The 1,000,995-nt window shown below is 40.0% G+C and overlaps 9 protein-coding genes and 6 long non-coding RNA genes across 61 annotated transcripts; 9 read left to right on the forward strand and 6 right to left on the reverse strand.

Annotated features, from left to right (window-relative positions):
* Nucleotides 1–22,162: 22,162 nt before the first annotated feature.
* Nucleotides 22,163–63,535, reverse strand: USP38 (ubiquitin specific peptidase 38). Of its 7 annotated transcripts, none has more exons than XR_005933117.1 (11): nt 62,751–63,533; nt 61,599–61,734; nt 55,536–55,665; nt 55,180–55,281; nt 52,185–52,343; nt 50,806–50,999; nt 50,149–50,242; nt 49,237–49,343; nt 46,748–48,098; nt 25,682–38,288; nt 22,163–24,686 (listed from the first exon to the last, which is right to left on the reverse strand). XR_005933117.1 is itself a non-coding variant. In XM_030028651.2 (10 exons), the coding sequence occupies exons 1-10, from the start codon at nt 63,433–63,435 to the stop codon at nt 38,127–38,129; spliced, it is 3,120 nt and encodes a 1,039-aa protein (XP_029884511.1). In that variant the 5' UTR covers nt 63,436–63,533; the 3' UTR covers nt 22,163–38,126. The 7 variants fall into 7 exon arrangements, 5 of the variants coding, with proteins under 5 accessions (XP_029884511.1, XP_029884686.1, XP_029884603.1 ...); XR_005933118.1 differs by lacking the exon at nt 22,163–24,686 and adding an exon at nt 42,780–42,929 and having other exon boundaries at nt 38,203–38,288; nt 62,751–63,535; XM_030028651.2 differs by having other exon boundaries at nt 22,163–38,288.
* Nucleotides 63,536–63,803: 268 nt separating this feature from the next.
* On the forward strand, nt 63,804–68,232 carry LOC115346767. The gene is made up of 2 exons (XR_003925245.2): nt 63,804–64,731; nt 65,299–68,232. It is a non-coding gene; the product is annotated as an uncharacterized LOC115346767 (long non-coding RNA).
* A 63,411-nt stretch (nt 68,233–131,643) lies between these two features.
* On the forward strand, nt 131,644–522,710 carry INPP4B (inositol polyphosphate-4-phosphatase type II B). Of its 14 annotated transcripts, XM_041123453.1 has the most exons (30): nt 131,646–132,919; nt 143,436–143,584; nt 181,413–181,638; nt 184,369–184,427; nt 260,308–260,392; nt 272,275–272,499; nt 274,246–274,290; nt 298,319–298,437; nt 300,294–300,410; nt 344,543–344,593; nt 347,932–348,011; nt 357,446–357,557; nt 360,015–360,087; nt 367,032–367,179; nt 378,590–378,720; nt 385,914–386,018; nt 392,241–392,349; nt 401,334–401,511; nt 406,937–407,149; nt 413,240–413,384; nt 424,007–424,179; nt 425,177–425,300; nt 426,355–426,472; nt 431,190–431,330; nt 434,363–434,460; nt 438,696–438,808; nt 443,393–443,547; nt 514,305–514,341; nt 518,810–518,932; nt 522,610–522,710. In XM_041123453.1, the coding sequence occupies exons 3-29, from the start codon at nt 181,527–181,529 to the stop codon at nt 518,882–518,884; spliced, it is 3,141 nt and encodes a 1,046-aa protein (XP_040979387.1). In that variant the 5' UTR covers nt 131,646–132,919; nt 143,436–143,584; nt 181,413–181,526; the 3' UTR covers nt 518,885–518,932; nt 522,610–522,710. The 14 variants fall into 14 exon arrangements, with proteins under 14 accessions (XP_029872254.1, XP_029872246.1, XP_040979387.1 ...); XM_030016394.2 differs by lacking the exons at nt 514,305–514,341; nt 518,810–518,932; nt 522,610–522,710 and adding an exon at nt 473,700–479,000 and having other exon boundaries at nt 131,644–132,919; XM_030016386.2 differs by lacking the exons at nt 514,305–514,341; nt 518,810–518,932; nt 522,610–522,710 and adding an exon at nt 472,287–473,657 and having other exon boundaries at nt 131,644–132,919; nt 413,240–413,381.
* LOC121233303 lies at nt 356,945–371,857 on the reverse strand. The gene is made up of 3 exons (XR_005932376.1): nt 371,406–371,857; nt 369,158–369,222; nt 356,945–357,259 (listed from the first exon to the last, which is right to left on the reverse strand). It is a non-coding gene; the product is annotated as an uncharacterized LOC121233303 (long non-coding RNA).
* Nucleotides 522,711–538,400: 15,690 nt separating the features above from the next.
* On the reverse strand, nt 538,401–626,183 carry IL15 (interleukin 15). Of its 11 annotated transcripts, XM_041123313.1 has the most exons (8): nt 585,544–585,611; nt 574,045–575,454; nt 573,298–573,427; nt 547,183–547,292; nt 545,912–545,993; nt 545,380–545,421; nt 543,608–543,751; nt 538,401–543,023 (listed from the first exon to the last, which is right to left on the reverse strand). In XM_041123313.1, exons 3-8 carry the CDS (start codon nt 573,358–573,360, stop codon nt 542,910–542,912), a joined length of 555 nt encoding a protein of 184 aa, XP_040979247.1. In that variant the 5' UTR covers nt 573,361–573,427; nt 574,045–575,454; nt 585,544–585,611; the 3' UTR covers nt 538,401–542,909. The 11 variants fall into 11 exon arrangements, with proteins under 11 accessions (XP_040979247.1, XP_040979257.1, XP_040979252.1 ...); XM_041123323.1 differs by lacking the exons at nt 574,045–575,454; nt 585,544–585,611 and adding an exon at nt 591,950–591,968; XM_041123318.1 differs by lacking the exons at nt 574,045–575,454; nt 585,544–585,611 and adding an exon at nt 586,524–586,705.
* Nucleotides 566,833–576,376, forward strand: LOC121233291. The gene is made up of 4 exons (XR_005932341.1): nt 566,833–567,168; nt 568,250–568,342; nt 574,288–574,366; nt 575,410–576,376. It is a non-coding gene; the product is annotated as an uncharacterized LOC121233291 (long non-coding RNA).
* LOC115343157 lies at nt 578,490–643,193 on the forward strand. Of its 2 annotated transcripts, XR_005932336.1 has the most exons (5): nt 578,490–578,685; nt 586,072–586,200; nt 589,240–589,411; nt 594,095–594,180; nt 642,818–643,193. It is a non-coding gene; the product is annotated as an uncharacterized LOC115343157 (long non-coding RNA). The 2 variants fall into 2 exon arrangements; XR_003924011.2 differs by lacking the exon at nt 594,095–594,180 and having other exon boundaries at nt 578,493–578,685.
* Nucleotides 643,194–665,972: 22,779 nt separating this feature from the next.
* Nucleotides 665,973–681,632, reverse strand: ZNF330 (zinc finger protein 330). Of its 9 annotated transcripts, none has more exons than XM_030013135.1 (11): nt 681,493–681,632; nt 679,578–679,828; nt 676,308–676,437; nt 676,014–676,033; nt 675,822–675,892; nt 673,560–673,639; nt 672,095–672,221; nt 671,232–671,336; nt 668,627–668,673; nt 667,390–667,507; nt 665,973–666,712 (listed from the first exon to the last, which is right to left on the reverse strand). In XM_030013135.1, the coding sequence occupies exons 3-11, from the start codon at nt 676,425–676,427 to the stop codon at nt 666,435–666,437; spliced, it is 966 nt and encodes a 321-aa protein (XP_029868995.1). In that variant the 5' UTR covers nt 676,428–676,437; nt 679,578–679,828; nt 681,493–681,632; the 3' UTR covers nt 665,973–666,434. The 9 variants fall into 9 exon arrangements, with proteins under 9 accessions (XP_029868995.1, XP_040979062.1, XP_029868967.1 ...); XM_041123128.1 differs by having other exon boundaries at nt 679,609–679,828; nt 681,457–681,627; XM_030013107.2 differs by having other exon boundaries at nt 681,457–681,627.
* Nucleotides 681,028–686,942, forward strand: LOC115343996. The gene is made up of 4 exons (XM_030020688.1): nt 681,028–681,159; nt 681,461–681,815; nt 681,970–682,084; nt 686,686–686,942. Exons 1-4 carry the CDS (start codon nt 681,028–681,030, stop codon nt 686,762–686,764), a joined length of 681 nt encoding a protein of 226 aa, XP_029876548.1. The 3' UTR covers nt 686,765–686,942.
* A 21,823-nt stretch (nt 686,943–708,765) lies between these two features.
* Nucleotides 708,766–836,110, forward strand: RNF150 (ring finger protein 150). Its single transcript, XM_030015576.2, has 7 exons — nt 708,766–709,731; nt 780,337–780,587; nt 787,814–787,885; nt 788,307–788,389; nt 795,008–795,104; nt 802,468–802,678; nt 828,090–836,110. The coding sequence occupies exons 1-7, from the start codon at nt 709,266–709,268 to the stop codon at nt 828,206–828,208; spliced, it is 1,299 nt and encodes a 432-aa protein (XP_029871436.1). The 5' UTR covers nt 708,766–709,265; the 3' UTR covers nt 828,209–836,110.
* On the reverse strand, nt 723,366–725,428 carry LOC121233389. Its single transcript, XR_005932701.1, has 3 exons — nt 725,296–725,428; nt 723,826–724,115; nt 723,366–723,593 (listed from the first exon to the last, which is right to left on the reverse strand). It is a non-coding gene; the product is annotated as an uncharacterized LOC121233389 (long non-coding RNA).
* Nucleotides 836,111–869,518: 33,408 nt separating the features above from the next.
* On the forward strand, nt 869,519–931,473 carry TBC1D9 (TBC1 domain family member 9). 2 transcript variants are annotated; one of them, XM_030021110.2, is made up of 22 exons: nt 869,968–870,046; nt 871,228–871,379; nt 892,379–892,489; nt 899,317–899,435; nt 901,135–901,363; nt 902,428–902,689; nt 903,822–904,029; nt 905,768–905,974; nt 907,734–907,904; nt 908,352–908,502; nt 910,091–910,305; nt 912,260–912,377; nt 913,333–913,618; nt 914,792–914,921; nt 918,483–918,581; nt 918,702–918,770; nt 920,118–920,358; nt 925,605–925,670; nt 926,910–926,996; nt 927,909–927,983; nt 928,123–928,223; nt 929,177–931,473. In XM_030021110.2, exons 5-22 carry the CDS (start codon nt 901,234–901,236, stop codon nt 929,900–929,902), a joined length of 3,342 nt encoding a protein of 1,113 aa, XP_029876970.1. In that variant the 5' UTR covers nt 869,968–870,046; nt 871,228–871,379; nt 892,379–892,489; nt 899,317–899,435; nt 901,135–901,233; the 3' UTR covers nt 929,903–931,473. The 2 variants fall into 2 exon arrangements, with proteins under 2 accessions (XP_029876960.1, XP_029876970.1); XM_030021100.2 differs by lacking the exon at nt 871,228–871,379 and having other exon boundaries at nt 869,519–870,046.
* Nucleotides 931,474–932,487: 1,014 nt separating this feature from the next.
* On the forward strand, nt 932,488–939,008 carry LOC115342677. Its single transcript, XR_003923865.2, has 2 exons — nt 932,488–932,870; nt 933,826–939,008. It is a non-coding gene; the product is annotated as an uncharacterized LOC115342677 (long non-coding RNA).
* ELMOD2 (ELMO domain containing 2) lies at nt 936,636–948,516 on the reverse strand. 5 transcript variants are annotated; one of them, XM_030017301.2, is made up of 10 exons: nt 948,438–948,485; nt 948,387–948,396; nt 947,898–948,045; nt 947,046–947,074; nt 945,570–945,664; nt 944,605–944,734; nt 943,538–943,671; nt 942,824–942,892; nt 941,478–941,611; nt 936,636–941,055 (listed from the first exon to the last, which is right to left on the reverse strand). In XM_030017301.2, the coding sequence occupies exons 3-10, from the start codon at nt 948,040–948,042 to the stop codon at nt 940,898–940,900; spliced, it is 894 nt and encodes a 297-aa protein (XP_029873161.1). In that variant the 5' UTR covers nt 948,043–948,045; nt 948,387–948,396; nt 948,438–948,485; the 3' UTR covers nt 936,636–940,897. The 5 variants fall into 5 exon arrangements, 4 of the variants coding, with proteins under 4 accessions (XP_029873161.1, XP_029873151.1, XP_029873142.1 ...); XR_005932642.1 differs by lacking the exons at nt 948,387–948,396; nt 948,438–948,485 and having other exon boundaries at nt 936,636–937,505; nt 940,551–941,055; XM_030017291.2 differs by lacking the exon at nt 948,387–948,396 and having other exon boundaries at nt 948,426–948,516.
* Nucleotides 948,517–954,526: 6,010 nt separating this feature from the next.
* MGAT4D (MGAT4 family member D) lies at nt 954,527–996,043 on the forward strand. Of its 4 annotated transcripts, none has more exons than XM_030024357.2 (15): nt 954,550–954,698; nt 966,581–966,742; nt 970,321–970,461; nt 972,369–972,502; nt 974,706–974,752; nt 977,200–977,313; nt 978,526–978,601; nt 983,709–983,820; nt 984,740–984,870; nt 988,502–988,609; nt 989,501–989,694; nt 991,805–991,883; nt 992,004–992,082; nt 994,543–994,655; nt 995,200–996,043. In XM_030024357.2, the coding sequence occupies exons 1-15, from the start codon at nt 954,608–954,610 to the stop codon at nt 995,224–995,226; spliced, it is 1,608 nt and encodes a 535-aa protein (XP_029880217.1). In that variant the 5' UTR covers nt 954,550–954,607; the 3' UTR covers nt 995,227–996,043. The 4 variants fall into 4 exon arrangements, 3 of the variants coding, with proteins under 3 accessions (XP_040980878.1, XP_029880217.1, XP_029880227.1); XM_030024367.2 differs by lacking the exon at nt 954,550–954,698 and adding an exon at nt 961,270–961,303; XM_041124944.1 differs by lacking the exons at nt 994,543–994,655; nt 995,200–996,043 and adding an exon at nt 993,715–994,536 and having other exon boundaries at nt 954,527–954,698.
* Nucleotides 996,044–1,000,995: the final 4,952 nt, after the last annotated feature.

Raw genomic sequence — 1,000,995 nt, forward strand, 5'->3', positions numbered from 1 at the left:
TGTTTAAAACACACAACTGAAGAAGTAGCAATCCCTTCTAAAGCCCTACCTGACATTTCTCTGCTACTAACATTACCTGCTTCTCACTTCAAAAATTGCATAGTGGTAAGCTTTCTATGAGCTTTTTAGGTATATTCTCCCCAGATAAGTTTGCTGAAATACAATGGACAGTCTCCCCATTTAACCTGGGGAACAGGAGCAGATCAGTGCATCTCCTACTCCCAAGCTAACCTGAAGCTGGGCTGCATTTATGTAGAGCAGCCCCAGGGCTGCCCCGTGCATCGCTGCACTCTTGCATGTCCCAGGGAGCAAAAAAGGGTGTAGGGGATCACAGAGAAACGGACTGTGTTGAGCTCTTCACTCTTCCATGCACGAGAGCAAGCGACGGCAGCGACAAGCAGTATTGTTGCAAAGAAAATCTCAGCAGAAAATGCTTTAGTAGTAATAATAATAATAATAATAATAATAATAATAATAATAATAGTTTTTTTCAGTCAAACAACCTGAGGTTCTGCAAAGTGATCATAAAACTGTGTCAGCTGCAGTTTTCTTTACCCAAAGCTTTTCCATTTCTCTGTCAGCTGTTTATACGTGAATGCTTTGCTATAAGAAGCCACGGGAAGAAGGTGACTTGTACATTAGATGAAACCTGGAGCAGTAGCTTGCAACAACGTGTCACATGAGACATCTTTGGGGTATGATAAACTTTTTGACTTTTATTTCTTGATAAGAGTTGGGAAGAGGCAGTACAGATTCTGCTGTAGGAAGAGTTGCAAAGCAACTACTTTGCCATTTGCTTCCCACCCCCCTCCTTCTGCTCAGCATTCCCGATCCCTGCGAAGGTGTACCTAACAACAATAGTAGTAAAAAAACCAACAATAAATAGAAACTCCTTTACACACAACCCTGTGAAATTACAGAAAGCGAGCCAAAGCTTTAGAGGACAGAAAAAACCAAGGACAGAATAAAAAGCAGATGGGAATGCGGTTAATGGAGAGAAATATGTTTTTGATATGGGAAGGCAGCCTTGCTAAATTTTTGATCAAACATATCTGCACTTTCAATAGAGACCAAAGTTAGGGTGTGAACCCTGAGGCAATGTGTTCACATGAAAACGTATTTTGCTTAGGTAGTTCCCAAAGCCTAAATATGCTGACCGCTGATAATCCTTCGCAGTTGCTTCTGCACCTCTAACGTTATTGCCTGTAAGAAATGTTTGTAATAACTTGATAGTTTTAATTTCCATTAAGGGAACAATAAATCATGTCATAGGTTTCTGAATTCACACGCATAGAGAAGGAATGACTTTTCCCGGATTATTTTCTACTTCTTTCCCTGCATATGCAAGTCTGGCCAGTTCCAGTAATGAGCATGGAAGCTGAAAAACAGTGTTTGTTGCCTAATCTCATACTTCTGTGTTCTTACGCAGCCCATGCTTCCAGAGACATGTCAACATGGGGGCATATGAGAGCCCCAGCTTCCACTCTTCTCTAAAAAGGTCTGAGATTTCCTGGTTGCAGGCAAAAGTTTGGAAAGATGAATCCTAAGTCCCATATGGATCTACAATTTATCATTCAATCCGTCTCATGATTTTGGAATACTTCCAATTAGCAAAACTATTTTTCCCACCCATTTTTTTGCCTCCTTTTTCATAATAGGGAGGAAAGGAGGATAGGGAAGAAGGCACAGACTGAAATTTTATTTTACTTCTGTGTGAGCTGTGCGAGGAAAAAAAGCTGGTAACTTAGACTCCTTCCTCCTCATTGCCCTCACACACATAAGGGCCAGGCTCAGTTTGGCTCCTAAGGCAGAACCAATCATGGTAGCAATTTACTGAAAAACATGATGAAATAAGATCCTTAAAGCTTACAGTCCCTGGTGTTCGGAATTAATTAAAATGTATTTTAATTCATCCAATAGCATGAACTAGACTGCTCTCCCTTCCTCAAAAACACAAAAATAATAGGAGGCAGCTTCCCGTCAGCCGGAGCAAAAGATACTTCATGCCTTTGGACCTCAGTTCCAGGCACCAGCACATTCCAGATTCTACCGGTTTTTGGCCCATGTTACATGGACTCTGTATTGCTTGAGTTAATCTACTAGCTGGATTAAATCCTTGTTTTTAAATCTGAGAGCAAAATGGACAAAGAGAAATCCAAGAAGAAATTGAGCAAAACATGACACGGAGGTGAAATCTTGTTTTCCACGTATAGGGCCAAATGTGAAGTCAGTGGAGTAACTTTGAATGTACAGTGGTGGAGCTGAAGGCAGGATTTGGCCCTTGAAGCTGTGGATTACTAGGTTTGGAAGAGAATGCCGGTCGCTCCATTGCAGCTTGGCTCTGACAAAATATGACTGCTGGACATAGTCCCAACAAGACGGGAATTATTTAAAACAATAATCGTTTTGTTTGCATAGCATAGGATTTCACTCAGTTATAAACACATCTTTTAAATTAAATTTCCCTTGAAAAACAATGATTTAAGGAACAAAGTGGTTAGTTAAACTCAGGGTATTCTCAGTGAAATCTAGAACTTGGGGTGGGGGTCTATTGGAAGCCCAAACCACTGCTTAGTTTTTGCCATGACCACAAGAATAGGATGTTCAATCTGAAGCAGAAAGTAAGTCGGCCTCATGGTTTCCTTTGCCTTTCCTGTAACAGGACAAAAAATTCACAGGCAGCAATGGCACAGGGGTTTTGTTTTTTTTCTCTCTCTCTACACTCAGTGAGGACAGGCAAACCATAGCTTTCAAAACACTTCATCTGGGGACCACACACAGCCTGAGGTTAACGCTATTATTGCTCCTTTGTCAGGCCTTTTTTGTCTGCTCTGCCAAATGAATTGCTTGTTTCTTTATTAAATAGGACTCTTTTCCAGTAGCTGTCTCCCTTAACCTCAAAATAAACCCCTTCCCCAGAAGAGAAAGGTTTGCTGTGTACTCTTGTCCCCTTGGTGAAGTGGCAGAGAAAACATTTCACCAAGGGAAGTTATGGAGTGTTCCCTGAACCTCTTACAGAAAAGGCAAAGCGAACAAAAACTAAACATATTTTTCCTCTCGCTTTGGGGCTGAAGAGTAAGTATATGGTACTCAGGTTGAACTCTGTTTACTCCAACTTCTTTAACTCATTTGAAAGACAACTGACCCTTCAGAAAGTAAAACTCAACTTGAAATAAGACTTCTTTACAAAATATTAATTACCTTTTAAATTAATACCTACCTATGAGATATAAGAAACTCTATCTAGAAAGCCTTTCTGCTTTCTAGGATTTGTCAAGGAACGAGCAGGATGGTTATCTAAAAGAAAGATTTCTGCCTGTGTGTTCAGAGTAGCTATCACTTAATGTATCTTTGGTCATTGTCAGCATTTCAAAGACTTCAGAAGGTTCGCTAAAATATCTACAGGACTCTACCATTATCTTCCCTTGTTCGGTTTTCAGTTCACTGCTCTTACATTCATATTGACTCTCCTCATTTTCCTAGGGCTATGAAAAGAAGTTCTGCATCTAGGGGTCCAACTTTCTCTTTTTATTCTCTGTACAGTAAATTTCCTTCTGGTGCAATTTTTTTTTTACCCTTCCCTTTGTCCTTCTGTTTACTCTCACCAGTTTTGTTTTCCTAATTGCATATAAACCCCTCACTTGTTCATCTGCCCCATGATGTATTTGATTTCATCTTCACTCTCTGCTGTTTGCCCTCATGATCAGCCGGTGCCTAACTTTCTGCCTCTGTGTCATGTAGCGTTCCTGGTCGTGCTGTGCCGTCTGCTTAGGGAGTCCTGTTTGCTCTCACGCTGGGAGCAGAGCACCCTCCAGAATGGGGTGGTATGGCTCGGTGTGAACCCCAGGGCTAAGGGATCCCAGGTATCACCCCGTCTCTGTCCCTATGCTTAGTAGCTCTGCCCAGAAGGACTGGGCTAATAAGTGCACAGTCATGACCTAATCTGATCAAGAACTGATTTCTTCTTCTGTTGGCTGGCAGGTGACAGTTAAATCTTTCCTTTCAGGCTCACTCAAGGATGTGGGAAATATTTTGATTTCTTCCATCTGGGATTTGTATTATACGAAAAAGATAATTTCCTATTTTTCAGAGGGTATGCCATCTGGAAGCATGGTGTATTCCCAAGAAAGGCTACTTTTGCAGGGTTTTTTTCCCCCAGAAAGAACAACCAACATGCCAAATTTGGTTGGAAATCCTCTGATCAAATCCAAACTAAGTCAATTTCTTTACTTATTCTGGCTAATTATGCTGTGCTTTGAAGTCTGCTCTGTTCTGGGAAAAGGGGAAGCAAGGGCAGCTGTGAAGTGAACCTGCTGGCTCTACAGCCACAGAAAGGGCCACCCGCACTGGTCCACCCTCTTCTTACTCCTCTACCCCTTTTCGTGCTGTCTGTGTTCCTGGCAGAACGTGAGCGTTTCTTCGCCACGCTGATTTAGGGGGGGCAGAGAGAGAGACTCAGCCCCTCAGTCCACAGGATGGAGATGGGCTATTTAGCATCTCTGCCCTTGCATCGGTGTGAGGGAAGCTTATATTTATAGATGTTAGATGTATAGATGTAGAGCAGAAGAGCTGTACGGAATAGTGGGAGTTTCTTCTATTCAGTTAGCAGATATGCAGAGGACCACCACAAGAGCAACAGAAGGGGAAAAAAAAAAAAAAAAAAGGGCCTCTTTTCCAGACCCAACTGGAAATCACAGTATGTTTCTGATAAGAACCCAGCCGGTGTTAAAATCCTATTGGAGATTTGGAGGTACTGCAGAGATGTCGTTTTGCCCACCTCAGCGGAACTGTTCGTCGTATGGGAGGCCAGAAGAGAAAGTATGGAGCTGAAGGCCAGACACCTGCCTCTTGAAGGAGGAAGGAAGCACGGGGCTTGCGAGCCTGCCGTTAGCCGGGCCTGATGCGAACCGCACCCTGCGGATCACCCCGCCGACGGCTTGTAGCGGCTGGGTCCCCGGCAGGAGCACAGCTGGACCCAGCCTTGTGAGCCACCAAACTGACGGGAGGAAGTGGTATCTTCCGAAAAGGGAGCCTGGGAAAGCACCAGGCAGAGAGAATATACCAAAAAAGTTTGTTGTGAAAAGCAATCGGCGAACAAAATACCAATCTCTCCTGGCCCTGTGTGGCTGGCTGCGTAGGTGTCTGGGAACCGGCTAGCCGGCTGGATGAAAGGAGCTGCTCTCCCCGAGGAGATACAAGCACGGGAGTTGTAATAACTGTATGATTTCCTCGACACTGCATGCAAATCATTTCTGTTCAGCAGAGCGAACTGCATCCAGGACGTAGTGAAGGGAACAACAGAACCCAAACTGTCATCCCTAGGTACGACCGAGTGCCTGCTAGGAAATCGCAAGTGAGTCACCGAAAAGGGCAGGGAGCGCTTTTGAGGAGAAGTTTCCCTAAGAGGTCCGAAGTAAGCTGTGTTCAGTACTGTCCACGGAAATCACTGGCAGGCACAATCTGCAAGTGTCTCACTGAGCTCATCACAAGCCTCCGCTATCAGCAGCTGCCGAGGGGGCAAGTTAGGAAATCAAAATGGCACGCTATTCTTTTTGTCAGTCACTGGCACAAGGCAACAAATACTTGAGTCAATAAAGTCGGATAGCGAGGAGCCATCACCAAATGCAGTAAAAACGAAATTCAAATGAGTTATTCTAAACAAAAGTAGAAGGCAAGCAAAAAGTCACTATGAATACCAGATTCAGCTACCTTGGAATCATGTATGGCCAGCCAAGGAGGACATTCCAAAGAAACTGGGGAAAACTGGGAACAGCATGTTCAGCTTGTTTCCCTTCCAAAAATTAGAGTTAAAATAAAAACATGACATCTCAAACTGTCTGACAAAAGGCTTGCTTTTCCCACAGGGCCTTGTGAATGTGAATTACAAGAACTTAATGTTGTTGAAAGGAAGAAAATTGGATAATCTGAAATGTGGTGCTGGCAAATATCTTTGTGTGCCTTCTGGTTAGAAAAAAAAGAAGAGCGCTGATGTTAGCACCACTGCTTGAAAAAGGTAGACTCTGATTCCGGACCTGAGCAGCCACGGACATACACTTCAATTGTATCAGACATAGCGATGGAAATAACTATAAAAAGCTGATCATAGCAAGGTGGGAGGGGACAACCAGTAGAGAAGTGAAAGCAATTAATTTCATAAAGGTTATTATCAGAAATCTTTGTGCAGCTCACATAGCAAAGTACTACAGAAAGAGCATAAAGAAAGTCTGAGGGATACAAGAGGAAAAACAATCCCTTATGAAAAATCTATTTGAATGTGAACATAGAGAATAGAATGAATTTCCAGTTATCAGAGAGGAAGGTATTATATTATTACAATATTTTATCACCAGACTCATCTCGGGTTGACATGTAAGCAGGGGTCATGGCATCAAGAGAAGTACATCGGAGCAAAGGCTGTCAAATTCACATCAAGTGTGTTTAATTTTTATAATTTTAGAAAGGTTGGGGTTTTTTTCCCCTTCAGTAGCCAGTTAATCTAACAAAGTTTGCTTAACAATATGTTAGCTTCCATTCACATGGATGGTCTTGTAGGATCTGAGGGATCAGCTTAGTAATATTTTGTGTAACAGCCATTCTGCAGTCCGGTAACTGCTGGCAATCTCGAAATGTATAGCTCTGTATAAGCAAACTGAATATATACATGTATATTCTTAGTGGACAAAAGTTGCTGGCAGCCATCAAGTAAAGGGAAACTTACTGGCTGTAAAAATTGACGAGGCTAGCATTTTTTAATTTCTCACTTCTCAGAGATCTTTTCCAAAGGACTAAGTACAACTTTTCCAAGCAGTGGAATGCAGCTTAAAATGCAGTGTTGCAATAAGCGTCTATCTAGTCCGGGAAAACAGGTTATGTTTTTAGACATATTAGCAAAAACTGTCTTAATTAACCCATTTTAAAATATCGTTTAGCCTCCTGCATGAATGGTGAGAGGAACAAATTTAAAATATTAGCCCTATGAATAGCTAACATATTTTCTAATGCCCTGACTGTAAGGGGAGCTGAATTTTACCTTAAAACACATTAAACCAGGTACTGATGGATTAAAAAAATACTTTTCTTTCTGTCTCCAGATAAAGTTGTCATAGCTGGCATTGTTTCATCAGTGCTGAATTATAATTCTTGTGACAATACTGTGACACAAAGCCCAAAATGTAGACATTTCTGTATCCCATGGAGTTTTCAAGCTGAAAGACAAACCAGATAAGCCAGGACACAAGGAAGGATTAATTCAGAAAATTCCAAGTTTGTTTCTGTTTCTCCCTCCTCCCTTTCTGTGGCTTGATGGTGGTCTGCAATCCTCTCAGCCCATATCTCCTACTGATGCTAATGCAGTGGTGATGGACTCCTCCCGTACTGGCAGGAAATCAACCTCAAAGGGCTTCCAGTTTGCATCTTGTAGAACTGGCTTTGTCACTACGAAAAGATGAGTTTACTGGAAGGCAAAATCCTAAATTAAATAAAAACTAATGCTTGTGATTAAGAAATCTTGATATAACTTTTGCAGTGCAGAAGTATAATCAGTATATCAACCACATCTGGAAGGTGCTTTGGTTTATTCAGGAGACACTGGAATGTGAATGTGGGCTAGGCTGGGCCATTATAAACTCGAAGAATGTAGGTCAGGCACATTGCAAATCTGTTATCACATCTTTTTTCCAGAAACAAGATGAGAACATTTGAAAAATAAAAGCCAAACAAAACCTTAGGGTCAATTATTGATGTTACACCGTGGTTGAATTTGACTCAAAGATCAAAGTCCATCATTTACAAGTAAATGATCTTTTATTTATGTAGTTAGGTGTTGATCAGTATTTCCCTTCTGATGTCTTTACCAGCAGTTTCTTATTTTCCTTAATCCTCTTCCTTCTGCACTGCATATCATAGAAGAAATTATCTTATAAAAAAAATCTGCTGTTTTCTCTGACTGTAACGAAGGTTGGAAGTAGAGAAATGGTGGACAATCCTGATTGCTGGTGCTGTGGCAGTGTCTAGAAATGGAGTTTCTTAGGTAGAAACTTGTAATGGTATTTCCATAGATAATTGCTTTTCCTCATGAGTTTGTCTCGGTGATTCCTTGAGCAGGACCCTTCTCTCTGGCCCTTCCTGCAGTCAGGTGCACTTTCAGCAGCTGTGAAATTAAAGTTCTTTTTTTCCCAGAGCACAGGTGGCAATTTTCCTACCAGACCTCATCTCTGAAGTTGTTAGGCAGGTGGGAATGGACCAGTTAGATATCTTTGGATAATTATATTATAGTTATATCAGTCTAGCCTGTTTTCTGCTCTCGGTGGGTATGCCAAGGATTGAGGAAGCTAAAGTCCCCTACAGACCCATGAGACAGAGAGATATCTCACTGATCCTTCCATTCACAGTTCATGGTGCTGCTTCTCAGGTCTCTCATCCCAACCTCATCAAGCTTGGACGTTGCCTTCAGCATTACCTCTCTCGGAGTAGAAGTCCTAAGAATGACAAGACTGGTTCTTGTCCAAGATCTAAGAGCAGTGTGAGTGACAACAGCCACTGAGAGATGTCAGTTCTCCAGAACATTTATTTTCAGATTTATGGGCAGATTTGTGAGGCCCAGATCACCAGGGCATTGTGCAGATTCAAGGAACCAGTTTCTCCTAAAGCACCAACCAGTAACACCAAGTCTTCTGAACCAAGAGGTTATGTACCCCCAGATTTCTGCAGGCTCCAGAATCACAGGAATTATAGGTGTGCAAGCCTGATTCCTCAGGTTCCCTATCGAAAGCTTGACTTTCTTGTTGTGCAGAAGTAGATAATGAGGTGATATTTTAGTTTAGCAAAAATTTTGTGTGCTGATAGCTTTTGTCCTGTATTTTTCCTTCCCGAGATGGTAAACATCACAGTAATAATTATAGCAGTAGAGTGGATATTACTCTTGTCTGCAAAGTGTTTAAGTACTGAAAAATATACCTGAGACATTAGGAAGTAAAAGAGGGTGTAGTCTATTTTCAAAGGCAGTTATCCAGTTCCAGGTGGTTGGAGGGCAAGATCAGAGCATTCATTCATGATGTGGGTGGTCTGGACTGAGAGCGGAACGCTGTGCAAGGGAGTGGACTGCACAGTGGGAGAAAGAAAGGTTGAATTTATTACTTTTTTACTTTATTCTGTTAAGTAGAAGTTATTCATGGAACATCCGTAAAGGCAAAGTTGTTGGTAGAGCTGGCAATACTTAGTTTTAATTTACTAAAGATATTTAAGAAGACCTTGGGAGGAAAAAAAAAGAGGAGATTAATTTTCAAATTAAAAGTGGCTGTGGGGTAAGTGCTCAGCTCTAAAACAATTCTGAATTTTGGAAAACCTGGGTCCAAATCTCTTGGGCCATGGCAAGCTCTATTTCTTTTTAAAAATCTTTATTTTATATCCCCAGGGGTCTCCCTGTGCTCGTTCCATTTATAGACCATAAGGGCTTTTTCAGGAGGGCAGGGTAGGTGTCTTCCTCTGGTGATGGAATAACAGGACCCTCATCATAAGGAGGGTTTTGGAAGTGCTACAGTGGTGTAAATTACCAAAATCAGCTTTCTGGCCAATAGGTATGGATTCCAATCCATTACTCATAGGCAAAATACTCCATAATCATATTACCAGTTTTACAAGCACAGCTTTTGCAACCACATTTTAATCTGGTAGGCATTTGTCTGTCAAAGAGAGGAAATGCTTTTCTTGTTTTAATTAAAAAAAAAAAAAATTGTACTTCTGCACTCCATGGAACATTTACGCCCGAGTTTGTGATGCACCGAAGATGGGAGCAGGTGCATGACTTCTGCAGCACTGCTGGGAAACGCTGGACCAAAGCCTCTGTCAAGATCACTGAAAAGAGACCTATTATTAGTGGCATTAATCCCATGTATGACAGCACAGAGTTTGGCCCATTATACTCTCAAGGTCACTAAAGCAAGGTCACTAAAGACAGCAAATAGAGAAAATGGAGAAAAAATTATTCTAGAGCAGTTCAATTGGAGCAAGTGAATAAGGAAGCAACTTTACCATCCATTTTGCATGTAATATACCCTTTCAAAGTCAGCTATAATTGGTCCAAAAGGTTTAACCTATTTGAGGCAAGTTTAAGGTTGGAATTTTGTTTAGGGAAACAGAAATTAATGTTGCCTAAATTCCTGGAAAAACAGCATGTTCGAGTGTGTTCTATTTAACTCTTGTTATGAGCTATTCCCAAACAAAATTGTAGAGGGACCAGAGAGGATGTGCAGTCTCCATCCCTGGAGGTATCAAAACCCACGGGCACGGCCGACCCTGCTTTGAGCAGGGAGTTGGAGAAGACCACCTCTGGAGGTGACTGCCAGCCTTAGCGGTTCTGTGATCCTGGGACTGTATCCCATCCTGTTTTAAACAGTATCTGGAGAACATTGCTTCCTGGGACTCTCGAGTGGTTTAGAATTGCACCCAGCCAGGAGTTTAATTCTGTTATCCTTTTGTTGTGGATGAACCCCAGTAGGCACCTGAGCCCTCACTCACCCCTCCTCAGGCGGGACAGGGCGGGAGAACGGGAAGGGCAAAAGTGAGAACACTCATGGGTTGAGATAAAGACAGTTTAATAGATAAAGCAAAAGCCGTGCGTGTGAGCAAAGCAAAACAAGGAATCCATTCGCTACTTCCCACCGGCAGGCAGGTGTTCAGCCATCTCCAGGAAAGCAGGGCTCCATCACGCCTAACAGTTACTTGGGAAGACAAACACCTTATCCCCAAAGTCCCCCCTTCCTCCTCCTTTCCCCAAGGTTTTATTGCTGAGCACAATGTCGTGTGTCCCAGCTGCGTCCCCTCCCAACTCCCAGTGCCCCCCCAGCGTACTCACTGGTGGGGCAGCATGAGAAACAGAAAGCCTCAACGCTGTGCTCAGCAATAGCTGAAACATGGGTGTGTTATCAACACTGGTTTGGTCACAGATCCAAAACATAGCACCATACAAGCTACCACAAAGTAAATTGACTCTATCCCAGCCAAAAGCAGTATACCAGTTCTTTTTATTACCGTAGTGCTTATTTTCCTCAACTATCTCCTATGGTCACTTCACATGCAGTCAGCAAAACCAGTATTTTATACTTATTCCAACATTTTTACTTTGTTTAAACAGCAATTCCAACAAGCTAGTTCCATAATTTTTTTAAAAAAGAAATTCTGTGCATCAGATGTATTCAGCAACTCTGTAGTTGTAAAAGTCTTTGCCAAAAGAAACCCCGTAGCCGACTGGCGTCACGCGTAACAGCTCCAGGAAGAGGAGCTCTTAGCTACTGGCTCATTTCCATTCTCCTTTGCATCCCTATAAATCAGGACTCAGTTACTTCAGACTCAAAGGGCGTAAGCGGGAACTGAAACTGGGTTTAGGCTTCCCTACTTCGCACTGCTATCAGACTGTTGTGCTGCGGGCAGCCACGAGCTACCAGATGTCCCAAAGCCACATCGCCTGCAGCTTTCTAAAGCCGTTGTAGCTTACAAACTCACAGCGGTCACCTGGAGGGAAGACATCTGCGTCCCACACGTTTTTTACTCGTTAAGCTAACTAGAAGAAGTACTGATTAAAAAAAGAACAGAAAATTAGAAGGCACTCAATGGAGAACAGAGAAAAGGCGATTGGGACTGACTCGACAATGAGCTGGAGGAGAAAAAAAAACATTAACACGAGAGACTATTAGTTATTGCATGTAGCAGTGGAAGGCTGTTGGATGGCTGAAGGCAACCGGAACACCCCAAAGAGAGAAATCTAGTGATTACCAGCCTCCTCCTGTGGTTTATTGCCTGGTGTATAATGTCCCGAATACATTAGATATTACAGGCTCATTCATCACAAATGCGCTTTAATGGAACCAAAGGTCAGGGTGGTAAAATTAATGCTGGGGAGAAGGAATGGCCTAAGTGTATGTGGAAGTGGGGAGATGGTTATTTCTATTTTAGTTTAAGTTAAAAGATTGCTGTGTATTTGCGTATACAAAGCTTTTCACTAATAGCTACTGAAAGGCCACAAAAGCAAGCAAAGAGTACAGAATTGCTGGGCTTAGGAGCATACAGATGATGGTTATTATAAAGCTCAATTACAAAATCCTAGATACACTAGGTAAACATTAAAAGACGGTTTTAAACTAACAAAAACAAAAAATAAAGATGCTAGAACGCACAATCTATCCCTGTTGTGAGAATGCTATAACAGCCACAAAAAAGGGGACTTAAGCACGCAATAGGAGCTTTATCCCAAGCTATTTCATTTTGCTTTGCCAATTTAGTTCAGATTTTTAATGTACCTTTCTGACAGTCTTGGGAAAATTGTATGTAGAAGAGTTAGCAAGAGACTCTCTTGCAGTTGGGACTTTATGAGATGTCAGAGAAATAAATGTGGCAAAGACTTCAGAGATCACTAGGGTCTCCAGCTGAGTCACTGAAGAAACTGTAAGCAAATACTATGGGAACCAGTAAGTCCCATTAGAGGCTGTATGCACATTTCTAACTTGCTCTGCACGCAAAAGCAGCTCAGAAAAAAAATTCCATATTTATGAAATCTGAATTCACTTCAGAATATTTTAATAACAATAATAGCTTGATTAAGATCTAAGTGAAACTATGAAGCTCTAAAATGAGTTATTTTAATAGTACATAATTTTCCCTTTTGAAGCTTTGCCTAGAAAGGAGTTAATCCTCATGGACTAAGGAACAGAACACACATAGGAAAGACCTTTTGAATGGTTATTCATTTCTGTAATGTTAATGACACACAAGCAATTGTGCAGGCCCCACCCACACAATTAAGATGGCAAAATCAAGCTCTCTTAAACCCAAGTATTGCCAAAACTTAAGATTGCCTATACAATTGCTGTTCAGCCCCCTTCCATGTGAGCTTTGTGATAACGTCGTTAGTTTTATGGGTAAAAACTGCTTTTTTACACCGGAGTCTGCCTTTAAGTACAGAATTGACTGTTCAAAGAGCTCGATAGCTGTAAGATATTTAGCCTTCACAATTCAGCTAGTGACCTACTTATTACCCACCATCTGAAGCCCTCACAGAATCTTTAATTTCTGTGTGTGAAGGGAAGCTGCAGGAAAGATAATGATGAGATCATGCCACTGAAGAAGGTACCATAATGCATACAACACAAGAGGACTAAATTAGGGATGCTCACAACAACCTCAAGAGTTGCGTTTTCAAGCATTTCAGCACTTCCTAAATATATTGCATCTAATGATCTGATTTCTGAATGTTATTTCCTGGGTTTTTTTTTATGTCTGAAGACCCAGCAATAAGACACCATCAAGAACAGGGCTGAATTCTGATATGCACTACTGCCATGTAATTGAACAATTAATAACAGGACAAGATTTGTGATAGGGGTTATTCTTTCCCCAACATAAATTCTGTGACAAAATGATGAAGTAGAAGAAATTGCCAAGGATATCCAGCCCAAATCTCTCTACCCATGTCCCTTGAGAAGATGCGTGTTCTCACAGCTCCGACCTGAGTAAACACTGTTGTCTAGGTCTGGCTTGGGAGCACTACTTCCCAAAAAGCTAAGCCGAACCAAAGTTTCACAGCCACTGAAAAGGAGAATTTGCCCATCCATCCTCCTGCTTGCACGATGCTACTTCTTTCCTTGCGCTGGCTGTCCTGCTTGCTGGATCTTTCCTTGAACCGAATCAGCTTGTTCACCGTCAGAGTTCTTCTTGTAGCAGTAGTTTTCCGCCAAATTAGTGAATTCAGGAGCAGCACGAAGGTGCTGGTGTTGGCACAAACTGAACTGGTGGAAGAGTACAGCCAGCCAGGAGTGGAAAGAAGGGGAGAGGCAACAGAAGACCTTCCTCTTTCTCAGCCGTTTGCTGTTCAGTCAGGTCATTCTCCCTGGTTAACCTGGAGCCTCTGACTCTGCCATTTTACCAAGGGTGCAAGAGACAGCATTTTAAGCTGAGCTTAAACCAGCGTGTGCCTCAGCCGCACCCGAGCGGAACGGTGCGAGGGACAGAAGAGACGCTCCTCTGGCTCCAAGGTGCTCTCTCTGCTCGAGTTTCAGCGGCTTCTCATATGCAAAGGAAGAACTATGGCTTTCCCAGATAGGTCAAAAGACGTTTTGACAGAGGGAAGCATTTGGCGATCCAAATGCAGGGAGGGTTGCTCCCTGCTCGCCCTATGATGCCTTGCCCAGACGGCAGTGTTTCATTCAGCCCCCCACACCACAATGCGAAACTCTGCGAAGCCTTAAGATGTTCCATTTCCACGAGGCACCTAGCTAAACTGATGGCACTGTATTGACATTGCAAACTCAGTCAACGCTGCCTGTGACATCAGTGTATGACATCACTTCAGGAAGTACGAAAATAACGAGTTGCAGCTCATAGCTTCCGGGACATTTCTATGTCCCCAGCTCTGAGCGTGGAAAGGATGAACAGGTCTTCCGTTTCTATCACGCGCATGTCTAAACATCCCATCTCTGATGGGTACCTTGCAATTAGATCGGGGCCTGGCGTAACGCTGTGTAGGGTTCTGTTTTGGCTGTCCTCCTGATGGGCAATGGGGGGGCATGTCTCCGCATTTCAGGCAACGACTTGTGCGAGACGTGATATTATCTCATCACTGGTGTCACATAAGCTTGTATTTATAGGGATTTATTTCCTGGCCATCTCAGAAGGAAATGATCTAATTACAGACTAATATAGTAGGATTATTATGATGTTAGCTGCCCAAGCCTTCTCATTATAAGACCCCTTTTTGCATTGTCTGTAATTTTGAAGTTTTAACTCTTTGACCTGATTTCCTTCATCCCATGAGGCTTCTTCAGTCTTTTTTTTAAATAAAATTTTCTGCCAAAACCCATACTAATTTCCAAGAATGCAGCTCAAAAGAGAGATGCTATTTTCCTGACGCTAAATCTTCCATATGAAAACTCTAGCCTACACGTAGCTTTGAGCAGGGACTAGAAATTCAGGGCGCGGGGGGAGTTAAGGGATTGTCCTTTGAAAGTCGAATGAAATTTAGTGATGTAGCAAATGTCTGGAAAAACTGCAGTTTGCACATGTTCAGTACAGACTTGCCAGAAGTTCATAATGTAACTCTTCAGAGATGCTGTCTGCAACAAGGACACTAGACTTCATAAGGCTTTTCTGTGGCAGGAAGGTTTAAAACCTAATACCACTAATAATTGCTCCTTCAGATCAAGTTGCAGGTCTGTGCAGCAGATTTAAAGTTTCTTGCCTGCTGATAAATCCTGTTGTTGTCAGTACAATTACACAGTTGAATTTTCCTTGTTTGCATCTTTCATAAGCTTAAGGAATCTGGCATAAAAACTTTCCTTAAAAAAACTCCGAAACAACAGTATAAAAACCATGCAAAGTGAGTATTATTATCCCCATTATACAGATTTGCATCGGGGATATGTGAAGTTTAAAGCCAAATGTATCCATTCATTTTTGGGTATCCAAGAAGTAAATTTAAAAAAAAAAATTTTTTTTTTTTTTTAATTTTTCTGAGCACATGGCTTGACACAGCTGTAGCTGTCTGTTCTCAGATTCCTGCAAATCTATTTCAGGTCTCAGAGTCAGACACTCGGAGAATAGGGAATGTACAAGATAAAGACTACCTGTGAAAAACATGGAAATGAAAAAGCGATCTCACACAGCCCACATCTGAATTTGTATTACATCGGGCAGTACAGCTAAGAAGGGAAAGAGACTTCCTGACTGAGGACTGACTTACAGTAATATGCTTTCAAAACAGTATTTCTATAAAGTTACCCACCAAGATTAAACTTTATATGATGTAAACAGGCACATTCATTTCCCCAAAAGTATTTGGTCAGACCAAAGTATCAGCTTAAGTCTTTCTGTGGGTTTTCTCTCTTGTTTGTTTATATGAACAAAAATAGCATGAAATTATTAGTATATTTTATCTTGAAAAAGTATAACCACTGTTTGCACAATAATTATGGCAAATATTTGTATAGCAAAGATGTTACATAGATATCAAGATAATAATGATTTCATTGTAAGGTTAAACCTTTCATTGTGATGTATTACACAACAATACCTTTTATTTCAGGAAAACTGAAGTCTAGCTACAGTAATCACTATTACACTGTGAACTCGGGCACTGGAAAAAGTTGATGACAACTGGATGTAGCGTTAGTCACGCAGTATCAAAAAATAAGCGGAAGAAATAAAATACATAATATTTTCTTTAAAACTGTTGAGCCATTCTAACAAACACACAGAACCACTTGTAATTAAGATAAACACAACATCCTCTTACCACTGCTGTGCTTACAGCTCTTTCAAATAGCACATATGGTTTGTACTTTAATCGAATGTGCTTAGACCCTTTTCTCCTAATGAACGATTGTATGTGTTGTAGTTGGGAAGCAAAACAAGACTAAGTTAAATACGCTCTAGCTGCCTTAACTCAATTTCCTTGTATTTATGGATTTATATTAAATCCCTAAGGTTATTTTAAAATTGTTTTCAGTGTTATTTTATCATTAATCTTATTATCATCCAAAAAAACTGGCTGCAAATGATAGCTTTGAGGATTGGCAAACACATTTGTACAGCTTGAAACAATTTATTGAAAACATGTTGCTTACATAAGAGAACATGCTGTTTTTAAATGCTGTTGGTAAGAAATGTTCATTTCTTGAATTTCCATTCTATTTATGGACTCTGAAGACAGGAGAAATACAATTTAAAGCGCACCTACAGGTTGCGTACCTTTTTAACCTCAAGCGAAGGGATCTTGTCTCGCTGTGACTTTGCAATGGGCTCCTCAGCGGTGGCATACAGCAGCACACAAGCCAAGGTAACATGCCTTTTTGAAATACTTGATCTTTTCTCCAAAGGAGAAACCTGTAACCAGCCATGTTGTAAACTAGTGAACACTGGTTTAATAATGAGAAGGATTTTAGTTTCAATTCAACAGAACAATCATCTGTGGCCAAATGTACTTCTGTGGGCATAGGAGATACAATAAATAAAGATTTACCGTAAATGCGTTTCCTTACTTTTTTCCCCCCATATATTTGCCACATCTATAATTCTTCAGTCATTTGTGCATTTACGTGACTCCCTAAGATGAAATATAATTATCTTTGCTATTTCATAGCTGGTGAAAATGAGGTACAGCCAGAGTTACACAGAGCATACCTAGAAGAGCAAAAGTATGACACCCACCCCCCCACCCCAAAGGGTGAGTCCCAGTTCAAACAAGAGGAGATTTCCTCTTTCACGTGTGCGATGTAAGCTCTAGGGGCCAGATGTAGTCACTGACAATTATTAGCATGCGAGCTCCACGCTTCCCCCCCCGCCCCCAGCACGCCAATAACCATCTCCCTCTCTGGGACAGACGGTGGGTGTCCTGCCGGGGGGGGGGGGACGGATGGGACAATCCAGGACTTTCCTCGATTGTCAGCTAAAGCAGCAAACCAAACCGTTCCGTCCGTTCTAAATTTTTAAGAAATGCAGCTTTTTTTCAGATGCCATTTTTTTTCAGCTCATTTTCCAGAAAGCAGCTTATTTCAGATGCCATTTTTAGCTGACACCTGATTCTTAATAATTTACGTTGCCCTTTATGAAGGTTTTGAGATGATTATGTGATTGCCTTCTGCAGTTGTAAATCCCGTTACTTCTGCTGTCTACGTAAGCAGCACATACAGAGTTTTTCCCCTCTTTCTGCTTTCCTGGTTTTCCACTGATCAAGTACCTTGTCATCTGCTTTTCCGAAGAACACAGAAGCCCAGAGCTTCTCATCATGAATAGTTTCTTATGCTTTCATTAACTTGGGAAGGGGAAGAAAGGAATAAAAGGAAACTCTGGAGTTTGCAATGTGTGCAAGTGTCATAAAATCGCAAACCTTTTAACAGAAGTTCAGCCCTCAGAGCATCTTCCAGAGGGACAAAAGAAATCTATTGACTTTCAATGGCAAAATTTTGCTACAATACTTCTAGGTCAAGATTTTTAAAAAAGTAATCTCAATTTCTGTAAATCCATCTACTTGGTTAGATATGAAGTTCTGCCTGCATATCTGTTTGCACTTAAACTTCATACAAGCCCAGCAGTCCAACTTGACTCTACTATATTTTTTTTTTTTTTAATATCCAATTTTGAATTAAGAGAGTGACATATGTGCTTAGGCATTCAGAATAGCTTCCTTTTAAAATTAAATATAGCTGTCTTTTAAAAAATTGAGCTTTGGAAACATGCTAGATAGAAAGATTCCCCCAACCACAAGTATGCATAACTTACAATCACAGCCAGACTTCAAAGATTCTGCCTTTACACCCACACCAGGGTCTTTTTTATTGCAATTCTTTTCTAAACAACTAATTGCCTGCTAAGCGTTAAATAAGCAATTTACATTTTCCCCTTTATTCTTCACGGGGCAGTTGACATAATGCTGAGAGCACAACTACCAGCTTAACAGACAGCAACACAATTTTGGTCAGGTCACTCCACCCTGGTTTCCCAGGGATGTGAGGTGTGTATAATGACTTCTCTCCTGTTTCATCGTGCTGCAAAGGTTAGTCAAGTAACTTTTACCATGTTCTACTTAAGGTCTAATTCAGAATCTCCTGCCAAGTAACTATGCCTTGCTTAAATTGATCACAGATAGTTTAGCAACGGTTTTGTCACTGCTTTGACTCCAGAAAGCTCATTTTTTGTACAGAAACTGCTCAACCACTGGCAAAAATTCTGCAGCTCGACTTGCACATTGAACTTATGTGTCGCCTCTGGTTACTCTGTAAGACACAAGCGCCTGTATGTTTGTTTGCCTGAGTGCCTTAAAACAAAGGTCAGCTTTTGGAGTTGTATTTGTGCTCTGCTGGAATCTCCTTTCTTCCCGACCTGAGCAGCACGTCTCTTTCCAGAGCTGCTGCCAAGGGAGGGGGCTGCACAGTCCCAGCCACCTCCTGTCACCGCGCTCTGAAATGATGCCGAGTTAAATGCTACGGGTGCCACAGCTTAGCATCCAGATTGATCCAGACAGGTAAGAGATTTCTGAAAGACAACACCAGGTTTGTACTTCTGGCACTTTTTCCCCCTTCGTCTCTTCTACTGAACTTCTCACTAAAAAAAGAATCCAGAAAACTATTATCGAAACCTAAGAAAACCTTCAGTCATTTGTTATTAAGCTACTCACGTAAAGACAACGAGAGACAGATTATGATAACAAGATCATCAAAAAGCGAATGTTTACTGGCACTTGCAGTAGATCATGCTTATCTTGAGATATTCCAAGGGCATTTTCTTATATATTGAGTAACGTTTCAAGATCAGTGGTCAGGTTTTCACAGCTATAAGATGTTATGTCAGGATCAACGGCCTGCTTTTTATTTAGACACAACTGACTTCGCAGCATATTTTTGTTTGGCAACATATAAACTAGTCGCACAAAACCAACCAATCCCAATGACTACCAGGTAAGTAGAGAGTTTACTTTCTAATCACCTCATTAGGTCAGCACTATTCACTGACATACAATCACATTGATACAGGCACTAAAAATAGTTCACCTACATTTTTCTTTAAGGTCAAGCCTGGAAACTTACGGTAGCTGTTTCAGTTTTTATGAGCTTTAGATCTTCCTGGAAAGCCACTGGCCCAGCCCTCCTTCCACCAGCTGTGGAAGAAGTCTGGGGAATGTGACCTCCTCTGTCGGTGGTCTAAATTAGGCAAAGTGAGTACTTTTGCTCTCTTCACATTCCCAGTTTCTGTTTCAAGGTTACAGTAACTTACAACTCCTGTACAAAGCCTATCTGTTGGTATAAATGCTCAAAATGAAAAGAAACGGAACCAATTATGTCCTGTTGACCAAAGGTTATTTTAATCTGCATTAAGTGCTCCCGCAAGTTATTTTATGAAGTGTTTTCAAATAGGCGTATTTTGTAAGTTTTACAAATTTACCTTATTTTCTTAAGACGTTATGGTTTTGTTGTTTATTTTTAATTCTTCCTGACTTCCGTATGTATATCCAGGAGCGTACAATTATCATGGGCAACTTTCCCAAAGTGTTACGCAAGGTGATTTGGGTTTCTGCTCCAGCAGCTTCACCCATGTATCTAACTATCTTCCTTCTCAACAGTCGATTCCTTCTATCCCATATCTGGTCCATGCCAAGTCCTCTTTCTCCTTTCCCTGGGAGCCTGTGTTAACTCAATCCCCGCACTAAGTTTGCAATATAAGGATCCATCGCTGTTAGCTTTATTCCTCTCATGGTTACAGTTGTCTTGCTTAGATTTTATACTTTGTATGCATTTTATGCATATAAATTTTATGCATTATATGGAGATGTTTATTCTCACCTTCTCCCACAATAGTCCAACAAAAGGAAAGGAGAAGTCCAGAAGGATATCACACTCAGCACACGGTTTCTAAAAATCCTGTTAGAAGCTCGGATGGGGGCAAGAGTGCACATGTGGAATAAAAGCCTACTATGCTGAAGGACGTACCAGTCCTCCTGGTAGATCCTAGGAAGGGACTGAGAACCAAACCAAAATGGCTAGGCTTTCCTGGGCTGAATGCAGTAAAGCATTTCAAGCCAACCACGAGCAAGCAATCTTAAGCTTTTCTACTACCTAGATAGCTGACAGGCAGGCAGACTGAAATGTCCAAGGAAAGGAAACACCTTAAATAGACTGAAATGTTCAAGTATTTTTGCTGAATTAGAAGTACTGCCTGGAGGACACTGTCCTTACTAGCAGCTCTGGCTTGGTTTTGGTTACCATATAAAGAATCCCCAAGGGCTCAGTACGGTTTCAGGAACTCGCATGCTATACAAACGTGCAGTCTCCTTCCCTGAAGCCACGTCACCAGGCACTGGAGATGAGCAGCCCAAAAATAATATTTTGGAAAGAGCACTGCCAATCCACTCTTCATGTGAACAGTTTTCTCACTGGCTCGCCTTGAGGTATTAAAAGTTATGATACAGAAGCCCTCCAGGCAATCTTTCCCTCCTGGTACTGTTAGCTTGGTTTTTTGCTCATTTTAGTCTGCTGTGATGAGCTCTATCACTTACCAAGCAGAGTTTTGGTTTTGATTAGTGCATTTAGCCTTCTTACTCCTGGGCTACAGTCTTTTCTAAATCTGCAGTTTCCTTCTCGCACCCTTTCAGAACAGGCTATTCTATTTCTTGTTTTCTCCCCCCAAAATGTATCTGTTTGGCAAAAAATATTTCCCTTCCCCACGTCAATCACTTCTAACTGGGTGCTTCCTCTTTTCTTTGTTGTTTCCATAAGGCATGGTCCAGAGGAGAAATGCTGCTTCCTGTTCGCAGAAAAAAACCCAACAAAACCAAACCCAAAGCCGCTGTTTGTCCTCCCTCTCCTCACGCCCTGCTAGCCACCACACCATGAGGCCATTTTCTGTTTGTCTGCTGACAGCCATGAAAAACACCTCCTTGTGTGTTTGGCAGCAGGCAGCTCTCATGCTCCTACTCCAGAGGCAAATCCTGCACTAGGTGTGGGGACCCTCCTGTAGCAGCTACTGCACGCTCATGGAGGAAAGATGGGAGGCTGAGGGCACTAGTTGAGGCCATATAGTACTTTTTGCAAAGGAGAAGTAAAACCCATCATTTCTACGCTTTTAACAGAGCATGCCCCAAGAAACACGTTAAGTGTTAGACCTGGTTGGGTAGGTGAAAGTACCTCAGATCAGAGTCAAAGCTCCAGGCTGCAGCTCCAGGCAGACGTACTGGAACAGGTATGTGGCCGAAGCGGTGTGTGTTACCCCTGAGTAGGTGAGCTAAAATAACCTTCAGCTCCGATGGTGCTGAGTGGGAAGAGGACTGCTGAACTCGCAGTGCTGGGAAAAACATAACTGCTGGGACATCGAATGCAAAGCAGGACAGAGTAACGTTAGAGAGACAAGTTTTCATCTTTAAATGCAGAATTCCCTTACTGTGAAAACATCCAGAAAAACCTTCGTCCACCACTATTTGGAACAGCAAGACCCAAGCGATGCAGGATGCCAAGCTTTCCCAGAGCATCTCAGACTGCCCGCATGCAGCCTCTTAATGCTATATGAGCATCACAAACTCACGTCCTTTCAAACTAATACTACTGGCAGTACAAGTCTGGTATATCCTTAATCTCAAAAAAAAACCCAAAACCCAACCCCACAAAAAACCAAAATACAGTAAGAGGGGGAGGGAGAAAGAGCTTTATTACATGTGTACACAGATCAAAACAATTTTCTATGCCTATAGGGGTTTGAGAAAAAATACAACAAAACATAACTTTCAATGAGATGTAATTGATGAATGATTTATGGGCCATTTGTGTAGAAGTACTAAGCATGATAAAGTCTCATCTTGATAAATCAGCTCAAATTCCACTAGTGCCATTAATAAATCAAGAGCAGGTCAGCTCCATTCTTAATGTTATTATTATGGTGCCTTCTGTCTGCTAATGCAAGTTTTAACATCTTCTTCACACATTAGTATGAGACAGAGATATATATATCTCCTTAGTGAATTAATTAGCAGGATTTTGCATCCTTCATTTAACAGGCAGAACATCTCCCCACTCTCTTCCTTGCTCTCCTTTAGCTTTCTGAAGGGGACGTCTATAATACATGGAAGGACAAGTATACACAACTATGAGAAAACTGAGCCAAATTAACATGCCAGCCCTTCTAGAAACGGAAGGCTTCCCTCTCCCCTTCTGCAATACCCTCTTCTCAACCCATTCCCTTCACTCCCCAGCTGTGCAGGTCCCCCCCTCCCTTATGCTGACACCAGCACTTGTCCAATTGCAAAGTAGGGTGGTGCAATTTACTATCCCAGCAGAACTTAAAAAAACCCAACAAAAAAACAACAACAAAAACCCCAACACCCCACCCCACACTGTTTTGAAAGCGAGCCAGAATATCTGTGGGAACGTTCAGCAGAATAGAAAGGCATTTAAGTGCTTTAAATTGATTTAAATACAGTCACGAACACCAAAGCCAGCTCAAGGTAAGAGGAGAGGATAGGATGATTTCTCTCCCTTCTGATAGCTGCCAGTTGCTTATTTAGGTCATCCACCTATGAAACTTTATCTTGAGACTCTAGGACACATTTGTGGGCTTAAGAATCATTAAAACTATCGATTAGTCTGATTTCTAATTTAAGGTAGTGTAATTAGTTCCTACACACAAGTAATTCTCCGCATGTCTTCACTGTGCTGGTCAACGCTCATCTGCAGAAAGGGTTGGGCATTGTATTACGTTTAATATCTATTATTACATATCTTAAAAACTTTAAACTTCTACTTGTAGTATGAAGCATCTTTAAGATGACACAAGAATTACATTTTTTTCATAATGTCTTGATGAGCTTACATCCTCTGAAACAGAAGCAGGTTCTGAGCAGCGTGCAAACCCCATTCCTTGTAGCTTATTTCTAAGGATATGTGACAGAGAGAGACACAGTACAGATAAAGACTGAGGAGAAATAGCTTCTACAGACTCTTAGAGATCATTTGGAAGAAAAGGGGGACTGAGGAACATACCAAAAGATACACTGTGGAATTTAGAAATCTTAATACAAGTACTGGCATGCTAGTCTGAGTGGCTTTTTCTGTTTTAAAAAACCCCAGCAGAGTAGTTTCAACAATAACAACCCCCCCCCCCCCAAAACCCAAAACAAAATCAAAACCAGTTTCTACAAGGCTATGAACTACTATTTAGTACTAATTTTTCCAATAACATGATTTTATGCACAGAAAGTTAAGATCTAAAAACTATGCATAAAGCTGTATTGGCCAGACACTACCATACACATGGTCCCTGCTCTGCAGTTTACAAAGAGCTCATGAGGCACTCCCCCCAAAATCAAACAACTTTCTATGTAAACAGCATATTTCAGCCCCAAATTTAAAAGTGCTTATTAAACTGAACATTCACCAACTTCCTATCTCTGCATTAATCAAATATTATGTATTCTCAGGAATGAGATGATGTAGTATGAAGCTTTATTCCCACATGTTTAATCTTCCCAGAGAATTCACAAATGGTTGGGGCATGACCAAGATTTGCAGGTGTTTATAGGCTTAGGTTCTCACTTGGCAGTCACTGCCGCAGCCTCCGAGCACCTTGCAAGAGCTAAAAACAACACCATCAATCACCTCTCCTTCCTTCCTTCCAGTAGGTAGGCGTAAATTACCTGACTTGGATGACTGGGCTGGAGGGGAGGGAAACAGAAGCAGGGCAACCGAGGAAAGCTCACTGGAGGAGTTGAACGCTTCACGCCAAACGTTCAGAGCCTGTGGTCGTTCTTGTACCTCTCCTGCCACACAGCTCCAAAGCCAACGTCCAACTCGCACTTAAGTCCTGGCTCCTACATGCAAGTCTTCTACCTTTACTGCCCAGGTCTGTGGCCACAGTGAAACACACCTGCTGCAGAAGGCCATACACCCAAAAGGACAACCATCTCAGACTGGCAGGGCTAATCCTGCAGAGGGCTCGAAACAGCAAGACAGCCAGTGTAGGGGAAGAGGACCTCGGCAGCATATGGGACATCAGTGTGATGATCTTACAGTGACCTGTGTTGCTCAGCAGGCAATCTACAGCAGGTTTGGGCCAGATGGGGCTTTCCAGGGTGTGATCTTGGTTCTTGCTAATGGAAATAATCACGCCTGGCTGTCTCAAGTGCACAGATCACTGTGAAGGGTAGGATGAGACGCAAACTCCTAACCAGAAGCAGATGGAAACGTTTATTATTGTGGCTCTTCTGCACTCACAGAGCAGTGGGGGTCTAAAGGGTCTGAATGCCGGAGGCTGACAACATCCCTCTGCAGTGGGGGATGTTACAGAGCAGGCAAGTTATCTCAAGCTCACTCTTCTTTTCCGGCAAGAAATCAAGCTCAGCTTTTGTCCACTGCTGCTATATCGCGAGCTCCCAGTTAAACAGCAATTACATTTAAACAGTTTTTGTCACATATTAGTCTTCCTTGGGAAGACAGCAGGAAAAAAGGGTATTATCTTACTCCTACTACTTTATTTCCTTGCCATTACTGCTCACAAAAATTTACTCCATGTTTTGCGACACAAAACCCTGTACAGCTTCGTCTTGTGACTATATAATATGAGCCGGGCATTTTAGTAATTATCTCTGGCAGCCTTCCTCCCTCATTTACCGCTCCTCCCCAAAAGAGATTCAAAACAGGAAAGATCTTATTTTGTATCTGAACATGGGATAAAATGCTCACCAACTGTTAGTAAAGAACAAAGATAAAATCATGAGATTATTATATAGACTACACATTCTTCAGTGGCTGTGGAAATCACTTAACACTTCTTTACTCAATTATAAAGAGTGTTAATCTCTTTCACCCTTGCAAAGATTTCTGTTATTATTGAATGGAAGCTATCAGTAAAAACAATGCAATGGGAAAATACCAGGCTCAGTAGGAGTTGGCGAGCACCAGACATAACTGTGGGAGTGACTCCCACAGTGGGTTCTGGCTAAGATATGCCAGTTATGTGTTCTTATTTTATCTTTGTTGTAAACTAGGTTTTTGACAAACACCCTCCCCCCCATACAAGGTTATTGAACTGATGAAGTGCATGAGGTACTTTGCAACTGAAAAAACAAAAAAGATTGGCACGGGAGGTTTTTCTTACCGTTCTTCTAAGCTAATCAGTAAGGGCTAATCTTATTTTGTATCTTTAGACCAATGCTTACCCTGGGAAATGAGAACTCAACTGCGTTATACATACAAAGGCACCCTCCCTCGCCACAGGTGCCTGGGTGGTGAGCCCATTTCAGGGAGAGGCGATGGTCTAGAGAAGGAAGAGCACCACGTCAGCAGCTGAAGTGGAAGCCCAGCGCACCCGCCCGGTCCCCCCTCTCCTTTAGCCGTGCCTCCGCTCACCCCCTCCCTAGCCCCTCGCAAAGCAGCGGTGCTGGCTTGGTCAGCTCGCTCTCAACAGCAGAAGTAATAAATCCTTGTTTAGTTTATAGCTGTGTTTTTAAAAATCCAGCACAATGTTTCTGACTCATCAGAAACTGTAATCGCTATAAGCATCCCAAGCGAATCGAATCACACCTGAGACCGATCTGGCCTCACTTCTTCACTTGCTGTAACAGAGATGGATTGAAATGAACAAGTTTAGCTCCCTAACATCTGCTCGGCAAATGCTCACATAAATCAGGATGCAGAATATAGTATATTTGCCACACCCTGAATAGCAATAGTCAAGCAAGATGAAGAGCAGAGTGAAATCCTGGACTTGCTGAAGTCCATGGCAAGACTCCCATCAATTTCAGGCAGGCCAGTATTTTAATGCAGATTGTTACCAGATGGTAGATTTTAGGACCAATTGACAAATGCAATTAAAAGCAAAAAAGAATTAACTGATGTGGTAGCTGTATTAATTACTTGCATTCATATTATCAAAAACCAATACACAAAATCTGTGTATCTCCCAGCAACAACTATGACTGCCCTTGTAAAAATACCCATTTTCACTTTGAAAAACCTGAAATTCTTCTAACCAGTAAACATTCTCCCCCAAGCGAGCAGATTTTCCATACTGATTTGACTTCTAAACATAGAAAGATGCTATTTTTTAATGATGTAAGTCACATAGTTTATTTAGATAAACACATTATCTTGCCCATGCTTAGATCTTTTCCCCCACACGCTGAATAGAATCTTTTCTCTTACAGGTAAAGTAGCAAGGATAAAAATTGAGAGTTGTTTCCGAGATAATACTGCGGTCTCCTAAACCAAATTCAAACCAAACATTAGCTAATACAATAAGCCTAGAGGTAATACTACAAGTTCATGCTCAGCTTCACAGTGTCACTGTTGCTTTTTAAGTCCTTGCAAATAATGTAATAAAGATATTGCCTCCAGACAGTTATTCTTAAATTCATCCAAGACTGAGATGAATTACTATAACTCACGCTTCTCTCAGCATGATTGTTTCAGATTGCCTGTATATTTAGGAAGATTAATTTACACTGGTCACATTATTAAAATTCTTCTATAACCCTAAGGGAAAATTAAAACACCTTTTTCTCCTACAGGCAGCATCTCCATGCTCCAGAAGTAAGGTTAACAGTTCACTGAGCTTTTATGAGCAAGTGCAGTTGGACTGCTGGGCAGCATGGTGAGAGACATTTTACTCAGGACACAAATTTGAGATACTCTCCCAAAGTTATTTTGAAACACTCTTTATGGGTCTGTTTATATTTTCTCATTGGCTCCATCTGATTTTCTCAAACTCAGTAAAGGGACTGTTATTTTTAAACCGCTGGCCACAAACTCCATTTGACATCTCAAAGACAAGTCAGTCTTTCTCACTCATGCTACATCATCCCCGAGAACTCTAGAATTTCAGCTTCAGTCAAGTATCTCATGTCCAGCTTCGCTGTCTTGGCTCTGAAGCAAAGACAGACGCTAAAAGATTATTAATAAAAATGCTTTTTTAGCTACTGCTGGTAAGATTTTGCCTACATACAAAGAGGCAGGAACCACCTTGATTATGCCATTGACTTCCCTGAGACCTTAAGATACTTGTAGCCCCAGCAGTCAGCCATTTATCCCGACAGTCAGGACACCAACTGCTCAAAGAAGGATGCTGATAAACTTCCACATTCAAGGCCTTCACTTTGCTATTCAATGCAAAGGAGAGACTGGAGTATTGCTGCGACTCCAAACAATGGGTAAACGTTAGTTTAACATTTCCTGCAGATGCCTGCTTTACAGTTTCCCCCCCAAAACTATTTATAGCAGAGCTTCAGTCATGCACTGATTTAGAGAAAAACTACAGTCCCAACCCCAGCCCTATGCTCCATAGCACAAAATTGTAAGACAACACTGAATAATTTTATGGGAATGTCAACTAAAAGATAGCAGTGTCATTAGTGCTCTCTACTGGATAAACACATAATTACTCCAAAATGAATATAGCACATCAGGGACCTCAGTAACAAAGTGGTGTAAAATCACTTGTATTTACATTATAATACTTGGACTATATTAATAAAAGTTTATGTTACTCAAAGCAAGTTAAAACCTTAAGTTGGGATGCAACAAAGGATGTACAGAAGTCCTTGAAAAGAAAACACAGCTGAAGTTGCAACTCTGATATCTGAAGTAGGTCAATTAGAGAAAAAACAGGCAAGACTGTACAAGCATACTTGAGTCGAGGTAGTTTTAATCAGAAATATTCCTTCCCATTCCTCGCATACTATATCCATATGCACAGATTAATTTACAGCTAACAACTGTGAAATTCAATTTCAGAAATTCTTCTGCCCTCAAAAGTAGTAATGCATTTGGAAGTCACAAAACAATTTTCTTCATCACTTTTCATACCCTGCAAATACAGGGCAAACTTCTACTTGTCAGTCAGACTAAGTGGTGTCACTTAGTTTTCTTCACCTGGAAGTCACAGTGAACTAAGTCAACATTTCCATTACCCCACCACCATGACCAAAGGTGCCTATGGCTCCATCTGAATGAAGAGCACCGTAATTTGCCATTCCCTCCAGCCAACACTGAATCGCCAAGCCCCACCACCAGCAGAATGGTTGTACTGCCCTGTAGTTCAGCATCATTCAGAGCCAAACATATAATACTTAATTTGGCATCCAAGTGTTGATGGTTCAAGCACCTGCAACCACAAGCCTCTGCATAAAAATGAGTAGTGATTGGCCTTTGTGAGAACCTCTTAATAATGCAATTCCCTACCAATAACTGAAGCACACCGACCACTACGCTACCTCCTTCTACCAGTGGGCATACAGGTTTCTTAGCAGGAATTCTTAAAGGGTTGAAGAAACACAAAACTGTTTTTACTGTTAACTGCTACTTGTCTGAATTTTTACAAGCAAAACAGAGGCTTTACAGAAAGTCATGTCAGGTTATGTAGATGCAATAGTTCATTTTAAGTTTTTTATTGCATTTTTGTTATCCTATGTTTGATACATTTAGGAATTAAGTTTATCACAGTAGCATTTAAAAGCCAACTGTGAAACACTATTACGTACAGCCCTGTACCGACATGCATGCAATGTAGAAGATACAGTCTGTGTCCTGGAGAGGTTAGCATCAGAGTCAACAAGGCAGCTGCAAGGGACATGAGGAGGGGGAGAGTGGATGTGAAGAGGGAAAACACCACAACACTGATGAAGCCATAGCAGGAAACATTTCATACGTATCATGATAATTTATTCCACTGAATTTGTTTAGGGGAGAATAAGATAAAAGAAAGAGTTGCCAGATGGACAGTGCAGAACTGGTGAAAACCACTACTAAACACAGAGCTGCTGAGAAAGCTGTCCACATTTCAGTTTTTCCTGCTTAGGGATACTGCAGTTTCTCTTACCCAGTGAGTCTCCAGCTGCATCCCCTCAGTTTTTCATGAAGGCACTTAAGGAGGGGAGTAAAGAGAATAATCTTGCTGGGTCCCAGTGATCTGAAGGAAAACACCTATCCTAAAAAATTCTGGTATCAAGGAAGTTTCAAGGATGAGGCTATCTACGACCTATAACATCAGATTGGACTAATTCTTATTATACACACCCCCTCACACCTTTTTATGCAAGAAAGTGTGCATCATCCTTTTAAAAAGTGGGGAGAATATTCAGGCAGAAGAAGTATTTGGAAAAAATTAAATAGCTATTTCCAAATGAGATTAAGTCAAAAAGACAAAACCCAAAATATTTATTTTGTCCAAAAAAATTTGCTTGAATACACCGCAGACAGACAGGAGGCTGGGTATTAGTTTAGCTCAAATAATAATGAAAACACAAATAGGTACAATTACCTTGACCAAATGATTGCTACACTTTTTCCCACATGGTTTTTCTTTATGTATACGTGACATGTGAAGTTAGTAGGGTTTTGCTTAAACATCTTCTCTTTGGTCTCAAAAAGAGTAGGAAATCCACAGCTTTGCATACCCCCACACTCTGAAGCTCTTGCTCACATTCCTTTCCAGCTTCTCCCTCCCCTTCTTTAAAAGCCTCTAGTTGTTTTCCTTTCATCAAATCCTCTCCAAAGCTGAGCATTCATGCCCATTCCCAGAAGGTGAGCTGGGGAATGTGAAAGAGCTGCTACTCTATAGTTCATCCTGGTCTCTCCCACTCAACACATTTTTAGCACCAAAGGGGACCACGTAAGATGGAGATAAGCAGCCTTATCAAATAAGCAGTTACAAACGTACTCAGTTGAAGTTTCTCCCAACTTGTGGCTTATGCTACGCATTCACAACTGGAGAAGAAATATTGACCACAATGTACAAACTCTGTATTGGATTTGCTCCCAGGAAAATGAGAAATTTCAGAAAGAGATACTCTGCTCCTCCATAGCTGCAAAGAAAGGAAATGTTCTTCATCTATGACTACACTTAAGTCTGTGGTCTACGAACAGACGGTGCATTTCAGGCCTAGTGTACCAGTAACATTTTAGTCCTTCTGTACATGCCTTCCACCTTAACACACCCTTGTGAAAGCATGGGAGCAGCAGTACTCTTGTAGGCTGCCATGCAAGATCACACTGACACTACCTAGCATCCAATTCCAAGAACCGATCCTCCTTCCGCAGAAATGTTAGTAACTGCTTTTAAGAAATTAACCACTTGAGGCCTGTTTGCTTTTCTATTCCACATCCTCAGATTCATATTACTTATTATCCTCACAAATGTCTTCATTCACATCAATCCCCAAATGCAAAATACAGCAGACAAACCCAAGTGATGAAATCATCCACCTAGCTGCTTGTTTATACTGCAGCCAATTCCCTTCCCCAATGAATTCTGCGTAGCTGCTGTTTTCATGGTCTCACCAGTAGGAAATACTTCTTGCAGCCCTGCCATTTTAAAGCACAGCAGAGAACTAGCAAGCTCCTACTGGAGCCAAAGCATTTAATTTTTTTTTTTTTTAAATTATGATTAGGTCCTTTATTATGTTAAAGCCTGATCTGTCCTTTACCTTGGCAGTTAGCAGGTTCAAGTTACTTAAAGCAAAACTGAACCAGCTCAGGTCAAGAATAATTCTTCAATTACCCTGAATAGGTCTTGGATGAAGGGGAGGTTCCCACGATTTTATCCTCACCGGCAGTACCAAGCTTAATCCTGAGACCACATAAAGGCAGCTGTTTCTAATGCCAGAGGGAGGTGTGGGCAGCCAGCTAGAGGAGACTCAACTTCAGACTACACATTCTAAGGGCAACCTAAACCTTTCCCTTCCCTCTCACACAATTCACCACCCAGGAGTAATTTACAGATTATTAACTGGCTTGTTAATTGTTTGAGTTTCCTAGGTATTCTTGTAGTCAAGAAAAACAACCAAACCCAAAAACCTCCTTTCAACTTGTAGTCTGGAGAAACTTGAGGAGAAATACACAGAAGTTTAAAACGGCCTTTGAGAACCTTGTCTTTATTTACAGGAGGCCTGAATGTTTCTGTGCCATAACTTCCATGTTCATTGAGAACTACTGCATTTTAACCAATGATGATGTTCTTTATTAATTTATCAAGTTGAAGGTCATTTCATCTTCTTTGAAGATTTAAGTAACACCAGTTGAGAAGACAACTCAAATGAAACATTGTCATATCACTGCAACTGAAATACACATGAAATTCAGCTACTGCCTACACTTGGTCCTCTGGATCTGTTCTGACTTATTTTCCATGTTTTTGTGTGAGATCCTTCAAGCCGGGATTTAAAGATATAATTTACAATTCCAAAAAAAACCCCACCACTGTTATATTTTACTAGAACATCTATCCTTCAACTCAAGTCAAACACATAAAAACTTAGGTACTTTCAGACACCTTCCAAGGCATTTAAAAATATATGTTTTGACTTCTTTATGCAGCCCAACAAGAGTACAGTAAAACACTCATTCGTCCCATCCATTTTTAAAAACTGATGTGAAATACTATTAAACATCTATGCCAGTTTACAACAACATGATTTAAGAAGAGGCATACTGCAAAAATTATTTCAACTGTAGTTCAGTAGAACAAACACCATGAAAGATACAGCAAGAACATTAAATAACTTCCTTGTAAGGAGTTGAGCACTAAATATTGTAATTCTTTAGAGAACACTTGAGAAAGGGCAAGTCAGTTGAAAAATGGTACTAACCTTTAAAGCCAAGTACTAACACATTCCTGCGTTTGGCAAGGGATATGCCTTCCCCTCAGAACGGGAATGGCTTTGCATCTCTGCAAACCACTTAAGGCTGACACCTTTTTTTTGTCATTTAACACACACTGTAGGAAAACAAATGGCGAAACAGTTCACAGCCCCTGCATCAAATTTTCTAAGAACTCAGAATAAACACAGCTCTAAAACATTCTCATGCAGCATAAAGTAATGACAAGTCTATATTCACTGAGTAAAAGAAACCATTATTTTGAACAGGTCAATTTCGATACCTGTTCCCATCAAGTTAAAACTCTTCAAGACTATAGCCCAGAGAAGTGGTCTCCAAAGTGAGGTGCGTGCACCCCACAGGGTGCGCAAGACAATCCATTTGGGTGCAAGAAGAAAGTATTTTTTGTACGATTAACAAACAAAATTTTAAATAACTTAAAAATAGTGTTTATTTCATCTTTATCTCATACTTTTTCAATTTCTACTCTTGTGTATGTACATAAAATATTAGGACAGTAGTACATATATAGTTTATAAATAAATAAATATACATATTTTGGGTGCACACTTAAAGTTTTTACTGATGGGGCATGCAATCAAAAAAAGTTTGGAGACCACTGGCCTCGAGGATGCTGTATGATACTACAGCTGCTAGCCCAATCACATATCCTGTTGCTGAATTAATTTTTTAGTATCAGTCTGAAATACTCTCCTCAGCAGCATATTTTCAATACGCCTATTGAGAGTTTTTTCCCTTCACGCACACTGATATAATAGAGATCCTAGAAGGATTAGGCTTGGATAACAAAGCATTGTTGACAGAGTATCCTTTGGTGGAATTCCACTAAAGTTACAACTTTATAGCAGGTACAAGTGAAATTATAATTAAAACATACGCAACTTCCAAATCAGATTAGAGCCATCCTTTCCTTTTTTGCAGTTCGGCAGTCTCGTTTTAGTCTCGCGCCGGCACTTCTCCTTCACCATCCCCCTGCCCCTCCTTCCCACACGCCGACTCCACGCGCAACCACCCGACCTTTGCGTGCCGCTTGCCACAAGTGCCGGTCTCCGTCAGCACTGCAACGGGGGTCCCCGCGTTACCTGCCCTGGGCCTGGAGGTATCGCAGAGGGGGCTGGGGACCGTGCCCTACTTGAGCTAGCACCTGAACAGCACAGCTGGCTCTTACACCTCAGACTCCTCTCGCGGCCCCCTCTGCAGAGACGCATGCTGGAGGCAGCGCCCCAGGGTGGCCGCGTCTGGCCACCCACAGATGCAGATGATGGTGAAGGTCCCAAATGGCCACCCAGCAAGGCACAGTTCACAGGCAGCAGCTGCTCTTCCCAGTTAGTGTGTGGGGAAGCCAGCCAGCAAGTATCCCAGCATTTCAGTGCATGTGGTAGCACGCTGTTTCCCAAGGCGGCAGTGGCAGGTTGTGCATTTTGACATGCCTATTCCAGCACTTTTACAACTGATGCCTAAAAACATTACCCACACTGGAAAAAAAAGGAACAAGAAATGTGTATCCTGAATCCACATACCTGCCTTAGAATCCAGCAGACTTAGAAAAAAACCCAACCTTCTGTTTTAAATAAGAAACCGGCATAGTGTATTTAAAAATGTTCATCTCTGCTTCACTCTGGCTAGTTTTAAGTTTGCTTTCCCTTTGATCTGGATATTTTCATTCAAGCAAAAGCAAGACTCACAATGAATGGGGGGGGATGGGGGGGGGGAATGCGTGTGCATTTAAAGAAAATAAAAAGCGTGTGTGGTAAGCCAGTGCTACACTACACATCACAGCTGGCATACTGATCACAGCCAGAGCTCAACTCACAGGCAAAGTCTCTTTAACCCACTTGCTGAAACAGGGATACTCGCTAGTTAAGTCCATGCAGAACACTGCATTGTACACAAGCCAAACAGTGTCACACGATTTTCGGTTCTCAGCTGTTACATTTGACCTGACACCTATGTGATTTAAGAGCATATTACTCACAGCTATGGATTCAGATTAAGGTAGACCTATGATGACTGGCTGTAGGGAACATGAAAGTTTTTAGGATCATCTGTTCTGATCTCTTGTTTAGATCATAGATCATTTGCTCACCCATTGAAAAAGTCCAATAATTTACATTTGATTACAGCCTACTGAGGACGTCAACTGCTACAACCCATTAGACCCCACAGTAGGCTGTTAACCAGGAAATTGCCCTTGTATTATAAACTGAGCACATTTCTTTGGATCACACATCTGCCTAACTTCCACTTTCCACCACTTCATAATTTTTATGCCTAACTCCCCTAAATCAGAGACCACCACCACCCAAAACTGAGCAGTCAGTCTTTGTTGTTATGTCATAGTTTAGTATTCCCTTCATTTACACTTTATTCTTTGAGACTTAAAAACAAAACTGGCAATATGTCAAGATGGGAAGCCCAACAGAAGAGCAAAACTCTAGGAAGGGACTAGAAGGGACCTCTGGTTTATCAAGTCTAGTTGCCTACTGTTCAGACGCCACTTTGCATTTATTTTCTTTCATAGCTATATTTGGCTCTTCCTTCAAAGCAGGTCTCTGCCTGGAAGGCGGTTCCAGAATTAGTTCTAGTAATTAGGAACTTGGTTTCTAATCTCAATCTTATTTACAGAAAGTTTATACCCACTTGCTTTTGTTCTAACACTCCTTTAGCTCACAGTGCTTCTGCCCTTCACCTGTCATTCGTACAATAAAAAGTAGTATTCTGACTCCATAAACCACCTTACTGCTAGAGATAAAAAAAAAAAAAAAAAAAAAAAAAAAAGGCTTACCCATGAAATAAAACTTCCAGAGCATACAGAAGATAAAATATTTAACTTTACAGAGTAGGGACCAAGGCGGGGAGAGGGAGGGGGAGGGAGGAAAAAGAGCTAGCCAGAAGGTGTGGATTGTTTAGTTAGCCAAAGAAGCCTTTTCTCTCCTCATCCTGGATAAATGGGCTTGTATATATTGTAATCACTTGTTATGGGGGTGACATTCACAGCAATCCACTGTAATGCTCCACATGAAAAAACTGTACAAAATGAACTGTATGGAATAAAGTTAACACAACTCCACTGACCATTAAAACAAAGACCAAAACACAATCCGTCTTGTTAAAAGAAAATATGATTTTAAAAGACATACCATCCTTGAGTTTGGTACAATACTATATCCTTCATGAAAGGAAACAACAAAAAAACCTAAGCTTCAGAAACAGTATTATGTATTTAGTATCTTTCTACTGATTCAACTTAGATAGAAACCAAATTAAGAATGGAGCCAAAAAGGTCAATAAACAAACCAGGCAGCATTCATTCACAGGCAACAGAAATCGAAGTACCCTATGTACATTGTTCTCTCATATTATGTCCAGAAGATAGTCGCATGCAACACCATTACTGTAAACAATGAAGAAAGGTGTACATTTTAGAGTGTGAAATACTTCTCCACTTTCACTAGTTTTATTGAAACCTTCCAAGTTCGGTATGAATGGTCCTACGACGGTTGTCACGTCAGCAAGCAGACTTGCAAATAGGTATTCTGAGTTTTAAAATCTATTTGTAAAACCCAAAGTAACTGCGTCAACAGAAGTCAACAAGAGGAAAGAAAGAAGTTATTTTCAATTTGAGACATATCATCATTTTATACCTAAGGAGATCCAACCCTATTGGCATTACTCTCGTATAAAATTTCCGTATTTAACACCTAATTTAGAATAGGCAAACAAGGGTGTAGAAAGCCTTCTAAGAGCTCATGAAATAAATATAGTACAATAGGTATACAAAACTCCTACTGCACGTTATTTTTAGGTAGGCTACATAATTTGTATTTTTACTGTGAAAACATGAAAACAAAACTGACCTTTACAAAATTATGATTTCATATAGAGTAAAACCACTTGCCTCTGCTTCTACTTACTAATGTTCTAAAATGAACAGTAAATTGATACAGAGAGACAAAATACTCCCGTTGTAATGCAAACAGTAGACAGCTTCTTAGTGCGTCCTCATGATTTGGGAGAGAAAAGCCAAATTAACCTCACAATCATACAAAACACTTTAAAACCAGAGCTAACTGGCAGAGAAGCCTAAAAAGAAATAAAAAACCCTCTTGGACTGAAAGTTACAGAATTTCAAGGCAAAGTGAGCTTTCAAGAAAACCTCGTCCAAGCACAACGAAATGAGAACGTTCCTCACACTAGTCTCATAACATTCCACGTTTCCACAGCTGAACTCCTGGTTCAGAAACCTACAACTGAGATAGCAATAAAAGCGTAGGTCAAAGCCGAGGTACTACAAACTGTCAAAACAAAACTTGGAAACTTAAAAAATGAAAGTGAGCTGCTCTAGCTTTCTTGAGCAGTAACATATGAACCTATAGCAGAGCAAATAGCATAGTTTTAGTGATAATATAAAAATAGCTTGCAAGCTAAGCTACCTTTTAGACTAAACTCCATTTTTTTGATATCGTATGAACAAGGTTTAGTATTACCAACTTAATTTATGCTTTTCAAAGGCATTTTATAAGAAACTTGTTTATTTTGTACAGTTAAGCTAACACCTGCCAGGTTTGCATGCTTTTTAAGGATGCACTTTGTCACCTAGTAGAATATAAAACCACAATAAAACAGTGCAGAATTTTGTAAAAATATTTTAAATAAATTTACACTTCACTATAAGATTATTCAAGTTAAGAATTAATCACCAGATTCAACAGTGTAACTCCTTCACTTCTGTTATTCTCATTGCACATCAAAACCAAAGTTGCTATTTCTGCCAAGACTAAAAGAGTGGATCCTCAACCTCTGCTGGCCTAACAAGCAAGCAAACACTGCTCCACAGACAGTGTCATTTTGGTCTTCTGCAGACAGTTGAAACCTGAACTCACCAGAAATTTCTCACTACAAGCAATATCAGAAGGCAAAACTTCAAAGGACTCTTAGAAGCATAGATCCTCAGCAAAGATCAATACAGGTAGCCTCTCTGTGATTTCACAAACATAGCTCAGTATTATGACCAGCTTTTTCTTAGCAATGCAGGCCACAAAAAGTTATAGATCACTAGGTATGTATTTTTTTTAACAAAAAAATACTGGGCAACACACTTACTGCATTTCAGACTACCAGATTTTTACTTCTGGAAACCTAATAGCTTTCTACAAATGTACTGATTTCTAATACTGACAAAAAAAATTGACTACTAACATTTTTCCCCTTTTCTGCAGCCTCAGAAAGTTTAAGTTACAGTACTGCAAGGCACATACAGAATCTCTTCCTCTCCAATACACAGCAGATATATTCCCTGAAATAATTTTAAAATCCTCAAAACAATTAGAAATGCTACAAAGTTAACAATTTCTATTTAAAAACATTGTTCCTACAGAACATGCACTTTTTTGGAAAACAACTTAGCAAATATTTATAAATTATTTTTTCTTCTTTACATTTACACTGCAAATATATTCAATAATTTTTAATCTGGAAAGTACTGTATCATGTCACATGTAAGTTATTGCCTTCATTATAAATTGCATCATCTCTGGAAATCCATAAAAGGTAGTGGATTTGAAAATAAGGTGGGGGTGAGAGACTATGTATGCAGTTTAGCCCATCCGAAAGGATTTCCACATAAAGCAATACCGTCAGAGTAAAAAATGAACTCTCTTCATTCAGTGGATGAGGACAATAGAAACTGATGTAAGTGCGTTTGTTCAGTTTAATGCAGTGTCATTAGCAACTACTTAAAAATCTCCATTTTCTGTCTTTTGGGCAAGCATATCTTACTATAAAAGCAACTGAATATTTAAGAGGTAGTTTTTTTCCATTATGCGCTTATTTATTTCAAATAAAACATAACCAAAAAACCCCCAACATTTGCTTTTGAACAAGGATCAAGTCTCAAAACTTGATACAATATCTGACAAAGTTCAATATTTTAGTTGTCCTCAGCAGGACTGGGCTGCTTTGGAACCAGTGTATTCCAGGTTGTCTTCATAGTCAAAAGACTAATCTACCAACAGTACTGAACCCACCCCCTCCTCCTCCACCTGTCGGTCCACAACTTCCCGGGGGGTCGTTGTCATCAAATCCATTGGGTCGGAAAGAGCATGAGGCTGAGGCAGCTTGAAGTGCTTGTGTTCGAGCACTAAGCTCTTGCTCCTGAAATGAAAGCATAAAGACAACTCAAAAAAAACAACCTCAAGTCCTTGAAGCGGCTTCTTTCTAGTAAATTCTGAAACAGCTTTTAAAGCAACATTAATAACTGGACTCCTAAGTCTGAACGGCTTTGTTGAACTTCAAGTTGAACATCCACAGCCAATCCGAAACGTACAATTCTGTTGAGTATCAGTAAGTATATGTGAATCATAAATAAATCCCTTTAAGTTTATGCTAAAATTGTATTTTATAGCAACATGGGATGTTACTGAAGAATTAGACTGCTGATCAAAAGCTAACAAAACATTAGGTTTTTATATATGAACGTTCATCCTAGCAATTTTGTGATGCCCTCATTCTTGGCTGCCAAATAGAAAGGTAAGACCATTGTATCAATGTTAATTATTTAAAAGACACTTTTATTCCACTCAATCAACTGCATAGAGTAACAACGTACTCAGATAAAAGGCAAAAAGATGGACAAGATATTTAGTTTCCATTCAGTGCAGCTTTTTAACTTTCAAGTGTTACTGGTATGCTAACTCTGTTTTAACATTAGTAAGTCTCAGGAACTCTAATGCACTGCGTAAAATCAGAGTCAGCTGCTGGAGAAAGTAGCTGCACAAGTAGCAGGAACAAGAAAGTATAGCCTCCTGTCAGCTACTTTTTCAGCTGAATGCCCCTGTGGCTTTTTAGACATGTACGAAGGGGATGAGCACAGGCTTTTCCCTCATTACAGATATCATACACTATTTTGTCTATGGCCAACTAGTTTCCTAAAACTTGCAGCAACTTCTTGCCTTTAGTATCCCTTTCTTAAATTGGCCAAGAGCTTCAAAAGTTGAGGGAGGGAAGGCAGATGTTGGGCTCTGGAAGACTGACGCAAAAAAGACAGCAGACCTGTACAAGCTTTATTTCTTTAGGGTAACAAAACAGAAGTACTGATGTGCTAAGGCTCACACTGATAGCCTCCTTCACATGACACTTCATCACTACATACCTCCCTAAAGGCAGTGGGAGGAAATTTTAACAGGGTCTTAGTAATTACATGGGTCACCTTGAATTGTTCCTTTTCTACTCCACCTCCTGGTGAAAGCAAGGAACAGAGCCAAGAACCTGTAAGCCTGTATTATACTACCATGAAAGCACTAAAAACTTAAGTCTGTCCATGTACTTTCACAGGTGCTAAAAATAGTACTTGTGGGTTTAAATTACTCTGCCCTTTTAGAAAAACACAGCCTAAGTTTAAAACTATTTTACACTACTAAGGACTGAAATGCATACTCATTTCCAAAATTATATAAAAGATATTTGGAGGACATTGCCTACACAGATATGCTGGCCATATTCCTGAAAGACAGTATTATACTATGTCCAGCAGTACATGGATTCTTATATATCTGCGAACTATAAGACACATCAAAAACTGAGTAAATTTACTAGGAATAACAAGGGAATATTAAGAACTCACTTCTAGTACCAGAAGTCAACAGAAAATTTTGATTAAAATAGCAGGCCTTGTACAAATAGCCTGTTTAGTTGAAAAACTACACTGCAAAACTGTTTAACTTAGAACATAATTTCTTCTCAAAACCAAACTGTGAGAGACTCGCTACACTGTACCTGGGGTGGTTTTTCTTTTTTTTGGTAAAATATTTCAGAAAAATGTTTGGTTTAATGCAGCACAGTACCAAACAAAAAATGGCATTTTCCTTACTCCCTCCTCCACTTTTATCCCTCCAGAGAACTGTTTTCTGGCAACTTTGTACCTCTTAAACCCCAGTAGTGAGTTTTACCTAACAAACTGTACTACAAAAGAATATAAGCATCAACAATAGGTTTGCTGATAGTGCTAAATAAAAAAAATCTTAAAATTGTAGACAAAAAGAACACTAGAGTCTTACAGCTAAGAATTTTTTTGCCAGATTTAGCTAGAAACACAATTTATTTTAATTTGCCTTACTGCACTTAACCGGATAGCATGAGGTTTTGGCATACCTATACAGCTAAATTACTTTTTGTATGTCTTCCATTACATACCTTTCACAACACCATTAGCAACAGTAGGATTGTTCTACTGTCACTAGGCTTCCTTATAGAGAGGGGACAAGCCAAGAGGAGAAGCACTACTATGAACAGCAACAACAGTATGCTGCACATGGCTTAAGTGATGACTCTCACAGCTCTGGAGACGGGCAACACATTTGTTACAGAGTGTAAGTGAGCTGCAAGCACAGCTTTTGTCAACCACTTACAAATACTGTTCAGAAGCAGCCATAACACACTGAGAATAGGATCAGCCTCAGTTGTGATCTTAGCTTCATTGCTACCATGTACAAAACATTTTCTATAAAGGATGGAAGGTATCTCTCTACATATGCACACACACACAAGAGAAATATGGAACAGTGATCAAATTATCAATTATTGAAGTTTCTTGACAGAGTATTAGTACTAAAAACCACGCACTATTTGTGTCTTAAATGCTAGAAGTGAAATTTAGCAGTTTAAGATCTTTCATGCTTTATTCCTGTTCAGTAGTTTGTGCTAACTGAGCACATTTCTTCTCTCAGGGCACATATTGACTTGATTAATATTAACCTACATTAAGTTGTTCTAGTATAGCATACAGCACTGGCATTTTTGCAAGAAATATCCTTGTTTCTAAAAAAAGTGTTGAATGTTTTCAGGCCGATTATATTTATCCCAACAAATACTAAATCAGGTAAGTAAAACTTGATAGTCAATACAGTTCCTTGGACTGAGAATAACGCAGAGCATCCTCCCCTCCCCCCACTTTCTACTTGTTCCCAGAATGTTTTTTTTAAATTTGTTTTAACTGGAGTAGGAGCTACCCATATTGCAGTTTTTGTTATTTAAAACGAAAACATTTTAGTTTACCATGTGGTAAACTGGTATGCAATAGAACAAAAGCAGTAAGCTAAAGATTTTTTGGAACGTTTCTTCTAAAAAGTAAAGGCTTTCTCAGGACAGAAAAGTATACTCTTAACTTAGCAGGAAAATACTAGTTTAGAACTCTGAACAACAATGAAATGCAACTTCTCAAAACTACAATAACCTAATTCAGTGAATCACAATATTAGTATTAATTTGAGAAAAACAATAACTGAGCATTTCTAATCAGCCTCATTTAAATTGAGAAAAGGACAGGATCTCAACAACTCTGAGATTAGTAGACCACTACACAAAGAAAGCCAATACTGAAGAATCCAAAATTGAAAGGTGGGTAAAAGATCATAAGCTTAAAGAAACCAAAACTAAAACCCAAACAAGCATTATATACTTGGAAAACATACATTTTTTCATTTTGAGGATACTATTTTTTTTTTTTTTTTTAATTGGAAAGGAAAGGTTTTCAAGAAACTACTAACTTGGCTTTCACTTGTAAGCTGTACGAGAAAATGACTGCACACTTTATCTAACTTCAGCTACATGTTCTGTAGAGAAAGCTTTAGTCTGGAAGATTATCAAAAAACAATTTTTGTGCATATGCACCAAGTGACTTTAACTTTTATAAAATCACATTGTTTTTTCACTGATCCTAGGTGTACAGCAGTATTCAAAAAGCTTAACATAACTAACTTCTTAGCATATTCCAGAAGTTTCATCAAAATGGTCTTGAAAACATTAATTCAGAGAAACATATTTAAGAATAACTCCATTATTTGACAAATCAATTTCCAAATATCCTGATAATGTTGTTGTTTCATACGGCTAAAGCATCTCTTCAGATCTGAAGAAAGCCTCTGTTATGCATACTCAGGTAATCACCTATCTAACACGGAAATGTGTGACTGCAACCATTGGATTCAACAGGAAAATACGCAAATAAGAATAGTAACTAGGATTTAATATTTCATGTGGATGACACTGTTCCTCCTTTAAATGTTTGGCTTCATACAAAAAAGATTACAATATCACTGCCTTTTCTTCAGGCTGTGTTATTAAAATGGAGGTGGGGGGCGGGGGTGTTCCATTACTCAGTTACCTAGGTGCTGCTGTAATTATATACATAAATTAAAAAATAATCCAGCTTTGAGCTTGACATTTCACAATTAAAGCATTCATGCATCAATAGAAGTCACAGCAATTCTGACTGCCGTTTTCTTGGATGCAAGTCCATGCTCCAGGCAGCAGGCAAACCCCCTCCTTGCCCACCTCGCCTTCCCAGGTGCCTCTGTACAACAGGTATGAGGCTCTGGATGTAGGCCAGTCAATGGATGATGCGGATGACAGTCTATCTACACCAGAGGTGTTGCCAAGATCAGAAAGGCCTAGCCCCTGTATCATGACCACCTCCACAAGGAAGAAAAAAACCTCGTTATAGTTGTAGGCAACCCCCTTCTGAGGGGAACAGAGGGTCCAATATGCCGGACAGACCCTCCTCTTAGGGAAGTCCGCTGCCTCCCTGGAGCCCACGTTAAGGACATCACCGGGAAGCTCCCTAGCCTGGTACAGCCCTCGCACTATTACCCATTACTGCTCTTCTGTGTGGGCAGTGATGAAGCTGCAACACGTAGTCCAAGGGTGATCAAAGAGACTTCAGGGCCTTGGGAGGGTTGGCAAGGGGATCTGGAGCACAGGTTATTTTTTCCTCTCTCGTTCCAGTTGCAGGCAGCAACACTGGAAGAAACAGACGGACCCAGTCTGTTAATGCATGGCTCCGTGGATGGTGTCACCACCACAATTGTGGGGTTTTCGATAATGAGATGGCCTACACAGCACCAGGCCTGCTGCTGTCAGATGGGATTCACCCTTCTCAAAGGGGGGAGAGGGTCTTTGCTCAGGAGCTAGCGGGGCTCATTGACAGAGCTTTAAACTGGACTTGAAGAGGGAAGGGGATAATATCAGGCTTGCCCGTGACAAGCTGCGGGATGACACGCCAAGGTTAGAGGGATGGGGCTACCGAGGGCCCTCAGCCTGTTGCTCTGAGCCGTGCTGGGTACACTGGAGCACACTTGAAGTCTTACGGAGGTGAGCCAAGGGCTCCTGAGGTAATAGGAGCCAAGAGGGAAACACCAGTGAAATACCTCAAAGGAACTACGGAGTCTTCCTCTAAGAAGGTGACATGGCCGACAGCCCAGCTGAAGTGCCTCTACACCAATGCACGCAGCATGGGCAACAAACAGGAGGAGTTGGAAGCCACCACGCTGCTAGAAAGCTACGACCTAGTTGCCATTACTGAAACTTGGTGGGACAAATTCCATGACTGGAGTACGGCTATCAATGGCTACAGGCTATTCAGAAGGGCCAGGCGAGGAAGGAGGGGTTGCTCTCTACATCAAGAAATGGGTAGCATGAAGAGCTGTCTCTGAAGAATAGCTGCGAGCAGGTTGAAAGCTTATGGGTAAGAATTAGAGACCAAGGCAACAAAGGGAACCTTGTGATTAGTGTTGTCTACAGGCTGCCTGATCAAGGGGAGCCTACTGACAAAGCCTTCTTACTCCAGCTACAGGAGGCATCGTGCTCGCAGGCTCTCGTCCTGCTGGGGCACTTCAAACACCCCAACATCTGCTGGAAAAGTAGCACGGCAAGCTGTAGGCAATTCAGGACACTCCTGGAATGCACTGAGGATAACTTCTTAAGCCAGGTAATAGACAGCCTTACCAGAGGGGATGCAATGCTGGACCTACTGGTCACCAACACAAGTGAGCTAATTGGTGACATCAAGATTGGAGGCAGCCTGGGCTGCAGTGACCATGCACTCGTGGAGTTCGCAATCCTGAGGGATATGGGTCAGGTGAAGAGTAAAGTCAGGACCCTGAATTTTAGGAAAGCAAACTTCCACCTCTTCAAGGAGTCAGTCAATAGGACCCTGTGGGAAACTGTCCTCAAGGACAAGGAAGCAGGACAGAGCTGGCAGATCTTTAAGGACACTTTCCATAGAGTACAAGAGCTCCCGATCCCCAGGTGTAAGAAACCAGGAAAGGAAGGCAAGAGACCAGCATGGCTGAGTGGAGACCTGCTGGTCAAACTAAAAGGCAAGAAAGAAATGCACAGGCAGTGGAAGCAGGGACAGGTATCCTGGGAAGAGCATAGGGACGCTGCCCAGCTGTGTAGGGATGGGGTCAGGAAGGTCAAGGCGCAGCTAGAGCTGAACTTGGCAAGGCATGCAAAGAATAATAATAAGGGCTTCTACAGGTATAGCAGCCAGCAAAGGAAGGTCAAAGAAAGCACACACCCCTGATGAACAAGACTGGCAAACTGGTTAACAACAGACAAGGAGATCGCTGAGGTACTCAACAAATCTTTTACCTCAGTCTTCACCGGCAACCTCTCTTCCCACACCTCTCGAGTGGATGGACCGCAAGACGGGAACTGGGGAAGCAAAGCCTCCCACTGTAAGAGAAGATCAGGTTCATGACCCCCTGAGGAACCTGAACATACAAGTCTATGGGACCTGATGAGAAGCATCCCAGAGTCCTGAGTGAATTGGCTGATGTAGTTGCCAAGCCACTCTCCATGATACTTGAAAAGTCATGGCAGTCAGGTGAAGTCCCTGGTGACTGGAAAAAGGGAAACATTGCACCCATTTTTAAAAAGGGTAGAAAGGAAGACCCTGAGAACTACCGACCTGTCAGCCTCACCTCTATGCCTGGGAAGATCATGGAACAGATCCTCCTAGAAGCTATGCTAAGGCACATGGAGGACAGGGAGGTGATTTGAGACAGCCAGCATGGCTTCGCCAAGGGCAAGTCCTGCCTGACCAACCTAGCGGCCTTCTATGATGGAGTGACTACGTCAGTGAACAAGGGAAGAGCTACGGGTGTCATCTATCTGGACTGCTGTAAAGCCTTTGACACAGTCCCCTACAACATCCTTCTCTCTAAATTGGAGAGATACGGATTTGATGGGTGGACTGTTCAGTGGATGAGGAAGTGGTTGGATGGTCATATCCAGAGGGTAGTGGTCAACAGCTCAATGTCTGGATGGAGATCAGTGATGAGTGGTGTCTCTCAGGGACACCAATATTGGGACTAATACTGTTTAGTATCTGCATCAGTGACATAGACAGTGGGATCAAGTACACCCTCAGCAAATTTGCAGACAACACCAAGCTGAGTGGTGCAGCTGACACGCCTGAGGGACAGGATGACATCCAGACAGACCTGGACAAGCTCAAGAAGTGGGCCCATGTGAACCTCATGAGGTTCAACAAGTGCAAGGTCCTGCACCTGGGATGGGGCAGCCCCCCCAGTATCAATACAGGCTGGGCGATGAAGGGACTGAGAGTAGCCCTGCCAAGAAGGACTTCCCGGTACTGGTGGATGAAAAGCTGGACATGAGCCGGCAATGTGCACTTGCAGCCCAGAAAGCCAACCGTATCCTGAGTTGCATAAAAAGCAGCAAGGCCAGCAGGTTGGGGGAAGTGATTCTGCCCCTCTACTCCGCTCTGGTGAGACCCCACCTGGAGTACTGCATCCAGCTCTTGAGCACAGTCTTGAGCACAGGAAAGACATGGACCTGTTGGAGAGGGTCCAGAGGAGGGCCACAAAAATGATCAGAGGGATGGAACACCTCTCCTGTGAGGACAGATTGAGACAGTTGGGGTTGTTCAGCCTGGAAAAGAAGGCTCCAGGGAGATCTTATTGCAGCCTTTCAGTACTTAAAGGGGGCTTATAAGAAAGATGGGGACAAACTTTTTAGCAGGGCCTGTTGCAATAGCAAAAGGGGTAATGGCTTTAAACTAAAAGAGGGTAGATTTAGACTAGATATAAGGAAGAAATTTTTTACCATGGGGGTGGTGAAACACTAGAACAGGCAGCCCAGAATGGTGGTAGATGCCCTGTCCCTGGAAACATTCAACATCAGGTTGGACGGGGCTCTGAGCAACCTGATCTAGTTGAAGATGTCCCTGCTCATTGCAGGGAAGTTGGACTAGATGACCTTTAAAAGGTGCCTTCCATTCCATGAATCTAACATCTGAGATTGCTGCTAAAGAAGCCATGTTTTATGTTACCCTATGCAGTCGAGAGGAGAGCTGGCATATAAACAAAGATGGTTAGGACACAAATGCTTTAACCACACAGTCTGAAAATAGCAGCAGAGCTGCAATTTAAACTCTCAGTTCTCTTGTTTATGTTTGTAAAATACCTGTCAAAATAACTTCTTAGGTACTCTTGTAATTTATTAAAGGCAATGAAAATCAGAACTGTTTGAAAAGCCTCTCCTGCATAGAATTACAAGTGATTAAACAACCTATGCGAGCATCTTCACTAAAAATTTAAACTGAAATGAGTTTAAGCCATTTTCCTTGAGGCTTCCCATCCAATGGTGATAGCCTTACTATGAAACCTGTCTAGCAACACCAAGATGGAAGCAAGATTGGTGACTTATAAAGTTAATAAACCGGAATATTTAAAAGTTAAGTTTTTCTTTCTATTAGACTGTCTCTTGTGAGTTTTAAGGAGACCACTCTTCATATACAATTTCCATCTTACCTGCAAGTACAGTTTGTTATCTTTCATAATTGCATCCATGAGGTCTTTTTGTAGGGGAGGGTCTCCATTTACCCAGAGTCCATTTGCCGAATTGGTGTTGAAGCCACAGGTGCTATTTTGTTTTTTGTAAAACAGAACATAAGCAGTGTCCTTTGGAAATCTACTGGTAATTTTCTGGACTGACTGAAATGAGGTAAATGTCACTCTGCTGTCATTGAACAGAAACCATTCTCTTGGCATCTCAGCGTCCAGCTCATTTTCTACAACAGTACAAGGACTCTCCTCTGTCAACAACTTATCCTGAGGAGAAACTAAAGAAAGAGCTGTAGACTGATGGCAGAGTCCTGAAGGTCCTGACCCAGTAACATTTCTAGCATATGAATAATAATGTCCACTTTCAGAGGATACACCAGAATGCACCACCACAGAGCTTAACATGTAGGGCACCAATTGTGGGCAGGTCACTTCATCAGCACCTGAGGGCTTCAGTTTTTTAGCAAGATTTTCTCCAATATCAGAAATCTCAACACCAACAGACCAACCTCCTGAAACTACAGCTAGTGGCGATGTTGCTCTTCTGACTGGCAGTTCCAAAACAAGTGGCAGAGACACATTGTCCAAGATTTTGCGCCTTATATGACACTTTGGATCATATGAAAATCTCAAGAGAGTGAGAATGAGGTATTCGGGTTCCTCAATGATTTGCATAGTTTTCTCAGCATTCTGTAGAGAGGCACACTTTTCACAATAATACTTATTGTCTCCACTGAGGATCTCGGGTGCCAGAAAATAATTCAGTAAGTCTGTAACTGACAGGGTGTTTTTACCTACTAGCCTCTGAGACATATCCCTATTATCTTGAACTTTGTTGAGTTCAGAACTTGCAGTATTCTCAGAGTTTGGCTCAATAGAAAAATCTTTTATGGTTCCTTCATTCATTATTGTGTCACATCCACCATTTACTTCCAAATTATTCAAAGGCGTTCCTCCAGCAGGACTAGTTGCTGAAGTATTAGTTTGCAGCACGTAGTCATCTTTCACTTCAGAACGTTCCATACATTTTGGGCCAACGTTCTCCAAGGAAGTTGGAGGACAGAAAGCCAGAGAGAGATCTGTGAAAGCTTCTTCCTTTTGAGACATACTTTTGCAGTTCAAACAGCATATAGTAGTCTTCAATTTTCCTCCAAACATCTTCTCTATCAGAGTTCTTTCTTCACTTCCCATACAAGGTGCTTCAGCAAATATTTGCGCTTTATGGACAGTTTCTTGTGTCTGGGAATCTTCATTCATTATACTTTCAGAAGCCTTTGCTGAAGACAGCGCTTTCAAGGTTCTCTCTTCTTCATGCAGCCTGAAGGCAAAGAAAAATAAATCCAAGTAGCTGTGCTATTTTGCAAACAAATACTGCTGCACCATTTCAGACTTTTTTTCTAGTTATGCTAAAAAATATAGATGGTTAAGCGGCTAGAAGTGTCCTATATTAAAAAAGCCATTTGTTATTTTTTATATAAGCAAGCTGAACCATACAGGTCAGTACTATCCAAAACAGAGTATGAGAGAAGCACAAATACATTTAATGTGGTTTTCATTACATATAACAGAACACAATAGATATACTGAGAGCACTGGCAAGTATTAAAAAAACCTAACAAACAACAATTTTATTATTTACCATTACATTATCTTTAATAAATCAGTTCTCTAGTTGACTGGTTCTGTATGTCAGATTTTGTAAGAGAACAACTAGCTATTTATCTAGTGCCAGACTATTTCCAAAGAAAAGAAAAGGTCAGGATTTTGTAGCCAAAAAAGTTAATAAACTACAGCAAGAAAAACCAAACCAAAAAAGAAACTCAAGATGGGGGAGGGGGGAAGGGGAAAAAAAAAAAAAAAAAAAAAAAAGAACATTATTTCACTATTGAGATAAACTTCTGGAAAAGTGGAATGTGTCATAAAGCAATATCGCTAAGCCACATCTCAGCAAGCCAAAATTAAAGAGAGCTACTAGTAAATTTAGATATTTTTGTTTTATGTGTGCCACAGTTAATTTGCTTGTTTATTAAACTGGTTATAAATGCATGTACATCTCTTCATGACTTATCTGACCTGTATGAAATATAGCTGTCTCCACCAACAGGAAATTCCAGATCCACGACTAAACTGCTTTCAGCAACCGCATTAATTTTTACAACAGGACCATGACTCTAACATAACACCCAAGTTTAGATTTGTAAAAATGGAATGTTACTACCACTATAACCTGCTTTAAATGCTGTGGATACAAGATAGTATCCAGACTTTACCACAGATTAAACCCATGAAGAAAAGTGTTTTATAGACCATACAGAAAACCAGAGACAGACAAGAATGAGGCCCAAAATTCCTGGTCCCCACTCACACAGTGGAATTGGTACATGACTGCTCCTAGGAGTCCAACATTATGTGATAAGACTGTAGATTCATTCCCATTAATGGGACAATAACCGTACCTGTCTAGCAGGAATCTGAGATATTCTGAGCAATCCTGCTGGGATCGAGGGGTGAACCATGGTGGTCTGGAAGCCTCAAAGAAAATTCTAGGAGCATATGCCTCCCTCTGTTCGCATAAGAGAGGGACAGACAAGGTTACATAAAAAGTTGTTGTATTATTTTGATATTGAGCACTGAACTTTGGACTACATTAGAGGAACTGTATGAAACATGGTACACAAACATTTAAACCACTTAATCACAGGAAGAGAGCACAATTAATTTTGCAGTAATCGCCTCTAGTACAAAGATAAAAGTAGTGGATCCTGCAGGCAAATATTAAGTGTGTAGTGAGTGTAAACCAGATGTTATGTGTAATAGCAGTTACTGTTCTTGCTGGCAAGCTTAAAATGTTTTCTTTTTTCAGAAGAACACCAGTACTTCATAAGTACCAATTTATTTTTAAGGTGATCCAGCCTCATCCCCTTCACAAGTTTATTGTTATTAATCAAAAAGAACAAAAGTATGTCTTTCTAGCACTAGCAAAATGTTCTGAACATTTAATAAAGTTCACTTTAGAATTTGAACTACAATAAAATTTAGTGTAAAAATCACTGCAGAAAGTCACAGTTTACCCTGACTTGTATATCAAGTCAGGTTTTATTTGGATTTTTTCATTTTGGCTTCTCAAAGAAGGCATTACTGCCCATTTATAAAAACAACACAATGCCAAGATGTTCCACTTATGAAATATAGATTTCTCTAAGTCCATCCACACCATCTGAACATTTGGAGGCAGACTCATTCCCCTATAAATCTATCATATTTATATTTTCAATATACTCAGGACAACTCCTCCCATGGCATGTTTGTTGCTTTATTTTGGTATATACATCTAGGCTGAAAAAACAGCAGATGAAATACTGACATACCTGGGTATGGGCCAAAAACGCAAAAAGATGCTGTAATTTTCTCATTAGTGAATTACACCCATTTAGATTCAGAGATAAAACATGTCTTCTGAAACTGGGGAGGAAAAAAAAAAAAATACACATGAGCTTCCTTGCTAGATTTCTAACAACAATGCAGTTATCATTCCAGCTCAGATAATTACTTCAATTTGAAAGAAAGCAAACCATGTAACACTTCCCTTCAATACCTGGATTCTGCTCTAGTGCAGATGCAAAACTACTGTACAGGAGGAACTAACACTGCAAAAAACCCATTTCTTTAAACATTTCAATGTGTAAGAATGAGCTATAGACAGACAATTTTTTTTTTCCCAACAGCTTCCAGATTATACCAAAAGCATCACCATAAACTTTTACAATACCAGAGGGAGCAAGGACAGTGAGGAAAAAGGGACTTGTCTTTTGACACTGGACAGAAGGATCAGGATTTTTAAAGGCTAAAATTGCTGTTTCACAGAGCTGGACTTTAGCAAAGCAATCAGTAACTGAGTACAAAGAAACCCACTCAGCTCTAGCAAGCTGAGAGACCCCAGGACTTGTTAATATTTGGTGAAAAGCAAGAACGCAACAACTGCAATAGTTAATTTGCAATGAAAAGAGCCATTAAAAAGGACTTACTCTGTAGCCATAAAAAGTGCCTGAATAACACTGTTCATGTAGCAAGTATTTCCTAGATTAATTAGGCCTGTCTTCCCAGTTTCAGATTTTCCAGAAAGTCTAGATAAACAAGACGGCAAAGAACTGGATTGAGAAGTCCAGGCACTCTGACTGAGAATCAACTTAATCTTCTCTTCCGTGGGTTTGGGCATATCCTACAAGAGAAATGTTTAACACAATCAGGTTTTTTGTTTGTTTTTATAGTAGGTCCTGCCATTCAGCAGTCTTATATCTTCACTTGCTCCAGAATTCTCCTTCAGGGTCTTGCTATCCCTGATAGCCTAGAAGATCTAACACAATCCCCCCTTCCCCCCCACAAGTCCTCTTCTTCAAAGCTTTCTTTGCTCAACTCTCAAATGGCTCAAATTGCAGGAATAAGGGGCTGGTGGTCACCTTTGACCTGCATATTCAAAGAATCCTTTCTGCCACCAAAAACTACCTCTCAAATTTCAAGTTGTAACAGACCCCTAAAGCATCCTCTGTTCTGCTAGAAATACATTCCTGCTCTGTCAAATCAAAATTTAAGAATGAAAGAATGAAGTCCAGAATACTTGGAATTAAGTTGATAGGTGCCTTTTAAGCTTCAAAACATTTAACTGCAATACTACTGCTATAAAATCAGGCAGTAACACCTGAGTGGGGTTTTGTGGTTTTTTTGTTTTGTTTTGTTTTGGTGGGTTTTGGTGTTTGTTTGGCATTTTTTGGGGGGTGGGGGTGGAGGTTTTTTTTTCCAATTTTATTTCATTTTATTTGTTTTGGGGTTTTTTTAAATTTACTTTTTATTTTAAGTGCATCATGCACTTAAATATTTATCTAAAAAAAGCTGAATTTTGCTTTGAAACAGCATAGGTGAGTATCCTTTACCCACAGAGGCATGCAATACTGACTGCTGTATTAAGATGTAGTGCTTAATAATGGTGTTTTGAAGCTAGTCAAAGATTAGCACCACACCAAGTACTTCTCAGGACCTATTTCTCTTCAATATTATCAGTACTCTGAACTTATATTTGAAGAGTTGCAGTTTCTAACTTGGGTTGAAATGAAATGCCTAGAATAAACCACACAAAAGTATATTAATAAGAAGGCTTAAGAAATGAGATTGTACTTTAAGAAAAGCCTGAAATGAGATCCTATATTAAAAGGCTGCTATAATCATATCATGGACACTCAGGACAGTTTCTCTAGCATATTCCAAACACACTTAGAAATGACATTATATTATATGGTTAGCTCTTTTCTCCTAGTGAAAGTTCTAAAGAATTTAGATCTATAGGATTATAACCATTATATTTGGGAAAACAAAACAAAAATATTCCACCCTCTTAATCTTCCTAATATACCTTAACAGCTTCCAAAATGGGTTCATAGAGCTCTGGAAATCCTGAATAATGATACATCATACAGTGTATCAACTCAGTCAACTGCATCAAAAAGGCTGTACTGGAAGGTAAGCCATCTCTTTTGAAGGAGTGAACCAAACTGACCACATGCGGGACAATCTGAATGGGAAAAGAAAGAAACAACAAAAAAGCGTGTTAATTGCATTTTTCCAGTTTTTTGTTCTACAAACAACTTTAGTGTTTTACACATGCCAAGTGACAGGGGACCTTTTGTTCTTAAGTGGTTGAGAAACAAATTACTTGAAAAACATGCATTATTCTTTACTTGTGACAATTTTCAAACAGCAAAATTAATTATTCAATGTTCTCTTTCGCTCACATATCAAGTTTTGGAACTTTATGACCTTAGAAAATGCATGTTAAGATTTTAAACAGTCAGTGTCCAAAGTACTCATCTTATTAAGGATACTAACAGCAAACATTTTGCCACCACTAACAGTGCAGTATCCTGTTCTAATTTCATGGATATAGTTTTCAAAACAAACCCCTCAACTTTCCTTAAACAGAATCTAGTGCTTGGAATCTGAAGCCAATTAATATATTCATGCTACTTCAGTTTACAAGATGGAAACTGGCTCACAGCTCCACCTAGTGAGCGAACTAGGCTCAATAAACCAAGACAGTAATTTACTATGAGCTGAAAAAGCTTACCACAGATACAGTAATCTATTTGAGGATTAGTTCACATTCATTACTATTTTAAATTGCATATAAATCAGAAATGTTTACTCCACCTCCTTCCCCTTCTTCAGCGCAGTTCTGTCTGTATTTTTAAATCCATGAGACTTTTTTTTAGTATGAGTCTTAAAACATCAAGTAGAGTTATTTCAATGCAGTCCCAAAGAGTAGGGACTTCTCACTGTGAACCAAAATACTTTAGACACCTCTGTCAGTTTCCAAGTAATCAAAATAGATTAGCTGTGAAAGAAGTGGATTGAATGACTTCTCATCACAAATCAGTTTACAAATTGTTTGGTAGTGAAGACATGAAATACAGAAGAGAAATTGTAAGAATATCATAATTTTAGGAAAGCATACCAGTTAAAAGAATTAATATACTCCAGAACACCAAAGTAAAAGGGGCCAGGTGCACAATACTCATGTGCCACTTTTTCAAACACCAGTTGTTCTCTAAGCATAAAGAATATTTTACATCTTGGAGAAACAAAACCCACTCTTTTGGCAAGCAAGATATCCACTGTTTAAAAACAAAAATACCAAGATTAAGTGTTCAATGTACTACAGAGTCAACAGTGAAAGTTGCAATGAAATATTTCCCTCTTTCACTTTATAAGTGTGGGTACATATCAATGAGAAAGCAACTATTAAGCTCCAAGTATGAGATTTGTAAAGTAGATCCGAGATACGATAATTTTGCACAGAAAAAGCACATGGGAAGAACAGAAAAAGTACAGGTTCTCAGCTATCTCAAATTGAGAGCCAAATTCTTACTTGCTATATGCTGCATAATACTGAAAGTTACACTTTGAGTACATACAGAAGTACAACTTCCAGCTTAAGGTTGAATTAAAATTTTATAGGTCAGTAGATTTTAGAATTCCATAGCACACATCATGGTAAGTTCTACATCATAAGTGCAAGACAGAGTGTTTTTCTTCTATAAAAATCCCAAGTCATTTATGCTAGTGATGCTCAAGCATAGGGAAGGGGAATGTTAACTCAGATGCATTGCAAAATAAATTAATTCATATTTATCAAGTGTGCATTTAACCATTTTTCATTCAGGCCATTTATTATAAAAAAGTAAACAAGTAGTTTAAGCGCTGGAAAATATTACAGGATACTAAGTGACAGCAGTAGCTCAAAAAATGATAGTGAAGAAGGTTGTTTAAAATGGAGGGAAAACAGTCACAATGAAGTCCTTAAGACAGATGTTTATGTAGTACTGCATGCAGCCTATGGTAGAAATTCTCCTTGTTAAAGCAAACACCTATTTCCAGAGTAAAGTCGTCTCACATTTTGTTTTTCTCATGAATGTTTTGTTTCTCTCAGGAACAAAGAAGAAAAGCAAATATGAAATATTTACATTTTCAGCATACTCAAGGCTACTTGGTTCTTTCGTTTGTTACTCAAATTTCTATCCTTGGACAAGATTAGCACAGTGGAGGGAAGAAAGAGCAACTTCAGACTTCTATCATTAAAAAACAGTGTAAGAGGCATAAGGCAATTACTCTGACATTAATCAAAGGGTTTGTGATCGCTTCGGGCCAAAGAGGCTTGGGGACAGCTTAGAGAAACAGTGTGCGAGGCTGTTACTATGATTAACTCTGAAAGACCCATATTTCACTTAAACTTTAAGCTAAGCACTGAATATGAGAAGAAGGCAGGCACTAGGCATCTTGCTATACTAATACAAACAGTCATCATCATACCCTAGTATCTACCGCTTTAACTTGTGAACTGCATTTTGAAGAGTGGCTATTAAAAATAGCATCCTTCAGTTTGCCCATATGTCCATTGAAACATAAATAGCGTAGCTTTCTTAAAGTGAAGTACTTCTTGGTCTCATGCACCTATCCAGGGTGACTAACTTATATATAGCAGATAACTGGTTATCTGTTTTCTCCAGATAGTTGGGCTTGAAAGTCTACTTGCAGCCCAACTTCACCAGTAGACTTCACACCACATGGATTTCCAGAAGTATACAGTCAAAGATAGAATGCGGTGCCCAGATACTACTGACAGAAATACGTACATACCAGGAAGAACAATGCTCGTTTCCAGTTACAGATCAAGTGGTTGAACCTGGAAGTTAGAAAGCCTAGTGGTCTCTGAACCACAGAAATCTGAGTCTGGAACCTTGAAACAAAGAGGAAATCCAAGCATATCAATTCTGTTACTCTTTACACCCACTTTAGAAATCACATGTGAATGACATTTCAAAGAATTGAAAACCATTTGTTTAGTAACTTACCAAATGAAAAGCTTCTGGAGAATGCTGAAAACTAAGTAACATGTGGGAGAGGACAGCAAGGGCACCAGGCCTCACTAGAGGAAACCAAAGTCGATTAAAGACCTAAAAAAACCCACATTTATTTCAGTAAATCTAGAAAGTGAAACTTCAGTAAAAACGTAAACAGATCTTCAAATCCACAACCATTTGAAATAGACAGAATCATTACACACAAACTGAAAGCTACAGATACATTTACATCATCTTTGAGAATAATAAGATAATATCTGTTGCAACACAAAAGATGCCACACAATTGCATAGCTGATACAAATTCCTTTCCCTCTCCTTCAATTTGAATGTTCTTTTCCAACATACCAATTCGATCTTAAGCAGAGTGACATCAATGAGGATGGTAAATTTCTGGACTGCAGCCAGTCCTTTCAGCAGTGCAATCACCCATGTTTCCACATGCTGAGCCAGAGGCCAGGACAACCAATCAATCATTCTGAAAGATTAATGAAAGAAAAAAATAAAACAAAAAACCCCCCCAAATCCATATGCCACTAATTTTAATCTCAACAAAAAGAATTCTGTATATTACCCAGATAGTTACACAGTAACACAAGAGACTCACAAGAAGTAATGCAAGAAAGTTAGGCAAGTAGTAAAATAATTTTGATTATATCTCAAGTCATTTAAGTCTGTAATTAATAATGATCTACTTAATACATTAAAAGTAAATACAACCCCCCCCGAAATACATATGCATATAAAATTAAATATTAGGGATATTATAGTTACTTGTTATTTATGAATATGAACCCTGGTTTTATAGACATTAAGCTAATGTTTTTATTTCGTGGCAAAAACTTACTACTGAAGGTGAAAAAGTGCCTGTACCTGAGACCCTCCCCTCCTATACCTTTTACCCCAAACCAGTTCAAACCTGACTATTAAGTTTAAATTTGAAAAGAAACCCTCTTCAACTTAGAATTACATTCCTGGAAGCCAACTTTCAGTTAAAAAGGTAAAATCTAGTGATTTTAAATACATTGCAGCAGGTGTTAGAAGGATCTTATGATAGCTATCAGCAGCCTGGGTCTACCTGCACCCCAAAAGGAAGAATTTCACTACAGCTAAGAAAAAGGAAAAGTGAAGGGACTTCATCTGTGCCTAGAAAACACAGTGAAATATCAGCAACGGAAAATAGGGTATTCTATCCTTCTAAATTAATAGACAATTTACACTGATACTTAAGGAAGACAGGCAGATCAGTTGAAGCAATTCTAAGATACAGACAATATCATAAGGCAGTACCAGCTAAAACATGAAATTTAGGCTTTGTTCTTCTGAGATTTTACTTGACAATATTTTGGATTTTCTTCAACTGTCCACAAGATCCCCTTCTTCAAACCAGATGAGGCACCACTAATTAAGTGGAAGGAAAAATTTTTCACCATGAGGGTGGTCAGACATTAAAACAAGTTATACAGTAAGGCTGAGGCACCTCCATCCTTGCAGAAAGCTAACTCGATTGGACAAGGCCCTGAGCAACAGTGTCTGCCTTTGAAGCTTGTCCCGCTTCGAGCAGGATTGGACCAGATGACTTCCAAAGGCTCCACTCAATCTACATAACACTATGATTCTATTCTATAATTCAATGAAAACAGGAAGTTAGAAGTATATTTCTTTACTTCTTTTCCGAAAAAGCTCCTCATAAAGATTAATTATTTTAAGAGGCTGAATTCTAGCACAGAACTGAACAGGTTAGAAGCAACCAGTCTAATAAACAGTCACTATCAGTACATATAGGCATAGTTAGTGATTATCAACCTGAAACAAAACTATCAGCCCCTATGTTCTTCCTGGATATTAAAAGAGCTCCAAACATATTGAAATCAGGATTTCAGTCCTCGGATTCCAAACTAAAAAGCAAGCCACAGACATGCATCTGGGCAGTTGTATTACCATAAACAACATAAAATTTACATAGAGTTTACAATTTGGATCTGAAAAATGTATAGTATACATTCTAAAATTAATATATCTTGGAATTATGTACTACCTGCACATATAACATTCAAAAGTTTCTCTAAAATAAGGAATCATTAGGACTGCCTTTTTAACAACTAAGCTCAGATCTTACTGGGTTTCTTCCATGTTACTACAAAAAAAACTTGGGAAAAAACATGGCAATGGCAACATCATAATCATTGCTCTGAATTTACACAAAGGTCTCATTTCCTTAAGATGTTAAATTCAAATATGTTGATTCTGAGCACCCTTTCCATATACTTTCCAAAACGGGGAACCAAAAAAGTAGACCAAAACTGCTTTTGCCTCCAAAAAGTTAACCTTAACCTAAAAATAGGCCCCAAACCTCATAGTCCTATCCCCTTCAACTCCCCCCCCCGCAGTTTGTAGGCTTGATATTCTTCAGCTGTGCAGGTGTTTGTACCACTGTTAATTTAAGCCTAATGACAATATATTTGGTTTTCTTAATTAATTTTTTAGCCAAGTAAAGAGTATTCTGTAGAGTCCTGCATTAGAACCACTGTTCTAAAAATAGCTGATTATTATCTTTATACTATGTGCACTTTCAACCACACCAACTCACAACTCCAAATGAAAAACAGTGCTCTTGGGTGGGAGCTGGGGCTCCCCATGTTCCATCCCATTGCTCTGGTTATGTGATGGGCCATCCTGTGTCATCTCTAGTCAGTATAATTAACTACCGAACTACTCCAGACTGTTACTAATAGGACAATGCCTATCATTTCAGTATGATTAACTTGTAAAGAGAAACCTCAATCTCTGTATAAGTGATAGAATTCCCATCCTTAAAATCTGTTTCTGCTCCTAAAAGCAGAGTCAATGGTCTTAAAAGCAGAGACAAAAGCCAGAAGAGGAAACAGAAGTAAACTTGCAGACATGCTTCAGACTGTCCTAAAAAGCACCAAATCTGAGATCTGGTAGGTGAAGATTAGACATTTTGGTTACTAAATCCTCTCTGCATTGCATTTACTTGGCTCCTGCTCTGTTGCAATCAATGACTGCATTTTTAATACAAAGGCAGATATTAATATGGGACATGACTGATCATGAATAAAAACACAGAGGATGTTTTTTATCTTTGACAAGATTAAAAGACCCTTAAAGGCCTCGAGAGGACCTTCTGCCTCTTATCCCTAAAATGAGGTCTGCTATCCATATATGTGCCTAAAAAGGACAGTATTTCTGATAACTCTGGAGAGAAAAAAAATTATCTCTGCAACCTCAGACAGTAATTTCTTTCACAAAAATATCTTCTTAGCCACATCAGACAGAATCTGGCAGCTCAGATGCAAATCCCTCAGATTACGAAAAAAACCAAAACAACAACAGAAGATCCTCAGACTACTAGGCCCCACCCAAAACAATTTAACATCTTCTACAATATTTTACATTTTTACCAACAGGGCAAAGGGCCTGATCTTAGCAAAATTTTCAGTTTCTCTTAACGAAGATACTCGGGTTAAAGTGTAAACAAGCATTATATTTGTCAGGATACTCAGTATAGGCAGTCAACTTCCTCCAAGACCTCTGAAGTAGAGTCTTAAAGTAGTCATATACCCCAGAAGAGATTCAGCAATTTTCTGCTTTTCCTCACTGATGTTTCAGGTAAGGTTTCATGAGACAGCTGAGCCAATTAAGAACAACTCAATGATGCGAAAAAGCAAACACCCTTTCTTATATGAACCTGTGCCTAATATAAACCCCCACTGAACAGATTCATTAGTCTTCTAATTACAGATTATTTACTAATCTGTGTTCAACTTTAGACAGTCTCTGCAGTGTCATGAAAGTTATCCTTAGGAAGTGAGCAACAAGGTCTCTAATTCGCAGTCACCAAAGCTCCGCTGACTCTCATCAGGAGACCTTATTGTGCCTGGAGTTCTGCATCTCCTGGGAATGATGCAAGCCTGATGACAACATTGTCATTTGGTGCTCCAGACATTCCAGCTTCATTATCCTCTTTAAACTACTCCTCTAAGCCAGAAGAGAGTAATTACTGCAAAGGGTTGCCAGAGGCAGAAAAAGAAACTGGATACAGTGTTGACATGAGACTATCCACAAACAAAAATAACAAGGGGTTCCTAAAAAGTTAGTTCCATGGAACAGAACTAGAGGGTCTTAAAATCAAGTATTCTAAGAATGAAAAAGGCAAGTAAGATTGCACTGCCCTTTTGTCCTGGTTTCAGCTGGGATAGTTAATTGCCTTCCTAGTAGCTGGTATAGTGCTATGTTTCGGGTTCAGTATGAGAAGAATGTTGATAACACACTGATGTTTTCAGTTGTTGCTAAGTAGTGTTTAGACTAATGTCAAGGATTTTTCAGCTTCTCATGCCCAGCCAGCAAGAAGGCTGGAGGGGCACAAGAAGTTGGGAGGGGACACAGCCAGGGCAGCTGACCCAAACTGGCCAAAGGGATGTTCCACACCATGTGATGTCATGCCCAGTATATAAAATGAGGAGAGTGGGGCTGGGGGTAATCACCGCTCAGGAACTAACTGGGTGTCAGTCGACAGGTGGTGAGCAATTGCACTGTGCATCACTTGTATATTCAAATCCTTTTATTATTATTATTGTCATTTTATTATTGTTATTATTATCATTATTAGCGTCTTCCTTTCTGTTCTAGCAAACTGTTCTTATCTCAACCCTCAAGTTTTACTTTTTTTTTTTTTTCCCCATGATTCTCTCCCCCACCCACTGCGGGGGCTGGGGGGGAGAAGGAGTCAGGGAGCAGAGCTGCATGGTGCTTAGTTGCTGGCTGAGGTTAAATCACAACACCATTCAAAAACAAGAGGAAAAAAACCCACCACACGGCTAGTATTAAGAAAAAGCCCTTGATAGCAACAGCTCCTACTCTACCCAAAGCTCAGCACTGCATTACATCCCTGAGCAGAGGCATACAGAGAAGCCATTCTAATGCTACAGTTACACGATCACATCATGTTGAAGCAGGTAATACAACATAAATGTTAAAATTACACTAACATGAAAATTAATCACCAGCACATTGCTGGCAAATTATTAACATGCACAAATCCTTCTGAAACTCCCAGCTTTGAATTTTAGACTGGGCACGCAGCTTTGTCAAAGATCTGTTCAGTCAAGCAGATTCTTTTGACGTCCCTAAACAATATGTCTTACCCCAAATTACAATATTAATGCTGCTTCTTCTCATTAATTATGTTTTCAAATGAAATACGGCTTCTCAAATTAATGTAAATACAAGGAATGTTTTCAGTGGGAAAAAAACCTCAGTATTTCACCAAGATATGCAAGTGCTATGCTACATGAATGTGTAAGTATTACACTACACTCAAACGGATGTAGTTAAAAAAATAGTATAGCAGACATTAAATTCTTTTAGTTGAAAGACTTTTAAAAATTTTTTTTAAACAATACAAATGTCTAACAGCCTCCTGTTTAACTGCTTTATTCATTTTTCTACCCTTCAGTGCTCAATAACAGATTCTTCCATAAACCTTAAAAAAAATAATTCCAAGAACTTCAAGAAGGTCTTAATCTTTCTCCCAGTGTCATCTTTCTGCATCACTATTATTCAAGCATCTGAAGATACTAACCAAGATTGCCATCTGAATCACAGTCTGTTAACAGTACTACTAATCTCAACGTTTACTCATGTTTAGATAAGTGACAAGCAGCATAATATGCAATTGTTTTAACATCATTCCTATTCTTCTATTATTCAAAGAACATCCAAAAAAACCTCTGGAGGCTTGAGTGAAGATGGAAATAGAGGCTGTCCCCTGTGAATCCTACTAAAAAGTCATGAAGCTATCTAAGCAGAAACAAACCTCAAAGCTAAGCAGTAAAACTCATCTCTAACCATCTCTTTTCTTCAGAGGAGGAGATGATGGACACAACAATCATGTGAGAGCCACTCTGCTTCTTGGAAGAGCAGAAAGGTTGATCTTCAGAAACCAAGAAACCAAGGCCTGGTTTCTCAGCTTGCCTGTAAACCCCGTGAATTTTACTATTTATGCCATCTCCCATAAGGTGGGAGATCGAAACATAAGATGTCATCTAAAAGGAACACAGCTGCCTTCCTCTTAGTTTCTGTTTAGCCCTATTCTTCATCTACCCTAGCAAAGCATGAGAACAAAGCCACATTAGCAATGAAGGCAGCAACCTGAAACTGAAACCATGCCAGTAACCTCCACAGCGTTATAAATAATATATATTACCTTAACATGCTGAACAGCGCAACTTAGAATACCATTTTAAAAGTTTGGGGGCATTGAGGGGGAAGGGGGGTACATTTTTTGCTTGGTTGGTTTTTAATGGAACCTAAGCAACAAATAATTTAAAAAAAGGCAAGAATAAGAAAAAAAGAGACTTTTCCCCCCTTTACAATGAAATACAGTACCTGCACAGAGCTTGAGTCATACTTGCATCTTTCACATTTGGATCTGTAGTAAGGCTCCTGATGAGTACTGTAATCATCTGTAATGGTATGTGCTGCACAAGACTTGCCAGTGCAACAGAAGGTTCGAATGAAGTATCTGTAATAGTTGAACATGACATCATGTAAGAAACTAAAAAGATGACCCCACAGAAAAAATATGCTTTACCTTCTATCCTACAACTTCATTGTAGTTGTAAAGGTTTGAGACAATGAGTCTATCTTACATCTAACATTCTATCACCACAAACCAAAGCAAAATTTAAAAGTTTCAGTGGATTAAGGACAACGATTAGCACTGAAATACAAAGTCCTTTTGTTCGTCTAATATCTGTGCAAGAAAGTGACAATCTGCCAACTTCCTCCTCCACCCTCAATGGAACTGAGAAGTGAGTTGGTTTTTTTTCTCTAAAAAGTAGCACCATACAACTGTTTATCACTCTTGATGCTAAGCCTAGGGATTGGCTGCAGCTGATGCTTCCCATGACCTATCTCAACAACTGTCTGCTAACCATCAGTTATGGCAAAACATAACGTTATAACGTTAAGTTTCCCGGGTGCCTCAACAGCAAAGGCACATTCCAATGCAAGCTAACACAGTGCTTCATAGAATTCTGAGGTCAGAAAGGACCTATTTAGAGTCGCATCTACGTCACTCAGGCAGTGAATCCTTCCTGCGACACCCAAGTTTCATACACCTTATGTACCCCCCGGTTGTGTAGATGAAACGGTTCCCAGACCTAAGGCACGCCTCTGGAGAGAGCAAGAAGGAAGAGTAGCTTTTGATGCTGCGAGTTTTAGTTTTTCCCAACAGGACACCCGAAACTCTGTCGCGGTGCACCATTTAAAGCACTGCAACAGGAGCTCTTCCAAAGAGCAAGCCGCTCTGCAGCTGAATAAATCACCACCTGCCCTCTAACTCTTCTTCGGGGGTGGGGGCGGGGAGGCTCTGCCTTTTTGGCAGCGGCCAAAAGGCTGCACCTTCGTTATCAGGGCGAGGAAGCGACAGTTGTCCAAGGTGACCGACGCCGGCGGCAGGGCTTTTCCTTCCCGTTGGCACACCTGCTGCTCCCCTCCAGACACCCCGCCGCCCACCCAGACACGCTCCCCGCTCACCGGCGGCGGAGATGACAGCGAAGAGCTCCTGCAGGGAGGGCAGCAGGGTGTCGGGCTCGGCCTTCCAGACGCTGCGCAGCAGCCCGCTGACCTGCGTCACCTGCGAGACGTAGAGGCGCAGCTCGGCCTCCCGGCTGCCCTGGCTCTGGAAGTGGGCGATGCTGCGCACCAGCTGCTGGCAGAAGGCGAGGGAGAGCTTCCTGCCGCGGGGCAGGCACTGCGGGAAGTCGCCCAGCAGCTGGCAGAGGCGGGCGCAGAGCGGCGGCGCCGGCCGCTCGCACACCAGCCGCAGCGCTTCCACCTGCAGCAGTTCGAAGAGCTCCAGCACCGAGGGGCAGCTCATGATGAGGCGCAGCCCCGCCTGGATGTAGTCGAGGATGGCGGGGTCGCGGTTGCTCAGCTCGCCGTAGCCGCGCTGCAGGAGGCCGAGGACGAGCCCGCGGTTGAAGAAGGCCTCGAACTCGGCGCGGTGGTAGCGGCCGTAGGCCTCCAGCACCTGCCGCCCCACCTGCCGCTGGAAGGGGTCGGGGCCCTGCAGCACCAGCCGGGTGCTGAGGGCGAACATGGCGCGGCACTGCGCCTGGCTCAGCGGCGTCTCCGCCGACTCCACCACCCGCCGCACGATCACCCGCTTCAGCGGCAGCGGGTGCGACGAGCTCACCAGCCCCTCCAGGATCTTGTCCATGGCGGGCGCTCCGGGCGCATCGGCCGAGCGGCGGCGGCGGCGGGCCGGCCCAGGCCTCGGCGGAGGCCGCCGCCGCCGCCGCCTCCTCCCCGCGGCGCTCCCCCCGCCCCGCCGCGCTATGCCGCCCCGGCGGCGGCGGCCGCTGCTCCCGCGACCCTCCCTCCCGCCGGCCCCTGGCCCGGCCGGCGGCGGCGGCCCCGCTCCTCCGCCCCCGGCTAAGGCAGCGCCGCGGCCCCAGCGGCCACCGCCGAACGCTCGCCCGCCGACCCGGAAGCGGAGCGGCGCAAACAGGAAGCGGGGACGCCGGGACGGCCGGTCACCGCACATGCGCTAACCGCCGCCGGCGGGCGGGCAGGGAGGGAGGCCGCCCGGCCGGCCCCCGGGCTGCTGCGGTGTGGTGAGGCGAGGGCGGGACGGGAGGCAGGCGGGCAGGCGGGTCGCAGCGGCCCGGTCAGCGCGAAGGGTGCCCGGCAGCCGCGCTTTTTAAAGCCGGCGTGCGCCGTGCGGCTTTTACTTGCTCCCCTGCGCACGGTAGGGTCCCGCCGGCTCCCTGGCCGCTCGGTCTAGCGGTCGCGGCCATCCCCCCGGTGTGGTGAGGCGGTGGCCGGGCCTGTCCCGCCTCCGGTCTGCGTGCACAGCCCGTCTTCTCCTCCTGGGACTAGGATCTCTGGCTTTGTCGATCCCTCATTCTTGCCTGTAAGCGTACCTGCAACCAGCAGCGCTTCCTTAGAGAAGCCTTCGCTGTTCAACAGCGGTTTAACCGAGTAGCGGTTACTGCCGACGTATGCGTGCGTGCCGTCAGAGTGTTCCCATCTTTATTTAAGGGTGCTTATCCCTCATTTTGACCCAGTTTAGCTCCGGTTCCCAACGCTCAGAGTTTGTTAGTCTACCTTGCTTTTTCGTACCTGTAGTATGTTGCCAGCATGAGGAAAAAAAAGAGTTCTGCCGTTTCCAAGGACCAAATAACATCTGTTGAGAACTAGGTCACAAGAAAGGTCAGAAAATTGAATTTAAACCATCGTCAGGCAAACCGGAAACAAAACTCCACTTCCTTAGTCAAATAAAATCCTTTAGGCCCAGCTCACTGGTCACATAATCTGGGTGCGCTGGCAAAGCCCTCCCCTTGGTTCTCTGTTTCTCAATACAAACAACTTCGTGCTATGTGGTTGACTAATACCTGTAATTCAGCATCAGGAAAGGATGGAAAATGAGCCTAATTAATCCCTGGTAATATTTGCTGTGTAACAGGTGCAGAATCTGACCTGGACTTTAGGTTGCCAACAGATGCTGTTAAGGGTAACAAAGACAACCCACAAACCCTACAGGGACAGCTGTAAGATGCTACAGCTGTCAAAAAGCAAAACGTGAAACCACAAAGTTCAGGCTTAACGTGAAAACTGAGTCTTCTGTTTATAAAATATTTCAAATATTCAGTTAAACTGCTCAGATAACTTTAACTTTGCTCCTCCATGCTCCAGTTTGCTGTTTGCTCCTCACAGATTTAAAGTCCAGTTCTAGAAATCACTGTGCACCAAAAAAACCTGCTGAGTCATTACATTCCAGTATAAATTGTGTTGATCGAAGGCTTTTTTCTGAGAACTTTACAAAGGTCAGAGACTGTTGCCACCAATATCTTAATTACCCAAATTGTCTTGGAATGATATCTAAATTAACTTTTTTTTTTTTCAAAAGGACTTTGTGGTTAATATCCATCAAAAAAATAACCTTGAAGAAGGTGCTGCATTATATAGCTTGTATACCAGTGGAGCTTAAAGCTTTGCCTTTTGTGATCTGTACCAGGAATGTTTTAATTTTCTTAAGCTCACTAGTACAAACTCTCTTTTTTTTAATTATTTTTTCTAGCACTGTTCATGGTGTCTTCTGAAGCCAGAAGGGGAAAGGAGTCCACTCAGGAGCCCAACCAGAACTCTGAAAGTAAGGGGAAGGACTGAAATCAAGATGCCAGAGACACATATATGGAAAGGGGTGAAGTGAGACCTTATCTGGAGAGAGGATCATGTGGAGAATGGAGGAAGAAAGAAAGTTTGGAGGTGTCAGAAGCTGCAAAGGTGCTCAGATACGTCAGGGTGTATGAGAAAGAGAATAAAGGGGGAGAAATGGAGAAAGGCAGGTGGTATGGCAGGCTCATGGGCTGTACAATGGAGTAGGAAAAACAGGAGTGACAAGAGGAGCGGTTGCCATGAATAGCAGAGAAGCAAATGTGAGAGAGCTGGAATGGTCACCTGAAAAGCTGAAGACCTACAGATGGCTTGCAGGCACATGAAGACACAGGGAATGGAGAGAGCATGAGCAGCTGCAGATTAGCAGGATCAGGGGCTCCTGTGAGCTAGGAGATCGAAGGTCTGAGCAGGTTTTCAGTGCTTTATCCTTTGTTTACATAGCATTGTGGAAGGGAGAGGAGGCAGTGCTCGCTGCTTGGGATGAGAGGACAGTCTTCCCGACAGTCCGGGAGCATCTGCCTAGCAGCCCAGTCACAGTGATCACTGCGTAGATGAGGCAGTTTCTCCAAAAAAGCCACAGAAAGGTCTGAAAATCTACAGACCCAAGAAAAACTAAAACTGATAGTTGGAGCTGTATAGTTGGAGGGAGGGTAAGGTACTTCTAGCATAGGAGCTTGGAAATAGTATTCTTATTTGCATGCAGATGACCAAGTGTGCGTACTCCTTATTTAATGAACTTATTTCAAGTAATAGACCTAGCAATCAAAACAAAGTGGTTAAGAGTTAGGATGGTTGGTTGAGTCACTGAGTATGCTTATGACCTCAGAGCTAAGAATAATCTGAGCTGTGGGCATGATCCTAATTACCACCCTACTATTAGATATGCAGTTATGTATACTTATGAGCTAAATTTTGGAACACAGACTGTTCCTCCGTTTTCAGTGAAGTCTAACTCCTATATATAAATATATTACTAAGTTGTGACAAAATGAAAAATAAGCGAATTCTTCAGTGAATAAAATATATCTTAAAATATTTTCCCTGAAAAAAGTAAGAAAAAACCCCAGTCATGTTTCATCTAAAACAAAGATTATTGGCAAACCTGAGCAAAAATTAGTCTTGCTGTGAAACAGTACAAATAGCAGCAGAAGGTTAACAATGGTGGCATCTCCTTAATGACTCAAAAATCTTAAAGGCAGTAAGGCAGAAAGGAAACTTTTTACTAAGAACCCTGGATTCAAGATATCCTGTTTGCCTACAGACATTTTATACCTTATACACGGGATGACTGCTTTCTAGAAGAACATTTGGTAGGAAAGGGGGTCATCCTGCAGGGCTGTCATAAGGGCTGGTGAGGCTCTAGTTGCAACATCTGCCCATTCCTTATGCCACCCACATGAACAAGTCTAACATGCTGGACTTCCTGCTGATGTTCAGAGATATCCACGTTGCGTGTACAGTGAATTCAGTCTCCTGGAGAGGTAGAATCCCCACATATCTGCAGTAGGTTCAGGGCATCTGACATTGAGCGTCATGTGGCTTGGCGGTATAATTGCATGACTGCTAAATCTAGTGCAAGACGGGCAACAGGAGCCAGGGTGAGATGGCAAGCAGGCCTCCCTTTTCAGTCACAGCTTGCTGTGAGATCAGTTTCACCGTAATATGAAACTGCACCATGAGTCAGGAGCTTCTGAGCGCTCATCATGGCTCTGATCTCAACAACATTGGTGGCTGCAAGCAGCTTTTTTAACTGCAAGGTTGGTGTCTGTCAAGTATGAATAGTAGCAGCTAGGTACTTGAGAGCACTGTAAGGTTCAATTAGATAATGTTTACCAAGTATTAATTAAGTATTTTAATTTTCAAAGTGCGGATTAAAAATGCCTGAATGTTGAGTCATCATTCTAGTTGTACACTGTCACATGTCCCAAAGGTTTATTCATCCAATAAACATCAGGGCAGAGGTTTATTTATCCAGAAATCAAGACAGCACAGCATGTGGCCCCAGTGTCTTACCGAAACCTGTTATCATGATGCAATTATTTATTTTTGAGGAGAGAAGCTTTGATTTGAAAGAATTGTTTTGTCTCCTGCAGATACAATCTGTCGTGATTCAGTTTTGCCTATATAATATATATATATTTGCTGTGTCAAGGAGCGACATCTGACTGAATGTGACTTTATTACTAATTCTGTATTAGTTTTCCTCTGTTGTAAGAGAAAGACATTGCAGAGATTGCATTTGGTATTCAGAAAACCTGTTTAGTAATTGCCTTGAAAACAAGGGGCATGCCTAGCTTCAACCAAGTTACTGACTATTAATTACTGTGATTAAAGGCTGCAGTCCAGCAATGGTGGGGGATCTAGGTAGCTCCTCAGCATTCATGTGGCAATAATCTGCCTGGGTATTAGGTTGAGACACTAAAAAGTTTAAGGAGACTCAGGCCTCTGTTGGGATTAAAAGACATGCAGTATGGACTGCAGGGCCAGAAAGTTGATGTCTTAAAAGGCAGGCACATCCACATGAGATAAACTGATAGACCATATCTGCCACTGGAAATTTTCAGGAATACGAAGCATCTCTGTGGTTCAGCATGGGTCAGATTTAGTTTGGCTGAAATACTGTGTATTTCAAAATAGACTCAGGCCTCTCTGCTACATACATCTGCCTCCTTTACTGAGTAAGTACTCTGTTGCGGTAAGGGGTTCAGCTGGTCCACTGTCATGAGTGTATTTTGTATTTTGTCCTTTTACTCAAAAGCATAACTGGCAAATCTTTGTACAATGTGTTTCTCTCAGGTCTCCATTACATGAATAAACAAAATTGCTTGTTACCAAATATACTATTCTCACTGATGTCTATCTCATTGCACACCCTAAAGAAAGTGAATGTACTAGCCATTGGGAAATGATGGTGGTTAGATTGATATTTGGACAATTGGAAACTTAGCTGTGCATTAGAGTCTCCTTGATGGTTCTTCACTTATGTCTTTCCGAAATTTAGAATTATGTCAGTGAAGTCCCGCAGAGGTCAGGAAGGTTTAAAGTACCTAGACATTCACAGCAACTACCTGGAGGCAATGTATATGCCAACAGCTTATGTTTCACCGGTAAGATGTACATAACTTTTCAAAGCCCTAACAGTCTAAAAAGTGAACTTTGGGGAGCTCCATATCTCTTCCTTCTTTTGCACTGCACAAAATGTTCACAGTAAATGTCCCAGGTTTTAAAGTTGACATAAACTGCATTATGTTTGGGATGTGTAAGGCTAAATGTTTAAATATGGAGAATCAGACTAAGTTATGCCAAAACCCCTTGAATTTGTGCAATCCTTTATCTATTTTCCTTGTGCAAATGTCTATTTTGCATGCATACATTTGCAATACAAATGCAACTTGAGTGTGTTCATATGAAAATGTGGCATTATGTAGGAATTTATATGCAATGATACATACTATTTTCAGGGAAAAAAATGTAATGGTGATCGTCCCTTTCAAGTACAGACTGCTCTTAAAACAAGAAAAGGCGTGCCTATATGAAGAGCTTACTTTGATGAATGATATATTTGATAAAATTCAGATACCTGCTGAGGAAATAGCCTGTTTATAGAAATAGAGTTATACATCAGCCCACCTGTCTGACAGAAAGTAATAAAAGCAGATTGCCTGCAAGGTCATCTGTGACTCAGAAATTAGACAGAATATGGACTGTGGAAGTCAACTGTGAGGCTACGGCAGAGAACAACGCATACTTCATTGAATCTGCCCCAAAAGGTGTCTCAAATATCACACCTTTCTCAAGGAAGAAAAGATTCAGTAGGTGAAGAAAATATTAAGCATTGTACTTCACTGCATATTATGTGCAACTGACTTAGCAGTTTTTCACTACATGATATTTCTAAAATTGTAGTGAAATGTTCAGTAGTTGCACATGCATCTACATAGATATATATTCTAATTTGTAAAAATATGACAGCATACTTCATTAGGAAAAGTAGCAGGTTTAGCTTAAGTTTAGACTGCTGTTTCTTTTGTCAGTTTTTAATGAGACACTAGGCAGAACTAGTGCTGAAATCCTTACAGCCATTGGCTGACACTTACAATGTCTGCTGCTTAATGAAGGAGTAAATTGTATCATAAATCTCCTATTTTTATTGCCATTTATTCATATAAGGAGTGCAAATCACCTTTCAAACTTAGGGGTTTCTGCTGTCTTCTTCTTCATATATTATCCATGTGTATTGTAAAGGATGGTATAAAAGAATGTAATTTGTCCAAGACCAAATATCAAATATGTTCATGCTGTCAGATCTTCTGGATATATATTTTATGGATGACATTTGAAGGAATAACTGAGGACCAAATGCACATTATCATTAAAAACAAATCCAAAAATACCTGGGGAATCGAGAAAAAAGAAGTAGGAAGTTAACTTTCACAGAACAAAAAGTTTATCCCTGAGAGATATGACCATTGCTTGATTGGTGTGTACCTTAAAAGAGGTGCTTCACCTTATTAGAGCCTGGGGCTTTGCCAGTATTAAAAGACATATACATCCTGTGAGGAATCAGGCATCTCTGTGCACCTTTTGTAGCTGTTACCTTACATTTATAACACTTTTTTCACTAACCCAGCATTTTGGCTTGTATGAAATCCTTTGCCCTGAGCTAACAAAACAAAATGTTTCATTATATGCCTGATGATGTGGCAGAAAAGAAGTCTCATTGGTTTCAGTGGGACTACTGTAATCCTCAACTGGTCGTCACTGCCTGGGACTTTTCTGCTCTACTGACATGTGCAGACCCCTCCTAAGTGAAGTAATCCACTGTGTTTTGCATCTTGGTTTGTGTCGCGTTTTGCCTTGCGTTTGCTACAGTGTATAGGATCTATGCACCATTTTTAAACTCTGAGGTCTTGGTGCTTTTCTTCTCTCAGTTTTTATGGGGGGGTTGTTGTTTGGGTTTTTTTATACCATACATAGAGTCTAAATTTTCTCTTACTTCCATAGTGCTGTCATCACTGCTGGTCAGGCTTCGTACATTTCATGGACTGTATGACTTCCTTTGTTCTAATTATTTGCCAAAGATGAAGCACTGGTTTTCCCAGGGTCTGAGAATTTTGTCCCAGGTCATAACCATGATTTTTCTTTCTCCACTTAAGCCATCAAAAATCCAAGATGGGTTTGTCAGTTGTAAACCAGTCACAAACTTCTCTTTCAGCATCTTTTTTTTGGTCTCTGATTTAAAATATGCTTCTTGGACCTTAAGGCAAATTTCAGATGTCTACAGTTTCATCATTAGCTCCCTTCTGACTCTTGACTCTTTCCTGACAGCTAGTTGCTTACAGTTGTGAAGCAAGTCATTGTTTAATTTATTCATGTTTCATTTTTAAAAGAGTGTCAGTGCTGAGAAGCCCCAACTCAATATTTCCTTGGCTATGCTCACAATACTCTGAATTATTCAGTAAACACTCTGTGTCAGAAATGTCTGACAGAGGTCCCTTTCATCCTCAGTCATCATCTGACTGCATCTAACCTACATTGCATGGTGGAGATACCCAGCGTAGTTCCAGCCTGAGCAGGTATGTCTGCACCCTGCCTCAAATAATAAGCAATGCAATCTTTTCATTCATAGGGGCACAGCTGGGCGGCTGCTGCTTCTGACACTGGAGTCTGGTTGCCACCAGTTTAAGTATCTCTGCACTATGCTTTGTTGTGGGGTAGATAGGTCCTTCATTGCCCAAAGAAAGTCTGTTTGATGGGGTCAAATTGGCTTTCAGAGCCCACCCGCAGTGTCAAAGCATTACATTTCTGAAATCTCAACCTGCTGTCAAATACAAATGAAGTCAGCCCTTTTATTCTAACGCTTATGATAAGCAGGAGGAGGGCAGACACATGGATGTGACCACATACACCTTGTTTCCTTGCAACACTAAGCAAAGGTGTTTGACTTCCAGCTCAAGGAATCCTGAAAAACTACAGAGATCAAACACATTGTGTACACTGAATAAGTTCACCCAGCAATGAAGTACTGTGGAACAAGGAACACGGTAGCTCTGGACAATAACAAGGGACAGAAAATAAAGAGTATTTTATGCAAACATGCAAGCATGTTTAATGAAACAGAAGTCAGATGCAGACCCAGCATAGATCCTTCAAAATCAGGGACAGCATAAGAAGTGCATTATGTTGGTCTTGTACAGACATCCTTGAAGATTTCACACTTACGTGAGCAGATCACAAAGAGTAATTTAGCCCTAAGATACAGTGTAGTCACACTGGTAATCAGAACGTACAATTACTTTCTATCTTCTGCCAGAAATGTCAATGCAGTTTAATGATTTTTTTGAAGAGTTTGCACAGCTGCTATTTCATTTACCTATTAGATTGTGGGTTTTTTTTCTTTTTTAAATTCAGCTCCAATATTCAAATCCCCAAAAGAATTCTTAGCAACAAACTAATATATCTAATTCAGATTATTTTGGTTTGGAATCTGTGATAGTCTTCCAAAATAAGCCAGCCTGTCCATATTTTGACACTTTCTGTGGTGTTGCATGCACTAATTCAAATGCATAACAGCAAAAGGAATTGTAACCATTTTTTGGTTTCAATAGCTGAATTCTTTAGTAAAAATTTGCATCACCAAGAACATTTTCTGTACCTCAAGCTTACTTAAGATTCATGAAAAAAAGAATTTTGAGCTATAGAAAAACAATGCAGGGTCAGATGTGTACTCTGAAATGTGAAATTGTGTAAACACATTTTTGTTTGGATTCCATTTTAAATTTCAGCACGGATGGAGCCTGTGATAATTCAATAGTGGAGGTATTTTGTCTTCATCTTAAACCAGGATCTGACATGTCCTTCACTTACAGTAGCTGCTGAGAGGAGCTTAGGTTAATGTGTAAAATAATTGGTTGTATGATCAGTTGGGCAGAGTCTCAGTCAGTTTCAGTTTCAGTATCAGATTTCTTTTAATCAGAGGGAAGTACAGTCTTTTTCTGATGCTCTGTATGCATTGAAACTGCTCAGAAAGAAGATGCTTTGAACAGTGCAGCATAGCAGCAGATGTTCAATGTTATAAATAACGTATGATTAGACAAATATACTAAGCTTATAGAGCTTATTTCTGTTGAATCATGTGTCAGGGTGTACTATGGACTTTTCGGCCCTGATTTCAATGATCTCACTCTTCTTGGAGAGGACGTATTTAAAGTAAAAGTTCATCTCATGCAAAGCATAAATACATCTAGAAAAATAATTATTATTCTTTATTGAAGACAAAATTCCCTACTACCTATTATCTACAATAAGAAAAAATGAAAACTCATTACTCGTGGCCCAAAACATTTAAAAAAATGAGGCAGATCCAGGCCCATCTTTTTAAAAATTACATGGTGTATACTGGCAGCTTGATATAGAACTTACTTACCCAAATAAAAAGAAGAGAGAAACTTTTTTTCCTGTAGCTGTTACATGTGTTTGAGTATCTTCATTTTCCTAGAATGATTTAAAGGCAATGAGAGAATCCCAGAAGGTTTATAGTGTTATAAACTACTGTAGGAGACTTTGGATAACAGAGGAAAATTAATTTTTAGTTAAATGGCTATAAATTGCTTTTGGTTTGTTAATGCTTGTTCAGCTTAATGTAAATCAGACACCTAACATACACAGAGCATTCTTTCTGATAAAAAGAATTGCCATTTCAGTTTTTCAGCAAAGATCTGGCTTAGGTCGGTCCCCTGGGGGAGGGCTCAAAGGTACTTGCTACCCTTGTTGTCCCCTTAGGCCTGTGACTTTCCAGTCTGGCCGCTCACCAGTGAGAACTTCAGTTCTGACAGAAGGATTTTTGTCTCATGTTGTTTCTTGCACTGCTTGTTATCACTGTGAGAGTAACAGCTTCCTTAGCTCATGCTCGCTTCCTGAGTTTGCTGCTAGTATTTACCTGCTGTGCATCTGTATTTCTGCCAGGGCTGGAGAAGTATCTTCCTCTCAGAGTAGATCAAGGCAGGTTGGAAGGGATTGCCAAAAAACCTGTGCCTCTGAGGGCAATGTCTGATTGCACAGAGCACTCAAATTCTTGTTTCCTATCAGTATTAGGCAGGATCCCTTAAAAAATGAACCATGACCGATGAACATCCTCTCGTCCTGCAACCCACCATGATAAGGGGATGGTTAAGGCAGCTGACACCCGTGTTCAAGCAGCGCTGCCAAATGAGACATTCCTGCCTGAAAGTGCTCTGTTGGGTACTTGTGAGTCCTGCTTTCTACCAATACTCTACAAATACCAGTGCTTTTGAAGGTAAAAGAATGCTTCTTTTAATGCTTGGTCATTTAAAGTTTGTCTTTCCTACTGTCTCACAGAACCCTTGCAAAAGATTAATTGTGGCCCACAACTTGCTTGTGAAAGAGACATCGCTGTAGACAGTCTAAATGATTCACCAAAGGCCACAAAATGGTTTTACAGCACCTGGGACTCTCAGAGAATTATGCTTGACATTATCTGGTAAAGCAATTTGGTTTTGTTTATATTGTAATTTATCTGTATTTTAAAAGTGGATCAGGAGGACAAGAAATTACAGCCTGCACTTTCAAAGTGCTTTATGAGTATCAGCCTTACTAAAAGCCAATAGGGTGCATGTTCTAAAATGACTTAGATGCTTTTGAAAGTCCTCCTCTGTAAACACCTTAACATTTTTCTTGATGAAGCTCCATCTCACATATCCTCATAAAAATCTGCAAAACCACCTCATTCTCTTTTCGTGACTCTCTGTCAAACTACCTCTTGATGTGATACCTACAGAAGAGCTCCGGTTTGCTTTCTGTGATCGTTCCTTGTTTTACTGGCCTTGATTGTCTTGTTATTACCTCCAAGCTCCATCTATTTGTTATCTTCCCTCTTGGCTCCTATTTATATTGGCAGTGTTCAAGAACTGGACTACTCTTTCCATTTTGTGCTTTTACAGCGTGTACTAGGGCATGGCTTGCTTCACAGCGAACATTTCCAGCCATAAATAATAATGCACCAATTTTGCACGGCAGGGAAAAAGGAAGTGAATATTACATGAACATAGGTGCATCTGATAACATGTAAGTAAGGGAATCCCACCCACACAGGGACTGTTTGCCACTGTGGTGCGAAGAAGAGCTTCAGAATGGTGTGGAGATTACCAAAGTCTTGTTCATAGTTCTGCCTTAGTATGCAGGCTTATGTCCTGACAGTAAGATTGCAGAGGACATACCATGAAAAGATGTTTCATTACAGTGGAATAGTGTAGCATTGGAAATAAGTATAAATAGGGATTTTTAAATAAAAGGAGTTGGGATTCATCTGAAAAGAATGAAATGGAACTGATTTTTGCTTCATTTGGATAGTTAAAATAGGAAAAAGATAACCATTATAGTGCCAGTGACACACTTGCTAGCACAATAGAAATAATCAGGATTCCAGTTTAATGAGATATTGTAGAACGTGAGAATATTTTGAAGTGCTAATGAAAAAGAAAAGAAGTGTTATGCGCAGTAGAAAATGGTAATTGTTAGTAACACTTTTAAGGAATAGTGACAGTTTCATATGAAAAAGCATTGTAAGAATGTTGATTAGCTTAACTGGGGCAGGAAAGATTTACAGAAAGAAGGGATTCAAAAGAAGAGTAGACTTACTCCTGTCCTTGCAAAGCATTGATTAGTATTAATTAAAACTGAGACAGGACAAAGCTTAGGGCACGCATAATAGCATAACTCCTTTGATGTGCAACTTAATTCCTTTCATGTCCATGCAGCCACAAAATATCTTCTGAACAGCATTGACCAGCACAGGTGAGTGCTAGGTGAGCGTAATATTGCAGAACATTTGCAGGAATTACTAATTGCAGAGCACTTTGCATTGTACCTAAGAGGTTGCACGGGTAAAGTGTTCCTATCCCAGCTGTTGGTTTACATTGTCCTCTCTGCATGGTAGGTGACATGGGGCAGGAGCGCACTGCCCACAGGACATGTACATTCAGTTCTCATTTTGTGCAAACGCTAGCGTAATATTTAAGCCCTCTATAATGTCCTGGGTTCAGCTGGGATAGAGTTAATTTTTACAGGAACCTGGGAGGTGGGGGGGCATAGCCGGGGCAGCTGACCTGAACTAGCCAAGGAGCTATTCCATACCATGTGACATCATGCTCAGTATATACATGGGGAGTGGGCCGGGGGGGAGGGCTCTCCTGCTCTCGACTTTCGGTGGGGGAAGTGGTGGAGCGTCGGGTCCCTGGTGGTGAGCAGTTGCACTGTGCATCACTCTTTTCTGTATACTCTTTCATTAGTACCGTCGTTGTTGTTGTAACTTTTTTTGCGTTGTCCCAGTAAACTGCCCTTATCCCAGCCCTCGAGGTTCCAGTTTTTTTTCTTTTCTCTCCTCCGTCTCCCCCCTATCCCACCGGAGGGGGCGGGAGGAGTGAGCGAGCGGCTGCGTGGTCCTTTGTTACCGGCTGGGCTGAAACCACGACAATACCTTAGTTTTTCTCGTGAAACTGAGAATTATGTAATATGACGCTTCTGGCATGGCTTTGTGCATCGTATTTATCTAGATAATGAGACAGTCCTACTGGCAGGAGCTTTCAGTAACTAAAACAACTGGATCCTAGTCTGGGCTGATTGAATGCGATCCAGGTCTCAAACTGCCTGTTACAACCTGCCCTCTGCTCTGAGCGGCTGCCGTGCCTTTCCCAGTTTCAGCTGGATTAAATTAACGTGTTTCTTATGTGAGCTCTACAATCCCACTTCTGGATCTGGAGCAATAGCAATAATCTGCTTTCTCAACAGGCCCCAAACAAATATACCAACAACCATGAAACCATCTTTACCTTTCGGGGACGACAGTAAGAATCCAGCCATCCTGGCTTTAGATGCAAAACAGGGAAACAGCAAGTGATAGATAACCTCAGCTTCTGTCTGGGTGTATTTAGTAAGATCTTTCTTGTTCACACTAATCACTGGCAAAATTCATACCATCTTCAGGAAGCAGAATTAGATCCACCTTTTCCTTTAATGTCCACAGGCTTCTCCATTAATGTGACAAATTTGTAGTTCTGCAGATTCTGGGACTGCAACTTTACTATGAATTTTGTGCCCCTAATTGCTTTCAGCTAAGTAGGAATTCAATTTAATCTCAAAATACTCTACTACCAATTCAAGTCTGTGCAATGAAACCTTTTCTTTTATTTGGTTTTTAATTTACCTTACTTATTCATGATACTGAAAATACTTTTTAGAAAAACCTTTAACATAACAAGAAGATTTTTTATTCAGAACCATCTAATGCCTTTGTCCAAATACCTTATCTTGCTTGTCATTAACATAATTAATCTCTTAAAACTGTAATAAATTACCAGATTCATCCTAATCATTACTCTCTGATTTGTCAGCTGAAGTTAGACCACATTTAATGGTAATGCTATGTAAAATCTGACATGCTGGGAATATATAACGTATTTCTGAAGGGCATGATGATAATCAGATTTGTCTAGACATGTAAAACACATTTTTGATGCTGTGAATTCCTCCAATTAATTTCATCAGTTTTTGAGACTCATGATAATTTAACTCAGATGTAGTGTGGGAATTAGAAATTGTAATAGTCACAAAGTTTTTAGCAGAAAAGCCGCTGCCATCTTAAAATAATAATGCCACATCACCACATGTTGTAAATAATTTTAGTGTGTTATTTCCAGTATTTAATGTGTTCACTAAGCTTTTTACTTAATGCAGGTATACTTGTCTGTCTGAGGAGGAATAAATTTAGACGTTAGCCAATATAGCATATCAACTTGTTACTTAATGGCATATTTTCTTCCCCTGATACCCATGCAGCTGTGAGCTTTTGCAGTTTGTTACACTTCTCTCATTCCGACGCTGCACATGCTGGCTGCAGCGGGAACCGGCACTTACATGCAATCCCTCCCCAATGTGGCTGAGTAGTAGCGGAACAGGTCAGGATATCCATGATTTTCCGTTGCAGGTCTGTTCGGTAGGAAGATAACGTTGTCCAAAACAGCACCGGTAAGCTGGTCACATGTTTTAAAGTTGCAAAATGAGAGATTTTTAAGCTGTTTTTAAGCAGTTTTTAAGCTGGTCAGTGGTGTGGCCAGCCCTGTGGTCAGATGCCCGCATGTTGCCACCACTTCAAAGCCATGGAAAAAACACGATTTTTCATATCTGTCTCTTCAGTTCCCCTTGCTTTCCCCAAAGTCTGGTGTACAAGCAGCTGGCAGAAACACGCCTGTGCTGATGAATGTATTCATCTGAAGCACTGATGACATTTCATTTGTCAAGCTGAGCCTGTTCCCATCCCGGTTGCAGTTTGGAGTAAGGATTCTCCATACCTCATTTCCCCAAGTGGAAAGAGAGGTTTGTTCTTCTCTCTTTCTTCCCCTTTGCAGACTGTCCACAGACAATATAACAACACGTGAGCTAGCACGGGATCCCCGGGTGTGCTTAGCGTGGTCGCGGGGGGCTGAGGGCAGCCTGTCTCCACTGTCAGCTTCCACAGGAGCAGTGGCTGACTGAGAAAGATGGGCTGTTTCATGGAAAGGACAGCCCCTGCTCCAGTAACACCCCAGCTGGGCTGGTCTCCAGCCCCCCTAGGGTGGTGGGACGGGCCCTGGCTGCCAGACCCTGCCCTGACGGACCCCCAGTGGGTAGCCCCTCCTGTCCCCAGCTCCCATTCCTAAGGGAGCAGCCAGCTCTTGCTGCACTCAAAAAGAGCCACCTGGAGAATAACGGCTTGGAAATCACGGTGACTTTTAAAACACAAATATCCCTCACTGAAAGATATACTCATGTCAGGAGAAACTTATAACAACCTGGTTATTCAGCTTGACTGTATTAATGTAACTGCTCTTTACTGCTAATAATAGTTACAGGGAGAGATTACATAAAGAAAATGAAATTTGTCTTCCTTTTAAAGGTGTGGTGTGGTGTGTGATATCCAGTTCTAGCTGGGAGCTCTCTGACTTCTCTGAGTGAAATAAGCCCGTCGTGGAAGTGTGGTTAAAAATCAGGAGCTAAAAGTGTCACCTAGAAGCCATAGGGGAGACAACACAGGAATTAACTGGAGAAAGCTCCAAATGGTTTAATCTGCTGGGGGTGACCATAGGAAGGGTTTTCCAGGAGGCTCATCTGCTTGGCAGGGTCATCACCAGGAGACCTCTGTAGGGGTCGAAATGCCAGCCTGTCAAGCCAGAGTGCATGAGCAGGAAAGACAAGGCAGGAGGTGAAGAGGTTCCCACTGTTTTTTCCCAGTTAAAAAGTAAACTGTACGAATGGGGCGATTCATTTCTTGTAGAAAGGTAAACTATCTCCATAGGATAAGGAAGCCAAGAATCTTTTAGGCAAGACTGGAATGATTGTTTCTCAAAGAACAGATGAAAATCCTGAATAATGGTGGAAAACATAATCGGAGGCTTTGACAGTCTGGGCTTGAGCACTTACAGTGCGCTGTGGGATAAATGAGGCTCCGAGACTCTGTGGACAGTCTCCGAGTATCTGCAAGACAGTTTGTTCTCTGCAGGAATGGAGGAGAGAGGGAGTGTTCCCACTGCATCTGGGGTTTCTCAGCATAGGGTCTAGCTGTACCTCTGCTTAGAAAAGATAGTAGAAGAACCAGCATAGCCAAGGCTAAGGCACACAACACGTCTTCCCCTTCCACCCCCGTGTCCACGCATAGGTGTCAGTGCCATTGCACGTGGGGTAAAAAAGCCTTGAAAACCTCACTTGTCAACTGCCTACCTTCAGCAGTACCTTGGTTTGTTCGCCTACCTGGCTGCTTGCTTGTGGGGGGCTGCTAAAAATGGTAGTCCCATCTCCTCTGACGAATGTTTCAGCACAGAAGGTTTGAAGATTTTTTATTGTGAAGTTAGCATCTGCCAGCTTGAATGTATGGTGCCAAAATAGCAGTTCCCCACATCAGACACCATATGTGAGCCCTATTCTGAGAGTGGGGGTTAGAGGAGGGTGCAAATACTTTTTCCTCAGTTGACAGGAAAACTTGGAGGTTTGAGGTAGCTCCCCAGGGGAGCTGAATATCATTCCCCGGGGAATACTGGTGGACCTTAGCATCATCATCAAAATCCTTAAAAGTTGTTCCGCCTCTCCCAAGATTAGTCTGAAATGTGGGACTTAGCAGATCACTGAAAAAGTTTTCCTTGTTTTGTAGGAGGTCCTGAACTATGATATTCTTCATACTTGCTGGAAGCAGAATCATCTCTGCGGTATAAAAAGAAATTAGGTTCCTTTTCCTTCAATTATATTGTTAGAACGCCTTACTCTGGTGTTCACACAGGAATATATTAGTAATGGGAAGTACAATTATAAAAACTCTTGAGTTGGTGCACGAATAAAGCTGTCAAATAAGACAAAGTGCTAATAAAATCTTGCACAACTTAGGGAATATTACTGTAATAACACTGAATGAAGAATAAGTCATACATAACAAAAATACAGTAATACAATAAAAATAATGTAACTATAGTTAAGTGTTACTTAATTAAAACCCTTTCCCTTAATGTCATTTGATTATGCTCCCATTCCACCAGGGGTCAAATTCATCCCTGGTGTGACTTCAAAAGAGTGCTAACAGCTGGATTTTTGCCTTTGATTAGGGCTACTCAGAAGTTTATGTCACGCTGCTTGCGCAGAAGTTCAGAGCACCCTCTTTTGTCGTTTGTGTAAACCTGAGCTACAGTTTTTCAGGCTTCTTAACGTCATGTCCCTGCACGTCCCTGCTCCTTGTGCTCCTGTCCTTGAGTATCTTTGAATGATACCCGCACTCCTACAGAAACAGAAGTGTTTGCTTAAACCCAGGTAGCAGAGTCGTCCTGTTATCTAGGGAATACTCGCATCAGTAGATGGGGCTGTACCGCGCAACAGGAGCTCATTTGGATACACTGGCTACATCCACGTTAGCAGAAGCATTACGTTAGTACAGATCAGGGGAGAGCATTTGAAGAAAATCTCCTGCCAGTTGTCCCTGCACACTGTACTGGGGTCAACACCACAGAGCGGAGGGGAGAGCAGTCCTGTGTGATCCTGAAGGGACAGGACCTTTCTACTGGCAGAGCAGAGCGTTACGTTAAGGAGCCACTAGCAAGAAAGACTGCTTGCTGAGTGCGCTTGAGACAAAACTGATGAGAGGTTGATCAGAAATCAATAAGTCATTCTTTGTTTAAATACCGCCTTTGTCTCCTACTAATCAGCTTGCTGACTATTTCATAACTATGAAATTGAGCATTTTCAGTGCTGCCCCAGGATATATTAGCTACAGTCAGAGGTCTGCATGTGAAGATTACTTTTTTATTAGATGTGTTTTCTGCCTTCTCACCAAAATAAACAAACCATCACTTGCACTCATTGAATTCATTTTATGTTTGTTTTGGTTACTTGGTAATTTATTCTGTATGACTGCTGGTGTTTGAATGGAATAGCTGTCTGAGTTCATTAGTTGAACAACGAGTAGGCTACCTGGAGCTATCTCCCCTAGCTTGTAAATGTCTTGCTAGCATTAAAACTTTATTTCTATCGGTTTTACTAGTCCCTTTCACAATTTTCAGTTCTGTTAGGCCACGCTGAAGTCTTCTTTTTTCATATGAGTGTATCTCCAGCTGCACAGAATTGCCTTATGGTGTTGAGACCTGATATTATTTTTATTGCTTTAGTAGCTCTCAAAAAGCATGGTGCCCCATACGGCAAGCAGTGGGACTTGCACACTACATCCTGTAAGCTCTCTTGTTTTTATTCTGATCTCACAGCAGAACATGTAGAAACACAGTATTTCATTTGCCTCCTTCTTTATTGCATTTATGTGCTGGACAGATGGATGTTTCAATGATTCTTCTACTATAACTGCAAAATCCTTTCTCTGTTCACTTTGCTGGATGATTGCTCTATTTAGCACATTCTTGAGCTTGATTCGTCACTTCCAGGCTAATTATTTTACAAGGTGCAATGGCTAATCTAAACTGTTATGTCAAACTGTCAACCTAGAAGCCATTTTTTTTCCCTTAGAGAAACAGCAAACGAAACATTCAACAGAAAAAAAAGAATGTAGAGGACAACTCTCATTCAGCTGTCATTCATATTGCTGTGTAAACCACAAAAATGATGAAGATCAGAGACCAATGAAGTAGCACACTGCGTGTCCCACATCTTTTTGAGTTTTCCTTGACTCTTCCACTTAATTATCTAAGTGCCTCTTTGCCACAGTAACATCTAAGAAATCTATACTTACCCACTTTCAGCTGTAATCTCAGTTATATGGAACACTGCTTCAGCAATGTTTTCTTTTAAAAACAGCTATTCGCTTTTGCTGCCATTCCATATTCTCCCTTGGGCTATACAAGCTTTATGCAAAAAATAACTTAGCATCTTTCAACCAGTGTTTTTTCTCCTCGTTTTCCGAGAGAGGCATTAACTTCTTTCAAGAACTTCTTTCCAGGGACTTCAGGCTGATTAAGATATCTTAATCTTCTCTTTGCTAAAACATTCAGGCTAAATGATGTAGATCTCAGTATTAGCAATGAAAACTTGTTTCCCTGCCAACCAGGTATGTGTCTTGCAGTAGGCTGATCAAAGATGCCAGTATGCAATCATGAAGTCTATGTGTCAGCAAAGCCTCAGGTGACTTAAAGCCCTTAAGATTAGGTACTTGCAAAATATATTTTGGAAGAAATTCTGGATGCAAGTGGCAAAGACTATTGCAATGCCACGGTTGTCTAAAGCAACAAAAGCGGTTGTACCCAGTTTTTGCCTCAGTCACTGTTAAAGGGAGCCAAAAGAATGGCTCAAGGACTCAAGAAAGGCACAACTTACAGCAAGGGAAATTCCACATAGACTAGGGAAAAAACGAGGTTGGACAATCATTGAATCAGGCTGCCCGGGAAGGTTGTAGAATCTCCATCCTTAGAGATATTCAATACTAGACTGGACGTGACCCTCAGTAACTTGGTCTAGTTTTGAAGCTGGATCTGACTTTGAAGTTGGTGATGCTTCGTGCAGTGGACCAAATGACCTCCAGAGGTCCCTTCTAACCTACATTATTCTGATCCTGCGGTTGTAAAACGTCTATTGAGTTGGGATGAGAAAGTAGAAATTGGGAGGGTGAAGGGGAAAAGATAATGGTAGTTTTGCTGCCTATGCTGCCTACTGTAAACATTTTTCTTATTTTTTTATCCTGTCTTGGGCTATTACGAAAAGTTTAAGAAAATGATGCTATGTCCAGATGACTCAGATACACAATGCTTACAGTAGTACAATGGCAGCACATTTCGAAAGAAGAAGTTTTTGTTTAAGTATTTGCTCTTCTTAGCATGCATTTTCTTGAATCTCATTGAATTTAGCACCATTAAGAGCTAAATCTGTAGCAATACAATCTTGAAATGTAGCAGGAATATGCATAAAGATAGACCATTTAGAATCTATCTTCCAAAGAGAGTTATATGTAAAACAACATCAAATGTACTAATTAAGATATCTGCTTTTGGCATGGTTGAATCTTTTCTGTGGAAGGAAAATTAGACGGGATTTTCAGTATCTTTGGTATCCAGCTTATCACTGGTGACTATATCCATTCCTATTGATTTTTACATCCATCCATCGATCAGTTGTTTTGTAACTGAATCTGCAAATAGTTTCTGGCTTAAAACTCTAAATTTTGGAACAGAATAGTGCTTTAAATGGAAAGTTGCTGCTCAGAGCAGAAGAGGAAGTCAGAAAGTACTGTGGTGATTATGCTGATTTCTCATGTATGATTGTCTCCTTTATTTCTGGGTCTTTGAAAACAGTGCTTAAAATCCTTGGGCAAGGATGGTAGGATGGTGGTCAGTGATCTAAAAATAGCAATGAGAACATGCGCAGATTTAGCAGTGACAGTGGTGATTCACGATTTATCTGATTCTTCCACTTCAAAAAATATTTTCTTGCGTCTCTGCATGGCATCGTCTTACATCTTCTCTCCAAGATCTGCTGCATTAAAAAATCAGTAGAGCATAAAGTCGTTCCATTTTCAATGTAAGAGGAATCCAGGTTTTTCTGGATTTCTTGTTTTTAGGGACTCTGAATGAGATCCCTGGCTTATATTGTACATTTGTAACATTTAATTTTCCTTTCTACAATACTCTTATGCTGAAGTAAGAGAGGCTATGTGAAAAGACCTGTAGTAGTAAAAATTGAAATTATTTATGCTCCAATCAGTATTTTTCCTCAGAAATGCTGTGCAAACATAGCAGCACATTACAGCCTTTCACATACACACAAAGAATATATTGTCATTCAGTGATCAGTGTAAGGGAAACTCGCTGAAGTGACATTTCAGTGTGAATTTATGATTTATTAAAATGTTTGAAATGCTCTGCTAAATCACTTTCGTCTTTCCTTTCCCTTGTGCCTTCACTATCTTATTCATGTATAATTCCTTTCTTCCTTATATGAAAACTCTCTACACCATACAAACTGTGAAAGCATTACCATCAACGCGGTTACTACTTCTCTAATCCTGAATGAGGGACGAAGGCATTGAAAGCAATGGGAAATGACTACTGAGAAGTAATTTTAATCTACTTAATTGAACACAGCCAAACAACAGTTACTAAAATGAAACTCCAGTGTAGTATTTCCAGCCGATATTTATGTTAATGGTTCTGTGTCTGTGTTTATGGTTTAGTGGTTAAACCAGTAAATACCACCATCTCTGTAGAGGCAGTAAAACTGAGCTGTCTTTTTGATTCCGCGGGGTGATGTCCTATTTCCATTACCAGCAGAAGAGTTTCTGAAAGGAAGGTGAGAGATCACTGTGCTGTTGATCTTCCTGTGGGATGTAAAGGATGCTCCAGGGCAATCCTCCCCAGCCAGTACTCCCAGCTGGGCTGGGCTGGGCTGGACACATGCTGAAGGAAAGGCCCTGAGTGTCATGCAGAAACATTTCTTTCCAAGATTTTGCGCAGGAACCGAGGCTCCATTTTTGTTTGAGTAAGGATATTGGTGGCCGACTCATGGCGAGTCAAAAGCAAGTCAAGAGCTGTCCTGATTATTACATTTTCAAAGTTGAATGGTCGGCTTCTGATCATCCTAAGACCAAATATTGAGGTTTGTGGTCAAAAGTTAAACCCTGATCCCATCAAAGACAGTGAGAGTTCTGCTGAGTATAGGAGGACTGAGATTTTACACATAATGGCAAATATTTCCTCTCACCTGACTAACCAACTGACAGGAGAGTAAAGGGATTAGGGCCTAGGGGTGGGAAGGTTGGCTGTAGCTCTGTAACTTCTTTCATTATCCCCGAGTTTGTTAATTAAGGGAATTCTGGAGGCTAAGAAGCTGTTAAATGAAGAGCTGCTACGGCTACTCTCCCTCTGGAGTTCCCTCTTGCTGAAGAGCGCTCCCTCCTCCCTCGCTGCTGAAGATCATTTTAGGAAGGCCCTGCAGTCCTCTACTGTAATTGTTAGCTTATGCAGTGAAGTTCTTACATAGTGTTTTTAGAAGTTATTAAAATGCGTGCATGTATAGCCCTGGAGCCCTTATCCCCATCTTTGCATTTACAGGAGCGGCTGTGTTTAATTAACAGCTACGACTGGCACACAGAAAAATAATACATAAAATCAGAGGTCAATCAGCGTACTTTCATCCTGAGTCTGTGTGGAGAAGTAGCCTTTATACCTCATTAACAAAGTCTCTACTGCATATATCTCTGCTTGATAACAAATGACAGCCAGAGACGTAAAGTCTCTAACGAGTGACACTCGGGCACTACTAAGCAGCCTGCACTGCTGCTGACATGAGCTGGGAACGCAGGGCGCTCAGCTCCCTACAGGCGCCGCTCTTTAGTATTTCATTTAACAATGTATCAGACTTCTGTCCTTGGATTCCAGAGCGTGTGCTCTTACCTGTTACAGCTCTAGAGTCTGACATGAAGAAAACTTGCTTCTATCACTAAAATTCAGCAGATGTGACTGATCACACTTCAGGAGTGGATTTGTTGCTGAAGTAGGAAGTGGTTTTGTAATCACATTTCCAGAGAACCAAGCTAGAAATTATTTAACATTGGCAAAGTAGACATTTTTATGGTGGGAAGGAGCTCGTGTTTCTATGGTTCTTGGTGATAACAACCCAAAGATACCGGTTTTGTATATCTGATATAAAAAATGAATTCCCTGTAGCATATCCCTGCAAGTGAGCGCTGAATAAAATCAAAAGGGAATTTGTGCATTTTTATAAATACATGGATCAGATGGTATTGTATCTTCCATTAAAAGGAAATTAGATCAAACACTGCTTACGGCGTCATCTGTTTCTAAGAGTGCCAATGACATAGTATTTGAATCTCAGTAGGAAAAAGTGCAGTGCACCTGTTTCTCCCAGTTCAGTCAGCTTTCCGTGAAATGTGAGTTGGCCTTCAAAGCCCATGTACGGTCGTGGTGCATAAGAAGATAACCTAGCTAAAGTTTCATAATCCTGTCCAAAGGGTCTGTAATTCGGGTGGCAGGAGAGAAGGGGAGGTAGAGGAGGAGAAATATTTTTAATTTATAAACTCACACATCTGCTACAAATCTTTTTGAGACAATAAGCTGGGTTGCTGTTGAAATCAGCTGGAGCTGCACATGTTTCAGAGGCTCTTGTGGGTAATGCCTTGTTGAACCTGTCTTGAGGGCCTCCTTTATGCTACAGAGTAGCTGGGTGCTGATGTATTTAACTTTCAGTGTGTCATTTCAAATGGTTCCTGCTAACTTGGGCCCTGAGGTGATGCTTTATGACAGCGAGGTTCCCAGGTAACAGAACACAAGACAGGGATGGAAAGTTGTAGAGAAAGAAATTTTTTTTTTTTTTTTTTTAAATATAGGGTTCTGGGTTTTTTTTCCTTAAAAAATAGTAAGTGAAGCCCTGTTGTTTATGAAATCCAGATACAATGTACCTAGTTACAAAGGGAAAATACCTTGGTCGCACTAACCTCTGCTCCAACAAGAAAATCCTGACCCTACATCAGAAGCCTCCAAGCCTTTACTACCCGGCCCAGCAGCAAGGTTGTGGGCTGAGACAGGGACTACTTTTTGTTCAGTTGTTGTAAACATCTAGCAGAATTATGTCATAATCCTGCAGCAGTTTGATATTACCACATGATGTTGATAGAGTGCTCAGTGGCAAATAACATACAGATGGAACAAATCATCTGTGATGCATTTTTTTATCACCACAATCATTTTTGTGTGATGTGGTTAGGTTTTTGTATATGAAGGCTCATTTTTATGACCTTTTGCTTTTTTTAAATTTTGTGCCTACTTATTTTTTCCTTATCTCTCATGATCAAACATTGTATTAATATTATATAAACATTTTAAATGATAGTAATTTGGATGATTTTATTACAAATGTAACGTGTAGTTTCCCTTGTTCTTTCTATTTATATGTCGGATGAAGGTCTATAGTAGAAGACTGATTTACCAAATGTGTCTGAGGATTATACAATGCTTATTAATCAACGTCCCATGTTGTTGTTTTACCAGCAAAATATGAAGTACTGAAATTCAGTATAAGGAAATATATTGAAATTTCCTTAAATCATATGGAACATAGCTATACTAATCATAACAGATGATTGCATAGATGGATGAAATAAGCTGAGTTTATCTGCCAGCAGGCGCAAGTCAATTAATCAAGAAAGTACGTTTGCCATATTTCTATTTCTGCTATCCAGAAATGAAAACCCCAGAAGGAAAAAACCCACATATCTAATAAGAAAATGCTTCTTTTTATAGGCATTTTATTTCCCCTTTCAGAAATCTCTGTAATCCTCTTCAGTGGTGTGTGTAGGTGTTTACAAATACTCTGAAGGAGCATCTCCTGGAAGAGCTTCTGGCAGCTGGGAATCGGCTCCGGTGCACACAGCAATGCTATCAGTGCTGTAGGTTTAACTGCAGTACTTCATGCTTTCAGACAGCAATAGTCAAACGACTTGTCAGGATAAACTTTGTATTATGCATTAGCTGTTAGAATAGCTGGTACTGGAGCGAGAATGCAGTCTCCATACAAATATCCCTTTCTCCCTTTCCTGGCCTTCTCAAAAGGGTGGAGACAGAAATATTTGCACTTTTCTCCACAGATTTCAAGGGGTGAGAGGCTGCAGCAAAAACTCACTTTTTCTTCTTGTCCTTCTTACATTTTTGAGTGTAGTGAAGACAGTGACTCTAAAAATCCTTAAAATAATAATAAATAATAAAACACATAATAAATAATATATAATAAACATAATTACCATTATATTAAAATATGTAATAAATAATAAAAGTTTTATGAGGTCGTTTGTAAACCTTCAAGTATTACTGGATCAAATCTACTATTTTTGGATTCTACCAGTAATTCTTAGTCCATGACCCATACAGTCCAGCTTAGCTGCAGTTGCCTACAGACGCATCTTCCTGCTTCCAATTTAGGCAACTAAAACCCTACTGACTGCTTCCCTAGGAACCTTCCTTCACACAACCAGCTGCTGCTGCTGCTGTGACCACCTTTATGCGATGACTGTAGGATTACAGCACACGCAGGACAGATGTGTGCCTACAGCCCCACCTTTTGGAGTTGTACAGTGAGATAAAGTTGTCAACGTTCACTTAGGAAATGTTAATGGATACATGTAACCCTTGTGAATACAAAGAATAGCTCTGAAGACACAACTGGAGTGTGACGCATGAATATAGTGACCTGAGGACGTGGAAAGGTGGCTTCAGGTGGTACCAGTTGTCCCTTTCATCGTAACTGGCTTGCCCTACTATGTTAAAGGAAGGGCAGGAGCAGGTATGCGTAATGGCCCTAATGTGGGACTGTGCAGGGAGAAACGCTTTACAGATTCCGTACAGGGCCCAGAACGACATAATTTTTGCTCTGGAAACACTTCAAGTACAACATGGAGATGTTCTGAGAAAGGCTTTGCTTGCAGGCTGCTGAGGCAGAATTGGTGGGCTGAGGGCTGGTAATGGAAGAGATAGCTGGAATAATATGAAACCCTAAAGTACAGTAACAGGATGTATTTTCTAATGTAAAAATTTTATGATGGCTGTTTTTTGGAGTAGGATGAAATCCCGACTGAATTGCAATTGGCAGTTTGTTACAGCAGCTCGTCCTGAATTTCTCATAAACTGAGACAGGGTTGTTTTGGTTGAGGGTAAACAGTCCCCCAAAGGGAAGAATGGTACTAACACGCTCCTAGCTCTAAATCAGAAAGAATTGCCCGTTGTCCTTCTTTAACTGGAATTTTATTCTAATATCATTCCCTCCTTCTGACTACCATCTTTTTTCTCCAGATAATTTTAAAGAAGCACGTGTACTCAAAGCTAATAAAAAATGTTTTACTGAAACAGTTTTTATAAAGAAACAAATTTCTGTCTGGTAGTTCTTCTCCCCTCTGCCTTGTATCTTTTACTTTGAAGAAACTTTATTTTAAAGTGAGGAGAATTATTTTGGAAAACATTTAAGTGTCTTGTTGAACAGCTGCAGAATGAAGTGTCTTGGGTTTAGCTCTTATTTAAAATGTCTTTGCATAAATTAACAGAACGGAAACATTTATAATTTATTGACATGTTTTGACTGTGAACAAGTGTTACAAAAATTTTGATTAATTGAAAAAAATCACAATAATTTGCCTTTTTCTCCCAGCTTGGAATTAAACCATTTCATTTTGCAGTAACCACTAGGTACTCTTACTTTCAAAAGAAGAAATATGGAAATAGGTATGCATAACAGCCACTGAAATTCTCTGTGATGCGTCTTTAAACTTATTTCCTTTTCCATAGTTTCCATCAATTGTTGTTACATTTGCTTTTATTGTGCTTTGGGACAAAGGGCGTACTTGATCATGGCAGCTCGCTATTTTACACCACCAACAGCAAAATGTCAACTATCACAAAATTAGACCAAAGCCCACAACATTAAATGATAATAATCTCTGTCTTTTTTGTCTGTCTGCTGCTCTGTGCACTCCCACCAGCCTGGCCCTAGGAGATGATCATAATTTTGCCCGCCTTTCCAAATTCAGACCAGATCGGTTGCAGCCCCCCACGGCCGGTTGACTACTGGGAGTTTTCTGAGGGAATCCGCACGCTCTTGTGCTTGGCACTGCACAAACACACAGCGAGAGTTTGTGCCTGACCTAAAAAGCTACCTCAAAGCTGCGCCGGCAAATACGTGAAGCAGAAGCTGGAGCTGAGACTAATTAATCTAGTGCGGTGACTCCAAACATCAATTAGCCGGGAATAAATTTTAATCCCTGCTTGAGCCGGGCAGGATTTCATTTGGTATCAAGAGGTGACAGGCTGTATCGTTCATTTGCCACACTTTGTGTTCTGGGAAGAGGCTTATTATATTAAGTCCTAATCTTTTTGGATTTTGCACAGACCCAGTCACCTTGTTTCTGGGAATACAGGCGAAGCTGCCTAGGACAAAGGGGGCTCAATGTTATTTCTTTGTTTTTGTTGGGTGCCACCCTTGTCAGGAGCACCACTCTGCACCCCAGTTTGTGTACCGGTTTGAGGTGGTTGGCCTTCCACCACTGGAGTGCACGCTGCAGCCTGAGAAGCACAGTGCCAGCAAAGCCTGGAGGCTGCCGCAGCTCGTCCTTAAAGGGCTGGATGCTGCTAGGCAAAGTAACAAACGTACAGCGATAAAAGATATATTAACACAAATTTGGAAGTCATATGCTAGTTCAATATATAGGAAGCAAATTATTCTAGAAGCATCTGATTTGACTTCTCCTCAGTTTGTACGAGAGCCCTTACTGGCCTGTCAGTCCTGGTTTCAATGCCGTCCTAATCACTTTTAGACTTCCTTTTTCTGCAAAACTGGGGAATAATAGTTACTGTGGAATTGAATGCAATGTCTTGGGTTGTGAAGGGCAGAAAAATATTAACCACAGTTGGCAGAACAGCTGGGACTTGAACAATTAGCCTTTAGACATGTAGATAAAGCTCTCTTCCTCAAAGCCGTAAGACATTTTGAGGGGGATTAGTTCCTTATTCTCATTTTGCTTAGCAAAAATTGTGTGAAAGTTCCAAGGTTATATATAGCGACAAAACAGCCTATAGCAGTGACCAGAATTATGTTACCTGTGATTAATAAAAAATGACAACACTGCCTGTATGTGGCCTATTTCAGCACGAGGAATCCAAAAGTTGCAAACACAGAGTCTAATCTCCATCCCACTGATATCTATGGTGAAGGAGTCATCACTTCAGCTAATGTAGGAACAGGCTGCTCGCAGTTCTAGTGTACAAGCTATGCGCTTGACACAATTAATCTTCCACTGTACTGTAGCCGCTACCTGTTTGAAAAACTGTAAAATCCAACAGTCCATGTCCTCACTGCATAACTGTGCAAGACAGAGGTGAGGAGCACCACAGCCACTTCAGCCTGCAGAGGGAACAGGCGGGCCAGCTACAGCCCCACCAGGGTACCTGTGCTAGGCTGCTTACCCTTAATAAAATCTCTGTAAAATAATGAATAGTAGTTGGTTCAAGACCTTGGGACAGATGTTTTCTCTTCCTTTGGTTACTATATGACCCATCGGGGCCAGAGGAGCCAGCTGCGAATACAATTTGTGGGGCATGGGCACAAGCTCAGTGACCCGGAGGAGCTTCGCCGTCAGCACCTGCGTGCCGAGGGAGTCACAAGGAGGTGGAGTAGAGTAAATGTAAAGCCCTTGTGCGTGGCTCTGCGGGGTTTCTGAGGTGTACAGTAGTCTGCAGGTCATATGGGATGATCTTCGGGAGTTGGAGTAGTTGATAATTTGCCCTCATTTATTCTAGGTTTAATTCTTAACCTCCAAAATGGTCTAAACTTTGTAGGGCAAAAAATAAAAGCAACTATTAGCCATACAGATTCCTGTATCTTTTGTTTTTCTGGGTCCTCTCCAGCAAGTACAGCATAGCATCGTGTCTCTTAGTTGGTTTCTTTTGAAATCGGGCACCTTCAGCAACTCGATGACCCTTTCTCACGGCACCGAGGAAGTGATTCATTACTGACTGGGAGAGAGGACACTGTGCAATTGGTATCTGTTATGACTTGATTTCTCTGTGCTGTTTTATTTGCTATTTTTCTAAATAAGAAGAACTCCTGTGAAGTGGGAGTGGTGTCAGTTTTGTGATCAGATGTAGCCTGCAGCAAAATAAACATGGAAATGATAAGGAAGACCTTATATTTACTCTCTGAAGCTTTTTGTTCAGTATAAGATAAAGGTCATTCTGGAGAAACATGTCAAGAATTCTAGGGAGGCTGGCAGACATCTAACATAACCAGAGAGCCAGGAGGTTTAAAAAGGATTTAAAACAGTAAGGGGAAAAAAATATTCTAAAAATATTTTTAGAAATCTTAGAGTTTGCTATTTGAATGTAAGGACAATCATCTGGGTCACATCTTCTGAACTGGGCAGTACACACGCTGCAGAAAGCTTCAGATGTAAAATGATCTTTCCCGTTACTGTTTAGAGATGCAGCAGTACGAATCCCTCCCTTGTGTTTTCCAACCCTGTCGGTAAAGTGAGATGATACTTAGCAGACACTTATATGCTAGATTGCAAAACCAAACATATAGCTGACAGAACAAGCCTTAACAGATACAAGTGATAATACCAATTTCTGAATCACTTCCTGAAACCTCCTTTGCCTTTGAGGTGTCTCATTCCTGCTGAAACTGGAACAACTGGAATGTAAGTTATTACGGAGGTCACTGTAATCAGGAAGTGTAAATTTAAACATTGACAGGAGTGTGTAACATGTGCTTTTCATTCACCCCTCCCCGCCCTTTTGTCTGATTCAGAATGACATTGGTTGTCTTCTTTGGTAGTCAAGGTTTCAGAGTTTGGGTGCTAACAGGTAAACAAAGTACGAGGGCGAAGGAAGCTCTGATTTTGAAGCTGCTGGCTTCTTATCAGGTAGGCAGATATGCAGGATCAAAAATCCTCTGGGTTTGGAGAGCTAAATGGATGAGGACTGGAGATACAGCAGCATTTTCATCTGATTGACAGAGAATCTGGTGAGAAGTTGGCCTTGGTCATCAGCCTAAATCAAACTAGTAGCTTAAAAGTCTCTTTCCTGTTCTGATTGTATCACAAAGAGCTCCACCATGAATGTCGCTCGTTGCTACTCTTTCTCACTGTGCAAAGGTGAAGGCTAAAATGACAACGCGGGGTGCCCTTTTGGGGGGCAGCGGCCTGGCTAGGAGGATTGGCTGAACTATTACTGGCATTTACTTCTTTTTTAAATGCAGAAGTAAGCGTGATCTGCCTCACCAGCTGGTCTAAAGGCCTTCCACGAGCAAAGCGGACAAAGAACATGTAAGAATTGGGCTTGGCACTTCCAGAGGATGCCTCTGACATTTGAAACTGGGTGATGCAGTTCAGAAAGGGTGTTTACAAGCTGGTCGTAATACAGCTCATGTCAGCTCAGGTCAGGCTTGCATTGCCTGCCTTGTAGCAGTTTATCCATTTATAATCTGACAACTTTGAAAAACCTATAATGGTATGGTAGTATTTCTGAATAAGCAGATAATGACAAATTTAACTGTCAAATTTACTTCATTCATTTTTGAGATGAGCTCCTAAAATCAAACTTGCTTTTAGGGTCTGCTGGAAAAACACAAGCTTGTGTCAGACATTTCCCGATGCAATGGGTACTCTGCACCCTGGCCGCTGGGGTACGCCCTCCTTCCCCCGATGGCAAACTACAATATTCCAAGTGTTAGTAATTTCTTAGGGAAGAGCTAAAGCAACTGAGCTTCCCCAGCTAGCTGCTAGGTCAGCTTTGGGCTCTTTCTCTTCCACCGGTACGTCCACCAGCCCTCGGGTGCCGGGGCACAGCGTGGCAGCCCCCACCGCCACAGCAGTGCCATGCATCTGCCACGGCCGTGTTGCCACGCGGGCTTTTGCACCCATGCCCCTCACTTCATAGCTTGTCGGTTCTGGCTGATCCTGCCAATACTGTGAAGGTGGTGCTACTTAGCTTTTAATTTTTATTAGGGCAGGGGAGAGAGCTGAGAGGGGTGCAAAGGCAATCCATTTGGGTTCAGTGTATTGAAATTAAGCTGTAAAATTATTATATTTGTATGCTAGATCCCACATCATGGGCACAATCATGGGCATCTATATAGGAGATGACTCCTCCATTGTATAGGACAGGTAATGTAGCTTCACTGCCACTTCTAGGACTCTAGGAGTGCAGCTGGGTGCGGGATGGCACAGCTAAGACTATCAGGGCATGCCTGTCCTCGTTCCTGGAGATGCTCTCGGTTGCAAGTTGATGCTAGGACAGTCTGAAAACTGCTCTAAAAGATGACTCACAAATGTGTGACATGGCTGGCCTAAGAAGAAAGAATAAAAGAGTAGGAAACTGCACATGCACGCACTGAAAATTGGGACCATAGTGCCTGAATGTGTCAGTAGGCAATGGTTTCCATGCCTTTTTTCTATTTCAGATTGATAAACATTGTCTTCAGTTATTCAGCAAAGTTAATAAAAGATGCTGGTAGCAGGCTTTGGGACTGAATTCCTTTATTCATGGAAGATATTCAGCAGAGGCAGTGACAATGTTCACTTCCCCTAGACAGTTCTTTCAAAGTGCCTTTATGCTCAGTCACCATCTCTTGAGACGTTAAAGGGCAGTTCAGTCACAATGTTTATTGAATCCTTGCCCTTTCTACTTAAATTGCCTACAGGGAAGGCAACTAATTCTGGCTTTTGGGATGTAAACACTAAGGACTGTTTTTTGAGCACCCTCTTTTTCACCTCCAAAAATTCTAACTATGATTTATAATAAGGTTTTTCATTTTACTTAAAACTTTTTTTACTACAGTAATGTCCATATTACGCTGAAGTGTAGACTGTCATGACCAAATACTCTTCGCTATTTTACAGAGGTGTTTTTATTAAGAATAGCTCCTAAGTGGGCCATGGGACTGCCTCCCTTGCACAGAGGCAAGAAATGAGGAGCTTCTGCTTACTTCCAACCTTGCACCCAGCATCCTCAAGCACAGAATGATGAGGAGTAGAGCTTCATCCCTTCAACGTGCTGACTCATTTACCTCTGCTCAGTTGGTATGAAAGTCAGTAGCATTTACCTTCTCTGTGAAGCATAAAAATCCTTTTTTTATAGCTCACAGGCAACAATATTTCTCCTGCAACTGGTCGTGTACCTAGAACAGAATCACATTCTTAGCAGTTAATTTTAGGAAGGAGAATAAATAGTGGGCTGTCAAGATTATCTGTATATTTAGCATCTTGGTATACTTCAGTTTTGTTCTCAAGTGTTCATTATTTGGCAATGGTAGATAAATGCTTTTTTTTGCCCTGTTAAGTAACAAGACTTTCATTTGAAGAGCTTATTGCTCTTAAGAAAGTGACTGTAGAGAAAAATCGCTCAGAATTCAGGGAGGGCTAGCCTGTTTCTGGCTAGATTTCACTTTCCATGGTGGGTTTATATGTTTTATGCAGTTAGTCTGGGGCCAAGCAGGCATTAAGCAGAAGGGATCTTCCCTTCTTTATATTAATTACTGAAATAGCCTTGTGCAGAGCACATTGTAGGAGGAGATATGTGCCAAGTAGCAGTTCCTATGCCACAAATTGTAGGATTTTAGAGAACTTGAAAAAATAAATACAAACATAGAATGTTGAGGGCTTGTTATTAGCTGAAATCTTCTGAGGGATCTTAGGTAAATGAAGTCAGTTACATGCCCTGCAGTCTGTGTGGAGGAAAAGTCAGGAAAGATCCAGGTCACCTTTGCTCAACTCTTTTTATTCATAGGGCAAAGAAGGTATTAAAAGATACCATTTAGATTGAATAGCTTTTTGTATTTGCTCAGCACCAGTTTAGCATTAGTGCAAACGGACGTACTTCTTGTTTTCTGAAAGTGGCAGAGGCTGTGGCATTTTGCCTGCTTCCTCTTTGGTGTTGCTTTCCTTTTATGTTCACAGCCGTAGTTCAGTACAGATTTGACTCCCCCTCAATGTTGAACCCTAAGGCAGCCTAACTAAAAGGAAACACGTTACCACAGTAAATATGAGGCAGAAATCACCTTTCTATTGAGGGAAATCAACTATTCCAGGAAAACCAGCAAACCAAAGAGAGCACTGAGGCAGCAGTTCTGGGAGGATGGTGGCCAGCACCTGCCACCACAAGGAGCTCCATGTTGTGCCATAGAGCAAGCACCTGGCCTGGGCCTGCCACATTAATGTGGATCTGTGGCTTCCAGGATGGAGCTGGGCTGCACCCCATTAGCTGGAAGTATGGGCAGATGTGCTGGGACTGGCCTAAACATGCATGAGGAGACTTACCCCGAATCCTCCTTATTCTGTTATGGAGAGCTGCACTAGGGGTCTCCATAAGGAAATGGTCCTTCGTCCCACCCCAAACACCACACAGGACACCTGAAACCTCAGACTGGCCCATTTCATGCCTACCTGCTGCTCAGAGTCTTTCCTTCATCCTGGGATCACCAGGCAGGGATCCCACCCAGCCGCTCTCCCTGAAGTCCCTCCAGCATCCCTGCAAGACTTGCCTTGAGGATCAGGCTTACCACCTACACGAAGAGGGATGTAAGGCAGACCGCTCTTCACCTAGAGCTCTCCTTAAACATCCAGTGCTCAGCCTGTTATGCCAGATAAACCTTTTCCTTCTTTTTATCTACACTGTAGTATTACACGGATTAAAAAAAAAAGAGAGGGAAAAAAAGCTTTCTCTTGCTGCTTTGTGGCAATTTAACCTGCTCTTACATATTCTAACACCAGTAGTTCCTGATCAAGGAGTTGAAACCTTGTGTTTTGTTTTCAGTATTCTGTGAGCAAAGGAGTGAGTCTGACTGGTACTGAAATAAAGAGGAGTCTGCTTACCAAGACCAAAATAGTTTATCATCCTCTGCCCTTCTCAGTATGTTCTCAGCTTTTAGCTGTTCTCTTCTTAAGGGCTGCTGTGCATAACTGGTTTGTTTTTTACATGCAGAGATGCAATTGTCAGGGTGGTTAAGGGGTTCTGGTCTTATATCCATTTTTGACCTATATTTACTACTGCCTACTTTCTTTTCTTAGATATCTAATTGCCATTCCCAGTTTGCGCTGTCATTGATTCCCTGTGCCTTTTACCTGGTGCTGCTGTGAACTCACTGCAGCAGTGATTTCGGAGCTCTCTTACTTACCTGAAGTTTTGTGGAAGAAATCAAGATACGTCCCTGTCTGCAAGGCTTGCGGATCGCCATGCTTGCAGTTGCATGAGAGAGGAGCAGGTATTGACAAGCATCCAAAGTATAAGTGCCCCAGAAACTGCTGGAAGACACAACAGTTAGACTCTCAGATACTAGAGGAATAATATTTTTGGGGCTAGACAGAAGACCTGATAAAAGGAGAGCTGAATGAGTTTTGACCTCTGACTTGTCAGGTTTCGTCCTTCAGTTAAGACCTCCACAGAAGGGCATTTTTCCAGAGCAAACTCACCGACAGGGAGAAAAGAGAGATTGCTGTAAAAAGAAAAGATTAAAAGGTAAATAAATAAATGGAGAAAATAATGATCTTTTCCCTTTGAACCTGCCACCAAATCCTTTGATCTGTTTCTGGAGTTGTGGTCTCTCTGCTGAGGAAGATGAAGCAATGTCCCTTACAAATCTTTGCAGAGGTATCTGTTACTTGGTTTGTTTATACCAGACAGCCAAATGCGTTATCTCTTTTTGCTCCATCAATATACTAGATCTGGGGAAAAGGGGAAAGACTAGCAGTCGTTATGCTAATACAGCTTGATTAGTGTGTGAAACCAAAGCTTAAAATCAAGTGCATCCTATCATTTTGACAGTTGGCCCAGCTACTATAATGAAATCCTTTTCCTGCTCTACGGCATGATGCTAAAAAATATTGTCAATTGCTTAGATTTCGGCTCAGGATTATGTTTTCATTCCTATTTATGTGATAGCTGTTAAACAATGTTATGAGATTTTACAAGGACCAAATCCTCCACATGAGTAGCCCCACTGAGCTGGATTTCAGCTCAGTAATACAGGGTTAAATGCAGATTAGCTCCTTCAAAGGCAATGGAATAAATCCAGATTTATGGTGGTGTAACCAGGTCACTAACATTATTATGACTATTTCTGTGGAAAAAAAAAAAGACAAGCAGACATTTGCTTAAACTCTCCTGAGAGAGTCTGGCAGAAATTGTGTTCAGGTTATCAGACGTGATGGTTCAGGAGGAAGAAAAAACTGACTGAGAAGGTTTTGAACCAACACTCGTTAATGAAGTAAAATTCCCAGAGACCCCAACGGGGAGTTTGGTGAAGAGTGAAGGATCTCAGTGCTATACGTATGTCTGTTGTGAGAACACTAACGGAGTAATTGCACAGGGAAAGAGGGTGACTGCTGTGAGCAAATTCACAAATTGTTTAGGAGAAACAGTACACTTAATAGGTAGGAAATGCTGACTTTAAAGCACTGGTTTTTACTTTGCATTTTAAGTTAGCTTACAACCCAGCCTAGCATTTAGATCACAACACACTAGCCTGAGAAACTACTGCCTGGGAAGACAGCCAAGAGCTAAGAAAATTAGTGAAGGGAGAAAATATGTTCTGTAAATGTTGAGCTTCAAAGAAGGTATGCTCTAGCTTGATATTTTTACAATTTCCTTGGGACTGATATTCATATCCTTAAAGCAGTACGCTTTTATGTGAACAACAGTTACTTCTTTTTGATGAGAAGTGAAAGGTTTTGCACTTCTTGTTCCTTTCTCTTTATTTCCTCCTGTGCTCAATTCTCTTCTCCCCATCCCAGTAACAACTTACACCAACTGTTTTACAGCAGCCTAAGACTACTGAATTCAAGTTAAAAGTGACGAGTCCTCCCTTCTATTTTGTCATTGACTGCAACTTTAAAAAGGAAATGTAGATTGGGTGGTCTGCAGTACTGTTTATTACTAAGCTATTCTCTAATTGTAGAGAATACTGTACAATTAGGTTAGTAATAAACAGAACTGTAGTCCACTAAATACTGTAAAATTAAAAAATTCTAGAGGTTTTTAGTTCTGTACCTTCTTAGCCTGCCAAGATGAATAGTTGTATGCATTTTTTAAATAACAACACATGCCATTACAAGAGTAGAGCTTGGACAGAAAAAAATCCCTTCAACTATATTGCACAAAAATGACTCAGAAGGGTGTAGTGTCCTCTGAAGATGCAACGCTGTATTACATGGAGCTTATGCAGATGGCTACAGGAGAATTCCACTTTGGATAGCAAACATATTTTTAGGAACGGAGTTATAGGATAAAGCATAGGGCTGCTAAGTAAGAATGTTTGCATTGTTTAGTATCCTCTAATAAAATAGGGGAAATGAACTGGAATAACATGGCTGATCTAATTTGAACTTACTGCCCAGACATGTTCATAGATCTTACCTGTAATGTAAATCAAATAATGCCATAAATCAAGGACTATAAAAGGTCAATAAAAGGACTCTAGGTCACACATCAGTGTTTTGTGAAGTATGTGAGCTCCAAGTTGCTTCTTAAAGAGAAACTTCTGAAATATTACCTCAGTTGAATTAACTGAAAGTGTCTCTAAAGCAGTGTAGCATTAAATTTGCTTTTACTCTCCTAAATTGAGGGGTTTATGCATTAAATCTGAGCACATCCCAATAGTTTGGCCAATGAAGTAGTCCTAGGGTATTAGGAAATTGAGATATTTTACAGCTAAAGGAAGGTATATGCAAAATGCCTGAAACTTCAGAATGTGAAAGGAAAGGGATAACTCTTGCAAACTTACCAGAACTGGCAAATTACTCCACCACTGGCACTAAAAGATTGTGCCAGCATGACCAGTGATGAGTAAAGCTTTCTGAAATTGAAAATAATAAAACCTATTCCCATTCCTGCATGGGTCGCAAGAAGTTGAACACATTAGATGCTCAAACACAGCAGAAAGTTGTCTTTTCTTAAATGATAAATTGCTTTGCAGCAGAGAAACCTCACAAAAAGTGATTTTATACTCCTATTTTCTATAAAATGTGTGATTGGTTTTATGATCATTTTACTTTATTTTATTGCTTTCATATGGATTCTTGTAATAAATTTTCAGCATTATTTTTACCAGTAGAGTAGTAAAAAATAATAATAGAGTTACATGGTTGCTGAAATGATGTATGTTTGCATATTATATATTATATATTTTGCCACTCAAAGTCATTATTAATTTATCACCTTAAATAGAAGGCTGCTGAAGCAATAAATAGAAACCCTATCCGAATGGCTTTATCACTTTTTAAAAAGCCCTGAACACAAAAATGACCAATCAAGGACATTTACAGAAACACACCCTTTCTCCAATAAAAACAATTATAAAAATATAATAAAATAATACAATTACAATAAAATATAATTATTGTAAAGAAATAACCATAATGATTACTATAATAATTATATTTTTATATAATTACCAACAACAATGACATAAGAAAATGAACCCAGAAAACTAGGCAGCACTGTTTTTTCTGGCTGACCGTCATTCTTTCTGTCCACAGGATGCAGGACCAGTTTCAGGTATAAACCAGAAACAGTTCTGCTCATGTCTAATGCCAGGGAGGTTCTTCTGGCCCCATCCCACCTTTCCCTGCCTTCCATACTGATATTGTGCTGTAGGTCCGCTGCGGTACCTTTATGCCTGCTGAAGGCTGCCTAGGGTGAGATTCTTCTCTAGAGGAGTCGGTCCATTTTTCAGTGTCTGTTCTTTGCAGGAGCCCAAAGGCGATGGAGCAGGCCAGAGTCCGGATTATAATTTTAGACACTTCAATAAGAAAGAGGCGCATGAAGTTCCTGCTATGATATACAGCAGGGATCCCAGATTTAAGCGGCCAGATGTTTTGACAGCTGTGACAGATTACAATTTAAACCTGGTTCTTTTCCATATGCGCAACTTCAGGAGCCAGAGACAAGAAAAGAGCTTTCCCCACGGGTGAAACCTTGCTGCGCAGTTAGGTGGGCGCCTTTCCCAGGGCTTCTCTGCTGCCTGCGGCGGGCCCTGACCACACACTTTCGAGGAACCGCCTGGTTTTGCGAATGCTGTTAGAAACAAAGCCCTGTACTGACCTCCCACCTAAGGGTTTCTTCTCATCAGCTGTCATACGTGCCAAACCGATGGAAAAAACCCCAAGGCTGGGCTCCGTAGGCTGGCTAGGTGTGTCCAGCGGTGTCATTTCAGTGGACTAGTGGACCCAGCTGTGGAGAAGGAGCCTCTGTACTCAGTGTCTCCCCCTGCCCTAGCAATCTGTGTGGCCAGCAGCCATCGATCTACCCTTGATGCCAACGCTTTTAGGCTGTAGCACAATGTCTGCAAGAAAGAAGTGTTCCTGTGAAAGGGATATTCCATTACATTATACAACCTATCACTTTTCTTCTTCTTTCTTATATCCCACAGTGGAAACTATCTACTACGAATTTGTTACAGAATTCAAAAACTTCTTGCTAACCGGAATCCTGGCTTACTGTGTAGGAATGAGAGCAGAGAGGAACCTGTTGCAAACCACTGTCAGGGAGGGGTTTTCTATCTTCACTTTTTTGGCCAACTCACCGTGCATATTTGACGCATTATCAGTCACATTTGACATGACAATCTTCTTCAGATAAATCTTTCTTTCCTACAAAGGACGGGGTTTGATACCTTCAGACATTCAGGTTTTTTTATCCTTCACAGGAGACAGTTAGGAATTCACAGCTTCAAGTGATGGCATAAGAGTCTACAGTAAGAGTCTGGTAGATATGAAGATATGTGCCCTTTGCCTTCAACCACTTTTTTTTTACATTAAAATGAAAACTGGATTACTATTGTGTGGTCTTGTAATTTAATTTCTTTCAATATGCTGTGCATTTTACAGTCTCTCTAATATTCATTGTACCTTGCAGAGCCCAGAAAATTAGCTGTTTCATGCTCAGGCAATCACTTTTATGGTAGAGGTGGATCTAAATAAAGACTCATATCTGAATCACACACACTTATACTCTCTTCTTCTTGTATACTGGTCAGATTTTATTGCATTTAAACTTAGTTGCTGATGACTATAGTCAGAACGGGCAAAACAAACCCTGTGGCTCTTGACTTGCTAGAAAACAGCATTCAGCAGTGCTGTGCTGCACTGGCTGGCTGAACTTGTGCTCTCTTACAGTAATTGAACTCCAGTGAGGGGAAAGGCACTTGCCGTAAAGGCGAGTAGACCCCCCCCCTGCAAGGTGGCCATCATCATTCGTTGGTCCTTTGCACCCCAAAAGATCAAGCCTGAAAGTATACTTTCTTCTTTTCTTATAAACTGAGCGCAGTACAAGAAAAGCATCCGATTGTTTGGCAAGTATGCCAGCTGTGCGGGTATCTGGCACTAACATACATGTCAGAACTTGTTAAACTGTTTGCCTGCTTAATACATAAAGAAAATCTCCTAAGGAAAACATCATAGTTTCTACCTGTGATTTGAATTACCACTGAGCTCAGTCCTGTCGTCTTTTCCTTCTTTGCTGAGAAGAAACTCGTGTTTAATTCCAACCTAATTTGGTGGGCATTTGATCTGTTTAATCAATCTGAATAAGGAAGGTAGGATTTGTTCCAGTGACTTTAAAGGATAAAAGACTCCTAAAATCTGTAACCAATTCTGGAAACCAATTGCCTGTAGATCTCAGAATAGACCAACAAGTATGATATTTTGTTTCAGCTTTGGGACACCAGTGGGTTTTCTTACTTCATGAAAGCAAGGGTTAGAGCATCTGAAGTGAAATGGTGCAAAGAAGCAGTGCTATTCTTCATAGCCCCAGTACAACTATTGCATTAGCAAACTTTCCAATTAACCTATGATCCACAGCTTGATGATGCAGTGATCACTCAAAGATGTTGCAGCTGTCCCGGAGGAATCTAAAGTGTCTAAAGTGCTAGATGCATTTATCACAGAGTCTACTTTCTGCCATGCCAGATACCGCCGTAAGTTCATTCTCCATCTGCATTAATGGCTGGTTTAACTAAAATGCATAGTCAAGCTGAGTGGTCTCTAGAAAATCTGGCGATAAGTGAAGACAGCCTCTATGATGTGGGGTGCAAATGCACACATAGCAGCAGCTTTAGTTCAGAAATAGCTCAGGCAGAAATTGATATACAAGTGAGGCAGAAGGTAGGTGCCAGACAAGATGAATAATCTTGTTCACCTGCCTGTACCCCAACCCAAAATCACTAACACACTTGGCTGCCACTCTTGCATCTGTTTTTAAAAGATTTTGATGCATCGTTAAGCAATCCTCACGTGTGACCTACCAGCTTAAGTCAGTTTTTGTTTGAAAAATAAAACCAGGCTGCTGGGCTCCACTTAGGCATTTTTGTACTCCAGAAACTGCAGCAAACATGGGTAAAACCCTGTATTCGTGTCTTCAATCCTAGGTTGCTCTTAAAGGAAGCACGTAAGGACTGATGTACAGCACAAGAAAACGGGATGTTCCCGTTTGGCACTGCTGGGCCGGGTAGGGAGCAGAGGCAGCCCGCAGTAACCCTCTTCTGTCTGGCACTGCCGTCGACGGCCAGCCCGGCCGGCGTGATGGCAAGGTACCCACCGGTGTCTCAGAGGGAGCTGAAGCAGCGCTGTGTGCCCAGGGACGAGTGCATGCACTGCCGCTGTGTGCCCACCTCGCTCCCCACCCACCAAAGGATGGCAGGGAGAGGTTTACCCCCAAAAGCAAGCAGTCCAGCTTCTCAGTTTTAGCTGAGTGAAACAAATGAAACACTTCTAGACCAGGTAGTCTCTGACATTGGATAAGCAGACAAGCATCAGATCCTTACCGGTGTAACAGTATGTCGTGGTTTATCCCAGCCAGCAACTAAGCACCACGCAGCCGCTCACTCACTCCTCCCCCACCCAGTGGGATGGGGGAGAAAATCGGGAAAAAGAAGCAAAACCCATGGGTTGAGATAAGAACAGTTTAATAGAACAGAAAAGAAGAAACGAATAATGATAATGATAACACTAATAAAATGACAACAGCAATAATGAAAGGATTGGAATGTACAAATGATGCGCAGTGTAATTGCTCACCACCCACCAACCGGCACCCAGCTAGTCCCCGAGCGGCGATTCCCCGCCCCCACTTCCCAGTTCCTATACTGGATGTGACGTCCCATGGTATGGAATACCCTGTTGGCCAGTTTGGGTCAGCTGCCCTGGCTGTGTCCTGTGCCAACTTCCTGTGCCCCTCCAGCTTTCTCGCTGGCTGGGCATGAGAAGCTGAAAAATCCTTGACATTAGTCTAAACACTACTAGCAGCAACTGAAAACATCAGTGTTATCAACATTCTTCTCATACTGAACTCAAAACATAGCACCGTACCAGCTACTAGGAAGACAGTTACCTCTATCCCAGCTGAAACTAGGACACAGTATATCAGATCTGGGATGTTCTGTTCTTAAATTTTTGTTTAATACTTACCTTCTGACTAAACCATTTGACTAAACCCAGAAAAATTTGAAATATTCAGGATCAACTTAATTTTCTTAATATTTGTTTTTTGTGGTGAGGCAGGCACAATCAGCCATTGCTATGTTAAAACCTGCTGTTTCTCTGATATTTGATAATCGGTCCTTGAATTATCTGATCTGCCCAGGAAAATTCCTCCAGTATTTAAAATCTAACATTGCAAATGTATCAGGTCACAAAGATAACAGCCACCCTAACTGGAAATCACCTTTTTTATTGATTTTTTTAGTAGGGATCATATTATATCAGCTTTTTAATAAGAAATTTAAGGAGTATTATGATTATATCAGCTTTTTAATAAGAAATTTAAGGAGTATTATTCTCAGACCGGTGAGTTGCATATTGAGTAACATTTATAAATAATTTTACCTTGTTCCCTTTTTGAAACTAAATTTGACTGTACAGAAGTATCAAGCACATATTTTTTAATAGGTCTAGCCTTATGCAGTGTTTTTGGATTTAGGAACCTAGAAACTGCAGAATACTATGAGCCCAGTTATCCCTAGTGCAATTCAACTGAAGTAATCAGAATTGCACTGGAGGTTAACTTGGAGCTAGTTTTGATATCACATATTTCTGCAGCAAAAGGTAACCTATTTGGATATTTTTAAATTATTGAAGTTACTGCAGAGCATCTGCTAAAGATTATTTTTCTTTTTTTGCTATTATATTATTTTTACAAATACTACAAATACTGTTGTTTTCTTATTAACACATACAGCATGCACGGAAGTCATATCCACTGTGAATCTGCATTGGGTGAATTTTGGACCTTAAAGACAGAACTTTTAAAAAATAATTTAGTTGAGGGATTCTATGATGCTAAAGACATGAGCTTTGAAGACTTAAAGCTAAAATAGCAATGTGGTAATGCATTCTTAATTCTCACCAAAAAGACCAGCAAATTTAAATCACTTTTTGCCTTCTTGAAATTCAGCATCTTTTTGTCAAAGAAGCTACCAGGGGAAACTAAGCAAGTGTCTTGGAATGCACTGAGTAGTTTAAAGTTCATCAGGTTTTCTCAAGACAAAATTATTTCCTTACTTCACTGGAGAGTTTACAAGCAGCTAAGAGGTAGGTCTTTTTGAGTTCATAAGATACTTCAGAGAAGGGAGAGACTTCTGTTAAAGAGTGAAAAAAATTAGTTTGCCTTTTCTGTTTTGAATATGATGACATAGTAGAAATGGCTACAAACTAAAAGTTGTGAGGTGAACATGGACATCATAGGAGCATGGACAAGGTAGTTAAACCATTGTAGTTCTCATCAGTGTCTGTTCCATTAATTCCCATGTAATAATTTGTCATTTAGTTTTAAAGCAGCACCTCTTCTGGCTAAATGCCTAGATCTAACAAAGAGGACAAAGCTCACGAGCGAGCTAGTAGATTACATAAATGTAGAGTATACTTGTAGCGTATAACTGCCCTCCATTAAATAATTTCACTGTTCTTGGCTGATAAGCTGTGTGCTCCTTCCTGGAAGCCCCTGTGGGGCATGGAGGGAGGAGATGAAGTAGGGGCAAGGTGAGACAGCAATGACTTCTCTAAGCACTGAAACTAATGAAGTCTGGTTTTCAATCATAATTGGTTGATTTTAGCACGGATTTTAGAAGGTGTAAATTTATTGAGATGTGTTCCCCATTGTAGTGTTATTCGAAAGTGTCTCTGTCTCTCTGTCCCTCTGTCCCCCACGTAGATTCTCCAGTGTCTAATAATGTGCGAGTGCATGTTGTTGCCTTTCCCTCAGTCCAGGCTCTGAGTACGGTTTCCTTCCTACTTGACTGTCTATATTAACAAAACTTGTAGAAACCAAATTATTTTGGGGATTCCTTATTCATATTAGATTAAATGTGGCCAGGATATAAAAACAGTATCGAAGCAATGGAATGGAAATACACACACAAGTACATATACACAGCTTGAACTTGAAGGCCAGTTGCCACATAAACCAATCTAACGTGCAAAAAATGTAAATAAAAGATAAGTTTCAGCCTGTGGGTTGGGTACAAGGGATGGTACAAGGAAGCGAGAAAGAGTAATGTCAATAGTTCATGCACCATAGCACGTCTGCACAGACTACACCCAAAACCTGGTACGTGTGGTGGGACCTTGTAACACAAACAGCTTTATCAAGACTGCGAGGAATTATGCACATTGAGAAATCCCGATTGCTCAGGTGCCTAAATTAGGGACATAGCTGAAGTATAACAGTTATAACAGTTCTTCCCTTTGGCTCAGGTGCCTGAGTTTCATTCCCCAAAACCCTGGATGCAGCAAGGGATCTTGGGCTTAACGGAGCCAGAGCCCAGCAAAGAGGAATCAGGATGTGGCTGGGACATGAGCACCCGTGGGAGGCACATCCAAGTCCTCAGGTTAGACATAGTTTAGCAGCATATTTTCCCTGTAAAAAGGGAATAATCCCCAAAGGAACAACATACATCACAGTAGGATACGAAACCTGTTGCAGTTTTTTTTTGTATTATGTAAAATGAAAGTTGCCTGCCTACCGTAAGTCAAACTTTAGCTACTGTTGGTTTATTGAAAATTCTCTTTGGTTTGACTTTGAAAGAGACCTCCAACTTGCTTTTTTATATTTTAAAGCAATACTTTTTTTTTGAGCTAGTTATTTTGCAGTCTGAGTTAATGATGATTCATTCAGTTTGCATTTCTAGAGCATTTTGTGCTGAAATTATCACCAAGGTAATTAAATGTTTGTTATCAGGCAATAATAAGACATAATAACCTCTAGCAATTATGAAGGCCTTAGAACCTGAGGTTCAGATCAGCTAGGAAAAGAAAAGGTTGAATTTAAAGAGTAACACATTTTCTTGAAATACATTCTTGCCTCTGTGCCCTATTTTAGTAATTACATTTTGGCTAAAACCTCTTTTTCGTGACAGCAATATTGTCAATATTTTTAGGTTGAGTTCCTTTACTATAAATTTAATACCTTATTTAATATTCCAGCTTCACTACCTTTGGACTGTTTTATTGTATATTGTATTGCATGCTTTAGAGAGATTTCTGTGACTGTTATGACAGATCTGCTTTGAAAGATCAATGATTCTTTTATGATTCTGCGGAAAGCACAATGTTCCATGTTCATGCTTTGCCAAATAATTTTTTTCTATTTAAATAGTGAATTATCTTAACAAACAGTATATACAGTATATACAAATAATTTCAAAGTATTATATTTACGTAAAATTCTAAATAATTGTTAACTATATATATGATACATAGTTATACGTTATATATAGTATATACAATAGAGAGAATATATACTGTAGTATACTATAACATACTAGATCTGTTATATATAATATACTCATGTAATATGTACTATATATGGCATGTGTATATATGTATACTATGTAACTATCTAAATAGTTAAGAGAAGTATCTACAATTAAAAGTTAGGATATATTTTAGTATGTATATTAATTTGAATTGGAATAGAATTTTTCTTGTTGAAGGGAGCATAGGCAGACAAGCATGTTTTGTTAAGATGCTCCCAAATTTTTAGTAAAAATTTAGTAAATTTAGTAAAATGGAAAAAATTGAGAGCACGTTGGATAACTGGGTAATATATTTCCTTCAGAGCAACCAGGTGGATTTCAGCAAAAGATTGGATCCAGTAAGCGATGATGCAGTATTTTGCTGGTCCCACCTGAAGACCAGCAAGTGCTGCCAGAGTCTTCCTTCTAGACTGCAGTGAAAGGGGACATCTGCCTGTGCGCTCAACCCGGTTTAGTCCACCACTGACTCATTGCGACTGTGCTGAGAGCTAAAAGGTCCATCCTTTGAACTGGGTCTCCACTGATGGCAATTTGTTCAATCTTTTGTTATATGCTGGATGTGTATTTGACAAGGATGAGATCATACAATATCTTCCCTAAACAACAGGATGGTTCTCCTGCTGCTGGCAATGGGAGGTGGTGGTGTATCTCGGCACCAGAGATACCTGCGGTGCCTCTCAGGACAGTCCCTGAGTTTTCTGTCCCTCCAGACTGTCCCAGTGCCCTCCTGACACAGGCTGCCGTAGCGATCTGCTATCTGCTCTCTGGGTAGCTACCCATCCCCACCGGCACAAACCTCCTCACTGGACTTTTTGCCACAGGCAGGGAGTTGAACCAGTTAATGTTGCAGTTCCTCATGGTAAAGGTACAACTGTGACTGAATTTGTTCTGGTTCATATCTGATTGCAGTTTGACTCGGAAACTGGTTCAGATTCATTCCTATTTTGAGGCAAAAAAAAGATGGTCCAGAGCACTTTGAGACTTGGGCTTCCTTCAACTCCCTTATCAGAGGCTCTCCAACAGTTTCCACCATCTCTGAATAGGGAATAAATCTGATCCTATTTCTCTGGCATTGCTGTATCAACATCTGATCCTCTACTGGGAAAAATCAAAGTCTGTGGAGCTATGACACTTTACGTTAGCAGGGAATCTTCATTTTTCTCCTTCAGCTACAAGGAAAGAGGGAGAGGGAAAAGGGGGAGTCAAGCAATTCAGTGGCATATGCTTGGGAGAAGGGCTACTGGGGAGGCTGGGAAGGTAGTGATTTCAGATGTCTCGCTCAGCTCCCTTTGGATGCCAGCAGCAAATGAAGGGGTACTTTGGATTAATCTGGACTACTGTTTTTTGGTTTTTTTTTCCCTTAAAATGCATATTTTCTTCCAGTCAGGAGTCCTACCTCCCATGAGGGCCCTAGCTGCAGGAGAGCACCTCTCCCACCGCCCTGCCTGCCGTGTACTCTGACAGCAAACCTCTACCTCTGCCTTCGCCTCTGTCCCTGCCCCTGCCTGCGCAGACGGGCTGCTCCCTCCTGGCAGACCCTGCTCCCGGGGCCGGCAGCGCTGCAAGTGAGAGTGCCGGTGGATCCAGGAGAAAACCCTCATGACAGCCCCTCTCAAGCATGAACTGCAACAACTCTTACTCTTGAAAGTCAGCGTGACTCCCATAATTTATTCATCCCAAGATGTATTCATCCATCCATTATTTATTTGCGTTTGTTTTACTACTGTCATTACAATTTCATAAAGAGCGGCACAGAGAAAGAGATGGGAAGTTAAAGACAGAGGTAGCTGCTGGACAAAGGCCCTGGGCTTGCTTCTCCCCAGCTACTGACTGCTTCCAGGTTTTGTGTAAAGGCAAAGCACAGAACAAGCAAAACTTCTCCTCTCTCCCTTCCCTTCGCTAGGTTGGTGGAAATCCTTCGTTCCACCTAAATTCCTCTCCACAGTCATTTATATTCTGTTAATGTGACGAGGACGCCGGCGCGTACCGAAGTGGTGGGGAAGGCTGCCATGTGCAGAAGAAGCCAAGAGGAAGGCAGGGGTGGATGGGGAAGGGGTGTCGATGCCGCGGGTCCACCGTCTCCCCTCCCCGGCTCCTTCTGGGGGCGCAGGTTTCCGTGAGCAGGAGGAATGAACCGGTTTAAGGTCTACTTGTACAATGAATAGATTTAGATTTGCTACTTCTGGCCGTAATCTGGTGTGGGGATTACAAGGGAAATGGGGGATTGTCTTGAAAGGGGTGGGAGGCAAATCCTGTGCAGAACGTCACCTCACCGGCCATCCTTCCTCCGCAAGCTCGACTACCTCCGCAGGCTGCGGAGAGATGATTCAGAGTGATTGGTTTCCCGTGGCTCGGCCGTGGCAGCTGACTGTCCCTACGTGCTCCTCGCTAATCAATTGGAAGGGAGTAAGTGTTGGCTTAAACCGCCTTCATGATTGTGGTGTGGAGAGAGAAGTTCAAATATCAGGTACATTAAGGCACAGGATTAAAGACCACTGGGTTTCCCATTAGGGAACGCGAGCCGTTCTGCAGCACAGGGCTTTTTGCAACATGTTATTGACTTTATAAAAGCCATAGCAGCTTTGTTCTGCGTACTGCCCTCTAGACCTCCTTCTTTCAAACAATATACAGCTCTATTGTAAATCAATGTCCAAAACCACTGCAGCAATACTACTTTAATCTGGAGGGACCATTTTGTAGAAAAGGGATGTTTCTTTAAAAAAAAAAAAAAGGTATACAGAATTTCCTAAGGAATCATTTTGAGCCTTTTCAATCAGCCAGATTATTCACTTCATAGTACAGAAACACAGATTTGTTATTCAGTTTAAGAAAGAAAGAAAAAAAAAGATTGCTACTTTACTCCTATATAGAAGGAAAAATAAATTGCCACGGAATTAGATGGTGTCATATAAACCTTTCATGTAAATCAGGAGAAGAGGTTAAGTAGTTGTAAAAAAGCCTTTAGACCTGGGAAACATGAAAAGTGGACTGTTTCAGACTATATGGGTTCTGGATTTTTAAAAGGACAACTTATCTGTAGCTTTGTTTAGAACAACTGGGGGTTTTGAAATACATGAATGCAGCAAAATGAAATCAGGGTCTTAGAGATGAAAATTTAATCAGGAAAAAAAAAAGGCCTAAATAATATACGGAAATGTCATGGATATTTGAACATTTTGTTGCACAATATATGGTACATAGGATTGTTTCTTACAACACAAGAAGGTTATACTCTGTGTGGTTTTTTTCTGAGCATAAGCACAAGTGAGAAGAACAGCTGTGAGATGGAGGAACAGAAGTTAGCATCCCCTGTTCTCTCCTCAGTAACTGTAGAAACTGTGTTTTGCTGATTGTCCTTGCTAGGCATGAATGAACACATAGGCTCTAGGTCCAGCAGATCTGGGGCATGGTCTATGTATTTAAATGTTTAAATTAAAATTTAAAGCAACCAAGGAGTTTTTAGACACTATTCTCTTACTTGGGCATCCTTACTAATACCTTTTCTACTAGATTTTAAGGAGTCCCTGGCTAGCTCTGGCTGCAATAATCAGCTTATATCCCCATTATTTTCAAACAAAAGTACTGATAGTACCCCTTAAGGTGAGGTAAAAGCTATGGCCAAAGATGTGCCATTAGATAGCAAGACTAGTAAGTGGCAACAGTTTCCTTATTTCTGTACCTGGAGGATGCAGAGGAAATGTACACATTTGCCATTTGGTTTAGAAATGCTATCCCAAACCAGAGTTCTCTCTCTGGGTATTGTGCATGTATTGGAACTGTATGGTATTTGTTAAGCACCTGCATCACATAACTCTGCATTGAAACAGTGTAAATTTGGGTCAGTTTCACTCATACATCATAACACAGCATGTAGAGTGATTTAAAATATTTATAGTATTGTGCTGTATGATATCTTAATGCAATCCCTGCATTTACATTTCATTTAGCTGTTATCCTGCCCTTAGGGAAATCTCTTTTGCCCAAGAATTCACACCCTCTGTAACAAATAGGATCACAAAACCTAAAAAAAAAATGAACAGTAATAATATTTATAGAAGTCAGTTCACCATTGTGAAGAATATTGACCTAGAGAAGCATTTTTGCACCCGATTAAAACAGTTATTAGGCACTTGGACAGAATATTTATTACATAGCGTGATCCCTTGTTGAAACTTTCTGTAAATCGAAGGTGTATGATGTGTCCACAACAATAACTCAAGGCACCTGATCCTCTGCGGTTTAGATCCCCATTAGAAGTTCTCTGATCATCTCCTGTGTGGAAAGACTCAAGCAGTTAAGGGAATCCGGACCATTTTATAGTTCTTCACTAACCTCAGAAGGTGAATGGCAGTTTCCAGTGGTCCAGGAAAAAGAAACCAAAATAAACTCTAGGGAAATAAGTGTTTCTGATAGACTCGCAGTTAAAAATGAAGGAAGCTTTGTCCAAAATGGAATTTCAACAGAAACTCCAAGCCAGGTGACTCGAAAGCAAATCAAAGGTGGAAGAATAGTCCTTTGATCAAGGCAGTGACCCGAGAGCAAGCACAGGTTCATGTCTTTGCTCTGCTGCAGACTTCCTGCCTTTACATGTGCTGTCTCTGTGCTGCGCTTTGTTTTCTGTGTACTGACACTGACAGCATCTAAACTGCACCCTGCTTGGGATGGGGCTGTCTTTGTCTTCTGCAGAGAAGCGCCTAGTTCAGCGAAGGCTCGACCCTGCCGTATCGTGGCGCAACGGTAATGCTGCACAGGTTGGCAGAAGCACATCTCACGCAAAACATTTCTGAATTCGGCATGCTTTTGCAATGGTGAGCCATAGTTTCACTGCACAATACCACTGCTCAGAAGTTTTTCAGACAAAGATTTTTCCATTGGAAAGAGCTGACTGAAGTGGATTAAAACATTTCAGGAGAATATATCAACCTCATCATGTTCCTTAAGGTGCTTTATGAAAACATTTTGCTGTGGAAGGGACAAGAGGATTTCCTTCAAATTTACCACTTATTCTTTTGCACCCTTAAAAAGAAGTTTGAGCCTTATCAGCTCTAAGTATTTTATAATAAGTTGGTTCATGAAAAATTGGGAGCTTTCTGACATTTTGCCTTGACTTGTGATTAAAACAAATGTAAAAAATCTTTGAATTTCCTCTCCAACATATGTCCTACTTTTCAACCAGTGCTATTGCATAGTGTCCACTGAGATCACCATTTTAATAAAAATGCCTTCAAAGCATTAATTCCACTGTTATTAATTCAAAAAACCTCTCAGAAGTTCAGTATTCATAAAAGAAAAATCTTCTTTGGCTCGCCAATATATAAATGTAATCCTTCTAATACGGCAGCACTGAATAATAAGGAGCCAAAAGCTACAAATCTAATTACTGGGCATCACTGGCTCAGGAGTCATAAAAACCTTGACTCTGAATAAACAACCCAGACTTCTATTGTTAAAGTATAACAATTACTTCTTGTAGCAAACAATCCCTGTATCTTCTTATGATAAAAAATGCATCTTTATGAAAAGATTAAATCATCTGATTATGTAGTGGCCTAAAAATGTCCAACCAGAACCAGTCCTGCTATCATTAATCTTTACACTGAATTCTAATCAGGGTATGGTAAAGAGAAAGGAGAAGAGAGCTGTCCGTCAATGCAATTTGAAAGACAGGGCTTGCTGACTTTCCTCCAGGGAAAGGAAATGTCAGAAATTTTATTATGCCCAGATCCACCACTGTCTGTCTGAGAAAAAGACGTGTAGGGCGGTGTTTTCAAAAGTGCTCATCAGCTGGCTGATTTCAGCAGACTCAGCTCTTTCAGTGGGAACTGAGCTGGACCACTGACAAGAGCTTTCTGAAGTCCTTCCCCCCTCTGCTGTCCGTGGACCAAATCACTCCTCCCCATGGCAGAATGAAAAAAGAAACTATTACAGGAAGGAAATCTCCAGACCGCTCCTTCGCATTGCTTTTTGTCATTTCCAAATTGTAACATGCAGGAAAAGAGTTTGCGTCATTAACCTAAGAAGCAAATGACTGAAGTTGTGTTTTCACTCAAAACCAGTGGTGGAGGCTGGGGAGCAGGGTGAGAGCACAGACCGAAAGGGGGGTGTGTTGAAGGCTTTGCATCGTCTTGGGCATCCTCGTTCAAGTGCCTGGCACCTCAGCTGCCCTTGGAGCCCTCTACGACGGGGGTTTTCTAGCCTCCAAGGAGCACCACAGGAAAGGTAAAGGGCGTTTGATCTTACGAGCTTTTCTGGTCCTCTCTGTTCCTAGGCAGCTTCCTTTTTCCAAATGCATTCCCGGACTTTCACAAAGCCTACCACTGATTAACGAGAAGACAGCAAGATAATTGTGGGAATACCTTGCCTTGAGGTGGTGCATAGAGCAATAGCTTTCCGTGCCTGCACACTGTTACTTACATTCGTTTGAGGGCCATGAGCAGATTCCGTGTAAATCCTTAGATTTCTGCCGTGTGAATTAAAATGAATACCGTTTACTTATTTCTCGAAAAGAAAGCTGATTTCCTAATTACAGAGATATCTGTCACTGAGAAATTAAAAAGAAAGGAAATAAACCTACTAAAAATGAGAGTAGTCATTTCCAGGCTCTGTTTGGTTTGGGTATTTACAAACATTGGGTCTGTGCAGGCACAGAAGAAATAGCGGTTGTAACACAAACACAGGCACCCTGGAATCAGAAGACTGTAGACATCAGAAGAACAGAGAGTCAGGCTTGCAACGCATGCTGATTTAAGCGGTAGAGCAGAGAACAGTGGAACAGGTATAGATGTGGCAGGACTGGATTTCAAATGAGGCTATGCATCAGGACCACAGGAGGTAAAACATCAGGAGTGAGTAAGTTAAGTACATCTTAAATTAAGGCTGTTTTCCATTCAGATTGAATGAATCCACTAGTAGTTGCACAAAGCGGTAAAGATTATAATCTGGGAAAAAACACATGAAGAGCACTCAGCCGTTGTGATAATAGGAGGCAAGAATTCATTTGGTCCTTGTTATATGAAATCAAGTGGCTAAAATCACCTTTACTTCAACGGTGCTGAATTCAGCCCAATGTGAACAACAGACAACGGCTATGACAGGATATTCAAAGTGCCCTAATCCTGTAGGCATGTCTGAACAACCTACTACTACAGCAGAGGAGATTTACAAAAGAAATAAGCAATAAAAGACTAATAATTAAAATATAGCCATCCCATTGTATTCGTAATGGGAAAAATTAAAGCAGATCAGATTAGATTAGAGAAACTAGCGACTAGTGAGGAGCTGTAAGAGAAATGGTGGAGAAATATAGTAGCCTGGTGAGGAGCTGAATCCCTCTTGTAAGGAGAAGCCATGTCTCACAAGCCCTTTGGAGTTGTCTAAACATTCAGTTTAGGGTGATTGAATTGATGTAGTCCACCTGGATTTCCAGAAGATTTTGTGTTAGCTATGAAGTCTTTTAATGAAACCTTGCAACAATGGCATAAGGGGAGAGATATTTGCCTGGATAAAAAATTGTTAATTGACTGTTATCAGAGGATAGAAGTCAGTGAATAATGTGGCAGTGGAGAGAGCCAGCGGAGAGTTCTGCAGGATCAATTCTAGGATCTATGCTGTGCAATATATTCATAAACAATCTGGGAAAGGTGATGAGCAGTGAGATGAAAAACTTTGCTCATAATACTAACTGATGCAGGAGAGTAAAAACATCCAGTTAAGAAATATTGGCAAAAGATCCCGTGATCTTAGTAATAACACAATGGCAATTGAAATTCAATATAACTCAAGTGTGAAAGGAAAAAAACCCCTGAAGTTTACATGAATTCTGCATTTACTAGTGACACTAGGGAATGAGATCTTAAGTTTGTAATAGACAGTTTTATGAAAATTTCTGGTCAGTGCCCAACTGCAGTCAAGAAAGTTAATCTAGGTTTAGAAATTGTGAGGAAAAGAACAGAGAACACAACAGAGAACCATTTCCCACCTTTGAATACTGCACACTGTTCTGGTCCCTGCATTTCAAAGGATGTAGGAGAACTGGAAAGGTTCAGAAAATGGCAACAGGCTCGTCAAAGTTATTGGAACAACTCCAGTTGAAGGCCAGATTAAATAGACAGGAATCCTTCAGACTGGAAAAAGAGATGCCTGAGGGGTGTAAACCAATGAGTGACATGACAGAGTGGATCGTGATTGATTGTTCAATTTCTTCCACTACAAGAACAAAAAGACGTCAAATAGAGCTAACAGAAGCCAAATTCAAATAAAGGAGATGGTTTCCATGCACTTGGTTACAGACCTGATACCACAGGATGTTGTGAACGCCCACAGTTTAGAGGCATTTGGGTGAAGATGGCATGAATTTACGTAAGGGAAATCTGCAGAGGGATGCTCAGTGCCCAGAAACCAAGTCTGGTTCAGGAATCCCCTGAGCTGCAAAAGGTTGAAGGGTGGGAGAGACTCAGGGGAGGACCACGTATGTTCATCCTGTTCCTCAGGCATCTGCATTTCACCATCGTCGGAAACAGAATACTAGGTTAACTGGATCTTTTGTCCAATCATGTATGGTTTACTTATGTTCTTCTGTAACATTATTATTAGTAACAGGACAAAGCAATTTCTAGTTGTAGGACATGCTATGTTCGGAGGTTCAAGGCAAACCTATACTGAGAACAATATCAATCACAAAGTCTTTGTGAAGCTCCTCTGGCTAAAATATATATCCAGAGCAGTTCACAGAGAAATCTTTGTCTAGCAAACAAAGCAAATAAACCCTGGCATCTCATCTTGTGCCCTGGAGAGTTGTCTGACAGACCGATATTGAATTAAAATGCTTAGCCGCAATTTGCTAAACAAAGTTTCTGCATGCTTTGACCCCACATGAGTATAATAGGTACAGATAATACTGTAGAGACTGCGCTGTAATTTGTAAATCTTCTTATGTTTTGGCAACAGGACCAAATATCCCAAGTTATAGATTTGTAGCAATACCGTGCATGCAATAAAATTGTAACAGTTAACATTTAGGTCTGGATTGTTGGTTACTCTGAAGCTGCTTTATACATCACCAGCAATATAACAGGAGAATTAAAGCGAGTGTAAGTTACCCTTTTACACCCATTTAAGTCTCTTTTATGCTGCCAGAGCAATGTAAAATGGTCTTAGATTAGTGAGCAGCAGGCTGTTCCAGTTTAAATCTGCCGTTGTTCGAGAGAGGTAGTCCCTGCCCATTTTCTTTCAGACAGGAAAAAAGTATGAGGGAAATGGTAGGAGAATAAACTTGTCACCGAGGCAGCCCATAAATGCATGCTGCAGAGCTACTTCCTTGATTTTAGGTGACAAAGAAGAACAAGTTGAAACAAATGACACAGAAAAATGTTCTGTAGATTTGAGCTGTTTCAACAATAATTTGTTGTCCATCAGACTCATGAGGCTTAACTAATGCTTTGTGAACTATATCAACTACGATATCCTTTTTCTTCAAATATCTTTTCCAGTTGATTAGCCTGTAACGAAAATGTCTCTTGGGTAAACTACAAATTCTAGAAGCCCTAATAAACTGACTAACCAGTAATCTGTTCCCACTGCCACGCTGCTTTCAATTCTGTAATTTGGGGGTGTTATTCCTGTCAGTATAATTTTTGTATAAAAAGAGTTGATTATTCTCCACCAGCTCTGTATTTGACCTCACACTTCATGATGTAAATTTTAAAATTAGTGTGGTACTACATGTATCAGCTGAATTCTGCATTTAAAGCCAGGCCTCCCCTTTTAATGACTCCACCAGGCCAGCATCATAGAGGTAACCAGTAGAGTTGCTTTTTACAGATTTTGGCTGGTTTTAATTTTTGGGTATATGTTGTTTAAAGATATCCATTAGCTAAAAAATATAAAACATCTTTTTTACTATGACGTAGGTGTGCAGTACCATTTTTTGTGGGCTTGTGGGACAGCAAATAAGAACTCACCTCTAACTGCAGTAGACTATCAACATAAAAATCAAGCCTTATGTTAGCAGCTCTTCATCTTAGCATGGTGTGCAACAATAGGCAAAGCTTTTAGCCTGCAGAGACTAAGGGAAAAGTAATTCTAATATATAAGACACGGGTGCTTTCATTATCATTAGCAAGCATGCTGGATTATTCATGAAAGCCCCACTTAAGATCTAAGCAGGCATTTGCCATTTATTCCTTAGTGTAATTTAACTCAACACATCACTTTTTATGTTAACCTTGTGGAAGGTATTTTGATCTTAATTGGGTTTTTTATTAACACACTACTAAAACTCTGTATCCATTTGCACCTACCCATCTAGCGCTGGGTTGCAGAGCCATCCATCGTGGACAATATATATGCCTACGTTATGGGAAATCTTGCAAGGATTACCTAAATGAGGAGTCTGGATTTAGCTGGAAGTGTGTTGGGAGGACAGGCTCTGTCGGGCCACCTCCCTTCAGCAGAGAGTAGGGAGACTGTGACACCCAGCTTGCAAACAGTGCTCCAGACAAAAGAGCTGAACTGGCTGAAAAAGAGTGTTTTATAGGAAAGGAAGTGTTACTGTCAGGCGCCGTTCCTTCCCAGGCTCCTCCTTCCACAGAGCTCCTCTCCCTTCTTCCTTGGGACTCCTTGGGAAGTCACAGCGCAGAGCTGTGTCCTGCCACTGCTGCTCCTGGTCATTGCTCCTCTGTACCGTGTCACTGATCCCCTGCACGTCCCGGGGAGGATGAGCAAGGTGAGGCACTACTTAGCATGGCTAGGGATGGCAAAATTTGCCTCCCTGTGCTATGATCTCATCTCCAAAGAAAAGGTTGAATGAACTGGTCTTTGTGCAGTCATTTCTACGGTTCTGATTAGGCACGCTCGAGTTACAACATACTGGTTTGTGTTTAGCTGAAGAGCAAATAAAAGGAATACTTCATAGAAAACTTAGCTTGTTTATTTGGATGGGACCGGGAAGGAACAGAGATGTTAGAGGAAAATGATTTGCCTAGTTTTTATGCTAAAGAGGCAAAAATGTATTTACATACAGCTACCTCTTCAAATTATGGTCAGTGAGGTAGTGTTGAAATGAAGTGTTGTCTATACTTGTAATCAGGTGTTTTGCAATAAGGCAGGCAGAAGTGGGTAATTTCTGTTCTGCCAAACTAGAGGAAGGCTCACTCCACTGACTTGCTTTTTTCCTTGACTACACAATTGCATGTAGTTATGTGTCTGGTTTTTTCATATTCATAATATGTAATGGTAGCTCAAATCAAACAAAACGCACTAAAAAGTTTACACTGTTAAAGTGATAATAATCCACTTAAAATGATCTGCTTAGCACCTTTAATGGGTATATACTTCAGGATGGTTGGCTGTATATTTTTTTCAGTTTTATTTCTTCATTACTGAAAAATAACTTCATTTCTAAAGAAATGAAAGAGAATGTCCTAGAAATTGCTCTAACAAAACATTTATTCCTACTAAAAAGTCATGTTATTTCTATGAGATTTTTGACTTGTATTATACACTACAATTCTCTATTAAACTGTACATTGTGTATAAAAATAATACCCCAGGGACTTTTTTAATAGTTTATTATCCCATGGACCTTTTCCATAAAATGCTTCATTTTTTACACACTTCCTCTCACCTCTCCTCTTCTTCATTGTTCTGCCTACTCCCATATACCTTCACTATTCTAATAAACAACAGTCATATCAAAAAGCCAGATAAATCAATGAAATCATCGATTTAGAGCAGAACAAAAAATGGTGCTGTAGAAATACCCCTCAAGAAGAGGCAGTGAAGGTTTGACTAGGTTGTGGCAAAGGCAAAAGCAGCTTCTCGGAGGTGGATCTTCATCTGTTAACTAGAATGATCTCTGTATAACAGCCTTATTTTCTTCAGTTCGTATTCTTCCCTGTCTTGGCTCCTACGCTGAAACTGTTATTGTGGCAATAACAGACATTTATGCTGTTTACGCTATCATCTAAATGTGTGACATGATTAGCGTGCTTGCAACATGACAATATTACAATGTTGTTTATGGCAACTGCTGGCTGGGAAAGAGTATAGAAGGGAGGGACACCCCACACTACATTAGAGCTCACACTGAAGCTGAACAAGCTGTTGTGTTCCTCCCTCATGAGGAACAGATCAGTTGCTTTCTCTTTCAGCTTGTATCTCTCTCAGATTCTTTTTGGATTTTGTTTGAAAATCCAATGAGGAGAAAACACAAATAGTTGAAGTGGCATATATAATAATTGCATTTCATCTTAAAATGGTAAATTCTGCATGCTTGAATGTGAAGCAATAAACACTCCCAGCCTGAACATTTTGATAGACCTGCATTACACAGTGATGCAGGGAAACCAAGGCATGTTTCATGTTATTTCAAATTTTTTAAAGGAATTATAGATATTTCCCATTTTACTACCATTTTATATGGGCCAAAATTGGGCCATCATTAAAGGTAACATTTCTGTTCAGTTATGAGTGTTTAAATCCCTGACAATATTTCTGAACATCCACAAATATAATTAAAATATGTATTTCAGTCCAGCTACCAGATGCAGGAGATTTTTCCTAAATCCACCATCCTCATCTAAAAAAAAAATATTATTGTCTTTCTTTACAAGCCGGTCTTGCTTTAATGCTGCATATCAGAGATTTTAGACTACTACTTTCATAGAATCATAGAATGGCTTGGGTTGGAAAGGACCTTAAAGATCATCTAGTTCCAATCCCCCTGCTATGGGCAGGGACACATTCCACTAGATCAGGCTGCTCAAAGTCGCATCCAGCCTGGCCTTTGCCTGGAGATGGTTTGTTTTTCTTTCGTTTTCAGTTTTGCTTGATCAGTAAACAAAGGAAATTCAGGAATATATTTCTTATTTTATTGAAATGTACACAGACATTTGATTGCCTGTACGTAGTGCACCACAGAATGCAATAAATATTTTTCATATGCATACTACCTGATCTCACAGACTGGAAAATGGCATAAACAAAATGTCAGGCGAGAAAAATGTTAGATTCTGCATATGCGATCAGCAACTACAGGTTTAATTTTAAAGAAACATTTTGACATATTTCCTGACATTTTAACCTTTTTATTATTACACTATTACCTTTGTTAACAGCACTGTAGTGGCATGTGGATTTATCCAAGTACCATTTCCAAACGACGGACTTGTTTACTACTCTTCTATATGCCATTTCTTCTAGAAATCCTAAAGTAAGGGGAATAAATGCCTCAGTGTTGATCAGAGTAGATTACATCTGTGCCAAAATGCATAAACTTGATATCTAAATCAACACTACCCTGTTTTGATACTATCTCATGTTATGATAGCTTTTTGTGTTCTCTTTTCCAAAAAACGTATTTACAGAAATTGTAGTCAGAGATTTAAAGCATCCTATTACATTTTATACAAAGTATAACAGCACAGTAACTATCAGCCTATAGTCTGAGGGAGGAACTCCTTGATAAGACTATGGTCATTGTTTTAATCTTCCATCTCCTTTGTTTAGAACAAGTTTTGTGACAAGGAAAATATCATGCACCAGAATGCACCTGGCAGGAAAGTGAAGATGCTATTGCCAATAGCTTTGAGGTAATAAACGTCAATGCTAAATGAAGGACTGCAACACCTTGAAGAGCATCAGATCTTACCGTGCTTCTCAGTCCTTGCTCAGATTTTTGCTGGATTATCTCTGCAGTCAAATCAGTTTCCCAAATTTTGTATGATTGTCTTAATGTCAGTTATATGAAGAAAAGTTTCCATGTACAAGAAAAATAAACGTCTGAACAGTGAATGGCAAGAAGCCCTGACATACTTCTGCCTTCCTTCATGAAATCTGTTGTCCTATACTTGCTTAGAAAGCAGCTCCCCTTGCTTTCTAAGATTTAATATGAAAATGAGTATGAAAAGAAACCCATTTCTGCAGGTATATTCAAGAGAGATGGCATTCAGAAGTTTCTTCAGAAAGTAAAGCGCTAGTGAAAGCACTCGATAGACTCAAGCTCTTGGAGACTCATTACTAGCAGCAGTTTCACAGTCTTTTTCCTTGTACACTGCCGTCCTACTCTCACCTCTAATTGTGAAATGCTTGTTCATTCTCCATGTTTTAACCCCTGCCCTCATTAAGGAGAGGAAAATGAATGGCTAACTTAGAAGTACTGTTGTGATATAAACGTTATCCAGTATATATGTTTCCTCTCTAGCCAGTTTCACATGCAGGTTAATTTCGTTCTTCCAGCCACAAGGGACATATGTTCACCCTGTCTTGTGCAGGCAAGTTGGAGCTCATTCTGCATGTCCTCTGAGCATGGCAGAGGTGAACCAGCTCTGACTCAAGGACTCCGTTTAATCTATACCCATTATTTCTTACATCCAATAAATGTTTGGAAAAAACGTCTCCTCTGGGGGGATTATTTCCACTTAAAGGAGAATTTGCCTCCAAAAATGTAATATACAAACCCAGAATTCCATACTTGTCCACATAGTTTTTTCTTTGCCATTGTTTCTTCTCCATTTTTTTTTCTCTCTTCATTTAAAGTAAATTGCAAGCAACCTCCTCAGGCAGACCACTATATGGACACAAAAGGCAGGAAAGGTAAAACATATGTGTATTCTGGAATGAGATTTTCCAGAAATCCTAAAGAAAATCAGTACTTGCCCCAATATACATTGCAGTAGGAATATAACATTTCTACAAGAACCTGAATTTCTTTTCACAGCAGAAGGAAGCATCCCCCAGATTCCCTTGGCAAAGGTTGCTGGACAGTAACCCTGTGGAAGCCAGAATTTCCTGCACCTCTTCTAGTCTCACCTTTTGTTCCCCACAAAACATTTTGAGGTTAATTTGAAGGATTATTGTCTCTCCACAAAACAGCCCCTGTGCCATGTACAGCACAGGGTTTCCTCCTCCTTTGTCCCCAACATCCTAGCAACATCAAACCTTCTAATGGTGGCTGCTGCTCATATAAGCTCTGAGTAACACTAGAGAAAAGACAAGGTAGCCGCAACACACGTTGTCACACTGGCCCGAGGGTGGAGAAGCATCTGCAGCATTTGGCTCTGACTTGCTGTCCACCCCCATCCTTCCTTCTCAGCTCATCTCTCACTCCCTCCCCAGCCCACACCACAGAGTTAGGCTACCTGGTTCACATTTCCTGAGGTTCTGCTGTGTAATTTTAACAAGAAATGTTAAAGGTGCAAGGTAAATCCTACCTGTGGTTGGTTGGCAGGCAGTTACATATACATCTCTTGCAGACTGAATGAATCGTGTTCTTAGTCAGATGCTGTAGTTTCAGAACAGTTCAGCTGGATTCAACAGAGTTTCTCTGAATTTGTCACAGGAAAAAAAAAGTAAACATACTCTGACCCAATGTACAAAATGTAGATAACTTCATACTTCTATAAGAAGCTGTATTTTGCATTTCTTTTCTTGCTTGACTTACAAGCAATATATGTGCACACCAGTTGATCTCACTTTGTCCCTAAAAATAACAGGGAGGAAGTGGTTACAGTTATTTTGCTTATTAACACCATCTACACTTGCTAAAATATTTTTCCAGGAGCATGTGTTTTTATAACTCTAAGGTAAACAACAACTTAGCAGCTAATGTTAGTTAACTAGTAAAAGAGACAAAAAAAATAAAGCATGTATGCAAACATTGTATTGTAATGGATTTATACTTTGGATGTGGAAGAAAGTTACCTTTTATTAAGTAGTCTTTACAAAAATAGTGGCAGTCACATAGGTTAATTAACCCTGAAATAGCTGAAATAGTATTTACTCTGAAGACATTTATCTGTAGGCAGTCAACCAAGCAAATTAACATACTCTGGAGTTACTGTTACATACCTGCCAAATACATATATTTTTGAGAATGAACAAAGAAAAATGATTCTCTCTAACTAGATGTGCTATATCTATATAGCTATCTGCTCTATGTGGTTCTGTTCCAGGACACAGAATCCTTTATTTTTCATGACAGCAGCAAGATATTAGAATGTTTGCAGACAAATACATAAAGCATAGAGCTAAATATTCTTACTGCTGAGCTGCAGAAAGAGGTCCTAAAGCTTCATGAGAGTAACTCGGTTAAATTCAGTGGAATATTTGCATGTATCAGGATGACCTAGATAAAACTCAGGAAGGAGCAGGGGATAGTTCTTGAAACTGATCTACTGCTAAGCAGAGAAGCTGAGAGATATTAACTCCTGATAAAAATGGGCTTGACTTCTCATATGACCTGACACGACTGAAATTATTTTAAGTATGTTCCTCTTAAAATGAATAATAATACTTTGCTCTTGTGTAGAGTCTGTTGGTTGAGGATTTTAACTTGTGCTAAATGCCTCAATTAATTAAAGGCCAGTCTGTCCTAGACATGGAGAGTGAAGCAGGCAATAGTCCGAGAAAGACTCAAAGAAAGTATGGTTCCTTCCTAGGCTTTATGACCCTTTTTAGGCCAACAATTTAATATGATTACACTTTCTCCCAGGCTGTTTGAGGCAATCTACTGCCCTATGGCACACAAAGGAAAGAGTTTCCCCTGATGCTTCCCCCAAATTAATTAATTTTTCTTGTTCAAAATAAGGCACATATATAGGGCAAAATTCTTTTTTACACCCTGAATGGCACATAAGTGCTGAAATTCCAGTCATAGCCAGGGCCCAAATCTAACAGTACCTTGTGAGGTCAGTGAGGGCGATTATAGCTATTTTACAAGTGGGTCAGATACATACAAATCAAGCAAAACTCTCAAAATTATGCAACAGGTCAGTGACAAAGCTGGAGCTAAAACCCACTGTCCTCACCATCAATCACCACGTACTAATTATTTCCATTTATTTAATTTACTTCACAATGCAAGGCAGCTGCTCATTCCAAACACAGCGGAAGAAACAGACCTCGGCCAGCAGAACATACAGTCCACTTTAAGCGGTGAACATCATTAGCTCTTAGCTAGTTGATTCATGTTACAAGTTTCTACAGGACAGACAGGGTCAAAATCCAAAGTACATCAAAGATCAGGAGATGAGAAGTGAGGGACATAATCAGCTAGGCATATATCAAGCTCTCCAAAATATTCTTGGCATTACTGTTTTAAATTGCAGTACAGGGAAAAGAATACACCATTAAGCGGTGATGATTTTAGATTAAGCATTTACCCCAAGACAGGCTGCAACATCATACACAGACAAGAGACTGCTATTTCTGAATGGCATCAAATTGTGAATTGAAGCACAGTGGGTAAGAAAATGCTGCGAAGGGTTTTGCAAGTGATTGCTCATCTGTGTAGTAAAATATATCCATTTTAAAGTCCTGCTGTGACCGGTATAAAATGATCAGGGGTGAGAGTCTGCATGTGGTCTGCCGACGTGTAGGAAACAGAAGGAAAATCATTGTCCAACATAGGCCTGGGTACATTACAGGTACATGAATAAGCCAATACAAAATGATGATAGAAAGTTATCTTACAAGTAAAACTTCTCTGAGATCAAGGCGGCTGTGATTTAAAGCATTAGCTGATTAGAACAGGGGCTAGCAAATTTTCAAACAAGGGGTGTCAGAACTGTATTTTTCTTTCTTAAATTAGAGGGAAAGGATGACAGCAGGAGCTCAGCAAGAGCAAGAAGATGTTTCCCCCTCAAGAGGCGAGATGTTGCCAATTAGCTGGCTGGTGGCATCTTACCTCTGCAGCAGGCAGACAGGAGCTCCCCGCTTCTGCTGCTTCTGGTCTTCACATGGAGCTGTGAGGCAGCCCCTTCTTCAGATGCCTCCCTTGAGGTGCTATACATGCAACAGCCCGCCACATGCTATTCAAACCTTCTTGCTTCCTCACTTGAGCACGGGCTGTGTCTTCTGAGTCTTTGATTTTGCCAGTCGGTATTTGATGTGATTAATCTAATTTTGTTGTCAGTGACATTCCCGTTGATGCATGGATGAAATACGGTGAGAGAAAACTGTGCGCTGGAAGCTTTACGTTAGTAAAATGAGCGAGTTCCCCAGCAGTTACTGTGCAGGGACAGGAGAGGGCTGGAGTGTCATGGCACAGGGCACCAGGTTTGCCGCCAGCTCTAAAGTTTTGTTAGCATACATGTCAGAAATCCACCCATGAGCTGTGAAATTTACCGTCCCAGGCTTTATTTATATGCACCATGCCCTGGGAAAACTGTCTAGGTCTAAGGGAAAGGCAAAAATTGCTTCAGAAATCTGCTGCTTAACACAGTAATGGACTTGCACAAAGCACTCCCTCAGTTATCAGCTCCACCTGCCACACAGGCCTGAACCCCCTTCAAGTGCAAGAGGGAATGGCCAGTAAATGGAAGAAAATGCAACTTCTAAAGATTATTTTTCTATTTGGATTCACACCTTATTTCTGAATATTCTTTTCAAGCTCTAAAAACCTACTTTGACCTGGAAGACAGTATCTGTTAAAGCTTCAGCTTAAATTATTTTCTTTAGTTTTCAGGTGTTTAGTTTTCTTCAGACAAGTGTGGTATCTTGTTGGACGCTTCTTGCTATGAATTTGCAGGGTAAGCATCAGAGGATATATGTATGCAGCTGTAAAGGGAAATACATATTAAATGAGAATGGCGTTCACATAATCATTTCATCAAGCTACAAATGATAAGGTATCCTGCCATCTTGCTACTTCAATCTGGCAGGCATTTGTGAGTTTTCAGTTTTTGAGATGTTGCTTTTCTTCAACCAGTTGCCACAAATGGAGCCAAAATCTATTTCAAAGGAGGGTGTGAACTACTGTGCGAACTACTCCACCAAAAGCACTAGAAAGCTCTAAGGGCTCGGTTTGCTATAGCATCAAACCTTTTAATTTTCACCAACCAAAATAAAATAAAAAAAAAAAGCTATCATAGTTCGAGAGAAAGTTGTCTTCGATATAATACGATATAAATAACTACACCAGTGGAGGGCAGTGCAAATGTGAACTCAGCTGCTTTCTGCCAATTCGTCCCTTTGGAAAATGAGAGAATTGGGAACAGCTGGCCATTGGCAGGGACACTCTTTTTGTAGGCATTGCTATGCCAGAGGATGGTTTTGCCTCTGAATGGTGAGGCAATGGGAACATGGGATTAAATTTAGGACAAAAACAGATTCTCTTGAGTTTTTGGCAGAGTTTTAAAGGGAGAAAATTGATAATATTCTTTTTGTAAGTAGGGAATGGTTACAGTTCTAACTTCTGAGAATGAAACTGGAAGTCTGAATTCTAATTTGAGGGGATGGTTGTGGGGGAAGAAAAAGTGCCGTGAAAGTGCACTTAAAGCTGTGGAAATGGGGTTGAGTTTTAGTTTTTGAGGTTTTGGGTTTTGGTGTTTTTTTCTCTTTTTTTTTAAAAATTTCTTGACAGCTATTTTTTTTTTTCTGGCGGACATCAACACAATGCTTTAAAACAGGTCTGTTCTGGCATCGTACAAACCTTCCTTGAAATTCAGCCTATGTAGGGAATGTGAAAAAAGCAATGGCAAAATTTTGTCAGCAAGTAGGGAATCATGTATTCCTTCCATTTCAGCTTGTCTGATGACTTTATTGTTTTAGACAGTAAACTAACTTCTGGCTTGGCCTTTCACCTTCTGTCCCAAACAAGTATTGCCGAAAGATACTGAAGTATTTTTGCCTTCTGAGATAAAATAGATCAGTGTGATTTTTTGGCAGAGGTTAAGTGTCCAACATCCAGTAACAGGGCGTTTGGCCTGAAAGATGGCATACAATACTAGTAGATCTAATAAAAACTATGGCTTCTGCCCTGTGTGTAGGTCAGTAAAAAGACCTCTAAAGTCTACAGAGTTTGTACTAGTGGAACTGGACCAATAATTTAATCACCGATCTTGATTCTTTAAAGCCTTGAATGCTGTATAGTCATTTATGTTGGTGCAAAGTGAGCAGAAAATAAAATTAAAACTCTCCTTTTATTTTCCTTCTTTTTGGTTTTGGTGGGGTTTTTTTTGTTGTTGGATTTTTTTTTTTTTTTTTGTAAGGCTGCAGCCCCCACAGTCTTTAATACAAGATCTGCATATGTCTTGCTTGCCTGGCAAATGTGACCAGATTAGGCCTGGGCACAAAACCGCATTATTGTCAAAGCGGCCAGAGCACATGATCCAGTGGTTATGCAAGCTTTCATAGAGGCTACCTGACATAGAGGCTATGACATTAAAGTCATTCTATTATCATGTTTTGAACAGTAGAGTAGGCTTGTGTTGTTCAGCATTTTGTGTTGTATGAATACGATATTTCCAAGGTTATATTAGTGGTAAAATCACTTTTGCTGTCCTTTGGAATGCCGCTTGTTGTTTCTTGGCTTTATACAAAACTTTGCACAGCAACAAATGACAAAACTCAGAGAAACTGCTATTGAAAAAGAGAACAATAATAGTGCAATAGTGCTTTGTCTGGGTTTTCTAAGACTGACTTTTTCCTGACAGTGGGGCAAGAAGTGAAATTACTGTTGGGATTGGTGTTGATGATAAATATTTGCATGATGTATCCAATGCACAGAAAAACATTTGAGTTGGGTCACTTTGTTACAATCATTCCCTACTCGTACAGCAAACACAATAAATATTGCCGAAGTGTAAAGGAAGGAAATCTATCTGTCTTTCAGCAAGAGTTGCAATCTACTCAGCACAAGACTTCAATTTGGTTTGGCGTTTTTTATTATTTGCACTACCACCCATCTCTCATTTGGTACACGGTATGATACTATCTCTGCAGTCGTTTTCTCCAGCTATTCTGTATTGTTTTTCCTCATTGCCTTTTGATGAAAAGTCTGTGATCATTTCAGATAACTGAGGAAGTGTTTTCCCTTGACATTGCTTTCTTCGGTGTTTGGTAGTAAGATATTTGTCTCAATTTCAGTTTCACCTCCATTATATCAGTTATACAGCTCTTCCTCTGGTGGGTGTTGATCCTGCAAGTTGTTTTGTGTTGGCAGTGGCCTGCACAGGCCTCGCTGGAGCCACTGGCACAATCGATTGCCCACACAGAACAACCTGTTAACCTGTTAAGTCAAGACCTTGATTTGTTCAGTAACGCGTGGTTTTCAGTTCCCTTGCAGAACCTAGTTCACCATCTTCTTGCTTCTTTTGCAATCATCCTGTAGCTGCATTGTAGTATGTATATTGGGTATAAATCACGATTAAATTAGCAGGGTGACTTTTTGCACACATTCATCATCAGTGTAAGTAACAAGGTGCAAGGCACCGAGAGCCAAACTAGTTCACGGTCACTGATTCTGTTTGTTAAGAGCCTGACATAGTTCACAGACTTCTATTTTGTGCAGTAATCTGCAGTGACACTGTTATGCAGGAAGCTGTACCACTCAAGTCCAGTCCTGCTTAGGATGTGTTTTTGCTGGTTTTCATTTGGTGCTTTAGGTTTTGGTTCAGTGCCAGAAGCATCCTTTGGTTTCAGGCAGGGTTGTTGGTTCCACCGTGAGGAGGACAGTGGCTTCAAGGGTTGGGAGCGATCAGCCACTGATACTGGAAGGGCTTATGCTTTCATTAGGATTTAATTTTTGATTCCCTACTTCTTTGCAGTTAAAAGCAGGTGTAAAGTCAATATTCTTTGCTGTATTGTGGTTAGTATGAAGAAGCAATGCAATTATGCTATGCAGTCACTGATACTAACTGTCCGGAGAACAAGCAGTCCTGGATTTTCACCCCAGCTGTGCCTTCAACGATGTTTCAGTGCTCAGGAATACAGAATGCTTTAGATCCTCTTCAGTCTCCCTTTGATTCTGAGCCTAAATTTAACTACTCTGGCTGACACAGCCCTGCTTTCTAACAAGGTTAGCGTGACAGACCCAGTTGGGTTTGGTGTACATTAACTCCTTTCCCTTGGTAAACTGTTATACAGAATGCTGATAGAAGATAACACAAAAAGAGCTTCTTGAAAACAAACCATTTCTATCTGTTGAAATGTACTCTGAGCAAAGGCCTATAATAATAAAGATTTGCATTTCCTTTTGTTCAGACCTTTGCCTTTCCTTGAAAGTTTAGTAAATTCCTATCAAACCTGTTATTTCCCCCTGTGTGCTGAGAGACTCAGATTGCTTGCTAGAGCTTCTCCAGCAGAGAGGCTCTACTCCAGCTGCTGACAGGCCATTAAATCCTACTTCTTTTTCTCATCCTGAAGTTTTTTAATGATTTAGTATTCTCTTTGATCCCAGGCCTTGGCCTGGAAATAGTAAACCTAGCTAGCCAGGTTGGATGTGGCTAGTGGAGCAGGGATATTCTCCAACAGCTCCACACACTGTTCCCTTGGGCAGTCTTAAGTCTGTTACAGTTTAATTTCTTGTTTGCTCCCTCCCTCACCTTCTTATCCTCACCTTTTTCACTAAGTAAGTGACTCTTGATTTGACTTGACAGTCAAACAGAATAGTATCAGATCAGGAAGCTTATATATACTTTATAAGGTAGAATATAGGAGGTCATACATAGGAGTTGGGGAGATAGCAGAAAGGGAGATTTTAAAGTAAGCAGCACGTTGATTTGGAAAATGTTGGGAAATACCAGTAAGTAAGTAATAGGAAAAACCTGCCCCAATAGGTGTTTCATTTTAATTTTTCTACCGCTACTACAGTTGTGTTACAGACTGGGCTTCAGATGCTACTTTCCATATACCAGAATGAGTTGAATTATACAGCCAAGTACTTTGTCAGGTTGGTGTCTCATCTTCTAATGGCTGAAGTCTGCATTGCTTTTTTGAGAATGTTTTTATAGCTTGTCTGAAGCCTTCTGATACATTTATTATGAAGCACAGGTATATGTAGGCTAAAATTTTCAAGCCTGAGTGGATGCAGTTAGACACACTAAATCCGTATCTAGGCACTTAAGGAAATGTGATTTTCAGAGGTAGGGAGCATTGAAACACATTTGAAATCATTTTGAGCTCAGTACTTTTGAACATCAGATGACATTTTTTATACTTAAGCGTAATTTCAAGCTCTGAAAATTTTGACTGTATGGTGAAAGAGAGCTTTAGACTATATATCCATTTTAAAATATTTCAGAGGGGGATAAAACTCTGATTATCTTATCTTTTTTCCATACTGACATATGGTAGGTTTCTGAACAGGCATCTTCCGGTAACATCTTGCATCTTGACAGAAGAGTAATCTAAAAATCAGCCTTTTTCCTTCCTGTGGTCTGCAGTATGATTGGCTGGCTGTACAACAAAGCCTTGCCCAAGAAAAAGTGTACTTTAAGACCATTCTTTTGATAACTGCCCCTTGTATGTTCAGTTCTATATGTGTTTAAGGTTTCATTATTGAAATAAGTAAGCAGGCGCTCTCATAGCAATTCCTTCCAAATCTAACAGGACATCAATTTTGCAGACTTTGTCCTCAGTTCTGAACACATCTAAGAGCTTGGGATTGCTTTCATTTGAAAAGTAAACGGCAGACTAAACCTGAGTAGTAGTCAGTTCCTAAGGGAGCACAGAGACAGAAACACCCTATGCTACTGAATTACATGTAGCTAAGTTTCGTGAGTTCTGTGTTCACAAGCTGGATTTTCATTGGTGGCACTATGAATCTGCTGGTACCGATTCCCATGCTGGCAGGATGTTTTCTGCTATGTGTTATGCTACGGAACACTAAAAATTGAACAAGAAGGAAGACTATGAAGAAATTCCTGTTGTGAGAAGCAAAATATTGTTTGCAAGAGGTACTCGAGAGATTAATCTCTGAATGTAGAAGGCAGTTTCACTTCGTTACAGTGATTTGTTCAATACGAGCCTGATCTGCAAACATTTATGCATGAGTAGGTTTACCTAAACGGGTAGTTCCGTCAAGCTAGGTTTTTGTGTATTCCTTCTTGTGTTCAAGTGTTTGGACAAGGCCAAACCTCTCTCTCTTGTGCCTTCTCAGGGTTTTCCTTTCAATTTTTACGTCACTTATAACGCAAGTATTCAGTTAGCTCCCCTCTGCTCCCAACTTTGTCTCTCTGTATAACTTTGTTTTCACCTCAAGCTCTTGAGGCTAAATCAGTCTTGCTTTGCACAGATCATTGTCAGGCTTTGTCCTGCTACCTTGCAGATGACTGCTATTACAAGATCGGAAACGCCCAAATCCAACCCTGTAACAAATGCTATTGAGTAGGCTAAAGTAGCTATCTAATCTGTATTAACTTCAGTTGTTTTGTGCGTGATGGTGTAGGAGTTGCTTACGCAGCTCAAATCCCAGGCCGTGTCCTGCTATATCACACAAGTAGTCTCAATAGGATTAACTGAAGTTTGAAATACCGGAATTTATTTAACTACAAGAGAAATAAAAAACTGCATTATATGAAGATTATTATCAAGCGAGTAAGATGCATTAGAAATTACTTTTCTTAATTCCTCTGTTGCCTTACACACTAAACCAATTTTCAGACGACGTTCCAGAGACGCGGCGTTTCCTAGCTGAGCTTCGCGTGGGCTGGAGGGGTCAGCTCCGCCATCAGGGCCTCCTGAGGTGGCTTGTCGTGAGGAAGTCGGATTGACCAGGCAAAGCCCGGCATAGCTTCGATGCAAGGTCATCTACTGACAAGGAGCAGAGCGCTGAAAGCGTCCCCGCACCTCGCCTCACCGCCGTCTGTCCCCGGGCGCCGGCGAGTGCCCGCGGTGCTCCCACGGAGCTGGAACGAGGGGGCTGCGGCTCCCGGCGGGTCAAAGGCCCGGTTTTTGGAGGCCATCGGCACTTTCTGGAGCGGCGGCGCCGGCCGGAGGCTAGGTGAAGCCCTCCCACCCCCCTCGCTGACAGGAAGGGGCTTCCCTCATCGCCCACTCCCGAACTTTCGAAGCTCGAAGGAACCCAGCCCGGCGGGGCCGAGAAGCCGATCGCTCGCCTCCTAGGGAGCCCCTGTTTCCAGCTCACAGAGGGGGACGTGACTAATAATGTCCCCCCCGGTCATGCTGCGTTCCCCTGAGTGACCGTGCCCAGGGTTTTCCAGCTCGGGGGAGGAGATGCCGGTCAGGAGCCTGTCAGCCCGGGCTCAGCGTCGACCCCACCGGGAGGGACACCCCCCGCCCCCCCCCCCCCCCCCGCCTCATCCGACCGTCCCCTCGGGCCGGGCGGGCTCCCGCCGCCGCCTCTCAGCCCCCGGCACTCGGCAGAGGCGGCCGCGGAGGCCGGGCTCCCTCTGGGCGGCAGGAGGTGAATGGCAAGCGGCGGCTTCTCCCTCCCACACCCCAGTGTCGGTCTCGCCTCCTCCAGCAGCAGCAGTAGCGGGTCACCTCTGCGCGGCTGAACCGAGCCGAGCCGCGCTGCCTGCCGGCCGCAGGGCTGCCAGAGAGGCGGAGGAGGCAGCTCGCAGCTCCCGCCACTCCGCCTCGCCGCGGGCTCAGGGGCGCTACCTGCGGGGCCGCCGCCGAGCCGGGGAGCCGCCGCCGGGCTGCGGTGACATTGGGAGGAGACTCGTCCGAGGGCGGCGCCGGCGGGCGTGGGGGGGGCAGGAGCGCCGGTGCCCGCGGCGAGCGCCAGCCGCAACTCGCCCTCCCTGGGGCGGCGGGCGGGCAGGCTCGGCTCTGGCTGCCCGGCGCGCTCAGCCCTTTATTTCCTCTCGCCGTCGCGCTGCTGGAGGCTCCGGACTATAAATAGCAGGCTCGCCAGCCACCCAACCGCACACGCACGCAGCCGAGGAAAGTGCTGCGCCGGTCGCCCCGCCGGGCGGTCGGTCGGTCGGTCGGTCGCCCGCCCAGCTGCCAGGCAGGTAACCGCCGCTCGGGGCGGGCGGGGCGCGGGGGGCTCATTGCGCTGGCGAGGGTTTTGTTTCCTTGTTTCCCCACCGGCTCCGGCGCGTCAGGAGAGATTAAAAGCCGGGAATCGGTGCCGCCGAAGTCCCTCCCTTTTATTCCCTTATCAAGTTTCTTAAGGTTACAGCCCGCAAGGCGTGCGCAGCCCCGGCAGAAGGCTAAGGCGCTCTTGTCGGGGGCCGCCGCAGCCCGGCGATCCGGCCGGGAGGTCCGCTGAGGGGCGGCTGCCGCTCTCCCGCCTCCGGGGCGGGCGCCGCGCCCCCCCTCAGGGCCGGGGCTGAGGGAAGGGAGGCGGCCCGGCCGCCCCAGGGACCCCGGCCCGCCGCCGCCGCCGCTCTCCGTGGATCGCGGAGGGACCCGGGCTGCCGAAGCAACTTCCAGCTAAGACCCGCTGGGGATTTCTCCTACTTTCTCCCGTCGGGGTCGGCGGCGTTGTCCGCCGGGAAGCCTCGGTGCCGCCTTGGCCGCGGCGCGGCGGCTGGCCGCCCCCCGCGCAGCTGCAGCCGTTCCTCCTCTGAAGGGGCGGTGGGGGGGGGGGGGGGGGAGCTTGAGGACCTGATTTGTAGCGGGTTTCTGTCACGTTCGAAAGTTGGGGGTACTTGGCTGATGCGGGTAGCGGGTAGCAGGCTCCGTAGATGCCGCGAAGGGGTTAATTTGGTAGAGTAATTGAGCTCTAGGACACCCATCCCCATCTTGCAAATAACAGCGTCTGCCGAAATGTGATGGAAACCACAAGAAAGGTATTACATATAGATAAGTTGAGCGGAGTTGTAACTTGAAATTGTATCGGCCAGAAAAGCGGGGGATGGGGGATGATATTTCATTTCTGGACTGTGATCAAGCGGAGCTCTATTTTCTTTTCCCCAAAATGACATACAGATTTTGAAGCGTGGATGGCAGAGCTTGTGCTGTCCGCTAGCCTGGTCCCCGAAGCTAACCCGGTGCCTTATCTGAAATAAAAATTATAGGATGAAGTCTTTGTGGAGCTATGTTTTCATCTGATGCGTAATTATGTTTCCATTTCTCTTGCTCGTCAGAAGAAATTTGCTTGTTTATTTACCCATTAATGATGTGTTAAAATAGATATACTGAAATCAGGCCATGTATATGCCATTTAAATCTGGCTTTGAATCTCAAAAGCAAGACTAATTTTCAGTCTTCACTGGTTTACGGGCACCCTCTATATTTAAATGTCGTCTACATAGCAAGAACGATGGGGGAAAATGTTTCTCAGTCTGTATCAAGGCAAGAGTTTATATAAATAATTGGTTACTAACAAAACTTCTTATATTTGGGTAAGTATTTACAAGTTTGATAGTAGTCTTTAAAAAGGCAGTGTTCCAGTCATTTATTATTTTTTTAAATGTTATTTTTATTTTACCTGATTAAATTTGAACCAGCTTTAAAGTCCTGCATTATCTTAGTTGTTTTGTTGGTTTTGGTTTTTTTTGTTCTGTGAACCTGTATATTTGATGGGGTTTGTGCATGTAAGTCCTCATTACTGTAACTATCCATGCAGGACTGAATGCTGTTTACTTCACACATTCTGATAATTCCACTAAGATTAAGATACAAGTCACAAGATTAATATGAGCAGAAATTAGTCCTGTGAGATTTTTACAGCTCTGATGACATTAGTGGGAGCATGTGGCAGTGTTACTACTTCAGAGCCCTATTTTTGCTTTTTTTCTTCTGCTTTCTGAGAGAGTTTCTGCAGTGCTTAAGATAAGATTAAATCTTTCTTTAAAAGAAAGCTTTTCTTTTACTGGATCTCTTGGACTACCTAAAGCTTCAAGTTCCAGTTCTCCATGGGTTCCTCAAACCTTGCAAGTGCTGCTGATCTTTCTTTTGCTCTGGTTTCTCTGGAGAGACTTATCCAGGAGGCTGCCTTAGCTCTTTTTGATCAAAGAATTCTGTCTTCCTCAGGCTAAGGTATATCAGTTTGAGCAGGTGTATCCAGGTGCCTCCTAACAGATCCTCCTTTATGACCATCTCTTTATCTTCTGATCTGACCTGAAGATTTCACAACATTAGGTGAAGGTTTTGTGAATCAAAATGCATGATTAATACTGTGCTTAGCACCTGCAAGTCTACTGTACTGCAAGAAGGCCACCACCACCCCCCCCCAGCCCCCCCCCCCCCCCCCCCCCAAAAAAAAAAAACAAAACCAACAAACAACCACAAAACCAACCAACAAAAAAACCCAGGAGCAGAAGATCTGCCTGGAGCATCGAAGTCAGCCTGTGGAGGACAGCGCTGCTAGTTGACAGTAAGATGTGGAGGTTGTGAGACAGTCTGCAGGTGAAGTAATTGTTCGAATAGGCCTAGGCTTAAATTCACTGTGAATTTTGAGGAAAAAGTAGTGGGATTGATATGTCTGCTGAATTATTTAGCTTGTTAAGGATATATATTTTTAGCATATGACTTCTGCAGAGAAATATGAAAACAATACTTCTTGGATTTATGTAACAGATTTACAGGAGAAAGTAAGATAGTTTGCTAAGAGGCAAACTGAAAGGCGGAAAATTACTCCCAACACTAACGGTTCTTTAAAATTTATGATAACTTGAACTAGCTTTCTTAAACAGTTGGGCAGTTAGCTACATTTCTTTCCCTAATTTATATTTTCATAACCTTTCCTGTATGCCAAATGCTCTGATTGATGGAAATCTTTAGGAAGGGCTAGTTTTGTTTTGCTTATTAAATCTTTTGTATTACATTATATTGTTACCGTTGATGAACAGCGAATATTATTTATCACACTTTCAAGGAAGGCTTCCTTCTTCCAAAGTAATCTTGACTGATATAAATCAAATTCTATGAAATACTTTTCCTTGGCTTTTTAAAATAACTTGGGAATTTAACTTCACCTGTCAAAACACCAGGTGGATGGAAGGCTGAAATGTTATTTGGGGAGGCTTGGCAGTCCTGGCCTCACCAAGCCTTTGGTCTTGACTACTACTTACCCTGGGTTTAGGAGCCCTCCCCGTGCTTCCTGATTTCGCCGGCGAACCTGGCAATCTTGCTACAGTTTTGTCCCAGATTCTCCATCTTGTTCTTTAGGAGTAGCCCTTAAGAATTTTTTTTTTTTTTTTTAAGGAATGCTTAATTCTTCTTTAACTCTGCCAGATAAGGATCTGTTCACTTAGCTTATCAGGCTCTCCTGTCATGAATAGTTGATCTGTTACAGAAAACCTGAGACAAACCTTGAAAGGCCAGCTGGATTGCGCAAGGTTTGAGTGGGGTGCTGGACTTTAGCTCATAGATGTCTTCATAGTGATAGAGGATTTTAATTAAAAAGACTTGCTCGTCTTGATACAAAATCCATGCTGGCAATTCTAAAAAGGAGTTGAGGTTTGTGAATTTCAGTTTCCTGCTGTTTGGAAGACTGTATTAACTGCTTGCCAGCTGAATATTAAGAAGAGGAAAAAAAAAAATTAATGATGGAGGATTCTTTAGTTTATTTTCCCCATAATCTGCAAAGGTAGGTTCAGTTAATATGTCCAGGTCAGTAGCAGATCATTTCAGGGAAGAGTTTTTTTTCCCATTTCTCATGTTATCATAAGTTAACTAAAGATGGGCAGAATCTGAAACAGCAAATCGGATTTATACAATGCATTCTACTATGAAAATTGCTTCCAGGAGACAGGATACATTGTCTGTCTTCCAAGTCTTGTGTACCTTTTTGGCAAGGTATACTGAGATAACATACTGAAAAGGAAGTGGACATCTTACGCTGTACATGGTACGTTTATTAATTTGTCTTTTAAGAGGGAATGAATAGAACAAATTGTATTCGCTTACTCTATAGATTTTTCAAGTTTATTATAAAGTTTGCTTACGTGTTTCAGCAATGGGTTTTAAATTGTTTGATGTCAGTATCTTTAGCGGGGCTATTTAAAAATGTAGAATTATTTCTGCTTCTAAGGTGTTTTAGATCCAAGTTCTGTAGAACTTACCACCCTTCTGAACCCAGAAGAGACTGAGCAGGACAGTTCTTCTGTTTACAGTAGTTTCAACTCTGTAGCTGCACAGGAGGTTTAATACTGCTTTTCATAGGTTAGGATGCTAATAGGCTTTTTGCCTCAGCTTGACAAACTAAGCTGCTTCTTCCTGTTTGTCAGTGAATTTGCCCTGTAGGTTCCTTTAGATTGTTTTTAATGTTGAAGAATGCTCTATTTAATGAAAATACGGAAGTCAACGCAAGCTAAAGGTGCTTACTTGACATAGTACGGTGTCAAAGTTGTTAAATGTGATGCTGTTTATCAAGTTCATTTCTTTGACAGGCTGAGTTTGTGCTTTGTTAACTATGTGCCATGGCATTAAAAATCAAATCCATCGGTGGTTTTTTTGGTGGATGTTTTTCCTTTCATTGTGTATCCTGTTTCTGTGAAATTTTACCCTATACTGTGACCTCAGTGAAAACTTACCCAGAGTACAGTAGTAAAGTCAACCTGGGCTAAGTCTGTCTGGGGAGCATTTTCTCTTAAACTTACCATATATATGTAACTAAAACACTTTCATTTGTATCAATTTCTTTAATTCTGTTAGCTGTATACTTGTCAATAGGACTTCCTTGCTTGCTGCAAAAACACTAATTTGGCAAATAGAGTGAAATCTTTTAATATGAGGCACTAAAAAGACTCCTTTTCTATTGTAATTGTAAGAGGTGGATGTGTAATGCACAATTAAGAGGGAGAAAGTCTTGTGGGAAATAAGCTTTTATTGTATTCTGACAGTTTTTCATGTACCATCAGGTTTTTGTATTGTTTGTTTATTTATAAACCATGATCTTAGCGTATTATAGCAATGCTAGTAAGATGCACTGAACCTAGGGTGCACATTTCTGTTACAAAAATGACTCAAACGCATGAAAATGGGTATAAAAGTCTAGGTGCTAAATGGGACTTGGTATCTTGTATATTTACTGCTGTGCAAACGGATCATTAAGCAGAATGCATCAACACTTTGGTATTGTACAGTGTTTCTATTACAGCAGTAACATCACTGCTCTGCCTGGATTTTGTTTGCTTTGTGTATGTGTAAATGGCTAAAGAAAACAGGTATTAGTAGAACTGAGTTTTATAGGATGAAATTACTTTCACTGCTATAGTGACATAATTTTGGAATAAATCTCTTTAATGGGTTATTCCAGTTTATCCTGTAAATGAGAACAGAATTTGGTACACAGAGTAGGAGATACTGCATTTGACATTCAGAATAACGTCAGTCTGCTATTTTTATAGTTTTAAAAATATACTTTAAATTGATGAGAAGATCTTTATTTTTTCAAATTAATAATCTAAAAGTTGGACTGTGTATGAAAAGTGCTTTATTGCTTTAGCCAAGTAAGTGTGTGGGGTTGGTTTTCTTGTTTGTTTGTTTGTTTGCTCCCCTCCTCCAAAAGGCAGCTATAGAGCTACACTATATATGGAATTTCTGTGTTACTGTCTGTTGTAACACACAATTCGCATGGCTTTTGTGGAACGGCCATGTGGCGTAGCCTCACTGTGTTAGCTGGAAATGATAAAGATGACAATGTTGCCTCTGTGGGTGAAGTCGATCGTAAAGCAAACTTTCCTGGAGACCTGCACAACAGCTCTTTCCACAGGAGCAGTGTGATCAGGCTTATCAGGTGGTGATCCAGTGATTATACCTTGGAATAAAGATAAGAGCATGTAATTGATGAAGAAACACCGGGTTTAAAAAAAAAATACATTGAAATAAGCATTCTCAGTTTAGACCTGCCATTGAGGAATAGTTTAATTTGACTTGTAGTTTCTATACAAGCAGATGCTTAGCCTGCTTTAATTACGTTTTCACTTGGTGAATCTACATTAAACATTTTTCCAAATGAATCATATCTGATGATTGTTTAGCCACTGAGTTAAAAATATATGTATAACATTCTTAATTGTTGTATCTAGGAATTTTTTTTTGGCTTTCCCACTGTTGGTGTCAGATAGCTTTAAGTTTTGGTATTTTGTTTCAGCTGGCTAGTGTAGTCTTTTCCTTCTAGGAATTGATAGCTTCCAAGTAATACAAACAGAAGTGGTGGCTGCTATTCTTATGGAGGTTTTTTTGGTTTTGGGTACCTCAGGTGCTGATAGTTGGAAGCTTGGAATGTATGAGTATAGCCTACACTAGATGGCAGTGTAAAATATGAAGAAGCCTTAAGACATTTGGAATTCTTAGCAAACCCAGTAGAAGCTGCCACACTTATGGCTCAGTTCATAGACAAGCATATTTTTACTGTATGTACTCCTGTTAAGTATGAGGTCCCTTATTTTTCATGATCTAATTTTGTCTTGAGTTTACATTGTTTGAGTAAGAGAGTATGTTTGGGCAGTTACTGTAAGATAGCTGGCATACTGTAAATTCAGCCTACAGTTTAATCTTGGTTAGCTTGTGTTTGTAGTTATTTATTGGTTAGGAAAACCACATGTATTTTTGAAAATGTTATTTGAGATATATATTTTAAAACTGTAGCACAAAAGCTATCAACTGATAAAACAACAATGGGTGAGATGTCATTTTAATATATTATAGCTGTATGATGGCCATTTATCATTTACATAGGATGATCTGGTACGTATATGTTGGTTTTTTTAAAATAAAATAAGTTAAACTGTACATAATCTCTAGGGCAAATTACTGATGTTAAATTGCATGTACTGTTACAGTTTATTGTCTGTCCCTTACAGAAGGTGTCTGTGTGTGTGAAGTGATATATATAAATCCAGTTGCTGTGATGTCACTCTTTTTAAAGACGGTATGATGTATGAGCTTCATAAAGCTCAAACACATCTTAATGTATTCAAGCACTGCAAGGGTGCTTCAGTGAGAATGGGAGTTAGGATGGCTGTTTGTGAGCAAAGTACATCCTTTGTTAGTATACCTTGGAGTGCTTTCAAAGTTTTGCTTTAGCAGTGTCTGATTATACAAAAATTCTGATTAAGGTGGAGAAAATAACATTTACAAGAAACCTTTAAATCAGTTTCTGTACCATCAGGATGCGATAGTCTAGAGATAGATTTCCCTACTAAAGCATAAAAAGCAAGAGGGCTTAGAGGACCCAGCCTATAAAGGTTGTGCATGTAGTTGTTGAACTGCTTTGTTATATATTTGCAAGTGAAATTAGAAAGCAGTTTGATGTAACACCGTGAAAGCTTTAAGTTTTTATAAATTGGATTTTCTTTCTCTGACAAAAATGAAAAGCCTGGTCACAATAGCTTCTTTGGAGCTGCATATTGGAAAAAGCAAAGCTATCCACATGCTGGGATTATTAAATGTACTCAGGCTGTCGAAATATACATGTAAATATATGTAGTACTTTGCACTAAAATTGATCAGTAATCAATCTGGTGGTAAATTAGGAAGACTGTACATGCTTAAGATATACGTCATGACATGCGGAATTTGTTTGAGGAAAGAATATTGCACAAAATCCCAACTTCTGGTAATGTCTCCTTTTAAGCAGAAGATACAAAAGTACTATAAAACAGTAGGAGTGTTTAGCGAGGAAGTAACACTTCCCTTTCTTTGCTTTTCTGCTACTACTAGAATGCTTTTCACAGAAGAAAATGTTAGGTACCATTGATACCTGTAATATCAGTATTTTGAAGATAATGTGAAAGATTTAACAGCAGAAAATGTAGATGTCCCAGTAAACCTATGCTTGGAGACATACTGGATGTGTGTATATGGCTGTTTGAGGGACACAGTAAGTAGTGTCCCTCTATGTTTATGTAGTCTTTTGAAAATTCAGCTTTAACTTCTATCACTCATAGATAGCAGCAATGGAAACCTTGTGTAAATTCTCCTTGGCAGCTCAGAATCTTAGTTGTTGCTTGAACTCCAAGTGTAAATTCAGATACCACGTCTCAGTTCAGATCTTTTTGGTTCGGCATTCACACATAATTTTTTTTGTTTGTTTTGTTTTGATTAGCATTCTTAATTGAATGGCAAACTGTGGTAACCTTGCACAAAAGAAAAAACATGTTAAACACCAGTTTATTCAAAAAAATGATTGTGGATGCCCATATTAATGTGAATAGGGGTTGTCCTACAATTTGCAGCTGAAGACTGATCTAAAGATGTGTGGGAAAGTGACAGAGCAGGTCTCTGACAAAAATGTACTGTGAGAAGTGACTGACTGACTCACAGGGTGAAAGGACCGAGGCAAGATTAAATGGCAGTTTATTTTAGACCCATATAAAAAGTATTCCGGAAATAAACTGTCTGATCTGGTGTCCAATGCTCTCGCTTCCAATCATGATCATGGGGCAACTGAAATCCCTTTGCCCTATTTGGGACTGTGTTTCATAAAGGCTGAAGAGCCTTGATCTGTGCAGATGTGACGATATCAGTCTTATTTTCTTTTCTTCCCACCCTCACCCCCCAACCTGGAGGTTGGTCACCCAATTTCTTGATATTTATGTTCTGGGCTAGCACGTGGCTATCGTTTGAGGTCTACCAGCTTGTTCTCTGAAACTTTACTCCCGAGAATGGGTCTTGTGGCTGTCTAAGTGTTTGGGATGCTCCTGAGTATATCATGCCCACAGTAGGCTGCGTCATCAAAGATGCAATTAGACTACCAAAGTAACCCTCTATGCTTACCGTTCTTGGTAATACGATGTTACAAGGAAGGTAAAAACTTTATTTACTTTTTTGCACATGTAGGAGAAAAATTCCTCTGTTTCTGTTACCACAGGTCGTTCAGTTGCCAGTTGCAGATACAGCTTTCTTGTCTGTTACCTGTGGTCATGGGTGCAAATTGGAGGAATTACTGATGCTGATCTTGGGTCCCAGATTAAGCAAATCAGGGAGAGCCTCCATAGCTCCTGGGAACAAGTGACTTCTTACCTGAACAGTGGGGACAAAGGGAAGCTAACCCTTCTGGAGTCACCTACTTTTCTAGTACAGCCAAACCTTGCAGTCTTCTTCCAGGTGGTAGCATTTGTTGCCTATCATATTTAAATAAATCTGATGTTCCACTAAAAACCATGCTACAATTGTTTCCATGTTACTATAGGAAGTATAATTCCATTTATAATAATTATTTAAAATACCTAATTCAGCACTTGCTCAACTTGTTGAACAGCTTGCTAATGAGGTGTCCTAGAGTTATCTATGAATATTTATGAAGATCTATATCAACAAGAGAACACAGAAAAACTGTACTCTTTTTCAAAAGAAAAATTATGGTTATTCATTTTCAGTGCACTAAAATTACCTTAGTAATCAATTTTGGTATGTTACAATAGAATGACATGCTTCGGCATTTTGCCTGAAGCAGTGATCTATTTTTTTTCTCCTCTGTCTGATCTAGTTCATCAAAACAACATAGTGCAGGTAAAGTGGAATTTTACCTGAGGTTTGTGGCTACCTCTTTTTGTAAATACAAAAATAATGAATAGCTTTGTCCTCATGAACTGTTCCAGTTGCGGGGGGTGGGGGTGGTGGAACCAAAACACCCCAAAACATATGCACCTTTTGCCTATTTTACGTAAAATACGGTGAAGATCTAGCCCACGTCTGTGGGAATTGTGTTCTTGTCAGATACTTCCTAAGTACTGAAAAACATCAGCTTTGAGAATCTATTTTTGTGTTCTGAAAGAGCAATGTCTCCCACTATAGTTTGAAGGTTAAGGTAGAAATATTTTTATGAAAATTGAATTACGAAGTGCAAGAATGTTGAAAACATAGCAGAAGATATATCTACAAGCAATTTTATAAGACAATACCAGCCTGTCAGTTATGACTCTAGTTTTTCATTTCTGTATTTGGAGCAGTGTTGCAGCTTTACATCCAGATGATTTGTTAGTTCAGCTGTAGTAAATAATTCAAAAGAGCCTTTGTTGGATAGTCAGCAATGTCACATGTCTCTTACCTCTCCTAAATGATGGGAGCAGATTCTGACCCCATTTGCAGTGCTGTAAGTTTACTGAAGCTCAAGGAAGCGTTCTGTAAGATCTTGGGTTTTATTTTCTAAAAAAGTTTTCTTTGCTTAATTTATAAACTACATGTTAAAAATTATTAGTAACATAGCCCCTCTTGTGTTGATTCTGGAAATGAATGGAAGGGACAGGATAGTCAGAGACACAGAAGTGCTGGCATCTTGGAAGGAAGTATAGGTCCCATCTTGAAAGCACTCATTGGGCAGAGGCTAAGACATGGATTTTGATCAAATGTACTGATACCTTGAACAAGCAAGGTAAGATGTGCCTCTGTTAGAATGGCAGTGAGAAACTGGAGGAGAGCTAGTGTCTGCAGAGCAGGGAACCTCTGGGGAGTCATAAAAACATCAGGCCTAGTAGAAATTTTCCTAGCAGATGGGAAGTGAAGGAATATGCCATGAACAGTCTCAGTGTTGCAGCTTTCCTGAATCATTTAACAATGAAGTTAAGTCTTTGTGTGCTTGGCCACTTTCCATCTTACCTCAAAGGTTGTTTTGTCCCTGTTTATGTTTAGAGAACTTCTGTGTATATGAGGAGACGACGAGTTGACTCCCTCCTTAATGTTCGCATGTGAGACTGACTCCCTTTATGAGGCAGGAATGCAACAGGGTGCGTTTGGGTCCCAGAGAACATCAGAATCTTCAGTGTCTTTAATTTGGATTTGTAAGTATCTTGATGAAACATTTCTGGTTCTCTTTTACTATTTGTATTAGCCACGATAATGTGCCCTGTTCTTTGTCTTCTGTGTTGTTCATGCAATGCGAAGCATAGAAGTCAGACTTTCCTATCTATTTCCTGGTTTCCTTTTTCTTTTGCCTGCCTGGCATGATGTCCTGGCCTCGCAAGGTCTCTAATGCCTCCTTTCTAGACATCCTATGGTAAGCTTCAGATCTAGACAACCTATGGTAAGCTTTTACCATCTGCAGGGACCTTGTCAGGCTTGAGAAAAGTGGGCCAGTGGGAACCTCATGGGGTTCAAAGAGACCAGGTACTGCACCCAACTCAGGGCGCAATTACTGATATCAGTACAGACTGGGTGATGAACTGATTGAGAGCAGCCCTGCTGAGAAGGACACGGGGATACTGCTGGATGAAAAATGAGAAATGAGCTGGGAATATGCATTTGCAGCCCAAAAAGCAGGTTGTATTCTGGTCTGCATCAAAAGCAGCAAGGCCAGCAGGTCATGGGAGGTGATTCTCTGCCTCTACTTCACTCTCGTGAGACTCCACCTGGAGTACTGCATCCAGTTCTGGAGTCCTCAGAACAGGAAAGACGTGGACCTGTTGGAGCGGGTCCAGAGGATGGCCACAAAAATGATCAGAGGGATGGAATACCTCTTCTGTGAGGACAGGCTGAAAGAGTTGGGGTTGTTCTGCCTGGAGAAGGCTCCAGGGAGACCTTATTGCAGCCTTTCAACACTTAGAAGAAGGGGGCTTATAACAAAGATGGAGACAGACTTTTTACCAGGGCCTGTAGTGACAGGACAAGGGGTAGTGTCTTTAAACTGAAAGAGGGTAGATGTAGATTGGACATAAGGAAGAAATTATGTACAATGAGGGTGGTGGGAGACTGGAACAGGTTGCCCAGAGAAGTTGTGTGGATGCCCCATCATTCAAAATGTTCAAGGCCAGATTGGACAGGATTTTGACCAACCTGATCTAGTGAAAGATGTCCCTGCCCATGGTAGGGGATTTGGAACTAGATGATTTTTAAAGGTCCCTTCCAACCCAAACCATTTGGTAATTCAGTGATCAGGATTTGCCTTTCAAACTGTCCCATAGTGTTAGTCTTGATGGTTATTTGGGAGATAAAAAGATTTGAGTTTTTTCTAATTTGCTTATAATAACAAGTTTAGTTGTTTCAATTCTTAACAAAGATGTAATTTAAGCTTTGTATGTAGAACTACTGTTGGTCAAGCAGACTTTGAGCTAAAGTAAATTCTGTTCTCACATACTGTTAAGCAGTCAGTTTTTTGTTTTTTTTAATGAAAGGTGCATATAGTTTTTTTTGGAACTTAATGAGAAGTGTTCAGTATGCCTGCATTCATTAGTGAAGAAAACTTGTAAAGTCTCTGACATACTAGAGTTAACTTGTCCTTTTATTACAGTCAGGGATACTGTTTTTTTGCTCTTTCTTCATCCATGGTTATCTTTCAGCTTGTTCTATTTCTGTCCAGATAGTGGTGTTCCCATCCTAGCCCTGTGAAGGATATTCATAGCTTTCAGACCTAATTCTTATCGTACCCAGACTACTAACAGAATTGGACAGTGTAAGCCAGGACCTAACATTGAGGTGGGAGATGCATGTAACTTGCCATGTTCTTCTCACTAGAGTTTTCTGCATCTGACAGATGATGCAACCAAACGAGTAAACAAAATTCAGATCTTGTAATATCTGTAGGTAGCAGGTGTCTGTATAGGACATGGACTGCAGCGGCTCAGGTAACTGAAAATAAATAAAATAATTTATACTACATTTAAAATAAACACTGCCTTTGTCCATCAACTTAAGTCATTGTATGTGAAGAAGGGGACACAAAGTGTAAGTAAGTTCATAAGATTGAACAGAGAAAGATAGACAGAGACTTTTTGTTTGCTATGCCACACACACAAAAAAGAAATGCCTTAAAAGAATTACCAGGCAAGGAGGAGATAATTAAACCATCAAACACAGGGAATTTCACGGCCATTGTGGGTAAACAACTCTGGCTGCTCCAGGCAAGGGACCAACTTAATTAAAAAAAAAAAAAAAAATCTAATTTAGTTAACCCATTTATCAAAGAAATATGTTGGAAAACCATTAGTTTTTCTACAGACATTAACACTTTGCCTATAAGTGCAACATTTTAGAAAGGGAACTTTCTAGATTTTCTTTGGCATTACTTTAAAAATGGACAAATAGCATGGTGTGCAAAAGTTGGGTTTTTTTATCCTAACTACCTGATATTTCATTCCTTTTTTATCATAAAATATTTAATTTTCATTTTCTAAATAAGGAGAAAGCTGAGATCTGTAGCAGGAATTGCATTTTCTTCTGTTTATTGGAAGATAAATACCCGATGACCTTTCTGCTAGTATTTACTGTGTACTCCACAGGTATAAAACTACTTCTTAGTTGGTCTTGATGATACATAGCTAATTAAAGTTTGTTTTTTCTCACTTCTACCAATGAATCTGATATGGCTTTTTCTTTGAGAAAAATGTATTTTATCTCATTTATGGATAATGGTAGTTTTAATGATACATGGACTATTAGAAAATATGCTTAGGTATTTAAAAATCAAGGAAAAAAACCCAACACAAAACTCTTTTGTATTAGTTTCTTTATCTAGTAACAGCAGCCGGTGGAGATTTTTTTATAATTTTTTAATTACTCAAAAAATTCATTCAAAGAATGAATAGTAAGCAAGCCAACATACAGTCTGGAAAAGTATTAAAAAAAAAAAAAGTGTTGGTCCATAATAAAGATATAAATAACTTTACGATTGACATAATAAAGGCAGATAGACATTTGAGAATCACAAAGTTAACTTATATTAGCATAACAGAGCAAATTCCAAATCACACAGAACATCCATTGTTGTTTAAGAAGCATTACATAACCAGCAGCGCCATATTGGAGTAGGGGATGAATTTAGACAACTGTGAAGCCAACAATTTTGAAGCTTGAAGAAGCTCTGGTTTGTATTCCTTGTCATTTGGAATGAATGGCTCTTCAGTGTTAGGCAATGTAAGAAAGAAAAGACCAATTATTTTTTGAAGGGAGGAAATGTGGAGAGGTTTTTTAATCTACAATACAAAAATCTGAGAATATTTTTTTGCTGTGTTTCCCCTCGGTTACTGTGTTGAGAGAGACTTCTTCTCCCAAAGGTGAAAGTGTTACAAAATTAGCGTGAATCCAATTTGTTCTGCCAACTCCTGTGGCATCCGGTCTCCTCAAAACTGTACTGGGAATAGGAGCTTTAATCAGCAGATAAGTTAACCTGGACAGCATTACTATGATTTTTATTCCTTAATTTATCCAGGGATTTGGCTAGGGGATTCAGAATGGTCTGTTAAATACCTGTCATCCTTGTCGTTACCAGTCTGCATGTCATAACCAGATATAATAATACTGTATGTGGTTGGGGTAACAGTATCAAGCCAGACATCCTCCTCCTCTAATTTACTATTCCAAGTAAGTAAGGTTGAGGAATAAGAAGTGAGTGGATGAGAGCATCAATTGGGAAAATTGGTGCTCATGTGTTTTTTAAGGACAGGAAAGATCAGGGAGAAGAGGCAGGTGAGATCTCGAAGCTCTGTATACAGAGTGTAGTATCAGTAGGTATGATTCCAGGTCCAGGACTTCAACGTTTTCAAAATATTCAAAGAAATTCATAGATAGATTATTAAAAATAATGTTTTGGTTTGGCCAATCATCACTCATCTCAGGGTGAGCTTCAGCAGTACATCATCTGTGCAATCAAGCGAACACTATTTGCACTAGGTTGGGCAGCTTATGGTGGTGTGGATGCCATCTTCGCCTGCGCCTCGTCTGTCTTGTCTGTTACTGCACCATTGTGGCTACAGCATTACCAGCGGAACATTCTCATGAGCACATGGGAAGTGTATGGAAATGGTAATGGCTGGATTGCCCAGGGAAGGACTCAATTGCTCAAGTAAAGATGAGTGTTTATGTGAGCTGGACCGTAACTAGAGCTGCCAAATCTAAAACTTTTAAATCACCGTTAACTGAAAAATTCAGAATGAATCAATGTAATACTTCCAAACTTCAGTTTGAAATAACATTTTTACTTGTACTTGGTTTCCTAAATTGTTACAGAGTACGTGATGTGGTATTTGCAAATAGCATTACTTCACAAATTACTGGCATTCTTACTGGTCTGTGTAGATGCATTAGTCACTGACTGTTTTACTGCAGTTGGGGAAAAAGCTAGAACTGAGTGCTCATGTGTAAATGTGTGAATGAATATAAAGCTCAGTGCCAGCAGGACAGCAAGGGAGAAAACATAGGCATGCCAGAGGTACCTGTGAAACCAAAAAGGAAGAAATCAGCATTCTCATAAGAAGCTTCTGCTGCTGTGCTTACACTAAATTAACAGTATGTAACAAGTTTTCCTGTTGTGTCTAGTTGTACTACCACCTTGTGCCTCTCTGACATCATCTTGGAAATGTTTTGAGTCAGAGCGTGTGCATGTGTATCTGTTCTAGCTCAGTGGGGCAGTGATTCTTGATAATAGCAACTAGATTCAACTTCAAAGTCCTATTATTACATGGCATAGTTAACACATTTTTTGCAAGTAATTTTACAATCTTACTTTTAGTTGTGGATTTAATATTTAAAATGTGAGGATTCTTAATGTTAAGAGTAATATTAAGGAACATTAATATTTAATTTGGTGTCATAAGAAATAGCTTACAGTCATCTTTTCAGATGAGATAGGTAAGATATCTCTCATAGTTCCTTTGGAATTTTGGTGTTTATTAATTGCTCTTTGCTTAAGGGATAAGGCATAAAATCTTCCTTAGTAAGTGTCTGCCAGAAGTTACATTACATTGTAACTAAATAAACACTAAGTTGGAAGGAATTTAGATTAAGATCCATATTTGTAGATTTTTAAATTACCTTAATGCTGAGACACAAAGCTGAAAGTTCTTATCTGTGTCAGCACTACAGTAAACTCTAGGTTTGCACAATTCATGCTTCTGTGTTGGTCTGTCCCTGGCACTTGGTATTTTACAGCTCTTGTCTTTAGTCACAGAAGGGCATAAGAAGAAGTAGGACGTAGTGGAAAAGTTGTCTCCCTGGATGTATGCTCATAAGAATTTTCACTCTGCAGGGCAGTTTGCTCTTCATAGTTGATGACTTACCTGGAACAGAAGGTTCAGATCAGACCAAGAAATTAACCTTGATTAAGGTGTTCAGTTTTCAGTCTGCATCCATATTAAAAACAGAACACATTGGTGGTTTTATTAAAAGTCTTGCTGTGAGTTATGGTTTGAATTTGGTTTTTTTTTTGAAGAAGAATTTTTGGCAAGATTTCTTCAGGTTCCCCTGTGCCTCTGCCCCCTGAGGTGCAGGGGCACTTTTGTTTGTGCTCTTAGCTGCTTACTAGCCCAGTTTCCTATTCTTCAGCTTAGTTGTAATGTGATATCATTAAGAATTATTTAATGATCTAGTTAGAACTATGTATTGCTGTATACTGAAATGATATGTTCAACATTTCTTCTCTTTGTTCTTTGTGTCTTTAAAAGTGGTAGTTTTCTGTCTTAACCTAAAATGTAATGTTATTCTTCACACTGAATGCAGGAGGTTTAATTCTTTTCTTTTCAACACAAAAGTATAGAGTTTCTGGCTGGAAATTTTTTTTTTTTTTGTTAGTGAAATACATAAAACTCTTTAAGAGCATTTTAGGTACATCCTTAGGTAGAGAATTTCTGCCTCTATATGGAAAAAAATTACTGTGTTTATCAGGGAAAGATTTGGGAATAGAGTGGTTTTTCTAGAGAAAGCTTATGTTGGAAATGGTGGAAATCTAGCTTTGTGGGAAGACAGACTATGTAGTTCCTTTAATGAGAGCCAGGGATAATTGAAGTAAGAGGGTAGGTATGAAGGATCAGAATGAGAATATTTTAGTAAGGATGAAAAGGATGGGCACTGGTAGCCTGGAAAGCTGGAAGTGAAGTGACAGTCCTTTTGTTCATTTTGCTGTCTTCATTGTTTTCTTCCTCAGTTTTTGAGGCTGTTTTCCTGACAAATTCTATTAATTCAGTGATGAGAAAAAGAAGATGAAAGTTTGAAGTGTCGTTGTGTGTGTTGTTTTAGGAAATCAAATGAAAAGTAACAAAGTTTAGATGAACTGTCTCATTATATGTCTTGTCTCCTGGTTTTGGTGGTGATAGCAGGGCAGCTGCAAGTTGATTGCACAAACCTTTGGGCAGTTTCAGAAACTCTTAGACCAGAAAAATGAGAAATGACAGAAATGCTGGGAGAACAAGGGAAAAGATGACATTTCTGTATTTCTCCTAGTTTCTGCCTTTGTTTTTCTTTATAAAACTTAAGTGCAGCTTACTTCAGGGCATGACAGATAGCTGTTGTCTCTTTTTTTTTTTTTTTTCTTTTTTTAAAAAAAAGCCCAAACAAAAAACCTTCTCAATTGCATGTCAAAAGTAGTCCTTTGTTTTCAAATTACATTCCTATGCCTCTATAGATATGACATTCAACTATAAAATAAAACATTTTAATATAGTGTATCAATAAAATGCAATTCATTTTGGATAGTCTACAAATAAATTACCTTGTGACTATCAAAAATCTTGTGCAGGCCATAATCAAAATCCTAATTATAAAAAAAAAAAAGAATCCAGTCACCCTTTTCCATTTTAAGAGAATGGGGAGTGATTGTAATTTTTCAATCCAACACGGGAATAAGTAATCTTAATAAAGCAATCTTAATCTGTAAAACTAAGACTGATTTCTTGTCCTACTGGGACAGGATGACTGGTTACGAGGCGCTTGGATAGTAGTAATGTTTAGGGGTATATAATTTGTTAGATGGAGAGAAAGCTTTATTCTATAAACAGATGAAAATTTGATTGTCAGAATATCAGAAGACTGGGAAATCTGTGTTGTAGATAGGCATGAAATAAAAGATAATCTAATGATAATGACTAACTTGCACTTTTTTTGCTAAAGTGAATATCTTCTTAAATGAAGGTTGGTTGCCATGTTTTCCCCCACTCTAGGTGGACCTTACTGGAAGGTGGACCGTACTGGATCCACCTAGTCTGGGTCCAGTAACCCAGTGCCACGAGAAGGTGATAACAAATTCTTATTTGTGATAGTTGCTCTTCTTTTGGCACTTCTTATCACTGACAGAAAAAGAAAGACAGAAGAGCATGCAAAGCCTTTCCAGGTAGTGTTGAGTTCCACCATATGAAATAAGAGTGATAGGAGTATTCTGTAATCAGTTGATACAGGACAGCAGTGTATTTATTGCACTGGATGACTTGTTACCCGATACAGTTTCCTTAATGCTGTAACTGAAATGCATGATTTGATTAAAAAAAAACAAAAACAAACCATAGTTAAATTTATCTCAAGTGCAGTGCTGAGTGGGAATCTGTATGTATCTGCGAGCAGCCACTGGTGAACTGGTAGTCTTCACTCCTTGAAGCATAATTTAGCAGACCCAACAAAGGAAGGGGGCAGAATTGGTACCATGGGATTGAATCCCCTGATGACATAAAAAGAGGCAAATTATACTTTTCTGGGCCAATGATCTAGGGATCAAAACTTACTGTTGTTTTTTTTTTAACCTCTTTACTATGGTTTTCTTCCTTTACTTTTAATATGCAAATTACTAGTCAAATCTATTAATTGTTTTATCAGCATCCATGGAAATGAAATAAAATGGGAGAGAATGCAGCTGTCAGTGGGAGCTGTGCTTGTTTAATGACTGTAAAATTTGACCTCAAGCTAGGCCTCCTTTTATTTCCTTTCCTACGGATAAGGGATTGATGGAAGCATTTTGGTATGATAGCATTTCAAAATTTTGACATATATTTAAATAGATATGGACTGTGTGCTTGAATCTGTACTTAGCCTTTCACTTAACCTGAAGACTTATAAATGCAAACAAAATAAATGAACAAACCATTCAGTAAAATCATCTTGAGTGATGCCTGCCATGTAAGAAAAACAACAAACTGACTGCCAGACAGTATCAGACCTAAAGGAGACAACCTCAGGTCTGGCCAGGTATGTCAAAGAGTTGTAGTAAAACATGGTTACTGCAAGGTAGGCATTAGGACATAAGCTATCCTTTCTGTATTTTTGTATTTTAAATGCTCTGGTTTAGAATAAATGGATAGCATAAATGCTGCTGATATGTCTTAAGATGTATGAAATGTCCTAGAACAATGTCCCCCCACCTCTGATACATGGCAGCTGGTGACACAGCTGTCTTCTGTGACAAGTCAGTCTGGCACTGCTGTAGGCAGAGCAGGGTTACTGAGAAACCTGAGATATGTTTTGTCTTCAGGGCTTTTTTTTCAGTTAACTAAATAGATGTCCCAGCACTGATCATCATTTCCAGAGTGCAAGATCTGAAGTACAGTACTGGATTTTGGGACAGTGGAAGATTAAACTTACATTTCTGTCTTCAGGCTCAATTGGGATTGCTCTAATTTATGTCAGTTTTGAGCTGATGCCTCACAGTCTCTGTGCTGTTCAGATTAGTCCAAGCATAAGGTGCTTTGGGTAAATTGCTTCCCTCATGCTCAGATTGGCTTCCAGCACCTCTCTCCCTGGGGTGAAGGGGGATTGTTGTGGTTTAACCCCAGCCAGCAACTAAGCACCATGCAGCTGCTCACTCACTTCCCCCCACCCCTCCAGTGGGATAGGGGAGAAAATCAGGGAAAGAAAAAAAAGTAAAACTCGTGAGTTGAGATAAGAACAGTTTAATAGGACAGAAAGGAAGAAAATAATAATTATAATAATAACCATAATAAAATGCCAATAATAAAAAAAAGATTGGAATATACAAAAGACATGATGCACAATGCAATTGCTCACCACTCGCCGACAGATTCCCAGTTAGTTCCCAAGCAGCGATCCCCCCCAGGCCAACTTTCCCCAGTTTATATACTGGACATGATGTTAAATGGTATGGAATATCCCTTTGGCCAGTTTGGGTCAGCTGTCCTGGCTGTGTCTCCTCCCAACTTCTTGTGCCCCTCCAGCCTTCTTGCTGGCTGGGCATGAGAAGCTGAAAAATCCTTGACTTTGTATAGATTGTACTTAGCAACAACTGAAAACGTCAGTGTGTTATCAACATTCTTCTCATACTGAACCCAAAACACAGCACTATACCAGCTACTAGGAAGAAAATTAATTCTATCCCAGCTGAAACCAGGACAGGGATGTAGAACCATTTTGTTGCTGAGGAGGTGAAGGTTTAGTTTACTACCAGCCACATTATGGCTTCTTTTAAGGATTAGCCCAGAATAGAGGAGGGAAATATTCAATTTAGATACTAATGCCCTCCTTTCCCCTTCTTTTCAAAATGGTTCCAAACACTTTGCAACCAGATACTTGAGCTATATGTTGGTAGGTGTCAGTTTTTCTGTTGCTGGATTTCTGTTTATTTATCTTTACTATGTTGGGGTGGAATGCAGCAGACATGAAGCACAACTAAGTAGCCACCATTAAGGACAAAGGGAAGAATAGTATCTATCTGAAACTGCGTAAGAAATTCTAGGTATGTACCTTGGAGTTAGTCAGATTTTGCCCAGGATGCCATAATTAATGCCCTTAATGAAAGGCAATTCTTCATTGCTTAGACTCTTAACACCAGTTGTCATGCGTATGTTCATCCCAGTGTCAGAGGGTGCTGTACCACTATGAAACTATCAGTTTTTCACCTTTTCTTTTGAGCTGTAGGTACCCAGAAGCCCTTTCTACCTTGGCACAGTGATGAGTCCATGAAAGCTCTTTGACTGCGTGCATTGTGTGTATGTATTTTTAACCTCCTTACTGCTGAGAATACATAATACACAATTCAATATGCTCCCCAGATTTTGCTGCAGCAGTGGAAGAATACTTAACTCATAATTTTAGTTTTAATTATTTTTTGAAATGTAAGTGAAATTGTAGCTCACCTCAGCATGAATATTCTATTCAGAATGTGAATTTAACTAGGAAATGTTCTCAAAATTAAACTTCCACTTTTCCTTTAGATGGAATCTTTTAATAAAATTTGACTGATTCTCCACAGTGGTTTTTTTGTGTTCTCTGTCAATAATACTTAGATATAAGATTTTTTTCCTGAAGAAAATTTCAGCAAGTTGATCAGTTGTTGCTTTCTGCTCCATTATCCATTCAGCTTAGCTTGATTTGTCTTGGTAGCAGCAGCAGAATGTGAGGAGCAGAAAAATAAATTGCTGGTTCTGCATGTCTCCTGACCAGAAGTGTTTGTTAGTTAGCTATTCCATTCTTCTTATCCCTCCAGTCAGGGCAGTCTGTACAGAAATGAATTTCTTCATCAAAGTGAGAGAACATACCACTTATAGTGCCATTTTCATTCTGGAAATGGAAAATTACTTTTCCTCTGGAAGGCACGAGCATTCAGACACATCTAATGTCTTTGCGACTCTTTAAGAAAATGAATAAATCAAGCTGTCAGGCCTATAATCTCTGTCCAAGAACTGTGATTCTTCCAAGGCTCAATGTGTAGAACCAGAATTTTGTCCCTTTGAAATGAAAGTCCTGTGAGTAAGCAGAGGTCACTGTTTCACAATTCGTTAAGTGTATCATACACCTGTCTAATATGTCTGAAACATTTGCTCTACAAATGCACCGTGCAGTGGCTGATTGAATGCGAAGACTGAGGTAGGATTTAAGGTTTTTTTTTTCTTTATTTTCCTAGTTAACCAAACTGTGTACGGTGGAAAACTATGGTGTAAGAGAAGCGAAAGTGGATTGAAGTTGTACAGTCATTGATCAAGTGACCAGTCATTGAAAGGCAAAGCATTTGCAGGATCACAGCACTAAAGTCCATCTATCTGTGATTTCCAGGGCCTGTTTTATCTACCAAGGTTTTGAGGAATACAGAGCCACCTTGTAAAGACCTCTGGTGAGGAATGACTTATTTCATTGTCAACAGGATGACACCAGTCTATAGTTAGCCATGTCTAGTCTGTAATCAGACTCAGTGGGACAGATTATGTGCTCTCACAAAAGGAACATGACTGGAGAAGATTGGCAGGAGAAGACAGCATAGATACTGAAGCAGCTAGATTTAGATAATCAGTACTCCAGGTGGGCAGAGAGGTTGGTTTGTTTCTGAATGCTTTGCTTAAATTTTAGGCTAAGAAATAAAACTGTGCCATTCTCTAGATATAGAACTGAGTCCTTTCAGATGTTAGGAAATTGTTTATTTGCATACATTTATCTGCTTGATTATGTGGGGTTTTTTTATTTGCTTAATGGTAGTGATCAACTATGCTATTACAAGAATTAATCCCATCAGGAGCAGTCTTGCAAGTATGGAAAACCATAACCTTCAGGGATTATGATTCATCCATGTTTAAAAGGAACATTCAGGCATTAAACCCAAGTTTTATTACTGAACATCCTGAGATCCCTGCCCCCTGACTTAGTACAGGGGAATGGGAAATAAGAGTAGAAAGCAGATGATGAGCTCTGCTGTATCTTGCTGAAGTGGCTGGGGAAGTTATTGTCCTTACTGCTTTGTTGTGTTGTTAGTGCTGGGCAGCAGAAGCAAATGATGTTCCAGCTTTTCAGCTGTCACTAGTCTCAGCCAGGTGTTCTAGTTTGTGTTGATACCAGTGCTCATTTGTGTTGATAGCAGATGTTGAGGATTAGCATATCCTTATTTTTGTCCCTCTTGCTGTGGGGGTGGTGCCTTCTGCAAGGAGGGAGGAGTGGCAACTAGGAGTACTACAATTTAACATTGTTACTGCTGAATTCAATAAAGCCTTTTTGAGGGGGAGAGAGTAAGCTTTGTAGAAAATAAAAATCTCAGGGAAGAGGAAAAAAGCAGAAGCAGTCAACACAAGTTTCTTGAAGTCAGTGTCTTGACACACTAAGCTCAGGTAAGGTAGTTAGGTATAATTGTTTTCCATTTAAAAGTAATTCTTGACTATTATGTTTTGAGTCACACTACTGCTCTTTATGAGCCAGGACCAGTCTGAGTACAAAAAGGGGAAGCTTTGAGAGGTATCTAAAAGCTGTTTGGCTGTATTGAGCAATCATCCTTGAAATATAGGCTTTATATCATGTAGCAGCCTAAAGAGAACTATGGCAAATATGTGCTGTCTGTATCGGTCTGGTCTCCTATTGCATGAAAAATCTGCTGGTTTAGTTGAAGCTAGCTCTAAAAAGACTGTTAATAGTGTTAATGTTAATTCTTCATCAGTAGAAATCCTTTTAAATAACTGTAGGTGTCCACTGCAGCATCATGTCGGATTTTTGTTAGATGTTTCTGGTCACATAGTGCCTGGTAGCTTTGTGTTTCCCCCATGCCTTTTTTTTTTTTTCTCCTTATTGCACACAAACCATAAAGCCCAACAACAGTAACCCCCACAATATGCAGGTTTTGGTCCTATCTACATCTACAGAGATCTGCTGTGAAGGAAATCTTGAGTTATCTATACCTTACTTATTGATGAGTCTCCTAAGTTAGAAAGTATGGATTTGTACTTTGTATATTTGTAAATACCTCCTCCATTATCTCTATTCTTTTATTTTTCCTAGCAGCTCTTTGGTTTTGTGACCCTATGAGAGTACTGAATTAATATCTTTCCTTACCTATTATTTTATTTTGGGACTAGCTTGTCGTCTTCTCTTCAATAGCAGAACTTGATACCTTAGTATTTCCTGTCCTCTGAGGATATACCATTCTCTTATCCTCTATAGGCTGCAGTAGAAATTACTGTAATACATACAAAACCTGCTAAAGTGATTAGGAAGTCTAAAGGTTTTACCAGTAATCCTCATTAGTTTCCATTTAAGGATACACATCTAGACTCCAGACTTTCTCCCGTTGGCACAAGGGCCATTTGTGGTTGAATAGGTTGCTCAGTGTTTTTTAAAATTTATAAAATTTGTAATAAGCAAGTTGTACATTGGTACAAGTTGGTTCCTATTGTGTTTGAAAAAATACAGATGCAATCAGGCATACTGAGAGTTACCTGCTGTCTAATCCCAGGCTAAATCCAGAATGATTTTTCAGTCATTCATCTAATACTACCCAGAAGTCCTATCAGTGAGTTGGTCTCTTAATCCCAGATGGATTAATTTAGATATCGCATGTGTTTATATATCCTGCTAATCCTTTATATGATCAATCCTATTTTAGGTTTTCAGTAAATATTTTTTCCTTTAACCCCATCAATTCATGCATGTAGCTTCTTTACTGGCTGTCATTTGACTGTTTTGTACGTGCATCAGTGAACTAGATCTGAGTATGTGACAGCTCTGGATAGAGAACTAGTAGCAGTTTGAGCATAATGTCGGAGTGGAACTTCCATCTTTTTATCATTTTTGTGAAGTACAGGTTGCCAAGTTTGTCTTCAAAGTAATCCCAAAGTTGCAAATAGATTAGAAAAAAAGTTAATTGAAAACTAAAAAAAGTAATCAATAAGAAAGAAAAGATAGTAAAAGACCAGAATTTTGCTGACCTGTGTATTATAAATATAGCCAGTATGTGGGCTATCAAGCTGCATTTAATACTGAGATGCTTAATAATGACAAGAAGCAAGATTGCTAGTAAGAAGTTAGGTAAGCATATATATACATGTGTGTGTGTTCAAGCAGATGTGGCAAGTCTAACCAAGCTTTGTCATTTGCTGAAAAATAATTTGGAAACCAAATGTAAATTATTTACAGTGGAATTATTATTTTAGCTTTAAAAAAAGTCTAGCGTGCATCAAAGCAGTTCTTCGTGTTTTACTAGACTTGTCTGATTATATGTTATAGGCAAGTTATTCAGACTTTGTCAGGGTGAAGTACCTTACATGTGGCTTACATTATGCCTGAAATTAAATAACTGCTAGAAAATTAAGGTTGAGTAGACAAGAAATCGGGTTAGGTTGATGCTTGCAGTATGGCCAGACTTCCTTGAGGGAGTGAGCTGATGGCCATGCAATGCCCTGGCAGGATTTATGTTGTGCCCTTTCAGCAGATGTGGTAGAAGCTGTGTTCCCTCTTGTGTTTGTAGCAGTTACTGCGTTTCTGTATTGCTGATGAGTGAAGGGGTGACAGAGCTGCATTTCAAATTTATAAAGATGACTGGCTTTTCTTTTTCTTTCTGTAAAATGGGTGAGGTTCTGTTCTGTGAATAGTTGGGTAGCTCTTAGATGCTATGAAGTAAGTGGAGATAATACACATTGTCATTTTTAGTACTTCAAAAGATGCAGTTGTAACTTTGGTTTTAGGGTTTTAAGCTTCTGTGATACAGCCTGGACCCAGAGAGCAGGCTCAGTATTTTAAATAACCTGGCTCAAAGCTTTTTGATAAAGGTATCTGCATATATTTAGCTTTCCAGCAAGAATATGGGGCTTAATCTGGGGGAATGCTAAAGTAATTCAGTATACATAAACTTTGGATTCAGTACCAGAATACATTTGGTATTGAATTCATATGGTGTTTTGGTAGTATTCCTGTTTGCATCTTCTCTGTATATAAAGCCAAGTGCTGGTAAAACCAAACTTGTACTGTTACGGTTATGTGCAACCGCATCTTTACTTGCCCTCCCCCATTTTTTTAACAAATCATATAGCAGTAGACAAAAGAAAAGTATACCAATTACTGCTCTGTCTGTTCTTCCACAGTGATAATACGATAAGGAGTTTAAGGGAAAAGATTCCAAGGAGAGATGCTGTTTTTCTTTAAAAGTCATATATTGTTATTACAAACTAAGTTACTGAGATTGAGAGGGGCATGTAAAATGAGGAAAAATATTCATATTTACTTCAAGTATGTGTGAATAACATTTATTCTTCTTAATGAAAACATGAAGACTAAATATCTTCAGAAAATACATGCTAAAAAGTTTTGCTGTTCTTTTCATAGAAGAAAGTACTATCATTTCACAAAGAGGCCCAGTAAAATTAGTGTTCCATCATAACTTTCTGAACTTTAAGCAAAGCATCTTGTAAATAGTATAATCTCAAAGAATTTTTAGTGTTACATGGACTGGTTAGAAATCTGTCTTAAGGATCCAGAACAGAGTTGTTACATTAACTTTTTCTGTTCTATGCCATGAGAAACTGTAACTTTTTGTCTTTGCTGCTTATATTCTGCATGTTTTTTCATTTCACATTCTTTTTCAGTAGAGTAGAGCTTGTTTTTTCTATCAATATCTCCTAGTGACAGACATAGTGCTATCTATTGTTTTTTTATTCTAAATTGCTTCTGACTTCATTTTACATGTGGGGAGTATGGAAGTACAGATTTGTGGCTACTGCTTTCACGCTTTGTCATTATTTTCTTTATTGTTGCTTAAGAAAAGTGACAAGCTGCCATTTGAGATTTCGAGCTTTCTTACTATGGTAGTACCATTGCAGCTCTAAGTTAAGACTGCATTGTTTTGCTGTGAATATAGAACTAAAGTGTCTCATACTTTTCAGTGACTAAAGCCCATTTCCAGTTTGAATGTTTTCTAACTTCAGATTCTAGTAGGATACTTGGATTTTTGATACCTAGAGGAGTATGTTTAGTAACTTCTAAAAAAAGAATATTTAGAAGTAAACCTGCCTTGTATTTTCCTGTGAGATTTTTTTTTTTTTTTTCTCCTTAATAATGGTTAGAAAATGAGTCACTAGAAGCCCCAGGTAACCCATAGTGGTGAAGGTAATAACCTATTTTACTTTGGGAGGTGGGGAGGGTGAAAGAACTGTTAAGTTGCAATGAGCCTCTTTTCCAAGCCTGCTAACCTATTTGTTTAATGCCTTGCTTTGTCATGGGTAGACCAGAAGCATACAGGCTGGAGGTAATATAAGACTTTGACGTATTGGAGGAATGGAGAAATGGGGATACGTACAAATGTAAGTTTAGGGATGTGCTGGACAAAATGCTAAATCCACTTCAGTAAAGCATGTCTATTCAGTATACCAGTAGAAGCTTGTAGCTCTAAAAAATAAGGCTGAAGAGAAATCTGCCTAATGGAGGATAATTAGATATATATGTTTGTGACTCTGCAGACAGTAGAACTAATGAAGGTTTCTTTTGGAAGTCTGGTGGGCTGGAGAAGCTGCTTGATTGTGTGGAGGCTCACTTGGCACTGAAGAGAATTCTCCCAGGTGTTGGAAGGAGATGTAGCAGGATAACAAAGTCATGGATTACTCAAGACGTGGTCCTACAGAAAGGTTTTGGAAACTTTGACCATTTAAAATGCATCTACTGGAAGAGGAATCTTTTAAAAGATGAGCTCAAACTGTAATCCCCAGAGAAACAGCTTGCTGGCACTGAGAATTTGTGCCATTGCTGAAGAAGTAGTTCAGAGTGAGAAATGTGATAGATTTGCATAATGCCTATGATTTTTTTTTTTCTGTAAAGCATATGTGAAAAGAGGTAGGAAACCCAGGATATCACAGCTGATAAAGCAGTGTAACTGTACAGAACAGTGGACAATTATTAGAATAAAAGTGCAATAAGTATTTCTGAGAATAGTAAAGTAATGTAACTAGTGGTTATGACTATGCCAGCTTTGAATGCAGTTAAGGTTGTATTAGCTGGAGTGCAAACAAAGCTGAAAGACTTCTGTGCAAATGCTAGAAGGTTGGGGTATAAAATGGAATAAATTGAATTGCAGAATATTAAACTGGCTATCACAGCCATAAGATAGTAGCATAGCAGTTTTGACAAAACATGAATATTGTAGGATACAACCTTTTCAGAAAAGCTAGAAATAGAGGTTATTGAATAGTACTGTAATACATGATGCCTTGCTCTGATAATTTAGAGACAATGTAGGTGAAACAGAAGCCACTTAGATTGATGTCAGTTTACTGAAAGGTGGTAGGAGAATCTGCTGGGGTGTTGGTAGATTTCTGAAGTAGATGCAGTGCAGTATCTAGAAACAAGTAATGGTAATAGTGTAAAGATTAAAATTACTGGACATGTGAGAAACTACCTTCATGCATATCACCTGGAGAGCAAGTGTTTCTGATAATGGTGGGTAGGGCCATGGTATTGTGGTTGAGAGGTCTAACAATTTTTTTAATTTGAAAATAAATCATGGGGCCAAGAATAGATGAGGCTGTTTTTGAGTACTGTAGTTTCAACTCAGACTTTGTCTATCTTGAGTATTTATGGTTTTGGTCTTGCATGTTTTCCTGAGAGATGGGTTCAGGGAAGGATTGTGAGGACTGGAAAGTATTCCCTACAGGGGAAGAATTTAAAAAAAAAAAAAAAAAAAAGAGAGAGAGAGAGAAAGAAAACTTGGCTTGCTTTGACACTTCCAGTAAAGGAAAGAAGAGAACATAAATGTAAGGTAAAGGTCAGTGTTGGCATAATAATGTGGATAATTTGGACATTAAGACATTTAGTCTGGAAATTACACGAGGTTCTTGCCATTAAACCAGTCAGGTGCTGGAACAACATTCCTTTGGGGATATCGAGACAAAGCTGTCTAGCTGCTTTTGGGTTTGAGTTCAATAATGTATGTTGTGAAAAGGATTGGATTCTGATGTTGCATGTAATAGCAGGTTCGATAACTTGGAGGTCTCTTTCTGTTTGGTTTTTAATGTGGTTGGACCAATCCTGTGTGTCCAGCATGTGCTCTCTGGGTGGTGTCTGGTAGAAACTGTAAGTAACTGGTTGTAGTCAGTTTCTTTTGTATTATCTCTACAAGATTTACAAGGAGTAACTTTTTGTTACAGTTTCTTTTGAGGATTAAATCCAATTAAGTTGAAAAGCCACTACAGCACTTATAAAAAGAGTTGCCCTAAACCTTTCTTTTCCATGTCAAGAGATATGTTTTATAGGACTTCAGGCCTTTAAAACAGATGATGTTATAACTGACAAGTCTCTGACCCTTGGTAATTTTTTTTGTGTTTGAAAGGTAATTATAGGAACAGTCTTTCATTCTCACACATTTCAAAAGCAGCAGCACACACACACAAAAAAAGGGGAAACAATAATAATACCCCTCCTTCACCTGTTACCCCTCCAGACTTCACACCTCTGTCATCCACCTGCAGAAAAAGTCTGGTGTGACTCATCTTGCTGCTTGTGCTAATGGCAAGGGAGTTGCCTATGCATCTTCCTACATAGCGATTTTAAGTTAATGTTATACTATTTTGCTAGAGCAAAATAAAGGTTGAATCTTTGTATTTTGGTAGAGCAGGAGAAATCAGTTAATGTATCCATAGACTAATTAAATTTAGCAAAGTGGTTTTTTGGGGAAGCAAATAAACAGTAAATGGCTTAATAAAGAAGTCTTCTGCGTCTGTGTTACTGCTTGGGGTGGGGGGGATATAATACTTTAAAACCAAAGAGAAATGTTGGGCAGAAGTTAAAGCTTTGGTCATATTTACCTAGAATGTACAAAGAAAGTGCCAACTTGGTGGCATTCCAAAAAAAAAAAAAAAAGGCAAAATTTCAGGCTGACTTTTATTTATTTCAAAAATCTGTATGCTGGGAAGGGAAGGAGACAGTTAAGTTTGAGAAACAACCAGAGAAACTTGGCACGGTGTGTATCCTCCAACTAACATACTCCTAATTGCCTGACTGCCTTGAGGAAGTTAAGGAAGAAATCAGTTTTTGATCATTTGTGGCTATGTTTTTTGTCTCCCTTGTAGGGTACTGATACACCATAGTGAATTGCTCTGTGTGTGTGAGTCACAACAACCTATGCTGGGTAAATTGAGCAGAACACTTTCGTAAAATACTGTCCCATGTGCGTGTGTGTGCTTGCAATCTGCAAATTTTAAGATGTTCTCAGGCAAAGGCAACAGCTATTTACCAGCAGAATTTAAGTTTCTTGAACTTCTTTGTCTAAACTCCTGCACAAGTTGCTTTTCTGCCTTGAAGCAAGATGGACAACATCGTTTAGACTAGTATCTGAAAATTCCAGAACGGGGCGGGGGGGGGGGAATCCTGAAGTCATTGATGTTCTACTTGAAATAACAGTTTTAAGGCTGTTATGCATCAGTTGAGGAAAGTACTCCCCTCCAACAGCTGCAGCAGAGCTGCAGGTCCACAGCACAGCCACCTTACTCGGGGTTGTTTTAGAGAGTAGGAAGAAGCTGTGGGTGGATCATAAAACTGACTCTCTTTTGGCCTGGACCCTGAGGTTTGAGTGTGCTGCTTTCTTACCTCTCTGTTACCCTTCTAGATCTGCCAGCAGGTCCCACACAGGGTTCTCTTTCCACAATCCTTCGCATATGTTCTCTCCTTTCTGTTGCCACCAACTCTAATTACTCTTCCCAGGCCAGACCCAATCACTGTTTCAGCTCTGAACATCGACCCTGGTGCTTCTCCTTGTCACCTTTAAAGTGCTTTGGCGTATTTGGTCCTTTCTTTCAATGTGCCCAAACATTCCTTTTCTTTGTGGTGTCCTAGTACAGTTGTTACTCTCTGGTGGCTCTTTCCACAAAGTCTGCAGTCTTGAAGCAGACTTTGAGAATTATGTCCTTGAACGGCATTTCTTAGAAAACGCTTTTGCCTTGCTTTCTTGAGAAACGTTTTGTTTCGTAAGTTACCTAATATTCCTGATTATTTTATACAAAAGAAAGCATTCATTCTGAAAGATTTAAATCTTAAGAGATTCAGATCCATTAATGTATGCAAATACAGTTAAGATCAAAATAACTGCAAGTCTGCAGTAATGCAATGAAATTGTATTAGAATGATGCAGTGAGGAGGAGGAAGATAGTTCATTATGGTATTATTCAAAGTTATTTTTGTGTCGAATTAATTGTACTGTTATATAGTCACTCTATTGGTATGGGTATATTCTTCTCCAATCTCTGGCTGTATGTCACTAGTAAAGATTGATAACTGCTCCAGTGCTGACTGGGATTGAGTTTAGTCCAGCCACTATTTTTACTTGGAAGGCATCTTCCTCAGACGCTGCTCATTGTCTGAAGCCCCTCAGCATAGGTTGCGACACCTTACTGCTGCATCACTGTCTGCTGCAAATATGTGTCAAAAGCTTACTACTACCCAGTTTGGTGAGAGGAACTTACTCAAAGGTCTGGCCAGGCCGTAGGTGTTCTGCTTTGCCTCTGTGATAGGATGACAGGAAAGCAAAGAATGCAAGTATGACCAAGGAATGCACAGCTTTGCAAGCTGAAGTTCTGAGGGATATTCTTCCTGCCCCCTTCCCCCCCGCCCAGCCTTTTTAGAGTCAGATTTTGGGGGGCTTTGGGTTTGTTGGTCCCCTTCTGAGTTCTGTTTCTCTGATTCAGGCTTGTTTCCCCATTTATTCTTGCCCAGAGGGTCTTTTAGAACCTGAGAATCCTTCAAAGTATCTAGGCCTGATTAAAATGTAGGTGATAATCCTTCAGTTAATTGTTGAGCAGCTTTTCCAGGCTGGGCAATCAGGTGCGATTTTACTAGGGATGGAAAAGAGGCTGTTACCAACCATTGACATCCTGAGGCAAGCTCAGTTTCTGTGTCGAGGGGTTTGGCTCGTACTACTGTGCACCTTCCGTTTTCATCACGGAAGCACTCAGCCCTGGACTGCCTCTAGCAAAAATCATAGTTATGTTTCATGTTTAATACAAAGTCATTCATTTAATTCAGACATACCTGGTTTGTAATAATTGTATCATACCCCTGAAGTCATGGGCTCTTTACCCAAATAATACTGTACCTAAGGAACATGAATATCTTATGAAACCATCTCTTGAATTTTGTATTTTGTGTGTAACTGTAACAGCCTTATTTTTCTCTAAGTTATTGCTCTGAACTTTTTATCCTTGCATGAGGTGTTTAATCTGAAAAACATGTCTTTTTGGTGGGTTTTATGTAGCTGGGCTATTTGTCAGTTCCAACTTCTTAGACTAAAGTTGTTTAAAAAAATATTTGTAAAACATTTGCCATGACCTCTTACAGCTGATGAGAGTAGGGTGTTATATGTTACAGAGTAGATAACTGTATGCAGAAATGCAGTTAAATATATGGCTCTGTTGCCCAATTGATAACTTATGAAATAAGATTTAATTTATTTTCCAGGATTTTTAAAGTTTCCTCAGTGTTTCCAGCTAGTGAAAAGTTGCATATTAGCGAAAACAGGTAGTGTGATGATGGATATTGAAGAATAGGAAATTCAAGTTTACTGGAGTGAAGTGTTACTTCCTGAATTGCCTGTCTGCATGGGAAGGCGTTAGTAGGCTTTGACTTTCCACACATGGTGTCTGTGTTGCTTACAGGTTGCAATAGTGAGAAATTCTGCAGCTGCAAAATCGGCAATCACATAGGTCACTGTGGAATAAGCCAAGGAAGAGAGCCTTTGTACTTGCAAATATGCAGGCTGAGCAGTCCTAATCTTAATTGAAATAGGTATGTGGGGAGAGCTTGATCGTCTTCAGTATTGTCCTTTGGCCTTGGATTTAAGTTGTGGTTCTTAAGTATCACCTCTTACTTTCTTCTAATCTTTTTTCACTTTGGATGGATTTAGGGAGATTTCATCAGCAGCTTGGTTTAAAAAATTGTGAAGCTTGTAAATCTTCTTGAGATGTCTTATTCATTCTTTAAAATACATAAACTTTGTTCCTATCTAACTGAGGATATGTCATTGATCTTGAGGCAAAAGGTCAATAAATGACTTGTTATTGCTGTAGCTGCCATATCAGTATAAAGCAGTAACATTCTTAGTGATTTTCATGTTCCGTGAGTTTTGTTGCATTTCATCCCCCCATAACTTTGTTTTGCATCGATCTCTGAATATTCCCTTCCCCAGATGACATAATAGTTTCTGCTGAACTGAGACTTCCATTGCATAATAGAAATTGAATAATAATTATTGAGACAGTTAAAATGATTTATTGTTCTTCTTTAATATAACAGCACTAAGTCACCATTTCTTAGATTTATTTCTCAGCAATTATGTTCTTAACAGTGGTACTAGCTTTTTAATTAGAAATATGGGTAACCGGATACTTGTGAACTTTCAGGAGCAGTATATTTATGTAGGGAATGCACTTCATGTAAAGATTTTCTTTTTTTTTCTGGTATTTTGGTTTACTTTTAATTATTCAAATTAAATATCATCATCAAATATTAACTCCCTTACTTTTCCATGCTTTCCTTCTGTCAGTTTAGAGGTAACTGAGGGAAATCCAGTAATCTCTTTCCTTGGAAAGTGCGGGAGCAGGAGAGCTCATGGTCTCTCCCTAACTGTGCAACAGTAAAATCGAAGCCTTTGCTGGGTCTTCACAGGTGTGTTAAAGAGTTTCTGTGAGGAAAAACACTTCTGTTATTTTCTTGAAGACTGTGTGGGGAGAAGAAAGCCAAAGCAGAATTGATACTATTAAGAGATGTGGGAGGAGTTCCTTCCCTTTAATATCAGAAGAGGAATGGTGGTGAACTTCAGAGCAGTCTGAAACTTAGTGAAGGGATTTCATTTCAAGTACTTTATATCTCTAATCTTAAAATATGATATTATGTTGTATTTTACTTTATATGGGTGACTTGAGTCAGTTGTCTTCTAGCTAAAATCTTTTTAGAGCTCAAAGGAACCACAAATCTCTCAAATTTGCTGTTAAAAATCTTTTTAATGTTTATAGCTTAGATAAACCCCAGATGTTACAAATTTGGAGGATGGGGAGCAGTAGAGAGAAGCTCTCACTGCTGTGTTTTTCTCAGCAATGTGGTAATCTTTTTTTTTTTTTTTTTTTTTTCCCCCCCCCCGTAATATAGACACCAAGACTGTTGAAGTTGTTTGGTTCTAGGATATGATGTGAAGCAAAAAAGGTTAAGAAATTCAAAGTTGTTTGTGGACTGCAAACTTTTTAAGGTTAAAAAAAAAAAAAAAAAATCCTGTATCTTACAGAGTACAAGCTGCAGGTTTAGTACAGTAATTTGTCTGTTATAGTAAAAATGACAAGTAAAATTGATGTCATAGCAATGTTGTATTTTAAGTTTGCCTCTACCTTTTGCATCTTCATAGATACTGGAACAGAGAGGAAATAAGTCTTCTAGAGGGAAAATCTTCAGTTATTGCCACTCAGATACAGTATCTTGCAGAATGGAGCACACTGCCTTTTTCAATATAGTGTAATATTTTTTTTTTAAACTGGTTACTGTGTCCTTCCCTTGTCCCTTTCTGCATGGGATCAGTGGTCCCAGCACACTACCTCCTCCAGACTGGTTTGCCTACTGTCATGTGTATGGGAGCTCCTCATGAATTGAGCTATTCTATACTTGGGTTTGCTTTAGGTTTTTGTTTTTGTTTGAAATGGCGCATTACAAAAGGTTTGTGTGTTTACATTCCTGGAGACTAGAGAAAGAAATCTGCTGTGTAAATAAATTTCTAACTAAGTAGTGACTGAAATGCTAATGTTTAGCTGGAGATCACCTGCTCTGAAACCACGGTGTCATAGTAGTGGCTGAACTCGTATTAACAGTCATTTGTGTGTAGTTGATGTCTTTGAAACATTAATTAGTGCAGTCACCTCTGAATAACATTTTGGAAGAGTGACTTAATCTTCCGGTATTTGTTTTCAAGTGTTGGTTTTAAAGGGGATAACTTCCATAATCCAGCTTTCTTGCTGGCCCAAGAGAAAGTTATAGCCAGTGCAGCTGTGTTCTTCAGCAGTGGAAGGAAGGCAGTGTGGCTGGGCAGGCAGTCACCTCAGCAGATGTGGGAGAAAGAGGAATTTAAGGCAGTGTTGCCTGAAAGTATAGTTGGAGATTTGGGAAAAGCTCATGGATTAAATTGGATTTGCCAGGAATCTTGTTGAGTAAGGACTATGTTTGAAGTCCTTTGTATGTGAATTTTGTCCTAAGGCTGCAGTTATACCATCATGCTGTCCTGGTTTCAGCTGGAATAGAGTTAACTGTCTTCCTAGTAGCTGGTACGGTGCTATGTTTTGAGTTCAGTATGAGAAGAATGTTGATAACACCGATGTTTTCAGTTGCTGCTAGTAGTGTTTAGACTAATGTCAAGGATTTTTCAGCTTCTCATGCCCAGCCAGCGAGAAAGCTGGAGGGGCACAGGAAGTTGGCACAGGACACAGCCAGGGCACCTGACCCAGACTGGCCAACAGGGTTTTCCATACCATGTGACGTCCCATCCAGTATAGGAACTGGGAAGTGGGGGCGGGGAATCGCCGCTCGGGGACTAGCTGGGTGCCGGTTGGTGGGTGGTGAGCAATTACACTGCGCATCATTTGTACATTCCAATCCTTTCATTATTGCTGTTGTCATTTTATTAGTGTTATCATTATCATTATTCGTTTCTTCTTTTCTGTTCTATTAAACTGTTCTTATCTCAACCCGTGGATTTGCTTCTTTTCCCGATTTTCTCCCCCATCCCACTGTGTGGGGGGGAGTGAGTGAGCGGCTGCGTGGTGCTTAGTTGCTGGCTGGGGTTAAACCACGACAGTCCATTTTGGCGCCCAACGTGGGGCACGAAGGGTTGAGATAACGACAAACCTGACCAGAGCTCGTTAAAACAAAATTGTTATAAGCATTCATTATATTGGTCTAATAGTCGCTGGTCATTATGTTGATTTATGTGTTAGAGTTGTTGCTCTGGTTTTTAAAGTTCTGTTATGTATCACCTCGCTTGCTGTATGTAGTCCCTCTTCTGCTGCTTATCATCCGTGGGAGGTGGATTAAGGTTTTCGCTTTGATGTGTTGTATAACACTGGTTTATGGTATGATAAAGTCATCAGTTGTGGAATTAATCCGGTATTTGCACTCAGCATTGTCACCTTTATACGGCGGGAGCCATCTGTGGGAAACTATTAATAATTATACCATTTACCTTTCCTCCTTGGAAAACCAGTCTATGAGTGGGATACCTTTCTTCCCCTCTCCTTTCTCCTTCAGTCCAGTTACAATGGTGTTTGGGAATTTTGAAAAATTTGAATACTCTTGGGATGTTGATACCAGCACGGTCCTAGCCCTATTGCTGGGAATTAGCATGCTCCTGAATGTGGTTCAGCTCTTGTTTAAGGTTAAACAACTATTTAAGAAGATCACCCAGAGGTGAGTGGCAGGGTGTGTGGGGTAGTATGGGCAAGTACTTAGAAAAGTGGGCACCTCCAATGTTTTGGAAATTCACCCCTGAACAAGTGCAGAATCCAGAAGAACTAGTAAAATATTTGGAAAAGGTATGCTGTCACCCCGGCAGCTCCAGAGAGATACAAATCACTGCAACGTGCTGGGGCCTGGCCCATGCCTATCGAGCCCTGTTCGACACAACTCAGCACCCTCAAGGGGAAGAGAAGGTCTCTGGACCTAACAACAAAATGATGAGCATTGTGGCCACCCAGACCTTGGTGACAGGCACCGTGACCCCTCCAGCCCTGGCAACGAGAACTGTGGCTACCCAAACATCAGCAACAGGCACTGCAGCCCCTCCAGCTGCGGCAACGAGCACTGCTGCTGCCCAAACCTTGGCGACAGACGCTGCGGTTATCCACAACCCGGCGAGCGATACTGCAACTGAACCAGCGGATCAACCTGCACCAGTATCGGTTGCCCCCGTACAGAAAAAGAAATATACAAAAAAATCAGCTCGCTTAGCAAAGGATGAAGGTGAACCAGGGCCATCACGGGAACAGGAGGAAGAGGCAGAACCAGAGGTAATAACCCGGTCCCTATCCTTGAGTGAGCTGCGAGATATGCGAAAAGATTTTGGCCGCCGTATAGGTGAGCATATTATCACCTGGCTTCTCCGATGCTGGGACAATGGGGCTAATAGCTTGGAATTAGAAGGTAGGGAAGCCAAGCAGCTGGGATCGCTTGCCAGGGAAGGTGGCATTGACAAGGCAATTGGAAGAGGAACACAAGCCATCAGCCTCTGGAGGCGACTCTTGTCAAGTGTGAAGGAAAGGTACCCCTTTAAGGAAGATGTTATATGTCAATCAAGCAAGTGGACCACCATGGAAAAAGGTATCCAATATCTGAGGGAATTAGCTGTGCTAGAGACGATTCATCATGACCCGGACAACCCACAATTACCCAAAGATCCAGACGAAGTCCAATGCACACGACCCATGTGGCGGAAATTTGTACGGAGCGCACCATCGTCCTATGCCAACTCACTGGCAATAATGACCTGGAAAGACGAAGAGGCACCGACAGTGGATGAAGTGGCTCGCCAACTCCGTCAATACGAAGAAAATCTCTCCTCCTCCCTACAAGCCTGCATTTCGGCTGTGGAGAAGCTGTCCGAGGATTTCCAACAATTCAGAGAGGATATGTCCTATTGCCCACCTGTAAGGACCAATGTCTCAGCTATTAGGAGTGAGCGCTCCTCTGCCCAAGAGAGAGAATATAGAAGGTACACACCGCGAGGTGCCCTGTGGTTTTACCTATGTGATCATGGAGAGGACATGAGGAAATGGGATGGAAAACCTACCTCGGTCCTAAATGCACGGGTACGTGAGCTGCGAGGAAAAACCACCACAAAAGGGGATTCTACTAGGAAAAATGCCGCTCCAGTTTCCAAACAGAGCAGAAGGGCTGATCTTATTTCTGATCCTCTTGAAGGGACTTCTGAGCCAATTTTACGAGAAGTGAATACCGGATACTCTGGCCAGAATTAGAGGGGCCCTGCCTCCAGCCAGGTGGAGGAAAGGGATAACCGGGTCTATTGGACTGTGTGGATTCGATGGCCTGGCACGTTAGACCCACAGGAGTATAAGGCTCTAGTAGACACCGGCGCACAGTGCACTCTAATGCCATCAAGTTATAAAGGGGCAGAACCCATCTGTATTTCTGGTGTGACAGGGGGATCCCAAGAGTTAACTGTATTGGAAGCTGAAGTAAGCCTAACTGGGAATGAATGGCAGAAACACCCCATTGTGACTGGTCCGGAGGCTCCGTGTATCCTTGGCATAGACTATCTCAGGAGAGGGTATTTTAAGGATCCGAAGGGGTATCGATGGGCTTTTGGTATAGCTGCCTTGGAGACGGAGGGCACTGAACAGCTGTCTACCCTGCCTGGTCTCTCTCAAGACCCTTCGATTGTGGGGTTGCTGAGGGTTGAAGAACAACAAGTGCCAATTGCTACCACGACGGTGCACCGGCGGCAATATCGCACCAACCGAGACTCTCTGATTCCCATCCACAAGTTGATTCGCCAACTGGAGAGCCAAGGAGTGATCAGCAAAACTCGCTCACCCTTTAATAGTCCCATATGGCCAGTGCGAAAGTCTAACGGGGAGTGGAGACTAACAGTTGACTATCGTGGCCTGAATGAAGTTACGCCACCGCTGAGTGCTGCCGTTCCAGATATGCTAGAACTTCAATACGAACTAGAGTCAAAGGCAGCCAAGTGGTATGCCACAATTGACATTGCTAATGCGTTTTTCTCAATCCCTCTGGCAGCAGAGTGTCGTCCACAGTTTGCCTTTACTTGGAGGGGTGTCCAGTACACTTGGAATCGATTGCCCCAGGGGTGGAAACACAGCCCCACCATTTGCCATGGACTGATCCAGGCTGCACTGGAAAAAGGTGAAGCTCCGGAACATCTGCAATACATTGATGACATCATTGTATGGGGCAACACGGCAGAAGAAGTCTTTGAGAAAGGGAAGAAAATAATCCAAATCCTTCTGAAAGCCGGTTTTGCCATAAAAGAAAGTAAGGTCAAGGGACCCGCACAGGAGATCCAGTTTTTAGGAATAAAATGGCAAAATGGACGTCGTCAGATCCCAATGGATGTGATCAACAAAATAGCAGCTATGTCTCCACCGACTAATAAAAAAGAAACACAGGCTTTCTTAGGTGTTGTGGGTTTTTGGAGAATGCATATTCCAAATTACAGTCTGATTGTAAGCCCTCTCTATCAAGTGACCCGGAAGAAGAATGATTTTAAATGGGGCCCTGAGCAACAGCAAGCCTTTGAACAAATGAAACGGGAGATTGTTCATGCAGTAGCCCTTGGACCAGTCCGGGCAGGACAAGATGTTAAAAATGTGCTCTATACTGCAGCCGGGGAGAATGGACCTACCTGGAGCCTCTGGCAGAAAGCACCCGGGGAGACCCGAGGTCGACCCCTGGGGTTTTGGAGTCGAGGATACAGAGGATCCGAGGCTCGCTATACTCCAACTGAAAAAGAGATATTGGCAGCATATGAAGGAGTTCGAGCTGCCTCAGAAGTGGTTGGTACTGAAACACAGCTCCTCTTAGCACCCCGACTGCCAGTGCTGGGCTGGATGTTCAAAGGGAGGGTCTCCTCTACACATCACACGACTGATGCCACGTGGAGTAAGTGGCTTGCACTGATCACACAACGGGCTCGCATAGGAAACCCCAGTCGCCCAGGAATTTTAGAAGTGATCACGGACTGGCCAGAAGGCAAAGATTTTGGAATGTCGCCAGAGGAGGAGGTAACGCGTGCTGAAGAAGCCCCGCTGTATAATAAACTGCCAGAAAATGAGAGGCAATATGCTCTGTTCACTGATGGGTCCTGTCGCATTGTGGGAAAGCATCGGAGGTGGAAGGCTGCTGTATGGAGTCCTACACGACAAGTCGCAGAAACTGCTGAAGGAGAAGGTGAATCGAGTCAGTTTGCAGAGGTGAAAGCCATCCAGCTAGCGTTAGACATTGCTGAAAGAGAAAAGTGGCCAGTGCTCTATCTCTATACTGACTCATGGATGGTGGCAAATGCCCTGTGGGGGTGGTTACAGCAATGGAAGCAGAGCAACTGGCAGCGCAGAGGTAAACCCATTTGGGCTGCCACACTGTGGCAAGATATCGCGTCCCGGCTAGAGAATCTGGTTGTAAAAGTACGTCATGTAGATGCTCACATACCCAAGAGTCGAGCCACTGAAGATCAAAATAACCAACAGGTGGATCAGGCTGCCAAGATTGAAGTAGCTCAGGTGGATCTGGACTGGCAACATAAGGGTGAGCTATTTATGGCTCGATGGGCCCATGATGCTTCAGGCCATCAGGGAAGAGATGCAACATATAGATGGGCTCGTGACCGAGGGGTGGACTTGACCATGGACACTATTGCACAGGTTATCCATGAATGTGAAACATGTGCTGCAATTAAGCAAGCCAAACGGTTAAAGCCCCTGTGGTATGGAGGACGATGGCTGAAATATAAATTTGGGGAAGCCTGGCAGATTGACTATATCACACTCCCACAAACTCGCCAAGGCAAGCGCTATGTGCTCACAATGGTGGAAACAACCACCGGATGGCTGGAAACATATTCTGTACCCCATGCCACCGCCCGGAACACTATCTTGGGCCTTGAAAAGCAGGTCTTGTGGCGACATGGCACCCCAGAGAGAATTGAGTCAGACAACGGGACTCATTTCCGAAACAACCTCATAGACACCTGGGCCAAAGAGCATGGCATTGAGTGGGTGTATCACATCCCCTATCATGCACCAGCCTCTGGGAAAGTTGAGCGATACAATGGACTGTTAAAGACTACATTGAGAGCAATGGGGGGTGGAACTTTCAAACATTGGGATACACATTTAGCAAAAGCCACCTGGTTAGTCAACACCAGAGGATCTGCCAATCGGGGTGGCCCTGCCCAGTCAGAATTTTTACGTACTGTAGAAGGGGATAAAGTCCCTGTAGTGCACACAAAAAATATGTTAGGGAAGACAGTCTGGGTTACTCCTGCCTCAGGCAAAGGTAAACCCATTCGTGGGATTGCTTTTGCTCAAGGGCCTGGGTGCACTTGGTGGGTGATGCGAAAAGATGGGGAAGTTCGATGTGTGCCTCAAGGGGATTTAATTTTAGGTGAGAATAGCCAGAATTAACCTGTATGATATTAGTTGCTATATAACCCTGCTACTGTATGTTATCATTACTATAATTGTTATATGCTATATCCATAGTACTATAGTAAGAATCACTTAGATCAAACAAGAAAAACTGTGATAAAACTGAATGAAACGCAGTAGTGATGGAACCAGAACTGACTCCAGCATGCAACAATCCAATGGTGCACACCATCCTCCTGCTGCGTCCAATGTCAACTGCTCGTCACACTGCACTGAAGCCCAACTCTGCTCTACCGACTGAGAGGACTTTGCACCATTCCTCCTGCCCAGAAAGACTGGTATGACAGATGGAGCCTAGAGTCAGGAACTAAATAAACTCAACGAACATTTAATGAACATAACACATAAACTAAAGGGATGATATCTCTGTGTATGTATACATATATATATATATCATTGTTCATATGTCTCAAAGGGATGGAAAAGCTGATAATGACTGACCAGGATGTAACTAAAGGTATGGGAACTGAGCATGACGTCAATGGTATAGAATAAGGGGTGGATACTGTCCTGGTTTCAGCTGGGATAGAGTTAACTGTCTTCCTAGTAGCTGGTACGGTGCTATGTTTTGAGTTCAGTATGAGAAGAATGTTGATAACACCGATGTTTTCAGTTGCTGCTAGTAGTGTTTAGACTAATGTCAAGGATTTTTCAGCTTCTCATGCCCAGCCAGCGAGAAAGCTGGAGGGGCACAGGAAGTTGGCACAGGACACAGCCAGGGCACCTGACCCAGACTGGCCAACAGGGTATTCCATACCATGTGACGTCCCATCCAGTATAGGAACTGGGAAGTGGGGGTGGGGAATCGCCGCTCGGGGATTAGCTGGGTGCCGGTCGGTGGGTGGTGAGCAATTACACTGCGCATCATTTGTACATTCCAATCCTTTCATTATTGCTGTTGTCATTTTATTAGTGTTATCATTATCATTATTCGTTTCTTCTTTTCTGTTCTATTAAACTGTTCTTATCTCAACCCGTGGATTTGCTTCTTTTCCCGATTTTCTCCCCCATCCCACTGGGTGGGGGGGGAGTGAGTGAGCGGCTGCGTGGTGCTTAGTTGCTGGCTGGGGTTAAACCACGACACATGCTAAGATCACACATCTGTGGACATCTGCAGAAAGATTACCCGTGGGTGCACATGTTTGTCCTCTGTGTTGGGCTGGCACTGGCATTTCTGCAGCCAGGTAGCCGGTCTGATTGGGGAACAGCTTGGTTAGGTTGCTTGCCATGAAGGTAAGTTCATTAAGCTGACTTTGTGGCTACATCAGCACTAGTGCTGCTGGTGGGAAGACGGTCTCTGTTTCACTGGGAGCCTGCACCTGTGTCAGGTCAGTGGCTGCTCCAGCACAGCCTGAGGGAAGTTGCAGTTTGAACACTGAGTCATGGTAAGGTGGCCGTGCTGGTGAAAGCAGCAGTCTCATTCTTGTGCAGTCCTCTGCCTTGCGCAGTACAGTTTGTTAGGCCGTGAACTCCATGGGGCAACTCCCACAAGTAATAAATGACTTTTTTCACAGAGCTGGTTTTCAGCTGGATCAGTATCAGTAGCTAGAAGTACATGGTTCAGTGGGTGTGCCAGGTTATACCTGTTTGCAGTAAGTGTTTATTTGTATTATCCTTTCTAGGGGAAGCAAAATGCAAGAATATGGTTTTTTTTTTCTGAAAGGTCACATCTGAACTCTGGGAAACTACATGAGTCATTTAGGAATTTGCTTGACTGGGGAATCTGTCAGCTGAAGGGAAGACAAAGCTATTCTGTGTGTTTTTTTTTTTTTTCAGCTGAAGGGAGTACCTTCAAGCCAAGCCAGCATTTTATTTTCCATTATCTGTCTCCAAATAGAATAGCTCACCTCTTGCAGCTTTTTTCAATAGATTCTTTGCTTTTAAAGTCTTGTTCATTTTAAGACTTTAAAAGGGACTTGCAGACAGTAGTGATACTGATACAAGGGTGCTGGTTGGTTTATGTGATGCTGTATTATGCCATTGCAAGGTCATGCCTCCCTTGGAAGAAGGCTGGCCCTGGTTAGGGAGAGTCTTGTCAGCTGGAGCTCCTATGTTATTTTTTAGGGCACTGTGAGGTAAGGGTGACAGAACTGAGAACTTAAGGAGAATAAAGGCATAAAAGTTGTTATAATACGGTATGTGTGTGTTTCAGCATAAAATACAACTGAAATGACCACTGGTACTATTGGGGAAAAACAGATAACTATTTAAAGTTTCTGTTACCTTCCCTCTATAGAAAAAAAAAATTTTCAAAATTGTTTTTCTAGGTTACTGTTGTTTCATGCAAACTAGGAAGGATCAGTTAAGGGTGTCCTAGGAAGTGACATGACTCACTAACTCGCTGAATATCACAGCCCTGTCATTTTGTATTCTAATTTTTTTTTTTTTTGGAAGGCCACAATGGCTGTGATAAATGGTAGGAAGCAACGTTTGAATTAGTTTAAGATGGTAATCTGTTCAAATAGATTACAATAGTACTGGCAGCCTACCAAAGTATAAGTGAAAATTACAAACTATATATGGTCAGCCTAGCTTTGATCTTGATAGTAGGAAATAAGATAGCCAGGAGACAGAAGTGAAGAGATGGAAAAGTTAGAAATAAACTGAAATTTTCCATGGGTACAATCAGCTAGCTTGACTGCATGCAGCCAGCTGATATGCATCTTTAACTTCATATAGAAAGAAATAACTTCGTATTGCCAGTAGATACCTTCTGTAGATAACCTAGCATTTAGTGACACTTGGTATATAGATCTTGGCTCTCTTACCTCAGTGGGGGGAAAAGAAAAATACTAAAAGGAAGATTCCGTTATAAGACAAATATTCCCCTACTGTTTTATCCCTTTTAAGGTTGCCATCCACAGATCCCCTGAAACCTTCTTTGCAATACGGTCTCTGAATTTATGTTAAGCCAGGACAGTTTTCTTCCCTAATCAGCTGATCACCTGTTAATGATTTTCAAGGTAAAACTTAAATACAGTTTAGATTTTCAAACTTTTAATTTAGTTATATCAATATATCTGCATATTTGAAACTCCTGTCATATTGTAATTTTTTGCTGACTCTGCATTGTACTCTTATTTCCTCAATCCAAGACAGAAAACCTAGTGTTTTGTTTGACTTCAGGGATCAGCGATAGAATGGAGAATTTCAATGGGGGGTCATAATGTGTCTTATTTATATTTTATGGCCTAATAATTACTTTATGGGTGAAATAGAGACAGTATGTGGAATTAGCAATAACTGTTTGCTTAAAAAGAATATCATGCTTGAAGACAAAATTGTGGACTAATTTTGCAGCTTTCCTTTTGACGGCTGTTTCCTATGCTGTGTGTATTCCAAAGATTAAAGAAGTTCTTAATACAAAATGATGTGAACTAAAAATATTGCACCTTTTCGAAGGAAGAGAAGGGAAATTTAGAATGTATTTAGCAAAATCTCTGAGGACTTGCAGACATGAGTTCTAGTGGTTTTCTTTTTGAAATTGTTAAACTAGTGAAATTGGGCAGCCAGTTTTATTGACTTTGTTTTAGAGGTTTAAGAGATCGCATCATTAGAAAGCTTGTGTTTTAACGCTTTACCAAAATGTCTAGAATTAAATGCAGTACTAATGAAAGCTGCAAGGTATCATGTGCTGATTTCTTTAATGTTGAGCTGTGCTTAAGATACATAAGAAAACTTGGAAGCTAAAAGATAGTACTGAAATTGTTGTTTCAGGGTAGCGTATGCAGCCATGAAGGTGGCTACTGTCTTTGGTATTGGCACTAGTGACCTCCTGCACTTGCTGCTTTGAACAGCTAGAGCTTGGTGGTTATCTGAAACTAATAAAATGCGTCTTGGTAGCTGTCCTGCAGGGTGCAAGAGTTGGAGATGAGTTGCAAATTATTTCAATGTGTAGCTTTTTTTCACGCTAGTCTTACATCCTGAAGTCAATTTTGTGCAGGTCTTGCATGATAAAACTTCCTTGTAATTTAAGATTACTTGAACACACCACTAGTTTTGATTGACTTCTAATGTTTATGTATAGTGTAAGACGTGGGTTTACATCTCTTCAAGTGATCAAAAATGTACATTTCTCGCGTGATAATAAAAAATGTGGAACTGTATGGCTGGTGCTTAACAGTTACAATATGTCTCAGTTGTTTTTGTGTGTCATGTGAATCAAATAGGTCTGGTTGTTCCATGTCCATAGAAAGTGATCATGAAAGCTATAATTGCAAATGTGGGGGGACAGGGGACATCTAACATAAACTTCATAAATTTTGTGGTCTGTGAGCTGTCAAAACTGTCATCTGTTCTAAAATTATTGCTTCCAAGGACGTAGACTCCTCCACCTCTTTCTCTCCTGGCCACTTGCAAAATAATTGACTGGTCTGGTTTCCTTGTAAATTATGGTTGTGGTGATTGTGTGTGGGGAAAATGTTGAGAAGGACTTTAGATTCAGCATGCCTGCCTCTCTAACCATAAGTATTAAATAATGCCTGTCTCTTGAATCACCAGTATTAAATAACTGAAGATAATATCTTTCCTATCTGAGTTCCTGTTAGGAAAGAGATTAGCTAGGAGAAACATTTAAAGGCACTATATGACTAAGTAGTTTCCCTGACTGACAGCTTTATTCCAAAATGGAGACAGAAGGGAAGTGGATTATTGAGTTGAAAAGTCTTTTTGCTCCTTCAAGGAGACCCAGTACTGAAGCCAAAGACAGACATTTCTGTTGGGGGAGGAGGGGGTTTACCTTTTAATTGTATTGTTGTGTCAACACTGGCTGTGATAGCCTTTGGATGGTCATTGAGTTTCTAGGTCAAACCCAGGTTTGAATCCCATGATCTCTTATGCCTTTTAGGTCTGAATAATATTCAGATGTTGTCAGATTAGTTTAGCTTCTCTGGCAAATTTCCAGGGAACAGGTGCCTTGATTATTATCATTGTGGAATTCTGCTGGCCCAGCTGCCTTGCATTTCAAGACTAGTACTGTCTTACATGTACTGGAGCATGCTGTCTCAAGGGTTTTAACTGCTGTTGTACCACTCTTACTGTCCCACGTGATTTACCTGTTGTGGCTCATATGCAGAGCAAGTGACGCACAGATGCGATAAAAGGAATTTCTAGACCATTACCGCTTTACTGATAGATGAGTGCAAGAGATATACCGTCTCCCTTGGGGGGGTGGGGAGGTGGGGGGCATAACAAAATCAATATGCACATCTCCTCCTGGAGTTTCTTTATTCCTTTTAATAGCCTTTCCAGGCACCCATAATGTTCTATTTACCTGGCTCTGTTTTTTCCTTTGCTGGAAAGCAAAAACTTCCTTAAATAGCAGTTTACAACTTCTCATCTCCTGGTCTTCTGTGTTTTGCAGTTCTATCTGGAGTACAGATGTCCATGCATTACAGTAATTACTGCATTTAAGCATAATTAGAGTTTAGCCAGTAGCCTTCATTGCTTTGATAGCATCGGTTTTATTCAGTTATTGATGGTTTTCAATGGCTCTTCCATCTGGGACCAGAGTCATAAGGTCTGACTTCCTCCATGCTACTCAAAAAGATTGACGCAATCTAAAGTAACTATGTAGCTGAAGATGCTCTTTAGAGTAGATTTATAAGGTGTTTATAAAATGGACTGGAACTGATTGGTTCATAAACCAATAACTAAGTACGTTGCAGTTGAATTTCTGGAACTGTGTTCTCTAAAACAAGAAAGTTACCAATGAACTATGTGAAAGATGTGCAAGATACCTGCCTGAGAGGGGACCATCCAGTAACAAAACAGTGCACAGTTGGACATCACAAAAATTATTTACCTTACCAAGCTTTTTTTTCTTTTTTTGAAAAACAAATAGGTCTATTGCAAACACTATGCTCTGTTGTTAAAATACAGTCTGTGGCTGTAAAACAAAACCAACAATTAATTCTGCTCAGCATACAGAGGCTAGTAGGAACATATATGTTGCCAGTCCTGAAGTCCCTGTGTGCCCTCGTAAGCCTTTTGCAAGGGTCATGGTGGCGGGGTTTTGTGTATCGTGTGGCTGAGACAGCATCTTCCCCTGCCCCCGGATGGATTTGGTCTTCAATGCTGAATATGCTTGTAGTATTAGATTACAGTGTATAATAAATATCCTTTTTGTAAGTACTGTATGACTCAGCTTTCCACAGTTGTAGTCTATCAATTTACAAAACTTAGGCAGCCAGCTGCACCTGCATGGAGCCTCTGTTGGAGTCAGTAGCTCATTTTGGGCACAGTGGTGTTCTTGTATGTTGTAAATTGCAGGTCAGGTTCTGTGATGACCATAAAGTTTTGAGGTTATAATTTCAACAAGATTATGAAATGGCAGTCAGAGGCATGAAGATGGGCTTAAAAAGAGAAGTATAGCTGCTGATCCTAAAGGGAAAACAAGAAAGAAGGTGTATATGATGGAATGAATGGAGAAGTTGAAGCTGCAAACTTCTGTTACTTAGATATGTGTTGGGACTGCTTGCACGTATTCTGTTTCTTGCTTGCAAGGGTATTTGATTATGAAAGAGAAACTTTAAAGAGCTTTTAGCTTTATGGCAGTTCTCCACAGAATTTTAGAACCTTCCTAGGAGGAAAAAATTACTTGGAGATTTGTTTTCTGAATGTCATATTTACGGCCCAGCTATATTTCATATGTACAAATTAATAGTTAAGCTTGGTCTGCTTTCACTGTTGTAGTGCTATTGGAATTGGCTGTGGTTTGATGATTGGAAACTAAAGGATGCAGCAGCAGTCATTGATTGAGGGATAAACTTGAGCAAAGAAAGTGAATATAAAGGGAAAAGTAGGAATGAAAGGGCCCACAGAAAGATACAGTGCAGATGTAACTTGTCCTTCAGCTCAACAGTTGAGAGGAACTTGATCAGGAATTGATAAGAGTTGTGGTTCTCCATCAGATAAATATGTCAGTGCAGTCCTCTGAAGAAAAAAAGCTTCTGATTTAGAGACAGAAACTGGTTTCTGAAGCCCACGTGCTGAGGATTGGGTTTGTTTGGGTTTTTTTTTTTTGTAAGTTTATAGGAGTATTAAAAGCCATCTGACGAACTTCTGTTACTTGATTGTACAAGGATGATACCAAGAATTTTTTTTTTGAGAAAGGCCTTTACAAAAGGGTTGGATATTAAGAGCATAGAATATTTAGGGGATTAAAAAGAAGATCTATTTAGAACTACTTTTCTGGCCTTATTTTCTCCTCCTTGCAGCAGTGTGAAATGGTGCTGTGTTAACTGCAATTTGAACAAAAATATTTGTTTCCAAACTTCCACTGGTCAAAACTACAGCTACTGAACCTAATATGAAAATAATTTCAGATAAACATAGGAGGGGCTCTGAGAGAAACAAAGATCTCATATATATGTGTTAGGTATAATTTTTTTCACTAAATTCAGTAGATGTAGTTCTAATAAATGAAAACTGGTTTTTGCGGCGGGAGGCACAACTTGTTTTCTGAAAACACAGAATAAAATGTTCCAAAAGAATTGAAAACTGTTAGAATATACCGTGAGCAAAAACGGTTAGAATATACCGTGAAACACTCAGTGTCCTAATCAGTGTCAGTATAGCAAAACATGAATACTTGAGTATGTGGTGAACTTCTGTAGTTAACACTTCATATTTTATTAGTTATTGTTCCTGTGAAGGAGATGGAAGTACAAGGCAATCTTCCCTCCTCCCCCTGCCCCATGGATGCATATTTGAGCTTTCTAGTTATTTATATGCCTATAGCCAGAATATATTTTTAGCAGTATTGATAAACTGTGGAAATACTGTGTAAAATTACAGCTTCTGCTTGAGATTTTAGAGACACTGGAAAGCAAAGCTACATTTTTCTTCCTTAAAAAGTGTGTGGGGAGAAGATGTCACCTATGTAACCTTGGGGTTTTTTCTATTACTTACACTGCTCCCATACTATGAAAGAAAGTACATTGTTTGGAGTGCACAACAGAGTGGAAATCACAATAAACAGCAGCATCTCGTTTTTTTTTTTTTTGTTTTGTTTTTAATATTTCAGTTGACCTTCATATCTGCTGCCACCTAGATTTTGTTCAGCTTCAACAAACTAACTAGCATCATCATTGTCCTCTTCCATCTCTTACTCATCTTCATCCTCTTCCCTGGCACCCCCATGAGATTCAATGCTAAAGATCTGGCTTTGCTGGCCAGGCAACCATCAGGTTGTTTTGACAAGGAAGGAAAACTGAAGATTTGCAGAGTGGTTGGGGATGAAAAATTAATAGGTAAAAATGACTTGCACTGATAACTACCTGTGGTTGATGCGCATGTCTTCTGCAATTGTCAGCTTACGATTTCACTAATCACATACACCTTCAGAGTTTTCAGTTTTCTTCATTACTGATGCTTGAGTGGTGTTAAATACCTTACTAAATAAAGAAGTTTAAAGCCAGCTCTTGCCGAGATTTTCATGTTTCCTTTGTCATGTACCTGAGAAACAGTAGTCAGTCCTTAACGTTATTATTATTTTTTCCTGTCAAGAAAGATAGTTTTTTCCTGCTTGTGATTGCTAGTCACCAGTCATTAGTTGCCATGTTTTAAAGTTTAGATATCCAGTTGCTCAGGACACGCCCCTCCCACCCACAAAACCTGTGTTCTTTTGTCATTACAGATTTTCCATGGCTCACTTCCCACCTCCTTTGCAGGTTTCTTCAGGCTTTTATGATCATATTTTAAATGTCTTTCAATTTCCAGTAAGCTTGAATAAATGTCTGTTCCCTTGGTAGCTGTTAGGAAATAGCTCCTGTTTAGCTGTGAAATCAGTTCTAATACAATAATTTCAGCAACGACAAATGTTTTGTTTTCACTTGTCTCAGCTGATCTTCATTGTGATTATATTTACTTTTATTTTATTAGAAAAAAACAGACTCAAAACCAGCACAGTTATGATAAGGGGCTGAGAAAATTTTGTGCCACATGTTCAGAATATTTTATACATTTTCTAATGACAAATAGCCAAAGCTTCCTGTGGAGGATGCAGCAAACTTCCTGGACAGAGTACTAGTGAGCATCCACTTCTGGCTGCTTTGGTGTCCTTCAACAGGATTCGCTCCCTGTGGTCTCATCGTAGGTAGCATATCAAGCTCTGTTCAGTGAATAACTGATGTTTATGAGGATGTTTTGAATTTTTCTTCATTTATGAATATGTTAAGTGCCAATATTGCTGCTAAAAGCCTTAGGTTGACCATAGACAGACCAAACATTCGTCTTGCCCAGTCTCGTGGGCTACCTGTGCCATGGTCAGTGGTGGTAGATTCTAGGAAAGTGTTTAAGAAACTATGTATGTATAGAATGTTCCTATTGCCCAGTAAATCCTTCTGGCTCCCAGCAATCAGATTATGACCCCTTGAGAGAAGGGTGATTTCTCTCGAGGCATTTTGGTCACTGCATATACTATCCACTGATAGACTTGTCATCATTAGCCTGACTAATCTTTGGACTTGCTTATTTTTCACAGTTACGAGGTAGTGACTTTCCCAATCCTATGTAAAAATATCTTTTATTAGAAAAAGCTGCAGTGTGAATGTGATAGGATTCCTTCCTTCTGATGCCCACAGGGTTCTGGAGGATGGAATTTAGTCATAGCAGAGTCCTGTACTTGTACTGTAAAACAACATGCTTGGATCTGATAACTGTGTTTAGATTTTTTTAGTTGGTGGATGTGCATCAATTACATTACATTCTTTTCTGTATTGTTCTTGCACATTAGGAGGTCTGGAAAAATCCAGGAACTTCAATTCCTTTTCTAAAAAAACCAAAACAAAACAAAAAACCAAAAAACAAACCCAACACCCAGGTTATAACTAAAACCAGTTATTTTAAGTCCTAGTGCCTGTGAGTGTAAACCTTCCACTTTCTTGTGGGGGAAAAGCTATTCTAATTTTCAAACGTTGCCCATTGAAACATCATAATTGAAATTATCAAGAGGAAAAGAGAATTGTATTTATTGGTTTACTATAGCAAGACATCCCCTGGTCAATATTATGTCTCTAGTGGTGGCCAGCTTTGAGGGAAGTACAAGAGTTCCACAGAGGCAGCTGTGGAATAACATGACCTTAGGGTACAGCTGTACTTCCAGCTCCCTAGCAATTCAAGCTTGGCTGCTGTCTGTTGACATGGGGTTTCATGTGCCCTCTCAAAAATAAAAAAGAATACATCTTGCGTAAAAATGTTCCTTCCTCTCTTAAGAAGTGGTATAGGGTTTGTCTAAAGAGATCACATTTGTGAGATCTATATCTGTACATGTATCTATCTGTACCTACAGATACATATACAAGTGCTTTTTTAAAAAGAAAAATGATGCAATTTTAAAAATGGCTAGTTTAGGAAGAATAACTTTTAAAAGTTTTTTCGACCCACTCACCAACCCTAAAGTTCTGAAACATTCCCCATTCTTAAAAGTTTGATTGCATGCCTGCATGTGTGTATAAACACAAATATGTTGTTATTCTCATTGGTTAAGCACTTTTAAAAAGTGTAGTAAAATAGTTATAGCAAGGTGACTAAATATTTAGGTCTCATTTGCTCATGTTTTTATCTTCTGAAAATTGTAAATTTAGATTAGCATGTTCAAATCTAAGTGGAATAGCAACTGTTGTTGTGTCTTAACAAGGATTATATTTCATCTTGTGAAATGATGGAAGCAAAAGCCGTTCCATGCTAACGTGGCTGTTTCTGCTCCCATGTGAGGAAAAGGGAGAAAAGCAGAGAAAACACTGTTGAGTGTATGCCGCAGTCACCAATTCTGTCAGCTGCAGAGTAGAAGAAACCTTCTGGGAAGTTATTTGGCATTTAACAGCATGTTGTACATAGGCAGCTGCTGAGTGAAGCTGGCTTTTTTGGTTGTTAATGATTTTCTTCTCCGACCTTTATAACTAATGCATCTTCTTTAAGAAGCATTTAAAGTGTGAAGACAAAAGGTTGTTTTTATTAATCTCTTACTTCTTTGCATACAGAACCGAGAGAGAGATGGTGCCGACTGAAAGGAAATCTGCTTTTTCTAATGAAAAATAAGGTAATCCATTTTCCTACTGCTTTTCTTGATGTGTTAGTCTAATCTGTGAGAACTTGAGTAATCCTTTTTCATGATAGCTATTGGCGTTGTGCTTTAGGAACAAAAAAAGAAAATAAATCACTATTATTAGAATAGTGGAGATCAAAAAAAAGCCCAAACATTGTTTGCCTTCTATAACACTAGGTATTCTTTATGATATCAACATCCTTTCGCTGAATCATAAGTAGTCTATGGCCAGGTTCTGCTCATAACATACACAGGTCTAAATCCAGAATTACCCACCAAATCTACTGGAATAATGAAAGCAAAATCTTACAGCTGAATGAGGTATTGTGGTAATGTTCAAGATGGAATTTCAGACCCCTACTACAATTTTTTAGTGTGGTTTTGTAACTAAATTTGTTGTGAAGAGTGGTGTTATTTTCTCTTTCTTTGTTGTAAAGAGCAATTATATGCCTAAAATGAATGGCCTATTAAAATAGGGTCTGGTTCTGACATGCCATGGAAGTCTTGCAGGAGCTGCTGAGTGCTCTCATTTGCCATGGGCTTTACTAGGAGTTTATGCCACTCATCCTCTGGAAGGAACAAGCACTTAAATGTGGAATTCCTCTTTTTCTTACCCTTTTTGTCTGATATTATGAACACTGCTTCTGTAGTTGCCTGAAAATAGCACTGGATTGTAAAGAATTAGGGAGTTGTATGAAGCTTGAGATGCTTGCCTGTTAACAATAAGTATTTTATAATTGGCTCCTAGGATATTTTTATACTGTATGGACCAGCAGTTGGAAGGAAATGATAGTACTGCTCGACAGATTGTATATTCTGTTTGAAAGATTTCTCAATGTGATATAGTGGATTATTTTAATATAGTGATGAATGTGCACATATGGTATACTTTCAAAGCAGTATTTGCTTTCAAAGCACTATTCAGGAGCATGTAATAGAATTCTGTATGTATGCAAACAAAATGAGACAGTATGATGTAAAGGTTTCTCTGGCTTGAGTTTCATATGGCTGCATTTCCCTGGGTGGTAAAAAGACCAAGTTTTAGGTAGGTGAAAGCAAGCTCATGGCCACCCTTTTGTTCCACCCTCATACATTATTGTTCTGTTGTATGACTTGCAGAAACTATTTTTAGTAAAGGGCTTGAAGTGTCAAACTACTCTCTTCTACTCCATGTTCCTCCAAGCGTTCTATTTTCATGGATTTTCTCTGGCATTTTGTAAAACAGTTTCAGGAAATATTTTGATCAACTTTGCGGCTGTGAAGAGAGAAGTAGGAAAGTTTTGTTGAAACAAAATGTAGCTATCAGTTTGACTCTGGAAATTTAGAGAATTAATGCTATTGTACTTAAAGGGTTTAGTGTGGATTGGTACTCAGGTTCATATGGGGTGTGTGGTGGTTTTTTGTGTGGGTTGTGATTTTTTTTTTTTTTTTTAATGTGTAGATGAGGTACAGGTGGATGGAATGAGGCAATCTCAGTTGGACCTGCAAATCGACCAATATGCTAGGTCCACTCAGGCTGTTCAAATGCAAAGCTGTATTTTGAGGAACTTGGAGGATGAGACACAAATTAAAGGCTTGTTACTGAAAAGATTTAGGCATGCAGTAAATAAATGGGAATTCCCCTTGAAATGCTGCGGTTTGACTGAACCAGTTAAGTAGACAGGTGATTTTTTTTATCTCTGTCTAGGTCAGTGCTAGAAAACTGCATCTCATTCTGGTTTCCTTGTTTAAAGAAGTTTTTAAAATATGCAGAAGTTATGGAAAGAACCAGGAGATTTGACAATTTTAGCTTATCAAAAAGACTGGTGACTTGATTAATGTCAAAGTGTTTTCAAAAGGTGATTTTTATCAGGTACTTTCTTTAATTAAGGGTGTCATGATAAGAGGAAAAACTTGGAAATTGAAGTCAGACAAATTCAAATGATCACAGGATGATTGTCCACTGAAACCAAGTGTGGTGAGATATTGTGGGTTTTAAAATGTCACAACTTACTAGGCTCAGTACAGAGACCACTGAGTGATTAAAGGGCAGTATCTTAGAACAGATCAAACTAAATGATGTAGCACTTCCTAGTCAGTTTATATCCTAGGAATTTGTAAAACGGTCATTTTCAGAGGCTTCATCTGTTGGGTGCTGTAAAGGATAGCTTCTCTGACAAAGACAAATCTCTCTTGAATGTCAAATCCCTGTTCCAAAGGGAGTAATTCAGAGGTGTACTAAGTAAAACCAAAGCAATTTGTGTGCTGTTAGGACAGAAGGGAGTATACCCCGTATTTCTTTTCCTCCCCTCCCCCCCGGTTCTTGCCTGTTCATTTCTAGAATGAGATATCTGAAGCGTATTCTTGACACAGGAAACCATAGTTTGAATTTTGGGAGTGTAGTTTAGTAGTATGTAATAGTTTAGTAGTATAATAACCAAAACCAGTCTTATCATAGAAGTTATTAAGCATAGTTGCCAATTTTCTGCTTTTTAACGTCCTACTGAAACCTTTGCTAATTCAAGTAATGTAGTGTGTGAAAGATGTGCCCAGAACAGCACTGATGAAGCCGTGTTCCTATTTTTGTTGCTGGAACCTGACTTGGCTTATGGCTTGACACGGAAGAAAAGTAACCGATGTTTTAGAATCTCATCTGAATGCTGAACAGTTATCTCCAGAAGACACTGTCATGAAATGAAAACTGATTTGCTGCTATTCATTAATTGCTGTCAGAGGCACGTGCATGTCTGCATATACAAATGCTTATAGTTTAATGACAGACTCTCATTCTAGTTCAAATCTACATAAATTATACTACTTGTATAAGAAGAATCTTCTCTATGAAATTGCAAAGGATGCTTCCCGATGTATCTGTGTTGTAAATCTTAAGTAGCGTGGCAGTACATTTTCAGTGTACGGAAAAAATGTGGTTTATTCCTCCACTTTATCATATTTGGATGCAGCAGAGTAACCTATTAGGCATCTTAAGGACATTTATCCTTGGTCTAGCAGTGGAGTTGGTTATTTTGGACTTTGAGTGGGCTAAGAAGCAGACCTACTTGTAGGCCTGAGGCATAATCCAGCATCTGCTAGTGTTAGTGAAACTTTTTTCCTTTGTAGACTTCATTGTGGTGTGTGTGTGGTTTTGTGTGGTGTGGGTAGGTGGGTGGGTTTTGGGTTTGGGGTTTTGGGGGTGGTGGTGCTTTTTTTGTTTGTGTTGTTTTGGTTTTTCTTCCAGATTGGTTCCCTACCATACTGTATTGGTTGTAGGTGGCAAAGTTATGGCAGTGAGGGGTCTGCAGGGGTGGCCTCTGAGAAGAGGTCAGGGGCTCTGCAACAGACCCACCACAGGACACAGCTGTGCCCATCAGCAAAGCAAGTGGCACCTCTGGGAAAATGTATTTCAGAAAGGGCAAGATGCTGCACAGCAGTGAGGAAGTGTGAGAAACAGCCCTGCAAACACCAAGGTCAGAGAAGGAGAGAAAGGATCTGCTCATCTCCTCCAGGAACAGATATTCCCCTGCAGCCTGTGGAGGAGACCATGCCAGAGCACGTGGATATGGTCTGAATGATCTGCAGCCCACGGCCAGCCCACGCCAGAGCAGATTTTCCTGGGAGGAACTGTAACCTATGGAGAGGACCCATGCTGGCGCAGGTCTTCAGTGTCTGCGACCTATGGGAGGGACCCCATGCTGGAGCAGGGAAAAAGTGTGAGGAAGAAGGAGTGAGTGGTAAAGAGGAACTGTTATGGACTGACTACAACCCCATGCCCCATCCCCCCTGTTTCACTTGGAGGGTGGGGAGGAGGAGGTAGAGGAATTGAGAATGAAGGAGTGAAGTTGAGCCTTGGGAAAAAGGGGGCTGGGAGGAAGCTGCTTTAGTTCTTGTCTTTGTTTCTCATCATCCAGGTCTATTTTAATTGGCAATAAACTAGCCTAATCTTACCTGGGTTGAGTCTGTTTTGCCTGTGATGGTAACTGGTAAGTGATGTCTCTGTCTTCATCTTGACCCATGAGCTTTTAAATTTTATTTTCTCCACTAATCCTGTTAAGAAGGGGGAGTTAGAGAGCAGCTGGGTGGGTGGCTAGCAGCTTGCCAAGGTCAACCAGCTGCAGATACAATCCCCTATGGGAACTGTATGTTGTTAATACCTTCCTGTGTGAAGTCCTAAAACCTCAAGTTTACACGTGTAGGTTTTCTGTCCGCTTCTCAGGAAGTGGCAGATGTGTGCATTTGTATCCTATGAAACACAGTCAGTATACGATGCTTTTGAAGGCAGAAGTTTTGAAACTGTGTTCCCTAAAGCCATGGTTAGCAGTGTGACTGAGCTGGGGAACCTAGTGCGTGACAGGGCTTCCAGAGAAAAGTTTGACATAATGCTAATTTTGGAGCAATTTTTATGGATCCTAGTCCAAAATACTTTAAAACACTATCTAATAACACTGGTTTTAACACAGTTAAGATTTGGAACTAGAAAGTTATGTGCCTCACCTAAAGTATGTGGTATGTGGGTTATTTACTTATTTACTTAGGTTCTACCCTATTCCAGCCTGGGAGGTACTTTCTTCCAGAGCTCATGTGAGTGGGAAACAGGGAGGAAATTTCTGGGCAACAGTTGCTAAAGCGTATATTAAGTATTATATACTTAGGTGTCTTTTTTCATTGGCATAGGAGGGGACTTCTAATCAAAAGTTTCACATCTCTTTGGGGATTGCAGTATTGTGTACTGGTTTTGTTTTTAATTACAGATCAGAACTTATAGCAATGGTTTTCTCCTGGTGTGGTGGTTTGTGTGGTTTTTTTTTTTTTTTTTTTTTTTTTAAAAAGAACAGTGCATGTTTTTATATGAAATGTCATGCTATGTCATTTCCTTGTTGTTTTCCATTCATAGGTCTTTCAAAATAATTTTCTGCTGTGGGTTTTTTTTGTTTGTTTGTGTTTTCCCAAGAAAGAAGTAAACCGATTACTTCAACCTTTCTCAATCTCTTTTAATCCTCATGCCAGTTCAGGGCTGGATTACTTCTGCCCCCCGCATCACACCTGTGGTTAAAAAAACCAAAGCTGCTGTTTGCTATATACGTGTGAATTTGGAGTGATTGCTACTAAAGCATAGAAAGAAGCTACCTAACCCATCTATGGTTCATTTTCCCATATATTAATATTCCTAAATGGTAATGCTGATTCTTAGCCAGTTTTGTAAATTACTTTGCAGTCTACACATAAAAAGATACACTAAAAAATACAATTATGTTTTTGCATCTCAATAATAGCTTCAGAGGGCCCATTATGTTTCATTGAGTAAACATTTTGACATTCCTACTTATTTTTGAATATGTATTTAGGAATTTATTTAAAAATGGATTTTTGATCAATAGTCTGTAGTAGATTCTCTAGGAGAGTCATTAGTGTCTATTGCGTAAATCTTTCTTTGTTTGTGGTTTAATGATCCTGTAGAGGTAACCATTCCAATCTATTAGGTCAGTTTGTCCATGCACTGGCTCAATAAACTCATGCTGCTTTTGTGTGTGAAAGGTTGCCTTTTAAGACTTTCATGATGTATTGATTTTTAAAAATTATCCTGTACAAGGAAAGAATTTTAGTTATACAGATGACCATATTTAAAATAAAAGCTGTTATGAGTGCTGAAAGTATCTTAAATTAGCAGTCATATTTCACACACAAAATTATAAACCTGTCTTTTTTTTTTTTCTAATCTAAACAATGTTGTAGTAGGAAACTTGTATGGCATGTTCATATTGTAGTGAATCCATATGCTTGTTTTCTAACCCCATGAACCGAAGGGATTTATACTGAAGAAATTATAGACTTACACCTGTGTAGTTTATTGGAATGCTATAATACACCTAATGCCAGAGAGAATTAAGTAAAAGGTGGTGAATATTTTGAGACTTCTCTTGTAATGAATTACCTTTCTTTAAACCAAATGCATTGTTGGGCTTAAGATTTTGTAGACAAGATTAATGAGCAAATCTAAATGGTTGTGCTGTCAGTAGTCGCAAGCTTTCTTGCAATGTTTGCAAAAGCTTAACATAAATTACACTGTTACAGCATTTATCACAAGTGTAATGTATTATTAACAGTTGGCAAAAAAGCCTTGAAGTAAGATTTCAGATGGACTCATAAATCAATAACCAGAGAACCACGTACAAGGTAGAAATAATAGAATAATGACATACTTCTGAGGTTCTGATGTGAATTACATTGTAATACAGCTGTGAAAATGTTATTCAGGTTTTCATGGCATAGTTGTATGTAAGTTCTGCAATAAAAATGTGAGAATATATCAATGAATCTTCTCTGCAGTCAGGCAGGCATACACAATGTAGTTTCAACATTTCAGCATAGCTGTATAGCTTTAGTATTTTCCTTTCCAATTTGATATCTTTTAAATATTCTTACAGAGTGAGATTGCTTTATTTATGTTGCAGCTGTGGAGCCTTTTCTGGTCTGTTGGACTATGGGGTTTTCTCTGTGTGGTTTATCAGTGATCTCTCCAGGGCATCTTGAAATAAAAGTGTCTCTTCTGGCTAAGGATGTACTTTTTATAAACCATTTTTCAGCAGTGATTTCAATTTTCTAGAGCATTCACTGTGTCAGTTTAAGTGTTAAGGTCTGAACAGCCAGACTAAGTGTTTGCTGCACTGTAGCATTGCTTTGGGATTGAATGTCATTGCTGATGTGGTTTTTGGCTAAATACTACATGTGTGATATTGGTTATGATCATGTTTTGCAATGTCTGTAAGCTAGGAAGCAGGTAAGTGAATCTATGTAATACAATGTCCCTTCAGTAAGTTTCAGTGAAATATGTTGTTGCTGTGTTGCTAAGATTTTGATTTACAGTAGGAAGTGTGCTAAATAGAGAAGGCAGCAGAAAATTACAAAACTGTAGCATAGACAGATCTGCAAGCTGTATCACCCCTTACATGGCTCAAACACCTTAGTGTGTTTCTGAGCATTCTCAGCCCCAACCTTGTGTGTAGTTCTGCCTGCACTTGAGATGTGGGTTGTCCTCTTGCTGTTGGAATGAGGTTTTTATATGTATATAACAATATTTACATGTGCATGTACTTAAGTATCAGGCAATGTTTAGTTAAGAACTCGAATTTGGTTGTGTTGAGAGAAGGGATGTTGCCATGTGGGCTTTTTTAACCTGCTGTTGTGGTTTAACCCCAGCCAGCAACTAAGCATCACGCAGCCGCTTACTCACTCCCCCCCCACCCAGTGGGATGGGGGAGAAAATCGGGAAGAAGAAGCAAAACCCACGGGTTGAGATAAGAACAGTTTAATAGAACAGAAAAGAAGAAATGAATAATGATAATGATAACACTAATAAAATGACAACAGTAATAATGAAAGGATTGGAATGTACAAATGATGCACAATGCAATTGCTCACCACCCGCCGACCGGCACCCAGCTAGTCCCCGAGCGGCGATTCCCCGCCCCCACTTCCCAGTTCCTATACTGGATGGGACGTCACATGGTATGGAATACCCTGTTGGCCAGTCTGGGTCAGGTGCCCTGGCTGTGTCCTGTGCCAACTTCTTGTGCCCCTCCAGCTTTCTCGCTGGCTGGGCATGAGAAGCTGAAAAATCCTTGACATTAGTCTAAACACTACTTAGCAACAACTGAAAACATCAGTGTTATCAACATTCTTCACATACTGAACTCAAAACATAGCACCGTACCAGCTACTAGGAAGACAGTTACCTCTATCCCAGCTGAAACTAGGACACCTGCCTTTTTTGTAAGGTTTTGTGTCCTGTTACTGTAGTCATACACTCAACTCAGTGAGATATCTTGTATATGTTTAAAGTCCCTTACTTAGGCTGGGCCTATTTTTAAATAACTAGCTGTGTTGCCCTTTATGTTATAATGTAAAGGCATTTTAGAATGCTTATTTTTTTGCATGCCTTAATTTAAATAGTAGATTTTTCTGTCAAGATTTCTTGATGTTTTTAGCCATATCGCATTGGAAGAATGCTATGCAGAGAACTCTATGCTAGTTGAATGCTGTAAACTCTAGCCTTAAAACCCCACTAAGCACAATGTACATAAAGCCAGCGTAGCGTTGGGAGGGAGGAGGCTGCTGTCTTCACACTGCTCATGAAGAGATAATGTGGGGAGCATAAAGTTGTCTGGAGTGGTTGGGGCAGAATAGTAAGTAGACAAGCATAACCCTTGATTTCCTTAGTAGCTGTTCCTCCAAAGCAGTTGTAGTGCTGACCCAGACCCATATTATTTTAGGAGTCCTGTGGACCACTGCAAGCCCAGTGACACCAGAATGCCATGTCTCCTTGGGGTAGCAAGGGCACACTGAGCTTTTGTTACTGAGAATCTGTGCAGTACCACCAAGGTATATGTGCTGACTGTTGTTGCAGTCTACTTTCTAACAGTTCTTGAAAAATACAGTTTATAACCATAAAGGAATTTGCTCCTATTTTTATTATGAGCTGAAAGACTTTATATCTCTTTTTTCCAGCTTAACGGGATCCTGGCAAGCCCTACTGCCTTCTTGCCATCTTTGATCCCCTCATTTACCTTCCTGCTTCTCCTTCCTGCCTCCAGATGTTACTGACTTGCTCTCCAGATAGTGAAGCCCTTTCTTCCCTTCCAATGCTGTCTGAGGCAGACCTTTCTTATAACCTGTGCTTGCTTTGGTAACTCCGTTCTGTCTCTTGGTTTTCTTCTGTGTCTACTTGCATCCCTTGCTTAACTTGTTCCATAATGTCTTGCTTTCCTTTAGCTTTTTTGTGGCATAAGAATGCTTTAATCCTTCCTTTTTCATGCCTACCTGTCCTTGATCTGCCTGCTTCCCCGGCTGTGCTCATTACTCTCTTTGATAGCTGAAGTCTATTACTACTTTGATTACAACATCACCCATTGCATTTCCATCCCAATATTCTCCCTGGTCTGATTACTATCCCTTGCACTCTGCAGAACAGTCTTACTAATCTGCTCTCAATAACATCTTCCAAACAAGAGCTAAGAAGCATCTCTCTTGCTCATGCTGCTGTCTACCACTTCCAACGCTAGCTCACCCTCTCACTGAGACTCCATTTTCTGCTGGTCGTTCTCAACTTCTTCCTTTGACTTTATTCTTTTGGGGGATTCATGATGTGCTGTACCTAGAGTTGAAGCATATATGAGAAAAATGTAACTTAAAACCGTGTATTCTTCAGTACTAAATTGCATCTAGATCTGCCTCAATACCTGTTCGTCCAAACTATGCTTTCATCTTCCCTTTCAGAGACCACTTCCTGTGCATGTAGCCATGAATTCAATTTCAGCAGGAATCAAACAGCTGCTTAATCTTTCCTGTCAAGTTCTTCCTCCCATTGCTTTTGATGGCTGAAGCAAACATCACTTCTTTTCCTGCTACTTATACCATTTTTAGCATTGCTTTCAACAGGAATGTGTTTCTGAGTATTCATGTTCTGGTTATGTCTGTGTTTTGCAGATTCTTTTTAAGATACACAACTCTTTCCATTTTTCTATCACCTAAAACTCTGGACTGGGATAATCTTATTTTGTGTTTTCATTTACTGAAATATCCTTCTCCTGATCTTGGGAAAGATGAGGTTTGGTTATATCCATTAGTGCTCATGCAAAAATAATTTTCCTAGGCTCTTTTGGACTGTTACTCTTTTTCCCTTGCATCAGACTCTTGTGTCCTTTTTGTAAGCTCTTTGTTTTCACTGTGAAGATTTTTCCCCATCTCCAGTACCCTACCTGTTCTTCATTTAAAGTTTTTCTGATTCTGATCTGTGTCCAGCACGCAGTGCCTGCTTTCATAGATCTGTGAAACCAACAAGGAAGCACTAAAACAAGACACTTAGTGTAATCTCATTATCTTCCTTTAAGTTCTGCTTTTACAAATCTTCTTTGCTATGATGCTTACAAGAAGTTCACAGTGATAATGCCTTTTTTTTTTTTTTAAATGTTCATCAGCTTTCATGTAGACTGACACGGCCTTGCATGTCTGTGGTGTATAAAATCCCTGGCTTTCTTGTGGTTTAACATCTATGTTCTGTATCTATACAGTGGATAATATCATAGGGTCCTGTGGTCCTTGATCTGCGTTCGTAAATGGTCTGGTTATATATATATATATAAATAAAAGCTTCATCTGAGCAAATCACTGAATTTTTAGGCATTATCTAATGGAATTAGCTAGGTTGTATTTTTTCAGTTGTTTGTGTTCTCCACTACTCCTGCAGCAATTGGTATGTAATAATTGCATAATATATGGAATTGTATATGTTACAACTACATAATTGGCAGTAATCAAGCACCAAGTCTGTTTAGAATAGATGATTGTATAGATAACTGTATTTAACAAAAGGTTATAGGGCATCCCCATGCAGTTCTGTCTTGGTTCACTGGCTTTTGCTGTATTTGGTGCTGCAGTGAACCCTGTGGTGGTTCTAAAAGTATGGGGTCTGGCAGATGTTTTTGTTGAGCAGCTTCACGCATGGTTGCAGAGAGAGTCCTGGGGCTGAGCAGGCATTCACTATTTGAGATAAGTTTGCAAGATCAAGACTCTATTAGCTTCCATAGCTATTTTGGGAGACTTGGGTGACAATTTTCATGATGCAAGCTACGGTTTTTAGAGACGACTCTTAACAGCTGTCTGCTTTTGGTGAAAGAAGACCTGATAGCTGTACTGGAAACAAGACAGACCTTGAAACTCTGTGGAAGTGCTGAGCGGACAATGTGTAGCAGTCTCTAGCTGAGTAGACTACAACTAAAATACTTGGCAGTTATGTCATTGAATATTAGCTCTTAACACATGAAAGAAACCTAGGGATGGAGGAAAACTAATAATATCAGTGGATTAACGTGTGACACTGAGACAACTCCTCTTGCAGTCTGTGAATCTGCACTGAAGGGAATCATGGAAATGTTTTGGTTTGTGTTTTGAAGTTAGTATCGACTGTAGCTGGAAGAGCTGCTTAGCCTATGAAACTGTTTCACTTCACAATGCATTCCAGTGAGGAGCCCCTTAGGAAGATAAAACTGTATGAAACCAAGCACAGAACTGGCACTTTTGATTATGTTAATCTGAACTGTGATAATACTCCTAAGAGAAAATGTTGTGAAAGAAAGTCAAAGATTGATCTTTGAAATAGTATACCTACATTTCTTTAGTGCTGAGTGATTAGTAGTCAAAGGAAGAACCCCCCCACCTTTTATTTAAAAAACCAAACCAGACAAAAAAAGACACACCCCCAAAAACAATGGGTTGCATCACTCTTCTGTATAAGGCAGTAAACCAGTTTGTCAGGATACTGTTGCTATAAACTCCTCCTTCACGGGAAGGGGTCTGTGCCTGATATGAAGTACTATTCATGCTTCATTATCCTGCTGGATAGATAATGTAGCCTGGCTGCCAGTTTGTGCATGCTGGGCTTTTCTATTACATCAGTTTGTCCATTTTAGAATATAACCTTTGTTTAAGTTGCTTTATATTTTGTTTATAATGGAAGTTGTCAGTAGATGGCAGCAGCAATCTCTTCAGATAACAGTTTTAGGTTACCAGCCAAACGAACATCTTATGCTAATGTTAACTAATCCTAAGAAAAAACAGTCTACTGAAGTAATTCACTGAGGGCAAAACTTGCTTTTATTTTTGGCCTAAAGCAGGATTTTGATGCCAGGGGCTGCTGATTAACCTCAGTTTATACTTTTATGAGCAGGATGATGAGAGAAGGGAAGCCAGAGGAGTACATGTACAGCTAGAGTCATCTTGCAGCTGCAGAGTGATTGATGCCAGCCAGCCCAAGGAATTCATGGGTAGAGCCCCTTGTACCATCAAAGAAGATCTTCTGGCTAGTCTGTGCTTGCCTCACCATATACTCATTAGTGAAGGCTGTATTTAGCAGAAGGGGGGAGAGGAGCTGTGCATATATATATACATCCATCAGGGTGCTGCTTTTTAAATTGCATCCCAGGTGACTCTAGCTCTTTTTTTTTTTTTTTTTTTTTCCTAGTGCTTGCCACTGCTGTGGCTCTCAAGTTTGAGAGCAGCCTGATCTATGCTGTACTCTCTGCCCCTTAAGACTTGAAGCATAAAGGGTTGTTTTGTTCTGTCCTACTGAGCAGGGTTGGCTTAGGAGGATGTGCTATGGTTGCTGAAAAGTGCTTCAGACAGGGGCTGTTTTCCTCCTCTTGAGGGCCTAACTGTAACCCAGCTGTCATGACTTGGTTGTGGTAGGGATGAGGGGTGATTTCTGTGTGTCATCTTAGTATCAGCACGGGGATGAGCATGGTGAGGACAAGGTCCTGGTCACACTGGGACCAGAACATGTTTTAGGATGGTGGTGGGAAAGGGAGGGAAAGAGGAGGTCAGCTAGATGGTGGTGAAGGGTAGCCATGCTTCCATAGGCTCCTGGCTGTGCCAAGAAGAAAAATGCTGGGTTTTATACCCATTTTTCGCTCTGAGATTTAATGAGATTTTCTTTTTCCCTGAATAAGTTGAGTGCCTCTAATTTATAAGAGAGGCTGTAGCGCTATTCAACCTTAACGTTTGGTTTGTCAGCAGCTGCTAATGACTGTTAAGGACAAAACAGTGCCTTCTCCTTCAGTATCTTCACTAAGCACTACTATTTACTATTCCCTTTCTTTTTCTGACCAACCCTGAGAACCGAGCTGATTTCTCCACAGTGCCACCAGAACTTATTTGCTGAGTGATGACAGCTAATTTTAAGTCCAATGTTATAAAAGTGGTTATGTATTTTGCCAAATGTGTACACTTACCGGCACTGAGTTTTATTTAATATTTTATCACTTGGTTGGTGAGGATACCAAGAGCCTATAGCTTTGCCTTTAGTTTTAGGTTTGAGGTTCTTTTGCTGGCATTAGCAAATGTTACCACCTCACTATACACATCCTTCTTCCTGGGCATCTATGAATGCAAGGCATCTGCTCTTTATGACTTTGCAGTGTAATTTTTCCAAGCAGTTGAAGGATCTTGTGAAACTTTTTTAACAAAAAGTTAATGTATGCTACGCCAATGCTTCTGATAACTCTAACACGTTTGTGACATGTGACTTCCACAAAACCTGTTAACTGTTTACCTTCCTATTATTATTTTATTTTTATGACTGTCTCTTATTTTATTCTGTATTATAATTTCTACCCATTTGTGCAGTACAGAGGAGTTTTTAATAGAAAGATTTGAAATCTACTATTATGTACCTGCTTGTAGAAGATTGGTAATGCTAATCACAGGCAAGGATTGGTGAGGATATTAACCTAGCCTTAGTTTTTTAGGCTAAGTTAAACGCTTTTTTTAAAACTGAAAATGTTACCTAGATTAATAAAGAACTTGCATGTGATGATACTTAGAGCTTTATTGTAGCTACCTAATAGAAGACTAGAAGAAGTAAAAGGTGGGGAACACAATCTGTAGCTGAAGTTATGCATAATCCGTTTTCTTTTGTAGAAAGAAGGAAACAATGGCAGATCTAATAATAAATTAAAAAGAATTGTTACATTTGGGAGAGTCTGGTTGTGTGGTTTTGTGGGTGGGATTCCCCCCCCCCCCCCTTTTAAAAATTTTTTTCTTAGCTGGAATTTTTATTGAGAGTTGACACCTTGGTAGTTGTTGGTGTGTTTTTGTTTTGTGTGTTGTTTGTTTGTGGTTTTCTTAATCACACGCATTTGGCCTTTAGTTTGTACTAGGCTTACTCAAGTTCTTAGACTTTGGCTTGGCTTGTCTTGACTATTTGAAAAGTCTGCCTGATATTGATTGTATCTGTAGACTTTTGCCATTGACCTTTCCTTTAGAGCAATATTTATAAAGAATAGAACAGATGTGGAACGCAAAAGCTCGTGAAACAAAAATGGATATCTGTGTACTGTTTCAGAAGGCTATAAAAGCTTTCCTAATGTAAAAATGTTCTGAAGTATTCCCATGAGAGAAGATAAGCCTCAGCTTTACCAGTGATGTCGTCTTTTTATCACAGCCTAACATGCTAGTGCTAATGGATCAACTCTTTAGAGGATGACAATTAATTCTATTTCTGTTAAGTGCATTGCAGATACCACCGCACCATGGTACCTGAGTGACAAGCTCTTATGTCCTACCAGCTTCAGGTGGTTTGATTTCATTGGAGTAGGGATTACTAGATGCAGCACTACTACTTTGTTGAACAGATTTACCAGTGATTATGAAGAATCTGCAGCTGTTCACTTGGTCTCCTTTTTTGCAGGAGTTATTTTGATGGTGGTGGCTTGTTGATGTGCTACAAAGTTGAAGTGGAAGGAGAAAAAAAAAAAAAAAGTCATTCGTTCCTTTAAAGAAAAGAATACAAAAATCTCCTGCTTCTCTTAAAATAGCCAGGAATGCACCACCACTTCAAAATTAGTAGGTGGAACTGCTTTCTGCTGACACAGTCTTTGATTTTATGGATATCTACTAGTTACATAGAAAGGTTAAATAGACTTAAACTCTAATGGGAGGTTTTGAGGATTAATGTCAACGTAGTCCAAGGGCATAAGGGGATTCAGTAAGAGGCCGACATTTGGCATTTTAGAATGGATTTTAGGGAAATAAATACAGTGTACGATCAGTTTTTACTGATGAGATTTTCTGTGTTTAAGGAGCAAGACTTTTTTTTTATCAATGATCTGGTAAGTAATCAGTGTTATTTGCTCTGGGTTTTATCAAAGCTTTGATAGATTCTGCCCTGCTTAACACTATTTTAATAGCCATGTATGGCCATCTCGAGCAACTCCAAATTTATTAACAAGCTGATTAATTCTTTGAGATATTTGCAGCAATAAGGAAATGTAATTTTTTTTCTTTCTTTTAAAGTGAAAATAGCTGAAGAGAGAGAACAAAATGGGGAGGAAGAAGCGTAAGGGTGGTATAGGTTTTCCTGGATGTGTCCTTCCTCCTTTTGTATGTATTGACCCTGTTGTTTTTTTCTTTTGGGAAATTTTATACAGACTTTAAGGAGTTAGGACTTATGTCTGGAATGCTGGACACATGGCAGCTACCAGAAGCCAAGTTATTGTTTAGAATATTTCTGACTTCCTCTGCATTTCTCTTTAATGAACATGGCAACTTTTGGCAGGCTCATGGGAAGTACTGCTGCATTCCCTGAGGTTTTTTTCTACCACTCATTCTTTTCTGATGCATGGTGTGGACATACATGGAGGCAAAGTCTTCTAACTGATCCTGCAAATCTCACTGAACAGTTTAAAGATCCATCTTACATTTTAAAAATGGTTTTAATGTATTGGTGCTTGCTGTGTTTTGTCTTGGAACCTTCCTTTTTGTGGTCACCAGTGATCACAGTATGATGGTGTTAAAAAAGCAGGATCTGAGACTTTTTCTGGTGCTGGTTGGAACAAGCTGTGTTGCACTTCTTTCTCAGTTTCAGTTAACTTGCATGTGGGGAAAAAATTAAACCAACTCCGTTCTATAAGTTAAAATATTAATGTTTTGAAGTAATTTTAGGGTTGAGAAGCTGTGCTGAGAAACTAGGATGCAAACAGAATTCCTGTGGCGAAAAAATAGTTAACGCTTGAACAGTTGCTATTAAAACTTAGGTTGTTCTCTAGCCTTTTGAAAAAGATGTGAATTGAAGGAACAAGGGTAAGTTTTATATGTGTTAACGCTAAAAACTTTAAAGAATTATTTGAAATGCTAAATAAACTAGAGTGGGGAGAATGGTGGGTGGGAAGTGATAGGCCGAGAGGAAATGGCCTCAAGTTGTGCAGCGGGGGTTTAGATTGGATACTGGGAAAAATTTCTTCACCAAAATGGTTATTAAGCATTGGAACAGGCTCCCCAGGGAAGTGGTTGAATCACCATCCCTGGAGGTATTTAAAAGATGAGTAGATGTGGCACATAAGGATATGGTGTAGTAATGGACTTTGTAGTGCTAGGTTAACAGTTGGACTTGATGATCTTAAAGGTCTTTTCCAACCTAAATGCTTCTATGATTCTGTATGTGAACAAAAGCCTGAAAAACTGTGATGCTCTGTCTATGCTGCAATCCTAAGGTACGTATTTAGCTTTTGTGAACTTAAGTGTAGCTGACTGGCTTGACGTAGTGGCAGCATAGCTGTAGCAGCCTGGTCTTCAGCTACCAGGTGTTCACCCAGGGTCCTGGGCAAGCTTGCGGCCTCTTAGTGGAAAGCCAGCTGAGCTTTCCACCTGGACTGCTGCACAATGTGTCCTGTGTGGCACTGTGAGTTAATGCTGTTACATTATAGAAAAGGCACCGTGGGCTAAGTCATAGGCTATTAATAATAATCAGAGGGTTTAAATACCACTGAAGTTTGACCTATGTAAAGAAGCTTGATAGCCTCTGCTAGAAAACTTATGCAGTCTGTGGCCTGGAGAGAAGCGATTTTTTTTATTTGACATGTTGCTTGGTTCTGAAAAAAAAAAATTTTTTTTTAAACTATTCTCTGCAGAGGAAGAAAGATTGATCTTAGGAAAGGTAATACAAATAAATATGCTAAGTTTTATCTGGCAGATTTTTAAACCAGGAAGAAAATACATTTTCTCTCATCTCCCTAATGAAGTGTAAAGCTTCTGCTTGATTTTTGGTTTTGGTTTTTTTGTTTGTTTGTTTTACTTCCCCCCTCCCCACCCCAAGCCAAAAATAGTGGATATAGGCTTTTGATTGGCAAAATCCTACCCATTTTAAAATTGATGATCTTGAAATTACAAGAAATATCCAGATAGTGTTATAGACTCAGAAATGCAAGACCTGGCAGGAAGTTCAGAATTTCTCTTCCTTCTATGTTATGGAACATGTGAAGACCCAGTCCTCTACCCTCTCTATTCTGACATGAGCTATGTCAGTATAGCTTTCTACCACTTCTGGAAACTCTGAAGCTGGGGGAGGAGATAAAAGCATCAGGGGCAGGCTTCTGCTTCCTGGAATCTGCAGAGATGCAGGGCTTTGCTGGGTTCTTTTGGGGGGTGGGAGGGTGGTGGTGGCCAGGGGATGTCAGGGTTTGGGTTTTTAAATTTTTTTTTTTATTTTAGTGTTCATGTGGACAAGTGGTAGAGCAAAAATCTTCATGCATAGTTGTCCTCTAATTAGCTAGCTGCCTGTCTTAGGCAGGTTGCCTTCATGGCCTAGACTCCCATGGCTGCAGCCAGAGCTCGTGGATTTAGCTTGTAGTCTTTGATCCAGTCTGGGCAACACAATTCATATCGCTGTTTCCTGATATAACAGACTTTCCTTTTGAGTTTCAGCCTGATGCTTATTCACACTTTGCACACTTATAAACTGCTTCATTGTAACTAATTTTACTTAAAGTTGAGCTACTACTGTTCCGTTGTTTTTAAAAAATAATTATTTTCATCCATTGATTTTTTTTTTCTTTTGGGACACTCTTCAGATAAATATACTACAGTTAACAGAACGAATAGTTTATTTTCTAGGATAAAAGAATAAAGGTTTTCAATCCTAATAGAGAAAAATGGGGGGAAAAAAAATCATTGAGACATTGTTTGTGCATGCTTATCATAAAATGAATGCATGACTGTTAAGTATTCCAAAAACTTTAATAAAAACTATTGATTAGCTAATGGAGTTGAGTAAAGCTTTCTGGATACAGCAGTGAGCACCCAAACTGTGTATTTATCCTATAGAGGTGCATTTTAATTGCACCTGTTCCCATTCTGGTTGCCTGGTGTATTGTATTTCTTTCCTTATTGATAGTTTTAGTCTGACTACTTTTCTGTTACATTGGGTCACATGCTGGTCTTTTAAGTAAGTTCACACCTGAAATGTTATGAATTTCTCTGTTGGGAAGAGCAGGTCTCTCTACCTTGTGGAAGAATCGATCACGTTCCCCTCTGCCTGCCCCTCTCCTGCCCCTGATAAAATTGCTAGCAAAAAGGTAGGATGAATTTCATGCCTTATTCAATAATGTGTCCTTGTTTATACAGTGGTACATTATTTTGGTGTTCAGCCATGTTATGTGAACATGAAGACCTCTTACACTTAAAGCAGCATGAGACCAGGAACAAATGTGTCATGGACAGGAATGAACTATTTGCCTTTTATTTTTTATTTTATTTTATTCATGGATTCTCTGATTTTTCAGTGTCTGTGTTCCCCCACACCCCTGATCCATAGCAGATGCAAATATCTTTTGTCTAAATCTGCAAACCATCTATGCTTTTAGCCTCTATATCACTGTTTTTGCATTTGAAAACTTCATTCAGACTGACGTTTAGAGAGAAATTTCTTCAGTTTCTTTCTGCTTGGTGCTGGAAGTATGTTAGATATGTGTCTGACCTGCTGATGCTAACAATTTTGTCATCTTCCAAAACTCGAAAGAATCTGGGAATATTCTTCAGAGTGGTTTCTTTAGCTGTCACTTAAATAACAGGGAATCTAAATCTTCTTTGCATACATACAAGCTAATTTGAAGGTTTTCAACCCCATTCTACGGTATTCTATACATGCTTTTCTGCTGAGTGGAGGAATAGTCTTCTAATTCTTTTTCAGAAGAGGTTTTGAGTACATGTTTTAATTTATACAAAGTAGATAAATTGAGGATGAGGTGGAACTATAATTAATTTGTTACTTGATTTCTTAATTGCTTACTCTGTTCTTTGATTATATGCCTTATTCCCCACCTTCCTTTTAGAAGGCATTTATTTTTGAGTGTAAAGCTCAAGGTTGAGAGAATCTTCATAGTCATCATTTCACTGCTCAGCTGTATTCCTAAACCAGACATTTGTAGTTGTACATTTTAAAACATTCTTCTCTGCTCACTGTGTAGAAAAATGTAACCTGAAAGCAAGGTCTTACCTTTTGTGAAGAAAGCAGCATGACTTGAATGTAAACATTACAGGGTAAAATAAGTTATCAACAGAAGTGAGCTTATGTATTCCAGAAATTCTGATTTAAGGAAGTGTGAACTGTGTTTCCATGATCTTCTAGTAGATCCTTTCTGGTCTTTACTTCATCTCTCCCTGCTTATAATGAATCAGGATTGTCTAGGTGACCCTGCTACAATGGGTTTATTGCTTCATGTGCCTCCACAGTCTCCCTGCCTCATGGAAGAGGCCACTAAAACCAAGGCAGTTGTGCACTGAATTCTGCATTTCACCCCTTTAAGGTTATTATTCCTACCTGTGCCCTTCTTGTTTCTTGTCAGCAAGGAGTTCCCATCCCTGAAAGATGGTTATAGGTTTTTTCCTGGTGCTAGACGCTATCTAAATTGTGACTGCTGTCTTCTAGGACAGTCCTGAAGATAGACACTGAAACTTGCCAACAATGTCAAAATACTCTTTTGGGGGAATGATGGAATCTTGCTGATGACAGCTTAAGATCTCTGAATTTTACTTGCTATACCTCTTTCTGTTTTCATGGGAAAACTAAAATATCACCATCCACTTTTAAAATATATGAAAACTTTGCCTATTTAAAAATAGGAGCATATTCTGTTAAAGTTAGAAGAGATTTTGAGCTGTGCAGCTTAAAACCAAAAAAAAAGCCTGGTATAGAGTCTTGTATGTCATCTTTGTTTATTGGTTAAAGAAGTTTCCCTGAAGGGGAATCTCTAATTATTTATTGTTTTTCAAAAAAGCAGGTTATTTTTTTTTTTTCTCCTTAGAACAACCAGTGAAATATGGAATGGTGTGAAATATCTTCTCAATGAAGTATTGTTCTAAAACGTTGCTGGCTCCTTCTCCTTTCTTTCCAGTCATGCAGGAGTTCCAAAACTGTAAATATTCAAATGTTCTACTTGTACAGCAATATGTTTTCCTACCCAAAGTGAATAGAAGACTGTTGAAGGAAGCCAGCTCTTGCCTATTAAGTAATATTGTTGTGGCTTGTAAAATAGGGGAATGGAATATCTGAAACTGCAGCTTTCATTTTGATGCATTGCTGGCTGTTATGCCTTTCAGAATTATGAGAGACATACTTAAGTATCAATTGGAGAATAATGTCAGGGGAAAAAAAATTTTACTTTTTGACAGTGGTTTAAAATAAATTAAACTTTAGAAAAGTTCAGAGTCACGTGGTCCCATTTTGGTTCATTCCCTTGCATTAATATATCCCCAGCATTTTGTGTCGTGAATGACCTTTTCCATTTCAAATTTAAAAAAAAAAAAAAAAAAAAAAAAAAGACTGAAATTAGAGGGGCAAGGCTTTTTTTTTTTTTTTTCCTCCCATGCTGAAATAGGAACATTTTCTAGTCCAATAAGTAAGCAAACATTTACAAATGGGGAAGGAGTAAAATTTTAGTGACATGTTCCGTAAAACTGGAGCAAACACAGAATTTTCAATTAACTGGTAACAGAAGGAAAAAATTGGATGTGGCTTTTTTTTTTTTTTTTGAAAGATTCAGGAGTGTGTGTGTAGGTGGTGTTTGTGGCATGTGTGTGTGTTTTGGGGGTTTTTGTTTGTGGGGGTTTTTTTTGTTATGGTTTTGTGGTTTTTTTTTTTCTTTTTTTTTTTTTTTTTTTTTTTTTTCCTGGGCAGCTCTCTCCACATTACTGCCTGTTTTTTCAATTGTGAGATCTGAAGGCCATAGATATTGCTGGCCTTAGGCCAGGCCACCTTTCAGGACCCATGGAAGCCATGGAGTCTGGCTAGAACTTGCCAGACTGTCACCATGAGGTGTTTTGCTTTCCCTGGAGCAGCAGGTTGTAACAAAGACTTAATTCTGATTAGCTCTGCTGAAGAGTATCCTAACAGACTTGTACTTCTAGAAGGAGATTAAGGTAAACTGCTTTCTAACAATTTCCAACCTCCTCAACATACCAGTGTAAAAAGTGAGTAGCGTGATGGCCATTTACTGTATATTTGTGGGCATCTGTGCAAACGTACATTAGAAATTGGAAGGAAGGTTGAGACTGTTCTCTCAACTTCTGTTGCAACAGTTCTGTGTGATTTGCCATCTTTGTGAGATCTTCTGTATCTGCATTCCTCCATTTAATTAAAAAAAAAAAAAAAAAGGGCCAAAAAAAAAAAAAGCTCTAAATAAGATGTCAGCAAGGGCGAAGGGTGGTGTTGATATTATATACAGCAAGAATTGGTAGTGGTAATTTCTGAATTTTTGAGAAGAGCTTTGTGTGTCAGATAAGTGGTTGCAGACCTGGTCATCTTTAATGCAGAAACGCTGTATGAATGCTGATGTCTTTAGAGTAACGAGCTGATCATAAGAGACTGCTATTTTTAATTTCATCCGAAGGAGGGTGGCACTTATTCTGCAATATTTTAGTACTTTAACTCGGCATTGCTGCTGAATATGTTTGTGATTGTGCAAAGATGCATAGATAAACTTAACAAATATGATGGATATGATGTATTCATTGTTTAAATATTAAAATATTACCACTAATTAATCTTACTCATTTTCCTCTGTTATGACAAAAATAGAATAGACTATTTCAGCTGGAAGGGACCTAAAACGATCATCCAGTCCAACTGCCTGACCAATTCAGGGCTGACCAAAAGTTAAAGCGTGTTATTTAGGGCATTGTCCAAATGCTTCTTAAACGCTGACAGGCACGGGGCATCAACCACCTCTCCAAGAAGCCTGTTCCAGTGTTTGACCACCCTTTTGGTAAAGAAATGCTTCTTGATGTGCAGTCTAAACTTGCCCTGGTGCAGCTTTGAACCATTCCCACACATCCCATCACTGCATACCAGGGAGAAGAGATCAGCAGATCCCTCTCCACTTCCCTTCCTCAGGAAGCTGTAGAGATCAAGGAGGTCGTTGCTCAGCCTCCTTTTCTCCAAGCTAGACAAACCCAAAGTCCTTAGCCGCTCCTCATAGGATGTGCCTTCCAGTGCTGTCGCCAGCTTTGTTGCCCTCCTCTGGACATAGTCAAGGACCTTCACATCCTTCTTAAATTGTGGGACCCAGAACTGCATGTAGTACTCAAGGTGAGGCTGCACCAATGCTGAATAGAGTGGAATAATCCCCTCTTTTGACTGGTTATACTGTGCTCGATGCACCCCAGGATGGGTTTTGCCACCTTGGCTGCCGGGGCACGCTGCTGACTCGCATTGAGTCTGCCGTCAACCGGCACCCCCAGATCCCTTTCTGCAGGGCTGCTCCCCAACCACTCCTCTTCCAATTTATGCTTGCGCCTGGCATTACCCTGTCCTAGGTGCAGAATCTGGCATTTCGACTTGTTAAATAAATTGAACCCTGAGGAACACTGTTGGTGACTGGTTGCCAGCCAGGTGTAGCCCCATTCACTACAGCCCCTTGAGCTCTGCCCTTCAGCCAGTTCTTCACCCAGCACTGTTAACCCACTTATCCCACAGTTAGACAACTTGTCCAGAAGGATGATTTGAGAAACAGTATTAAAAGTCTTACTAAAATCCAGCAAAACTACATCCACTGCCTTCCCTTCATCAACTAGGCGGGTGACCTTATCGTAGAAGGATATCAAATTAGTTAAACAGGATTTTCCCTTTGTGAACCTATGTTGGCTGTGCCTGATGACTGCATTATTCTATAAATGCTTTTCAATAGTAGCCAGTATAATCTCCATAATTTTTCCAGGAACTGAGATTAGACTAACAGGTCTAATGGAAGAGTAGGGGAGAAAGTGTATATTGACTGCTTTTGAAGTAAAAGTCAAGTATGTTAATTCCAGAAGTAAGTGTGGATTTTCTTCTGGGGATTTTTTGTGAGTTTAACTGTATCATATCTTGTGCAGGTGAAGGGGGTAAGAGAAGAGCAAGTGACCAGGGTGTGAAAAAAGGGAACAGAGTTTGACCCTTCCTTATGCCATTTCCCCCCAACTCATTCACACTAGATATTGCTTGACCTACAGCACTCTAAATGCAATATGTCTTGTCAAGTACTAGCTAGCCATGTAAATTAACTTTCTTATCTTGAATTTAATAATTGAGTCCCCTACAACAGGACTGCAGTTTATGCTCCAGAGCAGACACCTCAATAAACTTCCTTAAACTCCTTTTGGGTTCTCAGCAAAGGAAGACAATGACATGTTCCTCCAATTCAATAAGCACTTTGAGATTTTATTACTTTGTTGGCCAGGATGCCTCTGAAAGCTGGCTGAGAACAGTATCTGGAAACGTCCCCATAACTGGTAAACCCTTAGATGCTGAGAGTAGGTGGAGTGAGATTCAAAAGTCCATAGGTATAAAGAAGAGAAATTTTTCTGTGGTAACCGAACAGTCTTTCAAAAAGTATCCTTCAGTATACTTCACATAAGACTTATCTTTTAAAAAACCAAAAAAAGTATATGCATTTTTTATTTCTTATTTAAAGAATGAGTATATTTTTGGAATTCTATAATACTGACTGTTTTGGTAGGCTGTATTATGCAAAAGAGTGTATTATATTATAATTAAAAGCTAACATAGGTTAAGCAAACTTTGAATTTTCCAAGTTTATTTCTATTTAACTTTCCATTGAGCAAATGTTTGTGTTTAAGCAAAGCTCTCCAAAGGCATAATTTAGGCATCTTTATCTTGCGATCAGTGTCAATATACATTTTTCTCTGAGAATTTTAAAAGAAATAGTGTATGTTAGTGTCATTCTTTCAAATTGTAGAGCTGAATGATAATCAAGTTCAGCAAATGTAGCCCATGCACTTTATTATGAACTTTATTTGGAATAGTGCATGGTGCCAAAAATTACGTTCCCTCACGTTGTTACAGATGACTCTATCATATGCGTCAGACTATCTTGTGCTTCTTGTCCTTTTTGGTGACATCAGATTTTGTGGTTAAGATGTATATTAATGTGCAGTTATGTTTGCTTGTAGTCTTAGATGAAAGTTTTGTAGTACAGTCCAACTTGCTTTATTAGTTAAAATTCTATACCAAAGAAAATCTGTTTATTTTTATTTAGTAACTTGATGTCAGCAATATATCAGCTTACACTTTGTCTGTAATTTTGTATTTGTCTACCAGTAATAGAGGTTACAATAGCTGAGAGGCAGATAAGGTATAAGGTGCTCCAAACTATTCCCATAGGTCGTTTATTTTGACTTCACTGAGAGTACTGTGGGCTTAAGGTTTTTAGGGTTATGCTCTTAGTATATGAAACACTTGAGATCAGATAAGTCAAATTTAAACTCATATTGCTGTATAAGTGTTACATTGATTTCTTAGATGAGTGAGATGTGCACATACTGTATGCAAACTAATTACGTTAAATATTCTCTCCAGTGGGAAAAATGGCCAAATCATGTTAAAATTATAGAGTGAACTAACTGGATGAAAGACAGTTTTCCACATCATTAAAACACTTGTTTCCAAATGTCATAAAACTGATAAAATAATGGAATTGAGGTTATTTCTTCAAGGATAAGATTAAATTATAAAGCAGTGGAAAATAGAAAACAAAGTATGTGCTGAATGTATTTATAAAGATTAAAAATACATACTGAACAGAAAGATAAAATTCAGTGTGCTTTATTACATCGAGTATATCAAGGATAAATGAGAAAGATGGCTAATCAAAATAAGCCAAGAAGAACATGAATATTGAAATTATTAAAAGGATGTTTTTCTGTGTCTTAAGCTAGGAATCTGGTATCTTTGGCTGGATAGATTAGGATTGTCTGAGGGCTATTGATAAATTTTCAGAACAAGTTTTTAGGCTTATGAATGACATTAGTGGTAAATTCTGTTGTGCCCCCCACCCCCCCCTTTTTGGGGGAAAAACTTATTTGTAAAAGCACTGAAAATCCTCCTTTATGATCTCACTAGCTTGAAAAAAGATCTTCCATTGCTATCTACCAATAGCAAGGTAGAGCAGCATCCTTCAGGAGAAGGAACAAGTGTAAAATAGAACAGAGCTTAAAATTGCATAATTGTGATGGTTACAACAATACTAATGTAAGTAATATTTCAGATGCTTGTTTCTGCACAGATATTGGTTACGGGTTAATTAAGGATTACCACAGTACAGGAATGTAATACTGTTCTGTAGTAGGTCTTGTTTTGTGCTTTGCAGACCTCAGGAAGGTAGTAACTTGACTGAGCCTTTTCAGGTCTTGAAATCACCTTCATTTTGTTCTTCCTTGTTACTAATACACTCAGCTGTACTATGTGTACTTCTACTTTGCTGCTGCAACTGACTGAAAGCCAAAAAACAGAATAGGTTTATTTTTTAGGAACTGAATGCTGATATTCATCCCTCTTCCATGCTTTTCATAGGCTGATACAGAGACAGTATCTGTCACAGTAGAAGCAGTTGATGAGAAAGTGCTCTTTCAGTGGCTGAGATTCCCAAATGGGAGATGAATATGCTGTTAAATCATGGTCCAGCAGTCATGACTGTTGGATATCTTAGAAAATATTTTGTTTGTGGGTATGAACATGAATGGAATAGCATTGGTTAATGTAAAACGTAGGGTAAGAGGATCAGTAAGGTTCAGTGAAGAAAAGCACCTAGAGAAACAGCAACTTTAAAGGTGATGAATATAAAAGAAAACATCTAAATCCTTTTTATGGATTCTTTTCTTGCTGAGTTGGAATTTGAATATATGTGGAATTATGTCTTAAAGGGTGCTTTTTCAAAATGTACAGAATGTGCTTTACCTTCCGTGTTTCTTTTCCCTCACTGATAGCAGGGCAGCGTGCTGTCTATTGTAATAGCATTGCCCTCTGCATACTGACTTTTCTCGGTCGAAGTGAGTGATCTTTCGTTCTTAAGGAACTGCAGAAAAGGCAGTTGAGTTGGGTTTGATTTGGTGAATGGGTCATGTTCTCTGCACCAGTTTGATCCTGCTGTCCAGAATTTGATGATCAGACCTTTAGAGCAATGACTGCTGTAATTTAATTCTTCACTGTAATGTTCCTTTAGGTGGGTCTCTAAAAAAAAAAAACAAAAACAAAACAAAAACCAAACCAAAAAACAAACACCCCCCCCCCCCCCCCAAAAAAAAAAAAAAAAAAACAACCCAAAACAAAACAATTGGAATTTTGGCAGATACTGTATATTGTTGTGTCTCAATTTCTTCCTGATTTCTGTGAGAGCTGGAAATGCAGTTTGCTATGTGTGGGCTTGCTTTCATTAAATGGACTGAGAGGAAGAGATACTTAAGTGTCATGTTCCAGACCCTGCATCCAAGGTGCTAAGCCTGAAGAGCTCCTAAGGGAATGTGTGTTCTATGTGGTAAGCACTTGGCCGTACATGCAATGTTGGGCTGATGGGCCTTTTTTTCAGATGCCAGGGTTGTTTGTTTCCTGAACACTTCAAACTGGATTTTTCTACCCTAGTATGTAAGTTATTTAGCCCCTTCCTTGGGCTTCATTCTTGTCAAATTGTTGAAGGGATATTAGCTGTTTTAGCTGTTCTTTTAATCTAGTTGCCTCATCTGGGACTTGATGTAGTTTAGTTTAGTCAAGTCTTTTTGTTTCTTCCATTTTCCTTCTTTTAATCTCTCTGTTGGCTTTTCTCTCCCTACTTCTTGAAGAAGAGGTTCTTCTTCCAGTTTTGTGTGAAATCCCCAGTTTTCCATCTGCCTCCTAGTTTTAATTTCCCCTACAGCTCTTTTTGTCCTTCCATTTTGTCCGGTGTCTCCATTTTTATCCCAGCATCCTTTTATACATTAGCTATTTTCTTTTCTCACTTTGTACTGGCATTTTTTTCTTATTTTTCATGTGATCCATGTTTCAGATGCTACATAATTTCAGTGTTAGTAGCCATATCAATATTATGTTGCAATTTTTAAGAAGCCATTAAATTTGACATATTTTGTGACTCTTACTATTGTATGTTATAATAGTTATCCTGAACTATTGATCAAGACAGAAAGACTAGTAATTAATATAATGAACTAATCCTTTGCCACATTATTAAACTAAATTATTTACTTTGTGAGGAATACTTTACGTATGTTAGAAAGGATGTTGTAAGGATGGAAAGCATTAAAATAGTTCAGTTAACAAACTGTGATTGCTTTTTTTGTCTACTGAAGAGTCTAGTTGTTCAAGAGGTTGAATGACTTCAACACCCACTCATCGTTCACCATGCAATAAGAAATACTGTGCCTCCTAAATCAAATTTTAACAATCTGCTCCCAATTTAATACCCATTTAACCTTTTGAGCCTAATTATTTTTCAGTAAACCAGCTAAATCAGTAACCTATCTTATAATGCCGATCAATTTTCACCTCCAAGTAGAGTGTTTCTTAATATTTGGAATTGAAGATACATTGGGCTACAACTGCAAGACTACTGCAGTTTTTCTTGCTGCTAAAAGAATGCAAATTTGTTGCCTATAATTCTATGTGCATTGACAGTGACCTTACTGCTAGAACTTGCTGTGACTTGTGTTGGCTTAACGACAGCAAGTTCTTGAGCTTCCTTCAGTTTAAATACAGGGTATGGAATTAAATCTGCACTACTTAATAATAACTGAAAAGCTGATGGACCTCAAATTTAGTGGACTCCTAAATTTAATTTTCAATGAAGGAAACTTGTTCTAAAATTTAAAGCTATTGCTATTTTAAAACAAATAACAACATTGTGTTAAAATTCTGCTCATATTAGCCACAAAGTTCAAGGTGCTGAAGTTTTCTGCAGTATAAATGCAATTGCATTATGCTTGTCCTATGTTGTGCTAATTTGTTTTACTGCTATGGAGGCTGGGTGAAAATCACAGAAGAGGGCTATAATTATGCTTTGTTTATGACCAGAAGGCAAGGACTGCAGAGAGAAAGTGTGGGTTTTTTCCTTTCTGCTTTTGGTTTGGTTTGGTTTTATTTCCCCTGGCTCCCCAAACCAAAAATTTAAAGATGCATGTAGTACCAGCCTTGCCCCTCTTAATAAATTAGTCCCATAATTTAGAGAAGTGGTATCCGAAAGGTCTTTTTGGACCAAGACTAAGCCAAGCATATGCAGGAGGAGTATTGTTTGGCTTTTGCTGCCTGGGAGAAAGGCAAATGTTTGCTTTGAGCTCATCCCTTGAGTTGGATTGTGCTCTGGATGCCTGAGGTTTCCCTGGGGTGGGGCAGGGCTGGATGTGTGCAGGGCAGATGGGAGGCCTCAGCTGTACCAGCCCTCCTGAGCACCTCTGGAAGACCTGCCCTTGCTCTGGAGCCAGGTGCTGTTTCCCTGAAGTAGGAAGCCTGTGGAAATGGAATCTCTTAGTTACATGAAGGCTCCGTGTTGACCTGTTGGAATTTCGAGGATTACACTGAGACTAACTTGTCCTCCTCTCTGGAGCTTATGCCTCTGCTGAAGCGTGAGTTTTCTTGTCTTGATCAGTTCTCTTTCAGTACCCTTTGAAAGAAATACAGTAAATAAGTTTTTCTTTTCAGATAAACATTAGAAATATCACGATGCAAATCAGCTGTCATGTAAATACCTGTCAAAATAATAAATTCGTTGCAAAAACTCTCCAACTGCTCACAAACCCATGAATCAGAGTCATAAATTGATCTGTTTTGGGAACTGGCAGTTAGTATGTTGCCATGGATGGCTAGGAAGGTAACAGGGTGCAGCTTCCACAGATGAGCTATATGTTGCAGAAGAAACTCCAGGAAAAACAAAACCAAACCAATTCTCCCCAACAATTCTGTTACTAGGAATTGTGTACAAATTTAATGAATGAAAAATGCTGCTGCATGTGTGTTACCCAACTTCTCCTTCTGTTTGTGGGTAGGTTTTTTTGTTTTGTTCTTTTTGTTTTCTAAAAGCCCCTTTCTGTGTTTTGTCTGATCCGTCTAGGATGGAAGCATTAGTTGTTTGCAATACGGAAAATTTGGCAACTGCTATAAGTAATCATTTCGTAGCTTAGGTCTCTTGAACTGTACTTATTTTTGGTTTTGTTGTCTAATTTGATGTACGAAGTAATTTGGGAATCTTCTGTGGGAAGCCAAATTCATACTCTAATCTGGCCATGAATAATTAGATGATTGTTTTATTTATCAGTGACAAAGTTACATATAACAAACTTTAGTTATTAGTATGCAGTTTATAAATGTATGGATGTGAAAGAATATAAAGATGGGAGGAAAACCCAATAAACAAAACATGCTGCTGTTTGTGAATACAGGAGAAACTCCTTACTTGAAGAAAAAAAAGATTTGGAATGGAAAACTGCATCTACTTAGTGTATTTCATATAGAAAAATAATAGTGAAAGATTAAAGCAAAAGGTCAACTCCTGGATTGCCAGCGGTATTTTGCACAGTTGGTGTATTGAACAGCAGGTTTGGTGCAAATACATTGATATGACAGGTTGGGCTTTTCTTGAAGGTCAGCTGCTGTACCAGGTGAAAATTGCTTGCTCAGTCAGGTGACACTTTTACTAGTGATAGTATATTTAACAAATGAATTAATTTATTTTGCTATAGATTCTAAAAAACTTTCTAATATTTTGAGCTTTATTAGTTTTGGTTTTAATTTTATTATTTTGTAGACTTAGCAGTAATATAATGATGCCCTCCATCTTGTTATTTTAAGCACCCTCCTCCAAAAGGCTTAAATGCTCAAAAAGTGGCAGGGGACCAAAAGGCAGCTGAACCTTGACTGGTTTTAAATTAGTTCAGTTTGACTTCAGCCAGCAGATCTGAATCTGTTAATGCCACATGAGGCTCTGGCATAATAGGCAAAGGCCACTGATGTTGTAACTGTAGTATGTCAGTCTTCATAGACTAACGTGAAAGTGTATCAGCTTTCTCTCTCTCTCTTTTTAGTTCCTATTCTGTTGACAGCTTCCCCAGCTCTCCTCTTTGAAATCTGTCATTTCCACATGTTTCTAATTTGGGCAGTAATACAAGAAAGAAGAAAATATTTGAATTAACCTGGGGGTGATGGGGATAGGTGAGGTTGTTAATTTTTTTTCTTTGAGTACTTTTTGAGGTGATAGTCTCAAGCTTTTGTATACAAGTGTTTTGTGCAGGACAGAGATGGGAATGAAGATAGCTTTTATATTATCATATATAGTATCCTTAGTATCATGAGCAAGTGAAACTAACCTTACAATTTTGCACAGTCTCTGTTCTGCTGTGTTGTACCTTCTAATTTATATCCCCAAAGAGTTCCTCTAGATCTACCCTGTCTTTAGATTGTAGTGTTGTTCCTCTCTGCTCCATTGCACAGCGATCTACAGCTGCAAAGAAGCAGGATGTAGAGATTGAAAACACGGAAAATCTCTAGATATCTAATTAAGCCATGTCTTTTGTCTTCATCTCATACTTCCTAATATAAGCAAATGCATATAAGTTTAATCTTCATGGTAGCTGGATTTTAGAAGTGAAAAAATCAGTCTTAAATATCCCAAGAATCTGAAAAAAGCAATTTGAAATTTTTTCTCAGAACTCAGTCTTTTTTTTTTTTTTTTTTTTTTTTTTTTTTTTTTTTTTTTTTTGAGAAATCTTTGTTTTAGATTGAAATGGCGATTCGGGTATACACTACTCTGGAAAAGGTTTGTCTGTTCTGCTGCAAGTACCACAGTAAATTTGTGCTCTAAGCAGCATGCTGATTACATTAGAGAGAGAATCATTGTCTTTGCTCTAAGTGATTTGAGATTATTTTCCCTAGATCAGCTAGTCCATGAGGTTTGGTAAGCACACAGCAGACTGCTTTCCCTTTATGTGCTAAATGGTTGCCTGAAAAAATAAATGTGGCATCTCAGTGTGTTGCTTTTTCAAGTCAGATATTTGAATTCACGTGTATATGCATGCAAGTGCATGCATGTGTATACCAATAAGAATGTGATATGAGGGAAGCAGTGATAAACACTTGAGAAAGCACCACAGACTGCACATTCAAAACTTCCAAAATTATTGTGAGTAAATCATCTTGCTACAGGAAAACAATATATAGCGCCACAATGCATAGCACAAAGTTGTTTCTATTCTCTTTAGGTACGCGAGAAATGCCTCAGAGTTCCTCATTTACTGTTTTCTGTCTGAGTGACAGAACTGGGATCCAGCATGTAAGCTTGAGGGGGTGGTTGAAAAGCACGCTAGCCTAGCATGTATCTCATCCTACACCAGCTAGTATTTTACTGTTTTTCAAAACATGTTCTAAAAAGCAATTTACTGGTTTTTTTTTTTCTTTACTCCAAATTCATAAATGGCTTAAAATAATCTGATTAAGGTCAAGGATGTTAACATGTGCTACAAGCTGTGAGAATTTTTACACTCCAGTACAAATTTTTTAAAGTTTATTTTGTTTACACATTCCTCAAGGTGCTGTGCAGTTAAACTACAGTCATTGTAGTTTTCAGGGCATTGTGAAACAGGGGATTCTATTGGTCTGCTGAGGCTTCTAAAATGATGATGGCAAGTGCTGCTTAGAGACAGTTTTTTTAAAAAATCTGTTATTTGTAATTGACTGAGAGCAGAGTAGTGGGTTTTTTTTTTTGTTTTGTTTTTTTTAAAGCATTTTTAGTTTGCCCTATTTTTTGGTGCACCCTCATAATTTACTGGCAAAGTTAGTTGCTTTAACCCTAATAGTTATCCTGCCTCTTTCTCCTTCTTAGTACTGGCAGTTAACTGAAAATCTCAAATTTGTGCTGCTAAGTGTACATTTTAACATGAATATTTCCCCCTGTAAACTAGCTGAAGTATTTATGTAAACAAAATATCTAAATGTTTTGGGCCATGCTGAATACCAGATGTGTATGCTGTTCAAGTAATTGTTCATTTCTTGAAATAATGTATAGTCCTTATAGTGCTTTGCCTTCTGATGGAGGACACGGGTTCTAGCTGTATCACAGCAGTGGTGTTTCCCTTGCACTAATGACAATACTTCTGGATATAAAGAAATTCACTTGTCCTAAAAAAACCCCTGTATCAGCCTTTCTTCCTTCAGGTAAATGAGGTGATATACTGGGGAGTGAAGGAGTGATTTGTGTCAAGGGTAGGGCTTTGGTCTCGTACCAACTCACTGTCCCATTTTATATAGCAATGTTTAACTTTCAGTGGAGCTGAGTAGCTCAGATCAAGAGGATGCTACCAGCTCTCTGCTATACAGACCTCATCAATGGAAAGTATAGCTTGCCTAGTGTTCCTCTACACCTTCATGCCCAAATACTTTCTGTGCTATACTGGCATGGTACCAAAGTAACTTCTATGACTTCAGTGAAGCTAGGGAGTTTCACTTTAAAATGCATGTGTGTGATGATGGTGTCCTGTATTTTTTTTCAGAGTCTTATCCTCTTTCTTACAGTAGAGTAAGTGAACAGAAGAGATGTGTTGAGTAAAGAATCAGCCTGTTTGTGAGGGCTGTGGGAAGGACTGAGGAGAGGTGGTTAAGGATTCTGCAAATACACGTATATATGTGAATGTTTTCTGTAATGTTCACTGGACTGTAAAATGGAAGCATATTAACCACGAATTTTATAGTAGCTAGGTTATTTTGAAGCCTGGTAAATTTTACCTTCAGAGATTTTTTTTTTTTCTTCTTCTTCTTGAGGCAATCTGTTTTAGAAGTAAAGGGAGATTCCTAAAAATGACTGGATGGAAATGGAAAAAATGCCCAGGTAGCAGTTTCCCAGGCACAGATTAGGTATCCCAATCTCTTCTTGGGGGTTTATTCTCTAAACTTTCAGATAGCACCAAAATATTAAAAGAGGGATGGTCTACTTTCATTTGTTAAGGTCGAGCTCTTAATGTGCAAGTGGGCTTGTTTTCTTCAGGATACTTTAAAAGGGTATTGAATAATTACATCTGTGGGCTTTGCATGTGAAAAATAGATGAATACATTTAAAAAAGAAATGGAGAGCAGTGCTAGTAGTTACAGATTTAGCTAGGATGCAATAAGATATTTTTTCTTTGTAAAGAGATAATAGAAATAATATAGCTAGTGTTTGGAATCAGCTCTTTGCATGATTTGGCTGTCTGAAATAATAAGAATATTGCTATGCTAATAGACCTACACTGTAGTGAAGAAAGATGGTTTCTAATGGCCTTGACAATAGCTGGGAAATCACCCCTGGAAATCTACATATATGAATCAAATAATACATTGGCACGTAGAAATGAATTGCTGATCCCAGGGCCATTTCTTTCAGATTTAATAATAAACCAGCAAAACCTGGTGCAGTGAAAAGACTTCTGCCCAAATGTGTGCCCCAATGTAATAGCAGTCCTTCCTTCCCCCGCTGTGCTCTCCCTGTGGCACTCAGCTGAGCTACGCCCCTTTTGTGGATAAGTATTACTAATAATTCTAAATGTAATGAAAATGTGCAGTAGCCCTAACTTTTGTGATAAGTTCCAGCCAAGTCACCAATAATGCAGTAATTATGAATGCTTTTACTGTCTGTTATGTACTTGACGTTTTTAATTAAGTCGCCCAACCCCCCCAAATCTCTCTTTCTTCTATTCCTCTAATTAAGCCTCTGCTAAAGTGAGAGAATAAATAATTTTAGGAGAATGAAAGCTATATTCTAGTAGAAAAAAATGCTGTGTTTCAAAATTACTTGTCCAACGGGGGTACGAGTTGCACTTTGTTCCAAGTTCAGGCCAGAGAAGGATGTAGGGTTTTCTCCTTTGTTTTAAGATAGTGCAAACTATTGTTTTATCTTAAATTGCATCACAAGTTTTGCTTTCAAGGGTAAACTGCTGATCTGCCTTGTGTCTGGCAATCCTGCATTAACTGACTGAGAACTTTCTAAAATCCAAAACTGTAACTTTGAAAATATTTTTTTCTTTTCCTCAATTTTCCATGTAAACGTAGTATGTGGGACTGAGCTTTGAATAAGACTGTCCAAGCTGAAAAGAGTAGGGAAACAGCTATTTGAGTAGATCTGGAGCTAGACTGAGCAGAGCAAGTGGGAGGAATCACTTGCATTCTCTAACTGTGCTAGCTGTCTAGGAGTCTGCAGCTGGAAGATGTCCTTCATTTTTGCTCTAAGGTTATACACACTGACCTGTTCTGTAAGGTTCTTTCCTTCCAGTACCATCACTCTGGATGGTTTTGTTTGTACAACTGCAGTTGTTGCTTGTTAGGTGAGGAACTTGGAGTTTCTCCTAATTTGTGTGACTAATTTGCCCAAGGGTGCAAACTCTGCAGGCTGTCTTTAAATAGCGTATCTTTATAATGTTTTCTTGTAGAATCATAAAAATTCATATGGTACTTATTTAAATGAGTCTTATTTAGCATAGGGTTGGTCTTGGAACTAGCAAATGGAAGCCTTAATCAAATTATTTGATCTAAGCAATTCATTCAAAATTCAGGTTTATACATCTAAGAGCAACAATTTGAAGAAAAGGGTAATATTCTTTTTTCAGCATATGCAGAGTTGGTACCTCATGAGCCAAGACTGACTCCAGAAGAGGGAAGGGTGGGCATGGCTGGAAGACAACCTATTTCAGGCGAGTAGATGGGAGTGGTTTCTTTATTTTGATTTTTAAATTTTTTTTTTCCCTCTGTATGTAAGGGAAATATAAAAGGTAATTTTATTGCATTCAGCAGCACTGGGCCTTAAGGGGAGTCCAAGTGAAATAAATGAGCTTTGGTTCATTTTGTATAACTTCTGTGAATATGACAGTACTTTTTCATTGTATGCAGTCCCAAAATAGTGTTTTCCCTCTTGTCTTTGGTAGCCTTCCAAAATGGGAACCATTACAGTAAGTCCGTTTAATTTTTCTGACATGGATCAGAGAAGTGTTCTCATCTATCTTGTGAAGAATTGTGAATTGCATGGATTTTTCTTTCAGAAATTATGAATTTCTCACAGTTAGTTTATGTGTGTACCTCCATTTTAAAGAAAGGATTCCCTTGTGTATAAAATACTGTTTCTTTCTACCTCTGTTAGTGGAGAGTTCAATAGAGTAACTCCAGTATAAAGAAGCTTTTATTTGTTTCCTTATAATCTTTAAAAATTCTGATATATTTGTCTATCCTAGTGTTAAGTGGTGAAACTCTTCTGTTATCTTTCGGTTAGATGTCACTTCACATACGTACCCCACTGGTGGTCTTAGGGCTGAAAAGAACAGACTAGATGCTGCTTTCAGCGTTGCTCTTCACAAAGCCCTATTTAATGTCAAGAGAAGCAGAAGTAGAGGATTTCTAACTCATCTTGTAGTTGAGCCCTGAAAAATTGTTTGGGACACTGAGGCTTCTCACAAGGCTTGGTTGGAAGAAACTGTGTTTAATTTAGGTTTTAACTTTCTGATGTACATCTGATGTGCATCTATTGTGCATCTGAGTTAGAGACTTGAAAGAGTTTTGAGTCTTGAACAATACATATGTGGCTTTGCTACTGAGACCAAGAACCATCGAAACTCTTGTGATCAAGCTCAGGGGTCTCTGGTATGATTTAAACACCAGTAACATATTAAATTGTTGTCATAAACTGTGCGTTTCTTTTATGATAGTTGTTATTTTAAATTATATTATTTGTTTTTAAATCAATGTAGCACATTGTAATTTTGAAGTCAGTTAGTATATGGAGTTGCTTACTGAAAGTTAGTCTCTGTTTTCAACCTCTGCTGGCTAAATAAATGTGTAGTTGCCTAATGTATCTTAAGTATTGCTTTTGGGAATCTAGATGTGACTGCCTGTGATCTAAACAGTATGTCCCTGATGCCAGACACTGATATCTGCAATTTCAGCTTTTCTGTGATGCAGTTTTGTGCAATGCTTGAAAATTATGGTGGAAATGAAATAACAGAAGTGAAAATTAGAATTGCTATACAGAAGAGAGCAAAATGTAAAGTACTTGATAATAATGTCAACTTCCCTATTATTAAAGAAACTAATAAAAAAACTCCCCAAAAGCTCTACAAAAACACATGGCAGATGACTGAGACTGTTATTAAAGAATGTTTTTGTAGTCTATAGCTACATTTATGTTATGATTATGTTATTCCCCAGATCAAAGTTACAAAATAGAGGACTAGAAAGAAGAGCTTCAGCTGTCTGAGAGCTTTAAAAGACAGACAGACAGGCAGTCACTGCTTTTGAGAAATTTCACTCATTAAACACAGTAGGAATATAATATTCCAAATGAGATAAGAAATTTAAATTATTTAATGGTGGAATAATGCCAAATTGCTCGTAGGTTTTTTTTTATATCATGAGTGGTTTTAAGGCTATTACTGGTTGAATGTATTTCAGGTTTTTAACTACAGCGGAACTGCTATTTCAAGTCCTTTTGTTCTGCTGGGGCTCTTGTTCTGAAGACCAACACCTTCAGTCAGGAGAGTCTTAAAAACTCTGAGCAAGGTTTCTGTTGGCAGAGGCAACTGTTGATTTAGTCCCTCTGTGTGTCTGCTCCGTTTTGAGGAAATCACCTGGCTTCAGTCTGTTGGGATTCACAAATACGCTGAAGTGTAGATTTTGAGGAAGCTCCAGAACAGAATGTGGTGGGGGAGAAAAAGCTTGACTGTGCTGCCACATGAATATGCAAGAGTTGAATTAGGGGACATACCAGATATGTTCCTGAATCCACACCCCACCAACAGTATAGCCATAACTAGGATAATAATTTTCTTTGACTTTTCAGAGATGGTGAGCTAATGAGAAGCAGAAGCTTGGGGAGAAATTGTGGCCATTGATTTAGACCAAATCTTTTTCCACTTTCCTCTGTCACCAGGCAATTCTTAAGGTCAGACTTCACATGAGCTAATCAAGTGCAAGATTAAATCATTAGAAACAGTGGCAGAGGCTGTGAGAGAAATGAGTCTTTCTGTTTCTATGTAACTTCAAGTTCACTGTGAAATTGTACACAAGGACTTTGCTGATTTGAAAGAGGTGATACTTGTCAATAACCTGTTCATTTGGCAGTAGCTCTAGTGTTCTGCTTGTCAGGCAGAAGCTGAATGAAGTTGTTGAGTGCGAATGAGTACCGTGATGGCCGTTGAAATGCAGTATGTATAGTATCAATGCATGCTTCGGTAATTGTTTTTCTGAAGCTGTTGATTCTGTTTTGATTGCAGATTCCTCTGCACTGTTGGCAACATCCCACATTCAAGTAGTATGTCCTTTGAACTGTATCAGTTTTTAAAATCTTTAAATAAAAAAAAAAAAAAATCCGCTTTTTATAGTATTTATTTGCTTAGGTATTAAAATTGAAATGCTTAACGTACAGGAGTGTTAAATTTTACTAGTAACCCTCCATTGATGGGTTGAGGGTTTTTTTTTTTTGTTGACCATAACATGAATAATTAAGGTAAAATGGCCATAGAATTTGCAATTATGTGAATTAAGAATTCCTGTAATGAGGTGATTAATGTGGTGGTTGCGCCTGCATGTGACAGGGTTGGCCAGCTGTTTAATAGCTAATTTAAACTATTCTTGTTGAAAAGTTCTAAAATACTGTTGTCTGTTGTACGTGTGAATGAATGAGAGAGATCTTTTAAAATAAAGAGAAATTATTCAGAAAGACAAAAACAGTAGATCAGAGCTGTATGTTTTAAGAAACTCAACTAACAAAACAAACATCCTCCCCCCCCCCCAAAAAAAAACCTGCAAACAAACCCAAACCCAAGATATTTGGACTGTGATGGAATGTAGGGTATTCTCATGCAAAACAGTGGGAATAGATTCCCAACATCAAATGGAAATATTGCCTACTAGAAAGTGGGATTCCACCCCCTCCCCCCCCTTTTTGGAAGATGTAGCATAAACTTGTGTCAAAACATGTGAAGTCTTGTAAGCTTTAAAGCTAAGACGGATCATTGGAATTTAGAGATGTTTTGAAACAGCTAAGGTTAACAATTACCCTTCATGGTTAATCGGAGGTACCACAATTTTTGTCTGTAACATGTGACTGGTCATGCTGATGAAATATTAGTGGTTTGGAAAGGTTTTGGTGGCACTGCTTTTAGTGATACAGAAGCAGGGTGAAAGGCTGGAGTTCTCCATGTGTAGATAATTAAGTTCTTTACCACCTGCTGTTTGACTTCATTGAGGCCTATGAAATGTCTTCTCTTCACTGCTGCTGTTTGCTCAGATGACATAGAAGTATTGCAAGGAATAAGGATCTGTATTTTATACTTGCTAGCTGCTCTGTGTTATGGTATTTTTGTTGTTGGCTGTGGGAATTAAAAATGGACCCCTATGTGCCATTCAGAACTGGACGCAGGAAATGTGGCAGTATGGAGACTGAAAACTGCATGCTGAGGTAGAGTTGCTCAAATTCTTTTATTAGTATTTAAGCCTAGATTTTTGGAACTGGAAACTTTCTTTTGAGGTAAGTCACTAAGATAGCCTTTTAGATTTGGCTACAGTTTTTAATGAGGGTTGAGGATGTCAGATCCATTTTAAGACTTCCATTAAACTATCTCTACTGGAAAATTGTGTATTAGTGGAAATCTGTATGGTAGTAACTTGGTTAAAATTTTGTTAAAAAACAACCAACCAACACCCCTCATCCCCCCAAGAAAAAGCCTTCCCTGAAGCTTGTTGGTTGCCTAAGATTCTTCTGTTCAACTGGTAGAAGTAGTTATCTTTATTATGGTGCCAGCTTGTACTGTGCTGTATTGTCACATTCTGAAATGTTCTATTTAGATTTGAAGTCATAGCCAAAGGGAGCCTAAATTATGTAAATCTTGTCAGAACTGCTCTTCAAACCTCTAGAGGAAATACTGCTTGGTTCCTGTCCATAAATACAATTTAAAATGTAGGGCTCTAAAGAACAGAGAGACTGACTGTGTAAGAGCCATTTCTTTTTTTTTGCAATTTTTCTTCTGGATAGACATAGCTGATACAGAGAGAGAAATCCTGTTATTCCAAGTCTCAATTCAACTTTTTCGACTGTTTTATTTCCTCTTTTTACGTGTTTTTTTTATGCTTCCAAGAAAACTCTTCTTTTCCTGTTTTAATGTTGGAGATGAATATTTTTTTATTTGACTATGTGAAGAAAGTAAAGGTGTTCTGTATTTAATGGCTTCATGTGTAAATTTAATTGGGTAATGATTTTGTCTTGATGGGTAAAGCTAGACATCGCCACCTTCTCCAGGAAAAGGCAGCAGAAGGTATGTGGGCCTGCTTTATACAGGCTGCTCATAACCGTAGAGGGGCAGAAATTGGATACTGTACATGGAAAATACAAAGCCACAGGATGGACTTCATTTGATTCTGATATTATCAAGTTTTGTAGATTCAAATTGGCTTCCACAGCTGGAAGGATGCAAACATTGTGCTGGTGTCTTGCTGGATGGGGTGACAGTTATCCTGTAATAAGGGATATATATTACAGGCAATTTACTGAGGTGGAGTAGTTTATTTTGATAGGTGGTGTACATAGCCTTAAAAAAGTTTACTGGCTTAGTTTTCAGAACTTAGTGACTTTCATGTAAGTCTAGTAGAAATCTTTGTTGGCAAGAAGGGGTTCTGTTAATAGCTATGCTTTTATATCAACTGAAGTTATAAAAGGAAGAAAATTGTTTTATGTATTGTAAAATGTAGACTAGCTAATGGTATTGTAAGATTATCTTGTCTGTCTCCATCGTAGAAGAATTTTTACAACAAAATAGCAGTCTGTGTTGTAACAGTGATTCTACTGAATGCACAGATTGTAACTTGATCCAAAATTTGAACTCTGAAATTGAATTCATACTTAGTGTAATTCTTGAGTCACTGAAGAATTGCAGGGGATATATTTGACCCACGGATGTTTGTATACTATATACTGGTCTCTTGTGACAGAAGCGAGTATGGAGTCGTCAGCTGAAAAACCTGGCTAGGTTGAGGAGAAAAACATAGTATTTCTCAGTATGTCTTAAGGTTCTGTGCTGCTTAATGCATCCTCTTTGGATTTTTTTTTTTTTAAGCATTTTCAAAGCTCAATGTCAGTGTAAAATTAGGCCTAGTAGGCACTGTTTGTCATTTCATCAGTGAGTTTATAAGCAGTATAACTGTATAAATACAGGTTTTTAATGCACAAGAGAAATAATTTATATTCTCAAGCAAATGTAGTCTAAAACCATGTTTTGGAACAAGTCATTACAGAAGTGTTGAAACTGACGTTCTTCTTTTTATTTCCCTTTTTCTTGTCTCTCTGAATGCAGCCTTCATGAGAGACATGAAAAATGAAGGTTTGATTTCCTATTTTTAAGTGCAGCAGAGCTGTATGGGAGTCCAGCCAATACATTTAAGTAGAGAAGCAGACATGCAGATTTTCCAGAGTTATGGGCACCTGGGAAGACTTGAAATAACTGTTTTGAACTTTTTCTTTTTAGGCTTGTTTCTCAAAGTAGCTTTGAAGCTTTTTAATGGGTATCATTTCAATCTAGTAAAAGCAAAACCTGGGGCCAGGGGGGAGGTGATGCCATCCTAAGAAAAGTGAAGAAGATTTCAAGATGGTTCATTTATCTACAGTCACACCTCTTCTAGCATTTATGGTTTTCAAAAGTTTTCTGCTCTTTGAAGTGATTTTTTTGTTGCAAGGCTGGCTCTTGTATTACAATGTGACAGCAGTGGCATGGCACCAGGAATTTGAAGCTTTTTGGAACCATACAGTGAACTGTACTTGCTGCTGGAACAATTCTCTTCATCAGTTAGTACTTTGCATGCAGAAATCTTTCTTTAAATGGGAGAGAATTACAAAACTTGAGTCTCTAGTCAGATATGTTCTTTCCCTTTTAGTTTCTTGTTCTTAATCTTTAGATTCTTTTGTATGTGTGCCAAGCATCTTTTAGCAAAGTACTTTACCTTTAATTGGATTTTTTTTTGTAAGTGTCATGCTGTATATTTCAGTAGGTCTGATTATTTTCCACTTTTGAAGGTGGGGGGGGGGAAGCCTGCTCACCCAGAACTTAGGGCTGATTTTTTCCAGTTATGTCTTCAGAAAAGAAAAGGAAATTTGCTTGGTGTGGCAATAAATATTTAATGATACTATGATGAAAGTGGAGGCTCATATAGCCCAATGTCACTAAATTTTAAATACATCTTATGTTTAGGGTTTTTTCAAGATAAAAAGAGGATCTTTAAAGAGTAGCTTAAAATCTGTCATATCAGGTGGTGAATATGTTTTTAATATAACTTAAAAGACTGTATGAAAAAGGATGGAAAAAGTCAGTTAAATAGCTCAAGGATATTTTAGATGTAATTTTCAGATAATTTCTGAACGGTTTCTATAATAATTCAATATAAAATACTTCAGTATAGTTACACGACGAGTTTTTTTCCCTACGGTAAATATCTGGTCATAAAGTTTAAATGCTTCAGAAAGATTGTAACTTTTCTTTTACATTTTTTTAATTTGGCTTTTCTGTCTGATTATACTCCTGTGAATTGCTGGATAACCATCTACATTTCATTCATGGATATTCTATTTACTTCTCCTTTATTGTTGTCTTACTGAAGGTCGTGATGATTTTCAAAGTAATTCCTGTCTTGGCTCTGATGGGCTGATCTTTTAAGAGAAAGTGTGTATCCCTTGAAGGAAAGAACAGTATATTTTGGACCGGGAGAAGAGGGAGATAAAGTGAAAAGATCCTGTTTAATAGTAGAAGGAGAGCAGTAAAATGAATAAAACTGAACATTTTATGAATGGTTGAAAATGATTTCTCCAGGGCAGAGAACTGTTTTAAGGGGCATGAAAGGAAACTTGTACTGTTGTTACAGCCCCGAAGTCCTAAATGTCCCATTTACCTGTCACACAAATCATTCAGCTTCCATAGTAGTGCAGTGCACTTAATACATGTATTTGAATTTCTGTCATTATTCATAATCTTTAAGCAATAGTTCTTACTAAGTACATTCATATTTTGGGCTCTTTTCCCACAGGTGTGTTTTCCTATGTGTATTCAAGCTGGATTTCATTTTATTTCTGGTCCATGCGTCTTATCCCTTTAATTTCCACTGAACTTTGGTTCTCAGCCTCTTTCTTATATTGGCAATAGTGGTCCCGCCAGTATTCTGTAATAGCTCTCTTATGGTTATGAATGAAATAAATATTTCTTTAATGTCTGTCAAAGTTTCTTCACTTCAGAGCTGAAAACTTTGCAAGTCCCATTATTATCTTTGTATCCCAAGGTAAGCTTATCTGCAGAGGTGAGATTTTAACTTGAAATGATAAAGAAATTGATAAGTTAGGCGTTGACAATGGAGGAAAATAAAGGGAGGAGAAGGTGGGGCACAGCAAAAATGATTAAACGTGATGTCGCTGTTAATACTGAGAACACTTAAGTTATATTTTTCTTTATTAAGGGTGGTAGTATTTTGGAGGACCAGGGTGACAAAAAAGGCCATTTGTGTGTGAGCACACGATGTATCTTTCTTTGTATTTTGTATGTTATATTCTTCAGCTCTTTTCACCAAATGGCACCATCAGAGTATTAACAGCTTCTAGGCCTGTATCTTCATACACAAACAGCAGTCCTCTGCTTAGCAAATCTGTGTGACCCCGCACTGCATGTGTAAGAGAGAATTTAGGTAATGCTTTACAAAGTAGCTTTAGCACTAACATAGCAACTTGGGTAGAATTTGATTGCCTGTTTTTCTGCCCTCGGTGCAAAGGAATGATCTTCCTGCCTCAACCCAGGAGGAGCAATAGCAGGCAGGGTTCCACTCAGGAGCAGAGCTCAGCAGAGCCTCTCCTGTAACCTAAATTTCAGGTTGAAGTTGCTTCTCTTAGCAATAGGATTCATCACAGCAAATCCCCAAATGTGATAATCATGGTAATGCAGTTCTGAAATTTGATTGCAGAACTAGGGAAGGTGTCATCTCCCTGCAGTATGTTCACAATAGCGGATAAAACTTAATTGCTTTAGTAGAGTGCAATGGTAATATTCATCTTGTCATACTATGTAGGAAGCTTGATAGCCATAGTGTCACAGCAGGCTAGTGGCAGAATTAAGTCAAGTTCTCAGTGTTTGACTCTTCAGGGACTTCATACACATGGTGTCCAGACCTTTGGCTGACAGTGTAGAAAATGACAATTTTTAGTAACAAAACACCACCACAACAGTTTAGGTTTTTCTTTGTTTGTTGTGTTTCATTTGGTTTTAAGATGAGCGACAAGATAGTTTCACAGTTTACCTACTTCATGTGTGCACCCATGGTCTGATTCAGGAAAAAAGCCCTAGAACAGTACTTTTAATATATGTATGTGTCTCAGTTGTTTTCTTGTTCAAGTTCAATATGAATTAATTGGTAGGATATAATAATAGTTGCTTGCATAACGAATGCAGGATTATGATATGCTTTTAGAATGGATTTGCTAGCTATTTGTTGGGTTAAATCTTTGTTTCCTATGTTAATCTGTGACTGCAGTTGAGTATAGTCCTAGATCAGTACAGTTTCTCTGAACTGTAGGTCTATCTAGAGATTATCCATTTCTCAAAACTTGGTATTATATTCATGTCTGTACTATTTGTTGTCACATTCTCCTGCAAGATGTGAAGATTTGGCTAGATATCACAGAAAACTCTATGTATTATGTTACATAAAACTAGTTGAACAATTCTTCTATAACCCTCCCCAAACCTAAAAGGTACTACTAGGTTCTTTCATAGTGTTTTCATCTGAAGAAGGGTCTGGAAGTAGTTTACAACAACAGATGAGTAGTCTTTCCTACCAGTTTTTGCAGATAAGAGAGCTGTAATGGATTTCAATTTATGATACCCAAGCAATGTAAACAGCATTTTATCTGATGAAGCAGGCAGCGAAAGGAAAAACCGTGAGAGTTAAGGTAGTATTATGAGATAACTGGATCTATTATTGGTAAGATACAAGGCTAACTTCTTTGTGTTCTAGATAAATGGATATAATTACTCATTCTTTTTTATTACAGTTAAAACTTTGTTAATTGTTTGAGTCTTGACTACTTTTCATCAGTTATGTCTGTGAAGAGGAAAAACTGAAGTCCTGTCTTGGAAGGTGGAATGTTGTAACACAAAACCATGAAACAAGTTGGCTAAACCGTCATGAAAGACTATTAGGCAGAGCAGACCTTAGGACTGAGTGTCTGAAGGTATATTTTCACAGCCAGTTTGTTTTAGGATTAACTTCTTAATTTTGAATTGTGGAAGTCTACCATGTTTGTTCTTTTTTTCAAAATTTCATGTTCATCTGAGAAACCTTATGCTTCCTCGAAGATAGAAACCAGATTGGCTGGCTTCACATGTTTTGCTCAGGATTATAGGATATACTTTAGAGAAGCCTCTCAGTTGATGCTGAACTGAGCATAAAAGTATTTTATTCAGTTGTTAAGCTGGGACATTGGGAAACATTAGATATTTATTTACAAAAGTAGGTCATATTTCCTTGTTTTTTTCAGGCCCGTTTTCAGTGATGTTTTCTTAGCATTACCATCAGCTTCCATATGCTTCATGTTGGCTGAGGTCACACTGAAACTGGGAAAGGATTTTCTCTCTTTTTATTAGACTCATAGGCTATTTTTTTGCTATAGTTCACACAGGCATCACTTTCAGTCACTTGAAAGACTGAGATCAAGTGTAAGAAAGAAAAGCAGCAGCGTTTTTAATCCTTTTTCCCCCCCGTTTGCTTATCGCAAGTAAGGTGAACTGTCATGCGTATGCTTCTCATTCAGAACTAGATGTATCCTTAGTTTTGCAGTTTCCTGCCTGGGGAGCACGAGAATATCCATAGTGGAGCTGAACTAAATTTGCGAACTAATGAGACACCTGCAGTTCGTTCAGTTTTGCTTTCCTGTGTGCATGTTGTGGGCTACTATTGCCTAGTATTGTTCAAATATTCTGTATTTTGGAGTGCTCTCCTTACAGCTGTGCTCCATGAATTTTTTGAAGTGTGCAATATTTGCAAAAATTAATCAAACTATCAGCCTAAACCTCAATAGATTATGTGGGACCCATAGTGGCTTGTAGAGAGACTTCCTCTTATGTGAAAACAACAGCCCAGTTTGTGGGAGGATTAGGTATCATTGCTTTGAGCTGAAGAGCAGTTGTATCAAGAAACTGAAACCAGGTTGTTGTTCTTTCCAAAGCACCAGCTGGATTTTTAAAATAAATCTCGCTTTTTGAATTCTAAAAAGAGATACTGTTTTTCTAAATATTGCTTTCTGCTGTGAACTTGACTTGTACATGGAATTTTTTCCCCACTTGTGAATGTATCAAAATAATAATTAAAAAGAAAAAAGAACCAGATCTATGTTTCTGCAGAGTAGTTGGATTTTTTGATTTTTTTTTTTTATTTTTTTGGGTGTGTGTGAACAGTGCAGGCCTTTCTGAAGTTTGTATCTTAGCCTCAGACTAAGTGACTTCATTGTGAATTGCTGATTTTTTTTGATTTTTGTTTTTTTAAAGTGTATTTAGAAAGGAAGTTAACAGCTGTAGTTCCTCTTGGCCTTTGACTCTAAGTCTTAAAATGTGCTGTGCAATTCTGTATCTTTACATTACACATCATCAAGTGAAGCGAGTATTATCTTTGCTTTAAAAAGTTCACAATGGTCATGTAGCAAAGTAATGGTATCACTTAAAAAAACCCCCAAATGTATGGCCAAATAGGGGTGGAATAGAGGAAAGCAGTTAGTCATCAATACACATCAGATGGTAGGACATACAGAGAGATTGATAGGAAGGCAAAACACTTCAGCGATGCAGGGTTGATAAGGCTGATGAGAATGTAACAGGAGACAAAGCAGGCTTAACTATTGTACCTGTTTCACTTGGAATAGTTATTTCATGTTACCTCTATGACTTTTTTTTTTTAAGGACTAATCTGACAGAATTTAGTCAGTATTTAGTCAATAGGATTGAAGGATACTCAGTTCATGAATTAATGATAAATGGCTTGTCAGACTCTGTGGGGTTGGTGGTTGGGATTTTTGGTTTGTTTTTTGTTTATTTGGGGTTTTTGGTTTTTTTTGAAGAGGCTACAGTTTTATTCAGTAAAACTGTAAGTTTTGGGGGGTTTGTACTTAAGTCCTCTTTTTTTTCTTAGAAATCGTAGACAGTCTTAAAGATTATAGTGAAAAAACCCAAACACCCTGACAGATTTGAACATAACTGGGCTTAAAACAGCTGAATGACACCTCTAAAAGCTAATATTAGTTGAGTGATCATAGAACGGAGATTTTGCTAATGGGAGTCTGCCGGTTTCACTGAGAATAAGGCTTAATAGTAATCAGTTGTTCTAGATAAGTTCTTCCCTGCTTGCTTGACTGGATTTGGATATGTGAATTATGAACCTTGCTCAAGGGTGGATGTTCCCAGATGGAGTGCCTGATCTCAACTTCTCAAATAACAGATCCTGCCCCTGTGGTTTTCAAGTTCTTAAGGGTTTCAAAGGCATCCTCCAGATTTTAATCTATTTTATATTGGTCTAAGTCTCTCTAGAAGGAGAGCTGCTCACTTTCACTTCAGGCCTATTGTGGGATATCACTTGGATCTCTCCATAGCAGTGATTCTGCTCTGTGATTTTGAACAAGCAGAAGGACATTCTTGTCTCCTCTCATCCTTAGATAACAGTGAAAGTATTTTAATATTGTAGATAAAGCTTTCTTAGGCAGAGGGGCACACAGGTGCTGGTTTAGATGGAAAATTTATTGAGGTTTTAGTCATACTAAATGAATGTAGATCTGTAATGTATCTGAGCTAATTGGGAGAAAGATTGGCGGTACGGCAAGTCTGTATGACTGAAACCCTAATAGTCTCCGATTTGATGGCTTTATGGAAGCTGAGTCGTGAAAGACATGAGGTGCTTAATGAGCTTGCAACTGGTTGGTGTTACATAATTGCAGCATTATAGCAGCATGCTTGTTAGGTGGGAGATACCACATGAAAAAACTTTGAAAATATTTGGAGACCTCTCTCTATATTTTCAGACAGAGCTGGATTCTGCTGTCCTCACAGCCTAGCATGTGGCTGTGATTTCACATCCAGTGAAAAGTTGTTTGAATGAGATCTGAAACATCATTATAGCAGTTACTGTGCTGAAACACTGCTGTCACTAGCTACTTAACTTACCTGAACTGTGGTGATGATACTGCTTGTAGTGATTGCTGTCTCAAGGGCTTAAGTTGTGAAGTATTTAAGAAGAAAACCTTTAGGTATTGTGAAAATTAGCTAGCATCTCTAACTGGTTATCTAGTAAAGTGTAGCCTTGTTACTTAAGTAGTTCACTCAGAGCATCTGCTTAACACCTTCTTGGACTCTAGAAAAGGTTGTTCATAATCTCAATAGCTGATCTCATGAAATAATAGGATAACCTGAATTATTTTTATATTGGTTTGGGTAAGGACTCTGGCTTCTGTTTGTTGCAATTCTATTATGTTAAGCTGCCTCTTCATTTTTGGACATCATCAGTTGTGTGGTCACAGTTCCAGAAGGCAATCTCTAAATTGAAATGAGGTTATAGTTACCACTGCGTTCTTTGAGACTGAGCTTGGATTTGAATGCTCTCTATTGATTATACCATTCAAAGCATTGTGGATTTTTTTCATTTGAAGATACTGGTTTTATTCTGCTATCTAAAAATTAAGTGAAATAAAATGTTATGTTTGTTTTTTCTATTTTTCTATAAAAATTAAAGAACTTTGGTTTCTATATTGTGGGAAACTTCTAAACGGGAGTAAAGCAGAGCTAGCCTTGGAGGATTTGGAGAGTTGTCATTCCAAATATTACATGGAAAATTATTTTAAATTATTATAAAAATCAATTAAGTGCTTCACCAGTGTAGGCAGCATTTGAATGTACTATCTGGGATTTAGTCCTACTACTAAGACTTCCCTGTGATCTTTATCTTTAATGATATGTGTCTTTTTTCATGTCTCAATCAAAGTCTTACCATTGCAACATAGTGGCATCATATAATTGTCAAGTTTAGCATTGGCATGTGCGTTCTCTTAAAGCTAATTGTTGTTTTATGCAAATGTTTTGGCAATTCATAGTGTTAATATGGTGATTATTTCCTGAAGAGAAACAGGTGAAGCCAAAAGCAGATTGCAAGCTCACATTACCTTGCACCAAAATGAAACCGTATATCTGTTCAGCTAGCAGTGAGGCAGATGTTCTTTGGATTTACAATGACATCTCACAGCCATCAGGATTAAGTAGTACTTTTTTTTTTTTTGCAGGGCCTCAAATGTCACTGAAGCAGCTGACTGCATTGTGTATTCAGAAACTGCTGGCAGCTGTGGTGGAATAGAGGTAGTGGTTATTCCAGCAAGGAGTACAAGGTGTTGGTCAAGGGTTTATGTCTGTTACTGGGCTTCTGTTTTGTTTGTTGTCTCTCATTTAATTTTTTTATTCATTTGCCCAGAAAAGTTTGCTCAAACTAGTTCGAGGACTTTAGTTAATTGATGGTGGTCTTTTAATAGGATATTTTGATCTTTACTGAACTTGAAATGCGTAGCTTTAAAGCCTACCATATCTAAGTTGAAAAGACACATTTTACTGGAATACCAAATTGAAATTTTAATGGGAAAGAAACCAGGAAATTAAGAACTAATGTTCTGCTATGGATTAAATTGAGAATCCTGTATGCTCTGTGTCTGTGCAGTGCTTTTCATTAAGGAATCCTCTTGTTTATTCTTTGCTGAAAAACCATGTTCCTCAACTTGTCTTTTCATTTCAAAATACAGACATTTCTAAGACGTGAGAAAACCATTAAGATACGAACGGACAATATAAGTAATTTTTTTTTTCCTAACCCTATAGTAAGCTTGAAATAATACTGATTTGTTATCATTGGGTCATTTTAACTAGTGGTTTAAATCTGTAGGTGAAGCTGTGCAGCGTAGGCGAGCGGATCGACAATGTGTTGCTATTAAAGGCAAGTCATCACGCTGCTTGGATTCTCCCTTGGTCCCAGGAGTATGGTTCTATGCCCATCACTGTGTTTCTTCTGATGGTTCTTGAATTGATTCGGTTCACTAAGCTAGCAGAAAAATATTTACATTTATGTCTGGATGGGTTACTCATCTTCAGGCTAATACTTGATACTGCTTATGGAGAATCTCATAGAGCAAATACCAGAACAATCACAGGGAGTGTGTGGCGGTGAAGATGGCAGTACAGGGGGAGTAGACTACTATTTGGGAGGACAAAACCCCCTAGATTCTGTGATACAACTGCGTATGGATGGTAACTAGACCAGCCCGGCTATGTTGCTTTCTTCACCCCGAATTTCTTGGATTTTGTGGCAGAATGCTCCAAAATCCCTCATTCCAAATAAATGTCTGGCTTCCCTAGTTCAAGAGCCTGTAGGTCATGCTAGGGGTTCTTTTAGATGTTTAATAGCGAGAGCTTTGCAGAAATGAAATGTGAAAATAGATCATGTAATAAAGAATAAATTGCGTAATGGAGTAACCAAACTTGCTTGTAGTGGTGTTAATCACAATTTAACTGTGTTTTTCTGTATTTGTATGTTGTGTATGCGTGGTTTTTGGGGGTGAATGTGGTTGGTTGGGGGTTTTTTGTTTTTTGGGGGGTTTTGGTGTTGTGTTTTGTTTTGTTTTTTTCTTTGTTTGGTTTTATTTATTTGGTCCTGGACTATGCTGGATACTGTCAGATGAAGCTGGGAGTTTTGGCACTCTTACAGGTATAGGCTGGAGTTTTGGCTCTGGAAGAATTATGTAATGGTTGCTTTTGGTGCTGTGGTAAAATAACTAATAAAAGCAAAAATGACTTGGTAGAACAACTAACAGCGTTGAGAATGAAGGCTTCAAGGGTTGTTACCACTTTCTTTCAAAAAAATGCCCAATAATCAGAGAAACAAATTTGTAGGTAGTATTGTATTATTGTGAAATGTGTGTGTTTAAATGTTCGTGCTTAGAGGAACTTGATGTGCTGTAGCTTGAGTTTTCTTTTTGCATCTTCCCTGTTTTAATAGAATAATTTTTCTCCAAGCATAACATACTAGGCATCAGCCCTCTTGCTCTCTGTACCAAGTTTTTTGTAGTTCAGAGGGTTCTTGTGAAGACCAAAGCAGTCTCCTGCTGATGATACGTGTTCTGTGGTGGTGTGCAGTAGTTTTCATGGAGAATAATGCAGTAGAAGTTAAAACAGCAAAATGTGCTTCTTAGCTGCAGCAAAACTGGTGGACATTGTAATGTTTTTGAAGTCCCAGAAAAACTTTTCCCTTATTATCCCATCTTCTGCATATGGGAAGACTGAGTGCATGGGTTGAAGGACTATCTCTGTATGCTCAGGCTACATTCCTGATCCACACAATTTGGGGATCAGGACCTCAGACTGTGTACTTGCCGCTAAGTCTGAAGTCAGCCTGACAGAGCAAGTAGTCTGTCTAGTATGAGCTTTTATGGAGGTGTTGTCAAACTGGCAGTAGTTTAGGCTGGGCTGATCTGGGAAGTGCCCAAGTTTAACCTCCAAATCCTTGAGGACTGTTGCTCCTGGGTATGTGTTCAACTGTTTCTGCATGAAGTAAATGTCTCCTAGAGCTTGGATGTTGGCCTTTACAGTCTTTGCTTCCTGCTGCAGCTTACTTGCCCAACATAAAGGAGCAGGAGTGGGAACAAGAGACTTATTCTAGAAATGTTTGTCTGTCACCACTCTGTACTGAAATGTAGCATGGCTGATTTCTTCTTAATTTGAAAACCAGAGTGAGCTTATTTTTTGATCTTTTATGTGATTTTTTTTCTTTTTTCTTTTTTTTTTTTTTCCCCTCCACAAAACAGGATGTTTGGGGATTTGTGTTTAATGAGGCCAGAATTGGGTCAAAATTAACACCTAGAATGGAGGGAGCCTAAAGGCTGAACGGGTGTGTTTACCCAGTGATGCAGAAGCAGAGTGCTCTCAATATGACAGAACTTTATTATACTTGCCAAGTCATATCAGGTTGTTTAACTCAGACTGGAAATACCAAATGGGACCTCTTATCTTTTCACGTTTTTGGCATAGTTGGTCTTTGATAATTGCTTAACAGCAGCAAATTCTATCATGCATCTTTGATTCAGATGTTTTTATTCCTAACAACTTTTTATTGGTATATAAAACTTACAGAAGGTGATAACACATGATTTTCAGTCTGTTTTCTTACCACCTTCTTGTATTATAGTGTTACCTATAATAAATAATTTTTCAGCATGACACTGTCTTTTTATGGCCTTTGCAAACTAGCAAAACTGTTTCAGTTGTTATAGCCGTGACAGTGATGATAATTTTAGTAACTTAAGATTAAGTCTTTGTTTTGGGTAGTTTGTTTCAGTTTATGTACTGAAGAAAAGTGATTTCACAATGCAATTAGTCTGTAAAACACACCATTTTTTCCTGGCAAAGTGAAAAAATTATAATATATCCATGTATCAAGTAACCTACAGCCATTAGGTCAAAGTGTGGGGCTTATGTAGGTCAGCATAGCTTTAGTTAAGGCTGAAATTTTGGCACACCCAAAGAATTAGTAATGAATGACCTCTTGAAGTTTAAATAGCGCTTGGCACAGCTCTCAGGAGGGTTTATCAGCAATGGCATTCGTGCAGAGCTGAGGGAGCAGCTGGAAGGAGCCCAGCACAGCTGTTTGCAGTTGCTTGGGCGCGACAGCCTGTCGTCAGTTGTGGTGCAAAGTTCCATCTCTGTACTGAGAACTTGGGAAACTTAAAATACGTAGGCTATTTAAATCAGGGAGAATTGCAGGCGTTGAGCACTGGCTAGTAATTGTAATAGAAAACAGTACCACATACGCTTCCTGTTACGTTCAGCTGTCTGTAATGCTACTGTGCTGCTCTGGAGCTTTGTGTGAAAGAAGACCCTAATTCAGGAAAGTACTAAAGCAATTTGTCTCATGCTGTGTTTTCTGCCCTCATCTGCCATTAAGGGTGCGGCTCCATGTACTTTTTCCTCAGAAGTGGTGCTGCTAGTACAGATCCCTGCCCTTTGCTGGTGTTCACTGCCTCATTAGTTGTACTGATGGTGCTGGTTGTAGGGCTACCCTATACTTACTGTAGATCTGATTAGCCACAAAGTTAGTGAGGTGCTGGAGGGAATTTGTTCCTTCTCACATAGAATGACTTCAGCTGAGGATCTGGAGTATGTGCGCTTTCATTTGCGTTAGGACATGTCCATAATGTGCATCTTCCATGGGGCTATTTGTACTTGGACTTATCCATGCCTTATTATCAGATCACCTCTGCCTGTGCTCTAGTGTCACTGCTCGGACACTGCTGCTTGAGACTGTGCTTTCTGCTGAGCGTAGGGTGTGCATCGCGTGGCCAGTGATGTTTAGCAGGGTGGCTCTGCTGTACTCGCAGAGGTGGAGGCAGGGATTTCCCCTTGGTGTTACGGGGTTATGATGCTTTAGCACTGTACTGTGAAGTTGCTGTGGCTTTTGCAGTTACTCTTGTAATTTATATTGTGGTTGCCTGTCATGAGAGATTCTTCAGCTGTGTCCAAAGAGTCTGTTGCCTGCATTATTCATCGGTTTAAAACAAAAGTCTGCAAAAGCAGCTCAGAGGTAAAACACCTGTCTCCAGCCTTCACTCTCATATACTTGCATAAGAGATGTTTTCATTTTAAATGTAAAATGTGGGTGGGTGTATGTTTTCATGATGAGTTTGTTGTAGGAATTGCATTTCACAACAACTACTGTACTTTCAGTTATTAAGTTAACTTTTCAAGCAATTTTGATGCCTTCACAAATGGCAAGATGGTAAGATTTACATTCTGCATTAAACACTTTACATCAAGGCCAAATGGGGCAAGTCATTACATAACTGTTGTCTGTGGTTAATAAAGGGAGCCCAAATTAAATATTGTATAAATGAATGTGTGGGGGTTTGTGGGGGTGTTTTTACCAACTTGATGCATTGGAAGTTTGTCAGGCTCAAATGAAAGTGGCATTGATACTAAGCTAGGCTGTTACAGAATAGCAGCAGTTGCTGGGGAATATGTGAACCACCAGGCTTTCTGCTCCTTTCCCGTAGTGCAAGTGAGCCTGCACTTGGTAGCAGCCCAGGGGGAGAGGAGGATGCCGCAACCTCTCTGCTTGTGGGAGGCGTTGGAAGCACTGTCATATAGCAAGCTCATATTCTTCTCTTGTATTTCCTTTCTCTGTGGCCTTCATGGGCGTCTCCTTCAGCAGAGCATAGGAACTGAAATTGTGATAGGAGTTGTAAATATCTGGGATGCTTCTTGGTCCTTCCACTGTGCTTTATGTACCCCTGTATCCTTATACCTTTGTGTTACCATCCAGTAGCTAGTATGAAGGGGGACCCCCCCCCAAAAAAAAAAAAACCAAAACCCAAACCCCCAAAACAAACAAACAAAAACAAAACAAAAAACCCCAGCCCTTCCATATTTGTCTACTACAGTGTGCTTGCTGGGAAAGCTAATTTAACGATAATTACAGTATAATTTCAATATATTCCTTCACTAATATAGTATGCTTTTCAGAAGATGAAAATGCAAACAGGAAATTAAATAGAGCCAAACCAGCCAAACCTTGAATCTAGCCTTTATATCTTCAGAACCTAGTATGGTATTGCATTAACATTACTTGGTGTTAGTGATTTGTGTTTGTAGAAATACTTATTTGTAAAAATTGTCAGGCTTTTCTGGCAACCTTGAGTTAAAGCATGAGATAGATAGTCAATGTGAGAATGTATGGCTGGAGGATCCCGTCATGCAAAGAGGCTGTTAACATCAATGGCGTTCTGGACTTAAGTTGGCCTTTACCATTGCCTCTGACAGAGTTCAGCTGGTTTAAGGTCTAAAGACATGATGGATGGTAGGGCCTGAAGACAAGTAAGCTATGTGAAACTCTCTTGCAGAGTGCTACATTGCGACAGCAAACCCAAAATTTCAAAAAACTAAGTACGTTGGTTTAGGCACTCCCTTGAAAAAAAAAAAAAGGTAATGAGGTAGAATCAAAGCATATTACAGAGTTTAATTCCAGATAATACATATTCAAAAACTGATGCAAGAAGCTTTAAATTGGTATGAGAAACAATAACTTGGCAATAATTTAATTACTCCTGAATTTATTTGGGGTAATTATTATTATGACATAGCCAGGAAGTACTAGCAAAACATTTTAAATGGTGTGTATGCAAGAAAACTATTGTTTTTGAGATTCTAGTAAAAAAAAAGACAGTCCAGTACATTAATATGACTATTGAAAAGTTTATTTACATATGCATTTTTTTAGTTGTGGAAAATGAGAAATGTCTTAATGGGAAAAGTTGTTGTCTCCTGTAGCAGTACTTTGTCTTTTCTGCTGTGTTGCTTGTAGAGGGGCTGTGCTCTGAGAGAACATGTCAACAGCTGTGCTGAAGAGAATACATGGACTTTGAGCACAAAAACATTGCATTTTCTCCTGAAAGCAAATTTCCAGCTTAAGCACTGTGATTAAAAACGAAAAAAAAACCCCAAACACACAAAACCCCACAAAACCCCAAAACCTTAAAAAAAAAAAAAAAAAGTCATTTTAAGATCTGTATCTTTCTTGTAAATCACACATGGTTCCAGTGGTTTTCTTGGTTCTTCTTCAGTGTTGGGATAGCGACACTGTTCTTATTGACAAAAGAGCATAAGAGAGTCAGCCTTGTCTGTAAACTTATGGATATGATACTGCTGCTTAATATTCCTAGCCACTTGCCTGGATTGAACTCTTAACTGCCTTCAAGAAAGTGCTCAGTGTGTGTCAATTTAGATGCAGCAAAAGAGGTTGAATGTTAAGTGAAGTTCTCGCCTTTATTGCATTGGATAAGATGTTCTTGAAAGTTCATTCTCTTTTACTTGAAGACTTCTTGCTTGTATGAGAAACTTCTCTCAAGAGATGTTCTGTGGTAAAGAATTAACAAAGACTGATCGTGCATATCCCTGGCAACAGTGAGAAAGATTAGGCGGAATGAGCCTAATTTCATTCTTTTTTTTTTTCTCAGAAATTACTGCAGTTATATGGGATCCTTAGAACAGAGTAATTATAGCTACAAGCTTAAAAATGCTTAAAGTCCTACGTTTGGTTTCTCTGGTTTATTAATATTTTTAGAAAAATGAAACAAAAAAGCCCCTCAGAAGTGCCTCATTGTCTCTGGAAATGACACTTAGAGCCAGATCTTTTAAGTCATCTTCTGTATAATTTAGTTCTGCACATGGGATTCTTTTATTACTCTTAAGGTACATATTTAGTAGTAATTAATTCAGATTGTAAAGAGCAAAAAAAGTAAGCAGGTAAAAATGTTCTTTGATCCCATGTTGCTTGATCTTTCTTTTTCCATTTTTATACATTGTTTCATGTTTACCAGCTTGAAGGGTTTTTTTCTAAAGTACATAGACTGATGTGGTTTAATGGTGAACAGGCATGTGCAGACACTCACTCCCTCTCTCCACCCCTGACTACAAATACTACTATCAGCCACAGCACCAGTGCTCAATTTTGAAATAGTTTACTGAGCTTTCTCCTTATTGCTTTTATTTCCATTCCCTCCTCTCTTCCTGGTCTCTTCATGAATGTCTATGCCCAGGATTGTTGTCTGTGGGTCTTATATGCTGAGGTAGTCAAAATTTAGTTTGATTGCATGCTCTTATCACCTCATCTTTCTGCAGCACTGGTACAATGACTTGCTGTGCATTTGTCCAGAGCGATGCTAAGCTTGTTTTGTGCGAGAAGATAGGACTCGTGACTATCAAGTCATTCTTTTGCTTCTTACAGGCAATAAGTACTAATAACAAGACTTGTGCAGGAGGAAGACTATAAGAGATGAGAGCAACTGAACAGAATTACAGATATCTCCTTTTTTATTTTTAGACGTTTTTACCAAATGTCAAATGTGGTTATCTAATTTTTTTGATGGTTTAATTTGGATTTGAGTCCATGGTGATGTGACACGGACAAGAATCAGCTTAGTCAAAGTTGTTACTTCCTACAAAATTTTTTGAGTTGAGGACTTCATTGGTAACGTCAACACAGCTCAGCTTTATCCACCCTTGTGCCCCAAACTCTGGAGAGATGCGGGTGGCAGAGGGGCCAGGACCCGTGGCCTGTGAAGACTTGTGGAAACAGGGCTCCAGAGCTAATGTGCTCAGTGGGTAAAGAGAGAGCTGGTGGCTGCAGGCTTCACCCAAACCAGGAATTTGCAAGAAATATGTGTTGGTTTTTTTTTTTTTTTTCCTTTAAAATTCCAAAAGAGAAGGAAATAGTTCGTATTCCCACTCTGAGTAGAGTTCCAGGAGGCAATATCAGACCACGGTTGGGCATTGTATTCCTTTGGTCCCCTGGCAATACAGACATGAGAGCATTCATCTCTGGGTCTTCGTTGGTGGGGATTTAGTGGTTTTTGACCAAGAGAACTGAAAATGCATGTGCAGCAATGTTGCTGTGCCTACCATATCATTTTACCAGGGTGTTTGCAAGCTCCTAATATCCTAAAGTGTAGCTGGGGTGGACACGATCAAACAAAATGGTTTCCTTAATTGACTATATTCCCTTTTAAATGTTCAGCTGGCAATTCTCCTCATCCCTCATCAAATGTGATTACAGCATCTTAGTATGATAAACATATACCTTCTGTAACACTTTTTGAAAAGTCACTGTTAGCTGCTTTGACGTTTAAATTAGTAGTAATATGATGGACACATAGGGTACTGAAGTCAATGTTGTAAGTAGTTTCGCAGGGCTTCTATGCAACTGAGTATAAACGTTGTTCTAGTTCTTTAATGTGCTGATATTTTATTATACCCTAGATGGTTGGTTGTCCTTCATGCTATGTCATTTTGATCAGTTTCCAGGGGAATATCTAATATTTCACTCAATATTTAAGGCACAGTGGTTACAGTGAGATAGTATATGAAGCAATAAATGGCTTTGAGAGTGGTTAAATGCCAAAGCAGTGATAAGGCTGTTAAATGAAAGAACTGTTTGTAAGAGTTTTTTTGGAAAACATTTTTCTCATTCGCTCTAGAAAGAAAATGAAACTAGTAAGTGGAAACATGAAAAATAACATTAAACTTATTTTATATTGAGAGTGTTTCACTTTGCTGCTTGCTAAGTGTCTCTACTTTGCATGTGAACTGCTCGTGAAAGTCTGTCTTGAAGGATTTGGCAGCATGGCAAAGGAGCAATCTTATTAAAACCACAAAGGGTGAAATATGTAACGCTATGTGTTAGCATTGTATATAGATCTATTTGCAGGTGGATACTTTGCATGTGTAGTTTGTGGACATATTTCATTGTGTCTGCACACAACTGAAAGCTATACATAGATTTGAAACAGCTTTTTGAAATGGGATTACCACTTATTTCAATGTCTGTAAGGAAAACAGTGTTGCATGTGGCTTTTCGAGAGGTTTTGGTGTTTTGTTTTTTTGAGGGGGCCGGTACTGTGGCTGAAACTGCACATAGGCATTTATAGCATACATTGGAAAGTTTTTGATTTTCTGTTTGAGATCCGTACTAAAACTATGACATCTAGGGATTTTTTTTTTTTTCCCCTCCCCTTTTTAAGACCAGTAATTACAGCTTCAAGTCAGCATGTGCAGCCCAGATGAAGGCTGAACTTTCTTCTGAAAAGTGTTTCTGGGCTGTTATGTTGCAATAAGCATTGACATTTCCAGAGCACTGTACAGCTTTATCATCTTTAATCCTGTGCTTTCAGCTGCACCTTTCTTTTAATAACAGCCATGAATGTATTTTAATTTTGTTCTGAAAATACTTTGGGGAAAGTTAATTACTGTTATCTGTACTCAAGTATTTGAAATAATTGTTTCAGAAACTTGAAGCTGTCTTTTTATGACCAAAGAAGGAAAATGCAGAAGGGCAAGATAAGGGCTATTATATCCTATGCTTGCTCAGTAAGCATGCAATAAAATCATTGTTGGTTGCCAGTGAGCTTTTAGAATATTTTATGTGAAGACCTGCAAGTGCAATATGAACCAACAACTAAAGGAAAAAAAAAAGGGGGGGGGGGGGGGGGGGAAGCAAACCTTTTTAGCAAGTCTCTGCTATGCTGCAACGTAAAAATTGTTGCTTTGTTTCTTTTTCCCAGGGAGCAAATGCATTTGTGATTAATCTTAAAAACAATTCTCATTTGTGGTAAGATAAGTTTAACCTAATTCTGCATAGTATGTCATCAAATTTACAAAGAACGTTTGTTTATATATGGTTTTGCAAGCAAACTGTAGCTTCTTATTTGGACTGTTCAAATGCACAGGCTCTTTTGACACCGTGTATCGGTACATTGTACACGAAGCTAAGTTTTCCTTGACCATGATCTGCTGTAAAGTCTGCTAGAATTGGTCTCTCCAAATGAGGTTGCACAGCATTACTTAGCAAATGTGCCACAGGTTTAAAACATTTACTGCAAATTAGGATAGGATTCTTGCAAAAGTTTGCTTCATGTTTTGTAGCCGAGCTCAACTTTTCAGAGGTAAAAATGAAAGGAATCTCTGTGGTTTCTTGGTAGTAACTCTTTAGTCATCTGTATTGTCCTTTTGTGTGCATTAAATGTACTTGTAAACATGCAGAAAGCATAGAACACAAATGTTTTCAAACACAGTTTTACCGGGGATTTTATTTTTGTTTTCTTTGGTAGTTGTTGTGGGAGTACAGCAACCTAGAAGAATGGCTTTTGTAGAAGGTTATTTAAAATAAAATCACAGGTAATGTGAGAAAAAAATGGAGCAAATCGTAATAAAATGCAGCAGAAGGGGACACATTGGCAAATGTCATTTTAGAGAAGCATGATGATGTGCTTGCCCAGTTCTTAAAGAATCCCCTATTTCTTTGCCGTTGCCATCATAGATGCATACTGTGCTATGTGGGCTGTTGTGCAGATGCAACAACTATTGTGTAGTTTATTTATTTAAGCATTTTTAAAATTTTGAGCTATGCTGTGATGTAAATGTTGTTCTTTTACTGTCAAAGTAATCTGGCTAAGAAATTAACAGTTTGAATTTTTGTAAGATACTGACATAATTGGGGTAATAAGCAATATTGTTTCCCTGGAAGACAGATAAGAATTCAAAATATTTTTATTTTTGCCTGTTTTTTTTACTAGGCAGCATTTTTGGTATAATATATGTACAATTTGAACAAATTTAGAAGCAAAGTGAGACAATTATCTCAGTGATAGTAAAATCTGACATTCACTTCATAATTAGTAGCCGAAGATAACCTTGTAAAATAGCCTTACTTTTTTCTCAACTCCATATGGTGGAAGTTAAAGAAAACAGGTGTTTGGTTTTTTTTAATGCAACTTTCTAAAGCAACTTTGTAAAAAGCCATGTCTACTTTCAAAGAGCAAGCATTTCTTTGTCTTTTGAGTCTACGTGTTAACTTTTACCTCTGTGACTCCTTTCTGTGTTTCTTCTTTCATATACTTTGCTGGGGAAGATTTTTCCACCTCTGTCAATTACTTTTATTTAAGAATGTTCAGTAAAAGCGGCCTTTAAACAGACTGATGAAAACAGACTCGAGAGAAGACTGATGGTCTGTTTTCACCTATGTGCAGGATGAACTACTCTAAATTGTCTTATTAATGTTTAAAATAAAAATAACCAGGTCAGTTTTCCAACATCTGCTTAGTGTGCACAAGTATCTACATGTATCTTGTGTTTTTAAAATTTTCATTAATAGCCTTTAAGGGAATCTTCTGAATATCTGAAATGACACTTTCATTTCAGAATACTAGTCTGGAAATAAGTTGGTATGTTTCTAGCAGAAGGTGTGGACAACTCTGAGTTGAACTAGTGGATCTACTGGATTTTCTGGAAAATCTCTTTTTTTTTTTTTTTTTTTTGTTTTGTTTTGTTTTACTATTTTTAAATAATTTTTTTTCCATTTAGTTTACTAAGGTGTTGTGTGAAGTTTTTTGTTTGTTGTTTTGGTGGGTGGGGTGGTTTTTTCTTTTCTTTTTTTTTTTAAATCTAGGTTTTTTTCTGTAGGAGCCACAATGTTTTTCCTTAAAACCATAACTCTGCAAGTAATGTTAGTTTAGGAAATGGAATAGTTCTTTGCAACTTGAAACTTAAATTTGTTTGTGTCAGTACAAATGTACTACTAAATAACTTTACATGGAAACTGCTTCACAGCCTTGTAATGAAGTCATTTATAACACCACAAACTTAAGTGTGTCTGTTGGAAGTAAAAGCACTAATTGTTTAGCTGTCTTCCCAATGAGTATAAAAACCTGAATTACTTTAATTAGTAGATTGTTTTAACAAAGCCTTCATGTTTAAAGCAGAGTGCTTGAAGAAGATGGAAGTCGTAATTTAGTTTTTTGTTAAGATTATGGATACCTGTGTGTTGAATCTGTGGTTTGAATATTTTTATTATGATTCCATGAAGGATATTTGTTTTAAGGCGTGTTAGAGCTTGTCACATACCGTTAATTTCAGTGCCAGCACGTGGTACTGTAGACCCCAGTTTCTACACTGTATCAAGGCACGTAAAATGTATTGAAATAGTATTTAGACGTAAATAAAGAGATATTTAGGGCTTGTTGATGCTGTAATCAACAGACAGTTTCTGGATAATTGCATTTGAGTAAAGTAACTTTATAATGCTTCTATTTGTTTTTGCTTCTGCTTTGAGTGTAGAACATGACAAATATTTGAGAATCTGGAAGACTGATAGTAGTTTCTGCAGGTGGATGTTTTTGTTCTTCGTGCTCTTGGCTTCAAATAGTGATTGCATAGTGGAGTTTGCAGTCATGGGCTGGGGCTGAATTTAGTGGTTTTCTTTTTAAATATATTTTGATTTTTGTAAAGTGTAGAAAGAAAAGATTGCATTTGCAGAGAGAAGGTGGATAGGTCTAAGTACAGATAAAAGTTTGTTTTAATGTATTTACTCATCATTATTTAAAAAAGAATTTCTGGTGAATAGGTTAGAAACCCCAGTGCTACTCTTTGATAGGTATCTTTGAGAACTTTATTTGTACTGCACATCAAGTCACTAAATTTAGTTTGAATTTAAACGTGCTATGTTATGCCTGCTCAAAAATTCAGGTACCCTTCTTGCTCACACATAGTTACCTATTGATCTTTCTTTCCTGTTAAAAATACCTTTCCTAAAATTTCTTTCTGTGGGCTCGTTACTCCCATTTTCTTTTTGTGCATATTACTCTGAACAACGTTAGTGGTGCCGTATCTGTGATGATGTGAGAACGTAATCAAGATCAGTAGTTAGAGGCTATGGAGTTTATTAGACCAAGTGACACAGCTGAGAAGCGACCAGCTCTTGATCACAAATGCCTTTGTTAAGGTCTGAAATCAAAACATCACTATTCAGAGCTAAATAGAAGGTGAAGACCGTTGCTCAGAGTTCAATTAAATATGGATCAATTTTACCATCTTGGAAAGGAAAGGTAGCTCCTAGGAGGGGAGGCAAGAGAAAAGTAGACACAGTGCTCTTGGTGGAGGGAAGAGAAGAGAAAGCAGTTACCTCCTAAGGGGAAGAGACAGGCAGTTTATAGCTGGTGGAATGTGAGGAGTTGGCTGTGGAGGGAGAGATCATACTGAGCCCATAATTTTTATTTTATGGCTCATTGTGGATGTATTTGGTATCTAGCAGAGTTATGAATTTTAGCTGTTATGTCAGTTTAGTTGCCTGTAAAACTGCATCCTCCATTCCAAAGCTCATATTTGAGAAGTGGTGTGTAGGTTTCCCTTGAGGATGGCCTGAGAGATTAGAGATGAAGCAACTGTTTTATAAGAAGTGTCCTTCTGCTGGTATCTGTCTTTGTCCTGAATCAATTGTCTGCATGAATGTACTTTTTAAAAAATATTTGTTCATGCTTAGTTACTGTTCTTACAAATATCCTAAACCGGGAATACGTGATGTTCTACTAAAGCAAGAAACGTGTTTTTGAGCCGAGGTATTTGTTTTTTCAAAATCTCTATACAAAACTTGCTTATTAAGAATAAAGTGGGTATGGGCTTAGTATTTGTGAGATGCCACCATTTCCTTTGGTATTTAACTGGCTAAAAATTATTCTTGCTGCTTACAAAGTTTGTCTTCTAATTTCCAAGCATGTAACTTCTACAATTTGTCACCTGAATACTTTACTAGGTCCTGTTTAGTGAGAGAATTCCTCAGGTGTAATACTGAAGATCAGAAAGTCAGTACCATGTCTGAAATAAAATAATGTTGTAAATCAGAGGGAAGGGAGGTGTTTTTCTTTTTTAAACTAAAATTGATGAGGTTTAGTAAGTATCTCTCATTTCACAGAGTACGATGTAAGCTTTCTAAATCGAGAGCTTATAACCTAGATGGTTTTTCTCTGGGTACCCACACATGAATTGCTCACTCTGCCTTTTATGTCCAGTGACTTATTGACTGTAAGGAAATATGAGAAGAAAAGTTTCCCTGGGAGAAAAAATCTCCTCATCTTTCTTTCCATGGCTGTAACAGGTTTGGTTTTCGATGTGGTCTGGGTTTTTTTTTTTTTGTCCTGTTTTGGTTTTCCTCAAACATAAAATATAGCAGATATGCATGTAGAATATCAAGGGCCTAATTTTGCTGCTCTTACAAAGAACACAGACATGCCTGGTCCTGGCATGTATGCTCGGGCAGGTTAAAGGCAGAGCTGTACTCTGGCATACCTTGTTACACCCCTTTGAGCTTGGGAGTGATTTGGAGGGTTGCCATTCCTTTAGCTGCAAAAAGGAGAGGAGAGCACAAACAAATGCTGGAGGAGGAGTGAGGAAGTTAAAATGAAGAAGCTAAAAAAAGAATTAAAAGGCTTTTCTTATTCAGTTCTCTGTTTAGAAGTTGGAATTTATTGACGTTGGGCAAGGGCTAACTGGAGACAATTTACAGGTCTGCTAGGAATTCTTTTGATCCTCTTAGGAGCTATAGCTAATCACACAACATCCATCTCTTAGCACACTGAGTCTCGAGCATCTTGAAAAATATTCTGTTTGCTTCTTTCAAAAGCACTGTCCAGAAGATTGAAGCTTGGGGAGGAGAAATCATAGCTTGCTTTCAAATAAAAGTGAACATCACTATGGGCAGTCCAAGGAATCAGAAGAGCAGGAGTTATCTTTGCAATACATACAGTGAATATATTAGCGCTTACAGTTTATAATTAAAAATATTCAAACCACTTAATTTTTGTGATGTTTTTATTCCTTTTTTTTTTATTTATTTTAAGGTTGTGGGAAAAGTTGATAGCATATAGTGAATTCTGGATTGATTTTTCACTTTGGGAAAACCTTTGGGGAAAACATAAGACTTACATTGAAAAGAAAGGTACTATGAAGAAAGGTGTTTTGTTATGAAGGGTTGAAAGTCCTTCCTGAGGCCGTCTCTTTGGAGTTCTGTGGATCATGAAACTAAGTCTTGAATAAAGCATGTTTCTCTGCAACAGTATTTTGCACAACATATTACTTGTTGGAGGCCAGTGGAATGCCATTTGGTCTTGTTTTTCTCTGTGCTTGAAATATTTTTTAAATACCATGTTTTTGCTGCAATTTGTGTTGTCATTTATGATGTTCATATTTTAAATAGAGTCATAGAATGGTTTGGGTTGGAAGGGACCTTAAAGATCATCTTGTTCCAACCTCCCTGCTATGGGCAGGGACACCTTCCACTAGACCCGGTTGCTCAAAGCCCCATCCACCCTGGCCCTGAACACTTCCAGGGATGGGGCAGCCACAGCCTCTCTGGGCAACCTGTTCCAGTGCCTCACCGCCCTCACAGTGAAGAAATGTATTTGAATAACTGCACATGCCATTTGTGCATCATTTAAATCAATGATCCTGAAACGATCCCTGGAACCGTCTTTCACTTCCAAGAGGGCATGCAAAATGATTATATAAGCAACTGTATTTGTTTACTTTGTATACACTTACATTCTTCATTTGCCTCTCAATGAAGTTTTTTTCACCTTCTGATACAAATAATGCTGATCACTACATTGTAATAGGGGAGGGGAAGTCTAACATGGATAACTAGTTGAATAAAATATAAGGTCTAGGAACTATGACTACTTGGCCAGTTCTTACAGTGGAGTGCATCAGCACAGATATGTGTTGAGGCTGGTACTGTCACGTGCATAAATGGCAAGAAGAAGGTAAGCAATGAGGCAAGAAAGTATGGTGATACTAACCTACTGAATAGTGAAGTTGGGGGGTCAAGTATGAGTAATTGCAGAATGACCGTAGAAGTCTAAATCATTAGACAATAAAGTGGCAGATAAAATTCAACATGGATAAATGTGAAGTTACACATGTGAAGAAAAATAATAAAATTTCCCATTGAAACAATGGGCTTTGCGCTAATTTCCTGCCCCCGCCCTGCGAGTGAGATCTGTAGAGAGTTACAGTTGCATGAAAAGATCAGATGGATGATCAGTTGTGGTCAAAAAGTAAATTGAATGTTAGGAGTTGTTGGGAAAGGAGAGAACAAAGCAGAGAACTCTGTCTGTAAAGATCCACCTGTCTGTAAAGATCCACCGTGCAGTTCAGTTCCCCTCATTTTACAGGATATAGAGGAGCTCTGAAGGTTTTGGAGAAAGGGCTGTTAGAGTCATCAGGACAAGGAATGAAGAAGATAAAACTCTTCAGCCTGGAAAAGAGATGATGACTAAGGTGGTCTCTGACGTCAATCTGCAAAATCATGATTGGCTTGAAGAAGGAGACGGGGATTTAACAGTTCATTGTCTCTTCCAGTGCAAGAGCTCAGGGTGTTAAATGAAGCCGGCGGGAACCGGATTACAAATAAACAAAAGAAGGTGGTTTTTCATGGAACAAGTAGTGGAAATACTGGAGTTGCTTGCCATAAGATGCTGTAGGTGCTAAAAGTAGGCCTGTATTTGAAAAAAATACTAGGTGCTCTCAAAGATGAGCATCATTGAGAGTTAGTGAATGGAACGGGCATCTGAGGAAAAACCCTGATGTGAAAACAGCTGGAGGCTGAGAGTGTACTGCATGTGGTTGCCCTGTTTTTCCTCTCCTTGGACACTTATTTATGGCACTTGTAGGCAGAATAATGGCTCTTTGGTCTGATGTAGCTGTTCTCTTGGAGATATTGCATGTCAGTTTTATGTCAAGTATGCATAGGCTCAGACATACCAGGATTCACAGGATTACTGTGATCTGTCTGGGGGCAAATCTGTTGACATGCAGAAACGGACTCCACAATCAGTGAGATTGTAAAGTAGGTATGTTTATTCAGCACTGGGCAGCACGGGGGGTAGTCCCACCAAAGTCGTGCATGCCCGACTCGGCAGTTCGCTTCAAGTTTATACAGTCAAGTGTTACATATTCACACTACGCCTATACGTATGCATGACCTGTCCCCGCTTCATATTAAAATGAGCTTCGAGAGGTCATTTCCATAGTCTCCTCTCAACTGCGCTTGCGCAGTGCCTCTTTATGGTGGTCATCTGGTGGTCGCAGAGATGAAGATAGATGACTCCTCTTTGTCACCACTAGTAACCTCTTTTCTTGCACAGGCTCAGTGATTTCTTGGTATTCACCCAAGCCGCAAGACCAGTCTTAGGTGGCTCTTGGGGCCAGCTCCTGCTTCTTATCAGGAACTGTCTCTACCTTATTGGCTGGTTCTTAGGACTAGCTCTTCTTATCAAGGATTGTCTCTGTCAGCTAATTTCAACAATGTAAGCGCTAAACATCATCTTTCATCCCCCTTTATTATGTCTACTGAGATTCTTTTGACTCCCCTTGTCTCACTGTGGTCAGGGCATCTTGACATTGAAATCTAGAGGTGATAGGTTTTTGAGGGGGTCTCTTCATAGCTAGTAGTTGTGTTATATAGTCAACTTAATGGTAGAGAGGTTGTTTAACTCACAGTACTGATTTAGCTGTTAAATGGTGATATGATACTGTGCTGGTTAAAATACGGTTTTACTGCAATTCCAGTTTATTGTATTCTGAAACATAAGTGATCTGTCTTTAAAAAAAAGAGAGAAACTGTGCAGCGCTGCTGACAGTTCAATCATTTGCCATACTAAAAGCTACTACATAAAGTACACTAAAATCATAGTAGTCATGTAAGTCATGAAATCATTTAAACTATGAAATTGTTACAGTATAAGAAATGTCCAGTTCTGGGCTTGATGTCCACTTCTGGCCTTTTCAGTACAAGAGACATGGACATACTGGAGAGAGTACAGCAAAGGGCCACAAAGATTAAGGGACTAGAGCATCTCGCATATGAGGAAGGGCTGAAAGAGCTGGGACTGTTCAGCCTGGAGAAGAGAAGGCTCAGGGAGGATCTTAACAATGTGTGTAAATACCTGAAGGGAGGCTGCAAAGAAAACTGAGCCAGGCTTTTATTCAGTGGTGCCCCGTGGCAGGACCAGGGGCAGTGGGCACACACTGAAACACAGGAGGTTCCTGCTGAATATCAGGAAACACTTTTTCACTGTGCAAGTGACTGAGCCCTAGGACAGGTTGCTCAGAGAAGCCATGGAGTCTCCATCCTTGGAGATATTCAAAACCTGTCTGGACGTGGTCCTGGGCAGCTGGCTGTAGGTGTCCCTGCTTGAGCAGGGCAGTTGGACCAGATACACTCCAGAGGTCCCTTCCAGCCTCAGCCATTCTGTGATTCTGTGACAAACTTCAGCCAAACATGGAGAAAACTGCTATTGCTTATAAGTAAAAGTATTAGACTACATGCAATTGTTTTGATTGTTTGCGAATTGGTTTTCTGATGGGGAGAGTCACTGTAAAAGAAAATTATTGTCTTTTATTTATCTTCAATAATAAAGATAAAAAGCTGTAACTGATTGCTCTATTCAACACTGTCTGTGTTTATGTGCATTGGTAACACATTATCCAGAAGTACAGAGCCTTCATCAGAGCTGCTGATAGCTTGAGCCACTTGTAATGTTATGTCTTCATAAAGTTCTAGATAGCCTGGTTTTTTAAGTTGATATATTTTGACCATCAGTCAGAGACTGGCAGAAGAAACAGTGTTGGTCTATATCTTGAAATGTGAATTATGGCAAAGAGTTCTTATTTAAGGCTTATGTTTCACAAGAGCAGTCAAGTTATACAGTGGTAAGTAAGTTTGGATGGAATTCATTGCATGCCTGCCACTCACGTGACCCAAATTCAGAATAGAGAGTAGGTAATAAAGCCACAAGAAACTGCTTTTTTTAATTCATTAGGGAAATTAATAACTTAATTAAATTATGGTAATGGAAAGATGATTGTTTTACAACGGGGGGGTGTTGAGTTACCAAAAAAAAGTACATATTTCCCCTTCTCCATTTCCTTTTTCTTCATTTTGTCTATCAATTTGGATAATCTCTTGTTTAAACACTTTCTGACAAATAGGTAACCTGTTTTGGAATTAAATCAGAATTAAACATCTGAACTGCAAAAAGATTTCAAATCTGTGAGGAAAACATTAAACTAGCTTAGGTAAAGGCAGTGCCCCACAATTTCTGAATTTCTTCATGTTGGGATGCATTGGTCAGGCACATGGTGTAACTCTCCCCTCCCTGATACAGTTTAGTGGCCAGCATCCTCTAGCTTTTCAGCAAGTGGCTTCAGAGACATGAAGACCTTAGGCTATCCTAATTTAGCTGGAACTGCTAGGGAGTCAAGGAAATTGTTATGACTGTGGGCTAAATGTATTATACCCAGCATGTACTCCTTTCCCTCTTTTCCTTACTCATGAGCTCTCTGTATCACTCTTCCATGCCTGTCGTATTTTGGGGATTGCCGACACCAACCATTTCAGCTTGCTAGGAGTCTTTTTTTAGACACTCTTGTAGCTAAATTAATTTCAGCATGGGTTTAATAGTGTGGGACGCAGTGCAACCCAGAAAACGTGTTTGTTTCTCACCTTCTTTATTGCCAGGGCTGTACAGCCCACATTCAGACCCTGTGTCAGGGAACCATTGTTCCCAGTTGTCTACCCAGCTCCTGGGATTTTGTCCACTTCCTTCTTGCTTGCATACTGAAATATACTCATATTCATGACAGTGGTCTTCCCCCCCTGCTCCCCACAGTCATAAGCAGGACTTTGTATTGCCTATTGGTCCCATTCCAATGGTTCCCTGGTGCCCTCATTCTAGGAGTCCTCTGTCACGTTTGTTCTTTTCAATACCAAGGGGAATATCATAGCAATGGAGTGCAATGGTTGTCATCATACCCTGGTTCTTCAATCCTTTGGCAATCGGAGCTGGTACAATCTTGCTCAGCAGAGTTTGCCAGAATAATAACAGATCTCTATGTGCGTCCCCTTTCCACTGAGATCATTTTGGGCCTGGCTATTGGTGCTTGAAATGCTCCTATTTTTGCACTTTCTCGCATGTTAAAGGCAAATAGCCAGAACTGTCCTAGCGCTAAATATGATGTTCCTTTTAACTGAGTCTCACCAGCACAATATTGTTTGGCCTGAAATTGGTACTGAATAGAAATGACCAAAAACCACTTGTTAACAGTTCAGGTAGGACTTTTGTTCTCATGTAGGGAGTGCAATGAGTACATCCATTTATTTACTCTTTTAATGGTGTACTCACAACTGGAAATTGTTACTTAAAAGGAAATCATAATATGGTGGCTACCAATAAACTTATTTTATGCATCTGAAGTACCAAGAGAAACTCATCACCTGTTGTTAGTCAACTGTATCAAAACCAGTAAAATGTTTCTTGAACTCCTCAGTGAAATCTCTTTGTCTTCCTCTAGCAGAAAATAAAATTGCATTCTTCTGAATCTTTCTGCAAGCTAGATTATACCTTGCAGAGGTATGTATACCTCCCTGCATCCGTGAGACATAATGAACTTGGCAGAGAATTTGTCCCCAGCGAGAGACTGGTGGTCTTCCCATTGTTCTCACTCCTTGGGCTTCCTGAAGGAAGAGGCTAATTTTATATAATTAGTTGTTTCATCTGAACCTTTTTCTTTTTAATGGGATAGATGTAAGCTCTTGTGACAAATTAACTTCAGCAAGGAAATTTATCTCTTTCACAAGGGTGGTATTGCTACCTCAAGGTTTAAGAAGTTATGACACTGAAAAATTAGGAGTTTGGCTTAAAAATCATGCACATCTTTTAAAAAGCAACAAAAAGATCTTTGGAAAGCTTGTGATATTGTGGTTCCAGGAACTGAGAGTTACTGAAAGTTATGCCAGATGTTGTGGGACTTGCAATAAAATTGGCAGAATTCTTACCAGGTAAGAAACATCCTTCATTGTCCACCTTTAAATATCCAAAGATAATGCATTTTACAAACACGCAATACTTGTAGCAATAATGTTTTTGTATTCTGCCGTCCTTACTTTCCTGGTACTGCTGAAACTGGTAAAAGCTGTAATTAAGCTGTCATACCTAATTTTAAAATACAGTTAACATTTAATTCTTATTTTAAGCTAGTTTTGAAGTAAAAAGGCAATATATTGGGAACTGAGCCAGAGCTTAAGAACACATTTTTTTAAATGACATCTGAAAAATGTATTACAAAGTGGGAGAATTTTTTTTTTTAAAGTGTATTATCTGAGGTATGTGTTGTGATACAGCACTGGAGTCTTGCACCAAAATATAACTTTGAAAAACTTAACTAATTCATATCTGAACTGTATATAATTAACTTTTTAGGTAGGAAGGGTAATTTGAGATTGTTTCAAGCTGTGTGTAGAACGTAGAAAGTGTTTAATTTTCTTTTTTTAATTATACTCATGCATAATAAACTGAGTGAATGTGGGGTGTGAATTAAGAGAATGTGTATTTGTACATTATTATTATTACTACTAATGTATTTTGAAACTGAAAAGAAAATTACTATTGGTTAGGTATTCACATTTGTTAAGGGTAATAGTCTATTAAAAGTACTTGTCTGTTCTGCAGGACTTGTTCAGTGACGTAAGTCAACATTTTCCAGAGTAAATGCAGATCAGCAGTATTATATTGTCAGCTTGAAGTTGGTATCTGGTAGCGTTCCATGATGGATTAATCGCAGTGGGTAAGGCATTTTTTGAAAAAGATGATTTGAGTATACTTCAGTGAGCTGACAGTTTGTAAAGGTGGTTGCAATGAACTACCAGGTTACAGCCTGTCTGGAATAATTGAAGCACCTCATCAGGGGCCCAGGAAGCATATTTTTCTTTATCACACAGCTTTGGTCGCAGGCTTTGCATTACTTAATAGACACAGAGTGGGAATATTAATATGGCAGAAGAATATATAATATTAAAGGAGATTTCAGATTATTGAATACTGCTTGCCAACACTTAAAGGGGCGTTTTCAATTCTGCAAATTATACGCTTGCGTATGTCAGGCAGTCACTTGTTAATACCTCAAAATTAGAACAGTGTATTTTGCTCTATTTAGTAATGGACATATTGCTGTAAAAATACATTGAAATAAATTTAAGACTACTAGCTTTTCTATTTGTGAATGAAATTACCCTGACAAATGGTGCTGCTTTTTTCTTGTGCATATATATAAAAAAGCTGTGCTTTAACTGCAGAGTGATGAACCTTATCTGTGCTAACACTGAAATAGCAAATGTAGGTGGTAATGTTTATAGTGTAGTCAAAAGCACGACCTGAGCACATGCATACATTATTGAGCTAGTATCAATCTGACTAGCTCATTTGCCAGTACCGGTGAAATTGTAAAAAATCAGGATCATGGGCAAATTGTACAGCTTGTGCCAATTTTGATGCCATTAGAACTTTGCTGCTATTGGTGTCGGAGCTAGTTAGGTTAACACTAGGCTATCGTTAATACGATTATATGTTGCGTATGTGTTGCACACGTTTGGTCACGCTGTAGGCATGCCAAGAGATAGTGGCCATATCATCACACATATTCACTGTCTTCTAGCTCTCCTCCTGGAAAGCCACCCTCCGGGAGGAGAATGACAACACCGAGATTTTCTGAGCCAGGTTTATGCAGTCGGGATGTACCTATATGGTGGAACTAGGGAAGAGTCCCTAATGAGGAGTAGGCGCTTCGCTTTGCTTTCCATTCTTGTAAGTTAGGTACTTAGCCCATCCCTGGAGGTATTCAAAAAGCGCGTAGACAAGGCGCTTCAGGACATGGTTTAGTGTGGGCATGGTTGATGGTTGGACTCGATGATCTTAAAGGTCTTTTCCAACCTGAACGATTCTATGATTCTGTATTACTGAAAGCAGCCTTGTATGTGCCCAAATACCTGGTCTTTCAGGTTTCCTCAGTCACCAGCTTTTCTTCTAAGGCTTCCAGTGAAGGCACTAGGTACGTCTTCTGGTAAGTGGTGGACAGTGATGACTTTGCAGTTTGGGGGAGAGAAGATATGGGTTCAAAATAATTTGATAAACTTTGCCTGCTTTTACTAGTCCCTTCAGGCAAACTCCTCTATTGCAAATATTTTCTTTAATAGCAAGCAAGAACTGAAACCAACTCTTATCATTTGCATTTTGAAGGTATTTTCATTTTTTTGTTCCCTAGCATAGTCTTTTGTGTTACTTATGTGTGATTATAATTTTCTCCATTTTAGTTATGTTTTGTTATTTTTCTGTAAAATTTCTGTCTTTAACTTGTTTTTAGCATAGGAATACTTATAAATGCAGGCAGAAAATAACTGATTTGGAAAGCATGACAAGTAGATCGGTGTATGTATCATTCCTACTCTATAAGGCTTTCGGTTTAATTATTTCAAGTTTGCAAAAATAAGCTTTTAAAAAAATAAACTGTGAAATACATGGTTGGCTGTGGAGGCTTTTTATAATGTCTTATTAGAAGAAGTTTTACTTTCTGTAGTGTTTGCTTTTTCTACAGTACTATAGCTTTACTTTTATACTTACTGTTTTAACACAGAGGAATTGCTTGGAATGTCACTTCTAATTTTAACTGCCAGTTTGGTTCTTGACTTGATACAGCTAACAGTAGATTTATTCCCACCCCCCCCCACCCCGCCTACAGCAACAAATCTCCTATTGTAAAACCCTTTCATAATGACACATTTCCTCCTCCCCACAATGGTACATCAAGTCAGATTTACAGGAATGCAAAAATAGCTCAAACATGCCACTCTGTCTGACAGTTTTAAAAGTTTCTCAGTGCTTTCATTTTTTGAAACCTTTTTTTTTTTTTTTTCCCTACCCAGTCTGAAGAAAAACAGCAGGCTGGAGTCTGCAATAACGTAGTTACAAATTCCAGTTACAATGCAAGTTACGAATTCACTGCAGATAGTTAGAACAACTGAAAAAACGTACCAATGTAATTTCAAATACTGTGTGCTTCCCTCACTGCTGTAGAATGTGTTTTCAGTCTTTATGCTTTCTAATTGCAAAAATGTTATTTTTTACTCTATCAGAGAACTTCTCTATGCAATGTATACTTCAGATTGCTCGTGAATCTGGAGCTAGCTACTTGAGTGACAGTTGCTGGTTTAATATCATTAAGCTTCCTTTACAGAGGAGCTGTGTACAGTTATGTAGGTATGAATATGCAGTTAGCAGACACCTGCTCATGTGTTTTGGTATGGCTATCTCTTATTTCAGTTTTAGGCGTGGACTCCACAGAAACAGGGATGTTGTCACTACTCTGAGGTGAAACTGATGACAGTTACAATGGACAGTAGTGGATTTAGTAGTACGGTAGTACTTTGGATTTATAACAGCATGCTGATAGCAAAGCTTGGCCAATCATTTGGCAAAGTCAATTGAAAGCGTTTCTGCTAATTGTAGGTCTTGGGCACTCTTCTACGTTAGCAGTTTTACTAGGATATTTAAGAAAAATCTAATGAATCATTTAATGTCCTCCTCAAATCAGTGTTTTAAAACAATTTCCTGATCTGGGAGGTGATGGGGTGCTTGTAGACTTCATCAGTATTTTGAGAAAGATGTAATAGTTCAAGGCCTAGTTGCTGTTTGGCATTTCGATTGATCCAGTAAGGTTTTTTTATAACAATTATCCAAAATAACCAATGGTAGGAAGAAAAAAACCAATATTTTGGATTGTAACACATTACTATAGATCTGATTTTGATCCTATTTGCCATGAATAAAGACCAAATCATTAGAAGTTACCCTTTTATTAAAATCAAACCCAGAAAAAGAAAATAAAAGCTAGTCAAAATAAGCTCATATTATGCACTTAAAGTAAGAGAGAAATTTTGGATCTCTTCAGATACTGAAAACCAAAGCTGATCTCTATCAGATACGCATAATGGTTCCCTTGATTACAATTTTGTCATTTCATTTATAAATAAATTTCTTGTTAGTTTTTTGTGTGACAGACAGAGCATAGCTCATCTAAATGATGAAAAGTCTGCAATAATAATAATACTGAAGGTCTTTGGTTTTGTGTAAGGATGTGGGAGATGTTTTGCAGCAACATGTATTTTCTTTTCTGGCAGCCTTATGCTCTTTCATCTTTTTTTCTTGTTTGTCTTCTTGTTCCCTCTCGCATACAGAAAAAGTAAATGCGTATCCTCTGATCACTGTACTTGATTGTGTATCTTGGAAAAGCATTCAGATTCATCTGAAGTTGCAGCATTGTTTTATTCCAGCTTCCACTGGTGTAGGGAGTGGAGTAACTTGTCTCTAAAGAGGCTCTTGTGCTGCAGCATCTGCTGTTTTAAAATGCAGAAAGCTTGAAATACTCTGAACCATGCTCTCTCGTGTTTGTAGTTATGTTGTATGTCAACTGCATTGTGTGACAAACCTTACTAATACAAATTCTTGTTAATGATTTGATAAGGTTTTTTGCTAACCACTTGCCAATTTGTTTGTATTATATGGATGCCTTTCATATACAAATCCAAATGTGAAGCCTTTAAGTCTTGGCAAGTATAGCAAAGTACATGGAAGCTGTGATTCTTCACTCCTGGTCTTCCTGAATACCTGACTTGTCTGAAAGCCATGCAACAGGGTGTTGCTTCTCTTTATATCCTGACAGGCTTCCCCTTACTGCAGATGTATGTGTTGGAGGAAATCTTAAATCTAGGGAGTTGCTATATTTGCATGTTTCATCTGTGGGGCATGAATATCAGCAGAGGAACTATTTTCTGTAGGGATGAAAAGAGGAAAAGTTGTTGGAATTGATTGAGTATTTTTTGGACAGAGGCTGGAGTCTTTCATGTACTCAGAGCTGAGTGTTAAATTGTCTCAGACCTTTGTTAACTTCTGAAATAAACCCCTTCATTTGATCATATCTTTTCTGAAAGATTGCCAGCTCTTGAAGGAATCAGGTTGCACTTGTTCACTTTTCAAGTGAGGGTTATCTGGGAGACTATATTGGTGTTGATATCTTACTTCAAAATTTAAGGAATCAAAATAGTTATCAGCATCATTGTGGTGGAGAACTCTTCCGAATTAGTCTGCTGTTTGTTTTTTGAACTATTATTGCCTATGTTCCCAAGCTGACTTTAGCTGTTGCTTATAAAAACTTCTATTTTACTTTACCTGGTAGAACCTCAAAGAGTCCCTCACTCGATAGCACCTGAGAATCGCTTCTGGGTTACCATGTATGCTCGACTTGCTGAATTCTATAAATAAAACAGCTCCCAATGTAGCACTTGTATATCTCCCAAAACTCACTGTGCTTTTTCACTACTTTCCCGTTTTTTAAACCATCAATTAGCTGCTTTTCAGTCTACAGGACAATACATCCCTTTTAGACCAGCCCAGACTGAATAATATTTCAAAGAGTTCAATGTACAAGTGGTTTCTAGAGAAGTCTGGTTGCTTTTTCTTAGTCTATTAAGCCTTCTTTCTTGACTTCAGACATATTTCAGTATAACATCATGTGCTTTTTCCCTGCTCCTCTCTTTTATTTTAACCTTCTGTCACCTTTGGATTTTGATTTGTGCTTTGATAACTGTGTTTGGAGTATTCATTTAATAAGTCGTAAAAGGTGGGAAGGAGGGACTAAATATAGACTTTCTCAAGGAAATCCTTGTTAGACTTTCTGAAACGTCACCTGTTTGTTACTCCTCAGTCTTACCATAGTCTTACAGTCTTACTGTATTAAATTTTCTCTTTTGTGCTCATGGAAGACAATGGTATTACCAGGTAAGTAAAGGGTCTTTTTGTGAGAAAATGCAGGATCAAGCCATCCATTTAAAAGTGAACATGAAAGTCTTGGCAAAAAGTTTTGAGTCTGATTCTGGCAGACTAAATAACACGGTATAAATGCAGAGAAAGAGATAGACAAGAAAACTTGTGTATATTAAGCAGGTGTTATAAATATGAACATTTTAATGAAGTTATTCATTAAGTGTCAAATATGTGGAACTAAAGCTCAGGCTTTTGATAAAACTGGTTTACAATATGAAGAAGTTTTCATCTTTAGGATCACTTGGAATAAAGAAGTACTGGAGGAAGGAATGTTGAAATAAGAATTTACATTAATCCGTGCAGAATCTCACTGAAGTAGAGAATGAGCTCTGCAACATTCATGTCGGGAACCTGCAATGAGGAAGTGTATGCATGCATGTTCTAAGGGTTATTTGTTACCAGATAGGTGTTAAGGATAAAAAATGGATAATAGAAGTTTTAAGGGAAAAAAGATTAATTCTGAGGGAGTGATTGATAGCTTCACTCTTCTGAAAAATGAGTCACACTTACTAAACTAGAAGAAGAGACTGCATCTTCTCTGCAGAGTGCTCACAAAAAATGATAGTGGTAATTTGTATCATATTGCACTCTGCAATATGTCCATATCACTTAATATCATTTGAATTGCATAGCCAGAGACAATGTTCAAAGTTTCAAGTGATGATAAAGAAATCCCTTTTAAATAAAAATTGAAGAGAAATGCCTCCTGTAAGATTGCATGTTATTTTGTTCACTTGAAAGTGTCCTACTCTTGAATAGAATCTGACATTTGATTCAGCCTTATTAGTAAATATGGAAGGTGGAATGAGCTGGGCTTGCCTGGTTTGCTTAAGAATGAGGTGGCATCTAAACTTTTGAATACCTGCAATATGAAAAAACCCTAACTACTGAGTTCCTTTTTTTCTTAGTTTCCTGCGTGGTCTTTTCTAACAGTTTATTCCCATTACAGCTCATTGAGCTGAAGTAGGATGACACAGATCTGTAATTAAAGAATGTCTGTATCCTTCTGCCTAGTGACTATTATGCTTTGTTGTCTTTATATCTACATGTTGCGTTGGCTGTGAACAGCCAAACAGAAGGACTTCCCAGTCAGGTTCCAGATCCTCATGTTTTGTCATCTTTATGTCTTGCAGAGTTCTGAAGCCTCGGAAGTGGTAATCCTGGAGCGCTGCTGGATTGTGGAGTTCAGGAGTAAAACAGATGTTTCAATAGTTCTCAGTAAGTAAGACATAGCTCAGTGTGTTCAGTGTGAATTTTTTATTTCTGTCAACAAAAATGACAACAAAAAACCCCAACCACCCAGGCATTGAAACTTTGCTAAAAACTTAGCTAAAAATACATCCTGTTGTCTGTTACATGCATACATCTAAATACTGCTTGTCTCTGAATTCATGCCTAAAAAGAAAATCCTAAAAGCTGCTGTTTTACTTATTCTAAAATCAAGTGAAAGTCATATGTCATCTTCTTCCTCTGACAATAAATAGAAGTTTGAGGTTCTGTTTTGTTAGGTATTATGTACAATATGGGGTTTGTGTTGTTGCATAGCCAATTCATCTTATTCTTGAATGATTAATCATTGCTAACCTCCCTATTAAATGAGGGGTTTCCTGTTTTAGTCACCTTCTATCAATTCTTCATTAATAAAATTGTTAAAAGCAGTAGAAAAAAATCAGTTATTTCATAGAAATCAGAATCATTATTTTAGTGGAAAGATTTTATTTGGAGAAAATGCTGACATAGTTTCCTCTGTAGGAACAACTCAAGTAGCCATTGTGTTAGAAATTTTTTGTGATGTGGATTCTTTCTGATACCACTGCAGATTTTTGAAGTCCTTAGATCAATTTGCCATTTTCTGTTAGCTGTAATGGTCTAAGAGCAGTTTTGGTAGGCTACTAAAACTAGCTACAGGGGAAAAAAGGTTATGCTGCATTTGTGGGCTTGATGGTCAGCTTTACGTCTGGTAGAAGTTCCTACCTTCTTTTTTCTATACTCACCAAAATCTCCAGTCCACTTCAAGGGAAATGTTGTATTAATTATACTAACTTCTGTCCTCCGCTGCTGAAATGATTGTTAGTGTTTGTTCACATCTGAGAAGGTAGTGACTTAAGATGTATTCATTGTGGGTTTTATCCTTTCCTGGGTGGTGTTCTGGGGAATAGCTCAAATCCTGCATCTTTAGTAGTGGAATTAAATTTTATGTCTTGTGCCTGATGTTGAGGCACTGCATCAAAAAGGACTTATTTCTGGATTTGGAAGCATTGCTTTTCCTAACTATAACAGCTGAATGATTACCGTTGACTCTCACACTGAGACTTTTCTAATTATGTTCTTATTGAGTCTAATTCATTGATTGGAATCATCAGCTTTATGAGGTGGTGATGTTACAGTTTGAGTATACAGTCATCTCAGTTCCCTTCTGGCACTTCTTTTACAATGCTTGGACATAATGCAACTGAACTGAACCAAGAATACAATTGTAATCGCTGACAGGACTCTTTCAATTAGCTTTGAAGACTGCAAGCAGGACAGTTTCTGTGGCAGTGAGACTGGCAGGTTTTAAGTCCAAATGCTGGGGAAGTAGACAACAATGAATACTGAGTAAGCACTTCAGGCTGCCTGTGGAGAGAAAGAGGCTGTTAACATGTATGGAGAAAGAAATACGCTTGCATAGTTAGGAACAGAAATTGCTAGCTGAGAGACAGACTTTCCAAAACAAAGTTTTTGAGGGTCAGTAGTGTGGTTAGAGGTAAGGGTGGCATTCTGACCAGCCTCTAAAAATATATTAAAGGAGAAAAGATGAAACGGTACAGAAGACTCTAGGTATGCAGAGCCAACAAATGATGATGAGTAGTTGGGGCACGACCAAAGAAATACAACAGAAGATAGAGGAAGAGACAGACAGGTAGAGCAGAAATGGATTTCAAACTTGGCAATTTCCTGTGCCAGAGAAAAAGGACAACAGCCTGGCTGATGATTTGTTGGTGTATTGGGTTTGTGTGGTGGGGTTTTGGTAGAGGGGGAGGGGCCGCAGGGGTGGCTCCTGTGAGAAGCTGCTAGAAGCTTCCCCAGCTCCAAGTCAGACCTGCCTCTGGCCAAGGCTGACCCAGTCGGCGATGGTGATAGTGCCTCTGGGATAACTGATTTGAGAAGGGAAACCTGCAGCGGAAAGGGGTGAGTGGAATGTGAGAGAAACCCCTCTGCAGACAGCAAGGTCAGTGAAGAAGGAGGAAGAGGAGGTGTACTGGAGGAGGGGATGCCCCTGCAGCCCGTGGTGAGACGGCAGGCTGTCCCCCTGCAGCCCATGGAGGTGAGTAGGGGAGCAGATGCCCACCTGCAGCCCGGGGAGGTGCCCACACTAGAGCAGGGGGATGCCCCTGAAGATGGCTGTGACTCTGCAGGAAAGCCCGTGCTGGAGCAGTCTGTGCCTGAAGGACTGCAGCCTGTGGAAAGGACCCATGCTGGGAGCAGTTCATGAAGAGCTGCAGCCTGTGGGAGGGACCCCACGCTGGAGCAGGGGAGCAGTGAGGAGTCCTGCCCCTGAGGAGGAAGGAGCGGCAGAGACAACGTGTGACGAACTGACCCCAATCCCTATTCCCTGTCCCCCTGTGCTTTTGGGGGGAAGAGGCAGAGGAAACTGGGAGTGGAGTTGAGCCCAGGAAGAAGGGAAGAGTGGAGGAGGAAGGTGTTTTAAGATTTAGTTTTACTTCTCATTATCCTGTTTTGATTTGATTTGTAGTAAATTAAATTGGTTTTGTTTTTCCACAAGTTGAGTCTTTTTTTTTTTTTTTTTTTGCCCATGACCATAATTGGTGAGTGATCCCTCCCTGTCCTTGTCTCAACCCACAAGCTTTTCTTTATATTTTCTCCTGCCCATCCCACCAGGGAGGAGGAGCGAGCAAGCGGCCTTGTGGTGCTTTGTTGATGTCTGGGCTTAAACCGTGACAGTTGGATGGGAAAAGAAAAAGAAAGCCAGACTACTATGAGGTATTAGAACAAAACTGAAGACAAATGACGATCATACAGCATCTACTGAGTGAGGATAAAATACCAAAAGAAGTGAAATAATAATCCATGTACTGTAGGGGAGAACAAAATTCAGAAGACAAAACAGGAGAAAAGCAAAACTCAGGAACTAAGAAGAGAGATCTTTGTCAGTGGGGGCTTCGATCATGAAAAACTAGCTGCATTGTCACAAGAATATATCTATTGGCCATCAGGAGCCGAAAAAAGCCCTAAAATGTTTATCTGGGCCTTTAAAGGATTCAGGTGGAAGCAGGTTGGAAGGACATACCTGCTCACAATGTCAAATTCCTTGTGGAAGAGGGAGGAGAGCTGTTCCAGAACACAGCAGAAGCTCCAAGGAAGGAGGCAGAGTTGATCTGTGAGATTTAACTTGTGGTGTGGCTGGGAAGGGACATTTTTGTTATCTTGCAGGCTGCAAGATGAAGAAAATCGGCTAGGGGTTCAACTTGGAACCATGAGGAGGGTTTTTGGAGTGAGCTTTTGGCCAGTTGTCTCCATCTTTCTCTGAGTGGTGGGCTGAATCCTAGGAGACGTGAGTAAGAGTGAGAAATGGAGACTAACTGGGATATCTATGAAGATAAAGTAATAAAGGGCAGTGGAGTAAACATGGAGGGGAAAAACAAGGATGTTTTCATGCAACATCTAGTGATATTGTGGAGCTGATCATTGCCTCAGGGTAGTGTGGGCACTGAAACATGAGGGGAGTACAGAAGAGGTCAGGCAGTTGCAGAAGATAATCCTGTCAGTGCTTCAAGTGCAGTGCTCCCAAAGCAGCCTAGCTCAAAAGGTTTCTAAGCGGACCGTGAAAGGCAACAGAAGGAATTGTTAGGTGAACTATCATTCAGTGTGTGGCTGGTTGCTTGCATGCCCTCGTAACATGAACTATTAGCGGAACAGATCAGACACTGGTGTGAGATGGATCAGATTGAATGTGGCAGTTCACACGAGTGTGATTCATTCCTGAAATCCTGGAAGGTGTGATACAGAGAGCATTTCAACCCTTTTGTCCAAAAAGATCTTAAACCTGGAAACAGCTGCTGTGCAGTGAAATGTTTGAGCGATGCAACGTTAACTGCCTTGCCTTGGATTCTCCTCAGGAACAACCACCTTGTTCGCGCCATCTAAGCTTGCACCTTGTACAATACAGGCAGGCGTTGTAGCCTCAGTCACAGAAATATATAATCGTAGCTATTTAGAGAATAGCTGCATCTCTGCTGGACCTTGGAAACCCTGTAAAAGGTGGTTACTCTGCTGGGTTTATGTGCCCGGGTGCTGGCACAGGGGGCTGCAGGGCGGCCTCTGTGAGGAACGGCTGGGGCTGCCCCGTGCTGGACTCAGCCAGCTCCAAGCGACCCACCACCGGGCACGGCTCAGCCCCTCGGCCCTGCTGCTGGCACCTCGAGGAAAGCATATTTCAGAAAGTGTAAAACACTGCCCAGCAGTGAGGAGTGAGGGGAAAAAAGTGTGAGAAACAGCCCTGCGAGCACCAGAGTGTGAGCAGATGGAGGCAAGGAAGGGGTGATCTGGGTGCCTGAGCAGAGATTGCCCTGCAGCTCCTGGGGAGACCCCAGTGGAGCAGGTATTTCCCTGCAGCCTGTGGAGGGACCACGCTGCAGCCAGGGGTAAAGTGTTGAGGAGGAAGGAACAGCAGAGAGGAGCTGTTACAGACTGACCATAGCCATGCCGCTTGGGATGTGGGGAAGGTAGAGGAGTCAGAAGTGAAGTTGAGCCTGAGAAGAAGGGGGGAGTGGAGGGGGGGAAAGGCTCTTTGTTTCTCCCTAGTCAGCACTCTTTCAATTTGCAATAAATTAAATTATTTGTCCCATAAGATGAGTCTGGTTTGTCCGTGATGGTAATTGCTAAGTGATCTCCCTGACTTTATCTCGACCCATGAGCTGCTGCTGCTTTTCTCCCCCAGCCCTTGAAGAGGGGGAGTAAGCGAGCAGCTGGGCGGGTGGCTGTTGGCCAGCCAAGGTCAACACACCACGGTTAATTTGCATCCCGTGTTTTTCTTTAAGTGTTTTGTCCACTTCCAGATGTGTCAGTCTTTGAGCAGAAGATGCAGAAAGAGGCAACCAGGAACAAAAAGCTGTGTTAATGTTGGCAGTTTTTGGTTACTGTTAAGTTTCTCTGGAAGAGGTCAGTTAGAGCTGTGTGGCTAGATATTTGAACTTCTCCCAAGAGCAATCTGAAGTTGACCACTGTGTTGTATAGAGCCTCATGTGGGTGAGAGCAACGAACTCTGCCTGCCTCCTTTCCTCCACATGTTGTTGTACAACACAAAATTGGGACTGAACCCAAGAGATACAGGCACAATGAAATGAAATCAGATGTGAGAGACAGCATTCAAGGACTGCCTTCTCTGCATCTGTAAATCTCTCCTCTTTCAGGAAAAGAGATTCCTTTAAGAGACTGTATTAAGTGCATTACTGTGTGTGGTCCCACAGTGAGAACTAGGGAGGTGAGAGCTCTAACATCCAGGTAGGGCTAGTGAGGCAGGAGGAGGAAAGGAGAGAACAGAGCAAGAAGACAGAGCTTTTGATGCAAGGCCACAGTCATCTAAAACATTGCAGTGTATCAGGCAAAGAAAAGGTCTGCATATAGGAATACCCTTAAGAGGGCAAGCATTCCCTTTTGCCGTTTGTAGTGCGTAAGCCACTTAACTTGGAGCTTTTAGTTTCCTTCAATAGTAGTGGCTTGGAAAGGCAGGTCAGTATCGCTCCCTGTTTCAGAGGTGAAATAACTGAGGCATATGTTAAGGTTACTCTTGCAGACCTAGGCAGAGAATCAAGACCTCCGAATCCTGCCTTTTTTAAGGTAGACTGATGGTTCAGCCAGCGATGTGATGGTACTTCCTTTCAGCAAAAGCAGTCTACTGCTTTGCAAAGGCCACACTTAGTACTTTTGGTGAATGCTGCAGTATTTCTGTTCAGTGATCTTGAGATACCATTGTGGTATTTAAATATTTGTGTGGCCTGCCTTGCTTACAGCATAGGTGTGGTATTTAATGAAAGGGGAGAAGCAACGTGGTGTGTGTGGAAGCCTGCAGGTATTAAAAGAAACAAAGTATTACACTGCAGTAGTCAACCTGGGATATCACGCTATATTAATTTCAAATACCTCAGGCTCTTTATGAGCTTCTGTGGGGACTTAAATGGAGATTATAATGGTAACTTATATAAGTTTATTCCAGCATTGCAAAATAAGAAAAAAACAACACTGAAGATAAAATTTTTAATTAAATTCTTTATCTTTAATTGAAAATTTCACTTCCAAAGGAAGATTAACATAGCATCATGAGTAACCATGGGATGATTTCATCACTACTAATTTGAACATGAAATGCATCAGCATATAGAATTCAGGCAGCTTTGTGAATTAAAAGCCTCTGATGTCTGTATTAGAAATATCCTGCGGATATAATTTACGTATCAAAGCTTCTATTCTACTTTTGTTACAGCATATGGTGGTTAGCTGTGATGGTGCTTTATATTTTAGAGTGGCAGTTGCTCATTGATATTCTCAACCATTTTCCACTGCTGAGGTAGCAACTGAGAACTACTTTTTGCTAGTGTGTATGAAAAGAGAGAGACAACCTTTTAGCCTTTTTGAACTCTCTTACTTTGCATATTGGCATAGGAGGAAAAATAGCGATCCTCTAGAAAAGGAGAGGCTGTCGTCTTGGACATTGACCATGTGCTTTGTACAAGTTTTTATTTAAATCCTGCCAGTAATTTCTTTTTTACCCTATTCAACATGATTTTATGCTTATAACTCTCATTAATAAAAATAAAGCAAGCCATAGAGTATCAGTCTTCCTGTCACTGTTACATGTTTAGTAAAATAAAACAATAAAGCCGCCTTAAGAAAAAAAAGAAAATTAATAACAAAGGAAACAGCTTTAAAATCAAAGTGTTTTCCCCCTACCTTTGGAAATGTGATTGTTTTATTATTTTATATTTTAAAAGCTTTTCCATTAAACTGCAGTCTTTTGAAAGATAAAGGGTCAAGTCCAATAACTGCCTACGCTTTTTTTGGTGACTCAATTAATTATTTCTGACTTCACAGAAACCCAGGTTTCTGTGTAAGACATTATGATTAAAGTTACCATCAAGTACACTTTAAAAATTAAGAGGGACATCATTAAGACATTTTTAACAAGAAATTTGTTTTCATTTTTTAAAACAACTGAAATATCAAAGTACTTGCAGAGTAAAGAGGCAGTTGCTATCGTTAAATTGATAAACTTGGGAAATTTAAGTATTACTACAAAATAATGGGAACAAAAAAAGTTATCTGAGGATGATGGAACTAACACCAAAACACACTTCTGACTTTAAACAGTTGAGTTAGAGTAGAAAAGGCTTTCCAGTGCTACTGGGGATATCTCAGCTTCTCTTTGTGCTGTTTCCTTATTTGACAGCACTCCTGTTTGAGCAAGGGGGTTGAATTCTTTGAGCTGCAAAAGTCCTATGGGACTGTAACTTTCTATGCTGGCTTCTGTGGGAGAAAGTCTTGTTGAGATCACACTTCAGTAAAAGAGTTGTTGGCGAACAGAGTCCTGATCAGAAAAGGCTCTATGAACACACATGTTTGCTTTCCACTATCTGCGTCCTCAGCTCTTGCCTCCAGTTGAGTCTCTGATACTGAAATAAGGAAAAGTAGCAAGGTGGGCAAGCTGCTGGAAGGGCCGCTAAGCACCTGCTAGTGAGGTATCTCCACTTAAGAAGGTGCCTGAAGCAGTATAGCCACTGGACCACATTAGCTTTCCATAATGTCATCGTAAGTGATGTCTCTATTTCTGCCCACTTTATGTGTCAAGGGACAGGACGTCAAGGGTTTGAACATAGTTTTACACACTGTGGAAGTTGGGCAGTTTCTAGACTGCAAAACTTTCCTTCACAATGCGTGTATAGCAACACTACTGGCCAAGTGGATGTGAGTTTGTATAGTCCCGAGTGCTACACCTACCTGCTGTAGAGCAAACACAGAACGCTCTGCTACAGAATCTGTTCCCACAGATTTTACCAATGATGCCTCGGTCTTAGCTTGTTTTTGCAGCATTATCCAAGTGTCAGGTGCATTATGGAAGTGTCAGTGCTAACTTTTAGAGACCACTTCATGCATTAGAATTAGTAATATTTGGCCTTTTTTTTTTTGGTCTTTTTTCCCCCCTCCTGAGGCTAGTAGCTGTTACCGTTAATTTATTTTCAACTGGAAAGTTCAAAACTGAACTAACAGCGTAGGAGAAACAAGAAGAAACATTTTGATAGCTGACTATTTATTGCAATTGCAGACTACTGTTTAATGGCAAATATGAACAGTACTTTTGCTTTTAAGCACTCTGCTAGGTTCCAGGAAACAAATGAGATATGTTGGGAAAAGCTGAGGACAAAGGTTTGTAAAATGTTGATTTAGATAGATAGTGATTTCAGTTAGGTATATACAAATCTATTGTCAGGACAAACAGTATCAGGAAACTGTAGTTTACAGAATCAATATCGCAGTGTCTGATCTCAGAATCTCTCCCTCTCTCTCTGTTTTTTGAGTTTATGCAAGCTATCAAAAGGACCTATGTTGGTTCTTGTAGCTATGTAGACCTTCTTCAGTTCAAGAAGAAAAAGAGATAAAGATAGAACTATATACCATTTTGCTTTGAATTTAGGGCTAGTAAATTGAATGTTTGTTTTGCAAAGAAAACCATTGTGTTTAACTGCGTGAATGTCTTCCCTGGGTTTATGCTACTGAACTTGAAACCCCACTGGGGATGTCCAGCACTAAGATGAAAATTATTGTTCTGCTATTGCAGATTCCCAAGCAGATAGGAAAATTTTCTTAGTATTGTGTGTTCTTAAATCTTACATGTCCTCTTAATCAAAAATTATATCACAACAGTAAAACTAGGAATGCACACCAGACCAAGCATGGGTCTTGTTGAAGTCAATAGTAAATGTACTCAAAAGGTCAGGATTTTTTTCCAAAACTAACTCGTGGTAACTCATGTCAGCAATAACAGCATGACAAAGGATGCTTGTGTACTTGTATTTTCTACAGTAACTCCTTAGTTGTAAACTATAAAGTACTTTTGTCCATCCGTGAAATACTCCTGCGTTTAAGATGGTTCAATACAAATATAATTCTGCTGATATGTCTGCCACTCATTTGAGGCCTTAATTACATTTGTGGATCTGTTAGTTGTATTTTCAGAAAGATTAATTTCAGCTAAGTTTTGTCTCCCTACTGAAACTTGGAATTAAGTGTCTGAGCTTGTTAGAGTTTACTGTATGCAGCTGATTTAAAGTAATAGTCAACATAACAATCTGGGAGAGAAGAGCAAAGAGATGATGAACTTTATTATATAAATAAACCTGTGTGCTCCTTTATTGCAACAGACATTTTTGCCAATGTGTATTTTGGACATCATTTGTGTTTCTTCTAGTATGTTAACTTGTATGTAAACATGCATTGAAAGAGTACGGGAAATACATAAGTCACCAACTGCTTGATCTGCAGAATAAAACTTTCTACATTTGTAGTGAAGAATATTTTTCAGGTATTTTCATATGGTTTTCAGAATTTAACTTAGCTGTCAGAGTACTCCAAAGACCTAAATATAGCAGACTGTAGTGTTCTGAAGTGATAGTTTAGAATGAATTTCCAGATCTTAAAACTAGCACCTCTTAGATCAGAATAAAGTCGATTATGCCCACTCCTACTGCATTTCACTATCCATTTCTGGTTCCCTGCATATTAAGGGTGATTCAGTATGCTTTTTGTGCTTGGCAGTCTGATTTCCACAGCTAAGAGGTAAATATAAATAGCATGATTTCAATTGCAAAACACTGATTTCCTCCCAAAGCAGATGTTTTTTATCTAGCTAGTAGTAGGATATTTCAAGACAAGATCACTGTTCCTATTTACATTTTAAAATAAAGAGTAAAAAGAAAAGAACACCTTGATATGTTTGTGTTTTCATTGTTAAGTGTTGGCTTGTTTGTCTGACATTCTTTCCTTAGCTAAGGTATCCTAACTGCTTTTATTAAAATTGTCTGTGGTTTTGAAGACTGAATGGTATATGAAGGTGTTTTGCATGCCTGTAAATACATACATATATACATTCTTTTTTTTTTTTTTTTTAATTAGAATGACTGCTGGTTAATGTTGGTCTTGATGCTAGTTGACTACATGCCTTTTTTTTTTTTTTTCCTTTCCTTTTTCCGCTGGTAGCTCCAAAATACTATGAAATAAAAACAAACTTCAGAATCATCGAGGTTAGTGACAGAAGGGAGTAGACCACTGTGCTGTTGCAGATCTTACCAGAGCAGCAGAAAAGTTATTAGCTCTTCTAATTACTAATTTTTTTGAAGATTCCTGCCCTTATGGCTCAGATGCAGTAGCAGATCACACAAGAGCTTACAGCTGAAAGTTCTATGTCTCTAAAGTCATCTTTGACAAACAGTAAAGCTCAGCTTGTTCAGGTTTGGTCAGTCAAGTACGTATTTTGTGTGTAAACAAGGATGTGATTAACAACTGCAGCTCCCTCAGATTTTGAATATTCTTGTCTCAAGAACAGAATACCTTGTTTTCTGACTGAGCCAGGGCTAGAAGCAAGAGTTTGAAACCTTATTAGCACTTCTTAAATTGCTTGTGAAGCCAGAAAGATGTTCCCCCACTTTCTGCTGCTCTTTCCGGTCTTTCCTCATGAATTCTATAGTCCAGCTGGTATGTGAAATCTTATCCAGCATTCTTAGCAGCTCCTGCAGCCACACATTTAGATTTCCTTAGATCCACCCCCAGACAAAACACTTGTCCCACCTCTACCGGGATTTGTGCCAGCACAGTTTTAAGAGGCTTCCAGACTTGAGGTTTGCATCTTTTGTTCCCCCCATAACAATAAAAGGAGAGTTAATTGTAAGTGTCAGATGCTCAGTTTATGAAGTGCAAACGGGCTTAGAATAACATGTTGGTAAGTGCCCAAGGTTAGATACTCAAGTTAGTAAAAGGGAATTTAAGTTCACTTTGTGTTGAAAAAACTTTTCTATGTTACTTGGATTTTCAAACTAAGTATGAAAACATTTAAGTGTTCTGTTTCATTCAGTAATATGGCCTACAGCTTATTTAGGTCAAAATGATTTTGATGTCCAACCAAATACTTCAGTCCTTATTAATACAATAGCACAGGTGTTTTATAGAGTTTTATGTTTCTAAATCAGTTGGTAACTTCTTTTAAAGAAGCATTGATTTTTCTTTCTTTCCCAGTTTGTTCTTCTCAGTGTGTGTCACACTAAATGTCACACTGAATTTGCGACACTGTGAAGCCATCTATACCGCAGAATTTTAAATGCCTAAGAGGTGCTTTTTCTTCCTGTTCTAATCATAATCAAACAACAGACCCTTGCTAGTTACCTGGATTCATTGGGAGCTTCATCTTCTCCCCGCACACCCTCTCCCCACCACCTTTTTCTTTTGTTCTTAGAAAATTTGATCATTAAACAATTAGACTTCAGGCAGAAAAGCAAATGACACATGGATAGTAATGAGGTCAGAAGCTCCCACGTACAACCTGTTGAGTCTTCACAGAGGAGCTATGTCATGCTAAATTATCTGCATGTGTTGGTGAGCAGTATTCTGGCAAGGATGAATGAAAGGCTGAGCATAAAAGAAAGCTCTAATAAATGAAATGATGGACGCATTCATTCTGGTGAATCCCACTATCTGTCAGAACCATGTCTGCTGCCCCTGCTAAATCAAATCGTTTTTCAGGTTAGCAGCTCTGATAGCTACCTGCTAAGCTGCAAAATCTGTGCTAAAAAAGGATTTCCCTTTTTGGTTTGATTCTGCCACCTAGTTTAGTAATATGTTGATTGCTTTTGGAACCACTCTGTGGATAGACTTAGTACTGCACTGAGTATGAAAGAACTGGGGTTTGATTCATGAGGTGGATGGGATGCATGGTTCTGTGACCATGAAAAGAAACGTGTGTGTGGTGGTTTTAATTGTGTGTGATGTCAATATTTTCATGATCCCACTTTTGAATCGGAGTTCCTAAAAACTGTGCTTATGTTTTCTGAGTGCAGAGTTTCAGAGCGGAGAACCAGATCTTTACATTGAAGCTGCATCAAAGCCAGATTGCGAATCTTGGGCTGTGGCACTGGGAGAGGCAAACTCGGAAGGTTTGCAGAATAAAATTCAGCAGCTCCGGAGGTTGATCATGGAAATCAAAGAGGAGAGATCATCAGATGAAGCGCGACAGTTTCTCCCTTCATCCCAAATAGACAGTCTAGGAGAGCCACAGTTTACGAGTAAGCGCATATGCTCATTTTATTGAGTGGTGCAATAAAAATGGTCCATTCTCTGTAGCAGTACAGATACTGAAACAACCAGGGTACATAGTGCTGTTTAACCTGTTGCTTGACAAAGCGCAGTTGTAGAGGAAGTAAACTGAAGATTATCTTTAAATATCACTAACTGATATATTTTGATTTATGCAGATAAGCTTCAGGGGAACAAATGTGTGACTACTGTGTTTCTGACTTTTTCTCTCTAATCTGTTTCCTTCATGAGACTTAGAAATTGTGTAGTTAGCAATATTCTTTTCCTTTTTTGTGTCCTATATGAACATATGGACTACTATTTAAAATATAGCCTGATAACTTTGATAAATGTATAAAGCTTTAGTGATACTTAAATTAGTATCATAGATTTGTTCTTTGTGATATAAAAGCACTCTAGGTGTTTGAAAGCACGTAGCCATATGTTAAGTCATGTTTGGTGCACTGGAGTCTGGGCACTGTATTTCAGTTGCCCAGTTACTTAATCAAGTCTGTATCGTATTCATAAAGGTGTTCCAGACCAATGTGTTCCATGCTGACTCTGCTAGTGGCAGAATTCAACTTGGAAATTCATTATAACTCCATTAACAGAAAAAAAATAAAAATTAAAAACCCCCACTTATTTGTTATTTCTTACTGACCAAGCCTTTCTAAGCTCTGCAGCTGTAATTTTTCTTGCGTAGGCTTGAATGATTAGCTATAGTAATGAGAACAGTGTGAAACTAGTCCTATTTAGCAACATCAAGTTTTCATGGAGCAAGAACAGCTATAAGTTTTGATGGGGGTTTTTTTTTGGGTTGGTTTTTTTTTTAATTATTTTTAATTTTTAACAAAAATCTTGCTTTCTAGTTCCTGTACCAACTATCTATCTGACCAGTTTCTTCAATACTGGCAAATACTTAATAATGCTCACTGGAGGCAATACATAAATGTCAACAAGAGGCAGTTTAATTTCTACAAGGTTCATTGATACTGTACATGTGATCCAATTACTTCCTGCAGAGGGTGAATAACTCAGTGTTATTTAACTATCCTTCCTACATTTCTCTTGTTGCAGCTCTGTGGTTCACTCCTTTATCCTAGCGCAATAAGAAAATATTGTCCTTTGCAGTAAAATATGCACTAGAACATGATTCCTCAATGGAGGGAATTAAAATGTTCTTATTGTCCTTGGTATATGAGAAAAGGAATTCACGTGCTATTTTCCAACAAGAAGTTGGCTTTGTTGCTTTACAATTTATACGTAGGTCAATAACAGGATGATATATTTTACTATATTAACCTGATTTACATACATTCACAGAACATGTTTTTTGTTTCCATTTTAATGGGATGACATACCTACTTAAAAATGGGCCATTAGGTTTAATATTTTTCCAACAGATATATAGTCAGTTGTTATGACTGAACATCTTACCAGTACCCATCCGTGAAAGGCTGGTGGGTTTTTTTCCTTAGTTTCCTTTCCCAGCAATAGTAAGTTTCTATTAAAAAGAAAGAAGTGGTCTTCAAAAGTAGTCTTTTTTTTCAGGCAAGTATTTTATACAAAGGTCTTTCTTCCTGTAAGTTTATAACATAAAATGTGGTGTCTGGTGGCAATGGCAGGTAGTTCGATGTATGAATTAGGCATGCTAAAAGTTTTACTATGTATTAAAAAGCTAGGTATTGAAATAAAATTATTTCTAATAATTTTTTTCTTTTTCTTAACCTTGAAAGGTATTCAGAGAATTGCAAATGAGCCAAAGCTGGAGTTCAGTCTTGGTAAGATACAGTTTTGACTTCTTGGAATTGCAATGGCCTGTGTGCGTGAAGAGTTTATATCTATAGTGTTATATGATGTAACATGTTACTTGTTTTAAAAAAGTAGAACAACCCTGGTTCCTGTCGGTAGGAGATGTGCCTGTGCGTGTCTGAAATGCTGAATTTAGATTCTTGATTGGTTGAAATGGCTAAAGATCTATTGAATTCTCTAATGCTATGCTGCTCTACCAAGCTGAAAATCTGTCAAATAGCTTTGCGAATGTTGTTTATGAAATATTACGTATTTGGGACAAGACATTTAAGATGGAGTTTTTAAAAAGCTATTTTATTCAGGTAAAAGTACTGTCCCTTTAGAAGAAACTTTTATTTAAAAGTGTTGATTATTACTTTGTAGAGAAGAGTCAATATAAACATTCACCTGATTTTCTCTTTTTATACTTAATATAATTAGTATATGAGAACTGTATATTAGTATAGTATATAATAGAACTTTGTTTCAGGAGATGTTCTGTCAGCTCAAGCCTCCCTCTCTATTCAGAGGTATACAGCCTGATTAAGATTGCTCAGTAAGTCAAGAAAGTGAATTGAATGATCATGTATTTGTAATACAAGATAAAGATGCACAATATTTGCAGCCCAAACTGTGCCATTTGGAAAGGAAAATTCTCAACTTTGTCATTGCTCCTTTGGTGCAAAAACTTTGAAGCTTTTGAAATAGTGAAATAATTATTTGCTGTAGAAGCACTAAATACAATAATTCCATACCAGAAATCAGAATAATAGCTAGGTTTAGTTGATTAACGGTTGGACTCAGTGATCTCTTAAGGGTCTTTTTTAACCTAAATGATTCTATGAATATTCCCAGCTTCTGTATGCGGTAAAATAACACAGTTGCAAATAACGTATCTTTTGAAATATCTGATGCTATATGCTGCGTATATTCTGAAATGACTAAAACTTGTCCAATTTTTTATGATTTTTGCATTCATATAACCTGCTAATATGCATCTCATGTTGTATAGCTGTACACTGAGAAAGTTTTACTCAGTGCTATTCAATATCTGTTATATTTACTCCCATAGAAACACTTTAAAACATCTATTGCAAAAGTGTGTGTGTGTACGTGAGAGGGAGGGAGAGGGAAATGGCGACATTTGTAAGCAGGTTATTATATAAAAATCAATCAAACTCCACTATTTGTAGAAATTAAATTATCTACAAACAGATCTCCCTCAGAACCCTCCCCAACACAGCAAACGGGATGGCATCAGTGAACACACCTGCAGATTCTCGCCTTGCTCATTCCACCATGGTAGGCTGTTTCCTGGCCCTTTCCTTTGAACTGGGTTACAGTTGGCTTGGGCACTGCTCTAACTATGCTGATTTAAAAGCTGATACCCTAATGCTGTGCGCTTTGGGGCAGATGCAGTTATGCCTGATACAATAATTTTTAGATTCCCTTAACTATATGTGGGTAGCTTTGCCTGTATGCCTTCTAAAATCTAGACAGTTATAGCATTACAAAAACTTCGTCGAGCAGTTTTTTTTCTGTAGGGACTATTTTTGCTGAAATTGTTAAATGTTGGCACGGAAGAAAGGCCTAGTTCTCTGCTGGGGAATTACCATGCTATAATAATTGTTAAGAGCAATTTTAACTTTTCTGTGCCTTTCTATACACGTTTTATAGGTGATGTGACTGTACTATTTGGGCATAGCTAGTACTTGCTGTGCTTCAGTGATAACAAACTCCCAGAATGACCCTGGTGTGGCGTAGGAGAGGGAGGAAGGCGCTACAGGCAGTGACTGCAAATTAGATGAGCTGTACTTCAGGAGAAGTTGCTTTCGGTGATAAATGTGCCCCAGCAGGCAGGAGTGTAAAAACAATGTAAAGCCATTTTCAGACTTGTTTGGGCTTATGCTGGACGGAGGTCTATTTGTGTTTTGCATTTGGCTGTTTCTAGTAGGAATTTGTGTTCCGTGGTTTGTTCTGCAGCATTATTGATTGAGTCATTGCAGCTCTGTGAGCTATCTTATACATTGACTTCTGCTGCTGCTCAGGTAACAAGAGCAACAGTGTAAACCTCTTGTATTTCACTGCTATTCCTTGCCAATGTTGTAAGTCAGGGATATTTGGCAGCGTAGGCAGCTATGCAAAGCTGATTCTTGGCGTCTTAATCCTAAAATAATACTAAATATTTAAGCATAACACGTTTGCATTAGGGGAATCCACTTCCAGTGGCTGAGTTGGTCCATGGAAGACTTCAATTTTATCACAACAGTTATCCTTCTTACTGGAGTTTCAACACACCCATGCCAACACTTCCTAGCTGCAGCCACCCCACTCACCACCACCGTGCTGCTCATGTGTACAAACATACACGCATGCAGCAGATGCCTCTTGCTGATAAGAGAGGAACAGTGTAGCTGGGAAGGATGCATGTGCTGTTTGGCCCACCCAGCCAGTTAAAATACGTCTCGCAAGGGTGGCCAGTCAAGGCGCCTTCTGTGCTGTTCACCTGGTTATTGATAGGGCTGGAAGGGACTCTCGCTCGGGCAGGCTGGTGCGCGCCTCTGGGAAGCGTGCGCTGCCTTGCCCTGCCAGCCGAGCCAGATAGCTGCCCCTTGGCCGCTGGCAGGCCAAGGGCACTGCTCGGCTGATCTCACCTTTTCAAAGTTTGGTTCTGTCGTGGTTTAACCCCAGCCAGCAACTAAGCACCACGCAGCCGCTCACTCACCGCCCCCACACACAGTGGGATGGGGGAGAAAATTGGGAAAAGAAGCAAATCCACGGGTTGAGATAAGAACAGTTTAATAGAACAGAAAAGAAGAAACGAATAATGATAATGATAACACTAATAAAATGACAACAGCAATAATGAAAGGATTGGAATGTACAAATGATGCGCAGTGCAATTGCTCACCACCCGCCGACCGGCACCCAGCTAATCCCCGAGCGGCGATTCCCCGCCCCCACTTCCCAGTTCCTATACTGGATGGGACGTCACATGGTATGGAATACCCTGTTGGCCAGTTTGGGTCAGGTGCCCTGGCTGTGTCCTGTGCCAACTTCCTGTGCCCCTCCAGCTTTCTCGCTGGCTGGGCATGAGAAGCTGAAAAATCCTTGACATTAGTCTAAACACTACTAGCAGCAACTGAAAACATCAGTGTTATCAACATTCTTCACGTACTGAACTCAAAACATAGCACCGTACCAGCTACTAGGAAGACAGTTAACTCTATCCCAGCTGAAACTAGGACAGGTTCATGTCGAGTTAAAGACTTGGCATGAGCTTTAGCCAAGACCCCTCTGTGAGGTGAACCAAAGCATTGGTAAGCAGGGGTGAAGGGAGCGAGGTTTGCTGCAAAGCGAGCGCACTGCTGTGATGTGTGCGTAACTTAGGTAACCAAATCTTAGGGCTCAGTAGAGGTGTTTCAGCTTGATTAGACTGGTCTTTGTCATTTAGAATTTGGAAGGCAAATCTAACGGTTAACCACCTATACAACTGGTCTCTAGACTTGAAAGAAAGGCTGATATCTATAATTTTATTCACGTGCATTATATAAACAATATTGTATTAGTTAAGTAGCGTATATATGTGTGCAAATAGACATTTGCTTATATCAGTTAATACATACACGTTTTTAACTATATTAAAAAAAATTGTCAGTTACCACATAGTTGTAATTTGTAACTCTTCTGCCACTAGTTGGTCAATAAATAAGATTCAGAAATGGAACTCTCCAGTAACTAAAACAGAATATAGCTTTTTAATAATATTTGGGTGCTGCCTAATATGTGAGTTTTATTTAGGGACAGTATATCTAAATACTGTTCTTCAATGTTAGAAGTTCTAACTACATTTTGAAACAATGTTATTAGTCATGCTAGGGGCTTGTATTCTGTTGTGGTAGCTAATTTGCTGCATTCTATATCCATAACACTCTGGAAAGTGTTCTCTTTATAAAATGTCCAAAATATTGCCACCGCCTTATTTTATTTTAAAGTTCAGTAAAGTTGTTTGTTGGTTTGTGTTTTTTTTGTTTTTTTTTTTTTTTTTCCTGAGGTTAAGGCAAACGATAAAACTCTTATGAATTACAGCTTTCCACTGCAATACACTTGGCATTTTCGGGAGTGTACCTGATCTTGTAACACTCCTTATTTTGGAGCCAGAGCTTCCTTTAGACTTAGATTGTTGATTTTTATATTCCTGAGGACTCTTTGGAAATATGGCTGGTTTTTTGAACCTTGTAACTGTTGGGAAGTTTTAATTTTCAAACTTTATCTTGTTTGGCTTTTCCAGTGATTCTGTTCTGCATGCTGCTTTATGAAGCACTAGGAGGTAGCACATGTCAGTCTGTGCAGGGTGCTGAGTAGAGAGGAGGAACAGAGCAAAAGGAATGAAACCAGATCCTGGGCCTAAATAACAAACCAATCTAATAAACAGTGAAGCTGCTAAGAATCTTTCCCATGATTTTGAAGTGCACCGGATTAGTTCTTTTACAGATGTTTATTTTGGGGTTATTGGTTTTGGTTGCTTTTTAAAAATATCCTAGCCCTTGAGTCCCAGATCTAACTAAATATGGTGTAGGTTCCTGACTTCACATTGATTTCAGCATAGCTACTTTGTGATATGTGAACTTAGCTGAAGTATTATGTAATAGTTATGGGAAATAAATTATATTATGCATATTGGTGAACACTGTTGTGAAGTTTTTAAGAGCTTGTATCTCTAAAAGTATTTGTGTTTACTTGATTGTGAACTGACAAAGCAGCACAAGAAAACTCAATAATCAGAAAAATGAGGGAGCAGGTCAGAAGGCACAGTTGGTAGTCAGAGTGCTCAAACATGAACTCAGTAATGAACATGATAATATGGAGAAATACACTTAAAAAATAGTCTAAAAGGAAAGTTTGTTATTCCCTCAATGACCGGTAGAATTAATTTGACATGTTTCAGTGTTTTTGAATTTGTCTAATTGATTAGAGTTGTGAAGAGAGAGCAAAGGATATTGCAGTTTTGGATGTAGTATAATAATCTAGATAACTGTATAGAAAGGAATGTCTCTGCACATGTTGTAGGCATATTCAGGTACTAATTTTAATGAGAGCACCTGTCTAGCATCTCAAAAAGCTTTCAGTTTCTTGGGAAGTATGTTAGGGCAGTGAAGTTTGATGGACTGTCCTACTGTTGCATAAGCTCTAGGTACTTTTCAAGGTATAGAATAATGTAAATCTCACTGTTATGTTCTTCTACAAAATCTCATTAAATAGTGCACAATTCACAGAAAACTTCAGCAAGTAGTTGAAAGAATTAAAAATTAAAATTTTTAGTGTATTTATTTTTTCATTTTACCAAATAATGGGTTGATACAAGAGCTGTCTACATGTAAATGCAGAAGTGTTTATTCTTCACTGTTGTATTTTTCCCAGAGTAGTATTGTGAAGGCATTCCTTGGAAAAGGTCTTGAAGCAGATTTAACTTTGCATACTGAACCTAAATGGTACATCAGTGCTGCTCAAAGACCACGACTAAGTGATTTTTCCAATTCTGAAACATAATCTGGAGCTTTTTCAGCATCAGCTATTCCTAGAAGAGTGATAAGCAGGAATACTATTTTTATCCATACCACAAACTTGGAGTCAGAGTCCTGATCCTAGCAGAATTTTCCCATCTAACTCAGTTATCCTTCTGTTTCATCATGTTGCAAGTTAGTGAATAACTGATACTTTGTTGTGTTAGCCAAATTAAAAAAAAAAAAAAAAGTCATCCTCACACTTTTGAGTAAATGTAAAAAGTGATCGCTTCTCTGTGAATCAAACTGAAAGTGTCGCTTTATGCTGAAGGGTGTTCATCCCTCAAAAAAAGTTAAGTGTTAGCCATGTTAGGAACAATATTAGCAAAAATATAAAAGTGAAGGGTGGGTTTGTGCTTTTTTAAATTTTGTTTTATTCTTATAATTTCACCCTTTTTTGTTGAAACAGTTTGCTGAATTTTACACTAATTTGTTCTGGTCCCACACAAATTTCATCTTAACCAAACTAGCTAGTTAGGTTTTTTCCTAGTTTTACTGATGTATATTAGATGTTGTTTCTTCCCAACAGCAACAAAAAATAGATAAAAGACAAGTTAAATTGGGCAGAAGAAATTAAGTAGAAAAGGTATCATGTGATTGGAAAGAATGCTCTTTTGTCCTCTGGGAACTACTTATTGGGCTGCTGCCTGTTTTGAGACTTTTGCACTACAGCATAAGATGCTGTACATGCATTTTATTCTTAGCAAATCAGTGTTGCTAGGATGAACTTTTTTTTGACAGAAGGGATCCTCGCAAAGAGGTGGCAATTTCAAGCCCAGTCTAATAGACTGTGTTGGCATGTTTTGAGTAGTTTTGACTTAGGACTTGTGCTTTTGAACTAACTCCTATAGGAGTTTCCTTTTTCTTCCACCTTATGCAGGTGAGCTTGAGCCAACTTTCAGTCGGTTTTAAGTGCAGTTAAAGCAACAAGTGAAACTATCTTCCACAAATGTTCTAAGGTCATCTATCACCTTTCATGTCATATTGTCACCTCTCTTTTGGCAGCGTTTGGTGATGGAACAGGATAACTTGTATCGAGCAAACTGGGAAGTGGGATCACCTAGAGTTGAGTGATGTTGAATTAGTGACCCCTGAGGAGAGTAAGCTCTCCTTACTGTGCTTCTGCATTCTGGGGCACTCATAGTAAGCTTTCTTTATTATATGCAGACATTATATGTACACCGCTGAAAAGTGATTTGAGGATGTATCTGCCAAGACTCCACATCCTTCTTTATCCACCTCTCCTCCCACAGTACTTTGTTAGCTTTTGAGAAGGCTTTTGGGATTCTGTCATAGCCCTTGCCAAACTAAATGTAACTGTTTTTCTAGACAGCTTTCTGAAGGTCTGCTCCTTTGGCATTGTGCACCTCTTTAAAAGTAAAGCATCGCTCCTGAATTTTGCATGCTGCATACCCTGTCAGAGAAAAGGACTGTCTTTTTCAGTGGTATTGCCAAAACTGTCTGGATATTACCATTATGATGTTGTAATTTTAGGCCATTTTGTTGTAATGAAGTAGTCATAATGCCACTAGTGAAGTAACTAAAAGTACAAAGGGAATGTATGGGTGTGTTTTCCCTTTAAAATCTTGCCATCTTTTAGTCTTGCATGACTCTTGTTTTGAGCATATTCGGCCTCCTTCTTGCAGAAGGTTGTCCCATTCCATTTGGCCGTGTCAGCCTGCATTCTCTATTTGTCTTTCAAATTTCATTCATTATATTCAGCCTCACTTTATGCATAATTTATTATACCATCATGGTTTGCTAACCTACAATGTTCCCTGTATTAAAACCTCTTTTAAGAATGTGTTATGTATACAGGGAAAAAATTTTGAAAAAAACAAATCCAGAAAATGGAGGGAAAACCACCAAAAAGCTCAAAACCATAGTGCTTTCAAAAATTCATATCCTTGTTCAGTTTTTCCAGATATGTTGGGTTTGAGACCTAGAAAATTAGGCCAGATTTTCAAATCTGTATCTATAGGCACTACTGTAATTTTAGAAATCTATCCTTCAATCCCTTTAGGGCAGGGATTGTCTTCATTTGCATTGCAGCTAGAGAAGCAGCATGCTGTCATGAACCTTAAATATTAATCTGTATTAATTGTATCGCTGAATATGCAAGGACTCAAAAATCCTCAGTAATGAAACTTGGGAAGATGTTCCATTAGTGTTCTGCCTGCTTCTCGCACACTGAGAGGATCTGAAAAATTCTTTCTATAATGTAATATACTTTACAGATAAATATATTTTTGTAGAATATCTATATATCCATATACAGAGTTATATAGATATCTATTCTATATATGTAGTTAATATATATGAAAATTTGTTTCATTGCTGACAACCCATTATATCTAGTATAGCATTACTCGTTTTTGTTAACTGAGTTATCTACTTAGTTTCAGTGTCAGTAAGAAGTAATTTGTGATAGAAGTAGTCACAGAAATATTTTTAACTTGTCAGCATCCACTGCTACTTAATGATACTTATTAAACAGCTATGACTTGTGTAAATTCAATTTCTGTGTAGGTTATGCTATGTAGCAATGAGTCACCACAGAGGGCTCATTAAATGCAGGGATATTTATTTGCTCTGAAGTGGGTCAGAGCACATGATCAACCAGCCATGAGGGACTAAATCATTACTGATTGAGCATATTCCACTATGATGGAGTAGAGGAATCCACTGATGTACTGATGTGAGTAGTAAGTAGCACGAGGATATTTTGGGGTATCAGTATTAGTAAACCCCGGTGCAAACTGGGTTTCGGGCAGTTTTCTTCTATTCTGTTCTATGAAATTTAAGTATCTTCTGTTTCTGGAAGCTTTTGCTTTTAAGAAAAAGATTGGAGTTGAACTACCAGGAGAAAGTGGATGACAGCCTTGTAAATACAAATGTGTATAAATCAGGGCTGCAACTAAGGGAAACTTTTAAATCTAATAGAATAAAGATTCTCACAGCAACTCTCACATGTTTTGATATAAACACTTATCTAGAGATAAATTTTGAATAGCTATGGCTAATCTCTTTAGAGAGGAGTTTGTAGATACCTGAATTTGAAAAGCTATTTAACAGTTGGAAGGTTTTTTTGGAATTTAACAGTTCTGAGAGACAGGGTTTTATCATCTTAGTTCTCGAGTGATGCAGCAGATAATAGGATTAAATTCTGTCAGAAATGTACAAATTCTGAACTCTTGTCAGAGTTAGCAAACTGCTGCGTCTACAAGGCCAGGGAAAAAGGAGGATAAGACTAGGAAGAACCTTTCTTTTTCAAATCTTAAACAAAATTGGTAGGCTTCTTAGTAAAATCAGTTTCTTCTTGATATTGAAAATGATACTTTTGTGTCTACTTCACATTTTTCTCATAGACTTTGTAAATGTTGTCTCATGTCTGCAAAATTCCTTCTATGCAAAATTTCAAAGGGATAAGGTTGTGTCTATGTTGAAAACTGTAATGTTTTTTGTGAGCTTGGGTGCTAGTTCAGTGCCCCAGTGAGGTTGGGTACTGGAAGCAGATTAATTACAACAGCTCAGTCTTACTTAGCATGACAAACTTTTAAATTATTCTGATGAAACTGAAAACTTGTGTTTCTAGGGTATTTTTAAGCTAGTTCATAGGAATGTAGGATTAAAGATCATTAAGTTAGAGAGAAGTTATTTTTGGCACATACTGCTGCTCTTTTTCCTCATTATTTTTCTCTTCCTGCTTCTCCCCAAAAATATACCGCCTACTGTGCATACTTTCTCCTGTTTGTCTTGCCAAACTGTACTCTTTCCAGTTCAATTTTTGAACCTCATTCTCTCAAATGAGTCTCTTCAGATTCCCTAGCATGCCTCCCATGTAGAGGGAGACTTGATTTGTGTGTGTGGGGGGTGTTTGTGTGTACGCATGCACGTAGCCTATTACACCTTTTGTCTTTAGGGTGTCAGAGTGGTGGAATAGAGTGAGTGGCAGAGGTATGTGTGAGTTCAGTGGCTGAGCTGGGAAGGGGAGAACAATGGCTTACCTAGTAGTTCTTTGCTATGGAAGGAGTTTTTGTGGGCAGCATCTTCCTAGATGAGACTGGCACTGAGCCCACTCTCCCATTGCATGACCAACACGTCCACAGGTACAGCTCTTATACGACCTGATGGCTTTGTGCTTACCTGATACATAATGAGTCCATGACTGATGCCTCTGTGGATCCAGGAAACTGGTCTGAATGCAGAGGACTATTTAGATCCTTATTGAGAGTAATTTCTATTGCAGGCATTTATACACAGACAGCAACAAGCCAAATAAGGATGAGTTATTCCTTTGTTCTTATAGAAAGCTCTGTAAGACTTCCTTACCTACAACAGAGATTTGGATGGCAGTCTTGGCACTTCTGCCTTCTTCCAACCTTTCCCTACCTCCAAGGAAGCTGACATTTTAACTATTCAGGATGTGATTGATTTTTTTATTATTTTTTTTTTTTTTAATTCCTTGACCATGGTATTGTCGGGGAGGCTTAGAAGGCATACAGTGTTTGCAGAATATTTTCAGCGATAGACGTTAGTCTACTCCACAGTTTCGTTACTAAGAATGAACTACATTTTCATAAATCCTTTGAAACTACACTGCTTCTCCCAATAGAGGGGCTTTTTTTTGTCAAACTGCAATGTCTGGTAGCATTAAATTTTTAAACTTTATTTCTACTTAAAAAAAAAATTGTATATCCCACTAAATTTGCTTAAGAGCCATTATCAGCATTCCTGGTTTTGTGCTTCAGTGGCTGAAATCTTGATTTTCTCTGCTGCTGTCCAATGTCCCTTACAGTCCTGGGATTTCTTCTAGCAGGTACAAGAAATAACTTGTATTTTGGAATTCTTGGACAGGTTCAGTTGGGATGCCAAAAGTAACATTTATGATTAAGGGACTGGAGATTATTAAGAAACTGAAGTATCCTTCATATGAGGAGAGGCTGAGAGACCTTGGACTGCTCAGCCTGGAGAAGAGAAGGCTCGTGGGGATCTTATCCAAGTGTCTAAATACCTGGTGGTAGAGATTGAAGGCGAGGGAGCCAGACTCTTCTCAGTTATGCCCAAGCGAAAGAATGAGAGACTATGGACTGAAGTTAAGCACACAGGAATTTCAATCAGAACATCCCCCCCACCCCACTCCAACTTTTTTACTGTGAGGTTGGTCAAACACTGGCACAGATGACCTGTGAAGGGAGGTTGTGAAGTCTCCATCCTTGGGGATGGTCGAAACCCAATGGGACGCAGTGCTGGGTAACCTGCTGTAGCTGACCCTAATTGGGCATGAGGGTTTGAGTAGGTAAGCTCAAGACTGATTCTGTGATCTACGTGGCAGGGATTTGTCATGTAACTTTCCAATAGGATTTTTGAGGCTTCTTAGAGCTTGCTGTTAGTGATTGGTTTGCAATGGATTCTTGTCACATTCTGTACCGTATGTTGCCTTGATCTAGAAATTCTTCAGGATCTCTAAATAATCCCTCATAATTATGTTGAAAGTAGACTGTTTAAAATTGTTGCTGTCTATGTGGACTCAAGCAGTTTTAGGTAACTTCCACTCTTGCATTGTTATTAAATCCTTTAGATTGTGTTTAATGTGCCTCACATAAGGATGTAACAGCAGGCTGAATTGCCTTGCTTTTTGGGCAAAGAATTGGAAAGAGTTGAGCAAATGTGGAATTAAAGTTTTGTGAATGCTCTTGGCCTGGGATAATATCTTATTGGTTCTCATTTTTATGGATTTTTGTGTACATTTGCATGGAAAGTTTTGTTTATTTTTTCTGTATATTCTCACAGGGAAGACTTACTAGTGGAATGCTTGCAAAATGCAAGCTTAAAGTAGAATGTTTACTGAATGTGTATTTGCAGCAGTGGTGTTGGCCAGGAATAAAATTGAAATGGACGTTTTTGCTCTGAGATGAAACTCTTTCCCCTTTCTCCACAAATAAAAGAATTTTGGGTCACAGACAAAATAAGCTGAGGATGGCTGTTAAGTGATTAGTGCCCTTTTTCCAGTGGGGTGGACCTGAGTTCTGGAGTCACCATAGACAGTGACCCGAATTCAGTGACAGTTGAATGTAAAATATTGTATGTAAAATATTGATATTACTTTTCAAATTACCTTTTGCCCCCTCTACACCTGCTGCCAGTAAGTCTTCCTCTTTTTAAATCAAGGTGGGACAGCTTCAAGAGGAAGACTTGTGTGTCTGCTTGTATGCACTCTCTTATGTGCTAATTGGCAACTTTTTGTGGTTTGTAGCTGCTATGTTAGAGGTGGGCAGAATGATAAACCTGTGAATGTGCCCTGTATCTGACCTCTTTCTGGTTCAGTGCTCTGTTGAATTAAAAGGGGCACTGGCACCATTTCTCCTTCGGCCTCCCGCTGGGTCTGTTGTGAAGGAAATCAGCAGTGATTTCTTTGCAGAGCGTGGACTAGCAGCTGTGCCCTGCCACTGCCTGCCAGCCTGAGGCTGTCAAGGTAGGTGTGTGGTTTGGAAATCCTGACAGGGCTAGAGATAGGCTCGGAGCTGCTCAGCGTTGTCAAGGCAGAGGCATCGGGATGTGCCCAGAAGCCAACCTGCAGGCATGTAGGGACCTCTTACAGTTGAAAGCTTAAATACCTGGAGACTTTAAATACCTCCAAAGATAGGTAGCAGGTGTGTGGAGGCTTAGAGTGTTCTGTTTAAAACCCACTTGTGGACATCTCTGTCTTTTTGTGAGTTCACGCTCGACTTTTTGCTGTCACTTTTTGCAGCTGGTCTTTTCTAACCTTTAGCCCAGTCTGTAAAACACTTCATGAAGAATTGTCTAGAGAATTCTGTGCATCTCTTTCCTTGTGTGTCTTTCTCCTTGAAGATGAAGTCACCTTAAAATTCTAAGAGCATAGATCATTTGGGAGACAAAAAGCAAGCAAATTATTTACAGATTACAGTAGTCATGTAGCTCATGCTTAATGTTGTACAGAATGGTAATGACTAAACAGACATGAAACAATTATATTTTGTTAGGCCAATAATATGTTAACTGAAACATTTTTAAGTAATTCAAAGCATGGTAGCTCTTGACTTTTTTGACTCCAATGGCACTGCACTGCGTTAACTGAACATTTGTCTTTCAAATGGCAGTTGTTAAATACATCTCTAAATGTGCATATAGAAATAATTGCAGTAATACTTTCATGTTATAAAATGTTTCCCAATGGACTTTATTTTTAATACTCATATGTGGAAACAGAAGTTCCATAAAAAGCAAAACATCTAATTAATAGAGGACTGAAGTCATCCTCTCTTTTTGAACACATTAGTTATAGATGTACTTATTTTAGGAAGTTTTGAAATGCATGTCCTGCAGTGAAATTTGACTTGAAAATGAGGTTCCCCTGCAGGCCCTGAAAAAAATGGAATTCTCCTAAATGCAGCACCACAAAATCCCACACAACAGTGGATGCAGTATGACAAGCAGACCAACCTAAGGTGCTTGGAAGGGCTTTGCTGAAAACAAAATGCTCAGGAATGCTTTTTTTCATTGTTTTAGTCCCACCTCCTGTGGATAATAAAGTTTCTAGTACAGTTATGGATACTTTAATTACTGTGGTTAACCATATTTTTAGTGTGGTTTTTTCCCTGTTATGTGGAATATGAAACTGAAATTAAATACATTGAACTAAATTTTAAAAAAAAGTCTATCTATCTTGTGAAATATATGTTCCAATGTTCAAAACAAGTTAAAGCTGACACTTCAATCTGAAAGCCTGTTGCATATAAGATTGATTTCTGAGGGATTGAATGTGTACAGAATTTCATTATGATGAGTTAAGAAGAATTTGGTCTTGGCATTCTTTGAAGACCAGACTTCTTCACACTGAAGAAGCTGAGGATTGTTGACTGTAGGATTGTAAACGAGCTGCTTTAAAAACTAAAATGGGCTAGTACTGTTTTCAACTTTGAGATCTGAATGTGCTCACATTGAGATGAAGAGCAGAAATACCTAGGTCATTCTGGATTTAAATCTCAAATCTGCCAGGGAGTCTCTCTACAAAATGAAGGATTTTTTTTTTTTTTCTCCTTTTAATTTTTTACTAATATTTCTTTGTACAAAGGAGTTGACATAATTTAAAATTATTTCTCTGGGAAGAAGTCAGCTATGTCTTTACGTATGTCAACACATCAAAACCAAGGCAGTTTCAAGCATAGTATTGTAATGTGTAAACAGCAGTTTTTCATCTTTGAGGAAACTCCTGCTGGAATGACAGTCAATTTACAGTATAAGGGGCCAACTTTCTGGTATAGCATGCAGTATGCTGGGCTAATCGTTAATGTCTCCCCCTTTTAGATATGTCTCAAAATACAAGCTGCAGACATTTTGTAAATCTATGAGTTAACAATTTAGAGCAATAATTACAGGCCAGTATTTTGAGAGACGAGCTCAGTGTTGATTTTGAAGAAAATGGAAATACAAATGTATATGCTGCTTTAAACATGTTACTTTAAAATGACATCTAAGTGTGTCAAAACAGCTACAGTCAGTATGGTATTTGTTACCCTCTACTTTTTTAAAGGCTGTTTGTCTGTACCAACGGAGTTCTCATGGCTGAGACGTACATTTTGGAGAAGTTTAGGAGTAAAGGTTATTTCTTCAGGATATGTGAGTAAACTACTCCAAAATGTTCATGGGAGGTAGATTCCTTGAAACTTGTCCTCTGACACAACCCTTGATCTGTGAACTTTTCTTATTTCTGGACTCTGTCATTTATGTGAAAATCCACAAATATATATGTATTTAATTTCTTATGAAGGGGGTTATACTTTCTATCTCATGCAGGTCCCATGCTATTAAAGTAATCCTAATTTGTTTGTCAGAATGGCTGTTTCAAAAATCCCCTGAGGACTAAAGCATTGTCTCTTACTTGGATCTCTAATTTAGGTATTAATCCAGAATTGCCACCTTTTCAGACAAGTCTTACTTATATTAGAACATCTTCTCCCTTTAACTACAGCTTGCATGCAGATTACTTAGCATTTATCATGCATTTCCTGACTAGGAAATTTAATCATTACAGGGCTAAAAGTGATTGTTCTGGATTGCAGAAATCTATTTTCTCCTTTGATTAAAAGTGTGTCTTGCTCTTATTGCCTTGCCTTTGAAGTACATTTTAGTCTGATTTCCTCTTAGACATGTCAAAGAGCGTGGGTTTTGTTTTGCTAAAAGATGGCCTCTGGTATATTGGAGGGAGGAGTGCTTTGCTTCCTCTTTTCTGTAGAGGACTCTTTTTAGACAGACACTCACTAGTCGTTTTCAACATTTGACAGGCACCTATGCAACGGGAACCAATTGTGAATCAGGCTAGTGTTTAGTATCCTAATGGGGTATCCTAATAGGGTATCCCCTAATGGGGGTGGGGGATAAAAAAAAAACCCCCAACAGTACAATCATGCATCTCATTAATACCCTGCCTACTTCTTTTAAAGGCCATGTTCTGCCTCATTTGAGCACTACACATGGAGAGTACTACAGTGCTCAAACCTTTCTGCCATGCTTCCTTGGGTATTGGTTTTTTTAGGAATCTTTGTGAAATTGATCAACACTACATCGCTTCCTCATCCTTCACTGGAGGCTCCATCCTTGGCATATGTAAAGGAAGGGAATACAAATCTTTTCAGAAAAATGAGTCTTAAAGGATGTTCGGTTAGACAGTAGAGCAATAGCTTTGCTTGCATGTCTAACTATTGACAGTCTTTTCTTTTGTGAGTAACTATTGTTAATATAACTCCCTACTGCATCTTGTCCTGGCACCTTCATCATGATTGCCTTTACTATGTAACATTTTCACTTAAAAAAGAAATGAATAGTTTTATTCACTAGCAGTGTCTCATGGGCAACAGGGCTATGGCCACGTAGTCAATTAGCTTATAATTAATTAGAGAGCTGGCTCCAGAGAAGTTGGTGAAAGGGACTTCCTTAATGCAGCCTCTAAAACTGCACTATTGTTTAGATGTACTTGGTTAACATCAACTAGCTTGGGTGGTAATAGCAACATAGTTGTGGGACCCTGAAGTCTTGTCCGGGCTGTATGACTTGCCAAAGAAGCGGGGTGGATCACTCCCTACTGAGGACTGGGCTCCTGTAGCTGGACTTCTAACCAGAATCCAGAGTAGCTCACTTACAGCTGCTCAAAGCAGCTGTACTGCAGTGAAGAAGCATCCTAAAAGATTTCAGGTTGTGTAGAGTTCCTTCTGAAGTTTGTTGTGTGCTGTAGTTGCTGGACTGTGTTGCCTGATTGCTTTCCTTTATTTTGCAAGGGAAGCTTCTTTCCTCACCAAGCCTGAAAGTATGTTGTAAAGTTGTACGTGATGACACGGATTTGGAGTAAGGCTAAGCAACAGCTGAATTTTCTTTACATATTGGAGAAAAGGACTGTCTCTTCAGTGTTGTAAAGTAATACTGCACACTGAGGATCAAAACCGCATAATGCTTCACTTGACAACTGGTATGGCGGTGTATAAATGCTTATGTCAAAGGAAGCAATGTATGCTGTTGTAATAAAAACAGATGTGGCAGACTGAAAACTTTGAATTGGCACTTTTGTTTCATCTTCTTGTGGTATTGCTGACATATTTTTGTACATTTATTTTATTTCTGAAGGACGGACAAAGTTAGGAATCAGCAGAATATATTTTATTTTTCCAATCTGAAAAAAATTTTTACAGGTTCTAGATGTTTGCTATGAGCTTATAGTATAAAGAAACTCATAGTTAAAAGAAAAAGGGAAGTCTGTGTACCATTTGCTATTCCTCTAATTCTTCAGCTGGTACTTAAACTTGTAACCACTGTATTCTCAGGATAGTGAGAAATCTTTGAAAGAAATTACAGCAAGTTTACTTCTTTATTAGATACTTGATCTGACAACATTGGGGAAAAGTGAAGGGGGAAATAGTATTTAGCTGTTTCCAGGAGATATAAACCCTTTTGTGGTATTCTAAAATAGCAACAATACGAAAATAAATTACAGCCTTGGAATAACAGTATCAAAATCCATTTTGATATGAATATATTTTGGAGTGTAGTAATATATAACAAGTTTTTGTAAGACTTCAAGCATGTGTATATATATATCTTTTTTTTCTTTCCTCATTTTTCTCACCAGAGAACTGAAGTCACATTCTGGTCAGAGCATAAATACCATTAATAGGCGGTGCCATGAGCAGAATAATTTTGGACAGAAGGTAAAGAGGCTAATTGAGAATCTAGAGCAACAGCAAGCTCTCTGCTTTGCTCTCACTAGACTACTGCAGCATCTCAGAAAAACAGAGTTCTCTGTGCTGGTAGAGGCACAGCGTGCTCAGTAAAGAAATGCAGTCTTTTTTGGAAGAAATAAATTTTTATAACTAAATATAGCACTACATGAAAAAGATACAGAGAGACGCTTACATTCTCAGTTATAGTTTCAAAAATTAAAGGAGTTTAAAAATATTGATCAAGAGCAGTTTGTTTCATAACTTAAGGAGCCAGCTGTTCTGAGCAAAGCTAGAAATTAATTTCCATGACCTCGTTGCCATTGTGTAGCTTAAGTCTAGAGCACAGAGGTGGCAGAAGTCACTTATACACAATTGTAAATAAAGCTGGAGGAGCATGAGCATTAGCAGTGAATGTGCTGGAACAGATCGTCTAACATTAGCAATGGATTAATGCACTACCAAAATGTAAATTGCACTGAATGGATGGTTAACACATGTAACCGTGCATTCACTTCTGCAGTGGAAATATGCCTGTGAGCTGTACGCTAATCCAGTCAGCCCCTTTCCTGAGACTCTTGCATCTATCATACTTAAACTCCATAAATAACTGGGGTTGTCCAGGCTGAATAGCAAAGCTGCAATATGAAATAGGTCTATTCTAACACATCAGAAGAATTGAAACCCATGCTCAGGAAATGGCTATTATTGCTGCTGGTAATGGCAATGCAAAGTCACAGTCTAAACCTTTTGCATTTATTTTACCTTCTTGGAGAAAGAAGGATGCAGTTTGAAAGTGCTCTGCTTAATGCTCTAGTCCAGCATGAGACTTTCAGTAAAACACAGAAGACACAAACCCTAAAATTTCTTTAGTACTGCAAAACCCAGGGAGGGCAGAACTTATTCTGAAATAGATCACTTCTGATTTTCACAGTGGTAATTCTAACCAGATTTATCACTTCATATGCAAATAGGATGATGAGTGCAGCTGGCATCTCAACTCCTGGGTATGATCGTTTATCCCTACCCTTGATCAGCATACACCATTGTCCCCCAGCAGCACTCGTCGTATCTTACTTCAATGACTCCTAAATATTTGTGGTGTTTTAGCTGCAAATTAAGTGGGCAATGATTGATGTTTTTCTGGACAACATATTGATATGTTACTTACAGTGAGTACTGCTAATATTGGTGGTGTTTGTAGGGGTTTTTTTTCCCAAACCTGTATTTGTAGAGATGTCATAAACATATCTTTATGCTTAATCTGATAATACTTCCCTGTCATCTCTTTCTCCTTGGACTGTTGGTAGAAGTTTTCTTCCCTCTGTTAATTACAGGCATCCCCTGAAGGATAGTAATTGTATTATGTATGTGCATTTCCTTGAGATATAACTAGGGTACTTTAGCAACCAGCTGTACGTTCCAGAGAACAGATATGTATTTATTTTTATACAAGCCTCTCATCTCCAGAGACAGGAACAGTGATCTTGGACCTTTTCTTAGGTAAAAATCAGTGGATCTTTACTTATTTGTATATGTGGTCCAAAAGTAGTCTTCTATTCTGTAGAGATTCTTTTCATTGCAGAGTTTACCCAAGTCTGAGCATCTCTTTTAGTTACCAATGTTAATGAGTGTCCCTCCTAATACATACCTGTTTCATGACTATGTAACTGCGCCCTCATTTTGCGATAACGTGGATATTGTAATTTCTATGGCTTCATCCTGTGATATTTAGTGTTGTACAGTGAATTTTACTGCGAGTCTGCATTGCAAATTGTTGTGGGAGTAACTTCTCTGTTCTTTTGGTCCCTAGGTAGAGGTGTTCTTTACACACCAGCAAACTGAAGCATTCCTGCTGACACATGAATGGGACAACTAATTAGTAGTATTTATGATAAACCAATTAATAATATTTATTATGGAGCACTAGCTGGATAGGTGCTCATTAACACCATTCTGTGCTAATACCAATCCCCAAACATTTGTCTCATTTGCTTTCAGACATGTTTTGCGATGCAGAGAATACATTGCTGTCCTGTTCTCATTCCTCTCACAGTTGCATTTATGCTTCTAATTCAAAAGTATGACCAAAGCTTTCCTGTATGTTCTGAAGTTGGATTATTCCTAAGCCTTTATGTGTGCCTGACTGAAGGTATTCTTTTCAGCAAGCTTGGTTAGTGCTGTGTGTTCAGCAGAGGCAGAAGCAGCGGTGATGTGCACTTTCTTCTCTTACGCCTCCCTACCCTCCTCAACATTCCCCCGGGATGGAGGAAAGAAAACCGTGTACTGTTTAGTGTTCTGCATGTAGCGCAGCTCTGAATGTGGTGTTCTCTTATTTAATCTGTCCTTTTGCCCACTAAGGAATAGCTGCACCTCAGCTAATTAGTCTATCAAGACAGACTGTACATTATTATTTATAAACTAAGTTGCTTTGGGATAATAATGCTGCTGCAATGCCAATGAAATGAAAAAAAATTTTGAACATTATGTTCACATATGTGTGTGAGACGCACAGGCTTCTCCTATGCCTCTTGTCTTCAGATACTACTAATTTTCTGTTCTGTTTTGACAGCATACAAAATAGTGTGCCCTGGAGACAACAGGGCTATGCTGGTTAATTCCTGTCCCTTGCCAGCCCCTTGGAATCTGTTTTGGTTTGGAAAATGGGAGGGAATGAGGCTGTGGGAAATGTCATTTCTGTCACTGGTTAGAGAAAAAGCTACCTCGCAAATTGCCATGTAGGTTAATACATGCATTGTGTGAATTCCTAGTCTGGGAAGACATTCACCAATGTGCTGTAATTTCCCCCACTAACAAAAATAAACATTATTAATTTCAATGCCATTTCCCAATTCTTGGGCTAGTCCTTGGCTTCCTTCCCAAACAACTCTGTGAACTCTGAGCTGGGGATGTCTTTCAGTCCCTCTGCCCCTGTCGTTTGTTCCAGGTACTGGATCTTTTTCAGTTCTGGGACATGCTGCATCTCCCCATTTCTCTGCCAGATTATTTTCTTCTGGCTCCAGTGGGCTTAGTGCTTGGAGCAGTGCTGAACACCTGGTCAGAATTGTTGCAGTTTCTGGGAAGGTAGATGATGAATTTCCAGACTATATCTGCCTTGGTTTTTGTTTTATTTGTTTTCTCCCTTGTTATTGTTATATAGTCATTGGATTTTTTTAGTCTTTCTCTCTGCGCTCTGTTCTTCCATTCAGGTAACATTTTTAGAAAATTCTCCCTGATCCCATGAATTGGTCACTGAAACCGTGAAGCAAGATTCTACTGTGTTTACAGCATAGCCCAGTTTTGAGGAAGCAGTAACCAGTCTTTCTTTTCTGTTGTCTTTACGTGTGCACACATGCACACGGAAGGATGAAGGGCACAGCCAGCATGTTAGTGCAGCGTAGAGAACAGTGAAATATTGAATGTGGCAGCACTTCAGAATCAAACATCTACTCGTGCTGTTTGCATTTACAGCACACATGGGGTGTGTGCATAGTAGTGGTACTGGAATGTACAGGACAATGTATGGGCATGACTGATAGAAAAGGAGCACTTGTTTACTGTGATTCATGGAAGAACAATATTATAGTTTTAATAGTAGAACAACAACAGTAGAGGAAATGAAACAATATTCTCTTTGCTTCTTTAGAAAATAAGTGTTGAAGGATAACATTGATTAAATGTTATCTGTTTTAAGGCATTTTAAATAGTAAGACAGTTTTAAATGTAGACCACAGAACTTTGCAAAATACATAAGTATTTGTAAATGTATTCTAGAGCAGTTTTTTTTCCTTGCAGCCTTTCATCTTGCTCTACACATAGTGATAACTTTGCTGTCTTTCTTTCCTTCTTTTTCTTTGCTTAGTATGTAGAGGAGTTGTTTCTTCCTGCCATCTTAACTTTTTTCTTTGTTGATATAAAAGCATAAATTATTCCTAATGCAGTTCTTCCTTAAACATTCATTGCACACTGATAGGCTTAGCAGAGATGGGATCACCAGGGGAATGGATGACTCAGGCTTTTACACACTGAGTCAACAGTCACAATGAGTAGATTCATATACTTTTGGCATGTAAGTACAAGCTGTCACTTCATTTCACTGAGTTTTGTTGATGAGTTTTTCCAGAATTAATTCAAGCATAGTGAAGTATTGAAAAGTAATGTGACTTATGTATATGGTCTGCTTGGGCATAGGTTATGATGGAAAGTGCATTGATGTTGTCACCTGCTTTCACTGTGTTACATTTGCAGTTAAGAAAACAGCCGTAACATGCCTTTCATGTTTGTATTTTCATCAGTTTCTTTTTGAGTAGTCTGTCAATAATGCCCAACAGATGTGTTTAAATATATAACATATAGCTGGTATTTCCCTTTCACAGCCATGTAATGTTTCACTTTGTCCAAAGAGTGTTGAGAAGACCTAAGATTTTCAGAGATACTGCTAGTACAGTAGTTCAAAGGGCAATAATGCAGTGTGGGGCTGTGGAACTTGCCAGGCTGTGAACAGGGTGTAACAAACTTCTGTTCTTCGGCATCAGCTTAAAAGTAGCCCTTACGTTTTGTTAAGCATTTCAGCTGGGCTGTTTTTAAGGGAAGTGATGCACTGTGGCTCAAACTGACAAATTCTGTGTCACACCAAATCTTCAGTTCTCTGCCAGTGACAACCTTATTGAATATCCTCTCTGACTGAAAGGGTAGCTGTGAACAGCAGTAGCCCAATGTCACAATACAGACAAATAACTCTGTCATCAAAGTACATGCAGGTTCCATTTTATTTCATTTATCCTTCTTCATTGGGATCTCCCAAAGAGTTCTGATACTTTATGCTGATCCTCCCCATTGGAGATATGCAGATGATTTATCTTCATGTCAACTCTAGCCAATGAAATTCAAGATCATGTTGCTAAGCTGCCTTTTACAGGAATATGAGCTAATGACTGGATTGCCCTACTATCACAGAAATTAATTGTCTCCTATGCTCAGATATCATCAAGGTGGTGACCACTTAGTGCAGATCTTCTTCCTATTGTTAAAGATTTATCAATAGGATAAAAGCCTGTGCTCTTGGCTGCTAAAAGAATTAGTCACATCTAATTAATGTATTTGAGATATCCCACAAGTAAATCAAACCATTATTTATGGGGGATTTACCTCCATTCATCACGCACTAGTACTTTTTACAAAAGTTCAGCTGTAGGGTTCCTGCCAGAGTCACTGGTGGGGTTTCGGGGGGATTTATTTTTGTTTTTCCTAAGTTTCTGTCTCTTTCTGTTTTTCCCTTCTGGTATATCCCGCTCATCTTTGGAGGTCCATTGAATTGTGAGCTGGCTAGCCTTTGTGGTGGGTATGAAAAACTTGACTATATCTGTCAGTGTTCCAACTCCTGGTAGTGAACATGAGCCCTCTTGCCATTCCTCTGAAACTGTGCTTTACTGTGCTATATGCTAAAAACATGATTATAGAGTGGAACATTTAAGGATTGGGTGGTGGCATAAGATAAGGGTTTGTGGGGGGAAATGGCTGTATCTGGAAATTTCAATGATCTGATACTGCATCTGTGGTCAGCTTTAGAGAGGATATAGTTCAAATAGGTAGGTGTCTGCCCAATATTTTGTGCTTTACTAACTGCTTTTCAGTAAATCTACTCATATAATTCTTCAGGTCATATCAAGTAGTGCTAATATTTAGAGTCATTTCAATAACATGGTGAGCCTTAGTAGCAAGGAATTGCTGACTTGCGATTTGAGTCTGGCGCTGTTGTATCAGCTGTTACATAAAGACTTCATCATGCACAAACTTTATTCTTACCCCACTTTTACCAGCAAATTATGATAGAGTAAGTTTGAGACTGTCTACTAAGAGATTTCATTGGCAATTTGGGCTAACGCAAAAACTTCAAAATATTCTGTGAGGGTTAGATTGAATTGTTTCCTTGTTCCCTTTTAACTGTTACGGAAGAGTGGTAAAAAAGCTTCAGCCAGTTTTCCTTTTATTTCCTCAAGCAGCAGGTCCAAACCCAAAGAAAAAGAAGTATAAACCAAGCTGAGTTTGCCTTTTGTATGTATCAGAGCTTTCCTTGCCTTGGCTTCTCATCAGACCAGGTTTGCTTGCTGTGAGGATAATCTGACTCACCTTTTAAAATGTTAAAGGTCAGCTGCACTTGAGGAAGCTCCCAGTTGGCAGTGACAGCTAGAAAATGTCCTCAGCTCTTTCTTGACAATTAGCCTCTCCAAAACCATAGGTTTTCCTTTTCTTCCCTCAGGCTTCTAAGATCCCAGTGCAGTTTGATGCACTGCAGAAAAGGCTGGGTAGATCCTATCACAGTATTCACTGTTGCATATTCCTTATTGAAGAACGTAAGGTGGATGGGATTTGCATTTGAGCCAATGCATGCCCCATTAGTCCACATCCCTTCTGCAGAGCAGCTAATGGTGCACTGTTTCTTTCCTCCTCCTTTTCTTTTTTCTTTGGTGCTTTCATCCTTTTGGTTAGAAGGCATGAGGTGTGTTATTCTAAAGAGTGAACTCAGTCACCTGCATGACTCTGAGCCCAGGATAAAAATGAATTATTAAACAAGAACTGAATTTCTCTGTATTTATTAGGTTGAATGAGTTTTAATAATGATGTCATATAGCCAGAATACAATTATTCTTCTCATTTATATGCCAGTCACTGACAAAAGAATTGGTTATTTTGCTGTCTGCTTTTAGGTATGTAGATTTTTACTCGATTATTAATTCTACTAAAAAGTTCATAATGTAGTATCAGACTATATAAACTAACCTAATCACTGATAGCATTTAACTGGCTTAGAATGTGTTTAAAATGGTCGTGTACTGTGAAAATTGTCAGACGAGGTGATCAAATTAGGCTGCTACGAGAGATTTCGTGGCAAATGAAATGAGTGCTTATGTAAAATTACCTACTATTGCAGTGTGTGTGTGCGCATATGCGCACGCACATTCATATACTGGAGCTGATGAGCCTCTGGCAGGGAGGTTTGCAGAAGCTGCAAGTATTTTTAGTGGAAACGAAATCTCAGTTCAGTTCTGCAGCATGTGACTTCCTATTTCTGTAAGTTACTTCCAAGGGACTTCCTGTGTTAAATCGGCTTGTCTCTAGAGATTTAATCTGGAGCCGGAGTGTAGTCTGCTTTGTCCTGTGCCTGTGACAGCCTCTTCCCAGAGTTTTCTTTTGAGTATTTTATTTTTATTTTGTACTGTCTCCAGCATGCAAGGATCTAGTGGCTGCTACCCGTGATCGGAAGCTGAATACGTTTATACAAGTCTCGGTGGTACATCCAGCAGAGCACATTTTGACGAGGTATTCAAGCACTGAAATCGTGGAGGTGAGAGTCTCTTATTCAATTAACATGTTGACTAATGAATTGCTCATTTCTTCCTTAGCAAGTGAATGAGAAATAAAACAAGTTAGTGCACAGTCTTAGGTAAGACAAGCACACTCTGGCAGTTAGTAAAGCATACCTTAGAGTGTTCTGTAGTTCTTGGCATTTAACCAGGATAAACAGTTAGAAATGAACTTGGCTTTTCATGAAAGCTCTGTTGTTCCAAGTAGAGGCATAGAGAATACTCTGGTTCTCCAAACGTAGGTCTAGGATGAAACAGGGAATAGTTGCTCTCCTGAAAGGACGAGGCAATGCAAAGTAAAACTAAATTAAGAGTACAGTGAGTTTATAAAGTATTTTTAAATTACAGAAGAACATAGGTGTATTATATGGTCTGTTATCCTATTTGTTTCTTGTTCTATTTTTCCCACTGGAGAGCTGACGCTTTTGCAATTTGAAAAATATTAGCCTATTTCTATAATTAGGGAAAAGAGTGTGTGTATGAAACATCTGTGACTTTATATGAAATAATTAGTAACTTGCATCACATATTACAGCAAAAGTTGTCTGAGGCTGCTTTGCTAGTCTTCGCCTTGCCCTGTAAGCATCAGTGTCAGAAACAGCAAAAGTGGTTCACAGAGAAAATTAAGTGTGAGCAGGCAGCGTAGGTGTAACTTTCTTAACTTATGGAGAGACTCATTAAGAAACAGGGAAGTCTTATTGTAAACACACACACGATTTTGCCAAAGACTTGCTTTAACTGTTAAATACAATGAGAATATTTCATGAGCTCTTTGTGTGATCAGTTTCAGCCAACTACTAATCAGATTGTTATGGTTTCAGCCATCAACCATCCTGAAACTGCTTAATTCAAATACCTCGTATCTGATCAGGATGTTTCATTGCAGACTGTCTGGAATGATGTCATGCAGAAGATGGAATATATATATATGTATTTTCTTTTTCATAGAAGTTGATGCATTTCCTAACACAATGTCCCAGATCTGAATAAATCTCTGAATTTGTTGTGTCAAGGCTCTCAGCTTCATAGTCAAGCTTTGGGGGAGGGGGAGGCAGGGGCACAGAAAAGTTATTTTCTTCAAGAGAAATTACATTTATTATGCAAAATCCTTTATTTAATAGAAAATTTAAGGATACTAGCCTGGTAATCTTTGGAAATTAAATATAATTAAACATTAAGAAATTACAAACAACCTTTTATATAATTCATTTAGTTGTATGTCTGAAGCCATGATATAGTTACTTCTGTGTACAGCTTTTAGATATAATCATAATGTTACAAAGCACAGGAATGTTATCTTACTCCACTGCTGCCTCAAGAGGGGTATTGGAATCCCCTCCCCACAAATCAGTATCCCTAATGTAATACAGGGAGTCTCTATAGCATTTCTATAGACATTTTATTGCGACCTAATGAAGATCTCTTTTGTGTGTGCGTGTGTGTGTGTTATATCTTTAGTTCATTTAAATTAATATGAAATTGCAGTACTTTCAGAAAGTATCGTGGGATAAAGAAAGGGATTATTTATTACAGGTTGTATTCCAGGTACTGGTACCTGGTGGCTGAGCTGTTCAAAAGCATGTTGTTAGGCTCTGTTTCAGAAGAACTTAATATCTTTTCCAGTTAAAAAACTTTCCAGAAAGTTTTTTGAAATTTTCCTGACAAAGTTTTAAAGTTGTCCAGTTTTCTTACTGATTAGTTAATACTTAGCTGTTCACATATCTCTGCTGTAGAAAGCTAACTTCTTTTAAAGAGCCCACGGTTTCTGTACATCCATAACGGCATACTACACGTTGCACAGCTGTTACCTTACTGAATGTTTACTCGTGTTACACAGGGTACAAGAGATCCACTGTTTTTGACTGGTGTGACATTCCCACCGGAATACCCCATCTATGAGGAGACTAAAATAAAACTAACAGTCTATGATGTCAAAGATAAATCTCAAGACACGGTAAGTGCTTTGCTTCATTTCTTGCATAAATCATACCAAGGATTAAGTTTCTCACCATGTTCTTCTTTGGCTCTCTTTAGCAAGTTTACAAATTGGGGAAACACGTTTGTGTAGAATCAGTTTTGCTCTTCTCTTATGCCTAAAATGTACTTTATTTTTTGTTGTTATATTAGACTATAGAGAAAGAGAACCATGCACTTAAGATGGACCCTTTGCTATTGTTTAATTAGTTATATGAATCAGCACAGGTATTCCTGGCAAATTAAAGATTACTCTTGTGTGCTTTTTGATAGCAGAGAACATATGGAATAGACTGAGATAACATCACTGTGAATAATTTTTCAGAAATATGTTTCTGATAATATTTTATTTATATGCCCAAACCACGATGATGATAGAGCCTGTAACCTGATGTTTGAGAGAGATAATAACATTTTATTTTAAACTCTTGCGTGGTGATACACGCAGCTCTCCTGTGGCTGCTACTATTATCGATTTGTAAGGGTCCAAGATCTTCTGTGTCACTGCTAAAAGTGAATCATTTTGGGTTCTAATGTTGTACACTTTTGGTTACACTGTCAGCTTTTTACGCTGAGAAACAGTTACTCACTTGAGATGATATATGGAGGTCAGTGGGACTCTTTGAGTGATTTAACTGCCAAATATAGATGGTGAGTGCCATTTTATGTGCTCCAGGTGATCTAAGACAGCCTTACAGAGCTAGAAGATATCATAGGACCTATGGGAGATCTGTGTTTTTCTTCTGTGGCAGCTGAAGTCCAGCTGAGAGTTTTCTCTTGGGCATCAAAAATGGCCCTTCACGCCTGTATTTAATTAGCTGAATTGCTCTTTACATATCTGTAGTTGGCCCCTGGTATGCTTAAAGACCGTGTAAGCTCATGTCATGACTGTATATGTGTTCATTATCCATAAGAAGGAAATTAAAAGCATACCTTACAACTTGAAAATGTCTTTGAACTGCTTACATGAGTAAAGTTATATGTTTAGAAGACTTCTAATTTTTTTTTTTTTTTTCAGGTAGAAAATAGTTGATATGTTTGGTTAAATTTTGGACCTTTGTGAGCAAACAGGTTGGATCTGTCTCCTCACTGTGCCCTTTAACAGGAATGTATTTTAGACATAGAATCTGGATTTCTTTCAGTTTATAGACTAAGGTATTTTTTTTCTGTTTAAGAATAACTGGGAAAGAGGCATGTATGCACATTTTCACAATGTGTATGTTTTAATTTTTGGTTATGGTTTAGACTACAGGGACTTAAAATGGGATCTGCTGTTTATTCAGTAGACTTGCCACCCATGCACAGATACAGGAATTGTATGAAAGGAGTTTGACTTCGTCCGTTCCCTTCCAGTTTTTCTTGTGACTGACAGATGATGGAAAATAATATCCTATCTGTAAGCAAAAAAAGTGGACTTGATTCATAGAGCTGTCCCTGTACTACTACTCTTCTACTTGCAGACCTCTGTACTGCCTCTTATACAGGACAAGATCTAGCCTAGAGAATGAATGTAACTTGATAAGTTTTTTTGCAAAATTTTAAGAACTTTTTATAAAGGTTCCTTACAATTGTAGTACAGGACTAGAGTGTCTCCTAGAGAATCCCATTAAGGTAGCTGATAAGTCACAAGAGAATACCTTTCTCTTTTGTCATACCAGTTGTGTAGTTCCTATGTAAAACATTCTAGATCTATAGTTTATAGTACCTTTTTGTAGGGGAAAATGTTAATCTCATCTCTGGTTTACATGTATTTAGTCTTTTGTAATACTCAGCTGTTTTAAAACTGAATGTAGGTAAGAAAAAATGAAATAAGCTGTAAGATTTAAATCAAGGTAGACTGCAGCACATGTGAATTACTCCAGTCCACCAAGGTTGCGACTTCATTTGTGGCAGTATTTGGACTTCTGTTTATATCCTAGAGTATCAGCAATGATAAAACAAATGGCTTGAGTTTCTTTTCTCTAGTTGGAAGCTATCACACTTTTCTATTAATTCAGGTGACTTCTTTGAGTCTGGAGGTGTATATAGTTCATAAAAGTCAGGTTTAAATGAGCTATAGCTTGATACCATTACCAGCATAGCTGCAGCGGCACAGACTTCAATGCTTGCTTCATTACCCAAGAAGTGGCATGTGTCCCTTTGGCAGTAAGCCTGTTCCAAGTGCTGTGGCTTCACAGTTCTGATTATCCAGGCTACAACAAAGCTGGCTTTCTTTTTCCTCAAAAACTGCCACAACAGGTAGCCCTACCGTTCCTCCAAGCAGACAGGTAATCCATTTGGGGGTGGAGGGGAATCCAAGGCTGTTAGGTATGCTCTGCTCTTCTAGGCTGTGCTTCCAGGCCACTCACCAGCTCATACAAGTGAGCATTTGTGGCAGAATAAACCCTGGACCTGACTGCAAAATATTTCGCAGAAATTGGGAAAAAAACTACAGTAATAAGAATTCCTACACCATCAGGGCTATACTACTCCTGGTTACTTCAGTTAACCAATTCAGAGTAGCTAATATCTCGTCACAAATATATACTTAATCTTTTCTCATTTCTCTTGTAATTAAAATGAAACTAAAGGAAGTGAATTCTGTGCATTAATTAAACTCAGCAGGATTTTACTGCTACAAATAGAAGACTGTAGAGAAGGTGGGGAAAGGGCAGTGGGTACGTCACAGGGTAAAGCATTTTCTTGTTTTTTGCATAAACCTGCCTCTGTTGATACAAGATAATTAGGTCTCATTTTCAAACCCAATGGATTTTTAATGTAATACAAAAATAATTAAATACTGCTTCCTTTGTGCACACAGGTCATAATGCTAAAGTGAAAGGGGATCCTCACCAGTGAGAGACAACCAAAATTTTTTTTGGCACTGCTGACATGCTACTTGTGCTGCTCTTTTTTAAAAAGATTTAAAAATAACCTTGCAATGCTTGCATTCCTGTACCAGAAAGCAGATAGTTAACTTCACTCTTGCCTGTCATTTAACTTACATTATATAAGAAGTGCAGTTTAATTATATTAAAGTGCTGTGCAGCTGGTATCACATTCACTGTGCTTGACACACTGAATGTTCTAACTGCACTTTTCACTTTTTATACATCTCTGTCTGATGTTGATTATAATTATATCTTGGCTGTGTCAGGCTTTCTGTAATTGAGGCTTTTTAATATAATGAAACACTTTTTTTTTTTTGGTGTTTTTTTTTTTTTTGTTTTGGCTAGTCTTCCTAAGTTAGGGTGATTGGTTACTGTAATTTTTCATGTAAATAGAAACTTCTAATAAAGACTGTGCTATTCCTACTTTACTTTGATATATTTGGAATAAAGAAGTTAATAGAGTGTGTTTATGAAATGTAATTTAAATATATCCAGTGAAGCCACACATACAAAGCAGTGGGTAATGCCATATTCTGAAAAACATACAGTGACATCTGTTTCTACATCGCAAAGATTTTCTTCCAATATTACCATGAGCAAATTTATGTTTCATTGGCTTGAGCTGCACTGTCTTTAAGATTTTTAGATAGTTGGGTTTTGTTGTAATGGTGGGGCTGCACCTGTTCTTTAAATCATTGTCCAGGACCATCAGAATTAGTGGTTCATTTGCTGTTAAAATATTACCTCTGTACCCCTTTTGCACAGGCATCCTCTTCTTATCTTATAAGCATGCAGGTTTGCCCAGTTTGGTCTAGCAAGTTCTAAAGCTGAAGCTGGATTCATTCTCTTTCAAAATACTGCTTAGCACAAGTCAGGTACCACTGCCACATGACAGACCTGCAGAAAATATAAAATAGATGAGTTTGTGTTACATTAAGAGGCCAGAATACCTAGTGACTAAGTTGGGAGGCAGCAGTCTTTCTGTGTTCTGTGTTTAGAATATATGTACTTGTGTCCTGCAGCAAGTGTTCTGAACTTCATTGTGTAGAGCAGCGTGGCTATATTTTTAGGCAAGTACCATAATATTTAGCTATGGTGAGGCTTTTGTTTGCTTGTTTTCCAAGACTGGTTCTTCTGTTGCTGCATCTACATCTGACTTGTGTTCGTTTAATGCAGTTACACTTAGAGCTTAAAGTCTGACTACACCAACTTTTCTGTCTGTAAAGTGGGTTTGAAAATGTTTGCACCTTGTATGATGGGATTGTGTTTATTTTAATCTGACAAGATCTTGAGGTAAACAGTATTGTAACGTGCTGGTAAGACACACAGTGAGTTAGGCTGCCTCCTTTAGATCCACACATGGAGAAGTGCTGGAAGCAGAGGACTCTGAGCAACTCTCTGTATCTGGTGACAACTTTATCTGGTCTCTGCATCACCCTTTCACAGATTCCCCTTATTTGTAGAAGGAGATGGAAACCAGGAAGCCTGAGAAGAAGCTTCAAAAGCAGAGACTTCATATACCAGCTAGGGCTAGAGATTTAACAGATGTTTTTGCTGTTTATCTTAAAGACCAGCAGGTAGATATAATCTCCTTTGGATGGATATAACTACTGGAATTCACATGTGATATTGAAGATATAAACAGCCACTCTAATGCTATCTCCTGAGAGAAAAGAGAACCTGGACATATACAAGGCAGTTGAAATATTACACATTCTGCAGTCTGGTCTTGCATTGGTTACGTCCCGATTTTTCTCTGAATTACTGAGAATAAGATTAGATAAATTAGATAATTTTAAGAGTAGTAGGGATAGAAGTCCAGTTTTTGATATGGGAGCAAGCATTATAGTGACAGTTTTGGATTGTTTAGGCTTCAGATTACGTATCTTTTAACTGTTGAGGTTTGCATCACCTATTAAACTTGCTCACTATGAATGAAAATTTGCAAAATGTTTTTCTTTGTGTGTTTCTTGATATTGCAAGTATCCCTGTTAAAACTGCATTATACTGGGGTAAGTGAGAAATAAAGACTGTCTGTCACGAAAGAGGCATTTTGAGTTCAGTTGTGAAGCCAAATCTGAAGTGACAGCGTTCTGCATTCCCTTGTGGGCATCGATCTGTATCACAAAACCACCATGCAGTTTAGTGTGGTTTGCCATCTCTGCTGAAGAGGCCCATGGCTTGAACAGCAGGAATGCTGCAGAGCAGTATGTGAAATGTATTAGCAGAGATAAATGTGAAAGCTTGCACATCACCTACTTGCACTCTGCCTGTACCAGAGTGCTTAGTCCTTCACTCTTGTGAACACTAAAACTGCTGAAGCTGTTTGGTTTTTTTCTTTAAAACTTGAAGCAGTGTTGGAAGTACTCTACTGTGTTTAAAGAAAGAGCACTTCAAATTCTTCCTTTTCTCAGTTCTGTTCACTGTCATCTCTGCAGGATTTGTAGAGAAATATTGCCTTAAATTAGAAACTCTTATTATCTCATTCTTCTTAATAGAGCAGTATGGTACAGTACCACGGTCCTACCCACAGAAATACTTGCAACAAAGCTTTAGATATTCGTGTTTCTTTTCAAAATCATGTGATTTTTTTTTCACAAATATATACTTGATGCTAGATTTAGTTTTCCTTTTGCATCAAACTATATATTCTTACTAAATGCCATTATTAAAGATATTGGGGTGAGGAATGTTTTTTATTCTTCTGGGCATGTGCATGTGGAATCCACCTAAAGCGTTATTGTCAGTCTTTCTCAGTATTTTTAAAAGTCTGGATACATAAAGGGAAATTCAAACTGCTGACTTTCATTTGGGTTTATATTGAAATAAAATCTTTCTTTGAAGTGGCTGAGGGTATAATAAGGTTTCATATATCTTAGTGTATCAGTAAAAGAATTGGGGATAAGTGTCAAGGCCAGGAAAGTTACAGGTATAGACTTAAAGTCCATTTGTAGCCTTACTGCTCTTTGCGCCTAGCCCTTGAAAATTCAATGGGAGGATTTGCTTAGCAAAAATCTTTCTCTCTTTGAAAGCATCCTACTTTTCTTCTTAGCTTTCCTCCTACCCCCCCCCCCCTTTTTTTTTTTTTTTTTCCTAATTGAGGCAAACTCCTCCCTATTGCTGTATCTTCAGGGAAAGTTGTAGTCGACTGTTCGTTAATTTTCCATTTTCTTTTCCTTTTCTACCTACTCTGTCAATCAAATGCTACTGCTGCCTCGCATCAGGCAAAGGTTTGCTCTAAGAGCTGACTTTTTGGAAAACTGTTGTAAAACTACATAGTGATGAGACCAATTGTGTTCTGTAAAATGTAAAGGGTTGCCTTGGAAATTGCTTAGAAATAAGGGAACCAAATAGTAAACGTTAACACTTTCCTGTAGATTTTATTTTAACCAGCTAAGGATTTCAGTAACATAGGCATGATTGTTTCAATCTCTGTAGCACTGTCCAAAAAGCTCACAGATGTATCATTCTTCCCTAAGTACTTTGTATACGCATATTCATAGATATCCTTCATTGCTCCATCCTGCGCTAGACCAGCACTGAGCACACCAGAATAGTCAAACAAATCCAAGGTGCCCTATCATTTTTAATGACGACTTTTAGGATTCAAGGGGCACGTGCCTAGTACAGAAGGCTGGGATGTTTTCCTCTGAAATATGCACGCTGCAGTGAATAGAGGAAGAAGGGCATGGCACAATGCTTGCTTTCTTTAGTCAGTGTGGAGCAACCTAGCTGTGAAAACATGATCTCAGGTTGAAGAATATGCTTCTGTCCTTTCAAAGGGTTGATCTGCTTTCTCTCCCAGTGCCTTTGACCCAGGCATCCCCTGGACGAGGCACTGGGGGAACAGCTCCTCAGGAGGGGCGGCCGGCGCTCCCGGCAGGCCGGGTACTGCAGCCCTCGCAGGCAGCCCAGGCACTGCAAGCATGAAGCATTTCCTTGTACTAAATGCAGCAACATGGGAATACTTGAATGACTCAAAGGATAAGATTTGGCTGTTCTCATACGTGATTTTCCTTTTTTGTCAGGTGAATGATCAGTTAGTCCCATCGCACCAGCACAAGCTCTAAAATGTACAAAAGGGGAACTGACGTTCAAGAAAATAGTGATGTGTTTGCCTTTAGCTGTAGCTGCTTAAGATGATTATACACACAACAGTTGACATGTTTATCTATGGTCGATGGGTAGTTTATAAATGAGAAACACTTCCTGCAGGTGAAAAAAAAGCTGAAGACTTAAGAAAATGTTTTTTTCCAGTATGAAACTGGAAAAAACCTATTTTTGCCTATTGAACTCATTTTTGATAGTTTCTTTACCTGGAAAATAATCCCCCAAATGGATGCCTCTCTTGCTGAGGTAGAAGTACTTCTAACTTTAAGTGGATACATGGAACTCCTTGAAAAATCACAGCTGTGAACTTGTGTTTACTTTTTCATGTTTTCGTGTGCTTTTGTCAAATAAGGCTTTAGAATGTTCTTTCTATTACAAGCAATTATACTGCAGGAAAAAGATGTTCATGCCTCCTTCTTTACTTTCAGCCAAAATTGTACATTAATAGAAATGAGTTACCTCTAGAAACTGTATTAAATATTGAAAAAAAAGAAAAATAAATGCTGATAGTGTAGCTTCTGCCTCTTAATCCTCACTAAGGAATTTCCATTTTTCTCAAAGCCCGGTTCAGTACCAATGGAAATAATTCAGTGACTTCCTGAAATGATATTGATTTTTATTTTATAATATTTTTTATCTTAATTTTTTAGCATCTTGAAAATCAAACATATTTCATCTTATATTCTCAACCACCTCCCTTCATAGAAAGACACTTCCGAATATTAACGTAAAATACAAAGTACAGTGTATTTAAAATCTAGTCCTTCAGTGCCAAAATATTTCTTCATAATATTTAATATATTTAGATGCCATGAGAATTGAAAGGATAAAAAGAAATGTATATGGAACAGTGGTAAGTCTGCTCTTGCTTTTGTGTTGTGTAAGCAGGCACTCAAAACCAGTTTGGAAACAGATTTTTCTTCTAAAGTTTTGGGGTGTGTATTCTGGGAAATTGAATTTGTTCTGTTTTCAATCTATTAGAACAGATTTTTCTCCCTCTACCATGTGTCTCATAAAAGTGTTCTTTACAGTTATGGATATGCTTGTACCAGTAAATGTTTGCATTTTAAATTTTGTACTTATAAAGCTGAGCAAATAATTCTATTTAAAAATCAAGTAAGAATTGTGTGCGTTGGATGTAATGTGAGAATTTATCTTCTTGAGCAAGTTTTTGTTAGAAGATCATAGTAAATTGCTCTGAAAGTAAACTAGTTAAGTGTTTTGTATTATGCTGTATTTTAAATATTTGATGAATAAACATGAAAGGCTTGTGTAATCATTTAAGAATTCCAATGACATTAGAAATGCATGTATCATTGAATTTTACAGTAATCAAAGCCTCTTTATGTAATCACTGTGCAGTATATTACGGAAACAAATTCCCATGTGGCTGAAATTCTCCATGCTTAGCTTTCTTCATGCCAGAAATGAGGATTCTGTTTTCATCTGTTCTTTGTTTTGTCCTGTTCACCATGGATTGCATGATCATGAAGGGAGGGAAAAATACCTGCTTTCTAACATGTAGTTTTTTAAGAAACTGTTTGCAGCTTGCTAAGTGATGGCTGGAAAGCCAGGAGAACGAAGGACAAATATAGTCTGTAGCGTGGTCAAAGTTTAGTGTAAAATTTACTGCTGTCAAAATCTCAACAGCATAAATGTGAATGAATATTATGAACATCAGTGACTGGACTCAAGGTTTCAGTGTACAAGGCAGTTACTATGTTGAACAGACTATCAGCTGTTTTGTAGCATTATGGCACTTTGTGGTGAATGAGGGAGATTTCACTGAGGAGTAAACTGACTTCCCTCACCTTGAATTTATTACTTATTGATGAGGTTGTGGATCATTACCAAGGAGTCACTGGCACAGTGACATTAGGTATGATTATATTTAGTCTTTTTGGTAGTCTTTTTTCAGCATTCTGGAGTGTTGAGAATTCGGTGGATTTTTTCTTTCCCTGGAGTTCTTTTCATCACAGTCATGGTATTTTTAAAGCAAGAATAGTTGAAGATTTTTATAGTACCATGCAGCTGTTGATGTTTATTCTTGCAGTCTTATCCTTAAATCCTTTGTCATATATGCTGTCTCACTAATGTGAAATGAAAAAGCTGCAAGTCACAATTATCCGAACCACTTCAATAAGATTTCATTTTTTTCTTTTCTTTTTTTTTTTTTTCCCCTCCAATTCGGAGTAGGAAACTTTATGGCTTTCTATTTTATTTATAGTTCCTTCTCCTGGTTTTGTTTTTCTTCCCCAGCTTTCTCTGCAGGCTTCAGCATATTTAAGTAAGGCATGGCATTTAAAACATAACCACTGTAATGGTTCATAGAGCTATCAAGGTAACTTAGTTTAGAGCAAAACCAAAAATACCAATTAGCAAAGACTGTTCTGTCAGTTTTGACTGTAAAACTTAAACCTGAGCCATCTTCAAGTGAAATTCAGAGGACTCTCACTGGAGAGAAATTAGACAAATGTATTTTGTCTACAAGTTGATAAACAGGCATGTTGTCGTACACACCAAGGAGTAGTATGTTTGCACCAATTCAAGTGTATGTATTCTTGTGAGACAAGATGAAATTTTTTGAAGAATTTATGTATTACATTGGTCTGTCTCGATATGTACAATTATTTCTGGTGGAGGCTGAAGTCTTCTTACTTTGTGTGTCTCACTGTTACATACGGTTGTCTACATCGCTCAGGTTTTTGATTCCATGGTAAGACTGTGGGCATTTGTCACTGTATTGTTGTTAGGCGATAGAAAGAAAATCACTGGATCTCTGTAGAGTAGAAGTAAGAGCGGAGTGTACTACCGTATCTCTCTTGGATCTATTAGCACAAAATTATGCAGGTGTTACTATCTAGCAATTTTATATCTGTACTACTTCCACCAAAATATGGAGCAGGATCAGAGGCAGCACTGGATTGCAGCTCCTCAGTTTTATGTTCCCTGCTTTCCCCTTCTGAAGTTTTACTGGGAGCGTCAGAAGTGGCCAAGAGTACTAAACTTTTTTCTGTATGCCTTGAGAGGTAAAAATTAATTGCTTTGATTGCAACAGCATTTGTACCATGAGCGGCTGTATGGATCCGTTTTGTCTTAAAATGCAGATCCACAAGTTTGGGTTGGGAGAAGACCATTTCTCTGTTGAGATTACTTCAGACAGAATTGTCTGCTTCCTGACAGAAAATCTGTGTCGTGGGACAAATGGGATTTATTTCCTGTAGAAGGCAGCAGTCAGTATGTTTTTGAGATGCTTGGAAGGCTTGGATTTTGACACACAGCTGCCTTAGTGAAATCGAGCATGGAGGTCCTTGATTTGTTATAGCTATAGATTCTCACTGCCTCTGTTCCTGGGGAATAACTTGGCAGCTTTTCAAAAAGAAGTAATTGCAAGGCTCTTGCTCAAGAAATTATCTCTGAATGTGGAAGCTCTGGACAGTTACTGCCCAATTATAGCTACCCTGTTCTGAAATAACATCACCCCTGGGACAAGGAAGTTTCTGAATAATTAACTGTGCCCAAATGGCTTTCAGGCTTGGGTATGACAGAAGAAAGACTGTCCTTGCAGTATAAATTAAAGTATAGGTACATTTACCCTGTTCCACTGAGAGGTTTCCTGACTTTTTCTGTGTATGTGCAATACTGTGTGAGACTTGTGTCCAGAGTTTCATTGTCCATTAAGACAACCTTGGCCTTATCAGTTAGCAATCCTCCTGGTGGATAAATCTGTCTTGATTTAGAATTAGCCCTAGTATGGAGTATTTTGTAGTAGTACAGTGGTGGATTCCTTTTCCCTGCTCCTTTCTTAGTGTGTTCCTCAGGTAGTAGGTCACTGGCCCCGAGAACAGACTCCTGTAGGAACGACCAGAGGGCTTAAAGTTTTCATGTCTGTTTTTAGACATGTGAAACATCATAATCAGCAGTACATTCAGTACAAAGAAGACAAAAAGCCTGTTGACTCCAGGTACATTAAGCTCCACAGCATTTTTAGCATCTATCTTAAATATTGTCCCCCAAACCCCACAAGCTATGTATTGAAGGAGTTAGAGAAACAGTAACAAGAAGTGAAGGTGACATCATCTAGTTTGAAAAAGCAAACTATTATTTGCCTTGGTTTTGGTTTGTTTCCCCCCTACTCCTGCCAGTTCACTTTTTTCCAGATCTGCAATTTAGTTTTCCGTTAGGTGTGCAGCCTGTTTTGTATGCCTGAGACAGACCATGCTGTTTTCTTAGTGTTTCTGAAACTCTTAGATGGAACTGTTTCTCAAGTTTCCTGAATTTTTTTTTTCACCTTTAGTTAGGCATACTGGACATATCCATTGAAATACTATTGAATAGGAGTAATCTGTCCTTTACACAGGAAAAACTGGAAATTCAGGTTATTTACACAAAGTAGTTCATACCTCTCATGATCTGAACACTTAGCTAAAATAACATAAGACATTCTGCATTGTCAATCTCCTTTATAAGAGAAATTGTCATGAAATTTGTATTTACTATATTTGCATCTGTGATACAATCGTAGTGAATCTTACGATGCTGTGTAGGTTAGACAACCCTTTTGATTAGGTTATAATTGTTGATGTGTTTTAATTATTATAAATGTAAGGGGCAATAAATTCTTTGCTTCTTTAGCAAGTGGCTGTCATTTATAGCAGTTGATTAAGATGCTGTAAGTTAACCTGCACAGCATTACACTTCACATTTGATTAAAATGGAAGTGATTGGTTCTGACTTTGGGAGTTCAGCACTGGAGATCCTGGCTGTTTAAGACCAGATGTTTTGTATCCTGACTCCTTGGCACTTTCCACAACTCAGGTTGCGCTGTCTGAAATCAGTTGCAATAGATACTTTATATAGCAATGGCAACTAGTTGAATATGGGTCTAGGGATTGGGAAAAAGTTCTAGCTTTGAAACTAATTGCATAGCTTTATTAGAGATAAAAAACAAAGCTTTATTTTATAAAGAAAAGCAAACAGGTATTATCAAATGGTTTTAACATTTATTATGAATTCTAGTTGAGAGACGATAAAAGTAAGCATATGTGGTTTGGGAGCGTGTAGATGTTTTTCTCTACCATTTTCACCACCAAGTGACCAAAGGACAAGAATTTGCCCTGGAAATAAGTAAACTTTATTTTGAAAATGAGCTTCTGAGGCAACCTCTGAACTGTGGATCAGATATGCTTTGCAGTAACATCCTGTAGTCCTTCTGCACTGACATCTAGCCCTGGAAACCTGGGAGAAGAGATGTGAGTGTCTGACCAACATCCCAACACAAAGTGCATATTGGGAGGCAGGTGCTAGGAAGAGTCTCGGGGTCTCAGTTTTAGATGTGGTCTGGAGGACCAATCTAATACCACGTACAAGGTAGTCCCATCATTGTTATCTCAGATGACACACCACACTGAGGTAATTTGTTTTGGGCACGTGATGGGTGGGAGACGGGAAGTAGCTGGCCAAGCAAAAAGATTAGTAGGGATGTGACAGGAAGAAAGTGTCGGGGAGGAGGGAAACTCATATGCAGAGGCAGAAAGATTGAAGTAGAAAGTATGGCCAAACTTTGGTATGTTAGGAACTTAAATAGACCATCCCTTTCTATCTCAGGTTTGCATACAGTTAGAGCTGGATTTGTTTGCTTACCAATAGAGCTGGATCTCTGAAGTGGGCTTTAACTCCTAATTCCGTTGATATTAGCTGTTGGAAAGAGTAATGACTCATGTAAGGCCATGGAACGAGTTATTGGAGAAATAACCATCAATACGGTGGAGCCTCAAGATGGAACAGTTTGTAGTCCAAAATACAAAATTAGCTAAAATGTGAATAATACAAAGACTAAGAAGTTGTGTGATAGAAGTACAAAGCTCAGGTAAAATGAAGGAGACCGTGTTTCCGTACAATTGCTTTGCTAATCCAGAGTTCATGTAATTACACTGTATACCTGCACACTCTTGTCTTCTGTGCCTAAGGCTTTCAGGTTAAGTGGTGGTGTTAGTGTAATTTGCTTCCACGGTCACTAATGTAGTAACATTGAATATAATAAATTGTAATGGGTTTTTTGTGTGCAATGCTGAGTATGAAAGTTGGGGGAGTGGAAACAAATTCAGTTTCAGCCTCTATAAACATGGAACTTAGAGCATTAGTAGCTAAAACTCTAAGTAAAGTGTTAGTTTTATTTTCCATGAAAAATGCAACCAATATATATTGGTATTACTAGAAAGCGCAATATGATGAGTTATGCAAGTGTATTTCTTACTATCTTTTAAAAAAAATCATATTCAGAAAATATTGAATTATGTGTACTTTGCTTACCTGCACCAAAGTTGTTATTTCAAGTAAACTTATTTCATTTTATTTGTGGTTTCTCATTTATGTGATTTATTCATGGCTCATTTGGATTTAGTCCTTCAAACTATGAGAGAAAGCCTGTAATACTTTATTAAAACCACTTAGTTTTTCAATGAAATATTTAAATTGCCTTTTTCAGAGAGGGAAACATTTTAATTACAATTGAATTGATGTTATAATACTACATTATTATTAGCACTTATTTTAAGCAGATAAACACTTTCTCCCAAATTAGCCTATGCTGATGCTATAAGACCATTCACCTGTAACAATACCTCACCTTCCTGAAGTATATAGTGGTTTTGGGGGGACATTTGATTTTTCTCAAATTGTTAAAGTTAATTTTTTTTTGCTTGTCTTCCATGAAATTAAACCTGTTTTAAAAGGTGATATTAGATAAAGCAGCCTTTATGTGTTTGGAAAAAAAGGCCCAAGAATGTTCACCTTGTATGGTTGATTTCTCTTGAAGTGGTTTTGTCTTGGTTTGGTTTTGTTGGGGGGATGCTTTTAGGGGGAAAGGGACTGTTCCTAGTAAGATCCTTGGCCTGATGGTACTTTAAACTTGCCAGGTCTCGCTATCTGGGCGAGTCAAAATTTCCACGTGGCATAATTTCTGGAGCTTGGCCTGGCAGGGAGTCTGAGGGTGGGGTGCTGCTTGCAACCTGGAGTATAGGTTAGTATCTGAGCAATAATAGTGTTTGTAAGAGAGACGGTTGAAATTCTGAAAGGTGCATGTGTTTACATGAAGTTTTTTGAATTTATTTTTAGAAGAGGGCTTAAGTTGTTCATTTTTAATCTCTTCCTCCTTCTCCCAGTTTTCAGATCACTGAGGAGATCGCATTTAAGTGGTTTATTTTATAAGCTGGGTTAAGTGATTGGAGTTTGTCCCCCGTGGTGAGCTGTATGTGCTGTTTAGTGCTCTGACTTTTTTCAGTATGTTGTTTGTAGAGTCAATAGTAACAAAATCCTAAGGAAAATGAAAACAGTCTGTATTGAAATTCTGAATAGCACTGAAGGTCTACTACATGTTAATAGAACAGTTCCTATGTATACAGAAGGAACTTGTATACATGTATTTACAGTCACGCAGTCTTTTAGAAAAGGTGCTACTTTTCGAGGCATAGTTTCTTCAGGATGTTTAAAGAAAAAAGCTGAAATGTGGGCTACTATATCACGTATCTTTGTTTACTTACTTATTTGTTAGTGCTTTTTTCTATTTCTAAATCTATATGGTCCTTGTAACCACTAATTAACTGTCTTTCCTCCACCTTTCCATTTTTAGAGCAGAAAATTGAGGTAGGGCTTTTGTTGTTACATCTCGTTAGCTTCATATGCTGAGTTGGAATTTTACCAGTTTTGTTAATCAATCCTTTTCTCTAATGTCTGTATCTGAAAGTGGAGGTGGTGTGTGAGTGCAGTATTTCTCTGGTGGTAATGGTTCAAACACAGAGTTGTTTGCAGCACGTACTGAGTGCTCCCACTTGTCTCTTGTGGGGTTCTGTGAAAGTGTTACTGTGTTCAGAATATTTTGATGCTGAATATTAACTTGCAGCAATTTATTGAATGGAAAATATTTGTGCAGAGAAGGACAGTGACTGCCCTGTTAGTCTGCAGAAATCCGCATGCATGCTTTCCTATTTTTAAAATAAAAGCCTCATGGCAGCAGGTACTTGTTTTAATGTTGAAGATATAACTGTTATCTGTAATTTTGGTTGTTCTTATGACACTGTATCTTGTGTGTAGCGCCATTGCAAAGTTTTGCCAAGAGGGCAGTCTCTGTGTGTGCCTCTTGACGGCAAGCTTTCTGTACACATTTTTGTGTAAATCCTTATATATAATATGTAGGCTGGAAGAGAATGAAATGTCTCTGGAGTAAGCTGGAGGATGCTGAACCCGTGATCCGCATGGCCCTTCAGCTCCTGCCCACACTGCTTCTAACAGTGAAGCTCTAACTCAGGCTTAAAGTGGGAGTGCTACACAGAAATTACTCAGTGTGGGGGGTGTCTGGAGAAAAGGCCATAGTGCTTTTCTCTTCATGCTTGATCTGTTTGGACAGCTTCGGAGCTTGGACAAGCCTGTCTGTAGTATGGGTTAGCGTGCTTACACTGTGGAAAGCAGGTGAGTCCACTAGAATTTCTGTTGAAGAGACCTAGCCACATCAGTACACATATCAGTAAATCAGATTTATGTGCAGTGCTTGTTATTATTAGGAAAACTCTCAGAAGTATTTTGCAAACTGCGACATTGTCTTTGGTGTGCTGTCAGACCTCCAGCAGAAGGTGCGTCCGCGTGATGGTATTGCACCAGGGAGACGGACCCTCTTGCCATGTGTGAACGTAGTTTCTATATATAGAGAGGAGTACGATTAAAATTAAGTTAAATGTACTCACCTCTTGAGTTAACAACTGTTTGACTAAGAGGTGGCAACACTCTGCATTGCTTGAAGATAAAAGCTGAAGTCATACCTTACTGAAGGTACTGGGAGGCTTTTGACAGGGAGGTACAGCTGTTTGAATCAAGAACGTGGCCAGAACACAGGGAACTGGACTTCTCTTTTGGGAGTAAATCCTCATGATGAGCAAGGATTTACTGAAGTAAAATGCTTCCAGAATGAGCAATGACATTCTCTTTAACTGAATTCTCCTGGCAGTCTTAAAGATAACAGTAATTGCAGTAGCTTTTATGACGGAAAATGACATTTGCAGTATGTTAGTACAAGTTGCATTCCCTCCCTCCTCGGAGCTGTTAGTATTTTTATAGGGTTTGAATTGAACTCTGGATGTAATTTAAGTCTGAAAATTTCTTCTTAATGAAAAATTTCTGTACTGTAGGTGTATACGAAAATTTACCTAATTATGTCTCCAGAAATAATATTTGAATCCAGTATTTTCAGAAATAACAGGATACTTAATCAGCAGTCTGTCCTTACTTGGAACTGAAAGGGAATTTGTTGACAAAAGCAAAGAGAAAAAGAAGGATGGATGCCTCATTGATCTTCATGGAAATGAAGATGAAATTGTTAAATTCCTTCTGAATTTTTGATATGCTCATGTTGCTTGCTGTTGGAGTTCCTGTCTTTCAGTTTCAGAAACTTGGAGAGTTAGCTCAATAGTGAATCAAACCTGATTTGCCATGGCCTCCCCAGCACCTTCTGGTGGTACAGGGGCCCTTTTCGACTAGTGCAGCTTGCACTGGGGCAACCAGCATGGCAGGAAGCTGGCGGTGCAGAAGCAGCAGCTCTAAAGACTTGACAGAGGAGCTAAAAACTTCACAGAAGGATTTTAGTGAGCTTTATCTGGTCTGCTGGCAAATGTCTAGATTTCTGAGAAGTGCTTTAAAAATAACAATTTCTTTTCAGTGGCTTTATAGTTTGTGGCAGTCTCTGTTTATGGTCCTACCTTGTTAGGTTGTCTTTTAAAGCACAAGACATGTTACCCTTGAACAAAAAGAACTTTTTGGCGTGGATTTCATTGAATATTTTTTGTTCACTTGGCAGCTGCAAAGACTGAGAGAGTTGATTCTTATTTAATTTTTGTTCACCTTTAGAGTTAGATTTGTGTAATTTGTGACAGGCTCTGTTTCATGTCACTTTATCTGTTACTTTTTGTATTTTAGCGTAGCTACTCCACATTGGGGTGGGAGCGCAGTTTTCCTGTATGACAAAGTTATTCCCTTAACAGAGAATGCAGCTAACCTACTTAGCCTGTTGCTACTCATATACTATAGTAGTCATTGAGGAAATCATAGCTTAGATGCTGGGCTAGAAAAAATCTGAAAGGTCTGGAATGGTACTGCATTATCTTAGGTGCTTTTTAGGAATCAAACATGAGTTTTAATTTTTTTCTTTTTTTTCTCCATATTAGAATTTACACTGTAGCTGAAGATTATGTTAAGACTTATGGGTTGAATTTATAAAGATATTCACGCTGGAGGTATTTATATACCTAAAGATGCCAGTGGGCTGCTGTATGGATTCTAATCAAGTTAGGCATCCAATTTTCCATTTTTCAGCTACTTTTGAGGTACTTTTAGTCTCCCTGTACCTACTTAGACACTTTTAAAGCTGCCTGAAGAAATCTGTCAGCACCTTTTTCAGACTCTATGTATATTTGAGAAATGTGACCCTAACTTTTCCAGGTTGGTGTCCACTATAGCATCTCTGTTAGAGTACAGATGTCCACATGCCAACACAAAAGCGATATGCTCCATAAACTTTCAAGAGGGAGGTCAAGTACCTTTTCAAGAGTTAATTGACCAGTGGTCTGGATGGAACACCTTCCTGGCTATCAGACCACTTCTCAGACCTGTTCCTAGCAGTTGTCTTTGGTGGGAAAATGGATTACAGCTCTTCTACAATCAGATGGGGGGTGGCGGATATATTGGCCTACAGAACGATACGTGTTTTCAGGGAATCTTTGGGCAGACTTGGGGAGAGGGGTGTCTCAGGATCCAGTCCTTGCCTTGGTGATTATTTTACAAAATCAAGTTGAAGAAATTCAGTTATATGGTTGATAGGCCCTGAAAAAAAGGGGGAGTGAGCCAGGTTTTAATGCAGTTATACCAGTACAGTATATATATACATGTACAGTGAGACAAATACTGTGATGATTGAAGATCAGGTAGGAGCACCTTTGGAATATAGAACCTGGAAACCCATGTTTGGCAGGTTTATAGACAATCAGCAACATGGCTTCAAGATAAATTATTTTCAGAAAAAAGCTGCCATAACTGTAATGAAGTAGTAATTAATCAGAACAGACTGTTTCCATTGAAGCATTTTGGACTGAATTCCAAAATATGACTAATGTGATATGCAGCTTCCCTCACATTTCTGTTGGGAAACTGGGTATGTATCACTGTGTCTAGTCTCAGTCGTTCTAAAATTCTGTTTACCTTTCTTTGTACTTGAACACACAGCTGGTTACTATAACATAATTTTCTCTTATACGACTGGAGAGAAGTGTATTGTTGAATTTGATTCTAACTTCACAACTAGAAATTACATAATGTCTTCTGTACTTTGTAAATGGACTGTTCAGTTCAAAAGCTTGCTTTTTTTTTTTTTACTATACTGTGTAAAATTTATGTATTCACACTGTGTTTGGTTTTGTTTTCTAGAGGGGATGAAGATTCATGTTGGGTAGTTCAGTGGGTTAAAACCATCTTAAAACTGAAGTTGAACTGACTGTTCAAAACAGTGAGAACAGGTGCAGTGAAACTGAATGACTTTTCAGTCTTGGAAAAAGAATGAAGATTTTTGTTTTGAGAGGTGAAGCAAAAGTAAATGTGTGACAAAGGGGATTTTAATAAATGAAAGGGTTAAAGACAATTAGTAAATTTGGATTCAACCTGTGCCCTTGTTTTTTAATGAACAATTTAGTAGTTAAACTTTTGAACTGAGATACAAATACTGTCTTCATTACTCCTGTTCTTAGAGTCACAGGAAAGCCTGTGAAGGCTGTGGTCCTTTGCTTCTAAATCTTTGTTATACAGGACCACTGGAAGGGAAATTAAGTGTTTAATACAGCAGTGAGAATGCATTTGTGAAAGTTCAGCTCTGTCAGCGTGTCCTTTCTAAATTCCTGTTTTCTGAGTTTTGTTGGGCATAAAAACTGGCTTCAGGCTAAATATATAAAGATTTAAGACTAAACTCTTACAAGTATATGGGGATTTTGATGCAGGAATCGCTTATTATGACAGTGTGAATATATGTCATAATTTTTTTTTATTTAATGAATTTTAAAAATGGGTAGACATTTTTAGGTGTTTGAGTGTAATGGTTTGGTTTTGTGTGGGGATTCTTGGGGGGTTTGGTGGTTGGGGTTTTTTTGTTTAGTTTTACTTTCCATTTAAAGTAATTAGACAGGGCAAATAGGCTGATAAGAAGAAATGAGGAAAATGGTATGTGGGGTAAAATACTGATCCTGTGCTCATATGGATGTATGTAATTAGCACAACAATACTCTATGACAAGCAGGACAATACTTGTACTCATTCATGCACCTCAGGACCAAACAGAATTTGGATTTGTCTGAATCTATCCCACTGAATATTGCATGTACACAGGCTAGGTGGTATAGCAGGGTATCTCTGCTCTGGTCCAAAATAGCAGTCATAGCTCTCAGGGCAATGCAAGCATAACAGCAATCAAGCAGTGCCCAAAAGAATTCAAGAGGAGTAAAGCTCAAAGGGGATTTACAATTTTTCAATTACGTTAAAAAATATGGTCTCTCGGAGGGGAGTGTTCAGCTAAGTTGAAAATAAATCTTTTCCTGAAAGAGAAAGAATTATGCTGAGTCATGAGGTGATCTATCATTGAATGGTTTTGGTATTATCCAGTGTCCAGACAGTGAGTTTTTTATCAGCATATGCTAAGAATGTCTTTTGTGTCAAATATAAGTGAGAACATGAATTTGGAAGGTCCATTGCCCTTCTCTATCTAATTTCCAACAGCCCTGGTTTTAAATTCTGGGGAATGCTGCCTTAGTTTAAATAGCTCTTCTCCTTCCTTTGATGTTAATGCACAGTTGCATTAATTTAAAATAATCATACCTCCTTTTAGCTCTTGTTTTCTAATGCTAAATAAATTTGAACTATTTTACTCTTCTTACCTAAAATAGGTTCTCCATTCTTACCAGCACCCTTAGTCCTGTTTCTTGAATATGAGTGGCAAGTGTACACAGTATTGCTGATAAAGTGGAAATACCTTTCCTGATATATCTGAAAAGCATATTTGCTTTTTTCAAAGTTGTGTTTTCTGAGCTAACGTGCTTCTAGCTTGTAGAGGAAGTGCTAGTTGTTACTAATTGAATGTATTCCCTTGTGCTTAATATGGTTATGTTTCTGTTACTCACATCTTCCATGTGTAATTCTTTCTGTATCCCATTGCAGTTTTACTTGTTATAGATTTTGCCTTTTAAATTTCATTATAATGCTTCTACATTTTTTGCTGTAGTGTTCAGTGAAAATCTGAAATAAAATTAGCCCTGCCACTGAGTCTCAAGGAACTCTCATTACTGTTTCAACCCTACCATTTCCTGATTAGCCAGTCTGTTAATCTCTCTAATTTCTTTCCAACTGACTAATAATTTTTGAAAAGGCACTATATCAAATGCTTTACTGAAGTCCAGAAGATAAGAGCTACTGCATTTCCTTTGTCTAGACAATCAGTTATCTTACTGGCAGAAAATAAGAAGTCAGTCTGCTTGATCTCCGTTTAATGAACACATGTATTTTTCTAGTAAGAAATACGTATGTATGTATAAATATTGTGACAACCATCAGTAATACAGTTGGCCAGTCAGTGGGAATGCAAAATCATGACTAAACCTTAAATTACTGTAAAGGTCTAGAATAACTTGCAGCTTTTAAGAAGGATGCCAACTAGACTATCCACTATCCTTGTCAGCCTACTGATGTTGGCGAAGTCTAACTATGAAGAGCATGAAACACTGTGAACTGATGGGACTTGAGGAAAAAGAAGATCCAGAACTGCATTAACAAAGATCTGAATCATAACTAGTGGGGTTCTGGAGTGGCGGGTGTTTGGTTTTTTTATTTTCTCCTTTAGCATATTTGAGAGGATTTACATCTGTGAGATCTTTCTGAGATCTAAAGTTGAGTTTTTAATCTTAAGAGTCTAACATGCAGGGTTAGCTTCTGGTTTCATTATTTTATATTAAATGGTGGTTTATATTCCTGAATACTTTCCAGGTTAAACATGCCACTCATTCTTTTGGTTTTCTTTTTACATTGGGCAATGTAGCTGTATTTCCCTTTAGTACCTACCTCAGTTTATTTGTAAAGTGTTTCTGACAGCAACTTTAAATCTGTTTGGATCTCAGCCTATTGGTGTGTTCCAAATGGCAGCAGGTGGCTCACAGTTGACCAAAACAATGAGGTGGTGTCATGGTTTCAGCTGGAATAGAGTTAATTGTCTTCCTAGTAGCTGGTACCGTGCTATGTTTTGAGTTCAGTATGAGAAGAATGTTGATAACACTGATGTTTTCAGTTGTTGCTAAGTAGTGTTTAGTCTGAAGTCAAGGATTTTTCAGCTTCTCATGCCCAGCCAGCGGAAAAGCTGGAGGGGCACAAGAAGTTGGCACAGGACAGAGCCAGGGCAGCCGACCCAAACTGGCCAAGGGGGTATTCCATACCATGGGACGTCTCATCTAGTATATAAACTGGGGGGAGGAGGGGACCTGGGGAATCGCTGCTTGGGGACTAGCTGGGCATCGATCAGCGGGTGGTGAGCAATTGCATTGTGCATCATTTGTATATTCCAATCCTTTTATCATTACTGCTGTCATTTTGTTAGTGTTATCATTATCATTATTAGTTTCTTCTTTTCCGTTCTATTAAACCGTTCTTATCTCAACCCACGAGTTTTACTTCTTTTCCCGATTTTCTCCCCCATCCCACTGGGTGGGGGGGGGAGTGAGTGAGCGGCTGCGTGGTGCTTAGTTGCTGGCTGAGGTTAAACCATGACAGGTGGTTTTACATGCTGCTGCATATCAGTGTTGTTCAGTCTTTAGCTTTTTCCCCTTCTCAGTTTTCTGATTCTTTAGGCAGCTTTAGCGTTAACACTGAAGTAGAGCAACATGTCGGAAAGTAAAGCAGATTTCTTTAAAACACAGAATTGCATTCATTTTGCTGAAAGTCTAGTCAAGTGATAGAAAATCTCCTTTGGACAGTCCTAGCTTTAAATTGTCTTCATGAAATAAACTATTATGGTCAAATTTAATTTATGTACATTTGAAACACCGTTCTCTCATGAGCATTTTAAACTTGGGCAGCAATAAACTTTTTAATAAGCTCAGGAAGTACCTCAGTATCTGCAGAAAAATGCATTTTATGGAGTCTCAGTTCATTGCATAATTTTCTCTTGTTTAACAAGTAATTGATCTTCTATGGAGAAAATAGGGGTTTCAAGCTTTAGGTAGATTTCTGGTGTGAAGCATTTCTCTGCAGTTTTGGAGTTGACAAAGACAAAGATTCTGCTCTTTAAATAAAAGGAAAGAATGGGTCAGTTTTTTTCAGAGGTACACCCATCTGCTAAGAAAACAGACTCCTGTATTTTTATCGTGGGTCCTCAGAATATGTCCTCTCCTTTGCCTGCTCAGTGAGAGAATCTTTCTCATGTAAGAAACAGCATTGAAGTAACAAAACTTTTAAGCTGAGGTTGAAAACACAGACCAACAATTCATTGTATTAATTTTTGTCGTGGTGTGGCATTGTACACTTAATCTGCAGTAGATGTACCGGGTATTGCAATAAAACTAAATTCCATTTTTTTCCCTTAATTTTGTTAAGACATTTTTAGCCAGGTAAATACCACTTTTTTTCCAGCTATTAAAATAAAAATTTATTATTTAGTTTAATTTCAGTGAAGTTCCTTTTTTACACTAGATTCTCTTTTGTAGACCCGAAGCCACTGGTTTTGTAGTGGTGTTACTTCGGTGACCTGGGTTTGCTTCTAATTCACAAGGAGCTGCCCTTAATTGTTTTAAGCAGTATCTGTTTTACAAAAAGTGTGAGGTATTTGTATTCATGTTTAGAAAATACCTGTTAAACAGCACATTTTTCATTATACTTATTGACGATTTCCCTGTTAAGAATAATTTTTGTTCAGACTGTACTTTCCCTACTAAATTGCTGCCATCCAGCATTTCGCTGAATCCATTTTCCCGTGCGGTGTCTTGGTGAAAGGGCTATTCTGATTAAGTGTATCACAGGTAATTAAAATGATACTGTAATTTCCTTCTTTTTTGTTGTGGTCTAGAAATTCTGAAGTTTCGACATCAATTTCTTGCTCCTTTTATACTTTTTCCCTTGTTTTGCTGGCTTTGAAGAAAATAGCCATTAGCAGCTTAGACATTGTTAGGGCAGAAATTATGCCAGTATATTGGTGTTCCTAGAATGGAAATCATTGTGGAAACCCTGTGTTCCCTTAGCAGTAAAGTAACTGCAGTTGCACAGTTTGTTTCAATGACAGTGGTATTACTGCATTGTTTGGTGTTTGGTTTTGAGTTTGCGGAAGTGGGAGGTTGAAGTGAAATTGTATTAACAAGATCTGAGGTTATAAAAGAAAGGTGGTTAAGCAACCATGGCTCTTTAAATAATTTCATATGTAGTCCGTCTTCTGTCCTAAGTCAGCACCCAATTCTTCTTCAGAATAAGAACATGCTTGTAGCTCTGAAAGGCCTGTTGTGTTGCTAACAGTGTTTCTAAATCCTCTAAGGAGATAAATCACATGCTGGATGAGAGACAGTATGGGAGTTATACATCAGAAGTCTCTGAATAGCCTGGCTTTTAAAGTAGCTCTGCCCAGCTGGATTGTATGGCTGAGACACGTGGGGTTTGGGGATGGTTTCGATTAGGTCTTCAGCTTTGAAGAGGTATTAAAATAGTACAGTGGTTGGAGTACTTAAATGTGTTCGTTAGGGGGATACCCCCAACTGTGAACAGAGGAAGGAAGCTGAGTAATCCTGTGGTATGCGGAATGGGAGACGAGAACCTATGTTCTTCATTTTGCCCCAGGCTTACTATATTGTCACAGGCAAGTCACAAATATTTTCTTTCTTTTCTGCAGAGGCTTTGATTTTTATGGAATTATCCCCAGTGCATGAGATTAAATATGTTTGTGTACATTGCTAGGATCAGTGTGTCAGATAACCAAGCTTAATGTCTGAAGATGCTAAGCACCAATACAGTGGTTAGGTGAAGAGGAGCTTCTGCCTCAGTAAAACAGGGAAAATACCTAGGTGTTTTACAGAGAGATGCATTGGATGTTATATAGTTAACTTTCCCTTTTAACAGAAGGTATTGTAAACAATGCCAAGCTTCTTCCATCCACGTACCCTTTTTCATTTTCTAACAATACCTGGTTGCAAGGAACCTCTCGTCGAACAAAATTCTGTCATTTTTATTGTCATTAATAATTTTAAATAGAGGAATGCTGAGAAGCTTAGAACAGTTTGGAGTCTTTAATACACTACTTCTTGCCTTGTTTGGTTGTTCCCACATGCAGCTGTTGCATGAAGTCTCGGATGTTTCAAAAGCTTCAGCTCGAGTCCTTTGTTCTTGGTTAAAGGATATCCCTGCTTTTAGATAATGCTGATAGCTACTCTGATATTAAAGATCTGCATTCTAACTGAGTGGAAAAATTAAGTCTTTCTTATTTCTTCCTCGGGATGCCAGTGGGCTACCAGTGGCATTAGAATTGAGTTCTCATCCTGGTGTGACAACTTATTTGCACTTGGCTGGGCGTGCTTCTTTCACCTCCTCTTAAATGCAGTGTGCGTACTACTGCCAAAAGGCGGCTTTCTGACTGCATTGACCAGGGAGGAGTTTTGAAATGGCACCATCCGTGTTCCTTGTGAAAGTATCAGTCACAGAGAGGAATATTTTTGCTCTTCTATAGCTAAACTCCCCGTAAGTAAGTAATTTGTCATATCTCTGGCAGTCTTGGGGTGTGTGGAAAGTTACCGATTTTCCCCCACCCCTTCTATGTGCAGAGCACTGACCAGGATGGAGCAAGAATGCTATAATTTAAAAACAGTTTCTCAATAGCTAAACCAAGTAACAGGACTGTAACATGTTTCTTTTACTGCCTCAAAAGTTTAAAAGCGCGTAATCGCAAAGGTAGTATAAGCAGAATTTTTCTTTTAATGCTTTTGTGGCTAGAGTGCATCCGTCTACCTGAAATGAACTGGGATCTGTCACAGAGAATTGGTACCCGAAGCATTGCCATAGCTTCCAGGTTTATTAACACTTTGTTGCAAGAAGGGATATATTGGGGTGGGAGTTCCACAGGTTATTACTATGGATGATGAATAGGAACATGATTTGAGCTGGCATTTAATATAGCTACCTAATTGAGCTACCTTTAATTTAAATGTTACTGTGCATAACCTTCACTGAAATATTTTCTGTTGTCCTGCTTTGCTGCCAGTTAGCCCCTGGGGACTTCACCTTGATTATTTACTGCAGCTTGTTTTCTCTCTTTTTGAGTGTGGTGGTGTTGTTCATTTTAATGTGCAAACATGTAGTGAAGCTTTTTCTTTTTTTTTTAAACTTCAATCGTGGGTGTCAGACTCTCCTGATCTATTGTACAGGAATTCCTGTGATTTGCAGGAGCACAAAGCCGTTTGTGAGAATTTTTTTTTTCATACATGGAGAGAACAGATCTTATCCTCTGTAAGTAAAAAGCAGGAAAGTCAGGACTAGATTACAGAACAATTGCTTAACTCAGATTGGTGTGTGTGTGTGTTTTTTCATGGAAAATGACATATATAGTGTAAGTACAGCAATTAAATATTTGTACAACAAAGAATTTCTATGGAACCCTATTATAAATGCTGGTATATAACACCCAGGAATATGTCTGGCCACATGCTGTGTTGAGTATTAAAAGAAAGCTGAAAGGCATATTTGTGAACTTCTATCATTTTGAATTTGAAACTCTGCAGATCCAGCCTGCAAAGGCTTTAAATAGAAAAAGGCTGCGAATGTGCAAGTTTAGAAGAGCAGAGAGGACTTTCCTTTCTGACATGAACTTGATGACCACAAACTTGCTGCTATGAGTCAAGCACAGAGCCTAGTTCAATTTCTGACTACCAAAAAAGAAAAAAAAAAATGCAGAAAGGAGTAGAGCTCTTTTCTGAGAAGGGGTTCAGTGTAACCATGCTGACTCCTAGTGTCTCAAGAGCAAGTAATATGTGCTATATTGGCCCTGTGCCACAGGGCAACCTTTAGCTGTGCCCTGCACACAAGAGGAATTATCTTGCCAGATGATTCATGGGTTGCCAGCAGAGAAGGATTTATAAAGAATGTGTTGGGACTGTTTGTTATCAGTGGAGGATGTGGGAAATTTGGGGGAGAAAAAAGTGAGAGGAAAAAATATTGCTGTTAATACAATTGAACTGCGTAACTGGAAGCAGCTTTTGTTGTTGCTCTTCTATATGCAGGCACTGCTGGAAACAAACTGAGCCTGTGCTCAGGAAGTGTGGTTTTCTTAAATGATATCCATTAGGTACTGGTGCTTATCTTTATAGAGAAATGTTTTCAAGACAAAATGATGGTTAGTCTGCAGATTTTCTTTTTCTTGGAAAGAATAGCTCTACTGAGATGACACTGTCTCTATTTCTTAGATGAAATGAAACAAGAATAGTAGCTCTGCTCTCGAGAGATCTTTAGCATCTGTAACACAGTAGATTAACAAAAGGTTAAAAACATGAATAATTCTTTGTCATTTTAAAGGGCGTTTTTTAGCAGGGAAAAAAAATCTTCAAGACTTAACTTTTTGAACCCTTTTTTTCTGAAGTTTATTTTATTTGGTTGTTGATGGTAGCTGTAGTACTGGCAGGAGATCTCTTGAGTGTAGGTACTTGTCAAGTGAAGTGCATGACTATAAAATGATCTTCAATCCACACAGGAACACAGAATGATTAATAGGAGGTCTTTGGCCACAGAACTAATGATGCTAATGGTGATGTTGACGCTTCCAGCTGCTGCTTCTTAACATTGTCTTTGGAAGAACTAAGTTTGTTTGAATATAAATTATGGAGTACTAGTATTTTTAAGTAGAAACTGAAGTTAGAAGTAAAATAGGCTCTGTCATTTGGATAATCCATGGCAGTAACAAACTGATGCACCAAAAAGTAGTCCTGATGTGTCCTTCAGCAGCAGTGGGTCTTTTCCAAAGGCTTCTACCAGCTGTGTTTACAAATAAAACTACAAAAGGGGAAAAGGTAATATTTTTTTATGAAGGGATTTCTTTACATATGTTTCCTTTTTTTATGCCTACAATATAAAATAGGGTAATACGTTTTTCTTTTGTTTTACACGTCAGTTGTAAAACTTCATAATAAACTATGTGAAAAGAAAACTTCTGCAGCAAACTTCAGTGTTAAATTCTTGGTAGTGAAGAATGGGAAAGAGTGGAAGTTTGGCATAGCGGCTCAGGAAACTTTCTGTTCGGGGGAGTGCATAAATCCTGGCAAATTGCTTCTGGTGTGTGATCCTTACTGGTACTGTCAAGGCTGAGATCTAAGTATCAGCTTCCCTCTGCAGGGGCTTGCAGCTCTCTGTGCTTATCTCACTGTTGAGGGAAGGAAAATCATTCTCTCTTCTAGGGGAAAAAGACCCCAGGAAGTAGATACACTGCAGTTGGCATATGAGTTTTGAAGAAAAGCAGGGTCTGGGTGTTTTCTGGGTATCATGGAATCTGAATTGATTGTCTCTTGACAGAGGCTGAAAGTACCATTCTTTGTGTCGTCTTGTGAGCGATGGTGAGATATTAAGTGAGCTGCTGTTTCAGGAACTGCATGTTTCACTGTGTGCTAGCATTTCCTGTACACAGTTGTCATGGCAAGAAATTGTTAAGTGCTGGGAACAAAGATGCTATGTAGGAAAAGACATTAACAGCTGAATTAAATCGTGATGGTAGAAACAAATATCATCATGACAGAAATGAAAGGACATGGGGAGCAGAGTAGTGGCATCTGGGATTTACGGTATGGACTCCAGTAGCCTAGGTCCTCAGTTCTGGAGGGCAAGAGTGTTTAGTTTTGAATAGGTGTTAGATGGCTTTCCGGAGATGAATGTAGATCAGAAAAGAATTTCCATGAGGTCACAGATAAAAGGCTTCTACGTCTTACATACTTGCTATTTCACACGATGAGTGGGCTTCCCCTCTCCTCACAGAGGTCTGGAATTTTTTCACTCATGTTTGTTAGACATTCTTCATTAATTTCATTCAAGGGGTCTTTGTTTCTTCTCTCGTATACAAGGAAGATGGCAAGTATTATTAACTCAGAGCAACCTTGAGATTTCTTGGGATTTTGGGGGACCTTCATAAGCCCTTAAACTGTCCCTCTTGAGATATATGCAGTTGTGGATTGCTCACAGGTTTATGGAGTGATGATGATGTAGACAGTGGTGCATAATTCACTGCCTTTCTGTGCCATGATCTCTGTGTTAGGAGGATGAGAATTTTAAGCTGCAGTGTTTAAATCAGACCTGTCACGCACATTTTGTTAATCCAAATATTATCTTGAGCTGAAGCCTCACATGCGATTTGAATCAATGCTGGGCTTTCCTTATAAAAGAATATTCAGCTATTATTTTTAAATATGGACTTTCAAGTAAGTCCAAGTATGTTTTAGTTTTTGCAGGGAGTGATGTACTGAAGATCTTTAATGTTGGTTTTATTCCACTCTGATCTTCTCAAAAACAAGAGATATGGAATTTAATAAAGTGCTTTTTATTAACTGCTCTGCGATGATGCTTATGCTGACAAGTTTGGAGTTTAGGTTCTTGCAACAGTATTAAAATCAGTATTATTTCAAGATCTTTAGGGCTTAAAACTGAGCAGAGTGACTTCGTGAAATCACAGAATGCAATAGCAAGAAATTAACCTCTTTTAGACTGTCCACTGGAGGTGTATAAATAAACAATTTGTATACTCTGCTTCAACCTCTCATTTTCATTCTTGTACCTCTGAGTAAAGACAATTTCTTATGATGCTTACATTTATGTGCAAATAAAAGAAACTGTAGTAAATTTTAGCAAATATGAATGGGAATATTTATTTTGCTTTTGCTGATTTTTTTCTTCAGTTAAATTCTTAGCCCATTGGATTTTTAAAATATTTTTGCATTAATGAAGTTTAGTTATTCAAAATACTGAAAAGCATTTTGACTCCTTTTATTCTTTCTTTAGAGAAATTCACTGTGTATAAACGATATAATAAATCTAGGCATGCTTTATGAGCGGTTTTAAGATGGGGAGAAGTTTCAGTATTCATTTTAAACAAGTTCTGATGATATTGGTACGGTGCAAAATAATCACCAAGTTGGGGAATACATGTGAAGATGGGATTTTTCAGTCTTCAAAAAATGTAATAACCTGTTATATAGGCAGTTTCAAATCATATTTATAAAATGTCTGTTTCCCCCCCTTAAGTTATACTCGCTTTCTGTTACATTATGTATATTCTCATAAAGTATCATTTATCATTAAGCTAGTTTTTTTTCCTTCAGACTAATCCACTGCCTGTAAAACTGAAAAATGCTTTCCTGAATCTGGACCTTTCTCTCCTCTCCTTTTTATCCCATTTCTCAGGTTCCTCAACTTTAGTTTGGAATACAAATAGCTTTTTGTGCCCTATTTCTCTAGTAAATTTACCAATCCTATATCCACATTTCTTTGTGGTCTTTAGTTAAAAAATTGTTTTGGGAATTGTTGGGAAAAAGCCATTGACTAATACAATATTTAACACAACCCATAATATAACACAATTAAGTATTTGTTCTTGCATTCTAGTAATTCATTAGTAATTTAAAATGATCTGACATGAGCAATAAATAAAATGGAGTATTATTCAAAAATACCATATCACTTGGTGAGACCGACTAAATTTGTAATATCAAAATAAGCTAGTCCCATGCATACATACGCATTTCAAGTAGTTGATGCTAGAAGAGCAAGTATGACACACAAGTCTTATAACTACTCTAACTTGACTGATTCTGAATTTAATTTTCTATGTATCCACTTTCTTGTCAACTGTTTTATCCTCTTCTCATTTGTTCCACTCATATGTGGAATAAATTACAGACATGAAGCAGAGTTCATCCCAATACCTCCAGTATTCATTGCCCTCATTACATTCTCGTATTCTTTTTCTGTCATTTGTAAATGTAGCTGCTATTGTTCTAGATAAGCATCCTGACTGCTTCCCTGTAGCATAAGAAATAAAAGTAATAAATTTGGGGGAGGGGGTGTTTGTGGGTGGTTTTGGTTTGGGCTTTTGGGGTTTTATTTTGGGGGTTTGCTTCCAAATGAAATTGTACAATTCAGTTGCTGGATTTTTTAACATTGGAAATTGCATGGGCTTTATTAGAAAACTAGGCACATGAGCCTTGACATTCATGCTAAATTAGTTCATGTCTTGATATGCTTACTAGAATCAGTTAGATAAAGATTCATGCATTTTATCCAGTGGGGTTTTGTATTGCTTCTAATTTTTGTTTAAAGGGCCCATCTGCAAGATGACTGAGTTTGGGCAACTACTATAATAATCACGTTGGATGCAGAGGGTCTGTAATCATTTATACAGAATTTATTGTATAAGTTGGAAGATGCTCTATGAATACAACATTATTTCACTTATAAGCTGTTCTTTGGTGCATATATCTTTTTCACTTTCAGATATGAGTTGTGGAAGAGGAAACCTCTAAACATTAATTTTCTAGAACTACCACCATCCTGTCAGCATATAGGACGCTGTGCAATTCAGGGCACTATATCACAACCTGTCCTCTAGCTGAAGAGATTACCATACTTTTACATGTATAACTACCATCCATATAATTCATCTTATATTAAAATGCTTTTCTTTTATAAATAATTATTCCCTGTGTCAGGGGACAAGATACTACTTGAGTGTTGGGGGGAAGGAGTGAGGAGAAATTGTAGGCTGCTCTATACTTGGATAAAGCAAAAATGGACACCACTTCACTATGCTAAAGCCTGTATTTGCTAAGCTTTGCTGTATTACTTGTGCTTGAGTGTAACTAGTGCCATTCCTGTGAAGCTGATGAATTAAAATTATTTTGATATGTAAGGCTACTAATGTAGCCTTTTTGGAAGTATAGCCTATGTGCTGTTTATTAAGTAGATAGAATCTCCTACTTGTTTTCAAAAGTCCTTCTCAAGATGTTGCAGTATCTGTAGTCAGCCATTAAGTTATGCAAATTTACATCATCTATGGCAAGATATATCTGTTCCTTTGATTTATTTAGACAGAAATCAAATCTATGTCATAGAATCTACCTGACATAAAATCATTCCTGCTAAAATGTGCATGTGCTTTTTTTATCCCCTACTCTTGTTGTATACTCACTTTCTAGTGAATTTCTAATATTAAATTTGATCTCTCTGAGAACTATTAATGATTTAAAATGCAGGTATATTCTGTAAGCTAGTTTACCTAGACCTGGACCCAAATTCAATAGAATCTCTGTCCTGGTTTTGCCTGGGATATGGTTAATTTTCTTTCTTGTAGCTGTGTATAGTGTTATGTTTTGGGTTCAGTATGGGAAGAATGTTGATAACACACTGACGTACACCTCCCCAGACCAACTTGACTTGTAATGAGTTGACTGGTTTTGGAAGAAGACTAGCTAAGGGCGTTTACTGACAGAGTATTTTTAAAACTGGAGTTTCTGTTCAGTGGCACTGAAATACATGACTTCTTGAAATTTCCAATTCCCATTCCTGGTGTCAATTTGTATGTATCCTGAGATATGATACTGACTGTAAATCTCTGCATCCTACAGTATTTCATGTCATTTGCTGAGGAAGTGAAGGGTGAGTCAGCAAGCACTGTCATCTTAGCAGAGCACTGTTGGAACCAACAAAGGATGCGATAGTGAAAAATTATGCTGTGCATCAGAAGGGAAAGAGCAGCGTGTAAAATATGAAAGGGGGGAAAGCTGTCACTGGAGTTTGTGCTATAACTTTCCTATCTCCTGGTTGTGGCAACTTCATTTAATAAGCTTTGGTGTTGTGGCTGACATTTGGGTATCTCACAGAAAATATGTCTGGTGGGCTAGAATGGAGATGGCTTGGCTTTGAAACATCAGAAAAGATCACAGAAAGAGTGTCTGTTTTCTTACATAATTTATGGCAAATTGGGGGTGGTCTAAGGGTCTATAGGAGTAGGTAGCCTTCTGTTAGACAAGCAGATATGATGGAGGAAACAAGTTTTCAGGAGCACAAGCTTTCCTGAGTTCCTGAAGGAGACTTCATGTGCCAAAAAAAGTTGTCTGGTTTTTTCCATCCCATACCAGCTTATCTAATAACAGATACAGTCTTTCCCAGAAAACATTACCTTGCTGAATTTCCAAATAAGAAGTTGCAAGATAAAAGCAAGAAAGAATCTATAAATGACTTCTAGAAACAGAAGCATAGTCAAATTTCAGATCTAAATGTCTCTGCTAAGAATACTGCTCCTAATATTTTCTGTTTATTTGCTGATAAAGCATGATAGAAACAATCTCAGAAAATTAACTTTTTCTAAAACTGAAAAGCGGTAATCTATTATCTTTTTTTTTTATGTAGTGAAAATATTTAAATATATTTGGTGTTTAATCTGAGCCTTGGGATCTTTTTGCATCATCAGTATGTAAATTCTGAAAGAAACAAGTAATTACTTAAAAATATTTACCTAATGTCTTTATTCACACTTTGTGATTCATAAGAATCAGAATTTAATTACTTACCACAGGCAGCCATGACTATCAAGTTTCCTGACCCTACTTACCAGTCCATAGCTTATTTGGTTTTAACTGAGAGTTCTGCAAGAGCTTGATCATGCTTATAGAAAAGGATTACCATGTCTTGAAGATTGCAGTTATGCTTTAAAAAAAAAAAAAAAAAGGCAAGGTAATGGATAAAAACAGGGTTTATCTTAATATGGCAATTAAGCACAGTGACACATAGTCAGGTAAGGAAAGCCAGTCTTTCTGTAAAATGGTTTTGAGATCAAAGTCATGTGCATTTTATATGGAAGTGACTATGAATATAATTTCACTGGTAAAACAATGAAATACTCTTAACATAAACTTGTCTCTGTTACAACTTTGAGAAGTAAAGGAACAGTGTGATGTCTGCTTTTTGCCTTGTCTTGTAGGTACAAAACTACGTTTAGGTTGCTGTGGAGTAAAATAGGCCCACGGTATTACATGCTGCGAGTGATACCTACTTCTTGCCTTTAAAGCAGAAACTAATTTAGATAGTGAGAGGGACATCTGTCTTGAAATCACTTCTGAAGGCAGCAGTGAATTTCTTTAATAAATAAATAAATAAAAACCCTTTCAGTTTCTCATCTCAGAAGAGAGAGACCTTGTGCAAAGGTCAGAGCACTATCAAAGATTGTCTGTTTGTTTAAAGATGGCTGACCGGTAGGTTACTTGTTTGAGTATTTATGTACTTAAGAACTTAATTCCAGTTATGGAGGTTTAACTGTTTTAGTCCAAGAACAAAATGCTTTCTCAAATGAAAAAATGAATTTGTACATCTTTTTTTTGTAGATAGTTTTGGAAATGTTTATATTTGGACAGTTGGGGATGTTTATATTTGGACAGTTGGGAATGTTTATTTTCCCACGAACTTCCGGAGGTTCCTGTGAGAAAATTCCTTGCCCTCCTCAAGCATGGATTTTTAGCAATACGGATGAAGCATGTGGGAGCCTTGGACACAATAGTCATTCTCATGATAGTACTGCAGTTCTACAGGTTGGAAGGGCCATTATCTAGGGAAGTACAGCTATAAGCTTGCTAAAACAGACTTCTATTAATAGATAGATCCTGTCTACTAAGGCAAAGAAAATAGAGCTCATAGCATGCCCGAAAAAAATTATGTACTCCCTCTCATCTGTCTAACCTATATTTATGCCTTCTACCACAGTAAATCTGATGAGCAATTTTGCCCAGATTTCCCCAAACCAGAAGTGAATTACCATCTGTTAGGTAATACCACCACCAGACCTTAGCCTCCAATATTTTTTTAAACGTTATCACAAACTGTCATAAGAACAAAAGAAAAATCCTTATTGACAAATCTTATTTTCCCTGCTTTTCTGGAAATATATGTAAGAGTCCTTCAAGCTTCCACTTACTGGGGAAAACTTCGGTGTGTGCAGAAAGCTCCCAATCTCCTAAGGGAAAAGGGGTTGCCAGCTGAGAGAATTCTTTAACCATGGAGCAGCTTCAAGGCACTCAGTCTGGAATAATAGAAATGGGATGAAAACCAGTAGCCTCCAAGTGCATGACCCTATATTTTCTACTAACGTGAACTTTTTGGATGAACTAAGACTTCATGCATTGGAAACAAAATACATGAAGGGCAACGCAGGCAAATTAGTTGATCAAAGGGTGACTGAGCAGCAGATCTAATACAGCGGAGAAAGGCAAACAGGATTCCCAGACGAATCCAGGGAACTACATTTGAGTATACACAAGTTAGGCCTTTTCTGGAAAGCTGTCAGTAATGTAATCATTCATTTTCAAGAAAGATGAATTAGGACTGGAACAGGCAGGGTGATCTGGGGAATGGAGAGCCTATTGTATGACAGTGTATTGGAAAAGCTTGGCTTATTATTCTCAGAAAATGAAGTACGAGAGGGCATATGATTCCTTTCTTATGAATACATCAGGAGACCAGTATGAGGAACAGAAAATAATTACTTAGCTAAAAGACCATGTTGGCAGAAGAGCAAATGAGTATAAACTCTCCATGAATAATGCTGGGCTGCAAATTAGAAAATGACTCTGAACTATTATAGCAATCATTTTTTGGAATGACCTTCCAGTCAGAAGGATGGGAGAAGAAATTCAAATAATTTCAAGGTGTAGTTCAAAAATGCGTGAAGAGGGTTTGATTATGTGGTGTGTGTGACAGTAAAATATTGAAACAAATGATCTGGAGGTTCTTACAGCCCTGTGTTGCTAATACTTCTTTTTATTAAAATATCAGGCTCTTGATTGCTTTTCAAACTTTTGTGACCACTTTTGAGGGGAGTGGGGTTAGTCAGAAAATGTGTACTCTACACATATTCTTTCCTATGGTAGAGCTGAAGCAGCTTTCTCTGCTTCTTTCAACATGTCCTACAAATGTCCAGAATACTGACGGATGGGCACTGCTTGTAAATGTGGCACAGACTTTAGGGAAACGATGTTATTAATTTTAAGTCGTCACAGAAGTTCTTTCTGGTGGTGGTACTGCTGCAGCTGTGTGTAGCAGTAACTGCGGGGAAAATCCACTGCTGGAATTCCCTGAGGGGGACACCCATTGGGAAATGAAGAAGGTCAAGACTGACTGGCTGAGCAGAATTGCTCTGAAGTATTCACTTTAAAATTTAAAAACTCATTTAAAAAAGTTACCTTAAAACAAGGCAGGGGGGGGGGGGGACATGGACGGATGGTAAAATCTTTAACTTTCTTTTTGGGTAATCTTAAGTGAGTGAGTGGCTGCGTGGTGCTTAGTTGCTGGCTGGTTGCTTAGTTGCTGGCTGGGGTTCAACCATGACATTATGACAATTTTTTGCATCGATGGGAGCTGATAGTTGGTTAGTGCTATACCTCACATAAAAAATAACTGATTCAAAATACTGAACTTAAGGCCCCCAGCAGGCAATGCATTCAGGTATTGGCAGAGGCATAATATCAGCTTCTAGAGGGAACTTAGGTGGGGGGGGGTGTACTGGGGAAACGGCTGCTCCAGGTGCAGAGAGTTTTAAATTCTGAGTTCTCATTTTCAGCTGCTCCTGTGAGTCAGAAGGCTGAGGGATATTTTGTATGGAGTATTGAATGGTTTGGACTTGTTTAAGGAAGCAAGATTTTTTTTCCTGTGTTTAATATGTGAATAACCTTCTGCCATTTGATATCTGAATAACTTTCTGCCATTTGAGTAAATGTTGCAATCTGTCGAGGAGGTGGGAGTGTTGGAAATACCTATACTGGATGCAAATATAAACTTTGTTTCTTGTAAGTAACTGCCTCATCAGTGTAAATGGTGTCATGTTTAATTTACAGTAAGATTTCTGAAGAACTTAATGCAATTTTTATGGCAATAGATACAAGTTATGAAATGCAGATTTTAGCATACTCAAAAATAGACTGTTTATTCAGTAAAGAAAAAATGAGAATTTAAATTCATTTTGTCAAATATTCAGAGACAGTGCCACTTTTACTCAAGTTTTGATGCAGAAGATTGTGTTCTGGTAATTATATATTGCTGTTGAGCTCATCATGTGATCGGTCCAGCAATATTTGCCTTAATTTACGTTGTGCGTCATATACTGAAGTGAGACTGTGTTGACTGGCTGTTCATCAGACAACTGTATGTGCTTTTCACCACCCTTGGCTTGTATCCTCTCAAGTGTCCCCTGAAATAACTGGTTAGAGTACAAGTTCTTTCCTTGGCTTCTCTAGCATGGTTTTTTGGCACAGGTTCTCTGATTGTCCTATGGAAATGAGATTCCCCTCCCCATCCAGCTGCCTCAGGCCCTGTGAGCAGTGCTGAATACTTCATTTTAGGAAGGCATTTTTCCCTGAAATTCCAGCTTGAACTGCTGCTTCAGGGGAGCAAGATCCTCAAACAGGCAGACTGAGACGTTGCCAGATCAGTCATGTTTTGCTCAAGCTATAGGAACAGCTAGATGGTGGGGAGGGGGAAGTGTGAGAGAAAAGCCTGTATATTTCTTTCTACATCCTATTTTCTTAATCATTCTGGAGTGAGTATTCTTTGGGATGTAATTTGTCAGAACATCTGGGTTTCCCTGGCTGCAGTTAACTGCTTTTTTTGGTTTGTGGAGTCTGTCTCAATGACCTTTGGATAGTGGAATTGTACTAACCAGCCTGAGGTATTCAGATTTGAGCAAGTAACAACTCCCCATTGGCTGGCCCATATAAATGAATAGCCAAAAACATTTAGGAATGCTCCATCAGTAGCTTGCTGACAGAAGCTAGAATTTGCCTTTTGTGACTTTTATTTCACAGTGAAAGCAAGCAGGGAAGAGCAGGCTTCACAAGCACTTTGAAGGGGATTTTTACTCTTCAGATTTTGTGGATAGTTCCTAGTATGCAACAGACTTTAAAGGGGTGATTCTCAGAAATTACGATGGGGGTGGGGGGGAAGAGCAACCAGCCTGTTGGCTGATTGTAGTGACTAAGGACTTCATTACATTATATAAAAATTATAACTGAGGAAATGCCTAGCATATTCAATAGCTATTTAAGACTACAGAAGGTTTCTTCACATGGTTGGGCTTTGTTCAAAAGAACTGAGAGATGGAGGAAAAAGCCTGTGTTTCATTATTTCACTACCAGTGGTCATTATAATGATTGCAAACGCTTGACCTCTGAAAAAAACAGGTTGACTAATAAGCAACCAACCAACCTGTAATGTGATGCTGCCTCTGTCAGTCAGCACTTACCACTGTGGGGGACTCTGAGCGGGTGAGCGATGCGTCGCTTCCCTGTCGCGGCTAGATGTGTTGCAGCTGAGAACGGATGGTCTTTCAGACCATGCAATGCTTGAACCATCACTGGTAGGTGTTTCTTCATGGGTGCAACCTGCGTGCACTGGAACCGCGGTGCAAAGGTCATCTTTTGCTAGCAGCTGTTCACAAAGGGAGTGACGATGATCTCGTCGTGCAAAACAGCAATGCTTTGCAGCATAGGTCTGCATTAACTCTTAGCCGAGAGTTGACTGGGTGCAGCAATACACGGCTTTTTCTTCTCCCTGCAAAGCAATGTGCTGCAGCAACTGATACTGACATAGTATCTGTACCCCGAGTTTCAGTAAAGAGCAAATTAATTACTAGTAGCAGAAGAGCATCTATTTTTAATGATGCTAAGCCTCAAATGTTAATTATCTCTAATTTATAAAGACCATTTTTCTTTGTCACTTTTAATCTCTCACATAACGTTACAGTTGACAGATCTTTCTCAGTGGAGGAAAAAAGCTGTTTCAAATAGGTTAAAAAAATTGAATCTAGTGCTCCTGCTGTGTACTACATTAACAAGGTAAACAGTTTCTTCCTTCCATTTTTTTCATTGCATACGCTGAAAACATATTAAAGATTATTTAGATTTATATGGATAGATTTGACAGCTTTTTCATATTTACGTTGACTCCAAGAGATAAATCAAGCTTAGGATTTTGCCTTCAAGGATTAGTTATTTATCATATGAATAGCTGTGGAAGAGAATAGACCTAGATATGAGGAGGCTGTTATAACTGTGTTTCAAATGTGTGATTTTTCAGCTCTGCATGTTTCATTCTTGGAGCATACTGGGGAAGAAGCTGTGTATGTGACCTTAGTGCTTTGTGGGGGAAAGACCATTAACAGGAGCTGCCTTTTTTCCTCCTAGCACATCTTCAGTATGGTCAGTTCTTGGTTATGTTTGGTAATTTGCAGACTGAGTGTCAGCAGCTGAAGCTGTGAGCCGTGCTGAGTCAGGCCTTGTACCCAAGCTGTAACCTGCTCCTGGAATCTGAGCTGCAGTGGGCCATTGTATGGATACGGTTGGTATCGTTTTGTGTAGAGGCACAGTGCAAGGTAGTACAGCTCTCGTATGGCTGGCAATTATGCTGAGTTAATAAGCCTTGCTGGATCTGATCTGACCCTCTGTAGCATGTTCCAAAGCACTCATAATGTATAGATTTTTCTGTTACTTGGTCTATTCCAGCTTCCGTTTGGATGTTGCAGAGAGATGGCATGTTTTTTTGTGATGCACTCGACACAGAGTGAGTTCCTAAGTAATGTGTTATTTCTGAACTGTGGGTTTGAGTTTTTTTGAAGGCAATTCTGATCATATGCCCAAGCTGTAAAAATAAACAAACAAAACTGTAGTTGTAATCAAATACTCGAGGCTTTTGTGTTTTTCTGCTCATTATTCATACACTTAGTTATGTACCTACATAAGCTGTTAAATTCTGTTAACCTCAGTCTTTGCTCAGGGGGATCTCTTAGTGCTTATCTTGTACCATGAGTTGGTACTCTTTTCTAGAAAGTGTACGAAGATGCAGCCTGCACAGAGGAGAGAAAGATATTCAGTTGTAGAGAAGTTGGAAAGAAAAACAGTTTGTGATGATTCTTAGAGACTGAGAAGTTCCTATTTTCTGTTATCCTCATATTATTTCTTGAAAAGTGTTGCCCGGAGGTAGTAGATAGTCTCAGTGCTGCACAAACGAATGATTCTGACTCCACACTCTGCTAGAGAGTCACAATCAAACACTGCCTGTAAAAAGTATCCAGCCGTACGCAGATACGCCTGCCCTTCTGTTTGACCCTTTCAGATAAGTAAACAGCTGAAACTGTCACTTGGTATACAGCAAATAATAGGGGCATACATATAGTAGGGAAAGTCCCACTTTCCCTACTGTAGATAGGGAAATATATATATATATATAAATATTTTAGAATTTTTGTTTTATATTTTATTGATATATTGTATAGTAAACATTATATATGTTATAGCACTGCAAAAGCGTTGCAGTAAAGTTGATGTAGCTTATGTTCCCTTTACTTGTTTTCATCTTTAATTTAATTTTATCATTTGTTACTGTCTCTGCATAACAACTTTCCCAGTGGAACTGTAAGCCCTGCAATACCATATGCGTGCCTATCAGGAAAAGATTTTCTTTTTTGCTTTATATGGACTCATAGAAATAATTATGCACTGAAGGGTGGAAAATGACTGTATTGGCATTGTCCTTCATCCAATAAGCAGGTATCCAACAAAGTATTGATGGAAGTGTTTTACTTTGCTGACTATGCTATGTTGATTGAACTATTTAGCAAATTGTTAATCTATACGATGAAAATAAATAGCTGGTAAATGTACAGCGTCTCATCAATATCTTCTTTTAAAAATGAATTTGCTGCATGTACTGGAATGGGATCTATCCTATAAAAGCTGATCGATGTTGTTGCAGAACCCAGTAACAATTTCAGCATTTTCAGCTCGTCCACCACGTATACGTGAGGGCACAACTTTTTTGACTGGAAAGTTACATGAAATATAGTTACTCCCCAAGTCTGATGGGTGGTGCTGTGTGGCTGGCAGGCAGGCGGTGGTGGTGAGGATGAGGACTGACTGTCCATAGCAGCTGTCTGTGGAATTGTGGTGGTTGTGTTAGCAGAGGTCAGTGCTTCTTTCCTGTGCAAAAGGGCCTGGGGGGGGACAGAAAGGTGCACATGGTCACTGTGCCAGAGCGCCTCCAGGTAACGTAAAGGTAAAACTGTCTGCATCTCTTGTGTTCTTACACCGCTGCCAGAATTATACTGAGGGAGTGAAATTGTGAATGCCTTCCTAGAAGGTGCTATATTGAAAGAGTATAAGTCAATTTTTCAGTGACTACTTTCAGTAGTTTTTCTTATCATATGCTTTGCCTGATGTGGTGTGTACCTAGGTATTGTGAGATGCCGGGAGCGTATAGCAGTGGTGACAGAATAGTGCATTTGAGCAGCTGACAGCAATAAGTACTGGGAAGTCGTTGGAAGCCACTAGTGATTTGATGAGGTAAATCTAGAGTAACTGAGAAAAGGATCTAGCATTATTTCTTTGCAAAAGTTAAGTGCTTTCCGAACATGGCCTTTGATCATAAACTGAAATGCAAACGCTTTAATTAAGGGCAAGCACAAAAGTTTCAGTGATGGTAATGATTCAGTCTTCTGAACTTTGACCATGTGTGTGGATGTGGCTTAGACTGCCATGAATGACTGAAAGAAATGTTCTTTTTAATCATATAAAGCTGCCTTATACTAAAGGACAGTTAATTAAAGCTGAATTTAGCATTTATGCCTAGAGAAATTTGACACTTGGATATGTCTGTGATAAATGCACTAGAAAGTGTAAGGATAGTTACTCATTGCATATTCTTCTGTATGAAATTTAAAGAAAACAAAATGTATCATGAGTATCCACTCCAGTGCACTAGTGTTCTTCCTGGTACAACAAGCTGTGGTGTATACAAGATAGCTGTATTATTTTACAAACTAAATCGCTGGAATGAATACTCATCATAAACATTTTTGCATTTGACCTAGGTTACAAGCTGTCTGTCTTTCTTACTTTTCTGATCTCTTCATACATCTCTTGTCTGGGAAGGTAAGGCTGTAATGTGTGTTACTCCAGGGAAGTTCAGCCTTACCCCAATTCTGAATAAACTCACCATTCAGAGGTTTGCATTTTGCTCAGGAAAACTTAGAGCAAATAGTGAGAAAACTGAAATTCTAACAGAATAATGGATGCTTGAGGTTAAAATCTGCCTTTTTGCTTGCATTTATGTTTTGTAGTTGTTTTAGAATACTACTGGGGCCATTAGGCAAAAGTTGGTTTATGATAAGGTTTTAGAAAGTACAGCAGTTTGTTTAATCAGGTAATGTACTGGGAGAATATTTGCTCTTTCAAATGCTTTGTATTTCTCTTTTTTTTTATTTCCTTTTTTTTTCCCCTCTTTCATTTTGTGGATTGGGACTAGAGCTGAGTTCTTGTGTTTTATATTTGGTTGTGAACTGTCTGACTTTGTAATGATGCTTGCCTGGGCCTATGTGGACATCTGATAATGGGACTGATAATTGCAGTATTCTGAGAGTTTAAGCATGTTTGGGAACTCAACCAATAGACAGCATGAAAGGGACCAGACTACAGCTCGCATATATGCATGTACATACACATATACAACTTCTCTTTTTAATCAATATTTTAAAACTGTTTCTAAAAAAAAAAAAAAAAAAAAATTGCACACACTTGCATCAAAAAATCCAGTTTCCTTTCAAAAGAAATATATTTCAGAGAGAAGAGAGGCACAGTCTAATGCCAGTCCCAGTGAATGCAGTATTTATATACATTTGGCTGCATGACTACTGGTTATAAAGTGGTTAAAACCAAATGAAAACAAACAAACAAAAAAATATGTAGCTGAATAAAAAAGTATTTTAGAGCTGAAAACTGAAGTCTGTGGATACTTCTTCTCCTTTCATTGTGACACTAATGAAATTGAACTTGGAACTGCAAACAAGCAACAGAATTCTTTTCCTTATTTAACTCCATTTGGAATTACAAATTGTGTTTTTGTTACATGGAAGGCTTGTACTGTAGGTTTGTCAGGTTTTGGCATCCCTTTCCACTTTGCTGCTGGGTCAGAAAAACAGAAATATGTTCTCCTGAATTGAGACTTTATCCAGCAAAAAAAGGAATGAATATTCTATGATTCTAAGTGTATGTTTGATTCCATTGATTTCAATAATCATAAAAGATACTTGGGCTTCCTCTTGCTTTAAAGCACAGCTTAGTATCATGGAAAAACAATTACACGTGTTTTTAAAATACTTGCTGAACTGCTTCTGGGTTACAAATGCATCTTCCTATAAATCAATGATGAAGAGGAAGGGTAATTCTTAAATTATGTTCATGTTTCTTGAATAAATATCCATAATAATTTAGAAAATGTCAATACCTTACTTCCATGTTGGGCCAGATGTTACCTGTTTGAGGCTAGCATATAGACCAGCTTTTTAGCATCTTAAAATGACATTGAATTTTTGGCCTGGCATCGATACCCCTTCTTTCTGTTAAGAAACAGATCTGCTGTAAGTTATTTCCCCCATTTCCCCAGCCCCCAAAAGGGTAAGACAGGTATCACCAACAAGGAAATATCAGTAATTTTATTTTCATTTGTGACTTGAAGTATTTACAGATAAACTCTAGATATGAATTTTGTGTTAAAAATTTTGTACTAGTATTCTGTAGAAAGCCAAATGCCTCAGAGTTGCTATTGCTCTATTAGTGGAAAAAATCCAAATGTAAAATTACATCCAAATTAGGAGTCCCACAGATTTCTAAAGTATGTTGGCCTTCATTAAATTAATTATAGTATTTCTTTCCTGTAGTCAGGCTTTTGTGGAAAAAAAATTGTTCTCGCTGTAGAGAATCAAGGGATAAGAGCTGACTGAGAAAAGCTGTGGTTCTACTTTGTCATGTCTCTGTGGTAGATTTTTGGTTGGCCCATTCTAAAACATGTTGTATTTAGCATAACAGACAAGTAACATTCTCTTTGTTTTAAAGGAGGGTTTTCTTTTTGTATAGTAAGTTGCAGCTAGAATAGAAGAATTGAGGGACACATTTGAGGGACACATTTGAGGGCATGGGACAAAATGAGTCTTTTGCTGACAGATTTGCAAAGTAAGTTGGGAGTTTTACTTTGAAATCAAGCCAAAAAATTGTCCTTAGGGGGCCGTGCTGTAAATGGATCTGTTATTTAGGCTAGGTAATCGAACAGATGTGAATGCTCAGTACATGCCTCCCTCGTGCGTTGCTGAAGCTGGCATCCTTTTCCCAGCAAGGTGATCCGATGGGCTGTTTTGGTTCAGGCAGACCATGTTAGAGGGGTGTTACAGAGGTTTTCTTACACTTTTTCTGTCTCATTTTTACTCTTTAATCAGTTCTCTGTTCTCAACCAACATTCAACAATAAATTATATAGACACTAAATCGTTCCTCCCCCCCCCGCCCCAACCTGTACTGTATTGTGGGAAATATAGAAGTAAGAGGAAGTCAGGTTGTCCCATACTTTTTCTTGTGAAATGAAAGTAGTTGTGTGTAACAGCAGGTCCACCCTACAGAAAACACAGGGACAACTAGAGGTCCCATGTAGGGGAGAATACAGGGACTTCCCTTCTGTGAATGCCTACAAATATCTGTCACCTCAAAGGTGCTCAGGAAGTGGTAGGAGACAGGGCCATACGTTGTGTGAGATTGGGGATCAGGATGTCCGCTACGGATCAGCTGGCAAAGGCAAATACTTATTTGGAGAAAATACTTTTTAATGTGCTGTGTTCTTTCATTTGTGGTTGAAAAGTTTGGTCCCAGATAACAGCTCTAGATGAAGAATTCTGGCATTCAAGTTAGAGCCAAAGAGTCTGATTTTAGGAAACGAACAACTGAGCACAGCCTTTCCCCCTTTAGAGAATCAGGAAAGTTCAGAATGATAAATGGGTAGTGGTGAGAGACTTTCTCCACAGGAACCAGAAGATGTTGTGCTTAAGTTATTAGTTGTTATTAAATTATATAGATCTCCCTTTAAATTTATCTCCAACATGTAGAAAGTATGAGGAAAAAAAGCATGACCACTTCTCCCATTCTTTTTGGAAATTAACAACAAAAAAAGTAATGTTTCTTTTCCTTTTTTTTTTCTTTCTCTCTCAGGTCCGCACCAGTGTCCTACCTGATCACAAGGAACCAAGAGCAGATGTTGGAGTAAGCAATTTTTATTCATTAATTGATTTTTTTTTTTCACCTCATCAGCAGACACAGACATCCAATGAAGAGAAATGGTGTTCTGCCTAACTGCTAAACAGGAGCTGGGTTAAATGAATAAAAAATCAAGGCAGGAGTAATAGTCTCAGTGACTGATGTAATCCTATTCACATATTTCTTGAAAATCCTTTTCAACTGAAATTATCCTGAGGCAAGCACAACTATCTAGACTTCCTGCTACTGCCATACAAGCAGTCTGGATGAGATTGAGAGCTTGGAATCGTACTGCCTCAATGAGCCTGGGCAGTCGCCTTCTGGTTTTCCTGTGCAGAGCATAAAAAGTTCTGCTGTAGGATTTGCCTTTGGGTTCACTTTAAGAAATTACACTGGTGACAAATGGAGGACTTATTTTTCTGTGTTGGTCTATAGAACTTTTGGCAAAGATACTGGGATGTCATTTCTGGGTGTGAGAAGGCTAGAATCTCCCAGATAATACGGACACCTCATGGGAGTGGGAAACGTTGGTCCTGCTAGAGCTGAATAAAAGACCAAACACCATGTGGTGCAGGTACCAGACCTATGTATGCAAACATTTAAAATAACTGGATTTTAAAATTTTTAGCCTAAAGTGTTGACTTTCCTGCATTACCAGGGCTTCCTTGGCATAGTTTCCAGGACTTTAGCTAGTGTTTGAAAAAATCTGTAGTTTGGCAGCAAATTCAGTCTTAGTGAAATAATTGATGTGTTTCAACTTTTCATATGGCTATTATAGAGACTTTTCTCTTTGCCTAGCTGAGATTATTTATCGAACTACTCAACACACATATCTTAAGATTTATAATCGTAAGTAGCCCACTAGCAAAATTACAGAGGGATATTACTCTATAATTAGCATTACAGCAGCAGTTCTGTTTAAAGCCTACTTTTCAAGCCTCTCCAAGTCACGTGCAAAGTTAGATTGGTTTGCAGACTGCCACTTCAGGTGCCAGGGTAGACTATTTGTATCTAAATCAGTACGAAAAAAGTATTCTGCAGCACTGTTTGAAATTAGACCCCCTGAACATTAGCATAACTTTCTTCATTTGGGTCATGGGACCTTCCACAATTTTATTTAATTTTACAAATAACTCTGAACTGCATTGTCAGGCAAAGAAAATCTTACTCTAAATAAGTATAAAAATATGAAAAAGACAAATAAGTAGAATTTTTTAAGCCCATAAAATTATTCACCTTTAATTTCATGACCCTGGAGAACTAGATATGACACTCAGAGGTGGTTAGTGGGTACAATGACCAAAGCTCCTAGATTGTATAAGAGAGCAGTGTGATTGCTTCTTAGCCCTGATCATGAGGACTCTGACTTAACGGTTCTTAAATGGATTTATAGTTTTATTGTGCTGCAGAAAGAAGCACCAAGTGACCCAACCTATATCAGTTTCATTCTAAATATCCCTCTCCCTCTTTCCAAATGGTAAGGATGCAAATACAAGCGCTCAAATGCCATGAAATGCCAGAATAAAGGCTGCTATATAGATGTTGTGCTGTGGAATGTGTTCTTATTGTACCAAGAAAGATATGGTCTTGTAGGAAGATAAATAATCTGAGCTAACCATGCCACCACAGAGTTTTAGTGAATAAACACTGTCATGTTGACTGATCTCAAGGAAGACAGAACTGTCAGTGTGTTCACTCTAGCAAGGCTGTGCATCACCCTGTGTCACACCTGTACGTATTTCCTTGTGAAAGTACATGTTTCATTTTGGCATTGAAAACTAACCATGATCTTTGCTTGTATGGCCGCGGTATTTTTTCTCTATATATTTCCTACAGGCCTTTTTTCTTCCTTATTTCCTGTTCAGCACTTCCCAAATCCACTGTTTCCCTAGCCTTCCCTAGGCTCTCAGCTTGCGTCTTTTTTCCTCTGCTGCTTAAGTGCCAACGAAAGCACAGGAAATCTAAGCCTGTGTCATTGATAGGAATAACCAATGACTTAGTTTACCAAATTGGAGATCAGTGTTGTTGCTTACCTAAATTGAGAATTGTGAGTTGAACTGTACATTTTATATGCAAGAAAACCTATCTTATTGTAGAGCTTTATTGTTAGTGTTCAAACACTCACTATCCAGCTGGTCTTCCTGAAAGAGCACAGGCTGCACAGTTGTTTTTTTTTACCAGAGGAAGTTACACTTCTCAGCAGCAACAAATTCTCTCCTCTTTTTCCACGAACAGTAAAGTCGCTCTCTGCATGCAGCCTGTGTTGACTCAGAGCAACTTGATTCTACTTTAATGTGTATATCCGAGAACATATATAATTTAGCCTGGAGTTTTACTTTGCCATTCCAACAGTAGAGTAAAATTAGTATAATGTAATAAAAACAAACTTTGTGTACTTAATGTTTTCTTGCAAAAATTTAACATAATCTTATGATCTCATTATAATTTATTCAGAGCAAGAGATATTGAGTTGTATATTTGGAAGATAAATGGATAGATGATGGCTGTAGTCCATTGTTCCCACGGCAAGAATACTACTGTTGGCCAAGTTGGCCAAATGAGATTTTAGCAATGCGCGGCAGAATATGAGCAGAGGTTAAAAAAATAACCAAAATGCAAAAGATGCGTTTATTTTCCTCTGCACTATTTTCTTCATGATGTGTGAAGGTGATTTTGATAGAAGGAAAAGATACAGTGGCATAGCTGAATTTAACTTTAGACGTTCTAGTTTCATTAGCATGTTTCTCTGCACTTGTACTGCAATAAATAAGGCCACCTTACAATGAAAATAAAGGAAACAAGTACTTACAAACACTGCCGTAAACTAGAGGAATATAACATTTCCATTAATAAAATTGTGCTGAACTCAGTGTAGAAATACCTTCTTAGAAAGTACATTCATATTTGGAATACATAGATAATAGTGCCTAAGGCTTGGGGAAAAACCATAGCAACAACAACTTTTCTAAAACACTGAAAACTTAGCATTTCTCGTAATCTAGAAATTGTAAATATAGGAAGAAGATGCAAATGCTTGTACTGCACAAAAATTTTCCTTGTGGGTGTACATTTTACAACCTGTTATTTTGTCGGGTTGTCAGACTGCTCTTAATGAAAAAGAGAGAGGTTCCTGCCTGTAAAACCAGAGGTTAATAATTTACTGATAATCATGCTACAGGTGCATAAAAAATTTCTACTGGATAGTGTGTCGAACTAGTATACTGGAATGTAATATTTTTCTAGGTACCAAAGAAAGATTTCCAAGTGTGCGACCAAAAAAAGTAACAATTAAAACTTAAAAAATTAATAGAGATGTTATCTTCTCTTTCTGCTTTGTTTTGTAGCGAAGCTTCCTGGGCTGTACAACTTTTAGAGTAGGAGACTTGGTAAAGTCAAAGGAGCAACAGTTGACCCTTACCCTCAGGTAAGTGTTTTCCTCTGTTGTAAACCATGTTGAATTAATAACCCACAGCATTTCGTGTCCAAAGAAGTGCAGCAAAGCTGGTGAAGTGTCTAGAGAACAAGTCCTGTGAAGAGCAGCTGAGGGAACTGGAGTTGTTTAGCCTGGAGAAAAGGAGGCTGAGGGAAGACCTTATCACTCTCTACAGCTACCTGAAAGGAGGTTGTAGTGAGGTGGGGGTCGGTCTCCTCTCCCAAGTAACAAGCAATAGGATGAGATGAAATGGCCTCAAGTTGTGCCAGGGGAGGTTTAGCCTGGATATTAGGAAAAAATTTTTCACTGAAAAGGTTGTCAAGCACTGGAACAGGCTGCTCCGGGAAGGGGTTGAGTCACCATCCGTGGAGGTATTTAAAAGACGTTTAGATGTGGTGCTTAGGGACATGGTTTAGTGGTGGACTTGGCAGTGTTAGGTTTACAGTTGGACTCCGATCTTAAAGGTCTTTTCCAACCTAAGTGATTCTATGATTTTATGATTGCTGCTTGACTGTGTTTGAAACTCTGTATTACTTCAGGTATATTAGATGTCAACTTGAAGTGCTTCTATTTCTACCATGCACAAAGTCAAAATGAAATACCAATTCTTTAAGCTGGAGCTTGCCATGTGTCAGATTAGGAAAGTTCAGTGATTTTTTGGTATGATAACCTATGGAAGAATTTCAGGGAACTTGAAGTAAGGGATGTTCTTCAAAGTTTCCTTTAAGAAGGAGCATAAGGTTCTCAGTTTCATTTGGTGTGTGTGGTTTAAAGAATTAACACTGTGTAGTTTGCTGGTTTGGTTACTAGGCTTATTTAAAGGTGGTGGACCTAATGACTCGAGGCTTCTGTCATGTGAAATTGGTTGCAGTCTCCTAAACTCATTGTTACAGGCAGCCAAACTCAAATGGCGGTGGGAGAGTGATGTACAACTCTAATTAGTGACACAGGGTACAGATCTGCAGGATAGTCAGAGCCAGTGTTCAAAAACTAGGGCTGGGCTGAACAGATATTTCTTAAAGCTGTGCACTGAAGAAAAAATTCACCCTTGATCCTGACTTGCATGGCTTAAGATGAATCAAGATACAAATCAAAACTTTTTGAAGGTTAGGGGGAAGCCTTTTAGGTGGTGATTTTCAGAATGAATTCATGGGACGTTACATAGCACAGGGATTTTGTTGAGCTGATTTTTGCAAGCACAATGGAGGCTTATTTGGGATTAGTGGGGTAGGTACAGGTAAACTTCACAAAGCAACTGCCCAAACTCACCATGTTTCTACATAGGCAAAATTTGGGGAGGAAAGAAGCTGTGACTAGGAAAACTGAGACATTGGTGTATGTTCTGCCTGCGATACTGTGTATAGGTGCTGTAGAAAAGTTGTGTTACATTCTTTATGCTGTGCATGTGAAGCCAGCCTTGATTTGGCTGAAGGCCCAAATTACGACCCATTCAGCGATGCTGTGGTACTGTCACTATGTCAAGGACGCTGCATTTTTTTGGAACGGAAAATTCTTGAAGTATTTTGGTTTTATTACTGCACCTGCCTTCCTATTATAACAACAGTAGTTACATATGTGTGTGTAGTTTACAGCGCAAAGTTAACAAAATGCCTTGATTTTAATTTCTCGCAAACACAGAAAATGCCATGCCTAACAAGCAGATAACTTTGTTTTCTAACAAGCAAAACAGATCAGATAAAATGTGAACTGACTGTTCTTTATGGAAATGTATGGCTAGATAAACAAATACCAACTTAGTATTTGTAAGAGTCTGTTCTTACAGAATTTCAAGTTGTCTCAAGTTCTTTGGGACAAACCTTGTCTCTCTGATTGACGTATTGAAAACTTGATCTGAAAGAATGCCTCTGACAGGTGCCATAATAATTGGTAGAATGTAAATTTTCAGAAAACTGTGAAAAGAATAATTGCTTTGTATCTAATCCATCTAATTTGTAAACAAAAAGTTCAGATGGATAACTAATAAGGAATAGATGACAGATTGCCAGGTTAGTTTCAGCTGAACCTCTAAACCTTTTCAGATTTGCTTTTAATTAATATTTTTAGTCTTGTATGTCCTCTTTGCGCAGCTAACACTAGAAGACAAATATTATACCAATTCAAATGAATTTGCAGATACATTAAATGGTAGGTTGTAGTTGGTTGGGTTTTATTTTTTTTTTTTAAAGAAAAAAATCCTAACCTTTTAAATGTGGGATTGTTTCCTGATTATGGATATTCAGCTGCACAAAATCAGTAGAAATTCTCCACATTTCTTCAATGGCAGTTTAACCAGAACAGTCTAGTAATCTAAACTTACTTTCCTCTAATTGCCCTATTATATTAGTATCCCTCAGGAGGATAGGGGATATACCAAGGGCCCTGACAGAGCATGCAATTCTATTTAATTCTTGTTGATACACTTTGGGTGGAAGTTTACCAGGGAGTGCCTGTGATTGAGATACTCCATTGTTAGATCTGAAGTAGAGATTAAAGGATCCAGAAATAGCTCTGTGGTGTGCCCTGTAAATATTGGAGTAATTATAGAATCTGGTTACTTTTTCACTTTTTTTTTTTTCAGTTGTTATGTCTTGTAATTGTCTTTCTTAGGTACAATGTAACAATATAAAGTGTTCTTAAAGGAATATACTAGTATTCTTCTCAGTTGTGGAGGGCTGGCATACATCTACAATTCCTTACTGTTGACAAACTATGCTCTATTTTTTCCCTTTCCCCACCATTATACCTTTAATAGTGATTAGGGACACAAGTTACAAAACCTCTGCAAAAGAAGTTTTTATTTTGATTGTCCTTTCTTCTCTATAAAGGTCCCCTGAACTGATGGCTGAGTGTTTACTGTTCATATGTGCACCTATATCTAATCATCAAAACCTGAACGGGTCAATTTGTAGAATTGCTTCAATGCTGACCAAGTACACAGCTGATGTTGGCAGAGGAATTTAGTAACTAGAGACTTGGGATTGCAGTTTCCAATATGAAATTTATAAAAATAGAAATTCCTTCTATAGGCTTGAATGTTTCATTTTGTAATGGTAATGCAATGCCACTTGCTTCCAGCTTTCTCATAGGGTTGTGATGATGAACAGGATAAAATGGACTATTGAATAAAACAAAAGCCATATTCAGTAGCAGAATGTTTCTTAATATTGACTATATGTTGCAGTGTATCCAATTTAAAAAAAAACAAACAAGCATACATCCTTTTTTCTTTGTAAATAAGAGTTAGGTATGCTGATTGCTGTTTTAGTAATTAATGCTGATTTTTTTTTTTTTTTTTTTTTTTTTTTTAGTTTATTTACATTTTAAGTTCAGTCTAGAGGATCTTTTTGCCATGCCTTTCTTTTAAGAACAGCGTAATGTGTTTCTTTGCTTGGTTGAGGTCTTATGGCCATTTGTAAAGGGCTAGCAATTAGTACTTCCATTAGCTGTTTGCCCTGTTTTCAGGAAGGTCCTCTTTAGCTTGGGTGATTTTGGTATGATTTCCAGTAAGTTACACTTAAGAAGCAGCAAAGGAAAAAGATAATAGTGCTCTTTTGTGCTCTCTGTGAAAATAAGGTCCATCTGTCTGAGATGCTCCTTTTAGTAGGCAGTACAAAAGTGTAAGTAGGCTACTTCAATATGAAACTAGGGTAATATCAATACCACTCGGATCCTTTGGCCCCTGTGAGCAGGAACTTTGTAGTGATGGAGCTAACCACACAAAAACAAGAGCTAGGATGTAGTGCATAAATTATACAGATTATCTGAGAGAATGTGCCTGTGGATGTCTGTCAGTCAGGTACTATACAGAATTTCTTTAAACATGTGGCTGTATTTGACCTCTAGGACAATATCTATCAATCTGCTTGTTTTAGCTGTCTTATTTTCATTAATCTTGGGCAGGACTGAACCTATTTCCTTTAAATAAAGGAAATAAACCATAGTTATTTTGGAAAGTTCAAAAAAATAACTCCAAGACTCCATTAAAGAAATGGAAGTCTCCCAGCTTCCCTCCCTCCTAACACTGTCCTCCAAGCATCTTGTTCAGTGGGCCAGAAGACACGTAACTGCACTTCAGTAATAGTTACATTCCCATTGTTTAACTAACTACAGAGAATTTGAAAGTGGCACACTAATTTTTGCAGTCATTTATGTACATATAACTTCTTTAGAAAATGATGACTATAAAATACTATATATTTAGCTGCTTTTCCCTATTAGAATTCAGTAAAATTCAGTAAAAAAGTCTGCCCTCAACTAGTTTTACTTGGTCTCCATCCTGAAATTGTTTCTTGGCTGCTTCATGTCATGTCATCCACCCCAGGAAGCAGGTGAACAACATCCTGGCTTTATAAGCCAGGCAAACCTCCTCTACAGTTGAGGTGAAACTTGTTTTCACGTGAAGCTTAATCAACAGTACATTGAAATAATGAAAACTGAGAAGGAATTGAACAGTGCAAAACTTTGTTTATTTACCTTAGAATGTTATTTATCACTGGACTTGTTTAAAAATGGTATTAGTTGCAATAGGCTCCACTGTGAATTCACAGAGTAAATATTTCTATGCAAGTACAATAGTTTTGTGCTTGCATATTTCAAAATATATTGCAGCAGTGGAGAAAATGATTTTATGACAATATGTATGTTAGTCTGTACTAATGGCATTTATTGTGTATTATGCATTGGAGAAAGGGGCTGCCCGCTAGACTGAAAGTCATGCGGTTTGCTTTTCAGGCAGGCAGTTACTTTGTCATTTATAATTAACATAGCTATGCAAATACACACTCTGCTTCTCTTTCTTTGTGTTCTTGAGTCTTTTTTTTTTTTTTTGGAAGAAAGGTATGGCCATGGGAACCAATTAGTGGGCCTAAATTTGCATATTCAACACGCAGCAATGAAACTTGATGAGAACAGCATTGGAGGCAAATGGCTGCTATTCTCAGTCCATCTAGCTCACTTGCTTTTCCACTGCTAGCTTGTTACCTTCTTTCTCTCTGGATGCCTGGGTCAACCTTTTATCACCAGAAGTATTAAGGCGGGCACATATTCCTGCTGCTCAGGATGGTGCTGACTAGCTCCTTCCCTCTTTCCATTTGAGGGAACTTATACTGACCTGGTGATCCTTAAGGACTTGGGATGGTAAGGAAATGCATACGTATAATAAACTTTAAATCAATATTAGAAGCATTAGTAAGTAATTGTGGTTTTAAACCTGAGCAGATTTCATGACTGCTTCAAAAGTCTCTGGGGTTGGCTCAGTGAGTAGAACAATATTGCTTTTAACGCTGATAGAAGGATTTTTTTTTTTTTTTTTTTTTTTTTTTTTAATTTCAAAACATACTGTTTCACTCAGAATCACCTCCACAAGGTTCATCAGAAGATGGGTCATTGGTGACTCCAGCTTAAGTGAATGCAGACTGTCACAGGATTATGGCTGTGGTAGGTGGAGTAAGCACCGCAGTATGTAGTCACGTTGGACTAAATGGTTAGGGATAGACCGAAACATTGCCAGCTTTGCTGCTGAAGCCTGCATCCTATGACACTGGATTCTAAATCTGGTTTAGAAATCACTCTTCTAACACTTTGTCTCCTTTTCATTGGTCGTATTGCAAATGCAGATGCTCTGTGGACAGATAGGTGATTGGTGCTCCTTGTCCCAGGCTGCTAAAAAAAAAAAAAATCAGCAATTTTCCAACTCCATAAGCCAGCTAGAGTTTGAGCCTTATGTGGGCTTCTTCACATCGACACTTTTTTTGTTGTTGTTCTTGGTGTATTCGCCATGCCCACTGTCCCTATGCAGGTTTGTCAAGGTGCAATCCTTTGTCCTGTGGGTCTACAGTATCTCTTGTCTCGTGACTGCAAGCAATTTGATGCAGGGACAGTCTTCACTGCACCATGTGAGTGCAGAGTGCACTTTTCAGCTTTATTAAACTACAGCAAATAAGCAGATTCTATCCTAATGCATTATGAAGTACCCTAAAACCAATTAATTATTCTCCTGACGCTCTGTTGAACAGTGTGTATGTGTGAGATTGTCTCTTCCTGTCTGTCCAGGCAAATGGCGTGAAGTGTGTACATACGTGTGTGTGTGCACAATACTGTTTCTGTTAGTGCAAAGTAAAATAATGTAGATTTTTATTTTCTTTAAGTGTGATTGCTAGGGTTTTTTTTTATTTTTCCCACTGCATCACTTCTGTTTCTCACTTTTAATTTTCTTTCAAACGAAATTTTAATCTCATGATGTTGCTTGAAAGTTTTAAATGCATGACATGTCTGTTGTTTGAAGACTCTCATGCACCAGTGGTATTTTAAATTCACGGTGTCTGACACAGCTAATGACAGTTTCTCCCTGGACATTTGTAGTGCTCATTGTTGATTTATGTGCCTGTAACATTCAAAAGAAACTGGGTTTTTTTGTTTTTTAAATTGTGTTTTCATATTTCCATGTGGAAAGGAGTACAACTACGATGCAGCAGTCACACTGTTTAGTTTTATTCTTTTGCATTACCTTCTCTTGCAGATACTGCATGTTTCAAGTTGTAATATTACATATGTATTAGATCAGAAGAGGAGTGATTTTGAGAAGAAAATAATTGAAAAAAAATTGATATAAAGTGAAATTAGATTAGTCATATTTTTTAAATGTGTATGGAGGAAGCTTCCAAATACATACTGCTACTTGTGCAGGCAAGCAATGCAGTGATCACTGCCATATTGAGGCCAAGCCTCTACTAACAGCAATGAGGAGGAATATTGAGTGTTCTAAAGAAAGGGAGACAAGGACTGAGAAAATGTAACTGGCATTTCCATTTTTATTTTGTTTGCCTTGTTGGCTTGTATCAGTTCACTTGCAAATTGAGCTCTGTTTTGCTCAATGTTTGTTTACACTTTTAATTTACCCTGATGTAATTTGAAATCAGATCTGTTTTATGCAAGTCTGTCTCAGACTTGAGGGTCTCTTTGGCCTTAGAAAAATGTGTTCACTGAAAAAAGGGTGGGCAGGATTTTGCTTCTGGAAGTCAAATGAATGCAACGTTTTCCTTTCAGACCAGGATAACAGCAAAGTGCTGTCGCATATTTAAGCCAGCCCAGTAACGAGGTCATCCACTTGACATTTTGATCGGGACATGTTAACCTGTTGAAAAATTTTCAGTCTTACAGCCGCACGTTTACTCTGATTTTTAAAGGTATATGTGATTTGCTAATATCTGTTGTATTCCCCTTCTCCTTGGAAATGCTGCAGTCCTTTTGTTGAGGTAGGCTGGTTTGCTTGCTCATTTGACACAGGAAGGAGAAAACAAATGAAGTCAAACCACTAAGCTGTAGCAACGCAGGGGAATCTTCTTCATTCAGAGAAGACACTTAAGTTGTTCTCATGCATTTCAAAATTATTATGTATTTTTGCTCATAAACACCCTTTGGACATCGAACCCGTCTTCCTCATTACTTTTCTTTTGTATTCTTTTTTAATTAGCGTAAGCTTCTTTGATTGCAAGGCTATCTGGAATTGGTTCATTTTAAATTGTTCCTTTATTGTCAGTAATGAGTTTGGCTTAGAGCAAATGAAGTAGTGACACATGTAAAATATGAAGAATTGCGTGTATTTTGCAGGGTTTTATATGAGAACATATTTAATTTATATAGTTGCAAGATGAGTGTATTCTACTGAGTCACGTATTCAAGCATAATGGTTCGCAACCAAAATAATTATTTAAATTTGAGGCTTGGGGGTAGCTATATTTTGAGACTTTACTGTAAAAAATGGTAGTTTTGATTTAGCATGGTAAATAAGTATCCATGCCCGAAAAGACTAAATGTACGTGCTTAACTATAGTCAGTGTAAAGAGCTGGCATGCTCTGGCTTAATTAAGGCCTTATACTGCATGCAGAAATACAGATGATGAAAAATTGTGGGAGCTCAAGGCAGAGACAGGGCACTCCAGCCTGGGGCACGAGCAAGCGCTCTGGGGAAGCCTGCGCGCGGCAGAAGGCAGCAAGGCAAAGCTGAGCTGGGGCTGCCCTGCCCGAGAGCGGGAGACCACGTGCGTGATGCTGCCCGGGGGCTCTCAGCACCTGAGAGGCAGCGGGAATCGGCACACAGAGCGGTACCTCCGCGTGGTACCGCGCTGGGCACGCGGGTAGACCAGCCAGCCGGTGATCGGGCTGCAGTCTTTCTCCTGGTTGGTGAAATCCCTCTGGTTTGGGGTGCAGGGGGCGGGTTTCCTTCCTTTACTAATATAATGTGAGGACTATTTTTTTGAAGTTCTGGAAGGGTGTCTGTGTTGAAGGGGCTTTTGATGTTTTCCCATGTCGAGGATTGCCTTGAGAAAATGGCAGTTTTTAATGGAAACGCTTTTTTTCTAATATTACTGTTTCTGAAAGTAATTTTTTCTTTTTTTATTGCCAGCCCTCTAGTCCCTCTTCTATGTATTCCTTTGTCCTGCCTCATCACTTTTCGTCTTCACTTCTGAGATTATACACAGGATTGCCCCAGACCTGTTTGTTTTCATTCTTCTTCCTCTCTGTGCTTTTGCAATTCTGCTAAACTTATTCTCGTCATTTCCTTTTGCCGACTTTTGCTTGGTGGCTGCTGTTATGCTTTCCTTATTATTATTAAATGATCTGTTACCCTTCTTTCCTTCCTTTCAAAAAATCCAGCTGTTCAGAATAAGCCAGGGGAGATTAGACTGTGTGGTGAATCTTGGTGTTTTGCTACCAGTGAAAGCTGAAAAAAGCATTCAGTGTCTTTTTGGAGTTTAAACCCTTGTTTCTTTCAAAAGCTAGTGAGCAATACTCTTTGTTTGGAGAGTAAATCTGAATTGCTATTTATCTTGCTTAATTGGAAGTAAACTATTTGCAGAGATGATAATAAAGGAATTCACCTGGAACTGTTATCTTCTCCTATATAGTTAAAGAAATGGGGCTGATTCTGAATAATTACTTTGCAAAGGGACTACAAAAGGAAAAGTGAAGTTCAGATTAGTTTCATTATTTTGGGTTAGCAGGAGGTTTATTAATATACTGAGCATGTCCTTTCTTCATATATTATGTTAGGAAACAAAGGAGTGTACTGTGCAGTGAGATTGCGGGTCATAAGTGGGGTATTGGTGCGATGTTACAGCCCTTCTCTGACGGTCCACAGACAGAATAATGTCTAGAATGAAAACTTGCCAGTGTTCATGGATTCTTCTGCCATTTATAGCACTTACCCATCCTCAGTTTTGTGATGAAAACTTTCATTGCTATAAAGAATTTGGAGAAATTACAATATGCATTATTGTTAACATTTGCTTTATGATTGTAAATAACAAGTTCAATACAGGTGACTAGCTATACAGAATGGAGAAGGGACTAGATGTTTACTGACAGTATTTTTACTGAAGGACTGTGATGCTGCAAATGACCTGATGTCATGGGGTTTTTTCCAGGACTTCTGATGGTGGAAAGACAGTTGGTACCATTGAAGTCAATCTTGTGAAGATGGGAGAGCTAGAGGATGGGGAAACGGACCACATCACAACAGATGGCCAGGATCAAAAGGTAGAAACTCAGTTCATTGCACAAGGTTAATTGGAATGATCAGCTGTACCAAATGCCTAAATTACTAATTCCAAATTGGGTTAAGGGCTTAATCAAAAATTTCTGGAATAAAGTATTACGTACACTTAATCTCCCTAAACTAAAAATAGTTTTTCATGAAAATGTACAGAATAATACTCTATCCTCAGTTTCCTAGTCCCTCCCCTTCTTTAGGAAAAAAAGAGCTGATTTTGACCTCAACTGACCATATTTAATCATTCCTGATCAAAAAGCTGTCCATAGAGACGCCATAAATCTGACTTCTTTTTCCCTTGGACAGTTCCTCTGTTTTCTGCCCTTGAAGTCCCGTTCACGTGGATTTTTGTGTGCAACCTGTGCCCACAATACTGAAAACTTGGAAAGAATGACAGACAGGCAAGCCGAAGAAGAGGTGAATCCCCTTGCAAAGGGGCAGGTTCAGCTGCATTTCATGGGAGCACACAGTGGCTGGGGATAATCAACGGGAGGGATGGCGCAGCAATGGTGCCTCAGAGTGCTAGCAGAGGACAGTGTTGACCAGAGTGCATGTAGGGATTCTGAGTTGGGGTGCTCATGGTGTGGGACAAGAGGAAGGACAGAAGGGCTCAGAAAGAGCAAAAATGCTTTTAAGTAGGCAGGTTGTTATAGGCAAAAGCAGTGGAGACCGAAGCTGGAGATGATATGGGGGGAGTGGATTTGAGAGGAACGGAGAACCAAAGGAGGGAGGGTGGAAAGGATGGGGTGTGTCTATGATGACAAGAGATTTGGGCTTGGGAGAAATTCAGAAGTGACTGCTCAGAGCGAGGAAATCTGGGTTTGAATGATTTGCAGTTAATAAAAAAAGATCTCTCTAACTGGGTCCCTGGCTGATGGCAACTGACATACCTGTACAGAGTTGCCTCCTGCTGGCATCTCTGCCTCTGCAGTCCCATTCTCACTGACAGAATTTTTGCAGCCCTTATACTATGGTGTGCTACTATACACTGTGGTATATTCTGTTCTTCATGAAAAAAACTAATTTTAGATAACGCTACAGGGAACATGAAGTTAAGGACTGCATTTTTTTGTTTGGAAGTAACATATAAGAATATACTTTCAGAGAAAAGGGCATTGCTCTGAATACCTTTTCTGCTCAGCCAAAACAGTCTGCTTTTGGGCCAAACTCTGAGGATAGATTTTACACCTTTTTTTTTTTTTTTTTTCACCACTCTTCCCAAAAGACTTCAGTGCCCTTTTAAAACAATGGACCAGTGGGACCAGTTCTAAAGAAGCTAACAAACACTGTGAAATTTTTCTGGCTTTGTACTATAAAACTTCCACAAGATATGCAACATGAACTGTTTTTTCAGCCTTCTCTTTCATTTTGCTTTTCTTCCATTTCAAAATGTGGAATGAACTTCTCACAATTATTTGAGATGTAATTAATGAGCTGTGTCTAGCTTGGGGGAGCCAGAATTCTTTTTAGAGCATTTTTCTAGAGGCTTCTAATACTTGTCAAGAAAGAACAGCCTTGTGACAGCTGTGTTTTCTGTGGTCTTTGAAGGAGTCCTTAGTTTTTATGGATTAGTTGCATCATGGAGTCTTGGTTTATACATTCATAGTGAGGATGCAATTGTGGGAATGCAGAGTTACTGAATTACTTCAAAGAAATAAATTCTGAATTAGGTTTGCTAACTCATTAGATAAACTATGTGCAGGGAATTCCTCATGGAAGAGTAGGGTGACAGTTAAATTCAATCTGAGATATCAACTGGTAGAGAGTACGTCATGTCTTGCTCTTTGCTTCAAGCTCTGCAACAGAACATCTAGAAACTGGGGAAGCCGTGGAAACATACCTCCTTATCACCTTTAGAGGCTATCTGTGGGTTTTTTTTCTGACTGGGGGGAGGAGGAGTATTAAAAATATACTTCCTAGTACATTTAACATAGGTTTACACTAGTTGATTTTTCCATAAATGTTTTATACTTTTATTTTATACACTAAGCTTATAAAAGAAATCTTCCGATTCACTTGTATAACAAATGACTTTAATCACAAACTGCGAGCATATTTTAAAGACTTTTTGTGGTTTCTGCTTTTCCCTTGTTTAAAAATTCATTGAGTGCTTTCTGACACTGTGCATGTGAAAACTGCCTTGTCAAAAGAAACCTCTCCGAAAGCACAGAACTTGTCAAAAATTATTTTAACCTCTGCCATTGTACTGGTAGGAAAACTTTCTGTTTTATTATGGAATAGCTGATCATATTTTGCCATTTTCTCTGCTATAATTCTGATTGTGTTACAGCATATTGGAACAGAAATATAAAGAGAAAACTGTAAATTATAATTAAGGGTTGGGAAGTTATATTATCAGTTTTTCAGTGTGCCGTTTATAAACTGCTATGAATTTCCTTCTAACACCTGAATGTGTTACATTTGTGGTTGCGTTTTTTCTGTAGTGTGCATTGGTTCGTGAATGTACAACCGCTGAAGGCATAAGTGGTAAAGACAACTTGCCTTCATTAAATGCAGGTAAGTATTCTAACATCTGTAAAAGATGGCTGTTGCAATGCTATGTCAGAAACTGAAGAAAAAAAAAAAAAGATTCGGGGCAGAGCTCTTAAAAGGCTCTTCAAATGATGCACAAATTTTTAAATTTAATATTTTAAAGTTTTATACATATTTGACAGTATCATTTTACTGAGAAATGTGAGGAAAACTTTCAGAAATGTATGTCAATTATGCTTTCTGAAACACTGCTAAAATCTCCCACTCCTGCATCTTTACCGTTCAATGATTTTCAAGACTGTCAGTGGCTTCGGTGGGCATGGAATTAACCTCATAAATTTTTGTCATGTCATTGCATGACATTCTGTTAAAGTAATTATGCGTTATTTGTAATTGAATACCCTGGAGAATTAATCTGTCTCATAGCTGATGAAGTGGCAATTTCAGTTTGATCTGGAAGCTATATGTCCTAAAATGAAGGAAGCTGTTGGCAAGGCATTCTCAATTCTAGGTCAACTCTGGGCTTGAGTGTACAGTGTTGAACTAGATCTATTTCTCTTTCATTATATTGAGAAATATTACATGCTGATATGCTGCACCATAAAAGTTTTATTAGCCCAAGTTTATGAATCTCCATTACTCTGCAGTAACAATGTCACAAATATGTTGCATGGGTCATCTGAAACTACAGCACTGTCAAGAATTCTGTGTATTTGCTGCAAAGAGTTGAGGAGAAATGTTGCTGAAGTTTTAAAACCTTTACTGAAACTTTTTCATATGACTTCACTGATAGGACAGACTTATTAGACTAGTTTTGCAGTCTCAAGGAAGCACTAGAGACCTTGAAAAAATAGTTTTTTCTGTGTATGTATGAATGCTGTAATTTTTTTTTCTGTGATTTGTTGACACTAGATCAGAAACAGGGAAAAAATTTTTCTTCAGAACTGCCATTTCTTCTCATCAGTTCAGTGTGAGGCTAGGTATGTTTGTGGAAAAGATATTAATTGAAAATTACTAGATGTACAGGAATGACATCTGGCTCCAGAAATTCCTGAACTGAAAATAGCTGGAGGCAGGGAGAGTATCTTGCATGTCCAGGTATCTATTTATGGCTCTTCTTGGAGAAAAGATACAGAGCCAGTCAAATGATTTGGTCTAACTCAGTGCAGCCGTTCTTTGATTCTGATTCTGTATGTCATCCAGATAAGTGGGTCTTAAAGCAATGATGTTTCTGTTCAGAGAAAAAGTTACTGATTCACAACTGATTTTTTTCAATTTGCTACCTCCGTTGCATGGGTTTGATTGGGGTTTTCTGCTGAGTTTTTTGGGATGGGGAAATGCTCTAGTTTGGAGAATGTATTTTGTTCAAAGTGTTGGAACTTCCAAGGTAGATGTCAGTTTTATGAATAATGAAATCTAGATCACTTTGTCAAGAGTACTTGCACATGATTCTACAGTATATCTAGACAGTGCTTAACATTTCTATGTTTATAGTTCTCATATATACAAACACACAAAAACCAAAACCCCCATGCCACCCAACATGGCTAGGGCTTATAAAGTTAAACATACCATGCAGTTTTTTTGTCTTTTTTTTTTTTTTTTTTTTTTTTTTTAATTTTAAGTCTTGAGGGGAAAGAGCAGAACTGCAGATGCATATGCAAGAAATGACAGCATGCAGGATATTGGAAAGAGTTTATAGTCACAGGAAGTTTGTTCTAATAAATACTTATTCGTCAGTCTGTTTCCTGTACTTGTGACTTCCTCTTCTCACCTCAGTGTTGCCTCCACTTCCCTGCTGACACCTGGCACTAGTTCAAGGTTTTGTCAATCCCACTCTTTTATTGAATTGTCAATTTCTTTTTTTAGAAAATTTTAGCCCTCCTTTTAAACTCTCAGCCTCTTTGCCCAACCAGCCAGACTTCTTCCCCAGCATGCCTCCATGACTGGGCTTTGTGTGGATCAAAGCTCTCTGTGTTGCCTGGAGACTGGCTTTCTCATATGGGCGCCAGTGCTGCCCTTAAGCGTATTGTACCACACAGTAGCTCTGCCCAAAAACATATTCATCCACTCTGTACGAATGACGTGCATGGTCTTGTTGATATTAGAAGCTGGGAAGGATGCAAGAATTTTCAATAAAGGTAGACCCTTGGTGCATGTATGATGTGTTAAGTTCAAGTTTTGTGTTTTTACATACCGAGATTTCTTTCCCAAGGCTTAAGTCATTGTCAGATCTGGGTGGATTGCCATGTGCATGGTAAAATGCACATCTCTGTTAAAGATTTACCGTCAGAATTCAAGTTTATAAAGCACAGAACTTTCTGTTGCAGATTTCTGGCCTCATTCTGTGCAGCTGGACCACCTTAACTGAAAATTTAAAAAAAATGATCAGTTTAAGCCAGACAAATTTCAGTGTGGCAAAAGTAGAGGCAATAAAAAAAAAAGGACTGAAGGAACAATATCAGTAATGTGGTAGAAGTATATTGCAGGCAACCTGATAACATCAACGTTGCCTGCACTACTTTCCCTGCTGCGTACTTACAGAACTATCTACAGTACAGTATATATTCCATATATATATATGTATTTAGTACATGTGTATACTGTTGTAAAGATTTCTGGTTCTTTCTGTCTCATGTTGTTTATCAGGCCTTCAAAACTATGAAACTGAAAAAATACCCCTATGTGAATCTTTAAGCCTGCAGGCATAGATGCACATTGGCATTCTTCTGAAATTTAAATCTTAATATAAGGAACTCAGAGCCCTCAAGTGAGTTATGAGCCACTTATTGAGTGAGTGGGAATGAGTATCATATTTCACAGAGGCTTATCGCTATTCCATTTATACCTCAAGAGATTGAATTTATATGTCTCAAAATTCAGTTATTTATAACACTAGAGAGTTTGCCAATTGTTTGCATGTAAACATATTGCACTTTACAATAAAAAAAGAGAATGAAAGTAATTGAAATTAAGCAAAAAATTAAGAAAGTTTAAATTATTCTTCCTGAGATTATATGCATAATAACGTATGCTACAAAGGAAGATATAAAAAGAAACACTGTTAGTAAATTAGTATATGTCAGTGGTATGCTTTGATCTATGTTTGATCGGGAACAAAAATGAAAACGAAGTATTCAATCTTTTATTAATTTTTTATTTTACTTGCAGGCAAACCAGTGTGAAGGATATCGCATGGAATAAAAAGCACAGAGGTCTTTAAATTTAAAAATGAGAACGTCCAAAAATATGGATGGTTAAATATATGGCATTGGCTTTCAGGCTTCATGCTATAGAGAAAGGCTTTTAAAATAGTTTTTTCTCTTTTTAACCACTGCAGTTCATCTGGAGGGTTTGGTTTTTTTTTTTCAGTGCCTTTCATGATCACTGTCTAAATACAGGAAGGATTACCTTTATGAAACTTTCATTCATTTTAATAACTACTTTTTATAAAAGCTAAATCTAGTCTTGCCATTCTTACTATTTGGGTGAGTTTACATGCCTTCTTGATTTCTTTTTTTAGACAACTTGTAATTAAAAAGCAATTGTTGCAATTGGAAAGGAAAATACACCTGAGATTTTTGGGACTCACGTGACTTCAGTAGTTCTGTTTATCAGAAAAAGAGAAAGTATTGTGCAGCTCTTATTGACACTCTCAAGCTTTAGCAAGACTGCAAATGGGAATTAATTGGATTCCTTGTGAAAACAAAATTCCCGGGCTTTTTTCTGAGTTTGTAAATGAAATGTTCTTCATAAACCCATGGAGACATATTTTGGCCTTTTTTAAAAACTTGCAACACACTTGAGATTATCCCCATCTGAAAATTCAGTCTCAGAGGTAGTACCTGAAGAGTAGTTTAATAATTCTAATAATGGTAAAAGTCACAACTTTGGATCCACGTCTTCAAAGTGATTCTTAGTCTTCATTGCTATCATGCTGCAGTCGTGTTGGTTTTTTTGTTTGGTTTTGGTTTTTTTCCCGTGATGGTGGTGGTGTGGCGTGGTTTAACCTCAGCTGGCAACTAAGCACCACGCAGCCGCTCACTCACTTCCCTCACAGTGGGATGGGGGGGAGAATCGGAAGGGTAAAAGTGAGAAAACTCATGGGCTGAGATAAAGACAGTTTGATAGGTAAAGCAAAAGCTGTGCACACAAGCAAAGCAAAACAAGGAATTCATTCACCACTTCCCATCGGCAGGCAGGTGTTCAGCCGTCTCCAGGAAAGCAGGGCTCCATCACGGTTACTTGGGAAGACAAACGCCACCACTCCAAACATGTCCCCCCAATTCCTCCTCCTTCCCCCAGCTTTGTATGCTGAGCATGACATCATATGGTCTGGAACATCCCTTTGCCCAGTTAGGGTCAGCTGTCCCGGCTGTGTCCCCTCCCAACTCCTTGTGCCCCCCCCCAGCTGACTCGCTGGTGATGTGGGGTGAGGAGCAGAAAAGCCCTTGGCTCTGTGTGAGCACTGCTCAGCAGTAACTAAAACATCCCTGGGTTATCAGCACTGTTTCCAGCACAAATCCAAAACACAGCCCCATACTAGCTACTATGAAGAAAAGTAACTCTACCCCAGCCAAAACCAGCACATTGTGATAGTGGGGAGATGGGAGGAAAGAGATTGTGGAGATATGTGTGTGCATTAGGTTCTCACAGACAAATGTGAATTTTTGGATGCAATAGATTGAGTGCAAATTTAAGCACTGTTCTCGGAAAACCATCCTTTGATAATTTCTTAGGAAGTAGATATGAAAAGGTAAAATAGAGAGAAGAGCCTTTTGCATCTGGGGCATCATCTTTTGAAATGTCCCGGTAAAAAGTATCAGCCTGCTTCCTAGTGAACAGGGGGCACTACAAAAAAAAAAAAAAAAAAAAAAACAAACAAAAAAAACCCACCCCCAAACCAAACAAAAAACCCAAACAACCCCAAATGATCATCTGTTTTGGCAGGTTTCTGTTTAAGAGCAGACCTGAATTAGCCCTTAATTTCTTTAGCTCTCCCTGACATCTGAAGATTGTAATTTCCTGTCTTGTTAATGGAAGATGATTGGTGCCATGTATCTACTTTGTGGATGTCAGAGGCTGTCAATATTATTGACAAAACCGATTTCATTAATTAGAACAATCTCAGCAAAAGAGGAGGAAAATAGGAAAGCATTCCAACATATTTTAATCAAGTAATATAATAAAGCCCAGAGACTGGGTATAAGTTGATCATAGGCACCGGACTTGGAGATGCTTTTTTTTGTAGTGGACAACAGTTAAGTCTGTGTGGTGAGAATTCTCAAGCTGAAAAATATGTGTAAAGGTGCTTGAACATTGAGGTATTTTGGGTGTTAGTAGTAAAGAAAAATTGCTGTTATTTATATGCCATAGCTACCAAGCATCTATTAAGTTTATTTCATAACAGTAAGTCAGAATTTAGTTTTTGTAAGTAAAATCACAAATAAATGCAAAATGACTCTAAAAAGGCTTCCAGTTTCTTACTGAAGACTAATGATTAAAGAGATCTCAGTAGGGTGATGGGAATAGAAAACAATACATCTGCAATTACTTAAACATGATTATTTACAACATTCCTTTCTTTATGAGTTGCCAACAACTGTTTTATTGCAGATATCTTTGAATCTGTGGTCTTGTTTTAGGCCTTTCCTAAAGGACTTCTGTTAAAAAACAGTTTGATTAGATAGACAAGATAGTTTGTGTATCTTCAATAACTTCATCCGTGTTTTTCATTCTCTATAAACGAGCCTACATAGGCAATAATTGTGGCAGTGAGTTGTGAAGCTGAAATTTCTATTAGTAGATATCGTTTTGACAGCAACAGTTTCCTTGCAGCACACATGGGAAATGCATTCCTTTGAGTTATAGACCATTCAGTGGCGGATCAATGGGAGCCTGCTCTAAGGCAGCTTTATCCAGAAGGCTGATAGAAAGCTACTGTTGGAGGATTTGGATGGCTGTTCAAAGTCATTCTGAGTTAGGAAGCAGTAGATGTGTGTGTTAAATGACAATCATTTGTCGCCAAGTGAGCTTACCAAAGTAGTCAAACAAAACTTTTCTTTCTCAGCTTTTTTCCCCATTTGCGCTTTCTGGAAAATTAGTTGAGTAGGGGAAACAAGAAAAAAAAAAAAAAAAAAAAAAAGAGGGAAAGGAGAGAGTGGAAATTTCCCAGCTGTATTATAGGACATTATTGTAACATCTGAATGGAAACATAGCCAACATGTGAGAGCTTTAAGATAAAAATCATGGTGGGTTTTAAGCATAACTTTCCAAGACACCAAGTAACGTGATTTTCCGATGTGAAGTTACAATAGTGATCTGAGAACAGTGCGTGTAACATATTTACCTGATTGTTATGTTTATTTCTATGTAGTGGCAGTCTCTTGACCATGTCAATGATCTAGTTGACTGTAAAATGGCGTCGTCTTGACCATGTCAATGGTCAAGTTCCTTTTAATGTACGTGCACACCATCTATTTGTACTAATGACTTCTGTGTGTGCATATCATGGAGAAGATGCATCAGATATAGCTAAATTCTGAGGCGTGCTTCACTTGTCCCATGCAATTTATTAGCAATGTGAGCGATTCTAAGATGGTAAGCGATGGTGTTGACTGTGAGTTCATTGTTGATTTGTGCATTATGTTTTTCCTAACTGTATCTTAAGTGGAAGAATAGAGAGCATAATTTACATTCTCAGTACACTGAAATGCTAAATTCACAGGATACCTACTGTGAGGGTAAAATGTGATTTATCTACTATACTAGTAATACTTTGTCATCCACATGCTGCTATAATAAATTAAACAAAAATTGGATGTTTTTAATAGAATTTTAATGGTTCTAAACTTAATTCTGGAAGCAAGGGGGGAAATAACGTATTATTTTTGGATGAAACTGTTGTCATAAATTTTCAGAGTCATATAACCACAGTAAAGCAATGATATAATTTTTCCTCTCTGCAGTGTTAAAAAACCCAATCTGTAAGTTGTATAGATTCCCTACTTCTGACAACAAGTGGATGCGGATCCGGGAACAGATGGCTGAGACTACCCTCTCTTTCCATGTTCCTAAAGAACTGATCAATCTGCACATAAAGGAGGATATGAGAAGGTAAGGAAGAAGAAGTAGCAATAGTAAATACTAAATTTTATTTTTCTGAGTTGGAATAATGTGATGAGCTAAAAATATTAATTTGTAGTATGAAATAGGCAAAATATAGCGATCTTTTGGGCTGCTAACAATTTACAGCTGTAACTGAACAACAGAATTGATTGCTCAGAATTTTTAGGACTCCAGTGACTTCATAAGTTCTGAGCAATGAACTGTGCTAGAGTGCAGTCATGACTTTAAATGTGTAAGCGTCCACATTTGGTTAACAATATAAATATTCTGAAAAGTTCATATTTTATAAAGGAAGAATATGTGACAAGGGTGTGAGCTACATTGTAGTGTGTTTGGCTTTGTGTCTGGGCAGTGCTAATATTGCAGACAAACATGATGCAAGCAGTGGAAAATGACATGTTTGTAGTTAATAAAGAAGCAATGAGAAAATAAATCACATTCCTCTAACTAATGTAAATTAGTTGGCATAAGAAAAGGAACCCTTTGTTCATGTTTGGCCTTGTAACCAGGAGGGACATCTGAGGATCTTTACAATATGGATGGCCTGGGGAAAAAGAGGATAGGGAGCACAAGTGTCCCCAAGTCCTTTGTGTGTCCAAATTCCCACTGCAGCGACTGAAGTGGCAGCCTGCCCTTGAATACTTGTGAGCTGTGCTGATACAACTGTGGAAAAAAGCAATATTTTAAGCAGTCCCAGGCTTCCCTGAAAGCATACCTTCTTTTTCCAATGATAATGGATCGTGCAGAAGAAGATACTGCCTCTTTCCCCATGAAAGTTGCCTCACACATGGGTGGGCATCTGGTCTCATGTAAGAGTAACACTGTGAGCTAGCGCTGCATCCCAAAGCCGTCCTGTGCACTTTCAGGCAACTCTCTCCATCGGCGGGGGTTGCCTGTGGTTGTTTACAGTGGTTGTTTGTCCTGCAATAGGAGCTTCTTTTCTTTTTTCATTCACCCCATCTGCTGCTTCTGTATGATTTTTTTTTATGCCAATAGAACAGCATGTGGGAGACCAGAATCTTGCTTTTAATAAAGTCAATGGACTGATACATACTTATGCATGGTGATGATGGGTTATAAAAATCATATGAATTGTTATAATACTTTATTTTATTCATTTAATACTGTGTTTAGGCATTTATGGCCTGATCCTGTTTGAGAATACTAATGTGTGAGGTTTTTTTAGTAAGCAATAAAAATAGATTATGCTGACTTGCACAGTTCATCCACTTCCCAGATTTTCATTTGCCCCATGGACAAATGCCTTTTAAATGTTAGAGGATTACTTTAACCACTTTTACTACTACTGCATGATTCTCTGCAAAGGCATAATGCAAGTAATAGCGCTTGCTGTTATTTCATATTATAGCATTCACCTCCTTGGATAAAGTCATAGTAAAGAATCACCATGGATTGGTTTTTTTAACAATTATTCGTTACTTACCAAAATAAAGAAAAGCTTTAAGGAAGAAACAGAAGTAAAAGTTGCTCAAAGATTGAGGAAAGTGGTTCTGATTTTCCTGACTGCCAACGTGGTTAGCTGTTCAAGCCTAGTAGAAAGTGTGGGTGTGAGAGAAAGAGAAACAAAGTGATTGTATCAATCTGAGGGAGGGGGGTAAGACCAACCAAGAGGAGTAACAACTTGTGGTAGAATACTAGCAGATGGTGGGAATGGGGCATCTGTGTCACCTGTCATCATCATATAAGCGTGTGGGTTGGAGCTTCAGCTTTGTATGGGCTTTGCTTTTTGAAATAATTGCAAAGATGTGTGCTCTTGTGGACTCTTTACATTTGTAAACTAGCAAAACGATGTTAGGAGTATATTGTTACGTTAGTTTTTGAACTCGTACAAAATTTACACTGTACCATCTTTAGGCTATTCTCTTCTGAAGTATTCTTCTCTGCATCTTTTTTGCCCAGTTAGTATAAAAGAATAAACATTTTTGTCTTGGAGGCCACTTCTTACTATCCTCAGCCTGTTTCATTTTATTCCTATTGTGGCTTCAGTATAGTCGGGTCTGAAGCAATTACCTATACAAAATATCCAAGTGAAGTGTTAATCCCATTCAGTATTGTATTTTAAATTATAATTTAAATTCCCTTTTCTCATAGCTCTTAAAGATTATTTCTCTCTTGATAAAACTACAGTGTTCATTGTTAAACAAACTTTTTCATTTACTGACATGATACTCTGAAATATGTAACCTCTAAGGATGTTTAACTTTGTTTTTCAGTGTGAAATAATGTTTTTAAAGATATGTATACATTAAAGATTTTATCCTTCAAGCCTCCCTGGAAGAAGTTTAATAGGAGCTATATGGTCATTTTTATTGTTCTAATAAGGGTCATACAGTCTGCTTTGCTGGTTTTTATTAAGAAATTATTTCTGTTTCCTTCTTGAGGAAGGACTTCCAATAAGTCCTTTCCCCTGTTTTCAATATTGCTTTACACAAATCTTGTCCAGATATTTTGCAACTATCGTGTAAGATTAGCCAAGTAGTTTTTCGAACCTAATGATTACAAAAAAGACTTAGTAGTTTACAATAATGGTTCCGAAAGTTGGTTGACCCATATAATCTAAGCTTGCAGTTGTAAATGTGACTTGTGGTGCACTAGATCAGCACAGCAAGAGAATTAGGAGACTCTAGTAGAAGCTGTGGTACACATGTCTTTCAGATTTGCCAGTAAAGCTCTTTTGAATCCCCTGGAACCAAACTCGGCTTTGGCTGAAAGAAAATTCCACCTACTTATGGCTGAATTTGGCGCATGGCATTTGTGGTCACAACCCATAAACAAATTTCAAGGACAGATTGCTGAACTTTCCTTGAACCCTCTCTCCAGACTACAAAGCACGCTCAAGCTTTCCTCCTGCATCAGGAATGGCTGACCTGTCCCAACTCCAGTAGCCTTTTCTTTTGAAAAATCTATGCTGTTTGTCTGTTTTCTAATTTCTTTCTCATAACATTACAGAATGAGGACAAAGTTCAGACTGTCTGAAAGATGTATGTTTTTCTACTACCTTTTAATACACAACTTCTAGAGAGAAATGGAGACTCAGGCAGAAATGCCATGTGTTGGGAGTAGGCATTGATTTTTCTGGACCTTTGCATGTTATTTTTAACATGACTTATTTTTGAGCACTGCAGAAACATCGTATTGGTAAGAGGTAATAACATTAAAAAAGTTACTCTGAGTAAACTTACCATGACTTTTGAAGCTAGCTGAACCAACCACATTTAGATGGGCACTGTTAATATGCTATCCACTTAAGGATTTTTAAAACCTTACTTCAAGTAACTACCTAGCATAAATGTTCAAAGTAGTAATTTTTTCAACACTTAAAAAATCCCCAAATGTGTCAGTAAAATGTAGCTGAAATACAGGCATATGCAAAATTTACCCCATTGTGCATCAGACAAGATGTAAAACCGTTATATTCTTATTCTCCATCAGTTACTGCATAGAGAAATACAAGTATATGAATGTAAGTGCAACTTGATTTTTGTGAGTAGTGTTTAGACAATTGCCCTCCTCAAACACGATCAGTGTATTAACCATTAATTTATAAACTAAAGGATAAAATATGTTGTTAATGTATGAATACTACATAATTCTTTGTCCTCTTGATTTCACTGTTCATAGCTAATTTTGGAAAAGATGGCCTCGCTGAAAGTCTAACGGGAGTTTTCATATCAGACTTAATGAAGTAAAATTTGTTGGACTTCACTTTGTTATTGGGTGTTTAAAGTTGTAGTGCATTGGAATGGAGTAACATTACCTGCTTTGTTTTCTGATAGTTACCTCTACATAAAATTACATATTATTCAGCAGTGCTGAAAGCTGTAAAATGTTAACTTACATTCTGACTGTCCTGTCAAAGAGGGTTTTTTGTTGTTTTCTGCAAAATCCACCCATGTTTTAAGACTCCAGAAAATCATGCTGTACCAGTCAGCAATGCTTCTCAGAGACTGGCTGCTAAAATTTCCAGATGTTATATTTGTGCATGGCGTGCCCCAGTCTTAAAGAAGTCCACATTGAGCAAATGATATAACTTGTAGGTCTTATCAGAGCCCCCCACATTATAGTGAGGGACAATACAAAACCAAAGCAAAAAATAATCTTTCTCCCAAGCTTATAATTATTTTAACACACTCAAATTCTGTCATCACAAAAAGCATTTGAATTTTTACGTTAACTAGAGATTTTGCACTTACCAGTACTTATCTGTGGTTCTAATAGCACTAAGTTGGGTGTATTTTGTCGGTTCATGTCAGTGGGGGTGCAGAGAGTATAAATTAGAGGCGTAAAGGCATTAAAGTGATTAAAAAAGCTTTGTACAGTTTTATTATGTTGCTCGTGTCATAAAGCTTCTCACTGTTTATTTTGAATGAGGCACTCTGATTAATAAATTGGGGAAGAAAGAAAACAGAAACCCACAAAACTGTTTAAATGCTTGAGTAATCATGCAGTTAATAATGTGATTAATCTTGCCACGTATATGATTCCAAGGTGAAAGAAAGAAATGAAGTTATAAACTATGAGAATAAAATGTTTTTGCTTATATCATAGAGCTGAAGCAACATTGTCTTAAGCTGGTGCCAGCGTTTCCTGATGAAACAGTAAAATTTAAAAACCAAACAAACAAAAAAACATGTAAAACAATTCTATAAACCATTGCTAGTTACTAAAATATAATTTAGGATTAAAATGTAAATTCCACAGATGCCATTCTGAGTATTACTGAATTTGAATTTCTTTGCAATCATGTGATGTGGGAGAATTCTCCTGTGCTATTAAATGCGAATCATAGAATTAATCTCAAATGATCATGCTGTTTGAAGATCTTGAGTCTTTCAGAGATAAACCCAGGTAATAAAATACCCAAGGAAGGGAAAGAGTCTTAAGGCAGGAAGGAAGATACGAGTTTAATTTAGCTTATATATTGTCTACAGTTTTGGTTAGTAAAAGGGAATGGTGGTGGATAGAAATGCAAAAGGAACTTAAAAAACCTCCAGCTCTCAGGAACAGTATAAAATATTCTCAAGCCTTTGCAAATCCCAGTCTGTTCTCCACATATGCATAGAAGAAACAGGTTTTAAAATATTTTTAATGTGTTTAGTGGCTTGGTTTTTGGGGGTGGTTTGTTTGGTTTTGTTTGGTTGGGTTTTTTAAACAAATGTTTAAGGCATTGTCGTGGTTTAACGCCAGCCAGTAACGAAGCCCCACACAGCCACTTCACTCCTCCCCAAGTGGGATGGGGGAGAGAATCGGAAGGGTAAGGGTGAAAGTGAAAAAACTCAAGGGCTGAGATAAAGACAGTTTGATAGGTAAAGCAAAAACCACACACGCAAGCAAAGCAAACCAAGGAATTCATTCACCACTTCCCATCAGCAGGCAGGTGTTCAGCCGTCTCCAGGAAAGCAGGGCTCCATCACGGTTACTTGGGAAGACAAACGCCACCACTCCAAACATGTCCCCCCAATTCCTCCTTCTTCCCCCAGCTTTGTATGCTGAGCATGACATCATACGGTCTGGAACATCGCTCTGGCCAGTTGGGGTCAGCTGTCCCGGCTGTGTCCCCTCCCTACTCCTTGTGCCCCCCCAGCCACTGGCTGGTGGGGTGGGGTGAGGAGCAGAAAAGCCCTTGGCTCTGTGTAAGCACTGCTCAGCAGTTAGGAAAACATCTTGGCATTATCAACACTGTTTTCAGCACAAATGCAAAACACAGCACCATACTAGCAACTGTGAAGAAAATTAACTCTATCCCAGCCAAAACCAGCACAGGCAGGCAAAAGGTAGGCACAACCTACATTTTAGTTTTTAGTTACCTGTCAGGTCAGGCTTAGCAGAACCTGTGATAATTCTTGGAAGTTCTGTGAGAAGAGAAAAATGGCACCTGTTTTCAAGAGGTTCTAAATGAAAACTGTTAGGAAAGAAAGAAAAATATCCTTTTATTAATTTTTGTGGTAGCTTCCCCAGAAGGGATTAAATCCTCCTTAGTAATTATTTGTCTGTTTTAGAAACAACATAGTGAAAAGGCTATGATTCTTTTATTTCTGGAGAGTATGTTTTGTTGTTCTGATGGGTTATTGCCTGTATATCACAGGGCCATAACTTGTAAAGAAAAATGAGGTAATTTTATTTGCTTCTATTCTACAAAAAAGGATGAAATGGTTATCCATAAACATGTACATTTTACAGTAAAATTTGTTAGGAAAAATAATTCCTGTGCTCCTTTCCTTAGAAGGAAACTTCTAATCTTCCTTTACTTATGAGTGATAGAGTCATGCCCCAAAGCTTATGGTGTATATTTACTCCAAAGCTCCTGTTTGATAAATATTCAGAACTTTGTCGCCTTTATAATATTATAAAACTTTTGCAAATATAATCTGCAGAAGTGTCTCATCCTGTTTTGAATCCCGCTAAGCACTTTGCTTCTGACGTTTTGTGAAAGTGGATTTCAGAAGCTAATTTTTCTTGGTGGCGGCAAAAATCACTTCTGTTTTTTGGTTTTGAATTTGTCATATTTGCTTCACTGGGAATTGCATCACTGGATTATTGAAGCTGAATGAATCAAAAATTACTACTTTGTCTTCATACAGCATTTGTGGTTTATGTGCTTCTATCATATGTCCTCTTAATTATCTCTTCTTCATATAATTACTCTGACCTTTTCAACTTCATCTTTCAATTTGTGAAGATTTGTGCTGTGTCCTTAATGATGTAAATGGCTATTCCTGCTGTTCCCTTTTCTGAGACAGAATAATCAGATCCAAAAAGGTTCTTTGAGGGAATGTCCCCTTCTGACTCATCTTGCTCATCTTAATATCTTGCTGCTGGTTTTTGGTTTATTTTGATTTTATTGTCACTGACCACAGGTTTTCACTGTGCTTTCCACAATGGTGTCTGGACTGTTGCAGCTAGTGGTATTTTTGCAAAAACAAGTTCATTGGTAACCTGACTTCAGTATTAGGGCTTTCTTCAAATAATTTTTGAACATGATGCATACCACTCGTTCAAAGTACTCCTTACAGAATTCAGTATTTTGCATTTTCAGCATTCGATATGTTTCCTTTACACTTCTAAGCTGTTCCTATATCCTCATATCCAAAGTGATGAGTCTTTTTCTCTTACTATGGTCGTTAGAGTGCATGGCACAAAGCAGGAACTGTTTAAGTAGAAATTATCAACGTGAATAACACAGGAAATTCTTTGTGCATCTTTCAGGTACTTCTAGTAGTTTACTATAATCATGCACCTAAGCTGTTCTTAAAAAAAAAAAAAAAAAAAAAAAAAGCATGAATTGGTAAATGAAAAGGCAGAATATTAATCTGAGCCTTGGGTGCTCAACCATCATTTGATAATGGGCCTCACTGAACAGTTTCTTGGAACAAAAAATTTGCATGTAGTTTTACTTTGAGTCTAATGGCAACAGTATTTAACTGCTAGTAATGTCAGAAATTTATCCAGTCATGTAGTGCTTACAGATCTCTGGTTGCCCTGATGTAGTTGTTCATAAAGAAATTCAGTCCAGGCACAGATCCTCCTAAACCACCCTGCATATCAGTGTAACAGCTTGCACAATGACCGTACTTTCCATCAGCAGGGGAAGGCTGGGTAAATCTCAAGCCCCTATAGGGCAAAGTGCCCATGAATTGTAGCTGTGTAAATCAGTAAGTCATTCTGAGAAAAAGTTGTTGTTGGGTTTTAAGTAGGAGCCTGAAATGAAGGTTGATGACATTTCTAATGGTGCTTTGGGATCCTGAGGAGTCTCATAACTTATTCTTGGGATTTTCCATCTCTTTAAAATTGTGTTGTGTTAGCACCAATGATCATTAATCTTTATACTAACTAACAATCAGCGTGGTATACAGTATTTTCAGCAGATCAGGATCCAATATTGAATTTTTCTGCCATAATGGCATAAAAGGGTTTTGAAGAAAGAGTAACAGGTAAATTTTAGATTTTTTTAGTGGGGAACTGCTTCCAACCATAATGGGAAGTGCTCAGTGAAAGCTGGCGCAATTAGTCTACTAAAGGAAAGAATGGATGTGAAAAACAGGAAGTACCTGAGAAAGGCTTAAAAATGAGCTAATGAGCTAACATTTAAGTGGAGGAGGAGGGATGGGGCAGACTGTTTACATCTACATTCTGGTTAGATACAAATGGGGCAAGATTATATCAAGGCCACCAAGGAAGATATTGAAGTACTTAAGGCAGGAGACAATGAAAGTTGAGACGCTCCTGGGTGAGAGTTTCCATTGTGCATTGACAGAAACGACTATCCAGGAGACAGTTTGAGGAGGTGAACAGCAAGATGTGGTCAAAGCTTGGATTTGATTCTGTAAGGAGAGTTGAAGTTGATGCTGAGCACAGTATCTGTCATGGCAATGAGTGCAGTTACCTGGAAAAGACATTGAAAGGGGATTTGGAGTCTGGGAAGAAGATGATAAATAGCTCTATTATAATAATATTGAGTTTGCTCTGAGCTTGCTGCTCTGTTGACAAGCGATTCAGAATTCCATGGCTGCATTGAGAAGGTGAATCAGTAACCAGTTTGCCCTCTGTAGAACTAATATATATTATAAATAATAATTTTCTTTTATAGCCCAATTGTTGTTTGACACAATTACTGGTTGAAGTGTGTTGTTAACATTATTCAATGAAATAAGTTCTGGTATAAGTATTATAGTATTATTAAAACAAATTAAAAATTTATTTTTTAAAGAATATTGTTTTGGGTATTAGTACGAACTATAAATTTCCAAATTTGAAAAATATTATGTTTCTCAATCTGTTTGTTTGCTTTGGGGAGGGGCCCTTCACAATAATGATAATATATGTTGGTACTATGGAATATTGTTGATGGAGCTTAGATGTAGAACAGAGAATTCTTTTTCCAGCCATAACTTGGAGTTGTACTGAGTCAACAACAGCAGTGACAAATAGTAAGAAATCATAAGACACAACTAATATCTAAATCCTATGCCTTATATTTTTGCATTTGAAAAAAAGATACAAAATGTGCAAGGAGGCTATTTTTGGAGGAATAGTGTCTATGCCATAAAATCCTGTTATCTCATTTTGATTTTACTGTATTTTTAAATAAAAATAAATTTAGAAAAGGTCATATTTAAAGTTTCCATGCTATATAGGCTCTAGATTACTATAAAATTGCACACTTACATTATTAAAACATTGCAGATAAGATGCGTCTTCTTATGACATACTAGTGGCTGTATTTTGACATCAGTGATGCTTATGTGTTTCTGAGATGAAACAAATACAAGCCTTGTCGACAGCAATAAGAGCAGAATTTGACATTCCTTGAAAATATGTTAAAGTTAATATGGTGGGATTTGAGCTTTCCCTTCTTGTTGCTGTTGGTGTCAATGGAGTTAACTCATAGTCAGCCAGTTAAACCAGTTTTGGGTTTTGGTTAGATATTTTAGTCTGAGATAAGGGGTTTCTACTCCTGCTGTTGCTTGGCTTGAGCATGGGACCAACAGCTCCAGGAGTGGGCTTAGATAGAGGTGGGGGAGCAGAGCCCCAACAGTAGGTTTTCCATGGGATAGAGGGCTCTGAATGTGGTGTATTGATGTGCTCACCTCTCACTGTGTAGTATTTCTCCAATTGCTGCAGAATACTATATTCCTGTATAGGAGGAGCAGTAAAGTTTTGCAGCTCAGCCAGGTCCAAACATTGTTCCTAAATAAGACAACATAAATATTAAGGGCCAAAGTATCTTCACTGCAAATAAATAAAATTTTATACCCTGCCAAATCTTATGAGCTGTTCTTAGGAGGAAGCCCTGAGATTTTAATTTAATGGGATGTCTCATTTTAAGCTGCTAAAAACTTGTAAGGAAAATGGTGATTGAAAATGGTGGGTTTGTCCTCTTACTGCTGATGATTCTTATGCATTGCCAGTTTGTATTGATGGAGGAAAGTTGAACTGTTTTATCTACTTCTGTTCTTCAGGTTGAATGAAATGGAAAAAAATAATCATATGTCATTACTAAACTCCCAACGAGTTCATGTATTGTAATCTTCATTTCCATTTTGATACTTTTAAGGACATGTATAAACAAAACGCCTTATTTCTGCTTCCAGTGCAATCTGTTTGATTTTGGTGGTTGTATTAACCAGGAGCAGAATTATGCCTATATAGCTTATTCTAATACTGTTCACTCTAATGCAAAGCTAATAATGATGGGGAAAATATCAGTGTATCAGCGTTTAAGAAATAATTCTAAGACTTTTTGGCTAGTGATCAGAACTGTTGCAGTAAGCGTAGCTCTATGTTCCTGTGCTCCAGCCTCGTTGGTCTTTTTCTCCCCCTTTCTGCCCCCTCTTGCCCTGTTTTTCCTTTTTTTTTCAGTAATTTTCCTATATGCAAGAGTTGTCGCCTGGAAGTTGAATTGCAGTGAAACAGTCTGCTTGATACTTTGAGGAAAATGAGGAAAGCTAGTTGGTTGCGTTGCACAAGTTTTCTCCTAAACAATTCCAAGCGTTTGAAGACTTGAGATCTTTCATTTTCAGTTTCTTTAAAAGCAGGTCCCCCAACGTGGCTCTGGGATAGGTATAGGACAAACTTACTTTGCAAGTGGGGAAAACAAACAGAAAGCCCAGTGTACTGTAACTATGCTTGTTTGTGTAGGAAATTAAAGTGATCTCTATTTCACTCAGGTCAGCTCTCAAGAGTGTACAGGAAAACTGATAATTTGCTAAAGGATTTCCTTTTGGATTTTCAGTGACATGTTTGGTTACCATAACACTGCTGTTTTGACCTCATGAACACAGCTGTAAGGCTGAAGATTATGTTTTAGGGGACTGGTGGTTTTTTTGGTTTGCGTTTTGTTTTGTTTTGAACACCAAAGAAATGTGGTGAGGGCTTGTGTGTTGGTTAAACTGACATTTGTAGAAATGCCGCTAGAATGGTATTTGATGTGTATGAAAGTATCCAAAGAATAGCGTGTATGAAAACAGCTATGCTGTGAGTGTTGGAAAAGGAGCAAACTTTGTATTCTTTACAATAGTGTTTAATACTGCCTCAGAAAAAGTTACTTGCTCTGAACACAGCTCTCTGGAGCCTGGAAGCCTTCTTGCTTCCAGGGAAGAAATAATATTTCAATTTGCATGCCATTGCATTTGTACCAGATGAGTTTCGAACACAAATTACTGTATTATTCACTGATTTGACTTTCTTTATTGTGTGGCTGAACAACAGAGCGAAATCAGCAGATTTTACAAGTGTCAAGAAAACAGATTTTATTCCAGTTAGGAAGTGCTTTTCATGTTTTCTAACAAACTGGTTTTGGATTAATTGAATTAATTTGGATGAATGTTAATGGATTAATGAGTTAATTAGTGCCTTCTCTTTTTGCCTTTCGATATAGGAATCAGGAACTTAAAGACTTGGGAGAACTTGCTCCTCACTGGGACAATATGCGCAAAAGTGTTATTGCTCACTGTGATCAGATGTTGAGCATGTACCAGGATACTCTTGCAGAGCTTGGGAAGCATACAGGTATGAAAGTAGCCTCTCCTCTTCTGGAGCAGTTAAGAATTAAATAGATTGATTTTTATTAAATACTGGCGTATTCAGCAGAAGTAAAACACATAAAAATGAAATATTTGTAATCATATTTCTGAAATACTCAGAGGTGCCCTGTTTCCTCTTCTAAACTTTTTTCATGCGTTCCATCAGTTTTTCCCAGGTAACATGGTACATGGTTACATAGCAGCCAAAAAAAAATTGGAAAAGTGGGTGTGTGTATTTTAATTGCACGTTCCATTGAATATACTGCTCTGCTGGTATTGAATACCACCTGCCCATTGAAACCAGCCTTAAAGGTAGTTTTGTCAGATTTTCTTGAAACCTAACTTAAGTTACATTTAACAGTCTACAGGATAACAGTAACATCTAGCTATGCCTTGCATATCCTTAGTGTAGTAGTTGTCATTGCCCACGTTGTGCTAGAAAAGTACAGAATTAATATGGGATTGGCAGTCTGTCATCAGTCCAGAAATAGCAGCATGTGCTGCCTTGGTTTTTTTTCTTGTGGCGACAGTGGTCTTATGTTCTGATGTGCACTGGGTGCTTGTTCAGTTGCGATCTGCCAGCGTCCTGTGGTCAGGGACTATAACGTATCGTAGCATCTGCATGCCAGTGGAATAAGCCAGCGTCAGTGACAACTGTGCAGAAAAGGCAGCTGGTCTTTTCCTCCTGTACTAATTCTTGCTCATACAAAGAACAAGAAAAGACTGTAGAACAAATTATTTCTTCTTTTGAATTTCTTTTCTTTTGATTGTTCACAAATCATTCAAGGAACTTAGGATAATTCTTTTCTATTTTGTGAGGCTACCAGAATTATTTCCTGAAAAACACTGTATTTTGAGCGAACAAAGATTTCTGTCTGTTTATAGCATGCCTTTCTGCCTCTTCCTGCTGGTGCAGCCCCCGCCCAGTTTTTGAGATCTTCTTGAAGGAAATGGGCACATTTGTTCTGAATTACTACAAAGGTCTTGTTGTTGTTGCTGCTTTCTTGCTGGTGTCAGATTTCTAACGCCAGTCCTCACAATCACCGTCTCAAATACGTGTTTTCGATGACCGTGCTGCCGTTATTGCTTGCATACGCTGTTTCGCTCTATATTCTCACCAGGACATGTTCCCATTGCGGCCTTACTCCCACAGTTGTGCGTGTGTGCGTGGGTAGGCATAGCAGCGCGTGTCAGAGGTAAACACCGTGCACTGTGTTCCATATACATAAGTTTGCAACCTAGAATATTTCTGAAAAAGGGATACATTATGGTTCTGAATATTTGTAAAAAATAGAGGTATAAATGATGATAACATCTTTTGAGATATCTGATACATATTTGGGGAGAATTTGCAGTATTTTCTTAATTATTTCTAGCTGTCTACATAGACCAAACAAAACATTTTTTTTGTGTACTGAGTAATGGAGCAATCAGGTTTTAGTTCAATATACAACTAAAATGCATAGCAGAATAATTTCTTCTTATAGAGAACTGGGTGCATTTACTTTTATTATAATGAATCTGCTGCATTTAGTAGGTGAGGCACAAACCATTCCCTTCCAAAATAGGCGTTAAACCTGTACTTCTATCGTTCATCCATCATCTTCTAATACAGGACTGAGCATGGTCTTTCTCATTCCAGATTGCTCTGGGATAGCTTTCTTGGTCACAGGAAAAGATAAATCCTGTTTTAGTGTATGAACAAAAACCAGTCTCTAACTGCAACTAAGCATTTTGGGAGCAGTTGATCACCTGCTTAAATGTGTGTAGGGGAAAAAAGCTCATCTGTTAACACTAAATGTTGTATAAAAATTTGCATTTTGGTTGCAAAAGTGTAGTTTCTTGTGTTTATGATTGTTTACCATCGTCAGAATATTCCAGTTCTGATTTTGGCAGACTACTTGCTGATCCAGTATGACACTTCCGATGTTTCTGTGTTTTAAATACTATATATATATATTTTTAATGCTTTGCTAATTACATTTTGAAAGCACTCCATAAAGTATCATATGCAAGGTAATAAATACAGATTACGAAGGAATCGACGTAATAATTGTCACTCACAGGAAAATATTGAAATGACCTTTTGAGCTTAAAAAAACCCAAAAAACCAAATAGACAGTGTAATCTATTAAGCAAAAATCCTGCAAGGCCTATATTGTGCTAAGGGAATTTGAAAAGAGTTGGTGATGTTAAATGATCTGTCTTAACTGTGGTTTGAGAGAACTGCGGTGGACCAGGGAACCTGGGATTATTGAGGACCAACAGAACCAGCACATGTAAAAAAGAGTAGGAACATTTCTCTGAAAACAAAACAAAGCAGAAAACCAAAGCAACCTAATAATTGTAGTGAAGATAAGAAATAAGGAGGAGGTGTTAATTTGGAGGCCAACGCTCGGGTGCATACCTGAATCTCATTTCTTCAACAACCCTTTTTTCCCCTCTTACTAATACAGTGCCAGTAAAATACTTGTTTATACTTGGAAACTCCCTGATTTTGCATCTTGTGTGAAAAGTTACTTTAACATTTGAAAACTTTATTGTGATCAGGGGAATACGTGCACATTCTAAAGTCAAATAATAGCCCAGTCCTTCTAATGAAGACAATATTTACTTTTAACCCTGCACTATAGTATTTTTATTCTTACTAAATCACAAATTAAATTAGATGATAAATCCTGAGTGGTGAGTGTCCCTTTAAAGTTGTTCCATTGAGGTCTAACGTTCTTAAATTATAAATATTGGGGGGGGGGCAGGGTGGGACTTATTTTGTATACTTATGTAGAGCTAGGCTAAAACCTCAAATCTGCATTTTGATCCTAGAAGCAATGTAGGATTTGGCTGCCCAAAAGTTAAACAAAATCTAGAACAGATTCTTATATGCTTCTGCTGTCCATTACTTACCTTTACCAGATTTTTTCTGCCTAGACCATTTGCAGTAAGTAATGGCAATTCTCTGTGAAAAAGAGATTAATCTCCCTGCATACAGTTTTCAGAAGTTTGTCCCTACTGCTTTTTTTTTGAAAGGAATAAGGTGGATGTGGATGAAATTCACTGCATGTTTTAAGATGTCCCAATTCTTCTTCCATACCCATTTGGGATGGTTCTTCTCCATAAACAGTACACATTATAACTTTAAAAACCAAGATTATAGAGTTTGATAAGAAAAGCAAGACACATATTTGACTTCATACTGTAGTTGCACAAAAAATAATGCCGAGAGAACATTGTAGACTGGAAATTTAAGTACTCACAAGGTAGAAAATGCTAAGATTAGAGATGTGAATACAACTTTAATTCAGACTTCTCAGGTCAACATATTTCAACACAGTCTTTACTTTCTTATTGTCAGAGATTCATGCCAAAAAAGATTTTGCTTTACAGGTCGGCTTGTATAGGCTTCTTTCTTTATCTTAGTCATCGCAGTGCCTGAGGTTGGGTTGAAGTAGTTCTCTCCATTCTGAAAGAGCTTGAAAATTGCAGTGCTCTGGCGTACCTGCGCGTTTGCGCTGGAGATCGAGATCTGCTTGGAAACAGGCACCCATCCTAGTAGGGGTAGTTTGCAATCAGCCATACTTCTACTTAAGAACTCAACAAGGTTAGTTTTCTAAACTAGATCAAGCTTCTGTTATCTGGCTTCAGATGCAAAATTCCTGAGTCGGGTTGTTATTTTGGGAAGCCTTATTTTAAGACAAGGCCAACTGGCCACATTCCTCTGGGAAAGCCGTGGAGTGCTTTTGCCTCTGCCTTTGTTTCACTACCGTGTTGGCAGCCAGAGATATGTGGACGCACTAACTCACTGACACTCTTCTCCCTCCTCGATACATCAAAAGCAGGGTTAATGTTAACGTGTTTAGCGTTTTTGCTTTGTTACTCAGTGAACAATTGCTTTCCTTTAACAAGGGGCTTTTTACATGTATCTTATCACAAACAGTTCTGAAGGACCAACTCCATGTAAGTCATCTAGGTGCACCTATCTCCAATCTCCTTTTGTATCAGCGCTAGGGAAGACTGTTCACTCAGTGTAGAGAGGGGGAGGTAGCATCTGCAAATAAAATTTGTCCAAAATATTCCCACATTCCTCCTATATGATCACATGTTGGGTTTTCTGAGAGACGCCTACTTCATGCTCAACTGAGCTATTTGTGGAATTTAATGGAGAAGGCTATTGTTAGTAGACCACTTACTTTCACTGCAATCTCTCACTTTTAAAAAGAAATTATCAGGAGACTGCATTAGTGTTAGACAGCAATTTTGGTTTAGCAGCATGTTTACTGAAAATGGAGGTTTAAGGAAGTTAAGACTATTTCAAATTTGAGTTGTTTTGACAAACACTTTTATCCTCAAAAATGGCGGAGAATTTTAGAGAATGCCCTGTATTTTTGTTTCAAGGAAACAAAATAACAGGAATCTAAGAGGGTTAGGTAACATGAAAACAAATAGTTTCAGGTTAATCTAAAAGATTTGGTGATTTTGGGAGGGAGTAGAACTTTGAAACTTGTTTGTTTTAGTTTGACCTGAAATGATCCCTCCCCCCATTTTCTTTTTTTCCATTTCTGTCATCAAACTGACAATTCTATTATTCATCCAGCCCTCGAAGGAGAAGAAAAGACAATCGAGGTTAAGGCAATTGCTGGAGAATTGGACACTATCCCTGCCTCTGTCACAAAGTTCCTATGTGACACTAGGCAAGTCAGACTTCAGAAGTGGTTAGTGTGTGTTGTTCTTTTTTGGAAGCCTGGCAATAGACACAAGCTGTTTTGCAGAAGTACTCAGTACTTATGGATGTAATTCAGCTCAGTGGGAGCTGTGCTTCCAAAATGGAATGTGATGCTGCATTATAATGCGTGCTCTGCAGAATGAGATCCTCAGTATCTCATATTGATGCATTGTTTCTTAAATGCTTTGACCTTAAGTTATTCTCTGCCATTAGAATGGATAAAATTATAACCCTTTTACTCAGCCAGTTAAAATTATTCTGTAAATATTTGTAAAGCCCTTAGAAACTGTAGTGATGCATGCAGCAGACAGGTTTGAGGCAGTTAATAATTTGTGGGAAGCTTGGGCAATATATTTGAATCCAGATACCGAAGTAAAAGTTGGAAACAAAATACTGAATCGCTGCTTCTAAAATGAGCAGCAAAGACCCAAAACATTCAATGAGCTGGAAGAAGCTAGTATGTGCTATGTCATTGAATTCTGTTTCACAGTTCCCCTTCAGATGGATATCAGATGAAGGTTGCATCTATGGTCTGGTATTTCCTAACTTTGAAGAGTTTAATCTTGCAACAGTAATAACTATTTTAATAGAGGGAATGTAGTTTTCTTGGTCCTTAAATACAACTTACCAAGTTATTTAAAAACAAACAGACAAACTACACTGAAAATTAGTTTTATTATATGGATGGTACTGGCAAATGCAGATTGAGATATTAATTCCACTGCACGGACCTTTTATACCTGAGTAAACAGAATAACTGATAGCAGTGGGTGGTTATTATCCCATATGTTTCTGACACTGGATGGGAAGAGATTCTTGCTTCACAGGTATTCCCTGAGAAGAGGAATAACGAGACTCAGCAATGCTGCACGTGTTCTACTCCAGCTCAGGGTAGAAGTGTAGTCCAGGGAGAGCAGGCTCTTCTCTTCTCCCTGCTACTCTTCTTTTGCCTGTCCCTTTTAATCTGCTGTCATCTTATTTTCCTCTTAGTCTGCCTGTGTTTCCTTATCTTAGGTCCAGTTATCATTCCTTAAGCTTTGATCTTGGTCTCAGCTGAATTCTCATAAATTATCTGCCTGCTTTCTGTTTTCTTTCCTAATGATTTATAATCTCCTCACCTGCACCATTCCCATTTTTTTTCTGGGATAGTTCAAGTTCCCTTCACTGCTCCCATAATTTTGTATTTCTGTGCTTCCCAGATGCAGGTTTCCCACTGCTGTTCCTCATCCTCAATGACTCCTGGTTTCAGTCTGCATTCCCAGGTTCAAATCTGAATCTTTGACTCCTGACAATTGCTTTTCTTGCTACCTTTGCTCTTAATCTTTGTTAAATTATTATTTTAAGTTACTAAGCTTAGGTAGCAGCCTAAGCAGGCTTGGTTGGTCTGGAGCATCATTGGTGCCCTCTGGCAATGTGATTAAGCATTGAGCCTCCCAATGCAAGTCATGTTGGAAACTATGGCAGTTTCAACAGATAACCTCTAGCAAATCTTGATTGAGCAAGTCAAGAAGAATAATTTCAAATATTTCCTTTTTTTTTTTTTTTTTCTTCAAGAAAAGGTTGAACCTTTCCAAAGTTGTTTTGGTTTGGTTTTTTTTTGGGGGGGGGGTTATTTGTTTGTTTGGTTTGTTTGTTTTTGGGTTTTTTTTACATCCTATCTGAATCAGAGGAATTTTAGTCCAAATGATTAATAGTTGGCAAAATGATAGGGTGCAGAAAAAACAGTCAAAGTAAATGTTGGGCTGCCTGAGTGAGAAGATAGGATCACCTCTCTTTCCTAATCTACACCCTTTTATTTTATATAAATGCTGTATCAAATATCTCCAGGTAAATTACGTTTTCGTACTGTCAGGTTTTAATTATATTCCTTTATACCACCATAGAGTTACTCATAATCTCATGCTTTTGAAGTATGCAACCAGATTTTAATTTTTTTTCCCAGAGCATTGTGCTTCTCGTGATTCTGGCTTTTTAGAAAGAAAACCAATTTATAGCATTTCTTAAGCTAGTTTATGTTTCTTTATTTGAACTTTCTAGGAACAATGCATAGCCTAGTCAATGTAATACTTTTGTTTGAAGAAAAAAATGTTACTTGGTGATAATGTAATACCATCATAGCTCTGTACCCCCGTGCTTTTAGCACAGAATAAACATAATGAACATTAACTGTGACATTGTTTCCAGCAGACTGCAGACTGATTTCAGACAGCAGGAAAAAATGTCTATCACCTAGAATAAAAAATTAGATTGTTCTGTGAATTAAAAGCTGTTTTGTTGCTTCCAATATGGATACATGCTGAGACTCGGTTAGTGAACCATTCTTCTCCTAATATACAATTACACATTAAAAGTAAATTAAAGAAGACTCCTAATATACAAGTATTGTCCTCACATTAAAAAGACGACAAAACATCTGCTGGGTGATTAAGATAATGATTCTTTAAACTTTTGTTTTTCAGGTTCTTCCTTCAAATCAAGCTGTAGCAAAGGAGAAAAAACATTAGAATTCATCCCAATAAATCTTCATCTGCAAAGAATGCACGTGCATAGTCCTCGATTGAAAGGTAAAGTATGTTCTGTGGAGGTAATCCCCAAGTATGACAAAGTATGCTTCGAAATAAAATTAAACTTGCAACCAAGAGGTATGGTTTCCACTTTAGCCCTTTTTAAGATGTAATTATCCTAATTTATATATCCAGTTTGAAGGATGAACATTAGGTGGACATGCTTTCAGATGAACCCTTAAAACCACAATAGAACTGAAAGGTATGCTGTTTAGAGAGTTGAATCTCGGTCATTTTGAATTTTTCACTTAAGGGTAGGATACTGGCAACAGTCTTGTTAAACTTTGTAGGTGGGACATAAAGATGCTACAGATAAAAAGCATGGAAAGTAATAGTATTAATTTTTTTTTTTTTTTTTTAGTAAAATTATGTGCAATTTGGGGTTACATGGATTTGGAGTAATGCTGAGGAGAAAAGAATATCACAAGAAATACAGGGACTTTTAAAGAAAATTCTGAGATTTATTTCAGGTTGCATGTGTTTTGCCAATAAGTGAAGTTTGTACAGTATTAGCTTGTTTGTAATATTCATGCAGTATGGCTTGATACAGAAGGTTTCTTGTATGATGAGATTGTTGCTTGTTTTTTGGGTTGGTTTGGTGGTTGTTTTGGTTTTTTAATAAAAAATCAAGCTTCCAAATTCATTATTTAAAAGTCTGTACTGCTGTACAGGCTTAAAGTGTTTAATTTTTTACTTTGTTTAATAGGGTCTAGAAACTTTCTGTGTAGTTATTTCCTAATTATCTTTGTGTACGTATCTGGAACATGCTTGTCTTCCTGAAGGGTTTGGTTTCATTCTCTCGGGCTTATGCATTTGCCTCTAAAACCAAAGCTTTCGGGTTTGATGTTGTTTGGAATATTTCTAGAGCAACTGAGTATGTACTGTCCGCAGAGGACCACAATTAAGTAAATCATGAGATCAAAGAAGTGGCCATCTTGCCCATCCTCCACATTTCTTTACAAATTCTGAAACCTGCATCCAGACATACTGCCACTGAGATTGATCAGAAGTCCTGAGTCTGTGCTGAAGCTTAGGAATCAGGTCCAAAGTTAAAGCTATGCAAGGGATTTCTCTGCCTCATTTTCTGAAGCCACAAGTTTTGGATACTGACTGCAGATCTTGGAAAACTAAGGAGTGGTTAACTAAATTTCTTTTAAGTTCTTTTTTTAAAATAAATTCCAGGGGCATTGTGCTCATTTTGTTTCTATGACACTTCAGACAAATAAGTAAATGCAGAATATCTGTTCACTGATATGTATTGGTAACCTATGCGTGGTTAAAAATATTCTGTTGTAGCAGTGCAGAACTAATACTGTCATGATTCATACTGACACACTGCACAATGTTCAGTAAGATTCACGTCCTTCTAGGGCATTGGCTTAATTTTTCATTGTGATTCGTAATGTCAGTGTAGTGTAAAAGCCAGTCTTACCTGTCTTGTTTCTAAGGTGAGGTTTTTTTCCCCACTCTGCCACCAGAGATAGTGGCATCCCAGAGACTGCTGGGATGAACTCACCAGCCTAAGTGATGCAACTTGCATGGTTCCATTAAGGACAGTGTTACTTCTAAACTTCATATATCCTATTTCTTAGGAAGCCTTAATGAGCCCAGTGCTGCTTGTGCCTAAATCTGCTTATTCAGTGCTACCCCGTGCCAAGTAAGCATTTCTTAGTGTTAAGTGAAAGTATCTCACTGATTATGCTGAAAATGCTGTGAACTTCTAATACCTTCTGGAAAGGGGGGATAATTTTCCATAAAGTTGTCTGTGACTCTGTTTAGTACAGTGTTCTGTTGCTGCTGCTTGCATATAATTTTAGCAGCGTCCTTTACACATAAAAGATTGTATTGATACATGCATATGAGCAAATCATAGTACAGTGAATAATTTGTTGATAAATTGAGATCTATTAAATTTGCTGTCACTGTAGAAACACGGAAATTACACTCTGTAAGGTTTTTGGCTTATAAATACACTCTGCATCTAAGCAGATTGTAAAACAGTAAATACAAACAATAATTATAGGAGTTTTATACTGTGTACTGCTGATGTTCATCCATTTCCAAGTTGGAACGTGGGGACTGCTGATTGTCTGTTAGATACTGTGATTGTCTGTTAGATACTGTATTGGTTCAATATTTCATTATTTCTTTAACTAACAACGGTGCCTCCAAACATTTTAACAAGATGGCGATTTATAGTGACAGAATATGACAGCACAAATTTTAATTTAGCTAATGTTTTGAGGTTAATTAATTAAGTCAAAAGCATTTTTAGATTAGTAATGACTACAGGTGGCCAGAACCTTAGTTTTATGCCTTTTCATTGTATGTTTATTTGCTAAATAAAAACGTGGAAGGAAATACGCCACTTACTTAATCACCCACAACTTCTACCCTACTTGAGTTTTGTTTTGTTTTGTTTTGTTTTTCATTAATTTTCTCCTTTCTCCTCCACAACCACTTTGCTTGTGGCAAATGGTTAATCCATATTTGAAAAGGCTACAGAAAGAGATAAATGTCAGAATCATCTTCTAAATTTAGACCTTTAACTTATAAAACTCTCCCTTTTTTCTTTAGTTACTGTTCACTCCACTGACATGAGAATTAGATAACACTGTTCTTGTTACACTCAAGTTTTTAGAGATTGCGAAACATATAAATAAAAAATAAAAGAAATTGTGTTAAAATTGGGGAATTTTTGCTTACATGTATTTTTGGAAGACTGACGCCTTAGTTATGGGGAGCCATTTTTATTTCTCTATATACAAATGGGTTCCTCAATATCTTTAGGATATTTTAGTAGCACTACAGTGTAAATATTACAAAAAGTAAATGAAGATTATTATTATATTTGCCTTTGGTTGGATAAATGATTTCTGTATCTATTACATAGCCACTGTCCCATCTGTTTAGTTCACTGAAATAAGTTTCACTTTATAAGCACTAAAGAGCTCTGTCTTGTATTAGATATAGATAGTTTGAACAGTTTGTAGCAATTGCTAGTCACTGTGCAGTAAGCAGCACTTTGGCATCAAGTTGGTCTTTCTCATCTCGTGCTTTGCTTGGCATATATCAAAGGGCACATGGAATATAACCAGGAGACTGACAGAACTAAAAAAAGAAAGCATGTAAACATTCACAGAGGTGGTGATTAAACAAGCTGATGAGCCATAAAGCTTTCATTAACCCTTACACTGTCAGATGTCTTAATATTGGGAATGCAAGATAGGTTTTAATCCCATCTATCATGTGTATGCCCATGGATATGTGCTTTTTTGTTCAACATGTTCAATAACAGATTTACTTTTACTGAACTTTGATTAGGTTTGTTATTGGGTACTGACATGGAATAGAAAACACCTGTGTGTTTAAACTTCCAGTAGCTTTGAGAAAAATGCTATTGGAAATGCTATTTCATTACGGGATAACTGTATCCCTATCCATTTGATAAACACCACATTTTGCTCTGTTCATCATACTACAGAAGTTAAATTTATATGTTGCCATAGCTTTCCTTTTGTCCCTGTTTATACACTAAGTGTGCTTGTTTTAAATAAATTTGGTGGACTGAAGAGATTTTTAATTTGCTTCTGGCCAGTGTGAGACACTGACTGCCTCCTGTGAAGGCAAGCAGGTTGCTTCAAATTTGAGACTGAGCTGTGCTTGACATTAAAATTTCTCAGCTCTTTAAACTGGTCTGATAAAGCTTAGGTTTATGGAACTTCGACCATGTTGCTGTGTTTGTCACCATGTTGCAAAACCTCTGTGTTTTAGTCAGGAAGGAGTGATGAGCAGGTAATTTATATTTCTGCATGGTGAAGGAATTGTTCTTTTTGGTGAGTGTGTAACTGGTGTTAAGTGTTTCACTTATGTATAAGTAGGAGGTGAGTGTATCTTTGAGTCAGAATAATCAGTATGAAATGATGACTGATTTAAAGCTCAACTTCCTTGCACCCTAATCTTTTGCATTTCCTTCCTTCAAATTCTGAAGCAAGTATTTGAGGAAGGGTTGAGGGGTTTTTTAACACCTATTAATTAATAATTTGGGGGGAGCGTGCTGACAATATGATACAGCTCCTACGACACTTTGCTGCACTTTAAGCTTTGTCTCCACTGTAGAGAGTTGTCAGCAGTAGTCTGTACTTGAAGAGGATGGTGATTGTGAGTTACTGGAGCATTCCTGTACCAGTGCACTCATGCTGACACTGTGTGTCCTTCACAAGGAGCTGCACTGCTGTGTAACTGGGGCACATCACAAGGCATTCCTCTGAGGTCTTGCAGCACTTTCTGGTGTTCTGTGCTCTGGAAAGTGGGATTGAGATGGCCCTGTGCCCGTCACCAGGGTTGTAGGTGTTTTCTTCTTTGCCATCCTCACTCTCCCACATTTGCTTGCATGGGGTAGGTGCTCAGCTGTTCTGGGTGTGTTTGTGTCTCAAACAGCTGCTCCTTGACCATGCTGAAAAGAGGCCACAGGGTGAATGAAAGCTTCCTTCTGGGTAAATCCCCCCAAAGTAGCTATAAGCAGGGTCACTATTTTTAAAACAGAGTTGGAAAAAAGCACCAGGGTTTAGTCTTCTAAATGTTTTCCTGTAGTTTCGTAAGTTATCTGTAAACTTATTCAGAAGCCGTTATCCTGTTAACCTGATGGGTTCATCTCTTGTTTTGGTTTCAAGCCACTGTTGTTTTAAGCAATAGAACTATTTATTGTCAAGTACCAATGGAGCTCTAATAGCCCAAGATCATGTATTATGGATAAATCTCTATGAAGACCTGAAAGAATGGGCTATTTAAGAGTCCTGAAGCTCACCTTAGGCTAATGAAATTATGTCACTTCTCCTTTTATTGAAGAGTCACCAATTCATTAGAGTTCAAATCAATTTGAGTGAATATGCTTTGAGATTCAGTTCTGGAAGTAAAACATAGTTCATTAACTGTGAATAATTTGTACAGTGTTCTTGCTTCTAGGGATATTTATCATCAGAATGAAAGAAAAGTTCTATTTTAGGAGAGGTTTAGATTTTAATTTACATGGAAAGCTTCCTTGATGAATAAAATAGTTCACAAAAAAAATTATTCTAATACTTCCTTTAGAAATACATTTTAAGAATGAGGTATGCTGACCTGTATTTTTATACCTCCAGTATGCTTGGGCTCAAAACAGGTACTGCTTAGTGCAAATGTAAATTCTGCAAACGTAAAATTAAACTTTGAAGGAGTAATTATTGTGGTTTGGGATGTAATTGAATCTTCATCCGCACTGACAATCAATCACAGGCACAAAATGAGAGACTGTTTTTGAAAAGATGTTCCATCTCCAGTTCTGTAAGCATACATCCATAGAAAAAGTTCATCCCGTATGTCACCAGACATCAGGTACATACAGAGAGTAACAAAAGTTTGTTGTCTTGGCAAGAATTTCAATAGTATAGTTTATTTCCCATTCTGGTAGCTTTTCAGCTGAAAACAACTGACTTGTTACGTATTTATAAGCATATATAAAAAGTAAGTATATGTCATAGAACAGGGCTCTTCAATTTAGCATTAAACAGGTAATTATTTCTGAAAGTGGAAGCTAAACAAATTCAAACTAGAAAAGAAGTGGATATTTTTACTAGTCAGATTGATTGATTAATCATTGGAGCAACTTCTCTGGGAGTGCAGTGAATTCATTGTCACGTGAAGTCTTTAAATCAAGATTAGATGTCAGGTTTTTTGTTTGGTTTTGTTTTGTTTTTTAAAGGAGATGCCTTCACTCAACCAGAAGACATAAGCTTGATGCAGGAATCATTAGCTGTAATTCTGTAGCCTGTATTATTCAGGCAGTCAGACTACTCAATCATAATGGTCTCTTTTGACTCTAAAATGCATGAATCTGTGCATCTCAACATGACTACAAGTTAAATAATGGAAGGGGTAATAAAGTAAAATACACAAAGGGCCAATTTACTTGGCAGCTTTGTAAACTGCAGAGCTAGAATATTGTTCTACACTGTGGCATATAATTTAGATGTAGCAATAAATCAGATAAAACCTTCTAAGGTGTGCAGGTGGCTGTATGGAAAGATTGATTAGCTCTTGGGCCTCCTTGAGACACAGATTCTCGATTATTCCTTGGAAATAATATAGACTTGTCCTCACGTCTCGTAGAGTAACTATCATAGTGTTGCCATACCTTGGGCATAGGCGCATGCAAATCTCTGTTCTTGTCTGTTCCTGTTCTAGATGCTCTGTATGATGTCATCACTGTCGGAGCCCCGGCAGCGCATTTCCAAGGATTTAAGAATGGTGGTCTCCGAAAACTGCTGAGTAAATTTGAGGCAGAAAGACGAAAGTAAGTATTTTTGTAAGGAAAATTTTTGCTAGGAAAATATCATTAAAGTTGCATTAAAATGTTATGAGCTCACCAAGTAACAAAACAGTTTAACCTGCTGAATGCATGGAACACTAAAATCCAGTGGACTGGACAGGGACGCATTCATAAAATATTTCCTTTGTCTTCCCTGCTTTGTTTGGACTGCAAAATTGTAGCACAGTTTACTTTTAGTGTCAAGACTTATTTTGAACACAAACTCAAAATTGGGAGATTTTCTTCCCATATTTCAGGAAGCTTGAGGAATATCAGCGCTTGAAAACATGCTGTTCAGAATGAGATATCTCTTTGGTAATTCTTGTGCAAAGTGGAAAGTAGCTAGAGACAGTTTTTCAATAAAGAAACGGAAGCTTAAGGTAGCATCTTCATTTCTGACAGCCCTGGGCATACGTGAACAAAAAATATTTTTAGCACGCCTGTGAAGTAAGAAAGAAACTACTCTTTTTCTTATTCTTCAGAAAGCCAAAATGAGACTAGCAAAGATAAAGGCCTTAACTAGAGTTTCAGTTTATTGCTGTACTGAAATGCTTTGTTAACCACTGAACTTGTACAGAAGAATTGGTTGTCTGTTTTGCTAACTAAGAATTGGACGTATTTGTGTTTGTTGCTATGGCTGTGGAGAAGTTTTGAGCAGCCACAGCTGTCACAGGCAGCACCCATAGTTGTGACTGCTCAACACTTCAACTAACTGCGCCAACCCCATGCAATCAGTGGCACAGGATTGGAAAGGGAATGCAGGAAGTACTGTATGTATGCTAATCTAAATCATTATGACGCTCCATAGAAAATGAATTCCGTTATATTCAATGCTCAAAAAAGTTGCATAGGTACAATATCATAAAGAATAAAAGGAGGAATAATAAAAATCTACTGCTGACTTCTAGGTTGACTAGAAGTTGGCATCAGTGCTAAAGCTAAACAAAAACCAGCGTATATATTTGCTTTGAAAACTGTATTATTATTTTTTTCTGTTTGCACTGCATGACAAAAACCCTATTAAATCTTCTAAAATCTTTCATTTCGCTGGCCACCTCTGGTGACAAAGCTTCCCAATGAAACATGAATATTATTGATCACATGAGACCCACGAATGGACTTTGTGTTAACAGCAGGTACCTATTCTGCTGTCAGCAGACTGGTATAGGCAGCCTTATCCCCATTATATGAAGGTCTATGAAGTACATGTTTCCTGATGAAGAAAATGTCTAAAGACATTTCTTAAAGCATCTGCTACTTAACTATATGATTAATATAGTTACAGTAGTATTTAGTGGGGTTTTATTATATTTCATAAGAAGAAATTCAAGTCCTAAGTGTTATAAAGAACTTTGCAGTTCCAGTCCTCACAGTGTTCAGCTTTCAGAAAATGAACCGTTTCTTGCTTGCACGGTCCTGCAGCATATCCACACTGGCAGAATGTGATTTCCCAGAACAGAGGATAGCTGTGAGGCAAACTTGAAATTATTATCTGTGATTTCTGTTCATTGGAGAAAAAAAGGGAAAATGCCTTATAGGGAAGAGACCTAGTCTTTCTTGAGTTCTTCCTGGGAGAACACATACTGCAGTATCTCACAGGAATGAATTGACAATGCCCTTGTTTCTCAGTTGCCCATAACAGGGGAAAGCAGAAGATGATGGGCTAGGCTCCTTTCTTTGGATCCTGTGCAATATTACATGTCAAAAGGCTAGGATGGCAAAGGATACTCAGTGCAGCACAGCCTTTCTCATTTTTGTTCACTCCTATTTCACCGACTCAACAATGTAGAACTTTAAGTTGATAGAGGATTCTGTTCAGGAGTACTGGGTAAAGCTTTGTGCAGGTTTTATCAAGGCATTTCATACCTATTTCAAAATGCCTACGCATCACCTTATGCATCCCTCAGAAGCACCTGTATTTTGGTGACTTTCAAGGACAGGATACTGGACCTTTACTCTGATAGTGCAATTTTCTTTGTGTTTCTTTGTTCCCCTGGAAGAGCAAGAGCCTGTCTTTAGGATGACATAACTAGGGTAACTATGTTACTATCCTGTCAGACTCTTCCTAAAAAAAAGAGCCTGAGTCCGGCTAACAAACTTAAGTTTGAGCACTGAAAACAGGGGACTGCAATATCACTTACCAGACCTGAAGAAATGGTCACTTAGTGTATGAATTCCCACGAAGTAGAAAGGACGGAACCTCCAAAATTCATCTTCCCTTCTGTCTTTGAGGGCAGCTTGGAGAAAACTCCATGGCTGGTTTTTTTTTTTTTCTTCAGCTAGAAGGACTTAGGTGAGTTGAAAGGCCGGAGCAAGCAAGCTCTGAGTCTGATCTCACTTACTTGAATATTCAAGAGTGGGTCTACTTTAAATAGATACATGAAAGAACCATTCTCATTCTTACCACAGAGAAGTTTCTTTATTGTGGCAATGACAACTTTATTTTGTATGCACCTGTTTGCTTAACTGCATGAGGGTGCTTTGAGGACACATAGCATTTCCAGGGGCAGCTTTTACAGTTTAGATTTTCTGTTTTACAATGGGAGCAGCTTTTCTGAAGATTTGGTTGAAGGAAGTAGTGACACCTTGAGATATCAGTCAGAATATAAAATGAACAGAAAGAAATGCAGATTTAGCAGCTGTTTCCTCTAGGTTAACTGAGCTGGAGACCCAGAGGAAGATGTGAGAAGAGGTTATTTCTCAAGCCAATCCCAGTAGCTTTAGAGACGTTGTTAGTGCACCTGACAGAATGCCTTGAATGCCTTTGACCTTCAGGCTGATTATTAGAACAGTTTATTGAAATACTCAACAATGTCAGCATATCACAAAATATTCCATGCTCAAACCAATACTTGTGGAACTAACAGACAAGAGGAACTGTTAACTGGTAGCAAGGTTATATCCCTCTTTGCAAGAGTGTAATTGCATTTGCAATTGCCAAACCAAAACAAGAGTGAAACATGTTTCATGAAAATTTATCAAACAGAAGAATGTGGAAAATGTGTATCTGAAGATAGGTCTGGCATATTTTCTGTTACATAGAATATACATTTTTGTGCAGGCAAAAGAGGGGAAGGTATTACGTAAGAATATTTATAAAAAATGCAGTATTTTTCCAATTCTTCTCTCACTTGTTACCACCAAGTAAGTCATATTAAAAGAAAAAAGAAAGTTAAATTTCTAAAAATATGGTCTCCAATAAGAGAAGGAAAAGTTTTTCTTTCAGGTGAAAAACAAGACTTAGTGGTATGTGATCTGAAGCCAGGTACATTGCTTTATAACCCCTTCGCAATCTGTACTGTTTTTTGTCTGCAACAGAGAGACAGATAAAAGGCTTTACCACTACAAACATCAGGCATGTCTGTAAGGCATGACTCTAGTATGTCTGTCCCTTTAGTAGCTAGTAGTGAACTTCATAAGACCAGTAAGAACAATGGATGCTTTTTTTTTTAATCTTGTTTAGGCATGATAGCATTTAAATTCAAATAATTGAAGTGTGATGATTAAGGTATGCTAAATCATTGCAGAATATTAATTATCTGTGTATGATGTACATTTATTTTAGAATTTTTTTTATGATGCTGTATTGGTTTGTTCTTTTTAGCTTTTCCTTCCTTATTTCTAGCTAAAAGAGAAAGTCGGTCAGTTGTTCAGATTCAGTCTTCTGTTGGCCTGCTAGTGTAGATTACTTCTCCTTGCAGCAAATGGAAGGGCTTGTCTTCTCATCAGTCTCGATGGCACAGGAAATTACTACTTTTAGAGCTCAGTTGTGCAGGAACATTTAAGGCAGACATTCTGTAAGTTATACCTATGTAATGTCCCACTGCTTGAATTGTTCATAAATCACTTTCAAGGTACACCAAGGACTACTTCTCTTATTTAAAATCTAATTTGATGATCTCTGTTTCAGCCAAAACACATAGACTTATGATTACAAGATTTTTAATGCCCCAGTGCTAACCATCAAGAAAAACAGAGGTGTCCCACAAGCTGCATTAGGTGCTGTGATTCACTATGGTTTTGTCACCATCTCTAGCAGGTTATTTAGAAATGATCCTGCTTTAGATTAGCACAAGCTTAAAGCTGGAATAGTACTGAAAAGGGTTTTCTGTTGATTTTTTTTTTTTTTGGAAAGCCATAGTAATTTAATTTGCGTTTGAACTGTCCAGAAAGACACTTTTTTGTTTGATGAGGCCTGGATTTTTTGTCAAGGTGTGAGGTCTGCTCCTTCACTAACATAATCGTTACCAGAGATTTTTTTAACGCTGAGATCTTCAGGGTTCCTATTACCTGAGTTTCATAACCTTCAACCCATTTCCATTTTCTGAGGAACCTGAAATGGTACTGTTTCACAGAAAATCCCAGAGATGTTAAAATAATAATGATTTGTGTTTGATCTAATTGTAACCTTTACTCTCAAAGGGAAACAACAGCCTGTCATGCATAGCATTTTTCACAGAGACATTCTTTGGCTCACGTTTCCTCTTTTTTTGTGTGTGTATGTATACCTATGTGTGTGTGAAAAGGAGAGATTAGACTTCATGGAGATGAATATTTTTTCACTGACCATAAAATCAGTGTATTAAGGTTGTTGGAAGTTTTGCTGAGAAGCTGCCAAAGTTTGTGCTATTCATTGATGTATAAAAATCTCATCACAGTATTTTCCAGCAGCTAGCCTCTCTGGACAGAATTGCCTGAATCATTTCCTTAAGCAGGTGTAAAAGAAAGGGGACTGGGGCTGGAAAAAGAAGGGAAGGAGGAGTTGGGGGAGCTTTGCATGCGAAGGTTAGAAAGGATCATGTGTTTTGGAGGGGAAGAAACTGTTCCATCTACGTGGACTCTAGGAGTGACAGGAGGAGAGTGGATCCATGACTTTGCCATCGTTTCATGTAACGCGCACTTCAGCAGGCTGCCAGGAAAAGGCTCTGCTGAAAGGCACCGTTTAGCCTCAGGCTTGTGGTGAGGCACAATACCTTTTTTCTTCTGACAAGAACCATGTTCAATCACCCAGCATAAGATTCTCGTCTATGTTAAAGCCTACTTGCATCTTTTCAGCAGTGTGAAGATACTCTAAAATTAAATTGAAGAATTGTGGAAGGCTTTCCCTAGGCATTCAACCTTCCTGGAGTGAGTCATCCTAGGAAGATTTGCTGTGAGATTCACCTATGTCACTGTGGCATCTGTCCTACTTAGGTCTCTAGAGGGCTGATGAAGGGCATCTTGACCTTTCTTTTCACTGAAACTCATGTCCCATTACCAGCTGAAGGCATTGATGTAGAGTTATTCCAAGAGTCAGTTAGGAATGAAAAGGAGATAGAAGAGCAGCAAGAGAAGCTCTGTGCATACAGCCTTAGCCGTTGCTTCAAGATAAGGATTCGTGGAGATTTGGACTTCATAAGTAAAGATAGATTAGACGGAACTAATAACAATTTCATTTTCCTCAGTATTCAAAATCAGAATTTCCAAGTTTGCAAGGGAATCTTAAGGAAATAAGAAAAACATAATTTGAAATTCTGATCTCTCTCAGGTCTGTTTTCAAAACCTCAACACTGATCATATGGTTTAGTTTTATTTCCTAAGGCAGTGAATTGTCCTGAGTTTTTTTAGGTAGCAATTTATTTTTTATCATAACTTCCCACTTTAGACAGAATACAGGTGATGCGTAATTAAGCCACTGAATTGGTATCTTCAATAATGTACCTAAGCTTGAGGTTATCTGGGGGTGGATGTTCTTGCTGTGTATGCTTTAACTGTATTCTTGATGTGAATGTCTGTGGTGTTGACTGTGAAAAATGTGAGGTCAAATGTTCATTGTTGAAAGATTTTTTAACCCAGTCCCAGATGGTGACAATTTAACTCAGTCACACAAATTACCCAGTTAACAGCAGGAGTGGAGTAACTCGGAGTGTCATTAAAAATTAGACATTTAGCATACTGCAGTATTTATTCTCAGGCAAAAACTTAGTTAATTTAGAGTTAAAATTGCAGATGTAGTCAATGTAATCTTTATTCAAATTACACGACAATGTCATTAAAGCAATTTTTAAACTGAAATGACCACTGACAGTCATGTGCACATAGTTAACGATGGTGCCAATATATGGAAATGATTGTGTGATTTTATGTGTTTAGTGAAAGCTTTGAAACTCAACCCAGAAGACTTTATTATAGAGTTTTTCAAAAGGTACATGACTAGTAATATATTTTACATATCAAAGGTAGGTTTTCGTAGTGCTGCTGATTTTCCGTACTGGACCTACCCATATGGCCTTTGCCCTAACACAAAAGTTCCTTATTACTTGTAATTCCCTTCATCTACATCAACATCTGCATTAGGACACCTGTGAAAAGTTTCTCTGTATGTTCTATTGGCAGCTGCTTCTTTTAAGTAATACTACTTATATACCATAGCTATATGTGGCAGCAAGCTCTAAAAGTAGTTATTTATAATGAAACTAATTTCAGTGAAATGAAAGTAGTAATGTCTTTTCATGAACGATGAGGCCACAGAAAGTCTCAGGCTGGTCTTAGATGCAACAGTGTTGAGACACAACAATTAGAAACTTCATATACTCCCAAACATGTTGTTTCTGAAAAATAATTACGCACTTTCTTGGGGGGAGGGGGGAAGTTGCCCTCACATTCTGAAAGAAACTGAATATTTGGAGTTGTCTCATGCTTTCTGGCATTCAGGAAGTGTTAAAATTAGCCAACTAATGAGGTCTGATAGAACACTTCATTCTGAAGAAGGAGTCATTCTCTCTTCACTATTTCCTTTATTTAAAAGCTATGATTGACTTTATTAGAATGAGAACTACCCACAGATTCAGTATCTCTCTTCCCTCTTTATTTTCTTATAGCATTGTCTGTAGCTTTTCTGCTGCAGTATTCAGTGAAGCTTAGAGCTGTGGGAGACCAGTGAAAATGATCTGGGAATTAAAGGCTGAGGGGAATCCCAGAAAGGAGTATGTGCATGGTGAGCTTGATAACTGTTAGCCAGATTCAGCCTGTAAAAAGGCTATTTGATAAAGGGAGGGAGAAGCCTGAAGGGGAATTAGAGAAGATTATTCAGCGCTATGAAGTATCAAGACTTTTAAGACTATGTCTTCACTACAATTAACATAGACTATTACTCTTTGTCCCTGCCCTGTCTACTGAGTGTGACAGCCTGAGAGTTGCAGTGAATGTAGAAATAGAGCTGACTTTGGAAGTTCATTTCGCTACCAGTGTTGCCACCTTGAAGGCAGAGCTGTGGCTGTTTCCTCATTTCTCAGAGGGGCAGGGATTTTTTTGCCCAATTCATTAGGAGAGACAGTTTATGCGATTCATCTTGTTGAAATATTCAGAATTCTGTCCTTTGCGCTCAGCAGTCTAGCAACTCATGTAGTGGACTGTGAAGTGGAGACACATAGTAATTCTGATGTGGCTGGTAGCATGACTGATCATGGCAAAGCTTCACTGACTCAGATGCTGTTCTTCCTGACTGCCTCTACAAAGAATTCTATCTAAAAATGGAGACATAGGTGAAAGACAGAAAAATAGGATGAGGTATTGTGGAATTTGGGACCGTAATTCTGCAAAGTATCTAAGCAAGAGGCTTAATTTTAAGTTTGCTTGAATCCATCCTTACTTGCCAGAAGACTTAAGCCTTTTAAGTTTTATGGAAGTGACTTCATTTGGACTTCTGAATGTGCATTGAGCATGTCCTTTATTGAATTAAATTTAATTTCTAATTAGTAGAAAACTAATGAGGAGGAACTGGAAGGGACGCTAGAAGACACAAAAGGGAAATGGGGGAGTGAAGAAATCTGCAATAAGACTGAAATGAAAAGCAATGTGTAAAGTTCAAAGGATTGCACAAGTGTCAAAGTTCAGGTCTTAATGTGTGAAATTAAGAAAGAAATTAAATCAGTGGGGAAAGGGTGGAAGAGACTGAAGGATGTATGATGAAAATACACAAGAGGAAAGAAGGGAGATACATATAGAACCAATTGGGGAGTAGTATGTACATTGCTCTGGCATTGGTAATGTTCCAGGAGCTGCTTGGTTACATTTTTTTCCTGTGTTAACATTACAGGTTAATCTGAAACTGCAAAAAATTTTGGTTAGTTTCTCCGAAAGACTGAAGCAGGACTTTGTAAAGGGAAGGATTATGTACAAGAGTTTTAGGTAGGGAGATGTATACTACAGCAAAGAACCAGTAGGTGTGTGTGCGTGCTTTCTAAAATGGTATTTTGGAATAATGGTAAAAAAGGATATTGCATAATTAGTAAATGTTGGGTTAAAAAACGAGGGATAGGAAAAGAAGTCATGCAAAAGAATTGCAATAGTTTGTGAACAGTTAAATGGAAAGTAGGAAGTTTGCAGTATGCATTTGTGTGGTTTTGTACTAATTAACTCCCATACCCCATTTCTGTGTCTTTTTTTGCAAATTAGACACATGGTTTGTATTGGAGATAACTCTGGTTATCACCACTTCCTGGACGTCACTGATGCTAATCAAAACATAGTGTGGGCCACTGATCAATTAAACATTAATGGCTCATTTTGAAAGACTTAGTGAGGTAGTTAATAATGCGATGGGGATTTCAACTGGAAAAATAAGGCGCCTTATGCTCTTTGTGATTATTACCTGACTTGGTCAAACCTTTCATTTCTCCAGAATTACGTTTTTTAAAATAAATAAATAAAAATCTGGGGTTTTTAATGTTAAGATCAATCACGCAAAAGGATGATTAGGTTAAACAGTACTACTTGGAGCGTTTGGTGGTGGGCAGTCTGTTGTCCTCTACTGTTCAAGCAAGGATTTGCTTTTACCCTTAAAGGAAGGAGCATTTCAATGACATCTGTGACATTCAGGTATCTGTCATTTTTTGCAAAACTAGTGGTAAGATTTTTAGCACATTAAGCATTGTTATTAATAGCAGAAATTATTTTGACATTATGTGACCCTTTCTCTGTTATTACAGTACTGGATACCAGTGTATTTACTATTCACCTGAAAACACAGCCAAGGCAAAAGAAGTTCTCAGCAACATCAATCATCTACAACCTCTCATATCAAGCCATGCAGACCTGCTGCTTAATTCTGCAAGTCAGCATTCTCCAGACAGCTTGAAGAACTCTTTAAAGATGCTTTCAGAAAAAGTAAGATTCAAATCTTCACTGCAATGGAAAATGGAATAACCAAGTCTCTAACTGCTGGGGTTTTTTTCTGCATAAATTGACTTTCAGAGCATCAGGAAATGTTAAATAAGCTCTGCTAAAATAAGCTTCAGAATGTTGCTATCAGAAAAAGAATATTATTTAGCATTTCTGTAGGCTTTCCATGTAGAAAATTAATGAAATCTATAAAGGTTGTCTTTATTTGAAAGTATAATTAATTTAATTTCATTTTTCTTTGTTATCGCCTAGTGGCCATATGCTGGGGTTTATCAAAAATAGATGATTGTAAATAATTTTGTGGCATGATAAACGGTTATTTTAGTTCTCTCTGTGATACTTCAAACTGCTGCTTGTGGGAGGTAGGTCAAGCCAGGTTTGTGTGTAAGGTTTAGAATAATAGCATGATCAGAAATGGTGATGCAGTCTGGAAGGAGAAGCTAGGAAGTTGGCACCAGGAGGTCTCAAATTTTAATAATCTTTCTCCTATTGTATTCCCCTGTAGCTGTAGACTCTTCCTCATCTTAGTTTCTTTAGCAATAAGTTAAGGAAGATAATATTTTCCACCTATCTCGCAGAGTGATGTTGGAGATTAGCTGAAGTCTGAAGTACTTTTAAGCATATGTTATGCTATAAAAGTATTAAGCACTATAGCTATGACCAGAGGGGTTGGAAAAAGTTTCCCATCGCTTCATGGGCCATACCTTCTGTAACGTGATCTCAATATGGCTTAATAACACTATCAATAACCATTTCAATATATCTTCAGCTATTGGGAAGTGGCAACCCCTGTGGTCTGTTGAGCACTATTATCCCAGCAGTACATCGTTCAATGGGAGAGTTTCAAATCTGAATATTGAGCTCAGCTACATACTGCGAAGGCATTGCATTGGAGCCACGGGGGGGATAAACATTGCTCTCAGTTACAGATGTGTAAATCCACAGTAACTCTGAGAACACTGGAGTCGCTGTGGATTTCAGGGATAATATAGGAAAGTAGAACTCAGCCTGGGAAAGAAAGGGAGGAATTTAGGGTTTTTTTGTGGCAATTATAGCATACCTTTCCATGTAGTACTGAAGGAGGCCATCTTTAGCTGCACATAGAAAAAGTGGAGCTGCTCTGTTAGTGGTTAGTTCAAAGAAGTATGCATGCACAAGTAAAGCAAATCAAACAAAGAAGTGTTTGTTCTGAAGACTCAAGACCTGGTTGCTAAGGAATTTGTATGTTTTGCTATAGCCATTTGCTTTGGCCTTCCCACCTGCGCCTGTCTGGATAGGAGGAGTGGACGATTTCAGAGTGGCTGCAGGCAGCTGTGATCCTAACCCACTGTTTGAACCATGGGCTATTGGAGAGTCTGACTACAGAAAAGTGCCAAAACAGACAATCTGTTTGGTTTGGAAAAGTCACAGATATTTTAAATTTATAGCTGGTGATTTAGTTGTATACGTTCATATCAACTTTTCAGGGCCAGGATTAAATTGCTGGGTAGTATATGAGGATTAAATTGCTGGGTAGTATATGAGCACAGGTTCCCAGAAGTGGAATGAGGAGTCTCACCCAACGTAGTTCACCTGACAGCCTATAGTTTCTATCTAGCCTCCACCTTTTGCTTGGAAGAGGTGAATCGAGTTGTCCGAACAACCGCTGCATGAATGGTTGAATACCTGCTTCCCTGTCTATTCCCAAATATACTCTGAGGAGAAGATGATAACTGAGAAAGAGCATGAGACCATTGCTGAGGAAGCTAGTGTGGAGGGACAGCTGCTTGCAAAGGAGGGAAGAGAGCTGGGGAGGAAAGACCAAGAAACAACTTCAGGGAAGGGTGGTACTAAGTTTCAAAACCCCAAATTGGGTGAACCCCCACACTGCTGCACTTAGATAGCTCATGGTTAATTCAAAGCATCATCTCGATATCCTAAGATAACCGATCTATAGAATCTGGTATAGTATGAGAGAACCAAGACTAACAGAGTGTCCCTGGTTATATTTAAGATAGGTTGGCATGCTCTTCTGAATAGAATTACGTGATGCCTACCTGTATTCTTGAGGCATATGAGATTCTTCTGCCCTCCCACCTTTTATATACTTTTTATATATAAAAAAGAAATATTCTCGTACATTTTAACTTGATAGAAATTTAGAAATTAAACAGCCATTTGAAGAAGTCATAAAAATGATTTGCCTGGTGATTAAATTCCTGAAGTTTATTAAAAAGCATATCACTTTTTATTTTAAGATAATGTTAAGCTTGATATATAGAATAATTCTTTCTAAAAACATTAGATAGCAGTGAGTATATTTGAGCTATAAATAATGTGAATTACAGTTAAGTGTTTACGTTAGAAATGGAAGGACTGGCTGCATGCATTGAAAGTGGAAAATTAAATCAAATAATTCCACTGCTGCTGCTTAAATTGAGCTTATTTTCTCATATTAAGCATGCTTTTACTTTTTCATATATGATTTGCAATTTCCTGTAGTGTTTTCCTGAGACTAACCTTTTATCAACACTTTCTGTTAATTGATTAAGGAAGCCTTTAGCTGTTGACAAGTGTATCAGCATTTGCAGCTTGCAGAAGGCTTGATAAATTCATTTTCCAGCTATGCCTATCTTTGTTTGCAGAAATATTCTTTAGTCAAGTATCTAAAAGAATTTGCAAAGTTTTCATTTCTTTGTATAGACTTGTTTTGTGATTTCAATACAATTTTATAAATAGTGATGTTCTGCACATTTAGCTATGCTTAGCTGTAAGAAAATGCAGTTAAAACGTAGGCTGTTGTTAAAACAATGGTATCCCTGAACGGAATTTAATTACAGAAGCATTTTAGTCTCTATATGAAAAAAATGAAGGTTTGCTTCCATGCCAGTTTGCTTTTTAAAATGAATTTTCCCTATAAAATAGTTATATTAAATTACTTAAACTTTTCTGATAGTTACCTAATATACATGTCTGTCATAGTGGGCATTCCTTCCTTTAAGTTGTCCAATACTTACAATTTTCTGAAATTTAAAGCTTTTTTGAGTCTGCCATACCTGAGGCAGAGACCTGGAATGATCTCAAGCAGACTTTGAGGTGGAGGAGAGGTACAAAACCTCAGCAAAACCATGATGATGTCATTTCTAAGGACAGACAAGTAAAGTAGTTTGGACTGTCTTGATGTGGAACTGCAGAACAGTCTTGAAGAGGAGTTCTGCTGTTGCCATGCAAGAAAATACAACTCTGCAAGTCTTACTTTACAGAAGATTGGTAGGGTTTGTTAGCGATGTTCCCCAAAGACTATGTATCTCTGAACATGCACCATGTGGGGGCTGGAAATGTAGAAAATTGAAATTGTCCTATAGTGCAGTTCAGGACTACCATGAGGCTGTCCTGAAGGGCTACATACAAGAAAACTGTCTCTAAGCACCCTTTCCCTCAGACACTGAGTTAGTAAGGGGGAGGCAGAATGGGTGTGGTAAAATTGCCGGGGAGATGAATAGTGTTGCAGAGCCTAATCACAAAAAATCCCAAATCAGGTCTGAAAGAAGTCCTGATGTTGGTTTAAAAAAGCATAACTTAGATAAGATATCCCTAAGGTTCTTATTTTTAAGACTTTGGAGTTTTATTTGCAGTGAACTTTCAGCCTTTCTATGTACAACCATTAGGGATCAAAAATATCTTTTTCCTGAACATCGTGAAAATGGCAAAAAGCAGAAACTTCTCAAGCAGGTACCTAACCCAGCAGCTGGAGCTTTAAGAAAACCATCAATTATTTAGAGCAGTGTGGTCTAAATGTCAGTAAACTTTTGAGGGGGTATTGAGGCAGGAAAGCAAGAAAAATCAGTCGAGGAGGAGTAGAGGCGTACAAAAGGGGAGCAAGTACTGGCAAAAAGGGATGGGAGAAGAATAGAAGTAGTGCAGAAACTGGGAGAAAGATTTCCAGGAAGACAGATGCTGACACTTGAAACTTGTTTGGTTTGGGGTTTTTTGCTACTTCTCCTCCAGGTTTTGCATAAGAAGCATGAAAGGGCTGAATGAAGCTTGGCTGGGCAACCTTTATTTCTAGTATTTCCTAGCTTTGTGTGTCTGCTTGTTCAGGCTGGTTGCTCTGACTCTTACCGACATACTTTTCCACATGCCTGTTCAATTAAGATTACGTGCACAAAGGCAGTTCAGCATCTGAATCTGCACATTACAATCCACTATGTTCTGGGTAAACAGGAAGGCAACAAAATCCCACTGACCTGAGATAAATAAATTCAGGTAATTGTGCTGTGAAAGAAATGCGAAACTGTTTCATCGCCACCTGTGAACCAGGGCCTCTGGCTGGGGAGAGGAGCTCCGGCAGCCTGGGTGGGATGTGGTGGATGGGGTCCAGTGGCAGGGTGCATGCTTTCCCCACTCTGACGGATGAAGCCTCTTGAATGTTGTTGAAGTAACCAGCTGCCTGTCTGTCACTGTGGCCGTGATAACCGCCCTGTAGGGAAAGGAAACATGTCCTTGCACCTCTACCTTCTGTTTAGTAAGTTGTGTCAGCTGATGGAGTAAATAGGCCGGCCGCCTAAGTAAGAGGAGTAGCGGAGATAGGGCAACATGTTGTGTGTGACTGCAGGAGACGACGGGCATGCGTGACAGACTGGTGGCAACAGCGAGTGCTGTTACGTGGAGACAGTCTAGACATGCTAAAGACCATATGCAGAAAGCATTTTCCTTTTCTTGTTGGGGTGGAAGGCAGATAAATAATGCAGGGAGGTTGGAGGCTTTTAAAAATATGGTAAACTTCCAGCTGCCACGGTCAACAAGAAGCATTTAGAAGAATGATACAGTGATTGAATAACATCTTCAGAGAGCCTAGAAAAACTACTTCAAGGTTTCCTTTCTTTAAAAATAAATAAAATAAAGCTAGAAATCAGGTGTTATCACCTGCCCTGATATCTGGGTTGATGCCTACAGGTACCAAAATTTCTCTCTGGAAACACTGCTTTTGCAGATACTGCAATCTCAGCGGTGTAGAGTGGTGTGTTTTTATTTAAGAAGATCCTTACATTTGTTAATCACGTTTTATCTGAGTCTTATTTGGAAATTATTGAGCAGTGGTTGGTTACTCTTGGAACTGGTTCTCGTAGAGGCTCATTTCTGCAGGCAAAATTTGGAACTTGAATAAAATAGGGTTGTGTGAAAAGATGATGATCTCTACGACACTGTACTTTTGTGTTAATCCTTAGAACACTGGGATTGTAGAATGTGATGATGTCCCTAAACCCCTTGAATTGTTCCTCACTGTTTGTTGGTCTACTATGCTTTCTGCCTCTCAGCCAGGCCTGAAACAAATATCCACTCTGCCTAAGGGTAATTCAGTGTTATAATACCTGTGTTGCATTATTGCATTCTTTGGTCTAACCTTTTCATTCATTTACTTTTTTTCTAGACAGAGTTATTTGTGCATGCATTTAAGGATCAGCTGGTCAGAAGTGCCCTTTTAGCACTATACACAGCCCGGCCTGGCTGTGTCCTCAAGAAACCAGCTGGGCCTAGAAACAGTGCAGAAGAAGGGGGTGATTTACAGCATCAGGATCATCCTTCTCAGATTAAAAGACAGGACTCTATACCCCACCATTCTGAGTATGATGAGGAAGAGTGGGTAAGTAGTCAGAAACTCTTGGTTGATATTCAATCCTAAACGCTACAAACAAGCATAAACAAATAAAAGCCCTAAGTGTCTTTGTCACATCTAACTGGAGGGGGGAAGGAGGAAAGGAGTGCAAAACCATGAAATAATATTTTTCAGATGCATTGTATATTTTGAAACTAACTTGGAAGACTTTTCTGAAGTACAGTGTGCTTCTGTGTGACTGCTTGGTTGTGCATGTAACAGTGGGGATGATGATTATCTTCTTGCCTAGACAGGAAAATAGTCTTTCTTTTGCTCTTACTTGAGTTCCTTTTGCTAGTTAGGCAGATTTAAGGAGACTGGAACAGCATATGCTATCCCCCCCCGCCCCCTGGCTGAATATAAATAGTTTAAATACACATGAATTAACCTGCAGCAAAACAGAGCTGTTTTCCCTTAGACTCTGTTCTTAGAGGATGTCTGAGATTGCATAAAAGAATGAAACATGGCTTTTAGGTTTTAACATTCTTAGCATATATTTCAAAGATTTGTATTATTTATATGGCTGAGATTTTGTAAATTAATTATTTTGATGGATGAGTTCATAATAGATCTGCTTCTTTGTTACATACACCCTGAACTGAAACTATTTTTATTCAGTTCAGGCTCATACTTTCAGTTCATCACTGTATTCTCATAAATGTAAAGGATGCCAGTATATTAATCTCTATTGTAAATAATTAATATCTTGTGTGAGCTGCACTACTTACACCTGAACTGTAATTTTTATTACTACCACAAATAAGGGAAGAAGAATATATTTCTTCTAGAGAAAAGACAATTATCTCCAACCCCATGCATTAAGTAGTCATGAGATTTAAACAATAAATAAGTCAGTCAGTCTTTTATTTGTCTTCTGGTTTTAGAGCCTTGACTTAACTTCATGTTTTCTCAACAACCTGAGGGGCTAGAATGGTTCTTCTTTCCTGAAATGAAAGCCAAAATGTTTGTTTCCAGCTGTTGAAACATTCAGAAAAATAAATGTCACAATAGATTTGATAAAAGGGAGAAATTTTGCATTGGAAAAATGGCATTTTTGTCCAAGTTGTAGTTTAATTTAGTACTTCTGTCCCTGCAGAGAAGCTAGCTTTACTGTATTTCATTATTGATTTTTTTTTTTTAATTTATTCTGCTAGGTGCTTGGTCCTCATCTATTAAAACATATAAGCACATTAGTTTAAAGTGTATCTATTTTTTTTTCTGCTGAATTAGTAACATTACCTGCTTGATTAAAATTAAGTATATATTTAAGTATTTTCTGAGTTAAACTGAGCCAGTCACTGTCAAACTTGAGAGTATAAATCTTAGAGAAATTTTGGTTTTTTCTAAATTTGAAAGATTAGGCTTCTGTTATTTTTCAGTTCCTTCTGTCAATGGAGATAATGAATAATGCAAGTTTTAATGATCAAATTGTCATTAGCATGATGAAAAGAGAAAGATTAAAATTTGAAAAAAATGCTTAATCTACTCTGAAAGCCAACTATAAAGGAAAAAAACTTTGAGGTACATTGCTTTTTATGCACAGTACTATATCCTTCTTTGTTGCTTTTTTGCTTCCCCCACTATTATCAAGCACTAGAGTTGCATTTTACAATTAGAATTTCAATTTTAGTTTTGCCTGAAATCTAAATCAGTGACATCCAGCAACTCTTTAAGCTGACCCTGTTCCATCAACTTCCAACGACTGCATTACCTTACGACCATCATGAAAGTGAATTCAAGGCAGTGTTTAAAAACTAGGTGAGATCCACTCCCTTCCCTGGCATCCAAATTTATCTTTAAGGAATAACTCCCAATTTCTTAACTGTGCAGGTTGCCCTTTCACTGAGTGACCAGTGTTTTCCAAAAAGCCGCCTTCTCAACAGCAATACTATGTTGCACCTCTCTTCTTTGATATCAAGTACAAATATTCATCCCAGAGTAACTGACGGTGGTATGGATTGAGCTATTTATATTGGTGCACTACATGTAGGCAGTAGTAAAGCATTACTGTTGAAGGAAAAATATTTAACTTCAGAGTCTTAGATTGCCTCTGGGTAGATATTCTCTTCTCTTGCCAGCTGCTTCTGCTATCCTAGAACCTCCCTGCAGGAGGGAACAAAGCATGTTGTCATGTATAATACAAGAAAAGGTGGGCACATTGCCACTTGGAGCTGTTTCTGCTCTACATTTCTGACTGACTACTTAGCGTGGTTGGAGCTACAAAGAACAGATAAAATGGCATTTCCAATAAGTTATGTACAAATACTGATATGGTACTCAGACACAGGTCTGAAATAATGAGCTGTGTGTGATATGTATTCCGTTCCAAAGCACTGTCACATCGCAAGAGGATGTTAATCATCCACATTAGTGAAGATAATTGCTTTATCTATGCTCATCTCTCAAAAGCGCCTTAAGGTAATATATGGCTATCAGCCCACGTGAAGGAGACACAGTATCTTCAGAGCACTGGGGAATGCAGTTGCTGTGTCATACTTGGCACAAGTATAGCACGCAATGGTAGTGGTATATACAGAAGGACAAGAGGTGACTGAGGAGCTCTGCACTGAATTTAGAAAGCCTGAGAATCCTTTAAAAACAAAAAGGCAGCCTCTGGGACTCCACTGGCCAGCAGTGCTTAGGAGGAGGACATCCAGTCAGGTACAATGACAGAAAAATAGTTTCTACTCCTGCTCTCTGAAATGAGGGAGTTGAATTGCCTTTTAATGATACTTTCAGAGTGGATGGAAATTAATTACTTTTTTTTTTTAATTGGGTGGATGAAAAAGAATTATTTTACAGGTTCATTTTTAAATGTCCTAAGAAAAGTGCCCAGCTTTCTGTGATGCCAAGGCCTAGCTTTTCATGGAGATCATTATAAGTATGCATGCATGCCTGCCAGTGCCACAGCAGAAGCAGCAAGAGAAGTGCAGCTATGGCCATTTCTAACTAGGAACACCTAGCCACATGTGCTGGGACTCCTTGATGTCCTAAATGGCTTCTGAAATTTGGAAGAAGTAGATGTCAGTGTGTCATTGCCTTGTCCCAGTCTGACTTGTCCCAGCGGAGTCAAGCTCTGTTACAGGTTTCCACCTTCCCTGTCATTGCTTGACTTTCGAGCTTAAAGAAGCAGTAATGAGAGGGAGCCAGAGGCCTTGTTTCTCTTATTTCGCACCACAGTAGTAAACTTACCATCCAATTAGCTCCACAGCAACTGCTGGGAAAACTGGTATTGGGGAGAAGCATCCTGCTTAGGAATCTAGGGTCTTAGTACTTCAGTATATCAAGAAATAAGACTTAATTTCTTCTGATCCCTCACTTCACACAGAGGGCTTATAAGAATGCTTACTGGGTGTATTGTGTCCTTTAACCTGGCACATGCTGCAAAATGATCACTTGTGAGGTAGTTCTTATGCAAATTGAAAATAGACTGTTTAAGAAGGTGAAAGGTGGGTGGAAAATGTGCTAGGCTACAGGAAAACGTTATGGGAATAGTAAGGGATGACAAAGAATGTGAAATGGATGGATTTCTTCTCATGGAGCGTAATAGGGAGTCACTTGATTTTCATTGACTGGAAACTGCATTTTTACTCAAGAATTGTTCTTACCAAGCTGCAGAATTTCAGCAGCCCTCTTGGAAAAGTGTGGCCATCTTTGGTGCAGACAGAATAACGTTGCAATGGACAATAGATACATCTATTTTTTCTCTCTGCCTATAATGATAGCTTCTAATCCCAAGAACCTCCTGTGTGGAGAAAAAGAGCTGTGGGACAGGCCCTTGCTCCCTCTCACTTGCCCATAGGTAAAAAGCCAGATATGTGATAATAAGAGTGAGCTTCTTGTCAACAGATGTTTTTGAATTTTGCTTCTAAACCCTCGGGGAATGTTTATGTGAATATTGTATAGACATCATCTCAAAGCTGGGTTAATAGTTGGTTTGAAAAGAGGAAAGTATTCTTTCCTAAATGAAACAAGGGATCATATTTGTGTTGCTTGTGCAATAACTCCAGATGCTCCTTAAGAGTTTAACAATCTGTGTTGGGATTAAACTCCTCCAGCAGAGGGAGGAAAGGGAAATTAGGTTGCTGCAGCCACGCTGAGAAACTTGAGTTCATATACCTCAGCAACTTCGGTGACTAGAAGGCCTGAAGTTCCCTGCTACTCTGTAGTAAAACTTGCAGCTATTTGGGGCCAAAATTTTTACTGTTTGTAGTATTTCATTGCTCTTCATAGAATCCTTTTCCCAAAAATGCTTGTGGGTGGTGGAAATCAGTCATTTCACCCATATTCTACATGGTTTTCAGGAACGCTTGAGGTACATGCAGGATGAAACTTTTGAAGGAATCTATACCTGTCCTCTGTTTTTGGCTTTAAATTGTTTCTACGCATGTGGCTATCAGAGTCAGTCATGTGTCTAATGTTTTGTTTCACACATAGAGGTGCAGATATTTCCACTTGTTGCATTGTACATGCAGCACTTCAAAAAATAATTTGGGGATTAAATCCAGTTCTGCATGAGAGTGACCAGCTTCTTGCCTCTTGTAAATCAACAATACCTTTTTTATAGTATGGTTAAGGCATGGGTTTACCTAGGGAGAACATCAAACCATAGTTTCTACATCCGCATATAACGCTAGATACTCACTTGTCCTTGAGGCAGCCCTACAAGATCTTTCCAGGAATCAGGTTTGGGGAGCTGGAGGAGAGGATCTGTGTTGCCGTCCAGACGGAGCAATTACATGCTGCTGTCTGCAGGCCCGTGTCATGTCCTTCAGGGCAGGATGCCCACTTGTCACAGGGTGTGCCCTCAAGTGGAGGGAACAGGGAAAGATCGGATCCCGCTAGTCAGGATAGCGGCCTAAGAAGTGTGGCATGTAATTAAAAATAAATCTTACATTAAATGTTTGCCTTACTAGTAGTTCTAACTTTGCCTTCACCCAACTTCCAAGTGTTACCGTTTATATGGAACTGTGGTATTTCTCTGAGTTTTCAGTGTTCTTCAAGCTTCCCTCTTGTCTTTTGCAACTCCATTTTTACGCCTCAAGGCCTGATGTATACGTAGTGCTTCTGGCTATTATATCATGAAGTAGAAAGAAGAGCAGTGATATTATTTTCCCATTTTTAACACTCAAGCAAACTCTGGTTGCTCTGCATTAGTTTCAGAATGACTCAGCAATTAAAACATGTACATGGGGTTTTTTGGTGGGTTTGTTATGTTTTGGTTTTAGTCTGCTTGCTAGCCTTGTGTACAGCCTCACTTCTTGTGTGGCTCGGCTTTTTCCTTTTTCTTATTCACCCCCACAATAGTAGGTGCAAGAGCTTTGATTTCTGCAGCATCCAGCACCTGAAGGACCCTTCCTGTAGCTCTGTTCCATAACACCTCTTTCCTTCACTCCCCATTATCTTTTTTGTTCTCTGCTTGTGCAGAATTTCTTCTATCACTCTATTACTTCTAATTCTCATATTTATTATAAACTCAGTTAAGTGCGGTGGTTGCTGTTTGTGTAAGAGGTGAAGAACGAATCTGAAATTGTTACCTAATAAACATCTCATGACAGCAAGTTTCTAGTTCTAGTCCTTTAATTTTACATTTGCTTTAACAGAGTAACTGATGTAATAAAATAGAGGGTATGTTAAATTATCAAAAAGAGGTTGTGAAGTACTGTGGCAAACTGGCAGTTGCACACAAGATTTGATTTGGCAAGGCTTTGAATGTCTATGTTCTTACTGTATTATTTCAAATAGACAAACCACTTATTTCCTTGTGATTGGACCTGAAACTTCGCATGCATTTTCATGTAGAGTTTGAAGCACACGTGTTTTCCAGTGTCTAAAAACCCAAACAGTTTTAGTTCAGTCATTTACACTGCAAGAAAAAAACTCTATGAAAAAAGCTTAAGTTGGTAGTAGGCTGAAAATGGTAATATGCTGACACCTAATATGTCTAGTAATATTTCTAGCAATTTGCATGTCTCTGTCTCCTCTTTAAGATGTTAATAAGAATTTAGGGGGTTTTTTTGTTGGTGGGTTTTTTTTTCGTTCTTCAGAAACGTGCAGTGATAATTATGCTCTTTTCAGGACAGGGTGTGGGCCAATGTGGGAAAGAGTTTAAACTGCGTCATTGCCATGGTGGACAGACTGCTTGAAAAAGACAGTGTCAGCAACATTAAAGAAGGTGAAAACGACCCTTCAGCAGCAGATTGCAATGTGTTGCATACAGGTGGTAAGCAACGTTGCTTTTTTTTTTTTTTTTTAATCATTGACTAGAGTAAATAAAAATAAAAATGGAAAAAGTCACAGAAAAATCATATACAGAAGAGTTAATATTATCTTTGATGAGAGTGCTGATAGCAAGGTTTTGCACAGTTGTAGCCTTGAATGATGGAAGGCTATTTATCAAATTACAGCTCCACTGTGTGCTCAAACTGCTTGCCGTGCTCAATGTTTTGTGCTACAATGAAAACCTTTTGAAACCACAATGTTATCCTGGCTGATGTAGTTTAATTTATTTTAAATTTTACTTGAATATACCACTTTGACAAAAAAAAAAGAGGAGTGTGTTTTACTCCATAGGAAACTTGTAATGAAAGGTGAACATTCTGTTTCAGTGTCATTCTCCTGTAAATCCCTCCACTTTTCTGAAGTGATATACTAAGTTTTGTTTTCTGACTTGCTAAAATTCATTTTCCCCTGAATACAGTTGTCAAACTGTGTCAATACTGAAGGAGAAGTAGAGTGATTCCATGAGATGATGCGACGAAAACTGTCCACAGCAGGTCCTTGTCACCAAATCTTCTGATCTCCTATGGCTACATTCATTGTTGCTTTTGCTAAGCGTAGATTATATCTGCTTCATAAGTCTGACAAGAGTTTCTGATGTGCAAGTGTGTTGCAACAAATGAAACAGCTTGTTAGTGATAGTGGTAGTAGTGCAAATATAAGTAAATCAGAACCAACCCTTGTGCCACTCTTCAGTTAAACAAACAAACAAAAACCCACAAAACAACAAAACCACCACAAACACTTTATGGAGCTTTGTATAATTATGTTGGGGTTTTTTTTAATTGTGTATTTTATCCTATATTTTCCCTTACATGTTCTTACCTTCCCCCAGGTTTTAATGATATGATTTTATATCGAGGGTTTTAAAGTTATTAGAACTCATTTGTAATTTCTTAAGAAATTTATTTGTAATTTCTTTAATTTAAGAATTAAAACTATTTTTTCAGCTGTATATCATTTGTGTAGTACTGGTGAGTTTCATGCAACAGATTTTGGTTGTAGTATTGATTTTTAATGCAGCTGCAATGTCAGCATTTTTACCAGTATGAGAGATTTGTGCTGGCATCCTGGAATACTTGTTTTCAGTGCCAGATGTGTTGGACTTGTTTTTGTATGAATAGTCCAGAGACCAGAGTATTTCTTATTTGTTTGCCTCTCTGAGTTTCTGTCTACCAGGCAAGTATCCCTATAATGTTAGAGAGATAGATGGTATCATCTTTGTTCTCTAGTGAAGGCTTGCAGGTGCAAAGTATCAACACAATTAGCTTTCTACATTTTTCAGACCTTTTTCGGATAAGAAGGTACAAATATGCAACAGTGAGGTAGGTGTACTTGTCAGCTTGAAAGAATCTTTAGAAAGTGAACCAAAGCATACTGATTTTGATTAAAAGATAAAATTGAATATTTTTTCTTGTGCCTGATGCCCGTCTCTTCCCCCTGGTGCTAACAAGCTTTTCTGCTATTGTTAGCAGAAATACAGTATGTCTATTAGAAATGTTTTGCAGGTAAAATAGTAGTACACTTTCACCCAAACTTCCCCCCGGTTACTGCAGTGCATTTGTGTGTGTGTACACAGACATGCATGTACTAGTTTTTATCTGTATTCCATAGTTATGGAACAAAACTTCACATTTCCCCCTCCCTCCCCAGTCTGAAGAAAGTAATGATTTAGGATAATTCTTTTTGGATGCTTTCTGACATGCTTAGCAACATGAATGTTTACAGATTTTCCTTCACTCTCTTCAACCCCCTGAACATGTCCTCTATTACTCTGTATAAGCCATGAAATGTATTTAACCAGTCCATTTGAGTCTTTCATGGTAGTTATAAAAAAGTGTGCTCTTAGCTTTGTTTCAGGCTCACACCCTACACAGGAAAATGAAATATTGGTTAGAGCTTTTAGCTCACAAAGCCAATAAAACTTAAAAGTTACTTTCTTTTAAGTACTGTAATAAGCGATCATCAAATAGAATGAAAGGTACCTCTTGCTAAACAATAATGATAATTGTAATGGTTAGAAAATTATAGATGTGTTTCATTTAGCTGAGGAGTTGTCTTCTGGAGCTGACAGGCCAAGGACACAAAAAATATCAAGATGTTATGACACTGGAATGAATTCTTCTCTCTCCCTCATTTAGGGCCTTCCTTATTTCCCTTGAATAAGTACAAGTTCCTTTCTGTGAGAGCAGTCAGTCCTTCTGTTGAGTTGTGCTGAGTGTTCTGCAATACCCCATCACATGGAAATGGCAGGAGATTTGTGGGGCAGATCACTTTGTTTTCACATCCTACTTTTTGAGGAAGACATCATTTCCTGATGATGTTTTCATGAGAGCATCATGCAGTGCCTTTGACAGCTTATAGGACTTTCAAGGTCATGTAGAAATGAGACCTTTTAAAATTGCTTTCTTTTATAGGACTAACTTAAAAGATGGAGCTTTCTGAAGAACCATCCAGGTGTGTGCCAGAGTTGGTTGCCTAATGGTTTTTAAAACCATTGCCTTTGGGGCCAGAATTTTTCATGCTTGACTTCACTATGAGAGTATGGTTTTATATGTTTGTTTTTCTCTGCAACTCCCTCTCTGAAGTTTGACATGAAGCCCTGAGAATGACCGTGAAGCACCTACATAGAGGTTGAGATTCTAAGTATAGGCTTATAAATTCTGCCTTAATTCTGCTCCATTTTATATTTGAAGCCTGGTTGTATGGGTTCATAACTTTTTCCTAGATATAAAATCATACAGTGTTTACACCCATAGATACATTTCTAAACTTACAGAATGTTATGCTACATACAATTCACAAACCTTGCATATGTGAAAAGCTTGCTGTATCTTGCGATTATATATTATGCCATAATTTGAGCATAACATGTTTCATTAACACTGCAAATGTATGGGCTCAGATAGATCTTTGAGGCTAGCTGAAGCTCCAGCTTCAGCGCTGGAGTTGATCCTAAGAAAAGTTGTGCTGCTGTTTGTAAGAAAAATGGGGAATACCCAGGGTTTTGACCAAAACATTAAAAAGTATGCCTTAAAGTATGGAATGAAATGTTTGCTTATATTAGTGAACCTGACTGGCTTAATGCAATTTTTTTCCTAGCATATAACAATGAAGAAGATGTCAAAGAATGCACGCACGTTTTTTTTTTGATGGTAGAAAATGTTACAACAATAATTTGATGCAATAGCATATTCCTATAACTATAGATGTTGTCGTAACATATATTCAGAGCTTTCCAAGATAGGTTTATATTTGCAGTCTCGGTGTTGACATTGTGTGATCTTATTCTTCATGCTTACATTTATTGTATGGAATCTTTGTAATCAGAAATCTCGGTGGCACTCTTTTCTTGTACTTACCTTTCAACATGAATTATACCCTCTTAAGCCTAACTTTTCATGCAGTCTGACCTTTGAGTGTATTCTTAAGACTGAATTTGAGTTATCAGTTACCAAGGTAACATGCTATGGTTTCATCAGTTGCAGGATTATGATTTCTCTGCAGGATAAATCAGGAAGAGTAGACGGATTTTAAAGGAGAGGGGGTTTTTTTATTCTTTTAACTCGAGGCTGGTTTGCCTTGGAGAACTACTTGACAACATTAAATTCTTTTTATTTTTGCCTTTTCATTTTCCATGGGAGACAGAATGTGAAAGCCTGTCCTGCAGCATTAGAGGTGCCAGTGAAACACAGTAGTTTGCTTTTATGCTTACACGGCCCCTGACAGATCTCCATGCTTAGCTGTGCTGCTAAAAGAAGCTGTTGTTTTCATCTGCTCCTTGTACCACACCATCAGAACTATCACCCAGCCATTCCTCTGCTGGCTCTGTGTGAGTACTCCCTAATTTGCTACATACAAAATCCACCACGTTATTTCAAGAAAATTTAAGTTGGCAGTGTGATTGTACCTGGATTTTGCCTGAAGTGAATTACGGAACTGTAAACTGTGCTGCTGGGCAGATGAATTGGCCAATGGTAACCTTCAGCGTAGGTGGCAAAGAGCACCTGGGGAATGGTGCCATGTTTCCTAGCTGGAATGAAGGAAAACCTCTATTCATAGCCACATTGCTACAGGCATATGTGGGTTAATTTTTCTCAAATAATCTGATACCTGATGGGGACTCCATAAGTATAGATTAAACCCGTCTTTCAGTGCCCTAGGGATGGGCACTGCATCCTTTCAGTGCATCCCTCCCAATGCAATACTGATAGAAATGTGAACTAAAACCGTGTTCTGGTTTTGTTTGCATCTTCAGGAGAAGAGCTTTTACTGTAAGTTATCATTTAGTCAGGAAGATGAAAAATTCTCCCTTGGTCATTGTTCGCTTGAGTAGCAGATGTTTTTTATTTTGAGGAAACAAAAACAGTTCTGAAAACCTTTTTGTTCCCTTCCTTTTCCTCACATTTTTCTTTCCTGTTCTCTTAAGCTTATTTTTGCATCAGCTCTGTTTCTGCACATTTTTTCTTTTTCCTCTCACTTTTGTATCATCCTTCTCTTTTTGGTAGGGTCCTTAACTGGGCTGTATGTAGCACAGCATATAAGACAACCCCTTCAGTAGTACTTTCTCTAAGTAGTTCAGCTATTGACGGAAGCTTAAAAATGTGTAATGGAAAGGAAGACTATTTAACTAAATCAACAAACTATTTTTTAAACAAGACATCAGAATATTTAGTTGCACAACACTTCTAGAGCAAGGTTTATCCATTACTCCTATGTTTTGAGTATATTAGATTTCATTAGCTTCATGTCTGTTATTGCCATTGCCGCCGCCTTCTGTTTCCATTGTGACTAAAGCTGCTGAGACACTTGTATATGTATGATTAGATGGTTTCCATTTTCACTCTTAATCCATGTGACAGTGTAGAAAATCTCAGATGGCTACAATGGAATAATAAATCCCCAAGAATTCAAAATTGTTCTTCTGGACACCCAAACTGTGCTAAGTAGACTGCTATTATATTAACTGCAGAAATACCAGGAAGACTTAAGCAGGTTTTTGGTGTTCCTGTGAGAAATGCTGCAGAGTTATGAACATAAAACCTCATCCTTTCTCAAAGAGCCTAGCCCTCATACTAGAGTTAAACTGAGCTCCAAGAGCTGAGCGGCAAGATGAAGAAGTAGGAAGCTGACCTTTTTATGGTACACAGTTGAATACATGAACTCTACTAAGTCAGTTTTTAAACCTCCCTTAAAAAAAAATAAATCAGAAGAATGTTCCTATCCTAGCTGAGTAAATTCAGACTCTGTGGGTTAATTGTTTCGTGCTGTTTGCGCTACCTGTTTTTGAGGGGTTTGCTACTGTTTTGTGTTGGTTGGTTTGTTTTGCTTGCCTTTTTCCTTAAGACAGAGTTTGTCTAATGTTCAATTTTTGATATCAAGACAACTCATTTACAGTGTTTAACTTTTATTATTTCAGTCATATCGTGGATTATTTGTATGTTCAGGTAATAAGGGAATAAGTGGTTAGCTACAGCGAAAAGTTAAGTCGTGGGTAGCTGCTATTACATTCATTACCATACATCTGTAGGGCCCTCTGTTCCTTTAAGAGTATGACATTATGCTTCCTTCTTGCTTTTAATTCCATGTTTAGTTTTTAACTTCAAACCATTTCAGTTTTGAGGTGACTTGAAGCCATCAGAGATTTCCACTGATTTTTAGGTGGTGCAGACAGCGGTGACAGAATTGGCTTTTTCCTATGTTACCAGGGCAAAAGGAGATAGAAGTGCTATTCCAAAGCCTTAGGGCTTTTCCTGTTTGATTACCAGCACATTTTAATAAGCACTTCAATGGGCCTGACTTTGAAAAGAGCAGGAGCTTGCTTTTCTGCCAAGCTTTATCAAATTTAACATGCAGTTTGACATATTGCAACTCGAATATTAGCATGTAGAAATGACTAGTTGGGTGCTAAGCAGGTCATTTGCCTGTGCAGACGTGTTGATTAAGAGAACATGGGACTGAAGGGCATTTTCCAGCAACCAAAGGGCAAATCCTGTCATAAACTGAACTTCCACAACTCTCTGTTAGCAATGGAAGTGGAGTATTTACTCAGTGCTTTGCTGCACAGTCTGTTGTTTTAATCTTGCACTAACTGCATAGTAGTGATGCTACTTCTTTTAATTTCATCCTTCCATTTTCCATTTTAATGTGTTTGGCTTTTATGCCTTGTTTTAGTTTCCTTTCCAACAGCTGACGAGCACAATTTTTTAATTGAGTTTCCTTGCTTAATCAGGAGGCTTTGACTCTTGTTTGGATGCTAAACATTCCACACAGGACAGGCTACCCTTGTCATTTTAGCCACCTGACAGTCATCCTGTAGTCTCCTTGTTGCTTCTGTTCTTGTTCCTAATGTCTTCTCTGAGATGTTTGCTCATTCAGTTAATTCTTCAGTCTTTTTCAAAGGATTTTCCGCTGCGTTGAGGATGCAAATCTTGCAATTTTAACTTAAAAGAAATTTGACACCTGAAGTGTCAACGTGTGTAAATCCTTGAATGTGTTAAACACAAAAGCAATAATTTGTACTATTCCCTTCCCTAAGTGATTCTACAAAGCTATCATCGGTCTCTGTAGGAGCAGAGGTCCTGAGCCGCGGTTGGCCCCCCGCATCTTCTCTACAGCAACAACTGATTCTGAGCTTACTGCCAGTTTTCTCATGAGGGAGGAGTTGTAGGGCATCTTGCACCTCTCTCCAAACTCTTTTAGATGTGTAAGCAGTAGCTCGTAACCAAGCAGTATCCTCACATGTCACCAATGTTGTGGCAAGTTAGATCAGGATAATCTAAACCTGAATTTAGAGCAGGATTTTAAAGCTCCCTTTAAAAATAATATCTTTTTATGGATTTTCTTAATATTCTATATTTATCCCTTGCATACAAGACAATTTTATTTTCCACATTCTACTGAATTTACTTGTAAGCTTCAAAATACAATGCTTTTTTTTGTTTCATAAACTTCAGTTTCACAGTGCTTCTCAGTTTCAAGGAGCAACTTAAAAGCTGCAGTATTTGCTGTAAGTGCTTCTGATGGATATTTGGAGCTTTGTGCATTGTTAATGAATGACCCTGATTTATATTCTTGCTGGAGTATTTGCAACAGGACATCCTGTATAACAAGTGACATATAGCGATTTTAACAGACCAAAGATTGAGCAGCTATATAGACTTTTTTTTTTCTAGCGTTGTCTTTTCTGAGACCTCAGTCTGTGATACTCGTCTTATTTTCATCTTAACACACTAAACTTGCTTTAAAATAAAAGGATAAACATGAGAATATACTAGTCCATTCATAAATACTTTGTTTTCAAGAAACAATGCAATACCTCTCCTAGATTTGCTAACTAGCTCCACCTTCTGGGGACTGAACATCCTTACTAATTGTGAACAAGAATTTTCAGTGTGAGCAAGGAGTAGATGATTGTTATTGATAACTTAATCACACAAGGGTATAGTCTTATCTTCTTTCCTTTTGGCAAGTACAATTCTATTTATATTCTACAATAAAATAATTTATCCTTCCTCAGTCATTAGGGTAAGGTTTCCTACAAACTTACAATTTTTATTTTTTTCTACAAAGCAAAATACATATGTAAGTAAAGCTCTGTATTCTTTGGGACATTAAATACTCAGTAGGATTTATTTTTAATGTATTTAGCATGAATGTCCTTTAATGAAAAAATGGCCTTCACAGTTTCAAATCTTTGAATTCCTTCTTAATGCAACTATTACTGAAAAAAATTACTCATGTTAGTAAGTTAGTATTCCAAACATGTAGTCTCCCCCAAAAAATCCTTGTGAGAAAATGATCTTGAAGCTGCTGCAAGGTATGTGCAAAATAATTTGGAAAATCATAATGGAAGGTAGTTATCAGTTGTTTACTGCCAACCTGGAAGGCTGCATGAAGTACCATCCACTTACATTTGTTCTGGGTCCAGTATTATTCAATATTTTTATTACTGACTTGGCTTATGAAATATGTATGATGCTTATAAAATTTGCAGATGCTTAAAGCTGGGAGAGGTTTTAAGCACCATGGGAGCAGGATTAGAATGGATCTTGATGAAATGGAGCACTGAAATATTAGGATGCCGTTCAATAAGGACAAAAACAAAGTTAAGTTTCTAAAGAAGCAGAAATACACAGTGCAGGTTGACTGGTTAAGTGGCAGCTGAGTAGAAACAGATCTAAGTGTTATGTGACTTGTGGCGAGTATGTGACCCCCTCTTCGATGAAAAAGCGTTAAGTAAAGCTCTTTAGCCCTGTCCACAGAACCTGAAATTGTAATAGCAGGGTCGCAAAGTGTGGCTAGTTCTAGAAATTCAGCTCTTTCTCTCTTGCCCTGGCTGTCAGTGTACTTGCAAGATCCTTGGCTGTGTCTGTATCCAGCTTTGCTTTCCCGTGAACGTGGAAGAGAAGTCTATTAGCTGTACCTTCAGGTCTACTTTCAAGTGGCCAGGTATGATCTTTTTCATTATTTGCTCAAGTCAAAAGCAGACAACAAGCTCTGTTCTTATCACACACAGCCCTGTTCGCTGGTTCAGTGTGCATTACATCTTTTGATCTTATTCTGCTGCAGTTGCTTTCCTTGGCATTTACTTATCGATTAATTTAATAAATTACTGTAATTTAAGACTTGAAAGGAGAGTTAAATTGTCTGGTCTGTCTAGTCTGACTGCCAGTATGTCACACCTTGTTGTCTACCTTATTTCTAAATTTGCCTGTGTCTCACAGCAGCCTCCAGCCTTTGGTTGTTCTTGTGCTTTTATTCCCTAGAATAAACATGCCCGTTAGTACTTGTTATTTTCTCCTCATGAAGAAGTTGCTGCTCAGCCTTTTTCATAGGCTTAAGGAGATTAAACTCTAAATCTTGGTAGCTCTCCTCTGCAAGCTCTCCATTTTTTCAGCAGTCTCTTTAAACTGTGTACACCAGACCTTGGCACGCAGTGTGTCAGTACTCTCTTAGTCAATGGCATGTATAAAATCGCTTCTTTTTGCTGGAGCATGAAACTGGGGGATGGCTTATGTTCTGTTTTGTTCACAATGCCTCTAACTTCATAACTGCTGTTTTCCAGGGAATGGTTCTTCTGTCTGTATTACTCACACTTAAATATGTATGACTGTGTTAAAACACACGTTGTCTGAACACAAAGACATTATTTGCAAAGGAACCCAAGTTGTTCTCTGTGACTGCTCTGTCCTTGTTCCTATTTCCTCTTTTCTGTGCCTTATTTTTTTGCTGTTTCTCCTGGCGTTCAAAGTTCTCACCAGTGTACTTGGCTACAGTTTTATTCATTTACATATTTTTCAGGTGCATAGCCAAATTGACTTTGCAACAGGCATCTATGTCTTCCCGTCTAAAGAATGTCTTCAGTACTAATGAGTCTTTCGTTGGCCTGACTCAGAATGTTACCTGAAACAATGTGCAGTTATCTTCCACCTAATTACAATTTAAATGGAACAGATTTTAATTATCACTGATTCTTAATTACACTAATCTACAGAAAATATGAGTCAGTGATGGAGTGTATTAAGTCAGTTACACTCCCTATTTTTATATAGATTCTTCCGGAGTGTTGATTTCTCTTTCATTTTAAACTATAACAATGAAACTGAGATGTAGATTCTGAAGGAGGGTGATTTTTTTTTTTTTCTATTATTATTATTTGCTCAACTTAAAGGGATAGGCAAAACCATATGCAACTACAGTGCAGGTCTGATTTTATTAAATCCTGAAAAATTCAGGAACAGCTTGGGTAATTGGGCAAGTTTGAGTAAGCTGTTCTGATTTTCCTCCATTCCTAGTTATCAGTTTGTTTCATTTGTAATGTATTAAGGAGTCCCATTTTTCAAGCATTTCACTAGCTTGTTTTTTTCTGATATTCCTCCAATATATTTTAACAGAGCAAAACATATTACAAAATAGTTCTAAATCTCTCTGCTCGAAGTAGCTAAAAAAATAATGAGTTCAATATCTCTAAATATTTAAAGAGAACACTATAGAGAAGCTAAAAAGGAATGTGACCTGAAGGTTAGTATTTTTCCAGCCTATACATTAAACAGATAATATCCTTCCAGATATCTATTTGTTCTTCTCTCTTGCCTTCCAGCACCCACTTTTTCTTAAATATAAGATCTTCCCACTTTTTTTTTTTTTTGATGGTACTTCACTTGTTTAGATAGGAATTTGTCAGTACTGGAAAGAACAGGAGATCTTCATCTCCACTGTATTCATCTTGTGCTTAATGAGTTTTCACATGTAATCCTATATGCTCTGTTTATTACACTTTAATGCAAGTTTTACAGAGCAGTTAGGTCTGTTAAAAAGTCATTGTTTCAGGATATAGTTGGATTCAGGCCAAGGATTTAGCCCCAGTCTCGGTGGTAAGCTGGAGTCCTACCTCTAAGCATATTCTCCGGTGGTATTTGCTGTACCACAATGGTTAGGATAGAGCTGCTGGGTCATTTTATTGTGTAGGGTGATCTACACAGCCACTGCAGCCCTCTTCCCATTCTGAAAAGGATTTTCATTGCAAGTTTTCCGTCTTGGAACAGATGATCTGTCTTGTTCTAGGTGACTGGTATGAACAGCTTTACCCCCTGGTGATTACGCTGAAGGACTGCATGGGAGAAGTGGTGACCAGGGCGAAGCAATCAATGGCATTTGTTCTGCTCCAGGAACTTGCCTGTGGTTTGCCACAATGTTTGATGCTGACGCTAAGAAGAGACATCGTCTTCAGTCAAGCAGTAGGTTGTCTTGTGTCACTTATCTCCTACTGTTGCTATAATTAAGCATACTATTCATGCCAATGTTTGGGGTTTTCTTTTTTGTTGGTTTTTTTTTTTTTTCAATTTAGCACAATATTTTCATATATTTTCCATTACATCCCCTTAAATATTTTATAATGTGATAGAGAAATTAAGAGCAAATGGAAACCCATAATAACTGTATCACCGAGTCAGAGAAGTATGTCTGCAATGGACTGGAAAAGGTTACCTAATCTTCCTTTTGCGCAAAGAAGGATCCATAAAGCTATTTTTAGTCTTCCTAGATTATATGCCAGTATCCTCACCTGTAGGTGAAGTTCCCAAGTCTATCCTTTGAATATTCCTTGCTGCTATTCAAGCTAGGTGTTTTTTTCTCCTGGTCACCTTGGAAATGAGGAACAGATTATTTGGTTTCAGTTTGTAGCAGATTTTACGTGTTTGAAGACTATTAGCATGTCTCTTCTCAGACTTGTCTTCTCTTGGTAAATAACTGAAGTTCTTTTGATCTTCTCCTGTAGATCATGTTTTCCAGATAGATTTTTCTCAAAATTATTAGTCTAATTTCTCCCTTAAGTTATATGTTTTTCCTAACATAATTAAGGAGTTAGGGTGCAACTGCCGAGGAGATTCAGTTGCATTAAGAGCCTAACTGCTTTCAAATCCATCATAATTCATAGCCTTATGTGTTTATAGCCTGCCAATGGAGGTTCTGGTCTCACTTATGTCTGTGTAAATAACACACAACCCCACAAAATAAATGAAGCTTATCTAATGTAAAATAAGGGAATACTTCACTGCTTTTTATACCAAAAAATGCCTCAGTAATACATCAATATGAAATTATGTATGTAGTCACTAAACAGAAATATCTATGCTGTTTTCTCAAATATTTAAATATTACTTCTGTTTTAGCCTCATTTTAACTGTGTTATAACAGTACATCTGTTAATTTCACATTTTTTCATTGTCTTTATAGCTTGCTGGATTGGTTTGTGGGTTTGTAATCAAATTGCACACAGGTTTACGTGATCAAGGATTTTTACAACAGCTTCATAGTGTTGGATTGCTTGTGCAATATGAAGGACTCCTTAGTACGTATAGTAAGTATTGTTCTTGGACAAAGTTCCTTATGCATCCAGACCAGAAGTTTACGCAGGAGGCTCTTATTTTAACCTCTGTTCTGCTTCCAGTAATTTGGCTTATTGAATCAACAAATATTACCCTTGGGAGACAGTAGGCTTCCATATAATAGCACAGGTGAAGTCATTGATACTGTGTTGTCAATTCTGCATCAAAAATTACTTGTTTATTTTGTTCTCAATTTCTCTCAGAACACTAGTTGCCAGTTATTCCATGCAGAGTGAACTACATTGTCTTAAATACAGGAGACTCCTTCCTCAGTACAGCAAGTGGAACTTTTGGTTTTAATAAAACTGTCTTTATTTGTATAGGTATTTGGCCTGACACAAAGTAGCAGATTTATAAGGCTAACCCAGACAGCAGATTTAAACAGTTACTGACTCCTATCAGCCTCTGCCCTGGCCACACCACTACAGGTGATGTGAAGATAGCCTGAAAACTGTTTAATTCCTAGCTTGTTACAGATGCCATCATTTGATAGCTATTTAAAAGGACATTTGGAGGGAGAAACTGCTGTACGTTTCAAAATGCTATGAACTAGATGTATTGGAATCCTTTCCCAAATTAGAGATTTTGACCAAAGTAGAGGGATTTAGCATTTGTGCAGCTCTTTAATGCACAGGCAATTGCAGATCCTCACTTGGAGATTGCTGTCAGGCTCCCTTTTGCAAGATACTCGTTATTCCCAAAACCTTTGTCCTCCATCAGCAGGACAGACTTTAAAAACACTCTCAGAATAGACAAAAATGGCTTTTCTAAGGTTATTCTATGCACATAGAGAGCAGGATGATTTTCAGAGGTGCTTAATACTCATAGTTATCATTTAGGCCACAGAGAATTGTCAGCAGTTCTAAAAATCAGTCTGGTTTTATGTAGGTTACTTTAATGTGGATTTAGGGCTGTGATTTTTAGATGCACAGACTGGAAAATATAATCCCTATATTGCTTTACTCTAACCTATTCAGTGACTGGTCTGTCTACTCTGTTAATAACTTCTGTAATCTTTCCATATAGGTGAAGAAGCGGGGATGCTAGAAGACATGGCTGTGGGAATTTCAGATTTGCAGAAAGTAATGTTCAAAGTCATTGAAGCCAAATCAGAAGATTTTTTGCCTATTATAACTGGAAGGCGGTAAGAACTTTGTTTCCTGGAGCCCATGGCATGTAGTTTTAATCTGTAGCACATGAAAACCCAGATGATGGTTTTCTTGTTGATGAATTCTATTATGTGGAAAGTGCAGTAGTTTTAATTTTCACGAGGTGAATGTAGATGTAATGACATAGTAGGGATTTGTAAAGCTAGTACCAATGTGGGCTCTGGGTTACTTTCCTGATGAAAAGCTGAAAGTTCCAATTATTAATACAAATTAATCAAAACAGTGTCTCGGTTTGCAGAGCTTCTGTTGCATTTTTCGTATATAGATACTGAATCAAAGAGAAGTGACAAGGTCAATATTCTAACTGAAGAAACCTTGGGTTTGAGTTGTCCAGAACTTGTATTTCAGTGTGACAAATGAAATTACATTTCTAAGAGTTAAGCCTTGATTGTCTTAAGATGGAAACTGAAAAACTCAGATGCCAAAACTTAGTTGTCACTTTTGAAAAATGAAGCCTGTCTTAGTTGCTGAAGATCACACAGGACATACGCAACCCTGGAAATCCTTGCATAAAGCCACTAAGATATTATGCATCTCACATAAGCACTGCTGAATAACAGGACATAAGCTGAAATACTTCGTTAATTGTGGCTATAAGAGGGTTAACAAGATTGTTGTACAGGAGGAATGGGTTTTTCATCACCATTATTATTCTAGTCTGAAGCTCCAAATGTTTTTACTTTTGCAGAAATCACTTCGTTAATAGTATCATTATTCTTAAGATGAATGTAAATTAAATTCAGCGAAAAGCAGCAACTTTTAGAAAAGATATGTTTCCTCTGAAGGGGGCTTTCACCACTGATTTACTTAATTATTCTGGATGATTCTCTCTCATCCTATGGGCCTTCCGAGAAAGGATTGAAATAAATAGAAGGAAGGCCAGAGTATGATAGGCAACATATCAGGAATAATTAAGAATAATTATGGTATGTAGATAAAACAGAAGAAATACATCCTTTGAAAATCACAGCAGGCAAAAATCTTGAAAAATCCAGCAGCTACATTTACTGGCTTGCTGCCATTACTGCGGTACACTGAACTGTCACGCTAGGAGGTCCTCAGTTTGAAAGAGACTCAAGCTTTAAGCTGCCTCAGGCATTCTGGATTGATGGAGTAGTCAGTCTTTAGAAAGAAGAGTTACTGCCTGTGATTGCTGTACTGTACGTACTGGCAGGTAGTCACTGGATGGAATCTGTATCAGACAAAAAAAAAAAAAAAAAAAAATCTTTAAGGCTTATGTGGAGGAGCCCCATGCCTGTTAGAGCTGTGATGAGACAGCTCCTATCAGATGGCATTGGAAGTCAACCATAAAAAGAAAAGACAGTAGAAAACCTAGTTATTTCCTAATTAATGTTTAAAACCCCGACAATTTTTAGATCATTTTGGTTGTAATATGGTGTGGCTCGATAAAATGAGACTAAAAGACTGTAGAAATGCAAGACAGAAAATTAAGCTACAAATTCTTGTCTTGCAGAGTCAGAGTATTCACTCGTAATTGTTTTTCTAGGAAAGTGCTTAAGACTGAGATTCTATGTAGACAAACAAATCCTTCCAAAGAGCGTGGCATTGACTAGCAGTGTGCTAACCTGCTGAGGTGGGTGGCTGACCCCGACCATCCAGGTGAAGTGAAGTTCTGTTCAGGCACTCAGGTTCTTTTATTATAGGCAAAAGTAGTTAGCATTTCCTTTTATAAAATTCTGTGATAGAATGTATTTGATTGTGCACATGAATTTTGAGGCATCACAGGGTTTGATGTCATGTTTTCAACGAAGCCCACGATTGGACTAGCGCTTACAGCCACATTGAAGTGATCTAAAAAGTTGTCACTTAGCTGAAGGAAGATCTCGGTAAAGTATCTCCCGGCTGAGATGCAGTGACTGACCATGTGTGTATTTTCTTTTCTGTTACAAAGCAAAGGTGCATGTAAATGACTTGGTTTGTGTTTATTGCAATGAACTAAGCGTGTGCGATTTCAACCAACTGCAAGTAGCTGCAGGGTCTGTGGCCCGCAGCTGCATGCGGGTAATTTTCAGAAGCCTTCTAACAGGACTGCAAGTGTTTGTCTGTCTTCATATGTGATGATAACAAATATTAGAGAATAAGGCGAATAAAGTCAAAGAAAAGGATAATCTTAAGCAGTCCTGTTTAAATGAAATCATACACATTTAAATACTTAATACCTAAATTTACACAATTCGTTCTGAAAGAGATGGTGATTTATTATTTACTCTCTGAAACATGCTGGATTTCTCCACCCTGTTTCCCTGAGAGATTGTTAAATGTTTAAAATTATGTACTGAATTTTCCTTCTCGCTGGAAAATGTGGTAGCCACCTTATCCATCTCGTGCCAAAATCACCTGGTGTCTCTGCACTGACTGTAGCCGTAAAAGAGAGACACCACATGGTGATAAAATTTACTGCTGTATTACTGTTTCTTGTATAAGTAGAAGCATAGGACCTGTAAGATTTTTGGAAAATTAATGTCAAAAAAGTCCTCCATATTCAGTACTTCGAATTCTTTTTCCTGTCTTCCCCACCCCCCCCCCCCCCCCCCCCACCTGACCAGTACCATTCCTGGACTTTCCAGACAGCTCTCTGTCACAGCTTGATAGCTTCTCCTTACATGATCGGAAGCGGGTTATTTTCATTGTGCAATTACTTACAGATTTTTAAAAGTTATCAATAATTATCTCTGAGACTTCAAAAAATGTTTTGAAAAAGAAAAAAAAAATGGACAATGGGAAGTTCTCAAATGGTACTGATGTTAATTTGTCATGCCTAAAGGTCAGCATTTCTCAATGTCCTTTCACACACTAAAGGATTTGTAGTGATTTTTGGGGGTGTGAAATGTAGCAATGCAGTCATTTGGTGGCATTTTGGTTCAGTAGCGTACGCTCTTTGAATTAGACTAAACCAACATTTTTTCTCAACCTCATGAAAGCACTTCATCACAGAAAAATATTCTGGTAGCACTTGATATCAGCTAGGAGTGCTCACATGCAGGCTGAGAATGAATGCTGCTACGCAAAGATCATTTGTACGGAGTTCTTTACTGTCGTCCTTGCTAACTCCCCATTTCCTTCACGTGGGTTACTTCATTAAAGAAAACACAAACCAAACAGACTTATCTGGGGAATAGACCTATTTCTTCCCCACTCCCCCCCCGCCTTTTTTTTTTCCCCTCTGAGACCTGTATCCTCCATTCAAAACTGATAACCCCCCTCAGTAGGGAGCATCTGGCATTTGCTCAAAGATCACACACTAGTTCTAGCCTGTACCAAAGCATACGCTGTTGTCCTAGCTGAATGTAGTTACATTTCAGTCACAAGTCTGCACTGGATCCATTTTATTTTGTTCTCAGATACATGGGCAGGATAGAGGTTCAAACGCAACCACTAGCTCTTCTAAGCTGAAGCTGTTTATCCAAACGCCTGCTCTGAGATAGTGCCACTCATCCCTCCAGCTTGCCAAGGGTGTCAGAGCTACTGCAGAAACTACCCTTTTTCTTCAAGGTTTTCTGCCTTTTCTCCCCCAAATTCTACACATGGGTAATCCAGACTGTATTTCAATTCTTTAGCAAGCACATGATTGATTACAATATGAGTTGGAGGGACTTCATGATAGATTATTTTAAAAGGTTTTTAATCCTTATTAAAGGATTATTTTTAAAGGTTTTAAGTTTTCCATCTTAAGTTTACATGCAAAAGTTGTGTGACTTCCTAGGCCTGGTTTCTGTAGGTAGGGTATAGATCCTCCTTCCCTCCTGTTGCTGTAATACTCTTCCTTCTTGGTGGGATACCAAATGTGCAGGAGAGAAAATTTCAATCTTCATTATCAGTTGGCCCTCTTTGAATGATTAAAATGCCAAATCCTGGAGACAAATGGATTTGCTTCTAGTCTGTTCTTTTATTAGACTGATTGCTCTAATAATGGAAAGAAAGCTAATAAGAACTAAGTTAACAGCATGCCGTTGTTTCTATTGTGGGGTCAGGCATCAACCCTCAAAGACAGGTGAAATTCAACTTGAGGGTGTCACATGATCAGAATTTGGACCGGCAGCAAAAGTAACATGTTTTCTCATAAAGTCAGACCAAGCACAAACAAAACACCAGAACTGCTATATATCATATCCCTTCTCCTAAAATAGGATTCATGTTTGTGTAATGAGCCTTCAATTATTATCTTCACAGAGGCAATTTTGTTATTGGTGATGCTTTCTATTCCCAGAGAGAAAATCCAGCCGCTGAAGAAAATGGGAATTTTGCTTTGGGTTTTTGGTGAAAGGTTTTTGCTCATATTACATTTAGAGTGGATACAGGATCAAGTTGTGACTTCTGAAAGGAAGTTATTTTTGTAACTCAGCAAGATGCATTTTAAGAGTTGAGGTGTTCTCAGTGATATTTTGGTAGCAGAAGACTTTTTACTGCTTTCATCTTTAGTCCTATTTTCACTTCAGTAAAAAAGCCAGTATCAAGAGTGTATAATTATATATACCTGCCTTTTTCCATGTAGCTTGGTTACGTTCTTAAAACAAGCAAGCTGAATCGTCATATTTTATTGTTCAATACAATTAAGGGGAAAGGGGGCGAACTGATTTATAAGTCTACATGTTCTCTATAATTTAGGAAGGTTATAATTTCAAGCAAACCAATCAATATTCCTATCCTTATTCTTCTTTTTATTTTTCCTAGTGAACATTACATTATAGAGGTCCAGCTTCCGGCAAAGATGTTTGAGTTGCTGCCACAAGAGATTAAAGAAGGAAAGCTACTTCGCATGTATCCAGTACTCTTTAATGTTGGAATCAATGAACAGCAAACACTTGCAGAGAGGTAAGAAAAAAATCGTGTTTCATTTTCTGTCCAACTATGCCGTGCTCATGCAGGATATCTCTCAGGACTAAAAATAAATCTTTTTTGTTATTTGCTCTTGGACCACCTCACATTTGACTCAGTGTGTATTTTTAAAAGTATTAAAGGAAATAAGAGCAAGCTATGAAGTAATGCAAAATAATGAAAAAGTCCAAGTGAAGATATGACCATATGCAGGACTATTTCACACAGTCAACACCAAATTTCCTTTGGATACAGATATAAAATGGATTTCTATTTTACGGATGTAGAAGTTTGTTCATATACAGTACTTTGGCCTTCTCAAACATGAGTTTGAAAATTTGAAATTCTTATTATCTTAAAGGAGGGGTTGAAGATGCTGGACAAGTCATAAGCTAGAAAGAGATCGTTTTTCTCAGCTTTTAGGGCTTTTTTCCAGGGTTGAGGAGTGGTAGTTAATAATAGGGAATGCGTTAGTAATATGTTTGTAGAAACAGGAAGGCTGATGTTAAAGTTCTGATGTGTTAATATTACTCTTCTGAAAAGATTGCTGGAAACTAATTAAGTAGTACAATAATAGTCAAGGTTTCACCAACCTCTTAATTTTCTCTTCCAAGAGAAGGGTATCTGTCAGTCATGTTAAAATACCAAGTTTGTGCAATGCTAAAACTGCAAGGTAGACATCAACACTGAGACAACTACTTTTTTTTTTTTTTTTTTTTTTTAAACTGGTTTTCTTAACAGAGCATCCAAGAGACATAATACATATCTTTAGATTGCATTCACTACAAACTCAAAACCAAAAGCACAAGCATGACTGGGGAAATAGAGGGAGACAGTGAAAACCCATTAACCTGTACAACAGGCGAGAAGTTAAGCACAACAGAATTTCGTGTCCTGTTCTTTGTAGACAGCAGAGTAAAAGCAGTCTTTTAAGGAAGACTTCTAAGGAATGCCATCAGGTAGCTTTGTGGATGTTTATGGGAGACTTCTCCGAGTTATGAGTGGTGATGTGTGAGAAAATTTAGGTAGAAAATTGAAGTGGGAGACATAGGCTGAATCAGAAGGCAGTAAAAACTGACATTTTACTGATGAAGGAGTTGAGTAGTTGGTTAGAGAACTTGAAACAGTATTGAAAATGAAAATAGCTTATTCTTGATGCCATAAAGAAGGGAAAAGTGATGCTATGAGAGGAGTGACATGGCCAAAGTGATAACACACAAACCCAACAAAATCAGTCATGACAATTGTGACTAGGACACATCATGTTTTTCCAAAATCAGAGAAAAGGAATATGCAGTAACCAAGAAGCAAGTTTGTGAGAGCTTAAATGGGTGGGGCAGGCAGGAAGGACTGTATGTTACAAATGTCCTGAAGAAATATTTGACAAGATTTAGAAACAGCCTGGATATATGGGGACTTGATAGATATCTATCTATATATCTATCTATATATCTTAATATCTATATCTATCAAGCAAATCAAGTTGGATTATTCCATGCAGAAACAGCTTTTCTGCATGCACTTATAGGTGTAAACATCAGACATAATTCAAAATATTGCTTAACTCCTAAAGCTGCACATTTGTCTTTGAGATTGGAAACACTGCACGTGCTTTTTGGTAAATAATATTTCTTTTGTGGGGAAATGAACATGAGAATAGAAATAAAGTTTTGTGATAAATTTCTAGAAAATGTTACTTTGTTAGATGCAAACATCTCTTCTTTCAATGAAGCCCAGTTGAGAATATATCTGATTTAAAAGAAATATTCCCATGTGACAGTGCAGCAGTGGCTACTGAGGAAGTAGCCAAGTCTTCTTGCTCTTTGGCTTATTTAAATATTTGATTCCCTTCTGCATGATGTAGCAGTACATTTGGTATCATCTGATTTATGTCCCCTTTTCTTTACCTGAATTTCTCACTCACCTGTCCATGCCTCTCTTTCTGTACTCCTCCTTTTCTTTTTCTGTCTTCATTTTCTTCATTTCAAGGCTATTCTAAAGATGAGTTGCAAAAACTTGGCCCTAACTGCCTAAGGGACTTTCCCATCTTTACGTTCATATCTCATAGCAGAGGTACCCGGTGTTTTTTGAGGGTTGGGGGGGGTGGTTTTGTTTTTTTTAGCCTGTGTGAAACTTGCCTGTTGTAGAAATTTTGGTCTCAGAGAGAAAGATATTTGCCTATATAGCTATAGTCAGTTTGTGGGTAAGTGTAATGGCATCCTGATGTTGTCTGGGTTCTCTGTGAGGTGCAGGATAATGAGGATTTGGGTGATGTGTTCCCAGTAGACTTGACTGCTGCAAGAGACCCCAGCACATGCTCCTGAGCCAGCTGCAGCACTGTAGAGCGACTGCTGAGGTCTGTGTGCTGCAGCAAGCTTAGAGGCAGGTGACTGAAGCCAGCTAGCCTGTGGGTCATAACTCTGTGAAGCTTAATGGTGAAATCACTGCTCAACAGCAGAGAAATGGTTCTCTCATTAGTTTCAGATACAAGAAACCAAGATAACTAACAGCTCAGGAGCAGCGTAGGGCAGAAAGGGCCCAGAGAAGTAATCAATTTGACTATTTATAGCAACTGTTCTCAGATCAGAGCAGAAATTAGTTCTTCAGAAGGTTTTCCACCTGACACTTACATCTTTTCCGTCTTGTGTGGCTTCAGTATTGTCCAGCTCTGGTAGAAATTAATACAGCTAAGCAACAGCAGCAGTAAGAGATGTAGGAGTCGGTGTTCTCTGCCTGTGGTGCCGTTTGAAATTCCCACAAAGAGCCCTTGCATTTATTCAGGATTTGTGAAGGCAAAAAGAATATGTGCTTTATTGAATGTTTGTCTGTAAATGGATTACTTTGTCCTTAAGTTTTTGGAAGAATTATCCATGAGTGATGACCTCATTCCCAAATATTAGTTCCAAAGCACATGAGAGATTAGCAACTGTACATTTGACAAAATCTAGTACATTCAACACTAGCAATCATTCTGAAGGATAATTTAGCTTTGGCCATTTTTTTCATCATTTTATTGTGCTTTTTTATAGGTTTGGAGATACCACTTTGCAGGAAAACATTAACCAGGAAAACTTAGAACTCCTAAAAGAATATTACAAGCTATTTACAGAAAAAATGCCTCCTGATTGTGAGTACAAAACAATGCAATATCCAAATGGCTTTGAAAAGGTTTGATAGGTGAAAGATTATAAGAAAGTAATATTAGCACAACATTAGCGTACAGCTTTTGGATTTAGGCCTCAATCCCATAACTTGTTCCATAAAGTTAAACACTTTGTGCCTGTACACAGCCCTGCTGAAGTCAGTAGTGACTGCAGGCCCAACACCACAGCAGAAACTACAGGGAGAGTGAAACAGAGTACTGAAGAACTGAACAGCTCTTTTAAATTATTAATATAATATGCTTTTTAATATTTTAAGTAGAGTACAATCTGTACCTACTACATTTGTGCAGAAATACTTGGTGGGAATTTTCATCAGTTACAGCCATTCCCTCCATTCTTATTTTGAAAATGTATTAAGGTATGGCAAACCACTGAGAAATCTGCGGTGCAAATACACGCCATGAGCCACATCCTAATGTCACTGATATGAATAACATGGTTCCATTAGAATAGGCCCTATATTCCAATTTTATAGAAATTTGGTATCATAAACATTACTGTTCTGTTACTCTGATTGTTGAAAGCAAACACTGAAGAGACCATTTGTATCAATCTAATCCTGTTAAAGTAGTCTTAAGGCCTAAACTGTATTCCCAAATGTTGCAGATTTTACAGACTGATTTTCAATAGCTTGGATTTAGGTCTCTGCTCCTTCCCCTTGGGTAAGGGTGGGGGTGTGTGTGTATCTTTTGAATCTAAAGATCTGTCACCCTTGAGGACACGTGTGACTCCTGGTGAATACTGCTGGTTAAAATCTCGTGCAAAGCTTCTGTTCTCTTACAGAACACCTTGTATTGATTACTTTCGCAAATTATCCATTAAGTGTATGTACTTGTAGTTATACCTAATGTGTCACTGTATATGTGTACATATTTATCTTATATATTGGGATGATTTTCATTTGTTGATAATTTTGACAGAAGTGAAAGCTCTGTTCCGAAACGGTGGGCACTATGCCCATCCATCCACTCGCATCTCTAGGATTTCTACCGAGAAACTCATACAAAAAGTTAGTAATTACTTTAGGGGGATCCTGCCAAGAAAGCATCCTGAAAAATTAACCTCATCTGGGGTTAGGTCTAACGTAGATCTGCTACCTCATAAATGGATCTGATTATATAAAAGCAAAAATTTGCATGCAGATCGTATTGGCTGCTTTTCATTAACAGAAACTAACCTTGTACTGTCTTCCTGCAGAAGGATTATTAGTGAGCCGCACGGTCTTCCTGGACTTCTTCCAGACTGTGCAGGCTTTTGAGAACTACGCTTGTCTAATTCATCATGTCTTTTCTGGTTATTATTACCTTCTTGCTTTTTCTCTACCTCTAAGATCTGAGTCTGTTCTTTGTCCAAATTTTTACAGAGCACAAAGCACCTTCTGGTTCCATTGCCCTTCCCAGTAGCTCCCTGCCATTACATGGAATCACTCTTTTGGCTTGGAGGAATGTGCCTTTTAAACCAGCTCCCTAGAAAAAAAAGTTAAGCTCTCCAAGTTGTTCCGCTGGGGGAGGACTTCAGTTCCTCCCCTGTTCCCCCAGCTCTGTGCTCAAGTTCTCAGGAAGATAAATCTCCATCCAAGCTGGCAGCATCTCTGGCGCTGTAGCTAAGTGAGAGCCGTTCAGTACTGATGGCTCCTTGATGGTTTTGTCACACCTTTCCAGATAGTTTCATGTAGTGCCAAATCTGTGCTACAAAATAAATGCAGGACTCTGTTCACAAAGCTGTTAGTTACAAATAGTGGTCATAAAGCCAGACAGAATTTGAGGACTCACAGCCCTGTTGGCCAGGCTGTTGCATCCACCATCCTTAGGCAGGTGAGGCTGCTGCTTCATTCGTATATTCCATTTCAAAGAATTCAATTTTCCGCTCCCATAAACGTATTGCCACCTTTGCTATTAGTTTTCCTCTCATCTCTATAATTCCCATTGCCAATAATATTCTAGCTATCTCTCTATTCCCTATTATTGAAAGTCTTCAGCTGCATGTAACTGCATATGCCAAACACTGACTTACTATCTTCTTTTAGATGAATATGCACTCTGTCACTCACCTGTTTCTTAGTCTCTTTAATTGTCTAACTGGAAACTCTGAAAACAATAAACAACAACGTGCTCCCAGAAAGATTCCTACAAAAATGCCAACCAAGTGTAGTTCTGGTTTATGCACCAAAATAGTACTATTTTTATAGAATAGTTAATGATGGTAAGGGTACACAAATGTATGATTGTTGTTTAGTAGTACATAATTAATTGAAAAGAATGGCTTAGAACGCAATTTAAAGAGCTGAAAGCATAAAATCAGAGAAACCTATGTCGCGAGTGATATTCGGTGTTGCTGGTTTGATACCTAACAGCCATAGCAACATCAGTGTTGCAAAGTATTGTCCCACATGAGAAGAGGGATGCATGCAAGGTTTAGAAATCCTGCAAGCAAATAAAGATTTTTCTTCCATAGCATCATAATGCATGTAGCAGTACATGCATTTTCAACATAAAGTCTAGGAGTCTGTTTTGTACTTCCAGGCTTCTCCCCTTATAATGCATGAGAATTATTTGATGGCTTAGTACTGCTTTGTGACACAAGGAATTTAGGCAATCGATCACATCCAGTCAAGATGCAGCTCATTTGGCAATACTATAAATTAGGAGAATCTTGCTTTACCTATGGTGAAGTCATCTCTGAGATGATGCATTTTCTGCTGTGAACCAAAGGAAAACTGCTTTGGAGCAATAAAATGTTTACCTAGTGATACATTCTCATAATCTGGAAGCATCTTTTTAGAGTACTCATTGTATGCTATGTATTTTAAAGAAACAGATGTAGGATGAGTATAATAGTCTAGCAGGTTGTGATGTATTTTTATATGCTCTGCATTATCTAATTGTATGATCAGGAATTGTAATACACAGATAAAACAGTCCTCATTAAGACTATTATAAAACTAGATTGAATGTACTTTTTCTGCATTTTTTTTTCTTTTTGGCAGCACAGTATGAGGTAAGGCAACTTAGACATTTTTAGAATAGTTCTTTTTGAGTATATTTAAATTACTTCTTACTATGAATCATGGATAAGGGAAACTACAGAATTCATTAGGGAGAAAAGGTAAAAGCCTGTTGATAAGAGGGATCATTCCAGCTGTGATCAGGTTAGGAGAATGGATTTTGACCTGCATTAGTAGTTGCCTCATTTTTACTCTTTGAATTGAATATAAATCTTAGGGTTTTGGTTTGGGTTGTTGGGGTTTTTTTTCCCTCTGGATGGCACATCCTACTTTTTCTTGTTGAAAAAATGTATCTATTTATCAATTTGGTTTAATTTTGTTTCAACTGGTTCTGAGCCTTTCTTTGGTGATAACGATTATTAATTTTTTTTTTACTTCATTACCATAAGAAGAAATAATTTCAAAAAACAGATTTTGGTGTTTCTACTGGTTTTCAAAACTAATGAAGATAAAGGTAACATTAAAACAAAACCCTCCTGTATATACACACAAAACAGAAGAGCAAATTAAGTTGCCTACTCTTGAATTCCACCTAGACATCTATGATTAATAAAACTTCAGCTCAGCTGCCATAGCCAGGGCAAGTAGGTAAAATTTCAGACTTTAAGTAAACCTGAAATTATTTGGTATTTCAAAATTAAAGTCCCATTTAATTTCAGACTGAGAAATATCCTTTGTTAGAAATTTGGGGGCAGGGGGGCACAGATATATTTAGTGCTATTTAACACTCCTGTCATGTTATATTAGGAACTAAAGTATCATTTTAAAAGAAAAATGAAATGTTCCATTTTTAAAACAAAAGCAAAATATTTTGACTTAAAAAATAAAAGAATCATCCCATCAAAGTGGGTTTTAATACACGCAGTTATTTCTCTACTTATTTCCATTGAATGTCTATAATAGTGGATGAACAGAACTACAGCAGAGATTTGAATGTTTTCACCGTCTGTTTATAAGATAAAAGTTGAAGACACTTTAATTTTCCATGGTGAAGATCTTAGGGAGGACAACCCAATACTTTGAAAGAAATAAGGTTTGCTTATTCCCTAAATATTTAGCTGGTACTTTCCATCCTGTGTTCCCAAATAAGGCTGTAAATAATAGACCTGTTCTTTACTATGGGCGTTCTTTAGTGACCACAAACATATCATCAACCTTATCAAAATGAGCAACCTTATCATCCTTTTTTTCCAGGTCTACCACATTTTCAAGAACAAAATGATTTAAAGGGATTGCTAGAAAATCTCCATCAAAATATCCAGGCCAAAAAGAGAAAGAATGTAGAAATCATGTGGCTGGCTGCAACGGTAAGCTTTCTTTTTTCATGTATGTTCACATGATGAACTAATTTTTACATGCCTGCTGATATTGTAAGTGCAATGGATTTTAAGGATATGATTGGAAAACTCAGTGATTAAAGTAGATAGATATGCTGAAATGGCTCTCTAACATTTCCATTCTGATGGTCTCTCATCCCACTCATGAATATATCTCTTCTTCCTACACTTAAATTACAGATATTTTCTTTTTCTCATTTTCTTTACTGGAAGAACTGGCTAGAATTCAAAGCGAGAGATGGTCTTGGACACTTGTTGTCCCTTACATCCTCCAGGCCCTTTTCTGCAGAGCTTCTCCTAACCAGGCAGTCCGTGGCCTGTCCTTGGGGTTCTTTTGTCCCAGATGCAGGATTTTTAATTTATCTCAGTGAGTTCTCTAACAGGGTAAAGAGGTTTGCTTTTTGTTTGGGGCTTGTTTTTTCTTTAACTAACTGAGCCTGTTTTTAGGCAGAGGAATCCCTTCATCCCCAGTATGGGCAGAATTAATTCCTTGAATGATCATGCATAGCTGTAAATATATCACCATACAAGAGTGACAATACAGTATTCAGCTACAATATCTACCTTTTTTTATTGTTGTTTAAAATCATATCAGTTGTTTGAAAACATAAAATTTGGGTGTTCAAAATATCTTGCTTTTATTGTTTAGTGTCCATAAGCCTTGAGGTATGATGCAGGACATGATTACTTGCTCTGGTTTTTGTTTAATATTGCTGCAGTCAACTTTTGATTTTCTGTAATTAAGGTACTTATGTTTTATAAATAAGTGTTTATCAATACAACTTCTAGTCAATCACATTTTATGGGTTTTTTAACCAGTGTCACCATGACAGCCACAACTAGCAACACAAAACAAGCTAGATATGCAAAGGGCAGATGCTCACACACAGGGAGAACACAAAGAAAAATGTTTATCAAACAATGAATAATACTTGCTTTGCTTTATTCACATAATTCCTTTTTGTTTCCCAATTCTATGGTTTTTGCATGTACATGTTAAAAAAAACCCAAAAACCAGCAAAACAACCCTTAGATGTTTATAAAGAGATCAAGCTTTTCAGGAATGTGAAATTCAACCAGGTAATTGTCTTAGATTTAGAAAAGTACCCTTGGTGTCTCTGCCCATTTATACGAGCAGAGACTTGAGTCTTTGGTATCTACTGAAATTGAAGGCAAGGCCTTGTGTTTTGGGGAACTTTCAAATACCCATACCCTTCAAGGCAAATAAGTATTTGATACAAAATATTAATAAAATTTTCCATGACTTTTCATTAACACCAAGAACAAGACAGTATTAACTATGTCTTTCTATTAATAACACTGCTGTGATTTTTTATATTGCTAATAATGATTTGTCTTGTCATTAATAAATATTATCACATGCTATTGCAGTATAAATCTGTTGTGAGTAAAAATATAAGCTTTTCTTGCAGTACCAGTTCTGCAATTACTATGAAACATTGCTTTCTAAAGAAGTAAAAGATAAATCAGTACAGGATAGTGTAAAATGAGCTACAAAGAATATGACAGAATTTACTTAATCTTTGGATATAGAAAGTTGTCTTCTACCATCTATTGAGGACTCCCCGAAAATAATTTCATGGGTAAAAAGCAGTTTTTGGACATACAAACTGTTTCAGATTTTTCCTTCATTGTATTCTATTTCACTTCACGTTACCTTACTGCAACCTTCTGAAATTAGTATTTCTGGACCCATTGATCTACACACTGTTATAGTATGTTACATTTATTTATTGAAAAGGATGTAAGGATATCACTTTGTTATTCAGTAGATGTATGAGATTCTACACGGATATGCATATGTATCTGCACCTGCATGCAATGCCTGTTGTAAGGGGACTGTGAGAACACATCTGCATTTTAAAAGTCAGCTTTTGCAAATTGGTATCACAAACATTTCTTATTCTAAATATAATGGGACAGAGTTTTAAATGTTACACATTTTTATTTCTTAAGCTGCACCCTTCATCTTCTGTCTTCTATCAGGAGAAATAATCAGAGTATTGATTTATCCTTGTTTTAATCTTCATGGTTTTATAAGCTTTTATCATTTGCTCTTTAAACTTAATCACAATCCTAATCATTTAAATCTGTGTTTAAGGGAGACTCTCTAAAGTTCTAATAAAAGTTAAGTCTATTTTTCTTCCTCCTATATCTTCAATATATTTGGGGAAGAAGTGTGCAAAATTGAGGATAAAATTCAGGCTGGCACTAATCATAAGCTGTGTGTTCTGATATAATGATATTACTATATATTTGGTATTGTCCCTTATTAGATTTCTAGAGCATTAGATCATTGTGTTTGCCCATTTTAATTATTTACTTTGTTTAACTGCTGCTGCTTAGTGAACTGAGTCATTCTGAGGATTTATCTGGGCCAGCCTATCAGGTTAACGTACATTTCTCCTTAAATCAGACTCTAGGGAGCTTTTAATTTGTTTATTTAAATTAACAAATTGTTTTCTATTTAATCCACTTTAGAATGATTGAGACATTTGTACTGAACTTCAATGCAAAATAAACTTGTGGTTATGGTCATTTGCTTGTTGTGCCTAGAATGCTTCTCAGTTCAAAATTGACTCTCACTAACCAGCACTTTATATGTATGCTGTCAACCCAGATTTGAGATTTAATCTCCCTTGCCTGCATCAGAGGCCATCACTCATCCAGAATAATTACCTGGGTGTTTTTTCTTATGACTCATTCACTTCGAAGTCACAATGACTCATGGACTTCAAAAGAGACTCATGTAAAGAGAATTAATCTCTTCAATTAAGCAGTTAACTTCTTTCACAGCATTATTGAAAAAACATATCTTCTAGTATTTTATTTAAAACCCAATGTAACTTTCCAAATTTTTAAACAGATATAAGTTTTAAAATTTTGAATTATAGGAGGGAAGAAACACTCGCAGGTTCTCCTTTACTAGCCTTTGGGTTCAAAGTTAGTTTCAATTAACTTCTGAGATTGCCCTCACCACTCAAAGACCTTAAAGAATGCAAGTATTTTCTGGGCCATTGATTTCAACAGAGTTTCTGCGAATGCAATTAACAGATAAAAATACGCTTATTTGCTGAAGTGAGATTATGAAGATCACATTCCAGTTTCATCTTGCAAGATCCCAAGTAAACGCTTGATAGCCCAGCTGGGAAGTTCCTTACGATGAAGCCGAACTGCTGTAATTTATTGCCTTGCCCTATTCTCATAACTATTTCCTTTTTTGATACTGTTATAGCTATGATTGTCCAGGGATAGCAGCAAGCAAAGTCAAGTATTACCTTTTCTTAGGACAAATCATATCAGGGGAAGTCTAGATCCACTCTTGGGCACACCAGCTGTCCTTCAAGTTTTTTCTTTTTCTAGTAAAACATTGTTTGAACCCAAAGTATAAACTTAATGCGCTGCTACAACCACAGATTGATTCTTAAGGTGAGAAATTATCCTTAAAAATACGTCATGTTTCCCTTATCCCTTATAATTTTGTCATAATGTACAGTGAAAGTAGATAATCCATGGCAGTCATTTGTGTTAAGATTTAATTGTTCTGGGTCACGCATTGAACAGTTTGCCTGTTGAAAATGAGGACTACATTTAAATTCAGATGTGTCTGAATCCATACCCTCATGAGAAGTTAGTCCTCTACATTCATGAGTCTGAGTTAAGACTCGTCAAAGTTTTTCTTCATTTTTTCAACATTCAATAGGTGTTCAGACAATTAAGCTTTAATTGAATAGGGTGGTTGTCCCAGTGAGGAATAAATGAAGCAACTTTTCCTTTTATAGTCTAGGCTAACACAAATACTTTTGATTTCAAGTTCAGGAAATTGGATGGTTTGGTAAGCTGTAGTACGTGTAGACATTTCAGTGGCTTGCTTAAAATGCTTAGGACTAAGAACAGTAGATTATTTTCTTTTGTTGGGTCCACCATCAGTTTCTTGCTTCCCTTGCAGTGGGGGCATGTTAGGGGGTAGGCAGGAGGGAGACTTCATTGCAACTGCAGTACAAGATTGTGTGCAGCTCTCTTAAAATCAGTAAGGGCTCCTTTTTCTTCAGTGGGCAGGTTATTTGTAGGCTTGTCCTGCTAATGAAAGCCCTCAAGATCTGCTTTTAAAATGTGTCATTTGGACAAATTGGAAATGGGCTATAGACCAGTAGCTATAATCTTTTGGTGCTATTTTTGTAGAGTGTTAATGCTGCAAATTTATACACAAAAGATAAATTTGCAGTTCTTTTCAGCACAACATTTTCACCTTTTGTGGCACTGTGTCAGGCCAGCATGGGCATAATCCTTAGAATACGAAAATCCTCAAGGCAGCGCCAATAACTGATTTAACTGGAGAGACACACATGAGCAGCCGTATGATTCAGGTTGGAGTTACTACCTTTTAGTAGCTATTTTCTTCTTGAGAAATACTGTAGTTCTCTGTATTCGTTGTCTGTGATTGCAAAATTGTGGGAGTTTCACAGTCTGCCTAGTGTGTCGAGAACGCAAGGTGTGAAAAGGGCAATCCTTTGACGTTTGCCTGTGTTTCAGATTTGCCGTAAGCTGAATGGAGTCCGTTTCACCTGTTGCAAAAGTGCCAAAGACCGGACATCCATGTCCGTGACGCTGGAGCAGTGCTCCATCCTGAGGGACGAGCATCAGCTTCACAAAGACTTCTTTATTCGGGCGCTGGATTGTATGAGAAGGTATGTGGAGGTTTTTGCACGTCCCTTGCATTTTGAGCTATGCCAGGAACTCTGGTACAGAACGGTCTAAAGCCGGTTGCAAATGCGTGGTAGGCCCCAGTCCTGGTTTAGCAGAGAACTGACCAGCAGCATGCCAGCTGGTAAGTCACTTGTGCATGCACGGTCTTTGCAACAGCGTGCTTTATCGCTAATTAACAGTCTCTGAGATAGATATGTGAAACCTTGTAAGTGCCACTTCACTGACTGTAGAATTTGACCAAGGTAAATAGCAGTTATTTTAACAACATCCTATGACTGTATAAAAAAAAAAAAGTTATTATCTGTTCTAAGAATATTTTTTTAACTGTTTACACACTCTTTAAATTATTTGTATGAAATTTAGACAAATAGTGTGAAAGCAGAATAATAATTTGTTACAGATGGCAATTCTTATTAGCTCATGTTATTAAAAATAAAAGAAACACCCAAGCAGGTTTGGACTAATGGTGGTTGCCACTAATATCTGATAAAATCTTTACTTTGCTTAAAAAAAATAAATTAAAAAGTGTTTTATTCTAAATTACAACTATGCAGAAATTGAGGCTGATGTTATCAGGAATTTGTAATTAAAAGATGTAAAGATTTCCGATTATCTCAATCTTTGATGAATAAAAAAAAACATTGAGCAAAAGCAAACAAGTTTTGATCATAAAATGAATCCAGATGTTATATTCTCTAAAGAATGTTTCATTATTGGCTTTAATGAGTATTGCATTGTATTTTCTATAAGAGTTTAAAAAATGTATCCACAACATTCAAATAATATATAACAAAGGTTACTGCAAAACTAATTGAAAATATTCTGGTCAGCCTGCAAAGAAGTAACTGAATCATATCTTGCACTTACGTGAAACACAAATTCTTTGTATGTTGGATTTGCAAAGATCATACTAAGTAAACGACCATGTTTAAAGTCTGTAATTGATACTTCTTGACCTTAATGTTTAGTATTGTTAGATTAAGTGCTTAATGTCTAGATTAATACTGTAGGTTTAAACATGTAGGGTCCTTTTGTCTTTTGGCAAAGAAAGATATTCTAAAGAAAAAAGGTAATGTTTACAAAGAGTAATTGAGCAGAGGACTGAGATGGCTTAGATGTAGAGTTGGTTTGCAAGGTGCTAGTGTAGTTTGAGGTATTAAGCTGAGGTGTATTGTTTTGTATGTATCATTAGCTTGCATAAATCCCTTAGTCTCTGCAGTATTTCAGTGAATGAATGACCTGTGTGCAGTCTTTCATAACTACATGTTTTACCATTAATGAAAAATTTCTGAGTTCTCTGTGTTAAATTTCATTTGTGTTGGCATTTCAAATATGTTTTTTTCTTTTATGTCTCCAATAAATACAAAAGTGTGTAAGCTACAGTAAGTTACCAGATACAGGCAAACTAATTATATAAAATCATTATTATGATAGAATAGCATTGAGTAGAAGATTGGAAAAGTTTCACAGATATAAACCTGATTTAAAAAAAAAAAAAAAAAAAAAAAGCCCTGATATTTATACAAACTAACTTGTTAGTACAAAAGTGTTGTAGGTTTTTGTAGACTAAAATGTAAGTGACTTTGAGTGCTTTTATGTCTCATAACTGATTTGAAAGGTGAGAATGTTAGCATGTAAGTTATATTTGCAGATAACAATAAATTGGAGTCACAAAAGAATGGTGAAAAGCCCAGAAAATCGGAGAAAACTTAAAAAATAAATGAACAGATGGGTATATGAGGTTGAAGCACCATCACAAACATGTTAATTCTATGTTTTTGCTGTAGTTTTAAACAGAGAAAAGCTTTATCCTGCTAATATCCTGTAAATGAATTTGAAACAGCCTTGAACTGAAGTAGATGCTATGTGGGATGGAAGGTAATAATTTTGACTTGGGTGGTAGGATTATCTGGGACTTAAAGCAAGGGCCTAGCAAGAAGTGGCAGTAGCATACAAAATAACCTGCACCACCGGGATAATAAATAAATAGATCTTTTACCTATGCTAGTTTCTGTCTGTATAACGCTGTTCACACAACTGGAGGTTAAAAAAAAAAAAAATGAGCAAGCAACTTTTTTTTTTCCTTATGAGCTTGTGACTGAAAGCCCCAAAATTCGGAACAGAAGAATAAAAATGTCAAATGGGGACACGTAGTACTTAACTCTATGGTACTCTCACTGAGAGTTGGTCAGACAGTTTTAAGAGCTGTCTTTGGGTGCTTTTTTTTGTTATCTTTGGTGCTACAGACGTTCAGCAGGGACTGCATCTCCCTCCCCACCGCCCGTCGTGCTGGAGGTGCTGATGGAGCAGTGCTGGAGGTGACGCAGGCTTTCCTCCCTCTCCGCCACTGACGAGGTGGTGTGGCAAGGAGCCTCCAGCGGGGCTCTCTTCTTGTAGGCAGATGGAGAAAGGTAAATTGCAGAGAAAGGCAATTTGAGAGAGCAAGCTGGGAAGGAAAGAACAGCCAGGCAAAAAAGAGGGGGGGAAGAAAAGTCATAATTTCCACAGGAAGAGATACAATGGCGTTTCAACTAAATCTCCTGTATTTTACTTGAGGGAAGTTTGGCAGCTACTTTTTTGAGGCTTGTGTGAATGAGGTCAACAGACTTGTTTGGTAGTCATTGTGTTGCTTGCCCTTTTATCCTTTCTTTTTATTTGATTACTACTGCAGAGTGTTATTTGAAAGATTACGCTGTGCATTTCTAAGCTTTTCATTGACTACTTGTAGAAGCTTTTAGAATGATTTTCACATCTAAAAGAATCATTTTGTTTTAAGAGCAGACAGAGAAAAACTCTGTTTGCAGTTTAATTTATAATTTCAGCAATTTTCCCCTGATGAATCTTCTCTCTAGATCACTTAGTTAAACTCTGTCAATCAAATCCCTTTATGCTGATTGCCACAAATCACTTTTAAACCTTTAAAAAGAACAAGTAGACAGGAAAAATTCAATTTTAACATCCAGAATCCTAACAGACTGGATTGATCTTTGAAAGGCCTCTTTCAAGAGTTAACAGTAGGAGATAGAGTACTGTGAAACAAAGTGAGTTGTAAAAGTAAAAGGTGATTCAAAAGCAGCCTTTATTGGAAATGCCATAATTTTGAGATATGAAATTATAAAGGTGCCTGTGTAGCTGTAAAGCTTTTTCTTTTCCTGCCAGTGCTGACACAGCTTTGCTGGCTGTTGTAAAAGGGAAGCACGTGCTTATGGGTTTGTGCTTCCTTGCCACCAGAATTTTGGAGATGCTGGACTTCTGTGTGCTGCTGCTTTTCAGCTTCTCTGATGTGGCTAGAATTTTGAGCAAACCAGAGGCAATTTCAGATGTTTCAGTGTGTTTGCTTCGATGTACATTGCACAATACTGTTTTGGAAAATACTGCCAGTAGCTGTTATTTAATGACTTAGTTTGTAAGTGGAATCAGTGTCTTGTAGTGACAAGCTATATGATGTTTATCCCATCCTAAAAAAAAGAAAAGCTGTACAAAAATCTTTCCATTAGTTGTCCCTTCAGCTTATGAAAAATGTGGTGAAACAATGATAGGAATTCAAGCTTTATCACCTACAATGTGTAATATATGGTTTTGTCTTCTGGGTGTAACTTTAGCCATTATGATGCTGCAATTGATGTGTATGTGAAGTGGCTATTCCATAAATAATCCTACATATTATAGTTTCCTTGGTATATGTATGTGACTTCCATTGATTTTAGTGACATGCATAGTGCAGAATGAGGAAAATCAATATATTATCCCCTCTATATCAAGTGCTTGCAATTCACATCATATTAAAATCATATTTATAATGTTGCTGCCACTTTCAAATCATCACTTTTTGCAATCATCAATATTCTTTTCTTATTTTTCCCTTCACCAATATGTGAATATTTCCTATCGTTCAATGTTAACTATATTCCAAGAGACAGTAGAGAGACAAAACTGATTTACCCAAGTTTATTGCAGTATCTGTCACACGATTCTACTCTTCATCTTTAGAGCTGGCCGCTGCTTAAGGGAGGTTGGACCCTGGTAGGCAGCACACTATGAAGCAGCTCTGTAAAACTCATTTGATTTCTTTTTTTTTTTTTTTTTTTTCTTTTCTGAACCTATTTAATTTTAATGTTTTGGTGACAGGGCTCCTTTTGGAGGCCTTGGGTAGTGAGTAACCTCAGAATCTCCTGTTTTTTGAGCATGTTTCCAATAAAGCCTCAAAAGTAAAAACAAGCAAATGAAATGACAAATCCACTGCCTATGGTGAAGCCTCCAGGCTTTCAGCCTTATCATCATTCTTAGCAGGGCACAATACCTGTCAGGCATTTCAGACATCGAATATGAAATTTGACTCAATGTAGGACACACTGTCAAGGATATTTCAGATTATTTTAGATAAATTGCCTATCAAAAATCTGATTGAAGCACCAATACAAAGAATGAATGGTGGGCAACAAGGTATGGGCTTTTGATAGCCCAATTATGAAACAAATAGTTCCTTTTTAAAGAGCTGTTTGAGGGCATCTTTTCTTAAAGATCATCTTAAAGATGTGCGAGTTGAGAAGGAGGGATAGCTGTAATAGCTCTTTAATCAGGGACTTTCAGATGTTCTGGGCAGAATCTGTACGTCCAGGCTGAGATGGACCTTGGCCATGGAAGGGACTGCACCAAACAACACAGTGTTGTGATTGCTACACAGACTGAGAAGCAGGAGCAAAGGGACAGGATGAGAGACTGTGATCCATGTGCGGAGCTTCCTCTGCCTTTCTCCCATCTCCCAGCTTTCACCCTGCCCCTGTGAGCTCGTGGCAATAGATGCAGCGCCTGAGGGGTCACACAGAAGAGGACGCACATGTTCTCCTCTAACCTTTTCTTTTTCCAGCCCATCTGATCTTCTCCATCTTTTTTTTCCTGAGAGTATTAGCACAGCGTAAACAAAACTTAAAAGGGACAGCCTGGCTTCCAACATAGATTTTTCCATCATTAGATGGTTCTTTAGAAACTTAACATTTATATTTTGAGGTACAAACTGTAGATGGAAAGATTTTCATTACCTAATGTGTTGAAAGAGGCCTGGCATTAAGTAACAGCAAGGTCCAATTTTGGGGCATTGAACCACTATCAATTTTGTTTTCTAAAACTAAATTACTACTTTTTAAAATAGCAACAGTGTGCAGAGGAAAAGAAAATAAAATGGAGAGAGATGCTTACAAGATGCGATAGGTATCAATGCAATTGGCACCTTGTTGGGGTCTTCTAGAATAAAGGTCTTTTACTGAGCATCCTTCTGGAAGGAGGAGGAGAATTACAGACAACCATTGTGGACAAAGTACCAAACGGTAGCTTGAAAAGGCTGTGTTAGATCTAAGGTTTTCTAATATAAGTACTCAATTTCACAGAATTGATCTTTATAATGTGTCTTTAAAGCAATTCTCTGGTTTTTAAGACTTAAAAAATTTTTTAAAAAGCTCCAATAAAAAAAAAGAAGAAAGGAAACCCAAACATACTTTATTTACACCACAACAGTCTCAGGAGGGTCATTGGTGAGGTTCAGGCTTCTACGTGGGCAAAGTAAATAAGTAAAATTGGCAGTTGTTTTGTAATATAGTCTCACACGTTTTGTCTGTTTCACTAGGGTCAGATGTTCAAGTCCATGTTTAACAGGGGAATGTTCTCTAGCTGACTACATTCAGAAGTTTCATTTCTCCTGTACCTCGCTTCTCCAACTTCTTCCCAAGTACAGATTTCAGACTTCTTTCTGATCAACACCCCAGTCATTCCTGAGAACTCTCTCATGAGAACTTTCTCATCTTCCTCTTTTTCACCAGACTGTTGCTTGAATATTTCCCTCTGGTTTCTCCTTCTTCCTCTGCAATGCGTGTGGCTGCCTTTGTCTTCCTTCTCATCTTCAGAGCTTGGGCACTGGCCTCAGTAACAATAGAGAGAGGAGAGCAGAGACAGTCCCCCTGCCTCATTGCTTTTGCTTCATATTGCAGTGGTCATCATCTGCCAGGGAGAACAGCAGCAAGGAAAAGTCTCGTCTAACCCCTTGACCTGGCAGACGTTCAGCATAGATTGAATCCTCAAAGCATGTACCTGCTGAATTTTAACAAGTCTTTGTTAGGAAGAGGTGATTTGAGATTCTTGCCGGAGCAGGCTCTTACAATAGTTACATCTCTCATACCTTTATTACCTTGGTGCAGAATATCAAATCTTGCTCTTTAGCATGGAGGTACTAGTATCATCTCAAAAAAAAAAAAAAGGAGCTGTATTTTTTTTCTACTTTAAATAACATTGTAAGTTTGAGTTTTATCTATGCAAAATGAAAGAACAATTGAAAGTAGAATCTTAATGGAAAGCATTGTGTAAGTTTAATTATAGTTGCCCTTCCCCTGGAACCTGTAATAATATTCGTGGCCTAATCACTGAGGAGGAAGGAAGTGTTCAAGGGAAAACAGTAAAAACCTTTGCCCCTCTTTGCAAGGAATATTTAGAGATGTGACCCAGGCTACATCACCAAAACACTTAACTTTTTAGCAGGCAGTAAACAAGCATTTCTAAAGTAAACGCTTAGTTTTCCTGTCAGTCCATGGGGGGAAGGTAGAACCATAAGCAATCTGTATTGTCTCTAAATTTTGACACCAGTCTTAGGTGAGCGAGTCCTTGAAATGTACCTGCTTCTTCTTCCTACCCACGTAGGAAAGGTGGGTACTTCAACAGGACTCAGAACCTGACAGTAATTTTAACTACCGAGTAGTAAAACAGACTAATATATCAATTGCAGTGTATTACAGAAAAAAATGTTCCTTTTCCATTGAAAAAGAAAATGCTTGGCCATGTTTGGGTTTTAGCTTTGTGACAACAAGAAAGAAACATTGATTCCCTGTGATATTTTTGCTGAAGGAAGTCCTTGCTCTTTGACTTAAGGACGTATATGACACAGTTCTCCAAAGGAGAACTAGATTTAATGGAATTAAATTTGTGCCCAAGCACAAATACAGGCTGGGAGATGAGTGGATTGAGAGCAGCCCAGAGTTGAAGGACATGGGGGTGTTGGTTGACAAGAAGCTTAACGTGACCCAGCAATGTGCGCTCACGGCCCGGAAAGCCAACCATATCCTGGGCTGCATCAAAAGAAGTGTGACCAGCAGGGCCAGGGAGGTGATTCTGCCCCTCTGCTCTCGTGAGACCCCACCTGGAGTACTGTGTTCAGCTCTGAGGCCCCCAACATAAGAAGGACGTGGACCTGTTGGAGCGAGTCCAGAGGAGGGCCACAAAGAAGATCAGAAGGCTGGAGCACCTCCTCTATGAAGACAGGCTGAGAGAATTGGGGTTGTTCAGCCTGGAGAAGAGAAGGGTCCGGGGAGACCTTATAGCAGCCTTCCAGTACCTAGAGGGGGCCTACAAGAAAGCTGGAGAGGGACTTTTTACAAGGGCGTGTAGTGATAGGACCAGGGGTAATGGCTTTAAACTGAAAGAGGGTAGACTTAGAATAGATGTAAGGAAGATGTTCTTCACTGTGAGGGTGGTGAGGCACTGGAACAGGTTTCCCAGAGAGGTTGTGGCTGCCCCATCCCTGGCAGTGTTCAAGGCCAGCCTGGGCTTTGAGCAACCTGGTCTAGTGGAAGGTGTCCCTGCCCATGGCAGGGGGGTTGGAACTAGATGCTCTTTAAGGTCCCTTCCAACCCAAACCATGCTATGATTCTATGAATTCTGATCAAAACCTCACCCTACTCCGAGTTCTTCTGCTCTGATTTGTACTTCTTATTTCTCACTGAGATATCGACAGGGTAAATGATCTGTTAACTAGTGCATATTAGTATTTGCCATATCGACCCAAATGAGAGTATAGGGAATTGAGCTATGCTTTCCCTCTCAGTGACTGTTTTAATTATTTAGTATAGACAGTGAGAAAAGCGTGTAATTAATTACCAGGTGCACACTATGATCACTTAGTTTTTGAAACCAGCCAAATGAAAAAACCTTATCCAATAAATTTGCTTTCCTATTCAGTACCACAGTCTGTGTTTGGATCCTTAATAGTGGAGCAGTGAAAGTAAACACTGCATTTTGATTAATTAAAAAAGGAAAAGGAAAGTGCTTACACTATTTGCACTCCTAAAAAAGCTCTTCTAATGTAAAGTGTTTCTGTCACTTTTGTCATACATGGATTACAGGACCATAGTTTTCCTGGACTTCACCTGCCATGGTTAGGCAAATCTAGCATGCAAGCAGTCAGATTTTGTGAAAATATTGTTTGGTGTTCACTTTTGAGATTCTTCTAGTCATCCATAGAAGACTTCAATAATTGCCTCATTCATTTGGTGCTTTAGTGCTTATATGCTAGTGCTTATTCAGAACTTCCATGAAAGACTAGGTCTTACCTGAAATCAGAAACTAGATGCATTATACTCACCAGAGTGAGTAATACTAGGCTTGTTCCTATTCTATTTCTCTTCTATTAAGATTTTGTGGGAGAGTGTGTGGGAAAAGTCCTGTATGTATATTTATTATCTGTTAAAACTCCATGCACCACAGCTGAATTACCATGGCTTTGACCATGTACAGCTAAATCTCTCAGGAAAAGCAACACTGCCAAGTCTAAAATTTAGATAAGAAAGGAACGGGAAATTAGAATAAGCGAGTAGTAATAGCATACAATAGCTGGTTAAAATTATCACAGATCCAATCTCTTAATGAATTTATCTGCCTCTAAAACAGTATTTTTCTCAGAATAATGTAACATGGGCAGGGAGAGCTTGTAACTTCCTTCCTGCAGTCCCAGCCATGTACAGAGTGTGGATAAATTGGAAGGGACACAGAAAAAGAGTAGCAACTAGCTGCTATTCTGGAAAGGTTGTTTTGTAATAGAAGATTCTGCATTTATTCAGGAGAAAGATGATGCAGTGTTGGGCTACAGCTTTAGTTGGCTTATGTAGAAAGCAGGTAACAGACACTTCTAGGTCTTTTTTTGCTCTCGTTTTAGGCTTCCTTAATCCCTTTATCCAACGTAGTTTCTTTTGTAGGAATACTCCCTGCTCAGATAATCATCATCTCTTCTGATCCAGCATCCCTGTTCTAGTTTTCTTCCATAAGCTCCCTGCTTTTTTTTTCCCCCCTTTGGTCTGCTGCTCTATTTCCTCTTCCCAGTGAGCGTTTCCCTGTTTCTTTCTCTCCTGCAGTATCACCTTGGTGTGTGATATTTTGAAGAACTCCTTTGAAAGTAGCCTTGCTCAGCTCAGTTCAGGAGTGAGTTTTAGTCGTGGTTTCTAGTTGTTACTCTCTGTGGCGGCTCTGATTTGGTGAGTGACATTTCATAAACGTGTCCTTATTGTTACAGCAACCACTGGCAGACTTTCACTGGCGCAGCTAGCAGCAACAAGTTGTTTCTCAGTGTTTCCTTGCAGTACAAGTCCTGGTAGCTGTTTGTAGTGGAGTGACCAAAGGAGTTTCCTTTTGGACTCTTATGGACTTATTATGGATTTCCTACTTCCATGATGTTATCTGTAGTTGGCTGGAACTACACCCAATAACAGAGCCAGCAGCACTATATTGCTATCTTGTTCTCTGGATCATTCAGAGATAAATCTGGGAGATAATTTTGGGAACTTGCATTCTTAATAGCCTAAGCCTCTACTATAATCTGTATGAATAGGAAGCATGTGTTTATAAGGAAGTTAATGCAAAGGAAAGGTTGGAGTCGTCCCAAAATGCACAGCCAAATCACTCCACAGTTGACTCCTACTGTTATAACAGTTAAAGTGGTTTCTGCAACCCTGGGACTTAGTGGTGCTGTAGTTGCATTGTGACTCTAAACATACTTAATGCCAAAATCACTGGGCACTGGTCTGGCTGTGCATTTGCAGTGCTGGTTTTGTTCCCTGCTGTGGACTTACTTCCCTGCCAGCTTATCTTTTCTCCCCACCCTGGATGTTGCCACGTGCATATTGTCTTCCAGCAGCGGGAAAAGCACTTGAATTTTCTCCTCTGTTGGAGATGCTCCTAATGCCCCAGGAAGGTTCCAGAGCAGAGTTTCTACCTGTGCAGAGTCCTGGGATTCCAGGCAAGGCTTAGCCAAAGTTAAAATCCCATAGACCAGGGAGGTCAGAAGGTGGGAAGGGAATCACTGGCCCCTGTAACTTCTGTCATGAGATTAAATATTTTGGGTATGTGACCCAGCGTCCTAGTTAGATTACCTGTAGTGAGGCAGGAGATACCTCTGCCTGTGGTACTTGGAAGCTTCACTTACCCCTGAGTAAAAGATTTCATAGTATTGTTGTATTAGGGGTATCATTGTTCTTGTTTTGAATCAGTAATTTGTAGCCTTTCGGTTTTTATTCCTTAAAGGAGAAAATAGCACTTTTGGGGGTTAATTTGATAACTCCTGAAATATTCCCAACATCTGTAATTTTAATATAAATACTGTTTCTGACAGGACTAAAGCTTACCATATTGATACAGTTAGCTTAGTGAAGGAGTATGAGGTCAGGTTTGTGTCTCTTTAGGGTGGTTAGAAGTTTCCTGTACCTTTTCATGGCTTATAGACTTTCTTAGGGAATGATTCTCTGAGGCCCAACTGAAGTTTTCCCACAGTTGGGCATTTATAAGAAATCTCCTTCTCTTTCTACTCCTCTCATTCATCATATGGGTTTCCTGATGTATAAGCAGCTTCAATTTCATGATACAGCCTCCCCCTTTGACCGTGCCTCTCTGCAGCTTGACTGTGTATTTCCTTACACTGGAGAGAACATAGTAATCTTTGAGGTTTCTTACCCCTCATTTGAATTTAGCTGAACTCGGTCAATGTGCCCAAAGGTTGCAAGGATACACAGATGCATTGTCCTTCCCCTCACACTGAGCACTAATGTGTAACTTTTGCTTCTACAGGAAGACAGACTAAAAAGGCAGCAGCTAATTATTATCAGCAGTAGATCAATGAGCTGCGTCTTCCTTTAAGAAAATAAATATTTTCTGCTCAGCCACAGACCCACCCCAGTCGACAGTCAGCATTGTCAGATATGAGGAACTTGTTTAGATTACTAAAAAAAAAGTAAGGATTAAGGAGCAATCTCGTCACATAGTCATATATTTATAAGACTTTGCTCTAGGATCATCTGATTAACAGTTTTTGTCTTGGGTAAACTGGCAAGTCTGATGAAAATGTATCATTCATGTCAAAATAATGGTGTTTTTTATATGCATTTTGCAAAAATCACTCCTCACTGCTCCAAAGCTGTTGATTTTTTTATTTAAATCCATTTATAACTCATTCATATCTGTTGACAGTGGAACATCTACAGAATACAAAGTAATCAGCAACAGAAAGGTTTGCTGAGCAACTTCCAGCAAACTGCCTTGTGGTGGTGTGATAAGCAGAAGATGGGAGTGTTTGCAGTAGGTTGTTGTAGAATGTTTTTCATAATACATTTCAGCCAGGAAATAAAAATCAACACCTTTAGTCTGGTTTGGTTGGGGGTTTTGTTTCTTTTGTTTTTTATTTTTTTTAGCTCACTTAGTTAAACCAAGACTGGCATGATCTCTGTTCTAGGTTTATTTCAGCTAATAAAATGGCTGTTACATTGAATGCCTCAGGAAAGCTAATAAAAATGGCTAAATGGCACTCTGTCAAAGGCATTATTGGCTGGTTTTGAAACAATCAAAGTAGCACCAGGCAAAGACAAGCAGTTACAATAATATCTCATTCTCAAAGGTCCGCGAATTGATTCTGAAATTCCAGAAGACTCTGCTTTGGTAATGTCAGTTATAACTGGCTAGAATATTTGTTCACGAGTTTTTAAGTCTCTTACGTGTTCAATGTTTGCTGTTTCACCTTTTGTTGTCATCAGTGTGCACTTAGAATATGCTCTATACTAGTTACATGTTGCTACTTGTTTATGTAGCTAGGTATTTCTAACATATCTTATCTCTCATTTAAGATCTTATAATTAAAAAATGTGACATGAATTTGTTTCCTGAAGAAAATGTGAAATTTTTGAATACCTTATCGTTTCTTATTTGTATTGTATTCTTCACTTTCTCACCCGTGTAGCAACTGCTGATGTGGTAAACTGCATATGTACTAAATGCCTTTCATTTAATAATCACTAGTTAAATGTATTAGAAGTAGGTCAAGAGCTAAGATTTGAGCAGATGTGCAAACACTTCTTGATGTCAAATGTTCTTGACTCAAAAAGCTTATAATTGACAAGCAAAGGTTGAGATAAAGAAGTACACTTGAATCTTTTTCACTTTTCAATGGGAGAAAGATGGCGTAAAGATGTCAAGTCACTTACTTATGACCACACAATCCTCTCCTTTGTTGGAAATTGAATTTGGATCTACTTTTTCTTGAACAGAGACTTTTCTCGTTGTCTGGTTTATTTTAAATAAAAGCTGTGTTGCTGTACTTGAATGTGCAATAGCAGTGCTTATAAATACAGTTCATTGCTTTGCTGACATTCACTATGCTGCGCATTAATAATTCTCTTTTTCCACTCCTTTTTGCTACTTGGGCTTCATGCTGACATACTGCATGCAGCAGTGCTGGCTGCACAGTTAAAGCCTCTTTCCCTCCTGGACACTGCTGACCTGGTGTGTAAACTGCCTGAGTGTCAGTGGATAGCCCTCCCTCAATATCATTCTGAATAAAGTCCTCTTTCACTTTCTTAACTGCCTTGCTGCCTAGGGGAGAAGGTTGCTCCCTACGTCCTCTTTCTCTGTAAAAATTTGCTGCTACAGTGGTATTATCAGCAAATTTGTAGACAATTGCTTTAAATATAGTTTGACATTTCTGTTACACAGATTAACATCATTTGCCATGTGAAGATGCTACTTAAAGTCATTCTTAAAGTGAGCTAGTACATGTCAGACCGCTACCGTGCTGTTTATTTTCCCCGTTGTGCAGTGGAAGTGGCCCAAGAGCTGCTGCCAAGTGGAGGGGTATTCATTTTACTTCTGTAGGATTGGTTTCCCCCCATTAACCTGCCTTGCTGCATTCTGTAAGATACTGTCTTGTGTTCTCATTGCAACTTACTTCTTTCTGCTTTGTATTCTCATTGCAACTTACTTCTTTCTGCTCTTTCTTGAAGGGAAAATTATGCTGTTTCATGAAGCCCTTAGGGTGGATATGGCCTTACGCTTCATGCTTACTTTGCTCTACAGAAGTATTAGAGTATTTTTTGTGACCAAGGTTATTGTCTGGCTGGCTGTAATTTGCATGATTTTAATCTGGTAGATTAAAAGTCAGTAAAATATTTTTCTGGCTGAAGAGGATTGAAGTCACCTTTTGGTGGTGTCTTGTCAAGGCAACATGGCATACAGCAAAGTTTTGCCTCCTAAGTATGTTGGTCTGTGTGGTACAGCACATAACATGCACACACACGCACGTAATTATAGTAGAAAAAAATGTAGAAGTGTAGGAATTGGTGCGTTTTGTTTTGTCACATGTTGCTGTTTTATTATGTGACTTAATGAAATGAATTTTAAAAAATAGCTTACAAACTTTACCAATATTTTTCCAAGACAAGAAACAGGTTTTGGAGTACTTTATTTCTGTATCACTGTAGTTTCTGATTTATTTGCATGCTTTGACTGGCAATTAAAATTTAGTTAAAAGGCTTGAGACCTTCATGTCCTGTGTTGCCCTGTAGGTTTACTATCTACTTGTTTGTAGATGAAGATTTTACTGAGGTAGAAGTGCTGGGAAAATTTGGTCACCTCATATAATGTGATAGAGCTATTGTTCTTGGTGTTTCAGGGAGGGTAGTGAAACTTGAGTGTACTCGCATTTTTCAAATCAGACACTTTTTCTCACTTTCAGACAACAGGTATTCACTGGTAAGAAGAAGCTGAGCAAACACATAGCACGGTAGTCTAGAAAGGTATTTGTAGTCTTAGCTGATTTTTTAAAAATTATTTTGTGACAGAGGTGTGTCAAATACTATGTTTTTAGTCCCAAAGGCAATCATTCTTCCTGCTGTCACGAAGAATCTTCCTCTGTGCAGCACAATGGGGATAACAAAACTCATTTCAGTCTCAATTTAAGTTTAATTCCAAGGTAAAACTTGAAATGAGGTGGTAATGAACTTGAACTCACGGTTTTGATTATGTCCTGCATGCTTATACAAGTGCTCAGACACAGTACGGGTATTTTCCAGACATGGTTCTGTTCTGAGAGTGTTTGTCTCTTGAGCAGATTAGAGACTGAAATTTTCTGCTTTGCTTGCTTTTACTGTTAATATAGTAAGAACATTTGGAATTCAGCTCTTAGGTTTGAATCAGACCTACCTAAATACATATCCGAAAGAAGAAAAGATAATCGTTGTGACTATCATGGTGTGATAATTCTAAGAAATAATGAGTTAGTAAGACAAAGAGACTGATTCTCTGAAACAGAGAATGATCAAACCAATTAAAGCCATTTGGAAAGCAAAACTCACAAACGTGTTTCACAGTCCCAGCTGTGCAGTCCAGTGGGTACTGTGGTGATAACAGCCACTGTCTCCCTCAAATTCTTTCAATTTGGACATGTATGTTTTTTCTAAAATACTGCTTTGTGCCCCATACGTTTAATATACTCATTGACAAACAGCCTTTACCTGAAATAAAACTGGAATAGCTCTAGCAAAGTTAAAGGAACTACACCAACAAACTCTGGCTAGAAATTTGCCATCAGAGGTCTCTGGTGAGCCCTGTCCTGTGCCTCGGTCTAAGCAGCCGCACCAGCCATATCACAAGCACAGAAGGGAATGCAGATCTTTATGATGTTGTGATCGGTCCTTTCTGGCCGGTCTGTTCTCCACTAACAGTCCACACAATTAGCTAAACTGAAAAGCATCCTTTCCTCATGCATTTGGCTTTTCTAGGCACAGATGAGATAACAAACCTTCCCAAATGTGTGGTGTGGACTTCACTGATCTCTATGATAATATATAACCAGATGGAATAATGAGCCCACACTGGGCTAGCAGAAGTGAAAATACCTTTTGCCAGACAGGACCAACACCTGCTATTACGGTGGGCTGTTTTATGCAAATGCTGCCACTTTGTTATTACTGCATTATAAAATGCATTAAGCATCCCATTTCTTTTGTAAATGAAGCAATGTATTACCTCAATAGCTACTTTTGAAGCTATCTGCAACTTAAAACACAGATGTTAAAGCTAATGGAACTAAATGAACCCCCTCTGAATTGTAATCCTTGAATAGACAAGTGGTTTTAGTAGGGGTTTTTTAATTATAAAGTTTATTAAATGAAATACATATTACAATGGAGAGGAAAAAGTCAAATGTTCTTTTATGGCAAAAATAAAAACTTTAACTTGCTATCCATACTCCATTGGGTATGGAATGCCAAAAGAGAAATAAAAAGACGTTTAATCTTCTGCAAAGCTTAATGTTCTGTACCACATTGTAACATAGCCCAAACCAGACAATTGCTTGCTCATAAATCTTTTTTTTTTTCTTCACATTAAAGAGAAAAATCAAGACTGTCCTTTAAAAAGAGTCTGTAGTCAAGTAGGCTTGAAAGTTTATGTTGTTAGCCATCATGTTCGACCATATTTATGGTGCTGGAAAGAAAATCTGAGGCTTGTGTGGTTCATTTTGTAAGCGATGCAGTGGTAGCGCAAGTATGGGCTGGAGATCATAAAGCTCTCTAAAGATGGGGGGGGGAAACCACTGGGCAATTAACCATTGGAGAATTTTTTCCCAAAGCCCATTGAATTCAGCGCAACGCTCATAATCAAGCTGTTTCTATCATAAAACTTTAGATACCTATTGTATGAATGTCTAGGTTAAGAATTCGTGTTCCCAGTACACACCTTGGAGGATGGTTAACTACCTGATTTAGGGGCTCTGAATCATCCTGTGGATGTTCTGTAGACGTATGGGAAGTCCAAGGTGTTAAATATGGCACCTAAAGACTTGCCGCTCCGGGTTAGGGTGTATACGATGTTGCCTTCTGAAGGATTTGGATCAGATCTTGGAAGTGTATTTTGCACTTATCCTAGTAAACAACTGAAGGTAAAATAAAGGTAGGAGGGCAAAACTTGGCATGGGGGAGACTTTGCTGGCATCAGCACACCATCCGCTGTGTTTTAAACATAAATTTGTCACTAGACACCAATTTATTTATTATCGTGGGGTCAGGGAAGCCAGAAGTTATTTTTAAAAAAAACAAGGTAAAAAGTTAAAAGTGCACTGTTAAATTGCTGTTTAAACTTCAGCTGCTACAATATTTGGGCTGCTTCGTTTGTTTATCCGCTTAGTTCCTATGATAAAATAACTACTTCGTGCTTTGGTATTTTGGGGGTAAAAGTTCACTTTTGTTAGTTTCCTTGTTTATATAGAGACTAGTAGCCATTAAGCAATGTACTTAAAGTGCCATTGTCCTAAATTGTTGTTTATATGTATTATTATATATAAACTTTTTAATTTGATAGCTCTTTTGGACACAAAGTTACTTTAGCTTACATAATTTTGGGAACACTATGAATTCTGCAAATATTTAGCCATTTTAAGTAGATAGGTGTGTAGAAGTTGTTTTTTCAAAACCTTTTTCAGTGCTTCAGTAAATATTGTTCCAATTTTCCTACTGTTGTGATCTGATGTAATTTTTTTCTTTTAAAGGACCTTATTTATAGCTGGTATTCCTTAGTAAAAATATGCATCTAATCATTCAAATGAATGGGAGGGAGAAGAAGCTTTCTAAATAAAGTATCTCCTCTTTAGGGAAGCAAATGCTTGGTAGATAACTCTTTCCTTGCTCTCAGGTTGTCGGTTACTTCTTTAGTTGTTAGTTATTCTGAACTCAAAAGAACATTATTGGGCCAATGTAAAACTGTCATTTTTCCACTGGAATTTCCATTAGCTGTGAGTAATTCCAGTTTAGGATGGATTATCATGTTTTAATTTCTACAGTGTTCTGCATGTATTTCATTACTATGTACCGTACTTGGGAAAATGTCATTTATTATTTCATGCACCAAAATATTCTCTCTGCATTTATGTACGTACTTGTCTGACAAGTGCAATTGCTGGCCTGCACTCATATGCCTTTAGCTTTGTTTGAATCTCCTACCTGCATCATTAAGTATTCATGCAAAGAGCAAAAGTGAACAAAAATAGTCTAGAGCATTTCTGCTACTTGTTTGCTTAAAAAAGGTGTAAGAGAATAGAAAGGATATTATGAACCTAGTGGTACGTAAACAGTGCACAAGCCAACTCTGCCCCCTGTGTATATTAATGAGATATAACGAGACACCTGTAGCTTGGCAGTGATAATGTTTAAAAATTACTTTTGCTGTTTAATTGCAGCTTTTTTGTTTTATTGATTTTATTTAAGCTGTCAGTAGCAGCGCATTAATAGCACATTACAGAATTTACTTTTAACTAACACAGAATTAAATACTGATAAAATGAGACAAGCATGATTCCAGCATCCTTTCCATGTGTAGGCTGGGCTCCGGTGAGATGATGTGAAGCTGATTTAGTTTTTAGTAAAGGTTAATTCAGAGTAAAACTATGAGAGTGGTTGAGATCTTTTAAAAAAGAACATTGCATATCTGTCCTGATATATATTTGTGTTCATGGCAGAGGATAATTTAAGCCCTTTAAAAGCCATGGTCTTTGCTGTGTTCTTACCAGTGTGGTAAATGTATGCTAAAAAGGGAAATTGTTTAGTTACTGGAAGCCTGTAAGTGCTGTCCAACAGCCACAGAAATGCAGTCTTAACCAAAAGACAAGGAGAGTAGCAGCCCGCTCAGGCTAGAGTAGGCGGCTGCATTTTTTTCGTAGTTCATTGGCCATGAGCAAGTGCTAGAGAGGACTGTGAATGCTGACACATCTCACCGAGCAGAAAGGCAGTATCATTCCCAGTGAGGTTAATGTGGGATATGTTACAAGATAATTGAAGGGCATTAGCGCTTATTAGAAATTAAAAGGGAAGCAGAATTCCTTAAGGCCTGCCATCGTAATGGGCATTTTGGGGAGGATTAAGTGTTTCTAATTAACAACCTATGTGCTTTTTGGCGGCACTGCAGATTTTTCTGTTTGACCACCTGGCCTCTAGCTCACAGTTACTCAAGCCAAACAGTTTAAGCATGTGAATAAGTGTTACTGTTTTCCTTAGTGTTTAAAGGAAAACATGACCAGAAATGTGAGCAATACCAGGATTAATGTCTCTCAGATTTGACTGGGTTGAGAACTGCATTCTTATAAAGAGAGTGTAAAATAGGAGGTCCTGAAATTGCCCCCAGCACAATCTCATTCAACGTCGTGTTCCAGGGACACTAAAGTTATTTCAAAAGACAGTTTTTTTCTGGAAAATTGGTGCAGTGTTTATCTGAAGTGGGAGCACCATGAGATGATGTCTTAGTGAAATGTTTCTTAAACTGTTTTCCTTTCAGCATGCAAAATAACCAGCATACATAACAGTAGAAAAAACACACTGTAGACAGAGATAACTCTCCACTGTCTCAGTGAGGGAAGATTTATACCCTCTTGCTACCTTCTGTGTCCCATCCTGGGGAAGAAAGGAAGGAAATACTCAAACATTGCTACTGGCTTGCTGCTTCTGCAGAAGAAAATAATAATAGATTGTAGGTGGATAAGTTTTCCACAAAATCTTCCACAAAGTGTTTCCAATTTTATGTTACATGTTTGGGAATTTTCATAGCAAAACACCCTCTTTTCCCTAGTTGTAAGCATGTTTTAAAATAGTTGTACATTCTGCTTACTTGTAAGTGATGGCAATTACCACCATTAGTGGAAAGCCCCACTGCTGTACTGTTTTGCACTTCCACATGCAGCTTGCTGCAGATGTGCTTGGGGTCGTTCATTCTTAAAATATCTCTATCCCAGAGACTCCAAAGTTGCAGGAATTGGTGGATTTCTGTAGCTTTTTGCAAGCTGCAGTTCACAAGACGTTGTAGTGATAACTCTGGTGAGAATGTTTCCTTACTACTGGTTGTGTGTTTGACGGAATACAGTCTGCGATACAGGAAAAAAAAAAAATATTAAGAAAAAAATAGTATGTATCTGATAGTTTAATCCAGGTCAAGAAGTACATTGGCATTTTTTTTCCACCTGTCAGTGACTTACCTCATCATTAAGTGATACTGCCAGTGTAGTGAACTCTTCTTTTTCTGTTCAGGGAGTCCTGTACGTAGTTCATAGAGCATATCCTGAGAGCTGCATCTTTGATCTTTGGCAAACTGTGAATTACTGTGACTGCACTGAACCAAACCATGTCCTTCGTTTCTTTGTAACAGTAAGGAAAATGTAGCTTTATTATAGAGAGGAAGATATTTGCCCTTGTATTGTAATTTGTTTGTTTACTCCTTGCTGCTAGCAAAGGCTTAGGGATGCAGGAGGTAAATACCCTGCTTATCGAATCTTTAGTCTATAGTTATCTCAAATCTTCAAAAGATCATTTTTTCTGGAAATTGTAGGAGCAAAACTGTATGGGTTTCCATTTCTTCATTCTCCCCATCGGTGCAGTGCTATTTTTGCTTAAAAAATGATGGTCTATGCTAATAGTCACTTTTTGAGATATGATGAAGGGAGCTGGAAGACTATGTCTGAAACTTACTGAGAAACCTGCAGCAGCATTTGACATAATTTCCTTACAAACCTGAGCAGTGACATCAAAGAGAAAAAGCTTATGAAATATACAAATACATTGTTTAGAAGATTTCAGCTTCAATCCTCCTCCTTGGTACTTGGGAAGAAAAGTATTTCCTTCTGAGAACAGGCTCCAAAAAACTTTGGCTGTCTTCTAAATAGATGCTAAAACAAAACAAGAGACAACAGTCACATCCATTCTCTTAATTTCCCATAGAAAGGGTTTGTTCTTCAAACTCTCCATGTATTACCTATTACCAGAAAGGACAACAAATGCTTTCAAGGCACTTCATGAGAATTTAATCACAGAATCATAGAATCATTTAGGTTGGAAAAGACCTTTAAGATCATCGAGTCCAACCGCTCAGTCCAGCCCTGTCATTTGCTCTGAAGGAAGTGGGTGGAAAACTTAGTGCATTTGAGGTTCAAGTAGGATGTTGCTTGCATTTTTTAAAACTCTTAGTTATGACTAAAATCAACCTGCTCAAGAAAAGAGAATAGGACTGTTGGGGTCCAATCTACAAATTGCTACAATCTGCACCCCAGCCTCTGCATTTTTGGGTAGGTCATTTTGGTTAACCACCTACCTAGCTTGCTTTGCTGCATTTAGTACTCCTGAACCAGCACTTGTCCACCAGATAAAACCAGCTTTTGGTGCATTTTTCATGATTGGGGAATCTACATGTGCACTAACTCCCCTTGCATAAATACACCCACCTACTGTGTGTGGTACTAGTGCTCAAAGAATGGCTGGGATCAGAACAGATCAGATCTCAAACTGTTAATTTGTTTTAAAAAAAACAGTATTGGTATATAGGTTGAGAGTAATTAATGAACTGGCGTTATTTACTTGAAATGGAAGAATAGTTTTCAGATCTTTCCTGTGATTTATTTTATGACTCACACATTGGTTAATCCCGTGAAGGGATTATGTGAATTGGTGTCATTAATCAGAAGCAGTCACATTCCTCCTTTCGTATATCTCAAACTGAAGTTGCAGGTATAAAAGGCTAACTTACAATATTCAAATTTATACTTACTGCTTTTCAACACCCTCCTCACTTAAAATGACCTGAAATTACAAATGCAACATAGATTAAGTGATCCTCTGTTTACACCAACAGTTCTCTCTGACCTTAATTTTGTCATCCTATCCATAGATTTGAGCACCTAGAAATTAATGTGAGTTTTTAAGCATCATTCTTCATGCATGACTGTTTAGCTGTACAGCAAGCCTTTTCTGCCTCTTAAATCGGCTTTGCCACTTGTCCTCACCATGGGGAAAAAAAGGCTAAAAAAAATCTTTGCCAAAAGAAAAGGGATGATTCATGAAGATTTTTCATGGTCAACAGAAAGTATTTAAAACCTGATTAGACATATGAAAGAGAGAATTTATCATGCGTTTATGTTTCACTGGGCTATGTGAGCTAAATGTATAATCACATTCTCAGTAAAAATCCCTTGCTATGACAGAAACAGACTGGAAATAAGTGTGACTCATGAGCCAATTATACTAGTGCCGTAACCTTATGGAAGGGACATGTCTTGTATGTTCAGAATTTACCTGCAGGATGTAGTCGTCATCATTTCACACATGCTCAGATCACTAAGAAACCTGCGATTTGGCTTATGGGTTGGCTGTGGTTTTTTGTTTGGTTTTTTTCCTGCATGAATACATAGATCACATTTGCTTTAATATTGGTTGCACGTTGGATTGAATTTCAAACTTTGCAAGAGAAGTTTGTCAGGAAAGATTTTGCAATTTTGTCCTGAGAATTTCCCATATATGTAGTCCTAATACTTTATAGAAGAGTGTCCGGGAAGATTATTAGAATCCTATTTTTTTGATAAAAAGAGAAACCTTTGTAGAATTGATGTGTAATACTGCACAGCAGTATTGGTAAATAGCAGAATGAAATAGCAAATCCTTTGCTTGGAGTATAATAGAGGTGAAAATCATGTTTCAAAAACCACTCGGCTGTCTTGACAGGTAAAGAAGAATCTCTCCTGCAAACCCATCACTTTTCAGTTCTGAAGCTAATCTCTCACACAGTTACCAGAATGCCTTTGCAGGACTTGAAGCCTCTGCCCGTACTTGTAAACTAGAAACCACTGGGGAATGTTTCTGGGACATGATCTCAGGGATTTTATACAGTGAAATTATTAAATGTTTCCTGGCACAATTTCGGCTGATTTTAGCACTCTCCTAGGTAGTTCCTGGGCAGTTTGGGAGTTGGCACAACCAAGGGACTGTTCCAACATGGTGGCCTCTGGTCTGCAATCTCTTTTGGCAGATGAGGGGCCATAGGCACATAACATGAACTTGGTTTTGCTGTTCAGCTGCAGCGGTGGGGAACTGCTGAGGGTGCGCTTAAACTGCTAATGTAGGTGTCTTAAATGCAGCAGTGAGGAAAATGGTTGTGATTCTAACTGGAATGTTTTGTTTATTTTTATTATATTTTCACTGTATGAATTTTGTCAGTGTTACTATTTTACCACGTAGTTACTCTTTAATGTTGGGGGGAAAAAACCATTCTTGCGGGTGTTCTGTCTCAGTCACAAAGGAAAATACTAATTCTTTTGCAATCAGCAGAGATTTCTGAAGTGCTGGGATTAACTCTAATGGAGATGTATATTACCAAATAGCATATGTTTTGTGCATATTAGATATAAAGCTTGAAGCTGCCCTTTCGTCTATTCTTCAGAGTTAATGGTATGTTAAAAGTAAACAAGGACAAACAGTAGGGGGTTTGCTTTTTGGCGAGCCAACGTTGGGACAGAATGAACCAAACTGGAAATCTTTCTGTTTTTCAGATCTGTTTGAAATGCTGCATAAACAAGCTAAAAGTGTTTACCCTAGCATTTAATATTTCAGCATTTTCTCTTTGACTTTCTCTAATGTAGGCCCATATTGAAACAAAAATTGCATTCATAAACAAGAAGTCAAAATATTTCTCTTAGACCTTCTGCCTTCTTGGGCTGAAACTGTCAGGTACAGTCTGATGTCAAGAATAGGTCTCAGTTAACCTGTACTGTATTTTCAGGAAATTTATTATATGCCAAACAATAATCGAGCTCTAGCTATATTCTCTAATTTTGGTAAATAACAAAATACCTAACTTGGGAACTAATTTTGTTGTTGTTAAACTGTAATCATGTGAACAAACAAATGGTGTTCTGATGTTTTATCATTGCACACTAATAAACAATAGATAAGCATGTGCTTTTGTGCTTTTTATTTTTTTTAAAGTATGGATATTTTCCTAAATTCTATCTCAGAATTAACTTAATGTCTTCCTCTTAATCTAGAGAGGACATACGATCAGATAATAAATTGTGAATACCTGGTTCAATCTGTAAGACTCCACATCTTTCATGAAGGGTGCTGCAGAGCAGGATTGCAGGGAGATGTTTCCATAGTGCAAAGCAGGAGTGAGTTGTGCTGGTTTATTACCTGCAGGTATGGGGTGTGCCTCTCTTTCACTTGCCCCAGGAAATTAAAAAACAGCTAAGCTGATAAAACTTGGTGGGAAATTTGGACATTTATAATTAGTTTGACTTTAATGAGAACACGTACGCAGCAGAGGGAAAGAGAGCAACTGTGTAAATTGAATTTTGCCTTCACTATTTCTTCCAAAGAATCCGTGTCTGTCAATGTGATCCCACAAAACAATAGGGTTTTCCAGGATGTGGTTGTGTGCACAGAAACCAAATGTCTCCTTCCCTCTTATTAAGGAAGACTACTGCAAGACAGTGTGTTGATTAATCTGGTGCTCTACTGAGCCATTATGGCCTGTCCATAATGGTGTTTAAGATCCATACTGTTGACCATAGCTGAGCCTCCAGCACCCTGCTATTCCTGGCCAGCTCCTCAAAATGGAATCTTTTTCTCTGGACAGACCAAGAACCCATAGTAAGAATGCTGTAGTTTTGAGGGCAAAAAACTGAATTACTGTATATTAACTGCTTTTCAAGATCCAGGTGTCTTGTCATGACTACATCATGAATCTGCTGCTTGGTCAAACTCAGTGGACAAGCCTCATGTTATATGATGTGCTCTCCTTTTTACTTAATAACGCCATTAGAAAAGTGATGTGTTATAACCAAACAAGGGAGAGAAGAAAGGAGAAGAGAAATAGAGGATGCTGGCAAAAGCAAAAATAATAGGGAAAAAAAGCTGCAGTACAAAAGGTAAAGCAAAATGAGGGGGGGTTAGTGTGACAATTTGATAAACATGTTAGATTGTTTGTATTGTTGGTGTATGTTTAAATAGCAGCTGTCTCCAAATCACTGACTGAATTAATCGTTACTCTTAGATCTGAGACTACTCGTCGATTTCAGTAATGCCAGTTGTTTGTTTTGAACCAGAGTAGAGATTACAGGATCATGTAGGCAGCAAAAATTGATTTCTAGCATCTTTTACTTTATTTAATACCATCTAGATTTGAGGAAAAATTTGTCAGTTGACAGCAATATGCATCAGACAAATAATTATTGTAAAGATCATTGATACAGAAAATGTCTCTGATGGTTCCCTTCCTATATCTTCCATTTTGAAACAACACAGAAATATTTTTTATTTTTTACAAATTGTTGGAGGTTTTATTGTATGAACTTTATCTTTCAACATAAAGGGTTGTTGTCTGGTATTCCTTTGTATGCTTTATCTGAGTTCTGCTCTGATTCAGTAATCCTCCAGACCTAGGCTGAGTTCTATTTATTTCCTTCTGAATCATGTTTTGTTCTTCTAGATGTTGTAGTGCAGCATCTTCATCATGGCCAGGAGATGTTCACAAGAATCCCATCCTTCCCCTTTGAAAAAGTTAAGGCTGCCTTCCAGAACTGTAGTGCTGCATGTTGAAACAGTTGATTTTTCTCTGAAGCATTTCAGTGAATCACAGTAACATGTATAATGGAGAAATTAAGCTGCTTTCACTTCACAAACTTTTTTTTTTTTTTTAAGGCAAGCAGACAGTATTCTGTTATAAATCTTTGAGAGGGCTGAAAACACTCTTTAGAGAAGCTGCTTCTTAAAAGTTCTGGATTGTGATAGTCTTAAATAAAAAGAGCAGGTAAGTAAGCAAAATTGTGTAAGATCGAGAACTGTTAGCAATCCCTTCTATTTGAAGAAACGTCTGTGCTGCTGTTGTTGGATGGGATTAAAGAGAAGCATCTCATTTTTGCCATTTTTCTGTGTCAGCACTGGAGTTTGACAAGAAAAACCCAGCAGGCCCAGAAACTGCTTGCTTGAGTCTGTCTGCAAAAGAGGAAAATTCCCCCAAAGTACGCATGCTGTAAGACATGAATTCAGACTGAAGTCACTGCTAGCATGCGGGATCCTTGGGTTGATAGAAAGCTGCCTATCTATTCTACCTGAAGCACTGCTTTAGGACAATTTAGCATTTCCAGTATCATTAATAGCTGGAGCTGGAAAAGTTCTAACAAGAGAAGCATATATCCCAAAGTGTTAAAATGTGTCTCCTCCAAAAACCTTGCACAGGGATGTCAGTGTGACTGATAATCAAAAGCCAGAGTGTGCCCTCATATGTGGGCCTGACTTTATAAGGACTCTTGAGAGGCTTCTTTTTTCCTCACGCCATTTTCGTTGTCTCTGCTCCACTGCTTAGAGGTTCAAACAATTTATCTTCTGAATTTAAAAACAACAGAAAATACCTGCTGTTCTGCCTTTGTCTCATTTGATAGGCATGCAGCATTATCCCAATAGGAGTTTAAGATGATAAAACACCAAGTGAGATAGAAGACAGACTGAAATGGTTATATCATCATTAAACTTACAGCACCCTTGGCTGTTATGATGTATTTGTGCTATGTCGTAAGCCTCAAATGAACAATTTGAAAGTAAATGAATAAAAATAGTTTTATAGGTTAGAGAGGTGTTCGTGACCCAGACATTATGGATTTAGAAGCTTTCACTATTCATTTTAAAATTGTGTGTGTGAAATAAAAACTTGCTGGGTATTTTGAGAGTTGTCTTCTTTCCCTTCAGTGTGAGTTCAGAGCTGTTAGAGTATGGTTTGTGATGGAGAGAACATCCAAAACTATGGTTATACCTTCACACCATAATAGGGTCAGATATCACTCTGTTCTGGTTGTGCTGAGTGTCAGTCAGAAGCCAAATAAATCCAGCTGACATGGCACCAGCTGGATTCATGCTGTTTGCAGTAAAACTTCTACAGGTTTTGATGAGCCAGGGGAAGCAGTGCTGTCATGCTGCTGACAGCTGGGTGTAAGGCCTCGCTTTGTTTAACTAGATACATTAGTCACTGCGGAGAACACTTTAAGATGTGTTAGAAGACATTGTCACTGCAGTGCATTGAAAAGTATTAGCAGAGCTTAGCAAGGCATCTGACCATGATCAAATATTCCTCTTAAATTAAAAGCGTGTTTAGGTATTCCACTCAGCCTGTTCTTAGGTAGCTAATAATGGAGTTGGATCCTCTTGCTCTGTTTTGAGGATGTCTTACTGAATCATGCATAGAATGATGTGACTAATTTGTGGAACATAAGTCCCTGTGCATCAGCTGTTCACTGTGGTTTTCCTGGGGGGAAGATAGGACTTTTTATGTTGAAAGGCACTGATCATTCTTTTCAGCATATCAAAGAACAAATGTACTGTAGGCTTTTCTATTGAAAAAAAATAATATAACAAATGGCTTTTATCTGTATTTCCATCGTTACATCTGCATAAATCTCACTGATGCTAATGGGACTTGTAGCATCATAGATAAGACAGTCACGCTCGCTGTCAATGAGATATGGAGCAAAACAGAACAAGGCACACCACAGAAGTAGGAGGGTTCATCCCCGTAGGGACAACCTGCAAGCATGTAACTCGGCCTGCTTAGAATAAACTATCGGCATGCAAAGATAAGGCTCTCCAGAATGAAGTTCCTAACAGTGGCTAATGCAGTGGCTATGCAAACTTACTGAACGCTGAACTTTCTTGCTGCCTAGATGGATCTTTTCAGGGAGAAAAGAGTTTGGTCTCTATATCTTCCCTTCCATTTTCACGCATGTGAAGTCTGTGATGGAAGACACCCAGAGGGACAGTCCAAAAGCACCTGGGCTCTGCGACTGGGAGGGAATAGATGGAACTATGAGGGTTGAGCTAGAGCTCTCGATTTTGGGGATAATAGGGGTAAGCTGAAACCAGCAGGCTCACCTCAAGGAGCAGAAAAGGAGTGAGGGGTCAGTGCAGAAGGGTCAAAAAGGTATACTTGTGGGATCCTGTAGATCCTGTAGAGATTGAGATAGGAAAAGGAAAAACAGCAAGCGGCATGTTTTTAAAAGTATGTAGAAATACATGATAAAGGAGAAAATTAACAGAGCAATACACTTAGTCCTCACAACTGACCACAAACGGTAACGTTATCACTGTGAGCAGAAGAGGAAGGAAGTTCTGGGGGTGGACGCTAGGACAAAGGCATTAACCAGAGTGGTCTGATACAGAACATAGAATTATTTATTTCAGTGCAAGCCACGGTGTTGACAAAGTCAGCATAACAAACAGTTAGCTTCATTCCTTGACAGTTTGAGAGGATTTCATCTAAAATACTGTTTGAGTTCTGTCCAGGTTCTATTCACAGACACTTGAAAACTGTAGACCAAAAGCAGCAAACACGCTGGCACCAGTAATTGCTTTGACCTAGATTCAAATATTAGGGATTTTATTTTTTATCTTTTATTTTGCTATTTAAGATAGTATGGGTTGTCCTCTTTATTAGTGTAACGTACAGATTGAATGTTCAAAGCAAAGAAAGAAATTAAGAACTTATGATGGAAGGCCTCTTTAAAAGGTAAGTTGTGCAAGGAATGGTTTTGATCAGCCCCTTTCCTAGGATCCCACCTGTAAATGAAGTTCTTGCACGTCTTGCTATACAACCTCAAGAAACTCAGCATTGCCTTTTAACACATTAGTCAGAAAGGCAGCCTTTCTGTAAGATGAAGTGACTGCTGCTGTCTTTGATGTACCCTCCTCATTTTACCTGGGGTTGTGTAATACTACTTTTACTGTCCTACAGCCTCTTTATGGTCTGCCAGCTTTTTCTTTTTTGAAAAAACAGCATACTTGGGACATGTGCTTCTGAAAAAGTACTGTGTTTTAATCTGATGTATTTGGATATTCTTAAGTCCACAGAGAAAAATGGCGAGTTATCTTTTCATCCCAGAATATTCATAGTAAATAGAAAAATAAAAATCTTAGCAGTCCTTACTGCCCAAAGGAAGTCCATAAGCAGGACTCCTGAGTGTATGCAAATAAAGTTAAGTTCAGAGGGATTGAAGAGGTATAGTTGAAGTTTGCATAATTCTACTTGTAGAGAAGCTACCAAGACTACAATGGAAAAGATTGGCAGTGATTTGAAAGTATCCCTGCTGCTCTGGTAGGAAAGTGACCGCGCAACTTGCGGTGATTCAGTAGAACTTCACTGTAAGCAGATTAGTTCCTAGCTGAGTTGACTGAACAAGGTACAGGTAATTTTCTTACAGGAATGTAGGTGTGAGGCTTTAAATAAAAAGAACTGCTGTTGACTTCAAAACTGAGTCACCAGCACTTAATGAATTTTTGAAGAAGTCAATTTACCAGCTTTTAAAACTATTATAGAATAGTTGTTAATTCTTTCAAAAAAGAGCATGTGCCCTTTCTATTTCTGCCTATATATTTCCTAATACATAGTGAAGCAGGACTGAAAGGCCTGCAAACACCATGGAGACACTATTTTTTCAGTGTTGCATTGTGACATATTCGTGATCTTTTTTCTTTGCTTAATTTTTTTTTTTAACTTCCTTATTTCATTTCCGTTCGGTGTGTGTGTTCATTTTAGTGATAGTAGAGTTCATCTCATAAGTTATTTAATGTTAACTTCTGAATACTACTCCAAGGCACCTAGCAGGCTTAACAACATATTAGCCACCTAGTCATTGTGCTTCCCATGTCAGCCGTAGAACACAATAAATATATTGGAAGTACTTAGCATAAATCTATTTCATCGAAATGGCTATATAGTTTCACTTTGTCAAAATACCTACCTGTTGGCTTTCTTTGCTGTTTAAATGCTGTTCTATTTGTTCCTAACTTCCCCTGTTTAACAGCAGACAAACCCAGGGAGCACTGAATGAATCGGATGATCCCGAAACAGGCTGTCTAACTGATAACAAGCCAACTTCTCGACACTTCTATCCTGTCGCCTTGCTGCTTGTCAGCTCACACTTGCTGGTTGTGTGGCTTATTTTAAGTCTTGCTTTGCTATTAGCCAAATATCAATAAACTTCACTTGTGTTCCTTTCTTTTCTACAAACAGCAACAAATTAACTTTAGAAAAAAGGAATTATGCTGTAATATTTCTACAATCTCAGACCCCAAGGATTCATCTTTAAGATACAAATGTCTGAAATGTACTATGTTTTCGTTATTTTTTTCCTGAACTCTAAGAAGTATACTATGCATTGAGTGAATTGATTTGCTCTTTCTGTTCATGGTAAAGCTTTCCCACTGTAATTAGCTCAAAGAAAGCCCACTTACAATGCTGTCACTGTATACAAGAAGATGTGGAATCCTGAATGCTTGAACCCCTCTTTCCAGAGTAATTAGTCTGAAAAAAAAAAAAAAAAATTAAAAATGAATTTGCACAACACAAACTAACCCCTAGACAAATATTACAGGGCGGTGGTTTGTGAGACTTAACTTTCATTGTGGTATTTTCATTGTTACTAGCTGATGGGATCTTTTTTTGTTTAACAAATGGTTATTACTTTGCTACAACTAACCCTTTTCTGTCAAGTAACTGAATGGAATAGAGTAAGTTCTGTTTTGTAATGAAATTAACCTGTTTGTAATTGTTGCTTTAGTTGCTTTTGCTTTCAAGACACTTTTATATTCTTTTTAACAAAGTCCTGTTTATGTCTTGATGCACCACTTTGGCACTTGTGACTTTTGTACTGTATGTGAACAAACATCCTTCCTTTATAAAGCAGAGAGTTGGATCGGGCTGTTTGAAAAGCCATTCTCTCTTTTTTTTCATTGCAAAGCCAAACATATGAGAAATGAAGCAGAGATGAAACTTTCCTTCACAAATCTCTAGGGCCAGACTTAATAAAATGCCTTATTCCTATAATACGCATTTTTAGGGCAACGTGTACTCTCACGTATATAGCAAACAATTTGAAAAATTATGAGAAGGTTTAAAAGGCAAATATATTTCTGGAATTAGAACAAAATGTATCATTAAAGCGTTTAAATTTTTTTTACTAAACTTTAAACCTCAAGGGCAAATATATTGTGGGGGGGAGGAAATCTTATCACCTATTTCTGAGGGCAATAACTGTACTGGGCCTGGCCTTGGATTTAATCTTGTAAGATGTATCATCACATGTGGAAAACAAAAATGTAGAATTGAATCTTTGTTATTTTTACTTCAACTGTTGCTGAAACTCTGCAATGAACAAATAAAGCATATTTATTTATTCTGTGTTTCATGAAGTTGTACTTTTTCCCCCTTTCACTAGAGAAGGATGCCGCATAGAGAATGTACTGAAGAATGTCAAATGCAGAAAGTATGCATTCAACATGATACAGCTGATGGCTTTCCCAAAGTACTACAGACCTCCAGAAGGGACATATGGAAAAGCTGACACCTAAGTTTAACAAAAGTGTAATCAGGAACATACATCACGCTAATTAGTGAATATAAAAAATTGCTGTTTTTTATATTGGGAATGTGTAACCAGTTGAGGTGTTATTTTTATCAGGTTTTATCATTTTACATTAAAATGACTCCAGTTAGCAGTTATGAAATAAAATATCATGAAAAAGCAATGGACTGAATATTCTCAAAACCAAATATATTCAACTTTTCTTTGTGAAGCTGAAGCTTAGTATGACTCATAAGCCAGCTGGAATTAGTTTTTTGGGTCGCTTGATTGAAGATTAAAAAGGGAGATGTCGTTTGCTATAGGAACTGAGGTTAGCAATCTGGAAGGTGGCATTCTGACTCTGAACCAAAACCTGAGATTTGATTTAAGGGGTCTTTTACTGCTGGAAATAGTGTTTTCTGGAACGAGCATAGCACCGAGGTCTTGATCACTAATGATTAAATCCTTTACAGAAGTGTTTATGAAAGATGCTAATGTTAATACCTGGGCTAATATAATTTTGATAATTACATTTAGCTTCTTTACATAAGCATGGTAACTTCATAATATGTTTTTAGTAATTACAGCCTGTAATTTCAGTAATTCCATTCTGATTCCTTGCAGTTCATTTGGATGTATCATTCTTGGCTTTCTGACCCACAGCCAAATACCACTTATTTCACTTTCACATAAATCATGTTGAAATCTGGGGGGATTCATTCTTCAAGTAAGGTGATCTGAATTTGACCTGTCATGTTCCCATTTACTGTAAACCCTTAAAATTAAATTTTCTTTAGTGGTAGGGGAAATGAGTTGTATATACAGGAGTTACTGTATCTTTAGGCTATAAAAACATGTATGTTTTTACAGAGCCTAAGACAAATGTTATAATTATGAGTAACCTGCTGTATTAGGACTGGTTAGCCACTGCAGCTGATTTATATCAAATTTGTAACGCTGCATGTAGACACTTTAGGATGAAGAACTATCAACTTTAAAATGAATGTTAATGCTTCTGCCAGCTTGTGTTAGTCCTGAAATTTATCTTGCAAAGAACATTTGTGTTTTCTAATTGTATCTATTTATTGCCTCCTTCTGCCTCGCAGAGAGAAATACAATTAAAAAACCCCAAGTATTCACTGGTTACTGACCTTTATGTAATGCATTCATTTTGAGAAAAAAATATCTAGAGCAGAAGTGTGAGAATTTTATCCTAATGAAACTGCACTGGGAATTTGAGCATCTGTAGGAAATTGTAATTGCCATGGATAAAGAATTAATGTTTGCTTGCTCCTATGGAAGTCAAAGAAATCTTGATGCACCGTGAGTTATAATTTGTTCTTTTTAATCCAATAATGCCCATTATTGGGTATAAATCTGTAACTATACTAGTAAAAATACATATTTAAGAGCCTGATTCTGCAAACTCTAATTGGATGATTACATGGAAATTATCTATCGTGAATAAAATTAAATCCATCTTGTGTATTTGCAAGATCAGGCTTTGGGGCTTGTAGGAGAACATCAGCAAGAGATCCTTGTTCCAATATTCATTGACTTCAGTGAAGCTAGGAATTCACCTGTAAAATATATTTACCTAACTAATTGGAACTTCAAAGCAAAGGAGGTCATTTAAGTAGTGTTTTGGTGCATTTGTTGTTTATTTCTATTATTTAGTGTGTTATTATGAATGACTTCTTTGTTATTCTGGAATGTATTACTGCAACAGTAGATGTCAGAAGAGTTGGCATTGCATCATGGATAACCTCAGGCAGATAATTTTTTTCCTGTCGTGTACCAATAGAAGTGGGCACTACTCATTGGGTGGGTGGACACGTGGATAAATTTGTGTTTGGGTCTTACTATAGCATAGTTGATCTGTACACAACTTTTTTGTGGATTTATGGAACATAAATCTTCCTAGCAAAGTAATGTTTTGTTCTGTTCAGACTGCCGCACTAGCCCTCGCTATCTGCCATGTTTATTATTAGCTTAAAAACCCCCACATGTACAGTTTAGAAATAATGATAAATTCCTCATGCTCCTCTGAAATAATCCCACAGATGTACAATAGAGAATGCTGGTCTTCCTACAGTAATTCTGAAACAATCTGTAAAAGTCTATGTGGGGATGGTATTCACTGGTGGATACTATAGGTTCCTATAGTTCTTTATTAGTCCCATGGGCATTCAGTCAAGTTCAAAATATGAAATCCTACAGATTTTCTTCTTATCAGAAAAATAGTCTTTCAAGATCTTGCCTCAGCATTTTAATCCCACTTGGGTTCTAAATTGCCATTGTCATTATCATGTTACTTTTTTATTGAAGACGTTTTCCACATGCCACGTTTGTGGAGGGGAAAGAAAAGGCATTGGATTACTGTCCTTTTTATTTTAACAGCCGCTCCCAGCACGTTCTTGTGAAATTAAATAATCTGTTATTTGTTAAAGGTAAGTAAGAAAAAAAACCCCAAAACCCACATCAGTGAGCTGCAGTGAAACTTCACTGGGCTTGGGCCATTACAGAAGAGTAGGCTGGGTTTTGTGCTAAATAAGGATGAACTTTTTCAAGCCATTTTTTTGATTGGAACATCTTTTTGTAGGTCACGAGACTCTGGTAAAACCCACTGATGTAGTTCCAAGTCTCCTAGAAGAGCAATGTTGCTTCAGTACTGGAACAGGCTCAAATGTGTCCTTGGTTGGTCATTGCCTGCTGTGGGCTACTGCAGTCCATGTAGGCAAAGGCTGTGTCATCACAGCTGAGTTGTCAGCTAAGCAGGGATTCAGAACTAGTGCTTTTTCTGGTTTGCCCTTTATGAAGAAACAAAGGGGGGTTTGCTGCAGGTTGATAGTTGGTTACTTGGAGTACGTTTACTCTTTGTAGAAGCTGCTTCAAGCGCTGTGCATTGTTTGAATGCCTAACAGAGGAGTTAAATCATCCCTGAGGTCTTGCACGTATCCTTGTAGTTCACTGTGAATATCAAAGGAGTAAAATTAAGCAAATGAATTTTCATGAGCAAGCTACACCATTTGTTTTGCAAAGGGTTAAGGGAAGCATACTGATTTTGGTGGCAGAGTCACAGAAAATGTTCCATATCTGCTCTCTTAAAACTTTTGCAAGGTATAAAATAATCTGCTTTGAGGTGAGGGCAGTTCTCAAGGGCTAGAAGATGAACGTTCAAAAATATATCTGGTATCTAAAGCCAAATCCTGTCTTACTCATGGAAGATATTTTTTGTAGAAATAAGGTCATCAGGATCTGTCTCAAGGAATCCTGAAATAAGGGCTTCTAGCTTTGAATATTTGTACAGTGCATTACATGCTTATATGGGGTTTTTGTACCACGGACTAGTGTGTAACTAGAGAGCTAGTATAAAATGCCTAAAAAAATAAGGAAAGGAAAGTTAAAGTAACTTTTTCTCAGAGATGATTGTAATACTGTTATAATACATGACTTGCATAGGCCTGACATTGTTAAGCAGGCAGGTCTTTTTTTCTGAAGTCTTCTTTTGGGGAATTTAAAATACGTTCTTATTAGTGTTTATACTTTGGCTTTTATGGAGCAATTAGGAAACAAACTTTTAATTATGTTATCTGATTTTTGTCTATGTGAAGCTGTGTATTTTGATGGAATACTAGCAATGTATGTGTTATAAAGAACAAATAATGCAGGAGGACAGCTGAAACAAAGTATTAACTGAGAAAGAGCCTTAATGAAGTCCTTTTCAGTGTTAATTTTTTGTACTGTCTGAATTTTGGCATTACGTAAATGAAATAAGGAAATTAACAAACACCTTCTGTGTCTAAATCAATCAGTCCTCATGAGAATCCACTTATTTGCAGTGAAATAAATTGTAATGGTATTCTAAATCATCATGAGTAATTTAGGTGTAAAGAAGTGCAACATATCATTTTGAAGCCCACTGTATAATATGCCTATTAAGAGCTTCAGAAAATAAGCTTATTTTTCCTTCTAGTTTAAATACAAGTTCCAGGAAGTCCTGTGGTCCACTCACAAAAATCAGAAAATGCACTGAACATCAACCTCTGTAATACAGAAAGAAATTGCATTAAAAACTATGCAGCAAAATTACTTGCGTGAATTAATGTATGTAATCAGTTAACAGTCTTAAACGTATATTGTGTCAGTTGGCTATGTTGTAAACTTGAAACCATTGATATCTATATTTATGCTTTTTTTTATTGTAGAGAAGTGTGCTGTACAGGCAATGCCATGAGACATGAATTTGCATCTTGCTTTTCACTTATTTGCAGCTTAAAAGCAGATGTTTACAATCAAAGTGCTTTAAAATAATTTACTGTTCTTCAAAACACAAAATTGCCTTGTAAATTGCATGTTTAAAAAAAAAAAATCACACAAATGCTTTTTTTCCTTAGTCACGCAACACATCGACTGTTGTATTGCCAGAGCATGCAGCTTACACTCTGCAGCACTCAAACATTTATTTGCTCTTTCTCTCATAGCATCTGCTGAATAAGTAATATAACAACAATGAATTTCAGCATGATACTCGTGATCCAAGATTAAAAACTTGCATTTGCTCAAATAAACAGGAAACTTAATACTTCAGAATAAATAAAATAGAGGACACTTGTGAACCAACGTATCCATATTCTAAAGAGCTGAAACATAAAGCATGGGGTTTGTGTGCTGACAGGGAGAAAGAGTTATGGTAGAATCTGACTGTGATAATAGAGCACCCTGGATCTGTGGGGTTTGGAGTGGTGAGATTCGGACCATGCTGTTCTTACTTAGATCTCTGACTATTGGCAGTGGTGTTCCGTACTCTTTCCAGGCATGCAAAGTACTTTAAAAGTTCTCAGCACTTCTGCTTTGTTTATGAATGGTCTGACTTTAAAATTTCTAAAATCCCAAATTACTTTGGTACTTGCTTTCATTTTGTGTAGCTGTTCCTTGTAATGTTCCTGTCTCACACTCTGGAGCACATGGGGCTATGTATAAGTAACATTAACAGGACTTCAGTCCATAGTGTGTGTGTGTGTGCGTGTTCAGAGAAATGAAGCACAACTATAGCAATTCAACTCTTTCTATATTTCAGGATTTAGCATTTTGGTTTCATTGCTGTCTGTAAGCCATGTCCATTGTACACTGTGTGTATATTTTTATTTAAATAAATGTGATGTTTATTTTTTATGTTTCTGACTTTTTTGTTTGTTATTCATTTTTCATTTTCATTACAGTGTTGTTGCCCAGAGGGCAGATTGTGCATGATGCTGAGAGTGGGTTCCCTCCTAAAGGAGTCAGTGGAAGCCCACCCACAGGTCTTGTCACTGCTAGGAGCGAGTAATTAAGGAAAGCTCTAATACAACAGTAAAAAGCCTGCAATGGCCATAAATTAATTGTTCCTAGTCTTACTACAACTTTCATCTCAGAACCAGGGGGGTCCTGGATTTTCTAATTAAAAACAAAACATTCGCATACCTGTAAGGAAACTCCTTTCACATAACTATTGATCTGTAGAGAGTTATTCAGTGTAACAGAGGTGGAATCAACATCTTTCATAATGAACACTGTTAAAAAGGTGATGTGGCATGCTTTGGCTGGTATTTTGTCTTCACCATCTTAATGCTGGACACTAGACCTGGGAAAATAAGTAAGGGTTGCTTCTGTGCTGGTTTTTTGAGCTGCTGTAGATGACTGGATTTATTATATGATCTGTCATCACAATGAAAGGTAAGTTCTTCATGGTTGGCTGAAATGTAGCAAATAGACCTTCTTTTGGTGTATATGATAAAATGTGGTTCACTTTCTGTATTATTAGTACTATGATTAGAAGCTTGTTGCATAATTTACTTTCTCTGTTTGTATGTTAGTATGTTTAGTTGTTTTACTGTGAGATGTTAATTACCTGCAAGGTTCTTGATAACCTTTAGAAAGCACGAGGAACTAACGGTTATTATGGAAATAAGTTAAAAAGCTGTTAGCATTCAGCGTAGGACTCTCTTATCTTACTAATAAAAGTGACAGTCTTTAAAAATATTTTGTCTCACTTTGCATGCTTACGGATTTTATCTTCCATGTCAACTGGGAACCAATTTTTTCTCATGACAATGTAAGAGAGAAAAGGAGAAAAAAACCTACAACTGTAATGAGATGACAGAGTCGTATGATAGCAGAAATATGCTTTCACCAATTCCCTTTCCAAAGTTACTGTGGGGCATGTTTGAGCAGAAGTATGACCTGATGTTTCTGAACCATAGTCTGCAGTGGGCTGTCCATTGTTGGCACTGAGAATACATGTACATGAATGCTGCTTCTGCTAGGCAAGTCAGTGAGAGCTCTCCTGTGCACTTAGTGTTGAATCTTGTATGGATCGCAGCCTTTAGTAGTTCTGTGACAGCTGTTGTTAATGGAATTAAGGGCAATAAGGTTCTAGGTGCAAACTGGACTGTGTGCTGCTTGCTTTGCCAAAAATAAATAGACCCTATGCATTTCTGTGTAGGCTGTCCCTCTGCTGCAGGGAAGATTTTTGGCATTGTTAGTGAAGATGTAAACTGCTTCTAAATAAACTGGGATAAGAAGTAGAATTCAAAGAGTAGCTGAGATTTTTTTCATATGCGTGTATATATATGTATACACATGCATAATATATATACATTTGCATATTCCTGATATACTGTAGGATGTGAAAATTGGTTAATTTTAAGTTATATAAGATCAGTTTAAAAATTGAACTTGTTATATTTCTAGCAGTTGAATACAGTTTTACTATTGGAAATGTTGCACAGAAGTTAAGTTCACATGAACAAAGCTTTAGCAGGGCCTGTAGTATGCCTGGTGGCATATGTTGCCTCTAATGGTAGAAGTTACTTCTGGGGATGGGGGCGGCGGGATGGAGAGAGAGAAAAGGGAAAGGGAAGATGTTTCCCAGCAGCTCTCCTTGGGGGGCGTTTCCCAGACTGAGTCTGCCATTCCTGTCAGGAGCCCTAAGAGCTCAAGCCTTGGCTGGTTGCTCCTGCTCATAACGCTGTCGGCACTGACCAAAGTGGGCCTCGATCAGGGCAGTTCTGTCTGCTGACGGGTTGTGAGGCTTTGTGCATGTGTGTCTTTGAGTATCTAATGAAAACCAAAGGCTACAACCAAGGGGCAGGAGAGGGGGAAGGAAGGGGCAAATTCTGTGCCAGTGGGAATCGGTTCCCCTAAGGGCCTGCCCTAACGGTACCGCGCTGCAGGTGTAAGGCTGTGAGAACAGCAGCGTAAGAACAAGGGGGAAAATACTGCTGTGTTCATTTTTTCTTTCCCCAGCAAAGTCCACGTGGATATCCATTTTTCTTGCAAGAATAATTTGTGTTTGCTGTAATTTACAGGACAAAGCAGTTTAAACTGCTGACTTGAACAGAATTAGAACAACTGTCATACATAAGCACTGATTGCCACAGCAGAATTCGCCCCTTGGGTGAGATCACTCCTTAGAGGTTTTATTTCAGTGTAACATATTTTGAAACAGAGAAAAGTTTAAGGTCTGATCCTGAAGTCATTATTCACAAGCAACAGATCAGAAATGGGGTGCTTCAGGTGAGAAATTAACTCCAAGGACCAGATTTTGAGAGAGGACTCAGAAGCATTCACATTCCTGGACTTTGGTTCAGAACTGTGAATGGCAAAAACATTTTGTTTGTACAGGGCCCCAAACAAGAAGAGCTTGTTCATGGTCATGGTCTGTGAATACTCTTTTAGTACGCATAAAAGTTGATGGCAGTTTCTTGTAAATAATTGTAATAAATAGCTAACTCTGTAATGAATTTGCACACAGAAGCAAGTACATGCTTTTGTCACAGTCTCTTTAGAAGTTATATGTGCAGTAAAATATTCAAAAGCATCTGAATGGGGTCTGGTTTTGTTAGTAAGACATAGGTTTCCAACTTGTTTGGGAGCTTATCAAAGGAAAAAATACATTGCATAAATAACAGCTTAATTTTGTTTTCCCTGGTGCTACTTAAATCAGAGTAGATTCTCAATGCTTTCTATTTGAATTTAGTTTCTCTCTGGTATGGTGGGTAGTAAGGGAAAGGCTAGAGTAGCTCAAGTTAACGAAATATCATACTCTGGCTCTTAGTATTTTTCAAACGAGACCGGAATATCAGGGAATAGTGACAAGGGTGTGTCAGAAGGATGTTCATAAATTAGGTCATCTGACTTGGTTCTGTTTCCAGATGGAGACTTAAAGTCTTTGTGACAAAGATGAGATTGATCTTAATGCGTGACACACACAGGACCGGTTGCCAGCAGCCAAATTCTGCTGCCTGCTCTGTAATATGGCAGCTCTCAGCCAGGCTCAACTGGGGCTCAGTAATCCCAAAAGAAACTTCTCAATAAATCCCAGCCTTCTCACCACTCAGTTCTGTGCACAGTGTTTCAGTGTTGGGGAGCAACGGGCAAGCACAACCTCCCCCCCGCCCTGATACTGCACCATGGCACCTGGATTCTCATTAAGTATAGCAGCTGTATGACTAGATGGTTATGTGATGGAACCCAGAGTTAAGTTTATGGGATGTATATCAAACACCCAGCAGATAAACAGGTGTAATAAAATCAGGGAGCAAGAGATCTCTGACTAGTCAAGGACAGGTAAGGAAGGTCACGTCTTAACCTAAGCTCTGCATTTCAGATTGCGTTCAACTTTTTTCTTCACCTCAGATACTCTTGGAGTTGGAATACTTTGTTGCTTCGTGACTGCGGTAACAGCTACAATGGAAACAGACTACCGGTTTATCAACATAAATATGAAAAATGTCCTTGAACAAATGCCAGGATTGTTTAAGAGCCGTGGCTGCTCGGCCAAGCAGGTATCATGCGCATACATTCTCATACAGGCAAAATGATTTTGCAGAAAAATGGTCATACCACTTCAAACGCTCTCGCAAAAGCAAGGGACCAAGGCAGTAGTTAACTGAGAAGGTAAGAAGTGGGTGCAAGAATGCATCAAGGCAATCTTTTTTTATGATTGATAAGCATTGTGTCTTTGGATTTCACATCCAAAGATTAAAAGATCTAGAGGTTGATTACAAGACCCAATATAAACAGAAAGTACTTGCTTCTTTAGATAAGTTAATTATTTACACTGTTCCACAGGAACTTTTGATACAAACCAAGCTAACTTTCACCCTGAAAAAAACCCCAAACCCACAAAATACCATCAAGTAATATTAAACAGTACTTTTAACAGCTATCTTTACTTTCTTATGATACACCACCTCCACGCTTTGTTGAAACAGAGGGTTATTAAAACAATTTTTATAAAATCAGGGCTTTTACTTTTTAAATATCGATATGGGAAAAAGAAGTGAGCATTTCATATGAGTGGAAAGTAGCAGCTGTTAGCAGTTTTTCTGTGTGAATCCAGTTAGTGTGCTTAGCTATAAAATGCTGATAAGAGTTAGTTAAAAAAAAAAAAGTGAAGCACCCAGTTTATATTTATGTATTCATGGGCATAGTTAATGGATATCAGCAGGGAAGATGTGCTCCCGCACTTTTTAAAAATCAACAGGAAAGCAGTGCACACAATGCAATTCCCTTTTGCATTAAACTTATTAAGTCAAATCAGTTTTTATGAGCACATAGGCCAGAGCTCTGGCACTTAATTCCTTTTGATCTTCTGCCTGCTAAATTTGGTTTCCCACTGTGCTACCATGCAGTTTATTTTTAACAGATAATTTGTTTGGACATCACTAAAAAGAAAATACTACAACTTCTAGCAGTACTAAAGCACTAAAATGCCTGTCAAGTTATTAACTGTCTGCATACACATACACAAAACCATTCACACAAAGGGGAATTTTAGAGTTAAGAAAAATGCCCAATTGTTCTGTTTGAGAGCATGAAGCAGACTACGTACCTGATACTGATTTATGCAAAGCTAGCATTGCAGATAACTCTCACTAATTTCTGTGCTCAAAGTGCAACTTCCAGTTACCATGGCTGTTAAGTGTCTGGAGAAAGAGACTGCTATGAAGTGACAGGTTTTGAAGGGAAGCTCCTGTGACTGAGTCAATGGATTTGTTTTGTAATTACAACGTTGCTAACTCAGAACTACCCTTTACTAGGATTAGTGCCCTGAAAGGCACATTTCCTAATTATGGATTCTTTTTCTAGCTGCCTACTACTTAGAGTTGGTATAGAGTGTCTTCTATACATATAATGCACATCTTTGGGACTGGGTTTTTCATGCTGCTCACATTTTTGTGTGATGAGAATCATAAAATATTTTAAATATTTCAATTATCAATCGTGCTGTGCTTATACTTTAGTAGTGGGGTTTTTTTAGTTAGAAAACTAGTAGTTCAATGCTATTTAGTGATGGGCCAATGAGCAGATCTTTGTTCTCTTAGATGTGCTCCACTTGCAGCAGCCAGATTCACATCTGGATCCTTGCATCAGTTTGAGCACCAAGGGTTTAAATACCCCCAAAGGCTGATGGATTGCATAAGGCCCTCGAGCCACTGATGTCATGGAGCCTCAGCAGTGGCAGTAAACAAGATCATGTGCTCAAACACAGATTAACTAATTGCTCTACATGCCTATTTCAGGGAGGTAGGTCTGGGAGAAGGGTGGTGGCGTATGAGCTGGGCCTGGAACTGTGTAGATCAAATAATCTTTGAATATTTTCACAGTTTGTGGTTGCACCTCCATGGGTTATAAAATCTGTCATAATCCTGTGGTCTGCTAAATATCCTGACCTTTTTGTCTTGCTCTACCTGCTCTTGGCTTCTTTTTAATTAATGAATAATGATCTACTCAAGCAGATATGAGTTCATGTTCTCAGAAAGGATGGTATTACAACAGATAACCAGATACATAAGTGCCTTCTTTGAATAGATACTGTGGTCTGAATCTGAATCTGAATCAACCATCTTTCAATAAAACCCAAGCACTATCAGCAATATAGAGATATGACGGCACTTGAACCTTCTTGTACCTAGTTTTCCTCTGCCAGAATTTTTTATAACCTAGCTTCCTGCCTTTGTTTCTTGTTTGTGTAATAACTTGGGAACCTGGATGGAGAACTGGGTTAGGAGAACCTTTGTACAAGCTTTGCCCTTTGAGCACTTGCAGAACTGCTCAATAGAGTGCTTTTTAAAAGTTAAGTAAATGTGGGCTGAGCGAATATTATGTACAAGTCATGCTACTTGATGACACCTGCAAAGCAGGGATCAGATTCACCAAGAGAAAATTCTGCATAACAGCTTTGCTTTTGATATGCCTAGCCAATTGCAAATATAGGGAACTTTAGTAAAATGTAGGCTCTCTGAATCAATTCAGATTTTATTACACAGTAGGGATAATATGGCATATTAGCCTTTTCAGATATAGGCTATGTTAAGTAGAACACCTACTTCTTCAAGGCCTGAAAAATTTATGTTTTAAAATGAGTTTTCATTAAACTTTGTTAAGAAGGCAAAGTTATGATGTGGATTCCAGCGAGAGAACCAAAGCATGGAACCTGTAACAAAATTATTCTAAACATGAGCCAAAAAGATCAGAAACTACCCACCTAATCTTCTGCAGGATAATCAAATGCAGTTCAGGAAATGTCAGGTATAATTGCCACTTACCTTCTTCAAAATGCACATTTGTTTTATCTATCGGGTATAGAGCACATTTTGTTCTGACTTTTGTTCCATTTCTTTAACTCTGGTTTACATCTTGCATCCAAGGCAGGATGAACATAGATAAACTTCACGTTTGTGGGTGCACACTTCGTTTAGCCTTTAGTAGAAAATTATCTGGTCTTCAAATAAAGTTTTGAAGTAACACATGCTGTAAGAATAAAGTGTGCACCCATAAACATGAAGTTAATCTATGCTTTTGGAACACAAATAGAACAATAAATATGACAACAGGAAAACAAAAAATGTGCTTTGTAAATAACGTTCTTACAAAGTTATTTGTAACACAACACAACCCAGGATTTTGGTGAAGTCTTTATGTAAATTTTAAAATCAGTTAATCAAGCAAATAATTGATTAATTGGAACACAAGGTATGTCACTCTTCAGTATTCTACTTTTATCCTAAATTTCATTTTGGAAGGCATGGTTGGTTTGGGGGAGGGGGTGCAGGTGAGGGACGACTGTTATGGTTTTTCTGGTAGACTCCTTATTTTCAGTTTGTGATAGGGCCACAGGTCAGTGGAGAATTTATACCTAATGTACTACTTACTTGGGGAAAAAAAACACTTCTCATTCCATCTGAGATCAGATACTAAGCAAATGAAAAAAAAGTTGGGAAAATTAGCCAAATCTATCCGGAAAACTTTAAATATCCTGGGTGTTGGTATTTTTGATCAGCATGCTTAGAACTTAAAAACTAGAATAGCAAGCTCAGCCCTTTTGCATGGTAGTAAAGACTTTTTTTTTCCACTTCAACAGTTTCCTCAATCATTTTCTCCCAGTGCACTGCTCAGTACATGACTATGTTTGACAAGGAAATGTGTCATAATATCTGCTATTAATGTAATGTATTATTGAAACACCAAAATGAAGATGAATAGCAATTAAGGCAACTTAAACTGTAGTTCAGCACACAAGGCAGATAGAAGTGTGTTATATCTCTTCCTATTTTAAGCAGCTGGATGTTCGTACTTACACACCTCTGCTTTCCTAAAGCAATCTGTGTCACAGGAGCTTGATCTTGGAATGGCAGCGGTATGTGAAACTCCGTTACTTTGGTATTTGCTACAGTTTTTATTGGCTGATAATTTTCATCCTCTTCCACTGTCTAGAACAGGACATAAAGCAAAAGGGCAAAAAGTATAAGGGGATGAGTGTAGTGCACAGTAATATATATTTTTCTTCATAACTATTTATATATATTATATTGTGCAGCAGTGGGAATACAGAGACATCACATTTTTCTCTGTGCCTTATTCTACAGCAAATTACCGTCGTTGCGATGATATATTCTTGAGGTTGAGACGTAGACTTCATCAGTGAAAATGCTACTGATCACAGTTTTCCAAGTTGCTAACTGTATTGAGATTTTGCAAATGATACAAGATCTAATACATTGCCATCGCAGTTCTGAGACTGCAATCTAAATCTAATGCTGCTTTATTTTGTTTGATCAGCTGAAGAAATTGTGATGAATTCCATACATTGATATATGTTTTCCCAAAGAAAATTAAATGTTTGCATTTCTTTCATTGTTAAATTAGGTATCATTAAGACTATCACATTTTTAAAATGATGTGGTTTCTTTAAGATGGATCTTTTCTTTATTATACTTCCATATTTTATTAGTTATATTTGTAGGTAGGTGATAACTCATTCGCTGTTTCTTTACCCTGCAGAGAGTTTTATAACAGGTTATTTATATCTGAACTTATCACAACAAAGAGAACAAGACAAACAATAGTCCAAATAGATGGTTATGGGAAAAAAAGTTATGCGCTTGTTCTATGTCATGTCGGATCCTATGACAACTGATAGAAGAACATAAATTAAAAGCAAAGGATTTAATTTTACATGTGTATCCAGGTAACTTAGGCAAAACCGGCTGTTTCCTATTATGTTCAGAAATGGGGAAGGTCAAAGTGAATGCTTGTAATCCAACCATACCTGTCTGGAAGGAGATAGTTATTATAACGCAATGATAAAATCAAGAAAACATATTTCTGAAGGTATTCTACTGTTGTAATTACACTAAACTGTAAACAATACCATGATCAAACCACTTGCACAATAAACTTGTTACTGGACTGAAGCTGAATTATAAAATTAATTGAATCACTGAATTAATCATAATGTCCCTAAACGCTAAAGAATTTGGTTGTCTGAGTACAAAATCCCACTCAAGAAAATCAGCTTTATTCTATAGAGTTTCCTAGGGCTTGAGGCCAGAAGGGATGATGAACTCCTCCATGCTTTATATTATGAGATATAAAGTACTTCTACTTCAAACCCAAATATTTTAGTTAGACTAAAGGACTTTACTCTTAAGAAATATAAAATTAATTGCTTGCAAAACCCAGCGATTATTCTAAGTGCCTTGGGTCCTTGTTGTGGTCTGTCATGGATCAGGTAAAATGTGCCCAGATAATCCCTTATCTGATCGTGAACGAGACTCCATGCATGCATAAAGACTCGTTAGTGGGATATGTGAGAAGCACCTGTGAGCCTTCTCAGAGCATAGGTCTTATATACTGTTCTTCACCAGCCATGGTTATTTTATTCAGTGTTGACCTCTGAATCCAAACCATTTAGCATGAGAAATACAAGCTGAAGCTTGACCATCTTTGGATAAAGGAAGGAGCATTGTGCAGCCTAGTTCAGATCAGGTTCATGTGAGGTAATCCTTAGTTTTAGAATAGGCAATTCAAAACCAGCAAGTTGAAATATATAGTCAGGGGTTTTATGCTGAAGTGGAAACTGAGGCATGGGTTTATGTCACCTAACTTTTGTTGTCTAATTTTAGTCTAGTTGTCATTTACATTCCCAGGAGAGAAATAGCCACAGCCAGAAACATCTTAAATCCAGCTCCTTGAGGAATGTGTGAACTGTCCTCTACAGATGCTGACTTCTCTCTAGTTAGGCAGGGACTAGATGGGGAGTTCTGAAAAATAGTTTAGATTAGACACCTACAGTTAAAGTTAGGCTGTCTGAATCCTAGCCACAGCAGCTGCCAGCTGTCAGTGTTGTTCAGCTGTGAAAAAAAAAACCCAACACCCTGCTGTTAAAAAAGCAAGGAGGAGGCTAAGATGTATTAGAATAGGTATTTTCAAGAATCCTCAAGGTATGGAAAAGCAAGATAAAAACTGTTTTAAGGAAGTGATCATGGGGTTGTCTGGATAAGTCTGCATTATGTCGCCAGTCTGCAAAAATTGGGTACCAAAAATCCTTTTTAATAATCAGGAAGCACTTCTTGCGTTTAGCCAGCAACAACATTCACTCTGGAGTGACATTAAAAATAAGTAATTTATGACTGTAGTCCTTAATCCATCTGAAGACAAGACAGTAATATTTAAAGTTGGTTATTGGTCAAACTGCTTATCTACTTTAAATTTTTACTCAGTGAAAGGAAGTTTCAAAATGAAAGGTAAATAAAATATGTGCTTCTCAATTTCACGTAGGGACTCTTTTGGCTCCTTTTCCGTGTGCTAATTCAATAGCAAAGCCTGTGCTGAGCTGCAGTGCCAAGCTTTTTAACCTGTAAGGGTTAAAAATCATTGTTATTGAAAGCTACACAGACAGCACAGCAGGTAAGGCCATCAGTCGGACACCTGCCAGCCCCATGACCCTGAGCAGCAATGGGAGGGAATTCAAGACCACCATTTTAAGAGAAAGAACAAACAGCCACATTGCTTTAAACATCCAGATTGTGAGATTAAACTGTCACATAAAGCAGCAGCATGAATACCATATACTGAATTCCTCTCCTCAGGGACCTACTTCTCTGAGTCTTGAGGAAGCATAAGAAGTTGCCTAGACTTGCACTGAAATTACAGAATATTTACAGCAGTGCCGACAAGAAATTTGTTGGCATTTTTCACATCTGCACGGCCATAAAAAGCAATGGCATTCAAATATACAGCAGCAGGTTGGCTGCCCCAAATCTCCCCTGGCCTGCCCCCTGCCAAAATGGCGTCCTTTCATGTTGAAGGAAGAAAGATAAAGGAGGAGATTCACTCTTCAGAGGTTGCTGCCTGTCAGTGAAATAGTGAATATTCAGCACTTCTGAGGAACCTCTTCTAATGACCTCTACTTCTCAGTCATTTAAACGCTAAGAACTGGAACAGCAGTGGAATAGCTACTTAAACGGAGGGTTTTAGCAACCAACCCAAACAAAATCAGTTCCCCCTAGGAATATTAAACATCTTGGGATTGAACACAGAAGGGTTGTTTTTTGTTGGGGTGGGGTTTGTTTGTTTGTTTGTTTCTCAGCCCTTCCAGATATATTTCAAATGTGGGGGAAATGAAAGCAGCCTTGAGTTTAATCCCTCCGATGGCAAGCGGAGCAGAGCACATTGGGTCCAGCGCCAGAGGAAGCGGCACAGCGGAGGAAAACCATCGATCCAGGCGCTTTCCTCAGTGCCTCGCAGAGAGCCACTTCATCATAGACAGCGTATGTAGGCAGGCAGGAACGTCGTTAATATCTAGAGAACTGGTGTCTTGCGATATACCTTGGTAAATTAATTTGTAGCTTGGGAGGCAGAAGGAAAAAGCTCCCGGCGAGAGCCGACTTCTCGCCTTCCTCTGCACCGCCACCACTCGGCACATGGCTGCCATCACGTAGGGAGCTCTGTGACCCACCTTCCTCAAAGACAGACCCTCTGTGTGTTAGGGACTGACTGAGAGGGTTTCCCAAAGCTCCATCTTACTCTTCTTTGCCGGGGGGGGGGGGGGGGGGCCCAGCTAGCTGTGACCCCCTTGCTGAAGCTCCTCGGGGCTGTTTTGCTGCAGGGGCGGGAGAACCTTCTGGAAGGCGTGGGGAGGTGGGGGGGAACCTTCGGGAAGCTCTGCAGTGTGTTTGGGGGGGGGGGGGGGGCAGGCAGGTCCTCTGAATGAGGTCGAAGGCTCAGGGGGGCTGCAGGAGGCCTGGGGACAGAGAGCCGGAGCCTCTGAGGCCGTGACAGAAACAAGGCTTCTCCCGAGAGGGGCCGGGAGGGCTGTGTGGTATTCCCGCCCAGGGAACCGCCACCCCTTGGTGAGCTGAGAAGAGCCCGGAAGGAAAAGTTCCATCTTGTCAGGACGGACGAGGCAGGAAGGGGAGATCCATTTTCAACATTGTTTCCCCCTTTTGCCTTAAAAATCAGAGCTCTAAGTACTCTCTATTTTAAAAAAATACCGGCTTTTTCTAGTGAAACTTGTGGCACAAGGTCTTTCTGCTGCTGCTGTGGTGTGTTTGTTTTGAGGGAAGGCGGAGGCGGCTCCCCTTCAGAGTCATGGCGGGGTCAGGGGGGCTGGTTGTGGGGTGGGGTGTGCAGGGGCTGCTCTCCCTGTGGGGAACGTGCCTTCCCCATGGTGTCAGAGGACGGGTCATTTTAGCAGGGCATTAGCTTTCCAAGGGGGACTGCATCAAACCCGCTTGTGCAGCTTGGGTATGGATGGCATGCTGCGAGGAAAACTTAGGAGCTTCACAACTTCAGAGTCCTTCATTTTGTAACCTGACAGCATGTAAAAGTGAGTACCTTTAAGGCTCTTTCCTTTTTAAAAATCCTTTCAGAGAGTGAAAAAGAACAACTGAGAACAATCTGCCTGCACTAGATTCAAGGATATATATAGGTGGATAGTTGTTTTCGCTACAAACCCAGTAGCATTTAAGTTCCTTGAATTGCTGAAATACCACTGTTGCAAGGTCACAGGCTTTGCTTGCTCTTGCAGCAGAATCTGTTGGCTTGTTCTTCCGGAGTCTGTGGGCTCTTTTCCTACAAACATGCTACATCAGGAAGTCAAAACTGAAAATGTTGCATTCTTGGCATTGTCTGCACCCTGATTTTTAAATATTTGCTTTACCCAACAAATATTAGACACAATAAGGCAAAAGAAACTATTGTTAAGAGTTAATGAGTGCTTAAAACTCTATAGATTTATAACTTTTTTTCCACCCTGATTTCATAGTCTTGGAGTTTCTAGAGTTCATGGGAGCACTTACTGTGGGTGTTATCTGGATGAACCAGTTTTTCTTTGAGTGCGATGGTGGGGGTTCACTTAGCATTTACACATCAAGGCAAGGAAAAGTTAACATTGGGTAAAGACTTTTCTGGATCAGACTGTTGTGTATTTTCTTTTCTTGCTGTTCGTAACCGCTTGTTTTGTAGCCTAACAATAGGGCATCATGTACAGCAAGCACCATAGAGGACAATGTTACCTTATTGCCGCTTTCCTGATACCTCTTCTTCAGGAACCAAATCAGGGCCCTTTGGCACGTGGGATTTGTGGGATTTAAATAGCCGTATCTGTCTCTTCAGGCAACAGTGGTCCTCAAATTTCAGTTCCTTGTAAGCCTGGTTACAGAATTAATGATGCCTGACAAGGTATGTGGATTTTGAACAGTATTATGCTGTTTTTTCACATTTCCTGGACATATTGCCTCTGGTGAATACTCATGTGACATACCAAATGTAAAACTTACATAAAATGTTTATTCAGGCACTAGAATTCAGTAAACGCTTTCCTCTGTGTAGCAGTGCCTTTTCTTTCACATATACAGTCTAATAAATAACTGTATGACATACAAGCTGTAATGACCTGACGTATATGGGATCTAAAACAAATACTTAAGGCTTAATTTTTGTTTTCTTGAAATAAGATGAATTTTTGCCAGGGCTAGAGGCCAGACTTTGTATTGTAGTGCACAATATAGCAATGCACTGAAAGTTTCTTACGCTGCCTATTGATTCTTGTTATTCACAGGCCATGAGTCACATCTGCCTAAGAGCAAATAATTCACTGTAGTTAGACAGCAGTTACCGTACAAGTTTGGCACCCTCACAGGTTAAGATTCTTGTGTTTCAAATCATTGTTGGGCTATGTGATAAAAATGAATTTGCAATGTGATGGTATAATCAACAGAATGGTGCTATCTATCCTTTTCTTCTCCCTTGAAATGACTGTAAACCATGGCTGATTTGGAAGCAATCTTGTCATAATTTTGTTCCTAGGACTTTGATGTAATGAAGACTTTGGGTACTCCTTTGTGGTAGCAGCTGAGGAATTTGAGGCCGCATAGAGAACAGAAGTGCTTGAAAATCTCCTGTTCTGCAGTTAGCTAGGATCAACTGATGTGTGACACTACTTTTGGGCCAAGATTCTGAAATGGCTTTTAGTCATAGGGACTATTGGGGCTCTGCTGATGTCACTAGAGCTCACCAGAGAATGAGGATTCCTCAGGTGCCCTGGGCCTGAGAACTCTGTATCAAACACCATGACTTTTCGTGGGAATGAAATAGTCTCATAATGCCAAAGTTAAGGCATTTTAGGGTTAGTATTTGTGAATTTTGAACCATACTGTGACATGTGTAGCCAACGTATCAGATAAAGCAATTTTATTACATACGTGCAATGAACACAGGTGCCGAAAACGCGTGACTTGCTGTGCGTGCCTGTACTTACATAGTGAAGGTGAGCTGTAGAAATGCAGGTCTTTAAAGTGTGTAAAGCTCTTGATGCTGTGTCCAACATTAATAGACATATGCACAATTACAGTACAGCACTGGCACTGTAGCATCAGGATTTTTGATTGAGGATAGAGCAGTCTCAGGTCCAGAGATGCAAACGAAACACAGAAATTTACGATGGACAATACTTTCAAGTAGAAATACAGACATTTCAGGGAAAGGGGAAGTGCATATTAACATTGTCTATGCGCTGAATTCCAGAAGCGGCCTCTGTGACGTTGCTTCCACAAAATATATCGTATGTGTTGGTGCAGCCTTGTTTTTTGTGCACTCTCCATGCACAGAATACCTTGAGACTACACAGCTAGAAATTCATTGAGCCTGTGCAGAGATCTGTTAAAACATCCTATTGAGTCTAGCAGTGCAAGAATATTTTCTGAAGCTGCAGTGTGTCCTGAGGGGCCACTTTAACTGTTTTTCTCATAGCTTTTAAAAATCTTTTCTACTTTTCTCAGAAGAGTTCTTGGTTCTACTTGTCTGTACAAACAAAGCAAAATTGACTCTCATTTAATTCAATTATGGATCAATATGCATTGCTGTACTTAACAGACAATAGTGTGGAGATGTTTGTTTCAATTATCAAGTATAAGAAATGAAGAATTTGCTCTTAGCCATGGAGGAGAGAGAAATTAAGAAGCAGTCACCTGAGTCATGAAATTTAACTGTTACGTTGTATAAAAAGACAGTGAAATCTGGGGAAAAATGCGTAGTGAGCACAGACAGGTCTGTTTGCTGAGGAAAGCATCTGGCAAAAATTTGTTTGTAACCCTTTAAAAGGTGTATGTAGTGACACATATGGGACAATTAAGCAGGTAATTGACACATAGTGTAGTTTGGTATTGACTATTCCTCCTTAGAGTGAGCTATTATTAAGGCAGTGATTTTCCTGCCTTCATTTTTATGTACAGAGGTGGACATGTCGTTAGCAGTTACGGTCGTTATGTTTTTTGCTCCCACTAGCTTGAAGTTTTCCATCACCTGGTGCTATGGAGCTTATATCCTTGATCACTGCGTATAAGAGACAATTAATTTTGTCTAGAACTTTTACTTTCTCCTTTGTTCGATGGCTGCAATCTAGCAGCTAATTTCACACCAAGGACCTAATTACTTTACCTTTCCTGGCATTTCTCCTCTGCTTAAAGCATTCATAAAGACTGTGTAACTGTTTCTGAAGTCCTCATTAGAGTTGAGAAAAACTTGCCTGGCAAGGAAATACTTCAAGAGATAAATGTGAACGTGTGTGTATTTTAAATGCTATTGAGCTCTTTAGCCTACTGAAATTGTATAGTGCTATTTTAAAACAGAAAAACCATTGCCAGTGCTCTGTCACACACTTCTCTAGCGCTGAAGCAGAAGTGGGCATAATTAATAACAACTGACCAATAGTGAGCTCCACAGAGCTGTCTCTCTCTTAGCTGAGATTGCTTTATATTGGGAAAAAATTAGATGGAGATGTAATTTTTTAAAGGTATTTCTATCTTTTGTATATTCCAGTGTCTTTCCCACTGTATTAGCCAAGAACAAAGTCTGGAGTCTCCTAAAATCTGAATTTGGCATCCTTAACTCCAGTAGAGTCAGGATTTTCATGCCTGTCACCTGCTTTACACACCTCTGTCCCCCCATGTCAGTGAAGATTCCAGTGTTGTATAAACTAAGCAAATTTCTTGTAGGAAACCAGTGAAGTGTGGCAGCATTGATGTTGTGCCACTACATAAAGTACTGCAGCTCTAAATTTCTAAGCAATATGCAATGGCACTTGCAGCCAGTGTTACCAGGATACCCATTTCTTGTCCCTGCTTTTCACTGCCTCTCTCCTCTCTGCCTCTTCCTTGACTACTTCCCTTTCAGAGGAGGGCAATGCTGCTTGTCTGTCTTCTCCTCTTCAGCAGAGGATTCGTAAGGGGGCTTCTGGTGGGTTGTGTTCCACCTTTGCTCTTCTGCCATCTGAAAGCACACCCCACTTTTTCCACCAAGTGCTGGAGCAGAGCAGAGGTGCAGAGTGGGTCTGCATGTTGCAGAGAGGGAGTGGGGTGGGAGAAAGATTTTTCCTATGACTGTTTCCCATATGACCGTTTCCCATATGACCTTATGCTGCTGTCTCCAGCAGGAGAAGTTGGAGGGGGACAACTCCACCCTTCCAGTGAGATCAAATCATCCGGGGAATAGACAGTAATGGGAGGAGGTAAAGATAAATTCCTCTTGCTTTTCCTGACCAACTGGCAGAAATGACACTGAACCCTTGTCCAGTGTCTTAATAATAGCAAAATACTTGGTGATACTCTGATACTTCGGGAGGTATCACTGTGGTGGAAGATTCAAATGGAACTGCTCTGCACAAGACTGTAAATGAGCATTCAAGTATAATAGAAACACAGTAAAGTTTAATTTAAGTGTTAAAATATGTGTTAAAACTTCCAAAAGATGGAAGAGGAGAACATATTCCTGTATCTTTCCTCCCCACTTTCTCCTACTCCTAATCAGATCTCAGCTAGTGTGGCATACCCAACCTGAGTCAAACTTCCATCTTTCAGTTCCAAATGATTCCGTATCAAAAGGTAAATAAGAATCTGTTTCAAGTAAACCCACAAACTAAAGCATGTCAAAATAACTCACTTCATCACATATTTATAATTGTCACCTGAAAAAAACTGCAACACTTATTTCTTCATAGATTTTGCAGGTGCTAGACTATGTAGGTTGCTGCAGCTTCTCTGTCTTTTAGAAGTGCACGTAATGTGGACAAAAATAAGGCTTTTCACTCAGATTTTGGGTGCATTCGCTCCCTTCAAAACAAAGTTATGGTTACGCGTCTGACTACGTCAGTGGCATATTTCTTCATCTGACATAAAAGCAAGACAGGAGTGAGAAGGGAAATCAGAACATCTTCAGCAAGAGATGTCTATTAATGCCAAAATACACCGACAGTGAATTTTCCGAACAGTTTCAGCCTCGCTCACTTGCTGTAAGCAGGAACCCAGCTGGGTGATTTTGTTTTGGCATTAAACTCCTGAGTTTTGTACAACTCAAAAGTCAGCACTGAATGCTGAGCTGATGTAATCTGAGACAAAGTTAATTTGGAATGTCAGGTGCTTTCTGATGAGGAAAGATTTTAACTGAAACCATGATCTGATCTGTCTCCCAAATATGATAAAGTTCAAATCCAAAAAGTTTGACTCTCCCTTGAAACACATGCTGCAAAAACATGTAACGTTAATTATTTATCTTTAGGTTACTAAGCTTTAGGTTACCAACTTTAGGTTGCTAATGATAAATACACAATGAAAGTATAATCATGATTAAGGTACTTGCAGTTAGACTATGTTGCCTTATACATGACTTTTTATTTTTTTAATTTAAAGAAAATTCAGCTTGTGGAAATGCAGGGTATTCTGGACCTATGGCTTTGTTTAAAAATCTCTTCTTTCCCTTGCAGTCAAATAGGTTTTACATTTCATCATCCTAACATCAGCATTGAAAGATTTGGAACCTGCTGTCATGCTAACTGATTGCTAATAAATCTTTATTAAAAACTATAACAGTGAGATAATTAAAGTTTATTCTTCTCTTGTACTTAGTGATAGTGCTTAGAATTAGTTTTATACTCCTCAATAGTTTTCCTTTAAGTGAAGGGTATGACTAAAGAAGCATATTTTGCACTGGTTTTATGCATTCTGGGGTATGTTAAATTAATCAGCTGGTTTTACAGGCAAAGTACTGGCTGAAATATAAGAGGAATTATTGCTTAATTATCTCAGCTTTATGAATAAACCAGCATAGATTTTGTAGCCTTGTCAGAACAGAGCCCTCATCATCCTTGACTGTATTTCGTAGTCCACTGGAATAACTAAGCCTGGGATAGAGTTTGCAGATGCCAACTTCTTGCTCTCGCACTGGATTCACCTCATGCAGATTTCCAGTTCTCGTGTACTTTGAGCATCCTTTCACATTGTAATGGCAGAAACCCAGCAAGAATGGACCTTGTCCAGTTCTAGATGTGAATTTTGCCATTTTGACTGTTGCATTAAGTCGATTGGACTGAAGACAGTTGAGGGCCCCTAGGTAGTAGCACAGTTTATCCACCCATCTTCAGCCTCTTTGTCCAGCAATGTTCAGATGTTCTGCTTGGCACTGCCTTGGAGCCCACCAGTGTGAGTGCAGAACATTATATTTGTCAAAACTGTTATGGAGGAAGCGTTCTTGAAAAATATTTTGTCATACCGATTGTGTTTTCTTGCATCTAAATTACTATTTCGTGCACTTCGGGGGGAAGGAGGCAGAAGCGTTATAATAAAATTGCTGCCTCTGCTGGATCAGGTTTCACTTGAAGAGCCTCTGTGAGGCTGGTTAAGACATGGCTGTACTTGAATTTTTGCTGAACAAGGTGATTTATGGGCTTCCCCACATAGAGGAAGTCTGCCTAACATTTTTCCTGACATACAGTTCCCGTATGAAGAGATTATGTAGTGCATTAGGGAACGCGTCATTTGTAGTCTCTTAAAAGAATGTTCCTGGAAAGGTGAGAGAGAATCCAGTACTTCCGAAGGTGTGTTTAAAGCTTCTGCCAAGAAGATCATCTCAAAAATTAGGTACGGGTATACTTAGTCATTTTGCATCCAGTGCTGCTGACTTTCCTAAGCAAGAGGCTGATAATAAACTTATTTAGGAACGGGTTCATCCTGTAGGCAAATACCCATGGTGCAGAAATAAGAACAAAGCATAGCAAATCTCCTTCGGCTGCATGCTGGAGTCTCTGCAAAGACAAGTTGCAGCATCCTGGCAAGAAGACTGCTTACAGCTAAAAGGCTGAGTTTTGGGCATAGATTTTCCTCAAGTGGTCAATGGTTGACGTGTCTCAGCAAGAGCCCATAAATGCAGAGGGGCTGGCAGGGGCACTGGGTCTGGCTGCCTGCCCTGTCTGTGGCCTGAGCTCCCTGTGACTGGGCTGTCTTAATTGTGTGTGATGCAGCTGAACCCCTGCAGTTTGTAGCTCAGTGTATTAAAGGTAAAACTGCACTGGTGCTAGGCTACTTCAATATACTTAAATAAACCTCTTCACACCATAGACACAGTAGTCTCCGCAGAAGAAAAAGACAGTGCGGAGGACAGGCTTGTGGCAGGCTTTAGTACTCCTGTTCTTGTGAGTCAACATTTCTCATGTCAGCTGCGGTTTAGATTTCCTGGTGTAAAGAACCTTTTTAACTTCAACAGAGATCAGATGCTTTTTTTTCTTCTTCATCTTTTTCTTAATCCTGAGTTGCCAACAGCCCTTGTAGAAATAAAAAATTCCGTCTGGTTCTGCAGATGAATGCCTGACTTTTAATTAACCCAGTGAACGCATATAGATCAAATTTGCTATATCCATTCATCTGTACTTGAATTAAGGAAAGGGATGTGTTCAGTGCTATAATGTAGTAAAGTTTATTTTTAATTAACCTGATTTGCACTTGTAAGTTAAAGCTAACTAGTACAGCTCATTCATCGTTTATATCTAGGGCCACTGGGAATGGTTTGATTTTCTATCTACTTGATTCTAGGCCATAAAAATATGTCCATTACCTGCAATTTTCAGGTTTTTCATTGAACTGATACTAGTATTTGTAGGACTTAATATTATATAACAACAAAGTTTTCTTAGGGCTGGGTCCCTGAATCCAGATTTCTGAATCTTTGTCCACTTCAGCTTTTGCAGTATGTAAATTATGGATCTGAGTTTTGCAGATTGGACCTATTTTTATTCTTCCTAAGCAGCTGTGAATCGTCCTTGAATAACTTCTCATTTTGATGGGACAGCATAGTGAATCATAAAAAACTGGGGCTGACAGAGCCCGTCTCCCTCCCTGTTTCACTCCTGAGTGGTGTTTTACTTGCTGGCATACCGCTGAGATTCCAGAATGAAGGAAAAATGATCCACCCTCTCTCCGCCATTTATCCCAGTGACTTCCTATCTTTAATCTTGGAAAGGTTTTCCTAATGTTCACATGAATCTTTCTGGAATGCTGCAGGTAGTGAATCTTTCAGGAAACAAATGAGCTGCAGCAGAAATGGCCTGGGAAGGATGTTTGGAGGGAAAATGTAGCACAGGAAGTCATATTCCATGTTGCCGCTCAGCTGCCACAAGCTAAAACAAGTATGTTGCAAGAAAGTTCACTCTAGTTTCAGGGGTGTTAAAAGGAGAGAAGACTGGGACAGGATGCATTCTGAGCTTACTGGTTCCCTTAACGGAATAAATAATGGCAACAAAAATATCCCTGATATTCTATAGCTGCTGTCAACTGGAGCCAGTTAAAAGATATTTGCTAATGGTGTATATAGTTAAGTATTTTCTTTCCTGACAGTTTTTCCTGAAAAAAACAGTTTACGTTAGGTTTCTTTGCACTAACTAAACTACCTAAATGTGGTCCAACATTATTCTATATATACTTTTTATTACTCCTCAGTGCATAAGCCCTAATAACCAGCTAATGGTAATGTTTCCTTGTAAAATGCATATATAACTTTTTTTATGGGAGCACCTGATTCCCTTTCCCTGCTAGCCTACGCTAAGGGAGATTGATGTACAAGCTTCCTAGCATGGCACAAAGCAATCAAGTCAATTTTAGGACCTAAGTAGGTCAGAGATAAAAATCAGATTCCAGGATAGGACAAAATAGGAGCCTACCAGATAGTCAGAGAGTGGTGAGTTGTTGGCAGAACTAAACCTCCTTCCTGAGTTATGTTGTTGTTGTCAGTGTGGGCTTAAACATGCTCACAGATGGAACCAGGCAGGTTCCTGATGTTGCTGAAATTGTGTAGCCAATACATTCTTTTCCTCAGGTGCTACACGCACTTTCAAATAGGACATTTCCCAAATACGCTACAGCTCTCCTGAGCATTTATTCCTGCACAGATTGTGTTGCTCAACATGAGCTGTGCTTCAACCAATACAGACAAGCATTCATAAAAGACTGCGTGGACCCTCTTTCATCTTAAACCACACTTATTTTGGCTTCAGATCCATAAGTAAAACCAGGTAGGGGCAAAATTAGAACAGTTTTCAATGAAGTAGGAGTTTCTATACAGTGATTCCTCTGTTTTATTTAATTCTTGTTTCAGATTTTTTTCTTCTGCACATATGTATAGGTGTCTTTCTTGAATAAAGTCTGAATAAAAATTTACTAAGGGCATCAGGATTTGACCTTTTAAAGCTTAAATGTAAATTTATCATGGCTTTTAATGAGTTATCTTGTGAGTAAGGATGTAAAGATTTGACCAGCAGAAGTAGAACCACACAATAAGCAAAGCGGTTAAGCATTATTTTAGTTAAGAACAAACACTATCTTTGAAGGTTCTCTGTGCTTTGACAATGTGGTAGGTTGACCCTGGCTGGACACCAGGAGCCCACCAAAGCCACTCTATCACTCCCCCCCTCAGCTAGACAGGGGAGAGAAAAGATAACAAAAGGCTTGTGGGTTGAGATAAAGACAGGGGGAGATCACTCAACCAATTACCGTTACGGGCAAAACAGACTCGACTTAGGGAAATTAATTTAATTTATTGCCAATCAAACCAGAGTAGGGTATTGAGAAATAAAACGAAATCTGAAAACATCTTCCCCCCACCCTTCCCTTCTTCCCGGGCACAGCTTCACTCCCAAATTCTCTACCTCCTCCCCCCTCAGCGGTGCAGGGGGATGGGGAATGGGGGTTGCGGTCAGTTCATCACACGTTGTCTCTGCCGCTCCTTCCTCTTCAGGGGGAGGACTCCTCACTCGTCCCCTGCTCCAACGTGGGTCCCTCCCATGGGCTGCAGTTCTTCACGAACTGCTCCAGCGTGGGTCCATTCCACGGGGTGCAGTCCTTCAGGCACAGTCTGCTCCAGTGGGGGTCCCCCATGGGGTCACAAGTCCTGCCAGAAAACCTGCTCCAGCGTGGGCTCCTCTCTCCACAGGTCCGCAGGTCCTGCCAGGAGCCTGCTCCATCGCGGGCTTCCCACGCGGGCTTCACAGCCTCCTTCGGGCATCCCCCTGCTCCGGCGTGGGGTCCTCCCCGGGCTGCAGGTGGATATCTGCTCCACCGTGGACCTCCCTGGGCTGCAGGGGGACAGCCTGCCTCACCATGGTCTTCCCCACGGGCTGCAGGGGAATCTCTGCTCCAGTGCCTGGAGCACCTCCTCCCCCTCCTTCTTCACTGACCTGGGGGTCTGCAGGGCTGTTTCTCTCACAAGTTCTCACTCCTCTCTCCCAGCTGCAGTTGTGCAGTTTTCTTTTTCCCCTTCTTAAATCTGTTCTCCCAGAGGCACTACCACTGTCGCTGATGGGCTCGGCCTTGGCCGTCGGCGGGTTCGTCTTGGAGCCGGCTGGCATTGGCTCTGTCGGACATAGGGGAAGCTTCCAGCAGCTTCTTACAGAAACCTCCCCTGTAGCCCCCCAGCTACCAAAACCTTGCCATGCAGACCTGATACAGACAATCAAGAGTTTTAATGGTCTGTATGAGACAGATAGTATTAGCAAAGGCTTTGTGGAGAACTGTAAGCAGACAGCATTTTAGAATGGGAATACATTAAACTGTTTGACAAAGTAGAACCAATGAATGTTTTTGTTGTAGTGCTGCCATTATTGGAACAGAGAGAAATGTTCTTTTATATAAATATTCTCCAAGGGTAGAAAAGTAAGGTAAGAACGCATACGACTAGTATATTCTCTCGAATGTATTATTCCTGCCTTCCACCCCCCTGATGATTTAGCAGAGTTCTAGTAAGAGGGAGGGGGAGACTGAAGGAAAAAAAGGAGATTGGAAAAGAAAGCTGTCCTTATGAGATGATAACGTGTTCTTCAGGAAGTCACCTGTCAACAGGGAAAGTTATTCACTTTAGCAACTACTGTCTTTGTGCAGTGAAGCTGCTGCATTTTGACAGTCTGTAATGTGAGTGCTATCTTTGGGTTCTTTTACTCCACTTTGTTTCCCAGAGTCTCTAGCATTCTGTATCAACTGCTGCGTCCCTTCAGGGCAGCATTTTCTGATAGTTTATTCTTAACTGTAAAACCTGGCTCTTCATTTCCCATATAGAATTTTCTCTTTAATTTATTTTTCTGGGTCTAGGATTTTTATTTACAGTATGGTGTAATTTCTCAGGAGTCAAATATGTAAATTCAGGATTCCCAGAACCTGTGGGCATAGAGGTTCTGCTAATATAAGCCATACTCATAAAACCTCTAGAGCTGCGTGGATGTTAAACTGGCTACGTGTCAGCCAGCTAAGTCTGATATAAGTGTCTGTTGAATCCACATAAGGGGACTATTAAAAAAAGCCCTCTATTTGTAGCCATGTCCAAGCAGTATGGTTCTGAGTTTCAGATGTGCCAGCATTAAATAAAACATAACTAAATCATCAAGTGAACTCCAGATGAATATGCCACCATTCTTCCCCCAAGATAATTCAGCCGCCTTTATTTGTATTGTGATAACTCCTACTGAACCTGCTCAGAAATTAAGATCATTCTTTGCCTACCACTTTAAACTTATGTATAGTGAAGAGAGAGACCTTGTACCAAAAAGCCTGCAGAAATGATGCTAAAACAAACTGGAATGCGAGGCAGGTTCTAAGTGACTTAACTGGTCATAGTGTCCAGGACTGGGATGAAGTTTTCCTCTCGTTCAGTCTATGTTGATGTTTTATGATAGAAGGAAGTATTGTAGTTCTTTTGTTGGTTGTGAAGCATTTATTTTGAAACTGATACATAACGATTTTAACCTCTAAAAACTACTTCCTTAGCTCTGAGTTGTTAAAAGCATTGGTTTTTTATAGCTATACACTTGATAATGAATAATACGAAGACCCATCACCCTGCCTGTGTATGACTTTCTGTTTAGCCACAAACCAAACCAAGTGCCAGTGGTTTGACAGGCACTGTTTTGGTATTACAGTCCTCTTCACTTCTTTTTTAACCATATGTAGGATGGATTTCCATGGTGAAGAGACTGACCAGATGTAATAACTCCCAGAAGGAGTGTAACTAAACCAAATAAATGGGATTGCTGAATCTCCCCCCTTGCCCCCCCCCCCCCAAAAAAAAAAAAAAAAGAAAGTATCAGAGAAAGCTGAAGGTAGCATCTTACCTAGAAGGGGTGTGACACAAGTACCAGATTCAGGACTCCTTTCATCAAAGTGCCATGATGACTTTTCTGTTCCTCGCAGGGCAGCGTGTTTGTAGGATGATTTGAGACTCTCTCCACAAAGAGCATGAAACTGCATAGAACAGGTACGGTCTGTGGGCAGCTGAGCACAGTTCTACCGATCTGACTTTCCTTCTATATTTAAGGTGGCTTTTTTTTTTTAAGACCAAGCATAATGAGTTCTTGCAATTGAGCATGACTTGTGTTCTAGTTAGTGCTTTTCTGTCAAGCTGTTTCCTTAATTTCTCAACATTCATGAAAGTAAGTTTGTATTCACTTCCTCTCAGATTATATTATACTAATGGAAAGGAATCACTGTACACCATAAAATAGAGTGAATATGAAGTTTCTGTATGGAGCATTCAAAGGTTACATAGAAGAATTAACATGGCAAATATGTTGTGCTAAAATTGATATACTCATTTAAAAGTTAGGGGAATGAAGGTTGAAAAGTTCATATAGCTGTAGGCTTTTACCAAATGTCTTGTAGCATTGTCCAGAAGCTTGTATGAGAATTTACAGTTTCCATATGGAATATTGATTAATAAATATATATTATGCTGAATTTGCAAACCTTGGAGTACCTTTTCAGTACTTGAATGTAAGAGCAGATGGGGATGGTATTTGAATTTTATGGATAAGGAGTTTTTTTCACAAGTCCTGAATTTTAACAGGAAGGGAAGAGAGTAAACTGTAAATCTCATGAAATGGTTCAGTCAATGTCTTATGAACTTTGGTTGCATAAGACCATTTTCTCATCTCAATCTACTTGGCCGTGTTTCATAACCAGGTTTGTACTGTGCCTGGTGGTGGAAGGCATGAAACGGGACTGCATTCCTCTAGTCCTCTGCCAGTAAATCCATAGCTGTCAGATGTAACTTGCACCAACTATAATACCCAGACTGAGAGAACTGTACTTATAAATTAACCCTGTATTTAATAGTTTCCCTGGTGCTAATGTATGTTGGAGACTCTAGAAAAGAACCCCAGAATTTAATTGTTGTTAGTATCACGCTGGTTTATGTTCTGATATAAACTAAATTTGTATCATGTACTCCCAATAGTATATGGATTTCCTATTATTGTGTTATTTGTTTATTGTGGTATTCTCTGGACCTTTGAGATGGAGACTTAATAAAAATAATTAAGTGGTGCTGTCCATAGCAGCAACAATAGTAATAAAGAATCTGACTAATCCACAAACAGAAACTCAGCATACTGAAAAGGAAGATTATCTAAGGAGTAATCACAATGTTAATACTAATACCAAGCTAATCCTCTTGAAATAATAAGCTTGTTCAAACCCCAGCACTGGGCATGAAAACTCAGTGCCTGAGTGCAGCTCAAGTCCTTTCTTGAGATCTGAGGAGCACGTGCAGGGGTTACAGGCTTCGAGAGTGTCAGAGGTCAAATTTCACAGGGCTGGACATTGCCCCATGTCTAGCTGACAGTAAGTGGTGTCGGAGCTGGCCTACACTGGAGCAAAACTGCCCTTCCACGGAGGTTATGAAATAATGATTGCTTTTCCTCTGCATGAATGATGCCAGAGGAAAGGACTTGATGGTTTATCAAAATATCATGCTTAACTTCCAGCTCAGGATATTTCAGCTTTTGAAATAAGTTCAAAGGTGAATGTGCATTTAAGAATCTTATAAAACAGCTGAATGCTTGCATAGGACTTCTTAATTAACCCCTCTCAATTGCTCTGTGGATTCAATTGTACTTTAAAAGGTAGGAGGATTAAGAGACCTTTCCAAAGAATTGCTTGCAAGCCATAATGTGTGAGGGACAGAGCAGTGAATGAATCCATGGGTCCTTTATTAACTGGTGTAAACTGGCAGCTGTTTCCCTGATGTCTGGTATTTGGAAATACTGAGCAACTTGAGTCTAGCTCTACCTTCATAGACTGAACTTTTTCTGAGAAGAAAGAAGTCATGCCTCTGATGTTGGACAAGGAAAATCTTGTGCTTTCAGAATGGTAATGCTGGGAGTGGATCTGTCCCAAACTTGCATTGAGCTATTCGGGATTTTTCCCTTATTTTGTATGCTTTGTTCCTCCTTTGGAAGCTGCTCCATAATGCATAACTCTACTATTTCACCTCTTGCTGTTGTGGCATTTAAAAAATATATTCCAAAAAGCTGCTCAGGTAAATGAAGATTCCTGGGATGATATGTTCCATCTTCTTGGACAAAATGGGACTGGCAGTTGAGTAATTGCTGTAAGCAGTGGCATTTTTTACCCAATCACGCAGTTGTAAAAGCAGCAGTCTTATCTTCTTTGCAGCACTGGAAAAAGCAACAGTCTTTCTTTCTTTCCAGCAGTGGGAATTATTTTTCTAATGAGATAAATGGGGAGAGGACTTTCAAGGATTTGCTTTGCACTTTGGAAACTCTTCAGTACCCTAATGCTCTGTTTGACACACAAATATTCTGCCTCTTTAACAAGAGCCAGCTGAGAAACTATCTCCTTGAAGATCTACATAACAATCTTGAAAGCCCATCTGTGAAACTCCTTGTATAGTTTCCTCCATCTCTATGCAGCCTGTCTAAACTGAAAGGGAAGCAGAGCTTCAAGGGGTAAGGATAGAAAAGGTGGATTTTTCCTTATGAGAAATGTAGCACTTTGGACTTCCTGGCTGGCACCTCTGTGTAAAATAACAAGCCGAGGCTAATATTATGAGCAAGTGTTTTCTCTAAATGAAATATCTGGAGAGATTCAGTGTTGGTCAGGCTGTATTTAAGTCTAGACATTTTATATTCCTTTTGACTTTCTGACATTGTCATTCCCTCAGGCAAACTGATTTTTTTGGCAGTGTCCACTCAGCAGCTTATCCTTTTTATGGCTCGTAGTTGGTTCATACGAAAGCTCTTGTTCCTTGTTGGACCCTTATGATGAGAAACAACATAACAGCAGATACAATTATTTCTGTTTTCATTCACTTGGTTTGATGAAAAATCTGTGGAGAGAGTGATAAGGAAGGAGGCTGGAACCTCTGAGAAGCAGATGTCCATTGCAGGTAATTAATGCATGGAACTGGCATACCCAAGAGTTTTATAAGGGATCTGACACACGTCAGGATACAGCTGACTGCTTTCCCTGAAGCTCCTTTTCTGTCAAGCATACTTACCTTTTGACGTATCTGTAACTACCTCTGGGTACAGAGGTCTCAAAGTAGGAGTCAGATAACTCTTTCCTTGATTTATGGTGAGAGGGATGAGAAAGGATGTAATGCTCTTCAGGTGAACAGTTTGCCTTTTCCTCCCATTTATGCCTAAGCATGGTTTGATCCAAATGACATCCCCAAAATGAGCAGGAATCTTTCAGGTTTCTGTCACTGTTAAATTTCTTACAGAATTCACAACAGATTAATCAGGACATTTGTTTGCAAGTATCCGTGGAGATGTTGCTGGAGAAAGCAACAATGATTGTGCTTGTAGTAGACTTTCTACACAGCAAGTCTTGAACAAACTCTTATGCTATTTTCTGATTGGAATAACACTTCTGTGGCTTAAATGTAAAACAGGAAATCCCTTAACTAATTCTGCAAATTGAAGGTTCTTCAAAGTAGCTAACAAGTAAGTGCATTTTTCAATGGTTTGAGGTTCAAGATTAGTATTTTTCTGAGATTTTTGGAATGCCAATCCTTCCCTTCCACTGCATATTGTCTAGAACTTCTTGGGAGCTGCCTATATCACTGACATGCTTACCCTAGTTGCTTAATGTTTGAAACTGTATTTTGAATTCAGGACTTCACACATTCAACAGACAACCCTACCAGATTATTTTGGGGGCTCATCTACCAGATCAGCTGAACACTTAAGGAGAAAACAGCCTTCCTCAATGCAGGCTGGAGAACTTGGGCATGCAACATTGTTGGTCATTGGTCTTTTTTTTTTTTTTCTGATCCTCCTGCTTTGTTACCCATTTTTCCAAGTAACCTGTTATCAAATCATTTAATATAGGATCATCTTTCTCAGTGACTGCCTGTCAATTTACAACTGTATTTCATACAGTAGACTGCAGTTTTTGATCTCAGAAATCTACCCTGGAATATGACCAGCCACCAAAAGTGACTTCTGGAATTACTGGAATTCTGGAATTCCTCAAGCTGACCAGTTAACGACTAGCTCTGCTTTTCCAGTCTGCAGCACGAACACATGCAGCTAGGAATAACAGGATCTATTTTGTATTTTCTTTTGTGTATGCTACTTCTGTCTACTAAGTCTTTGCTCACAAATGATCAATTTTTGTCAAGTACTGTGGGAGAATATTTGACTTCTTAGCATTGCAAAACAAAACTCTGGTTGATTTGATCTCATTTTCAGGGTTTTCTTTGGGAAACAGGTGTTCACCAAATAACCTCATACTTTTAAGACTAATTATTTTCTTTTTTTTTTTAACATTGAAGTTTTTAATGAAATGAAGCAATTGCCTATCAAATACCTTTCAATTTAAAAAAATGACAGGCTAATTACTTGTCCATTTTGCATTACTGAGAGACAAAACTTTGGCTGTGAAATGGAATTACAATTTCTAGTATAAGCTATATTTAATGCTTTTAGTTAGAAGTGATTGTACTGACAGCATGTATTCTGCAAGGGTCAGAATGTCTTTAAGAATCTTCCTTTTCAGATTAACTTTTGAGGTTTTTTTCTTGTCTGGGGATGTGAGGTACTCAGAGTACCCTAACTCCCCACCCCCCTTTCCCTTTTAGAGTATAGCATCTAAGAGATCTCTCTCTACCTCCTTCCTGGGAACTTGCTCATGTGTGCACTGATGCTGATAGGGAGTGCTGTACTGGAAGATTCAGCAGCTGAGGGTAATTGGCCCATGGTTGCTTCAACTGTACACAATTTAACGATGCCATTCAGTCTCCCTAGAGTAATCCAGTATAGCTGGAAAGCACCATGGCTTGTCAGAGCAAGCAGGCAGCTGGCAGCCAGGAGGTTCCAAATTCTCGCTCTGCTTCCGCTATCCACTCTCTGTAGGGTCTGTCTCATCACCTTCCAGCCTTGGTTCAACACCTGCGCTGCCTCACTGCACGATGAGGGTAATGCCTGTTTACCCACCAGCATCGCACAGCCATTTTGATTACTAACTTGTTAAAGCCTCGCTCATTGCCCTCAACGCATGCATTGTTATAAAAAGATGCTCTCCAACACAAAATATAGCAGAGGAAGCAACTGGGGAAGAAAGCACACATATAATGAGCAAAGACCATTCCTGAGGAAGTGAAAATTTCTCAAACATTGTAAAAAGCTGCAAAGGAACAAAAGAGTTTGGTCCACCACAGCTGATGCTGGGAAGCTGATGCTCAATAGACTAGAGGAGACAGGAAAGAAATCAAGATCTTAAAACATTATACAAAAAGTTAGACTGTATACAAACATTTGCTAGTCAGTGATGCAAATGGTTAAGAAACGCTTCCTGTGAATACTAAAGGAGTTGCTATTTTGACAAAGAGCAAGATTTTTCTGTGAGGTGAAGGGTAATGAGTGCTGTGCAGCTAGATGAACAGAGCAGTCTGTGCACAGAACAGCTGCCAATACTGCTCCACTGTCAGAAGAAAGAATAGAAAGAGCAAGGGAGAAGTTAAAACAGGAGAACAAAATAGCTGAATTGTTAAAAGCCAATTAGGTAAACATTAGCAAAGCATTGGATCATATGTACCTGCTTGTGTATTTGTTTTTAATCCTTCTCCTCAAAACTCACTGCTTTCTGTGATGAAACCAGAAGCCCAAATTATCTCTGCCTGACGGAAGTTGATGAATCTTTTAATGCAAGAATGGAACCTCACTACTAGATTATAGGGAGCATAAAGCCTTTGAAAAAAAAAGTGTAAAGGATTCAAGCAATAAAAAAGGTAAAGATCAGGAAGTGGTAGTGGGTGGCTAGATAAAGGCAACTTTTGTACCAACTGTGCGGAAAGTGTTTCTGCTGATACAAATTATACAGGCGACTATCTTTATAGTTCAGTATTAATATTGCAAAAAAAGTTATGAAAGTTATTATCAAGGAATTATGATGTGTTTTATAGAATGGGGCAGGTGTAGAGACAAGGCAGCATCATGATTTGAATGGGATTAAAAGTGCGAATTAAGATTAAGGTGTTTGCTATCTTCAGTGTTTGGATGCACTTCAAGTCAAGAGGGGTATGTTATAGAAATAACAAAGCAATAGGATGTTTTCTGCATAAGATCACTACTGCTATTAAAAAAACTATAAGAAATAACTGCAGGGGCACTAGAACCACAAAGGGGAAAATAACTAACAGCTGAAAAGTTTGGTGTGATACAATGTAATCTGATGTGATATTAGGACCTGGATTTTCACTGTACTCTTCAAGTGCATAGAGAGGAATGTGAGTGAGTTAGAGAATGCGGCACTGGATAAGCTTATAGAGAAACGTTAAACTCAGATTGCATAGACGTTCTTTTCACTGGCAACAGAAGCAGCTGTTGTTTCTTGTAGTTAGTGGACGCGTGTACTCTCTCATTTTCTAAACCAAAATATATAACTCTGTATTGTACCACATTCTCACTCCCTCACTGCATGAAATCCCTCCACCAGCTAGGAATCGGCTTATACTTTCCTTTCTTTCTAGCCTTCTATTCCAGTTATCAAAGCTGGACAATCCCTGAGTATAAGTGGAAGACACATTTAATTGATTGTGATAATTCTTAGGAAACTGTATTCAACTTGGACAGTAAATCCATGTAGTTGGACTACTATACTTACTATAAGTGTAAAGAAGATCAAGTGGTTGCAACTAGGAACATATATAGAATATTGAAATACCTTAGCCAAGAAATCAAAGAATAAGACAGACCCATGGAGGCACTCAGGGGGCTTGATAAGCTCTGATGGTTCAGCCAACACTGAGATTAAAAAGGGATACCTCTTAACTGTTAAGTGCTGCAGAGAAATTGACAAAATTACAGTATAATAAAACATTGCATTTGATAACAAAGTGAAGCTTTATCCAGACAGTGCACTAATAGTATTACTCTCTGGAGTGGAAGGTGATGCATAAAATAAAACAGACATGAGAAGGCTGTAGGCAGCACAGGTGAGAATTCTTTAAAAGATGTCAAGTGCCAAGTGGAACATTTTAAAATCAAATGTGGGTGTTAGAAAAAGATTAAGGTCTGAAATCATGGGACAGGAATAGCTACAGAGAGACTAAGAACAGGCCTAGAAAAAGTTAAGGGAAGGCCAGCCCTGGAGTAATCACTGGCAGGAGGGCAGGACGCTATATGAGAAACATGCTCGCGATGCTCTGAACAGTGCAGTAAGCCCTAGCCAAGCACGAATGGATACACTGTACTGACACACTGAGACAAAAAAGTTGAGAGTTCATCACAGTACGCTTCCCAGGTGACAGTCCTCATAGCAGTAGTCAGCTGAGTGCAGGAAGGCATTCCTGTGCCCTTGAGTCCATTAACCTCTCCTTAACAAGTCATGGCAGTGACTCTGACTACTTACCTGGCTCACACCTCTGCTAGGAGGAAAGCGAAAGAAGATGACTTTCAGGTCCTCTAAAATATAAGTCATCAGATATGATAAGTTTATACAAAAGTTATGAATACTTATTATAACTATTCCTTTTACACCACAGCACTTGTCATTTAATAGTATGCTGTCAAACTGAGATGTCACAAAAGATATACAACAAATACTTTGGTATAAAACTGAATTTGCATCAATTACATCTGACAAAGAATGGAATGAGCAATGTATTTTTGGCAGGCAAGTAATTAGTGAGAAGTGGTTTTGACAAAAGGACTGTTCTACAGCTCAGACAATTAAACTATTCAGTGTTGCTCTAACTGAGCTGAAAGGAACGACCTTTTCACATGTCTTGCCTCCAAAGCTATAAGAAATCTACAGCAGAACAGCGTTACCGTCCATACACAACCATTCAGTTCACACACCTGGAGTGCTGTTGTACAGACTGTGCCTTGATTTTCTTATTTTCTTGCCTCTGCTACTATGTCCTGCTACTGTGGCCCCACCTTGTGTGTTAGGTTCAAATTTTTTGTTCCTATTTGCAAGCTTATGCCACATAGCCTTTTCTGTGCCAGCATTCCCATTGGCATGACTCTTCTGTTACTCTCAGAGTGATTTTAAGATGAAAGCTCTTGGGGTGGGGGAACTCTCAGATACTGACATAATAAATGGTATATAAGTAGTTGGGATAGATTCCAAACCAGAGGAATGCAAGTTAAGAAAATATTACAAACTTTTTGGGTATAAAGATGAAACCTTTGGCACATTTTCCCCTTTCACCACTCAATGCCAACACAAAGTACTTAACATCTTTTCCATTCATTTAATTTCATTTCAATACATTGTCTTCTTGAAAGCACACATCCTAGAAAGATTCATTTCAGTATAACGCATAGCAGAATAAAGTTCAGATTCTCCAATGCAGTGGGACTTTGACTCTGGTAAGTGCTGTAAAGATGATGGTATTTCATAACTGAAAATCAGGTCTGTTGGCTTGGAGGGGGACCTGGTGATAATGAACGGATTGATACTGGGAGGCATGCTTTGTGGAGGTTTGAATCTTGCTTCAGTTTGTTATTTACTTATCGTGACTTGCATTGTTCTCAAGTCATGGACTTGAGAAGGGCTTGTCTGAACAAGAATGTGCTACGTGAATTACTTGAATCAGTTTATAAACCTGCAGTGTTAAACTGTACAAAAGGGTGTGTGGGAACACTTCGTTTGGTTTTTGGTTACAGACATTGTAGCAGACACCAAGGAATCCATCCAAGAGATACATTCCTCCCAAAATCTTTAGAGCCACAATCCATGGAGCTACTCATTTGCTCTTGGCTTTTATACGGTATCTTTTCTGGGATTATCTTGGTATATCTCAAGTAAATTCCTAATCTTGCAAGGCTTTCAGGTCTCATCTTTCCTGTTGTCTACCAACAGCATGGCCAGTGCTTCTTTTTAAGGACTAACGTTCTTGCTTTAACTGGAAGCTTTAAATGTGTTATGGGTCATTTCTGTAATATGTAATTCACTGGCATGTGAAGGGGTTGGGTCTGATGATCTGGCATTGTCCTCAGGCTGTATTTAATTTGAAGCAAAAGCTCTCCTATGCAGTTTACCCTGGCTCTGCACCATTGGTTATACAATGGAACTTTCTCATGTAGTTAACAAGGCCTGTTCTTAGAGTAACATCTGTCTTGTGATCCTGAAGTACAATAACATAAAAATCTATTTTCCCAATGAAAAAGGAGGTCTGGATTTATCAGGATTTTTTTTTTTTTTTCAAACAGAAATTTCTCTATCATGTCTCAAAGATTGCAGTACTTAAAAGAAGAAAGTACGATATTCTAGTAAGGTTTGGATCTATCAAGGCAAATTCCCTAATGGTAGCTAAAAACATCACTTAGTACCATGTCTACAACCGAGGGGACAAAATAACTGTGAAAGTCATACAAGGTGCTGCTTTTGATCATAAAATGAAAACTAATCAGCTGAGAAGCTATGATCTTTATGTGCAAAACCAAAGTAAAAAGAAGCAGCTCCATATAAAATCTTTGTCCTGTTCACCGACTGTGAGTGTTCCACTAGCTTTTCAACCCAGTTTTCGAATTTACTCCCTGACCCTATTTTATTTGAAACACATTAATTTTACTCATTCACCTTTTTTCTGCAGCACACTCTATGATGGCAATTTTGGTTATTTGAACGACTATTTTAAAAATATATATTATGTTAATTGCTCTGTGAATGCTACCATTTATCTTTCTGGATGAAATTAATCAATTTGGTTATTATGGCTTTCTAGACTGATAACTTTTGAATCTCCCAGCAAAAACATCTCTTTTCACAAAACATGCCAAGCTGATACAGAACACCTAATTTTCACTGTTTAGAAAATATTATTTTCTTTTTAGAAAAGAATATGGGTGAGAAAATGTCAGTAAATGTGTTTCAGAAAATCAGCACCTAACGCGTTACATCAATTCTTCTCTGGATCCTAGTAAGACTAGTAAGTCGTTCAACCTTGGTTCACTGACAAAACAAATCATTGTCCATTCATTTACACATTAACTTCAAAATCAGTGCAATGAAATGTCATACCAAACCTACCATATACATTCTTAGGAGAAAATCAATATAACACATGGGCTACAAAAGCTACTAATGTAATAGAAAAAAGAACATGTGATCCTGTCACTAGAGAAATCCTGGTAACAATTTTTAATGACAAATATCTGAAAAATGCTGTATTTCTCCTTACTAATTAATAAGGACTCAAAGTGGAGTAGCATTCAGTGTTTTAATCTTTTCTCTGCTTGCTAGCCCTGGGACTCCATTTTGATAGTAAATCTGTGCATTTCTCTGACACCCACTGATTTTAGAAAGGATTCCATGTATATGGTGTAAAAATCCATCTTCATTTACCTATGGTAATACATAAAAGATTTTTATCTTATGGATAGCCTCTTTTCCCTGCATGTTTTCACCAAAGATTTCCAAGAGTAGCTATGACTGACCAGTGCACAAGAATTTCTGCTGGTGGCCCCTCAGAGTAAAACAAGAACTGTCTAAACTGGGTTAATAGATAAGTTTGGCAATCCATAAAAGAATAACAAAGAAAACATTTTCCTTTCAATTTGTAATATGTGTTTCAGGGTTTAGTGTCTGTTTTCTGTGGGGTTTGGGATTTTTCAGTTTCATCTAACATTTTCATATAGAAACTAGGATTACAGAGAAAAGAAATATTTTAGTACAAACACCTTGTTGAAGGCACTGACAAACAGTTTTGGATTTTCCCCAACTCTGATAATTATTCTAAAAAGAAATACACATTCTTGAAAAGGATTAAAGCAAAGAGGGCTGCCCATATCCCACACAAATGTACAACCATGCTTCCTCTATATATGGTAGTGCCTCTGACACATGAGAAGCTGACAACCGGAAAAGGAGTGTCACACAAATAACTTCATCAGAAAAGAATAGCCTGCACTAGCATTCCTTTCAAGTTATGTGCCTGTCGAAAAGTGAAAAAAAAAAGGTTCACTGAAGATTCATTTTAGTTTTTTGTAACTGTCAACAGAGGTCTGCTCTTCCCTATGATCTTAAGCGTACCTGATTCTGAAAAGGGATGGCTGAATGAGGTCTTACCCTATATTCGTTTTCCATGTAGGTGCCAGCAGGTCATCAAACAAAGATTTTCAGTTAAGGTAAGCAAGGGTGAATAATAATTCACCACAGAAATTGTTCCCAGTTCTGCATGATGTGTGCACCTTTGCTTCTGCAAAACACTAACTCCATGTGAAGTGGTAACACCAAGAATTCCTTTACAAGAACTGACACAGGCATCTCAAAGCGTTCAGCTGTGCCCTTGTGCTGGCTCCACAGATTTTCTATGTAGGTCACCATGTAGTGTTTTACTGGCTCCACAGACCACTTTATGTCAGAAAGTGACAATGACTGCTCCAGTTAGAACTTTAAATGGGGAGGTACGAAGTTAGAAGTTGAGACCACCCAAAAGAGAAGAGACTTGCCACAAATGACAGGAAAATGGTACTAGGCTTTTAGCTATGTGTTGGGGTAAAGTTTTCTTAGAATTGGCCAAGAGGATGAGACGGGATGTAGTCAGGTTGCATGTTGCAGCTCTGTTAATGTTTGCTTAATTTGTAAATAGAATGGAAAAAAGCCCACAAACCTTGATCTTTTCTGGAAGCCTAACACAGCCAGCTGTAATATAAATTAATTAGCAGTTGATTCTTACTGAGGTTTTTTTGTAAAGAAAAAAAGTCATAGTGCCAATATCCCTTTTATATGATTGGTGCTTCTGATATATGACAGATTGTTAACTTTTTTATTCTTACATCACTCTGCCATCTAGGTAGGAAAGCAATCCCACAGTGCTTCCAGCAGGGTCTTCAGGAGACTTGAATTTCAGCTCATAGCACTGTAATTAAGACTTGGAGTTGGGAGTTTGCCTTTTACTTGATTCTGCCTTTAACTGACAGATTAAGTTGTTGTTAAATTTCTTTCCTAGATTTTAGAGCTCAGAAGAATTTTCTTCAAGTACAGTGAAGGGATCTCTGGTGCAGGTTCAGACTTATCCAGCTTTCCATTGTTGGCCACATAACTCCTGAAACTGTAAGAAATTTTGAAAAAAAAACACCACTTGCGGACAAGAGAGGAACAGATACCAAGTATCTTTTAGAAAGTCTGCCCCTTGCCTTCTGAAATTTCAAGGACTAAATGGAAATATTTTCTTCCAAGGAGAGCATGGAATCCTCCATCCTCCTCCAGCATGGAATATGGGCAGCCATCTTGGCTTCAGTGGTCTTCAGGAATGCGTGTCCCTTCTTAAAATCTTCATCAGACCTGGGGACTACCCCATAAAAGCAGCAGAAAGCAGATTGTTTTAATATGTTGTTGTGGAGTACCAACTATATTTTATGTTAGATCAAGCAGGTTGGGGAACAGACAGATAAGAGTGGAACAATCCCAAGCTGGGGGAGTGGTGGGGAAGCAGGGAGTAAGTACTTTTGAAATATTTCCCTTTGCATTCCCAGCTGAGTGTTTTGGAGATGGGGTGACTGATGTTATCTGGCTGTGTGGGTCACAGTACTGAGGCAGCATCTAGCAGCTGAGCATGACAAGAACAAACACACCTAGCCTAAGTCCTTCTTGCTTCCTGTACAGACTAGTCACAGCTCAGGACAGAAAAGCCATTGTTACAGTTGAAAGAATACATTAAAGGAAAAAAAAAGAAAAAAACAGGATTCCTGTTAAGAGGTGTAACATCTGTTCCTTCTAGTGAGAGCAAAAAAAATCTCACTAGAGATCAAAAAAAATTGATCAACACAGTAATTGTTCTCTTTGTCATGGCTTCACATAGGAGATTTGTGAAGTGCATATTTAATACTAAAAGAAAAACAACGCTCAATCACATTTATAATACCTGTATGGTCATTATGTTAGGAAAGGATCTGACCGGTGTAGGTTAAAACTGAGCTCCTTTAAAGAATGACTTGAGTGAGAGCTTAATGCCATTCTGCCTGAGGCCTTCTGGGAGTGAAACTCCCAGAGTTTTCATGTCCTCAGGGTATCATGGTTTTTACTTTTCTGAAAAGGAAAAGATAACTTGGAAAGCATTAGATCAGGTTTCTGAAGGGCAGTTCTGGTACAGTATCTGTCTTGCTGAGATCTATATACTTGTTATCCTGATTCTGTTAATTAAGCTCTGCAAATATGCTTATCTATTTGAAGCAAATGCTGTGACAGAGGATTTTGTGAGAAAAATTGATATTGTAGAAGATAAAACACAACAGGACTCTGAAACTCACAGGAAGGAGTAATTCTGAGAAGAAGGAATGGAGAGAGAAGTGTAAGAATCTCAAGATCTGCACTAAAATGGTAAAAATTAAGATTATTAAGATTATTCCAGAGAATAACACAATGCCCTTTTAACCTTTCTTTTTAAAGACCTCCTTCACTTTCATGACAATAGTCTTTTTTTATACAAGGCAGCTTAAACTTTCATCATTAAATGACTTTTCTATAATATACTACAGAAATACGGTTCAAAGCCAATAGTGTCAGAGGGCATTACATCTATGCGTAAAGCAGAAATGAAGAGAAACTGGTGTTATTTAAGAAATGTCCCCTATTTCCCTCAGCTATTATATTTGATGTGTATTAATTTTTAGAAGACAACTCCAGGAGAACTATTTTCTTAAAAATAAAATTGATGCATAAACTTGTGACTCTTGTCTTTACTGCTGTCTAAAATCCTCTGAGGTTTTCACCGGAGGGAACAGATACTTTGCAATTAGCAAGAACTCAGTTGAACAAAGAAGAAAAAAAATCTATACCCAAAACCCAGTCTCTTCATAGGAAAATATATTAAGCAGTGAAATAACAAAGAAAATTATAGCTAATTTAGACTGACAGTGTTTTCCAACTAGGCAGAATGAAGTGAACTTTTTAGACAAGTTGTTGGGCTAGATTGTCAGAGGATGTAAATAAGCATAATCATTTTCTTCTTTAGGAGATAAAGTCAATAATTTTATTTTTAAAGGCAGTTAAAAGAGGCAGGGCTTCCAATTCTCAGAAGCACAAAAGATCAATGTAAGAAGGATAGAGTAGTGTCTGAGGCTGGAGAGGTCTCAATCCTACTATCTTTATCTTAGAAACTTGCAGATAAAACTGGCCTGCAAATAATTCAAATCATCCCAATTGTTCTATGAGGGGTTTTGATATTCATTCAGGGACCATGAAAGTACATTATTTCTGGAATGTCATCACTCATCTCCTTGAAGGGTAGCACAGAATCAGCACAGTCATCATTAGAAGTGGAGAATATATTTAGAGAGTTATTTTATGACCTGTAACAGTCTGCTGTACCGCATCAAACTTCTCTGTAATGTGATATGCTTTGCAGCCTCTGGACAAGGAAGAGTCAAAGGATTCACCAAGTTTGAGAACCTTAACCTAGAACACATTGTGATCTTCAAGACAGAGCATAAAGAACAGCAGTTTCTGGGAGCAAAATGGAGAGTCCTCTAGACCCTGTATTCTGCTTTCTCCTTACCGAGAGAGAACAGGCATTTCAATTAATATTGTAGGAGTAAGATGTTTAGATGAATATTACCTGTCTGCCTGAAGACAGATTTCCTGCTGTGGGGGGAAAGAAAGTAAGAGACTGATTTGCTGGAAACCTTCTTGATCCTCTCTGGTACAGAGTTTATACAGCTGGCACCAGACTTCAAAGGATTGCCTTTCTTCAAGGGATTTAATGTAGTCCATGTAAACTGCCTTCTCTGAATACAGACCTTGCTGAACTGACCTTACTTCTTCCACAGAGTATATTCATGAACGCGTCACCCTTGAAAACATAGCTAAGGCAACACACATAAACAGAGAGTAGGAACATAGAGCAGTAATACTGTTCACAGAGTATCACTTGCCAGGATGTCTGAGCTTGTGTCAGTAAAATACTGTGTGTGAACTTAAATCTCTAGCATCAGTCTGCCAGTGCCCAGGTGTGAGATGATGTGGACCTTAATTGTAGTTACAGGTTCATCACAAGAACTTGCAGCATTGACATACACTCCACCCGGCCCCTTCACATGTCCATGTGAAGGTCCCCTCTGGATAATTTGCAGCTGGCAGATGTTAGGAAGCTGTTTCCTACTGTTTATCAGCTACTAGACATTGCTTCCTGACACATCTGTTGTCTGAAGGTCTTCATACCAAAGAATAGTGTAAGAGGACAGCATCATTCACGTTCAGCTAACCTCTTTAGTTTTGTCCTAAAGGGAGCTATGACATCATTGTCTATTGTCATGGAAGGGTAGTTTAACTGCTCCTCAAGTAAAAGTTACTGCTTCTCCTCTCACATTTGATACCTGACTAACAATAGTGCTGGACTTACCATTCACTAATTTGTCAGATGTGGGTGAAAAGTTTACATTTTAGCAGGCATCCAGTGAACGAACTTGATCGAGGTCTCAGTCAGAGAGGCATGTAGACCAAAGTCTGTGGAAACTTCAGAGATCAGATAGCCAGTCTGTTTCCAGCAGCATTTGGCAACAGCTCAGAGAGATAATTACTGTTTCATAAAAGAACGCAAGATAAATAAATATGCTTTTTTACTAACGTATAATATGTTCTTTGTCATTTCCTTAGGGATATAAGGCTGCTTCTTACTACCTGTTTCATTTCAATAAAAATAAGAGGAAATACAGGATTAATGTAGTTTAAAGCTCACTTTTTCAGACTACAGATATCCTGATACACAGTTGCAGCCAGGTAAGTACTATTATCACAAGAGAAACTACCAGTTCAGGGATAATGGGAGCTAATTCAGCATCCTCTGCTCATACATTTACGTGGGGGGGTTTGTGGGTTTTGGTTTTGTGGTTGTTTTTTTTAAAAACATCAGTGAAAGTCAGATTTGTTCTAGAAGCAGAGGAATTTGAGTAATACTAAACTGTTAGGGAAAAAAGTTTACATTTTTATTATAAAAAAAAAAATGTGAGTTGTCTCCATAGTATATAAATGCAATGCAAAAACTTCTGTTATGATTTTATAAATATCAATAAGAATGAGTCAATTAATGTGTAATTGTGCCTACAAGGGCTCTACTTGTAAAGTGTACAATGTATAAAGAACAAAATGAGGGCTTCTGTTCAGTCAAGGAACAATTGAAATTAGGCTGTGTTTTGAGTTGTCCATGTCAGAAAATAAATCCTTCCTTCCATTCCAAGAAGAAAAATTTCAGGTTTTTTTATGTTTGAGCAACTAAACCATCTCATAGTTCTACAGTATGTGAGATCTGGTTGAAGCCTCATTGAAATAGATTGGAACAGATCCACTACTTTCAGTGAGTCTTGAAGCAGACTCTGTCACATTAAAGATTTGAGCAACAAAAAAACCTGTTTTGAATGGAGTTAGATGACAAAATACTAAATACCAATGTTGATTTCATTTAATAAATTCCAGTGATGTATGGTCCTGACGTATGTGTGTTTTCAGGTTTTCATTTAAAGCATTCGAAGTTCAGTTGCATAATGTGATTTCATACATTGAAAGATTGTAAACAAGTTGAAAAAAACGACCCACACAAACATTTTTCCCAAAAGATTTTTTTTGGTGAAAAATATAGCGTTAAGTGTATTTTTGACAAAATAAGTTTTGTTTGACAACTTGAACCAGATCTAAAGTTTCAAATGTCAGCTTAAAAAATTCTCAAACTGAGACTACTCTGTGAGCCTTCAGTTTGTTCTTGCTCAGTTTATGAAAAAAATGCTATAAGAAACCAAGGGTTACCCACATGCCTTTACATGCACTTCTTTGTGGTCATGTTTTTACTGTTCTAAAACCATGAACAGCGTCTATGACCTATCTGCTATTTCTGTTACGAATAATTGCAGTAGCTTCTGCTCTAAATCATGTTCTGGGTGCTGAAGAAAGAAGGAAACAACAGCTGTGCTTGAGGTAGACACTTTGTCTGCATTGTCCCATCAGCTTGAGATCCTAAGCATTTGGAGGACAGGCAAAAGCCAACTTTTGAACATATGCCTTTTGCTGTAGCTGGGTTCTTTAGGTTCTCTCCTTAGGAAAGTTGGAAGTGATTTAAATCACTTCCTGCTTACTTTATCTCTGCTTTTGCACTTGCTTACTTGATTGACCAATGATGCAATTTTTAATCATAATCTTTTTTTGCCGTAATAAAATTTAATGGCAAAATTCCCAAGAAGGTGCTCTGCTGGTCTTTCAGCTTTATTCAGAGGACTGCTCTTCACCTTAAAATACTTTGCCTCTTTCCCCAACAGACAGGGCATGGGATAACAGGGCCTTGACGTATACTGCTGAGTAAAAAATATCCATTTACCTCCAATATGAGCTTTCTCACTTTCATAATTAGGTCCATCCCACATGAATATTTTTTGTTCCTGTTTTGTACTTCCCCATTAGGGGTAGGACTGCAAGAAAAGCAAAGGTAAATTTATGGTCCAGAAGAAGCTGCCAGCCTGAATTCAGAGCTGACCTAACATAGGCTGTCTAGTTAGGTGTGGATGTGGGTCCCAAAAGGGGTTTTGATAGGGTTAAGGATGCTATTAGCATTGAGATTAGTATTGACACTAGTAGCTACTGGTAAACACTGACTGGAGATGGAGAGAGACAGGAAGAATCAACAGGTTCTGCCTAAACCTGGTGGTGTTATGATACACTTTTCCAAGTCTGATAAAACCTTCTGGACAGACAGGGTATGATTAAAGTTAGGCCCTGCAAGGGCCAGTGAGCTAAATTAGAAATACTTTTTGTTAGATTAAGTGGGTTAAGGGTTACTAAGAACAGCTCTTTCTCATTGGTTCAGTGACTTAAGCCTTCTAAAAATAATAGTGAACTGCTAACTATGCTTTCTTTTAGCACATTGTTAGTTTTTGTAATTCCATTTTCTGCTCTTTTAGGTATGTTCTTAGGACTTTGTGAGTTTGGGGGGGAACATTTGAAGAAATAGGAGTCATAATGGAATAAGTGTTCCAGTTTTTATGTGTTCTTGCTATTCGACCCATATGCAGGTCTTTTTGCATATTTTAGACTTTTGTCTGTGATTTTGTGTTTTTAGAAGAAAAGTTCAGGATTAATGCCCAGTACTTTAAAACATTGCACTGATAAACATGGTTTGCTGTCTACCTATCCATGCTATTATATATGCTTTATATATATAGACACACATGTTTTTATGCACATTATAATATGTAGGTAGTAACATACAGACATACACAATTAATATACTTTATAGACTACTTTTAAAAACTCCATTCTTTACAAACTACTAACAAAACCCCAAACCATGACATAACATGACATAGGAAACAATTTCTCTGAAAACATTTATTTGTTTTTTTTCTGGATTACAGAAGAGGATTTATTAAGTAAGTATAGTGTTTCAAACACAGAAGACAGTACACTTTCATTAATTGATTTAAGTTATTAGTGACAGAAAAAAAGTAACACGTGTTCTAAAACAACCAACACACACCAAAAAATTGCTATACGGTTCAACACCATTTCATAGGACTTCCAGATAATAACAAATATTTTCTGCAAGATTGTTCTTTTAGAATTTGTTCTACAAGCTTTAATTAACACATTTAGCAGTGGAGGAGAGAGACCTGTGGGTCTCTTATATTCCAATTTAAAATATTTTGTTTTGTTTTGTTTTCCTTCAAAATGTGAATGCATTGAAAAATCATGGTAGCTTTTTGCTTCAGATGAGAACATTCCATATTAGATGAGTATAACATGTTTTGTTTTGGTAATTTCATTTTTGGTTTTGACTATATAACTTTCTTCCAGTTTGTCTTGCTGAGAAATCTTAGGTTAAACTTAAGTTAAACCATCCCCTAATTTTCTCATGCACTGCTTTTTCAAAAGGGTTAAATTAAAGATTTGATGTTGGATTTGACCCAGCTGTGTTTGATGACATAAATGAGGGCAGAGGCTAAGCCTGACTCTGAAATTGGGACCTTCTAAAGAATTCAGCTGGGGGCACATGAAAAGCAAAGCAATGCAGCTTATTCACAGCCTCATTGCTCTTTTGAATTTGATGTCTTTGATATGATGATGATTTTATATCATTAAAATAGTCAAACATTTTAAAATAAAGGTGGCAACTGAGGTTGAGAGATAAAACCGTACAAATTGCAAAGTTTTCATCTTTCACTTGTTTCACAAAATGCATACTGCCCCAGACTAATATAGGGATATCTGTAACTGTTACCCTTAAATGGTGACTAAGCTGTGTGTAGGTAACAGAAGCAGATAAGTCAGAGAAAGAGAACCTTATTCCTCAGTAAAGACTTGGACCATCTGAGATAAAACAATATCTGTAGAAAAATAAATTTGATTTAATAGAGAGTGATAAAATTGATAGAAAATTCTGTTTTTGAAAGTCTGAAGGTTACTACTTTCTTTAGGTTTCTACAGTAACTATGGAAATGATGTGGTCACTATTCAGTTCAAGAAGTGAGAAGAGGAATAACAGAGTGGGAGGATATCATCACCAACAGAAAACTCCTGAGAGAGTAAGTTTGTAATTAAGTCATTATGGATGCTGAGTTAGGAACTGAGAGAAATCACTGTTTCAGGTTTGTACAGCATTTAAGGAGATATTAGCAGATCCAGTGGTGAGGAGCGAAAAGCATCAGAAATCACGTGTGCATTGGATTTATTCCTGCTGGGCTCACCAATGTCAGTGGCAAAGTTCCCACTGACCATAAAGTCGCATGCTCAGGCCCAACTGCTCACATTGATGTTTGCTTTTTGTTCATGATGAAAACACTGAGATATGAAATGGGCAAAAAATAGTTTCATTGGGGTAATTGTGATCTTTGAGAAGTCTAACAACATAGTAATCTGATTGCAGCTGCAGTATTGGCCATTTTCCTTTACACATGACACATTGACTAAACTCCCTGTACAAAAAAAAAATCTGACCTTTCTCTGTACTTCAAACAAAACATGGCCTTTATTGTACTAGCAGTGCTGCTTATAACAGGGGTAACAGAAAAGGGATAGAAAACTTCTTTTTACAGATGTAAGTGGGTTGATGAGACTAGCAATGTTCCTTTTGGCTTGACTTTGTCTCTCTTTAGGACAGGGATGTGTGAAATGGGCGATTAACTTTTTCATGTTGGGCCTCTTCTAGGCTGCTAAACCTGGAAAGCATGAAATGTGACTGATGGTGTTAAACAAGTTATTTTAAGCACAGCTCCCAGGTATTCACTACTGAATAGAAGCTGGAAGATAGAGTAACTGTTCTGTATGTGAAACAGCATTTTTCCTAATAGGTGTTGACTGGGGGTTAAAGTTTAGGATTTGTTGGATTACCAAAAATTACTTCATTTGTGTTAGTGATTTGAAGTATTTCTTCATCAATTAAAATAAGTTAGGTGAGGTATACCGTCATCCTGTACCAATAAATCCAGGAGGAGAATCATAGTACTCAATATCAATTACTCCTAACCTTAGTAAATTCCTGAGACTGTAATCTCTTCAGGGCAGTCTCTATCTACTATGTTGCGTTTGAACAATGCATAGCATAACGTGCCTCTACTTTTGGTTGCCTTCCCAGTCCTATCTGAATACAAAATAAGTAACATCATTATCATTCCACCATATTTCCTTCTTGTAATCAGTTTTGCCACAATTCACAAAATAACATCACCAAGGCTCAGAATTATCATGCCACAGCCATAATATGAGAACTGACAGCAACAAGAAGCACTATTCTTTCTTCTGAAAGGGAGTCCCCTAGTAAAAGTAAAATTTAAGACCTTTGAAAGGCCATTTACTATTTATAATTGATGTGGCTCTGTGGCAGGTAGTGCAGTCTTAAAATAGAGGAGAGTAATGTCTAACATTTATATCACTTAGGTGAGTAAAATGAGTTGTGGGCATTTGCAGACCGGGTAATGAACCATGACTTCTACTGATACTGAAGTTTAGAAGGTTATTGTGGAAGCCTGGACACAAATATGTTTGAAATAAGCCTACTAGCTTAAAATAGATATATCAGCACTATAAATTTTGAATTCTAAATTCATGAACATGCTTGCATAATTATAGCAGTAAGAGCAGCAATAATAACAATAAATAATGTGTAATCATTACTACATAGGCGTACATTTCTCTATTCAAGTAGTCTTGTCGGTACTGTGGTGAGGAAATTCACAGGAGACTGATATGAAATCAAGAATCAGACCATTATTTGTAGACATTCAGAATTTGACTCTCAAATTTTAAGATTAGTCTGCAAACCACATTCCCATTACTTGTTTTTGTGCTTGTGATTTTTTTTAATCCACATCATAAATGCATAAAGTATAAAGTATATCGCATTTTAAATATTCAAAGTACAGTAGAGGCATTACTGTTAATTATGTCTTTCTTATTCCCCCACAAAAAGAATAATTTCTTGCTCCTCACCATCTTTTTTTCCCCTTCAGTGAAGTGTTATATTCAGTGCTAAATATTGAGAATTTGCAGGGCCTCCCAAGTTAGATGCCTGATTAACTCCTGCTTCAGGTTTGATGAGATCTTTCTCTGCCTGTCCTGAAACTGTGCTTGGACAGACTGGAGAATGGCATGTTATGAAGCACAGCTGTAAGTGCTGGAGACAGGAGGGCAAGATTCACATTTGAAGAGATGGGAAACAAGGTCTGAGAGAATTAGGAGCAAAAGTGCTAAACCTACACATCCTCCTGAAACCAACTTCTCCAACTTGTCTGTTAATTGTCTTGCTATGTTGCAGTAATCTTTATCCTAATTAAATAGCAAACCAAAGAAATCTGAAATTGCCCTAACGGGAATCATGCTTTCTTCACATCCCAGGAGGTGCTTTAGCAGCCACTACAGAGTATTTTCAAAATACTAAGAGAGAAGTTTGATATTGTTAAGTGTTTGTGAGCGAGAGAGGAAAACATCCAAACTTAGCTTCGGAAACCCTGTTCAGTGCAATACAGAAACATCGTTACTGAAGTGAATGGTGTAGCTCCATCTTTCAGTCACTAAAGTGCAGTGATACACTTTGCAGGAAAGGGACTTGACAGTGATGTTGAGGCAACACTTCTGCTATCATGTAGACTTGTGTCTCAGGTCACAGCCTCTTTGCCATTTCTACCATTTGCATGTTAGCCCCATCTCTAGCTCTTGTTTGGGGTGAATCAGCTGATTCCCTAGGTAGGAAGACTTAGGAACAGGGCAAAAACTGACTCAGAGGTAGGATTCACCTGGAGCTCTCTGCACCTGTGACTTCAGGTTCAGACACATGCCCAGATATCAAAGGGAATACCCAGGAAAATCCAGGGCAAAGATCCTTGAAGGCTGGCAAAGCAAAGTGAGTAACACAGATTGGACTTCAAGCCTTAAGAATCTGTGTTTGCCAAGGATACTTATCATGAGCATATATGATTGTCTATGATTGTTAGTGGTTTTTAATGTCCCTTATTTATTTCTGATGAAGCAAATATGACATCTGTCAGTATCTGTCTTAGGTGAACTTTCTATGATAACACTCCTATAATAATAACAGCACTCATATGCATACTTGCCTTCAAGGCCTGAAATGTGATATAGCTGCTATCAAATTTCCATGCACTACTGCTTTTCAACAGTCAGCCTCTTCCAAGATAAAATTACGACAGTTAACAGTATTTCAGGATGAAAACAAAATCTTGCATGTAAGTACAGCTTGCCCAAGCAAGGATATATTATCATTTTTCTATAATGTGACTCTGTGGGGTGCTGCAAGCTGCGTGTTTAGCTTGTGCCTGAGTTGGCAAAGATGGACTGCTATAGTCTGAACAATCCATCCTTACCTCACCTGCTGCTGCTTAGAGAGGGTCAGCTTATGTGAGGATGAGGAAGAGAATGGCAGGCCATGTAAGTAGCCCCAGTCCAAAGCAGACATTGTCCCTACAACCACAGCTGCCTCAGGCCTTCCAGGAAAGGGTCAGAAAGCTTCACTCCCTGGGATCTCCAGATCCTTTGGGTTCTGCTTCTGGTCCTGTCTTGTCTTCAGCCCATACTATCGAGAGCATGTCTTTGCACTTCCTTTGTTAGGGAAGCTGCTGGGAAGGAAAACTAGTTTATCTGAGGTAGGCAATGGGAGGTGGATGTTAATGTAAGAAGATGCCTTTGGAGGTGGGGAGGAGGGTGGAGTTCTGTGTCTTAGATGGGTTGGAGGGTATGGGATGAGGTAGAGTGGAGGGAGAACATGCCAGAAGAGGGGCAGGCTGAAGAAGGGGGAAAGGAAATGTTGCTGTCCCTCTCTGCACCGTTCAAAGTGTCCCTCAGGCACAAGACCTAAGCCTCCATTTTTACATATAGTCTTTCGCCATATATGACTGCTTGCTCCCAGGCCTGCTCAGTTGAATCTGAGTACCCTTTTAATACTCTTCTGACTTCTCCCAGCCTTTTCTCTTCCCCAGCTTCCTGTGCCATCTCTTCTGCCCCTGAAAAATACAATCCTTTTTCTTCCTTAAGACAGCAACATTCAATTTTCCTTTCATAGCTATGCAGCTTTGAGTCTTCTCTGCTACAAGGCAGTCCAATAGTTTAAGTGGCGAATCATCATGTTGTTAATATGTATGATACTTAAAAAACTCCTCCAACTTCTTTCCTACTATAAGAAACATTCTGATAGAAGAAAAGAAGGAGTCACAAACTGGCTTCAGGCTAGAAAACAATTATAATCATAGTGAAAGTAGCTAATTGACTTTCCTTTAATGCTGAAATTCTAAATAGGGAACTTGAAAAAATACTTTAATGCTGCACAGACCTGCCCATTCCATCAACATTCTTTAAATCAGACTTCAGGGAGATAGAGTGCTAGCAAAGGGTAAGGGCTTTTCTTGTTTGTTCAGTAAGTGTTTGCTGAACAACAAATATTTTTTTATTAGGGTGTGACTGGAAAGCAACTTTATGATGAAATGTGCTCAAGTATTTTCAAGTACAGCTTGTTCAAAGGAAAGTACTTGAAAAAAGGGAGTGGTCTTAAATGTGATCCCAAAGGAAGCTCTTGCCAAGTGCCTAGCTAGAGGAACATATGCCAAGGTGAAATATGCCATTATCAGGTATAAAGTATCAACTGTTGGTTGGTTACATTCTAGTAATGAACCATCATGGAATTATAGATCAATCTGTCTTTGATTCCTACGCTGTGTTTTAATGCACAGTGAGCTATTTTCTCTGTACTATTCCATTTTGCTTAATTGTCCATATTGTTGTTAAGCACCTAGAGAGTAAAGGGGTTTTGGCTGAATCTGGAAAGAGTACACTAAGCTATTAAATGGAGAATTTCTAATCTACCCTTACATTTAAAATGTTATAGTCTTCTATCAAAATATTAATCCAGGTGTGACCATTAAAATCTGAAATTCTTTATACCAGCTTTTATTGACCATCAAGCAGATGTGCAATCTAGTTAAAATGCATAGGATATGATATGAAAAAAATTAGTTCCCTTTAAAACCATTCCTTAAGATTGAGAACACATATCATATATATATATATATACACACACACACACACACACATATTATCATGTCTGCAGTCATAGTAATGTTGGCATAATATTCTTAGGCTAAGTTAAAAGACCACAATGAGTCAAATTTTACACAAAGTGTAACTATTTGTTTTCCTGTCCTGCATGAAGAGAATCATTTCTTGGTGATCACCACAGAACAAAACCAGGACACCACCCACTAGCAGCTCTAATTATTTCTTAGCTCTAGTTAAAGAAAACTGATATTCAAAAGCCAACTGGACATGGTTATGGCCAACCTCCTCTAGATGACTCTGCTTGAGCAGCGGGGTTGGACCAGATGACCTCTAGAGGTCCCTTCAATCTCAACCATTCTGTGATTCCTAAAACAGAGTTTATGAAGATGAAGCCTTTCCTAAATGGAATTCAAAGGCAAATGTTTGTTATGCTTGAAGGCTAACAGACAAATGCTTAATGGCATTTTCAAACTCTTTACTGAAGATGTAAATCTTCCCTGTCCAATCCCATGATAGTTATCTGCTTCCTTTGCATACTTTATTAGATAGACGCTATCTTTATATGCTTCTTTACAGACAAAAAAACCCTTCTCAACTCTGGGGTTTACTTACAGCTGCAGAACTATAAGGCTTGTATCTTGCTAAAGAATTATTGCAACTACATTGTCTGCCCAATACAACGGAAAAAAAATAAAATCTGTATTTTTATTAACTTTAATTAAAATTTGCTAGAAAAATATAGTTATAAAGTTCTTTATTATCTTAAATGAGTTTTCATTAGAACTTTGGTCCAGCAGAAATCCAATCTAGTATTGAAACTTTTTAAGTATACTTCTACTAAGTACAGCACTACATACACCTTTGGGTATTCATCACTCATCACAGAGTATCTGAAGCATATGCTAAAAATGGGTTAGTAGGAAAGGATGAAGTGTGTGAACACTGAAACACAAGGGTTATTTTCAGTCTTTGACTTATAGCTGTAAGTTTAAGGAGAATTTTGAACCCTTTGTTGAAATCCAGAACAAGTGCTAAGACAGTTTACTCATCAGGCACAGATTCTGTGGGAAGATCAAGACAAAGTTCTACTTCAGAAAGTGACAATTCTTGTTTGGGATCCCTATATTGGATCTAGATGTTGTTAGAAGAAGTTTAGTCTGATAAGCTTAAAGGGACAGAGCAGATATTTTTGAGATAATCATATTAAAGAAAATGCAACTTTGTGCTGAAAAAGCTCTGATTTTCATTTGCTAACTAATTGAATTATTGCTGTATGTATGTAAAATGGGTTTTCAAGTGTATGTAATTATGGAACTGCCAATGCTGTCTCTGGGATAAGAGAGACCTATTAGTGATGAATGTGCCAGTAAGTTTCCCACTTCTCTTTTCATAAATTTCTTCAGGGACAAACATATCTAACATGTGGTGTTGTGATTTGCAGAACATCTGCATCATTAGGAAGTCAAACTGTGCTCCGAAAAATATACGTTGAGGTTCACTTCATTATCAGAAGCTTTTCCTCTAGAAATATTCACGAACTGCTGTAGTAAGTCGCAGCCAAGTCCAACAGAGAAGGTAACACTGTAGTGTATTTCTGAATAGAAGATTGGGCAATAAACAGGACTATGGTTATAAGTCATATAAATGTCATGAGGCAGTAAAGCAGAGAATTTAAAAGAAAAATGGCTATTACTGCTGACTGAAAATTACTGCTGACTGATAATTTATCTTTTAATCTAATTTTCTGTGAGCAAAGATATACCAATTGTATTGAGTTTGCATGGCAAGGTTTTGGTAGCAGGGGGGCTACAGGGGTGGCTTCTGTGAGAAGCTGCTAGAAGCTTCCTCCATGTCCAACAGAGCCCATGCCAGCCGGCTCCAAGTCGGACCTGCCGCTGGCCAAGGCCAAGCCCATCAGCGACAGTGGTAGTGCCTCTGGGAGAACAGATTTAAGAAGGGGAAAAAGAAAACTGCACAACTGCAGCTGGGAGAGAGGAGTGAGAACTTGTGAGAGAAACAGCCCTGCAGACCCCCAGGTCAGTGAAGAAGGAGGGGGAGGAGGTGCTCCAGGCACTGGAGCAGAGATTCCCCTGCAGCCCGTGGGGAAGACCATGGTGAGGCAGGCTGTCGCCCTGCAGCCCAGGGAGGTCCACGGTGGAGCAGATATCCACCTGCAGCCCGGGGAGGACCCCACGCCAGAGCAGGTGGGTGCCCGAAGGAGGCTGTGACCCCGTGGGAAGCCCGCGCTGGAGCAGGCTCCTGGCAGGACCTGCGGACCCATGGAGAGAGGAGCGCACGCTGGAGCAGGTTTTCTGTTCCCCCTGTGGGGGACAAGCAGGGTGCTCCTGAAGGACTGCATGCCGTGGAAAGGACCCACACTGGAGCAGTTTGTGAAGGACTGCAGCCTGTGGGAAGGACTCACGCTGGAGAAGTTCATGGAGGACTGTCTCCTGTGGGAGGGACCCCACGCTGCAGCAGGGGAAGAGCGTGAGGAGTCCTCGCCCTGAAGAGGATGAAGCGGCAGAGACAACGTGTGATGAACTGACCCCAACCCCCATTCCCCATTCCCCTGTGCTGTTGAGGGGAGGAGGTAGAGAAAATCAGGAGTAAAGTTAAGCCCAGGAAGGAGGGAGGGGTGAGGGGAAGGTGTTTTAAGCTTTGGTTTTATTTCTCATTATCTTACTCTGATTTGATTGGTAATAAATTAAATTAATTTTCCCCAAGTCGAGTCTGTTTTGCCCATGACAGTAATTGTTGAGTGATCTCTCCCTGTCCTTATCTCAACCCACAAGTCTTTTGTTATATTTTTCTCTCCCCTGTCCAGCTGAGGGGGGGAGCAATCAAGTGGCTTTGGTGGGCACCTGGTGTCCAGCCAGGGTCAACCCACCACAACCAATACCTCTGAAAATTGCTCGCCACAATATTTGGTGCTTACCACTCTGTCACAAGCTCTAAGTATTACTTCAGCACTTAATTTAATTTCAGTTACACTGTACCACCTCTGCTTAATAATATGTCTTCTTCTGCAGTGCCTACCCTGTAGATTTCCTCTGTCTGGGAAGCTATAGCCCATAAAGATCACAATACCACATCTTTTTCCAAGAAAAACTTAACAATGCTGAAGAGACAGTGTCCTAGCCCACAATTCAGAGTACAGTATCAGTTTGTCTGTGTCAAAAGCAGAAATGTTCCTCAGCCCAAAAAAAAAGGTGTTTAGTTTAGCTTTTAAAAATCAGATTTTGTTTAACGTGGCATGAATCATAGGCTTGATTAAAGTTCAAGAACTGAACTGAAAAAGGAAGAAAAGGTTTTTCCGTAAAAGACAGTGGCAAATGCAAGCATGTTACGATTTTCAGAGGATGCCTGTCACAGCCCTGTTGACACCTGAACCATAGGAAAATATGAAACTCTGATTATATGCCCCCAAATCTTTTTTAGAAGGTAAGCAGGTGGTAGCTACTTCTCTTTTACGCACCTATTTTGTATATTTACAGCTGATGATTCCAGGCTGGGGGGGCTGGCGGGAATGGTTTTCCTTTGGTGACTGCTGATTTCTCTGTTTGGTCTCTCTCCTGGAAGAGAAGCCTAAGAAATTCCTCTGTTTAGCTTGGGCTTAGAGTATGAAATTATCCTAAACACAAGGATTATGAGCCCTTTCATCTCTGTCCTGTGATGTGGTAAAAATGTCTGTCTTCTCTGACAGATCATCTTAAACTCTCCCTTTTGATGAAATCTTTGACATAACATGGGTGCAGCGTTTGCTGGTAATACTCTTTTTCCTAGTTTGCTATGCACCCATGAGAGAGAAGCAAGTGGGTGAGGTCTTGCAGTCTTGAACTACCCTAGATTTAAACATGTATTTGAGGTGGGTCATTTGTGAAAAGATACTAAGCATATTGGATAAAAATAATGCACCTTCCAGCTATCTTTCATCATGTGTTACAATAGTCTAGCATTAAACATTTATTTGTTTGATAGGTACTAGCATTGATTTTAAGTTGTAAATAAATTTTCAGATAATATTCTATTCAACATAAAATGGGCCTTTATACTTGATTGGTAAGTCACTGAGCTGAAATTTGGTCTTGGCTGTGTTGGTGTAAATGCCTATCAACAACACACTAATGCAGAATTTGACCCTTTTGCACAGGAGGACTCAGTAGATCTGCATATGAAGATTTCTTGTCGTAAAATACAATAGGGAAGTATTAGTCACTGTTTGCAATCAAGCAATTATCTGGCTGATATTGCCCCTGTTGTATATGTGGTTAAAATTGATTCCTAATGAATTATTTCAAGACTTTTCAATCCTCAGAAATAATTTTTCAATACAAATACAGAGATAATTTTAATACAAATTTTGTGTTTGGCTTCTGTGGTCATAATTTAGATATTTGATTGTGGGATGCTTCAGGATCTCAACATGTAGGAATTTTTTTTATTTCCCATTAGTATTTGTCTGCTTGCAAGAATCTGTTTTCTTACACAATTATGGCATATGCCCTGATATTCAAAGGACTTACATTTTAAGGACTAAGGATTGTTATTGGAATTATTTTTTTTTAAGTTTGTGCTCTTGAGGTCTAGCCAAATTTAGATAGCAACTTTTTAAGATTAGAAAACAAGAAGCTGCAAGACTATCCCATTTGATCTCTGTTTATACATAACAGTTCCACAGAGATTTTTGCCTGTGCTCGTCCATTTCCCCCCTTCTGACCAACAGCACACCTCCCTCCAAATCAGCCTGGCACTTATGAGCTGGCTCTTTTGCAAGCTCACTAGAAACAATACTTCTGAAAGATAGATTTATATTACTTGTTTCTTCAGTCCATCCTATTCCTAGATCAGGAACCCAGTCATGCCTTCTTGTTTGTTTTTATTTTTGTTAGTGCTACTTATTATTTCATCTTTTTAAAATACAGATACTCTAATAATTGTATTATGGATGCCTCAGGTTTAAAGAGAGATACTGTTATGATTCAGGCTAATAGTTATAATTTATCATCTGCTGCCTGTTCCATGAAAGATGTTGCACAACTGCATGTGTTGCAGGAAGGTTTTGTTAATAAACTTGGTATCACTTGAACGCTTACAAGAGATTATATTAGTTCACTGAGCTAGGCTGTGATTCTATTTGCTGTTACTGTTAATTTGGCCTATCCCCTTTGAGATCCTAAAAGTTACTTGGGAAATCCTCCAGCACATGAAGGGCCAGAATGTGGCACAGTATTTCACTGTTGTTTTTTTTTAACTGTTCTAGTAAAATATTAAATTCTAATGTGCAACTTCTTAAGCCTCAAATACTGTTGAGAGCTAGAACAGACTAATCTTTCAGAGTAGGTTTTCTTTTGATAATCAGATGACATTCACGGTCATAACTCATTTGTGTTTTCTTCTGTGCTAGTGTGATGGCTCTGTAGGGAGGAAAGGTCTGCACATATTTGTTCATTAACCCTGGTTCTCTGGCTATGGTAAGAAACCCTCTTTGGGACTGCATGCACATGGAAATGGGGGCACAGGGGAATCCATATTCAGTTTTTTAACCTAGTACTAAAACCTACAAATTACTTCTGGCCAGGCAGTTTGGATAGCTATTTGAATGCATGCTTTGCCTGCATGGAACTGCAGCATTGCTAAATTGGTATTTTCCCCTTGGTTACTTGGTTGAAAAGTTCAGTTTGTCACAGCTAATCTTTAATCCACAGCAACTCCCAAGTGTATTTAGTGCACTGAATATATTGAGTAGTACATGTCAAAGATGGAATAATAAATTAAAAGGTTATTTGTGTGCTGCTAAGTATGATTAAGGATCTCTGTAATTTGTAGACCTCTGAGATCAGATACCTACTGGCAAGAGTTCTATACTGAAAGTGCATAGCACGGGTATGGTGGGTTAACCTCGGCTAAGGGCCGAATTCCCTCCCATCTTCTTGCTCACTCGCCCTCCTCAGCAGGGCAGGGACAGAAAATAGGATGGGAAAGCTTGTGGCTCAAGATAAAGATAGGCAGATTGCGTACTAATTACTGTGGAGGGTAAAACAGGCTCAAATTGGGGAAAACTAATTTATTGCCAATTAAAATAGATTTGGGTGTTAGAACCAAATACAAACTTTAAAACACCTTTCCTCCCCCCTTTACCATGCTCAACTTCATTCCATCACTCCAGATTCCTCCACACCCACCCCTGAGTAGCAGCGGGGAAGGTATCAGGAGGGTAGGATTGTCAGTACATCGTGGTTTCCCTCTGCCATTCCTTCCCTCTCACACTGTTCCCCTACTCTGGCATGGACTCTTCCCACGGGCTGCAGTCCTTCAGGAAAAAACCTGCTCCAGTATGGGCTCTCTATGGGCCACAGTTCCTTCAGGAAACCTCCGACTGCTCCAGTGTGGGGTCCTCCATGAACTGCAGGGGATATGTGCTCCAGTGCCATAGAGCACCTCCTCGTCCTTCTCTGAACTTGGTGTTCCCTCTGCTGTTTCTCATTCTTTTCGTTCCTACCTCTCCCCTCTGTCTGGCTTTTTTTTTTGCCTTTTCTTAAATATGTTTTCAAAAAGGTGCCACATGCTTGGCTGATGGGGTCAGCCTGTGGTGGGTCTGTTGCAGAGAGGTAGAAGAAACCTCTATAAATTGAATGCTTGTGCTGCTGGTGTAACCAAAGTTGTGTGCAATCTGCATACCTAGTTTGCCTTGCCATTTTGTAGGTGCATGGGAGGAGATAGCAAAGGGAGGCTATAACTGTAGTTATAACTCATCTATTTGATACACTGTAGTTCATTAACAGAAAACTTTGACACAGAGTTAGGGTTGCCTGGAGGTATAATCATGCCCTTCTGGAATGGCTTGTTCAACAAAAGTCACTCTGATGACCAAGAATACACAGACAACATTAAACACTACAGATTTCACAGCCAAAGGGGATTTGCCTGCATCGAAGCTGTATTCACTGTCTTAGCCATAGCTACTGTGAATATTGGAGGGCCTAATTAAAGCAGCTTGGCAGTGAGAGAATGATGCAGTCTGGAAGGACTCAACTGTGATGGAATTGAGTGAAACTTTTTTCTTGCATGGGGATGCACATGGCACAAAGGGAGGAGTGGATATGCATCTCAAGAGATTTAATATGTCTCTTGTTCAGTACTGCTTCAGCTGCAGAACCTAGGGTGGTCTTGCTATTGACAGCAATTAGGTTGGAGATGAGCGTAGCCTGGGTGTTTAATGAGAGGAAAATAAAAATGTAACATCCTTAAGGAGAAGAGGGCTGTAAAATGAAGCACACACAACATTTTTTACCATGAAACAAGAAAGCGTTTTAGCAGTAAAGGCAGATCTTGTTTTATATTGTTTGTAAACAGAGGTATTCATGGCATGGGTTGCTGTTGCAAACAGTGTCTGAATGCATATGCTAGTTAATTCTTACTCCCTACTTGTCAGAACCTTGAGATTTGCTAGTCTCAGCATTCATGGACATGATACTCAGCCAAGGAAATAACTGTGTGTTATTCTTTTACCTCTCAGTTTCCCAGGGTTTTGTTGATTGTGGTGGTTACAGAGTACCTTTAGGTGTTAGACATCACCGATACCAAGATGGTTTGTACTTGAAATGCTACTTGTAGCTAGGCAGGGAGAAAGGAGGTTCTGGTTTCAACACACAGTACACCTTGAGTTGGTCATGATTTGCAGGCGTGGAAGATGTAGCTAACAGCTTAGTGAGAGGAGTCACAGATACCTGTGTGTCTAAGGTTCAAATTTTGTCAGCTTTAATTTTTAGTGGTTACAATTGCTTGAAGGACCAGAGGAAAAAAAAAATTACTTTCTATGCCTTCACCCCTTCCTTGTGACTCTTTATAGCATATTTGTCAGCAGTGCTATCCTTTTTGTCCTGTCGCTCTGTGTCACTGCAGCTTAAAAATATTCCTTGCTTTCTGGCACTAGATGCAGATTCATTCATTCATGTGGTCACTACCAAATAAGCTGTGCTGTGCCAGCTGGCCTTGGGGCCAAGGAATAATTCCTCACTCTTTGTTTTCATTTGTATAGGCATAGAGGCCTATGATAAAGTCATGAGAACAGGACTTTGGAATTGTTATTTTAAAGCAGCTTGTGTAGAAGAAAATTATTAACGTAAACCCCATGTTCTATGATAGCGTCATAGCTATCATCACCATCCTACTCAGTTGCTAATGGGACTTCTGTAGAAGCTCCACTGCACAGAGTCAGAATTTATGACTTCCAAAGAAGCCGTTGGCTTCCAGGAGCCATTGGCGATTGTGTCCTTTTCCTGTGCATTGAGGAGGACAAGGCACCTTTTCCATGGCTTGGTCTTACTGTCAGTCACCAGACAATGGAGATCATGTACAAGCATGTACCTGGAAAAGCTTATGTCCCACCTGCTGACACCATTGATGCCTGCTTTGTGGAAGTTTATCTGCTTGAGACTCCTTCACAAATGCTGAAACAAAACATAGGCTATCCAGAGTTATCAGTGCTTTCAGAAGATCCCAGAAGATCGTGAGGGGAAAAAAGGGGACATTAAACTGACAAAAAACCCTTTAGGTCTTTAAGTCAATAGTTAACATCTGCACCTTATCTGTCATAGCTGGAGAACTTAAAACTTACAAACTTTAGAAATTCAATGAATTCTCTCTAAGTTGTCCCAGGTAGATCTTCATTATTATTGATACAAAATACTAGAGGATGAGGTCCTAAAAAGGAATTATGCCAAGTGATAAAAATACAGTACAGGTAAGGGATTTTGGATAAGTTACCTTATCCAAATGCCTGATACCCACAGCTAGGAAGATTGTCTAGGGTAAAATGAAGCCCAGTCACTGTCCTGCAGTAGGCAGTTTAAAAAAGAGAAATGTTGTCTGAAGACATCAGAAAAAGTGTAGAATATCGAGTGATGCATGAAAGCAGGAAGCTTGTTACAGAACAAAGTTGCAGAAATTATTCATAATGATCTAATTTTCTTTGAATTAGTTGTAGTGAGCTTGCCAAAGGAATAACCAAAGGAAATACAGATTAATGTCTCATTTGTTATCTTGTGACTAAAAGAAGAAAAAAAAGATTCTTGCAAATGTGATGTAAAAAGTCACAATTAAGGTTAATGAGGAGAAGAAATTCCCAGCTGTCATAACTGATGATTATGAATAACTGCTATTCAGTATTGCTGCCTTAGAGGATTGGGGAGTTCTATGTACTACTAACTGGATAAATATTAAGTGACTTGAATGCTTTGAGATTGACCAAAAGCATGGTTTGACTACTCAGTACTCCATGCAAAAACAGTAGACTCTGTCAATTACAAGAAATATTGGGATGGTTTTTTTGGTGGGAGAGAAAATTTTGGCTCATTGGGAAACTGATGGCTCAAAAGATCCCAAGCTGGAATTACTAATACGTCCTATGTTACTGCAAGACTATAGATTTCAAGCTAACTGAAGGAAGTATATAAGTCTCAGAAGAGCTGGGAAAGGCAGCCTTTAAATAGAGCAGTTTCTCAGTTTTACCTATGGTAGAGATAGCACACTGCTACAATACAATGTTATCACTGTTTGTGCCATATTAGAAATGTTGTAATGACATAAGCATATTTTAAATTTCTCTTAAATTCTGTTTTGTTGGTTTAACAAGGTCTGTCATTTGTGGTAGAAGTTGTGTAATGATTACTGACGTGCAGTATTTCATTTTGAAAAGCTCAGTAGTGTTGCTTCCTGAAAGGCATTGAATAAAAAAAGGTGCAAGCTGATGGCTTCTGTTCATCTCACAACAAAAATGCTGTATTTGGGTCTAATGCAGGTTCCTTCAGCAATACTGTCCCTGTATTTTTAAATTTGATTTCAAGAAAGCAACTTGACACATAAAAAGTTAGTGGCAATTCTTCGTTTTCCTCAACTACAACTTGTGAAAAAAATGCATTAGAAACCATTCTCAGAGTACTTACAATGTTTTTATTTTTACTGGAGGCAGTCCTTAGAACGATGGGTTTTTTCATGCTTTTTTATTCTGATGATCATTTAACATTTTCCAATGGACAATAGCGGGGGGGTTATTCATTACATTTTGCTTAGGTGCCCTGCTGACCAAAAGCTGAAAACCTATTGATTTGGGCGTATGGTAGTCAACCCAGTACACACACGTACACACACGCACACGTAAAATAAGCAGTAGTATATGAATAAGCTCACCTGTTTGATGTAGGAAAGTGGATAAGCTCTAAGCTGTTCCAGTTAGAAGTAGATAAATTCTGATTGCTCCTGAAGACTCCAGTGAATGTTACATAATGCCCCTGCCTTGAAGTGCTTGGAATGCAAGATATGAGTGGGTAAATACAGCAAATATACTAGAAATAGGTGTATTTGAACCTGTAGATGTCTACTGGTAAATCCATATGTGCTAGAAGTCTAGAACACTCAGTGTAAATAATTTGCAATAGTTTGAAAACCAAACCAAACCATCTTTTAATTTTGCTTGTTTAACTTTTCATAGTCAGTCCTTGATCCACAAAGCAATACCTGATTTTTTTTGTGAAATGTAGATATAAATTAAAAGAACTCTCTATTACAAGTGGTAGATGCAACATTTTACCTTGCCTATATCACAACAATTATAACATCCGGATTTTTTATGTGGCTAGTGCTCATACTATGTACCTGCCAACATGGATCAAATGTGCAGTGCAAACCACAAAAAAAATTGCATTGGTTGAATAAGCAGAGTTAGGAATTTTATTGATCATAAACAGTATGGGAATGAACACATAAAGCAGTGTGATTATATTGTATTAAAGCAACATTATTTTATTATTAGATTATGATTATATTGTGTGTCATAAACTCATAAACAATATGGTTATGTATTATTATATTATTATTATTTTATTACTATATTCTAACATTACCACAGTTCTCATCATTTAATATGTTCTGGCGTAGACCATATCTCATAATTGAGTTTGACCAGTGTCTATTCAAAAGCAACATTATTAATGTATCATCATATAAAACAGCTGCACATATTTGTTCATAAATATAACTTAGAAAAAAAAAAATTCTTTCTACTAGAAAAAAAAATCAGCACAGGTTACTTAATGGTAAATTTACCATCTGGACAGAGCAAACAAAACACCAGAAAATACAGATTCATAGGAAGATTGAATAATCAAAACATAAAATAGAGTGTATCTATAGATATGCTTTTTAACATATATAAAACTGTATTTTTATTTTTATATATATATGTGCTGCATGTTGACCCCCTGAGCATCAGATAGTTTTCCATATCATATATTATGCACATTTATTTAATCTGAAAGGCACGGCCACTTACAGAAAGATATAGAAAGTTTTGGCACTGAACAAACTTTGGCTATTCTCAGGTCCATTTCATCAGGTTTAAAGAAAGCAGTATTTTGTGTAAAACTGTAATCACAAAGTAGGAAGTCAGAATTACTGAACCTCTTTTTATGCTAAAGAAGCTAATGGCACCGGGAGAAGTGATGTAAGGCAGAAGAGTTTCAGTCAGCTGCAAACTTTGTTAAAGCCTGTAACTTTGACGAATACTCTTCTGCTCAAAAGAAAGTGCAGATAATCCTTTTTATGCTGTAAAAGTGGTTGATGTGAGACATATGAAAGGAAAGTGAGGTTGCTGGAGGATATATTAAGCCACGTAGCAGGTTGGTTTATCTGGGTTACTACCGAGTTTCTGTAATTGTACATGGAGATTGAACTCTGGTCTGTATGTATTGAAGTGGAAAGCTTGCAGGAGTATTGAGTCTCACTAGGAAAAGAAACAAAGGGGCAAAGTTTCAGGACTTCATGGAATTACAGTCTGGGAGTGAAACCATGCTGTTGTTTTTTCTTGCCTGGGGAATTTGAATATGATGAAAGACTAGCTGTATTAGAAGATAAATCTTAAGTAAATACTTGGTTTTGGAAATTTGCAAGAACTGTGGAGACATCCCGTTGGAATATAAACCTGGTTATGTTCCCCAGGGAAATCAGATTTTGAAGGAATTGCACGAAAGATTAAATTCTTTTCTTGGGTGACATAGCATTAGAGTCACAGTTGATAGGAACTCTGTCATGAACCATTTCTCTTGGCCATATGTTTTTACAAATGGATTCTAATAAATTAGTTGAGGATGAAGGTATTTACATCAATTCATTTCTTTTGTCCACAAAGACATGTTCTAAAGATTATGCCTCATACATGAGATAACTCCTGACATTTCTTCAACTGCTTCACTCCCCATTCACCATCTGGCTGAGACTTTGAAGCTTTTACCCAATAATTAGTCACCACTCATCTCTGAGAAAATCTGATTCAGACTCAGAAGGAAGAGAACCAAGATAAGATATTCATTTGTATGCTAAAGTTAAAATAAGGTTCTTTAGCCTTATGTATTTCTCAAGAAATTTCCCAGAAATCTCCCTGATTTCTGTTTATTTTCTAACTTCATTCCTTTTTTTCCCTATTTTTTCACTTTTAGAGGTAGTGACCTACCTATGCCATGGTACAGATAAGCCAGTCATTTAAACAGATATTTCATTCTTTATTGTATGTGCCCATCTTCTCCCCCATTTTTACAAATCCAATTGATTCCTGATCAGCTTGACTTGACCAAGAAAATACCACCTCTAATAAGCATTCAGAAGAGGGTGAGGTTTTGGAAGATTTTTATTTCTTTATGTCTGTCTTTAAGGTGTTGATTATTGGTCTAATTAAGCCTTTTGATGAGGAGATGAGAATTCTCCAACATTTCCAGGTTTTGGAGGAAAATAGTTGGAAGGAAACAGCTTAGAGATGCTGATTTGATCTTCTTATTGCAAAATACATAACCTACTCATTTATGGCTTTCTTTTCCTCCTTAAGTGCATGTAATATTCCATAGAGAGCATAGCAGCAAAGTTTAATTGCTCTTTCTCTGCCTCTCGAGAAGGTGTAGCTCTTTACACACTACAGAATAGTTTCCTTTTAAGTATGGCTTAGTGTCATGTTGATCAGTCTTCTGATGTACAGAAATTCTGGTATGCAATGCTGTTTCCGTTGTTAGTAAGGTACACCTTCATATAGATGAGCTGCAAGTGAAGGCCACTTTGGATAAAAATTAATACTATTTCTATTCTCAAGAATACCAATACTGACTTGAGGATACAATGAAGTTTGTGTCTCTTGCTTTTGCTTCATCCACTTGTTCTCAGCAGCTAGTTCATTCTCACATTCTTAATCCTCCTGCCAAGACATCCCATCATGACCTTGGCTCAGTGACTCAGGATGGGAATTTCCAAAGTTTTCCAAAAGCCCCCTTTGATGCCTGTTAGGGGAAAGTCATGAATGATTTGACTGCAGTTGTGGGAAATACTCTTTGAAATTTACTGTTTAACTTCGAAATTGCAGGCATATCCTTATTTCCATCCAGCCCCTTGCCAAATTCTGCTACTTAGAAAGAACTGATGCAGTAGATTCACAGTGAGTTGCAATAATTTTGATTTCACTGTTATTATTTAAGGTGGCTCTCACTTCTTTTTCCTTCCTCCTGTTTTCTTTCAGTCCTGTAGTGGATGTTTCATTTTTCCTGTCTTCCCAATACTACAAGGAAGAGGTTGGCAGCTCAGTCATCTTTAAGTATAACTGTGAGAAAAGCAAATCTTATGATATTGGCTGTGTCCCCTCCCAACAACTTGTGCCCCCCCAGCCTGCTCGCTGGTGGGGTGGGGTAAGGAGCAGAAAAGCCCTTGGCTCTGTGTAAGCAATAACTAAAACATGCCTGTGTTATCAGCACTGTTTCCAGCACAAATCCAAAACATAGCCCCATACTAGCTATTATGAAGAAAAGTAACTCTATCCCAGCCGAAACCAGCACACAAATGAAGATGGAGAAATGGAGGGGCCTGGAGGAAAGAATTACTTATTATGGATAGCAGTTGGTATGACGTGGTTATGAATCGTGAAGAAAGCAGTTACTTTAGAAAGAGCTGAAAGAAGACTATGTAACATTTCAGAACTAACAGGGGACAGGTGAGGCATTGAGTCTTAGAAATACGGTTATCATGGTTTCCAATAACTGGTCAAAAGTGATTCCTGCCTTCAAAGTTCTTGCCCCAAAAGGAGACCAAAGTTACAAACTCTCCTACGTAGGAAAGATTTCTACCTAAGAAATGTGTAAGAGATGTGGTGTGTGTAAGAGATTTGGTCACCTCCTTTATTCAGAGAATGAAATTTACGCTGCTTTTCTTTGGTTGAAATTTAGATTGAAATCTTTGGTAATTGCTAAAGGAACTGTAGTAATTACCATAATGACTAAGGTAGTGTCTGCGTCAGAGGTAGCAAATGAAGTAACAAAGCATGTTCTGTCATTGGACAATGGAACCAAGCACCAGCATTACCTTCTGTTGAGAAGACTGGAGGTAACTTTTAATGCCCTTATGCTACCATTGTACAAAAGGGAAAAAATGTAAGGAAGAATCTTTAAAGAAATATTCTAACTTTTGACTTTAAATTCTTAGGTAAAAGAAGTAATTGGGTTTACCTGAAAACCATAGTAGAAATAAATATATTAAGAGATAGCCAATAGACCTTTGAGACAAATAGGCCTCAGCTTGTGGTTTGACATTAGTTCGTTGAAGGAATGTTAATAAGAAAAAAAAATTGCAAGGAAAACTGTCAGACATGACTAACAACAGAAGTGAGAGATGAGCTAGGATCTTCTAGGAGCACAGATGGTAAAGGGACAGTTTTCAGATAACAAAAATAGCTATAGCCAAATGCTTTAAAAGGTTATGATAATTTTATATTAATAATAATAAAAGAAGAGCTTTTCTCTGAAACCCCATTCAGTTAGCCCTGAACTGATGTTCATGAGGAGGTTCCTACTGCAGATACCCTGAGATCTTCTTAGAGAATTTTGTGAAAGGTTGGTAAATTAGGCAGGATTTCTTTTCTGGTGGACTTACCAAAAGACTTACTTTAAGTCAAGAAGAAGCTTTAAACACTGTTAAACTCCTGTCATTTATATTTCCTAAGTATTATCATTTGTATGTATTCAGTTATGAACACATTGTGAATTACAGTGATTTTATTATTCTTTGTTTACGTGTTATGCTATGTAAGTAGGATTGTAAGTGATGTTCTTTCCAGTTTATTGTTGGTGATAATCTAATTTCTCTGAGGGTGTTTGTGGAAGAATCTTGGTTCCCAGCTTGTGTCATTTGGTCAGTGTTTGCATTCCTTCTGTATAACCTTTACAAAACTCTGTATAAATTCTGTAAAATTTTTTTCTTCATACTCTTCACATTCTTTGCATTTTGCTGATGTTTTGGAATTCAACTGAAAAACAAAATGCAATAGTAAAGCAGGGTACTGATCTATTTGTTCTGATAGAGAACTAACCGTTGTTTGTCCTGTCTTTGTGAATAACTCCAATGCAGTCAATGGCTACAGAAAGCATTGCTGGAGGCTTCCATGGTACTTATGGTCTATGCAGCTCCTGGCTTGCTTTCCAAGTAGAATCAGCTTTCAAAGATACAGCACTTCAGTGAAAGATGCAATTGGCTGTCCCTTTGAAAATTAGGATACTTTTCTGTATGTGTCTGAGCATACCTGACTTTAGATACTGAAGTTATAAACTGTTATTTATACATAAACATTCAAATGCCCTGACACACGTATCCATGCACAGTCAGAAGTATTTGCTTTGATAGGAATCCTGAAAGTGTTTTTCTGAAAAGCACTAAATTCTGCTTTTTTCATTGTTGTATGTGTAGCTTTTTCATTGTTATATGTACAGGTTACTGGATCCCATTTGCTTTCATCTGTACCATCCCACCTTTTATATAACAAAAGAGGTACTTCTGCTACTGAAGAAACACTTTTGATTTGCCTTTTTTCCACAGACCATTGGTGTTACTTACCTTGTTATTTTCTAAGCTTGCGTTTCCATTTTTCCATATGTTCCATACATCCTGTGTTTTACTACAATTTTTGATAAGACATTCTTGAAGTATCACTTCCGTCTCTAAGAAAAAGCATCTCATTACAGGTTCTTGACATTCTTTCTGAAAAAAATGAAGTTGTAATAGTTTTACGATTAAAAAGGAATAAGTGAATGTAAGATATAATTTACCACGAAGTAGCTGATTTTTATTTACCGGCTATCTCTTCTTACTAGTCAAATACTTTTAAATATCTGCAAAGATTGGCTGTGACAGCTAGCAACATAAAGGCCAGCCAATTTGCTAAAATGAGGTGAAACAGTGTCTTAGTGAAGAACATAGGAAAATAATTAATTAGGATAGAAATTTGGGATATAATTAGACATAGTGGCATTAAAATAGTCTTATTCTTAGTAGTTCTAGCACTTTCATTCAGAGATCTGAATTCAGAATAGGTAGGGGACAAGAGAAAGTAGATATTACCTGTATTTCACAAATTAAAGAAAAAGAAGCAGAGGTACTAATTTCTCCATCAAGTCAACAATAAAGCCAAGAATAAGTCCTAGGTTGTCTGACTTTCATATCAGACTGTCCCACTTCAATAAAATCCTGCTGACATTACGAGGTATTAAATCAGCCATTAAAATGGATTAACCTCTCTGGCTCAGTTCAGTTAAGAGAATATGTGTGTGGATGTGGACGTGCGTGTCTTGTGACCTTTTTTCCTGTCATGTACAAGGCTAACTGTACAGACACATCAGACTCTGTGCTTTCTCAGGCTTGCCAGATCCACTGAATACATCAACATTGCTGTATTCTGCATGCATGCTGAGACTATTCTGCACTGAGGTAGTCAGTCCATCGTTTCTAGGAAATCTTTCATTAACTCTTTATGTACAGGATTCATGTATCATCTGTGTTTGGCACAATCCTTGTGTGAATGTTTATGTTGTCAGGAAAGCAATGTCTCAGAAGCAGGCTACTACTGCAGCGATGAATCCAGCCAATTCCACCTGGGCTGTACCAAGATGACTGGTAGGAGTGGGGTATTGGCTGGATTCATTTTCTTGGTGGGATGCATGTGTCCCATGGAGTGCAGACTGAGGTCCACAGCAACAGATTATGAAAAAGTCTCTTCAGGAATGAATTTATGGAAACTGCATTTAAGATGATCATATTTTACATAAGTTTCTATGATTGTATTCAGAATTATATTGACAAATTAACATAATTCATCCCTTGCAGGATAAAATATAATCTGCAACTATTAGAAATCTAAATCCTTGAGAGTACCTAGGTATTTGCTGCTAAGCTAAGGAGTGGCAAAAGCAGAGAAATGCACAGGTAGATGCTGACAGTTACTCTCCATATTCCACTTCTCTGGTATTTTATTCCATTAAATAATGCATGGTGTTAAATAATTGTCTTTGGAAGTTTCTTTGACACTTTTTTCCTCCCTCAAATTACAAACAAATACCAACATTATTTTAGTAGTGTTTGCTTTGATAAGATCATTTTGGATCATCTGTTTTAATTTATTAATTTTAATAGCAGGTGATTCAATAAAATTAATACCTGCTTACATAATTTATCATAGGTACTTTAACTAACAGAACTGTTCCTTCCAAGGCAAATTATTTGATTTGAAACTTTTCTCAAATTAGACCAAGGCTGCCTTAGGAGAAAGTTGCTAGTAAAGAAATGAAGCTACCATATTAGACCAGTTGTGGTCAAATTTTAAGTTTACTTACACCCTCATCTGTGTTTGCAGTATATAAACTGACATCAATGTCCTAAAAGAAAACAAGAGTTAGAATTATGAACATTAACTAACAGATTTAGAGATAATAAAGCTAACTCTGCAAGACATGGATTAGCTCCAAGTTGAAAGGCCCAATCCCTCCAGGTACTGGGAGCCAGCAAGACAGGGGATCTTAAAGTCACTTAGTAACCCGCAGGATGGGCTTCACTATGAGGAGGACTCATCAGAATCGAGTCCCACCATACTTCCTCCGAAGGACCTAACTCCCAAGCCCACTGCCCCTTTTCTTAGGAAAAGTGAGAAAGAAAATAATGTTTAGTTCTAGAGTCCGCAGTATTTGGTCAATTCTAATTCCCTTTAACCTTCTATTGCTTTGCTTCCACCCATGAAACGGCATTATACCAACACCATCCTTTTTCCTGCTCCCTGTCACTGACACTTCTTAGCTGAGTACAGTGCTAAATATTTAATTATGTCTGCTCCTATGATTATATGAAATGCTGACTTTTTCATGAACTTACTTTGGATGTCTTGATCTGCTCCAAATCTTTCAGAACTTCCGCCCACTTGCAATGACCTGCTGCTGTCTTTGGTACATAAGCACTAGAACAGAAGAAAACCAGTGACCATTAGGCTAAACAGCAGGTATACATAAGGTTTATGCTGAAAAAAGTCAGAGATTATTAAGATACTATAGATACATTGTTTGTATGTATATATACATATGGTAAATGTGTGGGGCAAGTATATTTGACAAATCATAAAATCATATAGATACATAAAAACTGTGTCTCAGAGTCACACACTGTATAAACAGATAATGTGTTTTTTAAAAAAGACGGTTTTATAGCATGTAATGGCAAGAGAAAGGTTCAACTACTTAATGTAAAATAGCCAAAATTCTTTCGAAGTATACAAAAAAATCACCAATTTCAAAGTCTCTTATACTGAAATTTTCTACCCGCCCCCGCTACTGTGGATTTTCTACCTTAAGCCCTGTAGAAATATTATTTGTCATGTTAGATGTAATTTTTTGCGTACAGGAAATCTTCCTCCTGCTACAGATAAGATTTTGCTCAAAGTGAACCACTAAAGGGTAGAAGGAGGATTTCCTTCTCCTTGAAAGATTTTTGGAATGTGAATTGTGGTTTTAATGTGTCCCTACTTGGATCTTTAATTTTGATGCCTTTCAGTGCTGCTGTACTATAAATAATATACAACAATGTAGGGAAAGACAGACCAGTTGTTTTGGGAAGTTGGTTTAAAACAAGCAGTTGTTAAACATTTAATCCTTAACCAAAGGCTTGAATATTACAAGATTTTTGGGAAAGGAAAAAGAGACGGGTTTATAACAAGAATCAGAAGACACTTGCCATGTTTTTGCCAGGGGGAGAGAGAGAGAGAGGGAGAAGAAATGTCAGACCTTAGCAAAGACTGAAGGGGCACAAGAAGAAAACAAGTGGGGCATGTAGACCCTAGAAGCAGGGCCAGTTTTCTAAGACAGGAAACTGGAGTGAGAATGGAAGGAGGCATCTCATAGGCATAATTCAGCATACATATTTAAAAATGCTCACATGTGGTAGTTTTTTCATTGCAAAGACATATGGCAATTGATGGAGGTCTTTAACTGCAACAATTCCAGCAATTTGAGGGTTATCAGAGAGATTAGGGCCAAGATGCATTCTTGACCAGACTGAGCATAGTCAAAGACAGGATAAAGTAAGGGACCATGGCTTACAAAGCAATGGGGAACTGCACATCACTGTCTAATTAACATTGACTTTGTAGTTACCATAGGAAGAAGATGATTAGTCCCATCTCATTCTTTAAAAGGCAAAAGAAATGGCTGTTCAGAAGAAGATACAGCTGATATTGCAGACAAATACTTTTCAGATGTGTTTTCTGAAAGACACAACCAAGACAATAGCTTGTCACAATCTGATTTCACACAATTTTGCTTTAGTACTGACTTAATTAACCAATTTGACAAGACATCCAATCAAGACAAGACTACCTGTTGTGTGTAGATTGAAAGACCAACTGATTTGTAGCTTGCAGAAATATATAATCACTTTACAAAACAGTTGGTGGAAAATCAGGTGCTGAAGACACACTGCCAAAATCCGAACTCATCCTAGGCTCCCTATTTATTTATCTGTTCATAATGCAGACTGCAATTTAATGCAGGGACAATATTAAAGAACTTTGTTTTGTTTTCCATCCTGGAGATCTTTCCCCTGGCTACCTTTTGCCACCCAAATTCTATGAATTACCTACACCTAAAACATTAACTACAATATTGTGATTGCATATATATGAAACTCTGCAGCAAATACATCAAATGCTATAGTTATATGTATAGTTCTTAAATATAATATTTAGATACAGTATATATTTATACTTCTTTACACAATGTACATCTAATAGTGGAAAGTGAGGCATTTAAGAACTCTGTCAGTGGAGTCTGGCAGCTGAAAATAAGGAGGAGGTGTGAGCTGTGCGTTGGCCATCAGCAAACGTTTCACTGTGCACAGCCTCAGAACCTTTGTTCCAAAGTCACAAGCCCTTTGATTTAAGCTGATACAGTTTCTTCATAGAGCTAGGTTAATTATCTGCAACTGTGCTTTTGATCCAAGGTTTTATTTCTTATTATATGTGCAACACTTTTATATTAACTGATTCAAACAATGTTTCTTTAGCAGTGGTTTATTTACATACTAAATTACAAGTGAATATTTAAAAATGGACCAGAGAACATAATAAAACAAGAGCTAGCACTGTGCAGTGGTAAAAATATCAAAATGGGAGATCTATCCATACATTGTCAGGTTTGCAGCTTACTTGCTGAAAGTCACCTTATTAAAGCACCTATTGGCAAAGCCAGAAGAGTAATACTTACATGTCACAGGGGACTTCTGAAGAGTATTTGTAACAAACATTTGTTACTCTCTTAAATAGAAAATGTTTTAAATATATTGCAATTATTTTGTTTCCAAAACCCACAGAAAGAGCTGAAATAGCATAATAATCTAATCACTACATAAGTTTCCACACTCAATAATGGAAAGCAGTGCCAGACCCTTTTATCACCTGTGTGTGTCCAAAACCTGTTAAATAAGAAGTATGTAAATGAATGATAAATAGATAATCTAAATTACAGTAAGGCTAGAGCACGTAATATCTCATCCATCTTCTGAACTATTTCAGTATGGAACATGCTGTGTTATTGTTACCCAAATTATGTCTAAAACCAAGGCTCAATCTGTTACTGTTTCCACAACAAATTGTCGTGGTTTAACCCCAGCCAGCAGCTAAGCACCACGCAGCTGCTCACTCACTTCCCCCCCCACCCAGTGGGATGGGGGAGAAAATTGGGAAAAAGAAGCAAAACCCATGGGTTGAGATAAGAACAGTTTAATAGAACAGAAAAGAAGAAACGAATAATGATAAGGATAACACTAATAAAATGACAACAGCAATAATGAAAGGATTGGAATGTACAAATGATGCGCAGTGCAATTGCTCACCACCCGCCGACTGACACCCAGCTAGTCCCTGAGCGGCGATTCCCCCCCCCGCCCCACTTCCCAGTTCCTATACTGGATGGGACGTCCCATGGTATGGAATACCCTGTTGGCCAGTTTGGGTCAGGTGCCCTGGCTGTGTCCTGTGCCAACTTCTTGTGCCCCTCCAGCTTTCTCGCTGGCTGGGCATGAGAAGCTGAAAAATCCTTGACATTAGTCTAAACACTACTTAGCAACAACTGAAAACATCAGTGTTATCAACATTCGTCCCATACTGAACTCAAAACATAGCACCGTACCAGCTACTAGGAAGACAGTTACCTCTATCCCAGCTGAAACTAGGACACAAATGCAAATTGAAAATATGTGAGTATTAAAACCAAAATATTAAGTATATATAAATATATATTTTCCAAACATACAAGAATGTAATGCAAAAGAAATATTAACTGCTTGGCTATGGTCAAAAGAGCTAAATCATTTTGTTATAATATGACAGAAAGGCTGTAACCTTTCCACAGTTAATATTGTTTGATCTCAAATTTGTCATGGTGTTGGTTTGGGGTTTTTTGTTGTGTTTTGTTGGTTTTTTTTTTAAATCTGCATACTAACTGTTTTGATTTGATTTGCCAATCCTTAAAAAATATCCTATTTTAGGTTTTGGCGCTTTTTTTATTTATTTAATTGAAGTTCAAAAGTAGCCTTATGGGGAAACTCGAAGTACATTTAGAGACATTTAAAATCTGATTTGTTGGATACAGCTGAAGAAAACATGTTTTAATCCCATGTTTAAATTTTTTAAAACTTGTTTTAACAAAATTACTTAAAATGTATCAGAAATATTTTACAATAGGTAAACATTTTGATCATTTTACAAGCCAGTTTCTATCAAACGAGAGGAGGTGGCTACAAATTAAAATATGAAAGACTTATGTTGGGTCCATAAGCACTTACCAGCTTTGTGTTTCATAATTAGTATTATGGGGCCTTAAAAAGCTGATTTGAGAGGGAGTTCCAGTCCAAATGCATTGTCAAATTTATGCTGTAGAACAAAGTGTTCAAGGTGAGGAAAATAATACATTATAGTACCTAATGAATAATGGGCAAGGGTTATCATTAGTTTGTCATTTGTTTCCTTTTTTTAATAATTGTTCACTGTGATGACAATGGAACACTGGGTTCTTAATAATTAACGTAGTTGTCTTGATTTTGGTTTTCTTAAATATGGTAGGTAACTGGTTTACCATAATGAAATAATCATTGCTAATTTAAAACAAAAGCTTAGTTTTTAGGAGTAATAGAGAACTTGTACTGATTGTAAAATATATAAAAAAATATACTACATGCATACTCTAAAGGGTATTCCATTTGTTTATAGAAAAAGAGCTTCTTAACATCAAGTAGATCACCTAACACATTCCTTTCAACAATTCAGGGCCATTTCCTACCTGAATTTCTTAATTATTTCATCCAAACTATTATTCAACAACATCAGGATTGTTACCTCACTTACATGCTTTGACAAATTATTCTCCTGCCTTGAACACACTTTGTTGTAATGTAAAATTTTCTTTGGCCAGTGTCACTTTTTCATTTCTTACTCTGTTTAATCATTGACCAATTCCGCTCTGTCTTCATTATGCCTCTGATACTTACCCTTGTTTTATGGAAGCTTGAACTTTGGACAAGGGAGCAGCTCATATTTAAATACATACCTATTTTTATCTGTAGCTTGTGTCCTGATAACCTGCCAACTCTAGGTTAAGGTAATATTAAATCCTTTGTAAGTGAATATATGTTATTCCAAAATGCAACTGAGAGTTATGATATACACAATAATCTGTTTGGAAAATGAATGCTGTCTTTTTTAATAATCGAGTTAAAATGAAGCACTTAAAAGAGCAGTTACCACTGAGTAAAATCTAAGCCAATCTCAGCCACAGTAGTACTGTTTTCTCTTTAAAGCAGCAAACATATATGCAAATGACAAAACTTTTCTTTAACAAGGCAGAAACAGTTGCTGATTTTGCTGTTTGGGCTGTCACAGAAATAATAATTTAGTCCAAAGAAAATATCCATAGCTCTACAATATTTAAGTTACAACATTAAGTTACATTAAGTTACAATATTTAAGTTACATAACTTACCAATGTTTTAGCTATTGCTGAACAGTGCTTGCAAGGCCACCTCTTTCTCTCACTCTGCTCTCCCCTACCACCACCAGTGAGTGAGCTGGCGGGAGGGGCACAAGAGGTTGAAAGGCAACATGGCCAGGAGAGCTTACCCAAACTGAGCAAACAGGTACATCATACCATATAACATCATACTCAGCATTAAAGGAGGGCGGGAGTTTTTCAAAGGTAACCATTCCTTGGAGACTAGCTGGGCATTGGTCTGCTGGTGGGAGGTGGCAAGTGATTGATTTTGCATTACTTGGGTTTTTTTTCTTTTTCTTTACTATTAAACTGTCTTTATCTCAATCCCTGAGTTTTTCTCACTTTTACTCTTCCAGTTCTCCCTCCTGGCTGGCTGGGGCGGGGAGTGAGCAAGCGACTGGGTGGCAGCTTAGCTGGCAGCCGGGGTCAACCCACTGCAACTATACAATGCAGTCTCTTGAAGACACTTGCCTCCATTTCTGTGATCTTCCTAGCAATCGTCATCTGCCTCGTTGTTCTTGAAAACAAGTGACCAGAAGCATACAACATACTGAGATCTCATGAAGGATTTAGAAACTGTTGCTAATATTTTCACGTTCCGTGGGAAGTAGGGAACTGGCTAGTGCCAGTGTTTTCTTCATGACTGTATCACACTGGCAGCTCATACTTCAGTAATATGTTCCCCTGCCAGAACTTTATGTCCAGTTCTTTCAGAATCCTGGAATGTCTCAAGAATCTTTCACTATTTGCACACCCCCCCCCCCCGCCCAACTCCCCCCAAAAAAATAAAGTCTAACCTGCTTAATTTTTGGTTACTCTCAATTTTTCCCTAACTTCTTGACCTCTAGCACACAGCTTTTTTCTTGATCAGTCCTCTCTCCCTTTGCCTTTGGGCTTTCTGGCTAGTCTTAGTGGTGCTGATGGGTGTCACTAGTCCTTCCATTCCTTACTCCTGTAAGCAAATCATCCTCCTCAGACATTCTCTCTTGTAACAACCTGTATTCCATTTTTGTTCATCCTTGGTTTCTTGGTTTCCCTTTTTTCTGTGTACGATGTTGTTTTTGCCCATTTCTCATCTTCATTCTCTAGTGCAATAGACCTCTTCTTGCACATTATTTATCCTATTTTAGTCAGTCTCTACTTCTGCCCTGTTCTACAGATATGTGTCCTCAACACTTTCTCTTTGACTTCTTGTGCAACAAAGGGCTGTAAATCTTCTCTTTTCTCTGTTACTGCTGCGAATTTCCCTCTAAAATCGTACCATCACCTCCAGCCCTCTCTAGTACTTGGATGTTTTATTGAGCAACATCTCAGGCATAAAGTGTTTTTTTCAGATCCATATTCAAGTACTGTCTACATCGTGCAGAGCTGAGCTCTGCACCCATTCATTTGCATTGTCTCTGGAATTCTCCTTCAGTGTCTCCTTTGCCACAATAATTATAGCCTCCTTTAGAGAACTCTGGCTCTTCCCCCAACCAAATCTCATCCTGTGGCTCTTGTTCTACTGGTTTTTGTTGGCTCCACTAATTAATTGTTCTGTCCTCTTGTGCTAGGGTAATCCCTTTTCAGGGGACAAAGTGCCAAGTAGTTGCACAACTAGAGTGCTGTGTCTATTTAAGGTTGTGTATTGTGCATAATATTTGAGCTCCTTCTCTATGCTCAGAAGCATAGAGAGCATTTTTAATGTCAGAATCTATGAGGTTAGGAAGAAAATCAGATGTTTTTCCTATTTGTATCCTAGTCTTGTAAAAAAGAAGCGTTTTGGGGGGGCGGGTTTAAGATTTTTTTTTTTTTCAGGAGAGAAGCCATGGAAAGTAAAAATTTCATAAACTAATGGAAGTGACTAAAAAAGGAATGGAGCCCATAAAGAAAGCAATACTTCTGAACTAGATAGATGTTTCAGTATTGAGCCCTTAAATAAGTAATTTTGAAATCAATTTTTCATGGATCATGAGTAAATTTTAGAGGAAAGACATGTTCTTAGTGCCTTGTTATGGAGTAAATGCTGGAAAACACTGCAACTCAAAGGAGCAGACTCACCGAAGGATCTCTCTGCTCTCTCATTCCTAAGTTCCTCTAGACAGTTTAAAGGGAACAAACAAACAAACAAACAAGAAAACCCCCTGAATATGAATTAGTGTCAGAATGTATTTATTCTGATAGGATAGAATTAAGAGATAAAAACAGAGCGCCACATTATTGTACTCTGAGACAATAAGATACTCCGTAGCAGATGCTACCTATAGGTGCAGCCCTTAGAACACATCTTGAGAGTAATTTCATTTGTGTGTTACCAATATCAACAGAAAGTAGTATTTTCCTATGAATGGACCTAGTACCAGGGACTTAAATCCTTTTCCAGTTTCTACAGCCTAGTCCCATCTATCGAAGAAACTTAGTTTACAGCTCTGCTAAGTTCTGTTCTGAACACCATTTGATGCAGCAACCATTAAAAAGTTGTGTCTTTGCTATCATGGTGCCTGAATCTGTTGTGTTTCCACAGCCATTTTGGTTCCTCTTCTCCCTTCCTACCCATCTTTGCATAGAAGCCTAGGAAACTAGCCCTCAAGCTCTACCAGGTGTTACCAGCAGCATTCCTTCTCAAGGTTTGAAGGCAAAGAGCAAGATTTCCACATTTCTGTCTAGCTTGTACTTACTGATCCAGAAAGGAAGTCAGTGGAATTACTGAGTGTTAAACTGAATCACAGGCTTGAATGCTTGTCTGGATGACAGCCAAAACATGCCTTAGATTGTTACGTCTTCAAGCCTTTATTTCACAAAGCTAAAGTGCTTTCTTAGAAGTTTTGTATTTAGCTAGTTAGGCAGGCTAAAGCCTTTTTGCAGCTGCCATTTTAAAACTGGGCATTCTTTAAATATTATTCCTATTTGATTACTTCCCTTTCACCCCCCTCCACCCAAGGGTTACTTTCCTTGTTTTTATTGTATAGTGGCAACTCTCCTGTGGAGTACTATCCTACCTAGCTTATTCTGCTTGTTATGTGAGTACTGTTGACCTTCAAAAGAGTATTCTCAGTAATCAGCATGGCAGGAAACTCTTCCACTTTAGTCACTTATGCTTTTATGTGTTCTTTGTTTGCTTAAATACTTGTTGATTTGCTTTTGACAGTCATCCAGTAGGACTTCCTTCTCCTATATGCTCTTGCTAATTGGCATTTATGCCAGAAAGTAAAGTTTGCAATGCCTGCTTGAAAATTTTGCCAAAAGGTCACAGAATCATTGCTATTCCACTCAATACCTTCAACATCAGAATTTGAAATGTAAGAAGTTAAATGTTTCTTTTGACCTTTTTTTTGCAAAACATGCTTGAGGCCGGGGCTCATACCTTATGAAGATGTGTCCTATACTTGGCTATAGGCCTGAGAGGAAGTTTTTCCTTGGTGCAGAGAATGATGTTACACCTTTCTAAAGAACCTTACAGTCACAGTAGCAGTGAAACCCAACAGAAGTGCTGCAGTATTTAGGGATAAATATTAACTAGTTGAATATGAATATTATAAATTAAGAGCTTTCCTTTTAGTCTGTCTGCTTTCACTGATTTGTCGGTCACAGTCTCAGAACAATGCATACTCCATGACCACAGGCCTCTTCCATTAAAAGTTCTGCTTGAAATAGGGGTGCCAGATCCCTTATTTACATGACTGAGAGACCAGGACATCAAACATGTTGCTTACTCCATAGGTTAGACTTACCCCTTGCCTGTCAATTCAGGATCCCTCTTAAGCATTTTTTTGCCAGCTGGCAAAGTCCAGCCAGAAAAGAAAGCTAATACATGCTTCTTTCTTTTTACATCCTTCCATGTAATGTCAGTCTTTTCAAGGTATCAATCACTTAGTAAATTATGAAAGATCCACTTAATGTTGTCCTGATACAAGCATATGTGACAATAATGCTAGGTTTGCTTGACAAACACTCTGATTGATAAATGGAGAAGCCCCAAGTTTTGGTAGTGGCAAAATTAATGAGCTGAGGAAGTACACAAAAAAAACCTCATTTTTAAGGCACAGATTGTTAGCTTTGACCATTTATCCCCAAATGACCCCCCTCAGGATGCAATATGCAATAATTAGTGAAAAGGCCTTTCAGAGTATACTCTCCCAGATTAGCAAGCAGTTGAATCACAGGAGATTTGAAATGTAAAGGACATTAATAAAACACACACAAAAAAAAGAGCCAGAACTAGTCAGCGCTGAAGTTTGTTTAGCAAAATGTGTCCTGATCTATATATGCTGTTAGGTGCTCCCTGTAAATATTATTTGTGATGTTTTTATGCCATGGCAACAAATATCCAACAGGGAACAAAAATACAATTGGGGACAAAATTTTTGTGTGTTTAGTAGTAGGATGATAACATCTAAAACCGTGCCAAACACAGAAACTTAAGCAGTAAAAAATATAAAGGATGTCATACTGATGCATAGAAGTTGGAAATCCTGAGACCATAAAATAGTTATCACAGGAGCAACTGCTGGACAACTAATATCTCAGTCTTAGCAAAATACTCAGCTCAGAGACTGTGAATAATATGATATGCTAATAGAGGTCTGTAACACACTTGTAATAGATAGAAGACTAAAAATAACAAATACAGTTCTCAAAACGGTAAAGTAAGGCAGTATTTTCAGAGCTTTTTAAAAAAAGGAAAACTGTAATCTGTGACCCTCTCTCACAGCGATAGTTTCACTGGAATTTACTGGATCCTGAAGTAAACAGGCAGGATGTAGTTTGAAATACTCAAAATAGAGTGCTTGTGTAGAGCTTCTTGTGCTTTTATTCTTCTTTAAAGCGCAGAATGAAATCCTAATGTGTGTCAATTGCCATAGCTTTCCTCAAACCAATGAAGTTGTTTCCATTTCCAGAGTTGTTTAGAATTTGACCAAAATGTTAACCTGGGAAAAACAGGTTTATTAAACAACCGAGGAAACCAGAACACAAACTTCCAAAAGAAAGATTGTAAACAGATCAACAGGCAGAAAAAAATTAGTATCAGGATTCAAAGAAAGAAGAACAAAATATCTCTACTATAGATTTGTTTCATATTTCTGCATAGGAAAGGCAAACAAATTTGGAAAGGAAATTATTTCTGCTTTATAGTATTCTAAATCACTTATAAATAACAATGCAGTAAGACTTACAGCAACTGAACAATCATCCTTAGTTTCTTGCCTTAGGTTACAAGAAAATTGATTATCGGAAAAGCTCTAGTGTGTGCTACAGAAGCCTCCCCCTTTCATGTAAATTTTGAATGTATTTTTGTAGAATGTAACAAATTATGAGATTGCACGCTGAACCACTTTTTCTATATGTATGCAAGTGGTGAGTGCAATACAGTAGTTGTCATTATTTGAGGTTTCTTCAGTTTGTATGGGTGATGGTTTTCCTTCATTTCCTGGCAGCCAAACCCAGAATGTATAGAGGAATGGAAGAGGTTGTGTGTGTGCTAACTAATGAGAGCTGAAGCAATACTAAATTATATTAAGCTGGTTTCTGTTACCGTAGGTCTTAAAAAAGAATAAATGGTGTCATAGTTCATAACAGTGCAGCACAGCACTCATCCAGAAAACTTCAGGTTTTCTTTCAGACAGGGTAAGATGAGTCTACTTGCGAGTACGTTCATTTAGACAAAAGTGTTTTTAAAAAGATTGAAAAAAGTACTTCACAAGGGATGTTAAAAGCAGTTGTATATAAAATAATTGGCAATACTGCAAAGCACAAATAAATCCCTGTGTGCCTCTATGTTATAAAGCTGTGTGGAACAATATTATTGAAAAGGAGTAAACTCTTGGATAAAATTACAGGTCTGCATTCTGGCATTGCTTACTTCATTGATTTAACATACAAGATGTTAAGCCAAAAGCAACTCACTTTGATGACAGTAATTAAGTGATAATAAATAAAAAAAAAAATCAATTAAAAAAAAATTAGTCTCATTTTCAAAACAGGCTGATGTCAGCAGCTCCCACTGAAATAAATGCCTGATTCAGCTGTAGGTAACTGGTTTAGTAAATGTGCCATATCTACCTTGTGGGAAGGCATAAGAGGAGGATAAGCTAAAGATAATATTTCCCCATAGTCTTTTTTTCAAGCAAGTTTTTTCATCACTTTGGAACAGTAAAGCTAAAAACTAGTTCTATGTCATTCTAAGTAAGGGCTGATACAGTGTTTTATCTGCCTCACAATCATAGTCTCTCTTTAAAAAAAAAATTATATAAATTACCAAAGATATTAATAACTGTGTGTCATACTGTTTGCCTGAACAATACTTGGTTTGCTGAAGGCAATATAGCCCTGCTGTCTTATATAGGCTTTTCTTTGCTCTCCCACCAGGACTGCTTACTACTTGCTTGCCACCAAAGGAAGGTATCTATTTGTCCTGAATGGAAGCACAAGATTGCAAACTAATTTACTTAGTTGTCTTTCTAAGAACAGCTAACGAAGTTTGGTTTTGGCAGATATTCACCCAAATGCCATGTAAGGTCCACAGGATTGGTAAAGGTAGAATCAAATTTAGAAGTCACCAAAAATATGGCCATTCACATACAGCCTGGCACCTTTTGGTCTTAAAGCCAAAATAGGCATCATGCATAGTGCACATAGAGACACGTGGCAGAATGCAACTGAAATGAAAGCAGTAAGGAAAATTCACGTGAATTATTACAGATGAGTCCCAAGCTGCCACCTGGCTTCTGAAACTTCCCTGACTAAATGTTTGAAGACCTTAAGACTTAGCTTTATACCAAAGTCTTAAGACTGCATTCTCTATGATTCAGGTTATTAATAATAAATCTCTGGGCATTTCAGTGTGGGACCTCAAGAGGCCAAGGAACCAGCTGACTCTGTCCATATAAGCATTCCTCTTTGGGTTCTTTTTGAAAACTTAACTGATAACATTGGGTGCCTATTTCCACATGGGAACAAAATCAGAACAAAATGAGGTTGTGTTACACCTATCTCAGGTCAGAATGAACACACCAGCACACTTCTTCTACTTCCAAAGATTACAGCAACTCCCAAACCAAAACCAGAGTTGTCATCAGTGCAAACACTTATTCTAAGGATCAAGATAGCGCAATAGGCTCTTTCACCAATGTTCCTGGTGCCCTCTCAATAAGACCTGCAAACTAGATAATCAGCATAGCAGAGAGTATGGCTGAAATGTGTATGCTGAAGAATTTTACACTTTCCTTCCCTAAACCCAGGAACTTCCATATGTCTAACTGAGCTCACTGATTTTTGCTCCAACTCTCTGCTTCAGAAGTTGAACTTCTGAACTACTGAATTAGACTCCTCCTCCTGAGAGCACACACCTAGAAGTTTTCAACACTCCTGCAAGAACAGGTCCAACAGCATTTCAGTCTCAGAAAACAAAACTTTCTTCTTAATTTTTTTCAAAATTTTACATCTGTTTGATTTTTTCCCAAGCGACTTATCCATTCCTGCCACTCTACAGTACCCCTGCCATATGCCACCTCAGAAAGTCTTTCCTCCAAATTGATTAGGTCAGATTTAATACTATTATTTGTTTTATACTTGGATATTTGAGCCTGCAAGTTGCTGTGTCTGCTCTTTTTCCACTGGGTTTTCTACCTTTCGCTTTCAGAGCCTGACATTACTGATCTTTGTCTTAGACCTGTATAGGCAGCCAGTAACAGTTTTGCATCAGAGTAGCCATGCAGGGGTTGTCTTGTTGAAAACCTGTTTTATATTAAAGCTTCTTTACACACCTTCTGTACACTCAAAGGCCTGCAGAAAATCCTGTTGTAAGAAGTATGTCACACATAATGACTCTTCATTAGCCCCTGCTGGTCTCCAGGTAGTATGTACCTTATGGGTAAGATGTAATAGGCAGATGAGAAAGGGTTGTAGTCCTTACAGGTTAAAAATTAGGTACGCGTCCCTGATATGAATTAGAAAAGCACACTGAATTTAGGAATAGCAGAGCTGACTGTAAGCAGAAGTCCTCTAGGCCTGATGTCTCCAACCCCAGCCAGTTGTGAATGCCAAGGGAAGACCATGCTGATACCACCCTGATATATCCTCCAATTTCCAGCAAAGGAGAATGCATATAAAGTTTGTCAGATTTGGGGCTAGTGATTTCAAGTTTATAAATTCTCTAGCCATTTTTTCCTGCTGTTTATCAGCATAGATAAATATTTGCTTTTTAATGGATTTTTTAGAATTTTATGTAGCAGTTTCTTCTAAGTAAATATTTTTTTCAGCTTATGTTTCAAATTTTGACAGGCAATGTTAAGTTCTAAACTTTATATATGATGGTAAGTAATTTAAAAATGCAAAATGTTACATAAATGAGGCCTCTTCATAATGTAATTTTCTAAAGAGTACTGCTTTTACAAACAGGTATAACCTAAGGGAACATATCTTGCATTTTTTAAGTCAGCTTCAGTTTTCTAAAAGTCACAATGTCACTACCTTGAGTAAACATACGTATTATTTTCAGACATTACAATGGAACAAATGCTGGTATTTACTCTTTTCCTGAGAACAAGTATTTCATTTCTTTGTGATTTCAATCTATTTATTTTTGTTTCAGTTCACCAGACACTATGAGAACATTTTCATCATTGGCAATAGCTATTTCAAAACTGAGCAACCTAGTTGAAAAAAGAGAAAACGAACTTTCTTCTCTCTTAGTTGCAAACTATGAATAAAAAAATGCATGGAAGGGCTATCATTTACTAATTCTAAATACCTGGGACAAAGTACCATACTTTCAAGATTACTTTTGGCACCAAGGCAGGCATGTACAGAATTCTTCAGAGCACATAGCAAAGTTGCATCCCATAGACCGAAGCTTGTGGTCAGCTGAGGGGATGATAAATATTAGTTTATTCTATTGGTTTCAGTAAGAGGGAGGCATTTATACTACTCAAATGCCTACCATATTTCTTCCAAAGATGCTTCCCTGTCATTCAGAAAATCTGAGGGATACTGAGCAAGAAGAATAACCTATTACTTTGAGAATGGTCCTTTTTTCTTCTGTATTAGAAATAGTTTAGCTACTCACATCTAACTCATACAAGACAAGATTCAAATATTCTTTGAGCGTGTTACTTCCATTCCCATTTCTTTGGAATGAAGACTGACAAAAGTTGTAAGCAAATTAAAGAACAAACTAGCAAGCAAAAAAGTCATCACTCACAATCTTATAGGATAAAAACATTGTAACAGTTAAGAATCTGAGTGTATAACTTTCCTGGTTTCGGCTGGGATAGAGTTAATTTTCTTTCTAGTAGCTGGTATAGTGTTATGTTTTGGATCTAGTCTGAGAATAATGTTGGTAACACACTGATGTTTTTAGTTGTTGCTAAGCAGTGTTTATAGTAAGTCAAGGATCTCAGGCCCAGTATATAAACTGGGGGGGGAGTTGGCCAGTGGGGGGCGCGGATCGCTGCTCAGGAACTAACTGAGCGTTGATGGGCATCGAGTGGAGCAATTGCATTGTGCATCACTTGTTTTGTATATTCCAATTCTTTTTTTTTCCCTTCCTTTCAGCCCTATTAAACTGTCTTTATCTCAAGCCACGAGTTTTGCTTTTTTTTTATTCTCTCTCCCATGCCACTGGGTGGGGGGACAGTGAGCGAGAGGCTGCATGGTGCTTAGCTGCCAGCTGGGGTTAAACCACGACAATAACTTGCAAAATTGCTTAAGAAATATGGCACCTTATGTTTTTTTCTGGTTAGAAATACTAAGTAGTACATTTAAAGTAATGGTTTCTTTCATTTGCAAAAATTTTTAGTGGTTATGTGAACTAGAGAAAATTACCCTTTCTTTAGAAGTATAAACAGAAATCAAAATTAAGATCCATGATTTAAATGAACAGGTTTTTGTTTGCTGGTATTTAAGTCAGGACAAAACAGGTGTCTTAAATTCCTTTGAGATAAATCAGTCTGTCCCAGTTCTTGAATGCTACCATACATTCAATATGGTATGAGCACTGAGCTGTTAGGAAAGGTATTGGCAAAAACCTTCAGATACTAGAAAGCACAGAGGATCAGTACTAGCCCTCCATCTTGCTGGATCACCTTATTGTTGAAAAGTCACTTTTACTAAGTGTAATACAGAGCTTGAGTTGGCCTTCTCGACATTTATATATCAGGTTGCTTTCAATACCATATCTTACTCAGTGGTAGTCAAATTATCTGTTAGTTTCTTGTTAAAAATTGTCACATAGGCACAGCATATAAATTTGCATTATTGTCAGGTCATTCATCTTTAGCTGGGTGAAAACTACTAGAAAACTACTTTGTCCTCACTATGACCCGTGTATCTTGAAATCACACGCAGTTCAAAATGAGACCTGAAATATTCATGTGTCATTTAAATTATGCAAAATAATCTACAGGCATGCATAAAATCTTATGAATCTGAGAGATATTTTCAGTTACATGAGGGCAGGAGATGAGTGGGGGTTTTGTCCTTCAAAAAAAAAAAAAAGGGAAGATAGAAGAAAGAAGGAATTGTTTCAAAAGTAGAACATGAGAAAATGTTTCACAAACATTCCCTTGGAAAAAGAAGTCCCATAGATACTTGAAGAGCGAATCTATCAGTAGTGTACATGCTCTAGACATTTCTATTGTATCACCATACATTTATAATATGTTCAGATACTGTTAGATAACCCCTAACTGAGAAAACAAATGTTAGTTGCATAGGGGTTTTTGAGTACAATGCACAAGTCACGTGTATTTGAGTGTGGAATAATAGAAAAGAGAGAGTAGGAAAGCCAGTAAAGCTGCTTGGATTATAGGTATCCAACTGCTGAAGACTGTTTTCTCAAAACTCAAGATAAATTTGAATACTAGAAAGGAGAGCTACACTTTATGTTCTGATCAGCTAGAGAGAGTGCAAATGGTAATAGCAGGTACCCATAGCAGAATTTTCAACTGGGTTTATGCCCATGGGGAATTCAGAGCCAGTGCATCATAGCTCTTCTCTAGGGTTTTCCTATATTCTCTCTAGCTCCCAGCTCCTTGCTTCTACCTGGTAAGGAAATGAAAGTAAACGGATTGATTTGAAACTACTGGCTCCTACAGGGAGAAATGATGGCATCAGCAAAAGGAATGTGTATAAAATCAATGTCTCTAGTGATGACCCAACTGTTTTCCATTCCCAAAGTATTTTTGACTAATCAAGGTAGGTGTCCATTCAGTTACAGAACAGATGTGGAAATCACATTCACACCAGAACATGGGGTAGGTTCAGTCTATGAAGATTACCTTCTAGCTCCTGGTGCTGTTTTCACATTTCTCAGCACCACTGAAGTCATGGTGCTGAACAAAACCTCTAGAAGGTCCCCTTCATCCTCAAGCTGGTAATCAGAAGTATTCTATACTAAATTACATGATAATGACTTACAGAGACAACATAGATGTTTCAAGAGTCCTCCACTTGAAACTGAGACAAGAATCATGTAAATACAGCAACTTGACATATGTTTTCCTTAGCAAATTTCTCTCAAACCAAGATGCTTTGTCCCACAGCTAAGCTCTGAAGCATCCTCTTATACAGAGCTCACTATTGAGAACAGTCCTCAATTCTCCTCTTTCTCCCTCTGGTCTTTGTCAGCTCCAGCTTGCACATCACTCTTCCTCCAACACATATGTATACGCTGTGTTTCTGGCTACAGGAATAAGCCAATTCCCCTCATAAATCAGGATTGCAAGGGCAGACTCTTATCACATCTCTCTCGTCGTTCAGGAGTACTAGACCCCAAAAACTTCATCACATCCTGAAAAACTTTACATTGAAAAATTCCAGCCTTTATTAAAGGCTGGGGGTATTTCTGAGATAAAGTTGTCAAGGGAATTGTCTCCCAAAAATCAGACCAAATTTAATATCTTCACTGTATTTTCTTCAAGTTTTACCATACAAATTAAATAAGTGTGTGATAAGCTTTTGTTTCAACTTTTACAGAAAATGAATGCTGGACTGACTTACTGAAGTCTTTTTTAATCTCAAAGTTAACCTACACAGAGTCTTCATAAAGGTACGTGTCTCTCTGAAATAGACTCTTTCTGTATGATATTGCTAACTCTTGTATATTTGAATTCTATTTTTAGAAAGGTTGAATGCAATAACATTTTAACCATGTAATTTAGCAGAAATAGAACCAAGCACTTTGCTTCATGCACCAATCAAAGCAGAATAGCTTAATGCATCTCTTTAATAATCTAAAGCCTTGCAGTTTTTATAGAGCTGTGAGATCCATTTAGATGTTTTCTAGCAATGCTTTGGGTCTGGTATAAATTTTCTTCAATAGTCATATTCTGACCTGATAACAGCATACCGTATATCAGAATCTCAGTAGTATATGAATGGTTTTGAAGATTTTTGGGAAAAAAAAAATTTGCCCATTCCTCCTAACCATCTCTGATGTGACGTGGCAGTTGTACATTTTTCTAAATTTCCTACCTGCTTTTAATTGTCCTCCATAGGTCTGCAGGAGCTAAGCAGAAGTGAGCAAAGCCAAGCACAGGAGAACAAAATCATTGGAAAAAAATACCGGGAAGCTTCAGCAGTTTTCCTGAAGCTGTGTTTGTTTACTTTAATTGTAATGATCTCGTAATGGTGTGAATTTCTCAATTCACAGCATATTCATATTCCTTTTGTTCTACAGTTGCAGAAGATAACTGATAAGCATTCAGTCAGAGGATTAACTCAGTTAAAGATACTTATTGAGTCATTTCCAAATTGTGGTTAAAATTTCACTAACAAAATTTCACTAATACACAGCCAACTCTGTGTGTCTGATTTTTGTCTTTTTTAAAGTAGAGTGAAGAGGAATTAATTTCAATAATTTTATATGCTACTTAGTTACTTGAATATCAGCGTGATTACTATCAGAAAAAGATAATAGCTTCGCTGAAAAAAACTGATTGTATTTGCCTCTGAACTAATTTTTTTAGAAAAAAAAAAAAGTGGATATCACCTGCATCTTTGAAAGACTGAACTTGTTTTGAGAACTCATACTTTATGTGTAATGCTATACTACTTTTTGTCTAATGGTAGCAACTGAAAACATCCACTAAGATGGAACCTAGTGTGATATACTCTAAACTATGTAAACCTGTAATTAAGGCTAATGTTTTCCAAAAGATATTACAAAACATCTCAACAAGTCAGACAAAATGCAAAAAGGAAGGAGTTGTAATGTCATTTTTTATTGCTGGAGAACTGAGACACAATAATATTGCTTTAATGGCCCCTGGTCAAGCATAGAATTTGTGGAGATTTCAGAAACTGAACTGAATTCTCCTGAATGCCAGTGTGGATTTTCAGGTGAACAAGCATCCTGCTCCTTAGAAATTACATTAGTTTCTCCTCTGGGTTTACACAGTGGAATTATTCTTGAGAGATTGGCTACTAAACCAAACACTTTGCAGTTAAAATCTCAGTGACACCTAGGCCAGGTTTCAATGGGCTTGAGACACTACACTGGTTTATTATGCAGTATCATAGTACTAATATCACAGACTAGAAGAGGCTTCTAGGGAGTCCAGTTCCTAGTTCCAAGACAAAACCAAATGCTGATCTCTCTCTCTCTTTTTTTTTTTTTTTTTTTTTTGAGAAAGAGCTCTTTGCCTAGTACCTAACACTTCTAGAGAAGATTCTTCAGTATTCTTGGGGAGCTATTTGTCTCATAACAAATATGACAACTGCGTATCACAGCTTAATGTCTTGTAGTAAGACCATGTGGACTCTTGCTTCTTAAAATGGAAAAGGATATGAAAAAGAAGATGAAAAACTTTCAAGGACATCTAACTTTTGCCTGTTGCCAGAATAATCATAAGAACCCCTTAAAGGGGAGCTGCTGGGCAGAATGGGTAAGTAAAAGATACCGCTGAATTTGGATTATGCCTGACCTTGCTACTGCTTGTATCAATTGTTTTCTGCTGACTAAACAAAAATTTAGTCCTAATTTATTTGGCCCTTTGAGGATTTTTTTTGTTGAAGACTGGTAGATAAAATGGCCAAACTTAAACTTACAGCCCAGAGAGTGTACTCTTTTCTCCTGCTTCTTTGTCTGCCATTGCTGCAGTCATCTCCTGTAATTTACAGAGCCTGTTGGCTACTTCACCTGATGCTCCCAGGTGGCAGTGTGAATGGGATTTGAGGAGCAGAGAAAAGGAAAAAACATCTGTTGGGGCTCACTAAATGTGAGGAAGATAATGTGGTATTTCCTGATATGAGATATAGGATTTGAGGCCGACAAACAGGCTATCCTGTGCGGTAGGGTCACCTGTTGACTATGCTAAGGAGGGGACATAATATTGAAAGCTGAGAAAAAGAGTCATGAGATATCTACAGTGGAAAAAAAACTCACATCTCAGATCTTCATGTTTGAAAAAAGAATGGTAGCTGGGAAGGGGAAGCACAAATTATTTCTAATTAATTAAGTAATTATATTAAGTGAAGTGAAAGGCACATTCTGCTGTAAGGCAAATAAAGACAGGAAGAAATTACTTAAGTCTAAAATGCCATAGCATACCTCTCAAATTACATTGACAAATCTATCCGCAAAATCAACAGCAGATGAGATGAGAAGCATTGTGGATGATTAATATGACTCAGGATCTTCATTTTGACATATTATTTGGTCATCTCTCCTTCGCATTAGTATCATGATGCAAAATGAAATTCACGTTATTTATTACAGAGAACTTTAATATCAGACTTCTTTATTAGCACAGAGAGTTGTATCTTGGAAGGACTAAATCCACCAAAATATGCTGGGAAAGTCTAAGATCAGCTAAATTATGGCACAACCATTCAGCATTCTGAATTCTGAATAGAAGCAAGAGAGCAGGACAGTGGCGCAATTCTCTAACTATGTGGAACAGGATAATGAGGTGAGAAATATCTTTTCTGTATGAAACAAAATGAGTGTAACTGCAAGCTCAAAGCTGTATTCCATTAAATAATGTGTTTGTCTGGACATGTTAAAAAAAAATTTTTAAAAAGTAAAATCATGTAGTTATCCAGAGAGCTTTTGTAGGAAATTGGAAGTCACAGGAGATATCTCACTATTTTTATGTAGCTAGCTATTTCTGGGGAAGACAAACAACTGATTAAATAAGCAAATTTTCAGAGCAATTAAGGACACAAAAGTGTACAAAGCATACAAATCAAGGTTTTCTGTCTTTGCTGAAAAGGTTGCTTGAAGGTGTGATAAGGACACATGAAGAAACACATACTTGGGATTCAAGAGAGAAGAAAGCTACTCACCCACATAAGAATTTAGCCAAGACATAAAGGCCACCAATTCTACTTTTGCAAAGAGTATCATGAGACATAAATAGTCTAGTGCCTCGTGTTATGGTGCAGTAGAAACAATTACTTTCATAGCAGCCTGAGCTTTATGAGTTTAGTTGGAAATTGTCTGATAGCGTAGACAAGAGAAGTGACTGTTAATATCTGCATGGCAAATATCTTTTTAATATATAGCTGTATTTATTTTTTTATAATTAACAGAATTCATTTGAAGTAACTGTTATTTCCATAGCTGTTTTTCTTTAAATCCGTACATACAAATGGCACTGTGAGGTCTTTTCCTCCCTCCCCATCCCCCCAACCCCTCTGCAGGATATCTGTTAGAAACCACTGGGGGTTTGTGATTGTAGTCAATCCAACAAAATCACATGTTCCCTCCAGAAGGACTTAATGAATCACCTGTCTTGAGCTGAAGTGAAACTTCTAGACTGTATTTAGGAAGGGAGATTTTTTTCTTCAAAAAAAGAAGTGCTAATACACTTCCACTTGAAGCTGCTTTCATTTGAAAGTAAGTTGCCATGCTGACATTTTCGTCTCTTTTCTCCAGCAAAAAAGCTGTGAATAAACTTTTCCTGGAGCAACTTCATTCAGGAGAGCATTATTTCTTGGCTCAGGAAACCACCAGTGGACATTGGGAAAGAATGGTGATTCACAACAAGGCTGTTCTGGATAGTGATATGATAGTGAAATGACTACATGGCGTGGAAATGAAGCTTATTATCATAAAAATCCACTCAGAGACAATCTAGAAGTTGAAACAGTATACTAAGGAGATAGTTCCACCTCAAGGTATAGTTTACTACTACTAATCCCTAGCTCACCACTTTGATGAGGACAGATCAAACAAACAAGGCTTACAAAATTTTGCAATGCATGGATGACAGATAGTTTTGCACAGTTTGGATTGCCAAACTACATCAAGACTGTTAGGACTCCTGTCTGCACAGCCCTTCAGGTCTTGCAGTCCATCTGTATAATATTCCAAGGCTCAAGCATTTACTACAGCCCACTACCCTGCCCGTGATCCAGTCGCCAGACAAAATGGATAGGGGGAGGATCTCAAGAAGCCGTAGAATGACGAAGAAGTTTTCTGCTGGGAGGTAGAAAAGGAGTTCGCAATGGTTAATGATGAGGCTAATTAGTAACATATAAACGGTCTCTGCCTCAAGTGCCTGAAAAACTTTCTCTATTTGACTCAATACCAGCAAAAACAGGGGAGCGGACTTCTGCAATGGCTGGGAAGCAAAACTGCTGAGACAACTTGTTCATGCAATGTAATCCCTCCTGCCAGCTGAGCACAGCATCAAGGTAGTCTGCAAGGAAGCTAGAAGTTGAAGGTTTTATGCAGGTCTTCCTTTAAAAATCACGTTATGATGCTGCATTAAGCCTTTGTTAAACATAAACGTTTTTTACCAGAAAAAAAAAAAAACACCACCACCAATGCACATTTTTACATCATGAATTCAGTCTGTAAGAATAAAAATTTCAGACTTCACTGAACGTAACAATGCAGATGTAGCGGGCATGCCTGCAAGTACTGATGCCACAGGTTTGAGTTAGTCTATGCTACAATAAACATAGTATTTCTGTCTGCTGTCCTTGACATATGCACACAAAGGCAAGTAGCAGAAAAAGAGGTGTTGTCAGTGATTCATCATCTTACAGCCTGAGTTGTGGGAGAAGCGCATGGTTGTTCTCAGCATGTCATTAATTTTAGGCTGTGGGGCTTTTCTGGACTGGAGTTTTAATTGGAATGTTCTCCAGCAGGGCCAACCATTTCTGCAGTTATTCCAGCAGCTGTTTCTGGATGTTCCTGTGTTTCTCAGTACTGTCTTCTGACAATTTTCTATGCCTCTCCCTTTTTTCATAGAGGCTCCTCTCTTCTTTCTGTTGTCTGATCCCTCTTCAGGATATGATAATTGAATTGATCTTACTCTACAGGCATGGATGGTGAGCAAAGCAGGTAAAAAAAGGAAAATTAATCTGTGTATAGAGATTTGTCTGTTGTTCTGAAATGGAAAATGGTCCTCTCTATGGAAGACACTTTGTTCGTTATCCTCACTCAGGAACTAGGGAACAGAATATTTTAATATTACATCAATTTCTCCTTGGCAACAATGAGGGAAGTTGTATTTTTGATCAGGTTTGGAATGAATGTCTGTTCCGTGGTTTTTCCCTTTGTTCCCACCACCATCTGGAAAGCTTGGAGAGACAACACATCTTCATTCAGCTTTGTAAAAAAGGCCTGATTCAGGCTTAGGCTGTTGAGTTGGCTGAAGAGCTGCAGATGTTGGAGCAAGGACAGAACAAGGCAAGTCTGCAGCCTACCCTAATACCAAAGGAAAGCTGTAACTTAGAGGCACGTCTCCAACAGGCAACTTTTTCAGAAAGCAAATAGAGCAACACTCCCATAGGTTGCTTTTGCTTTTCTTGGAAGTTTCTCACATAGTGAGAATGGCTACCCAGCCTAACTATCTCACTTCCCAAGATGATATAATTAAAAACTTGTTATGCAGTAATTCATAGAAATGCCCATTGAAGTTGAACCCTAATTTCCATGCTCACCTCTAGTTTCTTTCTTTTTAGGACTTTGATAAATTTTAACTGTTATACTGAAGAGTTATATGGTTGGTATTTGTCCTAAAAATAACTTTGAGGGGAAATAAGGGGAGTGAATATGCCTGGAGCTTTTTTAGAGGCTTTTATTTGCCCAGCAACCTTGGTAGACTTACAGTACAGTAGAGTAAATCTAGTTTACAACTGGTTAGATGATTACAAAGATGTAACAAAATACGGCACGTGAAACTTCATTCAAATGTGAGTACAAATTAGCTAATAAAAGCATTGAAATTATGTTCCAGTTATAGACCTAAAGTTGATTGTGTTAAAAAAAAAAGTGCTTAAAGTATTGATGATGGAAAGGGAGACAGAAGAGAATAGTGGAAACTGAAAAGGCTGCACTCTCAATGGCATTGTGTTGTCCTTCACAGAACTGCATATCCTGAACACCAGAAAACAAGGGTTGTGTGCCGTGAGTTTTATTCCTTCCTTAGATAAACAGGCCCAACACTTACTTTAAACTGGCACAGAGTTTCATTGACTCAGCTGTGTAAGGAACAGATATTTTAACCTTTCAGAGAAAAGAAACTAACCACCAAGATCAGGGCTGATTTATTTCATTTTCATGAGTGAGTGAATGAATTATATGTACTGGTGGCATTTCAGTGATCTTTTTAAAAGTAAATTTTGATATAATTAGAATGCAAAGAAAATAGGAAGATAAAGTAAATGCATGTGTAACTCTGCAAACATACTGGACAATACATTTTAATGAAATTACTAAACCACTTCCTTTTCTCTGAAGGACATAGAAAATTAAAAAATATGAAATTTTCCTCAGGTGCCCTGATGTGAGGGAGGGAATCCTCTAATCAGAGCCTTTGAACTTTCAAATTCAGCTGGAGAACCTGACATTAGGAATAATGAATCAGCTAATGTGTAATTTAATCTAAACTTGTAGTTTCAAGTCATATGGTAAACTATTGCAGAAACTTTTGAGAGAACAAAAAATTCTGCTTGTACTAGTAGCTGTTAGAATCAGTGGAGCAAGCCACTGGGTGAAATGTACATCTCTCCCCCTTTAATTACTTTGTTCTTATTTTTATGTTAATGTAACTGTTTATAGTAAAGATTAATGTCAGGAATAAATTCTTATTCAGCAAACTCCTTAACAACAGCCTTCTAGAATACCACTTAAGAGCATCACACAGCCCACAGTCTAGCACTGGACAGGAGCTAGTTCAGTGCATGCAGAAGCACCTTTGGGTACACTAAGGATAGGTAATTATTTGAGAGCCTGTAGATTAATATCTTCTTTGACTGCTTCCCCGTCAAGTTCCCAAGGACCAGCTACTTTATTCTAACTTTTTCTTTATGGTATCTTTTCCTCTGGCATATAGAGATAACTCATAGCAAAGTGGCCAACAGACAGAGATTCAGTTAGTCAAAGTCATTTTGGTAATGGAAGGCTGATATGATTTCTGGAAAACAGACTGGGAACCTTGGTTCCTAAATTTCTGGTAATGTTGTAACTACCTGTCTGTTCTGAAGTGAGTGATACCTGTTTGAGCTGATCCCTGGAAACTGATCTGAAACTTCTATACTGTATTATCAGAATATTCTTAGCTTTTGTGCAGTAGTTTCGAAGATAGTATTTTATAGAAATAATCTCTGTTAAAAATAAGCAAGAAGATAGCTCAACTACAAAAGCATCATCCAGTTCAAATCTTTATTGATCACTAAAGATTTAAAGGAAAAAAAATCTTTACAAAACTATTACAGAGTGCATAATAATATATTCTCAGTGGATGGAATCCACTCAGTTTTTTTCCTCATAGTAGACTATTCTACCATGATTTACTATTTTCAACTTATCTGCACCTTTTTTTTTTTTATTTTAACAGGCATAACGTAGATGTTAATGGCTATATGTTACATCTGGTTTTAGATACTAAGCCCTATTGGGAAGGATGTTGTCTTTTTGTTTGTACCTTCATAGCTACATCATTCACTGTGTATAAAAAGCATAAAATGATTAATTTAAGAGATGATAAAGTAGCATAAATGCCAGATGAATAAACTTGCACATACATTTAAAAGGGTAGCGGTACAATTGTATTTAAAAATGTTCACTGGCTTTGGAAGCAAACAGAATTGCTTCCAGAAGACATGAGACTTCTTTTAAGTTATCATGAAGGATGAAAGAGATTAAACAGGTAAGTTGTAACAGAGGCAACATTACTATGACCAAAGGGCAAAATAAGCTTTCTTACTGAGATAGTCACACAATCCTGTGTCTGCATCTTGCTACATGAGTAATGGCTTTTTATATTCTTTAAGAGCAGTGGGGGAAATACTACAGTCAAAACAACACTGGCTGTATTTTTATTTGAAATGCTCAGCATAAATAGAAACCTATTTGCTTGTGATGCATTTGATATTTTTACAGGCTTAGAAGAGTAAATAACCTTAACTTGACACACATGTGCTACAGGTGATCATTGTGGAAGAATTAGCATGCAGGAACTTGTACCTGCTCAAGACAGTAGCTCATGATCTGCTCTGTCATTATCATATATCACATTTTCAGAACCATCTGATAAGTGCCAGGACATGCTTTTTTATATAAAAACATGTGCAGGAGACTGAAAATGTAGGGACAAAGGCTCAGGGAGTTATAGCCTGGTGTGGAGAGATGGAATATGATGCAGGAGATGGTAGAAGTGTAGACCAGAAAGAAGGTGTAGAAGTGGGAGCACTATAACAAGGTGTAATTTGAAAGGCCTGTGACAAGTAGGTCCATGCAGTAGTCTAGATCACAGTACTAGCAGACACCTGAAGCCAGCCAACAAGCAGAAGATACTATGATCTCCTAAAAGTGATCTTTTATCTTTTACCCCAGTCTCCCAACAGAATACAAACAGTAGAATGATAAGGAATTAGATAAAAACAAGAAACAAACCTTGTAACAAGTGACTCAATATGTGAGAGAGATTTGGGTCTGTGACTTAGCTATGCTATATTCTTCACCTGTCCCATAAGCAGGTGCTGTCTGCTCTAATCCTCCCAACCTTCGATAGGCTACATTGGTGGGGTCTGAGTTCCAAATTTTTCTCCATAATCAGGAGGCCTATATTTTTCCTGCTTTTAATAAAAGCTAAGATTCTGATGTAATCAGTCTGGCACTTTGCATGAAGTCATATGAAGCTATTTGGTAATCAATTATTACCTCAGTTTTGAGCTGATTCATTGTTTCTATGGCTTCTGCAGAAAAGCAGCTATAGTTTCAAGTATGAGCAATTACACATTTAGCTAAAGAAGCTTTGATCAAAATTCATTGTAGAAAAAATCCACCCTGTCCTAAGCAACAACTTCACTACCATAACTAGCAGGAAGACCATTCAGACAATTCCTGTTTGGCTCTTCCCCCCTACCTGCATATTTAGGCAGACTGGCTTTGCACAGGAACCTATCCATCCACAGTCCAGCACGTTGGCATGGAAGGCCGGGTGGGATGGGGCTGCGGAAGCATCGTGGAGGTGCCACGGTGGCAGGGCTATACGCATGGTGCCTGCCTTGGAGACCCACTGCAGCCCTTGCGCGGGTGAGGGCCCACAGCCAGGGCACTCTGTCTTTTCCTCCATTCCAAGGTACCATGCAGGCAGCTCTCTGCTCTGCTTGTTCCCATGGGACAATCAAGTGTTTGAAAGTGGGAGAATCCTGCCTCAGGCTGCCAGGTCCCCCAGCAATAGGCTCCACTGCTCAGGAAAGGAGCCTACCTGGAGGAAGGGAAGGATGGCCTGCCAGTGCAGAGCTGTGTGCAAGCCTGGGGCGTCCTGAGTGCCATATGCTAATGGCTTTTGGGTTATAATGAAGTCACCCGGCCACACTGCGTACTGGAAACGCAACTGATACAGAATCATCTAGAAAGCGTGTTGAGGAGCTCTGAGGAGTGCTGCAGAGGCTGGATATGTGCAAGCATTTCCCTCCTGTATTAAACACTCTTTTGAGGGTCAGCGGTTATGGCCTTGCATGTTGCAAAAGGTCAGCTAGACATGGGCATTAAGTCCAAGCAAAAGGCAAAGTCTGCTAGAAGTTGCTGTGCTGCAAATAAATTGTGAAAAACACGAATGTGAAAAAATGCAGACCTATTTACTATGTAATTCTCGTACAAGTGAACAAGGAGTGGAAAAAACAAAGCAGAAAATTATAGGGTGCTAGTGACCTCATCTAAAATACTGGAAATGTTTCCAAGCCTTACATTTGATGTATTACCTCATTTTCTTGTTGGGCTGTAAAATAACATTTAAAGCTTTGCTGAAATTTCCTAAAATGCCATACTGTTTAAGTAACACTTACCTGACTGTCCAGCCTGCTCAATGCTCCAGCAGGGTTTTGTGTTGGGCGCCCCATCCCCAGCATCCTGCCTGCTGGAACATTACTCAGAGCAGAAGCGTGGAATCTGAATCAGGAAAGTACACTGTGGGACCTAGACATGGAAAAAATATGTATGTTGCAATGGAGTTCTGAGTGGCTCTCAGCCCATCTATTAAGAGCATTCAAAGCTGAAATTTCACAAGTAACTTTTGCAAGACGCATTTAAATCTTCTAAATTAATGGAAATCACAAGACACAGACTTTTTAAAAGGGTTATTTTTATCTAGGTAAAAGACCCATTTTTGAATGCTGTAATGTAAGGGGGGTTCCCCCTGGAAAACGTGTATTGTCATCAAAGGACAATTTATTATCACTTCTGATAACAATCACAAGAGATGTTGTAGCCCAGTTAGCTAGTATTAAAGTCATTAACATCAGTATAATTCTGTTTTTTATAAAGGGCTGGAAGAGTTCCCCTAATTACTACAACACAGCATGACAATTCCTTTTAATACTTGCCTTTTACATAGACACAGTACAGTCCAGCTATGCGATTTTACTTTTGTTCTCCCCTATATTATAAAATAAATTAGAAGAGAATAAATGAGGCAAACCACACCAAACCAAGGTCAGGTCAGCAGCAATCCACTATACCACCTCCATTTAAGCAGTGTTTTCATAGTAAGGATCATGGCAACTGTCTAACCAGCTCATTCCCCTTTTTATTACCTTTTTACAGATGACACAATAAAACCTAATTGGAATGTTTCCCATCTCTTTCAGAAACTTTTTTTTTTCCTAGATTCACTTTCAAATCTTGCAAGTGTTGGAGTTGGAGAAACAAGTACATTTTTGTTGAAATAACTGGTTTTGTATTCACAGCAAGACCTTGAAGAGATACAGCAGAAAATGATGAAGATATGTTGACAGAACAGTTTATTTGCACATTAATATTAGTATTTTTTATAAAAGGAGTCCCAAGGCAATCTGCAAGAAAATAAGTTTGTGAAGGAGGCTGCCTACAGAAGTTGTGGACACTCCATCCTCAGAGGTATTAAAAAAATCAACGAAGCCTGGAGCAACCTGCTCTAATGTTGAAGTTAGCCCTGCTTTAGGTGGGAGGCTGGAAAAGGTGACGTGTAGATGCTGCTTCCAATGTAAATTATTCAATGAAATTAAGCCTTGAATTAAAAAATGTGATGGAGAAGGGAGGCAGAAATATGCAAACACACAGATGTGTGATTGCATAAACATTATTTTCTTAGAAAATTAAACATTGATAATTTCAAAGATATGGGCTGGGAACACAGTCCTATTTCTATATATGTAAAGTGGCTATTGCCTACAGTTTTGTTAGGGCTTTCTGCAGCTGGGTCTCAAACAATAAGACTCAGTTTCAGTTGCTTTTAGTTTGGCCAAGCTGAAATTGTTAGAGCTGAAATTTCCTACACTGACTTCCTTATTCAGGCTAGTGATTTTCTTTTAAGTTCCATCAAGAGTAGTTCCGTCATTTCCAAAAACAAATTAGCAGAAATACACATTTCTTTCATATTAAGAAAATGTTTATAACCATTTAATTAAAGCTGTGCTTTTTAGTAATGTGTTCAAGTTTGGCAGCCTAGAAAACGTGCACAAACTTGGCCAAGTCATGAGTGGCTTAGCTTACATAGTTGCAGAAGAGATTTGTTGGCACTGTGTAGCTGGTCTCCAGCAGTCTCTTCACAATGAACATCCTCCACCTCAGAGCTTCAGAGGCAAACAGAACTCTGTATAAAAAACAAGGCTCCCTGCAGGAACAGTGTGGTGAAGGCTGAGGAACAGAAATCCGTGATGCTGCTGGTACACAGCAGTGGCATTTGAATAGCATGACCGAATGGAGAGCACAGCAAAGAATTAAGACAGGGTGGAGTGGAAAGGAAGGAGGAAAGGTTGGGTGTAGCAGAAGTGGGAGGATTTATGAACAATAAAGCATATTCTTCCTGAGAACTTGAAACTCAATCCCATGCTCACTGCCTTCCCATGAATTCATAATTTTAAAAAGGTACTAAATCTTTAATCACAGTATGATGTAATGATTTCCTTTTTCTCTCACAGGATTTATGAACAAAATAGATTCTGTTCACAAAATGGATCAAGCTCCTGAAAAAAAAAACAACTGTATAAATGTCCTTATTTGAAGAAGGAAGATGTGTTGAAAAGGATGCAGAAGATCACAGAAAAAGAAGCATGGGTTCAATGACAAAGGCAGCTGAATGCAGCCCTGAGTAAGAGACCCCTGTCCCTGCCTTCATCTCACCATCTCCCTGTGATTTGGGCAAGTTCCTTAACCCAGATTTTTCACAAGCGACAATCATTTTCTGAGTTCCCTCCTACAAGAAATCTTGACTTTAAGTTGCTTTGTATATCTGCCCTTAGGATGAAATGCTTCATGCTCCCCAGTCATATATTTCTAGTTGTTATAGTCAGCTAGCTCAGATGCAGGTTTCTCCAGTGCAGAGGCTACAGTCTGAGGAAATAAGTGCCCTCTACAGAGCTTAGTTCAAAGAAAGCATTGAATTCTCACAGCTGTCTGTGTTGACATATAGCACCCAGAACAAACTGGGTGCTAGATGTGGAAACAGACAATCCTAGGGAATGCTAAACAATCTCTTAAAAAAAAAAAAAATCCATCTCCAGGTATCACATACAGGACCCAATATCATTAGGTTATTCCAATCTTTTTCCATTTGTAAAGCAAAATTCCCATTTTCTTATCCTTCTGGACTTTTGAGAAAAATGAACTAATTCTTGTTCAAGAAGCAATTGGATACTATACTGATAAGTGCCATAAAGGGAGGGGAAAAAAAGATAAAATTAATTATTCTGGATTTACAACATGGTGCAAGGAATGTGCAGCAAATCAGACATGGGGCCACACAAAAGAAGAATACATGAAATACAGAATATCTGCTTTTCCTGGTTTTTCTGTTTTCTATTTAAATGTATATATATTCTAGCCAGTGTAAAATCACAGTTCTTGTGCCTATGTAACTAATTACTATAAGATACAGTGTAACTAAGGCTGTAGACCTTTTTTTATTAAATAAAGAAGATTTAAAATTAAATAAAATTAATGAAAGAAAGCTGTAAGCAGAGAGGCAGCATGTAAACCCCAATCTGATGACTTTTGCCATCACCAGCATCCAGTGTTGGTCACTGCAGGGCAGGTTGACACCTGGAATCCCCAGGCTGAGAACAGGAACCGGTGAAATCCCAGGTGGGCTCCCAGTGCCACTCTCTTTCCCATCCCCTCTGCTGCCTGGCAGTGATCTACACTATATGTGGCAGCCCTGAGTACAACTGATCACATTAACTCTAGTATCAGAACTAATCTAGCCTCAGGAATGTGAAGCACTGTTTGATCTATTTACCCTGCCAAGAAGCAGCACAAAGGAGAACTCCACCTAGCAATTATACCATTACCAATGTACACTAGCAGGGAAACAAACCATACTTTTTGTTTTTCTGCCACAGGCTACAATATATGAGCCTGCGAGAGTTACTGTGACTCCCATTCCCGTATTCTTAAAAACATGCTACATGCACTTGGCTTTAACAGGTATGCAGATGTCTGTTATTTTAATGACATTCAAACTGGGGCTACATGACTAAGGAGAGAGCCAGTATGGCTTATACAAATAGATATAATTAGTTATTTTTGAACAAGTGTGCTTATGTTCATACCTGTTACAAGCAGGTTGGTGGCAGTAACCAGCTGCAGCTTTCAGATGTCAGGTGCATAGATTTCCATGTTCCTGCAATACCTCTCCTTAGTCATGAAAGGTTCCTACTTCCCCTTGCAGGAAGACAGACAGTGACACTTTGTCATGTGCCGGAGATACAAGCAGGCACCACTGGTACAAGTGTCATAATTCTTGGCCAATGCAGCTTCAAAGAGGCCACAGAGTTCATGCCTCATTTTCCATCACATTGGTTACAGAATTGATATTATGTTAATAATAGTTAACAACATATTAACAGTTAAGATATGTGGACTGAAACCTTATCTGTGGTGTTATTCCTTTACCTAAAATGGGTCTTCTGCTGCATGAGTTGTTGAGAAGATTATTAGCTCAACAACTGCATTGTCATATTTTGTATCTGCACAAACAGGATCTGTGGCAGACAGTGACCTGACATCGCCGATGAGCTCAAGTCCTTTCTCCAGCAGAGGCAATAAACTTCTCCACGCTGTCCTTATTTATAGCTTAAACTCTAGGGAAGAAAATTACGAAGTACTTGACACTCACAGCCTTCTGGCAGAGACTGCAGCTAGGGAGAGGTGCAGTGGGAACCATTTTTGGCTAGCGGTTTAGAATATGGTGATCCCTCTACTCAAAAATAAATTACAGCCAGTAAATTTGCTTCACTTGTATTTTTGTTTACAAAAAGGCACCCTGAAACATTTGATAGATTCTAGTCATGGGTGGGCTGGTTTAGCAACTTCAGCATAAGATTTTTTTAACTGTCACAGAGTGCAACCCTTAAAGTCTACAGGTATTTTTATAAAACTGGCTTTTAAAAACAGTTCCTCCGTAGGCGAAAAAATCAGCCATTTTTTGGTAAAGAATTTTTAAGCATTGGCACTAGAGTTAATTGATAAACTATTAAACTGTTAAGCTGTGATTTATAGCAGCTATAATGGCAACAATGTCTGAGTGATCACCCTATGCTGTCACTGAAGACATATCTCATCTGTTATAGCATGAAATACTGTAAGATGGTTTGTAATGATGCATATATCTTGTTACCTGCTGATAATAACCTATCAAAGGACAACAGTTTAATTATATAGTACATCTCCTGCTGGCTTCCAAATATTTCTGCTGCTCTTCAGTAATTTCTTAGCTAAAAAAGAATCAGTCTCCTTATTTTACACTAGTATGTTAATTTATGAATGGAAGACAGAAAGCTTTTATTAGCTGCCGAGGTGCCTGAATTCTTTGTGTTGTCATCATGATATAAAAAATCTAGCCCCCGCTGCCCATAAATCCTGACAGATAGTGGAGAACAGGCCCCAGATTGGCTAAAGGATGTGAAGAAAATCCCAGACTAGACCTCTCACAGAGATGTGCAGAATATTATCTCAAAGGTGGCACTCAGCCCTGGCCAAGTGGGATCTCTGCTTACACTGATGCAGTACAGGCAGCTTGGATGAAATGTCCGTCTCCTACTGTCCTTCCTTCAGCTTCATTCTGAGCATGGGATCATAGCACCCACCTTGGGAACAGCACTGGCCCAGCAAGAGCAGAGGAGCCTTCAGTACACGGGAACCTTTGAGGTGGGCACCAGTGGCTAAGGTTCAGTGTTTGGCACAGAAGCAGTGAGAAGGTAAGTTGATCTGGGATTAATGATACAAAATTGGAAGTCCTTTTGTCTGTGAAAGAATAATCTGTGTGTCTTGATACTGGGGACCTCCAACATAGTCCTATGCCTTTGAACTCCTGCTCAAAAAGGAGTTTTAGGCATATATTCCCATGAGGACCTATTAATAGTGCTTTCTACCAGAGTTTGGTCTTTGCAGAGACAAATATATCAGCTTGTTTGTTAATATGTCAGTATTTATTCCTGGAGTGAACTCCTGTCCTATCAAAGCCTGTAAAATGGGAATGAGAAATCTGGGTGGAGTGAGAAGAATGTCTTTAAATTTGGGAAAAAAATAAGATTTGCTTCTTACACATTTCTCTGAGTCATAAGTAGCCAATAATAAATAACTGATAGTAGGGATTTCCCCCCTCCGTTACTGAGCAATTACTTTTGAAATAATTTTGAAAATTAGAAATATTTTAGCATGCATGCACAGCAAAGGGACATGTTTGAGATGCTCTTGCTATGCCTAACACACCATAATTTGGTGTAGAGAATTGGAAGTTTATTATAATGAGAATTGGCAGTGCATTACAGTCCTGTAGTTAAAACAACCTTTAAAGTCACTACCTTCCATTATGAGTTTTTAAGTGCACAGAAAGACCTCATGAAAAACATGAATGCAAGGGTATTCACCCTCCCAGGTTTTAGCTCCTATTGATGGTGCAGTGATGAAATAGAGGATATAGCAACAAGACCATGACATGTAAAAAACAAGAGGAATAAAATATGTACTTCTGTGCAGACTAACAAGTTTGTTCCAACAGCTGAGGTTGGGCTGCTATGCTTTACCGATCCCTGCAAGCAATAACACTGTGCTGGCCTGCAGAACAGTGATGTACTTCACACCACAAAACACGTTATTTTGATAGAACAACATGTCTCACAGAGGGGTTGTTCCAGACTGTACTTCTCCCTGCTGTGCTGGCTGCAGGAGGCGGAACTCCCTGAGTACAGAAAAGGGAAATACTTGGCTTACAGAACCCTGCATCTGGCATTGGAAGATTTGTGTCAAATGTGTTACTGGTCATGGCCTGGAAGAGACTGCAAGCTGAAGTGAGGAGGAACTTTTAGCTCTTCAGAAAAAATCTAGCATTTTGTTGTCCATACTACCCTATTACTCCACATCAGCCTGTACCTCTGTCCCCTGTGATCCCTCTTTATTTTCAGTGAAGATCTAGGAAGCCTCAGAATGGATCTGACCATAATATTCTTTTTCCCAGAGAATTCAAACATTCTTAAAGACAGCAGGGTATCATAGAATAATTTAGGTTGGAAAAGACCTTCAAGATTATCGAGTCCAACCGTTAACCTAATACTGCCAAGTCCACCACTAAACCATGTCCCTAAGCACCACATCTACACATCTTTTAAATACCTCCAGGGATGGCGACTGAACCACTTCCCTGGACAGCCTGTTCCAATGCCTGACAACCCTTTCAGTGAAGAAATTTTTCCTAATATCCAATCTAAACCTCCCCTGGCACAACTTGAGGCCATTTCATCTCATCCTATTGCTTGATCCTTGGGAGAAGAGACCAACCCCCACCTCACTACAACCTCCTTTCAGGTAGTTGTAGAGAGCAATGAGGTCTCCCCTCAGCCTCCTTTTCTCCAGGCTAAACAACCCCAATTCCCTCAGCCTTTCCTCATAAAACTTGTGCTCTAGACCCTTCACCAGCTTCATTGCCCTTCTTTGGACACGCTCCAGCACCTCAACATCTTTCTTGTGGTGAGGGGCCCAAAACTGAACACAGCGTTCAAGGTGCAGCCTTACCAGTGCCGAGTACAGGGGAACAATCACTTCCCTAGTCCTGCTGGCCACACTATTTCTGATACAGGCCAGGGTGCTATTGGCCTTCTTGGCCACCTGGGCACACTGCCGGCTCATATTCAGCCAGCCGTTGACCAACACCCCCAGGTCCTTTTCTGCCAGGCAGCTTTCCAGCCACTCTTCCCCCAGCCTGTAGCATTGCATGGGGTTGCTGTGACCCAAGTGCAGGACCCAGCACTTAGCCTTGTTGAACTTCATACAATTGGCCTCGGCCCATCGATCCAGAGCCCTCTGTAGAGCCTTTCTACCCTCAAGCAGATCGACACTCCTACCCAACTTGGTGTTGTCTGCAAAATTACTGACGGTGCCCTCGATCCCCTTGTCCAGATCACTGATAAAGATATTAAACAGATCTGGCCCCAATATTGAGCCCTGGGGAACACCACTTGTGACCGGCCAGCCACCAGCTGGATTTAACTCCATTCACCACAACTCTTTGGGTCCAGCCGTCCAGACAATTTTTTTACCCAGCGAAGAATATACCCATCCAAGCCACGAGCAGCCAGTTTCTCCAGGGGAATGCTGCGGGAAATGGTGTCAAAGGCTTTACTAAAGTCCAGGTAAACAACATCCACAGCCTTTCCCTCATCCACTAAGCGGGTCACCTTGTCATAGAAGGAGCTCAGGTTAGTCAAGCAGGACCTGCCTTTCATAAACCCATGCTGACTGGGCCTGATCACTTGGTTGTCCTGTATGTGCCATGTGATGGCACTCAAGATGATCTGCTCCATAACCTTACCCAGCACCAAGGTCAGGCTGACAGGCCTGTAGTTCCTCGGATCCTCCTTCTAGCCCTTCTTGTAGATGGGTGTCACATTTGCTAACCTCGAGCCAGCTGGGACCTTCCTGGTTAGCCAGGACTGCTGATAAGTGATTGAAAGTGGCTTGGTGAGCATTTCCATCAGCTCCCTCAGTACCCTTGGGTGGATCATATCTGGCCCCATAGACTTATGTGTGTCTGAGTGGTGTAGCAGGTCGCTAACCATTTCCCCTTGGATTATGAGGCCTTCATTCTGTTCCCCGTCCCTGTCTTCTAGCTCAGGGGGCTGAGTGCCTGGAGAACAACTCGTCTTACTATTAAAGACTGACGCAAAGAAGGCATTAAGTACCTCAGCCTTTTCCTCATCCTTTGTCACTACTTTTCTCCTCACAGGGAATCCAGGAAAGGATGGAGATCATCCTTAGCCCTCCTTTTGTTGCTAATGTATTTATAGAAACTTTCTGAATTGTTTTTTACAGCAGTAGCCAGATTAAGTTCTAGTTGGGCTTTGGCCCTTCTAATTGTCTCCCTGCATAACTTCACAAAATCCTTGCAGTCCTCCTGAGTTGCCTGTCCCTTCTTCGAAAGGTCATAAACTCTCCTTTTTTTCCTGAGTTCCAGCCAAAGCTCTCTGTTCAGCCAGGCCGGTCTTCTTCCCTGCTGGCTCATCTTTCGGCACATGGGGACAGCCTGCTCCTGCACCTTCTTGAAGAATGTCCAGCCTTCCTGGACTCCTTTGCCCTTCAGGACTGTCTCCCAAGGGACTCTGTCAACCAGGCTCCTAAACAGGCCAAAGTCCACCCTCTGGAAGTCCAAGGAGCAGTTCTGCTGACCCCACCTCCTTACTTCTCCAAGAATCAAAAACTCTATCATTTTGTGATCGCTATGCCCAAGATGGCCTCCAACCATCACGTCACCCACAAGTCCTTCTCTGTTTGCAAACAACAGGTCCAGTGGGGCGCCTTCCCTCACTGGCTCACTCACCAGCTGTGTCAGGAAGTTATCTTCCACACACTCCAGGAACCTCCTAGACTGTTTCCTCTCTGCTGTATTGTATTTCCAGCAGACATCTGGTAAGTTGAAGTCCCCCACGATAACAAGGGCTAGCGATCGTGAGGCTTCTCCCAGCTGCTTATAGAGTATTTTGTCTGCCTCTTCATCCTGGTTGGGTGGTCTATAACAGAATCCCACTGTGATATCTGCCTTGTCGGCCTTCCCCCTGATTTTTACCCATGAACACTCAACCCTATCGTCACCATCATTAAGCTCTAGACAATCAAAACACTCCCTAACATACAGGGCTACCCCACCGCCTCTCCTTCCTCCCCTATCCCTTCTAAAGTGTTTATAGCCATCCATTGCAGCATTCTAGTTGTGCAAGTCATCCCACCATGTTTCCATGATGGCAACCATGTCATAGTTTTCCCGCTGCACAACGGCTTCCAGCTCCTCCTGTTTGTTGCCCATGCTGCACGCTTTGGTGTAGATGCACTTCAGTCGGGCTATTGATCCCGCCACCTTTTTGGGGGGAGAAGCCCTAATTCCTATGTGACCATTCTTGGGCGCTTCCGTGGTTTCTAACACGTCAATAACCCTTGCCTCTTTGCTGCTGCATGGATCTCCATCCCCTACCTCCACTGAGACAGCACACTGAAGGACCACGCTAGCACACCATCCCTCAAACATTGGCGTGCCGCCCCCAGGCTTATCTCTAGTGAGCCTGGTTATATCCCTTTTCCCCTTCAAGTCTAGTTTAAAGCTCTTTCAATGAGCCCCGCTAACCCCTGTGCGAAGATCCTTTTCCCCCTTTGGGACAGGTGTACCCCGTCTGTTGCCAGCTGGCCTGGTGCCATGTAAACTGACCCATGATCAAAAAAACACAAATTCTGCCAGTGACACCAGGCTCGGAGCCAGGTATTGATCTGCTGGCTCTTCCTGTTCCTTCCCTCATCATTCCCTGCAACTGGAAGGATAGAGGAGAACACTGCTTGTGCTCCTGATCCCTTAGCCCAGCGTCCTGGAAGTCTCTCTTGATTGCCCTCGCGCTTCTTGTCGCAACGTCATCGCTGCCTACATGAAGAACCAATAACGGATAATAATCTGAGGGCCATACCAGGGTAGGAAGTTTCCTCGTCATGTCTTTAACCTGGGCGCCAGTGGGGCAGCAGACTTCCCTAAGAAGTGGGTCCGGTCTGCAGGTTGGGCCTTCTGTTCCCTTCAGAAGGGAGTCTCCTCTGACAGCGACCCGCCTTCTTTCCTTTATGGAAGCGGTTCTGACGCAGGGCGTAGGCCGGCCTGGCCTCAGCGACGCCTGCATGCGAGACGAACCGCCGTCCTCCTCACCGCTCGGCTCCGCTTGCAGAGCCTCGTGCCTGTTACGCCAGGGCGCCCGGGAAGGTGGGGCAGCCACGGAGGAGGACCTTGTCGCCATTGCCCCCCACCCCTTAAGTCTCTGCGTTCAGCCAGGCGGGGAGAGGGTCGGGAGTCCTCCGCGTCGCGGGCGCTGCCTGCCTCGGGCCCGTCTCGGGGAAGGTGGGGTGAGGTTCCAGCAGTCCTCTCGCACTCCCCGGTGCTCCTCAACCCCCTCGCCTCCTCAGAGGAGTGCCCCTGCCTGGGCGCACCCCCCCAGCTGTGCTCCCCGCAGCCGCCCCACACCGGCGCAAGGGCAGGCCACGGCCTGAGGCCCGGCGCCGGGCTGGCAGCGCCCGGAGCTCTTGTCTGGGCGGCTGCAGCTCTTAGCGAGGCCACGGCTTTGCGCCGGCTGGACACCGCTGCCCCCCCCCCCCCCCCGCCGCTGGGGCTGACAGGGCTTCAGCGCCCCTCCCGCCCGCCCTTCCGCGCCAACCGCCGCGCCGCGCCCCGCTCGCTGCCGCTCCCTGGGGGATCCCTGTGGCGGCGGCGGCGGCGGCGGCGGGGCCGGCCCGCCATGGCTCCTGTCCCCGCCCAGCTGCCGTCCGTCCGCCGCTGTGGCGGGAGGTGCGGGCTGCCGGCGGGTCTCTGCGCTGCCCGGAGGTCGTCCCGGTTCGGGACCCCCGTCCCCCGTGTCCCCCCGCCCCGGAGCCGCTCCCTTCCTTACAGCGTTACACTCTAAAGAGCTGGCAAAGCTGACCTTTCTTGTTCGAGTTCGCGGAGCTAAAACGATTGCGAGAGGCTGTGAAGCCACGCTGCCCCTTCTCAGAGTTCAGAACGGACCAGCGGGCTCCCAGAGGATGGATTGGGTACCGCTGTTGATCTATACGGACCGCTTGTCGATACTAAGTCGATCTGCAGCTCAGTACCTCCTTCCGAGGTAAAACAACCCGGCGATACCTTTCCGTTTATTTCGTACGTGTCAAATAAATTGCTAACCGTAAATAGAAATAAACACGTGCATAACGGGCAAAGGAAGTGCTGTGCTATTGGCTGTCTGGAAAGTACAGCAAAAAAATATTGTGGTAATTATAATCAGGAATTTGTTCTGCAAGGTCAGACGCTTTTAAAAGCAGAGCAGCACCAATGTACCTGCTGTATACAGAAGGAATCACAAGGTAGTGGCTGTGAGCGGTAAGGAGAATTCCCTATTACTGGCTTTTACAAAGGTAATTTCGCAGGTTTTGACGATACGGTCCTTCACGAGTTTCTGCCCCACACATCTTTTTCCTTCTACCTTTTGGTTTCCTTAGGTGGAAAGTGGTATTTTTAACAACAGACTCGTAAATGCTTTTGCTTACTCGGGTTTACTACTAGCTAATGCCTCCCCATTATACCGCTATCGGCTACAGGATCTCTGTATCACTGTTTTCAGCATGACTCCACTTGACTGCAGATTTTCAGTTCCCTGCCTGCATTTAATGCTCTTTCAAGGGTATACACTAAGATGGTAAATAGCTTTTCTCCCAGCTTTATATCTCTGTCCTTGCTATGTTAACTAGGCTCACAGCAGTATCTTTGTTTTTCACCTCATTTTTGCTGTGCGAATTTGTTAGAAAACAATGACAAATTTTCACCGGCTAGCACCAATTCTCCCTACTTGCTGATGTCTCTCACACAGCAGAAACAGAGAAACAGGTGCCAGGTACAAGGTTAAATACAATACTTAAAACTCTGTCTTTTATATTTATAACAAATCTTACAGGACAATTTTAAAAAACATTAAATAATTGGAAGCTAAGCAGTATGAGTTCCCTCATCTTTTCAATACGAGAAAGAGAGAAAAACAAGAGGATATTAAAAGTTGTAAAATACTCACAAGTCTTGGAAAAGCTGTGCAGCAAGTTGGCACAGAAGAAGTTAGGATAAAGTTTGCACTAGTGACAGCAGCAAATGCTCCACCCCCCTCCTCTGTTCTGTTTTACTTTCATTTGTTACATAATAATAATGTAGGACTATGTTTGTACCTAATACAATGTGGAAATTATTCCCACCACAAATAACAGATCGTAGGGATTTCCTGCTGCCATTTCTGAGTGATTTTCCAACTTGGAAAAAAAAAACCACACAAAAGTGGGGAAAGACATATGCCTGTGTTTAGAAGGCAGGCGAAGTGACTGACAAACGCAAAAGGCAGCTGCTTGCTGTCCTAAGCAGCGACATTTACACTTGCTACCTCTTATCCTTCCATAAAGGGAAGAAAGCGCACAGATCGTGCCCTTGTCTCTGCACAGTCCCTTCCCCCTTTGTAGCTCAGGTGTATCCCTCCAACCAGAGCTCCGAAGGGTTGCTTACCTTGGAAGCAAACACTGTAGCTTTATGCTGTAACTCCTCCTCTTCTCTGCAGCCTGAACAGTGTTTTACTGGGGCAGCCACCACAGGAGGAAAAGAGATTTTTGCCTCTCAGGATGCCACCAAGAAAGACGAGCACCACCATGGAAGAGGTTGCCAGGACAGAAAAGAGCTTCTCCAAAAGGTACAGCATCTGGCTTGCTGTGCGACGGCAGGGCAGAGGGGTGTCATAGGCCCAGGTGACATCAGAAGAGGATCCTTATAAAGGAGCTGAAAAAATAGTCTGCAAATTGCACTGAACTCAAAAGTTGTGAATTTTAGCTGTTAAGAAAAGTGAGGGTTTGCTGCCTATGATAATCACAGGGCATGGCAGCTGTAATCCTAAAGTCCTGCTCAGGTACCTCACGACGAAGAACCTTTCTACCTTGAGCTAAACTTTAATGTCCTGAAGATAAGGCTCAGCAGCTCCCTAGGAGTACTCTCAGGTTTCCAGGGACCATCATTTACCTATGTAGAGGTCATGCACTTCCAGAGGCAACAGTGAAAATGGTACTTCCTCTCTGTGCAATCTTCTTTTTGTCGTCTTCTGTGTTATTCTGGGTGCTGGTTGTTACTCTCTGCATATCACACTCTGTGAGGTCGTAAAAATATTCTGCAGCTAAATGAGAAGGGTTTAGAAATGGCTCTGTCTCCTTACTGACAAAGAGATGGGTTTCTAGAGTTGGGCATTTCCTTCCTGTTTCTCAGTGAAGTAACATTTTTTTCAGGAACACTATTTATAAAACCCAGTGAACAATACCAGTTAGTTCCCTGTGCCGGGATATTCTATTACAGCCAGATTCAGAAAATCTACTTACGGACCTAAATTAGACTCCTGTATCTTGAACAGCTGTCATACAGCTACCGGGCGAAACAAGGACTGGAACTGAGTGTTTCCAGAGAGTAGTTCTAGATAGCTGCATGATGGATTCATGATATGAGGCAGCTTCCTGCCACTTCTCAGCACCGGTGTGCACTGTACCCTTTGGCCCTATGCTTGGGTCCAGGATATGTTCTGCAGAGAAGGCAGCCACGGTAATTAGCTCCTGTACAGGATCCAGTTTGCTGTCACTACCACTGTGAAGAACCTTCCAGCAACTTAACACAAGACAAAAAGCAGAACTCACAATTTCATGCTCTCCAGGGACTCATGGCTCTCTCACATGTCAGTGTGTCTCCAGAAAAGCAGCTACTTACGCTCCTTGTACTCTGTCTCAGTATAGAGTGTTAATATCACTTTTTAAGCAGATGTGCAGGCATGAGGGGTGAAATCTCCCTCAGCTGGGCAGGATTTGAAAGAGAAAATAAAAGTACAGACTTGGCTGGAATTCTTGCCATGAAGAGTACAAAAATGCAAGTGAAAAGGAGGTACCAGCTTTGCAGGAAAAAACACCAGCTTAGATCAACATTTAAACCACAGGAACACACTCATTTATTAACTGTTTTTTCATAAGGGCACTTCTAAGACAAAAGTGGTCATAAACACACCTGTTTCTTCAGTTTACTCCAGCTCAAAGAATGAGAGTAAATGATTTCAAGTATACAAGTGAGTGTATGTATTTGGAGTTGAGATCCCAAAGTCTCTCGTATTTATCACTGTTTAAAACTGAAAGAAAATAGATTGTTTTCCATTTGTCTTTGCTTTTTGATGTGATACGTTTGCTATACTATAATTTGTCAGAATTTTCTCCACTAGGAAAAATTTATAAACAAAGAGCCAAAAACAAGCACACAGAGCTTTAGGTATTCATGAATTATATTCTGTGGGAAAAGTGGAAGAATCACTCAATTGAAATTTTTTTAAAATCACTTTCCAGTTTCCTTTGAACACTGCAAAATGGAAACACTGTATATAGGGTGGATTTTTTTTTCTTCATTTTTTTAAAACTACCTCTCTGGGTTTGTTCTTCTTTTATGAACTACGTTTTGCTGGCATTTCTGAAGTTAAATTATATCAATTTCTAGCTTAATATAAAAACTGTTCCTAAACATTACAGTAGTTGTATATAAAAATAATGCAAGTGTCAGTATGTATTACATTACAATAGGGTGGCAATACCACCTGCACTGCCTCAAAATTTAATTCTCATTCATTTTCTTAATTACACAAAAATGTGCTTCCTAATTACACAAGGGATATTTTATAGTCGTCTAAACACTACTAGCCACATCAAGGTGTTTATTTATAGCATAAATTATTCTCATACTCTCTTACAAGCAAAATACGCTTTTCTAATTTATGCAAGTTTCATTTATAGTGGACACAGGCTATTTGGCAAGATATTGGCAATTACTCTCACTAATGAGCTACTAAATTGTAATTTAGTATTATAAGTGCAGTGACAAAGAATGTGAATAACTTACATCATGCAAACAGTAAAGTGAAAACAGATGCACGAATGTCATTTTGAAAACAAAACAGGATTACTGAAAATTCAAACATGACCATGCTGATTTGAAGCAACATTGCCCAAATGTTTTGTGCGGCTGCATGACAGCCAACAACCAGTTTAGGTTTGCTGTACTCTTATAAGTTTGCCTGTATTCTCATGAAATTAATTCCTTTGGAATTGGTGTTGGTTCTGTCACTGAACACTGGGAGAGGAAGTATTGCTACAGGAGCAAGAGTGAAGAAGTCGGAGGGGAGGTGGCTTTTCCAGAGCCATGTGATGTGGGTGGTTATACAAAAATGCCATATTTTCTGAAGGTAGTCTGGGAAAAAATGGCAGCTCTTGCAGAGCCGGATCCCTTCTGGATGGCCCCCAACTGACCCAGCACAGAGCCAACTTTCTTTGCTAAATTTCTAAATGCTTAAAGATGGGACTGCACTATACTCTTCTCACCTACTGTCTCAGTATCAGTTCTTTTTAAAAAAAAAGAGTCTTGAAATGGAGGCCTTCTCTGATAAGGCGTGAGCTTTGATAAGATATTATGCTCTGATAAGCATAATGATTTTTTTTTTAATGAATTCCAGAATTTTTAGAGAACCTGAAACCAAATGTACAGGCAGATGCAGAGGACAGTAATTGCGATTTGAATAGAGTCTCTTCCTGAGTATTTTTTTATTACAGTGTTCCTGCTGTGTTTGAATTTTTGCTGAAGGGCTGAACTACTACACCCTCAATTATCAACCTCATGAATTGCTGCATAGGAAAATGAAAGAACTGCTGTTTTCTTCCTCTAGGTGACAGAGTGGATGTAATAAGCTGATAAGTAGGTACAACTCTAGCTTCCCCCGACTCCCTGTGTGGCAGCCAGAGGAGCTAACTCAGGGGGAAACAGCCTTTTGCCTCTGAGGAGTCACATCCCGGTCATTCCACCAGCGTTCACCATTACTGCATGTCGTTTCAGCTAAAGTGAGCCTTGATTCTGGTGATAGTGGCCAGCAGCAGATTGCCTTTCTCCTGAGCAGGAGAGGACAGAGGGGGACTTGTATGATGAGGGACTTAGGTAAATCTGTCTTTGATGTATGCTAGGAAGGTGCATTTCTGGAAATTATAATCTTCAGCAAATCCTACACATAACTGAATTTGGGAACTGTCCTGCACCAATGCTGTAACAACACATAAACCAATATTCAAGTCTGAAATAATTCTATGGCAGAGTTATTGCTGTAATAGAACATGTAATATACTAAACGTTACTAGGTGGGAATGTGCGCCTTCTGAAAATCTGGGCAACTTCTGCTTCATGGCTGCTATAGGACTATAGATAATCTGTCTCTTTTTTTTTCTTCATACTAAACTATAATGTGTCCTAAATTATAGACTCTTCAGATTGGTTATTAAAAACTTCTGGCATCTCAAAAATGCTATTTAATTTCTAGACACATCTGGAGAGACATTAATATTCTGCCTTTCAGAAGCACACACAATATTTCTGGCATGTTATAATTTATCAACTATTGCCACTAAGCATGAGCTATTCCTATTTAAAGAGATAGTGTTTCCAAGCAAAACCATATCAATTGCTAAGTTAGCAAAAACAAAACAAAGGGAAAGGCATTTAATGCTTAAAATGAGTAGGCATACATTTCTGAATCTGAAAAAAGCTTATGCAGGGAAATGTGCAGCTCTTAGTTGGAGTCATGTGAGGAACCTATAGGCTTGTTTTGTTTAGTGCCTTGTGAGCAAGCACTAACCTATTTAGAGAAAATATTTACAGTACTGCAGCCTAAAGGTATTCCTGAAAGAGTTGCTCCTTAAATTGCATGATAGATACAGAAAATCCTACACAAAATAAAATAAATATGTGAATAAAAAAGCTGGCTAACATCCCAAAAGGCTTGTCTTCACTATAGCAGTTCTCTCAAGTTATACTTGTTTATTTCTCTCTGTGTTAATCAACCCTGCATGGAATGGCCAGACCACAAAACTGTTGCGGTCCACACTGTCTCGGTGCTCTCTGACATAGAGACCTACGTGCCAAATCCACAAAACTGTTAGTGACTCTAATCCTTATTTAAGTTCCCGGCTAGTTCTCATAGGAATAATTCTCTGCTCAAATGCTTTTTTGAACTGAGGGTGTTGTGCCACTTGACTTTAGATGACTGGGCACTTTCTGAACTGGGTAGCTGGAGCCCAGTGCAGTGCCTTGGGACTCAGGCACATTTAGCTGTTAGGTTTCATGTGCTGAACAGGGCACTGTCTAAATTAGCCGATTAGCAGGGCTAGGAAAAGCCTTCCGAGGTTTTAAGTGCCCTTGACTGCCACTGACCATGCCTCCAACCAGGATCCATAACTCGGGATCCTCCCATGAAAGCAGTGCCTTTCTTCAGTTTAAAGCACAGCATCCAAAACATGTGTCGGTCTAGATTTACTAGACAAGCATTTTATAAGTGTTTCTCAATAGAAATTCCAGAATAGTGAATTGAAGAATCAAAATGTTACATTATAATAATGAAACTGGATCACTCACAGGGAGGGGGTGGTGAATTCTTTTCCTCAAAGCTAACTATTTGTCAAAACAATTTGTCGAGATCTCTCAGTCTTAGTCCATGTAGACACCCTCTCTGAGGTTAACAGCCTGCTTTGCGGCTCACTTTGCCATTTGTAGGTGGAGCTTTCACAAATGCAGGAGAATCAGATCCTAACCCATATGATGATGCAAATAAGTAAATCCTACTAGAAAGAAGTAACATATAAAAAAGAAGGCTGAAAGAGGAAAGAATGCAACTGAGTAATGATGTGCATTCCATCAAGATTATTTCCCTTTTTTTCTCTTTAATACTGAAATTCAATAACCATGGCATATGTATTGTATTTCTCATTTGATAATACTGTTTTATAGTTTCATTATACTGTAATACAGCTGGTCTTTTTAATGCTCAGAGCTTTTGTGACAAACGTAGAAATCACTCAGTAGAAAGTAATTTCTGTATAAATAGAGAAAACAAGGTATTTAGCTGCCACGTGGACAGAATGTATTCTAAACACTTGAAATTTAAGAGACTCTGCACAACATGCTGTATTTAGCCAGAAAAGGAAGGAAAGGGCTTTCTCCAAGTAGTTTAACTTTAAATTAGGGGTCATACCAAATTCAAGGTTGTCTTTAGTTTTGTCACAAAGCTTTCAGGTTGCTAGGGTATATAAAGAGCCCTTTCATATATTATGACACACTTGTGCAATATTAAACTCCCACATCACCCCACAATATATTGCTCACTCCTTTACATGAAAAAATCAATGTGCTTTCTGTAGGGAATCTTAATATGTGGCATACTATGTACAGAAAGGATGAATGCACTGGGAGTTATCAAAACTCTGACTAGCTGATGAAAAGATAGTGTTTTGAAATTTACTATCAATAATTGGTCATTTGTCATTTCAGTCCTTCGTTTTTTTGATAGCTTATTGTCCTCAGACCAGCAATGTTTGCCATCTGTTATTTCTTACCTTTCCCCAGAGCACCTGTTATTCAGAAGCAGTAGCTTCCTCTGAACAGTATGCCATTGCTTTCGCTGGCACCGCGTGGGACGCAGAAATATTCAATATGCATAAGAATAGAGATTCCCCATTTTTAACCTCCACTGCTCATTCTGAATCCTGCTACCCTCTGCCTCGTGACTGTCTAGCCTAAGTCACTGAAATTCATTGTAGGAAATCACACGGGTGGCATGTAACAGCAGAAATATACAGGGTGTTTCCAGTCCTCTCCATTCCTCTGATTATTTATCTGCGTGTACTTTGTGTACCCTGAAAACAGCCAAAGATAAGATGTTTATGGACAGGAGTTTCCAGTATCAGGCCACTGAACTCTATTTGTCTAGCGAGCAGTCCAGATTAATTGTCTGTATCAAGGTCCAAAAACGGGCTGGCTTGCAGACGCAGGAGCCAAGTGGCCCACAGAAGCAGAGACTGCTGAGAGTGACTTTGCAGCTGCTCAGACCCGTGGCTGGGCCAGGCCCATCCACAGGTAAATGAGAAGGTCCCTGCTTCCGAGAGATACAAGGAGTGTATCTGAATCGACTTTTAGCTGTGTGAAAACCTCAGTGTTTCCTAAAATCGGCATGTCTAGCTACCCCTGATCTATGTCTTGCAGTTCTTGTGACTGTTTCAAGGGGATTCACGATCTGCTGAAGATTGCTCTAAATAGAGAAAGACCAAAGGCTGACTTCGGGGCCATGTCCTAGCACTGAGCGTAAAGCAGCAGCAAGCCTTTAAATTGCCGATGCAATGATGTCCAAACTGGGGAAACCAACAATAAGCCAAAAACTTTTGTCAGTACGGTTGGATCAAAGTTTCTGTGCATTAAAATAAAAGGTGAAAGGTGCTCAACAGATTATGATATTCTCTCCAGAGTTGAAAATGTGGGAGAAAAAAAAAGCAGCTTTTTGTAAAAAAATATTATTGAAGAGATGAGACAAACCACCCATTGTTGCTAACTTTGTCTATTTTTTTATAACCAAACAGTAGCATCCAGAAATATCTGAAATATAAATAAAAATCATATGTATTGAATTTTAATCAATATAGGTAGAGATGTTTTTCACTGGAACAAAGTTGAGACTTTGCTGCTATGAAAGGGAGTTAAAGAGACTGTACAGGACATTGCAATTAAGAATGCAAGTACTGATATGTGGCCATTAGGCTTCATGTATGTATTTAATAAACAAATTAAGCCTAAACTCAGTAAAATACAGTGCCTCGAAAAGATTTCAGTTTGTGAGAGTGCAACTACACATAGTAAAGCTAATCTATAAATCCTGCGTAATGAAGATACTAAGTAGTGAATGTGCAAGACATGGACAAGTAGTCAATGTAGGCATACTCCAGAAGAACAGTGGACTTGATGTCACCTGAGAAAGGCTAATAAAATCTCTCAAAAATCTTAGATACGGAAAACTATGACATTTCTTCTCACTTCCCAGATATCTAAGTTACTGGCAACATCTTGCTGCTTTTTTTACCACAGGATTCCTTCTGAAGTGACTCCCACTGAATTTACCAAAGAGCATCCATTTTTGTGCAGCTCCCAATGTAACTAGTTTCCTGCCTTTAAAATGAATGTTGTGCAGCTTAGGGGAGGGATAGAACTGAGTTCTTGCTGATGTTACACTTTCTTGCAAACCCTTCCACGTATTTATACCAGTGGAGACTATGATTTCCTAGATTTACATTACATGCAGCTTGTACATAAAATTGCATGCTTTACTTGTTTCATTCCTGGATGATTGTATGAAATCAATTTTAATCTACTCTCATACACATATCAATAGAAGCTTAGACCTAAGAATCTGATAAACACAGTTGTCTTCTGGCACCCCAGAGGAGCAAGAGATGCATTTAATCTTTGGCAAGGAGGAAGGCCTAAGTCTTTGCACTGAATATATGAAAAAGTGATTTGAAATTCTGATGATGGTGCAAGTTCATAATACCCTAAACCACAAGGTCTTGGAGGACTTTTTCATTGCCAGTCACCCCAATTAGCAGTAGCTATATTCAGCAACCTTTAATAAAATCCTGTATGCTCTGCCTTGGCTGAAATAGAAGGTTTAGCTTAAAATGATGTTTTTTGCTAATTTGTACATTTCTCAGAAGCAGGGTGAATATATGACCTTCTCAAGACTGCCTAGGGAATGTAAATGGCTGCAAGATACGGCATGCAAGAGAGGTGCACAGCAAAGGTAGGATACTGTGGCAAATGCAGGTAAACTGAGAGAATGAGAAAACAGAGCTCTACATCTTAGAGGTAAGCAAAAAACTTTTAGAGGACCAGAGGAAACTGAGCACTCTATGCTCTAACTCAGGACCAGAAGTGATGTTCCTCCAGGCAAGGATGAGTGGGCAGGGAGAGAGATGTGTTTAAAATATCCATTCTGTCTGACCTAGTGACTCTGAGTTAATTTGAAAATGTGGGTATTTTTATGCCTTGGGTATTTTTATGAGCTGTTCAGAATTTCTTGGTGCTGTTTACGATTTGTTGAGTGCCTCCAGTCTCTGGCTGAGCAGCAGATTCTCTTCCCGTCTTGTGTGTAGACTACTCTTGGTCCCCCCTTTTTTTCCCTTTGCATGCCCCTGCCAGCCCATGGCTGATTGTAACTGGCTGTGTTCTCCAGCTGTGCCATGACTGGTTATCCCCTTGCCATTTTCGAGCAGCTGACTATTCAGATTTTGCACTTGGCGTGTTGCAGTTAGGGCCACTTCTCCAGTTTTTCAAGATTATTTTGCAGTCTGCTTTTACCTTCCAAAATGTTTCATTCCTTCTGTTCAGTACTGTCTGAGATTTTGTCAGCAGCTCTTTGATTTGATAGCTGCATCACAAGTGAAAGTCCTTGAATAATACTGGATGACCTACCCATATTCCTTTCTTTCAATTACGCGAGTTCATCTGTGAGCTGCACTCCTGAGTCCACCTTTCCAACAGGCTGTGCCCCCTCATGCTGGCAGATTCCTTGCTTGCTTATATTAATTTCACATGACAGCATGTCAAAAGTCTTACTGAAGTCAAGACAACGTGACAGCTACTGCTTCTCCTCTATCATTTAGACTTGTTATCCTGTCACAAAAGGAAGAATAATTTGTCATAATTTTGTCCATAACAAAATTTGTGGGCTTCTTCCTTCTCCGATTTCCATTTTCTCTGAGCGTTTCTTCTGGTAGGTTTTCAAGTGTGGGAGACTACCTGTCTGGACTGTAGTGCCCTCACTCTTTCTGCCCCCGTCTTGAGGACAGTCACTCTCCGCCTGTTTTCTACCAGACAGGGGAGGAGATAGGAAGCCCACACTCAGTCAAAGCGAAGGTCTGTTAGCCCAGAATGCAGCCCGCCTGCTGTCTGCTGGCCAGAGGCACATGGGGAGGACGGGAGCAGAGCGGGGGCACAGGGACCCTTCCCCAGTGATACCGTTGGGTCCTCCAGAGATTTCTCAGACAGCTTGTCTCTTTCAGGCAGCAAAAAGCTCTGCAAGCTGTCACAGTCATTCACATCGGATCTTAAACAGGGGTCCTGTTTTGTTCACAGATGGTCCTATTTGTTCACTATTTGTTCTCTGCACTTTGCCTGCTAATGAGAATTTACTTTTTATTTTTGGTGGCATGATCTGTTCTCTGTCATAAACAAAGTTAAACTTCTAAATTTTATCACTGAAGCTCCAAGTGATTTTCAGCTGTGGTGTCTTGATAAGTGAAATGTTGCATATTATTTTTAAAATATTCATATATCTAAAAATTATGGTAATGCCTCCTTTTGCATCTGGCGGTAAATGCAGTATGTCCTTTGTACAATAATTCCAGAGGCAGGGAAAGTACAACTATTTCATTATATGAATGCCCAGTTTGGCCCTAAGTGAGTGTATATTTGGTTCATGAATGCAGACCTAGGAATATCTGTGCTGCACTTTCAGAAGCAATTAAATCTTTCTATGTAAATATTTGAACATTTGGGGCCTGGGATTTTTAATAAGGTGTAGGACATTGCATGACAAACTGGCTAGTCTAATCCTATAAACTGTTGCAAGTAAATGCCTATGTTTCATTTACCCTCATGTCTTCAATTACTTGTTTGCACTTCAGCTCTTCACATGGTGTATTGCTACTAGTTTGTAGATTAAATGTCTAGAAAAATTTTAAACAGAGGCAAAGTAAAAACTATTGTCTGACACCGAAATGTATACTTCACTTATAAACCTATTCCAAACAGAGCATCAGAAAAAAATAGTAGGCAATAGTAATTTAGGATAGAACAGAACAGAATAGAATACAATACAATACCATAGAATAGAATACAATAGAATAGAACCATTTAGGTTGAAAAAGACCTTTAAGATCATCAAGACCAACCGTTAACCTAACACTGCCAAGTCCACCCCTAAACCATGCCCCTAAGCACCACATCTACACGTCTTTTAAATACCTCCAGGGATGGTGACTGAACCACTTCCCTGGACAGCCTGTTCCAATGCCTGACACCCCTTTCAGTGAATAAATTTTTCCTAATATCCAATCTAAACCTCCCCTGGCACAACTTGAGGCCTTTTCCTCTCGTCCTATCACTTGTTATTTGGGAAAGAGACTGACACCCACCTTGCTACAACCTCCTTTCAGGTAGTTGTAGAGAGCGATAAGGTCTCCCCTCAGCCTCCTTTTCTCCCACCATGTTTCCGTGATGGCAACCATGTCATAGTTTTCCCGCTGCACAACGGCTTCCAGCTCCTCCTGTTTGTTGCCCATGCTGCACGCTTTGGTGTAGATGCACTTTAGTCGGGCTATTGATCCCGCCACCTTTTTGGGGGGAGAAGCCCTAATTCCTATGTGACCATTCTGAGGCGCTTCCGTGGTTTCTAACACGTCAATAACCCTTGCCTCTTTGCTGCTGCATAGATTTCCATCCCCTACTTCCACTGAGACAGCACACTGAAGGGCTGCGCTAGCACAGCATTCCTCAAACATTGCCACCAGGCTTATCTCATTTGTTAATATCCTTATCTGAGTGTGTACTGGATGCTGTTAAGTGATAACTACTGCAACTGCAGCAGATAATTTTTTAATTAAGCTTTCAAAAAATTTCAGTATATTTTTATTCTTCCAGCAGTTAAGCTCTATTATAGCTTTATAACTCTTAACTTACTTTTCAAACCATGATTTAGGTGTTTACAGTGAAAAGTATTCCACAAAATATTTGAAAAAAACTGGGAAAAAAAATTACTTTGCTGCAATCTTTCACTATTAACATGTTCTCCCAGCAAATTGCTGATCTTTAGAGATTAAGTCAGATTTGAACCACATGTCAGGTAAGGAAACATCAGCTGGCATAAATTGGTATAGCCTGCTGTTTTGCTGCTACATGATCATTGTCTACCAGTATAGAGGATTTTGAAAGTTTCACTTCTGGGGAAACTACATTTCTACCTGAAACAAAATATTATATTACTTCCTTCTCTGTTGTTATAATGGCTCATGGTGTTATAACAAATAAACAATAGGATGCTAGTTAGCGTATATGGAATAGATATTTATAGAAAAGGGTCAGTTTTCTAAGATAAGTTTTCACTTGGAAAAAGTTCACTTTTGAGTTACTGTCACGTAGAAAGATGAAGATACTTTCAAAGTGTGAATGTCAAGATTAGGGATGATGATCCTGTGGGTGAAACCATAAACATGGACTTTTTGAGGGGGATTTATAGATGATCTTTACATCTAGGAATCACAAGGACAGGAGAAAGCGCTGACTTTAACAAACAGACAACTCCATATGGTATATGATCAAGGGGAGTTAGCAGATATGCAGATGATATCTTTGAAGCTTTAAAAAGATTTGTGTTCCAAAAGCCACAACCAACTTAATTGGTTTTCTAGAACCTTTGACTCTGTTCAGTGTGGGACCGTGTGAAATAATAGACCATTCGAGTAAAATATAGCAAAAAGTAAGAGAGGTCAAAAGAACATGTTGAAAGGAAATGGAAATAGATTATTTCCAAGTTGAAAAAGGGGTAAATGTTGAGAGGAGCTCAGTGATTTAATGTTTCAGGATAGTTCACTAAGGTTTGTAAGTTTTTAGACAAGCTCCAGTTCAGTAAAAGTATCTTAACTTCTCTTAGCCAGATAGCCCAGTGAACAGATAAAATGGATTTTCAGGTGGGATGTTGGTTAGGATTTTTAGCAATTTAGATAGCTGGGGTTTTTTCCCATCCTTTTTTTTTCTTACCCACCTTAGAAGAGAAGGAGATGGAGAAACTCCGGTTTCTTAACCTTTTGAGCAAAAAATGAGTTTACAATTGCTATGGAAGACCTCCATCATAAATTAAGTTCTTTTGTGATTTGTGAACAAATCTTGACTTTGTTAAGATAACTTTCTTTTATGTATTTGGAATTACTACTGCAAATTGAAGTGTTAGCTTTGTTTCATGTGGAACTGAAAAGTACTATATAAAAGCTAGGAATTACTGTTTATTTACTGTATGTGAAACTATGCGGTAACATGTGTCTTCTTTATTTACATGAGCTGACCTTTATAAGCTTCCTCTTCTTGACTGAATAAATCTCACAATTCTGTTTTCCCTTGCACATCTGTAAATGAGACCATTGTCGAATGAGGGATACTAATGAATACTAAACCAAAAAGGTGCGTAGTTGAAGAATTCACTTGTTTGCTCAGCTTACATCCATACACCATGGATTTTTTCTGCAGTCAATGGAGATTTATTCTACAGAATTTAAGCTTTTAATTTTTCAAGTCTTCATAGCCTAAAGGGTCATGAGAAGAACTTTCCATAAATGAACTAGATGTAACTGATGGGATATTGTCCAGGAAGTAAAGTGTTTTGAACAATAAGGAAAAGAGTTGTGTGAACTATACTTTTTTAACACTGATTTTTCAAGCCAGTCAACAGTATGAAGAAAATGTAAATGTTAACTCTTGTACTGATGGCTCCAGCAGACAGAACTAGGTATTATGTTTACCTGTGGACACACACTAGGGAAAAGTTTCTGGCTGGGGAACACAGACATAGCCCCCTTCTGCATCTCCCCTTGGCCCTTCCCACCATGCTTAAAAACCTGGGCCTCTACACACACAGAAGGGGTGGAAACAGTAGTCGAAAAAAGCAGTTGCTATCTAGTGACCCTTTGGAAGTGCTCAATTTCTTGACATATTGTTGTCTTCATTACCAAGGCCAACATTGCCAACAGTACTGGGACATACTGTGATTTGAAAAGCAGGACCAGTCTGTGCCTGTGAATATGTGATATAATGCTTATAACCCCATGTAGCCATAAATCTGCTGAAAAGCGTCTTGTCTGCCAGAAAGCTAGCTGGACTGAACGGTAGCAACTGCTGTAGCTAAAAACAGTGTGTGCATGTGTTTTCTGGGCTGTACAGAAGTCAACATTTTACAGACAACTAAAGCAATCTGTAGCAGAACAGAAACAGGATTGATTATTTCAAATAGAACCGTATTTTGTTTCTATCAATAGCATGATTAAGCTGGCACTTTACTCTGTGGTAAAGATCAGAAGTATTTGTTTTATAGTCTGTTGAAACAAGTAGTGGTTTTTTCCCCGCTGGTTTTGAGGAGCAGCGAGACTCAATCACAAAGCATAGTTGTTTGAATTACAAGTTCTGCTTTTGCTGCCAATTTTAGGAAGATTCCTTTCAGCCATACTTCACACTAGCATGAATGTGGGTTTTTTTAATCTTTCCTTCAACAACCAAAAAGTGTGTTACATAAGTCTGAACATGTTGTAACAACTTTGATGTTAACCCACATAAGAACTTCTCTACACAAGGAGATTCAGAAAACTAAGGCAAAGCAATTAGAGTGATATGCATAAATGAATAGTCTTAACACCTGTTTTCTGTTGCCTTCATTTGGGAATAAAGTGACTTTAGTGACTTTTTAAAGTGATCACTGCAATAGCAACCTAAAAGTGAAGGTATACCTTTCCCTTTCAAGGGATTACAGGTAAGAAATGTATATGCCAGCCAAAGATTTTCATCTTTTGATAGGATGTCATTTTGGGAACTGCTGAAATAATCTAATTCTTATCTTGCAAGACGCAGTCTCTTTCAGGGTTCAATATGATCAGTTTTGTTGATGTTTTAAGAGTTTCATTCTGTCCATGTAACAGAATGTGTTATGAGAGAGTATGGCTCTGAGCTTACTGGCTCAACCAAATACTGTGAAGCAAGGATTACATAAAGAGATTTTTATTTAAAGGATGTTAATATTTTCAATCTTGGCAAAAGAGTAGTTGCTGAAAAATTTTCTTTGGGTCACAATGGTTACTGTGAAGGAAAGAATCTTGAATATGAAGTAATTACAATTTTTGAGTCAAGGGATATGAGATAAACCCCAGGTTTATTTAAACCATCTTTTCCTAGAAATTGCCATTGTCTTTGTTTCTCTTGGTGTCTCCTCCAGATGTTTTTGGTTTTCCTTTTTTCCACTAAATATATTGGGTTTGAAGATATGTTTTGATAATTTTTTCAATACGCTTTGGTTTGTTTGGATGGACCAATTAAGGATGAAATATATGTTTATCTAGAAATGCTTATTTGTAAGGGCAGAGGAAATTGTGTAATTTTTCATGTGTTTATTCAATAGTTTGCCAGTTGTTTATGATTCTGTTTTATGTTCTAGCTTAGAAGTCTGAATCTTCAGATCTGACCATTCAAAATTCTTTTTCTTGATGAAAGTTTAACCTTTGTGACCTGTAAAAATACTTATAAACTGGAATTCTTTGCAAGGTCTTCTAAGAAAATCAGTCCAGTACAATTGCAGGAAAATGCTTATTATTATTTTCTTCCCTTTTGTAATCACACCTTCACTCTTGTATCATATTTTCTCATCTAGTATTTGCTAGTTAAGTAAAATCTTTCTTTAAAATTCTGATCTTAAGTTTTTAATCAGCACTTCACTTTTTCCCCTCTCAGATGTCTTATGAAATCCTGCGGTTTGGGCATGTTGCCTCCATAATCCAAATCCAGCAATTTTGGTTGTTCTGTAGCATACTTTATATTCTTTTCTGACCTGGATGTTTTTTCATTTGCAGCCTCTGGGAAAACAACATTTCCTTATTTTGAATATGCTAAGCCCTTTGATATGATACTTGTCTTTTCTGAAAGACAGGTCTTTTTACGCAGCCCTTCATGTTAACAAGTTTAACAAAAGATAGACCCCTCTTGCTAAGAGTGTGTACATATAAAAATAACAATGTTGCAGAAACCAACCGGAGACAAAGATCTGTCACAAGTCTGCTTAATGAGTGTCTTATTAACCAATTATCTTTGCATTATGGAAAAGCCTATAAAATCAAAATGCTGCTTTCTAGAGCCTCTGTTCCTGACTAAAGGTAATAATATCAGTTATTAACAATTAATCTCAGGACAAGCAGGACTTCTTGTTACATGCCTAAGCCAAAACTTGCAAATGTGGTTTTTAGGCTCAAAAAATGGTGACACATTCTGCAGGAGCAAATTGAAACATAAACCATGCCCAGTGAGAAGGGCATGTTACATCTAATACTTGTTCAACTGTAATATCTCCTAGTAAGACGATCTCAAGCCAGCAAGAATACTAGGTTCCTTATGGTCACTGTGAACACGTCCAAGCTCTTCTGAAGCAAGACATCTTAAGCCACCATCAGGCTCTTCTGTAATTCATTCGTTTTCTCACCTTTTACATTGTTCATGATGGTCTCCTCCTCACTGAGAACTCTCATCCTTCCTGCCCTGTCCTTGCAGTTTCCTTTCAAGCACTGAAATGGTGACAAACTGCCACACAAAGGACAGTCTCCTCGATGTGAGCCAGCACTGTTCCATCTGCTATTTAGCAGGGGTTCATGGAAAAGTAGCTAGCCCAAATACTCCTATTAAAAGTGGAAATAATTTCATTTATGCATAAAACTACATTAGCCTAATTTAGCCAGAACCCTTATTGTTCAACTGTGTGGAGTATTTGTTTAGTGGTGAATCCCAAAGGTGTCTTGTTTTTAGCTGCAGGGCATAGGCTGCATGCAGTCATTGGCCTTCCCCCAACTTTAATCATTGCCTTACCAAACAATGTTACTTCCATGAGCTCTATGCAGAATTTTAGAATGGCAGAATGTCTCAAAGCACATGTTTTATAGCTAATCTGTGATAATTATCACTTAATTTGATAGAAGAGGAGGGTGAGAGGGCAAAAAGTTTAATTACTGCTACGTGGCTGGAGCATTGTATCATCATCAGATAAAGTGCTGTATAATTTGTTTGTAGGGTTTTACCTTGTAATATCTCTAATGGTGTGATATTCCTAACTAGTTTTCCATGTATGTTTGCAAATTGCATTGTTAATAACAATCCTAATATAGTATTCATTAGCCTGTTAATTACATTGTCATTTAGAAACCCTTGCTTCCAATTAGCTTTAATGACAACACTGGAGTCATTTTTCTGTGCTGCCATTTTTGTACGACACTTTCCCATTTAAACTGCCTGCTGTTCTATCTTAATTAAATTTAATAACAGTAGTGGTAGTTTATAGGGGACTTTTTAACCTCATTTAATGTCAGACCATTTATTCTAGTTTGAAGTAGGCACTGAAAATGTTTGCATTAATCCAATTACTTTGAAAAGGAGCAAACTTCACTTGTTTCAGATGATTTTAATTAAGGCAAAATCCCCATGAAAGGTCAAACTCCCTACCTGAGCAAATATGTAGAAACATTAGGGTTTTTTCTAAGTACACTGAAGACACAGTGAAAAATCAACAATACAAAGAAGGAGGCCATATTTTTTTAAAAATTTTTTTTTTTAATAGCAGAAGAAAAGGATGAAAAATCTGACCGTGTCATTAGTGACTCAGTACTGCCATTCAGACAGAACTTCAGGTAGGGAACGGTTGCAGTATTTTTTAACTTGGGAAAGCTCCACAGGACCTGCATAATATACTTAGCATTATGCAGCATCCTTGAAGTTGCACAGTGAAACTAGAATCACAGCTCTCATTAAAAATAATTATCTTTATTTAAAGCCCCTTGGAGAATCTCTCCATGAGATTATAGAAAATCAGAGAAAAGAAAGGTTGAAAGAGATGCTAGAGGTCACCTACTCCATCCTCCTCCTCAAGCAGGCTATCTAGACCAATACCATTTCTGAAGAAAAGTTTGTTACACCTTATAATCCTACTTTAATAACGATTTCACAGCTTCTTTGGTGGGCTCCGAATGATAAGGTCAAATTGCTGTGATGAAGATTGCTCCAATACTGACTGTCTCTCTGAATTTGGAGATGATTGCAGACACCTTTATCCTAGACTATTTATTTGACTCTAGAGAGGCAGTAAGTTTGACTGTGCTCTGGAAAATCCTATGGCTCCATTAGGGTGTTGCCTAGAGCTCAGATATGGTTTTGCGTGCAGAGGCTGACGAAGGAGAAATTGGAGGTATTCCAGTGATCTCACAAAGAAGGTAGCTGCCAGGACAGTATGCTGAACATGGGAGATGCAGCAAAGTAAAGGAGGGGGAAGGAGGGATGCAATTTCACAGTTGGAGGTGAGAGGGAAAAGCCAGCTGTAAGTAAAAGACAAGCCGCAGGCAGTGGTGGTAGGCTGTGCTTGGAAGAATCTGTCCTTGCGAAGCAGAAGCGGGGGCTGATGGAGCAAAATCCTTGGCAGCCTCATAGGGTCATTGTCCCATGACTGGCAAGTTAAGTAAGATAACTCCAAAGTGGTAAAGAGACTGAGGCAGGAAACTGTCTCTAGGGGCTTCCTTTTCCGTAGCAGATGCAAATCTCAGAGATTTCAGGGGAGGGAAGAGGAAGGCAGGTCTCTCCTTCCCAGAGCACTGCTTAGATCCTGCTTACCTCTTTTTAATACACACCATGAAAGTGTAATAGGCAGCTTTCTGCTCAGCTTGCTGACAGCCTATAAGTCACCCTTAGACCTGGCCAACAGTTTCATATAACCATGGAATCATTTAGGTTGGAAAAGACCTTTAAGATCATCAAGACCAACTGTTAACCTAGCACTGCCAAGTCTACCTACCACTAAACCATGTCCCTAAGCACCACATCTGTAATGAACGGGTTAACTTTGTTCATGAAATCGCATATGGAGGAAGGAATATTCTTCACTTATCTAAGACCATGAGTACCGATGATTAGCATATGTAGAGAGACGTTTACAGAGCATGAATGGGACTTGAGTCACCTAAAGAACAGCTGAGGAAGACTTCGGCCTTCATCCCAACAACCACCTAAAGGCAAATTACGACCACTTAACACCTGATGGCACAAGATACCGAAGATACCAGCCAGCCATCACATATCAGGGACTAAAAAGACTGTATAAATAAAGAGGCGCTTCCCCTGTTTGGGTGCGAGCTTGTGGCGGAGCACTGTCTCCCCGGCCGCCCAGCGCTGTTTTGCTCTTTTATCGCTTGCTAATAAATTTGATCTTTTATTTAATACAAATTGGCTCCTCCAATTTGTCACGAGCGTCTATAACAACATCTATACGTCTTTTAAATACCTTGAGAGATGGTGATTCAACCCCTCCCCTGGGCAGCGTGTTCCAGTGCCTGACAACCCTTTCAGTGAAGAAGTTTTTCCTACTACCCAGTCTAAAGCTTCCCTGGTGCAACTTGAGGCCATTTCCTCTCCTCTTACTGTTTGTTACTTGGGAGAAGAGACCGACCCCCACCTCACTACAACCTCCCTTCAGGTAGTTGTAAAGAGCGATAAAGTCTCCCCTCAGCCTCCTTTTCTCCAGGCTAAACAGTCTAACAAATGAACAGCCTAGTAAAGAAGCTCCACATCATGTCAGAGGGATGTATGGCAAAAGTATCCTAAATGACTACCTTGTTTGTTCCTATTTACCACATCAACTGGGATGCATACATTGCCAAAGAAAGGGGGCAATTTTAAGACATGGGAAAGAGTTAACTCCTGCATTCCCTAGCAAAAACTGGTGAGGAATACCTTAGTGTCTGCAGCTGTTTCTCAGTGTACTTGTAGATGCTGTTGGTATCTTGCAAAGTTGAATGCCTTCAAGAGGCAGGTGGGATCGCAGAAGCCTTTCCTGGGATGAGGAGACAAGAATGTGCTTTTAGGCACATTGAAATGAAGAGCAGCTGTGAAAGTTAAAGGCAGACAGGAGCTAGGATGAAATTTAAATAATAAAAACAATAAAAATAATCCTCAGTGCAGCTCAAAAGCAAATAAAAAGGACATTTCAGGATTATAAATGACGGGAAAGAAGAAAGGTGGATTGGGGATTGGTAAAAAAGCGGGCAGGGAAGAAACTCCAGCAATATGATGTCAGTTTGATATATACGTATCTGTTAAGTTTGCCTGAATTCAATAGCAAGAAATAGAATAGTTTGAACCACACTAGTTTTACAAACAAGTTTTACTGCTCAAAACTTCAAAAACAAAATGTGAAGATGGATCACTTGGCGTGTCTGGTGACAGTAACTTCGTGTTGTGTATATTGTAAGATGGTTTTTTTTGTCCAGCTTTAGGAATCCTCTGGCATTTGTTACCAAGCTTTCAGAATAACTTTTCAGATAGATTTCTTTTTTCTTTTATTACCAAAAAGAAATGAGAATGTGCACGAAGCATAGCTTGATAGTGAACATTGTTAAAGAAGTTGTCACAGTTTGCAGCAAAAATTTGAACATTATCTAGTTGGGGTTCAGTCCACAGAACACTGGAGTGTAAAACAGCTGCAGTCGCGGGAGGAAAGCAGACTGAGGACTGGACAGTTAACGTTTCATGTGGGAAATCTTTCCTGGACAATGAGCCTTTGTTTGTGAAATTTATTGTAGGGTCCCTGCCCTTCCTGTTCCTTAATGTGAAATGTGCCCAGAAGAAGCATTATTTAATAGATCATTTAACTGGATATTTAGACTGTAATTTGGAGGTGATGTAGATTATATGCTGTCTTTCAGACACACTCATTAAGGGAATTGACACTTTGAAAAGCAGGCATTTCCAGGTGTTAAGTACCCTAAATTCCAATTAATGACGTGATAGCCAAGAACAGGGAGGACCATGCAATGCAGCATCTGTTTTGCTCCCTTAATGATGCAGTGCACTGCAGAGACATTCTAACTAACTATGTATATAAAAGTAGGATTCTCTGAATCTCTGCCTCTCTCATTAAGAACTTCCTTGGTTACCGAGGGGAATACTGAGGACATGGAAATGGCTTTAATCTAGGATTTAGAAATGAACATAACTAAATACAGGCCTACATCAGCCCTTCCCATAAGCACAGCTTGTATGTGGCCCTCACCTGTTCTCTCTTCTGAATTAATATTGACATGGAGAAATGCCACTGACCATGAATGTGTTTTCTGTATAAGAGTTCTTGCTGTTGCTACTACAAAGGCAGCTCTTCCAACACAAGCCTGAGGAGAAGTTTTTTCTGCTCCTTTTGACGACTTCTAAGTACAAATAGCAGAATAAATGGTCGGAAAAGTTCCTGTCCAAAATCTTTCTTAACAGGGATTTTACTAGATGCTGCAAGACCTTTCTAACTTGCAGCTGAATGGATCAAATAAATTAAGAAATTGTGTGAAAGCATTTAGTCACCTCATTGTTACTGATTTGTCATTAGTTAGAATTAATCATATTTAGTTTTAATATTTTAGCAAAATCATATGTATGTTTTATTTTATATATTTAACCACCAACCAGTGTCTGCTGTGAAATCCCCTGTATAGCCCCGTATCAAGGCCAGAGAAATTGGCTAAAATCATCTAGTAGGAACATTTAGAACTTAGAGAACAGGATAAAGAAATACCTGACAACGGGGTGGTGTAAGAGTCGTCAGTACGTTACCTGACAACGGCCTGTTTGGAACGCAGCGGCCGATCCCCAAAGATAGAATGTGCAGTACAAGGCTCCTGGAAGGTACCTGGCTAGAGCCGTTAGAGATAACCGCATAGCTACTGTCAAAAAGGATGGATTGCACCTGTTGCCATAACATCGATGAAGAAATCATAAACTCCAGACGAACTTTGCTTCATTATAATACCAAAACACACCTCCTGGTCAAAAGCTACCCGCCTCCAAGACTTACCACGCCTCGGAGAGACCTTCACTGCGCCTGCGTAAAGGACATTTACATATGCTAATGATTTCCCGGAAGTTTAATGAATATGTATAACTTTTCTTGGAAATCTAATGAATATGTATCAATAAGTCTTAATATAAGGTGTATTGTTTTAATGACAGGTGTGCGTGGTTCGTGAGAGGACTCGCCCGCGCACCCGGCCGTCAATAAAGAAGTGTCTGCTTATCTACACTAAATTGGTGTTGATAAGTTCTTCATTCCGAGCTTTTCGGTAACAGTTTTGGCACCCCAGATGGGACCTCGCTGAGAGAGACCGGAGGAGTCGGGGACCGATCGGTTCCTGCCGGCACCGAGGATTTCTCGGGGATACCCATCGATCCCCGATCCATAAGGCTCTTTGCGACGTCCCCTGGATTTTGGTAAGACACTTCTTTTAAATATTAAGGATAGTGGGTTAGAGTCCCACCGGTATTGTTTGGCATGAAAGTGTATAATAACAGGAAAAGAAGGGAAAGGGGAAAATCAGAGAAAAATAGATTAACTGGGTAATGACAGGGAACAGCAGACAGAAGACGAGGTAAAGAAGAAGACGAGGTAGGCAGTGGACGGAGAGGATTATGTACTGAATTTTAGCAATCGAATTTTAACACCCCCTAGGAGTGAATCCGTGTGCTTTTGTGTCGGGAGGAAGGAAATTGAAGAAAAGTTGTCCTAAAAATGTGCAGTACTCAGGAGGAAATATTCAAAAGAAGGTGCCAGAATGATGGTTTGGATGAATGAAGGGGACCGGAGGGGAACCCAGCTGAGCCTCTGGTTAATTAAGCTGAGAGAGAAAAAGAAGTCACATTTTTAATAGATACAGGAACGACATTTTCGGTATTAATATATTGTAAAGGAAAAATTGGAAACAAACGCAAACATGTAGGAGCAACAGGGAAAAGAAGAAACAGACCCTTCTGCACCTCTAGATTTAAAATTTGGAAATAAAATAATTACACATAAATTTGTATTGACCAGAATGCCCGATACCCTTGTTGGGAATGGATTTGTTATCTAAATTAAATGCACAAATGTTTTTTTGAGGAAGGAGAACTTTTGTGAAGAACCTAAGTCAAAAACAAGAGAAATCTTAATGATACAAGAAAAGTGGAGGAACAGAAATCCCCACAGGTAGATTTTTGCCGTGATCCCTACAGTGTGGACAAACAGATATTCCTGGTAAGCAAAAATAACCAGCACTGTAAAAAAAAAGAGATCTAAAAAAAAAAAAAAAAAAGATGCAGGAACAGTAAAAATTAAAACAATACCCAATTAAACCAGAAGTATTAAACAAGAGTTAAAGAAATTGATTGACAAATTTGGAAGTATAAAAATTTGAAAGAATGGTGAATTTGAATATAATACTCCTATTTTACCAATTAGAAAACCCTCGGGAGAATACAGGTTAGTACAAAATGGAGAGAGCAGTGAAGCAAATACCCAAAGACACATATCCTGTGGTTGCAATCTTTATTACATTGCTAAAAGTATTAAAGGAGACTCATCAGTGGTTTACAGTGTTTGATTAAAGGATGCTTCTTTTACATATCCTTGGAGAAGGGGAAGCAGAAAGTTGTTTGCTTCGAATGAAAAAAATCCACAACTGGGTGAAAAGATCAGCTGACATGGACAAGACTAACCACAAGGATTTAAAAATAGGCCGACAATTTTGGAAACCAGCTGACAAAGAGCTTGAAATCTGGAAACAGGCAAACCAAGGCCTGAACATTTACTTCTACAGTATGTGGATGACCTATGATGCTACAGAAGAAAGATCTACCTACATACAGGTAACCATTGATGTCTTGGTACAAGACAATAATGTATGTAATGGGTACAAGGTATCCAGGAAGAAAGCCCAATAGCATGTCAGACTGTGATATATCTAGGCTTTGAAATTTCAAAGAGGACAGAGACAATTAGGAAAAAAAATCACAAAGAAACCATTCTGAGTATACTGAGCCGAAAAATATCCATGAACTTAAAGCGTTCTGGGAATGACAGGGTGGTGTCGTCTTTGGATCATGGACTATGGGTCAATAGCTAAACTGTTATATGGCCCAAAAGAACTCTTCCTTTGTGTGGGGTCAACAACAGCAAAAGGCCTTTACAGAGTTAAAAAACGCGCTTAATGTTAACACCTGCTTTAGGCCTCCCTGATTTAACTAAAGATTTTCAGCTGTTGTGTTCATGAAAGACAACACCTGGCACTTGGTGTGTTAACCAGAAGATGGGGAGAATGGAACGACCAGTCGGCTCTTCTCCAAACAACTGACACCTGTTGAGTACAGGGTGCCAAATTGTCTTAGAGCAGTGGCTGCAACAGTGATGATCATACAAGAAGCTCGGAAATTGACTTTGGGAAAAACAATAACAGTCTATGTCCCACACATGGTGTAAAACTGTTCTGGAACAAAAGGGGGGGGCACTAACTATCTCTGAGCAGAATGATGATAGAGTATCAAGTAATATTAACTCACAAGATAATGTAATTTTAAAAGAACTTAACCTGACAAATCCAGCTGTGTTTTTAAGTTCCATACAGGAGACAATTTGGAACATGATGCCTGGCTGCTATTATGTTATTCCAGTCGTGAAGATTTGAAGATGTACCATTGGAGCGACCGGACTGGGAAACTGTATCAAATGGTAGCAGCTTTGTAGAGCAAGGAGTTCGAGACGTAGGTATGCGGTAACAACAGACAACCACAAGTTATGGAAACAGAAAGCATTGCCAAGTACCACCCAGCTAGAAAGCCGAACTTACTTTAACCTTTGATTCGAGCTTTAGAACTAAGTGAAGAGAGAAAGTAAATATTTGGACAGATTTAAAGTATGCTTTTGGAGTGGTACAGTTCATGCAGCATTGTGGAAAGAAAGAAATTATTGTCCTCCCAGGGATCAAATATTAAACACCAAGATGAAATTTTACAATTATTACAAACAGTTCAAGAACCAGATCAGGTAACACTCATACACTGTTAAAGCAATATCAAATTAGAAACGCAAAAGAAAATCACTGGAAATAATTTAACCGACCAAACGGCAAGAAAGGTAACAAAAAAAAAACGAAGCATTGCAAATGCATTAATTCCCTCCAAAACAGTAACTCTCCTAGAGAAAAACGAAAAAATAATCAGAGGAAGATGATAAGCTAGGTCAATTATTAATGCTAAGAAAAAACCTAGCCAGATGGTGGGTAACACTAAAGGACAGGTAGATAGTTCCACCCTTTTGATGAGAGAAATAATTCAACAAGCATCGGAGTTTCACTGGAAAACAGAAGCCTTAGTAACTTCCTACAAAAAAACAAGTGGTATCATCCAGAATGTTAGGAATAGCTAAAAAAAAAAAAAAACAAAATAATATGCAAAATGTGAAGTATGTTTGAAAAATAATCCAATAATCAGGAAAAAAGTTCAAAAGGGGTCGAATAAAATATAGTAAAGAGCTGGAGATTATGGACAAGTAGATTTTTCAGAAACTACCTAGACAGAACGGGTATCGGTACATCTGGTCGGAGTTGATACTGTACAGGATGGCCAGAAGCTTTCCCTGTCGTTCCACCGAACAAAGAAAGTAGTAAAATGGTTACCACGAGAAATAATTCCAAGGTTTAGAGTTTCCTATTGGATTATTCTGACAGGGTCCACACTTTGTTGCAGAAGTGTCCAAAATGTTAACAAAATATGGATACCACATGGATTTGCATACCCCTGGAGGGAGGCCACAATCCAGTGGAAAGTAGAAAGAGTGAATCAAACCTTTAAAAGACAAATAAGCAAAATTTGTCAAGAGACTAATTTAAAATGGCCTCAAACACTTCCATTGACATATTACGAATCAGAATACAGCCAAAGAGTGGACACCTCAAGTCAGTCCTTATGAATTATATATGGAAAAAACTTATGAATCTCCAGAACCAAACCCGAACATGCAGGTAAAAGGAAAAACAAGATGTGTTATAACTATTTGCTTCCTTAGAAAAAAACTTTGACTGCAATCGAAGAGCAGGGCATAGAATAGACCATTATCCCTGGAAGTTCCGGTGCATCACTTACAACCAGGAGACTAGTCTATGTGAAAACGTGGGACTTCCGACCCGCAGGAACATTGAAAAAAGCCCTTCCAGATACTGTTAACCACCTTCACAGCTATTGAATACAAAATCAGATGTTTGGATACACTACATTCAAGTGAAGAAAACACCCCACTCCATAAAATTATAGCCGGGATCCAAAAACTTAAAACTGACTCTGAAACATGTCTAATTTTTATATATGTTTGTGTTTGTTCTTTTATATTAGTTCAGCATATAATGATAGTAGAACCTGGACTGATTGATAATCAGGAACAAAAAGACAAGTAGTAGAAAAAAACAATTGATGCATTCCTGAAAAACTGTCTGAAGAAAACAATTTACCAATAGAATTACAGTAAATGCATGATCATGAGAAAGGTTCCAATTGTTCCACCAAAATGCATTCCACCACCAGTATATGCCGAAACAAATATTGATCTGAAAAACATAAAAAATATTCGAAGCTGATGTGAAGTAGTGAAATAATTTTCCAAACTTTTCAAAAGGGGGGAAATGTTAATGCTTGTGTCTTAATATAAGGTGTATTGTTTTAATGACAGGTGTGCGTGGTTCGTGAGAGGACTCGCCCCCGCGGCACGTCCGTCAATAAAGAAGTGTCTGCTTATCTACACTAAATTGGTGTTGATAAGTTCTTTCCATTCCGAGCTTTTGGTAACAGTTTTTGGCGACCCAGATGGGATCGCTCGCTGAGAGAGACCGGAGGAGTCGGGGACCGATCGGTTCCTGCCGGCACCGAGGATTTCTCGGGGATACCCATCGATCCCCGATCCATAAGGCTCTTTGCGACGTCCCCTGGATTTTGGTAAGACACTTCTTTTAAATATTAAGGATAGTGGGTTAGAGTCCCACCGGTATTGTTTGGGGTTAGAGTCCCCCCGAGTGGGTTAGAGTCCCACCGGTATAGTTTGGGGTTAGAGTCCCCCCGAGTGGGTTAGAGTCCCACCGGTATTGTTTGGGGTTAGAGTCCCCCCGAGTGGGTTAGAGTCCCACCGGTATCGTCTGCCTGTCAGACGCGGCGAAAGCTGCGCAAGGTTGGACAAAAGGATCCTGAAGGAAGTAGAAGCCTAGGCGTCTGCCCGTAAGACATAAGCGAAAGCTATTGCTGGGTTTGGACAATTTGGGAGTGGGTTAGAGTCCCACAACTTTTGAGGATTCTGGGTTAGAGTCCCAGCTTCAAAAGCATTTTGGAAATTTTGGGTTTGAGTCCCAAATTCTAAAGGAAGAAAAAAAAAAAAAACAAAAACAAAAAAAACAAAACCAAAAAGAAAGAAAGGGAAAAAAAAAAAAAAAAGGAAAAAAAAAGGAAAAAAAAAAAAAAAAAGAGAAGGAAAAAAAAAAAGGAAAAAAAAAGAGATATATTGTGTACTTAGAAGTATCGTGAGTGTTGTAAGTGTGGGATGTGCAACTGAGCATGAAGTGAGTCTTGGCAACGATTATAGTGTTTCTTATTGAAGTTGGAAGTTATAAAGTGTGAATATATTTGCTGGTTAATAATCTTGCCAGGGGATATTGGTTATGACTCTTGCTTAGGGAAGTCGGCTTTGTCTGTGCCCTGGGCAAGTAGGTGGACTCCATTACCTGGCAACAATTGTTATTTGTATTTATTTAATATTTGGTGTTTGATATATGTATTTGGTATTTGAAACTTTGTATTTGATACTTGGCATTTGATATTTGATATTTAACATCTGATAATTGATTATTGATTTTTGATATTTGTTATATATTTAATAGATATTTAGTATTGGGTATAAACATAATGGCATTTGCGAAATTATTTAAGAGTAAGAGTATGGGAAAATTGTCCACTGATGGAAAGATACCAAAAACATCTCCGTTGGGATGTTTGCTGGCACACTGGGGTGAATTGTATGATGATTTACGTAAAAATCAAATGATTGACTATTGTAATCATTGGTGGCCTCTGTATACATTGGAGGATCAGGAAAGGTGGCCCGTGAATGGGACACTAGATTATAACACCATTCTGCAGTTAATGTTGTTTTGTAGAAGAGAGGGGAAATGGAGTGAAGTACCTTATGTGAATTTATTTTTTTACTTAAGGCAGAGACAAGATTGGCAGAATGAGTGCAAGCTAGTTAGTAGGGACAATTTGGTAATGGCTATAACTTTTGATAATAAGAAAGAGAAGAAATGTTGTCTGGCATGTGTGATATTGCCCCCAAAGAGGATGAAGGGCCAGAGTTGGATATATCCCCTCCCAGGAGAGGAAGGAATTGGGGGCGAGAGCATAGGGAACGGATGGAAGAACCAGAAAGCAGTGGAATAGAGGATGCAGGGGAAGGACCGTCTGAAGTTGTGATTCACACCCCCATTTCTCGAAGGACCCGACAGCAGGCACAAACAATAGCTCCCTTGAGGCAGGGAGCTGGTAATGATGGACCAGTATATGTAAAAGTGCCCTTTTCGGTTGTGGACTTGATGGCTTGGAAGCAGGCAGCTGGAGTATATAGGGAAGATCCTGAGAGAGTTGGCAGAGTAGTAGATACTATAATTAGAACACAGAATCCAGATTGGAGTGATTTACAGGTGATTTTGGATAATTTGTTGGATGAAACAGAAAAGCAGATGATACTAAAAACTGGCAGAGCACAGGCAGAAGTGGCAGTATTAAGCGGGACAATAGGTGGAACATTAGAGCAGAATTTTCCGTCTGGGGATCCGCAGTGGGATCCAAATAAAGTGGAACATAGAGAAAGGCTGAGTCGGTATCAAAAATGGATTTTATATGGAGTTAAACATGCTATGCCTAAATCTTTGAATTGGTCTAAATTATATGAAGTAAGGCAAGATAAGAATGAATCTCCCTCAGCGTTCCTGGAAAGACTGAAGGAAGCTGCCAGAAAATATACTGATTTAAGAGTAGAAACAGAGGCGGCTCAGATACAGTTAGCTTTGATTTTTATGGGGCAGTCGGCACCAGACGTATAAGAAAGAAACTTCAGAAGCTGGAGGGAGAGGATTCAAGGAGTTTGAATAAAATGTTGGAGACAACATGGAAAGTGTATAATAACAGGGAAAAAGAAGAAAGGAAAATCAGAGAAAATAGATTACTGGCCGTAATGACAGGAACAGCAGACAGAAGACGAGGTAAAGGAAGAAGACGAGGTAGCAGTGGACGGAGAGGATTTATGAATTTTAGCAATCGGAATTTTAACACCCCCTTAGGAGTGAATCAGTGTGCTTTGTGTCGGGAGGAAGGACATTGAAGAAAAGATTGTCCTAAAAATGTGCAGTACTCAGGAGGAAATATTCAAAAGAAGGTAGCCAGAATGATGGTTTTGGATGAATGAAGGGGACCGGAGGGGAACCCAGCTGAGCCTCTGGTTATAATTAAGCTGAGAGAAAAAGAAGTCACATTTTTAATAGATACAGGAACGACATTTTCGGTATTAAATACTTGTAAAGGAAAAATTGGAACAAAACGGCAAACATAGTAGGAGCAACAGGGAAAGAAGAAAACAGACCCTTCCTGCAACCTCTAGATTTAAAATTTGGAAATAAAATAATTACACATAAATTTTTGTATGTACCAGAATGCCCGATACCCTTGTTGGGAAGGGATTTGTTATCTAAATTAAATGCACAAATTGTTTTTGAGGAAGGAGAACTCTTTTTGAAGATACCTAAGTCAAAAACAAGAGAAATCTTAATGATACAAGAAAAAGTGGAGGAGCAAGAAATTCCACCACAGGTAGATTTTTGCAGTGATCCCTACAGTGTGGGAAACAGATATTCCTGGTAAAGCAAAATTAACAGCACCTGTAAAAAAAAGAGATCTAAAAAAAAAAAAAAAAAAGATGCAGGAACAGTAAAAATTAAACAATACCCAATTAAACCAGAAGTTAAACAAGAGTTAAAGAAATTGATTGACAAATTTTTGAAGTATAAAATTTTGAAAGAATGTGAATCTGAATATAATACTCCTATTTTACCAATTAGAAAACCCTCGGGAGAATACAGGTTAGTACAAAATTGGAGAGCAGTGAATCAAATACCCAAAGACACATATCCTGTGGTTGCAAATCTTTATACATTGCTAACAGTATTAAAGGAGACTCATCAGTGGTTTACAGTGTTTGATTTAAAGGATGCTTTCTTTTACATATCCTTGGAGAAGGAAAGCAGAAAGTTGTTTGCTTTCGAATGAAAAAAATCCACAAACTGGGTGAAAGATACAGCTGACATGGACAAGACTACCCCAAGGATTTAAAAATAGCCCGACAATTTTTGGAAACCAGCTGACAAAAGAGCTTGAAATCTGGAAACAGGACAAACCAAGGCCTGAACATTTACTTCTACAGTATGTGGATGACATATTGATTGCTACAGAAGAAAGATCTACCTACATACAGGTAACCATTGATGTCTTGGTACAAGACAATGTATGTAAATGGGTACAATGTAAATGGGTACAAGGTATCCAGGAAGAAAGCCCAAATAGCATGTCAGACTGTGATATATCTAGGTTTTGAAATTTCAAAAGAGACAGAGACAATTAGGAAAAAAAATCACAAAGAAACCATCTGTAGTATACCTGAGCCGAAAAATATCCATGAACTTAAAGCGTTCTTGGGAATGACAGGGTGGTGTCGTCTTTGGATCATGGACTATGGTCTAATAGCTAAACTGTTATATGAGGCCCAAAAGAACTCTTCCTTTGTGTGGGGTCCAAAACAGCAAAAGGCCTTTACAGAGTTAAAACACGCTTTAATGTTAACACCTGCTTTAGGCCTCCCTGATTTAACTAAAGATTTTCAGCTGTTCGTTCATGAAAGACAACACCTGGCACTTGGTGTGTTAACCCAGAAGATGGGGAGCTGGAAACGACCAGTCGGCTACTTCTCCAAACAACTGGACACTGTGAGTAAAGGGTGGCCAAATTGTCTTAGAGCAGTGGCTGCAACAGTGATGATCATACAAGAAGCTCGGAAATTGACTTTGGGAAAAACAATAACAGTCTATGTCCCACACATGGTGAAAACTGTTCTGGAACAAAAGGGGGGGCACTAACTATCTCTGAGCAGAATGATGAAGTATCAAGTAATATTAACTCAACAAGATAATGTAATTTTAAAAGCAACTAACCTGACAAATCCAGCTGTGTTTTTAAGTTCCATACAGGAAGGACAATTGGAACATGATTGCCTGGCTGCTATTATGTTTATTCCAGTCGTGAAGATTTGAAGGATGTACCATTGGAGCGACCGGACTGGGAACTGTATACAAATGGTAGCAGCTTTGTAGAGCAAGGAGTTCGATACGCTAGGTATGCGGTAACAACAGACACCACAGTTATGGAAACAGAAGCATTGCCAAGTACCACCTCAGCTCAGAAAGCAGAACTTATTACTTTGATTCGAGCTTTAGAACTAAGTGAAGAGAAGAAAGTAAATATTTGGACAGATTCAAAGTATGCTTTTGGAGTGGTACATGTCCATGCAGCATTGTGGAAAGAAAGAAGATTATTGTCCTCCCAGGGATCAAATATTAAACACCAAGATGAAATTTTACAATTATTACAAACAGTTCAGAAACCAGATCAGGTAACAATCATACACTGTAAAGCACATCAAATTAGAAACGCAAAGAAAATCACTGGAAATAATTTAACCGACCAAACGGCAAGAAAGGTAACAAAAAAAAACGAGCATTGCAAATAGCATTAATTCCCTCCAAAACAGTAACTCTCCCTAGAGAAAAACGAAAATACTCAGAGGAAGATGATAAGCTAGGTCAATTATTAAATGCTAAGAAAAACCTAGCCAGATGGTGGGTAACACCTAAAGGACAGGTAGTAGTTCCACCCTTTTTGATGAGAGAAATAATTCAAACAAAGCATCAGGAGTTTCACTGGAAAACAGAAGCCTTAGTAACTTCCTTACAAAAAAACAAGTGGTATCACTCAGAATGTTAGGAATAGCTAAAAAAAAAAAAAAAAATAACTGCAAAATGTGAAGTATGTTTGAAAAATAATCCAATAATCAGGAAAAAAGTTCAAAGGGGTCGAATAAAATCTAGTACAGAGCCTGGAGATTATTGACAAGTAGATTTTTTCAGAACTACCTAGACAGAACGGGTATCGGTACATCCTGGTCGGAGTTGATACTTTTACAGGATGGCCAGAAGCTTTTCCCTGTCGTTCCACACGAACAAAGAAAGTAGTAAAATGGTTACTACGAGAAATAATTCCAAGGTTTAGAGTTCCTATTGGAATTTCTTCTGACAGAGGTCCACACTTTGTTGCAGAAGTGGTCCAAAATGTTAACAAAATTCTGGATACCACATGGGATTTGCATACCCCATGGAGGCCACAATCCAGTGGGAAAGTAGAAAGAGTGAATCAAACCTTTAAAAGACAAATAAGCAAAATTTGTCAAGAGACTAATTTAAAATGGCCTCAAACACTTCCATTGACATTATTACGAATCAGAATACAGCCAAAGAGTGGAACCTCAGTCAGTCCTTATGAATTATTATATGGAAAACCTTATGAATCTCCAGAACCAAACCCGAACATGCAGGTAAAAGGAAAACAAGATGTGTATAACTATTTGCTTTCCTTAGAAAAAACTTTGACTGCAATTCGAAGAGCAGTGGCATAGAATAGACCATTATCCCTGGAAGTTCCGGTGCATAACTTACAACCAGGAGACTATGTCTATGTGAAAACGTGGACTTCCGAACCCTGCAGGAACATTGAAAAAGACCCTTCCAGATACTGTTAACCACCTTCACAGCTATTAGAATTACAAAATCAGATGTTTGGATACACTACATTCAAGTGAAGAAAACACCCACTCCATGAAAAATTATTAGCCGGGATCCAAAAACTTTAAAACTGACTCTGAAACATGTCTAATTTTTCATATCTGTTTGTGTTTGTTCTTTTTATATTAGTTCAGCATATAATGATAGTAGAAACCTGGACTGATTTGATAATCAGGAACAAAAAAAGACAAGTAGAAACAAAACAATTGATTAGCATTCCTGAAAAAAATGTCTGAAGAAACAATTTACCAATAGAATTACAGTAAATTGCATGATCATGAGAAAGGTTCCAATTGTTCCACCAAAATGCATTCCACCACCAGTATATGCCGAAACAAATATTGACTCTCAGAATAATAATAAATAAATATTAGATAGATGATGTGAAAGTATTGAAATAATTTTCAACACTTTCAAAGGGGGGAAATGTTACTGATTTGTCATTAGTTAGAATTAATCATATTTAGTTTTAATATTTTAGCAAAATCATATGTATGTTTTATTTTATATATTTAACCACCAACCAGTGTCTGCTGTGAAATCCCCTGTATAGCCCCGTATCAAGGCCAGAGAAATTGGCTAAAATCATCTAGTAGGAACATTTAGAACTTAGAGAACAGGATAAAGAAATACCTGACAACGGGGTGGTGTAAGAGTCGTCAGTACGTTACCTGACAACGGCCTGTTTGGAACGCAGCGGCCGATCCCCAAAGATAGAATGTGCAGTACAAGGCTCCTGGAAGGTACCTGGCTAGAGCCGTTAGAGATAACCGCATAGCTACTGTCAAAAAGGATGGATTGCACCTGTTGCCATAACATCGATGAAGAAATCATAAACTCCAGACGAACTTTGCTTCATTATAATACCAAAACACACCTCCTGGTCAAAAGCTACCCGCCTCCAAGACTTACCACGCCTCGGAGAGACCTTCACTGCGCCTGCGTAAAGGACATTTACATATGCTAATGATTTCCCGGAAGTTTAATGAATATGTATAACTTTTCTTGGAAATCTAATGAATATGTATCAATAAGTCTTAATATAAGGTGTATTGTTTTAATGACAGGTGTGCGTGGTTCGTGAGAGGACTCGCCCGCGCACCCGGCCGTCAATAAAGAAGTGTCTGCTTATCTACACTAAATTGGTGTTGATAAGTTCTTCATTCCGAGCTTTTCGGTAACAATATTACATCTCCAGCTGCTCTGAATTTACATTTTGTACAAATTCTCAAGGCAGATAAGAAGAACACTTTTTTCTTTTTGCTTTTCTGCTGTTGTGCCCTGTTGTTCTCTGTTTCTACTTTTTCTGACAATCAGTACCAGCAAGTGCTGCTCCTGTTCTGGTAGCATTTGTGAGAACAAGCCAGTAGCCTGTAGCTATATCTATAAAGCTTGACAGAGTTATAAAAATGGCACCAATAATTTGGAACCTTCAGTGGCAAATGACCTGACAGAAATTTATAAATAAAGCTCAGAAACTTGGCTGACCTGATCACCATCAGCATATTTCCTTTAGGTCATTTATTTAAAGGCTAGGAGAGGTCTATGGGCAACGTTCTTTCACAATATGATGTTTTTCTAGCATAGATTGTAGTTATTTAAGAATTGTTTATTAAAGTTTCAGTTTAGGGTAAAATATGACAATCAGAGATACATATTCAGTGCCAGTTTATCCTTTTGCCTCATGGTAAGTTTCTCTGTAGTATGCAACTGGCTTGGTCAAAGGCTTATCCATCCTTTGGAGCAGAGTTCTCATTGAGCTTTCTTTAGGTGGATGAAGTGAGCTTTATCAGTGTTTTTTCTTAATGTGTATAAGAAAAGTGGTGCCATAAGGTACCTGGTAGTACTTACCAGGTATTTCTGTGTGCTTCTGATGTAAAATGATGTTATGGAAGTAGGTGGATTGTTCTGTAGATTTCCTCTTCAGGGGTAGCATCTTTAATTTTCCTTTAGATTTCCAGTTGTTCCTTATGCTCTGTGTTGTCACAGCCATTGCAGTATGACAATAGCACAGTTACTGTGTTGTTTTATTTGCTGCAATTGCCAGCATATTTCCCTGCATGCATTGGAATTCATTTAGCATGTGTTTTCACTTCACTGAAGTTACTGTTATTAGCAGCTATTTTCTTAACAGTGTGTTGCATCTCATGCTGGTCAGTCAGAACGTAAGGATGTCCCAAGATATCGGATAAAGGACAAATCTAATGGATTAAATGAATGCCTCTTGTAGTCTCAACAGCTTCAGCTAGAATTATCTCAGAAATTATCTTGACTCAATATGTGAAAAGAACTGTTATTGTCAACAGTACTAGTGATGTCTTCTCTTTTACTTGTATTATTAGAACTATAATACAAACTTTAGTCCTTCTGAGAGTGATCATGGAGAGATTTGCCCTCACTGAAGCCAAAGTCAAATGTATTCTTCATACATAAAACCAGATCCTTGGCTAGTGTTATCAGCCCAGCTGATTTCAATGCATCTGCAGAATCAAACACCATTCTCTAATGTCCTCCAAGAAACCAGTATTACAGTAGACTTGCACAATGCTGGTCTTGGCACATAATTACACAATTTAATGTGTAATCTGTTGTTTTATTGTGTACAGGCCAGAATGGAATCTAAGTGTCCAGGCTGTCTTGCAGATGGTATGAGGCTGAGACTAGTCATGATAATATGCCTCTGAAAATTGGTAAAAGTAGCCAACTGGCTTGACAACTGGTTAATAGTTAGGTGCATGTCACTCCGCCTGACTGATCAAATGCCTGCCTTTTTCTCCCCGCTGCCCCCTTCTTTCTTTTTTTCTTTCCATTGATTTTTAATGGGTTTGGGGCAAATTCATTTTAGTAATGAAGAACTTACAATCACAATATGAGAGCTTTGTCTCTTACAAATCAAATATGTCAGGTTGTCTACTACCACCAGGCTTTAAAAAAAACAGGCAAAGACTTTCTGGTAGTCTGAAGAAAATGTACTTATCTTTCTGATTTTTTCCTGAACTGTGAGTTGCTATCTTGCAACTGTTACTCTTGTATTGCATTTTGTTGATAAACTCTGTCACAATATGAAGTTTGAGGAGTTACGTAAATTAACAATACCTTCTTTTGGCTTACATTTTTTCCAGGGTGCAGGAATGGAATATTTGGATTTCCTCTTTTCCAGTTAGTGCAATATAGCTTGTTTGCTTGCTGTCTGAAGAAAAAGCTGGAGAAGAAAAAGTCTGATATTATGGGAGAAAATTTTCATTTCTACAGGAAATGTACTCTATTCTAAAGGTCTTAGATTAGTACTAATATTTTGATGTTTTTTCAAAGACTGATAGATGACCGCTAATGCAATCTCAAAGAGGGTAGAGACAGTCTGAGAAGATTTTCTTGCACATTTTTCCTGCTTAGCAAAATAGATCTTTCACTTTCATGGTGAGTGTACCATGTCCCTAGCCATCTTTACGATTTCGCGGTAATGTAGGTGTTCAAAACTGTTCGATGTCTCAGTGAGAAGCCACGCCTAAAAGGGAAAACCATCAAATGAAAAACAGACAAAATAAACAATTATAACATTCATTGACTCGTAACAACAGAAGTCCTAGTTTTTGAGCCCTATAAAACTTTTTATCCTTAATCTCATTCCAGGGAAAAATTGGCGTGGGACCTGGCTTTAAAACTGGAGTGTTACAAATATTCTACATTAGGACAGCATTTATCTTGCTATTCATTGGAAAAAAGGCTAATGAAGTACATGATGTATCATTTTCCTGAACTGGGTCATTCTACCGTCTACTGTGTTGTATATTCAGTATTTTAAGAGGCTCCTTTCTAATTGCATGTCTACTTTCAGTTAGCGCTATCCATTCAGGGGAGGCCATGCAATATGTTTGCTTAAAGCTCTGAAGTATTTGAATGTTTTCCCCTAAAAGGGGGTCTTCATTTTAAAAAAACCTTCAGAACCCAACAGCAGTCTAAGGTGTGTAAGAGGAACACAGATACTGAAGACAACAGATTCTGGCAGTCTCTGAGTCTCTTTTGTGCTCTTTGAAAATTAAGACTACCAGACAGGGAGGTTTTTCCTTGAGGCATTTCCCTAATGTCTTCCAAATGTTGCTTCATCAGAGCCAAATGGTCAGAGTTGTCTAAGAATCCTATTACAGATGCATAGATATTTTTGTTGTTGTTCATTTCAATATATTTAGCTGCATTCATAAAGCTGTAACTGAGATAAAGCATATGTAAAAGTTTTCCTTATAGACTTCTCCACAGCTGAAGCTCAACCAATTTTTCTTCAAGATGGATTAGAAAAAAGTTCCCAAGTGTTACTGATGCTGGTTGCTTTGTGTTATAAATGGTTAATCTGGTTCATGTGAAGCATTTCCTAATCGGCAAGGAAACAGGCTTTCTGCATAGCCTTGCACAAAATTCAGCAAGAGTTCAACAAATTGCAATTCAGCTGCTGAAGCCCAGCCAGCTTGGACTGCTTTGGATATCTATATTTCACTTATTCCAATATCCATTTTATTATCCCTTACACTCAACTAAAGCTGAAAAGAAAATAGGGAAAACAGAAGGAAGGGAGAAGTCAATGGTTCTGTAAGACTAAAAGTGATAGCCAGGAACCGGTATGATAAAAAATACAATTGTATGTACTTAAACCAAATTGAAGCCCGTGTGTGTATTGTACATATGCCAAGCTTTCCATCTGAGGGTCTTAATCATAGATACAAATGAGCTGACTGAAGGTACGAGTTCATGGTGTACTACATGCTTATTTACAAAGGTGCTTCAGATATAATTTTTAGGCATGAGTAAGTAGTGTATAACTTCTTGATGTTTCTTCTGAACCCTTCCCATTTCTTTCTCCAAGTTCTATTGCTCCTGTCTCTGTAGCCTCTTTGTTGAGAAGTGTGCCTGGATTTTTGCTTGAACCATTTATGCCTGTCTTTGCCCGGATGGACATTTTATGGATGGTTCTCTAAAGGATCCTGACTCTTGTTGCCAGAGCGTTGAAGCCTACATAGCATCATTGTCACGATGGGAAACACACTTCTATTCTTGCTTCCAATTTTATGGTTAAGAAAAACTGTTCTTCCATCACCAGACTGGCAGTAACAGGGACCAGTGGCAAATTTAAATGGGTCATTACTGAAACACACCTTGAGAAATGCAGAAAATCAATCTAAGCTTTCTGGTCATAATGAGCTGATTTTCTTCTTTTGTAACAACAAATCAGTTGCTAATAGTAGGTGATACCATATTAAAGAAAGAAGAGAGAAAAATGAGCTGAAACTTCTCCACCTATAAGATTTGTAATGTTAAACTCAGTTTCCTAGTGTGCAATAGGTTAATGTTTCCAACATGCAAACACAAGTCAGTTGGCTTCAATAACATCTTGGTAAGGAAAAAAGAAAAAACACCAACAAAGTAAATAACCAGGATAACACATAATGCTTAATTCATGAAATGTAGCTATTTTGTAATTTTTTTTCATTTTGAGCAAACCCACGAAGGCAACTAGAGTATCACACCCCTCTCCTAGCCTATTGTACCTGTAGTTACTGGTCCACGTAATGGCTAATCCAAGTGTAAGCTTTTTTATGTAATTGATGCATAATTAGTCAATGTACATGTAGTCAGTGTATATTTAATCGTAAGAGTACGCATAGTGTATTGTCTTGCCTACTTGAAATATTATACTCACCTGTTCAGAAACTTTAGCTTTATTAAAGAGATAATAATATTAGAGCACGTTGTGTAAGGGACTCTTCAAAGCTAAGTCCCCATCCCAGGCTTCATTCCTGTCAATGAGTGATGAATCTGTTTTGTGAGCAAGATCATATCAGAATACTGCTGAACCCAGAGGAGTGTACATCACCACGGGTGGGATTGGCATGCCCTTAGCAGAGATCTGCTTGGTGCTGTATCGTATCAGGGTTCCCAGCATCGGGAGGGATGTAAGATTTAATAATGTGCTAGCAGCTTTTCTGGACTATGCCTTTCTTACAGGGATGTGGAAAGAGCCGGCATCTCCCCTGTGCAAAACACCAACCTCGGCCCCACAGCAAGACCTGCCCAGTTTGGCATTGCCAGGCTGAGCTCGGCAGTCCAGGTTCACTGGCGCCTGACAGTGGCTGGCATAAGCATCGGTAGCTGGTCCCCACTTTCTAGGCACTGCCAACTCTGGTTTCTGTTCCATAGCCCCCACTCCTTTCTTCTACTCTGCAGCATTGCTGCAGTGGCTTTTTTCAGGTCCTAGCTGGAGGCAGACTGGTCTTTTTGCACATTTGGGAGACTCCTAAATAGATTCTTGTCTCTCGGTTTTCAAGAGGCCTCAAAAGCTTTTCACGCTAGTTACAAGAGATATTTTAACAGAATCTCTTACTTTTCTCTTTCCTTTTCTAGGCTACCTTTGCACCCCAAGCCTGGAAACTGCTGTTCTAAAAGTAAATGCTCTCACCTCTACGCCCAATGTGGGCATAGACGGTTTGCTCTGTTTCAAACCGCAGGACTGCCAAACTACGTAAGCAGAAAAAGTGTCTCTCCTTAACATTTCATTAGTCCCTTTCATTCATCTCTCCTGGCCATCACAGCAAAGCACTCTGGAACGGGTGGGGGGAGGCTCCACTCCACCTGTCTCAGGGGAAAGAGCTTTCATTCCTTTTTGGCCTCAGGCACTGATCTTAAACAAGGCTACTATTGCAAGACACTGCCAGAGATTGATACCAAACATAAAAGTTCCCAGAGAGACTATTAAATCAGTGTTGATCTGATTTTAATAGCACATAATATTTCCATGGACTGCAAGCAAGTAAACAAGCTTTGACAAATACCTTGCATAAATGGACTTTGAAACAAAAAGACCAATAAAGAGTCAGAAAGGATGCAGAGGCTATTTTCTGGAGGGAAAAAAATAAGGAAGGAACATTTTGTAGAGCAGCATTTTACTGAGTTAGAAGCTTTTTGCATCACTAATGTGTCATTTCTTGTCTTGGACAGCTCTGCTATAAAATGCTATTGGGAAAGCTTTTTAAAAACTTTAGTGTCATACCTTGTCGGGATCAATTGGGAAAAAATTGTACTTTAAAAATCATGTAAGTGACCTGAAATAACAGTGGAAAGTTTGTCTTGGGTTTAGTCCTCTTTCAGAAGAGGCATGTGCCAACAGCTGCTAAAATTGAGATAGTCTATATTACTCTCTTGCAGATTCTTCATGATAAATACAGGAAGTGTTACCGAAATCCAGAATAAATCTCCTTAACACCAATGTGAAGCTAAGAAGCAGGCACTTCGTTTATTGCAGAGCTGGGGACACGGGGGATCACTCCTCCAGAGGCGTGTCCAACTTAGTATAAAAAACCCTTCAGTTTTTATAGACTTTTTTCTGTCATGTAATTGTTACATAAGCTCTTTACATAAAAACACATACTATGCCTGCTCTTAAATTTAACCTTTATAATGATTGGTCCTTTGAATATATAAGCTTATCAATATTCTTATTTAAAAACAATCATTGGGCAATTTCACTTAGCTCTACTGATTGGAATCTTCGGTACTCAAATCAAGATGGGAAGGGTAATAAGGGGATTTCCAAGCAGCATAACTGGTGTCCATGACAGTTTCCTTAGTTTCTTAAAACAAAACATATAAAAACCAGTAACTTCCTGGTGAGGTTTCCATGGTCAGCTATTTCAAACTTTAACAATATTAAGGTTCCTATAGTCACACATAACACAGTTCCTACAGTTTCTATGGCTACATTTCAAACTTAAAAATCCTATACATTATGCTTCACAATTTTACTTCTTCATCAAACCTAACTATTCTATGTGATTAAATTTTGATTTCTTTATCAGAATATTTGCAACAGAAGGAAATGGAAGTGCCTTTTCTAATAAATTATATTTGGGATAACAATGTGAACTTCAAAACGACAAAGTTCAAGAACTGGCAGTAGGACAGTACTATGTAAATACATTGCTCCTTCGAGAAAAATTACTAATTAGTCTCGAGTCCAGTATTGTTGGTGACGTGTCTAAAAGTGGCTGATGTCCCAGGTGGGAAGTAACCAACTCATTATTTTCTGGATTATACTTTATCGCTTTTAAATAAATCTTACCTTGGTTAGACAGCTACTTACTCCTTGGAGAGCAGTCCGTGTGGCACTGAGTCCTGACAGCATGGCCAAGCCTGGAGTGTGAGTATTTTGGCTCTGTGAAAGCCCAATGGACAGATAGTCTTATATGTTGAGAGAGTGCTTACAGTTCTACAGAGCCGTTAGCAGTGCATCTGGGTGTGCTGCTTGACCCTGGAAACAGTGCCTGCTATGCACATCTGCTACCGTTAGTGAACTGCCAGGTTCTCGCTGTGCTATAACCAGTGCTACAGCACGCACGGTCTCTGCTCGGTGCACTTGCGATGGTGTGTTGTGAGCAGACCATGTATTCGCTTTATGTTGCAAAATAATTGTTCCATGCCCAAGAGCATAGATTATATCTACTTTTCCACTCGTGGACATTTGCGTGTCTGTGTATTCATGTTTCCTACAGACCATTAGTTTTACATCAGTGCTGTTGATCCTCTGACTCCTATTGGGGCACAGAACTGTTGCTGTAGTTGTTGTAAAGGATGTAATACTTCAAAATTGGTGTCTTGCTCATAGCGTGGTTTTTCTACTTTGTTTTACAAATGCCAGTTCCTGAGTATATTCTTACCTTACAGCATTCATTGTAAACCAAATGTTTTAATAGCTTTAAAAGTTGTGAGAGTCTTATGCAGTAGCTGAAGTCTTGTGAGTATATATTTAATGGCTTTTAGTTCCTCAAAGGATATCTAATGTTTAGGGGATTTCATTTCTGCTCAGCTGCTGCCTGTGAATACTCAGTCTGATATTCCATTCCCAGCACATTTAATAGTTGTCGCACCTTGGCACCTTCTTTTTTGACCTCTCCTCTTTTCAGCGGGAGTGTTGTGCTGTTTAAGACAATGAATCTCTCTGGATCCGGTTCAGCTGGCATGGGGGTCCCCTGGCAGGCAGCTGAGGTCCTGTCTTCCATTAATAATTGTACCTCGTCATGTGGCAAAGGTTTGAACATCTGATTTGTATCTTCTGTCGCAGTAGAAACTCTGCCTCACATTGCACATGCTGCAGGTATATAAAGTAGGAAGGCTTATTTGGTCAGGTTGAGTGACCTCAGTTATTTACAGTACACTGCTCAGTGGCTTTGGGTTGACACCAGCTTTGGAGAAGAGGTTGTGATGCATTTGCTGCTAGTTTCAATGGCTCTTCTTTGCAGCTCTGCCTGGGCTTGACCAACTTCCATGTTGCGAATCCTTTGCTTGGGCAGGCTGGGGTGGAGAGACTGATTGACACAGAGTGGTCTGCTTCTAAACTCAATCTGCTGTCCCGGAGACTCTCTCCTTAAAATTATAGATGCTTTTTAGAGGTCTTCTTTGGGAGGGACTAGAGACTTCCTGATTACTAGTCTCTTCAACCTTTTATTTCATATGAAATCTGGTAGTTAATACAGTATTCAAGCCTGTAGTTTGCCTGCCCTGCTGGCCAGCTACGATCGATAGTCTGTACATCAGCCATATGTTTTAACTGATGGCATGACTTGCTTTTCTGAGTTTTCTTATTGCCAACTGCATTTGCTCTTTAACCTCAAAATGAGGCTAATTCTTCCATCTAATTATCGAGTCTAATATTGCTGCTTTATCAGTGCTTCTGAGATTACGTGTCCGCTGCAATCAACTGCCCATTGTTTATACAGCCTGGCTGCAAGAATGGCAGTCAGCTTCTGTAGCCTGTGCACATGTGAACTGAGTATCTTTGCAAGCATTAGTCACACCATGAACAACCTCGCCTTCATTACCATTGCTTCATAACGTGAATTACTGTTTTCTTGAGGTAGCTGTGGTAACAGGTCCCAGAACTGCTGTTTCCCATAACACTTATATCATTGCATCTCAGCTGCATATTTATCTTCCTATGAGACATGATGTTTCCATAGAATATTTCCTGGCCCTTGACACATGCATCCTCAGTTTGTGACTTCTTTTCACCTGATCTCTTTTATCTTTAGCCTGTGTACATATTCCCTCTCAACGATCCTTGCTGGGAAAAAGAGAAGGTGCGCCAAAAATTGCATTTAAACAAGCGCAGGGACAGAAGTTATATGCTATAAGGATGTCAGTAATGGTTTTAGCCATGTGGTCATCCTTTTTCACCCTACTGGGATTCTGTCTACTGCTGAAGCAAGAGGGAGAGGGGCTGGGGAAATTCCAGCTGTCATTGAAACATACTTCTCTACTGACGTAGTTGGTAGCAGTGTACCAGGTGGCATGCAGTGCATTGAGCAGATTCATTTTTTAGAGTTCATCTGAGGCCATCTATTGATTATATAGTAAATCCAACTTTAGAACTTCTAAATTGGGATCGGGGGGGGTTCTGGCCACATGGTGTACAGCAGTGATCCAGTGTAAACTCACCCTGCCAATGCAGATTTGTTTAAAAGCAGTAGGTTCAACAGCTTAATGTTGTACTATCATGCTTTACGTCAGATCAAGTTCTGCTTTTCTCACAAAACCAGCATAGAAAGCACTCTGTGGTGTGTACTCTGGCTAATCTGCCAAATATACCATGGCCTGATCCAGATTAAATTAGTACTGCTGCGTGATCATGTGCAGCCCTGGCGTAACTGGCTGTGGACCTGCAGTGACAAATATGTAACAGTAAGTGCTCTTGAGCTCTTGACAGAGCTCGTGCTGTAGGTATTTCTGTTCAGTCTGCCTGAGCCATAGCTAATGCCATGTAGGAAGCTGGAGAACCGCAAAAACCTTTGAGGCCGCAGAAATTAGCATCTTTCTTCTTCGACCTTAGCCAGCAGTCTTGGCTCTGGCCTCCGTGGGAAATGGTTCCCACTTGTTCCTTCCTGTTTCTGTAGCTTTAAGTCCTTCCAGCATTTGAAGACCAGGAGTCTGCCCCAAGTCATGAGAATGCTTCTTGTTGCCAAGCTTTTCCCCTGCAGCACTTAGGAACACGTGAGGAGCAGACCAAAGTTAAGACGAGATTCTTACACTGTGTGTAGGTGCAGTGTAGGGTGGAGAGTATCTCAAGATAAGAGAGAGGAGGTAACATTGCTTAGGCATCCCCATTTCTCATCCCCACATTAGAGAGTTCTATTTTGAGTGGCTGCATGCTGCTGGATTTTTTACCAAAAAAAACCGCTATATTTTCCCATCGTAAATGTCCCCTGGCTATATCCTTTGAGGAAAAGTGGGGGCTTTTTCTCTGCTAATTTGCCAGCTTGGCTAGGGCTAACCCTCAGAGTAACTCAGTATTCTGAGGAAATGTTAAAAAAACACAAAAAACCAAGAGAACAACCCTATAACCTATTCTGTGTTCAAAATTCTGGTTTGCATGGGCTAGGGGTCACTATGAGATGTGAGTGACAGGACTCTGAGTGCCATTGCGGAATGAAAATTTAGGCGCTGTCCCCTCTCTACCTGCTCTTCTGTTTATCAGGCACGGATGTGTTGGGAAGAGATACTTGACTCCACAGGATGTTGTCACCATGTTCTGTTAATCTTACAAACCCCATAGTTTAGACTGTGCATTATTAAGTATTATCTCTTTGCACATCTGCTTGCACATCTGCTTGTAATTTGCTGTGGACATGCAAACTGGTTTGGAATATTTCTCAAGCTGAGATAGCTGTTCGGTTTCTCTCATGCAATTTAAATGCAGTGGGGCAGGGTCAGAGCAGGTCTGCTGGGTGAGTCCTACTGTCTGCAGGAGAAAGGGAGGGAACAAAGGTCAGTATTGGAAAGCTGCCTTAGATCCCAGCTGCATATTCAGCTGAGATCTGTCTAACAGAGCCATATCCTTCTTTTTCTCTAGGCACTCCAAGGAACAGAGGTCTGTCCAGTGGTTCTCTAGATACACGACTTGGAAGATCAGAAAGGATGGCCTTTGAGTTTGAACGCTGCTCTTGCAGTGAGAGAACAATTGCACAAGCAGTGGATACGATTCATCTTATTTTATTTAGGGTAAACCTGTTTCAAGATCTTCCCAGCTTTTTCTCTGCCTTTGCTTTGAATCTATAATAGCGCTATCCACTGTGAAGCATGGGGCCTTTCTGTTTTGGATCTGCCAATTCAAACTGTTACGAAGAATCTGGCTGGGACACAAGTGCCTTGTCTGCCAGTAAAGCCTTGAATCCGCATAAGACAAACAAATCTTTAGCCGAAGCAAAGTGGAGAGGGTGTTTAATTCTCCCCTGAGCTTTTTGCTGGTGCTTTGTCCTTGCTGTGTTCAGTGCTGCAGAGAGTGGTGCAGGCCTGGAGCACCCAGGTTTCTTCCGGCAACATCTAAGCCAGAGCATGTTTCTGGGCTTTGCTTCAGCCACTGATTTCCCACTTGTATATATAGTCACCATGTTTGTTTATCAGGCCTGGCCTACAGCCAAGGTGGTGAGTAAAAAGTGGGATAGAAGTGATTCAACTAAAGAGACCAAAATAAGGAAGGGACTTATCTGGGAAACTCTTTAGTTTCATTTCTCCTCTCACATGCTATTTTTGGGTCGGGGAGGACTCTCAAACAGTCCCCAGGTCTTGATATTCCCCAACGCTCCATCTTGTACAAGGCTGTCACTCTCTTTTAATGATCATATTCCTTAACAACCTCCTGGATAGCTTCAGGGGACAATTTGGAGTACATGGATTATACCATATTAAAACATGTCTGTAGTTAAGATGCCTGTCCTGGGTGACAGGCAAAATCAGAAAGCATGAGAAAAATATCAGTCAGAAGAGTTCCACTTAAGCAACTTCTGTCACTATTGGATTTGTGCAGCTGATCTTTTCTACTGCTCTCTGCCTCTTGGCCATTTGGAGAATTAAGCAATACACAGTGGTACAGTGCAGAGGTATATTATATCTTCCTGCACTAAAACACCACCCTAATGGTAGCCACATTTTAACATGGAGCCCTCTTTCCAGTTCAGCTGATTTAAAAAAAAAGAAACCAGCTCTAATTGTGAGAAAGAAATGCCAAGAAATGTCAAGGTTGATGCAGCCTTTAAAGGTGCCAGATAAAAGTGGAATTAACCATCACTGATGCTGGAGTCCTTAGTCTGGGTCATGCAGCAGAGGGAATTCTGGAGGTCTTCTCTAGCTGATTGAAAAGATGACAAAAGTTTGTGACTCCCAAATTTTGCCCTGTGTATGGTGCCTTATTTTATGTGGAGCACTTCAGCAGCACAGCTACGGACTCTGCTCTCTGTGGCACACAGAGGAGTAAATCTACTTGCCGAGCAGAGCCCAACACACAAAACCTGCCTGGGAACTGAGGTGTGCAGCCACGCACTGCCCCTCGACCTGCCGTGGCTATGGGGCTCAGGCCGTGCCTCGGGCAGCGCTACGTGAGCCGTCAGGCTGCCATCAGTCGCCCCTTGGGCTGCAGTACAAAACACACGTGGATGCTTCCCGTCCTGGTTGCTAATCTTAGAGCATCGTGATGGTAACCTGTTCTGAAAATGTAAGTCGTTGCACTGACCGGCTGCGGGGTGTTCAGCCATACCTTGCCAGGCACCCATCTTTTAAAGGCATGGTTGGACTCGATGATCATGAAGGTCTTTTCCAACCTATATGATTCTATGATTCTATAAAGAGAAGGCTGCATTTTCGCCTAAAAAAATGACCTGAAACATTCTTTGATAAAGCCTTTGGAAAATTTATATGCAATATTTCGTTTTTTTTTGACAGTGACAGAAAGAGGGATCTTCAGAAGTTCTAACTAAACATGAAAGGTAAAACTGAATGAAAAAGAGGATGTGGGAAAGGAGCTTTTCATAGCAAAACCCTTTTCCAAATACTACCTGTTTGTGGCATGTGGGCCAATTTAATGAAGTACCGTAGTGTTGTGTTTTGTTTAGCATTTAGATCACTGAAAGCGACAGATTCCTGGGAAATGGTAACTGCTGGGGAGATGTTTTGGAAAGAGGGAAACTCCTTATAATGGGTTAATATAGATGTTACCAAATTCACTGCTATAGAGGTATGCTTAGAATTCATACTTTCTGAGCATGTCACTTCATAAGGTCCTTGGTTTTCCTCAGTATTTACACATATAGCCTCACATTTTTTCCCTTATCAGCTTTCTCATAGTTACTTTCAGCGATCTCTGTGCCTATTTTCTATTAAACCTGTATTTTTATTATTTACAGATACCTCTGTATTATTCCCAAGAAGTTTTTCATGTTGACTTCTTTATTTGTTGTAGTTTATATTTTTCTTTCATGGGTAGCTATAGGTTTTCCTGAAATGACACTCCACTTTTAGCATTGCAATATAATGTCAGTGTTAAAACGTTCGTAAGCAAAAAAGGCACTATGATAATTTAAGCCTCAGAAAATGAAGAGGAGGCTATTATAAATGAAGCAGCTCCTCTGAGGTCAGGCAGGATTCAGCAAGAGCTTTTTTCTGCCACTTCAGTCACCCTGAGCAGCCCATGATTTCTGAGAGGCTGCGCTCTTTTAGATGACTCGGGCTGCTTGCCCAGTGAAAGACTGTTCAGCGGGGACGAAGGGAGAGTCCGCTGCCTAGAAGCTTCTGTAAAGATTAATTACTCTGTAAAAGAGTCCAGGAATGAGAAATGATGTCGCCTTTGTCGTAGGCCATTGGGTCCTGGATGGTCATCCCCATTTACCAGGGCTAATCGCTAAAGTAAATATTTTTCTTTTCGTTGACCGTCAGCGGTGTGTCACTGTGCAGTGACCTGGATGTCCAAGTGCTGTGGACTAGATATCTTATGGCCTCTGCCAGAACTGTACAGGGCATATCTGCCCTGTGGCCCCTGCCATCTGTTCCTTTCAGTCTGAAAGGAAGGAGATTGAGCCATTTGTCACTGCTTGTTGAGAAACAGGCTTTGCTGCTTGATGAGAAGCGGCCTTTGCTGCTTGATGGCCAAGTCCTTTCTTGCTGGCCTTTGTTTTCTAACTTCTGAACCTCTTTTTCATTTCAGCAGTGATTCTTTGCTCCCCTTCTCCTACTGCTTTTTTTTGCCTTCTTCTTTTCTCTGCTTAACTCCTTCTTTCTTTGCAGGATATGGCTTTACATGTGTGTGCATGCACACACACAGAATTTAAATAAATTGTAAAATCTACTTGCAGTAGACACACATAGACCTTGCCATTTACCCAATCTTTTCCTCTATGGTTTCATAGTGTTGCGTGGTCTACTTTCAGTCCCTAAATAGAGTGATCATGACACCAAGGCAGCATGCACGCACTCTTCCTAGTATTTTTTTGTCTTTAGTTGCATGTATATGTTATTTCCTAAGAGATATTACAGCACCTTCCAAGGCATTGTTTCTTTGAAAATTACTGATGTTAGTGAAGGATGTATGAGTAGTGATTTGCTGTGCAGCTCTTCTGAGTCTTCCACAAATAGTGATGAGAATGCTTAGATTAAAAACCTTGGATTTTATTAGAAAACTTGCCTTGGTCACGTGAGAACTTTCACCTGCTGACAAATTTGCCTATATATCTACAGACAGCCCCTAATACGTGCCCCAAAAGATTGAAAAGACTGCAAAGGGAGGAGCTGAGGCTACCCAGAAGTCTGGTCCTCCGTATCCCACAAAAGTCATTCTTTGTTCCTGCTGTCATGCTCCACAGCGTGGCCATCTTCCTTGGTGACAAGATTGGTCACTGCAGTTTGGCTCTGGGAAGAAAACCAGGTGCACAGACTCTATCATGTCTACAGCTACACAACTATTTATTTTTCAAATATTATCGCCCCATGACAATTCTTCATGAATAAAAGGGTGCAATGAGGAGATTCTCACTGTGACGAACTCTGCAGCGCTTCCACAGCTGATGACTGAAGGCAGTTGGAGGGAACCAAACCTTGGGCATATCAGCCTGAAAGAGTGGATTGTAATGCAGCACTGTCACTTTTTTTGTCCCTGGTCCTTTTAGAGACTTCATTTCCTTCTCGTAGAATGATCCAAAAGGGTATCAGCGGGTGACTGCTCGCAGAGCTCTTTCTGACCTAGTGTATCACGTGATCCATTCCCACCTCCCCGAGGCAGCTGGCCAGGAAGCGTACCACTTTATCCCAGATGAAGGGAAAAGCCAGGGATGTTTTCAAAACTAAATACAGGCTCAGCACTCTCCGGGGCACCTGAGGAAGCTGGCTTTCAGCCACGTATGTCCCAGGCTTTACGTGAGCTGAGATCTTGTGCACACACCTCTGCAAGGCTTAACCTCTCATCTTGCAACAGAGTGTTCCTAAAGCAGTCACGTACTGCAGGAAACAAAGCCAGCCCTCACCTCGCACATCTTGTAACCTGAGTACGTGATAAGAAAAGGAGCGGATGTAAAACCAAAGGTAGTGCCCAGCTAGCTTGAGAGCTTGGACTAAGTATCAGGGTAGTACACACAGCATAGGGTCAATGAGTCACTGTCAGGTGTTACGTGCATGGTAAGGCATCAGCAAGTCTTAAGCAGAGATTTGAAGTGACTTTGTAGATTTTTCTTTAAGGAAACTTTTCGTTTGCAAAAGGAACGCGATAAAAGAGGAAGGAGCAGTACTGGAGTGCACCAGCAGCGGAGAGCCATCTCTCACATTCCTGGTCTGCTGCAAGGAAGTGCTGACCGGCGTCTGCTTTGAGGGAAGTGGGTAACAGCAAGGTGCAGAGCTTGTTTGATGCATTAGGAGAAGAAAGAGGTAGATGAGGCATGCGAAGTACGTGAAAATACAATAGAGGTGGTAAGTCAGCAAGATAACTTTTACTGCAGTGTTTCACTGTTAAAACAGTAGGTTTTGCAGGGAGAAGAAGTAAATTTGTTGAAAGCAGGAAGAGGAAGCTTCAGTTGCGGGAATGTGAGACAAGGAAAACCTGAACCAGAGCTTTACCAAAGGAAAAGGGGCTGGATTTTTAACGCAGTATGCAGGGACAATGACCATGATTTGTGTCGAACAGGTTGCCTCTTCTCTTGCCAGCTGTGCGCGTTAAAGAGAACACTGCTTTTTGCCATTCACATGCTACTCCTCTTACAAAATTACTGAACATTTCCATGCCTGTCGTTATTTAGAAATGGTTACAATTAAGCTAATCTAATTATTTCCGTTCCCTCTGTTTTGGTTCCTCTTATTGTTGAAATTAGTTCTTCTGCTAGGATCTGCAAGCTTTTGCAACTTTTGTTTCACTTGTTATTCCCAATGTAACCATTATGTCAGCATAAAAAAATCCTCCCAGCTTGCACAGAATTTTTCTGTAGTTCTGTCTTAGGCCACGTGAGCTGAAATCCTGTGAGAAGATTTTTGCTCAGGAACCTAAAACTTTCAGACTACCCAAACCGTGTTCCTCAATTTTTAATCCTCATGTTTATTTCACTACTAAAAGCAAAAGCTCACACAACTGGTGGGCTTTTTTAATTAACCCTGATCTATCTCCCACTGATGTTCATAGAAATACTTCCTTTCACGTCAGTGAGCCTGATCTGAGTAAAGTTAAAGCCTTGATAGTACCAAGCTGACTTAAAGAATTTTAAAGAAAGACTGGTGTAATATGAGCAAAGACTAATGCTTGTTGTGAGCTGTAATGATAACTTTGGTAAGAGACGTTCCTTTAAAAAATGAAATAAAAATAAAAATCAGAATCTCTTACGTTCCTACACCTAATATCCAGGTTTGCTGGAAATAAGGTTCTCTCTGGAACCATGAGAAATTGCTTAAACTCTCAACTATATACTCCCTATTTTACCATACTATACAGAAGAGATGTTTTCCAGTACTGCAGATGTTACAGAGGATTTCCAAGTGTGGCTTTTACAATCCCTATTTAGCATAACTTGTAGCTGTGTTGGATTCATCCTTATTATATGTAATCTACAATGAAAGAAATAACCCCTCTGGTTTGAAAGCAGGAGGGAGGTGATAGGATGCGGCACCCCACAGGAAGATGATTAGCCAGAGGAACTGTAAGCAGGTGGAGCCAGTTGTCTCTCCTGGAGGACATCAGCGCCGAGGGGAGTCAACACCCAAGTTGTCCTAGGGAAGAAAGGTATGATGCCTTTGGCTTTGGTTCAGCTGTTTGTTTCTTTAACAAGATGAGGACAGAAGTCAACTTTGGCCAGGAATGAACAAAAAGGAACATTTTGTATTGCTTTTCATTCTCAGACAGACAGCAAATTCTCAGGTTGTGCTGATGTTTTTGTTGGTGGAAAGCATAGTTGTGGAAACCCAGGGGAAAAGGGAGTAACCTGGGGAAGGTACAAGGTAGTACAAGACAGCCTTGCTCCTCTTCTTCTTACAGGGCCTGAGACTGAGGATCCAAATTACAATATTATAATACTATTCATAAAAATATTCAATAGGATTGACACATGGGGCTGTGGATGTGAAGGTAACATATAAGGGCATGCCTTCAAGCCATGGTCTGAAGTTTCTCTTTTGTCTTCATGAGACAATACAAGTCTGGGGAAGATGAATAAAGCTGAGGCTGTGATTCTGCAGTCACTCTGTACTGACACAAGCACAGGCTGCTTCCAAAGAGACAGAGCTACACATTTTGACAGTAGTCTGCCCTTATATTTGCTCAGGGTAATCAGGGAGTTATGCCTTCAGTTAATTCAGGCTTACTTGTAGATAGAATATAGGGCGTTACCCTGGTTTGCATGTAAAAAGAAGCGAAAGCCACAAAGGTAACATTTAATAACTCCCTAAGTACATAGGTAAGATTTCTGTTCTAGGTTTAGTTTTTTCAAAAGCACTAAGGTGTCTGAGGCAATCTTGTCTTACCTGCTAATTTCTATATAAATTTGATGGTGAAAATCAGCCATCATAACAGCAAAAAAGAGGGAGGAAAAATGATACCGGCAGGTTCAATTAGCCACGGGAGCCTCTTGCTAACGGGCACAGTGCTCGCCATGCCCATGAGGAGAGCGGTTTGTCTGTCCCCTGAGAGGGTGCGTTGCAGCCTGCCGGGTGCCTGGACGTGGTGGTGGCATCACCTCCCTCCGTCCCCGCTGTGCTCTGGCAGTAGGATCCAGTCGTGTGGCGAGCTCCAGCCTTTCTCCCTTTCTTGGTACCGGTGCTCTGTCCGCAGGAAATAGGGATGCGGAACCTCAGCTCCGTTGGCTGCTGCTGGCTCCCAAGATGCTGTCCTGTCACTGCACTGACCCAGTGAGTGAAGAAGTGAGTGAAGAAGAGTGACTGAAGGTCACATCTTCATGGGCATGGCGCCGTCAGCTCAGACAGATGCACAGACTTCACGAGGGGTACAGAAATGAATTATTCTATAATTAGCAGGAGAGAGGTACAAATCAAGAGAAACCACCCCAGATTACTTTTATGTACTCCCCTATGCGAGTTTTTCATCCGCTTTTAGGGAATTCAGTAAATTTAAATCAAACTGAGGAAAGTATTTGTTCTCCTGATCCCTTTCCAACTCCTGATGCAGTTTCTTTTCTTTCTTGAAATGCAGTCTCTTTCTCCAGTACAACCAGTTTCCTTTGATGGTATCCCCTTGACCAGCTTCTTCAGGCAAAAGCCTGAAGGGATGACTCCAGCTGATGTGCTCTTTTGGAAACAGCCTCTCAACATACAAAACATTCAAACGGTGTGAAGGACGGATGAAGCTGTACACACTATTGCTAACTATCCAAAGGGACAGAATTTATGATTGGTTGGGGGAGAAGGGTTGTTACCGCTCCTCCCGCCATTCCATTTTATTCATGTCTGGTTTTATCCCTGTTAGATACTATTCTTTCTTATGTGTCCAAAACACTTGTACAGGAGCATGTAGACAGAATGCAGCACTATCACTGATGGAAGCCTGTGCACTAAGTGAACTTGAGAAAGGAGTACGGGCAAAACAGAACTAAACCAAGCACGAGACTAGTTCTGAGTAAAAGGCCGAAATAAAAAGAGCCTGAGGGCTGTTTAATTCTGTGGGGCGGTATCTATCTCAACACAAAACCTTCCCAGTGCTTCTCTTTTCCTGAGAGAGGGGCAGAGCTTGAAATAGTGGAAGAGTATCATTAGGCACACCATCATAAATGTAAGCTAAGTGGGTCACCACAAAGGAGTTTATGTCACTGGCTTTGATGCTTGCAAATACAGTATATAGGAGAACCATAAGTGCTTAGGTTCTCCCTCTTTGTGGTGGCTGACTTGGTGAGGTTTCAAACAAAAGAGAATGCATCAGTGTTCTGTCTCTACAGCTCTGCTTCACTACGCAAAGTGGTTGTGCTTTTTCCATCTACAAAGGAGAATAAAACATTTTTGTCCCCCTTTAAAATTTTCTTTTGTGGTGATGCCTGAAGCAGCACTGATAGCAGGCCACGTACCACAGTACTGCCTGCCGTACTGATCTCTGCTGTCTCTTGTTCTCGCCATCTGCTGATTTGTGTTCTATGAAAGGTGTGAAGCAGAGATTATCTGTGTACAAAACACAGCACAGTATGGCTTTGATCTGTGACCACCTCTTATTATCAAACTCATTCATAATAACATGGAGTTCCCTGAGCACAGTTTTTTGTGGAATACTGTCCCCAGGAGGAGTTAGCATATAACTTCCCCAGTGTCGAAAGAAGGCTGTCTCTGAACTGGTGCACAGATAGCATTCCTCTTTTCTTCCTGACTACATACTTTCATGAAACATGCTGAAAGATAACATACAAGAGACCTTTCCATCTCTGTCAATTTGAATTGCAGCTGGCCAGAGGTTCAGAATGACGAAGCTGGGAACTGGTAAATACAAGAACAATGACTTATGTTTTACCTTCATATCCGCTAAGCTAAAAAGGGGCAGCTTTATTTCCATTTAAGGAAAAACAAAACTGGGATGATAGTATAGAAAGGAGTGTGCAGAGCCAGTGTAAAATAGGCCACAGAGCAAAATTAAGGCTGCCTTACTAGGCTGTACCTTTAATGCTGTCCTGGGGTGTGGGAATCGTTCTTTTTGTTTGGCGTTTTGGGTTGGTTTTTTTGAGTGCTGTGAGCATGACTGTTTGTTTGGATTTTTTTTAGTCCTAGGATGTAGGCACCTCTTCAGCTTTCCTGCACATTGTACTGCATTGCCAGTAATGCATCTTTCTGGTAACAGAGGGCAATACAGAAAAGCGAACACGGACATAAAAAGCCTACTCTTCTGTAAGTGTGAATTCAAGCAATTTTTCCTTTGCTTCTTCTTATGTTAAGTCAGATCAATGTTTTGTGCATCATATAAAATCTTAAAGTATCTATAGCCAAATCTGTGATGAGGATATCCCAAGTCACCATCCTCATGAAAACCTGCTTCAGTCCATAACAAGTCACTGTCTTCATACTGAGCTTTCTTGGAAGAAAAACCTAGAGGAAGTAAAATGGGTTCTCACTGCCTCTACTTTCTTTCCCAGCTTCTCAGAAACAATTCCATTAGAAAACAATCATTTCAGCAATTTAAAACCTGGTCTTAGACGATGCTGAAGGATTTGCTTTGCTTAATGAGAATGTGCTTCAGGGTCCTCATGCAGAGATGGGAGAAAAAAAAAGTCACGCTGCCTCATAGTCTGCAATGCTAATCTAGCAAATGCTGGGGAGACAGGCCAGCATTTTGTGGTTTCTGTCTGTTTAACTGACAATGGGATAACCAATCAAGTAAATAAATAATAGTATTTTTTTAACTTTATTAGATGGATTTGGATTTGGTAGGGATTAAATAGGAAACATCTGAGCATAACCTTCCTGTAAGTGCATAGCAGCCAGTGATATTCATATTCTGTGCCCTGGGTGAAAGAAGAGTTCCCATTTGTCACCACCACTACAGTGCTTCTGTTGACAGAGCGGCTGCATCTCTTGTCCCTCTACAGCAGTTGCAGTGTATGCTACAGCAGCAGCCAGCAGCACTGTAATATAAATGTGTCCAAAATCATCCTTCAATTTAATTACCTATAAAACTTTTCCTATAAAAGAGGGGAAAAGAATTCGCGATTACTTTCCTTAAAGAGATCAAATTTCAGTAATAATCCTGAAAGTTCCTTTACCTTTGATTTAATGAATGCAGGAGAGGCCTAGATAGTCACTAAATCTGCTGTCCATGGGTAGAAGGAGCTTGGTGCTGCAGCAGAGATTCAATGCTCTAATTAAAAACTCTCAAGCTATTAGAATTTTCCATTATGAAAACAGAATGTTTGTTTGCCTCACAATTATGATGTTATCTTGACTCATCTCATATATCATAGACATGTGGAAATTAATTGCGGGGGGGACGGACGACACTGAATTTAGAATGTGTTCTTTTATGCCATTCTCTTTTGGGAAGGTGGGGAAAAAAGAACACTGACCCTTTAAAGGTCCTAAAATTTGTTTCCAGTGCTTTTATATTGCATGCCGGTACCTGACTCCACCCCCCAGCCGCAGCCGCCATCAGAAAAAAAAAAATGCATCTGGATTTCTTATATTTCTGAAGAGGTGCAATCCTGTAGGAGCTATAAAAAAAGGCTTAAATCCCTACTTATACTACAAATTCTTCCAATTTTCTGGGTGTAGGGCTTTGTACCACTGCCCGTATTTTCTCTGAGCAACCTATTCCAGGCTGGTTTCCATTTCAAAAGAACTTCTTCCATTTGAAAGCACTGTTTCTTTTGTTCCTTTTAAATATTTCTTGGGGGGTCATATTTCTAAATTAGGTAGGCAAATCTCCACAAAAAAGGTAGATCCTATCAGGAATCAAACTCATGGAAATGGTATTCTCTGCTAAATGGTATCTGGGCATGTTACTATTTAATATAAAGGCAAGAAGGTAATACAGTCCCAAGTACTTAGGAAGTCCTGTTGAGAAGAATAGCAGAACTGAAGAATAGAGAAGCCATTTGATGATTGTGTTTTCAGCTACAATCTGCAGTACAAAATTCTCTTGCTGCATATCTTCTTTTCAAGGTCTATTATAGATATAGATATAGTGTGTATATATATTAAAATGTGTCAGGTATTGGTCTAGGCAGTAATTGGTACGTGGTGACTTGGCAATAATGAATACTAAGATTCAGTAAATGAGCATGTGAGAAGGTTCACTCCTTTATGAGCAAAGCTCCCTTTCTTAATTAACAGAGAGAGGACTTTTTGTAAAGAGGAACAGAAAACACTCAGGTTAGACTCCTCTTCTGAATTGCCTTTCAGAGGAGCCCTTTCCTCCCTACTGAGAGCTAAGCCTCCTGATTTTTGACATCATGATTAAGTGTCCAGAATTGGAATACACCAGGATAAACATCTGTATAAACAGACACTTAATGTGTGTGAGCCTGTGCATGTTGAAACTAATTCTGAAAATAAACTCTCCTGAAGCAGACATTGCTTTTTGTAATGCTTATTTCACACTTCACAGTTCACTTCACCTGAAACCACCTTTTTCACATCTTCTGTGTGGTTGTTATTCACGGAAGACTGTTACAGAACGAGGCTATATCTGAATGGCAGAACTTGGGCATGGTCCCACACTCACAGACTTAAGTGCATATCCAGTCACATCTCTATTTATATCAACCCAGAGAATGTGGATTTACAGTTTAGCTTCTTATACAGGTTTTTTAGAAAGATCGTGATTTGAGAAAAATTTGCTAATATTTTTAGTCTGAAACAACTTGATCTGCATTTGTAACTTCTCAAAGGAAATAGTAAATATCTTTGTTGTTAAATTGGAAATATTGGACTGTTAATTTTTCCCTACATTGTTTTCTTTTCTTTTTTTAGACATATGCCGTTTCTTTTTTATCCTATCTGATTTTTCTGTTTGGAAGAAAGAATCTCCACTTGCCTGCCACTGAATTGTCATGGAGCTCGTTAGCTCCGACGAGATGAGCAGTGGCATGGAATAATTAAACTTACTTCCTGCTGGCAAGCGGGAAATCTTTCCAACCCATGCTTCTTGATTTGACCTTTGAATAAACATATTTCTCTTTGCTCTATGGATGGTATTTCATCCCCTGGGTGCAGTGTGTTGCTTGATCCTGGATGAGGCAGTGATTTCTACAGCATTGTTTTCAAAACTATGTTTGCAAGAAAGAAAATGTGATCTTTTATATTGTTGAATGAAGACAAAATTTTGCCTGTGCAAATCCTTGTTAGATGGCAATAAAATCTGTTTTTTCTGCCTATGTGAATTAATTTCCATAATGAAATTTCATTATTAATGCTTTTTAATGATATTGTTTTGCTTTGTTTATACAATGTACTGTTTAATCATACAGGAATCTAAATCACATCTTTCTGGTGTAACCCACCATGTAAAGATAGCTCTTGGGAGGGTTCACAGAGACTCAGGAGTTAATTCATACTGAAATAAAGAGGAGTAATGATTCTATTATAAGTTTTTCCTTAGTTACAAGTAAAAACCATCTGAGAACTTAAAAAAAGGCAAAAACTCAGAGTGAAATGTAGCCTAGTTAGAGTATGATATGAGTTTGCTTTAGGTATATGCATCATTGCCTGTGGGTAACTGGCAATTTTTCCTTCTTTTATTTTTAGGTCATTTGAATAGTTATGAATATAGGCACCTATAGACTAAATGTGTGAAAAACACTGCATGGGAAACAACAGTACATACTTACTCACACCACCTTCATAACATTTTCCAGCTGGGTTTGGTCAGAGAGAAAAACAAGGGGAATGTCGTTCCTCAGCCTGCTAGAGGCCGATCTCTGGGGACCTCTGTTTCTTTTTCCCTGCTCTGTTTTTGCAATTAGTTTTATATTAGTCAAATCAGTCTTAGTATAGTATGTCCCCATCCCTAAGCAAGAAAGTAATCTTCCCTTCCTTGATTTCTCACTTTGACCCTATTTTCTTTTTTCTTTTTTTTAGTGAAGGTGCTTGCCTGCCAGGGATAACAGAGGAGAACACGTGGGCTCGAGTCCCTCTGTAGCAGAGAAGGGAGGATTGAACAAGGGTCCCCCCAATCCTGAGGGTGTTAGCTCACCCAGCGCTGATGGGAACACTGCACTGCTTGCAGTTGTCCAGCCCCAGCTGAAAAAGACTTTTTTGCTGCTCAGTTTGTAAAAGACAGACACTGGCACCTTTCCCCTCTGGAGAACGGATGGAGGTATGTCCCTGAAAATCCCTGAGGAAAATCCTACTTTTCCATGCCGGCTTTGGTTTCTGATGCCAGTAGGCATTTTCCTGGGGAGCGTGGGGTATCAAGCGGACCCTGCTCAGGGCTACCGACTTCAGCTCAGGTTGCCTCCCCGCGTAGCCAAGGGGCACAAAGCAGAGCTGCCTGCGTCCTGCCTGGACGCTCCTTCCAGCATCACTGACAAGAATCACCCGCTAGCGAAGGTCAGCTCCCCATCATGTGGGAGCGTAAAGGCTGCGGAGCCGAGCGCTTCCAGCTGAGTCTCCGGTCCTTTCAGCACTGCTTACCGAGCACATCCCAAATAGACCTTTTGGGGCATCTGTGGCATCAGGCTGTGGAAGGAGGTCTGGTACCACTGTGCTGTGCAGAGCAGGTGAGCTGGTTCAAGAAGATCTCATTCGAGTTGGGAACAGTAAAATCCATCGTCAGCAGTTGTACCGCTTTTTCTTTGCCTTTCTGTCCTGCTGGCTTCACTGAGCACCGTGCAGCTGAAAATTTACAAGGCTGACAGGGTCTAGCTTTCACCTACTGTGGTATCGCCATGATGATAAATGGGGTATTTTATCTTGGGGAAGTTAACTTCTGCAGCTAGACTTTGTTACCAACTTCTTTCTCCGTTACTGCAAGCCAGGGCAAATTCCCCCTGCTCATGTCCTCAAATTTCTTGGAAGTATCTAGAGAAAGACTACGCACCCCTCCAGCTTCAGTGTATGTCTGAGAATAGGCAAGAAAATAATCAAGGATGGAGCTGTGAAGGTTCTACCTCAAAGAAATATGGTATCATCTTCTTGGACTTATTTAATCAGAGGCTGGGGTTCTTTTTAGAAAAAAGTTTTCATTTTTTTTAAAATAAACCTTAAATAAGCTTAAGATTTCAACCTTAAATAATCCTTAAGATTTCTGCACATGTTTTCCTACAGAACTGCATGGCTTTTGTCATTTTTCTAGGTGACAAGCCAAAGCATAAGTTCAGTGAGAATATTTTATGGTCATTGCTGTAACCCTCTTCACAAAGGCAGCTTGAAAAACAAGATGGGTTAGGGCATTTCATTGGTTGATTCATGTAGAAATTTTCCTGTATTTAAATGATTCCAGCTAGTGTACAACTTTATTGCTTACAAAATAAATCCCAATTGACTTCCAAAGTGCTACTGGCATGAGGCACATTTATTATTCCAATGCTCTTGCCTCAAACGTCATTTTTGCACCACCAGGGAATTTATATGTAACATTCTCTTATTACTCTTGACCTTCCAAAAACAACATGGGAAGATGACAAACAACAAATACAGTATCTCCCAGATATCATAGATGATTCCTTAAAATTTGAGCCAAGGCTTACCTTTCAGTGAACAGCAGGACAGAGATAAGCAGAATTTTGAAGAATTTTAATGAGTCTCCTGCTGCCCCAAATGCTGCTTTTTGTTGTTTCTCCCCAGTCTTTGTGCCACTGAGTGTTTCAGAATTGGTGTTTCCAAATCGTTAAAACATAAAAGAAAACAGCAAATGCTGCTAACTATAGAGAGATTTGTGAAATGACTCAGGATGGACTGCAAGAGCCTTTTAACTAAAGAAGGCATAGACATTTAAACATCCATTGGCGATGCAAAGAGGACATACCAACCCACTGACCTTTTTGAGCTGCTGCTAAACTTCAAGACTCACTCGTTGAAATATCTGAGCTGGATCATCAAAATATTCTGCTCTCGATGAAGTCCCAGCATGTTTTCTCTCAATTTCTGACTTTCATGGCTACAGAGACTAGAAAAATGCATTACTGTGTCTAGAGGAAACTCAAGAAAAGCATTGTATGAACCCGAATTTTCACCATTTCTCAAAACTAGAATTAATTTTGAAGCTTGAAGGTTGCCTTTCTGAGCAATATCTAAACACCTTAAAAAAGCTAAAGTGCAGTAATAACATTAAAAGATTGTAAAAGGGAGGAAAGTTCAAATGAAGCAATATCACTAAGACAGTTCTCTTCTCATGGAAATTCTTGTCCAGTTTGTGGAAACTGCTGACATGAACAGCTGACAAGGTATTTAGCCAGTTTATATCTGATATATCCCTTCTGTCAGGAAAAATTTTAACATTTTTTATTTTTAAGTATTGACAATACTGGACTGTATATAAGAGGAGTGGGCATAAATCATAACTGTGCTTAAAAATGAAGTGGAAAATCCAACAGCCAGTAATGTAACATTGACTTGAAGGCATGTTTTTGTATACAAATAGAGTTTCCCACTTTCTCAAAATGTTTTCCAAAGCATATCAAAAAGTATAACTTTGAACTTGAATCTGACTCTTAGGCAATAGAACTGAGTTAAAGAAGTTAGCTAGTGGTATATCAGCACAAGATACTAAAAGAACCTGGTATATAGGACACTGATGAATAATAGAATTTTGAGGAAAGTTAAGGATGACATGTCCAAATTGCAAACATCTCCCCTCAAAAAAAAAGAACAAAAAACACCACCAACAACAAAAAACTTTATTTGCAATCCTGCTACAGCTAGCTATTATTTACAGAAGGATTTTAGAGGTTCTTTCTGTTGTGCTCTGGGTGGTTTTTTTAAGTTAAAATCACTTTAAATTGAAGATCAGGGAGCCTTGCTTTAATATAAAATAAGTTAGCTAACATGATAATTAAATTTAGTTTTAAATAAGGTAGTCCTGAGCTAGAGTGGTTTTTTTAATGGAAAATAAAAGGGAGCTCAAAAGATCAGGAGTTAAAAATGCAAGAGAAAATAATCTTATGAGAACAGAAAAATACATAATTGACCTCTGACAGATATTCAGTATTCAAAAAGATATGGATTACCTGAATTTACTAAACACTTAAAAGGCATATAAATTCTCATGCTTCACAGTTAAGCCCAATTTCTAATGAATGGAACAAAGAAAAGAAACTTCACTGTATATACCTGTCATTTCTTCGTCACCCGTAATGTAATTTATTGGGACTTTTCTCCAGTACTAACTTCTGTCAGGAGCAGATTGCTGGGGCTGATTCTGGCTGGTAAGTCATGTTACAATTCTGCTGTGCAAGTAACTGCAAGGTGAAGTAGATACGGTGCAGAAACAGGTAAGATGGGAAAAGGAAACTGAAATAGTTCCCCTTTGAGAGACTGGTTACAGCACCAGCATGTCTTTTAGGAAATCTTTGTATCCCTGCTGTCCTCCAGAGATGCCCTACTTCAGCCACTGGAAAGAAGACACATCCCAAGTGACCCACTAGCAAAGAGAGGAATTGGGAGGCGCACAGAGAAGAAAACAGGATTATACAAGTCCTTTTTTTTTGTGCTTTGTGCAGGATTCACATCAAAGGGAGTTTTCCTTTAGAGATATGTTTCTTGTTTCTATAAAACCTTCTTTGTAAGAATGCTAATAATCTTTCCATAGCAAGGAAATGGTTTTTTTAAGCTTTGGCTAATGATCCAGTTTCTTCCAGCTCCATTCCAATAAAGTTAGTCTTCTGAAGTCCCCAAGTGCAAAACCAGACAGATTGTAGTAAACTCTCTAACAGCAGACTCTCATTTCACTGGAGTCACAAGCGATACATTTTTATCCATATATCCACCAGCAAAAGGATTGATATGGTAATTTTACCTCCTTTTTTCCTCCTTCCTTTGTATTCATCTCAAAGTATTTAAAGCGAGAGACACACGGCTGTATATATGCATTCGTACTGGAGAGCTGAAAAGCACATGTGCTACACCCACCAGAGAAAACCAGAGACGAGGGCTGGCTTAGGATATATTCATGCTGGTCTATTTTATCAGGAACAGATGCTGAGAAGAGAACCGCTCTAGTGAGGACCAGTCAGGCTGCTCTCGGCAGGATGGTTTGCTGGATTGGGTTACCACCATTTTTTTAATTGCCTACCTGCCTTATAAAAGGCACCCACAGCTATCAGGGAGGGATCCCTTGTAGTCAGCTGAATAAGCACAGCTTCTAGTTTTTAATGTGATTCCTTTCATAGCTTTCGATTTTCCTGTCACCTCAGAATATTTTGGTAACACTTTCACATGCTGTCTTCCAGAGGCTCATAACATTTATTTTTTTCAAAAGCTGCTGAGTCAAAACTCTAACAGACCTTTGGTTCCCTGGTGCCCAAGTTGCTCTTGAAAACTTTAAGTTGTAACTTGTTACTTTAAAAAAATGCAAAGTTTATATGTGCAATTTTAACAAAAAAAAGGCATTGAAGTTGCAAATTTTGACATTCATCCTGCTCAAAGAAGCAGGATTAAAACACAAATGGAAATGGGCCTAAGGTCTATGTAAGCATTGCAATCAGAACAGGCAACTCTTTGTATTTCAATCACAGCTATGGTGCAGAAAATTTCATCTGAAGTAAGAACGGGAATATTGAAGACAGTAATTTTCTAATACCTCATGTAATACAGAAGCAGCCATGAAATGCATATCTGAGACTGCATAATCTGGGTATTAGCTAAAGAGACAATGGCAGTAAAGATTCTTTAATTCAAAAAGCCAAGTGCTCAAACCACACAAAAACTGCTAAGAAAGTGCTACAAAAGATGAAGTGAACAAACTGCTGGCCATGAAATTATTCTCCCAACAGGCTCATCAAACAATTCCCAGCATGCCCTCCTGCCTCTTCTGGGGATGTTTTGACTAAATCTAACAAAATAATGGCTGCAGTCACCTCCTTTTACAGTCACTTGCGATACAAATTGGATGCAGTTTCAAGTCCTTGAAGGAATTGATGGTTGTCATCAAGCAGTATTTGACTGTCAGATACAAACCACCTGGCAGACATGCAAACTTTTTGAAGGCAATTGGAAAAACATCCATTTTTTTCTCGACTGAGAAATGCTCAGGGAGGAAGCGTGCTGAAATATGCACTTTTGAAATGTTTCTTTTTAAGAGGAAAGGGATTTTTTTTATAGCATTTTAAGTTATTTTAGGAAAAGGTATCAATGCTTTTGGATACTTCTCAAGCAAATGACTCAGTTCACTTTTCCTTAGCATAGGCATCATCTTTGTCCTCATTAGGAATAAGCCAGAAGCTGTTTCAAGGCACTTGTCCATTCATTATATCTTTTAAACCTAGTCATAAATATTTATTGTTATAAGAATTTGCTTCCAAAAACTGAACTCGAACTCAAAGCTTAATTACCACAGTTCTTTAACACGAAAAAGATTCTTAGCTTTAACACACGTTGGTGACACTTGAACTGTTAATATAAATGTTTCTTTCAACTTCTCTGTGACAAACCCAGAAAGCAACCTAGAGCCAGAGCTTCATAGTTAATTAGGTCTTTCACACCCATTGGCCTCACAGCACAGTTTTGATAAAGATAGACATGTTTTATGTCAAAGTAGCACATAACAATGGCAGCAATTTTAGCAACTCGCAGGTTTTCACTGTAGAAAAAGCTGTAACATCTCCCAGAAGAATAACAGTATGATAAAGTTGCAAGTTGAGGTGTGATTTCTCTGTGTCTTTTTTGTAATCTATCAGACATAAACATAAAGCGGTCTTCCGACTCCTTTAGGTCATAAGAACTGAAAAAAAGTTGCCCTCCTCGATGAGCAGAAGTCTGTTAGTCTCCAGTAATAATCAGCAGTACGAGTTCACACAGCTCTTAGTTTTTCTGGATTTGAATGAGGAACATCTTAGAAATCTGCTTTTGCTGTCGGACATGACCTTCAGAGCACCTCACCTTCATTGTCTCAAACACAAGACTACGTGCCTATCTATTAGTGGGAGAAGGCACCAGCTGGAATATCTGATTAAGATCATGGTGGTGAAGATGGAAAGTTGATCTACAGTCATAAGCAACCTGCAAGGCTGCACTAGGCATCCCTGAGACTTCAGGGTAGAACCAGTAGGACATCCCTTTTAGGTTTGGAGGGCTGCAGCAAGATGCTTTAGCCTCACATGGGTCACAGCATCTCATTACAGCCAGGCATATAACTTGCAAGGACTAAATAAGTCAGGCAGAATGAAAGCCCTGGGGTGTTCCTCCTGCTGCGTTCCCAAAGAGCAGTAAGACCGTGTTTGGTGACTGCGCATCCAGCACTGGCAATGAGTCCACTCCTCTGCCAGCCCAGGCAAGAGGCCCTGGCTGCCCTGTCCTAGGTAGGGAGGGAGCTATGCTTCTAGAAATATTTGCTTGTGAAGAGATCATGAAGTGGAAAATGCTATCTTAAAAAACCTCTTTAGATCACTGAATCCTCACAAAGCAGACCATTTTAGTTTTGTTCTTTATTTTTTCTTGACTCTACATGGTTTACAAGCTTAGGATAGCTGAAAAACCCTTTGAAGAAAGCTGTTTTCACTGGTGACAATTCAAAATGTTAGACTTATTCAAAATATGACATTTGCATTTCTAAGTGGGTAGATCAGTTTCAGTGTTTGAGTTAGAAAGTCTGCTCTTATCTGTTGCTGAGTTTTTGGAAGTGCATCTTCTTGGAACAGGCTTCTATTTTAAGGTCCTTTCCCACAAACTTCACCATCTCAAGTTACAGAATCAATACTGTGTTGACAGAGTTTACGATGTTTTTTACAGTCTTTAGGGTAGTATGTATGTCGGATAATGGATGACTTGCTCCAGATTTCATTGTAAAATCAAGTTAACGACAGGGTCATCCAGAATACTTTAACTACTTCGAGAATTGCAAATATTCTTTCTGTACTAACACGCAAATAGAAATATGATCCCTAGCCTTCAAGAAGCTAAAGTCCATGTTAGATAACTGGCAATATTTCCTGCATCTTCCAGAGAGATTCCATATCTTCTTCAGTCCTCAAGATATCTGTTTCTCCTTTGTCTGGCTTGCCCACCACCTTTTCCTGGTCACATCTGCTATGTAAGGGTTGCCTCTCTCTCTCCAGTGATGCCTCTCATTCTGGATCTAACAGAGCCAGCCCTGAGACCAAATTAATTAACTTGAGCATGTAGCTGCAACGTTTCCCAGATCTCCTGCCTGCTGCTTGTGGGAGCACAGGTCCTGCAGGACTTGCCTGCATGTCGTGGTCAGAGCTAACACCACTGTGCCACAGTCCCAGGCTTTTTGCTTTCCCCAAAAAAGGACATTTTACTATTCCCACTGAATTCAGTAGAGCCGGGATTTGGCAGCTGCTCCTCCTGCTCAATCCCCACAAACTTGTGTCTGTAGGTGTATGCATCATGGGTTCAGGCTGGACAATTTCTTCTGTTGGAATAGCCAGGAGCGCAGGTTACAGTGGCAACGAAGGGTGCGAGAAGACAAGTCCTCGCTTTCTTCCTCGCTATGGCAGCGACCCAGCGCCGCTCCATCTCTGCCTGCTGCAGCTAAAGGCAGAGCCAATCCCTCCATCTTTCCATCCTCACAGTTGTTCCTCTCAGGTCCCGAAGGCATTGACCCACTGTTCTGTCTGAAAACTTCTAGTTTAAGATGTGGTCTGAGAAAAAAGAGCATTCCTTTTCTTTGGGGTATATATTTCCCCCTGCACATCTCATTACAGCCTGGTCTGTTTAAACATCAAAAGTGCTTGTGTAAATATATACAACGAGGCTAAGTGATTAGAATAATCTAATGCAAATTTCAAAGACTCTGAGCAGATCTGAGAAATCAACTCTGTCATATGTTTTATTTCCACAGCATGAATGGAAATAATGTAACTAAAATACAGGTTCTACTTCAAAGAAAAGCAGTGCTGAAATTCTAATAAGAAAGAGAGTTGCTCGAAGGTGGGGAGGGGAACATGGCAGGTGGGGGAATACTCTTTCCCCAGTTGCAGGTGCATTTTATTTGTTCATAAATACCTTAAAAAATGAAATAACGTCTCCATGAGCAAAGAGGCACTCTTTTCCATTAACTTTTGCCATATCCTATTTTCACACATCCTCATTCATCCCCTGAGCCTGATTTCAACTTCACAGGCAGTACCTCCCCGGGCCATCGCCCCAGCTTCTCTCCACGGGTGAGGGTGTCTGCAGCCACCATGACCGCTGAGGGTGAAAGACATCCCAGGGAAGCAAAGCGGTTCACCAGGCAGCACCCCGGCCTCAGCCACGGGTTTCCCAGAGGCAAGGATCCCCGTTCGGCTACAGGAAACCTAGATGAAAAGCAAAATACCGCGCACAGATTGCCTGGAGGCAAGAAAGGGCAGCGGTGGCTAAGCCCCTACAGGGCGCCACGAATCTGATAGCTGCAGTTCTTGAAGTGTTTTTGGTCTGTCCAGTCCCCCTCACGTCCCAGCGTGCCTCACCGCTGAAGGGGACGGTGGGGAAGGGAGTTAAGGTGTAGAGGCACCGCGCCTCCCGTCTGACGGGGACGTGAGGGACCCTCGTTAAAATATCCGCTTCGGATTCAAACTTTCATGAGGCTGCACAGCTTTGCCTGCCAGCAGCGAGGAGCGAGCTGAAAAAACAAGGCTCCTGGGCTGCGGAGCTGTCAGAGCAGAAGCGTCTGCCTTCCCGTGAGGAAAGCGTGGTGCAGAGCAGATGGAGCATCTGGTCCCTGAGCTGGGGCTGAGTCTCCCACCTCCTTTCCCTCCCCATTATCCACTGACACCCAAGGGCATCTCCACAGCCCAAAGTGCTCATTTCCTCCATCGTCATCACTTCCACCCGAAGTGCGGCAGGCACCTCATCAGGGAGCTGACAGAGAGGTGGCACACCAAGGCTAGGAGTATGTCTTTTTTTAATTATGAGGGCAGGCATTTTTATGAGAAAAAAGGTACATTTTCAGATCAATAACAGCTGAGCAGTTCAGAAATAAAAGCCTTTCCCTCAGAAATTAAAATCATCTGGACTGCTGTCACATCTTCACTGTTTTAATGATCTTAAAGCACTGCCTTTTTGCTGTCTGCAAAGGAACCAGAGCTTGACCTGTGAAGGACAATTTCATTTCAAGTGACCTGGGCAAGCAATAAAAATGCAAAGACAAAAGAGAAAGAAATATTTATTTGAACACACATGGTACTATTTTTGTTTGCATCATAGAGATCATCGACCAGTTCTGTATGATCTTTCCACTCCCTAGAAATTGCGATGTTCCACCGTAGCAAATGCACAGAGCTTAAGGTCAATGTCGAGTCATAAAACAGCTACAAGAACAACTTAAGCATTAGCAATTATGGACAAAACAAAAAAAAAGGTACTTTGTACGCCATCTGGAATTCTACTCACTCTGTACACAGTGTTAATAAACTACAGATGCAACTCAGGCAGTGGTAATCGAAAGTCATTAACATCAGAAGCTGTTCAGTGGCCTGTATGAATTGTATTTTGTTGGTTTTAGCCCAGTGCCCATTAGACAGACATCTACATTACAGCCAGAGCCTTTGTGACATTGGCAAGGACCAAGGGCTGTAACGCATTTTCTCACTGAATTCCCCTTTTGGAAGCAGAGCTAATCACTTTTGGACACCATGGGGTCCCTTCTCCCCGGCACCGCTCTTGCTCATAGCATTGATAGTCTCCGAGGGCAGAACATCCATCTGCAGGGCTGCTGGGTAAATAATAAAACGCAAGTATGCACAGGCCAACTGAGAAAGCCGTGACTGATGTAAGCGCAGCAAGTAAAAAACCGTCAGAGTGTCTTGTTTTACGCAGAGAGGGGTGGCACCTCTTCACCACCTGCCCATCCAGAATCAGTCCCGTGTGCCGACTGTAGTCAAAGGCATTGCTGCAGACGAAAGACACGGTGCGCCTGCAAAGCAGCTCTCTAGGTGCACGACATCCAGCACGGTCAGGGCTTTGCTAGCTAATAGAACTCAAATCAATTAGAAGCAAAACATTTGTAAGAACACCTCTCTTCTCTGCCATGCAACTTCTCCCTAACCTGGCTGTGATTTTTCTCCATGGGAGACTGCTGAATTCAGAGCTTAACCCTGAGGCAGCATCTCCCATAGCACTCTCTCTGGTTTGTCCCGCTCTCTATAAACCAGCCCTTGCTTGCATTTGGCATGTGGGAGACCTCAGTTTCCAGTCCACATTTTGCAGGATCACCCTTTCTGGGAAACACAGTCATTCACTGCCAGCAGAGCGTGCCTTAGCCCTCCGCTCAGCCCAGCTTTCAAGCCTCATTGGATCCATATGCTTCCAATGATCAGAGTGATTTTTTCCTAGTTTCTGCATGGGTATGACTTGTGGCTATCTCATCCATGCAACGATGGCCATATGCTCTTGGGTACCAGCGGAGGCAAGAGAGAAAAGATCGTGATCTTCAGAGAACCGTGTCTGTCATTAGCGCAGCTGCTACTGTAACAGTACAGGGCCGGCGAGCTTCGAGTTTTCCTGTTAAGACTTGCTATTCTGTGCTATGATGTGACCTCTTGCACTCAGATTTGTCATGCACCTCACAGGTTGGAAATCGTATCCTGAGCCATTAAATCCCTCAGTCCTATCTCGAATAATATGCTTTGTAGAAAAATTTCTTGAAGGCATTTCCATGAAAATACAAGTAAATTTGTTTTTTAAGGCTGTAAGGATCTGGAAATATGTATTTGTTCACTGAGATGCTTTCAAAAGAGTACAAAGCTTAGCAAGAGAAAATAAAATAGGTCTGATTTATACAGTAATACAGTAAAAAGGCTGTGGAGAAAAAATGCAAACAAACATTTTATATATGTTTATGCACTTTAACTCTCTAAGTGATTATACAGTCTCTAACATCTAGATTTTTCATGGGGTTTTGTAATACTTCAAAGGAATATAGCTGCACATAGGCAAGTATAAGTTTCATTTCTCTCATTTCAGTAACAGCAAACGCATATTTTTGCTTTCAGAAGCTGCCTCTTCTGTCAGTTGTACTTACATTTTTGTCTGCTTTTATGCTGATAAAATTCCACTGACGTCAGCTATAGCAAACCTTCGTGCTTGATAAATCTGTGAGCAGGAAGAGAATCAGGTTCATACTAAGCAAACAATTATCAATCATCAAGGAATAAGTGGGGGTTTTAAGCCTGCTCAGAAGAAAGTTAAGTGGAATAGCCTTTTTATAACTCTTCCTCCATGCTCAAAGGTAATATGTGGATGGGTTTAGCTAAATAAAAGCTTATATTTTGCCTTCTTTTTTTCCTTGTGTGCTCTCAGAGGAAATGGTATTGAAAAGGCTAAAGCCACTGACATTTTGGTGTTGTGAAAGAGTGAGAATGTAAGCTAGAAATTAATGGAAATGCTCCCCTAAGTGTATGATCCATTAAGTTGTTCTGCAATGCTGACAAATGAAGCACAGAGTATTTTGTTAAAGTCAATATCCCATGGGGATGAAAGCAAGATTAGAGTCTTTCACTGCAACAGGCCAAGCCCTGCCAGTGAGCACGGAGTTATAAATTCAGAATACCTCCAGTTTAGTTAAAGGAACCACCCTGAATTCACACCGATGCGGCTGAGGACTAACCCAGGGCCTGCATCCCCAGTTGGAAGTCTCCGGACCGGTGTGCCCAACGCCCTGAAGCAGCTGGTGGCAGCTCGCTGGCCTGTGCGCAGAGACCTTTAGCCAGATGTGTTGATACAGGAGCAAGGCAGGACATCACGGGCTCCTCCTGCCCGCTCCCAAGTGCGGGAATACCTTGTTCAGCGCTAGGTTTTACTCTAGTTTTCTGAGTGACTTTTGTTTTGTTCTGACTGCATGGAGTTGCTTATCCTTTCAAGAAAATAAGACAGCCATTCAGTGTAGAAAGGAGGTTGCATTATTATTCTGAAAAGCGTTTGTAAAAATTCAGCCATTAACGCTTTGCCCACAGCTCTAGCACCGAAGGACGGCGTTTCATTCTGTCCTGGCAGAACAGATCAATTACCAGTTTTCACCGGTATGTATCTTGACGTGCTGCTGCCTTTTTCCTACAACTACTGACTACCTTGACACCGTAGTTGCATGGCTCAGCAGTTTCTGTTCGCTCTGCCAGGCGTTTAGCTATTCAGTTGGTGTTCCAGCATGTTTTCTTCTGCTTTGCCTACAGACCTGAAGGGCAGGAAAAGGCCCTCCCAGGCTTGGCCTGAGATGGGTCTGAACTGGTGTTTTCAGGGATGCTCAGCTACAGCAGGTTTTCCTTTCAAACTCAACTCAAAGGGTGAAATAAAGAAAAATAACTCTCTGGGGGGCTTCTTTACACTGCATACCTGAAAAATGAATAAAAAGAGAAACGAGGCATTAAAAAAGTGCCAGCTTCAGAAAGTTGTTGGTGCTGACAGAATGTGGCTGATCAATGGTGTTTTGCTGCTACAAGAGGAGCTTTAACTGAAGCTGTTTCCCCTTGGTCTGCTGCCAGGAACAGCAGCAGAGGTCTCTGAGGAGGTTCAGGAGGGAAGGCAAAGGAGCCTGGAGGAATTCCTATGTGGCAGTGCCTACAGACCAAGAGAAGCATCTCATCCATGTACATTTTTCACAGCCAGAAGCTTAGTAAACGTTAAAAGCAGGCAGTACGCTGTTGAAAAGAAAGGCAACTCGAGCCTCAAATACCCTTTTTATAGTATTCTGTCTTCAGGTTTCGTGAAATGGCAGGGGAGATGAAACACATCTGAAGACAGTTAGGTACGTCTCCATCTTTCCCTCTGCATTTGGCATACTAGGATCTAAAAAGCAGCAGAATTACAAAGCCGAGGTTGCCCAGAGTAAGGGCTGTCTCCCCATTGTCGGTTCCAGAAAAGATAAGACCTCAGCTGGAGTTTTGCCCTAATGACAGGTCTCACCCAAGCACAGCAAGAAGTTTGTTTGTGAAGGTTAGCGTGCCTCGACCTGGGATTTCCCGGATGACCCTCATGCTGGAGGTGCAGCAAGTCTGACGCTTCCAAAAACTGACACGTGCAACGCGCTCCCAGAGCGGAAACGTATGGTTCCTGTGCAGCGAGGGTGACGCTCCCAGGGTGCAGCAAACTTGCTCTCCTCTCGCGCGGTGAGCAAACAGCGCGCGTGCAGCGAGCGCGAGCCTTGCTTGGGCTTTTTTAGGGGAGGTTTCAGCCTCTGCTGGGAATCGGTCAGGAAGCCACGGTGTCAGACTTGCAACGTCAGGCCAGATGTTGAGAGACGATGCCGGCCCCGCTACACACAGCAGAGCTTTAGGGCACCCCGGGGCCGTAGCCCAGGACTCTGCTGTCTCCTATGGACATACCCAAGGGAGATTCGACCCAGCCGGCTTGGGTGCTGCATTGCCGCTGAGGCACCTTGGGCTCAGGAGGCTGCGGGCTCATCCGCTGGCCTTGGGATGGGTTTTTTTGCCTATTCACAGCTAGATCAGCTTCGTTTGCACAAGCTAAACCTACATGCGTGAACCGGGCAGCTGATGGACTCCAATTAGTACCTGTCAAGTAGTAAAGGAGTTATGCTGAACTCTGGTCCTGCTGCTGTGACTGATGATCACGTTTAGTAAGTGCTAGAGTCAGGACCCCTGTCATTTCACAGACTTAAAGTAATTATTCTGTCTTTCCAGTTCTGTCACACACTTTTTGAAGCAATGATTTTTAATTTGTCTTCTGGAAATAAACCAGATGCTTTTAATAAACAAGCAGAGCCCTTGGGTGCTGTATCTTTTTAACCAGACGATAGCGTGGCTAGAACCCATCCCTCAAGATCGTAACTTTTGCCTTATCTCTAAAGTAACACATTTGCCTGATCAATCAAATATAAAAATACGGTTTAAAATGGCTACATTTTGGTTTTCTGAAATTCACTACATCTTTAGACTGTTACTCTTCTCCCCTAAGCTGCAATATAATTTTAGATAATAACCTTCTCCTTCACCTTACAGTATAGTCCCATCAAGACTCCTTTGCTTTAAAGTGAACTGATCCGATTTTTTTGGCTGCTGGGGGTGAGGAGAAGGAAAAACTGAGTCTGGAGACAAAGCAGGATTGTTTCCATGTTTTACTTTTCTTTCTATGCATATAAAATTTAGACAATGAGTAAACCTTTCCCATCTGTGACTATGCAGAAGCATGTTACATTGCCTAGAGCAATTGCAATAACTCACTTTCCACTTTTATAGAACTCTGTGCTTTATTAGTTTTATGCTGATAACTTTATAGTTATTTCCAGGCATATAAAAAGTAGGTAATTAAAATTACAAAGGTAGCTTAATACCTGAGTTATCGTGTAATTGCCTGGATGCATCTGAAACTCGATTAATACTATGTTAGCTCTTTCAACCGGCCAGTGATACAGTTTATGTATCAAGTAACTGACTGCTCTCTGTATAAATTGGACAAGTGACAGAAGGACCTCCTTTCCTGACAGTGCAAGTTCTGTAATATTTAGGAGCACAAATTTAAGACTATCTGGTGAGAAGCTGCTCTTCTATTGATAAAGGAGCAATGGGGTAAACCTGGAATCCTAATGTTTGGAGTAGTGGCATTAGTAAAAGCAGAAAATTCTACGAATCTGCTAGATCTTCAAAGCATCAAAAAACTTGGGTTTCTTTATATCAAAAGCTAGTGCTTTCCTGACTTACAGGCACAGATGGAGAAACAGCTTTCACCGTTTCGGCCATGCTGAAACATTTCACAGCAGCTACAGAATGCAAGAGTAAAATTAAAGACTTCTCTCTCCATGGCAGAAATAAGAATGAAGACCATGGATTTCTGGTACAGCCAGATCTCAGGATTAATCTCAACTAGCTAAGGATGGCATGAAATTGCAACACCTCAAAATATTTCACAGTATACAACAGACCCGGAAATTCCTTCTCCTGGCACCTCTGCTTCATCTTCCACCTCTTCAAAAGTTATTCTTTCAGTCAAGCATTGTATCAGTTTCCTCTTCCCTGCAGAGTGTGGCTGTAACAGCAAACAGTTCAGCCAGGGTGCCATAAATTTCCAATTAAGATGGCAATAGAGGTCTCACAGTATGCGAAAGCTGAGTTTGGAAAAAACTTTCAGATTGGGCCCTTAGAAGCAATGTAAGGTATTTTGTTGTTCATATAGTAACAGCTGGAAGTGGATACTCAGTATCTCAGCACATTTCTAACTTTCCCAGGATCAATTGCACAACTCCCTTAATTTATATGACAGGAGTTTATCGTTTGCTTATTTCCTACAGGAAACACAGCAGCAATCTGACCTGAGTCTTAAGCGAGGGGTTTTTTTAAACCACAGCCACTAATTCTGCATTTACATATATTCATTAATTTTGAGTCTCAGAAGGTGGAAAGTCCTGCCTTTAGCAGAAAACCAAAGCACACAAACAGCTTTTTGTGCTGGTCTTTCTGTTCAGCTTCAGAGAGAAATGTTGTATGCTGTTAGCTTCAGTTTGCAAGGCTCTGTGCAGAGGCACTGCTCGAGGGAGTGCGGGCTCTGCAAGCTGCTGGAGCTTGTGCTCTTTGCCTCGGTCCTTGATTAGACTCGATTCTTTAGGCAGAAATGGCTCCCTGGAAACCGGTGACTGGTGCCGGGCTGAGACAAGAATTGCCTTCTGCTGTTCCCAGCTGCCAGCTCTGGGTAAATAAAAGTGAGTTGTACTTGGGCTCTCCGTCACTTCCCCTACTGCAAAAAGCAATTTACAAGGCTTCAAATGTTTGATCTCACATACTAAATGATCAATATTAGTGCCAGAAGGAACACTAACATTGGAAAAGGGGCAACGCAAAGGTGTGGCCCCTGCCGCAGTTTAGAGAGGCGTTCTGAGCCCAGCTGGGGGGAGCAGGCAACCCCCCCAGGTCCTGCAGCCTCAGACAAAGGAGGAGGTTGTCCATAGACCACATTCGCCCAGTCCACAGGCTGTGTTTCACTGGCACCCAGCTCATCCTAACGCAGTCGTGGCTTACTGGGCGCTACACATCAGCTCCTGCAGCAGTGGGGTCTTTGGCAGGAGGGAGAAAGCAGAGATTGAGATGAGCGAAAGACCACAGCCAACAGAGCGCTGTGCGGTACACAGGGAGCTGAAGGGCTAGAATAGACAGGTGCAGGAAAACCATCCCTCGGGTTTATTAATAACGTGGTTTGACAATATTCCATATATTAGAACAAAACGCAGACACTAGACTTAGTCCAGTAAAGAACACGACAGATCATTTGGCTTTTGTTCTCACCTTTGGATATTTCACCAAAGGACCTGAGCTTAGCTGGAAACGAAATACCGTGTCTTGCAGCTTCATGGGTCAGATCACTGCTTGGGCTGAACACTGCTTCTCTGTCAGCTCCAGCAACGTCTGTCATCCCAGGCCATGCTCTCCTCCAGGGCTGCATCTTACGACACTAGCAATGGAGCAAGTGGGAAGACCTCTTAACTTTCTCTGTGAGGCTGGAAGCAAGTTGATTATCTGAGAACCAAACACCTCCAACAGGACAAAGACTTTCAGAGATGTTTAAACGGCACTTTAGGGGCTGTGGCTCATTTTTGCTGTTAATAATCTGATACAGCTATAATTTTTTTTTAGATACCCAAAGACAAATTACAGCATATAAAAGACCGTGAGGTTATATTTTAGTTTTCTAGAAGCTGAGATAGTCATATTAATATATTATGAAGGCATTGTAACAAGAGTGCTAGTATTTTAATGATAAAACATCCAGGGTCATCAGAAAATATATATCATCATCTGCAAATTCATTTTAGATATAATAATATAGCATAGCATAGGAGATCTGTCACATTTGAAATAGGATAAATGTTATTTATACTTTATGCTGCAACATTTTTTCTTTTGAAGCAGCAGGAAGGTGCAGCAGGACTCAGTACTTGATCACGCAGCACCTGCAGATGTGCAGAGGGGCCAGGGCAGCTCATCTGACAGCAACAGGCAAAGGCTGCAGTAATTATCGGGCTCGCTGATGCCCGAAGGCCAGCCGCAGAGAGGGGCCACGCTCACCTGTCCCATCAGGGAGGGGGCCCTGCTGAAGGGGTGCAGGTGGGCAGGAAGGTTATAAAGAGGGTAGCAGGTGAGCCGTGGGCTTCTGCGGGGCAGAGGAATTGGCTGGCATCCTGGTCTGGAGTCATCGTGCCTGTGGGGGTGAGCGATAGTTTAGCTTTCGCTACGAGGGACGTGTGGTGGTCAGACAGGGCTGGTGGCAAGGAGAGGAGATGGTTCACCGGCCTGAAGAGGAGGGGGAAAGCTTGTGGTGGTGGGCGGTTTCCCGTGTGAGTGAGCTCTGGTGCTTTCACGGATGGCTATGCGGGGCCGCGGGAAGGTACCGCCTCTATGTTTTCGCATCCCGTAGCTGAGCTCGGGGCAGGGTTTGAGCACCCTGTGGTGCAGCGGCCCTGGCAGAGCCCAGGAATGGCGGGTGTACATCTGCGCTCCAGCACCAGCAGTGTGCTGGGTGCCGGTCCACCCTCAGTTGATTAAAACTTACTGACTTAAACCGAGGTCAGAAACGTTGCTTGCTGGAAAGGGCTTCTTAACCTGTTAATTTGCTGATGGCTTTGTGAAGCGTTGGACAAAAGAAGAGTAGCGCTCTTCTGAAGGTCTGATAAACCTAGATGGTACCTGCTATGTTATATGTTGGCGCTGTTTCGACATGATTTCCGATGGTAGATCAGAGTAGTGCGCTTGTGCAGTATTAGCATGTAAATGACAGGATGGGATCTTTGAAATACATCAAGGAAGTGGAGAGAACATGTAAGGAATGTAATTTATCATCTAACTTCTAAATTATTCTTAATGTTCTAAATCTGGTCGCGGTGGCTGTGCGCACTAAATGTCTAGTAGGAAATTGTATGGTGCTCCCTTGGAACTGTTAATGCTTTGGCAAACAAAAACCCCGAGGTTAAGCTCTGCGTAATGCTTTCTTGGCCTGTACCTCCAGACTTAAGAGGATGGTGCAGGAAAAGCCAATTGTGAGCATATGGTATTGTCTCTGCATCCCCAGCTTCCAAAGCGCTCAGTATGGCTTTGTTGTTCAGCTGTTAATAGGGCAACACCTTTATTTATCTTTCTGTTGCTGTTTCTTTTTCTCACTTAAATCCATGCTCAGGAGATTATTATTTTTTTAATAAGGAAAAAAATGGTAATAATGACTTCTATATAAGGTTGTGGACACATTTTTTTTGTCCCTGAGGAAGAAGTAAAGAAAAAATACTTTCTTCATGGGATTCAGCTTTGTAGTTGTTTTTCCAGCCAGTATGCTTTTAAAGAGAGGTAGAGGCTGCAGCATTTGGGTTTCTGCAGGCTTCTAAAGTAATCTAGTGAAAGGTCACGTTTCAGTTGTTACCACCTTGAACTGACAGGAGAGCACACCACTTTGAATTGATGCTGACATCTAGGGTGAGGTCCTTGCACATCTCTCCTGCTGGTAGGAAAATCTCAAAGGGGCTCATCCCTGTCTCTCCCATCAAAATAAGGTGCTGAATTTAAATCAGACTGGAGGCAGCCCAAGGCTTTATGTGCCTGACTAGCAGTGATTCACTTTCAAAAGAATCAGCCTCCTCTATGCCAAAAATAAAACAGTAGGAAGAGCAATGGGCAACTACAGCAGTAAAATATTTGTATTACCTGCTAAAGAAGTTGTGGGGTTTTGGCATTCTAACTCTCTAATAAAAAATTTTAAAAAAACTTACTCAGTGGTTTTGTAATGTGAAAATCTACAACAGATGTCATGTAACATCATGCTGAAGTCAAAATATTACCCAGGCTCTGTAGGCACTCAGTACTTCTCATTTCAGAAGGAAACAGAAGTGAATTTCCAATTACAGTTAAGTTTGGGGAACACTGTAGAAGAATCACTGGCTTCAGATGTGGGGTTAATGCAGCAAACATTTTAGTATACTTTAGTTTTAGAAGATAGTAGGAGTAGAGATAGCTACAAAAGGCTTTCTCATGCTTTGCAGTTGTTTCGCTTTTCAGAAAAACAGTGGAGTGCTTAAAAATGGGATGGTTGTAAACTAACAGCAAAACTGCATGCTTATTAGCAGTAGCTTAATTTGGTGAGAAACAGAAATGTGATTTTTCCCCCCCCCCCATATTGCATGAGTATCTAATCAAGTAAATAGCTGCAGATGACAAAGTACAGGCTTGTGAGCCTATCGTTTGTTTAGCAAAGGGAGAACAGCGGGTTTTCCATGGAACGATCCTCGTGTCTGTGACATTCTCTTGCTGATTTTTGTTTTTGTCTATCCTGGCTATGGAAGCTAAAAACTAGGTCCTGCTTCAAATTTCAGATGTGTGATAGCTAATTACAGTACACATAATCTTAATAAAGAAGTGTCATTAGTTATAAAATATGTTTACCCTAGAGTTTTATGGGTAGGAGATGGAGAGGCCAAGCTGCAGAGGGCTGTTGCCAACTGGATGGCTCAGGCTGTGATTTTGTCAATTACTGTGTTTTCTATTTATGTACCTACAAAGCAGAGATGATAAAAATTTGTCTGTATCCTAATTGCCTTGAGCTTTTAGCAAATATTTATGGACTACCTGCAGACTTTCAGGAGATGAGTAATTAAATTTCTACATCTTGTTAAATGTGTTTTGTAGAATTTTATCTCTTCCTGCTTTAACCACCTTCCTCTTTCAGTCGTGAAAGCACTCTCCAGTAGAATTGTTGAAATTTAGAACAAATATTTTTATGCTAAATGGTAGCACATTAACCTCATGTTAAGCTTTGCTCCATCTTCCTCACTTCAGCTTATCCTCATGTTTTGTTCCGTAACATCTCTTGACATTGTAAGATGAACTGTAGATACTAAAGATTATTAAATTGCTCCCAGTTGGATAAATGGGAGCTTTGCCATAAATAGGATCAGGACCTGGATAGATGCACGTAATGTAAGACATGCTAATATGCTTTCTGCCTGAACAAATAGGACTCCAAGCACTTCTGCAGCTTGTCCTCTAGTTCTCTGTGACAGGACATGCTACTACTTGATCAACTGGCAACTGAAACTGTTCAGTACATTACAATGATCTTCACATTAATTTGCTGGAAACCAAACCAGCAACCCTGCAACAGGACTGACCAAAAGACTCCCAGTCTAAATCACACCTGAGTATAAATGAAAACGTATTAAATCCACATAAGCACCCAATGAATTCATAATGAGCTAGTGCTGCCACCATAAGAAACTAATGCCAGAAAAGAGCTTACAGAGGTGGCCGCTAGAGCTCTGGTTTTTTAGGGTCTACAGGCACAATAAATATTACTGTGACTTTGATTCAAATTCTACTTGAGTGTTTTTTAAATGGCCACCACAGAGGTGGAAAAAAACCTAAAGTAAGTGTAAGACTTTATCAAGATCTTGGTTTTCTGGAGTACTATATGTAACTCTCAAGTATTCCTGACTATATGTTAAAACTATCCTTCTCTCAGCTCAGAATTTCCTTTAATCAGGGACAGGATTTTCACAGTAAAAGTCAATGTCATGTACAATCTCAGGATTTTATTTATCTGACTCTGGCCTCACCAGGAAGTGCACTCTGCAGTACTGCAGTCTTAAAAACACGGAGTTATGCATGGGGGTTTTCGTGTGCCCAGGCACTAAGTCCTGGACTCCAACGACTTGAAAAAATCATCTCTGTGACAGAAGCAGCTCAGCACTCACCCAAAAGTACTTGGTGGATTGTGGCGGTGTCTTGACATCCTGTGAGTTGTAAAATGTATGTCATCAGTACCACAGCATCCTCACCTTCAGATTTAGCAACAGCTAAATCAGCTGCTGAACTCGGAAGAGTAGGTAAATGGAGCACTAATATACATTTTAGGTGTAGAGATGGCATACTGCCCTATAGGTGCCCTAATAACATACCTCCAAGACACTTCAAAATAGACTAACAGCGATGAAGAACAGAGATGACAAGATTGGAAGTTTGTCCCAGACCTGTTTTTCAATAAAGCTAGGATACACGTTCATTCTGTTTCATCCTGTTCCTGCAATTTACCTTAAGACAACCAAAATGACACACTTACTATGAGAGCAAGCCCTGAGGACCTATCCCCAACAGACCACATGCTTTTAACTTTACTAAATAAGCAGAGAAGGATGAGAAAGTGCAACCTGTAGCATCGTATCCTGCCTGTCCTGTCACAAATTGACCAACTCCATTAGTAGAAAATGCAGTCATATTTGTCTATTCTAGCTTGAATCCGCTGGATTACTTTAAAGCAGCTTAAACTTGATTGTTCTGACCCCTCGAAGGCTGGTCACCACAGGTCTAATACCTGGGCCCTACTTCAAGCCAGGGTCATAGCACAGGCATTTTCAGTGATATGAAGAGCAATAAAACGAAAAAGCAAATAAATGTCTCTGTCCATTGAGTGGTGACCTTGCTAAATTACAGCAGGTATCCTGAGCATCTGTTGTAGGCATTGCTGTGGCCTTCTCTTACAACAGTATCATGGGAACACATATTAGCTCTGGAGGATTTATCTTGCAAGGATCAGTGCAAGGACATTTCAATGAGAAAATGAATAATTCTTTACTCTGATTATGATGATTAATTCTGTTACATCGGCAGCCTTTGCCACAGTCAGTGACAGCAGCAGATTTCATATGGGAAAAACCTAATTCAAGAGCCAAGAACCTTAAAGGGGAATTTTGTGTGGTTAAGTAATAATATTAATAAATGACACACAAGCAGCTACAATTTTATGTATATGCAGAAGTGCACATACTTTCCATAATCCTATATAAGACTTCGTACTGATGTATAATTGTTTTGTTTGAAACATCAGCCAAGATAAAAAAACTGGCATTGTTGCTGGAATTGACCAGCCACAGATGGACTCAATTGTGGAATTTTTTGGACCACATGATGTTGAGCAGAAATTCTATCACAGGTGCCAATTTCACAAATAAGTAATCACTGTTGAACTGGCAGACATCCTACTTCCCTCACTTTGAGTTTGGTTATGCAAAAGACTAATCAAGACATCTATCAGGTACATAATTTAAGATGGATAGGTCTTTGCTAGCACATGAAACTGGATGGCCCTAGAGTTTCAATTTTTGAAGGGGATTTGGCTTCCAGACAGTGCATGGTTTCTGCTCCAGTTCTGAAGGCAAGCACTTGACATGCGCTGATCAGGTCATGTCCCTCTCTCCAGTGCAGTTTCTTCCCTCAGCTGCCATAACCAAGTCATGCTCTTTGTCAGTTTGTTTTTGTCTTGGATGTATTCCAGCTCATGTCTTTTATTCATTTGGTATGAGGCATTTAGGAGGGAACTATCAGGGCCAGGTCCCTCAATCTTTTGTTAGGCAATGCTCATTTGCCAATCCTAACATCATTAAAAATTATTCTCAATAGGCTATGCTCTGCCAACATATGACCTTTAACTGTTAAGAAACATCAGAGAAAGCACCACAAAAGTAGGTAATTCTATAATCGGTTCAGATACTTACAGATAACAAGAAATAGCTCTCTTGCATTTAAGCATGCCATTTAGAAAGCTGGAGTAACACTTCAGGTGGCTGCCCTTGTACCTTGATCTGTCTGCTGTTAAAGTTGCTATCCTTGCAACACTGCTCTACAGGAGGAGACTAAGTACTATCACTTAGATGTGTAGATTGGTAATTAGCATGTTGACTTTCAAATCACAATAACTGCAAACACTTCTGCAAGTGTCACCTCCTCAGCTCAGATGTGCTGATCACTTGCCTTGTACCAGAACATTTGCACAGAACAGTATTTGAACCCTATCAAATTTTTTATTTTTTTGTATCATGTGCAAGGAAGGGAGTTGAAGGCTAGGCACAGAAGAAACTAGTGTCTTTTTGATCTAATGAGAAATTGTCTTATAGATTTTAGTGGCAGATAGGATACACCAACGTTTTTATTGCAATAAAATTTTTTATTATCTGGGGTGCACTTGTAATGACTGCATATAGCTGCATTGATTAATATCTAATACTAAAAATGCTGGGAAGGTAATGTTCAAGTACATAGAGAGCTACATTGATCTGCCTTACCTACATAAACAAGGAAGTTATTTTAGTGTCAATTTACACTTTGTATACAACCTGCTTTCCAACTATTCAGGGGAGATCAATATTTATGACAATTCATTAGAGAATGCAGTTGACTTTTATTGTGCAGACCAAAAAAAAAACAGTCACCAACCCACCACTACATTAATTTTATGAAATCAGTTAACAAAATTACTGTAAAAAATAACTTAATTTCTGATAAGCAAATTGTCAGCCCTCCCATGTTCCGGTATTGATAGGGGAAAATGGCATTGAACCAGTATACTCAGTAACTCAAGGACAAATCCACCCTGGTTGCTTAGCGGAATAAAAATACTCCTGTTTTCTCCCCCAGTCCCAAACTCAATATTGGTTTATTAAAAAAAAAAAAAAAAAAAAAAAAAAAAATCACTTGGAGTTACTGCAGAAGTCCCACACTCTTTACTCCCTAACTTTGATATGTAAGTACCTGATAGAGCTATCCTACTGGCATGTACACAACACGAGTGAAGTACTGCTTGGCTCCTTCCAAGTGTTTTTTAGCTTGCCAGCATATGAAGCTTAATCTTCGGGTTCCTCATAATGTGCATATCCACTAGCATAGGTCCTTCCTAAATTCAAATTGCTGAATACATCTGTGGTCTCTGTATCAGATTCCTTCCCTCCCTCATCATTGTCATCTTCATCATCATCTTCTGCTTCATATTCATCATATTCATCCTCACGATCACCTGCATCTCCAGCCTTGCTGGAGGAGAGGTTCTTCCAGTAAGCATCATAACCAGAAGCTCCGTCTGCATCTTCTCCTCCAGTCTGTCGGCCAAACTTCAAAGAGCGTGCTGCAGGCAGAGAAAAATCATCACGTTCTCACCCCTCAACAGCAATTTGAGCAGAGCATCTGACATTTCTTTTCCATCCTTTTTCACTACTCAGCAAAGAGTGTACAATGTTAGGCAGCTTTTTTCTAAATCTGACTTTCAGATTTTATCCTTACTCTGACAGAACTTTTCTGCTACACATAGTCTGTCCCCCTGCAGCCAATTCTGTATAAACAGTAACTGCCCCCAGAGTATGACTTCGGTTTTAAGATAAACCCTTTGGTACTCGAGTCAAGAAAACCTGTAATTGGATGTGCTTTGCAGACATAATACATACTGTGATTTATTCAAGAGTGGTGGAGGTAGATTGTATGCATGTCATCAAATTGCACTTTAAAATTCTTTAGCCAGCTTCTTGTAGATGAAATAAAGGCCTAAGTGGTGATTTTTTGCAATTTTTCCATAACTAAAATCTCAAACTAAACAAAAGCTTTCCCTGTATTGGAATCGATTAAGGATTAAGAATGAGAGACTACTCACTCAATTCCAGATCTAGGAAACACGAAGTTTTTCCCAAAACAAATGCAGCAAAGCTTTGCAAAACAATTGAAAGTAATCAGACTTTACTCAGTGTTCCTATGCAGAAAAGTAGTCACCAATGGTATTGTATAGCTTGTTAGCTAGAGAAGCAGGCTTACTTGACATGCTCAGATCCTTTGTCTGCTGAGTTTCATGGCCACATTTAGGGCAGGGAGGCTCTTTTCCTTTTTCCTGCTTGAAAACCTTACTTCGCACATGATCGTCACAAAAACAAGCCTGTGGGGTAAAAGAATAAAAAGGCTAAATGTGTTAATCATAGAAGCATCCTCTTCAGCAAGAAGCAAGCAAAAAGTGTCTAACAGCAGCAGGATTTTCTGGTTGGGATTAAAATTTAATGAGCTGTATGTGCAGTGGAACTGGAGTCTGTGCACAGAGCAACCACTTCTGTGTTGAACATAGTTTCATGGCTTCCTGGGGAAGAAGCTGGATAAAAGTGCTGATAAACAAGTAGAGAAAGTAACATACTCAAGGACTGGATTATAGTGCTGCCCACAAGGAGCCTGGCAAACTTTGGTTTACGTTGACAAGCTTAAATAAAATACAATCAGAGATGTACGCCAGAACATAACTATGCAGTGACCTGAAGGCAAGAATTAGAGACTGAAATTTCACATGTTGAGCACCATGGTACCAGTGAAGATATCTGGAGAAAGGAACAATTTGCAATATGAAATTGATGCCATGGGAGACTGCAGGGAAACATATGTAGGGTAAGTAGAGTAAGAGCAGGCAGTGAACCAGCACCTGGAGAAATCTGGGCAATGCTGATGATGAAGCAGGTGGAACTTTTTATACAAAATTACTTCTGAGTGTGTAAAACCAAAAGCCTGACATCAACAAATTAGCCTGTGCATGGGTAAAACTGGATTAGCTGTGGAGATGATTTCTATTGGATCTAGGCTGCGGTGTTTGCTGGTCAGATCATCACTTGACTGTTTTAAAAAAAATAAAAAATAAATTGTCTTAGTTCTATGGTGGATCAAAACATATTCCAAAGCCTTGGATTCTGTTCAAGAACAAGGATTGGTTTGATTTTTTATTTTTTTTTAAATGGCCCAAACATCGTACAGCCCCAATTTAAACACAGAGGGCTGGACAAAGTGAAGATCTCCTCACCTGGCATGGGGATGCACAACATTGGCTTGTGGTTAACAAGCAAGCACAGATAGAAGCCCTTTTGTCCCTGATAAGTCTGCCCCCAGGCTTCAGAAACTAATACAAAAAGTACGAATACCTTTTTTAACAATGCAGAAGACGACATGACAAGGCTTGATACCAGCCTTGGAGGCTAAGGAGAACAAGTCTAAAATCACAGCTACGTGCAACTGTCTTTACCTTACAACGCAGGCATGAATGCTGCCCAAGCCTGTTACAGGAAACACCTGTTGGAGAAAATCAATATATAAAATTCAGTACTTGGAAACTGCATATCTGCGATGTTTTTAAGACCTTGCAAAAATATGTAATAATGTAATTGAGGCATTTATTTTTAATTCCCTGACACAACTGCACTTTGGCAACACGAATCACTCATTTTACCATACAGTATCATTTTACTAGTTTTTTTTCATGTCTAAGCCTCATTGCAATAATATAATTTGACACTAAAAGTTGAAAAGGGAAAAAAGTTTAATTCTTTCTTGAGTGTCCAAACTTTTAAAAACAGAAGTTTCAGAACCAGTTTGGTATTAAGTGATCACCTTGCTTTTCCTTTTCTCTAACTATCAAAAGAAGCGCTAGTATTTTACTGTCACTAAACAATGCCATGGCACCCTTTAATAGCATTATCTCATTTAAATGGGATGTGAGAACACTTAAAGCTTGTGAACTTCCAAGCCTAGAACAGTTGTTTTGTTCTGCATTTTCTGTCATGTCCTCTGCAAATGTACTTTATTGCATACAACTTCATATGAAAATCTGTGTGAAATAATTGTAGCTGGCACATGAGCTGTAAAGAGAAGAATCAGTGCTCAAAATGTAACTTGTCTTGAAGCTTCAAACTAGTTTCTTCACTCCACTAGAGGGAGTATAGTAAAGGCAACCACATGGGAATTGGCAGCAATGCAAAGCTGCGTGAATACCTACTCCTCAAGCAGCAGTAATACGTATTTTATCAGTTGCTGTGCAAGTACTTGTTCCTTTCCACCTTGCCTTACCCCTGTGACAAAGTCTTTGAATCTGAAGTAATAAATATCATGAGTTCTCCACATGAGCCAGACAGGCACAGGATTTAGTGCTCAGTCACATGTTTAAAGATGGAACTGGAAATGCTAATGCATATGTATTCAAACATTTCTGGAGAATCGGCACTTTAAAAAACTTCTCTCAGATAGTGGTGGAAAGTAACAATACCTTTTTCACAGCTAGAATGGGATTTAGACTACAATTGCATGACCGCATTTAAAGTTCATGTATTCTGTAAAAGTTGAGGTTTTATAATCTTGTTACCACACACTGACAGAAATCCTGCCTCTCTACCAAGACTGCACTGTGCCACAAAACATTGAACACTGTGAAAACCCTCAAAAAGCAATTTCTCTATTCAGGGTGTGACATCACATCTGTGAATTAAAAGCTTCCAACAATCACTGAAAAAACATTCTTGTGGAACAGCTGTTGCTGCTTCAGTATTGCTATGCAGCAAGATATTCTGGCAGAATAAATCAAGGGAAGCTAATCAAGGCTTAGAAAATAGCTGGCTGGGAAAAAAAGGATGGGACATGAAAAGGAGATAAGAGATTTCTAAAGACACAGACTATAACATTAAAATCAACAAGTATTCTGAATTGGGAGAAATCAGTTAGGACGAGATTAGTCAGTTCTGAAGAAAACAGTCTTATACATGATAAAGAGCACCTTGATTTTCTATAATAAGGACTGAAAATGTTATAATAGTCAAAATTAACACATACGAGTTTTTGGAAGCGACAAACACTTGTCTCGGGGGGATAAACCACATAGTAGTTAATGGTGGGTAGGAAAGAAATACTTCTACAAAAGATTATTTTAAACATGCACAATCATGGTTTGGTGATGTTTTTTTAACTTTCGTTGAAGTTTCCCTGTTTCAGCCAGAGATGTGTAGTGGACTAGCAAAGTCGGGCACGGCCATCACGTCCTCTTACAAATATCAGTTTCGGTTTTGCCCACACAAAGTTCAAAAGGATATAAAGTCTTCAGCTACCTGTTCTTTACTCAGTAAAAGTGCATTTGTATCAACATTTACTACATCTACTGACACGCATGTCCACAGCCCACTGGTCAGTGAAGAAACTAACACTGAGTTCATGCACTGGATGAACACTATTTTTGTTACTTCCTTCCATGCTCACCCTGTCCCACTGAATCAGACAATGACTGCTTCCTGAGTCACGGCCTTCCTCAGCACTTGCTGCTTTTGCAAAATCAACAGATGCTAACCCTTGACCAAAATACAGGCCATCCACAGCAATCTGGGAAAGTTTAGCCAGACTAACACAGGTGGTATATTTAGGGCAGCTGTTTTCCATGAGGAACAGGTATCTAGAAATAGCTCATTATACAGTCAGAAGAGTGGAAGAGAGCCCCTTCTTGCCTGTAGAGCTCTGTGGAGTAAAAAAGCAGCATCAGCAGTTCCAGCAGGTTTGCTGCAGTCCTGGCCACTGCCAACACTGCAACTTCAGAGGCTGCTGGCTCCTGCAAAGGCAACTTCCCATGGGTGGCCTGTAAGAACCAGGCAGGGAAACAACTGCTATGTACATCTGGCATGGAGGAAGGTCAGAGACAAAAGCTCTAGTCTAGATAACTGGGTATCAAAAGCAACCACATTGGAAACAGGCCCCCTCCTCCAGTCATGGTAAAAGTTATTTGGAAAAGGTGATGGGGAGTATTCTGGAGCATAGAGGAAGCAATTGGAGAGTCTGTTTAGCTGTGGTGAAAGGACTATGAATAACTAACTTACATTTAAATGTCTCTGCTTCCAGAACTTGGCAGCTGGCTTGATGTTCAAACTGATCATCTTCACAGAGGAAATTGTGGCAAAAAGAGCAGGCAAATATTCTGCCTCCTAAAAGATTTATCAAGGCAAAATAATCAGCAATGGGCATACCATCAAATTCTGCTCTGCAAACAATTTAGACAGTAGTTTTGACTGAAAAACAGTTCTCCCTTCTGTCACAAATGCTTCAACAAAGTCCTAAATTAGACACTGCTGTCCATTATTATAATGAAAGATAGCACGTAGGCCACAATACAAGACAGCGTAAATATAAAGAAAGTATTATGTCTAGTGCTTTTCTTCATTTTAATTTGACTATGGCACTAAGTATTTTTCTTAAATTGAATCACATCCTCTCTCACCCAGTCTCCTTTCCTCCCACTCCCTCACCTCTGATGCACACTTGAAATAAACACTTTAAAGGATTCCACAGACGGAGATCAGTATGGTTTGCTAAGCAATTGGGAATCCAAATACCTGTACTAGCGCAGATGAATGGAGTGGGAATGGCAGAAAACTGTGTGTTGACAATCTGATGCAGTGCTTAATTATGCGAAGCACTCGGCTGATAAGACAGTTAATACTTTAGATTACATAACCATGCCCAAGTTGAGCACTGTATGTTCTTGAGCAGGTCATTTACATTCCCCACTGCATAAGGTCAATTTTTAAAATGGGGAGAATGCCTTGCTTTGAACAAACATACTGCAAGGACTAATCACTGAAGATTAAAAATGCTATGTTAAGAATATAGGTACGATAACTTAAGCAATGTGAAGAGAAAAGTATCATTTAGATTTTCTCACTTTTAAGTGTGAGCAACCTACCATGGTCCCAGACACTTCTTTCGCACTCAATACATTCTGCATCTGCGAGAGGGCAGATACACGCATGTGTGCTGAGACACTTCCTCCCATGACACACCCAAGCTTCACAGAAATCACAGATTGCACCCTGCAATTACAGAAAGATATCATCTTGGGACTTCTGCAATACCAAGAAAGAGACTCTTATTCCATAAGCCTGAATGTATCCAAGTATTCATTTTCTCAGTGGGTTCATTCCAGCTGAGCGAGCAAGTATGAACTGCATCTGTATTCCTATCAAGCTGCTCCACAGTTCATGTTGTTTGTTTGATATTCACTTCTTCAGGATTAAATATAATGCAAAATAACTTTGTTTTATCCTTTTCTGTTTTTTACATTTCCTATCTTAAATCTTATGCATGAAAATTGTGTCTTCCAGCTGAAAACTGAGATCCATAAATGATAACAATGTTCTGGCAAAAATGCAATTTCAAAGACGACCTGAAAAATGCCACTAGATTTTTACAGCTGAAATCAGTCATTTGGATTTTAAAGCATGCTGTATTAGAACACAAGCTCTGTAGAGAGCAAAGATCAAATAACTAATTAGAAATAAATTAGACACTCTACCTTTCCTTTTGATTAAATTGCAAGATCTACACATAAACTATCCTTTAATTGTAGCATTTAAGAAGCCTCCTCAGCCCATACGTGAGAAACTACTACGTGCATTACATGCACACAAAACTAAGAAAACAATGATAGATCTGAATTAACTGTTGATGAAAATACTGCATTAGTGAACACATGGAATGAGTTTAGGAACTTCAGACTAGAAAGGCCAGCTGTGTTACTGAGAACAGCTGACTACCAACTGGAGGCAGAAACAGGACAGAGGTTTAGTCCATGCAGCATTTAATCCAGAGACTCATCTCATACTTTCCTTTCCAGAATGGAGTAACTAACTTGTCCTTCTAAGAACAAAAATTCAAAGGCCAGAAGCTATGACTATCTCTGCTAAGAGCCCAAATGATATTTTTTTTTTTTTTAAAAACAAAATTACCCCTAATGTCATGGAACAGATTCCTCTCTGTGATACTGATGGTCTCCGCAATACTGAGAAGATGGCAACAAAAGTCCACCGGTTTCTACAGAATGATCCTAGATTTTAATGAAGACTGGGAATTGGCTACGGGGCATGTAAGCTCCAGTGCTGTTAATGCACGTGCTTAGGGCCTGCCACCAGCACGGATCCATTAGCATCCAGGACGTGTGTCAGAGTTTGCAGGAGCTGAATCTAAAAATGCAAAATTTGGGTTTCCAGTATAAGGGAAAAATCAGTTTGTGATGGTAAGATGAGAAAAAAAAAACAAAAAACTTGGAATGGTACATGCTATCATTCCATAAATCCATTTTATCTTTTTTCAGAAAGATTTGCATAGAATAACCTCACAGTGCAAAAAAGGCTGTAATTTTATATACATACCACCATTGCTAGTCCAGTACTGTACACACCAGCATGTTTTATAACACAGTCTGAAGACTTCATCATGCATTTGGTTTTTCCTGTTTAAAAAAAAAGGCAAGCAACCAGAAGAAAACTATATGAAAGTAAGAAAAAATTAGAATGAATGTTCATATAAGAGCAGTACTTCAACCAAGCTCCTGTGCTTAATTGTAAATCCAGGTAAAAACAATGTAAGCAAATGTCTGTAACCTGCAACCCACCCTCACACCTCCCTTAGATCAAATTGATTATTGTCTGCTTTCAGCCAAAATCTCTTGCCCCAGTACTAAGATAATAAGGCAATATGTTGTCTTGCTCTACGGTTTGAGGCATTGGCAAGAATTTCAAACGTGAAAACAAACCAAAGAACAAAATTAAGGTGAAAGTCAAGCAATGACATCTTAAAAAGTTGCATTTAAAACTGCTGCTAGTTCTGTCCCACCATAAAAGCAGCATGTGCTTTGTGTAAAGCTGAGGCCCCATGAAAAAAAAAAAAACAACAAACATGTGCACCTGACGATTTAATTACTTACAGCTATTTGGATACTTGGGTTTTTGGTGGTTGTTGGGGTTCTGGGGTGTTTTTTTTAAAAACCATATAAGAGATTACTTCCTAGACAAAATAATTCCCTTTAAATGCAGGGGATGGGTGGGAGAAAAAGCCACAGTCTGCACTTAAAAGTCATCCTGACACAAGCAAGCAGTTAGGGTGACAACTTTCCCCTACTCCTTGCCTCTGACATAAATAGCTCTACCAGAAAGATCCATACTCTGTATGCAGTTATACAAGCAAAAAGAAAAAATACTGTAGTTAGCCCAGGCTACTGCAATGGAGTTTTATCACTGATTTAAGCTGTCCTGCCACAGACCCCTTTGGTGTCTCCATTATTGCCTGCTTAGAGAAACCAACAAAAGGGTGCTCCCTGCAAACCCGTTCAAGAGCTGACAAAACCAAATTCTACTCTGAAAATGTAATTAAATCCCAGTATGCAGTATCAGCAGAGTTTTGTATTAAATCACACCTCAGACACCTAATGGCACTTGGAGGGTGAGGATGGACCAGTGGTGGGCTGAGCTGGGCAATGAGAGGTGGGGGGGGTATTACTGGGTCTGGAGAACTGCAATACAGCTACCTTGCTCACATCCCTCAGGGACTTCTCTAAGAAAGATGCTGTTGGTTTACAGGGGCTGTCCCCAACGCTTGATTAAGCACCAAATAGCTCTAACAGTCTTTGTCTTGGAAAACCCTGGGACTCAATATGATTTTGTGGTTGTTATTAGAAATGCTTTTCCTCCAGAAACGTACTGCAGATTAAGATAAATTCAACACACAGGAGTCAGCTTCAGATGTGTACTATAAGACAGACAACATGTTTTCAGTATTTCACTGCATGATGACAGAAGACTTATGAAGGCTGACACACTGAAATTGCACACTAACAGCTTGGCTTCCAGAAATGCTCAGTATCTGCAGGTCCCAACAAAGGCACTGGAAGCTGCAGATGTCAGCAGCTCTGAGAGTCAAAGTACAAAACAGCCAAATTGCTTAATGAAAAATTGAAAATCTGCAAGGACGTGTTGAAACAGTAAAACAACAAAAGTCACCTCAAAATATGAAACGATTATCAACACCCCCTGCAAGCAAGCAGCTGTTTAAAAAAAAAAAAAAAAAAAGGCATTTTAGCCTGATTCAGAGCAGAGTTCTGTCACTAAGAGTCCTTCTCTTCTGATTTCAAAGCATCAGCCCTCTAGCACATATAAATATGAGCAGCATATTACATTACAAAACCATGCAAGGTGAATAATGTATTGTTGCTTTAATTGATATTAAACTGATCAGAAATTACATCACCCCTAAAAATCAGTATTTATTGGCGCCTTGCTGGCAATCAGAGCGTTTTTAACTTTGCTGCTGTTATGAAACAATACTCCACACATTCAATCTAGGGAAATAGTCAGGTGTTCTCAATCCTAAAAGGCAGTGAGACAAGTTCTTCTGAAGATCAAATACTGAAGACAAGGCCATGACCCAGACTTGGAAACCTCTGCTGGTCAGAGGCATACGCATTAGTGCATGATCAAGTAATATCTCTTCTCAAGGAGGATATTCATTGCAGATTTAAAAGAACCTGCTCCAAAAATTACAAAGGTACTTTAAGACAAAGGTAGTCTAACTGCTGAGAGTTTAACACCACAAATGGAACTGAGGATAGCATGTTTTTGTTCATTATTTCTACTTACCACATTGTGCACAAATGGGTAATTTTTGAACAGAGTTACAGAAGTAGCAAAAAGCTCTATTCTTCTGTCGTCTAGGTACATGGAGAGAAAAAAAAAACAAACAGAAAGCAAGCATTAAAAAAAAAAACCCTGTAAAATGTTTGAAACCAATTAATATTAAACTACTGGTTTTAGAAGGTGAAAAATACTTACCTTTGGCACTTATCACATTCCTAAAGAGAAGAAATAAAATACCAGTAATTATTTTTATTCTAGGTAAAATATACAAAATTTACAGACCCCACAGGGACTCTGAATTAGGTTCTGATTAGGAATCAAACTTTTTATTCAAGCATTATACCTCTGATGCAAATCTAACTTAATATAAAGGAAGGATGGTAGGAAGAATGACATTCCAGTGGCATTAAATACAGTCAATGTATTATCACTGGTTTTACATAATTCAAAATCAAGTATTGTAGTATAAAATACTTCAGGTTATTTTACCATTGAAGCATTACAAGGATGTTTGGCTAAATCTATGTTGGCTCTTGAAGCCCTTATCTGCTTTTCACGTTCACGACGGTTCTCAGCTTTCTTACGAGCACCAGTCTTCTTTTTAGGCATTTTTCACTATCTGTGGGAGGGAAAAAAAAATGTTATGTAATGAATGCACACAAAACTATGTATGTAAATATATGGATACACATGATACATCCAGCACTAAAACTGGATCTTGGAGTTTCCATGTTAACTGTGCTTCATCTCCACTAACTTCCTTTTCTGAAAGTTTCTTTTCAAATGTAGAATAAGGGACCCTTAGGAAGAGTCATGTGATGAACCGTGAAGAATCTTGTGATCTGGAAAGGACTTTGCTGTCTTAAACTTTTCACTTAAGATAGAAGTTAAGATAAAGATAGTTAAGTGTTTTGCCTTAAAAAACCCAAACCCACTGTTTTGTAGGTTTGTGATGGGCCTCTGGTTTTTGTTTGCCTTGTCTATTTAACAAGGGCAATATTCAGCTCATTTTCGCTTCTCTCTCTTCCCATGCTCACTAACTACTTCAATCAGTTAAAAAGCATTCTTCAGGTAAGCGAATCATGGCATACTGCAAAAATGCAAATTTCACACTTCATGAAGGCTTAGAAAACAAACTGTCGTTATATAGATTTAAGAGCTATGACAAAGGAATGTTTGTACTGCTTACTTATCATTCTAGCACATTAGCATTAATGGAAGAGATGAGCATGCATTGCTTTGAAGGCACCACTGTTTCCCAAGAAGGGTTTATGATAATTTAATTCCATCTGGTTCAACACGTGTGTCTATTTTAACATTCTAGGAGGGAACCAATGCAATACAGTGGTGAGACCATCAGGCGATCAATCAGACCACTGCTCTCTTGTCATGTCCACAATGAACTGTGCAGTACTCATATATGCTTAGTTTACTCTGTGTTTATAATACATTAGGCAAGTATTATCCTGACTTCATGAAATGGACAACTGAGAGATTAAAGGCATGGTCTGACATTAGAATTTCTCTCATCAACACAGGCACTCGAGATAGACATCATTCCTTATGCTCCATCTTTATCAACCCCTCATTTCTGCTCATGTAACTGTTCTTGGTGTCACATTCTAAACCAGATACAGGTTAAAAACAAAACCAAAACACCCAAACCAACAAGCACCCCCAAGGCCCAGATCAGCACAATTTAATGGGGGATGACAGTGAAAGGGGCAGCAGGGATATATGCTTAGCAACCATGGGAATAAGAAAGCAGCTAAGGAACAGGCAAGGACCTCTCCACTGACAAAAAAATTGCCTTATTAAACATAGTTCTAAAAAAACACTTCCAACTCCATGGCCCAGGTGGACACACTGCTTCATGCTGTAGCTGCCAAACCATGCTTCCTTGCAGATGACAAGATGGCTGAATTTTTGGAAGTGTTTAGCTCTTATTTTGGTACCTCAAAACAGGGCTTCTGTTTTGAAAATCTGGCCTCTCTAGCAAGTTGCCCCAACGTATTTTGCACTGTACAACTCCCCACAGTTCTTTTAGCTACAAGTACACCTAACAGCGCTCCTTGCTCTGCCTCCGATTTCTGTAACTGCAGAAATATACTTTCAAACAATTGATAACTGAGACACAAGTGTCATCTTAAAATCTCAATCTCTACTTACGGAATTTGAAGAAAATCACTACAGACTTTGGGGATTGGCAGAAACCGGCCCACATGATGGAACAGCTCTGCCCAGGTGTTGTGGTTTAACCCCAGCCAGCAACTAAGCCCCACACAGCCACTCGCTCATTCCTCCCCAGTGGGATGGGAGAGAGAATGGGAAAAGTAAAAGTGAGAAAACTCGTGGGCTGAGATAAAGACAGTTTAATAGGTAAAGCAAAAGCTGTGCACACAAGCAAAGCAAAACAAGGAATTCATTCACCACTTCCCATTGGCAGGCAGGTGTTCAGCCATCTCCAGGAAAGCAGGGCTCCATCACGGTTACTTGGGAAGACAAACGCCATCACTCCAAATGTCCCCCGCCTCCTTCTTCTTTCCCCAGCTTTATATGCTGAACATGACGTCATATGGTCTGCAATATCCCTTGAGTCAGTTGGGGTCAGCTGTCCTGGCTGTGTCCCCTCCCAAATCCTTGTGCCCCCCCAGCCTGCTCGCTGGTGGGGTGGGGTGAGGAGCAGAAAAGCCCTTGGCTCTGTGTAAGCACTGCTCAGCAATAACTAAAACATGCCTGTGTTATCAGCACTGTTTCCAGCACAAATCCAAAACACAGCCCCATACCAGCTACTATGAAGAAAAGTAACTCTACGCCAGCCCAAACCAGCACACCAGGCAAGGTTCCACTGATTCCAGTAAGTCTATCGGTGGCTACCAGGGCCACTGAGGAAATGGGAGGTACCTGCTCTCCCCAGCCTCATCCCTAACTCCAAGCAGACATGTAGACATGCATGCTGGCATCTGTAAGGAGAGCTGCAGCATTGGCAGGCAGTGAATTGTAGCAGCTTAAACTTGGAAGAAAAATTAGTGTCTTCGTTCAAAAGGTCTTATAAAATAAACCCAACAATTCCAACTTTCCCAAATGAAGAAATATATTGTACTGACCAAATACTAAAATCTGTTTTTCATAGCACACATAAATCAGTTTTCTCACCCTGTAGCATTTTGCACCATGTTTAAATTGTATTAGTGTCATATTTTGTAGTCAAAATCGTATTGCTGAGCTGCCTGCTGGCAACTGTCATTATTCTAAAGCATGACATTTCTGACACTGGGAGTCCGATATGAGGTTGCGCACTAATTTTCAAACTGCTTAAATGCTGATTTAACAACAGAATCTAATGGTTAGTATTTATACCTTGACTTCTTCACGTTACCTCATAATCAAAAGCACGAAAATGACAAACTGCTTTCATGAAACACACTGTCTCAACGACTACTGAGGACACAGATTATGAGAAATCTTTAAGATGGTAGTTTTTAGAAAGTTGCACTAAACTAAATAACAACAAAACTGCAATGTCAGGTCATTTTAACAAAGCTATCAAGTCAGTCCAGGCTTTCAGACACCACCCAACAAGTAACAACATCCTACAGATCAGTATTCTGTCACTCTTTTCCTCTAAGCTTCCACTTAAGATATTTGTTGTCTTTGCCGAGTTCTAAATTTTTAGGGAACTTACCATCTTTAAATGTTCTGTCTACAGCTTAATAGTGTTATGATGCCAGAAATTATGATAGCAAAAACTTTGTTTACCTGCAATTCCTTTCAAATCAGAGTATCGCACCTTTTAAAAGCACTAATCAGTATTTAAAATGCCTCTGCAGTATGTTCCACCTCCACTTTTGGCAACACTTCTGTAATCCGAGGCTGATGGAAGACCCAAAAATGTGTTTAGGCACCACAACACTGTTACCAAATGCTCAGACAGCAAAGACCCAGTGGTATCTGTCTGCAGTCCAGCTCTCCTGGATGGTGCATGGGACAGAAAAGCGCCTCTGGAGGACCTAAAACAAGAGGTGGAGTTACCAAGGAAATGCCTACAGTGAGCCACTCACTTAAGATCTACCTGCCAGAAAGACAGCGTCAATCTTTTGCTTAAACAGAGTCTTTTTGCTGAAGGCAGAGACTTACAGCCATGCTAGCACCCTCCTTTTCATCTACGATGCTGTTGTAAGAGAACTTGCCCAGGACACAGTAGGTCCATGCCTAGTTCCCTCCTCGGCCCCGGAAGGTATGACCTTGCTGCCCTACAGAGCGTCTGAGCTCCCGAACTGGGAGCAGTTCTGCATATGGGGTTTTTCTCCATTTGAAGTTTTCTACTCGGGAGCAAAATGCTCCAGAGTGACTGGGTCGGAGCAGCAGCAGGAGCGAGCGTGACTTTCCAGCTTAATGGCTGATGCTGTGGCACAGAAAGCACAGAGTTCAGATATCGGGAGGCTGTGTATGAAGTGAGCAGTAGTTCAAAGGAAAAGCCCTAAAATATGTTGTGCGAGTACTGGGTCTCCAGCACTGTGTGGTTCATTCTGTAAAAGTTTCACCTGCTGTTCCTCAAGTGCTGCATTATTTGGTAAGGTAAACACAGGCAAAGACAGCAGAGTTCCCACCACAGCTCCAAAGACTGCTTGTGTATTTTAACCGATGGTTGCACTACGTAAAACACATAAAAAGTGTCTGGCATCTAAATTCTGTTGAGGTTGTACCACGCCTATGCTGTCTTTTCCCCTCTTGAAGATTGTCCTTGATGAGGTCCCAAAGACACACACTAAGTTTGCAGCAGACAGGAAAGCAGATTGCACCAACAGATTTCTGGATCTTCTGTGTTAAGCATGACATTCCCTTGTGTCGTATTATCTTGTCTTATGTGATACGCTAACCACCCTGCTGTCACAAATATAATGAACAGCTGTAAGAAGCTATTCATTTGGGGGGCAGGGGAACCGTCGGGTTACTCTTGTCATGCCACGCAAATACTAAGACCCAAAAGAGGCTTTCCATATTTCAAGACTTCTTGTATTTGACCATCAAATAGCTTCTACCTTATGCATATTCATCAAAAGAGGAATCACGGTAAATTTCCTGGGTCACATCTGATGCCACTCAGAATTCAACAAAATCCGTTTTACCACTTTGCAAGCGTTATACGAGACTACAATATTAAAAAAAAACAAAACCAACCAAACCTTAGTAGCAGTATGTCGTACTTATGCCGTTCCAGTCCGTGATTCCTTCTAACAACGAAATAATTTCCAAGGCACTGCGATTTCAGCGACTTACCCCACTTTTTAGCAACACGGTGACCGACAGCACTCTGCCGCCGCAGCGCCTGGGGGCTGCTGTGCTGCCGTGAGGGCCCACGCGTGAGGAGGTTTCCTCAGGCACCTCTCTGCCCGATCCCCTCCTCTGGAAACGCACCTCGTTCCCGGTGGGATCGCCGGCTGGACAACCCCCCCCGGGTAACGGCTGTTCCCCCCCCCCCCCAGTAACGGCTGCCGAGCGTGAGGCCGACGCGCCCTCACGACCCGGTTTCAGGCTGTTAGGCGGAACGCCAAGAGCAGGCTAGCTTTTCGGAAAACGCACGTATTCAGTATTTTACCTTATTTTTAGTTGTTTGTTTTTTTTTTTTTTTTTTAACCTAGGCCCCCAAACCGTGTCGTGACACGTTTCCAACCTGGATCGCCGTGTTCTGTATTTCTCGGCACTTTATGCCCCAGGAAGCCAGCGACCGCTTCGCTTGCTCAAACGGGAAAGCGGCGGGGGGGACCGGGACCGGGACCGGGACCACCGCCGGGACCGCTGCCACCGCCCCCCGCGCCCACCTGCCTGCCGTGCGGAAGCCGGAAGCGGCACGGCGCGGTGCGCTGCCCGCCCGGCCCCGCGCGGCCAGGCGGGAAGGTTCCGAGGGCGGCCGGTGGGGCCGCGGGCGGGCGGGCCGGCCCCCTCAGGCCCCCGTTACCCGGCGGGCAGCCGCCCTCTCCCGTCCTTCCCGTCCCGGTGCAGTGCTGGGTAGGTGAGGCCGAAGGGGCACAAGCGGGAAGTAAGCAGAGCTGGGGGGCTCAGGGAGCCGGGAAGGCCCGCGGCTCTGTCTGACTGGAGTTCGGAAGAGAAACTAGTGTCAGAATGGCAAGTCTGCCCTTTCCCCTCACGGAATCGCAGTGTCCGCGCGTTGGACCTCGAATGGTTGGGAACCAGGAAAGGGCAGGGTTTCCACGCCACAGAGGAAGGTGTTGCCAGAGTTTTGGAAGGAGACGTCGTAAAAAATGGTAAATGTACGGATACCAAAGAGGGCACCCTTAGGCAGGAGCAGCTAGCACCTGCATCTTGTGTACTACTAAGCACTTGGTGTTACAATGCAAACTGGGTTTGCATGCATCTTTTTGGGTTAAAAAAAGAAAAACGCTAAAACTGTTATCTCCACATGAATATCTGTGTCCTGAAGAAAAATAATAATAAAAAAACCCCTCTTTTGATGTTATTTTGGGGGTCCTAATTAACATAATCTTTCTCCTCACTTAAAATATGCTGTCAGTTTCACTGTGGTTGGGAAATCATTGAAAAAGGGTTTGTAAACCGTTTGCACGAATGTTACTGTTCAGTGGGTGTTCCATCCTCAAATTTTGTTTGCGTTCCTGGCGATTGCCCCACAACTTTCACTTGACAGAGTGCTAGGGCATAGTAACAATTAGTTGTGACTGTAATTGATTAGGGTTGGCACCTGAAAAGTTATGCCTGAAATCTTTCATCAGTGGCTCTATCTGCTTTCAGAATAAAGTATTGTTTAATCTTAATGGTAGGAATACAACGTTTTAAAAAGGGAAATAATATCTGTACCATAAAAAAAAACCTGTACTCGGCTCTGGCTCCCAAGGTTATGCAAGTCATGCTTTGTCACAGATTAACTTGCCTTTCAGAAGGAGAGCTCAGTCTGTTTCTCAGCAATTTCTGCTCATTTCCCAACTCGGCCGCCTAGAAGTCTGTAACCTAGTGGTGCTTGCTTGAGTTCTGCGAGAGCTGTGAGCTCTGGAGTTTGGTTTTGGTTGGCACGCATGAAAGATACTACGTGAGGTGTGAAGGGGTATGAAGTATGCGGTGAAGACAGCTGTATGGACTTGCTTCTCCCTTTTCTTTGTATGTACAATGAGCCCTTGCTTAACTCCTCATAAATGGCATACAACACAAGTAGAAATGTAAGGATGTCTTTGATTTATTTTAACATCAAAAGTTCTTCCTACAGGTATATTTATTGCTCTGTGCATATTGCCTAGAAAACCCTTTGTGAAAATTCATTAGATGATGTATCGTATAGATGTTTAAATGAAGATGAGCGCAAGGATCGTGGAGCAGTTACATTCCAGTGTATTTCATAGTCTTTTGCCTAGGAGGGGTTTGATACATATTTCATATAAATAAGTCCTAGGGCACTGTTTTATTTCTTGTGTGCTTTGATCATCCAGTCAGTCAGGTGGGGCAGTTGTATTGCTTCACGTTGTACTTGGTAATGCACTTCTTACTGAAAGCTGGCTGCTAGTTATGGAATGTGATTTTGGCTTAATGAGAGAGGCAGGTATTTGCTGGCCACCATTGCCTTTCCAGGAAGACTCTTTCTAACTTTTGTGAGGCCAGGGTTCTATCTCCCACAATGAACAGTTTGCTTGTCGTGCTTTTTCTTCAAGATGAAATCTTCACACCCGGTTAGTGGGATGCACAAAAAACAGCATTATTGTTTAAGACAAACATTCATGACAATCACTTAACTGGACATTTCTCCTTTGTAAAAAAGCATGTAGAGAAGTCATTTTAAACTGTTGTCAGTAGCCATGGCTACATGCTATTTAACCAACAACCTAAGTAGAAAATACAATCTTTTGTGAGACCTTAGAGCTTTTTTGTGTCATTCTCATTTTTCTTAATGAATGCCATTAATCATTAATATTCTTTTATTCTGGTTGTGACCATTCTAGTCTGGTTTAGGCAGCCATGAATGCAAGAACACGATGAGAATAAATGATACAACATTGGAAAAAAATACTAACAGAAAGTTTTAATCTATTTTAGAATGATTATCCTAGTCGGCTAATTTACTTTAATGAATGAATGGAGCCGTTGAAGAAAGAACTCTCATACATCCACAGATGTGACGCTTATCCTCTCATTTGAATGTGCATTTTTACATAAACAAACACATGAGTGAAAAAGAGGGAACAATCTAGAAAAGTTCCAAGGAGACAGGCAGACACTAAGATTTTTATCTTAGTCTCACTTAAATGGTTTTTAAGCAGTTATTTTATTTTATCCTGTGAAACTCTATCTGCCTCGATTGTGTTCCAGAAACCACCTCTAGATGGCAGGAGTTAGTCACTTCACTCATGAACAGTAAAATACCTTATTTTCAGAACCGGTAAAGCGGCCTAGGGCTGTAATACAAGTGAATTAAAAAAAAAAATTAGATAAGAATAGCCAATTTAGAGCTTGCAGAATTTCCATTAGCAATACTGGACTACTCTCTGGGGAACTATTGCAGACTATTGTTGTTTCAAAGATACATGCCGAAAGTAGTGAGAGTCACCCTCGTTGTTAAAGGCGTTTTCAGTAACCTTTGAAAGAGAAGCCATGGAAGGACTGTGTGTGTGTGTGTGTCTCTGAACTATCATCATTGCATATTACCTTACAGAGAATCGGAACTGTCATGTTTTTGCTTAATGGCCACTGTCTGTCTAGCTGAGAAAACAGGACAAGACTCTGTGAGGGTCTCCCTACATTGCTTGACAGAGTTATTTGTCTAGTCAAGAGTTTGCGTGACAGCACAAATATTGGTGACTGTCTTAACCCTAAGCTGTGCTACCTGCTGAGTAAAAGCTGTACACTAGAGAGAACTGGCAGTGAAAGTCACTTTTGTAAACTAAATGATGCAGTGACAGCATAGCCATCTTGGTTGGTATTTACACATTAAAGGCATACCCTGCAGCATACATTGTTTTTCACTCCTCCTTTTACTCTGCTACACTGCCATGCATCTCATAAAGTTAGTTTCACCTATGCAAAGGGCCACAGGATGCTAATAAATCAGAATCCCTCCAAAATAAATTACTGTCCAGGGTACAGAGCAAGAACATTTTGGGCACTCTATTTCCACCTCGGTGCCTTTTTCGTTCACTTTTTGGAGTCATGTGGCAGGGCAGAGCAGTAGCACTGTGGATTACTGACTGCTGATCAGATACACATTTTTATGGCAGTAAATTCACAAACATTTTGAGTGGGAATAATTCAGAGAAAAGAAGTGTTGGGAACAGTTGTCTGAGGGAAGGTGGGGGTTGCTTTTTCCAGTGACAAAGCTGAGTAGTACCATTGCAGGAGAGTACCAGCTCATGTGGACACTAACCATCTTCAGAATTGCCCTGCTCACTTCTTCATCTGCTCATCTCATGGAAATTCTTCCTTTCCAGTGAGGACACGTTTCATGGATGAACATTTATTTATTCCTTAAGCTACTCAAGTAATAACAAAGGATTCATGCCATCTCACTTTTACTATTGAAAATTACTGAGATCAGAAAGGAAAACCAGGAAATTAGGTGTGTGCACAGCCTCTGTCAGAATGGCAATATTCTGGGACAGGTAGGACCTTCATATGCAGTGACACTGGACTGTGCTGGATGACAATGAAACATTTTTGCTGCCTTTTGCTGTAGCATCTCAGTCTCTTTAGAGATACAATAAAGTGTGTTAACTATCAAACTGAAATAAATACTGACCTGAGTTGTTGTAATTTACTTTTAATTTAATACACTGCAATTTCTTTTTCTCTAAATAACATGCTTGTTCTGATCTAATTAAGCCCCTATTACCTACCTACCTATTACCATAATTATCTTCATTATTGCAATGTCTCCTTGCAGCATTCAATATGTTTGCCTCCCTGTGGGTTGCATTGTAAAGTGGGTGCAGCATATACCTTTCTAACTGACCTTTGAAACAGCATACATCAAATTTAATTTGTTTTTAAATCCTGGCCTTGCAGCAACTGACCTTAAAAGTCATGTCAATATTTGTTTGATGTAAGATAATTTTGTCTGTAGACATTTATCCTTGCTGATTTAACTACATAAAAAGGGAAACAAAGAAAAGAACTTGAGGCAAAAATCTTTACTGATGTCTACTGAATTGGTATGTTCAAATGTAACATTTTAAAATAGGCCTTCTTAAATTAGGTGTTGGAAAGATTTTTTGTGTGCATGTTTTCTTTTCCCCCTGCTATTATAACTGATGCTTACAATCATTAATCTTAGCCCTGGAGAATTATTCCCCAAGAAATTTCTAAATGGTTATTTTGTCTGGTCAATGTTTGTGAAATGTATCAAAAGAGAAGAGAAAAAAAAAGAGATACAAGAAAAAGAGATAATTTGCTGTTAAGTGATTAGAGTCCCAATTCAGGGAGCCCACTGAGCTGTCAACTTCTTTATTAAAAACTGTTAATCTTTCCTATGATATTCAAACTGTATATTTTCACATTTCTTCCATGACTTCAACAAAGAACTGAACAGCATTTTATCATGGTAGTTTATTGGGGCTTTTTTGTTTTGTTTTTAAAGATGAAAGACATGCAGTAAAGCTAATGCTGGGATTTCTGTAACGCGCTTAATGCGGTATCATATGTTAATTATCATATGTTAATTAAGATTGCTGAGGTGAGGGGATAGTGCAAGACTAATGGGTTACTCATTTTCTAACAAAAGGGGTAAGCAATAATTATTTGTGATGGAAAAAGAACTTGTTGGCTGGTAGCAAGTTATTAGTATTGTTTTTCCGTGATGAGATTGTAATGTCATAAACTATCTTGTTTCTCTTCCCTCTGACCCCATCGAAAGGTTGGCACATGGTGATAAATTTGCTGCATATGTGACACTGGGAGGCTTTGTGTGTGAAGAAGAAGAGGGAGATATGTGATAGAAATAAACAGGAGCACCTGTGTGATGGAAATGGAAAAAGTAAAAAAAAAAAAAAAATCAAAGTCAGACAGCGAATGACTGATGACAAGAATTTCTCGCACAGTGCTGAAGGCTTGTCAGGTGGAAGTGACAGGGGAGAATGAAAAATGTGAATGTTTTAATTACTTGCAGGATAGGAGATTAACTCACCTAAACTTCAGCTGTGTAATGATGAGCTCTGGGTCTAAGCTTGTTGTCTGGCCTCTCCCTCTAATCAACAGATAGAGATGGGCACCTGAAGGAGGTCAACTGTCTCTCTCAGGACAGGGTGATCACTTTTTTCAGACAGCTAAAGCTAGGTGCCATGAAACCTGCCCAGGGTACCTACCAGCTGTCTGTGCCAAAGAAAGTATATTCTAGGGTATACTGAAGGTGGTGTTTCCAACAGCGCTAGGGAAGAGAGAGTGGTATCAAAAAGGTCTCACAAGACATTATTTAGAGTACTTGGTACAGTTTCCTGAGTTCAGCCCTGGTCTAAAATGGGGGCTGCACAGCTGCAGCTGTACCACATGAGTTAAGAGATGTGTTACACTGGAGGATGCTAAAGCAGAGAGGAAGGAGAAAGAGGGGCTGAAGTTTCTGTAGACTTCCTGCAAATGTCCCTATAAGCGTGGACCAGTTAATACCTGTTTATCCTTGTTCAGGGTACAGAATTCATACAGCTAGGTGGAAGGAAATTTTGCCAAGATGATCAGGAAACTAAGAAGCCCGTCATATGGGACGAAGCTAAGAAGATGTGCTGTATCTGGCAAAATGAAAGATCAAAATGGGGTAGGGTGGTTTTCCATCAGTGTGCCAAGTAAGGTGAGTGAGCAAAAAGCCCGTTCTGGCACAAGAGCAAATGGGTACGAAACTTTACAGCCTGGGACCACATGGTGTGCGAGAGAGAACAACAGCGGGACAGTGTCAAGGTTCAGAGGCTGTAGCTGTGTGATGTATGAAGAGAGCTGAGGTTGTTTAATCAGGAGAAGGGAAGGCTGAAAAGATCTAATTGCTGTCTTCAAGGACCTAAAGGGAATTTATAGAGAAGACAGAGCCAGACTCTTCTCAAGGATACACAGTGAAAGCATGAGAGGCAACAGTCACAGGCTGCAGCAAGGGGAATTATGACTGGTATACAGAAAAAAGTTGTTCAGAGTGAGAGTGGTTAAGCAGTGGAAAAGCTGTGCTGGAGCCTCATACATTGATGACAAGAAACTCTTGTAGTTTAGAATGGATATTATTAAAATAAAGAATTAGATTGGAAGGGACCTCTGGAGGTCAACTAGCCAAGTCTCCTGCTGAAAATTTCCACATCAAATAAGGCTGGCCTGGGCCTCGTCTAGCTGAATCTTAAATGTTGCCAAGGATGGAGATTGCACAACTGCTCTGGGCAACCTTTTCCCAGGCTTAACAACTCTCCCCGCAAAGATCCTGAATAGGAGGATCCTGTTGACTTTAAAGGCAGTTGGATTATGGCCTAGATGAGACAGAGTATTTGTTTGCCATCTTTTTCTGAAATATCTGTGCTAACAAATTTAGCATTTCAACTGTTCCATGTTTCTCCTCAGTTATTGAGCTGTGTGGCATGCTCCTCTTTTGTGTCACTTCCTATCTAGATAGCAATTTTTCTCCTTTAATTGTGGCTTTTCCTTGTTCAGTAGCATTCGGTTGTAGAAATCTTATGCAAATAGGAACTGAATGGTTTTCCTGTCTCATTATAGCTCCATTTAGATGAGACTAATATCAGTGGTACTGAGCGCTGGCTGAATTAAATACTGAATTTATTCAGCTAATGAAAGCTGAAGGACAGATTGTTTGCTTTACGGCATACAACATGGGTGGTTTAGCTGTTGGTTCAGAGGGCTGAAAGAGAATTTTTGCATCACCAGTTCGCTTCCCTGATATTGGAGGGAGCTCTCTCTTATCATCTCTTTAATAAGCTTAACAAGCTTCCGTCTAATTTGCCCTAACCATGTTTTTGAAAAGCATTGTGGATAAAGAACAGGATTACAGCCAGTGTTTATAATAGCATCATGCAGCAATTCATAACATACTGAACTTCATATTGTAGATGGTGTAACACCTGTATTGTAAATAAGATGTTTGATGATGTAACACCCGTATTATAAGTAAGATGTTTGAATGCAGGTAATCGAGTGTCAAATCACATTTTTATGGTACTATGAATAACAAGACTTGGAGCCATTTCTAGGCATGGACATCAGTCCTCGGTATTCTGATTGATTTAGAAAACCCATTTGTTTATGTTCCACTGCCGTTAGTTGATATTCTGACAATAGTTTCTATTCATTCTCATTTGTATTTTATTTGTTAGATTTCATTTATAGTACAAAGTTGTAATAACTGTTCCATTGCTTCTCAAGTACCTGTACATTTAGAGTTATTGAAGTGTCACTATAAATAGTCATGTGCTCACAATGTTCACTAAACTCCTTATTTATATTTACTGTGGAGTAATGAATCTGTAGTCCTACTCTGAGGCAGAGCTTATCAACGGGTGATGCATTGTGAAATACATTTTCATTTTATAATAAGTGTTCCAAGTGCGGTGGTGTTAAAAAGCAGAGCAAAAGCCTTTTTGATGGAGTATAAGGGGGAATTGAAGAGTTTGTTTCAATTATTTTATTGCATTTATGTATTATTTAAAACACTGGTGGAAAACTGCAACATTGATGTACCTAAGGTAAAACTCCAAAAGAAGGACAAGAAAAAAGCAAGCAGTTTCTGAAAACAGCACCCTGGACTGGCATCTGGTTTCTTTGCTAATTTTTTCTAGGTTATATTTCTTTTTGACAAGATGGAGTTCTCTTTAACTCATTGTAGATGTGCAGTCTCCACATCGAGTGCATGTCTGATGGGTCATTGGAAGTACCATCAAGGTGTTTGAGGAGTTGTTTGTTTGTTTGTTTTATTATGTTTCTTGCTGCTGTCATGTCACTGGACAGTCTGATGCCATCTGCAGCTAGGATGTGGCTATGTATTTTATATGAATTTAAATATTTGTCTACAAGGAATAGGGCCTTGAGGCTATGCATTTGCTATTTGCATGATGATGAATGAGGTTAGATAGCAATAACTTTTGGTCACTGCCAGCTTTTCTTGGTCTGACCCGCGCAGAGCTTGAAGACCTTCTAGGCATCCTACAAAAGCTAGTTGTGTAACAGATTTGGGCTGGAAGATGGATGGGATGCCCCTGGCAGCCAGTATGTTTCCAGAGCATTTCCATTTGTATCATTACCCAGCTGAAGTAAAATGTTGCTTCCATTTGTTTTCTTTTTTCAAGTGGCTGCTTGGTGGAGTTTATTTGCATAGTGGTATTTTTGCCACTGGTCAGTTCATTTTAGATCTAATTCGTTTCAGAGAGCTCAGACCTTTTAAATGAGCACACTTTTTTCCAATGTTAAATTCAGCTAAAACAGCCTAGAATGAATTGGAGCACTGGCCTAGAAAGGAAAGGCTTCACAGCCCGTTACCAATCCCCTGAGTGATCTTCTCATCCCCTTGACTGTCAAGTAATGTTTGTTTAACGTAAAATTTCCAAATAAAGCAAAGCAAAATAAAACCCCAAAAGCAGAACAGCAGCTCTTTGGCATTAAGATATTAAAATGTGAAGGTAGTGAAAATGAGATTTCCTTTCATAAGTGCATTAGCAACCTTAGGGGAACCCTCAGCAGGGAAATGCCACAGTGGTGAGAAAAGGCTCAGCCTGGAGTATGAGGTGGATGAGCGCGTTTGGCAGCGTGGGCTGGAGTGGCTGGGGAGTTTTGTTTTCAGCTTCAAGGGAGAGGAGGTCCTTGTGGGAGCCTGTGAGGATTTCTAAAATAAGTGCTGTGGGCCAGTCTGTCACTGTGCATGTTCCCAAGAATGTCTGGGCAGGAGTGTGTGAGTTACTGAGGATTGCTATGCATAAGTAAGCACGTCATTTCGTGAGTCACTGAGGATTTCTATGCATGAGTGACTGTTCCTGTGCTCGAATATGAATAAATAACATCCAGAGCCTCCAGTCATTCTAAAAAGGTTTAATCAAGGCTATCAAATAACTGGATTGTCAAAAAACATAGCTTGCTGAATTTATTCATGAGGTTTCAGGGACTAAAGTAAATTCAGCATCCCAGCAGTTTCTCCCAGGTCTTTTAAAGGTCCCAGGAAGATCAGAGACAGACCCCTAATTAAGATCCTTAAAAATGTAAAACCAAAATGGGATCACTTGTGTGAAAGGTGGAAGTGATGTGTTCAGAGTCCTGTGCAGATATCCCCTGTTGTGGGATGCTCTCAAGCTCAGCAAGTGTCTCCGCGGTCACTGGTGGATCTGTCTAGCTTTGCACGGTGTCAGGCGCTGACTGTAACGTTCATCCATCGGCGAGTTGGGGATCGGAGGGACTTGGCAATGAGGAGAGTACATGTAAAATGTGAGTGACACCCTGCAAATACTTGCTGAAGGTACTGGGAGAATGCAAGGGAGAGAATTTTCAGAGCTCGCTCGCTGAGCCTATGTTAACATTACGCTTTACCTAGTTGCGTTTTTCACACAGGCCTGCCGAGCCTGGTGCTTTCAGCGAGACGCTCGCCCAGTCTGCCCCTGCATCCCACCACCCCCGCCGCCCTCCTGGCCTTGCCTTACCTCCGCCTCGAGCCGGGACACGGGGACACGTTTGTCTCGCACGATCCCCCGCTTGCAGGTTTGTCATTTCATCTTAACCTCTCGGATGCCACCACTCCCACCCCCATCATGGTGCAGCACAAACGAAGTTAAGTGAGGGGAGTCGGCCGTTCTGTAGATGAATGTAAAGGCATTCCAGGAATGAATACAATATAAAGAATTAAGACACCTGAAAGCTAGCCGCAGAGGTCAAGCTAGGGAGAGATGTACGGCTGTAGGGTTTATACGGTGGTCTTCGCACACAAGTTATCGCGCTACCTGCAGCATCAGCAGGGCCGGTGAGGGCCAGAGCGCCACTTTTTGGAGGGCTTTCAAAACGGGGAGCTCCGAAGTCACCCTCTGCTCGCAGGGGAACCGGGTACTTTTGCGGTACGCTTGCAGCAGGCTGAGCTCGGAGTTAAGTGGACCTCTGCTATGAACTTGCCACAGCTTTTCTAAAAGGCTATGTGTTGGGTTTTTTTTTTTTTACCACGGGAGTCACAAAGTTGGTGAGCGAGCCTGAGTTCGACCCTGAGAAGGCAAGATGCAGGTTTTGAAGCAGTACTCTTTAGGGAATAGTGTCATTTTTTTTCATTTCATAATTGGGTAGGCACAAGTGTAAGGAGTCTCAGTGAATACCTGTGCCGTGCATCTCTTAAAGAGGACCGGGAGGGTGTCCTGAAAGAAAGCTAAAGAAATGATGCATTCTTTAATCTCAGTAATCCCGATCTGCCGTTACATCAGACTCCCTTGGATTCAACTTCAACAGTTGCTCTTCACCCTGGTGCTCATCTCATCCAAGTGTTTGGGTAGCTGGCAGGTGACATTGCTTGCATCGGAGGTGAAGCTAATGTGAAGTTTGGAGTGATTTTCTTATTGCTGATGCTTTGTCCTTGCTCTGTAGCAATGTACACTAGAGGCTTACAGAGAACTCTGTGTGACACAGCCCATCTAAGAACAAAGCTGGAGCCGAGGTGCTAAAATAAAAGCAGTTATTTAAAGCTAGTCAAATATTATCTGCAGAGAGTTTGCTGCCCTATCTCTGTTGTGCAGCTACATCTCTTGTGGAGCAGTTGCAGCTACTAAATAGGGTGCGGGAATACTACAGACATCCTTGGAAAAGAAGGATGCAGAGGTAAATGCAGATAAACATGAAATACAATTATCCAGCTTGGAAATAGGTTGCCACACAATTCTTATTGCCTTTTCTTTGGGGAATTTTACAGGAACAGACCTTCCGCTTTCAATCTCTGATAGAAGATGGCACCTCCCATAGCCTAATACACATCAGCAGCCCTCAAAAGCTTTTGTTCATTATTGACTGAAAGATAGCATCCTTGCCACCTACTGAATCACTGACTGAGAGGTCTGCGAGGTTTTCCCTAGCTGAGGCTTGTTGGCGGTTGACTGATGAGCAAAACCTCTCGGCCAGCCCTGGGTAGTCCCCGGGGTGCCCCTGCTGTGGTGGTAGAGGTCTTCTGGCTGGGCAGCGGCTGGAGCTTGTGGTGGCTGTGCCGTGTCTGTTGGCTCATGTCTGGTTTCTGTCCTGAGCTCGTGGGACTTGGCTGTTACCTCAGCTTCTGTTTCTGGCCATGGGTCCTTGGCGATATAACCTTGCTCCAGCCCTTGGCCCGAACAAGTGGGCAAGATTGGTTGCACAGCCTAAGGCTGGCACTTCAATCCCCTCTCAGCCCGCATAGTTACAGGGTTGTAGCGGTAAATCCCCGGTCACTTGTTGGTCTGTATGCCTAAACCTTTTTCTGCATTTTTAGCGCCTAGCTGTGTTTGCCTTTCCTGTTGCAGCTTTTCATGCCTTTCATGCTGATTTCTGAACTGATTCCTACAAACTCGAGGAAAAGTAAAATTGCAGTTCTTCTTATGCAAGAAATTCAAATTGCTAAATATCTCATATTAATATTTTTTGGCTTTGAAACAGTCACTCATTCAAGAAAACTGAGCAAAGTAAAACTGTGGAAGAGAGAGAGAGAAGGAGGTCCCTGGAATATGCTAGGTGTTTTGAGTACTTCCATAAGCTGCGTGAGAAAAGGGCAAGACATGCAGTCTCCTGTCATCTTGAGCTGGGGAATGTGCAAAGATCCCAGCTGTGGAAAGTCATCACACAGAAAGGATGAAAGCAGGAGGCTTCTTTTCCCTTTGTTTTGAAACACGGATGGAATCTTCCGCACTAACAGTGGGGCTTCCAACCCCTCCCTTTGCAACGGCTTCATGAAGTCTTATGTCTGGGTAACACGTAGCTGATGTAGCAGGCGCACCACTCAAAGCAGAGGCAACAGCCTAAAACCATGGTATGTGGTAGCAAGCTGGAGTACAGCATGGCCACACGTCGCATGTCCGCACTGACCAAGTCCTGCAACACAGGCATAATGTAAGGCAGGAGAAGAAGAAACACAATTTCTTAAAGTGGCACTAGCCAAACCCGGGTATGGGGTCATCTTTATAGCACCCCTTTCCCTTGTCACTTGGGATTCTTTGCCACCTTCCCTGGTGTAGTTATGCCTGTAAAACTTGTTAATGCAGGGAAAGCTTGTGTGGCTTGAAGAGATAAACCCAGCTATGCTTTTTGGCTCCTTATCTAGCCATCTGCAGGGAATGAGCAGACAGAACAGATAAGCTGAGAGAAGATGGGACAAAGGATTACTAGATACAGCTATAAGAAAGGCAGTTACTTTGGGTGGGAGATGTTTGGGGTCAAATGCTGGATTGAAGCCATGAGCAGAGAAATTTGGGAGTAGGAGGTTCCCTTGAACACAGAAGGAATCAAGGTGTGGTACAGGATTTATGAATAATAAGGAGTGAAAACTCTGTCATCAATTTTTCCTCATTTCATGAAACGTGCAAGGGATATTGAACTTTGAACTTCCTAAAAGGGCCTGGATTCAATACTGATTGCAGAGCTGTGCTGGATTCATCTGTCTGGCATAAAATAGCTGATTTAGCAGAGTAATGAAAGCTAGCATACTTTTGTAACACTTGGGCATTAATTAACAGAATATCTGTGCATATGCATAATATGATTTAGCAGACAATGGTCATTTGGTGGAAGGTGGAAGATATGAAATCTTACGTTAAAGCTAATGTTTGTTATAAGAATTAAGAGAACTTTGCCCGCATAAAGTATGTTGCAATTTTAATAGGAAATACAAGTTTTGTTACACTACAGGAAGTAGCAATAATAAGTTAGAAAATTTTAGAAGGTATATTTTTGTATCATATTCCTCTTGATGTAACATAAAAAATTATTTTGTCAAGTCTGGTAATCTAGTTAGAGTATTCAGAGGAGTTGAAAGTTAGACTATGATTCATATAGTGTAAAAAAATAACCAACTCTCTACATGAGGAGAAAGTAATATATTTGATAGAGCTAGTCAGCATATTACAGCTTTCAAATGCAAGCCACAATACTGTGCTTTTCTTATACTTTAGTTGTATACAATTATTCAGAATATCTAAAACATTTTGTCTGTAATGCAAGTTGAACGTACATCAGCAGTACACTTATTTCCCCAACATAATTCTTTTTCAGTTTGAATCTCTGTTTCTCTAACGTTAGTTAACGGCAATGCTGGTTAGAAAAAGTGAGATGAGGACAGTCATGGATAAAATATGAAATAAATATTAATTGTGGAATTCTTTATTTTGAAATAATTTTAAAGTACAATGACAAATATACTCTATAGCTAGAAAACTTGCATGTTGTAATGTATCCACGAAATTAATTAATTGGTTTTCTTTCCTTTTGCATTATCTGTCCTGCAAGCTTTTAGTATTTCAATAAATTGTAGCTGCTCATGAGAGTAGCCTGACACTGGTGCTAATTGAATGCTACTGGATTGATAGCTTTGATCTGTGATGAGGTTTCCATGGTGATATCACCAGAGGAGACTATGGCCACTGCAACTATTTCTTTGTGCTGATGTGATTCTGAACTGCCTACCTAGCTGAGGATGAAATCCCAGCTCTGCTGAAAATAGATGGGAGTTGGCTGTTGATTTCAGTGAATTTGATACTGTCTCTATCATGACTGGTTTGGAAACATGCTCTGGAGTCATATAGGTCCCAAATGAAGACAGTCTCTACAAGGTAATACTTTTGTTTTAAACTGCTCACTGTGTTGCTCGAAACCAGATGGAATTTGCTGACATTCAAACCCATTCCCAGACTGACCATGTCTCCACATTAAATAAGTTATGCAAGCCATTTTCCTCATAACTTAAACCCTTAATCTATGCTTATTTGATTTCATTGCATAGAAGCCCTTAGAATGGAGTGGGACGATATTGCATAAGGGATCATAAAAATATAGAAGATTGTTCGCCTTCAAAGAGCTTACAGCTGGCTACAGATGAGCTTATGAGAAAGACTGGGAAACAATGAGGTAAGGAGTCTTGGCAGTGATCAAAGCGAACTGGTTGCCTGACTACATTGGGTTTGATATTTTGCCATTTGAATAATTGACATTGGTTTTAAGGAGGCTTTTGAAGGAAGTCAAAGTGATTTGCTCTTCTGTGTGAAGCAAGTGGAAGAAAGCATGGCAGTGCTTTTTGGAAATTTGAGTGGGCAGCAGAGGCCGGCAGCATGGGCAGAGGGATGGCAAGGTGGGTGAGGGTGCAGCAGCAGCAAACCCAAGAGAGATTGAGATGCCCCTCAAGGTGAAGTTGGTAGCAAGAATTTGGTGTGACCAGGAAGGACAAGCTAGTGGAGGAATATAAAGAAAGGGGGGGGGAAGGGCCAAGATAAGATGATGATCTTATTTTAACAGTGCTCTGAATTGGCCTAAATATGGCAAGATTGCATTTGCCAGGACAGGACGAAAGGGAGCTCCTGTAAATACATGAGATGGGTTCCTAGGTAAGAATTTTTAGGTGCAAGTGTGGTTAAGAAAGTCTGTAATTTTCAAGAGATTATGTGAAAAGAAATTGGCAAGCTTTAGATGTAATCAGGGTAAGAGAATCTCTGGAAGGCTCTGAGTATAGAACAGTTTTCAAACTTTTCTACCTCCTTATGCTAGTAAGACAGCCTTGTGTCAGGTAACAAAGGAGAGAAGCATTTCTGTAATATTTCAACTGTTTTTTAAAGTTGAGAATGGGACAAGTGACAGGGTTGATTGTAAAAGGTCAAAAGATCTTGTAAGGAAGGATGTGAGCTGTGATTTTTACTATCCATTCTTTTGAACTCATAAGTAGCTGTTTTTCCTAGCAAGAAAAATGTCCCAAATTATATCCCCTTCCTTGATCCTTGTGTTAAAGTTGAACTATGAGTGTGTGGAAAGGTTCAAGAAAGAAATTTAAGGAAAGTGAGAAAAGGCGTATTAAAGATAAAGGTACATATTTTAAGAAATCGCTTTTAATTTATTGCAGAAACGTCTTTGTTTTGCCTTCTTCATTTAAAAAAAATCTCAGTTGTGCCAGTTTTATGTTTAGCTCTTTAACTCGTATAAATACTGAGTAAATCCAATACACTTGAGAAGACACCGATGTTTTTCTTACTAGACTGCAGAGAAACTGTTCTCGTGGAGCAATGATGACCTCTTGTGGTCTTCTGGTAAAGCTTCAGGCTCGTCCCCTGTATAAAGGAGCTCGAATTTTTACTAAATTTGGGAGAGTCACACTGGCTGCAACACTATTTCCATACAAGTCTTGAAGTGGGGAGTACGAGCTCGCTCTCAGAGAGTAGGGTTTTGCCTCTTTGCTAGAATTTCACTGATGTTGAGGTTAATGTTCTAAGCTGAAATGGGTTTTTTAAATCCATGGAAATGAAACAAAAAAAAGCAAATAAACTTTGTGCAATTAAAGCCTTCTGGGTAAATGTTCCTATCAGTCTAAATGTGTGCAACCCAAAAGTTGTGGCATTGTGCTAGTATACAGGAAAGTACCATATTTTCATTATGTATGCTGACTGAAGTACAGAGAAAGGCTAAACATTCTGCATCAGCTGGTCAAAAATGTATTTCTAAAATTACTTTCTTATAAATAATCTAACTTACATTCACATTGGCTAGTGTTTTTAATGATACTTCACGCTCACAGTGTTCCCTTAGAGTTACAAAATTACCTTTAATCATGTAAAAAGCTTGTATTAAGTTGAAATTGTTTATGTTCAACAACGGTCTGAAAGCTAAAAGTCTTTTGACTGACTTGAAATGTGGTTTAAACCACCACTGGGTTTGAGGAAGGAAACTATCTCTCTTTTGTATAGCATCAAAATCATTGCTAGACTTCCGTTCTGCCTCTGCTAGGTAGTGCAGTATGCTGTGAAATGTGATGTGTAAGTAGTTCTCAGTGGCTGTGTACAGACCTAAGGTATGTCATTCTTCTTTTGTTATACATTGCCAATGTGAATGTAAAATCTGTAGCTGGAAGATTGGGAAGGCAATATAAAAAAATTCTAATCTCAATATATCAGTGAAGGAGCATGTCTAAACTTCTCAATAACCTTGGGAAGAAAGGCTTGATTAGAAACATGCAGACAGACTTCCTTACAATGAAATGTCATTGTAACTGAGAGTACTGGAAAACTCAGAGGCTGGACTGTGAGGTATTTCAGGATGCATCTTTCTGGTGGTTGATGCTAGCACAAAGCAAAGATCTTGTGCTTCAAGATTTAAGACAGTCATTTCTGGAAGGCAGTACAGTGTGAGCTGGAGGCAATGATGAGAGGAAAAATCATCTCACATCTGCTTATCACAGGGCTTTTTGTACCTTCTAATGTGTTTCCTTGTTTTGACCATTCAGAGGTGGGATGCTGATTCACATAGATTGTATGTCTGCTAAAATACATCCATTTCCAAGGTCCTATGAATATATCACGAGGTTGAGTATCAGAAAAAATAGACCACCAGAACAAAGCAGTTTTCTTTCTGCACAAATCGCTCTGATATGCATGAAGGCAATACAAATGTTTCCTAAATAGTGTGGAAATGTTGCCGCTACCTGTGGACTGCAGCACAACAAGTAAGTGATATGTCTATTTTCCACCTACCCTGGTTGCTGTATCTCCATGGTTAGTGGGCACAATATTCTAGTGGTGCTACCTGGCCTGTTATCCAGGACTAATCAGTGTCCACAGGACATCAGAAGGTCTGCAAGAAAACCAAATTTAGAAACCACCACACGTGCACATTACTACGCATTGAGTTAGGCATGAAGCAGTGCCTACACGCAAGCATTGTCATGGTCTGCTCCCAACCTGTGTCGGTGACAGACACCTGCCTGTTGTCCCTACTCTTAGGTGGCCAACAGGCATGGGACACAAGTGATTAATTTTCTTCTTTTGATTTGGTTTTCTTTTTTCCGGAAGTCAGTAGCCCTGCAGTTCTGAAAGACAGAGAAATGTTGCACTGTGGCTACTGCTTGTAAGCTCCCCTCTTCATTTAAATTACTGTGAGGGAACATTGGTCAAATCTCTGGGGTCAGCACTAAAAACACAAGAGCGGCCTGAAGTTACTTATGTGAGCAGTCAGTTCCTCAGGGGGCTGACCCATAGCCACAGATTAACTCTGAGGATGTCTATTGAGTGCTTCCTTGCTCTGAGGGATTGGCTAGCTACCAGGTACCACATAAGTGCCCTAAAAGTTTTAAATATATTTACAGAGGGAGTGGAGCATTTTCATTTTGGTGAACTTTTCCTTGTGCTTTAAAATAGAGAAGGAAGATACAGATGATTCCTGCTCAAAGAGAAGACGTTCATCCAAAAGACCTTTCAGCAACATGAAAGGTGCCAAATGAATCCCCTGATCCTAAAAGATGATGATAATAATAATAAAATGCAGAACATTGGCAGTGTAAAAATTGCACACACATACTGCCAATCATGATCTTCCACCACTCCTAAGAGTGTAATGTTTCTCAGTCACAGCCTTCCTTCCCTTCCCTTTGCCCCGGCAGCACAGAGCCCTAACTTGCCCCGGCATGGTGAGGAGAGGAGGCTGTGAGGCTTTTCCTGCCTCAAGGTGGAGAGAAAATCTCTGCTTTCTCTGACCATTTTGGAGGTCCTAACAGACTAAAGGGTTGAGGGGTTCCTGACAAATCATTTCAGCCTCTTGTCTTTCAAAAACTTGCTTAAGGGCTGACTTTCTAAAAGCTGGGCTGTGGAAGGCTTGATATGTGATAAATATAATATTTCTCTTAGACCTCTCCAGGCTATTTGGAAGCAAGCAGGCATTTGGGGGGAAAATGTCTTGTTAGCTTGTATGTGTCAGAACAGGTAGTTGCATTCAGTTACTAAACCAAGCACTCCATTCAGGACCAAAGTATTCAAGGTAAAGAAACCAGAACAAGGCTATGCTATGCCTAGAGAATAGAACCTTAGTTTTTTTCTAAGTATGTTTTGCATTTGTATGTACTTTTTGTCATCTGCAACATGAGCGGAGCAGCCTTACCGCATATTAAAACATTTTGCTAGTTTTTATTGACAGTTTGGATAGTAAGAGGAAAATAATTTATAGTGGAAGTAACTTTTGCCTATTTTCATGGGTAGCTTAGAAGTCAACTAACAAATTTCTACAAACTTACTTACTTCGAAGATCAAAAATTAGTTTGTAAAGTTTGAGAAATGTAATGGAATATGAAACCCTATATAAATTCTTGAAATGCTAACAATTTGAAAAATTACTTTTTTTTTAATATCTCATAAAACATGGAGCTAGGAATGATACTTGATATTAAAACCAATATTAACAATTTAAATGTTAATAACATCATTAGCATTGTAGGAAATCAGAGTAGGTGATCATAATGGACCCTCTTACAGGAATCCTAATTAGTCTTTGCAATCTGTAACAAAAAAAAACAAACCCATACTGACTCCAGAAAAGCCTTTTCTTCTCCCAAGACAATGTTATAATGAACCATTACATTGACTTGTATGACAACAAAACTTTTAGTCTTGTCACAAAAAGCAGCTTTTAGACAAGATATTGACTAAGGCATATGCCAAATAAAGGTGCAATGTAATAAAGGGATTTGAGCAATTTGAGTTTAACTCTGTCAGACAAACAGCAGTGTTACTGCAAACTGCTGTGCTCAATTCTATATGGGAAAAAAAAAGCCCACATCAGAGATTAGAACTAGAACTTGATGAGCAAACTTCCTTGAATGACTTTTTTTCTAAAAGTACTTATTAATCATTCATCTGTTCTTACCCCTCATGGACCATTTCTCTGTCATTCTAACTGTAGCGGTAAACAGCTTATAAGTGTATGAGATAAGAGGACACAATACAAAGGATAGGGCTATTATCTAAACCCTAAATGCAATGTCTGAAGTATTTGAGTGTTGAATTCAGAACACTCACTTAAAAGACTAGCCTTATAGGAGGACAGAGATCTAGAACACAAAGAAGATGAGAAGTGGGAATAGCTCAAGATTAATAAAACCCATCTGAGCTCTATCAAATTTCTAAGTAACAACTATATGTACTTTTTCCTTTAACTCTGTGTTCAAAGTCTTCATAGGCTGTAGTCTGAGTCACAGTCTAGGTAACAAATATCCTTCCACTTAATTTAAAGAAAGATCCAATGAAGGAAATAAGAAAATGAGACAGCAAAATCCTGGGCTCTAATCTCTTTCATGTGCTTGGCACCTCTAAGATTCAGTGCAATTTTCATTCAAACCAGTGGTAAAAATACCATCTGAAGAGGAATTTTAATATCTACCTATGAAAGTGCTTCCTTTGAGCAGCAGCACTGCTTCTAAGAACCTGCTCAGTCACAGATTTGAGCAGCAAACAAACTTTAATAGCATATGCAGGAACATCATAAAATATGCTTAATGTGGCACAGCTACACAGCATTTTGGCCATAACCTGTAAAAATGGAAGTCTGGATGTACTGAGCTTATAAAACTGTCTGTGACAGCACCATCTGGTGTCTTCCAATAATACTATTTTATGCTATTTTTAGGGGAGGGAAAGGAAAGAAATATCCTGTCAACTTTTAAAGCTAAGTTTGGATATAGACAAAGGGGATTTCCTCGATCATCTAGTCCAAACCTTGCTATTGCATGCAATCATTTAATAATTCCTTCACATCAGTTTATCAAGTCGTCTTTAACTCCTGTTAGGTAATTAGAAAATGTCACAGTTCAGTAAATTAAAAACTTTCCTCCATTTTTTGTGTATTCATTTATACATGATCAACTTGCAGTCTTTTTCTTAAATGCCAAATCCTAAATAGCTATTTTCCTTCCACTGCGTTTAGCCTTCCTAGTATACCAAAAGAGAACAATCATATCCCCTTCGGCCTTCCCCTTGTTGCCAAGCTTTTAACTTTTTCATTAGTAATTCTTCATCCCCTCACTCTCCTAGCTGCCCTTTTCTGCATCTTCTACAAGTGCAATTCCTCTTACGCACAACTCCAGGTGGGCTTTCTTGAGGCCTCATGTGAGAAGATTTGTATGCCCCCCATCGCTGCTGATCCTGTCTGCTAATGCATTTTGAGGCCACATCCCAGGGAGGGGGAGGTAATTAATGGGATCTTTGTGATATTGACATCCTCATGAACCAGTATCCCAACCAATGAGCTTCCAGTTAAGAGCAGAAATGTGTATTTTTAGTCTATAAATTTATGACCTGGCATTATGTACTATTGAATTTCATCACCTTTCTCTCAGTCAGATCAATAAGGTTCTCCTGTATTCCATACATGCCTTTCTCTCTACTGCCAATGGCACCTTATTTTATGTCATCAATGAATTTCCCATTTTGTTTGTATGCGCTGTGGTCATTAATGATCATGTTAAATATGATCAGTCTCAGGAATCTCGCTTGGAAAACCTCTATTAGTAACCTCACATATCTGTTTTCAGCAGAACATATTACTGTGTTCCATTCCAGTACCTAAAGGGGGCCTACAAGAAAGCTGGAGAGGGACTTTTTACAAGGGTGTGTAGTGATAGGACAAGGGATAATGGCTTTAAATGGGAAAAGGGTAGATTTAGATTAGATGTAAGGAAGAAGTTCTTCACTGTGAGGGTGGTGAGGCACTGGAACAGGTTGCCCAGAGAGGCTGTGGCTGCCCCATCCCTGGCAGTGTTCAAGGCCAGCCTGGATGGGGCTTTGAGCAACCTGGTCTAGTGGAAGGTGTCCCTGCCCATGGCAGGGGGGTTGGAACTAGATGCTCTTTAAGGTCCCTTCCAACCCAAACCATGCTATGATTCTATGATTTGGCCAAGTGTCTGCATTTGCCACCTGTGTGGCACTGTATAAATGCTCAATTGAAGTTCATCAGCAAGGTGTATTAGTACAGGAAAATGCCAATTAATTCAGGCATATGCTTCCTGTCTCTCAAGCAAGAGCAGGAATCTCTGCATATGTCTGAACCGGGCCATATAAACATTCCCACCATTATCCTGGTATATCTATTTTTCATTATTACGTTCAGAGGCTTATTGGTGGAAGCCTTGATAAACATTAGCATCTCGGTGTCACTGGGTACGCTCAAATTTTTATCTGAGTGTGGTAGCTTTATGGAAGTGTAACACTGTAAAGGAAATGTCACTTGTAAACAATCTCTGAATCATAGCTGGATGTGCATGTGCAGCTTGTCTCCTCTTACACACCTACTATGCTGGCAATTAGTAGCTTCATTTTGGCAACAGGGAAGAATTTTAGGGGTGTCCTCTCAAAAGCTGAGCCTCTCACTAGAAATCTTTCAGTGTGACTATGCCGCTCAGAACTTGTTGTGTAGCCTTGGCGAGGTGAACGTTGTATTTTGTAGCTCTGCACCTTCTTCCGCTGATGATTGCTTAAGGAGCAAGATGCAGGATGTCTGTTGAGCGAGTAACTTTGTCCGTGTGAATACTAACTCTTCTGCAGCATATTCACTGATATGCCTCAACCACAATAGTGTGAAGCAGGATTCTGCCGCTAATTTGAAAACTGCAGTAATATTTAATATATGCTGTCCACAATAGACAGTGTGTTTTTCTGCACAGAGACTGAACTCTGTATTTCTTTTAGGCATTTGAGAATGGCATGTAGCTGGCAACCTCTGCTTCCAAGATTTATCATTATACCACAGAAGTTATGAGCCACCTAACTAGCACTTAGCATGACTCTCTTCATTCCAGATCACGTGAACTTCCAGCATGAGGCACAGATGATCTCTAATCACACATTTCTATGCAGATTCTGCAGCAGGTTCCACTCTTTACACAGTCCTGGCTAATACCTTTCCAATTTGTCTGGTTTTGGGGAAAGAATCTCTGTCATAAGTTACAGCTTCTTTCAGGTTCTTCACAATATCTCCCCTGAAAGATGATTAAAACACTAGGAACTGGCACCGTTTTGGAGCTTGAGTTCTTGCGTGTTAAGAAATTCTGCCTCAGCAGGACTGTGCTTCGCTGTGTGTGTGTCTGTCAGCACCAGAGCAGCTAGCACAGGCACAGAGATACAAATTTGAGCCTTATCCCACACTTAAGCTAAAGGCTGTCTCCGGTCAGTCTGGCTGACCGTTTGAGAAAGAAGTTGAAGGTACCTGGACCTGATGCTAGTCACAGTAGTTTCTTCCCTTCCCCCCAGGCTGTAGGCTATGGAAGATGGTAAGCTTAATAACAGTAGCTTGTTAGGTCCCGCTAAACCTTTGATATATTTGGTTACACATACTCTGCCTTAGAAGGAGACAGGTAGGAAAGGAGCAGTAAGTAAGGTGAGCGCTTGTCATCAAGTTACTGCTGTGCTGCAGGAGAAACCGCCCGGCTGGGACGGCAGGAAATCCTGGCCCAGTGCTGACACCTTGGCAGCCCTGCAGAGCTGGAGCTGGGTTTTGTCAGTTCACTTTTTCTCCGAGTAAGATGTCTAAATAACTCCCTTTATAGGAAAGCAAGGAAAATAACCTAGTAACAGGAGAAAACTAACTTTTTGATATTTTTACGTTGCAAAGGAAAAGCCAATATTTTGACTGAGGACTTAGTAAGCCTCTACATGCGAGTAATGAGAAATGTGGAAAATGCTCGAAGTTTAAGGGAGCTGAGTGAGCTATTATGGAAGCGAAAGAAATTGCAGAAAGGAGACGTTTCTTTCAAATGTTCTTTATTTTTAAGAAGCTATAATAGAAGAAGGAACAGGCAGAAAGATGTTCATCGGCAGCAATCTCCTGGGTTCTTGTAGTTCACAAAAAAAATCTCTATAACAAAAGCAGACGCTAAACAAACATGATAAGACATGGCAATTTTTGCCTCTGGGGCACAGGGAGCACCATCTCACTATGAAAACTTAATAAGGATCAAACAAGATAAAGCTCCTTTCAACTCTTTTCATAATTTTTAAATGAAAATGTCACTTTCCCTATAAATTCTATTGAACCTTTCCTATAGCTCCCGTGAGGAGTTTATCTTGGCTGGAACACAGTTTTTTTCTGCAACTTTACTCTGAAGATTTCTTTAGAGCATCAGAGCATTATCAAGAATATTAAATTGATCTAAGCAAATGAAGCCAGAACTACAGTAGCAACTAGAGTAATTCAAACAATGTTACAAAAGAATGAAGCAGTGTTCCAATCTAAGGCAGGATTCTGTAATAAAGTAAGTGACAGGCAATATAGCTATTAGCATATGAATAGGAAGATGGATGGAGTATTACCAATGTCAGGTAGGTCAAGAAAAGATGTATTGCTCAATTAACTCTCTAAATGAACAAACTTGTTGTTTTAACTCAAAGCACAGTATTGGCAGCAAATGGGTGAGGCAATGGTATTACTTTATCCTTTGCGTGATCTCTGGGTGTTAACATCTCTTCTGTTCTTCTCCAGCTGTAAACAAGAATCAACTTCAGTCTCATAGCTAGGGAAGGCAAAATAACTCGTTTTCCTGAGCACCTGCAGAGAGATTATATTTCGGTTGACTGTCCCTGCTGTCCACCAGCATCAAGAAACCTTCAGGCTGCACTGAAGTTAGCTCTAACCCCAAGTCTCTCCCAGCTGGCACCTGCTGGGGTCCTACCCCTGTGGGGACTCATCACACAGTGCAGGGGGAACTGAGCTGCTGACCGAAACCTCCTGAAAGTAGAGAGAGAGGTGGGATTTCTCACCTCCCCTGTGGTGTATATTTTCCATGGGTTTGCTTTTAGCCTGTGTCCGGCTCAACACAGGATCACTGACCTTTGGCTGTATCTAGGTCCTATATACAATAAGACATCAAGTTTGCATGCTCTGAATTGCTTGCTGGAGGATCTTTCCATTAATGGTAAAGGGAGCAAATGCACCTAACTTAGGCTTTTTCAAAATTAACCTGCAATACCATCTTCAGTATTTTTCTGGATTAAGGTTCCTAACTTCCAGGTAAATCCCTACTTCAGCAGAATTTAGGCAGCCTAGTCTTTTAAAGCCTAGCTTTTAAATTTTTTGCCGTTTTACCTCTCGGCAATGATTGTCCCAACAGGCTGAGATAGAGGTCCACAAAACACGATGGATTCCATAACAGAGGGGCTTAGCAACCTGGAGGAGATTCCTCACCTTTAACTGAAGCAATTTTCTAGCCATTCCCTTTGAGATCGTTTAAAATTTTGGGTAGAGACACAATCCAGCACAATCTAAGCATAACAAGTTACCTTTTAAACCAAAAAGGGTATAAACTAATGAATTTTACATTGTGAAAGGGCAATCTGACAAAGTGTTGTGGCACATACTAGAGGTAGTCATGTAGTGAATTTCAGTGTGTCATTTGCTCATTATCAGCTGCTACCTAAATCCAGCTTCTGAGTTTCTGTATATCAAGAATCTGGAGCTGGAGTTCCCCACACGCCACTTGTCTTTTACTTACCGACTACATTTCACACACTCAAGTTTGAATATGTAACTTTCTACAAGGTATAGTTCAGCTGGAATTATTCTCAATTCAGAAACATGGAAAACGGGGAGGAGAATTTGTAGTATGTTATTAAAGTCATATCATAACATCCAAAATTTAGAGATACACCCCTCACCCCAATATAAATAGCATATAAAAGTAGAGATTGTGCTTTTGACTGTAATCCAGGGAAGGTGATTTGTGATGGTGCTGGATGAGTGCCTTGTATGTTTCTATGGAGGTTGGAGTAGGACAAAAGTCACAGAGTTTGGGTTTTTTGAAGGAGGGAGCTAATGGTAAGGTGGTGGCAAATGTCTTGCTGGCCTGAGAGGACCCATCTTTACATCTGCTTGGATTTTCATTGAAAGTACGGTGTTCTTGTGCCAGGACCAGAACAGAGCTCTGGGGAGCCAGGCAAAGGGAGAACCTCAGATGAGCCTGTGAACAGAAACAAATAATATGGGAAGAAGCACCATCAAAGACGACCCCCAAATCCTTCCCTGTGTGCAGAGTAAACCACACGCTCCCCAGTGCTGCTCCAGAGTGGCTGGCAGTTTCGGTCACCTGGAGCCGTATTTTTGCATTGAGGTGTATTAAAACATGTTCTGTTTCAACTAAGCTCATCTTATCTGGTCCTTAATAGGTTATACATGTAATGAGAATATCATGTATCATTGAATAACACACTTTTCAAAAACTTATTATGGCCATGACTGTGTAACTTTACTAACCACACTGGTAATTTTCTCACAAAAACATGAATCATGCTTGCTTGGTAGGCCACTTCCCATAAAAACAAACTTTGTCCATACATTGGATTTTTTCTCTCTTGTTTTTCTTGGGGTTGGTTAACGTTAGGCTACCTGGCCCGTAACTACTTGCTCACCATAATCAGTTTTTCAGGATCTTATCAGGAAACTGAACACTCAATCTTTCAAGATTTTCCTGTTATGCCAAGATTTACTTGAAGTAGTGTCAGAGAGCTGGTTATTCTCTCCACCCTCCCACCCACTCTTTTGGGATTCATGTGTGCCATTTTTCCAGGTCTGCTGGTTTTTGTATGTTCTTAGGAGATGCTTCTTAATCTCTCTTTTATGAGTCGATCATCTGGCAAACACATCCTCCCTTTCTTTCCAAATATAAACCTGAAATATTTATTGATCATTTATACCTTTTTTGCCTTCTTTTCTAATAATACTTTTTGCTCTTCCAAATATACAAATGCTTTATTGCCCATAGCCCTTCCAGGCATGGATTTTCCCCTCACGGCTTTCGCTTGCCTTATGAAATCTCAACAGTTTATAATTAATGGTGATGGCCATCTACTTTCGTCTCTCAATATTAGTTCTACGTGGCAGTTTTTTCTTCTTGGTTGCTGACTTTTCTTCTCCAGGAATGGGCTTTCAAGGAAAGTTATCCTCTTGCTTCATGGTAGACTTTCTGGCAACCCACCGTATTTCCCTGTAAACTTCTCTATTTCATTCCCCTATTTGCCTGTACATTTTTCTTCCATATTCACCTTTTTCAGCTTTGGAGAGGTAACTGTTTCAAAGCAGCATGTATGTGCATGTGTGTGTATAAAATATGGTTAAGGCTGTCATCTGTTTGCTTAGACCAATGGCAGCTATAAACATAAACTGGAAACAGGCAAATATTGACACTAGCGAGATACTCAGGCATCTCATCTAAATGAAAAGGAATGGTATTTCTTCCAGCAGATTGTAATAACGAGGGGGCTAAAATAGGCTATATCTATTAATCTTGTGAGACATCCTTCTGATACTGCACATAGTTATGGAAAAGCAGAATTTTTGCTATTCTCTTGCACTAGGATAGACAAACACAGAGTCAGTTGTGTTGTGACCCTTTTGAAAGGCATCTGAGTCTCGGCCAAAATTCTTTTAGGGCATTTTATACATTAAAAATCCCCAGATCTGGGCTTCCACTGAGCCAAAATTAAGCTGTTCTTTTCTGTCCCTGTCCGCGGAGCTCGAAGCAGCTCTGTCATTCTTGGAGGTTTCACCTTCCGCATCCTCTGTGTTCCTGTCGGTTGCGCACGCGATTTTGGTAAACGCGCCTGTCACCGTCATTCAGAAGCGTATAGTAAGAAACTTATTCAGTTGGTATTTTAAAACCTGATATACAAGCGATTATCCCTCTAAGCTGTGTGGCGTAATTACATGGTGACATTTGCCATCTTTTTTAATTTTTTTTTAACTTACCCTACAGCAGTCAGGAAAAGCGGGGGGGGGGTGGGAATCAGAGTTAAAACCACGGCCGGGAGGTGCGGCCCACTAATTGCAAAGCACCCCGCACCCGGGCTCCCCGCCGCTCCGTTCCCTCCCCGGGAGCGACGGCCCCTCGGCCTCGGCACCGGCGGCGGCTCCCCCCCGCGCTGCCGCCCCTCTGCCGCCAGGTGGCGCCGCCGTGCCGCCGCCGCGCCGGCCGCTCCTCACGCACACGGCGCCCGCCCCTCCCCGCAGCCCGGGGAGCGCAGCCCCGCCGGCGGGCCGCGCCGTCCCTCCGTAGGGGCCGGGCCCGGAGCGGGAGCGTCGCCGCAGCGTTTCTGCGTGTGGAAATCCCCCCCCCCCTTTCCTCCTCCTCCTCCTCCTCCTCCTCTCCTCCGCGCCTTCCCCGCCCGGCCGGGCTGCCAGCAAGCGGGGGGAGGCAGCTGTGCGGGCAGGGCGAGGGAGGGGAGGAAGGGGCAGGAGGAAGCACAGGCGGCTGAGGGAAGGGGGGGGGGAGGAGGGCGGAGACGGGGCCAGCCCGAGGAAATTCAAACGGCCCCGACATGAATTAGGCAGCGGGCTGCAGAGGGGAGGGCCCCCCTCCTCCTCCTCCCCCTCCTCCTCCTCCTCCCTCGTCTCCCCCTCCCCGCACGGCGGGAGCAGCGCCGCCCCGCGCGGAGCCGGCGGCTCGGGGCACGCCACAGGCGCACGCACAGCCAGGCGGGCGGGGGCGGGAGCGGGCCGGCCGGGGTCGGGGTGGGGGGGGGTCGGGGGGGGCCCCCCCGGCAGATGAAGATGGCAGTGTCCGTGATCCAAGCGTGCCGCAGCCTGGCTCTCTCAACATGGCTGCTGTCCTTTTGTTTCGTGCATCTGCTGTGCCTGGACTTCACCGTGGCCGAGAAGGAGGAGTGGTACACGGCCTTCGTCAACATCACCTACGCCGACCCGGCGGCCGGCAGCGCCGAGCTCCGCAGCGAGAAGAGCGAGTGCGGGCGCTACGGCGAGCAGTCGCCCAAGCAGGACGCCCGCGGGCAGGTGGCCCTCTCCGCCTCCCCCGCCGACCGCTACGCCTGCGATCCCGGCACCCGCTTCAACGCCCCGGCGCCGGGCAAGAGCTGGGTGGCCCTCATCCCGCGGGGCAACTGCACCTACAAGGACAAGATCCGCCACGCCGCCGCCCAGAACGCCTCCGCCGTCGTCATCTACAACGTGGGCTCCAGCAACGCCAACGAGACCATCACCATGCCCCACGCAGGTGAGCCCCGGCACCCTCCCTGCCCGCGCCCCCGTGGGCGCGCCCCCGGGTCCGCCTCGGGTGGGTGGACGGGCCACCCGCGTTCCTGCGCCCGGCAGCCCGCTCTGCCGTCCCGCATCCTTGGGGTGGGAGGTGCGGGCGGGGAGGGCGTCCTCGCACCTCCCGGCAGGGAGCGGGGTGGGCTGCCAGCCTTGCCGGGCGGTGGGTGCCCATCCCGGGGGCCGTGGAGTGCCTCTCCGTGCCGTCGCGGCAAAGGACGGATGAGCCGCCAGCAGCAACGCGCGCCGGTGCTCCGGGGGTGAAAAGTTTGGGAGAGGTAAAGTTTGGGTCTGGCCGGAGGAACGGATGCGACCCTGAGCCCACTGTGGGGCACTGATGTTTTGTCGTGCCCCGAGGATGCCCTGGCAGGTGCCCCGTGGGATCGGGTGCGACTGAGACCTTCAGAAGAGGAGAAGCGTAGTGTTTACGGCGCAGGCTTATCGGGAGGTGCAATAAAGTAGGGAACACGGCGTCCGCTGTCTTGCCTATGATAGTGTAAAAGCTGTGGGATAGAGTAGGAACGCCGAGTATCTGATCTGGTGAGAACATGAGATATTTTGTCCAGGACGGGGCTTGGGCGGGGGTTCACTCTCTTCCAGGTGAACGCTCTGGTGGAGTTTGTGCTTGCAGTGTCAGCACATGGGTGCTCGGGTCCCAACATGCGCTCGCCGACTAGCACCGAGCAGAAATCCGGTCGTCGGAAACAACCCGATCCTCGGGTTATGCCCACCAAAAGCGCTGGTTTTGTAACAATGTTTGATCCGAAATAATGTTGTTTTAAAAACAGATCACCGGGTTTATATTTAGGGATGGTGTTTTCTGCCAGGGGTCAGTGGTCTTTTATACCAGCAGCCCGTGCCATGGAGACTAAAATGCCACCTATTGTGAAATCTCAGTTTGGTCTGCATCCAGTGACTAATCATGCCCAGCTGTTTCATGCCAGTTGAATCTTAGCAGAGTTAGGGGTAAATTGAAACACAAAAAGGCTGCAAAACAGGATGTTATTCTAATGACACTTTAAATTTCCACAGTAAACTAGCTAGCGTGGATGCGCTGAGAAAGAGTTTGTTGCCTAACTATAATGCTCTAATACTGCTGATGCAAAAGTAGCGCTTTTGGAACCTCTTGTGTGCAGCCGCTTTAAGAGATTAACCATTTATTTGGGCAAATACATGTTTCTTTGGTAGGACTGGTGGAAGATGGGACTTTTTTAGTATTTTCTATTTGTTTTTGGAGACAAGCAACTCATAACCTCTTGAGCTTCTTAAAACTCTGCTTTATAACCTGCACATGGTTTAGTAGCTGTTCAGATTATACTTCTTGCTACTTTAAGTATCTCAGATTATATACTAAGCAGTATAAAGTAGTAGGAGCTTGGCATACTTATGCACCCTTGAAGTAAAGCTCAGGCTGTTTCAAAACTTAAGATGCATCACTTGTTCTCGTCTAGTGAGTTTCTCTAAAACTGCCAACACGTTGGATCAATTAATGGTTTGCCTGTTTTTAAAGTATGCACTAAGCTGGTTTCCCACACAAATGGTGTTTTATTAAGAAACAGTGGGAGTAAAAAATGTGTCTAACCTTTTAAAATGTTAGAGCTTTTGTTTGTTTTAAGGTCTAAAATGAAGTAAGCAGGGAATCTTTCTTACTGAAAGTGGCCTCAGCTTTCAAAAATACCAACGCTGTATCGCTTATCTTGAGGGCAGCTTCTTTTATGTCACATGACTCCATACAGTTTATTCTGAGAATCCTTTTTGAGTTCGGAGTTGATACCCAGCAGTGTGATTGTACAGTACCAGAGGCTGAAATGAAAGGAAACTTGCAGAAAATAATCCGGACTTGTTGAACACAGTGGGACTGAAGGGCTTTGCTGATGGATTGTGTGAGGTTGTCTTTGTTTTAAGGATTTTTGTTCTGTGAAGTTGAAAAACGGTTGTTGGTCTTACCTAAGGGAAAACCTGCCCTCTGCGTACAGTCAAAACTCGGAGGAGTTTTAGAGCATAAGTCTGCTGGAACAGGAGGAAAATCAATTATTCTTAAACAAATATTTGACAAAGTAGCAGGGATTAAGAACTGGACTTATCTTTAGTCTCCCTCTCATACCACCATTACACTGGGACAAAGTGAATGTACAAGCTGTGTAAAATTATCTTTCTGACTTGCAGCCTTTGACGTTTGCTTGGTCCCAGTCTAAATGATAGCACAAGATTCAAGGGAAGAATGAATCAGATTCTTGGTTTCTGAGTTCAGCAGCATCTGCGGCGCTCTGCCCACGCCAAATCCTGGAGTGGGAACAAGAAAATTCCATCCTGAGAAATACTTTGGGGGGGGGGGGGGGGAGGGTGAAATATGACCTAAAAAGCAATTTAAAAGTCAAAAGAAACATGATGTTACTTTTTTCTTTTCTGCCACAGATTTTTTTTTTTTTTTTTTTTTTTTTAGGTTTCATATAAGCTTAAATAAACTCTTTCTATACAGAAAACAGTACATCCTGTTGCCTAACAGTGTGGCTCCTGCCCTTTCTAAAGAACTCTTACTCCCAAGAGAGATGTTTTTCCTTATGTGCGTTCTTCTCTGTGTATGCTTTGCCTTCTTTCTTTTACTGTCTTTTTCTCTCTTTGTGTTTCTTTTTCTGCTCCTCTCACCCTCCACTCTCATTTCTTCATCTCTAACCCCGCGCTTCATTCCTCCTCTTGACTACGTTAATCTGCTACTTCATAGTGCTTTGCCCTTGCCGCTTTCTTCCCAAAGCTCTCTTTCTCCTGCCAAAGATCCTACTTCACAGCTGTATGTTTCATTATATTTCCTGTTTTCTGCTACAATGCATGCCAATGACCCTTTGCTAACGTGGTGCCTCCTGATTTTAAAATCTAGAGGCGACTGTAGCAAGATGCCATTCCTGAGGTTGAAGGAGGGTTGGCAGACCTCCCGACACCCCCACCCCTCCAGTCGACACCAGGGTGGTATTATGTCGAAGCTTGTGGAAATCTTCAAATACAACTTTCTAGGATTTATTTATAGTGCACCAGACAGAACAGACCAAGTGTTCGATTTGAAGCAGTTCAGTCGCTGTATTGAAAGCCTTTGCTTTCAGGGAGCTTGTACTTAGGTCGCTGCTTGCATATCCAGAAGAGAGAGGTAGAGTTGCTACATCTGCGTTCACAGGGAGTGCGGAGCTCTGTGGTTCTCGCGCTAGGACACGCTTAGCTTTTGCATCATCTGCTACAGCCTTTGCAAACCAGCATCTTTATTTCTATTGCCTTGAAGTATGGTATAGGAGCTGTAAGTCCAACTTTGTTTGCTTTTGACTAAGTAGGTTTTAACCAGAGGAGGAACAAAAGCCTCTAGAATTTCTATTTCGGATGTTTTTTATTTCTCCTAAATCAACTTTTCTAGTAGAAAAGTACTCTACTAATGTAGAGGATGTTCTTTTTCCTCCAGAAGAATAATCCATGGTGTTGGCTGGGGTTTCTGATTGACACTTTTTCTTATTCAGAACAAATGAGCTGTTATTTAGGTTTGAAAAGGCTCTAGCCACTGTGTCTACATTTAATAACTTAGTATTAATTGGAAGTGTTCTTACTACCTGTTGTAGCACATATCTGAACACTTCCTCTGAGCTCTGAATAGATACAGTAAGGGAGCCTTCTAGAGGATGATTCAAGGTGAGAACTTCCCTCTTTCCAGTTCTTATTTGAGGGAACCTAGGCTGACCACTTCTAATTTGGGCACCTGTCAGGTGTTTGGGGCTAGGGAGGGATGTTAACTGCAACTGTACGCATGATTCCTATGTGGGTAAAAATCGAATCTTTACTATTTAATACAGTTTGTAACATTCAGTTTGAATTTGGGGGTGAGTCAGAATATGTCACAGAATGGATATGATTATTATTATGTGAAGTAAATTGCATCCTGAGTATTTTGCACCAGAAGTGTATGTGAGTCAGGCAGTTTTGCATTCTCTGTATTCTGCTTTTCCAGTGCATGCCATCACAAATATTAAGTCATGTGCTGCGTGTATGACAGCCCGTTTTCAATGAGAGGCAGATGCCTCGTTTTTTGTAATGGCTCGTACACGCTGGCAGCAACTGTCAACTGTATCTTTGAGACATGAATCTCATATGTGGTCTAAGGTGGCTCTGACTTCTTCCCTCCCTCTTTGGCCCTCAAGTGCAGCATGTGGGCACCAGACTGCGTGAGGAGGGCACAGCCGTCCCACTGCAAAACCAGGTGTGTCCCTCCACACGCACTGTGAATGTGGCCAGCCTTGATCTGTGTGCATTCAGTTCGATAACAGTTTCTTCCCTTGTACTTGGATTTTTGTTCCAGGATCAATGACTAGTCTCGCCTTTTACATATTTTAAGATGTGTTGGTAGTAGTTTTGGCTTAGGGGTCCCCTGTAGGTTTGTACTGATGTGCAAATTAGACACTGAATTTGAAGATTGTTCTCTTTACAGGCTTAATTCAGTACCATAGCTACATTTGTTCCGTTACTAAAACAATTGTTTTCCTAAACTTTTGTCGAATTCTAATGAGGAAAATGTGCTGACAGCATTCACACTGAATTTACATATGGATAAGTGTGAATTAATCGAGGGTTGGAGATTTCAGACTTCCAGGGCCTGCTATAATTGTTTTCTGTTCCAGGCACCCAGGATTCATTCCTAATAGAAACCAACTCAATGGGGGAGGGAGATGGAGATTAGTGCATCTCTGAGCCTTATCCGTCATGAAATAAGGCATGGCTGGGGTGTGCTGCCATCCTTAGGAACTCAGAGGAGCTCCTGGATCCATCACGTAGGTCTGGCTTTCAGTAGTTTTTGAAAATCTGGTTCTCGGTATTTATCAAAAATCGAGGATTTATAACGTTGGCTAGAGGGAGCAGTAGTGCCACTGCGTTCGCTAGTGAGTGACACTTCTGCCTACTAGTTCTGCTGTGGTTCAGTGCTAGACTTCTCTACTGCGGATGTGTTCAGCTATGGCAAGCGGTGGGGGGACTTTGTGATCTTAGGTAACTGGTTTAGCTTTAACTGAATTAAAAGGGATAAATTCGACCTGCAAGGGCTAGAGCAACAAAATAACCTTAGTCTCCAGTACTACTTGGGACAGCCACTTCAGTGCTGGGGCGCTGACTTTGTCATTAGATGAGACACTTTTTGCCTCGTTGAATCTCGCATCTTCTTTCAACCTCGCAAGTGGCTTGTGTATCTCCTTCAGAGCCCACTGCAGTCAGTGGAAAGACAGTGAGTCCACTGAGCTTTGGATCAAGTTGTAAGGTACAGCTTTCCCTACGAAGTGGTGAAGTATTGATTCATTGAAGTTTGCATTGATCCTCCAAGCTTACTGGTTGCAAAAGCAGTTAGATTTCTGCATGCCCTTTGGTTATCTGCAGCATTTGTTTGCAATGATATTCATACAAGTGCTGTCTTCAGATCTCCGCAGTAAGAAGTGACACAGCAAGAAGAAAATCTTCCTCGGAAACAAATCGGTATCGGCATTGATTCTAACTGCTGTCTGTTAACCTGGACCACCTCCTTTTGACACACTCTCCTTAGGAGAATGGCTCGCTTTTGCTAAAGTGATGGTTTGTTCTAGTCCCATTGGTATTTTGGCTTTAAAATGGTATATGCTAGCCTGCATTATTAGAATGCTGTGGCAGTCTGTGGCTAGTGAGTTAACTCCATTGTAGCTCCCTGATACATGCAGATATATTTCCGTGCTGCCCCCCCTTCATGGTACCTCACAGAGCACAGGAACATTTTCAGCAGAAGGGGAGAGAAACCTACAGTTAGTTCAGTGTTGGCACTTTAAGAGTCTCTTTTCCTGGTAAGAGAAGACACTTTCTACTTTTCCTATGTAAGCAAAGGACTAAAAGAACCCATTATTTTGCTGCACTTGTTTGATGGAGCTCATAGTGCATTGTCATGTGAGATGACTGAATTTCAAGTGACCTCTGCCTCCTTACACCACGAGCCAGGCTGATGAAGAGTTAGATCTTTATGAAGGGATAGCCCAACGACTTCTCCACTTCCCAATAACTTCTGCATAGCTAACCAGCACAGAAACAGCATTCATTTCAAGACAAGCCCCACTTCTGCCCTTTCAGTTGCATTTCAGTACTAGTCACTTGATGACTTCTTTGGTACAGAAGGGAGCGAACAATACAATCATTGACTCATAGAAATCAGATATGGAAAAGACTGAGTAGTCCATGTAATCTATCACCTTACAAATGCAGGATTGCTTCCTCCAGTGTTACCATCTACTACCGTCACAGTGCTTTTTGCTTAGCATCTTGTAAAGGAAAGAGTCTGGGGGTGCTTCAGAACCAAATGCAGTCTGTGTAAGCAGCACAATGGTCCTGAGGCAAGAGATATAAAAAGTAGGAGGATATTGAATAGTAATACTTTATCTTGCAATAATATTTAATTCTCATAACTTCCACAAAGTCATCTTGGCAGAGGCATAACTGCTAAACGATAAGGTTTAAAACCAACTGTATCCATTGTACCACACAGTTTAGGGAAGTATGTGGCAACTGCAAGAAGTAAGAGGGGGCAAAATATTTTATAACTGGTTATGTCCAAACAGGCTTGCTCAGCTGTGTCTTGATTCCGTAGTGGGGTGTGACCCAGGACTTCATTAAGTGCCCAGCTCTCTCCTCATTTCACTCCATAGCGTTTTGGTTTCTCTGGAAGAGAAATCTAGATGGATAAGCCACATGTCAGCCACTGCACAGTTTGACCAGGTCCTGAATGCAGACGAGCAGAGGTCAAGGACCCCCCAGGGTACCCTGTTTGTTCATGAGTGCATTTAGATGTAGTATCTCAGAAGGTAATTCTATTAACAGCTGCAGTTTCTGTTATCTGGAGGAGAAAATCCAAATCACTTAGGTGAAACCTCAACTTTTAAAATCTACTGTATTAAATCTGCCAGCTTTATATCCACTGTCTGACCTACTGCCCATATTAGTGGATGTCAAGCTTCATAAACCTACGAGTTTGCTAATAAATTTACTGTGAATTGAAGCTCATCAATAATAGGCTTACTGTTCTTCAGTGCATTTTGTGGACCCCTTAGAAGTAACCCTCCAGCCAGGGTAGGTTGAAAATCACTGATTTAGGTGAACTTAACCACCCTGGTGGAATCAATGTTTCTTAGTTCAAAAATGGATGAGTGGAAACACCTCTTCTTTCACCAGTTCTAGTGGATGGAGAAAGGTTGTGAAGATTAGTTTGCTTATGAAACAACAGTCCTACACAGCTGTGTTTTACAAGAGAAGCTTAACAAGGGCTTTTTTATTGTTGTTTTTGGCTCTTCTTCAATAAATTATTTGAGATAAACCTTAGAAAACTGAACTGCAGAGAACTGAAGGAGATGATGAAAAGATTAACCTGTTTGTTTTCTTGCTATTCTACATTGAAATATGAAAAGCTAGCATCTTTGACTCTTTGCTACTTAAAGATATAATAGCTTTTTCAAATAATTGTTCATTTCTTTTCCCTCTCAAGAGTGACTTATAAATAACATCAATAAAGTGAAGTGCCTGTTCATTTGCTCCTGACAGTATAATCATAGTGATATTCAATTATACTGCTAGACCTAAGGGTCTGTCAGAGTTTTGATCTCAAATTTGATGTGTTTAACTGTGTTTATGTATGTAATAGTCCCTGCTGTAAATTGGAAAGGTAGCCCATTTATTTTAACCTTCTTTTCAGTTTGAGACACAATTGGAGGGAGAAAAATATTTATCTTTTTAGTTCCCAAACCATGGTAACATACATTACTGCCATGTAACTCCATAGAGTCCTGGTTTAAGTATAGCTTGTATACTCCTTAAATACAGATAGAAGCATTACATCTGCATTGGAATGTAGTTCCTCCAGGGATACATGGGATAGGATGAGTTGGCAAGTGCTCCCTTGTGCTACACACTTAATGAGACATAGCTTTTTAAAATTAATTTATATTCCATAGTGTCTTGAAGCCTTTATCATGAGAGAGGACCCCTGGCACTGGCGTGCTCCATAACAAAGCAGTTCTCTCTGTATGCTCTTCCACCAAGACAGCCCCCTACTACTGACGTAGTTGTCTATGAACCGGCATCATTTGTCCCTGAGTGTTGGCTTAATTTTATAGGATAGCATTCTTCTTCATAATTTGTTCCGTACCTTGGGCTTTCTCACTTTTATGTGCTCTTTGGTTTGCCTCTAACTGTTCAAATCTTTCCTTACAAGGCATCTCTTTTTTGCAAGTCATTGTAAGAATATCTCACCAGATAATATATGTATTTTAAAGAGAGTTATGCATCACATTAATCTCTGGCTTCCAGCTTTATAAATCGCACATCATTAAACTGTGCTCTTCTATTTATTCCTTGATCTTGCAGTCCTTGTCAAAAAATGCATTTCTAGCACGGTCCCTGTTACCTTGTGTTGAATGTGTCTGACGTCACACAGCAGCACTAAGAATGGATGCAAGAGCCTAGTAGGTAGAATCATCTTTAGTAAACTTATATGTCTAATCTTAAGATTACTGTAAAATGTGTCAACATTAGTTGAATATGTGTAGTGGGTTGCTGGGTTCAGACCCAGTGCAATAAGCTGTACGATTGTATTGTTTTGCTTAAATTGATTTGTGGAGCACTTGAGAAGCTTTTGCACCTAGTTGTTACTGTCATACTAGCAGAGCAGTTCCAGTTCCTCATGATCAAAGCTCTGGGTGTCTAACAAGTTTCACTATAAAAGATTTCTTGGATTTTCCAATTATGCACTGTATGAGTGTTTGATAAAGATCTCTCTGGTTTTACATCCTGTGATGCTAGCTAAAACGTTAGTATTCTTTTTCCTTTTCCATTTCAATATTTTCTGTTAGAAGACAGAAATATATTTCTGCTTTTCATTTGCCCTTTCAAAAGTCTCTGTATTAGAGAATCTTAAATCTTTGGCCATATTTCTGGGGCATGCCTGTGTGTTTACTCAAAAAAACCCTTTAAAACAGAACAGTCTGATGCTGCAGTCTCATTCATGATTGCTTCTTGTACAGAATATGCTTTCCCCTCTTGTGCCTTTTTAAGCTTTTATTATACACTCACTGTCTCCTGTTTTACCTGCCAGTATCACGTTCCTTGAGTGAGGCAGCTTTCCCAAGATTGTGTAATCTCTGTGCCTGGTCTCTTTTTGCTGTTTATATGTCCATGTGTTTGAAGTACCATCTGGTTGTCCATGAAATTCATACCTTTACTTAATACTATGTCAAGACTTTTCGCGCTGGAAAACGAGGAGCTGTCTGACTAAAATCCATTATGTCTTGTTATAAACCTGCCTTTGATGTCTTTCTCTTGCCTTATTTTTCCTTCAAGCCCCTATCCTCTTCATTTTCTACTTAGTTTTTTTTAATCTTTTTTTTTTTTTTTGGGGGGGGGTGGTGGTATAATTTCTTTCCACACTTCCAGTAAATCTTTCCCTTGGCTTTCTCACCCTTTTTTTTTTTTTTTGCCATCTTCACTTCTATGTGCTCTGCACCTATTTTTCATCTCTTCTAGGTTTTTTTCCTTTTCTTCCCACCCCTTACACGGTTGGCAAAAATAGCCAAAGGCTATTGCTTTACATATGAAGTTGACTGGGAGGGGAAGCAGAGCAGGATTATGCTCTTTTGGTTGCTTTTCCTTTGCAGCTGACTCAGGGTTTAAAGAGCATCTGCTGTCTGCTGCTCAGGGTCGGCTTGGAGGAGTGGGACACGAGCAATCGGGACGTGTGGCAGTGCCATTTATGAACAGAAGATTGCCAATCAGGCATAGCACATTTGCTATGCATAGAATGGCTTTGTGCTGAACACTCCTAAGTCTTTTTCATGAATTCTTAAAAGACTAAATCATAGTCCCCTCTATGTAAAGAGGCAGATCCTGCTCTTTCATGCCTTTGCAGAAGAGTAAGTTTCCCCGCTGGGTGCTAGAAAAACTGACTGGGAATTTTTCCATTAAAACTGTTTTTCTCTAGTAGTGAAATGGATTTTTTTTGTTGTTTTGGAAAGTTTTTGCTCTCCAGAAAAGATCTTACAGTTCTGAGTTTGAAGAAAGATTTTATTTTAGTAGATATTTAATGTCCTAGAATTTCATGTTCAGAACAGTTTGGTTTCCCTTTCCTTTTTTGATGACATAATACATTTTAATCAGCTTCTACCAGCTTTAGACACTAGTCCCACCCCAGAGCACAGACCTGATTCTTCGCAACTCACATGTTGCACTTCTCCAGGAATCAATGCATGCATTTGATTACAAGTATTATTTAAAGAAATTGAACTCAGGTTTGCAATGCTGAATTTCTTTTCCCTGTGATAGTGTGCCAACAGCTTTCTGTCTTCCCGCAGTGCAGTCCCTAAGCTATAAGATCTTTGGCCCTTGCTGTGTGTGTGTATATCCTTACCAGCAGGCTAGACATGACTTTAGCACTGTGTCTAGATACATATGGGAATGAGACCTGGTATGAGATAAGGTTGCCCTCATAGACAAAGACATAACAAGGATCAGCAGTTATCAGTGGAAGTGAGACAAATTCAGGCTTGTAGTAAGTTGCAATTTCCTAAATAGTTGCCCATAACTTAATGTTATTTGAATGGGCTTGGATAGCTCTCTTAAAGTCCCATCCTGGAAAAAATTATCCCATTCTCTGGGGAAAGTTGTGGTAGTATGTCTACAAGGAAGGTTAGGGAAGGTGATCGTGGTAGTTCTTTATAGGTTTAGGGACTGTACCTCTCTGGAAATACCACCCAGCTCTTTACCACACTTGGAGACTGTCAAAACAGCTCTGGCAGAAGCTCTGCGCAGTGGGCGGAGGTAAACCCTATGGCCTGAAGCATCACCTCTTCAAGATGGGATCTCTGCGTAGCATGTCCTTTATCACCGGGAAAGAACTTAGATGGGTGATAGTGATGTACCAATGTCAGTTTGTTATTTCTTTGTGACTGTTGCTTATAGAAGAGGAAGCTGCAAGAAAATGAACTTGCAAGAAAAACAGACTGAGTGACTTCTATTTTTTGTGTCTGAAGGTAGCCAACAAATGCAGAGAGCTGCTTGTAAGCCTCCACAAAACAAGCATTTGCTGGAACATCTGTCTCGCATCATAAAAGAAGTTAAAAAAACCTTTCTCTTCCAAAACTTCTGTTTAAATGGTGAATGCCAGCACAAGGGAATGTCATGATTAAATGCAATCCAGAGCAGCAAAGGTGTCATGGGTGGGGATGAAATACTTCAAAAGCCAATAGTACCATCATTCACTTTGCCAGAGAAACAGCTAAAATAGCCATTAGATGAAAGTCGTGTGAATGAACCTGAATCCTGAAGAGGTGAATTCATGTTGATGGGAAAATAATAGCCATGGAAGTAGCTTGTGACCCCTGTGGCATCATCACCGGGGACACATTCTTCCTCTCAGAGACTATGAAACATACTTGACTGATCCATATTTCTTAATCCCCATTTCAGTTCTGTACTGACTCCCATCTCTTGCTGGTACCTGCTGTCATGATCTTTGAAATTTTCTTGTTTGCTGCCTCATTTCTCTTTGTTCCAGTCCTTCCTTGCTGCCTTTACAGGTGGTGGAAACATTCCCTGAGATGATGAAGAGCTTGGTCACCTTGTGCTCAGGTCTGAGCTTGTACGTTTTCTAGTTGCCTTTAGCAGTTTTGCATGTTGCTTGGTGGTTTGAGTATGGAGGATTGTATTGCTCACAGAATATTGGCCAACTGGATCCATAGGTGACTTAGAGAAAGCTAGCAAACAGCTTCACTGCATGGGAAAGTAATGAGCTATGTCTAAGGCAGTCAGGATCCTCTGGTGCGCATTGATTCTTCAGAGCACTCATCCGTCCTTTTCACTCCCCTGGCCCGCTAACCCCTGCTGAAGAAACCACATAGGAAAATTTGATTTTTCTATGGTTTTTTTTCCTCTAGAGACATTCCTTTTTCTTTAGCCATCTAAGTCCCAGAGAGTTGGTTTTTTTTCTTTTTTTTTTTCCTATCCTAGTCTACTAACCAGAACTTCTTAAGATGCAATTTATGAGAGTCCATAGCCTATTTTTAAGAGAAAAATATGGCTGTATAACTATTTTTTCTGAATTTATAATTTCTAATGGTTGGTAGTTCAAGGAAATTTTTAGTAAGAGAGAATTGATATTATCTGGTTTCTAAATATGCGTGACCTATCACTTCTTTCTCCAATAATTAAGGGCTTCATTCCCGTTAACTAATTTATATAACCATCTTTCTGCTATTAGACTTACAAAAAATAACAAAGCAAGCACTGAATTTGTAGTATAGAATATCTTCTATTGGTTATCTTGTACAGTTGATGGGTAGAATCTGTTCTTAGTTCTCAACCAATACTGTGCTGAATCAGCACCATGATTGCTGTTGGTCTTTTCTGGACAATTTATTTTGTGCCCATAGACCAGAAATATTTTTTGCCAATGCAAAGATAACTCTGCTAGTTTTACCACAAAGCTGTTGTCTTTGGCTCTGACTAGCCAAATCTGTTGTGGATTGGTCTGCAAAACAGGAGCTATTGTGCATGTGTAAAGCAATAGACTGTTGGTAGTAATGATAGCAGGGAGGCAAGTATAACTGTGTCTCACCTAGACCAATACGGCAACTCCTAAAATCCCTTACTTGCAAATGAGACTGATACTTAAAAATCACTTCTCACTTTACTAAGGTAGTGATTTTGCTGTCATAAAACTCACTAGTAGGTATTTTAAAATTTAGGTTAGACATTATTTCTATGTCTACATTACATTAAGGTAATTTGGAGAATGCTTCATGTCCCAGTTTGGGATGACATTTGCACAAATGGTTATAGTTAAGCTCATGTTTAGTTCTTGCTAAGAGTGGGCCAGAAGTTGAGCACCTTGTCTATAAATGTAATTGAAAGTGGTTTATGAGGCAATGGCATCTATGAAAAGGGGTAGAAGTGTCTGATGTAGCCCAGAGGTTTATTACTAAGAATGTTACTGTGGTAATCTTGGGGAATCTTATGCCCTCCTATAGCATTGTGAATAGTCAAGGTCCTTACAACAAGGCGCTGTTATTAATAATTGTATATATAAGATATATACTTTATATATTTCATAAAACAGGTGCTTTATAAATACCCATTAAAAGAGATGCTTTGATTATTTTATGTTTCTCAACGTAGATTGGCTTCTGCTTTCTGGGTTATCAGGCATGTCTGCATCACAGTAAGAAGCAAAGGTACTTCTCTCAACTTCCAGTGAACACTGTTCCCCTTCCACCTGAGGAAGTGTTTACCAACCAAACCCTTCAAAAGCCAGATGCTGCCTCTTAGTAACTGTGTTTTATTTGATGTCTGTTACCAGTGCATGCAGAGGAACAATCATAGCTGTGAGAAGTGTGGACAGCTGGATAGTTATTTGCAGATGTCTTAGAGATTTATATCAACCAGTTAATTGTACTTGCTAGATGAGCTAGAGGACCTCATGTAATTTAGAATAACCACACAGCATTTCTTGCTAATCAGGGAGTTGCCCAATTTGGAAATACATACATATCTTAGGCCCATCAGATACACAGCAGCGCCATACCTTACACCTATTCCAGTTTGGGAGTAATTATTGTAATGTTTTGCAGAGTTGGATCCAGTAGGTAAAATTTTGCGTCCTCCCTTGTGGCCTTATCAGGCTGTCATCTTCATTTTGCCTTGAGAGATTCAGGAGATGTTTGCTTGATGTTCCCAACGGTACATATCAATTTTGAACAGAGCTTTCAGCCACTTGGACAGTTGTTGGGGGTATGTTGAGAGGATGAGAAACTGTAACCAAGGAGGAGAGAAGTGTAAAATTAACAGAAATTCCTCCATTAGACATTCCTAACAAGTTAACTGCCATATTTAGTTGAAGAGATCTGTCTGGAAATAATACAATACTTATTTTTAATAACCTTTAAGTATGTAAGCATGCCCCATGACAACTGTGTTAAAATCACAGTAAGACTTGCCAGACCAGGCAAATATTTATGTGTAATACGCAAATATTAGCGATTACCTGAGGTGACTCAGTAGTGTCTTCAGTGGTCCTCAAATCTGTATTTTTCAGCACAAGCCTCAGAGATCCTTCACAATCTCAATGTGAATGGACATCAGTAGGAGTGGAGGTGATTAGTATCCATTTGAGGGTGCTATGCTTTTCATAGGCCTGGCCCTTAGTTTGCCTTCCCCTGTGTCTCCTTGTTTAATAAAACAGAATTGGAATCCATCCATCAGAGAATTATTGCAGGTTTGATTAATTTGAAAATAAAACTGATGTTCATGCTGTTATCCAACAGTTGTCTCCACCTGTTGGCAAGAGTTTCAGGATCTGAGAGTGCATTAGGTCTTTATTCAAGTACACAATATTCAGTCAGCTGCAAAAAAAATAATTACAATTTCGTTTTTGTTTTCCATCTGTAATAATGGCAATGTTCCTATCACTGAAAGGGATAATATACACAGCATTTAAGCACCCTCAGGCTATAGCAATGAAGAGATTGTACCTTATTCTTGTGGAAAGATGCTATGCTGCGTAGACTTGGTGTCATGGAAACTGAAAGAATGTATGAAGTTTTAAATAGGCGGATGAATTTTAAATCCACTTCTCTAGCTACTTTGAAGAAGCACACAAATGGCTTGGTTGGAGAAGTCACAAGAAGTTCACAGGAAAAAGAATTTTCCAGCACCAATATGATGGTCTCCATAGTTCTTATGTGGGGTATTGGGATTAGACTGGGCTTTAAACTGACTTTTCACGGGCCATGTTTTCTTTATGCAGACTGCTTTCAGGCCAGCTCAGATGCTGATTTCTGAACTTTCAGGTTAGCCACCATTACTTTAAGAGTCTCCCAAGTCCCCATTTCATTTATTTACATTTTTTTAATGTTATTAAGAGAAAACCAATAACCATCCTTTAAAATTCCAACCCCCAAATCTTTCCTTCAGAAGAAGCATTATAAGTTTGCTGATTGCCAGCAATGCACTTACCTATGCCATTAATTTGTAACCTCTACTTCTGAAATCCTAACCCTGCTGAAGTCAATGCCAAAACTTCCTAAGGATTTCATTGCCAAGTAGTTAAAGCAAGAAAATAAATACCTGAACTCATTATATATCTTCTGCTGCCCCCATAGTATTTAACATGTTGTTGTCAAGTACAGAAAAGCCCCATTCATCACAGCCCAACAGAAATAATACCGGTCTTTCACCAGCAGTCTCGGTGAATTATTAACAGTCTGCATTTCATATGAATTGCACACATCTATCAGATTCAAGTAATGCTAACAGACAACACCAGGACTTCATTAAGTTCATTTTGTAATTGAGTAAAATTATGGCCCAGCCTGTGAGTGCCTTGAAGTGGTAAGTGTTAACTTGCACGAGTTCTCCAGCGCATTGAATAAAAGGTCCACCTGGCCTCAAGTGATTGTATAAATTATGTAGCCATTGTTACATTTATGATATAGGTAGAAGTTAATTTTCTTACCTTTTGAAGTGCCTGAGAATAGTAGGTCGTTTCTGACAGCGGGCTTCCAAACGAATTTTGCTGAAATCTACTGACAGCTAAAATTTACTTCTTGCAAGCCTCACGGCTTCTGTGTGAAATGAAAGGAATCGGGGGGTTTGGGGGGGGTGAGGGGTGGTGTTAGAGCTGTGTAGTAGGAAGAGGCTGAAAAGCTTGGCTTGCAGGATGCGTGTGCCTGCTAGCTCGTCTCCAACAACAGGGTGCAGCCGGGCTCACGAGAGCTGCGAGAGATGTTGCTGCCTGACAAAAGTCATAGTTGAGATAAAAGCTTCTAGATCTCGAGCAGGTACTGGCTGCACACACTGCAAAAGGACCTGTTCTATTTTTGGACGGCGAGAGCAGTATGGTTTTCACACTGTTCTTCACTAACTCGTATGCTAAGAAGGAATGGTAATGATGACAGCCTTATCATGGGGGAAATGCTTCAGGGGTGGTTGTTAGGAGAATGCTCAAAATCACTATTTGCAATCTGCATGAAGGAGTGGAATCTACATTTTATACCATCCATCTGTGTACCAAATAAATGTGAACAGTTGTTACAGAAACAAAGTCTATCCGCATTCAGCCTAGCAGAGGTCATTCCTTACCTGTTGCCAGTCTGACCAAGTTAAGATGGCATTTAATATGGGCTGAATTTGTGCCAGACAGAGGATTAGTTATTAGATCTTGAAATATGTGGTTGGTTGGTGATTTTTTTTTTCTTAATTCTCCTGGAAACACTGTTCAGCTGAAGAGACCACAATGCAGGCAATACTGCATCGCAAGTTCAGTGCCTTTGTTCTAACATGAATATTGTGTTTTGAGTGATGCTGATCTGTTTTGAGAGCTTGTGGGATTTTCAAAACCACTGCTATGTTAATCTCATTTGGTTCCTATAACATGCTTCAGATTACTCTCTCTTTTCAGGGTCTGATGACAAGATACTGAATGGTGTGATTTGTACTGCAAATGGTTTATTTTCAGTTTTCACTACACCTTCATTTTGGAAATCTGTGACTGTTTAACCCCTTTGTAAGTCTTCAGCATGCCTTATTACGGTGAATTTCTTTGCTAATCGAGATGTTTGGTAATGACAGAATCTCTGTCTCTCAGTTAGGGTAGGCATTGCTCTGTCCTGAAGACACTTTGCCTTTTGACCTCTTTGATCCAAATTAATTGTAGGAGGCTAAATGCAGACAAATATCAAATGTACAGCTGTGCTTAACAGAAATGTTACAATTACATAAAAGTATCAGAAATCAAAGGAGAGATCCAGAGAGGTGATTCAGCATAAAAATAACAGGGTAGCTGAAGTTCATGATTTGAGCTGGTAGTTCTTCTCTGCTCATACTTGGGCACTGAGTCATCCAAGGCGTAAAAGCTAAATGAAGAAAGAGAACATAAGCCATCATACAAGAACTAAGGTAAGTAGAATTACCCTCCTTTCATGTCCTCTCACATATGGGCAGAATTGGTCTCTGCTGCAATCCAAACATAGGAATATATAAGCAGCAGGAATATTGCCAGCAGAGGGAAATTTCCAATAGTTACGACTAGTACTCCTCCCTGGGACCCTATATGTGTTTTGTTTGTTGTTGGGTTTGGGGGGTTTGTTTGTTTGTTTGTTTTTCAAGGGGAGGGGAGGGGAAACAGGCATGTAAAATAGCATGTAAATATCCCAAACAGCATGATACAGCATCCGAGTTGCATATTCAGGGAATAACTAGAAGTTACTATTAAACTGAAGATTGGCTTAAAACAAACCTTAGTGTGGAGTCAACTGTATAACTTAAATATATCCCCTTCACGTCTTCAGCTGTGTCTTGTGTACTAAAATTTGCTGAATTTGGTGCAAGTTTTAGTTTCTGAACATCTTGGATCTGAAGTGTTTCCTATCAAATTCTTGTTTCGAGTCATTTAAAGAGTTATGAAATTCACATTCAGTCTACAACTCTAATCTGAAATTTCTGGCTCTGGTACATGTTCAGATAAGCAGATTTCAGTAGGGGAATATGGCATGTACCTTATCTGTTGCAGATAGATCCATCATGGAAAACCCTTATAATCAGCAGGTACTATAAAGAGATCTGCCCTGGTATTCATTTAAGTATTAAAAATAAAGGCTCTAATTAGCAATGTACTATGATATCAGCATTATGTTAAGTGCATTTGTTTTCATCATCCTCAAAGCTTGCTTAAATCTCGCAGAGAAATGGTGGAAACCATGTAACAAACCATATAACAACATCAGTCACAGCTGTACACAGATGCAGTGGGGGGAAAAAATGTGAAGCCTGCAAATACTGACAGGTAGCTCTGACAAATGCTTTGTTTTAGAAATATAAGCATGTGCAACACACTCTGAAGAGATCGTTTCAGTAGAGCATTGTGAAGTATGTGCTAAGAGGAATTTATTTCCTACTGAATAGTCAGAAGCAAAGTCTGTATTGCCATGTTCCTATAAAAGGAACAGCACAGAGGAAGGACTCTGCCTGCTTAAAATGGATTTGGACCCATTTATGCACATAACTTCCATCTAGGCATCTAAATACCTTTTTTTAGAAGTACATAGCATGAATCCTTTGCCCATAGATACAGATGTAAGTGTATGTCTGTGTGTCCTTATTCACACATACATATCTATAAAAATAGTGACTTCCTCCAGGGAGATTGGCTACAGCAGATAACCCACACCTGGTCTTTAACTCACAGATGAGCCAAGGCATGTAGATATCCGATATAGTTATTTTGCCAATGGATGATCTATGTAGACATAAACAGCCCTATTTTGAGTCCACATGGCATGGTGGTAGTACTTTTGCTGGTTGCTTTTTGGTTCATTTCAGCTGTAGTTGTGCAGAACATGGAAAAAATGAAAAGAAAAAAAAAGGAGTTTTTTTAAAATTTCTAGACAGTTTTAAAGAAGCCCCTTTTCTGTGCTCTTTTCTGATTTGGGGGGGACTGAGGAGAGAGGGAGGAAGAAAGAATGTGTCTCAGCCAGCTCTAGTCCTTAACCTTTCAGGTCTTAGAATTTAAATAAAATGTGTTATACAGTCAACACATAATACCATCCTGCAGTTTGTATATGCATAGGTGTAACAGAGCGGGGACAGGAATTTGTCTTCTATTCATTAGCATTCCAGAGTACTAGAAGCAAGAGATTCCATCTGGAGATGAGTTTCTCATAGTTTCTGAGTACAAAAATGAAATAAATGTTGTTGCCATATTGTTCCAACTGCTTGATTAGCAATGAGTCAGAGAGTGGTCTCTATGTTCTTCTCCATCTGGACATGTATATTCCATGATAAGCTTGGATAAGAAATTAAAAAAATCTGTTAGAGTATTTAGCTCCTCAGCTAAAAAGACAAGGTTGTTTGTAGGAAAACTGTAGAGATTAGTTTTACAGTCTTAGGCCCTCACGCTGAAAATACTCATGCGGGCAAGTACCTCATGCATGTAATGAACTTGCTTGATCTATTTATAGCTTTACTGAGTGTATCTTTGTACCCAGATGGTGCTCCTTAAATTTCACTGGGCTGTGTGTATGAGCAGCAGTTCACACAACAGATCACAATGCAGGACAAGAATCCAGGTAGCAAACAAATATTCTTAATTAAGAAGATGTTCACAATTAGTGAATACAGTACTTACAACTTTTTTTTACTGGTGTGTCTCTGCAAGAAGGATCTGTAACTGATGGAACTTGCAGAATTGCATGTAATTACTTTTTAAAAAATTTTGGATAATTTTCTTTACAAGGATGAATAAATAATGTTCAATTTTAAGAATGGAGAAACTGACAAAAAGGGTGGAGTAGCCAAATCTTGCAGTGTGTCAGGAGCAGATTCCAACCTTCTAGACTCCCCCTCTTTCGGTAGTAAGCATCCCCACAGCACCTTGCTTCTCCAAGCTTGTTCTTTGCCAGTTTTGGTTCCCTGTTTATTCTTTCCACGTGCCTGGACTCCCACCAAGGTTGGTTTGGATTTCTTTTACAAGCAAGACTCTCTGAAATTTTCCTCCCTGGCTAACTGAAGTCCATTTGTATTTGCTTCTTCCATAAGCTATTCTTGTAATTCCACTTTAAAAAAAAAAATTATCATTTTAATATATGTTCTGAAATTCTACTTCAATCTACCAATTCATAGTTTTGTAAATCTCAAAAAAACCCAACCCGTAACTGTGAAGGGGGAACATAATCCAGGCAATGAATGCTTACATTGAACTTTAGTGGGAGCAAATGCATTTCCCTGTGCCCCTCCCCTCCTATTGAAATAATAGATTTCATGTTAAAGAAAAAATTTGAATAATAGACTTTTTTTGGACACCTCCAGCAATTGAATGGTGTTTCATCTGCTGATATCCTGATACTTGTGAAAGGTATTTGGTATGAACAAACACACCTAGGATGGCTAATTTTAACACTTGCAGGGGCAGATATTATGACTGTGTCTAAGGATGCCTGCAGCTGTCTTTGGGAGGGTTACAAATGAAAGCTCACTATGAGTCCAGGCTAAAAGTGTGGTTTATTTTGTTTTGTTTTCCTGTGCAGCAAGTGTCAGGAGGCTGACTTCCTTTGTGCAGTTTGTTACTTTTAAAAGCATTTGAAAATACAAATGTAATGATTTATTTGGGTGCAATGATTGCAAAGTATTTTGTATGAATTTGAACAGGATAAATTACTAGATTGGGATTACCTCAAAGGAACTGTAGGATTCTTAGCATTACAAATCTGCTTCTTGATCAGAACTATCCAGCACATTGAGTTCAAGGTGGCGAGATTAATACGTTTCTGCAACATGAATGAAACCCATCTCAGGTTTTAATACAGCCTCTTGTGCACTGCATATAACTTGACTCTGTAAGTAGCCAGATGTTATGAGGTGCTGATTGCCAGTTTTAAGCTAATGGTAACTTACTGGTTCTAACTTAGGAGACATTAAAAGTTAGAGGGAAGCAGTGAAGAAGGGAATACTGCCTCTTTAGTCATAGCACTCACAGCAGTGGCTCTGTCTTTATTGTAATTCTTATACATTTGGCATAAACCCTTTATTTTTTAGAAAACATTTTTTGTTACTGTTCTGAGGGGACAGAGTTGAAATGGAAAACGTGCTCTGAAAAAATTCTGCAAGATTATTTTAATGAAGTTTTAAATTTTTTCAAGACATCCATATGTAAGTCTGCTTTTTAATACTGTTAGAAGTTTTGCATTAGTCTATTGTCTTTCTTGCTCTTCTGTCCATGGCACAGTCTCTGCTTTCTTTGTCTTCATGAAGACCCCAGGAAGGCAGTACGCCGCAGACTGTTTGCGGAAGGCCTGAGACAACAGGAGAGTTAATGACCCAGTGTATTTTCTTCAGAAGCATAGATGTCTTAGCAGCCTCTCCCCATTCTCCCTTGCTCTCTTCCTTCCTTGTCTTTCTCCAAGCTACTTGTTTCCCACTCCCATATTGCAGTTTTATGCCCTTTTAGTTGTTCCAAAATGAGCTGGGCTTTAGAAAGATTTTTAAAAATTAAAAAGGAAACATGTCTTGTTTGGGTTTTAGATCATATCAGACCTGATTTACCCTGCAGTCCCTTAGTACCACGTTGGCCCAGCTGAACCATGGGTGAGTAGTGGTGCTGCGGCAGGAGCAAGCAGCTGAGTTGGTGAGGAGGGCCAGTAACTTTGTAAAATGGCTTCGTTCCCAAAGAAGGTGCATGGTGGAACTGCATATGGATTACGCCTTGAGCTGAGCATCCAAGCGCAGCTGTGTTTATTACACTGTCTGCAAAATAGAGCAGTAGTGTGCAGGCAAAGCTCAAAAGCCCCTTAGCAGCTTCCTAATCTGAGGTCAGTCGAGACAGGATTCCCCTGTTTCTGGATTCAACTTCCAGCTTAGAGGAAGGCCCTGTACATAAATCTGCTGTATATTCAAATGTCATTTGAAGTGGTTTGGGCTACAGAAAAACAGCCGATAGCTTTGTTAGAGGACGGAGGGACTGGAATGAGTGTAAATAACTTACATGTCATATGTGGGTGTGGGACTGTCCATATAATGTGTATGCCCCAGCTTCCCAGCCTCAGGCTGCTGACATAGTCCTTCCCTGCCATACATCCGTAGGCTGTTCGTGTTGGTTTTTTCTGAGAGCACTTCTATCACACCAGCTGCAGCTTCCCACTCCCCAGGTCTTGGCATGCCCTGTGGTTTGGCTGGCTTGATGATATTCCCAGTTCCAGTAGAGCAGTCTCTTCCTGTAGAACATCTATCGTATTCTTGATGACCTCCTGTCCCGTTAGCAGTTCATCCTCACTTTCAGTCTCTTTCATCTCTATTCTGATCGTGATTTCAAGTCATCTCACATGCCACACTGTTACAGGGCATGCATTTGCTCTTTCTTAGCTATGTGCTTGCCTGGTCATGTTTAATCAGTGCTTTTCCTAAGGATGGTCTGTAATCTTCTTGCACGGTTTCAGTAGCTTGTTGAAACAGCTATAATATTCTGACATGTAATAGAACTAAATGTAGAATGTCTATCTTTCTATCCAAAACATTTTATGGGGCAGGGGGAGATTTTCTAAGAAAGGTATCTGAGGTCAGGGAAGAGCAGTTACTTATGCTGGAAAATCTGTGAATGCATCTCGGGTACATCTGCCTGTGGCTTCTTGGTGGTGGTGAGGATGTTAATAATTCCCAATAGCATGTACAAATGCAGTGTTCATGCTCACTCTTCACATGGCATGGCTACATGGCTGTTCATCTCCTATCCATACCCCAGTCAGATGTAGATGAGCTGTAAGCAAGCTATATAGTAAGTGGAACCCTTCCCAAGTAAGCTTTTCTGATCAAGGCTAAAAGTTGCATCTTTCTCTCTATGCATCTTCCATCTGTCCTTTATGACTTCAACGAAAAATCAGAAACTGTTTTCTTCAACGTTTCTTTCATGTACGTAACTTACTTCCTCATTGTAGCTTCAGGGAGCCATTATGTTTTTCTGCTCCACCCTCCTATAGCCACCAGCCTCTATAGATCATCAGACACTCTTCAGACCTACCAGAAGTTCACTTAAATAGCAGAAACTGAACATTGCAAATCATGTCAGGACTGTGAAAAGCTGCCTTAAAAGTCTGGGTCAGCCCTGACCTGGAGTTGTTGGCTCTCTCTTCTGCACAGACCTGAACTGTTACAGGTATAATTCAGTCTGTCTTTAAAATCAAGGTAGACCTTATTTTATGGAAGTGTATCTGATCAGTCTGGTACATGAGTACCCAACTGCACGTCTCTCGCTAATAGCAATGAATTACCTGATTAAGTTTCCATCTGTATCACACTGTCTAGGCAGTGGACAGCATCTTTTCTTTATTGTTCTTCACATCTCTATCTGTGAGTTTTCTTGTAAGTTAACAGAACTGATATTAAATCATTGCAAACAAATAGAAGATCTAGTTCTAAAGCAGTTATCCAGCTTTGAATAAGACTTGGTGAATAAACCTATCTTTGGTTAAGCTTCAGGACATTTTTAAATGCATTCTAAATGATTAAAATCCTTTAATCCTGTGCTGTCTTCCTGTCACAGATGTACTATTAATTCATTAACATGATTTTCACTGTAGTTTTGTTAGCAGGCTTGGCAAAGGTGGAAATTATAGCAATTGAAAAGGGTACATAAAAGGTAAAGGTATTCACTGACCGCAGTAAAGAGTGGAAAAGCATTTTTCTCAGCAAATGAACACGTTTTTCTTTTATTTTGCAGATGGGAGATGTAATATGCTAAAAATGCAACTTAATATGCTTCCACATCTCATTTGAATAGACATCAAGCAAAGCAGAAGATCTGTATAGCATCAGAGTACTTGGCCTCAGTATTCCATAAACATGGCTTGTTATATTTTTGGCTGTTTTGGTCTCCCACAGAGTCCAGTACATACTTTACATTTAAAATATGTGCTGGCATTGCATTTGAGATGGGGTCTTTGTGTATTAGGAAAAATTTACCAAAAGTTCTGTGGTAGACAGCCGAGAATAACAGCTACCCTCATTAAATATTGCTTTTAATAATCAAATGTTACAGGGTAGGTACAGATTAGGAGAGAAATTTTTGCCTCTTAGGTCAGAGAGGATGGATGAGGGGTTAAAAAGCTGGTATTGGATTCTAGTATCAGTATAGGCTTATTGTCAGGCTGTTCATCACCAGCTGGAAAGCAGTGTTAGTAAAAATATGTTATCACAAAATCTTGTTAAGAAGCGCATACTCAGGCTGCAATTATTATATCTTAATGCAAGAAGAATGCATTCTTTGGTTTTGGCTCTAGAAGAAAAAGAATTAGTTACCACATTAAAAGACAAGAGGCAAATATAATTAAATGGTACTGTGCAATCTTACTCCACTTCTGCTTCCAGTATTAGTTTTCTATGTGCAATATGTACCAAAGGCATCGCGTACAGTACTAGGAGCGCTGGTAGCTACTTGTAGGAGAGCAGTTTATGGCTCAAGGCAGTTGTTTATTTTGTTTGTTTAAACTTAATCACTGGTACAGTTGACTGTCCAGTACATACCTCAGCTCAGTAAGGCTACCTGTGGCACAGCAGACTTTGAGCATTGAAATAGTCCCGTCTGAAATCAGACACAACTTGTTTCTAATGTTAAGCTTATGGTCAAGTACCCTGTTTTATCGGGGCTTATGATGAAGAGCCCTGTGAAGGAGGCTAATAGCAAGTTTCCAGGTTTCCTTATTGTGTAGCACATTGTCTCAAAATTACATGTGCTGTGCCATCATTTCACACGGTTTCATTGACTCATCAGAGGCTTGTTGCCAACGTTGTGCTTCATCTGTTACTGCCAGGAGAACAATCTCGTGAAAAGGCAGGCGTGCATGTTATGGAGCTATTCAGAGCTCCTAACAGGATGAGTGCTGAGAAAGAGGAAATAGAAATAGAAATGACAAAAAGCTACAGATGTTTGGAGAGCCAGAAGACTAACGCAGGAGCTGCCAAAGAAAGAACAGATAACAGCAAAAATAAGTGGAAGAGAAATACAGGAGTGTGGGATGTGGTAGAAATCCTTATGAAGGAAAAAGGTTTGAAATCTTTGTCAAGATAGGAATCATCACCAGACCATGAGTGGATCATGGCATTTCCTAAGGTCTTTTCTGTTTCGCCACAGTTTGGTGATTTGATTATATTTGATAAGGTGATTTTACTTCTATTTATACTCATTTTCCCAGCTGAATGCTTGTGAGCTGGCAAAAATATCATAGGTTTATAGCCTTATATAGGATTAGCTCATTGCAATGTTTGATAACATTCAGTAGAAAAGGAAAGCTGATAGTCTAGAGTATTTGAACTGTAATATTCTACTAGTATTTTAAGTGGGGTTTTTAATATTCTGAAAGAAGTACCTGTTCTTCCCTCGATCTGTCAAACGAAGTTCTGCTCTGGATACGCAGATGTAACTCTAATATAATGAATATGCAATGACAAACTGGGGCCAAGCTTTGTCCCACGAGCCAGCTTAAGGTATGCTCACGTGGAAAACAGAGTTCATAACCCCTGAGGCCAAGCAGTGTCACCCTGGACTGGTGATAATAGCAGTGAGTGCTCAAGAGCATCAGCAGCGCCTGCAGCAGTGAGACCGCGTGCTCCCGGCCTCTCCCACCCTGTCCGCTAACGCGCACTAACGCCCACCCTCCGTGTCTTCAGTGTTACTGTTATTTGTGCGAGCTGGAGTAAAGCGTGACAAGCGGGCAGCTCCATGTCACTATATAGGCATGCTTCTAGGCAAACTTTGTGGCTTGCCCAGCTGGGAGGTGGCAAAAGGAGGCCGTTGCAGCAGGCAAGGAGTGGCAGAGAGCACAGGTATCTGTTAGCCGTCCTGCTCTTTTCCCGTACCTTCACGCCATTGCTTCACGCTGTGAGAATGTCCCTCAGGTCGTGATTTAACCTTGAGCGAGGCAAAGCACAAGCAATGCAGCTGTCTGCGCTGTGGGTCCTGTCTTCAGTGTTTTTCCTTCTGTCCTGTCTGTACTTTTCATGCCAGTTAGAGAACCGTCTCCAGCGCCCACTGAAGCCTTCACTGAGGGCTGTGGTGCAGATGGGTCCTCCGATGCAGAAACCTTCGGAAAGCGTGCGTTGTCCTCAGTGAGGAAGAAAATGCTGCAAGTTGCATTTCCATAAAGCTAAAGCAGAATCCTAAACAGCAGCCTCTTCAGGTTATTTCCTATCTCTTCTATGCAAAGTATCAGTGTAGACCAATCACAGACTCCTAATTTTCTGCAGTGCTTGTAAACATAACATTGTACATTTGTTAGTAAGAAGAAAATGAGTTTGAATTTCCCTGTGAAATATGAAAAGAAGGTAGTTGCACAATACTTCAGAGATGGAGGGCTCTGAGATGTGTTCTAATGCTACAGCCGTCAGCCTCTCTGTGCATGCAAATGTCGTGCTGTCAGAATTTAATAGGGTGAAATAGGTTTTCATTTTAGATGAACAAGAACTCCAATTATAACTCTTACAATTCCAGTTACTGTACTCTGGGTGAATGTGTTTAACAGCAATTCAGTATATGGCACAAAAAAAGTCCTTTGCATGGTGGCTGCAATTACAGTGCTAGTAACAACATCGTGCTACCCGTACAATAGGGTAGACAAGGCACCTCCACTAATCCCCCTGTATTTGGTTTTTGTAACTTTTTTTTAATGTGTCTTTTAAGCTTCAAGTTGTCACTCTTATTCTTAGTCCAGAACTCAATTTCTCTTGATAATTGGTGAAAGTCCCACCTGGCTAATTTAGAGCTCTCCTGGTTTTTAAAAATGGAGGTTTATTATTAGCTAAAGAAAAATAGTCTTGTTCCGTGTTTTAATGTTTCTGAAATACGCAAGATTAGAGTACTTAATCTCATGAAAGAATTGTGATATCCATAATCGTAAGCAAAAAATTTCAGTTGGCATTTTTATTGTATTTCTGAAGGCAATTGTTTTGCTGGAAAAATGGTGCAATTGGTAGCAAAGTCAGTAAACTGTTTACGAAGTTGTATATGTGATCCTGAAAAATATGTTTTGCAAATAGGTCCTTGCAAGAGAATATTCATGCACTGAAGTTAAAAAAACTCTGCCCGGGCTTTATGTATCCATTTGCATATTGAGATGAAAATCACAATTCAAATATTTTAAAGAATTCAGTTTCTAAAAAGAAAGCACTTCCATTTTAACTCCCTTTTGTGATAGTTTGGAATCGCAATTGATGTTTATTATAAATTTATATTTACAATCTCATGCAGCTTCCTGTACTACTTGTGTAAAAACAACATTGCTTTTTAGCAAGATGGGCTAACGTTCAAATCTATGCAATTTTAAGATATTAAGTTTCTATCTCCATTTAATCATAGTACTGAGTTTTACAAACTGTGGCTCAGCCCTGGTAACATGCAGGTGCCTAGAGGGAAAGGGCTGGTGTCTGAGACAAGACAGAAAAAGTACTCCATTCTGCTTTTCAAAGGGAGCCTCTGTTGTCTGAAGTAGCTTTGGGGCGATATCTTCTTCTACTAAAGACATCTTCCTGGTATACAGTCAAATTAATTCATGCTTATAATCGTTTTCTGTAAGGTTTTGAAAAGTTAACATAGCAAGTAATAATTGTCTGTCAGTAGTAAGTTCACTTGTGGCCGCCTGTGTGCTTAAGCTGTGTCTGTTATTGTGGTGGGGAACAGTTGTGCTTTGAAGCCCCATGAGAAGACTGGAAAGTACTGAAGGTATACCAAGGCTTAACAGCTAGAACAAAGCTTGACTCATTCGTTTGCTTCTTTTGCACACTGACTAAATGTGAGATATAATTTTACTTGTAGGTTAAGAAACATTTGATATGCAAGCTATTGAAAAGAACTAGTTAAAACTTCATGTGTCTCTCTTCTCTGAAATTCCTTGCAGAATAGAACTGTCTGCAAAAAATAGTCCGAAATGTTAGTATTAGCATAAGTATATATGTCTGTTGTAACAGCAAAAGAAAGCAATTTGCTTAGAAAACCCGTCTACCTACTATGGGTTTGCCATTTGTATAGCCTAGAAGCCTTGGTGTGTTTGCGTAGGTCTGTGGTTGGTTTGCAGAGGGGTTTTTTTATTTAAAAAAAATAATATATATATACACATATATATCTATTTCATGATCTACTGACTTTTTAAAAAATACATGAAATGCAATACCTATAAAATAATACATAGCTAGAATAGATTAGAGTATGTAAGAGTATTATTTATCAGATATTTCATCAAATTCAGATCTGAAAAAAATAATCCATATCTGGGCTCTGTGATAAAAATAACAGTGGGATATATTTTGATCGTGAACTAAAATGAAATTCAGCAGTCTGTCAACACTGTTGATCTATTTCTGAATGCCATTTAATCTGGTAATGAAAGACACAGTTATCTCCCTCCTCCTCCCTGCCCCCACCTCCCACCCCCCTCACCCCCGTTTAACATGAACAATTTTTTCAGGTGTTAAGCACCTGTGGCTCCAAATCAAACTGTAAGTGCCTTGTCTAGCATAAATTGAGAGTTCTGCTTCAATCAGACATGCTCTTCAGCAAGTCCTTTTTATTGCAGAGATGACCGTCTGCCCTTGTAAGCTCTTGACAGTGCTATTTTAGGATGGTTTCACTAGTTAGCTCTGGAATGATCGGAACACATCTTAACAGCAACAAAAAAACTGATCTAAAACAAGTGCACTTAACTCTAGCTCTGACGTGCTGGTAGACAATTCAAAATCATATTATATTTGCTTCAGAGGAAAAAACTTTGGAGAAAATAATGTGAACGGACAGTGGAAGTGGCATTTTAAGGCACGCTCGCAGACTTTAATTCCAGATTAAGCTTTACTGTCTGAATGCCAGTGCACTCACTTCCTTGCCATAAAAAGATCCGGTCTATCTCTTCACTTTAGTTGATTGCTGGAATGTAGAGAAAATGCTCACTGATGCAGTGAGATACAAAATGAAGTGCTGCAGATTAGTGCAGTCAGAATTTGGAATGCATGGTGACTTCTGTCTCAGAGAAATTATCCTTTTAGGCATTTAAATGGGGCTTGCGGCAGAGAGATTGTTTTTCAGGTTTGTTTGTTTATTTAATGGCAATATTCATTTTATTGATAGAGAAATATGTTTAAGAGCAGAGTATGCTTTTCACAAAATGAGTGTTTAACTTCTCCCACAGTAATCAATGCCTGGCTTGACCATGTTGTGCTTACATCCAGTCTAAAATTACCAGGAAAAATGCAAGTGGAGTTGAGGGCAGAAGCCTCTGCAGATTTACTTTCCTCCTTCCACTCCCAGCTGGGGCTCTCAAGTGAAGCAATGAACACACTTGGAGAATTTGAACAAGAATATTAAAGTAAGAGCCAGTCAAATGCAGAATGCGTCACAGAGTAACTGATGCTGTCTTTTAGGAACAACTAAAATATAATGAGTTATCTCAACACAGATATCTTCAGGAGAAAAAAAAAAAAAAAAAGCCCAAACCTATATTTTATGCTTTGACGTAAATGTGAGTGGTAGGTTTTTGTACATGCCATTCCTCAACAAATCCCACTAAAGCAGGAACTTACTCTTGAATCTCTTACAGAGAGTGGGGAGAGTTGGATAGGGCATGCTGTTCCGAATGGATGCTGCAGTGCTCTTCAGTGATCACTCAGAAAGGGCTACGCAGTAAGATGCACGCAGCACAGCCTCTCACCACAGGTGACAAAATGGCACATTTTGGGGGCTGAACCTGTTTATGCTAATAATATGTGCTATTTTTTTTCAGTGCTGAACTGAATCATCAGGAATACTTTCTTTTGCTGAACTGCTCTGTCCTGTGGAAGAGAAATCTAGTAATGACATGTTTAGATTAGTTTGCTTTTGCTGTGGCCAAGTTCAGGTCAAAAGTTTGGCAGTTTTCTCTGTGTGGGTTTTTTTTGGTTTTGTTTTTTTCAGTCCTGGCTGAAAGTTAAAAAAAAAAAAAAAAAGGCAACAAACTCTACATTTTAAGTGCATGTCCTTTTGCATAGGTGTGAATCTTCATTTGCTTGCTTTAACCACATTGAGCCATTGTAAGTTTGTTCTGTTGCATATCACTGTTCCAGATTGTCAGTTTTAATGAGAGGATTTACATTATTATGCATGCTCTAATTTGATATGAAAAGTTGCGAATAGTTAACAGCTATGACCTTCAGTGATTTAACTTTGGCTGCATGCATGGTCACTTTTTTGAGTGACTACTCAGGACCTTTGAAAAGCACGTCACAAATGTACTTGAAAATAGCCATGATCCTCAGAAGCCCATTTCTTGGCATAATTCAGAACTATTAACAAAGTAAAGGTGATTATCTCTGTGCAAATGCTCCAGTGTACAATTAAGGACACAGTTTTGAGTGTTTGAACAATCAGAATGATTTTGACCCTGAAATATGCTATAGCATGTTCCCAGGCTGCCTTCTCCCAGAAGGCATCACCTTAAGTTTAGTAATATCAAAACTTGAGCAACAAAAGCATTTTCAACTTGAAGTTTTTCTAGGTAGTCCTTTGCCCCATTTGGGTTGAATGGCTCCTTTTTCCCATCCCTGAGCATATTTTCCTTAGCACTACTTATCTATAATGATGTGCTCAGTGATTCAGGCCTATTATGGAGCTTGTTACAGCAATGGAATAATTTTCATTTGAACTTACTCAGAGGTGAATACAAATACCTATAAATAAACAAAATTCACTTTCTTCATCTATCATTGCAGAGGCATCTAAAAGCCAGAAATACAAATGAGAGTGGATGATAGCAGACAAAAGATGTGTTTCTTTACTCAACTTCATGAGATTCTGCTCCACAGAACACTGAAAATTAAAAAAAAAAAAAAAAAAAAAGAAGAAGAAAAAAGAGATTGCTGTTAACAGGAGAACAGAATGGGGATGGAAAGTTGGGAAATGAACTTGACTAGGCGCATGTCATTGTTGGAAGAGTTTCTGCAAATCACCAAGTTATGGACTCTTTGCGTCTTTGGATTGTCCCTTTTTCTTTAGTTTTAACATTGACCAAATAGCCTTTAGCAGGTCCAAGGAATGTGCAGTGCTTATTGTTTCTGGCAGAGTTGTTATTTAAGATGCAACAAGGTTCATTAGCATGGAGGCCTTCATACCAAGAACACCTGTAACATCATAGCAGTCGTAATGAATTGACCTGCATTCCTTTCAGGGTGGACTGAATACCAAGAGCTTCCCAATGCTTATTGATCTGATTTTGGAGAGTTTCCAGTGCAATAGCTTTGTCCCATTTTCAGAGTACTTTCTGTTGCATACTGAGGATTTGAATAGCACGTAAAGTACCTAAGTGATTGCAAGCCCCAGCGGGATAAAATTAAAGCCTTGTAAAACTGAGCTCCCTCGTGAGATATCCCATAGTTTGAAATGGTAAGGATGAATCTGGAAAAGATTATCAACAGAACAGGACACAGATTAAATGAGAAATTGGCCAAGAGATGTATAATATATTGATGGTCAGGAATAAATGTCTTGGGTGTATTAAGGATCTGGTTTTATAACACCCTTTAAACAGGATAAAAATGGAAAAATAGGCAGATAGAGGTAAAGGATCTAGCCTTCTCCTCTCAAAACATTGAAGACATACTATCAGGTTTTTACTGGTGGGTAGTTTGTCTGATGATAGTGATGGATCCTTGATACCCACTCATTTTGCACTTTGATAATTCCTCTGAAAAGTTTGAGCAGTACGGCAGTAGCCTGTAGTCAGTAGCTCACAGAGCACCAAAAATCAGGGAGATGGGGACTTGGGACAGCTGGTATTCCCCATTTCAAGTTGTGCTCCTTACACTCCCTAGTTGCCAGGGGCGAGTGTACAGTTGCCAGGGATGATGATTGGGAGGAAAATCAGAGATATACTTTTATTTATTAACAATTAAGTTTAAAAAAAAAAAAGTCACTCCATTATTTGTATTACTGGGAAATACGCTGCATACAGATCAGTCAGAAGACCTAAGTGCTGCTTAGCTTATGGGAACTAAGTACTTCAGGAGGATGCACAAGGGAAATGAAATTTCAGGCTGTAGTTCTAGGAACTACACAGATTTGCTGTCCAAAAATCCAATTTGGGTGACGTTGTTAAAGTGGGATCTCTCATACTGGACCTCTGTTTTCATGTCGGAGCTCACAGGCTTCCACAGAGCTTCTGATACAATCAAGAGGCTCTCCTAGCAGTTCGTAGAGTGGAACTGGGACAACAGACTCAAATACTGGCTGTGCTTTGTCTCCGTGTCCGTGCCGTGATTTCAGTGCAGTTGGGAAACGTTTGAATTTGTCTATTCAGCAGTTGAATAGTATAGTTACATTAACCACTCTTTAAAAACCTATTTTTCAGTCTTCCCTTCTCCTGTTCTAAAATCAGATAAAATATTCTTAACCACATCTGACTTTTAAATTCTTATGAAGGTGTATTTGGTCAAAGAAGATGTTGCATTTCCCTCAGAAAGGCATTCTCTTTGGGTGAAGGTTTAATCTGAGTTGACAGAATTAAACAGAGATTATTTAGTACTGCTTAACAAGCAAAGATTGATTAGTCAGGTATAAAGGCACAGTACTCTTCCCTTCTCTGAAAGCCTATTTCAGATCGAATTCGTCAGTTCAGTGCAAAGGATGACTTGATCAGCTTGTGAGCTGTAGCTAAATTGTAGATAATGAGACAGGGAGTTGTGCGATGGAAGCATCTGTATGTGTGTACGAGTGAGAGGGGAGGGAGGGAGGGATTTTAGCTTGTTTAGAAAATAAAATGCATCATTAATCTAAATATGACAGTAGCATAAGCTGTGAGAACTGTCTTCCAAACAGCATGCCATGAGCCTGCTTTGCTTGCTGCTCTCTGCCAGCTGCAATCACGTTTTTGCCTAACTGCTGGTTCGTTTCCTGGCGCTTGGATGGACCAATCCCTGCCTCTGCCAGAAAAAAGCATTGCGGGGAAAGACTGTCTGAAAAACCTCCACTGAAAGAATAATCTGCTTGGATGCAGTGTAATGGGAATGAAGGGGTAGAGAAGAGACATGCCAGTTCGTCACCATTCCCAGCTAAATCCGAATACCGTGGAGAGACTTCATGCCGTCTGCCTGGAGTCTTAGAAAGACATGTGCATGTTCAGTCGTGATGTGGCAAAGCTAGTGGAAGAAAAAGATTTTATAAGAACAATCTGCTTGCAAAAGCTGGTTTTGTTTCATTTTTATTCTTGTTGGGAGTGATTTTTAGCACAACCACCTTTGTATTTTGCTTCCCTTCTTCAAAAGCTAGATACAAGCATAGTTACAGGACAAAATATGAATACCTAATAATTTAATGTATTTGTCACCACACTGTTTTGCATACATATTTTTCTCTCTTCCCTGAATAGATGTTTTTCCTTTAAACACTCTGCAAGTTTTTTGGGGTAGGTTGGTTTGGGTTTTTTAAATAACAAACAAGTCATGTGTGAGAGAGTGCAAAAGCTAACAAACATAAAGCAAACAGCAATTATGCATAAGAAATGTATGGAGAAATATACATAGATGTACAGGAAGTTTTTAAATAAACTGAATATAAATACAGTGGAAACAGAAGAGGCTGAACTGCTGCTAGGAGGATAATTATATAATTGATGCGCTTCTCTGTAAGACTGCTTTTTCTGTGGTTTGATATATAGCTCCACTAATGAGGTAGGTCTCAGTCCCAGAATTTGGTCTCCTGTTCATGTGTAAGCTTTAGATATACTTAGACAGTTCTATGAGGAATATGTCTGCAGCCTTTTGGAAATGAAATGCAGCTCTTCTAGGTAATGCTCACTGTGTGTTGCTGGTTTCTGGGCCACACTATTTGCCATTTCCCATTTGGGGGAAGATGACAGTGGGAGTTGGTACAAACAGAAAATTAGAGTCATGTTGTGCACACAGTGATTCGCCTCTCCTTTCCAACAGGAGTCATGTTTATTTACATATATTTTCCTGATTGCTTTTGTAACTGAGTTCTCACTGAGCCTCCTTTGCAAATTAATCATACTCTTCATCTCATGCTTAAGCAGAAACTGATCTCATGGGCAGATCGATGTGCTGATGAAGTCCGTTGAAGTCAGAAAAAAGGATGAGGTTCATAGATGTGGGACTGGAAGAATCAGGTTGTTTTGCTGTTGTGCCACATCAAAGTACTGGTGTTTTGAAAAATAATTGAGTCTAAGCTGAATAATGCATTACCTGGGACCAATGAGGTGACTCTGGTTGAAAATTGATTTTACTGTTCTGTTTCATTTGAAGATTATCAGGTATTTTTTTTTCCTTGCTCTCTCTCTTAGTTTTCTGCTATCTGAATTCTCTTCGCGTCTTTGTGCTTTCCTTGTAACTTTGTTCCCTCCTCATGCACACACACACACACGCACGCATACACGCTTCACAGAAGAATGTTGAGAAACTTCCAAGTTCCAGAGCTCCACCATTTTCTTTCAGAGGGCCAGGAAGATGAGAGTATCCTCAGGATTTCTCTTTCCTCCTTTGCTCCTGTTTCCATCTTCCCATTTCTTGTCCCAGACGAGAATCCCACGAAGCAGTATTTCTTTGCTCACAGTTGCTACTACCTCCGAAGACGTTAGTATCGCAGCAGCCTGCTGGTGAGGGAAGCTGCCTCTCAGACCCCCGTTCAGTGAGCAGTGTGTCTCTGCCGCGGTCCCAGGGCTTAACACCGACAGACACATTTTGATGAGTATTTTTTCTGTAGTTAAGAGAATGATAAGTAGTAACTAAGAGCAAGGCTCCAACATACTCCTGGTTCCTAGCATTCTGTCTCTTGAATCCCTGTATGTTTGAGTGCTAAGTTATGTTCTCGAGTGACAATTAGGAGGTTTCAAATCTGGAAGTGCTGCATTTTAATAGGTAAGTTTAAAATAATTAAAAGTGTCTTGCAATTGTATGCTTTAGACAAAAGCACAGAGGAGACTAGTTTAAAGGTACAGACCAGAAATTCCAGATACATATCCCAGAGTTAACGCGTGATTGTGCAATACATACCTGAAAAAGAGATCCCAATGAGATGGGACAGCATCTGTTCACTGAACCAAAAGGACCCGCTTTTCCGCTCTGCTAGGCTTTGCTTTGCTTTTTACGCATCAAATCTGGCATTTAAACCTTTACCGAAGGTACGATTCCTCAGTTTTGAAAAGGCACAGATCTTGGAAAAAACAGGTGACGGTCATTAAAAGGGCATTGCACTGCCAGAAGACGTGGGTTATATGCACGCAGCCTCATGTGGGAAGCACGCCACCAGGATCACTTCAGCGTTACCTGGCTCTGGGAGAAGGATTCAGTCACTTGAACAGAGATCCCCAGTACCTTTGTAGGCACTGTAGCACGCCCTGCAGCCCACGGGGTTCCCGGAGGTCCTGCATCGTACCTGCAGGCCCTGTGCAGGTTTCTCACGTACCCTGAGAAGCGTAAAGTGGCACTGGGCACCTCTCTTCAGGCCACTGAATTCGGTGGCAGAAGGAAGTAGCTGGGGGGGCTGCTGGAAGAAATGCCAGGAGCTGGGCAGCAATGAAAGCACAGACAGAGCACATGATAAGGGCAGGGGGGGTGTGAGCGAGGCAAATAAAAAGAAGGGTGTAGGTGCTGAGGAGCAGGCAGATAATTAAAGAAACTTAAAATATAGGAGCCTGAGTTTTATACATTGACATGTGTTTCTTGACAGAAAATCACGTTAGCTACTTTCCTTCTGCAGTAACAGAAAAGTAGTCCAGGCTGGATTTGTCTTTCCGTAGATCTTTTCCTGTGTATAATATGTTGCTGTTCTGTGGGTTAGGTTTGTTGACAAAATTCCTCTCCAAAGGGTTTGCACTTATTTGTCAATACTGTACATGACTAATATGAACCGAATTGATGGGTCAAAATTGTTTTGAAGTAGATTGGTCTTGGCATAAAGAGATATTTTCAAGGAAGTATAAAGCAAAAAATAGAAGTAAAGAAAATATATACAGCAGAGCCATGACTGGAGAGTCATTAGCAATGATGTCGCTAACTAGGCCACGCTTAAAAAAAAAAATCCAAATGGGAAGAAATCTAGCATATGTATGCTGCAGCGGGAAGCAATATCTAGATAAGCTACTGAGAAGCGAGTGCCAGGTTTCTGAATTTAAACAAAAAGTTCATGCGTTTAAAAATCTGGCTGTAGACAGAACCACTTGGGAGCAAGTCAGCTTCGTGGCCAGAGGCTGAACACGAGCGCTGCTCGGCGTGGCGGGCAAAACTGCGCTTCGTGGCAGCCCAGCCTGGGCAAGGGCCCCCCCAAAGGAAGAGGCAAGGAGGGTGCGGGTGAAAACTAAAAGGCGAGGACCCCGCAGAGGACGTTTTGCAGGAGGGTAGCAGCAGAAGGCCGGCGCTCGCGCTTGGCTTCACCGCGACGGTGGCTGCCGAGCCACGTGCTCCGAGCCCTGCTGCAACACCGGCAGCTGGCCCGGCTCTGCTCTTCCCTGACCTGATGCTGTCTCGGGCATCTGCCTGATTTGTCTAAGTCTAGAGCTGGCTCCAAGTCACCCAGGGAATTACTCACTGTTATTCTTAATGAGTTGTCGAGGGCTAGGTTAGCTCAGACCTTAGCCGGCAATACGTGGTCAGTACGTTTGAATTATTATTTCTAACTTTGTAAAGAAAGAGGAATATTGCTGAAGAAGAATGTTGAACATATTGTTTAAGCTTGTGTTTCTTCTGGCGGTAAAAAGAAATTTCCTTTTTAGCACTGCCGTATCCCTTAATGACCTCCTTACCCCTTTGGGTTTTTTTAGTTGCAGCATCGATTGCAAAACAATGTTTTAAAGTTTTGCAGCATTTTACACCGTGGTAAGATGGTGATTTCTTTCACCTAGGGAGGCCACTGCACTAGGAACCGCCGACACCTACTCCAGCATCTGGAAGTGAAAAAGAAAACAGGCCAATTTTGTTCTGTGCGTGGCCGCTGGCGTTCAGGCGCCACGGGATATGCCCAGGAGTAGGGGTCTCAGTGCCTGGAGAAGCATCAAATCTCGTATGGGCGTGTGCGGCGAGATGATGTGCCGACACGGTGAGCAGGCACGGGGCAACTGGGGAGGAGGTTGCTGCTGAGTGATGGGGACCATGCGTGCTCACGCTCTCTCCAAGTCTGCACTTAGGTCCAACTCTTCGCAGCCAGCGTATTTGGTACCTCTTGTCAAAAATATCAGTCATTTTGGCTGCAGGCAGTGTAGTATATGCTCGTATAAGGCCCCAGGGTCGCCTTTTTTCTTTTCCTAGCTCTAAATGGCATAGTATATGGGACACACTTCTGTACTTGAAAGAGGTGTTACAAAGGCTGGTATTGGCAAGGTACCGTGGCTGAAGAATAATTAACACTTTGCCATGAGGAAGAAAGGTGGATTAAAACCTTTGCAATTAATCAAATTAGTTAAAACGTTAAATCATCATCCAATCAAGATCCATAAACAAGTGTGTCACAAAACTTAGGCTTATTGTAGGTTGCAGGAAAAAAAACATTGTTGGGAATACTGCTTGGGAATATAAAGGCACTATGAGTTTTAAATCTGCTTTGCAAGGGTAGTTTTGATATTGTTGAGTGCTATTGGTTTTTGACAAAAAGGTGTATTAGATGGTGTCTAATATTTGTGTATCGGTGGCATTACTAATCTTCTGATATCATAAAAATTAGATCGGCTTAATGTAACCACTTTTGAAAAAGAAAACTATGTTTCTTTAAATTTGTTATGCTGTTATTCTTTCATTTTTTATTAATACATTCCATATACCTTTTTTCTTAAACTTGCAGAGGATCAGTATGAAGCTGACCATACAGTATTTTATCCTTTCCAAATGATCATTTAAATTTACTCAACTTTGTTAATTTTTATACTTAGGCCTTTTCTGCATCATTTATTACCCTCTTTGCCTGGTATTTAAACATTTTGTTTGCTCCAGGAATATATTGAGAGAAATCTTTAATAGCCTTAGGTGGCCATGCATGTTTGACTGATTTGATTACCTTTTCTTGTCCGGTTTTTCCCTTTTTTTTCCCCATTAAACACAAACATTATATTCATGCATATTCATTCTAGTGGTTACCCTTACTTCCCTGCTTTGAGAAGCTCTTGCAGAAGAGCTCATTGCTGCAGCCACTGCCTCTCTGACATGTCTGGTTTTTTTTTTTTTTTTTTGCTAATATTACAGTCATGGCTAAATATCACAAATTCTGCTCCTGTCCTTGACAAGGTGAAGTTATTAAGACTCATTTACAGCCTGTAAGAAGAGATATCTGGAGACGAAGTCTAGCACTACTAAAACATTAGTATATCTGTCTACTTGTTACTGATCATTGCTGTCAGGTGAGAAGACCAGATACATGTTGCTATCTCATCATCTAAGAATTTATTCACATGAATTGTAACCAGTATTTGAGCTGGAAGGAGGAGGGAGATGAAACAAAGACATGCCTCGAAAGCTCATATTGCTATTAAACATACGAAAGAAAAAAAAACAAACCGTGAATACAAATGGTAGGCAGGTATGAAGGTAGGTTAACTAAACATTGAGCTCTCCAGTTTCCACTAGCAGAAACATAAGTATTTGCACAGAGGATGTTTTGCTTTTGTTTTCCTTTTGTTTTTTTTTAGTTGGGTTTTGTTTGTGTTGTTTTTTTTTTAAATAAGCTATTTTCTTGTTTTTTTCACACTAGTTTTGAACTTTCCATTTCAGTGCTTTACAGAAGCCTTTTTTCACACTCAGCACTGCTAAGGGAAGCTGCTATAATGTGACCTTTTTAGAAACTAGGATCAATGTTGCAGGGGACAAAGCTGTTGAATAGTCCTCTGAATTCTGAGTGTTGAATAATCTCCCCAAATGGAAGAAGAAATAGTGATGCTAATTAATCCTCCTTAAAATACATTAAGAGCTCTGATTCCCATATAGTTAAGTTTCTTTAAATAAAGAAAACAGTGAAGAGATACAATTTTAATTAAACATGAGTGAGATTTTTATTTGTCTATACATTAATCTGTTTATGTAGCATTGCTTATACCTGGAGAATGACTGCAGGAATGTCCGAAATTAAAAGGAGAAAAGTTGAAAACCATTTTTTAATGTTCCTCTGCCTTCCTTATCCACTGTGACTATTTCAGTCCCCTGCTATGAATTTTATTGTAAGTATCCATTTCAAAATATTCTTTTGCCTGCACTGATATAGTCCATCCTCACATATTTCATTTCAGGCCTCCAACCATTTGAAAATGCAGTGTTTTCAGCCCTCAGCATTCAAATTTCCGTCAGTTAAGTTTCCCTTTCCAACCCCCAAACTGAGACAAAAAAGTGCTGTAGGTTTTTTCTTTGTCGCTTTCTTGTGCAAGACTTGAAAGTGTAGTCATTTTAAGCTTTCGCTTTTTTTCTTGAGGCTTTTTTTTTTTTTTTTTTTTCTTTTTTCCCCAGAAAAAGCTCTGGGGTCCAGAAACATTTTCTAAGGAAAGTTGAGGTTCATACATAATTACTTAATTTTTCCTTCCTCCACAGCATCCTCTCATCCCCTTAGCACTTCTATCTAGCTGCTTGACATTCAGATCATCTTTTATCTGAGGACTTGTTTTCGGAGAACAGATGGATGGCTTCCCCTCAGCCCCATCCCTGTCTTTAGACAAGCCCAGCACCCTCACTGTTTTAAGAGGTTGCTGGAGCATCCCACACCAGGAGCATCCCTCTGTCATTGAGTGCTTTGTCATCCATCCCACAGGCACTACCCAGAGCTTCAACAGCGTGTGAGGATGCCCAGCTTCTGAGGCAGGATACTAAACAGATGAGGTTTTATTTTGCGAAAGACTTGAAGAGCTGTGTATCCTCCAGTCTACTTTGTAGTGACGTTTGCAGGTGGGACGGATGGGCACATATCAAAGTCAAGAGGGAGAAAGCAAAACCACCGACTTGCTAAATACTTTCATGAGTTTTCCAACCCTAATCAGACCTTCCATCACAGTCAGGTTTTCCAGTTATGTTTATGAGAATTTAATCAAGCCCAATATGTGGAATTCAAGATTTTCATTACTTTTCCACAATATGATTCCAGGTCATAAGATTAACTATGCTTGTTTCAGAATGCCAACAGAAATATAAGACACTAACTATATCGTGTTGTCAGCCTCGTCTTTTCCCTCTCAGTCATTTAATCTGTTTCTTTGAAGCTTTTCTTTTTTTAAACCATCTTTTACATTGAGGAAATGAAACTTCCAAAGTAAGTGTGAAATAGTCCCTTTGTCAACAAATAACTTATTACAGTTCTGCTGTTATGGATATACGTGTTCTTTGAAAGGCGAGCTGTTGTTTTTGCTCTGAAAACTCACTGTTTTACACTGTGTATGAGCTAGGAAAAAGCTCTTGTACTTTTCCCTTTCTTCTTTTTCTCCCCCAGTGGAGTATTAATGAATTATTCATTCAAAACTCTGAGAAGACAAGGCATAAAAAGGAAGAGTACCTGAATTCCCCAAGATTTTCATTTTGCACTGCTTTTCAGTAAAAAAAAAAAAAAAAAAAAAAATCCTTAAGTAATGCATACATCCAGGTCTGCGAACAAGCACTATTGCGTATATCATATGTGATCCTGGGAAGATCTATGTGTGCTTTAGGTGCAGGAACCGTTGACTTCAAAGCCACAGTTACTGGTAATAAGCATTCTAGATGAAGCTTCATATGTTGAACAGAAAAGAGCCAATTCTGTGGAAAGAAGCTGGGCTTTTTTATTTTGCCAACCAATAGTCGTCTTTTCTCTTGATTTATTCCCTTATTTGTCTTCATTTTTTCATTATTCCTTGCTTTGTGGTGCTTGCATGTAGAAACCTGTGATAGTTAATGATGGTAATAGAGAGAAAACCAATAACAATGCATACTTGAAATCTCTGTTGTTCTGCTGGGACCAACATTTCCAATACAGCATTAATTTCAAAAGAGCTTGCTTGATGGTGAGGTCTTTTAGAATATTTGCTTTGAGACTTTATGCTTGGTTGTGTCATATATTATGTCTAATGTTTTTAAGACTTTGTTACAACAGGAGAATTTTTTGTCTTGGTGCAATTTTTTTTGCATTTGTGTATAAATTAGTCTCAAGGTTCAAATGTGATACTTTAGAAAGTTGCCAGCATTTGTACCACCCTGCTTTTTTTTTTGTGTGTGTGCTTCAGAAATAAAATAAAGGCACGGAGAATTTTATTTCTCCTCACACAAAGAAACTGAAATCCTCTCAGCTCATAAACGATATATTTGGCCTTTTCAATTTTATGGCCCTTAACTGTTATTCAAGGTGATCGTGAAGAAAATTTCTAGCGTCTGAGAGGGGGTATCTGAGTCCTGTTGCTATTGAATCCTACTGCAAGTTACACTGCCTTGCTTTTTTTGCCCCCCCCCCCCCCCCCCCCTTTTTTTAAATGCTGAAAAAGTTCCCCGTGGTAGATGTAAAAATATTGGTAGAGGACTTGCTTCTAGACAATGCAGAAAGTTATTTTCCTTTGTAGTGTAATTTTACCATAAATGCTTTTTCTTTTCATTTGTCTCATGAAATTTTCTGCCTCAGTGTTTTCAGAGTACTTCAGTGGCAGGACTCAAAACTCAGGAGAGAACTTCTGCCATTAGACCATAATGTGATGAACCATTACAATATTAATTTGTATTTTTAATGGGGTTATGTGAGTAGTGATCTTTAGAATTAGAATTATAGTACAGTTCCCATCATTATTTTCTTTGTTTGGATCCACTCCTTGTTTGTCAGTCCTCCACTCTGAAAAGCGTGATCTAAGCTGGTATTAAAAGGCCAAGTTCTGCTGCATCTTATGTTGAAGGCTAAATGATTTAGGAAGAAGGATGGACTAATGTTCTTTTAATCTAGAACATGGAAAACATTTTATTTCAGATCTTTTAAGTAAAAAACCGGTATATGTCAAATGTGGATTCATTTGGATAGGAAAATGCATGGAAGTGGCAGAACATTTCATAGAAATTTTCACAGAAAGTTTCATTTTTCATTCTCCAGCAATATTTTATTAATATTTTTAATAGAAATTAAAATATGATTCTTTTCACTCTATATTCGCATAGATGATTCATTCTACAGGGAACATTTTTTTAGTTGTCTGATCTGTCATCACATCCATGAATCCTCATACCAATTGTTTCTGCTCCTAGGCTTTACCCACTTTTTAGTTAAAGAAGAATGAAGAATACTGTTCTGAGCAAAAAAACTATAATGATGATGATACAAGTTCTAATCAATTTTCTGAGGTGGGCTGTAACAAAGTTACTTGTGTCTAAATGCAGTATCAGAATAGACATCAAAGACAACTAAATATACTAATACTTGAAATCTGTTCAGGAGAAAGAAATTATGTTTTTACTTAAATATACCTATCTTTTCCATTAATATGGAATGTGATTCTAATATAATGTAAGCTAATATAATGTAATTTGCTACGCGTGTACCGGTAGCTGGGTTAGGGGTTGCTTGTTGCCAGTTTGTTAGTAGAATATTGCCCACAAAATGATGCTTTTCTTTCTCCCACACTCTTTTATGGATGTAATAAGCTGTAACCCTGCAAAGCAGCCTTGGTTTATAAATGAACTACAGCAAAAATGCCTGGATGGTGCAGAAATGTTTGGTTTGTGCTTTGTCCCAACAGAGAAAAATGGCCTTTTAAGTCCATCTTACTAGTAACAGGATTGTGGGATGAAAGTAGGCGGAGAAATGGGAAGTATACAGGTTTTCTTTGTTCATTGTTTATTGGACATTGGAAAGCTGATTTCTCTTGTTTGTGTAGTAAATCTAGGAAAATAAATGCATACAGAACTACCTTCCATTACTCAGTTAACAATAGCGTAGCGGACAAACACAAAGGTAGGATAAAATCTTACTTATTAGTCATAAAATGTCATATTTTACCAACTGCTTCATGCTCAATAGTTATTCAGTCAGTCAGGTTCCTCCTGGAGCACAGCAGAGAAGGCAGGATTAAGCCCAAAATTTGAATGACAACCTTATGCTCTGTTTAGCTGCAACATTATGGTTTAAATGGAAGTTGATCCATCTGGTATTTTTATCCTACATCAAAAGCTCTTTCTTGAAAACTGTTATGAGAGAGAATAATTAGACTGTCTACTTTAATACAGGGTATTGAAGTTGAAAACTGCACCAAATACTTAGGTAGTTATGGAGGAGACCAAGTCTACTGACAGTGGCCAAAGTGACATGACATCAAGGTCATCTATCGAATGCAACTTTGGAGAAGTTGGGGAAGTCTTTGCTGTGCATAGCACTTTGGCTTTTTGCGCTCTAGGGGACCTTGCTGGACCTACTAAACCCCAGATTCCTGAAGAGTACTGTAAGAAGCTTCAAAAAGTAAAATGCAGAAAATATATCATATTTACAGTGGATGCTTTTAGAGAGCATAGTGTAACACAATGGAGTACAACGTGATGAAAATGTCATTGAATAGATCTCTTGTAAATCTTTCATAAAATACACCCTATCTCAGAACTACTGTCAGCTTTCCATTTCCTGACTTTAACAAAACTTCATTTATTGACATCAAACTTCTGTGTGGAGGTGGTGGGCACAGAAGCAACAACCTCTTTTTTTTTTTCTCCTGCGTCAATGCATTCACTTACTTGAAATGCATTATGAAGATCCATGAAAGATGAAAATGTAAGACATTTTGTACAAGGTGTGGTCCAAATCCTTTTTCAGTCCAGCTGCCTCCAGTCTAATTACCTACTTTGTCCTGCTAGGCTGTTCAGACAGGAGGAGGAAACTGAAGAATTAGGTTGAGAAGCTGAGTGAGCTGCTCCCAATTTTCTATTCTGTTGGAGCAGTGCCTTGAGAGTGAGGAACTTCAGCACTTTCCCTGAGACCTCATTAAAGGGGCATGCTTCCTTGGTGTTAGGTTTTGTATCTCCCTTTGGCTTTCACCACATACGAGGAGCCTCAGCGCTGAAGACTTTTAGCGTGTTATAGAGGAAAGGTAACTTTTATATGGGGTTGAAGAATCCCATGCGATAAATCTCTTTAGCTTAGAAGAGAAGAGGATGGCAGTTTTTCTACCTGTGGTGGTCCTGATTTCACTGCGAGTGTTTTGGCTGGTTATAAACAGAAAAAAAAAATGCAACGCCTTAACTAGATTTGAGGTATCTAAGAAGTTGCGTGCTAATGTTTTGAAGAAAAGCTACTACAGAAAACTTGAAGGCCACACATATACACATGCAGGAGTCGGGGGAGTCAAATAGCAACTTGTGCTTTTTGGCAGTGTTGACTTACACATGGATCCTAAAATGCAGAATGCCTGAGCCCTCATGCCTGAGGCGTGATATGTGACATGGCAGATGTGTAGCAGGGGTTCGTCCAGGATTTCTCCTAGTGTAGACTGAAATTAGCATCAAAATCTTTCTTGACCAAGAAGAGGTTGGACTAGAACCCCAGCTAAAATTTTGGGGGTCTACAGATATGCCTAAAATGATGCAAGAACATCTTGACCACAGAAGACGTTTGGTCATAAGAAAGACTGGTTTGGACTAGCTTTTAAAATCAGTTTGGGGGATCTTTGGAAATATGGCCCTGCAGGTGGTATCTTTCCTTTCTGCTTAGATAAGGACTTAATCCTCAGTGGCTGATTGTGTTCAGATCCAAGGATTTGGCTCGGAACCTGTTTTGTATGTTAATGATGCAAAAGCGCAGGAACTTTGCGGGTTCTTTGCAGCCAGTAACAACAGAACTATATACTTATGGAGAAATCAGCCAGGCCCCCACTAGTTAAACTGTGCTGGAAGAAAAGTTGCACACGTGGAACTTGACTCTGTTTCCATTGAAGTCAAGGCATTTTCATTCCAAGAAGAATAGGATCTGGTTTTTGTTTTTCCTTTCAACATTGGAAATGAGTGTCTCACAGATTTTTGAACTCTGTGAAGCATTGTTAGAGATTTTTTTTCCATTTAGTATAATCTCTGCTTCCACTTTCTGAATCCTTTTGTTTGCTTGTTCAAAATTATTATTGGCATAGTTAGAAAAAATATATATGCTACGTTGGGCAAGGTTCCGGTTAATTTTTAGAAAGCTATTTAGTTGCCTGGCATAATTGCAAGAGTACATTTCTATATCACTAAAGGCATCAGACAGAAAATGATTTACACAACTTTAGCTAGAACTAAAGAGAATGTTTTTGTGATTTCAGAGCTGGTTTTATGACAGTATAAATTCATGGCTCCCCTACAAAAAAAATCTAAAACCGTATTGTTTCATTGAATGTTGCCTGTAATTTTTGTGTGGCAAAGAACCAGAACACCCCTAGGAAGCTGTATGTTTGTCTTTTTATTAACAAGCTGTTGGCTAAATAAATTTCCATTGTTGAATGACTAAGACAGTCAAATATTTACGATGCAGACATAGGGCAGTTCCTTTTAAAGGCTGTGTAAGAAACATCTGGCCAAATGACTGAACATCTTTTGTAACAGGGAATTTTGGGGATTAATGGTCAAGGATTCTGACTAATTGCAGGCACTAACTCTTAATGAGTGCCAAATGTGCACCTGTTCACCTCTCTCTAGCCCCTCCATAAATATGTTGCATGGATGATGTTCTGATGGGTGGTTGTTTTGTACTGTAGCTTGAAGGTCATTTTTCCTGCAGCTCTGTTTTATTTCACACATCTGGGCACATCATGCACACAACAGGATGTCAGCACTGTTACTCAGCTGTAATCTGGTGGCCCTATATATGCACTAAATCAGTTCCTTAGGCTGTACTTAAAAATTCTTCTTGTACTTACTGCTCCGATTAGATGACGTAGTTAACTGTGTTGTTGGTATTTGTCAGTTCTTCAGAATTTCAGTGATTCTGTTCTGAGATGCCTTCCGTGCCCTCCAGCACGTAACATTACAGCCTAAACAAAGGCAAAAGAGTTTGCACTGATGATTTAGGGTCTGGATCACTACTCCTCTAGTTTTAGATGGATTTAATGCCACTGCAGGGAAGCGAGCTTGGGGAGGAGGTGCTCTACAAATCACAGTCCGTGTCTGGCAATGAAATTTGTGGAAAGTAGCCTCAAATACCCCTTCCAAGCCCAGTCAACGCAGATCTCGCCCTTCTAACCTGCACTGATTGCTGAGGTACCTGCGCTAAGCTGTGCCTTTGCCCTCGAGGTGCTAAACAGGCTTACAGAGCGAAAATCCTTCATCTGCACGGTCCCTACGGACCACTTTAGGCCAGGGCCTTCCTAGGTGTTTGGGAGACTTCCAGCAAGTGCGCGGATTTGTTGCATGGAGAACCTACGTATGCAGAAAGCGTCGCTGTACGGAGCAAGCCGTGTCACCCTGCACTTGCAGCATAGGCTCCCGTGCGCCTGTGTTGCAATAGGTCTCCTGGCTGTATGGTTCTTCAGAGATGGAGCCCCAGAATATAGGGCTGGGAAGACATCACCGCTTGAGTCCTCAGGATGGAGATAGAGTAGGGCAGGACCTCTTACTGACAGCTTGCTTGGCGTGCAAAGTAGCAGGAAGGCAGTCCTGTGAAAATATTTGGCTTTAATATTGTAATGCAGATATGCCAGAGAGAGAAAAGTGAAACAAAAAATCTAGAAAGAACAGCCTACAGGCAAGTCACTTGCCGGTGAGGAAACTAATAAATGGGACATTTGGTGAGCTAAAAGTAGTGGCCCTTATGCTCACTTTAGCATTACAGTAAAAGAGTTGTTGAACTAAAAATCAATAAGGTGAAACTTTCACTTAAATAATTCTGTAATGACTGCTTAAATCCATAAAAAACTTCCTCTGTCATGAAATGTGGTATGGGATAGTCTGGGGTATGACTTTCAGAATCAGGTACTTCACAGTACCTTTGTGCACATCTCCCTTCCCTTTTGCACTTAGGAATATAGACCTTATTGTACTTTATAATACTTACAGAATACTTAAAGTCACACAGAATAATGGTTTGTTTCTGAAGCCCAGACAAAACAAATCAAGACTCTTGGCACCTGTCTAAATGTGATAAATTATGAAAAGCAAACTCAGGTCCTAATTTTGAAAAGCCAACGTATTGCTGTGATGTGTTCAGCTTGTTGCCGTTCAGCAGCTCTGGAAAAGCAGCAGCTGTGGTGCTTCATTGCCTGCTTCTTTTCTGGAAGGTGCTTTATGATTTAAATCACTTCTTTGGGTGGAGAGAAGCAGATCTCTCTAATTCAGCAACAGCCATTTACATTGACTTGACACCAAGAAATAAAACCAATTGAAAAGGATCACTGCAAGGATGGAGAAGAATAGGCTTAACTAATAAAAAGCTGCTGAAAGCAAAATAAAAAAAAAAAAAGAAGACCTACTACTGGGGTTTAACTCTCTACTTCAGAACCTAAAAAGCATACACGCAGTTTTATGCATTTAAAAGTAAAGTGTTGTTTGGTGGGGTTTGGGGTTTTTTTGCTTTTTGTGTTTTGGGTTTTTTTAAGGCAGGTTTTTATAATACGCTTCCTTATAGGTCTAGAATAATCTCTTAAATCAGAGAGCACCATCCATGTGCTATGTGGGCATTTGAAGTGAAGAGCTAACTGTCACCACATGAAATCCTTTTTCCTTTTTTGGCTGGAGAAGAGATGCTTCCACACTCGGTGCAAAGGCAAGAGGAGGACCAGACTGTGCAGCCTTATATTTGTGACTCTTTATGCCATGTGCTTTTAGCAGTGTGTGGCATGGCTAGTGGATAGCTTCCCCCCTCCCGCCGCCCCCAAATCAGATTATCTAACAGTTAATCTGTTTTGTTGATGTGCTGAGCAACAGCAGCTCATTCAGGAACAGACTCGGGGCGGGAGGGGGGAGCACTTCTGAGAGCAAGCTGTTTCACCAAACATTTTCCTTTTAGTGATTCGTAGGATTAAATTTCAGGCTGTTGCCTATGGAACTTAGCATTAACAGCCACCACGTTCATCACGTTAGCTTTTCTCCTCAACTTCCCTTATGGAAAAAAATAGAGCTGTAGTTTATCACCATCAGTCTCCCTTAAACAGCTTATAAGGCTGTGATTAATTACCCTTTTTCATCGCCTTTTGATACTGACCAAAACCTAGGTGGTTACATTCACAATCCCCTCACCTTTTTTCTTTGTGTCTGTGTGCGTTTCTTTTCAGCATATACAGAATAGTTCTGAAATGAGCTGGAATTGATCTACACTACTGTTAACCTCCTTCCTTTCTAGACAGATTATTATTACTTCTCAGCATATGTGTATATGTAACCATCCATACTCAAGCTATGTAGCAAGCCTATTTCCCCTCACCTAGGGGAAAGGTGGGAATACATGTCTTGTTTTGTCAACATTTATTGCACTGTCTTTCTCTTGTTTCAGGTAAGCCCATTAGTCTGTAGATCTTGATATGGCTCCTGAATACCAGTTTATATAGTGCTTGGTAGTTTGTATAATGTCTGAATGGTGAAGCCTCTTGTAGTCATCCTCCTCTCTTTTCATGACATAAAGGGGGGCAGGGAAGACCTAAGTCTAATTAGAGTGAATGAATCTGTGCCTTGTACGTGCTGCTCAGAGGCTTTGCTGTCTCTTATCCATATTACTGTCGCAGCTGAGGAGCACATCACAAGGGCACCCTGGTGCGGACCCCGCGTGCTTTATCTGTATAGATTACTGCAGGGTGTTTGGTGCAGGGTGAATCCAGACTCTGCAGCTTCAGCTTTCACAAAGCCTCTTCACAAGGGGAAAACAAATTATGTTAGCTAACATGTAGCAACTGTCAGGAGGTAAACGCCTGATGAAATTAAGACAAAGTGCAGTTCTCACAGGTTGCAGCAAGTGCTATGGGGAAGCTGAGAGATAATCAGAGCCTGGTAATTGGCACTAAAACTACAGATACCTTGCCTTTTCCAGAACTGCATTTCACTTTTGTCTATGTGTAAATGGTGTAAGAACATATTTTGACATCACAGAGATGAGATTTCAGCCACTGCAGACGGGGCTGAACTAAGAACAGTGTAGGGGACAAGCCGAGAACTAGACAATCTTGCCAGGATAACAGGAAACCTCAGTGTGGAGTCACAGGGTCATAGTGTGTGTATTTTATTTGGGAATGCTGTGTTTGCTTAGCTGGACCTGCTAAACTTGTCCTAACCGCTGTAGGGAAGCGTCCTGTCTCGTTATATACCTATGTTATTTGTATCTGGATATTTCTGTCCATGGAGAGTGTATAAATTGCATGATACTTCACGCCACGGTGTTTAGAACATCCTGAAGGCAATAGATTGAGAGATTCCAAGTAGCCTTTTGAAAGGGCTCAGTGGCACAAAATGCTGGGAGAAGCTCTGATTCTGGTGAGAAGGCATAGTGTCCCTGTTTGAATGTGATGGCTTCAGGGATTGTCCGGGGCTGTGAGTAATCTGGGAGCCGCCATAGTCAGGAAAGAGTTCCCTTGGACACCTGGATTGATACAGATGGGTTTTTTAGCTTCTAGACAAATACCTAGAAGGGTCACGAATAAACCGTCTCTGTCTGTGATCAAAGGTGGTGGTCCACCATCTCCTCTCCATTCCATTTCCAGAGGATGGCAAACAGCGGTGGCTGGAGCAGCCCAGGTTCTTGAATCTTCTATTTGTCCTCTCTGAGCTTGCTTTTTTCCCCATGTTATTTTTTGGGTCTGCCTTATGTATGCCTCTTGACTCCTGCCGCAACCCTTAGCCCTATTGTAAATGTAACGCCTTCACTCTTCTTTGATTATCGTAGTCAATCAGTCTCTGTTTCTAAGTCAGCGTCTGTCATTCTGAAGGGTTCAACATGGTGAGACACCTTGCAGAGTGCCACATGGTATCCAGCCCCAGCCCTCATTCCTCCGATTCAGCAAGCTGCTCTGACAACCCCACTGAAACAAAGCACCCATTCGGCCCTATGTGCTTCAGGCACCAATTTTATTTTCATTTTGAAGCCCAGCATCAGTCTACCTTGGCCCAAGATACAGGACTGCAAAAGTCTTCCTTCTTTGCAGTTCCAGATTTCTGCCTCTTTTGGATCAGTTTCTCCAGTTCCTTCTGATTAGACTTCCTCCAATAAAACGGGTAAGGTTTTGCCATCGGAGCACTCAGCTAATATTGTATGCCAAACAAAGACATTTTGAAGATTAACTATCTGCATGGCATGACTATGTAAATACTTATTATTTGCCTGTGTAACAGGGTCTTTTAAGTGGTGACTTTTGACAGCTACAATTCAATGTTACCGTTTCTTTCTAAAAATGAAGAAAATATAGGATAGCAAGAGCAGAAATGATACTTTTTAATGTAAACAGGTTGGGTTTAGGGAGTTAATGAATGAAGCAACTACTGAAAGATGTAAAAAGCATTGTATTAGCGACTAGAAATGTGAAGAGTCATGTATAATTCAAATCCCCCAGGAAGAGTTCACATAATGCGCATGAACTGTTGAGCAGTTTAATAAACAAGAAAACTGAAAAGGGCAGCATTTGCTGTAATCCAGACATCTTGTTAATGCATACAGGTATGTGCAGCCAAGTGAAGAACACTGTATTTAACACTGAAGTGTATCTGAGTGAGAAACAAGACAGGGAATTGATAATACCACAGTGGTTAAGCACATTAGAGTAATACAGCAGTCCTTTATTCCTAAAACGCAAGAAAAAATTTATCAAACCTCTGAAACCTTTTGGTATTCACTTACCCAGTCAGGAGTAGCAATACAAGAATTTCTAAACTGAACGTCTGAATTCACTGCACTCCAGCAGTATTATGTGCTAGTAACTACAGAAGTCATTACCAATATACAACCTGGCAGCATTTGGCTTATTTTCAACTAGCATTGTAGATATCACGTAATAGTGATCTGAGAGTTTCAGTTCCTTCTGCGGTAACTCCTTCCCAGGATCTTGACAAAACAGAGAGCTCTAAAAAGTTCATATTGTACTCAAAGCTAAATCTGAAATGGGAATCACCATCCCAGCAAAAGCCACTGATGTAGATCTTCACTGTGATAGCTGAACTGCTTTCTTTTTTGAAGGGTCGCGTTTTTGGTAGCACTCTCAGTCAAGCTTAATGTAGCAGCTATCACCAACTTGCATAGGCTACAGCTTCCAGTCCGAAGCAGGACTCCCTGCCTTGGGATGACTGCTCTGCCCAGTTTCTCTTGGGCTAGGTGAAGGTCAGCTTTTGTTTGTCTTTTTGTCTCTGCTTTGTGCTGTCTAATCCACCTGACATAGGAGAACTGATCTAAAAGCTGCCCACAATATTTCCTACCAGAACAAAGTCTGAAGAAATCAGACTGAAGAGAACCTTAAATTTTTGCATGCATTCTTTTTTTGTGTGTGTATTTCTGGATGGCTGTGTACATCCACACATACGGGGAATGAAAATATAATGGACTGACATAGATTTCAAACCTCTAGGTCTCACTGTGGTAATTGCCTCATGACATCCCTTTTGGATCCTTGACAAAGCCTGTCTTCTTACCAACAGGCACTTCTGCTATGACCTCTGATTATGGATATAAAAAAAGTATTCCATTCTTGGTCTTTCTCTCACTTCTTGTAAACAAATAGGTGTTGACTAGTGTGGTCATTATTCCCCGAGGGCTTTCTGTAACCACTTTTCAAATTAGTCTGTACTGAGATGAACAGCTTTGTGGTTGAGGGCAGCCTTCGGTGTGTGGAGATCGAGTTCCTTGGTCTCCCACAGATTTTGTTTAATGACAGCGGGTGAATTGCTTTGGAGGGAATTCATCCTTTTCTTTATCAAAGTTATCTAAAAGTGAGGCCACTAATCTGAATGAGTCAGGTGGGCTCCATTTGTTGTTGACGAGGAGGGCAAGGTATCTGCAGAGGGTGAATCTCTCATCTTTTGTGACTGTAGGAAGAGCCTCGAGGTAGCTAACTTGTTACCGACTGAGGTGAGGTGACACTAACTCCATGTTATGATTTTAAATCAGACCACTCATTGATTTTGATGGGAGCACACCGGAGCACCCTTTTATTTCCTCTTCTGGGCACTGACTCATCCAACCTGAGGCATCTCATGTTTAGAGTATTAGGTTTAACTTTTCCCTGGTTTTTTGGCCTTTCCTCTAACATTTAGATTGCCATATTCAGGTTTTGAGATGAAACTCACAAACAACTGGTCTACAGAAGTGTCTCAGGCAGAATGCATTGTTCCTATGGGGGTTTTTTCCTACCTTTTTTTTTTTTTTTTTTCTTTTTGGCAAGTACATTTCCACTAAATATTTTTAGGAGCTACCATGATGCCTGTAAGTAATACAAACTAGTAACTGAGAGAATCATGTAAAAATAGCATTGGAAGGGACCTCAAAAAGTCATTTAGGCCATCTCTCTACACTTCAAGGTAGAAGCAACTGTTCTTATGGGGCACAAAGGTTTGGTTTGCATCTTTATTAACCTGAGTGCTGTTACTCACTGATGCCCTTTCTGTACTGGCTTAAATGTTTTTCACAATGCACCAGGATTTTAAAGAAGGCACATCTTTTATTAAGCTAGGTGCATTTTACTATATTTTGTTTGTAGATGGGATAAATACTGTCTGAAATGGCTGTGCTATATGCGTGGGACTCCCATCTTGTATTGTTAGTAACCTGACAGTGCTTCCTAGAGCAAAGCAGTAGTCTGTCTGCAGAGAGGAAAGAAGGTCTAAAAGAATTCACTAACAAACCCGAAATCTTTGTTGATATACTTTGTTTGCCTCTCAGTGCTGTGTTGAAAGAACATTAAAAAATTACCACTGAAAGTCTGGATAAGAGAGGAATTTCATTCAATTTGGGGCCTTTTTTTATTCTTTCTCTTTTGGCTCCTGGAAGTGACTGTCCAGGTTTCAGTGTCTGGAGTATATTTTTAGCATAGAAGACTTTTATGTGTTGACTTTTAATGTACCAATCTTTGAGATTGCCAGGCTCACCTTCTGGGGAAATTTAATATCATTGGAGCGTCACATAAAGTGTGTTGCTTTTTGACTAATTCCTTTAAAGTCTTTGGTATTTCCATCTTTTATTTCTGAAGTTCCTTTATTTCATGGCATAAATACCACTGAACTTGCTGAATCGCTGCCCACGAATTGCTTCAAGACTGGGTGAACAGAAAAAAAAGGGAAGTGAGAGAGGATTTGTTCAAACTTTACATTAACATGAGCAAGTGGCACTTTGAACTTTTTGAGCCCGAAATACTATGAACCCCGAAACATTTACAAGAATTACGGAACTGACGTGCTACTTTAATGCCATCCTGAACCTAAGCAGAATTGGAAAAATTAGCAAGAAAGAGCAAAGGTTAACAGTGCTGCCATCTCATGACACACAGATTTAAACACCCAAGCCCACAGACAGCAGCGTTATCATTATAAAATGTGTGTATAATACAGTAACTGTGCATTAAAAAAATCCATATCCATGTATTCTCAGAATTACCATCCTGTGGGCTCTCGGGAAATGGGGTTTGCTTTCCATAAGCTTTGGCACTTCATGCAGGCGCAGCTTTGATGGAAAGTGGCCACACGCTCCTTGGTTTCTGCTGCCCTTGCCTTGCGTCGCTGCTCGCACCAGTGGTACCCCACCGGTTCTGCCGACGTGGCGGTCACTCTGTGCTCCCATGCCTCCTGCGGGCGCAGAATGATGCCATAAAAGCCGTAGAACCATATTTTTGAGCCTTTTACATTAACTGTCTGAATAACACCAAGTTTTTTGCGGAGGATTATTGCAGTCTTTGTTTTACATTTCCAGATAAAGTATGGAAGAAACATTTATGTTCTTAGAGAATCTTGTATCTCCTCACATACTATGTGAGGACTAGGTGGTTCCTCCATGTGGTAGTGACTCTTCTCGCAAAACCAGGCTAATCCCTGGGTAGTAGATAGGAGTGATACAGTAATTGCCTGATTAGTCCAGAGTACCTCCCCATGGGGCAGGAAATACTGTTTTATCTCTTGCTTTCGTTTCCAGCCTTTGCTTAGTAAATGTCCTGAGAGCCTCTGAATAAAGGTAATTCCAGCAGAAATGCACTAAAAGTGTTTGCAAACTAAAACACTTGAAATAAAATTTTTGGCTGATATTTTCACTGAAGATTACTCTTAGCTGCCCTGGTGTTATAAATAGTGGTTTTAAGAAACACAAGATTTTCTTTGCCCAACGTAGCATATACCAACAGAAATATGCAGTTGTGTGTATATCCTGCACATGGTAGTGGTCAGAGATAACTTGATTTGAATTGTGTGTTTTCTTAAGTCTGCATTTCCAGTGCCAATACTTAAAAGGCTAAGCAGCATTGCATGCAAGCATAAAGAAGATTAATTTCTCTGTATCGTGCAATTATGAAGCATACAGCTCTATAGGGTTTGATAATAGTGACATAAAAATAATGGTGTCTTTAAAGAAATACAGAGATGTTATATCTGAAAGGCACATAACCCTTTTCGTCTCATCATGCCCACGTGTTTTTGACAGCGGAAAAAGGATGCAGTGAGCAGATGAAGAGGGATTTCTTTGTCTGCAGGGGGAACGCTCTTCAGTAATTATAACTCCTTTTAAGTAACTCCTTGGAAATTACATCTCTGAAAGGAGATTGTGGAGTTGCTTTAGCCAGGGCATATATCTGGCAGTGATTCATTCAGACACCGTTTAAAATGGCTTTCCATGAAGTCTGCAGTTCTACTTTGTTGACAATGACAACCCGTAAAATGCGGGGACGTACTGTAGCATTTTAAGAAAATGTTTTGCCCTTACACCTGCCAGGACATTTGGGGCCCTGTTCCCTTTCTCCAGGATGTCTGTAACTTCCATATATAATCAATAGGAATTGCTCATATCCTGTTCTAGGAAAATAAGGCCTGTGAGCTAGTCTTTTAAAACCTGTTGTCTAAAGAGCAGTGTATAAATACCACCAGGTTTTTCAGTGGTGGTAGATGTTTTTCTTTCTCTTATGTAGACCTTACATAGTTGGCCTTACATACTAAAGGTCTGGTTCTGCATCATTTTAAGCCAGTGGGGGATTTAACTCTCATTTCATTGTGGGGAAAACTGGCCTTGCAGAGAAAAGGTGTGTGACTTGAATGGAAGCGCATACCTTTCCTCCCTGGTTGTAAGGTGGAACAACAAGGTTTATAAGACATTTGCTTTTCATATATTATAAATGTGCTATTGAGGTGTTTATATTCCTGTCATAGCAAGGTGTGCATTGTAAAGATTTTTTAAAAGAAGCTGCATATCCAACCTCCGCATATATTTAATAATTGTAAGGTCCCAGAGCATAGTTGTTTCTCTGTGTTGCATTAGAAAGCATTCCAGCGACTTTCTCCATGTGAAATCGGGAGAGATAAACAGTGTGCCTCTACAGACATATAAATATTTTTCTCCAAGACATTTAGACTTTGACATGCTGTTGAGGGTTGTTTTTCTTTTTTTTCTGCTGTGAGAAGGCCTGCATATTCAAAACATTTTCAGGCTTGATGTGTAGTTTTAGCTAAGGGTGGGTGTATCTTGCAGAGCTTGAGGTTTGGTTAACACTGCCAACTATTTCTGGGTTCACACGGTTCATTCGTCTAGTTGAAGCCTGAAAAAACACTTCTCCTGTGTTTCATTTGTGGAGTTTTTCCTCTTTTCAGTTTGTTTTTGTTTGTTCTGTTTCTTGTTTTGAATTAGGATTTCTGCTCTGTGCTCAAGTTGGAACATCACCTTATGAAAGATCGTGTGTGTTTTGTAATGTGCAGCTCGTGGTGCCACTGTGGGTCTCTCTCCTGGACCCAAGGATGGCCAGCTCAATAATAAATATTGAGGAATTCTTTAGTGAGATTGTTGCATGTGAACAACAGTGTCTGGCGATCTTGAACTTCCCATCAAATAATCTCATTTCAGCACTCGGGTTACTTTAAGCCCAAATACAAATAGGAGTTGTGGCTGCCACAGCAGGTATTGGTGACTGTTACCGAATAAACACATGCACGTACACCTCCTTGCTGAACGCTGGTTTGGATTTCTGTCCACATGGAAAGAAACACAGTAAAGTTCATATTTTGTCCAACTTTGTTCTCCTAATAGCTGAGTGCATTTGAAATTAGATCAGGTAAGTTTACCATCCCTAAGTTTCAAGGCTTCTGAGAAGCTGGGATGAAAATCTAAGAAATCGTGGAGTGATTTTTACCTTTTTCTAATCTGGTCTGTTTACTACAGATCATCAAGTTTCAGTCAGTTTCTCCTGCTGCCTGAATAGGTTCTTCAGCTCAAATTACATGCAACCCCCCCAAAAAATACTTTTCCCCCCCCCGTCTAATCACCCTCACAGTTTAAAAAATTTGTGATTTATTTGTGATTTATTTCTGATTCGAAAAGACTATCTTAAAAGACTCCAGCTATTGATTCTAGCTATGCCTTTTTCCAGGGAGCCAAAGGCCCTCTCACTAACCATTATTTTCCCTCATTCAGAGCACATGTACACATATATATGTAGATATAGATATATATGTGTATACATATAATCAAGTCATCTCCTGGTCCTGTTTTCAATAAACCAAGCTCCTGGCATTCTTTAGGTCTCCCCGAAACACTTTCTCTGCAGCCATGAGCAGTTGCGTTATTCTGCTGTTCCTCTCACTTGCTCTTTGCTTCTGCTCACTGTTTCCTGTTTATAAATCCCAGGATCGTACTTTTTTTTGCCACAAGGTTACCCTTGAACTCCATCCTGATGTGGCGCTTTTTTTTTTTTTTTTTGATTGGCTATCCTGCCAGAATAACTGCTTTCCAGTTTTCAGTCTCTGTTTTTTCTGGTTTTTTGGGTGTATTTGGTTGGGTTTTTCTCTTTTCTTTTTTCCGTCTTATTTGTTTGCCCAGTCTGGCTTCCTGGTTCCTAGAAACACCACCTCGCTTGTAGGCCTGCGTTAGGAAATCTGTATTGCCGCAGGGAGCCAGGTGATCCCTGGCATCTCTCTCCTGCCACTCGGTCTGCTTTGTCACACTATTTCCTATAAGAAACAGGCTCTATTGTGGTATATCGTTGGGCTGGGTTTTCCTCAGGAACTTTACTGGGTATGTGTTGGGAGTTACACAAAGTAAATGTAAGAACTAATGTATCAGAAGATATTCCTTATTCTGCGTTGAGTCATTAGTCAGCTGGATTGCTCTCTCCTGTGCTTTAGTGGAGCCAGAAAGTGGGACTTGCAGACTAGAGCATGGGCAAGTCGGGGAAACCAGAGCTGCGTTCCCGGCTCTGCTATTGATTTTTCTATATGACTTGCGCACCTTGCCGCACTCTCAGCTGATAATATCAGCGACTGGAGAGAGAAGATGATGGTGTTACAGCTGGAGAAAATAACATCCAACCTTCCAGTGGGATCAGAAGCAATCGTTTCTAGACAGGGTCAAATGCAGAAAAGCAGAATCCATGGTGCTAGCCAGGTTAGTTCAACTTGCTGGTACTGCTAAAGACTGGCATAGAGAGAGCTCAGTGGCTGTGATGGTAAAGAGAGAATCTTAGCTGCTTCCACACATTCTTTTGCTATGTGAGTCAGGGCTCGGGGTGGTTATTTACGTAGACTGAACAGTAGCAGACAAGGTTAAATCATCCCTGCCCTAGACTACGGAGCTGACAGTTGAATCAGTCAGTCAGAGGAATATTAGCTAACACCAAGATAGCTCACTTGGGCAAAAAAAGCCCTAAACAGAACAAAACAAAAACCTAGGAGTCTACTTAACCAAACCCTCCGCTGCCCCAAACCAGCTTTTTTAGGTGGCTTGTTCTCAATTTTGTCTCAATTGTTCTTAAAAAAAGACAGAATAACAGAAATAGAGACATAATTATCATATAAACGAAACTGTTACTGACCTTTGTCTTTTGAAAACCTTGACACCATAGTTAAAAAGGAGTTCGTTGCCTCCCAGACCTTTTCCATGACATACAAAGAGGCCCTGAGAGTTTTATTTTACTCTAAAAGCTCTCACATTCTCTGAAGTTGATGTTGTTAAAAATGATTTTAACCTGGTTTGCATTAGTGTAGGTAATTTAACTATATCAGTTTGAAATCCAATTTTAGTTAAGCTTATGTCTGTTCATAATGTAGGAAAGACCTAACATTTATCTTCTGCTTGCTTGATTTTATTTTTTCTCATTAGACATTTTAAGTGTTGTTTACCCTAAGGGATTGTGGGGACAGCTGGAGAATTGCAAAACTAACAGTGTTAGAGACTAATGAAATAAAACTTGATTTCTTGAGAAAGGAGGTAAATTTTATTATCTGAATAATACATTTTTGCCCTGATTTTTGTCTGATTTATACTAGTTTTACCTTTTTGATTTCAGTAAGTGGAATAGGTCCCCAGTTTTAGGTGGCTTTTAACCACGCTACCTGCAAATGAAGGCCAAAGATTCAGCAGCTCTGCCTCATCCTCAGGATGGACGGTTTCCCTGACAAGGTTCGTGAGCAAACAAGATCTCTCCAGCAAAAACAAGAGAGACTTTGTTGGTCCTGTTTATGTCTGAGGTAAAAAGAAGTAAGGCATGTTCCCCTCTATTTTGAGGTGCCTTCTTGATTTTTGTTTCTTTATTTAATTCAGGAAGTCAGTGGCATTTGGGGTTTTTAATAGCTCATAAACAGACAGAGGCTACAAATGTTCCCCCCCCCAATTGGTGTATGGCCTTGACCGGGCTGCGGGCAGTGAAGAAACCTTCTGCAGTTGGGTTGGGTGACATTTTTGGAAGCAGCTGACACTGCGCTGCATGGTTCCACTCCTTCTCTGCCTCTGCTCCTCTTGCTTCAACACGCAGAGGGTGACTTCTTTCCCGTTCCCCCTGGGCATGGGAGATGTGCAGTGCTGGGTGCCTGCCTTGCTGGCGGGCAGAAGGTTGCTTTGCAGGCAACATGTGAGGACCCAGCAGAGTCCAACGTGCTGCTGGATCCATTGGAGGGTGTGTTTTTTCCAAGAGTTGGGAAGGTGTAAAGAGGAGGGTTACTTGAACTGAGAAATGATGACATTTCAGTATTTCTTTGTAGTTTTGGGGATGATTTTGTTATCGCTGATTAAAAACAAATGACGGCTAATTCTACATGAAAGCTAGACTGCCACTTTTGCCGGAGGTAGAAAGACTTGTGGCATCAGTCATCCATGTGATGCTAAGGTGAGGTGAAAAGAAGAAGGTTCAGGCTTGTGGCTACAACTTATGCTAAGCATAATCACTGGAGGCTTTTTACTTCCTGGGAAAGTCTTTAAGATGGCAGCAACTAGAAAAAGTGATGGCAAACGTGCCATTATTAATCAAACCTATCCATCCCCTATATGGGAAAGTATGTTCAAAGGTATGGAATGGCTTCCATATGAGGAGTGGCTGAGTAAGACGGGGATCGTTCACCTTGGAAAAGAGAGGACTAAGGGCACATATTGTAGAGGTCTACAAAACTCCCATAAAAATCTAATGGCACTGAGGGATGTTCAGCAATTTTGGAGGGTTGGGCAGTGTGTCGGTGATACTTTGCCTCAGATTTGGCTTGTTTCATTCTGCTGACATGTTCCTAGCCCTGTGCCTGAGATTTGGCTTATTTGTCCTTTTGTTTTGTTTTTACCATTTATTTTCACTGTTTTCTTTCCTTTTGCTCCATTTTAATTCATTGTTCTTATCAGTTCTTTCTAATCCCATCCCCCTGCACAGAGTGATAAAAGCAGTTAGTGGTTTTGCACCTCTGGGGAAGTTTTATCTGAGTGAGGAAAAAGGAAATCCCCTGAAGTAATTTTACAAAGTTCCCAGACTGCTGCTCCAAACCCGTTTCTTGCCCAGCTAATTCAGGGTCACTTGAACTGGAACACGCCCAGCAACATTGCTTAAAACCACACCAGATGTGCTGTGCTGTTTTCTAGCTCTTTACTCTTTCAGTCATCTGTGCTTTTTAAATCGCAAACCGCTCTGGCCCACACGGAGCCACCAGAGTTGTAGTATGTGGCTTCAACCAGAGTTGTCTTTATCTCTTGGTTTGGGGATTTTCTCTGTTGGATTTGTAGGCAAGGGTGTCCGAGGCCACCTTTTGTGAAGCTTCGTCTTCTCTGGAGAAAAACGGGTGCCCTGTAAGGCTGCTCTGACCGGCAGGTTTGATGGTGCAGGAGGAGGATGTGCGCAGCCGTGCCTCCCCAAGCAGCAGCCAGTGTCACCACGTCCCCTTTCCTTTCCTCCAGCCTGCAGCCCGTGGTGCCCGGTCCTTGGGTCAACGTGAAAGAGGGGGTTTTAGGGAAGCCAAGGCAGCCTCGAGCTGTCCCTGCGTAATAATTTGGGTGCCGAGGTGGAAGAATTTCAGCGGGAGCTCTGCTGTAACTGGTGGGCTGACCTGCTGCACCTCGGAGGTGCTGGGAGAGAGGTGGGGAAGGGGCAGGAGAAATCAAGGGTCAGAGCAGCACCGCGGCGAGGGCTCTGCAGTGCCCTGGGGACCCTCACCAGTCCCCAGGTGCTGCAGTGCCTTTGAAGCTGCTCGGACTTGTGCTGGGAACTGATGTAGTCCCAGTCGTGGGGACTGGTGATGAGAACCGGTGATTAAGAAACCCTCATCTGGTCCCCATCTATTTCCTTTGATGAATAGTTTTCAGCTAGAGTTGTAGATGAAGCCTCTTGGGTTTAAAAGGTATTTTCAGCTGTGTTAAAAGTGTTTGAAACATCATTTTAGAACTCAGGCATTTCAGTTGAAATGAGATTTTTTGCATACGTGTCTTTCTCTCCCTCTCTTTTTTTCCTTTTTTAATGGCTTAGAAAGTTCCTAATGATACCTTACTCACCAGGGTCAAATGTTTATTTTGCATACGGCACTAACATTTTTTTAACACTTTCTCTGACGTTATGAGTAAATGAGCAGGATTTGTCACTACATCAAAAAAAAATCACTGATTCTGTCTCTAAATTTAGATTAAAAGCTGTAATTGATCTTCATAATAATGGCCACATTTTTTCTGTGTATAGTCTCATGCTTACTTCCTAATTTTCTGTGTGTTTTCAATATTCTTTGTTCTTGAGGTCTGCAAAACACAAACAGCACATAACTCTATTAGCATGACATAATTCCATGTAGGTTATTTAATTATGCAAACAACAGCTTCATTTACTTCCAGTGTCGTTGATTTGTTTCCCTCGTTTTATCTTCGCGTCATCCATGCATCTTTGCGCACCTGTAGGTTGCATTTCTACCAAATGTGTTCGTGTATTGTCAAGGTACGGGATTAAAGTTTGGAAGGAGGGAATCCAGGTCCCTGCTGCAGTTAGCTGTGCTAGAGGTGGCTGGCCTGGTGTTTGCAGTGGGAAGCTGTGCTTCTTGCCAGGTTCCACCAACTCACACCGCTCCCGGCCACCGGCATTTCCCCGTGCGGTGTGTTGCGGGATCAGTCGCAAACGGCGAGGGCTGCTGCCTTCCTAAAGCACTCGAGTATGATCAGCCGGCTGGTTTTACGCCATATTCTGTGCAAGCATCCTGATTCACCCAAATACAGGCTTACCTGGGGAGGGATCCATAGTTTGAAGGGAGGAGGGTTTAAAGCAGGGGTACAGTGCCAAACTCGGCACGCCTGTCCCCACGCAGGGAGTGGACAACGACAGCATCTACTGGCTCTTGCCGAATTGTCCTGCCAGCAGAGGGAAGGGCGCTTTGGGCAGGCAGGGCTGTGCTGAACCCTGCCCCTGTTTCCAAGGAAGACTTGAGCAACTCCAGCCGTTCTGCTTATTCATCCTGCCTGTTTGGAGGAGTATCGGTGCTGCTTTCCTGTTGGGGATAAGGCTGGGAATCAGATGCTCTGCCCTTATCTTTTAAGGATCTTTATCGAGTTGTTCAACACACTTGCTCTAGTTTCCCCATTTGTAAATGAAAATGTATTTATACCTGTTCTAAGAGCGCCAGGCACAGTAACTAGCATGTGTTTGCATTGTACTCTACCCTGACTACGTAAGATGCTATTTAAGACATATTTTCTTTTGGCACAATTCCACTGAAGATAGCAAAGCAGCTTCTGCTTTAGACAGTGGGTGTGTTTTGCCACAACTCTGAAAAGGTTGTGTTTTACTAATGAATTAACCCTGTAGCATATTTTGCTATGAGTTGGGGCGTATCCTAGCTGTAAGGCCTGCATGAAGGAGTCTGTCTGGCCACCTTGTACATGAAAAAAATCATAAAGCATTGCAATGCAAATTCCAGAACAGAGAAGTTGGCATATGCCATTAACAGTGTATATTGTTTAGAAACCAAGGGAGATTTCTAGAGAGGTCTTCAGTACAAATGATTAGCAGTTATAATGAAGTACTATTGTGGTTAAGATAACAGTCTCCAAAATTTGTGCCTTGGGTTGGGTTGGTGTCTGAGGAAACCTCTCGGAGAACCGTCTGTTTTCTGTAATTAAGTATGAATAAGTAACACCACATTGGTTCATTAGCATTGGTTAGTTCAGCAGACCGATGAGCTGACACTGTGGGAACCAAGCCCAGGAAAAATGCAGCTATGGTGCTGAATTTGATTTTGTGAGTTTTGTAGCCTTTTACTTCTTTTTCCTTTGCTGCAGTTTCTGCGTAAAATCAGAGGAAGTCAATATATTCTGAGCTCTTACAGACTTGGCAAAATCAGCATTGATTACAAAAACATGAACAGAAATTTCTTTGTCCCTAAACAGTAATAAACAGTGGCTGAGACTGCTTTTCACGGGAAAGATCACAGCCAGAAGCATCTTGCCTCTCCTGGTTTTAGCATCGCAAGAAATGAACCGCGAACAGCTCTGCTGGAGGTTATTGTTGTTCACTTCGGGGACCGAATAGAAAACTTTTGTATCCGTTACTTAAGTACTGTAGCCGGTCATTAACATCAGTAGGTCTTTTTTCTTTACAGGTCACTTAATTGTCCTACTAGATATTTGTGCTTCTGCAATGAAAAGTGTTTTGTGACAATAAGGTTGTCTAAGAAAAGAAAAAAAGTAGATCGCGTAAAAGAGTTTCCTTCTTTTACAAATGGGAAAAGTGCTGTAGGGAAAAGGTGTCGCTCCTCTCTCCATGGTTGCTGCATTTGCCTTTTAAGGAAACCTGATTTACAGCTAAATGTTTTGGAAGATGGGCAAAGGACCAAGGCGAGTCCTAACGGTGCCAAGGAGAAGCGGGAAATGAGGGAGAGGATAAGTTGAAGGAAATATCTCTCTGCTTTTAAACAGAGAAGGAAAACAAATTGGAAACGTGGGCAGGGGATGTTGAAAGCACCTACATCATTGCAAAGCAAGGGGCCTAGAGTAAAAAAGAAAAAAGATGATATGGTGAAAACTCATGTTCTGATAACTTCAGTAGCTCAATATCCATAAAAACAGGGCTACGTGCTGCTGTGCTGTCTTTGCTTCGGGCCTTCCCCTGCATTTTTTTTTCCCCTCTCAGGCTGGGCACCCTAGAAGGGGGTTAGCTCTGCCTGACTGGTGTGTCTCAGTTTTAGCAGCAGGGACAGAGAATGTTCATGCTCCTGCTTTCCTTTCCCAGCTGGCAGCTCTCCTCCTCCACCCAGGAGGGTGCGAGGGCAGAGTGGGGCTGCTGCGTGGGGGGCACCTCGGGGCAGGCATTGCCTGCGAGCCCCACGAGCGGGTAGGCGAAGGCTTCAGCATCCCGCTCCGCAGCCTTCCCTCACCTCACCTCACCGTAGGGTGAGATCCTGCCCCAAACCTCACCGATCCCTTGCCCTTGGTGACGGTGATACCTTTCTGGGCTGGGCACGGAGAGACGAGGTGGACGGGCCCCCCCGCAGCACCTGGGTGTGATGTTCAGCGTGGGGGGTGATGCAGGCTGTCTCTCCAGGCCAGCAGCTGCATCTCCCGTCTTGCTGCTGCTTTCCTCTGCTTTGTGCCCGCGTTCGTAACCCCATGGCGGCAGCTGGACACTTGGTGGACACTCACGTATGTGGTGCGCAGCTCTGAGCCACCAAGCCACCCTCCTGCCTCCACGTCAGAAACACACCTTTCTGCCTCAGGTCAAGCCCTAACTGGGGCTGTGAGAAGCAAGAAGCACCAGCTCTCTCAGCCCCAGTCCTTTCTTGTTCATCACCGGTCGCAGAAACAGGTATGGTTTCCCCACGCCGGCTCAGAGAGGGACTTTTTGGCATAATCAGACCTCTGACTTTGGCCCTGTTTCTTCGCTGTCACGACGTGACTTAATCTTTCTTCTCTCCAGGGCAGATACAGCTTTCGGTTCCCAGTTAAGGTAAAAGCAAGTCTATGGTTTGAGACCAAAGATCCAGCTGTCCCAGCATCGTGTCTCTCGTAATGGTGAACAGCAGCTGCTTGAGGAAGAGTGCAAGCACAGGGTGAATGTCTAGTCCTGCCTCCCCAGAATCGCCTTCCCAGCTTCCAGCACTTTGTGGTCCCTGGGTCTCTTCTGTACTCGGTGGCTCTCTGATGTTTTGACCAAGATTCTGTCTTTTAACCCCTTATTTTCTCATGGGATGTCCTTGCTATTTTATTCAGAGCTGCCTTTTTTGCTTACAAGTCTTTGGTGAGGAACCTCACTGAATAACTTTGGACAACCAGATCCGTAGTTGCCCATATCTGTTATGAAACCTCATTAGAAATTGGTGTCCTTTCTAGTCCTCTGGCATCGCGACAGTTTATGCAAGAGATTATAGATGACAGTTTGTAGTTGTTTCACCTATGATATATGATGTATTGAGTATGTATTACTGTTACTTGCTATATATTGCCTTTCTCTTTGCCAGTTCTTTCTATAGTCTCATTTACTGATACTTAAATTTGAGACCAATGCCATGAATGCCCCATAAAGGAGAGTTCCTGCAGGGGACGGTCCTTTCACCCAGTTTGATTTCCTACCGGTAATGCTTCCCAGTTGGCCTACGTAAGAGTTTAGGATGTTTTTTAAACAATATTACGCTGCTGCTTCTCTGAAATGGCTGAAGCTCATCAGCTTTTCTAAAATACCGCTTTGGCTTCCAAAAGTAATTTGTGAGTTCACCAAAATGTAATTTAAGCCTATGTTTATTTTTAAAGAAGAAAAATAGGTAACAGCTGATATTCTGGTCAATTTATAATTGCACCATACAGAACAGAAGAACTAAGATTGAACTCTCATTGGATGGTCTTAAAGTCTTGGAACCCTTGTTGCAACTATGAAAATATTAGAACAATTTACATGGCATTAAAATTCAATTGAAATGCCATCCGATTAACCTATATACCATTTCCCATGTAATTTCATTGTAAAGAAACCAAACACGACTATAGAGCAATAGCATTTTCAAAGAGAACAAGGTCTGTAGCACAAGGTAGTACCTTCTAATAGCCCAACAGACCATTCTTGGTTATAGCTTAGACAATCACAACTACAGCACCATCACCGTGGATTCCTTTTCATTCTCTTCAGTACTAATTTTTTAGCTGAGCTGCCTTTCTGGAGGAAAAAAAACCCAATAGTATTCTTTAAAAAATAATGTCTGTGCTTTGCTCCAAATTTGCTTCAAAATGTTATACATCATCCAGATCATACCGTAAAAATCCATTCGCACGGATGCAGGCAGCAGCAGGAGCTACGGCAGGAAAGCGCTCACACGGTTGGCAGCACAGTAAGTCCTTGTGCAGGGCGAGCGCTGCTGAGCTCGCAGGAAGCGCCGCGGCCGAATTGGCTCACGCTGCGTGGGGCTGGCAGGACCCACAGACCATGGGCTGAGCCCGGGGAGGGTGCTCCGGAGCTGGGCACGGGCAGGCCGTCCAATCGGTTAGATCTGCGTTTTGGTTTGCTTTTTCCCCAATAGCTGCTAGGTACTGAAATTGATTCCTAAAAATGAAATTATTTCTTCAAGAAGTAAAGGAGGAGTTGCTTAGGTTTGTTGCACCCTCCTGCGAGGTTTCTATTCCTGGGCTCTGAGCGGGACTGAACGCTGTCTTTTTCATCAGGGCAATTTCTGAACTCTGGAATAGTGTTCGAGTTTTCAGCTACAAAATCTGTAAAAGGAAATACTTTAGTACTTGATTTTGATGTACAACGTAAGAGAAATCCTTATTTACATCTTGATAGGATATCTTGGAGAAGACTCTATATGCCTCCCAAATCGGAATTCTATTCAAACAATTCAATTAGTTATTTCTCTGACTGACTTCTGGCAGTTGCCAAGCATGAAGAATTAAACCGTCTCTTCTATGATGTGTCAGAAACGTACCACTTCTTAGAGCCTCCATCAAAAATTGACAAAGCATTAAAGCAGCAGCCTGCCACTGCTCGGCCTGACTGCTAATGAGAAGAACAGAGGGCCATTTTCAGTATCACCCCTGAAGCTCCCAGAGCAGAATCAAGAAATATCGCAGGTTTGTCAGCACAGCCTGTGGCCAAGGTGGAGAATTTACGTACGGCTGGCCGTAGAATCTGTTCATTTCTTCTACAAAAGCCACTGCTACAGAACTGAAGTCTTTCTTTTCCTCTGTCACCAGTGAATAGATTGTTACACTTGAAAAAGTTTGCAATTTCACATAAAAGCATCCCGGCTGAAATGTATTTCCATAGCCAAGTACCGTGTGGAAGAGGAAGGTTTGGAGAGGGTCTTCCAGGTCTTCTTCCAAAGCGCGCATCTTGCCATTGACAGTACTCTCTGACTTCATTGCTGCTTTGCAACTCTGTCGTCCGCCGCCACGTGTAGGTGTCGGAGGGTGACTGGTGCCTGCTGCCGACTCGCTCTCCATCTCCCCTTGCTCCGTGGTTCCTCCTGCTGTTAGCAGTTTGTTAGGAGATGTGACAAGGGTGAGGAAAAGCCTGGGATGACCCGTGCAGGAAGGTATAGCGCTTGGGGGATTTGCTGTATCAAGAACTATTCATTCCAGCGCAACTCTTTGTAAGTGAACAAAGTAACCACAGCTTGGTGCGGCTGACGTGCCATTGAGGGATTAGCCACAGGGCTACACGTTTAGCCCAGTGAGTGGGAAACAAGCTAAGCCTGTCCACAGCTCTCCAGCACGGCACTTCTGGAGCCAGCAATGCCCGGGCCTGTCCAACACCCACCGATAACCGTGCCGATGGCCCTCCTGCGTAATGCCATGGGATGCAGAACCCTCAGAAGCAGAATTAGCTCATCTTCTCCACCCAGAAATATTTGATTAGGCAAATACACTTCAGCAAGTTAAAGTGAATGATTTATTTATTTATTTAAAGTGATTTAAGAATCATCCCAAATGCCTGTAAGTTCTACCTTACTTTTTTCATTATTGGCTCACAAGGAGAGAGCACTGATATGTTAAATATTTCCTAAGCCAAAAAAGAAGAAAAAAATCCATTCACTGCAGCCTGAATACCTTTGATTTATGAATCTCTGATTCATCCTGACAGCTACTTAAAAATTCATGTCAAACTCTGCATTAATCTTGGCCAGAAAAAGAAAAGAAATGTTAGGTAACAAGAGTGCCACAAAATGCAGTTACCATTGTAGGTGTTTTTAATGAAAGGCATTGTTAGCATTTGACTCACCAGAGAAGCATCAGTACCTATTACCGGATACTTTCTCTTTTTTGAAGTCTGTTGAAGAATTGTGTCCTTGGGCATAGAAATGCATCTCTAACATTGATGTCTCATTACGTTATTTCCCTTCTTTAATTTGTATAGTTTTCATGTAGGTCGGAGCTTCTCGTGTGTCATTAGATACTGAAACCGAGATATCCAGACATTTTGTTGTATAAGGGAGGAAAGGGAAATAAATTACTTGCTGCTTTTTTTTTTCTTCCCAATAGTGAGAATATTTGAGAATAAAAACTTAGCTTAATGACTTGATTGATCAAATAGCATTCTCTATAGCGCCTTGGAGAAATTATCATAAACTCAATAAAATGTTTTAAAAGAAATTCCTGATTATTATTTGTTGCTGATTTGGTTATTTTTTTCCAAGAATGCTTCATTACAAATGGTAATGTTTCCCAAGAAAATAACCAGATAGCCTGAAATTTGAATATATTAAGGGTTTGAATAAATAAAAGCAGCTGCTTTCCTCTTGCAATAGCCGCGTCTTCTATTCTGCATTTCTAAACGCAATTTTACTTAGCATATATCCATGGCAATTTACTTAGTATCTTGGTTTTTTTAAAGTATCTTAGAAGGCCCTAGGCCCAAGGTGGCAGTAAACCGTCCTGGCAGGGAGATGCAAGGAGGAGAGAGCAGAGAAGGGAGGCATGTGGCTGCACCCCTATTCAAAACCAGTTATGTTTCTACCATGAATTGAAGCCAGAAAGCTGCCCTGTAGCTTAATCAGAAAGGGCAGGTGATGAAAAACAGGAATGAGGTTAAATTTATGCAGGAGATTACAATTTTTTTCTCCTTCTTTTTCATTACTTTACTATTAAAGAAAGATAAGACATTACTGTGGGGTGCTTGTTTTATTATTACAAAAATATTAATTTCATAGCTGAACAATTGAATGTGATTCTTTATTTGCAACATGTCATATCTAGCCAATGCCTGTTATTTACAGTTCTCCAGAAATATACTAAGCTATATTCAGTTGAATTACACATAACTAAACATGTTGTTAAAGAAATGTAAGATTCAAGATAATTAAACAGTTTAGATATTACCTGTATTTTCTACTGAAAATGTTTTTGTCTGTATCTCCCATTTTTATAGGCTTTCAGGTAACATCATTCATACAGTGTCCAAGATTGTACTGAAGATGATGTTAGAGGTCCATACTGGACAAGTGAGTGGGTCAGAATGGTGGCTTTTGAGAGGAGTTGATGAAATTCATTTCGGTATTTCTGGCTGTGGGATTTTTCACTATGGGTTCTTTTCGGCAATGTGTGAGGTAGTTGCTTTGTTTTTGTTGCAGAGTGATTTATAAATCTTTTTTTTCTTTAAAGAAAAGGAAAAGAACAAAGGCAGGCATGTGGACAGCCAAGCACTGCTCCAGAAAATTTGTCTTACCGACTGCAGGAAAAATTAATGGCATGGCACCAGTGCCCTTCTCAGCCACTTTGAGACTTGGCAAATTCTCCCTAGGCTCTTGGGGTAATGTTTGCATTAGCCTTTTGTAATAAACAGGTATCAGAAGAGTTTGCTGCTGAAGGTGGGCTCTTACTAGCCAAATAAAGAGAAATAGCTGAAAATTATTAATGCTTTGTGGAAGATTATCAGCAGAAAGGTTAAGTTTCCTATCATGGACATCTAAAATGCTTGACTCAGCCAAACTATTGATTTCCCCCTATTCGCTAACTGGCCTGTTCATAATCAGGCGAGTGTTATCATGGAAAGCCTCACGAGAGGAAGAGTGGTGGTGTTTGCACTTCTACTCCAAGACTTCAGAGAGGAGGGTTCAGTTCCCAGCTTTGCAGCAAATTTTGTGTGTGAGTAGCAACAGTCTGTCACAGCTATTTCAGTACCTCCAATTGATCCAGGCACCCAGCAGAATTTGATAAAGTTTCCACCATGGTTAGCATTTTCCACTGAATGCCACCCACCCGTCTGCTTTACTATATCCAAAATCCTGCTAGACACCTCCTGGTCTTTAGCATCTAAATACCTTTGAAAACCTGGTTTATACCTCCATGGGGTTTTTGGTGGAGAAATGTCTGAGCCGGACCATGCAGACCAGGGCACAGTGCTGCACCAGTGAAGCTCAGGTTGGATATCAGCTTGGAGGGGGATGCTGTTGGAAACGTAAATTGCCCTCCCACGTCTCCGTTCGTGGCCAAACGATCCCTTCCCACCTCCACGAATGTCTCAAGGCAGGCAGCACTTTGTCCTCCTGCCACAGTCAAAATACAGGTAGCCGTGGGGTTAACAACATGCTGGCTGATTTCCTGGGATTCCAGCTGAAATTCTGAAACCACACACCAGCATTTGTCTCTCTGACTTCAGCCACCCCCAGTTTGTACCTTTTTTCCTAAATGCCAGTTCGTGTCGTTTCATAGGATGTTGCGTCTAGCATGTTTCTACGTTAAAATATATCTGTTTGACCTTAGCCGCTTAGTGCAATTCAGGATTTGATTATTGCAAAACATAGCTTAGGTGTAAAAACTGTCTACGTACTTGTTTTGTGAAGTGCAAGAACGGAATATCCCTAGCACTAAACCATAAAGCAGTGATAGTTTATTTATAAACATATGGAGATATAGATATATAAATATATATGGGTCGGCGGAGGGCCTGTTTCACAGGGTTGTGGCTTCAGAAAGGTTGACAGGGCTGTAGAAAGTCCCTGCCCCATCCCGTTAGCGGACACCCCTTTGCCGCCTTGGCTGTGCTGACTCGTGTCCTTGTGGGGCCGTGCTGTAGACTGCCTCGGGGGCCGATCTGGGCTGCAGTAGCGTTTTTTTGTGGAATAAAACAGTGCTCTTGACTTTAGACTTGCATCGGTTGGTGAGCCCAGCTCCCAGAGACGTCTCCGTGGGCTCAGGCTGCGGGCAGCCTCCGGCGGCACGGGGCAGCGGGTGAGCTGCGAACGTGTCAAGCTGCTCTTGTCCCTGCAGCCTTCTCCCACTGCCAGCCCCCGGGCGAGGGCAGCGATGCTTTGGTGCCTTCGGGCTATGAAACCACGCGGGGATCTGTCCATTGCAAGCATATCTGGTCTGAACGCGGGGTCTGGAGAGGCTTCGGTGACAGACTCGTGACCCGGCAAAATGGGCTATGATTAATGTATACGGAGTGCTGGACAGAAGGATGCTGGCTGCAGCGTGCCTCCCGTTCTGCAGTGCTTACAGCAATATCGTCTAGATAAGCCTCAGTAGTGCCGGAAATCTGTGTTTATGTCAACCCATGAAACGCATTTTGCGTATCTCACCGAGATTAGTTTATAGAAACACAGTGTGTAACTGGTTCCAGTTGAAACCTTCACCAGATCCATCTGACTTACCCCTTGGTGAAAACCAGCAGGAGAAAGGGGAGCTTTTTTGTTACTGTTTTGCCCCCCCCCCCCCCCCCCCCCTTTTTGGGGGGGGCCTTGCCATATCGTCTTGTCATTTTATTATGTGTCGTCATTTTATTATGTGGCAATCACTTGTTTTACTTAAGGTTTCTTTTCTCTCTTTCCTGTCTGACAGGCCTAGAAGATGTTGTAGCAATAATGATTCCTGAACCCAAAGGAAAAGAGATAGTGAGCCTCCTGGAGAGGAACATTACTGTGATGATGTACATAACCATCGGGACACGCAACTTGCAGAAGTACGTCAGCCGGACCTCTGTGGTGTTCGTCTCCATCTCCTTCATTGTGCTGATGATCATCTCGCTGGCGTGGCTGGTCTTCTATTACATCCAGCGGTTCCGCTACGCAAATGCCAGAGACAGAAATCAGGTGAGCGGTGCTGGAATGGCTGTTTGTGCTACCAATAAATCACCGTGGGATTCAGCTTAAAAGTAAAAGTTGAGGAAATTGTGAATGTGTGGTAAAAAAGACAAACCAAAACAAAAGACAAGGAAGTGAAAATAATGGGGATATAATAACACCTGTCTTTGGGAAAAAGCCAAGACTTCTGTCAATATAGATGGGATCCAGGAAAAAAGAAATTAATAAATATAGTGTGTATATATATTACAGGGTTTTTCTTCCATGCAAAACACACAAGAAATAGACAGAAAGTTAATAATGTTTATTAGTGAAAAGATTGCCTTGGTACATATAGCCAAGTGACATAGAAATGTGTATAACGAATGACCCTTGAGATCAAAATGATGACTGAAATATAGTGAGGTATGTGAATGTCTGTGTGTGAAACAAGGGTTCACGATAAGTGAAGAAAGAAAAAAAGAACAGAAAGTGTTTTCATTTTAATACTTCTTTAGAAGGGTCTTGGGCTTGAAAGGCAAACATGTCCCTGTTCGTTTGACAATGATCACTGAATATGTAAGTGCTGTAGTGATAGCCACCAATATTATTAAACCATTGCTTTTGGTTTTGGCATCTTGTTCAAACCCCCTGAAAGAGATCCAAAACCTATAGAGCTGGAGAGAAGTCAACAGCAGTGGGAATAAGCCTTAGGTCCTGAGGCCTTCTGGATTTATAAAGCACTGTGCGTCTTTATGGTAGTTCAGCAATGAATAATAATAGCAATGATAATAATAAATTTAATCTTTTCTTGTCTGGATGCAACTATCTTAGCATCAGCAGAACTGTGAAGCTGAGGCTTCTACATTTCATTTTAATGGTACAGTAGAAAACATCATCAATGTATGAAATCTGAGGAGATAACCATTTTACTGCAGGGGAAAAAAAATGCACTGTAATTCAGAGCTGTTTCTGGACCCTTAATAAATTACTGTCGGGGCAGGGAGAGGGTTGCCTTGCTTGCTCTGCAGAAAAAGTAAGACTGAGAGCGTTAATAATCATCTTGTAGAGAAAAGTACTGCCACACACTCCATAACGTATACTTAATGTATAGGGATCCCTCACCCTCCCCCATTGAAATTCAGGCATCCTCTGAGATAGAGAGCAGCTGCTCTGTATTTACAGACAGAGAGAATATATTTTCCTTTTAAATATACAGTATGAAATTTTGGATAGCAAGAATGAGACTATCCCAGCTGGAATTTGAACATCACTGGCAGCAGATTCCCTGTGATGGCTGTGATAATTTTTAGATGCTTTGGCTGCAAAAGCACATGTGTGCCTAATTTATGTATGTGGGTACCACAAGTGTGCTTTCAATCAAGTAATTATACAGGCAGATTAGCAGTGTAAATAGACATACATAAACATGAAACCCAGCAAAATAAGAAGCTCATTCAGGTAATATGCTATAGTTTGGAACTGATAGGTTTATATGTTCAAGCAGATTTCCTTTTCAGTATTTTCTTTCCAAAGTTTGAACAAGACTAACGTGTGCACAAGCAGTTGTCCTGTGCAGAGGTTTTAATAACTTTGTTATTATACTAGTTCTATTCTTCAGAAGAATAAGAAAGTATGCCTCTTAAGCAATTATTAATTTTTTGCCGAAGCTGTAATAATGATATGGGGCAAACTAGAATTTTTTCATGTACTTTCTTCATCCAGTTTTGCCTGACATCTCCTCTCATCTCTTTATTAACATTTTTCATATGAAAAATGGTAGCGATATACAGACAAAGCTCAACCATTTGTGTTAAAGAGTTGCTGTGGTTTGGTTTTTTTTTTCTTTTAGTCCTGGCAATGGAATATAATGATGTGGGTAGTTCAGAAGAGCCTATCTTGCTTTTGCCCTTTCCATGAGGGTTCCTCTCCATTTCCCCTGAAGTTCTGCTTGGTTTTTTTTTTTATTCTTTGACAGATTTTCTTGTAGCACGAGGATGGGATCACAAAATTCTATGTTAATATCTTGGATATTCAGATATATACAAGAAAAATTGTTTGTATTGCTTTGCTGGAGCAAGATTCTTTTGTCATCGCGCTCAAAAGCTTTTGGCATTATAACTTGCATTTGTCTGTTTGTATGAAGGTATTGTGTTTACTTGGAAAGCCTTGCATGTGTGTAAGCACCTTTATTGCTGGCCAACTTTAGGAAAGATGCTTCCTTCTATCTGTATTTGAGGTACTCAGGCTAAAGTTTATCCAAATATTGACATGTTTGGATAAACAGAGCATCAGATGAAGGGGGAGCCAGCTGGCCTATTCAGAGAAAGTTGTGCTATCAGTTCCTACCCTGCAATGCGATAAAATCTAACTCTGCAAACTGACTGCCCTGTTCTGAAAGTGCAAAAAACTGTGACTCTTCTGTTAGACTTCAGTTAAAATTTAAAAAAAAATAAAAATTAATAAGCTTAAATTCATTTTGACATCTGAATGATTTAAAATCCCACTGTTTTAAAACAAGGGCTTGTACGGGCCTGTGATTTCTGTGTCAAATAAGAACCTATGCCTACCTCTTTGTTAACCTCTGTCATGCATGCCCTTCCTAGGTTTGGCTGATGCTGGAGTTGCTAGCAGGAGCAGTTCAGCCTCCTCTGGACTGGTAGTCTTGGCAGTGTGCTGAGGGAATGGGACAATGTGGCTGACTGCAAAATAGGATTGGCAGAAAAAGCCGTTGTCTCCAAGCAGGAGGAGTGTTGCACTGTTACATGAAAGCAAGGTTTCTGAATGTTTTTCCTTGGTCGCTTCAAGTCTCCCTAAGTCATCTTCCATTTTGACTCTTCCAAGCTGACCCATTGCAACTATGTCTTCCTTTCATGAAAAACATGTCAAATCTCATAACCACTTTTGCCTCCTTGTCCTTTTTTATATGGTGACCCACCTTTCCAGGTCCGCTTCCCTTCTTGCACACAGCGTAAGTTGCTGATCAAGTAGTAAACCCAAAAGGAACTGATGTAATTATCCATCAAGAAAGCAACGAGCCCAGCTAGTGAGAGAGGCAGCTAGAAAGGGTGAAGAATCTCCTGGAAGCATTTCCTGTGACTCCCCAGTGAGATGAAACCTGGACATACAGCATGTACATCTTCAGCCACCACTCTTCCTCACCATGTGTGCAAAATCCAGGTTCATGTGCCAGAAGGAAGACACAGCTCACTCCAGTTAGGTGCATGATTTTCATGAGTGGAGAATCAGGAGTTCAAGGATTCTCGCTGAATGTCCTGGCCCATTCATCCCAACTTGGCTGGGAGTGGATGCAGCAGAGCACAAAACTGTCTTCTATTATGGGCTTGTGCACCTGCAGCCAGGGTGTCAGCTACAAATATGGTGATTTCAATTTTTATTTTAATACATTGAATTTTTAAGAGTATCTCTACCACAGATGACTGTACGGTACATGTGGAAATAGAAGGTAGGTAGTAATATTCACATGGATGAAAATCCAAGGCCTCCTCTTTTTTTCCCACCTAATAAGATGTCCAGGAAGTAGGTGGTTGCCCTGATGATACACCCTTTTGATATGAAGAGGATAAATTTGTGTAAGGAAAGCATAGGCAATCTGCTTCCTCAGCAGCTTGTTCCTGGAGCCCTCCAGAAGATGAGGGAGTTTCTCTGTGAAAGACTGTGGGAATTGCTTGCATCAAGAGACATCAGGTTGCAGAGCTAATTGAAAGCAGTTTGGAATTACATGACAAGTTAAGTCCTGGAGATAATTCAGCAAAATGTCACTTGCTGTCTCAGCCCTGTAACAGCCAGGACATAGGCTTAAAAAAAAACCCCAAAACCAGCCCTGTCAGTGTGCCAGATTTCATATTTCACCAGTAATAGTAGAGTTCTCTTTTTGTCATCTGTGAGACGTGAGATGGGAAGATGGTGAGGGGATAATGTTTAAGTGCCAGACCTGTTGACCGTATTTCTTCCATGTCATTTCTTCCCATTGTTTTCTTGGTAAGAAGTTTTCTGTAAAGTCATTGTGAAACCAGGTGGGCTCCATGAGTTTTGCAGGATAGTGAAAGCCAAAGCAGGCAGTGATCACACTGGGGCTGGGGAGGGTCCCGTGCCTCCTGGGTTAATCTCCAGTGAAGTATCTGCTTTAGTATGTGACTGGCAGCATGTGGAGGGTCAAGGAATTATCTGAGAAGGAAGACTGCTGGCTGTGGCTTTGAATGAGAGTTTTGGGCCATTGACTAGAGACATCAGTCTTTGAAGCAGACTTGGGAAGATGCTTCACATGATGGAGTCCCCAAACTTTATCTGTGGTACAGGAGATGTGTCTGATACCTCATCCTGATGGTGCGCTTCCTTCTGCGCAAGGCACAAGGCGATCTCCTCTCTGCAAAGGTGATAGTTTAGTAAGGCCATTAAGAGAGACGCACTTACTGTAATTTCTGTTCCACAGCACCACAGCGTCTACAGTCATTCACTTCCTCAGGAACAGACAAGTGATGTTTTCCATGCTACTGTCCTTTCTTTTTAACTAGTATCGCCCTCTCCACAAGACCACTGCATCTGATATGCTTAACTCCTTCCAGTCCAGTACTGAATGTTGCAGCCTTGCTAATGAGATTATGAGATTTATGGTTGTAAATCTCTAAGCCTCATCTTAAACCCTTAAACTATTGTAATGCCTCTTATCTTTTAGGGGAAATCGTTGGTTAGTGATAGCATGCCTTTCGTTCAAATGGAAGGGTCCTTTGAAAGCATGACTTTACTCCAAGATATTCCTGTTCTTTCAAAAACTAAATTATTCTCATTTGTATGTAAGTCATGAACTTGTCTATTTAAGATAGATAAGAGAAAGCAAACATAAAAACAAGCAGATCAAAGATGTACATAAGTCTTTAATCTTGTCCTTTCCCCTTGAAGAACGTACAAAAAAGAACTGAGACATTTCATTAGTTTAAGTAATAATAATGATAAAAAGGAATCACAAGCAATTCCTGAAGCAGGACATAATGGCTCTTGTCTTGCTGAATGTTATCAGTCTGTCTTTGATTTACATTAAAGAAACAAATAGCTGGCAAGAAATGTTTCCAACTCTCATCTGATCCCTTTATTTAAGGGAGACTGTGAGAAAAACGTACTACAGAAAAGATGATGTATAACTACAAGATACTCCCTCACGTGTAGTAATTAGTTACGCTGGAAAGCTCATATGTAAATCTCATATGATAGCCAAGATCATTTTCACCTCTTCGGCCATATCTGAAATTGCTCTCTGCTTTCAGTATTGCATGCATTTTGTCAGTCTTCATGTCTCTCCAATCCAATAAGCTTACTCTCTAAATTTAATTCAGTGATTTTAATTGGATCTGAAGAACGAAGTGGTTATTTATTAATCGTATCTGTATGGTGATTAGGTCTCAATTTACAAACTACATCCAGCTTCCTTCCATTTTTGGCTTCGTGCTTTCACCCCCTCCAGCTGGAAACCCTTCCCAACGACAGGCCCCTCTGAACTCTGGCACAGGCGGTGTTCCCAGTCCAAAAAGTTGAGTGTCTTCTGAGTCACCAACACTCCAAGTCTCCCTCCTATGTAACAACACATGGCTGGAAGCATGGATGGGGAGGGGAGGTGAAGAGAAGAGTTTAAGTAGGTCGTTTATTGGTGACAAATTGGGATGCACTGTATCGTGAGCTGTTATAATGCAGACAAAAAGACATCGGAGTAGGTGTTGCTGCATGAAACGTACAAGAAAGGCATGAAAAAACTGGAGACAGCCCAGAGGAGGCTCACCAGTATGGTCTGGGGACAGGACCACACGATATCTGAGGAGAGGCGGAGAGAGCTCGATGTGCTAAGCCAGGAGAGGAGCAGAGGAGGAGGAGGAAGGGTTCTGCTTGCAGCCTTCAGCTGCAGAACGGGTGGTTGGCGAGGAGGCAGTGTCAGACTCTTTGAGGGGGTGCACAGAGAAAGGACAAGGGTAATGGCCACAAACTCCAACAAGGGAAATTCCATTCGTATGTTTAAAAAAAAAAAAAAAAGCCCGTGAGAGTGGTTAAGCACTGGAACAAATTATCCACAGAGGTTGTGAAATCTCCCATCCTGGAGCCATTCAAAACTTGACTGGACACAGCCCTGACTTTGAAGTTGACCCAGCCTTGAGCAGGGGGTGGGAGTACATGACTTCTCAAAGACCTTTCCAGCCTGCGAGTCTGTCTCCAGATCTCCTCCTTGTTGGGTTAGCAGAAGTGAACAGCCAAGTCCTTGGAGCGCTGATACAGGCACAAGCTCAATAGCACAGGGTGCAGAGGTAGCTCCGCTGAGCAGTGATTGTATGAACGGCCCCATAATGGTCTCAGCCTCTTGCAAGAGGCAGGCATCTCCATCTTCAGCATTTGAGAGCAGGGTGTTTTGCATCAGGCTGTTACTACATACTTTAATCCTGAGTGGCCGTGACCCTGCCAGCACAGTAACAGTGTTCAGGAAATGTGGGAGAACAGTCAGAAACATCACGTGGTTAAGCAATTCGTGGTCTGCTGGAGACAAAGGTAGAAAGGCAAAGAACAAGCAAATGGTTATGTATGGATAGGATGTTACTACAGGACTATATAGTGCTTTACCTGTAAGAAACTGCAGATGCTTTCGCCTCATTTTTATACCTTGCATTGCTCCTATAAAGTAGGCAACTCTGTATTGCAGGAAAAGAGAACAGCAGATAAGATTATTCGTGGGTTTTGTGTTAACAAATTAACAGCTAACTTTCAGCACTTATATCTTGCTGAAGATTATGAACTAGTTCTGGAACAATGTAAGAATAAAGACCTTCAGAATCTTAAGTCCAGTGTTCACTTTGCTTGTTAGCCCAGGCCTCATTTAATAATGTATTTTTTGCAGGTGTGATTAAAAAAAGAGAGGGAAGAAGTAGGATATGCAAATAGTGGACTTGTTACATACATTGCTACTCACTGGAATAGTAAAGGTGGGGTAGTATAGCGTCCTGATGGGCTCACGTGCAGTCTCCACTGGAACTCCATTAGACTAGCTTTGCCTCTTCGGCTGTGGGTTACCAGCAAGCCTAGAATACCTGCTGTGCCCTTATTGTGAATGACAGTATGACTGACCTCATCTGTTTATATTTATACAGCACTGTCCTGTTTCATGTACAGTCACTTCAGATTATTAAGAAGCCTAGGGAGAAAAGGTGATGATTTCTGCATGAAGAGATACTCTTTGCTTAAGAGCACATTTTTTATTACAGCGCCGGCTTGGAGATGCTGCAAAGAAAGCAATCAGCAAGCTACAAGTCAGAACAATCAGGAAAGGTGATAAGGTAATTTTTCAAATTGCTTATTACCAAATGAAACCCTGTGCTGAGGATTCCTTCAGACCACTGGCACAATGAGGCAGAACAGAAATGGCAATTACTTATTTAGCTACTGCATGTCCTTCAGGCTGGGGCGGAATACTGGTAAGCAATTTACAGATGAAATGGAGTAGAGAGAGAAGAAGGTGATTCTGTGAAGATGCAGAAAATCCTGGAAGTTAAAACATGCTAACTAAACCCGCACGCTTCTCAGGGCAAGTTTCCAACTGGAAACGTGTCGGAAAATCTGGCTTGCTTGTCTTGAAATGCATTATTGGATTTGCACCGGGTATCAAGGACCGTTTTACTTTGTCACATAGGCTCTTGTATGAAGAGATTAACTGTCAAAATAAAAAAATGAAAATGATGAATGTTCTCTTTCCTGTAGGAAACTGAGCCAGACTTTGATAACTGTGCTGTTTGTATTGAAGGCTACAAGCCCAATGATGTTGTCAGAATTTTGCCTTGCAGGTAAGTTGAAGGTTGAAGGTGCTTTTAGCACTGGCTGTCTCTCTAATTCAAGACAGGCTCTGTTCTCACAGTATCACGCTGATGAGATTACCTGAGAGCTTGGGGGGAGGGAAGGGTGAATTTATCATTTTTATTTATTCAAAATCTGTTGGTAAAGATACCTGAAATGCCTCTTTGTTCAACTTGAAGTGGAAGTAGTATTCATGGTGGTGAGAACCTGAGTTTAGCATGATAGTCAGAAATTTTGTTTGATCTGGACCTATTACAAAGTCATCTGTAGGATTTTTAAACTAAAGGTTTTGATTCCTCTGTTTTCCTCGCTGGTTTTATATCAAGTGTTTGATTTCCCTAGAAACAGGAAGCTCAAGTGCTGTACATGCAGAGCAGAGATTATTTTTTTAAACAGAGTTTCTTTCTTCTGCTGCAGACATATTCACTGGCTTGAGAAACTGAAATATTTGTTTCTTTTCCTGCTATGTTGTTCCCTAGTAGATATTTGAATGTTACAAGCTGTCCATTTCTGTTCCTTCATGTGACTCGCTAAATCTGTTTACTGCCATCACTAAATGGCAAACAAAAAGCAACAGATTAATCATAAATTTGACCTACTGTAAATCCCCCACAATGACAAATTGCTTGTGAACTCTTTTTTTTTCTATGAACAGACACAAACACATCACTTAATGAAGCAGAAATACGGGAAAATGAGAAATTACCAGAAAAGGTGGACCTTGGTTTGACATCAAGCCTGTTTTCATAGAAGCATAATGAAATTGGAAATTTTGCATGATAGAGACAGGCAGTTTTTGGAGGTAGTTATACAACAGCAAAAAATAAGTCTAAGCTCTAGCTTTCACTTGTGTCTCGCCTCATAATTCAATGAGGCTCCAGTCAGACTTTGTCATCCATAGTGTTGAGTCAAGCAGAGTGAATAGGAAACACATAGTTAACAGGTGATGTTCAGCTCTTGGCTGACTTAAAAGGTCGCCTAGAAAATGACTCATGCTAAAAGGGTAGCAGCAGCAGAACTGTCTTGTAAAATACAGTTTGAGCCTCAGCAGTTTTGAATTATAAAAACTCAAAGATCTTTCTCAAGCAGCTACTTCACTGCTTTCTGGCTTTTCTGCTACATAAATTGAGGGCAATATTTTACACATTTGCATGGGTTTGCACTTCCAAACCAGGAAATGGTAGTCATGATTCTTTCTGCTGTTGTCAGTCTCCTCTCCTCATCAAAAAACAAAACAAAAAAAAAAAAAAAAAAAAGTGGATCAATTTCTGTCTCTGTTAAGTGAGTAGGAGAGTGTTATATCTTGATAAAGACCTACAGACTGTAGGTTTCTTCCTCCAGCATCCTCAGTTAAACCGTGTGCAGTTTCTAGTATGGCAACCTCATTAGACTGCTGTTTAATAAGAGGCTGGCATTTCGCCAAGCCTTACAGAAACCAGCACCATATGACACCAGTGCTGGCTGACCTTAGTGTTTCTACTCAGGAGGTGCTCAAGATGCAGAACTTTTTACCTGCAAAGCCAAATACTCCCCAAGAGCTGCACATGAAAGATGCTGCTTTGTACTGTAGGCAGTACTGGGAAAACCACTGCTAGCAGGCACACGCTGTATAAAGCCCTGTATATCTTGAGATTGCATTTTAAGGCTGGTGGAGCCTGAATTTCCTAAGAAATTGGTACCAAAAATCCACCGGCCAATATTGCAGTGGATGAGCTCTGAAGTCATATAGATACATGTTTACTAGTACTTGCGCTGTTTCCCCAAATGTCCTCTCTTTTCTGCTGGCAGAGAGCCGGCGCTGGGATAGCCTGTTGTTAAGTATCCTGCTCGGGAGAGCTAGGAGGAGAATTCCAGTGAACTTGTGCTTCTTCCTGCCTGTCCTCTTTAGCCAGCTCCCACAACTGACTGCATTAATGAACTTCACTCTACAGAATGTATTAAATAAATAAGGACTGACACTTGATAAAAAAAATTGTTGGCTTGCAGCTGGTTTTATGTTTAATGGTAGCAACCATCACTGAAGTTATCTTTGAGGGCACTGACACAACATCAAATGTAACCAAGTTCATTGTTCCCAGAGTGACACCTCTTGTCATAGCCCCAGTTCCTTCTGCTTGTCCTCCATGTCTAACTTCAAAACGCCTTAGTCTTTTCTGCTCTGGCTTTGGAGAAGTTACTGGTGGTGCTGCTCCCAGTGGGTGCCTTTTAGTAAACTTTTACTGACTTTACTAAACTTCTACAGAGAGGCAAGACAATTCTTTCAACCTCATCTGTACTGAGTTCTTCATAAAGTCTTTTTTTGGTTGTTTCATTTCTGTCACCAATAAGCACGCTTTCTGACCCCGTTCCAGCTCGTTCCCTTCCCCTGAACCTTCACTCCATGAACAGCTGTGATTTCAGAGACTGCTTCACTCTTCCTTTCTCTTTTTGTGAAAATTATTTCATCACACACATCCTTCCCTTGGATTCCTTCCTCTCACTTACCCTTATCATCATCTTCTTTTGTCCTTCCTTCTTCCTCAAAAATAAACAAATAATACCGTACATGCACCCCCAAAGGCCCAAACCTTCTCAGTGGATACTACAGTGCTGCTCAGTCTCTCACCAAAACCCTTCTCAATCCTTTGCTTCAGCCCTATGTCTTAATCCAGGCAACTGATGCTCTTACTCAGGATCCCTAGGGATGTACCTCTCTTTCTGCTCTTGCCTCCTTTTCTCTTAGCTCACATTTTTCTTCTGAGAAAAATTACACGACTGCTAGGTTTGTTTGCATGCAGGTTGGTAAGTTGGGACTAGGAGTAGAAGGTGGGAGGAGAACAGTTTCCCTTAACCTGGAAAAAAAGTTTCTCAAAATTGTTGGCGAGCTGAAAGCTTTACAATAGTTTTACAACAATCAAATTATATTATAATTTTGGGCTGAGCCTGAAATGAAATTTTTTTTCTTGCATGATTAAAATTGCAGCTTTAAAGAAAATTTAAATACATTTCAAACAAAAGTAATCTCCAGTTAAAAAATATGAAGTGCTATTTAGATAATAGTAAATTAAATGCTCTGGGATTTTGAGGTTCTTTTTCTTTCTTTGTGCTCTGTGAGCTTTACAGAGCCGCGTGCAGTCGCAGAAGAGTGCAGGAGGGATCCCAGGAGGCCACCACCTCTGGAACGGCACAGGAGCACTGGCCGTGCACGTGTCGTTCTTGGGAGTTTTTTCCAACACACTCTGCAGTCTCCCGGGATGAAGACTCTGCAAATTCCCCTGCTAATTTATTGCAGTGCTTTGCTACCCTGGCTGTGGTGAAGCTTTTCCTATTGTGTAACCTGGATCCCACTTGCTGCAGTTTAAACACATCCGAAATGTGACCGAAATTTGGTGTCTCTTATCCCTAGGAGAGGTGAAGAACAGCTGTTCCCTTTCTGCTTTGTTTTGTATGAGGATTGTTACAACATCCCCTCTCCTCTCCTCTCGCCTTCCTCTCTCAACTAATCAATTACAGTTCCTCTGAGAAACTTTTCAACCCATGCAAATCAATATAGTTTTGCAACGCATGTGGTTGCACACAACAGGAAAAAAAAACCCACATCTTTTTTTCTGGCTCTGACTTGATTGTCAAAGCCATGTCCCGAGCCTGTGCTTGAAACATCTCTCTTACTGTGTCCCTGTGTGGGTCATTACTTCTGAACTCAACCATGATGCCTCTACCCTCTTCTTCCTTTTAAAACTTGCATCAGTCAGAACCGTGGAGGGAGGGGGATTTTGTTGCAGCTGGTCTTTTTACATCTTTGTCTTACCATGTGACAGTGAAATATTGCAGTTGCTCTCTTATCTTACTTTGTGCTGACCCTTATTTTGCCTGAATTTGGATGATAAACTTATCAGGACAGCAAACAATTCACAATTTCTTGAAAGCCATAGGCATGTACATGGTGCTGTAGCTAATAACGAATAAATCAAACTTTCAAATCCAAATCTGCAAAGCCTGCCACCTCACTTCTCTGCACAAATGTTTACATGTTCAAAAATAGATACTATGAGTGCTCTAATTATATAATGTGGTATAAAAATTTAAAAATGCAAATCTTTATCTGATTTTCAATAACATTCCATTTTTTCGGTAGATTTCTGTCAAATAATCAAGTTCCTTCTGTTGTACATATTAAATCTGAAATTAATAGAGCCATAATACGCAGTGCTAATTTAGGATTGAGAAGTGCAAAGTGACATGATCTGTCATGTATTTAAATTACTCGGCATTGGTAGGAAGCAAACTTCAGGAACACTAAACTTCAGTTTTTGATATCTTTAAGGCATGAAAGTTCCAAGCTTTTGGTGATTAACAAACATTATGAAATGCTGTAATATGAACCACATATGAACCTCAGCTTGACTGAGGCTTGCAAAGTTTGAACTTGAAAACAAAAGGAGACTTTCTAGTCTATGGTAAAATGGCTTGATAGAAGTTACTTATGTTTTATCCAAAACAGATTTTGCAAATCTATTTTTTTCAAGAGAATAATAAATATCTCAGATTCTGTAAATGTACTGATTATTTTGGCAGAAATGTGCTTCAGATGTTTGCAGTTAAACATACTTATTTTTTAATTTGAGTATATAATTAAAGAAAACCAACCACTATCAAGAATTTCATACTTATTTCAAATAGCTGAAAAGCGAGACAGTACCCTCTGTGAATTAATGCACCCAAGGAATTCTGTTGGTTAGACTTCTACATGTAAAATTACACATGCCTGAGGACTGTATCTTTATGCTTTCACCTGTTCAGAATGTTTGCCTGATGATGGGCTGAATACGTCCCTCCTGAGATAAAAGGAAGGAAGAGTTGCGCAGGACAGAGACTGAAATTGGGTACATTGTGTTTTTATCCAGTAAAGAAAGTCTTGTTTGGAAGGAGGGGTTTGTGAACTGCAGTAGCCTCAGTAAAGCAGTGGTTTGAACTTTAAGTATCACGATACTTCATTTGTGTTAATCATGTTGACATACAGGATCAGATGAGGTTTGACAAAGTTTGGTATTGCAGCCAACTGATATAATTAGACTAGGTCGAACTTCCAAGAACAGATTTGCCCTTTCCCATAGTTGTGTGAAGTCAGATCAAGTACAGGAATGTGATGATTTGCCATGTAGCTTTGTTTCACAAAGGACCCGTTTCTTCTAGAAGTAGTGAGGAAAAAACATTGCAGTGAAAAGAATAAGATTCTGACATTTCACGCAGTTTTGGCTTTGAATTTCTAGTCTTAGGACTGAACCCAGCTAGTAAGCCAGCCAGCTAGTATGTGGGCTGCTACCATGTTAGTAAGAGCCAGGGTTGCAAATCGATATTGGTGAAAGTGCACCTCAATATCTTCCACCAAGTTGAAAGGCCGTGTGTATCTTGTGTGAGAGAGGCCACGACACAATACAGCAGCCAACCCATTCAGCTGAATACGTACCACTTAAATATTTAAAATTATTTTGGTGCATTAAGTGATTCTGGCTTTCTCAGAGATTGCGTTTCCTCGCGGAGGCTGGTACGTGCCCTGCTCCAGGCAGAGCCCTGGGGCAGCTGTGAGCTGAGCCCACCCGCGGTTACCTGGTGGGTTTGTAGGGCTGTGCTGTACGAGCGATGCGCCTGGGGCAGTGGCAGCACAGGGAAACGCGGGCCGGGACTGCTCAAATGTAAAAGTTCAAGCAAACTGAAACGCGACTTTCAGGCTCTGCCAAGTAAAATGTGGGACACCTGTTGCAAGCCTTAGAAAGGAAATTTAGAGCTGATCTATATGGTGTTTCAAAACAAGCAAATTAGTCTTAGTTTGCATCTTTTGGAGCAAGGCTGTGTATATTGAGCCTCATATTTCAGAATAAAATGCCCGCTTTCAATTTTGCCTAAATTATTACTCTTATTAAGTTGTATTAGGCAGTTGGACTAAGGTCCCTTCCATAATAACTGAATTATTCTATTCTATTCAATGTATTGATTAAAAAAAGATTTTGGGGAAGGCAGGTCAATTTTCAGTTTCCTACATGCCAATGTAATTTCTGAGGCTATGTGCATGGTAGGAAACTTCCCTCCTTTTCTTCAGAAGGAGTTGGGCTGAACAAATTTCACTGCCTTGGGCTAAGTCCTGACTTCTCTCCTTGGCCAACTCAACAGCGTTTCTTAAATCCCGAGCCCCACATTCCTGCCTTTTGTAACATTTGTCCTCTATAACCACAGGGTAACAGAATATGCTCGCAAGAGAAAATACAATGTCAGTCAGGTACGTGCACTAAATATCTCTGTATTCAATCTCAGTTTGTGTCAGGTGAAGCTAGGCAAGAAGCTTTCAGTTCCTCCGCCTGGATAATGTCTAAGAAAAGTGGTCCCCAGCAGCCCCAGGGCTCAGGTAGTTGCTTAGTGGTCACTTCAGACCAAGTACGGGTTTAGGAACAACCCCTTCAGGGCTGGAATTGCTTAGGAGCTCACTCTGATGGGCAGCTTCTGAAGAGCAGGGAAGTCAGGGAGGATGTTTTAAAAATACTCACACTTTACTGAATGCAGAAGAAGCATCTGGTACTAAGTGGTAAATTGTGCTGTCATGGATTTGGATTAAAATATCCTGTTTTTCATTGCAGGCATCTTTTCCACAAGTCCTGCGTAGACCCCTGGCTGCTAGACCATCGTACCTGCCCGATGTGTAAAATGAATATTCTAAAAGCCCTAGGGATCCCGGTAAGCGCGTCGCAGAGCAGCCGGTCAGGGCAGAAGGGAAACAGCAGCTACTTGAGTATATCCCTAGCCCTTTGCCCCCTGTTCCCATCCTACTTTTCTTGCCATGTTATTGATTTATTAAGGGGAGTACAAACTGAAATGTCTGATTCTACCTCTCTCCTGCACTCCACTTTTATCAGCAAGGAAGAGTGTGTGTATGGGGGTTGGTTGGGTGTTGGGATTTGTGTGTCTGTGGTTGCCTGCTTTGTGGAGCAGAGGATTGTTTACTGGTGTTTTTGTGGATTTATAGGTCTTTCACATAGCTTTTGTTTGTGTTTTAAATCAGGACTGGATTTATTTTTTTAATCATGCTTTCAGTTCAAATCTCAAAGCAGAAGGTCTGCAAATAAAATTTTCCCTGCTATACTAGTTGAGGACAACTAATTGCTCATTCCGGGAAGCCAAATCTTTTTTCTGTCAGATTTCTCTTAAAGTCTATCTGTAGCAAGCTCTGTACTCCTAATTCCAATTAGGGAGCATTTCTCCCAGTAACTAAGCATGTGGCAGACCACATGACATACAAGAAATTGTTAAGCTCTTTGTTATTTGGAACATTCAGATATGGTTAGAAGCTGCCAAAGCAATTGATCTTTTTAGGTTGCATGTTTACATTCAGATAGTGCATGTCCTGTCTGCCACACAGTTTCCTAACTGCAGTTATCTCAGAGATCAGGGCCTTCTCCAGGAAGAAGTGAGTCACGTTCTCACACCGTGCAAGGCTTGCCACATGATAGTGAAGTTCAATACTGAAACACCACCGGTCGGTGCGTTAACAGGTGCTGTAAATACCCTCCCCAGTTACAGATGGTGACTTGCCAGCTCACATATGAAAGAGCTATATAAAGTAAAATAGCTCATGTGAACATGTTAGGGGAGCTGATGCATACCCCAAGAGTTCATTTTCATGGAGACTAGGAAGCCAAGCAGGTTGCTGCAGAAGAGGTTCCCCAGCAACTGGTGAAGTATGTTTTTACTGAAGTAGGCAGATACGTTAATCAACCTAATATAATCCAAGCTAAAAACACGCAATGGGAAAAATGAAATAGAGCATTGTAGTTAGGGTAACATGTCATTACAGTTGGGCTACTTTTTCTGCTAAGCATGTATATTATCTTTAGAATATTAAAAGATGATACAACTGTTAAATCAGTATTTGAGATGTCAGGAGAGGTTGGAAGGAAGGCTGGCTCTGCCATTCAGCATCTCTGCGCCTAGGCTTAAATACAGAAATTTTTCCCCAGGTTCCATGTCTCAGTTCACAGGCCTGCCAGTGAGCAGTTAGCCAGGATTTTGACACCTCTTCTCCATACCCAGTATATTGTTCCACGGCTTTCTTCTTGACCACGCAGGACCGCACAATTTCTGCTCTCACGCTGGTCGATTCACATTTTTGCCCAAGCTTTTCATTAACATGCTCTTCATCCAGCTTCATAATCAGGGGATATAGGCAAATCAGACCTCCACTTTTTGGAGGCCTGCCGTGAGATGTTAAGGTCTTTCCAGAAATTGTGGTACCGGTAGTATTTACACCCAGAATACGGCTCTCACTGACTTCACTGACAGCTGCTGAAGGCTAAGCGTGTCCGCAGGCTGTCTGAGGCTGGGTACATCGAGGGGAAGGGAAAACATGCCCAGCGGCCATGTGTAAAGGTTTTGGTTTACATGACTGGCTTTTACTACATATGAACAGCTCTGGAGTTGCAGGTATAGAACCTAATTGCCAGGAATAATTTAAAGTGCCATTCAGTTTCCTCAGCCATCGTTTCTCTTCTCACAGCTCCCTGTCTCATTCTCTCTGTACCGCGGAGCAGAAGGGACATCCATCGTGCTGCCCTCACTGAGAGCTTTCCGCATGGAGCTTCTGTGGAAATAATTGTACTGGGCATGTAATTAAAGATACTGCTGTAACCAACATAAACAACTGGGTCAAATTAAGATTTCAGAATCAGCCTTAGTGCTAGTCTGTCTGAACACTAAAAATCAAGCACTTGGATGTTAATGTTCCACTAGCAAAGTTTGTTTAGAGGATTTCATTGTATGACTTTCTGTATGTGGTGGGTTGACCCTGGCTGGATGCCAGGTGCCCACCAAAGCTATTCTATCACTCCCCCTTCTCAACTGGACAGGGGAGAGAAAATACAATGAAAGGCTTGTGGGTTGAGACAAGGACAGGGAGAGATCACTTGGCAATTACCTTCACAGGCAAAACAGACTCAACTTGGGGAAATTAGCTTAATTTATTAGCAATCAAATCAGAGTAGGATAATGAGAAATAAAAACTAAATCGTAAAACACCTTCCCCCCACCCTTCTTTTCTTCCCCTCCCCACCAGCGGCACATGGGAACAGGGGATGGGGGTTGCGGTCAGTTCATCACACGTTGTCTCTGCTGCTCCTTCCTCCTCAGGGGAAGGACTCCTCACTCTTCCCCTGCTCCAGTGTGGGGTCTCTCCCACGGGAGACAGTTCTCCACAAACTTCTCCAGCATGAGTCCTTCCCATGGGCTGCAGTTCTTCACAAACTGCTCCAGCATGGGTCCCTTCCACGGGCTGCAGTCCTTCAGGAGGACACTGCTCCAGCGTGGGTCCCCTGCGGGGTCACAGCCTCCTTCAGGCATCCCCCTGCTCCGGCATGGGGTCCTCCCCGGGCTGCAGGTGGATATCTGCTCCACCGTGGACCTCCCTGGGCTGCAGGGGGACAGCCTGCCTCACCATGGTCTTCCCCACAGGCTGCAGGGGAATCTCTGCTCTGGCGCCTGGAGCATCTCCTCCCCTCCTTCTTCACTGACCTGGGGGTCTGCAGGGCTGTTTCTCTCACATGTTCTCACTCCTCTCTCTGGCTGCAGTTTCTGTTCTGCAGCAACTTTTTTTTCCCTTCTTAAATCTGTTCTCCCAGAGGCACTACCACTGTTGCTGATGGGCTTGGCCATGGCCAGCGGCGGGTCCGTCTTGGAGCCGGCTGGCATTGGCTCTGTCGGACGGGGGGAAGCTTCTGGCAGCTTCTCACAGAAGCCACCGCTGTAGCCCCCCTGCTATCAAAACCGTGCCATGCAAACCCAATACACTGTAAAAATTTCCCTAGGCTGTTCTAAGACAACAAACTGAAAACAGCCGGCTCCATCATTTGGAGGAAGCATACTGGCTCCCACCCTCACGGATCATCGGTTAGGTTCATGGAGGGAGAGCTGCATGCCAGAGCCTTACCCCTCAAGGCGACTTACAGTAGGAGCTGTTGTCCATGGGAACTGGGAGCAGGTGGTAGCCTTCGTGTCAGGGGTTTCCTCTGGCTGACAGCAAAGGAAGTGGGAGTCTAAGAGCATGTGGTAGCTTGGGCGTTAAAAGTTCCTATACTGTATCAGTTGCTCCTCTTCCTCTGTTTTCTCTGCCTTCTCTTTCTAAAATATGCCTCAACTCCTGTCTGTCTCTCTCCTACCTCGTGCCCTTTCCTGCTTCTCCTCTGCATGGCTCCTCCTGCCCAACCTTTATCTTTTTGAGCTCCTGCCCTGCTGTCACTGCCCGTGCTCCCTGCTCAGCTCGCAGGACCTGTTCTCCACCCGCACAGAAACTGTGCGTCCTCACCCTTCTCGCTGCCTGGGGTGGGCATCAGTCCGGGGGGGTGCTTTCTGATGCCACCGTGAGCTTGCAGGCACCACGTGAAGCCCTTTTCTCTTTGGAGAGTGTAGTTGGCAGTCCCGAATAAGCCACCAGTCTCTATCAGCACGCGTGAACTGGTATTTTCACAGGCTCGTTAACTTAGCCAGATGTCAGTAGGCTGTTGTGGGAAAGGACGTTTCCCTGGAAGAAGCTGTAAAGCTCTAGGGCTTCTCAGTGAGAGGTGGCAAACACTTCTGTAGAGTGGATAAAGCAAAATGCCATTCCCTAAACACATTCTTGAGTCTTGCTGAGCCATCTTAGCTGAAATTTCCACACACAGAAAAGCAGCCTTAGGCAGGCAGCAGTCTCTGATGGGAGACTTGAGCTCGAATTTGCCAAAGTCCTTTCGCAGGCTTTTACAATGGGATGAATGAGGAAATCTTACCATAGGCAGGGCTAATAAGGGGTTTTTTCCTGCCAGCTGCATGTTTGTCCTATGGTTGTTATTAAAGAGCTGGCTTGCGTGACTGTGGATATATTGTGCTTCATTTAGCAGGAAGACTCAGAATTTTCCAGGAATTGATTGGTTAAAACCCAAATATCTAAATGTTTCAATTCAGTTCACATCTAAACTCTCCATTTACTTTGTAACAGAGTCTTCAAATATTATCTGCCCTAAAACCAGATTCCCCAGGCTGCCATGAGGCACCAAAATGACTGCACTCGTTTTCACGGTAGCTGAGCACCCTAGCATCTCTGCTTTTCACTGTGGCTCTCTGCAGCTCCGGAGGATTATTAACTAACTATTTATCAGCAAATGGTTGGCATAACCTTTTCCACTGTCTGTTTGCTGGTGAATTCAGCTCAGAGTATACCTCTTTTGGCTGTAATATTTGAAGTGAATTATCAGTAAAAGTGCCTTTCACTTTCAAAGAGTTACATTGCTATTGGGATGATCATATCGCAAAAAATAGTTTCCCTCTGCTTCTCCCCCTTTTCTCCAAATATCTGCTGGATATGCAGACAGCTGCATTTTTGGCAGCAGATTGGATGACTTGAAGCTATTCACTAAGAGCCTTAGCCAAGCCCTCAGAAGTCAATACAAAGCCTTCCCTTGACTTTAGTGGAATTGTGCCCTCAAAGTACTTACATGCAGGGAATGAGTGAAACCGATATAATTAAACTTAGCAAATGTATCTGGGTCACTCTGACAGCAGAAGCCATAATGTATTTTTTTCGATCAGTATTTCATATCATTAGTTTTATAGTATGCTGCTTAGTTTGGGGTATTTTTTCCAACTAAAATGATTCAGGAGTAAAGGGATTAATTATATTGAGCAATGCTATTTTTGCATCTTTAATGTTTGGGTTGGCTTTCAATTATAATCCCCCATTTTTAAAGGTTTAAAAGTTAGTGATAAAACCCCATTCTAGGAATAACTGGAATCAGAGCAAAGGATGGACAACTGATCCCCTGAAAAAAATTTGAAATAGTTTTTCCTAGAGTAGAAAAGAAAAAACAGGCTTTTTTCTTTAAGATACACTGCTATCAAAGCTAAATTTAAGTTAAAAATGAAATTCTGAAAGCATTTGTTACAACAGCTAAGGGTGAGGGAAAGAGTGAGAGATCTAAGGAACAATTTTAGATCCAAGTCCTACAGTAAATGATTGGTATTTTACTTAGAAAAGTACAGGTTCAATGCATTTCATTAAAACCTGATATAGCTAAATGTGCCTTTCTCCCAGTTCTGAGGAGCTCTCACTGCATGTAGGTTAGACTGGAGCCAGACAATGACAATTCTCATTTTTATCCCAAACTTCAGTTTGTGGATACAAGTCACCTGAGGATTGTTTAAATGCCTGCCTTTTTCAATAGGAACACTTGTGAAAAAATATTTATGATGTGGCAACACTCAGACAGGGAATGCGCGGGAAAAGAGAAAACATGGCAAGTTCCTGGTTCTGCAAAAAATGTAAGCATATGGTAACTTTATATGCCTGAGTTCAAAAGGATTACTCTTGCGCTTAAAGCTAACCCTCTGTTTAAGTCTTTGCTGTATCATATTTTGCTTAGTTTCTAGGTGCCTGCTGTTGAGATAGACAGGTAGTGAGATTTTCAAAAATGCCTTAGCAAGTGAGACAACTAAGTGTGGCAAAAATCAGATCCACAGAGCAGAGTGCATCTCCTCTGAGTTTAGCCATCCAGACGTTGGATTTCCAGTCTAGCAGCTTAAGCCCCATCTCTGCTTAGTGCTGAGCAGTGGGAAGGCAGAGGGGGCAATTCATACCGCTTACCTTAGGGTGGGATGAATCACACAGTGAAATGGTCTCAAACCGTTGAAGGTAGAGGAAACCTAAGTGACGGATCCAGAGTAGCTGTCTGACTCCTGGACAATAAAGATAAATGGAAACAACTTAACTTTACGTTTCCTAACTTAACAAGGTATATGCGTAATTGCAGCTCAACCTTGCTATGTCCCCCTGTCATTTTGGAAGCTTTGCACCCTGACACACAGCATCCTCCTTTCTGAATTAGCCTTGGTTTTGTTACAATATGTTAAAACTTCAAAACCCAGTTCTTGAAATAGCTATGCAAACAATTTTTCTCCATGCCCTGGAGAGAACTAGACCTGGTTCTATGGGCAAATGGCGCAAGAATCTGTTTCCTCTTAGATGAAAAAGAGCTTTTTTACTCATGTGTTTGTCACCAGTGTTTATGGCGAGCTTCATAGAAATCACTGCTGTATGAATGGGAGCATCAGGCTTATAACAGGCCCAGAGAAATCAAGGGTACAAACTAATCTTGGATGTAGCGTCTCTGGACAAACGATGCTCTCTGCTGCCCAGTGCCCACTTGAAGTCTCAGTGCTCTTTGTGAACGGGCACTCAGTGCTAAGGATACTGTGCAAAAGGTGGGCACCACAACCCCCTCTCATTGCTTCCCTATAAAGTCAATGGAAAGGCAGACACTTGACTTGAAGAGCTTGGCTTATTCTGGAGGTGTTGGTGCGTTCACTATGTAACTGCAAGAGAGAAGTGTCTAAATTCCTCAGAACTGGGTTCCATCCTTGGTGTCTCTGAATCAGCAAGAAAGACTATGGGTCGAATAATACTCTTCAAATACCCATTATTTCTTGTTTCTTTTCTCGTAATTTTATTTTGTAGGAAATACAGCATTAGCAAAGGAAAAGATCTTTTGATGTTAAAAACCTTATCTTATAAACAGCTTTAGCTTCTATTTTTGCACCCCACACATAGATGCGCCCACAGGCAGTTCCCTTGAATTCCTATTCCTGAAAGCTCTGATATCAGCTCTATAAAATGTATATTTAGGGAAATGATAATCATTCCCCTTCAGCTACTGTCTCTGTTTACATTTGTAATCTGACTCAGCAATCTGCCTATGCTGAGCAGATCATATCAATAAGTGAGTTACTTTTTTAATGTGCACTCTCCCAAACCCTTTAAAAAGTATAAATAAGAATATTTAGAGATTGTAGGTGACACAGGTTAATACTGAGTATTTCCAATGCAAACTTTGGGTGTCTCTTGCAACAGATTGTATTAAGAAGTTTCAAGTACATGAAAACAAACAAACTATGCGTGCTAATTCATCGTATGTTGCTATTTACAGTACTGAAAGAAAGTGAAAAACCCTAAAGAAGTGGGAACAGATGAATTAGATCTCTTTATCAGGTAAAAGCTCAGTTTTCTTCTTTTTCTTCCCATTAGCCAAATGCAGATTGCATGGATGATATACCTCCAGACTTGGAAGCATCCATAGGAGGACCGCCAACCAACCAGATAACGGGAGCCAGCGATATAACAGTGAACGAGAGCTCTGTAGCCCTGGATCCCCCGGTGCGGACTGTGGGAGTACTACAAGTCATCCAAGACGTAGATTCCTTTCCCCAGGCTGGGGAGGGTAACTTCACATCAAGCAGTAAGTTCCTCTTTCTGGCAGAATTTGCACTGAAATAAATGTTTAGAAACCCAAATCACAAACCGATCTCTAGTGTGGGAAAAATGGCCTTTGAGGGCTTTTTCACTGGAGCAATGGCCTTACTTTAAGCCCAGCAGAAATCTACAGGGCAAGTAAATTTAAATATCATGTCATTCTGCTGTACTGCAAACACTTCCAGCCTGTGTGCAAATCAGTATGTTGAATAGCAAACTCTAATTGGAGTCCCCTGCATGGACAGAACAAGCTATTTCAGTCAACACAAAACAATATAAACTTATGGTCATCTTCAGATGTTTGTTTATAGTAAGTTGTTTATAGTAAGTGATCCCACTCACCATGATAACCCGCCATCTATCACTTGGCTTCTTTGTGAAGCAGATTGGTGCACGTCCTTTAGCCTGTCTTTCCTCACTGGGCTACATGTTACTATGTCGAAGTTATTCTTACTTGCATATCATAAAATAAATAGTGAATGCAGCAATGGTTTTTACGGCCTTCGGTCAAGAAAAAAAGAATGCTGAATTCTGGTTTTGCCTTTCCTTTATCTTCTCACATCAACTGAAGCTTATCTGGTTATTTATTCATACTTGAACTTCTCATTTCAGAGGGGTTGACAGTCAGAGTTCCTGTACTTGAAAACCTGAGCATAGTGAAATAGCACTGCCAATTTGTAAAAAAAAAAAAGCAGAATTTTGGATGTTTTCAATGTGTTTAGTTTTCACTTGTTTAAGGGGCACCATTTGAACCAGTAACTTTCAAAATGTCTGCACGTCTCTGTTCCTAAAAATTATGTTCTTTGTTGAAAATCTACTTCTGACAGTTTAAAAAGAATGTTGTCAGCTGTTTTGAGTGAGGATTGTACTACTCTAAAATTCTCATTTTTAGGTAAAATAGCAGATCGGTAGAAAATACATATCTGTTTGATACCAGTTGGTGTATTAGTATTGACAAGACTATTGTAGAAAATCATCAGATATGCTTGAAGGGAGGTAGAAGAATGTGATAAAATATAGGTTTGTGTATGCATTCAGCGTAGGTCCTGGAAAAAATTACACATTTTCAACCAGTTCTAGGTACTTCTATGGGCCTGGGCATGAAAAAAAAAGGCAAGTAATAATATGATGTGTAAAAGGTAGGAAAGTGATGAGGGGACTAGGTTGAAATGATTTTACATCGGTCTCCTTACTCCGTGAAGAGACTTGATAATCACATTTTCCCTCATATTGCAGCCAGTGTCATGGCAGTGAAAATAACTTCTGGAAACACTGGACTTGCGACCCTAGCCACGAGCGACCCAGAAGTGGATTTTTAAGTCCTCCCTTTGTGGATTAGGTACTGATTTCAGCTTTGGTCCTTTTACGGTCTAAGTCCTGGCTCCAGCGAGGGGTGAGCAGTAAAGTTACAGGCCCGGCTGTCACCCGTGGCCAGCCTGTCAGCTGGCGGCGTACGGCGCGCTCAGGCCTCCTGGAGGGCTGGCAAGAGCTGTTCAAAACGAGATGTTGTTTTGTTCCTTCGAGTAATTGTTTTTAAATGCATTTGAGGTTAATTTAAACCGTGAGGGAAAGATTTTTACTTCGTGGTGGTACCACAGCGTAACTAAAGGCTGGGCTAGGCGCTGGTCTCAGCTGTACCCTCGTAACGCTCCGGGGCTGAGTCGCTCCTCTCACAGGTCATTATCCCCGTCCCGCGGTTCTTTACGAGGCCCGCTATGGAAGTTGGGAAGGAGGGCCGCGGTGTGCCCTTTACGCCCACAGCTGCATGGCACGTGCTGAGAAGAGCTGGCAAAGCCCAGCGCTGCGGGTAGTCCGTGCTTTTCATCCCAGGACCTTGGCACGCCGAGAAGCGGTTCTTCTGGTTTGTCGTCAGGGCTAACGGTGGTGTTGAGGCAGCCAGGGAGCACAAGAGCTCCGTAACTCCCCAGCCGCTCTCTTCCGCTCCAGTTTCGTTTCCAGAGTCTGCGGAAGGATCAGTGTCAGTCCAAACACATTTGTTCTTCATTTTCCAAATCGCCAGCTAAGTAACTGGGTGAAAGGCTTGCTCTGAGCCAGTAGAGGACTGCAGGGCCTGCAGAGATGCTTTATTTTGCCTTGGTGCGCTCTGTTTTCCCCCTTACCTTTAATATCATTGGGCAACAGACCCTAACATGGGGCAATCCTGAGGGCTGACAGCAGAGCCCATGGACAAGGAACTCGGACCAAGACCAGCGGTCTGTCCAGGCACACGAGTAATGAGGCAGCAAACCATGGAGCTTCAGGAGATCTCCATCACCTGAAGAGGCTGGCCATGTGGTCTGGAGAAGGGCTGCGAAAAGGGTTTTTCCCTGGTTATTTGAGAGAGGGAGAAGAGAGCAGGGAGGGGAAACTGGCAGATGGCCTGAGCCTCGCACCATCACCGGGGTGGCTGCTAAAAACCCACTGCTAAAAACAGACCTTTCCGGTTGTTTTGTGAGGAAAGAGGAGTCCTGAGGAAAGTTCAAAGGACCTTGGGAGCTTCCAAACCCTGGTGTGTGCCTGCCTACGCTGTGCCTATCACACACAGGCACTCAGGGAACTCTGGTTTAATGCTTGGTTAGCTGTTGTCACTCACCCGTCATTAATATGTAGACATGAATCTTCATCTGCATTTCTCATCTCAAAGTGGAATACAATACTTGAATATTAGTCAGTGGTAGGTGTGCAAGTTTACATGCTGTCATCACCACATCCAAACTGGTGCAGTTTGCAGTAGCTCCCAGAAACAGAGCCGTTCAGTCCCTTTTTGCAGCAGAGCTGCAGCAAAGAAGAGGTCTTTGGCTGGGAGTTAGGGGCTGAGTTCCAGCAGTGGTGGGAATTTGTCCCTCCGGTTGCCTTTGTACAGATTTAGGGTGTTCAAGCACTCTGAAAGGTAGAACTTAGCATCTTGGGCAGCCTGAACTCTTAAGCCAGTGAAAGGGGAACGTCCAGGACCACTGTATAGTTGTGGTATGAAACCAAATGCTAATTAAACCAGAGGGCAACTGTAGGCTAAATAACTGGGTCATAGCTGTCATATAGATGGGCTTTATAGGCATTGTGTCTGTTTATTGTATTCAGGCATTGTACTTCTCATTTCCAGAATCCTCATAGTTACACAACTGCAGAGCTTGCTGAGCGTGCCCTTTCTGTGAACTAGCCTGCCTGGGAATTTGTAAGTGATGACGCTGATTGCTCCTAGGAATCGTTGCTGAAGTTGCTAGGTTCTGGCCTCTTTATATAGCATTAGTGACGGGAACATACTCCAAGGCTGAATCTGTGCTAGTTGTTTTTCTTCCTCTTGTTATGGAATCTGTGCAGACTGCCTCCTTGACGTGGCACCCTCTACCCAGCACCGTGACTCCTTGCATCCCTCCTTATTCCTGGCAAAATTCAGTGGTCCAGGAGGTAAAGGACTTGCCACCTTCTTTCCATCTACTTCTGCAATGCTTTTTGCTTAATTGTTGTTGCATCCTTTTTGTTTGTTGATTAATCATTCTGGTATTGTTGTCTTGGTTTGGGTTTAATTTCCCTTTCTGTGTTTCCAGTAAGTATTCAGAGCCAGAAGAGCTCCCACAGTGTGTCTGGAGGGAGGATATTTCCAGAGTACTGTTCACATTGGGTGAAATTCTGTCTCCATTGAAATCTGGTGGCAAAGCTCCCACCTACTTCAGTGGGGCCAGATTTTCATTTCTGGAACTCGGCCAGTGCGTTTCTTTTTATTTCTGTGTGTATGCTCAGCAGACATTTCCTCTTCCCTCCCTCCCTTTTTCTCCCCATGCTCCTGAATAGATAATGTCTTCCATGGGACCCTGGGCGACGTAGTGTATTATGAACATCTGGATGGGACTTCATTTGGGGGCCCATCCCTAGAGTTCCTTGCTAAACCAAGCACCTCCTGTGTAGTAGCACTGAGCACTTAAAAATGGACCAGCAGTTTCTCTCAGCTGGCTTCTATCAAGATCCAAGCCTTCATCAAGTCCCTTAGGCGTATCTACAGCCCGAAGTCTGTTCAGTATTTACTCTTAGTGACTGCTCTCTGTGGTGGGATTTTGTGCAGTATCCTGGGATAGTATCTTGTAATGTGATATTTCTGTAATGAGTTGCTGAAAATGGACGGATGGAAAAATTGAAAAACTGGCACTGGAAAAAAAAAAGGGAGGAGGGGGTGAAAAAATTGTGTGAAATACATAAGAGTTCATCTCGGCTGAGTTTTCTGCTTTGACCCTACTACTTTTCAGCTCTCCAGAGGGTATGAAAGAAGATAAGCTAAGGATCTTTTTCCACAATAACGCATCATAGCAATCTGTGTTGCCTAATTTTTAGTAGTGAGTTATGCAAAATGCTAACATCTTCAGAAATTTCAGCGCAGGTGGAATTTCATGCTCTGCAGATGATGTGAGTGTGAGCTGGGCTTGGCTCAGATCTGAACTTGAAGAAGCTCTGGGCTACACCAGCTTTGGAGGAGTGGAAGGGATGGGATTTGAGAAGGACGTTGCAATATTCTTTGGGTCAGGCTCAGCTGGGATTGAATGATATGGTTAGAAAAGGTAGTTTGCTGGGAAAGTAGCATCTAGATATTTTAAAGCTTGTATGGTGACGCTTGCAGGGGAGAAAGTTACATCATTCATGGTCATTCATCTCCTTCAACCTTTGTGGCCCTTGCTAATTTCTGCAGTAGATAACGTGCGCTGCCTGAGTCTTTGCCTTCTCTTGGTAAATACCTCTATTTTTTCAATTTAGACAAGCTTTTACATTCTCTTCAGCGGGATGTCTCATCACACTGCATTAAGGCCTCAGAAATCCCACCAGCACTGTCTCTGTAGTTGGAGGAAGATCCATAAATAATTCTACTGCAAACATGGGCAGGAGTTTTAGTATGGAAAAACACAAACTCTCCCCTAAGTTGTCATATCACCTGCAAAGTCCACCGAGTTTGGTGGGCTGTACAGCAGAGTGGGCAGTCTAGAGAATACCAGCAGTTCCTTTTCTGTCTCTCATTTTGTTCTTTCCCTAAAACCCTGCCAACATATAGCTCATCGTGACTGTTAGGACACTTTCAAGTCTCTTTGATAGCTCTTCATTAAATCTATTAATGTAACTTCTCAAGTAATTATTTTGATCTGTGTATGTCTAAAATGTCTTTGTGAAGAATAGTCAGCCTTTGCAAGTGGATGAAAGTGCACGATAAGAATCTGATCCTCTGTTGTCTTGCAACCACTTGACTGTTCCTCCTTGCTATTAATAGGGGGGTTTTTAGACAGAATGTAAAGGGGGAGGAAAAGGTGGGAAAAACTCCCTAGACGGTAGTTAATACGGAAAGTTATTAACACTTGCATTAGCACCTAACACTGTCCTGGAGACAGAATACTGATGGGACCTAGTTAAAGACTGAGCAGATTGGGTCCCATGTGCCTGGAGTATGACATAAGTCCTGGTGGCTCTATTAAAAGCCTGCGCGGATGTTGCACTAAATAGTTATCGTGGACTGAAAATTCCAGTGAGCTGAGGTCCTAGATTCATTTTGAGACTCACACCAGTGCCAGCATAGCATTGGTGGTTTGAAAGGCCAGCAGTGGTTTGCAAGAGTCACCAAGTGAAACCTAACTGGCACTAAAAATGTGCTCTGGATTATTACATACACCCACAAGACGCCTGTCAGGCTCTGTGAATGGACAGTGAAGCTCTCCTGTTATAAAACTGCTCTTCCTTTCCATATGTTAAGATGTGAGATACAAACAAAGTGTTTCTGTACAGCAAATTGCAAAAAGGGATGTACAAAAATGCTGTGAAACAAGGAGCAAATTTAAAGTCTAAATTTTTGTTTGTTTGTTTTCTGTTTCACATCTGCTATGTACATTGACATTGTGTACAGAGCAAGGATGAAACCATCGGTTCCCGAATCTCCCTTCTTCCCTGCAAACACACAGAGCTGTGTCTATGTTAGTCTGGCCTAACCTAGGGTGCCAGAAAGGCTGCAGTTCTTAAGTAACTTGCTTAATAATTGATTCTCAGGAGAGATTTAGAAGAAAATATTCTCCTTCTAGTAGTGGAAGCTCCATTCGTAAGTCTGTCTCTACATATAAATGCTGTGGCAGTTACCAGCTTGCCTCTCTGTGTCCCAGATTGCTTGTTCCTGCCTCTGTGTTGCCCTTCTGGTGTGCAGCTACCTTGTGAGGCCAATCCAGAAGCTAACCAATTTCTTCCTGGTCTTTTTTTTTCCATTTGGATCAGTTCCCTGATCCAGAAGTAGTTGTGCCAGTACAACAGGAGGAAAGAAATGTGGAGCACAAGAGAAGAGTGGGACATATAAGCCGGCTTTCACAACACTATTGCCAAAAGCAAGCACACTATCTCAAGCACAACTAGACCCTACAGAGCTGTCTGTTTTGCCCCCAAATCAGGATAAACAAATAGGCAAAGTAAGCATGATGTTTCAAATCTCGTTTCAATGCTCACATCTGAGTATACAGGCATTTTATTAATGGTTAGTGAATATGAGACACATAAGGGATTTATTATCTATGATGATGAAACTCAGTGAGGAAAAGTGCCATTGTAAAAACTGCGATGGCGCACAAGCATGTGCTTAGATGTATCATTCCCAATTGCTCTGAATGCGCATTGCATGCGTGCAGGGGAAAAGGGGATCTGAGGACTGGGATCAGTGATAACATAGCTTATATCTTTATTCTTCACCGTCTTAAGCAGACAGCTAGATAAGACATTGAACAGCAACGCTTTTAAAGCAAAATGGACAAACAATGTAGATTAAAATACAAATCTGAACTGCAGAGAGACCAAATGACTTAATACTAGCTGATCTCTTTGATTTATACTTGAGAATGAAAGCCTTGCCTTGCAAGAGATGTTCAGCATCTTGCGTACAATCTGCTTGATTATTTAGGACTCAATCTCGCATCTCTAATGTCTGTGGAGTTTTTATTCTCATCAGTTTTTACACAAAAGCCTCCACTGAAATCATCAGGAAGTGCTGTTTAAGATACAATGTGCTACTGTGATTCTGAATCTTTTTCTGAGCAATTCAGGAACAAAGACAAATGGGGGACACAAGGATCCAGCTTGGAACAGCACCTGAAAGTAAGAATTAAGAAGTAAGACTGAGCAACTGCTTTCTAGCCAGGCAGGCAGAGGAAAAGCAGGATTCCAGGGTCAGCGCTGCTGGTTGCTGCCATTATTTCAGAGAAGCAATGCAAAAGTAATGCTCGCCTGTACGGCGCAGACGCCAGAGATCCCTACCAGGGTCAGGCTCTGCTGTACACAGATAGTAACCGATGGACCTACTTCTGAAAGATTCCCAGGTAAAAGCAGATTATAGCAAGCAAACAAATCTATTAGATTTAGCGGGAAAAGACAGTGAAAAGGCAGCTGTGCCTATGGGAGAGTAAAAAAACAGGGCTGAGGTGCAGGAGGCAGTCATAGAAAGTAGTGTCATTTCTGCAGCAGTCACCCTTGATTCTGCTTGCATGTATTTTGTTCTGCTTGCTTTGCTTTGTAATGGGGTGTACATTTGCCTTAGTGCTCCCATAGTGTCATGACCACTTTGAAGGTAACTCAAATGAAAGAAGTAAGCCAGGCAAAAGCTCCACTGCTGTACCATTTCCAGTCACTAGTATATATGTTTTTCTCCTTATTCATCTAGGCTTTGAGTCTGTGAACATGCAAGAGAATCATTTGCACATGGAAGCCATCTGGTTTCTCACAAGCATTTAAAGGATCATGTGCATGCTTACACCTGTACTTCTTGTGTTGTAACCAGCAGTTTTGATTTCTCAAAAAGCATGAGAGAGTTGCATTTAGAAGCAGATTAAGTGAAAGAGGACTGTGTGCCTGTGCCTGTACCTGTGTAATGCTTTTCGTATGATAGATAAATAGTCTTGCAGGAGATGTTTGGCCTGCAAGAAGCATCCAAAACTGCTGTGCTTTAAGTTTTCTCCAGATTCTTGTAGGGGCAACAGCTCAGATTTCCACATATAGTTACTAGTACTTACTATTTCAGCCTGGACAAAAAAAAAAATGGTATTTGCTCATAAAATACCAACCAAGTCCTAGTGTGTTTTTGAAACAGCTCTTTCTTTTGTTACTTACCTCCAACTCCAGCAGAAATTAGGGTGCTTCAAGGATCCTTTAGGGTGACCACAGTAACCAGGTCACTTCATCCAGAAGTGAGAATTCACACTAAATCTTTAGTAACTGGACTTACATCTTTATTGTTCTGGATGTGGGCAATTTTAAGTGAAGATAGTGCCTGAAACTGATGCTTTGAAACTGATAGGCTGGGTGGAGAAACTGGCTTATGAGTGTTTATAGAAAACTTGAATGATCAGAAGAAAAGTAGGTAACAGGTCAAGCCCAACATCTGAGACGAAATATCCAACTACTGGCATGAGTGTAAGGAGAGGATTTTCTCCTGCCTCAGAGCCTCTGGGGGATGGGAGAGGTGAGTAAGCCCTCACATTTAGGGATGCTGAAAATAGGACCCACATGGTTATATTCTAGCCCAACTAGATGCCATCTTTGCCAGTCCAGTGACAAGGCTGATATCCTGAGAAATATACTCAGGCTGTACTCAGCACAGTGCACAGTAGCATCAGACTTGCATTAATGAATATCTGGGCTTCCAAAGCACCCAGGAGATCTACGATGGAATATCCACCCAGCTTGGCCTTTTATTGTGACTATCTTTTGCAAGTGCCAATACCATTGACTGTTCTTTTCATTTTAACTCATGTTAACATTATCTGAGGCACTAGGAAAGAACATATGCTCTGTTGTGGCAATAATTAAACCGTATGTTAATACACATATTAATGTGCAAAACAACTTACCTGGAGATCTCTGTGGTGAATTTCTGCTCTATTTGCCGCTGTATAGGTAGCATAGTGCTGTAAGACAATGAAAAACCATACTCCTACAGGAAAAATGCATAGAAAATGTATAGAACAAGATACCACTGGGGAAGTCAGAATATGAAAAGCACTTAGCTACAATAGCTTTATTAAATCATAGCATCTCGGGGGGGGGGGCTGGAAATCACACAAAGGAGGTTTAAAATCTGCCAGTTCCTTATGCAAGTAGTTAAATAACGCAATGTTTTCAGCTGCTAACGTTTCTTTGGGAGACAGCCATCAAATGTGGTATGTCATGTATTGCCCAGATTTTGCCCCCATGTGCATGGGATATTGAATTCAGCGGAGATCTTGCTAAACTGTATTACTTTTTTATAATTGCTTTTTGAAAAGGTAGTGGCACCAGCAAATTGTCTTTCTGTGCCTGAAAAGCTATCAGTCTGTAAGACCAAAACAGTCTCAAAGTAGGAGATTTTAGAAAAATGACCCTCTACCAACCTGCTCTGGGAGATGTAACATGTGCTCCCAGCTGCTGAGTAACCTGGAGCCTAAAGATACACTTCAAAGGAAACAGTTTTGAAGAAAAGCTATGATGGAAAAATTATATTTTCAGTTGTTCGCCCTCAAAAGTGCCTTGTTAAACTACCATAATGGCTGCATATTCCACAGGGTGGAAACAATTACATTTGTTTGCAGTAATTCATTCCTTCTGTCTCTCTTTTTCTTTAAATTAATCCTTCAGTTTTTGGCTGATTATGAGTAAAAGATGCAAGTCCACTTCCCTTGTAAAAACTGAAAATTTACTGTAAATTTATATTCAGTTTCTAAAAGCCCTCTTTCCAGACTAGATAAATAATGTAACAATATTTTAATCTTTAATTTTTTCTAAAAGCTCCTGAGGTCTAAATATTCTTCTGGAACTGCCTGGGAACCTTCTGCAAACTACCACTTTTCAATGAGAGGAGTTGGAAGTGAAGAACTGCAATGGAAAAGGAAAGGCAGAAGGGGTTAAAACTGAACTTAATGTCACAAAATTTTGACTCCAACTTTACAGTAGTGTTCCCAAGGGAAATAATAATGAACCAGGGCAAAGGCATTTACATTTTTTGAAGTTACATGGTTGATTTCCAGGTTTTCAGAGACCTTTTGTTACTTTTACCTTTCCAGGTACCTATTGATGCATAGGGTAATATCTTTTTCTTCTGCCTCTCTGAAGAGTGTGAATGCTCAGAACTGAAAAGAAGGTGGAAGGGAAGTATATGTTCACCAAAAAGATTGAAACAGAGACAAAATGTTTTAATGCAGAGAAGCAGTGTTTTAAAATTACTCTGTTCCAATTTGAGTTTCACTTGTAGAGCGTTAGGGAGGTCTTGATGGTAGTGGTGGTGTCCAAGTGACCTAATGAACATATTTTCATGTATAATTCCAGCTGCAATTTGTTGAAATTTACATTGACCTTTCCCCTCCACTGGTCCAAGAAGAAACTTTGAAAACGGATGTCTTGGTCTTGGCCTTTCTCCTGTTCTCGTGAGCATTTCAGCAACAGTAAAACTTGTAAACCCTGGTAAAAGCAGTGGCTTGGAGGGGATTTTCTGATGCCAGAAGTTGTTCACTTGAAACTAGGTTGTGACTGCAAGCTTATTTGAAAGGAAATGCTAAATGGCCCTACTTTTATATAGCCTAAGACCAGTTTCTACTGTTGTCCCTACAGGGTTTCCTACCAGCCAGACCCAGGCCTTCAAGGGCACTTGGCCAGTGAGAAATTATCCTGGGTGCTAGGACTGAGGTGCCCTTTAGACACCTTTAGTGGCCTTTAGGTGAGATCGAGTTCCCTCTTTAGTGTTAGCCTTGCTGCTTATTATCCTGGTTGCCCCTCTCTGGGTTTTAATTGTCACATCGAGCATTTTGTAAGCAAGTAAATGGAGCTCACTTTTTTGGTGATGTTGCTGGTGTGAACCACGAGCAAGGAAAGCAAAAGGGGCTAGTTAAATAAGGAGGGAGCGTGCTTGCACTCCTGCTTCAGGCTGGTGAGACAAAACTGTTGGTTTCACATCTCAGGTCAAGGAGTCACGTCGAGTTAAAACTGTGCTCTGTTCTTTTTCATAAAGTTTCATTTTGGGCAGAAAGGGAGACCGGAAGGAGATGGGATCAGAGAGAGACTCACATCAAATTAATTTAAAATCTTTAACTCAAAATGCTTGTTAGTTTGGTTTCAGTTTTTGTAAAGGCTGATTTTTTTTTTTTCTTCTTTACATAAGCCATTTTTATAAATGTATTTTCAGATAAGATTTGAATGTAGCAGGCCTGGCCTGGCAGATCAAAGATTTATTTTTTAATGGGAAAAAACCAAAAATGTTGAGCTATTGCAGCATTGTCAAAGAAATGTTCCAATTAAAAGGAGATTGGCATCAACCGATTTAAAATTTCTTAAATGAACGTAACAAGGGATAAACTGTTGACCTTTTTCTTTATGAATGCTTTTCTCGATTGTTATTCTGTACTCATGTGTTTCTCAGTGAATGTGCATTAATATATACAGCCTAGCTTGTTAGAATTTTATCTGGTGCACTAGGCCTGCTGCAAGGAACAGTAACATTTTGGACATTTCTGTTCCAAATATACAGTAGTTCTGTATACCTCCTAGTCATATTTTAATCCTCATTTCATATGTTTGTGATGAGTTTTAAATGTGCTTATTTTTCTTTCCTATAGAATGCTTTTGGTTACATCAAAAATATTGCTAAATCCTTTAAGCAAACTGTGAAAGCAACCTTAAAGGAGATCCAAAGGACATTTAAGCTTTACTTTTCCAAAAAGAAAAGGTTTTGATAGAGTTTCTGTTTGGGGAGGGGGGGTGTCTGATTTCTAAACTAATGAAAAGAGCCTCGTTTCTCATAAAACAACTACGCATAGACAGATTAAATCAGTTTTTTTCCTAAGTTTGCAGGAAGTCCCGGGAAATGTTCCTGCTGGAAACTATGAGCTGCTTCTGGCTGCATAGATCTATTTTACTCTTCCTGCTAGTACTCAGTCACAGTTATACAAGATTTATAGACTGTACCAGCACTGACAATGTCATATCCCACCTGCCAATCCATAAATGTCAGCAGCAGTTTGAGTCAGAATGCCAACCCACAGCCTGGCACAAGGTACGTTCTGTTTACAACTGCCTAATGGCACACAAGGACCTTCCTGGTACATAGACCATCCAAACAGTGGGAAGCTCTCGTTTTAGGAAGTCTTAAGTACAAAAGTTCACATTTTGATAGGGAGATTTCTGTTTCTGGCCATGGTCAGATTCACTTCTCGATCAGAGAACCGGCCACAACCGTAGGTAGAAAATGTTCCTGAAGTGAAACCATTGAGTAGGCTGCAGGGAAGATCAGAGCTGGAATAATTCCTGTTCAAAAGCGGCTAATTACACTGGAATGTAAAACATGTTGCAAGGTTTGATAGGCTTGTGAGGTTTAAGAGAAAGGAGCGTTAGCAGCTGAACTCATCCATCGTCGTAGGATGTAAAGAAAAATCTAAATCTCTGTGGGTTGGTGTTGCATGAAGGGTTCTTTTGAAAACCAGGTATTATAGCTTTTAACTGACATCCGGCTGTGGTTCTGCACTGGCAAAGAGATGAACTAAGTAGCTGGGGAGCTTGTACAGTGAATGATGCTAATTGCTAGCAAATCTGTAAGGGATTATATCGTGCAGCCACTACAATAGTGGAGAGTAGACTCAACTACCCAGGACATCCCTTCCAGTGCAAGTCTCCTAAGGCTCCCTCTTTAAGTAAAGAGAAATACTCCATGTGTTAAAGAAATTGTTCTACTGCAGCTATTTTGAAGCATGGTTTCTGCACTATCCACCCTTTCTTGCTATTGTTTTAAAACAACATCATCACTTGAACTCCAGAGAAGATGAAAAATCTGAAAACAGTGAAGCATTTCAGGTTACTTATTTTAAAGGAGACATTTATGGTAGCTCCAGTAGTTGGTAGTGACTCATCTTAAGTGTTTGCCAGTGCTCAGTGAAGGTCAGGGCTGTCCTTTCTGTGTGTGTATGAGAGAGGATCAGACACAAGTACCTACCAAGACTGCATCTGAACACAGGGCACTAGAAATGAAGTGTACACTGTTTTCAATTAGGGTAAAATTTCCTTATGTAAAGATTCTGCAAAACTGGATATTAGAGAAAGCTTCCCCGCAGAATTTTTAAATTATCCTAGAGGCCTCAAAAAAGAAGTGTATGAATGCTGTAAGTCCATAAGAAGGAGATTCAAATTAGTAGAATATGTTACTTTGAAAGCATCTAGAATTTATTTTAAAAAACTACTGCAATTCTAATGAAATTAAGGGGTGACACTTCAGCTTGTCACGTTATTTTTCTTCATTGCTAATGCACATATAAATGGCTGAAATTGTTTCTTCTGTATGGAAAACTGGATCTTCTTATTTTAATTGATCATTCTATTAATTCTTAAATGTTTCATGTAGACAGAAAAAATGCCTGGCTAATCAACTGAACCATCCTCTCCATGTATTCAGAAAAATGTCTATTTACCTATGTGCCCACCTAAGCATAGCAGAAATAGTATAGCTATAGGGTATGGCTGTAGTCATCTGTTCAGGTTCTTTGTTGCAATACATGCATCAGACCTGTCTGCAGACTATTGTACTGTTGCTGATGCCACACCATCAAGAATGACTACATCTTCCAGTACCTGGTGGAGACTGCGAGACTGAAAAGCACGTGCTTTGCTTTTAAATGGGATTTCTTACATGGTCACTGAGACACTCTACAGTTGAGGCTCCATGATTCTGGGTTTTTTTGTGGTGTGTGTGTTACAAGAGATTTTTCTACAGCTGAATTGCACTTAAATCAATCTTTATCTTTAGAACTACAGTAAGTAGATAAGATACGGCCTATGACAAAATATATAATTAAGCTGTCCAATTCAAATCAGGTTAGACAGCCCTGTAAAGTTCAAGAACATATTTTCTCTGGGTTGTTGTGCTGTTTCTGTCACGTATTCTCTGTTTTTAAGGACTTGTGACAATTGAGCTTTAACCTAAGCAGTGTACTTTGGTCACATGTCTCCAAGTTTTTCAGGGGCATGTACCTGACAGTCCTGTAGGAGCGTGAGCATGTGACAGGAGACTAGAAATGGTCAAATCCTGCAAGTCCACATGTGGCTGGTGGGAGGCAAGACACTGATTTCGCTGCAAGGTGTCGGAACGGGGAAAAAAAAAAAAAGCGTGACACACAATGTTACGGCCTCTGCACATGTCTGTTGTTTGCGGGCAGCCCTTGGGTAGCACAGAGGATGCTGAAGCTGTGTGGATGGATGACCGCTGAATGCCATACTAATCTGCCCAGACTTGGCAGGCATGGTGGTCCCACAGCTGTGCCCTGCTTCAGGCGTTGAAGCTGTTGCTGCGACAGAGCCAGGCCCGTTCTCAGGCATGTTGTTTCCTTATACTGAACAAAAAGGAAGACTGTTTTCCCCTTAAGGTAAAAGTTAGGCTGTTAAAAGTTGTGTTTTTCTAGTGACAACAGTAGAAATGACATATCCGATACACAGGTTCCTCTACCACCACTGTGGGATTTCTCTCTTTTGGCTTCATTACTGTGTGCATTTTTTTCATACCTAATGAGAAGACATGCCTGGGTGAAATTTTTATTATGGACATTTCTAGTGGAATTAAATTTCAGCCAAGCATCACAATCACCAACGTGCACAGTGAGGAAGGGGTTCCTAGTGACATGCACAAAATTCAAAAGCCCAGGAAGTGCTGGGCTAATGGCTTGCCCCTTTATCCTGGAAATGTCCTGGAGATCTCAGGTGGAGCCCGGTGTTAGCAGCATCGGAAAGGAAGGCAGGACCGTGTGTGAGAGAGGGGGAGAGAAGATGCACGTGCACTTTATTCAAGTAATTCCACCGCTGTTGAGGTTTTCAGCCACCTCCTTGTGTGTTTTCTCATTAAATCCTCTAACATATACACAGGCATTTTTGTGACATCTTTGCACAAGGATGTTCATTGTAACTGCTCTTGAAGGTTCAGTATATGATTCCTCAGGACTGTGCTTTGCTAGTGACCTAGGTTTTTTGAGAGCTTATGCAGTAAAAGGTATTTAAAGAGACAGGTTTGAAAATCATGCACATGCTGCCATGACAGGCAAACTCAGCTAGGCTGAGATGAGCGTTTGCAACCTGCTCATTCAAAAATTAACAGGAGTTGTCTTTAAAGCAAGCTGTTGTTTCCTGTTACAGCTGTGTGCGTACTTGTAATTGAGGAAGCAGTTCGTAGTGATTAGGCAGAAATGGTTTTTTTTTCTACTTGTCACAGCAGCCTACGTTCCACGTCAAGTTCTCAGAATTAATTGCCCCGTGCAATTTTCGCTGGCTAGTAGCTACCTTGTACGTGAGCTGAAGTAGGAGTGAGAAACTTCTAAGATCCTTGAAGAAAACCTGCAGTAATCTGAGGTCTCCCGCAGCAGCCTAGCGAGGCCTTGCTCTGCAGGTGCACTTTCATGTCCTAGTCTCATCGTGTGCCCTTGGTGGGTTGCACTTCCAAGCACCAAATGCCCCTTCTTGCGTTCCCCTGAGCGCCAGAGGTGGTATTCCCACTTCCCAGGAGGGCCGCCCGCGGTCCTGGCTGCCTTTGCAGGATCCGGCAGTGCTGAAGGTGTTAGGCAGAGATCAGAGCGATGGGTTGCAATTTCTCCCAGGACCTGCTGTGTGCCGGCAGACCCTGCTGAGCCTCAGCCACCACCGCTGGGATGGGCTCTTCGGTTGCCGCGGCGGGAAGGAGGGTGCCTGTGGGTTGAGCATCCCTTTTCTCATTCCTCCCGGCCAGGAGCAGGGTGTGAAGCAGCAGGGCAAAGCAGAGCTGCTGTACAGGTGGGCTCAGCAGGGGTCTGCAGTCCTGAGGAGGAGTGATCTCGGGTGGCTTTGGGCAGCTGCTTCTGCCACGGAGTTCCCCCAGGAGAAGGACACAGCTCTGCAGCATCATCAGACCAGAGAAAAAGGGTTTGGAAACCACTAGCTTACATTGAGTCTTCTGGTTTAATATTGTATCGTGCTTGGGCGTATTGCGATACTTCTCTGGTGCGACTGCTCTGAGGGATTTGTGTGGCCGGTACATCTCTAAGTCACCCCGTGAAAGGAAGTTTCTTCGTTATGTTCCTTAAGAACAGAACAGAAGTTTCTCTTGCCATTACACTCTCACTCATTCAATCCAGCACATTATGTATCTGAGTCACGCTGTAATTTCCTTCTCCTTTCAGGCTTGCAGGAAGCAGAGCACACTGCTGACACGGGTTTTTAAAATATAAATAAGCAAGTTCAGTCACAATAGCAGTCACCAGTATAGCCCATGGAAACTGAGATGCACATGATTAAATTGTGTGATTATACTTCTTGGATGTAAAAGCCTCTTTCTTATGACTGCCTGCCAATAGGCCGCATAGCATATAACACATGCTAGTACATACAGTATTTAACTCTCCTTTTGTCACATACCTGCTATCCCTTCAGACTTTAAATGGGTGGCAGTGTGATTAAAGATGTTTGCTCACTACTCAAAGGGTGTATGTCTCTCCACACTTCTCACTTTGGCTACTGGAAGAATGCTTGCAGTATCCCTTACACACCATTAACATGACAAAGCATGATTATTTTTAACTTTATCACTTAATGCTATTTGTTTTGCATTAACACCAAGGAGTCCCGGCTGTTTAGCAGCTGCTAGGAAAACCGAGTAAAAAAGTAGTCCCCATGCCACACCTGACGTTTTAAACATGTAACATCATGGTACCACAGGGACAGCTTGCAGATGTTGAATGCAAGGGGGGGGTCCCTTCCCGTCTTTCTGTATGCTTCTTTCCTGAAGTTGGCTGCAGTACTCGCCTTGTGACTGAGCCAGCCTGTTCAGCTGCTAGCCTAGCAAAAAATGTTTCCAAGGTAGTTTGCAGACATTTTTTAAAATTAAGTCAACTCCCTGGCCAATCAAAGGAATAGCAGAGCTGACTCAGGATAGGTGCAGGAGGGTGAGCTAGGGCAGGGGAGCGGGACTTCCACTTCTTGGCTCTGTCATGCTGCTGGTACACGGAACTATACTTCAGCTAAGTCAGAAACTTGGTCTGCATACAGAGAAATTAAATGGAAGAATAATAGAAATGATCAGAGAATAATATCTGCAGATGAAGTGTTTGTAGCAGTGCTTGGGACTGCACGATAGTAGTGATTTTGGTTCAGTCTGGGCCTAAGATTAGGACTTTATTGTGAGTGAATTTGGTAAAGAGTTGAATTAGGCTTTTTGTTTAACATGAAATGGAAAAAATTTAATGTTTCTTAGGATTCTTAGAGTGGTGTAGGAAATGGCAAACAAAGTAGCTAAATTCTTTCAGAATTAAAGGTCTTTGACTATTTAATATATTACCAAAGATAGCTCATGTACTTGAGAATCAAAACTGTCACGTAGTTACAGCCCGGTGCTTCAGTATTTTTTAATCTTTTCCCTTTTTATAGGAGATCTCATTTTCTGATTTTCAATCAAATACATGAATAATTTTGCATGTTCTAAATAATAATCACTTCTAACAGGCTGTACTTTGAATCAAATGCATTCAGATCTTTTTTTCTGAAACTTACTGTGGACATCAGAAGAACGTGCTGTCCTGACCAGAGGTGCATCTGGTGCAGTATTTGGGCACTGAGGATGGCCAGTGGTGAACAGTAAGGAGGAGCGGCAACCCAGTGGTGCTCTACCCTTCCAGACAGCCGGAAAGCTTGGAGGGGGAAAAGAAAAGCAGCTTTGCAAAGGTTTAAGAGGCTGGATGCCCTGTTGTGAAGGAAGTAGGGTGGTTCTTGTCTTGCAATCAAAGAAGGGGAGAGTGTGGGACTGAAGAATGGGGTCAGGGAAAGATGGAAGAAAATACTTTGTAGTGACTAAGAGCAGATGTGCAGATAAACTGTGAAGGACCTTGAATGTGGGGATTAGCTGATACGAGAGCATAGTGGTCGGTTCAGGAGACCTTAGTGTGATGACTCCATTGACTGTTCAGGTAATCTTTCTGATCGTATTTTAACTGAGTTTCCAACAGGTGAGAGGAAAGACTAGTCATGGGAAGAGAAAATAACAATGCAGTATCTAGGCCACAGAAGGAGTTTCCCTGCTTGTCCCAGGGCAGGAACGGGATGAGCGTGACCCGTAAGAGTAAGGAGAAAGAGGAAAGTATACTGAAAGCAAAAATACTAGGTTTTCTTGTGTCATACTTGGCAGAGGCATGTTCCTTCTATCACAGAGAGGGTTGGCACCTCCCCGCTAACACAGCTGAGCAAGAGTTGCCAAAACGTCACCCAGCCTCTCACAGAGAGAAGACAGATCTCCAAAGTGTTGACTCCTAAAATAATGTTAATACATGCTGTGAATTTCAAAGGCCTTGTGTTCTGATTCATGGACAAAAATCCCAAGGAGCTAGTATATGCTCATTAAAGGTAGATACAGAGATATATATAAAAAAAAATTTAAAAAAACACTTTGCTTTTCCAGCCAATCAGGTCCAACTGTCTCCACGCAGTAACATCTGGTATGTGTTCTTCCCCTTTTGCTCAGCTTCCTGAAAATGTGTTTGCTGTCCACGCCGTGTGTTTTATATCATACGTCCTTATTTGGACAGATTTTTTTTTCCCCCCTTTTTTTTGGAGAGAGCATTTGGGTGCTGATACTTTCTACACTGTCTATGAAAATGAGTTTATTGGTCTTGCCAAAATACAGAATGTCTTCTCAGGTAACTGGTGTTAAAGTTTATTGCTTAAGTACAACATGTTCCAAATTTAGGCTTCAGAAAATAGGTTGTATTACTAATAATTTCCCCTTTGCTTTTTGATGCTTGTCTTGAGATACTGGGATATGAGTTCCAGAAGTGCTGAGTACTTACAGCTGTAGCTGAAGTTAGCAGAAGATATGCTTGGGGCATGCAATGGGCAGGTTAATGCTGTAACTGAAAAATCAGGTTTACTATTTCTTAACTGGGCACCCAGAATCAGTGAATGCCTTGAAGAGTTGTGACTCTCCATCTCAATAGTTAGTGTCTAGAATGATGATGATGATGATGATGTCACCCCTTCATACTGCAGGATGTTTGAAGACAGGGAACTACATCTTTGGCTGTTTTCCATTAAGAGATGCTGTATGTTCTCCCAAAACATATATCCTAGAGAAAGATTAAGAGAAGAAAGTTTGTTGCCTTTTCACTCAATGAGAAGAAAAAAACACGTTTGCTTTGGGAGGGACTCTAGTGGTTTATGTCATACCCAGGCCCATCTATCAAGTCTCTCAACAACTTGGAGTTTAGTCCAGTTAAAGACATTTTTTAAATGTTGTATTGAATGAATCTTGCCAGGTCATGGCATTTGGTTCTTCCCGGTGTGCTGATGTTTGGGTATTCTTTGCAATGTGTTTCAGACATCTTCTGCTTTTTCCTCTGGATGAAGCCCTATTGCCGTTAGTACATTCACAGACCTCTGGCTTGTTATTTATGGAGAAGACTCTAACCTTTTCTTCCAAAAGCAGTTACCATGCTCAAGTACTTTTTCCCCTTGCTGCTCAGATCTCTCTCTGATGCTAGGGAACAGCAATAAAATACTTCCCCAGAACTTTGTTCTCAGTTGTAGCCAGCCAGACTTCTTCATCCATTTTATTAGCCTCTGTGTACAAAAGGACCGCATTAGTAACAGGTTTTTTACAATCCTTTCTCTTCAGACATATTCCCACTGCTTCTTTTGCATTAGAGATTTTATAGGCATTTTTTTTCCATGTGTTTTGTTTCAGTTGTGTTGTTAGTGTAGTTATGGCCTGTTCTAAAGCGTTACAATTATCAAGATGACATGGAAGGAATTTGAGACTTGCTTATAAAATGATCCAGTAAGAAGTATTGGATGATTAATTTGTGAATAATTTTAAGAATCAGTACTGTTTTTAAAGAAGAGGGTCTTAGCGATAAAATAAATTTGATTGGTACTGTTGTGGAAGGAGTTGCCATTTGAGGTACTAACTTCATAGGACCACGCTCCTCCTCTTAGACTATAAGCAGCAAAGCGATGCTGAGGCAAGGCTGCAACAGGAGGGAACAATAAACTCGGTAATGGTAAAGGGCATTCTTGGGCAGACAAAGAAAAATAGAGGGCTCTAGAAATGTCTCTATCTCCCTGTCATAAATCAAATGTGATGAATAGTGTTCTGGTTGTTCTGATACTGGAAACAAAATCTGAGTAACACTGCTTGCATTGGCAGTTTGCTGTGGCTTCATGCTGAACAGAATCCGTTTGATAAAGGTCCCATATCAATGCCTCTAATGACCCTGGATATATTTTCTTCTCAGGTCCTCAGAGCTCCAGGAGATGGCCACATTTCTGCTTTCTTCCGGAGCAAAATGCTTCTAGACACATCTGACTGGGGGCAATGTTTGTTTAGTAGAAGTGAGCCCCAGACTGGAATAAGGTTCATGTTAACACATAAATTTTAGATATTTTTCTAGATCTGAGAGCATACCTGTCACCAGGGATTTAATGTTTTGGCTTTGTTCTATCTTCAGAAAATGAAGAGTTCTGCAATAAGGTATATTTCACAGTAGTGAGAATGTGAAATGAATAGCAAAATCAAGTCCAAGTTTTGCTGTGTATTTATTGTCAAAACGAGGTTTTAGACAGAGTCCCATTGTCTGCTGTACAATTTCTGCCAGCTAAGGATGGGATAATAACTGATAAATTTTTCAGAGCATTTCATTAGATGAAGAAATCAATAATTATTAATTTCTCCTCAAAGCCAGGCATCTACCATCAAGAACAGAAGTTCTGCGCGAAACAAGACTTGTTTCTTGTGCTAAATGCTTGACTTTATAGCTGGGCAAATAGGTTACACCTAAGTCAGTAGCACGGTAGCAGCTTTTTCTTACCCTCCGATTCCTGTGACTGCTGTAAGATGAAAAAAACCATTAGCAGCTGCAGAGCTCTGTGCAATGGTTTAATTGTGTGTGGAGCAGGACTGAGTATGCTGAATTAGTTCACAGAGAGCTGATAATAAATGAGGGGAGGGAGACCGACTCCCAGCTGAATAGTTTATTGCTGTGGCCCATGTTTTTAAACCGCAAGAATAGGAGATTGCTGGCTTTAGTTACACTTTCAGTAGATGAATTACACACTTGCTGGCAGCTCTCATTTGACATGTAATAATCGATACTTCTCTACTTACTCACAAATGAGTGTAATAGCAGAGAGCTACCTGAAGGTCCAGAGGAGGAAAAAAGTCTGTCATCTTAGACAAACCTTGTATGCATTCAATGCTGAGAAGCCTTTGCTGTATAACATTTTAAAGTATTCTTATTCTTCTGCTGATTCCCTGGATGCAAAATGCTTGTGGACCTTTTAGCCCAATCATGGGGTTCTGCAGCTTTTCCAGCTCCGTGAGCTGGGGGAAATCTCAGCCTCTGGGGCAAGCAGGAGCAATTTTTGGCACTGCCCGTGTCCTAAGGACATCAGAGCACAATGTCGGATGTGGCCTCCTTGGGAGGAGCACAGTGGTGAGCAGGAGTGAGGTCTCCATGAGTGCAAAACCCACCACAGTTATATCAGCTTGTTCCTCATCCTTGAGCAGGTCATTGCAAGTGTATCTTCGTTTGTGCCCATGCCTGTATGCTTACCTACATATGGCAGATGAATGGTTTTGTAAATGCACTTTACACTCACTGTTGAATGCTTAGGTCCCTCCCAAGACTCTTGCAAACAGTATCAAATTCTTAGAAACCCGTCGTCTGACCTTTTTCTTTTGGAATATTTATTAGTGTACAACAGCTACAGACTTACTCAAAGTGTTAGGGGTAGCAGCAGCAGTAGATAACTATTACTAGTGTGCAGTCGTACTGTTTTTAAAGCACCAGAGTAATTTGCTGGTTTCATCCTTGTTTGATTGCAATTAATATAAACATCACTTAATGAACTTTGCAACAAGTAGGGGCTGTACCACTATTATGTAGGGCAGTTCCATATCGACGTGGTGATATTCTTCCTGCATTAGAATATTTAAATTTAAAGTTATACTGGCTAGAGAAGGGGTTTCTTTTATTGCACCTCTCAAATGAGTGTGTGTCAGGGAATATAAGTGAGTGGAAAAAGTCTGTCTGGAAGTAGGCAGCATGCTGTGGTGTATTGCGTTTCGCTGACATGAGAGGAATGTGGCAGTGAGGTCTACAGTTGCCTGCTGTAGGCACTAGCGCTCAGGCTGAAAAGCAGCTTGGGATGTGCCTTTTGCTTCATTAAGCAAAAGGCTTTATGCCTGTGGCATGAAGTGCTATAAAACACGGTGGAAGTATTACAGTGTATGTTGTTAGACAGCATTGCCAGTCTCAAACATCTAAAATCACAAGTCAGATATTCCAACATAAAATCTGTCTAGAATTTAGGGATATGGTTTTTTAAACTCTTTATTTCCTTTTCACTTCTTAAGATTTATTTAAGTGAAAGCTGAGATCTTCACTGAAAGTTGAGATCCTCACCTGATTTCAGGGCTTTAAGAAAAACACCAAATTTCAAAAAAACTTGCAAAAAGGTCATAAAAGTTCTTAACAGTGAGTCAGGCCTCTCCTGTAGAAGCTGTGTAATTGTATAAGCTTTGTCATTGTAAATAGGATCTAAAAATCAGGGATGCAAAATGCAGGCTAAGCTCCTGGCACTTACAGTTTAGTTGAGGTTTGCTTACCTTTAACAAATGTCACTAACTGTGCTGGCTCACGTTATTGAGCAGCCGGCCAAAAAAAAAAAAAAAACCAAACAACCCACACCACAGTCTAGAAAGCCTGTGTTGTGTGGGGGAGCCACGGTGAGGCAGTTTGTAGACCTTGCAGCCAGAGTTACCTAGGGCTGATCCGTATCTGGTGTAACTTCTGCAGCCTCCTAGAGTTTCATCCTGTGTGCGTCGGGGTCAGTAGTACGACTCCTGTTCACAAGAGCAAGCATGGAATGCTGAGGGATGCATTAATTTCCTTGTGTTGTCTGCGTCTTCCGAAGAAATGTCACTGCTGGCCCCTTCCCTCAAAGGGAAAGTGTAAGGGATGATGACGTCTGAGTTTTTCTCCCCACTCTGCTGAAGCGGCAGGCTCTAGCTTTAGGATTTTGAACCCCGCTGCACTGTTAGCAAGCAAGGAAGGTGGAGCATTCATGTTTCTAGGCTTTTTCGCAGCACTGGAAAAGCAATGCCATAGGCACGGGCATTTTTAGGATCCTTTGTTCATTGTTCCTACTGACCTGCATTTCAGTCCTGAAGAAGACAAACTACAAAGCCCACACTTTGGAGAGACTAAGATCCAAGAATTTAAATAATTGTGTACAATTTTTAATGTAAAACTCCAGCTTGCTGGTTTGGAAAACGGGTGCTCCTGTACCTAGGTTAGACTGTTGGTAGGTGAGCTGTAAATCTGCTTCTGTTCAATCTGCCCGTCTTGACCTCAGGTGAGATTTTTTTCTGCTGTGCAACCCTAGAAGAAACGACACTCTGACATTTGTGTTGGCAGCTCAGCCTGCCTCTTCAGCACGCGTGTGTCTGTCACCATTCAGCCAGTCCTCCTTTCCTACACAGCTAGTTCAGATGAAAATCACCTTTCTCTCAAGAGTGCTCCAAGCGGCTGTTTAACATGGCTAAGCCTCAGGAACTCTGTCATGCAAATATAAACCTGCTTTTAGGTCAACATTTAAAGCATTATTTTCATTGGTTTTAAGAATCCTATTAGTTAGAGAGGCATGATAAATAATCCAGTCGTTTGGAACCACATCGTTCTGGCTCAGGGAGCTGTTACCACTACAGATGATGCTTTAGGTCTTGGAGGTGTATGTGATACGCTTTTGTACTCTGGGATCTAGCAGAACACCTAATGGTTCAATGTAATTGAAGCCCACTGAAGTCTGCAGGAGATATCATTCAGTTTGTAAGTACTTCTTCCACCTTCAGTGGAAACATTTATAGTCAGAAGCAATGCCTTGAAATGTTTTACTACTGTCATATTGATAGGAAAAAAAAAGATATAAAGAGGTTGTATGCATTAATTATTTATCTTGCAACCATGAAAGTATAAAAATAATCCAGGGTGAAAACTGGGAGGTGTCGTAAAGGGAAGCACTGGCTCTTGCAGTTTGAATAATGCAGACCCCACTCAAGCTTTCTCTGCAGAACATGAGGTCTAATCCTAGCACAAGTAAATACATGTTTTTTCTCTACAACAGATTTAAAAATCATGCAGCTCTTGAGAGGAGACTAATTGTGCTCACTTAGCTTCAAGTGAATAATTAAACTGTGAGGAGTTATTATTTTCCTGGCTCCTATGTAATGTTTCTCACTTATTAATTCTTAGATATTCAACTTTTAGACCTTTTAGCATCAATCAAGTTCTGCTTCTATTGTCTGAAAAATAAAATATGTAAAGGAAAAACTGCCATGATTTAAATACATTGTATTGTTACAGTATAAATATCATCATTGTAATTAAACCACTTGAAAATATGAACCATCAACTTTTTCTCTCAGGGAGTCGTCCACCTATGGGATTTTTGTGCCTTTGAAAATCTCCCCAGAGATCCAGTGTGCTTTGCTTCTCCTGATTGTTCTTGAAATAAAATTAGCTTTTAGTCCTTTAAAATCTGATGGCTTTATCTGCTACTAAATACACACGTAGTAAGCGCTGTGGGATCAAAACAAAAACAAGTTATTCCTCCTACACTTGCAGTTTTGATGGGATTTGCAGTTTGGCAAAAGTCAATAATCTGACTCTTACTGTATTTGGGATCATGGTGGATTAAGGTAGATCCCTTTGGCCTGGATCAAGAACCTGCAAGGTATCTGCAAATCAGAGGAAAGGGTGAATAGAAAAGAGACTGGAAAAGGATGAGAGAAGGCACCTGAGAAGGCAGGTAGCCTGGTCCTGAGTCCTGGGGCAGAACTAACGACACCCGTTTCGCTCCTTCCAGGCATCAGCCTGGCGCCCTCTCAAAAGTCTCTGCTAACAGAGATTCTGTCACCTAATGAGGGTTTGGGCAGATTTTTTTCCTGTTAGAAATGTTTTCCTGATGGCCAACTTGCCCCACCAGGTGCCTGTGACTTTGTCCATAATTTGCTGCCTTTGTGGGGAGAGAAGGATGATGCCACGTTGAGGAAGTGAAAGGGGATGGGGAGGGAAGCGCTCAGGTCGTGGGAGGAAGGTCATGGACATGAAGGGCATGGATGGAGAGCCCTGGGAGGATTAGGAGCAGAAGAAAGTGTTACCCATCCAGGCTCCTTGTCATCGTGTTTCTCGCTACTGATGGCTTGAACTTTCTGATATTTTTGAAATGCTTTAGACGGATATTGAATAAGAGCAAAGTTTGGAATCTAAGCACAACTTCAGTGGTGGGGAAACCACTGGGTCCCATCTGCAGAATTGAAAAACAGTAATACGTTGACAGAAAGACGTGACCATAATGCCCTTTTCCTGTCTTTTCTACCCTCACAGATGAACAGGAGCCAGCAGTCAGCAGTGATTCAGATATTTCATTGATTATGGCCATGGAGGTTGGACTGTCCGATGTGGAGCTTTCCACTGATCAAGACTGCGAAGAGGTGAAGTCTTGAAAAACAAACAGAGATCCAACACTAAACTACAGGGGAGGGTCACAGGGAGGGACCGAGTCAGCTTTCTAGGATTTGGACCAGTCATGCACATGCCTCCAGAGCACTGTCACTCCTGCACACTCCATTCTGAGATGGTCACGAAAAGCAATAGCAACAGTTGTGTCTGCCTGGATGCAGTTTCATCTACATATGTTCATTTTGTTCAAATGGGAGATGAGCGCTTCCAGTTTACCCACGTGCTTGAAAGCAGTCATGTAACTCTTCAGTGGCTCATAAATACGCAACTGAAATGACAGCTTGAGTGTTTTCTACACTTGTTTGATTGGGGTTTTGTTTCTTTTTTTTGAAAAGACGTATGTTTGTTATGTTTGTTTGTTTGTTTATAGTTTGTTATGGATGGACACTCTGTTTTTGTTGACTGACCCCAGCTTTTTCAAGAGTTCAATCCAGAAATCTGAATTCCCATTCACTGGTCACTTCATGATCTGACTCCAGGATTTATCATTGCCTTGTTGTTTCTGCGTGAAGTACACATGGCTTCAGAAGGATGGTGCACCAGCACCCTGCGTTAATGTGAAGCCTGCTTTCATTAAGTGAGAGCCTTGGAAATGGTATATTCTGAAGGCCTTTATTTGTAAGAGAGCTCTGAATTAACAGAGCTTGCTGAGATTTGGGTTAAAACTGCATTATGTTGGCTTTTACTTAGACCTCTGTTCTAGACCAGTATCGTACAGTGTGAAGGAGAGAAAGAAGAGCTTAAAGCTTCACTCCATCCTCGTGGTCCTTTGCTATATTTTATGCTGTTAGCAGTTGTCAGTACATTAATGGCCTTCCTTCAAGTCACAATTCAGTAGCTGAAAAAGAAGATCTAGTATAACATCATGTCTTTTCTTAATTTTACAGACCAAAATCTGACCGGTAGGCTAAAGGAGTGTCTGAGAGGTTTCCAGAGGCTTCTTGTTAACAGCTGTGCATTAGGCGGATGGCAAGAATATTCTTACAAAGGGTCTGGAGATGCCGATATCAGTGTCAGAAATTGCTAATGAAGTGGGAGGCAGCTGGTTGAAATGTTTACCTCCTGTTTTGTTTAGTTTTGTTTTGTTTTGTTTTTCCTTAGTGTTTTGACAGCAGTTTTTGCCTGCTTGTTATGGAACACAAGAGTTCAGGTGGTTCATTGCCCTCCAGAGTCCCTGTCAACGTTGTCGCAAGCATAATGGAATACTTGCATTTTGTATATAGATATATATACCAAAATATTTTGGGTAGAGAGGAGGGAATTTGAAAATAAACAGAACTAACATAAATCAAAACACCTAAATAATAATGACCTGTGCTGATTATTTAGTTCATCCTGAGCTCTGCTTTCCAGGGAAAAGCTTATCGTTACTTGTTCAGTATATGATTTCGTTTTTCAGTCAAAATACGCAACTGTGAAGAAGCATTTTTAGCTTACTGTTATACAAGAGTAAATGGTTTCTGTTGACAGTCAGATGATTTGAATCACATTACTGCCTCCTGAGTAAGTCCATAGAATCAACAGTTCATCTTACATTGAAATTTCATGGAGAGGTCAAACATTTTGACTTGATGGTGTCATGGCAGCATCTCAAAATGCAACTATTAGGGTTCTTGCTGCATTTAATCTCCTTGTGGATTTACTTGTTAGATGTGGAAACCAACTTCCAGCCAAAATTCGGTTTGTCAGATCTTATTCAGGAAAAAATGTGTTTAGAACTATCCCTAAAATTTTGGCCAACGTCCTTCTTTAGTACAGGAAGAAGGAAAAATTATACTCCATGCTTTTCAGTGCAGTTAGAACTCAGTTCATTTTATAGCTTAATTTTTTTGATGTTCTCAGTCCCTAAATTGCAGGGTAACTTTGAGGCAAAGGAGCACAGCCTAATCATCCTTCAAAACCATGATCCGGAAATGTGCCGTTACATTTTTATAAGCCATTTGAAAGGACATCTCTTTTTAAAGAGATACAGGCAGCTGGAAATCTGCTTGGTTTAAAAAGAAGGTCAGAGATCGTTCCAGAGGGCACAGCTAGGTCAGTCTTGCCAATATTTGTAGTTCTGTAATCGTATTTTCCTTATTCTTTAATGTCTTCTGTATTCCTTGCTGCTATGGGAAAGGCCCACAGCATCAAGGGAACCGATGCTGAAATTCACCCCTACACAAGAGAGTTTGCACAAGGTGCCGCATCAGCTGCACTTAAGCTCTGGAAATAATGCTGAAATGGGATTTAAGTGGTGCTTACACGAAATACTGGCCCTTCACACAGGAATGAAATTCATCTCAAATGGCTGCAGGGGGAGAGTGAAGCTGGTTGTATACACAGTCAGGTCTCCCTATGGAAAGTACACACACCGGTACAATTTCTTCTCTAGCGCTGGAGCCTGGGTGCTACATGTCACAGGAACATCACAAACACGATGTCCGAGTTGTCAGGGATCCTTTAACATCCACCCACTGCAGCCCAGCACACAGACAAAAAAACTCCTGGCGGAACTGTTTGGGTTTCAGAGAAGCTGTCACAAAGTCTTCGTTTTATTTCACAAACGTAATTAAGTTAATCTCAATGGATAGATTGACTAATTATCTGTTGCCGTAGCAGAGTCACCCACAGCACAGCAGAGCAAGAGAGGCCTGTGGAAAAGCACGGCAGGAGGTGAAACTCCCAGCTGATACTGAACTGGGTCCTTTGCCCAGCAAAATCATTGAAGGGAGCTGTACTCAAAGGGGCATCACATAGATGGTAACTGAGACCCTGCCCATATTTCTAGGAGTTAGTGAAGGATTTTGGAGAGGGATTGCACCCTGCATGATCTTTTCCTAAGTATCTCGTACTAGATGTGATCCCTCGGGGTCCACAGGTGGCCCCTGGCAGAGGCAGGGTGCTAGGCTGGGTGAGACATTTTTACATATCACCATACAGTGGTCTTTCAAAAGAGGCGTCCTAGTAAATCTGGGTCAGGAGTCTGTCTGCTTTTGTTTTGCCAGTTCTACCTGCAGTTTCGCTCAGGGAAGATGTTCTTCCATCCCTGTCCTCAGGTGTTCTACAGCTCTGAGCACTGTTAAGCGATAACGAGTGCAAAGCCAGGTTACACAACACTGAAGCCAGAACTTAGGAAAGCACTTAAGTAAATGTTTTATTCCGTCCTTCTTCCAAAAAGCACTTACGACTAATTTTGGACTTGTACCAAAATCACGTTATTTTCAACAGGTCTTCTATGAGCATAATTAAGCCCCTGTGTCAAATGGAAATGTTTTCCTAAAGCAGGACCTGGCTGACAATACTTTGTATATATAACCTGTGAAATGCCTTGGGAATTTGAGGTGCTTCATAAATATTAAGACGCCCAGATGTATGTTCGTAACACGTATGAAAGCCTTAATTCTGCAGATCTGCATGCCCATGCACATTTTTGCCTACATGAGTCTCTCCACTGAGATTTCTCGCGGGGTAAAAGCAAACCTCCCGATTTGCAGCTTTGGGTAAGATTAGTCCCGTCCTGAGCATTGCGTGAGTCCTCGGTACTGCTGCCCACTAAGCTTGGGCTCTGGCATTAAATACGTGGGATTCAGACGCCGGGGACACAGCACTGCCTGTTCAGAAGGGAAAGCAGCCTTTAGCATGCAGCCAGGAAAAAAACAAATCCTCTGGTGCCCTCTGACGAACAAGTGCTCATGCACGTAATTCCGCAGGCTCGTGCCGTGACTGCCCACCCACGGCACCAGTGGCTGGGCACAGGGGCACCTCCTGCACAGGGCCGGTGGCAGCTCTCTTGTCGTTAAGCTGATCTTGCGTCTCTCCGAGCTCTTCTTGTCCTGTCATCTAAGGCTCTTTTCTCTTCTTTTCCATGTAGTAGGTGGGAGAAGCATTCACCTTAGCGAGGCTTATCTTCACTCGGGCTGGGTTGCAGGATGAAACTAGGACAGACAGGGACTGCGCTCTGAGTATCCTTTGATTTTCATGGGGTTCATAAACTGCACTCCCAAAGGTCTGTTCAATAGGTAGGACACATAAAAAGTTATATGGGCAGAATTTTGCACTCACGAACGACCTAATGTGTGCATGCAGATGTGCAAGGCACCAGCTCTGCATCCCTTCCTCACGGCTGACCCATTCTGGTGGGGATGCAGATCTGGCACTCGCTGAGGGTTCGGGTTTATTTTCATTTTCTGAGTTCTTAGAGCCTCAAAACCAGGATCAGGACAGTCATAGCACTGCGGTTCATTCTTTAAGCATTCTAAAGAATTAAATTGCCATGTATGCATATAAAAGTACATCGATATGACTGTGGAAACTGTATTGTAGTGAAAACAGAAGCAGCTGCCATTTTTAGACTTTTTATATGAGGGAGATTGTGGCACTAAAGAAAAAGGCTTTATAAAGGCCAAATATTGAAAAAATTATTGAAATTGCATATGATAAGAGATCCCTCAGATCTCACTACTTTAATGACCTCTGGATCAGATCCAGAAGTCGTCATTGCAAGAAGGGCAGTATTTCGTCCCTCACTGAATGACCCATTTGGGATACATTCTTATTTTGTGAACAAAGTGAACCCCGGATCTAGCTCAGAATTTAATCTTTCTCAAAGAATATGCATTTTGTGATCTAAATTTTTTGTTGTCAAACCTGTTAACCCACCCTCTTTTTCCCCCTTGCTAAATAAAAAGAAATGCTTGTCCAATTTGAAAAATGTCTAGCTCAGAAGACCTTTGCATATGGACGGGTTGCCCTGGCAGGTGTCTGCAGATGACTTAACACTTCTACTTTGTACTTTCAGTCATCAGTACAACACAGTTACAGATTTTCCGTAAAGTGGGTTTCATTTGCTCTTCTTGTTAAACCTGGAGTGCAGTCGTCATATAGATTTTCCAGAGTTTTGCCTTTACAAACTTTTTCCTTTGAATATATGCCACAGCCCTTTGAGCGGATTCTGTGATTAGAAGGCAAAGATTGGGGCACAAGTCTTTATATATAAACCTCTGGACTGCAAGTCCTTGTTGTGACAATTGGTCTGTACTGAAATGATGATAGAGGATATGCGTTAACAGCGGGAAATGCCTTTCAGCCCAGGCAGCTGGGAATCTCCCAGGCTTTGTTTGCAAGAGGCTCGTTCCTTCGTGGTCTGTTGTCTGTAGAAAAGCTCCTGACTAAGCATCTAGTTTGAAATAAGCCAGGAATAGGAATTTACAGGCTGTGCAAACCAAGAAAACCAATAGTCATTTATTGATTTCTATTCATTAGCAATAATGGACTTTTTTTAACCATTTGTTGTTCTTGTAGATCCCTGTTGTAGGGCCAAAGTTACCGGGCTGCTAGGAACAGGGGCCAGGACAAGCTGACTCTCTAAACAGAAGAGGGAGGGCTTGCTTTGCTGTTGGGATACATCCCTTTCGCCGGACTGAAATGGCAGAGAAATCCAGCCTGTTCCTTCCCAGCCCCTCTCACAAATGTTTGCTCTAGTGCGAGTCTCTGTTGCAGGGGAAGGAGATGGTGGGATCAAACTAAGGCCGTGCTGCTTCCTCTCTTGCGTTTTGTGCTGCCTGTATCTCTTGTAGCAGGTTGGACGGCTCTGATTCAGCACGGAGGAAAGGAGCCAGCCTAAGTTCAGCTTAAGGACTTAATGAAAGATAGGCCGTGGGGTTTCGGCGGGTTCAGGAGAGCCGAGCTTCTTCATAACCAGCGCTGGCCGGGTTTGCTGCTTCATTGAAGAATGCTGAGCATTGACTCATTTGTTTTATAGGTGCAAAATGTATGAGCGTATATGGGGCAACCAGTGTGACAGAAATGAATCAGCTTGGTTAACGCAAGCGGTGAAAAACAATGTCATGAAATATTTTAGGGGCGAGGGAAAATGAGGGTGGAGGTGTTGTTCTCGCAGACTTTTTAAAGAGGGACAATTGATCCAACACAAGCACTTCTTTTATTTTACCAAGCTGTTACCTGAACTAATTGATAGTTTCGCAGTTGAAAGAGGAACGCCAGATGGACTTTTTAGGCTGGATTTGTTTGTGTAGCAGATGGCAGCTGCGGGCTGGGACGGCGAGCGAGGGAGGCGGCTGCCCTCTGCCGCGCAGCTTCCCCCGCCGGGCTGGAAACCCGCTCGGCTCCCTTTCTCATCTTTGGCACTTCTTTTTCAACCAAATAAACCTTCCGAGCAGGAGCTGTATTTCAAAGGGAGAAATAGAGAGGAAAGATGAATGAAAGATGTTGTGGATTTTGAATGAAAAGCCAACGGATTAGTTTTCCATCTGAAATTAATCTTGTCTCTCTCAACTATTTTAATTGTGAATCGGTGGAAGTTACTTTTTTCTGGAGTGAATGCAAAAAAAAAAAAAGGAGAGGAAAAATAAAAAGAAATCGCATTTTCCCTTTCTTCTTTATTTCTTGATCCTTCAGTCCTGTGTAGCATTAAAAACAATAGCAAGATCAAGTTGCTTGTTTGCTCTGAATGTATACGGTTATTTCAGATGTCAAATATCTAAATGTTTTGTATGTGTACGTAATACCATCCTTACTTCTTGTTTCATGTTAGGAACCTGAAATGACTGTACCATTTTATAATTAGAAATGTAAAGAGGGGACAGTGGGTGGGAGGGTCTGTTATTTTTATAGCAAGATGTTCCTTGTATTTAGCGAACATTTAAAATGGTTTTGTACTTGTCAAAATATACATTCCATCCATTTCCAGAAGAGAATTATTTTTATTTAGAGTAGTTTATAAGCAAACCAAAAAAATGTGGCGTCCCATTTGTACGCAGTTCATGAACAGAGCAGAAGTATCCTGGTTTTCAGTGATGGCTCCAAAGCTTTTTCCAGCCGTGTCTCTTCTCACACGCTGCAGAGCCGTACCAGCAAATGCCAATGTTAAAAAGGGAAGAAAAGTCCTGAACAAAATAAATACCATATGGATCAGCGCACAGCTTACTGAAATAACTTCCAGTTTGGAGACAATGGTCTGTCCCAGTGCAATTCTCCAAGGTAATCAGCCCTGCTCTGGACAGCAGGAGTGGATTTACTGGGCAGCTTTCAGCCCCGCCTCTCCCCCTGCCCAGGGGGGCCCCTGGTAAGCCCGGGGTTGGGGGGGGGGGTGACAGGGTTGTCACACTCACGCACTGCGTCCCCGCTTGCGCTGCGGCTCCCTCAGGTTGGGAGCCTGGTTTTGACTGAGGTTGGTTTGCTGGTAAGGCAGTCGGTTTCTGCAGGTTGACCACGTTGTGTTTCTTTAGTCTGTGGAAACGACCCTTCATCTCCACGTTAAAAAAAAAAGTTCCTTTCTCCGGACAGCTGCGCTTTGGTTTGTGAAACACCTAGAGAAAGACCATGGCAAAAACACACAGTGGCATTTGCATAGGTGGTTCTTTTTCTTGTAGTTAGCTCCCCCCCCCGCTACCTGTGACTTGCTCCCAAAACAGTGCAGTAGCAGTTTGTGAAGCGAGCCTTTTTTTCTAGCATTACTTTCTGTACAGTATTGCAAATACACTTTAACTCTTTGCTGATATTTTATAACGTATACATCTTCCCCTCCAAGGCACTTTATCTCTCTTGAAAAATGTGGGAGTCGGAGAAGTACCATCTTAAAGGGATTTGCCTGAAATCATGAGGCACACACTTTTTATTTTTTGTCCTTCTTGCTTTGTTATATACTGTAAATGCTAAAGAGCACGGACAGTGACTCAGCTGGGGGAAGTACCGAAATGTTGAGGCTAATATTTGGAAGCATTATTCAGTAGTACAACACGGCTATTTTTGTTATATAGAGGATTATAATGTAAATATGTGAGACTGTGTTATTATGTACTAGTAAAATATTGCAACTCTCAAAGTTAAGATGGTGAATTCCAAGGAATTTTATTGCAAGTTTTTTAATAAAATGAATCCGATTACCGTGTCGTACATATTTTCTAACAGACTGTGTAAAACTGGCATTTCCTGATGCATGAAACTTGCAGGTTGTTTCTTCCTGAACTCGGCCACTGCGGACTTTGGCGTTCACAGGAGGCAGAAGCTGTAGCGGGAAGGGACCCGAGTTGCAGCCTGGCCTCCGTGCCACCGCTCGAGCCCCAGTCGCGGCTCTGGTCCCCCCTATCCTTCAGCTTCTTTTGATCAGAAAGCAGCGGCTGCGTGGGAGGTAAATGCCTCCACTTCCCTAAGGGAGAGCTGCAGCCTCACCCCAGATGCTGGGCACGATGTGTTAAAATAGCTTGAAAAGGTGACGGCTCTGCCATGCCTCAGTGGGAATTCGTGAGGGGTCATCCGGCTGCTCTTCCCTCACCCGGCCGGCCACCGCTCCGCGTCCCTGGGAGCCGGGAGCCACGGGAGGGAGAGCCCCAGGGGTTGTCACGCCATCCAGCATAGGTGTGCTGCTGACAGGAGGTTTGAGGCGCAGTGAAAATCCTGCCTAAAAGAAGTTTTTGAGAGACTTAAAAGTTTTCCCGTAGATGCAAAAGGCGGCAGACAGAAATCCCTGAAGGAGGGCCAAATCCTGGCTCGAGCCGCAGCCCCGCTGTGGGGGCCCAGCCTGCCCCCGTCCTGGCCCACATTTTGTGCTTGCTGGCCGGTGTCGCCGGCGCAGATGCCTCTCCCAGCCGCGGCGGTGCGTTCGAGGCATCAACGTGCCAAATCGGTTGGGGCCCTAATTTGGATTTCACCCAGGAGCGAGGAAGCAGCAGCCGTGGTCTAGATCACACCCAGACCCCCGTGCCTCCTCGCTCCCACGCACCCACCCTCCCGCTGGGCTTTGCTCTTGCTGTTCACGACGGAGGGGCAGCAAGCTGGCTCAGAGCAGGAAAACCGCGTGTGATTTAACGTGGCTTTATCAGCAATGCCGGGAATTATTTTTCCCCTGCCAACCCGTGTCAGCCGGTCGGCGCCACAGCCTGGAGCTCCCATCCCACCAGCCCCGCTCCGAGGGCAGAAGCCCTCCACACCGAAACAAACCCCGGGCTGCCTTCGGAGGGAGATTTTAGGTATTGCTAGCCAAGGAATCTGGTCTCGCTCTTCCCCACACTTCTCCCTCCCCGCCTGCTGCTTTGTTCTCTGCCTTCATTTAATAACCGGCCAGGGGAGCGAGCGAGCGGGGCCAGTTTGCCTTGGCAGGCAGCTGTGCGCAGTTGCTATGTGATCTGCACACACAACACAGCTGCCGACGGTGCTGCAGATCTGGCAGGAGGCAGCGAGCCCGAGTAGCACAGCCCAAGTAACGCAGCGTGGAGCTGCTGGGAATGGCATCAGGGCTATAAATAACAAGGGGCGTAAGGCAATTAATTCCAGGATGCAAGCACATACTTAGGGCTTGTGTTACATCACTCTCTACTCTATATGCGATTCATTTCTGGTCAAAATATGGAAATAAAGCTGTGCTGCTCTACGCTCTGGTGTGGGTTTTTTTCTCCAGAAGGAATAAGGCAAAGTGTACTCGCTCCTGTGATTCAAGGAGGTGACCCTTAGACCCATCACAGTCAATGGAGAGGACTCGGGATTCCGAGGGAATTTATCCAGATTTGCGCTGTGCAACAATTTGTACAACCCAGGGTCCCTTCTGTCCCGTGATACCCAAACCGCGCTAGGAAAGAAAGCAAGCTTTGTGCTGCACGCTCAAGGGTGCCCGAAGGGGAGCCGCAGTCATCTGTGCCGGGTCTTGGGGAGCCGCGCTGGAAAAACCACTCTGAGAAGGCAGTTCTGTAATATGAAGATATCGGGTCTGGGGGCATCCCAGAGGGAATAGGAGGACTCCACGGCCCAGAAGAAAGCTAATGGGTTGGTGCATTCCTCATAGATAAGCCGTAGGAAAGCAGTGCTCGGTAAGCGAGGGTGTAATTTTGCAACACACTCGTTCCTCAGCCTTTGATCACTGTGCAAACAAGCTGCCCGCAAGCCCTGGCAACGGCAGAAGCCGGCAAAGTGTCACCACCCTCACGTGCCCGGGCCAGCCTCTGCTGCAGGCTACCCCGTTGCTCCTCTGGACATCTTCCTGGACATCTGCATCTCAGCAGCTTGGCTTTACGGTCCAGCCTCTCACCTGAGAGCAAAGACAGGCTTGCACAAGGAGGCCAGCAGCGACCCGTGGTGGCTGAAGCCCAGGCAGATGTCCCTCCTCCTGCTCCAGCTAAGAAGCATGGTAGCTCCTGGCAGAGGGACAGAGCAGCCATCTGGGAGTGGTAATGCCTTGGATGTGTTGGCGGAGCCCCAGAGCTCGTCTGTCAGAGCCCATGGCTCAGATGAAGTTGTTCCTCTGTCCCTGCTTGGGGCAGCCACGCTGGCTCAGACCAGCAGCCGCTGCCTGCCCCACGTCTGACTCAACGAAGGCCGGGAGCAGACACCCACAAAAGAGTAACACCGGGGCCGTCACCCCCCCACACCCACTCCACATCACTCCTGGTTTTGCAGAGGTCTGATATATCTCTGCGGTGTCAACAGAGTTGGCTGCAGGGGCCAAGCTTGCTCAGTCGTGTTTTGTGGGACGCTGCTCCGCGCCTGGGGCTGTCCTCGCTGCCTTTCTCCAGACCCCACTGCCCTTAACTGCGCGGCGGGGGGGTCCCGGCCGGAGCACGACACCAGGAGGGGAGAGGATGGAAACAAGCCCCGTGGCAGGGTCGCAGCCAAGGTATCACCCAGCACCGTGACGGGAAACGCTCCCGGCTCCCACGGGTTTTGGATGTTACCTCCACGCATCGACCCAGAGTGCAAGCGCTGCACCCCAGCCAGTGCTCTGGGGCTTCCCCAAAGGCCGTGGGGTGCCCACGGGCGCCCACCCACGTACCGTCCGTTACGATGGTCGTGATGGTTGATGTTTTCTGCCAAGCCTCAGCTTCGGGAGGCAAAGGAGCCAGGGTTAGAGGGGAGGGAGGGCGAGATAGGGCTGCCGACCAGATGGCTGAGAAGAAAGTGTTGCAAAAAAATGAGTGATGAAGGGCGTTTATCGCCCCGGGGCGGGGGGGGGGGGGGGGAAGCCTCTGCAGCTGCCTGCATCCCGAGCCTTCCCCTCACCGTGTCTCTCCAGCAGGAGGCCCCCCCGCCTCGCAAATGCATCGCCCAGCCCCGGGCGAGCACCCGTGGGCGGACAAACAAGCAAACACGCGTGGGAGGACGGACAAACAAACAAACACACGCACCCCCACCCACCCACCCACACACACCCCCCCCCCACACACACACCCCCACCCCCCCCCCCCCACACACACACACCCCGTGGGCGTGGGGCGGCCTCTCCCGCCCCGGGCACCGCCGGGCTGGCTGGGGCCGCCGGTGGATGGTACCCACCCGGCTGTGTTTATATCCCCGGCCGACGGTATTGCCTTTTATTTATTGTGTTAAACAAGTGAAAGGCACCGCTGGGGAGGTTTTTCCCTGCTCTTTTCCTTCAGTGTTCCCCTCTTTGAGCGCAGCCCGGGGTCCCCGCCATCTCCCCCAGCCCGTGAAGCAGACAGAGCCCCATCGGGCTTCCCACCTTGGCCATCATATCGGTGGGGAAAAGCTCTCTGTCCTTCTCAGCAGGCATGAGGAAGCACAAGGGGACACCCCCCCCCCCCCAAAACCAGCCTCTCCAGGTTTGGGGCGTGAGTCGGCAGGTGCTGGAGCAGCACAGCCCCTTGGCGGGACAGTGACCGAGGGCCGGAGGTCACTTAACTAAGGGGCTGCAATTAGCCCTTGACAGCCACTTTGGCGAGGTTCCCCCCAGTCACCCGGGGTTTATTTGCAGGAAAGGCCAGGAAAGCTGGAGGCACAACCAGGTTTGTGCTTGCTGGTGCGTCCGTCTGGCCCAGTAGCCAGCAGATTTGGCGGAGGGGAGCAGGACTGCTACCCTGGCTCAAAGACAGGAAAAAACGAAGCAAGACCCAGCAAGGACACCCGCTGATGTGGCTTTAGCAGCAGGTGAGCAGCAGGACGGGGACAAGAGCGGGGCTGGAGACGGGCGCTGCTGCCCCCCACCACAGCCCGAACCCCTGGGTGAAGGAGATGGCACATTTTAGCTACGCTTTAGCTAAAGGAGCATTTTTAAAGCAAATCGGTTGAACTTCTGCTTGTGCACACACTCACACCATTTAAAAGCGGGTTATTTTGGCATGACTTTGGCTATGGCTCGGTCTGTGGAGGAACAGAGCCAGGCACGAATTGCCAGAGTCACCCTGCATGGGGAATTGCACTCGAACGGGAGTGGGACTTGGGGGGGGGAATCCCAAACTGGAGCATGGTGCCCATTGTAGCGTGCTGGATCTCATGTCCTATTCCAGCCCAACCATGAGAAACCCCCATTTGTACACAGACACCTTTAACTGGACACAATTCAGCTAAAATCCAGATCTGCTTCAGTACCACTCATCACCCCAGCCAACATCCTGACCTATACAGGCAGAGTTTCATGCCCGCAAGGTGCAACACATTCAAGGTGTGAATTACTTCATCCCCCCAACCCTGGTGCGCATTCACCTGCAAAGAGATGCTTGGTAGCGGCTCTTTTCTCCCAGCAGCGCTGCCCGGGAGACGGGGAGGTTGTTCACACCCAGGCAGCTCCGGAGGAGCTTTGGGGAGGCAGGAGATGAGTTTTGCTTTCAGCCTGGCTTGGTGTGAGAATCAGAAAATACCAAGGAGCAGATGAGGAGAATCACACAAACATGTGTTACTTACAGTGGTGTTTTGATGAGGGTGGTGGTTTTAAAATAATTGTCCTAAAGGACAACAGAGAAGGGGATTTTCTTACGGAAAATTGACCCTGACTGACTTTCAGCTGTGAAGCTGCTCTAAAAAGGACCCTTAGTGCTGAGGGAAAAGATTTCTCAATTTGCTTATGCTCAGTGAAGTCCGAAATACAAGCAGCTGCCAAAATTCCCCAGATGCATGTGATGACTCGTTAGCAATGACCAGCCTAGGTCATTTCTGCTGAGCCAGGTGTGTGGGAGGGGGGATGCCTTGTAGGCTGGGAAGGTAATTGCAGTATCCATGGGGGCTGGTGGTATAAAGCAAACCCGCTGAGGCTGTGAGAGGGAAGTGCTGCTTGTTTGTTTTCCTTTTGTTTGCTGTGCTTTAGGGGCTTGCTTTGCGCTCTTTTTGGTGGAAGAAAAGGGATCAGAGCAATGCTAGGCAGCTGTCTTCAGGGTGTGAAGAAACGACTTGCCTGTGCTTTGACTGGTAGGAAAATCTATTTTTTTTCCCTGAAGCTGGCTGTCCCTTGCTGGAGTGGTCTGCCCAGCTCATAGTCTAAAATGCTTCTTGACTGCATCTGGTGCATTGCTATCCAGGACCCTTCACTTTGCTTGGGTTTGTCATGCACCCCTTATTAAAAGGCAAATTTTTTTCCCCAAAAATAACTTGGGGTGAGGGACTCCCTGGCAGCCAGCTCCTTGTCAGGGTGAGGAGGGAGCGTTACTCTGAGCTGGGGTCCTGCTCAGCTATGTGACTCCCCCGGGCAGCCGCAGAGCTGACCTGTGCCTTCCCAGATCCCACTGTGGAGGAAAACTCAGGGGGGCAAGTGGGCAGTAAGGAGGCTGGTGGGCTTTGCTTCTGCTAAGCCTGACAATTTCCTCCAAGCCCTTCTACTCACCAAGAGGGAGGCATCCACCGCTGGAGGTGGTCGGGCTGATGCAGTCTACAGCAGAAATGTCCACTCAGGAGCAGTGATGTCTTAAATGTCCTTTGGAGCGATGCTCCCGCTACAGGTGGGTCATGTAGGAGGGCTGTGTGGGCAAGGGGTGAGAGCCACAACGCTGCTTTTCTCAGGCAGATTGGTGTTAAAAGGCCCTGAGGACATCAAACCCATCTCAGTTTGGGGTCTGTAGGATCTCTGACAATCTTTGCGTAGTACGGGCTTAATTTGGGCAAATAACAGATGGAGTGTTGAGTGAGCTGACTGAGTGCATCCTCAGATAAAGGGCACAGAAACAGCAAACAGCCGGGGGGTGGGGGGTGATAGTTATTGCTTGAGTGCTGTACGTGCATTTTGTTGGCAGCCAGACTCCATCAATGGTGAAGTAGCTTCACTCTGACCACGAGAGTTTCTCTCCCCTGTGTTGAAGACGGTAATCTTGTGCAGCGGTGAGATCATCTCCCTTGAGATGAAACCTCAGCAGCAAAGGAGCAAATCCATGGAACTGAATCTCGCTCCTCAGACGTCTGAGATGTTGAACAGAGCAATTCAAAAATGCATTCGACCATCTCTGAGATGTGAAGTCTGACTCCACACAAGTGACACATTAAATACAAACTGCATGTGGAGCATAAATATGATTTTGACTTTCTAGCAGAAGAGTGTCAGCTTGCTTTGGTTTGCCCTTGATTGTAATGGCAGAAACCTTCCTAAATACCGTTACTCTTGCCGGTGTCAGGAAATATTATCTGTCATGTTTATTCTCTAATTTGGGTGGAAACAGAGATTACTCCTGCCTTTTGGTTTATGTAATGCTTGCTGATAGCCAGGGAGTCAAATGCATTTCTTTTGCTTTAAATACGTTACTGTAAATGTGGTCATCCTTGTTGCTCCTTTCTCACTAACTTCGATACCTCCTTTCAAGGGACTGTGGTCCTCTGACACTTAACAGGGGGTGCAGAAACTGCAGTTATTCCAAGGACCTGATTGAGAGCTTGTATTAAAGTGTTTAAAGCTCAAACAGCATCCATGCTTCCATTTTCTCCCCTTCAGAAGGAGGTGACACTGCTGACCCTCCTTTTTAAAAAACAAACAAACAAAAAAACTTTTGAAAGCAACATGTTAAAATACTTCATTTTTAATAAAGATCTCAGGAGTTCGGCTGGCTGGAGGGAGGATTCAGTGTTGTGATGGGGGGTGGTGTTAAGGAAGAGGTGTTTGGGTTGTGGGTTTTTTATGGAAACCACTGGAGCTGGGAATTGATGGTCTTGGACTACTGGTGTGATCTGTGAGAGCACAAGCTCAGCAGGGCTGTGCAGGAGGTGCTGTTTGGGACTTTCTTGCTGGAGGGACGCTGATGGCCGAAGGAGAAGACAGTAGCTTGGGTTGGGGCAGCATCTTCGTGGGAGAGACCCACGGGACAGGATATTTTGAGTCTAATGGAAGAGCAGGCAGCAGGAGCCAGACCTATGAGCTGCTTGCAGCCCTGCTGGGTGCCTTTTTTTTCCCCACATGTTTAAGACATGGGGATAGATGGAGTCCCCTAAATTTCCCTTCCTTTGTATGATTTTTCAGCCTGGAGCCTTTTGGTCAGACCCAGTTTGCTGTTACAACCCCACAGGCATTGATGGCTTTATTCCTGATTCCCATTCAGTGAGGTTGCAATTGGGCCGCCCGTTCCTCAGGTTATGCTTCTCTTTCCTTTATTGCTCACTTCTGCAGAAGTCTTGATGCTCTGGAGCATTTCCCCTCCTTCCCTGCCTTTTCTCCATTACTGTGTAATTCTTTGTGTTGACCTGACTTTTAGCTTGTCATGTGCCAACAAATTATTGCATGGAAACACCTGCAAACGAGTTATGCCTTAAAGAAATGCCTCTTAAAAATAGCTATAATGGAGCAGGGTATTCAGAAAAATCTGATAGATGCACTGCCTTTTCTGATGCAGTCTAAATTGCAAAGCAGAAGAAATGAGGAGGAAAAAAGGGGACAGGATGTGCAAATGGCAGAGAGGTGATGCTGTTGCACGTGAACTGGCCGGGAAGGGAAAAGAGACTGCAGAGTTGTATGTTGGGGGCAGCGGTTTGGAGAAGGGGCAGGCGCAGAAAGCCCAGGCGACGGCGGGTCAAGCCCGCAGTAGTAGCAGAGCCACGTGCTCATCTCATGCAAGCGTGTGGCTTTGTGTACACAAGGGACTCTAGAGCATATCTGGGTGCGTGCGTTCATGGGACAGTTATGAAAAGAGCTTAGAAAATGTAACTGAACGGCTGTAGCTTTATGGTGCCCATGCTAGCAAGTGCTGCATCCCAGAAAGCTGCCTGGCTTCTGCCCTGTGCTGCAGAGGAGAGGCACTGCTGAACCCAGGGCTGGTGCCAGGGGAAACCCAGCTCCAGCCCGACCCAGGGGCTGGAGTCGGTGTGGACGGAGAGCTCGGTGCCAGGGAGCAATGGCCATGAAAGCTGGGAGGCTCAACCGGTGACCTGAGCCCTGCCCCAGGGCAGGGAGGGAAGCCCTCGGGTGTCAGTGACCCCCCTGCGGTGCTGGGGGAAGGCAAACCCCTCTTCCCATGCACCATGGAGCAAGGAGGCTGGGACAGATGGCTCTTACCGAAGAACCCAGCGGCATTGCCCGGGATGTGGCCGCTGCAGTTTGGGGCCACCCCTCTGCCTTTGTGGCAGTGCTGACGGGTGCAGCAGATGTCGGTCCTCCAGGATGGGGCACGTAAAGGTGGGCTCCCTCCGTCTCTGCTGCTGATGTTGCTTCAGTATCTGTACATGTGTGTGCACTCACCGAAGCTGGGAGAGGAGAGCCACCTCCGCCATGCAGGTCCTGGGCATACCAGATGTCACAGCCTTCTCGTTTCTTTACACCCCAGCAATATTTATGTGTGTGCAGCGGCTTCAGCAGGGAATATGCCCCAGCTGGTGGTCAGGGCTGAGCCCTGAATAGCTGCTGTAGGTTGCTCACCCACCCTTGGGGACACTCAAAGCCTGGGGCTGCTATGTGGAAGGGTCCCTCTTCCTCCCCGTGTCCCAGCCTGAGGGAAAATGTCCCCCATCAGTCAGGCCTCCTGCTAATGATGGCCACACCTGGGAAACCAGATAAATATGAGCGTCATCCACACCGGTCCAACAGGGCATGTCAGGCACTGTACGGGCCTCCCAGCTCCTTTCCCAGTCCCTTTTCCTTTGCAGGAAGCAATCCCTCGAAAGTATTTTAGGCATTGCATGAAGGGGGAGGGCAGGAGTCCTCTCTGCAAAGTCCCCTCTGAGGTATCCTGGCCAGCAGCTAGCAGCAAACTGCTGGTAAAAGGCAGCGTGGTTGCTTTGATGTATTTTGCAGTGCATTTTTCTCTTTCTTCTATCCTTTTAGTGCGAGTTTTCAGCTGTTCATATTCTGATCGCACAGGAGGAGCTGTTTTCTGCAGCAACACCTTTCAGTGTCAGCTGTGCTCACGCAACTCTGGCCTGGTTTTTGCTCATCACAAAAAAGGCGAAGGAGAAGGTGGTGGTTCTCTGTGTTTGGGGTGTGTATGAATGAGCTTGAAGTATGGTAGGTGTCTTTTGGTTTGGGATTTTTTTTTTTTTTTTTTCCCCACAGAAGAGCTTTGGTCTGTGGCTGTGGGGAGTCTATGATCTCTCTACAGTTTGATCCTACAGAAATTCAGTCCCAGCAGCCACCTGCCTCTCGCAGCGATGGTTATCATCCACCTTCACTCATCATCTGCTTGCCTGCACGCTCAGAGCATCACGAGCCCAGGTTCCTGGGCAACGTGACGGTGGGGAAGTTTGCCCTACAGGGATGCGATACAAAACCCACGTTGGCGATGCACGTTAGCAAGGGAAGTCGCTCGCTGTATATCGAGGGCTGTGCCTCTGGCAGCCCGTCTTCGGGAGCTGCTGTGGGCAGGGGAGCCCCGGCTGCCCGCTGAGCTGGCTGCTTGGGGGAGCTGGAAATTACACCAGGGTTCACGTTAGCTGGTGTTCAGTCCTGCGTCTGCAGGCTCTGGGCACTTTTAGTCTGCCTGCAGAAAACTGGTATCTGCCATAAGAAGCACCCGCAGTCATAAATTTTGTAGGATACAAAGCACTTTCTACCCCCATTAAAGATGGATATCAAAATGTGTGTTACTTGGTTTGTACAGGAAGCTTAAGGGATGTGTAAAATACCACTGCAAAAACAATCATGTAGTTATTTACTCCTGCTTGAGATAAAGGCATGAAAGATATGAAACCTAAAAGCAATGAAAGGAAATGCCATAATGCAATGTCCTATTGATCTGTGGGATTTGCTGCTGCTTAAGATGATCATGCCACAAGAAACATCTGTAGTTGTACTAACTAGAGTTAAAATAATTATAAGACAAAAAAAACCCAAACAAAACACAAGCTCCTTAGGCTTAAAGCTTTCTACTGCTCGCTTGTTGGCTGGTGGGGTCTAGAAGAAAAGCTTTCTGCCATCCATGCATATTACCGCAATGCCCAGTCACACATGCTATGAATGTTTTATGTCTCGCTCTAGAGTCGCTTGTAACATCTCCTCGGGAAGGCTGAGTGCCAGGCCGCCGGCTGATAGAAATCGATGTCAGCGCCGCTGACTTTGGAGGCAGGCTGCCCCTGCCACGGGCTCAGCCAGCTCCCTCCCAGCCCAGCACTGGTAGGGATCTCATGCATGCGATAAAATCAGAAGATGTCCAAGAAACAGGGTAAGAAATGAAGGAAAACCCTGCTTCTGCTAGGAGGGGAAGCAACACACCAGCATCTCAAAGCAAGCGAGGGAGCGGTCGATAGAGACTTGGATAGCACAAGGTAGCGGGGAAGCCGCGGTGCCTGGCCACGCAGGCTGGGAAGGCGGCAGGAGGGACGTTGTTTTTAACATCCCCGCTCTTGCTGGTGCCTCTACCCCCTGACGCAGCAGGATGGCTGCAACGCTTTAGCAGCTGCCTGGACTTGTACAGGCGACACCCGTTCGTAGTCAGGGGGTAATCGGTAGCACCATGGCACCAAGTAAATGATGAATTTTAATTATGGTGTGTTACAGAGCTGTAGTTGAAAGCGTTTTTCTTAATTTCAAGCCCTAGTTAATACATTGCTGTAATAACTAGCCCAGCAAACCCAGGTGATGGATATTAGCAGGCTGAGCAAGTGTGAGAGCTGGGGGACAGGTGATAGGAAGGACACAGCTCGACCTTTCCCTAAGCACTGTTTCTGTGTGCGTTATAACAGCTCGGCATTGTGGATGCTGCTACAACAGCTTTTATTTCTTCCTTTTTCAGAGCAGAGAGAGGGTCTTCAGGAGCTGGGGGGTGGGCTTCTGGCCTCGCTGCCCCCATGGAGCTTCCTGGCTACCCGTGTCCAGACTGGGTACGGAGATACCTTGCTGCCTGCTTGCACTCAGGTCAGATACGTACTTGAGGGCATTCATGTCAAGCAATAGATAACTGCTTAGATGATTTCTTTGCAGTACGCAGCCAGAACCTCCATTGCACTTCAGACCAAATATACTTCCTCCTATCAGAAAGAAAAAAAAATAATTAAAAATAAAACCCAGGGACTTGCAGGAACCAGGGATTTGATTCTTTGAAAGTTTTGACTACTTTTGACTTGCGTTAAAGCTGATTGATGGGGGCTCAGATTGCATCATCCTTCATAAGAGAAACCCAGCCTGCAGGAATAGCTTCTTCTCCAGTGATATGCTGCTTCAGCAGGCAGGTCTCGGAGACCGTGCAGGGGTTTAAACACAAGCAAAATCTAGTCTCCAGGGATAGCCCCATCAGCCCTCTCTGAAGTGATGCATAACAAAATTATGCGTGAGAACAAGGCAGTTCACAAAGACTGATGCCTTCCCCTGCTCCCCCTGCCCCCCAACAGCTCCTGTATCCTTGGACACTACCAGAGTCACTAATTGGATCTGTGGGTCTTCTCTTCATGACAACAACTTGCAGGGAGACCAGGTGAGAGCTGAGACTCAAGCAATGGACTTTCATACAGGCAGGGAAGCAGGAACTTCAATTACCCATAGGACTGGCTGTGAAAAGAACCTCAAAATTTCTCTTCTGGGTTTTCAGCTGCGCATCTAGAAGCGGGCAATCCTGGTTTTGTTTCCACTGTCCCAATAATGCATGATGGAAATGTTCCTATGAGAGCCAGGTAAGAGGATTTCCCTTCTGGTTCCTAATATCCCACTATGTTGCCATAACACCTTTTTTCCCATGTTTACTTGCTTTTCTAGAAAGAGCCCCAAAGGTGGGTGATGAAAAGCGTTTGCCCACTTTGACTTCCTTTTCCCCTTGCGTGATGCTACAGCACAGCTTTGAATGAGGCTCTGGTATCAGCCCACCGGGATTTTGCAGGCTCCGTAGCGCAGTGTCTGAGTCATACTCTAAAAATAGCTGGGAAAATGTCAGCCCAGCCAAAGTCATCGGCTGATTAACAATGAAGTTTCATGATTTCAGCTACCTCCGGATACATTCCTGATCTTAACTATATATCTGAGCTTTTAAAAAAAAAAAACCACTAATAATAAAAAAGAAATTATGGGTAGGGACTTCATATTTAAAGAGAAAAAATGTTAGAGGTAATGCAGAAACAGCTTTCCCTATCCTCACCAGGAAGGTGTGTGATTAACACAGTGATTAGGTAGCAAAGGGCTAGAGGGACTGTCCAGCTAGAACTGGAGCGTGTCCCTTCTAGCAAGAAGAATGAGAAAGAAATTAAAAGCTGGACAGGACTGAAGATGAAGCAAATCTTTGGTCCTTGAAGGCAATGCGGTACTGTGGCCGTGGTCTCCCATGGGACTAGAAGATGGTCTGTGGACAGCCAGAGGTCAGGCTCTGGGACACGGCTGAGGAGCAGCCACGGTGCCTGTTCCCAGCCCTGGGAGCCGGCCAGGCAGAGGTGGGTGGGAAGCCCCCTCGTCGGGAGGAGCTGGGCTTGCCCAAGGGGCCAGCTCTGCTTTACGAAGACCGATCCAGTTGAAGTGTCCCTCCAGCACTCGTGTGCAGTGTCATCCCGGTGCCTGCGGGCGAGCGGCCGGTCTCTGAGCTGTGGTTAGACACGGGAGCTTGGCCAGAGGTGCTGGTGGAGGCAGGAGAGAACACTCCAGCGCCAGAAAGGTCTGTCTGCTGCTAGGGCTGAGGGCATACCTGAAGGAGCCTTGGAAAATAAATAAGGTGAAACTAATCACTCTAATGTGGTGCGAGTACAGGGGCTGCAACGCTGCAGCAGCGCCTTGCGATGGCCACGTGTCCCTTGGACCAGGCACACCAAATGGCTCGCGGTCCGAATGTGGTACAGACAGAGACCCTGGGGAAAGGAGCTGAAATACCTCATCTGGAGAAACAAGGGAATGAATCGACAGCGAGCAGATTGGGTGCTGGGGCCTGACAGCTATTGCCAGATAGCGAACGCTTTGGTAGCTGAGTTTACCTGTTCCTGTATTAATTTTGGAAAAGTCTTTGCTCCTGGTTGCTGAGTTCTTACACGGGGGATCAACCAAAGGTTGCTGCCCACATGGTCAAGGGGAGAAGAGGAGGGATGCTCAGACAGAACCAAGCTGTTGGAAATGATAAGAGCAAGTGTGGTGACGCCAACATCCTGTCCAGTAACCGGACTACTTTGTGTGCTAGGGAGGGACTGTTATTTTACTGCAGCTTTGGCAGTCCCATCACATCCCCCATGAGCTCATCACCAGTACAGTGCCAAGGCGAGCTATACTGGGAGTCAAGGCCATAACAACAAAAGTATGAATGGGCACATTGCCCCTGCACAGTCCTTAGGTCATCCTGTCAAGTAAATGAGCTTTTCTACAGCTTATTTTCAGGCAGTGAAATGAAAAGATGTTCAGTTACATGAAAAGATGTCTACCTAGGGTGAACAATATTGCCATTAATGGCATAGAAGGGAGGGAGGAAGCTTTTAACCTGATATTTCTAAGGAGCTTTCCTTCAAAAGAGGAAGGAGATGCGACTCCCCGCCAGACCTCATCACGCTTGATGCAGCGCAGCAGGATGCTCTCTGTAGGCACACACTGCAAATAGCTTTTCCATCTCAGAAGTGATCACCTTCCCCCCCCCCCCCGGCACATCACAGGTCTGGCGGGCCCGTGAGGGTGAAACCACGTAAAAGAAACAGTGCTGGAGTGGGGTCACCCTGTGAGAGACCCTGGTGCCTCCATGGTGTGGACGTGTCTCTGCATCCAGCCAAGCAGATGCTGGTGGGAGAGCTGCTGACACCCCCGGCATCACTCCCAGTGCTCACCCTTTAAAGATGGACCCACGACACTGGTGTCTGAGCCAGTGGGTGGGAGGGCTGGGCTGCGCCCACCAGAGAGGGCTCACATTTGCCACCCTGTGGTGCCGCAGGGGTGTCCCAGCAAGGCCACGACAACCAGGCTGCAAGTGCCAGTCCATCCCTTCAGCTGATGGGTCTGCAGGGCCATCCTCTGCCCCCAACATGGGAGCTTCTTGTTCCTCCTGAGTTTGCTGCTGTGCTCCTTTTAAATTTAAGGTCACTGACACATGGAGGAGCTACCTTCTTGTCAGCTTGCTGAGCCTCACGGATGAACCAGCACTGCCTCCAAGGCTGATGCTCAGCTGCTTGGCACACGAAACAGTGAGGATGTGTGACTTGCTCTCCTGGGTCCCTCCTTTGCCCGGTGAAGGTTTCCAGGTCTCGCAGAGGAAGCCCGACTCCTCTCCAAAAGCACCTCCCCACCGTTGCACTGCGAAAAGCTTTGTGTGCCCTGGTGAAGGAAGGTGGCAGAGCTTGGTTGACCCTGTGCCGGGATTTTAAATCTGTACCCCTTGTTCCCGGTACCATAGAAAGGTATATTTTCATGATAAGCGGAATGGTCCCCCTTTTCCAGCTCCTATCCAGGCCTAGCTGCTGCAGGGGATTAAAGAGAGGTGAGAGAGCACCTATATGCCTCAGAAACAGGTTGCAGAGATGGGGCTGGGTGGATTGCTCAACACAGGCTGCAATCCAGATCTGCTGGAGCAAGGGCAAAGCTGGGGGTCTGCATCGAGCGGTACAGGAAAGCCAGTGGAAGTGACCTGGCTGGTATCTGAACTAATGTAATTATTAGAAGGAGGCTTAAACATTCAAAGCAATGAAATGTTTAAATCTTTCACTGATGCTGCTTACCACTGAAATGTATGCTATGAAAAAGAAAATATTTCTGGTGAGGGACTCATAAATGAGTATTCTTCCATGACCTCTGAGCTTTAGTGGATGCATTTTTACAAGCTCAATAAATGCAAATTAGCAATAATGTTTCCCTGATTTGGCACTCCTTCCTCTTGCACTGAGGACAACGGAGGTGCAGCAGATAATGGCATATGTCTTTCTATGCGAGGAAAGGCCTCTTCCTTCTCAATAATCAAAGAATAACTTTTCATGGCACCTTGGTGTAGTAATATGCTCTCACCATCTATCAGTCTTCCCCTGCACTGTAACCTCATCCGTTATCCCTCAAAAATAAGTTTGAAAGATGCAATTGGTTAAGCAGGCAGTGCAGCTTTATCAAGTAAATGTTTCAGGGGCATAATAAAATCCACAGGTTGTGGATTTATACTGCAATATTTGTATCTGGATGATTCCTTGGAGCATAATCTTATTCTAGGGGAAAAAAAGGAGTCCCTTCATCCAGATCAGTATAATCCACTTTCAGATTTATGCTTGATGAAAGCAAAGTTATTCTTAAATACATCCATGTCTGAACATGGAGTTATTTTGGAATGTTTACACAGGTTATTCATGACATTGGAGTTTTGTCCTTTGAACAGATTACTCAGTTTCCACTGATTTTAATTTTTTTTTTTTCACCCACCTGTTTTTCTCCTCCTCCTTCTCCAATTACTTTGATGCTCAGCTACTAAAGAGCACACAGGAAATGCTGAGAGACTGACTTATAGCTGGCAGCCAGCCCATGAAAACCTCACCAGATCAGAACAATTCTTCTTGAGCACTGTTTTTTTCCTGCTTTTTGAAACTAGTGCTAGCACTTTATTATCAAGACTATCTGAGAGTAAATGCCTCTCTACAAATCAGCTGAGTTTGGGTTGGTTTGGGGTTTTTTTACAGGAACGGTAGAGGAAACAGGTGTGTAACTATTTTGCATGTTCTCCACCTGTGACTGGACCTCCTGTTTCTTCTATATATTAAATGTCATGGACTGACTATGTTACCCTCTCATTATCCTGATGAGGGCCTGCACAGAGGAGCGCTCTTGAGGTCCTTTGGCATTAGGGAGGAACATTTCTGCATCTTTCGAGCCAAGCGAGGGACAACTCCAAGTTTAAACAGAACTTCGTTGATGATCACCTATTACAGCAAATCACCAGTGAGGGTGGAGGTAATTCATGGATCCCTTCAGTGTTGTTCTTGCCCCTCTTTGTGTTTGATGTCTGAAGATGTGAGAAGTTCCCCTTTATATTTTGGGGGACACTTAACGCTCTCACAGATTTGAACCAAGGGTGTCAGATACTTTTGCAGGCACAATCAGAGGGTTGGGATCTAAAGCAAGTGGCAAAGCCGTGTTCAACAGATAGCGCATTTAGTGTTACAGACAGCTAAACCGTTGAAACTTGGAGGGTTGGCTCCAAAAGGCATTTTTTACTACATCATCAGTTTTTACAGAAACAAGCAGAATGAGAAGAAAAAACTCTAAAAATATAGATGGGCGAGAAAGCCTGTGACTGCTTTGCTGAAATGTGCATGCAAAAACAGAACCTTCTTTCAGTTACCCAAGATTCGTCTGTGTACATGTTTGTGTGAGCCTATCTTCATCTACTATAGCTATTTCCTTCTGTCTCAAGAGTTTGCTTCCTTCTTTTTTTTTTCTTGTTTTTTTAGGGAAGGAAAAAAAAATCAGTCTGATCAAGACACATATGACTTTCCAGTCTCTGAAAAGTTCCATGTCTGTTCTTGCCTTGAGAGCAATTACACTTTGTCTTTTCAGGGCAAACCATAAGTCAGTCATGAAGCTGTACAGGGAATGAAAAGTATTCCTGGCTGCTTCTCTCTCAGATTTCAACAAATTGACTTCTGAGGTTTTTCCAGTCTCTCTCTATATATACACACACATTTTGAAATATGTTATGACTGTAACTACTTTAATGCTTATTTTATGTAAAACTGAATCAATCTTTTCTTTTTTGAAGTTGTTGTGCCAGATTACCTTCCATACTTTTCAATCCAAAGTTGTCTAACTTCCTTGATTTCCCAAAGCTGGTTTTCATGGCTACAGAAATCTCACTTCTCTGCATAGATAAGCTGTCAGAAAAACTGAGTTCTGAGCTATAAAATAGCTATTTCTTCTAAATTACTTGTTGTAAAATTTTAGAGATTGGATGCTTGAGCCTCCATCCCACACCACAAAACTGATATATGCAATGACACAGGCTTTGATCTTTATGTGGAAGCCATCTATGCTTCCACAGGACAAAAAAAAAAAAAAAAAAGTACAATAATTTACAGTCATTATTTTCAACCCTGATTTTCTTTTGCCTGCAGTTGCTGATTTGTGAAGAGCTATGAGCTGTGGACTTTTGAGATAGTTGCTGCACATGAATGTTCCTGAGTGGGGAAGAGAGGGCTGTCCACTTCCCTGCCCACACAAACACCAGGCTCATTACACAGGCTGAGACGTAAGGTGCACCACCAACATCTCTGAGGTTCGGACTCACAGACAAGGTAAAGATGCTTTAGAAACATCTGTGTAGGGATTGTGTGTTAGTCATGTTTGTGATTTTTTTTTTTTTAATTTATTTTTTTATTATCATCATCTTTTGTTTTTATTTTAAAACATGCATCCAAGTGATGCTGCCTTTTTTATCACAGGGGAATAGACTGAGCCAGCCACGCAAGCCCCAGCAGCTGGGGGTGCAGAGGCTGACCCTCCGTCCCTACGAGCAAACGTGCGCGGGGCAGCGTGCCGTGGCCTCCCGGCCCTCCCGCAGGCTCCGGGGATCACCAGTGCGCGGCACCGGCAGTCTCGCCGCCCTCCTGGTGACACCGTCTGTCCTTTCACTCCCAGCGCGTAGAAGATGGGGACAGGAGCTCCTCCAGCTCATCCACCGCTTTTAGCTAAAGGATCGCATAAGCTCTTTGGGGAGGAAAAAAAAAAAAATCCACAGGTCATCAGGTATTTCATTGGCATTTGGCGGCTTCTGGAAGGGGACCGTACCAATGTCATTAGCGGGGATTTACAAAGCTGTTAATAATGCATATGCGTACAATATAAATAATAATACATAATAAATTAATTCTTCAGAGAAACTAACGGAGTTCATCAGCGGGGGACCTTTAGAATAGTATGGAGAGTTATTTCAGAGTTTCTAACTGGTAAAAATGTTCACTTGTTAAACGGCTGCAGGCTGTTATTAATAGAAAATTTTAATGTTTTGTACCTAAACTTGTTTCAGCCTTGGAATTGGTTTAAGGCAGATTATGAGTTACTTAGAAAGGAGTTTTATCTTTTTGTAGGTTGGTATGTTTATGGACTGCTCTGTATAATCCATAGCTGATATTTTATGGGATAGTGTTTCCAAAAAAGATCTTACATTTTCAAAAATATGCTTAACTACTCAGCATAGCTGAAGACTAAGTAACGTCTCTGGTGTTCTACCTGTTGTGAAACACTTTCATACTTAGTCATACCTAGAAAAATTAATGAAAGTGGTGAAAGTGGTTTCCTGTTGTGGTTATGTACCACTAACAAGTCTGCTTCCGGGATGCTGCATAGAAAAAAAACCACAGAAGCAGCCTTTTTTGTGTTTTAATGGAGCATGTAATATTACTTTAAATGTGTATTTCTTGACAAATTATTTTGAAAGATTCATTCAGTACATCCCTCTCTTTTCTTTTTTTCTTTTTTTTTCTTTTCTTTACATGACAAGATAGAGATTTCAAGAATAATTAATTTCAGTAAGACAGTCATGGTGCATACATTGATATATTTACTAGCTGTGAGATAATGACTTTTCCCCATGAGTCTGTCAAGTAAATTCTTCCACTATTAATCTTAGGTACTGGCATATTTTATTCCTTTCCTTTTTCATCGTTGTTGTCATCTTTCATTTATTCTCTGTCTTCTTTGGTCTGTTAACTGTTTTCCTCCTTTTCTTTCCAGCGATACTTTTGTCCCTTCTGATATGAAAACCTTTCTGCACTGGTTCCTTTAATTCTTTGTTCCTCTGGTGTCTTATCACCACATTCAGTCATACTTAAGCCCCCATTTTCCTTTCTCACTTTAATCGAATGACTCCTCCTTCAACTTCTGAATTATTTATGTTCTCCAGATCACATTGGTTTTGCCGTTCTTGGTGGGTTGGTTTGTTTTTTCCCTTAGCCAGTAATATGTCTCTTATTCTTTTCTCTGTAATGGGCAAATTATTAGGCTGCTCAAATTGGGCTGATGCTAAGCAGCAGGATTAATAGGGATAAAGCTTTCTTTGTGTGAAGTGATCTCCCATCGGAAGCTGTTTGGGGTTTTTTGTTTGTTTTACCTTGCAATTGTGCACTAAAAGTAAGCAATTTAATTCTGCTGTGGCGAAGTGAGCCTGACCCTGCTTAACAGGCAGCTGAGCAGCCAGCTTGTATCAGAGGCTGTTCCCCTGATTTCAGTGGCGCTCCCAGGACAGTACGGTATTTGGATACCTCACTGGTATAAATCCAGATAATTCAGCCATCATACTTACCTAGGATTGGTACATGGCTTGTACAGGCACAAAACAAAGTTGGGTGATCCACAACTGTATTGGCATCAACAGTAACCTTGTCTAAGAACAAACACATTGGTTTATGATTTTTCTATGATAAAATAGCATTTTTCTTATTACTTAACATTCCTTTCCACATTACCTCCAGCTCCTATATGAAAAGGTGATGTACAGGTGAAGTTTGTCACACCTGTGTCTCCCTAGGCAATTTTCAGCATCCCCATTCATCACCTAAAATAACCACAAGTCAATGCTGCCTTTGGGGATGCAGTTCAACAATATGGTACTTGTAACTTAGGGGTCTGTACTGGATCAGATCCTTTGGAACATCTGATTCTTCAAATCCTGTCCAAAACCTGTGACTGATCAACTTTGTGACAGGCTTGGGGCTGGATCAAATATTTTATCCTTTGGAGCCAGCACAGGGCTGGCATTACTACCATGCTCTGACTAATTTGATGGGAATAAGATCCTGTGGGGATCGGACCGAAACCGCTGGGTGGGCTGGCAGTGCCAGACCTAGAGTTATTGATCTGGGGAGTGCAGCTCCTGGGTTAGACTGACATTAATTGCAAGCTCCATCTCTCAGGCAAGAATGCTCTGCACGGAGGCAGCTGCCTGTGAACAGCCTTGGGTTTCCACGGGGTACATACAGCCCCACAGTCTGCCACGTGGAGAAACAGGTCCTGAACTGGGCAGAGGATTTTTGACACTTCTGCAGGCCGTTTCAACGTCTTCTAGTTGGATGGGAAGGCAAAGTGAGGTCAGCCTATGCAATGCATAGTGATGTGGGAGCAAGAGTAAATTGGCCCAGAAACCTGAGAAAAATCTCTTAATTTTCATGTCTCTAAATTTGTGTGTGGAAACGTTGTTTGAGATGCTATGGGTACCTGGTTCGCTTCCATGCCTTCCCTAGAGGGTTAAGTGATACAGGCATTGCAAACTAAAAAACAAGTTGATGAGTTAAGTGAAGAGCTTTAATTCCTTTTTGTTCCTGTTCATGTGCGTCCACATCCAGTCACGATGGAGGTGGAAAATAATGCAGTGATAGAGAAGACAGTGGCACTCCTAGGATGCTGTGGGCCTATGCAATCACTAGCCAAAATGTTATCAATTAATATGTATAATATGATTGAAATAACCAGGGAGCTGCTAAAGTCCTATGTATAACTCCCATGAGTTAATATTTAAAATAGGGAAACAATAACTAGACATGATTTAGGGTTTAGGAACTAACTACTAGACAATGGGGCTTTATGTTTATGTCAGAAAAGGTAATGGGTTGTGGTCTGGTCAATAGACCTTGAAGAACCACTTGGAACTGCCAAGATTAGGGAAGAATAGGTAAAGGATAATTCCTACAAGGGGAGATCGTGACCACCAACTCATTGACCACCTACTCAAATGATACCACCTACTCAAAGGAAGACAATGAAGGAATAAGACTACTTTACATGAGAGGCGGAGAAGAAAGAACCAATCATTAAGGGAAAAAATAATGAATATGTATTACTTAAGTATATAAATGTGGGAATTTTTGAGGCAAGGGTGCGCTGTCTTGATACAGGCACCCATTCATATGCGTCAATGAGATTAATTTGAAAATACTTTGACTCTGTGTGTTACTGGGTAAATGAATCCACTTTTAGGACAACCAAAGTACCAAGAGATTTGCCTTCAACTGAGGCTGAAAGCCACAGCCAGAAAGAAACCACCCCTGACAAAAAGGAGTTGCCTAGAGGAGCTGGAAAAGGAGATGGTTTGAGCAGAAAGCAAGGCACTAGCACTGCAAAGCACAGGGCAGATCGCTCTGGTAGCACTTGCTGGGATCCGGCAGAGTTGGCTTTGCGTACACCTTGGCATGAATTGCCATGCTGGTTTTGTTGACTGATTTCTCCCCTGATGCAAGAAAGCAGGTACCAAGGCGCTGAAAGAATCTGCCAGTGTTAAAGCACTGTCACAGTTTGACGTGCTGCCTCAGTCCTTAATTTTATTTCTTCCTTTTTGTCTTTCAGTTCTTCTCCACCACTTCTTCCATACACTTCTATTAGTTGCTTTTCTCTTTCTCTGCTTTTTATCTCTACATTTACATTCAATTTTCTCCTTCAACGTTGAACCCTTTCCTTCTGCATTCTCCTTCTTCCATTTCTGTCATCCATTTCTTTCACTTTCGTTTGACAATAGCCAAGAATGCGTTGAAAAATGATGCATCTTCCTCTCTTAGCCCCTGGCAGAGATTACCGGAATGGCCCAAAGGCACAGTTTTGCCCTGAACTCAGATGTTATCAAGCAATGACTTATGAGGGTGTCACCAGTGATTGCAAATATTTTGCATACTTGCATCCAGACAGGGTATGACAAGGACATCAAGGACATTTTGGGGTGGGGTGTGCGGGAGTTAACAGTGCTTTTGCTGTTTCTGCACATGTGTATGGGAGTAGGTACCTTGGTGCTTTATACTAATACATTTTGATCCAGTGCCACAAATAAGGGAGAGCCTGTCTTTGCCTCGGGGGGAACCAGGGGAAGACATTAGGGCCTTTATGGATGCCTGGAAAGCAGGCAAGTACTGAGCTGAATTAACCCGGAGCCTATGCAGTTTATGGCCACTTAGGCGAGGCTAACTCGAGCTCAAAACACCTCTTGTACCAGAGGCTGGCTGTGTGGTGGTCAGGGGACTGGTGGAAAGGCTGGCCAAGTGCCTGGGCTAGCAGTGCAGCCAGTAAAAGTGGGGACAGAAACCCTCATCCCAGATTCTCAGCAGTTGCCTTGTGGGCAGCCAGGAGGAGTGGGATGGAGGGAGAGCAGCAGCCAGGAGCCTGCCAAAGAGCTGCTTTTGTCTACACTGCTAAAATCGTGTGTGACTTACTGTGGCTTAATTAACAAAGAAACCCAAATGAAGACAAGCTTCCTGTAGCTTTTACCATGCAGCAGCTGGGCTGCATCAGCAGGCTGTCTTCATCATGAGAAAAAATAGTGGGAGCTGTTTTTTTATTTTCCTGGGGTGGCAGGGTAAGGTAGCAAAGTCTAAAGCTGTGCTGGTTATAAGCAGAACAAAATGACAGATACTAGCCTTTTAACTGGGTATTAACTTAAAATGAGAGCTTTAATTTTACCTTGGAGGTACCTCAGTTACATCAGTAGCATACATGGGGCAGAAGTCCCCCAATTCTTTCTTTCTTACATCTGAACTTTGACCTTCCTGTTTGTCTCAGTTTTCTGAGACATCTAAAACTGCAAGTTTCTCCAAAGTGTTGCAATTCAGGACTGTTGGAAATTCTGTCATGGGAATGTGACCATAGTGTATGCATACTGATACATTCCTTTAAAAATAAAATTAGCAAATGGTTCACTAGATATTGACTGTCACCCTTTATTATTGGCAAATGTATCTTATACATTGTATATAAATACATGCGTATAGATTAATAAAATGTATATCTATATGTTTATAAATGTTAACATTATTTCAGTGTTATTTTTTTCCTTTGCATAAGTTATTACAATTTTGACGAGCTCAAAATCCTTACCACAAACAGGGGTGTTTGTGGGGATTCCGCCCCCCTCTGTGAAGTGTAATGTGTAAATTAGTGTTTAAATTGATATGTAAGGTTTTACAGATATAGCTTAACTTGCAGTGGCAAGCAGGGTGGCAGTGCAGCTGAGAGTACCTATCATCTGTACTAGATTTCTGAAAGGGTTAAGAACAGATCTGCGTATGTGTGGTAGAAAGCACGGGCATGATCCTCTCTGCTACAGCAGATTTAACTTCTATGATGTCCTAAAGGCTTTCTCTGACACAAATTTCCACCCCCCAAAAAATTAGAAAAAGCTCTTCATGCAGGCATACTTCTTCCTGACTATTGATTTCTAACATCTCTCTGATACATTGCTCCCTAAACTATAGTAAAAATGTACGGGGTTTTTAGAACAAAAACAATTTTAAAACTTCTGACATGTTTAACAGAAGTTTCATTTCTGGTAGAGATCAACTTTTACATAACCTTTCTGCTACATCAGGGTAAGTGAGCAGAGAAGAGTAAAAAGATGTCAGAATTACCATAGGACATTTAACAAAACTACACAAATCACTACAAATGTTGTTGTCATGCTCATCTTGGACACAACAGTCCATGTGAACTGCAAATGAAATGAACAGCAAAATAAAATATTAATTGTACTGAAAGCTCTTGGCATAGTCCATGTTGTAGTTCAGGTTGTAATCCAATTGCCATAGCTGTGCATGTTCATGACTTGTCAGACGTGTGACTTTCTCAACAGATTTCTTTCAGAGCTGGTATTTTCCACAACTGCTCTCCGTGACTGTTTTCAAGCAAAAGAGGAAAATTTGAAGAAATTCCACTTCTTGGTTTTTGAGGTCTGCACCACTGAGAATATCCACCCGAAAATGATCCAAACTATGCTTTTCTACAGAAAGCTACTGCTAATACATGTAGTCGACTGCAACATTTGATTTATTGTAGATAGTTTTTCCTAGGCAGTGGGATGGAAGGGAAATTGTTATAAATGACTGAAGAATCATTTTTAAGTATTCCTGAGGGGCAGCTTATTCTTACCAGCACCTACTGGTCCCTTATTCCCTCACTCTAAATTCTTCCCATACAGCTCCATCAGCACAGGGAGTACAGAGCAGCTCCTTCCATAGGAGCCATTAGCACAAGATATAATCACAAACACACACATGAAGTAATCACCCAGCCCACAATAGCAACTTCTTCCAGGGGGAGGGGGGCTGTGAGTTGTTGTATTCTGCAATATACCACTAGTTTTGCATTTTTATCTTCAAACAATCAACTTCTGTATTTTTCCATAACTTGCACAATGAAATGTGCATGCTGGTAATGTGTTCCTTGGCCAGCAGGGAGCTGTGCAGAAATTGCATCAGCTGTGTTGGTTTCTACATTCATTTGAATAGACACCCTTATTTGAGCTGTTCAGTATGGATGTATTGTAATACCAAAATATACTGCCACTTTCTTCTGCCTACAGGAAGAAAAGGTGGTTGGAAGAAAGTAAAGAGGATCCTAGTGAAGAAATACCAAATTTTACAGGCTGGGGCTAGAGAGGTGAGAATGACCAGATTAAACGAAAAGACTGAGGGGTGGGTTCATGACTAGATCCCCTCCCTAACATCCACTGAAGCACGGTAACGGCCCCCTGTAGTGGCCTCTGCAACTCCAGACAGCTCAGGAGCCAGCCACCGGTGCCAGGTTGATGAAGCACCATGCCTGTGGCCAGGAATATTTCAACTCATTTCCCATCAGCTATCATCTTGGAGGGAGGGAGGTTAAATCTGGCCATTGAATGGAAATGGGGTAGGTCTGAACTTCAAGCAAGTGAAGAGGGGCAGTTGGGTGGGTTGGTTGGTTGGTTGGTTTGTTTTGGGAAGAATCAGAGTAGGCCTTCTGTGCTGCTTCACAAAATTGTTTCATACCTTTTCTTTTCCTGTGGTAATTAAAGACTTTTTATCTCCCTTCACCTAAGTATCCTCTTCCCAATTTCCTAAGAGTTAAAGATTTATTAAGAGTCCAGCTGGCATGATGTTGTCTTACACTGAGTACCACCTCATCCCAAAGTTACAGGTATGCATTTCAAAGCCTCCTTTGGCCACGCCTTTTAGGTGAACACTGAAATGTATGTATTATTTTGATCTACAAAGCCAATAATAACAACAACAACAACAACAATAAAAACTTGCATGCTTTCTTCTACTTTTAGGTTTCAGAGAGCTAAACACAACATAGTCTGGTAAGCATGGAGACAACAGTGCTCTAAGAAACTGAAAAATACATCAACATTATTCAGGTCAGTGCTTCTTTACATGGTTCATTCAGAAAATTAGCATAAACCAATTCATGTATTTGGTTTTGTGAGGCTATGTGGATCAACTGCTACAGCAAACCTGGCCTCCTGGGTTACACCAAGTACAATGACATTATTTATGGGGGATTTTAATGTGTTCAACTGGAACTGATCTGATGTTTTCAAAGAAAGTCAGCTCTTCACATTCCAGTATCTTAACTCATGTTGGTGTTGTCTATGTTATTTTCAATAAGCAGGCAAGTAACTGGTAAACAGTTTATTACCCATCATTTAGATGTCAAATCAGGCATACTTTATCAGCGTTTCAGGAACTGTCTAGTTCCTTTAAGAACATACAACAGAAATTTTTAAGTACTGATTCAGATACCAGCTGCCACATAATATATTTTTAAGCATGTAGTCACACAAAGCAAGATTCCTCCTTGACGTATCTTCACTGATTACCCTGCAGTTGTATTAGGAATTCATTTGGTATATGCCACATATTCTTATATTTTGTAAGTAAATAGGGGACACTTAAAAAGAAAGACAAAAATAAAAAAGGTAAAATGAAACAAAAATACATTGCACAATAATTTGTGAAATACTTAAAGCAGTGATTATTCAACTATACCCGATTTGCCCCAACTGTTTTTTAAAAAAGGGCCCTGCTAGGGTCATCAAGGAGTTTAATCTAAAAATGATGCTCCCAGTTTGACCCATGTTCAACAGACTATTTTAAATCTGGCACTGCATCAGAAATAAGTATCCAAAATAATTGGTTTTCTGAAGACCCTGTTCAACAAAAGAGGCATTAGTAGAACCCAGAGCACAAATTTGTATTAACTACTTATTTATTAAAAAAACTCAACCCCCCCCCAAAAGCCCACAAATAAACAAAACACCACCCCCATTTACAGACTCCCTCCAGACAGACACACCCACAAATTATGTTACTATCTCTATGCCAGCACTTGCCAAATCAACATCTTCGTCAACTCCCTCCATGATCACATCAGATTATTTGGTAGAAGGTAAGGGCCCTCACAATTAAACAGAGGAATTGCAATTATTATAATACATTACTATGACTCTTATTTATTAACTGAGTTTGTAAGCCAAACCAGGGGGGAAATTTCTGTATTCTGCTTCGTGATGTCTCCCTGCCCAGTTATGCTTTGGAGATCTCTGAGCTAGTTTTCATGTTTCTGGTTTCAGCAACCAGAAACATTGCTGGAGATCCTAGACTAACAATGAGGAAAGCACTAGAGTAAACTAACTGTAAATTAAATTTAACTCTGTAAATCATTCAAAACACAAATGAGTAAACTGACAGACCGGTATCCTGGCTTTTCCCTGTGTTTCTGTAGATCTAATGTAAGGTCATTCCTCATCTTCGATGGAAAGTTGCTTCTCTAAATAATTTCAAATCAGATGTACACTCTATTTTAGCATAACGCAGATAACAAAAACAATGCATAGAAAAGCAAGGGATGTCATTGGAGGGTAAAAAAAATTTATTCTGAAGTTAAGGATAAAACAAACCTAACCGGTTCATGAATGGGCAAAATTAATTAAGTCTTATGACACATACTAAAGTATTTAAATTCAGGTACTTGGCATAAGTAATTAATGAAGAGATTCTGGGGTAAGTAATTACGGAGTATTAACACTCTTAAAGCCAAATTAAGTCCAGTGTTTCTCTGTTGTCCAACATAACTTCTGTAGTCCCTCAAGAAATATATCATCTCCAACTGGTTCAAGTTATTAATTACAAGAGCATGTAATGAAACCATCAAAATCTCTAAAAGAAACCTCATTCCTTGCCAGTGTTTTTATTCAAACCTTCTCACTCCTGTCATGCTGGAGAAGCAGTGCCAATGAAGCTGCTTGCTGAACTGGTTCAGTGACTTCTCATCTGTCTGACTGCTGGTGGCTCCTGAAGGTGCTAACAGGAAGGTGCAAGATGAAGGTGGATCACTGAATCTGAGAGAAAGGGGTAGATCGTGCTGTAACGAAGATGTATACCTCCCTTTTTTTTCTAGCATCTCGCTGAAGTATGATAACAGCGCCTTTTTCAGGGCACTGTTGCATTTAAAGTATCAGCTGCCATCAAATGTTTGTTGGCTTTCCACTTAGGTTAGTAACATTAACTCAGCTCTGTGTAGCCTCCTGAGGCATATTCAAAGGGCTGTTGTTTTTCTTCTCGGTTTTATGATTATGTCAGCTTTGTTTTGTTTTAGTAACTTGTTTGAAGTTTTAATTCTTAAGCTTTTTCTCTTTTCATTCCACTGGAAGATAGCAGATGTTGAAATTTTTATACATTCATCCTTATGTTGATGTAGTTCCCACATTTAAAAACAACAAGCTTTGTTAGTTAGTTAGTTAGTTAGTTAGACCTAACAAACTATGGACTAGTTAGTCTATCACTGAACTTTGTTACAATAACAGATTGATTAATCTGCCACAATGCTAACAAATAATTCCAGGATGAGAATATAATTGTATTTTATCTTGAAGAGTCGATATATGGTCTCATGGAAGCAGGTCCTGTCAAACACAGCTTGTTTCTTTTTCTGGCAGGGTGAAAGCTTTGGTCCATAGAGATAGTAGAGTTGGTATCACATGTCTGGATTTTGCCAAAGCAATTTTAATTGTAAAGATGGATCATATATGGAATTAACTTGGTCGTAACAGCTGGGTATAAAACAGACCCACAGAGAGATTTCAGAACAAAAGGGTAACAGTGAGTGGGATGGTTTGTAGCAGTCCATGTATAATTTTAGTATTCTACATGCTCAGTACTGTGCCAAAAGATCTTTAATGACAATGTTTCTAAATGACATAGGGATTGACAAGATAAAAAACAGTGATGTAAATTCACTGCTATATGAGGACCCAGATTATTCTACTACAGCCCAGTGCTTATGTCCATAAACCAGATATAAGGCAAAGAGTACCAGTTATATCCAAAATATGGGTGGCTGCTTTGGAAAGCTCCTCCTGCATGTGGGTTTTGGATGAAGTACTCAATGTGTTCCCAGTGCAGTGCTGTGTCAAAAAAGGATGATTCAGACAGAAAGTCTCCAAAGTAGCAAAGACCTCGCTTCTGTCAAAACGGAACAAAAATTGGTAAAGCTCTGTTAAAATACTGTGTCTAATTCTGATACCTACACTTCCGAAATTATCAGAGTTCAAAGGATAGTGTAGACATGACAGGAGAGCTGGAAATTGTGAGTCTTATCTGACACACCTCATGAAGCAAGGTAGGCCACAAATGGACATGTGGGTTGTGGGCAGGCAGCTGTCTTACCTGTGGAGAGCCTGGTACGCCAACAGCGCTTTACAAAGAGTAAAGTAGTCACTATGATACCTAAGGGTAGTTAAATATAACGACTTGCTGGAAAGTAGGGAACTGCTTTTTATCTACCTGCAACAAGGTGTCCCTTTGCCACAGGTGACAGGCAGAATCTGACAAAAGACTGGCCTAAAAAAGCTGTCATTCACAATGAAAGAAAAAGTAGTAAGTGGCATATTCAAGAAGAGCTGTCATATAGGGAAGTGCAAAAAATGCATCGCAGAATATGAAACTGTTTTATTTAACCTTCCTTGCAAATGTAGGTTCGTCATCCAGACTGAAAGCTTGCAGTCAGTTTGTCCCAAATTTGACAGTCTTCCCAGGCAATGAAAGTGTTCTGGGAAGAGAAACAGACAACTGAATATTATCTTTAAAGTTGATGTTTCCTGTCAGATACGCAAACATAAAAGAATTCAGCTGTAACAGACCTCCTGGTAGGTAGGTAACTTTAGTAAAAGCCTCTTGTTGAATATGGGTAAATTAGAGAGTCACTGTCGAAAGCTCCTGCCAGAGGGTCAGGTGCTCTCCCTGCTGCCTTGCTGCATGCCTGAGATGGTTCAAACACTGCTCTTCTGTTCCACCCCTGGTGTGCCAAGCTCCAAAACGAGCCGCTAGAGCTCATTGAAGATCCACCCTGCTGCTCTGTAGGTACCCGGAATAAATGCCGAACATTTCCCGTCTAAGAATCACCACATCGATAGGAACAGAATGCCCTGCTGTTAACCTGTTATTTTGAAATCACCTTTCACTCGAGCTAAATTAATGCAGAAGCCAATAAATGTTTTCATTTATGGCATGCAATATAGGCACAAAAGATTACAGAAAGGAAAATGGTAAAAAAAAAAAAAAAAGTGAGATTTGTTCTTCTGCAAAGCAGCAAATCCAAAAATCTTCTGTCAGCATCCTTTTAATGAGGTGCAGATGCTTATCTAGCCTATGCAGTTAGGGCACACTTTCTCCTCTCAAATTGCTTTCATGCTAGTAAACATGCCCCCCACCTCTTGTTGCAAAGTCCTGGGGCTTGTTAGGGATTCTTTCTGATTCCTTCTTGCTCCTTGACCTTGAAATATTTTGTTTCCAGATTCCCTTGGGAGACATTTTGACATTGTCCTCCTGGGATAGTAAGTGATATTTCTGGTGGCCTGGTACTGAATAGCTGCCTCAATCCTACCGAAATTAACTCTTTCCTATCAAGCAGGTGGTGGTGTAATTTGGAGTAAAGACTTGACACGCGTTGAATCTTATACTTCATACAAAATGTACATCTTACAGCAGGCACTTGACACAAATGGGACTCATGTATGCAATCAATCCATTAATGGCTTTTAAGACTAGACCTAAGGAGCATAAAATTATTCTGGGATGATAAAAGGCTTGAGAGTGACTAACCCTGGTCCTGCCTTTGAAGGGTACTGTGATCACAGCTGGGAAGTGGGGAATTGCAGGTAGCGGATGCTGTGATTTGATTACTTTTATTCGCAGACTTGCTGAACGACCCAAAACAAGAATTACTTTGTGTGATTCAGTTTGCTCATCTGTAAAAGTGCTCATAATATGTACTTGCAGGAGCATGATAAAAGTGACATTATTTGTGAATGCTTTGAGTTTCTTCAATATGGGGTGTTAAGGGCATATAAACACTAAGGTTTGTGGCACCTGAGTTGACCACACACTAAGAAATCTCAGATAATTTTTTTCCCCCCCACTTTCTGTTTCATCCCACAGCCTAAATGCAATGTCCTCCAGTCTTTTAAAGCTTTAGCACTATTTATAAAATAAAACACTTCTCACAAAAATCTAAACACCCACCTCTCCATGTGCTACTATGGTATGGATTTATAGCACTTGAAGGCTCTAAGCTTCTAGATAATGATGGCTAAGTGCTTCTCCATGCTAAGGTAAGTCCTCATGTAGGACCTAAATAGCTATTGTTCCAACTTGAAAATTGTGTGCATTTCTCAAAGATAATTTTTGACATCCTCATATTTTATCTTTGCTCCTAGTCAACTGAATGGCTGTCCTGAACCACTAACAAATGCTAGTTGGCTGCATCCAAAAAAGAGCTCCATTGTAAGAAGGTCTTCCAGGGAATAAATTGTAAAATGTCTGCTTTATTTAATCTTTTTCCTGCTTGAGTACTGTTATTGTACGTTAGTCTGATGACATTGCACAGAATGGTTGTCCTTCTAGAATCGTGTTTATTTTCTTCCCTGAGAGGTTTATAACATAGCATTATAGGAATTAACTCCTTAGTTTGTATTGATATCTGCTCCTGACTGCTTTAATTCACTTTTCAAAATTGAATGGCATATGTTGAAGTTTTAAATCTAATGACATAGACATCTTTAAACAGCCCCATTCTGTGTTAAAACCACACTGAAGTTCCAACCTGATACAGTTTTTTCAACAAAATATTACAAAACAAGCTGGGGCAATTATTCTTTTATTTCCATTTCAGGGGGGTTTTTTAATGCCTATTATAATTCACAGGACTAGCCAGAAGTTCTGTATTTTGGCACCCAAACTACACGATGAAAAAGAAACTTCTGAAACTTTATAATGGAGCATTAAGATCCGAAAAAAATACGCAGAGACAAGCATTTTACATGAGGGATAAAAATACACGATGGACATGCAGGAGAAAATATTTGCATTGGCTTCAACAAAAACGTCAGCCGTGATAGCACACCACCTATTTTTCATTACTGTGAAAGCAGATCAGGTTTCCATTTAAAAATGCATTGATACTACCTACAACACAGCAGCAAAAAAAACCCCAATATAACCCCATTTTAAATGCCATTTACTGGAGTGATGACATTTTATTTCTTTGCAGTTTTATTCAAATGTTCTAGAACGCTTAATGGAAAATAAATAGAAAGGATGTTAGAAATTATGCTTTTGGTGTTCTTTATGACAGTAATATATGTCACCCTACTTGCATCTAAAACTGACTAATTGGCACTAATAAGGCCTGGCAGCTGTTTTCAGTGCTTACAGTTTTGCATGCATAACTGCCTGCATCCACTGTTGAAAAGCAAGTTCGGAATGGGAAGCAGGAGGAGTTCCCAGCCTCTGATAACGCTCTTTTCCTTCTTGAGGTCAACTGCACTGTTCACAAAGAAAATTACCTTCATCACCAGCTCTGACTGCAGCAGAGTATCACTTGGTTATTCTTTCCTAAAATGTCAGTGTGGCTTTAGCAGTTCTACTGCAGGTTGTTGGCCGTGATGACATCACTAGTATGTAATGCCATCGGTACTCCTGTGACAACATGGGAGCATTGATGAGCCTTGTGTGTGTGACATCCCACCTTTACTAAAGGAAGTTACTAGGAATTTTTTGCCACTGCTTTTAGCCAGGCTAGAATTTAACTTTCAAGCTACTTGGCATGTAGGTTTTAACTAGAGCTGGTTTAAAAAAAAGAAAAAACAAAATTTCTTCTCAAAGCTATAAGAAGCTTGCTTGCTCAGAATTTTTCTTTAAAAATGCTGCCCCTAAAAAACCCCTTCCAGTTAGTTAAAAGGGCGATGTTATTTCAACAATACTAAAATTCAAAATAATCTGATTCTGTGACAAATTCTGAAAGGGTGAAGAAGCTCTTCTGCATTCCCATGCAGATAGCAGTCGCCCGCCTTAGCGGCAATGACGAAAGTTCCCCACAGTGCAGTGGGACTGAGAGCAGTACTGTCAATTTGTAAGCGTTCATCAGAGACGGTCACTTCCCTCTCCTGAACTTTTTACCTACACAGTAACAGCCGCATGACCGCTACCTCAGATGAAGAGTCACTTCTCCCATGACCGTGTGTCCACCTCCACGTGATGAGCGCTGAGTCCCAGCTCCATGCCAGCACCAGCTGATGAAAGGCTAAACTCTACTGTAAAGCTATGGCCTGCGTATGAAAAGCTGGTGCTTGGAACATGGTTTTACTATTTTCTTTGGGATTTAATTTACTCTTCTCAACACCTTTAATAAACCAAAGATAAGTATCTGCTCGGATGGTAACAGTTTTCTGACTAAAGCGAGGCCAGCGAGTCCACTCGTTTCCTGACAACTTGGAAATGAAACAGTCTTCAGAGATGCAAGGGTACAAAACGTATGTTATCTATATGTACCACTATACCCTCTGAGTGTGGGTATACCCACATACCTGCCAAATATAGGGTTTTTTTCAGGGCTTTTTCTTCAGGCCCTCAAAAATTCCGCCCAGTCTTAGGCAGCAGGCACGGTGTGGTCCTCAGCCGCAGAAGTGAACTTCAAAGGCGGCCTGGGGCACGGCAGAGAAGGGGTACCTCAAAAGGGGCTGCGGCAAGAGGCCAGTCCCACCCCCGCCTCCTGTGGATGGCTTCCTTCAAAGCCGAGGCCAGAGCCCTCTCTTCCTTCCAGCACCCCATTTCGCAAACCCCCTCTGAGCCACGGGGTGAGAAGGCCCCATCTTCCAAGGCTGGCAGTTAAAAAGGGGAGGAGGCAGCTACCTCCTCCCCGGTCACCCTGCAGATCAATACCAGGGACGGACCGCCAGCCAGCGATGGCTGCTGAAGAGGCAAAGCCCCTCCGGCCCCCGGGAGGCATGGGGGGGGAAAGGACGGGGACGCGGGGCGGCCGTGGCCCCGCCGCCCGCAGGTAGGCCCGCCCGTTGCAGCGGCCGCCCTGAGGGAACCAACGGCCGCCCTGAGGAGGCGGCGGCGGCGGCGCGCGCCGCAGCCCCGCCCCCCTCCCCCGCCCGCGCCTATTCCTGGCGCGCGGCGGCCCCGCCCCGCCGTGCGCGCAGGTGCGGGGAGCGCGGAGCGCGCTCCGCTCCACCCCCCCGCAACCCCACAGGCAGCGCGAGCGGCGGCGCGCGGGGTGCGGGCACCCGGCGGCTCTCCGCCGGCTTTTGTGCGGGCAGGCGAGCGCGCGGCGGGCTCGGCCGCTGATGTCACTGCTGCCCTCGGCGCTGCGGCGGGTGCTGCCGGGGCCGCTGCCCGCTGCGGCCGCCCCTCCGCGCCCGGCGGTGGGCGGGTAGGCGGCGGGAGCCGCGTGGGGAGGCTGTGTGTGTGGCATGCGGCTGCCGCCCCTCCGCCCTGTGCCCGCCGCCGGTGCCCGCGGAGCTGCGCCGTCAGCCGCCGCGGCGGCCGGTCACGGTGGAGTCTGATGCGGCCGGTGCGTGCTTGAGTCACCGCGCCCCGCAGGCAGAGCCAGCCGGTCGGGCCGGCCTTTGTCTGCGCTGGGAGCATGTGGGTGAACCCCGAGGAGGTGCTGCTGGCGAACGCCCTGTGGGTGACGGAGCGGGCCAACCCCTACTTCATCCTCCAGAGGAGGAAGGGGCACGGAGGCGATGGCGGCGGCGGGGGACTGGCGGGTAAGGGCGGCGGCCGCCGCCGGGGTCCCGGGGGACGGGGGCGGGTAGGGAGGGGCAGCGTTTCGCGCCCACTCCCTCAGCGGCTCCCCCGGGCTGGCGGTGGGTGCCCGCCGGGCGGGCGGGATAACGGCCCTCGGGGAGCGACACCGGCGCAGCCGCCGTGGGGCGAGTCGGGGTCGCGGGGGACCCTCTCCGCTCCTCGCCGCCTTCCCGGGCGGTGCGGGGCCGGGGCCGGGCCCCCCGCGCCGTGCCGGGGGGGAAGCCGGCGTCGCCGCCGCGGTCCGGGGCGGCGGCTGGCGCCTCACAGGGCGCTGTGAGGCGGCGGGGACCTCGGGCGCCTTTGGCTGCTTGGCTGTGTGGAATTCGATAAGGTTTCCCTGAGGATTTACGCGCTGTGAAGCTTTGTGCGGGTGATCACCGGTGTCCGACGCCTTCGTGCATCAGGGTGTGTGACTTGCCCAGGTTCTCGGAGGATTTTCGTTTTGAATCCTCTAACGCGTGTCGTTTAAAATAAGACCAAGTTGTAATTCACAAACTCGTACTATGAGAACAGATTTGCTTCGGCTTCTCCGTAGTCTTTGGGATGTCCTTGTAAAGTGTGTTCCCCGAATGCTTTGTTTTCGACTGCTGGCAACTGGAGACACTTTTGTAGATGTTTGGGTCATGCGCATCGTGGTCGCTGTAATACGGTGCATGTATATTTGTTGAGACCTTTCATCATTTTTAGGCAATGTATATGCATTTCTATGAAATTGGAGATGTGGAACCCAACAGTGTTACCACCGGTCCTCCTTGAATTGGCAGAAAATAGTCAAACTTGTTCTCTGAAAAGCTGTGGTTTCTTCCTTACCCACTTGCATTGCAACTGGTTCTTCAGGCTAATCAAAATAAACATATGGACTACATCTGTGTGTGGTTCAGGGTCCTGTGCGTATTTGCCAGGAGGTTAAGTGTTTCTTCAGCCTTTGAATGCTCTATGGACTTGTAAACAACTTATAATCTAAACTAACTAATTCGTAATCTAAACTAACACTGTAAAGTGTGTTTTCGTGTAGGCCCTTGAGATCTTCAGTCTTCTTCAGTGTTGTATGTTGACAAACCACCTCATTCTTGCGTGCAAAGTGACCAGCAGCCAGTCCACATTGACTGTAGATTTTCTTTTTTACTATTTTTTTTTTCAGTCTTTCAAATTATGGACAGTGTCGGCAAATACATAAAAAGCATGTCTTGCCTCAAAAGTTCTCCCCTGCTGTATTTACTGAGAAGTTCTTTGCAGGCTCTCCTTTCATGGATTACCTCCTGGCCTCTTAAGGATTTCTTCCTCTATCTTACTGTAAGTGGTCTGATAAGGCATTCTTGTACCTTTCTGACTTTGTTATCTTTGAATTAGAGATCATTTGAGATACCCAGTCAATTTTCAAAATGTTTCTTAGTTACTGGGAAAACATTTTGAGAATTTGAAGTTTTCTCTTCAACCTGTTTGCACAATGCATGTATATCTAAGCCTTCTTGCAGTTGTATATATGATAGTCTGATTGATGGTACCACTGTACAGATGGAGAGATCACTTTTGAAGATTTAGTCCTTGAGTGGGAGTAGGATTCATAAATGTGCACCCGTTTTTTTGTGAAGGTCAGATAAACCGGTAGCGTTTGGTAGGAGTTCAGAATACAGAAATAGTTCTTTGTTTCTACATTTTTTCACCCCCTTGGAATTTAAGTTTCTGTGCACTGTATCCATTATTTTAGTATGTGAATGCGGTCTGTTTAGTGAATATGATTTAGAATGCAAAAGTTCCATGTGTATTTTGAAAACTGCTTTCCATGTAGCTTTTATTAGTGTCTGTGCTTTGTCTGGAATTGCCGCTGCTGTGGCATTGAGGTAGTTGCAACAAGTAGCTAAACAATTTCTAGGGGGTTTGTTTGTTTGTATGGGAAAGGGCTGGGAAAAAAGTTGTAGCTTTTTTCAATATGTTGCCAGAACCATAACTAAACAAACACTCATTACTAGCATGCAGACAGTTATTAGTGCTGGCAGTATTTAAAGGGCTGTATGGGAACATGTCAGACCTTGCCATTTTAGCACATGGGTTTTTGACACAGTGGTCAACAAAAGGTGGGAGAGGAAGAAAGGAAGGGACGTAGAGTGTCCAGGCCACTCCCAGCTTGGTAGACACAATAATAAGTGGAACTTATGATTATTTGTTTTTCATGGAAATACTGGAATTTTACACCAATTGTTCTAACATTGAGGACCGAGGCAAGTGAAGGAAGCTAATGGATTGTTCTTGGTAGGTAAGACTGGTTAAAAGCAAGGTATTGAGGGACCTAGCTGATCCTGAGGGTTCAGAATAAATAAATCGGCTGAAACATTCAACAGGGTACATTGTTGGCAATAATGATAGCATTTAGGATGACACTGTGGAAGTTCTGTAGATGATAACGATCCAGCTCTCATGATGGAGGTGGAGCTTATCTGGTCAAAAGTAAAAAAATGGAAAAAAAGAACCTTTTGTGGGTTTTTGGGTTTTGGTTTGTGTTGGTTTGGGTTTTTTCCCCTTAATTGCCCTTTCTGTAGTGACGTAATGCTGAAATTTGCTCAGATATAATCTAAAAAGTTACCCATGAATGTGGTATAGAATTTGGCCTGCTTGCTCTGTGGGAAACCAGATTATGTGTCCTTGAAGTTGACTAGAAATACTGTATGCAAGATTTTTCACTGTGGTGGGAGTGGTCTGAATTTATATGTGCAAGAGAGGATGTAAATACAGCTGTCACTTTTTTTGTGATCTAACTTCTGCTGACTTGTACTCCTTTGTTATTGACTCTTGAAGTCATTTGTCTTAAATTGTAGAATGACAATTGACTTTCAAATTGATGAGACTATGGGTCTGATGACATGAGAGGGCTTCACGATGTAACTTAAGCAGTGGTTGGACAATGAGAAACATTGATTCTCTGGCATTGCCCTCGAATCTAGGTGTGCTGTGAAACTAAACAGTCAGCAAACTGATCAGGGTTAAGTCTAATGCCCTTCTCTCCCTTTGCGAATATGTCAGACTTCAAAGAACTTCAGTTGGGGCCACACTGTAATGCAGTTGTGTTGGCATGGCTGAAGGAAGAGAGTGAATGCTTTCCCCTGGCTGAATGGGGAAGGAGGGGGGAAGGCTGGGGACAGATGTCTTCAGACAGCACTATGGCTGGATGCTGTGACTGTGAAAATGTGTCTGAAGGCTGATGATGACCCTCAAAGTGGCTGCCAGGTTCTCCATGTTACTTGTCCTCCATCACTTACTACCATCCTGTGGACGGAGGTTGCCATCACCAAAGCAAAGTCCAGAAGACCCAACCTTTTAGGTCTTTCAACATGCCTCAGTCTAAAAACTAGTTTATCTAGCCTTGGGGGTGGGTGAAAGTAGTTCTCGGGGGCTTTATGTTGAAGCAGAAGAGTACTCGTGTTACCTGTTCGCCTGGATCCGCTCTGAGTGCAGCAACCCTTTGCATGAAAAGGAGTATCAGTCACTTTGGCAGAAGGTGTGAAAAATCAGCCCTTTCTGCACTGATTCTCGGCCTCGATTTATGTAGCTTAGTTGAACAGAGAAAGCCCTCTTATTTAAATACTTGTTTGGACATGGGAGATAATTTCTGCGCTTATTTTAATATGGGGTTGTAACAAGTTAGAAGCGTGATGATCATCTTATGTGTTAGGGCAGTGCCTGATCAGTGAGTCCCTAGAAGTCATCTCTGCTAACAAAATTGTCATGGTTTAAACCCAGCCAGCAACTAAGCACCATGCAGCTGCTCATTCACTCCCCCCCTACCCGGTGGGATGGGGGAGAGAATCGGGAAGAAAAAAGTAAAACTTGTGGGTTGAGATAAGAACAGTTGAATAGAACAGAAAGGAAGAAAATAATAATTATAATAATAACTAATACAATGACAATAATAATAAATGAATTGGGATATACAAAACAAGTGATGCACAATGCAATTGCTCACCACTTGCCGACCAATGCCCAGTTAGTTCCCAAGCAGTGAACCCCCCCCCAGACCAACTCCCCCCAGTTTATATACCGGGCATGACGTCACATGGTATGGAATACCCCTTTGGCCAGTTTGGGTCAGCTGTCCTGGCTGTGTCCCCTCCCAACTTCTTGTGCCCCTCCAGCCTTCTTGCTGGCTGGGCATGAGAAGCTGAAAAATCCTTGCCTTAGTATAAACACTACTTAGCAACAACTGAAAACATCAGTGCGTTATCAACATTATTCTCATACTGAACCTAAAATGTAACACTATGCCAGCTTCTAGAAAGAAAATTAACTCTATCCCAGCCGAAACCAGGACAAAAATGTATCTGATTAATAGCTTACTTAAGAGATACAGCTTTGCTACTAAGCCGTGCGGATCCATTTTTATGCTGAGTTAAGACCTAGACTCTTTTAAATGGTTGTGTCTATGTCAGTACCAGTCACATCAATATGACTGTCCTTTGTAAGCATACCTTAATTGAAGGGTTGTTTGGGTTTTGTTTTCCTTTTTAACAAAGGAAAAATGGGGAAGACTTGTAAACTGGATTTCAAATTGGATTTTCATAGCTGTTCTGCAAACCCGCATTATCTTGCATCACTGCATTAATCTTCCAGGACAAGACCAGAAAATGCACTTTTCTGCTTTAAAAGTATTTGATGGTTGATGAGCTTTCTCCATAATGCAATTGTTTCATGCCTTGCACATAATGCCATGCCTGTATTTTGCTTCTGTGTGACCCTGACTCAAGAGTTTCATCTTCCTTTTGTTCACCAGCAGTGGAAAAAGTCTTTTCTTTCCTCTCATTAGTTTTCTCAAAGGTGCGGATGTTTTTAACCCTCTCTCCGTACCTATTCTGCTTCCTGCTTGTCAGCTCCCTTCCCTGGGCAGCCTGGTAGTTTGGCCTGTATGAAATACTTCCTTCTCCAGAGGGATCCAGTGTGTTAGATGGCAACCTGCATCAGCTGAAGTAGAGGCATCTGGAGAGAATGTGAACCCAGATCTCTCTCATCATTTGGGCACTGTGCCCTGAATGACCATATTACTTTCATGGATGTAAAGATCTTGAACAGGTAATAAAGTTATTCATGGTTTTGGGTTCTTAAGTACATCTTGCATTCTGATGCGACAAATAGGTTAGAAAATGTCCCTAACTGCTTTCTGCTACAGTGTGTTAGTGCTTGCCAAACTCTTTTATTTGGAAACAATATTGCAAGGAATTAGTGCGACTAATGGCTGATGTCAGAGCGATGTATTCACTTGCAGCTTATAGGAGGAGAGATTGAGGGTGTGGTACCTTTAGCTTGTGACTGCTGTGCTTCTTTTGTGTGTGTGTGTGCTTTTGTGCGTTGAGATGAAATTCTATGTAATTTTGTTTAAAATATTGTTGTAAGAGCTCTTTGAATCCCAAGGCAAATAGATTGTTCTTAGTTTGCAAGCACTGGTTTTAGGAGTGAATTATTTTGCAGATAGGGTATTTTTGCTTACAGCTGGGACAGTGCATGTGTCAGAGATGCAGTACGAGTTTGTAAGTCCATGAGATGTTGCCAAAGATAATTCAAATGCTTAAGCAGAAGAGAGCAGATGGAAATTTGCTGACTTCTGGTGATAAAAGAAATTGATGAAGTACTATCTTTCTCCCCAGATATTATTGCAGAAAGGGTTATCATGTAATTTCCACGTTGGAAAGGCAGAAGGGAGAGATTCTGAGCTCAGCTGGCTTATGTAAGCCTTCAATGTCAAATCTAATATGATTTTTAATACTGTGACAGTGTTCTAACAACACTTTTCTTCAGCCTTGCTGGACAACACAATTAGTAGCTCAAATTTGGAGGTAAGATTCTATCTTGCTTTCAACCTCTCAATTCAGAGGGTTGAGGAAGTGGTTTCTTGAAAACCTGCTTATATGTAAGCTTTAGAAAAGGTTTTGGCTGGTATATCATCTGCCTGACGAAAGGATGGTACATGCTTTAACAAACTTGACACTTTCTGTCCTTGTAGACTCAAGCAGTTAGGATTTTGCATGTCAAACTTGGTACACTTGAGCAGAAAGCATGTGCTTTCTGATACTTGAAATACAACATTTATCAAAATGCATGCAATTAGCATAACTGACATGAGTGGTCAGCCTATCCATCAGCTTTCCATGTTCATTTTGGCTCATGGGGTGGAAACTCGTCTCTTCTCCGCTCTGTCATTTGGTGTTACACCAAATCTGCTCTGATGCTGCTGAGCTTCTCATTAGGATCTGCTCTGTGTGTGCTTGCTTCTTCACACCAGTAGATTTCCACTTCAAGAGGACATGCAGATGTCTAGGGTTGAACTACTGTTTGATTTTCCAGATTGACTCACCAGTCTTTCTGTTGAATTCCCAGATGCTTTCACGGGTGCTTAATTGGAAGGTGTCTCATTTCCTGCTGTCCTGGGTTCAGCTGGGATAGAGTTAATTTTTACAGGAACCTGGGAGGTGGGGGGGCATAGCCGGGGCAGCTGACCTGAACTAGCCAAGGAGCTATTCCATACCATGTGACATCATGCTCAGTATATACATGGGGAGTGGGCCGGGGGGGAGGGCTCTCCTGCTCTCGACTTTCGGTGGGGGAAGTGGTGGAGCGTCGGGTCCCTGGTGGTGAGCAGTTGCACTGTGCATCACTCTTTTCTGTATACTCTTTCATTAGTACCGTCGTTGTTGTTGTAACTTTTTTTGCGTTGTCCCAGTAAACTGCCCTTATCCCAACCCTTGAGGTTCCAGTTTTTTTTCTTTTCTCTCCTCCGTCTCCCCCCTATCCCACCGGAGGGGGCGGGAGGAGTGAGCGAGCGGCTGCGTGGTCCTTTGTTACCGGCTGGGCTGAAACCACGACAGTCCTTTTTGGCGCCCAACGTGGGGCACGAAGGGTTGAGATAACGACAGATCTGGCCAGAGCGTGTTGAAACAAATTTGTCATACGCATTCCTTATATTAGATAAATAGATGTTAGTCACAATGTTGATTAATTTGTTTACATGGTGGCGTTTTGTAGGTCCTTATATGCTCTATGTATTGCCTGTAGTTACGTTTCTCACCTCTGGGAGAGTGATTGGGATTATCATTTTGCTGTACTGGGCAATGTCGACTTGTGAAATGATTACATCACTGGTCATGAGGTTAAGCTGGTATCTGTATGAGGCAGTGATATCATTTCCATACTTTGGGCACCTTCTATCGGATTTTATTGGTAATTACAGCCAATCCATGGGGGAGTTAGGGGGGGATACTTCCCCCCGTCCGTTCGCCTCCCTTTTCTCCTTCCGACTAATTACAACAGCTTTTGAGAACTTTGAATATCCTTGGGATGCACAAGCCACTGTGCTGTTAGTGCTATGCCTCCTGAATATGTTTCAGGTCTTGTTTAGGGCTACAAAAAAGCTCTTTAAGAGTACCACCCAGAGATCTGCCCCAAAGCTGGATATTCATGGGTGGCACGGCATGTGGGAGGATATGGGCAGGTATCTAGAGAACTTCTCACCCCCAGTGGCTTGGAAGTTCACTCCTGAACAACTACAGAACCCTCATGAAGTGGTAGAATATTTGAAAGAAAAATGCTGTGACTATTCCAAAGACGTACAACTCGCTGCACTGTGCTGGGCCCTGGCCAGTATCTACCAAACACTGCTTGATATTAGGCAGCACCCTCAGGGAGAAAAGGGGGAAAAGATGGAAAACAGGGCAGCAGGCACCGTGGCTACCCCTACCCCGGCAACAGGCACCGTGGCTACCCCTACCCCGGCAACAGGCAGCGCGGCTACCCCAACCGCAGTGACGGATACTGCAGCTAAACCAGAGAACCAACCTGTGCCAGTATCAGTCGCCCCTGTACAGAAAAAGAAACACACAAAGAAATCAGTTCGCTCAGTGAGAGATGAAGATGAACCAGGGTCATCACGAGAACAGGAGGAAGAGGCAGAACCTGAAATAATCACCCGATCTCTATCCCTGAGTTGCGTGACATGCGAAAAGATTTTAGCCGCCACCCAGGTGAGCACATTGTTACCTGGCTGCTCCGATGCTGGGATAATGGGGCTAGTAGTGTGGAATTAGAGGGTAAGGAAGCCAAGCAGTTGGGATCTCTGTCTAGGGAAGGGGGCATCGACAAGGCGATTGGGAGAAAAACACAAGTCCTCAGCCTCTGGAGGCGACTTCTGTTAGGTGTAAAGGAAAGATACCCCTTCAAGGATGAAGTTACATGTCACCAAGGCAAGTGGACCACCATGGAGAGAGGTATCCAGTACCTGAGGGAATTAGCCGTGCTGGAGGTGATTTATAATGATCCAGAAAATGCGCAGTCACCCATAGACCCAGATGATGTCCAATGCACACAACCCATGTGGCGGAAGTTTCTACGAAGTGCACCACCAACCTATGCCAACTCATTGGCAGTAATGTCCTGGAAAGAAGGCCATGGACAAACGGTGGATGAATTGGCTGTCCAACTCCGGCAATACGAAGGAAGTCTCTCTTCCTCCCTACGGGCCTGTGTCTCGGCTGTAGAGGAATTGTCCCGAGAGTTCCAGCAATTCAAAGTGGATATGTCTTCCTCCCCACCTGTACAGGCCCGCATCGCAGCTATTGGGAGTAAGCATTCCTCTGCCCAAGAGAGAGGAGAGAGAAAGTACACACGACGGGCTAACCTGTGGTTTTACCTGCGTGACCATGGAGAGGACATGAGGAAGTGGGATGGAAAACCTACCTCAGTCCTGGATGCACGGGTACGGGAGTTGCGAGAAAAAGCAACCAGGAAAGAGGATTCTTCTTGGAAAACTGCTGCTCCAGTTTCCTGTGAGGAGTCCCCCAGATGCAGTAGATGGGCTGATCACATTTCTGATCCTCTTGAAGGGACTTCTGATTCACGTGTGCGAAAAGTGAGTAACGAATATTCTAACCAGGATTAGAGGGGCCCTGCCTCCAGCCAGGTGGAGGAGAGGGACAACCGAGTCTATTGGACAGTGTGGATTCGATGGCCTGGCACATCAGACCCACAGGAATATAAGGCTCTAGTAGACACTGGTGCACAATGCACCCTAATGCCATCAAGTTATAAAGGGGCAGAACCCATCTGTATCTCTGGTGTGACAGGGGGATCCCAAGAGCTAACCGTATTAGAAGCTGAAATGAGTCTAACCGGGAATGACTGGCATAAACACCCCATTGCAGCTGGCCCAGAGGCCCCGTGCATCCTTGGTATAGATTATCTCAGGAGGGGATATTTCAAGGACCCAAAAGGGTACCGTTGGGCTTTTGGTATAGCTGCATTGGAGACGGAGGAGATTGAACAGCTGTCTACCCTGCCTGGTCTCTCTCAAGACCCTTCGGTTGTGGGGTTGCTGAAGGTTGAAGAACAACAGGTGCCAATTGCTACCACGACGGTGCACTGGCGGCAATATCGCACCAACCGAGATTCCCTGATCCCCATCCATAAGCTGATTTGCCAATTGGAGAGTCAAGGAGTGATCAGCAAGACTCACTCACCCTTTAATAGTCCCATATGGCCCGTGCGGAAATCTAATGGGGAATGGAGACTAACAGTAGACTATCGTGGGCTGAATGAAGTCACGCCACCGCTGAGCGCTGCTGTGCCAGATATGTTAGAGCTTCAATATGAACTGGAATCAAAGGCAGCTAAGTGGTATGCCACAATTGACATTGCTAATGCATTTTTTTTCCATCCCTTTGGCAGCGGAGTGCAGGCCACAGTTTGCCTTTACTTGGAGGGGTGTCCAGTACACCTGGAATCGACTGCCCCAGGGGTGGAAACACAGCCCCACTATTTGCCATGGACTGATCCAGGCTGCACTGGAAAAAGGTGAAGCTCCAGAGCACCTGCAATACATTGATGACATCATCGTATGGGGCAACACGGCAGAAGAAGTTTTTGAGAAAGGGAAGAAAATAATCCAAATCCTTTTGAAGGCTGGTTTTGCCATAAAAGAAAGTAAGGTCAAGGGACCTGCACAGGAGATCCAGTTCTTAGGAGTAAAATGGCAAGACGGGCGTCGTCAGATCCCTATGGATGTGATCAACAAAATAGCAGCTATGTCCCCACCAACTAATAAAAAGGAAACACAAGCTTTCTTAGGTGTTGTGGGCTTTTGGAGAATGCATATTCCAAATTACAGTCAAATTGTAAGTCCTCTCTACCAAGTTACCCGGAAGAAGAATGATTTTAAATGGGGGCCTGAGCAACGACAAGCTTTTGAACAAATTAAGCGGGAGATTGTTCATGCAGTAGCTCTTGGGCCAGTCCGGGCAGGACAAGATGTTATAAATGTGCTCTACACTGCAGCTGGGGAGAATGGCCCTACCTGGAGCCTCTGGCAGAAAGCACCTGGGGAGACCCGAGGTCGACCCCTGGGGTTTTGGATTCGGGGATACAGAGGATCCGAGGCTCGCTATACTCCAACTGAAAAAGAGATATTGGCAGCATATGAAGGAGTTCGAGCCGCCTCAGAAGTGGTTGGTACTGAAACACAGCTCCTCTTAGCACCCCTACTGCCAGTGCTGGGCTGGATGTTCAAAGGGAAGGTCTCCTCTACACATCATGCAACTGATGCCACGTGGAGTAAGTGGGCCGCACTGATCACACAACGGGCTCGCATAGGAAACCCCAGTCGCCCAGGAATTGTGGAAGTGATCATGGACTGGCCAGAAGGCAAAAATTTTGGAATGTCGCCAGAGGAGGAGGTGACACGGGCTGAAGAGGCCCCGCTGTATAATAAACTGCCAGAAAATGAGAGGCAATATGCTCTGTTCACTGATGGGTCCTGTCGCATTGTGGGAAAGCATCGGAGGTGGAAGGCTGCTGTATGGAGTCCTACACGACTAGTCGCAGAAACTGCTGAAGGAGAAGGTGAATCGAGTCAGTTTGCAGAGGTGAAAGCCATCCAGCTAGCGTTAGACATTGCTGAAAGAGAAAAGTGGCCAGTGCTCTATCTCTATACCGACTCATGGATGGTGGCAAATGCCCTATGGGGGTGGCTACAGCAATGGAAGAAGAGCAATTGGCAGCGCAGAGGTAAACTCATCTGGGCTGCCGCACTGTGGCAAGATATTGCTGTTCGGATAGAGAAGCTAGTGGTAAAAGTACGCCACGTAGATGCTCATGTACCCAAGAGTTGGGCCACTGAAGAACATCAAAACAACCAGCAGGCAGATCAGGCCGCCAAGATTGAAGTGTCTCAGGTGGACCTGGACTGGCAACGTAGGGGTGAGCTATTTATGGCTCAGTGGGCCCATGATACCTCGGGCCATCAGGGAAGAGATGCAACATATAGATGGGCTCGCAATCGAGGGGTGGACTTAACCATGGACACTATCGCACAGGTTATCCATGAATGTGAAACATGTGCTGCAATGAAGCAAGCCAAGCGACTGAAACCCCTGTCGTATGGAGGGCGATGGCTGAAATATAAACAGTGGGAGGCCTGGCAGATTGACTATATCACACTCCCACGAACCCGCCAAGGCAAGTGCCATGTGCTTACAATGGTGGAAGCAACCACTGGATGGCTGGAAACATATCCTGTGTCCCACGCCACTGCCCAGAACACTATCCTGGGCCTTGAAGAGAAAGTCTTATGGCAACACGGTACCCCAGAAAGAATCGAGTCAGACAACGGGACTCACTTCCGAAACAACCTCATAGACACCTGGGCCAAAGAACATGGCATTGAGTGGGTATATCACATCCCTTATCACGCACCAGCCTCCGGAAAAATCGAACGATACAATGGACTGCTGAAAACTACATTGAGAGCAATGGGGGGTGGAACTTTCAAACATTGGGATACACATTTAACAAAAGCCACCTGGTTAGTTAATACTAGAGGATCCACCAATCGGGCGGGCCCCGCCCAACCAAGACTTCCACATACTGTAGAAGGGGATAAAGTTCCTGTAGTGCACATGAGGAGTATGTTAGGAAAGACAGTCTGGGTTAGTCCTCCCTCACGCAGAGACAAACCCATCCAAGGGGTGGTTTTTGCTCAGGGACCTGGGTACACCTGGTGGGTGATGCAGAAGGATGGGGAAGTTCGATGTGTACCTCAGGGAGATTTGATTTTGGGAGAGAATAGCCAGTGAACTAGGCTGTATGATATTTAACTGCTAAATAACCTGCCAATGTATGTCATTGTATCTATAGTGTCTATATGCCATATCAAGGGTATTACTGTAAGAATTACCCAAATGACTGAAGAATGGACTTTGAAACTGAGCCAAGAACAACAGTGATAGAACTTGAACTGGCACCCAGCAATTTCCTCAAGATCAACATCTTCGACCTGCAGACCAAGGGTGTGGGTTGCATCAAATGTACCAGCCAGAAGTTCCAGAGACAGCATACAACAACCCAACACCTCACACCATCTCTCTTATCCTGAAGAAGTGTTACAACAGATGGAGCCTCAAAGTCATGGACTAAATAAAATTGATGGACACATTGGAGGGATAACCCATTGACTAAGGGAATACTATTTGTATGTGTGTGTGTGTGGGGGGGGATGTCCATATACATATATATCTATATATAAGACAAGGAAAGTGGTAGCGGTTGATTGGAAAATGTAAGATCTGGGCATGATGTAAATGGTATAGAATAAGGGGTGGATAATGTCCTGGGTTCAGCTGGGATAGAGTTAATTTTTACAGGAACCTGGGAGGTGGGGGGGCATAGCCGGGGCAGCTGACCTGAACTAGCCAAGGAGCTATTCCATACCATGTGACATCATGCTCAGTATATACATGGGGAGTGGGCCGGGGGGGAGGGCTCTCCTGCTCTCGACTTTCGGTGGGGGAAGTGGTGGAGCGTCGGGTCCCTGGTGGTGAGCAGTTGCACTGTGCATCACTCTTTTCTGTATACTCTTTCATTAGTACCGTCGTTGTTGTTGTAACTTTTTTTGCGTTGTCCCAGTAAACTGCCCTTATCCCAACCCTTGAGGTTCCAGTTTTTTTTCTTTTCTCTCCTCCGTCTCCCCCCTATCCCACCGGAGGGGGCGGGAGGAGTGAGCGAGCGGCTGCGTGGTCCTTTGTTACCAGCTGGGCTGAAACCACGACACCTGCCTAATGCTTCTGTTGATCTCCGGTTCTTACTGGCAATGCACTGTTTGCACAGATACAGTGCCTGAGATGGTGCTTGGTGTAGCTCTTGTTTCTGTACTGTAAAGCTTCTTGGTCAAAGACTTCCTTTGATGATACTTCATCTTTTACACTTTGAGTAGTGTGACCCATCAAGGCCTCTGAGCTGTCATTTGCCATTTTTGCCTTCTGACATGATGTTATTGCTTGACATGTGGAATTCAAGGATGGCCTGGTATTTCTCCTGAGATCTCTGTATGAAACCCTGTTGGCAATGTCACACAGGATCACAATATAGTAAGCCATAAATGTCTAGGCCTCTTAGTAATTTTCTCCATTATACTGGAGTTTGTATCGCTTACAAGGTTTTTGGTATTACTCTCTGGTTCCACACTGAAAGGTATAGAGGAAGTAGCACTTCTTCACATCAGTTTCCATATTTCCATCACTCCACTGTCCAGTTATGCATCCTTGTAAGAATATGTCATATTTCACAGAGGTTTGGGCTCTTGACAGTTTCCGTTAGAGTTCTGTAGAATTAAAAAAAGGTTCCACAAGGTACACTGGTATATACTCTCAAATGCTTTTGAAAGTTAATTAAAACATATGTATTCTCATATGATTGTTCTTGTAAATATTTGGTATAGGCAGAATCCATTCAGCTTTCTCTGTTCTTCCCTAAGATTTGCAACCTCTACTTTTTTTTATCCTTCATAGTATCATAGTGTATGGCTTTTTTCTGTAATAGACAGAGGTTGTTGCTGCCACTGACTTTGCTAAAGTATGACGATACAAGGTGTATAAAAGGCTATAAGCATTTGACTGAAATCTTGCTTTTCTTTAGCTCTTTGATCACTAATCCTGCTTCTGATGTCTGATCAATGTTGATATTCAGTAATCTACATTTGCATTTTGCCTTTAAATCTGGTGCTGAGGTGGGCTTAGGTTCTGGAGGACTTCTTCAAAATCTTTCCATTTGTTTTCTTTTCAAAAGAAAGGCTGTATTTTCGCCCGATTTCTGATTGTTCTTTTTTTTTTTTTTTTCTGAAGTTTCCAGATAGGGGTGTGTGAATAACTATTACAGCAGCAGTCTTAGTTTCAGCTAGTAAGTTCTTAATGTGGTTTTGGTTCTTTCCTCACAGTCCTGTCTTGTGCTTCCCCTCTGTGTTTTCCAGTATTTTATTAGCCAGAGTTCTTGGGATTTTCTGTTCAGCATCATTCCTTTCCCTGGTAAAGTGCTTTGTCTGATAATTTATTGAAATCTGATCTATCTGCAGGTATTCAGTCAGAACAGTTAGAATTTGGATAATTTTTTTCTAAAACTATAGCTTCTCTTCAGATTTAGCTTGTATTTGACCATTCTGTGTTTCAACATGTTCCTTAGTTCAAGCTGAATTTGCTGTGCATACTTCAGTTCTCAATTTGTATCATTGATTTTGTTGGCTAGATTCAGTTTACAATTGTTTTTCTTAGTTTAGTGGTGGTGGTTGTCAGTTTTGGTTTTGTTTTGTTTTTTTCAATTGCTCATACTTCCTTGATTTGTTCTTTAATCTTATATAGTTTATCTGAATCTTATGTTGGTGCAGGTGTAGTTGATTTAAATTTTGCTCTTGGATGAAATCTGTTTAATTTGCTCATGCTACTCTGAGAGAATGGGATACTTGAAAAGAATTAGTTTTGAGTGATATTCAGTGACTTCCCTGCTGTTCTGGTCAATTGTACTTGATCATGCTTTTCCTAAGTGGTTTTTTTTACAAACTTAGGAGTAAATATTTATATCATACCTTGAAGGTATTTGTTAACTCCACCTGTATTCTTCTCACTGTTTCTCCATCATTTTGTATAGTCTGGTGTGATTGAGAGGTAGTATAAAATTTATTTTCTTCAGGTGTGTGAGATTATTTGTTTGGGGTTTTGTCCAAATATTGATTTCCTCTGTGTTGTAAGCCTTCACGTACCTGTAACTGTCTAGGATGTCCTGTCAGTGCTCATCTCTCTACTCAGCCTTTTCCTACCTCTGCTACGTTTTTGTTTCAGGTCAAGTCTAATGGGTTTGTTTCTGGGAACTTATTGTTTGGAGGTATTACTGTGTGAGTTTCTGCATCTGCAAACTGGGCCTCAGTGGAAATAAAAGCAATTCTTTTGCTGTGTGTGTGTGTATCCATATGTAGTGATAGATACACATTGTAATGCACGTTCTGGTTTCCTCTGTTGAACAGAAAAACAGCAAAGTTTTACAACCCTAAAATATTTTAAATGTTGCTTAGTAGATGACACTGACAAATGCAGTTACATCTTACAATGATTAGGGCCCTTCAGCTTAGCAATGTTACAAAAAGTTCTAAAAGCTGAAAGTCTAAACCTAGTCAGATTTAGGTTCAACTTAAGATGCAGGTTTTTACAGGGATGGTCATGAGTTGTTTGGACACCTTGACAAGTACAATGGTAGGCGTTCAATTGCTGATTGATTTGAAATTAAGATATTTGGAAGATAATCTAATTCAATCACAACTGTTAAACTTGAAGGGTGAATGAAATCTTTGTCCTTTGTTACTGCTTTATCCTGCAGTAGTCAAGCCAGATCATCACATTGGCCCTTCCTGAGCTTTTTTTAAAGACTAGTGGTTAGGTTTTCAATCTTCTCTCATTTGTATTCATCAGCCTGAAGACAGAAAAAGCAAATACTGTTTTTGCTGCTAGTCAGTAGTGTTACAGTACTTCCTCAAAGGCAGTTTCACTGAACATGTTTGGAAACTTGTGTGCAAAGGAAATGGTGGCTGGGCAAATCGGTGCTCTATAAAACCTCATTGGTAGAAAGAGAGAGCAACAAAGGCAGGCACTGGGGGAGACTTAACAAATCTTAGGCCTTAAATTTCAGAGGAAGAATCTGTTTTTCTTGATACCACATTATATGTCCATATAAGCCAATGCTATATAACCCACATGGGAAGACAGTTATAAGTATTTAGAGGTTATTTTGCTTCCATTTAGATGAATGAACACCTATAAAACAAAACTGTATAACCCTTCATAAAGTTCCAAGGGTGGTGCTCACAATGAAGAGGTTATTTTCATACTTTTGTGGATACTGTTACCAGGACTGGAAGTTTAACATTGTAATCATTTTTTGAGTGGTGTATAATATTCACTATTCATTTAGGCTCTCCCATGAAATGGAATCAAGTAGAATAGACCCTCCCCTTTAAAAGGATTTGTCTATAGTATTACCCATGGAGTTCACATTGTTGCTCTAGGTTGAATTTTGACAGGCAAGTAGTTGGATGACCTCATCCTGTAATAACAAATGAGAGAGCTAATCACATAAACACATGGTCTGCCTTGAGAAAGAAGGGAAGAGTAATGATTCATTACAGTTACTAGGAAAAACAATAGCTTGTGCTGTATATTTTAGCTATGTGTTGTTATGAGTTATTGTTTTTATAGTCCAGGAAGTAACACTTAAACTTTAGGAAGAGTTTATTCATTGTCCATGAAATCAATATAAAACTGAATGCTCAGGGTGCAAATGTAACTTAAGCCAAGCCTATTGATTGAGGCTTTCTCAGAAATCAGCTGACATCTACCATCCAAATAGGTCCCTTGGATGTTTCAGGTTTATGACCAGAGCTCATTATGTGTCCATCTTACTTTAGTGGAAAGAGAAGGGGTCATCAGCACACTTTAAATATTGGGAACCGTTTAAGCAGTATGTGTTTCATTCAGTGTTGGAATGTCATGATGCCTGTTTTGAAAAATTCTTACTAATGACACATGTGACATTGGAAGTTTTCCTAGTTGCAGTGTTGAGCTCATACACAAATAGGCTGCTGACATCCATGGGACTATTTGAGTGGTAGCTCATGAGCATAACTTCAAGAGGCAGAGTCTGACCTGTATTAAATCTTAGCTCTTTTGGAGGACATACTTCTGTATTTGCTCTATGTGCTAAAAAGTTGTATGCTGTTTGTTTAGGCATTTTTAAGATAAAAATCTTGTAACAGAAGGTGTCTTGAGAGACTGTCAGGCTGTAGATAATATTAGTGTAGAGCTTGGAGAAGGATGTGGCAGGGCAGGGCTCGGCTCTCAGGACCCAGGTGAATAACACATGCTTGCGTCTGGCAAACTGGAGGAGGGGAGGGTGTCCCTGGGTGGTGGTATCAGGCACAACAGTGGCACCAACTGCGAAGTGATCTCCTTCCAGCTCTAGGCAAGGTTTGATGCAAGTTGCCTGTGACACTGAAGAATGGATTTATCACAGGGCACTGGTGTGTGCTGAAAGCACCTCGAGTCTGAGGACTGCATGGTTAAAGCTGGATGGGAAGTGTCACTGTCTGATATTGTCCCAAGCTTTCTGATAGTGTTTGCTGTGCAACAAAGCCGTGGCTGCTGGTAATTTTTAAGGTCGGAAGTGTCATTATTTATTATCGTACATAAACAGTAAATAAATTCTTCTATGTTTTAGTAAGGTGCGCTAGAGGTAATAGATAATCCAGGTCTTCACTCTTGAATATGTAATCCAGTTTAGTTTTTAGAACCTTCTGTATTTTAGCAGATAAAACACCACAGGCTCACAAACATAATCATAAGATTGCTGTCAGGGGGACTGTAGAAAGGTGATAAAGACTACTTGATCTTTGTGTGTGCTTTATTTAAATCAAAGCATGACTTTTTGTGAAAGAGGGTTATTGTTTCTCAGTAAGAAAATCATTTTGTAATAGAAAAGATTGTTCATGCGTGAGGTGCATAAACTTGCTTTCCCTTTAAAAACACCAGTAACGTGTTTTGCAAAGAAACTTGTAAATTCTTATGAAAGATAAAAAAATAATCAGTAGTTATGTTTCAAAAGAAAGAGAAGAAAGAGGGAGAAATATTCCTGCAGCAAAGATCTGTGCCAGGAATATCCAAACAGCTGAAAACAGTGTGACTTATTACAGGTATTTGAGTCCATATACTCTAAAGTGTGTGTGTTTTCAGTGGTAGTCACTTACAATATACCAAGTTGATTCTACTGCAGGTCATCCCTTGATTTCATTACCATTTGTGGGCCATTTGTAATCAGTCTGGACTGTAAGCCATCTGGAATGCTGGTGTCCAAAGAGCAGAGTGCAGTGATGCTTGGAAGAGTCTTAACTGGCTAGATCAACTGGCTTAGTTTTCAAATCAAGATGACCTACCTTTCTGGAAAATATCCTTTGGTCAGAAATCATTTGGCTTAAAGGAGGTCTGTGTTATGCAGGAGGTCAGGGTTCATGTGGTCATAATCAATCCCTTCTAGCAAAAAACAGTTTGAAAATGGGTTGCTAGTGTAAGGATACAAGTACAGTACATCATAATCTAATGCATGAATACACACTACTAATCTGTATACTTTCTGCAATGGTTATGGGCTTCTCCTCCAGCTTACGACTAAATGTGAGGCACAGTTGTCAGATAAGTAAAATGTAGTATGATTTCTTCCTTCAGCATAAATTGCATCAGGTAACTGAACCGCTTTCCAGTAATATCCTCTAGAGCATTGTATGTCCTTCCACTAACATGATTCAAGAGCAATTGCTTAGGCCCCCTAGCCAGTTGTGGCTTTCTATTCCCTGGTTTCAGATACTACATTTCACTGCTTTTCCTCTACTAATACCTATATTTTACAGAAAAGAAAGAAAATATTGAACAATTTTCTGGACCTTTGCTTTAGAATTCAAGTTTGCAAAAGAGGAAGCTGACTTTTTCAATAAAGTTATATCCAAAAAAAATGAAGGCATTATCCCTTCCTTTTTCCCTCCTGCCCCCATATATAAGTGTGGTTGCTCTAGACATTTGGCATGTGTGTCTGATGGGACTGTTCCTTGATATAAGGTTACTTGTGCTTGAGTGCTTTCAGCATTGGGGCTGTCTTCAGTTAGCCAGGCACTAATCCCACAAACTTTAACGCATGCTTTAAACCTTTGCTCATGAAAACTGCTCACTTGAACAACAGCTTGCAGATTTAGTATTCTTACATTGGCAATTCCTTCCCTTATTTCACTATGTAGTCAGAAACCTGATGAAATAGTGGGAAAAAAATTTGCAATTGGTATAGTCACGTGATTTGATGCCTGGATAGTTCACTGGCTCTTGCCCAAGGACCTGTTTAATCTAAGGAATATGATTCTTTGTTGCCTGTTCTGTTTCTATAGAAACTTTCAGTTACTTATTTCTTAATGATGTCTCAAAAGGTACTATATGAAGAATTAATGAACAGTATTAAAATAAATTGGGTTTGGGGGGGGTATTTTTTTAAATTTTATTATGATCACTTCATTTAGAAATTTCTCAGAGAGATTATCAGTTTGAACTGCTGTGGTTTCATTCTGGTTGCATCACATGTCTGCATTACAAAAAAAAAAAACAAACACCCAAACCCAAAAAAACAATGCTGACCTACAATGCAAAATGGAACAGTTCCTAAAGGACAGCAGTCAGGGGTAGTTGCATGATTGCAAGAGTAAATATTAATTGGCTTTAATGTATATAAGAACACACAAAATATTTTTTAAATATCACGTGTATCATCTATCAAAACAGCTATTTCATGATATGAGTAAAATTTTACTGATAAACTGTCTGTTGCAATTATCCTGGTAAGCTAGACTTCGAATTTCCCTGGGGTCTTCTGGAGTTCTGTAAATTTTCTTCCTTTCACCTCACTGTATGGATATTTCTACAACCTGTTTCCATTCCTGAAAAGGCACCGGTCAACTCCCACTTACTGCACCAGTGGAAAGTATTCTTCCTTTTCTTTTCCTTACCTACCTCCCATCTGTTGTTTCACTGCTGGCTAGTCTCGTTTGATTTGGGTTTTTTTAATTGCATATTATTTTATATTATTATTGTTGACTATTATTATTTCTTGAATACACTACTCTATGTTACATTGTTTCTGTTTGGTGGGACATGGGGATGTTCCTCTCCTATCTCCCATATGTCAGCGAGAAAGAGGTAGGATGGGAAGCTCCTCTTATCTTTAAGTTGCTGCACAAATCAGTAGGTTTGTCCTCTCTCCCTGACCTTACCTGTGTATCCCAGTTTTTACATCTGCAGCGCCCTCCTAGAACTAGTGGCAGAATTTGTTGGCAGGACCACCCACACACCAACAGATATGGAAATACAGCAGGAGGAAAGAAATAAGCATATTTTTTAAGATTACAGGGATTTAAGAGTGTATCTGTACCTCAGAGAAGATTACATTTGGCCAGCATACAACTTTATTTAGATATTACATCATGCCTACCTATTGCATATTTAGTTCTGTCAGTAGACATGTGACGCTGCAAAGCATGAAGAATCTTTGGCATAAGCACTTTGGTTGCAGCAAACCAAATGATTAATATAGTGTAGTGTCTGGCTTGGTCTGCACTCCAGTTGAGCAATACTCGAGCTCACTAGCAGCTTTAAGTATTTGAGGATCTTTGCCCATGTTTGAAGCACACGTGTGCTTTCTGGACCAGGGCCATACTGGTTTTGTGAAGCTAGAATGGAGAGTATATTTAACAGAAGAAAAAGTTTAAAGGAACATTATAACCTAATTCAGCTTCCTGAGTTTGAATGCAGCCAAGGCGTATCGAAGATAGCTGGTGGAGGATTGATCAGAGACAGCTTGTCAGTGTACACCAGTAATAAAAATGCATGAGAGATAAGGGTTTAAAATGGCAATAGGAACCAACTAAAGCTAGTTAGACTAATGAACATTGGGATATTTTACATTAATATTTTGTGTTTGTATCCTATAATCAGCATGTAGCTCTCTAACACTGCTTACTAATGACCTGATGTTGTGTTCAGACATGTTTCTCATGTATTTCAGAATTCTTGGATTAAAAAGTGGTGGATATTAATGCATCGGGCCAGAAGATATTACATTTGATCTGGCCTGTGAAGATCTGTATAAAACAAAATACAAATAAAAAACGTAGAATGGGGAAATACAAAATCACTGACAGGTGGGGTATTTCCAAATACCAGTTTCAGTTTGGATTTAAGGGATCTACTAAGATGGAAAATGGGTAGTGGTTTTGTATCTTTGTGATGCATAAAGCAAATCTGAAAGAACAGCAGCAAGGGAAGCACTCTTCTGTACCAGTCACCACAGTGCAGAAGGAGGAACTAATAAAACTATGACAGTAAAATGTGAAAACAGCCACTTGAAAGGAGAAGAGGAATTTAACAGGAGTGTTTTAAAATGTTTTTTTGACGCATGTGGGGTTTTTCAGCTGTTCAAAAAACCCACTCATTTCTACCCCAATAAATATTTGCAGAAAAAAAAATATCTTTGAAAGTTCATCCGTTTTCAATATGTGAATTTGCTGAGAACTTCAACATGAGAATTTAAATCTGACATCTCTGCAGGGACATGAAAATTCTTTGTGGAGGTAAAAAGGGGGAAAACTCTTACATCTTTTAAAAATAAATAGGGCTTCTTGTGGGAAAGGTTTTGGGAAGCTAGAGTTTTGGTTTGTGTGTAATTTCTTATTAAAATAGGATCTAGAATTTGTGAAAATATAGTTAGGAATTATTGGTAGCATTTGGTATGCAACTGTTGATGGCCCACCCAGTAGCAAAGAATTTTCAAAGCTACTTCGGGGAAAACAGTATTGCTTTGTCTTTCATCAGTATTCTTTCAGCTGAAAAACAGCTTGACTGTTAGGCATTTTGATCCTTTCTACCCTAAAGAATCAGACCATTAAGTAGCATAATTATTTTTGCTGGAAGTCTTAGTTTTTCCTAGCTGACATTTGAGTTTTGAACCCTTCTGGGGTGTATTGTCTGGGGTTTTTTGTTGGTGTTGTGGTGGTGGGTTTTTTGTCGTGTTTGTTTTGTTTTGTTTTCCCCAGGGCTCCAACAGTATATGAAACACAGGAAAGACCTAAATAACTTTTAAACATGGTTTATAAAACAGCTGCCTTCTGCTTTTCTTCAATTCATCTGCCTTTATGCTAGGATTGATGTATGTTTAAAAGTTGAAGCCTTGTTGAAACTGAAGGTTTTTCCCAGTTGAATCACTTTCCCTCTTTACAACATGAGGCAGCAAGTGTGGGGACAAATATATAGATCTGCATTTTGCTGTGGAGGGTGAAATGGAAAGGGGGTGGGGGGCTGCGGACACCCCTCGGGTGACATCTTGGATGATCCATCACTGTGTATTCATCAGAATTTCCTGTTCCATAGGTCTCCTTGTGGGTACTCTTGATGTTGTTTTGGACTCCAGTGCCAGAGTGGCACCATATCGAATCCTCTACCAAGCACCAGACTCCTTGGTCTATTGGACTATTGCCTGTGGTAAGGACAAACATACTGACATGTGGATTTTTATTCTTCCTGGATACTGTGCCACATAACTAATAGAGCATCCTGCCTGCTGAGCACAGTCATTTCAGGACAAATAAATGGGTCAGGATGAAAACCTGCTCTAGTGGTTAAATTAAGAAGCTCTAGAGCTTCTAATATTCAGACCTTGAATGCCAGCATATGTGTGTGTGTTATGCACAATGACTGACTAAAACCAGAAACAGCCATGGAGCAGGGACAGAAGTGTCTGTTATTTCCCACCCTTCATTTCCCAAAGATGTTCCCAGACAAGCAGCCTAGTATCCATTCCTCCTCCTTGCATGTTCTTCTCCACACCCACAGCTCACTCCTACAGCACTTCTAAACTGCCACATTCCTGGGTGATGGGGTATCTCTAAAGAGTATTGTAGGAGGACTACCTGGGTTATAGCCCCCAAATTACCCAGGCAGGGCACCTGGCTTCTCTTGAAATGGAAACTGGGAAGGTAGATAGTGCAACCCCAGCTCTCACCTGAGTACTGAATATTGGTATGGCATTTTCCTGGATAGTGACCTCAGTCTCCTCTGGGATAAATACCATCTAGATCCCAGGGATACCCACCTCCTGGATGTTTATTTCAGACAGTGTGTTGTCCTTCTAAATATGATGTACTTAAAAATTCAGCAAGAGTGTAGCTAGGTTAGAGTTAAATACGGAAGTGTATGTTCTTGCATAGATGCAACTACTCTTAAGAGTTTTGGTCTTTAAGGCTCAAACTTTGACAGATCTAACTGTAAGACTGTTTCTCCTGTCATTATAGTAGTGAAATCAATGAAGTTCATATTTTAGTACATTAAATAGGATTTTTGCATGCATCGGATCCTCTAAATACTAAATGCTTATTTCTGTGGTCAGGTACCTATTGCAAGTAGCATAAAGCAGTATGTAGTTAGTCTCTGGTTCTGTCTGCAGGCTCTGAAAATAGTGTCTGAAGCTGAATGCAGAAGGCCGAGGTTATATAGCTTTGATTGGTCAAGCTTGTAAGGTCAGATCCTCAGTTTGATAATATTGCTTTTCAGTCTTAGCAAATGGAAACTTCTGAATGCAACTCCTCTAGCTCTAGAGTTTCAAACACTGTTTTAGGCAGCAGCCAGAACTCTGTTCATTTGAAAGAAAATTGAGAAAGAGGGCAAATGAGAAGTGCATACATGCCTGTCATCTCTTTAACAGACTGGTAGCTTCAAGCACCCCCTGTGCTGCCTGACATTCAAAAATATCAGTTAATGAAGCTGTAGACTACTTCTGACCTAACAGTGCCCTCTCATCTGTGCCCATTCTCCCAATAAAATTTGACATTTAGATTATTTGGATGACTTTTCCTCCAGACAAATCCCCTCTTTTGGGAAAGGAAGAGGAGGAAGAATGGATGAAGGTTTGCCACATCTAATAATTTTAGCAGTTCAAAGCAGGCTCTATTCTTATGAGCATATGATTTGTGTGTCTGACAAAGGTGATATCAAAGCTGCGTCATGTTCTAAATCCAATAGGAAGTTTTTTAATAGCTTGTCTTAGCACAAGTATTCTTGCTACTTTTGATGGTATCAGACCTGAAAGAAGGCATCAGTTTTAAACAGCTGTTTTTCCCTCTACGTCTATCAGTACCAACTCACTGAAGATTTGAAAATTCGTATGACATAATTTGCCTTTAGTGACAGCTAATAGTAAAAACAGATATTAATGAAATTGTCGATATTATTAAGGTTGTTTCCAAATCTTCATTTAACTGCTTGCTTTGTACTCTCACCTACTCTGCTGTGACTGTAATTAATGGGACCTTGCATGTCAGCTTTCCATGGATCTCAGTCATGAGGAAAAAGGGTGAAAGTACTTGTCATTATGTTTATTTACACTATTTGTGCACAAGGAGAGGTAGTTGAAAGTGCATATACAATCCCTTCTTCCCTTCATCCAAATGTCAGTGCTCAGCAATTAGTAAGCACCTCTGTCCCATAAACTTGAAAGGGAGCAACTGAGGGCACAAATTTTCTTGCTCTTTGCAGACTCCCTTCCAAAGAAAATAACATATCGCAAAGCTCTCAACAAAATAGTGTTTCTTCAAATACATTCGTACTGTGCATATATTCAGAAATGAATTTTTAAGACTTTGGAAATAGGCCATGTGACTTTTCCTTAAGTGCATTTGCAGGTTTTTTGCATGACACCTCTAGATAATTACTATAATTTTATACCTACAATGTGTGTCCCCAGATAACCAGGGGCATAAAATTGAAGGCAGATGAGTTATGGCCCCAGAATAAACAAATGTACCATACATATAGAAATTTATGCTGCTGCTGAACTGTGAGGGTTTTGTTTCTCTTCTGTGACAGATATTGCAGGGTTTATGTAGAAATATGGTATTCTGTTTACATTTAAGCTAGTTTCAATAAACATGCTTTTCAGTTATGAATCTTAACCCTAGTTGAAATGCTACAGTAGTCAATGTATATATATAGCTGTGCTTCCATTTTGTGGAGTGTTTCTTGAATTTTTAGCCTCCTAATATCTAGCTCATTGATTGACTTAGTTATTTTTGTTAAATTATAAGACTGCACTAGCTTAGTCTTGCTACCTGTGGGGAATAGTGTGGCTCTTACAGGGAGGTAAAATTTTACAGAGAGCAAATTATTTATCTATGCAACCTTGAAACTGAGCAGCCCAGTGTTGCCTAAGGCTCTGCACTGTGGTTATTCTATGAATTTGCAACTAGAGTAATTCTTCTGAATTGATCAAGGGTTGTTACCATTATACAGGTTACTAAGGGATTTAGCTGCGTTTAACTATGCAACTCTGATTTGTCCTGCATTGTACAGCTGTCCTTCCTGGTTCCCTAGGGGTAGACTGCTGGTTATTTGGTACTTGCAATCTCTTATTTTTATAGGAATTTGTCATATTTTCCTCTGTCTTCTGTAAAGCAATAATCTCGATCTTCAGTAAGTAGCTATACAGAGTGACTGGAAGAAATTGGATTGTTTCCTGGTTCGTTCATGCTGCATGACGTTTGATCTTGTTCTGTGCAAGACTATTCCGAGGGTAAAAAAATAATCCAAGGGGTTTTATTAGCTCTGAAATGACTATTTAAGTTATGTTTAGACCCCAGATTTGCTTATAATTCATTTTGGATATGAATTTTCTTGGGTATTAACTCTACTGATCTAGGCTGTATGAGAATGCTAGCTGGTAGATCTGAGGCTTTTTAGCTCTGTAAAGGAGGCTTGCTAACAGCACTTTCTCCAGTGCAGCATTGTGTTGAAGATGTCACGGGTTAGAGTCCTGTCTATTGAACTATACTGGAAAGATATTATTGGTAACTTTTCAAGAACAGTTTTAAGCATATTATTTTTGTAATGGTCTAGAAATCCAAAATGTTGTACATGATCAGCCTTGCATATTGTAAGAGTCCTTCTGTGTCCCTTGTCTGTGTCCCTCCCCAGTCTGCTAGTGCTCAGTTTACGGGGAAGAATGATGGTATTTGTAAACTCTGTTTGGAAATGAACAACTCTTTTTAGATCTTCTCCCCCTATAAATTCAGTCATTCTTACTATGGCTTTGTGTTTTTCAGGTATAGGACCACTGCTGTAGGTTTTTTGTGGTAACAGTACTTATATGCATTTCCATAGTAGTTTCTAAATCTGTATTTCACATGTGCGAAAAATGAATTACGGATTATTTTAAAGCACCAACCTTGAAAATTTATTACATGCCTCAGAAAAGGTTTTCAAAAAAGCCCATGTGCTTTGGTTAACAAAGCTACAAGTTTTAGTTAAGAGTGCTGTTGAATTTACCAGCCGTAACTATTTTCTTCTCCCTTTCTGCACAAATCGAGATTTTGCTAGTCCACTCCTGAACCTGCCATTAATGGCAAGAACAATTTTAGGCTCCCTAGAGTGTTACAGCTTCTCTTGCAGTGCATTCGGTTAATGGCAGCAGTTCAGGTTGACTAACAAGCATCTCAGGTAGGTATCTACTTGGAAGAGATGACTGGACATGACAGCCTCATCAGCTGTCTCAAGCCATTCCTATTCCTGAGTCACCGACTGAAACAATACTGAGATTATACTTCTGAGTGTGTTTGAAAGCATGTTTATATGACTTGTTAATTTTCTTCTTGGTCTTGAACTTGATCACATTCCCTCCGTACCTTCCCTCCTTACCTTGGACGAACCAACCCAGATGCTAGAAGCCTAACCCTGACACCCAGAGATGTTCCCATGCTGTTGTTCCACCCCACTTGCCAGGCAATTGCCCCTTCTCATCCTCTCTCCAGCAACAAGTGTCCTTCCTCCATCCAGCTCTTCAGGTCTAGACCTCCCTTAGCTCTCCAACTTCTGTTTAACACGCTTATTAGTTTCCTCCCTGAAGATTGACAAGAATAGCTCGGTCTGCCAGGAATGCTGGCCAACATTACACCATTTCAGCCATGAAGCATGCCATAAGCTGAGCATACCATTTAGAGGAGGGGAAGGAAGTGATTAGTAGCCTAATGTATGCCTTGTAGCTATTTTCCCTTTTATTTCCTGCCAGTCTTGAGGGCTCTGTATTCCAGGGCTCTGCAGTGGTTTAACTGTTAAATGTTTTTTTGCCTTCCCTGAGAGTTAGAGATATTGCTTAATTTACCTAAAAGGCCAATGATGGCAAAATGGTGAATGCTTCTAATATGCTAAGATAGGTGAAGACTTGCCAGTAGCAAAGTTAAAATAGACTTGTAGTTTAAAACATTGCAGCAAAAGTGGTTGGTTTTTTTTGTTTGTTTTTTTTTTTAATCCTGAGTGAACAAAGCAAAGAGAAAGACCTAGATTGTGATGATAAGTTGATGAGAACTGGGTTGTGGGTTTTGGCCCAGTTGCATGATCTGGTGTAAATGAGACTGGGAGAGTCAACAGTGAGGTAGTGGAGACAAAAAGCAATGAAAACAGTAAGATGGGTTGTTACAGGTTGAGAATAATCAACCAAAGCTGTTTTATAAGAAGTAAAGAAAAATAACTGATGAACGGCAAACAAGAAGTAGACAGCTTTAAGAAATAGTTCATCATGATAGCATGTCTGCACTGCTTGTAACTGCTCTTCAAGACATGAGTGATTTTTCTGATGACAGTCTAGTTTTATATACATAGCTTATGTATTTCATCACTGCTTTGTACAGCAGTGTAAGAGCCAAGAAGAAATAAATTAGTCTTCAGACCACCTCCTGAGTTCCAGAAAGGTCTGGTTGCATCTAGTAGTTTTAAGGAGAAGCAGCAGTGGCGATCACTTGTGTTTCTGAAATGTTGGTTACTTATGCAGGCTGTTCTGCAACGTGATTTGTGTATCCCTACTACAACTAGAATTGTGAAATTCCCCTGGAAGTTGCACAGAATGTTGCATTCTGTTGCTTTCATTGGAGTTGTGTAAAGCTCTGATTGTATACTGTAGAAATAATATTTTTACCCATCATTTGTTGCTGAAGAACAAGGAAAACGATTTTTTGGTATGTATTCAAGATGGTTGCATTGGGTTCTTCTACAAACCATGTAAACACTTATGCAGAGACATGTGACAATTTGTGCCTGTAGTGAAGCTGAAGAAGTTATCAGCAACAGTTTGTTATAACTTAACCTCTTTTTAATGGTTGCTTCACATGAGCCCCTTCACTTTGTTGGGTTCTGTAGCCATTAGTTAGCAGGTAGGTACATTTACTTGCTAGTTCTGAGTAAAATGAACCAAATCTGTGATTTGAACAAAAAGATGATATAGTATTGATGCTATTTCCTACCTGGATTGAGATACTTTTAATCAAGCTTCAGGTACAGATCTTGCTATGTGAACATGTAATGTTTGTTTTCTGAAACTACTTAAAAGTCCTGGTTTTGACATAATTCCCTCAACATCCTTTTGTGGGGGAACAATTTTTTTGTGAGTGCTTGAATTTATTCTTCCTTCAGGGTGGGCACAGAGAGATCCTGAAAAGCACCAACAACTTTATTCTGCAAGATACTGAGAACGGAGTCAAAATAGAAGTTATACTTACTACAATCCATCTCAAGTAAAATAGAAGCAAAAATTTACATATATAAACTCTAGTTCATACAAGAAGCTTTTTCACCCATGTTCTGTACTACTTTACAGGCTATATGTATGCTCATTCCTCAATATCAAAGATATCTCACTTGGCCCCTTTTGGTCTCCTAAGCAAACTAGGGTCATCAAGGTTTAGTTTATTCTTTCATCATTAAAAGGAAACCACCTCTGACAACCCTTTTTCCTAAAAAGACACAGCTTTCTTAGAGGTCTTTCAGCACTGTTCTTTTGAGGAAGAGATATTGTAATAGACTTTTCAGGAAAATTATCCTTTTTGGCTTTTACTCTTGAAATCTTATCATTGTTTCATAATTTATAGATGTATATAATGGTGAAAAATTAGGAATCAATGATAGAATATACAACTTGGGGTTTTTTGTCAGTTCCTGACAGGTGCAGGTAATACCTTTGCTAACTCTTTAATGTGACATTGGGCAGCTCAAGTGTTGTTATTGTGGTAAGAATTCTAAATGTACGGGTTTTTTCCTCATGATACGGACAAAAGTAGCTTGTGCTTCTCACAGAATAATCTTGAAGATTGCTACCTATTTATTACGAAATTCAAGACCATGGGAGAAAATTTTGGAATTTCCAGGGACACAGCATCTGGTGAAATATTGCATCTCCAGTACTGGCGAGTTTTATTAAAGTCTTTTGTTTATGATTACGACATTGGTGAATTATTTATTCTGTGACTTCTTGGGGTTTGTTTTATATACAGGTTGCTCAAGGAAGGAAATCACTGAACACTGGGAATGGCTTGAACAGAATTTGTTGCAAACTCTTTCAATCTTTGAAAATGAGAATGACATAAATACATTTGTCAGAGGAAAAATACAGGTAGTTAAATATATTATAATAATTGTTGTTAATGGTAAATGTGACTGTGGAAGGAGAACTGACACGAATTCCGAACAAATTTGACCTGGTAGTCCCCAGGCTGCTACGCCTTTTTGAAGGAAAAACAGATCCTAAGTAGCAACATGTGTGTAAAAATTAGGGAAACTGGGATTAGCGCACATAACTACAGCAGTGTGATTAAAAATATATGTATAAAAATATATAGGCAAGGCTTCAAACATCATGTGTTCTAAAATTAATTGCACTGTTGCTTCTGTTTTAAACTTTGACAGTTTTCTATGTAACTGCTTTTCCAGTGCAAAGCTTTAATTTTTTTTCATGCACTCATTGTATAATGTCTCCTTACCCTCTTCTGTAGTTAAATCCTGTAGTGTTGGCATTTACACTTCGTATAGGTGTTAGGGGTTGCTGGTTGATTGACTATTATTTTTTTTATTTGTTTGGTTTTTTGTTTTTGTCGGTTTTGCCAGAACTTCTTTTTCTCCTTGTAGGAGAGATAGTAGCTATACTGGTAAAAAGTACTTTATCCACTCTAAGAATCATCTAAAAATAAATATTGTGGTAAAAGATTGATTGTAAGCAAAATTACTGTACTTACTTTGTGTGTATTCTAAGCATTAGCTTTGTCTCATTCCTCTTTTAACATTTCATGTAGTAAGTCGACTGTCTCAAGAATCCCCTAGTTGTTTGTGTTTTACTAGTGAATCAGGTATGAGGGCTATAGATGATCATGGAAACACCTTATGCGAGAAGACATCTGTCTTATGAAATATAATCCTTTGAGGAAATTGTTACTTTTTAGAGTTGGACAAACATTAAATGTGAATGATGGTTCACTGTCCTATATTCCACTTTCCATGTAAATATGGAGCAATTTGAAGGCAAGAAGTCACTTTCCTTTTTATAACTTTAATATAGAAGGCAATAGAGAAGATTTGTTAAGAAGACTGGGAAAATAAGTGAATAGAGCAGAACTTCAGTACAGAGCAGAAGGAACTGTAGTCTTTGAGGTATCAAAAAGCAGCTTTTCATCAGACTGCTACCACTTCAAATTTGGTGAAGGTCTTCTGCACCTGAAAGTGTGAATGATTTTTCCATCCTGCCAGTTAATCTAATACAAGATTTTTCTTTTTTTGTTTTTTTCCTCTTGCTCTTTTCTTTTGCTCAAGGGCCACTGAGGGGTCATAAGTCATTTGATATTTTCCCTAATGAGTAACAGATCCATTTTTCCTTTTACTTTTTTTCCTTCCTTTTAGAAGAAAATCTTCTGGTGAAATCCTATCTCTGTCTCCTCAGGGAGCATATTTATGTGGAAGGGGGAAGTAGTACAAATCACAGGTGCTTTACAGAGTTGTTAGGAGTATTTGAGGTAGGCTGGTTAATTTAAAACAGGGTACTGGTAAGTGTTTGGTGTTTGGTTGCTTTTGATATAGGCATGGTAGGGAGCAAGGTCATCAGAAAGACAGCCTTGAATAAAGTAAATAACTATATAAGCAAAAGAATGAGAAGAGAATAAGAGATAAGCAGAAGAATGAGCAGAAGAATAAAGGATAACCGAAAGAGTTTCCTGACATTGCAGTTAACTGTTGTGGCCTCTGGCCCAAACAGCAATGGTAATAAGGATATCTGATACCCCATGGTAACTAACATGCTATGTACTTCTTTCACTCACTACTAGGGCATCATCGCAGAGTACAACAAAATCAATGGCATCAAGGAGGATGATGATACAGAAAAATTTAAGGAAGCCATAGTGAAATTTCACAAACTTTTTGGGATGCCAGAAGAAGAGAAATTAGTGAACTACTACTCCTGCAGTTACTGGAAGGGGAAGGTTCCCCGTCAGGGCTGGGTGTATCTCAGCATTAATCACCTTTGCTTTTACTCTTTCCTCATGGGCAGGGAAGGTATGTTTTACAGTGGAACTGTGGTCTGTGCATCTAGGAATTGTTAGGAAATCTTCTGTAGTTTGTTACTGTTCACCTACTGAACCACTGGGGGTGCAAAGACACTGCTGAGGAAAAGACGAGCAGTGAGCAATTCCCCGATTGTCACGCTGCTTAACTGTGTGCTTCTTCCCTTGTTTGTTTTGTATTTCTCAAAGTAGTTCTCTGTAAACAATACCTTGGCATTGTTTAGAGGCATGGTTCACTTTGGGGACTGTGCCCAAGAGGGAATAGTTTTAGATCACACCAGTTTTGGCTCCTTCTGCTCTTACACAATCCTCCAGTACTACTACTCTGGCAGACTTTGCAACCTCAAATGCCACATTTACTCTTGTACAACACCAGAGCATCACAAAGGGCTCAGAGGAGACCTAGGATCAAGAACTATGTAATGTGGATGCAACCAGTCTGCTCTAGAGGGAGTTAACTCTATGCAGTGTGAAGGTGAGCGAGTCTGCAGTCCTTGGTTATGGGCCATGGATCAGTCATAGGTCTTTCTATTTAGCTGTGTAGACATATCCTAGTGAATGACTAGATTTTTTTTTTTTTTGACAAAATTAAATGTAGATTTAGTCCCTGTTTTAAGAACAATATCCTAACCTGTAGTGGTGTTGGAAGAAAAGCCAAGGATCTGTCATTACTATAGTATTTGAAACTTTTTAATGTATAAAAATAAGGCAAGTCTGTCTGATGTGTTTAGACTATGTTTCTTTACTTCCATAGGAAAAGAGGACATGACAGTCTGAGCAAGTGCTGTGGCAATCATAAATTATGTTAGCCCACCTAGCTTTGTAATGCTTTTGTGTGGTGTTCTGTACAGAAGTAAATTATATTTAAACTCTTTTATCTGCTGTTTGTCCAGTGATCATTGTTTGTTTGTACAAGCCAGTCTATTTATGCTGCCCTCTCAACTTTTCAAGATGCAAGAAAATTTCAGCTGAATACATTTTGTAGGAAGAAGAAGATAAATTCTTTTGAATATGCTAATTTTTGTACTGAATCTTTTTTTGTTTGCTTCTGTTCAGCAAAGTTAGTTATCCGCTGGGTTGATATCACTCAACTTGAGAAGAATGCTACACTGCTCTTTCCTGATATGATCAAAGTGAGCACAAGGTCAAGTGAACATTTCTTCTCAGTATTCCTTAATATCAGTGAGACATTTAAACTAATGGAACAGCTTGCCAATATAGCTATGCGACAGCTTTTGGACAATGAAGGATTTGAACAAGACAGGTCATTACCCAAACTGAAAAAGAAATCCCCCAAAAAAGTATCTGCACTAAAACGGTAGGTAGCACTGGCTCTTAGTCATTTGTTTCTCCTCAATCCTTTTACTTCCAGCATATTTTCCAAAAGTTTTCTAATGTTGCTGCTATGTACTGTTACTCCAAAAGGAATGATTGATTCCAGCAGTGGCAAAATGTGAATAATTATTTAAATATAATTACTTGGTCTCCTGTTGAAATAGGAAAGGGAAAACATTTGAATATGAACTTGTTGCAAAAATAAAAGAAACATTTGAGCCAAATTCTCATTTGTTCAGAAGCTCTTTAACATACCTCTCGACACTGGCTGCATTAGGTATCTGTTGTAAGGCCCTTTTATGTTACCAGGGGAAGGTAATATAGTGATTGAAGTGTTATTAAGAAATGTGCCTAACATTCATACTTGGTCCTATAACTGGAATTGAAAAGTGACTCTAGGTGATGAATTCTATCTAGAACTTATTTAAGGTAACAGAGATACAAAAAATGACATAAAATTCCAAGGGATGAAATATTACCTGGAAAATATTTCTACTTCTTTTATAGATATCATACTGCAATTTGATAGTTTCTTGTTAATTTTTTCATTATTTTGTATGTTGATCGTGTTAGTGAACCATACAGAATTGTAACCAGTGCTTGTTTATATTTCTCATTACTTAGTGATATCTGATATGCATTATATTACTTAGTTTGTCTTTCTAACTATTCAATGTTTTGCACTGAATGCTTTATCAAGACTAAGTCTTGAATTTGTTAACAAACTCTAGTCCTAAGGATTCCATCACATTAAATAAGCCTCAAAGAAGCATTTTTGGTGTAATATTACACGGGTTCATGTGTTATTTAATAATAAATAGATTCACTGTATGTATTCTCAGGAAGTAGGGCTGAATGTGAAAAGGTCACACAACCTGTCCCCTCTGAGAAGTCAGGATCAATGTATCTAAATCACTCATGGCAGAATGGTTTTTCTTCATGTAGTTTTAGAATCTTCCAGCAGCAGAGACTATATATCCCCTATATGCAAACTATTTCCACTGTTTTGCTGTACACTTAGTGCTTAACTGAGGTACAGGTAACTTGCAATGATTTGTATAAAGTACATTATTTATTTCTTAAAACAAGAAAATATTTCTGGGGGTTTTTTTTAGGGATCTTGATGCCAGAGCAAAGAGTGAGAGATACCGTGCATTGTTCCGTCTTCCCAAGGATGAGAAATTAGATGGACATACAGACTGTACTCTCTGGACTCCATTCAACAAAATGCATATTTTGGGTCAGATGTTTGTTTCTACAAACTACATTTGCTTTACTAGTAAAGAAGAGAACTTGTGCAGCCTTATTATCCCTCTTCGAGAGGTAAATATTTGTATTTGTAAATTTATAGGGTAAATTATAAAGTAATATCCTATTGGAAATTACGTCCTAGCGTTGATATTTTTTTTTCATTATTGGAGAAAAAACTTTTCATCCCTTTAATCTCTTGTGAGCATATTATTCTGATGTGTTCTAAGTAATATTTAATGACTGTATCTTAGTTCAAAGTTCCAACTACTAAAATCCACAGGGAGTTTTCTCTGCCAGTTTTTACAACCCTCATGAGTCCTTCCTCTCCCATAATTTATATTCTGATTTACAGCCCCATGGTACATTTTTTTGTGCCTTATAGGGAGGGACGGACAATAAAACTTCCTAGATTGATGAGTGGAACTTCTATTAAAGAATGTGTCAGATAAGATTTGCTTTTGTCAGATGTAAAAAGATTCATAATCGTAAGGATTTGAATTGTCTCTTCACACAGACTTGCAATCGTTTATTCCCGTATATGGAAAATATGTCAGCATTTTACAAATTGGTGTGCTTCCCTTTTTAAAGCTGGCTGCTTAAAGCAGATGTTCAGTAAAAAAGAACTTAAGTTTGATGCAATAAGAAAAATTATGTTGGGGAGGTTTTTTATGATTGACTTGATTTGTGGGTTAATGGAAAAATGTGTAAAGTAAGTCTTTGAAATAGTAGCAAAGCTGATGTAACCAGGGACTGTTTGGCTTGACTGAAGAACCATAGAATATTTCAAGGCACTGTTTTCCCCCACAAATCATTAAGAGTAAATACAAATGTTATTTGTTTGGAAACTTTGAAGTACAGCTTCTCCACAGTGTGTTGCAATGACTTTGGTTATTTGAGAAGAGACATTCAATTATGGTTGCACTGTTTGTCTGGAGCTCCAAGGGAACAACGGTCCTCCAGGTAAAGTGGTGGAGGAAGAGAACAAAGTCTGCATTTAACAGCACCTCTTTGCCTGGATGCAGGTTCAGCAACTGATTTTGATAACCACAGCTGCAGCAGCATAAAATTCAAAGCAGCCCTAAAGCTTTAAGAGAAAGAAATAGCTGAAGGAATAAGTGCTTTTGTACTAGTGCCCTGTACTCAGTAGATTGTGGTGTGAGTACTGTTTACAGGTTGGACTTCAGTTAGATTAGTGACCATTTCACTAATGATTGAAGGCCAAACAGAAACTCTACCTCACAGGGTTAGATGTTTTCCTTTGTAAGGAAGGACATGGGGTTAGTTTCCCTTTGCAGGTTTCTGTGTACCATGGAAATACAGTTGCAATAGCAGTTGTTGCCACAGTATGCAACTATAATATAGTAGAACAGGAGTGTTATACCAAAAATGGCTTATTCACATATATTGGCAGTAAAAAGTGAGCAAAAGTCTCTGTTGATTCAGCCAGTACTGGTGTTGGGGAGCAGGAGAGGGATTCGAAGGTCTTACAAAAAAGCCAATAGATCTGCATCCCACAGAAGAAATTTTGTTTTACTGATTCTTTTAAAATAAAGCCTGAGGAAAATAAACTAAGCAGTGTAAAGGAGTTTTGCTGGAGAATGTTCTGAAGCCAGTTGTTTGAGGGATGGCAGTCTTCGTCTTTCAGGCTTCTAAGTCCTTGTATCCAAATCCTGTTTTCCTGCAGAGGAATGTCCATAATGATTTGATATAAGGGGGGAAGGGGTGTGCATTTATTGTATGAAGATGGTTTCTTAGACCAAGCAACTTGATTAATTTAAGATCTTGAGCAGTAGCTACTGTTTCTCCCTAGGTGACAATAGTGGAAAAGGCAGACAGCTCCAGTGTGTTGCCCAGCCCGTTATCAATCAGCACGAAAAACAGAATGACATTCCTCTTTGCCAACTTGAAAGACAGAGACTTTCTTGTACAGAGGATCTCAGACTTTCTGCAACAAACCTCTTCAAAAATATACTTGGAAAAAAATATTTCTGGAAGCTATATCAACTCAGATGATGAGGTATGTGGAGGAACATGAATCATTTACAGGAAGAAGGGGATTTTAACTGGTGTAGGGAGAGAGAAGCCAGGAAAAACCTTTAAGTTTTTCTAAAGCTAAACCTTTGTACACAGAAATGTTACCTCTTTTGTGTTAATGCCTTTAGCTTCCTTAAGCTGAACAGATAAAATGTTACAATTAGGATATGTATTTTTTTTCACGTTAGAGGTAAGAGAAATCACCATTGCTGTGGAAGAGCTACTTTTAACTCCTGCTGCCACATTCTGAAATTACAGTGTATCTTATTGGAAAGTGTCATAGTTAACTAACTGGTTAATTGAATAAAACTATTTAATATCTATTAACCTGTCCAAGTCAAAATGTAGTTGTGGAATTTTAATAATTTGAAGTAATTATCAGCTGATATGAAACTCTTTATTCAAGACTTCAGCTGCTAAATCTCATCCTTTGATTCTTCAGAAAATGATGTCTGAGCTGAGCAAGTTTGCATGTGCACTGCTAGCAAACTTTGGAACATTTGAGCTAACAAAAAAACCCCAAACCCTGTCCTGGACATCAGATGGCCCTATTCTGAACCACTTCCCTATTTACCTATGCAAAGTAAATGGTTCTTAAAAGATATGATTAGATAAACTTTTCTCAGGCACTTTGAATGTCAAGGCTTCTACTGAAGTCCTAGGTTTTATGTATGAAATTTAGGTGCTTCATATCACAACCTCATCAGATCTGTTAAACCCGGCAAAGTTTAGCAGTTCAGACCTCAAAGCAGAAAAGGCTTTTGTAGTGGATCATCTTGGTTTTATGTAGGTACATCTCGCATTCCAAGTCTGTACTAAGTCATACCTTAGTATTGCGCTGAGTAGCCCTACCCTGTTTGCCATGTAAATCTTAAAAGTCAGGTTTTTTGCTTGCTTTGTTGATGGTGAGGTATAATTAGTGTGGTGTTGTAGTTGTATACCAGAGCACCTAAGCATATATGTGTAATGCTGAAACTTTATCTTGCCTTTTGCCCTAGTGGATCTACATATTCTACCTACTGAATTATAAACAGAAATTAATAATGGCAAGCATTATTCTTACATTTAGTAATAAGACTACATATGTAGACATGCATGACTAGTAATTTCAATTTCAGGCATTTGGTATGAACTGTTATGGGAGATCTTACTGTGATAAATTTTCAAAGCTGTTTGAGAAGTCAGAAAATCCTTTTTCTTCAAAATATTTTTCTTCCAAATCACAATCTGTCGAATTTTCCACAGAACTTTTTTTAAGTGAGGGGAACAAAATAATTTGGTTTGTATATGTCTGTATAAACATATATACAGATATAAATGTTTATGTACACACATATATAAATATGTTATATATAAATCCTACATTCTGGATGGTCAAGCAGCCACCTGGGGAGTCAACAGTCCTAAGATGTTGACAGGAGACAAAGGGAGCTGGTTTAATTGCTCAGGGCTACTTAAAGTTAACGCTACTTTAGCAATTCTAATTATAGGATTTGACTACTTATTTGTTCGGGGAGTTGGCGGGGTGGAGGCGGGCTATTGAGAAACTGGAAACAAGTTCATTATTCTATACTGGTTTAGTTTCTGCTATCATATGCTCAGCCTGTGAATGTACCTGGGTGTTTTAATTTGCTCGGGTTTTGTTAGCTGTTAACATGTATAAATCTTGAAGTAAAATGAAGGAAAAAGTCCAGACTCTGGCTCAGCCCCATGTCTGTATTGCTTGTGACTGCTTTCTACAGGTGTTTACAAGATCAAGTAGTTTAATTTCTGCCAGCCCTCATAAAAGCCGCAGTTCTGAATCGGAGGGAGAGCGACAGTTCAATCTCAATGACAATGGCATTCCAACAGCAACTCAAGCTTTAATGACAATGTTTCGCCGGAGGTCACCTGAGGAGTTCAACCCCAAGCTGGTAAAATACACCTCAGAGTGCTGTACCTGGCTGAAGAAGTTGTTAAGTTGTTTTCTTTAAAATCCATGTTTCTGACCCAGAAGAGTTTCATTCTGCCACAGACAGTTAAGAGGCAGTGTTTTTCACAGAAATAAAGCATTGAACATGCTGTCATTTTACCGATACAGACAACTTCACTACATAAAAAAAACTAAAGTTGGATGTAAATCAACTGCTCTTAAGTACAACTGCTTCAACAATATTCTTTTAACAGCAAGGTCTACTGGGATAGAAACTAAGAAATGGGAGGAGGCAGCCCATTAAGAAGAGAATTGGACTGTAGCCAAGTTATTTCTTGCTCACTTGGAAAGTTAGGACATTGCAGGCTTTTTAGCACTTAGCATTTCAGTGGGGCAGAGTTTTAGAAGGAGAAGCTGCATCTTTATGTCTGCCTTTCTTTGCTTTTAGGCTAAAGAGTTTTTGAAGGAACAGGCCTGGAAGATTCACTTTGCTGAATATGGCCAAGGAGTCTGTATGTATCGTACAGAGAAAACTAGAGACCTTGTGCTAAAGGGCATTCCAGAAAGCAAGAGAGGGGAACTTTGGCTACTATTTTCAGGTAGGTATTCATTTGAACATGACTGTGGGATATAAGCAAAAGCATGAGGGAAGAAAGGATTTCAAAGATGTTTAAACGTGCAGATAATAAGCATCTAAAAATATTTGGAGCAAGTAAGGCTGTGATTGTTAGCAGGTGCCAGACTGGTTTAGATAAGAGTTCTGTTTAGACCAGTAAATACCCTTTCTCAAAGAGGCTCAAATAATTAGGGAAGAATATAAAAAAGCAGAATGCACACTTTGTTACTAGAAGCCAGCAGTCTAGGGACTTCTAGGTGTTCAACAACCACCAGCAGGCCTACTTCCCATCTGTTTAATAATTTCTGAATCCAGTTAAGCTTTTGGCCTTCACAGCAAGTTGTTGCAAGGAATTCCAAAGTTTAAGCATGTTGCATGGAACCACTATTTTTTTTTTAAATAGTAATTAAAAAAAAGTTACTTTTATCATTTTATTAGGTGCCCCCAGCATGTGAAAAATAGTGAGAAAATATTTCTGTCCTTCTGTGCCATCAAGGATTCTCTAGATCTGTGTCCCCTTAGGCTTTTTTTAAAAGTTGAAGAATTTTATTCATTTTATTGTTAGTTATATGGAAATCAGTCCATACCTCAGGCTTTCTTCGTAACCTTTCACTTTACTGTATGCCTTCTCTAGCTCTGCCCTTCCCTGAGATAGTTACCACAGCTACCCACACCATTTAGGATATGAGCACATCAGGGACTTTATATGATGACCTAATGATGCTTTCTGTTTTGTTTTCTATTTCTTCCCTAATAATGCTTAATCTTGTACATCTTCTCTTTGCTGCTGGGCATTAAACAAATGTTTTCAGAAAATATATGCAGGAATGCACAGATCTGTCCTGTGTCTGATTAATAGCTAGTTTGGACCAATTTTGATGGTGTATGTATAATTAGTATTTTCCATGTGCGTTACTTTGTGTTACTGATACTTGATTTCCTTTGCTGCTAAGCTTTTATTTCCAGGGAAGTTTTAAAGTCAGCAGTGAAATCTCATAGCAACTCTGTGAGCATGCAATAGTATCCCTAAGGCAGGCTAAGTGCCCTGCCCAAGATGAGAAAGTCATTTTCAGAAGCAGGGATAGAGCTCAGCAGTTCCTGTCTCTTGCTTTTGGCTATGATATCATACTTTCTGCAACCAAGCATTAATCTGCTCCCTCCTCAGGGCAAGTAGCTTTCTCAGAGGCATGTTTTGAGTTATTTAGGATAATCAAACCTACAGCCAGCTGCAGAGAGAGCTCATGATACCATGTGACTGCACAGCTGGTTTGTTCTTCATGCCTCCTGTTTCTTTCTGGCTGAGAGAGAGGCTTTATCTTCTTCCTTTTTTTTTTTAACCTCATTATAAAATGCCTTGAGAGGAGAAGACAAGAAGGGGTGATACCTCAATTGCCTAAGCACTTTTTTTTTTTTAAATCACCTTTACAAAAATAACATTTCATATTTGCTTTCAAAGTGCTTGTTGGTGACATTCAAGATGAAAGGGTAGCAGAAGATCATCATGTTGGGATACTGTATCTGCTAACCCTTGCTTTTTGCTTCTGATTTTAATACTGTTCTCCCACTCCCAGGAGCCATTAATGAAATGGCCACTCATCCTGGCTATTATGAGGACCTAGTGGAGAAATCGATGGGGAAGTATAATCTTGCTACAGAAGAGATAGAGAGGGATCTGCACCGTTCCCTTCCAGAACACCCTGCGTTCCAGAATGAGATGGGTATTGCTGCTCTAAGGAGAGTCTTGACAGCTTATGCTTTTAGAAATCCAAACATAGGATATTGTCAGGTAATTGAAATACCTTGGCACTCCTTCAATTTCTGGAATTCCAGTTCCTTCTTTATACTTCTTTTTCTTCCATCATGTACATGAGTATTTGGCTGTGTAAAGCACACTGATACACGTATAATGCTGTAAGGTAAAGTCTCAATGCTGCAGAATTACAGTAATGCTGAGGTCAGAGGGATTTGACACAAGGACCTACTCTAACAGAAGTATTAGCAGTGCATGCTGAGAGATGTGCATAGTTTTCTGAAAGCATATTTTTTGCCCATAAATCTAGAGAGTGGATAGAGGATAACAGAGCTATCCTGAAGTGCATCTACAGAAAATGACAAATGGACCCTGAAGAAAGCTTCTTTTCTTTTAAGCAGGGGGAAAAAAAAAACCCAAACCTTTAATAGTTCAGCCTTAAATTTTTACCTACTTATTCAATATATTAGTTGTAATAACTCTCCAGAACCTCCTTTACTTTTTCAAATATGCTTTTCAATCATTCAAAACAAAACAAAACAAAAAAAAAAAAAAACCCACAAAAAACCAAAAACAAACAAAAAAAACCCCAAAAAATAAAGCACCCTGGAAGATATCTTATCATTGTGCATCACAACCATGTATCGGTAGAGTTAATGCTGACCAGTGCATGGTTTTGGAGTTCTTATGCCTGTGATTCAGGTCACTTTAGTTTCTGGTCCCAAATCATTCTTTCTTGCTATGTAACTTTTGACTTATCACCTGGGCCCTTTTTTTGCCTTCCTACCTATTTTTGCAAAAAGGAAACTTGAATTCATGAGTATTAAGAAGCCTGATTAATGTCTGACTGTTAAGACTCCTAGATAAAACACGAGTAAGTGAAAGTGCAAGAAATTCTAACAGATACCATCATATATTATTTAATAACAAATAAAATAGTAAGTAATTGCTACAGTAACTTTTTGTAAAGGTTGTTTAACAGAGGAACAGTAGAAAGACACTGTGATTCTGGTTCCTAAAGCTGTCACAGTTACTGTTAATAGCCTTGGGACTTGGTCCATGGCATTCAGAATGCCAATTCACAGTTATGGTGAGAATTCAGGCACTGAAGTATTTCATACATGGTACACAAGATAAAAAGGAATAGCATAGGCTTTAACAGAGTTGTAATGTTGTTCTGAGTTTCACCTGAAACCTTAGTTGCTGTTTCAAACAGGTAATGATCAAGCTGGAGTCTTAAAATGTTACAGAATCTGAAATGAGCAGTTTATTCCTTAGGAGGCAAACTGAGAAGAAAACATTACCAAAATACTTCATTTCTTCAGGTGAACAAAGGTCTAGTCAAAGCCTGTAAGCAAACAGTTCAGAGGTCATTGTATGATACTGTGACATTTGAAATGGAGTGAAACAGGCCATAAAAAACTGTTGTGTACACAGTCAAACATGGAGGGTGAGCAACAGCAAGAGACTTTTGTTTCACTATGCTCTGGTTGTTCATGACTGACACTATTACAGGCATTTGCCTCGGCTCACAGGTGCTGTGTCTTGACCTTTTCCTAGGAGCAGAAAGCCTGCAAGGTACAGCAGCAGCCATCATTAGTGCTGTAGGAGGCATTTTGTCTGTATCACACCCAGATTCTCCAAGAGCAGCTGTTGGCAGAATATCAGTAGCAGTGTACCTGGATGCTTGCAGACCTGAGTAGGCCCTTGATTATGAAAAGAAATCTTGATTTACTTTTTTCTTAAAAACCAACCCCACCCCCCCAAAAAAAACCCTAACAATTTTTTTGTGGTTTGAGGTTTTCTTAAGCCTTCCTTTGAGCATTGGGAAAACACTGTCTGCTGTTTTTACAGAAAAATTCTTGAACAGCTTGGGGTCTGCAGGGGAGATGTAGCTTATTTCCTAACCATAGTAACCACTTATCTGCCCAGTTACTGTGTTAGATATTGAATAAATGGGTCTAGCAATTTGTATTTCTCTTTCTTTTAGGCTATGAATATTGTCACTTCAGTACTCCTCCTTTATGCAAAAGAAGAGGAAGCTTTCTGGCTGCTGGTGGCTCTGTGTGAACGTATGCTACCTGACTACTACAACACAAGAGTTGTTGGTATGTTATGGGGAAATTTTCTAAAATGACAATACAAAAATTAACCAAATTAGTTGGTATTATTTGTATTGAAATAAGCATATGCGTAGATATATGTGTGGCATAGATAGAACTGTGAATGCTAGAGGCAGGACAGCTTGCTCAGGAGCATAGAAGCAATTCCCTAAACAGATACTGTGATAGTTAATAGTTTTTCACTTAGGATTAGAGGGCATTCTAAAGTGAGCTTAAACAAAGTAAATAAAAAAGAGATGTGATGCTAAAATTTGAATTTTAGATGATCCAGTTATCTAATTAAGGTAATGTGGAAACAGGAGCTTTGGCAATTTGCAGCAGAAGTCTTTGTGCCCGTTTACCTCTGATTTGAAAGGGCACAAGTATCCGAAAGCTATTGTTGTCAGATGACAGATTCCTTGTGTATGTGGAAGTGAATGGCTTCTCAGTTTACCATGGAAACTGTCTTTACTGTAGCTCACAAATGCTTGAGATACTCATTCAGCCTTAGAAATGATTCTTCCTGGCCTGCTTAAGACACTGATGTTATGGCATAGATATGTATAATACAGGGTTCTCCTGAACCCTCACACACAGTCACCCTGGCTTCCTCCAACAGGTGATGCTGAGAAGAAGTCTTATTCTAATTAGTAATGGTAAGTACTAAGCCATCGTATAACTTCTGTAGATGCTAGACGAAATTGACCCTTTGTTAGCTCTATGGAGTGTATAATTAAAACAAAAAAAACCCCACTTATTACAGTTCAATTTGTACAGCTCAGTAGTGGAATAGAATCTGTTATTTATCTGAAAGTGAGAAAATGTGTGTGAGCATCATGTAGAATATTCTTAGGTTTTGTATTTATATATATAGAATTTTTCTTTTTTTTTCTCCCCTAAATGGTGATGTGGTCAGTTGCTCCCAAATTAATGGATATCCAACCTTATTTATTTTCAACAGGAGCACTGGTGGATCAGGGTGTCTTTGAAGAGCTGGCTCGTGACTATGTTCCACAGCTTTATGACTGCATGCAGGACTTGGGTGTAATATCCACCATTTCCCTGTCCTGGTTCCTCACTCTTTTCCTCAGTGTAATGCCATTTGAAAGTGCAGTGGTGGTTGTGGATTGTTTCTTCTGTGAAGGAATAAAGGTGATATTTCAATTAGCGCTCGCTGTCCTCGATGCTAATGTAGACAAGCTGCTTAACTGTAAAGATGATGGAGAAGCCATGACAGTCTTGGGAAGGTATTTATTACAAAAAATAAAGCCTCTTCATTTTATTTTTCTTTTTGTTTACTTTTCTGATTTGTGTTCTTCTTCTGTGGTGAAATACTAAATTTAAATCAATACAATAGATGTAAATTTTTTACATGCTTATAGTCCCCTTTCACCCACATATGGTACTCTTTATATTATCTTAAAATAATGTTAACTGACCAACAAGATATAAATTCTTCTTTCAAGACATTCAAATAAACTTCCCAAACCTGGTTATAGAAACTTATTTTGGTTGATTATTTTAGTTGATTACATGGGTTTTGTTACTTCATCTTTTGCCTGCTGCATTTTAAATGCTGCTAAGAAAAAGCCTTGATCTCAAGGGAAATTGTTTTGGGAATGGACTAAACAGAACTCAGAAGAATTAGGTAGGCTCTTGAATGAATAGATTTCAGTGAAACAGGAAGCTGATAAATAGACTGGATTGAGTAATTTAATGCAAACTAATACTGCTGAGTGTAACCTCTGATTTCTTCATGTTTGGTAGTAGTGTTTAGTTTCCAAGATGCTGCTGAAACTTTGGATTTTTTTTTTTTCCTAATAAGTTTCATTAGTATAACCTTATTGAAGTCTGGTTTTAATTTCTTTGGGATTAAAGATGACTGTGGTTGTGTTTTCTCTGAAGTAAGCCCCAGTGCTTGCTGAGGATTTAAGTGTTCTGCAACTGCCAGGTAGAAGACAAATGATCTACAGCAGCTGCACTGGTGGGAGGAACAAGCCATTAAAGCCCCTTGCAGTAAGGTTGAGAAGTAGTAGGACAGGGGGGTATGTAGACTGAAGCACGCTGATCCTTGTTCCCATGGTGTCATAATTCCCTTAGCATATTTAAACAGCCAGAAGCAACAAACTTGTTCAATAAATCACTCATTTGTGACTAGCTATATTTGAGCTATTTCTTGACAAGGATAATGAATTACCAGGGTTACCTTAGCTCTCTTTGAGAAAAAGCAGTGTTAGGATTTGTCAAATTACTGATGTCAAAAATCATGTAGTTCATTAGTAGAGAGTGGCGTGATCATTTTTACATTTAATAATCTATATGTAACCCTTATTCTATTAACCCTTAGAAGGGAGGGGGTACAAATGAATCTTGGGTTTCTCATTTCTTTTTTTTTTTTTTTTTTTTTTTTCCCCCACCAGATATTTGGACAGCGTAACTAATAAGGACAGCACTCTTCCACCCATTCCTCATCTTCACTCACTGCTCAGTGATGATGTAGAGCCTTATCCTGAGGTGGATATCTTCAGACTAATCAGGTCTTCCTATGAGGTAGGGTAGGATTTCTTAACAGTAACTTGCCAACCCACACTAGTTCTGCTTTACAGAGGAATTTGATGCTCTATAGTCGGCTTTGCTCAGAACTGAAATGACTTAAAAGAAATACAGACCTCAGAAGTCTGACATGGGACAGGGGAGAGGGGTTAGTCTTTCTTTTAACCAAAACTTTTAACTGGAGCTGTTTTGTATAGAAGCCTGCAGCATCAAAGGAGAGCAGCCCACAACCAAAAAGTGATTTGCAAACAAAAGGCTGAATTTTTAATTTGAAAAAGGTTAATTCTCATCTAAGCTTTTCCATGCTTTTCCGAACTGAAATATTAGTGAAATCTATAGGATTTCAGAAGACCTTTCTATTATCAGTGGAACTTTGTTTCTTTTACTTTTTTTTTTTTTTTTTCCCAGCAAGTGCTGAAATGGGCCATGAGCCACTAGCTTCTGTATTATCACCAAAGCTAAAAAAATTTCAAGTGAAAGGAGCTGGTAATAACTAATATCTGTAAAGCACAGGACAAAGCCTGCAAAAACCCTGAAATTTGCAAGCCAGTTTCATTGTCCTTAAATTTTAAAAATAAGCCATCGGTTAAAATACCCCTGATGATTACACTGATGTATTAATTTTTTTATAAAAATTAAATAACAACTTTAAAAAGTTATTCTCCTTAATTTCCTTTTTTCCTTCCATTGACATGCAGCGTTAATTAGTATTTTTAGTTCAAGATGTAGGTTCCTACTTAGCAATATGACAGCTGTTTGGGGCACTTCCTATGTCCTTAAAACCTCCTTGCTTTGATAACATGGTACCTATTTGGCAAGGAAATAAGTAGTCCTTAGTGTATTCTATGCTGAAGGGCAAACTGAATCAAGTTAGATGTATAGTTCTTCTTCACACGATGTTAGAATGGGGAGAAGGATGTTTATGTGAAATTCTGTTTCCCGTGTATTTTTCTGATTTCCTCATCACAAAGACAGCTTGCATTGGCTTAACTGCTTTTAGATGAATAACCTGACTCCACGCAGAGCCAGTCTGTCTTTTGGGGGCTTATGCAGCACAGAACCTTGTAGCTCCTTCTAGATGAATAACCAGCTATACTCCAGTATAATTATGCAAAACAAATAGCATGGGAAGTGAAGAACTGTGAGGAAAGCAAGAGCTGGTTGCAAAGAGAGAATTAGTTTCAGGAGAATCATTGTTGCTTGATTTGATTATTAAAAAAAGCCTAACACTTCAATAGTAAACTATCAAGATTAAAAAAAACTTCAAGGCATCTGTTACTCAATGACTGTAATGTTCTTCAATTAGTTGTGTGCAGTCAGGGCTGGGAAGTCAGTTAGCTTTGTTGCAGCTACAAAGAGCAAAATACCAAGTAAGTAAGCATACCTTTGCTATTTTTAGAATTTAAGCTGTTAAAGGTACTTGTTGGGTAACCATCTATCCTTAATCTTCTAGACATTTATTGTTTATGAAAACATAGGAAGGCCTACAGCCGGAAAAAATGCTTTTTCTTGGAGTCCTTTGCCCTCCCTCAAACATACACACACCACCCTTGAGGTGGGGAAAACCTTGTCCGTTGCAGACTGTCCTGTGATATTTGTCATGGGAATGTGATGAGCCTGAGAACTTGGTGAAGGCGTAGCACTGGCAAAAGCACAATGTTTTGATTGTTTTATGAAGAGCTGCTTTCCATCATGCCCTGATCCTGTCCAGCTCTTAGGTAATCATGTCAGATGCATATATGAGAAGTCCACAGTGAAAGCTGAAGTGATGCAGAGGAATTTTTTGGTTAGCACCCCTCTCTGTGACAATATTGAACTGACCTTCTACTTTTAAAAGAGAAACATTCTTGAAATAAGAGAATAATACATAACAAGTATATTTTACCCTGCCAGTAATTTTTTTCATTTGCTGAAAATACTTCTTACTAAGAAATCTCTTATCTTTTCATTCAATTTTGCAGTTAATTCAGAAGCCATAGAGCCTGGCATTATAATAATTACAACAGAAGTGACTGAAATAATGCATAGTCACTACAGCTTTAAAAGCCTGTGCATAGCTCACTAGCTGTCAATGGAGTATAGACTCAGATATTCAGAGCTGTTAAGTGCTTAACTCCTTTCATTTGTGTGTGTGTTAGTTTGGAAAAAAATAGGCCTTAAACACTTAAGCTACTTCTATAGTAGTATCTGGATCTTGGCCATTTTAACTAAACAACTGACGCTCAAAGGTCTATGTTGTTGAAAGGTTTGATACAGTTTTGACCTAGAACAAGTGACATGCTTCCAACAATTCCTTATATGATTTGGAAGTTAACACGGGCAACGGACCATTCCCAGAAGGTAACTGCATGCAACCTTCCTTTTCTGTAGGCCACATGAGTTTTAGTTGTATGGATATGAACAGACCATCCCATTTGGCCTCTGGACCAGAGAACAAGCCCTGATTACTGAAATAAATGTGGCCCTAGAGCCACAAAAGACCTCTCTTTTGAAGGTTTTGTAACCTCTGTGATGCTTGATGCTCATGGATGTTTATCTAGATTCTATTTTTTCAAAAGACTTCTTTATTTGCAAAATACTCCAATTACACGAAACTACTTTTTACTCCTAAGGTACATGACAAAAGTGCAAAGCTTTACAGATAAACACAACTTTAGTGTTAATTTGATCACACACAAATGTGCTACCAAATTATGACCTGCTTATGTAGATACACTTGCACTGGAAATATAAAACCATCCTGTATGGAAGCGTGTCTTGCCACCCCCTTTTACTTTTACACGTGGCATACTTGATGTCTGGCATTATTGTTCCTGCTGGTCATCTGTGCATTTCTAAGTATGTTACAAGCGTTTTGTTGATAGCAAAAAACTTCTACTTATAGTTCACAAAAATAAATCTTGGGGATTAGGCATTCCTCTACATATGAAAACATGGAATATTATTTTTAATAGGCTTTCCCCTAGGGTGCTTCTGTAGTATATGCAGGAGCTCCCTGAGACTGTTACGTGCGTTGTGAAAAAAACTTCTGAAAATAAGACTTGGCACTTCAGAGAATCTTCTTTCTAATGGAAGTTGTGTTCTTGATGCTTGGTTTCAGATCCTCATGAACATAAGGACTGCTATACTGTCTCAGCCATTAGAGATCCAGTTAGTCTAAATATCTTCTCTCTCTGTAGCAATTAAGAGATATTCCAGCATAAGCTGAAATAAAACCCTGCAGAAGTAGTTATGAAATTATCTATTCATAGAGATTTGCCAAGCAAGAAATTTCTAACTACTGAGATTGTTTTGAAATGTGAAGATTTGTAACTTCATAAAGACCTCTCAAATTAAATGAAAGTAAGTTATTGGGAAAAATAAAACCTAGTGATGTATTCCTAAAGTCTTCGCAACTTTGTTACGTGTTAGAAAAATGCCTTATCAGCAGTTTTTTTTAAATATACCGTTTGTGGTATATCACATAATTAAATTAATTTCTCAAATACATTAAAGGCAAGCTAAGTATTCCAAGTATTTAATACACAGACTATCCTGTACTACTTTTTCTCTTCTAAGAAATTTGGAAGTATCCAAGCAGATTTAATTGAACAAATGAGATTCAAACAAAGGCTGAAAGTTATCCAAACCCTTGAAGATACTACAAAGCGCAATGTGGTAAGTACTGAAATAATGTTCTTTGCAAAGATTAAGGTCAATCAGTTTCTGAAATTTAAATTAGCTTTTCAATGAGAAATGGATTTCAAATCCGTAACTGTTAATGTTATGTTTCAAAAGGTACGAACTATTGTGACAGAGACTTCTTTTACTATCGATGAACTGGAGGAACTATATGCTCTTTTCAAGGTAAAACAAAGTGAAGATAAGATCATGTGCTTGCAGGAAATGCAAATGTTTATTTTTTATATGGGACTGTGTCTTTTCTAAAGACCAGGTTGAGTCTGTGAGTTACTTACTATCAGGTATCTTAATACAAACTTGACTTAACTGCTGTATTATTGTATGTGCAAAAAAAACCCCAAACACCCAACTAGTGTTTAAAAGCTCAGGAAATAAGTAATTCACTAAATGATTTGTCCATGGAAAAAATTAATAAGCTGATGAAAACTATTATAGTGAAAAAGTAAATAGATAGAGGGCTTTTGATCAGTCTTTAGAAACTTAGGTATGTCTGTCTCTACCTGACACAAGTTTTGGAATTTAGCACAGAAATACCTTTCTTCTATTATCTCAGACAGTTAATACTTTGATAACACAATAGCTGATTTTTGCCATTGTTAATGCTTTAACATACACTGTATTACGTGGAAATTTAGTGTCACATGGTGATGTGTTTTTGTAGGTTGATTGTACAGCAATACCATTAGATCCACAAATTTAAAGGTGAGCAGTTAAAATGCTTTAGCTTCACCTTCATGCGTTGCCTTAAAACAAGATACTTTCTTCCTCTGTTTTGTTATAACAGAGATATTTTTTTTGGTATACCATGAAGAATTTTTTCCTTTCAATTACCCATCTCTAATGTCAGGTCTTACAATTGTCCAAATCCTGCAGTGGCTTCTTTCAGTCTTCCATGCAATCAGTGAGACCAAGTCAGACGGTCCACCCTGGTTGATCACTGTGCAGTGCTAGGATCTCTTTCTCTAAGCCTCTGAATCATTTTGAATTAGATTCCACTGAAATCAGCTCCAGAACTTTCACTGACTTCAGTAAGACTGAAAGAGTAGGACTTTATACAGTATTCTTGAGCCTGTACACTTCAACAAAAAATATTTCAAATAAACAGCTATTTTTATATGCTCTGAAATTAAAGATTTCATGAGAGTCCCCTTTGACTTGACTGTGTGGTGAGGTTGAAGGGAGTGACTAAGCACAACAAGCCTGTGTATATATGCAAGTCACAGCTGCTTACTGCTCTGTTCAAAACAGGTATTTCATGTTTCATCTGCCTGGGAGGCAGAAAAAGTTTTGCTTTATCTTCTTTTTTTGTAGAGGGATGACTTTTTGTGCTGGTTAGAGGAAAAACCTCTTGCAGAAGTGCAAGGGCTAGGTAGATGGAAATACATCTGCTAGTCTTGTGTTGTTTTAAGAATGTGTTGTATGAGTTGTTTAAATTTTTTTTTTTTTGTCATTGATAGCGATGAGTTGTTTACAGAGGTAATGATAATCTCACAGCATTTGCCTTTTGTTCAGGCAGAACATCTGACTAGCTGCTACTGGGGAGGAAACAGCAATGCTGTTGACCGGCATGATCCCAGCCTGCCTTATCTGGAGCAGTACCGGATTGACTTTGAGCAGTTCAAGGGGATGTTCACTCTTCTCTTTCCTTGGGCATGTGGAACTCATTCAGATGTATTAGCTGCACGCTTATTCAGGCTTCTTGATGAAAATGGAGACTTGCTCATCAACTTCCGTGAATTCGTCTCTGGGCTAAGTAAGGAGAATTCACAGCACTCTCAAAGTAATCTGACCAAAACAGTTTGCTTCTAAAGGGGATCCAGTCCTCCAGAAACACAGATGTTATATGAGCTATCAGATAATGAGTTTGAGTTTGACATATGCCAATTTGCATAAGTCACCTTTGTTTTAAGAGCGGTTTGTGCTACCATTCAGTTCATTTTATCATGCCTGTGACAGTGGTTCCCCGTGGGATTTAGGCTGGTCTCAGTAGGTGCATCTACATTAGCCAGTGGTATATCATGCTGGGAGAAGGACCACACATGAACTACACGTCCATTTGGGGTCTGAGGATTTCCCTGACTGCTAACTCTCAACATGAAAATGACCTGCAACCTGTATGCATAATGGTGTGATTACTACTTTTGCTTTGGGAAAGTCTTTTGTATGTTCTTCTGTAGTGTTCCTCTCAGTAACACTGCATTTTGTTATCTGCTCCTTAAACTTTCCCTAAAAGTTGGGAATTTATACCTTTTGTCAGTGCTACCAGGTCTAGAAAGGGGAGAGAGGCATCATTTGCTTCCTTGGTTGTTCAGGAAGAAGACTTTTGAGAAATTTATGTGCATGTATAAGGGGCAGGGGAAGGATAGAGTGAGGATGTTAGTTTTGTTTGCCCCTGAATAAAAGTGCTTCTCTTTAGAAGTCTGCTGACACCCCACATACATGTGTCCCTGTGCAAGGGGAAGGCATCGCACCTCACAGTATATGCAGTGAGAGGTACTACCTGTATTACTTCTGAAATCAATAACTAAGACGGCAGACTGAGAGAGAGAGCAGGATGGAAGTCACCTGAAAAGGAGAAAGTGGAGGTGCAGGTCAGATAGGGAGGATGAATGTCGTTAATGGAGAGTACAGCCCATGAAAGTCAGTATCGCAACAAAGGGAATGTGCAAGCCTCAGGCTTAACACGAAGAAGCAAAGATGAGGCAGGAGCTGGCCGTGCCTTTTTTGACTATAGCAGGAATTATTCCTTGTAAGTGACCAACATCTCACCATCTATCGCGTTATTTCATGGCAACCTGATGTTTCCTCCAACTTTACATTTTGATCTCTCTTGAGAGAGAAAAGGTTTCCCAATCTGGCTTTCAGCAGCTCTTTAACAGTATTTTTAAGCATTAGGGGTCCAAATGCAGCCTTGCGTTAAAACCTCTGTGCATCAGTGGTATCACCTGTTCTCTCACAGGTGCAAAATAGCTGTGTGACAGTAAAACTGATTGCACATCTCCCCTTCATACCACCCAAAAAAACAGTGCTTCCTATGATGCAGTTCTGAATTGTATTTGAGGGACTGTTTGCCAGGTAACACTTATTGGCCTTTTGAGACGTGATCCATGGATTAACTACTCCTGCTGCTTACAGGATGCTGTTAATAACAATCAAACAGTTATTGGTTGAGACAGCATTTTTTAGAGCCAATAATGAGCAATAAAAGCAAGGAACAGTGTTGAGCACTGTGAACAGAAATGAATGTAAAATGCACAAATGTGGCTATAAGCCAACATGACTGAACTGAAATCTTCAGCGGGCTAAACAATCAAAACTGCTCATTCTGCAAAACCACATTTTTTCAGAAACTACCCAATGTAGCATAGCTTTAAAACTTTTTTTTTTTTAAAAGTCAACACCCCTGACCCCTTTTTTTAAGAAGCACATGAATGGTAGCAAGGACAACACAGTCAACAAAAACAACATGGTATTTGTTTCAGCATATTTCACCATGCCCCAGGACTTTTAAAAATTCCACAAACATCAGCTGCTTCAGTCTGCCTCACCAACCCAATATGCCTTGGCTAGGAAAATCTCCTAAACGAGGAATATCTTCTGTTGGAGCAACACACATCTGCTTGAGAGGGGACTGTGTTGCCTTTTCCTTGTGGCTGTCCTGGAAAACACAGTCAGAGGATGAGCATTGTGGAGGTGACCCATGGGCACCGTCCTCTCTCATCTTACTGTGTCCAAACAGCAGTATTAGACTCTGCCCCTGGTTACTCAAGTCTTTCTTTCCTAAAGGAAGTGTCCTGTTCAAGTAGTTCCTAGGCATGGCCCATCTCAGAGGGTGCTTGTTGATGGCTGAAGCAGCCATGGCACCTGAAGTATTTCCGTTTCACAACTCTCTTTCAATGGCCTTATTCCATGTAGCCATAAAGGATTTGTTCCATCGAAGCCTCTATTTGATGCCACTGACTCCTCCTAGGAGCTCCACGAAGAGGAGGTAAAAAGGGGTCCTGTGTGTCCCAGCCTGGGCTCGTGGCCCTTTCTCCTGTGTCAGCATAGAAATCCTTGGGATACAAGAGTGCTGTAATTGCAACTAGGACTATCCATTTCCTTTTCATAGCCCCTGCAGCAAATAGCTCAAGAACCCCCTACTTCAGGTGCCTCTAGGGCCTCAGCTGAGCAAAGATGGAACAGCCTAGCATATTCTTCTTTACGTTTACTCTGTGTTGTGTTACTGCAATTTCAAATAAAGGACTGATCTTGATTAGTTTGCTCTAGGAGTTGTGCTGCTCAGAAAGGGTTGCCAGCCCTGGTTATGAGCTGTTTGGGGTATTCACTCGTGGAGAGGCTCAGCTGCACCCCGATACCACACTGGATTATAGCATGTCAGTTGTTGTCTCAGGATCCTAGTAAGCTAGAGCAATTTCCCCATAGACTCAAAGTGGTCCCCTGCCTCCCATCATGTTTTTGCAATGCTCCCTTTTCAGAGCATGCAGCTCTTCCACCTCTCCAGTGACTGCAGCACTCGCCACAGCCTTGTGCAAAAGCCGGCACCATGAAAACTTTGTCTCTCAAGGAGTACCTGAGTGTATTTTTTTTTTATTTTTTTTTTTCCTGAGAACAGCTTTTCTCCAGGCACAGGTTGCAGGAGGATGTTCAGAAAGCAGAGTGTCAACCTCACCACTCCTTCGATCCTTTCAGGGAGCTAAATGCAGTACAAACACTCCGCACCCCTCCACCTATGTTCAAGGAGGGGCAACTGAAGCCAACACTTTCATGTTGCTACTAAGTTTTATATTAACAGAATAAAGTTCTAACCTGTTTAATTACTTTGTTAATGGCCTCAAAGATGATGGGGAAAACTGTGCACATATGACATTATGCCCAGAAAAGACATGATGCCTGCATAGTGTTGGCAGAAGGAGAATAGTCTGAAGGGGGGCTCAGTAAATGTTGTTCCTAGTCATGCCATGAAAAGGGGTGTGGTGGTCAAGCCCTGAGAAGGGCAAGAGCAGATGTGTGTGAGGACATTGGTTGCAGCATGAAAGTGACAGCTTTCACTGCTGCTGTTTCAGGTAGAAAGATTCAAAGGGTGTAGTCATCCTCTCTTCCAGGCATGGTTTCTTCTCTCACCACAAAGTAAATTTAAAACTTCTGGATAAAAACTGGCGATGCATCATCTGAGACTCATACTGCAAAAAGACAAGACTTGCTGAAAGTTGTTGAGGTTTTAAGACCTGTGACTCCAGAGTGCCAGGAAGGAAGGAAGTGTTTCTGGTTGGGACTATGAATGGTCTTGCCACCTCCCCAGTGCTGTTCACAGGCCCGCAGCAGGGTCATCTACTTTGCTGTGCAGGGATGCAGGGGCCATGCAGGAGGCCACTGAATTCTCTAGGCTCTCCTATGAAATTATCCCTGTACTGCAGCGTGCAGGTCAAAGTAGTGGCCTGAGGTGAGGTATCCACCCATACAAAGGTCTCCCCTAACTCTCCATAACAGGGGCACATCTACCAGAGGTCTGTTCTTCTTCTGTTGTCTTTATGAATGTAGCCTAATTTTTTTTATTGTTTAATACAGCATCAATCCTCAGGTCTTGGGTAGCCCACTGCAGCTAACTGTCAGGCAGTTCCTGCAAATTGCCAGTAGACTGTTCTTCCCTTTGTAAAACTTTCTGACCTTTCCCAGCGGAGACCCAGAGGGTTGTCTCTGAGGGAGTCCAGGTAACATCTTTGGTAGACTTGTCCCACTTTGTGTTGTCTTCATTCACGTACATTTTCAGGGGGAAAAAGGGCCTGGCATTAGGAAGCACACACAGATTCATCTCGGGCAAAAAGTGAAAAGCAGTAGCAGTTGAGATTTTTCAGTTGTCTTCACATCTGGGGACAGGGAGAGGAACAAGCCTACATGTGTCACCAGATACCCTGTGCCCTGAATCCTGTTTTGGTGAATGCATCCCTAGCCATTGCTGGAGGACGCAGAACTGCAGCCCAGTCTGTGTTTTGGTTATTTCATGTCGGCTTTAGCAGTGGGGCACTTCACGTGGTACCTGGGTGCATAACCTAAGACATAGTTTCACCAGAAGAGAAAGCATTATCTGCACGGTCGGTTTTGTGCTTAAAAAGGACCAAGTTGAAAGCAAAATGGCTAACGTAGACGTACTTAATTCTTTGACCTAACAGCTGTATTTATTGTAGTCTTAAGCTTCACAGTAGACTGTGATTGTTAGTATTTGCCAAACCACACTTTGTAGTTTGCATAGCAGAATTTGACATGGTAGCCTGTAAGGTAAAATAATTCTCTGCATAACCTAATAAATGAAGGTTAATTCATTTATGAATTACTTGTCATAACAAGTAAGATTTATGAAGAAGTCTGATTACCGGTTATTTCAGTACTTTAAAATTAACTAATAGCTATTTAATTAATTGGAAGGAGGGGCTACAATAGACCACTTGGATTTCATACAGCTAATTGTACTCTACACCAGAAAGGAATAGGGATTGAGGTGGATAAATCACTAGAAAGTATTGCCTGAACATCAGTTTAGCCCATGGCTGAGCTGTGATAAATGCTGTTTACTTTAATTTCTCCCTCTCTTTTTGGTAAATATCTTACTGTTTTAAATCATGTGATGTTATTATTGGATCCTCAGATCAGCAAGTTTGAAGTCCACACAAAAAGGTTGTCTTAACTTTCAGCTGGAGGCCTTTCTGAGTGGTAATGTCATGATCATAGATTATTTCTGAGCATTATAAAATAGACGTTTAATGAAGGACCCAAGGTTGAAGTACAAAATTCAGGGTAAGGTGATTTGTGTTCTCTTGCTATTTCTACTGCAGACCATATGATCTTAGAAGTCAAGTGGCTGCCTTATGATCTCGGGGTGTAAAGGGAGTACAGTGCTTCCCAGAGTGAATATAGCAGCTTCTAAAATGAAATATTGTAGCAATAGTAAATAGAATGGCATTGAATGCTGAGTATTAACATACCATATATGATGCTCTTTAGGTGCAGCATGCCATGGAGATCTTACAGAGAAGCTGAAGCTACTGTATAAAATGCATGTTTTGCCTGGTAAGTAAATGATGTCAAAATAGCTGTTGTCTTGTTGAGAACATAAATTTGGAGCAGAGTTGTTTATGACTAGCTTTCCCAATTAAAAATTAATTTGTGGGGATTATTGTAGCTGTTTATGCAGCAGTAAAATAAGAGAGCTTCTACCATAACCAGACATGAATTTGGAAAGTCTGAAAGTACCCATGCAGCCTTCTATTGCTCCAGCCACAAACAGGCCATTTACATGTGTCTCTTGCCTGTTTAGCTGGGGTTGGTGACTTCCTCCATGTGTAACAAATACAGTGTCCTTCAGTATTTGTTACCATAACACACTTTATTTAACAGTGAAGCTAGCTTAAAATGTTCCTGCATGCCCTGGCTACTCGTTCCTGTCCCCAGGCTTTCTTCTTTGTTTCCCCTCTGGGCTGCTACAACTGTTTGCAGAGGAAAGCTCCAGATCGTTTTATAGATGTGTTTTCCAGGGAGCTGTACAAACTGTTGGACTCAGCGAAGTGAGAAAGGCAGTTTAGGGTGGAGAGAGGATGGAGACATCTCAAAACAGTTTTGCCCCTGAAGAAAATAATGTCCTGGAACTATATCCTCTCTGGATTGTCACATGTGTGCCATAAAGAACCTATTGCTGTCCTCGCTGCAACTGCTTGGGTAGTGTAATTCCTGTGCGCATCTACATCCTCTGGTAAAGATACCTAAAAGCTTTGAGAGGACATTCACCTTCATGTGCTTTGAACATTTGTCCTTGATTGCTCCCAGCTGGCTTTGCTGGAGGTAGGCTTGAGTGATTCACCAATTTAAATGGGGGAAAAAAAAAAAAAAAAATTACTGAACTATAACAGAAGAGATCCATTTTTAAGAATGCAGCTTCTGGTCTTTGGGGACTGGTAAGCTCATACCAAATCACAACAGACTGTTTCCAGCTAGGAAAGGGTTCATACCCTGCTTAGGACATGCTGAGCTGCACAGAAGAAAGTAATGGAAGTAGACATGGGAAGATGGGCGAGCCAGCCTCTGAAAGCAAACAGCTACTTGTTAGTCAGACATTATTTGTTATCAGGAAGGAGACAGTACAGGTCCAGTTGTTCATCTCCTGTGAGCTGAAAAGAGATGATTCTTAAACTCTCACATCCTCACACTTTTATTTCTAGAAACTGATATTCTAAAAGTATCCATGGAAATATGTTCTAGTTTTTAATTAAACAGTGGAGTTTTTAATGAAAGAATGTTTTTTGTATTGCTTAGATCCATCCCCTGAGCAAGAAGAGCCAGACTCTGCTTTTGAAGCTACTCAGTACTTTTTTGAAGACATCACACCAGAATGTACACATGGTAGGCATCTTTTGTCTCGGGCATAAAAATATGAGGTAATGCATTTCAAACAACATGTCTTTTTAGGAAGCTACTTTTTTATTGGATTGAACTTTGTAAGTGAAGTATTCTCTGTAAAAAGAAATATGTAGTCTTTGTATATATCTTGATATCCTTAGAGGAGCAGGCATGCATACACTAAGAACTCCCCTGGATTGTCCATTGCAGAAGTACTCTCAGAATAATGTCATCGGTCTATTGCAATAGAAGTAATTTTGTGATAAGCGCATCATCTCCTTGATGGAGAATGAGAATAAATATATTGGCTTTCAAGATATATTTGGATCAGAACTTAAAATATTCTAAAAAACTGAAGCCAAAAGATATATCAAAATGTAGTTCAGCAGTTTGAAATCTTTTTGTGGCCTAATGAGAACCTGGGTCTCATTGCTGATGTCTTAAATGGCATTCTTTTTCTTGAGACATTTGATGTTAAGTTTCTCTCTGATTCAAGAAAAATATTGCCTGTCCTTCGGATTACAGGGGGAAGGAAGGTTGTTTGAAAATACAGATAAGAATTAATGGACTAGAGAGGGCAATTTCAAGTCCTGATAAACAAAAGAAGATGCACTAATATAATCACCAAACGTGTATCATGCTAGAAGCTGTTTGTGTTGTGGTAACACAGGCTAATCATTGTACTACACAAACAAAACCTAAGATGGTCCCTGTCTTAGTATTTATATTATTAATTATATGGAATTTGTCGGCAGATTTAAGAATAGGCAAAAATCATTATTTAGTCCTATCCTTCTTACTCTGCATTTTCTGCAGTGTAAACATTTTCTTTATTTTGCACTGGACACGTGAAAAGTATGTATGTATCTAAAAATCACACTGATCTCTCTCTCCCCCCGCCCTTCCACTTCCTAGTTGTTGGCCTAGACGGCAGGAACAAACAAGGAGTAGATGATGGGTTTGTTACAGTGAGTCTGAAAACAGACAAAGGTATGCATGGTGTCTCCATTTGAATTACATCTTTCATTTCTTGTAAAGATGTTCCTTTAGAAAATGGGGGAAAAAAAGTATTAATTTAAGGTTTCCTCATGGACTTTTCCTGCATCTCTGGGTAATTTGTTGACAATAGGCAAGAAGAGCTCACAAGAGAATCGAAATTATCTGAGAATGTGGAGCCAAGAGAATAAATCCAAAGCAAAAAACACAAAGGACTTGCCCAAACTGAATCAGGTACTTCTGCTGACACTTATTTATTTTTCATTAACTTTAAACTTTCTTCATATATCCATAAATATTCAATACATTAACACTGAATAGAGGTTTTATTTTGAGGCAGATACTTTTTTACCAGAGCAGCAGTCAGCTGATTACAGAAGTTAGTTATTTTCAACATACTGTAACTGGCATTCAGCTCCCAAAACATCCTAAAAATGCAATACACACATATAGGAATGATAGCATATTATTCTGATCTCTAGACAAAGGGTGATATGACACTGAATATCACCAGCTAGCTCATAATGTCTGATACACATTACCTGAAAAAAAGAATTTTATGTTTTGTAATTTATACTGTCAGTCTCATTCCCCTTAGATCCATAGCTGCTAAGGGGGAGGAGACCCATTGGGACAGCTGTTTCCTCCAGAGCACCTAGGGAAGGTTTATTCCCCGTAGAATGATGCTTCTTACTTAAGGTAGCCCTAAGCAAATCTCCCTCCTACTTAATTTGAGAGTTTTGAATTCCGAAAGACTCGCGTCCAACTAAGTTACCACTGTGAATTAAAAGAGTGCTGCAGGTCTCTTATTTTGTTTTTCATTACTTCTTGTTAATCAGACCCCTAGTTATACTTAGCATCATTCCTACAAGAAAATCCACCAAAATGAATGCTAAGTGTCTCACTGCTCACCCTCTGTTGCCCTCCTGTGGCTGCAGAGAAATAAATTTGTCATACGTTGGAAGAATCATCCAACAGTTTATTCTAAATAGCTTTAAGAGAGGCAAACATCTGGCTGCCTAGTCATAGAAAATGCTTTCTAGACTGCACCTAGATTATTTCCAATTTCAGTTTAATCACATAAACTATTGCATCATACCTCCATTCCAGACTTTTTAAACTGATTTAGTAGATCTCGGTCCGATTTGTTTCCTCCTCTCATTAATGTTTCCTCCCTCTGTGTTTAGGGACAGTTCATTGAACTGTGCAAGACAATGTACAACATGTTCAGTGAAGACCCCAATGAACAAGATCTGTACCACGCTACCGCTGCTGTGACAAGCTTGCTTTTGGAGATAGGTGAGGTTGGTAAGCTCTTCAGTGCGCAGCCCACAAAAGAGACAGACAGCAGCAGTAACAATTGCAGCAAAACTATTCAGAGCGAGCTGTTTCAGAAGAAAGAGCACCAGCAGTACCCCCTCGAACAGCACAAGCCATTCCAAAGCAGCCTTGTCACCAATGATGAGGAGGCCGTTTGCACCGACAGCACCCTGGGCATGCAGATGGAAGACATTAAGCTCGAAGACTCTTCTCCCAGAGACAACGGAGCCTGTTCTTCCATGCTCATTTCCGACGATGATACAAAAGATGATAGTTCAATGTCGTCCTACTCAGTACTGAGTGCAGGCTCACATGAAGAAGAAAAGCTGCACTGCGAGGACATCGGTGAAGACACCGTTTTGGTACGGAGCAACCACACCACTTCTCTTCGTAGAAGCACTAGCATTGACAGAGACTGGGCCATTACCTTTGAACAATTTTTAGCCTCCCTTTTGACTGAGCCAGCGCTGGTTAGGTACTTTGACAAGCCTGTGTCCATGATGGCTAGGATTACTAATGCTAAAAACATAAGGATGATGGGTAAACCAATAACCTCGGCCAGTGACTATGAAATCTCTACTATGTCGGGATAAAAGGCAGCCGGGATTTTTTATTTATTTTTTTTTATTCTGTATTTATTACCTGGCACAGGCCCTGGTATTTTCAAAATGTGATTGTTTTCACTAATGTGAAAATGTTGGGGTGCGAACTTAACTATCTTGAAGTATAATCACTCTTTCTGTGGGAAATGTTACACAAATGCAAATTTTATTCAAAATACAGAAAAAAAGTAACAATTGTCAGTGAAGTGTGTGTATTATTAACCTTGCTCTCAATATAAAATGGTAAAGATTAGTTCTTAATTTCTAAATGTAAACTTAATGCCGATATTTATGTGCATTTTTAAAATAGACATATATAGAGATCTCATTCTTGGCGGAAAAAATGAACAGAACAGGAAGTACCTAAAATTTAAAGGGACACTGTCAACCTGAATAGGACACCAGGTGAAATTAAGTTCCAGGCAACATCGCTGAAGGATAATTTTTTTTCATATAACTTTTTTTTTTTTTCCAAAGAGGATAATGGGGTTTAACGTATGCTTCAATTTTATTTTTTTTAATATATGAAAGACCACTTCAGTGACACCTGCCTGGCTCCTAACTTCCTCTGCTTGAGACTGGTACACTCAAATAAAAGCGAGAAGGCCATCCCAGGCCTGGCTGGCACATCAGGCAAATGTGGTTAAATGTGATGATTTCAGCTCTGACAGAAGGCAGAGCCCATTTGCCTTTCCCTGGGTTCAGTAGCCTCTGGCTGCACCAAACCCAGTAGAGAGAAAGCCCTTTCCCAGCTGCGGCCACCAAGGAAAGACCTCCAGCATGACCCTGCCTGGAGCTGCATCCCTAACCAGTGGACTTGGAAGCTTTGCTGGTGTGCTCCAAGGACAGTGTATGCAGGTCCCAGAACAGATTGGTAGACTCTCTTTTTAAAAATTGAAAGCTGTTTTTAAAAGTTAAAAAATATATATATATACTTCTAAGGCTGGATCTACAGCATATATAGCTTAGCTCTTAAAACTAACCTTTACCACCAACCTATTATATCCTTGTTAGATTAAGAAAATAAAAATCTGTATTGCATAAGTCTTCATTTACAACAGTGTAAAGTAGCAGTAATGAAAAAATCTGCAAGATAATGTAACTGAATGTTTAGGTCTTACTGAGAACACTGTCACTTTATATAAAATGAATAGTATCCTGTATCAACTTACTGAATAATATGTTAAAATGAAAACTGGAGCACCTGCACTTTGAATCCTTGCTTCTTTTATACAGATATTCAGGATTTTTTTTTTAAATTTTGTTAGCTGTTTTTTAATTCATATTTGTTCAGTTCAGAATCATGCCTACATGCCTAATCTTTATTTGCTATTTTGAGAATATTTTCTGTAGAATACTGTTGATTTTTTTATACTCCTGTATATTGCATCCATGTAACTTGCAGATTTTTTAGCAGAAGCTATGTTTAATTCTTTTGTTTTAAAAGAATGCTTTTAAACTGTCAGATGAAGTGGCTTTTAACCACAAATAGGTAATGTGAACAAATAAAGTACACTGCACAGATTTGATTTTTAACTATTAAAGTCATGCTAGAGGGAAAAGTAGGTGATGGTGTTTTATTACACGGACAAATTACTTTGGATCTTCAACACCAGGTTTCAGAACAAAAACATTTGTTGTTCCCATGCCTGGTTTTGTTTAACACTTGAATGTGTTTAATCCCATCTGCGACAAGCAACCCATGCAAGCTTCTCTCACCCTACCCAATTTCATTAAGCAGTTTTCCCTGCTATGCTCACATTTGGTGACAACAGTTACTACTTTTTAAGACACCCAGATATTTTATGACCCATCTATGCTTTACTATAGGTCACTGGGAATGCTTTTAAGGCTCTAAATATTAGAATGTTTTTTACAGGGTACTGGTAAGCTGTCAGCCTGAAAACCATGGCAGTGACAGAACAGACATGGATGTGCTCTATTCAGTGAATTACGTTTTGGAAACTTACCATCTATTCGTGTGTATATAAAGTTAATTTGCAAAACGTGGCTGTTAATTTCTGACCACTGCTTATATATCCCTTGTCTCAGTCAGTTTACTGTTCTTTTTTTTTTTTTTCTCTTGTTGGGAGTAGAGTTCTTTCCTTTATAAATTGCCCATATGTAGACCACATATAACAGTATGAAAAAAGCAATATAGTCTTTCTGCATATGAGACTATGCAGATTGGTTTACATGTGTATCCAATAACGATACTCATCTGAAGCTGTAATCACCATTTTGAAGAATATGACTTTAACTTAAGATGCCAAGGCCAGAGCAGGGTGCTTTATGGTAATGCCTGGCAGCTGAGTAAGTTATCACAGAAGCCTTCAGCACTAAGGGTTAACATCTTTAAGCGGACTGTTGACCTTTTTTAAGTTTGCAGATCCCTAAAATATTTCTCTTTTAGGTGTCTGCCATGGCCAAGTGAATTTAAGCCTATCGGCAGTCTTCCACACACCCCTAGAGATGCACAGACCACAGATGAAAAACATTTCTTTATCTTACAAGGGCTTGCCAGCTTTGCTCCACACCCCACCCACGGGGCTGGGGGTACAAGATATCGTGAAAATTATTTTGCTGTTACGACTCCTGTAGCAAGAAGAGGCATCCACAGGTGGATCTCTGGTGTAACAGGAGCCATTTTACAAGGCAACTTTTTTTGTTTTGCTCCAGTAGCCTTCCTTACCTTCCTGATCATGTCAACAAAGCTCCCAAGGGTGAGCCAGGTCATCTTTAAGAATGGCTTTGCTGTAGGTAGCAGCCAGGTGAGCTGATTTTCTCCAGGTTTTGGGGGGTGAGGCAGCTCACCTGACTAGGGCCACACCAAATGGCCACCTGGCAGTTGCCTTGATGACAAGATCTGCCGTGACCTGTTCTTTAGTAGCTGGGTGGGAGTTGATGAGAGGAAAGCTACAGAAGAGTTCAACTGACCAGCATACAGTGATGTGAAAACGTGAGTGAATATTTTTGAAGTCTTACCTGTATGCGTAGGCATGCTATACAAGCAAGTCGGTATGGCTTTAGATATGCCTATGTCTTGTGCTTTGTATGCTTTGAGATTAAGTCTCTTTAATCTGTGCACTGTAGAGTTTAGTTAGGGCTGTTAATCTCATGGCCGGGGAAAAAAAAAAGGAGGATCTTTTTCCTCTTCAGAGCTGAAATTTGTGACTGGACCCTGCCATGTACTGCTTTCCTAGCTTGGTAGGAGCCTGGTGGCAACAGGGTGCTGTCTGCCTGCTAAGAGACAGACAGCAGATGATGGAGGAGTGGGAGGTTATTTTATAGAGCTTTCTCTATTAAAAAAAAAAAAAAAAGCCATAAAGAAACATTCTTCTCAAGTTTTTTTCCAATCTGCCTTTCAACTTACGCAGATGCTGATAGCATATGAAAATTCAATGGTACTTATTTCCTTCATTGTAGCTTCTTACAGCTCCTGAATTCTAGGCATTAGAGCCGAGAGTTGTGTTTGAGACTTGTGAAGGTTTGTGTTACGTGAGTTTTGGGCAAGCAGACAGAAAGCGTGTTATGTGATGTATTAAACCTACTGAAAATTTGACATCAAAACTGTTGTAAAGAGAAAAGCAGCTCAGGGTTTCTTATATAGTGACACTGAAGCTTCTGTTGTAGTAGATGTCATAGGTGGTGTGTCATAAATTAAAATAGCAGCAGCTGGTATGGTATATATGGTGTGGCGTGTAAGGGGGCCGTGGGAGAGAAAGGGAATGGCCTCAAAGCAGTTGGTCAAGCAAAGAGATGGTGCTTTTGCTTGGAAAGCTGTGCAGCCGGGTCTGCTTCCTCCGCTGGGTACTCTCCAAGCTTCTGGATCCATCCTGCCACAGGGTGTTCGTTACTAATCTCTAGTCTTGCAGCAGCATTTTGAAACTGGTGGTAATTGGGTGTCTCGACAGTATGCGCGATACAGAAACCAACAAGAAACTGTTGGGAAGAGTTTGAATTCCATCGGGATGCTTAGAGGAACAAAATGAAGCTGGTGCGTAAGCACTGTAAGCCTACAACCTGCCTGAATGGAAAAGCACTAGGTCGGAGAAGGCACCTGTGGCTGTACCAGTGTATTACAAGGAAGGAGCACGGCTCGCCAAGTCCCCACCAATTTGGGTTGAGTGCACGCTGATGAGTTCCAGTGCTGTTAAGTCTCCAAACTTCTGGCATCTCTGTGAGTGACTTAACCATAATCTCTTGTCTGTTCTAGTTCTTGGTAATTCAGTAATAACGAGGTACTCGGTAGCTAGAAGATGCTTTTTATCAAAAATGAAACATTAACTGTAAAAAATACTTGATGCTGTTGTATCCATTTTTGTAAGAAAAATGGACTAGTCGGACTTAGACTAAAACATCTGGAAAAAATGAGAAAATACTGAGGAATAGCGTACGGGTTGGTGGGTGAGCTCAGCCCATGGCGAAGTGTGCCTTAGTATCCTGGCCTTTTGCTTAGCTAGAGCTCGAGGTTCCAGCGCCCGGGGCCTTCCTTCAGACCCTGCCATCAACACCTGAGGCGGTGGGAGAGGGCTGGTCTGTGACTAGACCTCACCAGTTTAGATACACGCCGAGGCGCGATGTTATAGCAGGAAGGAAAGGGAAGCAGTTGTGTCTATTACTGAGCCTTATCCTCTGGTTGGAAGAAAGCAGGGGGGCTTTTTTATGCTGTTTCTATTTCCACTACAAGATAGTCTCGAGTCAAATGTTATGTACTGCAAGCAGCAATTGTGACTTTTAATGCTCATTTAAAATGCTGATTTATTCAACAGTGAAAACACAAATTAGCCCGACAGCAAATAATTAGAACAAAGCTGTGGCAATGAACATTACATTGGAATATGGCTAATAACAGAAATGTGTGGCACATGCCGGTATCGGCAGCGTCGCTGGGTACGAGTGTTTCAGTGCTGGAAATACAAGGGATGAAATACAGGAAGTTTGTCTTAACTGCAGTGCGAGATGCTCCCAATAAATGCAGGTAACGTCTCGAAGCATGTCATAGCAGAACATAATTTAACATGGTTCTCTTTTCTGCGGTACTCAGTATCTCAGTTTAAATTTCCTGAATAGCTGCTTCCTCATCCCATTTCCCTGAAGTAACTGGTATTTGCATAACTGACCAAACTTGACGTTTGGGGTTTGGAGGAGTGGCGTGTTTCTATAGTGCAGGACCTGCTCTATGCTTTTGAAGAAATAAAAATTGCTACAGGTGAGATTTTGTAGTTCTCATGTAGTGGCACGTTGGTACATTAATAAATAGAAGTGTTTGGTCTCCAAAATTCTAGAGTAGAAACAAAGGCTACCTGAGAAATGCACATGGAACCGAAAAACCAAGTGAATTATTTAACATAGCTTGTGTGGAGATGAAGGCATGGTGGAAGATACAGAGGTAAAAATTTTTTCATGGTTTAAAAAAAAAAAAAAACACCACGTATCGGAGTTTCTCTTTCTCTGGAAAAGTTCTCCAGAGTTCTTCTCCAACTCTCAGTTTTGTTCCTGAAGTTTTGCTCTCCTGAACAAAAACACTTGAGTTAACTCTTGGAGTTAACTTCTAGGTCCTTCAAACAAAATCCTTGTAGTGGTTTGTTGGGTTGGGTTTGGTTGGTTTTTGTGTTGGTTTGTTGGGGTTTTTTTAAAGCTTAAAACAGAGGGTTTTTTTAAAGTCAGGATTTTAAGAACAACTGAAATAAAGCAGTAATGAATCTCTACCACCTGCTGCAGAGTATGGCAGCCTTCCTGTGTAATATCCTCTTACATTCCATAATCAAAATCCTGGTCCATCACAAAAGAGAGCAATGTAGTGCTCTAGCTAAAGAAACTCAGCAAAACTACTCTCTGCCTCCCTCCAACCCAATATGCTTTTGGTATGTGCTATATATCAAGGAAGTGAGGTCTATGTGCTGTGGCACGGACCAAAAGAATTTGAAAAAAGGGATGCCACCACCTTCCAGGTCAGCTGTAGGACAAAGCGAGACGACAGCTAGAGAAGCCCCTCCGCAGGAAGCCTTTCCCCTCACCTCACGCCAACGCCACTGGTCTGGGCCACACACCCTCGCTGTGACTTTGGTTAGGAATAACAGCTTGACGAAGGTCGGGGGGTGAGGGGGCGTTAAAGGCTGTAACGGACACAACTTCATAATATGCGTCAAACTCGGACTTCCCCATTGCACAGTTTCCTGTTACAATAGATGTAAGATTTCAAGTGGACTTGCATGTAAGCACGTTTTCTGTGGTATCGGACTAATCTTGAGAGTTAAAAACAAACAGTCTTTGTATGGATCTCGCCATCGGATTTAAATCTTATCCCTTTCTTATGGTGTTTGATCTAAGGTACATATCTTGAATGATGACTTAAAAACTAGAAAACGTATGTAAGCCAGCTAGGCTTTGTTCCAGCTGTTGTGTTTTCCAGTTCAGCTTCCCTACACACCTATGTTCTGCTGCCTGCCATTTCAACAGTCTCTGCTATAGCATTATTCCCTAATAATGCCTTTCCTAGGCACAAACACAAGCCCAGTATGAGAACCAGAGACCTCTAAAAGAAAAAAAACAAAACAAAAACCAAAAAACCCCACACCCAAACCAAACGTAACTACACACAAAAAAAAAGAAGATAGGATAAAGCTTTCTCTCACAGCAGAGTGCACAGGCATAAGAGCATGAGGCTAACTGGAAATAGTTATGTTTTCTAGCAGGCCATAACACACTCATGTTGACAATATTTTGGAATAACTCGTTCTTTATTTGTTACCATTGTAAACATCTCTTTCTATTACACAGACATCACAGTTTACATTATTGCTTTTATATTGTGTAAAACAGAAATTTCTATTAGTATGAGGCTATCTAAGCACAGTGTGATAAGAAGAAACTGTCCACACGCTGCCTTGGGCTGTCTTTTTTTTTTTTTTTTTTTTTTTTTTTTTTTTTTTTTTTTCTCTCTTCGCTAGAGAAAGACAATATACAGACTGGCACAAGAAACATCAGTCCAAAGATTGATCACCATTGTACTACAGCAACACAAAACAAGTATGACAGAAAGAAACAACAGGTTACATCTTTACCACGCATTCACTAGCAGTATTTTCAAGAATACTGACTGCTGAACTCCCATCTAACTAAATACAAACTTTTTCATCACGGTAACTCTTAAAACAAGGCTAACAGTTATTTTTTTGTAAAATGTTTGTTACTTAAACTAGGATGGAAAATCTGGAAAATGAATGCTTGGGGCTTTGTGTGTGTGTTTAATTTTTTGTTTGCATTTTGTTTTGTTTTTCAAAGAGTGAAAATCCGAAACTATTTATCTGAGGTGCTTAAATTGGCACCTTTTCCTACTGTCCTTTAGGACAAAACACCCTATTCTTTACACTGCTGTATCAGATGACAGCAGCACAATCTGTTTAAAAACATTCTCAGTTTCCTTCTTCCTAAGTAGCACTGTCTTCAACTCGCTTTCCAATCAAGTTGGTTACTTACGGAGCACTGTGTTTACTTACTGAAGGACTAGATTTTACTTCTGCCTGTGGTAAACTTCTACTTATCTTCAGATTAATTTGTTCATGGAGTGGCACCGTGTTTCAAGCATACACTAAACAACAAAAGTGGAGGTAGCTTGTTAAACAGTTGCTACAGGAACAACAACAACAAAATTTAGAGAACCACCTTGTTGTCTTCAGTTTTAGATTTTTTTTTTCTAAAATTACTATTGCATATAAGCTTTCACATAGTGAATGCTTTAAAGAGGCAGCAAGTTAGAAAACTAACAGTACTTGCAAATTCTAATAAGATAATACATACTTTAAAACATGACAGTTAATAAATAACAAGAGAATTTACTAAGGTTTTAGGACTCTTAGAATAAACCATGAGCAACAAATTCTGATGTTAAACAAATTGATTATATCAACTTGCAGAAAGGTGGCCTACCTCCATTTTGAATCTTCCATAACCTTAGGATTGTCACCCTACAACAGAGTTAGTATTAAAATACCGCTGACTAGTAAAACATTGCTCTTCCCTTCCCTAAAAACAATTTTACTGTTTTTCCATATATTTTCTAGCTACCACCATAATACAATTAGCCTACCACTGGTGCAAAAGAGGGACACCCAGTACTAGTCTACATATAGTGAGTGACTCTGGCCTACTTGATCGTACAAAACTACATGCAAATTCTAACCGTTTATTGGGAAGGTGTATTGAAGCCTAACATAAACATTCACTTTAATTACTACAGGCAAACTAATGCATTCCTGTGTATCTCACTCATCTGATGAAGGTTGGGGTTACTTTTTTTCTTTGTATACTGCCACAGTTTACTCCCGGCTCACAGTTTGATTTTTAAAAAAGAGAAAAAAACCAAAAAGCTAATGAAGATGCATCTCACATTGGGCTCAATCTACATTCTACAATAAAATGTCTTCGGTGTGTGATAGGAAATCTGAAACTTGATGGTTGGGCTTTAAAAGCTTCAGCAGTAGTTAAATGTCAGCCTGCTAGTGAACAATGAGCCAAGTTAAAGTTTCAAGGCTGGAAAGAGGAGGGCGTAGATTATTTTTGCACCTGTTGTCAAAAAAAAAAAAAAGGTTGCAAACTCTAGCACACGGGAGTGTTTCAGAGAGATGGCTCAAGCAATTTTGTTACTTGCTTGCAAGCAGTAGGTGAAAATTAAGAATGGGATTGCCTTTCCTGATGCTGCTGCTAAACGTATTGGGGTCACTTCTGAAATTCAACATGTCTCACATTGCTTGCAAAAGAGATCTACAAGCAATAGCAAAATGAATGAAGGAAGACAAACATGACAGAAGCTGGGGCTAGAGAGTAACAGACAACTAACCTCTCCGCCACTGGGAAAGAGTCCACTTTCAGAGCTCTACAGCAGGACCTGAATCCCAGAACACTCTCCACAGGATCTCAGCTTTTTCAGTGGCGAGAATTACAGGACTGAAGTACCTGGGAGTAGGAGAAGAACGAGGCTTCCTGTGGTCAGTTTTATATCTAATCTAGTCAGTTTAGCTGTTCAGCTTACAAACCATGGCATAACCATAAATACTCTCCCTACAAGCATATTCAAGTCACTTTTTTTTTTTTTTTTTTTTTTAGTAGAATAGCATCAACCCAACACAGATGAGATGAACCCTTCTCCACCCTGCACGTGTTAAACTTCAGAATTGTTTAACTCTCATCTATACCTAAGGTATCATAAAAAGGAAACAGAACTGCATTACCTCCTACATACATACTGTCTACCCTAGTCAGGAGCTTTCCCACAAATAGGAGATCACCAACATTTAAGGGATCAAGAGCAATTGCGTGGATGCAGTGCAAGAAGTCACTAATTACACAATACAGACTCACAGAATTACTGAGGTGGGAAGGCGCCTCTGGAGATCACCTAGTCCAACCCCCTGCCTAAAGCAGGGTCACCTGCAGCAGGCTGCTTAGGACCATGTCCGGTTGGGTTTTGATTATCTCCAAGAAGATGTAGTATTACATATTATAATAATACATTTAATACTTATGTAGTGTAACATCACTCATTACAAAAAGGGGTTTGTCTTTTTTTCTTCTCATGTTCAATGTTTGTATTCTTCAGGAATCTCTTCATGATTAGTCATTGACTAGAAGTTAACTAATTTACCTGAGATGATTTAAAAAAAAAAAAAAAAAGAGGCATGAAAGCTTCTATTAGCATACAAATTTTGTGCCACTGTGTGCTATTTAGGTATATACTGAAAGAGTCTTTCCCAAATAACTCAAGCTTCTAAGGCTACGATCTGGTTACAGAATCAAAATAAAACAGTGATTGAATAAAGCAGAAGGCACTTATTTAATAGTAGGTTTTAGAAAATGAAGTGATGGTCATACCAAATCTGTTTAAAGTTGCTTTAAGCAATAATTAGTCACAATATAGATATTTAGTCCTATTGACTAGATTGTCTGAGGTTGCCAAGATTAAGGAACATGTTGCAGTTGCATCCCTTCCATGGAAAATACATCTTTGTTAGAGACTTGTACTCAGGTGTGAATTTATTTTCACAAAATAGGGACTGCAGCTGCAATAAAGGTTTTTAATGGCTGAACTTTATAAAAGGGCCAAACTAACTCTCTCATACTTCCCACTGAGAATACCCCATTAGCTGCTAAGAAAGGGCTGACAATGGATACAAAGTCAAGCAGCCTGAGCAGCTGAAGTCAGATTAGAAAGAACTGAAATTTTTTACAGTAGGAGTTTTTTTAGAACGAGTAGCTTTAGTCTGAGGATCTGATCCTCACACTGATGATTTGTGGTTCCTTTTGTTTGTTTGCAAACTAAGCTTTTTCCAAGCATCAGAATTTGCTGGTACAAATCCATAGATTAAAAAAAAAAAATCCTTAGCCAGAAGTAATTTCTGGTAAGTACACTAGTATGTTGATGGATTAAGCCTCTTCTCCAAAATCATAAGCGACTAATACATTCCCTTCGTGGACCTCTTCATCAGAGAAATTTAACACTGACAAGTGAATGATCGACTACATGTACAGAACAAGAACGCAGGAAGTCTAAAACCAGAGTAACTTCAACTAAAAGAAGCTTTTAAAAGACAATTAACAGTCAAACCTATTCATGGAAACCATGATGCGTTATAAATACCTGCTTCATGTTCCTGCACCAAGAAGTATAAAAGAAATTGTGAAAGCAAGTGATCCAGAGGCTCTTGAGATTTGTGGGTTGTTTTTTGTGTTGGTTTGTTGGGTTTTGTTTGTTTTTTGTGTTTTTTTTTTTTTTTTAAAAAGGCTGTCCTTTGGAGAATAGCATATAAAGACCTGTAAACAGAGGTTGATTGTCCAAGCTTTCTTAACTGAATTTTGATTATTTTTTTAAATGTAAAAAAAAAAAAAAAAGTTCTACTGTTAAACAGTTTTTGGTGAAACAAGCAAAACTTCTGTCCAAATGCATAATTCCACTTTTGATGCAAAACCTCATAGACAGCAGAGGAGTTAAGGTTTCTTTGTGTTTTGTAAGGTTAGTATCACATCACAATCCAGTAGAAGTCCCTTAATTTTTTCATGGAATTTCTCTCTGTACTGGTTGAAGTGCATAATGCTTTCTGGTTCTTCTTCAAACCAGAACTTGTCAAACTCATAAACCAGATAACCTGTGAAGAAAATAAAATACAGATCTGCAAAAATGACCTCCACAATTTTCTGCCTTGATCTAGCTAGACCTAGAATGATCCTCTAGACTCTATTCAATCCCTTAAAGTAGGGACTGTCCCATCCTGGTCAACAGCAAGCTTTTGGACACTGTAATAATGAATAAAAAAATAAATCTGCAAATACCGAGTTCTCAGGCTCCAGTCTCTAATATATAGAAAGCCACCCAAATTTATCCCTTAAACGTACATTCCTGTAGCACAGTGTTTAAGCATCAGGTGCATTTCCAATACCTGATCCAGAAGATAAACAGCTTGCTCTGGCAAATGAGAAAAGAGTGGAAATGCACTGCAAAAAACCTAAACTCTACATTGTAGGCCTCCCCCCGGTAGTAGTCCATACTAAAGAAGCTACAGATACTTACAGTAAAACTGATGGAAGTGCTCCATCTGCGGCAATCCAAAGACCATGTTGTACAGATGAGACTTCAAAGCACCATTCTTAAGCAAGCTGTATGCCATTTCTGTCAGATTGATTCCAACTATTGCATAAGAATATCTGCAAACACCAATCATAGGTCACATTTTACCTTATGGATCGAAGGACTTAAAAGCTTCCCTGAAACAGTCCGCATTAGGATAACTGTAAGAGTCAATTTTTCCTATGATACTTGTTGACAAGCTGACTCCAGCCTACAGACCGCTCTTTCCATTCCCTGGTGCATACAACCATGTATGTTATTTAAAAACGCTAGTTTCCTATACAATAGTATGGCAAATGCCTCCATTAGGCAACAACAAGACAGTAAGGCTTATAAACATCGACCTCAATTTGCTCCTTTGAAATCATTAAATCTGCTGGAATATTAAAAATCAGACATCAAAAACGTTGTTACAGTATAAATGGAATGGCCATCTCAACCTGTTCTTCCAAGCTAAAAAAAAAATAATCTGGTTTTCTGTTGCATGGTGTAGAAAGTACCACAACAGAAATTCTTAAAGGACTGTTAAAACAAGTGTTTCTGGGGGAAGGGAAAAATAAAAGGATTAATTTGTGTCAGTGATATGGGTATTTATTTGATCTAAATGTCTCAGATATCCTATTCGTGACCTAGTTGCACAAGGTAATATTATTTACAATTGAAGTCATGAAAGCCTCCCATTCTTGGTAGGCGACCGAGTTAACTGGGGACTAGATGGATCAGATGATATACACAGGTTTACCAGCTTTCCTCTGTATCTGACTGGTTTTAGAGTGTATTCCCCTGTAAAATGAGCTAAATGTTTTAATATGTAAAGCTTTACAAAATGAAGTTGAACAACAACAAAACATCTATTTTTATATACTTATTACAGGACAGAAACCTAGCAAAAAAGGGACCTTAAGAGATAATCTATACCATCCCAACACAAGATCAGTAAGAAGGCAAAACATAAGTATTCATTTCTAAATCTAATCTAAGCCTATTACAAATAAAGCTAACTATGATGTTAAAGGTGTTCACTGTGTTAACCAAAGCCGGTATTTTGCAACATTTTTGTCTCAACAAGTCTATTCTGAGAAAGGGGGGGCGGGGGAAGCTGCACATAGTTCCCAGCCTGAAATTGATTTCTGTGTTCTGTTTCTCACACCTTTCTACTTTGGCCCTTTTTTCTTCCTTTAATGGAAAAAACCACAGATATTTTCCTCTTTACCTTCAGGACACATACTTGCAGTCTTCACATGAGCTCTTACACAGAACAAGCCAGAAAAAGTCATACAGAGACTTACCCCAGCTTTGGGTGATTTGAACGAGAAAGGATCTGACGAGCTTCATTGGTGTAATGCTTACTAAAATACCTGTCGGTTTAAAACAGGATCTTCCATTACTTTTTTTTAAGTTCTTATTAAAAAAAAAAATAAATAAAAAAAATTAATGTGTTCAACATCAAAATGTATAGCTTTAAACTTAAGCTGAATACTACTCTGTACTGAAAAATGGCACAAAATGAAAACCAAGGAAAAGGTAGCAAATTAAATTCTATTCAGCATGAACTAATACAGTAAAAGAAAAAAAGATAAAAATCATTGTGATCTGAACATCAAATATTAAGTTCACCCAAGTCCACAAAATACCTTAGCAAAGTTATGCAAACCTGTTTATTTTTCATGACAGTAATGAATTCAGGAATTTCAAAAGCTTTTGACAAGTTACTTTCTAAGTTATAACCTATCAAATCTATCATATGACAACAAAAAAAATACAGTGTCTTGGGCAACTTTCTGCTCCTCCCCTCACTTGTTGGCCTCTACCCAACCACACATTTACAGATGTGCATCCACTAGACATGTTGACTTATTTAGAAAATACTGTTTTCCACAGTACAGAAGCCACCATTTCTATTTGCTTCTATTCAGTCTTTATTACAAATAGCACTAACTAGAGAAAATTCATAGATACTGAAAATTAATTACAACAGAAATTAAATACTTCTTTTCACTTACACCAGATTCACTAACCCCAGCAGGCCCATTCCTCTGAAGTCTGTTTTGGGATCATCACCTTGGAAGCCAATGTCACACCACTGCTTGGTGATTCTGGCCTTCAGATTCTCATGAGGCATCAGCAAATTCCAAAGCTGCACAAATATGCTTCCATGTTATGCACAGCTGCTAAAGTATTCCAAGTCACATAATTCAGAACACTTGCTGCTGCACATTAGAAACCATTCACCAAGGAATAGGATACAATCTGCATGCTGTTCTTTTTCTATTAGTGTCAATCTGGAGTCATACTACAATGGCTTATTTCAGCAATTACGAAAATTATTACATTTAACATTAAATGCGGTAATTTCCCTTCATGGGCAAAGCCACTGTATCAACTAAAGAAACAAAGACTTCTTTCACTTCAGAAATTAATTTAGGAATAATTTTATGATAGGACAGCTATAAACTGAAACAAGTGAATGCTTACTTAATGCGTCAATGTTGGGACTTGCATAGCAAGTTGAGATAATTATGAAATGCTAAGAAAGTGACAGGCTAATATATTTGGACAGTAGAAGCTATTTAAAAAAGCCTTAACCAGTATTATATTATTTGCTCGCTATTATTTATTGTTACCTAAAATACATTACTGATAGTTTTTATCTTCCAGCATTAAACTATCCTCTTTGACATTGACTGGGATGCAGTAATAAGACAACACTAGTGTCTTTTTTTTATTTAGTAATTACTGGTTTACAAAGTTAGACATGTGCATAAGGTTAAATATCTTTTTAGTTATGATCCTTCAGTGACCCGTTACAAAATTATTTTGCTACTTATATGTTGTTGTTATGTGTGATTTCACACAAAATAATCCCAGTGCAACTCTAGTTTACTAATTTGCTTTGCTTTGATGTTGTATTTTAATGCAACACTTCTATAATGGCTTAGCAGTTCACAAGTAGAAAAGAGCTTTAAATAGGCCAGCTGGTAAGAATACTACCAATAAATTAAGTTCATTCAAGCTGTTGGACTTGGAGGAAAAAAACAAACAGCTTTTGTATTTAAAAGATTATTTTCACCTCAATTAACTGTTCCTCGTGTTCTTCGTTATCTGAATCATACGGGACCTTCCTCAGATTTTCCACATTCAAATAAAGTTTTTTATAACCTGATATCTGCAGTAAGGATATATGCAGATTTGTCTTAAACCTGAAATAATAACAAAACACCACACAGAAGCTATTAAAGAGGTGTAGTTAGCCATAAATTCTTGCTTGAACTACCAGATAAGACCCTTCTTATGTCAATGCAATGTAAACACTAGAATTAGGAACTGCTTTATGTTTATTCTTCCAACTACAGCATATTCATTAAGTATACTGCTATATGGATCTTATTTCTACTTTAAAAAAAAAAAAAACAACAACAAAAAAACCTCTAGGTGATTCCAGCGCTGCACAGTCAGGCCCTATTCATTTAAATTATGGAAGAAAAAAATAACTTGGCTACAATCTGTGATGACACAAGAAAACTCCACATATCATCCTGGCCCCTGTACCTTCACCTACCAAACTTTTTGTAAGTCTTAAAGTGAAACTTTGTCAGAAATACCTACAGCGTCAAAGAAGCATTTCACTAAACTTTAAAAATGTTGACTATTCACAATTTTTCCTCTCAATTGCTCATAATTACTTATGCAGATGAATGCAAACAGTAATCAAGCATCACTATACTCTCAAATATAGCTAAGCAATTACATAGTTCATGTAATCAACCTATGAAATAATCATACTACTTAGAAACAAGGAGTAACAGAAGGGACTTGCAAGATAGAGGTGCAGTTATCCCAAATCCATGTCAATTAAAATTTTGCAATTTATTTTCTAGAACTGAAGAGGACATAACCATACCTTATTTTCTAATTTCATTCTAAAGATTTGTGCTGCATGGTCTAAATATTGTGTCACTTTAAGCAACTGCAAGAACACGCCAAGAAGTCAGAATTATCTGCCACGAAGAACTTATGTTCAGGTTCCAAACGTACCCTGTATCCTTCTGTTCAATTTTCTTTTCTTTCATTACATCTCTGACACACTTCTCCACTTCAGCTTCCTCAACATGTACAGCATTTCTTAAAACCTAGGAAGTTAACACAGTAAAAGACTTCATGAGGAATGCAGAAATCGATCATCTACTTTATTCTTATTTCTCAACATTTGTATACCTGCCGTGTTTGTATCCTTTACCATATGAGGAGAACAGTCAATTTATTGCAAACATTTACAATAAATGGGCTCAAATCATATATAAAAGATCTGCCATAATTACATAAAACCATGATTTGTAACTTTGTCAGACTGTAAACAACATTTACACGGGAGTCCCCTAAAGAATAAAGAAAAAACTTGAGAGTTGCCTAGTCTAGGCTCTCATTTACTTTCAAATGCTGAATTGCAACATGTTCTTCCTAATCCAATTGAAAGAAACGTAGCTATTGAGGAGCAAAAGTGATAAAACTTCAGTAAGGAAATAATGCTTTGCAATTAGGACACAGTGAACTAACGAAGTTGACGTTTCAATGCTGGGGCGAAACAAAAGAACTTACTGTAAGATACTGCTATTCTGCAGTCTTCTAGAGTAAAGGGCAAATACTAGTAATGATAATTATACGCTGCCCACCTAAAATCGCTTCACAACAATTTAACTTCATCTTCTAAATTTTTTATGGTCACAATGCATTCTTTAAGGCAACTCATGCTAACACCAAAGCAGCTTCATTTCAGTAAAGCAAAAAGTTAACTCTTTTAAAACTGAACATTAATATATTTGATATAATCATTTAATTAAGAGATGCTAAAAGACCCACCCATACTGTCCTCTCCTGCAACAAAGACGCTTGTGGCAGTTACTAATATTCTCTCTCAACATCACACTGCAGTGATCAGCTAGAAAAGGGAGAATGCAATCGCCTCACTGTCTAAAGAGGATAAGTTTTGCTCAAGACACACAAATGTGAGGGTTTAAAGTGTTAGCTTACATCTAACTGCTACAGAACAATTGGAATGAGCTTGTCAGTTAAATGTCTACCCTCAAACTGGCATTACATTTTTTTTTCAACAATTCATGACACTACTGTATATACTGCATTTAATTGATTTATCCGTATCATTTATCTGTATCACACTTCTGGTTTCTATAAAAACAGCAAGAGAGATTGCTGTGACAGGGAGAACTGACCCTCTCCAAGAACAGAAGCTCTGTATAATGACTTGTCTGACTCTCGCTGCTAAAGAGCAGGTAATCTTTCAGAGAGATGGAAACAAACATTTGAAGGGACATGGGGTTATTTTTGAGAAACCTTGACTAATCCTAGCATACAGAATCCCAAATGTTGTTCTCTCCTCTTTGCCTTTTATTCCTCTGCTTTCCTCCACCCTCAAAAAGTAAATGCACGTGTTCTTTCCTGGGATCTGTCTCTGAAAGAAGGTTTTATTACAGTTTAATCTCTAGCATCTTTTACCTTATTCTTTGACGATTCCAGCGAATGTTCTGCAATACAAAAAAAGTAAACGTCACAGTTAAATCGAACTGAATTGTTTTAAATAATTAACAATGGATGTTCTTGTGGTGCGTAAGCATTATAAAATTTTGCATCCCTTTTATACATGTAATTAATCAAAAATTACTCAATCTTAAAATCAACGTGTATCAGGTAACTGAAAGTCTTCATTTACACAGATTTATAATCCTCGAGTACAATGCCGAGAATAGACTTGGATTTTTTAAAATGCTGATCACATGTACAAAAACAAAGACATATTTGAAAAGGTGTCAAGACAAAAGTACGTCTTTTGATATTTTTTCCATTCTTAGAACTGTTTCTGTGTTTATTACTGAGGAATAAGGACATAAAGTCACCTCCTCAAGCTATTGTTAAAACGGCAAAAACTAGAAGTAGTTTCTTAAATGACTATTTTGGATCAAAATTCTGCATCAAGCAGAACTGCGCATTTAATCACTTTTCCTCCCTTCACCCCCCAAAAAAGTGCATTCCTGTCTGTTCTGCATGGCTTTTTTAACAACAGGACGGTAAAAACATACATAAAGTGATGGGAAGACCCTGGGGAAAAATACAAGACTTCCGATTCACTTTTTTGAAGCCAACTGGGATTACCTTCGCAAGCAGGCAAGGCAACCAGCTCTGGCATTGCAATTTAAAATTCTCATGGAACGGCCGGGAAGGAGGGAAGGGGTGAAAACGCGGTGCAGGGGAGGGACACCGCACTCGGGACAGGTAGTGGTTTCCAACCACTGCTTCTGATGAGGTTTCTAAAGCTCCAACGCAGTCCCCCGGCTCGGCACCTTTCATTACCTATGCTCAGCGTCCGCTGCGCACCTGCCTTCGAACCCTCGAAGACGCGCTGCAGTTCGCATTTCCGAGTCAGCAGCCTCAAGACCCACTTCAGCCAAAACCGAAAGTAGTTGCTGTACAGGAACCCCCAGAAGTACACCAACATCTTCTGCGTGAGGAAAGCGAGACACCACCACCACCACCACCACCCGCCCCCGTTAGCAGGAGGGGCACGGCGGCGGCAGACCCCGCCGGCCGAAAACACCCACACCCTCCTCCTCCTCCTCTTCCTCCTCCTCTGGGGGTCGGGGAGCAGGCAGGCAGCCCGCCCCCCCCACCCGGCACCACCACCGTCGCCCACCGCCACCCCAGGCCGGGTCCCCCTCAGCCCCGCGCCGCCCTCATGAGCCGTTAACGGTCAGCGCCCCCCCTCACCGCGAGGGCGGGCAGCCTTGCCGGCGCCACGCCCCCCCCGCCCCAGCCCCGCCCCGCGGTGAGGGGAGAGGACACCTGCCCCGGCAGCGCCGAGCGCCGCCGCCCCGCGCCCACCGCGGCGGCGACGGCGACGACTTAGCGGCGCCCGGTCGCCCCCCGCATCCTCCCGCCGGAAGCCGCCTGCCGCCTTCCCCGACCTGGAAGTGATCGCGGGGCGGAAGTTGCCGGTTGGGAGCGTTCTTCCCCGTCCCGGTGGCCGTTAGCCTGAGGCCCCGGCCGGGGCGGAGGAGCGCTCCCCCCTTCCCGAGGCTGGCGCGGCGCGGCTGCCTGCCCGCCCGCCCCGCTGAGGGCCGGCGGGAGCCGCGGGCGGGTTCAGCCGCTGGCAGGTTCAGCCGCTGGCCGGCGTGGCCGCCTTCCCTCTGCAAGCGCCTTTCCCTTCTCAGGCGACCTGGGCTCCGGGCAAAGGGCGACGGGAGAGCCATCTTGGGCTGGCTTGCGGCCTAGCTGGGGTGAAGCACCTCCCGCCCCAAGAGCCCGGAGGCTTCGGCCGCCAGGCCGGTGTCGGAGGCGCAGGCCGAGGTGACGGGCATGCCGCCCTGGGTCGTGGCGCAGAGGCCCTTGCCCGACGCGTTAGCCCCTCGGGTTGTGCCCAGCGCAGGCTTGCCAGCCGGGACGTTGGCACAGGCAGCCCAGCTCGTACCGAGGCCAAAAAAATCAGTGTACCGTCTCACTAGTTAAGGCCTTCGGCTCGTTGGTGATGCCTTACGAAACACGGTTGGAGATCGCCTGTGCTTGTTCCAAGCGTTCGCGAGGCCGTGCTCGGAGGCTTGTTGCTCGCCTCCGCTATAGCTGAAGGCAAGGGTGGTTGGAAAGATGTTACAGATTTAGTCGGGCCGGATGCTTTTAAGGAAGGGTCCCGCTTTGCCGTGGATCCTGCTTTGCCATTGCTGAATGGAGGTTCAGCCTAAGTGTTTAATTTCACTGCGGTCAGTGCTGCCATTGTATTACAATTAATGATTACTTCAGTAAACACGGGGTTGAACAGTTCCTTTGAGGACAGCAGAAGGAATTCCTGTTCCTCTAAATTGTATGCAAAATTTGGAGGGTTGACAGGGAGCTGACAGACTTGCTTGACCACATTCTGATACATTTTTTAATGTGAGGAAATTGAAGTACCCTTTACACAGAATCAAAAGCCACACAGCAGGTCTGGTGGCCTCTGTCCTACAGAGCGTTTCAGGGGGTGGACCAACACATTTGGCATCCTCCCTTTGGATTTTTACACTCGTAGGGGTGCAGAGTTTCATGTGGGGTAATCACTGATGCATGAACTTCAATTGTTTGCAGAGCTGATTCCTACTCTTAAAAACTATGAGGAGAGATGGTGCAAGAGGCAGCAGGTGGTCATTTTTTTCAGTATAACTTCTTAAGTGAGTAATCTGTCTTTTAAAGCGTTGGAGTGCTACTGGACAAAAATAAACTAAAGAATACTAAAAAGTATTCTTACTTGGTGACGGGACGGCATGATGGTTCTGTCACATTACCTACATACAAGTCGGTCCAAGATAGCCAAAACCCAGAAAATCTCTTGAAAAAGTACCAAAGATCCAGTGCCTAAGAACTGATAAAAGAAATTGGAAGAAAGAAATCTGTCTGCCTTGCAGGACCTGGGTAATCTACAGCTCCCACCTAGCTTGCATGGGAAAACTGATCAAATAATCCAGACCAGGAAAAAAAGATCGCGCTACACCTCCCATCGATTTGGCAGAGCACTGCTGCTGGGGTGTTTAAACATGGCTATGCTGAAAGCTTCTCGTCGGGAGAATCCTGGCTTCAGCAGCTGTGGGGTGTTACAGTTTGATGTTGGGAAGGTGGAGGAGTTGTAACAACATGAAGAAATGGAAGGCTGGTCAGGTCCTTGCTGTCGGTCTTTATGCCCACGCGTGAATTGCTCCGAGATAGTTCATTAGGAGCATGAGCTGCCGGAATTACTTAGGAAGTGCAGCAGGTGCACCCTTAAAGTGTGGGTCTGTGCAAACAACACTGAGAGAAATTTGTAGCTGCTGAGACTTCTGTTGATGTATACCAAAATAAAACTTTCCTACTGCTTCAAGAGTTTCACTTTCCGTTGCGTCTTTTAATGGATTAAGTAACTTCGTATCAATATGAATGTTTTTTCCTGTTATTTATACTTACATAGAAATTCCTTTTTGTATGGATTGTTAAGAACCAAAGCAACACCTTCTTCTACTACAGGTTTTGGAATTTGTTCCCCCTCCTATTTTGGTTTATGACAGTCTTAAACTTTACCGTAACAATAAATACACGCAGTACACGATCGTTATTTTCTCAGTCAGTTCTCTTTGCTTCCAGTCTGCAGGACCGATGTGTGGAGTATGCGGTGTTGACAATACATTGCACCATACTTCTCTGTGTTATAATTAGACTTGTTGAGGTAAGCGTGAAAATTTTTAAGGCCTTGTTTTAAAGCACTTCTGAAATGTAGAGTTTAAAAGACGCAAGTTTTAATCTAGCCTATACTTTTTTTTGCTCATACAATGTTTTCTTAGATCTGTATCTTCAAGTAAAATCTGTAACCAATTACATTTATTTATTTAAAAATATTAAAGCATGCATTTTTGACAAGTTTTTTCACAGCTTTTTACAACTTGTTAATAAAAAGATACAGAGTTTCTCTACTGTAACTAAGGCAGGAGATAGAGGTGATTATGACAAACTCTGTAATTTCAGGTGCATTAATTTCTCTTTAGGCTCCAAACTTGGTCATCTTTTTCAGTGTATAACAAGCAAGTGCAAACACTTGACTTAAAGCTTCATCGGATTCTTTACAGAGCCGAGTGATCCAGCAGTGAGCATGTTTGATTTTACACAGATGTTAGGAAGCAAGATGCTTCTGTATCATCGTGTTCAGTCAATTCATAAATTCTACTAGGACAGTCAAAAATATAAGGTGGCAGCTCAGGAAAAAATGTTCTACCTTCCTCTTTTTGTGTTCAGTAGTTGCCTTCCAGTATTACCTTCACAGAGACTTTGGTTGAAGGAAAGATAGTGACCTACTGTTTACCTTTTAAAATCACATTTCTTAGGTGGCAGCGGGGCAAATAAAAGGGGACTTAAACCAACAACATCAGCTGGACCTCTGCGCGGTCAGAAAGCTTTCCACGGCAGCAACTATTACCTGTTGTTACTGGTAGTTATTCTTGGTTCGTGTACGACACCTTGTAGATGAAGGACAGCTGCAAGCCACATGCAAAATAATCCATTACTTGTTTCACCCACAAGCCTGTTATTTTGTCAAAGATTAAAATCCTCCTTATCTCTACTCCTGCTTACACACAAATGTGTGAAAACAGTATCGAAAATGTAAGAAGACAGTCATCTTAGCAAGAAAAGGCAGTTACAAAGCATGAGGACAAGCCTAGAAACTTCTTTCTTGCAGCTAAACTGCCTCGATGGAACTAGTCCATTGAATCGCTTGCCTAGTGTAAGTATTAGAGGTTACTCAGCAACACGTTCTATACAGTATTTTTAAAGATGATCAGTTTGCCAAAAATGCAGAAAGTCTGCTGCTGGGAGGTAAAACTGGTCTGAAACATTTAATGCCCCCAGAAAAAAACCTGCCCAATCTTATTCCAGTTGCACATAGTTCTTGACCATGTGAAATAACGTATGAAGAGAGCACTGGGAGGGAGGTATTAGGAAAGCATGAAGCAAGTAAGAGGGTCTATTTGCAAGGAGGTCCCAAGGCGGTGGAAATTCATGACACTTTCAGTGATCAGGTATTTTGATTTTTTTTGGGGGGGGGGGGCGGGACACAGTTAATGCACTACCTCATCATAAGTTAATGCACTGGTCTAAGAAGGCAGCATTAAGTAAATGATCACCACAACTCAGCATGGCTGAGTAACTGTGTCTGCTTTAGAGTCAGCCCTTAATAAATAACATCTAATGCATTCAGTGGCAGTCTCCACAGACGTTCCCTGTACAGTGTGTAGGTTTGTTCTTAGTTTCTGGAAATATGTGATGTGGGGGTTTTTTGGTTCTCTTCCTTACTGCCTCTGAAAATAAGCTAAAATTAAATGTGTGTTAGATTTCTGTTATTCTTATCTTCAGTAGCCCTCCTACTTGACCACATCATTTACATGTTCGCTTTGGCTTTGTAACAGATAAAACACTGGCCAGTCAATTAAAAGGCATTTTAGTCATTACATGTGACATTTAATGTTTATTTGTTCCTCTTAGTTCTAAAACTCTATATTACTGCAGATGTGCCAAAATCTACATTGATCCTCCATTAAAAGCAGTGTCTTGAGCTTTTAGTTTGTTAACTTGGAGAGGGAAATGCTGATGGGGAGGCAATAGCATAAGAGGATTGAGTCATGATCACATTGGTTAATATGAACAATTACAAATACATATTCAGAGTGTAGCTTAAAGAAGAGTCATCAGTAAAAATATCAAACATACAGTCAGAAACAGAAGGAAGAGAGAAGTTTAGAGTGAATGAGTGAGGTCAAACTTGAGGTTTCATGGTGATTCATGGAGCCATACTCAGATTTTTAGTTCTCCATTTGTACAGTGATGCAGGCTACTAGCAGTCTCCTGCATTATTAATGAATAATAACATTTGTAATTCAAAGTAATTAGTAAACAGAGAAGTAAACCCATCCATATCATCATTCAGACACAGGAAATTTACACTAACCTCGCAAGAGCAGCAATGTACAACTTGGGGAGTCTAAGATTAACTTTCCAAAAAGGACATAGTTACACTGTTGGTAGTATAAAGAGTGGCACATAAAGGCAGCATTCACATTAGGAGTCCAGCGTGCTTGTGTCTGGGCACCAGGGTTGTCGGGTTTTGGTTTGCTTTACACAACACTATTCCAAATGATTTAGGGTTTTGGTGTAAGATGAGATGCGGTTGTTAAGTGAACAAACAGAGAAAAGGAGGGAAGAGATATTGTATTAATAATACAAGCATAGTTTCATAAACCAAATTATATAAAATACTCTATCCTTTGGGTAAACAAGGTAATAATATATATGCTAGTCATAAATTAAGGAAGTAGGTAACAGATTAGGTAGCAAAGAGCTTACTGCTCCTATCAGCTGACCAAGCCCGGTATTGTTTCTGAAGTTGTGCTTTAGCTTTTTGCAACACAGAACGGGAAGCCCTATTTTCTTTACCGCAGGTGTGGAATGGGAGGGTACATTTGTGAGCGGGTGGAGAACATGTCAAAGTGAAAGCCACCGACTACCTGCTGATCAGGTATAAAAAGGAAAGCCCTTTTCTCTTACAAAACATAGGCGGTTCTATTAGAGCTGTGTCCCTGTAACAGCTTCTGGGAAGCTCCATAAATAAGATGTCCCTTCCCTTTATAAACTATGTTATAGAAGGTGTATTCTAAATGGTGACTAATTTTTTGTTTGCTTGTGGATTGCTGAGGACTTAAAAAGAAAAGGAGGCGCGCCTGCCGTAATGGGAAGGCACATGTGTGAAGCAGGGCACGATGGCCGAAGTAAAATACCTTTACCGGTGTACCTTAGAATTCCATCAGGTTAGATTTCCCGGCTGCCTTCCCTACTTTTTCTTTAAAGATGAACCGAAAAGCTTCGTTTCTTTATCCGACTGTGCCAAACACGCGTATTAATTGTATGCTACAGCTTGGCTTCCCGATACGATCTTATAAGCAATACACAAACAAACGCACCGTTGGCTTTAGACGAAGAGCGTACCGACAGCCGTTGGGATGTTGGGACTTGGGCTAACCAGTACCTCCCGCCCAGGTGCCGGCCCGAGATGGTTTTTGCTGTAAAAATACAGCCTACGCTTGCCGCAGTCGAGGGGTTTTTCGGCTCGGACCCTAGCACCGGGAGGGCTCACGTCGGTGGAGGGCTCTGCCCGGCTTTGCAGGGTGGGGAATGGGCGTCGGGCGCTCGTCCGCGGGACCGGTGTCACCCGTGGGAAAGCCCGGCGGCGGGAGGAGCGGCTGCCACCGCTGCACCCTGCGGCTGCCACCGCTGCCGGGGCGAGGCGGCTCTGCCCGGCGGGGAAGTGGGGTGCTGGGGCGGGAGGGACGGGACCGGGGCATGCCCTCCCCCGATGCCCCGGCCCCTTTCGGCGAAGGGGGCGGCCCGGCCGGGCAAGGTTAGCGCAGCGCGGACACGCCCGGCCGGCAGTTGCCGGGCCGGCGGTTGCCCGGGCGGAGGAGGGCGGCGGCGGCGGGGCGAGGCGAGGCGAGGCGGGCGCGGGGTCAGCGTCCCGCCGGGCGATGCGGCGCCGGTACGGCCCGCTCCTGACGGCGCTGTGCCTCGGCGCCGCCTTCCCCCTGCTGTGGTACGCGGCGTGGCAGGGGAACCGAGGTGAGAGCGGGCACCGGCCGCGGGGGGCCAGGCCAGGCCAGGCCAGGCCAGGCGACGAGCCGCCGGGGCGGGCGGCACCTGCTGCTTCCCTCCCGCCGGGCCGTCGGGGGCACCGCGGCGCTGGGCTCCCTTCCCTCCCTACACCCCCGGCCGGGGTCCGCCCGCCGGTAAACGGGCGCCTGACGGGGGAGCGGGGCCGTCCCGGCGAGGGGCGGCGAGTTGAGGGCAGGGGCGCAGCGCGGGGGTCTGGGGGCGCGGGAGGCGTCGGGTCGCCCCGTCCCCTCTCCCGGAGCTCCGGCCCCGCCGCGGAAGGAGAGGGCCGGTGAGGGCGGCGGGTCGTTCTCCTGGGGCGGGGGGCTGCCCGCCCAGGCGGGGGCGGCCGGCGGGCTCGGCCCCGCGGCAGGCTGAGGGTGCGGGTCTCGCCCCTTCCCCGGGGTCCTGGCTTACGGGCACCGGGTGAGGAGCTAGCGGGGGATCGGATGCTGGGGTCAAACCTGTCCGACTGAAAAAAAACCAAACCCAAACGCCACCCGAATTTAAGAAACGGTTTTAATAAAAGTTCCTAGCAAGCGTCCCGCGTTAGGATGGAAAGAGCGGGTCCCGAGGTGACTGCCGTGGCTATCGCTGCTTAAGTGTTTTTGTTTGGGGTATTACTCGGGGAGGACGAAGTGGCGTTACCCATTCTGCAGTTGTATTTGTGCCTCGCATACAGTCGCTTTTCTGTGTGCGTGTTTGCAGCACAGGAACGCAATGTTCAGTCCAGAGGAAAAACACCTGGGTTTTTATATGTCCATTTATAAACTTTACAATTCCATCATAACTTTTTAGGTGGGACATGTTGGATAGATCTACAGGAAGCCGTGTCTAAGATTCTCTGAGCCTACACAGGAAAGATAAAACTGGTGCTGTTTTCCAAAAATAAACTAGAAGATCTGTCCAGATAGTAGGACCTTGGAGGCCTGCGGACGTGCCTTGTCGTTGTGACTGTTTCTTTGGGGTGAGGGAGAGAGAGCGGAGCTTTAAGTGTTTCCTATATGCACCTTTAGAAAAGGTCTGGGTTCATAGATGCAGAAGAATTAGAATGAGCTGATTAGTAATTTCTGGGCTGAACGCAGAACTCCAACTAGCTGTTAATTTATTTATATTAATTGTTTCTCTAACAAATAGAAGTGGCAGTAGAGATCTTGGCCCCACAACGGAATACTGAATAGAGTCGAGACAGTGCTGATCCTCCTGCCTTTATCGTTTCTTGTCAACCGTAGGGTTGTTTACCTTACAACACTTGACTCTTTTCTCGGTGGCAATCCTGCTAGGAGTAGGGAAGGAGAAACAGAAGTAGAAGCAGGGTGTGTCTTAAGAAACTAAGATCAAAGAGATGATAGAATGAAAGCGTTTGTCCCATCCCCAGTTACCAACCCTATCACCATGTTATCTTGTAATTCCTCGTTAACTGAAATTCCATTTTCATTCCGCTTTCTTTTTGGCCTTTCTTTGCTGGCCTTCTGTGCTGGGGTGTTTGGCTTTGAGGGTTTGGGTTTTTTTTGGGGGGTGGTGGTGTAATATGTGTTGTGGTATACATGTATATGTGGTGTTTTAACTTTTCTCTTTCCACAGTTGCCTCCTCCTCCACAGTAAACAGAGTAACTAATTCCTCTCAGATGGTGTCATTTTCCTAATTATTGTTATTACCACCTGTTTTCTTCACAAACCTTTAACCATTACAAATATAAATACGTAGCGTTCAGAGACACATTCTCACAAGCTTGGTAAATCTTATAAATGTGTAAATGAAAGAGTCGTTACTAGTAACTAAAGGAGGAGGTAACAGCACCTTGTGAATGACTTTGTATTAAGTTTATTTGGCTGGAAAGATAGTCTTTGCTCAGGAGCGGTGTTAGAAGACAGAAGCCTTCTACCCACCCACCCCAAACCCCCCAAGAACAGCCATATGTTGTTACCTTTTTCCACAGAGGCAGAAGCATTGGGAGCAAACCAACTTACGCTCTGTTGTTGCCACACAGTATCTATTTAAGAAGGTGGTTTAAATTAATCTTTTTCTCTGAAAACAGGCAGATGCCTCTGCTTAGATATTGTTAAACCTCTCCCCTTCCGTGCTACTGAACTTGCCTCTCCGCTGACCTGCCTAGCGCACTACAGGAGTTCTCACTTTTCTTGCATCCCGAGCTGCAATGTTTGTTTTCTTTTCTAATGCCCTTTTCACTTATCCCACCAGTTACTGAGAGGTCAAATACTCTCTCAGCTTGTCAGCTCCCATCCCTTTCACTCATTTGTCAAATGTTCTTCTCTGGTTCATTTTCTTCCACACACTTGTTACATCTCCACTTCAGTTTCCTTCTCTGCTTTGCCCATTAAAACATTTAGGCTGCTCTTGATCTTTGAGTACAGCATATCGCACGAAGCAGCAGTAGTCTGTAGTATTCCCTCTGGTTTCCATACAGTTATTGTTTCTTGGATTGTTGTGACATTGAGACAGCAAATAATCTTTTTTGTTTGTTGTACAACTAGGACAGGGCATCCTAGCTCAAGAGTAGTGGTCTTAAGTACTTCCATAATATGAAAAGTATCCAATAGCGCTGCAAAATATTGTTCAGTTTGTCTGCAGTCTCAGAGCCTTTCAGCCCTTGGGTATTAGCTTGAAGTGTAAATTGGCTGTTGGGTCTGTCCCGATTTCTGTGCAAATAAAAATCAATAGCTTAAGCCAGTGACCTTTAAACGCCTTGTACTAAGGGGGCTAGCTAGCTTGAGAAATTTGAGTTGAAATGTGTTTGCTGTCAACAACCGCAGTAAATAATTGGATTTTTGGTATGCTTCTAACTACTCAGTGCAGCCTGAGTGTTGACTTGCAGTTGTGAGACTTGAGTACGGGTAACTTGAACTGGCATGGCAGGTAAGATGCTCCTGCATCACTCATGCACTTAAAATGAAAGTTCAGAGTCTACCAAAGTCACTAGACTTCAGCTATTGTGAATATTATATACATTTTAACTATCCTTACAAAGATGTTTTCATTCTCACTTTTTCCATTGCTTTATAAATATAAGCGGAGGTTTCATTTTAAATAGGCTGACATTTTAATGAAGTCAAAAAAAAAAAAAAAGAGATAAAAGTAATGACAGAGACAATTGGTTATCACCAGATCTTCAGCAAAGCCTGATACCGTCTGTCTGAACTTGCATAGTGATTCCTTCAACATCCTCTAGAGTGCTTGTGAACACAGGCTGCTATTAGAAAGTAATCAGATGGACTGCTGTAGCAATACCTGTTCCATGTCCCGCATGGTTTTACTGTGAGCTTTTTGGTCCCTCTCCAGGCCCCAAGCAAATCCTGTCTGAAGCAAACAGTTTGCATCTGAGTGTAGGAAAGGGTGTTTTCAGGATGATGCAGATGTTCCTACCAAGGTGCAACTGAGTTACAATCCACTTGGCAATTCACCTGACCAAAAGTATTTGCTCTCATATGAATACTCTTCGTATAGATTTGTAGTTATGGAAAGCAGTATGCAACTTAGAAGATATGTAGTGATTTTCTCACACAGTTTTAGCAACTGTTTTCCCTGTAAATATTAATCGACAAGAAATACTACACGTATACAAAAATATGACAGTAAACGTAAGGAGGTAGCAAATCTTCTTCCTTCCTCACCCCACACTTGAAAAACAGTAAAGGAGAAGGCAAGAGTGCATTATAAACTCTTATGAACTTACATAAAGTTTCTTCAGAGGAAAGACTATTCCTGAATAAAAAGAAACTTTGGTGTCTTGGCTGAATAACAATGAATTTTTCAGAAGTCACAGCAATAAGGTATATCAGATCATCTCACATGGCAGCACTTCTTCATGTTGCTTGTAGGGGTTACAAGATTAGATCTCTTTGAATTGATTTGTAACATGTTGCTGCTGCCTTCACCTAAATTCGTGGCATGCTTTATCCAAGTAAATTAAAACTAAGCTTTTTCTGGAGGTTAGGAGAAAGCGATGCTAAAATATGATGTCACAAGGACCTATGCATGTTAATATAAACATGTTGAGTCAAACATTGTGAAACCTGGGTTTCTTTAGTTATTCCTTTGAGGTGGGGTGAAGAAGAGAGAAACTGTTCGTACTTAATTGCATTCACAGAAGTATACTTAAGGTTTATCCAATTGTTTAACGTATTCAGTTTTTCATTATTTCACAAAACTTCATCGGGAAAAGGGGTACAAAGGGTTAAAAAGGTATTTCTGATGAAAGTAATTTCTTTGCAGTTGAAATACAGTAATGTAGTGCTAGCCCAAACAGCTGATTACACTTTTATTTCCAATAATCTTCAGCCCACGGTGTGACGCCTTGCTTCGGCTGGCCAACCCAACTGCTCCTGCTGTGCACCCAAGCGCACGTTCCCAGGAGAGTCTGTCATCTGTGATGGAGATCTTTGCAGGTTTCCTCTCTGGACCCAACTGGCACACTCCGGCTCAAAGCTTCAATTAAGTAGTGGCACATTGACAGATTTGATAAGGAGTCTTGAATTACACCATTCTCATTTCAGCCAATACAGTTTATCCAGATTTACGAACACACGGAAGCCAATTTTCCTGCCTTCTCTAGGCCTGTTAGGCTGTGTTTAACCACTGTTTTCCCCAGTTGTCCCAGGTGTCTGGTGGGCTACATCTTCTCTCCTTGCCTTCAAGCATACGTTTCCTTCCAGTGGAACTGAGAGCGTACAGACGTTATTGCACATCCAGGTTTTGCCCCAAGAGGCAGTCAGGATGCGGCCAAAATGCGCAGCGTGGTAAGGGAAGAGTTTCTCCAGTCCACTGATTGCTTACTCAGTTGCTTTGCATAGTTCTGCATTTAGGTATTAAAAAAAAAACCCCTACAACAACCCCAAATGGGACTTAAGACTCAGTATTTACTGATCCCAAATTTTATATCAAAATTCATATCGAAGACTTACGAAAGCTGTATAGTTTTACTGGCTTCTTAGTGTGTAATTTACTGAACTACGAGTCTGCTGCTTCTTGCAGTTACTTCAGGCAGAATAGTGGCTGCCTTGTCCTCAAAAGTAGAGGAACTGAGTCATAAATCCTATAAAGATTTGGGTACAAAATGAGACTAGTTACTGTTGGTTTTTGTAGAGGAAGGGATAGGGAACATTTCAGACCTCTCTTTGTTTGCTGTGCAGTGTCTCATCACAACCTGTACTTTAACAAGTGTAAACAGATGACCTTCACGCTTTCCCAGTGTTGCACACTGAGTCTTGAGGAACACAGTTTTATCCAGAAACACTTTAGTTAGTGGCTAGGCATTTAATTAAATGTGTGTATAAATGAGTGATTGTTGCTACATCAGGCAGAACAGTAAAAATATTTAAAATAGTAACCAGAATGAAGCAATAACCATTGCTTGAAGTGAATGAGTACTTTTTATTTATCTGATAAAGGCCATATTCAAATCAGAATTTTCCACTGCTATTAAGAACCTGTATTGTGCTACTGACATTACTATGTTAAAACCAAAGTATATCAATTATGGGCAAACGCCCTGCAATATCCATTCAATTTATATATTTTTCCACTTATTTTTATACTATTGCTTTCCTATATAGTGATATTCTGACAGAATGTTTTAAGATCACTTTTTGCTACATTCTAATATAGGAAAAGACTCAGATCTAAAATGAGGATTGCTTGCCAACATTTAAGAAAATATTATTAGAACTTAAGTTGTATGTTCTCTGAAACAAGTTTGCTTATCTATTTTCAGTTAGATACAGTACGTAAATGGTTCCGTAAAAAGTATTCTATGCCAAACCCAATAGCAAGTCCGTGTTCATTATACAATTGAACGTGTTTTAAAAATTCCGTTATTAACTTTGATCTGCCTTTAACTTTGTAAGGTGTGTGTTTGTTTTAATACTGGAAAGCGATTCTGCTTCTCTTCCTAGTATATCCTCTGTATGGGCACAGAGGAACCCTAACTCCTCCGGCAAATTGCTGGCACGCTGCTTTTCTTTGATGTCGCCGTGTTAATGCAGTGTCCCTCCGCTGGCCTCCACCGTCTTGAAGCTCCTGATGCGGGTGCTGTCAAAGACGAGTAGGCACGCTGGCAGAACACACTGCTGCCTGGTTCCTCCGCTTGCTTAGACGCCTACATAGAGAGCTATAAAACCGTGGCGAGAGAGTCCTCGCCGCATGTTAAGCCCCGTGCTTTGGCTTACCAAGCCTGCGTGTTTGATACTGCTGCGTCACAGCTGGGCAAACATTTCAGCCAGCCGGCTGAGAACCGTGCCTGGCTGAAATTAATCTTTCTCCTCCTACTTGTAGCCTCTGCCATCTGCCGTGGCAATAGCCCCTACAGCCCAGTTGCCGCCAGATCACGGCCAGGACAGATGAGCGGGGATAATTAGAGGCTTCTTAACCTGCTCACTTAACCTTCCCTTTTCAGCTGTGTAAAATAAACCAACCTCAGCGCTGACTGACTTCAGAGGCTCCTGAAGATTTAAGATACGCATTAAGACATGCCACGTCCTATGCTTAAAACTCAACAATCAAAGCTACCCCAGTTCTGACGAACATTAAACATAATGGATGAATGTACCTAGTGCAGGTGAAGTGACTTCTGACTTTATGGTTGTATTTCTTGGCTGTCTCTAACCTGTTGGGAGACACAAATAATTCTGTGCTGTAATGCTATAAACAAAATATTTAAAGATCATGCACAAATCAGGGAAGGCGTCATTACCTGGAAAGGTGCTTAAATACCCTTAGACTTTAGCAGATTGTTGAATTTAAGTGTTTGCGTAAGAACTGGCTGTTCTGAACTAAGAGGCATTGTTTGGGGGATTTTTTTTTACTCCTTACTCTGAGAACAAAACTCAAGCTTGCAAAGTGTGTAACAAGATTTAGAAAGGTTTCTCTATTTTAGATCAGCTACGGGAAGATAACAAACCGCCACAGTTATTAGTGCAACCCATGCCTCGGTGGTTTAACATGCTTCATTAACCTGAACAGCGAGCAGTGGTGCCAAGCGTGGAGTATGACAAGACCTTTTGCAGTTAGCATGCTTGTATAGTTTTCTTTTATAAAGGGCATTAACCAAAATTCAGTTTCTACAATAAAGTATCTTTAGGTATGACAAGCAGTGTGGCTTGTAATCAAGAAACAGGACCAAGAGTCACTGCTATACTATGGGGTGTTTTCTTCCCTCCTTTCTGCCACTCCCAATTTTCCTTTTCTTTTCTTTTTTCTTTGAATGCTAGGAGGAGATAGTGATGAATTGTTTCACAGCTCGTAGATATTGCCAGAAATCAATAGTTAATAAAACTGGAAGCATTTACGATAATAGGAAGTGTGCGTGCATGGAGCTAAGAGAAATAATCGGTTGACTTTCAGAATGAGTATTTGCTTTAGAGATTAGTATTGTTTCTAAGCAGTTTCAGTTTCCGCTGCAGAAAGTTATATATATGTATCTGTTAGGAGATAGCACAAGATTGCATTTAAAACCATTTTAAGTGTTGCCATCTTAGAATTACAGTAGCCATAAGTGTGTATGACAATGTGTAGTAAACCGTCAGAGGAAATGCTGTAGTAGAGCTGAAAATTTGTTGCAAAAGCTTTGAGTGCTATCACTGCATTTCGTTGGTTGGTGGGGGTTTTTTTCCTCTCCTGGCTTGTAGTTAGTGCAACCCCATTGAAATTTCCTAGTAGGGTTTCCTTAGCCCAGCAGAGTGATTAATTTTCAGCTCACCAAGCGGAAAAGAAGCCTTTACCTTCATTTACTTTTTGTAGTTTTGCCATAGGTCCTCATCTCGCAATTTTCCGGTTTTCCCCTGACACTCCCCGTTGCTGGTAGAACTATCCGTAGACAAGGCATTGCCAAGTCGGGCTATTGCTGGGGCCAGACATCATTTTGTACTACAGCCAAAGCTCTTTTCTCCTGGCCCTCCTTGCCAGAGCGAGCAAATTGGTGAAAACGCTCTGCTTCTTTCCAAGCAAGCTATGGCAAGCAGCTGTGTTTTAAGTTCTGTGTAGATCCTTAGATACTTCTAAGAGCAACGCTTTCCACACACACACTAAAATCCATTTAAACTTCATGGGCATTTAAATATTTAGACTATTTAGCTTCATAACACTTCTAACTTTATCTTCTTAGCTTCCCACAATTGTATCAGTAATAAATACTGTTCATGACGGTACCGTATTGCACAGCAAAATGCAAAAAGTTCAGTACTGCTTTCCAAACACACATTTTTTGCCAAAGGTTTACTAATAGTTAATATTGATCATTTACATATGCTCTAATAACACTTAGAACATTTCATGTTCTACTTTGAACTATATATGCTTATAATAACAAACTCATTCTTCGCTAAGGGTGAGCAAATACTACATTCCTTTTGTCAAACCCTTGCTTCCCCAGCAGTCAAAATCAAATGAGAGAATCAATTACGAAGAGTCTTGTTCTACTAACTGAACAGCAGCTTCGATTCTGAAAGACTCAAAAATGTGGTTTCCCTCTTCTGGCCTGAAGAAGTAGCTAAGGCCAATTACAAATGCCAGCTTCCTTGGGTGCACTCAGTGATAGCTGAATATTGACCTTTTATTTGCCAGAGGCTTCTGTGATACTTTGGTAGGCTCACCTGTAAGTAAGCAAATAAAACTACAGTTATTTGGTGCTTGCCAAAATGTGAGCCCACTAGTTTTGGCCAGAGGCTTCTGTGATACTTTGGTAGGCTCACCTGTAAGTAAGCAAATAAAACTACAGTTATTTGGTGCTTGCCAAAATGTGAGCCCACTAGTTTTGAGTCACGCTGACACTGGACAGCTGAAGGAATTGTAAAGAGAGGGACTACAATGTTGTTATTCACCTGCAATTTCTTTACTGATTCCTCCTATAATATAGTTGTACTGAAGGGAATTTTAGTTTGGTTCAGCAAAATCTTATGCTATTACAGCACTGGAAATGTCAATGGAACACTACTTTCCAGCATTTAATTGTGAAACACCTCTGTTACAAAATGATTGATTCCCTTTTCAGAAGCAGCAAGTTGCATCCTGTGGTACCGTGTATTTATCCTAAGATTGTGGGCTTGCTCTTTGTTGTTTGCATCTTCCCAGGAGCACGTGGAACTTTACTGCAGGTTAAACCTCCACTTTTTCTTGGCACTTGATGCTATCTAACTCCTAATAAAGGCAATTGGAATTTCAAGAAAAATGTACATCCATTACTGTATCTTTAGTTTATATCTCTACATTTGTCTTGGAATTGCGAGATGAATCTCCACAGTGTTTGTGTGTATTGATGCTCTATTTGGAATCACTTTCTTGCTATGAAGACAGTAGGATTAATGTCTGTCAGTCACCTAAATCACCTTAAACCTTCTGTTTCCATTTTATTCGTATGCATTCTAAAGCAAAAAGCTAAAAGTTAGATTATGGCATTGGAAACACAGCTGCAAAAGAAAAGCATAAAACAAGAAAGTGTATTCCTACATAGTAGTTGATGAAAGGGATCTTCCTTAGGTACTCCAACAATTTAGCTCGTCTGGGGTCCTAGCTCTGGAGCCTGATGCGTCATGACAGATTTGTATTGGAAACCCATTTTAGCCTTTCCCCTGCCATTGTTAAAAGATGGACTCTCCATCTGTTGCCTCATTTGCTTCCATTTATTTATTTATTTATTCATTCATTCATTCATTCATTCATTCTCTGATTATTTTTTAGGGAAGCCTACTTCAGTAAAGTAGAACTTTCTTGTTGCATGCAGCTGAAATAATCCAGTTTTCCCCTCCCTTCAACAATGCTAAATTTACTTTCATAGCTGCATAGTACAGAATATTCCTGTGCCTTTCTTGCAAGTCAAAACATTTTTAAGACTGTCAGAACATTGTAGGAAGCATTCATTTAATGGGCATTTTACTAAACGTACTTTAAATTTTTAAGGAGACCAATAATAATAATACAGATCACATGTTTACTTCTTTTTTCTAACTACTTTCTTCCTAGATGTTTTACACTTCAGGGTCCTCCAATCATACATTTATTGATTAAATTAAGGACTTGTGTTTACTGCAAATAAAAAAACCTGTTTATCCAAAATGCAAATTAATTCCAGTTTGAAATGCCTCTGCAAATCCTCACAAATCTGTATTACCTGCGCGTTTTGCTCTTAGTCTCTTTTACAGGTTAGAATCCCTGGGAATCCAGGTGGCCGAGAAGGCCAACGGCATCCTGGCCCGTATCAGAAGTAGCGTGGCCAGCGGGAGCAGGGAAGCGATTGTTCCCCTGTACTCGGCACTGGTGAGGCCGCACCTCGAGTGCTGTGTTCAGTTTTGTGCCCCTCACTACAGGAAAGACATTGAGGTGCTGGAGCGTGTCCAGAGAAGGGCAACCAAGTTGGTGAGGGGCCTGGAGCACAAGTCTTATGAGGAGCGGCTGAGGGAGCTGGGGCTGTTTGGTCTGGAGAAAAGGAGGCTGAGGGGAGACCTTATCGCTCTCTACAACTACCTGAAAGGAGGTTGTAGTGAGGTGGGTGCTGGTCTCTTCTCCCAAGTAATGAGCGATAGGACAAGAGGAAATGGCCTCAAGTTGCACCAGGGGAGGTTTAGACTGGATATTAGGAAAAATTTCTTCGCTCAAAGGGTTGTTAAGCGTTAGAACAGGCTGCCCAGGGAAGTGGTTGAGTCACCATCCCTGGAGGTATTTAAAAGACGTGTAGATGTGGCACTTCAGGACATGGTTTAGTGGGCATGGTGGTGTTGGGTTGACAGTTGGACTCGATGATCTTAAAGGTCTTTTCCAACCTAAACGATTCTATGATTCTATGAATTCACTTTTGCTGACAGACAATGATGGGTCCTAGAAAATGAGTCCTGCCAAGGATGGGACTCAGCACAGTCCACAAATAGAATGGGAGAAGTGTCTAAATAACAGCATTTAACTAACTAAAAAAAAAAGCAGCATTATAAAACGTTTTTAAATGAAGTAGAAGTCCCCTTCTGCCTTCTACTTTCTTTACTTCCTATTGCAAAGTGAGTGACATTCTTGAAGTGTTGCCTTATATTAATTTTAATAAGTCTAACAATCTTCATTCACGTGGCAATGAGGCAGTGGAGGCACTGGCAGGTATGAGTCATATATCATCTGTGATAACTGAGAAGTTCTGACAGTACTGGCTTCTTAGGAAAGTGGATCTTCTGTAAACATAACATTGACATTATCCGAGAATACTACGCAGAACAGCAGAGGTGTCTGATAACCATGACTGAGAGTACAGTGTTTCTAATATCAATGTGATTATAGAGTATTTCATCAAAGGTGGGCTATGTATTATGAAGGTATCCTTCAATCCAGAGCACAGTTTCAGTTGTTATCTAATTAAATATATCCAGGAGTTCAAATAACCATCTTTACTAATAGTTCTTAATATATTCCAGGCACTTTTTAACTCATAGATGAAGACTGAATACCTTAATATCTGTATTTTAATCTTAATAGTGTTTTATACAAAAGACAAGCCCTTACATAATTACACACTTCAATGTGACAAGGGTCGTCAAGATTTGTCACTTGGTGACAAATGTTGTTGGCTTTACTAGATAGCACCTTCCCCTGCAACACATAGTCTTTCACTGACTTTTTCCTTATTATGGATGTCATATTCTTGTCTTCAATTGCAAGCCTTTACTCAGCTGTGCTCTCTAAACTCTACTTCTTAATACTCTTCCAGACTTCTTCATTCCATGAATGAACTTTGAGCGGCCTCTTTTATTATTGTTTATACACTTCTGGTCACGTCTTCTTCTGGTCCATCTCCTATTCTTAAGCTTCCTCTTTATTCCATCATATAATTCATCTCTGAAAAGAAATTATGTTCTCATTGCAGGAAATGACTTAGACATGCACCAAAGCCAGCTTCTGGAACTTCGGCAAAGACTATTGTATGCTGAAAAGGAAAATAAAAAAAGATCACATGAACTGAGCAGTGCCCTAGATGAAATTAAACATGTAGTTGCAAAAAGAATGAACTCGACAACAAATCATACAGGTTTGTACATATAAACATGTACTGTGTTAACGGTTCAAAGTTTTGTGTGCTCATGTTTCTTTATCAGCGGTGTGGGAAGAAAAATCATTGATTTGATTAGGTGGAAGTTGCTACTTTAAAAAAAAAAGGGTGGGGAGGTAACCTGTAGCCCCTCTTTAAATAGGATCGGTTAGTAACTAAACAAATAAGGAGAGGAAAAAAAAGGGACACAATAGACTGCAGACATGTCATAGTGGCAAAGCTGTACATACTGCTAATCGAGTTTCTTACAGTGCTTATCCCTTTCCTGCTGCCAACTACAGAGCACTGAATAAGCCATTTTTACCAGCTTTTACTATGCCACTACACCCTGATAAGTACTAGGGCTGTGCCTAACCTGGAAGGCAGGTACACCTCCTCAGATGTTCCACAGTCCTGCCCCCCTCCTGTCCAGGTGGAGCGACTTTTGGGGGGGACTTTTTGGCCACGAGTGCTCTGCCATCCTGCCGGCGGACCCCAGGCACCGAGGTGCGTGTGGTGGGTGCGCAGCCTCATCTCAGCAGGCAGAGCACCTACAGCTGGGTGCTTGCCTGAGCCCAGGAGCTGAGAAGCCCCATGAGGTCTTGCTGGCTAGGTGCAGCCTAAGAATGTTCCCTCTAAAGTTTATTTTTATCTTGGAAGTAGTTTGCTAAGAATCTGAAGGAAATGTGAATGCTTGTAAATGATGCCAATTAAAAGAAAACCTTTGGGGGGAGGTTCTGCTTTTTTTTTTTTCTTTTTTTTTTTTTTTTGAGGGACACCAACATGCAATTAAGTTTACTCTAGTGATCTGGCTTCTTCCCAATATTTAATTAAACTTCTTATTTACTTAAAAATATATTAGTCCTTGTCTTACAGACTGTTGTACATCCCCATCTCTTTGCACACTGTAGTTGCATACCATAGATGAGACAGCTGACAGTTTGATTCCGTCCTGTAAAAGAAATGATGTACTAGTGCAGGGTCTGCCTGCCCCCCTGTTCAGATTGGAAGAGCTACTTCCCTGGGGAGAGAAGGGAAACTAGAAGGGGCATCTCTGCACTGGAAGCATTCCACAACACACCCTGACTTCAAAAAGAGTCTGGATGCTACTGAAAACTACTTTTTAAAAATCCTTATTTGCATTCAGTACAGTGGGCTGGTATCAGATTAAAATAGGGAATTAACCAGGACTCTTACAGGGGAAGAAGGAACAAGGTGCATTCCTGCTTTGTGTAGTCAGCTTTGTTTCTTACCCTGTTCTTCCCTGCCTCTTTTTGTCTGTTTATTCAATATTAATTCAGTGGGGCCTTTCAGATGCGTACAAACGCACGCTTGAGTGTTGGCAGGGTTGTGGCCTTACAAGCTTTAGAATAGAGACCATGTTGTCAGCTACCAGTAGCCCCACATACTGTGGACAAAGAATTATTGCCTGATGCACATAATAGCAGTAGAGGAGCGTGCGAGTCCCCCTTCCCTCTGCTCTTCATTCTTATTGGAGCCAGCTGAATATCAGAAAGTATTAAAGCTGTCAATTCACAGGATTCAAAGCAGAAATTTCTTAAAATCACTCCATAGATTTCCTTTTATTTTTACTTACTCTTCTGCTTCCCATTCCAGCCAAGTCTTGTTATACAATAAAAATTAAAAGGTTTATTGTACACAATAAAACTGAAGTCCTTGCCCAACCCTTGATAGGTACTACTTCTGAATAAAAATGGAAAGTCCTTGAAAAGTTATGAAGGTGGTTTTAAAAAAAAAAGTTTCTATGCAGCACAATTCCAGTATATTTAATGGCAAAGCAGAGTGGGAGGAGTTGTGGGTCTCTCTTTCATACACAAATGTCTGGACATTTGTGTATATATATATATATATATATATATATATGTGTATATGTTTGGTTGTTGGGGTTTTTTTAAAACTGTTTTCTGTAGAGTGGGGAATCTCTGTTGAGCCCTAATTTTCAGTGGGAATATCTTTTGGAAGTTGTAAAACTTCAAACAAATACTGCCCATTCAGTAAGCCTCTGTCTTCATTGATCTAAACTGAGGGAATAAAGCTGATGCGGGTCATATGTAAGACTTGTTTTAAGTAACTTTGAAGGGTGGTAAATTTGTGGAGTTATCCTAGATGCATTTCTTAGGAAAAATAACTTTCCATCTAAGTCAGTAAACCTTCTTTTGCTTTGCTGACTGTGAAACTGAGTTTTCAAGTTTTCTGCAGCTTGCAAGGCCGATAACATGATTTTGTTGGCTAAAACCGATTGAGGTGGTGTTCTGATAGCACAAAGTGCCCTAGCAGCGTCCTCTTTGCACAACTGATAAAGTGTCTGGAGGAGGCACCCACTGAAGTATGAACTACATACTTAGATAAATTCACAGCAGCTTTATTTTTCTTTCAGGGCAAAAAGACATACACATTGTAGGTAGCTAGTTAGGGTATAGAAAAATTGAGCAACAGAGAATGACAGGCAAAATTCTGGTATGAGAGCCATATGCTGCCTGTGTCAGGAAAGCAAGATTTAAGCCTTTAGACAACTGGTAAATAAAGCCTGGGGTGATCTTCGGTTTTGTTCCCAAGCAGTTTCCTTAAATATTAGAAAGACGATTTGCTATTCTTTGTAAATATAGTCTTCATTTTAATCTGTTCAAATACCTCTTTTAAAATTGCATGGTGCATATCGTCCCTGCCCCCATGGGTATCTTAGATTAAGCGCAATTTTTTTTGCCAGCTTTTAATTGATTTTATAATGATTTTAGAATTAAGTTGTTCTAGTTTTTATTAAATTTATTTTAAAGAATTTTCACCACCACTGGAACATTTAGGAATGCTTATGTCAAGGAATATAAATTAGTAAATTAATGGTATCTGTTTTTTATATGGCTTATTATAAAAAAATAGGATTATTTTTATAAGGTCACACTGGTGTTATTTCAACATTAATAAATATTCTAATTATTTTCATCTTTATTTTAAACTAGTAAAGAAAAAATAAATATTCCCTACTTTTGTATTAACTACTACAGTCTTTTGTTTCTTGAGTAGTTTCTACAGGCCTGGATCTGGTTGTCTTTTTTGCCATAGGACTTTTTATAACCTGAGAACTTCTGTTTGAGCTCTGAAAACCACTATGTGTTACATTTTGGGGAAAGCATTTAAGTTTGTTAAGTAACTAAGAAAGTTATGAATTAGAATCTGTGTTTCTTTTCATTTAAAAAGTTGCTTGCAACTAGGCAAAAAAAACCAAACCAGTTTTTTTCCTGCTGCTTTTAAAATAACTGCTTATTGCGTTTTAAGATGGATCAATCCTGCAGCTATTTAGGCACAGGGAAATGCAGGCAGAGTTCCCAGGAGCTCTGCACCATTGCCTGGGGGAGGGGGGTTGTACTGGGCAATTCTCAGTTCATTACTGCAGGAGGGTAATATATATGACACATAAACACTTCTGAGGAATAGTTCTAACTGAATGACCTGGTGTGTGGTAATCTGCTAGCATTCAGTTGAGGAAAACAGTTGAAATAATAGGCTTCACTGCTGGCTTTTTATTTTATGTGTATGTGTGGGTTTGTTGTTTCTTTAAGATGATATGAAGTGGAAAGAGTTAAACCTGACCAGAAAACTCCCCGTGCATTTTACAAATATGTACTACTATCTACCTCACCTTCGAGAATATGAAGATGCCATTTTCCCAAATGTTATTTTTGGCCAACAGAGAACTGGAGGTAGGAAATAAAGTTTGGCTTATATTTTCTATATGTTTATGTTTTATGTTAAGTTCTAGCAATGAAGCATACTCAAAGTTCGAAGAGGGTTTTTTCCCTAAACTTTATAATATTGCCAAACTGAATAAATTTTAATGGGAATGGCAAAAGCACTTTTACCACTCCCATCCCAATTTCAAGTCTTCCCCAAAGTATTCTGATAAGCCTTTTCAAATATCAACAAAACATAGTCATAACTTAAAAGCAATATTATTTTTGTTCTTAGTCATGGATTCATGTGGCAAAGATTCATTAGCTGACATTTTTTTCCCCACAAAATTAGTATGAGTAAGGAAGCCAGGGAGAATTTACAATTCACACAGTTTGCTAAAGTTAGAAAGGTGATGTGATCATTTGAAAGATATTAATAAATCTTCAGTGTAACTTTTTCATCCACATGAAAAATCAGCTGACACCTGCGCAAATCAAAACGAATTCCAGTGAACTATAATACAAATTATAGTGTTACATCTTCTCCTAACTGTCATGTGATAGGTAAAAAGAACATTCCAAAGCAGTAAGCAAACAAGGAACTAGTCCACCATTTTGCTGGGCTTTGTATTTTGTTGAAATTTTTACTTATCTCTAGGGCAATCTCATTTAAAGAAACATTGGCAGCACTTTTGATTTAACGAAAAAAACAACTTGGCCGTGCCCATGACAATGGATAATTTTCTACAGCCTTCTCATTAGTAGGTGTAGTTGTAGCAATGGGATCTAGTGCTGTAGTTCTCACTAGAGTGCCCATAGATGAGTGTCAGTCTGCAAAGGACCAGATGCTGTCAGCAAAATGATTTGCAAAAGACCCTCAGAAAACCAGATACATTCACAAGCAAGAAAAAATTTTTAAAAAAAAGGGAAGAAAAGTACTAAGTAATAAAAGAATGCTCCATGTTTAATTTTCATTTATTTGTACATGAAAATCACAATAGCAAGACTGCAGTTTAACAAGTACAAGTTGACTTTCAGCGTGTAAAACCAAACAAAACCCCAGTGGTTTAGCGGGTTATGTACTGTGAAGGAATGTTGGAACGTCGGTGTTTTTGAGCTGACACTGGCACGGATGATAAAGACTGGAGCAAGTCACCAACTGCACCTACTCCTTTCCTTGAAAATCTGCTGCTTCCCTACCAGACTCACGAGGTTTTGGTGTATAGGAATCATCTGCAAGGACAAAGAATTCCACAGGTTTACTGAGTTGTATTAGGTCACTGATTTAGGTAATGCCCATACCAATGAAAAAAGAGGCGTCCTGCTTACAATCTAATGATGTGATACGGCACAGGTTCGCTACTAGTGGAGTCTTTGCCAGACACAATTTCAGTTCCTTTCTTCTTAATAACGATAGTGTCTAAGTTCCTTTCTTCTTCTTATTGATTATGTCAAAGCCATTGATTTCTATCAATTAAACTGCTCAGAAAGATTTTTGAGTTGGATTCCTTTCTAAGGAACACAGCGCTCGCCTCCTGTGAGAACTTGCTCACTAAAGCAGTGTTGGTTTAACTCTTACTACTCGGATCTCCAACTTCATACCAAGAGCTAGCACTTATTTTGCAATACCCACTTTTGAAACTCAATAACAGATACCTGTGTGTTTGCCAGAGGTAGTAATATCTCCAAGTTCTCAAATGTTGACAGTCTACAGAGTGTAGACCTGGTGCTTATAATACAGACACAGGTGTCTCTAACCTAAACTTAGCTGGACATTATCTCTCCTTCCAGGTAGTTAAAGCAAATGCTGTCACAGTGGTGTAGGAATATTAACTGTCAACAAGTCTCATGGTCACATCAAATCAAAATTAAAAGGTAATTTCAGTTTCCCTTTACTTGAGTTAAAATTACATGGCTTGTGGACTTCTTTTTTGCAGTCTCACTGGTGATGGGTATTCCTACTGTGAAAAGGGAAAAACAACATTATCTGATTAATACACTGCATTCCCTACTGTACGAGCTTTCTGAAGAGCAGAAGAACGACTGCGTAATAATCATCTTTGTAGCAGAGGTAAGTTTGAATGGAAAGGCGCAGTCTGCTGATAGAAAGGCAACATGGAGATTTACATCTTAGTGTAATAGTGTAGGAGAGGCTGCAAAATACTGTTAGCTAGGCCTTTGGGAGGGATTTCTGCGGGGCTGGAGGACATAGTGAGCAGTTAGTGCCTCAGTGTTCATATGTGGAAAAAGCCCTGTAACTGAGGTGATCAAAGGGTAAAAAGTCATATTACATTTACCAACACAGTTGTTGCAGTCAGATTTTCAAATAAAACCATATGAACTTATTTCCCTGAAAGTAAAGTATTCTACTTCAGGAATGAAATGTAAATCCTCCACAGAAAAGTTCCGTAGAACCTAAAAAAAGTAAACTTACTCAGTCTAACGAGTTCAGATTATTTATCTGCTGTTTTGATATCGTTTATCTCGCAAAGTACCTTGACATGCTGGAGCCTTGCCTTCTGCATGTGTATCAGCATTTCTTGTGAAAAAGAAAACTGTTCAGAGACTTGGAACGGTTCCATGTTTGGGAAAGTAAACAGTGCTCAAGGTAAAATATTAGGGGTAAATGAATTTTTTTTTCTTCTCATTCCAAAATGTCTTGATCACATTGGAAAAAAGCTACAGAAGGGAATTAGCTAGTGATATTTTCTTGCAGGTAAAAAGACTGTGCAATCATTCAGATGTCATATTTATTTTTCATATTTCTTTGTCCTTCCATAAACAACTTTAAATTTCATACATGTATTCATTAACAGCTAAAGTTTGCTTTTTTTAGTTCGGTCATCACTTAGAGCAGCCTTTGCAACTGTAATACTGTCAAACAGAACATAGTTCACTTTATTAAGTTAGGTCATGACTTCCACTTTTCTGTTTGGATGACAACGATAAGTAGATAGGTCCAATTTTACTGGCTGTAGTTCCTCTTCAGCATAATTTTCGGGAGCTGAACTTATTTTACAGTTGCTATTTCCCAGTGAAGAGCCCTGGCAGTGATGAGCTTTGCCTAGTTGCCATTTGGATAAACCTTCTATTACAGGGCTTCAGAGAGTTCTTTGAGTTTTTAAGGGTTAACTTCTGAACAGTACAGTTTCCTACTGTGGACAGAACTAAGGTGGCACTTCCAACAAACAGTAGCTTTGGTTGTAGATATAGTCCATTTCAGCCAATTTAAGATTAAACTGCCATTGTAAGAGTCGGTCTTTCCCCTTTCTCCCATTCCCAAAGTCACATTCTTGCAGCTTCCATTTTTCAGCCATGCGGTAAATTAGAGCAGGCTGATTGTGCCGGTATGAGAGGTGATAAGAACATTTAATTATGGGAGGAGGGCAGGTGTGTTCACTGATTGTGAATCCACATCTTCCTTTTTCCCAGCAAGTTTCAGAAGATCAAGTTAAATGTTTACATCATGGGTTAAGTCAGAGTAACTTATTGACTGAAAGTGAGTTGCAAAGTTGTATTTTTTTTCTTATCACAGTTCTTTACTTACCACTTCACATTGTTTGTACTTATTACAAATTTAATATATAGCTGGTAATGATTATTTGTGTATTTAAAAAAAAAATCTGAATTGCTAAGACAGGTATCGTATTGCTTTGGAAATCACATCCATAAAACTTAGCGCTCTTTAATGTAGTTAACAGATGTGTTTTGCACAGTAGAACTGTTACTTTTATGAAACAACAGCAATGAATAAGTATGTCCTCAAAATTTCCAGACTAAGAGCCGTAAGTGTGTTATATTAGGAAGAAACTCTAAATAAAAATTTTAAATATCACTAGCTTTAGAAAATTTTGCTTAGATGACTTTTCTCAACTGCCTCAGGCCTCTTTTGTGATTTTTGGATGATTAACCTGAAACAGGTCTTTACTGACAGTTATATGACTCTGCTTTCCTGGTGTAACTGAAAGCTGTGGAACAGAATTTTATGCAGAAAATGGCTTGGCCTCCTGCAGAAGCAGTGAAAAAACAAAATGCAGAAACCATAGCTGGAGATAGTTCAGTTCTACTTTCAACTACATTGAAATTTCAGTTGGCTTTAGTCCTTTAGTCCTACAGTCCTTTAGTAGGAATGCTCCCGTTAACGTACTGCTTTTCTTCAGAATGAAAAGAATTAGAGAATAAAAATGAAGTGTTTGCTTATAAATATTCCCTACAAAATGTTGCTTAATACAAAAATGGGTGACTTGAAATGAACCCCCCCTTCTTTTTTCTAGGTGAATGCAGAATATGTTAACGGTGTTGCAGAAAGTGTTAAAACCAGGTAAGTCCTATAGAGCGTAACACCCAACAGCTAGCAAACACAATTTTGAGCTTTTATGGAAAGAATTAGAGCATTTCAGCAATAAGTTACAACTCTGCCGTACTGAAATGGAACTGCTACGAAATGAGGCAAAGGTGCAGTCTTAGTATGTGTATCGTGACACACTGTGAAATTCAGAAGAGAAATATGTATATCAGTTTATTTTCCTTTTCTTATTTCATAAATATGCTTTAACTAATCAGGCAAAGTCTCAGCTTAAGCTTCTGATAAATATTTACTTGAACCTAAGTCTTTTCCCCATGAAATTAATGATGCAATTCAAGGCACCTGAGGTTATGTGTATTAGGTCCCCACTGACTTCACAGCCCTGCAACGTATTCTGATGTCTGTCATGTTTTCTAGGCGTCTTTGTTTCCTCGTTTGTCTCTTTTTCACAAAGACAATGGACTTTGGACGGCAATGGGATTATATTTATATTGTTAAATACCATTGTATGATGGGTAGCATGAGTTGGGTATTCTTTGCCGTGCCAAATTTATGTAAGAGCTATCAAATGAGGGCTTGGTTCCCACTGCAGTTTTGCTTGCTCTTACCATTCTTTCCCATAGACGTTTACAGCACCATGTGAATATTAAAAACCTTAGGGCAGCTGGAGAGGAACAACTGCTAAATTAAAATATTGGGGAAAAAAATACGCTCATTGGTAGATTTATTTTGTATTGCAAAAGCTGCTTTCTAAGATATAGTGTAGCTAACAGTCACAAAACAGGTAAGGCTAAAAGGCCCTGAAGCACACCTGACTGAAAGAAGCGAGAGGTGAAATCTGCATTGTGCTGCAGTACTGGTGTTGCTGGTTTCTTTGATGTGCAAGTTTATTCGTGAATTGGTTACTCTGACAGAACCCCGCTTTGGCCAGTGTTTGAAGTGAAACAGCTTTTCCCCTCTCTCCTTCTTTAAAATGACTACAAGAGAGCTCTCAAACTTTGTATCAATGTTTTATTAAAATTATAGAATCATTTAGGTTGGAAAAGACCCTTAAGACCATGAAGACCAACCGTTAACCTAGCACTGCCAAGTCCACCACTAAACCATGCCCCATAGCACCACATCTACACATCTCTTAAATACCTCCAGGGATGGTGACTCAACCCCTTCCCTGGGCAGCCTGTTCCAATGCTTGATAACCCTTTTGGTGAGGAAATTTTTCCTACTATCCAATCTAAACCTCCCCTGGCACAACTGAGGCTGTTTCCTCTCCTCCTATCACTTGTTACTTGGGAAAAGAGACCAACACCCACCCAAAACAAAACAAACAAACCCGAAAACCAACCAATCAAAAAAATTGAACAAGATCCCTGGAGAGGTTGCCCTTTTCCTTCACTTTGAGGCTTTTCTGCACATCCTGCTCTACCCAAGGGTTTCCCAGACTGTATTTAGGGTGCAGGTTTCCCCCAGAAGGCTCCCCAAGCTCAGCCTGCGAGCTAAGTAATAGCAATATAATAGCAATAGCCTCCTGCCTCCAGAGGGTTTAGCTAAGGTGGGAGTACTGCAGCTAGGACAGGGTGAAGAGGCAGTCATCCTCGGTACCGTTGAGCGCCACAAAGGTACAATACATACAGCAACTTCAGCACTTAGATCGCTTTTATGATTTCTTCATGGTTTTTGAAAAAATTACTGCAGAGTAGATGCTTTGTCAGTGTTACACAGTAAGATTGAGATTCTTTTTGATAAGCATGCTTGTACTGTGCTGTGCTTGATTTTTAATGTTAGCTTGTTTTCATTGATCATAGGAAATGGGGAACTCAGTTCTGAAAACTTATTTCAGTGATCCTATACCTATCAAAAACTTTAGAATTATTTTTTTTTTTAAACATATTCTAGAGGAAGGGGGAGATTTGGCTTCCAGGTTTGGTTCCCAAAGCTGATGACACATTTTCTCAATGACTTTTTAAATGGAAAATTTAATTCTTGGAGCAGAGACTAGACCCAGACTCCCCATCCCAAACCCCCACTCCAGGACAGTATCATTTTGGCTAGAATGTAGAATTCGAGTTAGAGTAAGTGTAAGGAAGTTAGGAGCTCTCATGCAAGGGGGAACAGTTGTGTGTAGTTCTAGATAGTGGATCTGGTTGTGAATTACTGCTGCATTTTGGCAACCATCTCAGGATTACAAGTAAGCATCTATAGATGCAGGAGGGGCAGGATTTCTGAGACACACTTCTCTTCAGTGTTTTCTGAGACTTTGATGAGTTACTGTCCTGCCTGTTCTCACGGCTGTCAAAGACCCCTTCTTGGTTCCTCACTGACAATCTGTGTGACTTTGTTTCTTTGCTTGAGTTGTGAATTCCACTTATGGAGGAGCAGACAAAACTCTGGGGAGCTGCTGTCTGTGGTTGCCCTTAAAAGTCTTTTTGAGGAATGGGGTTTCACTAAGCTTCTCTTCACAGCTTCCCCAGAGAAATCCAGTCTGGAGTCCTAGAGGTTATTTCTCCTCCTGCTTCTTATTATCCAGATCTTTCCAACCTGAAGAAAACATTTGGGGATTCAGAGGACAGAGTAAGGTAAGATAGCTGTATAAAACCTAAGAACTTTTGCTAAGAGTATAAAATGGAAAATTCTGCAAAAGTCAACATTGTTTGAGCTGATAATGTTTTCGTGTTTCAGAGCTAATGGACCTCAAGTGTACTTTTAAAAACAATTGTTACACAAGGGGATCTTGAGAAAAGCTATGCTGCACATCAGCTTCAGGGTGAGAGCCAAGGCTTCTCCTTTGGGTCTTGACTCTAGGCATCCCACAGGTTTTAAACACAGGAAACCTCAAGTGGCTCCTTAGCTAACTAGTACCAACTACTTTGGGTTTAATTAATGACCTAACTTTCGGTGATCATGGACTTTTTATACTACTGTTAATAATATATCCTAACTGGTGATTTCATTCGCTCATGTGCCCCAAATTCACTGAGAGATTATAACCTAACAAAATTGATTTACTGGCGAAAAGTAATTTTCTTTTGATCAACAACAACTTAATTTATCAGAAGCTACCCCAACAATGCAGTGGGAGCTGCACTACTGAGAGTTTAGGTTGGAGGGAATCAGCAAGTGTCTGCATGCACATATATTGGGTTTATAGATAAACCTTGTATCTTTCAGAGCATAAACATGTTTACATACTTATACTTAAGTTTCAGATATGATTAGATTTGTATCAGATACACTTTTATGTTAATTATATACTGATACATTACTCTCTAGTCTTTTAGCATTGATTATCAAACAATCAGCTTCACCCTCTGGTAAAATGAGAGACAGTACTTTGTAGAGATAAATCTGTGTTTACATGTAAACCTGAAAATGAAGTTTATCAACCTGTTTTCTGTGCTGTTAATCAGTAAAAGCACTTAATTTTTGATCTTTAATCATTGTGTGTTGATCTCTACTGTTCATAATATATTGAGTAGAATCTTTAAGTCATTTGACATGAATATACTTGTTAGACATTTTGTTTCAGGCTGCACTGATACAGATCAAAATTTTTTGCTTAGTTAATGTTAACTTTTATAGGAAAGTCAAATTATTTACAAACGTTTACACTAATTACAGAGGAATTTTTATTCCCGTAATAATGAGTTAGAATACTCAACGTTACAATTTTATTGAAGAGAAAAAACTGGCAGAGCATTAGAAATGCTTTTATTATAGAAATAACTCTTGCAACCTTCCCCCCCCCCCCCCCCCCCCCAAGCTTATCAGAATTTGCTGCTTATGTTTAGGTGGAGAACTAAACAGAATTTGGATTATAGCTTTTTAATGCTATATGCCCAACCTAAGGGAACCTTTTATTTACAGGTATGTTCATATTATCATTAAGTAGCTGCAATACATCTGTACTGATTATTAGCTTTGGCAGTTATAATTTGTCTCAAAGGCCTCAATAAAAACAGCAATCTGTTGCCATTTTCTGTGTATTTTGCCTGTGCTCTTTACAAGCATCCACATATTTCTGTGTTTATATACATCTTGCAGCCAGGTACTATTTGATTAAATCCATCTGCAACTTCCTGTCATTAGTGAGGTTGGATAACAAGGTAACTGAAGCATGAAATCCTTATTTGATTAGGTTAAGAAAGTCAGAGTTTAATGTGTTTTCACTTGGTGCAGCAAGACAGAATAGTGGTGGTAGGTCCAGGTTATAGACTGGATCACAATGAACAAAAACCCCCTTACAGATAGGGAAACATACCAGTATAGGGATACTGGAGACAAGGTTAAACTGCAAGTTGGTACAGATCCTAAATTCTCCGGAAGATTGAGAGTGTTAGAGTTTAAGATCCCCATGCATTCAAGCTTAGGTTTAGCCACCATTCTAGATCTGTGCTAATTTGCACTCCATAAAGATGATAATCACCACCAGAGATTCCAAAATTTATCATGACTGCTGAATGATGGAACAGATCATAAAATTTCATGTAGCTCCTGAATGTCAATAGTTCCAAAAAAAAGTTCAGAACAGCATTTTGCTTAGTTCTTAGTTTTCCTGGGTCTTGTCCTGCCTGAACAGGCCTCAGACTCTGTATCACGGAAGTACATTACAAGATTCCCAGAAGCAGAAGAGAAGACGGCAAGAGCAGGCATCTCATACAATTCTTGTCAGCATTTAACACAAACGCATTTGAGCTGAGCTCCTCCAGAGTCTATGCTCTGTTCTCAGATTTGGCATAGGCACTCAGAAGGCAGGTGGACAAGGAAGAATGTTGTCTATTGAACAGTTAAGGTTTACTGGGATACAAAGTATTTTCCCATGACTTTTGTATATTTTTAAGAACCCAAGTTTACTAAGTGCACTAGAGCATTAAGGCATGGGAAACATGGTGAAGGGAAATGTTAAGCGTGCTGCCAGATATTTATTGTCCCTTTCTATTATAAAGTTCTCCAAGCATTCACGTTTGCATGGAAATGACTTATGTATTTGTATTTTTAAAGAAATTTGAGAATATGCGTTTTCTTTTCTGGGACATTATATAGGGTCTAAACTGTGTTATTCGGAGCAAAGCCTGGATTGTGATGGTCTGGTGGTAGTTATGGCTGCATTCAGAATTTTCTTAGAAAGAAACGATGCTTTCTTCATACCGTTACCTAGTACATCTACTTCTTCATTTGTGTGTCCAGTCTGCAGCTGCTTCTGTAGCACAGATGCTGGTCTGCCCAGAAAATACTCTCTAGAGTATAGGTGAAAAGAAGGAACACATGCTGCCGTAAAGTTCCTTATGATCTCCCTCCATTTGGAAGCCTTGTATTAATGGAAAGCAAATAACTTAAAAATCCCTTTCCTCAGCCTCGGACAAAGATTTGGTTCAGTAATCTTAGGGAAAACTTGAACTAGCTTAGATTTTATTTACTGTTTTGTCAGGAATAGTATCATTTGGGTGACTGATACTAACTTCTGAATTTTGAAAGAAGATAAATGTATGTAGTTACACTTGATGTCTACATGATAGCATGAGCCAGGCAAGATCTTAGCTGAATAAACACATAAACACTCATTCTAGCATACTGCTGAATCAGAATTTAAGCAAGTAGCTTTGTGAAGTCCATTGAAGCTAATGGGGTTACACTGTGGATGAACCTTACCTACTGATCAAACATAATCTTTGAAAAAAAGACAATAAATCCCATCGGTCATCTCATCTCATCTCTTCTACTTGAAGCATCTCTTCTACTTTCCCTATTTTTCCCCACCTCCAACCCCCTGAATCAGCTACTGCTCCTTTCGGGCTTTTTTTGTGAAGTTTTCTTAATAAAAAACTAAGAGAACTTTGAAATACTTGTTTCCACTTTCACTATACTTCCTGGAGTCCACTAGAGCCCCTTGAGACACTTGTAATAATGTCAGAGACAAGATAATGGGGCCTTAACATAGCCATAAAAGCAGGCATTCGAATCCCAACCTAGTAGTGAGGAGATGCATTTGTTCTTTGTGTCCATATCGACTTAGTTCATTCTGAAGCGCATAAACATTTCAAATGTGAAAGTATCTTTGAGAAACTCAGATACAGCAGTTTTGGGAAAGTGTTTTCTATTAGCACTCAGGTGAACCGAAAATAAAACATTAAATAAATATTTTAGTATCTTCAGTTAAAATCTGTTATAAACTTCAAACTTAGTTAACTAAACTACTGCTATGCTTTTTTTCACCTCATGAGTTTTTTCCTTGTGAAGGCTGGGGGAGCTTTGTGTATTTATATATAACATATATGTATATACTGATAATATATATTGCCAGCAGCACTTACCTGTACACCATTATTATAATTTCTCTAGTGTGTTTCTCTAATGGTTTTAGGGCCTGAGCAACAGTGAAGTCATTAAGGAGTCTTTGTATTGATTCTTCCCCCCCCCCCCGCCCAGACTCTAGGTCAAGCCCGTTATTTGGTAGAGTTCCTAAAGAAATAACTTTCATGAAATTGCATTTTTAGCTGAAATTTTCTTTATGCTTGTACTAAAAGAAAAAAAAAAGGATCTTTATGGAATGAACTATTGGAGGTTTGTTTTCTGTGGAAAATGAGAGAATAAGTTTTTTCAGTTTAACACTCTTCACATATTCATTGGACGGTGATTCAAAATATAAAAATACCCTAATATAATTTAGAAAGGAAGATACTTTCCTGTCTGATGCCTACACTTCCATTGTATGCTACCACTTTTTTGTTGCTTCTTAATTTTTACTCCTCTTAGACAGATAACCCACATAAGAAAAACGCATGGAAACCCATTTATTGTCTATCATTTAGGAAATTTACATAGCCTTGCTATTGTGCACGTATCTTTTTTTCATCCCAAAGTACTGATGAGTGAAGGGAAATTAGCTGCAATCGTGTGTTCTGCTGGCCTTCTCATGGCAATGGGGCAAATGGACTAGACAGTTCGTATCTTAAACTTCCTGATCCAGCTGTGTACAGCCACTGCATAATCTCCTTTGGTAGATAAGAGCGTATGAAAAACAAGTGGCTGTAAGCTGAAGCCAGAAAAATTCAAATTAGAATTTGGGTACCACGTACTAAATGTTCAGGATAATTACACATAGTATAACTTACTGAGAAAGAACTGATACTGAAATCTCTACACGATGGCAGATGCTCTTCCAGAAATATGTTTTAGTTGAACACAAATTCCGGGGCTCAGTACAGGGTTAAGTAAACAACTTTTAATGGCCTGTGCTACATGGGATATCAAACTACATTCTCCAATATTCACTTTCAACAGTCAGCTTCAGAAAAGACTGTTTCAGACTTCTCACTATGCAAAACTATTTTCAGTTCATAACCACATTCACACCCGCTTTGCATCACACTCTATATTTTTCATCTTTACTACTTTTGTACACTTTCTTTTAGTGTTTCTCAATATGGTGGCCTCACTAAGTTTTGGAGATACTCCTCTCTCTGCCTTTCATCCTATTTTGGGTGCCCCTCAATTTCTATTTAAGGATTCCCTGAAACTCTCTTTGAATCCTTGCTCTTCTCCCTTTACATCTAGCTACTGGGTAATCCTCTTAGCTCACGTAATTTTATGCACGATTTCTTGTAAGTTGATGTTTTGGGGTTTTTTTTGTTGTTCTCTTCTGCATAACTGTCACCTCAAGTCAATCCCCAGATCTCAGAATCCATTAATAAGCATTCATCTTGATCAGTTTGTCTCTATCTATCTATTTTTTGTTATCTTACCATCAGTAAAAGCTGACAGGGTCAAAACAGATCTCTTAATCTTGTTTTTCAAACTTCATTCTACTTCCTCTTGAGTTCACCGTCGAGAACGCATTTCTCCCCCACCAGCCCTACACTTGTAGTAATGACCAAATTCAGCTAAAAGCTGTGGGCCTGCTCTCTCAAGCCCTTGCTGCTGACTCTGCGCTGAGTCCGTTAAGGATGCAAACCCAGCAGGAAACGGTGCAATTTTTTTTTTCTCATAGCATTTATTTTCTACCTATTTAGCTTTCTGAACCAGATTCCAGTGCCACCAGACAAGCACCGGGGCCAATGAAGTATAGCAGTTAGATGAAATTAACTGTATCGTTACACTGCACCCCAACAACATTGGGTTCATACCCTGAATTGCTTGCTCCTTAATTATTTCTGGAATTAATTTATTTCCTTTGTGTCATTACCTCTCCTTGTTTGGACTCATTATCCTCAGCTTTAGTAACTGGAACAGCTTCTGGCTTTTCAGATCCCACACTCTTCTCTGAAAGCCATGCAAAAATGCAGCCAAGGCCTTTCCCATTTCCTTGATGGATGTCAGTCTCCTTTTCCAAGTATCCTTTAGCTGGCTCTACTGCTATATTCAGTTTCAGCCTTTACAACACCTCAAAAGCTCTATGTATTCCTGTCCTTCAGTGTGATTCACAGCCCGTTCCTTCTTTCATGACTAGTATTCCCTGAAACAACTTGCTCTCTACTAGCGTCTCAGTAATCATCCACAGTTCTTCTCAGTCGCCTTTTAGGTACGACAAAGTCTGCCCAGGTTACTCTATGGAGCTTTTAACCATCTGCTTTAGTCACCTCTCCAATTTGCTCCAATTGCTTATCAGTGCTTATACAACTTCAGTACAACCTGTCTACTGTTATCTTCCTTAGCCTCTGTCTTTTTGCTTAATGTTTTCTTTTAAGTGAGATCTCTTCAAGATGGGGAGTCCTCCTGTCTCGGAAAAGTGAGAAGCACTCCTGGTGTTATAGTCACTCCTGTAAATAAATATTTAATGAATGATACTGAAACAGAGATTTATGTTGAAGCTAAGTAGCAATCCACTGTTGTTTGGCCCAGCTTCAGTACACACTGTACAGCAGTCAAACACAATGCTGTTATCACTTACGTGTGGCAACACCACCACCCCCTCTGCAAGCAATAAACCCCCCACTTTGCCTTCTCTTTTTTTGTTGCTTTTCTTTTTTTCCCCCAGCTGGAAGATGATATTATAGCCAAACCTGATTATATTCAGAGTATACAAAACTTTGCCGCTAAACAGTCCCAGGAATGGATGATTCTTGAGTTCTCGCAGCTTGGATTTATTGGTAAGTATTAAGACCTCAGCAGGGTCAATTGGATTTGGAGCTGCGTAGGTCGAGTAGGTCTCACTCAGAATTAGATTTCAAAGCATGGAAGGACTTGCATATCAAAACTTCCTTGGTTCTTCAGGAAAGCTCCCACTGAAAGTCTTTTACTTTTTGTGCTCTTTAAAACTGTCTTTTTAATGCAGAGTGTCCTCAACATAGGATCTAGCAGTTGGGTTCCCATAAGAAGCAAATTTTCCGCCTCTGGGCACTACATGCCCCTGTAGCATGTAGTCTTCTTTTCAAGAACGGAATTTGAACAGCCTATAAAAAATCCGCTTCCTTTCCTTTGTGGAACAGAACATGCATCCCATATTGTAGGGAAGGTTTTTTATTATTTTTAGTATTAAGTTTCTTTTTTTCTTTGGTTCTAATACAATTTACTTGTGATAACACCTTATAAGTGTTAGGTCAAACAAAGAAATCTAACAATCTGCTAATACAAATAGCAAGAGAACTAAATGAACAGTGATAGTATTTTAAAAGCTATGTTTTTCATATCTAGGTCTTAATTTAAACATACTCAGTATAGTATTGCCAGTGAAATTGCATGTCTAGCATTTTGAGGAATTATTCAGATTTCGTCTGACACACTGATACAGGTAACTGGCAGATTTCTGTTTAGAACTAGGATATAACTGCACGCTTGATTATTCAGCTGGTTGACTATGTGAGAATTTCTTGAGGCATGGGGTGGAAATCTTTTCAAAATCCCAACAAGCTGGAGGATAAGCAACTCTCCAAAGCTGGAGTCTGTGTGAAATTTTCACTAAATATCAGAATTGCATCCATGTGTTTAAGGCTGGAGTAAACATAAAGCTGGTGATTTTTGCACAGCAATAAAAACATCTGAATATGCAACTTCTTGTCTTGCTTTCAGGAAAATTGTTTAAATCAGAAGACCTGCCACTCATAGTGGAATTTTTTCTCATGTTCTATAAAGATAAGCCCATAGACTGGCTTATAGACCACCTGCTCTGGGTTAAAGTGTGCAATCCAGAAAAGGATGCAGTAAGTATGTCTGAATTTATGAACATAAGTAATACTCAAACAGTCTCGGTGACAAAATAATTTATTTTCAAAAAATGGAATAGAAATCTCTCAAACCTGACTGACTTTGGAATTTGTGGGGAAAGATCTGCTGTGGATCTGCATAGTGTGGCACTGTGTGTGAGCCCATTAGGACATATGGAGAGGCCTGACTCACTGAAATTCAGATTTATGCACCAGAGCTGTTTTGCCTCCATCACCTCAGAATATGGACGGCACAAGCTCACATCTGCCTGCAGCTGGTCACGTAGGCAACCTGCAGCACCAAAGAAAATTTTGAATATGTAAACCTATGTGGACTATCATTTCTCATAACCTTCTGCTGACCTTCTAATATGAAAGTCAGTAAAGCACACAATTTTAAAACCACAGTTGTTCTGAATTTTGCATACCGATTCGTTTCTTTCAGGAAGCAGAACTTAAGTGTTTTGCTTTAAATCTTTTACTACCTGGGAAAAAAATTGACTTTGCCTGAAAAAAAAAATGCAGGGAAACATGTAGATCCAACAAACTAAATGATATTTTTCACTAAAAATGAAAGAAACTGTTGTGTTGAATTGCAAAAGGTGCCATTTCTAGCACTACAGGTGAGCCCAATGATATGTTAAGTATTTCTTGATGTCCTTTCGCATTCTTTCTCTCACCAGTCTTTGGTGCTGGTCACTACTCACACTCTTCTTGTGTAACAGACTGTGCCACAGAGGGCTGACCAGAGTTTCTGCTCCTTCTTCGTTTCTAAGGTTCAAGAGTTTTGTTTGATTAGTGTAGCCAGTCCCCACTCCAGGTGTTTGCACATGTTATTTCTGTGTTGATAAAGAAGAAGAGAAAGATAGGAGTTGCCCAGAGAAGGAGGTTAAGGGGAAGGGAACAAACAAGCTTCAAGTTTTACTGTGTAGCAGAGGTGACTCCCAGGGATAGCAGACAGTCCCTGGTTTTACACTTAGTAATGCCACTGAGGAATCTTGATTCCCACTTCATACAGACAGGAGTAAGCTTTGAAATCCTACTCCATGGGTTAGGCCGGCTCATAGGAGTTAGAGTGAGCCTCAACTACCTCTAATTTAGGTACTTGCCTGCCCGTGGCAACAGAATAAAAAGAAGATACTATTACGTTAACATCACCCGTTCCAGATCTCCCTAACACATGCCAACCTCAATCTGATAGATGAAACATTTCACTTTTATTTTTTAAATGACTGTTCTAGCTTCTAAGACCCAATTCATACCTAAAACAAAGCTGTGTTCCTGAAAGGCAGGCAGGCCAGCAAGTCAGTGGTATCAGCAAGTTCCTAGTGAGTTTCCATTCTGCAACTGCAATTTCAGTTGCTGTGGGTAGCAAAAACCTATCGAGACAAGTCAGTCTCACGCTGCCCTTGGGTGGGAATGACCAGTGGCATGACCTACTGGGACTGTTTGTGAGAATGCAGAAGATGGAGGCTGGAAGAAGGGCAGAGATCCCAGCTGCTCCTCCTCCTCTGCTTGACAGATTGAAGTGGTGGACTTTCCTACAGGGAAAGCAAGCTGACAGAAATCCTTATGCCTCACGGGAGAGTCAACGAGGCACCTGTTTGTGGCTTTTACGTGCCATCCTGTGGTGACGGGTGTTTGGCACGTGTTTTCAGCCTGAGCTGAGTATCAACATACCAGGATTGAGCTACATCTGCTCACCGAGTTGGAAAAGACAGTTTGTGATGATCAGAGCTATAAGATCTCTGCGTGGTTCAGAAACTTCATCATGTTTACCTCCTGTGAACCATCATCCAGTTCTGGGGTCCCCAGTACAAAAAAGACATGGACCTGTTGGAGCAGGTCCAGAGGAGGGCCACGAAGATGATCAGAGGGCTGGAGCACCTCTCCTATGAAGACAGGCTGAGAGAGTTGGGGTTGTTCAGCCTGGAGAAGAGAAGGGTCCGGAGAGACCTTATTGCTGCCTGCCAGTACCTAAAGGGAGCCTACAAGAAAGCCGGAGAGGGACTTTTTACAAGGGCATGCAGTGATAGAACAAGGGGTAATGGCTTTAAACTGAAAGATGGTAGATTTAGATTAGATGTAAGGAAGAAGTTCTTCACTGTGAGGGTGGTGAGGCACTGGAACAGGTTGCCCAGAGAGGTTGTGGCTGCCCCATCCCTGGAAGTGTTCAGGGCCAGCCTGGATGGGGCTTTGAGCAACCTGGTCTAGCAGAAGGTGTCCCTGCCCGTGGCAGGGGGGTTGGAACTAGATGCTCTTTAAAGGTCCCTTCGAACTCAAAATGGTTCTATGGTTCTGCGATCATATGCAGTGGCATGTATCTATCACGTGTAGTGGGGACTAGCAGGCTGCAAAGATGGGAGCCCTGACTCAGCAAGGAGCGTTATCTCAGTTTCTGCACAAATGACCACACCAGTCCTGTTGCTACTGATTATTCTCAGCTGCTGCCATAAGTAGCCTTTTTGAAAGTGGTGCCATAGCATAAAAGGAGACATGCTAGAGACTGCATTATTATAGGGGACAAACTGCAAACGCTGTCAGTAGAAGGATCACAAGTTTATTTTCTCATAATTTTTTTTCTAGCAAAAGTATAGTGTGCTTTTCAAAGAAACAGGTGCCAATAAATCGATTTGCGTGTATTGTGGTTTTCCATTGTTTTGCCGAACAAATATAAAAATAGCTAGTTCTTTTTGTAGGCTTCCAGGTGGTTTTGAACTTTTAATTGGTACTTCTGTGGAAACCATAAATCCCCCATGAGTTTTGGTGTTTAAGCCAGCTGAGTGAAGACTATCCGTTCTAGCTTTAGAAGGCATTGATATAGTTTATGTAACATTTTTCTTTTATAGAACTGAAAGCACTGGATTGATGAGGTAAACACACTATCCTCTCAAAAATAAAGATGTGGGACCTGGGATACAGAGAAGTTAAATGATCTTCCAAACCCATACAATAATTCTGTGGCAGAACTAAGAGTAGAACCCGAGGAGTCTCATTTCAGCTCTTTGCTCTGTTCTATGCTATTATGCTTCATTATGTGTCATTAATTATTGTAGCATGTTTGCTTCATTGTATCAAACTATGGTGCTTTATAGATACAGACCAAAATTACATTTAAAGAAGTAATTTGCTATCATTCAAAAATCAAGAAACTCAGAAATTAGTGCCCATTACAGTTATTTAATTCCCTGGTATATGCCATGTCACAAAGTGTACTAAACTGGAAAATCAGGGTTGAAGGGGTTTATGTAATTATAAGATAAAAGGTACCTAACATATAGTATATTATAAGCCTCTCAAACATAGCTGAGAAAAAATCAGTCTGTTTCAGATTTGAGGTCCATTTTTGTCACTCTGAGGTGCGATTGATGGTATACAGTGCAGAAATCCCTGAATTAGGGGTGGTTGAGCCTTCAAATCTACATAGCACCACGAGTGGAATTATGAGGTTAGGTCTAGAAGCAGTGTATTTGAAATAAGGTGACTGTTAATCTAAGGATAACTCATTTAAATATGGGTAAAAAACCTGGACCCATACCTTCAACTACATAATGGAATTGCCTTATGGAACTTAGTTTGTCTCTCCTTTATTTAAATAAAACTTCCCTCCTTTTTACTTTCTTTCCAGATACACTGTGAAAAGGAAAAGGCAAAGTTACGTATCCGTGCTAAACCATCTCTCTTTCAGCATGTGGGAATTTATTCATCATTGGCTGGGAAGATACAGAATTTGAAAGTAAGGATAAGAAATTAATGCCATATTTCTAAATTATATGCTTGTTTTCTGACTTCTTTCTCAAATCAGTTTCAAGTATTGCATCTTTGGCATTAGATGGTATTTCCATATCCAAAAACATTGGTTTACAGATTTGGGGGAGAATACTGATCTGGCATCTAAACTGCAGGTGGGGCACGCTGCTTCTGCAAAAATATCTTTGAATCTCTAATCTGAACACTTGTACCAGTCACAGAAGCATTTCATGGCATGTAGGAACCCTCTTCACAGCACGAGGTTTCATGTGCTTTGCACTGTACAAACCCAAACAGCTATGATGGTTTGTTTTGGCCGAATAGTCCACAATCCCAATACAAGGAACTATTAAGAAGAAGGTATACTGGTAGGACAAGGGCATGGCTATCGTGAAGCAGTAGATTTTTAGGGAGAGTTTGGAGGACAAACAGTGGATCTACCATGTATTTGATAAGGACAAGAGCAATGAAGCACCAGACTTCAGGGATTCCCTGATGGGCATTTAGACTAGGCATGAGATAATTTGAATTGCTGTATTGGATCAGACTAGAGGTTCATGTAGCCTTTAGCAGAGACCAATATCGGATGTTCTGGCAGCAGGCATAGTAGACAACTATGAAATAGCCTACTGTGAAGGAAGTTTATTTTTAAATCTAGGCAACTGAGAAATAATCAGTACAGGTCTGTCTACAAACTGTAACACTGAGTCTCAGTGATTACACTGAAATGAATATTCTATTTCTATTAGAAATAGATTGTATATTTTTTGACACTTGGGTAATTATTTTCTAGAATAGCTTCCTGTAGTAATTCAAGATATCGGAACACTTTTTTTTTCATTCTATGAGTGAAATTACATTTCTTTAAATCCAACAGGATAAAGATTTTGGAAAAAATGTGCTACATAAAACACACAATAATCCACCTGCAAAAGTGGATACAAGCCTAAGAACATACCAGCAATATACCTTGGAAAAAGTTTATAAGGGAACAGACTGTTTTTGGGCTTCAGCTCCGGTGGCAGGGGACTACATCAGCTTCACCTTTTTAAATCCACTAAAAGTTGAAAAGTAAGTATTACATGATATGGAATATGGAAGCCTACATATATCTAGTTTGGAAATGATTGAGTCTGTTCAAAATCACCAGTGCTCAACAGTTCGCATAAACCATAGCCTTGTTACTGACAAAAACCGCATGATTTCCTGTATATCTACTCCGCTTGGATTCCCCTCCTGAAATACATTTCTTCCTTGGTAATTAGATAGCTTTTTAAATTTTTTTCCTTCTATTTTTTCAGTTAAATATTTTACTTTCTCTTACAATAATTCTCAAAGGAATTTGTTTTTAAGTAACGAATTTCATCAATGGAGTCATTGAAAGCTTTATTTCTTTAGTTGTCAACAGAAAGGCTGTTTGCATGATGTCAAGTCAAAGGTCATGTCCCAGACCAGACACTTACCAGTGTAGGTGAAAGAGAAGAGAAAATATCACTATTGTGGGGAAATAATGAAGAGTGAATTAACAAAGGTGGGATTCAGTTGAAGATTCAGAGACCTGAATGTAAGAGTTTACAGTAGAGATGTCTACGTAAGGTAGGTGTGTAAGCTCCTACTATACATGGCAGATGGAGATCTACTTGATAGAGTCAGTGGAACCTAGACAGGTATTCATCCATTCTCTATTTGGTCACCCGAGTCAGTTGCTAAGTTTCATTGACTGTATCAAGTATATTTCCATGGCCTGTAATGAGAGCTTGAACACTTGGGTCACAGCCAGATTTCTAACTTCACGTGTTTGGATCTACAGCCAAGTCCCACCTTGAATGTTTTTCTCATGTTAAAAGATGAAACTATCTATCATCTTCTCTGTTTTCACATCATTCAACTTGGGTGTCTTTGAAAGGAAGAGACACCTGTAGCTTAAGATAGAGAAGTGTTTTTCAGAAGGACTTACTCTATGAACAATATAGATCGAGGTTGGCACTAAAAGAAGCAGTCCTGCCTGGTTCAGAAAAGTTTCTTCTTCTCTCTGTGTCAGATTGGAGAACAGATCTGAGTTAAAACTAACCTAGCAAGGAATATGGTTCTGGGAGAGTGTCTCTGACACAAATTACCATAATTACCATATCTCTGTAATGATTTTCAGAGAGAAAACTCCTTCACTGGTGTTACGCTTCCTCCCAAAACTGGTCACAAAACTAAGAGACTTCCATTCTGCAAAGATTGTAGATTTCTTATTTATTTAAAAAAAAAAAATCTACGAAAGCAAGTCTGTATCTCCATCTAGTGAGCTGCACTAAATGACAGTTGTTACAATAAACACTGGTGTTCTGTGATCAACACTGTTGATTAACTAGTTTATGCTTTGGGAAACTTGGGTAGCCTATATTTTTGCATTTTCCTATTACTGGGAAGCTGTACTGGATGAAGTTAACTTGCATATGGTATTGCCTCATGGCTGGTCCCAGCCACATTGCTAACCTGTGAAAATGTATAGTTAATCCTTTAATATTTGGTGGTCGTCTTAGGTCTTGATTGTTTGATACCAGAGGAGGGAGGTTGATGCTGTAAATTTCCTTAGCTCTTTTTGGATCTAAAAACCTAAGAACTCTAATGCCAGAAATTGAAAACCAAACAGGGATTAATTTATTTCTTTTTAAATCTCATAGATGTTTCTGCTTGGATTCTTGCTCTGACAGTGCTGTTGCTCATTGGCTATCAAGGAGATTATTTAGAAGCACCTGAATTGATCAGTATTGATAAAAAGTGGGATTCTCTTGGCATGTAGCACATGGTCTAGTAGAAACAGGGATTTTTGCTGCCATTGCATTCCAGAAGCCCATCTCACCTCGGCCTTAGGATGATAGGAACAGATCAGAGGGCAGATCTTCCTTAGCCATTTAAACCTGGAAAGTTAATTTATTTGGAACTTGAGCACTGAAAAGGGGGAACACTTGCATTTGTGGGTCCAGAGAAAGATGTTTTTGATGCTTGTTCTGTTTAAAATAAAAAGCGTCTAGCATGGTTTGGTCACACACTGAAAAGTTTCAATGCCTATTTCTGTTCTCTATAGCCCACAACTAATTAAAGAAAAGATATTTGAAACTTTCCTTCAAAACTTTCCTTAGAACTTCTCTAAAGTATAAAATACCTGAAAATAATACACCTTTACCGTCAGGTACTTCTTCAGAAGTGGAAACATGGAGCACCCTGGTGATAAACTGTTTAACACTACCGTGGAAGTGTTGCCAGCTGATGTAAGTTTCTCATTTCCAACTGTAATAGACAGTGCTATTTCTTTTTCAGAATGATGTTCAGCATAAAATGTCATGCCCTAGAGAATATTTCTGGAGATGTTATTGTTTTATTTTTTACAGGAAATGCTAAGAAAAGAACTGGTTGACAATGGAAGTAAATTTAACTACCCAGCAACCAAAGACGGATACTTAAAAATAGGTAAATTGTTTACTGTCACTTCAAAATCAGAAATTTTGTTCTTATGTATAAAATGTTTCTGCATTTGAGAATTTCATTAACTCTGTAATAAATACAGCATTCCAAGGTGAACTAGTAAGGAAAAGAAACCCTTTGCGCTACTGCATATTATAGGATATGATGTTTAACCAATGACTATCTTATTTTGTTTTAAATAATGAAGAACCCTACCAGCAGTGGCAAAAGCCAAGGCATCTAATTAGAAGAAAAACTAATTGCAGTCTCTTCAAGGTCTTAACGGGATGTATTGGGTTTTTGTGGCAACGTTTTGGTAGCCAGCGGGCTACAGGGGTGGCTTCTGTGAGAAGCTGCTAGAAGCTTCCTCCATGTCCGACAGAGCCAATGCCAGCCGGCTCCAAGTCGGACCTGCCACTGGCCAAGGCCAAGCCCATCAGCGATGGTGGTAGTGCCTCTGGGAGAACAGATTTAAGAAGGGGAAAAAGAAAACTGCACAACTGCAGCTGGAGAGAGGAGTGAGAACATGTGAGAGAAACAGCCCTGCAGACCCCCAGGTCAGTGAAGAAGGAGGGGGAGGAGATGCTCCAGGCGCTGGAGCAGAGATTCCCCTGCAGCCCGTGGGGAAGACCATGGTGAGGCAGGCTGTCCCCCTGCAGCCCAGGGAGGTCCATGGTGGAGCAGATATCCACCTGCAGCCCGGGGCGGACCCCACGCCGGAGCAGGGGGATGCCCGAAGGAGGCTGTGACCCCGTGGGAAGCCCACGCTGGAGCAGGCTCCTGGCAGGACCTGCGGACCTGTGGAGAGAGGAGCCCAAGCTGGAGCAGGCTCCTGGCAGGACCTGCGGACCTGTGGAGAGAGGAGCCCACGCTGGAGCAGGTTTTCTGGCAGGACTTGTGACCCCACGGGGGACCCACATGGGAGCAGTCTGTGCCTGAAGGACTGCAGCCTGTGGAAGGCACCCACGCTGGAGCAGTTTGTGAAGAACTGCAGCCCGTGGGAAGGACCCATGCTGGAGGAGTTCATGGAGGACTGTCTCCCGTGGGAGGGACCCCACGCTGGAGCAGGGGACGAGTGAGGAGTCCTCTCTCTGAGGAGGAAGGAGCGGCAGAGACAACGTGTGATGAACTGACCCCAACCCCCATTCCCCGTCCCCCTGCACCACTTTGGGGGAGGAGGTAGAGAAAATTGGGAGTAAATTTAAGCCCAGGAACGAGGCGGGGGGTGTTTTCAGATTTAGTTTTATTTCTCATTATGCTACTCTGATTTGATTGGTCATAAATTAAATTAATTTTTTTTCCCCAAGTCGAGTTTGTTTTGCCCGTGACAGTAGTTGGCGAATGATCTCTTTCTGTCCTTATCTTGACCCACGAGCTTTTTGTTATATTTTCTCTCCCCTTTCCACTTAAGGAGGGGAGTGACAGAGTGGCTTTGGTGGGCTCCTGGCATCCAGCCAGGGTCAACCCACCACATAGGATAATGCTGGTTTGGATTTTGCAGCCTTAGCTGAAGACAAGGATTTTTCATTATTAGGACAGCATTAACTTGTGCTCCAACCTGAAATGAAGATGAAGCATAATGCAACACACCTTCCCCCTTTTTGCCCCCACCCCTGCTTCTCCTTCTTCTTTCCTCAGGGTGGTGTGTGACTTCTCTTAAATGAACTGCAGATTCTCCACGTGCTTGCCAAGGCCTGATTTCTACTATTACCTAAACTAAAACACCACTATGTGAACAAAAATGGACTGTTGGAAGATCTGCTTCGCTTGCCACTTTCTTCTGTCTCTTCTACCACATAATTGCTCTTTTCTCCCAACAAACCACTTTCACATCACATACGCTTCTTGTTTGCTTTGATTTGCACCTCTCTCCCACCTCCTCGTGGCTGTTTTGCTCTAATTAGAGATCCAAACCAAAATGCTGTCAACTCCCAGTTGCACATGCAAGTTGATAGGAAATGAATATCACACAGGGGGTGAGCGTTTTTCATTTGTCTGCGGTGATTTTATGCCAGTTTAACAAGGTTAGTTAAAAAGCATTGAACTAGTGAAGAAATGTATCAGAACTGGTCCATGATTCCTAATGTATCCTTCTAAAAATAATCATACGTCTCAGAAAAGCTCTTTTAGATTATTTAACATGACCATGTGTGCCATATGTATATGGTCACAACTAACATACTTAAATTTATGTTTTAACATTTGTAGCTATAGGTTCTTTATTTTCTTCTATTCTTCTCTAGGTCCGAGTTGCTGTAACTGAAGGAATGAATCCTTCTTCTTGTTTATAGCTTTATCTTTCAGTTGTTACTGCCTGACCTTTTGCAAAAGATTTTTTTTTTCCCCTAATGTTGTATCTGTGGAGTTAATCTATAATTTTGTAGTTTAGAGCTTTTGCATAAGTTCACTTGGAAACATTTCATTCTAATATATGTTCGTACGGGTCTTGTTTTATTTTTTATGTAGGGGCTTTTGAAAATGGAATTGCAGAAGGCAGTATCAATCAGTCAATAGGAAAAATACAGGCTATTCGTTTATCGGTCAATTCTGATTCTCCTGTATGGGCAATACTTAGTGAGGTAAGCATGTTAATAAAAGCATTTTAATTAAAGCTTTATTAAATGGGTTTCAGTTCTACCTACCATACAGTATTGATAATCATTAATTTTTTTTAAATTTTGAATGGGATTTTGTGTAGAAGAACTCACACAAGTGGAGAATTATATTAATTATTCAGGGGAGAAGTTAAATTTACTTCATAGAAAAAGTGCTGGAAATGCTCGAATGGGATGATTCTCCAGTTTTGCAGTGCTGTAAGTATAGCCACTAGAATTTGGGTCATGATAAACAAACTCACCAAAGGAGACAGGGAGGCTTTTCTAGCTTTTTTCAGTCACCATCTTGGATATTAATTATAGTATGCAAGCATTCTCAGATGAACAGGTGATTATTTATTCAAGTTTCTCCCAAGTGAATGTGTGTGAACCCATAAGTAGAAAATATTCAGCAGAAGTCACTGAAGAGAATTACTACAGCCATAAACTATAGCCATAATTGGAAAAGCTAATGTCTTAGACAATGCTTCTGCAGATTTTAGAAAATAATATATTTTGTTTTTTTCAGGTATTTATCAAGACATCTGAAAACTAAAAAAACCCATGTTTTTGACGTGTTGCTTGTTACAGATTGTTTGAAAACTAGGCTAACAGCAACAAAAACTGGCTGGGTAAAAAGAACAAATCCAAACCCATTTAATTCTTAATACTGTGTATTAGGAAAGAGTTGAGATAACTATTAAATTTTTATATAAAGAATATTAAAAGCTATAAAGAACCCGATTATGTTAGTAATTTCTATAAAATGTTCTTGAGTAAGGTGTCATGTATAAAAATCTCACCTCAGCTTGGCAATATTCAATATATATTATTATAAACAATTGATAAGGCATTACGGACTATCTCAGGGACTAAAGCATAGAAGTATGAAAAGTTTCACCAGAAAAATATTAAGGACACAGTTTTTCAACTCCACTAAGAACACTGGTCAATTCTGGAGGGAAAGCAGAACTGAAGGAAAAGTTGTCAATATTCATTGCAAGTATTTAGAGCAGTCCACACAATGTAACAATATGAAAATGGATCTCAACAGAAGAAGTGTGTTTCAGCCTTAATGTAGCGTAAGTTATGTTTAATGTTTTTTTTAAATGGGAAGTACCTACAAGTTACCATTTGAATAACTTGAAACTTAAACAGATATTGTTCAGACGATTGTAAAAATTTACAGTGAATTGTGCATTGAATTAATTACGGGAAATACTAAGGGTATGTGTAACTATATTTTTGTAGAAAGAAAATCTATTTAAATAAAATTTTTGATCCTATAATTTGATAGTCAGTATGTACTGATACTTAAACCCTGGTCACAAGGCAAAACTCAATATAAATTTAACAATAAAAGGTAAACCACAGTAGTCTCACTTGAAACGTTTTTGGGAAATGACAATCCACCTTGGACATCTACCTGTTAATGTGCAGAATTCCTCTATCACTTCCTTAGCACTTGAAGCACGACTGCGCCCTCATTCTCCTGTGCATGCATTGCATCCTAACAGCCGACAGCAAGAAATAAACTGCACTGTACACTTTTGCATAGATTTGTACTAAATGGGTTAAATTAATGTAGCATTGTATTCTTAATACAAGAGTATTTTTTATTTAGAATAAGATGAAATTTTCTTACATTAAAACAGTTCAGAAGGGGTTTTTTTAAAGACCATTTCTAATAAGCGTATATGTATATATATATACCTACGTATGTATGCATGTATTTGTTGGACCAAATATTGCAGCCTTCATTAGGTTAACAGTTTAATGCAGGTTAAGAATTAATGCAGTAATCCAGAGTGCTTAGAGATACACAAAGGGGCACCTTTATCCATCAGCACTTAGAATATAAAGAAAGGTTGAGTGAAACTGAGACCAGTGGATTGTTAAAAAGAAGTGGCTAAAACTGCAACTAGGGAAAGAAGGGAAATAAAGTGGCTCTGCATTCAACTACCTGGCACGAGACGGGCAGAGCCGCCTCCCTCTGACCCTGCTCACAACTGCCTTTCAGATCATCTTTTTCTCTGCTGATACAGGAGTCTGAGACATTTAGTCACTAAAACTTGTACTAGGGAATAAAACACAACTTAGATTACATTAAGGGAAGACAAAATTGAGTTCTCTGAAGTCATTCTCTCTCTTAACCTGAAGTGCTTTAGCATCTTTGGGGAAAAACAAATGGAAGTGAATAGGGTCCTCTACCCAAAAAGGCAAAGCAACAGGTAACCTACAGAACACTTGGGGTTTTTTTCCTGCAGAGCTTTAGAAACTTGTATGGGTATGAAAATGATTAAAGTGTAGGTCTTCTCCTCATGTCTTAGTTCGGTTCTTAGCATATCATAGCTTTTAGTACTCTCATTGAAATCTCATCATGTCACAGGGATTATGTTCATCTCCAGGATCTTGGCAAACGCTTCAGAATGGCAAGTTCTTGTAAATGTACCGTAACTCTATAGTCTGGATTGCCCTCTTATAAGGCCTGTTTCACCTGCCATCAAAAGATGAAGGAAGTAGAAATCAAAGTAGAAAGAGCATTTCTTGTAGAACATCTTACTGATGATGGTGCATGATCTAGTAAAAACTTAAAATCTTCTTTTGCCACTGCTTTCACTGCAACAGAGTCACAAGCTGGAAGCAGTGTCTGCATTCAGGCTGCCTTATACTCACTTGTTACAGGGAACTGTCACTTTAAGGAGGAAATTTCAGAGCGATTATTAATCAGTGAAAACACGGAAAATACTAAGGTAATATACTTTGTTACCAAAACCTCTTATTTTCACAGTGCAATGAGATTTCACTCTAACTGTTGAAGCGTAATTTCAAAACGCTCATCAGAATACCTGAAATTATATTAGGAAGTGACTGGACTTTTTGTAAATATTTTGTAAACATAATTTTTTATTCTGCGCTGCCAGCTTTGTACTTCATTCATTCTGGTTTTTCTATTTTTACATATTTTATATAACCATTGCAATCACAGAATACACTTCCCATCACTTTGATGTAAACGAGGTTTTAAATGTCGACATAGTAAATAATGAATGTTTGCATACGCACCATTAAAGTAAGATTTTGCTTAGTCCCGATTCTTCCCTGTGCTTTGTGGAGCGCAGAGGTTTCTTGCACAGCCTGCAGAACCATAGCTCCACTATAAAACCAAAGAAACCTCGTGAGAGGAACTCTGGATTTTCACTGAAGAAGTGATGGCTGAATAGTGAGCATTACAGCCCCAGGAAGTTTAAGATAAGGGAGTGTAATGGAAGTACTCTTATGTATTTTTGCATGTTAATAGCAACAACCACCATTGGCAAGTGAATTAGCTGGGTTTGTTCGTAACAGTCTCTGTTAGGCAAGGAGTGGTTACAGAACACGTGCAGCTTCCTTTCCATCCTGCAAGCAAGTTCCTACCTGTGGTTTTCCATTTAATAATCCTATGCACTGAACCTGCATGCGCCTTTGCACACCACAGCTCCGAGGCCAGTTTAAAGGCTGCAAAGAGGCCTCCTCGTGGGAAGCTTCAGTTCAGGTAACGGATCTAGGGGATAAGGAACATCCTCTAACTTTACGGGTGACTGTTTTGGCGGTGTAGGCATTGTAATTGTACCTTACAAAAATAAAGGCACTAAGCCTAAGTCGAAAACCAACTATGAACAGAGTTTCAGATTTCATATCAGATCACAAAGCTCCTTCAGCAGGATATTTGACTTCAGTACTTTCATGTGGTTTAAAACATAGTCTTGAAAATATTGACTACCTCAGGCTCATTGTACATGTACCAAATCAAGTTAAATGCCAGCATGGGAAGAAAGCACACTTTTCAAGCTAATTCGATATTAACGACCGTTTATTCAACCCATTTTGATTTTCACTGGAGCTCAGTTACTCGTTTCTCTGCAACGTGTGTCTCCATTCTTGTCTTTTGAGGGACTTCTGAAAGGGGAGTGTTAACATTTGTCTTCAATACAAAAGGCAGTTATGAACTTGGCTTTACTGATTCTTTAAAATGTTTTTATTTCCATTAATTATGTGGGCCCCCAATGTCATCAGTGTCACTATGACTTTTTGCACAGCTTAAGACAAGCACACATCTACTGTAAATGCTAATGGATGCTAAATGTACACTGAAAAGACACTAGACTCTTAACAGGAATATCTATTAAAATTAATTAGGACATATTTAATCCAAAGTTGAAGATGTATTTACTTATTGAATTGAAAATCTTCTCTCTCACATATTTGAGGAAGTAGGTGGACAGTGTTCCCTACACAAGGATTCCAATTTTCCCCCAAAATTACTTTTTCTATTGCTTGTAAGTCACACATTTGTTACCTGTATGACTGGTTGCACAAACTAACTGTCTTGTCTGAGAGTGTTTTGGGTTATGTTTTATTTTTTTTAAACTATTATTTATTTGCATAAATGTAAGATTCCAGATAAATCTTTCATAGATGCCTTGCAATGAACAGTAGGAATATTAACAATTAATTCTGCAGTAAGCAGAAATCTTTAACTCTGCAATTGCTTCTAAAAGGATGTATGTGTATTTCAAGCTGCGAGGATAGTTTTCATCTTCTTTATTTCATGATGGATTGCTCAAGAACGTTCCTTAATTATTTTTTTTTTAGCTAGAGATGTCTAAATATTGACGTTTCTGTAGGACTATGGTACCATTTCTCAAAAGTACATTAAATAAGGATTTGAATTAAGGCATAATAGATCTTTCTGATCAGCATTAGAATCATAGAATCATATGATTGAGAAATGGTACCATAGTCCTACAGAAATGTCACTCTTTAGACATCTCTAGCTAAGCCTTAACAAGAGAAGAAATTGTGCCACTTTTCTATGACATAAATGTGTACTGTGTTTAAGTTGTGAAGTTTACATTGCTCTTTGGAGCTTGTAATTGAAATAATCTATGGCAATCTTAAATTTTGATGACACTATCAAAAGAGCAAATACTTGAAAGGCAGAATATCACAAAAATAAATATGAGCATTTGGATTCACAATTCATATTACACATTCTAATCGTAACTCCATTCTGAGTTCTAAGCCCAGTTCTGAGTCAACAAACTAATATGTGGGAGACATAAACCAAATGGAGAGATCTATAAAAATTATCTGAAGTTATATATTATTTTAGGAGGGGGGAAGCTTAGCTTAATGGTGTATAGGCCATAATTGTTATGTCCAAAAGAGGGTTCCCTCAACATGGTAAGAATCAAATAACATAAACCAGATTCTTGTGCCCCGAGCGCTGGCTGAAAGAGGCTTAGAGCTATGAAAAAAAAGTACCACTTTTTCTTACAGCTATCAACTTTTCTGGTATTTCCTTCCTTCTTTTCTTTCACAGACCCACAGTTTCATAGGCAATGGAAAGAAAAGCTCTGTGTATGTGCCTTAGTAAGAATTTCTTGGGCAGTGAGGTCTGCCTGCATTTGAGGGGATGGCTGATACTGCAATGACACATGCTCTTGGCTGCCTACAAGTGTACTTTGCAAAAGCAGTCTTCAGTAACGTGTTGCAGATGCACCCTTTGAAGAGATTCAATGGTAAGGATGAAAGGCAGTGGCTGTAGTTATATGGTTCGTCTCACTAATATTGGTTTGATGCTTGGTGTCCAGAACGAATGCTGAGCTTGAAATGAGGACAGCAACCCCTACAGCCTTTGGCTAGGAGGAAGGCTTTGATGATGTGAGTTGTCAAGTGACGCAGCGTCACATGCAAACATACCAAACCCTGACCTGGTTTGTCAGCAGCTCGGCAGCTATAACAACTCTTATGTTCCTCGTGATCCCTCAAGGAATCGCTTTTGTCTCAGCCCTCTCCTGCATGATTCAGGTATTGGTGCCATGTATTACACTTTAAACGCTCATGAGTTGTACGCTGCCCAGAGTTTGAAGACACAACTTGAGCTGAGCTAGAAAGCTCCTCAGGCCAGTAACGCTGGACACGTACCTGCTGTGTTCAGCAGGCCTGGGTGAGGCTTTCAAAAAATCAGTCAGGTATTAATGCAATAGCTGTTCCACTTAGCGATCCCACAGCTGTAGATTGGACCGCTAGACTGAGTCTTCAATTGTAATAAAGGGGTTTGTTAATTCAAGCTAAATTGCTCCAATTAGTGATGGAGAAAAAGCCCTTTTTCCAGCCTGATCGCTGACCACAGGCGCGTGGGGCACGACGGTACCACCATGCGTAAACATAAGGTCCCACTGACGGTGGCCATGAGGGCAAAGCCTGCCTAAAAAACTCCACGCTGGGCCACACACCGCTGCAGGTCAAACCCAACGTCACTGAATTTGCCGTCTCTCTC

Source organism: Aquila chrysaetos, chromosome 1 (genome assembly GCF_900496995.4).
Source record: "Aquila chrysaetos chrysaetos chromosome 1, bAquChr1.4, whole genome shotgun sequence".
Classification (NCBI taxonomy): Eukaryota; Metazoa; Chordata; class Aves; order Accipitriformes; family Accipitridae; genus Aquila; species Aquila chrysaetos.

What these genes read in the sequence shown, in the direction of transcription:
- MGAT4D (XM_030024357.2), top strand. Translation starts at nt 954,608, where the DNA reads ATGCGGCGCCGGTACGGCCCGCTCCTGACGGCGCTGTGCCTCGGCGCC. An exon ending in TAATCATCTTTGTAGCAGAG is followed by an intron (nt 972,503 to 974,705) that starts GTAAGTTTGAAT and finishes TCTTTTTTCTAG; the next exon opens with GTGAATGCAGAATATGTTAA. An exon ending in AGACGGATACTTAAAAATAG is followed by an intron (nt 992,083 to 994,542) that starts GTAAATTGTTTA and finishes TTTTTTATGTAG; the next exon opens with GGGCTTTTGAAAATGGAATT.
- ZNF330 (XM_030013135.1), bottom strand. Translation starts at nt 676,427, where the DNA reads ATGCCTAAAAAGAAGACTGGTGCTCGTAAGAAAGCTGAGAACCGTCGT. An exon ending in AAGAAGTGTCTGGGACCATG is followed by an intron (nt 671,337 to 672,094) that starts GTAGGTTGCTCA and finishes TAAATCTTTTAG; the next exon opens with GAGGCAGAATATTTGCCTGC. An exon ending in ATTCATGCCTGCGTTGTAAG is followed by an intron (nt 667,508 to 668,626) that starts GTAAAGACAGTT and finishes TTTACCCCACAG; the next exon opens with GCTTGTTTTTGTGACGATCA.
- LOC115343996 (XM_030020688.1), top strand. Translation starts at nt 681,028, where the DNA reads ATGCCGTTCCAGTCCGTGATTCCTTCTAACAACGAAATAATTTCCAAG. An exon ending in CGCAGCGCCTGGGGGCTGCT is followed by an intron (nt 681,160 to 681,460) that starts GTGCTGCCGTGA and finishes TTTTTAACCTAG; the next exon opens with GCCCCCAAACCGTGTCGTGA. An exon ending in AGGAGACGTCGTAAAAAATG is followed by an intron (nt 682,085 to 686,685) that starts GTAAATGTACGG and finishes CCCCATCGAAAG; the next exon opens with GTTGGCACATGGTGATAAAT.
- INPP4B (XM_030016341.2), top strand. Translation starts at nt 181,527, where the DNA reads ATGAGATTCAATGCTAAAGATCTGGCTTTGCTGGCCAGGCAACCATCA. An exon ending in AGGAGAGCCACAGTTTACGA is followed by an intron (nt 272,500 to 274,245) that starts GTAAGCGCATAT and finishes TAACCTTGAAAG; the next exon opens with GTATTCAGAGAATTGCAAAT. An exon ending in CAGATGGCCAGGATCAAAAG is followed by an intron (nt 357,558 to 360,014) that starts GTAGAAACTCAG and finishes TTTTTTCTGTAG; the next exon opens with TGTGCATTGGTTCGTGAATG.
- IL15 (XM_041123323.1), bottom strand. Translation starts at nt 573,360, where the DNA reads ATGCTGGGGATGGGGCGCCCAACACAAAACCCTGCTGGAGCATTGAGC. An exon ending in TGAGCAGGCTGGACAGTCAG is followed by an intron (nt 547,293 to 573,297) that starts GTAAGTGTTACT and finishes TGTGTCTTTCAG; the next exon opens with AAAACACATCTGAAAAGTAT. An exon ending in CAAGCTTAGAAAATAACAAG is followed by an intron (nt 543,024 to 543,607) that starts GTAAGTAACACC and finishes TTTGTTTTTCAG; the next exon opens with TTGAATTCCAAAACATCAGC.
- RNF150 (XM_030015576.2), top strand. Translation starts at nt 709,266, where the DNA reads ATGAAGATGGCAGTGTCCGTGATCCAAGCGTGCCGCAGCCTGGCTCTC. An exon ending in GTCAGAATTTTGCCTTGCAG is followed by an intron (nt 788,390 to 795,007) that starts GTAAGTTGAAGG and finishes TTTTCATTGCAG; the next exon opens with GCATCTTTTCCACAAGTCCT. An exon ending in TAAAAGCCCTAGGGATCCCG is followed by an intron (nt 795,105 to 802,467) that starts GTAAGCGCGTCG and finishes TCTTCCCATTAG; the next exon opens with CCAAATGCAGATTGCATGGA.
- TBC1D9 (XM_030021100.2), top strand. Translation starts at nt 869,920, where the DNA reads ATGTGGGTGAACCCCGAGGAGGTGCTGCTGGCGAACGCCCTGTGGGTG. An exon ending in TAATCAGGTCTTCCTATGAG is followed by an intron (nt 914,922 to 918,482) that starts GTAGGGTAGGAT and finishes TTCTCTTCTAAG; the next exon opens with AAATTTGGAAGTATCCAAGC. An exon ending in AACTATATGCTCTTTTCAAG is followed by an intron (nt 918,771 to 920,117) that starts GTAAAACAAAGT and finishes CCTTTTGTTCAG; the next exon opens with GCAGAACATCTGACTAGCTG.
- USP38 (XM_030028651.2), bottom strand. Translation starts at nt 63,435, where the DNA reads ATGGACAAGATCCTGGAGGGGCTGGTGAGCTCGTCGCACCCGCTGCCG. An exon ending in ATGACTCAAGCTCTGTGCAG is followed by an intron (nt 55,666 to 61,598) that starts GTACTGTATTTC and finishes TTAATCTTTCAG; the next exon opens with AATGATTGATTGGTTGTCCT. An exon ending in CTCAGATTCCTGCTAGACAG is followed by an intron (nt 48,099 to 49,236) that starts GTACGGTTATTG and finishes CTTTGCCTTCAG; the next exon opens with GCTGCATGAAGAAGAGAGAA.
- ELMOD2 (XM_030017291.2), bottom strand. Translation starts at nt 948,042, where the DNA reads ATGTTGGTGTACTTCTGGGGGTTCCTGTACAGCAACTACTTTCGGTTT. An exon ending in GCAGCGGACGCTGAGCATAG is followed by an intron (nt 947,075 to 947,897) that starts GTAATGAAAGGT and finishes TTTGTATTGCAG; the next exon opens with AACATTCGCTGGAATCGTCA. An exon ending in GCACTTCCATCAGTTTTACT is followed by an intron (nt 941,056 to 941,477) that starts GTAAGTATCTGT and finishes TTTTCTTCACAG; the next exon opens with GTTATCTGGTTTATGAGTTT.